This window comes from Spermophilus citellus (genome assembly GCF_964194105.1).
Source record: "Spermophilus citellus genome assembly, chromosome: 6".
Classification (NCBI taxonomy): domain Eukaryota; kingdom Metazoa; phylum Chordata; class Mammalia; order Rodentia; family Sciuridae; genus Spermophilus; species Spermophilus citellus.
The window spans coordinates 73,493,921-74,647,353 of NC_138187.1; the positions used below are offsets into that span (position 1 = coordinate 73,493,921).

General features: G+C 37.9%; 7 protein-coding genes and 1 long non-coding RNA gene across 11 annotated transcripts; 2 read left to right on the forward strand and 6 right to left on the reverse strand.

Moving 5' to 3' along the window:
- Positions 1-170,509: 170,509 nt before the first annotated feature.
- PTER (phosphotriesterase related) lies at positions 170,510-246,007 on the forward strand. Its single transcript, XM_081297824.1, has 5 exons — positions 170,510-170,644; positions 217,936-218,409; positions 219,677-219,942; positions 238,862-239,002; positions 245,209-246,007. Exons 2-5 carry the CDS (start codon positions 217,978-217,980, stop codon positions 245,417-245,419), a joined length of 1,050 nt encoding a protein of 349 aa, XP_081153950.1. The 5' UTR covers positions 170,510-170,644; positions 217,936-217,977; the 3' UTR covers positions 245,420-246,007.
- Positions 246,008-246,208: 201 nt separating this feature from the next.
- Positions 246,209-256,397, reverse strand: C1QL3 (complement C1q like 3). Its single transcript, XM_081297823.1, has 2 exons — positions 254,543-256,397; positions 246,209-248,789 (listed from the first exon to the last, which is right to left on the reverse strand). Exons 1-2 carry the CDS (start codon positions 255,128-255,130, stop codon positions 248,610-248,612), a joined length of 768 nt encoding a protein of 255 aa, XP_081153949.1. The 5' UTR covers positions 255,131-256,397; the 3' UTR covers positions 246,209-248,609.
- Positions 256,398-309,949: 53,552 nt separating this feature from the next.
- RSU1 (Ras suppressor protein 1) lies at positions 309,950-492,425 on the reverse strand. Of its 2 annotated transcripts, none has more exons than XM_081299892.1 (9): positions 492,197-492,421; positions 491,856-491,967; positions 470,905-470,955; positions 453,703-453,823; positions 447,856-447,974; positions 446,111-446,193; positions 445,725-445,839; positions 394,300-394,432; positions 309,950-310,484 (listed from the first exon to the last, which is right to left on the reverse strand). In XM_081299892.1, the coding sequence occupies exons 2-9, from the start codon at positions 491,962-491,964 to the stop codon at positions 310,382-310,384; spliced, it is 834 nt and encodes a 277-aa protein (XP_081156018.1). In that variant the 5' UTR covers positions 491,965-491,967; positions 492,197-492,421; the 3' UTR covers positions 309,950-310,381. The 2 variants fall into 2 exon arrangements, with proteins under 2 accessions (XP_081156018.1, XP_081156019.1); XM_081299893.1 differs by lacking the exon at positions 309,950-310,484 and adding an exon at positions 392,907-392,925 and having other exon boundaries at positions 492,197-492,425.
- A 9,214-nt stretch (positions 492,426-501,639) lies between these two features.
- Positions 501,640-809,528, reverse strand: CUBN (cubilin). The gene is made up of 67 exons (XM_081299156.1): positions 809,379-809,528; positions 808,892-809,021; positions 807,896-807,991; positions 807,098-807,136; positions 804,329-804,430; positions 802,684-802,787; positions 796,496-796,622; positions 795,353-795,515; positions 793,406-793,537; positions 792,332-792,427; positions 788,884-789,002; positions 788,280-788,466; positions 787,101-787,213; positions 784,651-784,885; positions 774,533-774,714; positions 772,550-772,712; positions 770,377-770,567; positions 756,645-756,786; positions 756,242-756,420; positions 754,047-754,212; positions 753,523-753,739; positions 750,000-750,130; positions 734,176-734,368; positions 732,486-732,646; positions 731,616-731,797; positions 730,617-730,773; positions 727,205-727,392; positions 705,833-705,983; positions 677,125-677,306; positions 670,099-670,273; positions 668,428-668,597; positions 631,384-631,543; positions 629,739-629,852; positions 627,831-627,941; positions 626,391-626,519; positions 625,406-625,538; positions 615,288-615,493; positions 614,266-614,450; positions 612,966-613,158; positions 608,277-608,474; positions 606,390-606,536; positions 603,932-604,122; positions 603,584-603,767; positions 597,969-598,143; positions 596,649-596,827; positions 595,281-595,490; positions 594,516-594,656; positions 593,549-593,730; positions 588,454-588,625; positions 587,135-587,341; positions 584,424-584,570; positions 582,334-582,455; positions 581,643-581,868; positions 579,524-579,711; positions 575,160-575,316; positions 573,525-573,674; positions 556,209-556,409; positions 553,716-553,842; positions 549,653-549,870; positions 533,219-533,427; positions 522,896-523,058; positions 522,352-522,557; positions 519,060-519,201; positions 517,923-518,104; positions 505,640-505,805; positions 503,588-503,823; positions 501,640-502,091 (listed from the first exon to the last, which is right to left on the reverse strand). The coding sequence occupies exons 1-67, from the start codon at positions 809,489-809,491 to the stop codon at positions 501,984-501,986; spliced, it is 10,851 nt and encodes a 3,616-aa protein (XP_081155282.1). The 5' UTR covers positions 809,492-809,528; the 3' UTR covers positions 501,640-501,983.
- A 17,487-nt stretch (positions 809,529-827,015) lies between these two features.
- Positions 827,016-871,158, reverse strand: TRDMT1 (tRNA aspartic acid methyltransferase 1). Of its 3 annotated transcripts, XM_081298026.1 has the most exons (13): positions 870,852-870,989; positions 850,137-850,251; positions 849,920-850,029; positions 846,905-847,049; positions 846,074-846,150; positions 843,298-843,369; positions 842,393-842,458; positions 841,518-841,587; positions 840,351-840,434; positions 838,705-839,048; positions 836,497-836,554; positions 834,886-835,015; positions 827,016-829,859 (listed from the first exon to the last, which is right to left on the reverse strand). In XM_081298026.1, the coding sequence occupies exons 5-13, from the start codon at positions 846,109-846,111 to the stop codon at positions 829,759-829,761; spliced, it is 963 nt and encodes a 320-aa protein (XP_081154152.1). In that variant the 5' UTR covers positions 846,112-846,150; positions 846,905-847,049; positions 849,920-850,029; positions 850,137-850,251; positions 870,852-870,989; the 3' UTR covers positions 827,016-829,758. The 3 variants fall into 3 exon arrangements, with proteins under 3 accessions (XP_081154152.1, XP_081154151.1, XP_081154153.1); XM_081298025.1 differs by lacking the exon at positions 846,905-847,049; XM_081298027.1 differs by lacking the exons at positions 846,905-847,049; positions 850,137-850,251 and having other exon boundaries at positions 870,852-871,158.
- A 4,929-nt stretch (positions 871,159-876,087) lies between these two features.
- Positions 876,088-884,531, reverse strand: LOC308651155. Its single transcript, XR_014022506.1, has 3 exons — positions 882,320-884,531; positions 881,352-881,549; positions 876,088-876,135 (listed from the first exon to the last, which is right to left on the reverse strand). It is a non-coding gene; the product is annotated as an uncharacterized lncRNA (long non-coding RNA).
- A 7,632-nt stretch (positions 884,532-892,163) lies between these two features.
- On the forward strand, positions 892,164-899,915 carry VIM (vimentin). The gene is made up of 9 exons (XM_081298414.1): positions 892,164-892,870; positions 893,533-893,593; positions 896,011-896,106; positions 896,193-896,354; positions 896,763-896,888; positions 897,428-897,648; positions 898,083-898,126; positions 898,575-898,660; positions 899,554-899,915. The coding sequence occupies exons 1-9, from the start codon at positions 892,308-892,310 to the stop codon at positions 899,593-899,595; spliced, it is 1,401 nt and encodes a 466-aa protein (XP_081154540.1). The 5' UTR covers positions 892,164-892,307; the 3' UTR covers positions 899,596-899,915.
- Positions 899,916-969,869: 69,954 nt separating this feature from the next.
- Positions 969,870-1,098,957, reverse strand: ST8SIA6 (ST8 alpha-N-acetyl-neuraminide alpha-2,8-sialyltransferase 6; the record flags this gene model as incomplete). Its single annotated transcript, XM_081298190.1, has 8 exons — positions 969,870-970,332; positions 972,253-972,345; positions 974,847-974,959; positions 979,127-979,271; positions 1,010,356-1,010,442; positions 1,038,091-1,038,180; positions 1,098,229-1,098,327; positions 1,098,830-1,098,957. Coding segments are annotated over 8 exons (1,218 nt in total), but the record flags the coding sequence as incomplete, so codon positions are not given.
- Positions 1,098,958-1,153,433: the final 54,476 nt, after the last annotated feature.

Genomic DNA, 1,153,433 nt, shown 5'->3' on the forward strand with positions numbered 1-1,153,433 from the left:
CCAAGGGGTTCAGATTGGGGTGTGAGAGCCTTAAGGGAATCAGTGAATTAATCACCTGGTGGGGTTAATTGAAGACAGATAGGGTGTGGCTGGAGGAGTTTTGCTTTGAGGTATATATTTGTATCTGGACTGACACTCTCTCTCTCTCTCTCTCTCTCTCTCTCTCTCTCTCTCTCTCTCTCTCTCTTTCTCTCTCTCTCTTTTTCTGATCATGAGAGCTGCTTCCCTCTGCCATACTCTTCCTCCATGATATTTTGCCTTACCTTGAAGCCCTAGGAATGGATCCTGCTGTCTATGGACTGAGATCTCTGAAACTATGAGCCTTCAAATAAACTCTTCTTTCCCTTCAATTTTTCTGGCCAGGTCCTTTAGTCACAGCAGTGACAAACTAAACATTCTGTCCCTTCTTTTTGTCTTTCAAAATCATTGTGAAGTTCTCAGTACTTTATTCTTCCATGTAAGTTTTGGAATCCATTTATCAATTTCAAAGAAATATTGTTAGCATATATTGTTAGTATGAAAAATTATGCCCCTCCAATATGTTCACATAAAAATCCTTTGAACCTGTAAATGTTGCCTTATTTGGAAAAAGAAAAAAGTTTTTGCAAATGTAATTAGGTGAAGGATTTGGGGATGGGAGTGTTATCCTGGATTATCTGGAAGGACCTAGATATACCCAGATGTGTGTTATAAGACAGAGGCAGAAGGAAATCTGAGCATCCACAAGAATGTGGTGTCAAAACAGAGGCAGAGCTTGGAGTATGTAGCCACAAGTCAAGGAATAATAGCAGGTAAGGTATAGATTCTTTCCTAGAGCCTGCAGAGAAAGAGACCATGGCCCCCCTTGATAACATCTTGATTTTGGCCCTATAATGCTCATTTTGGACTTTTGAATTCCAGAACTTTGAAAAATTACATTTCTGCTATTTTATTCTAACAAGATCGTGGTGATTTGTTGCGGAATCCATGGGAAACTAATGCAGATTTGGGTACTTAGTTTTGGATGCTGCTTTAACAAATACCTAAAAATGTGGAAGTGGTTTTGGAGTTGAATAATGGTAAAGTCTGATAAAATGTTTTGGTACATGATAGTGAAAACATTGATTGCCTTGAACAGACTCTTGGTAGAAATGTGGATTTAAAAGGGGTTGCTGGTGAGGGGAGAAGCACATGGTAAAGAAAATGAGTATTATCTTAGAGAAGTATATATGGTAAGTAGATCCATCATGTTTATTGCAATGTGCATGTTTGAGGTGAGGGTTTTGGAAAAAAATGAGCATTTTATTAGAAAATGAAAAAAAAAGATCATCCTTGTTATAAAGTGGCAGAAAAATTGGCTAAATTAGATGGAAAGTAGAACTTTTAAGTGATAAACTTGAATATTCATCCGAGAAGAATTTTAAGCCACCATATTGAAGGTACAGCCTTATTTCTTCTGGCTGCAGATAGTAAAATGTAAGAGAAAAAAAAAGATAAACTGAGGGAAGAATTGTTAAGCAAAATGTAATCAGGACTTGATGATTTGTGAAATTCTTAGCCTATGCAGATTACAAAAGATGCTAAAATTGAGAGATTTACCATTAGGGAAGAGCACTCCGGAAGGAAGACCAAAGATACAGTTTAACAACCTTTTGATAGTGATTGGGCAGGTAACTCACAGATCACTTCAAACATCTTAGCAGAGGCTGGGAATAGAGACAAGATTATCCAGGAAAGATCTTGGAGTACACTCTTGCCTGATGGTAGAAATACTCATAACATAAACAGGAGAACCATACAATTTCTGAGACGACTATCAGAATAAACAGGTTTGGGATGAAAAAGAAAGAGGCAGGATAAAATGGAGGAAGGATGTGGGACTTCCAAAATCCTACAGGTTGGAAACAGGCTGATTAAGATACTCAGTTACAAAAATGTATTACTTTCAAGAAAAAAAGGAAGGATGACTTCAACAGCAGAGCCCTCACTCAAGAGTCTAGAACTACAGTTCCAGAGGCCGAGGCTCCAGGACCAAGAGCTCAGAGGGGAGAGCTACAGAGCAAAAGGCCAGGGTATTGAGCCACAGATAATTATTTTTGGACCTTGAAACCCACTGGAATTTGCCCTGCTGGACCTTAAAATTTCTTGGGTCTAGTGACCCATTCGCTCTTTTCATTTTCTACCTTTTTAAATGCAAATATTGTATTTGTTATGTCACATCTGCTCCACCATTTTATTTTAAAAGCACATAACAGTTTTTCTAGTTTCACAGGTCCATAGATGTACAAAGACAAACTTTGGCCCAGGACAGATTATACCCAGAGTTTCACCCATACCTAATTCAAAAGATGAAATTTGAGACTTTTGAACAGATGATAGTCAAATGAGATTTTGGACTTGAGTTGAGGCTGTATGGATTGAAATTTTCAGTGATGTTGGGGGGGATGAGTGTGTGAGATGGACGTGAATCTTTGACAACAGTCAAAGACTGTGGAAGGTCAAAGATACCTCGCCTACAAAGACATCCATTTTCTAATGCCTGGAACCTGTGAATTTTTCCTTATTGGGGAAAAAAAAATCTTTGCAAATGTGATTAAGGATAAGGGTCTTAAGATGAAGAGATTATCTAGATGGGCCTATATTCAATACATCTATGTTTTAAGAGGCAGGCAGAGGAAGATTTGAACACATATACAAACAGAATGTAATGTAAAGACAGGAATTGGAGAGGTGCAGCCAAAAGACAAATAACTGCAACAGCTAAAAAGGAATAGGATTCTCTGTTCCAGAACCTCAAGAAGGATGTGGGTTTACCACACCTAATTTCAATCCAATGATGAATTTTTTACTTCTGGCCTCCAAAACTGTGAGGAAACAAATTTTCATTTTTTTTAAGCCATGAGAGCTGAGTTATTTATTATAGAAGCCACAGGAAATTTGTAACCATATTTTTGAAATTTCATTTGATTTAGAGATTATGGTCAGTCTTCCTACATATAAGCATGACCATATCAATCATTTTAATTGAATCTTTTTTTATATTCTTTGATGAGGTTTTAAGTGTTTTACTACAAAGGCCATGTGCATCCATCCGTTGCTAGAATTATTCCTAGGGAAATTGCAACATTCATTGCTATTGTGAATTGGATCTTTTTAGCATTATTGCTATATTTCTTTTTAGATTAGTTTCTGAGCCAATTAATTTTAGTATGTTGATGTTATATTTGTTGTACTTTAAAAATTTTTTTAGTTGTTGTTGGTCTTTTATTTATTTATTTTTTATCTATTGATATGTAGTGCTGAGACTCAAACTTGTGCCTCACACATGGTAGGCAAGCACTCCACCACTAAGCTACGATCCCAGTCCTGTTGTGCTCTATAAAACTAATTTTTCCAATATTTTGTAAACCTCTCTGTATATTATATATGGAAAAGAATAGTATTTGAAATTGATGAGAGTGTTAAAATCTAAAATCTTCTTTTTACATTTTTTCTTATACTACCTAAAGATCATGAATTTGTCAGAGTACATCATAAAATGATTTTTTTGTAGAGACCTGTTATGCATCCAAAAGAATCCTTTTTATTCATAGTTTAAAAGAAATATTATCATAGTTGGGTTGAAGTGCATTACATAATTTATCTTTTTGGAATTTATTATATTTGCTTTTTCTGAGATATCAATTTGTAATTTTTTTTAAACTTTGCAAATGGGGGTTGTTGAGTCTCTTTGAATCTGTGGCTTGATATCTTCCATTAGTTTGAGAAAATTCTTAGCCATTATGTCTTCAGTTGTTGCTTCTGCCATTCTCTCTTCTGGAAAAACCCCTAAATAATTTTCCTAAACTTACTACCATAAACATCATCATATATGTTCTGATATCTAATTTGCAATTTATATTTAACTATTTCAAGTCTTTAATTGTATGAAGTTTTCTCCAATCCTAGAGTTATTTTTTAAAATTTCAAGTTATGATGTTTTATAAATCTTTTTATTCTCATTTTTAAAATTATTATTATTATTATTATCAATAATATGTTCTACACTAAATTGCTTTAAATTGTTGAGACTTTCTTGATCATACTAAGATAGTCTAAGACATTCATAAATAAAGCACATATCTATCCTTGTGGCTTATTATAGCCAACCAAATGATGAATATGATGAAGAAAAAAATGTCTCAATAGAAAAATGGGCAAGAAGCATGAATAGGAAGTTTACTGAAGAAATAAAAATATGAAATGATCTTCAGTTTCCCTGAAAAAAAATATAAATTAAAACAATGATTTGCCAACGTTTTTGCCCAACATTTTTTCAAAGTTTTTAATGCAATAATATTTTAAAGAGATATGGTGAATTAGACATTTGTATTTTTTTGGAGAAGCTGTAGGCAATTACAATAGAATAGCAGAAAAAGTGTATCTGGACTTGGACTTTCCCATATTCCAGGCATTCATGCCCTCTGAATTTTCTCACAGTCTACCCATTTGCAGTTATAATCTCCCTCCAGGCCTTCAAATACCAGGCTGATGGAAGTAAATTTCAATTCAGTCATCATGCAGTCTGTGCAACAGTGGATAAAACATGTGATTCGTAGAGACCCAAGCAGAGGACTCTTATTTCTGAGCAGGTTTTCCTGGCTGATTGTTACCAAGCAAAACTGCTGGACTGGTGCTCAACTTTTTGCCTGGGCCTCCGTGGCATCACTTCATCCACCTGGTTCTTTGGCTAGCTACTTCTTAAAACCCTCATGCACAACTGAATTTCTGTGAGCCATCACCATGGAAACTCAGGAAGCTCCATGCTGCTTCTATAGAAAGCAGTTTATCCAAACCAGAAGGTGGCATCTGACATGTTTTTCTCCCTGCCTCATATCAACCTTGACCCTAAGTTAGTGGCTATTAGTGAGGCTCTGCCATGAAATTGTTTTCTTTCTGACGAATCTTAATATCATGCTGCTTTCTCACTGTGCTGAGAGGTCTCTTCAACATCTTGATCAACAGAGTCTCATTTGAACAATATTTCACCCAAAATTTCCAAAGTTTTTCTTTTAATCTCTAACTCTCCTACATAGAGAGGCTCTGTGCTGGCCCTCTGCTAGGACCTCTTCATAGACATGTCACCTTTCTCATTTTCTCACTTTGAATATGAGTTTATTAATTTTTCTTCCTTCTTTGCTGATATACTTGGAGATTTCAGAGGATAGAGAGGTTAAACAACTGTGTGAATTTCATCATTTGAGAAGTTTGATCTTTTTAAAGGTAAAACATTGTGGTGAGATATTCTGATTTTTAAACTTTAGTGTGTGTAGAACCTACCAGTGGTAATTTAATTACTATAAAATGGAGCTATCAATATCTTTCCTCCAGAGATTCAGATTCAGTAACTCTAAGAGGCATGAAGTAATTTATATTTCTAATAAGCACTTCCACCTCCCAGGGTGAAGCTTAAATAGTTTTCTACCAGACTTGGGAATACCCCAATGAAAAGGGAAAAGAATTAAACTAGTGGTTTTCTAAGGTGGACAACAGACCAGTTGCATCAGCTTCACCTCACAACATGTAGAAAGAAAACATGGCCCCATCCACAGGCCTGCTGAATGAGAGCATCTGGGGCTGGTGCCCAGTGTCTGCATTTCAACAAATCCTCCAGAGGTTTCTCATGCATGCTCGACTTTGAGAATTGCTGAACCAGGGATTCAGAAACATCAGGTTCAAATCTGAGCTGTTTTTCTAACTCAGTGACCAGAGGGAAGTTATTCACTTTCTCTGGACCTTGACTTCCCGATTTACAACACAATGAGAGGCTAAATATCTTCAAAATCCTTCGAGGCTTAATATTAAGGTATTTTGTAATTTCTCCCAAATTGTATTGTTTTCTTCAGGATATAAATTGTATTTGGTTAAACTCTCGTTACCACCCTCTGTATTCCATAAGAATACCCTGGGATCCAGCAGCGTGTATTTCGATAGAGTTAATCAATCAATCCCAGAACAATTTAAGATAAGTGCATAAATATGAACAATAATCCTGGCTGGGGTTGTGGCTCAGTCATAGAGTGCCCACCTAGCCCTGGAGGTACTGGGTTTGATTCTCAGCACCACATTAAAAGAAAAAAAAAATGTTAACAGTAGTCCTAAATGAGGGTTGCATCTAAACCCTGTGAATATTCTACAGACAAATAGTTGGGGGTTTTCTTCCTTTTATCTCCCCCCCTCTCTGTCTCTGTTTCTCTTTCTCAATATAAAAAGGCTGGGTGCCATTGGCTCACTTTCTTCATCTGGCTCATTTGATCTTAATTACTAAGGCTAGTTCTTGAATTGCAGCAGCTTGTTTTAAGGAGCATATGGCAGAAGGTGCTAAGCACAGGCAGCAGACAATGTGTTACTAAAAGGAGAAGAAATTTTCCTTTACATAAGAAGCCATATGCAGTCCAAATTTATCCATACTGTATCACTGAAATGTGTATTTTAAAACTTCATCTATGATTTTCACAGGTAGTGGCTCCATCCTCTTGTGTATTTCATGGAAGACCTCCCAAACACCAGCTAAGATTTTTTTAAAAGTTTGTTTCAAAATATTCCCAGGTCACCTATTCATATCGGTGCTTGGGGGATACCATTCATTGCCTCCTCTTAAGTGGCTGTCATTGCAAATCAAACACCCTCTTGGAGCATCTTTCTCCTCATGGCATCTGCAGCTCTCAAGTCTCAAAAGGTCTTGTTGTCAAGGTGCTCTTTCCTTGAAAGCAACAAAACTGTTAAAAGTTCCCACACTTCTGCTTCACGGGAGAGAGGAGCAAAGAGTTTGCTCTTTCTCTAGGTCCTGAGTTCTTTGTCTCTCTCCATGAGACAGCAGGTCTCTGGAGATTCTCCCTTTAGCACCTCAGAGAACACCTGCGAAGCATCAAAGCCACAGAATGTGGCAGAGTGCCAGCCATCTGGATGTGGCCTTTTGCAAATTTTCTTCATCAACACACTTCTCCTTTGAAATCCTGTCATACACACCTTGTCCTTTTCCACCTCCCCCTGTTTAATTTGCTGTCACCCTTCTTCAGCCACAGGCCTTTGAGAGAACACATTAGACATTCGGTCTATGAGGATTCTTTTTCGTTTCCAACAACTGCTCTGTCTCACCACCATCCTCAGACTGCATATTTCCCACTGTGGCACCTACAAAATCTAATTGCTTGGCACCGCATTTCTGACATCACAGTCTGTTGCCATGGAAAGTGCCACCAATTCAGCATGATGACTTCTCTGCCAGAAGGAGAGGATGCGCTGAGAGGGAGACAACATTTGTTTAAGCATAAATATCTTTGATATTTAGCAAAGAGGCAAGAGACTCTATGGAGGACAACAGAGGAAGCAAGAATTCCAATTTTTATGATGCTTTGCTCTCCGGGTTCCTCTTTGGTAAAAGTCAGGTGTTTAACTTTCTTCAGGTTTTCACATTGTACAAAAAAATGTCAAGGTGGTTATTTCTTTGGCTTTAGGGTTCACTGAGAACAACATTGGTATTCAAAAGCACTTAGATGAAAAGCAGAATGTCCCTTAAAATGTTACATCTGCTTTTTCATGTTGCTGTCAGATGATTATCTTGGTAGAAAGATGAGCAGCCGTCATTCTAAATAGAATTGCTCATCTCAACACAGCCTTGCCAATGAATCCAGTTTACAGACAATTAAGCTAACTTCTTCTTCCCGTTCTTCTGCTGAGACTCAGGACCCCAACTTTGCCAAGAATAAACCCTCCTAATAACGCCTGCTGTTGAAGCTACAGGGTTTCCATGAACAGTTTTTGTGAGAGCCTTGCCAAAACTCAAAATCTATCCTCAGCCCATGGATGCAACTATTACATAGACACTGGAGAACATTGTGTCTGAAAAACTACCAGTTGGAGTCTGGCTTTCATTGTTATCTAACGATAACTTCTAATTTGCTTACTTAGAATCCTGGAAAAAAAAAAGAAAATTTTGACTGAATATCTCTAACTCTCCTATATAGAACTTTTCTTGATTTCTACGGAAATTGGATTTTTGAAAAGAGAACAAAACTAAGTTATTTGCTAGGTGTGAGCCACTCCAAATCCACAATGGAAGTCTTGAGAAAGTTTTGCAAATGGAACTGAATTAATGACTGGGACTATTTCGATCACCTACTGCTTTTATGAAATGTAACACCTTGGCAGAGAGGCTCTGTGCTGGCCCTCTGCTAGGACCCCTTCAGTTAGGCAACTTTTTAAGCGAATCAGTTAGGAACTTTTCCTCAGGCTCAACAGGCCTGGGGGAAATGTGACAGGTATCAGAGTACATCCCTAACAGGAAGCCTCAAGTGACATTTCCTTAGTTTTCATTCATAATACTGGCTCCAACTGAAAAGCTGGTGGGACAAGCACGTTGGGTAAAGATTAAAACACTTGAGAGGGGACCTCTTCTTTGAGACTGTCTTCTGTTCTTATTCCTCACTTTTCCACAAGCTGCTTGATGTCTGAACTTTTTAGAATCCGATACCACAATAACCCACAGCTTCTTTCTCTCTTGGTCTACTACAACTCAAATTATTCAAACAGGGGGTCCCAACAAAAACCACGCTGATTCACTGACACTAACCACGAGTATAGTTAGTGCTGGGAGAGAGAAAACATCAGAAGATAGGTGAACCAGTAGGTGGATTTTCTACAAGTGGTAGAATTCCGTACAAATCCAAAGAGAAGGGAACAAATGTCTTATGAAATAATAAGGAAGCAGTACAAATGTCTTTTATGAAATAATTACTTCAGGAAGGAAGAGAACAATTTAGACATGTTTCTAACTCTTCTTCTTAAGAATATTCAAAGAAACTTTTCACCCACTTCCAGGCAATTACAGTAAGAATCTAGGTTTTAACAAGTTCAAATCTCAGCTTTTTTTGGCTTAGGAGCTACTTACAATCATCAGTAAATTACTAGTATATTTTATTTCAATTTTTCCATATGTAAAATGGGTGATAATAGTATTTACCTAATAGGGTGATTATGCACATTAAGTGAAATAATTTATGCACTAGGGAAAGATATGTGTGATACATGTTAATTATGCAATAAAAACTAAAATTACTGTTAGAAAACTAGTGCAGATAATTATAAATAAAAAACAACCCCAAATCAGGAAATAGATACTTAATTGTTATGTAAGAAAATTGGGGGAAAAGCAGGAAATAATAGATTTGATATGGTCAAAACGGTGGTGAATTAGTGAATTAGATAACAAGTGGTAGAATTCCTTCTCTCTTGGTCTAGTAGGTCTAAAGCATTCAAACCCAGCAACATGTGTTCCTGCAAGGCTTTCAATTAAAAAAGTTACCTACTTTATAACCAAGGAGGCAATGTGTGTTGGTACCTGACCATAAGTCCCCTATAATGTCATGTTCCACACCATTCAGAGGCTGCCATCTTTATGAAGTGAAGGAATGGTGTGTTCAGAGCCCAGCTTTAGTCAACTAGCAGACAACGCTTTACCAGGACAGGTACCATTCTCCAGGATGTCATATATACTCTAACTCAATGGCAATCCCATGATTCTATGTCCTGTAGGTAGAAAACATGGGTCCAGAAACAGCAGGATGGAAGGAGAAGATTCCTGCTTGTCATCACTTCCATTAATCCACTTGAGAATGTGGATTTCCTGTTCATACAACTCTCATCTCTGGAGGTTCAGAAGTCCTGGTTCCTGAAGGAAGGGCGATGCTCTCACAGGATACACATCAAGTATCTCCTTGAGCTTTAAGCTATGGAAGCTACTTGGACACTTTGAGCTTCTCATGCCAAGGCATACTCTGGCAGAAAGTCATGGCCATGACAGAGATAATCAACTGGGATGGGAAGAAGATCTATAACAGAGGATGATAAAACAAAGGAAAGTTTCTAACTGCATCAACAATGAGTAAAATATCACCAGATTAAACTGACCCACTTAATGACAGAGATTTTCAGAATAGATTGTCCTAAAGAACTACATTTAAAACTATAGGCTTATATTAAACATAATACTAAAAAAAAAAAAAATCTATAGGCAGGTACATGCCTATAGTAGTCCAAGCTACCCTGGAGACTGAGGCAGGAAGATCACAAGTTGGAGGCTAGCCTGGGTTTCTTAGTGAGGTCCTCTTTCAAAATGAATATTTTAAAAAGGGTTTGGAAGTATAGCTCAGTGGGAGAGCACTTCTGGGTTCAATCTACAGTAACACACACACACACACACACACACACACACACACCGCCCACCCCCACACACAGGAAAGCTACAACCAAAAGTTTAAACAAGGTAATAAAAATCAATAGAGCAGGGCAATAACTCTTGAAAATTCAGTGGTTTTAATCTTTTGCAAAGGTACCCAGCTGAAAAATACCAAAATGCCAAGGTCTGAGAAACATTCTTAAATTGCATTGTAGCAATCTCAGTAATTCAAGAAAATAATCTCAGGGATTTTAAAAAACCACTACATTATTAAATCAGAGTGAAAAGGGGTTTTGAAAATCAGTAGCACTGTAGAAGTAAATGCAAAGAAAATAAACCAGAGAGCAGCATGCAATGATATAGGAGATGTGACCTTGGGCCCTTGCAGGGGAGGTACCTGAACTTGAGAAGTCTGCATATAACTGAAGACCCTGAAGGGGTTTCACTTTCGGTTTAAAAAGTTGGGCTAGAAAAACAAATCCGTCTTTATCAGGAAAACAAGAAAAATCTGACAGCTCCAAAGGGCAGAGGGCAGATATCTTTGAGAAGCTATATTCATTGGCTGCTCTCACATGGGTTAACTTTCAAATTTGTCCCTCCTACAAGGTCCAGGAAACCCCAAATAGAGGAGCTAAATTAAAATGATCCCTAATACTTGAAAAAAAATCAATGTTATTACCATGTTGATGAGCTAAAGACAAAACTATAAAATTATCTCAGCAAAATGCAAGGGAAAGCATTTCACAAAACCCTCATCTTTCAATGAAAAAGCTCTCAGTAACAGAAAATTGAGAATTACTTAAACCGATGAGATTCATTTGCTAGAGCGAAGGGGAGCAGGGGAGGAGGAGAGGGGAAGAGGGGGGACTAAATGGTAATGTGAACCAGTCAGAGATGGTCTCTTTCCTAAATCCTATTCAATATTGTATTGAAAGTCCTAACCAATGCAACAGGACATGATTTTTTAAAAAGGACTTGATTTTCAAAAGCAAGAGATGAAACTTTATTCACAGATGACATTCTAAACAGAAAAACTCAAATAATCTATAAGAAAAGCCTCTAAGACTAATAAATGATTCTGAAAATTCTCAGGTATAAAGTATTTTTTAAATCTATTTTAATTTTTTTTGTGTGTGGGGAGGGTATTAGGGATTGAATTCAGGGGTATTCAACTACTGAGCCGCATCCTCAGCCCTATTTTGTACTTATTTAGAGACACGGTCTCACTGAGTTGCTTAATGCCTCCCTTTTGCTGAGGCTTTCTTTGAGCTAATGGTCCTCCTGCCTCAGCCTCCCAAGCCACTGGGATTTCAGGCATGCGCCACCATGGCTGGCTTTCTATTTTAATTTTGTACACTGGTAATGAAAAAATCAGAATTAAAATATTTTAAAATTGCCATTTAAATGTCACTAAAATTCTCTTAGGTATAAATATGACAAAATGTGAACAAAACCTGTATGCTGAAAAATGTAAAACACCAATAAAAGAAATCAAAGACCTAGATAAGTGAAGAGATACACCATTTTATGGAATGGGAGACTCAGTATTGTTAAGAAGTTAAGTCTTCCCAAATCTGTAGATTCAATACAAGCTTAGTCAAAATACCAGCAGAATTTTCGTAGACAATATGACTCCAAATTTTTATATGACAAGGAACTAGAATTATCAAAAATTTGGAAATACAAAGACAAGTTGGAGGACTCTTGCTACTTGAATTAAGACATGCCATAAAGACTACTTTACTATGAAGCTATATAGACTGATTTACTGACAAGGCATTGTGATATTGACAAACAAAGAGACACACAGGTTAGGGGGACATAATAGACAATACAGAATTGCATGCATGCAAACATAGTCAACTGATTTCTTTCAGAAGTTACAAAAATAATTCAATGAAGAGAGGATATTCTTGTTACAATACTCTACTGGAAAAATTGAATTTTCAAATGAAAAACAAAAACAAAAACAAAACCCACCAAGCCTCTGTCATGTATTATACAAATTAACCCCATTTGTAAATGTAAAACATAAAATGTAAAACATAAAATTAATACTTTCAGGGAAAAATCTTTGTGACCTTGGGGTTGGCAAGGGATTTTTCAGACATACACCAAAAGAGCAAATTGGAATCAAATTTTTTGTCAATTTGGACTCTATTGAAATTTAGAAATCTTTTTCAGGTTTAAATGATTGAAAAGACAATCTACATATGGGAGAAAATATTCGCAAATTACATTTCTGAAGAAAGAAGTGTAGCCAGAATACATAAAGAACTGTCTAAATCCAATAATATGATTCCATTTTTTTAAAACAAGTACAATTTCTGTTTCAATCCATGATGATATGATAGGTACCCATTCTACCCTCCCCCACAAAAGGTCAAAAACAATGAATGAAAAAAATCAATGTAAAGGTTTCCAAGATCCTGGATTTCAATCTAGCAAGGGGGACAGAGATACCTGAGCAATGGGAAACAAAGTGAATTTCATGGTTGCTGTAGCTTACACTTTGGGATTCCAGGCAGTAGAACAAGGAGAGAGAACCCAGGTAGTATCTATCAGATTTGCTATGAGGAGACAGAGTTGAGAGTCCAAGGAGACTGAGATAGCTAGAGTTTGCATGCAGGACAGAGCACCCACGTGCAGAAAAACACAAAGAAGAAATTCTACCTAGGACCCCCTTAAGTATTCTGCAGAGTGCTAACCTGTCAGTTTTTGAAGGAACACCCCCTAACTTTGTAGGGAAAAGAAATAGTTACAAGGATTAGAGGGAATAGCAGTAGCCAGAATCCTCAAGAGACATGGCTGGAATAGTGACTGTTGGTACAATCCACACTGGAAAGCCTCCTAATTCATGGTGCACTGGGTGTGGTAGGAGAAAGGGTGTTGCGTCAGTACAACACCCTTAGCTCTGGACCACAGAGAGCTGAGAAATTAGCTCTGGACTACATCAGCTTCTGTGGTGGCTCCCAGTGAGTCTTCAAAGCAAGATGAAAAAAAAAAAAAAAAAGCTGTTTCCAAGTAATTTAACTGCATCCCAGACGCAAATATTTATAGGCATACAAAATTGTCATCACTCAACAAGATAAAATTCTCAATATTGGGCATGCAATGAAAGAATCTGAAGCATGAAAAAGAAAAAAGGAAAATAGGATCCATAATAAGGAGAAAAATTAATAAATAGAAACCAGTCCAGTCGTGATACAGATGCTAGAACTATCTTACAAGGATGTTAGAACACATATTATTATAACTAATTCCATATGTTCAAAGAAAATAAAAAGCAGAATAAATAATATTAGAAATATAAAAACAGGTATAACATACATACTGTGGAGATAATAAAGATAATGAGAATGTATAATGAAAAACTGCGTGAAAAATTTAAAACAGACAAAACAAATTTCTAGAAAAACAAAATGACAACTAAAAGTAAATCAAGAAATAGGAAACCTTTTATCCAATGTATCATAGTGCTTACACATGCAGAGTGAACAAGACAACCTAGGTTTTACCACTCACCAAAAATATCAAATGACAGAAATCTTAAGTGATTTGCATGTTCACACAGATTTCTCTAACTTGAACAAGTCATTTAAATTTATAATGACTACACCTGGGTAGCTGTTGCTATTGGAAAGTTCCAAAAACATAATGTAGACTGGAAAAAGTAAGATTCGGAAACATATGTTTGATATGATTTCACACATATTTAAATGATACAAAATAACTTATCTTTGAATTCTTATATATGTAGGATAGAGAAATGTATAAGAAAGATGGATAGCCTGGTGGCACACACCTACAATCCCAGTAGCTTGGAAGGCTGAGACAGGAGGAGGATAGTGAGTTCAAAGCCAGCCTCAGCAATAGCAAGGCACTAAGCAACCCAATAGGGCTGGGGATGTGGCTCAGTGGTTGAATTCCCCCTAGTTCAATCAGTGGTACACTCCCCTCCCCGCCCCCCAAAAAAAGATGGACAGAAAAATCACAATAGTGTTGACATTTAGACTTCAAAGGAGAACTACAGAAGAAAATTCAACTATAGCTGTAAAATTTGGTTTATTATAAAATCATTTCAGGCATGAGTGGCAAAATATTATTTATTAAAATTGAGTGGTAGATGTAAGTGCATAAGATTTTAACCTCTCTTCTATATGTTTTAAATATTTCATAATAGAATGATTTTGCGACTGGAAAGAACACTTAAGGATTAAAATTAAAAGGGGTCAGGAATTATACCCTAAGTTAATGAGAAGAGACCAACATCTAGATATATCTAAATGACATTTTTTAACTTAAAGGATAAAAAATATTAGAACCATCCAGGAAGAAAAAAAGAAGCTACCTATCAAGGAAAAATATTATTAGAGGACCTCAATTTTTTCTGCACATTAAATGGCAAAAGCCACAGAGGGGCAAAGTCTACATAGTAGTTAGAAGAGACTGAGAACAAAAATTTTATGCCCAAATTAGTTGGTGATTTTATGTGAAGACAACAGAGATATTCTTAATTATTCAAGGACTTGGTAATTATGCTAACCATGAGTTGTTCCTAAAATATGTAGTCAAATATATTGATTTCAGCTAAAAAAAAATCAAATAAAAACCTGGAAGTCACAGGATAAAAGAGTTGAAGGTGAACGATGTTCCATATAAAATGTAGAGTTAAATCCAAATAATGGTGAATAAAACTTAATCCCATGTCAATAATAAAATCCAACAAGTAGTTTCATATTCCAAAAATTTAATATTGTAGCTCTGAACTCATGGTTTGAATTAAGAAAAAAGTGTAAAATAGAGAAATAAAGAGATGTTTGGAGTTTCTACTACAACATGGAGAAATAAAATATATCTATTTGAGTTTGTAAGCCTCAATAGATAGAATGATTTAAAATACAGCTGTATTTTCCAGTTTTACCTCCAATATGTAAGAAACTTGGACATCATTGCTTTTGTGTTATTTAGGATTTTCCAGAGAAAAAGAACCAATAGTTGCGGGGTTGGGGGTGTGTGTAGGTGTGTGGGCATGTGTGTGTACAAATGCAGGAATTTGTTATAAATAATTGATTCATGTGATCGTGGAAGCTGAAAAGTACCAAGATCTGCTTGGTGAGTTAGCTAGCTAGAGTCCAAGGCGAGCTAAAGATTTAGTTCCACTCTGAAGGTCAGCAGGTTTGTGACCTAGGAAGAGCAGATGTTTTAGTATAAGAGAGAAAGCAGGGAACATCTTATGTCCTCCTTTAAAGGTGTCATGCAAGATGAATTCTCATACTTGAGAAAGGGATGGTGGTTTTATTCTATTTGACATTCAACTGATTGAATGAGACCCACCCACATTATCAAGAACCATCTGATTTATTCAGTCTGTTAATATGAATCTTAATCCCATCTGAAATTAACATCACAGAAACACTTAAAATGATGTTTGATCAAATACACATTGCCCTTTTGACACAAAAATGAATCACTTTAACTCCCTCCTTGCAACAGGAAAATGTTGGACAAACTGAAAATTATGACATTACTTAGATTCATTGGAGAGCTGAGTTTGAAGAATAAACTGAAAATTTGAAGTCCAGCATCAAAGGTGAATCTAGAAACCTCGCATCCATTAACTGGAGCAGAAACCATTGAAATTATGAACTGGTAGGAACATTTACATGATAATTATGATGAATTGCCAGGAAGTAAGTGTGGAGTCCCACAACAGTGGGAAACTCTTGGGAGCCACAGTCTTCATGGGGACCCCATGTGTTCCAACTTTTTATTGAGGACCTCTGCCAGATGGTGAAGTCCAAGGAAGAAACTTTCCTGATTCCTGCAGTGGGAAGGGAATAGTTACACTTGAAATATGGCCAGAGCCTTCTTTTTCCATAACTAAGGTCATAACTAAGAATAAAAGAAATGACTAGAGTCTTGTTCAAGAGTCAAGGAGAAAAGCAGTTCTCTTACTTTAGCCCCCTCCAGATCTGCCACACTGAAAGTGAGACAGGAGTAATCTGTCTGTTTAGGGCTGGGTCGTGTCCCCTAAAAATCCTTATGCTGAACCCCTAACCCCCAGTACTTTAAAATGTGGCTATTCTTAGAGTTTTTACATAAGTAAAACTAATTTCAAGAAGGTCATTAGGGCAAGTCCTAATTCAACATGGCTGGTATCCTTGCAGTAAAAGAATAGGGCACAGCCACTTGCAAAGAGAAGAGAGACATGTGTAAGTCAAGGGGACAGGCCTCACAGAGAACTGACCCTGCTGATGCCTTAAGCTCAGATTTCCCAGTTACCCAGTTATGGGAGCCCCAGCAAACGAATTATGCAAAAAATAACCAATTGATTTAGTAGGAACCAGCAGATTTAACTGGAGGATTATAGAATAATCCTTCTCTTCCACATTTACCAACACTATTAGGGGATCCAGTATAATAATAGTGGATTATAGCTGCAAGACATAGATTCTCTCTGAAGAAGAGTATGTAGGGATGCTCAAAGTCAGGAAGGGAGAATAATTTGAAACATCTGGTACCAGCTGCAGGAAACTTTAACCAAAGCCCAACTCCAAGCAACTTAAACACTAACTACATTGTCCTTCACTTTCTATTACACAGTACAATATGTCCACACTATACCAAAAATTAAAAGACATACAAAAAACAAAGGGGAAAAACCAACAAAACAAACAACGGAATCAGACAGGACACAAATTTGGAGATTATCACACAAGAAATAGAATAACTAGGATTAATGTTAAGGACTTTAATAGAAATGTAGGCAATTGACAAAATCTGACAGGTAAAATAAGCAAGAGATGCAAGTTCTAAGAAAGAAGTCAAAGAAAATACTATAAATCAAAAACAAAGCACTGAAATGAAGAGAATCTTTCATATAATCTCTGATAGATGTAACAGGTTTAGGAAAGAATTAAGAAACCTAAAAATAAGTCAGGAGAACCTCTGAAACTAAAATAAAAAGAATAAAAAAATAGAAAACAATATTAAAGAACTCAGACAAATTAAAATTTGTAGCATATGCATAAGTGGGATACCCAAAGGAGAAGAAAGAATGGAGAAAAACAAATATTTGAAGTCACAATAGGTGAGAGCTAAACACTTTCCAAATTTAATTTTGGACAACAAACTACAGAATTAATAATATCCACAAAAGAAAAATCCAGCTTATTATTATTATTATTATCTTATGGGAGTTCCAGGGATTGATCTCAGGGGCAATCAACCACTGAGCTACATCCCCAGCCTGTTTTATATTTTATTTAGAGACAGGGTCTCACTGAGTTGCTTAGCGCCTTGCCAAGGCTGAGGATGGCTTTGAAGTTGCCATCCTCCTGCCTCAGCCTCCAGAGCTGCTGGGATTACAGGTGTGTGCCACCATGCCCAGCAGGCTTATTATTTTAAAATTGCAGGAGATCTAAGACAGAATTAAAATTTTGAAAGAAGCCATAGTAAAAATGCACATGACCTCTAGTCTCTAGAAGAACTGGATTAGATTTATGGAACAACTTTTTTGCTGTTGCTGTTAATCAGAAATCATGAAAGCAAAAAGAAAGTACAGCAAAGTAGCAAATATCAAAAGAAAAAATAAATGCTGCCAAACTCAAATTCTAGCAAAATTGTCTTTCAGATTCGAGGAGAAATACTTTCTCAGACAATCAAAAACAGAGAATTCATCCTGAGAATTCATTCATTCATATTCTGCAAGAAATAGGGAAAGATTTTCCTTGTGAAGAAGGAAAACAATATATATTAAAAATTGGGATGTGCCGGGCGCAGTGATGCACACCTATAATCCCAGTGTCTCATGAGGCCAAGGCAAGAGGATCACAAGTTCAAAGCCAGCCTCAGCAACAGTGAGGTGCTAAGCAACTCAGTGAGACCCTCTCTCTCAATAAAATACAAAATAGGGCTGGGGATGTGGCTCATTGATTGTCTCTGGTTTCGATCCCCTATAACCCATCCCCAAAATAATTTGGACGTATATGAAAAATGGAAGAGCAGCAGAGGAGAAATGAAGGCCTAATAAAGTTTTCATTTTCCTTATTAATTGAGATATGATCTTTATTTAAAATAATAATGTAGTTGGATATTATAGCATATTGACAAGTGAAATGAATGACAAACACATCAGAAACATAAAGGAAAAAATAGGAATGCTCTATTACCAGGTAGTTGCACCACACTTAAAGCAGAATAGGGTCATTTGAAGGTGAACTGAAATTAGTAAAAGCAAAAAGCATTCACTCTAGGAACATCATTAAAAGAATTTTCAGAAAAGCATAATTGATACAATAAATGAGGAAATAAAAGAAGGTCATATAAAGTGCTCCTGTCAAACCAGACAAGGCAAACAAAGAAGATACTAGAAGTGAATATAAAATGGTAACAAATAAGGTTGCTATTAATTCAAATGTAACAAAAGTAATTTAAATATGAATGATACAAATACACCAAATAAAATACAAAGAATGTTACAGAGGTTTTAAAAAATAAGAATAAAACAACAGTGTGTTATGCATAAGAAATCCACTTTAAATAAACAGGTTAAAAGTAAAGGGGTAATTAAGAATAGGGAATACTAACAGTAATTTAAAAAACTGAAGTAGCTATTTTAATTTCAGACAAAGTAGGTCTAACAGTCCTAAACAAGCATCTGCATAATATTGGAGTATCAAAATAAGTGAAACAAAAACTGATAAAACTGAAAGGAGAAATAGACATGTTCACTATTATAGGTGAAAACTTCAACACTATTTTTCATAATGGATAGATCAATTAGGCAGAAAACCAATAAAGATATAGTTTTCCTGGACAACAGTGCCACTTATAGTGAACTAATACATAATTATAGTATACTCCATTAAAAAACCAAACCAAAACAACAACAACAACAAAAAAAAAACAGTATGCACATTCTTCGTGAGTTCTCATGCAACATTCACCAAAGGAGATGGAATTATGGGCTCTAGAACACATCTTAACCTATTTAAAAGTTAACTATGTTTTGGTTCACATAAGAATTAAACTATAAATCAATAACAGAGAGATAGCTGAACATCCTCAGATCTCTAGAAATTAAAGAAAATACTCCAGATTACCACCTGGGTCAAAGAAGAAGTCTCAAAACTAATTTAAAAAAATGAACTACATGAAAATTAAACACAACCAAATTTGTGGGACACAGGACAATGCTTAGAAAAAACTGCACAGCATTAGATGTATGTATTAGAAAAGAAACATGCTCTGAAATCAGTAGCCTAGGTTCTCACATTAGGAAACTACAGAATAAAAGGACCATGTAAGCATAAAACAAACTGCAGAAAAGAAATAATAGAAATTAGAGCAAAATTCAAGGAAGCTGAATATATAAAAGCAATAGATAAATTCAGCGAAACTAAGAATTTATTCATTAAACCAATCAAATGAATAAACTTTTAGTTAAACTACAGGAAAAAAAGAAATAAAGTACAAATTAGAAGTGAAAGAAGAATCATTACCACTGAAATCTCTATACATTAAAAGGAAAATAAAACCATAAAAATCTATGCCCCAAAATTAGATAATTTAGATGACATGGACAAATTTCTTGAGAGACACAAACTACTCTAACGCCTATGGAGAAAGAGACAACTTAAATACCTTGAAACATATTAAAGAAATTGAATCAATGAATTACTATTTTCAAAAAAGAAAGCACCATACCCAGATGGATTCAATGGTGGTTTCTATCAGACTTTTATGGAAGAATTTATACCAGTTCTTCACAATCTCCTCTAGAAAATAGAAGCAAAGGGGATACTTTCTTCTAATTCTACAAGGTCAGAATTACTCTAATACACAAAAACAGATAAAAACATTACAAGGAAGGAAAATTACAAACCAATATCTTTCATAACACAAAATTATCACAAACTATTAGCAAATAGAGTCCAATAATCTGTAAAAAGAATTTTACTCTACAATCAAGTGTGATTTATTCCAAGTATGCAAGCTGGTCTAAAAGTGAAAATTTAGCAATATAATCTACCACAACCATGGAATGAAAGAAGAAAAAGCAGATGACCATATCAATTCATAAAGAAGAAGAATTTGACAAAAGCCAACATCCTGTAATGATTAAAGAGGGAAAAAAATTCTCAGTAAACTTAGAGAGGAACTTTATCCTCTTGATAGAGTACATATACAAAGAATCACAAATATCCAGTCTAATGCTAAGAACTCTACACTCTCCCACTAAGATCAGGAACAATACCAGGAGGTCCCCTCTTATGATTTCTATTCTACATTATACTGAAAGTCCTTCCAGAACATTAAGACAAGAAACAGAAATAAAATATGTACAGAATTGGAAGGGAAATATAAACCTATATTAGTTCACAGATGATATGATTATTGATATAGAAAAACTAAAGAATCAAAAACAACATAAAAAATCTCCTGGAGGGACAGGGGGTGAGGTAGGGGTGTTACTTTGTGAGTGCTTAACATGTACAAGGCCCTGGTTTGGATGCCCAGCACAATGCCAAAACAAAGTTTGAAAAGGAGCTAAACAAAAAAAGAAGTAATGTCAATGGACCTATTCCATTTTATCCTTTTCAATAACTGTCCTCACGTTGTATTTTGATTGTCTCCTTAATATCAGACTTGCTTCCGAATATGTTTTAAGATGATTTACAATAAATGGCAGATCAAATGAATAATTTGTAATTCAATAATTAGCATTTTTGAATGTTTACTATGAATCAGCACTGTGGCCAAACTCCTATGAAATAAGGATTATCACCTCATCTTATAGATGAATAAATTAGGACTTGGAAAGAAGAGAGAAATCTAAAATTACCATTGACTTCCCATATATTTGGACCCTGCTCGAAACCAGGTAGGGAGTGGTGGGAATAGAAGCCAAGGACAATAACACAACTGAGTAGTGAATTCAGCTCTGAGTTTTCTGGAAACCAGGCCAAAGAGACACTAAAAAGAGATGTGTAGCTTCTACTGCTTGATTCAGGAATCACACCATCTTACCAGGAAAAACATCTTTTTTTTTTCTGACACAAGAATCAAAGAAGAATGGAGAACTTAACCCATGAATCCTTGTATAAGAGCCATAAAACAGTGGAATAATATCCTGCACAAGGTATTCACCAAATAGCAATTTTACAGAACATGCTACACGTTTTTGATATGAATTTTTCTCACCCTGGTCTTCCATAAATGGAAAACCTGCTGCAGCCACCTTAGCTAACAATTGAACACTGCTAATCTGACCTTCCTAGGAGCTCAGTTCTAATGCTCCCTGTCTCATTTGTTGTAGCCTGAATTAATCAGCCTATTAGTAATCATGGTAATTGAACTATTTGTTGTGAGTTCAATCAGATCTGCTATTGAGGAAAATAAACATCTTGGTTTATCCATGACATGTGTTCTCAAGAAATGCTTCACTTAGCACCCAGCTGTAAATCCGAATAAAATTGAGAAGAGAAATAACCATAGACAAATGTTTTGGCTAACTGTCTCCTTTGGCATTTCAACTGAAATCTTCTCTTTGAAAAATATAGCTGCCATTTGAACCAAGATTTCTTTAGTTTATTCCACTTCCAATTAGTGGCTCGGCTTTGCATTGGCATTTCTGTTCCAGCAGCTGTGTGAAATCCTTGGGCCAAATGCTGCCTCCCCCATTTGCCTACATGCCACTTTCACTGTTGTACATGAGTGCCAGGGGCCATAAGCTGCCTCAAAATATCTACATCCTATTCATTAATGCCTCAATGAGTCCACAAGGACAATAAAAATCAGCAAAAATTTTCTGAAAAACATAATCTGTTTATGGCTCAATTATGGGTCTGACAAGCCAATGATTAAAAGTAATCAAACAATTGCAACTAGAAAGGAAAAATATTCCTCCTCTCCTCCTAGCATGGGCTAATCATGTCTTATAGTAAAAATAGTTATCTTTCAAGGAAATGTCAAATATACAATGAATCTATTTTACAAGCATCTTTGAACTAGATTCTGTTCAAGGTCTCAGTGGGTCTCAGTTCTAAGTCTCACTGTGGGTTTCAGGTGCTAATCAAAAGCAGATGATAGGCTTTTTCTGTACCCATTGATGCTGGAAATATTTTCATTGATTTTATATATACATGTATCTGTTTATAGATACATGTATATACATATATAAAATCAATGAAAGTATTTCATATATATGTGAAGCAATTAAGTATATTAAGCATATGTAAATATATTGGCTCTATAAATTCTTGTCCCTTCTACCTCTCTGAGAAACTTGAATTCTCCCACAGGCTTTCTCAGTCTTGGCTGGCTGTCAGTTTCCCTGATATATACATATGTGTGTGTGTGTGTTGCTGGGGATTAAACCCAGGGCCTTGTGCATGCAAGGCAAGCACTTTACCAACTGAGCTATATCCCCAACCCATGAAATGGAGTAAAGGCCTATGGAGTAGGCAGTATGTCTTCAGCCCCAGAGCTGAAGACATTGCTCTCTCTCTCTCTCTCTCTTAGATGCCCTTTTCCCCTACTTGAAGACTTGAAGTTTCATTTCAGAGGGTTGCATTAAGGTTTGAAGAACATGTCTCCTCTACCCTTGCAGTGGAAGGAGACAGTTAGCTGGCTTTACTGCTTAGGATATGATCCTAGATAAACACCTCTAGTAGATAAACATTACCTCTTCATGGCACCATCCAATATGGTAGCCGTGGGCCATGTATAGATTAACTAATTAGTTAAAATTTAGAAATCCAGTTCCTCAGTTGCAGTAGCCACATTTCCAGTGCCTTGATGACAAAAATAAAATGTTTCCATCAATACAAGAAGTCTGATTGGTTAGGCCTGCTCCACTTAACATGAAAAGGCTCCTGAAGGCGTGAAGGCAGACCTGGAAGTGCAGAATTCATTAAGCCTCCACTGTAGAATATGTCCTCAATGGAGGCTTTTGGTCTGACTGCAATCTCTGATGCTCATTTGGGTGCGAGAGTGAGTTCCCACTTGGCCCAATATTGACATGACGATGTCTATCATCATGGTTGAAAGAAGAATCATATTGAAAACCTTCAGAAAGCTTTCATTTCAAGGCTTCTCTCCTCCTCTCACCTTTCTTCTCTCTCTTCTTTGTCTACATACCCTTCTTTATTGCCCTCCCTGTTTTTTTTAATTAATCTTTCCTTTGTCCTTTCATCAATGAAAGAGTTCTATGCTCCTTTATGACCCGTGAATAAATAACTCGATATGAAAAAAACTTGTTGCTGGGTTTAAAGATGAAAGGTTTTGTTTGTTTGGGGTTTTTTTTTTAGTTTTTCTTTTATAGACTTTATTTTTTACAGTTTTTGTGTCAAGCCAAAAATTCAGTGGAAGGTACAGATTTCTCATACACCTGCTGCTAACATGCATGTATGGCTGATTCCTCTATCAACACCATCAACCACAGTAGTACATTTGCTACAGCCATTGAACCTCCATTGAAATTATAAAAACCCAAAGGCCACAGTTTACCTTATGGCTCACTCTTCACTCTGGACAAATGTATTCCACAGCTTTGGTATTAGAAGATGAAAGTTTTGATGTCATATAAGCCTGCTCCTGAATGATTTCTTTGCATATTGTCATCAAAACATTTTTAATTCCCTTTCTGGGGACTAATGGCATCCACCAAGATATAGAGAATTCTTTGGATATGCAGCAACGTCTTGCCAGACGGATTAACTGGTAACTGTCCAAGCTTATAAAAATGCTATTGTGATGTCAAGACAGCACAAGACTGTTTCTGCAAAGCCTAATTACAGTGGCTAGGAGATGAGCTTGAAAGGACAAAATGCTGGCCTTAAGTCAGATAAGCAAATGGAACTTTACAAATGTATATTCCCGTCCTCCTATTCTCCTCTGTTGCCAACAGGCAGCCAAAAAGCCAGCAGGGTTCTTTCAAAGGCTGTCTTTCCATTAGGACTTCAATGGCATTGGCAATGAAAGGTGAGACAGAAGGGCATGCAAAATGGAGCCGAATGCCATCCTGGAATCAAGTTTATTATCCTGAGAATATACTTGTTGCTATGCTAATGGGACAGGATTATATTTCTCTGACTATTTAAAATTTTCCAGCAAAAAATTAGGCAGTGTAGTGGGGCTGTTACATCATGTAGCTTTGTGAAAATGCTGGTGGCGCCTCTCCATTTACACCTCCTCCTCTTGCACATGGTGAGAGGATGCTTTTGCTTTTTACAAAGTTGTCCCATTTGCTTGGGAAACATCATGGGACTCAATCAGGATTTATAATAGGCAGATTTCATCAGGATTCAATAAGGATAAAGATGTCTTGGCCACATTCCAAACACGTTCTTGAAGTCCTCATCCCTCTACCTCTCCCCACTCCATAGCTGCTCTACCTCACACCTCCTGGGAGCAAAAAGGGTTGTTGAACTCAAAAGAAGAGTCAGAGTTGAAAGTTTGGTTTTTTTTCTAAATTAGATTGAATTCCACCATTTAGAGAAGATGACAGCAAAAGAAGATATAGATGGACAAAGTGGCAGAGAAAGAAGAGTCTGAAGCTTATCATTGATGGAGGATAGGTACCATACAAATGGTCAGCACAATATGCCTGAAACAAAGAAGATTAAAGACCAATCCACATACCATTGTGCCTGGCAAATCTATCTACTTTTCTTAATTAACACCATCATCCTAACTGGAGCCAGCAAGTCTTGCAACTGGATTCTACAGCCTTCTCCCAGCTGGTCAAAGTATGGCTGCTCTTGCTCCTATCCTGTCCATTCTCCTCTCTACAGAGGAAAATAGACAGATTTACCTTCTGCTTAGATCTCTTAAATATTCACAGTGTTTTTAAGAAAAAAGAAAAATACTTCCTTAGCCAGGCTGGGAGTATACACCTATAATCAAGTAACTCAGGAAGCCTAAGACAGAAAGATCACAAGTTCGAGGGCAGCCTCAGCAATTTAGCAAGGCCCTGTCTCAAAATAAAAAGGGTTGAGGATGCATCTTGGTGGTAAATTACTCCTCCAAGGTTAAATCATTAGTAATATATATGTATATATATATATATATATATATACACACACACACACACACACATACATATACACTACCTAATACTTGGTAGCATCTCCAAAATATTGAGGAAGTAAAAAAGACCAAGAAGAAAGGAAAGGAGGGAGGGAATCAGGGAAGGAAGATGGAGTAAGGAATTTATCCAGACATAATAAAATGCATTCCCTAAAATCATGGGACCCAGCACATACCTATGTTTGCAGAAGCTTCTGGATAAATAACTGTTGCTTTATCTATGGATGATGGAAAGCATGTAGCAAAGATTCAGTGCCCAAGGAAAGTGGTTAGTATAGTGTAATAAATAAATAAATAAATAAATAAATAAATGCATGTTTCCCAGACTATGAGAAAAGCACATCTGAAGGAGAAAGGAGCTTGTGCAGTGGGCCAGGGAAGGTCTAGGCTGGCTGGAGCTTCCTCTGATTGGGTGGATTCTCACTGAAATAAACTAGACTCTGTGTTCTAAGACACAAGACCAAAGGCCACTGTCAGATCTTTCCTTAGAGGAAATAGACCTTGTTTAGTGTACTTTCATCAGATAGTGGAAGCAAAAGATGGCCTCTGCCAAGCCCTTTGGTCCCCAACTAAATTATGCAAGTGCTACCAGAGTGCTCAACTGAAGGGCCAGTTGAAGTGTTAAAAGGTATAGTTTCCAAAAATTAGACAAAATACCATCATGGCTCTACAGTTATTATCCCAAAGTGAGGAAATTTTAGCTCTCCAAGTAAAGTAAGTAGTATATTAAAAAGCCTAACACTTTGCTTGGTATATTATTACATAGTAACTATTCAATCAATGTTCAAACTACTGCATGTCATAAAATGATGTTTTGTTTGATATTTTCCGAACTGAAATGATAGGAGCTCCCAGGACACTGATGGAAGTTTGGCCTGGATCGCCACCTTTTAATGCTCCACCTGTATTTTGAGATGCTTACTCCTGTTGATAGCTCCTTGCCAGTTTCAGTGACATTGGACTTTTAATAAGATGGATGTTAGCTTGTTCTACCTGAATGCTGTACTTGATGCTGCATTTTTGCTTTGTCAAGTTGTCATTTCTAAGTTGTACGAGACCTAAAAAGATCAATAAAGTTTTAAGTCCCAATACTAAATCCATTATTAATTTCCCTTATTGCAGCCCAGGTCTAAGGCAAAATAAAATGAATATGAATATTTTATTTAAAATTTTTTTTCTGTAAGTTCTATTTTAATTTTCACATTCAAATAAATCATAAACTTTCATTAGTGATTTTATAAGCAAACTTGTCTAATTTAAGAAAAGTTCTAATTCATTGTATTCTCAAATTTTAATTAGCAGTTTTATAAAAACAGATATTTGATTTGTTTACATGATCCTTAAATGGTTAATTATAGTATAAACACTATGATTTTGTATTCTAAAATAGGAAAAAATATCCTTAGAGACATGTTTAATCATTTGGATCTAGTAGTAGAATGTTTATCCATTCATTTTTAGTCCATTAGAGTGTAAATTAGATTTGATTTGCTTGCTCTGATTGGCTTAATTGCCCCCGTTACAGCTGAAGTACAAATAAAATTGTAATAAATTGAACAGATGTTTAACCTACTCTACCAAGATCTTTAATAGTCAATTCCAATTGCAATTTACATTCAACAATTTAACAAGACCCTTAGGAAACATATTTGATTATTAAAACAAGCTGTTTGTTTCTGTGTGTGATGGAAACAAGACTGTCATATGATGTGCTTTGGGGTGGTACATTATTTTTGTACTTAAATTTTGTTTATCGGTTGTTAGAAAAGAATTTTTTGTATATATGCATATGTAATTTCATATACATAATTTATATATCTTCAATAAGTAATACATGGTTGTAGTAGTTAGTTTGCTGGCCTAAACAACATTACATTCAAGTAGGTGCTAGAGGGTAAGTTTTACAGAATTATAAAATACTTTATGAAGAAGCAGATCCCATTACATTTTCCACCAGCATCTTTGCTAACAGCCTTCTTTATAGCCAATGGGAGAAACATCTTAATTAAAGCATCAATTAGAAAACAAATAACCCATTCCATTATTCATATTTTGCATATCATTCACCCCTGCCTGTGTGAAAATGAAAATATTCATCTCACAAAAACATGCATGACGTGAACTAAAGACTTTCACAATCTTCTCACTCACTAATGTGCCTGGGAAGGCACTGTATAAATATTGTGTGAGCACTCTTAAGAAATCTTGGCAGAAACTGGTACACTCTAGCTCTTGAATTTCCTCAGAAAGGAATTTAGGATGGATTTTATGTCTAGTTCTATAACTTTATAATGTAAACTTCCAAAGAGATTTCCAGTCATTGTAGACTGAGGCCATATTTAGGTAATAGGAAAGGTAGTTTACTAAAAAATTGATCTTGTATTGTGGATCTAGAATCACTGAATTAAAAACCAAGTATTCATCAAGAATCAGTTAATTCTGGAGCCATATCTCAAACATCTACAGAAATCAGGGAAATGGCCTAAATGAGTAAAGCTCCCACACAGATCAAATGGAGAATTGGAAAGTACTCACCTCCTTTAAAAGGGACACTTAGCTCTAGTCAGTCTTGGCCATGACAGAACGTAAGCAAGAAATATCAGATGTTCTGAGTTTTTATGAATAGACAGTAATCCAGACTTTTTGTGAGAACTCTCTGGATTTAAAAAAAATATGTACATATATATGTGTGTGTGTGTGTGTATATATATATATATATGTATATACGTACGTATACATATATATGTATATGTATATGCATGTACATATATAAACATATATATCCAATATTTTTAAAAAATATATTTTGCATGTGAATGAGCAACAACAAATGAACCTAGCATATTCCCAGTCTGTGTATTGCTGTTTACTTATTTATCTATCCAATCTCAACATTTTATAGTTGTTGACCATAAGCCTAAAATACTTCAAGTGACCATTTTACCTTCAAATCCCAATTATCACCCAACGTGGTTATTCAACCTCGAGCAAATTACCTAATCTGTCTGACCCTCAGTTTCTCAATTTGTAAAACAGAGACTGGAATAGTATCTACATCATATTCTTGATACAGAAAATGGGTTAAGAGAGTTTCACAGGATGCCAAATATCTGGCAAGCTGTCAATGAATGGAAATTATAATCCTTGTCATCAATATTAATATCCCAGATCTTTCTGGGAAAAAGGAAACAATCTTAATGATAAAGCCCAATCTTACTAAAAGGACATTTTATTTAAACTGCACTGCTGTGTATTTTACTGATTTAAGAGTTTATATTGAGAAAATATCTTTGCCATCTCCAGTTCAGAGTGAAAAGATAAAGAGGAGTAATATTAGCAGAGACAAAGGAGAAAGGTGAAGGTCAAGAGGTTGTCCCTAAGGATCCCTGTCTTCTCAGGAGATGAATTTATGAACCTCATCACCAGTAAATTAGGGAGCCTTGACCAAGCAGTACCTACCCACCCCCATCTCTTTATACATTTGAAGTAGATAATAATCATGAACTACTAATCAGGGAGAAGATATTTGTTTTTCTTACCAGATATTTGTGTTCATGGTAGACAACCATTTGAGAGCACACCAAAAAATAAAAAAAGATAAATAAATAAAATAAAAATAAATAAATAAATAAATATAACAATGAAAAGTTTTAAGCCAACTGTTCATTTGGAAATTGTTTCATATTATCGTGTTTTTTCTATCTGAATCCATAGCATTATAACTCTCCACTCAACTCACCTTTATTAAAGAAGACTGTTTTTTAAAAATCCATTATGTAAATATGATAGTCTCCCACCAAGTATAATCTACACAAAGCCCAAAACTCATCAAAACCTATTTCCTAATTATATCATTCCACTTAAAGGAAACAGAAAACTAAATGCTTGGAACTGGAATATCAAATATAATCTTTTGGGTATTTTTCAAGTGCTCAAAAAAGAGTGTATTATGTGGTTGTAAACCAAACTTACCAAAAGAGAAAAACAGAGGATATTAGGATATTTAAGTGACAAAATCCTCTTTACTGAGTTACTGTTAGATATTCATTCAGCACAAACGATGGTATGCCATAGGTAAGAAGGACTAAAATTGTGTATACAGGTTAAACCTCATTTAAAAATGCATTCTTCCTAAAAATTGCAATACTTTTGCAAGTAACATCCTATGCTTTGCAGAAATTATTTTCTAGGATTCTGCAAGTAATTCCTTTTGGTTTTGTTGCATAAAAATGAATCAATAATGTCAGTGAAAAGCAACACTTAAGTTCAGGGTGTTTGGCATAATGTGGGAGGGGTAACTTCAAAGGAAGGCTCTGCTGACTTGCATTAATAAGGTAGCACATATTCTCCTGATAACTCGTAAGGAATAGTTTAAATATAGACCACTAGAAGAGTCAAATCACATCCTGAACACATAAAGTAAAAATTCATAAGACTTTTCCTAGCCCTCACATAAAAATTAATTTAGGTAAAACTTGAATTATGAATACCACTGTTATTCATCAAGGGATGAAATTCTAGTGAAGTAATTGAATTGGCCTCTTTGGGAAAAAAAATAAGTTGTGGATCTTATCATACCTAAGTTTCCATATCATTGAAATTATTGCCAAGGAGCATCCTATTATGCTCAGTATTATGGGAAACTTTTGCTTACAAAATACCCCAGATCCAGGGCATATGAGTGACTTTTTGTTTGTTTGTTGTCTGTTTTGTTTTTTAGTGAATAGGGAGGACCTTTAAGGTATTCTCTTTGGATTCAGTGGAAAGCATTTTGGCATCTCAGGATCTTCCCCGGGTTTCTAGCTGAAGAATCCATGGTAAACTGACTATTTTCAGGCTCCATTAATCATGTATATCTGTTAACCGTTAATAAATCCCTTTTAAAATTTAAAGTTTGTTGTTGTTATTGTTATTGCTTGCTTCTTTTTTTCTTTAACCTTTTTATTTCAAAAGGGGCTATCATCCTATATGTTTTCATGCCTCTCCTTTTGACACTTCTTCTATTTCAACTCCTGGAAATATGGGAACTCAGAGTGACTAAAACCCTTTTGCTTCTGTGGCTAACACACCCACTTGACAATTTCTAGGGATCTTCCACCTGGACCCTGAGACACTGTGCCCCCACTCCTCATCCTTCAGAGGCCCACACAATGTCACAAAAAGTTGGTACTTGTGTGTTATCCTCAAGTTTTTTTAAATATTTTTTTTAGTTGTAGTACACAATACCTTTATTTTAGTTATTTATTTTTATGTGGTGCTGAGGATTGAACCCAGTGCCTCATACACTCGAGGCAAGCACTCTGCCACTGAGCCACGATCTCAGCCTCAGACAGTTTTTAAGCCTAAAGTTCAATGGAAACGTCAAGGAGGGGCCATTGTGAAGACCTCTGCCTGAATTACTTGGTCAAATGGTTACTATGTACCAGAAAAGCATCCTCAATTTTTCAGTTCCCCACAAATTAAGGAGCTGCTCACAAATTCCTTCCACTTTAGGTAAGTGTATAACATCTGAAGTACATGCTCACCTACAAGAATTTCTAAAGTAATAGCACGAAAATCTGCAGAAGTTAGTACATATATGCATGTTTATAAGTATATGAGTATATGCATATAGGGTAGGAAGGCTGCCTGGGTGTTTGGCACTTCTTCTTTAGTCAATGCAGCCATGCATCATGCTAGCACATATATAATGCTGAATCTACCACCTGGAGAGAGAATGGGTTCCACAATTAATGAGAGAGTTGTATTAGTTTCATATAGTAGCTATAACAAATGACCCCAAATTTAATGACTTAAAACAGCACAAATTTCTTACAATTTGTATCAGAAGTCTCACTGTAATGAAAGCAAGGTGTCAGCAGAGCTGTGGTCCTTCTGCAAAGAAAGGGGAAAATCCATATCCTTGGGTCTTCCAGCATCTATAGGATGCTTGCATTCCATATCTTGTGTCCCATCCACAATTTCAAAGCAGGAGCATAGCATCTTCGATCTCTCTCCCAGGTTCTGACACTCCGGCAGTTCTTGTGATTACAGTGAGCCCACCCAAATAATTCAAGACCGTCTTCCCATTTCAAGATGTCTAACTTGATTACACCTTCAAAATCTCTTTTACCATGTTAGATAAATATTTTCAAGTATAGGAGATCACGATGATATCTTTGAGGGTCCATTTTTCTGCCTACCATTATGTTGAAATATACAACACAATCAAGTCTGTAAGCTAGTGCTTTATTCTGGAGCAGATCACTGAGCTGTGAAAGCAAGTGGTGCTCTAAAAGCATTTATAAGGGTGGATGTTTAAGAGAGAGCCCCTATGTATGCAGAGCCTTCCATATTGAGAATAAGGTAGATTTGTATGTGCAGAATCTTTAGGATGTGGATTACCTTAGTCTTAGTACAAGCGTTGCTACTCCAGAATTTTTTTCAAGGCAGATGAACCATGGAATTCACTGGATTGGGGGTTAAATACAATCCTTCCACAATTTGGATAATTATTTTTGCTTAATATTTCTGTTTAAATTTTATAATTGAACTCAATTATAAATCTTTCATATTCTCTCCTCTGAGTTCATGACTATTTCTCTGCATCTGTTTTCATTCTAAATTTCAATACATAGGAACCATAATATGCCATCATTCTACTGAAATCATTTCACTGAGCTTTTTTAACTAAGTATTTTTTTAATTGGCAGGATGGACTTATAATAATTCACTAACATCTAGGTCTCCTTTTTTTCAAATACATGTATTTGCTTTCTAGAGATTGACATAGATTTAAATTCTGGGAATTAAAAACATAGTTTGATCTATACTTTGTAGCAAAACCCTTCTCCTTCTGCATCACAGTTGAGTATGGCTATTCTTATAGTCAGAAAGTACTTTACAGCTCCCCATGAAGGCAGTCCATGAATTTGGACAAAGAACTGGGACTGTTTGAGTGGGAACTAACATTTATGAACAAAACATTAGAAATCATGTGAAAAACTTTTTAAAAGACATTTTTAATAGCTATATGCCTTATAAAAGCTATTTCACAGATACTTAAACTAAAAAATGGTGCCAGAAACAAATGCACAAGGTAAAATGGACACCCAAGATAGTTATTTAAAAACTCAAAACAGGTTCTTTGATGTATTGGTATTATTTTGATAATTTCCACCATTCTTAATCTCATTTTATAGGTTTAACTAGAAAAAAATTTCCCTAAAATAGCACATTAGATTTCAATTTTAAAAATATATTAAATAAATTGCCTGATATCTTTCTCATGTGTTTTTGCCATGTAACAATTTTATTGAAATATAGATCATATACCATATAATTCACTCATCTAGTACAATTGTATGGTTCACAGTATATTCACAGATTTATACAAACATCATCACAATTAAGTTTAGAAGATTTTCATCAACCCCAAAAGAACCCCATACCAATTGTCAGTCAATCCCCATCACTCCCCAGTCCCTCAGGATCTGAGCAATCACTAATTTATTTTTTTGTCTCTATAGATTTGACTATTATCAATATTTTATATAAATATGATCTACTGGTGGAGTGTTGTGACTGGTTTCCATTACAGCTTTAGTATGTTTTCAAGGTTCACTCATGTTGTAGCTTACATCAGCACTTCATTCCTTATTGTGGTCAGATAATCCTCTATAATATGGATATGCCACATTTCATTTATCCATTCATCAGTGGTTCCACATGTGAACTATTATGAACAGTACTTCCAGGAATACTTATACATAAGTTTTAAATATTGGTATATGTCTTCATTTCTATTAGTTGTATAAGGAGGAGTAGAATTACAGGATCATAAGGTAAATCTGTTTTTAATCTTTTGAGTTAATTGCCATAGTGTTTTCTAAAGTGGTTACATTATTTTATATTCCCACCTGCAGTGTGTAAGGGATCTTGTTTCTCACCAACATTTATTATTGTATGTCATTTTAATTAAAGCTATCCTTGTAAGTCTGAGACAGTGTCTCATCAGACTTTTGATTTACATTTCTCTATGGATGATAATCATCAAAGATTTACATCTGCTTATTGGCTATACATATTCAGATACTTTGCCCCATTTTTTTTAAAAAAACTGTTGTCTTCTTATTGAGTCTATAGAGTTTTTTTAATATTCTGTATTTAAGACCCTTATTAGATATATTATTTGAAAATGTTTTCCCCATTCTGTTTTTTAAAGGGGGAGTCATTATCCTTTGAAATATAAAACTATTTATTTGAATAAAATTCAATGTATCTATTTTTTCTTCTGTTGCCTATGCTTTGAGTGTTATATCTAAAAAATCATTGCTTAATCCAAGGTCATGAAGATGTATGCTTATGTTTTCTTTTAAGGATTTTTATTTTGTTTTACCATTGATATTTAGTATATCATCTACTTTTGTTAATTTTTCATATGGTGAGGTAGAAATCCAGCTTTATTCTTTTACATGTGCACACTCAATTATCTCAGTACCATTTGTTGAAAAGGCTACTCTCCAACATTGAATTTTTGGGGCCCTATTGTTGAAGATCAATTTTTATAAACATGAAAGTCTGCTTCTTAATTTTATTCTACCCATTTGTCTATATATATTTCCTTCTGGTATCAGAAGTATTTAACTATTAACATCTACTTCTTCCAAAGAAGTTATAGTTCATGAAAACAATTATTTAAAGGAACAATAACCTAACAAAAACAAAATAGCCCAGATGTTTGTCAATCAATTCCTTCTTTATAGAGCAATAAATGATTTGCAATTTTAAGTGACTGCTTATATAATTAATACAGTGAAGCTAAGGCAAGAAAATATCCAGTCATTGTGCGCATTATAACTAGACCATGTGGTCTAAATAAAATGACTCTTATTTTAATCTAATCATCTTGGCAAATTGTTCTTAACATTAAAATCGATGTTTATGGTAAACAAGGTAGAAAAGTTAAAACAAGTACAAAATCTAAATTCAGATATATAGGAAATAAGACCCATTCAAGGTGATATTTTACTATGAGAATCAATCTAAATAATTACATTGTGAACCAGACATTTTGCTTACCTTGCTGCAGTTAATTCTCAAAACAACCTCAAGGCCTGGTTAACGAGGTTTCCACAATTTAGTGAAAAAAAGAAAAAGTTACAGAGGTAAAATAATTTCTCAAAACACAGAGAGTGGACAGTTAGGATTTGAACTGGATTAGCCTAAGCTCAAGAGAATTGGTAATTTCTCCACGTTTTTAAGATTAGCTAAATTCCAAAATTATTCAACCTCAAGGATGGAATTTCAGATCCCATTACATTCAAGAATGAATTTCTATTGTTATTTTATCCCAATCATTATATTGAATTTTTCTTAATCATCAGAGTGATTGCTTATAGCAAATTAATAAGATCAAAACAAATACAAAGTCTAGTTCCCATGATGAACTATAGAGTCTCTGGGTTGTTAGTCATCTGGTAGTTCATCTAATACAGCCCCTGGGTTTATTCACGTAGGAGTAAGACTCAGAGGGATTAAACGATTTGCTTGAGTACAGACACAACTTGGTGGGAAAGCCCAACACAGACTTCAAATATCACATCATTTTTCACCACTGACTCCACTATACTAAGCTTCATCTGTTATCAATTACTCTTTGATGTAATTCTGCATTACATGCTTTAGGATCTAAAATATTCCAGGCTACATTTTCTCTTGAACTTCTCTTACTTCAGAGTAGCTTCTATAGACATTGAGGTGAATACTCACTGATCCCACACTGGGATTCAAAGGCCTCTTCCACCTTCTCCAGTTCCAAAGCCCTTCTCTTCCCTATTCAGAGAGGCAGCTTTTGACTTCTACTCTTTTTCCAAGTAACCATTCCAACCCAACCTTTTTTTTTTTTCCTGAGGTTCACCTACTAAATCAGATCTTTGGCTTCTTCTGATTCATTTTATTACTAGTACCTTTGGCCAAAACACCAATGATAAACATAATTGAAGGGGGCACAATGAATTTCCATCATATTTCTAACATTCAAAACAATCTATGTGCAATCTATCTCTTCCTTTTGTTCTGAAGGTAAAGGCCAATTTTTAAGTTTTTAAAAATAAATGTTATAATTGCCACTTTACCAAAGGTATTTTTTTTTGCTCTTCTTTTTAGAAGACTCTTTTCCTAATTAGTTATTGTTGTTGCTGTTGTTTTTTTTCTGAACAAAGAATCTTGCTTAAAGGTGTAGATATTTGTGTCTATTAAAAGTATAAATAAATTCAGAACCGACATAAAAGCTTTTAGAAAAAGAGAGGTCACAGTATTTTCCTTATCGATCCACAAAATTTCAAGAAAATCCAAACTCTCATTCTTATTTTGACCTCTCTGGTAAACAAAAATCACTGAGTTAAATTGTTTTAATCATTCATTTTTCCGTGGGGAGACTTTTAAAATTAATTCTCTTTTGTATCAAAGTCAAAACGCATGGCATAAAACTAGCTGGTTATTTGCATTTTCAAAGTTTTCCAGTTTATTCCAAAGTGTTCTGTGTAGCAGATAATACCACTTTAAAAGAGGCAAGTATTTTATTAAAGTGAGATTCCTGCACAGGGGGAACAACATGGAAAGCTGTGATCTGAGACGACAGTTGGTTTACTCTTACCATTTGATCACAAAATTTCTATGCCATCTGTGGGAAGCCACACAGGCAAATGTGTCATCACATCTAATAATGAAAAGAAAAAACAGACAGAACGTGCTGCAGAAACAGGCTGCTTTAATTACCCTCTCCCAATGCTCCTTGAGACTTTGGAGGAAAAGCATTTTGCATGCAAGTTATTTATACAAAGAAGGTAAGTCGGTGCTGAGGATGTTTAAAAAAAAAAAATCAGAATGCATGCCCTTGGAACTTCAGCATGTCCAGTTGGGAGCAGAAACAAATGTAGGATAAAGGTTGTGGGAGATATTTTATGAAAAATAGTTTTCCTAAGAAAATAAATAATCTGCTAATTATTTATGGTCCACTCTTTGTAGGTTAGAATATCGAAATTACAATTTTCAAATATAACCTGCACTACAGTCTTGCTGTGGGATTATAGGTACATCATGACTCAAGTGTTGACCTGTTCCACATCTAGTGGTGAAACAGTCATTCCCTGCCCCTCCAATGCTGCCCCTTTCTTCTTTCAAGCCTAGACCAGTAACCCAAGTTGGACCTGTGTCCTTAACCTCCATTGTACAGATATTCTCAGAAGATGTGAGAGTGCTTCAGTCTTTTCCTTTCCTCAAGAAAAATACAGTTGTGTCCTGGGCAGTTAAAAACAGACGGGAAAGAGACAGTGACTTATGATCTCATCCTCCTCAGTGTTCACTTCTGTGATTGAAGAAAATTATAGTCACTTTTCTTCCTTCACTCTGAGATCAGTGTAAGTTATGTACTTTTCCCCAACAGAGAAAAGGCCATTTCAATTTCTCATTTTCCATTCAGTTTGTGTTCGTTTTCCACTCTTTCTGATCATGTTTACCCAGTGGTCTTTATACATTCAGTAACCACACGCCCCCTACCTACTCCCAGCCCAGTAACTTGTACTCTCAACAATGGGTACATCTTTCCATGAATATTTCTTTGACATCGGCACTGTAGTTGGAGTGAATGGGGAGGAGGAAACAGGAGACTGAGGAAGCATCTGATGAACAGTCATCAGGTTGAGTAACCCAAAGGTACATTGTTTATAATAAATGTGCAATAGCGTGGTACATATGGGTATCCTGAGAATTCAGTCCCAAACTACCTTGTATCAATCTCCCTCTGAAACTTTATCATTTACTCATTCAATAACTATTTTTGAGCATCAACTATGAACTCTGGCAGCACAAGAGAAACAAAGAAAGAGAAATTTGTAAATGAATAATCACAAAAGCTCAAGGTCTAGTTAAAGAGAATCAAAATTATAATACAGCTCTTTTCCTAACATTTTCCCATTTTACATATTAAAAAACTAATATGGTATAATGGTGTATTAAGAATAGTAATGCAAAAATAAAAAATGCTGGCAGATTGAATTTAAAAAACTAATATCGCAAAGCCCCATAAAAATGTTAAGATATAAAAATATGTAACAACATTAATGATAGTATATTGCATATCAATGTATTGGAGTAGAAATGTTTCCTCTTAGATCAATATGTTTAAACATTTTTTTATGTTTATCTCATTCTTTTTCAAAAAATATTTAATTGAGCACCAGTTAAGGGTCAGACATTATTCTAGATATGAATATGTTAGCACACATGACTTATAAACTCCTGGCCCTCGTGGGGATAATAAATATAAGTAATTGGAAAGTAATATCTGTAGTATGTGGGAGAGTGCCAAATGCCAAGTAGAAACTAATCCACGGAAAGAAGATGGGTCAGAGGGATGCTAGACAATGTATCGCAGCTTAAACTGAGCGACCAGTGAGGACCTTGCTAAAAATGTGACTTTTGAGTAAAGACCTGAAGTAAATGACTCTGTGAATCATGTAGATTTGGGGGTTGGGAAGAGCATTAATAATATTTGAACTAGTGTAGATAAATTTTGACTTGTTTACCATTTAGCATGTGTCATGAGTGATTCATTTTATTTTAAATTTCATCAGAAAAAGCATAATCTGTCAACACCAACTTAATTATGACATGTTTGGCTTGAGGATTAAATATATATTAAAATGTACATTAACTTTCAACAGCATGTTAAACACTATTTAAAAAGACAAAAACTGTTTTCAGCATCTGATATTTGGTATTTTTGCATTTTGTGAACCAAAAAATATCAACAGGTTTCAGATTCCTATTTACAAGGGCATTTCTGTAAATAACATATTGTGAGGGGGAAAGTCTTAATTTCCAATAAGTAAAAAAATCAAATTGGAAATAATTATCAGTATGGCTTTTTGTAACATTGAGTTTTGAAGTGTTAGTTTTATCTTTAAGTTCAAAATAAGATACTTAATCATGTGAATATGATTAATGACTCCTCTAAAGTTTATGTAAAGGTGAGTTTGTAGATTTCACATTATTTGTATCTTCCTATTGACTTACTAAATTTCAAAATCATATTTCCTGGCATTTCGTTGAATTTATCAAGTTTATTATGAATTTAAATTAAACAATGATGAGCACACAGGCACACGTACAACTTAGTCCTGTAGATTCCATTCACTACCACAGGTGGGTAACAGTGTTTAGCTGAATAATAAGACATTGGACTTCTTGACTCTAGGTTATGGTTATACCAATCTTCAATAACTTCCTCTCATGATCATCAACCCACACTTGGAAACTCTCCAGTCAGTCTACTTTAAAAGAAAGAAAATGTTTGGATAATTATTTTACTGCTTGACAGGTTAAATAATTATTTTATTGCTGAATAGACATCATTACTGTCTTTAAAACTATGAATCACCTTTTGAAAAACTAAATGAGGAAACAATGCAATTTTTGATTGTAGATATTTTCTTGTTTTCCTTTGCTTTTTCCTTCCATCTCCTTAACCGGAAATTAATGAAGGCCCCTTAAGTCACCATATAAGTTATTTCTAAGAGGTTCCAGTGGCTTGAAACTTTGAAAGTAGGCAGCAAGAAGACAAAATAAGTGGGGTATATTATTTATTCATGAATCCATCTTCAAGTACATGCACTGATACAGAGAGAGAGAGAGAGAGAGAGAGAGAGAGAGAGAGAGAGAGAGAATGAATGAATGAATGATATGGGCTTGGACCTATTTCCAAACAATATCTTTTACATAACATGTTCTGAACATTAAGGAAACCTCTTGGAAGTTTCAATGCTACTCAGCTTTCTTATCAATTTCTGTTCTTGAAGAGTCTTTCAAAGATCATAGCCACTGCACAAAGATCAATTCTGCAGTCTCAAGATGCTAGAATTATCTGGATCTCATATATGGGGCCTATTTACTTTAAGCTCAGAGAAAGATGTGGGAATAAGGAAAGATTTCTGATGAGTTGATTCCATTTGCACCCCTTCTATATTGTATCAATTTTTTATTGTTTCTTTCTATCTCCCTCACATTGGTCTATAAGCTGTCTAATGATAGAAAATACAACCATTTTGCTGATTAATTCATACTCAGAAATTAGGTCTAGCACACAGTTGGTACTTAAAAATTGGTACTGAAGTGACTGACCGAAGGGTCAGGGACAGATGAATGGGGGGAAGAAAGAGTCTACCTAGTGGTGAATAAGCTGCCAGTAGATTAGTGAACACAAGAGAAGACATTGTGTTCTGTGACATGTCCACCAAACAAGGGAAAGTGAAGAGAGAACTTGGGTCTGAGCTATGAGTAGGAATTGGAGAAGTTTCTGGTTGTGAAGGATAGGAGCTGAGCTGGGTGACTTTCCTCTGCTCACAAAGCCAGATAGCAAGCTACGTGGAAGAGAATTGGACTTCCTGACTTCTGGGTGCCATTTTCTCTAAAGTAGTAGCCCCTGAAGGAGAGATGCTTACCTGAGACTGTGCTGAAGTTATTGGCAACCAATCCACTGGCTTTTTCCTACCTCCTGTAGAGAAGTACAGCAAAGACTCCAAAGAGTAGATGCAAAATTTGCAGACTTGATCCTTGAGTTGAAAAAAAGGTGAGAGATAGAAGAAGAGTGTCATTGGAAGCTGGTGGAGAGAGAGCTAAAAAAAAGGGGCTGGTGTGGGCACATGGGCAAGGAGGAAGATAAGGGAAATCTTTGGGCTTTGGGAAAGAATCACCACCATGGAGCATGAGAAGCCTATAAAGAGCTCACCACAGAGGGCAGCAGAGGGAAGTCACGTTGGCAGAGGCAACCCCTCTGCTCAGCAGAGTGGCCAGAGACTCAGGTCTAGTTTCTGACTCTGTTGGCCCTGGCCCCAGTGTTTTTTGTCCCCGTTGATGTCCCTACCATCTCCCAGCCAGCTGCACATCCCTCTGAAAGTCTTCTCACCCCACTTCATCAGAAATGGACTTATACATCCATTCAGACTACCTCATTTTAATTCCAATTGAAAACTTTCCAGTCTCAGCTACTTTCAGGTCTGGTAGTTGCTGCTTAAACCAGAAATCTCTGCAATGAGAAACACAGAACCTCCTCTAGGTCTGAAAAAAAACAGAAGTGAAAAAACATTTATATAAAGAAGATAGAGAATAAAATCATGGCATTTGCAGGTAACTGGGTGGAGTTAGAGAAGATAATGCTAAGTGAAGTTAGCCAATCCCAAAAAATCAAATGCTGAATGTTTTCTTTGATATTAGAAGGCTGATTCATAGTGGGATAGGGAGAGGGAGCATGGGAGGAATAGATGAACTCTAGATGGGGCAGAAGGGTTGGAGGGGAAGAGAGAGGGCACGGGGTAATTAATGGTGGCAGAATGTGATGAACATTATTATCCAAAGTATATGTACGAAGACACGAATTAGTATGAATATTCTATGTATACAACCGGAGATATGAAAAATTGTGCTCTATATATGTAATAGGAAGTGTAATGCATTCTGCTGTCATATATAAATTTTAAAAATACATAAAAAAGAAATAGAAGACAGAGCCATAGAGGCATCTCTGGGAATTGAGATTGTAGGTACCCTCTGAGGGAAGGATCCTTTGCTAATCTAAACTTGAAACTCCAAGTTCTACTGGCAAAGCAATTGGTAACCAGTTTTGCACCCCTGTCAGTGTCAGTGTGGAAATAGGGCTGCGTTTTGAAATTACAAATAATCTGTTTTTGTGCACGTGGCTGTTACCTTTTGGCATTTGCTCTATTCTGTAAACTATGTCATTTTGATTTCCAGTAGCATGTTGGAAATTATCTGAAAATATTCTTTAAAGAAACCTCAGAATGATTTTCACAAATGTCTTTCTTTTATTCTTTTGGAACTTTCATTGAGAAGATTCTTAGAGTTTGGCATAAAATAAGAAATCCATTCTTTCCTTCAAAGCATTTCCAATTCCAATGAAATTCTTTGTGCATTTGCATATATTCTTCTTACCCTTCACGTTGGTTGTTTTTCTCTCCAGTATCTTTCCTACATCCACTGATTCAAACTCATTTCCTCTTAGGACTGTCTCTTGGCTCCTAGAATCTCACATGCTCTTATTCTTTCCCTTTGCCCAAAGAATATCAGATGGGGGAAATTTTGTCAAATGTTCATTCCTCCATTTTCTTTTCTCCTTCACTTTCTGAAAATCCAAATGTGAAAATGTAATTCAGAATTCTGGACTAACTTTCAAAGCTAGTTACCGGGAGTCATCTGGTTTAATGTTTAAAGTGCCTTAACTTATTTCAAAGAAATACACATAACTTTAGTAGCTGGAGCACTAAAGTTGCATGATGCAATTTTTGAAATCAAGTTTAAAACTATTTGATGAAAAGAATGCTGCGGTACACAAATTTATGTTCTTTTTTTAAAAAAACTTTCTTCCTTTTTTTATGCTTACCCCCCCAAAATAATGAGTAAGAATCCATGATCTTTGTAGCTAAATAATTAATAACTTTTTTGTAGTGCTTCTCATGCTACAAAGAGTTTGCCATGCAGAAAAATGGCCATATAAAGAACTCAAGGAACACCTTAGACAGATGGAAAGGAACCTTAAAGATCAGATTGAAAATGAATTACATAAACAGATAAAAGAAGAAGTTAAGCATCTTTATCAGGAGATAGAGATTATTAAAAAAATCAAACAATAATTCTAGAAATGAAGGAAATGATAAACCAAATTAAAAACTCAATCGAGAGTATCACTAACAGAGTGGAGCAAGTAGAAGCCAGAACGTCAGATAATGAAGACAAAATATATCATCTTGAAAAGAGTCTAGCCAACTCAGATAGGCTGGTAAAAAATCACGAGAAAAACATCCAAGAGATTTGGGATAACTTAAAAAAACCAAACTTACGAGTCATCGGGATAGAGGAAGGCACAGAGATTCATACCAAGGGAATGAGTACCTTGCTGAATGAAATAATTACAGAAAACTTTCCAGAAATAAAAAAGGAAACAGATATGCAAATTGTAGATGCATACAGGACACCGAGCACACAAAATCACAGTAGACCAACGCCAAGACACATTGTTATGAAGATATCCAATATACAGAACAAAGAGAAAATATTAAAAGCTACAAGAGAAAACAGGCAGATTACATTTAGGGGTAAACCAATAAGGTTAACAACGGATTTTTCATCACAGACTCTGAAAGCGAGAAGATCCTGGAACAACATATTTCAAACACTGAAAGACAATGGATGCCAACCAAGAATTCTGTATCCAGCAAAATTAAGCTTCAGATACAACAACGAAATAAAAATCTTTCGTGATAAACAAAAGCTAAAAGAATTTGTAGCCAGAAAACCAGCATTGCAAAGCGTCTTGATCAAAACTCTACACGAGGAAGAAATGAAAAACAATAACCAAAACCATCAGCGGGAAGTGCCTCGGTAAAGACAGAGGATGGGGGGAAAGTTAATCATGGAGAAACAAACTAAATTAGAAAAAAAAGAGAGATAAATAATCAAACATGGCAGGAAGTACAAACCATATATCAATAGTAACTCTAAACGTTAATGGCTTAAACTCTCCAATAAAGCGACATAGGCTGGTAACATGGATTAAAAAAACAAATCCAACAATATGCTGCCTCCAGGAGACACATCTGATTGGAAAAGACATACACAGGCTCAAGGTAAAAGGTTGGGAAAAAATATACCACGCACACAGTCCTCGTAAGCAAGCAGGGGTGGCCATTCTCATATCGAATAAAATGGACTTTAAGACTAAGTTAATCAAAAGGGATAAGGAAGGACATTATATACTGTTAAAAGGAACCATTCACCAACAAGACATAACAATTATCAATATTTATGCACCAAATAATGGGGCTGCGACGTTCATAAAACAAACTCTCCTCAAGTTCAAGAATCAAATAGACCACAACACAATAATCATGGGTGACTTCAACACACCTCTCTCACCATTGGACAGATCCTCCAAACAAAAGTTGAATAAAGAAACTATTGACCTCAATATCACAATCAATAACCTAGACTTAACTGACATATATAGAATATATCAACCATCATCAAATGGATATACTTTTTTCTCAGCAGCACATGGATCCTTCTCAAAAATAGATCATATATTATGCCATAGGGCAACACTCAGTAAATATAAAGGGGTAGAGATAATACCATGCACTTTATCAGATCATAATGGAATGAAACTGGAAATCAATGATAAAAGAAGGAAAGAAAAATCCTACATCACATGGACAATGAATAATACGTTACTGAATGATCAATGGGTTACAGAAGACATAAAGGAGGAAATCAAAAAATTCTTAGAGATAAATGAAAATACAGACACAACATATCGGAATCTATGAGACACAGTGAAAGCAGTTTTAAGAGGGAAATTCATCGCCTGGAGGTCATTCCTCAAAAAAAGGAAAAACAAACAAATAAATGAGCTCACACTTCATCTCAAAGCCCTAGAAAAGGAAGAGCAAAACAACAGCAAATGTGGCAGAAGGCAAGAATTAATTAAAATCAGAGCGGAAATCAATGAAATTGAAACAAAAGAAACTATTGAAAAAATTAACGAAACAAAAAGTTGGTTCTTTGAAAAAACAAATAAGATCGACAGACCCCTAGCCATGCTAATGAAGAGAAGAAGAGAGAGAACTCAAATTACTAACATACGGGATGAAAAAGGCAATATTACAACAGACGCTTCAGAAATACAGAAGGCAATTAGAAATTATTTTGAAAACCTATATTCCAATAAAATAGAAGATAGTGAAGACATCGATAAATTCCTTAAGTCATATGATTTGCCCAGACTGAGTCAGGAGGATACTCACAACTTAAACAGACCAATATCAATAGATGAAATAGAAGAAGCAATCAAAAGACTTCCAACCAAGAAAAGCCCAGGACCGGATGGGTATACAGCGGAGTTTTACAAAACCCTTAAAGAAGAATTAATACCAATACTTTTCAAGTTATTTCAGGAAATAGAAAAAGAGGGAGCTCTGCCAAATTCATTCTATGAGGCCAACATCACCCTGATTCCGAAACCAGACAAAGATACCTCAAAGAAAGAAAACTACAGACCAATATCTCTGATGAACCTAGATGCAAAAATCCTCAATAAAATTCTGGCGAATCGGATACAAAGGCACATCAAAAGAATTGTGCACCATGATCAAGTAGGATTCATCCCTGGGATGCAAGGCTGGTTCAATATATGGAAATCAATAAATGTTATTCACCACATCAATAGACTTAAAGATAAGAACCACATGATCATCTCGATAGATGCAGAAAAAGCATTTGACAAAGTACAGCATCCCTTTATGTTCAAAACACTAGAAAAACTAGGGATAACAGGAACTTACCTCAACATTGTAAAAGCTATATATGCTAAACCTCAGGCTAGCATCATCCTAAATGGAGAAAAACTGAAGGCATTCCCTCTAAGATCTGGAACAAGACAGGGATGCCCTCTGTCACCACTTCTATTCAATTTAGTTCTCGAAGTACTACCCAGAGCAATTAGACAGACAAAAGATATTAAAGGCATAAAAATAGGAAAAGAAGAAATTAAATTATCGCTATTTGCGGATGACATGATAATATACTTAACAGACCCAAAAGGGTCTACAAAGAAGCTGCTAGAGTTAATAAATGAATTCAGCAAAGTGGCAGGTTATAAAATCAACATGCATAAATCAAAGGCATTCCTGTATATCAGCAACAAAACCTCTGAAATGGAAATAAGGAAAACCACTCCATTCACAATATCCTCAAAGAAAATAAGATACTTGGGAATCAACCTAACAAAAGAGGTGAAAGATTTATACAATGAAAACTACAGAACCCTAAAGAGAGAGATAGAAGAAGATCTCAGAAGATGGAAAAATGTACCCTGTTCATGGATAGGCAGAACTAACATCATCAAAATGGCGATATTACCCAAAGTTCTGTTCAGGTTTAATGCGATGCCAATCAAAATCCCAACGGCATTTCTTGTAGAAATAGATAAAGCAATCGTGAAATTCATATGGAAAAATAAAAGACCCAGAATAGCAAAAACAATTCTAAGCAGGAAGTGTGAATCAGGTGGAATAGCGATACCAGACTTCAAACTATATTACAGAGCAATAGTAATAAAAACAGCATGGTACTGGTACCAGAACAGGCGGGTGGACCAATGGTACAGAATAGAGGACACAGAGACTAATCCACAAAGCTACAACTATCTTATATTTGATAAAGGAGCTAAAAACATGCAATGGAGAAAGGATAGCATCTTCAACAAATGGTGTTGGGAAAACTGGAAATCCATATGCAACAAAATGAAACTGAATCCCCTCCTCTCGCCATCCACAAAAGTCAACTCAAAGTGGATCAAGGAGCTAGATATCAAATCAGAGACTCTCTGTCTGATAGAAGAAAAAGTTGGCTCCGATCTACATATTGTGGGGTCGGGCTCAAAATTCCTTAATAGGACACCCATAGCACAAGAGTTAATAACAAGAATCAACAAATGGGACTTTCTTAAACTGAAAAGTTTTTTCTCAGCTAGAGAAACAATAAGAGAGGTAAATAGAGAGCCTACATCCTGGAAACAAATTTTTACTCCTCACACTTCAGATAGAGCCCTAATATCCAGAGTATACAAAGAACTCAAAAAATTAGACAATAAGATAACAAATAACCCAATCAACAAATGGGCCAAGGACATGAACAAACACTTCACAGAGGAGGATATACAATCAATCAACAAGTACATGAAAAAATGCTCACCATCTCTAGCAGTCAAGGAAATGCAAATCAAAACCACCCTAAGATACCACCTCACCCCAGTAAGATTGGCAGCCATGATGAAGTCAAACAACAATGAGTGCTGGCGAGGATGTGGGGAAAAGGGTACTCTTGTACACTGCTGGTGGGACTGCAAACGGGTGCGGCCAATTTGGAAAGCAGTATGGAGATTCCTGGGAAAGCTGGGAAAGGAACCACCATTTGACCCAGCTATTGCCCTTCTCGGACTCTTCCCTGAAGACCTTAAAAGAGCACACTACAGGGATACTGCCACATCAATGTTCATAGCAGCACAATTCACAATTGCTAGAGTGTGGAATCAACCCAGATGCCCTTCAATAGATGAATGGATAAAAAAAATGTGGCATTTATACACCATGGAGTATTACGCAGCACTAAAAAATGACAAAATCACGGAATTTGCAGGGAAATGGATGGCACTAGAGCAGATTATGCTTAGTGAAGCTAGCCAATCCCTAAAAAACAAATACCAAATGTCTTCTTTGATATAATGAGAGCAACTAAGAACAGAACAGGGAGGAAGAGCAGGAAGAAAAGATTAACATTAAACAGAGACATGAGGTGGGAGGGAAAGGGAGAAAAAAAGGGAAATCACATGGAAATGCAGAGAGACCCTCATTGTTATACAAAATTACATATAAGAGGTTATGAGGGGAATGGGATAACAAACATGGAGGGAAATGAATTACAGTAGATGGGGTAGAGAGAGAAGATGGGAGGGGAGGGGAGGGGGGACAGTAGAGGATAGGAAAGGTAGCAGAATACAACAGTCACTAATATGGCAGTATGTAAAAATGTGATGTGTAACCGATGTGATTCTGCAATCTGTATTTGGGGTAAAAATGGGAGTTCATAACCCACTTGATTCTAATGTATGAAATATGATATGTCAAGAGATTTGTAATGTTGTGAACAACCAATAAAAAAAATTTAAAAAACATTCTTCCTTTTTTTATGCTTCCCCCCCCCAAATAATGAGTAAGAGTCCATGATCTTTGTAGCTAAATAATTAATAACTTTTTTGTAGTGCTTCTCATGCTACAAAGAGTTTACCATGCAGTAAGTGACATCTAATCTATGCAAGTCTCATCACTGTTTTCAATAATACATTGCTTGCATTCATTCTTTGCATACACTTAACAAAAAATATTTGTTGTCATCTGCTGTAATGAGGACAGTGCTAAAGTGTAATAATACTGGGGTGATCAAACCCATTCAATCTTTCTGTTTCTAAATGTGAAAAGTAGCCTACAAGTCACACTTTTAAATCTAACCCTACAAACTGAAAGATGTTTTCACAGGGAAAAGCTGGGCTCCTTCTATGAAACCACAGAACAAGAACTAAAATGGGAACAAGTAGATATCAGAGAAAGTATCATTAAAGAATAACATGTACTCTGACATTTCTAGAAAGGGAAGATATTAAATAGGACAATATTGGTGAGGGACGGCCAGACAGATAGGATGGCTTGTGTGTAATCCACAGTGTTATTCAAAGGATTCTGACAATATGAGCCAGACACAGTGGTGCATGCCTGTAATCCCAGCAACTCAGGAGGCCGAGGCCGGAGGATCAAAAGTTTGAGGCCAGCCTTAGCAATTTAGTGTGAATCAGTGATAAAGTGCCTCTGGGGTCAGTCCCCAGTACAAAAATAAAAGGAGTGGGGAGGTAAAGGGGGAGAGGCGAAAGAGAGAAAGAAAAGAAAGAAAGAGAAGGGCCAGTCCGCCTAGACACAGAGAAGGAAGTGTTCTAACCAGAGATGCCAATCCACAAAGGAATGGAAAAATACTTTTTTTTAATCAATGGGGATAGAGAATGAAGTGTTTTTACTGACTATGGTAGGTAATTTATTGATAAGATCAGATTTGAATCTTGAAAACACTCTGGCTACATGGTGGAGAAAAAAATCAAAATGGTCTAGAATAGATTTCTTGAGATCTGTTAGAATTTCTTGGCATCTACAAAAGTGAGGAAAGAATCATTACAGGGTGGTTGCAATTGAAATAAAAGGAGATTGAAGAGCATTTAGAAGATAAACTGAGAGCTGGTCACAAACCAGACTTGAGAAGGAGAGAAGTGTTAAGAATGGTGCTTAAGTCTTATCTTTCACAAACAGGGATGCCTAATTACGGAAATGGCAAAATCACGGGGTTTTGGTTTGAAGTGTTTGGATTATTGGTTTGAAGAGATATAAATATGAGAATCATCAACATATAGATCCAACTGAAGCTCTGTCTTATTGAGGTTTCCCAGAAGACAATACTTAAAGGAAAGAGAAGATAAACTAGGATATACTTGAAGGAAACATAGCATTTAAAGACAGAAAAAAAATTATTTGAAAAAAAAATATTGATTGATACAGAACAAGAGGAAAAATTAGGAGGATGTGGGTTTTCTGAAGCCAGGGTAAAAGAAATTCTCACAATTACGGTATGATGTCACATTCTAGAAAAAAAAAAAGTTGAAAGAAAGCAAGTCAAGAGAAAGAAAGTTGAAAGACCGGCCTGCATCCCAAGTCAGGAGAAATTATCTTTCATGACTGGAGAAGAAAAGTCACAGGGAAGAAAGGTCTGAATACAGAAAAGGGGGTATTGTGGTCATGAGGTATAGCAACTACCTTAGCAATCAATGTGTCAGTCATCTGGGTCTTCAGTTTCAGACAGTTGGGTTTGACCTGTTATTACTACCTTGTGAGATCAAAGATGCATCCAAATTGGGTCTCTTTGATATCTTTCTCATACAACTCTCCCTTTCCTTCAGAGCTCCTGTTTCTGTCTAAAGTTATCCTTGATATAGTGTGTGTGTTAGTCACTTTTTTGTCACTGTAACAAATGCCTGAGAAAAACAACTTACTGGAGCAAAGATTTAATTTGGCTCACTGTTTCAGAGATTTCAGTCCATGGTCAACTGGCTTCAAGGCTGAAACATCATGATGGAAGGGTATGGCAGAGGAAAGCTGTTTAGCTCATGGCAGCCAGAAAGCAGAGAGGGAGAGAGAGATAGAGACAGAAAGAGAGAAAGTGATTGGGCACAAGAAACACCCTTTCAGGGCATGTCCCCAGCGACACACTTTCTCTAACTAGGTCCCACCTAAAATTCCCAACATCTCCTGTAATATCATCACAGTATTAATCCATCAGTGGATTAATGCACGGATGAAATCAGAGCCCTTATGATCCAAACACATCCCAAAAGCCCACCTCCAAACATAGTAGCATTTGCACCAATCCTTCATCACACGAGTCTCTGGTGAACCCTGCATATCCTAACAGTGATTACTAAATTAATATCTTTTTTTTCCATGGGAACACATATCACTTCTTGTTTTTACTTACTATTGAATCACCAGTGCTTAGAACTGTTCATGTAGCACAATATTCACTTGTTATGGTTTAGATATTAGGTATCACCACAAAACTCTTGTGTGGAACGATGCAAGAAATTTTAGAAGTGAAATGATCAGGTTATGAGAGCCTAAACCTAATCAGCATGTTAATCCACTAACAGGGATTAAATGGGTGGTAACTGTAGGCAAGTAAGGTGAAACTGGAGGAGGTAGGTCATTGGAACATGCCTTTGGGTATATATTTTTTCCTATGGTGAGGGGAATCTCAATCTCTCTCTCTCTCTCTCTCTCTCTCTCTCTCTCTCTCTCTCTCTCTCTCTCTCTCTCTCTCTCTCTCCTTCCTGGTTCCATGTTCCCAACTGTTTTCCTCTGCCAAATATTTTTTTGACATGATGTTCTGCCATACCTCAGATCCTAAGGAATGGAGTCATCTGTCTATGAACTGGGCCTTCTAAAACCATGAGGCCCAAAATAAATTTTTCCTCCTAAAATTGTTCTTGTCAATTCTTCCTGTCATAGCAACCAAAAAAGCTGATTAAAACAACAATCCATAAATTTTGTTGAATTACTAAATGAAGGAATGTTGAAGGTATTATGATGGTAATACATGAGCTGTGTCCTTTTTTTTAACCTTTATTTTATTTTTATGTGGTGCTGAGGATTGAACCCAGGGCCTCACACATGGTAGGTGAGTGCTCTACAACTGAGCCATAACACCAGCCCATGAGCTGTGTCTTAATGCATAGATTGATGTGTTAGGCAGAGAAGTCAGGTGATGATATTAATTCACATGAAAGAATAAACATGCAAAAAATAAAATAGCTAAGATTTCAGCATGAATTTGAAGACAAAGGTCTTTTAAAATTATAAGAATATTCAATTATTTGCATACATTAATCTGATAGGCTAGAATTAGCAGAAAGTGATTAAACAAATAAAATTAAACAATTCCTTTAAAAAGAGGATTATGAAACCTTAATGATAATTGCATTCATAGGAAGATATTAACAATAATATACTATAATATAAAAATATATAGTATGAATATGAACTTTTTAATTGTATTTTTAATTGAAAAATAATAATTGTATATATTTATGTAGTACAATTTAATGTACTATAGAATATTTATACTGTGAAATAACTAAATCAAGCTAATTAACATAGTTATCATCTCACAAGTTTTTTGTGGTGAGAATATCTAAAATCTCTTCTTTTAGCAATTTGGAAACATACATTATTGTTAATTATAGTCATCATTCTGTGCAACAGGTCACAATAATTTATGCCTGTATCCTACAACCAATATATCCCTTTCCCCATCTGCCTTACACACTCAGCTTCTGATTACCACCATTCTAATTTCCATTTCAACATGTTCAACTTTTTTATATTCCACATATAAGAACAATCATGCAGTGAAATATACATTTTAAAATTGTAAACATATATCAAAAAGAGAAGCTATCATATAGAGAAATAAAATTATTCTATTAAAATATATATTATGGAAAATTGCTTCAGGAAATACATAAAGACCAACACAAATCAGACCATAATATATCAATGTATTGTAACTGCAATGTAAAAATCATAAATGCCAGCAACTGGCTAAGTAGGAACTTTGTGTCATAGTTAGTTTGTGTGCAAAACAGAGAAAATATTCTAAAATAGGGTATATGGAAATAAACAAATAAATGCACCTTTCTTTGAAAAGAGCTATTATGGGGATTTTACACCCCAAAAAAATTTAAACAGAAAACCCCAACAATATTAAGGATATCTTTAGGTAAAATATATATTATCATGCTGAAACTCTAGATAAAACCACCAATGTATGCATGTTTTTTTCATCACCAGGGAAAATATATATTATACAAAGAAAAAACATATATAACAATTTTGTTAAAATTTGGAATCCTGAATACAATTTAATATAAAGTACAAGTTTAGATAAATGGCACAAAAAGAAAGGATATTTTATAGATTTTTTTTTAAATTTCGTGTTAGGATACATAAAATTAGAGAAATTCTATAAGAAGCAGCCTAAAACTAAACACACAATGTTTCTCTTATTTTTACAGAGAGGAAATGAATTGAAGGGGAGGGGAAAAGGGATGAGAAAATGGAGGAAGTACAGAATGAAATTGACCAAATTATGCTCTGTGCGTGTATAAATAAATCACAATGAATTCGATTTTTATAGATAACTATAAAGCACCAATTTTATATAAAAAAATAAATAGATAGAAGGAAGACAATGGAGAAAGGAGATTAGGAAGGTAGTAGAGGAGGGAAAGGGGAAGTACTGGGATTTAAAATGGAGCAAATTATATTATACACATTTATGAATATGTCAAATTCATAAATATTATGTATAACTATATGCACTATAACTATATGCACATACTCAACTCTGTGTGTTTTAATTTAATTAGAAAATAATAATAAAAAATGGGAACCATCTCTGATATTTGTGGTACCCAGGGTGAAATTAAAAGTAGAAGCTCATATACTATACAGGATAATATTTAGAAGTTAAAAATTATAATAAACTATTGAATATGTTATAGCTATTCCTTTATTTTTACAACCTTTTAATTTTTATCCTGGGATTTTTTTATAATGCCACATCAAAACATTAGGCTGCATTCTGGACTTTCCACTGTACCCTCTACCTGGCTCTCCAGAGATCTTATGAGCATGCATGTCAGTGCCCATGCTCAAATATCACAATTTTCATCCATTACCTCTGTAAACTATTCTCTCTTTTGCACCCTTTGACCCTACTGGTATGTTTCCCAGCAACAGAACAGATCTGGAAAAGAAATTTGCTGAGTTCCTAGAGCCAGTGATGAAGTCCATCAAGCAGAACACTTAACACAGTCCAGAAGGAGGGTGTGCAGGCTCAGAATTAACACATTCGTCCAGCTTCATGAACTCTCACCTCAATGTAGGGCTAAGATCACAATAGGTGCAGAAATGGAGCATTATTTTACCTAGTCTAAGGTGGAATTATGCAAAAACTAACAAATGAAACAACGCTGGGTCATGGTCATCAATAAACATAATGGCATATGTACAGAATGCTCTTGACTTTCACTGCATCTATTAAATGTATTATGTACTATTTAAACTTACTTTTAAATTTTAGAACTTCTAATGATTGAAGTCTTAATATGAAATATATCTGATAATCCAATCCCATTGAAGACTATACAGCCAACTATAGACAGAGGACTATGGTAGTGGCTATGGAGATGGAAGTAAATAAATATTACATCAGCTTCAAAAGCATATAATTTCGCATATAGGTGGCATATGCTTTTTTTAGAGAATTTCTTTTTTAGTTGTAGATGGACACACTACCTTTATTTTCTTAATTTATTTTTATATATGCGGCTGAGGATTGAACCCAGTGCTTCACACATGCTAGGCAAGTGGTCTACCATGGAGCCACCACCCCAGTCCCAGGTGGCATATACTTTTCACTAACTATAGTTATACATCATAAGAAAAACAGAAGTGACAAGAAGTAATGATGCCGTAAGATGTCTCAGCACTTGAATGCAACTTCCCTGAAGCCAGAGATTTTATGGGTTTTTCTTCTTCTTCACCGATTTGTATACTAGCACCTAAATTTATGCTTGCTCAGAATATATTTTCAATAAATGTTTGTTGAATAAATGAATAAAGAGGAAACAAACGCTGAACATCAGCTATGTATCAATCAGGAGCTTGCAACAATCACAATGGCTAAAAAGGGTTGCTGTTGTCCTAATTATTAAGATGACAAAAGGAGATTTAAAGAAAAAACTTCCCTAAATTCAAAGAACTGGTAAGTGGCAGAGATGAGTTTGGAATCCAGCTATGATCTCAAAACTCATGTTCTTCCTACCTCAATTCTATCAGACTCAGAACTCTTTCTATGATCAATACATGTCTCCTTTATGGTCCTAAAATCAATTCTGGAGAATATACCTTTGCATACATATGTTTATAAAAATCAATGTATTGTCCCACTGTAAAAATCAGAAGAAATAAAAGGAAGATAAAACTCATAGTAAAATAATACACACATGAATGCTGTGAGCTGACGACACCAAAAGACATAATGAAATAGATACTTGTCTTTATGCATGGAGTCACCACTGGCATGAGAACAACAGATACAGAATGATTAAGTAGACAGTTGTCAGTAGCTCAAATACATGAGTGGCACTGCCACTGACTTTTGGTAACATTCAAAAACCCAGTCTTATTTTACACGGTTAATAGAACTTCCAGAAAAGACAATGACATTAAAATTGTGCAAAAGTACTGGATGCAGAATACTTATTCATTGAACAGAACTAGCTCATACCCATTAAATACACAAAGTTCCCATTATCATTCTAACAACAACAAAAACTTCTCATATATCTCCAAAACACCAAAGGAGGCAACAGTACCCTCCGGGGAACCCTTGACTAACTGGTTCTCAGTGAAGAGCTAGGAGACACAAAGAGAAGAGACTTTAATTTGTGCTTCCTACTCTGGGGATCAGAGGTCAGCAAAGGCTCCACAGGGTCAAATACGATGAGGTAGGGCTTATAAATCTAGGAGGACTCCTCTAGGCTACTACATCACACTTCCCAACTTTGTTGATGCAGACCTAGAATAAAGTAGAAGATCACAGGCAAATTCGTGGGTAAAAATGTAATTCTTCACTTGATTTAAGCTTTAGTGACCTCAGCAGTAACTATGGAAGTTAGGTTCTTAGTCTAGACCTCTGCAAAGGTGTTACTGAGTGCATTCTATCTATACTAGGCAGTTTATTTTTAAAAGTCTTCTTATAAATCTGTTCAATAGTACAGTTCCTCAGTAACATTTTGAGCACCAAACCTATAAAGCTAATGATTTAGAAGAAGAAAACTGACTCTGAATATCAGTATGATAGGTAGTTTTTCTGTATAAATTGGATTATGTGCCTCTCATGTGCCTTCCCGTGTTTCTGAGGACACTGTTTGGTTCTGTGATTCCTGGCATGTCTTAATTATGATGCTATGCTTAATAAATGTCTCTGTTTGATTTGAAGTCTCATCTACGGTACTGAATCAACATAGCCCTGTATTTGTGCTTGCATGTGTTGGAGATGCTGTTTAAGCATCTGTCCAAATTAGTGCACTTAGCTTCATTTCCTTCCTTGGGGGAAATCTTACAATTTTTCTTACTATAGAGCTTTTCAAGAGGCCCTAATTGTTTACATTCCCTGTTGTGAAGATGTCCCCTGGAGCTACTAACAAATGACTCATCATAAGTTGGTCTAGATGATCTCTAAAATTCCCTACCAGTTCCAACAGTCTATGATTTTATAAGTGGAACATTAATTTCCCTAATTTCTAGAGAACTAAAACATTACAGGCAGATATTGAGACCATCATACTTGTATGTACTGAATACAAAGCTAACTGGGAAGGGTAGGTGAGAGAACTGGGTAGCCTCTGGAAAGATGTTGTTACAGAGCAGGTTTATCTTTTTAAATATTTGGAACAGGGAAGAAAGTCATGTATTGAAAAAGAAATTTAAAGGAATTCTGAAAAAGTGGAATAACTCAAATAAGAAAAAGAAAGCACAATACAGAGATGTTTGAGAAATAAAGTTATATATAATTTAGTAGAGACTAAATTCCATAACATTTGGCGGGGCTATTGAAGAGGATGTGTGTTTGGGGAAGGTGATATTGCTTCATAGTTCTGCTTTTTTCCAATTTCATGAAACCTACATGCTGACTTGGTTACTTTGACCTTCATTCTTTTAAAAATAAATATATATGTCCGGCACAGTGGTGCACACCTATAATCCCAGCATCCTGGGAGGCTGAGTCAGGACCATCTCGAGTTCAAAGCTGCCTCATCAAAAGCAAGATGCTAATCAACTCAGTGAGACCCTGTCTCTAAATAAAATACAAAAATAGGGCTGAGGATGTGGCTCAGGGGTTGAGTGCCCCTGAGTTCAGTCCTTGGTACCATATAAATAGATAAATAAATGTTGTGTTTCAAAATAAATAAATGATAAAAATTCACATTTAGATGACTTCCAACTGTAATTAGGGACAATGAAATCAGTATTGGGTTTTTCTTCCCTAGTCCATCTTTTCCAATCTTCACCATATTTCTCTATCTTCCTCATTTCTAGCTACATTTTCCATTGTTCTTCCCCTAGTTATCTTTGTCTTCTGCATTTTCTTTTTGAACAGTGGTCTCTTCTGTTTTGTATTTTGACATTTACATACAATAATTTTTTTTATTCCTTGTTTCTTGTCGTAAGTAATCAGAAGTGAGGAGGTTTGTACAGTTGCCTACCCACTAGATTTCTGTTCCAGTATAAGCTGCCTCTCTTCCCCGTCCTTTGGTTCCACACAACTTTACTCATAGAGCTTAGGTTTTTAAAACCTCTTATTTAGATTTATTTCCAATACCCTCTTGCACTATCTTTCCATCTTTACTCAACACACATGGCTGCCAGCACCTCCACCAGATTCCTCTTTGCATCCTCTTTGACATTCAGTTCTATTTGCTATCCTAAGATGGAATGGCTAAGTACCTCCATCTTCCTCTGATTTAACTCACTTTCCTCTTCCTGTCCTCTAACCCAGCTCCATCCTATTATGTAATCCATTCACTTCTCTTTCTGGTCAGCAGCTCACTTCAATAGTGTCCATGGGGACAGATTGCTTATCATACTTCAGTGAAAACAACTCCTCCAAACCACCATCCAAATCTTAAGACACAAAATTGACCAGCACATTCTTATTTATTTAAGAAATATGTGCTGTGTACAGCACTAAACTAACTAGCTCCAGCCATGGGAAAGAGAATTATCCGACATGACATCAACGCTCAAGGAACTCTCGGCTTCTTTAAAAAGTCATAAAGTCACAAACTAAACGTGATTGCTCTAACATGTGTAATGTTGAAAAGCTGACCAGACAAGAGGTCTGAAATTTTCATCTAATATGTTTTACAAATGTTAAAGTATTTAATTAAGGAAGGAGGCTTCTCATAGCAAATGGGAGTCTTCATCAAAGATGCAAATATGTGTCATGGAAATCTAAAAGAAGTAACTGAAGAGTGAAAAGGAATGCAGTAGAATGTACCCAAATGGGATGTTACTGAGAGAAAATATAGCATTAGGGGAGAGAAAACCCTCAGATTCAAACCACACCTGAGAGTTGTACAAGATGGAACCACATACCAAGAAGATACTAATGGTAAGAACTGGGACTTAGGAAAAAATAAAATACTCAGTATTACGGTTTGAATGTGAGGTGTCCCTCAAAAGCTCATGTGTGAGACAATGCAAGAAGGTTCAGAGAAGTGATTGGATTGTGAGAGTCTTAACCCAATCAGTGAGTTAATCCCTTGATGAAATTAATTGAGTGGTAAAGGAAGGCAGGTGGGGCTGGCTGGAGGAGGTGGGGCATCGGGGGCATGGCTTTGTGGTATATATTTGTATCTGGCAAGTGGAGTCTCTTTCTCTCTGCTTCCTGATCATCATGTGAGCTGGTTCCTTTTGCCATACTCTCCCTCCATGATGTTCAGCCTCACTGGGAGCCCCAGGCACGGTGCTGAACTTCTATGAACTGAGACTTCTGAAACTGTGAGCCCTCAAATAAACTTTTCTTCCTCTATAATTATGCTGGTCAGGTCTTTTAGTCACAATGGTGAAAAGCTGACTAAAACACTCAGTAATTATAAGTGAAGAGGCTTTCTATAGCCCTACTTGCGAAAGCCAGAGCAGCTATACTATGTCCTTCATGCTGCTTCTCCAAAACTTCAGAGACTCTTGGAAGGAGAAAGTATGTTCACCACAGTGAGTCCCTTGGGAGCTACTGTGGCTGTGACCTCAAAACTACCAAGAACTTATCTTTCCACCTTCCCTTATTCCTTTGCTGTCTCTACACAGACACAAACTAGAGGTTTATTAGTGAACTAGTTTCTGGAGAAGAAAATGGGACATAATTATTCAAACTAATAATGTTAGGGCAGTTACTTGAAAGCCTGGACTTGATTTGCAACAATAAGTGAAGGTAGAACTCAATGATGACATTATTGAAAACTCTTAACTCTGATATATAGGTGAATCCAATATCTTGAAGATAAAGTCCCACCTCCCTGTCAGTAGGAGGCTTTAATTATATGTGATATGACCATTTAGCAGAGATGCTGTTGAGGGGATTCAGGCCTTGGTTAAGAGATAAAATTAAATTGCTTCTAGGAGAACTTCTGGAATTATCTTATTTTAATTAGCAAGTCAATGTTTCTGCTTTTGTAGGATGTATCTAGGTAAATGAGTTTATTAAATACCTTCTTGAAGATTCATTTTGCTTATCTACAAAATGGAGTGTATTACCTATATTATACACTGTTATATGATTTCAAGAGAAAATGTTTACTTCCTACATAGTCAACCTTGATCAAAAGTTGTTAGCTGATATTTCCTTAACTCTGATATTTGTGTAGGGAGCATTGTACTGTATCTGAAGTAAATGTTGATTGTTCACAAGATAAAAGTTATCTGAGATTCAAAAGGTTTCTCAACAGCAATTATTTGGTTGGACATACTTTTTACTTTATATGTGGAAAATAGGCCTGGAAGATCTAAAAATGGGCCATAAAAAGAAAATTTCCAGTTAAACACACAAAAATTCTTACAGAGACTAAGCTTCCTATCGCAGAATTCCCATGGCTCTGAATTTCTTCCACTTGCATTTTTTTGTTGCTATTACTGAAAATTTACCTTAACAAACCATCAGCTATAAGGCCTTAAAGAAGGAGTCTTACAATTAAAAAAAAAGCATTATACTGTTTAATTTCTTCTATTACACCTGAGAAAATTGGAGAAAATGGAATCTATGAAAAAAATATATAATATCAAATAATTAGAACATTGCACTGAGATTTAAAAAATACATTTAAAATAGATTTCTGATAGAAAATGGAACCGAACAGCTTTTGATGTATCTCTTTAAGAAACAGAAGGAGATAAAATGTGCAATGATAAGATAAGTCTGTGGTGGGAGGGTGTATAGAAATCACTGCAAAGCAGATAGAAATACAAAGGAAAGAGGAAGAGACAAGAGAATGAGGTGAAGGACAAGCTTGAGTCACTAGACCAGAATGAAGCAAAAAGAACATTGAACCATGCTTAAATCAATATCACATTTTTAATTATTATAGCTTCAGAACAAACTTTAATATCTGGTTGAATTATTCACCTTTCAGTCTTCTTTTCTTAAACCTTTAAAAATAATTCCACACTTTCTTTCAATAAAAATGTTTGAAATCTAAAATATTAAATTTATACAAACAAAAAAAATCATATTAATTTGAATAGAACTTATATTTTTAATTGCATATAGTTCATTTGATAGGTAATCCCATTTATTTAAGTCTGATTTCTTGTCCGTTGACTAAGGAACTACACATTTTTATTAGAATGTTATTAAACTTATTCCCACATACTGTAATTAACTGTTATTTCAGACCTTAAAATGATACTCTCTTAAAGGTGAAACACTGTAGTTATAAGGATTTTAAAGTCAGGATGGCAGCCTGACTGTTAATAGTTACCTTTGGTTTAGGAATTTCAGACGAAAAACTAAGACTTCTAAAAAAGTTGGTATGTATACATATTTCAAAAACAAATTTATAATGATGAATGGATGCTTAGGATCAGCTCAACCTGTGATAACCAAATAAATGATAGTAAGTAAAAATAGGATTAAATAAAATTACAGCTGTAAAGTAGCTGGAACAAACAGCAATGCTCAATATTTGTTAGTTTGCAATGTTTATGGCTATTATGAAGAATGTTTACCTGATATTAGCACAGACTTAGCAGAAAATCTACATAAGGCTAGAAGAGAAACAGATGAGCTGAGGGCCATCTACATTGTTAACCTTATTGTCAACCAGATACTGACCAATAGCTTGCCAATTTATAAGCAGTACTCTGTATGTTTTTAATAAGTCACTTTACTCACTAATCTTCAAGATCACATCACTAAAAGCAAGATACATCTTTATGCTATGCCAGCAGTTGAAAAATATTTCAATGAAATTCTTTATTTTCGTATAATTTCTGAACAAGGAAAGATATATTAACTGCTTTTTTCAATTAGAGGAGAAAATGTATCAGTTTTAGCAAACTCAATTGAACAAATAACTGAAACATACTAAAACTCATGCACTTTCTTGTTGAGCCTATCACAATTCACTAATATCAAAACTTACTAAGCTCAATATTATGTACCTAGTTCTATATGTATGCATAAAATACATACCATACATAGTTCTATGTGTAAAGTTATATATTATTTATTAATATATCATCTTTTTTCATCTTAATGTATTTTGATTATGGTTGAGCTCAATAAAAACTGAAGATAAAAGTTCAGAATCATTAGGGCTGGGGTTATGGCTCAGCAGTAGAGCGCTCACCTCCCAGGTGCAAGGCCCTGGGTTCGATCCTCAGCACCACATAAAAATAAATAAAATAAAGTTTAAAAAAGTTCAGAATCATCATAATAATTGTATGCAGAGAGAAAATACAGGAATAATTAGGAAAGAATAGCTTATAAAGCAATCAAGTAGTGGGGGGGCATCATCATTACCAATAGTTCAATGACAAAACCATAAATACTATAGAGGCAATATAAAAATATACAATGGAGTATTCTAATTCAGCAGTTGATTTAAAATGAGAGCTAATAAGGCTAAAACTTCGTATGTAATTCTAGAAACTCATATTCCACTTAGCTGAAATGATAGCAGATTGAAATCTCTTTTCCACAAATGACAGAAAGTTTGTCTCAATTTCTTCCATAAGGACTTTGGGTTTTGCTGTCTAGCAGCTCAAGATTAGAACAGGTTCCTATGAAATTGCACCTGTGACCTGCAGCAATACTCTAGTGTCTAGCCCACACTGGAGGAATGTTTCTCTGTATGTTTGAAGTAGATAGTGTGCCAGAATAGTAGGAGGCATGTGTAGCCAACAGGCCAGGGTAGGATTCAGGAGGAAGTCTGAAAACCTCTGATTACAGAATGGTAAAACATGTTAGGAAGATGGTAGGAAGCTAAACTTATGTAAAACATAGCTCCCAGTTAATTAGAAAGAGTCCAGATCAGAACCTATTTTCCCCAAATCCATGGTGATGTTCTGCCAGCTGCATTTTTGAAGCTGGGCTTAGTGAATGGCCAGATATGAGTCTGGGAAGAAAGAATCAAAGATGACTCTGAGATCTGAGACTGGAAGAACAATGGTACTGCTGACATAAATAGTGTCAAGAAGTAGACCTCGCTACAGTTCGTTGGAGATAAGTTTTGGCTCTCAGATGTTATAGAGGGATTTGTCTGTGCCTGGGGCAAACTATTCTTAGAAAGCCAAGCAAGCTGGCTTAAAAGTCTACAAATCAGGGTGGAGGGATTGTAAGGATGTTGGTGAGTAAGCCCAGTGCTGAAATAATACATAGGAATGATCAACCTGCTTTTTAATGAGCAAAGTCTGGGAAAAATTAAAAAATTAAAAAAAAAAACAGAACAAAAAAGAACCATTGAGAACATTATGGTATGTGTATATTTCATAGGAATGGTTTTGTATATATCTGTGCATACAGAAATCATGACAATTTTTGTACCAGCTACTAAATGTATTGCTACTAAAACATGCTGTTTTATTATTAAAAGAAATTAATTAGGACCACAGCACAAGAAGCAGGGTGAGAACAAGTGGAAATTGACAAGCAGAACATGATCCTAGAAGGACAAATTGACTCAAATAGTTTGAACACATATGAGACTCTTTCCTATCATTGCTGCGCAGTTGCTTCCAGATTACTCAAACTCCTTCTTCAAAGAAGATTCAAAGTATAAAGCAAAGAGGAGGTAGGACAAGAACAAGGTAATCTTAAGGGAGCAATTAAAAGGAAGTTTGGGGAGGTAGTTGTTTGAAGTCTAGTCAAGGCATCTATATTAGACTAGTGTTTAAGACCGAGAGTTGTCCTTGAGCCATCTCTGTGCAACTCAAGGAATCAAATAGCAGAAAAGTCCCCTGGACCATACAATGCTAGTGAAACTGCAAACAGTAGCTACAATCATGTGTATAAGGTTGATTGATCCTGGGCTGTATCAGAACCCAGAGACTGGAACAATCCTGGACTGTATCAGTACTCAAGAGACTGAAACAATATGCCACCCTGACCTGTGGACAGTGTTTGGCCCTATCTATAGAGCTATGCTGACCCCTTCTGTGAGGTAAAACTCAGTGACAGCAAACAAACTTACGTATGTGAAACCAGATTATGAACTAGTTATGAAGACTTCTGGAATCTTCCAAAATTTAGGGAGGACTGAGAAGGATCCTACTTTGTGGGTATGTATCTAGTTTTCTATATATCTAGTTATCTGTGAAAAATTCAAGAGTAAAATTGAAATGATGAATGAAATGTTGCTTAATCATTTGGAAGCTAAATCAGATGAAAAGAATGGGAAAAAAGTTAAATCTTACCACCCTGAAAGTGAAATAAATATAATAAAATGGATTTTCCTTAGAATTTAATGTCCATATCATAAATGTGTTAGAAAAACCCCATTAATTTCAAGAGAAAACAGAAATTCAAGAAGGAAGAATAAAAATAAATTGACCTTCACTAGGTGTTTAAATAGATTTTAAAATACTGTCATTTCCAATTCATAAAAGCTATTGTAATAGATCACGAAATAGATTAAAGTGACAGGTAGGGAAACCCTGACCTGAGCTTGCACAGAGGAAGAGTTCACAAAATCAAGTCCTGTCATTTGGCAGATAGAACAACATTCTAGAATATTTAATCCTTTAAACACTGTAGATCTTATCCAGAGAGTACAAATGTCGGCAATTGTTCTGTCATATTGCTTTGATCTCTTTAATATAATTCAGACATATTTCAGGAAAAAAAAAACTTCACAGCCAATAAAATTGATGAAAAGATTTTAGAAATCACTGTATACTTTCTTTTTTCACCCTTTAAAAAATACATATGCCAATAACAGGTATTCTTCTCTACCTGATTCTTGTGATTGAAATCTGTGACAAAATGAAGAAATATAAAGTTAAACATAATGTAAAAGGGAGTCAGCAAACAAAACTTTCATTAAAAAAAATTTCTTCAACTTTGAAATTAGCCAGTTTTCAACTATGTAGATCTTACGGAAAGAATGCTTGTGACAATGTTTATAGGATGCTCTATTAAGACAGAAACTTGCATAAGCATTTCAACTTAAGAAAAAATATGATTTCAACAGTAGCAGAATACCTCTAAATTATTCTGAACATACTTTCTCACCAACTTATACTTTCAAGTGGTTTTCTTGGAAAGAGGAAAACACTGGGTTATTTCTATTCTTTTGTTATTCAGAATACCAGTAAAGAAAATTCTAGTTGATTGGGTCTTTTGAAAGTTAGGCTAAAAATGAATACAATTCAAATGAAACAGTTTGATGGACAGGGGCTCTGTGGAAATAGCCATTAGGGTGGTGATAATGAAATTTAAAATTAAATTAGTTCAATTCAGCAAACATTTACTGGTTTTATATGGAAGCTGTAGAAGTTTTCTAAGTTTGGGGGACACAAAGAGGAACACAAGTTTCTTTTGCTGAAAACTTCCACAGCCTCCAGGGCAAGCTACATATAAAACAGCATAACAAAGTATGAATTACAGTTAAAGATTTTCAACTCTCCTAAGAAACTCCCTATTGACTAGCGGGATCAGAGAAGATCTTCAAAGAAGGTAGCATTTGAAGAAGTCCTTCAATGGAAGCAGATGGGAGAGAGCAAAGAGAACAGAAACATGTGGTTGCCTTCTTGGAATGACAGGGAATTGAGCAGGACGGCCACAGCGGGGAAAAGTGGGAACTCAGTCTCGGTGGTGTTGGATGGTGTGGGGCTCAAGCCCCAGGTAAGGAATAATTCTTACCCTGTAGGCAACAGAGGATAGTAGACTTTTGAGCCAAGTGATGTGATTAGATCTATATTTCAGGCCAAGTATTCAATTCAGGAAGCCATGTGTAGGGTGGAGGGAAGCCAGAAGTGACTGCCTCCAGAGGCCAGTTCCAGAGACTATCGCGAGATCCTAGGTGAGACTATATAAGAGGCATGGGAACAGCAGGTGGAGTATGGCCAGAGGGAGATGTACAGGGGTACAAAGTCAGAAAGTAACTAGAAAGGAGACTTGAAGATCCAATTGGCTGTACAGATGGGAAGAAGGGGTAGGAGCAATAAAACCCAAATTTATTGACTTCTTATGTGGAAACAATTTCAAACTTACACAATCGTTACAAATATCAGTATGAAGAATTCCCATAGCACCTCATCCAGATGTCCCAAATGACCCATTTTATCACATTTGCTTTATCATTCTTTTTTCTCCCCCTTTTCTATTATATATAATATAATGTAATATATTAATATATGATTATTAATATAACAATACATAATTATGTTATTATTATATTTTACATTATTTTTATATTTTTTTCCTGAAAAAAAAAATAATTGAGCTAGGTAAAAGGTAAAGATTAACAGGCCAAGTTTAGGGAGTTGTCTTAGATTAGAAGATCAGAAAAGGATTCCCTGGTAAAATGATATTTAAGCACAGACTCAGTGCAACAAGAGAATGAGGCATGTAGCTATCAGCACCCCACGAAAAAAAAATATTTCAGCAAAATAAACAAATAGCAAAGACCCTGAACTGGAAGTATATTTGGGTCCAGTATATTGGGTCCAGGTTACAAAAAAAAAAGACTTTATAAAATTGGATATAGGCCTAAAGCAAATACCAAGACAATAAAATAAAAAATTGCGGTTAATAAGCCAATTGAAAAAAATAATGCCCAGCACCTCTAAATTCTAAAGATGGCTGATTCTCCGAGTCTTGAGAAATCTGTTTCAAAAGTAATCAAGATAGTGAATATGAAGAAAGAACATGGATGAATGGGGGCCATATAGTGTAAAGAGATGAAGAGGGATCACAAAATTGCTCTGTGAACCCTTTCCTTGTGTATAGCTCACCTGTGAACATCCCTCTTCTGACTAGATATGTGACCCCTTCCTAACAATTGTACAGTGTGATCCTCAGGGGCCACAGTCAGAGCAGTGACTACGATGGAGGATACCTCTCTAACTAGGTTAAAAAATGCATTCTGGTGATGAGATACTGCAGCAGATCAAGCCAGACATTGATCTATGTATTAACCTAGATATATGTCCCTTCCCCAGCTCTGAATCATTCACTCAACCAATATTCATTAACTTTGTGATATAGCAGGCAATCTACTAAAACTAAAAATTCACTAGTGAGCAAAAAAAAAAGTCCCTTGTTTCCATGAAGCTTACATGCTAGTGAGGAGAAAGACACAATACAACAGTATGTATCATGAATGATAAAGACTATGAAGAATAATTGAGCTAGATAAAAGGCAAAGATTGACAGGCCAAGTTTATGGCATTGTCTTAGATTAGGAGGTCAGGAAAGGATTCCCTGGTAAAGTGATAATTGAGCACAGACTTGGAGCAATAAGGGAATGAGGCATGTAGCTATCAGTGCCTCAGAAGTATTTTTGCAGAAGAAACAAAGAGCAAAGACCCTGAACTGGGAGTATATTTAGTGGGTCCAAGCTACATCAAGAAGACTTCTATAAAATTGAATATAGGCCTAAAGCAAATGCCAAGACAATAAAATAAAAATTACAGTTAATAAGCCAAAGAGATTAAATTGAATTAGAAATACTCAGTCCCAAAGTAGGTCAAATATCAGAAAAGGACAAATTACAGAATAAATTGACAAATAAGATATTAAGCTTAAACATAACCAGATCAATAATTATAGCATTAAATATAAATGGTCTAAGCACTCCATTAAAAAGCAGAAATTATCATATTGGAAACAACTCTAAGATATTTATAAGAAAAACTCTAAGACACAAATATGTTAAAAATAAAAACTTGGAAAAGGTATTGCCTGCAAATTTGAATAATAAAGAACACCACACCATTTGTGCCCACTCAGAGATGCTGCCACCATTTCCTGAGGATAAAGCTCTTATCATGCATGAGATCCTGGGTTCAATCCCCAGCATCAATATATAAACAGAAAGGAAGAGAGAGAGAGAAAGTTGCAGTGGCTCCGGTAATGTCAAACAAAGTATATCCCAGAAGAAAGACTATCTTCAGGGATAAAGACGGTCATTTCATAAAGGATAATGGATCGGTTCAACAAGAGAAAATAGAAATTTAAAATGCTTAGGTCCCTAATGCAGAGTTTCAAAATCCATGAAGCAAACACTGATACAACTGCAAAAAGAAATACAGAAATCCATGATGTAATTGGGTCTTTCAGTACTCCTCTCAGTAATAATTAGTAGAAAGTGGACAGAAAATCAGCAAGAGTATAATAGACTTGAACATTATTACCAACAAACTAGACCTAAAAGAGATTATAGAATGCTTTATGGAAAAAAGCAACATAATGCATATTCTTCTCAAATACACTGAGAAAATTGATTAAATTATATATGGGTGTGTGTGTGTGTGTTTATGTACATATTCACCTACATCACTCCAGGCAAGAGTATGCAATAACCATCATGGTACCCTCTCCACTTTGGCTCACAGGGAATCACCTACCTTCTGATATTTGATTTTCTTTTTAATCTCATCAGTAAAATCAAATATATTAACAAGCTTTAATAAATCAAATATATTAACAAACTTTCCATTCTACTAGTAAAAAATTCATAGTACAGACCAAGATACTGGGTCAGTCTAGCCATCCTAATCTTTTGGTCTACATGTTTATTTCCTGAGGATAAAGCTCAGTAGCAGACTACATGTTTAAATAGGGCTTTCTCTTTTTCTCGACTCCAAGGTATCCATCCACCTTAAAATTATTAACTCCCTCTGCCAAAGTTTGTATTTTCCACATATTGTTATGTATTTGTAATTTTTAGCATTAACCACTATGGAATTCCAATAGACACCATCCATTTGCTATCATAAAAAAAATCACATTCAACACCATCAAATTAATGAAAATATCATCTAGATGTAGAGTTGTCAAATGTGTCAAATAAAAATACAGGACAGACATCTAGTTAAACTTCGATTGTAAATTAAAAATATGTTTCAGAGTGGAAGTAGTCCCAAATTTTTGCCTGGAGTATATGTAATTTTTTTTGGTTCAATTAATTTTATTTTGAAGAAATTACCATTTTAAAGACGCTACTATTTACCACACTTTTTTTTTTGGGGGGGGGGAGAAGGGTTACCAGTGATTGAACTCAGGGCCACTCTACCCCTGAGCCACATCTCCAGACTTATTTTGTATTTTATTTAGAGATAGGGTCTCACTGAGTTGCTTAGCACCTCGCTTTTGCTGAGGCTGGCTTTGAACTCGCAATCCTCCTGCCTCAGCCTCCCAGGATGCTGGCTTACAACTGGAGTGTATGAATTCTTTTTAAAAATTTTTTAAATTCTAATTTTTTTATGTATGACAGCAGAATGTATTACAATTCATATTACACATGTAGAGCATAATTTTTCATATCTTTATACACAAAGTGAAGTCATACCATTTGTGTCTTCATACATGTACTTAGGGTAATGATGTCCATTTCATTCCACCATCTTTCCTACCCCCATACCCTCTCCCTTCCTTTCCCTCCCCTTTTCTCTATCTAGAGTTTATTTAATCCTCTCATGCTCCCCCCAACCCCATTATTTATCAGCATCCTTATGTCAGAGAAAACATTCAGCATTTGATCTTTTGGGATTGGCTAACTTCACTTTGCATTATCTTCTCTAACTCCACCCATTTACCTGCAAATGCCATGATTTTATTCTCTTTTATTGCTGAGTAATATTCCGTTGTATATATATACCATATTTTTAAAATTCATTCATCTACTGAAGGGCAACTAGGTTGGTTCCAAAGTTTAGCTACTGTGAATTGTGTTGCTATAAACATTGATGTGGCTGTGTCCTTGCAGTATGCTGTTTTTAAGTCCTTTGGGTATAGACTGAGGAGTTGGATAGCTGGGTCAAATGGTGGTTCCATTTCCAGTTTTCCAAGGAATCTCTATAATGCTTTCCATATTGGCTGCACCAATTTCAGTCCCATCAGCAATGTATGAGTGTACCTTTTTCCCCACATCCTTGCCAACACTTATAGTTCTTGAAACACTGGCCAGAGCAATCAGATAGATGAAAAAAATTAAAGGGATATGGATAGGAAAAAGACTCAAATTAGTGCTATTTACTGATGATATAATTCTATACCTAGAAGACCCAAAATATTCCACCAGAAAACTTCTAGAACTAATAAATGAATTTAGCAAAGTAGCAGGATATAAAATCAACACCCATAAATTAAAGGCATTTCTATATATCAGTGAAAAATCTTCTGAAAAGTAAATGAGAAAAACTACCCCATTTACAATAGCCTCAAAGAAAAAAATACTTTGGAATCAACTTAATGAAAAAGGTGAAAGACCTCTACAATGAAAACTACAGAATGCCAAAGAAAGTAATTAAAGAAGACCTTAGAAGATGGAAAGATCTCCCTTGTACTTGGATAGGCAGAATTAATGTCAAAATTACCATACTACCAAAAGCACTATACAGATTTAATGCAATTCCAATCAAAATCCCAATGACATTCTTCATAGAAATAGAAAAAGAAGTCATGAAATTCATCTGGAAAAATAAGAGACCCAGAATAGCTAAAGCAATCCTTAGCAAGAAGAGTAAAGTAGGTGGCATCAGTATACCGGAACTTAAACTATACTACAGAGCAATAGTAACAAAAACAACTTGGTATTGGCACCAAAACAGACTGGTAGGTCAATGGTACAGAATAGAGGACACAGAGACTAACCCACATAACTACAGTTATATTAGACAAAGGCACCAAAAACATACATTGGAGAAAAGATAGCCTCTTTAACAAATGGTGCTGAGAAAACTGTAAATTTATATGCAACAAAATGAAATTAAACCCCTATCTCTCACCATACACAAAACTCAACTCAAAGTGGGCCAAGGACCTAGGAATTAAACCAGAGACACTGCACCTAATAGAAGAAAAAGTAGGCCCAAATCTCCATCATGTCAAATTAGGCCCTGACTTCCTTAATTAGACTCCTATAGCACAAGAATTAAAATCAAGAATCAATAGATGGGATAGATTCAAACAAAAAAAGCTTCTTCTCAGCAAACAAATAATCAGTGAGGTGAATAAAGAGCCTAAATTTTGGGAGCAAATTTTTACCACATGCACATCAGACAGAGCACTAATCTCTAGGATATATAAAGAACTCAAAAATCTCAACACCAAAAAACAAATAACCCAATCAATAAATGAGCCAAGGAATTGAACAGACACTTCACAGAAGATGATATACAATCAATCAATAAATATATGAAAAAAATCTCTATCAATTAGAGAAATGAAAATCAAAACTAAGATTTCATCTTACTCCAGTCAGAATGGCAGCTCTTAAGAATACAAACAACAATAAAGTGGAGTGTATGTATTTTTGATCACCTAGAAAGAGCAGTTGAGGACCACAGGATAGGTTCTTGTTAAAGGCTTAGAAGGCTGTAATTCCTCATGTGGTGGAGAAGTGAATAACTGAGATCTAAAACTAAATAAAAAATACAGAAAGCATGATGGGAATCACAGAATCACTACAACCAGCATTTGGCATGGTAGTAACCTCTCATAGTGGGCATTGAATACCAGCATGAACACGAGTACAACTGGCCAGGGGACAGCTCTTGAGCCTACCAGCTACATGCTGCATTTTTCTTGAATCGTTCTTATGTTTCTAGATGCTGTCGTTAAAATAATGCTGCTCTTGCTATTTTTATGGCTGTATATTCCTCTGACGTTCAAAATGAGACTTTAATCTATAATCATACACCAAGGCTCTCAAGCAAAGGATACAATCTTTATTCATAAAACCATTCCCTCAAGGAACCACTCTATATTGGTTAGCTTGAGGGTGGGAGAGAAAAAAAGAGGGGGGACAAAGCAGGAAGGAGTGATTGAGGAAATATGAATAAAATTGCTTTTGCCAATAATGAACTCCTAGTTACGGGAGGCAGGGAAAACGGATAGGCTTTTAAGAATTCCTCAGGGCAAAGGCACTAGTTACTTTTACATTTTCAACCTCTAATTTGAGATCTCTCTTATAGAAAGAATAAAACCATACAATCTTAGAATAGTAGTGGGCTCATATAGCATCCAGCACACCACTTTGACTACAGCAACCAATCTTCCTGAAAATGGAGACATGGAAACATCATTTGGTCCCCTCCCTTCAAACAAGACCATGCCTGCATCTCTCCCAGGGCAGGGAGAATTGATTCTAACTTGGGAGGAAGGACAGAAAAAAACTGAGAGGAATGAGATTATACATCTTCTTTGCCAAATTATTTTAGTCCTTCTTGCCAAAATGGGTAGGGAGTTCTTCTCATAACTCACCCCAATAACTCCCACTGTAGTTCAGGTTGACATCCTTTGAGATCTATTAATACAATTCCATGGAGGAAAAGATCAGTTAGTTACTATCTTCTGGGCAGACATTCAAACACTGAAAACTCCTGACTAAATAACTCCATCAGCCTGCTCGATTTAATCATTTCAGATCTTGTAACCTTTGTTAATAAGTCCCATTTTTCAAGTCTTTGTTCATTTTTAATCATTAGTTACACCATTGCATAAACATCAGTGCCTCAACCCTTTGAAAAAGTGAAAAACTCAAATAATTCATTCCAACAAATGAAATGCTAATGCTGTTGCTATGTAGCAACGCTAGGTTCATTAGATGTCTTTGCCCAGCATACCATCTGCAGATCTCCTGCTTTTATCCCACCAGCCTCAGGAACATTTTATAGGGTGGAATGTGTCATAACCCATTCATTTTGACTAAATACCAAACCACATCTCTGTTTTCTCTAAGACAAAATGAGGCTTGTCACACGTGGACTGATGATTCTTAATGAGGATTATGTTCTTTATGATTATTATTTTTTTCAACATTCTCCTAAGAGACACATTTTCAGTTTGAGTAATTGTTTAATTAATGACTCTACAGCAATTGTATGATACAAAACACAAAGGGTGCTTAGCACAGATTCTAAACAATCACACCGGTTATTTTGAGCCAAATTCAGGCTACATTTTCATTCTAGGAGGCATGTCAGTGATATTGTTTCTTGTGAGCTTTGACAACTCTGGGCAAACGTGTGAAATAAAGGACATAAGTAAGTTTGTCTTTTCAGAGTCTTATTACCCATTGATGTGCTGTCTTTTTACCTGTTCAGCAGTAGCCCCCAAACCTATAACAGGCATTCCTGCCCTTTCAGGGGAGGGGGGGTCAGGATTCCTCCAACTGCCCATCCACCTTTACCCCATCTCCACCCTATGATTAATGATTAATGTGGTGCTCTCTAGAACAATGACCCAGATATTTGCTGACATCTACATCTCCTGTAACTTACTCCCTTAAGTCTGTTCTCTGTTAGATATTGAATAACCAGTCCAATAAATTCACCTGTTCTAGCGGTGTATAGATTCTTAGGGAGGAAATACCATAATCTGAGAGAGTAGTTTTAATTGAGGGAAGATCCTGTGACCAGGAATGGAGACACTTTGAAGCTAAGTCGTATTTTTTTTTTAATTCATCTCATGAACCACAAATTTAGCCACATTTCCATCTTTCCCATAGTTTCGTCACATGCTATGTCACTTGAGCACTTTTCCAGGGCAGCCTCATATCCAGACAGGTAAATTTCCATTTTATTTTTCTGTTGATTCCTTAACATTGAACTTCCAGCCAACAGCACCCTAACTCTGTCTGGATGGAGCTCATCCGGCACCTGTAATGCACTGTGCAGCCTTTTTGCCCTTGGGATCAACACCTGGCCCTTCATCACTATGCTTGAAAGCCATCCTAAACAGCAAAGGCAGTCAAGAAAGCACAAGAATCTGAAAACTTTGACACTAAACAGACTGTGAGAAGAACACCTGTTGACAGTAGAAGAGCTGAAAGAGAAGGCAGAGGGTCGCTTCATTCAACCTCAGCTGGGAACATATACATCAGACAACTCAAACCTTTTTTTTTCTGCTCTGGGCATGATTATAACTGACCATAAAACCTTGAAAACATGGATTTGGTAGTAATTAATATATTTTAGTGAGTAGGCCTATTTGCAAATAAGGAATCTATGAATAATGAGGATTAACTATCTTATCCTTGAAACAGTGAACAGGATAAATAACTTGCTTAATAAGGTAGCATGGCTAGGGGAAGAGGCAGACATCATCCCCCAAGCCTTCCTGGATCCTATATAAACTATTGTGTCATAATGCTTTCTGTGTGGCTTTTGTCGCCATTAGGACCCTGCTGTTGCATGATAGTCTTGGTGAACATGAAATAAGAACTGGGGACTCGACATACCACACAACACTGATCTCTTCGCTTAGAGACATACTCAAAGCCCTTCATTCTCTACTTGCTGGGACAGAGAAAACCTGCTTTCTAATCAAGCTAAACTCCTAAAAGTGTGTCTGTGAGTGGTATCACAATGGATCAAAGGTTTGGGAGTCATAAGACTTGATTTTTAAGTCAGTTCCTCTACGTTCTGGTCCTATGACCCTGACACTGTCTGTATTCTCTGTAGAGCAGGAATTGCAATGCTGATTTCATAACGCTGGGCTGAGGATTAAATAAGATGGCAAGTATAAGGAATCTTGTTCAGAATAAGCCCTTGAAAATGAACATGCATTACTCTTCAGAATTTGTTCTGCAGGATCCTCTCAGAACCTGTTCAACAAAGCGACTTCCCATCTCTTTGTTTTTGCACACAGGCTCTTAAGAGTCAAAAGCGAAAACAAACAGCTGTCACTTCTACCATGACAATGATGATTGTAGCCACATCCTCCTGGAAAACTCTACAGCTCGGCTTCAACTGTGCTACCTTCTCTGTCAAGGACAATATGTATGATACATATATAGTAGCTCAAGGGTGGAAGTTCCAACATTCCATAGTCAAACATAGCCTGAAAACAAACCCAAACCCCTTAGAATTAAAGTCTGCCATGAACAGTTGCTTCCAAACTTCAACCTCTTTAAAAAGCATTTGTGTTTTGATTTTCAATTCTAGTTCAGAAATCACTCCATCTGGTCTGGCCAATCAGGATGCACAAGAAGCACTGAATTTAGTTTATTTATATATATAATACCAGAGGATGTGTTAATGTAAAAATGAAACAAGGTTTGAAATAATGCAGAGGAAAAGATGGAAAGATTTTATGAACACTTCTCTATACCCACAGGATTTGGGTGAGATAGGAGACTCTAATGCTTTCAAAAGAAAGGTCATAATAGCTTCTTAAGATGATGCTGAAAGAAATTTTTACCTCATAGAAGCCAAGGTTAAAAATAAGAACTCTGGTGCTATTTTAGTGTATAAAGCAACTAGGCAAGTAGAGGTAGCTACGTCATTTGCTTTTTACCCACATCTTCCTGGTGATGGGAAAAATTATGAGGAGCATGACTTGGACTTGAATCCCCACTTCTTTATTGACTACATACTGTGGGCAAGTTACTTCTTCCCTCTGAGCCCAAAGATTTACCCATAAAACCATTGGGAGTAAAACTGACCACACAGCATTGTTGCAAGGATTGAAATTAGGTAATATATGTACTACAAGAGAAGTCCGATAAATATTAATTTGTTCCTTCTAAAGTGAAGAATTGTTTATTGTTAATATATATTTGAGATGAATTTCTTTATTAAAAATGTTTCAATGAAGACTGGAGCTGGGGCTCAGTAATAGTGTACTTGCCTGGCATGTGTGAGGCACTGAGTTTGATTCTCAGCACCACGTATAAATAAATAAAGATCTTTCAACAACTAAAAAAAGTTTTTTAAAAAGTATTTCAATGATTTATTCAACTTTCACTGACCATATTCTATGTTACAGAAACTGTGCTAAACCCCACAAATCAGAAACCTTTGTTCATATGTGTGTTGAGGGAGGAGGCAGTCGTAGTAGAGAGGGCATATTAATACACATGGCTATTTTTTCAGACATACCTTAATCTTTCAATTTTCTGTACCATGAATTTAATATGTTAGCAAGAATTTTATTCTTACAATGATCCCAATAGGGAATCAAATACTATTTCTTCCTAAAACCTTCCCTAAATATCCCAAGCAAAAGTGATCACTTTATACTCCAAATTCTGATTCTACCTCTCACTTATTCTTAGAACAAGATTAACGTATTCACTTTTTCGTTCGATAGGCATTTATCAGACTCCTACTATAGGTGAAACATGAAATAGACACTAGGAAGAAACTGGATACTTAATTTTACTCCTGCCCTACAGAAATGTCCCCACAGAGTAGGGAACTTAAGATGTCCACAAGAATAAACATTTTAATTCCATAAAAGTGGTAAATAGTTTTATGAAGATACAAAAGGGGAAAAGATCACTTCTCAGCATGATTAAAGAAGATTCTTCTTGGAGGCTGCTCCTTAAAGGATGGATGAGATTTCAATAAATAGCCCAAAATAACAGAGAGAAAATGCAAGATCTTTTAGTCTCACCAGAGACTTATTAACTAGTGCTTTGTTTTATCTGTTACTGTTTGTGTTTGTATCTCATCTCCTTCTGCACTTCTTACCTCCTTGACCACCACAGAGATTATTCTTTCCTACAAGTCCCTTTTCATATAACTTTATGTATATGTGTCATATTGTTGATTTTTAAGACGATGTTGCATATAATCAGTGGCCCTCAGTGTCATGCAAACTGTTCATTTCCTCCACTCTGCAACTCATTCTTCTCTATATGCATTTCAGGCAAGGCAAGCCTAATTCAAAGAATACACAACGATAAAAATCTATTCTGCTTTTCCAGACCCAGAGAAAGGAAGCCCCACAATATAGTCAAAATAAGGTTGCCTGCATTGAAGTCATGCAGCCATCCCCAAATTTCGAAGAGTTTAGTCACCAATCATGACATGTCTGTGCGTCAATACCAGAAAGTGCCCACATTGTACATGGGACGTGGGCATCTTCTCATCTACGTACTTTGTGACTTCTTTCTTCTCTTGAGTTTGACAGGATGCTACAAATGGATCTTGTCTATCCCTTTCCAGGCACTGGCCAGGACAGGCAGCGCTGTCTATCTTCTTTGTTATAATTTGCGCAGAGGGTCAGAGTCAAACCCTGTTTCAGGGCTGTTTTCATTTCTAAGGCAATATCATGTTATGACAGCACTGAATTAGCATATGCTCTTGAAATCTTTTGGCATGAGTGCAGATTTTAATGTAGTTAGAAAAGGTTATTACTATGGTTTTTGGAAGCAAAAAAAGAAAAAAAATGGTTGGCAAGATAGGTATGATATCACTTTTTTAAAAATGCATGCACTGTAAACTCCCAGCAGTTCGTGTAGAAAACTTGATCCTGGATTTCAATGTCTTTGGAACAAGGGCCCCAGCTTGCTGTGTATCAGAAGCCTTAAGGTCATGTCAATCAATCCATGTAGGTGAATTAGAACTGGAAAATACTTTTCATTTCTTCATGGGATGCTCCAGGGTCATTTCTATTCTATTATTTTCTCACTTTCATGTTGCCTTCAGGTTTCTGTTGAGGAGGCTAGAGGTGAGACCTGATTCCTAAGCGTTGGAAAAATCTTTGGTCACAGAGTACATACCAGTCACTTCTCATTTTAATGGCACATTCTAATTTTAAGAAAAGATAATGATCTTATTGCGTAATTAGAGACCAAATTTCTACCAACATCAATGTAGGTCACTAGAGAGGTTGCACAGAAAAGACTCAAGTCTCATCATTATTTTTAGTCCCATAAATATACCACCTTAACTCTTGGCTTTAGTGTCTTATAGATAGTGTTAGAAAGACATGGATACACATCCATCATGAGTCTAGAATTTTCCCACTGAAATCACAAATAAAGAACTGAAATTCTAGGCTTTTCATTAAATACTCAGATTTAAAATCCATGTCCCTGACAATTGAATAAAATACTATCTGTTAGAATCAGAAGAAAATTCAGAGGTTGTCTGCTACAACTGTTGCTTTCTCAAGGCTCATGGGTAATTGGTGGTATAGAAGCTCTCAGAATGTGTACCCTCTAACATAAAGTTACTAAATTCATAGCTAATACTCTTCAACCTGCCCCTGTGGGGTTTTACAGTGACAAAAACATAACATTTTGTTTTATATAACTGCATCCTTTTCTACATTGCTAAGTTGTCTGGCAGGCAGAATAATGCCACCCACCATGCTTAATGAAAAGATATCCAAGTCCTAGTGGAAACTTCTGGAACCTATGCATATGCACATGTCAGGGTAAGGAGAGATTAAAGTTGCAGGTGGAATTAAGGTTACTAGTCAACTCTGACCTGGGAAGAGTATCCTGAATTATCCAGGTGGACCCAATATAATCATAAGCCTCCTTAGAAAATGATAAAGGGGAATCAGAAGAGGTAGAACAATGCTATTGAAGAAATACTTAACCAGCTTAACTTAAACAATAAGAAAATGAATAACCCAATCAACAAATGGGCCAAGGACCTGAACAGACACTTCTCAGAGGAGGACATACAATCAATCAATAAGTACATGAAAAAATGCTCACCATCTCTAGCAGTCAGAGAAATGCAAATCAAAACCACCCTAAGATACCATCTTACTCCAGTAAGATTGGCAGCCATTATGAAGTCCAACAACAACAAGTGCTGGTGAGGATGTGGGGAAAAGGGTACGCTTGTACATTGCTGGTGGGACTGCAAATTGGTGCAGCCAATTTGGAAAGCAGTATGGAGATTTCTTAGAAAGCTGGGAATGGAACTGAAGCCAGATTTAAAGTTAGGTAGTCAGTGTAGTTAGGTAAATCGGGTCTAATATGGAGTGAAATCTAAAATGGAGGCCATGCTGAGAATGACTCAGGGAAAACACAGGACAACTCATGGAATGTTAATGAAGTCCCGAAAAGGCCCTAGGCCAAAGTCCACCTCAAAGAAACAGCCCCCAACAGATTTGGAGATAGCCCATCCCAAAAGTCCTTCCTGCCCGGTTGGCCCACCTGTGTCCTAACCCTTCCCACCTACATTCCATCACCAAAACTATAAAAAGGGGAAACAACCGCTTCCACGAATCAGCCGCACTTCCACGGATTCCACCTCTTGGGTCCCCTTCTTCCTCCGGGAGAAGTCTTTTCTGCTGTCTTTTAATAAACTTCTAATTTTCCACTCTGACCTTGCCTCGGCGTGCTTCTCTGGTGTTATTCTTCAACATCGGGGAAGCAAGGACTCGTCACCGGTCAACAGCGGTATCATATTGGAGGTCCCATACCGAGATTCTACACCAAGGTAAGCGCCTCTCTACGCACCCCATGTCTGTTTGAGGTGCATCTTTCTCTCTTTCTTTCTGGAGGGTAAGGTGGGCACCCGACGGCTACTTAAACGCAATTAGTGCAGCCGCCACTCTTCAAGACTCGGGTGAGAGGTTTCCCGGCCTAGGCACTCTCAATCACCTGTTCAATACAGAGCAGGCATGTTGGGTTCTGTCAAAGCCGCTTCCAACTTTTCTGTCTGGGCCCGGAGAGCAATTGGCGTGAGTACACAGTGTCCCTAATCCCGGTCTGCCTGGGATGCGTGGAGGTGGAGGAAGGAGTTTGGAACAACTGCAGAATTCCCGTCTGGGCTACTCTCAGAGGATTCTTAAGGTTCCTTTCTCTTGAGCCCCCTCCCGACAGCCCTCATGGGTATCTAGGGTGATCGGTAGATGAATGGCACTGAGGGAAAGCCCCAATCACATTTGCCTCCGTATGGGTCGTGCAACACTCCCAACCCCGCATCCATTCCTCCTGGATGCTTCCCTTCCTTCGAAGGTCAGAAATGTTACAATTCAGGTTGCAGGACTGAGAAAGGCATGGGATAATTAGTAAAATCTGCCCAGGTTCCCTAAGATGCATAGGTAACTTTTACTAGTCTGTTTTACCGCCCCAATGTTTAAAATGTTCTGTATTCCTTAAGCTACTAGAGAGGCATTTTTGGAATCAACTTCTTAATCTTATCAACTCTAAGGTAATCTGCTACGTTACAACCAGTAGATATCCCTTAACACTTAGGCGGCTCCTTTAGTCTACAGAGCAAGGACAACAACAAAAGAGCACATGATTCTCTTTTGCAATGGGTTTTTAGTGGTCGGGAGGAAAGCAGTAAGGCCCTTAAGTCTGAATCCTCCCAGGGTCTCTGGCACAGGGCAAACTGAGACCCTAGCAATTTGCTAAAGGGGATCAGAAACCCCTTGGCAAAGCAAGGTGAGAGACAGGTTTTCTGGACCTTTTAGGAAGCTCAAACTTAGGGAGATGTCCCTAATGAGAACAGTTTTCTCTGGCGCAGCGTGGGCGCCTGAATCCTGTTTTCTTCTCACTCAGACGGGAGCTTCTCTCTCTCCAATACGCCAGGTGGACCACTAGCCTGCGTATTGAAAAATTGGGATAGATTTGAACCTCAGATGCTCAAGAAAAAGCGCCTCATTTTCTTGGCCTGGCCTCAAATACGAGAAACCTGGCCACCAGAGGGAAATATCAATTTTAATACAATTTTACAGTTTGATAAAATTTACAAAAAAGGAAATGGTGTGAGGTGCTGTATGTTCAGATTTTCTTTGCTCTAAGGGAAAATCCTAAATTATGCCAACAGTGTAAAGTAGACTTAGCTATGATATCTGCCATGAAGAGAGAAAATCTTGAACTCACTGAGGAAAAAGAATCAAGAGAAAAATTTGGGCCGATCAAAGTACATACCCCCTTCCCCCTTCAAGACCTAAGGCAGATAAAAACTGACTCTACTGGAAAGTTAGGAGATATGCCAGATTGCCTAGGATTGGATCTATCCAAAGGAGCTAATCTTGCAAGTGAAAGGGAAACTGAGGAATTCCCAGCAGCTGCCAGAGCCATTTTCGCTTTGGGGAAATTTCCTCATAATTTCCCTGCACTGTAAGGATTATTCCACCTAAATGCAGTAAAGTCAGTCACACTGAGACCCTTGATTTTACACCTATAGTTGCCCCTATGTGAGAACATCTGGTCCACTCATGGGGAAATCTAAGGTGCCACTGATAAGAGTCATAATTAAATGGAAGTTCAAAACCTGGAGAGATATTTTCTTATCTGGTCTGTTTTAAAAGTCATTATAGATTGTTTCTTGGGGATAATCTAGGCTAAATGTGTGTCTAAAAGATGTTTCATTGTAACATCTGGTATCTAAATGAGTTTGAAGCATTACATAATCTTGCAGTTAAAAGTTGGGGTTAGTTAATTGTTTAGTTTGTGATTTCAGATAATTCATGCCAGAGAACTTAAATACTTAGGATAGAAAATTAAAAGAACTCTACTTCCAAGTTGGCAAGTAACTCCCAATCATTCAGTTTTATTTTTTCAACAATTTTTGAACTGGGTAGCCTAAGGAGATTTCACTAGGTATACAGTGCATTGATTTGGGCAAGGATAGTAAATTATGATTTGGTATCTGTTTCTCTCAGTGTGTAAGATTTAGGAAAAAAGTGTTGAATTAAAACATTGGTCTGGCTTATTGAAATGACATTAATTAGCAACAGTCTTGGGAATTTTCAAAGCTTAACTTTAGATATACATGGTAGTGTGTGGATTTTTTCCAGGTGATTTAATGTAACTTAATACTACTTTAGGAACTTCAGAACAAAGAAAGTAGCTTAATGATCCTGAAGGAACTTCTTCTGATGGTGGCTTTTATATTATCAAGAAAGATCCTATTTTCAGTTTTGTGTGAGCAATTTTTCTAGTGTAGGAAGATATAAAGATGAAATTTTGTAAATTGTATCTTAAACTTTTACCATATTTTCAACTTCCAAACCTGAAAATTGTGACTTATGGTTAAAATGCCTTAGGCATGAAGTTTCTGCTAGGAATTCCGGTTTTCCCAGTTCCTTCCAGACCTCAGCCAGGACTTAAGTTGATATGCAAATAGAAGAAGCCTGGAGCACTCAGTAGGAGACAGATCTGAGGCCCAAGGAAAAAAAAAGTAAAGGTGTCTTTTACCTGAACTCAAACTAGATTAAACCAAAGAGCAAATTGTATGGCATTTACTAATTACTGGCCGGTCAATTTTTTCTAGGACTTTTGCCTTTTCTTAGATTCTATTTTTTTTTTTTGAGCTCATGATTTTTATCCTACAGACAAGTTAATGTTTTTCTGATAAGTTCTATTTTTGATCAACTGGAGTTTTTTTTTTGTTTGTTTGTTTGTTTTTTTTTAACATTGCAATGAGATTTCACCTGAGAAAGCTGCAAGGCCTTTTGTGTTATGTGTTACACTTGTGTTACGTGTTGTATGTCAGTATGTCTGTGTGTATGTCCATATATCATGCAGTGATATGACAATTGACAGATGAGGAGCGCTCATGAAAAATTAAAAATGGATCCAAATATCTTTGATTCACGTGATTCAAATGGCTCAATTTAAATTGGGTAAACAGATGAAAGTAAAGATGTCTTTAAAATTAAGCTTATAAGTTTTTTTAGGTGTTCAAAAAGGCCTTAATAAAATGTTAAATCTGCTTAACTTCAAAAGTTTACAAGTATTATTTCAAAATGTGAACAGAAGGAGGTTAACAGATAAAAAAAGAGAAACTAAAAGGTTCTAGATTTCTGGATAAGAGTCTATATGATTAAGTAATTAAGAGGGTTTAAGTAAATGATATAAAGAAGGTCTGTGTAAGTTTTTGAGCAAGTAATCTTAAAGAAATTAAACAGCTGGTTAAACAAGTGCTGTTGTTTTAGAGAATTGTGCTATGTTATTTCTTTAAAAGCTAAACTTGGTTAATATAAAAACATCAATGTAATTGGTGTTCATATCTTCCAGGTGTACAAGTCTGTAAGGTAGAAGCTTTAGAAAGAGCATTATATCAAGCTGGTGTTCTAAAGTTATATGGTAATTTTAGGCTTAAATAAATTTCCAACATGTTTTTCTTTTATCATTTGTGTTCTATAACTGTACTTATTATCAATAAGTTATGTAAAGTTCCATGTTACTTTTTACACTGAGATACAATTTAAATGTATTTTTAAGTTAATGAGAGCCTAATCTATGTAAAGGTTTTATTGCAAAACACAAAAGTACTTTGCTACTTTTCTACAAAAGGTTAAAAGCTTTCAGCCTTTCTTTAATTCATGTTTTAGATGTGATATTATGTTGTGTTAGCTAATATTCATGTGAACTTGAGCAAAAATTTATGTAGGCTTTGTAAAATGATGTTTAAAAAGACAAAGATCAGTTTCAGAACTACAGTATTTAAGATTTATGAGCCCCGCCTTACTTGAGATAAGGCTCTATGTCCCATCTCACTACATGTGAAAGTGACTATGAAAGAAGTAGGCTAGATTTCAGTACACTTAAAGTTGTGTCCAAAAGTTGGTTTTTGTCAGGATTGCCAGGATCTCAAACAGGGGATTATAATGTATAACTCTGCCAGAATTTAAGGTAGCTATTACATAAACTAAATATGTTTTTACCCTAGTTAGTTTTGTTTTGTAGTTTGCTTTTAGATGGTCTAAGGATTGCCTGTTAATGTTTTAAAGAGGTACTGCTTTAAGAACTCACAACCTGGGTTAATTTAAGACAAGAAGTTATCACCTACAGGATAGAGAGATAGACATTAAAGTCCAGTACTCTTAGTATAAGGCTGTTGAAACTTATTTGCTGGATGTTTAAGATTAAGTTTTAAAATTAAAGTTAAATTAAAAGGCCAAGAAAACCAATATTTGGCTCTTGCCCTCTGAGTCAGTCTGAATCAGGGAATAGGAGACTTCTTCAAAGGGCTCTGCAACTCTAGGCCACATAACCTCCTGATAAGGGAGATTAATGAGACCAGTGGAGGACAGAAAGCCAATCAGTGCATTTGCTGTGAAGAGGAGGGTCATCAGAAAAGGGAGACATCCCTGATGCTTCCAAGGGAAGCCACATGGTCAAGCAAGGCCTGGACCCATCCTAGTGCAAATGGCAGAAGAGGGGAGGGGAGGGGAGGGGAGGGGGGATAGTAGAGGATAGGAAAGGCAGCAGAATACAACAGACATGAGTATGTCAATATGTAAATCAGTGGAAGTGTAACTGATGTGATGCTGCAATCTGTATACGGGGTAAAAATGGGAGTTCATAACCCACTTGAATCAAAGTGTGAAATATGATATGTCAAGAGCTTTGTAATGTTTTGAACAATCAGCAATAAAAATTAAAGGAAAAAAAGAATTTAAGTGAATAAAGAATTGAAAGGGGGAAAAAAAGAAATACTTAACCAGCTATTTCTGACTTTGAAGATGGAAAGAGCCATGGACCAAATAATCTGGAAGCTTCTAGGAGTTGGGAAAGACCAGAAAGTAATTTCTTCCACAGAAGCACCCCCATCAGAGGAACACTGTCAGTCATGCTGACACCTAATTTTTTAGCCTAGTGAGACCCATTTTTAATTTTTTATTTATATAAGTCTAAGATAATAAATTTTATTTTTATAAGTGTAAGATAATAAAACAAAATTTTAAGTCACTAAAGTTTGTAGTAGTTTATTATAGCAGCAAAAGGAAACTAATACACTATCCACTTGCCATTTGCCCTTTGCCATGTAGAAAGGTCAGTTTCCTCCTCCTAGACACAGCAAAGGTTTTCTATAAAGGTTCAGACAGTAACTATTTTAGGCTCTGTGGGCTAAACAGGGAAAAGGGCTCCGTGAAAACTGATCACAGAAATAGAACCCTTGCAAATTGCCTTCCAATTCTCTAGCAGTTATTCCTGTCCTTGAGCTGGGGGATAGAGCATAAGTAACATTTATACTTTGTGACAAGGGACCTATACTTCTGATGTTGAAAATCATATGGGTGTAACTGAGGACAGAACTTTTTGTTCTATGTCAAATGCATCTAAAAAATTAAGTTTACCTTTATTTCATAGGTAACATTAGTTTCAAAATGGGCTCTATTATCTCCACATTGCCCTTCCTTGTAGAACTGTATCATATAAATACTATTTTTAACATGGCTAAATTTCTATTAAACCTTGATTTGACTATAAATCCACAAGATATTAAATAGTACCCAATACTTTGTGGAATGCCTTTGTTTCCAATTGCCAAAATATTTGGAGATGGTACTCACTATATATATATAAATAAAATATCTGGATAATTCAGATAATCTTACTAGGTCAGTGTTGACTAATAACCTTAATTTCACCTGCAACCTTAATTTCTCCTTACTATCCACAACAAGGAATCAATAGACAAGGAAGAGGAGACTATATTCTAGTGGAGAAAATGAGTTTTGTAGTCACCTCAATCTCATCCAGCCAGGAATTAATGTTTTCATAATTAACACTTAAGGTGATATTGACATTAATATGTTCTGAAGGTGTCCAGACCTCTGCTTCTCCCACACACTGGCATCATTTCAGATATTGAAACTTTTGACATTTAACTACTTAGCAAGGTTCTTAATTTTCCTACTAAAATCTTGGTAGTCATTAGTGTTGTATGCTTCAATTTACAGTTGAGTACGTGGCAGGCTACACAGCCCATGTTTGAATTATACAAAACCACCTGACTTACTTTAGCCAGTGAAGGGTCAGTGGCACTAAATGTGTATTGATTCTGGGTTAAAACCCATAGCATGCATACATGACCACCCCCAATCATAGGTATCAGGGATTTCCCAGAGGACAGAGCTTTCTCAGCCCAAGACTCATATTAAGAACAACATGAAACAGAGTCCTGGTGATCTGAGATGAATAGCTAGTGTGATGGAAACCTCTGTCTGCACTCCGCCTCCCCTGTCTATGGTAAATAACGGAATTCTATAATAATCACAAGCAAAAACAACCAACCAAGCAAAAAAAAAAAAAAATCTGAAAACCCTAACCACTTATAGCACCTGTTGGCACTCAAACTAACTGAGATGGCAGGTTATTTCTGCAGCAAGCTGTGTCTCTCCTGACTGGTAAAAGACAACTCTAAACTTGTCACAGTTTACATCTCTCACAACAAGGAGTCGATACACAAGGAAGAGAGAGGTGACTATAGTCTAGTGAAGAAAATTAGTTTTGAAGTCACCTCAATCTCATTGAAAGGAAAGGGGATCATTATTTACAGCTTATGGGACCTCACCAAGCCACTTCAATTTGAACTTTATTTTCCTCTTCCAACAAATGGGTTAATACTGTATAACTACTACGAGGATGTGCTTATTTTCTACTCTGAGAAATAAATGAGGTAATGAGTGTCAATTAACTAGTTCAGGATATATAATAACCACCAGTGTCTCTTTCTTTTTCTCCCACACTCAAATTTCTTCTGATAATGAAGCATTGGAAAGGGCAAGGGTGAAAGAATAATAGCACACAGGCCAAATTTGGCCACTCCCTTTTCAGCAAATAAAGTTTTATTGGCGCATTACCACACTCATACGTTTATGCATTTGCTATGATCTCTTGTACACTAGAAATGTAGAGACTCTATGGCCTCCAAAGCCTAAAATATTTACTATCTGAATCTTTACAGAAAAAGTTTGCTGACCTTTAGACTAAACTCATGCATACCCTGGACGATTCATTTTTCTCATTTGAATTGGTCCCTGAGTTTCTTGGTGCAGAATAAGTCAAATTAGGCATTGTACTAGCTGTAGGTCATGTTTCCTTCATGAAGTGCTGGTGGGAAGCTTGAGGTCAAATGAGCACTGCCTAGATGTAGTATTGCCTGGGATTTATAGTAAACTGTGAAGCACTTTACAGGACAGCCAAAAGGTTGTTCTAAGTCTGGGTCCTTGAATATCATAAACACTTGTGCATTCACTTAGTAATTCATTCAACAAACATTTGCTTCAATGCTTCTTAAACACCAATGAATTGTTAGGCACTGAGAATATGAAGATAAATAAGGTACAGGGTTCTACTCCAGAAACTCATATACTAGGAGAGTGCAAAATATGTAAATAAATATTATACATTACAGTGATTGATCTGAGATGAACAACTAGTGTATACAAATAGCTAAGAAATATACACACACAAGCAAAGTACCTCAAGAAAACACACAGTGCTATCTGACCAAAGCATAGCCGATACTTTAAAACAAAGCATTCCAGAACTCTGCATGTAAGGCAGGTAGAAGCAAAAACTACGTGGATGGTCAACAAGGTAACCATAGCCCTCAGGGTAGAGGAAACATACATTTTGCCTCCTCCTCTTGGAGACTTTAGATAACACCTTGATCTGGATCATGCTTCATTCCCCAGCTCTTATTTCTGGTATGTCTGTGACATTTCTCTTGACCTTGAAGTTTGCTCCTCAATAATAACTCATCTTGTTCATGCCAAGCAATTGCAGGACACTGAGGCACATACAGTGTCCTCTCAGGCTTCCTAGAAATTACACCACCATTTGAAATACTAATAATATTTTTAAATAATACATTTATGTATAAAGAAAAATGGTAGGAGGCAGACTTTTTTTCTCTCTACTCCATTCATTCATTTTTCAGGACCCACTATGGCACGCCTTCACTGGATCCAAGTTTTATGAGATATCAGAGGTTGACCAAGTTGTTTCTCTAGGGGGCATAGATCTCAGTCCACCCAAATGCAAAGAACACATAACGTATTCTATATATTCTATTAATATTTTATTTATAACCTCCATTCTATCAGGAGAAGAAAAATGTATTCATCTTTCACTTCAAATTTAATTTTAACAATAGGAGGCTGTCAGAGTGTTTGCATGATATGATTGTCTGAGGGGTGGTAGCCAACTGTCCACCCTTCCCTCTATTTAGTCGCCTTCATGCCTCAGGTCCCAATCACTCATTCACATTGTTCACTGCTGTGGTGTTCCTTGTTCTTACCCCACAATCTCTCACGTTAAGCTCTTTCTGGGCCGTTTCTAAGCTGTCATCTCTACCTCTCTAGGGACAGAGGACCCCAGGGACTAAGACCTTTCATGACTTGTGCTATTTTTAGTGCTCCAGAAATCATTCTACTGCTTTCTGCACCATGCTCTGAAGCAATCTGTACCAGAAAATATCTTCCAAGTACCTGTGATGATCCACGCACTGTTGGGAAACTACAGTGAACCTCACAGACAAAAATCACTGGTTTCATGAAGCACGCATTCAGAACTGAGGAAATCAGCAATGAATAAGAAGCATAATGTTGCAGCATTTATTCATAATAGTCAAGAAATGGAAGCAACCTAAGTGTCAGCTGATAAATAAAGAAAATGTGGTCCTTATACACAAAGGATGCTATTCAGCTATAAAAAAGAAGGAGGTCCTGTCATTTGTGACAACATGGATGAATGGAAGATCATTATGTTCAATGAAATAAACTGGACACAGAAACACAAATACCACATGACTTCACTCACATGTGGAAGCAAAACAAGTTGACCTCATGGAGATTGAGAGGTGGGATGGTGTTTAGTCAAGGTGAGGAGAATAAGTGAAATGGGGAAAGGTTGATCACGGGTGCCAAGTTACAGTTAGGTGAGAGCAACAAACTGTTGTACTACATTACGCAGCAGTGTAACTAAAGATAACAATAATATACTACTCATTTCAAAAATCTATAAGAAAAGATCTTGAAAGTTTTCACTATCATGAAATGATAAATGTTGAGAAGGTAGATATGGTTAGCCTGATTTCAACAAACATTACACTATATAGGGATATAGAGTGTAATAAAACTATATATGCATATGTTTGTGCATATATATATATATGTATATGCATATATACATACATATCTCAAAACATCACATGGTACACCATTAATATGTATAATCTTGTGTATTTAAGGATCTGTTAAAAATAAATCAAAGTTTTTTAATTAAAAAGGCATAATAAATAGATAACATATAGTATGTGAGAGATCGATAAGCACTGTGGGATAAAGTAATGCAGGATAAAAAGTCTTGAGGAATGCAGGCTGGGGAGCTACTTGAGATTTTAAAGAGGTTGCCAGAATTTCCCTGAAAGGACATATTTGAGCACAGACTTGAAGAGGTGAAGAAACCCATCAAGGGGATAGTCTGGAGAAGAGCATCCCAGGCAGAGGGAACATCAAGGGCAAAGGCCCAAAGGTAAGGGGGACCTGTTCAAGAGCAATAGGGGGCCAAAGGACAGAGAGGAGTGAGCAAAGAGATCCATTCAGAACGGCGATGAGGTGGCACGGAGAGGATGGGACTTGTAGTCTGGGTGAGATGGAGAATTCCAGAAGGATGTAAGCAAAGGAGTGTCATAATTTGACAGATTTCAAAGGAGCCACTCTAGAGATTATGCTGAGCCCACACCAAGGCAGGAAGTTTGGAGCAAGGAGACCAGAGCAGTTCTCATAGCAGTGGAAGGAGAGAGACCGGTTTAGATTCTGGATACATTTTGAAGGTAGAGCCAAGAGATTTTCTTGTTGGACTGGACACATGACATGAGAGAAAGCTGAGCAGCTGATGGTGTCACAGTTTCATCCTGAACATCTGAGGGATGGAGTTAACCATCAGCTTGACAGGGCCAACTGTGGATGAAAAAGTGGAGTCAAAGATCAGCCCTACAATTTTGTCCTGGGCCATGCTTCTAATCCACTGGTGCACCAGTGCTAAAATCAGCACCTGCCACCAAGTAGACCAAAAAAAAAAAAAAACATGTCAAATGGACAAATGAGTGAATGAGAGATAAAGTGCATTGCTGAGGGCCATTGCCAAGTAGGAATGACACATCGAAATTTCCTTGCCAGCATACCCCATGTTAAATGGACTTGCCTTGGAAATTCGCTGTGACATTGCATGTGTGTTTGAGAAAGGTGACCCTGCTCAAGGACCAGGGTGGATCCAGGTTTAGGGTGTATCCTGCAGGTTTTAGGAAGTATCCCGCTCCTTGGGTTTAGGGCGTTCCCGGTTTAAGACAAGTTTAAGGCATTCCCGGTTTAAGACAATCTGGGTTTAGGGAAGTTCCAGGTTTAAGGTGTACCCTGCGGGGGAATAGGGAGTATCCTGCTGCCTCAGGCACGCCTGATCCTTGAGTTCCCGTTGAGTTCTCCTGAGATTCAGAAAGTATTGGAAAAGAAAGCCTCTTGGAGTAGGTGAATTGGGCGGCGGGAGAACTGGGATTTCCCCAGAACGTGTGTGTAGAGGCCCGTGTGAGTTCAGGAATAAAGAATTGCTGTTTGGATGATGGCGGCCAAGGGAGTACAGCACACCAGTACGCTGCGCCACTGTATGGGAGAAACACGAGGTGAAATGGCTGAAGGCTACCTTGGTGGGAATCCCCAGTGAAATTGAAGTGCTCCAGAATCTAGAGGTCAAAATTCCAGCGCGCGGGATTCGGCTGCAGGGGCTTGGTAGCGGGCGATTTTTCCACACGGAGCGAAGCAGTACTTGGTCGGCGGACCGCCCCGTGGATGGAGTCTGGGACTTGCCCGAGTTAATTAGCCGCGAGTTACCAGAGAGGGATTACAGCGAAGCGGATTCTGCAGGCTCCTGCCAGTGGCACACTAGCCGCGCTGAGTGCTGAATTCCAGCTTTGAAATACAGGAGAGAATCGGTCCAGTTCGTTTCCCGACACCGGTCGGAACACGCAGGAGAACTGCAGCCGCCATCATGGAGAGCTGACGCAATCATCCCTGTTTTCTACTGATCTCAGCTCATTCAACTACAGAACAGGTGATTCCAGGCTGGTATTTGCCTGCGTCGCGCAGACAGATCGCTCAGGCTCGGGATTGGAAACTCTGAGGAGAATACTCTTCAGGCCTCACCCCTGGCAAGGCAAGGTGGGCACCGGGCTTTGAGCGGCCAGATTCTAGTTCCCCGGGTTGCTTTGGCCCAGGGCGGGAGATCCTTCTTGGCCCGGGGCTACGGAACCCGCGGCGACTGTGTCTTTGACCCTGCCCCTGTCTGAGCATACACTGAGCTGGGAGAGGTTGGAGCTGCCAGGTCCGGGCGGGGGCCGCCTGGGCCTGAGGTTGGGGTACCTCTGTGGACCCTGCTCCGAGCAGAGTGTGGCAGGGATCGGAGACGCTGGGTTCTGGCCCTCGTGGCTGCTTGAGCCCAGGGCCGTGGAGCCTGTGGGGACCGCGAGCTGAGGCCACCCACAAGTGAAACTTGCGACGAGGGGCAGCGGGACTCTGTCTCCTGGAACAGTTTTGACCCGGAGCTGGAGAGCCCGCGGGAAGTGCGTCTTAGACTCTGCTCCAAGGGGAGCATACACCGAGCAGGGAGAGTTTGGTGCGGCCAGGCTTGGGCACCTAGCAGGGAGAGTCTGGTGCGGCCAGGCTTGGGCTCCCGGGGCGGCTCTGGCCTGGGTTTGGGGAACCCGCGGCGGTTGCCCTGAGGAGCCTGCTCCTAGCAGAAAGTGGCGGGGATCGGAGAGACCGGCTCCTGGCTCCCGAAGCGGCTCTGGCTCAGGGTTGGGGATCCTACAGGGACTGCTTCTTGGTCCGGGTCCTGCTGGGTACTGCGGGGGCCTGGAGGGCAGAGTGGAGCTGCCTCCTGTGCCCAGAGCAGGCTAAGGGTCCCGCCGGTGTGGTATCGCGACATCCCAACTGCAGCTGGGGCCGAGGAGAGTAGCCGCCCACGCCTGGAACAGGACCAGCGACCCGACGGCAGGGTAGCCAAGTCAACCCACTTGGAGTAGAGGCCGTGAAGAGCTGCCGTCTGACCCTGCAAGGTAGGCAGTCCTGCGTCCCACTGGCAGGACAGGCTCGGCAGCCGGCCAGTGTAGTGGACGAGTAGCATCGAGGCAGTCACGTCACACTGGTTGGAGTGGGGGTTGAACAGAGCCGCCGCCAGCATCCGGAAGGAGCCCAGAGACCCGTTGGAGAGGCAGTTAGGTACCCCCACTGGGAGTGGGGGTTGAGCAGAACTGCAGCCCAGGCCCGCAGGGTGGGCAGATCTGAGACCCACCGGCGGAACAGGCTTGGAGGCCGACCAGCGTGGTAGACACGTCACATCAATTGGAGTAGGGGTGGAGAAGAGCTGCTGCCCACGTCCGGATCAGGACCAACGATCCGAGGACGTGGCAGGAACGTCACCGCAATTGGAGTGGGGGCAGAGTAGAGCAGCCACCCGTGCCCGCGGGGCGGGCAGACCTACGACCAACCAGCGTAGTATATAGATCACCCTGATTAGAGGAGGATCACAGCCACTACCCGCCCTACAAGAGAGATATCCTAAATATACAAGAGCAACAAAAATAAACAGGGGGAAAAATTTCAAAAACACAACAGTTTCACGAAGCAGAAAGAAACGCAAGCAACATGAAAAGACAAGGAAAGAAAGGACCACAAGCAATGCAGGTCAACTCAACCCTAGAAGAGGTAATAGCTGCAACAGATGGAATGTCAGATAAAGAGCTCAGGATATACATGCTTCAGATGATCTGGACTCTCAAGGAAGACATGAGACAGCAAAATCAGACAATGAAAGATCACATTGACAAGGAACTACAGAAGCAAATCCAGGAAGTAAAAGATCAATTTCACAGGGAGCTAGAAGTAATAAAGAACAAACAAATAGAAATCCTAGAAATGCAGGAAGCAATAAACCAACTTAAAACCTCAATTGACAATACTACCAGCAGAATAGATCACTTAGAAGATAGAACATCAGACAATGAAGACAAAGTATTTCAACTTGAGAAGAACATAGACAGTTCAGCAAGACTGCTAAGAAACCATGAGCAGAACATCCAAGAGATATGGGATAACATTAAAAGGCCAAACTTAAGAGTCATTGGGATACAGGAGGGCACAGAGCTCCAAACCAGAGGAATGAACAATCTATTCAATGAAATAATACGAGAAAACTTCCCAGACTTGAAGAATGAAACAGAATCCCATATCCTAGAAGCCTACAGGACGCCAAAAGTGCAAAATCATAAGAGATCCACACCTAGACACATTATAATGAAGATGCCCAACATACAGAATAAGGAGAGAATTTTAAAAGCTACAAGAGAAAGAAAGCAGATTACATTTAGGGGCAAACCAATCAGAATAACAGCTGATCTCTCAACACAGACTCTGAAAGCTAGAAGATCCTGGAATAACATATTTCAAACACTGAAAGAAAATGGGCTCCAACCAAGAATCGTGTATCCGGCGAAATTAAGCTTCAGGATGGAAGATGAAATTAAAACCTTTCACGATAAACAAAAGTTAAAAGAATTCGCAGCTAGAAAACCATCTCTTCAAAAAATCCTTGGCAAAACATTACAGGAAGAGGAAACTGAAAATAACATTGAAAACCATCATTGGGAGATAGGACAGTAAAGGGGGGAAAGTAACCAAAGAGGAAAGCTAATCAGGTTTAGTAACATAAATAAACAAATATGACTGGAGGAACAAACCTAATCTCAATAATAACCCTAAATGTTAATGGCTTAAACTCACCAATTAAGAGACACAGGCTAGTCGAATGGATCACAAAACAAGATCCAACAATATGTTGCCTACAGGAGACGCATTTGATAGGAAAAGATATACATAGACTGAAGGTGAAAGGCTGGGAAAAATCATTCCACTCATATGGACTGCGGAAACAAGCAGGAGTGTCCATACTCATATCAAACAAAATAGATTTCAAGCCAAAATTAATCAAAAAGGATAAAGAGGGACACTGCATACTGCTCAAGGGAACCATACACCAACAAGACATAAAAATCATAAATATATATGCCCCAAACAATGGTGCACCTACGTTCATCAAGCAAACTCTTCTCAAGTACAAGAGTCTAATAGACCACCATACAATAATCATGGGAGACTTCAACACACCTCTCTCACCACTGGACAGATCTTCCAAACAAAAGTTAAGTAAGGAAACTATGGAACTCAACAACACAATTAACAACCTAGACTTAATTGACATATATAGAATATACCACCCAACATCAAGTAGTTACACTTTTTTCTCAGCAGCACATGGATCCTTCACAAAAATAGATCATATATTATGTCACAGGGCAACTCTTAGACAATATAAAGGAGTAGAAATAATACCATGCATCCTATCTGATCATAATGGAATGAAACTGAAAATCAACGATAAAAGAAGGAAGGAAAAATCATGCACCACGTGGAGAATGAACAATAGGTTACTGAATGACCAATGGGTCATAGAAGACATCAAGGAGGAAATTAAAAAATTCTTAGAGATAAATGAAAACACTGACACAACATATCGGAATCTATGGGACACCTTGAAAGCAGTTTTAAGAGAAAAATTCATTGCTTGGAGTTCATTCCTTAAAAAAAGAAAAAACCAACAAATAAATGGTCTCATACTTCATCTCAAAATCCTAGAAAAAGAAGAGCAAAATAACAGCAAAAGAAGTAGAAGGCAAGAAATAATTAAAATCAGAGCTGAAATTAATGAAATTGAAACAAAAGAAACAATTGAAAAAATTGACAAAACCAAAAGTTGGTTCTTTGAAAAAATAAATAAAATTGACAGACCCTTAGCCATGCTAACGAAGAGAAGAAGAGAGAGAACCCAAATTACTAGCATACGGGATGAAAAAGGCAATATCACAACAGACACTTCAGAAATACAGAAGATAATCAGAAATTACTTTGAATCCTTATACTCCAATAAAATAGAAGATAGTGAAGGCATCGATAAATTTCTTAAGTCATATGATCTGCCCAGATTGAGTCAGGAAGATATAGACAACCTAAACAGACCAATAACAATAGAGGAAATAGAAGAAACCATCAAAAGACTACCAACTAAGAAAAGCCCAGGACCGGATGGGTATACAGCAGAATTTTACAAAACCTTTAAAGAGGAACTAACACCAATACTTTTCAAGTTATTTCAGGAAATAGAAAAAGAGGGAGAACTTCCAAATACATTCTACGAGGCCAACATCACCCTGATTCCTAAACCAGACAAAGACACTTCAAAGAAAGAAAACTACAGACCAATATCTCTAATGAACCTAGATGCAAAAATCCTCAATAAAATTCTGGCGAATCGGATTCAAAAACATATCAAAAAAATTATACACCATGATCAAGTAGGATTCATCCCTGGGATGCAAGGCTGGTTCAATATACGGAAATCAATAAATGTTATTCACCACATCAATAGACTTAAAAATAAGAACCATATGATCATCTCGATAGATGCAGAAAAGGCATTCGACAAAGTACAGCATCCCTTTATGTTCAAAACTCTAGAAAAATTAGGGATAACAGGATCATTCCTCAACATTGTTAAAGCAATCTATGATAAGCCACAGGCCAGCATCATCCTAAATGGAGAAAAATTGAAGGCATTCCCTCTAAGATCTGGTACAAGACAGGGATGCCCTCTCTCACCACTTCTGTTCAACATAGTCCTCGAAACACTGGCCAGAGCAATTAGACAGACGAAAGAAATTAAAGGCATAAAAATAGGAAAAGAAGAACTTAAATTATCACTATTTGCAGACGATATGATTCTATACCTAACAGACCCAAAAGGGTCTACAAAGAAACTATTAGAGTTAATAAATGAATTCAGCAAAGTGGCGGGATATAAAATCAACACGCATAAATCAAATGCATTCCTGTATATCAGCGACAAATCCTCTGAAACAGAAATGAGGACAACTACTCCATTCACAATATCCCCCCAAAAAATAAAATACCTGGGAATCAATCTAACAAAAGAGGTGAAAGACCTATACAATGAAAACTACAGAACCCTAAAAAGAGACATAGAAGAAGACCTCAGAAGATGGAAAAATATACCCTGCTCATGGATAGGCAGAACTAACATCATCAAAATGGCGATATTACCAAAAGTTCTCTATAAGTTCAATGCTATCCCAATCAAAATCCCAACAGCATTTCTTGTAGAAATAGATAAAACAATCAGGAAATTCATATGGAATAATAAAAGACCCAGAATAGCAAAAACAATGCTAAGCAGGAAGTGTGAATCAGGCGGTATAGCGATACCAGACTTCAAACTATACTACAGAGCAATAGTAACAAAAACAGCATGGTACTGGTACCAAAACAGGCGAGCGGACCAATGGTACAGAATAGAAGACACAGTAACCAATCCGCAAAACTACAACTATCTTATATTTGATAAAGGGGCTAAAAGCATGCAATGGAGGAAGGATAGCATCTTCAACAAATGGTGCTGGGAAAACTGGAAATCCATTTGCATCAAAATGAAACTGAATCCCTTTCTCTCGCCATGCACAAAAGTTAACTCAAAATGGATCAAGGAGCTCGATATTAAATCAGAGACACGGCGTCTGATAGAAGAAAAAGTCGGCTATGATCTACATACTGTGGGGTCAGGCCCCAAATTCCTCAATAGGACACCCATAGCGCAAGAGTTAACAACCAGAATCAACAAATGGGACTTACTCAAACTAAGAAGTTTTCTCTCAACAAAAGAAACAATAAGAGAGATAAACAGGGAGCCTACATCCTGGGAACAAATCTTTACCCCACACACTTCAGATAGAGCCCTAATATCCAGAGTATACAAAGAACTCAAAAAATTAGATAATAAGATAACAAATAACCCAATCAACAAATGGGCCAAGGACCTGAACAGACACTTCTCAGAGGAGGACATACAATCAATCAACAAGTACATGAAAAAATGCTCACCATCTCTAGCAGTCAGAGAAATGCAAATCAAAACCACCCTAAGATACCATCTCACTCCAGTAAGATTGGCAGCCATTAAAAAATCCAACAACAACAAGTGCTGGCGAGGATGTGGGGAAATGGGTACACTTGTTCATTGTTGGTGGGACTGCAAAATGGTGCAGCCAATTTGGAAAGCAGTATGGAGATTTCTTGGAAAGTTGGGAATGGAACCACCATTTGACCCAGCTATTCCCCTCCTCGGTCTATTCCCTAAAGACCTAACAAGAGCATGCTACAGGGACACTGCTATATCGATGTTCATAGCAGCACAATTCACGATAGCAAGACTGTGGAACCAACCTAGAAGCCCTTCAATAGATGAATGGATTAAAAAATGTGGCATTTATACACAATGGAGTATTACTCTGCAATAAGAAATGACAAAATCATAGAATTTGGAGGGAAATGGATGGCATTAGAGCAGATTATGCTAAGTGAAGCTAGCCAATCCTTAAAAAACAAATGTCAAATGTCTTCTTTGATATAAGGGGAGTAACCAAGGACAGGGTAGAGACGAAGAGCTTGAGGAAGATTAACAGTAAACAGGGATGATAGGCGGGAGGGAAAGTGAGAGTTAAGGGAAATTGCATGGAACTGGAAGGTGAGCCTCAGGGTTATACACAATTACATATAAGAGGAAAGGAGGAGTAGGAGGAAAATTATATAAGTGGAAGAAACGATTTATAGTAGAGGGGATGGAGAGAGAGTAGGGGAGGGGAGGGGAGGGGAGGGGTGAGGGGACAGTGGAGAATGGGATAGACAGCAGAATACATCAGTCACTAGAAAGGCAATTTGTAAATCAATGGAAATGTAACTGATGTGACACAGCAATCTGTATACGGGGTAAAAATGGGAGTTCATAACCCACTTGAATCAATCTGTGAAATATGGTATGTTAAGAACTATGTAATGTTATGAACAACCAACAATAAAATAATTAAAAAAAAAAAAAAAGAATTGCTGTTTGAATCTACAAGGTGTGTGGTGGCTCGTGATTCTGTGCCCAGCCAAGACATTGGCAGTGCATTTACAAGGCAGGCAGCCTGAGTTCTTGCTGCTTTCTTGAGTTCTATCCAGGAAGCACAGGGCACAATTTATTTTTCTTCCAGATTTCCTCAAATCACCAGAATTTCTTTCAACTCATTTCATCCCCACCTAGGATTTTCATTCATCCTAGGAATGGAGCAATGGTCCATTTCCCAGAAACACATAACTCAGTTTCTCTTCTTCTTCTCCAACTATCCTTTGCCAGCTCCCAGTCCAGATAATCCTAGTCTATTTCCAGGAATAAGAAAAACCACCTAATTGTGAATTCTTCCAAAGCAAGAGATTTTATTCTTTGCTTTAATCTTTGGAAACTCCAAAATTAAAACTTGTGCTTTTGTTTTCTGAATTTATACTAATTGATTCAAAATTGGCCAGGTAAAATTTTGATCTAATTTGATATTATGTTTTTCATGCCACTGAGAGAACAGATCGGGGCGGGGGGAGGCAAGAGGTACAATGGAATACCAGGAATGAAAAACACACCAGTTAATAACCATGGACTATTATGCAGCTACTTCTTGATCCTTTAGGATGAAATGGATTTTGTCCCTCGAATAGACTATGTCTATGCACAGGATTGTTATCAGTCTGCCCATTGATCCAGAGTAAATGAGCTTGATGATATTTAAGTAAAATAGATTCTTCCCCATGAAATTATGCAAAAATAACAGTGTTCATTCTGGTCATACTGTGCAAGCTAATAATTAGACGTTGTCTGTGTCATTTTCCGCACTTTCAGAGAGAAGATTAAACAGTAAGGAATTTGTTAAGGGTAGAACATTTCCAGGAGAAAATGTCCGGGAGGAGAATTGAGGGAAAAGGATAAAAGGTACAGAGAGATGAAGTATAAAGATGGTTTTCTGAAGAAAGAGTAAGAAACAGACACATCAACAGCAGGGAGGGTACATCTTCCTTTACATTTGGCGAATGTTTATATCCTATCTAATCAATGGTTTTTACAGATTAATCATCATCTTTTATTTCAGAAGATGCCAACTCCCTCTTAGCTCTTTAAAGAACAATAGATTATTTAACTCATGAGGGAAAGTTCCTGAAACTCTTGAAAATTCCCAAATTCATAAAGACCATATTTCATTTTCCCTTACAAAAGGGTTTCACACAACTGAAAAATTATATATAAATTATACAACTCTCACTTGATGATCAGTTTCTGTTCTCTAAGAAACAATTACTAAGTCCATTTCATAAATTTTGCTTTTTTATATATTCAAAAAGAACATATAGCTGGCTTGTTTACATCATGGATTCTCATCACCAATGAATTTAATATTTCACTCCATCTACAAAAAAAAGTCTATTTTTTCTGGCTAAGAATTAATACTTTTTTAATCTACCTCACTTACCTCATCAGTTCTTGAAGCTATCTTCATTTCAGGCATCATCTTCTGGCAGAAGAAAAAGAATTTCATACATACGTAAGATCATAAGTTAAACCCCAGCACACTCCTGAGTGTGCACATCCTGAGCTATACACTGGCTTCTGGCTACACTAGTCTCTAAGAGAGTCAGTCCTGCTCACCAGCATTTTGAATTCAAATGAGTACCAGCAAAATTGCAAATTATTTCATGTCATGAACTTTCATGTCACCTGCAAAGAGACAACCACAAATGTTAAATTCATGAAGGCAAAGGTTCTACTCTAGTTTCCCTTGAAAATAGAGAAATTCAGTTAAAGTGAATTTACATGAAATTATATTAGCAGAGACTAAATTTCAAGGGTTCTTTCATTTAATGAATATTCAAAATAATCTTGAAGGCAATATGGATCATGAAATGATGATTCTCCTAAGGTTCTTGGCCCCGGAGAGTATTTATTCTAACCTGGAATTTAATCACTTGTTCAATAAATGTTTGTTGAGCAAATATTATGTGCCAACTACTCTCATAGATACTAGGCAGACAATGATAAATGTGATAGGCAATGCTCCTACTCTGCTGCAGGAAGACAGACAATAAACAAGCCAATAAAATATAAGTACTAGTAAATGCTGCAGTAAAATTGTAGCAGATATTGTCATCAAGAATAACCTGGAAGTATGATATTTGCTGTCGGCTTGTCACATTTGGCCCTTATTTTTTTGAGGTACATTTTTTCTACGTCTTTTTAATCATAAAAAGATGTTGAATTTTGTAAATATTCTCTGCATCTATTTAGATGATTACAGGATTTTCATCCTGCATTCGGTAATATGGTGTACTGTATTTAATGATTTGTGTATATTGAACCATCCTTGCACCCCAGGAATAAATTCTACTTGATATTGGCACATGATTCATATAATGCACTGCTGTTATTTAGTTTGCTAGTACTTTTTTTTAGGATTTTTACATCTATGTTTATTATGGATATTGGCCTATCATTTTCTTTTTCTTGTAGCATCCTTTTCTGACTTTGATATGAATATAATACTAGCCTCTTAGAGTGAGTTTGGAAGTATTGCCTCATATCAATGTTTTGGAAGAGTTTGAGATGATTGTTGTTAACCTTTAAAGGCTTGTTATGATTCACCCATGAAAGCCATTTGCCTTACCTTTCCTTTTTTTGGAAGGTTGTGATCACTGAGTCAATCTTCTTGCTCATTACTGGTTTGTTTAGGTTTTGTTTCTGCATGATTCAGTTTTGATGGGATGTGTGTCTCTAAGAATTTATCCATTTCTTCTAAGTTATTCAATTCAGTGGTGTTCATAGCAGTCTCTTATAACTGCTTATTTCTGTAGTACTAAATAATATCCTCTTTTGCTTTAATTAATCCAGAAAAAGATTTGTTGATTTTGTTTATCTTTTCCAAAAGTCAACTCTGAGTTTTGTCTATTTTTTTATCTTTCTAATCTTTGTTTGTGTATAGTTTTTTCCTCTGATCATTATTATTATTTTTCTCTTTTGCTGTCTTTGGACTTAGTTTGTTCTTCATTTTTCTCATTCCTTGAGGTATAAAGTTGGATGTCCATAATACCCAAAGCAATCTATAGATTTAATGCTATCTTATCAAAATTTCAATTATATTTTTTCACAGAAATAGAAAAAGCAACCCTAAAATTCATATGAAACTACAAAAGACTCCAAACAGCCAAAGTGGTTTTGAAAAAGAGTAAAACTGGAGGTGCCACACTTCAATTTCAAACTATATTACTAGTCTAAAGTAATCAAAATAATATGGTACTGATATAAAAACAAACACATAGATCAATGGAACAAATAGAAAGCCCGGGAATAAACCAACATATTCATGGACAGCTAATCTTTGAGAAGGGAACCATGAATACACAATGGAAAGCAAAGTCTTTTCAATAAATAGTATTGGGACAACAGATACCCACATGAAGCAGAATGAGATTAGATCTGTATCTCATACCATATTAAAAATTAACTCAAAATGAATTAAAGACTAAAATTGCAAAACTAGTAGCAAAAAACAAAACATGGAAAAAAAGCCTCTAGGATATTAGTCTAGACAGTGAATATTTTGGATATGGCACCTAAATCACAGGCAACAGAAGCAAAAGAGACAATGGGATTATATCAAACTAAAAGGCTGCAGCACAGCAAACAATTTCCAGAGGAAGAGACAGCCTACAGAGTGGGAGAAATATTTGCAAACCATACATCTGAAAGAAATTAATGTCTAAAATATATAAGGGACTTAAGCTCAATAACAAACAAAGGACTTGAATGAACTGTTTTCAAAAGAAGGCATCCAAATGACCATTAGGTATATGAAAAATATATTCAATGCAATTAACTTTCCTCTTAGAACTGCCTTCAGAGTTCTGGAAATCCATATGTAAAAGAATGAAATTTAACCCCTATCTCTCACCCTGTACAAAATGCAACTCAAAGTGGATCAAGAACAGATACATTAAACCAGAGACCCTGTGCCTACTAGAAGAAAATGTAGGCCAAACTTTCCATCATCTTGGCTTAGGAACCAATTTCCTCAACAAGACTCCTAAAGTGCAAGAAGTAAAATTTAAAAATCAATAAATGAGATGGTATCTAACTAAAAATCTTCTCACAGCAAAGGAAACAAGAGCATGAAGAAGGAGCCTACAGAATGGGAGAAAATCTTTGCCACCTGCATCTAAGATAGAGCACTAGTCTCCAAAATATATAAAAGTAACCCAATAAATAAATGGGCAAAGGAACTAAACAGACACTTCTCAAAAGAAGAAATACAAATGGTCAACAAATATATGAAAAACAAAATCTTCAACATCTCTAGCAATCAGAGAAATGCAAATTAAAACTACACTGAGATTTCATCTCACTCCAGTCAGAATGACAATTATCAAGAATAGAATAAATGTTGGCGATGTGGGGGAAACCGTATCCTCATACATTGCAGGTAAAATGGCAAATTGGTCCAGCCATTCTGGAAAGTAATGTGGAGATTCCTCAGAAAATTTGGAATGAAACCACCATTTGACCCAGTTATCCCACTTCTTGTTATATATCCAAAGGACTTACAATCAGCATACTGCAGTGATGCAGCCACATCAATGATTACAGTAACTCAATTCACAATAGCTAAGCTACAGAACCAAATTAAGTGCCCTTCAACAGATGAATGGACAAAGAAAATGTGGTATATATATATCCCAGTGGAATATTACTCAGCCATATAAAGAATGACTTTATGCCTTTTTCCAGTAAATGGATGGATCTGGAGACTATCAAGCTATGTGAAATAAGCCAATCCCAAGAACCAAAGTTCAAATGTTCTCTCTGATATGAGGATGCTAACACACAAAAAGCGGGGAGGACAGAAGTTCAGTGGATTAGGCAAAGGGAAATCAAGGGAAATAGGGGGAATGGGAATAGAAAAGACAATAGAATTAATTGGACATAACTTTCCTATGTTCACATATGAATACACTACCAATGAAAATCTATATCATGTACAACCACAAGAATGGGATCCTAATTTGAATAAGGTATACTCCATGTGTGTAATATGTCAAAGCCGGGCTCGATGGCTCACACCTGTAATTCCAGCAGGCTCAGGAGGCTGAGACAGAAAGGATCATGAGTTTAAAGCAAGTCTCAGCAAAAAGTGAGGTGCTAAGCAACTCAGTGAGACCATGTTTCTAAAATAAAATATAAAAACCAGGCTGGGGATGTGACTCAGTGGCTGAGTACTCCTGAGTTCAATCCCCAGTACCCCCCCACACACCAAAAAAAAAAAAAAATCTATACCATGTACAACCACAAGAATGGGATTCTAATTAGAATAAAATATACTCTGTGTATCTATAAGATGTCAAAATACAGTCTACTGTCATATCTAAAAGGAACAAATTAAATTTTCAAAAAAGAAAAATATATTCAACATCACTAATCACAAGAAATGCAAATTAAAATCACAGTGAATATCACTTTACACCTGTTAGAATGGCTACTATTAAAAAAAACTGTAGATAACAACCGGTGGAAAAAACCTGAAGCCTTTATATGTTAGCATATGATCCAGAATTCTCACTACTTATTGTTACCCAAAGGTAATGAAATCAGAATCTCAAACAGATCTGCACTCACATGTTCATTGCAGGATCATTTTCAACAGCAAAGATATGGAAACAACCTAAGTATTTATCTACAGATGATTAAATAAGGAAAACTAGCATGTATGAGTGAATATGTAAGTATGTGTGTGTAAATAATATTATTTAGCCTTGAAAAAGAAATCCTGCCGCGACACGGTGGTATCCCACCAGCCAAGCCCAAGCCCGCACTGACCCCCGGGCTGAGTTCGGGATTGTTGACGGGGACGGAAGCGGTACAGCCCCACCCCCCACAAGGGACACTCCACTAAGGTAACCAGCGGCCACCATCTTGGACAGCTGAAGTATCCACCCCCACTCTCCGACAGATTGCAACAACAAACAGGTGTGTGTCACCCAGCTCAGCCCCCATACATAGGGGGATTTTGCTTAAAATCTCTCCTAGACTTTCAGGTGGAGGGACTATCAGAGTGAGCCTGCATAAAGACTAAAGGAGAGCTAGAGGCACCTGACCCCCAACCCCCCCCCCATCAGCGGCCAAAACAAAACCTGTCTAGCCAGCGCTGGGGGAGGGGCAAGCAGAAAAAATCAAAACCATAGAGTGCCGGGGATCCCAAAAGCCAACGGTGTGACCCCGGAGATCCAGGCTGTCTGATTCGTGCGGCCTGCCCCGAGGCTACAGAAGGCGTGGCGCCCCAGAGAAGGGGTTAACTAGTCAGCAGGGAATTAAGTGGCTGCGACACGGTGGTATCCCACCAGCCAAGCCCAAGCCCGCACTGACCCCCGGGCTGAGTTCGGGATTGCTGACGGGGACGGAAGCGGTACAGCCCCTCCCCCCACAAGGGACACTCCACTAAGGTAACCAGCGGCCACCATCTTGGACAGCTGAAGTAACCACCGCCACTCTCCGACAGATTGCAACAACAAACAGGTGTGTGTCACCCAGCTCAGCCCCCATACATAGGGGGATTTCGCTTAAAATCTCTCCTAGACTTTCAGGGGGAGAGACTATCAGAGTGAGCCTGCATAAAGACTAAAGGAGAGCTAGAGGCACCTGACCCTCAACCCCCCCCTCCCATCAGCGGCCAAAACAAAACCTGTCTAGCCAGCGCTGGGGAGGGGCAAGCAGAAAAAATCAAAACCATAGAGTGCCGGGGATCCCAAAAGCCAACGGTGTGACCCCGGAGATCCAGGCTGTCTGATACGCGCGGCCTGCCCCGAGGCTACAGAAGGCGTGGCGCCCCAGAGAAGGGGTTAACTAGTCAGCAGGGAATTAAGTGGCTGCGACACGGTGGTATCCCACCAGCCAAGCCCAAGCCCGCACTGACCCCCGGGCTGAGTTCGGGATTGCTGACGGGGACGGAAGCGGTACAGCCCCACCCCCCACAAGGGACACTCCACTAAGGTAACCAGCGGCCACCATCTTGGACAGCTGAAGTATCCACCGCCACTGTCCGACAGATTGCAACAACAAAACAGGCACAGAGTACAGTTTGAACTGTCGAGAATCATCACTGAGGGGAAATCTGGTCTAGCAGGAGAAACCAAGGCTAGCAGGAGAAACCAGGAGCCTAGAGGCAAGGCCCTCGCGACTGGGCAGCTGTAAACTGCAGGCCCACCGGCGACAGTTCACCCACTGCCCGCGTAACTGGGCGGTAGGAGAACGCCCTCCCGTTGGTGACGGATCACCTGCCCGCGGCCTGTGATACTGGGCGGCTGGAGTCTACCCGCCTGCCACGACCGGGAGCTGAAACCACACAGAGACAGTCCAGTCACACCCCCCCATTAGGGCACCCCGGCAAGGAGACTGGGGCCCGTCATAGCAGAGTAGTGTCGTCACTGGAGCTCGAACGTCGGAATTCCTTCCCAGCGGAATCCACGTTAGCAGTCATACTTCAACAACACAAAGGAGAGACATCAGAGTAATACAGAAACAAAACAAATCTATAGAGGAGAGCAGAAACACGACAATCAAAAAGAGCTGGAAAGTAACGTGGACAACATGAGAAAACAAGGGAAAAAAAGGATTACAAACAATGCAAGACTACTCAATTCTACAGGAGGACATAGAAACTTCAGAAACAGGTATAGGGAAAGAACTCAAGGCATACCTAACTCGAATGGAAAGGAATATTAGAGAAGACATGAGACAGCAAGTCCAAGAAATAAAAATATATTTTGAAAATGAATTAAACAAACAAATTCAAATGGCAAAGAACGAGCTCTACCAGGAGATAGAGATATTAAAAAAAAAATCAAACAATAATCCTAGAATTACAGGAAACTATAAACCAAATTAAAAACTCAAACGAGAATATTACAAATAGACTTGATCAAGTAGAAGTCAGAACATCAGATAATGAAGACAAGGTTTATCAACTTGAAAAGAATATAGTCAACACAGAAAAGATGCTTAAATCCCACGAGCAATCTATTCAAGAGATATGGGATGTCATAAAAAAACCAAATATGAGAGTCATAGGGATAGAAGAAGGCACAGAGATTCAAACCAAAGGAATGGACAGCATATTAAATGAAATAATTCTAGAAAACTTCCCAGAGATGAAAGATGGAATGGATTGCCAAATCCTGGAAGCCTACAGGACCCCAAACATTCAAAACCATAATAGACCAACCCCAAGACATATAATTATGAAGATAGCCAACGTACAGAACAAGGAGAGAATATTAAAAGCTACGAGAGAAAAGAGGCAGATTACATTCAGGGGTAAACCAATTAGGTTAACGACAGATTTCTCATCACAAACTTTGAAAGCGAGAAGATCCTGGAATAACGTATTTCAAACGCTGAAAAATAATGGATTCCAACCAAGAATACTATATCCAGCAAAATTGAGCTTCAAATTTGACAATGAAATTAAAATCTTTCACGATAAACAAAAGCTAAAAGAATTTGCAGCAAGAAAACCAGCTCTGCAAAGCATTTTGAACAAAACACTACAAGAAGAGGATGTGAAAAATAGTGCCCAAAACTAACAGCAGGAAGTATCTCAGTAAAGGGGGAGGAAAATAACCAAAAAGCAAAACTAACCAAACTAAAATAAATAAATAAAGAAGCATGACTGGAAATACAAATCATATCTCAATTGTAACCTTAAATGTTAATGGCCTAAACTCACCAATCAAGAGACATAGGCTAGTAAACTGGATCAAAAAAACAAATCCAACAATATGCTGCCTTCAGGAGACTCATATGATAGGAAAAGACATACACAGGCTGAGGGTAAAAGGTTGGGAAAAATCATACCACTCACATGGCCCTCGGAAGCAAGCAGGAGTGGCCATACTCATATCGAATAAAATCAACTTCAAACCTAAGTTAATCAAGAAGGACAAAGAAGGTCACTATATACTGTTAAAAGGAACCATCCACCAACAAGACATAACAATCATCAATTTGTATGCACCCAACAATGGAGCTGCAACGTTCATAAAACAAACTCTCCTCAAGTTCAAGAGTCAAATAGACCACAACACAATAATTATGGGTGACTTCAACACACCGCTCTCGCCATTAGACAGATCCTCTAGACAAAAACTGAATAAAGAAACTATAAAACTCAACAGCACAATCAATAATCTAGACTTAACCGACATATATAGAATATATCAACCATCATCAAGTGGATACACGTTCTTCTCAGCAGCACATGGATCCTACTCAAAGATAGACCATATATTATGCCATAAGACAACTCTTAGTAAATATAAAGGCGTGGAGATAATACCATGCACCATATCTGACCATAATGGAATGAAATTGGAAATCAATGATAAAAGAAGGAAGGAAAAATCCTACATCACATGGAAAATGAACAATATGTTATTGAATGATCAATGGGTTATAGAAGACATAAAGGAGGAGATGAAAAAATTCTTAGAGTCAAATGATAACACAGACACAACATACCGGAATTTATGGGACACAATGAAAGCAGTTTTAAGAGGGAAATTCATTTCTTGGAGTTCTTACCTCAAAAAAAGAAAAAACCAACAAATAAATGAACTCACACAACACCTCAAAAATCTAGAAAAGGAAGAGCAAAACAACAGCAAATGTAGTAGAAGACAAGAAATAATTAAAATTAGAGCAGAAATCAATGAAATTGAAACAAAAGAAACCATTGAAAAAATAGATAAAACTAAAAGTTGGTTCTTTGAAAAAATAAATAAGATAGACAAGCCCTTAGCCACGCTAACGAAAAGAAGAAGAGAGAGAACTCAAATTACTAACATACGGGATGAAAAAGGCAATATCACAACAGACACTACAGAAATACAGAAGATAATTAGAAAGTATTTTGAAACCCTATATTCCAATAAAATAGAAGATAACGAAGATATCGATAAATTTCTTAAGGCATATGAATTGCCCAGATTGAGACAGGAAGACACACACAATTTAAACAGACCAATAACAAAAGAAGAAATAGAAGAAGCCATCAAAAGACTACCAACTAAGAAAAGCCCTGGACCAGATGGGTATACAGCGGAGTTCTACAAAACCTTCAAAGAAGAATTAATACCAATACTTTTCAAGCTATTTCAAGAAATAGAAAAAGAAGGAGCTCTTCCAAATTCATTCTATGAGGCCAACATCACTTTGATCCCAAAACCAGACAAAGATACTTCAAAGAAAGAAAACTACAGACCAATATCTCTAATGAACTTGGATGCAAAAATTCTCAATAAAATTCTGGCGAATCGAATACAAAAACATATCAGAAAACTTGTGCACCATGATCAAGTAGGATTCATTCCTGGGATGCAAGGATGGTTCAATATACGGAAATCAATAAATGCTATCCACCACATCAATAGACTTAAAGACAAGAACCACATGATCATCTCGATGGATGCAGAAAAAGCATTTGACAAAGTACAGCATCCCTTTATGTTCAAAACACTAGAAAAACTAGGGATAACAGGAACTTACCTCAACATTGTAAAAGCTATCTATGCTAAGCCTCAGGCTAGCATCATTCTGAATGGAGAAAAATTGAAGGCATTCCCTCTAAAATCTGGAACAAGACAGGGATGCCCTCTATCACCACTTCTATTCAATTTAGTTCTCGAAGTACTAGCCAGAGCAATTAGACAGACAAAAGAAATTAAAGGCATAAAAATAGGAAAAGAAGAAATTAAACTATCGCTATTTGCGGATGACATGATAATATACTTAACAGACCCAAAAGAGTCTACAAAGAAGCTGCTAGAGTTAATAAATGAATTCAGCAAAGTGGCAGGTTATAAAATCAACACGCATAAATCAAAGGCATTCCTATATATCAGCAACAAAACTTCTGAAATGGAAATAAGGAAAACCACTCCATTCACAATATCCTCAAAGAAAATAAGATACTTGGGTATCAACCTAACAAAAGAGGTGAAAGATTTATACAATGAAAACTACAGAACCCTAAAGAGAGAGATAGAAGAAGATCTCAGAAGATGGAAAAATGTACCCTGTTCATGGATAGGCAGAACTAACATCATCAAAATGGCGATATTACCCAAAGTTCTCTATAGGTTTAATGCGATGCCAATCAAAATACCAACGGCATTTCTTGTAGAAATAGACAAAGCAATCATGAAATTCATATGGAAAAACAAAAGACCCAGAATAGCAAAAGCAATTCTAAGCAGGAAGTGTGAATCTGGAGGTATAGCGATACCAGAGGTCAAACTGTACTACAAAGCAATAGTAACAAAAACAGCATGGTACTGGTACCAAAACAGGCGGGTGGACCAATGGTACAGAATAGAAGACACAGAGACTAATCCACAAAGTTACAACTATCTTATATTTGATAAAGGGGCTAAAAGCATGCAATGGAGGAAGGATAGCATCTTCAACAAATGGTGCTGGGAAAATTGGAAATCCATATGCAACAAAATGAAATTGAATCCCTTTCTCTCGCCATCCACAAAAATTAACTCAAAATGGATCAGGGAGCTAGATATCAAATCAGAGACACTGCGTCTGATAGAAGAAAAAGTTGGCTACGATCTACAAATTGTGGGGTCGGGCTCCAAATTCCTTAATAGGACACCCATAGCCCAAGAGTTAACAACCAGAATAAACAAATGGGACTTACTTAAACTAAAAAGTTTTTTCTCAGCAAGAGAAACAATAAAAGAGGTAAATAGAGAGCCTACATCCTGGGAACAAATCTTTACCCCCCACACCTCCGATAGAGCCCTAATATCCAGAATGTACAAAGAACTCAAAAAATTAAACAATAAGATAACAAATAACCCAATTAACAAATGGGCCAAGGACCTCAACAGACACTTCTCAGAGGAGGACATACAATCAATCAACAAGTTCATGAAAAAATGCTCACCATCTCTAGCAATCAGAGAAATGCAAATCAAAACCACCCTAAGATACCATCTCACTCCAGTAAGATTGGCAGCCATTATGAAGTCAAACAACAACAAGTGTTGGCGGGGATGTGGGGAAAAAGGTACACTTTTACACTGCTGGTGGGGCTGCAAAATGGTGAGGCCAATTTGGAAAGCAGTATGGAGATTCCTGGGAAAGCTGGGAATGGAACCACCATTTGACCCAGCTATTGCACTTCTCGGACTATTCCCTGAGGACCTTAAAAGAGCGCACTATAGGGATACGGCTGCATCAATGATTATAGCGGCACAATTCACAATAGCTAGACTGTGGAACCAACCTAGATGCCCTTCAATAGATGAATGGATAAAAAAAATGTGGCATCTATACACAATGGAATATTATGCAGCACTAAGAAATGACAAAATCATAGAATTTGCAGGGAAATGGATGGCATTAGAGCAGATTATGCTAAGTGAAGCTAGCCAAGCCCTAAAAAACAAATGCCAAATGTCTGCTTTGATATAAAGAGAACAACTAAGAACAGAACAGGAAGGAAGAGCATGTGGAAAAGACTACAGTAAACAAAGACGAATGGGGGGAGAGAAACGGAGAGAGAAGGGAAAGCATATGGAAATGGTAGGAGACCTTCAAGGATACATAAAATTATAAGAGGCTATGAGGGGCAAGGGGGAGGGAAAAAAAAGGGAGAGAATTGAACAACAGCAGGGGAGATAGAGAGGGAAGATGGGAGGGGAGGGGAGGGGAGGGGGGATAGTAGGGGATAGGAAAGGTAGCAGAATACAACAGACACTAATATGGCATTATGTAAAAATGTGAATATGTAACAGATGTGATTCTGCAATCTATATTTGGGGTGAAAATGGGAGTTCAAAACACAATTTGAGTCTAATGTATGAAAGATGATATATCATGAGCTATGTAATGCTTTAAATAATCAATAAAAAATTAAAAAAAAAAGAATTAAAAAAAAAAGAAATCCTGCCATTCTCAGTAACATGGATGAATGTGTAGAACAGTAAGTTAAGTGAAATAAGCCAGACACAAAATGATAAATACTGTAGGGACTTATTTAAATATATAATCTTTAAAAAAAGAGTTCAAACAGAGCAAGGATGGTGGTTATTAGGTGTGGTAGAGGGGAGTAAATGAGAAAATGTAGATCAAAGGATACAAACTTGCATTTATGTAGAATAAATAAGTCTAAAGAAATAATGGACAGCAGGAGGGCTATAGTTAATAATATTGCATTATATATTGTATATATATTGAAAACTTCCTAACAGAGCATACGTACCCACACACACATGCACACATAGGACTACCATTAACTATGGAAGATGTTGAATATGTTACATTGCTTACTTGTGGTAATTCACTATATATGTCATAACATCGTGTTGTACAATCAAGAAAATGAGGGAAGAAAAGCAGATAAGTATACTGAAGAGAATTGGAATTATTCTTGATCCTTAATCTAAGGAAATTAAAAAAAAAAACCTCAGTGGTAGAGTCTGGCATAAGTAATGTCCTGGTTCCATTCCCAGCACCACAAAACAAAGAAAAAAAATACCTAATACTGTTTTGGTCCACTTGCTTCCAATTTTGTTATTTTCCTATTCTTTCTTATGTATGTGTATAAGTATTTTTTCTTGAAAAAAACAAACTCATATTCTCTCTATTAGTTGTAACCTGATTTTACTTCCCTATTTTGCATTATAGTAAGTAGCTACAAATGGCTCTGATTTTTAAAAACATGATTTCTAATGAAGGAATAATATTCCCTTGCACCATAAATTATTTAACCATTTTTCAACTGTTGGACATTAATGCTGCTTCCAATTTTTACTATTTTTAAATAATGCTAAAGTGACTAACATTAACATGATACATAAATATTTAACCACAACTCTGATTATCCTGTGATATTTATGCATTCCTTGGAGGCTATCTACCATAGCAGTAAAAATTTTTTTAAAAAAAGTGAAAAAGAAAGAAAAGTCCAGATTCTAGACACACAGTACCCAAAATTAGAGTTGATCTCCACGACTAACTACAGCTGTGTGTCCTTAGGTAGCTAGTTAACCTTTCTGAGACTGAGAAATATATAAAAGGAACATTCTATGTATTCATGGTTATGAGTACTAGCTTACAATTATGTGACCCAAGGAGACAAAATTTAAATGGTGAATAAATAATGCCACTATCTGCTATATAAGGTATCAATCCTTGTTTTAAAGATGAGGACATTTACCTTTCATGCAGCTGAAACAAGAAGTGAGTTGTATTCTTGGAATTTTAGACATTTTCTTCATTGTGATAATTGTTCGTGTATTCAGATAGACAAGGAAAGGTGAGAAACAAGTGGTAAATTTCAGAGTGTTGTTAATTGAGAGATTTTGCTAATTAATACACTACCTCCTAACAGTGAATGAATAGAGACTTTAATTGTCTTCTTCATTACAAAGGCAGAGTTAATGCCAAGGATTTGAGACAAACAGCTCTTAACCCCCTGAACTTTGGATGAAGAGGGAGATAGATGTTTGCATGGGATCATTTGGGTCGCTTCATGATCTGAATCAATAACTACTCCTTATAGTTTTGAATCATGATTCTAATTAGTCATTCTCCTGGTCCTGGTTTGCAAAGTAAAATATAAATCAAATCATATTTGTAAATTCCAAAAGCTTTCTGGGCCCATGCCATCTCAATAAAGTAGTTTAAATGCCACCCGCTGGTTAAAAATGCTTTCCCTTATGCCAAAATATTTATATTATCAAATTTAAATTACATTTGAAAGGAAAGAGTATTTTAAAGACATGAATAGATAACATCATGCTATTATAAATAATGGGGTATCTGACAAGTAAGTTTATAACTAAATAGAAAAAAAATAATATGTTAAAAATTTCCAAGTAAAAATTAATAGGAGAATGTGATGATTATGAAAGGAGAGTGTAGGTGGCATGTCAAATCCAGAAAAAAATGTTCAGAAGAATAATCACCCACAAAAATCCCTCGCTTTGCCAAGGTACAGAAATCAAAACACAGCAAAATGAACATTGGCCTTGAGTTTCACCCAAACATTTAACACAACCACACAAAATTAAAGAGGACTATTTCTTCAATATCAGAAAATCCTTTTATGAAATAGAAAAGTCCATGCAATGGTGAGGTTAGCTATAAATCCTTTCTGGGGTAGCATATGGGGTGCCCAAGTTGGGCATTAGCAGTTCAAGCCCTTTGCCAACTCTGTTCAGAGGGTAAGCACAGAGCCTGCTCCATTGGTGCTATTTGAATGAGTTATCCATGTCTTCTCATTGGTTCTGCATTGGGCATGCCACAGTGATTGCCTGCACCAGAACTAGTCACCTGCTTCACCTCTTTAACTTCAGTCTCTGAGGACTGTATGGGAAGGAAGGAAGGAAGGAAGGAAGGAAGGAAGGAAAGAAGGAAGGAAGGAAGGAAGGAAGGAAGGAAGGGAGGGAGGGAGGGAGGGAGGGTTGGATTCCGTGTCTCCTTCACCCTCCCTCCCATGTCAGTCCAGTGAGAAGATAACTTCTATTTTCCATCTTTTAGAAGTTGCAAAATTTAGATTCCAAAGCTTTTGGAATTGCCATCAGAGTTTGCCCTAGCCATGCTCCATTTTTTTATGAGCCCCCAATTTCCTTTGGAATGAAAGTCATGAAGGGAATCAAAATAAGATTGAGCCTTTGATGAAGCATTTGTTGTTTCAACAGTATTGGGTATTCATGTGACACATGGTATTTATAGTACTTGGTTTTATATCATAATAGTGTACGTAAAATTTGCATATCTAATTGAACACACACAAGCCAAGGACTCATTGATACAAACAGTACCCTGAATGTTTTTGAGGCCCAAAGGAAAACCTCTGGGCTCTTGTGGAGTCCCAGGGAGCTAGGAATTAAGGAGCCCCACCTCCTCCCCAAGTGAGCAATTTTCTCCAGAGCAGGCAGTACCATATCCACTCTTGCTTGATTTGTGGCTTTGGAGACCCTAGGGGCATCAATTGCTGGATGTTCAAGTCAGAAAGATTGAGAGAATTGCCTCTGAGAAGTCCTTAGAGCTACACAATGCGAGGAGGGAAACCCCAGGCTCCTCTTTTTAAAAAATTTGGAGTCATTTCCATTTTAGCAGCAACATATTTGCTTCACATTCTTCACCATCTTTAACCTCTTATCTTGAACAAGCAGAATAATTAATGTGAATCCTAACACAACAGAAGCCATCATCTAATCCCAGACATTTCCCTTCTACCATTCTCTTGTGTCATAGACTCATTTATTACCATGAATGATTTCTTTTGTGATGTCTTTCTGAATAGACCTACTTTAGCCAGAACTGCTTAGTTACTTCATTCATAGCCATTGCTTTTGTGGTTTCTTTTTAACTGTTTTAACTTTATTGGTAAACAAAGAAGTTGCAATATTGTGTTAGTTTGAAGTGAGAACCTGTTAGATGTCCTCAGTTTCAGCCTGAGAGAACAACGGTTTTGTGAATATAGGTGATGGAGAGTCACATCTCATCTGGTCCTTATCTCTCCACTTCGCTATTTACCATGAAGTGGCAAATCAAAAAATCACTGGACTCCCTTGCACGTCAGTCTCATTACCCCTCAAATAACAAGAAGATTATACCCACTTATGTCATAGGAACAAGAGGGAGTCTGAGAACAGACTTCGAACAGAGCATGGAGGACAAGTTTCTCAACAGAGTTCCTTTGTGCCCCTGAAAAGCACACAGTGACCTTCATGGCCCAAGAAGCTGCAGGATAGGACACATTAAGCAAATTAAGCTGCATGTTGACTCACATGTCCCTACTGCCCACTCCACATCTTTCCTCAGATTCCAGAACTTTCTGACACTGTCATCTCTGTCTGATCCTAACTTTTATGCTCTCAATTTTAGTTTATTACATACAGGACTTTATTGCCTAAGACTCTGGGGTTAACCAACCCATGTTCAATTCCTATTCATTATAACTTACTCACATAAATTTAGATAGATAACCCATCATCAATACTTGTTTTCTTATCTGTTAAGTGAGGGGCTAATACCTTGAAGGAGCAGAGTAGTTACTCAATAAATGAAAATATTCACATCTTTTAGCTATTTGACATAGATATAAATGATTCAAATGACACTGTTAGAATAATAAGGGGTAAGCAAGATCTTTATTCATTCATTCATTCATTCATTCATTCATTCATTTTGAGATATGGTCTCACTATGTGGCCCAGGCTGGCCTCAAGCTCCTGAGCTCATGATGTGCCTGCCTTAGCCTCCCAGTAACTGGTACTACAGGCATGTGCCATCGTATCTGGCTTATTATATTATTTTGAAATGGTCCTCTTTGTTCCCAGTAATGCTTCTTGTCTTGAAGTTGACTGTCTAATATTGCTACATGGGTTTTATTAGAGTCAGTGCCCAGACAGTATAATACTTACAATTATTTTCCTTTCTGCACATCAGTGTCTTGATATTTAAAGGGTCTCTTGTAAACAGCACATAGTTGGACATTGTTGTGTTATTCCAACTGAAAGAATGACGATGGTGCATTACTTCCTTTTGCACTTAATACAATTCCTGATATAGTTTAAGTATAACATCTTGCTATTCTTTTTCTAATTGTTCCTCCTGTTCTTGTGTTATGGTTTGGATGTGATGTGTCCCTCAAAAGCTCACGTGTGAGACAATGCAAGAAGGTACAGAGGAGAATAATTGGGTTGTAAGAGTCTTAACCTTATCAGTGAATTAATCCCCAATAGGGATTAACTGAGTGGTAACTGAAGCAGTAGGGTGTGACTGAAAGAGGTGGGAATTGGGGGTATGGCTTTGGAGTATATATATTTGTGTCTGGAAGTGGAAACCTCTCTCTCTGCTCTCTGATCATCAGTGAGCTGCTCCCTCTGCCACATTCTTCCACCATATTTTTCTACCTCACCTGGAGACCTAAGGAATGGAACCTGCTGTCTATGGATTGAGACCTCTAAAACCATGAGGACTCAAGTGAACTTTTCCTCCTCTACAATTGTTATGGTCAGGTGTTTTAGTAAAAGCAGTGAAAAATCTGACTAAAACATCTTCTTGCTTTTTCATTCAAGTTCTCTGCTGTCTTTGGGGTTAAAGATGTTTATTTTCTCATTTCACTTTTTCTTTTTAGCTATACATTTCTGTTGTTTGTTCAATGCTGACTTTTGAATTTATTATATGTATCACTAACATTTTTTACCTTCTTTATTTTATCTTTTCACATATGAGAACCAAACAAAACCATACTTTCACTTGTCCACCCTACCCTTTGTTACTATAAAATACTTCGCTTTTTAAATTTGTTATAAATTATATGATACATTTGTATCAGTGCATTTTCATTATTGCTTTAAGTACTCAATAATCTTCAAAATTAGTTGGGCATGCTGGCACATGCCTATAACCCCAGAAGCTCAGGAGGCTAAGGCAGGAGGATCATGAATTCAAAGCCTGCCTCAGCAATTCAGTGAGGCCTTAAACAACTTAGCAAGACCCTGTCCCTAAATAAAATATAAAAAGAGCTGGGGATGTGGCTCAGTGGTTAATGCCCCCCCCCAGGTTCAAATCTTGGTACCAAAAATATGAATAAATAAAATAATCTTCAAAATATTTTAGAAGTACATTTTATGTTACTTTCTATTCATTCCTGAACATCTTGTCTTCAATTTTGGCCTCAAAAATATATTCTGTATTATCTCTCATATAGTATTCGATTTGTTGACAAAGAATTCTTTGGCTTATCTTTGTCTGAACATGTACTTGTGTTATCATTTTCTAGTAGATTTTTACTGGTGTGGACTCCTGGGTGGGCATGCTTTTTACTCAGGACTTCACCGAAGTCCTGACCTTGTATTTTGACCTTCATTATTTCTGGTGAGAAGTCAGACTCCTTCATTTGTTGTTCTGCTGCATTTGATGTGTCTTTTCTTTCCTGGCTGCTTTTAAGATTTTTCTTTTTCTTTGCTTTTCAGCAATTTGACTGTGATGTGCCAGAATACGGTTTTCCCTCTATTTGTTCAGATTGGAGTTTGTTGAGCTTCTTGAATTTGGGGCTTGATATCTTTTACCAATTTTGGAACAGTCTGCTTCATTCTGTCTCATCCTTCATGTCTTGAGTCCTCCTTTTCCACCATTATTTTTTCACTCTGTTTCAGTCCAGCTCATTCCTAATGAAGAACATTCAGCTTTACTTGTTCTTTCTTCCACGGTGTCCAGTCCGCTGCTAAGTCCACCAAATTAATTCTTAACTTCAGAGAGTGTGTATTGGACATTTTTTTTCTGTTTTTTTTTTTTTAATCCTAAAATGTCAACCATCTTTACCAGAATTTTTCTCTATTTTCTTTAAAATATTTATAACTATTGAAGTCTTTAATCTGCTGATTCCAACATCTGGGTCATCTGTGGATGAGCTTCTCTTAACTGGTTTTCTTCTTGATTATTTTCTCATAACTATTTACAAGTTTTACGTGTTTTACATTGTAGCTCGGATATCCTGATTTAAGAACTACTGGAGTAAATAGCATTTTCCCCTAAGAAAGACATACTCTTCCTTCTGTCTGGCAACCAGGATAACCTACTGATTACTTGGGCTCAATCAGGAATGGGACTAGGTTGAGGCAGGGTTGCTCTTCTGGTTCATTTTGCTTTACTTCTGGTTTCAAATATTTTAGGAAGAACTATCCCTGCACTTGAGACTACTCTGTATTCTGTACTGTCACCAGCCTACCCACAATTGATTAGAGTTCTGCTGGTTTCTCATTACCCACAGAAAGTCCCTCTGCCCATGGAAGACCTAATAATTAACTTGTCCACCTTCCAACTTGTTAATTTGCCCCAGGATGAAATTGGCTACCTCCTTTGCTTACTTAAGAAAGATTTGCCCTTCTCTGGAATGGAGTACCTTTCCATTTCTTTACATTCCTAGTTTTCTGCCGCCTTTTTAAAAAATATAGATTTTTATGGTTACCCATTTTATTGCCGCCAGAATCATGGTTTCTCATGAACTTTTTCTTCCCAAGTAGAAAATAAATTTTTGAACCATATCTTTTAAATTCTTCTCCTTTTTCTTCCCAATGTCCTCTCCATTACCCAATAAATAAAGATATTTTTTATGCACCTCCTTCTTTCCACTTTCAAATGCTTAGCTAAATATTGACCATTAATATTGGTATTTTCCATAGATTTTGAGAATACTTTGTGAACTGAATCCCTGATTTAGCAACTTATATGCCAAAAAATAGGGAGATCAATGGGTTAGATAGGGTTCAGAAGGGAGAGTCCCAGGTTTGTAGTTTCACAAGTTGTAACAAAAAATCAAGGTTTTTACAGTTCTTGGTGCTAGTAGATACCTGGTGGGTTATAAATCTGTGTGACCAAGATAACAAGCTTAGCTATGGATAGTTTTAAGAATGGGAACAGGGAATTTAGTCAGATTGACCAGAGGAAAGAATGAATGTGGTCCATTTTTTTTAAACTTTAACTAGGAAAGGAGAATGGTCCAAGCCTCTTACAAGAGAAAAATTATTAATCTCATTATTAGGACTCATTTACAGTAGCAATGAGCACCATGAGCATTCAGGTCCCTTCTATATTATGCTTTCTTATGCCTTCAGTGTCTTCCTGGTCCAATCAAATATGTATCTCTTCTATTTAACAATAAAGTGGTGGTATGTATGTCCAAAAAAAATAAATAGGGAGATCAGTGCCAAAAGAATCTAGAAACTCCTTTTCAACAAACAGGTTTTCAGGGCAATTATCTTAGCTGTAGATAACTATTTTGAATATAAAATGTTAACATGATTTCTTTAACAAATCCTAATTCTTTTCTCCTCTCCCAACCCCATAGAAAGGTGCTCTAAACAAATTAAAGTCAAGTGTGTGCACTTAAAGCAAAACAGACCAGATTACACATTTCAAAATATTAGCTCTGTATAATACAACCTTATCTAGGGTAGTCGCAGTGAGAATGTGGCCAGGAGATGGAGACAAACACAAATGACCACTTCAGTGGAAGATTCTTCAGGAAAGTGCAAATTATTTCTTCTTTAAAAAATCAACTTTCATTTGCACCCTTCCAAGACTAGTTGACTGGTATCCCTCCAAGACTTCTGAAGGTCAGTATGTAATTTTATTTGGAAATATACACCCAAATATACATACATATGTATACATAATTATATATAGTCATATGTAATATACATTAATATAAAACATAATCCTATAATATATAATATGTATATAATATAAATATAATTATATATTCTTATATATGTGTATATATATTTGTTTATGCTTGAAAATATATACATATGGGGTGTGTGTGTATTTGTGTGTATATATATGTGTGTGTGTGTGTATATATATATATATATATATATATATATATATATACAGTATGACATATATATATGTCTTACTGGATAAGGGTGGGCCCTAAATCCAATGACTCATGTCCTTGGAAGGAGTAGAAAATTTGACAATGTACAGAAACAGAAAATGCACAGGGAAGAAGTCCATTTGGAGGCAAAGACAGGGGTTAGAGTGCTGCTTCTGTAAATCAAGGGATACCAAGGATAGCTGCAGCCAGCACAGGCTGGGAGAGTCTCCTTAAGAACCCCAGCCCTGCTAACTTCTTGAATTCACACCGATTTTAAATTTTTAAGGTCACATTAATGTTTATTTTTCTAATTAATTATTTATTTTACAGTAGAATGCATTATGATATATTGTACACAAATGGAGTACATCTTCTCATTCCTCTGACATACTTGCCTTCTTTAAAATGACCCAATGGGAAAAAAGCAAGAAATTTTTCTGGTTATAGCAGAGCTCAGGGGCTGCATCCTAGTTATTCCAGAGGCTGAGGCAGGAGACCACAAATTTAAGGCCAGGCTCAGCAATTTAAAGCTACCCTACCTCAAAATTCAAAGAGAGGAATGTGGTGGGAGGCTGAGGATATAGCTCAGTGGTACAGCACTTGGCTCTGGGTTCCATCCCCAACACTATAGTGATTTCCTTTTTAAAAAAAATTTCTCTGATATTAATGATGACTTGCAGTGTGGGAAAAGGTTTTTGTTTGTTTGTTTTTGTCTTCATTTTTTACAGTATTTATAAAGAATAATCTAAATTCAAAGTATGAAAACAAAAAAATAAATAATAGGGTGTCAAAAGTGATAGCAGCAGAGTGCTTTGGCCAAAAAAAAAAAAAAAAAAAAAAAAACTAGTGACAATAAGAAAATGTTTCAAAAATCCAAGTAAAGGAGACTATTTGAGAAGAGGATTAGCAGGTAATGGATGTGTCAAGTTTGCAGGGGCGATGGGAATGGAAGAGAGGAAGTTGCACACTTAGCTAGAAATAACACAGGTCTTAATTATTACTAATTACAATGAAAGTATTTATTAACTCAGCTAATTGACTTATATCACCTAACTTAAAACAACCCTATGTGGGTATATTAGAACACCAGTGTTCAAATGAGAAAAAATTGAAGCTCTGATAATTTAAATAATTTGGCACATGTCATACAGGCAAGTAGCAGAACGAGCATTTTAATCCAAAGTCTACAAGATTGTGAGAACTGCATTCTAAGTCTCAGCTTCTGTACTCCACTATCTCATTTTGAAGGAAAAAAAAAGAGAAAGAAAGTACCTAGATACTGGTTTAGAGGAAAATTCAGAATTCTTCTAATTCCTTAGAGGCAGTTATAAATGATTTATATTTTTTTTCCTAAATCCTTCCTGAAATGACATTTGGTTTGATATTTCCTTCTTAATTTCTGAATCTCTTACAGAACAAGGAAACTTTACTTATTATGGGACATACCATATGAAGGGTTCATTCTTCAGGCTAATTAGAGAGGCAGAGTGAAGCTTCTTTGGAAAAATTAAATGAGGAATGACAAATTGATATAATCAAGATTTGTAACCACATCTTTTAACCAGAGAAAAGTTTTTGCAAGAAAAAAACTGCCTTACTTTAAGACATGGAAAGTCATTAATTTAATAATTGCAAAGCAGCCATTTTTGAAAACACATAATGGTGGGAAACAGATTATCTTGCTAGTCTTTCCCCTTCTTCCCTCCCTTCCTTCCTTTTCTCTCTTTTTTTATTTTTTATTTATTTTTTTTTTATTTTTGGTACTATGAATTGAATTCAGGGGCACTCAACCACTGAGCCACATCTCCAGCCCTATTTTGTATTTTATTTAGAGACAGGGTCTCAGTGAATTGCTTAGCTCCTGGCTTTTGCTGAGTCTGGCTTTGAACTCGAGATCCTCCTTCCTCAGCCTCCCAAGCCACTGGAATTACAGGTGTGTGACACCGCAGCTGGCCCTTCCTTCCTGGTGTTAACATGGATCCAGAAAAAAGGCTTAGTTTGGATTTATTTTAAAATGTCTATTTTTTCTATTAAAGTTGTACACATTACAAAGTGGAATCACATATCTTCACATCAATTCGAGATGGCATCACTGATGATGAGCCTAATCAAGATCCAACCAACTGGTACTAGGAGAGCCAACTTCCCCACGTGTACCAGACAATGTTGGATGCCCATGGGGGTTTGTTTTTAAATTTATGCTTGCAGGAGAGCTCATCTGTGTCCATGTTTTAGAATATCTGGGGAAAGGAAAGAATGGGACTGGGCATTATTTGAAAAAACTTCCCTGGTGATTCTGAGATTCCCTCTTCCTTCTCTGTTTTGTGATTAGAAGCCCCAGCACCACAAGCTAGGTGTTCATGCCCTCTGATGAGTGGCACTAGCAGGTCTTGAGTTGCAGCTCCCCAGGAGCATCAGAATCCAGCTCTGCAGACCTGAGATTTTTCATAAATGAAAGCCTGTTCCTCTCCTTACATTGCATACTCATATTCGCTTAGTCAGTAGCATCGTTACCCTGATCTACCATCTATCTACTCTACCTACCATTGAAATGTCACCACTTAAGTGAGTGTCAAAAGCACAGAAGTGACTGCAGCAGGGGTCTTTTGTATGATCTGGTGCTTAAGATGTGAGCTGCCTTGATGATTATGTCATAGAAAGCTACTGGATAGAAGGTTCGCGGGTGCAATCGCCAATTTATCTACAACATCTCTCTCACTGGAGGAAATGTTCCGCCTCGTCTTCCAACACCAACAAGACTCATTTAGAATTCATTTTCAATTCTTTCTAGAGTGATAGCCAACACGTTGGATATAAGCCCCAATTCTCTTAACTGTAACATTTTAAAAATAGACTGAAGCATCGTCTAAGTTCCAGGTTAAAAAAAAATTAAACCAAAGGTGTCAAGCACTAAAGTAAACCATTTTTCTGCCTAAACTGGTAGATATCTTTGTGAGACTTAAAAATGACTGAAGTAACACCTTTAATATTTTCAATGGACTGCAATACAGTGACCCTGTTAGTTGCTTTTTCAGCATGTTTGGGCTGAGGATTTTTATCTGCACTTACTCTCTATGGAGGACCTCACATGCCACATCTGCCATATCATATCAACAGTAGTGAATGTCCTTGGCCAATGCAAATATTTGCAAAATATTCTCCAAGTAGAAAGGGACAGAGTTTGATGATAGTTTCGAATAATTAAGGGAGCCCCATGTGCAAATGTCAAAACAGAAAAAAAAATTAGCAGAAAATGGGGCAAAGTGACAATACAAATGGCCAGATCTCCCTATTATCACTTGCTGTACATCTCACAAGACAGCTGATTCCCAGCTCTGCATGGGTTCCAGCATCCAGTGATTTATTGGGTAATTCAGCATTTGCCAGTATGTCTTGTGCTAATTAAATGCATCGCACTCTATTCAGAAATGTCACAATTGATTTGTCTTCTGCAAGCACTGACTTTATTTCAATCTTCTGAAAAAGATTTTATGAGCCTCAGATAACTTATCCTGGCACATTCATCTCCCAGGGTAGCTTCTGTGAGTGAGGGCAGTAAGAGAGGAAGCCCTCAGTGAACATTCAATACAAATTCCTTCGCCTCTTATTTATTTGTTACATGCCATATTTTTGAGCAATAGTGTAAGTATAGCAAAATTACAAACTGCCCTATTAGCCTATAAGTGCATTTAAACATGACAGAAGTTAACGTGAAATGGTATTGGCCGAGCTTATTGGATGATGTTAGATCAATCCAAACAACATGTGCTTTGAAAGTGTGTTATTTATTACGAGGCGTTTACTTATTCACAAATTGATTTTGACAGAATTTAGCTATTAACTAACTTGCAAACAAGAGGAAATCACATAATGTCATTTCAGGGGCAGGGAGAGGAGTGGAGAAACGGAATTGTAGTAGATTTTAGGAGATGTAACACATTTCACAAGCTTGTAGAATAACAAAGTTTGCAGAAGACTAAAAAAAACTAGCTGTTATTTAATACTGGGGCGGGGCCAGTTCATGTCACCCTCAGAACCCAGGTATAGCCTCTGCATTCACTGTGTTCTTTAAAGATCAGCCATAGGAAAAACGTTCAGCTTCATCTATGAGAAATTAAAATTCAGCCTGAAACAGCCACTGCTTATGAATTGATAATCTATGCCACAAAAAGAGAAAGATGACCATATATGTCGAACTAGAAATGAGTGATCATTGCATTTATGAGACTAGGAAAAGATCTTTCAGAGAAAAGCCACTAGGCAAGGCAATCCAGCAGGGAAACTTTAGAGGGCATTTTTCTAGAAACTGGTACTTCCTTAGCATGTATTATTCCATTTGTCTCATTGTGCATACTAACATTTGGGTTCGAATATAAAAAATGCACTACTGCACAGTAATAATATCAACTTGCAAAGTCCGTTTTTGTCTTCCAGGAAAGACGGACTCTTCCTTTGAAACTAAGCACGATGCTAATAGTAAAGGCAGAGTCCTTCATGGTTTGTAAGTAGGTGTTCTATTAAAATGGCTTTTCATTTCTGTTTTAGTTTCAAAATTGCCTTTTAGTTTCTATTACAGGAAAAGTCAGGTGAATGTGAAACTGAGCTAGTCAGAGGTACTCCAAATCAGCCACATCACACTACTTCTCAAACAGTGCAATCAAATTTTAAAAGTCACTCTATGGGTCTGGTTTGGAAATAGCTAAATAAATAATCTGCAGATATCAATTGGAAAGTTCCTTCAGCAAAAATACAAAAGGAAAGTGTCAGTTAAAGTGTATCCAATTGTCTGTGCCTTTATACTTTAAAATACTCTTCTTTGTCTCTAACTGGGCAGGAAACCAAGATGCAGATCCCTTAAGTGACTGTACTTACAAGCATACATAGAGCAGCAAAATGGCAGAATTGAAACGTAAAACACAGATTCCCGACACCAGTACCTTCTCTTTCCATCAGAGCTCAGTCAAAAGTATTGTAGAGCACTAATATAAACAAAATCAAAGCCCTATCAAGAAAAACAGATTAACCCAATTCCAAAATATTTGGCTTGATGTCAGATCTTGGTTGCAGTGGATGATGTGATGTGCTGCCCAGACGACCCCTTCAGGAAGAAGGTCCTTATTCCTTAGCTGCCGGAAATGCTGGCAACTGAGTCTCTAACTCAGTCCCTTTCTGGGAACTATCTTAATAGAAGGTTTGCTTGCCTTTCAGGGGGCAGCCCATATCTGATGCCTGGTTCAGTGAGAAGTAAATCTAGACCTCCTGCCTCAGGTGGGTTCACCATGAAGACCAACTCAGCTTTAGAAGTGGGAATTACTGAGGTATCTGTTATCTGTTATAACTGTACTGTATCAGGGCTTCTACATGGATCCACTTTGACTTCCCTCACTTTCTTACATGCATCATTCCTAACAAACCTCCTGCAATCTAATCTGCATCTCAGAGCCTGCTTACTAGACAATGTGACCTCTGATATCAGGCATCAGATGGATTCAGAACTCATAAAGGATTTTGCATTTCAAGCACATAAAGAACTATGCAGATACACATTTTCTAAAGTTCATTTTTACTAATTATCATCTTCCTGTTTTTGACCACATATGGTTCTCATATTTTTCTTAATCTTATTTGTCCTAAAATTGGGTGCAATAATTATTTGAAATGTAGGTTCACGGGAAATAAGACAACTCATATATATTATAACAGATTGAACCTATAAATAGGTACAAGAGTTTAAACTTGTTTTGAGGTATTCATCATAAAAAAATTTAAAGTGAAAGTGATGCTAATCAAAGTCTACAAAGATTATAAAATCTGAATTGAATTAACATACTTTCTTCTTAACTCAGCACTATAAGAAAGTGTTTTCTCAATAGTTTGGGGGAAATATGCAAATAAGTTTAAGGCCATCAAATGAAATTGTTATCCAAGTGATGGTAGAGACATAGAATAACAACAGGGTCTGAAATTTTTTAATGAATCTGCAGATTTAAAAATGAGATTAAAAAATGAGAGTGATCTAAATAAATCCACCAAAAAAGAAGGTATTTGTGGAAATTCATTCATGGTTACAGGGAAAAAACAAAATAAAAATGATAGGTACTTCCTTGCTCTAATAATATCTCCTCAAACCCAATATTTAATAGTGAAATATTCAGTTTTCCCCAAATTGAGTGAAAGACAAGGATATTATTGGCATTTCTATGAGGAAAATCATTTAAGGTTCAAGCCATCATGATAAGGCAAGAAAAAAAGTATAAGAATAACAAAACAAAAAAATAAAACTGTTCATTATTTGCAGTTAGCATGATTCTTTTGCCCATTGAAGATATAAAAGAAAACAAAATTATTGAAAAATTAACTAAATTTAACAAGGTCACTGGTTCCAAGATCAGCATATAAAAGTCAATTGTGTTTCTAAATCAGCAACAAATAAAAATTGAAATTATAAAAATTACACCTTTAAAATAGCATTACAATACATAACACAAGTCAGAGATAAATATAAGAAAGATTATACAAGATTTCTACACCAAAAAGTATTAAGACTTCATTGGGAGAAATTAAACAAAATTTAGGTAAATTGATACATTTTTGGTTATAAGGTCAATATCATAAAGATTTCAGTTAAAGCTAAATATATACCTTACTTATGATCCATCAATTCCACTTCTACATATTTACCCAAGAAAAATGAAAACATACATCCACAGAAGGATAACCATTAATATTCATACCAGGTTTATTCGAATTGTGGTATGTCCATACATTGGAATACTGCTAAGTAGTAAAAAAGGAATAAACCACTGATAGACACAACAACGAGGATACATTTCCAAAACATGATGATGAGTAGAAAGAGACAAGAATATGTACTGCATACTTCCATTTGTACAAGATTCTAGAACAGGCAAAGTCATCTATAGTAACAGAAAGTAGATCATTTCCTGCATGGGGCTGGTATAGAGAGAAGCTTGGCAGAGAAGAGAACTTTTTGGTGTGAGGAAAATGTTCTTTAAGGTAATTGTCAAGGTGATGACACAGGTGTATACTATTTCAAAACTCATCAAACTATATACTTAAAATGGGTACAACCAATTTTAATTCAAAAGTGAATTTTAAAAAAGTCACTAGCTACAAATATATAGAGAATGAGAAACAATTTTAAGTAAACTCATTGGACCATATAATATATAGCAATGTATTATCTCCAGGAACAGAGACATCTTGCAAATTATAGATGTATATTTCAAACTCCATATCAGGATTTGGGGAGGGGGTGGGCAGAGGGAGGGAGGTAAAGGGGGGAAGAGTGAGAGAAGAGAGACACTCAAATTTGGTAAATTAAGAATTCAGTAAAGGAATTATTTAAAAGACATGGACAAAGTCCTAAGACTAGAGGGACCAGGAAGGCAGTGGTTACCAGGACATAGAGCAGAGAGCAGGGGAGGGCTGGCTTTAGGAGGAAGTAGTCAGCTGGAAACAGCCTTCAGGGAGGGGGAGGGACAGGGAGGATAAATACCCAGACTCCCTTCTCCCTCCCTCCCTCCTGTGAGTCAGTCCCCTTTGCTGAACACACCTGGAAGCCAGAAGGCAAGGAAGCTCAGCAATGTTCCTGCAGATCAGACTTTTGGGTACAGAGCAGAGGAAGAAGACTGAAACACACCTGTAAAGAGGCTAGAACACCAGATGCATAACTTGCAACTCCCCAGTCCTTCTCCCTGCCTCATCACCACCAGTTTGTATTTGGTAGCTAAACACCGAACCCAGGAATTTGAATTCTTAAAAGCTTTACAGGTGATTTTGAAGTAAGTGCCTTGGACCACTTCACACATTTCTCCAGGTCCGCATTTGGAATTTATAATATGGCACCAAGGACATAAACGTCCTGAGATTTCATTCTTAATTATACTTATTTATTTACTAAGCATGTCAAAAGGCATGGAGCATTTATAATTCATGCTTTCTGCAAGTCGATGGAACCAATACAACCGATAAAGGCATTTTATTGACGGTTAGACACTTAGAAAGTTAAAGTATTGCAGCCGGGATGCCTGGACAGGAGATTGTTCAAGAGATAGTATGATAGAGTCATCAAGAGGCACAGGCAAGGGCATCTTCCCATAAAGGCAGCAGCCATTGTTTAAAAGATCAGTTTAGCAAAAAATCACCTTTTATCTTTGGGAGGTGAGTTTAGAAATAGCTAGGAGGGGTCAACTGACTTGCCAGACTTGTTCAATTGCCTCCTTCTTCGTCAGGAGTCTCTTCATAGAATGAGACGAGCAACAGAAGAGAGAGAAACACTTGTTCTCGGGTACTAGGGAGAAAAGTCGAGATTTCCCTAATGGCAAGGCACGTGGTTCACACCTAAATCACTCTGGATCAATTTCACTGACAGACTAGAGTAAGGTGAAGAAAATTGGGTTGACTTCAACATCAGTACAGATGCAAACACATTCCCAAGGACGTATTTTTTGATAGAACAAAAAGGTCTGTTTTTACTTCAAAGTACTTACAAGCAAAAAATAGAACTGAAATTATACACTAAATTCTGTAAAGAATGCACTTTGAATGTATTTTTATCTTGAATACACGTAATAACAGTATGATGCATGCCTCTTGTGATAAGACAGTTACTAAGACATCCATGAGGCTTCCTTTTTATGTAAATATCACAGTAAGTAGGTGCATAACATTTTTTACATAGAAATAGTACATAAATATATTCATCCTCAAAGTGACATAAAACATAAGCATAGTTTTAGGTAAAATGACATTGTTAAAGTGTTTCAAATTTTTCCCACAACAGGATATCAATCCCACTTTCTTTTTAGAAGAGTATCATTAGTTGCAGCCTTTAATAGTTTTGTTCTCTGCATCAGCATTTGACATGATTCTACTACAAGAAGATATGCTTCTATAGGCAAAGGAAATAGAGCAGCTCAAGAAACTTCTGAAATCAACAGCTTTGAATATGGAACCATGATTAACAGACATAGAAAAATACATGGGTCAATGTCTATGAGGTCAGCAGGGAAGAAACAATTACTGTCATGTAGGCATAAAAGATATTTCTGTAAAGTCATCTCTAGAAGTCAGTAGGAAATAAAAATCAATGTTTCCTTGTGGATGCTCTACCATGTCTCCATCTAGAACTGCTGCCAACATTTACAGAATGAGGGGTTAGCTTGACAGATCTAGATACATGTAATATTTATCTAAATATTTTCTCATTAAAAATATAGCTAAAAGGCTATAAAATAAACAAATTTCCCACTTTGTCAAATATACCTTTATAATATCAAAATAGAAAATTGTATATAAAGCAATGGCTTTTATATAACTAAAAATTGATAAAACAGCAGGTAACTGAATTTGATTATTTTTGTATGTATAAGAATATTTTGTCAATGAACCAGTGATGAGTAGATGAACAATAAGATAAAGTCTATAGTTCATAAATTCTTATAGATAATTACATAATTTATATTTTGTTTTTTTGCCACATAATCAATAATTATGCTATTATACTGAATATATTTACATGATTTTTCTTCAGTAATCACCCAAGGATTTTTTAACCTTTTTGTATTGTTAAATTTATTTTTATTGGTATATTATTATTATACATAATTGTGGAATTCATCATGTCATATTTATTTATGCACATAACATAATTGGTCACTCTCATTCCCAATACCTTCCCTTTCCTTCCTCTCTTCCCTCTCCCCAATCTGTTCACTTTACTCTAGTAATCTCCTTTCTATTATTATTATTTCTATTTTAATTAGTACATTATAATCATATATACAAGCAGAATTAATTATGGTATATTTGTACATGGACATAGCATAATTTGGTAGATTTAGTTCCCCAGTACTTCCCTATTTCCTTCTCTCCTCCATCCTTCTCCCCTCCATCCTTCTCCATCACCTTCCTCTACTGTATTGGTCTCCTTTCAGTTTTCATGAGATCTCTTTTTTATTCCTAATCTCTCTCTCTCTAGTTTTCACATACAAGAAAAATCATTTGGTCCTTGATTTTTCTAAGTGTGGCTTATTTTACTTAGCATCCTGTTCTCCAGTTCCATCCATTTCCCAAAAACAATACAATTTCATCTTTTATGACTGAATAAAACTCCATTGTGTGTGTGTGTATATATCACTTTTTTTAGCTATTCATCTGTTGATAAACATCTGGCTGGATCCATAACTTATCTTCTATAAATTGTACTGCCATAAACGTGGGTATGCATGTATACCAGAGTGTGCTGATTCCAGTTCTTTGGATAAATCCCAAGGAGTGGGATAGCTGGATCATAAGATAACTTTATTTCTAGTCTCTTGAGAAATCTCCATACTGCTTTCCAAGGTAGTTGAGCAAATTTGAATCATTTAAAAGTGTACTCTTTCCCCACATCCTCAGTGAACATCATTATAGAAAATGCTTTCAGGTTTTTTCCATGCAGTTTGATGTTGGCTTTGTGTTGGTCATTGACAGGTTTTATAATGTTGAGGTAAGTTGATTCTATTCCTGGTTTCTTCAAAGTTTTTAACATGAATGGCCACTGGGTTTTGTTAAAGCTCTTTCTGTATCTATTGAGATGATCATGTGATTTTTGTCCTTAATTCTATTTCTGTGATGAGCATCATTTTTTGATTTGACTTTATTGAACCATCCCTGAATTTCTGGAATAAAATCAACTTGTTCATGGTGTAGAATCTTCTTAATGTGTATTTGAATGTGTATTGCTAATATTTTATTAAGAGCTTTGTCTATATTTATTGGGGTATTGTTCTGTAGTTTCTTTTTCTTGTTGTATCTTTAACTGGTTTTTGGTATCAGGATGATATTGGCTTCATAGAATTAATTTGGGAGTGTTCCCTCTCTTTCTATTTCTGGAATAATTTGAAGAGGATAGGCATTAGTTTTTCTTTAAGGCTTCGTAGAACTTGGCGGAGAATCTATTTAGTTCCAGGCTTTTCTTTATTGGAAGCCTCTTATTACTGTTTCAAACTTATTGCTTGATATTGGTCTGTTTAAGTTTTCTATATCCTCTTGGTTAAATTTAGGTAAGTCATATGTGTCTATAAACAGTCAATTTCTTCTAGATTTTCTAACTTATTGGAATATAAATTTTCAATTTAGTTTCCAATGATCCTCTGGATTTCATGAATGTCTGTGTTGAATCTCCTTTTTCATTTCTAACTTTTGTTAATTTGGGTCTTCTTTCTCTTTCTTTTGCTTAGTTTGCCTAAGTATTTGTTATTCTTGTTTATCTTTTAATCAACTCTTTGGTACATTGACCCTTAAAAAATAATTTTTTATTTATTAATTTTGGCTCTGATCTTAATTATTTCTTGTCTTCTACAGATTTGGCATTAGTTTGTTTCTATTTTTCTAGGACCTTGAAATGTAGCATTACATTATTCTAAGGTATTTTTTAATGTAGTGATTTTTAAATTTTTTAATTGTCATGTATTTTCTTTCACATGTGGCAAATAGAAATAAGGAAAAGAGAAATTTCATGAAAAATAGAAGCAAGACCATGGGCTTGAGGAAGAGAGAGGAGGAACAGAGAAAAGAAGAGGTTCTGGGAAATAAAATTGATAAATTATGTCAAGTGTATGTACAAAGATATGACAATGAATCCGTCTATTATGTATAATGATAATGTACCAATAAAAATTTTCAAAGTTTTAATTGTGTCCAAAATTTGAGTGCATTTTCATCCAAAATGGAAAATAATGTAAATGTAAAAGATTGAATAATGATTCATACACTATTTTAAAAGTTATTTTATTCTAAAAGAGGATCACTAAATAAAATAAGGGGAAATATGAATTAGAATAAATATATGTTCAAAGTTTTAATTTAATAATTCAATTTAAATTTTAAGTGAAATTATTTCAACATTTATTTTTTGAAAATTTTAAACATTTATTTAAGCTTTTTATGTTTTTATTAATGCATTAGAGTTATACATAATAGGTTACTCTTGACATCTGCATAGAGGCATATAACATAATTGGCTCCATTTCAATTCTCAGTACTTCCCCTTTTCCTCCCATTTTCCTTCCCCTGAACCCCTTTCTTTATTGTACTGGTATTCCTTCTATTTTACTTACATTTTGAAACTTTGATTAAATCTTAATAGATATGTCCATACACATAAAATTATCATTATAATTTCTACCATTCAATCTTCACTTAATTATTACTGTGAAGAATTGATTTCATGCTTCTCATACCTAGACCAGTGGATTAGAGATAGGAGGAATGTGGGAACTAGGTGAAAAGTAATACAATAGGTAGTGATGGAGCCCATGACAAACTGGAAAGGCCATGCCCACCCAAAGGAATTTCAATTCAAAGGCAATGGTAAAAACTTTGGTAGTCTATGAATCCAAATTTCCTAGACAAAAATGGACTGTGGGTGGCATTTCTGAAACAACTCATCCTAAAGACTGATGTTTGAATTATACAAACTGACTTGCTCTACTATAATAACAAACATATCAGTATATTACAGATGTCATGGTTACAGGTGATAATCAGGAAAGAACTGCCTATTCTTAACCCCAGTCTACAAACAAAATGTAGTCCAACTCTAGACTATTTTCTTCTTTTATTCAACAGTCTCAAAAAAAAAATTCTAACTCCATAAAAAGAAAAACAAAAGTTTTTAATCACTTGGCATGTTTGAGCTTTCAAGAGTGTTGTTTTAGGGGGTACTGCTTCTTCATCTTCATAATCTCTGAAATTCAGGATTGTTACTATCAACTGAGAAATAATGCCCAGTTGATGACTCCATGATCCAAACAGCTGACAAGGTAAGTAAAACATCTTTTTTTTTTTAATTTCAAACTCTCTAAAATTAAGCATACATAGTAGAATGCACTATTGAACATAATTTATTATTTAGGCTATGGTTCAAATAAAAACAATGTTTTCTTTTGATTATTAGCCCTTTATAAGTTTCCTGACCTGGGGAAGACATAAATTTATAATTTACTTTAAAACTTCTGTCTTAAAGGCTAATCAAGATTTAGCATAGATCAGAGGATAGGGTTGTGACGCAGTGGTAGAGCGCTTTCCTAGCATGTGTGGGGCACTGGGTTCGATCCTCAGCACCACATAAAAAAATAAATAAAATCAAGTTATTGTGTCCATCTACAACTAAAAATTTTTTAAAAGATTTAGCATAGGTCAAATTTCATTTACTATCAACAAAAATGGTGCTTCTTTTACAGCTCAGGCTTGAATTGTAACCTTAGTGTTTTTCTTTCCTAAGCATGGAAATATCTTCAGTTGGACCTTCAACCTTTGATGAGCATTTTAAACAATCAGGAGGACTTTATCTACTTTTTAAACATAAACAAAAGCAGAAAGTAAATAATTACTCCCTCAAAAAATGAAATATTTAGTATATGCCATGTGCCTGGCTAAAACACTCTACTCACTTGTTCCTTGGAATAAATCTATGAAGGCTAAAAATTCATTCACATCCACTTCAGTAGAGAACAAAGCAGTTAACTCACCTGCCCAAGGTCACACAGCTAGTTAGTAGGAGGGCCAAGACTTCAGACCATATTTGCTAGATGTCAGGGATTCATTATCCTCATCTTTCCCTTGTTTTCTTTCTGGGCTTATTCTGTGTCTCTATTTTTTTTTTTTACTCAGACAGCTTCCCTCCATTAATTCAATTTCTATCTCAACTCTCTACCCAAGTTATTATTTTTGTAACTTTTAATTCAGATTTGATGCTTAAATTAAAAATCTATTTATTAAAAACTCAGATGGCCTCATCTCTGATAGGAACTACCTTTTAAAATAAGACAATGAAATATTTTCTACATCTTAACATTTAAGCAGATTTCATTAGAAATTAACAAGAAATGTAAGCAGGTATAAACATATTTCCTCACAGAGACTACCTCATAACCTCAGTTCATATCTCATAAGAAGATCAAGGAATGACTTGAAGATTAATGGAATTAACTTTAAAAAGTGATGAAATTTTCATAAGGTGGAAAGTCTCACAAGATATAAAACAAACTTAAATATAATTTAATGAAATCTTAGAAGGGAAACAGGGCTATCTGAAACTATTCTTGCTTTATGGAATTCTTTGACAAAGAAATAGAAAGTTATGCTAAAAGAAAAAAACTTACAGGAAAATGCAAAAATCTACAACCACTGTAAACTTATTTTTACTACATTGTTGACTAATTTTTTGACTGCATATGACTTTCTGCACTTTGTCTCAACCAGGGGTTTAACCTAGACCCAGTGGTTGACCTTTATTTGAAAAGTAGATAATCATCTACAGAAGTTCTTGATTTAGAGATGACTCATTGGTGACCGATGTCCGTGAGCACCATACTGGACGGATGGACATCTGCTTCATGATTAACCTCTGCTATGGGCACAGTTGACTTGGAAACAGAGCAAATGATTAATGAGTCAAGAATTGGTTTGTCCCTCTGTTACTTATAGTGTTTGCACCAAAAGAGAATGCTATGGCAACCAGAATATAGAGAAATGATTGAAGGATGATGCTGATTATGACAAAAGCATTTTTCAGGCAGAACTGAAGCTATGGGAAAATGAATATGAAACAGAAATTAAGCCTTAAAAAGAGAAAAAATAGCCATCAAATGAAAGGAAGCAGGGAGCAAGAAGGTTTGGCCTTTAGGAAAAAAGAAAATAAAACTTCACAGATGTTAAATAAAACGAGAAGGTGCTGGATAACACAGAATACATAATAGTAATAGAATCCACAATTCAAAGGGTTCTGAAGATATCAACTAAAATTAGACAACTTTTCAATCACATTCCGAGCAGGTGTGTTTTGCTAACCAAATGTCATAAACCATCACCATCATCTTCCAAAAGCATCTAGTAAATGTCAATTGTGAATGACTTGTTAGGTCCTGTTTGGTTTTGTTATTTTTGACTTTTGTTTTTGCAATAATTTTACACTTTTTGTTTTTACCTATAGCACATCAAATTCTTACACATCAAATGTATTTTACTACTTGTTTTGGTAGGATGACAAAGATCATCATGTATAGGAATATAGAATGGGAAAAATAATCAAAAATTGTTCATAATATGCCCCTTCGTAGTTATTTGGAGAGTACTACCATCTTGGCAACATAAACTAATATGTGCCTCATCAAGATAACACAAAAGAAAGCATCTACGTAGTTGAAGTGACTAAGCAAAGGGCGGGGGGGGGGGGCGCTTTATTTTCATCTCTGGGAAGCCTGCAGGGAGGAGAAAAAGAAGAGGGCTCTAGGTGGGGCCTCAGCCCGTTTAAGGACACTCTGTGTATATACCAGATAGGTGGAAACCATTGGCTTACTTATAGGAAGCTCTCTGGGGAGATGGTGTTACATAGCAGAGAACCTTAAACAATTTCAAAGAAACAGATTAAGATGACTGCGAAAATCACATTTGGAGGAGAAGGTTGAGGGGCTGGGCTTGGGCACATTCTGGGATGCTCATCTGCTTTGCTAATATTCTTATTTTCTAGGCATGGAAATTCCAGTTGTGGGGGGAAAGCATTTGAACACAGGAGTTGGCATTGTTGGGAACGTGTGAAAATAACTCAACGTACACTAAAGTTAGGAAATCTGAACAGAGGGTTGAAGATGTAGCTCAGTCGTAGAGTACTCGGCTAGCATGTGCGAGGACCTGGGTTCAATCTCCAGTAATGGGGGGAAAAAACCTAAACAAAAAAAAGAATACCAAACAAAGCAAATGAATCCTATAACCATCCAGTGAATTTAATTTCAGCCAAAGGTTACCTACCTGCTCATTTACCTGGTGCTATGACCAAGGCACTTTGACCACTTTTACTTCAGAGCCTACAGAACCGTATATACCAGTATATAGTAGAGAAATGAACCAATTAGCCAAACCTATGAATCCACACACACTATTAACAGCTTGAATACCCTACAATCACTATTTGAAGACTGCAGTAGGAACTCACAGAGGATTATGGTGCTCAAACCCACAATGGACTTTCTGGTTCCAGAACAGAGCTGATTAGACAATGCTTGCAAAAATAGGGTTGAGGTTCCCAAGGTCCAGGAAGGAGCCCGTGAATGGTTGTTTCATCTATAGCAAAATCTCAGCAAGAACTGGGGAAGGAGGGAATGTGGTCTCCAGCTGGGCTGATGTCTAGTAATTGGTCTCTAAGAAGCAACAATTACTTTTCAGGTGTCCTGTCAATGAAGACCTAAATGCATGCGTACTCCAAAAATTTTCCAAGTATTTGTTATCTGCAAATCCATTACTTGCAAATAGCCTATAGCTTTTGGCCCTAAAACACTGAGATTCACCTCCTTCCTGCTGAATTTCTAAAAAGGGAGGAAAAAGGACAATGGTACAGAATATGACTAACCCATCAGTCAGTTCACTTCTGTGACTATTTCCCCAGACCCTTTGTCCCCTCTCAGTCAGTATTAACTATACAGTCCAATTAAACCTAGCGCTGCTCGTCCACAGGGATTCTTTTCATACAAAAATGCAATTCTCTCCAAGATTCTCAGCATTACCTAATGGCCTGCATAGAATCAGTGTGATGGTCTCTGGCTGGTTCCCAGGGGACAAATTGATCACCATGGCAATAATCAGAGACTCTCGCCCTATAGAGGGGCAAGGTAAAATCCACAAAGCCGTGGAAGAAGCATATCTGATTATCTCTGAAGGGCTGCCTCCTTGGAGTGGGCTGTGCTGCCGATTAGGCTGTTCCTACACTCGCACATAGGGCCTGTGCCAAAATGAGGCATATGGTTGGAAACTGAGTGAGGAAAACATGCCAACTTCTGATACCGCCCAGCTGCCTCTGCTCTGGTGGTCTGGGTCAGCACTCAGAATAAGACCAGCTCAGCCCCAGGAAAGGGCTCTGATGTATATTCACAGATGTGGGTAGAATCAGTCAACCACCTTGCTAGCAATACAGTGGTGTGGGGGATGCGGGAGGATGCAGGAAACCTGATCCTATATACATACGTTAGAAAAAGAAACGTGAACCCAGACCTAAACCCTACTGTAATTGTGAGTTGTTGGATTTTACAGTATTTTTGTAGCGATTATAACTATGAAAGGATTAACTATATTTAATTTAAATATTTCACAATTATTAAGGGTAAACTAAAATTCATTTAAATATTTCTGCATGATACTGACCCTAAATAGGTTGGTGACATTTGTTTGAGACATCCCCAGAAAGGAATTACTATTGAAAATATAGATAAGGGGGAAAAACTAAAACATGAATCTATTATATAGCCTCTATAAAATAACTTAAATGTCCAGGGTGCCAAACGAGACCAAAACTCCAGCTTCCTACTACTGTGCAAAGGGGGCATGTTTTCACTCAATAAAGTCAGAATCAAATTGTTCCAGGCCATAGTGAATGTATGCATTCTCCTTTCCTATTGTAAGACACATACATACTTTTATTGCTTTGTACATGCAAAGGACTTTAGAACTTGCATTCACAACCATTACTTTTCTTCAATAACAAGAATAATCTAGGGAAAGTTTTCCATAGATAATCAAGGCAGAGAAATATTTTCTAAGCCCTCATGGAAAGTTCCCACCCTTGTAAGTTCAGAGGTTGACACATAGCCCCAAAGACAAGAAAGACATGGGCCAACAGACCACTTCTCAGAGGGGCTCCCGGCAATCAGCTCTGGGTAGAAAGATAGTCCCTTGCAGGACTTTAATGAGCTTGCTGAAAATTGCATTGAACCTAAACACAGAGTGATTCCACAATTAGAAGTTGGAATTGTCTGTTCTCGTACTTTTCTGTCACATTTTTGTTCTGGTGTTAATAGGTCCTTCTAAGTCTTTTTAACTAACCCCTTTAATAGACTGCAATTAAAGAATTTCAATGATGTTATACTATGCAGGATAAATTATGTTCCACATCTGTAGAAATAAAGCTCATCTTTTTATTCATTTGGAGAAAAACCCTAATATTGTGTTAAATTCGATGTAGTTTTGACATAGTAATTTGTAGAAATGCTCTATGTTTTAAACTGGAGTCCCTTCTTTGCTGTGAGAGTGGTGAGAATTTGACTTATTTAGTTGATCTGTAAGTCTCGGTTTCTTTAACCACTGAAGAAATTGAGCTTTGTGTGTCTGTTCCAGAGGTTAGTGGTGAAGATTACATGCTTAGTATGTAATAGTCTCCCAAAACATATAGATTACTTCTTTCTCCCTCCCTTTCCACTAACAATATTTATCAAAACTTTGTGTCAAATATCCTTAAATAACAAAAATTCTATTTTACTTCTAGTTGATATTTCATAATAGCAACATGCAAAAACAAGTAGTTTTTAAACCCTCAGAATCATAATTCAGTGAGCCCTTGGGAAACTGAGGCAGAACACACACAGCTACATAACTCCTCAAGATATATTTGTCTTTCAAATCAACCAAATATCTTTTCTCATTTCAAATTTTTTCACCCTCCCTTGTCCTCAAGATGGGGTCTGCAAGCTGGGTGTGGTGGCACATGCCTGTAATCCCAGCAGCTCAGGAGGCTGAGGACAGAGGATTGAAAGTTCAAAGCCAGACTCACTAATTTAGCGAGGCTCTTAGTAACCTATTGAGACCCTGTTTCAAAATTAAAAAAAAAAATTAAAGGGGGCTTGGAATGTGGCTCAGTGTTTAAACACACCTGGTACCAAAAAAAAAAAAAAAACAGTGTGCAAGGATATCCCAAAACAAGATACTGCCAAAACCAAAAGCAGCTGGGAGCAATTCTTGTCACTTAAGGGTGTATCCTTTGGAATGAGGCAAATGGAATTTGAAATCCCAGTTCTACTGTATCTGGCCATGCAATTCCAGCAAGGTGTTCAAACACGCCAAGTCTCAGATCTCTCGACTGCACCACAGGTGAAACACAAGTATCTCTCAGCATTGTCAAAGACCCAGGTAGACTGACAGAACTCAACAAAGGTGATCTCTAGGATTGCACAATAAGTGTGGATTTCTTCCAAGGCCCCATACCTAATACTGTATTCATTTTCTTAAAAACAGCCTCTCAACCTGCATATACTTCAGCTCCCACAGACCCACATGTACTTTGGTATGATTAAAAAGGATAATAAATATAAAGTAACTGGCCCAAAGCAATGCCCCAATAAATGGCTCTGTTGTCAACAAACTCAAGGCCATGTATTTGGATCTCACTTTAAATGCAGGGAAGGCTATCATATAATGACATTGATTACAAGTTACACAAAGTTTAACCTGTTTCAAAATATGCTATACCTTAGTCCATGGAATATTTAAAACAATTTCTAGTAGCCTCCGTGGTTGAAACCCTAATTTTGAACATGTAATCACATTTAGGTGTATTAGGATGTTAGACTGTATATAAACCACAGAAGGACTAACTTCAATGTGGAGGAAGAAACATAAAAGTCAAGAGCAAATAATACCATTTCTCAGGGTTCCAGGGGTGTCTTATCATGGAGGATGTGGAGGGGGTGAGAGTAAAGAACAAGAGCCCAGCATGGACTCTGTGTGGCACCACTTGTCCACATGCAATCTGTGGTCATCAGAACCATCTAGGGAAGCTTAATGAGAGCACCATCTCACAACCCTACACTGGGTCTCTAAATCAGTACTCTAGGGTTGGCACCCAGGATTCTCCCTACCTGGTGATCCTGAATCCATTTAGTTTAAGAACTGCTTGTGTATTGAACCTGAAATAGAGAACTGATCACATATTTTTCAGGATCCCATATAGGTTCCTGCCTAGCTCTGAAGAAGACCAAATTTTCTACCAACAGTATAACCTTTCTCTTCCATGGTAAGATACCTATATTTGGTTTGTACATTTCTTTCTTTGACAGGTCTACTATGCTTGAAGCTAATGAGCTTGCTATTCAGACTCACATCATGATTTCAGCAAAACTAGGAGCCACTTTATGTTTGTTATGGTTTGTATGTGAGGTGTCCCCCCAAAAGCCCATGTGTGAGACAATGTAAGAAGGTTCAGAGGAGAAATTATTGGGCCCAATCAGTGAATTAATTGGGTTAAGAGCCTTAACCTAATCAGTGAATTAATCCCCTGATAACTGAAGTGGTGGGTGTGGCTGGAGGAGGTGGGAATTGGGGCATGGCTTTGGGTATATATTGGTATTTGGCAAGTGGAGACCTCTCTGCTTGCTGATCACCATGTGAGCTGCTTCTCTCTGCCACACTCTCCACCATAATGTTCAGCCTCACCTTGAGTCCTGAGGAGCGGAGCCAGCCTTGTATGGACTAAAACGTCTGAAACCTTGAGCCCCTGAATAAACCTTTCCTCCTCTACAGTTGTGCTGGTCTGGTCCTTTAGTCACAGCAGTGAAAAAGCTAACTAAAACACAACAAGACTAGGAATCATTTTATGTTCTTGTAGATGAGATGGTTTAATATCAGCTGAAATACATATTACTTCTCAGAGAAGCCCCATCCTGCTGAAGAAAGTAAATTAACAGCCATAAAAGCCTAAAACAGGATTTCTAAGGGGTTGACTAAACACTGCCCCATTCATCTTTGTTATCAACAACTTGGAAAAAGAGAGACCTAGGAAGCATGCTTGCCTTACCTAGGAAGATTCAAACCTAGGGATATGCAGAGGATACAAAATCTAGAAGGAATAAATGCCCTCAAAATGTGTAGTAATCAAGCTACAAAGTAATCTCAACAAGTTGGACCTGTAGTATGTCATTGATACAAGTTTATTTGAGCCAACACAAAGATATTGTTATTGCAACAGTTTTACTGTTTTTTTTGTTTTTAGAATAAAATAATCCTACTCTATTCAATGCAGCTGAAAGTACTATTGTTTTTTAACAGATTGATTTCTGAGCATGACATTTTAAGAAGAGACATCTTCACATTACCAAGGAGCCAAAAGTAGATGGCAGGGATGAGGAGGAACCTAGAAAACTACTATGTTCAGCTTGGAAGAAAAAAGATTTGTCTTTCTTCAAATAATGGATTGTGTGTAGACCTAGTCTGTTGGTACTAAGTAAGACCATGATATGTGAGTTGTGAGAAGGCTTATTAAGTTAAATATAAGAAAAGACAGTGAAATGAATAGCTAAGTATCTCCAGAAATGAAACTAAGAATCCAGAATGGAAGTGAGCTCCCCATTGAGAAGATAATCAAGCACAGACAGAAGGATGACAGCCAGAATTGCTGCAAAATAGATTCTCTGTACTGAGAGTGTGGAGTGGATAATGCTGAGAAGCTTTCAGTGCCTTAGGAAGGTTTCTACGATTTGTCTTATCCTAGCAAAATCAGGTTTCAGGCAGCAAGTTGAAGCAGAAGAGTAAGCAACTAGGAACTGGAAGAAGCAAAGGAGAATGTAGACATTCAGCAAATATGCTTGGAGCCTGGGCTAAAAGCCAGGCTGCATTCTGCAGACACAGTCAAGGAAAAAACTCCACCCAAATCCCCACCCTCAGAGAACTTATATTCTTTAAGGAGAACATTATGAGAGGTAATTTGCTCCTGCTATAGGAGCACAAAATAAAAAAAGGGGATGCGGGGAAGGAAATGGGAGCTTAATTGTGCCAAGAAGGACTTTTTACAATGAACACATTTCAGCCCAAATAAATCCCAAGACTGTTTATTAGTGAAACGTATTCTGCATTATGATTTCTCTGGCTTCCTCGAAGCACTGCAGTCTGTTCATTCAAGAGAGGGCAGCACCTTTGTGCCCCACCCCCTGTTAAACATCCCCCAATGACCATCTAACTCCATAGATATTGACCGCTTTCCAGGGTCACCACTTACCAGATGTTTCATCCATCAGGCAAACAAGTGCCCTTTGACATATTGATTATTTCATCTTTCTTGTCTTTTTAGCCAGAAACTTCCTTTCCAATTAACGTATTGTGGGTTCTATCTGTGTGTACATCTTTGATGTACCTGTGATCCTACCCTCTACCTGAATTACATATTCAGCTGCCTGATTCTGGTAGCTTCTGTTTCCAACCTCAGCTTAAATAATCTTGAACCCCCGTTTTTGGTGGCCTCACTTTAGAAGAAACGTGACATTCTTGCCAAGTCCTAATTCTAGTATTGCTTTACTTTACAACTGTATTTTTCCAAGTCTTTATTCCCCTTGTGCATATTTGGCAGTGAATGGCCCTAACTCTAAGAGTCTTAAACAATCCAGGTAATGTCCCACTTTCTCTCTGCTTTTTTTGGTCTGTTTTCTGCTTAGTTCTTCTCACCTCCAGGAACGGAGCTGCTGGCCTCTGGAGGTCAACTACGGGGGGGGGGGGGGGGGGTTGCATTAATAACCTCAGCCACGCATTGATCTTTAGTTTCTTAGTGCACTCATATTTCTCTCCCTGGAATTAAATGCTCAGCTATCTGCCAGGGGACCTCTCGCCAGACACTCACTGATTTGAGCTAGCCGAGGACTCCTCATCAGGCCGTTAGGGAAGACGAACAACCACATAGCTCATACAGTACTTCCCTCTTGGTGAAGGTCGCTGCATTTTGCCAACCCGTCAAACCAATACCTCAATCACAGAAGATTAATATCACCTTGCTTCCATCCTTGAAGGGGAAAAATTGCTACCACGATTCTCTCCTTCATAAAGGCTTCTGTGCGGTAAGTGGCTGGAATTACATTATACAATCACTTCATCTATTTGTTTGAAAGCCTGTCACTCCTGTGCTGCATCTGCCAATTTGTCCCTTTTGCAGAGGGGGGTCAATCCTGCGGGAAGTGGAAAAGGGAGCCTGATGATGCTGGGTAATATAATTCTAAATACCATCAAGCTCATAAAAATGGGGAGTAAGCGATAAATAATTTATATTTATCAGAATGACTGAATCTTATTACAAGTTCAGCAATATGATATCCTCCCTCACAGTACAGACGTGGATGGGAGAAGAGGATCAGAATTTCAATAGTTTGCCAGAGTTGGATTGAATTCCTGTTTAAAGACCTCTCAACTTCATGTGAACCTAGGGGGCTTTGTTTTCAGCAGTCTCTAGGAAAAGAAAAGGTGCTAGCCTTCTAAAAAGGGGGTCATCGAGAAGAAAAAAAAGAAATCTGATACAATAAGATAATGGGAAAAAGAAGATAAAATATGGCAATAAATAATAAGACTAAAAATGTCATTGATATTTCCATTGTTTTCTCCACTTCAACTCCACCCACACGAACTAAGCAATCCATTCATTCCTTTGGTCTTAACTCATTTCTTCATTTGCTCACTCACTCGTTCACTGTCTTAAACTCCTAGAATATGACAGATACAGTACGAGGAGTTATGGAAGCTGCAACAGTGAAGAAGGATCCAATTTCCACCTTCAAGTAGTTTCCATTCAAATACTGCACTTACTCCTGAGGAACCCCAGGGAAGCAAGTGCCCACTGAATGAAGGACAAGTGAGCCAACAGCATTTCAATTGAAACGCTAATAAAGTATCTTTCTGTATCCTCCTATTTTGATGGTGTGTCCCTAAATCAGAACTCGTCCCATGTGAAAAGTTGTCCTTGGCAACCAGGCCCCTATTTTGAAATGCAAAAGTTCAAATACACCTTCATTTCTTCTTATCAGACTAAAGGTTATTCACGCAAAGCCAATGAACAAGCAGACTTGGTTTGACATGCATTTTTGCCAAGAGGAAAAACAACCAATGATCAGCGGCATACCTATCTGAAAACCAACTGATCTCTACACATGATCAAAACTCCAGGCTGCCTTTTGGGGGGGACAGGATTTATCTCAGACCTAAGCACAGAGTAAGGTACTATGCATTTGTGTTTTTTTAAAGGAAATACCTAATAATGTGCTCAATTAAAAGCAATAGCTGGGCAGGGGATGTGGCTCAAGCGGTAGCGCACTCGCCTGGCATGCGTGTGGCCCAGGTTCGATCCTCAGCACCACATACAAACAAAGATGTTGTGTCCGCCAATAACTAAAAAAATAAATAAATATTAAAATTCTCTCTTTAAAAATAATTCTTTCTTTCTCTCTTTAAAAAAGAAAAAGCAATAGCTTCATCTTATTTATTTTTTCTTCTCTGTTTCAGGGTCAGTGATTGGCTTTTAGTATAAAGACTGAGTCAGTTGTGTAAGCACAGTCAGGGGATGTGGCTGTGTTTTCTTTTAGGCCAGGTGCCCAGAATTTATCTTCTGGTCCAAAAGAGGTTGATAAATAAACATTAAACTTTTTGCAATGTTTCTTTGTGTTCCCTTTGTAAGTTCCACTTAGGAGATGACCAAGGTGTGAAAACTGAGGGATGCAGCTGAGAGCTCTAGCTGCCACTATTGAGTGACAGTAAGCAGAGGTGCTGGGCTGGTCCTCTCTCCTTCTAGCTGTGACGTTGGAGGCATGTCCCTCTGTCCCTGGAAGAAGGAGCACTGCTTTACAACACCATGACTTACAAATTTATCCATTTCTCCTCTACACACACCTAATTATGTTCCCTAGAGAGGCCTGCTTTTAAAAATTCCATTAAATCAGCAAGTGGATTAGTAAATCTCTCTAAATTGCCCAAACACACCAAACTTTGTGCCTCTGAGTTAATTCTTGTATCAGTCGGTCTACCTGGAGTGGCCTTTTCTTCCCCCATGGTTTTTCTCCCTTCAAAACACCACATTGTCTTCCAAAACCCAGTTCAGGAACTCCCTCATTATGCTCCTTCCCAGGGCCCAGTGCACTCAGGAGAGCTAACTCCCTGCCCTGCCTCACCTGGTTTTCATGACCTGTTGATGCTGTGACAAGTTATTGTAAACTTGGTGACTCATGACAACACACTTTATAATCTGACAGTTCTGGAGACCTGAGGTCCTAAAATCAAGGTGTTAGCAGGACTGTGTTCCTTCTAGAGAGGAGAATGTGCACCCCTGAATTTCCCACCTCCTAGAAGCTGCCTACATTTCCTGGACCCTGGTCTCTTCCTCAGACCACTCTGATCTCTGCTTCCTAGTTACATCTCCCTCTTTGCCACTGACTCTCACCTCCCTTTGTCCCTTATAAGGACCTTTCTGAGTAGTACAATGATCGCACCCTGAGGATCCAGGATAATCTCTCCATCTCAAAATCCTTAACTTCATCACCTCTCTGAAGTCCCTTTTGCCATTTAACGTCACAAATTGGCAGGTCTGGGGATTAGGACATGGACCTCTTTGGGGGACCATTATTCTGTATACCATACCCCATGTGAGCCCCACTCTCCTGATACAAATGTTCATGTTAACTGCAGAGCACTCAAGGATAATTTATTTACAGAAGTCACCTTAACAAGCTAATATCCCCTAGAGGGTGGTATCTTGGGACTACAAATTATTTCTCTAGTGCCTAGAATTTTTCTTGTTAGTTAACAGATGTTCCATAAATTAAACGGGAATGTTTACAGGCAAGAAAAAAAAAAGGAGCAAGGATAATTTAACTTTAAATCTATTGTTTGACAAGAAAATATAATCGGCAAATAGATGCCAAAACAAATGATTAGGGAAATGCAATTGAATTAATCCTTTTGGTATACTGATTCACAGATAAACACAAAACAACAAAATAAAATTCAACCGGTCTAGATGAGGTGTCAGCAAGCTCTAGCCCACAACTGCCTGTTCTTATAAATAAAGTTTTATTAGAATACAGCTGTGTCTGTTTGTTTATGTATTAGCCATGGCTGCTATTGTATTATATTGGTAGAGTAGAGTAGTTGAAATAGAAATTGTATGTCCTGAATGCTTGAAGTATTTATGACCTGGCCCTTTACATAAAGTGTTTGCTGATAATCTGGTCTAGATAATTGGAAAGGTTAAATCATAATTTTGTTCAAGGCAGATTAGATTAACCATTCTGAAAGTGTAATTCACATATTCAACTACCAAGGCTATGAAATGTCTACTTATTTAGCCGGGCTGCCTCTTACCTGCTGGATTTCTGAGCTGATATAGTATTCTAATCCTTGGTCATGAAATTATAAATAGTCTCCATTTGTTTATTTTAAATATTTTAATGGTTGGAATAACAGGAGTGTATCCAATTACTTAAGCAATGATCAAACTTCAAATTTCCTGCTGGGTGCAGTGGAACACCTGTAATCCTAACCACTCTAGAGGCTGAGGCAGGAGGATCACAAGTTCAAAGCCAGCCTCAGCAATTTAGGGAGGCCCTGAGCAACTTAGCTTGTCTCAAAATAAAAAATAAAAAGTTCTGTGGATGCGACTCAGTGGTTAAGTTCCCTGGGTTCAATCCCTGGTACCAACAATTTTTTTTCCTAACTCCACCATTATGACCTCTTGGTTCAAATTGTCCTATCAATACTTAAAAATGATGCTCTTAGAAAATTACTTCAGAATTCAGTCTGCATCACTTCTGCTTTCTGCTTGCCTCTTTGAAGGGTATTTAGAGGCACTGGAGGGAAATTGTCACTTCTCTTTGTTTGTAAGAGGAAATCAAATGAAAATGAGTGTTTCAAAATACTTCCCTTTAATAAGAATGGCTTTACATTTTTCTTAAAGCTACTATTTTCAGTATTTGTGCAAAATTAAAACTTTTAGTGTATGTAACCTGAAGAAAAACATTGACATTTTTACCTTGTCACTTTAAATACTACTTTTTTGTGTTAGTCAGCTTTTTGTCACTTTAAGAAATACCTTAGAAAAAGACTTATTGTGGCTCACGGTTTCAGAGGTTTTAGTCCATGGTTGGCTGGCTCCATTGTGTTAGGTCTGAGGCAAGAACATCATGACGGAAGAGTATGGGAGAGCTATTCACTTCATGGCAGCTAGGAAGGAAAAAGAGAGAGAACAGAGAGAGCCAGAGACAAAGAGAAAGGGGCCAGGAATAAGAAATATGCTTCCCAGTAAAGCCCCAGTACCTTATTTCCACCAACCATGATAACTCCAGTTCCCAGCACCTGCCAGGAGATCATTCAGCCATCAATGGATTAACTCAGTGCAGAGGTCAGAGCTCTTCTGATCCAATCAGTTCCCAAAAGTCCCATCTCTGAACATTGTTCCATTGGGAACCAAGGCTTCAACATGAGACTTTGTGGAGGCTTTTAGAGCCAAACCATAGCACCTCTCTAATTTCAAAAATGTAAGATTGAGCATCAGACACCACTACTTATAAAATTTCTCATACTTAACCCAGTTGCTAATTCTCAGACATTGAAATTAAGAGTTTTCCATCATGATTCCAACTTAGCTGCTACTTGTCCTGTGAACTAAAACAAGTCATATTAATTTCCATGGCCTCAATTTCCCCCTATGTAAACTGATTATAACAGTATTTTCTCCATCTAATTCATAGCAAGCTGTAATGAAATAAGGAAATATTTGTGAATTCGAGAAAGCAAGATCCAAGTGGAAGATATTATTATTGTATGATTATGGTCTTAACATCTTCCCAAATGGTCTATGGTTGTTAAAACTGTGAGGGTCATAAAGATATAAAATAATGTCCCGCAGTTGATTGTGAAATTTTCCTTGTGAATTTCATACTTTGGGTTTTATTTTGATGTAATAAACGAGCATAATTAACTTTTATTGTGTGCATTATTTGTGAGAATGTTTTAACGCCTTAAGTACAGCCATATATCTCAGCATTACACAAGGATTACCAAACTGAGAAGAGCTATCTTTAAAAACGGGATGATTTCATTTGGAGGTTTGAGTCTGGTTTTATTGCTGAGATTAATAAAATGCTGCTGTTTAAAATGAAACTGTTTTCTTTCCAGCACTTCATATTTTCGCTTGGTTAAAGAAACAGCAGTAACATGATTAGATGTCAGTAATTAAATATCTCTGCAGAACAGTATCTTAATAGCATATATTTAGAACACAGCCATACCAAAAACATTCAATTACATGGATACAGCTTTAATATTTAACAGCTTGTTTCTTAACTTCCAACCTTCTGGTGAGGCGATGTTGACTATAGATGAAAGAAAGCAAGCAGCTTAGTGTCAAATTAAGAAAAGTGGAATATATTATAATGGTACTTTTTATGTCTTGCTACTCTCATATGCAGCTAAGCATAATGTTTTTATTTAATATATCTAACTATCAATTCATCTTTCTTATTTCTAGCAATAGAAGCCTTCAATTTTCTCTAAGCAAAATGAAGGTTTATCCAGGGTCCAAAAAATCAAGACAAAACAAAAAGACCAGTCATTTCATAAGAGCATCATGAGAAAACAAACACATCTAAAAAGCAATAGACATTATCTCAGGTTCCAGTAAAATTCTCTAGAAATAAAATGTTGGAACCACTGGAAAGTCAGCTCAGGATGTGGGAAGGGAAGCTACCTTCTCTCTCTCTCTTAGTGATGGGAAGAGGTAGGATGTCAGAATCCAGTCAGGAGACTGTTCCTCTGTGACATAAAATGAGTTTGTAAATAAGTGAAATGATCCCTAATTCATGTGCATTTTTTTTAAAAAAGACTTAACATTTTCCCAAAAATTTGGATTTTGATTCTAGTTTCATGACTGTTTACTAAAATCTTTGGCCTCTACCTAATGGAAGTCAGGACACATCTCTTTTTACTAAGAAAATACAAAGGTATCCATTTGCTGTAGTTGGGAGTGTAATGATCTTTGACAAGCCATGAGAGTACAGGTATAGTTCCACCTATTTCTAGGCCTCATGGATGATAAGGATTGTTCATAGAGCAAGATGTACATTAAATACTGATTGATTTCTCTGGCGATGGAAGAATGAGCCCCCGTCTGTCAGATACAGCACGTATCACTGAATCTGAAATCAGGGTACAAAGTTGAGATCTACAATTTGTTCACTGGATGACCCTGGGCAAGTTGCTAACTATCTGAATTGCAGTCGGTTACTTCTGAAATAAGAGCTAATCATGGTTCCTACTTTCTGGAAATGCCAGCGTACTTAAGCCTGGTAGGTAATTAATGCTTAATAAATATCTGAAGAACAAAGGTGAAACATTTGATAAATCATACAAAGGGGAAACTGTATATGGAGAAGGGGGGGCTTGTTTGGATTACAGTAAATCTTTCTTTTAGGGTGGTAGGAAGAAGGGAAATGTGCAGAAAAAAATGACTTTCACAGTAGGTACAGTTTTACAGTAGGAGAGTAAAATGAGATAATACCTTACTGGCAGGTTGACTCCCTCGTATGAATTACAGTTCTTGGGGTTACCCAGAAATGAGAAGGTTTTGACTTAAGTGCAACGTACTTCCAATATTCTTTAAAATATTGTTCAGGGCATCTGGCCTTTGAACCTAATTGTGATGATAATGACAATGGACATTGATCTGGGGCAGCCCACGGGCATTACACGGGAACAATTGCGTTCTACCCTCATTTACTGTGTTATTGGGCACTTGAGAATATTTGTTGAAGAGCTGCTATCCTGATGACCTTGCAGCTATTCTGCATCCTTCTCTGGAGCATCAAGTACCTTGTATATAGGTGGTGGAGGCTCAAGAGGCAGCTCGCATTACTTCCATCAAATAAGGACACAAGGCCCCAAGAAAGATGTCACTGAATGACTCTGCTTTGTGCAAACAGCCGTTGGAAGGAAAATGAGCCCCAGAGCAAAGGACAGCTCCCCTCCATTCCTTGACTGTGTTCTCTATCCAAGATTATAATCAATATTCTTTAGCAGTGAATGGCCTATCAATAGCTGAAATGGAAAAAAAAAACTTATTTCTGATTTGTGTCTCAAGAACCTTCAGAGCAGGAGATTTTGATCAAGCAGTGCAGTAAACATTCTCTGTACCGTGGGGCTGCAAGAACACAAACACTGTTCTCATTCAATCTGTTTAGGAGGAGAAAAAGTAAAGCCTACCGTAGAAGCAGTATTTCTATGAAATCCTCCCTGATCATTTCCACCAGGGTCTGCTCAACTTAAAAGCCACACTTTTAAAAAGAAAGAAGAACGAATATTGCTGTGACTAATGCGAACAAGCGAAGGGAAATAAATGCACAGGGGGATAAGTCAGAGAGATAGCATTAAAATGCCTTTTCATATTCGACATAGAAGAAACCTTATCTTCCAAAAAAGAAAAAAAACATCTGATGACTCTAGGAGCTAATAGTCGGCTAGAGCTGAGATTCCATCTTGGATGGAGAAGGGAATGATTTCATTGTGGTGTTTTGAAAGGAAACCTACAGGGAGTGAAGAGCAAGTGTCCTCACTTGAAGATTGGATGGTGTGATACCACACTCTGAGAAGCCCGTCTCCTGGTAGGAACTGTCACAGGATCCCGGATTTTTATGAGATTCGACACAAAACAGAAGGGGGGTTGCAAAGAAAGCACTTTTTAAAACTTATGGTTTAAAAACAATGCACAGAGTAAGGATGTTTCCTGTATCACAAAGTGGAGACCTATGTCAAGTTAGTAGCTACTTCAAAGTCCTTGGGGTCAAAGAATATTGCAGATAGATAAATTGCTAAAGACTTTGCACCTATGGCTATCAACCCATCAGAACTGAGCAGGCTGAAAATTGCTTTATTCATTTTGAAGTAATTTAAATCCAACTCCATGAAAATAATTAAAGTGAAAATAACTGGCCCCCAAAATAAAATTCATTGCCGTGAAATGCACCGCGTAAGAGCAACATTCTCTCCCACAGATACTTTTGAATGACCCTTGCCCAGAGTTTGTCAATCTTGACATGATTGACATTTGGGGCTGGATAATTCTTTGTCACAGAGGCTGTGCTGCATATGTAGGCTGTCTGGCAGCATTTTGGCCTTTTCACCCCTAAAGGTAGTAGGGTTCCTTACCTCTGTTTTGACAACCAAATGAACTGCCCGAGGTGTTCCTGGGAGTGGAAAGATGCAAAATCACCCCCAGTTCAGAACTAGTGCCTGAGAATGCACCCTCTCCTCATCGTCCTGCCATCCATTCAGACTCTGTAAGATGTGGCTGTCACCACCACCAAGGACTCAAATATCTCAAGACTCACCTCCAAATGGCCCAGAGCAGCCTACCCATAGTTAGTCACCCTAAACATGATTCTTCCCTAAGATGGTCCTTGTATGGATCATTTTTGTTTCCTTAGGCATTTAGCTGGCAGCCACGCTGGTCTGAATGTCTATGTTCCCCAGAATTCACATGTGGAAACCTAACCCCCAAGGAGATTGTATTAGCACATGGGGCCTTTGAAAGGTGATTAGGTCATGAGGGAGTACTTAACCCTGGTAGGTAATTAGTACAGGAATGAAGTTAGTGCCCCTAAGAAGGAAACCCCAGAGAGCTCCCCACCTTTTCTGCCATAAGAGAAGGCACCATTTTTGAGCAGGAAGTGCATTATCACCAGACACCAAATCTGCTGTCACCTTGATCTTGAATTTCCTAGCCTTCATAACTGTGAGACATATTTTTTTTAAGTTTACAAGCCACTGAGTCTAGGGTAGGTTGTTATAGCCACCAGAACAGATTAAGACATCCAGCAAACTCTTTTTAGATCTCTATCAATAGGTTGTGGCCTAGCAAGAGGGAAAGAAAATTTATGGCATAGTTGGTTGGCCCCGGTTCAAATCCTGCCTTTGCCACTTAGAAGCCAGGAGATTCGGAGGTGAGTATTTTTCTTTCTGAGTCTTTACTTTCTATGAAAAAGAAAAAAGAAAGAAGAAGGAGGGGGATAGGGAGGAGAAGGAGAAAGAAAACAGAATAATTATAACCACCCTATGAAACTGTTGCTGATTAAATGATATCATATGTAAAGTCTCTACCAGAGTCTAAAAGTACTGGTTTCATGAGAAATTAAAATTTATTGCTTACAATTTAAGGGTTATATGTTAGTCAGCTTTCCATCACTGTGACAAAACACCTATGAGAAATCAACTCAAAGGAGGAAAGATTTATTTTGGAAGTTTCATCTATGGTGAGATAGCCCCGTGGCCTTTAGATCTATGGAGAGGCATAATGTCATGTCAGAAGTGCATGGAGGGGGACAGCCTTTCAGTTCATAGCAGCTGGGAAGCAGAGACAATGGAAAAGAGAGAGAAAGAGAAGGAGGAGGAGAGAAAGAGAGGCGCTGAGGTAAAAAGGCACCCTTGAAGGACACAATGCAGTGCCTTACTCTTTCCAACTAGGCTCCACCCTCTCACGTTTCCACCACCTCTCCATCACCCATTTTGCTATGAATTCATCAAAGGATTAATGCATTTACGGGGTTAGAGCCCTCAGGATCCAATCAATTCCCAAGGCCCCACCTCTATTTCGATGAGGACCAAACCTTCAATACATGAACTTTGGGGGTCATTTCAGATCCGAATAATAACAGGTAACCAGAAGGGTCCATTTGGAGCTGAAAGAGTATTTGCTAAACTAGGATAAAAATCGAAATCAGCCCTACTCAGAAGGAAAAAGTCAGGAATGATGGGCAGGAACACAGGTGGGCCCAGACCAACTTATTTGCAAGAAGTTTAGTGGTTCCTATGGTCAGGTCCAGAAAATGCCAAATTATAGATGTACAAAAATGGAAGTAGAAGCAGCTGGTTTCTACTAGGTTGTGCCTAAAATAAAAATAAATCAAGCAGTCGATTAGGGTTCAATCCGTTTTTACTTCACTGTATTTCCCTGGTCAACTATTTTTACCTCACTGATTTTCTTACTAATTTATAAGCGGCTACCTGTTTGCAAAATATCTCCCCATTTCCTTTAGATTAATTTTTTCCCACTTAGTGTTTCTCCTAATGGTTCATCACTTCAGAATAAAAAATATATATATTATTGATTAAAATGTGACATTTCCTTTGCAATTATTTTTCTAATACATGAAAAAGAAAAAGTGCCCCAAAAGTCTTTATTACATATAAGTCATTCAACTCTACATCTTAAAAAGAAAGTGTTAAAAATCCAAAGAGCTTAAATAATTAGAGTTCAAAGAAAAAATTAACACAAAATGCATTGCATTGTTAAATTTATTTGTAAAGTGGATTTATTTGTGTCTAGAATAGCACACTAATGATAATTGGGTAAGGTTTGAAGATAAATGTATTTATAATCTGCCCTTTAAATCCAATATTATTATAAAATTCCATTGTTGCTTTAGAAGGGCTTGAGATGGAAGGCCAACATACCCTTTTACTGTAACAATAGTCGGGGGAAAAATATTGTATAGCGTCAAAATTATAAAGCAGAAGCTGACAATTGCATTTTTCAATCACCTTGCATTCCTAATAGCCCCATACAATCACTATTAGACCAAGTCTCAGTGAGGAGTGTTGGGAAAATTAGAACAGACAGGCATCGCTTTAAGGCACTTGGTACAATTTAGTTTGACTTAATAGGGTCTTTCTCTGGGAGCCTGAATGGAAGCATAAGCAGGTTCTGCCAAAATTTCCAGATCTTATTTGCATTAGAAATGTCAGCTGCTTCCGATCACGTTGACCACAGAGTCCTTTAATTCGCCTTGTGCAAAAAAAAAAAAAAAAAAAGGACTGTAATACATACATGACATTATCTCATTTCTCTACTCACGAAAGTGTTTCTCTGCTTTTGTTTCAGTTTAAACAAATGTGCATCTGGCAATGACTTGCGGAATTCTGTGCTTCCTCCCGTCAGTATTCCGTCCACATCTCTACAGCCTCTCTCTTCAGTTGCTCTGTGTGTCTCCTATCATATCCATTTTTAGGTGTCATGTATGTTATCTCTGCTACATCCAGTTTTATCACTCTATTTTCAAACAACGACAAAAGAGACCTTGCCCTTATAAAAATTACAAATAGAGCCGACTTATTTTTCATCTGATTAGAAGAGAAATCCTATAAATTTTTATTATCAAATGTCATCTCTGTTTTAAATGTTTAGAATGACAATGAATTTCACTTTTATTGCATTGTCTGTTCCATTTTTTAAAACAGATCAGGAAACATATACAAACTGTGAAACTTTCCATAGCAACAAGGCATAAGAAAGAATATGGCTTTCTTTTGCATTTTCTGGGATAAATGGCTGTGAGTTACTTTGATTCTTGCTTTTTAAATGCATTCCCATGTCATTCACAAGTAGGACAAACCCCAGAGTTTATCATGTGTCTCAGTACCAACAGAGTAAATTATTTATGTTTTCTAACTGTATTTTTTAACATGACTAGTCATAGTTACTGAATTTCAAGGAAGTAAAATTCTTTTTCTATGTGCTCCCATGAGATAGGAGACTCTTTTCTTTTTATAGAATTTGAAAGATAAAGAAGTTAGATATGTAATTAAGGAACTTGAACACACAGGCATACGCACAGCTAGCTATATATACGACCCCCAGAATATGAATAATGGAGGGCATTTCTTTGCCATCTTGGTAAAGAAAGAAGTGAGGGCCGGGCATGGTACAACAAACCTGCAATCCCAGTTGCTGGGGAGGCTGAGACAGGAGGATCGTGAGTTCAAAGCCAGCCTCAGCAAAAGCAAGGCACTAAGCAACTCAGTGAGACCCTGTTTCTAAATAAAATACCAAATAAAGCTGGGGATGTGGCTCAGTGGTTGAGGGCCCCAAAATTCAATCCCTGGTACAAAACTTTTTAAAAAAGAAGAAGGAAGTGATGTAATGTGTTTGTATGTTGGAAAACATGGTGCCGTGGTTGATGGTGAATTCCTTAAAATGGGAGGAAATTCACAAGGTCTAAAATCTCAGTGATCACTGCTCTTTGTCATTTCCCCTGCTTTAGTAGATATTTTATCTCCTGTGAATGAGAAGACTGTTCAGCTGCAGTAAGGACATCATCATAAACATTTAAGATCATGTTTTCTAAAGCCTCAAAACCTACCAATCCACTGGCAGGAGACTCCTAGGTTCAACAGTGCAGCCGGGAAATCTAGACTCAGCATTCGAACCACCTGGTGTTCTTGTGAAAAATAGTTATTGCAAGGCAATGTGTGGATAATGAAATTTTTAAATGGATAATGATGGAGGATATGAGGAAGAGTAAGTCCTAATTTTCAATATTTAGGAATAAACAGAATTTGCTTTATTCAAATGTAGGAACTAATAATAGTTCTAAAGGGTGATGCTATGGAAATCTGGCACCAAATTTCTCTGTTTGCACAGTGCATGCCGTACTCAATCCTTGTTGATACAGTGCTGGTTTACTTTAGCAAAGGTACTCATTACATATTTGTTGATGTTCTCTTACCTTGTGTTGTTGTTAGCTGTTTTATTTTTTACATGAAGAACCACCGATGTAAGAGATTCTGTCTCATATGGCTTGTGAAACATCTATTTACTTACACATGGAAGTCCATAAAGAAAAAGAGAAGGAGCAAGGAAACATGTGCATAGAAGAGAGAAATTCATTATTTATCAAGATTTGCATATTTGGATTTATTTTTGTTTTTACTAAAAAAACTGAAATAATCTCAACAAATATTTGTACATATATATACAGTTATGACAAAACTGACAACCATGTGCCCAACGACTAGGGTAAGAGTGCTTTTGGTACCTTTGGAGGTAAAGCATGACACTTTTGATACGTATAGAGGTGTGACATCATACATCATTGCATGATGTCATACAACTTCTCCACAGAGGAAAGCACTGCCCTGAATTAATTTTGCTTGTCATTTGACACAAACGTTAAATGTTCCCAGTTGATATAAATGGAGCCACTATCTGAATTCTTCTGCAACTTGACTTTTTTTTTCATAGGATAGTATTTCCTGAGATGTATCCAACTGGATGTGTGTGCCTATGTTTTATTCTTTATCACTGCTACCTAGTTACATTTTTCATTTTAGGAAAGAACATACAAAGGGAATTTAGATGGAAAACAGCATATATCTTGAGTATTTGTTATTCAAGAGAATTTCTACCTTCATTTCCATTTTAGTTTCTGACTCAATTTTACTTCCTCTGGAGAAAAAAATGATCAACTGAATATTAGTGCTCAAATGAAATTTACAGATAATTTTTCTCAATTGTCTTACCTTGAGTACAAAGTAACTAATGCTCAGGAAAATTAAGGGTTAAAAACAAATAGGCTTTTTGGCATCTAGCCCTGGCTATAGGCTAAGCACATTTCATACTGCTTCAAAAGGAAGAAGAGTGTTATGGTTTAGATATGAGGAGCCCCCCACCCCAAAGCTCATGTGTGAGACAATGCAAGAAAATTTCCGACTGAAATGACTGGATTATGAGAGCCCTCACGGAATCAGTGTGTTAATCCTCTGATAGGGATTAACTAGCTGGGTGGTAACTGTAGCCACCTCTCAGGCTCTGAGGAACTGAGTCACCATCTATAAGGCGCAACCCCTGAAACTGTGAACATCCTTACCTTTCCTCCTCTGATTGTTCTTGTTAGGTTCTTTAGTCACAGGGGCGACAAAGCTGACTAAAATAAATAGCTTACTCTCTGTCACACACTTGTGACTCCTCTTTTTTTCAGGAATAATTCACCGAGATGTTAAAAGAGGGGTGCATCTGGACTCACTTCAAAGTGACACAGGTCCCAATATTTAGAAAAAAAAATACAGCAGATCTCACTGTATAATGCATTTTCATGTTATTAAGTAGTTGTTTCATTCTCTGTCATCTAAAAAAAATGGGTGGGCTCTTTGTGGATTGAAAAAATTTGCTTTCCCCATTTAAACCAGAAGAAACTTGTGATGAAAGTAAGTAAAAGAAAAAGGAACAAGAAAGTAGTGGCTCCAAACTTCAGTAAGCAAAAGAATCTCCCAGAACTTCAAAACTGGGGGCCACACCTTCAGAAACACTGGTTCAGTGGGAGAATCTAGTGGTCTGCACTTTTAACAACCACCCAGATGACAGACATAAATGATCAAGTAACCCCAAGGGGGAAATATTATATAAAAGAAATGGGTTTGCGCATCGTGTTGCAAAATTAGTTACCATGACTATTCCTGGATGCCAAGAATAGAAATTTTTTGAAGTTTTTAAAATTTGTTTTAATTAGTTATACATGACAGTAGAATGCACTTTGATACATTATATATAGTATAGCATAATTTCTCATTCTTCTACTTGTACATGATATAGAATCACACCGGTTATATAGTTATATATGTACTTAGGGAAATAATGTCCAATTCATTCTACTATCATTCCTACCCCCATACTCCCTCCCCTCCCTTCACTTCCCTCTACCTAATCTAAAGTAACTCTATTCTTCCCTAGACACCACCACCACCTTGTGAATTAGCATCTGCATTAGCAGAGAAAACATTTGGCTTTTGTTTGGCGGGGGATTGGCTTATTTTATAGCTTTGCCTGATATTCTCCAGCTCCATCCATTTACCAGCAGATGCCATAATTTTATATTTCTTTAAGGCTGAGTAATATTCCATCATATGTATGTGTGTGTGTGTGTGTGTGTGTGTATTCACAATATGGCTATTGTGAATTGAGCTAGTATAAACATTGATGTGGCTGTGTCACTGCAATATGCTGATTTTAAGTCCTTTGGGTATAAACGGAGAAGTGGGAATGCTGGGTCAAATAGTGGTTACATTCCAAATTTTCTGAGGAATCTTCATTCCACATTCCATAATGGTTGCAGCAATTCACATTCCAGCCAGCAATGTATGAGTGTAGTTTTTCCCCATAACAACAAAAGGACATGGGCATAATATAACCAGCTAGAAGTTCAGTTTCAACAAATGTACTTAGGCCACAGAATACCGAAAGCTCAAATGCTATTGCTTTACGTGGTAGCAAGAGCAAGTCTCCTAATAGTCCCCTAATGAAAGAAAGTTACTTAATATTCAAGTGTAATCCAACCACTCTTGAAACACAGTTCTATTTCTCCCATACTACAATATTCTTGATAGAGTGTAGCAGACTTGGGTAGTTGTTGATGGTTTTGATTTGGTTTGGCTTTCTAATTGTGCAACATCTGGTCTTATTTTTTTTTTTTACACTGGGTAATATTTACCATGTGGTAATTGGTAGGAGGCAAAGTTCAGTTCCTACTATGAAAGCTCAAAATACCAAATATTCACTCTCACAGGCTTCCTGGCAGCTAGGGAGGCTGAGTAATATTTAACATAACTGATGACAGTTAGGTTAAATCTCCTTCATCTGTCAATACATAAACCCTGGACTTAGAATGGGAGGATAATGGCAAGTCCTTTGTCAGCAGTGACAATAAAATCCAATTTCCAGAAACAATAATGGTAGATTAGACCTACATATATGCAAATTTAAGAGCAATGTGAACATAACACAAAAAAAATGTCCTCAGTTCCTATGTATATAGTGAATACCACATTAATTAATGTGCATCTTCAGTATCACAAATTAGAACATAAGGCAAAGCAGGAAAATGAATGTTCTGCACGCTGAGAAAGGTTATTTCCCTAAGTAAGCATATATTGCACTGATGGTGTCTGAGATGGATCTGACTAGTTAATTCCACTCTCTTGCTACCTAAGTTCCTTTCTGCTCAAATTTTCCCAGTGCTTGGAAGCTATGTTGGCAGGGATACCACCCACAGATTTTCACAGTATTGTGTATAGTCACCTTTTGCTTCACAGTATTGTGTAGAGCAAGAGATGTGGACAAGTGTTTTCCTGGACCCTAAATGGCATAGCCTCAAAAGCAGATGTTTAGGATTATGAGTCACATTATGCCAGCACTGAGTGCCAGGTCCCAAATGTCAAGTATGGCCTGGTGTGTGGGTAGGTGGCAGAGTGTATGTGTGTGTGTGTGTGCATGTGTGTCCTTCTAAAGAGCAGAACCCAGTCTGCTCTGGCCTAGATTCAAGGTGTCAATGGCATTTTATCTAAGGAGAATCAAAGGTGACAATGCCCTTCTCAGAACTTTCTGTGGTCCTGCACACTAGATAGTCTTAGTTTCCCCTTATTTATGGTCTTATTCATCTCCTTCCCAACAATTCTTGTCATAGGACATCTATCCATAAAAATGGGTACTTCACAGTTTAAATCCACCAGGGCTTTTCACAAGTTCTATAACCCAATCCAGTAAACCACAGGCACTTCAGATGCTCTGGATGCTAAATCATAAGACCCCATGAGCGAATTGCTTAAATCAGCTATGAAGTTTCTCTTTCTCCTCCTGGTAAGTAGAGAAAGGTAATGGTAAGTGGAGAAAGGAAATGACCCTGAGATTTTTCTGTGTTTCTGTAAAAAGCCATGACTGTTGACATACCAGGAGAATTCCAGCTGTAGCAATTTGTCTAGCTCTTTACTCTGATCTAAAAGTGTACTAACTTTTCTAATCTCTTCAAAAGGACCCAACAGAGTCCTGACTAGGTCCTAGGAAGACAGCTCTGCGATATCCCTAGATCTTTGCATTTCAAAGAGGAAAAGAGAAGGAGCCTAAGCAGGAACTTGGAGGGGGTCTCAAGGTTATCAAAGCAGAGACACTCAGCTCCTGTGGAGGTCTTATTTACATGTAAAAAGAACTACAGGAAAGCAGACTTCTTTTCTGGAGGTGAGTCAGCAGCAGCTTCTCCTTCTTTTGAAAGACAAGGGAAACCACCTGGTGTGGTAACACAGGCCTGTAATCCCAGCAACTCAGGATGCTAAGGCAGGAGGACCACAAATTCAAAGCCAGCCTTAAGCAAGTTAGTGAGATCCTGTCTCTAAATAAAATACCAAAAAGGGGTGGGGGGAGGGGGACTGGAGATGTAGCTCAATGGTTTAGTGCCCCTGCCTTCAATCCCTAGTACAAAAAAGAAAAAAAAATGGAAACACATTTTTCCTTGTCTTTGCTGGTTCCTTGACCTGGTTCTCATCCTGCCACCTTGCAGGTAAGATTGAATGAAGCAAAGGAAACTGGCAAACTTGTTGTTTACTATGAAGTGTATAATATGAAATTTGTCCCGGGTCTGATCCAGGATTCTGCATGCATGTATCCAGGATAAGTTTGATAAAGATGAACATTCACACTCCAGCAATAAGATATAGGCCGGATTTTTCAATATGCATTTGTGATGTCCTGCATCAAATCACCAGAGAGAGCTAGGGTGGGGGTGAGGATGTGAGGGGTGAGGTAGCAATTTTGTATTAGGAAAATTCTTGAGACTTGTCCCAAATCAACTGAATCAGGATCCCTTGGCGAGGAACCTGAAGATGGACATTTTAACCAATACCTTTGGGTGATCCCTGGACCGACCAAGAGGCCAAAGGGACTGGATTTTAAGAGACCATTTACTTCAGGTCAGCAGTTCACAACATGTGACTTGAAACACGGGAGGTGTGCTGGGTCCCTTTCTGGGAGTCCAGAATACCAAACTCTTTTTATACCATTGTTTGGGTGTGATTCACCTTTTCTGCTCTTCTTCTGTCATGGGTGGACAGTGGAGCTTTTCAGAGACCTCATGCCCTGTGATGGCTTCAATGCTCACATAGCTCATAGAGGATACACCAGCCATTCTTGGGCTCTAAATGTCTGCAGGGTATAATTTCTAATACAATAAATACTGAAAGATATAACCAATACACTAAAAGTACTTGGGGATCCTCCATAGGGTTTACAAAGTTTAAGAATGTAAAGGGGGGCTGAGGATGTGGCTCAAGCGGTAGCGCACTTGCCTGGCATGCGCGGGGCGCTGGGTTCGATCCTCAGCACCACATAAAAATAAATAAAGATGTTGTGTCCACCGAAAACTGAAAAATACATATTAAAAAATTCTCTCTCTCTAAAAAAAAAAAAACAAAAAAGAATGTAAAAGGTTCTTAAAACAAACAAACAAAATCTTTGACAAAGATTATACTAGTTCACAGAATACCAGAGGTTGACTCTAAGTAGATCTAATTTGCCTTCAGATGAGATTAACACAGAGTCTCTAATTCACAGAGACCAAATATACTGTGGAAAGACTGTTAAATTAGCACCATCAATGCCTATGCGATGTCTTGTCCACGTCCCCTGCACTGTGCATTCTCAAAGCAAAGGTTTAGAAAGTTGGTGTCCTCTTCTGAAAGGTCACATTCCCCTGGGTTAGAGTAAATATTCACTAAAAGACAGTTTGAACTGTTTGGTAATTTTTAACAATAGCAAATTTCTGTTTAACTTTTAAACAGAAAACCCTTTTTATGGCAATACCTATTGTTGAACATCTTTCCAAATTGCATTTACTCTTTGCTAAGAAGGAGGTGTGGGTATATATATGTGTGTGTGTGTGTGTGTATGTGAATATATATGTATATACTTATATGTGTGTGTATATATATACACATATATGCATATATATATGCATATGTTTATATCAGAACAAACTAATAATGTATATATATATATATGTATATGCATGTGTGTATATATACACACATATATATACATGTATATATATATACATATATGTATGTGTGTGTGTGTGTGTGTGTGTGTGTTCTCATTAATCCAGAGTCTGCCAATGTTTTAAGTCAAATATTCAGAACTCCAATTTTTGGACTGGAGTATAGTTGGGCTTCTGATATCCTGGCAGATGGATCATGGTTTCTTTTAAGTATGTTTTTATTTAAATAGCTTACTTTCTTACAAATTTCCTCTAAAAACAATTTGGGATATTGTAACAGTTACTTAACCTGCTTCATGTTTTTGTTATAAAATGTTTTTCCATTATTATAATTCATGAAAAGTGCCAGTGTTCTTTTTCTCTTTTTCACAGAGAGAAAAATTGAGACAGCAGAGTTCAATAAACCTCTCAATTAGTTGGATTTAACCACATATTTTAAAAATTAAGCATTTTATCTGATCTGGTTTTATTAGTAAAATTGACCATTTCTAAGCAATATTTTAAGTCATGAAAAAGATTAAGAAAATACAGACAAATATAATAACTTCTATAGTATTTTTGAATAAACATTAAGATTCTAATGTGTGTCTTTTTTTAACCAAATCTTTTGTTTTGGTTTGCTTTTGTAGAATAATATCTTCCCCCATAGATGCTCAAATAATATTCAAGAAAAATAGGAGAATCTACCTTTTTTTCTGTAAATTGCTACGTGATTATAAGCTTTATTAAGCAGTGCATGTCGCTATTTACTTTTCACCAGAAATTATATATCCTAGAGTGGTTTAAATTGACAAGTATTTGTGGTTCTATTAAGGTTTATCTTTCCAATTTTAACTTGTAGAGGAATAAAATTATTGATGTCAACCCAGGTGAGATTCAAGTTTATTAAGAGACCCTAATCTGTGAGGTAAAGAGTTCCAGCACAGTCCAGAGTTTCTGATGGGGGGATAAAAATGGTTCCAAGTACAAAGTAACTCTACCACCAATCTACAAAAGCATGAGAAGAGATGCAATTTCCTGAGCACAGCCCTGCCATCCTAACCCCCCAAACATGAACAATCTTCTCGGTTTTCCAGACCCCAGCTGTGATTGCTGGAACTAGAATTGGATTTGGTGGGAGTTACACATTCAAGGCCATGATCTTCAATATCATGGATTCCCTCCTCTGTGTGAAAAGTGGTCACCATTTGTCCAGGAGAGAAGATAAGGCCTTTCTTCATGGTTGTACACTCCTCTGTTGGATGTAGCTGGAAGAGGGCTTCAAAATTCTGGGGTGGGGTAAAGAATATTTGATGATTTGTTTGATTTAACTTAAAAACAGAATTGACTACCTATTAAGGTAAACTGGCGTGACTTTAATTAGTATTGACTTCAAAGCGCTTACCTCAAAGAGCCACCACAGGGTCTGAAATCTGCACCATCAGACCAGCACTACTTTGAATGAAGGCAGCATATATCTCTAAGTGTGTTCTCCATAGTGCATTGGCAGGTGTGGTACTAAGGAAAATAAATTACACACAGGTGTTCATTAATGTCCATAAATTTGGAGAAATACTAATTTAAACAACTAGCTGTTTTTCTGTTGGACTTACTGGTGCTTGGAAAAACTAAAAATCACCAATAAATGGAATATAATAGGCAAAGTTTTCCAAACTTGATTGGTCATGAGATAGTGTTTTATATAATGCATCTTGATAGACTGGTTTTCCTCAGATTAGAAAAGTGGTCACAGATGTCCACGAATGTATCTTGGTATCTTGGATGTGTCTTGGTCTATTATAACAAAAAATACCCAAAACTGGCTAGCTTTCAAGCCACAGAAATATATTGCTCACAGTTCTTGTTCTCTTGTTCATTGACGGCATTTACTTACTGAGCCCCCACATGGTAGAAGAGGCCCCCTAGTTCTAGAGCACTAATCTCATTTCTGAAGCCTCCATCTTCATGACCTAATCACATGCCAAAGTCCTCCCCATCTAATGCTATCACATTGGGAATTAGGTTTTGATGTATGAATTTGGGCCGGACATAAATATTCAAATCAACAGTTTGCAAATATCATAACTTGATGGAACCACTCATAGATCCATGATCATGCATATGTACTTGTGCACAGATTTGTTTTCCAAAAATAACACTTTAGAGAACAACCACTTGCAGCAAAACAGAATTTTCATTTTGGAATGATTGCCAGTGAGGGACACCTAGAGGGTGCTGGGGTTTGGGTAAGGAATATTGCCAGACTAGTGAGCTCACCAGGAACAAAACTACTTAGAAAGAGTTATAAGAAATCTCATGCTGAGAAGGGAGTTTATAAACCAGGGAGCATGCTCGAGAATCAACAGAGATACTGAAATAGGAGTGAATTGTGAAAATGGTGAGAGGTGCTAGGGGCAATTTTTGTTCATGGAAATCTTGGGCCCAGAACCATCCTTACCAGAAAACAAACAAATAAATAAATAAAACACTACTACTTACTATCAGACACAGCCAGCCATTTTAGCCCTCCCTGATTATAAGGAAATTACCTAAAAATAATTCTTTCTTGAGTCAAATAGAGTATGATCCCAGTGTGCAAAGTAGTGGAGAACTTTGTATATGTTTATGACTCTCCAATACTGTAAAGTTGACCATCAACTACATCTTAACTCCCACCTTTTTCTATGGAAAACTAGTTGATTTCATTATTTTAAAAACATTACTCAAACCATGCAAGTTTTAATACTGTATTTTGAATTTACTCTTCTGATGGGAGTTAAAGATTTTCCTCCAAGGAAAATCTCCCATAATCTTCTCTCATGGAATATCAATTTCTTCTGTAAAGTGAAGTTTTAGTTAAGACTCTGCATTAATATGCAAATGCCATTCTGATTTTAAAATTTAATTTCTCCATTTACATGATTAGGGATTCTCTTTATCCTAAAAGAACCTTACAACATCACCTCTCACTATAAGTGAATATGGGTCAAAAGAAAGCAATGATAAGGGTTTTGTTTTGGGAAATGATGTATCTCATCAGCACCATGATTCAATGAAGACAAGATGTGCATGTGGACTGTCACTTTGAGATGCATTCTTTTCCAATTGAAGGATAAATGTGTCTTGCTGTAAGAAGAGGGTTTCTTCTTCTTCTTCTTCTTCTTCTTCTTCTTCTTCTTCTTCTTCTTCTTCTTCTTCTTCTTCTTCTTCTTCTTCTTCTTCTTCTTCTTCTTCTTCTTCTTCCACCCATATTTTCCACGTAATATTCACATTCAATGAAATATTTTCATGTAAAATTCCTACTGCCTGTCAAAAGGCGCAATCTGCCTACTATATGATGTGCTAAAATATTTGTACCTATCAACTGTTAATTAGCATGACAGCCTGCAACTTTTTTTTAAATTTACTGTAGCTCTTGGTGTCTGGGCTTAGGTTAATAGTGCAGGCTGACATAACTGTTCTCTTTTTACACTTACTCCATGTTCCCTAGGTGCTGACAGAAATATTTTTTTATGCTGATAAATCGGGCTGTCCTGTTATCTGAAAGAGGAAAGACGGCAAGCAAAAAAGTTAGGGAAATAAACATTTCCATGACTTAACCCATGCCAGAAGGAAAGTAATAATCCCATCTCTGAGGGGTCTAAGTGATATCTTATTCCTACATGATGTATTGTGAAATATTGAATTTGCCTGATGTAAAAAAAAATTGTTGTCTTCTATTACTATACTAAATGATGTGAGTCATAGTAGTTTGCCCTTTTAAATAAGTTCCTGACTAATCTCAAACTCTGTCTTTTCCACCTCTTTCCTTCTTTGTCTTTCTATCTATCCCTCATCTTTAGATAAGACTGACTTAGGATCTTGAATCTGAAATGAACCACAAGAATGGCTTGGTTCAGGACCAACTGCAAGGTCAGGAGCAGGCAATGAAGAGCCACAGTAGGTTGTCATGCAATTCATGAGCAAGAATCAACTCCCAAGACAGATGAAGGGACTTCTAGCCAATCTGCTAATCAGATGGAGGAATTTCACAGCAACTCTCAGCAGCACAGGGCCACTTTTAAATATAGTACAGCTGTCCTAAACAAGCACAAATTAGCCACCAGCATCTTCATCCTGAGATCTTTGCCAAGGTTATCACTGGAGCACAGTTTCTATTATACACATCCCGTGGTCATGAGAAGTGTGTCAAAATTAGCTGCAAAACAAGACAGATTAATTTTACTTTTCAGACCAATGATATGAAAATACCACTCCACTCAAAATAATGAAACAAGATATAACATCATTGTCCTTTTATTTATCTATTCATTTAACTTTATGGAGTGAAAGATGAAGTCGACACTTGCTTACTTTGTTCGCTCCTCCATTCCCACTCCACTTCACATGACTTCTTATGGCAAATCATCATTGGGTCCATCCTGGTGTCTCTAGTTCCCATGTTTCTTTCTGTTACAATGACCTGGGTCAGGATGTTTCCTTGGACAGGCCCAAGCAGTGTTAAGATGAAGGACTTCCCATTGTTAGATGGTAGCTAATAATGACTGGTGAAATGCAAGCCAATAGTGTGGCACAGTCACGGGTTTTCTTTAAATTGCTTTTAAGGCTAATGAATAATTAAGTAACTTATAGAAAAATAACAGGTGTTCAAACCCTGAGAATAAACACATGGAAACAAAGGGAGACAATTAAGAAATGAGTCAATGGGGTTAATTCCAAACAGGGTCTACTGAGGTCATTATAAACTTAGAATGTATGGCCACAGATGTCTTAATGTATACCAGAAGGAAATGTCTTCAGTAGTACATCACACTGTGGTAAAGTTTGACTGATCGTTGACCCCAGCAGGTCTGACTTGTAGATATAGCCCCCACCTGAACAGGATGGTGGACGTGACAGTTCCAGAGAGGACCCACTAAGGTCAAAAACTCCCCTGCCTGATATGAAGGAGAAGTTACACACCTGATTGACCAAGACGATAGAAAGTCGACACCAAGTTTCAAAGCTAAGATAAAGCGGCAATAAATTTGGAAGCAGCATGAGTTTCACTTTCACTCATAATAAAATTCTCTTGCCTGACTTTTGCATTTGACTCAAGTTTTCTTTCATTGGAATGCAAGAACTGGGGTTTGGAGCTTCAGCTGCCCACTCTCTTGTGACACCATGATGGTGTTCTTCATCTACTTTGGATTAAGAGGAATCCTCAAGTCCAATGTGACTTAAAGTTATTTCTGCCTTATTTTCTATGTCTGTGAAAATTGCCATCATTAGTTAATTTTAAAGACAAGTTAAATTTTGGCAAAACCGTGTTAAGGAATATGGTGTCACTTTGCAGCTCCAATTTACAGTGGTAATATTTTCCCACTATTTGAGATGCTACATGCAGGAGATGGAGGTGGTAAAGGTGCCTGAAATACAGGGTCTCTCTCTGAATCACACACACAAAAAAATGATTACCATAAAGTTCAGAAGAGTGGCTGCCTCCTATGGGGAAGTGGGTGAAATGGGGATAAGGCCATGCAAAGGATATTAATGGCACTGGTAACGTTGACAGGGTGATCACAGCTGCTTATCTTACTACTAGGCTTTGTAACTTATATAATACATACTGGATATATTCTTCTGTATCATTTTAGAAATACAATGTGCCTGATGTTCAAATAGGACTGTCTGTTAAAGCTTGCACACATTCGTACCCCTTAAGTCAGAAAACACAGTTCTTTATGGAGATGACCAAGCCAACCTCACGTCCTATTACCACCTAAAAATCAGAATAATGAAACACTCTATTTAAAAAAATGTTTTAAGGAATCTTAAGGCAAGAATGCCAAAGCCTAATATAGAAGCTTTCCCATTACATCTGTTACTACTGACACATGTTCCAACCTTCCTCTTTCACACATGCAATGATTATAAAGTGCTCTCCGACTCATCCTGCTTCTCTAAGGTTAAAACCTTTCTCTGGGACTTCAGGCTCTTTGTGTTAAAAGCCCTTTTGAGTTTGCTTGTTTCTCAGCAGTTGGTGATTTTTTAAAAATCCCTACTTCCAAGAAGAAAGGGTTGGCTACTAGGTTGTTTTTAAGATCTTCTTCTAGCTCTAAAAATCTTTGATTCTGTGATAATCAAGGCAAGTGCTAGCTTCCCTTTCCAATATCCTGTCATTATAAAAGTATCTGGTTCTTTCCCTACACAAGTGAAGAGAAAGAAGAATGCTCTGTGCTCTGGAATTAGAAAGAATTTTGATCCTTGACTTACTTTCTCTCTCTCTCTCTCTCTCTCTCTCTCTCTCTCTCTCTCTCTCTCTCTCTCTCCCTCTTTTAACTCTCTGATAGGAGTCAACTTTCCTTACTCACCAGAATACCACTCCTGCTTCCTTCTTCTACCTCTGGCTGCTCCCCTACACACACACACACACACACACACACACACACACACACACACACGGTCTCCAGGTTAATTCTAACCTTGCTTTTGCTGATCTAACAACTAAAAGTTATTGACCCCTTCACTATGCACTGTGCTAAAGTTTCCTTGGCTTTCTAAATAGTTCTTAAAGTTTGGGTTGTAGAGTTACCAAGTCCTAGATTTGAATCTCAGCCACTTAATGGCTTTTCGACATTGAACCAAAAGACTTTATGTCTCTGAGCCTGTATAAAATGGAGGATTATATGGATACAAAATCTTTAAAATGTTACAAAGAGCTACCAGGATACAGACTGACACAGAGACTATCAGTAAATGGATGGTTATTCTGTTACCATTATTATTATAATTACTCCAAGTGTCGCTGGATTGCCACTATGTTTAACTGAAGTTCCTAAATCTTTGCTCTTAGGCTCTTAATCCAGGGTCTGTAATTTTCCTGAGCCCAGGCTGGGAGCCTCTTGACCTTTGGATCTTGAGCTTTTGTCTGCAGTTCCTGGCATGGTGCTCTCTTAGAGTGTGGAAACCTGAAGCCCACCTACCCTCTTGTCTAAAAGCACATTGCTTACTCAATTCCGTTTGCTATTTCCAGATTCTCTGTACTTAAATTAATTACTCTTTCCTGTCTAGCAAACCTCCCCATATGATTCTGAAGACTCTAGTTAAGACACTTTCTAATTAATCTACACACCAACCCCATGAAGGTATGAAAGTCTTGGCCATCTTCAACAGGTAAACTCTCTCTGTGGACCTTTCTTTGAAAGGAGGCAGCTTCTTCAAATCTCATCCTTTCCCAGTGGGAGAGAGCACATGTCAAATCTGCCTAGTTCCATAGCCTTGCCAAGCTTCCACAGAGTTCAGAAGTAGTATTATTAACCGAGTGGCCACAAGCCCTGCTAAATTACTAGTGTGACAGAAAAGGAAAATGAATCTTAGAGACAATAGTATTTCCATTTTATATGCGAGCACTGTTAACTCACAAAAATTAAAGAGTTTCCATTACAAGAAAATTGAAGAGCCAGGAATTAAGACGTCCATCTGACGGCACAGTTACTTGTGAACGTACTGTGAGTACTGCCTGTGTCCCCATGTTCCCTGAGAATGCAGCTAACACCAGCACACCCTGGCAGGAGACTTCTTCCAAATAAAAGGTACTGATCCCCTGCTCATTCTATGTAGGAGATTGAAGCACATTGTTTTCTTCAGTTATTCGAGCTACAACATGATTTTTGTATGCCCCAATAACTCTCTTAACAACATTTGCTACATAAGCAACAATCTTTACAACCTACACGTGCAAAAGAGTTCTTTAGCTAGAAGGCTTGTGTTCTTTATGTGGAACAATGATTAAAAACAGCATTTAAACAAAAGTTTCTGATTAGAAATTTAAACTAATTCCATGGGGGGAGGGAATCAAAGATTTTCAAATGACAGTAAGAAATAGATTCCTTTATTTAAAGAAAAAAAGTTATTTGATTTATAAATTTGTTATCCTTCCAGTATTTGGTTCAAGTCTACATTGTTTTGCTGTTCAGTCCTGGGAAAACTACCATTTGGTATTCTACACAGAAAAGACACACATTCTTGGACTTAACAGTTAATGAACAGCTTTCCTGCCAACTTTTTTGGATTTAATTCATTCTGTTTAACCTAATTTTAACCTAACCTAACACTGCATTTATTAAAGATCAATAATAACATTATTGTGTGCTAATAGATTCCTCTAATACTTAAATAATTATCTCAAGGATTTGGAAGCCATTTAATATTAAGTTATCAATGCATGGCTAATGGAGTGTAGTTTTCAATTTGCAAATGGATACATCCAATTCTCTTACCAAGACAATATTCTATTAGTCAGGCTAGGCTATCTGCGGTAACAAATATGTAATTCCCATATCTCAGCAATTTAAAACAACAAAACTACATGCTTTTGGTTAATATTTTTGTACAGTTATCACTGGTTAAAGTTCTGCTCAGTTAGCTCCAGAGTCATTCAGATACAATCTCCTGTCCTCTTGTGGCTTCTCTCCCCACATCCTTAGAGTTCTTTACATCCAGACCAGAGATGGAGGAGAAGAAGGGATGGTGATTGAATGGGAGTTTTGTTGACTGCTCAGTTCTGGAAGGCACATTTCACTTCTACCAAGAGCCACCAATGGACCATACCTAACTGCAAGGGAGGCTGGGAAATACACTATATTTCCTATGCATCCAGGAGGAGGAAAGGTATTTAGTAAGCATACAAATTAGCCTTTGTCACAAATGCCAAAAGGGATTGCTAAATTAGAAGCATAAAAAAGGCAATTCCATTAACACCTTTTTTCCTTTACATTAATGGTAATGTATTTTAAAATGATAGCCTTACATTATTTAATACTTGCAAACATTAGTGAGAGTCATAGGTGTTCCAATTCAAGGTTTCACTGGATATCTACAAATGGCTATTTAAAGTCAAGCACTTTTTTCTTGTTATAAAATGTACCTAATAATAAAATTTACCAGTTTAACCATTTTTAAGTGTACAGTTCAGTGGCATTAAGTATATTCACCTTGTTGGGCAGTTATCACCAGAAAGTGTGCCTTTAAATAACTTCTCATTTTTCCTGCTAGTAACCCCCTAGCTAGCAACCACCATCCTACCTCTGTCTCTTTGAATCAGACTATCATAGGTACTTTGCATAAGTAAAGAATATGGCTTTTTTCAAGGTTCATGCAAAGTTAAGATGAAATGATATCCTATTGCATGTATATAACATATTTTGTTAATCTGTTCATCTATCAATAGACATTTGGGTTGTCTCCACCTTTTGGCAATTGTGAATGCTGTTGCTATGAACATGGATGTCTGAATATCTTTTTGAGTACTTGTTTTCACCTCTTGATACATACCAAGAAGAGAAATTGCTGGATCACATGGCAATTCTATATTTAGTTTAGTTTAATTTTTGAGGAAGTGCCATACAGTTTTTCAAAGCAGCAGTAAAAGTATTTTTTTGAGACAAGCTTGTAATCAAATCTCTGAAAAAAAGGTATAGTAATTTATTGATAAGGGCATAGTCCCTATTTAAAAAGTTTACTCAATTGAGGGGTTATATGTTTTCAATTTAGCTCTTTAAAAACTAGAATATGGACATTATTATTACTGTGTGTATATACATGACTGCATGACCAATGTGATTCTGCAACCTGTACACTCAGAAAAATGAGAAATTATATCCCATCTGATTCAAATATATGATGTCAAGGTCATTGTACTGTCATATGTAACTAATTAAAATGAATAAAAAATTAAAAAAAAATAAAAATAGGATAATTTCAATTTCATTTTTTCCATTATTAAGTGAAATAATAAAATATGTTGAATAGTTAGTTGTGTTCTCTGTGATATAAAAATATTAGGAATTTGATAGAAAATGATATGTGCTGAAAGTTCTGGGCCTCTAATGACAGTTGTATCTAAAAGTTTTTCTAGAAATGATAAGAATGGTTTATCCCACCATGACTGAAATGTAAACATCTCTGTACCACTGTAAATGTTAACTTCTAATTAACAATAAAAACCTGACAGCAATGCCACTTGAAGAATTGACATAATTGGCCTTGCTTTTTTCCTGCTGCTTATCTGATAATTATCTAGGTTACTTTATATTTTATTGTATGTAGATTGTTTCTATAGGCTAGCTTTGTGTGAATATTTAAAATACTAACTGGGGTGATGAAAACCTGGGCACATTCTAGAAATTTAACCCAAACAGCAAGGGGCTTTGAATGTTTGGTTTGGATTTCAATCTCTCTGCCAATTTAGCATTTCTGAGGACAGGTACTGTTGAAATTCAAAGATACTATGAAAATGAAAAGCAAGTACTGCAGAAATGAGAGTGTATTTGAACTAAACCCTTAACTGATAGATTAATTTGGAAACCTTTGGTTCTTTAATACTCTGATTTTTAACTTTGCTATTTCAACTATAGGGCATTGATATTGTAGTTTTCAAAAAATATTTCCAAATTCTTTCTCCAGAAGGAAAGACTTAAAAGTGAAATTGGGCACAAGTTTGGGGCCAAATTATCATTTTTGTTAGCAGAACATCATAAAAAATCCTTCATGTTTGCCCATATCCACGGCTGGTACATTTTGAGGTCTGTACTGAAGAATGTTTATTTTGCTTATTTTAAAATACAATAGCATTTGGTGCTCAATTAAGCACAGTAGTGCTTAAATTACTTATGATGTGCAATGAGATTAGAGTATATATCCAGATACTATCTGCTCAATTTTTTCATTGTCATACCTTGGGTTCATATGATCTTCTTGCCACTGGTCAGAATATGCCTTTTCAAATAGTTTGATACAGTTTCTGATATAAATCTTTTGCATTTTAATTTGCAGTTCCTTTGTGGACATTTCTTTCAAAGAGAAAACCTAGAGTTTTTTCTCTTTAACAATATCTTTTAAAGGGGTAAAGTCATAGAAATACAATCAGCATGTGAAATTCATTACCAATCTTGCTCAAAGGGTTTAATATAGGCAGCAGAGAATTTAGTAACTTCCATAAAGAAAAACCAAGGTCATTTTTTAGCATGAGCCTTGTGTATAATTTTACATCTGGCAGCATGGACCACTAAAGTACATAACATTATAAATAATGGGCTTCAAGGCCTCTCCTTAACAACCATTATCAGGTACACATTTGTATGGCTTTATGGTAGCAGTGAATGCAATCAAAGTGATAGCCAGCACTGAAATCACTCACAAGCCTCCCTCGATCCATCTGTTCATTATACAATCTCAGTAGGAGCCCAGTCATTCTAGGAATATTCAACTCTCCCAGTACTCATACCTCTGCAGTTCTTAACCTCTACATTTGTTCTTGTCTCTCCTATTCTTGGGCACTACTTTTCCCCCATCCCTGTCCTAAGAGTTACTCAGTCATACTCCTTAAGCACCACTGTCTTTTCTCCTCAGTATCTTCTTTCTGCATATCCCTTACCAACCAGCCCCTTTTCTCAATAACTTCTCCTACTTTTACACTCCCAGAAAAGCAAAGCAAAACAAATTTTCAAAAGTCATGTATTTCCCTCCTCCTCCTCCTCCTTCTTTTCCCTGACTTAAATGGTAAATTTCCTAGTCTTCTATCAAAATACTCTATTATCTACTAAAAAGGCATGGTGAACCAGTTGATATTAATGAAACTGTTAGTCTGCTTTATATCTGTAATTGGAGGGGAATAGCTCCTACCATGCTCTAAAAATCAAACAAGGCACCCTACCTATACCTGTTATAAAGTCTGACAGAGTTGATCTCAACAAATATCATTGATTATTTTTAAAACTCTACCTTCCTTTGAAATGACTTCTCTGGGTTCTTCCAACAATGACCATCCTCTTTTTCTCAAATTTCAGGGGAAAGTTGAGTGTGGTGTACTACCTAAAGGTAATCCTCTTTATTGTGACACCGGCTCCTAGTACCATGTTTTGCACAGACTCACCCATATTTCCGAAGCCTATTTCAAACAGTCACATAAAGTTCAGGGGCCATTTCAAATGCTGTCATATACCCCTCTAATTTTAAAGATGAGGAAACTCTGGGCCAGGGGCATGAAATACAAAAAGAAATGGGAATTTAAACTCAAAGTTCTATGTATTCAGCACAGGGATCCAGAACCTATCATGATACCAAATTGCTGGCACCACCTCTGGATTTTGTTTTCCTTGGTGAAAGGCCCCATTGTTCAGAACTGGGATCTGAGGGAAATGCAGCTGCTTCCTTTCCCCTTTGACCTTAATTCTTTCAAACTATCCAAACTAAAGACAGATAAGAAATCTCTCTTTGCATGAGATGTGGGGATATATATACAATAGACTCTTGCAATGAGTAAGTGGACTCCCAGTCCAGCCACAGAGCCCATCCTGCTGCTGCAAGCCTGCTTGCTAGGTGTAGGCTGCCAGCTGGCTGGAACCCAGACACAGTCAGGACACAGACCTTGGCAGGGCGGAAATCTACTGGGCGTGGCCTAGGACAGGAGGCGGGGCTTGGCCAGAGCCCGATGGGCGTGGCTTTCGACTAGGTAGGGCGTGGCCGGGGTCCGCTGGGCGTGGCTTTGGACTAGGTTGGGCGTGGCCGGGCCCCTTGGGAGTGGTCTAGGGCTAGGGGCGGGGAAAAGACCAAAGGGAAAAGTGAAGAGGGAGGGCAGTCGAGACGGAAAAGGCGGGCAAGTTGGCCTTGCCCTGGGTCCCTGGGGAGAAGGCGGCGAGCTGCGAGTGGAGGGAAGGTGCCCGAGGACCGGAGCGGGCGCGGAAGCTGTGGGCCTGGTAGGAAGGATGGGGCCCGACGCTGGGGCCGGGGACCAGGCCTGGGGAGCCCGGAGGCGGCAGCCCAGGAGAAAGATTTTGAAGCAGCCTGGGCTGAGGCTCTACTGCCCTCCCCGTGCGCCCGGGGACGGCTGCAGACTGGGAGCGCAGACTGCAAGAGCTCTGGCCTAGGAAGCTGTCCTGGGCTCCGACGGCTGCTTGCTCCAAGTCTGAAGTCCGTAGAAGCCTGACTTGAAGGCGAGAGACCGAGGGTCGCCCCTTGAGGCGCCAGCTCCGCGCAGTTGGTGTCGTTGGGTATCTGTGCCGAGGCTGGGGCGCCTGTTCTCTGCTCGTGCTCCCTTAATAAGCTTTGGGCATCATACCGCTCAGCCTAGGGCCTTAGCCTTGGCATTTATTTTTACCGTCTCTCGGTTCTTCTGTCATAAAGATATTCCAAACACTCGTGTGCGCCTTCCTAGAGATAATGGGCCAGGTATGCGCAGGCGTGGTTTGGGGGTTTGTAAACACGCCTCAGGTGCAGTGATACCTGCCTGGGAGGACATTTGCAGATGGGAACTTTCGTGTTATGTAGAAATCCTAGTCCATTCGTCCTTAAATCACTTCTAGAGTGGAGGAAACTGACAAGCATTTATTCCTGTCCTAAAGGGTCATCACATTCCTTGTCGCACAGAATGAATGTTGTAAGAAAAGAGGCCTAGGACTTATGACGTCTACTTAGCCTGTTACATTTGATTTTACATAGACAGTAGGCATGTTCGGCAGCTATCCTCAAGGCCTGGTGTAATTCCAGAAATAACTAACTCCTTTCAAAAAGAAATCCCAGTGCAAACTGCAAAAAAATAAAAACCCTATTTTTTTTTTAAGGAGGGAGGTATTAGAATATTTGCTGACTGTTGTTGTAAAACATGCAAAATTAATTTTTAAGAAGATAGTTGAAGCACCAGATTTGCAAAGTATGAATTTATAAAATTATATTTTCATTTGTGGAAGTTGGATGATGCCTTAGTGTTAGATAAGTCATTAAAACATATAATATAGATTTTTTTACATAAATGAGGAAATACATTTTATTCCTATTGCTTGATTTTAAAATCATTATAGGAATGACCACATGCTCACACCTACTTTTTTTTCTTTTCTTTTCCATTTTTCTTTTCTTTTTTCCCCTGACCATAGAAGTTAATGGCCAGGAGGAGTGGTGTCTTGAGTCCTGCACTCTCTAGTGTTGTCTACAACACAGCACTGTACTCGCATGGTACAGATGAGAATGTTAAGTAAGTCACAGGGAGCCACAGTGTCCGAAAGTTTAAAGGCAGAAAAAAAAAAATGTTTTTCTGACTCTAAAGCCTGTACTCTTACCCTTGGACCACCCCACACTTTGTACATCACTCGTCTGCCCTCTATCCAACAAGGACTAAAGGTACAGGGCAGTGAGAGTGGTTGCTGTTTTAAATAACTTTGGACCTATAATGAGGAGACTCTAATTCTAGCTCTTGTTCCAGCTCTGTGACTTTGTATAAGTTGTTTATCTTGTCTAGGCACGTGAAGGTAATTAATTTCTAGGTCTCTGCTTGATTTAATAGTGTATGGGTTTATGAAAATCAGATCCTGATTTTAGCATTTAATGATATTTTCAGTATTCTTTGATGTTGAAATTATCAAGTAGTCAGGAAGGATGGATTTATTCAATCAATAAATATATGCTTGTACCTAGATATGCACTGGCACTATAATAGAGACCAGGAAAAAGCAAAAAACAGAAAAATGGAGAAGGGAGCACTTTGGACATAGTGATACAGAAGAGGCCTCATCAGTGAGCTTGCTTTGGAAGGAGAAGGACTTGATGTTCATTTCTATCACTGAGTCAACAAGGGCAGAGGAGGCACGAAAGGATGACACACTCTAGAAATTGCCAGAAGGCTGGAGTGTCTACAGCTTGAGTGATTGGCCCAAGAGCAAGTTGGAAAGCTGCATGGGAAAGGTTGTGCTGGGCTTTAGGCAGTCTGCTAAGGACTCTATATTTTAGTGTAATAGCTACTGGGAGCCACTGGAAGATTTTAGACAGGGAAGTAACATGAAGATGGCTATGATGAAGCCCAAACAAATGCTGATGATGGCTCAGGTCGGGTAGTACAGAGGAGCTGAAGAAAGTAGAATTTTCAAATGTCACTTTGACAGTAGTGCCTTCCTGACCACCTAGTTTAAAAGAACCTTACAGTACCCCTCACACACCCTAGCATACTCCTACTCCCTTTACTTTCCCTCCATGTTATTTATTCCTGTATGACATGCTGTATGTTTTATTTGTAAATTGTTATTTACTCCTTGCTTAAGAATGTCAAGTACTTGAAGACTGAGTTTCTTTCTTTCTTTATTTTTTTTGCCTGTTTTGTTTACTGTTGATTCTCTAGCAGCTAATGCTGTGTCTTATGCAAAGTAGGATCTTAATGCATATTTATTGAATGAATGGATTTTTTAAGTATTTTGGATTTTGATTCTGTAGAATTTGCTGATGAATTGAATATAGTAGTGAGAGAAAAGGAAAATTCAAAGGTGATTCTTCGTTTGCTAGCTTAAAAACAGGGCGGATGTCAATGTTAATTACCAAGAAGAGGAAGGTAAGGGAAAGAACAAATTGGGGATCAGGATGGGAGCTAGAAAGTTGTATTTCATACATGTTAAGTCTGTGGTACGTGGATTAGTTATCTACTGCTACATTTTTAAAGTGCCCTGAAATTTAGCAAATTAACAGCAGGCATTTATTATCTCATAGTTTCTGTGAGTTTGGATTTTGCATGTAGTTTGCTTGGGTGGTTCTGGCCCAAGGTCTCTTATGGGGTTGTCATCATCACAAGGCTTAATGGGGGCTGAAAGATCTGCTGCTTAGCTCTTCCATATGACTGTTGACAGACTACAGCTGACTCTTGGCTGAAGATCTCAGTTCCTTACCTCATAGATCTCCATGAGGGCAGCTTATAACATGGCTTCATCCAGAGTGAATCCAAGAAAGAAAGAGAACCCATATTGAAGCCACAGTCATTTTAGAACCTGATTTCAGAAGTGGCATGCTATCACTTCTGCCATATGCAACTGATCACACAGACCAAACCTGGTATGGACAGCAGGGAAGTACACAAGGGGTAAGTGCCAGGAGGGTTGGTTGTTGGGAGCACTATAGAGGCCACCTGCTACAAGGTCAGGTTGCTGTGGTTTGAATGTGGTTATTCCCCCAACAGTTCAAGCAGTGGACACTCAGTGCCCAATGTAATGGCATTGAGAGACAGTGGAATGTTTAAGTGGTGTGATATAGTGGGAGATAATTAGATCATAGGAACACTGTCCTCAGAAGAGATTAACACCTATTTCTTGGGAGTGTATTAGGTCTTGTGGAAGTGGATTGGTGAACAGGAGAGGTACCTGTTATAAAGCAAAGCCACTCTACTCTGCCTGTTGCTGTTTTCTGCACATGCCACTTGCCACTCTCATGTGCACCTTCACCAGGTGTTGCCGTCTGCCATGTTGTGATGTATCCAGAAGACCTTCACCAGCGGCTGAACAAATGGGACTGCCTGATCTTGGATTTTCAGCCTCCAAAACTGTGGACTAACTAAATCTTTACTAAAAGTATCCAGTGTCAGATGTTTTGTTAGAGCAACACAAAATGGACTAAGTTAGATGTCTAATTGGAAATGCCACATAGGCTATTGGGTACAGTAAACGATAACTCACAGGAAGGGTCTGGGATACAGATAATTATTTGGAAGTCATTAACCATGACATATTAAACTTTTTGGAAATATACAAGAGGACCAAGGGAGAGAATATAGGGAGGAAGAGGACTTTTGACCTGGTCCCAAGAAGCCTAACACTTCGAGGACAGTAAAGAGGATCCAGTAAAAGTGTGACCAGGGCTGGAAGAAGATGATCAGGACAGTGTATATTTAGATTTCACTGAATAAGTGTCCCCTTCCACAGGAAGGGCAGAAAAATATTTTGTATTTGGCTGAAGTGGAAAGCATTTCTGAAATAAAAGTATAATTTAACTCAATTTAAAGTGTGAGGAGTTAAATTTTAAGCCAGATGGTAGCAGAAAAGAGAACACACAGAGATTGAACATTTAGAATCCTGAGAAGTACATGTGTGTGTGTGGTATGCTCCTGGTCTGGGACTTGTCAATAGGTCCCTGTGAAGATAGTAAGTAGAGAAGCCCTCACCTAGCCTACCTACTGTACATAGGTGAAGGTCTGAACCACAGATATCCAGGAATTTCTGTCTCCAGTTTACCAGTCTTGGGAGCCTCAGAGAAGGGGCTGCACAGGCTCATCTTATAAATAATGCACTTTTACTGTTGGAGAGATGGCAGGTGCATGAGTTCCCATAATGCCTTGGTCAGCCTTGTGATTTTAATCAAAGGAGGCAAAAAAATAGCATTTTGATGCAAAGATTTTAGAGATTGCTCTTCTAATTAAATCTGAAGACAAAATGATGATCTGTATAGCATGAGATGAACTTGGACTGTGTTCCCCCTTGCTTCTGTGTACTTTACATGAGGAGCCATTCTTCCCAAATATTTCAGTAAAACCATAGAGTAACCGTATTGAAAATTTCTGGTTAACTCTATCCTGGCAGTGGCCCTGTGAACTTGACTGAGATGGTTGTTAATGTATATTTTTTCATATAACGAAAAAATGTGGCACAATTATTTATTTATTTATTTGCTGCTCTTTTGTATTTTCAATGGTCTAGGATTTTCCTAAAAAACTTTTAGAATGAAAGTCTCATTCATGGACATGAAGAAGTAGGAGGACAAAAAGAAGAAAACACCTGGCCACCTGGTATAAACTGGCCCTGTTTGTGAAAGCCATATCTCCCTAAATATAAATGCCTCTCAAATATCCTGCTTTCCCAGTGTGGGAATCATGAGTATTATCCATTTCTATGTCCCCTTCCAGCCACATATGGCCATGTGAAAGGTTTACCCAATGAAATATAAGTGGAGGGATGTGTGCTACTTCCCAGTAAAAGTTTTCAGGGCCAGTGAAAGTGCCATCAGAATCTCTTTCCCTCTGTCACAGTGAGCCTACAGATAGTGGCATTTCTGTCAGCCTGGGCCATGGAATGAGGACAATGAGCATAAACCCCTGCCACCCTGTATTAGATATATATATGATGAGCTAGAAATAAATATTTGTTGCATTTAGACCCTCAGATTTGAGGCTCTGTTTGTTACTGCAACCCAACCTCACCTAGCCTACCTACCATACACAGGTGAAGGTCTGAACCACAGATATCCAGGAATTTCTGTCTCCAGTTGACCAGACTTGGGAGCCTCAGAGAAGGGGCTGCACAGGCTCATCTTATAAATAATGCTCTTTTACTGTTGGAGAGATGGCAGGTGCATGAGTTCCCATAATGCTTTGGTCAGACTTGTGATTTTAATCAAAGGGGGCAAAAAATAGCATTTCAGTGCTTAATTACATTCTGTAAGGGCAGCCAGTGTTAAAGTAGAAAGGCTCAAAACCTGCAAGAGGTAGAAATTAAGGCCCTAATTTTTAGTTTGATACACCTTATATATTTTAAAACTTTCAGTGTGCTGCTAAGTTTTCTAACTCATGGGTGAGTTGCGCAAAGATAGTTCTTCCCAAATGTAGTTATCAGTGGAAGCATCTCAGAAATCATTTTGTCACCAAAGAACCTTTGAAATGAATCCTATATACTTACCATTGACTATTTTTTTTTCATGCAGCTTTAGAGCATATTTTAAATATGATTTCCTGGCTCTCTTATTTCAGATGTAGGAGTATCAGACCTCGACTTTCATCCTGGAGGCAATGTGTTCCCTGTTTTACTGTGACTTAAACAGAAGTGAAGCAGGGAGCATTTTGCTTTGGGCAGAGCTGTGCTGCATTCTGAGGGATGTTGGCTATAAATCCAGCCTCCCTAGAGGTTAACAATCAAAGTTCTCCCCCTCTCGTACTCCGACGAGTGATATGATGATGATAAATTGCTTGGACATGACTGCCCCAAGCACTAGCATGATGAATTGTGTTGTTCAGGGCACGACCAAAGATTCTCTATTGTCAGTCTGCAATGCAGAATATTGACAATATTCATAAATACGCTTCTGCCAATTTTGGTCTCTGCTTTGCATATTAAATTCTGTTTTCACAGGTCATGGTTCTTAGTTCTTAACCATCTCTATTTTCCACTAAATTCACATAGATAATCAGCCTTCTGTTCTTTTTTTTTTCAATTTCCTACTCATTAAAAGGGTGTGAGGTGTGCTCAATTGTGTATAGTAAACACTGTCTTTCTTCACAGAAACTGTTAAAATAGTCATTATTAGTCTTTTCACTAAATCTGGAGTAAAACAGCTTATCTTGCAGTGGCTTAATTGGGTAATTATTTGGTGTTTGAAAAGCAGTTTGAATGGAATATTGGTAAATATTGTTAATTTAATTCTCTTCTGTGTAATTGAAATCACATTGCATTTACAAAATCCTCAGTATTAGTAGGTTCCAACAAAGGATGCTTTCTGATATTGTTTACTATTACTAAGATTATTTATATATTGATTTTTAAAAATATTTTAACTATTTCCATAAATTCTAAAAATTCACATTTCTGTATGTCTCATTATATTTCTCACATTTCTGAAAATTTAAATGTTGTCCATCTTACTATTTAAAAGTTCGGAGGAAAGATCCTCAGTTCAGGGCTATTTTATATCATACAGCTTCTCTGTATGTTGTGATATCTGCTTAACTTTTCAACAAGCTTTCCTGTTATACCCTGACAAATAATTGAAATGATGATTTATTTGGTCTAGGTCCATACCCTAAGCTATAACCTGATTGTCATAAACTGTGTCAAAAACAGTTAGGCAATTTCACATGTTCAGCCGGCTTTTCTACAGATTTCCTGTTCAGTTTATAGATCCAGAACCCCTAGGTGTAATTAAAGGCCATTTCTGTAGCTTACATTTAATGACCTCCAGTACTGACTATATATATATATATTTTTTTTTTGCTTGGATTACCAAAATAAAATATGAAAACTGGGTGGCTTACAAAATAGAAATGAATTTTCTCACGGTTCAGGAGACTGGAAGTCCAAGATCGTTGTATCAGTAGAGTTGGTTTCTTCCAAGACCTCTCTCCTGGACTTGCAGATGGCCCTCTAACCCCTCTCTTGGTCATCACATGGTCTTCTCTCTGTGTGTTTCTGTATCTATCCTAACCCCCTCTTCCTGTAAAGACACTAGTTCTATTACCAACACAATAACAACTACACTTTAGTTAAATACCTCTGCAAAGACCCTATCTGTGAATAGAATCACATTCTAAAGTACCATGAGTTAGTACTTTAATACATGAAGGTTTGGGGGACCAAATTCAGCCCATAATCCTGCCCTGCATTCATAATGGTCTCTGTTTGAAAAATGACTATTTTTGGAGTAATTTCCTTTGATTATCTTATATGAGCAGCCAGGTGATGACTGCAAATGTTTGGAGGATCCATTCAATTTATTAGTTTCTCCTTAACATTATTTGGGGGAGAGATTTATGCTTATGACTTAAAACATTGAAAGAATTAGGTAGAAACTGAAGCAACATTATTAAATGAATTTGGGAGAGATTCTTAAACAGTCAACAACAACAACAAAAAAACATACATAATGAACTACAACCATCAAAATATTTAAGAACCTGCAGATATTTTTACCCAAACATATGGTTTCTGGATCAAAAACTTTCTATGATTAGTCTTCAGACTCACACCAGCTAAAAGGAAAAAGAATAGAATGTGCTTGGGCCTGTCTTAGCTCTTCTCTCCGTGAGGTGGTATCTTCAGTTTATGGTGCTTACTGTGTTGTATGTTGTTATCTCCATATCATCACTGAAAATGTCTAAGAAATCAGGAGTCTCTGAAGCTAGAAGTGAGCCCATGGAGCTAGCAAAGCCCTTACATTTAAAGATAGTGGGAAATGGGATAGAATAAAAGACATCAGTTTCACAATTATCTGTCAACATATGCCATGTATACTAGTGTGGATTTTGGAAAGTTTTGCACTGTTCCTTCAGAACAGAATCACAGTCAGGATGTGGTGGCACACACCCGTAATCCCAGCTACTTGGAAGACTCAGGCAGGAGGATCACAAGTTCCAAGAAAGTCTGGGCAATTAGCATAACCATGTCTCAAAATTAAAAAAAAATAAAATAAAAAGGACCAGGGATGTAGCTCCGTGATAGAGTGCCCCTAGGTTCAAATCCCAGAACTGCCAGAAAATTTTAAAAAGAACAGAATCATAGGTTTTCATTTTTTGTTTCAATCAAACAAAACAAAACAAAAACCCCAAACACAACCTTTTCTAGAAAACCAGAAGGCAGAAATCCTATAGGATCATTTTGTGGGTATATAAGAGGATGTCAGTGAAGTTTGAGATATTGGTGGTTTTAAATAAGTTGTAAAAGGATGAATTTTACCTTTAAAAATTATTTTACATTGGATGTTATTGTTTTAATGGTAACTATAGAGGGGTTCACAATGCTATGGCCTCTACATTTGTTAATTTTTGAAAACGTTCATGTTAAAAAGTTTAAAAGAACTTTTTTAAAAAGAAAAAAATGAACATAGAAATGAATATAGTATCCCGAGCTGCAAAATTGGGTACATTTTCAGGACAGATTAAGTGAGATATAGACATGCATATGTTAGACAATACACATGTAAGTAGAATGTGGTTTTAACTACCAGTTGCTCCCTAGAACAGTACCGTTGAAATTCTCATCCAAGAATGGCTCTGAGAGTTCCTTTCCTAGTTTTGGCCTAGATTATTTGACACATATTTATTCATCATGCTCTGGCATACAGTATGTCTATGACTTTCATGAGCCAGTGATTTTCTATAAGTTAGAGATTTTCCCAGGCTCTCAGACTGCACTTCCTCCAAGTTCAGTCTTTGATTTCAGAGACTTTCTGTTTGCCACTGCACAAACCACTCAACCCAGGAACTTAAGAAGAGGGCACTTTCCTCCAATGCACCATGTCTGGCTGGTGCCTTCTTCCCAGTACTTTCTATAAGAACATCCTCTGCTGTTGCAGAAGGAATCTTACTGACATTAGACAAGAATGTCATTAGGAAAGAATAGTTCTTCCCCAAGTGTTCTTCAAAGGAGTCATGCTCTGAATTCCTTTCCCTTTCGGTCACTTGCAGAGCCTATCCACGTTTTCCCAGTCTTCACATCTAAGATTGGAAACTATTTCTGGGCCTCACTTGTGAGTCTCGCATTTCTGCACAAGTCTCAGGCCTGATGTAGATTTCCTTTTGCTTTTGTGTGGCTTTGAACTTGCCCCATTATTATTCAGTAAAGTTCAACTTCAAGAGTGGTCCTCTTTCTCCTGTGTACTAATATTTTGCAGTAACTCAGCATGTCAGTGGTATAGAACCTGCTATTTCAAGTACTGACAGTATAGACACTTTGACTCTGCAACCATATTTGATATGGCAGATATACATAGAATGAGAAGGTTCTTGCAAATAGAATGGCAATGCTCTTCTTTGACATTCTTCGTAACTCTCTGGCCTTAGCCTTTCACTTTTGTCCATCAGTGTCTTTGAGTAGACAGAGATCAAATGATTTCAAGCTAACACTTCCAGTTTAAAATGATCTCCATGAAAATTCTATAGTTCTATTGGTCCATTGCATTTAATTTAATTATTAGATTTGTAATATAAAAGAACATGCACCGTTTCTTCACATTAGGGATACTTTATGAATCATTGCTACTACTGATTCTTGCTATGTTGGGGTCAAAATAGATTAATTTTTAAACTCTTTTTTGATAAGCCAAATCAGGATTTTAAAATATTTTTATGTGTGATTTTTATGTGTTATATGATGATATTGTACTTTTTTGTGAAACTGTTCCCACTTTATTTTTATTTTTGTTGGTAATACGTTAGCCAAAATAAATTTACATTACTTATTCCTATGTAATAGAATAATTTCTCAATATTTTATTAGTTTGCCTTTTCTATTTTTAGTGCTAGAGATTGAACCAAGGGTCTTAAGCATGCTTAGCATGTGCTCTACCAATAAGCCATACCCCTACCCCAGCCCTCCACATAAAGAGAGTTTCTTATATGTGGTTTCTTACAAAGAATGATGTATTAAAGTTTTAGTCTATAAATATTGCAGAGTTTAATAAGTAGCTGTACTGTGTCTGACAATAATGTCTTGATCCATATTCTTTAAACCATATATCATATTTATATTTTTAAACCAACATCATTTAAAGTAATGTCAACAGTTATAGGATCAATACAAAGGTCTGAGAGTTAAAATTGGATAATAGCTTTCTCTGCTTAATTAGAAGTCAAGATTATATTTCTTATGAGTTGAATTCTATGTTAGGAGTTAGTCATTTAACAAGCCAAAGAAAATGAATGTGATATAAAATATTGTATAGCGAATCAAGGGAGCTGGGGGAAGATGGCGGCGAAGGGAGTGCATCACCCCAGTGCGCCGCGCCACTGTGCGGGAGAAAGACGAGGTGAAACAGCTGAAGGCTATCTTGTTGGGAATTTCCAGTGAAATTGAGGTGCTTCAGAATCTAGTGGATGGATTTCCATCGCGCGAGGTTCAGCTGCGGGGGCTCGGTCGCAGGCGATTTCTCCGCACGGAGGGTTGCATTGCCTGATCTGCGGACTGCCCCGCAGCTGGAGTCTGCAGCGTGCGCTGGGAAGCAGCGAGGTGCCAGAGCGGGAGTGCAGCGATGCGGATTCTGAGGGCTCCTGCCAGTGGTGCAATGGCCGTGCTTAGTGCTGAGTTCCGGCTTTGAGACAGAGGAGACAAGCGGTCCAGTTCGATTCTCGACACCGGTCGGACCATGGAGGAGGACAGCAGCCGCCGTCTTGGAGAGCTGATGTAATCATCCCTGTTTTCTACTGATCTCAGCTCATTCAGCTACGGAACAGGTGATTTCAGGCTGGTATTTGCCTGCGTCTCGCAGACAGATCGCTCAGGCTCGGGGCTGGAGAACCTGTGGAGAATACTCCTTGGGGCTCACTCCTGGCAAGGCGTGCGCCGGGCTCTGAGCGGCCGGATTCTGGTTCCCCGGGCTGCTTTGGCCCAGGGCTGGGGAACCTGCGGAGACTGCGTGTTGAGGCCAGCTCCAAGTGGAGCATGCGCTGAGCTCGGGGCGGCTGGGCTCTGACTCCCGGAACAGTTTTTGACCGGGGCTGGGGAGCCCGCGGGGCCTGCGACTTTGAGCCTGCTCCCAGCGGAGCGTGCACTGAGCTCGGAGAGCTTGGAGCGGCCGGGCTCTGGCTCCTGGGGCTGCTTTGGCCTGGGGCTGGGGAACCCGCAGGGGTCGCTCCTTGGAGCCTGCTCCTAGCGGAGCGTGGCCAGGATCAGAGAGGCCGGGTTCTGGCTCCCGAAGCTGCTTTGGCCCAGGGCTGGGGAACCTGCAGTGACTACTTCTCGGTCCGGGTCCTGCTGGGTGCTGTGGGGGCCAGGGGGGGCAGAGTGGAGCTGCCGCCTGCGCCCACAGCAGGCCAAGTGACCCGCCGGCATGGTATCATGACACCCCAACTGCAGCTGGGGCCGAAGAGAGTAGCCGCCCACGCCTAGAACAGGACCAGTGACCCGACGGCACAGTAGCCAAGTCACCCCATTTGGAGTAGGGGCTGTGCAGAGCCGCCGTCTGAGCCTGCAAGGTAGGCAGACCTGCGACCCACTGGCAGGACAGGCCCGGTAGCCTGCCAGCGTATTGGACAAGTAGCACCGAGGCAGTCACGTCACACTGGTTGGAGTGGGGGTGGAGCAGAGCCGCTGCCCGTGTCCGGAAAAGGCCCAGTGACCCGTTGGAGAGGCAGTCAGGTACCCCCACTGGGAGTGTGGGCTGAGCAGAACTGCCGTCCGAGCCCGCAAGGTGGGCAGACCTGCGACCCACCGGCGGAACAGGCCTACAGGCCTGCCAGCGTGGTAGACACGTCACACCAATTGGAGTAGGGGCCGAGCAGAGCCACCGCCCACATCCGGATCAGGACCAACGACCCGAGGGCATGGTAGTTACGTCACCACAATTGGAGTGGGGGCAGAGCAGAGCCGCCATCTGCGCCCGCAGGGTGGGCAGACCTGCGACTGACCAGCGTGGCAGACAGATCACCCTAATTAGAGGAGGAGCACAGCCACTACCCGCCCTGCAAGGGAGATTTCCCAACTATACAAGAGCAATATAAATAAATAGGGGGAAAATTTCAAAAACACAACAGTTTCACCAAGCAGAAAGAAACGCAAGCAGTATGAAAAGACAAGGAAAGAAAGGACCACAAGCAATGCAGGTCAACTCAACTTTAGAAGAGGTAATAGCTGCAACAGATGGAATGTCAGATAAAGAGCTCAGGATATACATGCTTCAGATGATCTGGAGTCTCAAGGAAGACATGAGACAGCAAATCAGACAATGAAAGATCACTTTGACAAGGAACTACATAAACAAATCCCAAAACTAAAAGACCAATTTCACAGGGAGATAGAGGTAATAAAAAACAAACAAATAGAAATCCTAGAAATGCAGGAAGCAATAAACCAACTTAAAAACTCAATTGAGAATACTACCAGCAGAATAGATCACTTAGAAGATAGAACATCAGACAATGAAGACAAAGTATTTCAACTTGAAAAGAACATAGACAGCTCAGCAAGTCTGCTAAGAAACCATGATCAGAACATTCAAGAAATATGGGATAACATTAAAAGACCAAACTTAAGAGTCATTGGGATACAGGAAGGCACAGAGCTCCAAACCAAAGGAATAAACAATCTATTCAATGAAATAATACGAGAAAACTTCCCAGACTTGAAGAATGAAACAGAATCCCAAATCCTAGAAGCCTACAGGATGCCGAATGTGCAAAATCATAAGAGATCCACACCTAGACACATTATAATGAAGATGTCCAACATACAGAATAAGGAGAGAATTTTAAAAGCTACAAGAGAGAGGAAACAGATTACATTTAGGGGTAAACCAATCAGGATAACAGCTGATCTCTCAACACAGACTCTGAAAGCTAGAAGATCCTGGAATAACATATTTCAAACACTGAAAGAAAATGGGTTCCAACCAAGAATCGTGTATCCGGCGAAATTAAGCTTCAGGATGGAAGATGAAATTAAAACCTTCCACGATAAACAAAACTTAAAAGAATTTGCAGCTAGAAAACCATCTCTTCAAAAAATCCTTGGCAAAACATTACAGGAAGAGGAAATGAAAAATAACAATGAAAACGAACAGTGGGAGGTAGGACAGTAAAGGGGGGAAAGTAATCAAAGAGGAAAACAAATCAGGTTTAGTAACATTAATAAACAAATATGGCTGGAAGAACAAACCATATCTCAATAATAACCCTAAATGTTAATGGCTTAAACTCACCAATTAAGAGACACAGGCTAGTTGAATGGATCACAAAACAAGACCCAACAATATGCTGCCTACAGGAGACGCATTTGATAGGAAAAGATATACATAGACTGAAGGTGAAAGGTTGGGAAAAATCATACCACTCATATGGACTACGGAAACAAGCAGGAGTGTCCATACTCATATCTAATAAAATAGATTTCAAGCCAAAGTTAATCAAAAGGGATAAAGAGGGACACTACATACTGCTCAAGGGAACCATACACCAACAAGACATAACAATCATAAATATATATGCCCCAAACAATGGTGCAGCTATGTTCGTCAAGCAAACTCTTCTCAAGTTCAAGAGTCTAATAGACCACCATACAATAATCATGGGAGACTTCAACACACCTCTCTCACCACTGGACAGATCTTCCAAACAAAAGTTAAATAAGGAAACTATAGAACTCAATAACACAATTAACAACCTAGACTTAATTGACATATATAGAATATACCACCCAACATCAAGTAGTTACACTTTTTTCTCAGCAGCACATGGATCCTTCTCAAAACTAGATCATATATTATGTCACAGGGCAACTCTTAGACAATATAAAGGAGTAGAGATAATACCATGCATCTTATCTGATCATAATGGAATGAAACTGAAAATGAACGATAAAAGAAGGAAGGAAAAATCATGCATCACTTGGAGAATGAACAATAGGTTATTGAATGATCAATGGGTTTTAGAAGACATCAAGGAGGAAATTAAAAACTTCTTAGAGTTAAATGAAAACACAGACACAACATATTGGAATCTATGGGACACATTGAAAGCAGTTCTAAGAGGAAAATTCATTGCTTGGAGTTCATTCCTTAAAAAAAGAAAAAACCAACAAATAAATGATCTCATACTTCATCTCAAAATCCTAGAAAAAGAAGAGCAAAACAACAGCAAAAGAAGTAGAAGGCAAGAAATAATTAAAATCAGAGCTGAAATTAATGAAATCGAAACAAAAGAAACAATTGAAAAAATTGACAAAACTAAAAGTTGGTTCTTTGAAAAAATAAATAAAATCGACAGACCCTTAGCCATGCTAACGAAGAGAAGAAGAGAGAGAACCCAAATTACTAGCATACGGGATGAAAAAGGCAATATCACAATAGACACTTCAGAAATACAGAAGATAATCAGAAATTATTTTGAATCCTTATACTCCAATAAAATAGAAGATAGTGAAGGCATAGATAAATTTCTTGAGTCATATGATCTGTCCAGATTGAGTCAGGAGGATATAGACAACCTAAACAGACCAATAACAATAGAGGAAATAGAAGAAACCATCAAAAGACTACCAACTAAGAAAAGCCCAGGACCGGACGGGTATACAGCAGAGTTTTACAAAACCTTTAAAGAGGAACTAACACCAATACTTTTCAAGCTATTTCAGGAAATAGAAAAAGAGGGAGAACTTCCAAATTCATTCTACAAGGCCAACATCACCCTGATGCCTAAACTAGACAGAGACACTTCAAAGAAAGAAAACTACAGACCAATATCTCTAATGAACCTAGATGCAAAAATCCTCAATAAAATTCTGGCGAATCGGATTCAAAAACATATCAAAAAAATTATACACCATGATCAAGTAGGATTCATCCCTGGGATGCAAGGCTGGTTCAATATATGGAAATCAATAAATGTTATTCACCACATCAATAGACTTAAAAATAAGAACCATATGATCATCTCCATAGATGCAGAAAAAGCATTTGACAAAGTACAGCATCCCTTTATGTTCAAAACTCTAGAAAAATTAGGGATAACAGGATCATACCTCAACATTGTAAAAGCAATCTATGATAAGCCACAGGCCAGCATCATTCTGAATGGAGAAAAATTGAAGGCATTCCCTCTAAGATCTGGTACAAGACAGGGATGCTCTCTCTCACCACTTCTGTTCAACATAGTCCTCAAAACACTGGCCAGAGCAATTAGACAGACGAAAGAAATTAAAGGCATAAAAATAGGAAAAGAAGAACTTAAATTATCACTATTTGCAGATGACATGATTCTATAGCTAGCAGACCCAAAAGGGTCTACAAAGAAACTATTAGAGCTAATAAATGAATTCAGCAAAGTGGTAGGATATAAAATCAACACGCATAAATCAAATGCATTCCTGTATATCAGCGACAAATCCTCTGAAACGGAAATGAGGACAACTACTCCATTCACAATATCCCCCCAAAAAATAAAATACTTGGGAATCAACCTAACAAAAGAGGTGAAAGACTTATACAATGAAAACTACAGAACCATAAAGAGAGATATAGAAGAAGACCTCAGAAGATGGAAAAATATACCCTGTTCATGGATAGGCAGAACTAGCATCATCAAAATGGCGATATTACCAAAAGTTCTCTATAAGTTCAATGCAATGCCAATCAAAATCCCAACAGCATTTCTTGTAGAAATAGATAAAACAATCATGAAATTCATATGGAATAATAAAAGACCCAGAATAGCAAAAACAATGCTAAGCAGGAAGTGTGAATCAGGCGGTATAGCGATACCAGACTTCAAACTATACTACAGAGCAATAGTAACAAAAACAGCATGCTACTGGTACCAAAACAGGCGGGTGGACCAATGGTACAGAATAGAGGACACAGTAACCAATCCACAAAACTACAACTATCTTATATTTGATAAAGGGGCTAAAAGCATGCAATGGAGGAAGGATAGCATCTTCAACAAATGGTGCTGGGAAAACTGGAAATCCATATGCAACAAAATGAAACTGAATCCCTTTCTCTCGCCATCCACAAAAGTTAACTCAAAATGGATCAAGGAGCTTGATATTAAATCAGAGACACGGCGTCTGATAGAAGAAAAAGTTGGCTATGATCTACATACTGTGGGGTCGGGTTCCAAATTCCTCAATAGGACACCCATAGCGCAAGAGTTAACAACTAGAATCAACAAATGGGACTTACTCAAACTAAAAAGTTTCTTCTCAGCAAAAGAAACAATAAGAGAGATAAACAGGGAGCCTACATCCTGGGAGCAAATCTTTACTCCACACACTTCAGATAGAGCCCTAATATCCAGAGTATACAAAGAACTCAAAAAATTAGACAATAAGATAACAAATAACCCAATCAACAAATGGGCCAAGGACCTGAACAGACACTTCTCAGAGGAGGACATACAATCAATCAATAAGTACATGAAAAAATGCTCACCATCTCTAGCAGTCAGAGAAATGCAAATCAAAACCACCCTAAGATACCATCTCACTCCAGTAAGATTGGCAGCCATTATGAAGTCCAACAACAACAAGTGCTGGAGAGGATGCGGGGAAAAGGGTACACTTGTTCATTGTTGGTGGGACTGCAAATTGGTGCAGCCAATTTGGAAAGCAGTATGGAGATTTCTTGGAAAGCTGGGAATGGAACCACCATTTGACCCAGCTGTTCCCCTTCTCGGTCTATTCCCTAAAGACCTAATAAGAGCATGCTACAGGGACACTGCTACATCAATGTTCATAGCAGCACAATTCACGATAGCAAGATTGTGGAACCAACCTAGATGCCATTCAATAGATGAATGGATAAAAAAAATGTGGCATTTATACACAATGGAGTATTACTCTGCATTAAAAAATGACAAAATCATAGAATTTGGAGGGAAATGGATGGCAATGGTGTAACTGATGTGATACAGCAATCTGTATACGGGGTAAAAATGGGAGTTCATAACCCACTTGAATCAAACTGTGAAATATGATATATTAAGAACTCTGTAATGTTTTGAATGACCAACAATTAAAAAAAAGAAAAAAAAGAAAAAAATAAAATATTGTATAGCGATCTATATGAATGTGATATAAAATATTGTATAGAGATCTATAGGCCCTTTAATTTTCACAAATTCAGTGTGATTTTTGTCAGTTCTCTTGAAGCTTTTATAATTCCCATATCCTCTTCAGGAGGGTTTGTGATGCCTGTGTACTACCTAATTAGTACTACTAATTATTTAACATTTGTTTTAAAACCAATTCACTTTTTAACTTTAGCTTTATCCTAAGCAATACCTACGAAATCACTGGCTTATAATGTTCATTACTGCTTTTCCTAGAACATATTAAAGTGAATAAATACTTGCTTAAACACTTTTAAATGCACATAGGTCACCTAAAATCAGTTTAAGCCACCAATGGGATATATGTCAAACTTTTGAAAAGACGTTGACAAATACCTAGCAGATTATGGACCTTTCACTCTCTCTCTCTTTCTCTCTTTCTTTTTTTACTTATATCATCATCCACTAGAGAATAAAATAATTCTCTGTTGTTCAGTTAGCCCCAGATTTTCAGCATGGTTTCTGTGTTTGTAATGTGATGATTTGAAACTGTATAAAACTGTGTATGTGTACATATAGAGATGCATATAGATAATGGATCCTCTTAGCTGTTATTTGAGAAATAAGAAACAGTTTTCAGTTTCTTTAGCATCATTTATTTGAGGGCTCAAGAAGCCATCATTAATTTGTACTTGTGCCTTTAATTTATTCTAACACTCAAGCAGTATAAAGGATGATAATAAATAATTAACAATCTGTAACTTCTGGGTTTTGAAGTATTTTTATTTCATTCATCTGTTAGTAATAATCTGTTGTTTATAGTAAGTTGATAGTCAAGTAAATACTATAATATGGTTTGTTTGAGTGTGGTTTGCTTAATGGGATATCAAAAAAAGAACTCTTATAGAGAAAGACCTAAACAGACTTCATATTCCCTGTAAGAAATATTCTGTCTAATTTTCCACTACCCATACACCCCTATTAAATTTTGGACAAACTGAACTAATGGAGGAAACCAGAGGCCGAGTTAAACTATTCTACACAGAGTCACAGAACTTGTACCTGGAAGGGATTTTGGAAATCACTTTGTTTAACTTTCTGTTGATAATGAGAAAACATTTCCACAAGACTAAGTGATTTGCTCAAAGATATGAATTTAGCATATTGACTCTGTAACATTTATGCAATTGGCAAAGTTCTAGCTTTTGTTCCCCCTTGGGAAAGTAATGATAAGTTCAGAAAAGCATTATGTTGAACCATCTGTGTCCATTCTTCCATTTTTGAAATGTAGTAAGTTGACAATTTTTGGTGATACTTGAGATATCTTATAGCTACTGACTGTCATTTATATCAATAAAAGATTAACTTATTGAATTAGGGAATTGGCCTATTTAGTCAGGAATTATCTCTGTTTCTTTTAATACACTTGCAAGAGAAAAACTCTGATATTTTTCTAGATAGTCTCAAAATATGCCATACACAATAAGGGTAATTTCTGTTCTCATGGCAAGTATATGTGGGTTTAAACATATCAAGTTCTTGATTTTTTTGATCTATGTCTAGTAATACAACCAATAATAAAATTTAATAATTATGTAATAATAATACATTTTAATATTAATACATAATGAAAATTTTATGAGATAGGTTATTGTAAACAGTAAACCAAGAAGTGAGAGTTTACTTTCATGTTGTGCTTAAACAAGTACTCAAAGAAGATTAGAATAGCAAGCGCCATAAAGTCTTTACCTATGAAGTTAAAAATAACTTCCAAAGGAAGGACAGCTAATTTTGTTTATGTAATAGGTTTATATTACTCCACAGCTTGTTGGTGAAAGTAGCTTTGAGCACTCAGAGAGCATATCTTTATCCTTACTGTGTTCCAATTAAAAATCTGTTATTACTTCTTTTCGGAAACGGAGCCTTTGAGTAGTTCTGAGGTCTCTCAGGCCCACACAATTCGAGAAAGGGAAAATTAGCGGCCATTATTCCTCAGAACGCTGTGATTTGCCATAACCAAGAAGGCAAGCAAGTTTTAATAATACGAGAAGCAATGCCAGTTAATTCTTCTGCTGTTAATGCGACCAGAGAGTACATATTTCAAATCTATTCTGTGTTTTCAGACCCACAGCAGCTCTGAAACCTGTACATTCTTTCCAGTCAAGTTAATTTATTCATCCACCCATAAACATTTATAGAATGCTTGCTATGGGCCAGGCATGGTGCTAAATGCTGCCGGTGACGTTTTTCTCACTTAAACATTGAGCAGAGCAGATTCCTTATGAGTTATGATAATCCATTTGCAATTCTACTGTTGTGTCCCCAGAGAATACTAGAAGATTAGAGGCCCCTCAAATGAACAAAATATCCTGCTAGTCTCTGCAGTGTGTGCCATTTGTCATTGACACATGATAGTCATTTTCTACTGTAATTTCAACTAAGGCAAGCAAACCAAGGAAATTTGGAGGTTGGGCAATGCTTTTCCAAACCAGAGTTTGTTTTTTTTCTGATCCTTGATCTGTTGTTTCATGAGAACAGCTCTGCTAATTCTTCTCCTAGAAATAAAGAACAAGGTCCAGCTTCCATTTTTGCCCCCAAACCAATAGAAGTTCTGGCAGAAAAGTTTCCTGCCTGCATCAGTCCATTTTATATTGCTATTACAAAATACCTGAAGTTGGGTAAGATATAAAGACATGAAGTTTATTTGGCTTATGATTCTGGTGGCTGGAAAAATCCAACAGCATGTCTGGCAAGGACCCCCTCATCATGTCACAAAATGGCAGATAGATAGGTATGTGTGTGTGGAAAGACCATATGTGTGTGGAAAGACCATATGTGTAAGAGACTGAAAGCAAGAGACCAGGAGGGGTCAATCTCACTCTTTTATAATGACCCACTTTCTTAGGAACTAATCCACTCAACCCATTCCACAAGACCAACATTAAATTCTCCATAACAGTGATCATGAGCCAATACCTCCAAGGAGGCCTCATCTCTTAAAAGTCTCACCACATCTCAATATTGTCACATTGGAGGATTAGGTCTCAACATGTTCTTTGGTGGGGACAAACCATCTTCAGTTCATAGCACTGCCTAGAGTTCTTGCAAGATGGGGCTCTGGCCATATCTACTATCCATATCTTTAGTGAACTTTTTTTTTCTTTCCAGAGTTAGTGACTATAAAGATGCCAACCAAACTCTTACCAACCACAGCATACACATTCCATTTTGGCCACAGTCATTGTGTACATGACATTTAATTATTTCCTTAGTTTAAACATTTCTTCCTCAGGAAAACCTAGTTTCGTTACTCTTACTCAGGTCATGCCAGTTACTTCAACACACTTTGTTTATCACAAGGGTGTCCATTGTGTTTACCTACATTCTGTACATAATGTGCTGTAAACCTGATTAAATTGTAAACTCCTTGAAGTCAGGGGCCATCTGCTTTTTATTTCTATACCATGGAGAGAGACTGACCCAGTTTATTAGTGTTGTATGAATCCTAAGCAAGCAAACAAAAACAAAATCCAAATGCTTGCTATCTTGGGAAAGAACATATATTCAGTTAAGTGTAGTTTGGTGACCTTACCACAGAATGCATTGACCTTTTGAGAAATTTCAATGCCTTATAGCTGAGCATTATTTTTTTTAAGCTCTCATATCACAACTTGGCTCCATCACAATTAATCGTATCTGGTAAGTCAGTGACAATGAGATGATTTCTCTAGAGAATCTATGCTGATACTATTAAAATGCTCTTACAATGTCAAAATGATTGCAGTGGAAGCATGTGGGGACCGTGCTTATGTGATTATGATATTATAGTGATGGGCGATTACCATAGGAAACTACTAATTCAACCCTGCAGGGACTTGCATTATGAAGCCGTTATAACATGAGATTATAATGACACAATAACTTGGATGCACATTCGTGATGTGAAAACTAAAAGCTAATTTGAATGCAAGTAGTATTTCCATTAAATTGTAATTAAACACCGAAAGCAATGCTTGTTTAAATTTGAGACGGAGACATACAATTCAGAAATGAAAACTGTGGGTAAAAAAAAAATGCAAGCCGAGTATAAGCTTAAAATTGGTTAGAAACAATCAGCAGCTCTGCCCTTCAGTATTTACTAGACGGAAAAGCTCACATCAGGGTGGCTTCCACAGACAAGCAGTATCAAGACTGGTACCAAGTTCTGGATCCAGTTCCATTCCTATCACAACCACTGATTAACATTTCCAGCCTTCTCGTTTCATTGTTGATGTGGGTATCGCAGTACATCCATCAATAGAAGAGACCAGAGAAAATTATTTTTCCACAAATAATAACCTTTTTATATACATTAAAATGAATGCTGTGTTCAAAAAGACAGGTGCAAAGAAGAAAAAGATTTTTAAAAGTTGCTGAAATTTTTCTACCCCTTAGAGATGACCTATATTAGCATCTCTGGATATCTTCTTTCAGACTTTGTTATTTTATTTATTTATTTGTTTGTTTATTTATTTATTGTAGTATCAAGGATCCACAGCCTTGTGCATGTTAGGCAAGCACTTTACCACTGAGCTTCTCCTATCCCCCAAACTATTTTTTGTACATAGTATACTGATTTTTTAAAAAATTTTAAACTATGTATTCTATGCTTTTAAAACCTACTTGTTGATTCTTCTCACTCATTCCAGTTGCAAAGTCTATTTCTAGACCCAAGAGAATCCAGTTGATATGTTTTTGTTTTTAAAGGACTGCTCAGGCTGGCCAATTCTGTGTGTCACTTGGGAAACTGTATATTACTATTAGGGAACAATATTTGGCAGGGATGCTCTCCATAGATTAGTCATAGGATGAACGTGTAATAAATCCTTCAAATTCTAAAACTATAGGTACTTAGCACTGCTCTGTTTGTGAATCAGTCATGCCTTTGGGAAGTGAGACTTCTAATTTGTTCTCAGGTGGTAATTATCACATGGCATAGGTAAACATAAAGATAGATTATGAAAAACTAAGAAAATCTAGGAGTCAGATACATACTCATTAAATACACACTTGCACTAGCTTCTCTGAATACTATAAGAACCCAGTAGCTCATGTGTACTCTCTCCTAATAGTGACTTCAAGTTCTTATTGCTGTGTGGTTTTAGATGTAATTGAGCTGACTTTTTGTTATGAAGTATTTAGTTTACATTTAGCTATGCTGTATGCTTTAGAGTTATTTTTATGATAATTTCTTGCAATAACCAAATTAAGATGGTAGGACTAAATTACTAGAATCTGCATTTTTATAATTAGGCAAAGGAAAGTGCTGTGCAGTGCCTTCTTCACATCACCCAGTAAAAAGTGGAGTGGGAATAGATTTTCCGGTTCTGGGTGGTTGTGGCCTCTTTTTGAGACCAATGAGTAATGTTATTCTGTCAATCGTACTTCCATATAAATGGAAACTGGGCTAACCAATCATGATGTTCATAGTAACTATCTGCATGGATTAATAAAAAGAACACTAAAATGACAATGGACTTTAGTCTTGGTTATCTGACCTTCAAAAAGTCAAGGATTCAGTTTTAGCATCTAAACATGAAGACATGGAAAAAAATGATCCTCCTGGTTCCTTACATTTCAAAAATATTGTGATCAAATAGCATATAACATTAAAGGAATCTTAAATATTTTTATTATAAATATACATTTCAATATTTAATAAGAATATTTAATATCATACCTACTTTGAATTAAAATCAAAACCATACTTTACTTAAAAGGCATTTAACAATATGACATCTTTTAGCAGTAGATTTGTGACTTGACTTAAAATGCCTCTTTTATTTAGAAAATTTACTGAAATTATTAAAGTTGAAGATATAAATCAAATCCAAAAAGTGATCAAAATTATAGTTCTTTGGTAGATTGACAGTGTTGACCCAGTAAAATTAAAACTACAATTAAAGGCAATATCTCCTTGATGTTTGTTTAAGTAATCTAAACAAATAGTTGATATTTGTGTAAGTATCTAAATAAGTATCTAAACAGTTATGAATTCTTTAGAAGCAGGTGATACAATGATTGAAGTACAAAATTAAAATGTAGTGCTAGACAAATCTTTTAAAATATTTTAAGTCACCTTATTTTTATGGGGAAAATATATGAATAAATAATAATGTATTTACATATATGTCTGTGTGTGGGGGGGGTGTGCATAGATTAGTTAATTAAAAATTTGTTATTTGGTGGTTGGATTTTTCTTCTAATTTTGTGAGACTTTTTCTCTAGAGAACTTAGAACTCCATTAGAGTTTATTTACAGTCATCCCAAACACTGGGAAGAGTAATTATTGCTCTAAGATATGGGGAGTTATTACAGATTTGCCCTTGATCCCTTCATAGGAAATAAGCTTTCGGGAAAAGAAATAAGTTGTTCATTACCTTACTTTTAGTCTTTCCCAAAAAATAGGATCTCTGGGTCAGTGCCATGCTCTCTTAGGACTAAGAATTTTCTACTTTGACTTCTTTCCTGGACCCATTAGTAAACTTTATGTTTAAAGCATTTTTTCCCCTCAAACTTAAAGTTTCACAAATTGTCAACAAAGTTTTTGGTTTGGGTTTTCATTGCTTTGATAGTCTAAACAATTTTAAACATTCCAGATCACTAAATCCATTTTACAGCCAAAATTGCCACAGGATTTCATTATTTGCATCTCTAGTTCTTTTTAAGACCTTAATAATAGCAAATTATTCCCCCAAAACACCAGCATTTATTTGTTTATGATTTTTTTTCTCCAAATAGAAGTCTCTATTTCCCTGGAAACCATGATTCTATTTTCTGGACCTTAGGAGGTAGTTTGATTGACAGAGTGGTATCATAGTCTGGTAATTTCCTTTATAAGAAAAGGAGTTGGTTTATATACCAGACTTGTATATGATAGTTGCATACATGTTTGTTTTTCACAGTCTGATTTTAGGTTCTATACTCTATCCTAAGGGAAGTAGCAAGAGTCAGGACTTGCTCAGAGTTTTCTAGTTTGTATCAGCCCATTTTCTGTTGCTATAACAAAATACCAGAAACTGGGTATTTTATTTTTAAAAAAAGAGATTTAATTAACTCACAGTTTTTGAGCTTTAAGAGCAGGACACCAACATCAGCTCAATTCCCCAAGAGTCCTTTGGCTGTCACATCATGGGAGATAGTATATAAGTGCTCCTGTGACAGGGAGAGATCATGTAGAGAAACAGGAAGCCAGTGAGATGCAGGAAGGGTCAGGTTTGCTCTTTTATAACAACTGTACTGTCAGAACTAACCAAGGTCTCAGGAGAACTAGATCCGTTCCTTCCAAGGGCAGTAACCCCAGTGAGCCAATTACTTTGCACTAGACTCAGTCTCAAGAAGATCCCACCACTTCTCACATTGCCATCCTGAGGACCAACCATGAACCCTGGGGGACACTCTCAGATCATATCCAAACCGTACCATAGGTTTCTCAATGTTTTAGCTCTATAATTTGTGCCATGTCTTCAACATCATCAGCCCAACTCCTAACATGACCTCCTGAAGCCCAGTGCCACTCACCCCTCTGGAACTGAGGGAAATACGGGGATAGACGGAGGGAAGCAGTAAATTAAGAACTCAGCTGAGCTCCTGATGACCAGTGAAAGCTGAGAGCTATTCATCATAACAAACAGGGATTCATTTCCTATGTGCTTTTAAAAGAAAAAAGTCTGTATTTTTCCTTTGGCCCACATTTTAGGAATTCACTTATAAGTGTTGGCCGACTCTCAGAGGAAGACCCTCTGGGGTCACGATTGTTGCACTGTTTTTAAAGTCTCTCAGGGGTGCTTCCAGCGCCTACAGCAGCAGTGTGTTCTGCCTTTAGAGAAAGTAGCATATAGCTCATTGTCCTTGTCTGAAAAATAACCCCCTTTCCCCATTGGTGAAATGGAAACAACAAAAACAATAAAAGTGGATTTCATCTGAAAGCGGGCATGCTATGATCCAATCTTCCACCCTTGGATACTTTTTGGTGACTCACCTCCCATTGGTCCCCTGCTGACTTCTCCTGGACATTAGGAGATTTAATTAAAGTGTACATAGTGCCTTAAGCTCTTCAGGGAAATGCCTGGCATTATTATTGTAAATGACATTTTATTTTTTAGTATTCCAGAAACTCTTGAAGGTAATGAAACCAGCAATATAGAAAGCGGTGTGAGGTCTCCATACAGTTAGAATTTTATGAAGACACGTTCATACACTGTTACATTAGTAACGGTCCTCGCCGAGGGTTTCAGAGTGCAGAGTTCAATTACTGTGAACTTTCTGTAACTGTTCTAAGTGTTCTGATTTAATTTTTTTCCATCAACAAATCACACATTTTAGAGGTCAGTTCAGTAATCAAGTCATTCTGGTTTTAGATAACTTTTAAGACTCACCGATTATTTTCAGACAATGGTCATTACAATCCTTTTGCAAGTTCCAAGAGAAAAGATTGTTCGTCAATCTTACCTTTGTCTTGAAATGTAGTCCTGCCCTGAAGATCCCCGAGGAACCAGGAAAATTGCTTTCATTTCCTAATTCTTCTCCTGGCTGTCTGTCTCTCCAGCACTCAGCTTACGCTCCACACTCCACCTTTAATGATCATCCCTGAATCAGGTCTCATCCTCTGGGCCATACCCCACGTGTCAGTGTTTTTCACAGTGGACCCTGTGTATGAGCCCCCTACAGGCTTCTTTTTAGTCCTAAGACATGCCCTTAATTGCTCATGCTGTGACCATGCCACCTCCTCCAAGAAGCCTTCTCAGTTTCTCTGGTATTGTCCAGACCCATCCCACAGGGCACTTGCTCCAGGCCTTACTTCCTAACATTGGCGGCACTCTGCTTTACATCACTAGGCATCTCATTAGAATATTTAATGTATCAATCTCTCACTGAGTGTTCACTGTGTAGCAGGCATTGTGTTGAGGGCTCTTTAATTTGCTAGGAGTAAGACTGTTTCCTTATGGTCTTTGTATTCCTTAATCTCCTCCTTCAGATACAGTAGACCCTCATGGAGCATTGGCTACAACTGAACTGAAATGTTACCAGGTGAAATATGCTGGTGCCTTGACAGCTGCCTTCCCTGTATCTGCATCCCATATATGGAGAATTTATAGCCCAAACTTTCCCCTCTGATCTGTAAATCATAGCAGCTTTTGCTAATATTTCATAAGAATAGCAATACCTGGTCATAAGACTATAAAGAAGACACAAGAATAATGAAAATATCAGATTGTAAGGTGACATTCTATAGTGTAGAAGTGAAAAGTGGGTAAGATAGAACAAAACATCAGTTGTTTGATGGGATAGATATTGACTGAGCATCTACTTCTTCCTGAAGTAGATCAGAGCTCACCATTGGTACCTACAGCTCGGTGTATGGGAAAGAGTTGAAGGAGTTATCAAACGAAAGCTAGTTAACAAGTACGACTCTCCTCTCACCAAGTATGGCATGGTGGTTCTCATACGGGTGTCCAGGTAAGCAGCACACAGCTCTCCAAAGAAAGACAAGGAGGGCTGGCATCACTGGAAGTGTCTCTAGTGCTCCCTGCAGTGACTCAGACCTTTTCCTGCCTTACTACCGTTTTTTACACCAACCAGGCTGGGTCTGACCATGTAAAAACATACGTGGTATGGTTCATTTTAAGTCTGAATTAGCTAAGCAGAGCAACAAAAATCAAGACATTTTTTTTTCTAAAAAGAGTCTACTGTGTGGCCTTTAAGATAAAGGATCTGAGAAGATTTTGTGGGAAATGCCTTTTAGATATATAGTTAGTTGTGTAACTGAATCACAAAGGCTTTCTGCCATTCAAAGGAGATTATTTTAAAATTAAATTGCCATAAAAAGAAATTAGTGTGGATGGTCTGTACATTTAAAACATTAGGATAAGAGTCATTATCCAGTTTTACTCCATGTGGGGGAATGCCCGTGACCATGAATCACCTGCTGTAATTTTACTAAGTATTTATAGTTTTCTGATTTACAGTTGACTTCTACTAATTCAGAAAGGAACTATCCTTGAAGATGAAGTCACTGACTGTTATTTTTATGTGCTCAAATGTCTTGTTTTCACTAAAGGAAATTGAAAGAAAGAAAGAAAGAAAGAAAGAAAGAAAGAAAGAAAGAAAGAAAGAAAGAAAGAAAGAGAGAAAGAGAGAGAGAGAGACAGAAAGAAAGAAAGAAAGAAAGAAAGAAAGAAAGAAAGAAAGAAAGAAAGAAAGAAAGAAAGAAAGGGTTTATATTCCTGTGTAGTGGGCACAGAAGAATCAGCTAAAGGCATGTTCATTATCTTCTGAGAACTGGGAGAGTAAAGACACAAAAAAGTTGAACAAACATTGGCTTCAAATTCCACAGCCTCAAATCCCAGGGGAAAATATTTTCCATGCTTTTTAATCATTTTTAAGTGTTCTGATTTGGGGAGGTAATGTGATATTCCATAAAAGAATCTGTTATGATCTCAGAATTATCTATTGTCAGAAATATATTAAAAAACTCTTCCAAGGAAAATGTGCAGCTCTTTTCTAAGAATTGTTAACTGCTATAGACTACACATTTACATTGTTCTTTATTGGTCTCAATTCTACTTCTATTTGTAATTTTCTTGCTCCTGCTTTAAAAAAAAAGTGATTTCTTCATTATATGTTTCCTTTGTGAAAGTCATGTGTGGAATACGCTGGGTTAAAATAAGCAGGCATATAAATATTAGTTAAACCATACTATGTGCCAGGCATTGCAGAGAGCTGAGGACTGATGACAGATAAGACACGGAGGTGCCCTCCAAGATTTCCAAGTCCCAAAGAGACAAAACAGAAGAAGTCCATTTTCAAGGTTAAGCTTCAGGTGCTATGAGAGTGCCTAAAGTCAGCACCTTACTCAGATTGCTTGGGCAGGGATGAAGAACATCAGGAAAAGCTTCTAATTAGAAATCGGCCACAGTCACATCCTGAAGACCAGGTGGAAATCTGTCATGATAGGGACTGAGTTAGGGAGGCAGAGTAGGGCTGGGATGGGTTTGCCATCTGAGACCAGGGAAGCAGAAACCATTTAAAGAGCTCAAGGCAGGTGAGAGCTTGGGTAGTCCGTGGAAGCGCAGGAAATTCTGAGTCCTGCCTGAAGCGCAGAGTGGAATCGGGGGTGTTATCAGACTCTACCTTTAGATTTGTTTCTAAAGTAGGAAGAGGCTCGGGGAGAGACAGAGACACACATGCGTGTACATTTCCGAGAGCACTGTGTAGGCTTGGTGTGGTGCATTGGGAATGCTAGAAGACCATTACGCACTCTTACCCTAATGCATCCTGACAAGATGGAGCTTCCCATTGGGGCAGTGCCCGTGAAGGTAAAGAGGAAAAGATGAATTAAAGATCAATGACAGGGAGTCAGACTTACAGATTTGGAAACCAAATGGATATTTGAGGCAGGAATCTTGGATAAAATCAGAGTTGTTTGTTTGTTTACATATGTGTTGGTAGACGCAGTGTCAGAGAGAGCATGGAGAATATAGACAGCCAAACTCTAAGGACTAAATACCATGACCTGTGTAAATTACCAAATGCCATGTTGGGCATGTAATAATTATTCAAAAGTTGATATTGTTGTCATTGGAGGCTTAACTGGTCTGGTTAATTTTAACAGAATTATCCCCAAAGTGCCATTCATAATCAATAACTAGCATCCTTTAAATTCATCTAATTTTAGATTGTGACTTTTCAGCCCTGGGACAAGTTTTTAAGATTTTCTTGGCTTCAGTACCCTCATCCACATCAACCTGGCAGCATTTGTGAGAATTCAAGATAACAAATGCAAAGTGCTAGGGTTGTGGCTCAGCAGTAGGGCATGTACCTAGCATTTATTTGCAAAGCGCTGGGTTGGATCCTCAGCACCACATAAAAATAAATAAATAAAGTTACAGAGAGAGAGAGAGAGAGAGAGAGAGAGAGAGAGAGAGAGAGATTCAAAGTACTTTAAGTGACACCTGTCACTTTGTAGGAGCTCAGTAAATGAATAAAAGGCATCATGTTGTCCCCAGCCTCAAAGTGAGGGTCGAGAACCCTCTTATTACTCTTTTTATCTCCCATAGACTCTACCTACCCAGCCTAGCATTTTACACTTAACAGATGCACAGTAAATATTTATCAAGTTTGTGACAATTGTTTCTTATTTCATCTTTCTTCTTGTTTTTCTGCTCATCTGCCAAGGCTCTTCACCATCCTTAGAAAAGGATTCTTTTTATGGTTCTATCATTACATAGTTTATCCTAATTTAAAATGTTTTTTTCTTGATTCTGCTTTTTCACTTACAAATGAATGATATTCATATTTTCTGACCCTTTCTTTATTTTCAATTTTTTTTTTTTTTTTAGTTTTAGGTGGACACTATATCTGTATTTTATTTTTATGTGGTGCTAAGGATCAAACTCAGTGCCTCATGCATGGTAGGCGAGTGCTCTACCACTGAGCCACAACCCCAGCCCTTCTGACCCTTTCTTATAAAACATCTTATGAAAAACAACACCCCGCCATTGCTACTCCCAACCCCACATAGAAGTGTTTTCAGGAGATCCTGGCTCTTGTCTGGCTCCTTTGTGATAAGAATTACTCATGACACTGAGCCTTCTCCAGAATTGTGTTTAGGCTCCAGGACTTCCACCCGAAGGCCTGGACTTCAGGGCCACTCAACTTCAAGGTCAAATCCATTAAGGACTTGGTCAAATAGTTTGAATTTAATCAGAATGACCTTAACCACTGAAATGGCATGCAATTTGATCTGAAATATCTGCATAACAAACAATATCAAATCCCAGGAAAGACTAGAAATCAGCAAATCTGTGACAATAAAGAAGAATCCATCCAAAATAACTCTTGAGTGCATAAATCTTTGCCTACCTGTGTGCTTTAGTTGGGAAATTTGAAATCTATAATTGATGATTTTACATGTGACATTCCTATAGGCATCTGATGGGTGTACAGTAGTAACATTGATCCTTTTCCATTTTATTCCCTTTCACTGATTATTGATGTCATAGATAAGCATAAAAAACTAGAAAATACTAAATTATAAAGAAGAAACAAAATGATCTATCTCTGCTTCTCCTATCACCCAAAGGAAAATAGAACATTTTTGTATGTCTAGTCAGTATTCTCTACATGCAAATATTTATCATACTTAGTTTTATGTTTTGCTTTTTTACATATTATAATTAGAGCATCTTCCTATGTCATTATTCTTTGAAAATACAATGTGAATGGTTATACATTGTATATGTAAACATTCTCTTATACATTTTTGTTGCTATTCTAAATAATACCATGATGAAATCTTTGCACATAAATATTTTTACACCTGTCTAGATCTTTCCTGAAGACAGATTCCTAGTGGAAAGTAACATTTTTTTAAGACTAAATAATATTGCTAAACTACTTTTCATTACAGTTGGGGGAACTCAATTTTGCCAGCATTCTATATAGAAGAACTCTTGTATCATTGTGTTCACTACAATCTTACCTAGTCAGTAAAGTAGCCAGATGTCTTATAGCTGAGTCTCAAATTATGCTTTCTATTGGATCCCACAATGTGGCAACTTCTGTAATTTTTCAGGACTAAGTAACCATGTAAAATGGTAAGGGTTTTTTTTTCCTGGAAAGTGAAAACTAGATTTCTATTCATGAAAATTCCAATTGGTTATTTGGTATTCCCTACATTGTGTTGCTTGTATAAGTTAAGTCTCTTAAATGTTGTATACATTAAAGTTCACAAAAACTGTGACCCTTTTCCCCACCATGTCTTTGGACTTATCTGGCAGTAATAATTCCACGTAAATGCCTTGGTATTACATGAATTGACTTCAAAATATACTAAAAAGCTATAGTAAACAAAACAGCATGATATTGGCATACAAACAGACACATAGACCAGTGGGACAGAATAAGAAGTTAAGAAGACAACCTGCTCATCTATAGAGCCACTGACCTTCAACAAAGAAGCTAAGTACACACATTGGGAAAGGACCATCTTTTCAAGAAACGAGGCTAGGGAAATTGGATGTCCACATGCAGAAAATAAAAGTTCACTCCGATCTCTCGCCACACTCAAAAATCAAGTTAAAATTTAAGACTTGAAATGAAACTAATAGAGGAAAATATAATGGAAAAGTTTCAGGATATTGGAATGGGCTGGATTTTTTTTATAAGACCACTGAAGCACAGGAAATGAAAACAAAAACTGTCAAGTGAGATGATATCAAGCTAAAATTCTTCTGCCCAGTAGAGGAAACAATAGAGTGAAAAGACAACTTACAGAATGAGAGAAAAATACTTATAGGCTCTACATTTGACAAAAGGATATCCAGAATATATAAAGAACTCAGACAACTCAACCACAACAAACAACAACAAATAATCCAATTAAAAATGGGCAATCACCCTAAACAGACATTTGTCAAAGGAACACATACAAATAGCCAATAGGAAATTTAAAAATGTTCAGCATCATTAAATATTAGGGGAATGCAAATCAGAACTACAATGAGATATCACCTCACTCTAGTTAGAGTGAATATGATTAAAAAGGCAAAAGAAAAGTGCAGGTGATGATTTACAGAAAAGGGAATCCTTGCATACTGCTGAAGGGAATGTAAGTTAATTCAGTTACTATGAAAAACAGTAGGGAGGAGCATTTAAAAATTAAAAATAGAACTACCCCAGGTTGGAGATGTGGCTCAAGTGGTAGCACGCTCGCCTGGCATTCGTGCGGCCCAGGTTCGATCCTCAGCACCACATACAAACAAAGATGTTGTGTCTACCGAATACTAAAAAATAAATATTAAAAAATTCTCTCTCTCTCTCTCTCTCTCTCTCTCTCTCTCTCTCTCTCTCTTTAAAAAAAATAGCATTACCATATAATTCATCAACCCCAACTACTGGGTACTTATCCAAAGAAATGAAGTTTGTATATTCAAGAGATATCTAAACTCTCATATTCATTGCAGCAGTATTCACAATAGCCAAGAAATGGAAGCTGATAAATGAATAAGAAAATGTATTATATCTACAAATGGAATACTATTCAGTCCTTAAAAATGAAGAAAGTCTATCATTTATGACAACATGGATAGAGCTAGAGATAACTATGTGAATTGAAATAAACCAGGAATAGAAAGACAGATACCACATGACCTCACTCATATGTGGAATCTAAAATAGTTGATCTCATAGAAGTGAGTAGAATATTACAAACAACAATAAATGTTGGTGAGGATGTGGGGAAAAAGGCACACTCACATTGCTGGTGGGACTGCAAACTGGTGCAGCCAATATGGAAAGCAGTATGGAGATTCCTTGGAAAACTGGGAATGAAACCCCCTTTTGACCCAAATATCCCACTCCTCAGTCTATGCCCAAAGGACTTAAAAACAGCATACTACAGGGACACAGCCACATCAATGTTTATAGCAACACAATTCACAGTAGCGAAACTGTGGAACCAACCTAGATGCCCTTCAGTAGATGAATGGATAAAAAAATGTGGCATATATACACAACAGAATATTACTCAGCAATAAAAGAGAATAAAATCATGGCATTTGCAGGTAAATGGATGGAGTTGGAGAAGATAATACTAAGGGAAGTTAGCCAAACCCAAAAAACCAAATGCCAAATGTTTTCTCTGATGTGAGGTGGCTGATCATAGTGGGGTCAGGAGGGATTAGATGAACTCTAGATAGGGCAAAGCAGTGGGAGGAAGGGAGGGAGCATGAGGGTAGGAAAGACGGTGGAATGAGGTGGACATCATTACCCTAATTACATGTATGAAGACACGAATGGTGTGAATATGTTTTGTATACAACCAGAGATATGAAAAATTGTGCTGTATATGTGTAATATGAACTGTAATGCATTCTGCTGTAAAAATATAACAAATTAGGAAAGAAAAAAAAATAAGTGAGTAGAATAGTGGTTACCGAAGGCTGAGAATAAGAGGGACAGGGAAAGATTGGTCAGTGGATTTCAAGTTATAGCTAGAGAGGGATAAGGACTTCAGCGTATGAATTCTGGGGAGGGGGGACTCAAGCATTCCATCCATAGCACCAAATAACAGCCATTTAATTATCTCCCACAACTCTGTGGGCTAGCCTTGGGTGTCCCTGGATCTGCAGTCAGTCAGGATATTGGCTGCACTTGAATGTCCAAGATGGCTCACTTACTTGTCTGGTATCCCACAGGAACAATCACAAGGCTGAGGCTCAGTGGGGACCTTGGATTGCTGGGAGCCCCCCTGCCCCCTCTCCCTGTGGTCTCAGAGCATCTCTTTCTCTGCAGGAAGCTATAGCCAGACTTCTCACACTACATCTCAAGTTTTCCCAAAGCACAAAAGCAAAAGCTATTTTCGGAAGATTTAGGACCCAAACTGGTATTGCATCACTTCTGCCATATTCTCTTGGTTAAGATGAATCACAGGCCAGCTCAAGTTCGGAGTGGAAGGAGCCACACACAAGGGTGAAGATAGGAAAGCATGTTCACCGAAGGCCATCCATAGAGTCTGCCTAATGCATTGTATTAAGTGCATTCATTTAAAAAGGCATTTCCAGTTCCAGTTGCCCATGGATAATGAGGACCTCCTGCAGCTGTAATCACTTTGGTGGGCATGTCCAAAAGCCTAATGAGTTCTGATGTCAATCGCAATAGTCAATCTACTTTTAACAATCACAGGCCTGAAGTGAAGGCATTCATTTTTAAGCAAATTAGAGCCTCCATTTGATTCATACACTTCAACCCCCTATTGTTAGTTTTTTAAAAGAACAAGTTTAGGTTCATTTGCCTAAGGATACTAAGCAAATATTTGGAAAATAATTCAAAGTTTGATGTACAATAATAATTCCACACATTTGTAGGGTGCTTTATAATTTAAATAGTGCCTTTAAGTATCATCTTATTTGCTTTTCATATCTTATGTGGTAGGTCAGGCAGGTTTTAATCTAGTTTTCAAGTGAGGAAAATAACTCATCAGAAGCTTTTAAATTTTTTTTATTGATTGTTCAAAACATTACAGAGCTCATGATATATCATCTTTCATGCATTTGACTCAATTGGGTTTTAACACCCATTTTACCCCAAATACAGATTGCAGAATCACATCTGTTACATACTCACATTTTTACATAGTGGCATATTAGTGACTGTTGTATTCTGCTACCTTTCCTATCCCCTACTATCCCCCCTCCCCTCCCCTCCCCTCCCATCTTCCCTCTCTACCTCCTCTGCTGTTGTTCAATTCTCTCCCCTTTTTTTCTTCCCTCCCCCTTGCCCCTCATAACCTCTTATAATTTTGTGTATCATTGAAGGTCTCCTACCATTTCCATATGCTTTCCCTTCTCTCTCCCTTTCTCTCCCCCCATTCATCTTTGTTTACTGTTAGTCTTTTCCTCATGGTCTTCCTTCCTGTTCTGTTCTTAGTTGCTGTCTTTATATCAAAGAAGACATTTGGCATTTGTTTTTTAGGGCTTTGCTAGCTTCACTTAGCATAATCTGCTCTAATGCCATCCATTTCCCTGCAAATTCTATGATTTTGTCATTTCTTAGTGCTGCATAATACTCCATTGTGTATAGATGCCACATTTTTTTTATCCATTCATCTATTGAAGGGCATCTAGGTTGATTCCACAGTCTAGCTATTGTGAATTGTGCCGCTATAATCATTGATGTGGTCGTATCCCTATAGTGCGCTCTTTTAAGGTCCTCAGGGAATAGCCCGAGAAGGGCGATAGCTGGATCAAATGGTGGATCCATTCCCAGCTTTCCCAGGAATCTCCATACTACTTTCCAAATTGGCCTCACCATTTTGCAGTCCCACCAGCAGTGTACAAGTGTACCCTTTTCCCCACATCCCCGCCAACACTTATTGTTCTTTGACTTTATAATGGCTACCAATCTTACTGGAGTGAGATGGTATCTTAGGGTGGTTTTGATTTGCATTTCTCTGACTGCTAGAGATGGTGAGCATTTTTTCATGTACTTGTTGATTGATTGTATGTCCTCCTCTGAGAAGTGTCTGTTCAGGTCCTTGGCCCATTTGTTGATTGGGTTATTTGTTATCTTATTGTTTAATTTTTTGAGTTCTTTGTACATTCTGGATATTAGGGCTCTATCTGAGGTGTGAGGGGTAAAGATTTGTTCCCAGGATGTAGGCTCTCTATTTATCTCTTTTATTGTTTCTCTTGCTGAGAAAAAACTTTTTAGTTTAAGTAAGTCCCATTTGTTTATTCTTGTTATTAACTCTTGGGCTATGGGCGTCCTATTAAGGAATTTGGAGCCTGACCCCAATATATGTAGATCGGAGCCAACTTTTTCTTCTATCAGACACAGTGTCTCTGATTTGATATCTAGCTCCTTAATCCATTTTGAGTTAACTTTTGTGGATGGCGAGAGAAAGGGATTCAATTTCATTTTGTTGCATATGGATTTCCAGTTTTCCCAGCACCATTTGTTGAAGATGCTATCCTTCCTCCATTGCATGTTTTTAGCCCCTTTATCAAATATAAGATAGTTGTATCTTTGTGGATTAGTCTCTGTGTCCTCTATTCTGTACCATTGGTCCACCTGCCTGTTTTGGTACCAGTACCATGCTGTTTTTGTTACTATTGCTTTGTGGTACAGTTTGAACTCTGGTATCGCTATACCTCCAGATTCACACTTCCTGCTTAGAATTGCTTTTGCTATTCTGGGTCTTTTGTCTTTCCATATGAATTTCATGATTGCTTTATCTATTTCTACAAGAAATGCCGTTGGGATTTTGATTGGCATCGCATTAAACCTGTACAGAACTTTGGGTAATATCGCCATTTTGATGATGTTAGTTCTGCCTATCCATGAACAGGGTACATTTTTCCATCTTCTGAGATCTTCTTCTATCTCTCTCTTTAGGGTTCTGTAGTTTTCATTGTATAAATCTTTCACCTCTTTTGTTAGGTTGATTCCCAAGTATCTTATTTTCTTTGAGGATATTGTGAATGGAGTGGTTTTCCTTATTTCCATTTCAGAGGTTTTGTTGCTGATATACAGGAATGCCTTTGATTTATGCATGTTGATTTTATAACCTGCCACTTTGCTGAATTCATTTATTAACTCTAGCAGCTTCTTTGTAGACCCTTTTGGGTCTGTTAAGTATATTATCATGTCATCCGCAAATAGCGATAATTTAATTTCTTCTTTTCCTATTTTTATGCCTTTAATATCTTTTGTCTGTCTAATTGCTCTGGGTAGTACTTCGAGAACTAAATTGAATAGAAGTGGTGACAGAGGGCATCCCTGTCTTGTTCCAGATCTTAGAGGGAATGCCTTCAGTTTTTCTCCATTTAGGATGATGCTAGCCTGAGGTTTAGCATATATAGCTTTTACAATGTTGAGGTAAGTTCCTGTTATCCGTAGTTTTTCTAGTGTTTTGAACATAAAGGGATGCTGTACTTTGTCAAATGCTTTTTCTGCATCTATCGAGATGATCATGTGGTTCTTATCTTTAAGTCTATTGATGTGGTGAATAACATTTATTGATTTCCATATATTGAACCAGCCTTGCATCCCAGGGATGAATCCTACTTGATCATGGTGCACAATTCTTTTGATGTGCCTTTGTATCCGATTCGCCAGAATTTTATTGAGGATTTTTGCATCTAGGTTCATCAGAGATATTGGTCTGTAGTTTTCTTTCTTTGAAGTGTCTTTGTCTGGTTTTGGGATCAGAGTGATGTTGGCCTCATAGAATGAATTTGGAAGAGCTCCTTCTTTTTCTATTTCTTGAAATAGCTTGAAAAGTATTGGTATTAATTCTTCTTTGAAGGTTTTGTAGAACTCCGCTGTATACCCATCCGGTCCAGGGCTTTTCTAGGTTGGTAGTCTTTTGATGGTTTCTTCTATTTCTTCCTTTGTTATTGGTCTGTTTAAATTGTGTGTGTCTTCCTGTCTCAATCTGGGCAGATCATATGCCTTAAGAAATTTATCGATCTCTTCACTATCTTCTATTTTATTGGAATATAGGGTTTCAAAATACTTTCTAATTATCTTCTGTATTTCTGTAGTGTCTGTTGTGATATTGCCTTTTTCATCCCGTATGTTAGTAATTTGAGTTCTCTCTCTTCTTCTCTTCATTATCATGGCTAAGGGCCTGTCTACCTTATTTATTTTTTCGAAGAACCAACTTTTAGTTTTATCAATTTTTTCAATGGTTTTTTTTTGTTTCAATTTCGTTGATTTCTGCTCTAATTTTAATTATTTCTTGTCTTCTACTTCATTTGCTGTTGTTTTGCTCTTCCTTTTCTAGGTTTTTGAGGTGTAGTGTGAGTTCATTTATTTGTTGGTTTTTTCTTTTTTTGAGGAATGAACTCCAAGAAATGAATTTCCCTCTTAAAACTGCTTTCATTGTGTCCCATAGATTCTGGTATGTTGTGTCTGTATTATCATTTGTCTCTAAGAATTTTTTCATCTCCTCCTTTATGTCTTCTATAACCCATTGATCATTCAGTAACATATTGTTCATTTTCCATGTGATGTAGGATTTTTCCTTCCTTCTTTTATCATTGATTTCCAATTTCATTCCATTGTGATCAGATATGGTGCATGGTATTATCTCCACGCCTTTATATTTACTAAGAGTTGCCTTATGGCATAATATATGGTCTATCTTTGAGTAGGATCCATGTGCTGCTGAGAAGAACGTGTATCCACTTGATGATGGTTGATATATTCTGTATATGTCGGTTAAGTCTGGGTTATTGATTGTGCTGTTGAGTTCTATAGTTTCTTTATTCAGTTTTTGTCTAGAGGATCTGTCTAATGGCGAGAACTGTGTGTTGAAGTCACCCATAATTATTGTGTTGTGGTCTATTTGACTCTTGAACTTGAGGAGAGTTTGTTTTATGAACATTGCAGCTCCATTGTTTGGTGCATACAAATTGATAATTGTTATGTCTTGTTGGTGGATGGTTCCTTTTAACAGTATATAGTGTCCTTCTTTATCCTTCTTGATTAACTTAGGTTTAAAGTTGATTTTATTCGATATGAGTATGGCCACTCCTGCTTGCTTCCGAGGGCCATGTGAGTGGTATGATTTTTCCCAACCTTTTACCTTCAACCTGTGTATGTCTTTTCCTATCATATATGTCTCCTGAAGGCAGAAAATTGTTGGATTTGTTTTTTTGATCCAGGTTACTAGCCTATGTCTCTTGATTGGTGAGTTTAGGCCATTAACATTTAAGGTTACAATTGAGATATGATTTGTACTTCCAGTCATGCTTCTTTATTTATTTATTTTGGTTTGGTTAGTTTTACTTTTTGGTTATTTTCCTCCCCCTTTACTGAGATACCTCCTGCTGTTAGTTTTGGGCACTATTTTTCAGTTCCTCTTCTTGTAGTATTTTGCTCCAAATGCTTTGCAGTGCTGGTTTTCTTGCTGCGAATTCTTTTAGCTTTTGTTTGTCGTGAAAGATTTTAATTTTATTGTCAAATTTGAAGCTTAATTTTGCTGGATACAGTATTCTCTGTTGGAATCCATTATTTTTCAGCATTTGAAATACATTGTTCCAGGATCTTCTCACTTTCAAAGTCTGTGATTAGAAATCAGTCGTTAACCTAATTGGTTTACCCCTGAATGTAATCTGCCTCCCTTCTCTCGTAGCTTTTAATATTCTCTCCTTGTTCTGAACATTGGCTATCTTCATAATTATATGTCTTGGAGTTGGTCTATTATGGTTTTGAATGTTTGGGGTCCTGTAGGCTTCCAGGATTTGGCAATCCATTTCATCTTTCATCTCTGGGAAGTTTTCTAGAATTATTTCATTTAATATGCTGTCCATTCCTTTGGTTTGAATCTCTGTGCCTTCTTCTATCCCAATGACCCTCAAATTTGGTTTTTTTATGACATCCCTTATCTCTTGAATAGATTGCTCGTGGGATTTAAGCATCTTTTCTGTGTTGTCTATATTCTTTTCAAGTTGATAAACCTTGTCTTCATTATCTGATGTTCTGACTTCTACTTGATCAAGTCTATTTGTAATATTCTCATTTGAGTTTTTAATTTGGTTTATAATTTCCTGCAATTCTAGGATTATTGTTTGATTTTTTTTTTAAGATCTATATCTCCTGGTAGAGCTCATTCTTTGCCATTTGAATTTGTTTGTTTAATTCATTTTCAAAATATACTTTTATTTCTTGGACTTGCTGTCTCATGTCTTCTCTAATATTCCTTTCCATTCAAGTTAGGTATGCCTTGAGTTCTTTCCCTATCCCTGCTTCTGATGTTTCTATGTCCTCCTATAGAATCAAGTTGTCCTGCATTGTTTGTACTCCTTTTTTCCCTTGTTTTCTCATGTTGTCCACGTTACTTTCCAGCTCTATTTGATTGCCGTGTTTCTGCTCTCTTCTATAGATTTGTTTTGGTTCTGTATTACTCTGTTGTCTCTCCTTTGTGTTGTTGAACTGTGCCTGCTAACGTGGATTCTGCTGGGAAGGAATTCTAACGGCCGAGCTCCAATGACGTCACTACTCTGCTATGGCGGGCCCCAGGCTCCTTGCTAGGGTGTCCTAATGGGGGGGTGTGACTGGACTGTCTCTGTTTGGTTTCAGCTCCCGGTCGCGGCAGGCGGGCAGTCTCTAGCCACCCAGTATCACAGGTGGGTGATTGGTCGCCGGCGGGGGGGTGGACTCCAGCTGCCCAGTCGTGCAGTCGGTAGCCGGCGGGCGGGCGTTCTCCTACCGCCCAGTTACGAGGGCAGTGGGTGAACTGTTGCCGGCAGGCCTGAGGTTACCAGCCACCCAGTCGAGAGGGCCTGGCCTCTAGTCTCCTGGTTTCTCCTGCTAGTCTTGGTGTCTCCTGCTAGGCCAGATTTCCCCTGAGTGATGGCTCTCGGCAGTTCAAACTGTACTCTGGACCTGCCGTTTGTTGGGTGTGGAGGGTGGCTATTGGGAACCCCGGCACTCTATTGTTTTGTTTCCGTTGTGGGGGATAGAACTGTACCGCTTCCTTCCCCCTCTGAAATCCCGTACTCAGCCCGGGGGTCAGTGCGGGCTCATCCAGCAGGATTCCACAGAATCGTAGCCACTTTTCTCCCTGCTTGCTAATTAATAGCTTCTCTGTGACGCCCCGCCTTCTGAAGCTGCCAGGCAGGCCGCGGGAATCAGTCAGCCCGGATCTCCAGGGTCGCACAGTTGGCTATTGGGATCCCCGGCACTCTATCCTTTTGATTTTTTCTGCTTGCCCCTCCCCCAGCGCTGGCTAGACAGGTTTCGTTTTGGCTGCTGATGGGAGGGGGAGTTGAAGGTCAGGTGTCTCTAGTTTTCCCCTAGTCTTTATGCAGGTTCACTCTGATACTCCCTCTCCCGGAAAGCCTAGGAGAGATTTTATGCGAATTCCCCGATGTGTGGGGGATGGGCTGAGTTACACACACCTGTTTTATTGTTGCAGTCTGTCGGAGAGTGGCGGTGGATACTTCAGCTCTCCAAGATGGTGGCTGCTGATTGCCTTGGTGGAGTTTCCGTTCACTTTTAAATTTTCCACAGTCACACAGTAAGGAAACAGTGAAGCCAAGACCCTAAATTTCTGGTTCTTTCAAACCATTCATTCCTTCTAGAGCTCTCTTTAAATTTTTTTTTTTTAAAGAGAGAATGAGAGAGGGAGAGAGAGAGAGAGAGAGAGAGAGAGAGAGAGAGAGAATTTTAATATTTTATTTTTTAGTTCTCGGCGGACACAACATCTTTGTTTGTATGTGGTGCTGAGGATCGAACCAGGGCCACACGCATGCCAGGCCAGCGTGCTACCGCTTGAGCCACATCCCCAGCCCTCTTTAAAATTTTAAAGCCCCTGAAACTGAAATCCGACTCCCCCATTACATGTATATGTATGTCTGTACACGTATAGAAAATGCACATTTGAAACACCATTCTTAAAGAATATTTCAGTGATAGTTAGTATCTATAGAAGGCCAATAAAATCTACTTCAAGTTCAAGGGCCCCACAGAAGCACAGATGTTTTTTAAAAGTCAACTGACTCAACCTCTCCATTACACAGATAGGAAAAAACATGCCCAAAGTGACACACAGTTATTTAATGGAAGAGCTACAAGAACTCTTGACTCTGAACCCAACTCTTCTTCCACCTAGACCTGGCCCCCTTAAGAGCAGACTTCCAAATGAAATTGTGTGAGAAATATGGACCTTTCATGTTTTTAACACATTAGGAATTAAAAGTAACAACAATTTAAAGTTCTTTATTAACAAAATAAAGTGGCATACCCGCTATAAGATTTCTTCAAAATATTGCTGTTTCTAGGTAACAACCAATTGCTAGGAATCCATGGGACAAAATTCTTTTTATAGAAAATTGAGAGATGCTGGGTGTTATGGAGCACAACTGTAGTCCCAGAAACTCAGGGGACTGAGGCAGAAGGATTGCAAGTTTAAGGCCAGCCTCAGGAATTTAGTATCTAAGCATCTTAGTGAGACCCTGTTTCAAAATAAAAAATAAAAAGAACTAGGGATATGGCTCAGGGGTTAAGTACCCCAAGGCTCCATCGCTAGTACCAAAAAAAAAAAAAAGTGAGGTCTCACCTCAGTGTGTAGGGTTCTTGTTGGAAGGAAAAGACATACCTGTTGTATCTGGCAACTAGGTAACTGTCTCATTCTCAGGACTATATGTTAGTAGTGAAATCAAGATATGGACCTGAAACATTTTGACAGCATTGAGTGTGGAAACTTCTTCTGAGAGGTAGAAGGGCTGAGATCAGATCTTGGCTTTTCAACTTAGGAAAAACAAAATGTCAGGTTTTTTGCCAGTATTTTGACAATACTATTCCACTTGTCCCAACTCTAGGCTGTTACTCCAGTAAATAATTAATATGTTACATTCTGACCTAAGCAGAGATGCTGTTTTCTTCTTCCCATTGCCTCCCTCCTTTCCTACTTTTCTTTATTTAAAAAAAAATACTTATTTAGTTGTAGATAGACACAATATCTTTATTTATTCATTTTAATGTGGTGCTGAGGATCGAACCCAGTGTCTCACATGTGCAAGGCAGGCGCTCTACCACTGAGCGATAGCCCCATCCCTCCTCCTTTTCTTTTTAAAATAAAAAAAATTTGTATTTAGTTTACCAAAAGGCAACAAATTGAAGAAATCAGTAGTACCAGTTACCAGAATCCACATTGTGTGCTGACTTGAAGGGTTGACCAGATGGCCCATATTTGACTGACCTGAAGAATCAACTTTTTTGCCGTCTCCACTGATGTCATAAGCTGATTCCTTAGTTAAGCACTCTGATATCTTTTCCAGCTTGTCTAATAATAATATCCCCAGATTGTCACTTTCTCAGCCAAACGGAAAAAAAAAAAAAACAACCTCAGGAATGAAACCCACCATTTTCCTCTGAATATAAGATACGAGCTGTCCATTTGTATCTCTGAGCAGTTTTGTTTTATTTGTGTCACAGTTTGCAGAACTTGCTGGGCTGGGTCCCCTTATTGTTTTGTGTACCAAAGAGGTTGGATTTCTTTCTCTTTATCTGGGCATAGTTTTTTTTGAAAAGTGTTTAATATTAAAAACAGTAAATCTGCATGAAGTAGAACTATTTCATCATAAATATCTGAGAAAATGAAAGTTTGGTGGCTGCATACACAGAGGGACTCCTGGTGTCGCCCTTGTTCAGCAACCAGACCCATGCTGTTTGGGAGAAGACCTGTCACAGATCTGAACCTGCATGATGAAAGTATTCAAACAAGCTTTAAAAAATATTATACAGTCTAAAAAATATTTTTGTCACAAATCAAATGTCAGCTTTAAGTGCAGTGTTTATGGAGTGCTGCTGTACTGCGTGATGTAACACATAAAAAATTAGAAGTACTGATATATTTGGACCATTTATTTGAAGTATACTTTTTTAGTAGCAGCAAGTCATCAAGAAAGTCCAGTTAGAAAGTTCCATCTGCTCTACCTCTTCCTGCTTCTGCTTTTTTGCCATCTCCACTGATGTCACCTCAGACCAAGCCACCTCCTGATCTTCTCCTGGTTGATAGCAATACCCTGTGGATCTCTGTGCAGGCTCCCTTGGATTCTCATCCATCCCTTCTCCACAGAGCTACGAGAATTTTCACTCCATCTCTTCTCTCATGCCAAAGTCTGAAATGCCTGCCCATTTTTTATCAGCAAGGGTTTGTTCATGGAAACAACTGAGTGAAATGAAACAAGGGATTTGGGATAGGGATTAAGACTTCCAGTTGTGGAAGAAGTTGGGGGAGTTAACTGCAAAGCAATTCACTAAAACTCAGTTTGATAAGTTAAGTTCTGTAGCTACAACTGCAAGACAAGTACCTTCAACCAGGTCTAGGGCCACTGCAACAAAGACAGGAGCAGGAGAAGAACATTGTCTACAAAATTGAGTGGAAGATATATATGAAGTATTGCATTTAAAAGAAATCTAACATATCAAGTATGCAGAGTTCTGAAAGTCCTCCCCTCTTCAATGTGAAATGCAACTGAAATGCACATTCAAGCTAACTACACGGACCAATCTTAAGCCTAATGGCCCAGTTTTGCAATAACTGTGGCCAAATCTCTGTGAAGCTAAAACTAAAATTTTCTCCAAAGTTCCCCCTCCTTGCTGAATCTTCAGCAATTAGGCAACTAACTTTTCTACATATTTCATAAAAGTTGGGATTACACATATACTTTTGAAACAGTCAAATTCTACTAATTGTTTCTGGCTTAAAATTGTGTTATAATAGTTGTACTGTTAGGTTCTCTGATTCTCCTCCTCCTGTCCTTTTTGTTTTAATATGTTTTTTTTAAATTTTTTATTCTAGAATCATCAGGATTAGAAGGGTTATTATCTTAGGTCAAGTTGTAATAGAAATTTCCAACTATCCTCTGTCTTCCAGATGGTTCATCTTTCACATTTGAAGTACAACCAAGCTTTTGGTTACATATTGACAGCTCCAGCTATCCCTGTTCCCACTAGTATAGGTATGTGCAATACCAAAGCTTCCTGGAGATGCTGGGGAATACGCCCAAAGTCTCCCTTTCTTTTTGGTGGTCACTCCTGTCTGCACAGCCGTGCACTGCTGCTCTCATCATTCATGACTTCCCTCTTGGTTCTGTGAACTCATCTCTGTGGTGGAAGGTCCTGAACAGCCACAGACCCATTTGTTAAAAAGAGAGCAACTTCCAGGCTAAATTCAAGCAGAAAAGGGCTCTCCTGGTACACAGGAATCATGAATTCTAGGTGTGTACTTTATCCCATTCGCAGACGCACTCTGACTTGAAGCGATGTTGGCCAGTGTGTTCTTTAATCTTTCTTTATCCTTTGAGCATGTGTTACATTGTGTATGATCATAGGAGGAGCCAACCAACAAGCTCTGTCTGAGAGCACTAGAGGAGTTCCCAGAAGGGATGACATTTCTTAAGTGATTTTGTTTTTCACAAAGACTCACAGCTTGTGAGCTTGAAATGTACCACATTGCTCTTTCAAATATACATCAATTAAATATGCAGTTTGGTACTTTTCTAGTAAAAATGGGGATGTTTTATCAGTTGATCCTAATTTCAACCCCTCTGTGGCTCTCTGAAACACATCTGTGACACCAACAGCCAGAAGGAAAAAAACAACAAATTAATCCATTTTGGAGGATTGGATCTATCATTAGTGGTGCTATGATGTAATCCACTGAAGGAATAAAAGGCATCTCATTGCTCCTGATAACAAGAAGTCATTGAACAGTACTTGCCTAGATGTCATCAGTGGGCACCACGTGGATGGCCTGGCTATTAGAGGCTTGGCTTGTAGAGGAGCGCCACCAAACAGGACTTGGTGGACACATTAGTCACAAGTTCCTAAGTGCTCTATCAGAATGTCTAAGTCAGATTGGGTGCAGTGGTGCACACCTGTGATCCCAGTGGCTTGGGAGTCTGAGGAAGAAGAATCGAAAGTTCAAGGCCAGCCTCAGCAACTCAGCAAGGCCTGAAGCAATTTAGTTAGTAAGACCCTATCTCAGAAAATTGAAAGGGCTAGGGATGTGGCTTAGTGATTGAGCACCCTTGAGTTTGATCCCTGGTATCAAAAAAAAAAAAAAAAAAAAAAGAACAGTGTCTAAATCAGGTACTTCCATGGAGCCAATATAGCTCAAACATCTATGTTCAAGATAATTTCAGTGACTGTAAGTAAACTGACCTATAACTTTATAACCCTCCTTCCCTGACCTCGAACTGTGTTTTCACCTCGTCTCTGTATGCACTCTATACCGATTACAATTTTTCCACAGTTCCCCCAAATCATCAACCTCTTCTTGTGAAAAGAAACAACCCAAGAAATGCAAACTAGTTCTTAGACCCAGAGGAAAGAGCTGGGATTTGTTGGCATGGGCTGTGTTCCAAACACTTCTACAGGTATTTCTACCTGGATTATCTCATCTCACTTAATTCTTAGGACAAACTATGAAATTCACATTGTTATTCTCATTTACTGATCAGAAAACAGGTGCTCAGAACATCAGACAAGGCCTTCAAAGGGTTGTGGGGAAAAATAATGATTTCAGATTTCCTTGTGTAGGAACAGTTTCAGAGCTTTCAAAAACACTCTCCTCTCAGTTCCCAGTCAATTTTTTCCACCATCCTCTGAACGTGTCTGGCTGGTGCTCAACATGGAACATCCTTTCTCGCAGTGGTTTTGCTCTTGGCCACGTGGGTGTCTGGAGGCACCACTTTGCGCAGCACCTTTTTATTTGCCAGCCCTGTCCCTTCCCTTAGGAAATGTACTTTTAACAGGAAAGTGCTGGAACTGGGGTTCATGCTGTCACTGATAGAAACTTGGTGAATACTTAATTTGTGTAAAAATGGAAGGATGTAGAGGATAAAGAGGTCTGTGCTCTTTTTTTAGGACACCCAGTTTCAGTATCAATAGCATCACAGTTGCTTTCGTTATGACAAAAAAAAATTTTTGCTTTTAAGTATTTTTGAAGTGTTTCTTTCTGTATGCCCTAGACAATAAGCCACCTCAGGTAGAGGCATCTCATTATTAAACCCAGGTGTACGTTCCCTCTCCCCTCAGCTGTTCTGGGGACATCCTCTCTGAAACCACGCAGGCTAGCGGTCTCATCTTATGTTTCTTTATTGCTCCAATTTCTGGTGCTTACTGGACCTTCAACAGAAGTTTGTTCACGTAGATTGCAAATGAATAATAAAATAATTGGTAGCTTCAGCACACTTAACTTTAGCTGAAAGCTGATGAAACAATACTGACATATGGCTGGTTTTGATGCAAACTATTGATTACGAAGAGTTGTGGGTTTTTGTTGTTGTTTGTTTTGATTTTGTGTTTGCAGTGCTGGGAATTGAACCTAAGGCCTCCTGGAGGCTAGACACATGACCTACACTATCCAGCCATGAAGATTTTTTAAAATGATTATTGTTGAATTATCCAAAAATGCATAACTATAATTAATGAAATTTAATTCCATTAAAAAATAAATGTGAGTCAGATGTGGCGGCACACTTCTATAGTCCCAGTGGCTTGGGAGGCTGAAGCAGGAGGATCGACAGTTCAAAGCCAGCCTCAGCAACTTAGTGAGGCCCTAAGCAACTCAGCAAGATCCTGTCTTTAAATAAAATATTAAAAAGGCTGGAGGTGTGGCTCAGTGGTAAAACACCTCTGGGTTCAATCCCCAGTACCAAGAAAATAAATAAATAATGTGTATTGAATATCAGGAAATATTTCCAAGAGTTGAAGTTGGGACTAAATCAAGCAGAGGCAAAGTTTCAGTGGAAGTGGAGGGGACGCATGATACCTCTCATGGCGCTCAGAGCTGCACAGGGGTGGACTCTGACTTTGGCAGGATGATAAGTGAGGTTGATTCTCTTTTTCACATGGGTGTATGTTCACAGCCCCCTACTCCCTATGGGTATATGTGTGTTAAGTTTTCTGGCTATTGGTTTTTTTTCTCCCCCCTCCCAGGAGACACTCCTTTCAGAGCATCTCCTGGTGGTACCATCAGAAATGTCTTCCTTAAGTGGGAAAGTGCAAACTGTTTTGGGCCTTGTGGAACCAAGCAAACTGGGCCGCACCCTGACCCATGAACATTTGACAATGACCTTCGATTGCTCTTACTGCCCACCTTCTCCCTGCCATGAAGCTATCTCTAAGGAACCGATCATGATGAAAAATTTATTTTGGATTCAGAATAATCCTTATTCCCATAAAGAGAACCTTCAGCTGAATCAGGAGACAGAAGCCATAAAGGAAGAATTGTTGTATTTTAAAGCTAAAGGTGGAGGGGCCTTGGTAGAGAACACGACCACTGGGATTAGCAGAGACGTGCAGACGTTGAAGCGGCTTGCCGAACAGACTGGAGTCCACATCATAGCAGGAGCTGGATTTTATGTGGATGCAACTCACTCTGCAGAGACCAGAGCCATGTCAGTGGAGCAGGTAAAAAGCATTAAGCTCTTTGACAGTGTTTGTGTTTCAATTCAGAATAGCCCAAACCTTGGATATGCCATTGTCTCAGAAGTAGTGGGCATGCAGCAAAAATTTGCTAACTAGCAAAGGCATCTGCCAATTGAGCCTCTAATTAATAACCTTTTATTTCATAAAGAAAAAGTTTAGAAGAAGGACATCTTAATGCTTTAGTCATTAAAAAACTGTTCCTATTAATGCTTAGATTTAAGTTTACCATATCAGTCCTCAGTAGCGGCACCACAATCTATTTGTAAACCTCACTTTTCCCTTATAAGCTTCAGTTATGCAACCTTGATTTTTTTCCCCCTGGATTTTGTAATAACCAGCAATGAAAATTCACTGTAGGGTGAAACTTGGCAGGCAGAGACTTGGCACTTTTGCAAATATGTTTCCTTCTCTTTTTACAAAACAGGAGGGGTGGGAGAAAATCCATTCTCCTGTTCTTGTCATAATATGATCTTAAGCAAGAATGGGCAGAAGGAAGAAAATCTTTCATGAAAAAATAGCTGCAAATATGCGGCAAAGCTTTTTTTGCACACGTATGGGCTCTTTCTAAATGCACACAAGTCTGTTTACATGTGTTTATACCAATAGGTAATATTCATGTGTGTCTTTTATTACATATTCATTTGAAGTTTTCACAAAGGATCACTGAAAATTTAAAATTACTTGTATTTGAAATATTCATCTGTATTGTTTTCTAATTAGAATTTGATTTTTAATATACTTATATTATTTAAAGACTAAGTTGAAGACAGGGATTATGTCTGACAAACCACTCTTACACATTAATATACATGTGAACTAAAATGTGTCATATTGGTATTGTGTGCTGACAGTACTGAATAAGAGAGAGAAATAAAGAATTCCTTGATTCAATCAACATAGATTCAGTGTCATTCATAGATGCTGCTTCCAGATTAAATTATAGATTTTTCTCCAACTGAATGTACTCTCATAGAGTCACTTTTTTTTTTCCTTTTGCTTCCTCGAGCTGTGAATTTCTTGTGAAATAATCACAGTAGGATGTTACTGAATCTTAAATTTAGAATAACTTGTTGAATGTGCTATTTGCCCAACAAAATACCTTTCTCACTGGCCAATATTAATTGAATAAATATTGAATATGCTTTTAAAAGAATGCGTGACTGAATAAATGAATTCATTCATGTCCTATGATGAATTTATTTTGATAAATTCCACCATCAATAAAGCATGTTCACTCCCACTTGCTTAGCTTACTGATGTCCTTATTAATGAAATTCTCCATGGAGCTGATGGAACCAGTATCAAGTGTGGCGTTATTGGAGAAATTGGTTGCTCCTGGCCTTTGACAGAGAGTGAAAGAAAGGTTCTGCAGGCAACAGCTCACGCACAGGCTCAGCTTGGCTGTCCTGTTACAATCCATCCTGGACGGAATTCAAGTGCACCATTTCAGATTATCCGAGTATTGCAAGAAGCTGGTGCAGACATCTCGAAAACAGTTATGGGCCACCTTGATAGGTAAGTGGGCTATCTTACAAATTGGTGTAAACCACCCTATAATTAATGGAGAATTGACATTTAAAAATCATCAGTAATAAAATCAATGGACTACTAATCATATAAGGGAAACTCGCCACCTCAAAGACAGTATTAATGAAGTGTTACAAACTAGCATAAATAAAAGTCAAACCTGCCATTTTTGTGTCCCCCACCCCAGTTTCAGATAGTATCAGCATTACTGTTCATGGGTCTTTCTTTTAGCTTACTTAATCATATATAGCTTTACATAGTAGATGTCACTGTCTACTTCATTTCTTTATCTTTTGGTATGATATCACAATAGTTGCCGTTTCTACCTGTCTGATGCTTGTCAGTAGTTGGGATAATAAATATATCCACAAAGATAAAGGGAGAGAAATTCAATGGTTTTACCTTGGAAAGAACCACTACTATAAATGCTTATGTTTGCACACCTATTTATGATTTGAATATGATTTGGAAAATGAAATTATAAAACATCAGATTAATGAATGTGGTATCTGATAATACAGTGTATTAGTTTCTCATGGTGGTTTTAATGAATTACAACACGCCAGGCACCTTGAAATAACAGAAATTTAATCTCTTACTATTCTGAAGACAGAAGTCTAAAATCAAAGTGTTGATGTGACCCCCAAAGGTGACAGGAGACAATCCTTCTTGGCTTTGTCCATTGTCTGGTAAATCTGGCTGTTCCTTACCTTGTATCTGCACAGGTGTCGTTTCTGCCTCTCTCTTCACATGGCCCTCTCCTCTGTGTGTGTCATTTCTAAGGACATTTGTCATTGGACTTATGGGCTACCCAGATGATCTTCTCAGGGCCCACTCAGATAGTCAAAGTCCTTAACTTAATTATATCCAAAAAGATCATTTTCCCAAATAAGGTCACTTTCAGGGGTTCCAAGGCTTAGATTATGTCTATGTGATTTTGAGGATCCACCACTCAAACCCTTTTATGCTATATTAGATGCATAGGGGCCAGCAAACAAATGCCTACATGAACAGGTGTTGGCTACCATTAATTTTATGAACAAACCTTATAGTGTTGCCAAGGCTAGTCTTAAGTGAGTAGATTAGATTATTTTAAAAAATTAACAAATACTAGGGAGTCTAATAATATATTGTATTTAGTTCTATCTTGCATTTTGGAATAAAGCCATATTAACAGATTGATAAATCATGATCATCAGTCCTGACATTCTGATATTTAATAAATGAACAGACCTACAGAATGTCTTGATAAAATGCTTCCACTTAATAGAAATATTGCAAAATCCTGTACAGAATAGAATAAACAAGTTATAATTGTTGCAGAACAGAGAAGCCAATAATAAATGGAGAAACTGAGGAACAGCTAGGTAAAGGTAGAACTCCTTGCAACTGGGTTGGTATCCAGATCCATACTTGACTATCTTCGGGAATCTTCTAGTTGTATTCATAAAACAGTGGGGTGAGTCTAAATACTGGTCATAGAGGTGATGTGGCATAAAATAAAGACTAGAATCCTTGGACCCAGAGAGACCTTTAAATCATAACTTTACCATTTGTTGTGAGATCTTGGGTGGCTTCATTTGAATTTAAAACAATGTATTTCTGGGCACAGTGACAGGTCGTCTATATTGATTATCCTGTAGTTCTAGCTACTCAGGAGGCTGAGGTGGAAAGATTGCTTGAGCCCAGGGATTTGAGACTAGACTGGGCAACAGAGAGAAGTATCTCTAAATAAACAAATAAATAAAACCAATTGCTCAAATATTCTGTATGCCTACTGATTTTTTTACTCTGATCTATTGATTACTGATCTATTGATTACTAATAATATATTGAAGTCTCTCATGATGGATTTTTGTTTCCTTCTTGTACATACTTCATATTTTGAAGGTGTATTGTTGTAGGCACACAAATTGTTATGTCTTTCTAAATCTTGTATCAAAATATGTTGAGCTGTCTTACATCTAGTAATGCAAGTGATGTTTTATGCTTCAAAGGCTGTTTTGTCTACTAATGTAAATTCTAACACAAATATTTTGTTATTGAAAAAATATTTGTTAGCATTTCACTTTCATTTTTCTTCATATCACACTTTCCACATTTCAGAGTCCTCATGTTCTAGTTGTGTCTTATATTCAGAACCTGTGGCTGGTTTGGCGTTTACCTATTCACACATTATTTCTCTTTTTAATGGAGAAATCTGTCTATTTTCATAGACTGTTTACTAATAGGTTTGTTCTAGGTTTTTTTTCAGAGTTAGTTACTCTTTCTTGATTTCTTTTTATTACTTATTTCCCTCATTAGTCCTTACTAATTACTAATTACTATTTCTAGTCTCTAATTATATCAAATTTTAAATCTAATAAATATTTTTGCCCTTCTTTCTAATGATACAATACCCATGGAATCCTCAATTCTATTAACCATATAAGGTAGATGTTATTTTTTTCCAGGATGTTAAGTTGGCCTGATTGTTTTAAGCCCAGTGATTTGACATTATTTTGCTATTAGAAAGCATATAAATGGTCGATGTTTATCAAGCTTAATCTTTCTATTTGCTGTTTTCTTTGCTCTCTGTTCCTTCTTGCATCTAGGCATCTTAGGTCTTCATTCTGTAATTACTTTTTTTCCTGAAGTACATTCATTTGATATTCTTTCAGTGAAGGTCTGTCATAATATTTAGCTTTCATTTATCTGAAAATGTCCTTATTCTTTTGTTCACAATAGATGACGTCATAAAATTTGTTAACACAAATAAATATTTACATTTACAAGGTATTTTTGTAAGCCCTTCAAAGATATTCCATTTTCAACTGACATACATTGTTCCTGTTGATAAATGAGCTGAAACTAGCTCTTCCTTTGAAGTTCTCTGTCTTTTCCTTCAACATCCTCCTTTCTGGTATTCTGCATTTTTGCCATGATCTGAAATCAGTGCAAATTTCTTTTTATTGTATGCTTGGCATTGCCTGTAATCCCTGAAGATGAGGATTTATTTTTTTATTGTTTCTCCAAATACTGCTTCACTCACATGTTCTTTATTATTTGCATCTAGATGTGTGTAAGACTTTCTTACCTACCCTTCATAACTTTTAACATCTCTCTCATATTTCCATTCATTTGCATCTTTGAGCTGTCATTTCTCCAGTTCTTTCTTCCTATTTATTAATTCTCTTTATAGCAGAATCAATCCACTGCTTCCCCTATCTGGTTTATGAGATTAAGACACAATTTTTCTTTTACTCATTAAATTCTACTTAGTTCTTTTTCAAGTCGGCTTGTTTACATTTGCTGATTTGTTATTTCAACATGTTTTCAATTAAATCTTTAAAAATATTTAACATCCAATATTTAGCTTATAATTGATAACTCTGATTTCTATCTTTTTAAACTACTGTAATGACTATGGCAAACTATAAAGTGTGTTTGTTCTTCTAGAGTCATTCATTTAAGGTTATTTCCTTGCATGCAAGAATGTTTTTCTTATCAGCACAGCTCAGATTCTGTGGAAATTATGAGAAGTGGGTTGGTTGTGTTTCTTTCTTCTTCTTGTGGTTGGTTTTATGGCTGTTCATTTTGATTGTTTGTGGAAGGCAATTAGGAGGCTTGACCAAGCTGAGACTACTTTAAACTAAATTTAAAGAAATTTAAAATTTTTAAAATTTTGGTAAAATATACATGACACAAAATTAACCATCTTAACCACTGTGAAGTCGACAGACGGTTCCATCGCATGAAGTAGATTCCCTGCCATATCCTGTGGCAAGCATCATTCTATGTTCCATCTCTATGAATCTGACTGCCCTACTGTTTCAAAGAACTGGAGTCACACAAAGATTTTTGCAATGTTTTAAACTCAATTTTTTACTTGAGGGATTTAGACTCATGTGCTGATATGAATCCCTGAGCTTGGAGCTTGGTGAGTTATGGATTCTCTTTTTTGCAGGGGGCGGGGGTGTAGGGGAGGTGGTACCAAGGATTGAACTCAGGGACACTGGACCACTGATCCACATCCCCAGCCCTATTTTGTATTTTATTTAGCAACAAGGTCTCACTGAGTTGCTTAGCACCTTGCTTTTGCTAATGCTGGCTTTAAACTCTTGATCCTCCTGCCTCAGCCTCCCAAGCCACTGGTATTACAGGCGTATGCCACCCCCCCCCCACCACCTCTTGCCTCTGTGGTTATGGATTCTGAAGAGAGTCCCCCAACCATCCACTCTGCCTGCCTCCCTTTCACCAGAAGACAGACTGAGAAAGACCTATAATCTCTACACAGAGATATTCGCGCCAAGCTTTTATCTAGTTCATCCTCAAGGTGCTGTCTTTGGGTGAAGGGCAGCTCCCTGTATGTATCTGCACTTTGATCTCCTACCCTGTTTAATGCCAACTCTGTCTCACGCAACTCACTAATAACCCCTAAAGCAATGCTAGATCTCACTTTGGTCCACACTTGATCATCTTTCCCATTGTTCTTACCTCCTGAGCAAGTCTTAACTTCTCAATCACTCAACCAATCATTTAAAAATATGGGTGTTTTTCTCTTCAGTTTTATTTAGTATTTTATATGTACTCTGCTGGAAAGGTTTTCTGTGAATGTTTAGTCTGCCATACTGCTTGAAACTGGCTCAAGATGCTTCTTAAAGAAGAATTTTATTCTCCCTATCTATTTACAATTGGAAGTATATGTGAGTTAGAAAATTATGCTTGGCATAAATAGAAAATAAGCTTTCATAGTAAATTGTGAAATAAACCTTAACTCCTACCACAGTAATATTTCCTGGCTCATAAAATCAAGCAATGTATAAAGTACAAGTGTTCATTTCCTAGGATATACATATATGTGCACACCATACCTGTACATACATTAAATAAATGACATGAATAAACATAGAAATGTACACATATTTTTTTTCTTTTAAAGGTATGTTACCTTACTTCCACTGGCTGCAATTTCAATATTTCCCTCTTGGATGGCTCAGGATTGAGTGGAATGATTGATCTGATATCACACAAACTCAGAGCATTCTAGAAAATCCTGAGATCATTGCTACAACAGCTGCCCGTTCTCCACCTTTATTGATGGATTATTAGAGTTTCTAAATGTCTGAAAAATAAATACATGGAAGCATTTCTGTGGGAAAGCAAGCACAGAAAATAGCTGTAGAAAAACTAGTACATTTGGGAAAACAAACCAAATGAAGAAACAGGAAAAAACATTTAGGAGGCAGATGCTCTCAAAAGTGACTTCACAGCAAGCTAGTTGGCAGGCTGCAGCTTGACGAGGTCACCCTTTCCCACACTCTCTGGGGTCATGGGGCTGGGCCATGCACACTACCTGATCTGAACCAAAAGGGCCCAGGACTTCAGCTTTCTATAATGGGGACAATTCACAGACAGACATGCATTTCATGCAACAAAATGCAGAGGACAGACAAAAAAGAAGATCCTCCTGAGAACATGGCCTCTAAACAAAACCCAGAGCAAAACAAAATCATTTCCTTTCTCCCACCACGCCTTTCCAGATATAGAGGAGAACGTTCTGAAGCCACAGGCTGTTATGTTTATGAAAAAGTAAGTAGGCTCTGCCCCCACGGCCCCTCTCAGAACACTGGCGCTCTCCAGCAAGACAGACCCTTGGCCTTGACCACCTATAAAATGTTCATTTTCCTGTTTCAAAGTTGTACTTCAAATTTTTTTTTGAGAACATGAAATAAGATATTTCAGTATGTCCAAAGGGTGAAACAGTTAAATATTTCTGAAGGTACATAAAAACTTCATTGGGACTCACACCTTCACACAGCATGAATATGCACACACACACACACACACACACACACACACACACACAGTAAAACAACAGCTTGCCACATGGCTGTCCAAAAGGGACAGTTGCTATACTGAAAAGAAAGAGTTAATGAATGGCCATCACCTTAGGAGACCTCTGAACCACATAGTTGTCATGTGACCACTTGTGACCTGCTCAAGGTCATTTACCAGGAGATAACAGCTTGACAAGATAAATCTGCTCCTGTGTCCAGGCCCTCCCCTAACCATCTGTTCCCTTGAAGAAACATGGGCCTGTTGAAGAGCCAGTTGACTGCTGTGAATTTAACCCTCAGGGACATCACAGGGGGCTGCCCTTGACAGATGCAGCCACCCAAAGTCAACATTTATTGGAAAATAGCAACAGCTATTGTGATCTTGTTTGGACTTTTAATCCACAAGGCTTTCCACCATTTAATCATTTATAATGATTTTTTTATTGGTTGTTCAAAACATTACATAGTTCTTGATATATCATATTTCACACTTTGATTCAAGAGGGTTATGAACTCCCATTTTTACCCCGTATACAGATTGCAGAATCACATCAGTTACACTTCCACTGATTTACATATTGACATACTCATGTCTGTTGTATTCTGCTGCCTTTCCTATCCTCTACTATCCCCCCTCCCCTCCCCTCCCCTCCCCTCTTCTCTCTCTACCCCCTCTACTGTAATTCATTTCTCCCCCTTGTATTATTTTTCCCTTTCCCCTCACTTCCTCTTGTATGTAATTTTGTATAATCCTAAGGGTCTCCTTCCATTTCCAAGCAATTTCCCTTCTCTCTCCCTTTCCCTCCCACCTCTCATCCCTGTTTAATGTTAGTCATCTTCTCATGCTCTTCTTCCCTACTCTGTTCTTAGTTACTCTCCTTATATCAAAGAAGACATTTGGCATTTGTTTTTTAGGGATTGGCTAGCTTCACTTAGCATAATCTGCTCTAATGCCATCCATTTCCCTCCAAATTCTATAATTTTGTCATTTTTTAATGCAGAGTAATACTCCATTGTGTATAAATGCCACTTTTTTTTATCCATTCGTCTATTGAAGGGCATCTAGGTTGCTTCCACAGTCTTGCTATTGTGAATTGTGCTGCTATGAACATCGATGTAGCAGTGTCCCTGTAGCATGCTCTTTTTAGGTCTTTAGGGAATACCTGTTAAAACTCTATCTGTATTTCCAAGTGGCGGACAATGACAGCAGCCCCTCTGCTATATATGGGCTATATGTGACTAAACAAACACCTCTCTGATATGTATGCCATTCATCTTTAGGTTTTTACCTTGATGCACTAGTGGAGTAGCTGTAGGTGCTTTTATGACAACAAAATTCTTTCATGACTAGTGAAAGCCGGGTAAAATGACATGGTTGGTGGATATTTGGATACTATGTACTGATTAAACTTTTGAGCTTCCGGGAGTGCAATAGATGGTTGCTATACCTGAATCTTTTTTTCTTTCTTGATTATCTATTTAACCAACCATAGGAATTTGATGGAAATCCAGGACTCAGGGTTTGATTAAGGGCATAAAAATTAAGTGTAGGAAGATCACTCTCTTTGAAAATTGTTCCCTGTGGAAGATAAAGAAATTTGACCTGTGGCAGTCTGAAAGATGACAAGAAGGGAAAACTCAGGGAATGGGCCAACAGCACATTTTATTCTTTTTGCCTCTGATCGTTCCTGCCAAATCAAACCAACTCTTGAAATGATACAATTTTGAAACATTTTTTCATGCTTTTTACTAAATAGAGGGGAATATCACTTCATTCATTCAACAAACATATGAGTGACTAATTATCATATGTATATACTAGACACTGAGCTATAGCCAGGAAAAAGACCCATTATCTGCCTTCAAAATGATTATTTAATTATAATTGTGGTGAATTTTAACCTTAAGGTTGTCTTTGAAAAGCCACAAAATAATTATGCAGTATCCTTGGAACTGTACATTTTTTTCATTTCAATAAATACGAGTGAATTAATGTGAAGTCATTCAAAAACAATTCCAAGCAAATGTTTGGCAAATGGAAATTGAATGAAACATCTTTATATAGTTAAATAGTATACTAGCACTTTTAAAAAGAATAATTGGAATGTTATCCACATGGAATGGTTTATTACATTTAGAGTCCTGTGAATGTGGTTCTGTATTTGTTAACAGTTTCATATTAGGATTATGTATATGCATACATTATATACATAATGTATGAAGTGCATTGAGAAAAGTGCATATCCTCTGTTTTTGCTGTGACGGAAGATTTTTTTTTTTAATTAAGAAAATCCAGATGTTCTTAAACGTGCCACGTGGCCATTCACATGCGTGTTTGGATACAGGTGATAAATTTTACATAAAAATATACATCATTGTATAAAGAGTACCCACTGACACAAACCTTGAATACATTTTTTGATGACACTGGGTACAGTTATTCTTTCATTTATGCAACACAGATTTCATGTCCATGAGGGACGATGGAGAAATAGAGGATACTGGAGCCAGGTTGCCTGGTTACAAGTTATGACACTAGCATTTACTTGCTGTGTGACTTTCAGCAAGTCACCTAAGCCTCCAAAGTCTGTTTGCTCATAAGTCAAAGTGGTTAAGAAAAATTATTTTTAACCCTAAAAGTGCTATGTAAATTTCCCTTTCTGTTATTACTTACTATGGATTTCCTCTCAATATGAGACCTATATAAAGAGACAGAGACAGAGAGAAGAAATAAATCCAGGCAAGTATTTGACAAAGTGAAAGACAGCAACACTTCTTTTTTTTTTTTTTTTTTTTTTTTTAAAGAGAGAGTGAGAGAGGAGAGAGAGAGAAAGAGAGAGAATTTTTTAATATTTATTTTTTAGTTTTCGGCGGACACAACATCTTTGTATGTGGTGCTGAGGATCGAACCCGGGCCGCACGCATGCCAGGCGAGCGCGCTACCGCTTGAGCCACATCCCCAGCCCCAACACTTCTTTATATACATAAATAGTGCCTAACTAAAAAATTATGAAAGTAGAAGGGAGATAAATAGAATATAGGAAGGAGATCCAGAGAGAGGGAGGAAGGGAGGACATGGGAAGTACTAGGGAATGAAATCTACCAAATTATGCTACGTGCATGTATTAATCTACCACAATGAATCTTGTCTATATATGTGTGTGTGTGCACATATGAAATTATAATGCACTATTTGAATAATAATAGAAGGGAGATTAGCAGAATAGAGCAAGTGGATCATGGAGAGGGAGAAGAGGAAAGAGAAAATCCTGGGGAACAAGATTGACCAAATTATGTTATGTGCGTATATGAATAAGGCATAATGAGTCCCACTATTATGTATAATTATAATGTGCCATTCACAAAGGAAACACCCAACATTAAGAAAATGCAATTACGTTATGATGGTTACTGACATTTGCTGAGTGTCCCAAATTGTACTCTTTAACTAAGACATTTGAACAGCTCTACCAATGCCAGGGCAAAGAAAGCCCTGGCTGTGGATTCCACCCAGTACATTCTACCACTGAAAACTGGCTCTAGTAATTTTTTTTTCTGAAGCAATTTTTCATGCCTCTGACACCATTCGCATGAAATGTGACATTTTAACAAATAGGATTGCCATGTCTATGAGATTTATCTTCACTCTCTTCAATACCGTCATTCCCTGAACTGTGTAGCCCCTTACAGGAAAAATGCAACCTCTTTTGTGCTCTGTGGCAGCTGGAAAGTTCATATTGTAAAAAGCTCTTCCTCGGATGTATAAACTGTGAAATGTATTTTAAAATAACATTTTAATTACATTTTGCAATTTGGAGCCAGCTTCTCGTTTTGGTCTAATTTAAGCAAGGGTTTTTCTCTCTTGGAGCCATCTGTTCCTTTTGCTTAAACCTACACTTAAGTCATAATATTGAAAGTGTGACATCATTCCTTCCTATGATGTCATCAAATATGGACTTAAGCAATCAGAGAACTGAAAAGTGTGGGCAGAAGACACTTGATAAAATATAGGTAATGGCAGTCTGAATTACTTTTCTATTGTTTTTTTAATTCCCAGTTAATCTCTAATATTGAAAGTCCTCTTCCCTTAAAGTAATGGCTTAATGCAAAAGAAATCCTATAAAAAAGCAGAAGTGAATCTTTAAAATATTTACATATCTATCTATAGGCATAAGCTGGTACATTAGTGTGAATGCATCATTGAATTTAAGTGAAAGAAAAATTCTTGGTAAATATTTAATTGAAGTAGCAAATTATGATTTTTTAAAAGAATAATTGGCAATGTTTAAATCACATATCATTTCTGACATTTAAGTTTATTTTTAATTAATTAAATTTACTTTTAATTAGTTGAAATAAAGTGAAGTGAAATCCATCAATTAAGAAGTTTTTAGGGACTGTTGATTTAGCTCAGTGGTAGAGCTTAGCATGGGTCCAATCTCCAGTGCCACAAAAATATAAATGAATAAATAGATAAATAAATAAATAAATAAATAAATAAATAAATGATTTGCAGAGTTTATCTTTTAAATGGAGCTGCCATTAGCAGTGTAGGAGAACATATGAATCGTGTTTTGAAACTGCCAATATTGACTTTATTAGATTAGAGTAAATTAGATTATAAGCATTAGCTTATAACCACTTATTAATTTCTTTAAAATTGCAAAAAATATTTTAAAATTCATTTCAGTTATTAGGTGAATATTTCTAGCTTAGTAATTCTTCTAGGTTGCAGTTGAAAATGGCTAAAAAGATGAAAGAGAAGAATAAAGAATTTTGTATGGTTCTATCTGTATATTTGTACATCCACTGGTTTTTAATTGAGAAATTCAAGGATGAGGAGAATAGAGTAGTTTTGGAATCACTTTTTTGATAGACAGTTTTTACAATGGTAAGTCATTGAAATTCACTTTTAAATTAATCAGTCATATGTAAGAGTATTGTTGCATTTGTGTGCCAATTTTAAAAAATTATTTGATTAAAGATAAAAGGTTTATCAGGGAATATGTTTCATGCTTTGCCCTAACTAGCTCAGTGAACAAAACAGAGCTGCCTTCATGGTACCCAACCTCTGGGTACCCAGGAATTCATAGATTAGAATAATGGCTGACAGCCTACCATCAAGTCACAGTACATCATAAAGCAAAGAGCATCAGACTAGGAGTTGGAATAACTGGGCTGTGGATCACATAAAATATCCATGCTTTAGTTTTTCATTTCTGTAACACCATTATTATTTGTCATAATTATTTCACCAGTTTTTTCAATGAGTTTCAGAGCCTACTCCTTCCATGTTCTTGGTATCATTTAATAGCATTAATCATTTTCCCAAAACCTGCCCTTGAATTTCCTCCTTCATCCTTATTGTGTTCACAGTGCCCCTCATTAATTACTGCTCCTCCTTTCCCTATTCTGGTCAAGGACAGTACTGTACACCCAAAGGTGTAGCTAAATTCCTTCCTTCCCTTCACACCCACTTGATAAGACTTGTCAACCTCACTAAGATCTCCAAATACAACCCTGCCTGTTCCTCTGTTACTACCTGAATTCAGGCCCTCATTTTTCATCTGAACTCTTAGGAGTCTGCAGAAGAGAACCACTCCCTTGGCTTTCTTCCAGAATCTCACCTCCACAAACCACCAGATTGATCACTTCTCCAAGTGCAAATGTGATTACCTTCCTGCCCCTTGACCTAAAGTCTTTCGATGAGTCCCTCATGCTCTAGATTCCTCACTTCTCATCCACCTCTGCCATCATTCCTCAGGAACCATACAGAATCTGGGCTACAGCCACACTGCCCATGTCTTTGAGTGCCATGAGCTGGTCATTATTATGGCTTCCCCCACACATCAGACCTCACTACGAATCGCTGGCAGTCTTCCTTCAATAGTCAACTCACAAAAGGCTTTCCTCTCTCCAAATATTTTACTGAAATAGCCAAGCTGTGTTTGTTATCTTTTTCTCTTTGCTAGCCCAGTTCCTAAAAGTATTCTTATTAATATACTTTGTAAATTCTATATAGCAATTATTTGTTTCCATTTCTCTTTTCCCCAGTAAACATTGAACTCTTGAAGAATAGGACTGTGGGTTATTTGTCTTTGTTTTCCTGCTCATGCTTCATAGTAAATAGGTGATTGACAATTTCTTATAAAATGAATGGGTAGATGGGTGGATGGATGGATGGAGGTTTCTTCCCTCATGTATTTTACCTCTGTTAGGCTACAGTCTTATAAATCAAGAATAGTAAACTATTTTCTTTGACTCTCAATAGATGTTCTAATGGCATGCCCATCCCTCACCCCACACTGGAACCTCATCACACATTATATGAATAGTACACTTGGAGATTAATGCAAGTGAATTACTTCATTCATTATTCTTTCATAATATTTTGTATTTTTTGTACTATAAAAGCTTTTAACACAATAGCAATCATTAGTTTAAATATCTATCTTCTTTCACAGGCTTTAAGTCCCCTGAGACAGCAGCTGAAGTTCCTTATTCATATTTGTATTCCGAACACAAAGGATAGCACCAGATAGGTGACAATAGATGTTTTCCGAATTAATTTGCAGAGATGTGTTTGAATGTATGGAATAAAATAATGTGTTTGGGAGTTCTTTGAAACTGTAAAGCTTAAGACAAGTGGTAGGTGTGGTTATTATCACTCATTCCCATGAATCACAGCCTCTCCTCTGCCATTTAGTTTCCTGCTTAGAGAGCTCAAAGACCCCGTCTTAATTTTCATTTCACTCAGTTTCTTACTCCCACTCAAGAGTGCATTTTGACATTAAACTAAACCCCTCAGCACATGGATAAGATCTAGAATATAAAGGGGGTTGAAAAATAGAATCAATGTCTTGTGTTTTCATTCCAGCCTTAAGACACTAGGTAAATGATATGTATATTCTGAAAATGAAGATAGCCAAAATCAATTCAGATACCATTTTCTAGGATGATGGCAACATGTTGTTGTTAAATTTATGTCTGTTCCTTGCAAAGATGTATCAATTTATTCCATGTTATATATGTAATACCAATTTATTAGTTGGAGAACAAAAGTATAAAATATGCAGTAGAAGAAATTATTTCCTATGAATGATAAGAACAAACACAAAAATCTCACTTTCCTGAAAGTAAAGCCCAAGATATTTCATAAGTGATATTGCAATTATTTTACCGTCCTTGAAGAAGGGATTTTCCTTCAGTGTGAACTGCAGTAGTTCTTCTGTATGTCACAGACACCTCACTGTTTAGGGCATGATGTGAAAAATACCTACTTTAAAATCTGGGGAAGAGCAAAATAGGAAAAAAATAGAATTACTCATGGATGTGGAATATAAAATGAGGGAGACTGAGATTAGCTTCTCCACTCTGATCAGATGTGCTGTGAGATCACTGATGTCCAGGAAGGGCAAGACCTCTGCTTATCCTCATCTGAAGGATATCAAGCAGAGTCTTTGTTCCCATGGTGCCATCCTGACATTTGGGGTCAATTCTTTCTCCAAGTAGAAAAAAAAATTCACTTGCATAAATGAAATTTCAGATGGCACATTGGCAGTCCCTGGAGGTCATCCAACTGATGGCAATGTCATGTAACTACATCACTTTGTTAGATAATGTAGAAGAGGGTGCTTCTAGGTGTCATCATGATGGTGCATAGTTCTCCACAGAATGAGATCTGGCAAGGTAGAATGGATCTAGTCTGATGGGTGTGTGCCTCATCATGGGCAGGATTGGTTTAAGAACACGATTCCTACCTACAAAAAGTAATCTGGGCTTCCTCACAACCTCTCAATTCAAAAGCTCAATTACTTTTCTAAGACTTAGTTATCTCATCTGTAAAATCAGGATATTCAGACCTTCTTCATGTTACTTTTGTAAGGGTAAAAAGAACTAGATCTGTATTACATAACTGGTGATTATTAGGTGTTGATTTTCTGGCATTATCTACATTTCCCACCCTAATCTTCAGTAGCATCCAATGCCTATTCCCTCCACCTGCTGTTTTTTAGGACTTTCCTTTGAAAAATAAGCATTATCGTTTAGACTGTTTTCTTCCCATGGATTTTGCTCTGTTTCTTTCTTCCACAATAAGAATTTAAATGAATGTATTTCTTAATTGCTTAATAATAATGTTTAGTTATCCAGAAGAGAGAGATCATATCACTAAATGGCAGTTAAAAAAATACCAATAACTACATATAGAGATACACATTTGTAATGACAACAAACTTGTCTGCCTTTCTTTTTTCAACTACCTTTTCCTAATGTCCAAAAGACCCATTTAATTATTTTCCTTCTAAGGAAATCTTCTCCACTACATATGACTATAAAATTTTAAAGAATATTTTACATATGAACCAGTTCCCTCAAAATCATACTGCTTTTTTTTTGTGTGTGTGTGTGTGTGTGTGTGTGTGTGTGTGTATTGCTAGGGATGGAATCCAGGACTGTAAAGCATGCTAGGCACGTACTCTGCAACTGAGCTACACCCCTAGCCCTTTTTACTTTTATTCTGACACAGGGTCTTTCTAAGTTGCCCAGACTGTCCTTGAACTTCTGATCCTCCTGTCTCGGCTTGAGTCACTAGGATGACAGGTGTGCCCATGACACCTGGCAAGTCACACTCCTTTCTATATACTTTTCTACAGGGTAAGAATTCTCAGGGTTTGTTTATTTATTTATTTATTTGCCTATTTTGTTTTTAAACTTACATGTGTACATAAAATCTCATTGACCAGTGTTAGTCTTCCTCTAGGAACAAATCTCTACTTATGGGGATATTCTTCAGACAACATTTACAATATAATGTTACATTTACAATGTAATATTTATATATCCTTGTGGAGAATTGGGTCCCTGTAGTCCCCATTCACTTGAGATGAGGCTTTTGGAAGACCACATGGAAATATATCACAGGGGCCTTGCAGCTTATCTATCATAAGGCCTTGGTTTTTACTCTATAGGAAATGGGAAGCCACTGGTGGGTTCTGAGCACAGGAAAGGTTTGATCTGACTTAGGTGCAGAAATTACATTTTTGTTGCTATTAAAATAGACAGTAATTAGCCAGGCATGGTGGCACATACCTGTAATCCCAGTGGCTTGGGAGGCTGCTGCAAGAGGCTCAAGAGTTCAAAGCCAGCCTCAGCAACTTAATGAGGCCCTGAGCAACTCAGTGAGACCCTATCTCTAAATAAAATACAAAAAAGGGCTGAGGATGTGGGTCAGTGGTTAAGTGCCCCTGGGTTCAATCCCTGGTCCTGCCCCCCTCCCCCCAAAATAGACAATAATAGAGCAAAGGTAGAAGCTAAGAAAGCACTTGGGACTCTATTGTAAGGATCCAGCATTCTGACATGGGGTCTTTCTGAAATGGGGTAGCAAGAGAGGCAGTTTTGAACATTGTATTTTAAAGGTTGAGCTGAGAAGATATCCTGATAGATTAAATGTGGAATTTGGAAGTAGGAAAGTGATCAAGAATGACCATAAGTTTTTTTGGCCTAAGCAGGTAGAATGAAGTTTGTGTTTGCAGGAAGCCACCTGTGAATTACTTGAGGGTCTTCTCTTGGTGTGGCAGCCAGGGAGATTTTAGGTTTAACCTTGGGAACTATCTGTATCTCTCCCATGAAAAAGATTGCCCAAGGCACATGACCTTTATCTCTGATCTACTAGGAAGACCCCTCACAGTGGCTCCGAAGATGGGTGTAACCCCTTGGGAACTGGACAGCCCACCTTCAACCTTTTTTGGTGAAGAACCTTCTATGGAAGGCCTTTGATATTCCCTGACATAAATAAAGCAAGCACGGGCTTCATTTTGCTTTTTAATATACAGGCTCCATCTGTATGATCGGCTAACCTGTCCCACCCCTGCTTTCTGAAAATATTTTCTGTGTCCTGTAGTTTTCTCAGTGTTCTATTTTTCTTAGATTTTTATTTTGTAGCCATCCCATTCCACCAAGGGGAACCCCATTCCTATCGCCTGTGTGGGATGCGTGTGAGAGTGTTGGTCAGCTTTCCATTCATTTCTGTAGCAAATTGCTGATATAAATCATGTTGTAAATAGAAAAGTTGATTTTGATTGACAGTTTAGGAGACCCCATTCATGATCTGGTGGACACATTGCTTTTAGTCCTCTGGTGGAAGAAACAGCATATTATGGCGGGAGCACAAGATGGAGCCAAGCTGTTCATCTCATGGCTGGGATATGAAAGAGAGGAGAGGAAGGAGCTAGGATTCCAATATCACCTTCAAGGATGCACCCACAATGACTGGAAGACTTCCCACTAGGCCCTACCTCTTAAATGTTCTAACACCTCCCAGTGGTGTTATAGGATGGAGACCAAACCTTTAACACAGGAGCCTTTGGGGTTCCTTATCCAAACCATAGCAGAGTTGCCACCAATTGAGACAGAGAAAGATACTGGAGCAGCCAATTGGGGTGGTGGATGGAGGGTTCAGTTTGGGACATGTTATGCTCAAACTATTATACATCTAAGTGGAAATCAAATGTAAACAGTACGTCTGATCTGGTGATACAAAGTAGTCCTGTATCTCTAAATATATGCAAGGAGCCGAGACCAATATAAATTTTATAGGAAGAAAGCAAGCAACCATCTTGACTGAAATTATTCCATGTCCTTTGATAATGACATTCAATTTGTCCAAAATAACCATAAATATTGCTCATTATACATAGTTACATTCTGACTTGGTAATTAAAGTTCTCTACAAGCTAACCCTTTCTTGCCTTTCTGTGGTTTTTTACTTCCTTACTCCATATTACCCCTTGATGGTAAATTCCTACTTTTTCAAATGCCATTTAGGATGTCTTGGGGAGGAAATTAAATCTCAAAGTAAAAATCTCAAAGTAATATGCTTTATGCACTGTAATTCTATTGAGTAAAATCAGAAGTAGGAAATATATATAGTATGATGGTGAAGAGTATAGGTGCCAGCCTTAGAATGAATCTTATCTCTTCAGTTCTAGTTTCTTCATCAGTGAAATTGAGACCCAAGAGAATTACGGAGAGTAGTGATATAATAAATGTATAACACTTAGTAAAATACCAGACATATAGAAAGTTCTTAAATTGTTAGCTATTATGATGATGATAGGAAACTTTACTTTTTATTTTCAATTGGAACTAAGACTGAAGATTTTCTATAATTTTTACATTTTTATTTTTCAGTAAGTATATACCTCACTTTAGAAAACTTAGTTGTAGAATGTTAGAGAAAAAGAAGGGAAAAAGGCATTAGAAACAGAAATAAGAGTCTGATCCAACCTATTGGTACCTCCATCTGCCATCTGCCTCCTTACTTCCCTCACCCAGTACCTTGCTCATATTTGGGTAATTAACAAATTAAATCAAATTGACTCATAAGGGAGAATACTAAACTTATCTCTTCTCCCTTATGCTATTTCAATTGTATATATTTTGTTTTTAAGCATGGTTCTTTGGGGGAAAACATAATATGTTTACTATAGAAAAACAGATATGCTTTTAGCCTAGTAATTTTGAAAGCAAAAGATGGTCTCCATGGTAAGAAGATGGGAAAAGAGTAGTATTAATAGAAGATAACATGGTGCTAATGCATATTTTAGAATATGAAGGAAAGATTGCTTAGCCTCTCTTCCTAAAGCAATACTGTGAACTATGAATTATGAAAAATTGGTGAATAGAAGAAAAAGAAGCCAGCCATAATAATATACTGGCTCAGAGAGTGAAAGTCCATACTCAACTCCCAGGAACGTAGAAGACCCTCGTACCCATGACACATGGAAGCTTAATTGGTCTTCCCATGATTTGGAACAAATGCTTTAAAAATACTTCTGACCTCTTAGAAGCAGATTTTATAGACATTTAATGGTGCATTAATTCTTGCATCTGGAGTTGCCAAAGGGATGAAATGTCAGCCTGGCTAAAAGCCAAATAAAGCAATGACTGGCACTGCCCACTCTTCTCCAGGCCAAGTTTAGATCCCAAACAATCACTTCCTTTTCTAGATCCTTGTCTCTCTTCACTTAATGTCTAAACAGTGCTTTGCCCTCACATTTTTTTTCATATTGTTCTCTGGCAGGATGGTTATTTTTATTTATCTGTGGCTTAATGCCTACAATGATACTTCAGAGTTTCTTTAATGCATATGTTTTTAGTTTTTATAATCTAAATTTGTAGAGGTCATCGACTCTTGCTCCATATCCTATTCCCCATCTGTAACGTGTACTTATCTTACATTTCTCTGTCTTCCCACTGATGTACGTATGTGTGTATGATACATATGTGTATCCTAAAATAGAGATATTTAATATACCCATTAAAATGAGACAATATCCACAAAATTTACCATAAATGATCTTATTTTTTAAATAAACAGAACCAAACATATATATTTGTATAAGTCCCTTATAAAAATTTGAAGTGATATTCACATAGACTTTGGAATTAATTCTAGAGCCCCTTTACAATCTTCATAAGGAAATATCCCTGCTACATTAGAGTAACACTTCTGGTTTCACCCAGATTAGTACTACTCACCTAATTTATCACACCAAATACCAAATTTTCCTTGATAGTTTCCACTGTTCATGGAAATCCTTAGAGAATGAAAATTTGACCCATTAAGAATTTTCAGAAGAATGTGAAACATATCATAAGGACAGTTCCAAAAGATGGTTACAAAATTATTTTTCAGAAATGCCAGCGTAGTTCAAATAAGCCATATAGTTACCACATATTTTAGAAGTGAAAAATTCCCTTTGGGGTGGGAAAGTCCTTTTGTTTCTTAAAAACAAATTGAACTAATTTTTTTAAGCATTTGATCTTTATTTTATGTATGTATTTATTTATTTTAATGTAGTGCTGAGGATTGAACCCAGGGCCTCACCTGTGCTAGGCAAGTGCTCTGCCACCGAGCCACAACCCCAGCCCTGATCTTACTATTTTATAGTCACATCATAAAAAGGAACTCAAAAGTTCTTTTGGTTAAACTATATTCAAGTACATAGCCTGTTTAAAACTTCTAATCTGTGTATGTGGAGAATATGCTCTTAATAATAACTAGATGTCTGTCTTATTGTCTCTAGGTCTATACTTGATAAGAAGGAGCTAATGGAGTTTGCTCAACTTGGCTGCTACTTGGAATATGATCTCTTTGGTACTGAATTTCTCAATTATCAATTCAACCCAGATATTGATATGCCCGATGATAACAAAAGAATTAGAAGGTAAATATGATAAAATCTCTCATAGTGTTCTCTTTTACCAGTCCTTTTGGATTTTCATATCTGGGTGAGTATTAGCAAAGATTTAGAAAACAGTAAGCAGGCTGAACCACAGACTTTCAGAGAAAAATATATCTGAGCTGTTTCAGGGAGAAAATTTCTACATATTATTTCAAGGAGAAAATGAGTCATCCTAAGTAGGATAAGGCTTAGCAGAGCCTTAGAAGTTCACTTCAGATGGGCAACTGACAAAAAAATAAAACATATAACTCAATCCCTGCCACGACAGTAAGAGAACAAAAGACATTTTCCTCCTCTTTCCCATAATGAAATAAGCTGTTTCTATTCCAGGTTGACCACAATAAAGTCAGGACTTCCTACAATTAATATTTAAAATGCTTCATTCAAAGAATTCTTTAAAGGTGCTACTGCAACTTAAATGCTAAAAATATAATGTTCAAGCACCAAATATTATATAAAATACAACCTCCCCAAATTTCCTAATTTGTAATAAAGTAAACAATAATAGGATACTTTGCAATCACATAGAAAATTTTAGCAAGTCAAAGATAACTACCCATGGTCATATGAAGATTTAATGAACCAAGCTCAGGAACCTGGGAAGAGAAACAGATTTGGGTCTGATAATGAAGACTTTAGAAGTATTGTTGTTATCTTGTGGGGCCCTGAGGTAAGGATGTAAGTCTCAGGGCAGAAACATATATTTATGTCTCTGATTTGGGCTGGGACATAAATTTAGACTTCATTGGTAAGTGATAGTTCGATCCAAGAGAAGGAATGAGATCACTCACAGCAAAGATAAGGATCAGGACCTGGGGACCCAGATATTTGTGGAATAGAGTTTTAGGAACAGCCATTCAAGAACAGGCGAAAAGATTTTCAAATTGATAACATCAGATGAAAATGTTATGAAAGTCCATGGAGAAGTGTGCTTAAAGGTGAAGGGTTAAACAACTGTCATATGAGAGAATCAAATGAGATCAAGACTGAAAGTATCCATCAAATCTGACAATGAGGAGTTTTTCCTTTCATGGTCAGTAAGTATGGCCTTGAGGAATGAGGAGGTGAGAAAGAAGGAAGCAGGTGGGGCTGACATTAGAAGATAACACAGGATCTCTGGAAGTGTCCATTAAGAGGTGAATGGCTTATGTGGCTTACAGCAAGAGCAATGACAGATAGAAACGAGACAGAAAGAATGGATCCAGGAAAGCAATGACATTGCACAGGAGAACTATGGAACTTATATGAAATAAAGTGTGCAAAGTTTCTGAGTGCAGAATTTGGAGGTATTCAATAGATGGTTCACTTTAAAAAATCTGGAGAGATAAGAAATATAGATCAGGACTCCTTACAAGATGAATAGTTGGAATCCGGAGAGTAAATAGAAAATTGGTTGAAAGGAGATTTTCTCCATTGCAATGAACAAGCACAAGCAAGCAATGGTGTGAATGCAGAAAAATGTCTTAGTGAAAGGAACAGGAAATGGAGTCCACATAGCCACGGGTTTTCTAGTACCCCGGTGAGGTAAACATGGTCATCTACTGAAAAAGAAGGAGTGGATGCAGGGAAGGAAGGATCTTGGAGAGGGGAATAAAGGCAAGGCATGCTGTTGGTGAGTGAGGGGGACATGAGAGACCCAGTGGAGGCTGGAAAGCATGCTACAATGACTGTGTATTGCCACCAATTCACATGATTTGGGGATTGTTTTCCAAAAAAAAAAAAAAAATGAGTTTTTGGAATAGGTTCTGAGAAACTTTGTGGGTAGAATGAGAACATCAGAACAGTCTGATCTAGGGTTGGGATTCTATCTGAAAAAATGTGGGTGATAGCCAGAGGAACAAAGGAGGGGCTGACATGAGGGTCATTGAATCAAGCTGGAGGGAAGAAATGTAGAAAGAAATAGGAAATGTATAGGAATAGCACATCAGGGCAAGGAACTGGAAGCTTCAATGAAGTGGATGAATATGTACAGTGCAAGGGGGTAAATAGTAACAGTAGGCAGAGGTCACGTGATCAGAGTGGGCAGCAGAAAGTTGAGCCATCAGAGGAGCAGCTCTCCATGATGACAAGGACTAGAACATGGTTATGAGTGTAACACGTTGGTTGAAATAGGAGTAAGCAAAACTGGAATTGAGAGTTGATGTCCAGAGAGTATGAGGCTTGAGAATCAATAGTTAAACATGGCAGGCTCTGGGGCTGAAGGAACTATCCTGAGCCAGTGATCATAGTTGGAACCTCCGTAGGATTGCTACTCTGGGAGGTTGACCCTGACATTCTCATGCCTTTTGCTTCCCCTGTGTATTGATATTGCTCCTTGCCTCAGTACTATTAAAATGTGCCTAAAGTTTAACATCATAGGACAGAGCTAGTTGATAAATGTTATGCTAGCTATGTAAGGTGGCAACCACTCTACATGAGCAAACCAATTGAATGGACTTGACTGATGAAGCTAGCAGCTAGGATTTTTTGTTTTGTTTTGTTTTGGGTAATGGAGATTGAAACTGGGGGCACTTCACTGAGCTACATCTCCAGTCCTTTTTTGAGAAAAGTTCTCACTAAGTTGCTGAGGCTAGCCTTGAACTTGAGATTCTTCTGCATTCCTCTCCTGAGTTGTTAGGATTACAGGTGTGCCACACTACACAGGGCTCCTGTTTCTTTTCTTTTTAAAATCTGTTTTAATTTGTTATACATGACAGTAGAATGCAATTTGCTGCATCATATATAATGGAGTATAATTTCTTATTCTTCTGGTTGTACATGATGTAGAATCACACCAGTTGTATAATTATATATGTACATAGGGAAATAATGTCTGATTCATTCTACTATTCTTCCTATCTTCATACCCCCTCCCCTCCCTTCATTCCCCTCTACCTAAAGTAACTCTATTCTTTCCTAGTCCTCCCCCCATTGTGAATTAGCATCCACATATCATAAATGGCTGGAACTGGAGGATCATGCTAAGCAAAATAAGCCAATCCCCCCAAACCAAAGCCAAATGTTTTCTTTTTTTCTTTTTTTAATACTTAAACCAGTTCTATGACAGATTTGTTGTTCCTTTTTATTTTATGATTTTAATTTTCTTGCTCAGGAATACCAATATCGACAAACAGGTTTCCCTAGGGAACTACCAGTTTGGTTTTTACTCAGGAGGGGATATTTTTTGCCCAAAGATAATCATAATTTAAAATGGATTGGTAGGTCTTTCTTATCTTTTATGATCTTAAAAACATGATTTCATGATGAATGTCTTCAACATGTTTTGCAATTCATCTTGGAAATTGGAAGTTTGCTCTCTGGATCTGCTTTCTTTTCCTAAGTGATGTGTGTCTTTCACCCCTAGCCTTTCCACGAGGTTCCCAGACCTTCTGGAAGAAGAGACAGGAGATCTGAAAAAGGGCATATATAAAGGAGATATGAGGGAAAGATGACCAGTGGCTTCCACAGAATTCCTTTTTAGCACCTTCTGACTAGTAGTTCAAGAACAAGAATTTATTTGGTTATCTTTTATTGAGCCAAATTTAATTATACTGAATACATGAACATACATCAATATTTAATATGTGAATAGATATGTATATATATATAAATGGGATACATGTGTGCTATTTCATATATGCATATATTTATAGGTATGTGTTTGTATGTATGCTTAATTTCTTTAAATTATAGCCATGCCTTGGGGTCACTCATGGTAATAACAGAATGACCTTGTGTGTTGTGTGTACTCCAGAACAGCTCATGTTAATAGCTGAATGACCTTGTGGGTTATAGGTACTCCATACCCCATTGTTCCCCACATCTTGGTTTCTATCATTCATCTGCAGTCCTGCTTAGCCATAGTAGTCTGACATCTCTGAAGTGCAAAAACATATAAGCATGCTTCTGCCTACCTCTGGTTTTCAGCACCACAAATTCTGTGTCTAACACCTGTTTTCAATCTTCTGCTCCATTTCTCAAATCTTATTATATCTCTGCCTTTTCACACTTTGTAGTCTCTCTCTAATATTTGTTTGCAAAACACTAACTCATTTGTATTGCTATAATTACTGTGATTTTTTGTCTTCTCATCTGTAGCGGTTCCTCCCTTCTGGCGGCATCTCTGTAACTCCTGTTCTTCTACACGGTGCCACATGAAAGATCATCTCTTCGTTAAGGCATGATCAGGCAGGTTTCCCTAGTAGTCAGAATAGTATTGTGTTTCTAGAGCCAGAACATGATCTGGCTCATGAGATAACTGATCTCCAGATCATTGACTTAATGAGCTTTATTAGTTCCCTATTTTAAATAAGAACATTTTACCCACCATATTCTTTCTTTACTGATTCCCAATTTGATAACCTTGTGTTTCAAAATATGACAAAGGGCATCTCTTTTTTTTTTTTTTTGAGAGAGAGAGAGAGAGAGAGAGAATTTTTAATATTTACTTTTTAATTTTCGGTGAACACAACATCTTTTATTTTTATGTGGTGCTGAGGATTGAACCCAGTGCCCCATTCATGCCAGGCGAGCGCACTACCGCTTGAGCCACATCCCCAGCCCTGACAAAAGGCATCTTGTAGGAGTTTGTTTATCCGTATGTGTGCCCTTGTGGTAGTGAGTTCTCATAACTCTCAGATAAAGAAAAGAAATTTTAAAAATTTTCAAACTATTCATAAAACATTGAGGAGAAAGTGTCTTCTACAAGCTCCTGTACTACAATATTCCTTTGCAGGTGTGGATGAAAGTACATCACACTAATTTTCAGCATCTTGTATGCATTCTGTCAAATCTTTCCCTTTTTTCCACTAATGATCATATGCCCCTTCTAGATAATTCCCTTAAATAGAATTAGTTCCAAAAGGAATTGCAGATCAGGGCACATTTCAATGAACCAAATAACCTGATGGCACAAACGGCATTCGGTGCATTTATGGGGCAGGCATGGGATACCCATGGTATGAATGCTGATTCCTAGACAAAGCACCAAGGTTGGCTCTTCTGCTCTGGTACTTACATTCCTTTGACCTGCAAATACAAGATCTAATCTTCAATTATGATGTATTCTAAAATGCACATTCTCAGAGGGCAGGACTTTGAGCCTGAGTGTTTTGTGTGAGTGCCTTCCATTTTGCTTACCATGGTAGTTATTAAATAGGTCTCATGCAGGGAATGCAAAGAAATGGTTTCTACTGAAAGCAAAAGGATATCTTTCAAATGCTCAGAACCTGGAGGAAAGTGCTGTCCCCCCAGCTGCATCCATTTGGGACTCTCAGCACCCATATAGACTGCACAAGAATCTCAGAGAAGAACCATTGTTTGCAAGTTTCATTTTTGCCTTACCAGGGGAATCAAGACAGACCCTGCCCAGAGTCCAGACACATACAGATGGTGGCTGTCGGGAGGTGACTCACACTACAGATTACAGCACTTAACTAAGCAAAGAGGATTACATTTTTAGACAATAGTCAGGAAGCTGTTTCTTTGTCAACTGATTATAAATTTAAAGGAACCACTTATTATTTTAGCAATCTTATTGATAAGGAAGAAAGGTGGAGTAAATTTTGTTTGGTCAATTTAACCCAGTGCTCAGAGACCGGTACTGAGTCATAGTTCCCATAGAATTTAAAGGAACAAAATCTCAAAAAACAGAAGTGCTTTTGCCAACCCTTCTTCACTGACTGTACAACTGCCCTTCATTTGCAAACCAACTGATTTTTACTCTCCCAGGGCTTTATCATGAAGATTCCTTTTGTTTCTGTATTTTAATCCCAAATACCCACTGATTTTATTTGCTAGATCAAAAGAGAGAGTGAGAATGAGATCTCAAAATGGGCTTAAAAGGGGGGCATTTGAGAGATAAGAGCTGAATACAAATCTGGAATGAAGTTATTTAGTGAAATGCTAACGCGGTCATTCATTGGAACTGGCACATCCTATTAGAAGCTATCTTTAATGCAGCATTGCCAGGCATTGCCATAAATATCACAGGCTAGAAATTTCTGTGTGCGTAGAATAAAGATTTTTTTCCTGCTAGGATGCAGCAATACCTCCATCATTGCCACACAATGTTTATTAAGGGTCTCCCAATACACATGCCACAGTCTCTTTACCATAAACACAATAGGTTTCTGAGCAGAAAGTTTAAAACACCCTGAAAATCCAAACCGTGAGACAAATGGCACATCATGGGTTAATATTTTCCACAGGGTGCGTCTCCTGGTGGAGGAGGGCTATGAAGATCGAATTCTGATGGCACATGACATACACACGAAGCATCGACTCATGAAGTATGGAGGTCACGGCTATTCTCATATACTCACCAACATCGTCCCTAAAATGTTACTTAGAGGTATAACTCAGCGTGCACTTGATAAGATACTAATAGAAAACCCCAAGCAATGGCTAACTTTCAAATAGGATGTTATGTGTGAGTTTACACCTTGAGTATAACCCTTGCAGGTAACATTCAGTGATTTCAAACCTACTGTGAGATATTAGCCAGAGCTACATAGAACTAATGACAGATCATTTCCTTCTTATGAGAAAGAGAAGTTTGCATTCTCTGAAACTGGCAAACTATTAGATTTGCACCTCTGGGGAGTTACTGAACCTAATTGAGCCCTGTCGTTTTGGTTTAACAAAATAAATAGAGGATTATGTATTTCCAAACAATGATTTAAAGCCTGTATCCCTTAAGTGGGGTTTTTAGGTTTTTTCCTAATCTATCAACTGCACTACTTGAGAAAATTTAAAGTGTTTCTAGTTAAATTGCCCCCTTCTGGAACAATCTGATGTTTCTTGTAATATTGATGATCCTACTAATTATCCTGCTGTTCTTTAATTAATGCTTAATGAATAATATGGCAATTTAAAATAGCTTTTGCAGTAAGGGAAATTAAATTTTGAGACTTTTTATAAGACTACTGTAATATAATTACCAAATCACAACAATAAAAATATTTTGGAAGATTAATTATATACCATCTACCTACATACATATACCCATAATAAATAAGTTTTGATGCCTTTTGCTTTCTTATATCCATTTTTTCCTATAAATTTTGTTGTGTTTTGCAAGGTTTGTATAAAAACACATAACAGTGAATTATAAAATTCAATCATTAAAGTCAAAATATATTACATAATGTAGTTTAATGAATCATTACATTTATAATAACAAAGGCCACAATTTAATTAATTTATAAGATATAATGCAAAAAAAAAAAGGTCCCTTTATTTCCTTTACCTTTTTTGTTTGTCCTCGGGCCTAAACAGAGAAAACAATGCTTATTTATCTGAAGAAAAGGTCAAATCTGTTGGAAATGACAGTCTGATTCTAAAGCCTACTTCTTTAAAAGGTATCCAGCCCTGATATTTTGTATAAATAAACCCTTTTTTAAAACTGTGAGTTAAAACTTTTAATTGATATTCACTGTTGTTCATAAATTAATCATTTGATTGAATCCTCACTATGCCATTTGGTACCTAGAACATGTCTCCAAACTTTTACTGCCAATTTCTCTTTGATAAATACATATTGTTAAATAGAAATAAAAAACTATTAATTCATTTGTGAGCTATCTTACATACCAGAAAAGCCAAATAGAATTCGTCATTATTCTTGATGAAAGGGCTAAGTGTTTTTAATCATATAAATCACGATGGTTACTCAGACCAAGGCATTTAAACAAAGCAAGCATCACCTTCAGAAGGGAACACCATGAATAACTCTTGGAAAGTCGAAGTTTGTTAAATTAAAGATATTTCAGCTGATCAAAGATGATCAAGCTCTTTGTGTATTGGAACAGAAAGTACCAAAAAGGAATGAGCCAGGATAACAAACCAAATCCTTTAAATGAAAAATGCAAATGTCCTTCATCAGTAAAACAAGCAGATTTTTAAATCTCTGATTTTGAAATCTACTTGTCAAAGTCTTCAAAGGCAATGAAAAAGGAAGTGATTTCTCATATAGTTAAGACAAATCAACATGCATTTTAATCTTTTCCTTAAAGAGATGGCTTTGGGTGGTGGTGTGTTTTAAAGAGAGAGAAAGGGTTTGCACTACTCTAAAAATCTGCTTGACCGTCAGCCTCAATTCAACTAAGAAAAAAGAAAACAACTGATAACTCAAATGCAAATTATTCATAAACACTGTGAAGGAGAGCCACTTTATTTCTGCAGTCCTGATATTAATAGTCTGCCAGATAATGCAGTTAAAGTATTGATTGGCATATGGTAATAAAGCAACCACAGGCTTAACTTACATACATGTGAAGATAGGGCATTTTAACCTAGTTAAGATTTCATTTTCTGTATAACTCTTAAAGAGAAGTTGTTTTGATTATTTTGATAACATAACTCTATATATTTTCATCATCTAAAATATATTTCAATCCAAAATAAGTCAAATAATTTATGCATGTTTCTGTGTGTATATATACACATATACTTTTTTTAAATTAAAATTTTGAGGCTGTACAGCCACTGTGCCTCATGGACTGAAGCCATATATATATATATTATATATATAATATTTCATCTAACATATATGTATATGTATATAAATGTGTGTGGCAGGTATTTATATAAAATATATACACTTTGTCATCATATTGGTTAGATGTGGAATTGTTAATTTTGAAATAACCTCAGGCCACAGATTTGTAGTAACTGTTTGAAGGCCTTACCTAGTGTCCCCTTGGTGATGCATGCAGAAGCTCAAATTAAACCTTTGTGCATTGGGTTATGAATAATCTTTTGTTCCAAAAAAGGCAAAAGCCTCAGTCTGATTTAAAACCAAAGAATAAATTTCTCTGACTTTCCAAGTAAATCTAGGTGTATTCTATTGACAAAATGGACACACGGGATTTTCTAAATACCATACATAATTACACATTTTCACACTTAGAGGGTAATCCTATGGTACAATTTCAATATCTATTTTTAAAGACTATCACTAGAAAAGGAAAAAAAGAAAATTCATAATAAAAGGAAAATGTGAAAATGATCATAGGCTTGGGAATTCCCACAAATCCAGAAAATTCCAGGTTAAGGCTTGAAGTTGAATCTTTCCCAGGTCTAGCTCTAAAGTTAACAAGAGTACAAGGCAAACAATTTCTTTGGGGACAAGCAGCATTACTTCAATTAGACCTTCTCCTGCAGGGTAAAATGATTCTTCCATACACTATGAATGGACTCCAGTATCATAATAAGCAGGAAAACTCACAAGAACCAAAGCTGACATATGGATAAGAGCAGCAAGATCACAGTACACCAAAGTATCATATATATTGAAGAAATAATTCAGTGTCTTAGATTTTTCTATAAAAATTTGTGATCTATAATAGGACTTCATTCACATGGACACTAACGATAGGAGTATTTGCTTTGGCGGTAGTGGATCACACATCTGCTTATCTTGCTTTAAATACTTTTTTACATAAAGTTTCTGAGTGATACAGATGTGAGTCAGGTAGCATTTGATTTCCCCACATTTACACAACCGAGGTGCCCTGCAATTGGCATCCCCTGGGATCCTTGATTCACTGACGGTAGCCATTCAAATCCAGTGTTCAAACTCAGAATAATAAGCTTAGTTTCTGCATTATCAGTCAGCATAAATAATAAATCCAGAAAATGTGCTGTATTTGTTGTTGTTTCCTCCATGGGCTTTCCCACCATCTAATTTGATATAGACTTCATCTCCCGGCTCCAGATGCAGAACCACACTGTTACTGGCATAATCGTAATTCTGATCAGCATCTTGGGCAATGGCACTAGCCCGCACCTATATGAAACAGACAAGAATTAGAGTTTGTAAAAGAGAATTCTCAAGTTTTCGTCTTTTACCATTCACACAGCATCCTAAGCAGACTTGCTACTGGAGCACAGAGAGTGTGGGGACATCTACATGGCCTCTGAACTTTGCAAGTCCCTCTCTGTAACAGTTGCAACTATGTTATTGCAAAGAAAGGGAGAAAATGGTGCTTCACTGAGGGCTATTCCAGCAATCTTTTCTATCATTGTAAACAAAACATACCAATCTAATCTCTTCCTACATCACTACTTTTTCTAACTCCTTGAATCCCTATGCCCAATCACCTTTTGAAATGGAAATAATAGTATTGTTTTGCATTTTAATATAAACCAAATAGCAATATTCTAACCAACTGAGTATGAGTACAGAAGTTCAAGTTTAACTTCGTTGGCTCATCACAATTGTTAGAAAATTGAGATCCACAGTAGGTAAAGACCCAGAGAAGTACCATTCTGCTACTATATAAAAAGAAAAAAGAAAGCCCTTTGCTTTAGGACTTTCAAAATCTAACACATTTTAAAACCCCTTTTACCAGGCTGCTTCCAAAGCTCAACTCATTTAAACATCTTTAGTTATACCACCCACGTTTTCAGAGTTCTTTTTTTTCTATTTGTGCTTTTTTGTCAATTATATGTGCATTTAAATCAACAATTTAATTGCAACATATCTAAAAGTTATAGAAGGAACTAAATTGCCATGATTTGAGCTCTCTCAAATTTCTAGAATTTTTGAATGCTCATTTAATATCCTTTTATATTTTAAGGTGCTTTTGCTTTGAGGACATAGGTTGCTTATAATCTGCTCATGTTGAGCCTGTGGTCTCATTAGTGAGCTGATAAACATTTGCAAACAGTCAAATTGCCTATCTTATCATGTAATATGGACATTCTGTCACATCCTCAACTCAAATTAGGCTTCATATTCATTTAGACATATTTTGATTCTGCCTTGGAAACTCTTAGAATAGGCAGACTTGGATTTGATTTATTTCAGTAACACATCTTCTACTTTGTGGCTTGTTTCTATTCCACCATAATGATATTTCCCTGAATAACACAGCAAGTGATTTAGTGGTTTTGTAAACCTGCACTATGTAATAATGCATGACTTGGGGTACAATATGCTGGATTTTATCACTTGGCAAAATGAGAGAAATGAGACATAAGTCAAGAATTGCCATGCATTTCTTTCAAAATTTAAATGATAGGTTCTCAAATTAAAATTTCATGTGATATATCCTCACATTAATGCTGAAATGTTAAAAAAGGAGAAGGATCTTTGACACTGCTGAACTGGTGAAGTAATATGAGTAGTATTTTAAAAATTTCTTTTTGGATATCACATAGCAAAAGGAGTAAAGGGCTTAAAGGATTTAGAACTGCTTAACAGTGTGCTAACTGGCACTAATATGATGAAAGCAATATACCATGCAATTATGCTCAGAGGCAATTGACTCAATAGTGAAGTGATCGGTCTTGACCACTAAATAATAACACATTTACACACATAGTATTTCCTAGGAATTAATCGTCAGTTTGTAGAAGTTGAAGGCTTTGATTAATTTAATTAATTTCATCTAGTCATTAAATCCCAGGGGAAAAAATCTACACCAGAGGGTTATGACTTGATTTTTTTAACGTGGATTTTTAATGGATGAGAAAATTTAAATACAAAAGAATACTTAGCTATGTTAGTAATGTATTAATTATCGAATATAATATACATCTCAGCTATTATTAATAACCAGACACACATTTTATTCAGTGCTTTGTGTATTTAGTTAATATCCTATGAGTCTTGTATCATTGTTTTCTACACAAAGATTGCACTTGGCAACCAGGACACATTAAAAATCACTTAATTTAGAGACAGTAGTCTTTTTTAATGTAGTTTTTATTCTATAGGGTATAATCACAAAGCCACATAAACATTACCATTTTCAATTCAAAACCTTGAAGATGCATTGGAGAGATTCCAGAGACTGGACAGTCACCCTGAACGGTTTTCACTTCCTTTGTTGGATAAAGCCAGTGTGATTGCTGTATAATGAAAGCAGTTCTCTAAGATTTAAACCTATATTCCATCACAAGACTTTCCCAATTAAGTAGTCTCCATACTTCAGTGCACAGGGCTTGAGTATGCCACTCACCTGTTCATACTCTACAGGTATAATGGGACTTGAAATTTCAAGCTCTAGTATCTAGCACAGTGACTTCAGCAATTCTTCCTTTAAGCCATCAAACTATTGAGGAAGGTAATGCATTCACCCTGAAGGCAATTTTCAGGTTCCTAAATGTACACTGATTTCAGCATTTTGTCAGGGACTACAATGTGTCCTTTTCTATAATATACTCATTTCTACCTGTATTTGCTTTAAAATCTTTTCTTATTAGGTAAACTATTTAGATTCTGCTTTATCTTTAGTCCATCTTTCACTGCCCCTACAAGAATAATTAGTCTGATGTGTCATTAATCTCTCTAATAAAGTAATATCAAACCACAAACTATTCATTTTTTTTCCAATATATTTCGTGTTTATTGCCATAGCTAATAAATTCTTACGAGTAAAAAACTGGTCTTTTATTATTTTATAATTCTAATCCTAAACCAGTTTCATTTTTATTAGAGGGGCTTATTAGAGCAGCATTATAATAATTGTATTCATATAACATTTTTTTCAGGTTTCCAGCTACAAATATATAAGCATTAAAATTCTTTCCCTGTATCTCTGTAAGCTATTTGAGTCCAACTTTTACCTTTAATGTGCACTGTCATGGGCTCTCAACAAATGGTAAGATTAAATTTAGGTTGATGGTTTCATGGGGAATATGAGAACCGTGGTCCTTTTAGTGGTCTGTTTTGAGGATGTAATAGGTTGTATAGTTTTAGCATTATCTTATTGTTGAGGGCTTATCATTAGAGACAATGTTGATGGTAACATTTGCTAATTTAATTAATTGCTGCTGATGTTCTCATAATTTCATTTTCATTGTACTTCTGTGGAATCATAAACAAAAGGTTAAGTGGCACATCAGGTTAATTTACTGGCCTTTGATGTTTCCATCTGTGATCCTACATTCAATACAAACAATTTTTTTTAAAAAATGGCTCTGATACAGTTATGGTCCAAAGGCATTGCTCCCTCCTAGAGTGAACTGTATTTTTTTGTTTATTTTTTGCACTTCTCAATCCACTCAAACCATAGAACATTACACTGACATGAATCTCTGAGTTTTTTATATTATGAAAACAAACTGGTTCAGCTTGGGGAGTGGGGAAAAACTGCCATTCTAAAAAGTGATCAGACAAGAGTATAATTGAAAATCAAAGATAAAGTATTTATTTAAAATAAAAAAGAGATTTTTACAAGATTTCCTATTCATAAGTGGTGCAGACCAGACTTGATAAAATAGTTCTAGAGATAAAATTCCTTAACCATGATATTGAAATAGAACCATTTTCTAAAATAGTCCACACCAAACTAAAAAAATATGTTGTTTACCACTATATTATTTATTTTTCTGAATTACCTGTTGCACACCTTTTGCAGAAATACAGCTTAATATTGGCATCGGAAAGCATTATACCTTGTAGTTGGACTATTTTGCCTTCCTTGTTTTTCTGATCCTCATAGAATGTGTAAGCTAGAGTGATACAAAGGAGCAGCTTATACCCCAAACAATGAAATAATTTTAAAAACAAAATGCACACAGAGTATCTGAAGAAAATGTTTTGCTTAGAACCCTGCAATAAACAATCTCCATAGTCTAGACATCAACATTTAAACTAATTTTTATGTATTATTCTGACTTGTGTATGCAGTTGCAGCATCCAGATGTCTTAAAATATGACCATTTTTATACACTTATGGACAAAACTGGAAACTTACTCCATTTTAATTGATACCTCTAAGGGAAAAAAAAAAAATCTCTTCAGCCTGATAGTATTTCCCAGACCTAACCTTTTGGTCAGAAGAGAGCCAATTTGTAAATAAAAGGGTGCCTCATGGCTGCCTGTGGAGGGGCTGTTCAAAACCATTTTGTCAGAGTGACACACTAGCTCTATTTAGGTAACGGTGAGTCATGCCCTTTACAGCCATTTACCTATAACTATCCCACAGCTCCGTGAATAATTTTTATTTATCCTAACATTATTTTCCTGCATAATAACTATAATAAACAACCCTGCCAGTGCCTCCTGGTGGTCATTTCCCCTTTTTTTGTTCTGTGTGCCCTAGGGTACCCTAAACTATTTGTAGAAAAAGATAGGGTCAGCATTTTTATTTCTTTAATTTTCTTTTCTCTTATACATCTTCGGACATTTGTCTTTCACTTTTGAAAGAATTCTGACACTGAATTACGTCATTTTTCCATTGCAATGGTTGAAGCTAAGGTGGTCTGAATTCCCAGAGGGCCAGTGACCTGAAACCCTGTAACCCTTGTTAAGTCAAAGTTGCTGCGTGAGATGAAGCCTCTTGAGGGCGATGGCGGGGTCTCGGGCCATTCCCAGTGCCACTCAATAAGCAGGCAAAGCCCAGGAACTTATTTCTGACTGCAGGCTGCAAGCTGAAAGGCCTCGCCCCAGCTGCTGCTGATTTGCCGTGTACAAAAGGTCAGATTACACTTTTAGGTAGTAGAAATGTTCTTTTCCTCCTCTGACTAAGAGATCAAACATGCTTCAGTGTTGCAATGGTCGCGAATTTCTCTGGCAAACGGTATAGTGGCCCTAGCCTAACACTGCAAACCCCTGGCCCCTGTGTCAGAGGCTAACAGCTCAGGACAGCAGGTCCTAGTGACTGAGGCTAATGTGAGGCTATTTTAGTCAAGGCCAAGGCTGCTTCCCTAGGTGAGCGAGAAGGCTGAGTTTGGAAAGGCTCTCTCACAGGTAGCTGGGGTCTCCCTGAAGGTGAGACCCATTGTCACACAGCGACGATGAAGCTGTTCGCCTTCCAGGCCACCTTCCTGTGCGAGTTCTTACTCCAGTCAGTAGAGTTTGGGTCCCGTGTTTGGGTGCGTGATTTTACTGTGAAAATCCCAAGTCTCAACTTTTGCTTCTCTTAGCATTCCTTGCCTCTTCAGCTGACAACTGGTTTCTTCAGCCAAGAACTAAACTCGAGTGTGAAATTTATTATTTGTGAGTTTCTCTGCCTGGGACGCTCCAAAGGCCCTGTGACTCCCGGTCTTACTGTCCCGCTTCTGCCCTGGATGCGCCCCGCTTGGACTCACTCCTTCGGGTCCCTTTTTTCTCCTAGGACCCCTTATCTATCTCCCCGGAGTTTGTCACCTCGACACGCCCATTCTGGGCTCTCACAATCCTACCCATTCCCGGGAAAGCTAGCGACCCTAAACTGCTGAAAATCCCAAGCTCAGAAGGTTATTTCCTGCTCCGGACCTCCCCCCGGCACACGGGCCGTCGGAGGGAGTAGATGGTCCAGTGCTGGAGCTACCGGCTTCTCTCCCCTGGAGGGTAGTGCTTACCAGCGCGCGCACGGAGCGCCGGGGAGAGACTTTAGAACCACCCTCTCCAGGCCGCGGGGCGCCCTCCTTGGTGTCCGATCCCCGCCTCTCTAGTTTAGCACCACGTCCGCCTAGCTGTAGCTCTCGGGATCAGGGTTGCCGCGCCCTTCCTCTGCCGGCTCCCACCCCCATTTCCGGGGTCTCCTCCCTCTTGCCTTTACCTTTCATCCCCGCTCCCCGCCCTCCCCACTGCCAGTTCGCACTCACCTGGTTGTTTTTGCAGAGATCAGCCCACATGCTAGTGCCGTCCCCTCCGCGCATCAGGACGTGGTAGGTGAAGAAGTAGATGCCCGGGATGGAGCAGGTGAATTTGCCGGTAGTGGGATCGTAGTGGTTTCCGAGGTTGGTGACCACGTCGTCGAACTTGAGCACCTCATAGCCTTCATGCTGCCGTTTGAGGCCAGCATAGAAGGCAATCTTGGGCACCGTGCTGTAGGTGGCGGCGCTAATGGCCCCGGCTGCGTTCAGGCCGGGCGCCCCAGGCGGGCCCGGCAGGCCTTGGCGGCCCGGCTCGCCTTTCTCGCCCGGGGGCCCCATAGGGCCCGGCGGCCCGGGCTCTCCTGGGGGCCCACGCGGGCCTGCTTTTCCCGGTCTGCCGGCCTCGCCTTTGGGGCCCTGGATGAAGGTGGGCAGGGACTGCATGAGGCCACGGTCGGGCGTGGCGGCGGTGCTGGGCGCCTTGGTGCCCCCATAGGGGTCGCAGACCATGCGGCAGGTGCCCAGCATCTCGTAGTGCGCCGACGTGCCGGCCGAGCTCACCAGCACCGGGATGAGGATGACCAGCAGCAGCACCATCACTACCCCCAGCGCCCCGGCGGCGATCAGGCGCCTCCTGCTGCCCACCAGCCGGCTCAGCGCGGGGCGATCCTCTTGTCTGCTTTTGGACAAAATTTTGAAGGTTGGGCGGGGACCTCCTTAGAGCCGAAAACAATCCCCTTCGAACCCCAACTCCCCTGGGCAGGCGGGCGCCGGCCGCTCCTCGCCCGGCTCCTGCTCCCCCAGCTGAGGTTGCGGCTGGGGAGGGAGCTCGGGCGCCAAGTGACTTGAGCTGAAGTCCCAAGCAAAGGGTGGGGGCTGGGGGAGGGGTGCGCAGGGCGCCCTCTCGCCTCCTGCGAGCCCCTTCGCACCTGTGGCTGGCGCCGGCGCCGGCGCGGCCACCCGGAGGGCAGAGCCAGCCGCTGCCTCTCGCGCTGGTCCTGGTCTCTCACACTTTTATGCCACCGCTGCCTGCGATCGACTTTTCCGTTTTTGCAGACTGCGCCAGTTCGCACCAACTTTCCGTCTGAAGTTGCCTTTTTCTGCCTCCTCCTTCTCTTCTTTCGCTGGGTCTCTTCGCCCGTCCCCTGCCTTTTCCCCCCTCCTCTGCAGCCACCACAACTCTAATAGAAGCGCACCTCAAAGTCCCGCGCTGGCCGCACGAGCTCTGACCAGGCGCCCCCCGGGTGCGCGGAGCAGCGGCGGCGGCTGGCACTGTTGGCTGGGCGAGCCTCGGGGCTGGAGTGGAGGAGCTAGCGAGCAGCGGCGAGCGCCTCACGGCCGAGAGCGGAGCGAGAGAGAGACTGAACGCTGAATTCTGCCTGGGTACCACCTGCCAGGAGAAGAGGAGGCTGACAAACGCGCGCCGGAGCAATTTATAGGCACCCAAGGCACAGAGGAAGGGGAGCCGCTTTGGCATCTCATTGCAGCATCTGCTCTGCTCATCCCACTCAGAGAGAGTTTGGCATTACTCTGACAATGTGGGATTTTTTTTTTTTCGGCCTGTCTTTTTTTTCCCTCTCTGCACATGGATGAACAGTGAGATCCTGAATACTCCCTTGCTGAACCCAGGCGATAGCAGTGCTCTCGCTGGACATACTTGGGGGAGGGAGACAGCTATGCAACAGCTTTCAGGATTCAAGGGTCACACCTAAGTCCTCTATGTCCCCACTGCTGGCAGCTTCAGGTGGAGGGTGGAAGTGAAGGTTGAAAGGAGGGTGGCCTGGTTGACAGTATTTCTCTACTGGCTCACCCGCAGTCAGCGCTTTCAGGTGTTTTTCAAAATACCACTTTTAACATAAGGAAGGCCCTGTAGAATTTTCCAGATGGTACATATGATTTTTTTTTAACCTTATGATTTTTCTCCCCTGCCTCCTAAATGAAATTAGATGTTAACCCTGTGAACAGTGAGATGGGCTAAAAAACCAAAAGACATTTCTCAATGATTTTAAATGGACATGTCCATTGCATAAAGAAGGGGCAGGGGTATTGGTTCTTTTTACAAGTGCTGCACAATGGGGAAAGTATACATATGTACTTGACTTACAGGCTTACAATTCTAGCAGCCTTTCAGAAGATATTGTCATTTGGATTTGAAGTCGCATTTGCTTAAAGGTGCTACATGCATGAGAAATAATCACTTGTCAAAATACCTTCAAAAGTCTTACAATAAAGCAAGCAGAGCCCACACAAGTTCTAGGCCAGGTCTTTTCCTAAGATATGGAAGAGTTCTATATGTCCCATAGCAGATTTCCTAAATGTACCTTGGGGGAGAGATAAATATGAAAAATATGACAAAAGTCCCCATTCACATTGGGAGAGCAGGAGAAGAAATAGCCTGGATTTCAAATATTAATAGAAAGCCCTTAGAGTAGATATTAGGTGAGTTACCCCACCAACAAATACATAAGACATAACAAGAACAGCTTTAAATAAATAAGTAGAATTGATTCCTAAATCACACTTCTGCATTCAGGAGCAATGAATGTCAATCAAACATGGATGACATTTGCTTGTCAATATGGGATGATGGCTGGGAAGATGTTCACTTATTACATCAAGGCAGGAATCTGAAATGAGAAGCAGGAACAAATAAGGCCACAGCAAGCAAACAATAACATCCCGGGTGACCATAAGCAGCCTGTGATCTTGTTTGTAGGCTCCACAATGCAGATATCTCCTTGGGGCTTCCTCAGTCCCCTTCACCCACCTAACCTCCCACCCCACCTCACCCCAACAGTTTACTCCTTTCTTGCCTTCAAAACAAAATAAGGTCAAATGAGAGACTCAAGGAAATAAAGATTCATTGATTCTGTTAAGAAGACGTCAGCAGCTCTTTAAGGTCTTTGTAGGAGAATCAACTTGAAGGAGTTGGGCTGTGCTGCTCCGCATGGCCCAGGTATCCACATTATCTGTCCATCCTACCTGGATGCTGACAAACCTGGTATCAGAAAATAGCCCTTCCCACTTCTCAAAACTTGAATTTTTATTTTAGGGTGATGGTTTTGTAAATGTACATCCATAACTTGGACATAATTTATATATATGTGTATATACATGTATATAAAATAAAATTTTATTTTATATAATTTTATTATATAAATATTCTTTTTTCTATAAATTTCTTTTTTACATGAGCTGTCTTATTTTTATGTTTTTAAACAGTGAACACGTAATAAGTTCTCTACTGGCCACAATATGTACTTTCCTAACACACCTGCTGGGTTGCTTCTCAAAGTCACTTTTAGGAGGAAAAACTGGTGAGATATGGTACCAGCAATGGAGGGTAATGTATTAATGAAATAAACTAATCTCTGGTGTCCCAGATTATCAAAATTCCTAAGATCCCCTTAGCCTAAGGAGAGTTTGATGAGGGATTAAAAAGGAGTTTTTAAAATATAGAGGTATATAAATAAATTCTCATCCCAAACTTCAAGAATGTTTATATGGAGGAACCCATCAAAGATGACATGAAATATGAGAGTTGGAACAGATTCTGAAAAGTTGGTCTGTATTTTACTCATGCAGAGGAGACGACTGAGAGAGAGAGAGAGAGAGAGAGAGAGAGAGAGAGAGAGAGAGCTGTGACTAGAATCACTGCCATCCAATGGGCTGCCAGGGACACTTCTCTACACAATACTAGAACACCCCATGGCAACCTGAGATTGATGGTAATAGTCCTAATAATTGAGGTTTTCCTCCTTCCACTTTCTCTGATGCCAAAGCAAATATTTATTTTGCAAGTGAATGCCTTCACATCTCAAACTCTTCTGATATTTGGAAAGGTGCTCACTATTCCTTATTCATAACGAAGGTATCCTCTCCCAGGCCATATAGCTAACCTTAGACTTTCTGTCAAGTGACATATGAGGGTAGCATATGGGCATTTGACTTTTGAGTGAAGTCAATTTGAGTTATTGTCTCCTTCCTGTCTAGATATATTTCATGCATTTGAGAGGAAACCCTCTTTTTGATTCCCCCAAGATTTTCAGGCATGATTTGGTAGTAGATGGAGGTCTGACTGGTTACTGCCACTTTATGTTGCATGGATTTCGCAGAAGCTTCTCTGGAAAGTTACTCATGCTTCAGGGCTTGATTGACAATTTGAATAAACCATCTGATATGGCATATTACTCATCTGCTATATGTATATAATAATAGAAAATGTGTCAATTAAACAATATTTGATTTTCTTAAGTCCTCAACAGAAAACCAAGTTTTCTTTCTTATTTGATATTAATCTTGGAATTTCATTTTCTCAGCACGTCCCAACCATGCCCCACATTCCCACTCGTGCTTGCTGCATGAGGACCTTTGGGACCTTTCCGTTGATACAGCCCAATCCAGAAACCCATGACTGGGGTTTGGTGGCAATTCTTTAAGTCTTATCTTCTCCACCTCCTTCCTGTCACTTTCCAAGAGCGGAGCAGATCCTAAGCACATGACTCCCACACAGACGTGCAGGGCCATCCATTAATCTTTATTCAGCACCCACTGGCAGCCTAGCCCTTCCCTGGGCTCTTACTAGGCAAACAAATATTTAGTCATGAGAATGATTTCCAAAACCAGCAGCACTTAAACAGAAATAGCATTTCTTTTTTTTTTAAATTTGTTGAAGTGTAATGACTTTTTTTTTTTTTTTAGAAAGAGAGGGGGGGAGAGAGAGAGAGAGAATTTTTTAATATTTATTTTTTAGTTTTTTCGGCGGACACACATCTTTGTTTGTATGTGGTGCTGAGGATCGAACCCGGGCCGCACACATGCCAGGCTAGCGCGCTACCGCTTGAGCCACATCCCCAGCCCCAGAAATAGCATTTCTTATATCAAGGAAAAATAAATAAATTAAGAATCCAAGGGCTAGCCACAGAAGCAGGCATAAAAATATTAAAAATTGGAATTGGATCAAACTATTTACCTTTAATTTCTGGGTCTCCAAATTGTATTTCACAACATATGCTCTTTCAACTGAAGAATTATAGATTTCCAGCCAGAAAGGGTCTGCTTGGAGTTTTGTAGGGAAGCAGTATATCCTTATGGCTTTGGAACCAGATGGGTATTAATTTCAGTCTTAGCTGCTTAATTTAGTAGTTGTGAAAGTAGCTTCCTCTGCATGAGCCTCAATTTCCTTTTTCATAAAATGGGAATGACACTAATACCCAAATCACAGGTTGTGAAGATTAAATGAGTTAATATGTGTAATTATCATGGTACCCAACTACTAATAAGAGCCCAATAGATGCCAACTTGCATCTTTGTATATTACAGGAATACTGAGTAGGGTGTGTGTGTCTATAAATTGGATGGCAGAATAAAAGGTTTGTAAAGGAAGCTAAAGCCAAAAGGTCAGACTTAAGACAATGGACAATTGTATTATAGACTTAGGTAAGTATTATAGACTCTGATAAAACGAGAAAGAACACAAAAGTTCTCCAGGAGAATTATTATGTGTACCCTTCAACAATGCAAGACAAAGCAGGACAAAACTCAAAACAAGAATCACTTTCCCCTTCTCCAAAGAAGAAAGGTTATTTGAATTCATTGCAGTTTGATAGACCAAGTTTTCAGATGCAGGGCCTAATAGGATGCATTTTGTCCTCTAGAAAGCCCCCTAAGTCAACAAGTTGTGATCATATTTTAAAGTTATTGAGGTAGTTATCTGGGAACTGTTCCTTGGGATGATGATTCTCAAATAAGCAAACATACCAAAGAGGGCTGCTTTGTACATCAGCCAGAAGAGTAATCACCCTGAAGGACACCTAAGTCATAACCACATCCAGTAAGGACTTTTTAGCACAAAACTCTCCATAAAACAGAGTGAGTTGGAAAGCTAGTTTGACAGATCTATTGTCAGAAAATTATTAAACAGCCCAATGGAGATAGTAGCTCGAACATTACAGAAGACAATGTATGGCTTCCAATTGGTCTCAAATTCTGTTATGTCACTAGAAGGATAAAATTTTCAGGATGGATATATTCTCTACTTTCCATGGGTAGAATGCTTGGTCATTCTGACCCTACTGGTGTAGAATGAGATCCAAAAGGTCAGCAAGTTCTCTTGGACTATGGTTGTGAGAACTCAGTCATAAAAGGAAGATGCATGGATTCAAGAAACCAAAACCAGCTGCCTTCAAACTATAGGGAATGCTCAAGCAGGAGATCTGTCACAGGGACACAAGGGTGTATCAGTGGACAGGTTGACTGGACAGGCAGTGGTGAGAATTGTGATGGTCTCATTGCACTGTTTTTGTTTTGTTTAATAAAACCTGAAGCAGCGTGCATTTTGGAAGAAAAGGTTACAGGAAGCCTCCAACAAAGCCTGACCCTGCCAACAGCAGCTGATATTCTAGAATCTGGATCTAAAAGTGATTAGGATAGAGAAGGCATGAAAACCAAGTACAGGTGTATGCAGCCCCACTCCTAAGTGAGTGCATTTCCAGAGCCACACGTCTTCCTGTAGGAACAGCTCATCCCGTGAACAAATACCTGCCCTTTCGGCGTCTGTAGGCAAATGGACACACAAACTTTTTCCTAATACACATAGGCAATCTCTCAGGGATACTTATTTCTTAACTTTGTAAAAATAAATATTTTTAAAAATCTTATTCCTAAAACATAAATTGAAGAGGTATTTTAGATTTGTAATTAGCTACCAGGGGAAAGTGGGAGCAAAAGTTACCCATTGTTAAGTAGTTGTGTGCTCAATATAAGTATCGATAAGCTGTACTTAATGTTTCCCACTGAAAGTAGGTATAATAATTCATTATTTAATTTGTTAATTCATAACTTTTTCTTTGGCTCTGGAGTGTCAGAAAAAAATCAGTGAGAGTTAGTGCTACTTAGATCAGGGTTTTGTGGTTTTCTTTTCCTGTTTTCCTGTCTGGCTCAAGGGACAAGTGGAATTCCTTCCTCTTATATCTGCAAGGGCTCTAAGTTTTCACTCAGGCCTCTGCAACTACGTATGGACCTGGCTGGTAGGGGGTTGGAGTATGAGCTCTGTCAGGGATGCTAATGGTCTACGGAGGTTTTGTCCTTTATTGAGTGCTGCTGCCATGTTTGGACCATTCCAGCAAGCTGGCAACTTCACAGAGGAAGAACAGAGGCAAAACTGCTTTGCTATCAATTGGTACTTTTGTGAAAAGTTAAAAACTGTCTAAGTTAGGGGATTAACTGTATGTGCATATTACCAATAGCTGCCATTACATATTTATTTATATATTTATTTATTATATATTTATTCACATGTTTGTGCATATTTTCATATATATATATATATATATGTATATAAAATGTACATATGTATATGTATATACACAATTTATTTTACATTTTCTCTTTCTCTTTTTTTTTTTATACTAGGGATTGAACCCAGGGGTGCTTAATGACAGCACCACATTCCCAGCCCTTTTTAAAAATGTTTTACTTACAGACAGAGTCTTACTAAATTGCTTAGGGCCTTGCTAAGTTGCTGAGTCTGGCTTTGAACTCGCGATCCTCCTGCCTCAGCCTCCCAAGCCTCTCAAGTGCACCACCACCCCCAGATTAAGGATTTGTTTTTGAGGGTGAGCTGAAGGTCTTAATAGCCAGATAATGAGAGCCAGATGTTGACTACCTATAACAGTGTCTCTTTATTGAAAGCCCCAGAACAGGATTTGGACACCACAGTACACATGAGTACTTGTTCTGCCATGACACAGATATGGATCAGCCCCCCCCCCCCGTGCCCATTTCCCCCAGGGATAAGGGTGGCATTCACATGGGTCTTGTTTTAAAAGCTCTAGAACAGAAAAAAAAAATAGGAACTAATGAAAGACAATTTTAGGAGACGTACATTTCTCAGGAAAAAAAAATCACGAATTAGGTCTAAACCACATAATCAACTTTTTCAGAAATGCCGACCATCTCAGAGGCCGTAATCTAGTGCTTTATCTCATGTCTGACTGCACTGGTTAGAATGAATTCTCTGGATAAATCAGTTCTATTATCTTCTCATTAATGTGTTCCATTTAATTCTATTCGGTTTAATTTAAAACATGCCAGAAGAGAACTCAACGTGGCTGTCCATTTCCCCTTCCTCCCCTCTTTCCCACCTCTTTCAACAATGGCTCAGAGCCTGTCCTTGCTCTGCTCAGAAACAGTGACTTCCACATTGTCCACATGGTCAGGAAGCCTAATTTCTCAAGCTCAGAATGCCTGGCTCTTTGTGACTGGGGCAAAGACTGACATAAGTGGCCCTCCGTTCTACCCTATTCTTCAGTTATCAATTAATCAGCCCTGGAATGGCCCGGCCACTTCTGATTTTGCTCTCACCATTCCCTCTACCTTTTCAACCCACCTCCTTCGTCTTCTCTCTCTCCTCCTCCTCTTCATGCCTCTTCCTCTGTCAAGACCCTGCCCCAAGGCCTCTCCCTTTGTCTCTCCTCCTAAGAGCTTAGCATTATCCTGCACCCCCTCACCTTCACCCACTGGATCTTTCTTCTTTGTACTTCTCATGCACATTGTGTTTCTCCTCTTTCAACACCGACCTCACTCTGCTGTAACAATAGGTATGTCCTTTCTCTGGTTATTGAGAGAAGTACCAGGTCTTTTCATATCTGCCCTCCCCACCCTGTCTTCATCCATTTTGTGTTGCTATAACAAAATGCCCACAGACTGGGAAATTTACAAGGAAAAGAAATTGACTTGGCTTACTCTTTTGGAGCCTGGGAAGTCTAAGGGGCATAACACAGGCATCTGTATAGCATCTGGTGAGGATATTCTTGCTGCATAATCCCATGGTGGAAGACAGAAGGGCAAAAGAGAGAAAGAAGGGAAGGAAGCCAAATCCATCCTCATATCAGGAGCTCTCTCGCATGATAATGGCATTAATCCATTCACAAGGGCAAAACTCTCCTGATCTAATCACCTTTCGAGAGTCCCATTTCTCAACACTGTCATATTGGGGATTAAGTCCCCCACACATGAACTTTGGGGGACACATTCAGGCTGCAGAACTTTCCATCCACACTCATACACACGGACACTAAAGACGTGTTTACTAGAAACTAAATGCATACTTGCTGATTTATATGGTCAAAATCAGAAATAAGCAACACTGCTTTCAAAAGAACACTCTTGGGTGGATGAAATCTGAATGTCATGAGCACACTTGACCTGGAAAAGAGACATTTTTTAAGATCCAAATACCCAGAAAACACTGGAAATTCTTCCAACTCTGCCATAAAGCTTAGATTAAGAGCCAGTTTAGTATCAAGTCTTTATAAAAGAATATAAGAACTGAGAAATAACCTGCACAAAAGTTGGAATTCAAAATGTGTTAGGGCATTAGACGTCAGACCTAAGGTATATACTATGCAAGGGTCTATTTGTATAGACCCATTGATACTCAGCACCAGTTCTGGTAGTTTAAAAATATGATTAGATATGTTTAGCCATTGCATTTTCAAAATGCCTTTCACCACGTGTTTGGTGGGGAGTTGAGATCCTACTGTGACCACTGATAGGAACATAAATTCTTCAGGGGTTTCTGCCTGAGAGGGTGGCCATATGAACCACCTCATCTTTGTGTCCTAGAAGATCTCCTGGAGATCACTTATTTATTTAAGTTTGTGCACAAATATATTGCCTACATCCCATTAGCTGTAAATGGAAAAGAAAGTATTTTGCTTCTACTCTATGAAAGAAATAGAGAAGAAACTTATTTCTTTAAAAATATAGAATGATCATGTTAATTCTTTAAGAAGTATTTGAAGTTTCTGATTTTAAAAAGACATAAAATTGTTCTTTTAAAATTATATTAAGACAGCTATATCTAAGTGATTGTGAGACGGTACTACAACACTATGTCAAGGACAATGGCTCTTTGATGAAAAATAAAATATTTTCTGTGTTCCCCAGTAGCCAAGGCAAAAAGGGAAACACCACGGATTAACTTCATCTCATGATTTATTAAAGGAAACATTCTGTGATTTCACAAGAAAGGGAGCTTTTCCAATCATGGAATTCTGAGAATTTCTCCAGTGAAGTCTGCGAAACAACAGAATGGATAGCAATCAAAGATAGATTTGCAGACAAGGAAATGTTCCCAATGAGCTAAAGTATTCAAATCCCTCAGCTCACCGTTCTCTAGTATTATCCTGAAACTCATTCAAAGAAGTTTGGCATGCTGAACAAGAGGCAAATATTATCCCCCCCAAATACATAATTGGTAACAGCAGAATGGCTGAGAGTGAAGTGTAAGTCAGAAGGGGTGACAACTCATTTTCAAATAAAAAGCAAAACGTACTATAAATGTTAACACTGGAGTGATGAAGCTCAACTAAAACAAATGCAAATAAATTCCACATTTTGTTTCTTTTTAGTATGTAATTTGAAAATATCAGTCAAATGTGACTCTTTGGCAGATTTGTTCCCAAGTCATGCCTACAATATTTTGACCTGTGAATTACTACAGATATAAATGTGTTATTCCTTGTATTATAACAGCATAACCTTGAGCAAATAAGTTAACTAAGTCACATCAAAACCTCCAATTTTGGGCTGGGGTTGTGGCTACTGAGCGCTTGCCTAGCATGTGTGAGGCACTGGGTTCGATCCTCAGCACCACATTAAAAAAAAAAAAAAACTAACAAAGTTTTTAAAAAGTCCAATTTTACAAGTAGAAAATGATTGCACATGCTATTTGATATTGATATGCATAAACCCTGGGAACTATTCAGTTAAAAAAAAAACTATTGACTGCACATATCCTTATGAATTTGTAAACACAGCTCTATTTATTGCAAATACAAAACCCCTTCCCTACCTCACATTTGTTACTTAGAATATTTCAACCCCAGTAATTTCTTAATGTCGTTTATAGTAAGTTACTCTCCAAATATAGATGAGTATATTCAAGGTAAATGGATCACAGTATTCTTGAGATAGTTGGTGAATTTTCTGATGATTTTTGAGTATGCAGTGTAGTACATATTTTGATGAGTTTCAGCTCCACTTATATATACACACAAATACTGAAATATGTATTGTGCAATGCAAATAAACTTGAAATGGTTTCGGTGGATGCTAATACCATCCCTGTGATGCTTGCATTAATACTTTCAGCAGAAATCACTCAGGTAACATTCTTCCATTGGCAAAAGATTATAGGCAAGCTTCCAAAGTGACAAGCAAGATATAATAACATGACACAGAAGAGAAGGGGACTAGGAAGATAAAAATACAAGTCTAAACTTACTTGATCTACGCTGGTTAAAAAAAATCTGATAAGAATAAATGATTTGCTGATCTCTTTTCTTTGAGGGCAATACATGGCAGCTCTCTCAGAATAATTCAGTTTCAAATATGACAGCAAGTTCTGTTCAAATTTGAAATCTCAATGTGGTCAGGGCAAGATTTTGAGGCACTGTGGTCCTATCTAAAGAACTCGAATCTCTTTGAAACAACAATTATACGTGTGGTCAGTGCAATTAGAAATAACCTATAGGGTGCTGGGGATATGGTTCAGTTGGTAGATTCTTTGCCTCGCATGCACAAGGGCCTGGGTTCAATCCCCAGCACCACACACAAAAAAAGAAAGAAAGAACCAATCAAGAAGAACAGAGGAGATATTACCATACTGTGGTCTGCCATTTCCTTTGACCTACTCAAAAATCTGTTGTTCCTACTCAGCGCTCTGGACCATGATAAACCATGATCCTTTGTATTCATCCAAACCTTGATGGATGTGCACTGTGAGTGGATGGCTGGGAGTGAAACAACCCCAAATTAAAAATCTTCGCTGTTTCCTCTGCCAGGAGATTCATTTTCTGCTGTCATCTCCTTCATATACCCCACCCTTTGTTTCCTGATTATTAATTCTGGACTCATTAGTGATTTAATTTTTTAACCACAAATGCAATCATTTTAATTATTCATTTGTGTAACATTTTTCAGTTTAATGTAGGAGAGAGTTTAATCTAAATTGAGTTCCCTGAAATGAAGTGGCCTCTTTATGGTAGACAGCATATTTTAAAGGGATTTGAAGTCTTTGTGTGGAATTTAGCTGCAAATCATAGAGCTCAGCGCTTGGGGATGAGTGGGGTATACATACATACGCTGATTTAAATCAAATGCAGATTGAAGTTGGAAAACTCTTTTTGGATGAACGATTCATGAAAGTGGAAAGTTACAGGATTTTTTTCTCAGTAAAATAAAATTTAGGGGTACGGAAAGATACCATGATAGCTGATCATGACAATGAGAGGTTGTTGAAGAAAATGAGTCGGTTGCTTTGAAGGGAAGGACTCCACTTTGGGAGCTGTTTGTTTGATTCATGTTTCATTAAGATGAAGCAGCAAAATGATAACAGTATTCATTAAGTCTGTTAAAGTAGGAAGCAAAGAACTCAGTGAAGTCAACTTCCATTTAGTTTCCAGATTGATCCATTTTGGATGGAACAATCTTATATTAAAGGGTTAGATACATTTTGTAGTGAGACAGGTCCCTTTTTTCTATCTCCCAAAGCATCTGTAACTAGCATCTGAGCACCCAAATAAGTCCTCAGTAGTTGTTTATGGAAATAGGTAAAGAAAAGCCTATGAGTTGCTTGTGGCTTCTGAAAGTAAAGATCAAAGCATGTGCAAAAATTAACTATACAATGGAAGACTTCGGATCGACCACTGAAGAGACACTTTTATCCAGAACGGTGGTCCCCTACTAAGTGGTCTCACTCTCAGTAATTCCTTGCTCTCTCAGATCCCTGGGAAGATTCGGGGATGGGTAACCTGTGGCCATTTTGTCCCCAAAGTCCTAGCTGCCAGCTCTTCTCTAGCCCTGTTTGGCTGAATAGACCCTGGTCTCAACATGAGCCAGTCAGATTTTCTTTTCTCATTTTTGAGACTTGGAATAAAAAATACACAGAGACCATGGGCAGTGAGGAAAAGACCATAAAGGGCTTCTGCTGAAGTCTTTGGAGCAGCCTGAGTTCCTCCGAATTACCTTCTGATCCTGTGAGACATGATCGAGAGGCATGTTGCTCTGACAACATGCCTGAGAAAACCACTTAAAGGAAAAAAAAAAAAAGATTTAATTTTGTTAGTGATTTTTAGCCATTTCCATTCCTGGTTGGCTGCCTTCATTGCCTTGGGCCTGACATAAGGTAGTAGGTTATGATGGAAGGAATTTAGTGGAACAGGGCTGGTCCATTCACAGCATCTGGGGAGGAGAGAGACAGAGACAGAGTAAAGAAGGGAAGAAGGGGCTGTGGACAAATAGTCCCCAAGGGCACATTTCTAATGAACTGCTCTCTTCATCCATGTCCTGCAATTTCTACCACCAATCATTAGTTCATTCATCTTATGAAGCTATCAACCGATTATTACATCAATGGGGTCAGGGCTCTTATGATAACAATCATTTCCTAAAAGCCCACCACTAAATATTGCTGCACCAGGGACCAAGCCTACAAAGCATAAGCCTTTGGTGGATATTTCAGGTCCAAACTGTAATAAGTCCATCACTACTTCTCCATCTCATCTCATCTTTCTTTATTCCTTTCTTTGTCTTCCCCTCCCTCCCTCCCTCCCTCCCTCCCTCCCTCCCTTCCTTCCTTCCTTCCTTCCTTCCTTCCTTCCTTCCTTCCTTCCCTCTCTCTCTCTTTCTAATGTATCCTACCTTGAATGGGCTTTTATGTAGACTACAGTTGAAAGCCTGAACAAATACAACCAGGTTGGGGCTAACAGGGAGGACCATGCTGTTTTCTGTACCAGCACTCTTCACTAGAATCTTCTACAATGAAGGAAATATTTTATACCTGTGCTCTCTGGAAGGTAGCCTCTAGTCACAAATGGCCACTGTGCACTTAAAATATAGCTAGTGCAATAGAGAAGCAGAATTTTTCATTTTATTTCATTTTAATTAAGTTAAACAGCCACAAGTGACTAGTAGCTGTGTCTTGGTTGGTGCAGTGTGATGAGGATTTTTTTTTCCTCTATTGAAGGACATATCAAGAGAAAATGGACTTAAATCGAAGTAACAAGGCTATAGTCACTAGTTGACTATAGGACTACCTCAGAAAAAGAGGGTCCAGAAAGGCTCCTGGGACCTCCGCCTCTCTCCCTCATGCTTAGAAGTGCTCAACAAGGTAGAGTGGCATATTAGTTAGGGGGGCTGCAGTAACAGTATCAATCACAGTGAATTAACAACAGAAATTAATTTTCTCAGTGCTGGAAGCTTGAAGTCCAAGATAAGTTATTAGCAGATTGGTTTTCTCCTAAGGCCTTTCTCCTTGGCTTATAGATGACAGTTGCTCTAGTTTGGATCTAGACTTTCCCCCAAAGGCCCATGTGTTAAAGGTTTAGTCGCCAGCTAGGCGCTACTGGGAGGCAGTAAAATTTTTTAAAAATGGGTGCTTGCCCTTGAAGGGAGTTGTGGGATCCTGGTCTCTTCCTTTTGCTCTTTCATGATCTGGGCAATGAGGTAAACAGCTTTTGCTCCACCCCAGTGAGTGCTTCTTCCCTGCCTTGATGCTGCCTCATCACAAGCCCAAAGCCATGGAGCCAATGGATCATAGGCTGTAATCTCCAAATGGGTGAGCCCAAATAAGTCCATGCTCTTTAAAAACTAACTACCTCAATCACTTTGTTATAGTAATGGAAAGCTAACACAATTGCCTTCTCCCTGTGTCTCCATATGGTTTTCCCCCATGAGTGACAGTGCCCTAATCTCGTCTTAGAAGGACACCAGTCACCATGTTAGATGAGCGTCTACTCCTATGGTCTCATTGTACCTTGATTACCTCTTGAAAGACCCCCATCTCCAAATACAGTCACATTTGGAGGGCTGGAGGTTTGGAGCTTAACATTTGAATTTTGGAGGATAAAAGTAAACTGGAAAATAATGTGATCTGGGTATGGGAATAGCCAAGAAAACAAAGGAAAGATGAAAAATTCCAATCACTAGTATGGCCAGAAACTTGCCATCCCCAGAGACCAGAAACCTGCTCAGCATTTCCAGCCTAAGTTTGGCTGCACCTCATGCATTTTAATTGCGGCGTCCGATGAACTGTAGACACAGGCATAGCTCTGCTCTAGGTTACCATTTCTAGGGAGTTTAATGAGTGTGACTTATTTCGTGTAACTAAGAGATTTCAATGCCGATTTTGACTCAGTCGATTCTTCCTTTGAAATTATCTCCAGTTTTGTTATTTTTCTCCTTCCAATTGCTTTCTAAAGCAGGTCTCTATGACCACATGCTGGGGCCCTCATAATAGCTTCCTGCAGGGTCTCCTGGCCTCCAGTGTGCCCCAGTTCTCATTCCACACACCGAGTTCAGATTCTTCTTCCCAGGAGACTGTGCTCATGGCTCCTCCCACTTCCCAGAAACTCTCAGCCCCGTTATCTCAAGATAAATCTCTAATTCCTAACTTCACGCCAAGGGTGCTTGAGGCCAGCATAGGGCTTTAATATCTAGTGATACTGGAAAAAAAATTACAATTCCTCTGCATCATCCAGATCTGTCCCTGTACTTTCCATGGGCATCTTCTCACACGCATTTCTAGGACCAGTTCTTTGCTCACTCATGTTACCCCACCTGGAATGCCTTCAAGGCCACTCCCTAACAAATTTATTCTTCATTGAAAGAGAACTTTTATTCAAGTTTGACACCCTTAGAAATGTCTCTTCTGAATAGGTCTCCATCAATCAAGGTCCAGAAATCTGCTTTGTCTTTCTTTGTGGTGTTCTTATGGGCTGCATTGAACTCTCCTCCTCATTCATAGGTTATCTTCTGATCCCCAAGAACTGACAGTGTTTTCTTATTTGGAGATAGGGTCTTTCTAGATGTGATTAGGTTAAAATGAGGTCATTGGAAAGGGGCCTATCCAGTAGGGCTGTTGTCCTGATGGGAAGAGGTGAGCAGAACATAGACACATGCTTAGAGAGAAGCCCACATCAGACAGGGTAAAGACAGCTATCTATTTGCCAAAGAGAGAGAGGCCTGCAACAGATCCTTCCATACAGCCCCCAGAAGAACCCCAGGGTTCTTGCTGACACCTTGATCTCAAACCTCCATCCTCCAGAACTGAAAGAAAGTCAAATTTTGTTTATTAAGCCATTCAGTCCATGGTACTTTGTTGCGGCAGCCCTAGAAAACTAATATAGATATATGTATCACTTTCTCTTATTGTGTGTGTTTAGTTCAAACCCCTCCCTGACTAGGAAGTAAAATTCACAAGGGTACAAACTTGGTTTGTTCACTGCTGTCTCTCCATGTGCTTGCAATAGGTGTTCCATAAATGGAATTAAGAATAGCATTCTACAAGCTAACTCTGCAATTTAGTGAAGGAAGTTCATTTGCCTGAAGATAAATATTCATCCCCCAACCTAGCCTTTTTTGATAATGAAGGTAGTACTTTGGTCTCTGTTTTGTTCCTCAATTAGCTTAGAATTTGGGCAAGGAGGAGAGATGACAGTTATTAGTATCCTTGCTCCCTGGCACCCTGAAATATCTTGCAAGAGGCAAATATTTTACTAAACAGGTTCCTATTTAGATGTTTCCTGATAATTTCATATATACCTATTTTGGTTCCCAACTTAGAATCAGCTTCTAAAGAGAAAAGATTGTCCTTAATACTTGTCATTCTTCCCTCTCACAGGAGTGGTTCAATAAATAATGAATGAATGAACAACCAATATGCCCATTCTGTGGTGCCCTTAGGGAATATTAGTACAGATGTCCACCATTCCCCTTCTCTGAGGATCATCTCACCTCCCTACCCCTCCCTGTCTCCTCCATGATCAGAGAGGAGGAAGTAGGTAAGCTTCTACCATGTGTCTCTGTTCCACTTCTTAGTCATATCCTGGACCAGAATGGATACTGTACCATGCAGATGACTTCCTCCAGTAACATGGGTTGAGACCAACAGACGCACAATGACCTCTTCTGGCTTCAAGACTTACACTTTGTACACTTGGGCAATAGAAGGGGGCAATCACAGCCCCCTTGTGGAACATAGGCCGTGCACAGAGAAAGAGGGCTGTGCAGTCAGGCATTGGGGAGCAGCCATAAGATCCCCACAGGAGCTTCCTGGGACAGCTTCCATGTCTGCCCCTTCCTCTCCACTTGACATTTCTGTGTTCCTACCATCAATTCCTCCTTCTTTGCTTAAATTGGCTACAATTTGCTTCTGGTTGTTTGGGGGAAAAAAATCAGAACAAACGAAAAACCCAAAACAAAACTGCTAACTTACCCCTGTGATCTTTTTTTTGACAAATAGGGGTAATTTCCTTCAGAGAAGGAGGCACAAAACCCTACCCCTCTTCTTAACCCTCAAATCACCAATTAAAGCCCATTTCCTTTGAGATAATTTAGGAGTCATCCTCATGCATCAGCTGATGTACAGCGTTGGACAGCATTTCTTTGCAGTTCTCTCCAAATGGAACATAGTACACCTGTGCTCCAAAATCTACCAGGAACACTCAAAGTTTCAAAGTGTCTCCCTAAATTGCCTCATAAATTCTTGCTGTTCTCAGGATCACCTTTTTCAAACATCCCAGCTGAGATCAACTCAGGTGGTTACCCTAACAGCTCCAGGATATGAAATCTGAATTGCTAAACAAAGACCTTTATGAGAAGGGCATCCATTTTTTTTTTCTTATGATGACTGCTGCACTGTTCAAGAGGAAGAGATGGAGGGAATGAAAGAATAATCCCAGGGTAGGAAGTCAGATCCAGATTGACTTGCAAACACACGTTTGTTGGGCTTCCCTTCAAGGACGCCCACCCACCTTCATTAGTGCCTCACTGCTAACCAGGTAGGAGGCAGCTGCAGTAGATCAAGTCAGGTGGTGGCAGAGCCCAGGTCTCTTTCACTGGAGATGGTGACAGGCGTTGAGTGAGGACTCAGTAAGAATGAGAACCAGGAGAGAGAACAAGAAGAAGTAGATAATAGACATGGAAATCCAATACAGCAATGAGAAATTCTGCAGAAGAACATAAAAGCAAGGGGGACATTTCCCTCCCTGTGGGTATGATATATAAATTATGGGAAATCAGGAGAAGAAAAAGATTCCAGGCTGAGGGAGCAACTCAGCCAGCCCTCTGTCCCTTCCGTCGTGAAGGAGACTGGCAGGCCCCAGAGACAGAAGGAAGGTCAGTGAGAGTGGTGCAGGGTGAGGCCAAGGGCAGAGGAGGTCAGAGAGGTGGGAAGGGGGCAGCTTCTCAAGGTCTCTGGCGACTCTGGTCATGTGCAGCCAGAAAACCGGGTCTTTGTTTTTCCTGCATTTGTCCTTTAAAAAAAAAAAAAAGTTAATAGACTATTTTTAGGAGCAGTGCAAAAAAAAAAAAAAAAAGCCAAAGCAGAAAATATAGTTACCATATACCTTCCCCCCATCTCACACAGTGTTTCCCCTGTTAACATCTCCGCTTTCATGTGGTACATTGGCTGTAATTGAGGAAACTATACTGAGGTATTATTATTAATGAAAGTCCATCGTTTGCATTAGGGGTCAGTCTTCCGTTGAAGGGGCCTTAGCCTGGTAGGGCTGGGACTGAAATGCTCAAGTTACAGTCTTGAAAGACTTAGGTTTGCAGAGCTGTTGTTATGGGCTGGATCACATCCCTTAAAAATTGATATACTGAAGTCCTCACCCCCAGTACCTCAGAATGTAACCTTATTTGGGGTCATTGCAGATGTATTTAGTTAGGATGAGGTCATACTGAAGGGTGAACCTCTAAGCCAAAATGATTGATGTCTATCAAAGAGATGAAATGATGATGGAGGCAGGCAGGTGCAGGGAGAACATCAGGTGAACATGAAGGCTGCCTTCTCCAAGCCATGAAGAGAGGCCTGGAACAGACTCTTCCTTCACAGCCCCAAACCTGCCAACATCCTGTCCTTGGACTTGTAACCCCCAGTTCTGTGAGACCATGCAATTATAGTCTTTAAGCCAGCTAGTCAGCAGTACTTTGTTACAGCAGTCCTAGCAAGCTAATAAACTGTGAAGAACTGCTGTAAGAAAAACCTACTTAATTTTATTCAACCAAGCATTTTCCAATATTTAAAATCAGAAGGTCCCCCCCTTTTTTTCTATTAACTACTGACCTCCTCTACCATTTCTTGGTTCCACTTAGGGAATCTCAAACTGGGATGTCAGCTCCTGAAGAAAGAGAATTTGCTTTCATCATCTGAGATAGTGCCTGACATTTAATACATACTTGCAAATGAATGAACTGAACTTGGGCCTGCGTGCTGTTCCCTATACACATACACCCTGTCCATGTGCTTCTGCAGGGTCCCTTGGCAAATCTTAGAAACTTTGTTCCTCAAGTTAAAGGTGAAAACTACCTCCTAACTTTTCTTTATTTTCTTTTTTTTAAAAAATCTTTTTATTCATGCATTAGAGTTGCACATAATTTAGGGGTTTATTTTGACATAATCGTACATGCATGAAATATAATTTGCTCCATGGCAGTCCCCAGTACTTTCCTTTTCCTTTTCTTTTCCCCTCCCTCCCTTGTTCTGTTTCCTCTACTAGTCTTCCTCTTATTAATTTATCATTTTTAATTGGTGCTTTACAGATATACATAAAGAGGAGATTCACAGTAGCATATTCACATAATAATATAGCATAATTTGGTTAGTTTCACTCTATAGTTCTTCCCCTTTTTTTATCCTCCTCTCTTTCCCTCTATCCTCTTCTACTTCACTGATCTTGCTTCTATTTTCATAAGATTCCCTCCACCTTGTTTTATTTGTTTGTTTGTTGTTGTTATTTTCTCAGCTTCTGCATATGAAAGAAAACATACAAGTCTTGACTTTCTGAATCCGGCTTATTTCACTTAGCACGATGTTTTCCATTTACCAACAAATGCCATAATCTTATTCTTCTTTATGCCTGAGTAAAACTCCATTGTTTTTATACACCACATTTTCTGTATCCATCCGTCTCTTGATGGGCACCTGGGCTGGTTCTATATCTTGGCAATTGTAAATTGTGTTGCTATAAACATTGATGTGCCTATATTACTATAGCTTGCTGATATTTTAGTTCTTTTGGATAAATATCTAGAAGGAATAGCAGGATCATATATCTCCTTTATTTTCTATGAAAAAAACTACAGGAAATTGGGGTCAGCACCATTCCAAGTTAGTCCTATGTCGATGTCCACATCAACATCATCAACAGGACTTGCTCTTTGGGTGTTTCTTTTCTATCTAAGTTTTGTAATTTTCTGTATTTATATTTTTTCCAAAGATATATATAAAAAAATCCCTCTAAATAATAGGAACCTCCATCAGCAAAACACATCGGCTTTTTCTCACCATTCTCTACAAAGAAGTCAGGCTCCAGGGCACCTGGTGTTCCAGGTGGGTATATACTAGGTAACTGTATTCTCCAGAGAACTCTTGAGTCTTTTGTGGATCACTGGGGTGGCAGAAATGTCCATTCTTAGAAACCAAGTCTACAGAGTACCTTGGAAAAATGGAAAGTGACCATCTTTGTTCTGCATAGTTTAAAAGCACATTTTTGAGATATTTATGAACAACAACATCTGTTCTAGAGATTTTGTGTGTGTGTGTGTGGTGCTGAGGATCCAACCCAGAGTGTCTCTCATGCTAGGCACATGCTGTACTACTGTGGTATACTTCCAGCCCTGTCCTAGGGATTAAATTAGGCTATTTACATGTGTCTCCTCCTGTGGAGCTAGGATCACTCAGAAAGAAGGAAGAGGGTCTCCCTTGAGCAAATGAAGCAGAAGTGGGTGTATACATTTTAAGTAACTGTTGTTATAGTATATTGTTATAATTTTATTATAATTATATTATAATTATATATTATAATTATATTATTGCTAATCTCATAATGTGCATAATTTAAGAATTAAACTTTATTATATGTGTATAGGAAAAAATAGTACCTGTAGGGTTCAATCTCCCTGCTACCTCAGGCACCCACTGGGAGGTCTTAGAATGTATCTCCTGCAGATAAGGGGGACTATCTCTTCCTGGTTTCTCCCATTCTCTCTGGGTGTAAGCTCATTTCTCCCCTAGGTCCCAATTGACCAGGCTGTACACTCCTTTCCATGTTCTGGAGAGAGCTAGTCTTTGCTTAATGAATTACAGTTGTGTCTTTAGGCAGAGTCCTTTGTACAAGCCCACTTTGGGTGATTGGGCAGACTTACGGTCAGGCCATTGGCCCACTTCATGGGCTTCATAGGTTGTACACAATGATACTTGGGCTGCCTGTGGGCTATGTGCACACAACTGGTCAGCCAGTGGCCACCCTGGCAGAAGAAATTAGGCACATCCAGGACATTGTGATTTTTCATTCAATTTTGCATTGAATCTCAGATCCCATAGGAGTTCTATTTTAAAGCTTATCAATCTGAAATAGCACAGAAGATGGACACAAACTTCAGGCAAAAATGACAATCTCTTTATTGGTTTTTACCATATCTGTGAACTTTATTTAATCTCCCTGATAAATCATATTTCATTTGCACATAATATCAGATATGCAAAACTCGGTCTTGATTGAAAATTTACAAATATTTGAATAACTTCAAGTCTGAAAACTTCAAATATTCAAATAACGTGAACACAGCATGCTGAAAGCCATTTTTAAATACAGATAAAAGAGAAAGCCTGATAGCAGCAAATAGAAATGTAACAGTGAGCACATGGGGTAGGCCCTTGTGAGGAAAACCATCTTTTAAGAAAGTGACAATGAAAAGTGACATCCCATTTCCCTCGCCACATCAGTGGATCCTGTGTTGGCTCACACAATTGGAGGAGAATGGAAAGTTTCCAGGAACAGTGAGCACAACTCTCTGCTCCTCCCCTACCCTTTCCACAGAAGGACACACTGTCATTGCACCTCAGAGGAATGCCCTCATCCAGTCCCTTGGCTTGACATCTGAAGGTGGTTAGGGAAGGAAACGGCTTGGCTCTTGATAAACAAAAGCAGAGGACTCCAAAGAACATCTTCAAGAACCTCATTTATTTTCCAGCAACCTCTCATAAACCCAAGGGCTACTCAAATCACAGTGAGAAAGAGAGAGAGAGAGAGAGAGAGAGAGAGAGAGAGAGAGAGAGAGAGAGAGAGAGAGAGAGATTGAGAGAGAGATTGCACAAAGCATGGGAATTTTAAAAAATTATGAAAGCATTTAGTCACTTGAGAAAAACATGTAGATGGTACTTTATATACTTTATAGATACACAACTATCTTACATATAAAATCATCTTGGTTATTGGAAAGGAAAAAGGTGCCAAACTTGGGAAATGGCAGCTTCCACCAAATGTGTGAATGAGGAGAGAGGCTGGTTTGATTCTCCCTGCCTTTGTGAATCCTGTCTGCAACAGGAAAAGGCTGCCCTGTTTCTCTTTTCACTATATACTTAGCAGCTCTGCAGCCAGATTTTTGCAGAGGAATGAGGGATATTGGTGAGAAGCAAAGTCTGAGATCTGCAGCCATTTGGTTGGCATCGTACTTGTTAAAATGGGTTCTGTCGCTTCATATTTCCCCAAACCCCCAAATCGCCCATTTTAAAACAAGATAAAGGTAACAATAGCAATCAATATTTATTAATTTCAAAAGATTAATAGTAAGTAGCTGTTTTAGATTTTAACTTTATCTTTGATGCTTGAACTTTGATCTTAAATATCCATTTAGAAATTTTTTCAACACCCAGGATACACTGGGGAGTCATGATTCTGCTTTCTTCCTTTCTTTCCTGTTCAGTCTGAATCTTTTTGGCATGCACTCCTCTATTTCCCTTGGCTTCTGCAACAACATATGCCAATTATGGTGTTTCCTCTCTCTTTCCTGGTTGTCAGAAGCAATGTTGGTAGACTGCGTCTTCAAGCAGAGTTGTGTTAAGAAGGGTTGTTGATGGCAAAATGTAAGCTCCCTCTGCCGGTTGTGGGCTCCCTCTGCAGAAATAAATGTCTGAATGTCTATTGAGAGGGTGGACGTTTTCATCCTCCTGCTCAGCTATGAATGAAAAAGACAGCCTTTCTCGCAGTGGCTCTGTAGATGATCTATAAATCGGAGACCTCAGGGAACCCAAGGGGCAAATGCCGGAGTGAGATCCTAGGAGGGTACTCTCTGAGGTTCTACATCACAGAGGCTAACTCTGATTCTGGACAGAGTTAAATGATGAGGTTTATCCCTCTGAAAGGGACAGATGGCAGACCTACCCTGAAATAGCTTTTATGGAGGGGCAACACATGGTAAATTGCATTAATTGTAATAATTGCTTTTTATGCCTTGATAAAAACTGGCAAAGACCTTCAAAGATCTTCTAATCATGGCAAATTAGCACAGCTCCTCTTACCAGTGACAGCTACAGTGCCTGCTATGGCTCGGGCTTTTGTTTAGAGAGACCGAAGGATTAAAGAGTATGGTAGTCCCTAGTTTGGGAAAGAATGGTCAGCTGAGGCCCTGAATTTAGCACTTGCTATAGGAGTACCTACATCAGGTTTGGGGTCTTGCTAATAGACACATATTTGGTTGATTCAAAGCCATTTACATAGGGATTTTGAGAGTTTCACAGGTGAGGGTTAGGTTGGCATCATTTCTTTCTTCCTTTATACTCAAAGAAATAGCAGAGGAGAGTGCAGGGCCAGACTTCCTATACTCTATCATTTTCCTCTGTTATCTAACTACATGTTATAGCTTTGATCTTAAGTGTCCCCCAAAGTCCCATGTGTTGAAAACTTGGTCACCAGCATATAGTGCTATTAGAACCTTTAAGAGGTGGGGCCTAATGGGAGGAAGTTAGGTAATTGGGGTGTGCCTTTTATCTCTTTCTCTTGCTTCCTGCCACCAAGAGATTAACAGGCTTCCTCTGTCTCACAATCCTGCTATGATATAGTTGTGCTACTGTAGAACAAAAGCAACAGGACCAAGCAACCACTGACTAAAACCTCTGAAACCATGAGTCAAAATAAGTTTTTCCTTTTTCGAATTGATTATCTCAGGTAATTTGTTGCAGTGATAGAAAGCTGACTGCCAGAGAACCACTTAACACAGGAAGATTTCTATTATTTAAAAAGGCTTTCTAGTTTTTCCTTTTCTACTTCTTCTATGAAGACTTTTATGTCTTTCTTTCATTGTGCTTTCTTTAAGTGCGTTGAGCCAAACTTCTGCTTTGTGCACAGGATCAGTCTACAACTTTGGATATTTTCCATTATTTTAATCTTCCAGGAATATTTATGTCTTTTTCTTCTTCATTTACTCTGCCAACAAATCCAAGAAACCTTTATGGAGAATGCACTAGATTTTAGGTACTGTAATAGTGTGAAATTCTTTGGTGGCATAGGTGTAAAAAGATTATTAATAGCTAGCACTATTTGTTCCAGACAGTATTTGGAAACTCTTTTATGATACCTCATTTAATTCACACAGCCATCCTATGAGGTCATTATTGTTTCTGTTTTACAAATGATAAGTTTATGTAGCCCAGACACATAAGTTTTTCAAGGTCACACAGTTTTTAAGTAACAGAGCTAAAGCTGGAAATGAGGTGGTCCATCTCCAGAACCTTGTTCTTCACAGTCTGTACCCTGAAGGACTAAGATTGTGACTACATAGCTGAGAAAACCAGTAGTCAAGCCATCAATTTCCACCTAAGACATCAAGGGCCCTATGACACATTTGTACATGTTTAGCAGACTTCTTAGGTCAAATTTAAAAGCAAACTTTTTCCTGTCAGATCATTAATATTTGTGTTTTGTGGGCCAAGTGGTCCCTGTTGCAACTATTTGACTCTGTATATTAGCAAGAAAGCATCAAAGGACAGTGTGCTGTGTTCCAATAAAACTTTATTTATAAAAATGGATGGTTTCATTTTGTGACAGCTGGATTTGTCCTGCTAGACTATAGTTTGCCAACCCCTAGGTTTGGAGATTATAAGGAACAAAACCCCAATTTTGCAACATATTTTTTAATTTAAACAAAGCTGAAAGATACTTTTGAATTAAACCCCAGATATGAGACAACAAAGTAGGAGAAAAGTATTCTAAACAGGCAGAAATATTTGGGGGAATCATTAATGTTGACTAGAAAATGGATATTTGGAAAGGTATAAATGTGTGAGTGACAAGAGGTACATATGACACCGGCAGAACATAGATCTAAAAAGGAGGATTTATGCTTCACCCAATAGTTTATTATAAAATAATTATTTGTAAGCAAGTATAATTAATTTGTGCATTTTTCTTTGTTTTCTTCTGTTAACAACTTGTTTCTCATTCCCTGATACAACTTTGATATTTTCCTCTTAATTTGTAGCATGGAAAATATCTTCATATTCAATTTATCAGCAAAACAGGAAGAAGAGAAATCACAAAGAGTCATGTGGATCAAAGAAGCACAGAATTTCATGGACAGCAGACTGACACATTTGAGGAGATACTCAGCCAGAAGATGAGGACAAATTTTTGTCTTTTGTAAAACCCTGTGGGTGTAATTCTGCTATTAGTCAAGATAGATGTTTCCATGTTGAGACATGAGAAATCTCTGAAACTCAACGGCATAACAAGAATGCTGCAGGGAAACAAAGTCGACTCCATTCTTTTTCTTGGGCTAAAGTTGCTTATGAAAGCTTGTTGATGAAACATGATTTATAATGTTCACAGACACTTGTCCAAGTTATTAAGTTTATTAGAATTACTGCATGGATGTGGAAGCTGTTGAGTGCGGTTTTTTCGATTCCATTTTCCAAAGTCAAGGGACAGAACTGGGATCACTTCTCAATAGGAGAAGAAAATGGAGATGGAAGACCATCAGTTTCCCTCAAAACATGGATATGTCCTCTCTCTGAAATCAGATTGCCTTAATTTAAGATTTCCCATATGTGTAAAGAGTTTCCACTGAAGTTTTGACCAGATAACATTCCTAAATCAAGGGCCAAATCAAGATGCAAGTTTTTAAGAGAAAATAAGAAATGCTACAAGATTCTTCAGCCCCCTGCTCACATCTGAGAAATAAAAGGCTAGGAAAGAGAGCTTTCAAAACATGTGGAGTCCCACTTCCCCACAGCTACCCAGGGAGCAGGATGAAGAGGCTCTGCCCTGCAAGCCTAGAGGGGCTTCCTCAGGACTCCATAGTTAGGATGACATGGTGGGAACCCAGTGGACTGGAGTCTGGCTCCTAAGGGGTAGAAAGCAGGCTGGTGAGCTGAGGGAGGGATGGAGGATGGGGCCACTCTATTCTCTGAGAGTTTGTCAGAGCAAAAGTGCATCAGGTTCTCTTGTAGACTGGAGATGGGCCATGTGGTAGGGTGCCAATGGCAGGCCTGGTCTTCATCCAGTCAAAGATGGCTGCATAGAAAGTGAGACAACTTCAGTGGAAAGAGGCTGGGCGTGAATTCCAGATTCACAGAGGTTGAGCAAAGATCCATTACAGACAGAGAGAAAGAGAGATTCATGTTCCTGCATTTGGAGAAATGGAGGTGGGGACATCTTCAGCCCTGAAGACATCTCCAAAGAGCCCAAGAGAGAGAAAGCATTAAACCAGGCTCAGACAGCAGGAGGCCATCTTTCAACAGCATCACCCACATAAGAACTTTCATGCTGCACTTTCCACCTGCTCTTTGTGACTGTCCCTTCCCCCTGCTCAGTGGTGGAGGTGTCAGAACCTCGAAACCCGGGGGAGGGAGGAAGAGTGAAGTAGTAACCAGAGCAGAAGGAATCATACCACCTTCCCTTACGGCAGCTTCCTGACTCCATGAAGCCTGAATTAGGAGAAGGAGGAAACACATCAACCTTGATCAGCTTTAACGTATTGACTCAGAAATGCAACCTGGACATTCTGACCACTAGATGGACATGGGTGTTAATGACCTGAGAATGAACAGAGAAGGCATGACGTGGGCCAACCCTATCGTACGGCACAAGGTGTTGGGCAGCTGGACTAGGAAATGTAAACAAAAATGAAAGAAAATAAAGTTACTTGGAGTAACTTTGGTTCTGTATCTGTGCTGGCCCTGGGCTTGGTTACCCTCCATTTTTCTTTTTTACCCTCTCCCACTTTCCTCAGCGTCTCAAGGTGGTGGGTCCAGAATTCTAAATCCCCAAGTCCTCGACCTCCCGTGTTCACACCGTATAATCTCCTCTTGGGGGTGAACAGGGTTTTTGAAAATAATAAGATGGCCACCCCTTAAAGATGCTACGCTGGGGAAGACCTCCCTGGAAGACCAGAGAGGGAGCATCTTTTGCCAGCTTCCAAGAAGTAAGAGGAGGTTTTCTGAGAGGGCCATGGGGCTAGGACCTGAGGGTGGCCTCCTAGGCTCTCTCTGGACTCCACAGCCAGCAAGAAAGGTCAGTCCTACTATCACAGGGAGATTGATCCCAACAACCTGAATGAGCCTGGAAGAGGATCACCGCCTCCCATGAGACCACAGCCCTGTCCAACACCTTGATGTCACCATGTGGGATCTGAGCAGAGGACCCAGCTAACTCAGGCCTGAATCCTGCCCAGGAAAGTATGAAATAATGAGAGTGTGTTTTTTCAGGCCTCTTTGTAGTGATTTGTTACAGGTTTAGAAAACTAACACAAGGGGGATGGTTCTAGAAGCTTCTTTCCCAGGCTGCCATGTCAGGTATTCAGCTGAAGGGAGGCACTGCAGAGAAATAGAGGTGGTGGGGGTGAGAAACCAGCGTATTTCCCTCACTCTCTGCAATGAATGGCCTCTGGGGTGGTCACTGTGTTTGATGGTTGTCCCTTCTTTCTTCTCCCTTCTAATGACTTGAGATGTTGGAAATGGCTATCAGCAAGATGCAGAAGCAGAAGAACAAAGTTAGGGAGGAGGGTGGGGAAGAGAAATAGAGAAGAGGCTCATAACACCTGGTCTCTGACTTCAGGCTCCTTTAATCTTACTTCCTCCCTCTCCCGCTGCGTTGCCCGTTTCTGACTCACTTTAGCTTCTGGGAAGTTCCATGCTAGGATTAACGACCCCCTAAATTAAGTTAGTTACCTTTAAAAAAGTGGTTTCTTATTCCTGGTGAGATCTTAAGTGATAGAGCATCCTATGAATCATGTGTGCGTGCGTGCATGCGTGTGTGTGTGTGTGTGTGTGTGTGTGTACATGTTAATGGATGCTTATGTCTATGCCTGTCTGTATACACACGCACACAAACATATACATATTTGAATATACAAAAAATATTTTTTTTTTGTAAAATCTGACCCAAGGCAGATTCAACGGGCTCCCACCACCATTTTCAGAACAACTTCAGGTAAGTAACTTACTTTAGTAGAATGATAGGTTGAAAGGCTTTGATCCTTCTTTGACCAAATTGGGAATCCCCAATCTAATTTGGGTATCTCAACGGTGACACACAAATCTAAGGTGGCTTTAGTCCTCTGCATAGGAGCTGAACAGTTTCAAGGACTCTGAAGAATTCTACTTCCTGCCCGCCCTGCCACCCACCCACCCACCCAAACATCCTCTCCTACCTTCAATAGGATCTTGCATCATCCCTGGCCTAAATCCACAAAGCACAGAATGAATAAGTACAGAAAGAAAGAACACACTGAGTGTCCTGGTCTTCAATAGCATATTTCATTCATAGTTAAATAAGACATTTTAGGAACCTGGTCACTTGCTCTTGCTGGTAAATCTGTTAGATAGAGACTTTTCCCAAAAGGAATTAAATTCCTACACTGTGATAGAAATTCAGCTTTCTTGCTCTTTGATGGCATGCCACGGGTGGCTTAAATTTGCCAATAAAAAAAGTTCAGCCCAACAAAGGGGAAGCTACTGCATCAGCCCAAATGTTATTTAACACTTTTATATGTGTTAAACAGCCAGTCAGTGGCCTGGACTGGGGACAAGTGTTCCAGGCTGGGCTTTCAGTTTTTCACTGAGCAAGACTGTTTTGTGAATATAGACGAGTTTGCTCAACCTGGGCAGAGACCTTGCCCATCAGCGGCTGTAGGCAGACAGACAAGGTGAGAACCATTAAGTGATCTAACTCATAATCAGAAGCCAGAAGGTTCCTATGTGCTGGAGGATCTGTAGAGCCCCCTCCTCATATGCAAGATTCAATGTCCACTGGCTGGTTACACACTGTCCTTCGGCCCCTTCCCTTGTCTACACTGGGTCGTGATCAGGTTGCCCATGTGAGATGTTTGGTTACTAACAACACACAAGGCTGAGCATTTGCCCTCCTGACCCTGATGTTGAGCTCACAATGATTCTGTGAAAAAAAACACAAAAAACAAAAACCCAAACCAATGGATCCAAACAGGAGCCAATGGATTCTAGAGGACGCTGACTTTTGATAAATTCCTGGATCCGTAGCCAAGCACGGGTCGTGAATGACAAATGAGCAGGGTTCTGATGTGAATGCCTGTTGGTGTTCACATTCGCCTTAATGAGTAAAAGGAAAGTGAAACGTTGAAGAAAAGACAGGCTGCAATTTCCTTCATTTGTCAATGACACAAGTGACTTCTTTGCTGAATCGGGTAATAACTTTTGAAGACGAGAGTATCACTTCCATTTTGGGTGTTGGCAGTGCAGTAACCACAAACATGTTTTAAATTTTAGTTCCTTTGATTAGCATTTCCTCCCTCCCTTTCTTAAGTCGAGAAAGTCTACAGAAGAGTAGATCGAGCTCTGGATGGTAGTGTTTGCCCATTTCTGTGGTGTAACCTCAGTATGGCACCCTCAAGTGTCAATCAAACAGGCAGAAATTGATGTGGGGAGGAGAGACCCAGAGCCACTATGCTCAATGCAGCATCCTCAGGGCCTCTTACAATCCATGTCATGTGGGAGAGGCTCCATGCTTTACTGAAAGAAGAAAGAGATTGTTTCTGTCTTCCATCTTCAAAAATGAAGAGAAAACAGAAGCTCCTCCTTTTGGGGAAGTTATTTGATTGACAGTGCTTGGTTTAAGCAGTTTCTTACTACTTTTTGCTCCTCATCTGTGACTCAGATCTGGTAGTCCCAAAGAATCCTGTGGCCACCTTCCAAGAGCTTTGCCTTCCTTGGTCAAGAACAGGATGGCTGAGGAAAAGAAATGAATCAGAAAACCCAAATTAGACTTCAGCTGTTTAGCTCGCTTTGGATTCTGGTTTGGATTCTGGTTGAACGTGAACTCCTGCATTGAGAAGGTTAGTAATCCATTCTAAACTCGCCTTCTTCCTCCCTGTATATATATCAGTGGGCGTTTTTCTTCACCCCTTACCTTCTTCACTCTGGTCTTGCGTAAACACTGCCTTCATTGGCTATTTTCTGAAATGCCACTTTGCAGGTAAGACCTTCCCCAGCCACCACATTTAGCATCCTTATCTCACATCAACTTAATCTCTACCTCTTAATTTTTTTTTCTGAAACACTCTACGTGGTATATTTTATACATTTATCAATTTTCATATTTTAAAAACATGCTACAGAATGTGTGTATGTAACACATAAGTTGAATATATATTACAAATAATATATAAACATGTAAAATCCTATTACTTTTTTTCCAAAGCGCCCTATATAGCATGTATGTGTGTGTGTTCATTTTTCTGTCTCTCCCCACCAGAACACAAGCTCCAGAAAGATAGGGATTTTGATTGTTGGTGTCTAATTTATTGTTCTATCTCCACTTCCTCAAAGGATGTTTGTTCAAGAAATAAGCAAACGTGCTCGGCACCTTGGCGCATGCCTGTAATCCCAACCGCTCCAGAGGCTGAGGCAGGAGGATAGCGAGTTCGAAGCCAGCCTCAGCAACATTGAGATGCTAAGCAATTCAATGTCTCTAAATAAAATAAAAAATAGGGCTGGGGAATGTGACTCAGTGGTTGAGTGCCCCTGAGTTCAATCCCCATTTCCCACCCCCCAAAAAAAGAAAATAAATAAGTGAATAAGCGAATGTTTTGAGCACATACCCTGAGCTATTGATTGTGCTGGAGACAGTAGTGGATCAGAAAAATGTAAAAATATATATTATCTAGAAAGTCCATTAAAACCAAAATCACACACATAATAGTGGGTTTTAATAATGAATAATTATATGTAGTGGGAAGAAAAAGTACAGGTTTTGAATAACTTAATCTTAAAGTCATGGAAAGACTCACATTAAACAACCCATTTTTCAAGCTGAGATTTGATGGAAGGTCAGAAGATACAACCTAACACCAAGAATAACAAGAATAACCGGAAGAACTTGGGGAACAATTCTTGAACAATGTTGCTTGCTGAAGAGATTTAACAGCTCATGAATAAATGAGAAATAAAAGTCTAGTGATGAAGAAGTTAAGCTCAAAAAGCTAGCCATGAGCATTGAATCTACTTAGAGAAAGGGCTAAAAATAAGGAAAGTTATGGTTATAGGACATATGAAAATGTTATAAACCTTGACAACATAAACATAGTAATATAACTACAAAAATAGGAGGGACAGGGAGAAATTGCAGGAGGAGGGAGAAATTTCCTCATCTTTTGTTATATACATATAACAAATTCAAATATATATGTGCGAATATTTCCTGCTGGTCTATGATCGGTCTTTTAACTTTTTTAACAATGTATTTCAAAAAGCAAACGGTTCGAATTTTTGATGAAGCCCCATTTATCACTGTAATAGCTCCAAGTTGGAAACAATTTAAATATCTATCAACAGGTGGTGATAAACAAATTGTGACATATCCATACAATGGAATACTATGCAGCCACAAAAAAAGAAAAAAAAACGTCCTGTTCAATAACACAGTTGAATCTCTCAATATAATTATGCTGAGTGAAATAAGCCAAACAAATAGACTTTCTGGTATGATTCCTTTTATAGGAAACCCCAAACTGAGGGTTGGGGTTGTAGCTCAGTGGTTAAGTGCTTGCTTGCCTCAAATGCTTGAGGCACTGGGTTCGATTCTCAGCACCACATTAAAAAAAAAATAAAAACAAAGATAAAAAATTTTTTAAAAACCCAAACTGATCTACAGTTACAGAAAGCACATTTGCTTGACTGGGGAAAGGAGGCAGAAAGGGGTGAAAGGAAGGGATCTGCAAAGGTGCATGAGGAAACTTTTGAGAGACAAGAGTGTGTTCACTCTCATGTGATGGTTTCACAGGTGTGTGTAAGTGCAAACCATCAAACTGTACACTAGGAGTAGGTGCAGTTTATTGTATGTCAAGTATAGCTCCATTTAGATGTGATAAGACAGACTATGTCTGTTAGTATTCTGTGTTTTTATTAGCTTTAACTGGATTTTTCTAGAAAGTAATAATACTTATGGTGAAGAAACATCTGAAGTTCAGGTTCTCTTTGTCTTCATTCAGTCTGCGTTTTTACAAATTGAAAGGAATGCAAAACACTTATATACTACATGTAATCTAACTCCATTTTAGTACAGTTTTGAGAATCGACCCTACTTACCTTTCATGTAGAAAATACATACATAAAAATATAGACACATACACATTTATACATGTATGTATGGATCTGTGTATTATATATAATATACATTACACAAATACGTATAGATGTATATGTATCTACATTTATATATAACATGCATATCTGTGTATATGGAAATGTAGTTCTAGATATACATAAAATACATATGTATTTTATAATGTTTATATATATTTAAAATATGTACATATTTTATACGTGTGTATATATAAACAAGGTTTGCAATAATGTTAAATGGGAGCGAGAGTTATTTCTTAGTGGTGGATTGTTTTTAAACTCTATTTTGAATTCTTCCATTGCTTGAGTCGTTTATTTCAAGCATGTGTGCATACTTTTTCCTGGTTAAAAAACGTGTTTATTATGCTATTATGAAGGAGAAGGGGGTGGCTGGGGGAGGGGCCCACCGGGCAGGAGGAAGAATATTTCTGGCTGGGGTGGGGGAGTCCTGGGAAGAACCTGGAGTAGGAGGGGTTTGGTGTGAAATCAAAAGAAAACAATCAGCAAACTTAGCAGGGAACATTATGGAGTGAGGAGCTAGATGAGGACAGAAAGATCCCAATTCTATAGCATCTTGCAGGGATGCCTTAAGGATTTAGGAGTTTGAAGCAGGGAGGTACGATTTGTGTTATTATTATTATTATTATTATTTTAAGATAGAGTGAGAGAGGGGAGAGAGAGAGAGAGAGAGAATTTTTTTTTAATATTCATTTTTTTTTTTTCAGTTTTCAGCGGACACAATATCTTTGTTTTGTATGTGGTGCTGAGGATCGAACCCGGGCCGCACGCATGCCAGGCGAGCGCGCTACTGCTTGAGCCACATCCCCAGCCCCGATTTGTGTTATTAAATGGTCACTACATTAAAACCTACTGAGGTGGCTTGTGTTTTACAGAAGCTTAGTAGATAAAAAAAAATGATCATTGCTTGTAGATTAATTTAAAATTAAAACAAAAAAAAATCCAAAACATTTTAGGGGCTTCGCCTGAGATTAGGTGAACACTTTCAGTTCTTCCAGATACATCTACCTATGCCATCTCCTCTTCCACCCTCCCTGCCCCTGGCAGCACTGAACTGAATTCTGGCTTTTTGCTTTGGGTCCCTGTCACCATCAGGAGAGGAGATGGACATAAGCAAATGTGTATTTTCCTGTACAACGTGAAAATCAAGCTTTGATTACCTACGAAAGAAGAAGACTTCCTCATTTAAGACAGAGGAGGCAGAATTAACAAACGAGGCACCGCTGAATGAAGTTCATATTGAAGCTGAAAGCAGAAAAATAAGGAAGAGAAGGAGGGTGTAAAAAGAAAAGAACTAAAATAAAATGGGAGGAATCGATAGCAGTCGACCTGCATTAATCCCTTCAGGTCCTGCCTTGTTGCAATTATTTAGCTCAATGCGTTTGGGCACCAAGCAGGGACCCCAAAGGGCTTGGATTAGACCCATCACTGTGACCAATTAGTTTCTCTGCACTTCTTGCTCTGCTTCAGGTGATTTTTATCACCTCAGGTCATGGACTTCAGTTTTTCACACCTCAGATTATTTTCCTATGAAATGGGAGCAGCATTGTTTTTTTTTTCTAATATTTTTTTCTACCTCATGGGACTGCTTTTAAAAATTTGCATAATTGACTTAATGGAAGCCAGAAGGTCAACATTTAAAACAGAATTCTCAGGGCTAATGTTCTGCCTTTTCCAGTTTGTCAGTAAATGAAGATTCACTGAGGACCTACTTTTGTGTTCAAAAAGCTCTGTTCAAAGTTCAGCGCTGTGGAGGAGACAAAGATAACAGTACTTAAAAGTCCCTTTTCATCAAAATTCACTGGCCCTCCAATGACAATGTTAAGAAAAAAAATGAAACAGCAAAGCACAGACTAAAGAAGATATTTGCAATGTACGTATCTGACAAAGGACTATGTCTAGAATATATATCTATGTCTGTCTATATATATATATATCAAGAAACAACCCAATCTTTAAAAACGAGCTGGAGCCAGGCACATGCCTGTAATCCCCATGACTGGGAGGCTGAGACAGGAGGATATCAAGTTTGAGGCCAGCCTCAGCAACTTAGTGAGACCCTATGTCAAAATCGAAAGTAGAAAGGGCTAGAGATGCAGCTCAGTGGCAAGCACCCCTGGGCTCAATCCCCCGTACCTCCCCCCAAATGAGCCAGATAGAAACAGAAACTTCACAAGAGAAGGTGAATGCGTGAACAATGAAGAAATGAAAAAATGTTCAACATCCTCAGTTACCACCTGTAATTAGGTAGCACTAAACAACCATTATAATGGCAAAAATTAAAGAGTGGCAATACCGAGTGTTGCCAAATAGATGGAATGACTGGTTCTCATACACTGCTCACGCAGAGAGGAAACTGTTCAACCCTTTTTGAAAACAGTTTGGTAGTTTTTTAAATAAAATTAAATAAACTGTTACCACGTGCCCTACCATACGTCTCTTAGGTGTGTACCTTAGAGAAGTAAAAACAGGTGTCCACACAAAGGCACATTCATGAACATATAAAGCAATTTGATTTATAATAGCCAAGAATTGGAAACAAATGTGAATCGCCAATTAAAATATTGACCATAGAGAATATTAATAAGACAAAGGAAGAAATAAAGGAGGGAATGAATTAAAAAAAAATGAACTACTGTTATATGCAAGATGTAAGTGAATTTCAAATCATTATACAGAGTGAAAGAAGCCAGACACAAAAATACTACATTCTGTAAGATTCAATTGATATAAAATCCTAGAAAGGACAAATCCAATTTATAGTGACAGAAAAATAGTTTCAACAATTGCTTAGGGCTGAGAGAAAGGGGGGACAGGACTAAGAAAGCGCAAGAGAACTTTTGGGGTGATAAAATGCCCTATACTCTGTAAAGTTACTTGTGGGTGTATAAATTTGTAAGAACGTATATTTAAAATGGTTGCACCTTATTGTATATGTAGAACACCTCAATAAAACTGATTTTTTAAAAAAGAATTCTTACACCAAGAGGTTAGGAAGTGTAAGAAGCATGGTATCCTTAGGGTACTTTATTCCAAATTATAGCAATTTGAGGAGGGGGGAATTTGCTAGTAGGGAATCTTAAAGCCTGTTTGAATATTAACATACTTTCTATATTAATGTTACCATCAATCAAATCTCAATCTATAAAGTGACAAAGATGCTAAGTAAATCAATTCGCACACCAAGTCCCTCTACTGACATCCTGACTATTCTTTATAATGTCATCTGCCTTCAAACAAATCAAATTTTGTCCTAAGAGGTACTATTCATAATATTTGTGCCATCAGTTTTACATTTTACCGTGCGTGCTGGCTGATGGCTAAGTTTCTTAAGCTTAAGAGGCTTAAGTGACATTTGAAAAATATCTAAGATGAAAAATATAGGAGATGAATAATTTCCTTAATCAGTATATAATCACTAAAAAATTGATGACCACAGTTTATAACTGGTTCATGGGACTATTTTTAAAGTGTTGGACTACTGTCAAAGTATACCTGTGTTGCAAATGATCATTTATATTATAAAAAGAAGAGAATAAAATCATAATAAAAAGCAACTTTTTCATATCCCTTCTATTAGAATTGCTTCCAATTACCGTCACTCATTCTTTTGTGGAATTTCATGCCATTACATTTGCATGATATACTTGAGCTCTGGTGTACCCACAGGAGCAAGACTTTTTGTGTAACTATGAAGAGCACTGGATATAGCATTAGATGATAGATGATTTATAGAAGATAGATAGATAGATAAAGTAAATAGACCTTACTTGACCCAAAATGACAATTCTTTTCTGTCTTAACCCTTGCAGAACATTCATGTCTGATTTACCCTAAAGATGTCATTTATATCCGTGTCAATCAATGGTTGGGGGAAGGTCCCTTTTGGTCTCATGATACATCTGGTTGCAGTGTAGAGAATCCAGAAATCTCACTTCCCAGTTTGCTATGATGTGCAGATGGGAGGGAAGCCAAACAATAAGGACATATTGGAATTCTTCAAGGCAACCAATGCCAAGTCCCTGCCTAAAGTGGAAGATGTGTTTTGGTCTGGTATGTACCTCCTGGCATCTCTTCTTGGAGAATATTCAATACTAGGCTTCATTCTTGCTCCACCTGTGTGTATTTCTCCTTTCAAGGAAACACGACCAACAAATGCCCACTGTATGCAAGATGCTGTAGAAAAGAGTTTCAATTTCGCCCTCCCAGTGTTTCTACAAAGTATCCTTATTATTATTATCTCCAGCAGAAAGGAAAACAAAGACTCAAAAATTATGCAGCTTCCCCAAGGACATACAGCTTATAATGAAGAGGTAGCAGTCAAATGTAACCTCTTTGACTCCGAAGCCCTGAGGCTACTTATTCAAAGATCAAGTTCAATGGGAGAGAGATTTTGCACAAAGATAAGACTAGACTCAATCCTAATCTAAAAGTCAATCTGGTATATAATTTTGACCTAACAATATCCTACAAAGATACTAAAACTAAAACAGAAATTGTATATGTTAATCCTCTACTAAAACTGCCAATTTTCAGCCAAATTCATGGTAATAAATTCATTTTTTTAAAGAGCCAATCAGAAAATATTTTGAAGGGCACAGTAGTGTCATCTGACAAAATTTCTATCATTCATTAAAAAAAAAATTTGGTTTTAGTTGTCAGTGGACCTTAATTTTATTTATTTACATGTGGTGCTGAGAATCAAACCCAGTGCCTCACACATGCTAGGCAAATGCTCTTCCACTGAGCTACAAGCCCAGCCCTATTGTTCATTTTTTTAACTCGGTATTTCCACTTCTATGATTTATCTTACAGTAAAACTTGCAAAAGTTTCATTCTTTGCAAAAAGCTTATGGGAGAGAAAATGGAAATCGACTTTAGCGGAATAGCTGGTTAGAAAGGCTTTACTATGTTTCTTCAGTGGTACCACAGTGGGGGTTGGAACCAAAAAGCTAGATACATGGTGGAAGAGGTCACCCCGGATATCAACTGGGAACATAAGATGCATAACCGCTTGTTACTCTGTCATAAAAATTAAAAGATATGTGGAGCTGGGGTTTCAGTGGCCCAGGCTTGTAATCCTAGAAACACTGGTGGCTGAGATAGGAAGATTGAAAGTTCAAAGCCAACCTCAGCAACTTAGTGAGGCCCTAAGCAACTCAGCAAAACCCTCTCTCTAATAAAATATTTTTAAAAAGGGCTGGGAATGTGGCTTTGTGGTTAAGTGCCCCTGGGTTCAATCCCTGGTACCAAAATAGTAACAACAATAACAACAACAATAATAATAATAATAATAATAATAATAAGATATATGGGTTTGTACATAGAAAAAGACCAGAAAAATGCATATGTTGTTAATAGGAGTTTATCTGTAGAAAAATGTCCATGAGATCTTTGAGAGATTGAGGGTTATCCAGGAGGGAGGATAGTTTTTATCAGGTTATGTAGCCAGATGTCTGCAATGAAAATGGGTATGAGTGTCTTCCATAAAAGCAAAGTGAATTTACAGTGTTCTTAAAATTTTTTTAGTATTTCATTTTTAATGCTACTAGATATGTAGATCCATTTTTAAAAACTGAAAAGATCAAAATGTTAACAGTGGTGTTCTCTTTGGTGGGACTAAGATTTATTTTTAATTTGGTGCTGTACATATATTTTATATTTAAAAAACTTTCCATAATAAACATGTATTAATTTTATAATATATAAAATATATAAATATAGTTACAAGATATAATATATATAAATATATTTATAAGATAAAATATTCTAAAATATAAAGTAAAAAGTCATATAAATATTAAATATTAACCTCCTATTCATTTATAATGCTCTCATAATTATGACTTTATAGTCGCAATATACATATGTAAAATTTATACAAATATACAACATATAATCAACATAATTATGATATCTAATATACACATAACATTTTATAATGTAATAAGTATATTTTATATTATGTTATATATTTCATATTGCATTATAAATTATATAATACATTTTATATTATGAAATCTTTTTATTTTTTATTTCTTCTCATTTTTTTATATATGACAGCAGAATGCAATCCAATTCATATTATACAAATAGAGCACAATTTTTCATGTCTCTGGATCTTTTTAAAGTTTAAAATTTTGTATTATTAAATCAAAATAAAGTTATGTGAGTCCCTAGGGAAAGGTCCTCTCTGGAATTGGGCTCTGTTGCCCATTACAAATAGGTTAGACTGAAAGGGTCGGATGCTTCTTTACCTCATTAGGGAAAACAACACGTTTACAACCTGAAACCTTGGCTGGACCAAACAAAACCCCGTGTTTTGGTTTTCTGGATAACACAGGCATATTTTTGTGTGTGGAATGGATTAGGAATATTTGGGAACATGATCAATCAGGACCAACAAGGAGAAAGCAGAAGTGAGTTTTCTCAGTAGAGAAGGTGTCCTGGGGAGTATCAGCAAGAGTCTCCCTGCTTGCCCTTCTAGGTGGAGGTCAGGAGCTGCACAAAGAAGTACACACAAGCAGCCTCAGAGAACGTCCCAGACACACCATCTAAAGGCTGAAAGTGTGTCCTACAGGTTAACAGAAGTTATAGCATAAAGAAAAAACCATCAGAAGAAATGCAAGGATTTAGAAGGCTCTTGGACTGGGGTCCCCCCATGCCTTACTGGACCCAGGAAGATGCATCAGCATTCAGGAACGCCACCAAAGTGGCTCAGAAGAACTTGGAGCAGCTCAGAGGTCTCCTGGCCCTTGTTCCCATTTTTAAAAGGCTTTATTTGCTTGTTTTCTTCTTCGTTTTGTTTTTGGCATCTGGGGATGGAACCCAGGGCCAGAGCACCCTTGGCAAATGCTCTACCATGGAGCTACATGCCCCCCACTTTTTTTTTAAATTTTGATACCCCTCTATTGAAATCACAGAGATGGGCCTCAAACTTGTGATCCTCCTGCCTCAGCCTCCCAAGTATCTGGGATTATAGGCATGCACACCCATTCTAGGTTAGGTTTTCTTAATCTTGGCACTTTTGACATTTGGGGATAGATAATTCATTTTTGTCACATGCCCCCTTGTGATTGTAGAATGTGTAGTCACACCCTTGGCCTCAAAACCCAGAAGCCAGTGACATGCCCCTCCGTCACCCCCTACTCAGCTGTAATAATAATAATAATAATAATAATAATAATAATAACAACAACAACAATCTTATTGCCAGCATCCAGAAGTGTGGGAAATAAACTTCTGTTGTTTATAAACTACTTGATCTATGAAACTTTGTTATAACTGGTAAACAGACTGGCCATCATAATGAAATAATGTTTGAGGGTGACTGTTTTGCATGCAAGGATAGAGTTCATGGGGGACAAATGGATTCAAGGAAACAAGGTTGGGTGGGGATAATGGGAACAGAAAACACTGGCGATTGAATGCATGCATCATATAGGGAACAGGACAGGATTCTGCTTGTTATGGTTTGGATGTGAGGTGTCCCCCAAAAGCTCACGTGTGAGACAACACAGGAAACTTTGGAGGAGAAATGATTGGGTCATAGCCTAAATCTAGTCACTGAATTAATCCCTGATAGGATTAACTGAGCTTTGGCTGGAGGCGGGTGGGTGTGGCTGGAGGAAGTGGTTCATTGGGGGCGTGGCTGTGGGATGTATATTTTGTCTCTGGAACTGGATGGAGTCTCTCTGCTTCTCGATCACCATCTGAGCTGCTTCCCTCTGCCACCCTCTCCCGCCATGAATGTTCAGCCCCACCTCGAGCCCAGATGAATGGAGCCGGTCTTCTATGGATTGAGACCTCTGAAACTGTGAGCCCTCAAATAAATTCTTCCTCCTCTGTAATTGTGCTGGTTGGGTCCTTTGGTCACAACAAAGCAAAAGCTGATTTAAACACCGCTATATATGAAACCTGGGTCAACAATAAAGGTTTTGATCCTTGGTGACCTCACAGGTGGGAAGAAAGTTGACAAGATTTGGGAAAGTCAAGAAAGGAAGCTGACTTTTGTGATCATGAGTTTTTTTTCATAAACGTGTTGAATTTGAGACACCTCCATAGAAATGACCTCTGGGCGACTGGAAATGAAGACCAAAGTTTCAAGGTAAGCATTCCCTGTTGGCCAGTCCCAGATAGGTAAATAGGACCTCAAAACAGTGACACTAATTTTGCGGATGGCTGAGAATCTCTTCTTCACAGCCAAACTTGAACGAAGGACAAAGGACTTGACCTCACAAACTTATAAAATGTGGTTCAGACCACAGGGATGGAAATGCTTGCCATCCTATTAGTTTCCCCTTCAGCCATTCCCTTGTGAAGAGGCTGTAGGCTCTGGGCTGAGAAGAGAAGATTATTTCTCTGTGGAGTTAATTTTATATTTTCAGATATCATCCTCATTCAGAGGGACTTATTTATTGCCAAATTAAACTCAGGCTCTATCAGGCACTGCACAGTGGTAACAGCTCAGATGTGGTCCTGGCTATAAGACTCTTCCTCATACACGTAGGTACAGTATTTACAAGCAGAGGAAATAACTTCACGCAGTGCACGAATACACACAGACACATCACACATGGGTTGAAAGTACTGGGGAGAAGAATGAGGAGCGAAGATTAAGGAGAGAATATCACAGAGAGGATTCCATAATTAGACAGCATGGTACAATGAGGTAGTCAGTGGGCCCCTTCACACCCCTGAATCACTGCATGATCTCCAACAAACAAGTCCAATTCATGTTTTCATCTCTCCATCTGTTAAATGCCACTGATAATCTGTTTGAGGAGAAATTCACCTATTTGCTTATTCAACAAACACTGACTCAGTTTTACCTCCAGATGTTGGTCCCTGTGGTCGGATCTACAAGTGTGCAGATGAGAAAGCACGTAACTCTTACCTTCCAAGGAAGCTGGTTAAAAAAAAAAAAAAAAAGTGTGGGGCGGGGAATGGATCAGTTAATATGTTCTAAATTGAAAGTAACAAAAATCGCAATAAGATATAGCTCACTGAGAGGTATTATCTCACATTGTTAAAAAGAGGTCTCAAGATGGAGGCTTCTAGACTTGGTTAATTAAGTGGCTCAGTTTCATTATGAGGGACCTCAAATTTTTCTTTCAACCCTGATAGCTCAGGAGGTTGACTTCAGTCTTCAGTCTTGTCCCCACTCGTGGAGATAGATGGCTCCCACCGCTCCCGCCATCACATCCTGATGCAACTAAAGATTGCACAACGTGGTACAGAAGGCGGAAAACAAAACCTGAGGAAGATTAAAAGATTAAAAGAAGATTAAAAGATTAAAAGAAGTAAGGCATAAATAAGATGGCAGGGGTGGTTCTTTCTTTGGGCTATGGATAAAGGGTCTGTTCCATCCTCTTTCTTTGGCTTATAGGATGGCCATCTGCTCCATGTGTCTCTTTAGCTCATCTTCCATCCATGTGCACCTCTCTCAATAATATTTTTTAAAATAAGGACACCAGTCATTTTGGACTGTGTTCCACCCTATATCAGTACGATCTCATTTGCAGTGATCCTATTTCCAAATAAGGTCACATGATGAGGTGCTGGTTGTCATCATATGAATTTGTGGGAACATGGTTAGGACTTTAATGTATCAAATCAGTTCTTCCTTCCTACTACTTACCACTGGTCAGGAATCTTCATTTATAAGCTTTTAAATGGAACTTTCTAGGGGTAGAAACTTGGCCAAGTGTTCAGTGTACTAGGTCACACTTCTAGGTAGCAGATTCCTTTTCTCTTAGTCTATGGGCAGATTCATGATCTACATGGAGGTGAAAGCTGTTGTTGGAACTTTGCATATCCTGAGTTGTTTCTAAAGGGAATTATGTTGTCTTCCTCTGGTTTTGTTTTCCTTAGTTTTTTTTTCTCTTTCATTTCATTTATTTCTTTGCTCTTTTTAAGAAAAAGACAAACAGGGGCTGGGGATGTGGCTCAAGCGGTAGCGCGCCCGCCTGGCATGCACGGGGCGCTGGGTTCGATCCTCAGCACCACATAAAAATAAACTAAAGATGTTGTGTCCACCGAAAACTAAAAAATAAATATTAAAAAAATTCTCTATCTCTCTCTTTAAAAAAAATAAAGAAAAACAAATTCTTTGTGTTCATTTGCATTTCTTCCCACCGTGGGGGACAATACCAGTGACGAGGAGCCTGTGAGTGTGTTCTTATATTGTCACTATCTTTTCCTTCTCTCAGACACTGTCTGGAAGTGGGCCATGGTTTATGTAGTGCATGGAGGAAAAAAAAAAAACTTTTATCAGCTTCCAAGCTTCCTGGGACACAGGAGGGTTGTATAAGCTGTTCAAAGTTGAGTGAGAACTCTCAGCTGCTTCAGGGAAACACCAAGACCATCTGAATGACCTGTCCTTCTTACCTAGGGCCACATGTACTGTGTCCTTGGTTTGGAAGGAAGCTGGATGGAAGAGAGTCCTGAATTTCATTCTGGAAAGAGATGGGAGCTGAGAGGGGACAAAATAGGGCGCGTCCCTCCTGCTCACCAGTAGGATTGCAGGCTTCTTGCTTTTTCCAAGCTGAGAAGCTGTCTGGCCTCGGCTCCTCATTTACCCCTGTCTACCTCGCTCTTCGGCTCTTTATCTCATCCTTCTGTTTGAGAGCCAGAGCTTTTTAATTTTGTCACCCAGAGTCTTTTGCACCCATGCACAATGTCACTTTCTCTGTGCCCACTCAGTGGGAGAGAGAACTTGGCACCCGCCCCGCTGTTTAATTAAAAAAAAACGATCAGGTTGGTTCATTGTGATCACTTACAGATGCTTTGTTCACGGTTAGGTGTACAATTCTTAATTTCAAACTAAGCTGTCTGAAAACCAAATTAAATGCTTGTACTTTCTTTTTCAACGCTTACCATTAATATTTTTTTTTTAAGGAGAAAAATGAAAAAAAAAAAGTTTCAGCATCTCCAACAGTGTGTTCCATGAGTTTCCTGGTGGGAGGTGATAAAGGCATTTTTTTTAACTGACTAAAAATGGTTAGCCACAACACCATGAAAATATCTCAGAATGCTTTAAAATGAAAAAAAAAAAAAAAACCTGTGACATGGAAATAGCAATTTCGAGGGGGTCCCGGGGTTGCTGGTAGCTTTGAATGGCTGATTTTATTCTTCCCTGGACCTCCCTCATGATTTCCACACCAATTTCCATCAACTTCAAAAAGCCTAGTGTCCTGAGGTTCAGAGGGGGGAAAAATACGGGACCATTTGTTATTTTGGACACAGAAGATTCCAACCGAGGGAGGACATTAAAATGTTTCAAGACACACAGCCTTTGAAACACAGCAATGGATTCTCATCTGTAACAGACTCTTGGGAAATGTGAACCCCTCCCTCCAGTGCAGAACCCTTTTGTCCCTCCGCAGGTTTCAGAGCACGCTCCCTGGGCACCTTTTTAAGTAGTGGAATTTAGCCAGAGCCTCTACAGGCACTTAACAACTAGTGGCACCACACACAGTCCTCAGCATCAAATTATGGTAGACAACACCGTTCTAGAAACTTCCACCATTTTAAACTTTTCTGTTGCAAAGAGGGTGGAAGTCCACAGCTTTGCCATGCATTCCTGGAAGGAGGAGGGTTGACCTTGTCCTTGTAAAGTACCGTGCATCCCTTCAGAGGAGGATTTCAGTTGATAGCGCTGGAATCCAAAGTGACATTAACCTAATTTGCATGCCGGAAGCGGAGGTGTGAAGGAGACTTAAGTCTTATTAACTATTAGTTCAAAGAACACTGAAGGGAAATGGGAATCCCACGGTTCCGGATGTTAAAGAGGTAATCACAAGGCATAACCAGATTACTGATATGCAAATTCTTCACGACAATCTCTACTGCCCTGGCTTTTCCCCTTGTTCTAGTAATTCTAGGCTTTTGGGGTCCATGAAGCAAGGCCTTTACCTGGAACATCCTTCTGGACACTATTTTTTCTGTATTCAAGCTCCTCCTTGCTTGGGGATTGCTGCTTTGCACTTGAAGGAGACTGGCGTTGCTGATGGCTGGAAGAGAGAGCAGAGAGGAAGAGGGACCAGGTGCCTCTGTGCCTTGCAGCTAAGTTTAATGTTCAACCCATCCTGGGAGAACGAAAAGCAGCAGTTAACAGAACTGTGCAAACCTGCGGCTTAGCAGGGCTAACCTACGCTGGGTGGTTGAAATTTGGGGAAAATGACATACAAATTTTATAGACCAGGTGAAAGAAGAGACAGCCTCCCTCCCTCTTTCTTCTGCCTCATTGTCAGTTTGGGAGAGAGATCTAGTCTCAAATGCACAGTCTGGCCCAGCTGGTGGTTATCTCTGTTGAGTGGATCCAGATGGATTTTTAAATCAATTGTAGTTCTCTGCTTCAGTCCTTAAAAGGTATTGAAAACTCTTCAACTCATTCAAACTGTTGAATGTGGCGATGCATGCCTGTAATCCCAGCGGCTTGGGAGGCTGAGGCAGGAGGATATCAAGTTCAAAGCCAGCCTCAGCAATTTAGCGAGGCCCTAATCAACTTAGCAAGACCCTGTCTCTCAGTGAAACATTAAAAAGGTCTGGGATGTGGCTCAGTGGTTAGGAACCCCTGGGCTCAATTCCTGGCATCAAAAAAAAAAAAAAAAAAAAAAAAAAAGGTGTAGAAAATGATCACTTCCATTCCCTGGACCTTTATTTTATCTGACCTTTCTCAAGATATTTTGAGCAAAAGAATGTTCATCTTTGGATGAGCTCTTACTCTATTTTTCTCAAATAACTAATGAAGGGAGTCGACTCTGCTTTTTTTAGGTTGTATGCCTGTCCCCTCTAATAAACCCATGATATTATCCAAATACGCATCTTGTCACAGCGCATTCATTCCAAGTACCGGGGATCCCATCCTGGGGGCCTCCAGTCAATCTGGTTTTATCCCAGGGGTTTCCACCAGGCCTGGTGGTGGAGCTGAGTATTTTGCACAATGGCAAAGTAAGCATTATACCATGTTCTTGAGCCAATGACACTTAGCTTTAGAAATTCTGATCATTCCTCTAGATCTCCTAAATCACTGAACTTCTCATAAAAGAGAAAAAAGATGCAGATGCTGTTTCCCCACTTTTTCGATAAGGAGCTGGAGAGGCAGGTATCCTGGTGAGTCTATGAAATTCCACGGATGGACCACATCCGAATGCATCTTGTTGGTGTACTTGGTATTTTATTTAAATAATCCATGATTTATGCCTCCATATCCAGAGTCTTGTCTCTATCTTGTCATTTATTTGCTAAGTGGATCCTTCAAGGTTCTCTGACACCTGTTTTTCATGTTATGAGCATTGTTTAAGAAAAAAAGTGAATGTGGACAAGATGATGAAAGCACTTTATTTCCCAAAGGTTTGATTAAACTAAATCGGCTGAGGAGGAAACATATCTATCTATTCGTCTCCATATATATAATGGCATAAGTTGCTAACTATATGCAAGGAAGCATTTCTTGGGAAAATGTGAAAAATGTAAATGTGGTAAGAACTCTTTTATAATTGCATACATATGATCTCTATAACGTTGGTGATCTCTGTTCAATCATAAGGAAAATAAATCAATGAGCCTCTGGGAGGGCTGAATGGGTGCCCTTGAAGAGGAAAGTGACACGATAAAAACTGTAAAAGAAATGTCATTGAATGAGTCAGTGTGACGATTTGGTGTCTCACTTTGGTATCATTGGATAGCCCTGATTTTATGACAATTTGCTATGCATTGATGCAATGGTGAACATAACTTGTGCCAATTGTTCTTCATGGTGAAACTCAGAGAAAATTTATTTATTTTAAATTAGTATCAAAAATAAGATTAAGTGACACCTTCCCAGTTCTCAGTTTCCCGTAGACTTCTTCAGTGAGGACCCACCACTGCTGTGGAGCAAGATGGCCGCCCCATGGCCACCTCAGGTGGTTCAATAAGCATTGGAATGGTGGGCCTTGGTCGGCACACAGCCGTGTGGCCTGAGAAAGCTCACCATTCTGGTGCTTCTTTGCAAGGCCAACTGACACATCTCTGATCCACCTCTCCAAAGTGGCCCTTGACATATCTACACAAGAACTGAAATCATTAAAGCATCCTGTGCTTTAATCCTTCAATGGATCCCCTTTGGCTGTGTAATAAAATTTGAACTCCGTAATGTGGCTGAGGAAGCCTGTGCTTGTTCATGGCTGGCACTGGGTGAATTTCTGTTGATTGAAAGGTCAGTGCTACTGACCTCTTCCTGGCTGGAGGAAGTACCAAGCCCTTATTTGGTTCGAGGGCTTTAGGTTGATCCTATTTTCTTCCTGTCTGGTAACTTCCACCTTCCTTCAGATGAAACATTATTATCTCAGAGTTTTTCAGGGATGTCCCAGCCTCATGTGGTCCCTCTTATTATTCTGTCTTATAGAACCAAGTTCTTCCCTTTCAAAGGATTACCAAATTTGTACCTACATGATTATCTGTGTGACTATTAGTTTATGGGTGGTTTCCTCCACTAGACTAGGCTTTGCACTCTACGAGGGCCATGATGGTGCCTGCTTCATTTAAAACTGTCCGCTCTGTAATTAGGATAGTGTCTTTCTGTAATAAGTGCTCAATAAACATCAATTTAAAAATCGTTTTAGAGAAATCATTAGCATTTAAGAAATTAAAGTTGTATTTAGTTATTTATTCTAAACATTTCATACATGTAGGTAGTTTTTTAAAAAGGGTACACAGTGAACAGTAAGTCCCACTTTGGACTCCTCGGGGTTTCCCCTGCTACTTCGCTTACGTGAGATAATCTGTGAACATAAGCACATTTAACATATATTTAACAAATATCCTTTTGATGAATGAATCATTGAATCACACCTATTATTACAAATATGTCATAAAAGTTTTTCAGGGGGCAACTAGATGAGAGCTTTCCATTCTGTTTATAACTTTATAAACCATATCTTTCCTAGGCAACAAAAATGATATAATTGGCCAAATTATATTGTTGTGTGCATGTACAAATGTATAATAACAAATTCCATCACTATGCATAATTATCATACACCAACAAAAATAATTTTTAAAATATATAATTTAGCCAGCTCAGGATTAAAAAAAAGAAACTATTTGTATTGATTAATTTTGTCTTTGTAGCTCCAGATCAGAAAATAAACATAAATGCATAGGGTCACCCTAGACCTATAAAAAAATGAAAATTCTTTTTTTAATATTTATTTTTTGGATGTAACTGAACACAATATCTTCTACTTATTTTTATGTGATGCTGAGGATCGAACCCAGGACCTCTCATGTGCTAGGTGAGCCACAATCCCAGCCACCAAAATGAAAATTCTTTAATGACAACCAAAAAGCCTGTCTTTCCTCAGAAGATGCAATTCCATTCTTAGACTTTGCTGTAGCAATAGCAGTGCCTGATTCCTGTTTAGGGATTTTTTGATTCCTATTAATTGGAGAGCTGTGACCACACTAGGAATGGGATAGGGCATCTCTCTAAGGCCCTCCTGGCTCACAGGCTGGATCTGAGGAAGCTGGTCACACACAGCTCTGGGCACACTAATGATGGAACGGGAGCTGCAGACACCTTTGGTTTGCTCTGACCCTCGGGTTTTCACCATAGGGTCAATGGCGGCTGGCTACGTGTTATGTTATATGGTCTGCTTGGGGCTGATTTTAGATGCTGTATGGATTTCCTAGGGGCATTGTGACAAAGCACCTCCGATGTGGTGGCTTACATCAGCAGAACCTTATTCTCTCGTAGCTTTGGAGGTAAGAAATACATGATCTAGGCCTCACCAAGACCCTGTTCCCTCCCAAGGCTCTATGGAGAGAGCTTTTCTGGCCTTTCCAGCTTCTGATGTAGCTGGCAATCATTATCATCCCGGGCTTCCAGACGCATGAGTCTAGTCTCATCGCCATAAGGCTGCCTCTCTCTTGGGTCATCACAGTCTTCTTATAAGGACATAAATCATTGTATTTAGGGTCCACCCAATACGAACTCATTTTAACTTAACCAGCACATCAGCAAAGACCGTTTAAAAATAAGGTCATATTCAGAAGTTAAAGATGAACTTGAAACTTTCATCAGGGGGCACTATTCAATCCAGAACAGTGCCCCAGGTGGAAGACTTGTGACCAACGAGAGCCAAAGCTGGTACCCAGTTTGAACAAGGATGCCTCCCTTGGCAGCTTCTTCCAGTCAGCAGACCCCAGCCTCTTCATCTGTGCGTCCTTCACACACCTGCCATTTCAACAATGAACTTCCAGACTGTTCTTTTTAGATCGAGTGTCATCTTTAATGCCTTCCACTGCAATCCCTCCCATTACTGATCCTAACCAACACTGCCAATAAAACCACACCACACCGGAGCTGCTGAGTGGCTAGACAATCTTGAATCTAAGACCCAGTATCCAGGCAGAGCCTTCCTTAAGAAAAACCTTGGTCTCGCTGCTGCGTTGTGCATGATAATTAAAGTGGCTCTTTGTTAAAATCAAAATATAGCAAGCAGCCCACACAAGCAGCGGGACTGTCTCCTGGTATGGCAGACATATTTTGGGTGGTACTCTGGAGAAATTATGAATGGATTGTGCTTCTTCCCTACTTCCAGCATCTAGTGACTGGTACAGCTTCCCCCTGGGGCAGCAACAAGGTGGTATTGCAGAGGACACATGTGCACAGAAAACACCCATTTCAGAGTGTGCTGAGCAGGAGCTGCTTCAAGAAGAGACAAGACTGGTCTTGGGATTTTGGAAAGTCAGATGCCCTCCGGGGTGGGTGTGGTTGGGTGGGCACACTTCTCAGGCTCAGGGAACAATGTTTCTCAGCCAGAGCAGAACTGGCATGTTTTCTAAGTGGCTGGTGATGAACGACTCTAATTCAAGGTTTTTTCTGATAACACTTCATTCTTTAATGACCCTGATTCCTTAATTCACTCCCAATTCTTGCATCTACAAACCTATTTCCTGACTTGCTGGAAACTCTCTCAACATCCCATTGTAAGACGTGGGCTCTACATTTCTGAAATGGGTATAAATGCTTGGGGTAAATGGCAGTAAGACATTAGAAATTGCTAGTGGAAAGAGCATTCATCCATGCAGTATTATCTGGCTATCTACTATGTTTAGGCACCATACTTGTTATGAGGATGCCAGGATGGATAAGGTGGGGTCTCTCCTCCAACTCTCAGCCCACTAAAACCAAAGTCCCAAGTGTTCTGATCATGCCAGGTGCAAATTGCTGGAAAAGGGAACCCAAAGCGACTCTCTTTTTTGTTCCTCTTTTTTTTTTTTTTTTTGGTGCTGGGATTGAACCCAGGGCTTTGTGCATGAAAGGCAAGCACTCTACCAACTGAGCTGTATCCCCAGCCTCCAAAGCTACTTTCCACCTCTTTCAGGAGGCATTGCTCTTTGGGTGGGTGAAATCCCTTTTAGAACAAAATATTCCCTTAATGGGATATCGTGGAAGTGCTGTATTTGGGGATGAGATGGGAAAACAGCAATTTGTTCTCAGGAGTGAGGCTTATCTGCTTTGGTTACCTTTTACCCAACAGGGAGATGCTGTCACCTGACCAAGCATGGGGAACAGAGACACTAGAAATCAAAAGTCCAGCCTTCTAGAGATAAGATAATGCTTCATTCATGAACCTGACTTCCAGCATGCACTGACTTAAATGTGTTAATAAGACAAAAGAAGAAACTCCAATGTAAGAGCTGATGGCAGGGGAACTGGTATCCTTTGCTTGGGAGTCGAAGGAAACTGTTTTCCATCCTTGTTCTGCTATTTGATAGCTGTGCACCTTGGGGAAGTTCCTTAATTTCTCAGAGGTCAAATTTCCTACCAAATGAGAATGATCATTAAGTGAGAAAAAGATGAAAGAAAACAAAGTGCCTGTTATAAGGAAGGCCCTCAGTAAATAAATGCCATTAGTAATAGAGAGAGACTAAGGGGAAATTTTAATAATAGAAAATTACCAAATTCTATTATATACAAAATCAGCATGAGGTAGGAGGTAATATCCAACATATTTATATGCAGTATTATTAAAACATGGTCTTTCTAAAGAACACAAGAGTCTCCTAAAAATGTTATTGATGGGCAGGAAGATTAATCATATGTATGTACATGTGTGTACATAAAACATAGGGATGCACATACCATACATATATGTGTCTATAACATAGTATATATAGAGTGATTTTTATATTATAGAGGGACAGATTTACATATGAATTTGATTCATACCTAATTAGAGGTCACAGAATATCCAGGTAGAACAGAGACTTATAAACTTCCAGTCCTGTTGCCTGTGAACATCACTCAGGAGAAGTGAATTTTGGTGAGGGATCCACAGGCGTTTTTGAACTAATTCCCATGGACACAGGTCCTTCCTCTTAAACTCACAGCCATCGAGTGGGGGGCAGGGCCCTTTGGGTTCCAGCCTTACCAAAGTAATTGTTGATTGTTTGAGGAATGCTGTTATCAAGTGTAGGACGATTGGATCATTGCATGAGAAACCAAAAATTTGGTAAAAGTTTGTTTGAACTTTACAGGGTTGAATAAACTTTCATCTGTAATAATATTCAGGGTCATTTTTTTTTTTTTTGCCTAAAGGAAAATTTAGTTTTGATAAACTGGAGCCAGTCACCAAGTAGAAAGCCCTAAAATGATGTCTAATTATTTCCCCCTTCTCTCTTCCTTAAGGTTAACTTGACATTATTCAACTAGCAATGGTTTTTAATTCAATCAGACACCCATTTATGAAGTCCTTACTATAGACTGGGTACCATGCTTTGACAGGGTTAATAGCTAATAAAATAATTAGCAGTTTTTCTGTGAAGATCCAGATGGTCAATTTACTTTTTTTAATTTTTATTTTTGGTTTTGTGGGTCATACAGTGGCTGTGACAACCAGTCAGCTGTGCTATAATGGCACAAAAGCAGCCACAGACAAGATGTAAGTGGGAATGGCTGTGTACCAATAAAACTTTATTTATAAGAACAGGCACAGGCTGACTCTGGCCTGAGGTTAAAGTGTGCTCTTTTTCTTAGGAAGCCTACAATCTAGGAAATGAGGGCCCCTGCCTTGTAATTTATAGCAGGTTAATCAGGGTACTGAGGTGACTTTTTAATAAAGATTTGAAGTTGATGAGGGAGTTATATTTGGGAGAATATTGTAGAACTAAATAGTCAACAAATCTGTTAGTCAACAAAGACTTCTTCCCGAATGGGGAAAGAGCCTGAGGCCAGGTGGCTGGCACAAAATGAGTGGAAAAGTAGTAGGAGGTGAAGGAAGAGAATCATGGCCTGCAGGACTCTAGCCAATGGTGATCTGATCTGATGTGGGCATTTATAGGATCATTGCACTGAACAAGGCCTATGAGGGCAAGTGTGAAAGTAGGTTCCCCATTGAAGGACCTGGACCAAGGCTGAATAAGATGGTGAGAGTTTTTCAGTTTTGCTCCTATCATGAAGGTAAAGCCTAGGGGATTTTTTTCCCCCACAGGGTAGATGTGGCACATTATGATTATGAAACTTTGTTAGGAATTTAGCTTCACAATGCAATACAAGAAAAAAGCATTAAGTACATGGTCTTTGGAAGGAAGTATTAAGCACAAAGAGTTTTCACAGTTTTAGCAACTAATATTGACACAATGATTCAGACAGCCCAGTTCTCTCTGGATTCATATAATTTTTATCTGTATCTATTCCAATTTATTAAAATGTAGCTTCACCTATGCAAAGTGGTATCCAAGTAACTAACTTCTATTCCTAAGAGTACAAAGAGTGAAATCTGGTGTGACTCTAGGCTAGGCAGGGTATTTCCCAATGGGGGGGTTGGGCAGGTCACTAGACAGTGTAATACTTGGTGAGCAAATGACTGTGGTCAAACAGCCCTGTATGCCACAGCTTCTTTTCAGAGATCCAAAATACACATGAAGATGGTAAATCTCTGAGCAATGTTGCAGAAAGTAAACAATAACTAGAAAAATTTCCAACCATGAACATCTTTCTTTAACACCAACCTTCCACTTTTTCTACTTATTCCTCTCTCAGCTGAAAAAGAAAAAAATGAATCAACAGAAGCATGATAAACAGAACACATAACTTCTAGGAAATAAACACCTTTCTCCTAGATCTAAGAAGCATTATAAAATTTATTGTCAAATAACCTGCCCTATCTGTACCATGGGTTCTTGCGAAAACCCAATGTGATTACGTGCACAAAAATGTCTTGCACCCCATCTTTAGTGAGATATCCAGCCAAATGGGCAAAACCAGGGCTTTACATAAAATGAACCCCTGAGAAAGATGCTTTAGTCAAGGGATAAAACATATCCCTGGGTTCCACACAGACTCTGAGCACTGGAATAGAGGGTACTGTTGTACTTTAGTCCTGGAATGTCCCCAAAGGTCCACGGGTCAAAGGATTGTTTACTCGACTGTGGTGCTTTTGGAAGTTGTTGGAACCTTCAGGAGGTGGGGCACAGTGAGAAAAACTTAGGTCATTGAGGGCATGTCTTTGAAGGGGGATACGGGGACCTTGACCCCTTTCTGTCTGTTTCCTGGCTGCCCTGAGGTGAACAGTTGTCCTCTGATACATGTTCTTACCACAATGTATGGAGCTCCCATAGGCCCCAAAGCAAGAGACTAACTTATGATAGACTGAAATATCTACAATAAAACTTTCCTTCTTTTAAGTTGATTATCTCAGGTCTTTTGCCTGAGTGATGGATAGCTAACACAGGTAACTTTAATGATTATATGACACTCATGGCCAGAACATCTGATATCACTCTTATGCTCAGAAGGGCAGATTATCTTTGTTAAAAGACCACTTTTTGAACTGTACATTTTTTGTTAATCCAGATATCAAGTAACTAAAAAAAAAGAGTACAAAAGATGTAGGAACACATCTCAGTAACAAAAGAAAAAAAGCCAATTTGACATTTTATATTTATATTACGCTTTGAATTCAAATATCTTGTCTTATTTTCTGAATTACATAAGATACCATAATATAACAACTTCATTTTGAAAAAATATGTATTTAATGTTTTGGATTACAAAAGTGTTCATGCTCATTACAGAAAATTTAAAGCACAGGATATGCATAAAAAAGAAAATAAAGTCTTAGTCCACCATGTAGAGATAATTGGTCAGCCTTAAAACTGTGTTCTGTTTCCATTTAATATTTTTATGTGCACATATTTTAAATACACAATTTTCTTTTTACACAGCTGGGGCTATCTGTATGTAGTTAGTTTTAAAATCTTTTTTTCTACTTAACTAGAGGACATAATTATCTCCCTTTGCCCCTAGATATTATTCAACAATTTTTCTGTCTGCATGGAAATCTATCATGGATTTGCTTCATTGATTACATCATTCTTAAATTGGTGGGCACCTGCCCCCCCCCCCCCCCCGCCACTTTCATTGTACATACAATGCTATAAGGACGATTCTCAAAAACAGATCTTTGAGTGTATCTGACAGTCTCTTGACATTTTAAATTCTTAGAAATAAGAATTCTGGGTCCAAGTACACAATTTCAAGGTTTTTCTACTTGTTGTCAAGCTACTACCACTGTGCTGGAGATAAATCTATACTCTCCATAGCCGTGTATAAGAATGTTTATCTAGCATACTGACTTAAAGAATATTTGCACATTTCTTATTGTTGCACATTGCTTATTTTTCTTTGATTTGTATTTTTTAATTCCTAGTGAAGCTCTGCTTGTTTTTTTTTCCTTTATGTTTCTTGTGATATTTCTTCCCTGTGAACTTACTGTGTATTGCCCATATTTCTATCTAGAGCATTCATCTTATGAAAAATAAAATTACTTACAAGCCATAAATATTACGTTTTCACTAATACTTTGTTGCCAATTCAATTTTCAGCCAGGTTGTTTCAACCAACAACAGTACAGACATTGTTCTTCCTTCTGCAATTTCATAAACTATAAAATCAATTTAAAATATTTTGGCTGAGGCAAACATGGCACCTATAAAAATTACATCAATTCTGCTCCCAGGCGGGTGATGGCACCTGTGGATTTCCTTTCCCACAGCAAAAGTTCTATCCGGGAAGTTATCCAGAAGCAAGAAGATGAATTACTAAGTCCATTGAAATGGAAAGTGACTATAGGAGGAATTCAGGACTTTTTGTTTTGCTTTGATTCTGGCTTTTTACAAGTCCTAGTGGACTTGCTCCTGGGAATTCAAGGGGATGACAGGAGATGAGTAGCTGAGAAGGGTGAGTCCTTCTCCCACAATTCATTAGCCACCTATTGTGGAGAGGCATTCAGGTGTTGGCGGCCCTTTTGAGAGCACAAGACTTCTGCTTCGATTGATTTTCATTTCTATACCAACTACATCCTGTGGAAAAGAAGGAAAGCCTGCCTATGACAGATGTTAAACAATTGGTTGTTTAATGACTCTGACACTCCAGTTTCCACACTGGGTGTGGTGTAGATTGTGCACATTTATACAACTTCTTTGGCATCAGAGTCTCTGAAAAGAATGCTTTGATACGAGCAGATTTTCTGCAGCCATGAAAAACATACTTGAGTTTTTTCTTCTCTCCTTTTCACAGCTCTTGTCTACCAGTTACCGTTTCTGCACCGAAGGAATGCTGCTTTCCAAAATCCTTTGGCAGAAACTCCTAGAGATTTGTTTTTCTGCTCCTGCCTAATTTAGCAACAGTCTTCAAAGAAAAAAAGAAAAAAACTGACAAACTGATAAAAGAAGAAAACTCTGATTTCATTTTGCATTTCTTTCATGGAAAGTTCAGTGGATCATCTATAACCAATCAATCTGGATAAGACAGTTTAAGGGGAGAAAAGGTAAACAAAAAATGTGGATACCCTAAGATCAAACTGTTCTTTATTCTAGTCAAGAAACAACAAGTGATATTACAAATTCAAGATTTTATGAAAATCATTTGTAAGTTAAATGAATGTAATAGCTTGGTGGTGAAGAAAGACTTTGAATGAGACAAAATAATGAGTTATGTGAATTAAATGGAAAGAGTGAAAAGTGTTAACCATGACATTTAAATGGTTACATGATTTTAATTATTCTTTTAATAATACACCACCTCAAGATGTCTATTCAAGGACCTTGAGTCTGTGCCTACTATGGAATTTGCAGCTGAATTAAAGCTTTGCTTCCTGCCTTTGGTGATTTTAAGGAAACAAATGGAAATCGGTTTAAGACCTTATAACAATCTACCACCTACCAAAAGAACGTAAAATGTAAGGTGGTAAGCCCTAGAAACAGAGAGTGAAAAGTTGTTTTTCATTTTTTTTTAAAAAAAGCCACACACACATTATAGTTATTTGTGAGACAGAGCAAGAGAGACAGAAGAGTTAAGAGAAGAGGCCAGGAGCCCAGCCTGTGCCAACTCCTCATTTGTTCTTGGCTGCCAGGGGTTTCCGGCTGATCTTTTTTGATTTGTCATTATTCTTCTTCGGGGGTTCTGGGTTTGCCTGCATGTGTCTGCCGTAGAGGCTGAAAAGAGAAAGGGAGGAAACCGTGAGACATAGTTCACCAATGTCAATTTCTATTGGTTGAGCTTTCAAAATAGATTAATCTCCAGAAACATCCAGGTAGCCAAAGAAAACCAAAAGATCACCTGCTTTTTCTGGGCCATACACAATACTCTATTGAAGGATTCACAACTGTTGGACACACGTGTGCATGAGCCCATGCAGTCTGGGCTGTGATGTCCAACCATGGACAAGCCTCCTGTAATTCTGCAGGTCTCCTGGACAGTGACAGCAGGTGATGCTCAGCCAGTTCCAAAGGCTGCAAGTGCATAAGTCGACAATGATAAAAGTCGGGTAGAACTGAAGAGACAGAGTGTCCGCTTCATGAAAAGTGAGCATCATGCTTGGCCTAAAAGCCCAGGGGCTGGCTAATGTGACTAAGAGCAATGGTGTCCGCGTCTACTCTGGCTGCTCACGCGTGATTGATAGTGAGGGGATGGCTACCACACATCAATGCCACATTAATAAGTACTGCTGATTAAATGTTGACAAAGTACCCTACGATGACAGTGGATGGCATTCACTTCGGAGTGGCGCAGGCTCTGTGGCTGAGAGGATTATTTCACTGAGCAGCAGATAGTAATTAATCTATAATTTATGAGTAATTCTGATTAAACTAAATTAAAAGCCACCCTAAAATAAATACAGCTCAACTTTAGCTCTCCTTATTGATATCCCTGTGTCTCTCAGAAAGCCCTCTAGGCCCTCAGCCCTCTCAGTTCCTCCAGAGGTGTGTGTGTGTGGGGTAACATGGCTGCCATTGCAGCTGCTTTGGACCTACAGATGAGTGCTGGCACAGGTGACCCTGGTTCTAGTGCCCACTCAAGGAATCTCACCCATTCTTGATGCTGCGTTTCTGGACACACAGCGTAGCACTTTTAGCATGTACTGGTGCTTTTGATGATCTTGGCATATGGCTGACAGGGTGAGGGGAGACGGACACATGAATTTTCCAGCTGACTGTGTGGATAGGGAAGGGTGGGTCACCAGGGTTGGCAAGCCCTGCTGGATTCTGTCTTTTCCAGCGTCTTCCAAGTGTGTCTCCTTAAAAGTGCTGGGGATGTGGCTCAGGGGCAGAGTGCTTGCCTGGCATGGGTGAGGCCCTGGTTTGATCCCAGAACCATAAAAATAAACAAAAAAACTACTAGTCGGCTTCACCAACAGTGGTCTCTGCTCTCACAGTGTAGAGTTGGAAGTTGGCATCAGGGGGCCCTGTGAGCCAGAGGAGGCACACCCAGCCAGGAGCTGGCAATGTCTGCTGGTAGGGGGAGGGCATCTCCTGTGTTAAGAAGGTACCGGGACTGGGGATGTGGCTCAGGTGGTAGTGCGCTCGCCTGGCATGCGTGCGGCCCGGGTTCGATCCTCAGCACCACATACCAACAAAGATGTTGTGTCCGCTGAAAACTAAAAATAAATATTAAAAAAATTCTCTCTCTCTCTCTTAAAAAAAAAAAAAGAAGGTACCACATGGTTAGAAATGTAACACAGGAACCTCCAAATGGGCTTTCAAGCTCCATAGCAATTAGGAGCTTAGAGAGCCCCATCTTGCCCAGCCTGGCTGTCTGCTCTGCAGCCACAGGGCCCACTTCCTTCCCAAGAGAACCTGCTGTCTAGGAAAGCACATCTTTAGAACTACAGATACAGCCCTCTACCACATTTAATACCAAGCGACAGGTCCCCTGGAGACCAAGCCATGAACACCCGGGGGCTGTGGCTCCCAGGTAAAGAACCTCTGGTTTAGTTGGAGAAGAGTTATTAGAAAGGTCAACCTTACTTCTGATGCTGTCCCCAATTCCCAGTGCTATGTCCTAGTCCTTGAAGCTGGCGCATATATGATCCTACAGGCAAAGGGATTCGTCAGGTGCAGAGAAGTTAGGGATCCTGAGAGGGGAAGGGCATCTGCACTATCTGGGGAGGCACAACCTGTGCCTCTCCTTCCCAGAACCCCTCCCAGGTCCATCAAACAGGTAGAAGAGAACCTGAGCCCAATCAGAGTCATCCATTATAGTCACCGTCTTAGTTGACACACTCTAGAACATACTTCTCCCTTGAATAGTCCCTGTCCTTCTTCTCCTAGGATGCTACTGACTCCATGCTTGGAGCTTTATCCTGCAACATGACAACCCCCGGAGGCCTCTGGTCTCGGAAGTCCTCCCACCTGGCCCAAAGCAAAGGTCTGAGCTGTTTTGTGGGTTCCCACAGGCGCCTATGGTCTCGGTCTCTTCAGCTACACAGCTTTCTTACAGGCTCATATCTCTTTCCTGTTTCCCAAAGGAAAAAGAAATAGACATGTTCTTACTCAGACAACATGGAACCTTAAGAATTCTAAAAATCTACAGACACATAAGTTCAGAGCGCATACACTCGGAAACCCAGAAACACTTGTGGGTGCTAGGAGAGTAGTATCAGCAACAATATGAGGTCACAGGAGGGAGATTTGCCAGGGGCCTGCTCTGCGTCATGCCCTGAGAGAGGTAAGAGCCGCAGTGGGCAAGGAGGGCTTCCTTCCTTCCACCAGGGGCAGGAGGTGCTTAGCTGGCCCTGGGAGTAGGGACCCAAGGAAGCCATTTCAAAAAGGAGTGCAGAAGTTGTTGGATAACCATCAGTGGCTCTGTTCCCTTTAAGGAGGGAACTGGCATGTTCCAATGACATTTCTCATCCTGGCTTGCTTTTCTATTCAGATCCCACTGTGTGTGCCTGGATTTCTGGGGCTACCTAGCAAGTCACTACAAAGGGCCAGGCAGGAGACCGCAGCCTCACAGGTTCAAATCTGAGTTTTGACACTCACAAGCCGTTGGTTCAGAGCAAATGACCAGATCCTTTCCCCTCCCGCTTGTCACGCCTCAAGTTTCCTCCTCTGTCAAGTAAGGATGTTATTTTTCTCATGGGGCAGCTGTGGTGGCTCAATCACCCGACACCGTGGTGAGTCAGTTGGAAGTGACCAGTGAATGCTTTTGAAATACAGGACTGATGTAGGGTTGGTTCTATGGAGAGTGATTAAATAAAGATAATTATGTGACCGCCTCATTTCTTTAGGGCTATTTCCTGTGAAAAATAACACAGTATTTTCTATCCACATTAAATCCCCAAACACCTCTAGAAGAAAGGTTTTAATCCTCTTTGAATCAAGCAACTAAGGTTGAGTTAAATGCATTGCCCCACTTCCTTGATGAGTCATCCCGGGGCTGGATGGAGCTGCTGTCTGCTGAGTGGTCTTTCAACTCCTCAGTTCCCAGGCAGCTTACTCATGTGGAGATGGGGCTGGCGCGGGGCTTGACAACAGGCACCTCTGGCTCCAGAGGCTCCATTCTGGCTCTAACCAGTTAGGAGACACAAGGTCTCGATTTGGTAGTTAGCAGCCATGGGCCTGCAGTTTGGTATGTAAGTGTGGTACCCAAATGGATGGTTTCCAGAGATGGCCACCTCCTCTTCCCTGACACTCGGAAATGTCTTACATGGATGTGAGCAGGGAAGACGGTCCTGGATCCTGTGGTGGGCCCAATGCCATCAAAAGGGGTCCTTAAAAGAATGAGGTGGGAGGGCCAGAGTTAGAGATGACACACTGCTGGCTCTGAAGAGAGAGGACAGGGCTATGAGCCAAGGAGCACAGGTGATCTGGAAAAGCAAGGAACCGCATTCTTCCCTCAAGTCTCAGGAAGGATGTATGGCTATAACAACATGGATTCCAGGCTTCTGATATCCAGAACTACATTTTTTTTTTTCGGCCAGTAAGCACAGAAGTTCATAGTAATTTGTTACAGTAGCAACAGGGAACTGACATGGTAAATGAACCTTGGTGGCCCTGCCAGGCAGCGGATCTGTGAGGAATCTGCTTCATTTCATCAGGAAAAGAAAAGCAGCTCACTGAGGAGAAAAAAACCCAAAGAACCAAGTTTTAGGAAGGGCAAGATTTCCCCCCTAAGAAAAAGTGGGGTGCCATGCCTATAAGAAGAAGTGAAAACAGGCCAACTGTCCCCTCTTTACCACAGGTAGAAAGAAGGGTCTCTGCCCCCATTGTCTGAAGGTAATGCTGCAGGCCCACACTCTGATTGCACCTGGATTTAATTTATGGAGGTGAACGAGTGACATGGAGAGATCAGCACTAGTTTTTTTTTTCTTTTTGTTTTGTTTTTCCTTTTCTTTTTCGTACCAGAGATTGAACCCGGGGCACTTAACCACTGAGCCACATCCTCAGACTTTTGTATATTTTATTTAGAGACAGGGTCTCACTAAGTTGCTTAGGTTCTTGCTAAATTGCTGAGGCTGGCTTTGACCTTGAGATCCTCCTGCCTCAGCCTCCTAAGCCTCTGGGATTACAGGTGTGCGCTATAATGCCCAGGGAGGTCAGCACTACTGAAAGCAGTTTTACTATTTGGAGCTCCAGAGAGGAGAGTGCCTGCCATGTCACACAAGCCACATGGGGAAGCAGCCTATGGGTAAGAAGGCAAAGAAGCAAAGGAGAGAGGATGGCCCAGAGTCCAAGGCCAGCCCATCAGGCAAGTTTGTGTCAGTTGAGAATTAGTTCAAATATTTTTGGTAGACTGCAGGTTATCAGAGTGGTCTTCTGTCATCCAGTACCTGGCCCGGAGTGATTTAGGGCAGGGGGAATTTGAGCCGGCTGGGTGAAGGTAGCTGGGGATATGGGTTCTGCATATGAAAGGTGCTCGTAGACAACTTGTTTGCTACTCTAGGAACTAGCTGGCCCTGAGGGGAGGTCTCTCTCTTGGATGTAAAAGCCTCACAAAATACAGACAATAAAAACATGATTAAGACAGCTCACAACCTTCCAGACTGGTTTTGTCTTCCTGATATAGAATGCCCTCCCGTCCTGATGCACACTGCACCTTTGAGCCTTGGCAGGTGTAGCCTCTCTAGTTTGCTTGTTCCCACTTTCTGTCCCTAAGTAAACCCTAACCACAACTCAGTCCCTGGCATGTCCCAGAGAGGATTTCCTCCTCTGTCTCTTCTGCTTGGGTGACACCTATCCTGCCAAGTAGGAGTCCACAGTGCCTGTCCCTGGGGATTCTTGGAGAACTGTCCCAGCGTCACACTCATCCCTTATCTAGTACCCTGCTTGGTCCTGAAGAACATGTGAACTTGGGAATGTCGCCGACTGATGTCCTCCTCTATAAAATGAAGATGAAATCCCTCAGCTACGTCAGGGAGCTTGGAAACAGAAGAAATGAGACGTAGAGACAGTCTTGTCCACGTGGTCTTAACATAATGGATGTTCCAGAAAAGCAGTTACTGCCCTTACCCTCTTATGAAGTTCTCTGACTCAGTGACCTGAAAAGTTCCTCCCACTTCACACATGCTACTGCCACAGAGCGTGGCCTGAGACCTGCATTTGACCATGTGCTTTTGGAGTGGGTCACCCCTTGGAAGGGCTCCAGCGGGCACTGCCACCTGGCTGTGTCACCTCTGGAGTGTTGACAGGGAGCCTGGCTCAAGCTTGCCCATGAAGCTGCAGCCCCTAATGGGCAACATGATCAACCCAGAAAGTGGAGTGACCCTTCTTCTCAGACAAAATCTCTGCCCTGAAATGTGAGGTTTGTAGAGGATAATTGGGAGATGATTGGGAGAGGAAAAAACTAACAAGGAGCACTTTGAAGTGACAGGAAAGGATCCATTACTCTTAGGCGTCTGATGAACAGGCTTCTGTTGCCAGAGACAATTTCAAAGGTGAGATGCCCGGCAGAAGCTTTCAGCTGGGGAGATGAGCAAACCATCCCTGCTCAGCTCACAAGGGCTCTCCATTTTTGACTGTGAAGGACAAGGGCGAAAACGGGAGTGGGCCCTGTTCAGAGCTGCCAACTGAAGAACTGCTGCTGGAGAACCATTAGGAAATGATTTCTGCAGACTGCCTGGGTCACAGGCTGGTCACTTTAGAGGTGTTATTACAGCAGCCTGAAGACTGGCCAGTTTAAGTCCCATGCAACTGACCACTGCTGCCTGGTGATATCAAAAATTGCACAGCACTCTAGAGTTTCAGACCACGATAATTGGAAACAATTTTGCAACAAATATATTTATTACGCAGTACAATGTGAGTGACTTTCCATTATTGATATGTGAGTTTTGTTTAATAGGGGCACCTTCAGTTTCAGAAAAATGCATGAGTTTTGTTATTCCAGTTGGATGTGAGGGTTTCCTGCTAACCACTGCAGGCCTTAATCGCTGTAGCAACAAAGACCCCTCCAGACCCTCCCATTCCTTCTTGACAATTTCCTGTGTTGGCTACAACGACCTGTCCTGGTTCTTATTATCTATCTGGAGACCTCTTCAGACCTTATGTCTCTGCTTTTATCTCTTTGTATCCTCTTCCCAGAAAGGCCATTTCATTTTATAACTCCAGTGATTATCTCCAGGCAGCAATCCCCTGAGTTACCATCCTCTTCAGCCCATTTGCAGACTTGATATCAAACTCAGCAAAGCAGATGAGAGTCCCCCACTTCCAAATCCACAGGTCTGACCCTCTGCATCTCTAGACCTTTGGGATCAAATGTTGATGCCACCTTGAAATAGACCTCTTTCATAGATTGCCACATTAGTTGAATTTGATAGAATTTCCTCTGTAGTGAAAATTCTCAGCCTGGGACCATAGAACTGTGTGAAACTCCAGGCAAAGCTGAATATGTAGTTTTCATCAGTTTTTCAAAAGGTTCATAACTCAGTGGGTTAATTAGCCACTTTATGGTACTTAAGTTTATCCTGATTTCTATCATCTTCTGACTTTATTCATTTTTTTTCTTCTACCCTAATAAAGGCTCTTGTCACATGGCCCTTAGGTGATAACAATGGTTCCCTTCTTGGTCTCCCTGATGCTAGTACTTTGCCTCCTCCAATGTGTCCTTCATGCAGCTGACAGAACAACCTCTCCTTGGTGTACCCATGTGCACTCACTGCCCCTTGAATTGAATATTCAGTACAGTACTAGTCACTGGGCACCATAGCACCATAGCCCATGCCCCTTCAGCTCTCCCTGCGCACAAACAAGCAAGAGTCATGTTTGGCTGGACTTGAGGCAGGCAGCAGGAGCATAGGAAAAACCACTCCAGTCAGTTCCACCACTTATTAACTAAGTAGCCTTAAGTCCTATGTCTTTCTAGAATCTCTATCTTAACAGGAAAATGGGGACACATGCATACTGTCTCCCATGCAGGTGCAGGGGCAACAGGACTGGCATGGGCTCATTAGGGTGTTTAAAAAAAAATTAAAAAGTGCTAGATCTGAGGCCTGGGATTAGTGTTTCCTGCTAGTCAACATTCCCTGAGGTCTCTGGTTTTATTTTGTTTTGTGTTTTGGCTGATCTGTGTCATCACTGTCTAGAAAGCTTGCCTGGATCCTTTTCTACAATTCATATCTCATTCATATTTGGAGACCTTGAGGCTTTTCCCAACTTCCTCTATTCCCCATCTCTAATTCTGCCTTCACGAAGTGCAATGGGATTTATCGGGATCTCACCATTAAGTTCTTGAGGATACATAAAGTGACTCCTGCCCTGGCCTCAGTATTTCAAAACATCATCAAAAATCACTGATAATCATAATAGCTCAGTCAGGGAGGTCCTGTTACTATTCTTCCTTCTCAAAGGAGGACACTGACACCTGGCAACTTCAGGACTGGGTCAAACCCATGCAATTACTCCAAAGTTCAAACTCGACTTAGCTGTCTTGTTGTGCATCTTTCTGGATTTCCCAGCCACCATCTTCTCCAGAGTGGGGATTGCAGGCCTCACTTCTTTTGTGTTCCGTGTACTGAAGGCACGGTTCGAAACACATTGTGTGTGATGTAAATATTGTATTTCAGAATGCCAGGTATATGAGGGGTACAATATGCTGTTCTGAAGTCATTTGCTCATGTCATATGCCTCCCTACTGTTGTTATGGGTGTTTCCATGGAAAGTCCTCAGGCAGACCAAGAAAAGAACCAGCTTTCAAATCTAAGTAGATGGCTAGCAAAAATGATGGAGAGAAATAATTTTGCTTATAATCTGTAATCTTATGGTGGGAGGCTAAATTTAAAATCTCCACAAATAAATCTGTGGACAAAGTGTGAAGCTTAGATTATTAATAAGCATTTGCAATATCTTTATTTATCCTATCTAGCAGCTTATGAAGGGCTGGTGACAGAACCTTAGCACATAAATTGCTGAGTCTTAAAGAAAAAAATTATCAGTTATCCTATTCCTATGAGAAGTCTCATTAATTCAAAAGAGAATATATATATATATATATTTTTGTGATGGTGATGAGGGTGGGGTAAGATCAGACCTCTGAAAGATGTTTCCTTGCAATTCACTAGTAGCAGTGGGGGTGTCACAATCATCTCAATTATAACTCTCACTGTTCTGTGTCCCCAACACACAGTGTACAAACATACATGTGCAAGCAGCATCTACATAAATAGCCAAAAGGAATGTGTGGTTGGCTGAACACAGATATCAAGCTCTATAAAAACACAATATAAAATATAAGGCAGATTTAGAAACACCCCATATATTGCACACTTGCTATCTGCCCCACTGGAGGGGAGAAATGAGGATTCTGGCAGAGCAAAACTAACAATATCATGCACAAAAGATGCTCATTAAACTTTATCATCCTGTCTACTCTAATGATGCTTTTACTTAATAAAAATTCCCCAAGCAGTTGCAAGGATATTAGGCAAGGTCTTTGGTTATGTATCAGAGGTCCAAGCTGTCACCAGTAAGCATGCAGTTCAGGAGGTATGTTCCCTGGGGAAGGACCAAATACAGCTTCCACAGAATACATGCAGAGAAAAATCAATAACTGCAACTTGCTTCCCTGCTTAAGCATTTAAGAAAATAGGTAATCCTTTTAAATTAAACTGCAAAGTGCGAAATGTTGCAATTTCCAGAATAAACTCAAAGGCAAAAGGAAACAAGTCCAAGGGCACGGGTAGGTTTCCCAAACAAGCTGCCTCCCTAGTAGACTTCATGCTGCACTGAAGAGTGTATATATATATATATATATATATATATATATATATATATATTTTATGAAAAGAAAGAATGCCTTTAGTGCGTGGTGTCTGTAGAGATTAAAAAGAGACACCCAACTGTAAATGTCTGTATGCTTGGAATATATGCAGAGATACAGCAAACTAGGTATGAGTTTGAGGAACGGAAAACAAGGAATTATTTTTATGTGGGCAATTTAGCCCTTTCAAAAGTTATTCTTACAAAAATCCCTACTAGGATAATCCATTAACTTGAATCCAGCTCTCAAAAGCTAAATAGTAAATTTTCTAACAGACCTCTTAACATCCAGGCTCAGCTGGATGTGAACACTATATCATCACAAATTATGGTGATATTTTGTCTATATTTTATAACACACTTTAAATGTCATGTCCTGCAAAGTCAGGATTGGCTGAAGGGATCACTACAATCAGGGCAGGAGAGAGGCACATGGAAAACCTGAAGCTAGGGGACATAAGATTGCCCTCTCTGTGTTCAATGATAAAATCAACACAAAGTGCATCAAAGCAGAAACAGAACAAGTCACCCAAAATAACAGCAGCATCACTCCCAGGCCAGCAGGCCTGATGTAACCAAACCAAGGGTACTGACAAAGCCAGAGAGAGAACACATCCATCAGAAGAGCATCAGTGGGCGACCGAAACAGTGGGCCAAAGGCAGGCAGTAGACACATGTGCACCCTGCAGAGAAAGGCAGGCTCTGAGTCCTGTGCATGCCCTGGCAAGAGGACATCTCTACAAGGAATTAGAGACTCCAAGCACCGTATCACCTGTACCCTGCAAATACTGCCCCACACTGGTGTGGTCTAGCCTCTGGCCAACTCCTCCACCCTCTTCCACACTTTCCTCCCTGCTCTCCATCCCATGACTGTGCCCACTTCTGAAGCTGGCCTTTGCTCTTCCCTCTGCCTGGAATGCTCTTCTGGAGCTAGGGTGTGTGTCCTCTTCACAGGCAAGGAGACAGGCACAGACACTTTACACATCTTCGACAAGATACAGCACTTTTTTTTTTTTTTTAAAGAGAGAGTGAGAGGAGAGAGAGAGAGAGTGAGAGGAGAGAGAGAGAGAGAGAGAGAGAGAGAATTTTTTTAATATTTATTATTTTTTAGTTCTCGGCGGACACAACATCTTTGTTGGTATGTGGTGCTGAGGATCGAACCCGGGCCGCACGCATGCCAGGGGAGCACGCTACCGCTTGAGCCACATCCCCAGCCCCAAGATACAGCACTTTGACCCCAGAGCCTGGGTATGCTGCTCTGTTACTGCTGTCACTGGACTTGTGGCTCAGTCGTAGCCTTTGCAACTGGTTCATACCCAAGCATGTGGCTCATGAAGGCCAAGAAGAGAGACAGCCCCAGGAGCTTAGCTCAGAGGCCCTTTTTTTTTTCCTGTTTTACCTGAACTAGGAATGGCAGGAGCCTAGATCTGCTGGCACCCCACTTGGCATGGTGTGAAGAAAGTCTGCCCAGAAGAGAAATCACCATAGACTTAGGAAGAACTGAAAGATGGAGGGAGACTAGACCCCATGACACCATCTGGAATCTTCTATCATGATATGCCCAAAGTCTACTATATCACTGGATTAGTCTTAGTATAAAACCATCAAGCCACACCCCCTCCTTCTTAGGATTTGTGTTTCTTGCCATCAGAGGAAGGCTGAGTCCTAATCATCACTCTGGTCTTCTTCAAAGGTGAATTCTGCAGTGAGGTCTCCTCTGCCCACACTATCTCTGACAAGCATTGATTTCCTTCCCATTTCACATCACAATGGTTATTTTATTTGATTACTGTTGTTCCTTGCTTCCCCTAATAGAAGATTAGTTCCTAGATAGCAAGAGCCTTGTATGTCTTGTTGGATGTCCTCGGTGCCTGACATGATACGGGCTCACTGGCATGGTTGCTGACTGCATGGATGAAAGTGTGCATTCTTGCAGTAACTGAATGATTCCCAGCTGTATCAGAAATGCCTCTGGAACAAGGACTATGTCTAGATCATTTTTATTTCTCCTGTTCCAGTACCTGACACACAAGAGTCACCCAATAAATAGGGACTGACCAAAGGACTGAATGAATCTCTTAGCCAAGGAACTTTTCCTGATGTCCTCAGAAACAGAACAAGTCACCCAAAATATCCATCAGGTAGATCCATCAGCTACCCATTTAGAGCTGTCTACTGAAAGGATGTGTCCTGTGTAGGCCATGGCAAGTGGCCTGGCCTTCGGGGTGCTATCTTCTGTCATAGAATTCTGTGTCCTATACCAGTCTCTCATGTGCTTTCCTCAGCGTGCCACAGGGTTTAAGACTGAAAGGTAAATGGAAAAATGGGGTCAGCATTCAACATGCCACCACTCTGCACCGTTCGGCCATTCGGGAGCCCAGGCTTTGTCCCTGGGTGGAGATTCTCTTTCACAGTAGTGGGACTAGGGGTTTCCACTTAATTCCTTTATGGTACAATGGCCTTTTACTGAATCTTAATTATATCTAATGTTAATAAGAATTAATTGAAGATAGTAATTGTCTACGAATGAGAATTTAGTTAAATGAACATTTTTAAAGCAGTCTTCTTTCCCCTTTCCTTTGAACAAACAAATAAAAAATGAGAATGAGCCAGGCTTGGTGACACATGTCTGCAATCCAAGTGACTCAGGAGGCTGAGGTGGGAGGATTGCAAGTTCAAGGCCAGCCTCAGCAATTTAACAAGGCCCTAAGTAACTTAGTGAGACCTTGTCTTAAGGGGAGGGGGGAGAATAAAGATAAAAAGAAACAACACAAGGACTCAGTGGTAAAGCACTCCTGGGTTTAATTCCCAATATCATCCAAAAATAAAAAATAAAAAAATAAAAAGAGTAGATTTTTTTAGAGTCTTTTTTGGCACACACAATACCTTCAAGAACAAACAGCTCAGGGATATTCCTGACTACTAAAGTCACTGAGCTAGCTACATGAGTTTATCTAACAGAAGAACTTGTGTAGTGTTCGCTACACATGAGCGTTGTACACAGGAAGCATCTACAGCATTTTCTATATATTATCTCATTTAAGCCTCAAGCAATTGAAACCACAGGGGTCCACATTTGTCCTGTGGCTCTGATGTAAATGCTATTACAATGCAGATTGGTGTCACACAACTGGAATACTAGTTTTGAAGAGAGAAGCAGACAGCATTCCTTTGCTCTTCCTCCTCCTCTTTGTGGCTAGCAGCATGGACTCTGCTCTGGGTGGTGTCCCTCCCTTTCAGTTTTTCTCCATCCAGGTGACTTCCTAATTTGACTTTAGCAGGTGACACACACCAATTCAACAGAAAGCAGGGTTGAGAACACCGAATTGGGACTCACAGGTTTTGGCATGAGCCCACTAACTGAGTGATCTGTTTTCCCAAACAGAAAATGGGGTCTTTGCATTTACACTGGGGTGCTAACCATCTAGAATGCATGCTGCCACATGTCCCTTAGTGGACATGGATATGGAGCTTGATGGTGCACTCCACTGGACTGTTCCCAGAACCCACTGAGATAGAGGGCTATGGCCAGGGTTTCCGCATGGTCAGCGTTGGGCATCTGAATGGAACTTATACATGTCACCTCTGAATCCCGTGGAGCACTTCAGCTATTTGAACTCACTTAACCCTTAGCCACATCACATTAAATGAAACTTTACAGGGCTGGCGTCCCTAAGGTCCCTTCTCTGCTTTAGTAGAATGTGGCGTGATGCCTTAGATTTCAGACAACACTGTAGCGTTTTTCCCTTCTGCCACTGTCCAAGGACTTTAGGTGACGTGAATCACTTTCCAGTTAGAAACACAGCAAAGACAAACAAACAAACAAACAAACAAACAAACAAACAAAACGGCCTTAAGGATCCATGCCAGAAAGCATCCAGCTCCCTACCACACTCTTACCAGGAGGCTTTCCGCAGGTGGAGCTCAGGAAAAAGCAGCAGCAGGCACCTGGCGCCTTTGGCCATTTCCCTGAGAAAGCTGAGCACCCTCCCTCAGCCATGCTCTCCCTGAAACATGGCATGTGACGCCAATTTGTGCTTTTCTTACACTCAAGATCCCAGTCTTTGGATTGCTGGCCAGTGATGGAAAGAGGGCAGCAGTAGAGAAGGAGCCCCGGGTTTGGTGGGCAAGGGGACCCGTGGGTGTGCAGAAAGAAACACAGCAGTATTTGGGGACAAGTCAATAACGGAGAAGCCATCCCTGACAGTTCCATAGGAGAAAAGTCTTTGGATTCTACCCTCCTTTCAGTTTTTACTTTCATATTTTGAGTTTGATGGAAAAAAAAATTATCTCCCAAAGGAATAGTGGGTTTAAAGTCTAGAAAACCTTGAAAAAAAGAGTCTAGAAAATATTTTTAGCCTGGATATACTAAGCAGGTTTCATAGTTTTTTACATCAATTTTTTTTTTTTTGAGGGGGCAGGTATCAGGGATTGAACTCGCGGGCACTCAACCACTGAGACACATCCCCAGCCCTATTTTTTTAAATTCAAGAGACAAGGTCTCACTGAGTTGCTTAGCGCCTCGCTTTTGCTGAGGCTGGCTTTGAATTTGCCATCCTCCTATCTCAGCCTCCCTAGCCTCTGGGATCACAAGCGTGCTCCACCTGCGCTTGGCTAAATCAGATGTTTTGAGAGTCTCAGAGAAATTAACTGCAAGTGCAAAACGGTTAACAACTACGAGGTCTATAGTTGAGGCTTGATGGTATTGTAAGATCTGTGAGAGGAATCCAGGCACCAACAACCAACCCGGTGGTGGTGGTAGGAATGCTGGGCTGCATGGGGCGAGGATCCGCCTCTCTGGGCTCAGCTTTCCTGGTTGGATGCCCCCAGTAGGCAAACTGTGGCTGTGGGTGGGGAAGGAAGAGCTAAGTCTTGTCACAACAGCTCCCTTCATCCAAGAATCTCGTGTTTCATTGAAGAATCTCACCCACAAAACACCCCTGAAAGGTGTTAGAACATTCTAAATGCAGATGGTGGAAGAGAGGTGGAAGTAAAAGTGCGAGGTGGGGTTGCCAGAGGAGCAGGGGATCTGGGAAGCTCCTCCCCAGCCTGATCTGACAGCATCGTGGCTGGAGGATCCCAAAGGGAAAGGCGCGTTCCCATGTCAACAGACCTTGACCATGACCTGGGAGAGCAGCCTCCAGGAGACATGATGGGGAGAAAGGGCTGAGGAAGGTCAGCAGAGCAGACCTCAGGTGAAGGCGGAAGGAGAATTACAATCAGGCTTTTCCAAAGGAGAGAACAAAGTGCCTAGCATAGAGTACAGCGGCATGGAATCCACTATTTACATCAGGGCTCGTGGCAGTTTTAAAATCTCAATCTTGGTTGAGTTATTTTTTCCCATAAAACTCAGGAATTCAAACCTTAACGAAGGCGAGATCCAAAGCTCAATTTTCTATGTTGTCTTCATCGTTCTTTTGGTTACTGTTGACCTGTTCCCAAATACCACTTGTTTTCTTTCTCTACTACAAGGCAGTTCTCAGGCACTGGACTCTTGGCGTTCCTTTTCTTGGCTACTGTGTCCCAAATCACTGAGGGCTGTCATCTTTACCTCTAAGACTGATAGGGAGCAAGGCTCGTGTGATTGTGAATACTGGCTTAAAGTTGAGGCTCTGGATAGACTTACTACCCAGTTCACTTGGAGAGAAGGAGAGATGGGGAAGAGACAGGAAATATGAGAATTTTCCTTTCTGTCGAGCACCTGTGTAGAAGTTAACACACAGAAGACTGTTAGAAATTATTTTGAAATGCATCTAAAATTCTTGGCAGCTGGGAATCTTGGACAAGTTACCTTAGAGTTCTTTCTCCTTTGTAAGATAGGATTGTGATAACAGTTCACATCTTATATGGTTGTTGTGAGGATGAAACAACATAAAACAGTGTTCAACAGGCACCTAACAGGTTAAACCAAGGCAACTGGATACTGCTCAAAACAGGTTGTGCATTCTAAACTTGGGCGAAGCTACAGGATTGCAAAATGCCTTATGGTTGTCTGCCCAAAGTTTTACACAAAACACAGTTTCTTTCCAAAGAGATATTTTTAAAAATGTTGTATTATGTATGATTGAGGAAAATAGCAAATGGCAGAGAACATAAGGAGGGTCCTTGGAGAGAAAACGACCAACAAGTTTAGTCACTTTCTGAGTTTGGTCTTCATCGAACCCAACACATAGCCATGCTAGTGAAGGCCCAAGTAATGGTGGAGATTCTTCCTGGGAGAAGGTTCACTTTCTTTTGCTCTGTCCAGGGTTCTGAATGGGCAGCTCACCAGTACTAACTGAAAAACACGAGTTAGGGTACTGAATACATCTTTGGTCCTGGCTCTGGCTCCAGCTCTCCCATTCACAGGCTGAGCCTGTTCTCAGATCTATTCAGATGGGAACCACATTACGTAAGAGTCAATAATCTTTATGGTAACTCTGCAGTGAAAGTGTCATTTGTTGTAATGAATACTGATCATAAGTTAAGCCCCTAGCTACTCTCTCTGTTATTTTTCATTATACTGTTCCTTGCTCTGTTATATTTCAGGAGTACTGAGGGAATTCGTCCAACTATGTTCCAAGTCAGCTCTTCGTTACTCAGATTAGATTCTGCTAAGATGCAATGGAGCAATTTGCAAACACACTGGTTCTTAAGGAAATGCATCAGACACTGGTTATGTGTTCTCTTCTGCTGAGGCCAGCAGGTAACTTTCCCCCCTTCCCTTTCCCCTGGTTATTTGTCCCCTTCATTTGCCATTTTCTCTCTATTTATCTTCTACTCCATTCACAGTATGGTTCTCCAGGCCCAAATCTGAGAGAGTATTAACAACGCGTTTCTGGGTTGTTGTTTTTTTTTCCTGCAGTAATAACTCTTTGTTCAATTCAACACCAGAATAATGTTTCCAAAATCATCGCTGCCTCTCCTCCAGCTCTTACTTGCAAACACCACTCTGCTTACATTACAGTCATTCCCCCTCTGGCTGCTTTAAAGGACACTAACTCCAAAAGGCACACCAGTGAGGAAACGCTGGAACTCTTCCCTTTTTTTTTTTAAAACCAATATAAAAAATTCATTTTGCATGTTGTATATTAAGCATGAGAGTGGAATTTCCATATGCCTCTGTGCTTTGTGCTCTTGGAACTGTTTATAAGTGGGCTGTGAGTCCCCTGAGAGACCACGTCACCACCTGGGCTTAGTGGTTGCTGATCAGAACAAAGGTATGGGGACCATATGAAGTCACGCTCAGCGCTGGTTCTTTGGCCAGAAACACTAGCAGGCTTCAGCAGGCTGAAGTGAGCATGGGGCCTCAGCCCACTCCTCACCTGACAATGGGCACTGCTGGTTTCCATCGACTATTAGTGTTCATCCTGTTTGTTACAGTGACAGAGGATAATTTGAAATGTTAAGGATAAGAAAATGGCACTTTCAGGCATGATAGGTCTGGGTTTGCCACCCTGGATTCCTCTTCTGGGCAGAGTTGGCTAGGAATGCTCCTTTTTAGGGAAATCTAGCTCAATGAACAGGATGTCTTCCGGCAGGCATGCCACGTTCTCTGTTCCTTCTGATACACATCAGGGAAAATCTGAGAAGAAACTTTTATTAAAATGTCTACAGCTCTTTAAAATATCATCATCCTTATTATCATTTCTTTTTTTTCCCAGACATGACACCGTGCTTCTGGTTAGAGCAGAAAACCACCTAGTGATGGACGTGAAGATCACGTGGTATAGTCAAAATACATGACATGACCTCACACCAGGCCAGATTTCTTGAGAATTTGGGGTAACAGGGAAAAACTACTGAGCTGGATTCTGGGGCACTTGCAAGTGAGCACAGAACAGAGGCCAGGAAAAAAAATGAGTTCAAAGTAAGGATAAGAAAGGCCGTTGAGATAATGTGGCGATGAACCATATGCACCTTGACACTGGGCACAAGAAGTACCTAAAAGGGAAGTGAAATTTCTTTGTACTTGGGGAGATGATCACACTGAGAAGGCAGTAAACCAGCATCTCAATCTCAAATGAGGTTTAACACAGAGAACAAGCAAAAATAATCTGGAAATATAAATAGATATTAAGTCAAGAAATAGTTCTTGACAAGAACAGCTGTGTATGCTAGAAACCAAAAAGAAATCATACAAAAACTGACCCCAAGTTCACGAGGAATCACTAACATGAGAATCAGCAGACAGAACCAAAGAGGTAGGAACTGGTGACCTGTGTGAGCCTCATTTTACTCATCTATAAAATGTGAACTCTACCAGCTACCTAATAGAGAGGTGATGAGGATTAAGTGGCAGGTACTTAACACTAAGTACTTTGCTGAAGATAATCCTCACCTCAAGCAGAATATTCACAGTAATTATCAAAATACTCTGTCAAAATGCATCTTTGTATTATGGAGTACTAAGAAATTTAAAGTGGAAAGGTGTAGAAAGAAGTTTGTTTAAGTAAAAAATAGCATCTTGGAGACAGTACTCATGTAGTTTAGGCATTCTGGACCCATACGTGTATCTACTTGGCAGCAATATCACCAAGACAGTGTGCTGTGCATTCACATCATAGTCTTATTGGGACAAAGAGTTGATGGTGACCTGGCCCACTCTCAATTTCTCTTCTGTGACAACAACATGAAAAACCGCTGTGACCAAGAGTGAAGCAGTCCAGCATGCACCATGTACCCTGCACTTTCTCTTGGTAGGTAAGGCTTAATTTCATTCCAGAGATGTGTATTAAAACAGGAGCTGAAATGTGGCTCAGTGGTAGAGCCCTTGTCCAGCATGTACAAGGACCTGGGTTTGATCACTAGCATTGCAAACAGAAAAATACAGCAAATCAAAATCTAACAATGGAGGAAGCAGATCAGCTTCTCTACCTCCCATCAGTAGGTACTCTGCCTGGGTACCTCATGGAGGTGTCCCACCTGTATCCTTGAACAAGAAGTGGCAGATCAGCTCTGTCCAAAGATAGAGCAAAGCAATTCTGAAGGACCACTGAGCCTGGACACATGAACACATATCCACTCATACATGTACAGAACATGTACATTTCCTAGCTAGAAATATAAAGAAGGAACTCTTGACAATAATGGTAACTATATTTTATTTCATTTTCACTTAAAAATTTCATTTTTAAAGGAAGCAGAAATTCATAACAATCCCCTGAGAAATACTGAAGCAGTATTAAAAAGAAAGCCACCAGAAGTATTCTACTTAAACATAACAAGTATTTTTGGTGTATTTCTGTCGATTTTTCATACAAGGTATTTTAAACAACAAAAGCAACAATAATTGTGTACTGATAGCTTTATCACTTGTTTTGAGACATTGTTTCCAATATTCTTCTTTAACAGAATGGCTAGTTCAGCACTGTGGCTCTGGACAAGTTATTTAACTTATCTTAGCTTTAGCCTTACTTATTGAAAAAAAAAGAGCATAAGTAACATTAACCAGCGTCGTCACACTGGGGGAAATTAAAAACAAAACAAAAGAATAATTTTTAAAGCAAGTAGTAGCCCACAAAAATGTAGGCCTCTAGTAACGTACATGGTGGAAAATACATTAAATAAGTTCTCACTGAGTTTTCTTGAAAAGGAGTCATGCCTGCATATAAGCCAGAAACACCTGAGGAGGGGAGTGAGGAGCCAGTCGCTTGTTTGCCAGTGAGATTCCTTTGGGAACTGCCAGTGAGAGACAGTGGTGCCCCCAGGAGGTCTCAGCAGAGGCTAGAGAGAGTTACTTTCTTGTGGTCAGGGGAGGGGAGTAATAGGCACATAGTTACAAAAATGCTAAAATGTGGTTTCGAAACTTTCAGCATATTTTAAATATGCATACTTAACAAAGTAATAATTAAAGATCATAATAAGGATAAAAAGCAACACAGGTACTGTGTATAACACAGTGGTTCTTAATCAGCAGATTCTGCCCCCCACCACAGGATATGTGGCAAGATCTTGGTTATCACACCTGCCATTAGTGGGTAGAGGACAGGGAGTCTTCAACAACAAAGAATGATCCTAATTTATGGTTTGATTATGGTTTGTCTTCTGCAAAATTCATACTGAGATTTAATCACTGTTTAGAACAAATTAAAAAAAGAGCCAGGTAGGATCTTTAAGGGGTAATTAGGGCCCTGCCTTAACAAACGAATGGATCAATTCATGTGATTAATGGATTAATGGGTTCTTTGGAGAGTGGGTCTGCTGTAAAAGCCAGCATCAGGACATCTCTCACCATTTGATGCCCTGTATTGCCTCAGGAGTATCAGCAGAAGCCCATCACCAGACATAAAACCCCTTGAACTTGTACCATAACTGTGAGCCAAAATAAACCTTTTTTTCTTTGGGACTTCCCAGTCTGTGGTATTGTGTTATGGAATGGAAAACTGACTAAACCTCCAAATGTCAACAGTACTGAGGTTGAAAAACCCTGTTATAAGCAAAACTTAGAAATAAAATTAAATCTGAGGCCCAAACTGAATATTAAAGCTAGGGACAAATGACTGTTTCCCTCACTCTGCCTCAGTCCCAGTAATATGATATCTCCCATCAGCAGTATTTCCCAAAGATGTCCTGTACAGATGAAGTGCTAAATTTTAATTGCTGTGGATGTATTCTTGTTAATGGCAAGTGAGACTAATTTACCACTTAGAATACCCCTATAAAGTTTCTCCAAAAGTAAATTTGGGCTGGGCACTTGGTGGTGCACACCTGTAATCCCAGAGGCTTGGGAGGCTGAGGCAGGAGGATCCCAGGTTCAAAGCCAGTCTCAGCAAACGCAAAGCGCTAAGCAACTCAGTGAGTCCGTCTCTAAATAAAAAATAGGGTTGGGGATATGGCTCAGTGGTCGAGTGCCCCTGAGTTCAATCCCTGGTACCCCCTCACTTCCCCAAATAAGTAACTTTTGGCATGTGAACTGATTTAAGGAAAAATACAATAACATAACAATACAGGTGCTATTTGTACAAGAAAAAGTCTTTCTCCTGGGAAAGAGGACTTTGGTACTCGCTTCCTTTTTATTCTTTTGTATAGATTCCCACTTACATTGGCTCTCTAACAGATTCAGGTGATGATGACGAGTGGTTAGTAAATTCTCCAAGCTATAAAGTGAAAGGAAAAGCATAGACCCAAGCTTTCCAAGGGTTCTTCTTCTCTTAATGGAACTGTGCTTGCAAAGATATGCAGAGATTGTAGAACCAGGGCTTTGGGGCCACCCTCCAAAGATGGCAACTGATATGGGCTGCATCTAAAGCAGCTGGCAGACTCTGAAAAATGCTTAGTTCAAAAGCATTTAGATAGGAAAAAGATTACCCTGAATGTCTGGATTTATTGAAAAGAGGCCATGAGCTAGAGTTAGAGAGGGTCTGCATACATAAACACAGGTGCAACCTGAACAAAATCAGCACTCACTGAGAACAGATGTAAAAAACAAAAAATAATAATAAGCTTCAACAGCAGAGAGAAGAAGCACAACACACTCAGCTCCCTGAGATGAGTCTAAATCTATAAAAGATAAGCCCTTGGGAATGACCACGGCCAGGCTTAAGGTTAAGGATCCTTGACCGAAAGCTCCTTATGAATGATTTAAAAGAAATCCTACTCAAGAACATTTGTGAAGGGGCACGGAGAGTCCCAAGTTCCTGGATCTGAGCCTCTTGCAGTGTACAAGAGACCATGGCACTCTGGCAGGTGATTTAACGGAACTGCAAATTCACGGATACAACTCAACAAACCCAGTGTCTAGTATAAAATTAAGAGAGAATTGTACATTAGATTACAAATTGAGCTTGAAAATATTCCTGAGATCATTGACCCTCTCTGCTGTAGGGCGAAATAAAATAGGAAAAAAAAAGTGGGGTGGGTATACTTTTTCATATAATCCTTCTTCAGTTGCTAGGGATTTGGAAAACTAGAATCAATGGATATTACATATCAATGTCAAAAGAGACCTTAGAATACAGGAACGAGGATAGGGGTTTAGAGGTGCTACATATTAGGCCCATGGTTCCATGAATAATTTTTATTAAGTGATCGTGTCAGGTATATAGAATACACTGAGTGCCCTCTTAACCAGTCCCCTCCCAGCTCAGGCTAGGTCCCTGCAGAAGGCCAAGCTTGTGGCTCGTGGTGTTTGAGGAAACATGAGCATCATCAACACAATCAACAGTGGTGGTGATACCACAGGGTGATGCCACTACTTCCCTTTCTGGTCCCATTAGCATGATCTCTTTTCTGCCACCCATGTGGGCTGCTCATTACCCTTCAACCATTAGAAATCTGACCCTTCCTCCTTAGGGACTAGCTCTATTGATTATTTCTTCCCATGATCCTCAATCCTTCCTCCTCTGATTGCTAACTTTCTAGTCTGCTGCCTGGTCCTTGACCTCCCCAGAGATGGAACACTTGTCATTACTTACACTGGGACTTGCTTGCTGCTGCAACCCTGGGGGAAGTGGGAGATGGTAACGTGTAGTTTGAGAATCTCTCTCCCATCCCATGCCACCCATCTCTTATGTCACTCACTGTATCCAAAAGATGCTCTGACTCACAGTCTGAAATACTGGCTCTCTGTTTGTGTGTACTCCTCAATTAAGTGGAGACCCTGCAGGCAAAGACAGTATCTTATAAATCTCTGCCTGCATAGCCCAGTCCTGGACATACAAAATATACTTAACAGATAATTGCTCATGGGCTGATTGATTAAAAGAGCCTCAGATATACTCCCTTCATGGGTTCATCAGAAGAAATATACCATGAAACTGAAGGGATGCAGCTGGCTTCCTAATTAATATTAGTCACTTGGCAGTTCTTAATTAAGAACTCTAAAATAAAGACCCACCTTTCTACCATGCCAAGCGGGTATCACCTTCATTAATATTGGAACGATGTAACTGCAACTTCATTTTTATGCTCTTTTCTCTGCCCTGCCAGATGGGAACATTAGCTGCATAGTATTTATTAATATAATAAACAAAGACAAGTGCAGAAGCTTGGGGGAAATTCAGGCAGAATTAGTCACTTGTGCCCTTTCAGTGCAAGCTTTACATGTACATGGAAGGAAGCCTTCTCTTGTCCTGCTCCTAAGCGGACAAGAGAAGAGAGGAAGGCTGATGTGGGAAACAGGCTCTCTTTCCAACACTGACCAACCCCTGTGCCCTAGGGGTGTGGTGTGTCCCCCTGCAAAATGTGTCACCACCTACTGTCATGATATCTGAGAGGCAATATTCGAGACTCACCCATGCTCCTGAAAGGTGGGGTGTGGACTGTTTAAACTAAAAAAGATCTCTCAAAAGAATAAAGTTACTGTATCCTTCAAGATGGTCACATGGTCACTGAAGGTGGTAAAGCAGTGTTCCTATGACAGCAGGATTCTAGTGTGTTCTCATTAGGACCCACATCACACGTTTTTAGCTCTGTGTGTGAGCATCAACTGGGAATAGGTCACCGAGCACCCTTTTCTTCAAGATCCTAAAATGGGCACTGCTGAGTGACCCACACCAATGCCCTGGCATTATAGTGTCCTCTTTCATTCTCCTAAGTGTCCTCATTTGGCCAATAAATTATCTGATCACCTTACTTATTAGGTACTACAGGGGAAAACAAGAGGAAGTGGGTGAATAGTTTCCACAGGGCTACATACTCCCTCCTCCTGAGGGTTTGTGCCAGTTGATGAAGTACGGGCAGGAGCTTAGCTTTGAAGTCATAGTGAGTTTGGAATCGAGGTCTGCTTCTCATAGGCTGGGTGACTTAACCACACAAAGCACCTGGGCATGGTAGAGGGCAGCAGCGGGAGCTCAAGCCCTTTCCTTTCAACACTCACAGTTCTATGAAATGGTCCACAGAGCCTATGTGCTCATCCGGGAAGGATGGAGCGGTGGGTTAAATGCAGACCAGACTCTGAATCCAACTCCACAACTTCCTGCCTTTGTGTCTTTGGGGAAACTACTGAAGTTGCAGCTGCCACATTTGAAAAGCAGAGAAGAAAATCACAGTACCCTCATCTCATGGGTGGCCACCCTCCTTTACACATTTTCTGGAACTCTATAGGGCTGTTTGTGTTGTCCTCAGGATAAGGGGGTTCTATTGCATTTACCGCATAATAATTTGGGGTGACAGGATATTTCCACAGAAAGGCAGATCTGTAACACTGCATGGTCTCCCAAGCTGCATGACTTCTTCATGTCCCACTGGATACTGGCACAGGTGAAAACCATTTACCACTACTTGGGCCTAGAATCAAAATGTTTCCTATATGCACACGTAGCATTTTCTGCCCAGTATCAACGTAAACTAGATATTCCAGATTGGAATTTTTGCACACATTTAAGTATGACTGGGTTTTGTTCTGGAGCTTTTCTAAGACCTGTCTGCCATTTTTAAAACTGGTCACTGACAGTGCCACCACTTCTGGAACTTTACATCTCTATCAGTCTGCTCCTAGGGCCATCAAATTCACAGAAATTTCTATGTACAGACAAAAATTCCTATTACTTCCCATCCCTGGTTTTCACCAGGAGCAACATTTAAATATTAAATAAACTCAATAATAAATTCTATTCCTTTTTATTTCTCCATTATGTTATAGCTGGGGAATTATAATAATTTTTTAAAAAATTACCTGTTATCTATGCACTCTATTTCAGGAAATCAGTGGCATGACCAAAATATTTGTAACATAAAGGATCTTCTGTTTGAGAAACTGACCTTTCTCACAGGGCTGTTGTGAAGATTGAGACAAGTGATTAGTACGAGCACAGAATCGAGCGAGCACATAGCAACAGCTCAAGAAACTCAGCTACTGTTGTTATCATTAATATTATAAGTAACCACCCTTCCACCTCATGTTACTTGACTAACAACGAAATTTACTTTATGTTTATCTGAGTGCTCCATCCTGAGGTGAGAACAGAGTCTTGTCTGAAGCAGAGAGAAAGTAAGCATGTAGGGCAAACTCTCAAAGGAATGGCGATTTTCCCCAACAACTCTTGCTCTCACAGAAAGTACTTCATTAGCCTATTATAAACCACTTAAGGTACACATTGATTGACAACAATCTGCCAATTGATTTAAAATCTCAATATATGAAACTGGTTTGACATTAATTAGCAATTTAGAGAACATGATCCAAGAAGGTAGGAAGAACAGTTTTGAGAATTCTTGCAAGGTTTGCTTTAACCTTTGGTGAAGTATCAATATGTTATAAAAAGCAAAGCACAATAATCTTCCTTCATATCAGAACATGTTAAGTACACTTCTTAATACTATAGATTCAGTTTATATTATAATCAATTTGTTTCATACATAATACTTAATTTTTTTCAGCATTATCCTAACTTCACTGACCATATGATTTAATTCCTAAATGAGCTAAGTTTCCATTTCACTTGTTAAATAGAATAAACTGATTGAAAGAGGTTTTCCATTTTTTTTTACTGTTTTATAAAATTTCATGCACTTAACAAATAGCTACACAAGACAGATAGGAAAGACACTGATGTATTTGTTCTCAACAATAAATTAATTACTTTAAGCAACATGCATGATTTTTTACTTTAAAAAAAGGAGCAGACGGCCCAGTAGTTTATCTCAAAATGAGAACCTTGAGAAAGTTTGGTTTGTAACTAAGTTTTCATCTTTTCTCTCTCTCTTTTTTTAAAATTAATTCCCACTTTTCATTAATTGTATGACATTTCAATCTACAATGATTTTTTCCAATGAGGGAAAAAAATTCTCTCTCAAAAGAAAAAAAGAGATATTTCAGTTTTACATCCTCTCTGTGTTTGGATCATTTTTCCCTGCTCCTGATTGTCTTCAGTGCCTTATATGTATTCTTCAGACGCTGCATCTCTGGCCACAGCACTGTTCCCGTTGCTATCAGGAAGTGTTACTCTGAGTGTGCACCTCTGCCCAGTGAAGGGTTCCCTCGGGAGCCTGCAAGACATGCACAGCTTCCCCAAAACTCAGCACACACAGGAACTGCCAGGGGATCCCATGCATGTGCAGATTCTGATTCAAAGGTCTGAGAAGGGTCCCGAGATGCTGCATTTCTCAAAAGTTGCCAAAAGGTAAAATGGTGGTGCTGATGCTCCTTGAGCATCCACGTGTTTCTACGGTGTGCTTGGTCCTTTCCTCCTTACCCCTTTCAACAGAGCCACAATGCCTGTCCTACCCACACCAAGTGGAGCTCTGATATGGCACAATACTGCTTCAGCAGAACCAGGCCAAGTGGAGGTTCGAAGACTCTTTAAACACACAGGGCTTTCCTCTTTGGCTCATGAGAGGGAGAATTGAGGCCACTGAATTACTGCATGATAAGAATTCAAATTATCAAGGAAAAGCTGGATAACATGCAAAGAGAAATGAGATGTAATAAGTACAATTCCCCCAAACTTCCTATTAGTCTTATCTTGCATTCCTATCTTGGAATAAGACAGGAAGGAAGACAAAGTGTTAGAAAATTCAACCCTAAGTTACTCGGAAGAAAATTTCAGGGGCTTTAAAACAGTTCCTTAAACTACTGGCCACAACCTGTTCTGCAATGGAATGATGACATCAATGCACTTGTCCTCATATCTGTGTAAATCTTCCCTGAGGATGGTCCTGTGCTGGGAGTGTTGTATGAGTCTCTCACTGAGCCTGAGTGTGCTGCATGAGTCTCTCACTGCCCTGCGGTACCCCAAGTAAAACCTAAAGTCAAGTTTATGTTTTGACAGAGAAATTATTTGGTGATTAGTGACTGAGATGCAGCATCAGGCAAAAGTTTTTATTCTTTTTTTTTATATCAGTCACCTAACTTAACAAATTATAAATTACTTAACTTTGAAAAAAGAAACCTAATTGAAAGAAAAAACAAAACACTATGAACTTCCCAATAAAAAATTTATGGGTGCCTTTATTTACTTTTTCATTAAAGATTATTCTGGAATGTACACTTGGACTCTTCCCATTTCATAAGTGCTGCTAAAGATAGCCAGTCCTTAGCATACCCATATCAAAGGACCAGGAAGCTTCCTGTCTTTTAATTTTCTGATTTCTCCACTAATGAAGTGATCCTATTCTTCTCTCCTTTCTTTTAAATGATCCCACAATAGATTATCATCCCTTCCAAAGATCAAGGGACTGTTAGTCTCTTGTTTGTCCCAATGAGAGCCAGTGGCATCCATCTTCTTGCGTCACATAGCTCCATGAAGTGGCTCTGGGCCTTTATCTCTGTTCCTCATTAATGTACAGCTCATGGGAGAGAATGAAATGATACTCAAAGCCAGCATTAGCACAGCTGCCTCCCAACCCGTCCCTTTGTGAGCTGGGTAGCTTTGTTCACGGCATGGCCCCTCACTACAGGTGTGTTTCATGGTCCTTCTGCAGTGGTCATGATCCATTTAATTGAAAATCATTCCTCCTGGGTGGAACTTGCTAGAAAGATTTCACAAACCTGGGACACAGTATAAAGTTAAATTAGATAATCAAACTTAGGCATTCTGAGAACACCTCCCCAAATGTCACCTTACATTTAATCAATGCCAGGTTTCTGCTTTGCGTTGAAATGTCCCAAATTTGATTCCCTCTCTACCAGAAGGTAATAATTCATTAACCACTTCTCTAATCCCTTTCCCCTACCATGGGTCAAATAGCTTTCATTCAGATGGCAGTTAACTTAGGCAAAGTTCTCTTAACCTAATCTGCAGTATTTTCTGTTAAAAATCTTTCCTTTCCCATTTTTTTAATGGTTTCTTTGTTTTTACCACCAGCAATAAACATCAACACATTCAGGCTTCAGGGCCCCTAAGGTTCCACTCATAATTAGCATCCAACTGTCTGCCAGCAAACCATTTCTGATAATTAATTCGGCCATCACAGAGAAAACTGTCATGTTCTATAGGAAGACAGGAAGGCATGCTTCTGCACAAGGGCTGCGATGTCATTGCTGGTGGGGTCTGGAGGGAAGGATTCAGAGCACCGGGGTGATTTAGACCATGCACAAGCCCAGGGCGCACTGGTGCTGGGTCCTATTGGGGTGGCAGGGAAATAAATGGTCACACCTCAAGGTGTGCCTGACCAGTGGCATTCACCATCAGGACCTAAGCTGTGTGTTTCTGTGAGTTTCACAGCAAGAGAAAACACAGTGGGGGTTTTACCTGGGGGGGGGGGGAAATCTATCACACACTGTTGCTGGAGGACCCCTACCTCGTGCCCTAGAACACATTCCAATTCCAGATGGCCAACTACCACTAATAACAGCTCACTTTTTTGGGGGGGGGTCATTTTCATTTAAAAGCAAAAACAGTCATGGAATAATTATGTTCAAGAGCCAGAAAAGAAAAAAAGGAAAATTCTCCTGGTGGGACTATGTAGAATCCCAAAGTCCTTTGATTGGACTATTGGCTTTACCATGTCTGCCTTACTTCACTGAGTTACAATAAGATTCACTGGGAATCCAGGACTCCCCCTCCACTTGACCTTGACTTTTGTGCCCTGAAGAAGCACACTTCCTGTTCCCATTCTAATCCCCTGCAGTAAGCATGAGGAGCTCAGCACAGACTGGAAATCTATTTTCCAGTTCGGGCTGACTTGAGTCAAAGGAATGGGGGAGAGGGGCCTGAACTGACGTGGATGGTGTATGTGACAGGGCCTGTGCGGCTGGAATCATCCAGAGAGGCGCTGGAGCTCATCTAATTAGCTTCTGCCTGGACTGACAAGCTCTTCAGAGTCCTCTCAGCATGGGGTCTGCCCCAAAGTGGGTGTGTGGGAAATTATTCAACACTTAATATCTTTCCTACCACCACTTCAATTCAAAACATACATCAATAGTAGATATCACTTCTGCCTTCTAAAGACACTGGGAGAAATTGTCTCTGATTTTATTTTAAAAATGTTTTCTTTTGTTCGCCTACTACATAAACACCACTGACCAAACAATACCCTTCCCAAAGAGTAAACAAGACACCCTATTTGGAACTCTCCATAAATCACAGAAAACAAATTGCTTTCTGAAACTGTATGAACAAACTATATTGAAAATATAAAGCCTTTTAAAACTCTTTGATCCCGCTTGGCTCTGTGTTCTCTTAATTGGAGGTAACATATATGGTCTGGGTTTATTAGGAATAAGTAGGAAATGTCTTAAAAATCCTGCGAGGCCTTTTAGAAATAAACTCCCATTTAGGTCTCAAAAGTGTGCCCCCTTCTGCAAGGACACAGCATCACAGTATGCTGACAACACCCCAGCAGATGGTTTTCAATGAGACTTTTCTACAGCAAATTCATCTGTAATAACCCCGGTGACAAACAGAATGGCAGAGACTCTTCTGCTTATGAAATTAAAACTCTTGAATCTTCTAGATACTACTAATAAAATCAGAGCAAAAAACTGTCAGCGGTACTGGTCACCATCAGATGGTACTAGTGGCTGTTGGTAGAAGATGCTTTGAGACCAGAGCTCTAGAACCCTGGCACTAAGACATTTTGGGCTGGATAATTCTTTGTTGTGGAGGCTGCTCTGTGCAGTGCAGGATATGTAGCAGTACCCCTGGCCTCCACTTGTTGGATATCAATAGCATTTCACACCAGTTGTGGCAACAGAAATGTGTCCAGAGACTGCCATGTGCCCCTGGATGGGCAAATCTGCCTTGGTTGGGAACCACTGCTTTGACATAATAAATGGACTTTTGAAGAGCCAAGAAGAACATGTGTCAGGTGAGAGAAATGAGTCATCTTTATAGACCAACATGAAGTAAGTCAGGGCCACTTAGGATATGATGGCTCCCAGGCAGGAAAAATAACATGTTTATTTGTGCCTCAAATATAAAAAGGAAATAAAATGCTTATAATGTCTACCAACTAGGAAAGGAATACCAGGCCAACTAGAGCTGTTCCCCCATTCTAGCTGTGGGCATGCTTCTGTTTTTAGGTTTCTTCCTCTTGTCACAGAAGATAGATGGCACACTAACAGCTTGATGAGGTTATACCCTCAAGAAATGTTTTGAAAAGCAGCTGGTCCTACGGTGAACATGCGGAGGCAGTGAGTTCCAGGTTGCTGGAGGTAATCAAGAAGAGGCCAGATAATAATCAGGTCAGGCATTGCTGTGGTAGGGACTCTGATGGGACAAGAGTTTGGCTTAACTGACCTCTAATGTCTCCACTCCAAGATCCCTTGGGCCTATGTATGTCTTTCCATCCTCAGGCTGTGCAAAGTCCCTTTTTTGACAAGCAAAGAGCAGGCATTCTTTTCTGGGTGGTTAGGGACCTCATGACCCCAGAGCTCTGAAGGGTGACTAAAGGCAATTGGACATCCTACCCCCATCACCGATCACCACCTGGTTCTGGGCTATCTCCAACTGGTTTTCTCCTCCTCACTCTTAATTCTCATTAACCTGGAAGACAAATTACAGCAGTGCGGGATCTCACACTGATGTTCAATCTGTCTCTTCCAGCACCTTCTATTTATCAGACGGCTTCAACCAAGTGAACCATGACTCCTCAGTCATTGCCCAAGTGCCTCCTTTACCACACAGTGCTGAAGTATAGAACAGGCAGCCAGGAAGGTAGGAGAGGGAGACTGGCAGCAACGTACATTTACATCCATTTACAGACAACATTTAGCACTTGATGGCACTGGGGCTACCACTCCTGTCTGTTGGAAGGAAATAGGAGCAATTTTTTTTTTTTTTTTTTTTTTTATTCTTGGCTGCAGAAAGCCCAGGTGAACAAAACCCTGGCCCTCAGCAGTTCTGCAGAAGCAAGAGAGGCATATGTTTTGCTACTTTGGTTTCCAAACAGGCCTCAGCAATCCAAATACTGAATGTGTGAGCCTTTTCCCATAAATCATCCAGTTGCATCTCCCAATATTTGTTATAATTAAAACAGATGAAAGCTATTCATAGGTATAGAACTTTTTATATAAAATTTGGTGTGGAAGTCTGTCTCGTCTTACAGTGTTTTAAAGATTTTCACATGCAACTATGTGCTTTGTGCAAACCTCATACTTTGGCCTCTGTACCTTATGTTCTAGATTTTCTTAGTGTTCAGTACATTAAATATTGCTCAACTCTCATGGAATAAAAATGTGCAAAGTTGTGGCTGGCTGTTGATCACCATGTGTGGCAGAATTCCACACTCCAAAAAAAAAAAAAAAATCAAAGAATGTGGGATCTTGGAGGGTCCTTATAGATGAGCCAGTTTATTTCCTTCAAGTAATCTCTGGACTCAGTTTCTATGACCTAAGATTTCCTAAATTCTGCGATTTGCTAAGACGAAGCCAAGACTTTAAATTTCGACTTCACCACACTTTCTCTTCATTGTAGCTTATTTTCTGCCTGAAGGGGCAAAGTGTTTGCCTGGTTACTTTTGCAGAACAACTACTTCAGAAAACTGGCAATTTCTTACCAAGTTAAATATATACCTATTCTATGACCTAGTGTTTCTACTTCTAGGAATTTACCCAGGGGAAATGAAAATGTATGTCTATAAAAAGAAGGTCCACAGCAGCTATATTCACAATAGCCTGAAAATAATATTTATGCCCAATAAAATAGATAAACACATTGTGGAATATTTAACAATGGCATTGTGATTACTTTTGAGGGTATCCTGGTCAAGCTCTCCTGATGCAGCAAAGAAAAGAAACTCTCTTGGACAATCACCAAGGGGCCCTGTACTCCTGGCCCTGTACTCCTGTACTCCTACCTCATCTCCTCAGTTCATTCAGTCTCCTGCTGGCCAACTATTACACCCTTTTCGCTCACCTGAAACCTCCAATTTTATTCAATATTTCTTTTTCCATCCACCTTATTGGCTGATAACCCTGCATCCAATTTTACTAAGAAACTGAAACAATGAATAGAACTTGACCCCGGTCCAACCAAATATCAGTTTACCAACTGGCCTGGGTGGGTACTATATCTTCTGCCTTCATCCTTTAACTCTGGATGAACTACCAGGGCCAAGGCTAACTTTATCTCTCCATTTAAATCCTAATCCCTTAGGGGGCATAGTGGCATATGCTTGTAGTCTTAGCTACAGCTACTTGAGCTCAGGAGTTTGAGGCCAGCCTGGGCAACCCAGAAAGACCCTGTCTTAAAAAAACAAAAACAAAAACAAACTCAATCCCTTTTATCTACTTGTTGGCACTGCTCCATTAACTGTTACCTCTCCAAATCATCCATTTCCCATTTCCCCTCTCTGCTAGCCTTTCACATTCACCTAAAGAGCACTCTATTACCACCATCTTTAAAAACAACATTCCTTAATCCAACTTCCTCCTCAAGCAAATGCCATTTCTCTGTCTTCACCTGGAGTAAATTCAAGGACTTATCTGCGTCGAAGCCAATCCAGCTAAGCCCCCAACACAACTGCTTCAGCAAAGCCAGCTCCTGGCCTTGGTAGCACCTCTACATCTTGAGCTCCAAAGGCCATCTCTCAATCTTGTTTCCCAGAGATTGACAAAGCAGAGAACATAAACCTTCTTGAGGTACTTAATTCTCTTTACTTCTGGGACACCATATTCTCTTGGTTTCCTTCATGACTGGCTGCTCCTCAGTTTCTTGGACCACTTCTCCTCATTGCACGGGTTCCACAGGGCTGGGTGTCTGGATGTCTTCTCTTTATACTCACTCCCTGGATGATCTCCTCCAGACTCATGACTATCAACCAACACATCTCCATCTCCAGCCAAGATCTCAATTCTGCCTCCAGATTCCTGCCGCCACCTGCCCACAGAACATCTCCACTTGGATGTCTGGAGGCAGTTCACCCTTAACCGTTCCCAAACTGCCCCCTCCTTCAAATCTGTTCCAGTCCCAGTATTCCTCATTTTAGCAATGCCAACTTCATTCTCCAAGTTGCTCAGCTAAATTGCAGTCATCTGTGACTCCTCTTTTTCACCCACCCCCACCCAACTCGCTGGCAAATTCTGTCAGCCTCTTTCCTTCAAATAAACATTGAGTGTTTTACAAAGTCTTGTCATTTCTACTGTTGCCACTTCATCTCCTGCCTGGACTTTGGCAACTGCTTCTTAACTGTTTTCTCCTTTTGAACCCCTCATAGCAGTGATCTTTTAAATAAGATTAGCTGGATCTTGTCGTTCTTCTGCTCCAAACGTGTCAATGGCTTCCTGACTTACTGTGAACAAAGTCCAAACTCTTCATAATGGTGCTTAAGACTCTGTGATCTGTCCTCATCACCTGCTTGGCTGTGCCTCTTTCACTGTTCTCCAGCTCCCTCCGTTGGAGCCCCCTTGCCCCTGGGTGGGTGTATTTGCTGATCGCCCATCTGAAGTACTCTTCCTCTAAATTTTGCTCATCCTTCAGATTTCTAAAGCCTTCTTGACCTTTACCAATGAGTCAGTACTTCCCCATACCTGTTGCCCCTCACCTTTGTCACCATCTTACATAATATACATCCATTTATTCATTGTCTCTTCCCAGGAGAATGCAGACTTCATGAGGTCAGGCAGTGCCTTGTAAGAACTATAAATACTGGTTGAATAAATAAGTGACCAATAAAGGAATACTATGCTTTGTATTGAATGGAACATGTTCCTTTCTTTCTTTTCTTTTTTTTTCTTTTTTTTTTTTTTTTTTGCTGTGCTGGAGCCTCATGCATGTTAGAAAAGTATTCTACCACTGAACCAGCCAACAAGTTCCTTTTATTTCTTACAATCAAAGCATTGCAGATAAATTCCATTGTAATAAATGAGCTCAGTGAGATCAGGGAGATTTAAGTTCTCCACGCCATAAGCAGAATCCACAGCACCAAATCAAACAGGGAAATCCAATCTTGTCTCCAAATGAAATCAAAATAGCATTATTGTGGTACCCAAAGTTGGTTGTTAATTCAGTAAGCATTTAAGAATATGCTACTATGAGCATGAACCAGTAAAAGAGGAGAAGTCAGGAGTATGGTACCAGAGGAGGCTTACCATGCATATGATGTCTACCTGCCTGTGCCTCAGAGAGTTAGTTGTGAACACGACTCCACATCTCCTTCCCCCTCTGCCTTTTTTTTTTAAAGCTTAGATAAATCTAGAATAGCTAAGTATGTAAAATATAGGAAATATACAGATAATTAAAGGGCTGCATTAATATAAAGAAAGGCAATTCTAGGCACTATAACTGATAAGAGGCATTTAGGAGATGGCATAAGTATAACTAGTAAAGCAACTTAAAATGAGAACTCAGGTCAATCACAGACTAACAATTTTTTTTTTTTTTGCAATTAGTAATATGTATTAAAAAATAAAAACTAAAATAAAAGTGATTTCCCCAGCACAGAGGAAAGTGGGATAGGAAGAACAAAGGATCACAAAGAATAGTATCATAGTATACACATCCCTAGACTCTGAATAGTTAAATAATTTATTACACAGTTTCTTTCATTCTCTATTTCCAAAAAGATCACAGGAGGAAAAAAAAAACACCATTCCTTATCTGCTACATTTTTATGGTACTTTACAGCTTGTAAATCATATGAGCATACATTATTTCTTCCACCCTGACAAAATTCTTGTGGTAAACAGAATTGCATAATTATTGTCACCATCTAGGTCTAGAGTGTCTCCCAAAGGCAAAGGAGTTGAAGGTTTGGTCCCCAATGCAGCAGTGTTCACAGGTGGGGCTTTGGGAGAATGACTGGATCAGGAAGTCTCTGACAGCATCAAAGGATTAATCTCTAGATGGAGTCATAATCTGATAGCATTATTAGGAGGTGGTAGAAACTACAGGAGGTGGGGTCTAGTTGGAGGAAGTCGGTCCTTTGGAGCACGCCCTTGGGGACCATATCTCATCCTCAGCCCCGTCCTCTTTTTCTGTTTCCCAGATGCCATGAGCTGAGCAGCTCTGCTCCATAAGGCCCTTCTGCCATGATGTTTCTGCAGTGAACCTGATGACCGTGAGCTGAAGTCTCTGAAGCTGTGAGCCCAAATAAGTCCTTCCTCCTCTAAGTTGATTTTCTCAGGCATCTGTCACAATGACAACAAGCTGTCTAACAACTATGTCACTTTTAATATACTTTATACATTTCATTTATATTCATATTTTTTATAGAGAAAGAAACCCAGGGTAAGATATTCTTCCAAAAAAAGGGTTCTACAGTCAATTAAGTTTGGCAAATGCCATAAGCTAGAGCCCCTCCCTGGAGATATCTTGATGTATAATAGAGCATCAGAAAAGAGCCTCCCCAAGGTTTTTCAAGCCCCTTTGAACACAACATTTGTTTTTTTTTCTTTTACTTAATATCTATTAGACTCATCATATCTTATGCAGAGGATCCTGGCCTAAGGATGCTCCAATATCACATCCTGGCCTCAAAAGACTTTGCAGAACTGAAACCCCAGTGGGCTTATGATTTTAAAATAAAATCCTTATGAAAATGACAAGTATAAACTAGCTCAGAGCCTGCTGCAAAGGAGTCAATCTCTGAGTGTTAGTTTCCTTGCTTCAGTGCAAGGACAGGGACCCGAGGTGTTCTCAGAGAGGGCTCTGTGAGAGGTTAGCTGGGGATGGGAGCCACTGTGCTTTCCCTGGGGTGGTCATGGATGCCCAGAGGTGAGGAAGCTTCGGAGCTTTGCTAACCCTAAGCCAAAGTATGACACGCATGTCATTAAAATACACGCAGCTCAATCCAGTCCACCTAATAGTTCTTGACGTGCACTGAAGCCTGGTGGGATGGGGAGGAAAGGAGGACAGTGTAAGAAGAGAATATTCTACAACACAGCATTGAGTCCAATGCTTTACGGTTTTCACAACTTAAAGAATGTATGTAGACTCACTGGATAATTCATGCTTATTAAATATGTGTGAAATTATTGTGATTCATCTTCTCTCCTGTTTTTAAAATGACTCTGTGAAACCCAGACTTGGCATCAACAGAAATAATATAATGCAGTGTAAAATGATCTCATGATTATAAGTATCCTTTAATGCAAAGCAATCTTGGACAGTTCTTCTGTTGTGATCCTGAAGGACTTTGTTCTTGTTGACGAGTGGTTAATGTATGGGGTAAATTATTTCTTTGATATTGTGCAAATGGAACTTCTGAACTCATTATGCATAAATTATTAAGTTATAAAACACCATTGCTAATAAAACTGTGGCTACAATAAGTGTGATTAAAATCATACACGACTCTGACCTATTAAACAATAATGTATTAATCCATAAAGCTGTAAGCAGCTTATCCAGTTACTATAATTAAAATATGCTTCATCACTAATTGCCTTGCCAACCCTTAAATTTCCCTGAAACCATTTTTAAGTGATGGCAGAACAGCAGCTCTTGGTATTATAAGTCTTCTAGTACTGGTAACTAAAAAAACCCTAGCCATAAAGAACTTTTTATCTCTGTTCTAATGCAATCCTATTGATTAGCAATAAATTTATAGCTGGCAAAATATTTGGGCAAAATTAATGTGTTTAAAGGTACAAAAAAATTCATGCACAGAAATTGAAGGGACTAACAATGTTTCACATATTTCTGCCAACATATTAACTTATACAGCAAAAAAGATCCTTGATATGCCATTTGCTGACTGATGAGTGCAAAGAGCTGAGACTCAGGCACGAAATTTTATCGCTGAAGACATTTTCATCTGCAGCCAAATCACCAGGGAAACACTTTGTCAAACAACTTCATTCTGCATGGAGACTTTGTGACAATATTGGCATCCTAAGAATTTGTTCGGATTTTTTTTCTATTGCATCTACCTGTCTGTGCCTGGAAATATTTACAGCAACACAACAATTCATGCAGACACTGGGCTTAGCACCTAGAAACAACCCAGCCAGCTCATGTTTTATCTCGCCAGGGAGTTTAGAATAAGTGCTCAGTTGTAAGCTTTTAATATAAATGAGACAATATATTTCGTAGAGGTATAATACCAAACCCCCACTTCATATTAATGGGAACTGATGTAGTACCGGGCATCCACAAAGTTATGACCAAAGTTCCCTTATAGACCTGAGTGGAACCAGAAAGTTAGGAATTTCGTAGAAAGGAAGAGAAAAGGAGGGAGAGACAGCCAACAAAGGGGCAGCAAGAAGGGCAGGAGGAGACTGTATGCTGGACCTGGGGAATATTTAAATGGACTTTTTTTCTTTCCAGACCTTGTATTTATTTTTAATTTTTTATTTGTTTTAATTACTTATACATGACAGTAGAATACACTTATATACTTTGATATATCATACATAGATGAGATATGATTTCTCATTTTTCTGAGTGTACATATTGTAGAATCACATTGGTCATACAGTCACCTCATACGTACAGTAATAATGTCTGTTTCCTTCCACTGTCTTTCTTATCCCCATATCCCCTGCCTTCCCCTCCTTTCACTTCCCTCTACCTAATCTAAGGTAATGCTATTCTTCTTTTCTTTTTTGCATTACAATTCTTAATACACATATATACCACAATTTTTGTATCTCTCTACATAAAGTATGTTGATACCCAATTCAAGTCTTCATACATGTACTTTGGATAATGATGTCTATCACATTCCACCATCCTTGCTAATCCCCTGCCCCCCTCCCTTCCCCTCTCACCCCTCTTCCCTATCTAGAATTCATCTATTCCTCCCATGCTCTCCCTCCCAATCCCACTATGGGACAACCTCCTTATATCAGAGGAAACATTTGATATTTGTTTTTGGGGGATTGGCTGACTTCACTTTGAATTATCTTCTCCAACACCATCCATTTACCTGCAAATGCCATGGTTTTGTTATTTTTTAATGCTGAGTAAAATTCCATTGTGTATAAATGTCATGTTTTTTTTTTTTATCCATTCATCCACTGAAGGACATCTAGGTTGGCTCCACAGTTTAGCTATTATGAATTGTGCTGCTATAAACATTGATGTGGCTGTGTCCCTGTAGTATGCCGTTTTTAAAATCCTTTGGGTATAATCTGAGGAGAGAAATAGTTGGGTCAAATGGTTCCATACCCAGTTTTCCAAGGAATCTCCATACTGCTTTCTATATTGGCTGCACCAGTTTGCAGTCCCACCAGCAATGTATGAGCGTGCCTTTTCCCCCACATCCTCGCCAACACTTATTGTTGTTTGTCTTCATAACAGCTGCCATTCTGACTGGAGTGAGATGACAGAGTGGTTTTGATTTGCATTTCTCTGATTGCTAAAGATGATGAGCATTTTTCCAGACTTTGTATTTATTGTTCCTGCAATGGGAACCCTCCCCCTCAGGAAAGAGCCCTTGACCTTTCATTCTTCCTAATGCCCAGTCACCTCTAAGAGCTGCCACATACTCTTCTCTAAATGACTTTCTTAATCTCTTCATCACCCCTCTAATCTAAGCTCCTACTGTCTCTCATCTAGGCTCCTACATAGTCCAACAACTGGTGTCCCCTATTTACTGGCCCCTCCACTCCGGACTGTACGTGCAGTCTACAGTGACTGTTTCAGGAAACAAACCCAATCGCACCCTACCCTTCCCAGGAAAGGAGAGCAGTCCTTACTGTGGGCCGCTGGGCTTGGAAGGGGGTGGCCCTGCTTTGCATTCTAACCTCACTTGGGATCACTCTTTTTACTCTTAGCACAGTCCACTCCTTTGTGTGCCTTATCCTCTGTAGCCACAGAGCCTTTGCACATCTGCTTTTCTCTACTGGGAACACCTAACTCGATCCTGGAAACCACCTCCCCTTTGTACTCCTTCATCTATTCACCTCCTGCTGAACTCTGTTCAGAGGTCATGTTCCTTACTAGGAGCTCTCAGCACAGGTTCCCTCTCCTTTCCCAAATGCATTACAGTTTATAATACAAATTTATTTGAGGTTATTTGATAAGCTGTGTCCCCTGTTGCACTGTACACTCAAATGGACATGGAACACACCTATCATCAGGCACCTTTGAATCACTTGGTGAGGGCCTGTCACATGTAAAACAGATGCTCAATCAGTGCTGAAGGAAGGGCCTGAGCAATGGGTTCTTGCATAGATTAACATTAGGTAAAAGGACTTTTAACATCCTTTCCACCATCGCCACTTAAAGTCGGGCTCTTCAGCCACACAGGGACTAATTGTTTATATTATCACTTTTTTTCCTATTGAAGCAGACTGAAGCATTTTAAAAGGTTATACCAAAGCTGCACCTATGGATGGTGTCAGTTCCTGGAAGCATGTGTTGACCAGGACATGACAGAGAAAGGACTTGGGTCAGCCCATTCACTGACCTGGGTCTTTTAAATTCTCGGGTCATATTCCTATGACTGATACCAGGGCCCTCCTTCCTGGAATGTAATTTTTGGTCCAAAAGCCTGGCTATTTCTCAGACTTCTGCCACAGGCCCCTGGGGATCCTCATCCCAGGTCCATACCTAGCAGTGGCTGTGCCTGCTCTCACAGCTGACCCACTTCCTGTACAGGCAGGAGAGAGGGAGGTCTGGGTTGTGACAACAGCTGGGCTCTGAGCAGAGTATAGGATCGCAGACCTGGCACACGTGGCTGAGGGGCGAAAGGGTACAATGTCCTGGAACAGGGGCCTCAGCAAATTAGCTGCTGTTTGGAAAGTGTCCTTTGTGACTCCTTTTAGCTCTGGCAATCTAAGATACAGCTAACTTTTGCAATCTTGGCATTATAGGTTTATCAAAGTATCTTGCCCTTAATTTTTCTTAGATTTGAAATGGAATTGATATCAGGCATCGGTATGATTTTAGCCTGATTCTGATTCCCTGTCACCTAATCTATTACCCGGTGACACAAAATACCGATCTCCTCTTTCTCTTTAATAAAAGTTTCTAAAAAGCAGTGAGATGTGCAGAGGCACACAAGTAGGGGAGAAGGGAAATTAGGGAGGAACATAGGATCCAATGTCCAGAAAACCAAACCCAATAGGCAGAAACTGTATCGGTGCCAGTCTTTGACATCGGACTATGGCTAGCTATGGGAATCTACTCCCCCAAACAGAATTTGAGTCTAGCCTTTTCCATCAGTGATTTTTTCATGGACTGTCAGCTGCATGCTGAGGAAGAGCCACTTTCTTTTGTCTTAAAATTTCTGGCCATTAATTATACCCAGAATGGCATGTTTTTATAGGTAGTAAACAAACAAACAAACAAAAACAACATTCCTGGCTTTGGAGGGATATCAATGTTATGTACGACTAAAGCATTATTCTTGAAATCCAATTTATAATGTCTCTAAAAGGACTGTGAGATGACAGTGTATTATGTAAAAGCACTGATCTTCAGTCTGTTTCCAAAAGACAAGCCACTGTATTGAACACGATCCTTTGTGAATTCTCTACTTTGAATTTGTTCATAATTTTTTGCCCATCTCAAGATTTCAAATATTTGTGCTTTCTTTCTCCTTTTGAGAATCTGATTTATTTGGGTATGATTTACATATAGTAGAATGTCATGCTTATTCTTTAACAAGCCAAGCCAAAATTTATCAATGGTTATAATTAAAATGTTAATTTTAACACACGAAAAGGTAAAAAGTCCCTTCTGATAAGTCCAAGTGTTTACTGCATCATTTACTCAGCAGACAATGAAAAAGGGATCAATACTTTTATAAATGAAGGGATTTATAAATCCAGGGCTATTTGGAGCTATTGCCTTGGAATGGCAGTTACAAATCTGCACAGAGCCAATTTATTTAAGAATTACAACATAGTATGAGAAGTCAGCCCAATAATGCCCAGCCACCAAGATCATACAGATTGGCCTGGACAATATCCTACACATAAGTGACAATTTGTAGGAAGGACAGCAGATGTGATTTCTCACTCGGAAGAGAATATCATAAATGCCTTAAAGATGAGGGCTACCCTTATAGAGGATACTTTAAGATGCAAAAATTGCCTTCAATATGTGAATAGTACTGATACATTATAGAATTTATTAAACAGCTTGGTACTCTGTGGACAAAAGCTTAATTTATAATAATGATCATACAACTTAAAATCCATGTACTATATATTATATAAAATCAGACCAGCAACAAGTACATGGTGAGCTCTGTATTTTATTCCTCCATTCAACAATTAAAACAACTTCTATATAATATTCACTCTTACGTAACAAAGCCATCAATATGCAAAATGGTTCACAGAGTGTCACCTTTATAAAGTACATGACCTTGGGAAAGCTGGCCAACTTTTCTGCATCTGTTTCCAAATCTACATAATGGTGAGAATATAAGGACTTGCCTTAGGATTGTTATTAAGTTCAAATAGAAAATACAAGTTCAGCTCCTGGAGCTAGGCCTGCCCGCTATTATGCCCCGACCCATGACTAAATGGGGTATGATCTATTTTTTCCTTAAGCCTTACTACTACACACCTGAACCCAGATGTCTTCCAAATTACATAGGAAATTCGTGGTTTTAAAGTGCACTGTCACAAAAGGAAAACGTTTGATGCTAGTCTCTTAGCCCTGAATTTTATAGCTCGCTCCCCCTGCCCCTCCCCCGATAAGTAGACATAACTACAGAGAGTAACGACAGGCTGCATGACAGGGATTGACCATGTGCCAGGTCCTTGGTTGGGCGCTCTCTGGGCACTCCCTTATTTACTCTTCACAGCAGCTTAAGGAAGTATGTGCCATCACACATGTCACATGTTACACAGGAGGAAAATGAGATGTAAGAGAAATTAAAGGACTTGCTCAAGGTCGTATGGTAAAACATGGTGACTCTGGGATCTAAACTGAGCCCTGTGGATGTCCAAGGCGTGTGGCATTAAACGCCACACACCGTGCAATGTTCTGATTTTGTTTGCTACATGAAACTACAGAAAAAAAGCAAAGAAAAAAGGGTATCTAAAGTGAACAGTGGACTGATATTCATGGCAGGATGGGCTAGGTGAGAATTTTCTCAATGCTATTAATAAAGGTGATCTTTATGGGCAAAAATATGTACTATGATAGGTTAAATGACATATAAGTCAACACCAGTACAAAAAATGAAACTTTTTGATTATTTCATGTTTTTTTAATACTTTCATGAGAGCATTCCAGAATCCTGTATTTCTGATTAATTTTAAGTATAAGTAAATAAAATCAAAGATACTGCATGACAACATTTAATAGGTATGACTTCTCAGCAACCTTTTTCCCATATTTTAGGAAGAAACAGCAGTGATAGTGGAATGGTTCCAGAAGTTTCAAGATACAAATCTATTTTTTCCTTAAGCCATCAAATGCCATAACCAGTGGGAAAAATCATGTTATATGGCTTTCTAAAATATCATGTTGGACTTGCAAATTTAGTAAACATAAATAAGGCTTCAGGCTAGTCAAGGTTGTTGAAAGTCACTTCTCCAGTGCAGCTTTTCAAGTTTATCTTGGAGAGTTTTTAAGAAGAGAAAGTGCTCTCCACAAGATTTAGTATAAAATGTTTTATTTGCATGCTTCATAGCAGTGCATCATTTTCCCCAAAACCATCATAAGAGAGATCAGAAAAAGAAAGAACAATTGTTTTAAAAAAACAAAACAAAACACCCTGATTATATAAATATTTCATTGTAGGAAAATAGTAATATCGTTTTTTTTAGAGAAAAAAATATTTTTTTCCCCACATATCAGAAAGACCCAGGGAGGTCTTCATATTTCATTGATGGAAGATCGCAAATCATATTGTTTTCCAAACAGAATTCTTTTTCCCCTTAGAAACTTGGCACTACAAGGGATTCTCATGTGAATTTGAAAACAGAGATCACAAAAATTCCATGAAATATTCAAAGTTTAATTTTTTTGTACTGGTATTGACTTATGTGTCATTTAAACTATCATAGTACATATTTTTGCCCATAAGATCACTTTTATTAATAGCATTGGTTTAGGTGTCTTTTGACAGCCTGCCCTAGCTTACCTGGCATGAGGAAGCCTGTTCAGCATCTGGGAGGCTGTGTGGGGGAGACAGACGTCAGGTCAGGACTGTGGGGCTGAACTTGTCCAAAAGCATCCTAACCCCAAGGACCATGCTTGAGAATGGCCACTGCTCACTGTCAATTAAGAGCCATAACTTTACAAACAAGCCAAGACCTCTGCTCTGGCTCTTTTCTCCCTTGATCAACCTCCTTCTCTCCAGCCAAGCTGAACCCTTTTGTAGGCTCCCTCTGGTCCCTGTACACACTCCCCAAAGATGTTATTTCACATATTTAGCATTTTTTTTTTTTTAATCGGGGATTGAACCCAGGGGCACTTAACCACTGAGCCACATCCCCCGCCCTTTTAATGCTTTATTTAGACAGGCTCTTGCTAAATTGCTGAGGCTGGCTTTGAACTTGCTATCCTCTTGCCTCAGCCTCCTTAGCTGCTGGGTGTGCTACAGACGTGCGCTGTGTGCCCGGCTATTTAACCTATTTTTTTTCTTTCCTTCTACCTCATGTATCACTTAGTGCAGGGTCCAAAGCTCTTCCTGGCTTCAGAGTTACTACAGATGTAGCAATGTTAGCTGAATACTAGTATCAAAAGGCATTATGAGCACTGTTTGTAAGACCCTGTAACTAACAATATTTAAATGTGCATAAGTACATGGAAAAGATGCTCTATATTAGAGTTTTTAGAGAAATGCAAATGAAAACCACAATGCACTCTCATGTCATATCCATTAAGATGGCTATAATCAGGAAATAATGTGTGGGTCAGCATGTGGAGCTCTCGGAACCCTCCAATATCACTAGACAGTGGGAATGCAAAATGGTTGCAGGTACTTTTGTAAACAGTCTGGCAGTTCCTCCAACATTTAAATATAGAGTTACTGCATGATCCAAGGTGCACACCAAAGAGAAATGAAAACATATGTCCATGCAAAAATTTGTTGTATAGCAGTATTATTCATAATAGTGAGAATAGTAGAAACAAGAACCCAAATATCTGTCAACTATGAATGTATAAATAAAATGTGGCAGAAGCATATGTGGGATATTGTTTGGCCATAAAAAGGAATGATGTACTAATACACACTAAACCACATGGATAAATCTTGAAAACATTATGCTCAGTAAAAGGAGCCAGTTGCAAAGGACTACCTATGTTATGATTCCTTTTAGAAGAAATGTCTAGAAGAGCCAAATATAGAGACCAAGGGTAGAGCAGTGGCTCCCAGAGTCGAGGGGAAGTTGCAGGGAGGGGGACTAGAGGAGAGGGTTCTCAGGCCTCTTTTGGGGAAAATAAGAATGTTCTATAACTGATTGTGGTGATAGATGCTACCTCTCTATAGGCATGTGAAAAGCTACTGAATCATATGTTTTGCATAGGTTAATTTGTGTGGTATGTGAATTCTATCTTAATATAAGTCATTAATATAAAAATGCCAGGTGAGGTCTTTGGCATCTAACCACTTCTTGAGTGGCACAGAAGCAGGAACAGGGATGGCTGCTGAACTATGTACTTGCTTCCAAACCAGGTCTCTGAATCACTCCTTTCTCAGGTCTCTCAGAGACTGCATTTCAGGAAGACCAAGACAGTTCAAAGACAGTTCACTCAGTCAAGGTCAAATAACCCGATTTCTCGAATGCTGACTAACTTGCTGACTCTCTGAACAAACTGCTTATTGCTTTTCCCCTTCCCATGGTCTGTGAAGAAATGTTAACACTTGTGTGAGCCTCTGCATTGGAGGTACCAGAATGGAGCCAAGTCTATGGCCTGTCTCAGGAAGCAGGAAGGGCAGACCAGTGAACTTCAGAGTTAAACAGATGGCTGAAACAAATGACAAAAATTCATTTTTCTGAAATTAAATGGGAAATGCAATTGTTCACTCTTACACTTAAAAAGCACTGCCTTCCAAAGAATTAAATGTACCTGGAATATATTCAGAGGATTTGGAACAAAAAGTTTCTGGAATTCACACTTTACTGTTGAAAACTAAGATACTGTTTTTTTAATTACAAGCTCTGCTTAACCTATTAAGAACAGGAAAGTGTAGGCTGAAAATTTTTTAAGCAATTTGCCTAAATCACAAAGAATAAAAACACTAGCTATGGCAAATGACTTTTAGATTTTGTTTATTTACAAAGACAGACTTTTGTCACATACAGGACTCATTTTCCTTTCTCCACTAAATGTTCTATAAAATGATTCTGTTCTGAGACTTTTAAATGGTTAAGGAAAATCTATTTAAATATTTCCCCTAAAAAAAACCAAACAAACAAACCTAAGAATTTTATAAACTTCCTTAATCAAAGATTTAAACAATCTCATTTTTATTTTTAATTTATTTTCGAATCATCAATGCAGCTTTAAACTTAAAAAGATTTTCACTCTCACTTATTTACAAGCAAGACAAATACCTTACAAACCAAAGATTAGAGGTGGCCCATGCGAATCATGAAGACACACACTCAGCACAAGGGAAAGCTTATGAAATTACTCTCCTTCTGAGATATGCATCTTATTTCTTCAATATCCAAACAATTGGGATAACTTATTTATCTAAATCAATTAACAAAATTAAAAAGAAAAAGCATATTCAAAGCAGAGAATCTTATCAGTATTTAAAAAGGAAATACTGTACCTGAAAGAACCAAGACATCATTTTGTAAATCCTAAGGGGTACTTAAAACCAGAGCTACGAAATAATAGAAAAGAATTTTAACTTTTCTCATACGCAAGAGGCACCAAAATTGAAAAAAAAAAAAGAATTTAAATGCCTTGTTACCATTCTTTTGCAAGTGGAAGTGTGGAAAATGCCAGAATAGAATTATCATCTCTCAGAATTCCTATTAAGTTCTTTACAGGCAAGTAATTTTTCCAGAGGGTGGTCAGAATGCAACTGAATTATTCACTGAACTCAGTATAAAAATCCTCTATCAAAAAAAAAAAAAAACACGACTAATTTCATAAACCATTAATGTGCTATTAACATGCCAATTTTACTGGAAATCACTCCTCTCATCTTGTCTGAAATGAAACCTTATAAAAGACATAGATTTAATTGCAGGAAAAAAACCTCATTCACACACAGAGACAATATAAATTCTCAATTTATCACTATAAAAAAATAGGACTTAGCAGTATACTAGAATTTTTGTTAAAAAAAAGTATATCTTGCATTTAGAATTTTTCCAATTGCACTCCCTACAAAGGAAGGTTTGGAATGAGGCATTTCTCATCACTGAGAAACACAGTTGTAGAGTGCTTTGTAAAATTACACATAAATAATTATCTCATTGATTTTCACAATAATTAATTCACTCTTTCCCTCAGGCTCTATTGGTAAGTATGGCATAATGCTAATACAAAACTAAAACATGTAGGAATGTCCGCTCTGTAAAGGCAGAGACCATCTTTTCAGCTCACTGTGGTTATTTTTAAAACTCTGTATATTTGCAGGCATGCCCAAAGGTTGACAGGGGAATAAGCAGGCTCATGTGGTCTCATTAATCACTTTTCTGTTACAAGAGCCATTTCAATGAAGATGATACAGTAACACAGCAAAGCACTCTTACCATTTTCCTTCCTACTCCTATGGTCAACTTTACCAAATGTAGTGCACAGTAGGTTGTCCACAGATATTCACTGCAATTGATGAGGTTAATAATAAAGGTATCTTGTGAGAAGAATAAATACTTACAAGTAGAGGAGTAAAGAAAAGCAAGAGGAACAACGTCAAGACCAGTGTCTAAATTAACAACCTAGAAGTCAATACCAATAAGGAGTCCTGAGGAACTTTTGATATTTCTATCTCAAGAGAAAGCAGTGAATTTTTCATAATACATTTATTTCATTTGTGGTTTTAATATTTATAACCGATGCATACAATTTATGAACAAAAATGTGGACTATGGAATTTATTTAGATTTGATTTGCTTGAATCATCTTTATTAGATAAATTAATTTTTTATTGTCACATATCCAAGATGATCTTCTGCACATGAATTTTTACTATGGAGTAGTTTAAAAATTTAAATGGTAGCTGCATCAAAATGTTTTTTTTTATACTACTGAGCTGTTTCCTTTTATGTATTTATAAAACTTATTTTTCAAGCCGATGTCAGACAAGGCACATGTGATTGCATCAATGATCTGAAGTCACCTTTTGTATTCTCTTCTTTCTAGGTTAAAAGGCGTTCCGTATTTAATGATGAAACTTATTCATTCATTTATCTAGCCAACTTTTCATCGAAAATTTATTTGAGGAAGAGTCAGTTCAAATTTACATTATTTGAAGGGAAAAATGCCAAATGCTCATCCTTCAAGATTTTTTTTTTACCTTCCTTTTGCATAAGCAGATAAATTCTCAGTGTCACTGCTGCTGAGTTTCCCTGCTATTTTTATTTGCTACTGACAGAATATTCAAAGCTGACAAATGTTGTAGAACAGACACAGTTATTAAAAGCTTCAATTTACAGCAAAGAGTGACAGTTTGCTGTTGCTGCTCATAAAGCAAAATTGAAGAGGTGTAAATACACAGAGAAAAGGTGGAACAAACATACTTTAGATAACTTTAAAAACTGTTCTAATAGGTAAAGCACATCAGAAATGCTACTCCAAAGGCATTCATTTAGGTACTGATTCAAAAACAAAAATAGATGGATGGCGGACAACTCCCAGCAGCTTCAAAAGCTTTACTTATGAACATCTTGAATATCTAAGGAAGGCTTTGAAAGACGAATAACCAACTTGAATGCAAGACAGATACATTTGAACTAACCAAGAATCATGTGTTTGACAAGAGAAGAAAAATACAAAGCAAATAAGCAAAATATCTGTTTCCACTTAAATGGTTGGTTTGCTCTTGAGTTGAATTTCCTAAAATTGACAATCACTCTTCTACTACATTTTACTAAATTTGGAGGAGGAAAGAATGTACTTAGGTAAACAAACCTATGTAAATTCTGGGTGGTGGTGGGGTCGGGTAATGCCAGGTAAATTTCAGAGACAACATTAGAAATTTCTTAAATGGAATTCTACAGAATTGAAAGACCCTTGGAAGGCTGAGTCACAGGGAGCTGAACCATTTAGTATATATACTGCCAACTCCAGTCAAAATGGGAATAGAGGTATTAGAAAAAACAAAGAAACAACAAGAGAAAAATTCATATAGAAAAGAAAGCAAACTGGCTCTCATTCAAACAGCATGGTGTCAGTAAAAGGGGCTAGGTCAGTGTCCCTTCTGAAGCTAGAGAAGGGGCACTCACACCATCAAGAGCAGATTTGCCCAACCCAAGGCAAGGAAACCAAGAATCCAAGAATCTGGAAAAAGCAGACACTGCTACACATAGACAAACTTTTGCCAGATTTCTAGGATTGTAGAAATGCTGTTATATTTTAACCAGAGTGTTGGTTATATACATTTGTCAAAACCTGAGGAACTATATGCATACTCTCTAATGGTTTGTGCATTGTATGTATGTAAATTATAATTCTGTAAAAAGAAAAATTCATAAACTGATGCCAAATATATAAATTTATTTTTATGCATGAAGGTGCAAAATTAAGAACTTTCTGTTAATTAATTTTTTATACTTTTACCTCTAAAGAATCAAAATATATAAACGGGAGAGCTAAAAATATTTAGGGGAGAAAAAAAGGACCTCAACAGAAAGATAAACCATTAAATTTTGAATTACCAATGGAGGAAAAAAAAAATCCTTCTAAAGGCTCAAACAGGGGGCGAGTGAAAGCAAAAGAGTAGTCCTCATATCTGTTCAACAATAACATGTTACCTATTTCTAATGAATAAGCTTTTGTGTTACAGTAGGTTATTAACAGCTTCCCCATTTTAAAATTGATACAACATATAGAACAGTTAGTTCAGTGATGTGCCTAAGGAAACATAATTAGAAAAGAACTAGGATACAAATAGATCTCTAAGACTCCTACACATAATTCTCCTTATAAAACAATACTCTTGTGTGTATATTGTGTGGAGCATTAAAATAAAACCGACTGTAAGCTTTGTACAGTAGTAACACAGCTTTCCCTCTGTCTCCCACACAAGATGGCCCAGGACAAAAGTGTACCAGGTAACTTAACCAGGTGCACAAACTGAAACAATCAACAACTTTCTTTCTGAACTATTTACCCATTCTTTGGACTAAAAATCTGCAACACATTAACTAATTAATGTCAGTTGTACAACAGCTGAAAGAACCCTCTGACCACAATTACTGAGTATAATTGCACTATTTTGATACACAATTTTTATTTTGATTTGATTGAACTTAGTTGGACTTGATTTCAGAAGGGCAAAAAGACAATGTTAGACCACATTTCATTCCTGTGGATTAGTAACCGTGATATATGTCTTGGGACTTTTCTAAAAATTAGAGTGGGAAGACGGTATTCTCAAAGGGATTCCATAGTCATTCACTGGTGCCTAATGTGACAATCGAGGTCATGGATCCACTGACTGGCCCTAATAGCCATATTCTCATTTAGATTTCTGGGATTCCTAAAGGCACAAGTAAAGATTCTGCATTAATAAAGCCCTTCTTTCCACACACCCACCTGTACCTTCAAATGCCTACAGAGGGAGGGTTAGTGTGGCCTTGAAACACAAATATTTTTTCATGTTTGGTTATCATGCTTACTCCTAACTTTGAAAAAGAGAGGAAAGGAGGAAGAGAGGAAGAGTGAAGGCGGTCATTTGGGTGCAGTCATTTATCACAAACTGACAAATCTCTTTCCTTCCTAAACAGAAAAATGCACTCGGTGTTATTCAATAAAATGTACAAAATGCAATTTAATACTTACTTAGCCAATGGATATTCAAGGATATACAGTGTGAACCACCTGTTTCAATTCAGTTATGATAATCCTTAAAAATCACCTCTCAAATGAAATTTGTATCTACATCTCTACAATGAGAAATGGAAAAAAGCAAACCATCACTGATATATAAGAACAATTTTTAAAAAGTAAAAGACAAGAGAGGTAGTTTTGTTAGGAGTTTGGGTTTAGGACCCACATTCTGGTTCACAGCTGGGCTGTCACTCAGAAATTGCACAACTGAGGGCATTAATCAATTGAAGCCTCAGTTTGCTGACCTGTGCAGTGGGGATGATTATGTTTCTGTCTACTGAAAACAGCAGACCTAGCCAAGGGTGTGGCACACATTGAACATTCAATAATTATCTGTAATTTTATATGTGTATATGTAATTATATACATATATATTATATGTACATATAGAATTAATAATGTTATTATATTGAATACTGCTGTTATAATAAAAATACAAGGAAGAGGAGGTTTATTTTATTTATCCTTAATATTTTTCTAATTATGAAGTTTTATTTGAACATTTATATATTGGTTGCAAAAATAATAAATTATTAAAATTTACATGTTATTTGATAAGAATAAAAATAAAAATATTATTGAAAGATTATAAAATACTGGAAAGCACAAGACAGAACAAAACCCACACCCAATCTCACTGCTTGAGAAGGCTACAATTAATATTGGAGGAATATCCTTAGAAGCTTTTCTCCCTATTCAAATTTGCATTGAATAATAGTGAAAATTCCCAAAGTCATTTAACAGTCTTGTAGAACACAACTTTAAGTGGCTTCATTAGCATTCAATCATACAGCTGCACTATTGTTTATTGACTCAGCTGTGTCCTGTGGGGCCTTCCAGGTTCCCAATTGTTGCTATTACAAATGAGATTGAGTTTTTGTGGGCTTGTTAAGAGGACTACCTGATGTACAAAAAATAAGGTGAACATTAGCTAAATAATTCTTTTGCATTTTAAGGTGTCACCCATTGCAGTGGGTTGTATAAAAATCAGTGTATTCAAATGAGTAATTTTTAGGTAGTTTCAGAGTCCTTTCATCATCATACATCCTTGACCAGCCATGTGTACACAAGCCAACGTACCATCTTGTCTAACAGAATTTTCTTATAACATATTTCCATAAATATAGGACATCGTGCAAAAAAAATGGTCTTAATGAAAAAGGTTACAAATTTCACTCAATTTTTCTTTTTGGTACCAGGGATTGAACACAGGGGTGCTTTACCACTGATCCATATCCCTAGCCCTTTTTATTTTTTATTTTGAGACAGAGTTTCATTAATTGCACAGAGCCTTGCTAAGTTTCAGAGGCTGGCTGCAAACATGCAATCCTCCTGCCTCAGCCTCCTGAGCTGCTGGGATTACAGGTGTGCACCATCATGCCCAGCTAGATTTTACTCAATTTTAAGGAAAGTTTTTGAAATACGATGATTAATTTAAAAAATCCTTATTTGTTATACTATTTAGTCAACAAAACTGGCAATCAGGAGAAACAAAATGAAAGTTTTATAGCTGAAAATACTTTTTTATAGTACCTAATAAATAAAAGAACCATGCATTCAAAATTACAGGGAGAAACACTGTTCTCTTTAAATCCAGGAAATATGCAAATACGACATAGCTTTCCATGCTCAGGAAACTGGGTCTTTATTCTGCAGAGATTTTTCTGTCAGTGTAACAAGCTGAAAACAAAATATGAATGACAACTGCACATACTTAGTTGATGGAGAACACAGAGTCCAACAGTAACCACATTAATCTCTCAGAGAGGTCACGTGACTTCCAGGCAGCAATATCGATTCACACCTAGTCAAGGCTACAAAATGTGACAAGTGCTGAAACCCACACTGGGAAATGCCTCCCCAAAATGATAACTTCAGTACTTCTTTAACTGTTCCTGGCTAATAAGGAAACTTACCTGAAGACTTAGTTTAATTCCAGCACTAAGAACAGGCCACTGGGTAATTAAGTATGTACAGATAAATCTCACTAGCTACTGGAAGTTTATTTGGAAACTCAGAATTTAAAGAACCATTATCTATTAGTCAGTGTAGACAATAAAATGAGGGAAGATTTTAGGGTTTTTCCCATTTTTTTTTAACATGACTATACCTTCTTTACCATACCCAACAAAAAGAACCATTGGAGGTTAGATCTGAATCTTCTAGATTTTTGTGTATATATAAACTGAGAGTTAAAAATGGTCCTTTTACCATATATATATATATATATATATATATATATATATATATATATATTTTTTTTTTTTTTTTTTTTTTTTTCCACAGCCTTCTACAACTGCCTCAAAGATACCACCTTCAGACAGCTCTGGATCCCAGAGCACCAAATTCTGTGATCCTTCCCCACTGTCCAGGACAAAGGGTAACTTGATTCTCTTAGAGATTCTTCTAGCAGATAATTGGGCTTTATGGTATAATTTTTCTTCCCCTTAAACACAAAGGAATTTTACTAGTTTGAGATTTTCCCTTTATTTTCATCATCATACATCTTAGAGCTATGGTTTGAATCAATGTACTCTAAACATCCAGCTGGTAAAAGCTTGGTTTCCAGCCTGTGGCACTATTGGGCAGTGGTAGAACCTTTAAGAGGTGGGGCCTCATAGGAGGTCTTTAGGTCACTGGGGCCATATCTTAAAGGGGAGAGAGGAACTACAGTTCCACCCTCTTTCTCTCTTTTCCTTCCTAGCCTTGTGGCAAGTGGCTCTGTTCTGCCACATGCTTCTGCCCGGATGTGCTGTCTCACCACAGGCCTGAAAGCAAAGGGGTCAATGAAGCATGTGAGCCAAAATAAAACTTTTCTCCCTATAAACCGATTATCTCAGACTTTTGTTACAGTAACAGAGAGCTGACTAACATACCTTACATTTTAATTTTTCCTTTTATACTCCAATTTGTCCATTTCAATTTCAACATTATAAAAGCAGGACATGTGTTAGAAGACTCTTCCTTAAAATTAATAAAAGTTTTCTTTTGAATTATCTAACATTAGGATTTGGGAATAATAAAACAAAACAAAACAGGTATCATGTGGCATGCTCTGGAGTGTTCTCAGCTGATACTTTTTTCCCCTTGAATATATAAAGCAAGTATAGCCTAATATTCAAGATTTGACCAGTGAATAATTTAGTTTAAAAATAATTTGGTGTGGGATGAGAGAAACAGAATAACATTTTTGTTCCACTACCTTCTCCTTCTGCATAATGCAACCTAAGAGAAATTAAAACTTTACCTGTGTGGGTCTTTGAAGGGAATGAGATTATGAGAACATGGGGGTTTTGTGGCCCCACATCCTTGCTCACAAATGGTATTGTTCCAAACTTTAATGTTGCCAACCTGGTACATATAAAATGGTTACTAGTGCAGTTTTATTTTGTAGGATCCTGATTAGAAATAGGGTTGATTATTTTTTCTGTATGTAAGTCATTCATGTTTTTTTTCTTTGAAATGTTTGCTTGTACCTTTTGTTATTTATTTTATTTAAATCACAGCAGTTCCCCTTATACCAAGGGATACATTTCAAGACCCCCAGTGGATGCCTGAAACCTTGGAGAGAATACATACTATGGTTTTTTTCCTATAAATACATACTGACCTATGATAAAGTTTAATTATATATTAGGCATGGTAAGAGATAAATAAAAATAATATATTAAAACAATATATTGTAATAAAAGAACACTGTGATCTCTGGCTTTCTCAAAATACTTTACTCAAAATATTTGTACTACACAAGTCTTCCTTATTGTGATGATGGGATGATGCCATACCCTTGGGAAGAGATGAAGTGAGGTGAATTTTTCAGGCACCGTGAGGTCACGAGGCTGTTAGGTAAAGATCACTTGAACAGATGTTCTGCAATGCTGGGAGAGTCAAAGCGACCTTTTGTATATGTTTGATCAAACTGATTCTTTTTTTGTTCCTCCACATGTATGATCTTGTAACTGCACATTTTATTGAACAGTGTATCCTCTTACCACTGATCTGCAATACTCATCATGTCAAAAAGCAAGTTTGCACATGTGCATGGGACTCTCCATGGCATTCGACCCTGTTCCACTGTCTCTCTAGAGCAGAGGATGGACTGATTCACTGTCTAGGATAGTAAAGATAATGTCCCCCTCCAGGGTAAAGAGCATATTTGTTTATAGCCCACTTTAAAAATGTTGGGCTTCCTAAGCTCAAGTGTCTCTGGGCATGGCCCCAATTCACTGCATGCCCAGCACCCATAGGGACCTTGGCATCACCCCCTTGGAACTTGGGGAGCTGGGGAACTGGCCTGAACATAAAACTCATGTAACCTGTTGTGCTGTGAGAAAGTTCTATCTGATGTATCCATGAAATTGTGGCAAGCCAAAATATTAGCTTGGGGGGAGAGTAAAATTTCAGATCCTTCATAGTTATTGACAGCTCCTATTTTCAATATTTTAATGTTCTGAAATTCTAAATAGAGGTATGCAAGATCTATTCATTTGTTCACCCATGTCTAAAATTCTCTTTATTAGTTTTCATTTTTCTCATCTCTTTCATTTTGTGTTGGGTAATATTCTCCATGATGTTTCATTCCATTCATTCTTCTTCAGCTATGTGTTCACCTATTCTTAATCTAACCATGATTTTTTAAATTGCAATGATTGAATTTTTCATTTCTAGCGATTCTCTCTGTTCTTTTAAAAATCTTTCTGAAAGTTTCTGATGAGCTTTTATTCCATGACCAGTGTTTTTCTTCAAGTATTTCTCATGCATTTTTCTATATTCAGTATTCAGCATCCCAATGCCATAAGACAGTGCGATCTAAATCTGTTGTTTACTGTTTCTGTTGAGGCTTGCCAATTTTGGCTTATTATTCTGTTTTTGGTAACTTTTGGATTGCTTTCGATATTTTTTTTCATAGTAACTTCATGTTAACTAAATCTGTAGGAATTCTGAAGATACCGGATTATTACAGCTTTCCTCCAGAGTGGATTTTTGCTTATCTCTACCAGGTATCCGAGGATTGTACCAACCTGAAAACATGCTACCTACATTTTCTTGGTTAAAGTTTCCATAATACTGCAAGTAGCATAAATTTATCCATCTAAAAATAATTTCACAGCTGCAAAAAGGAAAGAAGGTGATAATGATAATATGTATTTTCCCTTCATGAAGACCAAGGGCAAAAATAGATAGATCTGCTCATCGGCTCCTTTGCTGGGTGAGTTTAAGTGTTCTAGCTCCAACTTTCAACGACAGCATGAGGTCTTTTTAATTCTCTAGCTCTGTGAGGCTGTTTAACATTGGTCCTCAGACCCTACCCAGACAGCAGGTCTAGTTATCTCCCCCTACCCCTCTGGCAATTTAGCAGTGCATATCTTATCTGGGGTCCGCTTTACCACATAGCTTTGGTTAACAATGACCAATAAGGCTTTTGGCCCCTTGAAGCTTTCCCTTACTCTCTCACAAGTTCAAAAACACATTTATAAAGTATGTTTCTCTGAGTTGTTCTTGCATCTCCTGTTTTTTTTTTCCAACATATTTTTTTTTTTTTTTTGTTGGTGCATGATAGTTGTAAATACTGAAGGAATCTGTTGTTTTAAGTTGGGTATTGTGATGCCTCCAGCATTGCTTTTTTGGAGGTTAGAACTGCTTTGGCTATTCTGGGTCTGTTATTTTTCCAAATAAATTTTAGAACTATTATTTCTAGTTCTGTGAATATCACTGGTATTTTAATAAGGATTCCATTGAATCTGTATATTGCTTTTGGTAGTATGGCCAATTCAACAATATTAATTCTGTCTATCTACGAACATGAGAGGCCTTTCTGTGTTTTCTTCAAAGTTCTATAGTTTCCATTGTAGAGATCCCTTCACTTTTACCTCCCTGGTTAGATTTATTCTTAGGTTTTTGTTTGTTTGTTTGTTTTTGGCTGTTGTGAATGGGACTGTTTTCCTGATTTCTTTCTCAGCAGATACATTGTTGGTTTACAGAAGCTATTGATTTTTGTATGCTAATTTTGTAACCTGCTACTTTGCCAAATTTGTTTATTAGTCCTAGCAGTCTTTTGGTAGAGTTCTTTGGATCTTCTATGTGTAGGATCATATCATTTGGAATCAGTGATAATTTGACTTCTTCCTTTCCTATTTTTATTCCTTCGATTTCCTTCTCTTACTCAATTGCTCCAGCTAGAATTTCTAGCATCCTATTAAACAGGAATGGTGAGTGTGGACATCCTTGTCTTGTCACAGATTTTAAAGAACACATTCTCAGTTTTTCCCCATTTACTAGGAGGCATAGTTTGGGTTTTTTACATACAGCCTTTTATGATGTTGAGGTAGATTCCTCCTATCCCTAGTTTCTTCAGCATTTTTATCATGAATGGGTACTGAATTTTGTCCAAGGCTTTCTCTGCATGCCACCTATCTACTCTTGCATGGGCTTTCAGAATATCTGGTTTTATGTTTTCTTTTTTGTCCACACACCTGAGAATTGGATAAATTTCCCTTTTGCAAGTACTTTTCAGAGATGATTAAAATTAGTTGCCCATAAAAGTGGGCAGGAGAGACTCTGAATAATAGAAAATACTCTATAAATCACAAAATTTAGATCGAATTTTTTACCGTTTTGCAAAATCCACAGCTGGCATAATGCATTACACTGATCAGATTGATATTCCTATTTTCACAAGTTTGAGATAAAGAATCTTATATTGTGACAAAGAATCTTCATGGATCATTCTACTCCCTATACCCACAGTGTCCTTAGGCAGCATGTCTCTTTGGGAAACACAGATGAATTTTTTTGAATGACTTTCTAGTTAACTGAAAAATCAGAAATCCCTGGGAATCAATATTTGTTTGAGACCTCATGAATGACTACTACAGAATTGAAAGAGAAGTTACCTGAAGTTTTTCTAAATAGATACATGTACTGCTTACTGTATCCACAAAAACCTCTCTTAAGTTCACTTTCCTAAAACATTACACAACTTTTTTACTACCTTGGATGCATACATTCATCCTGCCTTAATCCTTAGCAGACTTTTGAGTGTCTTAATTTTGGCAAATTTTAGCCACAGCTTGTAGAAATATATTTTTGGTGACATGAAACATATCCTTAAGAACTCATAATACAGAAAAGAATCAATAAATGAAGTGCTATTGAAACTATTTTTGTTTAAACTCAAGAAGCTTCCAAACTTCAATCAGCTAGACATTCTCTAATAGTTCCTACACTAATTCAGAGAGACTCATTTTAATTAAAGAAAAAATTGGGTTGTTTCCTGCCATTTTAAAAATTAAAAGACAAAATAATCAAAGAAATCAAGCACAAATGACATTTACTACTCTGTGAAGTTAAAGATGAGATTTAACTATAATCCATGACTGGGTAAGAAGCTGGCTGTGGTAATAATAATTTGATAATTTAGGGGGCATTTTTCAGTGATCCTTCAACAAAAAGAAAGAAAAAAAAACTCCTCTAAGTTTAAAAGGATGAGAACATATTTTGTTAAGTATAAAAACAGAAAGGAGCCAGAAATAGTGATGTGAAGAGAAGCCCATTCATGCCTCAGACTGCTGCTTTGATTTTCTGATGCCTGAACACCTTTAAATACCTGCCCACCAGGTCTGTATGGGCCACGACACCCGGCAGACATGGTTAGTGGCATTCTGAAAAAAACATCTCCAGGGCAGTCCATTCAATGTCCTCTTGTTCTAGAGCACATAGGCACTATGTGCTCATGCACACTGGGGTGAGCAGTCATTTGTGATGCTCCGGATGGTTCCGGCCCCTCCATGCTCTGAGAGGGCAGGCAGAAATCTTTATTCTGGAAAGATGAAGGGATGGAAAATATAGATGGATTACTAATTTAAGGTGATAATTTGCTTATTTGGGTATCTACTTTCTTCGATTGAAAGAGCTGCATCAAGACTCTTTGAACATTTCGTCCTAATGCTCTTGATAATGGGTTAAAATTCTTCAATTAAGCCTCAAAAATCACTCTGTGGAATAAGCCCAGGACTATTATCTTTCCATTGTACATGCAGGAGGCTTTGTGGGCTGGGAGGCTCTGCCGACAGCAGAAAGGTCACACAAATAGCCACTCGCTGAGCAGAACAACTACCTGCGTCCTCAGCATGCAAAGGTCGCCACTGGTCTTTCTTAGTTTCCCACGTGGTCACTATGAAAATACAGAAGGACTCCATTCTGCACACCCCACCAACGGGCGTGACCACAGTCTTTTCACTTTAACCTCAAATACAAAACTGTAGCTGAGTGAGGAGGGAAGCTCCTGAGCTCATGCTGTTAATGAGATGAAATCATCCCTCTTTTCAGATTCCCTTTTGGTGACAGGCTGGCCCCAGAGCCAGGCACAGTTAGTGCTTCTGAGAAGGAGCATGTACAAGGTGACAGTGTGGTCTTTTGGGGAGGTGACTGGTAAAGGGGCACTTTCAAAGAAGAGCAATTCAGTTACACTCTGGGAATCACAAAAGGGAATGGGGTTAAATATTCCCCCATGAACCCTGTTTATGGTACCAACACTGACCTTTCCTTTATTGAGAATTTTATAGAATCCACTAAAATATACAGCTACCAAGCATCTAATGCATCTCCTTTAACACATGACTCCATTTTATGAGGAAGAAAAGCTTCATTTTAATTTTAGAAGCATATGAGGTCCTAAGGGAAATTCTAGGGACACCATTGTGGACATTTCCTTTTCTGTCCTCCCACTCACAGCTACTGTCCTGCTAAGGGACTCAGATGGAGCTGCTCGCATGCACTGATGTTTGTGTGAGCTCTGGGACAGTCATTTTCTGCATGGCTCTTGGGTGTATGGGAAGATATTTTTGGAGGGTTAATAATCACTAGGACACCAAACCAACACAAGCAAGGAAGTGTTTGTTATACACTGGCTAAGTCATTTCTTTGTTCCCCAAACAATCACTATGTCTAGGAGCTCAATGCATGCTTCTCATTGATAAACCACTGTTTCCAAATAGACTGAACACTAAACTTTGAGCCCGGAGCCCGGAGTGTGCTGTTCAGGCTGGGCAATCCTGTGGAGGTCACTTCCCCTTTTGGAGTAGTACTTTCCAACCTATGCAAAGAGAGGGCATTAAATTATATCATCTAAAGCTTCTTTGAATACTACTAGATTTGTTGTTATTGTTTGCCTATGAAGGGTCCCTTAAGCTCCTGTGTTAATGAACGAATAGTTAGGGATGAAATGATTAGATCAAGGCTCATCTTCTCTGTGTCTCCTTCCTACTCCCTGCTTCCCAGCCACCATAAATGAAGCAGCTTCCTTCCACCATGCTCTTCTGCCATGATGCTCTGCCTCACCTTGGGTTCAGAGCAATGGAGTAGGCCAACCATGGACTGAACATCTGAAACTGTGAACAAAAATAAACTTTTACACCTCTAAATTGTTTTTTTGGTCACAGCCACAAAAAGTTGACTTAACACAATTATAACTAATATTCTAGTTTATAGGTTTTTTTCCTAGTCTTATTTATCAGTTTAAAGACATGTTACTGGAGATAAACAATTCCTTGCCATTCATTCTAGCTAAATCCCTAACCCACACTTTCTCTGGCATCCCATGATACACTGTTGTTGTTGTTCTTCTTCTTCTTTTTATCATCATCATCATCATCATCACCATTAATACTTAGGGCACTTAATATTTATTGAATGCTTACTATGTGCCCAACACAGTTCTAAGTACTCTTTAAGAATCATCTCATATATACTTCTCCCTACAGTTCTATAATGTAGACACTATTATCATTCAATTTTATGAATGATATTATCAATATTCAAGAAGTTACATAACAGATAATAAATAATAGGCTCAGAATATGAACTGAAGGTAGTGTGACTCCAGAACCCATCATCCTGACCACACTGTTATTCAAATGACCACAGTCACACATTACATACGCGACAAATAATACCTAACTACACACAGTTCTTCACAAAAAAAAATCCACATGAAAATCATAAACAGCTACTACTTGTCTTCACATCTTGTCCAAATTTTTAGGTAACAGGAATAGATGACAATCATAATGATTTTCACATAAACATTTTTTGGCTCAAATTTATTACATAATGAAACAACAACTGTATTTTTTTTCCATACAGATAGATAGACTGTAGCTTCCAATCCCATATAAAAGATCACATTAGGCAAAATGGATGATAAAATATGTACTCAGGAGATGCAGATACTGAAGATATTTCATGGATTATTCTGAAACTGAGACAAATTTCTAGTATTGTGCCAAGATAAAATGGACAAGATTATATATTGGATCAAAGCAATGGAACTCAACAGTTCATCTAGGCAGCTACACAGTTATGAATAATTTTAATAAATATGCAAAGCTGGTATTCTGCCATATAAAATAGCTAGTCAGTTGTGAACCTGAAATATAATTTTAGACTACAACAAATCCTTAGAATTAAATAATTAATGGTTACTTTTATGAATACTAGTATTTTTTGATTCTAGCATATCTACATTTTGTCTTGTGCTTTTAAAAGATTAATTTTGATCTTCTCACCATTTCATGTGTGACTTGTACAGATTAATTTTATAACTCAATTTTTTTTCTATAGCTCGATTCTGTATACTAGAGCACCTGCTAATTCTTTGCCAGATGTAACTTTATACTCTGAGAGGACACTGTCCAACTACCTTCAAGTATATGATTTGAGATAATAAATCATATCGGCATCATTCAAAAATACAGTAAGATACACAATGCAAGTAGAAACAGGCATTTCTGAAAGATCAAGGAAAGGGTAAAGAAGCAAGTACTCATGTCCTGCTGTAAATGAGCAAGGACCTAACAACCACACCCTGGAAAGATGGACTGACTTGAAAACACTCAGTGTTTCCTCATGGTCCACGCTTGGGATGCTGGGTCAGAAGGTGATCTGCCAACTCTCACTGGATCTCAAAGACTATGGATCTCTCTTGATCTCAAGGTTTAAACTGATAAGATGAAACTTACACTTAGCTGTCTATCTCCTCGGGAATCTGAGATTGGCTTTGGACAGCAGTACATTGTCTAAGATTTACTTTTCTATCTTCATTACAGGCAACAAAGGGGTCAGAAATAAAAGATAAGTGCATGGACAATGGGCTCCAGGTTTCGTTTTGGGGTCTTGAGCTAAGATACCTCGAATTCCATTTACCACAATCTCACCCCCTCAGCTATCGACAGTACTTAGCAAGTGACCTGAGCTAGTGAACACTCTGTATATATTTCACACTCCTCAAAACTATGCAGATGGTACCATAGTGTGATACAAGGAGAACAAACAGAACTCTTAAAACAAGCCATTATTACCACCACTCTCCCTATGAAATAATGCATGTGATGAGTCTGCTAAGAGTCGGGCACATAGGAACCAAGCAAAAGTGGTGAACCCAAAGATCTGAGCCCTCCTCAAGGCTACCGACTAGTAGAAAAGTGATTAACCAAAGAACCACAAGACTAAATATAAACTTGAGTGTTAAGAGATATATACAAAGTGCCCTAATAATAGGTAACTGGTGGACTAGGATGGAACCAGATTTTTACAATAAGAATGCTTGGGTTTGAATTTGGGCTCTACCACATTATTAATTGTAACTCCAGGTAAATGACTTAACCTCTCACATCTCAGTTTCTCTTTCTATAAAATGGGAGTAAACCCTACCTATCTCACAGCATTATGATGGTTAAATAATAAGTATTCAACGAAAATTAGGAGTGGGGGTTGTTTTCTGCTACTGTAATTACTTAGGTGGGGAGATGTTTCAGACAGAGGTCACTATACTTGAAAAGGTCCTGTGAACAAAGTATGATCCGAACTTGCTAGGTCCCCTGAGGTCATTTAACTATTTTAGGACTGAATTTTATTACCTGGAAAATAATGAGGGAAATTAGATTATTTCTATGGTTTCACGATCTTTATAAACGTTGAAAATAGAACAAAAATGTTTGTAAGACCCTAATTAAACATGTTTCTCTCCCAATATCTTACTATTCTCTCTGGTTCTAAATACAGTAAAAAAAGGGTCATCATGAGATGTAAAATTTAAAAAGACTCCCATATTTTATCTTCCAGTCCTCTTACTCTGATCTCGCTCAGGATTACCTCTTCTATACCTGTAAATAGAAGGAGTCACACTGCAGTGACCTCATTTTCTACCTTTGATGGTGTTTACCCTTCTCCAACTGTGATGTCAATGTGTTGGTTCAGGAATATCATCCACGACATGATTCCAGGAAGCAATGTCCCATGAAAGAGCTGGTTTTGTATCTAGATGGCTGGATATATGATTAAAGTGACCCAACTGTTGATACAACATTATGTGTATTTATGTACTTAAGATAAATGCATTCATTGAGAGGCAGCAAGCTTTTAAGGTACCAAAACTGTGTTTTGCCTGTGTGAGAGCGCAGGTCTCACTGCTTCAACCTGCATTGTATAGAGGGAGTATTTACACATTTTTAAAAATTTTTTTTTAAATTTCTTCTATTTAGTTGTACATGACACCAGAATGCATTTCAATTCATCATACGCAAATGGAGTGCAACATTTCAATTCTCTGGTTGTGCATGGTGTAGAGATGCGCCATTTGTGTAATGATACATGTAACTAGGGTATTTACGCATTTCTACTGTTCAAGATAAATGTTCTATGAACATCAGAAATACTGCTAACAGAGCTTATTTTTAAAAAGCAAATGTGTGACCAGGTCCATGACTCTTAACAGACATGGAAATTTATGTTATGGAAACAGACATGGATTCAAGGAACTAAAATAATATGCTGTTGGTAATGGAGCCATCCAGACTATGGAGCTGTAATTAAAATGCAGGCCCACCTCTCCACAGAGGGACCATGTGATTTCTCTTGTAGTAACTTCTTTTTTTAATATAAATATTTTTAGTTGTAGATGGACACAATACCTTTATTTTATTTGTTTATTTTTTATGTGGTGCCAAGGATCAAACCCAGTGCCTCACACGTGCTAGGCAAGCACTCTACAACTGAGTTACCCCAGACCTTGCAGTATCTTTTTAAAGTTAACATTTTCACATTCAAAGCACCACCTTGATTTTTAACCATTTTCATTAAGTTCCACTTGATAATTTCTACCTACTGCAGATCTTTTAGTGGCTACCTCATCCTCCCCAGGGAGAAACAATATCTTCTTAGATAATCATCAGAAAAAACCCACTCTGCCCATCAGTGACTCCATATCCAGAGAAGATGACCTTTATTTCCTCTTCTTCAATCTTACTTACACACCCAATGTTGGTGCAAGGCAAAAGTACTGGTGTTTAGTGGACTCCAGTGTTAGTTCCCAGACTGACTGACAAGACCTCTAGAAAATACGGGCTATCTCAAATATTGTCTGGGTCCATTTTTTTTTTTTTTTAGTTATAAAATATCTAGATAAAGTAGTTTCCACTCAGACCTATGTAGTACAACTCAGTTCAATAAATTATTTTCAAGTTGACCAAGTGAATGTCTAAATGTGAAAATGCTACTTATATCAGAGACCAGCTCAGGAGGAAAGACTCGCATATTTTAAATTATGGAAGAAAGCACAGGGGTTTGCACTTTTAGTTTGGTACCTAAAAGGAGAAGAAATCATATCCATCAATGCTCACTGTGCCTCCTAAATAATTATACATGCTATGGACACCTTTTAGTTCATGGGAAGATCCAAAATATAGGTATTTAATGTTTGACAAGCTCAAACTCCTCAAAACAGGTAGTAATGCATACACATAGACATGAACTGAAGAACTGAGATCCTAACTCTTTAAAACAGAAGGCCCAGAAGTAAGAAGAGTCTGTTGCTATATCACAATGCAGGACTGACAGGCTGGTGAGTCCTCAAAACAGGGGTCCTGGGAGATGTGGCCACAAGGAAGATGAGCTGAACTGCAGCCTATACTGGTTTCTTGAATTTTAGGCCCAAAGAGCCTCTGCCCTATTAGACTTCCCCTACCTAAGGGTATCCAGAATCTCAAACCGGGGTATTTACAAGACTAAACCTAAGCCCCCACCCTTCCCTGATGCCTTCCCTTTCGATGATCCCTTGATTGGTACCCGTCAGCACCCTAGACTAGTACCACAGGGAACTTTATTAGCTCCACACTAGACAGAAATGAAAGAAACTTTTATAGCTTGGGCAGGAAACTGGAATAGAGGGCATGGAATCTGAGCTATCCAGTAATATGATAAAGACTTTATAGACATTACCTATCTAATTTAATCTTCAAAACAATTCTATGATACAGGTTCTATTCATACTTTTATTATATTTAAAATATTTTAAGCTTTTTTTTTCAGGAAAAATTTACCAAAATATTAAAGTAGAAATGATAACTTAAGTACCCATGTATGGACCATTCAGTTTCCAAAATTATATATTTAAGGCAACATTATTTATTTTTTAAATTTTATTGATTCTTTTTTGGTTATAAATGACAGAACTCATTTTGATATAATTATACAAGCATGGAAAATATCTTATTCTAATTCTTATTTTCATTTCCATTAGCCTCCTATTCCCTAGATTATTTTGAAGTAAATCTCAGAATTTATATTAGTTCATTCATAAACATTGAGATACAATCACAAATGATCAAATTATCCTATGTAAAAATTAGTAATTCCTTAATGTCATAAAATATGCAGTATTTGAATTACCTGATTATTCCCAAAAGGTTTTTATTTCTTACTCTTGGTTTGTTTGAATGGGATTTTTCTAACAACATATTTCATGTGTTTTAATACAGAGTTATTATTTTTATTGTACTCTAAACTGTTCTGACTTTTGGCAAATAGGGACCTTTTGGCTTAACACTTTTTGATTAGGAAGTTGTTTTAGCAGTCTTTACCAGTTTCCTTATTTTCTGGATTGACAAGATGTTTCAAGTTCTGTTGTACATTCTCCTGATGGGAACCTGGAATTTGCCACTTCTCCAAAGGTCTCACAGTTCTTTTGGAGGGAAGCTGCATTTAAAGATAACTCAGCAGCTAAGAATGCTCTTTGCTTTTATGTTGGTCATTTTTCTTTCTAGGCTTCTTAGGTGGAAACAGCAACAAAATTTAAAGTAAAAAAAAAAAATACATTATGGATTCCTACCCTATTTCCAATTCAAATTTAGAACTGTAGGATGTAATTAACTTCTCTTGTTTTTTAATTTGTATATTCTCTGTTGCTGAAAATCTTAGTCCTTAATGACATTGGCATAATTACTTATTTGCATTATACTATATTAAATATGTAATCACTTGAAAATATCATTAACAATATAATATCTGAAAGTAGTTTATTTTTTGACAAAAAGAAAATAGTTTTTATTGTCATTGCATTTACTCTATTTTCAAGTCATGGAAAGCAAATTTTAAAATTTGAAAATAAAGCTATTACCAAAACATACAAAATATATGTTCATCTAATTAAGGGGAATGTAAAAATGAACAGTCATGAACAATGAACACTAGGAAAAGGAAATGAAGGAGGGAGATCCCCTCTCTCTGGAATTGCCCTATCTAGAGTTAATCCACATCTTAACTTTTGGATAATACGAGAAAGACTAAATTGAGTTACAAGAGATTAAACTAATGTAGAAGATGAAGAAAATCTGTAAGATGGGGTAACAAAATACCTAAAATAAAACTGATAAAAAACAGAAATAATGCAATGAAAAGAACATATTAAATGTAAATGGCCAAATGGTCCAATTAAAAGGCAGAGATTGTCATATGATACGAAAAAGCAAACCCCCAAAATATGCTGCCTACAAGGTATCCACTTTAAATATAAAGATACAAATACATCAAAAGCAAGCAAATAAAAATGACATACCATGCTAACACTAATCAAAAGAAAGCAAAGTTGCCAATATTAGTATGCAAGAAAGTATATTTCTGGTCAAAGAATATTACTAGACAAAAAGAATTTTATTTTATCATGAAAAAATGGAGAATTCATCAAGATGAAATCACAACACTAAGCTTGTACAGATTTAATAATGATATTACAAAATTCATGAAGCAAAAGATGACAGAAGAGTCAAAGAGAAATAGGAAAATTTAAATTATACTCTGAGATTTCAATACCCCTTTTTCAAGAATTGATACAATAAATACAAAGAAAATCAAGATACACAAGACTTAAACAACATAATCAACCAAACTGTGCTCAAATGGTGCAAAATCAATTGGACATGCTTATGCAAAGATATGAACTGTGGTCCATACCTTACACTGTACACAAAGAATAATGCAAATGCAAAGATTTAAAATTATAAAGTAAGAATAAAACATAAAGGAGACTCTTGTGAACCTCAATTAAGCAAAGACTACTTAGATAACAAAAAAAAGCACGATCCATGAAAAAACAAATTGATAAACTGGACTTCAATGAAATTAAAATTTTTATCTTCAAAAGACAGGAGGAGAATGAAAAGAAAACCACAAGCATGAAAAAAGAATCATGAAGCATATGTTCTGGTCCATTCAGGCTACTGCAAAACATATAGGGTGGTTGGCTTCTAAACAACAGAAATTTATTTCTCGGAGTTTTAGAGGCTGAAATGTCCAAGATCAAGGCACGAACAGATCTGGTGTCTGGTGAGGGCACTGTCTCCTTGCATCCTCATGTGGTGGAAAGGCAAACAACCTCCCTCAGATGGTTTTTATAGAGGCATTAAACCCATTCATCAGGGTTCTGCCCTCATGATATATAAATCTCTGAAAAGGGACTTATATACCTCCCCAAAGTCCTTATTCTATTTTCTTTTTAAAATGTGTAATTGGTTCTTTCTAGTTATACAGGATAATAGAATATATTTTGACATATCCTACCTACATACATGGGAATAAAACTTGCCTTTTTTGTGACTGTACATGATATGGAGTTACACAGGTCATGTGATCATAGATAAATACAGGATTGTTTTGTCTGATTCATTTTATTATTCTTCCCATTTCCATCACCCCTCTCACCCTCCCACTCCCCCCACCCCCATCCAACCTGGTGAACTTCCTCTCTGCCACCCTGGTGTATTGTGAGTTGGCATCTGCATATTGGAGAGAACATCTGTTCTTTTGTTTTTTGGGGATTGGCTTTCACTTAGCATGATAATCTCCAGTTCCATCCATTTATCAGCAAATGGCCATATTTTCATTCTTCATTATGGCTGAGTAATATTCCATTGTGTGTGTGTGTGTGTGTGTGTGTGTGTATATATATATATTTGCATTTCTCTAACTGTAATGATGTTGAACATTTTTTCATATATTGATTGCAAAGTCCTTATTTTCTAAAATCATCACTTTAAGGGTTAGGAGTTCAACATATGAATTTTGGGGAATATAAATATTCATACCATAGAAGCATACAGCTAATAAAAAATTTGTTTCTATAACATACAAAAAAATTCAACACCATAAAAACTGTACTACACAATTTAAAAAATGGATAGATTGGCATAAAAATTTCACAAAAGAAGATACGAGGATGGCAAAAGCTCTATATACAATTTACCATGTAAACGTGGATTAAAACCACAAAGAGAATTTTAAAAACTGACCATACCAAGTGTTGATTAGGATGGAGAGGAAATGGAATCCTCAGACATTGCTCTTTGCATATATCATACCGCCATTATGAAAATAAGTTTGATCTTTATTTAAACCTCCCATATGATGCACCCATTCTATTTGTAGGGATATATTCAAGAGAAATGACAGGGGATGCCCAATAAGAGACCCACGCAGCAAAGCTCATGGCTTGTTTCTTTGTAATAGCTCTGAACTGGAAACAATTCAAAGGTCCATAAACAGGCAAATGAATAAGAAATATATAGGGACTTACTCATCAGCAATAAAAAGCAACATACTATAATACATGGAACAATAATAAATGACTCTCAAAATACTTAGGCTGAATGGAAGGAGTCAAAGATTTTAAAGAGTATATATGCTCATATTTATATAAATACTACAAAATATAAACTTAGCCAGAAAGTAGGTTAGTGGTCGCCTGGGGATAGAGAAGATAAGAGATAAAGGATACAAGGGAGGAATACGGTTTGTACAGGCGAAGAAATGAGAAGGAATAAATTCTGCAGATGATGAATACATTCACTATCTGATTATGCTGATTATTTTACAAGTATATAAATAGTTATACAAACATACCAAATTATATACCTTAAATACATATATATAGTTCATTGTAGGCCAAGTATTCCTCAGTAAAGATACTATATTAAAAAAATTCTAACTGGCCCCTCAAATCACAAAGCTAGCAAAAGGTAGGAGTGCGACTTTAATCCCAGTGGTCTGTTTCCAAAGCCAGTCTTCACACCCACTGGTCCACAGTGTGGAGGGAAATCCTGTCTGCCTCCCAGGTGGCTGCACCTGCACCTAAGTGGCCGAGTCCTGCTCTTCCTGGGTTCACTCAAGATAGTATTCAGAGACCTTTGCTAGTAGAATATGAAAACGGCCACTCTCTCAACTATGCCCTGTGGACTGTATAGTCACTGGACACTTCCTTTAAGGGTATTCAGATGCCCACTGGCTCCCCAGAAATGCTTTTATAGGGTCCCCAAGTTCTGCTGGCAAAAGTGTGTACCTCCAGGGCCTGGAAGGGATCAGAGATCAGAAGTAGGGCAAGAGTGGCTGCAGGTCTCTCACTTGCTGTGCAGCCCGGGTGGCCTTTTGTGAAGCAGACAGCCACATTCATTTCTGAAAGCAGGAATCCTGACCTAAGGTAAACAGTAGCTACATTTTCTTCCTTCTTTCTCTCTTTTCTTCTTTCAGTGGTGCACATAATTAAAACTAAATGCATCCTATTTCCACATCTCAGGAGAAATCTAAAATGCCAGCATTCCTTCCTCCTCCTCAGCACTTAATTGACATTGAAAATGTGATGAGTTTAGTTTTTGGTGGAAATAGCGAACATTTACTATGGGAAGATTTAACATCAAATTTGGAAGCTGTGCAATGCCAGGTTTTGTTCGCGTGGAGGCAAGTCAGATATTTCTCTGGGCACGTTATCACTCCTCACCTTTGTTGGGTGTCCCTGTGTTCAAAGGCCAGGCTGCACCTGAGATGACACAGGTGGGGGGATTAGTAATGACAGAAGCAACTGCAGGAGAGGGCCCTTCTCAATGTGGCTGATGAGGAGGCCTCTGGTTCCCTAAGGCTGAGCGACAGCTGACAAGATTCCTTATACCCATTCCCATCCAGGTTCTCAGGTTCAGAGTACCAGCTCTAGGTGATTTTTTCTGACTTGCAAAAACAACCAAACAAACAAAACAAAAAACAAACAAACAAAAAACCCTACATATTTCAAAGGCTGAGAAGAAAAGCTGATCATCCTGTACTCTTTTCTCCTTTGCTGTTTATTTTTAAGCAATTACTCTAGTTCCAAGCCTGTCAATTCACTCTTCATAGGTTCTTTCACACCATGATGATGGAGGACAAAAGCTACACCTGCAACAGAAACATCTGTACCCAGAGGTATCTGTCAGGAGACAGAGACCTGGTTGATTTAACAACTAAAACAACACAACACAAAAGGCTAATGGGCTGAGTCCGGGTCAAATACCCTTTTACAGCTTCTGCTATTTTTTTCGACATTAGCCTTTAAAATTCTGTGTGCAGGAGTTTCTTTCAAAGCCTAGCTAAAAATGAGCTACTAGATTTGATGGGAAATAGCTGGCTAGGGAAGGCTGCAGCCTTGGAAACATCAGAGAAACATTTATGTGATGGAAGGAGCACTAACAATATCATGCAATCTATGTAACTCAGACACAAGAAGAAAAAGGGAAACACACACACACACACACACACACACACACACACACACACACACAAATGTGCCCAGAATATGTGATGGAAGGATTTTAAAATCTTTCCTCTAGTAGAAATGTCTAGGCTACAAGGTACAGTCAAAAGAACAATGGTTCTCATTCATCCAATCTTCTGAGAGCCCACGAGGTACCAGGCATTGTCTGAGGTTAATGGAGGCAGAACAGTACTTGGGGAGCCTCCATTCTAAGTGTAAGGAGGACCATAAAATTTGAGATAGCAGTGGGTGGTGACAGTGGGGCCCAATTTAAATTGAGTGATATGGAAAGCCTTTGGTTGAGATGGTATCTGAGTGGAAACTTGAATGATCTGAGGAAGTAAGCCAGAGTCCATTTAGGAATTAAACATGAGAGCTAATGGTCAAAACCTAAAATGGAGATGGGTGCAGTGGTGCATGCCTGTAATCCCAGCGGCTCGGGAGGCTGAGGCAGGAAGATGGTGAGTTCAAAGCCAGCCTCAGCAAAAGTGAAGGGCTAATAAGCAACTTGGTGAGACCCTGTCTCTAAATAAAATACAAAATAGGGCTGGGGATGTGGCTCAGTGGTCGAGTGCCCCTGAGTTCAATCCCTGGCACCAAAAAAAAAAAAAAAAGGACTCTCAAATAGTTGTATTGACATTATTTTCCCTCCATACCTGTCATTGTCTCTTCCTTGAATGGTGTTCTATCTAGAAACCAGGTGGCCCGGCCTTCATATTACTGAGTGGCCCACACTTTTGGCTTCTTTAATATAAAACCTGGAAAAACGTTACTATTTCTTTTTCATTTCAGCCAAGTGTTACTTGGGGACAGTGACAAAGAGATCTCGCCAACTTACATATTTAGCTGGCAATTCCAAAACACTTGAGTCCAGGGTCAGAAAAAAGAAAATGAAAACATGTAAACACATGGTTTGATTCAGTATACACAGCTTGGTAAAAGGAAGGATTGGATTAATAAATTCTTGTAAGACCATGAGGCTGAAACAAACTTAAAGAAAGCATATGGGGAACACTCACATGAGCCCATTCTCCTTTGAATAAAAGGTAATTTTTCTGTTTGTCACTCAAATGGCCGGCAGATCTTATGTCATCCTATTGCATCTCTGATGCTCATGTGGGAAACACGTGTTATTGGGCTTCCCAGAGCACCTTAGAGAAGAGTCAATTCTTCATTGAGCAAGAGAATTAAAGCCAAAGTCTACACCTAATGAGAAAACAAAAAGAGGAGACCACAAAGAAATCATGGGAAAGACTGTGCTAGCCAATCTGATTTTAGTCAATTGGTCCAAGACACCCTGCAAAAGGCTAGGAGTCTGTTATGAGGTTCAAAAGAGAAAGAGAGATAATATAAAGTATGCATCAGTTGACAATTTGCATCAGTTGACAGAAGTCCAACTACAAAAATTCAACTGTGTAGATCACTGTGAGCAAGAGGGTGTAGTTAATTGGTCAGAAAATGAATTTGTACCTGTTGTAGCAGAGTTTCGCAGATAAGAGAATAAATCAGAATCAGGGTGAATTATGTGAAGACAAGCTCTCAGGGACTGAAGAGGTGGCAGCAGGGTTCCTATTTGTGAACCTGCCTTGCAGAGGACTGTGTCTGATTTAAGAATCAGCGAAGTCAAATGACCATGTTCCCATCATTACACTCCACACACTGACCTCCTTAAAGGGTGACAATGCAAAACCAGCATTTCCTCATTTTCTTCCCCTGATACTACTCAAAAGCAAGATGGTGAAGGAGACATAATGATCTTTTAAGTTTGGTTTCTAGCTCTACCACTAGGCTAATCCAACAGTTATTTCACTTATCATGCAACTTTCCATTTTTCTCACCTGAAAGCCAAAGCAAATACCTACATTCCAGGAGTCAAGAATTTATAGGAGGAGAAACTTATAGAGAACCCACCAGGTCCTGGCACACAGCAGGAAGTCAATGAATGCTAATTCTCTCTCTTTGTGTAAATGGAGCAAATTCTGTCACACAGGAATCCATTTGGATGATAATATACTAACAGCAGAAAAAATCCTGGGGGAGTAGCAGGATTGGGAGTAGATGTATGCTCTGAACTTTCCTAGTAAAAGTTGCTGAATAGTCTTAGAACTTGAACTGTAGTAAAACCAAAGTCATCTTGAATGATCCATTCACATTGTGGTCTTCAAGGAGAATTTCTCCCCATTTGCAATTATTTCTTTCCTAACCATGTCCCAGTTTAAAATTTATAAAGAACATTTTTACTTTATGGCCAGTATTTTTCTTGTTGCACTGTCTTGTTAATTAAACATAGAAAAAAAATAAAGCAGAAGCTGTCTTCAGAAAACTTAAAATACAGTTCCAAGATTTTAAGTATTACCAAACAAAACTTTTATTGACGAAATTTACATTCCTTAGGAATTATCTAGAATTTAGTACCAAAATAAATTTGCTACTTGCAAGACACATTCTATTAAAAGATCACCACTCACGCAGTTTCCATCGAGAATACACAAGAACAGATTAAAAACGCTCATAATCTCACATAAGGAGTCTGAAATATACATGCCATCTCAGTTTACAGCCCCAAAAAATAAAAGAGAAAAAAAACAAAACAAAACTTGTCTCATCTATGGGAATCTTAAGCCCAGTCCTATCCTCTAAAATGTAATCACTTCTTCCAAGATCCATTCTCTTTTTAAATCTTGTTCCCAGAAAAGTCTCTTTCCTCATCACTTAAAATCTTAGGGTGAGAAGACATTTCTAAAAAGAAGCCCAGTGCAGGAATCCACTCCGGCGTTTTTTCCTCTTTTGTGAGGGCTTTGTGAAGGATTACTTTTCCCAATTCACACTGGCTTCTGCAGAAATAACAGATTGCTGTACAGATTCTTTCAAGGATACAGGATAGCCTAATGTTATCTGACAGGCGTTAGAGAGGATGTAAGATTTCATTCACAATTCTTAAGCCAAGAAATGAAAGGTCAGTGCATTAAGTGAGAAACTGTCTTTCATTCAAATAATTTCTTTCCAAGACCCAGGACACACTGTTGTGCCTCATCAAAGGGACAGAGATAAGCAGGGTTGTACACAGTCCAGGCAAACCAGTAGAAAGCAAATAGTAGTACCCTAAACCAGTGGTTGAAGGCACGTTCTTTGTGGGTTCTTTCTTCTTAATCTGTGTGGGCCCGACTGCTTCTTTTTTCTTTTCTTTCTCTTTTTTTCTTAAGAGTATTATTGTTGTCATTGTTATTATTATAATATTATTATTTTGATACCAGGGACGGAACCCAGGGCCTCACATATGCTATGCACACACTCTATCACTGAGCAACACCTTCAACTCTAAAGTAATTTTTAGAATAGTGAATACACGTACTAAATAGAACATCCAACAGGGAGTAAAGTTTATAAAGAGTGAAGAAAATGTTTCCTCCTCTTCTTATCTCTAGCCATTGGATTTCTTCCTTTTGAGATAATTACTTTTATTAGTTTATTGTATATTTTAAAAATACTCTCCACATGCACACACATAATCATGCGTTCCATACAGCCCCTGGGATGCTCCCTTGGTACACAAAGAAAAAGCAGTCAAGTGAGCCAGTCCGTGGATTCCTAAGGGGGAAGCTTACTTTCTGAAATAATTTGTTCATTTGTTAAGGAAATGTTTCACTTGGATCCTAAGAGCCACATGGGAAAAAGAAGTCGTCTATAAAAATAACGAAGGACTCCTAGGAAAAACTAACCTGCACTGAATATGGTATACTGGGAAAACATGATGATGCTTGAAACACTGTCACCTACCAGCTCCAACAAAGACCTATAATTTGGTCACTTCCAGACCTCAGAATGGTTTTATTTTTCAGAACTTAAGACAACCTATCAGAGACTCCTTTGCATGAGATGGTCCATTTTTATAAGACGCTGAGGGCATGCCACGTTCAAAGTCCAGTCACGAGGACAACACAAGGATCATTTGCAAAAGAATCCCAGTCTTTTAAGGGAAAAAAGTATGTACTTAACTTTCAAAATGTAGGTAGTGTTCACAGAAATAAAGAATGAGTGATAAACTAATAAACAGTACATTCAATGCACACAAAGTGTGACACCTGGTTAATACTCAGTGACATCTGCTCTTAACATCATCATTAAGATTACTAATAAGGAAAAGGAAAGACCCTGAAGAAATGATAAAAGGGCCATAGAGTGGACGGGCATCAGGGTCTCTGGGGCAGCAACGTGCAAGCTGAGACTTGAAAAACAGGTGGGCATTTGATAGATAAAGATGGGAAGAAAGAGGATTGCGAGCAAAGAACACAGCACCTGAGAAGATCTGTGACAGATGCAGGTACGTGTGATGAGTTGCAACCCAGTCTTGTCCTTCTGAGTCCATCCCCAGCGGCTCTGTATAAAGGCTCTGGTGCCAGCCTGGCCCACTGCCATGATCTCTCTGTCCGAGAGAATAGTAAGGAACCAGTACACTCAGGACGGGACAAGGGTGACATAGAAGCTCCTTTCCAAGTAGCTCATCTCACACAATGAAGACTCAAGCCTTACTAAACCTTCTAACGGGTGTCAAAACACCGCCAAGAATACAGTAGGCACAAGACTGTATCTTGTTAGTCAGAAGATACACATGAAGCGTGTCCATGAAGCAGGAGATTTGAATCCCACTATTTGCCTACGCCTTTGCATAGGGTTTACTCAGCTTGCCCAAAAGAAAGGACTGAGGTCAGTAATTCTTAACTTTGGATGACATCTGCAATGAAATTCAGAAGAAAATGCAGATGCTATTTTAAAATAAAGCAGGATAAGCTTAACACTGGAAAATGATGTTTCTTATCTCCTACATATTTATCATGCTAAGTTTTATAGCTAAACCAAACACAAAACTCTACTGGAGAAAAACAGAGAGGAAGACTTTACCTAGGCAGATAACTACCACCCTGCTGTTTGCATGAAATTATGAGTAAGTTCCCTGATACCGGTTGTAAATATCACACACTTCTGACAAAAAGCACAGTCTTAAATGATCTTTTACATGCCTCTTTCTCTACCCTATTAAGACGTTCGTTGTTTCTTTGATTTATCTGATAATAAATTTTTGATGACTGGTAAGTCTCATAAAATTGCTCTGGTGCTGACTACACTGATTAATAAGTCTGAAGAATCGAAAGTGTCAAGAATTCATGTGTAAGAATAAGTTACTGCCAAACATATATTAGATATTCCATAAAATATAGAATAAAAAGGTTGATCTGGTAATTTTATCTTGTATCCATTTTCCTGTAACAATTTATATTCAGGGTCATCATTGTCTTCCTTTGCTCAAAAAAAAAAAATCAATAAAGTAAATCCAGTTGTGGAGGGGTAGGTGACAATTTCTAGAATTAAATGAAATCTGAAGAAATAATGTCACATATTAATAAACTGTGTTTCCCAGAAAATTAAAGAACTCAGAATTAGCAATAGTTTCTGGAATGACTGTCAGAGACGATGTGGTCTGACACTCGTGGCTTTGAAGATGAGGGAGCTGAGGTAGGTGTGATAGAGTCATCTGCCAATGACAGAGCTGGGTTAGAGCCACCTCTAAGGCTAGTACTCTGAGAACAGATCTGTGTGTGCCACAAATATGTGCTGTCAATAATCTCCCTTCAAATGCACGTACTGTATTTTGATTAAAAATAAAATAACCTAGGATTAAAATCAATCAATCAATCAATCAATCAATCAGTCATATCTCTCTATCTCTACCTGGAACTTTTCTGTTTGTTTTTGTTTTTCCCTCAATATTCCTTATATTCCCTTATTTTCCTCAGATTTTCATAGTAGATCACTGTGCCTTTATGGTATGGTATATCATATGGAAATAAGCACTTCATCTTTGATCTCTCTCCACGCTGAAAAGCAAGCCAATTTAATTTCAGGAGAAGAGAATTCTGTGCCCTGCTATTAGTGGTCTAATCTTGCTCATTAATCCAGGACTCGCCTGAGACAAGGTAGGAAATAGGAGACAAAAGTTATGAGGGCTTCAGATGTGGTTACTGGAACCCCAAGATGTGACAGGAGACCTCTGACACTGCAGTTTGTGGGGGCTGAGGTCCAGCAGCTATCACACAGGACTGCAAGGGTCCCAGGGAGAGGATTCCACCTCTGCTGGAGGGGCTCCTATATTAAGACAGACAGCTGACCCACAGGCCCCCAGCGCTGCATCTCCTGTCTTTATGAGTCTTGTGAAGGAGAAAGCAGGGGTAGTATTCCATGGTGCCTCCCTTCTTGAATTCTCTAGCCAAAGATGGGGGTTTATGAAGGGCCTTCCATTCCCAAGAGACCTTCAATCTAACCAGCTTCTTTCTATTTTAACAAGGTCCACCCTTAAGAGATCAAAAATGAAAGCACTGACCCCTCTGCCAGGAGCAGGAGCCTATTTGGATAAACACCATTCTGAAAGACAACCTTATAAGGGTCGGGGGCATGGGGGGTGGGTGAAGTGGTGGGGCCCATGGAAGAAGAGTAAAGAGAAGGTGGTGGAACAAATTGATAAAGAATTGAATGCGACCTGGGGCATATGACTAATAATGGTGCTATAGATTATGTCCCCACTCCCATTCATTTACTGAACACCTAACCCACAGTATGTTAGAATGGGATAAAATTTGTACACAGGGTCCTTGGTGTCATTAGGATGGGCCTTCAACCAATAGTGTCGGTGTCCTTATAAAAAGGAAAGTTTGGCCACAGAAAAAGACTTGCATAGAGGGAAGACCATGGGAGGAGACCCAGGGAGAAGAGGACCATCCATAAATAGGGAGAGGGGCCCAGAACAGATCTTTCCCTCACAGACCTAAGGAGACTAACCCTACCAACATCCACATCTGGGACTTCTATCTGGCCTCCAGAAGTGTGGAGACAATCATTTTCTGCTTGTAAGTCACCCCAGTTTGGGCACTTTGTTATGGTAAACTTAACAAATTAATACAAACAGCAAAGACAAACTAGGTACCATAGGGAGGAAACACGACATTAGACTTACTCAGAATATTTGCTATGAAAAATGAGCAGAGCTTCAGTGATAATTTAATTGCTGAACTTTATCCAATTTGATAAAGAAAAAGTATGTACATTTTTAAGGTATAGGTTCCTAATGAGACTATTTAAAAATGAACTATTATAGTGGAAAATAAAATTTTCTTCATCGAACATATTTTCATACTGTAAGTCTTAAAAACATATATGAAATAATATGCAAATATAATAAAATAAAATCCGAACATTATTTCCTTTATGCTTGATGAATAAATTGGAGCACCAACAAATGCCCGTGGACATAACTTGTGATTAAACACTTCATATAAAAATACTGGTTGAAACTCCTTTCATAAGACAATGCATTCCAAACCAAAATACCTGACAATATACAGCGCCCTTAACTGCCTAAAATAACAACAACAATAATATAAACCCTCCAACAATGCCCAACCAGAATAATAGAGTAGGGCTCAATAAAAAGCCAGCATGTAATAAAATAAGATATTACTGTGTAGAGAATAGAAATCACAGACAGTTTTGTTTGATTATGAAAGTGCTTCTTTTTAATTTATCTGTCAAATAAAAACAGCAAATGCAGGCAATAATTCATCTAAGCTATATAAAAAACACCAAGCATTAAACTTTTAAGATTACTGGGAGTTAATAAAGGTCATCAATATGGAGGGCTGACCAATTTCACTTTGTCAATTAGGTCAATATTCAACAGTTCAATATGACTATATCATCAAAAACTGGAACTCCAAAGTAGTTCCTCTTGAACAGGAAGTAACTGGACACATCTCCTGTCCGGAAATGTACATGGACTCCAGCTGGTATTTATTTCCCGTCTATCCAGGGGGTGAATTTCATATGTACTATGTACCTGAAATTGATCCTGTAAGTATCATGCTGGACCATCAGGTTCTACAGACAAGCTCAACATAGCTTGGCTGTTAACCCTCGATGCAGGGGTGGAGGAAGGAGTAGGAGGAGAAAGAGAAGGAGAGGAAGGAGAGAGAAAGGAGAGGGGTGGAGTGAGAGAGAATATGAGTCTTCTCTGCTCTTTTAAATGCTGAGATGTGATCAACAATGGCCTGTCGACTCCATTTTAAGTACCTGGAACCAATGCTGCTCTATTTTGGCTTTTTCCCCCTTAACAAAGTGAACATAAGATAAGAGCCATAACATAGAGCAGGGCACTGTGACTCAAGCCTGTGATCCCAGCAACTCCCGAGGCTGAGGCAAAAGGACTTCAAGTTCAAGTTTAGACTGGGCAACTTAGCAAAACCCTGTCTCAAAAAAGAAACTAAAAAGGGCTGGTGCTGTAGCTCTGTGGTAGAGTATTTCTGGCTTTAATCCCTAGTACTGCAAAAAAGAAAAACCAAAAAAAAAAAAAAATGTATAGAGAGATGTGACACAATATTGCCCAAAATATAATACAGTTTATGGGCTTCCCTGTTCTTTTCAATGTCTTGGCAGTACTGGTCCAATGCAACATATTTGCATTCAAATAGGTCCAGAGATGTCAAAAGTTGGAATCGTATTTTATATTATGGAAGAAATGTGATAACACATTTATTAACCTTAAAAAGGAAGCAAATCATACATATGTAGCATCTATAAAGGAAATATAAATTACCAGGAACAGAATACATAGTCAACTTTTAAAAATAAAAACAATCTTTATGTCAAAAGCTTTAGGGAAGAAATAGACTTTCATTTTTATGTTTTTCTGTGGCTTAATTTGAGCTATTTTCAGATACAGCAATAAATACAGAAAAAGTCTACATTGTTCTGCATAACTGATTGTCAGTATGTAAAATTCACTGCTAGGAAGTTCCTGGTGGTTTAACCCTTTCCTCCATCTCTCTGAAGATATTTATAAAACCATCTGCTAGTTTTGTGTATCCATTTATCTCTAATCAGAAAATAATAGTTTATAGAATTTTTGTTAAACATAACTTTCTTCTGCAAAGGGCCATCTTTTTTTTGAGAGAGAGAGAGATTTTTTTTTTTTTTAAAGAGAGAGTGAGAGAAGAGAGAGAGAGAGAGAGAGAGAGAGAGAGAGAGAGAGAGAGAGAGAGAGAATTTTTTTTTAATATTTATTTTTTAGTTCTCGGCGGACACAACATCTTTGTTTTGTATGTGATGCTGAGGATCGAACCCGGGCCGCACGCATGCCAGGCGAGCGCGACACCGCTTGAGCCACATCCCCAGCCCAGCAAAGGGCCATCTTAAAAGTGAATGGTCTCACCTCTCAGGCCCCCAGATATATCTGTTAAGTTATTTAAAGAAGTGCTAGGCCACTGACTCAGCAGCCATTAGAGGATATAATAGTTGATTAATAAAGCCCATTTGTGTCCATTACAGTCTGCACACCATGCAGGAAAAAAAGAATTACTTAGTTTTAATTCTACAAGTAAAAACAACTTGAGAAAAGATAACCAGCACGTAAAAGAGTTCTTCCTTATAATCAAAAAGGATGATTTGTTTTACTAGGTTTCTAGTGAATAGAAATTCTCAGCTCTTATCTCATTGCTGCCCATCATTCACCAAGCACTTTTTTTCCCTATTATTTGTTCTAATTAGTTACACATGACAGCAGAATGTATTTTGACTCACTGTACACAAATTAAGCACAACTTTTTATTTCTCTGGTTGTACACAATGCAGAGTCACACCATTTGTGTAATCATATATGTACCTATGGTAATGATGTCTGTCTCATTTCCCCATCCTTCCTATCACCATACCCCCTCCCCTCCCTGAACTCCCCTCTGCCCAATCCAAAGTTCCTCCATTCTGCCCTTGCCCCCCACCCCCTCGCATTATGGATCAGCATCCACAAATCAGAGAAAACATTCAGATTTTGGTTTTGGAGGACTGGATTACCTTGCTTAGCATGATATTCTCCAACTCCAACATTTATCTGCAAATGCCATGATTTCATTGTTTATGGCTGAGCAATATTCCATTGTGTATACATACTGCAATTTCTTTTTCCATTCATCTACTGAATGGTATCTAGGTTGGTTCCACAGTTTAGCTATTGTGAACTGAGCTGCTATAAACATTGATATAAAATCAGCACTGTAGTATACAGATTTTAAGTCCACATTTTCTAAGGAATCTCTATGTTGCTTTCCAGAGTGGATGCACCAACTTGCAGTCCCACCAGCAATGTATGAGTGTTCCCTTTCCCCCACATCCTTACCAACACTTATTGTAAGCACTGTTTTATTACAATGTTGCCACTCATTAATAAATATGAATAATAGTATGACCAGTTTTATTTAAGAACTCCAAACAAAAAAACAGGGGCATACGCTTTCCTAGGGTGAAAAGGGATTGACAGGTAGGAAGAATGAGGACAACAGCTGTTTTGAGTCACACCATACTGCAAACCAGGAGGCTGGGTTTCCAAATGACTCTTACCTAACAAACCCATTTTCAGCCTCACCTCACACAGCCATACCTCTTTCTTTTGTGAACTTACTGACAACAGTTAACTTGTCTACTTTTTAAATGGCTGCACTCACTGTCCCCTTTCCTTGTGAATCGTGAAAAGCTGAAAAGCGTGAGCAGCTTCTTTTCACAGTGGATCATGTGAAGCACCCGATGGCCCCTCCTGGGGAAAAGTCTGCCTTCAGGAAACTGAACAAGCAGTGACTGTTCCATCGTAATTCTGCTTCAGCGAAATCAAAGAGGTCAAACAAAGAGATGACCACCCCTGGAGAGCCAAAAGTTGGCTTGACTCAACAGTGGAAAGATGGCGACGCCCTTGGAGATGCGATCCTCAGCATCAGCACTAGCAAACCATTTTACTTTCACACACAGGAGTAACTTAAAATGGGCACTGCAGTAATGCCAGCCAGGATGTGCCCCTTGCGGAAGGTACAACAGATGATCAAGGAGGTCCTCCACCTAGAAAGGACAAGGAGGACATGATGGAGGCCCAAAATGTCCTCCAGAGAAGCAGCTCTGAAGAACCGTGCCTCAACTTCCTGCTACTTCACCAAAGGAGTTCCTCTCCTCATCAAGCTGAATCATATCCGAGCGTTCTACTTCTTCCTAAGCACTGAGTCCACCGTTTTGTTCCAAATGTCCGGGTCCCTTCCTGCAGTCCATTAGAACCTATAAATCAGACAATCCATCTCCCACGTTGTCACTGCCCCACACTTGAAGGCCTCCAGGATGTGCTGAGAGGACCAAGGTCATCGTGAAGGCCACCAGCCCACAGATCAGCATGAAAGTACAACATTCTGGCAAGCTCTTTGGTTCTTCACTCCTCTCACTTAGGTAACAGGTTAACTGGTTAGAGTCAAGGAGAAAGGAGGGAGGTACTGTTGAGAGCCACAGCCGAAGGGGCCCCAGCAAACTTCCAGCTGCCAGCAAACTTCCAGCTGCCGGCTGATGATTGGCTCACAGCAGCCCCAGCAACATCTAGCTGATTGGCTCCTCTGTGGTGATGCTCATTGGGCTGTTTCTCTGCCCTTTCAGACCACAGAGCTGCTCACTGGGGGACTTTTTTGGCTCCACCCACGTGACCCAGCCAATCGGCCTCAAGAGCAGGAGGACTGTGGGAGGTAGAGAGGCTGTTGGTTGAGAGACAGGCTTGTGGGAAGCCGGTGGTGGCAGTTGGGCTCTGAGGGTTTTTCCTGAGGAGCTGTTTTGTTTGGCCTGTGTGGTCCTAAAAATAAAGTTCGTTTCTTTTGACAAGTGGCTCCTGAATTGTGCCCAGCCAGACTGCGGCAAGGTACCCTAGTTATTTCAACTGCTAAAACAGCACTGTTTTCCTGACACGGATCTATCTATATCTCCCTCTCTATCTTTGTATAATACATATCTTTAAAATATATAACATTATTATGTACACATACATATGCCTAAATTAATATGTAAGTATTTTTTTATTGAAGGGAGCATATGTGGCTTAAATAAAAAGAGACACGTTGACTTTTTAGGATTTGAAGATCTAAAACTAAGACACTGAATGTGCAATTGCTTTTTAGTTTTCACATGTGAAACTTAAAAAAAAAAGTAGCCAGGTTATCTGCTAATAAGAATAATTTTTTTCCCCTGATAATTGGGAAGGATACTACAAATTCACTAATTATGAAATGGCTGTTTAAAACAATGAAAGAACTAAGCTGGGTTCTAGTTACATGAGGATATGCTAATACACATCTGCTCATATTTAGACGAATGTGTCCTTTAGAAAGACTTTTGGAAAGATGGTAAATTTCATAAATTAGCACGTTAATTTGGAGAAACACAATGGTGGCCTTTCTGTAAGGTATTTAAAAGGAAACAAAACAAAACAAGTCTAAGAGTTTGACTTGGTGTCTTATTTAGCCAACAGTCCCTGTCTGGGGCTAGTACGATTGATCAAGAAGGGATGCTTGTCATTAAGGGAGGATGAGGAGGGCAGGAAAGTTGAAGTCAGGCTGTAGCGCTCTGTTTCCCAAGCAGGAGGGAGGATGTCACAGGGTGTCCCTGCCTCTAGGAGCTCATGCCAAGTGTGTCCTTCCACCAAAGGCTCATGGAGTTGCTTCTAAAAGCCATGAAATGGGTACCAGGTGGTCCCCCTACATAGGGGACAATGGCACTCAGTGCTTACTTAAGCTGTTGAACATTAATTTAACTATAGAGAAGAAGGTATGCAGTGAGTACTTCCAGGGGAACTCAAACACAAAAAGCATGTCGACAGCAAGGAACCTGCTCTGGTTACACTCTTCGCCCAAAGTAGGAAGCTAATGATGGAGATAAGAATAGATACATCAGGGCTGGGATGTAGCTCACAGGCAAAGCATCTGCCTTGCATTCCTGAAGCTCTGGGTTTGACCCCCAGTTCCAAACAAAAAGGAATATATACATTAAATATGTTACTGATTAAAATACGTTTGTCATGTATTCCAAGTAACTAACTACCAATTGACTCAACCAAGCATTAAACCTCTCCTTTATCCAGGATCGTCACCACGTTTAAATAAATGGAAATCATCTATAAACTGTATAAAGGTGATTAATTGCCTAATAATGACTCTGAAATACTAAAAATCCATAAATTCCAGAATTAATCTTTTTAAATTAAATTAAAGTTAAAAGCACTTTCATGTGCAACACATACTCTAATCCTCCATAAATAATAAATTAATCTACAGTAAATTAAAAACTTGTTAACCAGGATAATAAACAGATAATTTCTTTCAGTTCTGGATTAATAGCAGTTTATTTGTGTATTTTTCTGTATACTATCACATCCAGAGGGTTTTTTAAAAGATGCCCCTACAAACCAAGCTCTACACAGCTTCACATTTACTAAGAAAAAAATTAGAGCCCTAAAATACACGATGGCAATTAATTACAAGAAGAACAAAATGAATAATAATCTGTTCACTTGCAACTATATTTCCACACATTTTCATTAACTACTCTAATTTCTAAGGCTGAGCTATATTTGCATTTTTAAAAAGAAAGATTGAATCCATAATAATTGAACGTCTCTATACAGGTCACAAAACAATAATGCATAACCTATAGTTATTCTCATTTTACTCAAGGCTTATATTGTAAATGTCAGAGTAATGCCTTAAAAAAAAAATCTAAAGCATACTTTAAGCCACTTTTATCTACAAGGATATACTGCTGTTTTGGCAATTTTGGTGTATTTAATTTTCATGTCATTATTCTTCAGGGTGCTCAGGCTTTAGGGCAACAGAACCACAGATGGCCATTTATAAGGACAGGTTCAGTCCTGTCACTGGATCCAGACCTACCAGTACAGCACAGATGCAGTGAGAACTATGTTGAATGGCAGCATCTTTCTGATACTTTTCCCCCCCTCAAATCAGGAAAAAAAGAAAAAAGGAGAGATATTTTTAATCGAATATGACCTTTAATGATCCTCTAGCTTTTCTGCAATAGTTGGGATGTTACATTTTCAAAAGTTCATGCTGAACACAAACTGGGATGGTCTGGATGTCAGGTGTGCCCCAAAAGCTCATGTGTGAGACAACGCAAGAAGGATCAGAGGAGAAACAAATGGGTTGTAACAGCCTTAACCCAGTCAGTGAATTAATCCCCCCAATGGGATTAACTGAGAGGTATCTGGAGGCAGGTAGGGTGTGGCTGGAGGAGGTGGTGCATTGGGGGTATGGCTTTGGGGTATATATTTAGTGAGCTTAGCTTAGTCTCTGCTTCCTGATCATCATGTGAGCTGCTTCCCTTTGCTACACTCTTCCACCACAATGTTCAGCCTCACCTGGAGCCCTCAGGAATGGAGACAGCTGTCTATGGACTGAGACTTCTGAAACTGTGAGCCCCCAAATAAACCTTTCCTCCTCTACAACTGTTCTTGTCAGTCTCTTAGTCATAACAGCAAAAAGCTGACTAAAATACAGATTAAATTTGACTACAGATTGTTTTTCAAGTCTTTTTTGTAGGTGTTTAGAAGCAGGCTAATTTCAGCCTTAGGGATCAGTTATATCAGATAAATGACTGGTTTGGGGATGGCGAGTTGGGCTAAAATGTCCAGAATAAAATGAAAGAAGATAGGAGAAAAGTCAGAATTTCTTCTGACCCTGAACCAAGGAGGGAGGAGTTGGGAACAGCTAGGCGTTAGGAAGGGTTTTCCACAGCCCCTTTATCCTGAAGGAAGATTTGAGGTACTGTGATCCTGTGATTTTTCAGCTGGCTGGTTCTCCCCCTCTTTTTCTCTTAGAGATTATCATCTCACTAGAGTAAACTCTTCTAAATAATAGAACGATGCTTTCCTACTATTCTCTACTGATTTTATAAATACACTGCTTAACAATGTTGCTCATAACACTTGTAATTCTTTGCAGTCACAGAAGAGTAATATATTCTGATCTTAATGCGTCTGGTGAATTTCTTGAGTGCCATGAATATTCAACTAATTTAATATCTTAAAAAATACTCTAAACAAAATTGGTAAAAGCACCTTTGAAAATGTCAAGTAAAACTAATCTTTTTTTTTTTTTTTTTTGGTGCTGGGGATGGATCCCAAGACAAGCACTCTACCAAGTGAGCTATAGCCCCAGTTCACCACATGTAATTTTTAACAAAATATTTTGAAATGCTACGTGTTAACCGCCAACAATAGGACAATGATACATGATAATTTTTAAAAATGGCATAGTTATGAACACCATAAAAATCAAAGTTTACTATTTCAGAAAAATCAGAGTCTACTTACTACTTATATGTCTCAGAACGAATATATTCGAACACATGGGACACGCCAAGCTGGAACTGGTCAGCAATTGGGGTAACCCAAGGATTGTTCTCTGCTTTGAATACTTGCTTCTGACCAGTTAAATCCAAGTTTCCTGAAAAGATGAAAAGGAAATGAAAAAGGTGAAAAAGGTGAAGGTCACTTAATTCAACACAGAACCATCTAAGGAGTTACGCTCACCAATCACAGCATAGCCCGAAGTACTTTAATGGATCAAAAAACCATTTTTGAGTTTTTAAACATTTTTACCCTAAGTCATCACTGGGACCCAATGAATGCCAGTGATTAGCCCCTGGTTCAAAAAATTAAGACCAAATGAAGGAAGGAAGAAGAAAGGAAGGATGGGTGAGCAAGTGGAGAGCAGGAGGGTTCGGAAAGAAACAAACCTGGAAGGAATTCTTGACAATGAAGCATATGCCTCATTTTTCTGGTACCTGCTAGAGACTTGTTCAAGTTTGAGAGAAGTGATATTAAAACCTCCTTAAATTCTACCTTGACAACGTCAATGTGCATCTCTACTTGTCCTTTTGGATCTACACCAAATCTGATCAACACCACTTTTTTCATCAAGCAAAGGAGAATACAAGCGACTAAGACAAGAATGTTAACAAGGAAAATTATTATTGTATTATTCAATTAGCATAAGCACATCTCAGAATGAGACCTAAATGAATCTCATTAACATAGTAATGATGGAGACTAACATTTGTATAGCTCTAATCAGTTTACAAATTGCATTTTAAAAATCATTTCCTCATTTAATTCTCTAGTAATCTCCAAGGTCAGTTATTAACATCACTTTATAAGTAAAGGAATGGAAACTTGAGGAAATTAACTAGTATGTCCAAGATCAGAAAATCTGAACCTGACTCCAGACCTTGTTTTCTAACTACAGGATCTGTGAAGCAATCAGGTTGCAGGTCAATCTAGATCAATAAACATGAGTTCATGAAGGTAGCATAGAAATCAGCAAGCACCAGCTCCTTCTGATATCATCTGTTGATAGTCAGTTCACTCTCCTTCTTTCTTCCTTTCTCATGCATTCCAAAACATTAAAAGCAATGGGTGAAAGACCATCCTATCATGTGCAGGAACAGAGAAGTTAAGTAGTAAAGATGCATGTGGCTCTACACAGCCGCAGCTTGACACCGTAAGGCCTTTTACTGGACAAGTCCATTTTCAGCTTTCTGGTTCAAGCCCAAGACTCCCAGGGCTATTTGAAGACAGATATTCAGCAATCTTTCTTCCTAGGATACCACCAAAGTGGCATGTTTGTCCTGATCTGAGGCTCTACTGCCTATTTTATCCTAAGTCAGTATAATGAAAACATATTCTGGGACATACCTAGACCACGACACAAATCATTTCCTAGCTGATACGAGCTTTGGGAATGAAAGGATAAATGAAAATTTTTACTAGGAAGATGATGTAATATTTCTTCTTAAAACAATAGAAATGTACTTTCAATCTTTTTTCTCTTTGTTATATGCAATCGTAACTGTTCAGAAATATGGAGAAAGAAAAGAAAAATGATTACAATTTCACAAAATGCTCTTTTTTAAAAAAACATATTACTGAGTATTAAGAGAGCAATTCATCATGCTCTTTCCAAAGAAATAAAGAAATGCCTGGTGTTGAGTACGAAAATAGGCAGATGCATTTCTCTCCAAGATTACTGATACTGTCAATTTCCTCATTTTAACGGCTAAACATCATTAGTCAAATATTAAGTCACTTGGGAAATTAATGAGCCTGATTCTCTGAGCCCTGAGTTCAAAAGCTGCCTGGGGTTAATGAAAATCCAAGGAGTATGTATATTTTGCTTAGTTGGGTATCTTTCCTGGGATGGATCTTGTTGGCAAGGGACTGCTATTTATTTTTTGTTTTTATCTTTACTTGGGGATGAGGGTTCTTAGCTTTCCAAGAGAGATACTGATACCATTTCTATTTCTCTATATTTCTTATTTTCTCTTAGGAGATCTAATCTGTGGTATGCCTGTGTCCTCTCTTTTACATCACTTCTTCATTATTTCTTTTTCTCCAACTTTCCCTTTTACTAAAAATGAGGATAGTATAAATTTCTGATAAAAGTCATCTATTTAAAGACAAGTCTGTATTTTTTGGGGGAGGTGGAGGAGTACTGGGGATTGAACTCGGGGGTACTTGACCACTGAGCCACATCTCCAGCTCTATTTTGTATTTTATTCAGAGACAGGGTCTCACTGACTTACTTAGGGCTTGTTTTTGCTGAGATTGGCCTTGAATTTGAGATTTTCCTGCCTCAGCCTCCTGAGCCACTGGGATTACAGGCATGCACCACCTTGTCCAGAACAAGTCTGTATTTCCGACATGTCATATTTTCCACACATAAGTTATATGTTACCCTCTGTACTTAGGATGCACGGCCACTGAGGGGAGAGAGGCTATGCGCCAGGCAACAGTAACCATGGTGCAGTGATTCACTAATAAGCTGGGGATGAGGGGCTACAATTAATCAAACTTCTCTCAAAACATCTCCCTAAGATACAAAGTATGCTTATATATTATGGTTGTCCTATCTCTAAGCCCTGCCCATTGAATCAACATGGAATCAACTATGAAACAAACAATAATCCCCTGGAAAAATGTATATTCCAAAGTGTATGAGAAAAAGAAAAGAAAAACCATGAAAAGCATGAACTGTAAATTTATGTGATGAGGAAGTGAACTAACTCCTAAGCAAAGGGGTTCTCCCTCTGATAGCTGTACTTCCCTAAATCTTTTTCCTCCTCATTCCCCAATACTGTTTATTCTACTGAGAAATACAGTCTAAATTTCTAGTTGGTAGGATCTGTTGAACAAGCACCCAGGATTTTCCATCATTCATAGTTACCATGAATTAATTAATTCAGCTGCATGGCTTCCCTGTATGTGATGTGGTTCAGATGGGGATGGCAGGAGTAAGATTTTTTTGTTTCTCTTTATAACTTTAGGGAGAAGAGGGAAGGTAGCTATGTTTGGAATACAAAGCATTTTTGGCCATGCTGTATTTTTAGGACGCTTAGTCAGTGCGAGAGCAATGTGGACCAGGGTTAAGGTCTGGGAAAGATGCCATGGACAAGCCTTAGCTATTCCAAATGCAATCTGGGATGACTTATCAGGACAGTGAGGGAAAAATTCTCTTCTTCCCCTGGGCTGTATCACAAGCTCCCTTCTCCCCATTTCCAGGCCTGCCCTAATAATCCAAAGTACAGGTACAACCTGAGCTGGGCAGGTTTCAGTGGGCCATCCTAGAACTTTAGGTTCCAGTGGGTACTTCTGTAGGAAAGCAGAGCTCACCTTCTACTACCACCAACCTACAAGCCCACACCAGCCAAAGTGTACACAGCCTCTTGTTAACTGCTTAACAGCTTCTTTCTAAATGTGAAGTCTTTTTAATGGTAATCCTCTAAAAATAATGCACCAAAGTTCTATGCTCCCTGACTGCCACACATGGAAGACAGACCTAGGGAAATTATGCCAAGAAAGGTCAGCCATGACCTTCTGTCTGAAGCCTCTAAACCCCTGGAGATCTGTCAGTCCCAAGTGATGTCTCCATTTAGTGCTGTCAGCAGAGACAGGAGAGGCAGAGGGGACTGCTTATGACTTCTGCTAACTGAAGCACATAGGAGACACTGGATGTGAGCTAGACACACTCCCTTCAGGGAAAAGGAGTCTGAAAGTCAGGGAAAACAGTAAGGACCATGGGCTATTCATGAGCATCTTCATTTCCATCACTTCAAACCTACATGCATATTCTGGCTGGGGGTATATGCAGGGGTTCTGGGTTACCCTATCCCACCCATGTTCATTTGTCTATTTTAATATCAAACAATACTAAATCAAATAGCTAGGTGCTTCATGGCGCTGCATGAACTGGGGAGCCTAAAAGAAAAGAATGATTCAGGTTCACTGGAAACTAAAATAGAAAACAACAGCTTCTTTTTGGATGAGCTTGGTTCTTTTTAACAAACCATCATGAAAACCACGTTTAACATCCTCAGCCAACCTTCAAGGAAGGCTCAAGCAATCTACACGAGCCTAACCAAGCAATGCCTCTGCAGAGTTATAATGGGGGCTCGGCACGATCGAACGTGTTTCTTTTGTTTTTCAACTTAATGTCACTGGTGGATAACATGACTCCTGCTTCTGCGTAGCTGTAATCCTCCCAGCGAGCTATTTGTCTCTGGATTCTCTTACCCCACTCTGCGCCAGCCTGGCATGCGGCAATTTCAGAAGAGGGTTAATATAATTAGAGTAAAGCTAGGCCATTATACTATGTGAAAAGATGACACCCGTCTCATCTTGGCCTAGCAACAAGTTACCATTGCCTCAGCAAAGCTCGTCTGTCAGCTGTCTGGGTAGGTTCCCTTTTAAGTAATAACATGCAGGAAGCATCTCACCCCGCTGTCAGTCAGCCAGCAATCGTCCTAGCAGTGCACGCTTCAGTGCGTCGAGTGAAGAGCCCTCACCCATCCCCTTTATTAGAAGGCTGAGCAGCACTCTGGTGGTGTTGTAACAAGGATCAGGCAGCAGGATTAAGCACTGTGACAAAGAGGATCTAATAAGCTAGAAAGTGGTGCATCTACAGACACGCTGACTGGCTCCCAGACACAGATTCACTTTGCTCACTCCTCAGTCGGAAGGCGCAGGCCACTGGGGAAGCCAGGCAGCGCCGTGATTAGCGGTGACCCTCTGACCGATGCTGCTATGAAGATCATATATCACTCAGAGGCTTATTCTGCAATTGCAAATTGGATTTTCCATTTTATTACCTGCAAAAGGACCACATATGCTTCTTTCCCAAGCCTCTAGTAGAGCAAGCTTGGCCGCGCAATGGTAATTGTGTAAACACTAAATCATGCAAAACAATCATTCTCCCTGCTAGTTATAAATGTGATTGAATGCAATAGGCAATTGCGGCCCCATTAATAAGCATGCTCATTTTCACTTATGGAAATGGTTGTTTCCGTAATCACACTGTAAGAATTCTTCCTGGGTACTCGAAATCCTGAAACATGTGGCCAGAAGCATCATTTATCACACAGTAAGCAATCGAGGGGATCTGGGCAAATTTTTCACGTCATCAGAGCAGCATTTCCTCCCTTCCTGATTTGAAAATAATGCCACAGAGAGTATTTAAATTAATGCCCTCTAAAAGCCGGGCTCTCTCACTCATAAAAATCCAAGACCATGATCTAACAAGGTAAAACTAGAAAACCATGGTTGATTGGGTACACTAACATTAGAATACTAGATTTGCCCAAACCCAGGTAATTGATTTGCTCACAAAGGCATCTAGATGGGATGTCATGACAGTTGAAAGATCACCTCTGCTCTGCAGTGAATCCCCACATGGAAGCTAACCACAAATGACTCCAACAGAAAATAAAAGCGACATTTAGGGCTTCTCCATATATAAAGACATAGCCTACACACAAATCTCTGTAATTTCTATTAAGATGTGTCATACTAATTATAGAAATGCAAGATTATAGACAATGGCTGACTCTGGGAAGTTCCTATTTTTTTCATTTCTTTTTTACTGAGAGGAAAATAATGATAAAGTCTATAAAATGATGGTGCTTATATTGCAATAGTGATTATTTGCATTAATTAAACACTGGAAATCAACAGAATACTCATTAGTAGGTGATAAACAGAATGATGCATACAAAAGCCATACTATAAAATTCTTTTCAGTTATTAAAACAGACTTATTTATATGTACCAACCTGGTAAAATGTCTACATTATGATGTAAAAAAAAAAAAGCTAAGGGTATACATACTAAGTCTGCTATGATCCAATTTTTTCTACAAAAGACAAAAGAGAAAAATTCCATAATATGTATATGAACAAATGTTTATGTGAAAAATAAAAGGAAGAAAAGAATTTATAGCAAGTGGTGAATGTTGGTTTCCTCAAAGAGAGGAAATAAGCAGGATTTGAACAAGCAGAACACAGGGAAGAAAGTTAATTTTGTCTTTTAAGAATTCCATGCTTTATAAGTATGGATTATTTTCATAATTAAAAAAGATCAAAGATTAGAAGATTAAAGTATGTTGAAAAGTCATTTGACAGAAACACACTCAAAATACACGGTGCACACTAACTTGTACAAAAGAGTATATCTTACTTAAAATGGTGATAGCCTACTGCAGTGACTGCCACACTTGTGGCCCCTTCTCTTCTCTTCTGCCTTATAGATGACGGCCTATCAAGCCCTAAATGGATTGAGAATCTGGGTCTGAGGTTGCTTCTCTTTCTGTGCATCATCAGTGCAATCAAAGTAAGCTGGGATGTCTCTTGACAGCTCCCGAATTTATTCTGCGGGGAATGCAAGGCCACACTGTCATTCTGGCAATTGTCTGCACAGCCTTTCTGGAACACATTTTGAAAACAGGCATTTTGTTCACTGAATGCATGCAATGCACTGTTGCTTTATGATTCATGCTAAAATAAACCATCACTCTTCTGATCTAGTCAGGGGAAGAGTGCAATTTAAATTAGAAAAGATTTAAAAACAAAAACAAAACCACTCTGCCAAATGGCCCAAACAAAAGCAGCACCTGATTTACGTGTGTGATAGTGCAGAGTGGTCCAGAAATCCTTTTACTAATGAAAAAAAATGGCATTTTACATTGTTGCCATCCGATGTTCTTCTTGGCCATTTGGTATCTATGATCCAGAGTAAGACTGGATAGAAGGAGCTCTCAGTCACTTATAAATATGATTAACCAGCAACAGAGCAGTGAGCATCCCCAATGCACACCACCACGGTGGCTTTATCTTGCAAGCTGATATGGCTCTTAATAAATAATTCATGTTTTAAACCTGGCATTCGTTTAGGATTTCCCTATCATTCTTCTAAATGTGGGAGGCAATCTCATTTTTGCTTGCCAGATTTCCCTTTTTATTGTTCACATAATGTCAGGTCGTATAGAAAAATGTCCAATAGTGCTGGCAACTGATCCCGCACACCATTCACTGACTTTGTGACAAGGGGACTGTGAGGAAATCCTGTGCTTTGCTGACCTTCAGTTTCCTCATCTGCCAAGTGAGGATAAGAGTATCCATTGACAGGATTATGGACAGGAACCAAAGAGTGTATGTGAAATGGTTCTACAAAAAAAGCATGTGGAAATAGAAAATATTTTCATTATTATTTTAAATGGAAATCTCCAAAGGAGAGAAAAATGCATATTTGAAGATGATGTGCCTAAAACAGGAGCTTCCTCAAGGAATTCATAACCTGCTGAAACTGAATGTAAACTTTGCATGGTGGTACTTTCCTGAGGGAAGGGCCCTGTTCATAAGATCCTCAAAAGTCTGTGATCAAAAGCAGAACTAAGAAGCAATATAGGAACGCTTGACTTCATGTCCTAGAGGACTGCAAGATTAACCAGCAGCAACCTGCTGTGTCCCTCTGGGTGGGCTCTCTGAGCACTGGGCCATTCCTTACCTTCCTCACCAGGATACTCAATCCCCTCAAGTTCCCCAGCTAAGAGTCTGTGATGAGGATGCCCTTCCGGCATCTTGGGCAGCACTGAGGAAGCCTCAGGCACCCTGGAGACCCCAGGGAGAAGTCACTAATTAATACAACAAAAACTAAAAGACAAAGAAAAAATTTTCAAAATGCAAGCTCAAAGAACAAATTTTATACATATATGACTGCAAGACTGGCGTGATTCTATAATATGTACGATCAGAAAAATGAGAAATTATACCATATATATATATATATATATATATATATATATATCAAATTACATAAATGCATTCTATTGTCATGTATAGTAATGAATTGAGACAAATTTTTAAAAACAAGTTTCAGTGGTGCTACATTTTATAGATTCAATAATGCTATCACAAATCCATCTTCACCACAGCTGTTTTATTATTTTGTTTTTCGCAGTGATGGACATTGAACCTAGGGCTTCATACATGCTAGACAAGTGTTCCCCCAGCGCTATCATAGCTGTTTAAGTTAAATGTATACAGAATTGGCAACTTAGTGATAAAATAATTTTTTTACAGCTGGTTTATCATTAACACTCACATCCCTCTCACTAGCTAGATTTCGTATTAATAACGGTTTAGTAAACTGCTTTAATACTTGAAGGCTCTCTAGTCCAGTTGATCCCTAAAGCTGGAGGTTCAGGGCTCACCATCCCACCCATAGTGCCCATTGTTTTGTTTTTAAATTCCATCACACACCTTTGCAAGAGCTACAATATGCTTTCAACAAAACTTTCTGCATCTGTGTCAGGTAAGGAGAGGCAGTACTAGAATAAACTTTAGAAAATATTAATCTTTACACCTGTAGTTAAGAGTAGACATCCAAGTGGATAACTGTCATTTATACTGTGAATGTACTAGTGTAGTTCAACAGAATGATCAGAAAACACAAAGCTAGTGAGGCCAAGCTGTACATTCTATTCATGAACAATTCATATGTATCTTCCTATCAAACCAGCACAAAACCAATAGCACTGCCATTCCTAGAGTTGACCAGGGTTCAAGGATGAACACTTGAACTGCTGTTTGGAGTTTCAATTACTACTTCTTTTCTGAAAGAGAAATTGATAATATATCTTATGAAATATAAAAATTCATAGTTTGACTTGGTAATTCCATCCAAGTAATAAATTCATGCTGAGGAAATAATCATAGATATTCAAATGATTTAAGATTATAAGTTTTCAATTCAGTGTTGCTTATATTCTTCCTGAACAACTGGAAACAACTCAAATGTCTAAGAGTTGGTTAATGAATTATGTGATACTTATAGGATGATATAATATGTGTTTTAAAATGGTTTCAAATATATTTAATCACATGGTTAATAGGGTCATAACATTAGATTAAAGGTGGTAAAGTAGGCAATAAGACCCAAAGCATAATTTTTTAAAAACTTTTTTGTTGTAGATGGACACAATACCTTTATTTTATTTATTTATGTGGGGCTGGGATTGAACCCAGTGTCCCACACATGCAAAGTAAATGCTCTATCTACCACTGAGCCACAACCCCAGCCCTGAACGATAATTTTTTTTAAAAAAAGCATAAGTACATACATGGAAGTGTAAGGAAAAAAAGACTGACATATATACATAAATATATAATGCGCATAAAATTAACTAAATTATGCTTTTGGGTTAATACAAGTATTCCACCAAGAAACCCAAAGTTCTCTATAAATAATCTGTACCAATAAAAATAAAGCAAAAAAGTAACCATAAAAAGAATATTGCAGTAGAATGAATCGGTCACTATTACCCTTGTACCTATATGGTTACATGATCAGTATAGCTCCACATTATGTACAATTGGACTAATGAGAAGTTATACTCCACCTATGTATGATGTGTCAAAATTCATTCTACTGTCACATAGAACTAATTAGAACAAATTTAAAAAAAAAAGTAAAAGAAGAGTCCTCCAAATTCCATCAAGGAAAGAATGCATGCATTCCATTTCAGAATGGAGAACTAACCTTTGTATCCAATCCAATGCAAAACTATATTTTCCCATCTCATTACCAAAACAAAAAGTTTTCAACATCATTCAAAAAAAGAATATTGCATTAAAATATTTATCATATATGTGTATGACTGGAGAGAAGACTAAATGAAATGAATTTATACTAGAGAAAAGATTAGAATGAAACAAACTTAGAATTTTAATAGTGGTCATTTATGGATAATGGGATAATGATTGTTTCCTGGCTGGACAAAGGCTTGAGGTTCTCAATCTTAAGTATGTACCAGAATTTTCTGAAAGCACCAATAAAAATATTATTCCTTCAGAGGTTTGATTTTATGGGTCTTGGGTGAGGCTTGAAACACTGCACTTGTAACAAGTTCTTAGGAGATGATGATATTTCTGTTCCAAGGACCACATGTTGAAAAATCACTGTTTTTTCATAACAGTACAAAAATATTTAAACAAAACTTTAGAATTTTAAATAAAGCAAAAAGATTTTAATTTATTTAGAGGACTGAAAAAGAAATCCTAATTTTTATAGGGCATTATAAGTTGTATTAAGGATGTCACTCCCCCCATGACCAATAAGTGTTTATCCTCATCATCATCTTCACCATCATAATTCTATGAGCTATTTTATGCTGAATTTGTGCTATGCACCAGGTGTTATTTTAAGGGTTTAGCATACTATACACCAAGGAGTCACAACCATCTTATGTGGAAGGTCTCATCTTTAAAAAGAAGAAACAAGCTAATGTTTTGGGGGTTAAGACCCAGACTCAAGGTCACACGAGTGACCAAAGCCCAATTTGTCTGGGCTTTGGCTGTTGGTCTTTCCAACATGTGACATGTACATTTTCTTCCTACTGCACAAGGTCTTGAATGTTGTTGGAATAAATTGATAATGTGACATGATTTTAAGAGCAACTGGAGAGGTATCCTCAAAACTTATTTATTTGCCTTCATCATGGGACATAGATTCTATCAACAGAACCACTCTCTTGGAGTTGGAAGCCCCGTTGCCTCCAAGAGTTTTATTTTGAAATTAAGATACGAAGTTAGCCTGATACACTCACTTTTCTTCTTTTTTCATCATTTTTATGTTTGTTCTACTTTATTTTTTAAAAATCACATTTCATTGCTTTTGCTAGTTAATTTGTTAATTAGACTTTACCCCATGTTTTTATTTCGTTTAAACACACACAAAATTTATCATCTTAATTATTTCAAGGGTACACTTCAATGATATTAAATACATTCACAATTTCTTTGCAACTAACACTACCACCATCCTTCTCGGTAACTCATCTCTTTGTAAAACATAAACTCTAGACCCATTAAACAAATAGTTTCCCATTTCTGCTCTTTTTGGCACTGTTCTAACAGTCTTGATGATTTTGATTAAATATATCAGATGCATAGAATCAGACAGTATTTTTTTTCAGACCTGGTTATTTAATTCACATGATGTTTTCAAGGTTAATCCACATTGTAGCTTAGGTCAAAAGTCCTTCCTTTTTGAGAGTTGAATAATACTCTATTGCATGTAGATATCATATTTTGCTTATCTGTTTATTTTTTTGGTATACGCTTGGGTTGCTTCTGAGTTCTAGTTATTATGAAGAGTCCTGGTATAAACATGAGTATATCCAAATATCTCTTTGAGACTTTGTTTTCAGTTCTTTGGGATACATTTCCAGATATGGAATTGTGGATCACATGATAATTTTATTTTGTTTATGAGGAACCAACATATTGTTTTCTATAGAGGCCACATCATTTGATGTTCCCACCACTAGTGTACAAAGGTTCTAATTTTACACCCTTACCACTATTTATGATTTTCTGGGGGTCTTGTTTGTTGTTTTTTGTTTGTTTGTTTGTTTGTAGGAATCTCTTAATGAGTGTGAGGAAGTGTCTCACTGCAGTTTTGATTTGCATTTCCCTAATGTGTAGTGATTTCAGGCTTTGCTTCATACATTTATTGGTCATTTGTATTTCTTCTTTGGAAAAGTGTCTATTTAAGACCTCTGCCCAGTTTTCATTTGGGTTGTAGGTTCTGTTGGTGAGCTTTAGGAGTCCTCTATATATAATGAACATTAATCCTTTATCAGATATATCTTCTCCCATTCTGTCAGCTGCCTTTCTACTGTGTGGAGACTGACTTTTGAAATAAATTTTCATGAACTTCAGTTCATCTATTTTTTTTCTTTTCTTTCCCATGCTTTTGATGTAATATCCAAGAAATCATCACAAATCTCTTAGTCAGCTTTTTGTTGCTATGAATAATACCTGAGAAAATACCTGAGCAAAGGAGGAAAGACTTATTTTGGCTCACAGTTTGAGTGGTTTCCGTCATTTGGCTCCACTATTTTGAGCCTGTGGTTTGGAAGACCATCAAAGCAGAAGGGTATGGCAAAGCAAAGATACTCACCCATTGGAAGTTGGGAAGCAGAGAGAGAAAGGAAGGGTCTGAGGACTAGATATAGTCCCCAAAGGCATGTCCTTCAAGGACCCACTCTCTTCCAATAGGTTCCATCATGAAAAATTCCCATCACTTCCCAAAAGTCTAGTCAGCTATGAGTCCCTCAATGGATTCAGTCATTGATGAAGTCAGCACCTTCATGACCTGGTCACTTCCCCAAAGCCCCACTTCTGAACATTGCTGCACTAGGACCAAGCCTTCAACATGTGGACCTTTGGGGGACATTCCAGATCCAAACCATAACAAAATCAATGACAGAAAACTTTTGCTCTGTGCTTTCTTCTAAGAATTTTATAGTCATAGATTATTTAGGTCTCTGATCCATGCTGGCTTAATTTTTATACATGTCAGTAGATAAGGATCCAACTTTTTTTTTTTTTTTTTTTTTTTTTTTTTTGCATGTCAATGACCAATTTTCTGAGGATCCTGTGTTGAAAAGACTGCTGGTTCCCCACTGGATGGTCTTGGCATTCTTGTAAATAATCATTAGGCAATGTACATGAGGGTTTGTTTTGGAGATCTCTGTTCTATTCCATAGCTCACTCTGTGTGTGTTTATGTCAGTACCTTTTACTTTTGTTTGTTTTTCTTTGTGGTGCTGGGGATCAACCCAGGGCACTTCACATGCCAGGCAAAGAACTCTACCACCAAGCTGCAGTCCTAGCCCCTTCTTCTCTGGTGCAGTTACTATAGCTTTGCAGCAAGTTCTGAAATCAGGAAGCATGAAACCTCAGTGTTATTCTTTCTCAAAATAGTTTTGGCCATGTGAAGTCCACTGGGATTCCATATGAATTTCAGGATAGGCATTTTTATTTCTGTAAAACACATCACTGGGATTCTGACAGGGACTGCATTAAACCTGATTTGAGGAGGTATGAGAGAGTTTTATTAACAGGGCAGAGAGCATATTTTCAACAGGCTGCCTTTCCACATGTAGGTGCTTCCCTATTCAGCAGTCAAAACATAGTGGAGGCATGTTTTTGTTTAATCTGATAACTTATTCATAAGAGTTTTCTAAAAAGAACAGAATCTCAGATAATTATATGTTTAACAAATCATTTTTTTAAAGAAGAAAATTTTATTCGGTCAGATTCATTCAGGAAAATCATCACATGGAAATGATGGGAACCGAAATGAACTCAGGAAAATTTTCATTATAGAAAAAGACAGGGGCTGGGGCGGTAGCTCAGTGGTAGAGCGCTTGCCTAGCATGTGTGAGGCATTGGGTTCGATTCTCAGCACCAGATATAAATAAATGAGTGAATAAATAAATAAATGAATGGGTCCATTGACAACCAAAAAAATATTAAAAAAAAAAAGGAAGAAAAAGAAAAAGGCAGAATAGGTTTGAGTTCAGGAAAAGAATGGGAGAGAAGCCTCCAGGGCAGGCTTATGGAGGTCCATGGTGACAGTGTGTAGTAGGACCGCTATGTTTTGTGGAGGCTTGGTACACTCAAATGTTGGGGTGGTATATTTTAAGCCATTTTTATTTTTAAAAATGGAAACTTCCATATTGTGGTAGAGAAACACCCCAACTCACATTTCATAATGTGCACTTCTGACAGTCCTTGCATGTGCCTGATAGTTTTAAAATGCTGCTTTCTTGTGGAAATTGGTGTGGGGTAGGAGGCAATAGGAAGGCCCCTTGGATATTCTCTCTTGCCATTTCCCACCACATTATGATATGAGCACCATATGAAGATGTGACAAACAAGACCTGAGATTGCTGCCTTTTCATCAAACATTTCTAACCATATTTTGACCTTGGATCAGTAAACTCATGTGCAGATATATTAAGACTGACATTATGTTGAGGAGGAATCTGAACAGCACCTGGATGCACGTGGAACTACAGAGCCCTTTGTGGCGGTTTGGGAGGTATAGGGGTGTCTCAAAATTTAATTTCCAAAATATGTAAAGAGGAAGTCATTTCCTAGATACAGTGCCATAGGAGATAAAAAGGCCAAACAAATACAGATCAATGCAACCAGTCTGAATATAATGGCATAATCTTAGCAATAATCATCTCCATAACATTCTCAAATGACAAAAACTTACCTCTGTAATGCCTAACTCATAAACAGTTGCTGGGAAAAAAAATGGCAATTTTTCAGCCAACAGGACTAACGCTGAATTTAGGTGTCATAATACATTACCAGGCACTTGCTCATATGGAAGTATGAAATAAAATTAACTTTATTTTTTATTTATATATAAATACCCTTGAATCCAATTTTATTAAAGGTTAAGTAAGGGATCAACCTACTACACAAAACCTAAACTTAAGTTATATGTAAAAATGGCTTGTTTCAGCTTTGCTTCTCGCCCTGGAGCTTACATTTTTATTACTTTGGTGCTATGTGTTATACTCTCTGCAGAGGCTGGAAATGGTAAGGGTGTGGATATTATGTCATAAAATATGTACTAAGATAATTAAGAACTTCGATATAAGTACCAAGTCTATGTAAAAAGAAAAACTGCAACAACTGTAACTTTCAATGAATTCAAAATTCCTTATGCTCAATAAAACAATCTAAATGTTTGTAGGTTATGTATTAATAATAATTTACACAGCACTGTCAACGCCAAATGAGCTTTGATGAAACTGACTTTCAATGGTTTTTAGGATTAACAAGAATACCTCAGGAGAAGAGGGCGATGGAAATTTAAAAAACACCTATCTGAAAGCCGTATTTCCATATACCCATGTGTATGAACACCTATGCACACGTACACACCGTACTTCAGAACTTAATAAATACTATAAAAGCAAAAACTATACCTGGTAGCAGAAAAAAGGTAGAGAAGAGTATAAAGAAATTATAAACTTCTACTCATATCAATAACTACACTTTTTTTTCTCTAAATAATAGAAGGCAAACTGACACCCCCAAAGTAATATCAACAAAGGATGCCTTACTGTCCAGTGTTAATCCTGAGTCAAGTGCAGGCCAAAGACAAAATTATATGTTTTAAAACTTTAACAATATGATTTAAGAGAAATGAAAGCAAAATAACTGTACAACTCAAGGAAAGAGTCTACTCCACCTCTCAAAGATCTACTTAGATAATTTACGAATCCTAACATAGAAAAGCATTACTATAAATAGCAGAGTAAAGATGGAGATGTACCACAATTTTGGATGTGGGTGAGAAGGATTACATCATGAGTTTGTTTCCAGTATTTTTGGAAAGCCAACTGCCTTGGGTTAAAAATATGAAATACTGCCACAGTAACAAATAACAGAAAAAGAAAGTACTATGATACTCTACTCAAGAAGAAAACAATCAACAATTACAAAATCATTTTCAATGTGTGAAGGTATTTCTGAAGCTCAATTTTTTGACAAAAAAAATAGAGAGTTTGAATTAGTCAAACTCTGGCTTGGCTCCAATCATTTAGCATTTTTAAGCAACTTTTCTGATTGCTACTGGTTTACACAGCACTGTCAACACCAAAATTCCAGGTGGCTACTGCTGATTCCCATGTATCAGACTATCCTGATATTCCTGATCAGAACTGATTTTATAATTTTTGACTGGCATCAAAAAAAAAAAAGGGGGGGAAATTGCACCAATATATTTTCAATGGCAAGAACTGTTTTAGACACAAAATAATGGCGTTAAGTAATAGATAAATTCTCTGTATGTGGCATTTTATGTATTATTCACATTTATTTTTTTTTTTAATTCTCACCATCTGGAAAACCAAAGAAGTATCACAAGGGGAACTTTTTTCTCTGGTGAAAATGTGACATCAACAAACATGGAGAAAGGGAGTTCTACGATCTAATCAAGAGTCCAGTCCTCTAATGGGTACAATTTAAAATAGCAAAGGTAAGGTTTAAGATAAATAAAACAAAGACACTCTCTTTCCTTTTGCTACTCATGCAACTTAAATCACTCTATGTCACCTCTTCTGAGAAGACTGCCTAGACTGAATTGCAAGTAAGTTCCCATTATTTTGCTATTTCTCAGTATCTATTTATTGCACAGTACTTATTACACTTTACAGCTAACTTACTTACTTCCCCACACTAGGTCTCTTTCTCTAGCTCCGGGGGATCAGAGGCCACATGGTCTTGCTCGGAGTGACACCGCCTGGCACAACCCTTCTCCCAAGCCCTCCCCAGATGTGACTTGGAGCCATGACCACTGTGTGCTATTGCTTGACCACGCCCAGCTAGCTACAGTAGGTCACATTTATTAAGCAAAAAGAAAACAGCCATGTTTGCCTTAAATGAGCACAAACTGTTCAAGACTAGGGGAAATGCTTTTTTGCATTTGTGACCCAGAGCCTACCACAGAGGCTTATGATCCTGGGCCTCAAAGGAAGCAGCAAACTGAGCACGGGCTTGCTTCTCTGTTAAGGAAAATGAAGATGAAGGAGGACAGCACCATCTCCTGAAGGCCACGGGGCCAGCACACAGCACTGCTGGGATTCAAATGCTCAGAAAAGACCAGTTTGTCTGCTCCTTCTCTTTCATTCATACAACACTAGCCTAACCTCCCCTCCCTCTTAAAGAAAAATGACTGATGATGTCAAACATGGGATGATATGTACAGGCACAGGGCAACCCCTGGCGATTATGCCTGAGTTCATAACTACAGTTACGACATAAAACAGTTTATCATAAAACGTCTACTAGACGGTCACTAAACAAGCATACCTTTCAGAACTGTATCTTTAAACATAAATTTTGAATAGAAATCAAATATCCAATAGAAATGCACAGAATCAGTAAGTCACTAGGGAGGAGGTGAAGTACCCAGATGATCTTTGAATACAATAGTCAATACAAAAAAAAAAATGTACAATATTGATAAGAATGTCTAGGGAATGAAAAACTCCCTTCCAGTACTGGGGATTGAACACAGAACCTTGCACACGCCAGGCAAGTGCTCTACTCCCAGCCCAAACCTATTAATTTCACAGTTAACTCAAGATAAGCTGAAAGACCTTTTTACTTCAGTTCTTTTTTTTTTTTTTTAAATTTTTTATTGATTGCTCTACATTTTTCCTACACTAGAGTTTCTCATAATAATAAATTGCTACACAGAAAATAAATCACTCTGAAGACTGTACCTCCTTCTTTTACACGTGTGCGCTCAGTTACACATTCATGTGCACACACAAACCCTTGCAGCTATCACATACTTTTAAAGTTATGTCATATGCCACTCATTAGTTTGCTAGGGCTGCTGTAACAAAGGACCACAGACTGGATGGCTTAAATAAGAGACGTTCATTATCTCACAGTTCTGGAGGCTGAACATCCAAGATCAAGGTGTCAGCAGGCTTGGTTTCTCCTCTGTGTCCTTGACTTGCAGATGACTGCCTTTTCGCTGAGTGCTCACATGGTCTTTCCTCTGGGCAAGCACATCCCTGGTGTGTCTGTGCATCCAAATTTCTTCCTTTTATAAAGACACCGGCCATACTGGATTATGGCCCAGCCTAACAGAGTTATTTTAATTTAATCACCTCATTAGAGGCCCTATCTCCAAAGAGAGTCACACTCTGAGATACTTGAGGTTAACAATTCAGTATACGGCGTGTGTGCGCATGGGGGCAGGGGGACGACACTACAATTCAACTCATAACAAGTTCTCCACTTTCTTAATGTCTGAATAACTAGAATAGTAAAAAGACTGCTTTAAATGTCTCACTTTGGCAAACACGGTATTTAATCATTCACAAACATTTGCTTCTTACAGTTGTGACACAAAGATTAAAAAAAACTGTCCCTAAGGTGCTCATAATGTAGTAATTCATATGGGCATGTAAGAGATGAAACAGACTCTTCCCAAAATGGTCAACAAATATATGAAAAAAATGTTCAGCATCGTTAGCAATTAGGGAAATGCAAATCATAACTATATTGAAATTTTATCTCACACTAATCACAATGGCAGTCACCAAGAATACAAATAACAATAAATGCTGGCGAGGATGTGGGAGAAATTAACTCTCATATATAACCGCTTTGAAAATCAGGATGGAGGTTCATCAAAAGGCTAGGAATGGAACCACCATATAATCCAGCTATAGCAGTCAGCATACTGTAGTGATACATGCATACCCATGTTTATTGCAATATAATCACACTAGCCAAATATGGAACTACCCTAGGTGTCCATCAGTGGATGAATGGATAAAGAAAATGTGGTATATATACACACAATGGAGGTTTCCTGAGACATAAAGAAGAACAAGATTATGGCATCTGTAGAAAAATGGATGGAACTGAAAAACATGTTAACGAAATAAGTCAGACTCAGAAATTCAAGGGACCTGTTTTATCTCAAAAAAGGACAAAAAGAACCTCAATGAAAATAAAGAGAGACCAGTACAGTAAAGGGACAGGGGAAAGGAGGAGGGAGGGCAAGGAGAAGTTCTGGGGAATGAAATTGATCAAACTACATTATGCGCATGTTTGAATATACCACAATGAAACCCATTATTACATATAATTATTATGTACCATTTTTTTAAAAAGAGAGATGATTAGAACACAAAAGGCTTAATCCAGAGTGGAGACAGCAGGAAACTTCTAATATTTATTCAGATTTTAGATAACAAATTGGAGTCTCCACAAAGAGGATAATCACCAAAGGCTGAAAGCAAGGACCATTAAAAAAAACAAACAAACCAAAAAAAAAAAAAGAAAAAAAAACAGGGAACATGGGAGAAGAATAGCAGGGCAGGAAGGGGCTAGATCCTTAGGAATCTTTATCAGTCATGCTGAGGAGCTGAGCTCTCCTGTACATGTTCTGAAACAACAATGGGCTAACCCAGCTCAACCTCTCTGATTCCCAAGAGAGCACCTCAGTCGCCCTATAGAGAGCAACAGTCACCACCACACAGGCTAAATGGCAGTGGCCATAAGCCCAGAGATGCTTCCCCAATGACATGTTACTGAAGATGATGGAATCAGTTATTCAATGTCCTTTATAAATTTGGCCAGACCCAAGATTAACCCTTTAATGTTAATATATTCACACACTCATATTTTAATATGCTTCTCTGAGTGGCTGAGAAATGGGTGGGAAATAGCCAGCACACCAATAATTGCAAAGGAAAAACAAAAGGTCTGGTAATCCTCCATTTCTGTACATTTCCACTCAAACCCCAGATGCACTATTTATTAACAATATGACCTTGGACAGGTTATTTATCATCCCTGCATCTCAGCTGCCTTGTCTGCAAGGTAAGGATTATAAGTGTATTCACTTCATACAGTTACCAAGGGATAAAAATCATTAATAAATATCAAGCTGGTAGAAAGTATCTGCCACATAGCAAGAATGTGTGAGAAATATGTACTGTTCAGTCCTATAAGACTGTGGTTAGCAGTACACTACGATTAGAACAAAAACGGTGAAAGGCAGAAACTTCTGATCCAGAAAATTGATTTGATCAAGCATGGGAGCAGACACACATGGAGAGTTTGTATTAGTCACCTTTCTGTAACTACAACAAATACCTGAGGTGATCAACTTAAAAAGAGAAAAGGTTTATCTGTCTCATAGTTTTGGAGGTTTCAGTACATGACTGGTTGGTCCACTGCTTCTGGGCCTGTGGCAAGACAATGTACCATGGTGAAATAACAAGGTAGAGCAAAACTGCTCACCTCATGGCTGGGAGGTTAAAAACAAACAAACAAAACAAAACAAACAAACAAACAACAACAACAGAAAAAACACAACAGTAGCCAAAGGAGATATTCCCTTCAAGGGTATATACTAATGATCTAAAGACCTCCCATTAAGCTCTACCAATAACACTTTCCTCCATCTCCCAGTGACACCACTCTGGGGACCAAGCCTTTAACATATGGGCCTTTGGGGGGACACTTGAGATCCAAACTACAGCAGATTTAGAACTCACGAGTAAAGTAATTCAAAATTAAAGTTAAGCAAGGTGTGGTCATGCACACCTGTAATTCCAGCAGCTTGGGAGGCTGAGGAAGGAGGACTGAAAATTCAAAGAGCCTCAGCAATTTAGGGAGGCACTTAGCAATTCATCAAGACCCTGTCTCAAAATAAAACATTAAAAAGGGCTGGGGATATGGCTCAGAGGTTAAGCACCCCCAGGTTCAATCCTCAGTACAAAAAAAAAAAAAAATCAAGTTAAGTACCTTCAAGAAATGGATCTATATAACATTTATAAAAGGGACCAACTGAAAATTTTATAGAAAATAAAGGTCAGAGGAAGTTGTCTAAGAGCATATTACTTTTATATACTCAAACTACTAAAATATATTATAAATATACTTTACAATATATCTCGGAGTTGACATAATTTGACTTGGGGTAATCAAATGCATGCCATCTTAGTTGATTATTCTTAATGGCATTTTCAACTGTGGGTGCCATTTTGGTGAACTAGGAAGAAAATAATACAATCAGACATCAAGGCTAAGTTTCCCTTTAATCATACAATATCCTGTATTTGTTTCATCCTTTAGAGAAAATAGTTTCTCACAGGTATTACTTTAACTTTAAATCCTTAACCTGTGTATATTTTTTCAAGAATTATGGTGTCCTTTTCACAGTTATGGCTCGATCTTCAGGGACTGCCATGTTGGCACCAAATTACACACTAGAACAAAAAGCACCTCAGTACAGTTCAATGAAGCATTTGAGCAGGAGCTCCAATGGCAGTTTTCAGATGGTTCCTGATGATGAATGATAATATTAAGCTCACACTCGAAGGCAGCATACAATAATTCTCCATTCCCTGATATTAAAAACCTATCAAGGAACATAAAGCTAGCCTCATACCATAATTTACCCCCTCTGGTGAAAGCACTCTTCTGAGTTAACCAGCCTCTAAGAAGAATGAGAAGTTGCAAACAAGCTGGCAGGTGTCAGGGCTAACGCAGGACAGTAGAGACAAGGGTCCACCGAGGGAAGGACTCAGAAAGGGAGGGGGCGCTGGGTGAGGATGGCAGAAGTGGGTGACTGATGAGGCACCAGAAGGTGTGCAATTAGCCTTAGGTTACTAAGTGCTCTTCCTCTTAAGAAAAGGTATGAGACATAAGTTACATAGGATGGAATAAAAGATTTTGATCATATTCCTTTTACTTAAGATCTACTGGGAGAGGGGAAAAATGAAATATAATAATTTTGAAAATGAATCGAATGGCCACCACCCGTTACCACAAACTGTGACAACCATCCATTGTATACAGGGAAATTTAGACCAAGTTGAGGAGAAGCGCTGGCAGGTGACACACGGCTCCTTGAAATTCAAACACAATACAGACTGTGCTAGGAATCCTGAAAGCCGCCACCAGCCAGCCTTTGGTTGAAAGGCTAAGATCTAACGGTGAGAGCTTGCTGGAAGAAAAGGAGAACAGTGGATGTCCCCAGAGGAGCCCCATGGGTGAGTCATGAACTTCCACCCACTGTGTGAGAAAGAAGTGACAGGGAGGAGGGAGGGGACACAGGGGTCCCACATCAGCACACGGAGAGCTTCTGATTTCAATGCCTGCCCCAAAGTGGGGAATGTCTGAAAAGTGACAGGGCTATTGCTAAAGCAAATATGTAGCCCAAATGAGAACTGGAGCTGGTGTGCAGATAATTCATATCATGGGAGCAATGAAAATGAATGAAATACGGCCACGTGCAACAGTCTGGATAAATCTTCAGACATAATGTCGAGTGAAAGAAGGCAGAATATATACTGAATGGCTCTATTTAGGTAAAATTCAACTAAAAAACAGTGTTAAGAGTGAAGACAGTAATTATCTTTAGGCAGAAAAAAAGGCCCGCCTAATGCGTAAAAAGAAGGCCTAAAAAGACGTCTTAGGCTCTGGAGATACTCTATTTCTTGACATGTATAGTTGTTGCTTCAAGTTCTTACCGGTTAATAATTCACTGAGCTATAAGTTAATGTGTAGTATACTTTAAAAAGTGTAGTGTGAGGGCTTGGGGATGTGGCTCAAGTGGTAGCGTGCTCGCCTGGCATGCACGGGGCGCAGGGTTCGATCCTCAGCACCACATAAAAATAAAATAAAGATGTTGTGTCCACCGAAAAATAAAAAATACATATTAAAAAAATTCTCTCTCTCTTTCTTTAAAAAAAAGTGTACTGTGTATATATATGTGTGTGTGTGAGAGGATATATATGGGAATATATGCATTATAGGAATATATATGAATAAAAATAAAGAATCCAAGGACATTGCAGAAAAAGCAATAAAAAGCATTGCAGAAAAAGCAAGTTAAACAGTAAATAGAAAAAAACAGGGTGGTTTCTGCTATCACTTTAACAACTTAAGTCAATACAAGATTTTCATACTGGATACGTTTTCTATCAAATCTGAACAGAATTTCTCACATTCATGGTTTTAATGTTTTTGTTCCCTCCAAAATCCATGTTACAACTTAAATCACCCATTAATAGCATTAAGAGGTAGGGCTTTAGGAGGGGATTTGGTCATGATGCCTGTGTAAATGGGATCAGGTGTCTTTATTAGAAGGCTCCATGCAGGTAGTTCATCCCTATTGCCCTCTGCCACCTGAGGTCACAATGCTCCTCCCCTCTGAAGGATGTGGCAGCAAGGCACCATCTTGGAAGCAGAGAGCAGCCCTCCCCAGACACCAAACCTATAGGAATGTTGATCTGGGACTTCCCAGGCTACAGAACCATAAGAAATAAATCTCTGTGTTCTTTATAAATGATCTAGTCTCAGGTATTTTGTTAGAGCAGACAAGAAAGACTAAACCGGAACATGGATAGATACCACATGAAAATCCACTTGACAATTAAATCCAGTCAACACGGCAACAGGTCAAAAAGCTATCAATCTATTTTGCAAAGTATGATTTAAAATACAGCTATACATTAATATTGTTTAGAATTTCTATTTTGACTTTTCAATGCTCTTTTAGTCTTTATATTCTTGGATCAAGTAGTAAAAGTTCAGAAAGTTTCTTCGGTTGATTTCCCTTTTTTAGACTCAAATAAAATGTACTAAGTTTAAAAAATATTGTTTTTCAAATTTGTCAATACAGTTACCTTTCTACTTCTAGATCCACCTTTGACTGTGTCAGGGATACATCTTGAATGACCGTCACCAAAACATAGTAGTTATTTCAAGGTGGAGAGATATTGAGTGAATATTTGTTAACTTTCTGAAAGTTTTAGTTCTTTAATGAATATAAATTATTTTTATCATAGCTCTCCATCTCTTTTTCCTGAACTGAACTAGTTAGTACAACAACAACAAAAAGGTCTCCCTTCTTTTTTTTTCTCACCACCCTCCCTACTCTACCAACCAACCAACAAAAACCTCTACACTATTTAATGTCCTAAAAATCAAACATCCTTCTCTACCATCTGTATCCACTGGATGAAGTGAGTTGCTAAGCTTCAAGCAAGATCAAGCCCTTTAATGACAAAACACGATCAACCAGGCAGAAAGGGACTGTGCATGATCTGACTGTTTACAAACAAGATGACATTTTCCGACGGCAACCGTTGTTTTCCCATTATCAAAACCAACACTCTGCACCCCAGAACATTTTCTCTGACACTGTAGCTGGAGTTAATGAGGAAAGAGTTTCAAGGAACTAATTAATGTGCATCTCTCACAATGCAGGCTGCCAGTTGGTGGCTTCTGCAGAGATGCCACTGAAGGAGCGGGATGCCACCGCCCGCCCCTCTTACCTGCAGTGACAGCAGCCAACGGCTTCAGAGTTGATTCACCTGGACAGAAAGGAAAGATGTTCCACCTGGCTGCACCTTTTGTTATAATTACATGGTGTTGATCATTTGGATGCAGGTAAATGAATACACAGCCTCCCAAAGCATCCAACTCATCTTTTATACTGAACTTAAAACAACTTAGTTTTCCTCAGATAAATGTGTTTCTGGTGAATTCACAATCACAATGTAGACCAATTAAAGTTTAAACTAAAGCCAGTAGGAATTTCCTTTGCCTTAGAAATATCGGAAGGCTGTTCAATTGTGTATTCCAGCTACAAGCAGGTAAGCATTACTGATGGCTCAAAGTACTCCTGCAGCAGGCACAGCCAAATTCACGTCTCTAAAATTACATGAAATATCCAACAGGGGTCACTGTTTGGGGCATGAACTTCAGGAGACTCTGAGGGAGAATTTTACATTTTTCATTCTACATCCATACTGTGAACCAGGCCCTGAAATTTCCAGTGGTGACATGAGTAAACATTAAAGTGATAAAATAAGAAAAATTTTAAAACGGTATTCAAGACAGCACTCGCCGAATGGCGTCGTGCTAATGACTTCTACTTTTAGATGACAAGTCGTGCTATTTAAACAACCACGTTTCACTGCAGACAGCCTTCAGGAACAGGTACCAAGGCAACCACACTGATGCCAGGCTGTGGGTAGCTGTGGGGAACTGGAGGAGGGAGAACGCACTGATAAGGATCCAAAACACCACCACAAACTTAAAAAATTATCTGAAGAAAAACTGAACTGGACTTAATTCAACATCCATCTGGCATCTCTTAAAAGAAAGAAATAACTTAGGGCTCCCAGTCTTTAACAAATTTTACATTTCAACACAGCAAGTAAGAAAGATCCCAGCCCTCTGCAGGAGATTATTTTAAAGCAATTTTTGTGGTTGACATTTTAGTGATATTTCTGGACATGACATCTTTGGTTGGTGACTTGAGTATAGACTACGGGGCCAGTAGTCCCTGTAACCTACTCCTGTTAAAACTGCTAAATGTGTGATTTTGCTGCTGTCAAAAGACGTCATAAAAGAGTCATATTTCAAAAAATAGTTTTATGTCAAAAGCTATTAATCATAATATCAATATATAGAATGAGGGAGGCAAGCAATATAAATTTCATTTCTCCCCAATACGAATGATGAAAATCAGTCATACATACACCTACCTCCTGCATCAAACCCAGACTCAAATCGCAGTAGAATTAGGATCCTGACGTTAAGCAGGACTCTGCAGACCAGCCAGCTCACCTGGAAGACGAGAGGTGGAGCCACCGAGACACACGGGCAAAGTGATCAATTTCATAAATGCAACTAACTTACGAAGCTTGAGTGTATATTACTATGTGTGGCAGGCTGAAGAAGAGTCCCCCAAATCCATTCATGCCCCAAGCTCTGAAACCTGTGAATGTCAGTTTATATGGGCAAAGGGACTCTGCAGATGAGATTAAGTTAAGAATACTGAGGTGGGGAGATGATCTGGATGGGCTGACAAATCACAGCAGTCCTGATATGAGGGACAGGAGAGGAATCAGTGAGAGGAGAAGGCCACATGATGACAGAGGCAGGGGCTAATGTGACACATTTGGAAGATCCAGGGACCACAGGCCAAGAATGCAGATGATCACCAGAAGCTGAAAAGGGATCCCCCTCTAACTCCTCAGAAGGAACCAGATTGGGTGACAACTTGATTCTAACTTTGGTTCCAGACTTCTGACCTCCAGAACTGTAAGAGAATAAACTGGAATAGTTGTAAACTACTAAGTTTATGGTAAATCTGTTATAGCAGCAACCGGAAGCTAAGACACTATGCAAAAATATTCTGGATGCTTACCTTCGCTGGTTCTCTCAGCCACTCCCAGTCAGTGTCCACTCCTTCAATATTTAACCGTTAAAGGTCTCAATATACTATCCACAAAATGTCTATGAAACTTGTTGCTACCATTACAGAAAGTGGGAGTAAAAAAAATATATTTTTATCTTGCCACAGAAAATTTACCCATAAACTATATTTTGATTCTAACAGAACACTATAAAACATTATTAGTGATATTACAATAACAAAAAAACACTTCCATACCAGCCATAACACGGGCATTCTCTTATTACACTTCTATTAACCTCTCTATGGCTCCCACCTACTGGTTTTCTTTAGTGTGTGACCAGTACAGATAAGCCTAAGTACCTGGCCACTCAAGATGGGGAAGGAATGGTGGGCACAGGCAGGCTGAAGATCTGAGTTCCTTCTCTTATCCTTCCGGTAATAGAGAAATGCAAAGATAAGGAGATCTCTAGTAGAGTCGAAACATAAAGATCCTGTGACTCCTAGATAGCTTAAAGGTAGGATTCTATGAGTTAAGGGGTTTTCTTTTTTTATGGCATTGATCACATTGTTTATATCAAAGATGTTTTGTAAAAACACATGCAATCCCATCTATATCCACCATTCCTTCCTGAAGGCTCTGTAGTTCTTTTGCACACGGTCTCAGTATAGTCATGTGACTTTCTTTGGCCACTGAAACGTTAGTAAATGTGGAAGGAAGTAGAGATTTGAAAAGGGCTATGTACCGAGGTTTATACCTTGCCCACAAGAGTTGTCTAGCCTGTCAGAAAATGACAGGCTACCTAGGAGAGAGGTGTACCATCCTGGCTGACAGCATGCCAGCCCCTAAGCATGTGAGTGAGGTCATCCTAGGCCACCTGGTGTCCTAGTCCATTTCCATTGTCTACTGCTATAACAGAATGCTAGAGACTGGGTAATTTATGAAGATAAAAATATTCCTCACCATTTTGGAAGCTAAAAAGTCCAATATCAAGGTGCCAACATCTGATGAAGGCCTTCCTATGTCATTGTGACATGGGTAGAGGGTATGGTACAGTGAGAAAGCAAGCAAACCAGCTCAATTTCCACTTCCTTTTCTTGTTAAGCTGTCAATCCCACTTGGGGGGCTCTAGTCTCATGACTTCATTGAACCCTCATTACTTCCTAAGGGCCCCATCTCCAAATATCAGTAGTATATGCATTCAGGAATTAATTTCCCAACCCATGAACTTTGGGGGAACTCTTTTAAACCATAGCACCCAGCTACCAACGAATCCCTTAGCTGATACCAGACTCATGGGAGAGCCAAGTAAGTAAGAAGTAATGGATAGAACTGAGTAAATAAAACAAATGGATAGAACTGAGTAAATAAAATGCTTTTGGTTTTACTTCACTATATCTGGGGGAAGTTTGTTGTACAGAAAAGCTATAAAACCAATGTTGACACTTTGGAGAAATTGTGAACAATAAAAAATAGGAAAAAAAAATCACCCAGAATCCCAACATACAGACATTAATCAATAACTTCTTCATTAATTGTTTTTATGAAGATATGTGAATATTATCTACAATAAGAATCACACTATAAACCCGACCTTATAACATAAGCATTCTAGAATGATTCTATGTTCCACAGTCTACCATGGTTTAGCCAGGTTTACATCATTGCACTGTAAGGTGATGGCAAAATTCTTCACTATTTATAAATACTACTACAAAAACTTTGTGAAATATTTTTCTGAGGTTTTTAATATTTCTTGATGATAGTTTCCCAATGGAACACATTACAAAGGTGGGAAGGCCTTTTATGGTGCCAAGCATATACTGCTAAAATATGATCAACAATACATTTATAAACCAACAGCAATGTACGAAAATACCATTTCACCAAACACTCGTTGTAACTTTGCATTATTATTTTCTAATATCTTTGTTAGTCAATATATTAAAAAATGGCAACTTGTTTTAATCTGGAATTCATCAATCGCTAGCAAAGTTGATCAGTGTTTTATATGCATAATCATCCATCTTCTCTTTATCTGCTCTTGCTGATTCTTTTTTAACTGAATATAAATAGTCACTGCCATTTATCTTCAATACTTTTGGATGTGGTTAAGAATGCTGTGGGGCCAGGGCTGAGTTTTTTAACCTCAAATCAAATGGTCATGTATACACAGTTGGCCTCTGAATCCCTAGGTTTTGTCGATTCAACCAACCCAAGATTAAAAAACATTCTTAAAAAATGTGTCTGTATTGAATATATAGAGACTTTTCTTTCCTACCATTATTCTCTAATCATGCCATTTTATCATATCAGTTTATTTATCCATAGCATTTACTTATTTAAATAGCATTTACACTATATTAGGTATTATGAGTAATCCAGAAATGATTTCAAGTGTACACCAGGACATATACATGTTCTATGCAAATATTACACCATCTTATATAGGAGATGTGAGGATCTTTGGATTTCAGTATCTGCAAGTTGTCAGGAGATACAAATTTCCTGTTGATATCGAGGGACATTTTTTACATTTTTTTCCTAAAGACTTCATAGCTTTCATTAGCTTCCTTAAAAGGTCCATTGTCTCATAACCTGAAAATGAACTAGGCAAAATGGACAAGAACAGCATTAGCAGATTCCAAAGTGATACCTCAAGGTTATTCAATTTGTCACAGAACACCCAATTGAATCAAAGGCAGAAATTCTGATAAGCAACTGAGGAAAGCACAGAGGAAACAAGGACAAACACTTAACAACAGATTAAATATGCATTTGTCATGAAATTTGATACACTGCTGCTTTTCTTAACTTTTCTTTTATTGAAGTTGATTCTGCTGAGGTCACTGGCAGCCTTGCCTTTACCTGCTATGGAGGAATGCCTGTATCCCCCCAAGTTCATGAAGTTCTAAAGGTTAAAGTGATATACATGGAGATGAGGCCTTTGAGAGGTGATCGGGGCCCTCATGAATGAGATCAGTGCCCTTATAAGAACTGAATAAGAGAGACAGTCAATTTCAATCTCCCCTGCCCACTGGGCCATGCCAGAACCCAGCGTAGGTTCTGGTAAGAAAGTGTCCACCTGCACTCTGAGAACTGAACTAGAACCATGAGAAATAATTTTAAGTCACTGTGGAGAGCAGGCTGTGGAAAATGACTCTGAGGTCTCAGGCTACATCTAACCCTGAGTTCCTCCATTTTGTAAAGGAGTAGTTGTCATGAGTTACACTATTCCAAGTCCAGGTGCCTAAGCAGAACGACTCTTTGCCTGGTTTGTGCAATTAAACAATCAATTAAACAACACAAATTGATAAATAACTTGTATGTGACAAGCTATCAATAAATCAGGAACATCTAAATATGTCACCATCCCAAATCACACCAGGAACACAAGACAGGGGAGCTTATCAACATCATTGGATATAACTGTCTCACCTAAGAGCCATAAAAGGAAGAGTCCCCTCAAAGCAGATATAAAAGCACCCTGACCCTGTCACCTCGTCAGCTTTCAAGAACTCTGCCCAGAAAAATCACAGCAGTGACAAACCTCTGGTTCTATCCCTCCAGGTTGCAGAACAGAACAAATTCTGCCCATGATGACAACACATGGCCCTACTCTGAGCTGACCTATGAAGCCAATACTCCAAGCTGGTACTCTGACAAGAGAGTCTGTCCAAACTCTCTGCCTTGACAACTCCGTGTAACTGGTTCATTAAAACCCCTATCTGACCACCTAGGAGGCCTCTGTGACTCTTTGCATTCACATCTATTCAGATAGATGTGTTCCTGGCACCATATCCTCTAACCCTGCAGCCAACTTAATCTATTCAGAGTTTCTGTGATACATATATGTACATCACATATATGTGTATATGTGTGTGAAATATGATGTATGATTTGAGTGTAATAGGTATTACCAAAATTGAAATGTACTAATAAGATTGAAATAAAAGAATTGTGAATTACAAATATTGAAAGCGGTGTAGCTTATGAAGTTATTGTTATTCAATAAATTGTAATATCATGGAAAGACACAAATGTGTATGCATTGTTAATGGCATAGCTTGTGACAGTCACCAATTCTATAGTATTTTTGTTACAGCAGCTCAAGCTAAGACATGCTGAAACATTTTCAGACTATCATACACAAGTCACAGTAATCTTTATCAGGTTGCTTTCCTATTAAGTTAGTGTGGTATCTCAATTTTATGACTTGTTCTTCATGTTCCATTTGGTGCCTAGTTCTGGTAGAAACAGAGCTGTCTTAAGACATTTATGTCTTTCATAAGCCCTAAAAATGTTTTAGGCAATAAACATTTAATGAATATTTGCTATGTGCCCAACCACTCCAATTGAACTTCCACTGTGACCTCATTTCCATAGAAGTAATAGTCAAAACATGATGTCAGACAGATACAGGGTCCACTTGCATGACCTTGAGTTACCCTATCCTGAACTTTAGTTTCCTTATCTGTAAAACAGGGAAAAGAGCAACTCCAAGTCATAGGAATATCTTAGTTAAGATTAAGTATCTCATTCAGGAATTAGGCATTCACTATAGGAAGCTAATCATATCATCACTATCACCATCATCATCATCATCTAAGAAAAAATTTTCAACTTTACCTGTTTATAAAAACTGATAAATTAAAGACAATTAAATACAAAAGGTACAAAAATCTTACTAACACAGAAAACTCAATGTTATTTAAAGTGGTGTTTGCTGTGGGTCAGGTATTCATTCTTGAGGTTATGATGTGAGACTGAAAACTCTGGTATTCTTGAAGAAACAGAAAGTTGTGATAAATGGGGTTCAAAGAACTGCTATGAGAAAGATAAACACCGACCAAGATTTTTTCTGAAGTAGATGAACAGCTAAAAACACAGGGTATGAGCAAAATGTCTGGAATACCAATTTTATCAATTAAAAGCACAAATGAAACAAACAAGCTGTTACTGTCCTAGCAACACAGAAAGTTGAGAAACAATATTCTTCAAGATGTTATCAAGTTAGCAACTTGTTTTTCTGAATTCTTTTACAGCTAACTCTATCTAGCTAAGTCTTTTGAATAGCAATTTTTTTTCACTTGGATCAACTGAAATGACCAAACAATGAACCTTTAACACTAACCATTGATCTTGCTAATTACAACTGCCACTAAATTTGCTTCTTTGGTTTCCAGTCAGCTTTCTTTTCTAACACTATTTCAATTGTTAAATGGTCAGAACACACTAAGTGACAGATTTAGTGTTTCCCTAGCAATTTATATAACTGACTGCAACACTGTTGTAGTGAATTGTGATTTATTTGTCTCACATTGTAGCACATAACCTTTTAAATGCAAGGGGAAAAAGCCAAAACCTCTTTAAAGTTTAATATATGACCACCGACCACATACCCTACGAACTAGATTTGAAAGAGAACTGATCAAATAGTGATGGATTTCTTTCCCCTTTCGGTACCTATAAATTCATGCACAACCTATTCATGTATCCCCGGCTAGGTCAATATTCTTTATTTGCATGCAACTCAGAAGAAAATCTGGAAGACATACATAAATGGCATCTATACCAGTCAGTTAATGGAATTTAGACGAAAACAAGGAATATTTGGGATGAGAATTCTATGTTGAAGGGTCCGTGGGTGGATTATTTGTCATCTTAAAATCCCCCAATTTACATGTAAAGTTTCATATGTGAAAATAGACATTTGTGGAAAGTAGCTTTACAGATTTCACTGGTTTTTCAAAAGGGTCAATGATTCTTGAAGACTAACAACGTGGCTTAAGAAAATTTGGTCTATTTTTGTGATAATAAAACAGATTGAAGATACAAATAAATACGTGAACAATATCAAAGGAAGTCAAATTTTACAACATGTATAAATAAAAAGTAAGAGAGAGAAGTGGTGGTTGGTGTTACAGGCTGATGGGATCCTCTCCCCAAAAGATAGAAATGTCTCAGAATGCAGCTGTATTTGATGATAGGGACTTTACAGAGGTGGTTTAGTTAAAATGAGTTCATATGGGTGAACCCTACTCCAGTATGACTTGTATCCTTAGGAGAGGAGGAGGTCTAGATACAGACACATACAAAGGACAATATGAAGATCAGGGAGAAGGGAGTCGCCTACACACCAAGGAAAGAGATCTAGAACAGATTCTTCCTTTAAAACCTTTAAAGGAACCATACTTACTACTGGACCTACAGCCTCCATGGTTGTGAGAAAACAAATTCCTGTTGTTTAAGTTGCCCAGTTTGTTGCTCAAGTTGCTTTCCTATTAAATTAGTGTTGCTACAGCCATTCTTGGCTGTAACAGTGAAGTAAGAGGTAATTTAAAAAGCAACAAAGGCTGGCATGGTAGCGCATGCCTGTAATTTCTATCTTTTGGGGAGAGGACACCATCAGCCTATAACACCAACCACTTCGGGAGGCTGAGGCAGGAGGATCAATGTTCAAAGCGGTTGTAGCTCAGTGGTAGAGCGCCTGCCTAGCATGTGAGAGACCCTGGGTTCAATCCTCAGCACCACATAAAAATAAATAAATAAAATAAAAGGTATTGTGTCCATCTACAACTTAAAAAAAATAAAATAAAAGCAATGAGGCTGGCACGGTGGTGCAAGCCTGTAATTCCAGCAGCTCAGGAGGCCAAAACAGGAGGATCAAGAGTTCAAAGCCACCCTTAGTAACAATCGAGGTGCTAAGCAACTCAGTGAGACCCTGTCTCTAAATAAAATACAAAACAGAACTGGGGAGGTGGCTCAGTGGTTGTGGGCCCCTGAGTTCAATTGCTGGTTACGTCACCCCCAACAGAAAAAAAGTGAAAATGATTTCTTGAGGCTGTGTAAATAGTAAGAAATAATCAGAAAAGTAACTAGAGCACACTTGTTCACACTGGCATTTAATAAAAATTATCCAGACTTCTGTGTCTGGACAGGATGATATGACTGCACACAATGTACGATATAATTGCATATACTGGACAACAGGCAGCAAAGGACTAACAGCCATGGGAGCAGGGAAATAAAAGGAGGGAAGCCCCACATTCACAGACCCCAGAAGCATTTCTGGACAATTGTGCAGGAAGAAGATTAATTGAGCTGAAAGAGTAAAAATCTGAGTTTGTGGAGGCAGGGTAGCAGAAATAAATGAGATATGGAAGAAAAAAGAGCCCCCCAAAAGTACACAAGACTTTCATGAGTCTTTGCCTAAATAATAACTATAACATTCAGGAAAAGATTCCTCAATCTGGGAAAAAGAAAAAGAAAACAAAACAGGAAATATGGGGAGAATGACCCAGAGACACAGAAGCTGTAAATTACTGGAATTTGCACAAGATTAGAAAATATCCACATTGTGGTCATCAAGAGAGCAGAGACTGCACTGAACACCCTGCTGCAGATAGAGATCCTAGAAACAGGAAAATATATACGACTTATATAGATCAACCCGAACACATTATAAATAAGCCTGGAAAGAATCCCACGTAAACAGCTTGCCAGAATTAAACTTAATAGCATAAGATAACAAAATTCATATACTCAAAATACACTATTCAAAATATCTAATATAAAGTAAGAAAACACGAGATATGCAGAGAAACAGGAAAAAGTGGCTCAAGAATAGGTTAAAGGGCTGGGCATGGTGGCACACGCCTGTGATCCCAGCAGCTTAGGAAGCTGAGGCAGGAGGATCGCGAGTTCAAAGCCAGCCTCAGCAAAAACAAAGCACTAAGCAACTTAGTGAGACCCTGTCTCTAAATAAAAAACAAAATAGGGCTGGGGATGTGGCTCAGTGCCCCTGAGTTCAATCCCTGGTACCAAAAATTAAAAAAAAAAAAAAAGAAAAATTGGTTAACAGAAATATTCAGAAAATTAGCAGACAAAAAATGTTAGGGCAGCTATTTAAAATATGCAAGGATTTAAAGGAAAGTATGAATGTAACAATGGAATAAATACAAACTATTAATAGAGAAATAAAATTATAGAAAGAGCTATATGGATAGACCTACTTTAAAATATTCAAAATCTGAAATGAAAATTTTACTGAATAGGCATGTCAAGAAATTAGACATTATGGAAAGAAAAATCAGTGAACTTAAAGACAGGACAAAATAAACTATCTGAACTTATGCAAAACTTGGGAGCATTCTGGAAAGAAACAAAATAGATAAAATATTAATAAGACATTAGGTGATCTAACCTAAGTATGATCTTGAGTTCCAAGGCAAGGAGAAATGGGAAGTTGGTCAGTCAGTCAGTCAATCAAATAGATAAAAATCATCAACTAATCAATAAACAATGACTGAAAACTGATGAATGCAATAAACCTATATATCAAAAAGTTCCACAAAACTCTCGGAGAAATAAAAATAATTCCCATATAAAAAGTGTTGGAATCCAGTGAGAAAGAAAAATTTAAAAGAGATCATAAAACAGACATATTAAATATAGAGAATGATGGCAAGAATAACACCAAAATAATGCAAACCAGAGACAACAAAACACCTTGACTGTGCTTACAAGGCAAAAAGAAAAAAGAAAAAAAAAAAAACACCAAAACTGTCAAAATAAATTTTCATATATGGAAAAAACTCTTTTAAAAAGATGAAGGCAAAATAAAGACAGTTCAGATGAAGACAAGCTGTGATAAAACAAACAGCTATTTCAAGAAATATTAAAGAAAACTCTTCAGGATGAAAGTAAATGATACCAGACAGAAACTTGAATCTGAACAAGGAATGACGAGCACCAGAAATAGAAATATGTTGTTGAAAGATATAAAACATTTTTCCCTTTCTTAAGTTATTTAAAAGATAACTGGTTTAAGGGGAAAAAAAGTACTATTATTGAAGGTTTTAACATATCAACCAGTTTGACCTGACATTTATAGAACACTGATAGAGTATGGTATCTCTTCCAGTGCACATGTAGAATTCACCAACAGACAATTTACTGGAATATAAAATAAGCCAACAAATTCTAGTAACAACTTAATGTAAATTAGAATCAATAACAAAAGGATTAAAAAAATCCCCAAATACTTGAAAACCAAAAAATTTCTAAAATTCTAAGTAATCAAAAAGTCAAAGAAGGAATTATAAGAGAAATCAGAAAATGTTTTTAAACTGAAAAATAATGAAAATGCAGAATTGTGACATGTAACTAAAACAATGCTTAGGGAAAATTTGTATGTCTAAATACTTACATTAAAATAGAAGAGTAATTGAAAACCAATGATCTAAACTGTCACGTAAAGATGCTACAAAATCAGAGCAAATTTCACTCAATGTGAACAAAGGAAAAAGAAATCAATGAAATACCAGAGTAAAGAAGCTCATTAAAAATATAATGCTGATTCTTTGACAAAGAATCAAAGGGTGTGAAAAATACAAATTACCACTATCACAAATAAAAACAGAAGGTATCATAGATACTACAGATCAATTTAAAAGAAATATACAAAATTTCTGATATCTACCTATTACCAATCGATACTGGAAGGAACAAAATCTGATGAGTCATATCTATGAAAAAACCAAACCCATAATTCAAAACATTACTACAAAGAAAACATAAAACCCAGATGACTTCACTAATGGATTATTTCAAACTTTTAAGGAAGAAAAAGTCTCATGTTTAATGACACCAGAATATTCTTGATATGAACCCATACAAAGAGGAGACAAGAATCTACACTGATATCCCTTAGGAACAAAGTGGAAATTTTAAGAAAAATATTGGCAAACCAAATCCAGAAATATATAAAAAGGAGAACATTTAAAAAGAAAACCACAGCTTAATAGATGCAGTTAAAGCATTTGATAGAGTCCAACATCCTTTCATGATAAAAATTACTTTACAAAGAAGGAACAGAACGTGCCTTAAGCCGGAGAAGGGTCATCTACCAAAAACTACAGATAATATAACACTGAATGGGGAAAGGCTGGATGTTTCCCTCTTAAGATCAAGAAAATCATGAAGATGCCTGCTTTTACTACCCATGCTCTACACTGCACTATAGGTTCTACCTGGAATAATCAGAAAAAAAAAATAAAATAAAAAACATCTGGATTGGAAAGGACAGTGTTTTCTATAATAGGATATCCACATGTAAAAAATGAAATAGAATTCTTTTCTCGTACTATATTAAAATTAACTCAAAATGGATCAAAGATTTAAAAGTAAGAGCCAAAACTAAAAACTTCTTAGAGCTGGATGAGGTGGAGGAATTGGGTATGAAAACTAAAGGTATGGAATTTCGTTTCCAGATGATGACAATTTTCTAAAATTTTGGTCATGTTTCTAACAAATGTGTGGACATACTAAGAAACATTCAATTGTATGCTTAAATTGGGAATTAGGTGGTATGTGAATTATAACTCAATAAAGTTTTTATCAATATAGCAAGATCAAGTGAGTTTTTATATAAGCATATGAGACTGGCTTAACATATGAGGTTTAACATGTTAAAAAAATCTATCAATGCATTTCCATACATTAGCAAATAAAAAAATTGTACTAGTCATGTATTTCTGTGCAACACTGTACATGAATTTAGCACTTATTATTTTATAGTTTCCAAAGGTACAAATCTAAAAGTGGCTGGACCAGGATCTTTCAGGTCATAGTCAAGTTGTCGATTTGAGGATATAGAATTCTGACAGTTAATTCTGAGAGTTAATTAACTTAGCTTCCAAGTTAACTTGTGTGGTTGTTGGTAAAAGGCTTCATTTTTTTTTTTTTTAAAAGGCTTCATTTTATCACCATGTGGGCCTTTTCACAGAGCTGTTCATTACATAGCAATTGGCTTATCCCCAGAAAAAATAATGCAAGAACAAACAAGAGAGCATGCCCTGGATGGAAAGCTGCAATGCCTTTTAAAATCAAATCTCAGAAGAGACATGCCACCATTTCCACCATTTCTACTTGCCAAAAGACCAATAGAAGAGACAACCCAAAGGTTTAAATCCCAGGGTGGATGATTCACTGGGGCCACACTGGAGGCTGGTTTCTGGAGAAAACATCACATGATCATCTTCATGAATGCAGAAAAAGATGGAACAATACTTAACACTCATAAAAACTCTACCTGATAATCAGTATTTTCTAAAAACTTATACTTAGCACCACATTTAAAGATGAATGACTGAATACTTTCCCCTAAGATCAAGACAAGGCAAGGCTATTCTTTCTTGCCCTAATTCACATTTTAGGAGGTCCTAACCAGTGCAATAAGACAAGAAAATCACACAACAGGCAAAATATTGAGGAAAAAGGAAATAGAATTGTCCAGAGAGACAACATGATCACATAAATTAAAAAAAAATCTCAAGAAATATGACCCCCCACAGAAAACAAAAACACAATTTTAAGATTTACAATTTAATTAAAGGGAATACTGAAATCAAAAAACTGTCATTTTCTATACATTAGCTAACAACTAAAAATAAAATTTAAAAAAAGATACTTACAATATGACTAAAACCATAAAACTTAAGGACAAATTTAACAAAAGATATGCAAATAAAAAGTACAACGTCACTGACAGAAATTTTAAAAACCTAAATAAACATATCATGATTAGGGATTGAAAGACTCAATATTGTTAAGATGCTTATTTTTCCAAATCGACCTGTCAATTCAGTCAAACAACAACCAAAACCCCCAGCAGGCTGATTTTAAAATTCATAATGCATATACAAAGAGTACAGAATAACCTCCCCCAAAAAAATCCTGAAAGAGAGGACACTGTGATTTCAAGATTATGATGAAGCTATAGTAATCAAAACAAGGTAGTACTGCTATAAAGGTAGAACAATGAAATATGTAGTCCAGCAACATACTCACATTTACATAATAAGTTGACTTTTTTGATTAAGGTATGAAATACATTTCATGGGAAAATAAAATTGTTTCTTAGAAATGGTACAAGCAACTGTTCATATAAAAAAAATCATGCCCCCAAATTAATTTGAGCTGATTATAGATTTAAACCTCCATGAAGCCAGGGATTTTTCTTTTTTTTTCACTGATATCTGCCAAAAGACTTGGAGTGGTGCTTGATACATAATTGGTGCTGGAAAAATATTTGTTGAATAAAAGTGCTATGCATGGGGGAAAACATTCTGTACTAACAATAATAAGGGAACTGTTTGGGACAGAGAATAGGAAAGAGCTCATCATAGAAGAAAACATGCAAGTTGGTTCCTAAAGACATTAAGAATGCAAGTATTCAGATGTAAATTCTAAGCAGAAAGCAAAGACTATAAAGAGCTGAGGAGGCCAGAGAGAAGCCCATGAATGAGCACAGGGAAAGCAGTATGAGTAACATGGGGGTCCATAGAGCACATAATGAGTTCGATCCCCAGTATCTCCCTCCTCCCCAAAAAAGAATGGACTGGAAAGAGAAAGATAAGAAACTGGAAAAACAGAAGGTTAGTCCAGGTTAAGCATCTCTTACCTAAAATGTCTTGGACCAGAAATGTTTCAGATTCAAGACAGTTCCATATTTTATAATATTTGTATATGCAAATATCATAAGGATGGAAACCAAGACTAAACACAATATTCATTTATATAAACACAAGTTTCCTACATACCTTCCTATATACATAGCCTAAAGGGAATTTTATTTTGAGTGTCTACATTTTGACTACACCCTATCACATGAGATCAAGGATGAAGGTTACATTTGTGGTGTCATATTACTGCTCAAAAAGTTTCAGATTTTAGATCAGTTTGGATTTAAGTTTTTTTAGATTAGGGCGAGAGCTTAGACAAGTGCATTAGAAAGTTACATTCTAATATATTCGATATTAGTTGTAATCTCCATTTTACGATTTTTAACTATTTGTTTTAATTGTTTGTTTCCAAAGACTTACTTCATGGGGCAAGAATTATATCTCCTTCATTTACTACTGTTCCCCAAATCCTACAGATTATAGGAACACATTCTATACAGAAGCTGTACAGGGGCCACCCAAGGAGAAGGGCCACTCTTTTAAATAGCAAATATAAAAAGGAATAGAGATAACGTAAGGCCTATTAAAATCATTAAACATGTAGAGAATGAATCTAAGCTTGTTTACTAACATGAACATGCAGGCTATTGCCTACAACTTCATGAAAGCACAAACGATGCTCATGAATTAGGTAGGCAGCTTAGGATCTTCGCACTCTGTTGAATACGTGAATGATTCTGGAAAGGTCTAAATAAACAAAAGCCAAAAAAAGTCAATCTGTGATGAGTAATGATAAGGTACCCTTCTGGCTTCCTTCCTAGATTTCTGATGTTGACAACATGAAAGATAAAGATCCTCCTTTTCCCCGATTTCCAGCTCTGGTACCCCCAAAGAAACTCACACTCACAACACAGTACCATTCGGGTCTGACTCAGTAAACGCTGCTCATTCCTTTAGATAGGAATAATATAATACACAGGAGACACTTTGAGAGGAGATGTTATATAAATGTAAGAGATTATATATGTATTCAGGTGATAAGGACTGTGTTTACAGACATGCCTCTGGAATAACAAAAATTAAATCTGGAATCTCAGTACTGCCAACATTTCTCCCAGGGCAAGAACACATTGAGTGTCCTATTAAATCAAGGGTATCCACTGCAAACAGTGGCAGGCTTTACCAGCTGGTATTAACACAGATTGATGAACATGTTCAATCACACTGAACCTGACACTGGGCTTCCTGAAATTTATACTACAGAACAGAAACGTTTTATATGTTGCGACGTCCCACCCCTTTTACGGCAATAACTCACCAGGTAGAAATATAATTCACTTAGCATTTTTAAAATCTATGCTCAAAGCATTTTCTGGGGCTAAAGATTCCCTGAAATGGAATATATAAAATGGAACTTGTTAAAAAATATCATGTAGGAGACTTGAGGGGAGTCATTTTTGATTCTCAACTAAGACCATGGGAATCAAAAGAAGTGATATATGATTTTTTGGTGAAGTATGGCAAAAGAAACATTAGCACAGAAATAAAATGTAAGAGCAGGTAATAGAATCCAAGTCACAATGCAAAGTCAGGTACACATTTTCTATTGCTTGTGCTTTATTTAGTTTTCAAATAAAATTAGGGCATATATTTGAATCACTGCCATCTGTCATCTAATGATAAATTATGCCTCTGTATTGGCTCAGTATTGATACATTTATGGATATATATACAACAGGAAAGAATACTTATTTCTGAAGTCAAAAGATCTGAACTAAAAATCAGATTTCGTCAATGATGAGCCATGTCACCAATGCAATTCTAGGCAAGTCACAATCTGCTTTGGTTTCATCTATTTTAAAAAGAGGCCAGAGAGCTCTCCGGAATCCCAGCACAGAACTAAGACTGTGCATCAAACTATTTTGTAAACTCTGACATTTTAAGTAAAAGCTAAGGTATTTATGTAGTTCTACCTAGCTTAAAAGGAGCCTCAAAAATGTGAATGATCATTTGACTAATTTAATTTTGTACATATAACAAAAAAGGCATGGTTTATAATTCCATAAAGAAAGCCCTCAGCCTTGGTGCTCTATCTTTACAGTTTGCACATCATCCATTTGGCAACCATTTCACCAACTATTATATCTTTTAAGGTAGGTGTATTTATTCATTAATACCTGATAGAGGTTTTTTTTAAATAAAACATTATTTCTTGACATGCATAGTTTATATGTTACTTTGGTCTCAAAAGGGCATAAACAAGCAGTCCATCACCCTACCCTTGGTCACTCTGCTGTACTCATCACATGGGGTGCCTGAGTTCTATACTCCAGCCCCTGCTCTTACTCCCCATGTGTCCTCCATGGGTCACTCAATCTCTCAGAGTCACCTGTTCATCACCCAATGGAACAGTGAGAAAACTGCCAATCTCCCGAAGCTGCTGTGAAATTCGAGTGAGAAGCTATGCATAAAATGCCTAACAGGGGAACATGGATATAGCTGGACAAGGTGGTGCTTGCCCAGCATGGGTGAGACCCTGGACTCCATCCCCAGCACAGAAAATAAAACAAAATGCCAAATAGGACAGTATATGTAGTGGATCAATATTGGCCGCCTTCTCTTACATCCTTTTGGCTTTTTTGGATCAACACAGGAAAAGTTAAAAACAAAACAATAAAATATTTAGCCCAGAAACGATGCCAACACACAAAGAGGTGCTCTTGACCTTCTTGGTTCTACTGCAGGAGCCTCCAGCCACTTTTCTCCCACTTCTTTCTCCCTAGCTCATCTCAGAAAACCTGTATCCACTTCTCCCTGCCTTGCAAACAACTCTTTACCTGGCGTCTCAATCTCATCTGCGCCTTCAAGTGACATTTCTTGTAGGCTTCCTATGAGAAATCAGAACCAGAATCAGACTCCACCCTTTCTAAGGACACAGAGAAGAAGAGGATCACTAAACATCATGCTAGGGAGAGTGAAGGCAAGAGTCAGTACATGAAGCTCCCATGACTGGAAGTTTCCAAGATGCCAGACACTGCTCCCCTCTGTTTGGATATGAGACTTGAGTCTGGAGAGTAAAAGCAGAGTTTCCCAAAACAATGTATACAGGAGGCAGAGAAGAAATAACAATGTGGCCCACATCTGTAATCCAAGCAGCTGGGGAGGCTGAGGCAGAAAGATCAAGGTCAAAGCCAGACTTAGCAAAAGCAAAAGGCTAAGCAACTCAGTGAGAACTTATCTCCAGATAAAATACAAAAAAGGGGGCTGGGGTTGTGGCTCAGAGGTAGTGTTCGCCTTGCACGTGTGAGACCCTGGGTTTGATCCTCAGCACCACATAAAAATAAATGAATAAAGTAAAGGTATTGAGTCTAACTACAACTAAACAAATAAATATTAAAAAAAATAGGGCTTGGGATGCCTCAGTGGTCTAGTACCCCTGAGTTCAATCCCATGTTGCCACCCCCTCAAAAAAAGTAACAATGTGGGTGAGGAGACAGTCTCAGTGGACTTTCTTGACATTTTCTGTAAGGGACTCTGAAAGGAGATATGTTTACCATACAATTTTAATGAACATCTAGACTGCCCAAATTCCCCACAGCCTCCCATAAAGTAAGTTTTATAAACTCTCCAAGTATCCAATGGATACTACGATAATTACATTGTGTTATATTTTAGCATGTTAAAAACTGCTTTTTAGATGAAAACAAAATATATAAAACATTGTATGAGCCCCAAAATTTCTTCATTTTTCATCTCATTAGGAACCTGAAACAATTAAATCGGCTCAGGTATAGATCCTGGTGAAGTAGAATTGTAACAATGATTGACAGATAAGTGACTCACTTGAAGCAACTCCTCGGGTGCTGCACGGAGACAGGACTGTGAGTGAGTCATGCCAACCGCACCAGCTGTGCTATCTCATGTCTGGACTTCATTCTCAAGGCTATGATGGACACATCACCAAAACCAAGAAGAGAAGCAGAGAAGATGGTGAAGACAGTAGTACTACTTCTCAACCGAACTAGAAAAGCCAGTATCTATCGCTACTTGTCGTACTAACAGAACTAAGGCAGAGAAAACCAATTCTAACAATATAAAGCCGCCTTGGATTAGAGCAGGGGATCATCAAGAATTGAGAAGCTAGACTACAAAGAAAATAAGAACTTGTTTATTCTATTTTGGGCATCTGATTATTCTAGAAATGGTTAATAATTGTATCACATCTTTTCTCATAGAAAAAAATTAAAGGATTTCTTGTGGTAGCTAAATTGAGTCTTTTCCCAAATCCAGAGCAGACTTCATGCTCTGGATCTGTTGGTTTTAATTTATAACAATATAAGCAAGACTTATAAAGATAAATTTATAGTTATTTAAAAATGAAATGACACTAATGTGTAGACAAATAACAAAAGGATTATAATTATAATCACAGATTAGTGATAAAAAAATGAAAATAATCAGCTTAGAACAGTGGTTATCAAGAGTTCTGGGAGAAGAAAAAAAGTCAATGAAATGAGTACTCTCACAAAAGCTAACACAAGCCAGCAAGAAATTAAACAACTGGAAAACAAGGTCGCCACATGCAGAGAGGTCAACTAAGATGTTAGCATGGGATAAAGACGTGGGTCTACTTAGTGCATGCAAGTACTAAAGTATCCAACACCTAGCGATAAGGAAATAGCCACATCAAGGATATCAAGAAAAAAAGTGAATGAATGAATGAATGAATGGAGCCACCAATGAATGGTTCAACCAAAAACATAACCATAGAGCTTTCTAGGTAGAAGAACCAGGTGACCTGCTCCTGGTCTCAATATAAAACTCATAAAAGTGATGGACTTTGCATAATCACGTGAAAAATCAAGTTTGTTATTAAAATTATTCTGATGAGCAAGTGCAGTGACATCCCTCCCGTTGGATCTCTCATCCACCCCAGGAATGTATCACACAGAGCCATGTCATCTCATGGCTGCTTTTCCTCCCGTCCCTCCCCTGTCTCATCCTTTCTGTGCCCAGTGTGCCTCCCACATTCACAAGGGGATTTTTCTGACTTTCTCTAAGCCACAGGACATGATGACCCATCACCACGTGTGGAGGAGGGTCCTATCTTTAGATCTATGTTAGCTTTTCTCACCAAACACTTAGTGAAGCTCTTTCTTCCTGTCACGAGGGTAATGCTGGTTAGCCTCTGTGCTGGAGCTATTTGATGAGAAGAGCCCAGGTGTTAGAAAACCAGCCCCTCAGTAGGCAAAGGCTGACAGTATAGAGAACCCCCCATGTGCATGGGAGGGTGTTCATTTCCTATCATTTACTGAGCACCTCATGCAGGGTTAACCTTTTTATGTGGTTTATCCTTTCAATTCTCATGACAAAACTAGAAGACAGGGGCTATGTTACGTCATTTTGCTTCAGATATAGAAGGTAAATCAACTTGTCCAAAGCCTCAGAGATTCAAAACCTAAGTCTAATGATTAACTTTTGTGCTCCACTGTTCATATTTTAAAAATATTTTAAAACTCTGGATGAAAAACAGGAAACCAATTGACAAAGTGACAATAAGAGAAGATAAATACACTGGTAATCAGGGACTTGATTAACCAAAAAGTAATGGATTTCCTTCTTGTCTGCCTCAATACTCAGGAGACAATATTTCTTCTTAGCTTCTCAATGTCCACAAGAAAAGAATTAAGAGATATGACAGAAGAAAATTTAGATCAGGTAAGATAATATTGTCTTTTTTTTTCCTATTCATTCTGGAGAAAACAATCCTCAATTGAGAGAAAATCCTCAATTCATCACAACTTTCTCTGAATGGAATTAATTTTTGTCTTTACCCTTCACAAGTGTGCCAGAAAGATGTGCTTCTCATAGCCACTAACATAAAAAGGGCTACTGATCCCTGGTACACACAGTGGGACACCAAGCAGCTCACCCCAGGTACCTGCACCACTGCATACACACTCCAGGCTGCTTGGACTGGTGCAGAGGAGGTGTGACATCTAGAGCACCTTGCTTCATTATGTAACTAGCTGCAACAGCATCACCTGGATGACAAATGCAGGAGAAAGGGTCCCACAACATTCTGGAAGCCAAGACCCCAGATATACTCTATCAAGAATAAGTCACTAAAGCCGTGGAATACAGGGGAAAGAGAACCATGAAAACACACAACTCACTTCTCCAACCCACAAGCCAACTCATACACAAGTGGGAAAATGTAAAAGTGGAACAAAGTACTGTTTTCAACCACCAGGCACAGCCACCAGCCCTGAGGTCACCTTCACACTGCTCATTCAGCAGCAGTTCACCTTTCCTGAGGATTAGTTATGATCACACGCCTTCCCTTCCTCTCCTACAAAGGCAGGCCTTTTATCCTCTCTGCTAATTAATTTATTTCAGGAAATAATATGTAAGTGAAGGAAAGTGGGTGCAACTCCAGTCAGTCACCTTGCTGCTTTCCACCCAAGAGAGACTTCCAAATCCAAGCAGGCTCAGGAGCCGATTCAATTTTTAATTTTTGGAAGAGCTCATGTGTGAGATACTGCAAGAAAGTTTAGAGGTGAGATGGTTGGGTTATGAGAGCCTTAGCCCAATCAGCAAATTAATCCACACTGATAGGCCTTAACTGGCCAGTAACTGGCAGGTAGGGTGTGGCTGGTGGAGGTGGGTCCCTGGGGGCCTGCCTTAGGTTAGTATTTGGCCACAATGAGGGGAGCCAGCCTCGCTGGCTCACTCTCTCTCTTTCCTCTCTCCTCTCTCTCCTTCCTGTTGACATTCCCAGCTGTTTCCCTCCACCACACACTTTGGCCCTGATGTTCTGCCTCAACTCAGGTCCTGAAGAATGGAGTTGGCCATCTAAGGACCGAGACCTTGGAAACCAGGAGCGCCAAATAACCTTTTCCTTCTCTAAAATTGTCCTTGTCAGGTCTTTTGGTCCTGGTAGCAAAAAGCTGGCTAAAATACCTTCACCAGCAGAATTAACTACAGATACCAGAAGAAAATGAGGCCACCTCCACCTGCCCCATCAGAGAACCCAGTTTTTTTCTGAAGCAAAAGCATATCACACTATTGAGTTACCAATTGTCAGTCAGGGGGAGCTGCATTCCCCACTCAGGTGGTCTGCCTGGGATTCAGCCCTACCCATAAAAGTTCTTAATCCCTCAGGCTTCAGCTTCGTGCCACACTGATGGCTCCGTCCTCCACCCTCTACAGTCACCATCCAATTTGTAGCATGAAATTTCTACTAATATTAGCAAAACTGTATTTGCAGCCCAGACCTCTCTTTTGAACTCCAGATTCTAATTTTCCATTGTCTTCTCAATTTGCTATCTTTTGGATATCAAATTTGATATCTTTTGGATATCAAAATATACAAATATTAGCTCCTGATTACTTCCTCTTCTCCCCTTCTATTGTCCTTCCTAAAATCTTCCCCATTTTGATTCCTGCTCAGGACCCAAACTTCACATTAACCTTAATGGTCTCATTCCCTCATTTATTAATTTTTTAAATTTGTTTTTAGGTATACAGAAGAGAGTATTTTGATGTATTATGCATACGTGGAGTATAACTTATTCCAACTAGGATCCCATTCTTGCAGTTGCACATGATGTAGAGTTATATTGGCGGTATATTCATGTATGAACACAGGAAAGTTATGTCCTATTCATTCCACTGCCTTTCATCCCTGCATTTAAAACATCATGTATCTCAGAAACACACCCAGCAGCCAGCCATTATGATACCACGAGCATCTGGAGAAAACCAACATTTGCTCTCATGTAGGTCACTATCATCATCTTCTGCCCCAATTTTCTGCTTCCATTCTTGTCTTCTTCCCTCTCTATGCCATCCTCAACACAGCAGCCAAAGAGCCCCACTGCAACATAAGTTGGAATGTGCCACGCCTTTGCTAAAACCCTCCAGTGTCTGGCCACTGTTACTAGCTTCCCACTGCTGCCAGGACAAATCACCACTGGAGAGGCTCAAGGCAACAGGAATCTATGCTCTTACAGTTCCGAGTTCACAGTGTCAAACTGGAGGTTACAAAGGTGAAATCAAAGTGCAAACAGGGCTGTGTTTCTTCTGGAAGCTTCAAGGGAGAATAAATTCCTTGCTTCTTTATGCTTTTCTGTAGGCTGCCTGCATTCCTGGGCTCAAGGCTACTTCTATGGGGATGCTGACCTCATGCTTCCGTCATCACATCTCCTCCTGCCACCCCTGGGCTCATCTGCAGAACCCAGGGTAACCTCCCCACCTCAACATTCCAATACATAGGCTAACCCTTCAAACATGTAAGGTAACAAATACGCAAATTCTGATGATAAGGATGGAGGCATCAGTGGAGGGCCATTTCATTCAGAGTAAAAGCCAGAATGCTAGCAGGGTGCCTCCATGGCATACATCTGTAGTCCCAGCAATCTGGGAGGCTAAGGCAGAAAGACTGTAAGTTCAAGGTCAACCTCAGCAACTTAACAAGGCTCTAAGCAACTTAGTGAGAACCTGTCTCAAATAAAAAATTTTCAAAAAGGGCCAGGGATGTGGCTAAGTGGTTAAGTGCTCCAGGTTTCAACTCCTAGTACCAGGGGGAAAAAAAAACAAGTTCCTATTTGGACTGGTCCCCACTTGCTTTCTAAGTTCATGTCTTACACCTTTCACCCTAGCTCTTTCCATTCCAACTACCTTACTCTTCTTACTGTTCCTCAACACAGAAGCTCATCCCAGGACCTCTGCATATGATGTTCCCTGTCTGAAGGGCTCTCTCTCACTTTTAAGTGTCTGCTTAAAAGGCACCATCCTATGAGTGAAGTTTTTTCAGGTCACTTCTCCCCAAGCTTGGCATACTTAATATTTTCCAAGACCACTTAATACCATGTGACATACTATGTTTGTGTTCTTCCTCCCTCCCTCCCCTCCCCCCTTCCTCTCTCCTACTCTCTCCCTCTCTCTCACTAGAACATCAGATCCCTAAAGAATGGTCTCTCTCTCTCTCATCATAATCCCTAGCAAATATATGAAGCAGAGTCTCAATAAATGCTTGGTGAACACATGAATTTTACTTTACTAGACAAGTAAGTTCCTTGGACTCAAGACCTGGTCTAAAGTAGAAACTTAATAAATGAATAAATGAACAGGTGAGTGACAGGAGTATACCTAATACTCCACAGGTATATAGATGAACATAGAAGCAAGTATTGTATTGTTTAGAAATCAGACAATATGGTTTAAGTAACTTCTGCAAGGATGCAGAATGAAAGGAAAGTAATAGAATTACACATTAAATCTCCAGCGAAGCCTCAGGCTTTATTTTGCTGCGTTCCTGCATGTTCTTGCATCTGACAAGTCAGAACTCATCTGGGTTTCCTTTCTTGGCAGAAACACTCTCACCAACAAGGTTTCAAGTTAATAAACTCTAGGTTTATTGTGAAAGGACACTTCACAGGAACCTCAGGGGCATTTACTTTGCTTATTCAGACATGTACAAAATAAACATGCAGGAGGGAAATCATCATCCACACTTTAAAATGCACCCCAAAGCAAACCTGCAGCTGGGGAATAAGCTGTAAGTACGTGAGTGCCCAGCATTGCTCCTCACCAGAAGCGGCTTCCAGATGGTCAACTGAGGTAGAAGGCAGACGGACAACAAACATTCCTTCCGTGGTACATGTTCACTGGGAGGCAGGAACCATGGGGACAATGCAACTGGCGTGGAATGGAACTACAGAACAGCATTTCGTTTTGCAGAGGCCACCTCAGACACATTTTGCAAAGTACTATTCTAGCCTTGCGCATACACCAGCCAAGTCATCAGGCAACTGCTCTTGCCACCATCTTGGGAGGACAGGGCAGGGGTTGTCTTTTGTTTAAAGTTAGAAACCAAATTTCTAGGAATCTTCTTATTGGCTAATTGGTGGGAGGGAGACCAACACAGTGGCCAGGAACACAGGCCTGGAAAGGCTGTCAGGGCCAAGTTTTACCTCTGTGACTCACTAGTTATATCCTGCAGATGTTACCAACCTTCTGGAAGCCTCCGGTACCTCACTTCTAAAAAGTTGGCTTATTATTCTCATGACAACCATAAGACAGATAGAAGGGAAATGACTTCTCCTAATGCCTTGGCACATGAGGCCTGAATACATACTAGCTAGTACTATATTACTATTACATTATTCTCGACTGAAAATAATCATTGTTCAAAAATAGCCAGGCATGGTGGCACATATCTGTAACCCCAGCCACTCAGGAGGCTGAGTCAGGAGGATCGCAAGTTCAAAGCCAGCCTCAGCAACTTAGTGAGGTGCTAAGTACCATTGTCAGACCCTATCTTTAAAAAAATTTTTAAAAGGGGATGGGCAGGGATGTAGCTCAGCGGTTAAAGGTCCTGGCTTCAATAGAAAGAAAGGAAGAAAGAAAGAAAGTAACTAAGTAAGTTAGTTAATTGTATTCATCTTGAGCATCTTGAATTTAGATGTGTAAGAAACTCCCAGGGGGGTTAGAGTATATTTCCAACTAAACATCTCCTAACACATAGAAAAAATTCCATCAAACAAGTTTTGCTAGGTGTAGCTAGCAAATACAGTCATTGAAAGACTTTCTCTTCAATTTTACTTCTGAATAAAAACAAAATATAATTTGGTATTGAAAAGTTTAATAGAAATATTGACAGAGAATTTAAATAAACTAAGCAACAGGGATTAAGATTTAAAAATAAATGAGCAGGCATGCATTGGTTCAACTAGGTATTTTTCTAATAATTATCATCTAGTAAAATATTGTTTAATCAAATATCCTATATGGCCTCATGACTTGAAAAATGAACTAAAAGAGCAACAAAATACCCAATTATATTTCCATTTCTACCAAGGACATGAACCAAGGAGACATGTGACGAGTATCAGTGACCTTTATCATATTACACAAGGATTCATCTACACATGAAGCTCAGATTCAGTAGGTTGGGGAGGAAACAGTATTTGTAGTCTGCAATAACTTCCAAAACATGGTTAATGCTAACATCAACGGTTAACAATCACTGCACAAAATCTCTGTTTTGACAAGAAGTTTTTTGCCTTCATTTTTTGTTTCTTTCTTTTTTTGCCAAAAAGCTTTTCTGGATCCTGTACTTTGTTCCTCCCAAGGCAGGACTTGACGACATGTAACTCAATAAAGAGAAAATGCTAAGTTACTCGTCAGCCCTTAAAATCATAAAAGAAATCTTTCTGGTCTAACCCCAGTAATGGAATGGAAGGAGATGGTCAAAGTAGAGGTCAAATTTTGTGATCATTCCATGAAATCATGCACTTCCCAATAGAACTCTGTGCTGCCAGGAGTATGTTCTATGTGCATGTTCCTACATTGTCACCACCAGCCACTGAGCATTTGAAATGTGGCCAAAGGCTTCCATACTGGACAGCACAGGTCCAGGCAGAGGTCACACTTTACCTGCTCACAGTCTTCCTAACACCTTGCTATCCAAGGACCCAAGGTTATATGTTTTTTTGTTTTTTCCATTTTTTAAATTATTTTTTATTTATATATGACAGTGGAATGCATTACAATTCTTATTACATATAGAGCACAATTTTTCATATCTCTGGTTGTATACAAAGTATATTCACACCAATTCGTGTCTTCATACATGTACTTTGGATAATACTGTTCATCACATTTAATAATGTCCACCATCAATTCCAACCCCTGTCCCCTCCCTTCCCCTCCAACCCTTTTGCCCTATCTAGAGTTCTTATATTCCTCCCATGCTCCCGCTCCCTACCCTACTATGAAATCAGCCTCCTTATATCAGAGAAAACATTTGGCATTTGGGATTTTGGGATTGGATAACTTTACTTAGCATTATCTTCTCTAACTCCATCCATTTACCTGCAAATGCCATGATCTTCTCTAACTCCATCCATTTACCTGCAAATGCTATGATTTTATTCTCTTTTATTGCTGAGTAATATTCCATTGTGTATATATGCCACATTGTTTTTATACATTCATTTATTGAAGGAAAACGAGGTTGGTTCCAGAGTTTAGCTATTGTGAATTATGCTACAATAAACATTGATGTGATTTTTTCAGTACTGTAAATTGAACCCAGGGTCTCTTGAACCACATCCCCAATTCTATTTTTATATTTTCAGTACTGTAAATTGAACCCAGGGTCTCTTGAACCACATCCCCAATTCTATTTTTACATTTTATTTAGAGACAGGGTCTCACTGAGTTGCTTAGAGCCATTAGCTAAGGTGTTTAAGGCTAGCTTTGAACTCCAGATCTTCCTGCCTCAGCTTCCCAAGCCGTTGGGATTGAAGGCGTGTGCCACTGTGCCTGGCTCCAAGGTTCTTGTTCCATTAACCAATTCAGTAAATTTTCCTTAAGTGTATCCCTCCAGCCTGGCACATGGTAGGAACTGGGGGTATAGCAGGGAACAGATAAGAAAATGTCCCTGTCCTCCTGGTACTTACATCTCAGTGTATAATAGCTGCCCTCTTTAAAACCACCACACCAATATAAAGAACTGTTTTCTCAGAGAAGTATGAGTTAAATGCAGTTTTTTATGGCATTTGAGTGCAGAAAAGCAAATGATCAAAATTTGAGAAAATATGATTCAAAAAGACTGAAGAAAAGAAATGATAGAAAGAGTCAGGAGAAGAAAGGTGTGGTGAATGCACCCTTTGCAGGGGTGCTAAATCTGTGGTTAGGGGGAACGGGGACAGCACAACCTCAGTAACCTAACTGCTGGTTGGGAGGTCTGCATGTGAGGGCCAACATCCACCCTGGGCCATTAGGAAGACCAGGAGTGGAACTGAGACTCAGCAGCCAGGAATAGGACCAAAGAATTCTTACAGACCCTATTTAATAATTCTCACTGGAGATGGAACCAGGAGAGAACCAAATTCATGACTAGAAAAGGCATTTTCCATGGAATAGAACTAATACTTTAAGTGGTAAGTTTTTAGGGGCAAGAAAAAAAATAGAGTATTAAAGAAAAGTAAGAGTGATGCTTTGGTAAGTCATTAATAACCCAATCAGAACCTAGAAGGCATACCCAGCTAGTAAATGAAGCACTATAAATAAGAACATTACTACACCCCAGCTCTTCCCACTACACCACACAGGTTGCTGCTGAGCTGGGTCAGCATCCGTCAGCAGTTTCTGAGATGCTGGACACTCCAGTTGTAGAACACAGCAGCCGAGCAGGTCAAACCCTCAATGGCTGACTCTGGTCAATGACAAATGGGCCTGAGATGATGAGAATCAGGTGCCTGGGAGTAGGGTTTGCCAAGGGGAGGAGAGCAGTCATTTGGAATTGCTGCATTTGGATAATTATTATTAATGTAACCCAAGACCCAGACCATCCATCAGCAGTCTTACCTAGTTCTGGGGGCAGAACAGTCAAGCGGTTCCCCTGAATGTGGAGCTCCTTAAGCTGCGTTAGCTCCCCGATTTCCTTAGGCAGTGAGATCAGGTCGTTATCCCTAAGGCTGAGCTAAATACAAGAAAACAAGGAGTTGTCAAAACAATTTCTCACAATGAGGTACTTGACTGAAACTCTTGTCCTCTTCCATGCCCTCTCTCCTTCTCAGGCTCAATCCTTTCAATTTATTTACAAGTGTCTGTGGCTAAACAAGAAACAGTAGCAGGAGTCGTGGCTCATTCCTGCAAAACAAACCTTACTCCTGCTCAAATTGACTTGATTCTACTCCTACAAGGGCTGCAGAAGTGAATTGATTTTCTAAGAATTTAGATAAATTACTTACTATCTGCAACTTTGTGAGCTTCCCAATATCTGGCGGCAGGATTTCAAAATCGTTGTCACTTAGATAGAGTGCACGCAGGGTGGCTGCAAATTAAACAGCAATATATAAACAGGGTGGCATGGAACCCAACCATTTGAGGTCTGATCAATACAAGGGAGTCAGCTTTGATTAATAACCCTGGCTTGGTGAAAAGCCTGTGACATACCTAGGGCTTACTATAATAACAAGCAGGTCAAACTCAGATTTACTGGCTGATTGTATAGCTGGTGTGTCCAGGAAAACATCTATATCCAAGAGGATTGACACAATTAACAACTGTGGGTACCACTGGCAGTTTTTGGCCAGAGTTTCAATGCATTTTCAGGAAAGACAGCTATTTTTCTCTATTACTTCTGATTCAAGTTTATCACTCCATTTGCATCCAAATGAGACAAAGAGAACCACTGTGTCACTTACATGAACACCTAGAGCAAAAGGGCTCTTTCATGTAAACTGTGTCACAATAGAGCTTTCTTATGTAAACAGAGAGATGCTCAAAATAAATAAGGAAATGAAGGCTTTTGGTGATGAGAGTCATAACCAGGGCTCATGTCTTCCACTATCCGACTAACTGCTGATCCTTGCTCCTATAGCCTTAATGACAAAAATATGAAGACAAAAGGGCTGAAATGACGTCATGGAACAAGAGTGAAGCCCAACCTCGGGAGAATTACCAGGAGTCACTTTGTTCGCAATTACAAAGTGATGATTTGACCCCAAAGCACTGAAGTCTGAAATTCTAAAGCATCTGTTGTCCTCAATAAAAAAGGGGAGTTATAATTAGATGTATGCTTTAAAAAAAATGTATTCACAGGTATTCTCTTTTAAAATTTGGCAGAACTATATATTAATATATTTAACACAGACAATATATACTTGGCCCAAGAAAGAAAATATTTTCAAATTGGTTTCATGTGTTTGGGAAAGTCTGGGAAAAGCAGTATACACAATATAAAACTGAAAATCTAGAAGCTAGCTCAGAAAATTCAGATTTTCTTCAAGCCTGAGATGTTGCTATTTGGAGAAGTAGTATATTCATTTAAAGGAGGCAATCTTTTCCTAAATATTTCATGAGTTCCTAGAAAATTAAGTTTTTCCTAACTTTAAGGAGTACTGCAACAAGAAGTTTGTTTGCATATAAAAAGATAAAGTATATTCATCTATTACCAACAATTGCTTCATGTTTGCGCACCGGAAAAAACTGACAACATCAGTAAAGTATTTTTTTATAAGGCTTAAAACCAGAATCCTGGCTAGAAAATTTTAAAATTTTATGAAAATACCATTAATAATTTTAAAATTATTAATGGTATTTTCATAAATAATTGTCTGAAATATCTTTAAGCAAATATCCTACAAAGAATTAATAGCAACATGGGAGTCCTTTTTTTTTCTGGCATATTCTTAAAAAAGAAAGTCAAATTTCTTGGCTAAATGTGAGACTTGATCTCATTTAGGTACAAAAATCTCTCTCAGAAAGTTAATATGACATTACTAAGTCCACTTCTGCCCAGAGGTATCAGATAACTATATATCAAATATAAATACTGCTGAGCTATGAAGGAATATTCAAAAGGAGTCTGTAAAGAAAAAAAAAATATATGTCTCATAATTTCTCTTAAGAGTTTGGGCCCTGGCAAATAAATTTCACTCTTAGAACGAAAAGTACCATGTTAAGGAGATTTATAGAATTAAAAGTTTCTTACTAAGGTAAAAGAAATTTCCAGGAAGAGAATTTTCACTCAAGTTGTTGTAAGTCAGGTCCAGGACCTCAAGAGCTGGAAGAGAGCCAAATCCTCGAGGCAGAGTGTTGAGCCTGTTCATCCTGTCATTGGGGGGAGAAAAACCTGTCATCACATGCAAAAGATGTTTATGCACAATACTGTATATTCACACTAAACCTGGTTGGACAGGCTGAGGGTCTACAAGGGATGCCAAGATTCATGGGCACTTTATGTTACTTTTAAAATTTTTATTATTAATTTGCTTTAACTGACAAGTAAGAATTGCACATACTAATGCTGAGCAGCATGAGGCAATGGGTACAAAGTCAAACAGCTGAATCAAGCTATCATACATACGTATTACCTCCTAGATATAGTTTGTGCACATATGAGTATGAAAACACACACATACAAACACACACACTATTCTCTCAGCAACTTTCAAATAAGTCATTAGTCACCATGATGCACAATATTCACTTCTCGTCTGACTGAAAGTTTATGTGCTTTGACTAACATCTCCACACTCCCCATTCCACTGGGGATTAAACCCAGGGGTGCTGCCAATGAGCTACATCCCTAATCCCCTTTACTTTGGGAAAGGGTCCAGCTAAATTGCTGAGGCTGGTCTTGAATTTGTGACCTCTGTCCCAGTGTCTGGAGTAGTTGAGATTACATGCATGTATCAATGCACCTGAGAATTTGGGTTTCTACATCCTACACATAAGTGAGATCATACAATATATTTATCTCACATGGTATAATAATTTTTGTCACTCATGTGGTATAATAATTTTTATTAGAGAATCTATATTTTTGTGACACATTTGAAAATTTCTTGTATTTATGTTCTCCAATGGTCAATTTCAATTACGGTTTTATGTAGAAACAAACTATCACAAAATATCTGTCACCTGGAGAAAAACTTCCCTATGAATGTATCAATAATACTTCACAATTTTGGACTTTCTATTTCATTATTCCTGTGTGTATGTGTGTGTGTCTGGTTTTTTGTTTGGTTTGGTTTGGTACCAGAGACTGAACTCAAGGATGCTTTATTACTAAGCTACACCCTCAGCTCTTTTTAATTTTTGTATTAAGATATGGCCTTGCTGAGGCTGGCTTTGAACCTACAATTCTCCTGCCTTAGCATCCTGGGTTGTTGAGATGATAGGCATGTGCCACTACACCTGGCTACTTCATTTACTCTTTTTAATGGGAGGAGGATATCAATTTTCTGATGTACAATTACTAAGATTCAAAGCCATCTGCAATTAGAGTGTTTTCTGCCAGGGGATGGGAGAAGAGGAAAGGAGTTGTTTAATGGGTATAGAGTTTCAGGCCTGCAAAACCAGAAATTTCTGGAGATTAGTTGCACAACAATGTGAAAATATTTATCACTCACTCGACCATATACTGCTAAATGGTTAAGATGGTAAATTTTAGGACACATACATAATACGTATGTATTTTTTAAATACTGCCCCCCAGAGCAAACTTAAAAGACAATTAAAAAGTTTTAGTACAAGTTGAGGATTACTAAAATGTGGAGGGACGTGATAATAAAGGTCATTCTAGTCACCAATCCTTCTCCTAACAGATCCAGCGCTGTCCAGCTCCACCAATCAGGCCTCACAAGAAGGACAGTTGAAGGGGAAACCAGAAGAAAGTGGATTCTGTCTCTCAGGCAGGAAAGTTCCAGGTGGAATTCACACAAGACAAATGACCTCATTGACTATTTACTATCATGATAATGAACAATATTTACTCATGATATTTTCTATGAATTCACAATTTGTGAAGCACATTTACGTCCAGTATTTCACTTGATTCATTAACTACTGAGTGTGTGCGAGATGAGCTCTAGCAATCAACCAGGTCCAAAGTTATTCCAGAAAAGCTGGTCTTGTGAGCATCAGAATAAACAGCAAATTATACAACTTTAAAAGCAAATTCTCGTTGAGTGTCCCCTTTAGACCCTAAATACGTGTGGCCTAACTGCTCAGTTTTATGGTCTCCCGAGGGCCTATTTTTATTCTGGCTGCTTATTCTAAGGAATCCTCTCTACAACTTGCCTTAACCTTGCCTTGCTGTATGTGTATAATTCTTTATGCCATTTGAGGATAGAATTCCTTTATTGAAATCCATCCAGATTTCTTTCTCAGAGAACTCAAAACTTTTGTGCAAACTTTGACAACCCCACCTATGCAGCTATGCAGTTAAATACAGAAAGGTTTATACAATCGATAAAACACCAAGAGCCAAAAAAGCAAACTCCCAAGAGGACAAAGAAAACTGAGACGTACACAATGAAAAACAAAAGTTTACCACTCTGTCCTACGGAACCTCAAATCCAACTGAATAAAACCCAAGCTCATTATCTTCCCAAACTCATCTCCATTTATATTTCTATTTTAGCGGCCCAACACAGATCTGGGTATCCCCCCATCCCCTCCGTTACTGTCTTGCAGTTTTCCTCATGCTTTTCCCATAAAATCCTTCTCCTGCCTCCACCATCACCACCCTAGTTCCCCAGGAATACCAAGCTGGTGTTCTCAATGGCCTCCTGATCTGCATTCCAGCCCCTGCCAATCATCCTCCACACTGATCTTTCTCATATCCACTAATCTGCTGCGCAAACTTCTCAATGTTCAGCAGGATAAAAATAGAAACTCCCTTCAATGGCACTTTTGACCCCCTGTCATTTGACTCCCTGTCATGATTGACGACTATTTGTTTATAGTTAGGTTCCTATACTGTAACATGAGCTCCATATGGGCTGGTAGGTAGTACTGAGAATAACACCTGATACCCAGCTGGGAGTTCAATAAACTCATTAAATGAGCAGCAGAGCAGGGCATGATATGTACCCTGTAATCCCAGCTACTTGGGATGCTGAGGCAGGATGATCCCAAGTTCAAGCCTGGGCAACTTAGTGAGACCCTGCCTCAAAATAAAAATAAAAAAGTCAGGGGATGTAGCTCCCTGGTCATGTAACCTGGGTTGAATCCCCAGTGCCACCCTCCCCAAACAAAGGAGCAGCAGAGACACATTCAGGATTGTCTAGCCTTGCCTTTCACCAACCATCCCTTGTCGCACACTTGACACTCAGCAACACCAATAAACTCGCAATAAGACTTTGCAGACATGTGGTACAGTGCTCTGAGTTTTAAAATATGTCATTTTATCAACCTGAGATGTCTTGCTGCTTCTAGTAATCTGATAAATTCCTTCTCAGGCCTCAAGCCTCAACTCCAATCCCGCCTATGTGAGCCATTCTGAGGACCACAGGAAGGCCAGCCTGCTCCTCTCTCTGATCCCTCTGTGGCCCTACTTGCCCCAGCACACCTGTGACCCTGCTGGACCATTGCTGCTGACTGCCCACAGGCCCTGCTCTCATGCCTAAGGCCCAAACCATGATTGTCACATTGCATCCCCAAGACTAGCAAAAGCTCCTGACATAGAATAGGAACTTACGTGTCAAGAAATATATGAAAAAAGAAAAAAATTATAGTAACAATAATAACTACTATGTCCTGCTCACCAGATACATAATGATGGAGATATACAGAACTGCCTTAATAAATGAACGAATTAACAGTAAGAATGTACATACATGTCCAGTTTTAGCTTTTTACTTACATACAAATTACACATTAGGACTTAATAATCTTCAAAAACAAGATTTAAAACGTAGGAGCCTCTCTTTATTGTGTTGCCTGATGGGGTACCGTCTCCAGATTTGCAGCAAGAAAAATCATCTCAATTAAAAGTAGGTTGCTACTGTGGAAACCAGTATGGAAGTTCCTCAAAAGACTAGGAGTGGAACCACCATGTGACCCAGACAAACCACTCCTCACTATTTGTCCTGAAGAGTTCAAGTTGTCATACTATAGTAACACATCATACCCGCATTTATAGCAGCACGATTCATAATACGTAAACTATGGAATCAGTCTAGGTGTTCTCCAATGGATGAATGGATAAAGAAAATGTGTGATACATATCACAATGGAGATTATTCAGCCGTAAAGAAAAATGAAATTATGTTATTTGCAGGAAAAGGAATGGAACATGAGACCATTAGATTAAGCAAAATTAGCCAAACTCAGAAGGGTCAAGGGTACTGTGTTCTCTCTCATATATGGAAGCTACAGAGGAAAAAGAAAAAGAAAGATATGTTGAGGTTTCTAATGAATATCAAAGGGAGATCAATAGAGGAGGGGAAAGGGATTAGGGGTAGGGAAATGGGAAATTCTGGGGAATGACAGGGGCCAAATTCATACTGTGTGCATATCTAAATATGTAACAACAAATTCCACCTTATGTACAACTATAATGCACCGATAAAATATGGAAAAAACAAAAATATGGGGTTGCGGCTGTGGCTCAGTGGAACAGTGCTTGCCTCACATACGTGAGGTACTGGGTTCGATTCTCAGCACTACATATAAATAAATGAGTAAAATAAAAGTCCATCAACAACTAAGAAAATTTTAAAAATAAACAAACAAATAAAAAATGCAACCCATTCAAAAATAAATAAATAAGGGGATGGGGTTGTGGCTCAGTGATAGAGTGCTCACCTAGCACGTGTGAGGCCCTGAGTTCAATCCTCAGCACCACATAAAAATAAATAAAATAAAGGTGTTGTGTCCAACTACAACTAAAAAATAAATATTAAAAAAATAAATAAAGCAATGTCTCGCTCTCCTTTAAACTCCATTTCCTCTCACACGTTAGGAAAAGAATGATCTTAGAAATTGGTGTCTCAGCCAGAGTGAACATCAAAATAACACCGTCTACCTACACCCCCAGAGGAAAGAATGAACTAATACTCATTTCATGAATGAGACTTTTTTTTTTCCATAATTGTTTCCTATTTAATTAATAAATACCTGGTCAGTTTCTATTGCCACTCCAAGTAAACCGTAAGCTTAACTGGAGCATTTAGTGGATACAATTTAATGAATATATTACTTCGCACAAAAAATAAAGCATCAGTGGGCAGTTTCACCTAATGCCTATGTTGATGGAGACAGAATTCAGAAGTTGAAGTTCTGGTTGGCATCTACGGAGAACTCATGGAGCCAAACCAATGAAACTCTCCCCAGCTCAGTCACTGACCTCGGGTTATCAAGAGCAAGTCACTTAAACCCTTGGGAAGGGCTTCTCTTCCTCTCTGTGAAATGAAAGCATTAAAGTCTGTCCTCCCCACCTCACAAATATTGAGGGGTCAAATGCTGGAGGGAGGATGGACTCTAAAAACTGCAAAGCAAGGTAGGAACACAAGGTATTATTATTATTCACTCTTACTTGGTTCTGCCCCATCCACCTCTGCATAAAGGAAGACTAGCCTAAGGACATAGAAGAATTTCAAGAGTTAATGAGGTGGCCTTAGGGAATGGACAAATGTCCAACTTCAAATTGGTAGGAAGATACTTTGTAAGCTATTTCTACTTATTACAGGGTGGGCAGGGGAGCAGATATATTATGAGTTGTCTGAACAGTTAATGTTAGCCAAATAAGTCCCTTCCTGGTCAACACAACTAAAATAAAATTTTATTGGAAACAAAATACAGTAAAAAACTCCCTTATTGTGCCAACAATTAGCTTCTCAATTAGCTCTCAAGTAGATCTGCACTAATGCAGGCCATTGAAAGGATATATTAAAACAATAAAACTTTTTTGAAAACATAAAACATAAAAAGAAATTAGAAATCCACTTCTGTGCAATATTATAAATGGTGGCCTCCCCTGCCCACACCCTGGGCTCCCTTTCCGCTTCCTTCCTCACCTTCCTTTCCTGTCCCATCCTCCAGTACTCACCCAAGGTTCAGGTGTTTGAGTTTCTGAAGGCTGCTGATCTGTGTGGGCAGCTCCTCAATCTGGTTATTAAAAAAGTTAAGCACTTCCAAGTTCTTCAGTTCGGCTATGTTTGGTGGCACCGCTATGAAAACAAAATGTTGAATGAGAATCCAGAAATCTCCCTCCAGGAATGCCAGCAACACATTCCACTTTTCTTTCAAAGGAAGGAGAAATGAAACTCCAACATGACCCTCCAACTCACACATAGGTCCTATAGATTTTGTGTAGGTTTTCTTAGGTACTAACTCACAACAGAACAGAAGTGGGTGTGTTTCCTCCCTGTACAATTAGATAAAAAAATTTTGGCATCATTCAAATCAGATAGACAATGAAGAGGAGAGCAGGGAACAAGAAAGGACAAAAAAGAATTTCTATACCCCAGGCAGCCTAAAGTGAATATTACTAAGTATATATACTTCCAATCGTCCTATGTCAAGTAAGTACAACTGTTTTCTTCCTTTCTGTTTTCAAGCATTTCCACCAGAAGAAAGATGGCAAACCCCCAAGTCCCTTCCTGAGTAATGATGCATTCAAGCCTTTTTAAATAAACCAGTATCTGAAGAGCTGTTGTCTTTAACGTTGTACTAAATCACAATTCCAGCTTCACCCTTAACTGATCAAATATTCAACCTACATGGTTTCTGACTTTTGGCCTCTGGGGTAATATGCTTTGATCAATACACACACACACACACACACACACACACACACGCACACACGGGTCACATCAGATTAGAAACTGATCAATACAATGTTATTATACAGAAATACAAAAAGCCAACTCAGTAGCATGCTATGAATAGAAGTATGCAGATCAAAGAAAAAATAAACCACCAGGGATCCAAAAGGGTCCCTCATTCCTGATATTCTAGACCTGCAAACAACCAATGTAAAAGCCAAAGGCATCGTTACCTCCAAAGTACAGGCAGCCTCAGCATCAATATATGCCACATCCGTGAATTCAACCGACCATGGATCAAAAATATTTTGGGGAAAAAATGCATCTGTACCGAATATACAGAGACTTTTTTTCCTGATCATTATTCCATAAATAATGCAGTATTATAGCTATTTACATAGTATTTACATTATATTAGATATTATGTCACCTAGAGAGGACTTAAAGTATATGTGTGTAGGTTATAAATAAATACTGTTATTTTATATAAGGGACTTGACTATCCTTGGATTTTGTTATTCAAAGGGCTTCTGGAGCCAGGTCCCCAAGGATACTGACAGACAACTGTCCAACTCTTAATTGACTGCAGAGAGTCTTTCAATAAATTGTCATTTTCCTATCCATTTGCTATTCAGTCTTTCTACAAACATTTTGTACGTTCCCTGAGCTTGCCCATGGTTCATGTAAACTCTAATACCAAGACTACCCAGGTAACTGGAATTATTGACACAAGCCTAAGTCCAGCACAAGAAAGTGGGTCATGTCTCATATGAACATGGTTTCCTTCCCACCAAAAGTCCCTCCCAGGAAAGCCAACCTGCCTGCTGGCTGATACCTAAACTCAGAACCTAGGGCAGCTATGCTCAGAACCAGAACCAAGGAGGGTGTAAAAATCCAAACACGCATCTGAAATATTTAAGGGGTTAGTCATCCCAAGTGCACCAGCTGACAGCTCCCAGGAGAACAAGTAAAGAGAACAGGCACACTACACTCTCAACAGTTCTGAGGAGTCATTTTTCAGTGTTAAGAAACACCTAAGGCATCAATGACCTGACTTCTTTTAGTGGTGAGACTTGGTAAATGTTTTGGTTCCAAGGAGGAAATGAAGACTATGGATCATTTTGGACTAAGACCTACCAGCAGGGGGCAGTAATCCAATGACTGGGCCTTGCAATGATTCCAGAAGTGGCTGGAAATTAACAGACAGATTTTCATGGAATAATCTGGGCAGCTGTGAGTCACCTCCAAAATTACTCTTGGACACCAATGCATGAATCTTACCTGTACAATGTGGACAGTACAGGTAAGATTTTAGGTGCTCACTTTATCATAAATAATTACCAAGAAAATCATCTGGTTTTGCCCGCTGGGTCGCTGGGCATCATCTTCCCCTGTTCCCTGCTTGACCATAAGTGAGCTGCACTTACCCAGCTTTCCCCTGGTTCAGCCTCCAGCTACCACTAAGTCTACTCTCACTACACTCATCTGATTAGCTTGAAGAGCAATAAAGAAAGTTAGTGAAACCAGGAGAAAATGATGATCTCAATTTAGCCACAAACCAAGAATAATGTGGCCAGAATTACTGCCGCCTCCCCAAAGTTACTCTGCCGATGCAATTAAATGCTGGTCTAAAGGTATCGCCTTTTTGACAGGATGAGAGATTATTTCACTCTCCTTGCTAAATCAGTCCAATTTAAAACCACAAATTATGCTAAATGTGATTTAGGACTTTGTTTTGTGGACACAAACAATAAGCCCACATTCAATTTACCAAACCTCTCCCAGCCTTTTGGTGTACATGTGAATTTTTAAAGATTCCATTCAAGCCTAAGGGGGGGGGGGGGAATCACATGGCTAATATTCTTTCTAACCTACAGAATTTTTTCCCTCAGCCATAGTAAAAATCAAAAGAAAGTTAACACTCAGACCTGTCTGGGTGGGATTCCATTCATTCTTCCAGCCAATAGAGAGGGCTCATTATGAGCTCAGTGCCATACTCTTTGCATCTAGCATTACAATGCTCTGGGGATAAAGTTAGCTATGTTATTTAAAGAAAGTAACTAACAAAAGAAGGAATATCAAGGTCAAAACTGAAATAGGCTTAGTGCTTGGGAAACAAGCAAATCCTAAACAAAATCATCCCTAAAAAATAAAAAAGGTGGATACAAATTGTGCAATGACTAATTCATACACTTACACAGCACAAATAATTTTAACTGTTTTGAGAAGGTGGATGCAATGTTTCATCAGTCAAAATCCTCTACTGGAATTTTTCAAGATATTTACATGACACACTCTCAAAAAGCAGCATTTTAAAATATAGCTAGACAATGAGCATCAATGTATTTCTTATTATGCTCCCAAGCCATTCCTTTTCCAGACCAGCTATTCCCACTCAATCTAGAGATAACATGGAGCTGAGCACACAGAAGGAACAGATGAGCAGTACATTGTCTGACCCATTGGGTGTGCCCTGGTCTGGTCCTTGGAGGGCTGACACAGGCCCCTTCCAACTCAGTCCTGTACATGCTGTATGTGTCTTACTCAACACACAACCTCTCTGAGCCCCCATTTCCTCAATGATAAAATGAGAAAGCTGGATTACAGCCATTTCTAAATTGTCTTCCAGCTGTTTTTAAGACTCTATGATTCTAAGAAGAGATATGAATTATGAAAATCTATGATAATGGATTTAAATAATGCAACAATGGACCCCCAATTAGGAAGTTCAGTCATGTAGAACTTTCCTTCCAACAAAGAATTCAGTATCATTTTCTGTTTCACCAGTGACGATTCCTTTAATTTTTAGGCTTCAGTTGTTAGATGTGGGAGAAAGCTTCTAACCATTCTTAGGTTTTCTCTGGTTTCTAAATGTCAGCTCTGCTCCAATCACAGGACCAACAACCTCTGGCGGACTCAGCCCGGGGCTTCTCCTGGTGTTCTGGAAAAGGCAACCAGGTTGTAGCCATGTCAGCCTAGTAGCTTGCCCAAAGCCTGATTTCAAAGTTATTTTCCAGGATTTGTAAGGATTCAGACTAACAAGCCCAGCATGACCCTTTATTCTTCAAATTCTCCCAAGTCAAAGAACCTGAACATTATTCTAGAGTTTCATTTATCTCACAGGCTGGCCCAGACTCAGCAATGTAGCAGATGCACACACAAACATACACACACCCAAAGTTTCTGGAAGAATCCACAAGAAGTTCAAAGTATGTGAAGGGCTCATTAACAGCTCCTTTAAAACTTCCCTCAGGCAGGAAAGTTCACAATATGCTTTCCTTTCTCCACTTCACTTTGCACACAACAGGGTCAGAGCATCAAAGTTTAAGAAAGAAATGGTTGGCCCAGCTCTATTACTTACAGTTTTACTCCTTCTAGAAGGACATGTGCCCACTCTCAGCAGTTATACTTACTCACCAGGTGACACACACTTGAAGTACATTTTACACCATCAGTGTTACTCTTAAGAACAGGCTTCCCAACTAGGTAGCCTCTAGTGAACTGCCCTCTCCAAAAAAGAACCAGAACAATCAAAATAAACTGTTACAGCAGCAGAAGTTCCACTCTAGGAGGGCTTTTTCTTCCCATAAAATGAATAATTCTGCAACTAATAACGTATTTTATAGCATTTTTGGAGTTTACCTATAAAACAGAAATTAGATATGCTCTAGAACTAGACTATCCAGTGGGCACCAACTAGTTATGTAGCCATTTGAACCTAGATTAATCACAATTAAAGAAACAGTTCCATCATTGGGTCACACTAGCCGCACTTGAAGAGTCTGTGGCTATTTGCTCCCAGGTTGGACTTTTCCACACTGCAGAATGTTCCACTGGCAGTGCTGATTTACAGCAATGGATCTCAAACTATGAGGTACATCAGAATAAACCAGAGGGCTCATGGAAAGCCAGACAGGGGCACCCTAGAGCTCCTGATTCAGTAGGGCTGGGGTGAGACCTGAGAATCTGCATTTCCCACATGTTTCCAGTGAAGTTGATGCTGCTGGTCTGGAAACCACATTTTGGTCCAGAGAACTTCTAATTCATTAGCAAGGTCAAGATCTTTAATGCAATGCCTATTTCCCTTATCCCACACAGTAACAATGATGAGTGTAATAATCGAGCTTATCTACCTTCAGACTCCTACTGAACCTACAGATTGATTTAAAAAGCGAACAAAACAAGATACACCAAGTGGACAATCCCTTCAACCTGGGTACTACATTCAAACCATTCTAGCCAATGTGCTGATCCAATGCATATTTTTATGGAGACATCAATTATCAGGAAGATACACACCCTTCAAGGGAAAAAACGCCCTATATTCCCTAGTTCGGTGAATCAAGCAGCAAATTCATCATGACCAAATGTAATCACATGGAGAGATGTTACTTGTTATACTTGTGGCTTTGAAAACATTGAAGCCTAACAGAAGAATGCCAGCAGAGGGTGGGGAAGTGACAGCACTGGCAGACTTGGGTGCAACCAATCAGGGGCTTTTTGAGCAAAAGCATCTTGCCCCCCCCCCCCAGGCAAAGAAACAAAACTGTGAAGAGTGACAGGCTCTGGGAACAGCAGGCGCCATGCAAAACATAAGGAAGGGAGATCCACCGGGTGCAGCCCACAGAACGGTCAGGGGGATCATGCATTGGTCTTTAGAGCCATATGGTTAGCACCAACAGCCGGGTCGGGTCCTCTTCAGCTACAGAAGGGCAGTCATAGACTATGCACCATGTTAACACCCACGCTGCCAGGAAACCAGAAGCTCCTCAGAACACATGTGGGTTTCCATCACCAGCCCAAGCATGAAATCCGGAGGTGACCTCACTCTACCACCTCCACCCAACTTCTGGGTGGTGACAGTTATGCTATGCCCGATTATTTTTTGCAGAAACACCAAAAGCTGTTTTGAGCTCTGGCAATTCCCAGGCTAGAGCTAGTTTAGGGTATGAAAGCCAGAGGACCCGGCTATTTGTTTCTTTGAAAAAAGTGGATTCAAGATCCAGCCTTTGCATCCATTACCAGAAGCCAATAATGGGTTGCAAATTATCACAGGGCCAAGAAAAGGAGGAGCTGGAGCAGGTGCTTTATGGAAGCCAACTGTCCACGGGGAGGGCTGAGGCAGGAGGTGGCACTGTGGTGTACATGCCCAGGGCTGCAGTGGGTGCAACACCCATCTTGTACCCATTTAGAGAGATGCAAAAGTGTCACCACCTACACTACACCTCAAGGTAAAAATAAAATGGCAAAATATCTAAGCATCCACCTCAATAACTTAAGCCAACAGGCTCCAATAGTATCATAGTGAAATAGAGCTAACAGACCTGATTCTAAAAATCTGACATATTTACATTAAAAAAGAGATTTGTTATTTTGTTTTGGTTTTGGTACTAATGGATTGAACCCAGTGAGGCTTTACTACCGAACTATATCCCAAGCCCTTTTTATATTTTTATTTTGAGGCAGGGCCTTGCCAAGTTGCTGAGGGCCTCAGTAAGTGGCCTAGGCTGACCTCAAACTTGAGATCCTCCTGCCTCAGCCTCCTGAGTCCCTGGGATTACAAGTGTGTGTCAGCACACCTGGCACAAAACACGATACTTTTGTCTGCTACCATAACAAATGAAAATGTCTGGTGGTATTTTTACATCACTGCATGCTTCTACTACTTTTTTTTATTTTTTAAGAAAAGTATAAAGAATGGTAAAGGATACTAAGTTAGTTTAGGTTGTACTACCACAACAACAACAAAGTTTCTAGAAATATTATTAAAAACATGAGATGTAATCTCAGCGGCTCGGGAGGCTGAGACAGGAGGATCACAAGTTCTAAGCCAGCATCAGCAAGGGCGAGGTGCTAAAAAACTCTGTGAGACCTTGTCTCTAAATAAAATACAAAATAGGTCTGGGGATGTGGCTCAGTGGTTGAGTACCCTGGTATCCCCCCCCCCCAAAAAAAAAAAACACATGAGACTACAGGAAAATGAGTGAGATTACTTATTACACAATCAGTATGGGAGAAAACAATCACTAAAAAGAAAACAAAGAAACCAAGTGTTTCTTTGCCTCAATATGTGATGAATACAACTGTCGTACAATTATTGTATGACAACTGTTCTCTTTTGGCCTGAACGAGAAAAGGTGAGAAGAAACTAAATTAACAGAAACTGTAATGAAATAGGACTTGGGGCCTTCCTGGTCAAAGAAATAGCACAGCCCTTTTAATCCTTAGCTACATACAGCAAGTGGAAAACATCAGTCTATTCACACCACAGACGTAATGTCTAGACTAATTATATACATGTCAATTCTTTCAGCAAACTGGGAATCATAGCCCTCAATGCCATTTTAATGATTTCATGTAAATAAGGATCTTTACTCTTGCATACAAATAATTATGCTCTTCAGAATTTTATATACAAAAAAAAGGTCATTCATACTTATAGTGATTAATTACCTTTGTTTTCTGGCCAAAACCACAAGGTGGATAATGAACTAATTATATATTACCATAAGAGTTTGAAGTTCAAAAGTATACTAATGATAACTGGCTTCACGAATTTTATGGGATTGGCCCCCAAGCAGCTATTAAAGCAGTGAATTACAGTAGTTATAGGTTATTTAAAAACATAAAGTTTATGAAACACTGAAGCAAATTCTCATTTAGAAGGTTCTACATGTTCCTCAAGGTAAAAATAAAATGGCAAAATATCTAAGCATCCACCTCAATAAAAGCCAACATCCCCCCAAATATTATTAGATTTAGGAATAATGATGGTAATGCTCCTTTTTGTTAACCAACAAGCTAGTGCTGAGCACCCACATCCCAAAGTATATACTTATTGTATCCTTCCGTGGATTATCCTCCTTAGGATTTTGCAGCTTAAGTAATTTTAAATAACCAAAAATACCCCTGACTTAATCACCACACACACACACACACACACACACACACACACACACACACACACACAAAACACTCTTTCAGGAGCAGCAATGAGAATAATCAATTATATAAAAATTAGGGGGGAAAGGTGCAAATAAGCAATAAGGTAGATTTTAGAATATAAAGCCAAACATGCAAAAATATATACCCCTGAGCTTTAAGAGTATATATGCATAACCAAAAAAATCACCTAAGAAGCTGGCAAACATGGGTTTCCTCTCCTCTGAGGATGCAAAAACTAATGTTGGCATCTTATGTTAACCTTCCAGGCAGAACACACAGAGAACCGTCTGTGCAATCTTCAGGTGCACCTGCAAAGCCTGACTTCTTGCAGGAACACACAGTCTAACTAGCACTCCAGTCCTGCCAGGGTGCATACCCCCAACATGTATAGTCTGCAGGGTCATACACCCAACAGACAGCTGTAAATTGGGAGCTGGGTGGGAGAAGGCAAATGGAGAGGAAAGAAAATGGCATTCTCAGACCTAGGGAGGAAGTGACATCTGGTAAAGGGTAAGAAAGAGACAGAGAATCTGCCAGGGGAAAAAAAAAAAAAAAAAGCCTAAGAATCCCCAGACACCAAGAGGAACAAGAGAAAAAAGAAGACCACCAAAAAAAAAAAAAAAAAAATCTTTACTCAATGGAGAAAGCAAGCTCAGTGTTAGAAAGAGGGCTACTTAGACTTTTATGTGTATGTATGTATTATGTAAATGCAAAGCATACTCTGCCCTGGGTTTCTGTCTTCTTTTATAATGCAGAATTACTTCAGCAAGAGGCCACACTGGGCTGCATCTCTTTATAACTGACCATATCTAGAAGCTGAGGCAAAGGGTAACTGGATACGAAGGGAAGGAAGGGGACATGGGGGAGACACTTAGAAGTAGAAAAATCCACAGGACTCACACAGTGGATTTGATGAGCCCCCTATATACAACTCTGTCATCTACCTGAGGAATCCTCTTGGCGTTGTGAGGAACAAGTAAGGATCTGGGACCACAGAAATGCTCCTTCCAGAGCTCAGCGGTTGGCCTGACTGGGACAGACATCCATCACTTCTAGCCAGGAGAATGGCAGTACAGAGGCTGGGAAGTCATATGGAAGCCCAGCACCTTTCACCTCTTGTTATTTGACCATGTTAAGCCTGTTTCCTGGACCTGATGCAGGGCAGGGGTTCAGTAAATGTTTCCCACTGAGGTTACTAGGCATGTGGGGTGTTGTTCTTCACAGTCAAAGAGACTGTGGGGTGCCTTCTATTTTATTTCCCACGCAGTGCTGGTTCAGTTGCAGGGAAAGGAGGACTTTCTGGAAAAGATGAGGGTTCCTCTAAGCTTGCTGAGTATGAGCAGGATTCCAAGAGAGGGGCGGATAGTTTCAAATAAGAAACTCATCAGGTAACTCGAACAAGGAATGTATAGGCGGGGGGTGGGGTGGGGAATCTAAGGCAACAACAAAAACAAAAAGAGGTGTCAGTTGGGAAATAGCAGAAAATGAGGTCAACAGGTTTGTTAACTGAGAGTCAATCATACCAGAATGGTTATGTCATTCAAGGCTGACTGAAAGAGAAAGAAAAACTGAAATGGGAAGAGAAGGCAGGGGTTACAAGAGTACAGATTCTTATTTAAAAACACAGAAAATTAAGGCAGATAAATAAGGCAGTAAGTATGAACGTTCTTTAAAAGCCATCAAGAGTGAGTTTCACACTGCATTAAAAATCATCTTAAAGTTTTGTACAAATTTCCAGGAAACATCTCCTTTAAGAAACAGCATCAGTACATCTGCTTTGCAAATAGACTAGCGCTATCTTCTGCTTGTCTAGAGTTCTAAACCTCAGATACACAGACCCCCAGAGAATTCATGGATGGGCTTAACAGGACCCATAGACCCACTGAAAGTATAAGCTTTATGTGCATTTCTTTGTGGATGGCCACAGTCTTTATTCTTTTAAAAAGCCAATGATTTAAGAAAAGCTAAGAAAAAATGCTCTAAGGACTATAAGTAAGCACTGTGCCTCTTAGGACATCCATGCTGCCCTATGCCACACACACTCACTATCACACACCACATTAATTAGAAGAGTCAACAAAAAATGTAAATACAGTCTCGAGCCACATAACAACATTTCAGTCAACAATGGATTGCACGCATGCCAGTGTCCCCCAGACTGCAACAGAGCTGAACAATTCCCATCACCCAGGAGTATGGTAGCCAGTGTAACACCCTAGAGCCACCCATTCGTCACGTGTCTGTGGTGATGCTGTGTAAATAAACCTGTGCTGCCAATCATGTGAAAGGACAGCACACACACAATGATGCACGGTGCAAGGTATCAACCATGATCACAAAGCACTGGTACTAGTTTATGCATTTGCTATACTAAACTTCTTTCTGTTACTTTAGAGTGTACCTCCTTCTACTTGTTAAATAGAAAAACATACTGTAAAACAGTATGCCATGATACTCCAGCAATAGCTCACAGATCTCTCGCTTACAGAGTCTATTCATTCTATCAATTTCTCTTGTGCTTAGTTTAATCTCACATTGTCCTGTTTGTCGTGGCCCCAGGAGCAATAGGCTACATACCAAATACATGTAATATTTTTGCTATTTAATCAATTCTGTTTGACAGGTGTTCTATTGTAAACAGCAAAAGCAATCCTTTTTAAGATCAGGCCCACCGAATGGACTAGTTACAATTTGGAAAGTGACAGGCTCACCTGATCCCACCTTATTTTCTCCACAGCCTGCCACCGTTCTCAACGTGTCACGGCTGACATTGTTCCATTTAAAAATACATTGAGAGAGAAGGAATGAATACACTGTGCTTCGGCTAGCTTCCTCTTAGCACAGAGCAGGCTCCCAGCAAAGGTGATTCTAGAAGAGGACACTTTGGTGGGTGGGGCCAGCAACAAAGGAATCATAAGGGCCATGGTCTGTCAGCTGAAGGTGGACACCGTGAAGAAGTTTCTCCACGTCGCCCACTGGCCGTGGCCTGTACTGGGTCTGGACCACTGGGCCAACACACTCCTATGTGATGATCTCACATGCTTCTTTAGTAACACCAAAAATAACAGCAAATTCCCAAATGTAGGCAATTTTTCAAGGTAACCTGCCTACTGCCACCAACAGATAGATATTGTTTAATTAATAGCTGTCAGACTCAAAAATACTAAGTATACATTTTTTCAACTTCAATCTTTCAAATGTTGGCACAGTAACAAACTGATAAATGTTCACTAATTAAAAAAATAAGCTATTGATCAAAACCTGTGTATTATAAATACATTTAGATTTTGTTAAAATGCAAACAGCAAGTTGTTTTGATATTGTCATAAGATAAATTCCTGACACAGAGACAATTAATTCTGCATATTCCCTTCGTAGTTTAATTTCATACAAGCGAGGCACAAGAACTTTTGCATAAGGGATGACAAATAATCTATGAAAGAGGGAATAACTAGAGACTTCGGAAGAGCAAGGTCTAGAGAGAGTGGTGAAGGTCATTCTTGTGAATTGGGACAGTTAATTTTTCTCTCTCATCCCAACAATCCATTATGTCTATAGAAAAGGGCTTCAATTTATCACATTAAAAAAAACTGCTCAATTTTCTTCATTATAACTGGATCTGCATATTTTGACAATGCAACACTTTCATATTCAATATTCAGCTTTATTCATAGTAAGACTATAGTAGTAAGACTATATAGTCTATCAATATATACATCTGAATAAAATTCAGAAGTATTTATCTTAACTTCTTTATGTATTTGGAAAATACCCTTGGTAAAGAAATTATTAAAAGCACTGAAGAGAATATCCTAATATTTTCTTGTTTGATAAGGTCCAATTCATACATTAGCTATATCTAATAAGAAACAGCTTTGTAAAAGACTCATATTTTCCCATATGGCTTAGGTTTACCACCTCCTGGCCATTTCCAATACATTAAATGACAAGATTTAGTCACAGCTAATACCCTACATGGCAGGCACAACTGCCAGAATACCTCAGGAGAAGGTTTTACATGGCAGTTAAAAGTTCAAAGTATGAAGCTAAAGGTGTAGCTTGCAAGAGAATGCTTGCCTAGCAAGCATGAGGCCCTGGGTTCTAGCCTCAGCATCATTGGAAAAAAAAAAAAAAGAAAGAAAAAGAAAGTGCTTTAATATTTCAAAGTATAAGACCAAACAATTTTACTCAGAGACCTACTTCTGAAAGGTTTACATAACTGAGGGGCTACTCAATGTCTGAAGAAAATGAAAAGGCAATCTTTGTATTTACTGCACAAAATAATGAGGGCTTAATCATTATTAATGCATGGGTCATAAAATAAAAAATAATCTTGCCCTATTTAACATACTTTCAATATTCACATGAGTGTTGCTATAGGTGTAAATTTACATTCGAAACTTAAAAAAAAAAAGCTTCATGCTAAAAAAACCCGAATTCCCAGAGACGGTTTTATCAGTAATGTTTAACATACATTTCATAATGCATAGTCTTTCCTACACGGTGACATTTGGTAGTATAAGAATAAATATAAATATGCACAAAATGAGCATTTATAAATTTTTCCACATTTGTTTCTGAATTAAAATCTGATTACATAGACATTTTTCAACCTTTTTCCACAGGCTAAAAAAAAAAAACTCATAAATGTCCAATACAAAATACAATGGAAAGTACTATACTTCTTCCAATTTAAAGATAATGGAAAATGAAGATATGTTTCTAACTCATGAAAGTAGCCATAAAAAAAAAACACTTAAAAAATGATACATGAAATCAAATATATACTTTTAGGAGACAAATAAAAAACAACATACCTCTTTCTATAGGATGTATCTATCAAAAATGTGATAAAATATACTATGTAAATGGCAACAGTAACATGTCCTGTGATACAGAACTGAGCCAAACAGCCTGCAAAAAATGTCCTCTCACACCACAAAGTTGGTTTTTAATCTTCAGATACCAGACCTGGGGGGTGGAGTGAAAAATGCGTGTCTCAACAGTGACCTCTAGTGGACAATTTTTTACATGATTGTCTCCACAAAAAATTTCTTTTTGCAAAAAGGAAAAAATATTTACAAAGCTGACATTCCCCAATACCATCAAACCCATGGATCGGATTAACGAGAGACTGAGAAAGATTCAGCTGTAACACTGACTTAACAGAGAGGGTAACAACCAAGAAGGCAAGGGGACTCAGAAAGAGCAGGGCACAGAGACTCAAAAAGACAAATCTTTGGAATAATTGCCAGGTCCCCTTCTTGGAGTATTACGAAGGCAAACAGGCCCTAGGGTGTGTCATATCAGACTGCTGGGACTTAGCACAGCTCGCTTTAATTGACCAGTACTGAGTACCTATTTCATGTTTAAAATATTTTTAGTACTTTTGTGGGGGTGGGATACAAAATGAGTACAAGATGGGGCTCCTCACCACAAGAAACATGATTAATTAATTAATTGTATGAGGAAATTAGTGCATAATTTGGACACATACATACAGAAAACTAATTTTTAATGAAAGAGGGACAACCCTGTCCCTCCCGTGAGACCCAAAGTAGTAAGAGAAAAAAGTAAAACCAAGTGAGGACTTAGCCAAGCCCAGAAGGGCTACTGAGTAGAGAAAAGCACTCTGGTGTGGCTGTGATCCCAGCCACATACCTGGGTGTACCCAAATACCATCACAGCATCCCTCCTCAATTATGAAAGGACCCCAGTAGTTGTAAGGAGGACAATGTTATAGTTTAGATATAAGGTTTCCCCAAAACCTCACATGTGAGACAATGCAAGAGGGTTTAGAGGTGAAATGATTGGGTAATAAGAGCTCTGACCTAATCATTGCATTAATCCCGTGGCAGGAATTAACAGGGTGGTAACTGTAGGCAGGGAGGGTGTGACTGGAGGAGGGGGTGGTCACTGGGATATACATTTTGTTCTTGGTGAGCGGAGCTCTGTCTCTCTCTGCTTCCTGATGCCACGTCCCCAGCTGCTTTCCTTGGCCACAGTCTTTCTCGACATGATGCTCTGCCACTCCTCAGACCCAGGGCTATGAAGCCAATCATCATAGGACTGAGACCTCTGAAACTATGGGCCCCAAATAAAATTTTTCTCCTCTAAAATTACTGTTAGGTCTTTTGGTCACAGCAACAAAAAAGCTGGCTTGCTCAGACACCAATTTCTAGGACATAACACAGCATTTCTTTGGGGCACTCACAGTCCAGCACATCTGAAATGAACATATGACCAGTAAAATACAGAAGTCTGTGGCAGCCAGATCCACTCAAGTCCCTGTATCAGTCCCCACTCTTGTTTCCTCTTTGGTGTTCCCTGTCAGCCCTCTCCTTCCTTCAGTTTGCACAGAATTAACTGGAAAGCCCCATGCGCTCAGCCACAGGTGCTAAATCAGACTAAAAAAAATGGTTCCTGCTTTCAAAAAAGCTGAACCACTCTAGTTGGAGACAGAGAAGAAACATGTCTCATGTGAAGCCTTTCCAAGGACAAGGAACTGCACTGGAGTTGAGGAACTTACAGGGTTTCCTCAGGGGCTGGGGCTGAGAGGGGCTGGGAAGAGAGTTGCCAAGTGGAGCAGAACAGTTGGGGGCCTCCAGGAGGGGACAGGGAAAAGCTGCTCCAGATGGAAGTAGGAAAGACAGGAGGAAAGTTAGCACAGGTGCACAGGGAAGAAACAGTCTTCCTCCAGCAGCTGTGGGGAAGAAGGCTGGATGGGATATGGGGCTAGATGGGCAGTTTCTAGAAGTCAGGCAGACAGCACCTGGCACTAGGCATGTGCACTGATGTGAACAGGCACTGAGACAAATATGTTGAAAGGATTTTTACTCTGGGGCTGGGGGTATAGCTCAGCAGTACAGCATTTGTCCAGCATGCATGAGACCCCAGTTCTATCACTACCACTGCAAAAAAAAAAAAAAAAAGAAAAAAAGAAAAAAAAAGAAAGGTAAAATAAAAGGATCTACTATCTGAAACTCTACCCATTGGGTCAGAATTCCCCTGTTGAGTTCCCAGCCTGCACCTGGCCAATCATAGAAGCAAGGGAAGAGTAACAGGATCCACTTGCTCCTTCGTCCCATCTCCTGACTGTATCACGTATGCAAATCAGGGAAAGTTGCTGCCGACATTATTTCCCCACTGATTTCACCAAACCCATCAAATGCAGCCACAGTACCCCAGGTTTAAATTAAGCAGCTTTATTGTAATAATGATGACACTCAAACAGTGATAGCTTGATCACCTTGAAATATTTTTACGTAGCTAAGAAACTTCAAGAATTTCTGTCCACAAAATCTTGGGGAATTTCAGGATCACGCAGCCCACTGTAGGCTTTCCCATGGCCTTGTGTATACTACTTATCAAAGTCAAAATCACCAACAAGAAAAGGGACTTCAACTCAGTGCCACAAGGATCAGACGCCCCTGCAAATATTAACTCAAGTAAGCGGAGTCAAACAGTGTCTGTCCCCAGATCAAGGCCTCGGCTGGAGTAGGCTAGTCACTCATTCTGTAAGCACCAAGCAGAAATGTCAGAGAGCAGTATAATTGGCAAAGCAACAGAAAAACACAAATACTTTAGCGAGATAAAAGCGGGTGCTGGGGGGTTTATCTTTTGAGTCCCAGCGGTTTTAATGTAGCCTTGTCAGGCAGCCCCTATTAAAAACAATGGAAAATGAAAGACACTGATTAGACGGAAAAGTGACAGGAGGGTGTGCTCAGCCACTTACATTTAATGCATATTTATATTTCCATCAAATGGACATATTTACTATAAACACTTGAAAAACCATAGCAAAGCCATTCATTTAAATGCCAGAAAAATAGTAAAAGATGCTAATTTGACCTTAGTGGAACAGATTGGGTGTCAATGACACCACTCAAGATGGCTTGAAACAGAATTTACCAAGACGATTAATTAGAGTTTATATTGGATTAGGTCAAGAGTGTCTCAAATGGAGAGAAAAAACAAAGAACAATAAAAAAAAAAAAAACAGAGAGTGGAGAAATATGAAGTTTGGATTCTTTCACGGTCAATGGCCTCTTTAAAAAGCCCACACCATTTAACTTCTTATTTATGCTCCTCTAAACTTATCTAATATTATAGGCCTGGAGAAAGAAACTGATCCATTGATTCCTGAGATTTCTCTCTCCGCCGACAGATAAAAAAGAAATAAACTGCAACTATTTGAAAGATTTTTTTAAAGGACAGATCAATGGATGATATAACAGGAACAAGGCAGGTTTGCCTTTCACGCTTACATATAATCTGTTTTGTTACAATAATGACACAGATCTAACAATGGTCAGTGCATCAGTTAAGCGATACCTTTGTAAACTGTGCAGTGAAGAGTGTCAAGAATTTTTGCTGTCTTGGGGAATTTAGAAATCCAAAACAAACGGCAAATCCCCTCACAACTGGGATTAGGGTCTCCGTGGACAGAAGGACCATCTCCCACAAAAACAAGGGAACTCACAACATGTTGCCGATTATAATGTTTACATGTGACCTGCAGGTCTCACTTTCAGCTTCTGGGGCCACTGCCACTTACATGTGACCATTGTGCCACTCTGTCTTTGCCGTATAAATTTGCACTTTAGCTAAAAATGAGCTAATCTGCCTGTTTCCTGCACATGAGGGACCCTCGCTCACTGCCACTCTTGATTCTCCATAATCAACAGCTCGGTGACACTGCTCCAAGCCATCTATAACGCGCACACACATAAATTCACAACACAAATCCCTCAACATGACACTCTGCTCAACTTCATTGGACTCAGAAAGCACTCGAACAAATTCTTGCCACATGATTAGAAAACCATTCAAGTCTGCAGGAAATATGGTGAGCTCAAAAATGTGACAGTCAATTAGGAATGAGAAAGGAGAGAGGGCCCCTGTCATTAAAATCTTTAGAGCCACAGCACTAAGAATAAAATGGCCCATCATTCACCTAAGATATTCTCATTAAAACAGATATTAATTCCACTGCATGTTAACCGTACCACGACACTGTTCATGCCCAAGAGAAGTTTTAGGTGGGCAGGGGGACTAGACTCAAATATTATTAAAATGTAGATGCAAATGTATAGAACTTTACAATCTGGAGGTTTTTTTCTCCCATTCAAGCAGAGAAGGAAAGCCTGTTTAACATTTAAGTCTTCCTCTCCTGAAGAGAAGCCTAGATAAAAACCAAAGAACTTTCAGGCTAATACTTTTGACAAGTATTTTTTTTAATGCAATGTTAACCAATGGTTCAGCATTTCTGGTCATCCATCCCTGAGTGAAGCCACTTCCAGACAAACAGTGTCCTTTTCTCTATACAGAAAAGAGTTCTTTGATAGGAGCTGAGTCGACTATAAAATACAGGAAGACATCATGCTCATATTTCTTAGTTATCCACTAAATAAACTTTAAGTTTCCCCAAAATCATTTGTCATTAGTTTCTTTAAAGTTAACAACAGGATCAGCGGTACCATACATAACATTCTCCCAAAGTGAGAAACTTTATAACAAAAAAGACAAAGTGAACTTACTTGTGAGTTTGTTGTGGCTGAGGACCAGTTGTGTGATGTGGGACAAGGAAACTGTAAAAAGAAACAGAAAAAAAATTAAAAATCACATTCAGGAAATGTATCCAAATTATACTTGTGCCCCCAGCAGATAAACCGCTAAATTATCTTCACAGGTTGAACTGATACCACTCAAAATGGAAGCTGGATTCATATAAGACTATCTGCTAAATGTTAAAACAAATGAAGAAGAGTGACGCAACCAAAGGTGCAATTAGCACAGCTAGTCAGAGCTAATGAGATTAATGTCACAGGTTCAAATGTTATATGGGCCACTTACCTATATGCTTGGCGACCTGGTCTTGGGGCCTAATATTGCCCATCTATCTCCAAAACATGTGCCACTCAGAAGAAGCCAAGGTACAGAGTAGCACAAGGCCTCAACTATGTTTCACCATATTGAAACAGAGGCAGCAACATGTTAATCTCCACCATCATCCAGAAACTCCCCGTGCACTGTCAGATGATCAGGGGGAAAAGCCCTCACCATTTCCTCTATACATATTTTGGTTGACATTTCAGAGACTCAGTTTGAAACGCAGACTGCTTACCAGCTTCAAATATTATCATGATGTTTAATGTGCTCAATGAGATTACATTTGCAAAAGAATATTTTTTTTCTAACTGTAAAGAAAGAAAATATACACAGATCTACACAAATTTGAGAGAGAGAGAGAGAGAGAGAGAAAGAGAGAGAGAGAGAGAAAAGGGAAAACTCTTCCACTTTAGGTTCTAAAACTTCACTGTGGGCAGCTTCATATAAACACACCATTTATGTAAAAAAGAAACCTAGAACTTTTTCCAATATTCTCTCTATAAGAACATTCTTTTAATGCACTAGAGATTTTTTCCTTAAAGGAATAATGAGAAAAAAAATCATTTTTAAGAATAGTCTCAAGGTTGGATTTGTATCCCAGCATACTTAGGAAATAATGAGCAAGTGTCACTCCTGATTACAACTTTTGTATGCTTTTTATTTTTTTTTTGTTTTAATGTTATCACAGAGTTATAGAAAAGTTCAAAATATAATCCAAAGATGTGTTTTCCTGGCCTGAAGCTCTGAGATCCATCGGCTGGCCTGAGGCCCTACAACTTGGGGACATACTTCTTCTTACAGACCAAAACATCCCCCTATACCACAATAGAACCATCAAAATCAAAGAAGTCAATCTGACACAGTGTGACCATTAGCCCCCATCCCAGAAAAGCCACAGCTGCTTCTTTTATGAAAAGGGCCACTTCACAGTCTGTGTTGCCTGCAATCAGATCTCTCTGGCCTCCTTTTGTCTGTGGCCTTCTCTCTCCTTGACGTGGACAACCAATTGGATAAACTGCAAGCCACATCATCTCAAATTATGTCCTCCCTAGGACTTGGATGAGTTCCCCCTCAAAAGGTCCATCCTGAAGATTTGGTCCCCAGGGTAGCGACACTGAGAGATGTTGTGGACCTTCAAGAAGTGGGCCTAGTGGGAGGTCCTGTGGTCCCTGTGGAAGGGGTCTGAGTGACCTTGGTCCCTGCCCTGTCATCCTCATTCTCTGCTTCCTGGCTGGAGAGGAGAACGCTCCCTCCAACACACACTCCGGCTATACCATGCCACCTGCACCAGATGAGGCTGCCCAATCTAGAAAATCTAAAATGTCCTGCTGTGGTTGCATTACATTTCTACTGATGGCACTGGTTCAGCAGGCAGTGGCCAGGGATTCTGATGAACATCTTCCTACAAGGCACAAGATGGACCAACCCACGACAAAGAAATATTCAGACTAAAATGGCAATAGCATTTATTTTAAAATATGATTTTCTTTGTCTTCATATGGTTTTGTGGTTTCCTGTTTTAGTTAAGGGATTATGATTCCTTACTATTTATGTTGATGCTCAAACAGTGTCTCATATAGAGTCCATCCACGCTGGCTTCTAAGTCCTTTCAACATGTCCCTATCCTTTTTTAAGCACATCCTTGCTTTCTGATATTCAAGCTTATCTTGCACTTTTTCTGACACAGTCCAGGAATCAGCAATTTCTCCAATAAACTCTGGTTCTTTTCTGTAGGAAATGTGGTTTGTAAGCCAAACTCTGGGTACCAGTTGTGCTAGCTGTTCCTGGGGGAGTCAGTAATCTCAGCTCCTCAGTGGACAGAACTAGGAAACACACACACACACACACACACACACACACACACACACACACACATACTTCTAAAATCAACATTGATTTTACTGTCTATTTATGTTATTAAAAACCTTCAGTTCACTCCAGCATATCTGAGTCCAATACATACAGGACTCATTCTATTTTTTAATTCCTTCTCTAACAGTGAGAACTCTAGTTCTCATTACCTTTAACCTATCTACTTAGGTTATTGTTAAACCATTACCTATTTTATCCCTATATATAACTGCATAAAATAAAGTTCTCTTACAGCAAGACCAGGGCATCTCCACGCTCATTTCCAAGTACACCAGTACTGATTCACAGTCACGAGTGATTCATCTTCAAGTTGGAAACACCTCTGAGGCCCTTCAGGGATGTGCAGACCTGTGGCCCATACCTGGCTACAGAGTCTAGGAGCCCCACATGACCACGCAAGCATATAAGACACTGTTGACATTATGGGCCAAAAGCTCCTGGAACCAAGATTCCTCCCACATGTCCTGATGGTTTGTAACTTGGAAATGAAATGTGCTCTGTGCACCTAGGAAGTGACCCTGGGGAGCTGCACCAGGGGGCCTCTTGGGCACCAGTGCTTACCTGAGCTTACCTTCTACTACTGAGTGACCACTTCACTAAGTCCTAATGAGGATGAACCTGGGGAATGCTTCCAACTACTGGGCATTTGCACAACTATGGTAACAACCAGCCCTTCCTGCCCTTCCTCCTGCTCAGATGCCCTCATCTGGCTCAGAGGCTAATTCTCATGCCTGGCTCCTCCCACCACCACCAGGCATTTCCCTTGTCCTGCCGGGGCTCAAACTTCCCCACCAACAGGGCTGTTCTCACCATCACATGTTCCCTCATTCCATCCTGGGTCACCCCCAAAAGGGTCTCTCTTTGTCTGTCCCACATAATAGCTAACTACAAGAACAGGGAAGAAAGAGGTCAAGAGTATTTCTGGGATTTTTAAAAAGAATCATGATGGCAGCTTCCCATATGATGTTTAAGACTCCAGATGTCGTGGAAAATCTTACACATTTTTATAGTAAGAGTTAAGATTTTCTTGTCCACTAGATAAAGCATTCCTTATCTGAGATGAGAATCCAATGTGGAAAAAAAAAATCTCAAAAGACTCCCTGACACCACACAAGATTAAAAAGAGTCCAGTGAATCAGTTAAGATTATGCCCAGCTTCATGTGGGAGCAACAACAAATAACAGGGATTACACGGGAGTTTCTTTCTCATGTGCACACAGTCCACACACTCCTGGTGACTTGCTGCTCAGCCATCCCTGCGTGGACTGAATGTTTGTGGTCTCTATCCACTAGTGAAAACAAGTAAAAGGCCCTCACCAGACAGCAAATCTGTTGGCACCTTAACCTTGGGAATTTAGACTTCAGAACTGTGAACAACAATTCTCTGTTATTTAAAGCGCACAGTATTTTTGTTACAACAAGCTGAACTATTAAGATAGAGCTCAAGATGTCTTATACATCAACTAAGGCACACCTCCAGGTCCAAGATGACAGCATGGAGTCAGTCATCACACCTTAATCTCCCCTCAGGAAGAAGGAAAGGCGTGAGCAGTTTCCATCCTTGAGGATACTTCTAAGAAGTTGAAAATGGAAATACCCACTTATAAGCCATTAATCAAAATTCAGTAATACAGTGATACCTAGCTAAAAGGGTGGCTGGGAAATACAGTTTATATTCCAGGCAATGAAAGACCAGCCTCATTAAGGGTTTTATTACCAAGAAACATGGGACAACCCAAACTAGCCAACAATTGGCAGTTTCTTACACTGGCATCTGACTGTCACAGAAATAGATTCTGATTACACAAGAACGTTAATAATCTTCCGATCTCCTTCTGCCTTAATTTTTCCTGAGAAATCATAAGTAACTAATTAGAAAGAAAAATTCTGCTCTTCTCCATGAAGAGCAAAGTTCACAGTGACAGATTTAATTAGGGAAAGCTGGTTCTTTTCAATCATTTCTCCTGTTCTGTCAACAAACACTTAGTAGGAAAGAAAGTAACAAAGTTGGAAGGCTTTTTTCTTCTTCTTCTTCTTCTTCTTTTTTAATGAAACAGTTGCTGCTTCTCCCTGACCACACCACCGGAATGTATTTTTCTTTCTCACTATTGTTAGAGGACTACCAGGTACAGTAGGCAAGATGGAGAAAAATTAGAGCAGAAAAGAAAAAGTTAATAAAAGCGCTTTGAGAATAAGATTGAGGGCAACAATGGCCCGCAGGCTGGATCTGCAGGGAGGGCAGTTAAGTTGGGCACAATCAAGAGAAACCCACAAAGCCCAGAAGCAGCACACACCAAGTAGCAACAGACGTATTGACACAGCCTGCCACTCCCTTCCACTCGGGAATGGTTGGTTCATTGTGAGTCCCCTACAGAAACTGTGCTGTTCAAAAAGAAGGAAGAAAAGGTCTACCAAAATAGAACCGGTTATTTCAAAGTACAAAAACAACCCTAGTCATATATGCCGAAGAAATGGAAGCAGGCCATACCCAGTGACCTGCTCTTGGTGCCTTGCTGACCATAATCACACACTGGCAGATTTTCTGCTGTGTTAATGACATATTTTAAGGGTCCTGCTATCCACAATCTGTCAAGAATGAACCCCAACAGAAAGCTGAGAACAAAGTGCTATCGAAATTCCTAAAGCTCCATTTTTCACCTGTATTTTCATAGTAGAATATATTCGATATTCAACTAATTGACTAGAAAACGGGCCAACATACACAGTTAAACGTATCACTGGCTAAGTGGCTATCATTCTATCTCTACCTTCTTTAGGAGTGTTATTTGGGTGGACTTTGGACCAGACCAAAATGAACAGTGGGAAATATAAATGTTGGGAGGGAAGGATAGGGTTGCTGGCGTTATATAGATGACTTATGATTATTTATTCTCTAGCGAGGAAAGAATGCGTGGGGAAGGGCTCAGAAAAGAACTGACTGATTCAATCAAAAGACAATCAAGTAAGCATTCAGGTCCTTTATCGATTGGATCTTACTGATCACATTCAGAACGGCAATCAATCTCCAATCTCTACCTCAGAGATTCTCCTAGAATCTCTTAGCAGGAGCATCACTGACCACCTTCCAGGTTGACCTGGGTAGTGTGGAATATACCTATGCCTCTCAACAGTGGTCATCCAATTCGGGGAACACAGAATATGCACCAACAACTTGAAATGACAACATAAAAGGCTCACAGCCTCAAGAGAAGCAGAGCGAAAGGGACGGTGACCATTCAGGAGGAGATACTCCTTCTTATAGATGATACCTCAAGAGATACTTTTGGGTACAAAACGCACAATGCACTGGAACTGGCACCTGGAAGACACACGGAAAATGGGAATTGCAGAATAAATCCTGGGCTTTTCTGAGCATAGATTACAACACAGAGAAGGTGCAGAACCTGGAGAGGGGTGGCCAGGTTTAGCCCACGGCCAGCACAGGCTTCATAAATGAAGGTTCAGCTACGTGAGAAATCCAAGGGAGTTTTGAATTAAAGAGACAAGACTCTAATTACCTTTAAACCAGCTCCAGGACGGCTCCTCCTAGCTCCAGCCTCCAGCCACCTATTATGGTAGCAAGGTTTACTAAAGAGGCTAGTGAGAGAGAGAGAGAGAGAGAGAGAGAGAGAGAGAGAGAGAGAGAGAAAACATGCCAGGGAGTGGACTTTTACTGGGGAACAAAAAATTCTGGGGAAAATCCCATCCAGTGAAAATCAAGGGGGGCAGTGTCCCAAGGTCAGGTGTGACGATTGGGTCTTCGGGGTAGTGGCCAGACACGTCTCCACATGGACAAGCCCTCAGACCTGAGAAGGGTGGGGAAAGCTCTGGATATAAGGATGTGTCTAAGCGCCTCTCGCCCAGCCAGGGAGGTAACTCAAATCACGTGCGAGGATGGCCTCCCACAGCCAGGATTTTGAAAAAGGAAATTCAGAAAAATCAAACAACTAACTAAAAAATCCTAGAAAAGGAATCAGTGTTTCCAAATAAACTCAGAAGCAGATATTATTATTCAAAATAGGTTTGGTGTTTTTCCTTCTTCTTCTGCATAAAGTAGACAGTATAATAAAAAAAAAGTAGCAGGATGAAATCTCAGCTACTAAGATGACTGTAGACTTACTTTCAAAATAACCTCACATATCACAAAAATGTGGCACAGTGGAAACTGCCTCTACTGCTTTCAAGTGAACAAATTAGAAAGCAAATTATCCCTGTGGTAGCAATTTAGGAATGGGGGAAAGTTCTAGTTTAACAGAATAACATTTACATCCAAAGGAGGGGAAAAAAATAACATAAGACTTGAAACACAGAAAATGATGTCGAACTGGAACATTTCTGAAATCCTGTCACAGGTTAGAAGTGGCCATCTTTCAGCTCCAAATTAAAGTTGGTCACAAAAATAGGACCATAAACACCAGTTCACTTCACGGACTACGAATTCTGAATGGAAGCAACTGGAAAGAAAGGCAGTGCTATCATCACAAGGCAAATGGTTTACCACTTTTTGATGGTGCTTGTGGCATGAAATGTAACATCAGTTGGAAGAACCATCATACCTCCTGGGATGTTCAAGGAGGGCCACTTGTTTGACAACTCTAAGGGGACATTCACAGGTTGCCTAGTGAATATTACCCTCTGGATGTGCACGTAGAGGCCACTGTGTTAATTCAAATCCACCCAAAGTTGTAGACTAAAAAGAAGAATTAATCTGAACTTACTGTAAGGATGGCCCAAATGGCTTTTCCATTTTGGCTCTAAGGTGGGCTAGAAACAGAGACAACCTTAAATGGCCCTGAATCATTAATGCCCCAGGAATGTGGATGCTGGTCAGATGTCAGCACCGTGAAGCAATGCTAAGCAATTTAGATTTTGTATCTTCATGATGCGTAATTAAGATGCCTGCCTGTGTCGCCTGGCTGAAGTTATTTCACCCTTGGTAGTAGGATACACATTCAGATCCTCTTAAATATGCAGGTTCTGACAGTATATTAAAATGAAGACAGACAATAAAATGTTTGATAACAGGATATAATGCTAATATCATATTCATCAACACATCCAGAAGCGTAAAAGCATTCCTTTTGAATTTTGTTCATAATTCAGAATTTTTTAAGAATTCAGTGTGGTATGAAGGTTTTTCTTTATTTTACAACTGTGCAGGGTTGGAAACTCTTTAGTAATGTTTTCAAAAAAATTGGTCACTTGAGTGACTTCTACTATTTATAGATAAAGAGTCTATCCACCACAATTAACTCTCTTTTCATTCAACAAAAAAGCAATTTACCACACATGACAATAATGCAAAATCCTTTTTCTATACATACGAGCAGAAAAATCACTTGTATTGAGAACCCTACATGAGCTGGTGACCAACTGGGGGCTTTGAGTCCACTGGGATATGAAGCAGTGTTATTAAAAATGTAGAGCCCAGCTGAGTGAGGTAGTGCACACCTGTAATCCCAGCAACTAAGGAGGCTGAGGCAGGAGGACCACAAGTTCAAAGTCAACCTCAGTACCTTAGCAAGGTGCGCTAAGCAACTCAGTGAGACCCTGTCTCTAAATGAAATACAATATAGGGCTGGGGATGTGGCTCAGTGGTCAAGTGCTCCTGAATTCAATACCCAGTAACTTAAAAAAAAAAAAATGTACAGCCCACATCACTCCTGCCCAAACACATCATTTCATGCTTTTCTTTTGGGAAAACATACAAAAAAAAAAAAAAAAAACCCATACTTCCTAAGATACACAGTCATTAATTACTGTCTATGTTTAAGCAGGATAATATTAACAAAACTCAGTTAATTACAACTGCTTTGCAAGACACTGAACTTAGGAGGTATGACAGTAATGGAATGTGAAAGGGAGATGGTTCCTGCCTTCAATGATCTTACTCTGTAATAATGGGTTAAAAGAAAATACTAGGGTGCAATACAGAATGCAATGGTTAATTTTTTGTGTCAACTTGACTGGATTAAGAGATGTCCAGATGTCTAGCAAAAAGTATATCTGGGTATCTCTGTGAGGTGCTGTGGAAAGAGACTAATAAAGTAAGATCTACCCTCACCAATGTAGGGAGGCAACATCCAATGTACTGAGGTCCTGAACAAAACTAAAAGGCAGAGGAAGGGTGAATTCTTTCCTCTGGAGCTGAAATGCAGATCTTCTTCTGCTCTACAGACCTCAGAGTCTCTGGTTCTCAGGCCTTCAGACCCTAGGAATTATATCAGCAGCCCATATTACTCCCACTTTCTTCAGTTCTCAGGCCTTTGGCATAGGACTGAATTATGCTACCAATTCACCTAGCTTTCCAGCTAGTAAATGGCAGACAATGGAACTTCTTGACCATCGTAGTCACATGAGCCAATTCCCATAAAACATTGCCCCTATATATATGTGTGCATCCATATGTAGCCCACTGGCTTTGGCTCTCTGAAGAATCCTTACTAATATGCAGAATAGGAATACTATTAAAAAAAACTGAGCTAAAAGGGAAATGCCTGAAAGTTTTTCAGGACTAAGAAAATCTTTAAGAACCAAAGTCAATTTAATTCTATATCTGCCTACCTACCTTCATACCAATTTCTTCTTCTTCTTCTTTTCTTTTGTTCCTTTTTTTCACTTGTTCATATCTACTAACTTTTCTAACATATTTTGTGAACATATAATATATGCATTTTTGCAAATCATAATTGTAGAGTATCAGAGCCAAAGGAATTCTATGTCTTAGTCTATTTTGCATCATTATAACAAAATACTACAAACTCAGCAGTTTATAACAAAAAGCATTTTACTTCTTAACAGTTCTGGAGGCTGGGAAGTCAAAAGTCATGGGCCCTGCACCTGGCAAAGGCTTCTGACTGCATTATCCCATGGCAGAATGCAGAAAGGCAAGAGATGGTAAAAGCAAAAAGAACAAAAGGTGACTAAATTCACTTTTGTAACAACCTGCTCCTGAGAGACAATGATATTAATCCCTTCATGAAGGCAGAGTCCTCAAAGCCTGACCACCTTTTATTAGGCTCTATCTCTTATGGCTGCTGAACTGAGGATAAAGTGTCTCAAGCATTAACTTTAGGGAACACGTTCAAACCACAGCACCCTTAAAATATAACAACATAAAATCCTCATTTTAAAGATGACCCAGGGTGGCAAAGTTATTTTTTCCAAGGTTCCATAGTATAATAGGATCAGAATTAAGACTACAATCATGGTTTCCTGATTCTAAATCTTAATAGTTTATTACTTCTCAAATGGGAAAACAATATTCACATCTGGTTGGACTATTCCTTATAAGACAATATAAACTCCTAGCATAGTAAAAATGGTATAAATCTGAACAGAAAATTACTTTCTATTGTGAATAAAATATGACCAATACATAAAGCAACTCAAAGCAAAGAATGTGCAGTTCACAGCAGTTTGAGACCCACAATGTAATGCGGCAAGATCCTAAGAAAAATCACTGGATGTTTTTTTTTTTTTTTTTTTTTCCTAGAACACAAACTCCTCATGTTTAAAATGAAAAGCTGGATTCAATTACTTGATTCTGTGCAACAAGTAAATGAGAGAAGGGACGAAGACTTCTATCTTACTTGTTACTTCAATAGACTGTTCTGAAATAATAACTGTGATAGCTAATGCTCATATGCAGCTGTGTAGTTCAAAGAACTTTATTAACTGGTCTTTTCCTCTTGATAACTCTAAAGGGTAGTATCTATATTACCTGCCTCTCTCCCAGATTTAGAGGGAGAAAAAAAAAGAGGCCCTGGCAGGTTCAGTATCTCAGTCATGGTTTCAGAGGTAGGAAGCAAAGGGAATCCTTGAAAATCATTTTCAAACAAGAAACAGGGTAATTGTGACACTGTTTTACCGGACAAACAAATATGGCCCGAGTTGCATCCACAATGTGCTAACTGGATGCTAACAGCATTCCATTCCATGGTATCCAAAAGACTAAAAGGAGTTTACATTGTAGGTTCATTTTTGTGCCAAAGATAAGACTCGGGCACTACTGCTGCATACACTCTCCACTTCGGACACCACGGTGTGTTCTCAGCCCCCGTGTATCCCTGCAGATGACATGCCACCTTCTCAGGCTCTCTGCTTCCTCAATGCCCTCCGAGTGGCTGCTCTCTGCCTCCACCTCCTTCTTGGTCTTTTCCCATGATCCTATGACAATCTATCCCACCTGCCTTCAGCACAGGATACCCACAGAAAAAAACAGGCCACTCACGGTACTCACAAACCCTCATCAGGTCTTCACCCCACAGGCACATTTGACTCTTCACCCCCAAATCTCCTACCTCACCAGAGGCCCCACAATGTGATCCAGAAAACAGACTACATATCACTGTACCAAACATAAAATTTCCTAATTATGGATCATTATGATCATTTTCTTGAGTACCTCACCTGCACCACAAACTTCATGTACATCAATCTTCATTTGAGGAGAACCACAGTTTCCCCATTTTACCAAGGAGAAACATTGAACCACAAAGATGCTAAGTCTTCTAAGGACACATGATTAATAAACTGCAAGGCTGGGATAATTAATAAAGGCCAGCCCTCCAAAGCCCATGTTCTGAACTGCTACTCTCTGTAGATCTCTTTGGATAGACTGGAAGAAACAAGTAAGAATGATTGGGACAATAGGAGTCTCTCCTTTGATAGAGATCCCAAGTCTCCAAGTCAAAAAGGTTGGCGCCCAGGGAGAGGAGTGAGAGAACTGAACACTTCCCTTGTCCACCCACACCAGTTTTCCTTTCTTGACTGGTAGAAGAGTTTTAGCTGGATGTAGGGCTGCCTAGTGCAGAGGACATTGCCCAGGCTCCCCTCCACAGGCGAGGATCAACTTTCCCTGAAAGCCTCTGCAAGGAGTGTGATCTTGCTGGCACCTTGATTTTGTACTTCTGGCTTCCAAAACGGTGAATAAACTTATTTCTGATGTCTTAAGTCACTAAGATTATAGTAGTTTGTTACAGCAGCCTCAGGAAACTAATACCATTTGACTTACAGTTTTAAAAAATCTCAGCATTTATGAAAAAAAGCAGCAGTTTACACAGTAAAATTGGATTATCATTAGACTTATAAACAGCAACATTTTTATGCCAGAAGAAAACAAAATAACATATCTGCAACACTCCAGGAAAGAAACTGTGAATCTTTATATCCAATAAAACTGACTTTCAAGTACAAAGGGCACAAATTGTCTATCTATCGTCAATGTGTAAGAACTCTGGGGATATTATTCTCTTGACCCTTTTTGAGGAACCTTCCAGGCTATAAGCTTCAGACTATAAAAATAACTTCAGAAACAGGGACTACAGGATTGGTGCAGAACATAAACTAAACCGTTATCTGCATGGTGAATTCTTAGCAGGAGAACCTGCAGTAGGTGACCTGGGCCACTTCCAAACTGAGATGCTCTACTGTCCAGTCACTTAAAGAGCTACAATCTCCAAGTGCCATTCACCCAGCTCTGAGCAAGCAGATGAGGACAATGTCCCCCATAACACAAAGAAAAAAATGGAAAGCAGTCAAGGTCCCCGAATGCCACGGGGCAACAATGTCCACTGACCTGGGACACCTACTCTGAAGTCTGATGTGAGAGGAAAACCCTATTTTTATTCAAGTCCCCTTTCCATGGGTCTCTTGTGTGTGTGTGGCTTAGTCCTTTATGTCATCTCTATTTCACTGTTAATAGTGAAATACTCAGAAAACTCAGCAAAGACCACACCTGTGTTGTAGAACAGGCGGTGGGCTTTCAGAAAGCTCAGGATCCCAAAACTCAGGCCAGAAGATACAGGTACCTGTAGCAGAAAGAACTTCGAGACCAACACCTTCTTCCGCTAGGTTAAAAACAACATGGCATTCTGGGAAGCCAGCAGCGGCATGAAGACACTTCTGAGAATCTTGAGTCCCCACATAAAAACAGTCACTGGATAGCAATCAAAACTTCACGGTACCTCAAAACTAAGGGATAAAGCATTCCCACAAACCCCAAATATAAGCAGGTGGGTACAAACCACCAATAGCCACAAGACCACATGATAACAGCATCCATGGTGAAAAGAGAGAAACAGAGGGGCATCCAACATCCTGAGAACAGAGAACCCCAAAAGAGCCAAAGTCACTAGAAAGATGGATTTGAGAAGAGCAGCTAGAATCAGCAAGGGCTTATGCACTGCAGATCAGGGGACTGGCATAAAAGTCTAACCCCTGTAACCTGGAAACTGACTGCTGAGGACTCCCTCCCAGCACCAGCCCTAGAATCTAAACTAAAGAAAGAAGAAATAATAGAACCCAACACAGGCCTGTAAAGGTGGGGAGAAGAACAAGCCAGGTCATCCGAAAGCCAGCTGCTATATTTCTTAAAACTACATGAAAACTTCCAGATGCGGAGGCACATGCCTGTAACCCCAGCCACTTAGGAGGCTGAGGCAGGAGGATCACAAGTTCAAAGACAGCCTCGACAACTTAGTGAGACCCTAAGCAACTTAACAAGACCTTGTCTTAAAATAAAAAACGAAAAAGGGCTGAGGATGTGGTTCAGTGGTTAAGCAACCCTGGGTTCAATCCCTGGTACCAAAACTAAATGAAAACTTCAGAAGAGAAAGTGAGAAAGAATATGCAGAACCAAGGTCCCTTCTGAAAGTTTAGGAAAACTAATTTCATTATTTAAAAAAACCATAAAAATATTAATGCCAACTCCATAAATTTATTATCTAAGAAAATAAGGTGCAGAATAACATCCTCATTGATAATGAAATCCCATTATCAAAAACTATGCCCTGAAAACATACCAAAATTGTGACCTATATTTTAAAACAAGGCAAAAAGGAAAAAAGACATTTAAAAAGTGATTTGTGGGCTAGAGGAAGAGCCCGCAGGGAGAGCGCTCACCTAGCACAGGCAAGACCAAGGGTGAGGGGATGATGTGAAAAGCACTTACTATGATGGGGCCCTTGGGATGTATCTGTGGGTACCTCCAATGCAGATGTATGGGCTGAAAGGAGGCCCCCAAATTTCTATGTTAAAGCCCCATCCCTAGTACCTCAGTCTACAACTGTATCTAGAGATAGGGCCTCTGAAGAGTTGATTAGGTTGAAAGGAGGCCCTCGGGATGCACCCGAATCCACACTGCTAGCCTTGTGAGAAGAAGCTAGACACACAGAGAAACCACAGACACCAGGAACACACCTGCACAGGGGAAAGACCAGGTGAGGAGGAAGAGAGAAGACCACCAATCACCAGCCAGGGAGAAGGTATTGGGAGAAACCTGCACTGCTGACACCTCCTTGGCCCTCTGATGAGAAAATATACTTATGCTGTTTAAGCCACTCAGTTGACAGTATTTTATTATGGCAGCCCTCAGGACTTAATGAAGTAGGGAATGTTGAACTATCATCTTCCTTTCTGGATATGCAAACATTTCAAATAAAACAAATACTTCAAATCCAAAATACTGTTTTACATGATTAAGCATCATGCACTGAGGAAATCTGTCTAAGGGAACAGTGTAAGTTCCATTCCACATGTCTTTTTTTTTTTTTTTTTTTTTTTTTTTTTTGCTACTGGGGATTGAATCCAGGGGCACTTAACCAGTAAGCCACATTCCCATCCCTTTTTATTTTTAATTTTGAGGCAGGGCCTCAGTAAGTCACTAAGGTTGGACTTGAACTTGCAATCCTCCTGCCTCCGCCTCCAGAGTCCCTGGGATTACAGGCATTCTACCATGCTGGGCCTGCCATCTCTTTCCTTTGGAAAAGACACTGGCTGATGAGCAGCCCTCCACTTAGAAGCCTTGTGCCAGGCAGCTGTGAAACACGCCAACAGTAAAGATGCTCTGGACCAGACTGACCATAACACAGGCGAGGTATCTCTCCCAGGGAGGTACATGGATGATGGACCTTAAGAGATTCTACATTTGTACTGAAGAAAGAGGCAGAGATGCAACTGCAGAGGTGGCAGGCAGGATGGTGCACTTGGTCTCAGGAACTTGCCAGCTAAACACAGAGGTGCAACATTGACCCCTGCTGGTCAGATACTAGATCTACAAGGACTGTTCCTCAGCCTTAGCTTTGCTCTTCTGCTTTGAAAAACAAAATGAACCAATATGTGTAAACTTGCTAGTCAAAGAAGTTAAGGCCTTTAGAAGACAAGAACTCATCTCTAGAATTTGCTTTGTAACAGTGTATCTTTACTATCTTCTGGCTTTTTTCCAACCAGGTCCATGTAGATTTTCGAAAAGAGGATACAGAGTATACCTTTCAGTCACTACCCATGCCAAATCCAGCACCGGAGTCTCACAATTAAGAGTTGGTTACAGTGGCAAAACAGTAGGTGTCATGGCTCCTTAAAGAGGAAAATCTTATAACTTTTATTATCCAATGAACACAGTTTTCTTAACCCAGCAAATATTACTATTGAATAATTTAAAATTTAATATAGAGAAAACGCCCAGAGGGACTCAGCTTGGACGTGCCCATCATGAAAAGAAAATACATTCAATAAGTCTCTATTACATGACTTATGGTGTTTAATTAATGGTTGAAAAAAATGCTAATTATTTTTAATGCAAGTCCATCCTTCTCAACAGAGCTAAAGTTGCAACCTTTCACAACTTGAGTCCTATGAAATGCTGGCTGACCCTTCACCCTTTCCTGGACAGTCAGGGCTCTGAACCTGCCAGAGCGAGGCCGTACTTGTTTCTTCTGCTCCTGGCACACACATCCAACTTCCCGGGATTGTGACTCAGATGATGAATAAGGCAGTGGGTGCCCTGGGGTTGAGACACAGAGACAAGTTTGCAAAGACCATCCATCACCAAAATTTCCAAGACATGAAGAGAAATTGTTTTGTATGTTTTTTTTTTTTTACATAATCACAGATAAAACAGTTTTAAAATAATGATAGCAAATATTGGACTAATATGTGTCCGATGGTCTACTAGGTGGGTATTCTTAGTATGGAGTGCCCTCTCAATAAAGGTATTATTATTTTATAGATTAAAAAAAAAACTGGGGCCATGAAGAGGTTGGGTGACATGCTCAAGGTCACACAGCTAGAAACAAACAAACAAAAAACAACAACTGCTTACAAAAAAATATGTCATAGCCAGGATAGAAAAAAAAGTAGAAAATGTAATTATTAAGTTGCACGGTTTTTCTTGGTCTTTATTTCCCATCTTAATGAAACATTGTAATTTTTTACCCTGTACTGAAGTCAAAAACATTTGACAGATTTGACAGTTCTATCATGTTCTTGATAGTTACAAACTAGTTTTCCTCTGGAAAGTTCAGGAGGAAAAAACCTAAATAGAAAGGACAGGATTTATGTTCCTTCTCCTTTGCAATGCTTTTTAACATAGCTGACTTAAATCTCTTAAGTCATTAAGAGATTTAAATTAAGATTCTTAATTAAGCATTAAGAATCTTCCTTTAAAAAACTTCCCAAGCAAATTGCCAGGTGCAGCAGACACATAAGGGACATTTATGCCAGGTGTGATGGCACACCCTGTAATCCCAGCAGTTTGGAAGCTAGGGGCAGGAGGATCACAAGTTCTAAGCCAGCCTCAGCAATTTAGGGAAGCCCTAAGTAATTTAGCAAAATACTGTCCCAAAATAAAATATAAAACATAAAAAGGGCTAAGGATGTGGCTCAGTGGTTAAATATGCCTGGGTTCTATTCCTGGTACCTAAGAGAGAGAGAGAGAGAGAGAGAGAGAGAGAGAGAGAGAGAGAGAGAGAAACAAGTTGGTTGTTTGGGTTAAAATTTAGAAAACTAGGAGAGCTTTCCAAAGTGGGTGATGCAAGAATGGAGACATGTGTATAGACAAGTTATTAATTCTTTCAACAAGCATTGATTGACAAGGACTAAGGAGGTTAGCAGAAAAAAGGGAAAAGGGGTGTCCAGGTATGGCATGTGTCAAAGCAAAGGCTGGCATGCACACACAACTTACAGGAGGGATAAATGATTTTAATAAAGATTATGGCTAAAATCACATGCTCTTCCCAGATCTTTCATCTTTCGCTTGCCAAGGAAAGTCTGCACTGACAACATGCCTCCCTAACACTAAGGGCCACTTCCAGGTTGAAAGGGGTTTTGAAACAGCACCTCCAGTTCACTCCTGATTATATGTGTCAATTATTTTGCCTGCTTCTTTACAAAGACCAATCCCTCAACTGCAGGCTATTTTTTCTTTTTCAAGATTTATCTGAAAGACAGTTTAATCTAACCTGACAAAAAAAGAAAAGAAAAGAAACTGATAAAAGCCTGGCCACTGAGAGGGCAATAACCCTGAAGATATTAAAAAGCCATAAAATATTTAAATAAAAGAATTGAAAAAAAAAAAAAAGTTCCCCTGTCTACTGCTGGGACTCTGCCTCTACGGAAGCTGATTACAGGAGCCCTTGAAAGCAACTTTATCAGCCAGGTGAAGGGGGTAGCCACAGTGAAATCTCTTTAATAAAAAGAACAAAATGGATAGCATTATGTTTGGAAATTTTAATCCATTATGTGTCATAGTCCTATATACAGGACGTCTATAAAAATTGCTCAATTTGTTTTTTTAATATTTATTTTTAGTTGAATAGGACACAACCTTTATTTTATTTCTTTATTTTTATGTGATGCTGAGGATCGAACTCAGGGCCTCACTCATGAGGGACAAGCGCTCTACCGCTGAGCCATAAGCCCAGCCCCTCAAATTGTTTTTATAGGCATCCAATATATAGGACCATAGGACACAGTGGGTTAAGGACAGTGTATATGTGAAAATTACATGCCAATTAAAAAAAAATGATGGAAAATAGAATTAGAAAAGTTGCAAAAACAAAATAGCTATCTAAAGCAATTAGAACCCAAGGCAAAAGTGCCCAACAATCCATGTTCTAATAAGCAACATCAAAACCACCAGCATATAATGCAATTCTTTACCCAGTCTCATTAACCAAGTTTAATTCCTGATTCAGGCAATTGACTATGCTAGGCCTGGTTATATCTGGGGTTTATGGGCTTTAAGTGGATCCTCATATTAATAGGTAACATTTAATGTGCATTGCCACATTTAACACTAAATCAGTCCTACAAAGTGACTACTTATATCCCCACCTGACAATGAGGAACTTGAAGCTCAAAAGGATTGAGTAGCTTCTCTAAGGTTACAGAGTAGTAGGTACAGAATTTGAACCCAGTCTACCCAACCCCACAACCACTCAGGGTAGGACCTGAGCACCCCTAGAAATGGGCTGGGAAGGTAGAAAACAGTAGAATGGTCTGATGCCTGTCTCTAGCCCAAGCTGTTTTCCCCATCAAAAAACTTTTGGTACTTAAACTCCTCAAAAAATCTGTCTGCAAGGAAGTACAGCACTATATTTACAAGACTCAACTCTCAAAAGGAGAAAGCCAGGCATTTCATAGGCTTCAAAGAAATACAAAACCTTCATTTTATCTTCAAAACCGAGTTTTTTTCTTATCTTTTGAGAAATTAAACAAAGTCAAGGCAGTAAAAGAAAAGCTAGAAATGCAAGAAACAGACAATTTTACATTATCTGTACCTCCAAGTTAATTGATCCCTGTGTTTAATCAGGGTACTAATATGTAAAACTTCACAGCTGCTGTTATAATTGAACAAATAAAGGGATATGGAAATTCTTATATTATACTTTATACAAGTGTTATGGTCTGGATGTGAGGTATCCTCCAAAAGCTCCTGTGAATGCCAGAATATTCAGAGGTGAAATGATTGGATGGTGAGTCCATCCTCGACTACATGAACTGTAGACAATTAAGACAACTGTAGACAATTAAGGAATGCCTGGAGGAAGTGGGTCACTGGGGGTGTACCCTGAAAGGGTACATCTTCCTTAGGGACCCTTCTCCCTTTCTCTGCTTCCTAGCTGCCATGGAGGGAGCAAAATCCCTTCACCATGTCCTTCTGCCATAACTTGCTACCTTACCTTGAGCCCAGAGCTATGGACTTGGCCACCCATAGACTAAACCTCTGGACCCATGAGGCAAATAATCTTTCCCTTCTCCAAGTTGTTCTTGTCAGGTCTTTTGGTCACAGCAACATAAAACTCATTAACATCGTAAGTATATACTAAGTATTGTCTGCACAGCTGATAAATGAGCCTCAGAAGGAATGGGCTTATGCAGAGCATTCTGGAACTCTCTAGGCTCTGAGGAGTCCAGAAGTCAGGGAATGAACAGCAGGTAGCCACTTCCTTGGGCCAATGCTACAGAAACCAGAGGATGTGGGATCTCCAAATTCACTCCTACTGAAGTTCCCAGGCAGTACCAGTGCTCTTCCTGAGTGACTTCTTGGGGAAAGCTGAAAAACCTCCTTGTTTTTCACCGCCCAGTGTTATACCGGAAACATCCTTTTTTAGGAAGCAAGTGTCTATCTTTTCTTCTGAATAAAAGCCAAGACTTCAAAGAGATAATGGAGCTGAACTGAAATAGCTCAGCCTCATTTCCCGCTTGTAAATATTACATGAAGTCTCCTCTTCAAAAGCTGGGGAGCACAAAGCTGCTCTGCTGAAAGCTAACCCTCTATTCAACCCAATTCAACCGAGAAAAAGGGGCACCATAAGGCAGAAAGCTGGGGGCCAGGATATAGTTGTGCTGAGCCACTTGTTTTCCGATCACCATCTTCTTTCTTTACAGCAACAATGTCTCTAATGATGATCACCACCACAGCAGAGCTGGGCAGGGGCAGCATGGGGCATTATCCAGATCCTCAGCTGTCAATTCAATACCAGAGATACCTGCTCTGCAACTGATACCAAGAATCCATCCCTACTGCAGAAAACCAACACATGGCAAGAAGGAAGGGACGCTAACTAGGCAAGACCAAAATCAATGGCATGTATTTTCATAAAGGTCATCAAATTCAAGTCATCCACTTTCTATCCCCTTTCCTTTTGCCAAGATGTATCAATAGCATCAACCGTAATCTGTGTCCCAGGCACAAATCATTCATTCACAGTAATCCTGACTCTACTTTCTCCATGCCTAGCAAGCTATCCAATACCTTTGAAGGTCTCTTGGGTATATCCTCTTTTTGTTTCTTATAACATCCTGGAATGGATCTCCTAAATTCACTGGTCTAATCTATCATTCTTTCTTTGACTTATAAAGCACTTTCAAACACCTATTGTGTTCCAGGCACCATTATAAAGAACACAAACATGAACATTGCAAATCTTTAGTCCTCCCAGTCTCCCAGAGGGGAAGAAAGACTTTTAGAGTTCAAAAGAAGAAATTATAATCCCATGTAATAATTCATGAAGCAAGGCATGTCCAAATTCAGAGGACATAGTGACTAGAAGAACTACATAGACAGAGAAGGCTTTGCATAGGCTATGATAACTGAGCTGACTCTTGACAGGATAAAAGGATTTCAGGTAAGGAAGAGTGTAAGGAGGGAAGACACATTCAAAGGAACAAAGATCTGATGGGGTATATTCTGCTTCAGGAGGAGCACTGTGCTCAGTTCAGTATGGCTGGGATGCCAAATGCATGGATGGGATAAGACTGTGGTCCAATTCAGAAAGGCCAAGGCCTTTCAAGTATGTCACACCAAGGAATTTGGAGCACTACTGTCACTAATGGAGAACCAACAGCATTTAAAGGAGAAGGTTGAACTGTAGTCACATTCAGCTTGAAGAAGTGTTTTCTTTCACTTATAAAGTCTTGCTCAAATATTTGACTTAGTTGCTAATACTTAAAAATTAAGAAATTTCATATTTAAAATTTCATATTTTAAAAATGAATTCTTGTCTTCTTAAAAAAAAATCTGCCAACACTGAACTAACAACCTCACACAGTGACAACTGTTGAGATCTGAGTAGGAGATGCAGTAGCTGCCCCATTCAGATGGATACAAATTATGGAGTTCAGGATCACCCTCACTGTTAGGCATTTGCATTTACAATTCCTGATTTTAAGGAAAATAACACTGAAAGCAATACAGTGATTAAAGTGGGCACTGAAACCAGAGGCAAGATGGTAAGTTAGGAAGACATCACTAGAGCAAACGAGGAATAAAAAAAGCATGAACCAAATTAGGAGAATAAAGACCCAGAAATAGGTAATGACTCAAGAAATGTTTAAAATATTCCAGGCACTATGTTCATATTACACAACCAGTGTAACTCCACAACATGTACAACCACAAGAATGGGAAGTTATACTTCATGTATGTATAATATGTCAAAATACATCCTACTGTCAGATGTAACCTAAAAAGAACAAATAACAAAATGGATAAAGTAAAATACACACACACACACACACACACACATTCCAGGCACAAGAATTCTTATTAATCATGTAACTTATGTTTGCCATTTGTTCACAAAGTCTATATTAGGAGAATGGAAGAGTGATTTTAAAATGATTTCCAATTCAAAAGCTCAACTAGCTGTTATATAAACTGTGTGGCAAATCCACCCATATGCCATATACTCACACAAACCACGGATAAGACACTGCAGAAACTGTCTTATGTGATTCTGATCCTATATTCTCATGTTCATTTTCTAGATGGAACAGAACAACTGATTGCAAACTTTCTGAGTGAAGTTCCCTTGGACAAGTGCTGTTTACAGAGAGTGGAGATCTACACCTTTATAATCTCTCCTGCCAAGAGCAGCAGTTACCTGGCAAACTTAGAACCCCTTCCAACTCATCCAGGGGAAGGGCTTGCCCAAGAACTTACACAAGCCGTTGATATCCAACATGTTAGAGATGCCCCGGTCACTCATGTCCACTTCCGGCTGGTTCTTCTCCCGGCTCTCCTCCACCAACTTTTTCAGAGACTTGGACATGTTCTGTACCGAACGAAAACAAAGCACGTGGGCGATGGTAGGAAGGCAAGGAGGTGGAAGCAAAGAACCCTGCAGCTGCCACCCTCCAGTTTGACCTGGGCTTGAGACTGAGCATCTGAGGTCCGGGTGCGGGGAGGAGGATGGGACAGGGCGGGGCAGAGGATTAAGGGGGTTCAGCACCATTCCGGCCAGGCAGAGAAGCAACCCCTGGTGCAGTGCCACACACACTCACCGCAGAGGGCAGCACCTAACAGAGGGGACGTGGGATGGCCGCAGGACGCACTTGGGTGGCAAGAGATGCACTCTTGATCAGTGCAAAACCGGCACCCGAACAGGAACACGCCCTGTCCCAGAGCTCGGCGCAGGCGCGCAAGGGATCACTCTCAGCTCCACGCCCCTCCAGCCCTGGGCACTTCCCAAATTAGGAAAACACTTTACTAGATGTGGCTCCAGGGCGAGGACCCGCCCATAAAAGAATGTGGACCCCGAGGCCGGCCTATCACATCCGTTATGTAGTTCGGAGACTCCTCCCCACGCCGAGGCTAGCCGGTCCCTTCCAGATTTGGAATTCCGATTGGATCCGAGTCTACGCATGCGCACTGGCATCAGCGCATGCTCAGTTGGTTGGTCGAAGGGCGGAGTACTGTGGGAGGAAGTCGGGAAGTTTGGGGCATCAGTGTCGTAGGAGTTTCTGACTGTGACTCTGGGGATTTCAAAATTGAGTATTCTCAGTGTCCTACTTCTCTAATTGCAGTTCCACTTGGAACTATCCCGACTCCCTTCTCCGCAGTAGTGCTCTTAACGACCCTCGCTGAAGCATGCAACCTTTGCACTGAGTCAAGAACTAGTCGTGTTGCGTGAATCCCCAGCTCGCGGTCATCTTTTTTTGATATCTGTAGATTTCTACTGTTTACTTTTTGCCCCTGACCTTTTGGTCTAGAAAAACGGGAATCGCTTTTCGGTTTAAGAACTACAAGTAAAATTGAACCATTTGTGAAATGTGAATTATGGCTCCCAGCAGTCTGCCACTTCTCTTCAAAAGGCAAATCTTTGGGGGCTGTCAAAACAAAATACCACAGAGAAAATTAATTTTCTCACAGTTCTAGGAGCTAGAAATCTAGCAGATTTGATTTCTCCTGAGGTCTCTCTCCTTGGCATGCAGATACCTGCTTCTCTATGTATCCCCAAATGGCCTTTTCCCTGTGCAGTGCATCCCAGTGTGACTTCCTCTTCTTACCAGGACACAAGATCTATTGGATTAGGACCCTGCCTTCATTTCTCTGCTAGCAACCTGACTTAACTTTCATAAATACTCTTTCTTAAATATCTCCAAGGATAATAGCTTTTAAACCTCCCTTCTGTTTACTGATTTGTGTTTATTCAAGGGTTCCTGCTTAATGTTCATTTAGTTCTTTCTACTTCATGCTGCTGAGAGATTTGCTCTTGTAGTTGATCTTGGCTCTTTCTGTGGAGAGCTGAGCTGATTTGAGGAATAATTGGAGTGGTTTCTTTCCTCTCTTGTTTATGTGTATTTGTTTCCCTTTTAGGTCAGCATTAGTTTTCCCTGGGCTGTTTGTTAAATTTCTTTGTAAGCGGGAACCCAAGTTTTCTGCCAACAGGTCATCACTGGGCTGCCCTCACCTGTGGAGCGAGATGGTGCTTGTGAGTGCCAACTGATACAGTTCCTTTACGTCTCACACTGCACCTGCCATCCCCTCATCAGATAACACCTGGAACAGCAATTCCCAACTTTGCTGCATTTCTCTCTGAAAGTTATTTTGGGCTACAATTTCTGTTTTATTTGCCAGTATGCTTCCATTTATTTTTGGAATTTTCTAGAAATTTGTTTTCGCTTCTGTTTGAGATGGGAAGCATCAAACTGTTTTTGCTATTCTCATGCGTTCAATTCTGGGAACATCTGACACCACATGTGTGTTGGGTATTCCCACAAACCAAGCAATTCTCCAGCAAACGCCAGCTTTGTGTTCTACAATTCACCACAATTTTAACACTACCACTACCAAAGTCAGACTCCATGGGTGAAGGACTGTCTAAGACTGCCCTCATTTCAGATGCCACCAAGTAGTAAACGGGTTGTCACCTAGCAAATGATATAAATAGGGTTCACATGATCCCTTCCTCAATTTCATTTAATTTGATAGGACAACTCACCGTATTCAGGGAAATGCTGTGTTTACTGGTTTACTATATTTATAAAAGATCTTATCAAGGATGCAGAGGAACAGCCAGATGAAGAGATACATAGGGCAAAGTCTGAAAGGGTCCAGAGTGCAGCCTTGAGTTGGAGTGCACCACCTTCCAGCATGTTCACCAACAAGGAAACTCTCTGAATGCAGTATTTCAGAGAGTTTTATGGAAGCTTCATTACTTTTGCATGATTGATTATAACTCAATGTCCACCCTCTCTCCTCTTCCTGGAGAACAGAGGGTGGGACTGAATGATCCAAGCTTCCAACCATGACTTGGTCTTTCTGTTGTCCAGTCTTCTTCATTCAGGAATCCATCAAGAGTCACCTCATTAGAATAGGAGATACTTCCATCACTCAGAAAACTCTGCAAGTTTAGGCACTCTATGTCAGGAACTGGAATCAAGGACCAAATATTAGAATGTGTACCTGTCACCCCATCACTCAGAGTTTTAATAAGCTCTCTGCTAGAAAACTGAGACAGAATCAAAATATGTACATCTTATTGTACTATGATATCACAATTCTTGGCACCCTCTTCTCATTCTTTTCACTTTTACTGATATGAGGCTTAATGAACTGTGTTCCTATGTTCCAAATTTGTATGATATGGAAACAGGGCCTGGGTGGCAACCTGTACAGATGCACAGAACTCCACATTAAGATGCCCTTCCATTCGACTTAATGCTGTGCTGTCGCCATCTTGCAATGTTCAAAAATTTCTGGTCAAGGGGTCTTGGAAAATATGTATCTGGTCCTGTACAATAACATGTGTGCTTTTCAGAGTTTAAATGTTCTCCACAGCATCACTGTCATGGACTCTATGATTACATGCAGTTTATTCTCCAGTATTTCCCACTAGGAGGAATGTACCATCTCCAGCCCCTGGATCTACACAGTAAACCAATCAGAAATAGAGTATGGATGATTCTTGATCCGAAACAAGGGGGACACTAGACCTATCACAACTGTCATATGATTATAAATTCATATATAAATCATTAATTTTTAAAATGCCTTTTTTAGTCTTTATCCCTGGAGTTGAGATCTTGGAAGTTCCCCAGATGTGTTCAACGTTTGGTAGCCACGATGAAAGTGGGAAAGCAGGGAATGTTTAAGAGGCTGGGCCTAGTAGGGGCTGTAGGTCATTGAAGGTGTGTACTTAAAAGGGACAGTGGGACCTTGGTTCCTTCTCTTCTTCTGTTTGGCTTCCTAGCCATGAGATTGAGTGGTTTTGCTCTGCTGTTAACTCTCATCATGGGGTGCTATCTCACCACAGCCCCAAAGCAATGGGGCCAACAAAAATGTGAGCCAGAATAGGTCTTTCTTCTTTATAAGTTGATTATCTTGCTATTTCATTATAGTGATGGAGAGCTAACATAACTGTATTTTTCACAAGCCACTAAGTGACATATAAATATAAAATCACAAATTAAAGCTTAAAAAGCAAACTTTTCATCAAATATATAACAATTATCATATTGATTTCCCTAATAACTTTCTACAACTAAATTGATAAGAGATGTGGTTAATAAAAACAAATTTCAGAACTTACATTATTTTGACACTGTATAGTCTCTAAGTTTTTAGAATTATATTTAAAATATGACAGAAGTTGCATTGTTTTTTCCTATCCTATCAATTTTTCCAATAAACCTATCAAAATAGTTTGATCATCATATTTGATTAATTCATAACTAATTCTCTGGCTAGATGTGAGGTCCATTCTCCTGTGGTTGTTGAGGTTAGAATCACATTCTGTTATTCAAGTTTTATACGACATATCCTTGCCTCATTTTTCTCATCCATGAAATACGGTGATGGTTCTTGGTGCTTATTTCAGTAAATAATATGTCAGAATGATGCCTGACACAGAGCAGAAGCTATGTAGATATTCTTTTTAATTTTTTTTTTATTTTTCAAATTTATATATAGCAGCGGAATGCATTACAATTCTTATTACACATATAGAGCACAATTTTTCATATCTCTGGTTGTATACATAGTATATTCACACCAATTCATGTCTTCATACATGTACTTTGGATAATAATGATCAATACATTTAACCATCATTAATTACCCCATGCTCCCTCCTTTCCCCTCCCAACCTGCTGCCCTATCTATTCCTCCCGTGCTCCCTCTCTCTATCCTACTATGAATCAACCTCCTTATATCAAAGAAAACATTTGGCATTTGGTTTTTTGGGATTGGCTAACTTCACTTAGCATTATCTTCCCTAACTCAATCCATTTACCTTCAAATGCCATGATTTTATTCTCTTTTATTGCTGAGTAATATTCCATTGTGTATATATGCCACATTTTTTTATCCATTCATCTACTGAAGGGCATTTATGTTGGTTCCACAGTTTAGCTATTGTGAATTGTGCTGCTATAAACATTGATGTGGCTTTGTCTCTGTAGTATGCTATTTTTAAGTCCTTTGGGTATAGACGGAGGAGAGGAATAGCTGGGTCAAATAGTGGTTCCATTCACAATTTTTATTCTTATTAATATACTTACTGATGTTAATGCTCCTCCTAGTCAGCATGTAGTGTTTTGTTTTTTTAAATTCCTCGGTTAAATAGAGTTAAAATTTAATAGGAATTAATGACAAGTAGAACTCACATACAGGCATTCCCTTGTCTCAAACTGTCATAACTCATATTTCTCCTAGACCATTCTTCACAAGAATTCCTCAAGTATCAGCAGACTCCACTGGGCCCCGAGTTGGTCCGTGGTGGCCTCTCCTTAGGATCTCCCAAAACTGGATTCCAAACAACGTGGGATTAGGAATGGGTAATATCCAGAAGGGTGGAATCAGAAAGGCCACAGGGAATGCTAGAATAAAGTTCTAGTGCTTGACCCTTGGAGGTCAAGCACTAACCTTTTAGTTGCTGAATCACAAGGAAGTTGGAAAGAGGAGGTGGTGTTGGTTATTTGGCTCTTGTTTCCGAATAAACTCCTCATCAAATAGGATGTCTACACTTCTCATTATTACCTGAAGTGGCAATAATCTGAAGTCGATATAGACATGATCTGGAGACTTTCTCAGTTCATTACATGGTCAGCTGTAGACAGCAGATATTTCTTTTTCTTCACATTTGTATATTCGAGGTTCCTTTGGATCCATGAATAATACTACTTACTATCTATTAACATCCAAATAAGATCTTCTCCCACTTTACCCTCAAATCCATTAATTTTACAGTGTGGCCTTTCAAATTCCACTTATGGTCTGAAAACAATATTTTGGTGTATCTCAATATTTTAACTGCCAGAATCCCTGGTACTTAAGTTAACTAGTTGATTGTTCACTTGTCCAGAATTTTGATTGCTGGCAATGGAATTTCATGCTGGTGCAATTTGGGAACAGGAAAGTTGTCACTTGGCCATTTGTTCTGGGGAATTGGCTTAATGCAGTTTCACTAGATAAGAAAATTGAAAGATTGTGCCTTGGGAATGACTCAGGCAAGATGGAACTGGAAAATATGCACGTGAAGAAGAGAGACATCAGTTGTTAGAATGGTATGGCTGTCTCAGTCCCCACTTTATCCTCAGCAAGCTTAGTCCACGCCACATAATAGATGCTGAATACATTTATAAATGAATGAATTAAATGTAAAGCAGAACCACAGAATATGAAATGGATCTTACTGATGAGAGTAGAGCCAGGATTCTTTTCTCTTCCTTTCAGTTGAATTACTTGAAAACTTTACTAAACTCACCTCCTTTTGCAATGTGAAAAAGTCATGCTCCCAATCTACTGAAAATCACAATTTATTCTCTACATAGCTGGGAATATTTTGTAAATGAGCTTTATTTTCATATATTCTCTCTCCACTCCCTCTATTCCTCCCTCTCCCTCTCCCTCTCAGTTCTCAATTTTTAAATTACTCAATAATAGTGCTTTCTTAAGATATATATATATATATATATATATATATATATATATATATATATAACATCAATAGGGTTCCTGGAGAAGCATGTCCCTTTCAGTGAAAATGACTCCTGTAGGTACCATTGCTTAAATAATGCCATCTAAGATCAAGTCATCTCTTCTTGACAGCTGTATCATGTCAATCTTGCTTTCAGACAAAATTCTTATGTTCCTATGTCATGTGTCTCCACATTCTGTATCTTGCAATTCATTTTTGGATAAAAAGCACAAGATCATACATCTATCAAATTTCATCTTGTTACAACTGGACAATTGTTCTAGAAAGGCAAGACCCTCCCTTTGGATTTTATGTCATTATTCATGACATTCACTATTTCTTCCATTACAATGCCATACATAAAGCTGATATATCTATCTATAATACATAGTTAAAGGAAGCAAGGATTTTAAAGGTGAGACTATATTATTTATGCAACTCTACACTCTATGCAGAAATGATTTCTCTAGTATTTGAATACTGGGATTGGACGAGGTAATACATTCTACATCTCCTTTCATTCAGTGGGTTTCTTGTTCTTAATAGACTTCACTTTTCATTTTTAACATAAAACAAATCTCTGGTCAATTCTCCTCTTCTGGAGGCAGTGGAACACTATAAAAGCATTGGGGTTTTCTGGACAAAGGAAGCTAATCACTATCTCAGTTACAGGTCTCGGAACAAATAGGATAGCAATATGCCATTGTGTGGAACTTATTCTACTTGCTAAATAACAACCCATATTATTTAACTTGATGTACTGTGCTACAAAACCAACAATAGGCAATGGTGGTGCTTACAGAAAATAAGTACCCTTGAGGACAATACATATACAGTTATGTTTTATTCATATAAGAATTTTCAAGATACCCTATGATTACAAAGGTTACTCCATGCTTCTCAGGGATGAGTTGGCTTATGCAATTCTTTATTATACTCTCTTGCTTATTCTTTTGTACTTGGTAATAAATATAATTCTCTTTAGTAAATGTTCTTTATTCCTTGTTGAACCTGAACAAAAATATGCAGAACCATATGTCAGGTCTAGACCGTGCTCCTCCTTAAAATATCATTTGAAAATTTTCTTTTATCCAAATATATTAAACTGGTAGAATTTCTATTTCATATAAATGATTTAAAATACTAATTTTATCCTATTTCTAGGAATATTATCATATGCAGAGCAGTCTTGGAGATTTTCCTTAAAAATGAATCAGCTAATCAAAATAACTTCTGGCTTTCACCTGAAGTATTTTCCAAAAGCAGAATTTGGGTTGGTAGTGGAAATATAAATTTTTTGATGCTGTTTGAATAATTTATCAATAAAGTTAATAGATGAAAAGATCTTCTGCCTTTCCAGGAAATGTGCCTATAAGAAATAACTCACAAAATATTTTGGAAAATTGGGAAAAACTGAGTGAAGGAGACAAGATACCTCCCTCTAGTATCGTTTCAACTTCTTGTGAGTCTATGCATTTCAATATTTTAAAAAAATGGTACCAAGGATTAAACCCCCTCTTATAGTCATTGAGCCACATCCCATCCTCAGCCTAAAAATATATTTTTAAATTCTATTTTAAAAATCCACTGGATGCTCACCTGTTACAGTAGCAGGTTAGAAACAAAGCAAATATGTGAAAAGAGGAAGCTGTTGAATAAAGTACATAAGTATAAAAACTGAAAATTATATGATAAAAATATAATTGAGAACACTGGAAACATGCAAAATGTTTCAATAAAGCAAATTTAATGTGTAGAATATAATATTTTGTGCAGTAATAGTCCAGGGGTGTGAATACTATGTGTATATTGGCAAAAAGAATAGGAAAATTTAAAGAGGGTAAACAAGTGAATTATGATAGAGATTCAGTTTTATATTTTTGAAAAAAATTAATATGAACAGTACATTGCTTTGGGGGGATCAATGTCAAAAACATAGAACATTAATTTTCATTGGTACCTATTCTTAGTTTTTTAGCTCAGTAATTTATTTTAATAATAAATGACTCTCTAGGGACTTCAGCAGCTCTGGAAACTACTGACTGTGGCTGGTGTCATCATGGTTTTCCTTCTTTTTTTTTTTTTGAGAGAGAGAAAGAAAGAAAGAGAGAATTTCAGTATTTATTTTTTAGTTATTGGCGGACACAACATCTTTGTTTGTATGTGGTGCTGAGGATCAAACCTGGGCCGCAGGCATGCCAGGCGAGCGCGCTACTGCTTGAGCCACATCCCCAGCCCCATGGTTTTCCTTCTTGTGTCTGTTTTCAGTACAATTTAAGCCCAGCTCTGTGTAGTTGCAAACCATCTTCTAGCTTCCAATGGTCACTGGGTTGTTCCAGAGGCAGGATTAACCCATCCTCCTGATGATCTATCTTCATTTGGCAAAAGAAGGAGTGGACAGAGCAGGATCACAGTGACAGTTATCTGTCAGGAGGAAATATAATGTTAAACAATTGTGGGGACACGCAAGAACTGCCTTCAAAAACACACAATTTAAGAAGAGAAGACTAAATACAACTAAAAACGATTAAGAAAAAAAATGTGGGATTGGGGTGTAGGTCAGTGGTAGAATACATATTTAGAAAGAAGGCCCTGGGTTCAATCCCCAGTCCACCAGCCCTGCAATGTAACAAATATTGTATTTGATTACAAAAATTGCTATGAAAACACGGAAGAAGAAGAAGGAAAAGGAGAAGGAGAAGAAATAATAATTCCTACTAATGAGATTCGGGAGGCTCCAAGCAGGTCATAGTGTTGAACTGAATTGTAAACAGTGGATAAGATATTTAAAGAAAAAGCAAAGCATCCTTAGTTTAAAGAAGTGTGGCACAACCCAGCAGCAGAGGCAGGAGGATCATGAGTTCAAAGCCAGCCTCAGCAAAAGCAAGGTGCTAAGCTACTCAGTGAGACCCTGTCTCTAAATAAAATACAATAGGGCTGGGGATGTGGCTCAGTGGTTGAGTGTCCCTGGGTTCAATCCCTGGTCCATCCCCCATGCCCCACCAATGTAAAAAAAAAAATTTTTTTAAAGAGAGAGTGAGAGAGGAGAGAGAGAGAGAATTTTTAATATTTATTTTTTAGTTCTCGGCGGACACATCTTTGTTGGTATGTGGTGCTGAGGCTCGAACCCGGGCCGCACGCATGCCAGGCAAGCGCGCTACCGCTTGAGCCACATCCCCAGCCCCTGTAAAAATTTTTAAAAAAAGGAAATTTGGAAGAAAGACCCCATACACAAGGAAATAAAAAGGGAATGTTCTAGGAATGTGGAGTAGTGGATAATAGATAATAGAGAGTGAAGAATACACAGAGAAATTCAATAGCTAAGGTAGAACAGAGGGAGTAGAGGGCGGGAAATGCTCAGCAAAGCCAGGAAAAAAAAAACAGAAGCTTGAGGCAAATAGGAGAGAAATTGAAAGAATTCAGAGGTCACAGCAAACTTTTCTATATTAAGCCATACTGAAAGAACATATTTTAATGAGTTAAAAATTAATGGAGCATAATCGTGGTACAATTCAGTAATGTTTATTACCCCTAATTTGACATTCACAGTGAAAATTATACTTTCATTGTATCTTAATTTTTTAATTTACGTAGTAATTTTAACCCTTTTAAGACTTTTAAAAAATTTCAGCTCAAAAATTAAAAGAAAGGTGTGCACAGCCAAAACTCAAGAAGTTATTATTTTACATTCAAAAAAAAAAGAACACTAATATACAAACAGCAATTCCACACATTCTTTGGTGAAAACCATAAAAGTTCAACTTATGATCAGTGGCATGGGCAGGAGTCCAGGATGGCACAGTTCTGTCCAGTGTGATGTCTGAAGCTCCCTGCAGCAGAGCCAAAGGACAGAGGAAACCCATGCGCCATCAGCTGGTCCACGTTAACCGGAACGCGGATGGATACACTGCATACTCAGCATGGAATTTTATGAAGACTTGATTTGAGGAAGCCGCAAAGGGAGCTATGTTAGTGTCCTAAAATTGAAAGAAAAAAAATGAAAAGTAAAAGTTACAATTTTAAAAAATTTGGATTTTTTTTAGAAATGTTAGTATAGTTTACAAAAGTATTATGTCAAGAAGTTTTAAGAATTAACAGTGAACCTGCATTTACTTCTAGAAGTCATCTTGCCCAGAATTAATGTAGATTCTTTGCAAAAGAATATGGCCTAGGGTGAAAAGTTGAGGAGAAATGGGCACCTGGGTTACCCAGGGGTTTCTTGGGGGTAACTAATATGATCATATGAATAAAATAGACTATTTTCATCCTCAACATCTATAGTTAGTTTCCTTTTGGAATTGACTTTCATATTATCTATGAAATGCTTGGGGGGCAAGAGGTAAGATTCGTTTTTATCTGATGTCTTAATTATTCATAGGGCAAATATTTATAAGATACCATTAATATATGGGTATTTTTTTAGCATCAAGGATCTTAAAAAATGAACAAAACAGACAAAAAGCCTTTCTCTCATAAGCTTTACACTATTGGGCTCACGAGATTTACATTACAGCCTTACCTAAGAGTCATCAAAACACAGATTTATTCCCAAGATAGCAAATTATTCAAGTGAGTGAAGGAGAGATATTTTACTTTTCTTCCTAAGAGATATATTAAAGTATGTGCAATATCATTTATTCTTTTGCACAACCACCTCTTACTTCCATTTTAATCTGCTCCTAAATTTTGATAAAGAGCTACATATGCAAATACAGGAAGCAACAGGTTTGACTTCTTTTTCTACATTGACAAACTAATATGGTCAGTTAACAGAAGTTTTATACACTTCTTTGATTTTCCTTGTATTTCCTGTATTATCTAGATAGTCAGATCCTGCCGCTGTGAGTAATACAGGATTTCCCATAAACAATGGCATTCTATCAAAATATAAAACACACAGAAGGCTCATCAGGAGCCACATTGCACTTGACAGCTCTTTAAGTAGCTACTTTTTTTAAAAAAAAGAGGATGTTAAAGGCATATTCTCACAATATTACAGTTTAGCAAGGATCTATTACATCTTATCTTTATGAAATAAACTATAGTTCATTTCTTCAAAGAATTCCTGCAATTTTCAGCAAGAAGTAGATGAAATGGAGCCAGATGTCCAAATTTTCTATAATTCTATATACTTAGAAACAAACATAAGTATTAAACTCGGAAAGGGCATCAAAATCACACTAGGAGCTTTAAAAAAGTTAACACAGATATGTGTGGGAACTGGAAGTAATTTCATGAACGATTCTGATGATTCTGATGCAGTCTGCTTTGGTAACTATTAAGAGTACTGTAGCACAGTGCCCACTAGATGGCACTGGTGCCCCCACAATAGAAATCAGAAAACTGTACAGTACCAAATTTGCTAAGGCTGTGGCTTTGTTCTTTGCATGTGTCTACCTTAAGAGTCTATACTGAGTTACCATCATGATTTTAAAATAACAAGTGGGAATCTAAAAGTGTTTGCTGTACTCACTGCTCCACAATACGGTCCAGAGGATGGAGAAGTGGCATTTGGCCCATTATAGAGTATGAGATAGTTCTGGACGCAGTCTCCTGGATCATCAATGCTGATAAAGTAAAAGCTGACGGTGACAGGTCTTCCAGCAGGAGTAATGAGAGTCCATTCGCAGTGAGTGTTGTTTGGGTACGTGCTGGGATAGCCAGGGCTGGTAAAGGAGCCACTGTCTCCATAAAGAGTCCCACCGCAGCCTGCAAGGAAAGCACAGCAGAAAGTTTGATTCAGCTGATTCAGAACCAGTCAGCTTTTGTGCGTGTGTAAGAAAAGTAGGCCTTTTTATCTTAAGGGGATGAGACTTTGCAAGAACAGTAGAAGGCCAAACCCCCTTCTAGTTCCTTCCTCTGTGGGCTGCATCCTTCCCCCTGCCACCTCCACCTCTCCCATCCCCAACAAACGTTCCTCTCCCTGCATTCCATGACCCAGGTGCACCTTCCTCCAGCACTATTCTCTGAAAAAAGTAAGTTAGGGACAACGTGGAAAAACAAATGATGTGGCAGAATAACTGTAAGACAGAATGAAGTCGTGTGTGTGCTTTTGATGGTGCACTCCTAATGCACTGAGTTGAAGATAATGACATTGAAGTCAAATTCAAGGTCAAATTCTGAAGGGGAGGTACAAGAGAATGAAACTGACCAAATTACAATGTTATATTGTTGGTATGTACAAACATATAACAACAAACCCCACTATTATGTATCATGATAAGGTACTAGTTCAAAATTAACTAATGAATTAATTGGAGGAAAAAATAAATATAAAAAAGGAAAATTATGAGCTGAATGCAGACTATGCTATTGTAGCTTTTGATATGAATCACTTTACAAGAAAAGTGATTTTTGCCAAAATAATAACTGACAGTTTTGAGATTGACATACTTAAAGTCAAACTCCATAGGTACAGGTATTTATTTATTTTTATTTTTTTTCAGGTGTTGATTTATTTTATTTGTAAACCAGAGTTATCACTAGTTAGGCTGGATAGCCAAGGGGGATCCAGAAGAAATGGCCTGGCATAACCGAAAAGCACCTGAGCTGGCATCTGTCCCCCTTTGCCACAGTCTAGCTGTGCATTTGGGGCAACACATTAATTTTAGTGTTTTCTGTCCTCACCTATAAAATTAGTGCTTTGGAGATAGTCTTTAAACCTCCTTAAGTTGCAAAGATTTCATTATCCATGATTGTCTTGATAGAACCCTGTTCTTACCCCTCAGCATATTTAAAATGAGTCTTTACATCTTTTTTTGGTGGGGTGGGGGAGTTACCAGGGATTGAACTCAGGGATTGTTAACCAGTGAGCCACATCCTCAGTCCTATTTTGTATTTTATTTAGAGACAGGGTCTCAACCACACTTTTGCCGAGGCTGGCTTTGAACTTGCTAACCCTCCTGCCTCAGCCTTCTGACCCACTGGGATTGCAGGCATGTACCACTGTGCCTGGCTCTTTCTATCATTTTTATTTTGAAGGTTTTCCGGACATTTCACAAAGTTGTTTCTCTGCTTTTGAGTTATCCTGTATTGACATGACTTAAATTTCCTTCGGTTGTTTAATAACCAGCCAACCAAAAATACAAGAAGATACTTACTACCCTGAAAAAAGCAATTAACTACAGGACAGCCCATAAGCCACAGGTACTATGAAGAGCACAGCTGCTCACATGTGCTCGAGAATGTGAAAGCCATTTGGCTTTTTCATTTGAATTCTCAGAGGACATTGTGATGACCAAACCAAAAGCAAAAATTCTGACAAAACAGAATTTATGTAGGAATTAAAAATCTTCAGACCTTCTATATTCTTTATAGGTAAATATACATTCTTTTACATAGAAATAGTGAATAAATATAGAATTTTAAAATATCTCAACTGTTTCCAATTTCTGTTTTTAACAGGAAATCATGAAATACATAGATAGCTAAAAAGAGAAGGTCACTTTAATTGTGCTTTTCTATTAGACACCTTATGTTAGCTTTATGTACAACTGCTTTGCCTCCCAAAGGGCAGATGTCTTACCAGAGGGTGATGAGGCCCAGATGATTTCATATCCATGACTGGAAATTATATTATTGCTCTTAAATTGTAGATACAGTTCATTGTTTTGAGAGAAGATGGGGTTTGGCTGCAGAGTTCCACAATACTTGCCAAGTAGTGGTGAACTGCGACTACTTCCATTTCTTACCTTTAAAAACATTAATTATTATATTTACATTATTCTTTCTTCTCCCATTTATTATGGCATACATTAAGACATGAAACAATGAGAATGATGACTTAAAAAAAAAGCTTTATGTTTTTTTTGTACTTAACAATGAAGGGAGGCTGGGGGTGGGGCTCAGCACTTGCCCAGCAAGCCCAAGGCCCTGGGTTCAAATGGGTCCAGAGTTGGGAGACCAGCTGGGCAACAAAGCAACACTCCCTCCTCGATAAACAGAACCCTTAAAAAAATAGTAAGAGTTCTCTGAAAAATACATGCAGAAGTCACCTTTACTTGCAAAAAGAAGTGTTTAATTTTCAGATCAAAAACCATTTTCATTTGGATTCAGAAACACTCAGTCACCTACAGCAATTAAAACACCCGGGCACATTTTTATATACTAGTTGATACTGTGATCCTATGGCCTAGGCTTTTCGAGAGACATTTTGAAGAATATAATTAAAGTGAATTAAAAAAAAAAAGATGTGTATGGGAGCAACACTGCCTGCTCTGCTTCCAGTCAATTACTATATTGTACTGTGTATGGTGTGTGTGTGTGTGTGTGTGTCCCATTGAAAACTACTCAGCAGAAAAGAAACTATGAAAAAAAAATGCAACATACAAAGTATAATAAAGTTCAGAGCAAAAGAAATTTCTGTATGGGGAAAGGATACGACTCAATAAATCTATAACATTTCTGACTGTTGTTAAATATATTTTAAAAACAAATTCCAAGGCTGAGTAGCTTTCCTTTTCAGCTCACAGCCTGGAGGAGACATAAAAACAGGAAGTGAGTCATTGGGCATTGGGTGGAGGGATAGATTACCACACTGGAAATGCAACCACATTTTGTCCTCCAGCTGGGTTCCTACTGAGCATTCCCAACCAGTCCCACTCTGAAGAGCATTTGGGGAGTCTTCAGGGAGAGTTATACAGGCAATGTATAGGTGGAACCAGATCCTTACGGATAAAGTCTGAGTTCACTGATCTGATTCAAAATCTAAGAAGTTCCTCCAGTCCATTTACTGGAAAATCTGATTAACTGATGTTTTCCTTAAGTCGTGGTGTTGTTCCTAAAGTGAGTGCTGGTCTTGTTAGGTTGTGTTGATTTGGTTCTATTCCTGCCTATGTAGTAACTAATGGGAAAGAATAATGTTTTCCAGGGCTTGTTGTTGGATGACTTTGCCAAATGTTTAAAAAGGTGTCACAGAGCAGCCATAGAGAAGGCAACTGCCATATTTAAGAATGCTGGAGGGCCTGACCTTCTACCACTAAACTCTAGAGTATGGGTCTCTTTCCCTCTGGGTCCTCTTTTAAAATGCCATTGCTCTGTAAGGAAAAGTGAGACATTAATTCCCATTGAAACTGCTAAAAACTTGTCATAGTGACTTTTCTCTTCATAGAGGAATGAGATGAACTAATATTAGAAGGCATCTCCGGGGCCTTAGAGGACCCTGAAAGGAGGGGTGAGGACACTGAAGATTCTAGAGACCGGTTTCTGCCGGCAGTGACACAATTGGAGTCCTCAGAAAGAGTTTGCAGTTCCCGCTAGGGTTCCTGTGAGTGGAATGCAAAGACTTCCTGTGGGGCTCCAAGAGGCCATGCCCATGGTCTTCCCTCTGAAAACCAGACTTGGCTACATTTTACAGGCTGATGTCCTCTCTTTGTTTATTGGATAATAAATTTCAGATCCATTCTGTGGAACAGAAAGAACCATGCGGGGGCGCAGTTCTCACCCTCCAATGTTGGAAAGCAAACCTTTACTTCCCAGCATCCAGCAGGCAAATGGCAAAGGCTAAATTTTCTTTTTTCTTTTTTTTTTAAGCATCAGCAGAAATTGCAATTTTATTTATTTTACAAGTTTTTTTTTAAAGTATACCATCCATTAAGTACTCAATTAAATCTCTATTATGTTTCTATTTTATAACTGTCTTTATATTGTTTCTATAACATTTAATGTTATGACATCTTTTCTCTCCTTGAGAAGATGCCATCAAATAATTCTTTTTTTTAATTCCTTTTATTTTTTAAATACACGACAGCAGAATGCATCACAATTCTTATTACACAAATAGAACACAATTTTTCATATCTCTGTTTGTTTATAAAATATGCTCACACCAATTCATGTCTTCATACATGTAAAGCTGCTTTTTCCTTTTTTTTGATAGAATGCTAGAATTCAATCTATATTAAGAAAAATCTGGATTACAGAGGTAACTTTCATCCTCTTAAATCAATAACTTATCATTATTTTTTTGTTGTTGGTCGTTCAAAACATTACATAGTTCTTGATATATCATATTTCACAGTTTGATTCAAGTGGGTTATGAACTCCCATTTTTACCCCGTATACAGATTGCTGAATCACATCATTTACACTTCCATTGATCTACACATTGCCATTCTAGTGTCTGTTGTATTCTGCTGCCTTTCCTATCCTCTACTATCCCCCCTCCCCTCCCCTCCCCTCTTCTCTCTCTACCCCCTCTACTGTAAATCATTTCTTCCACTTGTATTATTCTTCCCTTACCCTCCACTTCCTCTTGTATGTAATTTTGTATAACCCTGAGGATCACCTTCCATTTCCATACAAATTCCCTTCTCTCTCCCTTTCCCTCCCACCTCTCATACCTGTTTAATGTTAATCTTCTTCTCATGCTCTTCGTCCCTACTCTGTCCTTAGTTACTCCCCTTATATCAAAGCAGACATTTGGCATTTGTTTTTTAGGGATTGGCTAGCTTCACTTAGCATAATCTGCTCTAATGCCATCCATTTCCCTCCAAATTCTATGATTTTGTCATTTTTTAATGCAGAGTAATACTCCATTGTGTATAAATGCCACATTTTTTTTATCCATTCGTCTATTGAAGGGCATCTAGGTTGGTTCCACAATCTTGCTATCATGAATTGTGCTGCTATGAACATCGATGTAGCAGTGTCCCTGTAGCATGCTCTTATTAGGTCTTTAGGGAATAGACCGAGAAGGGGAATAGCTGGGTCAAATGGTGGTTCCATTCCCAGCTTTCCAAGAAATCTCCATACTGCTTTCCAAATTGGCTGCACCAATTTGCAGTCCCACCAACAATGAACAAGTGTACCCTTTCCCCCACATCCTTGCCAGCACTTGTTGTTGTTTGACTTCGTAATGGCTGCCAATCTTACTGGAGTGAGATGGTATCTTAGGGTGGTTTTGATTTGCATTTCTCTGACTGCTAGCGATGGTGAGCATTTTTTCATGTACTTGTTGATTGATTGTATGCCCTCCTCTGAGAAGTATCTGTTCAGGTCCTTGGCCCATTTGTTGATTGGGTTATTTGTTATATTATTGTCTAATTTTTTGAGTTCTTTGTATATTCTGGATATTAGGGCTCTATCTGAAGTGTGAGGAGTAAAGATTTGTTCCCAGGATGTAGGCTCCCTATTTACCTCTATTATTGTTTCTTTTGCTGAGAAAAAACTTTTTAGTTTGAGTAAGTCCCATTTGTTGATTCTAGTTATTAACTCTTGCGCTATGGGTGTCCTATTGAGGAATTTGGAGACCGACCCCACAGTATGTAGATCATAGCCTACTTTTTCTTCTATCAGACGCTGTGTCTCTGATTTGATATCAAGCTCCTTGATCCATTTTGAGTTAACTTTTATGCATGGTGAGAGAAAGGGATTCAGTTTCATTTTGATGCAAATAGATTTCCAGTTTTCCCAGCACCATTTGTTGAAGATGCTATCCTTCCTCCATTGCATGCTTTTAGCCCCTTTATCAAATATAAGATAGTTGTAGTTTTGTGGATTGGTTTCTGTGTTCTCTATTCTATACCATTGGTCCACCTGCCTGTTTTGGTACCAGTACCATGCTGTTTTTGTTACTATTGCTCTGTAGTATAGTTTGAAGTCTGGTATCGCTATACCGCCTGATTCACACTTCCTGCTTAGCATTGTTTTTGCTATTCTGGGTCTTTTATTATTCCATATGAATTTCATGATTGCTTTATCTATTTCTACAAGAAATGCTGTTGGGATTTTGATTGGCATTGCATTGAATTATAGAGAACTTTTGGTAATATCGCCATTTTGATGATGTTAGTTCTGCCTATCCATGAACAGGGTATATTTTTCCATCTTCTAAGATCTTCTTCCATATCTCTCTTTAGGGTTCTGTAGTTTTCATTGTATAAGTCTTTCACCTCTTTTGTTAGGTTGATTCCCAAGTATTTTTTTTTTTTTTGAGGATATTGTGAATGGAGTAGTTGTCCTCATTTCCATTTCAGAGGATTTGTCGCTGATATACAGGAATGCCTTTGATTTATGCGTGTTGATTTTATATCCTGCCACTTTGCTGAATTCATTTATTAGCTCTAATAGTGTCTTTGTAGACCCTTTTGGGTCTGTTAGGTATAGAATCATGTCATCTGCAAATAGTGATAATTTAAGTTCTTCTTTTCCCATTTTTATGCCTTTAATTTCTTTCGTCTGTCTAATTGCTCTGGCCAGTGTTTCAAGAACTATGTTGAACAGAAGTGGTGAGAGAGGGCATCCCTGTCTTGTTCCAGATTTTAGAGGGAATGCCTTCAATTTTTCTCCATTCAGAATGATGCTAGCCTGTGGCTTAACATAGATTGCTTTTACTATGTTGAGGTATGATCCTGTTATCCCTAATTTTTCTAGAGTTTTGAACATAAAGGGATGCTGTACTTTGTCGAATGCTTTTTCTGCATCTATTGAGATGATCATATGGTTCTTATTTTTAAGTCTATTGATGTGGTGAATAACATTTATTGATTTCCGTATATTGAACCAGCCTTGCATCCCAGGGATGAATCCTACTTGATCATGGTGTACAATTTTTTTGATATGTTTTTGAATCCGATTCGCCAGAATTTTATTGAGGATTTTTGCATCTAGGTTCATTAGAGATATTGGTCTGTAGTTTTCTTTCTTTGAAGTGTCTTTGTCTGGTTTAGGCATCAGGGTGATGTTGGCCTCATAGAATGAATTTGGAAGTTCTCCCTCTTTTTCTGTTTCCTGAAATAGCTTGAAAAGTATTGGTGTTAGTTCCTCTTTAAAGGTTTTGTAAAACTCTGCTGTATACCCATCCGGTCCTGGGCTTTTCTTAGTTGGTAGTCTATTGATGGTTTCTTCTAGTTCCTCAATTGTTATTGGTCTGTTTAGGTTGTCTATATCCTCCTGACTCAATCTGGGCAGATCATATGACTTAAGAAATTTATCGATGCCTTCACTATCTTCTATTTTATTGGAGTATAAGGATTCAAAATAATTTCTGATTATCTTCTGTATTTCTGAAGTGTCTGCTGTGATATTGCCTTTTTCATCCCATATGCTAGTAATTTGAGTTATCTCTCTTCTTCTCTTCATTAGCATGGCTAAGGGTCTGTCTATTTTATTTATTTTTTCAAAGAACCAACTTTTGGTTTTGTCAATTTTTTCAATTGTTTCTTTTGTTTCGATTTCAATAATTTCAGCACTGATTTTAATTATTTCTTGCCTTCTACTTCTTTTGCTGTTGTTTTGCTCTTCTTTTTCTAGGATTTTGAGATGAAGTATGAGATAATTTATTTGTTGGTTTTTTCTTTTTTTAAGGAATGGACTCCAAGCAATGAATTTTCCTCTTAGAACTGCTTTCAATGTGTCCCATAGATTCCGATATGTTGTGTCTGAGTTTTCATTTAACTCTAAGAATTTTTTAATTTCCTCCTTGATGTCTTCTAAAACCCATTGATCATTCAGTAACCTATTGTTCATTCTCCAAGTGATGCATGATTTTTCCTTCCTTCTTTTATCGTTCATTTTCAGTTTCATTCCATTATGATCAGATAAGATGCATGGTATTATCTCTACTCCTTTATATTGTCTAAGAGTTGCCCTGTGACATAATATATAATCTATTTTTGAGAAGGATCCATGTGCTGCTGAGAAAAAAGTGTAACTACTTGATGTTGGATGGTATATTCTATATATGTCAATTAAGTCTAGGTTGTTAATTGTGTTATTGAGTTCTATAGTTTCCTTATTCAACTTTTATTTGGAAGATCTGTCCAGTGGTGAGAGAGGTGTGTTGAAGTCTCCCATGATTATTGTATGGTGGTCTATTAGTCTCTTGAACTTGAGAAGAGTTTGCTTGATGAACATAGCTGCTCCATTGTTTGGGGCATATATATTTATGATTGTTATGTCTTGTTGGTGTATGGTTCCCTTGAGCAGTATGTAGTGTCCCTCTTTATCCCTTTTGATTAACTTTGGCTTGAAATCTATTTTATTTGATATGAGTATGGACACTCCTGCTTGTTTCCACAGTCCATGAGTGATATGATTTTTTCCAACCTTTCACCTTCAGTCTATGTATATCTTTTCCTATCAAATGCGTCTCCTGTAGGCAGCATATTGTTGGGTCTTGTTTTGTGATCTATTCAACTAGCCTGTGTCTCTTAATTGGTGAGTTTAAGCCATTAACATTTAGGGTTATTATTGAAATATGGTTTGTTCTTCCAGCCATATTTGTTTATTAATGTTACTAAACCTGATTTGTTTTCTTCTTTGATTATTTTCCCCCCTTTATTGTCCTACCTCCCACTGTTGGTTTTCATTGTTATTTTCCATTTCCTCTTCCTGTAATGTTTTGCCAAGGATTTTTTGAAGAGATGGTTTTCTAGCTGCAAATTCTTTTAACTTTTGTTTATCGTGGAAGGTTTTAATTTCATCTTCTATCCTGAAGCTTAATTTCACCGGATACACGATTCTTGGCTGGAACCCATTTTCTTTCAGTGTTTGAAATATGTTATTCCAGGATCTTCTAGCTTTCAGAGTCTGTGTTGAAAGATCCGCTGTTATCCTGATTGGTTTACCCCTAAATGTAATCTGCTTCCTTTCTCTTGTAGCTTTTAAAATTCTCTCCTTCTTCTGTATGTTGAGCATCTTCATTATAATGTGTCTAGGTGTGGATCTCTTATGATTTTTGCACATTCGGTGTCCTGTAGGCTTCTAGGATTTGGGATTCTGTCTCATTCTTCAAGTCTGGGAAGTTTTCTCGTATTATTTCATCGAATAGATTGTTTATTCCTTTGGTATGGACCTCCATGCCTTCCTGTATCCCAATGACTCTTAAGTTTGGTCTCTTTATGTTATCCCATATCTCTTGGATGTTCTGCTCATGGTTTCTTAACTGTCTTGCTGAGCTGTCTATGTTCTTTTCAAGTTGAAATACTTTGTCTTCATTGTCTGATGTTCTATCTTCTAAGTGTTCTACTCTGCTGGTAGTATTCTCAATTGAGTTTTTAAGTTGGTTTATTGCTTCCTGCATTTCTAGGATTTCTATTTGTTTGTTTTTTATTACCTCTATCTTCCTGTATAATTGATCCTTTGCTTCTTGGATTTATTTATGTAATTCCTTGTCAAAGTGATCTTTCATTGTTTGATTTTGCTGTCTCATGTCTTCCTTGAGACTCCAGATCATCTGAAGCATGTATATCCTGAATTCTTTATCTGACATTCCATCTGTTGCAGCTATTACCTCTTCTAAAGTTGAGTTGACCTGCATTGCTTGTGGTCCTTTCTTGCCTTGTCTTTTCATACTGCTCGCGTTTCTTTCTGCTTGGTAAAACTGTTGTGTTTTTGAAAATTTCCCCCTATTTATTTATATTGGTCTTGTATAGTTGAAAAATCTCCCTTGCAGAGCGGGTAGTGGCTGTGCTCCTCCTCCAATTGGGGTGATCTGTTTACTACATGGCGGGCTGCTAGGCCTGCTCTGCCAGTCGGTCGCAGGTCTGCCCACCCTGCGGGAGCGGGTGGCGGCTCTGCTCTGGCCCCACACCAATTGTGGTGACGTGACTACCACGCCCATGGGTCGTTGGGCCTGATCCGGATGTGGGCGGCAGCTCTGCTTGGCCCCTATTCCAATTGGTGTGACGTGTCTACCACGCTGGAAGGCCTCTGGGCCTGTTCTGCCAGTGGGTCGCAGGTCTTCCTACCTTGCGGGCTCGGGCAGCAGCTCTGCTCAGCCCCCACTCCAAATGGGGCTACCTGACTGCCACTTCGGGGGGTCGCTGGGCCTTTTCTGGACATGGGCGGCGGCTCTGCTCCACCTCCACTCCGACCAGTGTGACGTGTCTGTCTTGCCGGCCGGCCGCTGGGCCCGTTCCGACTGTGGGCCGCTGGTCTGCCTACCTTGCGACCTCGGGCGGCGGCTCTGCTTGGCCCCCACTCCAAATGGGGTGACTTGACTGCCACGCCGGTGGGTCGCTGGGCCTTTTCCGGGCACAGGCAGTGGCCCCGCTCAGCCCCCACTCCAATCAGTGCGATGTGTCCACCACGCTGGCAGGCCACCAGGCCTGTCCCGCCGGTGGGTCGCAGGTCTGCCTACCTTGCCGGCTCGGGCGGCGGCTCTGCTCGGCCCCTACTCCAAATGGGGTGACTTGACTACCACGCCATCGGGTCGCTGGACCTGATCCAGGCATGGGCGGCTGCTCTCTTCGGCCCCAGCTGCAGTTGGGGTGACGTGATACCACGCCGGCGGGTCGCATGGCCTGTTCTGGGCGCAGGCGGCAGTTCCACTCTGCCCCTCTGGCCCCCACAGCACCCAGCAGGACCCGGACCGAGAAGCAGTTTCCGCGCGATCCCCAGCCCAGGGCCAAAGCAGCTCTGGGAGCCAGAACCTGCCCGCTCCGAGCTCGGTGCACGCTCTGCTGGGAGTGGGCTCCAGGAAGCAGACTCTGCAGGTTCCCCCAGCCCTGGGCCAAAAGAGTTCCGGGAGCCAGAACCCGGCTGCTCAGAGCTCAGTGCACGGTCCGCTAGGAGCAGGCTCCAAGAAGCAGTCTCCGTGGATTCCCCAGCCCTGGACCAAAGCAGCTCCGGGAACCAGAACCCGGCTGCTCAGAGATCAGAGCACGCTCTGCTAGGGGCGAGCTCCAAGAAGCCGTCTCCACGGGTTCTCTAGCCCTGAGCCTGAGCTATCTGTCTGTGAGACGCAGGCAAATAACAGCCTGAAATCACCTGTTCCGTAGCTGAATGAGCTGAGATCAGTGGAAAACAGGGATGATTACGTCAGCTCTCCAAGATGGCGGCCGCTGGCCTCCTCCGTGGACTGACCGGTGTGGAGAACCGAACTGGACTGCTTCCCTCCTCCGTCTCAAACCCAGAACTAAGCACTGAGCGCAGCCATTCCACCGCTGGCAGAAGCCCACAGAATCCGCAGCGCTGCACCTCCTCGCCGCCACCTCTCTGCTTCCCAGCGCGCGCCGCAGACTCCGGCCGCGGGGCAATCCGCCGAACAGTGCGACCCTCCATGCGGAGAAATCGCCCGCGACCGAGCCCCTGACACCGATCCTCACGCAATGAAAATCCCTCCACTAGATTCTGGAGCACCTCAATTTCGCTGGAAATTCCCAACAAGACAGCCTTCAGCTGTTTTAACTCGTCATTCTCCCGCACAGTGTCGTGGCACACGGGGGTGATGCACTCCCTTCGCCGCCATCTTCCCTCTCCAAAGGCTAAATTTTCAGTCCACTCAGATTTGAGGAGAATTAAGAAGAGTTGCACAGTGACTCTGACCTGACAGGACTATTTGAGCCTTTCTTCTTATCCCACTCCTCCCCTGGTTTCCGCTTTATACTTCATATAAATATTTGGATTTCCCTGGTGACTAAGGTGTACCGGTCTGAGTTTAATATCCTGACTGGCACCAACAATAATGTATTTCTCCATTTCTTCCCTGTTACATCTGCCTTCTCCCTATTTCTGGTCACAGCAAATATTCCTCATGAGAAAGGCCTGAGCTGCTTCTGGAAATTCATTGTACTGTGGGTTAAGAATACTGATTAGCAAGACATTTCTATAAGTTCCAGAAGGGAGAGCCTCACCAGGAGTCATGTTGAAGCTGACTGCAGCTGGGACACCAACTTTGTACCAAGCCAGGCATTGCAGACTGGCTGGAAGAATCAGCAACAGCACCAGAGGCCAAGACAGCTGAGAATGGAGGTGGATGAGAGGAAGGGGAGCAGGCTGTTGGTACTAGAAAGCAGAAGCAGCCTTTGGTAGGGAGAAAAGGCCATAGTTACCAAGAAATAGCTGGAAACAGAAGCCAGCAGAAAAGAAAAAGACTGCAAAAGAAGCTGCATACCCTGTTTAACTTGCATATCTTGTATAGGTCAAATCATTTTGGACTGTTTCAAAGATGGAAATGCTAACTACCCTAATCTGATCATTACACATTATATACATATTATATACACATATCAAATTATCACAATCCACCCCACTACATATCACACTACATAAGTACACCCAAAATAATAATTATTATTTTTTAAAAGTCCTGATTTAAAAGAGACAATAGAAAGAGCTGGGCACTGTGGCACATGCTTGTAGTCCCAGCAACTTGGGAGGCTGAGGCAAGAGGATCATAAGTTCAAGACCAGCCTCAGCAACTTGGCAAGGCCCTAAGCAACTTAGCAAGACCCTGTCTCAAAATAAAATACAAAAAAATAAAAAAGTAGGCTGAGATTGTTGCTCAGTGATAAAAGCACCCCTGGGTTCAATTCCCAGAACAAAGGGGGAAAAAAAGCATTAGACAAAGAAATAAAAATAAAACTCCATGTCAGGTAGAAGGGAGGGCAAATAGACATGTTCAAGTCTTTCTGAAGCTTCTTGTGTATGTGCAACAAGGCCGATTTAGACAGCCTCAGCTGAGGTTTAGATTCAAAATTGGCTGAACAGGGATGCCAAGCTCATTTGGAAAATCTCCCTAGAAAAAAATCCCTGAACAATGATGTGATGATATCAATTTGCACATAAGCAATGCAGGTGAGGTAGAGCAGACTAGACTCACAGGAGCCATTCTAGTGGCACTGGACAGTCCCAGAGGGGCAGCCACATGACAAGCACAGCTCTGCTCTCTCTCAATGTGCTTGGATGCAGGATGGAAGAGAAGCACACTGCAAAGACCCCTCCAACCAAATTAGCTCTCTCTGGTGGTGGTAGCAGAGGAAGAAGAAGCACATTTCCTGCACCTATAGAACACTCATTCAAGGAATAGTGCAGACACCCCAAACATACTGTAGTCATCAGGGAAATTAGGAAACTATTTAGTGTTATTATTCATTCCATTTTTATTTTCAGATGGCCCTTCTGAAGCCATTGCTATCCTCCACCGCTAAGATCACTTCACTACCTTTTTGAACCTCCCTCTTGTCCTTCAGTTGGAATTCACATGTAACCTCCTTATTGTAACCGATGTGAATCTGCAATATGTATATAGGGTAAAAATGGAAGTTCATAATCTGCTTGAATCAAATGTATGAAATATGATATGTCAAGAGCTTTGTAATGTTTTGAACCTCTAATAATAAAAAAAAGAGACCTATTCTGTCTCCAGAGTTAGATGCCTTTACTGTGATGGACTTAGTCTTTTCATGGTGTTGTAATTGATTCTTAGCATCTGTTTTGGTTTAGATATGTGGGTCCCCCAGAAGCTCATATGCAAGACAATGTAAGAAAGTTTAGAGGTGAAATGATTGGGTTATGAGAGCCTTGACCTAATCAGTGCATTAATCCACTAATACTGGGTGGTAAATGTAGGCAGTTAAGGTGTGGCTGGAGAAGGAAGGTCACTGGGGCCATGCCTTAGAGTTTGTATTTTGTCCCCGGTGAACAGAGCTCTCTCTTTCTCTGCTTCCTGATTGCCATGTCCTGAGCTGCTTTCCTCCTCCATACCCTTCTACCATGATGTTCTGTGTTACCTTGAGTCCAGAGCTATGGAGTCAGCCATCTGTGGACTTTAAACTTCTGAAACCATGAGCCCCAAATAAACTTTCCCTCCTCTATGTTGTTCTCACCAGGTCTTTTGTCTTAAAACACCACCTGTCTTTCCCTTCAGATCATGACTCTGAAGGGTTCATGTTTTCCTTCTTGTTGTAAGTCCAGTGCCAGGAATAGAAGGTGCTCAGTAAATGTTTATGAACTGAAAGATACATGAATAATTAGTGAAATGAACAAGGGGCATATTAGCAGCACTAGAAAAAAAAAGTGGAAAATTCTAAGAGATCCATCATCTTTTTAAATAATCGTTCAAATGACACCCCAATGCATGTTACCTCCAAGAAATCATGTGCACAGTTGCTTGAGTCCTCGATATCAAAAGAATGAAAAAAGAGGGTAATGGCATGGTTCGGCGGGGCTGTGAGAATTATAGTGCAATCCAGGTTATCATTATAATTATCAGGCCATCCAGGACTCTTCAGATTGCCAAATGTTCTGTTGTATTGTCTGTTGCAGTCTTAGAGAGAAAAAAAAAATCTCAGAAAAAAAAATGCATGCCCCCAAATACTTAGTGTTCTTTCAACTTGACAGAAATATTTTTAAAAGACCATTAAATCTGAACAAATTTTAGGGGAAACTAATCCAGTCTCTTCATTTATCTTTGAGATAATTGAGACCTGAGAGGTGACATGAACCACGCATCCCACAGATGTGTATAGGGGCTCCTTAACACAAACACCCCATTGTGGGTATAAAATATGAAGGCTTTCTTTAAAGGGCATCCTAGTATCCTTTGAGCTTTTATGATCACAGTGAGGTATTGGTGGCTGTCACTTGGACCCTTTTTTAGACTCAAAGGTTCTACCTCCCAGGCAGAGATTTCCATGAGGATTTCCCTTTAAATCCCTTGATAACTGAATTGTTATGCTAGAACAGTAAATCATTGTTCCTTTTAGTAAAAAAATAATACCCATTTTTATTGTTTGTTTGATTCAAAGGCAGCTTTTAATCAGGTTCAAAATAATAAAGTGGTCTCTGAAAATAAGCTTCTCATTAATAGTAACGGGTACTCCTTTTCAAGTTTTTATAAAATCACTTCCTAAGATACAGCAATGCCCTACTTTGTGAACCTACTAAAACTCACTGGACTGTAAACTTTGAATAGGTGAATTGTATGACAGGGGATTTCATGTGGATAAAGCTTTTGTGAAAATATGTGGTGACTCCTGTATGCTGTCAGTGGATAATTAATACAATAACTGGTCTATTTTTCAATTACTCTATTGTACTATCTTTCAATTAGTGTTGTATTCCTCTTATGTTACCAGGAACTAGCTTTAGTAATTTGCTAAATTGGGCCTGGATTCTAGTTAAGAGTCTTACCTCCTGTGGGCTTGGGTTACCTTAAATTCTAGTGGTCATTGTGCCCATGGCCATATTTCCTTAGAAAAGATGGAAGCTCCAGAACTCACCTGCAATCTGATAGGTGAAGCTCACTCTAGAGTTGCTGTTTAGAACTTCAGATTTGAAAACCACCATGGCAGTGCTTGTGGAGGAATAAAACTCGGGCAGAGCTGTAAGATTTCTGCCACAGAAATGGACTCTTCCATCACCCTGAAATGAATGGAAGCCACATTGTGTTAGATTCAGTTCCAGGAGAGAACAGCTGTACCAGAAACTCTACTGCAAAATCATGGCTTACATATTCAACCATGGAACCCAGCTCTAGTCTCTGAAGCACTCTGCAGCCAGACTTACCATTAACTTGGACTTGACAAATACCCACTCTCCTGGAAGGATGGGAGATGGGGGCCAAGTGTCTGCCGCAACCATGAACAGACATTTCCCTGCAGAAATCAAGACTGCTCCCTTCCCAGGTTATGTCACAGCTGAGGCCTGTGTCCTTGTTCTGAGCAGAGCCCGATGTTTGACTCACTGCAGGTCTCCTACTCAAGTCTTTCCCACTATCCTGGGCCCATAAGACTGAGAGCCTTCCCCTGATCCAGTCCTTGCTCCTCACAGCAAACCTAAGCAGACCTTTTGGCAATACTGACTCCCCCAATATAGCCAGTGCCTGTTATGAGGTCACTGTTCCTTTTATAGGACTCGGGCAACCCACATTCCCTTTCAAAAGCATGGGGTAAATGCAGTCAAACACCTATCCATTTTGCACAAAACCAACTTGTACCAAAGTCAGGATGCTGGCAGCCTCCCAATGATAAGCACCTTTCTAATACCTGCAGTTCTTGGGCACCTACTGAAGGTGCATGCTCCACCCCAGCTTGCAGACTCCTGTTACTGATCTGGGCTTCTATGCCTACCCCCATCCCACCGCCTGCTGCTATTGGTCCTTTCCTAGCTTTGCCTGCTGTATTCTCTGTACTTTGGCTGCATTGTTAACCACCCTCTGTCTACATCTCTGGCCTTTCCATTTTGTGGTCTTAAGTGAAACCTGGGTTTCCAGCAGCCTCCTAGGGGAGGTCATTCCTTTTCCATTCTCCACAATTCATTGAGTAAAAGTGGAGGGGATGGGTGGGGGAGCATTTCTTCATGTTCCTCACTGCAGCATCTGTCCTCACCTCAGGTCCTCTTTAGAAAGTCTCTACATGTGGCCAAAGAGACTCTCGGACCCTTTTCATCATTTTTATTTACTTTCCTCCTGGTTACTTCCCTTCATTTATTAAGGATTTGTGGTATCTTATCACAAGTAATTTTTGCACCCCAGTTCCTTTCTGAACTTGTAGAGGTTTGGGTGATTTTATAGACAGTTCATTAAACAAATCTTACTTTGAACTTCTTAACCAGTGATGTTCATCTCCACTCTCTGTAGTTTTCTACCCCAAGGCCAACAGCATACCTTCCGTCTTCTCTTATGCCTCCACCATAGAACCCTTTGACAATCTTCCAATTAGGGTTCTCTTTCTACTCTTGGAGAGCTTGGAGTTCCTATTTCTCCCAGCCCATCACCATTCTTTTTTTTTTAAATCCTTCCTCTCTACCTACTAGGATGAAATTCCCTGTCCTTTCCTTATTCATTCAATTGAAGGACATTATTCAGTTGCGACTAATATTGGGTATTGTGGGGAGCCACATTGAGTAAACATGCCTTCCAGTCCTGATGCACCACGGGGAACTGAAAGATCACTGTAGTCTGGTACCATTTTGCCATGACTTGTGACTCTTTTCCCCCACTCCAATAGCAAGGCCAGTCTTCTGAGTAGGCGCACCCCTGGGATTGAACTACACTCACCTATTCCTTTGTAATCCTACCCCTTTGCCCTTTTGGGGATAGAATGTTCCATGGAAGCTCCCTTTGTGTGTCCCCTTCTCTTGCTCTGCCTTTGGGAATGGCCTTCCTAGCTGTCAGTCAATCTGCTGACAGTAGACATCAGGAAACTATACTCAACTGCCTGAAACCTGACCCCTTGCCTCATTTGAATAGCTTCTCCCCCAAAACAGGGTTCAGCTCGCTCGCTCTCTCTCTCTCTCTTTCCACAGACCCCTAATGTCAGAGGAGCCATCACAGGACCCAAAGAAAAAGGTATCTCTGTCTCTTGTGTAATTATTTCACATAGCCCAGTTCACCTGGAGTGACCCTGAGTGTTTTAGTCATGAGGAATGAGACGGTCTTATTGGAGGCAAGTCCAGCTGCCAACAAATTCCATAATTGCCTTGTGCCCTGTTCATGCTATTTTTGTGCCTAGTTGAGGGGGGTCTTCTCTGTTCCCCATTGACTCAGCTTCATAAAACAATGGGGGAATCCAAAGAGCTTTTATACCCAAAGGATCTTATCTCACTTGGCTATAAGCCCTTCTGGTGAGACTCCCACCGGGGAATAGGAATTTGGTCCAGAAACCATCAGAAATGAAATGAAATGATGATCCCATGTCTTGGCTACCACGGGAGCACAGCACTAATTTCAGTGTCTAAGACTTGCACAAAATCAGAAAATCTGGTTTCTACTCAGCTGCCTGCACATCTTGGACCTCTTCACAGTACAGTCAGATAAACTGACTCCCCACTAAGACAGGGAGGATGACTTTATAGTGAAGATGACTGTGAAAATTCAGAAGGTGACAGATGGGACTTTACTTCTGCCAGCCCAAGGGGATTTGAACAATCCCCTTGGAATGAACAAGTCAGTCACTCTTGAAACTGCAAAGACAGCCCAACATCTTGCTCATGGGAGAGTAAGACTAAGCTTTTTTTTTTTTTCTTCCTTTTTTTAAGCAAATGAGTTAGTTTCTCTCTCTCTCTCTCTCTCTCTCTCTCTCTCTCTCCCTCTCTTTTCTGTCTCATAATACCACAAATACAGTGCTACTGGCATGGCATGAAATGGCTTCTTGGTTTATTTTCCTGTGTACTGGGTGAATTTCTTCTGACCATCCTAAACACAGACACTACTAACTAGAAGAGTTTCTCCAAGTGTGGCTCATGGTGTTCAGGACACCAGAGATGTCCATAAAAAATTTAGATTCATGGGTACTATGTGGAGGAATCCATCTCAGAAGTGGGCCCTGGGCAGTATGCCTTTTGAACAAGATGCCCAGGTAATTCTTAGGCATCTGGATGTTTGAAAGTACCTGACCTACAGAACCAAGTTCAAGTGTTCCTCTTCACCTGAACTTTGGGTCTGGCTGAAAAACACCATGCTAAAAGTAACTTTGAGGATTTATTGAATCATGCCTTCATTGCTTCGAGTGTTTTGCAAATATTAGTGGCAAGGTCACTGGATGCAACTGTAATCCAGTCCATAATCATTACCTCTGGCAAGTCCTGAACCTCTAAGTAGTTCTGTGCACAGTCTTGCGCATGTAGCTGAAGTGCCCACACAGTTATCTTCACCTGCTGGTGGGGAGGGGCTTCAATGACCCAAGTACAGGTGGACAATGGAACTCTCTGGTTTGATACATAGGGTGACGAAGTATTTTGTGGGGTCCAAGTTGCATTGTATGTTCCACCACAAAGCACTGAAGAGGGAGGAAAGAAACAACATAGGAGATATTTCACTCTTGTCTCCTCACACAGAGTCTTTAAAATTCTGCCTTCCCTACCCTGCTGGCCCAAAGGAGGGATAGGAAATCTTTCTATTAAAAATTTGAGATATTCATTTTTGATTAAAGATTAGCAAATTTGTGCTACAAATTAAAGACAGAGAGAATGACATGAGTTCAGTAATCAACCAAGAGTTTAATTAACATTAAGTTTAGTACCTGAGTGTAAACTTAATAAGAATGCATTATTTTTAGTACATAAATACACATGCATTTCATAACCTATATTTTAAAAATAATCTCAATTTACTCACTGTCCACGAAGGTATATGTAGCATTAAATCCTTCTTTTTCTAGAGTCAGGTCACTGACAAATTGAACTGTGAGGAAGTTACCAGAAGAGATAAAAGGAGCAGGTATGGTGGAACCACAGAACGTTGCGGCCAAATGGTCGTTTTCACTCTCCCCATCATAGAGCTGGAAAGAAAGAAGGTTCTCAGGTCTCCATATTCACAGGGAAGTTGCCCATTTTATACTAAATTGGATATGAAGTCACCACAGGTCACGACTAAGGATCTGTGCGTTGGTGTTCTATCTTAATTCAGGAGCAGATTTGTGATGGGATCAATTTTCAGAAAAAAAAAAAAGAACAAACTTGGTGCAATGCCTAACATTTGTCCTATCTTTGGGAAGGTCATATACGATTTAATAAAAAATGTGTCACTAGAGTCATCAAATCCATGGCTACCTTTACCTCTGGTCCAAGCCACTCTGTGGTCTTACGGGGACCATTGCTGAAGCCTCTGTATGGGGCTCCCTCTTTCTGCTCTCCCCACTCTTTCCTCTGTTTTCAAAATGTCAGCCAGACGCTACTGTTAAAGTGAAGTCAGACCAGGTCACCTCCCTACTGAAGAGCTGCCTCCTGTTCTCTGCCTGTTCTCTCAGTACAAAGCCAAGGCCATGACAACGGCATTCTAGGCCTAACAGAACCCGGAATCTGCTCTCCTCCCACCCTGATAGCTCTCATTTCTTACTGTCTCTGTTTTGTTCACCATCCCAGGCACAGCCACACTTCGTGGCTGATGCATTTACTATTCTTTATGCCTGGATTCCTCTTCCCCTGTATCCATATAGTTTGTTTTCCAACATTCCTCCAGATCTTTACTCAAATGTCACAGACCTGGGAAGGGTTTCCCTATGTAAAACTCTCTGAACATTTCCCTTCTCCTTTCCTGCCTGATCTTTCTTCAGAGCCAGTATCACCTGCTACATAACTCTATACTTGTTTATTTAATTATCTTCCCCTCTAAAAAGAATGCAAGTTCCACAGAAGCACAGATCTCTGTCTTGCTCACTGCTTATGACCCCAGAGTTTGAGAATGTCTGGCACAGAAAAGGCGCTCCATAAAAACCTAATAAGTGAAGAAGTGCTTGGATGTCTCTCTCCCACCACCCACCTGTTCTAGGCTGTTTTGTGTTCCCATATTGGAATACCACAGACTGGGTAATTTATACAGAAATGCATTTCTCACAGTTTCTGAAGTCTGGAAAGTCCAGAATGAAGGGACATCTGTGAGGGCTGGGCTGCTGCATGGTGACAGGATGAAAGAGCGAGAGCCTCTAGCTCTGGTCTTTCTCTTTTTATAAAGCCATTAGTTCCATCCTGGGACCACACTCTCATGACCTCATCAAACCCTAATTATTTCCCAAAGGCCCATTAGACCCATCACAAAATACCAGCAACAAATGAATCTGAGGATTAAGTTTTAACACAGAACTTGGGGGACACATTCAAACCACAGCACCACCCGCTTCCAAATTGTTCTCCCCAGATCTTCTTTATCTCAATAAATGGCTCAAGCCCCAAACTCCATTAATACCTGATTCTTTCTCTCTGTCCTTGCACTTTTTCCGTCTGTCTGTGTCCTCACATCTCCCACATCCATTCCATTCCATCTTCAAAATACATCTCAGAGAACCTCATCCCCATGGCTGTCACCAAGACCCTTAACCTCTGCCTTCGGGACGTCCTTCTAGTGGATCTAATTCCACAGAGCATCTGCAGTGTGCTCTACCAAGCTGCCCAAACATTTGCAAACTTAAATCAGATTGTGCTCCTGCTTTCCCTGAAATGCCCCAGTGGATTCTCATGACACCTACTGCTTTTATTTTTAATCAAAATCTTCGAATATTTACTTTTTCTTGCTTTTAAGTACATACATTTTGGTTGAATTTTTTTCCCTGAAATCTATATATTTTTTAATTTTTATTTTTTTATCTATATATGACAGCAGAATGCATTACAATTCTTATTGCACATATAGAGCACAATTTTTCATTTCTCTGGTTGTATACATAGTATATTCACACCAATTCCTGTCTTCATGCTTGTACTTTGGATGATGATGACCATCACATTCCACCATCATTAATAACCCCCTGCCCCCTCCCGCCCCCTCCCTTCCCCTCCCACCCCTCTGCCCTAACTAGAGTTCGTCTATTCCTCCCATGCTCCTGCTCCCTATCCCACTATGAATCAGCCTCCTTATATCAAAGAAAACATTCGGCATTTGGTTTTTTGGAATTGGCTAACTTCACTTAGCATTATCTTCTCTAACTCCATCCATTTACCTGCAAATGCCATGATTTTATTCTCTTTCATTGCTGAGTAATATTCCATTGTGTATAAATGCCACATTTTTTTTATCCATTCATCTATTGAAGGGCATCTAGGTTGGTTCCACAGTTCAGCTATTGTGAATTGTGCTGCTATAAACATTGATGTGGCTGTGTCCCTGTAGTATGCTGTTTTTAAGTCCTTTGGTAGAATACCTGCTCTTTGCCATGGTCTGCAACCCCCACCCAATCTGGGACCCCCTCTCAGATGATCACTGCTTCCTGCAAGTGCTTCATCCCAGGAGGACCCTGCCCACGGCCTCTGTTATTAGTGGCAGCTCTTTCTACAGCTCTTGACTCCTTGCTCAACTTAAATGTCACCACCTCAGAGTGGCCAACCCTACCCCATGTTGTCCTTCCCCAACATCATCCTTCACTGTTTCTTATAATCAAAATGTATCTTATTTCTTACTTCTTATTTGCTTTTCCTGGTTTCTCAACCAAAAAAAAAAAAAAAGTTAAGTCCCACAGGTGGGGGAACTTTGGATTATTCGCTGTGATGTCTTTGGCACCCAGACCCATCCCACCTACCATGACCTTCTGCCAACACTTGAATGAGTGGATTCTTGAAAACACCTTGCTTAAAAACGGAATGTTTGTCCCTTCTGAATAGTTTTCACTATATTTCTAAAATGAGTATTTATGTTTGGGGAGTTCCAAATATCGAAATCCTAACAGAACTTCAGAACAGCCACGACCACTGACTTTATGTTAAAATGCTAGGGTTATATAAAATGAAGATGGTTAGTCACTTCCAAAGAAAAAGTAAAATAAGTTTTACACTAGATGGCACTGTCTCTCCTACTTAAATATTTGAGTTCTATAATCTAAAACCCCTCATTTTGCAGAAGAGTACATTTGCCAAGTTTGAAGTAATAGGCTTTTTCCCCATAAACAAGTTAAGGTTTCATTATGATCATTTCTGTCTTTATGATCACAATCCTATTAGCAAGCATGAGTCTTCTGTGTACCAAGCTTCAAAGGTATAAAGCAGTTTCTCTACCTTCAAGGTGCAGAGAGAAACCAGAGAGAGGAAAGGTTCATAAATTAAGTATATCTCTGTCTCTCTCCTTCTCTCTCCCCATCTCCACACATGCATGTGTGCACAAGTGCATGCACTCACACACACACACACACACACACACACACACACACAGAGAGAGAGAGAGAGAGAGAGAGAGAGAGAGAGAGAGAGAGAGAGAGCATGTATAAATCATATAGGGAAACATGGGTAAAGAATGGAAGTGTGTTGGGGTTGCCAGGGTCAGGAAAGACTTCACGTAGACATTTAAGTTGGCTCTTAACAGTAAGAGACCTTCCAGATCTACAAAAGGGAAAGGGCCTCTCAGCCAGCTGGAACACGAGGCTGAAGACATGATGTATGAGATACATGGCACCTGTGTTCCATGGGACTGGAAGCTTGGGCGAGAGAACAGGAGAAATGAGGAAGTGCCCTGGACAAGGCCGTGAAGTTCTCTGCCTTTTGAGCCAAGGAGTTTAGAACTCACCCTCTAAGAGTTAGGAGGTCTGACTGAGGGTTTCGATAGATAACTGTAAATGTGAAGGAAACTGAGAGGGAGAAGCCACGGCTGGATAGAAGGGAGTTATGTCCAAGCCTAGCCCTATGCTGTTGTTGCATTTGTTAACTCTCTGCCATAATAAGACTTCCCCTAATTGAATTGAAATAGACATTGGTTGGCCTCTGGACAACCAATATGGGTTCCTGGACTCCTCTGCAGTCAAAGCCAAAGTATTCTGCCTCTCCTCCCTGACCCTCTAAGGACACCATTTTTTCCACTACGGACTTTTGCAGGGTGGCTCTACAGTGTGCTGGAGGGGTGCACTGTGCAAGACTCAGGAGGACACAGATGATGCCCTCCGGACCAGGATGATCACATGCAGCTATGCCCTGTCTTCTGGGAGCCCACCTTTGCTGGCATAACTGCTTTAGAACTGGAGCTTGAATTATGACCTAAGTCTTGGGGATGTGGGTATATGCTGAGAAAAACTGTGTGTTTTCTCACCTTTTAAACTCTTTAACAGTTTTAGACTCTACTTAATATCTAGAAGGAATTGAGCAAATAATTCAGTGAAGGACAGTCTCTGACGACAGCTACTTTAAGGGCCTAGCGTTTACCTGGTCATCAATTTGTGCAGTTGAAGAAATGGGAAGGAAATTTGGGGATTTTAATTTCTGAAAACTTTAAATTCCCAAGAGCAACAGACTCTGAAATTGGAAATTAATTCTTTTTCAAAATTATCAGTAACTCCAGACATTAATTTTCTTAGGATGGTATCCTTTACTATATCCCAGGATATTTAATAACAGGAGGACTTTGATAGTCTTATGGAGTATTTCTAAGTTGCTTCTTAGAGTATCTTCATGGATTGTTTCATCTTACTGCAGAACCTCTGACAGGGTCTGCTTGACAACACACTGGGGCATAAATTTGGCACGGGGAAGAGAATACAGGGTCATTTTTTCAGGTGTGGGGCTGAACTCCAATCTACTTCAGAACCTTCTGGGGGGAAAAACTGTGCTAATCTTAATGATCTTAGGAAGAGCCACAAAGAAGCAACGATTAGAACCAGCTCCAATACAGGTGTTTTCATAGTATGTGTTAGTTTTTTTTGTCCCTCGACAACATACCTGAGATAATCAACTTAAAAGGAGGAAAGGTTTATTTTGGATTCTGGTTTCAAAGATTTCAGTCCGAGGTTGCTCGGCCTTGTTGCTTTGAGCCTATAGCGAGGAAGAACATCATGGCAGGAGAACAAAGCAAAGAAGGCTGTTCCCCTTATAGTGGTAGAGAAATGAAGAAAGAGATAGGAAGGGGCTGGCATCCTACTCCCTGCCTCAGGAGCATGCTCCCAATGACTCAAGTTCCTTCCACTGAGCCCTACCTCTCAGAGATTCCACCACCTTCCAATAGTGCCACACATTGGTGATCAAGCTTTTGACACATGGGCCTTTACGAGATATTCAAGGTCCTATCAGATAGCATTAAACATATATATATATATATATATATATATATATATATATAAATCTTAATGCTCTTTTCCAGTGCTTGGAGCAATATCTGGAATAAAATTATCTCAAATTAACATTTATCAATAAGTAACTAAATGAATGAATGAGTGAATGAATGGTAATGAATCTGATGTCTGTGTGAACTGCTGATCCTCTCCTTAAAGATGGATAGTGCTGGGCTGGGGATGTGGCTCAAGCGGTAGCGCGCTCGCCTGGCATGCGTGCGGCCCGGGTTCGATCCTCAGCACCACATACCAACAAAGATGTTGTGTCCGACGAGAACTAAAATAAATAAATAAATATTAAAAAAAACAAGATAGATAGTGCCTCTTCCAGTGGCTAAACACAGACCAAATGGTTAAGCCAGGGGTTGAGACAGAGGTTCCCAGTGAGGTCGATACCAGGCCCTTGGGAGTGTTTTACACAAGTGTGATGTTTTCTGGGTTTATAACTGGCATTATAACAATAACTTGGAACTGTGGCTGGCAGTCAGTGTTCAAAAGCCACATGGCTGAAGCCCACAGGACAGTTAGCATAGACAACTTTCACTTCAGATGGAAAAGGAAGACTTATAAAATATTGGTGATGAACAGTGTCACTGATCAGGCTGAGGACATGCTTGGGGACTTTAGGTGGAGCCACCTCTTTTCTGCTGATTCCCTGTTTTCTTTGCATAGAAAGTCAGTTAGGGTCACAGTCCTGACCCTCTCTGCTGCCTCACCACTGAACACCACAGGAATATCTGAACCCATCAGGGGTTTGGTGACAAGAAGCTGGCTTGAGACTATATAGTACCCAGCCCCTCCTTTTCTCCTTAATTTTGGTAGCTAGCCTCCTGCAAGAGTCACAGTTTTGTGATATTCCTCCCAATTTTGCAGAGGGTAACAACTGAGAGTAAGATTCCACTTATTTCATAAAACCCCACTGAGTCGTCCCATGGAGGAAGCCCTTCCTGAAACCTCAAATGAAGCAGGACGGATCCTCTTCGGCTATTCATTTCTACATCGTTCATATTCTGCATTTTTTGGCACATTGCAGAATAATATATCTGCTCACATGTCTGTCTCCTCCACTTGACTGACAGCTCCTGGGAGCTTTCACTCCTCAAGTTAAGTCTTTAATTCAGCACATCTCCAGTGCCAGGGGCAATGGCTGCCAAATAACCTCATGAAATGAATGTGATGTTGATTTTAGTAGCAATTGCTCAGTGAAATACACAATTCACTATGTACCACGGTTATCTTACGTTGAGTCAACTCTTTCAAAAACACGTTATAGAATTATGAATGAATGGCAGAATTGGCATGATTTTGCTTATATGTCTACCTATAGAGTTGAATTAGGCTAGCTTTTCTAAAAAGTGACTTTATTATCATATCTAAGAAACAATGTAAAAGGAATCAAATATCCCATTTACCACAGAAGATCTCTTTATTAGACACCTGTCAATTTCATATTCCAAAGCTATTTTTTGTTGGCCAGTTACTAGAAGTAGGAAAAGCTATAAATTAAGGGAAATTGCTATCCCAAACAGGAAAAGAAGAATAGACTTAAACACAATATCTTTAGGGAAAAAAGATATTTTATTATGAAGTTAGAAATTACCTTACTGGTTTTGATGTTGCTGTTTCTGTCCTAAGTGACTTGAAGAAATTCTGACAATTACAAGCTGTTACATGACATTATAAAATTACACTGATAGAAATAGTCTTGACAGCAAATTCAGCCAACTCTCCTCCTAGCAAGACCACACCCAGGACATCCAAGATGAATTGAAATTTGTAGTTTATATGTGAACTGATTATTTTTAGTATTTTAAGAAAAGGAAATTCCATATCTTCTATCTTATCTAGAATTACTCAAAGGGATAAAAGAGAAGTCAATTTGTGAATGAATTATGTCAAGCACAGTGCTGAACCCTCTAATATGAATTATTTTTAGGCTCAAAATAGCCATGCAAAGCAAACATTATTATGTTATTTGTTTTTAATAATTGAAGTGATAAGAAACCAGGAAGATAAAGAAATTTGATAGCAAAATTGAGTTTGAGTCACTATACTGTCAGGCTCTAAAGCTTATTACCTTTAAGTAAAACAAAGGGAACTCTTGAAGTCTTAAATATCAGTTCCAGGCCATTCTGGTCATTTTGGTCTCATTTTAGAAAAGAAGAATTCACCCTGAGTTGACATTCCTGTTATCTCCAGAGTTTCATGAACTCCCTTCAATCTGACCACTGTCCCAATATTTTATTAAAACAGTTTTCATAAAATGGAATGAGTTTGTTTTTCAAACCTTTCTTGGCCTCTAATTTGTAAATTTCATTGCATGGATCACAATCTTTGGAAAAGAATCTTCCCCTTGACTCCAGTGACATTACCCCATTCCTGATTTTCATCCTGCTTTTGTAGTTCATTTATTTCTTATCCTGCCACCTCCAAGTGGGTACCTTTTCTGGAAACTGAGAGCAGTTGCACACTAAGAAACCAGTACTTCTTTTGATTTAAGGAATGCTTAATTGCTGTTTCCTCTATTCATGGAGCTATCTCCTTATAGCAGCTTGGTCCCATTCTCTACACACTTCAATCCCATATGTCTGTCACCAAAACCACCAATCCCTTCTTAAGAATACTTCTTTTTTTTTTTTTTTGGTGTCCTAGTTATGGTGCTTATCACAGTGAAAAAATAAGGACTCGTGTTTGTATTTCATCTATGACTTTTCCTTCCCTTTATTTTATAACAGGTTTCTTTAAAATGTAAGACAATCCTAGAACTTATAAATTTTTCTTGCACCTGTCTTGCTCTACCTGATTCCACCCTCTTCTCACCTAAGAGTGAATTCTCTCTCCCAGGAGCCTTCCCAATCCCCTCTCCTTCCAATCCACCCTGAATGCTTATTCCCAGTTACTCTTTCTTAAAAACTGCTCTCATCAGATTGCTGACTCGTTGGAAAACTTTCAACCTGTTTGTATTTGCAGCTGCATAAAATTTAAATTCATTAGTTTGACTTCCAAGAACCTTTATAATCTGTGTTTTCTCTACTTTAAGCAATCTCATTTCTTGTTACTTTAGCAATATTCTGCTCCAATAAAGCCAACCTTTTTGCTCTGTAAATAAAATACATCTTTAAATAAAATGCACATTCCAATTTTATGCCATTTTTTTAATGTTCACCTTGCCTAGAATTATCTCTTGACTCAAGTAAGATTTTCCTTACTCTATGAAGTTTCTCTTTTTGTAGTGCTTGAACCCAGGATCTTGCACATTCTGGGCAAGTGCTCTACCACTGAGCTATGCCCTCAGCCCCTTCCCTTTTTCTTAAACTTGTACCTTATTTCAAGCCTACACCTAATGCATTAATTAACACTTTGATGGTTATTATCCTGAACTAACTAATCACGATAGATTTGCATGTTATCCCTTAATTTTCCAATCAGACTTAAGATCTCCATGGAAAGAAATCTTGCCATTGATGTTGATTTTCCCTTTAGAGTATATATATTGACGAATGCTACTTAACACTAGTAATCTGAATTTATATACCCTGATACATACAATAATTTAAAACTAGAAAGTCATTTAAAAATTAACAGAGCAGTCTCTTGTTTTACTTTTTAAAAAAGGAATATAAAACTGTTTATTGACCACTGGTCAACAGTATTTACAATAAAGTAAACAATATAGTTGGGTAACATTCTGATTACTACAAAGTCATTTTCCTGGCTTGTGTTGAACCAATATTCCAAGTAATGAAAAGATTGTGCCTACATGTAAGGAATGAGTTGGGGAAAAGATAAAGCCATGCAGTTCAATAATTTAGACTGTAAAAATTTGCTCACCCATTTATGTGAGCAGGTTGTAGATTGCCAACATCTCTAGCCATCTGATTAGGTTTCCACGAGCCAAATCTCATGACATTCCATGAATCATGATGTTTTAACACACAGATTTCAACTTTTTCAAAAAGGAATGGCTAACTAGAGGAACCCTTAAATGTCCACTTAAGTCTTGCTTAGCTAATTAAATTAGGATTTGTCTAGTTTCCTTGTCTTGGAGAAGTTGTTAGTAGTGATAGTATTTTTCCTTTCCAGAGTTTTGCAAATAAAACTGTTGCCTTTATGTGACTATAGATGTAGATTTGGTGTGGCTTCTTTTAATTATACAATTTAAACTGCCCAATTGACTACAGAATCATTTATTTAAGCTGAAGGGTTAGGGCTTCAGGGAAAAATTTCAATTAATTTGAAGAGCCTTATTTCTTGGTTTACTTTTTTTGATAGGGAGGTACTGGGGATTGAATTCAGGGGCACTCAACCACTAAGCCACATCCCCAGCCCTATTTTGTATTTTATTTAGAGACAGGGTCTCACTGAGTTGCTTTAGTGCCTTGCTTTTGCTGAGACTGTCTTTGAACTCGAGATCCTCCTGCCTCAGCCTCTGGAGCTGCTGGGATTACAGATGTGGGCCACTGCACCTGGCTCTTGGTTTACTTTTAATGTTATTTGAAAACTAAGATATTTTTTCTACGTAAAAGTAATAATAGAAGTAAGTCTAAAAACTTAAGAAATAGACAAATTAAGGGATGATTACTTGCACTGAAGACACTGTCATTTATTTTAGAATTCACCAAAGGCTCTTTGAGTATCTCTCTCCATACAATAAATCTTCCCATAGATCAACTCTTGATGAAGAGGGAACTGAGTCTCAAAGCAATTATAAAAGCCTCACAGAATTTCTGAGTCATCCATATTAAAGATTAACTTGATATGAGGATGTAGCATCTGTAATATTATATATTGCATCATTGAAGAATAATTCCTTGCAAAAAGCAGTAGTACTCACCATATCCAAGACTTTCTAAAGCTTCAATTGGAATATAGTATCCTAAAGCCTGGGATTCCTTCACACTGCTGTGATATAATAATCTTACCTTGACATAATCATAAAGGCACTGTTGTGAATTGGTCATTGCCTCCAGATCAAACGTATTGAAGGTGAGTTGAATGAGTTTGTTTACAGGTGCTATTATGAGCCATGTGCAGCTTAAGCCTTTGTCATATTTTCCATTTGAATCAGAATCAGGAGAGACAAAGGTACCATTGGAAACTGTCAGATAACCGCCACATCCGTGTTGTGGCCCTGTGAAAACAAAGACGTCACTGTGCAGACCAAGCAGAAGAAATTTTGAATTTTATGAGAAAATTTTGTTTTGTTGTTATTTATTTTCGTGGTGCTGGCGATTAAACCCAGGGGCTTTCTACCACTGAGCCACACTCCCAGCTTTTGTCATACATATTTTCTTATTCTTTTAAGACAGGGTCTTGCTAAATCACCCAAGCTGGCTTGGAAGTTGCAATCTTCCTGCCTTGGCCTCCAGAGAAGCTGGGATTATAGGAATGCATCCCCATGGAAGGTTTTTAAAAGAGCATAGCTTCCATTTTTCTGTCACACTTTTATGAACATTATCATGGAACTTCTGCAGGCTGGGGCAGGTGTCTTTTCCCCTTGCCTGGTTCATTCTCTACTTTCTTCTCTCTCCACTTCCACCATAGGCCCTGAGTCACCTCCTTATCAAGGGGACATGGTTACCTAGAAGAGTGATTAACCACATTTGGTTCTATGTACAGTTTTGGTACTCTTGTGTGATTTATTGAAGCATTTCCCAACCTCGAAAAATCCAATTTTGTACAAAATCAAGTATTTTGCACAATAAAACTGGTGGAGAATATGAACATATTTTATTTTTATGTTCCACTTTTATGAATACTGCAAGACACAAAACTGAATTTATGAAGGTTTACTCAATACCCCAAGATAACTGGATCTCAACAAATTTTTTTATTCAAAGAGTCTGATAAAAAGAGGCTGAGAAGCATTTCACACTATAGTCTAGGTTATATTAAACATTAAACCACACTCTACCTTTTTTTTTTTTTTTTTTGGTGCTGGTACTAGGGATTGAACCCAGGGCCTTGTGCATGCTAGGCAAGCACTCTACTAACTCTACCAACTGAGCTACACCCACAGCCCCTAAACCATACACTATATGTGATTTTTTTTCCCAAATCAGGGACAAAGAGAAAGCTGAAGAAGAAGAAAAACTTCAACTAGGGAAAATTGTCTACTTTGAAATAAAAATTTTCTAACAGAATAAAAATACAAAAGGTAGAGAAAGAACACTCTAAAGATGACTAAACCACCTATTAGAGAAACATATAGAACAACATCTTTGGAATATTGGATTTAGTTTTGTCCACTCCACAACCTAAGAAAGTACCTCAGATATGATGTAGGAAAAGCTTACAATTTTAAAAGAAACAATGGGGAAGAATGTTGAGGTTTGGATATGAGGTGTCTCCCTGACCCTAGAGCTCCTGTGTTAAAGCAGGAAATGAAAGGATTCGTTTATGACAGCTGTAATATAATCAGTGATTAATTCATTTGATATATTCATGATTTAAAAGGTCTACAGTCCTTGATGGTCACAGTGGGTGGGTAGGGTATGGCTGGAGGAGGTGGGTCACTGGGGGAATGTCCTCGGGGATTATTTCTTGACTCCCTGGCTTCCCTCAACACCCTGTTCTCTCCCCCTCTTACTTTCTCTCTATGCTTGGTGGCACCCATAAGGTGAGCAGCTTTCCTCTGCCACACTCCGCAGTCACATTGCTCCATTTTGTCTCAGACCCAGAGCAATGGAGTCATCTGACCATGGACTGAACCTCTGAAACCATGAGCCCCAAATAAACTCTTCCTCCTCTAGGTTATTCTTGTGCAGGTATTCTAGCCACAGTGATGGAACTGTCACTAACACAATGAATTTAACTCAAAACAGTCACAGTAGGAATGGAGATTAAGTTGGTGCTCAAAGGAACACCCATAAAGCTTGTAAACTACACAGATATAGGTCATTACCAATTCCAAAGTTAAATTTCATTGTGTTGGCCTTCTATCTCTCATTCCAATTACTCATCTGATAACACTGAAGGGATTGTTTTCAACATTAGGGTGCACTAAGATTTTGTACTTGGATCTTGGCAGGAAATATTAACAATGGCGGCCCTCCTCCATCCTGATCACAAATCCAAAGGAGGGCAAATGTATGGAGTTACTTTCAGCATGGTGCATTCTTCAATAGGTCAGGTTGCCCTCTCCAAAGCTTCTAAGTCAGTTAAAACTGTAGAATATTTTCACAGTCACACATTTTCTAGAGTTAAAAGGTCCAGTCATTGAAATATACACATACAGTATTCACTCACAAAAATTACTCTGAAAGCTAAGTAATAAATGTAGCTGCACTACTATTTTGGAACCATGCCTGTGAACTACTGAAAGAACTGGAATTTAAACAGCTTTTATTCCATCATAGACTGTACTTAAGGAAACCATTGAAGTTTATTGGCATGCATAGCAGAACAATTACTTTAGGTATAATGAAATGGTGAGTTTATTTATTTATTAAATATTTTTTTTAATATTCAAGTAAGTATGTATAGGATTGAAGTGGAAAAAGATTAATGGTAGTCCATTAGAATTGACAACCAAGGAAATAATAACGATGTAATGTAGAGAGTAATCTACGTTTTTAGAGAAGCAGGCAAAAACTTGTAGTTTTGGAAAAAGAGAGAAGTTATTTCAGGCTATGTGGATCTAGAATATTCCAAGGAGGAAGTAACATTTGATTTTAAGGATAAGTAGAAAAAGATTAGGTAGGAAAAGGATTGAGATCAGCAATTCCAGGCTGAAAGGTTCATAGGTCCAAAGGTTAAATGGATAAGAATTTATATTTTATGCATAGGAAGGCATAATTTTGTCTGAGAAAACAATAAAAAAAACATGAAGGATAAAAATGAGGACGAGGATTAAGACATGAGGATCAGTTATTCCACAGAGGGTCTCGAATGCCCCATCATGGAATTTGGCCTTCAGACTTTATTCTGTGGATAATGGAGATCCACTTGAAATGTTTATCAGGAGAGTGTTAGGAACAGAATATACTTTCTAGTCAAGTTTGATCTAAAAATTAATCTGTAGCAGTATTTTACATGTAAGGGAAAGGGACTGGAGGAGGCGAGATGAGTTAAGAGGATGTTGCCACAGTGTGAGCTAGAGGTCACAAGGGACAAGACAGAGTGAGAGGTTTATATACACGATTTTATTAGCCTATCAACTTTAAAAACAAGTGTTGTTTTCTAGAAATTCAAGCTATAGATTTTATTACTACTTGTTTATTAGTTGATGCCAACAAGTTAATAAGGTCAGTATGATAATCATACTTGGTCACAGTGATAATTAAAATTATGCCATAAGGTAGACACAGCCTCATTCCACAGAATCTCAGAACAAGGGTCCTTAAATTGTTGGCAAGCACTGTAATGGACTGAGTAGCAAATTGGCCTCTTTCTAATTCTTCAGTGCCTCCATGTTTAGTCTTCCTGTTTGCAGTGTTCCAGAAAGGACAAAGTTCATTTTTTCTGACCCCTCCACACCAGCCTTTGCCATATGACTTGCTTTAGACAATGACTGTTAGTGGTCACGATGGAGGCAGAGGACTTATGCGTGCTTATCATTTTTTTTTTTTTTTGGCAAGGCATTTTGTGCTTCTATGATCCACTAAAAGACCTGACCCTGCTAACTGCTGGTCCAAAGTGAAAGTGGATTCATGTGAAGCAGACCTGAACCCAGTCTGAAAATTACAGCCACGCATGGCTAGCAGACAGACTGAAACAGAGGCAGGCAAGCTAGTCTGCAGACCCATATGTGATAAAAATAAACACTTTTATTGTAAGACAATAGCTTTTGGATGGGAAGGGTCAACCAGTACACAGACAAATGGCTTGTCAGAGTTATCAAATTATAATGTAGCACATTGCTTAATTCATAAACTATACACACAGAATAAAGATGGAGAACTAGCATCATCATCAGACAATTCTGGCCAAAATAGTCAGATAATCGAAGTCAAAACAATATTATACAAGTGAAGTGGTGTTCACGTGATGCTAGAAATGGTAATCACTGATTTCCCTACTTTAGTATCTAAACATGGTGCAGCTGCTCCATGCGTCTGCTCCTCCTACAGCAAAATGGAAATTCAAGTGTATGTGTCTTTTGGGAAACATAAAGATCAATACTAACAAAAGAAGGCTGCTTCACCCAAAAGTGCTGCTGCCATGTTACTATTTTTGTATTTCAATGATAGCAGGATAATATAGAACTCTGTGACTATGAAAAAGAGTCCGGTACATAAAATAAACACACACACACACACACACACACACACACACTCACACACACACGTATTAACTGTACTGCTATTTTGTCCTTTTCTTTCCTTTTTTTCTTACTCCTCCTTTATATATTCTTGGTATTGGGTACTGAACCTAGGGCCTTGTGCATGCCAGGCAAGCACTCTTTATTGATATTCTGAAATTACCTCTTTTTACTGGTATAATGCATCTTAACCTTGATGTGCTTAGTGTCATAAATCCATCATCTTCCTCATCGTTGCACATCTTTCTACCAGGCAGACAATGCTCATCCACCAGCATCTGCTTCATTAGTCAGGTTGTGACAGAGCCCCTCTGACAACACACCCTGTTTCCAGACCAAATCTTACTCTGATCTTCCCAAAGAGCAAACATGTCACTCAAAAGAGCTATTTCTTTAGAGGAAAATAAAAAATGTTTTGGCTACAAAACTACTGGAAATATAAACCCAGGAGAAGAAGTGAGATTCAGGTCCAGATCTACTTAATTAAAAATCAGTAAGAGAATCCTAAATTATTTTCCTCCAATGATTAAAAATCAGAGTGAAGTACAAACAAAGATCAATCTGATAAAGAAAGAAATAGTTCTATCTAAGAGCAAACACCTTGGAGGCTTTAGTGGAGTGAGCTACAATTTTAAGTAGTCACCTATTTGAAGAGCTGACATTTTTGTGGCTGATGCTGCATGCGGCTGACATTTATTGAGGTCTTTTAGATAGCATCTCTGTCTCTGGACAACTAGTACTTAGGTGGCTGATGGCTAGCTGGACTTACAGATAAACATGAGTCTGGCTTCAGGCACTTTGCTGTTTTCCAGCAACATCTATGATTCTGGGCCATCGTCTAAATATATAGCAGCAAAGCACAAAAAGCATAATAGAAACGCACTCAAGGCCAGGGCCAGAGGGAAATGGCAGCACAGCCTGAGAGTGTCATCTCAACCATAGAGATGCAGGGCTAGATCTTTATAATCCTTGTTTTGAATAAACCTTACTGAGACTTTCAAAGTTGTGGTATACAATAGTTCCAAAGCAGTAAATTCAATTTAAAAATCAACTAGTATTCAGCTGAACTTGTTTTTCTCTCAAAAGAAACAGAATTTATTATTTTACTCCCTGCTCTCAAGTGTGCACAATATTTCTGGGATAATATTTATATCATGCAAGAAAAAAATATCTTAATAGTCTTTGTAACATGAGTTGTTTCTTGGGTTTGTGTTTAGTAACTTTACTCAATAATATATTGCAGTTTAGATAGCCTAATTTGAGACATAGCCTAATGCAATTTGGAACATATATTGACTCTGGTCATATTTGGGAAGAATACTGTTAAAATTCTAAAAGAAAGACAACTTACTAAATGAAAGGTAACTTCAACAGCTAATCAGTAGATATAGTCAACAGAAAAAGAGCAGTATAAAGTACAGGTCCACAATTTAAAATGGTTCAACTTATTACTGTTTTTAACTTGAATATAGAGTGAAAATTATACATGTTCAGTAGAAACTGTACTTAAATACAGTAGAATTTTGAATTCTCATATTTTCTTGGGCTAGTGACATAGATGCAATCCTCTCTCACAATGCTGGGCAACAACAGTGAGCCACTTGACCATGAAGGTGAACAGCCAATACTCCACAGTTTACTTCTTGCTGAGCTCTGTTGTTCAGTAAGTTGGGGGGTATGTTAAATGTATTTTTAACCTATAATATATTCAACTTACAATGGATTTTTGGAACATAGCCCATTGAAAATTGAGGAACATCTGCGTAAAAAAACTTAGGAAACGGAGGATTTTATCATTACCTTCTAATTGATTTTGCATTATTCAGATATTGCTAAAATATTTTATATATGCATCATTGGTCCCAGGGAATTTCATGGGAACCATTCTTTCCAACTTTGAACCTTAAAAAATGATGAAGCAAAATGATATGATCATGTCAATTAATGTTGGAAAAAGTGTTGACAAAATCCAGCAGACATTTATAATAAAGTCAGCAAACTGGAATAGAAGGGAAATTTCTCAACTTAATAAAGAGCATGTACAAAAACTTACAACTAATAGCACACTTAGATGTAGAAAACTAAAGTCTTTCCCCTTAAGATCAGGAATACAGTAAGTATATTTCTTTCTTATCACTTTGAGTCAGCATATTATTAGAATTTTTGCCAATATTAGGCAAGGAAAAAATAATATACAGATGGGATAGGAAGAAATAAAACTGGTACCATTTGCAGGTGTCATTATTATCTATGTAAAAAATTCCAAGAAATATACAGAAACGTCCTTACAACTATGAAAAACAAGCTCAGCAAAAACTCTGGATATATTACATAAAAATCAATAATATTTCTATATACTAGTAATGAACAAGTGGAGGCCAAAATTGAAAAACATATATCAATTATATTAATTTTTCATCTCTGTGATCAAAATACCCATAAAGTCCAATTTAGAGGAGGAAAAAATTATTGAGGACTCACGGTTTCGGAGGTTCAGGCCTTGGTTGGAGGACTCCATTGCTTTGGGTTCAAGGTGAGGGAGAACGTTATGGCGGAAGATAGATGCTCAGCTTATTACAGATGGGAAGCAGAGAGAATGTGAGGTGGAGGGGTCTCAGGGAAGATGAACCCTTCCAGGGAACTCTCCCAATGACCCACCACCACCAGCCACACCCCACCGACCCAGAGTTACCACCTAGCACAGCAGCCCTTTAGAATGGACAGATTAGGTTATTAGTTCTCATAATAATCACTTCATTTCTGAATATTTCTGCATTCACATGGGAGTTTTGGGGGGATACCTCATATCCAACTCATAACAAAAGTTAATGAAACATGTATAGGATATACGTGTCAACAATTCCAAAATGATAAAATAAATAGAAGAAGAACTAAATAAATTGAGAGACATATCTATTCATGGATTAGATATATTGATTATTCCCAAAATGATGCACAGATATATGCAACTCCTATCAAAACCCAGCAAGGTTTAGCTGCAAACAAACAAATACTTATTTTAACTTTATATGGAATGACCTTTAGCTAAATAAAATAGTTTTGACAAAGAAAAATAATCTGTAAAGAATTACTATACCTTATATAAGGCTTACTGTGTAGGCATAGTAAACTAGACAACATGATAGTTGTGGAGAGTTAGGCTCATAGATCAACAAAAGGAATAGAAAACCCAGAAATAGACCACACACATATGTCATCTGATTTTTTATCAAAGTGCTAAAGCAATTCAATAGGAAAAAGTATTTTCAACAAATGATACTAGAACAATTGGACATCCAGAGGCAAAGAAATTAACTTCAACCTAAACCTCAGACTTTAAGCAAATGAATCAGAGACACAAACTAAAAAATATAAAACCATTAAAATGGAAAATAGCAAAAAACAGTTCAGAACCTCAAAGTAGGAAAAAAAATTCTTAGGCTTGATATCAAAAAACCTAATCCATAGAAGAAAAACTCATAAATTGGACTGCCTCAAAATTAAAAACTTTTGTTCTATGAAAGACTCATTTGAGTGGATGCAAAGACAAAGTATAGACTGGGGCAAAATATGTACAAACTACATACCTGAAAGGGACTATCATTGAGACTACTATATAGAGAATTCCCAAAAATCAAAGGTGGAAAAGCAAATGGTTCAGTTATAAATGGAAAAAAGACATAAACAGATATTATGTTAAAGAAGATGTGTGGATGTCATGAAAACAAATGACAATTGCTCATCTCTAGGGCAACACAAACCCAAACCACAATGAGATGTTCTTGCACACCTTTCAGAATATCCAAAATATAACTAAACAACCATGGCAGCAAGAGCTCATCATGGAGTACAGTCCTCTACAAAGGGATAACCAGGCAAGAGTACAAAGTTCTCCTAACCCAAATAATGGAAGCCACATGACAATGGAAAGCATCTTAAAGTGCTGAATAAAAAGAAATGTCAAACTAGAATTCTATATGCAGAGAAAACAGTCCTCAAAGTTGAAGACAAACTAATGTCAGGAAAAAAGTTGCCACAAGTTTTGAAAATGTTCTGTTAAGAGATAGCAGGGATAACAGTAATGCACTATTTAGTCATCATAAAATAGGTTGCAATATATAAGAGGTAAAATTTATAAAATAAAACCAAGTATCCAATAACTTTTAAATAATAATGGAATTGTTTTATTGTCATTCATGTATTAGTTTGTGCCTTGTACTATTGATATTTCAACTTTTACTACTCTGATATTTCAACTTTTATTCTTTCATTATTATTTATTTAATAATAAAAATATTATATATACTGTATATTATATATAATTATATCATACATAATTATATATAATATTTTATCATACATATAATTATATATATATATATATATATATATATATATATATATATATATATATATATATATTTAACAGTGGCAGGAATTATTTTCCCATTTCTCAACACTTGCTAAGTGACCTTGACAAGGAACTTAATTTCTTTGCAACTTAGTACCCAATCTATACACTGAACATCATGACCAGCATACCAATCAGGGTTACACCATTTAAAAAAAATTCTAAATTTTTTTCTTTTGTGAGAATCCCATGGTTAAGGAAATTTGCTAAGTTGGAGGCCATAATTTTGAGTTCCAGATCTTTTGTTATAGGTTTATTACCTTTATATTTCAAAGTAATTATACTCCCCATAGCTGAGCTCTTTACCACTATGCTACAAAAAGCCAACAAGGACAGATGTCTCATTGGTCTGCCACTGACACCAAAAAGATAATGGGCTTCTAATATATGATAGTGTGTGTATACTATTTATAAACATATATTTATAATGTTACAACATAAATTATATTTATACTACTTGTTATTTTATAAATATTTAATAAACAATCAAATATATCATAAGCCTTCATATACTACAAAATATAGTACATAATATATTAATATGAATATAAATGGATATTAAGGTTATAAACTATTTGCACTATAAATATAAAATGTAGTATAAATATACAATTATTCTATATTATATTAATAAAGGGTATGGTTTATGTAAAATATTCTCCTTTCCTATAGAAAGGAAGAAACATAACAACTGCTACAGTCATATGCAATATTTACACAGTATAGTATGTTACTAAATGTTAGTATATTACTACATATACTATTCATACTAAATATACTATTCAGGATGGTACAGATAGGCATCCTGTGAGGAGAAAGCCAGCAGTATCCAGTGAGAGACCGAAGCAGCTCTACCCCAAAGCAAAGGGAAGCTGTTACTGTCTTTCAGGAAGCTCATCCCTAGGATGTCTGTCCCTCCCTGGGTATTTTTATCAAATGCCACAGAGGCCATGTAGCCTCATTAGGAAAAGCGTGTCAGGAAGACAGTCCAAACTAGCAAAGCTTGGCTTTACCTCTTACAAATCCTTTGACCACAAACAAATTACTTAATCTCCTCAATTTGTATTTCCTCCTTTGTCAAATGGGGTAATTCCTTTCTCCTGGGGTAGTTGTGAGGCTTAGATGAGGTAAGTCTATGGAAGGCAGCGTGGGCTACATCTGGAGTAGATGCTTGGGGACAGGACGTCATTATCATCATGTCCTGGGATTTTGTGACAAGTCTTCACTTGCGAGTGAGCAGAACATAAAGCCACCACACAAAGTTAGCAGACTTTCCCAGTATTAGAACAAAGGGAAGAACACAGATCCATAACACTAATATGGTTATACTTAAATGATTCATTTGTGTCCAAAGGATATTTGAAGATTTTTATTGCTGACTGACTATATTTTGCTTTTAGGTTCCTGGGAACACTACATCAGTGATAAACCAATCTGAACCAAGATGATGATTATTATAGGAAATCTATGGTTATGAATAATTTAACCCCAAACATCTAGTTATCTGAGACAGGAGTGGGTTTCATTTGGGGAGGGCTGTGTGGCTTAGGTCATGCAGAATGTTTCCTCCCCAGCTCTTGTTACTGAGTATTTTTCAAGTGTTATCTTATATTCCACTAGTAACTCAATTTTATCTTAGCTTGGTCTCCACTGTACCATCTGGTTTATTTTCCCAAGGACAGCCTTGTCCTTCAAGTCCTGGTCTTGAAGCAATCTGGTCATTCTGAGGGACACAGACTCTGATATTGGAATATGTTTATTAAAAACCTTTCCTTTCTTCTTGCTGATCTGGCACCTAACTCTAGGTTACTTGCTTTTGTAAGGCTTTGGTGAACTACACATTTGGTATTTTCTTTATCCCATTCCCACATTCTAAGCCAAGCAAAAAATTCTTTTCAATAAAACCCACAGAGAATAACCTGCAGATAACCTCGTCTTTGGCATCATCCCCCTAGGGAAGTCTAATCAACAGTGAAAGTTACCAGGCTTAGAAAGGGCGGAAATAAGCTTAGTCTAGTTTTCTATAAATGGGTTTAGACTTTCAGCTCATCTCATTCTCAGACTTCGTTAAGAGGGAGAAAATGACATTAAGGAACCAGACAAATAACATTCCCTGGTTGCTTTCGAGCAATACCCACATTATTGCTAAACTAAGAGGTATGTGAGCAGTGGTTTATCAAATTATTCAACTGATAATTCAACTATTTTATTGCTCTTGTACTTCAAAAAGTCATGTAGGTTAGCAGCTTACATCAGACTGCCAAGAGGCACCCAGAGACACACACACATGTATTTTAAATGTCATTGAATATGTTATGCCTTATTCTTTTATTGTTTAGCTGCACAATTTCAGAATGTCCCTCAAAGGTTAAACTTAGTACCACAACTGTGAAAGTTAAATAGAACAGAAGCAGAAGCCTGGAGTTGACATGTTCGATTTTTCTCCATTTGTTGAGACTATTTTCCTTTGTGGCCCCTGACTCTCCTCAGCATTTTTCCCCCTTCTTTTCCTATCCTCATTTACAAGCAAACCATTTTTCAATTTCCTCAACTTCCTCTCAATACCCCCAACTGTGTCCTTTACCATGTTTGAAAGATATTTCCTGAATGTTAAGGTAACAAGTAAAAGTCCAGACTCTAGCGGGTGCAGTGGTGCACACCTGTAATCCTAGAGGCTCAGGAGGCTGAGGCACAAGGATCATGAGTTCAAAGCCAGCCTCAGCAAAAGCAAGGTGCTAAGCAACTCAGTGAGACCCTGTCTCTAAATAAAGTACAAAACAGGGCTGGGGATGTGGCTCAGTGGTTGAGTGCCCCTGAGTTCAATCCCCAGTACCCCCTGCCCACCTCAAAAATCAGGTCACCAAACATACCTGACCCAAATGTTGAGCCAGGTCCACTGTTTGTAACACTGGACAAAGTGATTCCATTTACCTCCCTGAGCAAGAGCTCAACTATATCAACCACATTGAATTTTGAGAATGAGTTGAATCTAATATAATACATAATACATGTTATATGTCTCATAATAAAATATAATTTTGAATCGGGCATAAATTATGCTTTTATTCTTTAATTCATTCATACAGTCAGTACTGTTGAAGTAAAAATTATGTGCTAGGCCTCTGCAAGGTCTTAGGATTTAATTAGAATTTAGCTTTTGATTTCAGATTCAAGTTTGTAAAACGTACTTGAGGACTTTATAATTAGATGTCAGTGCAAGGTGGGTATGAAGGAATAAAAAATCACTCAGTTTGAAGAGCTGCTGTTGAGTATGTTGACTCTTTCCATTGCCACCCTTCAGCCACTCTCTAGCCGGGGTGGGTGGGGTGGGAGCAGGTTGGAGTCTTATAGATATTTAGGACCATTACTTTCTAATATGTTATCTTCCTTTTTGACAGCGAAGGTGCTTTATAGGAATTAGCTTTCTATCTCAAAAAAATAGAAAGAGGTAATATTTCAGACTGATCTTTTTTAGTGCATAAAAATTGAGCTCAGAAATGTTGTAGGACTTTCCTAATGCCATCTCACCAGGGGTATCATAACGCATCAACTGGATCATGGCCTGATCTATAGCTCTTCCCATCAGGCTATATTTCTATTTTTGTTGGACAATGAGTCAGTGTGTCCTTGTTAGACATGTGATTTGATATTTTTTCCTTTATCATAGCAAAGGTTCAGAGTCTGACCCTCATGCCACCTGATTCATTCTTCATATGACAAATGCCCCAGGTGAAGCAAGACAGTGGCCTTACTTGTTACCTTAACATTCAGGAAAAATCTTTCAAACATGGTAAAAGGACACAGTTGGGCTGTGGCTGAGGGAACTATGAGCCCTGTGTCCTGTTCCCAACCACTGATGTCTCTTGTCCCTGATATTGCTGTCTTCTTCAGGGACAGGGCCTTGTCCTTCTATGATGTGTTATCCTGCAGGGGGTGCTCCTTACTCTCCTGGGCAATTCACTGACTTAAATGACTCAGAACCTACTTGTGCTAAATTCCTAGGTGAGTTCTGAAGTTCCACTGAAGTGGTACAGAATGTACTGTTTCAGAAAAAAAAAAAAAATGAAACAACAATGGTGCTGCCCAGTAAACACATGAGTTTAAAATCCCCAGTCTCATATCATATCTAGAAGGTCAGTGTATAATGTGCCTAGTGTGCCATGAAAAGACCCGCTGAGCAACGCTTTGGTTATGAGAGCAGCCCAGTAAGAAAGAATGGATGTGATCGTGATGGATCATATCCCACAAGTGCCAAGTGCTTTGTCTGTGACACACAGAGCAGAGTCATGACTGAAGCAGACTTTGATGGTAAAGGAGAAGCTGAAGCTAATCTAGCAGAGGTTGCTAGATTAAAGGGTGTTTGTAAGTGTCAGTTCTGCCCTGCACAGCCCACCCACTTCAGCCAAACCCAAAGAACCAATGGCTTTTTAAACTTTGTGAAACCAGAGTCTGAACAGCTGATGAAAGCTATGCACGTGGTCCAGAAAAATGCTCAAATCATAGGTCATTTCAAGTTTCACAGATCCTTGAAGCCCAGTATGATCATTTTTCTGGTTATCAGTCATTCAGGATCAATCATCCATGTAGTGTTGAAATGCACAGGAAATATGGGAAGGCGAATTTGTATTACAGATAGATGTTAGCTCCTCAGCCTTCCTTGCTTTGCTTTCTCCTTACCTCATATCCCACACAAAGGCTCTAACAAAAATTCCGTAATAACAGAAATTCCAAGGCATTTTAATCAACACACATGTAGCAATTAGCAATGAGGGGCTATTTCCACCAATTCACTCTGACCCATTACTACACAAATATAACAAACGTCAAGGAGAACTTTGTGCAATAATCACATAATTATATAAACTGGGCTCTTTTCTGACTTCTGGAAAATTAAGGCAGATGTACATAAATTATTGCCAAGTATATAATCTAAACAGCCAAGCTACGAGTCTCCACTTAGGGCTTTAGTCAAGATATAGCTAAAGGGAAATGTTACAGACTCCAATGATCTCCTCTCCACATCCATTATTTATGCACTGAGGATGTTCCTTCCTAGGTGAACTGAGAGCCTTGGGAAAATGCACTGTCTCGTTCACAAAGTTGCTTTCCCTTTCCTTACAAGAAAGCCCGGGTGGTTTTAAATGGATGAGTTCAAGGAGGAGGGCTAATACCCTATTAGCCACGTCTAACTTTTCTGAAATCCATATCTGTAACTAAAAGATTATATAAGCCCTAGAATTAAAGCTGTTTTTGTTGCTGATTCCCATTTCTTCATACAACCAACAAGAATGAAAAGTTCTTCAAAATAATAAACCTCTTATGTGGATTTTGAGGCTTTGTAGGACCTAATACAAAGTTATAATACTTAGGTTAAAAATTTATCTTTAAAGATTAGCTAAAATCATTTCTTAAATATCTCCTAGCAGCCGATGGCATTCACACAGATGACAGAGAGGTAAAAGTTCTCATGAAATACAATGGCAGCACAGTGCTAGCAAGTAATGAAATCCCCTTTCTGCTCTCTCTCCACTTCAACCTTTTCTCTGAGATCAGAGGCAAACAGTAATTTACTCAAAGTATTCTGTGACTCATGCAGGAACAATGTCCCTGACAGTGTACTTTTTTTTTTTTTTTTTTTTTTTTTTGCTTCTGTGTTACTTCAGTTCAGTAAAATCATTCAGTTTAGAAAGTCTTCTTTGTAGCTCAGAAAGACATGGTCATTTAATGAGGCCTGAGAGCCCTGGCTAACGTGGGGGGCTTCGTGCCTGTGACAGCAGTGTGCAGAGCTTCCAGGTGGGTATTTCAATGGCCATGTGAGCACAGATGAGGGAAAAAAGAAACAACTTGAAAGCAGGATGCACAGCAAATGCAAATGTGCACCGCCATTTGGTTGTTTTTTTTTTTTTTTTTTTTTTTGCCATTTGGTTTTAAAGACTGGGCTCAAGGCAAGAATATGTGAGCTCTTCAGCACCAGATAACTCCAAAGGAAATTAATCACTTCTCTTACACCACTCAATGAAGACAACACTCTTCTGTCCCTGAGACTTGCTCTCTGGTTACTGCCGACACAGTTAGGGAGGCTAGGCAGCAAAGTGATTTTCTCTGATACAAAGTCATCTGCAGTTTTATGGGGATGCTTTTCAAACACAAATGTCTAACTCCTTCCTTTAGGAAGCACACAGCAAATGAACTGTTCAAATGTAAAGAAGTTTCAGGTAATCTCTGTTTTTGTATCAGAGAAGTGAAGGTTACTCACCTCTTGGGGTAAAGAGAAAGAGTTGCGCTGGGCGCCGTGGCATGTGCCTACAATCCCAGTGGCTTGGGAGGCTGAGGCAGGAGGATCGAAAGTTCAAAATCAGCCTCAGAAATTTAGCAAGGCTCTAAGCAACTTATGAGACCTTGTCTCAAAATAAAACATAAAAAGGACTGGGGATGTGGCTTAGTGGTTAAGTGTCCCTAGGTTCAATCCCCAGGAGAGAGAGAGAGAGAGAGAGAGAGAGAGAGAAACAGATTGATTTGGAAAAGTGAGTCAGGATTATTATTATACAAAAAAGCATGGGGAAATCCAGGGAGCTGTTAAGTTCCAGAACACTAATCACATTAATAATCAAGTGGAAGAGTCAAAACACTTTCCAGAGTCACACAGAAATTATGCCTAGGTGTAATTAGTATAGATAAACAGAGAACTGATTACCTTTGATTTTAAATGATTTGAACTTCTAGGCCAAATTTATATAGATAATTGTCTCGCCCGCAGTGACAATAAACTGGGGTGTTATTTTCAATTTACCTTTACCTAGCTTTACCTGCCACCTCCTGATATTTTCAAGACCACTCTCTGAAATCCAAATTGCTTCTCAAGCATCAACTTGGTCCTTGATCCCTGCATTTAGATATCTGACAGGCCCTCAATCCCAAATGCACCAAAATAAATGACATAGCCCCCTAAACTTAGTCAAAGTTACCAACACTCTATAAATCACCCGTAAGATCTGACTCCAACTCCCACATCCTGATGTAACATATCACCAGGTTCCAAATGCTGTACTTCTGCTGTGGTCTCCCTTCTCAGAATCTCTTAAGAGTTTCACCCTGTCCTCTGTCTCTAGTTCCACGAGAGTTAGTTTAAGTCTCAGCTATTTTCCATTAGAATTTCTGTGAGAAGCTTCTTCCTTCTCAGGTTGTAGGGCCCTCAAGCCTTGTTTTGTTTTGCTTTGTTTGGATAATCAGGTCTGGCTATGAGGTGAACACTTAAAATCCTCCAAGACTCTTACCCATTTTAGGGGTAAAGTTGGTGTGGTTATTGGGGACCTCCTTCTTGGCCTGGCTCTTGCCTATCTTTAAGTTCAACTTTCACTCTTTCTGAAGTTGATAATATGAAGTTTGGGTCTCTTTGGAGGTTGGTTAGGTAGGCAGATCTGCCTTTGCCTGTGGGAGAGGTAAATGGGTTTAATGATTTTATTGTTTTTATTTTTGTTCTTTTTTTATATTTTTTTCTTTGTGTTTTTTTTTCTTTTTTATGTTGAAATTTTTTTAACCCAAAGACTTCATACATAATTTTTAAAACCAAGATGTATGCAAGATAGTCCTCTACTCTTAAATGCAGTTATAAAGGGAAAAAAATAATAATTAAAGTAGAACAGTAGGAGTCACAAAAAAGATTGACACGTCCAAAATCCTTACCTAATGTTCCCCGGAAAATTGCCCTCCAGCCTCTTGCTGTTTGAACAGAATCTGTCTTAAATACCAGGACCATGCTGTTACTGCTGCTCTTAACAATTGGGGGGAGCTTGGAACCGCAGAATTTTCCAAGAAGGGGATCGCTCATGTTGGGACCATCATACACCGCCAGGTAGTCGTGAGAGCAGAAGGCGGACAGAGCCACGTTAAAATCTCCAAACCTGTGCAACAAACCTTGTTAATGCTCATGTTCTCTGTCAGATGCCCATTAAATTGTATCTTTAGTCCTTCACACACACACACACACACACACACACACACACACACACACACCAAAAAACTAATAGCACAATGCCTGGGCTTCACTTGGTAGGAAATTTTATAAATAAGACACTACTTCAAAAAGTTTAACCAGATTTTTTTGAGTAACTAGGATATGCCAAAAACTGTGATAGGAGCTGGGAACTTAAAAGATGAGTAAGATACAGTCTTACATTCAAAGAGTTGATAGCCTAGGACATATTAAAATCCATTTGAGATCATGTTTTAATAAGTTGAACCAATAATATTTATCACTCCAGCAACACTTCAGGTTTTTAGTCTCACTGGGAGCTTGGGATTTACTCTTCTCTGGGTAGTTTTTAAAATAAAGTGGTACTATTTTCCTATTCTTTACTTCTTGAAAGTATGTGAACATTCTAGAATCGAACAAATGTGGGTTTTAGAATCAGCTTCATTCTTGTTCTCAGTCTTTGTTTCCCTCTTTTAAAATGGAGTTTACAGTAAAGTTAAATACAACAATATGTAAAAAACAATGTATAGCATCTGATAGACAGTAGATGCTCAATAAAATGAAATTATGATGATGATTTCAAAAAAGCAGATACGAAATAATTGTTTCTCATAAAAGAATATAAAATTTATGGTAGAAAAGAACAAACTAAATTTTGGGGGGATCTCATTTAATTGCCCTAATTACAATTTCATATTTAGAATCATGGTGGTTGTCACTGGAACTTGCCCAGATAGTCCTGCTCTGCCTTCCTGACACCTGGTACAGTTGCCCTTAGACATACACACCGAGGTCTGCTGTGTCTAGAGGGCTTGCTTTGACCATGGAAATGTAAACATGAGTAATACCTATTACCTTAGGGAAGAACTTTTTAACACTATTACTAGTTTTGATACATTGCCTTCCCAGTGATGATCATGGAAGCAGATGTAGAAATGAAATCTTCCATGGTAAGCAGAGCCTCCTTGCTAGGCCATGCTGGCCACACTTGTACAAAGGAGAAATAAACCTAATGAGTCGAGATGGCTTCCCTGGTATGCCTTGGGGTTGTTATTTATTTATTTATTTATTTATTTATAATGGTGCTGGGGATTGAACCCAGGGCCTTGTGCATGCAAGGCAAGCGCTCTATCAACTGAGCTACAGCCCCAGCCCATTTGTTACTTCTTCTAACCTCTCCTTATGTATGTAGTCCTAACATTTCCTTAAGGCCTTCACAATGTTTTAACCTAGGCTTTTGCTTAATCATTTTGAGTAACTATTCTCAGAGTTCCAAACAAGCAAGGCTTCCAACTGGAATTACTTCAGGATTTTGTGGTAGGCTTATGATGGCTTAGTTTTTAAAATTTGTTTAAATTATTTGGTATCCTGTCCTTGTTTTTGTAGGTTGTTTTGCCTTCCCATGATTATTATTATCATTATTATTATTTTTTGCTACCAGCATTAATAAATAACACCATAATATGGAATAATTTTTGAAAATACCAAATGAATAAGTACTTCCTTTTAAGTAAAAAAAAAAAAATCAATGTTTTTTTTTTTTAATTTTCCTAAAACATGTTGGTTGGTTGAATGGTTTCAAACTGAAGATAAAAGATCAGGATGAAAAAATTCTTGATTTTCTTCTGCTTCATATGATATTTAATGTTTTTGTCAAAAAAGACCAGGCAGAACAATGGAAAGACCATTTCCAACCACCCTAGACTTGTTTTTATTCTCCATAGACAACATAATTATTTTCCAAAATAAGAATCCACAAAGAAAGATAAATTCTGAGTTTCCAAGGGATCTCAAATCTATTTTGGCTTTTATTTTGTATCACTTTCTCAGAGGATATCAGGAAAAACCAATTGACAAGAAATCTTATGTGGCCAGCATCTTTTGAGAGCCGAGGTAGGTGTATTTATGTTTCACTAATGTGTCTATCCTCATGGCACTCAGAATAAAATCTTTCTCAGAATGTAGGTTTTTAAAATAATAAATAAATATATTTCCAAAAATGCAGATGTGAACTATGACTACAGTGAACCCCAGGATCCAGCTAGAAAAAAAATATATATATATGTACATTTATATGTATATCATAGGTGTCATATCTATATGAGTTGATATATCTATCAACCACCATCTGAAGGTTTATATCCCTCAAATTCCTATGTTGAAATCCTCATCCCCAGAGTAATGATATTAGGAAGTGGAGATTTGGGAGGTGGTTAGGTCATGGAGCAGTGCCTTCAAGAAAGGGATTTGGTGCCTTTATAAAAGAAGCCCAAGTGAGACCCTCACTTCTTCTACCACTAAGGACACAGCAGGAAGGAATCTTCTAATAGGCAAAAAGTGACCCTCACCCAATGCTGAAACTGCCTTGATCTTGGATTTCCCAGTCTCCAAAAGTATGAAAATTTGTGTTGTTTTAAGCACTCAGTTTATGGTGTTTGGGGATAGCAGCCTGAACTGATGAAGACAATAATCTTGCACGTGTAAGAAACAGCGGCAGTGGGAAGAGCTATCCTTTGTGCTTTTGCTCCTGGGCATGTAACCCCTACTCAGGACTCCTGGCTTCTGGCCCTGTGTTTGGTTTTGTATTTTTTTTTATCCCTAAGACTTAAAGACCTTGGGCTCCTGAGACACAAGTTCCTTATAAATAGTACCAGGTGTGATCTGCCCTTTTCTTCAAGGTTAAGTCTGTAGAGCACTTACTGACTCATACAGAAGCCACAGTGAGCTTGGTGAGACCTGCCTTACTGTCCAAGGTCTCCACCCACACTTCCTAGGGCAGAAAGCGATCACAGACAAATAGGGAGGAGGCAGGCAGGTGTCATCCCAGCCTGTCAGGCTTTTAGGTGGAAAATCCTGTAAAAGACCAACTTTCGAGTTTCCTACCAGGGACTGTAAACCACAAGTGCTAGAAATATACTAACTATATGTGGTGGAAGCAGTCTTGAACCTCATCCTTCTAGAGAACAGTGGGCTTCATGGCCTGCTCTCATCAGAGGAATAATTTACAAATGACATATGCATCTCTTACAGTGTAAGTTTGGAGGTATTTTGAGTCATGAATAACAATAAATTTCTTAGCAGTTAGAAAATTGATCTTTGAGAGACAGCATAGGGAAACATTAAGGATATGATCTTGCGGGGAAAACAGGACATGGACTCAGAAGGTGACTCTTCAATACTTTGGGAAAACTATGTGATCCTTCTGAGCCTCTGTTTTCTTACTGTGAGAGAAATGTGAGATACATCTATCTTCTGACTGTTTTAAGAATAAAATAAGACAATTAAGGAAAGTGTTAATAAAGTTTGTCATGTATCACAAATTCCCAACAGATGTCAACTGTTTTGCTATCATATGGGAACCTCACTCTTCCTTCTTCTTGATTTCCTTATGGACCACTGTGGTCAATCAGTGCTATCAGTAAAGGAATAGGGTGGTGGTTTTGTGTGTGTGTGTGTGTGTGTGTGTGTGTGTGTGTGGTGTGTTTGTTTGTTTTGTATGTGTGAATAAAGCTAAAGGTATTTTCTTAAAAAAGAAGCAAATCTGGTCAGGAAGGTGGCGCACACCTGTAATCCCAGCAGCTCAGATGACTGAGCCAGGAGGACTTCGAGTTCAAAGCCAGCCTGGGCAATTTAGTGAGTCCCTAAGCAACTCAGCGAGACTCTGTCTCTAAATAAAATACAAAAATGGGCTGGGGATGTGGCTCACTGTTTAAGCACCCCTGGGTTCAATCCTGGATACCAAAAACAAAATAAACAAAAATACATTCCACGTACTTGAGCAGAACCACTCTGTTGTTTCTCACAGTGATGTTGTACACACAGTAGAGATTGTTGGGGTAGTCGGAATGCAAGTAGGATGGACTCTTGATGACCCCAGTAGAGTTGAACGTACCTCCACAGGCTGCAACAGAAGGCAAGAAACACGTAGAGAACACACATACTACTTAAGCATGGAAAAATAATTTTAAGTTTTTCTATATGATTGCACATTTTTCCATAGGAGAGCTCATACTCAGTTTTCTTAAGATAAATTAATACCCCTTCATTGTGGTTACAAATGATTCTGATTTTTTTTCCCCACTGGAAAGAAAAACAGGAGACAGGAAGGAAAGACAGGGAAGAATATTTTAAGGCACATTTTGGAAAGGTGTAAGTCTGAGTCAAATTAACAGTCAGAGAAATAACATTTCACGTGTTGGGGCATAACTGTCCCTTTCCTCTATTTAACGGACAGACTGACAGAGGGAAGAGACAGTGATAACTGGAAGTTTAGGAAAGGCAGGTAGAACCCAAGACAAGCTCCGGCCATCGAGATCTGGGAAGGACTGCAATCTAGAAATCTTAAATGATACAGATCAAGTCTTCCTGTTATGGATATTATAAGGTAAAGTACTAGAAACCAGTTTTGGAACTCTCCTGTTTATTTTCCTCTGGGTCAACTGTGTAGCTCTCAAGCCTTCTTTATTTGTATTTAGGTGTGAGATTGGTAAAGACTCTGCTTGCCCAAATTCATATTGTTTATCCTTAATAAGCATGAGGAAGAAAGGGCTGTTCCTCACTCTGACCCCAGCAATTCATAGCCCAAATCCCTTAGTTACACCCACAAAACAATAAAACAACAGCCCTAGGAATATAACAAAACTCCTTTAAAAACACATTATTTTTGCTTTGGCTTTCACATAAGAGGGATCAGACAGTGCCAGCTAATGATGGCGAATGCTACCCTCTCATCACAGTGAGAAAGGCTTTGGTTATTTACTTCATGATTCAAAATAATAATGAGATTCGTGCATTTTGATGATGTTTCCATGGAGCATACACTATCAATGGGCGTGCTCCACCTATTTCTCTTAGAAATGAGAAACAACCTTGGGCTGGCATTTGAAGTTTTTATATATTTATTGTTTTTGCCTTGACTGAGCCCACTTTCAGGGAAAGCTCTTCTCTGTATACCTCAAAGTATTCTGGTGCTCGGACCTCTGGGTACATCTGCAGAGAATTAAATGTCAGATCTGGGTAGCAATTACTCTATTTCATTTGGTTATGTGATCTTGGAAAGTTTACCAAAACTTAAATCCCTTCCATTTTCATACACTGTTGAGATTTGAAGTCAGCATCAGCAATGCTCTCAGAGTGAGCCTTATAGACTAGACATATTGAAACGTGCCTACCATGCTTCATGAAAAATGAGGGATTAAAGAGCTGAAGAATATGAAGCAAGAGGTTTAACTCTCCAAAGCAGAGGTTGTACCAAAAGAATCCTTCTCTTTATGCACCAAGACAGTAAGGGAAGAAATATTAACTGCCCAGTTCTGTTTGGTGGGTGCCAACAGACCTCCAAAGCCACGCAGAATCTACTTTACAAATGTTGGGGCTCAGGATTCAGATAGAAACTAGTGTCAAAGAAAAATGCAGGCCTTTTTCATGGTAATTAGACACGTTTAGTCTTCTCTGTGGATGGGACAGAAATTGATTTGAAGGGAAGCAATATTTAACTTTCTACCTTTAGCAATAGATTGGATCAGGCAAAGACAGAACAAAGCCAGGAAAGGTTTTATGAGTTTTATGTGCCCATTTCACTGAAGTAGAGGTGCTCTGAGAAAAATGGAGTCAGTAGACTCGCCCAGAAGGAGGGGAAAAGACCATTTGAAACAGAAAAATACTATCATTTTCTTGGTAGCTACAAAGGCATTCATTACCCAGTCTGTGTCCTTTTTCGCTTTGCCTTTGTTACAGACAAATTGTAAATTTTAACAGAGTTGAATATATCAAGCTTGTCCCATAGGGCTTGTGCATTTTGCATATTGTTTAAATATTCTTTTCTTCCTATCAGAAGATCATAAAGATATTCTCTTATATTTCCTCTAGATTTATATTATTTTTCATTGTAACAAAGTGACTTGAGGAATAAATTAGGCGTCTGAATAATTCAGGATAATTCAGGCCAAGAGGCATCTTTATGTAATATACAAAAAAAAAACCAAAAAAAAAAAAACCAGCAAGAACATTCATTTTAACTTACATTACAAAGTAGATTCCAATTATGCATCTGATTTTCAAAGAGTAGGTCTAGCCAAAGTTCACAAAAGGTCTCTTTTTTTAAGAAAAGAAGTCTAAGTACTTTCTCCCACATGCCTCATTTGTGAGTTTTTCCCTTCATGTCTCTGAATCTTCGAGTTGGTGATGTGTGAATCACAATGAAAACTCCTTGTGTAAATTACTCAAGAAAAACAGAAAATTTCAAACTACATCACTGTGGTTACTCACAGAGTTTCCTGTAGGAAAGCTTGAACCCCAGGTCCGGGGTGTGTGCGTTGGAGTAGAAGTTCAGCAGCACGGGACCAGTCAGGGTGATAGGATCCAAGGTCTCATCACCACACACGGTGGCAACAGGTGTGGAGGAGAGACTTCGACCTCTGACAATGTGCAGGCCGTCATTCTCACAGCTCCCGGTGATGGCTGAGCGAGCTGTGCAGAGCAAGGAACAACCAGCATGAAGATCAGAATGTACATGTATGATGACACGACTCACAACCAGCATGACTCTGCAACATGTACAGCCAGAGCAATGAGAAGATGTGCTCCATTTGTGTATAATGTATCCAAATGCATTTTAATGTCATGTTTAACTAATTAGAACAAATTCAAAAAAAAATCCCAGGAGTTGGAGGCCTGCCAGGGCAATATAGTGAGATCCATGTCTTAAAAAAAAATCATTAAAATGAAATAATTTGGTCTAGTAATTCTACTCCTTAGAATTTTTATTAAGAACATATACTAAACAATGAATAAAATATCTATTTCCAGGTGTTATCTTGAATAGTGGTTTATGTTAAATTTATAAAAACAAGATTTACAATAAATAAGCAAGCACTTGAAAAAAAAGAGCAGAAACCACACAATCAATGCTGTAACATCAAAATGAAACCTTGCTGGGCGAGTGCTGCATGTCTATAATCCTAGCAGTTTGGGAGGCTGAGGCAGGAGAATCACAAGTTCAAAATCAGCCTCAGCAATGGTGAGGGACTAAGCACATCAGTGAGAAGCAGTCTCTAAATAAAATACAAAATAGGGCTGGGGATGTGGCTCAGTGGTCGAGTGCTCCTGAATTCAATCCCTGGTACCCACCCCCTAGAAAAAAAAGAACACTGTGATAATTCATGCAACTGATAGGAAATTAACATGAGAACCAAGAGACATTTTGGTATGTCAATGTTGAACTTTGTTTCCTGAGGAAATGATATTTACCCTGTATACAAAACGGAGAGGCAGGCACAACCAGACAGAACTGTGCAATGGATGAATTCCCTGAAACAATTCTGGATTTTCTTCCTTTATGAAATGGCTCCTTCAATTCTGTGATTAGAAGCTGGGGACACTTCTGTCTCCCAGGGGATACTTGCTATAACTAAAGATATTTTTGCTGCCACACTAGAGGGTGGGGTAGAAGACAGGGACGTTGCTAGATATGCTGAAAAACATGGGACCATTCCATACCCAGCCTTCCTGCTACAACAAAAACTACCTGCTCCAAATGTCTATAGCGCTACTGTGGAGAACTTGGCCCAAAGCTTGTGTGGAGATAAGAGACTCCCACACCACAGAGAGATGGTTAGAAATTTCTTAATATTTATTGAACAGCCACCTTCAACATTCAAAGCAACCATATTAGCTTAAGGCTTTCATGATTGTAAGAACATTTATCATTGTCTTGTTTTCAAAAAACAAATCATAAAACAAACATATTCTCTAGACTTTTCTAAGAAAATCTTAAATAGCACACACAAGAAATTAAGAAGATGTGTCCTACTACTATACTCCTTTTTACAGGTGATTATATACTATTAAAACATTAGTTGGAATCTTACAGAGCACAATCTTTCATAACCTAGTTTTTATTAACAAAAATAACATAGCATCACATACTCTCTATGATTAGGTAGTCCTGGAAAACATTTTATTAATGCACACATCAAATTCCAACATATAGATGTGCCATTCTACATTCACCCTATTGTCGATAAATCCTATCTTCTCCCCATTTTCATGACTAAAATTATTGTCAATACAAACATTCTTATACAAAAATATTTGAGGAAGCTTCTTATTGTTTCATTACACTAAATGCTTGGAGCTTGACTTAATGGGACTAAGGTAAGATTCTTCTCCAGGTTTATCAGTTGGTCCTTTGAAAAGGTGTCACCAATTCTCACTCCCACAGCACTTTGGGTATTTGACCATCTTCCCAGTTCCACATTGTCACCATTCGTTTGCAAACCTGCACCACTGGCAGTCCCCACCCATCTTCTCCACTTTCTCTGGGCAACTATTAATCTACTTTCTATGTCTCTAGATTTGTCTATTCTGGACATTTCACATAAACAGAATCATATAATGTGACCTTTGGAGATTGGTTCTTTTACTTAACATAATGTTTCTGAGGTTCATCCATGGTATAGCATATATCAGAACTTCATTCCTTTCCACGGCTGAATAATATTTCCTCGTATGGCTATGCCATAGTTTAAAAATTTATTTATCATTTGATGAGCACCAATAAGTCTTCAATTCTCCTCAGTATATAACTAGGAGAAGAATTCCTGGATCAGAGGAAAACTCCATGTTTAATATTTTGAGGTCCTGCCATTCTGTTTTCCTGAGTGGCTATATCATTTTTATAACCACACCCACAATGCAGAAGGATTCCATTTTATCCACATTCTTGCCAATACTTATTATTGTTGACTTTTATTATCGCCATCCTAATGGGCATGAAGTAGTAGCTGATGGTGGCTTTTATTTGCATTTTTCTGTGACTAATGATACCAAGCATCTTTTCATGTGCTTATTATCCATTTGTGTATCTTCACTGAAGAAATGTCTATTCAGATCCTTTATCCATTTCTTAATTATTAATTATTCTTGATATCAACATATTTCTCCTGGGTTATTGTCTAGGAGAGAAATTCCTAGATCATAAATTAGGCATGTATTTAATTTTATAGGAAACTGCCAACTGATTATTCAAAGTGGTTATGTGAGTGTACATTCTTACCAGGAAAGCAAGAGACTTCTCATTGCTCTGCATGAATTTGATATAGTTTTTCCTTTTTGATATAGTCTGGGGTATGTGAAATGGTGCCTCACCATAATGTCTAGTTTACATTGTTCTGATGACTAATGACCAATGATGTAGAATACTTTTTGCATTTTCATTGACAAAAAGTAACATGTTTTTTTTGGTAGTGGGGAGGTACCAGGAATTGCACTCAGGGACACTCAACCTCTGAACCACATCCCCAGTCCTGTTTTTTGTATTTTATTTGGAGACAGGGTCTCACTGAGTTGCTTAGTGCCTCAGTTTTGCTGAGGCTAGCTTTGAACTTGTGATCCTCCTGCCTTAGCCTCCCAAGCCGCTGGGATTTCAGGCGTGTGCCACTGCTCCCAGCCTGTAACAATTCTTTTAATTCATGTCGTTGCTAATTGAAACATATATTTAATACCCCCTTACCCATATGAAAACTTCACTTATTTACAAATTCCCCATTGAAAATGACCCAAACTACATCAATACATTCTATATGAGCACATATCATAATGGACTATGAAATCTGACTGCCTATTTAGTGAAAACCTTTGTTATATAAATTGGGGAAATTATGATACATATTTACTTTATAATTTCAGGTCCCCTGGCCATAGACCTTGGCCCAAGGGTGGTCATGTGACCTAAGCCAACCCAATATGCATCAATCTCAAGAGCCTTCTTTGGAATCTGAAAAGAAGGAAGTAGTATATTGGTAAATATAAGAAATAACTCTGACACAGAAAAATAATTCCTGAATTATAGCATTTGCCAGTTTCTATGGTAAAAATACTCCCATCACAGCCAATTTCAAGCTATCAACATGAGATAATTAAATACAGAATATTGACACTTGGGAGATCGTACAGGTACCTCTTAACTTCAGCCGACCTCTGGATTCATGTCATTTTTCTTCCGGGTTGTGGATAAGGACACATCCCTACTGTGAGGACATCTACACTACAGCCATAGAGGAACCAGTGTTAAGGGGAGACTCACACTGGAGCAGCACAGTGTGAAAACAGAAGCATTAGAATATTTGATGCCACAACTTAACAGCAGATTGAGCAGACTACAATGGACTCAACTTTGAGGTTTTCCAGGAATGAAAGCCAGTAAATCACTCTTTCACATTTAAGCCAAGTTGAATTAAATTTCCCATTAATTGGCCACAAAATTTTAATCAATATGATAGGATATTATTATTATTATTGCAATTGTTGTAATTATTGTTGATAGAACTCCATCATTCTCAGTTCTGTTGATAGATTGATTGATTACTCCAAGATATGACAGTAAAACCCGATGTAAACCAATCAGACATGTTCAAACTATCAGCAATGGTATCAACCAAAGATGTTAAATTAAGAAAACATCTGCAGTAATGTTTCCTGACACATGAAGGAAGAGGTTAGGAAAAACGAAGTTACTATACAGAAAATAACAAACTATGGGGAGAAGCATACAGAAGGGTTCTTACCACTAACTCCTCTTGTTCTAGAATTCCATTACTGCCTTTTTATTTTTAAACTTTACTTGATAAGATAATCAAGAATCTTCCCCATAAACTGCATTTTATATCTCAGCTAACTTGCAGATAAGTTACTACCTTTCAGAATCTTGACAAATATACTTATTTTTATATGTTTATGCATCAAAGAGTTCATCTCTCCTTTTTGAACCTGAGTATTATCCAAGGAAAAATTTAATTTTATTAGAAAATATTTATGCAGTTTGGGGCTGAGGGTGTAGGTTAGTGGTAAAGCGTGTGCCTAGCATGCCCAAGGCTCTGCGTGCATTTCCCAGGACAACAACGACAAAGGACAGAAAGGCAAAGAAAAGATTGATGCAATTCAAAATTTATGTAATGTTAGAAACACACTTGACTCATAAGCTAAGTTTCTATCCAGCTTGAAGAAATCTTGAGGTATCAGTTTGAGATTCTATTTATTAAATTAACCTTGAAGGTTTTTCCAACATGGTGGCGGGTGCGGAGAGATCAAGTCTCTGACCTCTTCAGCTCTGTGGGCATAGGGAGTCGTAAACAATCTAAATTCTGTTTGCTCAGGATCACTAGGCAATGCTGAGCTGACGTGGATCTGGGGCAAATAGTCTGGGCCTCTCAGAACACACACTGAGCCCGGATTGGCTGAATTCAAGCTCCCGTTCGCCTGCTTCCCGCAGACAAACAGCTGTGACTCAGCACTAATCCATCCGGCTGAAACAACTGGTCAGCCCTTCTGATCCTACAGAGGTAAACGCCAACCAAGCCTTCATAGGTAGTGGCCACAGGTTTGAAACGGGGCTTGGGAGAGACAGTAAGGACCCACCCGTTGCATTGGTCACCCGGCAAAGGTAAACGAACTGTTGCCATTTGCAAGAGATACCGCCATGGCAGAGAACTGACATCACCAGACTGCGGCGGAGAAGATAACTTCATTGAAACCTGCGGCTACAGGTGTGTAATTACCTAGCCTTCCCTCTCCACACATCAGGGAAACCTTAAGGGCCCCTCCCAGGGGTTTTTTCTTTCATTTTCATTTTTCTTTTTTGTTGTTTTTTAATTTTTTTTTACAATTTTTTTTTAATTTTTTTTCTTCTAATTTTAATTTTAATTTTTTTATTATTATTTTTTTTAATTTTTTTATTTCCTTTTTTTTCTTCTTTTGTCTTTTCATTTCTTTTCAATTTTCTTATCCCCCCTTCCTTGAATTCTACCTGCTTACTCTCATTCTCTTTAGTGACGTCTTCCCTTCCCTTCTAATACCTTTCCTCCCAAGCATCAAATAAATTTATAGGAGTAAACAGTAACTCAGCAGTCAAACAGAACAAAAAGTAACATGAGCAGCTTGAAAAAGCAAGGAAGAAAAGGAGTACAAACAATGCAGGACAGCCTAAATATTCAGGAGGACCTAGAGTCATCAGAAAAATGGTCATATAAAGAACTCAAGGAACACCTTAGAAAGATGGAATGGAACCTTAAAGAGGATATGAGACAGCAAATTCAAGCAGCGAAAGAACACATTGAGAATGAATTACATAAACAGATAAAAGAAGAAGTTAAGCATCTTTATCAGGAGATAGAGATTATAAAAAATAATCAAACAATAATTCTAGAAATGAAGAAAACAATAAACCAAATTAAAAACTCAATTGAGAGTATCACTAACAGAGTGGAGCAAGTAGAAGCCAGAAAGTCAGATAATGAAGACAAAATATATTATCTTGAAAAGAGTCTAGCCAACTCAGAAAGGCTGGTAAAAAATCATGAGAAAAACATCCAAGAGTTATGGGATAACATAAAAAAAACAACATTACGAGTCATCGGGATAGAAGAAGGTACAGAGATTCAAACCAAGGGAATGAGTAACCTGCTGAATGAAATAATTACAGAAAACATTCCAGAAATAAAAAAGGAAACAGATATACAAATTGAAGATGCATACAGGACACCGAGCACACAAAATCACAGTAGACCAATGCCTAGACACATTGTTATGAAGATATCCAATATACAGAACAAAGAGAAAATATTAAAAGCTACAAGAGAAAGGAGGCAGATTACATTCAGGGGTAAACCAATAAGGTTAACAACGGATTTTTCATAACAGACACTGAAAGCAAGAAGGTCATGGAACAACGTATTTCAAACACTGAAAGACAATGGATGCCAACCAAGAATTCTGTATCCAGCAAAATTAAGCTTCAGGTATGACAATGAAATAAAAATCTTTCATGATAAACAAAAGTTAAAAGAATTTGCAGCCAGAAAACCAGCATTGCAAAGCATTTTGAGCAAAACACTACACGAGGAAGAAATGAAAAACAATAACCAAAACCATCAGTTGGAAGTGCCTCAGTAAAGACAGAGGGCGAGGGGAAAGATAATCATGGAGAAACAAACTAAATTTTTTTAAAAAAGAATAAATAATGAAACATGGCTGGAAGTACAAACCATATATCAATAGTAACTCTGAATGTTAATGGCTTAAACTCTCCAATAAAGCGACATAGGCTGGTATCATGGATTAAAAAAACAAATCCAATAATATGCTGCCTCCAGGAGACACATATGATTGGAAAAGACATACACAGGCTGAAGGTGAAAGGATGGGAAAAAATATACCACGCACACAGTCCTCGTAAGCAAGCAGGGGTGGCCATCCTCATATCGAAAAAATCGACTTCAAGACTAAGTTAATCAAAAGGGATAAGGAAGGACATTATATACTGTTAAAAGGAACCATTCACCAACAAGACATAACAATTATCAATATTTATGCACCAAATAATGGTGCTGCGACATTCATAAAACAAATTCTCCTCAAGTTCAAGAATCAAATAGACCACAACACAATAATTATGGGTGACTTCAACACACCTCTCTCACCATTGGACAGATCCTCCAAAGAAAGTTGAATAAAGAAACTATAGAACTCAATACCACAATCAATAACCTAAACTTAACTGACATATATAGAATATATCAACCATCATCAAATGGATATACTTTTTTCTCAGCAGCACATGGATCCTTCTGAAAAATAGACCATATATTATGCCATAGGGCAACCCTCAGTAAATATAAAGGGGTGGAGATAATACCATGCATTTTATCTGATCATAATGGAATGAAACTGGAAATCAATGATAAAAGAAGGAAGGAAAAATCCTACATCACATGGAAAATGAACAATATGTTACTGAATGATCAATGGGTTACAGAAGACATAAAGGAGGAAATCAAAAAATTCTTAGAGATAAATGAAAATACAGACACAACATATAGGAATCTATGGGACACAATGAAAGCAGTTTTAAGAGGGAAATTCATCGCCTGGTGGTCATTCCTCAAAAAAAGAAAAAACCAACAAATAAATGAGCTCACACTTCATCTCAAAGCCCTAGAAAAGGAAAAGCAAAACAACAGAAAATGTAGCAGAAGGCAAGAAATAATTAAAATCAGAGCGGAAATCAATGAAATTGAAACAAAAGAAACTATTGAAAAAATTAACAAAACTAAAAGTTGGTTCTTCGAAAAAATAAATAAGATCAACAGACCTTTAGCCATGCTAACAAAGAGAAGAAGAGAGAGAACTCAAATTACTAACATACGGGATGAAAAAGGCAATATCACAACAGATGCTACAGAAATACAGAAGACAATTAGAAATTACTTTGAAAACCTATATTCCAATAAAAGAGAAGATAGTGAAGACATCAATAAATTTCTTAAGTCATATGATTTGCCCAGACTGAGTCAGGAGGATACACACAATTTGAACAGACCAATATCAATGGATGAAATAGAAGAAGCAATCAAAAGACTATCAACCAAGAAAAGCCCAGGACCGGATGGGTATACAGCGGAGTTTTACAAAACCTTTAAAGAAGAATTAATATCAATACTTTTCAAGTTATTTCAGGAAATAGAAAAAGAGGGAGCTCTTCCAAATTCATTCTATGCGGCCAACATCACCCTGATTCCGAAACCAGACAAAGACACCTCAAAGAAAGAAAACTACAGACTGATACCTCTAATGAACCAAGATGTAAAAATCCTCAATAAAATTCTGGCAAATCGAATACAAAAACACATCCAAAAAATTGTGCACCATGATTAAGTAGGATTCATCCCTGGGATGCAAAGATGGTTCAATACATGGAAATCAATAAATGTTATTCACCACATCAATAGACTTAAAGATAAGAACCATATGATCATCTCGATAGACGTAGAGAAAGCATTCGACAAAGTACAGCATCCCTTTATGTTCAAAACATTAGAAAAACTAGGGATAATAGGAACTTACCTTGACATTGTAAAAGCTATCTATGCTAAGCCTCAGGCTAGCATCATTCTGAATGGACCAAAGTTGAAGGCATTCCCTCTAAAATCTGGAACAAGACAGGGATGCCCCCTATCACCACTTCTATTTAATTTAGTCCTTGAAATACTAGCCAGAGCAATTAGACAGACAAAAGAAATTAAAGGCATAAAAATAGGAAAAGAAGAACTTAAATTATCACTATTTGCGGATGACATGATTCTATACCTAGAAGACCCAAAAGGCTCTACAAAGAAACTACAAGAACTAATAAATGAATTCAGCAAAGTGGCAGGATATAAAATCAACACGCATAAATCAAAGGCATTTCTGTATATCAGCGACAAAACTTCTGAAATGGAAATGAGGAAAAACACTCCATTCACAATATCCTCAAAAAAAATAAAATACTTGGGAATCAACCTAACAAAAGAGGTGAAAGATTTATACAATGAAAACTACAGAACCCTGAAGAGAGATATGGAAGAAGATCTTAGAAGATGGAAAAATATACCCTGTTCATGGATAGGCAGAACTAACATTATCAAAATGGAGATATTACCAAAAGTTCTCTATAGGTTTAATGCAATGCCAATCAAAATCCCAACAGCATTTCTTGTAGAAATAGATAAAGCAATCATGAAATTCATATGGAAAAATAAAAGACCCAGAATAGCAAAAGCAATTCTAAGCAGGAAGTGTGAATCAGGCGGTATAGTGATACCAGATTTCAAACTATATTACAGAGCAATAGTGACAAAAACAGCATGGTACTGGTACCAAAACAGGCGGGTGGACCAATGGTATAGAATAGAGGACACAGAGACTAATCCACAAAGTTACAACTATCTTATATTTGATAAAGGGGCTAAAAGCATGCAATGGAGGAAGGATAGCATCTTCAACAAATGGTGTTGGGAAAACTGGAAATCCATATGCAACAAAATGAAACTGAATCCCTTTCTCTCGCCATGCACAAAAGTTAACTCAAAATCGATCAAGGAGCTTGATATCAAATCAGAGACTCTGCATCTGATAGAAGAAAAAGTTGGCTCCGATCTACAGATTGTGGGGTCGGGCTCCAAATTCCTTAATAGGACACCCATAGCACAAGAGTTAATAACAAGAATCAACAAATGGGACTTACTTAAACTAAAAAGTTTTTTTCTCAGAGAGAGAAATAATAAGAGAGGTAAATAGGGAGCCTACATCCTGGGAACAAATTTTTACTCCTCACACTTCAGATAGAGCCCTAATATCCAGAGTATACAAAGAACTAAAAAAATTAGCCAATAAGATAACAACCCAATCAACAAATGGGCCAAGGACCTGAACAGACACTTCTCACAGGAGGATATACAATCAACCAACAAGTACATGAAAAAATGCTCACCATCTCTAGCAGTCAGAGAAATGCAAATCAAAACCACCCTAAGATACCATCTCACTCCAGTAAGATTGGCAGCCACTATGAAGTCAAACAACAACAAGTGCTGGCGAGGATGTGGAGCAAAGGGTACACTTGTACACTGCTGGTGGGACTGCAAATTGGTGCGGCCAATTTGGAAAGCAGTTTGGAGATTCCTGGGAAAGCTGGGAATGGAACCACCATTTGACCCTGCTATTGCCCTTCTCGGACTATTCCCTGAAGACCTTAAAAGAGCATGCTACAGGGATACTGCCACATCGATGTTCATAGCAGCACAATTCACAATAGCTAGACTGTGGAACCAAGCCAGATGCCCTTCAATAGATGAATGGATAAAAAAATGTGGCATTTATACACCATGGGATATTACTCTGCATTAAAATTGACAAAATCATGGAATTTGCAGGGAAATGGATGGCACTAGAGCAGATTATGCTTAGTGAAGCTAGCCAATCCCTCAAAAACAAATACCAAATGTCTTCTTTGATATAATGAGAGCAACTATGAACAGAGTAGGGAGGAAGAGCAGGAAGAAAAGATTAACTTTAAACAGAGACATGAGATGGGAGGGAAAGGGAAAGAAAAGGGAAATTGCATGGAAATGAAGGGAGACCCTCATTGCTATACAAAATTACATATAAGAGGTTGTGAGGGCAATGGGAAAATAAACAAGGAGAGAAATGAATTACAGTAGATGGGGTAGAGAGAGAAGATGTGAGGGAAGGGGAGGGGGGATAGTAGGGGATAGGAAAGGTAGCAGAATACAACAATTACTAATAGGGCATTATGTAAAATTGTGGATGTGTAACCAACGTGATTCTGCAATCTGCATTTGGGGTAAAATTGGGAGTTCATAACCCACTTCAATCTAATGTATGAAATATGATATGTCAAGAGCTTTGTAATGTTGTGAACAACCAATAAAAAAAAAGTAGCAAACAAAAAAAATACTTCTAGTTGGACACTGATCTACAAGTTAAAAATATGAAAGACTTAACTTTAATGACCTTGTCATGTAATCAGAAGCAATATGATATTGGGGAAAATAGGACAAGAAAGGAATAGATTCCAATTCATAGCTTGAATACTGTCAAATTATGTGCTTTAATTACAACTGAGATCCCTTCTTGAAGACACCAACAGCTCTATTGGAACTTTAAAATTTCAGAGTGGATAAATTTGAGAATTATAAAACAACATTCTGCATTGTTTATAGAATTATCTTTAGCAAAAATGAACACACTTGTAAAACCAAAAATCACAGAATACAGGGAAATATTGTTAATACTACATTAAACTCATGGACCCATATTTTGGTCAAACAGCCTGCTCTCCAAGTTAGTTTCTAAGTTGTTGGCCTAAGGATATAGATTATCATAGTAGTAGTTAGCTTGAAAAAGTACAGAAATTCTGTGACACAGAAAGTAACATGGGTTATTCTATATTATGCTTCCAAATAATTTTTTTAAAAAAATAGTTCAATTATAGACAAACTATTATGAAATAGAAGTAAGACACAATAAAAACCCATTAACTATAAAAGTTTGCATTCAACAATAAGAAAGTTTGTTGAGGAGATGTAGAGAAAGTTGAGAGGGAATTTGAATTTTTTGGTAGATGGATATAAAATATCAAATAACTAACAAACCCTTCATAACCCTGCTTATTCTCAATACCTGATTTGGTAAAATTAAAAGTTGCAATATTTGGCAATTGTTTCATGAATTAAAACATTCTTTTATCCTTTACAGTGGTTAGTTCATTAAGGTAGGATGTTCTCACATTTTTTTCCATAAGAAATCAAACATCTACTTAATATCAGAAATTGGTCAAGTTATCTAAGTCTAAGGACATTCCAGGGAGTAGTTATAAATAAGCATGAAAATGAGTTGTAAATACTATGTCACTAGGTATTATGTAATTCACACACATACTTTTTCTCAAGCTCTATATATCACATCACTCCATTAGATAAAAAATGTCAGCTTGACTCATCCATGACAAGGCACTTGGTGATAAAGACCACAGGCATCAGAAAATAATAATATTAAACAATTTTCTACAGTGGTAGGAGGAGCTAATTGCCTACATAATCAAAATGTACACAAACCTCTCAAGTAGAATACATCTAGAGAAAAAAGTCTGGATGAAGATCTTCAAGGAGCCAAGGTGGATATCAAAGTCAAATTTATGGCCAAGAGGTGCCATTTAATCAGACAAGAGAATATGATAGGAACAGAAGCATCCTGAAATAGAACAATACTCTCTCCTTGGACCAGAGCCCATGAAGGGACAGGAAGATATAACTGCTCTTACTTCTATCTTAATGACTTGACAACGCATTTATCATTGAAACCTCTGAGCTATAAAAGAATTCCCTGTGATTTTCTTTTAAATGACTATTTTCCTTCTTTCAGAGTAAATTTCAGACATATTTGTTGTTCAACATTGGTAAGGTTCTATATGTGTTGGAATTTAATTTTTATTACATCCTGGGCTTTATTATAGTACCATGTCTATTAATTCTGAATTCTATCATGAATCTAAAAACTTGGAAAGAATTGAAAGGAAACAAAGGATGAGTAATTGAGAAAAAGCATCAACTTGTGGGATCTAGCTCCAGATCATAATTTTTCTTCAGAGTCCTGGACAGACAGAGGCAGAGATGCCAGAAATGACTGCAGATGAGGGAGAATCCTTCGGTTGGCACATTTTAATATTGTAGATAAGGTCAAGTCTTGTGAATCAAGCAGAAAAGGGTTCCAGGGAGAGGCGAGTGATTTAGAGGGTAGCAAAGGCTCTATCTGGCCCCTGTCTAATTAGCTTCACTTTGAAAAGCATGAAAACTAGTCTCCTTGGTGGAAGAATGATTCGGCAGAGAGGGAAGCACATGCCTGTGCAGAGCCAAGCTCCATTTAGCAGAAAGCCAAAGCCTTAAAACAAAGCATGTGGCCCAGGCAAACCAGGAATCTCACAGAAATCTCTCTGTCCCCTTTAGTGTCCTGACAATTTGAATGAATTATCAATAGGAAACTGAAAGAAACCACTCCCCTGTTCCTTCTAAAATAATGCATTGCGAAATGCACCCACATTCTAAGTTCTTTGGACACAATTAAGAAAGCAAACAGAAGAAATGCTAAGTAGTTGAGTAATGCCAATATTTAAAACTTATTAAATGGGGGGAATATGAGATAAAACAACTGACAAAACTCAGTTATTGTGCTTCTGGATGAGCAAAGAGGACCAAAAGAAAATCTAAATTTTCTTTCCTTTTCCTTTTATTATTTTTTATTATTGTATTAGGTGTACTGTGTAAACCAGGACTTCTAAGTTAATCAAAGAGAAGTCAGGTAGGACTTCCCAGCTGATTGCTCAGGCAATCTAACCCATTCTTCTTGGGACTTTTGATATCATTCCTAGAGGACAATGAGCAAAAGCACTTGGCCTTCTGGTGTCCCCCATACCATGTGTTAGGTGCTACTCCACCAGCCAACCTGCATAATGAGTCCCTCGGGGACCAGGGCTGCAGCTGGGTGGTAGAACACCAGCATAGAACGCTGGAGGCCCTGGGTTCTGTCCCTAGCACCACAAACAACAATAAGAACAGAACTAAACCCTTCATCATTACTAAGACAATGATATTATCCAAATTTAATGATAGGGAAAAAATAGTATAGAAGGCTTGACTTAGGTTACCTCATCTACCTTTTATTGATGAAGAAAAACAAAAACAGACTCTAATTTTTACAGAAGCTTGAGGAAAATCTGCTTGACCACATGAATAACAAGATTGTAAAAATATAGTTTAAAATTATTCAATCTTTGGGAAATTAAAATAAATATTTAATAACACCTGATTATAAAATAAACATAAATAATAGTCCACCATTCACAGAATGGCTGGTATTGGAAATGTAAAACTGTTGAGAAAGAGAGAGTCTTTGGCCAACATAAAAAAACATACTTTCAGAGCCTGTTACTTTGTGGTGAGTGGAAAGGAGGTCACTGAGCCTCTATAACCTCCCAGTAGGAAAAGCACAATGTGGGTGGCAGAATCAGTATATTGGCTTGAATTGTAAAACCTACTCTAACCAGTTGCCAGTGTTGAATAGACACATGTAAGGACAAGGGTGCTCCTCATGGTATTTTGGAGCCTGAGATAGCCCATTTTCTCTTTTCCAGTTCCATATTTTGAGTTAATGGCCCACCAAGACCACAGATCTAGGAGCCTCATCTCTACATCAGTCAGCCAACAGTGGCTTACTGCATGCCGTGCTCAGAAATGCTTGGACAGCATCTCTCAGAATCAGTTCCTATTGCCTGTGGCAGCTGGAAAAGCCTGTGCTCCTTCCACAAAGCTATGACCTTCCTTGAGAGCAATTATCAGTTTTATCACAATAAAAGTGCACATGAATCCCTCAGGCTCATTTTTGAAGAAGCTGGGGAAAGGTTATTTTTTCAGTAGCTAATGAATCTCTAGCTTGTTGATGGCATCCGATAAATGTCATTACTGATATGGTCAGTGATAATCTAATTATAAAATAAATTTGATTAATGATGCCCTTTTAAAGAATCATCATAATTCAATTAGTCTATAGCTAGGCATTATCCACTTAGCAGTGTGAAAATATCGAGTTCTAGTAACACTGGAAATGTCAGAAGACATATCATAAGGATATCATTTTACCAAAAGATCAGTCTCTTCAAGTGGGTGTGGATTAGTATATCCATTAGTGGAAGTAGCAAATACTTTAATCTGGCATTATCTGACTTTCACAGGTACTATTTTTCATAGAGTCATATCTCCTAACAGTGGAGAAACAGATTCTGAGCTATGTGTTGTTAGGTGGCTGTGTCTTTGTGCAAATATCATGGAGTATAAGTACACTAAACAAATAGAATGGTTACAATGTCACTAGGTGATATAACATTACAGACTGTCATTCACATAGTCCATCATCAACTGAGAAATCATTATGTGGCACATGAATGTGTGAGTGTGTGTGTAAAAGCAAAGTGGTTATCTCTAGAAAGGTAATTTATGCAAAGTCATGTGGTAGGTGGCTCTCCTGGCCTTAAGACATCCCAAGATGCTATGCTTTTTCCCATTATGTAATCTTGGGAATTCCACTGTGTTATCCCATTTTCCCACCCAGTTGACTAAGCTCAGGCACTACTGTTTAAGGTGGTATAGGGTTCCTTGTAGCGATACATATGCCATTGATATCAGCAGTGCTTCGTGTGGCATTGAAATATATTTACTAATGTCTCCTCTTTTGAGTCTAAATGATATTGGCACATGACATTCTCATGTTTATATAATTCACTGGGAATAAAAGCATATATGCAAATAAAAAATATGAGACACATGTTTTGTGTTATTAGAATAACTCTCCTGATTATAAAAATATAAATTTATTGAAAAGAAAATAAATATCACCTATAAATCTATCCCGCATTGATAATGCTTAAAGTACTATTTAACAGTCTTATAGAATTTATTCACATGTATGTTATTTAAAATAGAAATCAGATAATCTTATGTAAACTATTTTATCCTCCCTCAATACTTAACGAATCATGAACATGTTTTTACATTACTGAGACTTTTGTGGCAGCAAATGCTAAGACATTATATTTTACATGTTTACAATGACAAATATGAATTATATTTGGCATTTTTAGGCAAACATATGTGCAGAAAAATCAAGCTACAGAGATAGAGGGAAAGATGAGGTCATAGCAAAAGGAAAGAGAGAGGCTTTGTATAACTGTGCTTGTGGATAGGAGCCTCAACACTAAGGAAAAAGGACTAGGAGAAGATCATAAAGAGAAAGGAGACGAAAGCGTATCCCATGATAATATTTCATAGAAGCAAACCACAAATGTTAATCTTGTTAACTCACTCAAATCAATATTTATTAAACACCTATTTTGACTCGATAAGTCAGTTTCTTTCTGGTTAATTTGTGGTATGTGCATAAATGTGGGTGTGAATAGAGTGGAGAGAATAAACACAAATGAATAAATTAAAAGCTATGGTAATATGTAACACATTTCAGATTCATCTTCTTTAAAAAATTTATGTCATGCATATGGCCTTAAAGTTCTTACTATTTTTATACTTCTGGATGGAATATATAGAAAGTTTTTGAATAAATGGTTGGATCCTTTATTTGGATCTTTATGCACATTTACATGACATGTTATTTATATAGTTTTTCAAATGGTGATTTAGAGTATCTCTGCCTCTTCTTACCCCTCATTAATTTCTTAAGATTTTTTTCATAGTATGCTTAAGAATAAGTCTGCCTTCCAGGGCTATTATCAAAAGAGAAATATTGGGAGAACTTAGAGAAATTAGACACTTTTATACTGTTGGTAGAAATGTAAATCGGAAGAACCATTATGGAAAATGGTATGGAGGTTCTCAAAAAAATTAAAAATAGGACTACTGTATGATCAAGAAGCTCCACTTCTGTTTAAACATCGAAAAGAAATGAAATCAGTATATCAAAGAGATATTTTTACTCTTCCATGTTCATGACAGCATTATTCATAATAGTTGAGACATGGAAACAATCTGGGTCCACCAGTGGATAAAGAAAATGTGGGGGTTGAGGGTGTGGCTCAGTGGTAGAGCACTTGCCTAGCATGTGTGAGGCTCTGACTCAATGCCCAGCACGGAAAAAAAAGAAAAGAAAAAGAAAAAAAAGAAAATGTGTACACAATTAAATAGTATTCAGACTTTAAAAACAAAGCAACCCTGACCTTTTGACAGCAAGGATGAACCTGGAAGACATTATGCTAAGTGAAATAATCCATGTATATAGAAAGACATGCATGGTCTCACTTCTATGTCAAATCCAAAAAAGATGAACTCATAGAAACCTAGAGTAGAACAGTGGTTATCAGACTCTGGGGGAAGAGGAATGGTGAGCTATCTAACAAAGGATACAAAATTTCACTTTATTCTGTAGGAGGACTAAATTTAGGAAATATATTGTACCCCACCATGATTATAACTAATACCAATGTATTGTCTAATTTAAAATTGTTGAAAGGAAATTTTAAATGTTCTCATCACCAAAAAACTGATAAGTAGAGTGTTAATATGTCATCTAGCTTGATCTAGAAATTCCACAATGCATGCAAATATTCAAACATCATGTTGTACACCTTACACATATAGTTTTTATTTAATTAAAATTATTTAAGTTTTTAAAAAAGAATAAACTTACCTTCCAAGTGGAAAGACACAAATGTCAAGACAACCAGAGACTGAGAATTAGCTTCTATGATATAGGTGCAGTTCATATTGTTGTCGTATGGCCTTGGGAAGTTTGGAGAAATGATGTTACCTGTAGGGCCAGTGAAATTACATCCACATCCTATGTGGGAGCAAAAATGGCGTCATCAGAACATTTGTTGTCACATCTGGTGTCTATTTTATCAGTAACAGAAAGATGTCATTTCACAAATTCTCTAGTGACAGTTTCCTGGGAAACTCCAAATGGAAGAAACAATAACTAAGAGCATGAAACTTTTATTTAAAAATAAACATACACACAAAAAGAGGACTTTTTTAAAGAAAATGTGCAGAATTTTAGGTGCTAGGTAGTATAAGTTTTACCACATATTCACTGTAAATTCCTTCATATGAAGATTTTCTTTTTAAAAAAGGATGTCAGAGATTGAATGTGGTTCACAGAGATAAAGAAATAAAACTGGTAAAAGTGATTTGCAATGTACTTTGTACATTTAATGTTTTTGAAATGTCTAATTAGAGAACGACATTACTACATTATTTTTGTTACTATTGTAATCCAGCCATAAGAATAATGCTAGTATTTTTAAAAACAAGTTGAATTTACTAATCACAATTCTCACAAACTTCTCACATGAATCCTTGGGTCAGAAATAAAGAAAAAATTATTTCTACTATTAAAATAGCATTTGGTTTTCATATAACCACTAACCAGTTAATTCATATCACTCCTTAACAGATCAGGCATGAAAATATCTGTATTCTTTTAAATGGTATTAAAACACACACAATTGTACACACAGGCACCACACCATCAACCATCTGAAGACCTGTGCTTAGGTCCAGAGTTGCCTTTCATGACATCCTTTCCACCACCTTCCTTCTATTCATGTCAGAAATACCTGTTTACTATTAGTCTCTCTAATTCCTCTTCTGGATTTTTTTTTTTTTTCTGAACAGTGGTTCGCAATTAGTAGCTACTTGATTTAATCATTTCAGCCAATAGGCTGCCCCATTGCTTCTCAGACGTGAAGACTACTGTAGTTCCCATTAGCCCAATTTGTGTTTAGTAGTCAGAGAAGCAGACCCATGTACCCAGCTAGGAAGAGGGAACACCCAAGAATGCAGATTCCAAAGTTGAATGACATGAGAGGCTTCTGGATAAAGATTAAACATGCAAGCCCCTCGCCCATGGAAATGCTCAGTTCAGTTGGGTCTAGGTGATGCCCAAGAATGTGCATGCTCTTCCAGGCCCCACAAGTGATTTTGAAACAGGTGATGAAAGCGTTCCCATGAATGTCTAATTACCAGCCACCTGAGCTTCTATCAAATACACACTCACTTTGGATCTTAGGCTTATTTTTAGATGTTGGCTAGTAGCACTCATGTCTTTTACACCATTTCTCAATTGATATACTGTTGAATTCAGTTGTATTATCCCTGAATTTTGAAGGAAAGGTGTCCCTTCAAGATTAGGTGACCCATGTTCTTTGGATTCCCCCTTGGAACCCCTAGTTCAAGTCACCCTGGCACAGTCTTCCCACCATTTTCCAAAGCTGCCTGTGGTCCCCACACTCTTTCCATAACCTCTGGGTTTAATGCTACTTACGGCTTACGAAGGATGCGGAGAAGCCCTGGGCTGGCTCTTCCTGAGACTGGAAGACGACCCTGAATGCATTTGTTGGTGTAATAATGGTACTGGGAGCCATGTTCCCACAGTTTGTGGCCAACAGGGCGTTGTTGGTCTCTTCAGTTCCTGTCCACACCTAGCAGGATCATAAACATGACTTATGCTTTAATGGGCTTAAGCTCAAAACTAATGATACTCAGGTATCTACAAAAAAACAATAGTAAATGAAACATGAGGAAATCTGCAATATGTTCTTTTGAGAATAGTTTTTTAAGCTGCTTTTAAAATACCCCCACTCCACTCTCGCTGCTCTAAGAGGATTGTTTACTTTTGTGTAGCTGGGCAGTGATTAAAAAAATGATCAATCACTATCCAGTTTTCTCTTACCTTTCAATCAACCTTATCCAACTGAGGTTTGAGTTTCCCAAAAGACATTTGGCAATGTCTGAAGGCATTTCAGAGTATCACATTTGGTATGTGAGGGTAGTACCCAGTAGGGAGGGACCGAGGATGTTGATCAACATCCTACAGTGCAAAGAACAACTCCCCACAACTGCCCCACTCCCCACACAAATAAGAATTGTCTGGCCCAAGAAGGTAATTGGCTATGGATGAGACCCACTTTACTATTCCACATTCTCTTCAGATCAAATTATACAAAATTATCCATTCCAAAATCAAATCTTTCAAGAATATTCCTTAAAAAGAGCAATAAGATATCAAGTCATAAAAAGATTTCAGTTTGTAGATCAGTCCACGGGAAGAACTGAAAACAGCACCTGACCATTCCACTGATTTAATATTTCTCTGTTCTTTAAAGCCATATCATTTCAATTGATTTTTCAAATGCTGGTATCCAGTGGTTAGTCATCTTACTTGCGGACAAATTATGCTACCCATTTATCAGGTATAAGAGTTATTAGTTATGGCAGCATAACTAATGAGAACAAAAATGCAGATATTCGGCTAAATGCCTAAGACCAATAAAAATGTCAATAAAAAGACTTTTACCGAAACATTCCTAATTTTATGGAATAACTTCATGAAATTTTTCCTATAGTTTTATATCCACATATTATAAAATTATGAGTATAACTTACTGAGAGAAAGATGTCTGTATGCACTATTTTTTTTCAAACATTACTATTATTATATTATACATATTTAGAATCATTATATCTTCCAGATGGATTGATTATGCTATTATGAAAGATCCCTTTTTTTCTATAGTGACTTTCTATACTCCAACATCTAGGTTATCAGGTAATGGTATAGCTACTGTTTTTTTGATAAATGTTTGCACAGTGTATGTTTTTCTATATTTCACTTTTGAGCTGACTGTGTGGTTGAATTTTAATTGTATTTATTATCCCTTGGGCCATGGCTTGGCTCCAATAATTCCTGAATTTCAATTAATGCTATTCAGCTATTTACAATTAAAATACTGATATAAATACATTTATGCTATATCTGATATTTTATTGTTTGCTTTATATTTACTTCTTTGTTTCTTGACTTCCTGGAGATTCCATTTTGATTGAATAATGATGTTTTTGTGTAATTTTGGTAGTTGTTATTGTGCCTGGTATCACAACATACACATGTGATTTCAACAGTTTACTGGCTTCCACAGTGGACCATTTTGAGTGAAGTGTAATATGCCCTCCATTTAGGTCCCTTTATCTTACCAATTTTTCATTGTATTCAGTATCAGAGGGCATTATAATCTTTTTTTAAAATTATCACTATCCTTCATAAAACTTATAAAGGATATTCTATTGTAGGGACACATTTCTTCTCTGCACATGTCCTTTCTTCCTTCCTGATGCTACAGAATTTCTTCTTATTTCATTTCATCTGAAGAACTTCCATTAGACAGTCTTTAGTGGGAGGTCCCGTAGAAATCATTTCTTTTTGTTTTCTTTATGTGACAAGATTTTGTTTTCTTTATGTGACAAGATTTTGTTTTCCTCTTAGTCCTGAGGAATAGTTCTCCAGATATTAAATTTATGAGTGACCATTCTTTTATTTTAGCAGTTCATTGTGTCTTGTCTTTCAAATGTATTCTCTTCTCTCTTTGGGGCACTCCAGTGATAGAATGTCCCACCATTTGTTATTGTTCATGGGTCTCTAAGGCTTCCTTTGTGATTTTTTAAGTCTATTTTCTCTTTATTGTTCAGATGGGGTGAATTACTCTGTTTTTCTGTCCCCAACCTCATTGATTCTACTCTTTGTAATGTCCACTTCACTATTGAACTACCAGTAAGTTATTTCTATTGTTGTATCTTTCAATTCTATAATTGCCATTTATTCCTTCATGGTAACTGTTGTTTCTTTACTGAAATTCTCTTTTTTGTTTCAAGAGAACTTGTCAGTAGTTGCAGAGTATTTTTATGACATCCTTGCCATATGATTCCAACACCTGATTTACTTCAGTGTCAGCATCACCTGTCTTTTCTCACTCAAGTCCTGATGTTCTTCTTAATTCTTATTATGATGAGTTCTTTTTTAATTGTATACACTTAATTATGTTAGAAGATTTTGGATCTTATTTATATGTTTATGTTTAGTATATAGTCTTGCATATTTGATGGGGTATGGTTCCAATGGCTCTTTAACTTTTCATAATCTTTGTAGTGTGATTTTGGTTTGCTTGGTTTATTGGCTGCTACTGGAGCACCTAGGGCTACCTGAGTAGGTAGAGGATACTTTATATGTTTGGGCCTCTGTGTGTTTCTCAATTGAAGCGAAAGGGTCTAGTACAATTCCCTTAGGTATGGCACCTGTATGCCCCAATGTCTTTGGGTTGGGTAGTAGTCTTTCTGGCTTGTGGAGACAGGCATTTTGGACCAATGGACAGGATGTTCATTCTGTCCATCTGTCTCTGGGGTAGGGAGGAGAGTTCTGGGCTCATAGGCACAAAGGGGCTACCCACACAAGACTGTTTGCGTTTGCTACATTCCTTTACTAGTTATTTACATACAGCCTTTCTTGGAAGAGGCAGGTGTCTTAGACCTCCGCCCCCCAGGAGAAAAACACTGCTTCCTCTGGCAATTATGGTGACAAGGCCCCCAAATGATCTCATTTGCCACTGGTGTTGGGCTTCATCATGATGTCAGAGGGACTTCTCTCCAGAAAAGGAATGAGTCCAGGTCATTTTCAGATTTTGTTTGTACAACTGGAGAACTTACAAGGCTTTTCTTCGGTCTGTACCCATGATATTGACTCATTTCATGAGAAGAGAGCTCACTTGCTTCATGAAAAAAAGCAATTAGGAAAAGTATATATTAAATGTGGTTTATAATGCCTCTACTTCTGTAAGTATTGGATTTTCATTTAAATAGGAACCATGGATCAATGAGGTATAAAACATAATTCCAGAGATGATATGAAATAATAACATTAATGATAAGAGCTACTTCTACTCATTAAGCAATTTTATATTCATGTACTGAGTACTACGTACGTTACTATATCATATTCACTCTAATGCTTAAAACAGCCTGACTAAAGTAGAAATATTTCTCTTCATTTTACAGTTGAATAATTTGGAGCCAAAGTGTTGAATTAGCTCATAAATAAAACAGACAGGTAATAAGTTTGAGAAAGAGAAATAATGTCCAAGCCAATGTGATCTTAAGGCCAATGTCCTTTCTACTAAAAGGAGTGTCTCTTAGAGATAAAACATGTAAGATGCAAAATAGCACAGGTCAAATGCACTCATGATTCAACCATCATGGTCCTGTTCATGGGTAGTGAAAAGTCAGCGCTGTGTGAACAGTATTTATAACTTAGAGAGAGAAACTTGCTGACTGCCTCCATGTTTATGTGGGTGTCTCATGGTCTTCTCAGCTTGTGGGTCCTTAAGGCCCAGGATGAAGGTTGGCATTAGCTCCTTCTCCAACCTTCTCCCATTTTTATAGAATATGTTAAATTTTGACTGTGATGGTGCCTTGCACTGTAAAGAGAATTATCTTTCAAGGTGAAAGAGAGAAAAAAGAGAGAGAGAGAAGGTAGGAAGGAAGGAAGGAAGCTGGCTTTCTTTCCTTCATTTCCACAGAAAGGAGGAACCATTCATGGTCATGAGAATTTACTAAGGTCAGACAAAAATTTCCTTAATTTACCTAGTTATTAGCAAATGAAAAATCACAGGGTGACCTGTGTGCTGTGCTTCATTCATATTTTAATTCCTAATAAGTTGCGATTTCTCACTTACACCCAAGAAATCCAAGCAGCAAATCTGTCCTTTTTCACATTAAAAAGTGGCTTCCTGGCATGTGTAGCCTAAACATTTATGTTCACAGAACCAGTGTGACTCCAATTGAGTAAGCCAATGCACTGACCTTCACAAAGCTGTTCTGACACTGTCCATCACCGCTGGGGATTCGGAAGTTTCGGTCAAAGCTGATCTCCCAGTGTTTACTTTCGTGAGTAATGACTGTCCAGGAACATCTGCTGTTTTCAGGAAAATCCTGAGGCCAGTGAGGGGAACTGATTGTGCCATTATCTGAATGAAATATTCCACCACAACCTGAAAAAAATTTCATGGAAAAAGTCATCCATCTTCAAGAGAAATAACAATTTTGGAAACTCAAGACCACTAGAAAAGAAACACTACAAAATCTCAGTCTAGAGTGTACAGCCTGTCAAGGTCAAGTTCTGTATTTTATTACCACTAATACATGGGACTGCAACTCTATACTCATTTGTAATTTTACTTTAAATACAGGACTAGAGAGAATGTAATATTGAGTTGGGGAAAATTCTTTTATTAAACAATCTGGTTCATTTATATTGAAACTGACTGATGGGTGTAAATAAATGATTTGAAGAAATAAAAATTTAGAATTATTTTCACACTCTTGAAATGGGTACTTAATAGATGACCAGACCAGTGTGGTGATGCACGCCTGTAATCCCAGTGGCTCACAAACTCGAGGCAGGAGAATTGAAAGCTCAAAGCCATCCTCAGCAACTTAGCAAGGCCCTAAGCAACTCAGAGAGATCCTGTCTCTAAATAAAAATGTAAAAAGGGATGGAGATGTGGCTCAGTGGTTAAGCAACCCTGAGTCCAACTCTTGGCACCAAAAAAGAAAAAAGATGGCCAAAATATGAACTCAAAACAAAATGAAGTTTAATTAAACAACATTCCTTCAACTTTGCTTTTAAGCTCTCAGCACCCCGGGGGGTTCATCTATTCCTTATGACTTTAATCGTAGGCAGTGATTTAATGAGGGAAAGTTCAACTCCTTCTACAAAGATCTCCCTAGTAACTCTGACTCTACTAGAAAGAATGGTCCTGTGTGATATTAGGGTTTGTTGAAATCCTAAATATATAAGTCCTATTTTTCTGAGTATTCTTACAAGGTTGAAAATTTATAGGTACCAAAGTTACTCTTTTTAAATAAAATCTGCTATACTTTGGTTCAGTTCCCATGTGCTACTGCTTTTGTTCTAAATCACAAATCTCATCTTGCCATCTTCCTCCTCAAAACCTTCCAGTAGTTCCCACTGCTCATGGGGAGATACATAAACTGAGGCTCATCATGATGCGAACTACTTATTTTCCTGCCCTGAAAACTCTCAGTATTCTACCTTTGAGGGCCAAATATTTGAAACTAGTTGTGATTCCAACATTTATTTCTAGTACTCGAGATTCCCTGGCTGTACTGTGCCCTTTTGCTAATGGAGCATGCATCATGCAGTGTTCAACTTCTGGGCTCAATTGTTTTTATTGAAATCCTGATTACAAATCATTAGCTATATGCCCTGAGCAAATGATGAGCTCACTCGTTCTCAGTTTCTGCCTATGCAAAATAGGGAAGATATGTATCAATACTGTGTTATCTTCCTAGAGTTGGTGCATGGAATATTGGAAGTGAACCCAATATAGAAGTGATACAAAATGTGTGTAGTCAGTCTTCTATATTGGCAGTTCTGTTTCCGTGGACTTAAGTAACCATGAATCAGAAAGAACTGAAAAGAAAGACTTGCATCTGCATTAAGCATGTACAAACTGTTTTCCTTGCCCTTATTCCCTAATAATACATTATAACAAATATGTATTTATTTTAAAAAAATTTTAGTTGTAGATAGACACAATACTTTTATTTGCTTTTATTTTTATGTGGTGTCAGGGATTAAACGCAGTACCTCATGTATGCTAGGCAAGCACTCTACTACTGAGCCACAACCCCAGCCCCCTTAACAAATATTTATATAGAATTTATATTGAATTAGGTATTATAAGTAATCTAGAGCTGATTTAAAGTATATAGAAGGATACACACAGGTTCTACACACATACTGAAACATTTTATGTAAGGGACTTGAGCTTCCACAGGTTAGGGTATCCATTAGGGTCCTGGAACCAATCCCTCTCAGTTATACCAAAGAATGACTGTATTTTAAATAAATTTAGACACCACTGCAAAAAGAAGACAAGTGCAGAGTTTCCTTTACCTAAAGTCTGTGTGCTCCATGTAGCATAAAATCCACCTTTTTGTACTGAATGGTCAGAGTTAAAAATTACCACGAGCTGGTTGGAACCAGACTGTATTGTCTCTGGGTTTGACTCTCCACAGTATTGTCCTATGATAGGTGATCCAGGGGAGCCACCATTCCTGACAGTGACGGAGTCCCAGGCACAAGCTACATGTCTTTCAACATCAAAGCTACTGAACGTAAGCTGTGGAAAAAGAAAGAAATGATAAGGTGCTCTGTGCTTTGAGTGACCTATAAGGTCCTTATAAATCTTTTTATTTCATTTAAATTCACATAATCTTTTATTCCTGCCCCTTCTTTAACTCTCCTCTCCCCTCCTCTCTATTTCCTTATCAACGATTCTCTTGAAAGTTTAAATGGGCTATTTCTACAGAAAGTGGAGAAGCTCTGGAACCCCAGCTCATCAGGAACATGAATGAAAGCTCATCAAGAACACAAATACACCTCTTTCCTGAATGTAGAAATATTATCTATGTACAACTTCTCCTAGATTTGAAAAAAAAGATAGCATTCTTCATTAATTATAGATTTGTAATGAGAGCATTTTTAGAGAGAAATAATGATCTGGCCACAGAATCAAAGCATACTAAAAGAAGCCAATTTCCATGATATGGATGTGGAAATATTTTATACAGTAATAAGAACTCACGGTGATGGTGTGTCCTGGAGGGGCTTCCAACAACCAAGAACAGTGGGTGAAGCTGTCATAAGAGTCTGGGTAGTTGGGGCTTGTAATCACTCCACTCTCACCTGTCTGTATTCCGCCACAATCTGAAATTAGATTTGCAACTATCTACATAAGATAGAAGCAGGTGGGGGACCTGTAAAGCCATAGTAGTCTTATAGTCATCATACTTTATGATAAAAATATGATAAATGAATAAATAAATTAAACTGGCACAAAAGCAAAGTTAGATGAAAGAATAGAAACAGATTCCCAAATAGTGTTGGCTAAACAGAACCACGTAGTGAGGACAGCCCTAGGTTTAGTACAAAGGAGAAGGAAGATAACTGACAGTAACTTCACGAGAGACAAAGTAAGTAACATCACCTTTCTAGCAAAAACTAGGCTAGACAAAACACATGTGAGCTTGAAGAAATGACCGGTCCCATAATTAAATACCTTGTTGCTTTATAATAAGCACATAGTCAGGTATCAAATGACATATTAACAAATCATAGCAGAACATAGTATGACCTGATGTTCAACACAAATAATACTGCTCCTTGGAGCCTGATTCTTCTTTTTTAATCTGATACAGAAAAATCAACTGGCAAGTAAGGGGGACAATGGCCAGTGTCTCACTGGAGGGTTCTTCTTCCTGCTGAGGAGGGTAGAAGCCATCTGGAAACTTAAAGTCTAAATTAATAAGTGAAGAACAAAACACAAACAGTAAGAAAGATATTTACATAAAGCAAAGCCCCTGATAGACCTAGTCCACATGGGTGCTGGAACTAGACAAAGATGTCTCTAGAGGTTTATTTAAGGGGGGGGACATCAAAGGCAGGGATAAGGTTTCAAGGGTGGAGTGTTGCTTTGTGATGTCTTGCAATCCTCAGGTTGATTGGCATCTTGGCAGGTCACACCCATCTCAGGTGCTGTGTGGGATGTTTTGCAAAGCTTGAGCTTGAGGGGGCAGTTCACCTGCATCAGGCCATCAATCTCTGGGGGGGTGCCACAGGAAGTTCCCAGTGCCAGACTTATCCCCTCACTAGGCTACGATACACAACACAGTCCACACACAACCCAAGGATGGCTCATGACAGGCAAGATGATTGAGTCCATTACTATCAATTTCACTCCTTTCTCCAAGCAGCCATTTGGATATAACACACACACACACACACACACACAAAAAAAAAAAAAGTAAACAAAACTATAACCAAAACAAAGCCAAATTCAATGGAAAGGAAAAAGGGTCTTCAAAAATCGATCAGCAATAAATGTACTCAAGTTCACAAGGGCAATCTCAAGCAGTGTGGTTGTCTGAGAGACTAAAGAATAAAGATGTGGGCCATGAAGTTGGGATAAGAGAGTTTAGGGACTTCCACAGAAAAGATGGAATTGGGATGTTTACAGAAAGTTGGGAATCTAAAAGGACTGCCATGTTAATGGAAAGGGACTGGAAAAGAATTTAATAACCAAGGGAAGCTGCACTCTGGGGGCTGAATTTTTTGGGTGTAAGCACTGAATGTCAGAGATGCAAATACAACATAAAATATTAGCCCATAATATGCAGTCACATGAACAAAACATACATCATAACCAAGTATAGTTTATCACAGCAACTCAAGAACAGTTTACCAAGAGAAAATATTTCAATAAAATTTGTCACAATAATGTGTGAAAGGAAGAAAAACTAGCATTCCAATAGATGCTGAAAACAGTTGATAAAATCTTATACACATTTCTTATTTAAAAAAATACATTTTGTACACTAAGAATTGGAGGAATACAGAAGAAACAAAGAGACTCAAGGATAAAAAATATTAAAATCAAAATGAGTATAGCAAGATCTCTAAAATAAAGATAAATACATAAAACTTATAAAATTCCTAGGTATCAGCAACAGCCAATTATTAAACACAATTTGGAAAATCTTGTTGACATTGGAAGCAAAACTAATAGTTGCCTAGAAATACATCTAGCAAAATACATGAAATATTTTTATGGAAAAAACTCAAAATTTTAATTATCACATTATTTCCAGATATTGAGATCTGAATCATTAGTCTTACCTGTAAAGGAATACTTTATGAGGAATCCAGGATATTCGATGCGATCGTTGGTAACAAATTGTATCCACACCTGACGATGAGGTATAACCAATGGCAGGGTAGGTTTGGGGCCACAGAATCTCCCTATTAGGGAACCATCAGCATCACCTGAACAAAATAATACACCAAGTGCCATTATTTGCATAACTTTTGAGAAACATATGTAATGGATTCTGTAGGAATAAATCATAGAAACATTTCAAGATATTAATTGACCCATTTAAATTCTGATGTTGTCACAGACATTGCACAAAGTCCTCTCCATCTTGTCCATTACAAAGAGTTCCTCCAACAAAGTAAAGTAAAACAACAACAACAAAAAAAGTTCTCTTTTGGTGTAGATATATTTCCACCATAGATGCCAATTTGTTCCAATTTGTTTTTTCATAATCACTTCAGCATATCTAAACAGAGATACAACTAATAAAAAACCCCTTTTTTTTAAGTCGTAAGAAATTTGACACAATAATGATAAAAAATACATGAAGGTGATAATTGCCTAAAATTTAAAAGATTTCTTTGCTGTATTTAATCAACTAAAATGAATAGAGTATTTAGTGCTCAGGTAAAGACCTGTCTGATTTGAGCTGGATATGTTTTTTATGAACATTTCTTTTCAGAGAAATCTGATTCAGATTTACAGAATACCTAGAGAGCTCACATTTATCTTCTTTCTATTTATTCTGTCAAATGAACATCACTGACCTCATGAATCAATGAAGTGTATATGTTAGCTGTGTCTAAGTCTGAGGGAATAAAGAGAAGATTGCACTTAGCTGATGGAACTTAACATACAGCTGTTCTGCTTGATTCTACAGACCACAGAAGTAAGGTTTTTCAGAATGTCAGAGAGAACACTTTTTTTTTTTGGTACCAGGGATGCAACCCAGGGGTACTCAACAACTGAGCCACATCCCCAGCCCTTTTATGCATTTTTATTTAAGGACAGGGTCTTGCCAAGTTGCTGAGGCTGGCTTTGAATTTGTGATCCTCCTGCCTCAGTGTCTTGAGCTGCTGGGATTATAGGCGTGTGCCATCACACCTGGCTCATGGAGAACGTTCTCAGACTATAACTTCCATTTCCCTCATAAGGCTTTTCTAGACTCATCAGTTTTATAGAGCTTGGTCGAAGAGAAAATATTAAAAACCAAACTTCTCTTCTTGAAGTCCTTGGTCTGTCACCATAGACTTCTCCATGTTCTCCTTCTTGAAAATTCTCTCTTTCATGTTCTCAAAGGCAGCTAGCTACCACTGACTTTTGTAATTTCAAGGCATCTGCACCAATAAACTAACTTCCCATTTGGGCTTTCATTTCTTTAAAATTTTGGGATAAAGTTGTACTCTGCAAACTTTGACAGTATAGGTTGTCCACAATATTGTTTTCCTCTTCTATCTACTTAGTGTTTACTGGGAAACAAGTGTCAGTGTGACAGTGGGAGCAACTTAATGGATAACCTCTGCCTTGATGCTAAGAAATTATTCATTTTCCATGAAGACAGTTTTTAAAATTCTTAACAGAATGATGGTTTACCAAATATACCTCGATCCTTTTCTCTCGTGAAAACAAAGACAATCCTAACTGCTTGGGGGATAATTCCCCCAAATAAAACCCATGTGCCTCTCCACCACATTACAAACTTTTTTTTTTTTTAGAAAGAGGGGGGCGGGCAGAGAGAGAGAGTGCGAGCGAGAGAGAGAATTTTAATATTTATTTTTTTAGTTTTCGGTGGACACAACATCTTTGTTTGTATGTAGTGCTGAGGATCCAACCCGGGCCACACGCATGCCAGGCAAGCGCGCTACCGCTTGAGCCACATCCCCAGCCCCACATTACGAACTTCTTTAGGCCTCTAATACCTAAGTAGAATTTGAAGGACTCCTCATGAATCTTATAAGTTCAGTAAGCTGCTGTTATGGTTTGGATGTGAGGTATCCCCAAAAAACTCACATGCGAGACAATGTAAGAAGGTTCAGAGAAGAAATGATTGGGTTATGAGACCTTAACCCAATCAATGAATTAATTGCCTGATGGGATTAATTGAGTGGTGACTGAAGGCTGGTGGGGTGTGGCTGGAGGTGGTAGGACGTTGAGGGAGTGACTTTGGGGTGTACATTTGTATCTGGCAAGTGGAGTCTCTCTCTCTGCTTCCTAATCATCATATGAGCTGCTTCCCTCTGCCACACTCTTCCACCGTGATGCCTGCCTCATCTTGACCCTGAGGAATGGAGCCAGCTACTTATGGACTGAGACCTCTGAAACCATGAGTCTCTAAATAAACTGTTCCTCCCCTAAAATTGTTCTGGTCAGATCTTTTAGTCACAGCAGCAAAAACACTGACTAAAACAGCTGCCAACACATTCTGACTGTGCTAAGTTCTAGTCTCCTAAGGAAGGAGTCTTTAATAGTACAGGATAATTAAAGAATCTATTTGGATGAGTGTCACATACTAGGAAACCAATCAACTGTAGTGCAGTCTAGTTGTAAACATAGATCCATATGACTTCAGAAGGCTCATTTTCCTCACCTGCATCTTATTTAAAAACCCTTAAATAACAGCACCAATCCAAAAAGTAGATTGCAATAGCCATTTGACTTGCTTCCTGGTAGGTGGTCTCCAGGCATAAGAAGAAAATCACAGATAAATGAAAGTGTGATCTTTGATTAAACTCACCCACTCGAAACTCAAGGGCATCAAATTGACAGTCTTGGTGACTTTCAAGGGAAAAATCCTCAAAATCAATGTAAATGGAGGAATTTCCCTGATTCGGATTGCTGAGAGTCCATTCACAGTTCAGGTTTCCTGAGTAATTACTGACTCCATTGTAGCCAGGAGAAGTAAAGTTCCCTTCAGGGTTGTTGGTCAGAGACCCGCCACACACTAAGAAGCAAAAGGCAGCAGAGAAAGGAGCAGTGAGATTCTGCCCTTACCAGAAGATGCCAACACCCCAGGAACAGTAACCAAAACAACAAGAGCACCGTTTCTGTGTGGACTTGCAGTCAGGATTGCACACAAAGAACATGCAAGTAATGGAAGAAATTTATGTGGATGAATAAAGGAACAACCGGCAAAACTAAAGTTTCTTTATTTCCCTGTTAGAGGTTGGGTTTGGCTGTGTGACTATACCTCCAAATTTGGGCTTATCGTTCATTCACATTTAATTTAAATGAATACCACATATGTTGGTGGTAGGTCCCAGTGGCTTCTGATTGGCAATTCTTTACATAACCCAAGAATATAATTGGATCAAATAGATAATATACATAACACTGTAGTGCCAGTGAACATATGTGTGTGTATACATATATACACATGTATATATACACATATATATACACACACATATATGAGTATATACACATATGTGTATATAAACACACATATATTCACTACATATGTATTTATATAATCACTTCCACTTCTCCTAAATTTAAAAACCCTTAGATAACAGCACCAATCCAAAAAGTAGTAGAATATCTATAATTGAAAGCCACATCTTACCTAATTTTGAAATATTCTATATCAAATGTGAACCCCTCTGTTCATTTTTGCTATAAATATGTATGTGGATAGGTAACTAAGAAACCATAAAGTATGTTCTGCCCAAATAAAATTAATTACTCTCTGGGACTAAGTTACCTTCTAAGAGGTGTATAGTCTCTTCAGCACAAAACAATTGACCAGGGACTGTGGATATGGATCTAATTCTAATAGTGATGCAAATTATGTGTAATTGTGCTAGAAGCTCATCTAATGTCATGTTTTTAAAGTCTGTAATTCATCATAGCAGTTTTCTTTCTGAAATCAGAAGGCTTTTTTTTTCTGTTGGGATTAATTTTTTTTTTAAAATCTGTTTATGAGTGTTAGTCTTATGTTGGGATCTCAGCTATAACCAGTCAAGAAAACATAGACAGCTTCTCTGGTCCTGGCAGACTGTGCGGCATCTGTAATACTTCTTACTAAGGGGAGATGCATCTGTAGCACCCAGTTACCTGCGTCTCCGCTGGATGTGTAGGAAGCAATGAAACCTCCATATGGTTGGGATCCATCTGTGAAAAACACCACTCTCATTGTGTTTCCTGAAGATTTTATCTCATTGCTTATATTCACACTACTGCACAGTTTCTCTAGCTGTGGTGATTTACTCCTAATGCCATTGAATACCTGTTAGAAAAATAATTAAACCTTGAGCAATGCAGTCCTTGTCACTGAATATTTCTAGATGACATTGTAGCCCAGGCCACTTCCGTCTAAGGCAATGCTGTGCTAAAATGAATTGCTTAACAATTAACAGACTCTCAGTACCAAGCACCAACTGTGTTACCCCAGCACATTTTGTGACCTCAGAGTCATTTCACTAAAGTCAAAGTATTGTAGTAGTGCCCCTTACTGTATGTGCTGGCCAGTGAATGACTGCTACATATTTTGTATAGGGAATGGGTGCTACACATGTGACGTACATGTGCCACTTGCTTATGTGATAGATCACAGAGTTCACTGATGGACAGTTTTTCTTTAAAAATGCATTAGGGTCTTTGGTATTTGGAAAGAAAGCTTGAATGCTAATCTCTAGTGATTCGTAATATATAATAACTCAAATATTTTAAAACACCTTGAAAAGTAATTTAAGAATCAATCTCAGTGTAAATATAACGGCTCCTTCTTAATTACTTATGGATTCAAGACTTCATTTTTTAACTCATTTGAAGGTTGAAGAATAAATTAGAGTAATATTGACTCCAAAATATTAACCAATATCTCTACTTATTTGCATAGTTATAAAGTAGGAAAATATTACTTTGCTGCTATACAAAACCAAGTGAATATTTTAGCTTGCCTCATTTTTCAGAGTTTGAAATAGAGCCAAAAGAGATAAATAAATAATAATTCGTTGATTGAGTGCTTGCTACCCCTGTTTTTAAAAAATATTTGAGTGGCTCACAATTAGAAAGAAAGACTCATGTTACTATGACACTAAAGCTGTGCAGGAGAAGAAAAGGCTCTAGTACAGGAGATGCAAGATTTTTTATTTACTATAGTTTTGATGAATAAATTTTGCTCTTTGAGGGCTTCAGGTTTAAAAGGTCTTCCGGGTTACAGAACAGATGAAGAATTTTCTATGATGTATTAAGCAAACATAACGACAGCTTTTCTTATGTTCAATCAGCACCACACCCTCTCAGGCATGTACTAGCACCCCATGATCCAAACTGAGGCGCTAGAATACAGAAAGATTTGCAATTTTCTGAAGTTTAAAGGACTAGGAATATTTAAACTAGGATTCAAACTCCGATTTCACATGCTGAACCACAGAATAAAGAAACAGAAGATGAAAAATATTTCACTAATACTGGAAACAGGAATGAGCAACACATTGCCAGAATCAAAAGGGATTATAACTAACGACAAGACTAATGGAACACGTTGGAAATGGCCTCTGTGCCTGCCTATGTCTTCCCCTGGTGTGGAATCACAATGACTCAAAATTGTGCAGTCATCCATTTATCACATGGATTTCTGTCTTTAGGAGCAACCAGGGTGCTATTCCATTCTTGACCCTCTAATCCCTTTTGTACTCAGAAACTACGACTCCAAGAAGACAACAGGGTAGAAGTAGGCAAATGAGATTCGGGACAAGGTATTAAATTTGCTGTGAGCATGAACAATATCAGACATGGGGCTCATTGTGGTACACACTTGGTGGTATAGCTTTCATTTTCCCTGTCTTAACAGAGTCAGAGACTCGGCTGGATTTGGAGGTATTTTATGCTCAGTTCAGCTGGATAGGATGTAGAAAAGCTGGGTGCATTAAGAGCTGCCCACCCCATCTGCAGATCTTAGGAAGGGTTTCTTTTTCTTTCCTTCTTCCTTCCCCTTTCCTTTTCATTTTTCTTTCTCTCTTTCTTGGTGGGAATGAATGAACAGCCAAGGATCTTCAGATACTTAGCAAAATATCTACTATTAAAAGCAGAGACCAATATCAGTAAATAGGAGACAGGAACTTGAAAATTAATCCCCAAAGAAGCAACACAAAACTTCAAAATTATGATTAATATAGTCATATAAATATAAATATATTGAATATATGTAATATTTGAATATGTACATTCCAAAAAATGAGGATAAAATAAGGTTGATTTCAGACATACAGGTTCTCAAAAATTTAGTCACCCATGTAAACTTCCTTAGGGACTTACAAGAGCATTTACCTCACCAAAAACAGTAAATTAATGAAGAAAAGCAATGTATAGTAACATAAAAACAGGAACCCCCACCCAGGAGAGAAATAAAGGGACTCATAAATTTAGTGGTGAGAAAAATCCCCAAACAACATCTGACATCAGGCTTATAGCTGATGGACAAAGGAAAAGAAATGAAACTGATAAGGTGTATTTTATTACATGAGGTGGAATGCACACCCAGGGTGCAAAAGGTATGGAAGAATTAGTGCAAAGGGACTGGTGTCAATGCATAAAAAAATGCAGAAAATGTAAAAATGATACAACTATCATCATTACTTAGAAAAACACAAGTAAATGTGACTGTATTTCACTACTTGGCTTAGTTGTGAATGGTGCTCACATGATCAGAACAATGTGTTGCAAACAATGTGTTGCAAAACACATTTAAACAAAAGTGGTGACATGTATATTGGGGAAGGAAGTTGGTAGAATATGTAAACCGTATACCCCTCATGAGCGCTGGTGGTAGTGAAGAGCCGAATCCTTATTCTACATAGCTGGATGTTCAAGATCAAAAAACTACGGAGTCGCAGAGGAGGAATGTTACTTATAAACAATGGCACAAATGCCTGAAGTAGCCAAAAGGGTAGGGAAGCAGATGCCTTTGGTATCAATGATTACATGACAAGTAAGACTTGGCTCAGAATTTGTGGTAGTTGTCAAAATTTTGATTTCATTCTTTGAATGCTAAAACTATGTTCATTTTATCTTTTCTATAGGATGCAAACACATTCTGATTGTAGGTTCTTAATAATCATGATATTCAAATCCATTTAAACTATGAAAATGATTTCAAAGAGAAAAAGCAACTGTTAGCATAGGCATTCAAATTTTAGGAATATAAGTTTAGAATCCCAAAATGTTATCATTTTCACTTTCTGAATTCATCAAATATTGTTCAATAAACACCCATTATATTTATGATCATCAGAAAAACAGATTAAAATTAGAATTCAAGTGAATTTATATCATAATTACTACTATATAAGATTATGCACTGCCTTGAAGAGATTAAGAAAATTCATAAAAATATGGTGTGGTGGGAGTGTTTAATCTTTTATCTACTTCATTTTTTTCTATATCCTTATTCAATCAATAATAGGAAAAATGTCTGTTAAAATTAGCAAATTTAGCCCAATGCCCACTATCTCTCAAATTAAAAATAAACATACCAGTTCCATATTTTCAATATCTGAGAAAAGACATTTCAGTCCTTTAGGCATTTGAAGTTGGGATCAAAGTTGAATGTGAACATTTCAGGGCAATACAAAGTGAGATTGGGATGTCACAAGATGTTTCACATTTTTGAAATTCACTATCCAATAGTGGATGATTAAAATGATAACCAATAAAAGGGCTTAAAAGGCTAACAATGGTATTTTCACTTTTCTTTCATTCAATAATAATTACTTCTATGATGGGCAGATGCGGGGGAATCGGCAGTAATTGAAAACAAGTGTTTCCCCTCATGGAGTTTACATTCTACTGGTGGGAACAGACAATAAACAGATGAACAAATAAATATGAGCTATACCAGCTGGTGTGGAAAAAAAAATGCAGGGAAGTGAGAGGCCTGTGTGGGTTCTACTTAGGGAAATCTCCGTGGATCAAGATCATTTGGATGGAGACCCTAACAAAGTGAAGATGTGAACCAGGCAGCCGTCTGTAGAGGAGCCACAGAGATGGCAGTAACTGTGAAGTCCTGATGGGGGAGCATCTCATGTTCAAGGAGCAGGAAAGAGGCCAGGGTGGCTGGATCCTCTTGAGCAGAAAGGAGTTTGAGATGAGAGACATGGGTAGAAAGGGGACAGGCAGCAAATAATGTCAGGCTGGGTGGGTCTCCATAAGGATTTGGGATTTTCCTCTGAGTGAGATGAAAGGACATTAAAGAATTTTGAAGGGAACAACGTGATTTGATCAGGTTTGAAACCCTCATTCTAGCTGCTGTTATTGAGACTGTAGGGAGTCAAGGGTCAAAGTAGAAAGACCAGTTGGGGAATTTGGTGAAATGATCCAGGTGAGTGGTGTTGGTGGTCATTGTGGATATGATGATGCGTTTTTAGAATCTGGGTATCTTTTAAAGATGTAGCCAGTGGGACTTACTTCTAGATGCAACATAGGGTATGAGACCAAGGGCTCCAAAATAGACATTAAGACTTAAGGGCTAGAGATGTTACTCGGTGGCAGAGCATTTGCCCAGTATGTGTGGAGCCCTGATTTCAAGAACCAGCAATCTCCTGACCCACTCACAGTCCTTCAGCATGCACAAGACCCTAGCACTGCAAAAAGGAAGGAAAGAAGGAAGAAATTTACTTTTGATCTGAGCAAATGGAATTTAAAATCATTTACCAAGATAACAAAGACTGCAAAAGCAACACTTCTAACTATTTGAGGTGGTGACTTGGAGGGCAGGTAGCCTTGGCCTTCCACTAAGAATCCCTCAGAACTGAACCACACAGCTGCTTAAGTCCTTATCGGGTAGCTTGTGCTGAGACTCTGGTCCCATCCAGCTATGTGCTACCTAAGGTCCAGCTTCTCTGCCTACAATTTTTTGCCATATGTAACAGACATTTATTTGCTCTAAAAATTTATCCTTATAAATATATCCTTAAAAATTTATCCTTATCCTGATACACAGAGTGACAACTGATAGGCCCTCAGAGCAATTCTTCCAATTATGTTGGTGGATTATAGTGATTTTGTTCTGTCTGAAATACTTAGAATTTATCTGAGATATAGTTGCATAGATGGCAAAATTCTGACCTAGTTTTTAGAGTATGATTTATGGAACAATAAACTCCCTAAACAATGAGATATAATCTCTCTGATGGTACAGAGCACTTACAGTCACATGCTCAGCATTGCAGGATGAATGAGCTTCTAGGCGCAGGTTGTTAAAAGTTAGGCTGATCTGCCTTCCTTCCTGCACAGTGATTCTCCACTCGCAGATTCGGCCATGAGGATTTGGGTTCGGGTAGTTGGGAGAAGAGAATGTTCCAGTTGGGCCCTGTAGATCCCCACCACACACTGAAACAGGGGAAAGAATAGAAAAACTTTCAATCAAATCAAAGTGACTCCTTCCATAATTTTGCTCTCAAAATCAATTTTGTTTAAATTTTTTTTTAGTTGTAGTTGGACACAATATCTTTATTTATTTTTATGTGGTGCTGAGGATCAAACCCAGTGCCTCAAATGGGCTAGGTAGGCATTCAACCACTGAGCTACAGCCCCAACCTCTCAAAATTAATTTTTAATTATCCCTCTAGACTAAATAATTGTCTTTACTAATTTATCACTTTATGTTTGTGAACACTTCTAGAGAACATTTGTATTCACTTCTGATCCCTATTAACATTTAATCTGCTTTCATGGATGATAGTTCACTAGTTAAATTTTAATTATCATCAAGGCCCAAGATACATGAAAGACCAATAAATATATTGAACTTAAACAGGCTAATGTAATTATTCAGTTTCGTTAGACAATGATCTTTATTTTACCTGGGTTTGTCAGAGTATTTGGGAATGCCAATTCTGAATAACTCTAGGACTCATAGACTATATTTCTTAAAATGTGCACCACAGTATAATTCTAGTGCCCATATTACATCTCTCATGATCCTAATTACTTCTCTTTGTATCCCCTATCACACTGGCAATTTTTCATTTATTGGTGTGACTGGTAATAAACATAGGCCTCCCTACTAACCATAAGGTCCAAGGGTTATGCTTTATTTTTCAAACTATGTTACCACCAGTCCCTATCCATTATGAGTAATCAACACCTTTTTAAAAATGAATCAATGAACTCACCTTCTATGCTGGATTCAAACCGCAGCCTGAACCCTGGGGCAGTGCCGGAACCATCTGTGACAAACCTGACCGAAGCAACATTGCTAGAAGTGTCTATGTCATCAGGAAGGGCACTTCCACAGTATCTGCCCAAAGCATTTCCTGTGATAGACAAAGAATTAGATGTATCCATATACGTGTGTGTGTGTGTGTGTGTGTGTGTGTGTGTATCTCCAGGTGATTAGTTTCATTTAACCTCTGTTTGAGATATTCTGCATGCATAAAGAAAATAACAAATGACAAAAATCATGAAAAAAAGTCAACATATTCAAATACATGACGATGTGCACAAAGCAAAAACTGTAACTGATTAAAGGAAAAGTCTCAGCACGGTGAGGAAGCTCATTAGGTTAGATAAATGACAAGAACCAACAGTGACAAGTGTGCCTCTTTTAATACCAAGAGGCATGCACACATTACCTTTTTCTCTATTTATGCTCCAGGGAGCCCCTCAAATAACTGCATGTGGCACTGAGGGATCGTAGCAGGAAGAGGACATCCTCTCTGTTCAGTGCTCTCTCAGTGTGGTCTCCTGAATGAGCTACGGAACACACCTGTGGCTTTGGGTGTCCATTGTGAAAGGACAGAATAGAGGGAGAGAATTGCTGGTGCTGCCCAGAGCTGACCGACCTCTTTTGTCTTTCTCAGAAGCAGAGAAACCTCAGAGGCTGAATAAGTATATTTGAAAATAAACAACCCACAAGAGACCAGATATATTTCACTGACCCGAAGTATGATTTTCCCAGATCTCCACAAAGTCTTTTTCACAGCCAGAGGAATTCTGAAGGTTAAAATCTTCAAAATGGATGGTGAGATAGTGTCCTGAGAGGCCCTGGAGATGCCACTGACAGAATACATTATTTGGATAGGGAAGATATGGGTATCCATTGCTTTCAATGATGCCACTTTGCCCTGTTACTGTTCCTCCACACTGGGCTAAAAAAAAAAAAAAAAAAAAAAGCAATATTCTACCACATTTTTTTAATTAGACCAGCATATTTGAAAACTTTTGTGTCAAGTGAATATAAATTGCAGTTTTAAAATTCTGAACATGTGTGGTTAAATCTCTCATTATTCAGATTCTACTGCTGATGTAAGGAGAAATAATATTTCAAGTGCAATCAATAATGGGAAACGGAAGATGACCATTGAATGGTGTATTCTGTAATGTCACATTAATTCTATTGGGACACTATGTGAGAGCTATTAGTTTCAAGTAAATGTCATTTCATGGACCAGCTGATAGATTGATAGATTGATGATTCTAGAAACTGTCCAGACTTAGCTGGACAGGGTACTGCTATTGATCGGTAATGCCTGCTATTTCTAGTTTATCTGTTAAATTAACATCGTGCTATAGTAACTGGTATCTCAGGATCTTGAAAGTTACTAGCCAATGATTTCTTATCAAGTAGAAGAGACAGCTAGATTAAATTATACACAACTTGACTCTGAATATAAAATGACCTATGGTATAAGTTAAATATTGTTATAACTAGGCTTTCTGAGTCCTTGCTGTATGAAACATTTGTTTGGCTAGTGTCCAGACCCACTCCAGACACTAATTGTCATGTCATTATGATCATATTGAAGTGAATCTTCAATATGCATACTTAGTGCACATTTTTAAAATAAGGAAATCAAATACCAAGAAAATATATCTGCTTTTTATTCAGTGACTGATTTGGCATTTGAGATTGGGGGGGGAGCTCAATTTTTTATTAATGATGAGGTGTTCAGTCACTGTTCTAAATACTATGGTTTGATTACTAAATAATTTTATAATTTAAACTTATGCTATATGAATATATACATATACATATATATTATATCATGATAAAAAGAAGAAAAATAATTTAACTGAACATATTTTTCACAAATTAAAAAAAATAAAATAGACTAGTTTACTAAAATAGTGTTTTAAAATAAAAATGAAGGGAGAAATTAAAATTGATAAGTGACTTCAGTTTTAAACATTATACTCTTATTTCTATCATTAAATAATTCTTAAAATTATGCAGATAGACTTATTTTTAAAAATTGGAACACATTCATTTTACTACTTTATTATTTAATGTAAAAATAAAATGTTACCTATAGAATACTTGGCCTTGAATCCCATGTGAGTGGAGCTATTGTCAGACCGAAATCTCAAATACATAACCTCTCTTGAGGACAACTGGCTGCTGGGCAAAGACATCCCACAAAATTTGGAAAGTACTGGAGCATTTGAATCAACTCCGTCCCGCAACTCAAGGTAACTAGAAGAACAACTAAAGGGGTGGGGGGGAAATCTGTTAAATTTACAAGGCCAATAGCTTTGACTTATTTAAATAATGAAGACTTCACTAACTTTCTCTAAGGAGATTACTATGCATCATTTCTATAGCATAAGATATCATCATAGAGTCCATTTAAGCTTCATGTCATTTTAAAATGCTGTAATTTTTCTTTGATAATACAATCATTAATAGCTCAGAAAGACAGGTTTTACATGTATCACACTAGAGAATATTTATTTGCCTTCCAAATTCTGTTTTAGTTTTACAAATATAAAAAGTCATTTTCAAACTAACCCCTGTGGATTTCAAGATAACTGGAGTTATGTTTCACATGATAATTTGATACATTTCACAATGGAAATCTGAACTCTTATTTGGCAGCTCTGTGACAGGGGTAATGGAGAGCCTCAGCTGGAATTTTCTCCATCCATAAAATGATGTCAAGTCTTTACTTAATGTTTCCTGAGAAAGTCAAAGCAGCCAATTAATGCACAGTGAGTGGGAGAATAGTATATTTGGCACCCAGAAATGGGAAGCAAAACTCTACTATCACGTTTTGTATCACATATGGATTTATGCAACTGTATAAACACTTTTGTTAAAATAAAGAGAAAACCATAGATGGTGTCTTATGGACTACCTAAGACATAGTAAGACATACTCTCTGGGTTGTAATCCTTTAATAAACCAATATTTGTTTTAGTGCTGTTTCTGACTCTTGTGACCCCTGGTGCCACCTAACACAAATTCCCATTTGTTAAATAGATATTTTATCATCCATGACATTGAATATGAGACTGAGTATATAAATACCCATCTACCAGAGGCACTATACTTTTCCTGTGGGAAGAACAACAGATAACATAAATCTCAAACAGCCACCCTCAATGTCTCTTGGAGGATGTCTGAAAGGTCAGAAGGGGCAATATCTGTTTTCATAATCTGCTCAGCTGATAAGAGAGTGGCTGCCAGGCATGGTTTTCAGGCTCAAGGCATCAAGCTTGTGCCTTTGTCCCTAGATTTCCTATACAGGGTGTACTGCTAAGAAAAGAAGAAATGAATTGTTCTGAGACATGACAGCTAAAGAGTACTGAGCGTGAGTGAGAGAAAAATGAAAACAGAGGTGACCTACTTGGGTGTTACTTGGATATTGAATTGATCTTCAAACTGCAACCTTATAGCTTTTCCCGGAGGAGCAGCTATGATCCAAATGCAATCCGCATGCTGCGGATAATTGCCAGGGTAGTTGGGGGAGGTCACATATCCAGCAGAATCAGCATCATGGATGTAGATATTGCCCCCACAGGCTGTCAGGAAACACAGTTAAATCAATTTGCAGTCTGGTGAAGGACAGTTCATTGCTACAATCATTTTCGAAAGTCAATTTATCTTCATTTCCAGTCTCCATTTCCTTTCAACTGGAATTATCTTTTTTTTTTCCTTGACAGGAGTCTCACTGTGTTGAACCAGGCTGATCTTGAACTCCTGGGTTTAAGCCATCCTCCTGCCTTACCCTCCTTAGTAGCTGGGACTATAGGTGTATGCTACCACACCCAGCTCCAGGTGGGTCACTTTTTAATTTGCCATTTATCTTCTTGGAAACTTAATTCCTCCTTAAAGTCAACAAAATGACAGACACAGTTTCTGCAGCATGTTAGAAGCATGCATACATTTCCACCACTTTGTTGAGCATGTAAATAAACTGGTGGTTATTGTTCAGTTAAGTGGAGTACAGCCATGACCTTGATATGCTTTAAAAACTAAGCAGATATATATTTGTACAAATTTTTGGACATCCATTCATTATACATCTTCAGAATTTAGGTACATTTAAAGAGCAAGAGAGAGATGACATAAAAGGATTTATTAGTCTCCCCTTGCCCCCCCCCAACTGCAAGAAGACAAAGGAAAAAGAGTCTTTTCTAAAACACCAAAGGACCATATAAAACTACCTTTCTTTTATCAATAATTATTCTTTGGCAATTTCAGCAAATGAACTAGGCAAGAATAAACCCATTTACTATGCCAATGAAATTAACCTGTTCAATGACTCAGCCACATGTCCTTGATCTTCTAACCTCAAGCTATATACTTCTTCTGCTATTCAGCTGCTTATGGCCACATCCTGAATTTTGCCATTACTTAGAACTACCAGAGTCTCTGAAATCCCAAATAGCAGAGCCCTTTGACAGTCTTTTCCTCCCTTGCTCCATATCTTTCCTTCAGACTCCCCTTGCAAAATGTCAATTTTGTGGTTGTGGTCAAGTCATTTGTGCAAATTGTGCCACTGAATATAAATGTTCCCAGTCTCAGCTCTGCCACTCTATTCTCCTACAACTTTTCATATAAACACTTTGTCCCTTACTTTTCATAAAAAGACAATAGTCATGTGAAACTGTATTCCCTGATCCCTTTATTCTCCCCATTCCCTCTTGATTCTCAACATGCTACATGATATTTTACTTGACAAAGAAAATACAAAAAATTCCAAATAAGAATTCTGTCCATTTATAATTTCCTATCTGTTACCATCCTGAAGAAATTCACCTGCATCTCTACCCTCTTCTTCTCCATTATCTTCCTGAATTTGGATCAGGACCCCATCCTATTCTGTCCCCTCAGGGATCTTGTGCTTTACCTCTCTCCTCCAGTGCTGTTAATCTCTACCCAGCCCACCCACACATTTCATTCTTCAAAACTATCAAGCACTCTTGTTCAAGCTGTCAATCACCTGGAAACTGGATGCCCAAACATCCTTTTTAATACTTATTTTATATTCATAGCATTTAACATGGTTGACTACTTCTTCCCTCCTTTCATTTGCATCCCTCAGCTTCTTAGACACCAAGCTCCTCTTCTTTTGCTCCTATCCCTCCTCCTCCTCTGGCCTTTGGGTGTCTCTTTCCAGGGCTTTCCTGACATTGCTGGAGATTTCCAGGAATCTTTCTGTAGGTCTTTCATCTTCTCCCTCTAAATAATTTTATGATTGTTGAGAACTGTCCATGGGCTGTGCATGGACTTTGTCGGCATCACAGCCTAGTAGTGAATAGGAACATCTGGTGTCTGGGAACTACCAATGGACATTTATTTCTTCTGTGTAAGACTGCCCAGAGACATTGTGAATTCGTATTCTACTCTGCCATGTCCCACACAGCACCAGAGATGGGGTAACCTATTGTAGTCTCACAGCCTCTCTGAGATGGGTGCGACCTGCCAAGAGGCCAATCAACCTGCTGACTGCAAGATATGAAGAAGCAAGACTCTGCCCTTGAAACTTTATCCTTGTCTTTGATGTGCCCTTAAATAAACAGCTGGAGCCATTTGCTATTGTCTAGCTCCACCTCCTATGTGGACTGGATCTATCAGGGACTCCACTTTAAAAAATATATTTCTGACTCTGTCTTTTGTTCTTCACTAATTGTTCTAGATGTTAATTTTTCAGATGTCTTACACCCTCCTTGGCAGGAAGAAGACCCCCCCACCCCATGAGACACTGGCCATCACCCCTTATCTGATTAATGCTATACCCTCATGTCTTCACCTACAAATCTTTTGATGATTCCTATAGTTACAAATTCAGTCTAGATCCGTCTCCTGACCTCTAGACTCATGTCCCAACATCCTACCACACATTTTCACTGGATTTAACTTAGAGATTTCAAACTGAACTTGTCTTAAACTGGAATTGTCTAATTGCCCTTCCAGAGTTCTACACCCAAGAGTGATGGCGTCACCTCCCCACTACTGACATTCCGTATCCACTTTTACTACCTTGTTTTTATCCTACATATTTTTTAAATATTTACTTTTTTATTTATAGGTGGACATAATATCTTCATTTTTATTCTTTTAAAGAATTTTTTTAGTTGTAGATGGACACAATATCTTTATTTTATTTATTCATTTTTTATGTGGTGCTGAGGGGAATCGAACCCAGTGCCTCACATGCACAAGGCAAGCGCTCTACCACTGAGCCACAACCCCAGCCCTTCATTTTTATTTTTATGTGGTGCTGAGGATCAAACTCAGTGCCTCACGCATGGTAGGTAAGTGCTCTACCTCTGAGCCACAACCCCAGCCCCATCCTACCTACTTTTTACCATAGGACATATTTACCACAAGTACATATTTTACTTATTTCTTATTTGTACTTTAAGACTAAAATTAAGCTCAATGAGGACATGGATTCCATTTGTTTACTGCTATATCTTTCAATATTAGCCACATGGAAAGCTTTTAATAAATGTTCACAAAATAGATGCACTCACTCAGCCAGAAACCCAATATTATCCATGGCTCCTCCATGTCAACCCTCACCTTCCACATCCAAGTGACCTGCATCCACTTAATTCTGTATTTATAAACCTTTCAGTAAACCCTGTTACTGCCATTGCCTTAGTTCAGAACTTAATAATTTTTTCCCGATTTAACTCTTTTGTCAGGTCTCTCTCTTTAGCCTTTCCTCCTACAATATATTGTCAATGATGCAGAAACATCAATTTCTAATTTGATCATGCTATGCATGTTAGGATTAAAATCTCTCAATGTCCCCCCTTAACCTCCTGGCTAACATCTTCTGTCCTTAGGGTGGTATTTGTGGCCCTGAGCATAATGATTCCTGTCGGCTTCATCACCATATTTACATCCTTTTAACTCTATTTTCCAACAGTAGTAAATTCTTTCAAAACCGAATGTGCCTTATCTTTTAACACTGAGACACTATACATTGTCCTATCCTTTCTTCACTAGTTGACAGATCCGTCTGTCCATCTACCTGCTCTGGGAGCCTTCTCTGATCTCATCAGCTAGACTGTTTCTTCTATGTGTTCACATAGCTCCTGATGTATTACACCATTTGCTAACTGTACCTTTGCTAGCCTGTCTTCTCCACTGCACTGAACTCCTTGACAAAATTTGGTAACTTGCACAGCAAGAAGCACTTTATAAACATTTGATTAATTAATTAAAGGGACAATTAATGAGGTGAGAATAAATGACATCTCAATCAACCACAGTGAAGAGATGTCTCTAGGGAAAGATGATATAAAACAAGGCAAATTTGATGTCAAATGTTATTCACACAGGAATATATGTTAAAGAAATGGGAGTGGACTTAAAGTGTACATGGTGGAAAGTAGCCAGTAGTCAGGAGAAGCAACATCCTGGTTCCAGTTAGGGAAAATGATTAACTTAGCATGAAGAAACAAGAGTGATCATCTCGTTTGGGGTTATCCAACAATAGATTTTGAAACAAAAAGACCTTTGTTTAAATCTAATATTAAGAAAAGTCATAAGCCTGAAGCAAGATTGGGAAGAGGTAATGGCCACAACCAACTTGAATAGTGTGAGTCCACAAAGGAATAGAAAAGCAATGTTGTCAAGTAAACCCTAGTGCATCTGAATTATCATGAAATGTTGGCCTAAAAAACATAAATGAATGGAACAGTAGAGTTGGGCTGAAGTCTGCTCATTAGGCACTGTTACTCTGATAATGTTTCCATAAACAGGTAAAATCAAACCATTCACAACAGCTACAAAGCTCAGTCTGGGGTTAGGGAAGGATGAGTTCACAGCCATAAAGCATTGGAGCTAGAGCTCTCTCTGTGGACCACAGCTGGAGTGACAGATGTATATCACTTGTTGCTTTGGAACCTACTCAAGCTACTAGATGATTTTTTTTTGGTGTGTGATAATTAATGGAGACTTTTATTTCCTTTCCTTTCCCAAAATAAAAGAAGTGAGGCTGACACTTTAAATTCTCATATCTGGGAAAACGCACAATTATGGTTTCACTGAGATTAATATGTATTTTGAAATGTATTCAAGAATCTGGAATTAATATCACAATATCATCCTGAAATCCACATTATCTAATTTCAGGACAATAAACAAAGAGTGATTATTGCTATTGCTCTCCATTGACCCTACTTCCTGTTTTTGAAGCTATGCCTATTTATTTAATCAACTAAACAAAAATAAATATCACAAAATTCAAATTATTGCCACAGAATTAGTCATAATTAAATGAAGTTAAAGTTAATTAAATAAAGATTCCTATTGTAATATGGAATAATTAAATGGGTAAAAATAGATTTAGAATTAGTGTTTTTTCCAAGGAAACATACAAATTATTAAACAAAGCAATTATAATCCTTTCAATGTTTCTATAGCTAGGTTTAACTGGAAATTTAATAATGGAAAGTTCTAAGATATTTCAGGGATCAATAAGAACAGTTCATTTTGTATACATAGGGAATGTTACTTTGGTCACTAACTCTAAAAAATTAGAAAAGTCCAAACCTTATTTTACTTACATGAAAAAGGAAAAGAACGATATTTTCTTTAAGAAAGTATTCATGTTGAGATATTTAAAGTGTCAAGCATATACTGAGTGCTTAATAATAGGTAGCTATTTTTTTTTTTTTTTTTTGGTAGGGGAATTGAACTCAGAGACACTCAGCCTCTGAGCCACATCCCCAGCCCTATTTTGTAATCTCACTGAGTTGCTTAGTGCCTTGCTTTTGCTGAGGCTGGCTTTGAACTCATGATCCTCCTGCCTCAGCCGCCCAAGCAGCTGGGATTACAGATGAGTGCCACTGTGTCCCACATGGGTAGTTCTTCTTATTAATGCTTTATTCTTTGTTCAGAAAAGAAGAATTTCCGTGATTTTCCCTCCAATCCATTTAAACAAGGAAGGTAAGGCAATTGCATGAAAAATTAAAATCTAATCTCAATAGATATACTTACCTAGACTCTTTGCCTCATATCTGATCTTAAATCCTTGCCCTCCATTACTACTGTCAGAAATAAACTGAACAAACATTTGATTATCTGAGGTGAACAGAGTTGATGAAGGATGACTGCCACAAAAACGACCATTTCCTCCATGGGGTCCCAAAGGTGGAGAGTAGATATCAGGTCCATTTTTTAGCTGAAAAGACATATTAAAATTGCATAACTCCTTTATATTGAGAAAAATGCAGTGAAAAAAAAAACTCATATTGATTTGTGTCCTAAGAGACAAAAATTACCACTGTGTTTTCTAAATGAAGTCTACTGAGACAGTAATTAGAAAGGACAGCTAGCAAGACCTACCACCAGGTAATCCCCTTGGCGGCAAGAAGAATCTCCATTTGGGATGTGGAAGGGCTGTTCGAAATGGACAGCGATGGTCAGACCACTCTGGACCAAAACGTGCCAGGAGCAGTTGAGGTTGGAAGGGTAGGTCTCTGGGTACTTGGGGGATGTGATAATCCCTCTGTCTGCATGCAAATATCCACCACAGCCTTTCCAAGAAGAAAGAAAAGCAGGTTATTAAAAGGACAGTGACAACCAGGTATTTTTGGCTTTCCTATTTTTCTTGGTAGTTTTCAAAGGGCAGACAATAGAAATGAGGTTTGAAACTGAAGGGGATCTAAGTAGGGGAAACAATTGGCAGAATGAATACTGATTGAGCATGCTCCGCTGGGTATTTGTGTGGCTGTTGTCATGACCTGTGATACAGAGGGAAGCAATAGGAACAAATCACTTAAAACTTTCATAAACCCTACTTTGTTTTTGTTTGTTTATTTTTGCAGTACTGGAAATTATACCCAGAACCTCATGCATGGTAGGCAATTACTCTACCACTGAGCTACATCCCCAGCCCTTTTAAAATTTTATTCTGAAACAGGATCTCTAAATTTTCCAAGCTGTTCTTGAACTTGTGATCCTCCTGCCTTAACCTCCCGAATTGCCTGGAGCACCATCATGTCTAACTTAAGCTTCCTCTCTAGAGGAGGGAAAGATGCAACAAGAAAATACACAATATATAAGAGAGTCTTTCAAGAAAAATAGGAGGAATGGAGGGTGAAGGATAGGTACTCTATCATCTGGGGAAGTTAGATATGTCCTGAAGGAATATTTGAGCAGAGGTCTGAAGGAAAGGAAGAATGGAACTAAGTGGGCCTTGTGAGAGAAGAATGTTCCAGCCCAGAGAGTGTTGTAAAGGATACAAGGTCGACCGGGGAAATCAGAGGGATGAGGCAGAATGTGACAGCATAAGCACAGCATGAGCCAGGGCATGCAGGAATTAGAAAGGACTCATTCCAAGTAAGAGGAAGACACTGAAGGTCTTGCACATCAGAATAGCATCATCTTGTTTAAATCATAAAATGATCACTGTCTGCAATACTAGGACTGTAAGGGGTACAGGCAAGGGAAAGTATAATCCGAGATCTAATAAGGAGGGGATTGTCAGTCCGAGGAGAAAATGGAGGCCCGGACAAGGATGGTAGAGGGGAAAATGGAAAAAGTAGTTGCAATCTAGATGGAGTGAAACAGTGTAAATTACTGGGCTTGGTGGATGAGTAGAATGTGTGTCATCACGTGTGACACACATACTTACAAAGGAGAGTTGGCACACACATACGGTTGAGAGACAGTGAGAAGTATTTGGGGCAGGCATTAATTTTCCATTTGTTAGGGACTCCACAGCTTATCAGAGAGTGAGTGAGGAAAGTTCACACACCTAGTTGAAGCACAGAGGTGAAAATTTATCTTTAATCCATCTAATTCCAAAGTCTGTTCTCTTAAACCATGATATAGCTGTTTCCCTGATTCTAAAAAGCTATATAAAATAATGAAGAAAATATTAGATTTATTTTTAATATTAGACTGAGAATCTGCTTTAAGATAATGTTTTAAACACATGAGAGTCAATATTCCATACAATATTGACTACTTCTTTAATTAGTTTGGATTTAAAGTTATTATGAGCTGGATATGGTAGCACACACCAGGGGCTCAGGAGGCTGAGGCAGGAGGATTGGGAGTTCAAAGCCAGCCTTAGCAACTTAGCAAGGCCCTAAGCAACTCAGCAAGACCCTGTCTCAAAATAAAATTTTAAAAAAGGATGGAGATGTGGCTCAGGGGTTAAGTGCCCCTAGGTTCAATCCCCGGTACCTAAATAAATAAATAAAGTTATTGTGAGACTTCAATGTTGTCAAGCTCTGAAAGTCTTGATCATACTCACATGACAGAATCTTCCATACTGTACACATTCTCTGACTCATCAAAATCAGATTTCAAGAGCAACAAACTCTTCCTGCCAATCTTGAAATGGATGATTTCAGCCAAGGCATTTGTGAAGATATTTTCTGTATCATGTTTACCTGTCATTTCTTGGATTGAAGATAACATTGACTTATTTCTCTTTTGATGTGTTGTGGATACGTGTTGTCTTTTGAGTTCCAGCCCTCAGCTAGGCTGAGAAATTATGTCAAAGGTCTCACTCATACGTATGCCCACCATGAGCACACCTCCTTTGGGGATGAGATGTCCCACTCAGAGACCTGAAGGCAGGAGACACTCTTTTGTATAACTTAGTCTCCGTGCTTTATATTAAAACTCAGTACTTGACACATGGATGGGCATCCAGAGGTGGCAAAGACCTGTGTCCTCTGACTATAACCTGTGTGTGTCCTGGCATGGGAAAATGAGCAGAGCATATAATAGAGAGAGAAAAGACAGAGGTGAGAGGAGATGAAAGGAAACAAATGTCTGAACACATTACTCTTGTGAAAGGAGGCATTGAAGCCTGCCCCAGTGATACTGAAGTCAGAGGTGAAGCGGATGAACATGTACTCTCCAGTAGACCGGATGGGCCCAGGGATCTCTCTGCCACAGACAACTGCTAGCGGCTGAGCCAAGTTATTGTCTCCTGTGACCAAAGAAAGGAAACATCAGCGTGAAAAGGCGATGTCTTAAGAATCTCCTATCCTTCGCAACTCAGCCAAAGTAGCTCACACATATTTCTCAGAACACTTGAGATTCCAGAGTCTAGGCTTCCGAGAAAAGTTATTGATGGAACAGAAAATAAGCCACTAGAATTTAATCTTTAAAGAACAACCATATGAATTTCCTGATTGTTTTATCTATTTCTACAAGAAATGCTGTTGGGATTTTGATTGGGATAGCATTGAACTTATAGAGAACTTTTGGTAATATCGCCATTTTGATGATGTTAGTTCTGCCTATCCATGAGCAGGGTATATTTTTCCATCTTCTGAGGTCTTCTTCTATGTCTCTTTTTAGGGTTCTGTAGTTTTCATTGTATAGGTCTTTCACCTCTTTTGTTAGGTTGATTCCCAGGTATTTTATTTTTTGGGGGGATATTGTGAATGTCTGTATACGGGGTAAAAATGGGAGTTCATAACCCACTTGAATCAATCTGTGAAATATGGTATATTAAGAACTGTGTAATGTTTTGAACAACCAACAATAATAAAAAAAAAAAAGAACAACCATAATTTACTTCACTGATGTAATTTCCTACTGAAGATTTTTAAAAGGCTTCCACCAGATGCCTAACACTCAGAATATGTACACAAGGATTCACCTGTTACATTACATCAAAAAATTTAAATTTTAATATCCATAGGAATGCCTTAATGTCAGGAAAGACAATACATTTGGGGGGGGCCATGTGATGATAGCTGATTGTTGATAGAAAAAGTCGGGGGAGAAGGGAGGAGTTTTTCATCTCATGTTTATAGGACTGGTTTAAATCTTAGTGTCCGTCCTCTATCGATGGGGACCCCACCATTTGATTTTTCTCACTAGAGGGTGAAGAGGATATGGGCTAGGGAAGAGGGTCTAAGGTAGAAAAAACCTGCACATTAGCAACCTGTGTGTCAAAAGTAAACATATCTTTGTTTTTTTTCTGAGAATCTGCCTTTCTAACTAACTTTCTAACTTTCTAACTTTTCAGCAGGTGTCAATGCTGTTGATTTGAGGGCCACACTGAGAAACACTTCATGTGAAGGCTATGAACTCCCTATTGTTTTCCTTCATTCCAGCCCAAGCAAATAATGAGGTACAACTTTGTGCATGTTGCATATCAGCATTATTTATGTCCCTCATGAATAATGTCATTGTATAATATCATAATAGCTGCATATAAAGGAAAATGTGCCAACTTATTACCCCTTAATTCTACTTTTTCTACCAGAGATTCGGGAGATAACAGGCATCAACAAACATATTAGAATTATAAATATTTTCCCCTTGGATCTTAAAGCCATAGATATACATACAATGTCAATATTTAGCCCCAAGGCTTCTAAAGAAAGTAGCAAAACATGAGAATTCATACTATTATTTCCTACTTAGGCTTCTCAAATGTATGTATGTATATATGTATGTATGTAGGAATGTACGTAGGAATATATGTAAGAATTTTGTGTTATTCCTGACATTTTATACCAGGCAATTTAATATTTTCCTCACATTCTCCAGAAATTATGGCCAATTCTAGTATTTGATGGCTTCGTTGATCATAGTATCTATGAAATTCCATACAAAATGAACAGAGGCTATAAACAAGTATAATGAGAACGGAATATAACTAAGTAAGTGTCAGTGTTGAAACTCAGAATGTTTTTCTTTTAATTTTTCTCACCATCTCTTATCACAAGGCTATCATAGCCACAGGCTGAGTGAGGTTCAACATCCATGTAGAGGATGTTGAGTTCCACAGTAGAATCAGGAGCCTGGATGAGCCAGGTACAGTCGGCCCCATTACTGTAGCTTCTAGGCCAGCCTGGGGAGAAAAGAAAGAGTGGCGCTTCTCCAGTCCTCAGGAACCCACCACAAGCGCCTGCAGAATAAAAAGTAACATCTTTGAATACTTCTAAAAAAGGAAAGATACCAATGCTTTTCCACTTTAAATTGATTATACGGGAATCAATTGGAACACGTTTCTCAAAGAAATCAATAAATATTGTATTAAACTCACTGATTCAGATGGCCATGATTTCTGCATTTCACCTTTTTAATGTATGAAAATTGTAACATGTTATGCTTGTTTGCCATAATTTTGCCATACTCTTCTTTTATTATTGAGTGTTGATTATTAGGTAAGCATAAGTAAGTATATGACAACCCAAAATTCTTGGGACCAGAAATCTTTCAGATTTTTAAGTTTTGTTTTTTTTTTTAAAAATTTTGGAATATCTGCATAGATTTTACTAGCTAAACATCCCTAATATGAAAACACAAAATTTGATATCAGGCACAGTGGTGTATGCCTTTAATCTTAGCAGCTTGGGAGGCTGAGGCAGGAGGATTGCAAGTTCAAAGCCAGTCTCAGCAACTAAGTGAGGCCCTAAACAAATTAGCAAGACCCAGTCACAAAATAAAAAGGGCTGGAGATGTGGCTCAGGGTTTAAGTGCTCTGGGTCCAGTCTCTGGTAACAAAGGGGAGAAGAGAAAAGAAAGAAAAGAAAATACAAAATTCAAAATGCTGCAAAATCTGAAATGTTCTGGGTGTTCAAAAAGTTTAAGATTTTAGAGCATTTCAGATTATAAATGCTTAATTTGCATATCCCAATTCCTGCCCTTCTCATCCTTTATGAAATTATTGCCATCAAATTAAAATTGTAAATATTATAAGCCCATTAATGTAGTTTTATAATTATTATTTTATGAGGTTATTTTAAAAATAATATGATAGAAGAAAATAATTACAAACAAAAATACATTTATACTGCCTTTTACATTTAATTATGTAGTTATCTTTACCCTAAAGTCTAGTAGGCTCTGAAGATTTACAAGGACCTTTAATTTCAGCCTGAAGACCCCCCTCTTATATTTCTCATAGGGCAGGACTGCTAACAATGAATTCTGTGGTTTCATTTAACTGGAAGTATTTGGATTTGTACTTAAAGAAAACATTTGCTTAATATATAATACTTGATTAGACAGTCTTTTTATTTCAACATTTGGGATTTGCCTTCTGGTCTTCATGGATTTGATTAATCCTACTGAAAATTTTTTACATGACAAGTCATAGTCTTTGAATCTTCAAGATAAGATCTTTATATTCATCTTTCACAGTTTGACTATGCTGTGTGTAGGCCTAGAACTTTTTGAGTTTATCATTCTTGAAGTTTTTTTAGGCTTCTTGGATGTATTGGTCGATATTTTTCATTGAATTTCAGATGAATTCAGACACTATTTCTTCAAATATTCTTTGTTTCTCTTTCATGTTATTCTCATCTTCTGGGACTCTTGTTATACATATGTTGTCACGCTTGATCGTATCTGAGGCTCTGTACAATTTTATTTATTCCCTTTCTTCAGGCAGGATAATCACAATGAACTCCAAGTTTGTTGATTCTCTTTTCTGCTTGCGCAAATTTGGTATTGAGCCTTTCCAGTGCATTTTTATTTCAGTCATACTTGCCAACTGCAAAATTTCTAGTTGATTCTCTAAAAATATGTTTTTCCTATCACTTTTTGATAATTTCCACTTGATGAGACATTATTCTCTTACTTTCCTTTAATTCTTTAGACATCAACCCCTTTAGCTTTTTAAATATATTCATAATATCTAATTTTATATCTTTGTTAATTGAGGCCAACCTCTTGGGTTCCAACATAGTCTCTTTTGATTGTTCTTTTCCTTGGTGGGAGCTATACATTCCAGTTTCTTTATGTCTCATTATTTTGTTGTTGTTTTTGAAAACTGGACATTTTAAACAGGGAACTTTGGAAATTAATACCATCCAAGGTTTGATGTTATTATTAGTTTAATGACTATTTGCACTAGTTCTATAATGTTTGTATTCTTTGTTGTATATAGCCACCGAGTTTCTGTTCAAATTATTGGTCAACTAATCATTAGATGGAGATTTAAGTCTCCCATTCATTTCCAAGGAATTTTGGAATGATGTGTTCATTGGAATAAGGTTCCAGTAGACAGTTTACAACTCTGCCTGAGCTTTTACTTTTGACTTTCACAGACACTCAAGATCATACAGAGGTGAGAAATTAGGATCTTTTGGGGTCTTTTCTTGGGAATATAAATAGGCATGTACATGTGTGTGGTCTTCTAGACTCCCAGAAATATGTCAGAGTTTTTTAAAGCCTTAGATAGACATCTCTCTCATTCTTCAGTTTTTCCATTTATGCTTTTTTGGTCAGTTTCCTGTTAGCTATTACTGGTATCACTGCCTCAAGTACTTGTGATGTTAGACAACTGCTGCTGATTGTTTTGACAAGTACCCTAAGGGTAAGGCTGTTTACACAGTGAGCTCTTTAGGCAGGTCAAATGAAGACAAGATGTGAGAAAGCAATTTTCCAAGAAGCTGCTAGACAGGTCAAATAATGGAAATTCCTTGGAGATAGCCTGTTTTCTGGAGATCCCAAACTGTTATGCCCTCTTATTATGCTGCTAAGCTGCGGTTTTCACATCTACCATCTTTGTGAGGCTGCTGTGAGGCTACTCCTCAGCTAGGAAGAGGAGGAAGGATAGGACTACAAAAGTTAAGATACCACAGAGATGACCATTCTTACTGAGATTCTGCTGTTTTCTTAAATAAAACCCCCTCAGCTTGTTGTAAGGCTTTGGTTAATTTCTAAAGTCCCCCCCAGATTTGATTTTGACCATTTTTTTGCCCAGTATTTTTAGATTTCCAGAGGTATATAGTTTGACAATCCAGAAAATCTTGATTTTATACCATATGTTTGATTAGTACTGGGACTATCAGAAAGAGAATATAAAGTACACTAGGACTAAGTCCTAATTCTGCTATCTTGGTACTATCTAGGCTATGGAAGTTTTCAAAAAGAGTAATTTTGAAGTGGAAAATCCAAATGCTGAATGTTATCTGGTACCTTCAAATTTTTTCCTTCATATAAAATATTCCTTATCTTGAATTTATCAAAGATAGTTATCACAACAGCAGACTGTGAGTCATTAACGTTGCCTGCCAAATATTCTATTTCTCCCAACTTTCAAATATTTGTTAGAGTCAGATTCCCTGATTCTCTTATGGTTGGGTGAGGACATTTGACCAATTTCAGTCAAAAAATTATGAGCAAAAATAAGTGCCACTTTCACACTGAGCACTTTCAGACTGAGACATTCCAGGCTCTTTTGCTCCTGCCATGTTCACAGGCAATGTCCCAGAGAGCAGCTGCAACAGCCAGAGTTAGGCAGTGATGATGATGACAGGCACCCAATCAATCTATGAAGGACTTGGACAGTGAACAAGAAAGAGACCTCCCTGTTTTCAGTTACTAAGAGTTTGGAATTATGTGTTCTGTAACATGAATGAGCATTTCCTGACTGATACACTGACTAATGTTTTCCTACTTGATGCATTGTTGTTGTTTGTTTGTTCGTTTCTTGGGTTTTTTTTTTTTTTTTTTTTTTTTTTGCAGTGGTGGGATTGAACCCAGGTCCTCGTGCATGCTAGGCAAGCACTGTATCACTGAACTGTATCCCAATCCCTTTTAATTGTATTGTGAATCAGAATTTTGTGAAGTTACCCAGGCTGGCCTTGAACTTGTGACACTCCTGCCTCTGCCTCCCAAGTAGCTGGGTGTACAGGTGTGCACCACTGCAGTCAGGCAAAATGTGAAATTTCTATCAATGATCTAGACCACCACGTCAAGCTCATTTTCATGGTTGCTTATTTACTGACTGAACCACTTGCTTTGTTACCTAATTATTTAACTACTCAACTGTTAACTATCACATAAGTACTTTGTTTTTCCCAATTACTTTTAAGCCCCTGGAGGTAGAAATTGTATATTGGTTTCCTTTCTTAGTGACCTCACTGTATCCATAATAAATCATCCATAAGTATTTGTTGACTTAAATTCATTAGCCAAAATTGCATGAATAAGAAATGCTGATGATACAATGCTCAATGTGTTAATACATATAAAAATTTAAGCTTTATTATTTTTAATAAAACTTTTAATATGTGGTTTTTTAATGAAATAAAATTTAGGGGGAAAAGTTACTGTCTATTTAGTTGATCCTAACAACTCTGTGTGTGTGTGTGTGTGTGTGTGTGTGTATGGTATTAGAAATCAAATTTTTATAGAACTCTCAAATAGTTATTAGAAATTATAAGTAGTTTATCTTCATGAATATCTAGCACCTCTATATATGAAAATCATAATAAGAAACATTCATTTTCAAGAAACAATGAAATTTTTTTTACAAAATGTAGTATTTATGAATTCTAAGACACCTGAAGGCATAAAGGAAGGACATCATTTGTTATTGGACCCTTTGAAATATTGGCCTGCACATATCAGTCCTGAATAGAATGCTATTCAATACCAAACAGACCTGCAGCAATGGTAGGCAAAGGTCCAGCAGGAACATCTACTGCAAACCACTCCAGGAGGAATCCCTTCCCTGAAATTGAAGAGTCTGAAGAAAACTGAAATGTCAAAGAATTTCTACTGGAGCTAAAAGTTTCAGGCTGGGTACCACAGTAAGTTCCAATTAGGATGGAATGAATATCCAACCCATCAAAAATCTGCATGTTAAAAAAAAAAAAAAATCAGAAATATTGTAATTAGACCATTACCTGCATTTCTCTCCATAAAAAAGAAAATTTTAAAGATGCCTTGTATTTCTACTTGATTATAATAAAAAAAATAAGCATTTTATTTCAGTTTAAAACAGAAATGCCATTAATGTAAATTATTATTACAAATAATTTAAGGAAGTTATTTTAAAATATTTATAGCTTTGTTGCAGAATTATATTAATAAACATGCTCGGTGGGATATAGCTTATTAGGTGATTTATAGTAAAATTTGTATGTGGAAAAACAGAAAGTAGCAATGTTACTCAACGATCATACTTAATGTGTTCTGGGGCCTCAAAGGGAGCAATTAGGAAAAAAAGAAGAAAAAGGAAAAATTTAATGAGAGAAAGTGAGCGAACATCCTAAGAATCAAATCTCCACATAAGAAAAGAAGAATCAGTGACAAAAAAAAGAACCACATCCTGCAGTGCTCAGCACATTCAAAGTCATCAACTCTCATTTGGTTTAAAATATTAAAATATCTATTTAGAGACACATTTTGTCATGGTTGCCAAGTAATTGGCCACAATTTCATTTACAACAGTTATTATAAAATCCTCTCCTGAATCTCATTTTTTCAAATTATGTAATAATTATTTCCTTATATATTGAATATCCATCAGGTACAGGGTCCTACTCAAGGCAGAGAGCATCCAAGATGAATAAGAAAGGATCCTGACCTGGAGGGATCTGATAGTGTTTCTGTTATTCCTATAGTAGCCAAGGTCTGAATGGCAATTATCAGCCAATTATTGGATTTATTTATTTATCCGTGGTCCTTTACATTTTCAGCACTCCAACATGAGAACAAACAGGATAATGGGATATAAGACAGAAAAAAACAATCTTTACATACATGCATGCTTAGACAAAGCCCAATAAGTGAATAACAATAATACTTGAACCAAAAAAAAATCTTTAGATACAGAATAGAAAATAATAAATATAAAACTGGAATCACCTTTGTTCAGGTAATATAGAGGTACTAATCATGATTTAGGGCCGACCGATAGCAACCAATCAAAATTATAAACTTTGTACACAGAAACTCACCCTTAGTTTGTCATAATAGCAGTTGTGAGTTGCTTCAATGTCCATCTCCAAGATTCTCCCCTGGATAACTTGAGATGCATTCACACTTACTGTCCATTTGTAGTTGGAGTTGTGGGGGTAATTTGCTGGCCAGAAGGGAGAGGCGATTTTTCCATGGGTTCCCACAATATTATCATTGCCAAATACTAGGAGGGAAAACAGAGTAGTAAATCAGACCTACTTAGAATAGCTCTTTGATCAAATTAAAAAACAAAACAAAACACAAGGGATGTTAAAAAATCACAATGGACTGTGATTTCCTTTCTGACTACTGAAAGAAATATAGCTTCCCTTTTGGATTCTGGACTCTCTATTAATTCCTTGGAAAAGAGTGATTTTGAGAACGGAATTCCATCTCCTTGAAAGGTTGCCTGGTCTGAAAAGAGGAGACAACTTCCCATGTGAAAAGGGGCTCCCTGACCTCAGAGATGCTGGAAGGTGCTTTACCTATTTTGCTTTGTTTTAAAAAAGAAGGGAGTGCTTTTCTTTTTAAATTCTACAAGAGAAACTGAACAAACAGAATAGCCCATTATAAAAAATCTGAGTTAAAAAATAAACAGTTAATATTTTATTCTACTGGAAGAATATTCTATAATTCAAATATATAGGCACTTATAATCAATACCAAGTAATACTAAATGTTTTTATAGGATCAAATGAAACACATTTAATCGATGATATATCCAACCTGAACTGTATTAGAAGACTCTTTAAAACAATATCATAAAGATTTCAATTTAGCATTAGATAGAAACTAAAGCTTAAAAGGGTATTCAAACTATTGAGAATGTTCTCTCTTGTTCTCAATGAACCATTCATATGTGCTCTGGTTCTTCTAATATACCTTATAATAAAGGAACTCCATAGACCATATTGGAGAAGAGCTTAGAGTTCAGGTCTTTAATGTATTACTGAAAAATTTGTTATCATGTCTACTTTATAGGACATATTCTGGGAACCATCACAAAAATAGAACAACTTACTCTTAGCAAATGTAGCCTGGAAGCCCATTCCACTGCCTGAACCATCCGAGACAAATCTGATCCACAAAATATGCCCCAAAACAGATGAATAATTGAGTGGTAGGAGGTTTCCACAGTATCGTCCCACCAAGGGACCCGTGGCATTTCCTTCCCGTATCTCCACAAAATCTCTGCTACAGTTCTGAGAGTCTTCCAACTGGAAAGATCTGATTTGGAGAAAACAAAGTTAATAGGGATTAAACTGAAAGAATCATCTCTGAGGTTATCCCGAATCACATGCTGGGTTAACATGTTCACTTTTTGAAAACTTTAATTTTGATCACAAGGTCCTTTAGCTATATCAAAATATTTATTTCAATCAAATTTGTTGAAATGCCTATATAAGAGACATGAAGACAATATGCTATTCTCAAAGATTTTTCCTCCTAGTGGGAAAAAAACTGGGCAAGAATTCAAAAATAATAATAACAATAACAGTAATAATAATGTCCCAAATATCGTTAGAACTATAAAGCAATAATATAAGAGAGGGCTGGAAATGTAGCTCATTAGTAGAGCATATGTTTAGCCTGTAACAGGCCTTGAGTTCAATCTCCTGCACCAGATAAATAAATAAATAAACAAACAAACAAATAAATAAATAAACAAACCGACCAACTGGCAGAAGAGTTTTGAAGCAGAATTATTACATCTGATTGTTGGGGTCAGTAATAGATTGATGAAGAGATTTTTTGAGATAGAAATGTAAGCATTAGACTATTAAAAGCACAGAGTGCTGTCCAACAAAGGCCCTGTTCAGAAAAGGGTGGAAAGTACTGTAGAACCTGCTAGATTTCCAGTTTGGTTAAAAATTTGAGCATCACCAAGGAACCAGTAAGAGATGTAGCTGGAGTGACATGATGGGATATTTTTTGGTAGAGTTTAAGTTCCTTGCAAAGGCAACTTCTGGACTGGTGGGAAAATGACAGGATTTATAATAATACAGGCTGGTGTTCAAATGTAACCCATTTAACTTGTCTTATATTCTTGCAACTGTGATGTGATGGCGGTTGGCAGATAGGAAATGACAGCCATGTCATATGATTGTTATAAGCAACACAGATAGAGTCTGGAAGACACAGGTGCTAGATGAATGCTTTTAAAATTTGATCTTAACATTTAAAAAGTCGAAGGAGATCAAGAAAACACAGTTTTGGGGTAAGAGTGGACAAACAGTAGAATGAAATAGGAAAAAAAATTCCAGAGGAGAATTTATAAATATAGAGTCAATACAACATGATGCAAGGTACCAAGACAATTTAAAAAAAAATGGTTTGTAATAATTGAATATCCTTGTGAACAGAGAAAAATAAAGAAAAAAAAACCTCAGCTCCTGCCTCTCTTCATAGATGGAAAATAATTTAATATGTCTCATAGATGTAAACATAGAAACCAGAACCATAAAACTCCTAGAAGAAAACAGAATACCTTTGCAACTTTGATGGGCAAATATTTCTTAGAATGCAAAAAGCACTAATCATAAAATAAAGAACTGGTAAGCTTAATTTCATCAAACATGTTTCCTCATTAAAGACATAAGAAAATGAATAGGTGCTATGCACAGGGACACACACCTACAGTCCCCAACTAGGGAGGCTGAGGCAGGAAGATTGCAAATTTGAGGCCAGCCTCAGCAATTTAGTAATATCTCAATTACTTAATGAGAACCTTAAAAATAAAAAGGGCTGGGAATGTGGCTCAGTGGTAAAGCACCCCTTTCTTTCTTTCATTCAAGAAAGAAAGGGGCGGGGGAGGGAGGGAGGAAGGAAGAAAAAAGGAAGAGAGAAAGAAAGGGAGGGAAAAAAAGGAATAGATAACTTACAGACTGGGTGGGGTGAGGGAAGTTACTTGCAAAGCATGCATCTAACAAGGGACTCAAAGCTAGAATATAAAGAGAATTCCCCACACAATGAAAAAAATGAATTTAAAATGGACAGACTTGAACAGACATTTCTAAGAGAAGGTAAATGACTGGCCTATGAGAACGAGAAAGTGCACAGTGTGGCTCCTCATCAGACTAGCCATTACTATGACAACCAGACATTATTTTACATCCATCAGAATGGCTAAAAAAGAAAAAAAAAAAGACTGATGAGATCCAATGTTGACAATCATGCAGAGAAACTGGAAGTCTCATCTATTTCTGGTGGGACTGTACACCCACAAACACTTCAAGAAATTATTGGGCAGCTTCTTGTAAAATTAAATACACATCTAATTAAATTCCACTCCTAGATATTTACCCAAGAAAAACAGAAACATAGGACAGATCTCAACTTTTTAAAAGCTATCTAAGTTAAGCCCTAGGCCAACATTATTCTAAATGGAGAAAAATTGAAAGCATTCCTCTTAAAAACTGAAACAAGACAGGGATGTCTTCTTTCACCACTTGTATTCAACATAGTTCTGGAAACTCTAGCCAGAGCAATTAGACAGATGAAAGAAATTAAAGGGATATGAATAGGAAAAGAAGAACTTAAACTATAACTATTTGCTGACAACATGATTGTATATTTAGAGAATCCAAAAAAACTCTACTGGAAAACTTCTAGAACTAATAAATGAATTCAGCAAAGTAGCAGGATATAAAATCAATACACATACATCAAATGCATTTCTGTATATCAGTGACAAATCTTCTGAAAGAGAAATTAGGAAAACTACTACCCCATTTATAATAGCCTCAAAGAAAAGAAAAAAAAATTTAGGAATCAATCTAACAAAAGAGGTGAAAGACCTTTACAATGAAAACTACAGAACACTAAAGAAAGAAATTAAAGAAGATCTGAGAAGATGTAAAGATCTCCCTTGTCCCTAGATAGACAGAATTAATATTATAAAAATGACCATACTACCAAAAGCACTATATGAATTTAATGCAATTCAAATTAAAATCCCAACATAATTCTTTTTAGATATAGAAAAGGTAATTATGAAATTCATTTGAAAAAAATAGGAGAGCCAGAATAGCCAAAGCAATTCTTAGCAAGAAGAGTGAAGCAGAAGGAATCACAAAATCAGAGCTTAAACTATACTGCAGAGCTATAGTAGCAAAAAAATGCATGGTATTAGCACCAAAACAAACATGTGGATCAATGGTACAGAGTAGAGGACACCAAGACAAACCCACATAAATACAGTTATCTCATACTAGACAAAGGTGCCAAAAACATACATTGGAGAAAAGATAGCCTCTTCAACAAATGGTGCAGGGAAAACTGGAAATCCATATGCAGCAAAATGAAATTAAACCTCTATCTCTCACCATGCACACAACTCAACTCAAAATGGATCAAGGACTTAGGAATTAGACCAGAGACTCTGCACCTAATAGAAGAAAAAGCAGGCCCAGATCTTTATCATGTCAGCTTAGGACCTGACTTCCTTAACAAGACTCCTAAAGCACAAGAAATAAAATCAAGAATCAATAAATAAATTCAATGAGGGGCTGAGGTTGTGGCTCAGCAGTAGAGTGCTTGCCTAGCACAGGCGAGGCCCTGGGTTCGATCCTTAGCACCACATAAAAATAAATTAATTAATTAAAGATATAATAAATAAATTGGATGGATTCAAACTGAAAAGTTTCTTTTCAGCAAAAGAAACAATCAATGAAGTGAAGAGAGAGCCTACAGAATGGGAGCAAATTTTTACCAAATGCACATCAGACAGAGCACTAATCTCCAGGATATATAAAGAACTCAAAAAACTTTACACCAAAAAAACCAATAATCAATAAATGGGCTAAGGAAATGAGCAGACACTTCACAGAAGAAGATACACATTTGATCAACAATTTTTTTTAAATGTTCAACATCTCTAGCATTAGAGAAATGCAAATCAAAAGTACTCTAAGATTTCATCTCACTCCAGTCAGAATGGCAATTATCAAAAATTCAAGCAACACTAAGTGCTCGTGAGGATATGGGGGAAAAGGTACACTGATTCATTGCTGGTGGGATTGCAAAATGGTGCAACCACTTTGGGAAGCAGTATGAAGATTCCTTAGAAAACTTGGAAAGGAGCCACCATTTGACCCAACTATCCCACTCCTAGGTCTATACCCAAAGGACTTAAAATCAGCATGCTACAGTGATGTAGCCACCTCAATGTTTATAGCAGCTCAATTCACAGTAGCTAAACTGTGGATGCCTGTCAATAGATGAATGGACAAATAAACTGTGGTATATATACATAATGGAATATTATTCAGCCTTAAAGAAGTATGAAATTATGGTACTTACAGGTAAATGGGCAGAGTTGGAGAATTTCATGCTAAGATAAGTAAGCCAATCCCCCAAATCCAAAAGCCAAATGTTTTCTCTGATAAGTGCATGCTGATCCATAATGGGGGTGGGGTGGGGGAGAATGGAGGAACTTTGAATTGAGCAGAGGGAAGAAAAGGGAGGGGAGAGGGTGTGTGTATATGGGGGAAGATGGTGGAATGAGACGAACATTATTACCCATATGTATGGGTATGATTGCACAAATGGTGTGACTCTATATCATGAACAATCAGAGAAATGAAAAGTGCTCCATTTGTGTAAAAAATTAAATTAAATTAATTAAATAAAATCTCTCTCTCTCCCTCTCTCTCTTTCTCTCTCTTTCTCTCTCTCACACACACACACACACACACACACACACACATTTTGACTGCTATATTGCCCGATATTGTCATGGGGATTAGGGACAGAATAACAAAGTAAATTAGACATTGTGCCTCTCTTTTAGGGAGCTTATTCTAGGTAGGAGGAAAGATACATATACAATGAGGCGATGGTAAATTCTAGCAGGAAAAAGTCAAGTACACTAAGGGGCTATTTTAGGAAGGACATCAGGTTACATCTGTCATTTAAAAATGCATGTGCTGTTTTCAACAGCAATTTAAAATAAGATGCCTAGGGATAAATGTAACAAAAGACCTATTAGACCTTTATGGAAAAAACATAAAATTTTATCGATGAACATAAAAAAGACCTAAATTAATGGAGAGATAGTCCAAGTTCAAGAATGTGAAGTGTCACGATCATAAAGATGGTAAATCTTCCAAAATTAATTTATAAATTCAGTGCAATTCCAGTCCAATCAATAAGTGTGGTTCCATGTATGTAGAATGTAAAACAGAAAGTAGTGGGGTTGTATATACCCATATATATTAAAGGGATGAAATATGTACAGAAATGATACACGTAACATCCACGATCTGGGTTACTGCTGTGACGGGAAGGTAAAGGAAGACAGAGGGGACTTTTGCTGTCTTGTAACATTTTTCTTACATAAAAGTAATTTTTAAAGAAAAAAGTAATTCAATTAGTAACAAAGAAAAAAAAAAGAGGAAACCAAGTACAAACTATTCTTTTTCCTTAATTTGTTGGAGGGAGATTGGCTAAAAGGAAGGACAAGACAAAGAAAGAATGGCTTAAATGACTTAATTAAGATTACAGAGAAAAATCCATCAGGAAGGAAAAAAATCTAAAATATCTAAAATATCTCAAGAATAGAAAATGTGGTGCAGCCAATTTGGAAAGCAGTATGGAGATTTCTTGGAAAGTTGGGAATGGAACCACCATTTGACCCAGCTATTCCCCTCCTCGGTCTATTCCCTAAAGACCTAACAAGAGCATGCTACAGGGACACTGCTATATCGATGTTCATAGCAGCACAATTCACGATAGCAAGATTGTGGAACCAACCTAGAAGCCCTTCAATAGATGAATGGATTAAAAAATGTGGCATTTATACACAATGGAGTATTACTCTGCAATAAGAAATGACAAAATCATAGAATTTGGAGGGAAATGGATGGCATTAGAGCAGATTATGCTAAGTGAAGCTAGCCAATCCTTAAAAAACAAATGTCAAATGTCTTCTTTGATATAAGGGGAGTAACCAAGGACAGGGTAGAGACGAAGAGCTGGAGAAGAAGAATAACATTAAACAGGGATGATAGGCGGGAGGGAAAGTGAGAGTTAAGGAAAATTGCATGGAACTGGAAGGTGAGCCTCAGGGTTATACACAATTACATATAAGAGGAAAGGAGGAGTAGGAGAAAAATTATATAAGTGGAAGAAACGATTTATAGTAGAGGGGATGGAGAGAGAGGAGGGGAGGGGAGGGGAGGGGTGAGGGGACAGTGGAGAATGGGATAGACAGCAGAATACATCAGTCACTAGAAAGGCAATTTGTAAATCAATGGAAATGTAACTGATGTGACACAGCAATCTGTATACGGGGTAAAAATGGGAGTTCATAACCCACTTGAATCAATCTATGAAATATGGTATAATAAGAACTATGTAATGTTTTGAACAACCAACAATAAAATAATTAAAAAAAAAAAGAAAAAAAGAAAATGTGCTGTATCTTTCAGTCAGTGCTGAAAATAGTGTGTGGTGAAACTCCATAGTGTCTGTGGTCAGCACAGGGCTCCCCTGGGGCTCCATCCCAGCTAATGGATTAAAATGCTTAGGGACAACCAGCTGAGAGGCTCCAGCCACCTGAGGCCCCTCTACGGGCTCTGTATCAGGTTCATGTTCCAGTGTTCATTGCTAACCAGAGCATGGGAGCAAGCTGATCATTCCCCTTTGTTCTACCACCCCCGCTTCTCAAACCAGATACCAGCACTGGTAAATCTCTTAACCAGAAAAACAGAGTTGGTGACTCTCATGATCCCAGTAAGTGGGTCATTACAATACAGATCATCTTGACTATATTCTAGATGCAGGCTTAGCAGCAAAGGAGGACTGATAATTGAGAATCGAAGAAATTAGGACATATCCACATTGGGCAAAGCAAAGTATGTATTTATCTAGCCTCCCTTTATTCCTTTGACAGTCTTGTGTTTTGCAATATGAAATGTATACCTACAATCACTTTTTTTTTTGCAAGAAAATGACCTAAATCCATCTTTTAGGGAGATTGCCAATTTCCTGCTTAAATCCATGCTCAAGTTTACTACCCATAATATTATCAAAATGCAAGATGTGATAAAATTGTTTTCTTCTGCTTCTCAGAAAGCAGAAATGGAAGAAAGGGAGATTATTTTCCTCAGAAGGGGAATTGCATAAAATGACCTCTAAAATCTTTCTGCTCCAAATGCCATACATGATCCTGCAGCATCAGCATCACCAGAGAGTTTGTTTGAAATAAACAATCAGGTCCCACTAACTAACTGGATGGGAATACTAATTTTATTGAGAGTCCATGTGATCAATGGGAACAGTAGAGCTTTGCTTAACTGTCCAGATCACGAATTGAAGGTCTTTTCTAGCACTATACTATAATCTAGTGCTAAATAGCAAAAACAAAACAAAGCAAGACATTTCATGAATCATGGTAGAAATCATGGTAGGTCAATATCTATAAGAATCAAACAAGCCAGGCGCCTTGGAGCATGCCTATAATTCTGACGGCTCAGAAGGCTGAGGCAGGAGGATCATGAGTTCAAAGCCAGCCTCAGCAAAAGTGAGGTGCTAAGCAACTCAGTGAGACCCTGTCTCTAAATAAAATACAAAATAGGGCTAGGGATGTGGCTCAGTGGTTGAGTGCCCCTGAGTTCAATCCCCAGTACCGAAGGGAAAAAAAAACAAATTAACTTTTTAAAAAGCTTTATGTTTACTATAAATCTTTGCTTTAGGCCAGTACTTTCATAAACAAATCTATCCTTTGGCTAAGATCTGTTAGTTAAAAATACAATGTGGAACAAAAATAATACAATCACTGTTTCTCGTTAATTCATACAGATTCTTGAACCAAGACCAATCATTTTCTAAAAGCACTCTGCAAGCAGAAAATACAATTTCTGCTAATTCCTTTAAATATCTGCTTTACAAAAAAAAAAAAAAAAAAAAAAAACTCTCCTTTTTAGGTTTTATTTCTCCCTTCTCTTTTTGTTGCAAATCCAACCATAATTTCTCCAGTTTTTCTCTCTATTCAATTTCACCACCACAGTATCCACAATCCAAACCCTGTGTTTGAAAACTTGATGTGATTCATATGTTTCTCATATGCTTCTCACAGGCTCCGGGGGGGGGGGGGGGGGAGTTTCTAAGTATCCATCTGGATACAGTTTAGATCAGGGCAGAAATAACTTAGAAGCCTTGCCATGAAACCATTCTTATTACCATCTACACGTAAAAAAGCATCTTGCCTTCTACAAAATTCATTTTAACAATAAAACTCAAGCAAGTAACACAAAGTAGTCAAAATTAACTTCTTATAGGCAAGAAAGAAAACAGCTGAGTTGCTATGATTTTTCTGCGCAGCAATTGAGACACAAGGTCCATTAAACAGTAAAATGGATGAAACTTGCGCTTGCATAAGTAAACTCCCATCCTCCATGAAGAGAGTCCACTGTTGGTTGTCCATTTGGATTTATTTGTGAAGTAGCAGAGCAGATACTTTGGAAATGGCAGAGACTGAAAGAATTAACATTCACCCAACATTTGCTGAGCAACACACTTGTGCTATACGTTTCAAATTTGACATCTTTAATCCTAGCAGTGGTCTTAGAAGCTTGTTCTTATGACCACGCTACAGATGAAATTCATCTTTTGAGGTTTCAATTTAAAAGCCTCTGATGTTCATTTATTAATAATTCATCAATAACTGGGATCTTATCTCTCTTAAACATTACTAGTACATAGCTTAGTTTCTGACAACCACTAAATGTCAGGGTGGCCATCAGTGTGAATTTGGTGAAGACCCAAAGAAAAGTCATTTCATCTGCAAGTATGAGATCTACTAAGCCACAGGAACCTTGGACTTCACCGTAAGGACATCATGTTTTGTTCATCGTTATCAATAAAGCATCTAGCATGGGAGTAGCAAGTGCCTACTATGTGCTTAGGGTCTTGATAAGCATTTGCTTAATAAAGGGATAAAGATGTCAGGTAAAAATTATATACACAGGTTTGTCCCATACTGAATTTTGTGCCTTCAGTAAAGGCAAAGAGGAGTTAAAACCTCCTTCCCATGTGGCAGTCTAAATTTGTATTGCCTTTCAGGCATGCAGAGGGTGGCTTTGTCTTAACACAATGCCATATGCACCATGAAGTGGCACTATGATGGATTAGAGAAAGCAACTTGAGATGTTTGAACTTGGTCCACAAATAAGTTGTTGTCTTATATTTTTAATCAGCTCTTGCTGCACAGATTATATGAAGAGCCAGAGTTTTGAATAAATAGGAAAGTATACTCAAAACAATCCTCTCATCTCAATATTAAGAAACATATTGCCTTCAAAACAGAATTAGCAATGCCAACCATAGCCTAATAATATGTACTACTACAGTGTGGTGCACAGCTTTTAATTCAAAGCGTCAATTTAAATACCAAAGTATCCTCACCCAGGCATTTCTTAAGCATCCATTAGCAAAGAGGCACACCACAGTACCCCTCTATGGGTTGATCAAAAAATCCTGTTGCACACACCATGTGTTTTTTTACATCCACTTCTGGGAGATACTATTATTCCTGTTTCATTGAAGTAAGATGGACTAGGAATGTGACAGGATCTTACTGACCTACATCCATAGTCCATATTCCAAAAGTGCTAGAGTTCAATGAGAAGCACGAGAGTGATTTTGCAAATCGACTACTAAGTTCCAAAAGATTTTCCAAACTCATTCTTTTGATAGAAAAAGAGGGCAGAGTGGATTGGTGTAGGGATAAGGCACGGGAGTGAAGAAGTTTATTTGATATGGAGCTCTCCCTTGGAAGAGAGGATGTTAGCGATGCTCTGAAAGAACCAATGTAACTAATTCTAAGAAAAGATAACAGCATTGTTCTGTAAACATAAATATTCCCCAAATTTAGAAGACCAAAATCTTAATGATGTACTGCTGGTAATGTCAGGCAGATCGCTAGAACCACTCTTGAGAGAACCTTGACGCTATTTATAACCCAAGCTATGACTAAAACAGAGGAAATATGAAAAAAGATTTCCTAAAGTTCCCACTGTATTCCTTTTAGCAGTTGCTTGGACACATGTGTTGTTAGTTGTCCATCCTATTAGTAACAGCGCTTCCTTCCTGAAGATTCATTAGCACTGAAACAATACCCCATGAAAAAGGATTTACATAAAAGAAAGCTGGAGTCGGTTGCCAGGGGAACTGACAATGTTCCAGACACATTCCGTATTAGGAGGATAAACTTCGGGGTAGCCAGGGCTGTCCAAGATGCCTTCGGCCATGTGGAAGGTTCCACCACAAGCTAGAAAAAAAAAGAAAAAGAAAGGGGTTGTCAGAGCAAAGATGGGTGTGGGCAGTTAAGACAAAGCAGAGAGAGCACTGGAACCAGCATCAAGTGATTGGAATCTCCATCTCAATTTCCTTATATAAGGAAAAGGTTCTAGAAACTGGAAACCAAGAGCCCCACAGTGGCTGGATCAGAAGGGATCTCTGCACTTTTTCTAAAATCTTTTCCTCCCCATGAACTATACCTGGATAATAAAAGATTTGTTTTTAACCCTACAACCATTTGGTTTTTCTGAACAAGATTATTTCAACCCTGGCTTAGAAGAGAAGGCAGATTCCAGCTTCTCCTTCTCAGTAGAACACTGGAACACACACCCACCTTCTAGCTGGGCTTCAGCTTTTTAGTACCACAGGGCTGAGAGTTGAAACAGCCCTCTCCTGGCTAAGAAGCCCAAGGCAGCATGGTTTCTTTCCTCCCCTCCCCATCTGCTTCATCGACCCTGCCCTCCCTGTCAATATCCATACCCTGCCTGAGCCCAGCATTGAGGCTCAGGAGACAGACCAGCCATGTGGTTGTCCATCCATAGGAGATGGAGGCGCCATCAGATGCTGGCAGCCAGGGACCACCGCAAGAGCATCACCAAGACACAGGTCAACAAGTCAACTGAGATCATGAGGTGGGGCTAAAAAGATAGGCAGGTTTCCCGCCGCTTCTCCCCAGTATTCCTAGAACTTGAAGAAGGTCAAGTGAGCCAAAGAGGTGATCCAGGAAACTAGTCCCCAACTTTGAAAAAGTCCTAAACAACAAACCCAGGACTTCCACTGCACTCATGCTAACCTAGTCCAGCCATTTGCTCAAGTTTCTTACCCGATGTGGATGCAGCATATGTGGCATGAAAACCATCAAAATTCAGTCCGGAATCAGAGACGAACCTCAGCATCAGGGCACTGCCAAAGGACGTGATGGGGTGGGGCATGGAGGTGCCACAGTAACGGCCTAAATAACAAAGATGGTGACAAGAAGAATGAACGGTGATCTGGCAGAGGTCACAAGCACAACCCTACTAGAATCACCAGAGACCCAAGCACACAGAGAAGTCACGACCAGAACCATCTAAGTCAGAGTTGGTGTTTGAGGCAGTGTCTGAACATTTAAAATAGAGTTTAAATACAAGCATAGGAGAGAGGGTGATACACAGATAAAGAATAAGAGAGGGCCAGAGGAAAAACAGATGTCTTAGCTCCAAATGTACTAAAATAAGACACAGTAGGGACGTGCACAATTAATGCACTATTACTCAGAGTCTCAAGGAACTGTAGGGGGAAAAGTGTGGAAGCTGGAGCCAGATGACCAGAATTCAACTCTCTCTCCGCTCTGCCATTTACCAGCTACCAGATATGAGGCAAGTTGTAAATGCTCTGTGCCTTGTTTCTCCATATGAAAAGAGGTAAGCTGAAAATAATAAAACCTGTATCCCAAGGGCTTGAGGATTGAGTTCCTATTCAGAGAGTATTTAGAATAGTATTCAGCACATGGCATGGTATACAAGTTTTTGTTAAAATGATAAAATGAGCATACTCTCATCCTTGGTCAAATGTTTATTGGACAGTTATTCCACGCAATACAATGAGAGGTGTGCACATGGCATAGGGTGTTCCCTGATTGCCCATTATTGTCTCCATAGGCAAACGGCAAAGCAAAATGTCTTCCCTGACAGAAAAAGGCTTGTGTAACAAAACTAAAATTAAAAAAAAAAATTAGTAAATTCACAGAGAAAGCTTAAATGACCTGAGATGATATTACTTGAAGACATTTAAAAAATTAGCAGCACATTTTAATTTTACTGGGATGTCGAAACACATTTTTAATTTAATTAATTAATAAAAATTGTTTTTGCTTCCACTGAGGACAAAGAAACAGGCTCTAGGTGAATGTAAGACCTTTTTTAGAATATTGACAAAAAAACTCCTGACAATTCTAATGCTGAAATGGCCTTCATTCCACTACTATTTCAGGTAGTTGCAATGTTTACATTTTCTAAAAATATGTTTATATGTATGTGTGTATACACACACACACACACACACACACACACAAACTATTCATGTCCTTGAATATACATGAGCTGAGTTTCTTGAACCCTACATTAAATCCTGCTTTCCTACCCTCTAATTACCTTTACTTGGCTCATGCTACTCTTCATATTTATTGGAAACATTTAGGCTTGAATGGAAACCTATAAATATGTAGGTTCATAAACGAGAGACAGCCCAAACCACAGCTGTACTTGAGCATGCACTGCAGTACCTCGGAGGGGTGCATCATAGTAATCGCCATCCAAAACTTCTAGAAAGTCGTGTGTGCATCTTGTACTGCTTTCAAGTCCAAAGTGGGTAAAGGAGAGAGTAATATGATTGACTGTAAGAAAAAAAAAAAAGGAGTAGATTATTGTTGAACATACTGCCAAAGAAACATACACAGAGAAATTTACTTGGGATAACCTCAGTTGAGGGTCTTCCAGCAGGGAAGTAAGAAATCTAGCAGATTTGCCCAGTGGTTGAGTGAGAAAAGACGGGGGAGGGGACAACTTCTCTCCTCAAGGATTTTCTTTTGAAGAGCAACACAATCAACACAATGAATGTTTTTGAAAGTGCCTGTAGAATCTGCAATGCTGGTAGTTGTAAATAACAGGGCTCTTGGATAGACTCTCCCAGGAACTTTGGGACTGCCTTGCTGGAAACTCCAGTCATTACACATTTTTATCTGTCCTTACCATGTTCCTCCTCTCAGCCTTTTTCTCAGGAGAACAGATTCCAGAAACTCTGAATCTTTACATGTACTTGTCAATGAGGCATTATTTTCTCCCTGGCACAACACATCTGTAGCACACTCAGGTTTATTTTAAGGCCAGAGCTAGTGCCCTGGAGGTTCAGAGTTATTTATTAAGAAAGCTTTGAATTACTTGCAGAACATCAAGTGCCCGGGTACATTTTCCTTTTGTTGTTCTTCCAGGGTCCCTAATCTTCAGAATAGGATCTTTTCCTGTTGTTGTCCTTGAAGCACTGAGATCTTTCATCTAAATACTTTACAATTCATTAGAAAATAATCCTTAGGCACAAAACTGCTGAGCTCAAGGCAGGGGGCTTCTTTCTCCATGCTCAGTTAGGGCTCTACTCTCTCCAGTCTGCAATTGGCTAAGGATTACGTCACTGCCCACCCCACCCCCACATCTTATGCACATCAACAAAGATGCTGTTAATTTGTTAACTCTTAACACCACTAAGGAAAGTGTCAGATAATATTTAAATCAAACACTCCATTTTGTAAATTATTTTGTACTGGGGGCTGATAAGTTTAATTGACTTGCCTATTTTCACATAGGTCATTAATTCCTGAACTGAGCAGAGAAGCTATTGACTTTCCCACATTGTGTCTGAAATCATATTTTTTTTTTTTTTTTGCTGAAAACATCAAAGGAGGGCAGGGCTTACATGCAACAGGATTCATAATGGCCCCATCCCCTTTGTAGTCATTTTGTTGTGTTGCCTGGGGTAGTCTCCTACTTCTCTCTGCCAGTAAAATGTGAAGAGTAATCCTGAACAACAATTACCAGGTAAAAAAATAAGATTCTAGATTCCAACAAAAGAAATGAAGAACTTGTTGAGTGTTTCTACCAGGTTCCTGCTGAGATTTTTAAATTACATACATTGCAGGAGAGGCCAGGTTTATAATCAGTTTTCACTTGGATTGAAGATCTATAAGCTTGTGGCATTGCATTCCTGAACCGTGAGGTATTTCTCCAGTCTGTGATTCATATTCATCATTTTTCATAGAGCAACTGTCTTGAGCCTCTACCATACTTGAGGCACACATGTCAAAACTATCAACTATGTTTGCTTATTCTCAGTCTCACATGCCAGTCAATACAACAGGGTTATATAGGTTTGTTATTTTTTCCCCTCAATGTTGCTAAGGCCTTGAAAGTTTGAAAAAAAACAACAACAAAGTTTACATTAAGATGAATCATTAAAGATTACTTCCCTATCAGATTAGGAAATGCTTTTTCTTATATATATCAGGAATTGGGACTTTCAAAAGAAGAGGAGGAAGGCCATCAATTGTTACCACCAAGCAGATAAGAACATTACTCATAGACTGACTTCCCACAGACACGTCTGCCCCGAACACCTTTCCTTTGTCGTTTTTGTTACTTACATGGAGGTTGGGCTTGAATGATCCAGCTGCAGTTTTGATTGTTTGGATACTTGGCAGGGAACAACGGAGAGGAAATAGTATCAAAAGAGTCAGTGAGGATGCGGCCTCCACACTCTGGGGGACACAAACACACATGTGTCATGCACTTTTGATTTCTACTGACTGTACAAAACCGTTATTTGATGAAGGAAAACATAAATGATTTTTTTTCCTTATTTCTGAAATGCATGCCGAGGAAGTTTTCTGCCAAGGAAGCTGCACATAAACCATCAGAAAATGGGAACACACTTAACATTTACAACGATATTCTTCAATTACAGGAAGTGGGGAAGAGGCACAGAACAGCTTATTAAATGGCTATGGATTGTCTGAGTCATTCAGACAAAACTCTGGCCTGATTCGCTTACTCTGTCCACTCGTAAATTGTAAGTATAGGGATGAGCTATTCATAGATGACTTCTTCTGTTAAGGAAAATATTGGTTGAACAGACTTCCTAAGCATAATAGCATAGTATCTCAAAGTTTTGTGGAAGCCCAGAAGAGGGAGAAAGTATTGTTACTGGAGAGCAAAAGAGGAGTCTCCTAGGAGGCAGTGGCTAGTGGAGGGGGAGGACTAGTGGTCCAGGGAGAGGGCAGTCTGAGCAGAGACATCAAAGAAGTGTTTGCTCGGGGTGGCGGGGTATCAAGTGTGATGCAGCAAAGAGAACAGCACAGGTTGTAGGACCTCTGGCTAACACCTGGAGAGAATATTTGGCTTCATTTTCCAGGCTTGTGGAGACAAGACAGAAACTAGAACCTTCGATGGTGTGAATGGAGCAAGGCTTTTGCAAGTAACCTTGGAGGAAAATGGGGCAAGGGGCAGGTGACCTTGAGGAGGCTGTTATAGTAGTCCAAATAAGAGCTAGTGGGGACTTTTCAATCTGAAGCAACACTTAAAAGAATAATTAAATGTTAAAAAAATAAGAAACTTAAAAAAAATCATTGAGACACATGAATACAGTCTGTCATGTTCCAAAGTCTACAATACATGGCTGGGAGATCTACATTCAGGAACTTTCCCTATCCAGGGCCCTTTAGTATAAAATACAAGCAAGTCTGCTGAAATGGGTGTAATGGATAAACAGACAAAACTTAATTTAAAATGAAATATCTAAATCATCCACATACAAAGCATCACCAAGGAGGAGCCAATCAACAATCTCTCCAGCTCTGAGTTCCTTCTGTGGCTGAAGCTGGAAAAAAGGTTGATCTGTACAAAGGACCAGATGAAAGGCAATGAGTGAAAAGGTCTTGGGGGAAACACTGAGAATCAGTGACTCTAGAATAAATTCTAATCAGTGGATGCAACACTGACTCTAGTATTAGTGGTACCTTTAAATATTAGTCTGAAAATTTTTTGAAATTACACAGTAGTTTTGAGAGAGATGCACATTCCCGGGAAGTCAATATCATGCAAGTTAGACAAGGATAAAAATACCAGCAGTTGGAAAAATTATGAGTCCATAGCTTCCTAGTTCTATGTAAATTTTTGCATGTTGAGTAGGAGGCTGTGATTGGTTTCTGAGGACTGGTCTCACTTTTATTACAGCACCAACAAGCCACTTAACAAATTTCTCCCATGTTTGGGGAACCACAGGGCACTTGCCTTGCCTGAATTTAGCTCGGAAGCCCCTGCTCTGTCTGGAAGGGCCAGACTGAAATCTCACAAAGAGGCTGTTCCCCGAAGAGGTGATGGGGTTAGTCGGCTGCTGTCTTCCACACACCCTGGCAAGGCGGCTGCTTGCAGAGCTGATACCATCATATGTCTGCAAAGATAGAATATGGGGAAACTGGTTCAGAATTTCAGGCTTTCATCTGTGAGGCCCTCAGTCCATGTGCACTTGGGGAGCTAGCAGAAACCCACTCATTTGCTGGAACTAGTGAAACTGGCTTTAGTTTATTGTCTTGTCATATACCTAGGTGCATGAGAATAGTTTTAGTTAATCTTTTGTCGCTGTGACTAAGATCAATACCTGACAAGAACAACTTAGAGGAGGAAAAATTTATTTTTGGCCTATGGTTACAGAGGCCTCTGTCCACAGATGGCCAACTGTGGTGCTCTGGGCCCAAGGTGAAACAGCATCAAGGATGAAGGGCACAGCAAAGGAAAGTTGCTCACCTCATGGTGGAGTCAGGAAACAGAGAGGGAGGGAGGGATGGGGCCACAAAGTAGATGTACCCTTCCAGGGCACAGCCACAATGACTCACCTGCTCCAGCCATACCTCACCTGCCTATAGTTACCACCCAGTCTGTCCATATTGAGCAGGTTACAGCTCTGACAATCCAGTCATTGCACATCTAAACAGTCCTACACTACACAGGAACTTTCAAGAGTTACTTCATGTGAGCATGTTGGTGCTCATAGCAAGAATCAGTCATTGACCATTTCTAGGGATACCCTGAGAATCTGGCAGGAATTTCTCTGCCAGAGCCACTGTTAATTCTCTGGATGTTTTCATAAATGCTGTCCCTTTTACAGCCTTCTTACCTCCCTTCACCTCAGGGTAGGTCATACACTCAACATGAACTGAGAATGTTTACTGCAAGAATAAGTGGAGGAGCAAATAGTTGAGAATCAATGATGTGTAACCATTCATTGTCAGAAACCGGACATTTATTATAACTTTTTGTTCTTCATAGGGTCATGGACAAGAAGCAAGAGAAATGGCATGCTTCCAATGTGAGCCTGATTGAGAAAATTATCTCATTTTTTTTATTCTTTTAATGTCTGGGGCTCTGACTCTGCCCAGTACTATGCTGGAACTTATCTGTCCCTCCATTCCTGCCAATAGAAAAGAGGCTACATCACACAGACCCCAAATCTCGGTATCAATTTATTAAATTAAAGCTTAGACATCTATTTGCTTGGAACTCTGTGTCCAGTATGGATTTTTGAACACTTTTATGTGTAAACCAGGGAGAAATGAGTTACTTGTCTTTGGATGACAATAATAATATCTGCCCTTCATTATGTGCTTACTATATTCCAGGAACTGGATTCAGACCTTCACATATGCTCTCCATTTTATCCTTCCAGCCTTTGCTAAGATCCTGAGTAATGTGGCCAAGTCACACAATTCCTAAATAGGTCACTTTGAGCCATATGGGTAGACTTTAGAGTCCTGCTAAGAGCCACAGCCAAGTAATATGATGCATGGCACTTTTGGTTGAAAGGTGACGCCAGCTAGCCATTGAGATAATATGATTATGTTAAGATTTGCATTCATATGGATATTGGACTCCTGCTGTTCACCTCTGCCTCCTACAGTACTCCTGGAGAGTTCCCATTGGTTGGGGAAGTACAGTAGGAGAGAATTCCGGGGCAGGAAGTTCTTCTGGGGTTCCAGTAGAACACCACCGCTTGGGTGGACCGGCTTCTTCCCGGACGGGTACGGGGTATTGGAGGCATTTTCAAAAATAAAGTTTTGTTCCTGCTTGAGTGGCTCGTGATTCTGTGCCCAGCCAGACTGCAGCAGAGTTGAAAATCTTTCATTTAATTCAATGCAAGATATCAATTGAGCATCATAGATGCAACACCCTGCCAACCACCAGAATGAGACGTAAACTATGAGATTAAAATATGGCTGTTTAACTGAAAACAAACTGCCATTCATATTTTATAAGACTATCTAAAAATTAAATTATGTTTTCTTTTTTTTTAGAGAGAGAGAGAGTTTTTTAATATTTATTTTTTAGTTTTCGGTGGACACAACATCTTTATTTTATTTTTATGTGGTGCTGAGGATCGAACCCAGCGCCCTGCGCATGCCAGGTGAGCGCACTACCACTTGAGCCACATCCTCAGCCCCAAATTATGTTTTCTTAACCAATTAAAACTAGTTTCTATTTTTTATTTGTTTTTTTTAGATATACATGTCAGTAAAGTATGTTTTGACATATTATACATACATGGAGTATAACTTAGTCTCATTAGGATCCCATTCTTGCAGTTGTACATGATGTGGAGTTTCATTGGTCGAGTGTTCATATATGAACATGGCAAAGTTATGTCCAATTCATCTACTGTTTTCCGATTCCCATCCTTCCTCCCTTCCCTTCATTCCCCTTTGTCTAAACCAGTGAACTTCTATTCTTCCCTCCCCGAACCTCCTTATTGTGTGTTTGTATCCACTTATCAGGGAGAATATTAGGCCTTTGGATTTGGGGGATTGGCTTATTTCACTTAGCATGATAATCTCCAGATCAATCCATTTACCAGCAAATACCATAATTTCATTCTTTTTTATCACTGAGTAATATTCCATTTGTATATATACATTTTCTTTATCCATTCATTTGTTGAAGGACATATAGGTGTTTTTCTTTTTTTTTTATTGTTGGTCATTCAAAACATTACATAGTTCTTAATATATCATATTTCACAGTTTGATTCAAGTGGGTTATGAACTCCCATTTTTATCCCGTATACAGATTGCTGTATCACATCTGTTACACTTCCATTGATTTACATATTGCCATTCTAGTGTCTGATGTATTCTGCTGTCTATCCTATTCTCTACTATCCCCCCTCCCCTCCCCTCCCCTCCCCTCCCCTCTTCTCTCTCTACCCCCTCTACTGTAAATCATTTCTTCCACTTGTATTATTCTTCTCTTACCCCTCATTTCCTCTTATATGTAATTTTGTAAAACCCTGAGGATCACCTTCCATTTCCATGCAATTTCCCTTCTCTCTCCCTTTCCCTCCCACCTCTCGTCCCTGTTTAATGTTGATCTTCTTCTCAAGCTCTTCGTCCCTACCCTGTCCTTGGTTACTCCCCTTATATCAAAGAAGTCATTTGGCATTTGTTTTTTAAGGATTGGCTAGCTTCACTTAGCATAATCTGCTCTAATGCCATCCATTTCCCTCCAAATTCTATGATTTTGTCATTTTTTAATGCAGAGTAATACTCCATTGTGTATAAACGCCACATTTTTTTTATCCATTCGTCTACTGAAGGGCATCTAGGTTGGTTCCACAATCTTGCTATCGTGAATTGTGCTGCTATGAACATCAATGTAGCAGTGTCCCTGTAGCATGCTCTTATTAGGTCTTTAGGGAATAGACCGAGAAGGGGAATAACTGGGTCAAATGGTGGTTCCATTCCGAGCTTTCCAAGAAATCTCCATACTGCTTTCCAAATTGGTTGCACCAATTTGCAGTCCCACCAACAATGAACAAGTGTACCCTTTTCCCGCATCCTCTCCAGCACTTGTTATTGTTGGATTTCATAATGGCTGCCAATCTTACTGGAGTGAGATGGTATCTTAGGGTGGTTTTGATTTGCATTTCTCTGACGGCTAGCGATGGTGAGGATTTTTTCATGTACTTATTGATTGATTGTATGTCCTCCTCTGAGAAGTGTCTGTTCAGGTCCTTGGCCCATTTGTTGATTGGGTTATTTGTTATCTTATTGTCTAATTTTTTGAGTTCTTTGTATACTCTGGATATTAGGGCTCTATCTGAAGTGTGTGGAGTAAAGATTTGTTCCCAGGATGTAGGCTCCCTGTTTACCTCTCTTATTGTTTCTTTTGCTGAGAAAAAACTTTTTAGTTTGAGTAAGTCCCAATTGTTGATTCTAGTTGTTAACTCTTGCGCTATGGGTGTCCCATTGAGGAATTTGGAGCCCGACCCCACAGTATGTAGATCATAGCCCACTTTTTCTTCTATCAGATGCTGTGTCTCTGATTTAATATCCAACTCCTTGATCCATTTTGAGTTAACTTTTGTGCATGGTGAGAGAAAGGGATTCAGTTTCATTTTGATGCAAATGGATTTCCAGTTTTCCCAGCACCATTTGTTGAAGATGCTATCCTTCCTCCATTGCATGCTTTTAGCCCCTTTATCAAATATAAGATAGTTGTAGTTTTGTGGATTGGTTACTGTGTCCTCTATTCTGTACCATTGGTCCACCCGCCTGTTTTGGTACCAGTACCATGCTGTTTTTGTTAGTATTGCTCTGTAGTATAGTTTGAAGTCTGGTATCGCTATACCGCCTGATTCACACTTCCTGCTTAGCATTGTTTTTGCTATTCTGGGTCTTTTATTATTCCATATAAATTTCATGATTGTTTTATCTATTTCTACAAGAAATGCTGTTGGGATTTTGATTGGCATTGCATTGAACTTATAGAGAACTTTTGGTAATATCGCCATTTTGATGATGTTAGTTCTGCCTATCCATGAACAGGGTATATTTTTCCATCTTCTAAGGTCTTCTTCTATATCTCTCTTTAGGGTTCTGTAGTTTTAATTGTATAGGTCTTTCACCTCTTTTGTTAGGTTGATTCCAAACTATTTTATTTTTGGGGGGGATATTGTGAATGGAGTAGTTGTCCTCATTTCCGTTTCAGAGGATTTGTCGCTGATATACAGGAATGCATTTGATTTATGCGTGTTGATTTTATATCCTGCCACTTTGATGAATTCATTTATTAGCTCTAATAGTTTCTTTGTAGACCCTTTTGGGTCTGCTAGGTATAAAATCATGTCATCCGCAAATAGTGATAATTTAAGTTCTTCTTTTCCTATTTTTATGCCTTTAATTTCTTTTGTCTATCTAATTGCTCTGGCCAGTGTTTCGAGGACTATGTTGAACAGAAGTGGTGAGAGAGGGCATCCCTGTCTTGTTCCAGATTTTAGAGGGAATGCCTTCAATTTTTCTCCATTCAGAATGATGCTGGCCTGTGGCTTATCATAGATTGCTTTTACAATGTTGAGGTATGATCCTGTTATCCCTAATTTTTCTAGAGTTTTGAACATAAAGGGATGCTGTACTTGTCAAATGCTTTTTCTGCATCTATCGAGATGATCGTATGGTTCTTATTTTTAAGTCTATTGATGTGGTGAATAACATTTATTGATTTCCGTATATTGAGCCAGCCTTGCATCCCAGGGATGAATCCTACTTGATCATGGTGTATAATTTTTTTGATATATTTTTGAATCCAATTCGCCAGAATTTTATTGAGGATTTTTGCATCTAGGTTCATTAGAGATATTGGTCTGTAGTTTTCTTTCTTTGAAGTGTTTTTGTCTGGTTTAGGTATCAGGGTGAAGTTGGCCTCGTAGAATGTATTTGGAAGTTCTCCCTCTTTTTCTATTTCCTGAAATAGCTTGAAAAGTATTGGTGTTAGTTCCTCTTTAAAGGTTTTGTAAAACTCTGCTGTATACCCATCCGGTCCTGGGCTTTTCTTAGTTGGTAGTCTTTTGATGGTTTCTTCTATTTCCTCTATTGTTACTGGTCTGTTTAGGTTGTCTATATCCTCCTGACTCAATCTGGGCAGATCATATGACTTAAGAAATTTATCTATGCCTTCACTATCTTCTATTTTATTGGAGTATAAGGATTCAAAATAATTTCTGATTATCTTCTGTGTTTCTGAAGTGTCTGTTGTGATATTGCCTTTTTCATCCCGTATGCTAGTAATTTGAGTTCTCTCTCTTCTTCTCTTCGTTAGCATGGCTAAGGGTCTGTCGATTTTATTTATTTTTTCAAAGAACCAACTTTTAGTTTTGTCAATTTTTTCAATTGTTTCTTTTGTTTCGATTTCATTAATTTCAGCTCTGATTTTAATTATTTCTTGCCTTCTACTTCTTTTGCTGTTGTTTTGCTCTTCTTTTTCTAGGATTTTGAGATGAAGTATGAGATCATTTATTTGTTGGTTTTTTCTTTTTTTAAGGAATGGACTCCAAGCAATGAATTTTCCTCTTAGAACTGCTTTCAATGTTTCCCATAGATTCTGATATGTTGTGTCTGTGTTTTCATTTAACTCTGAGACGTTTTTAATTTCCTCCTTGATGTCTTCTAAAACCCATTGATCATTCAGTAACCTATTGTTCATTCTCCAAGTGATGCATGATTTTTCCTTCCTTCTTTTATCGTTGATTTTCAGTTTCATTCCATTATGATCAGATAAGATTCATGGTATTATCTCTACTCCTTTATATTGTCTAAGAGTTGCCCTGTGACATAATGTATGATCTATTTTTGAGAAGGATCCATGTGCTTCTGAGAAAAAAGTGTAACTGCTTGATGTTGGGTGGTATATTCTATATATGTCAATTAAGTCTAGGTTATTAATTGTGTTATTGAGTTTTATAGTTTCCTTATTTAACTTTTGTTTGGAAGATCTGTCCAGTGGTGAGAGAGGTGTGTTGAAGTCTCCCATGATTATCGTATGGTGGTCTATTAGACTCTTGAACTTGAGAAGAGTTTGCTTGATGAACATAGCTGCACCATTGTTTGGGCATATATATTTATGACTGTTATGTCTTGTTGGTATATGGTTCCGTTGAGCAGTATGTAGTGTCCCTCTTTATCCCTTTTGATTAACTTTGGCTTGAAATCTATTTTATTAGATATGAGTATGGACACTCCTGCTTGTTTCCGCAGTCCATATGAGTGATATGATTTTTCCCAACCTTTCACCTTCAGTCTATGTATATCTTTTCCTATCAAATGCGTCTCCTGTAGGCAGCATATTATTGGGTCTTGTTTTGTGATCCATTCAACTAGCCTGTGTCTCTTAATTGGTGAGTTTAAGCCATTAACATTTAGGGTTATTATTGAGATATGGTTTGTTCTTCCAGCCATATTTGTTTATTAATGTTACTAAACCTGATTTGTTTTCCCCTTTGATTACTTTCCCCCCTTTACTGTCCTACCTTCCACTGTTGGTTTTCATTGTTATTTTCCATTTCCTCTTCCTGTAATGTTTTGCCAAGGATTTTTTGAAGAGATGGTTTTCTAGCTGCAAATTCTTTTAAGTTTTGTTTATCGTGGAAGGTTTTAATTTCATCTTCCATCCTGAAGCTTAATTTCGCCGGATACACGATTCTTGGTTGGAACCCATTTTCTTTCAGTGTTTGAAATATGTTATTCCAGGATCTTCTAGCTTTCAGAGTCTGTGTTGAGAGATCAGCTGTTATCCTGATTGGTTTACCCCTCAATGTAATCTGCTTCCTTTCTCTTGTAGCTTTTAAAATTCTCTCCTTATTCTGTATGTTGGGCATCTTCATTATAATGTGTCTAGGTGTGGATCTCTTATGATTTTGCACATTCGGCGTCCTGTAGGCTTCTAGGATTTGGGATTCTGTCTCATTTTTCAAGTCTGGGAAGTTTTCTCCTATTATTTCATTGAATAGATTGTTTATTCCTTTGGTTTGGAGCTCTGTGCCTTCCTGTATCCCAATGACTCTTAAGTTTGGTCTTTTAATGTTATCCCATATTTCTTGGATGTTCTGCTCATGGTTTCTTAGCAGTCTTGCTGAGCTGTCTATGTTCTTTTCAAGTTGAAATACTTTGTCTTCATTGTCTGATGTTCTATCTTCTAAGTGATCTACTCTGCTGGTAGTATTCTCAATTGAGTTTTTAAGTTGGTTTATTGCTTCCTGCATTTCTAGGATTTCTATTTGTTTGTTTTTTATTACCTCTATCTCCCTGTGTAATTGATCTTTTTCTTCCTGGATTTGTTTATGTAGTTCCTTGTCAAAGGGATCTTTCATTGTCTGATTTTGCTGTCTCATGTCTTCCTTGAGACTCCAGATCATCTGAAGCATGTATATCCTGAACTCTTTATCTGACATTCCATCTGTTGCAGCTATTACCTCTTCTAAAGTTAAGTTGACCTGCATTGCTTGTGGTCCTTTCTTTCCTTGTCTTTTCATACTGCTTGCGTTTCTTTCTGCTTGGTGAAACTGTTGTGTTTTTGAAATTTTCCCCCTATTTATTTATATTGCTCTTGTATAGTTGGAAAATCTCCCTTGCAGGGCGGGTAGTGGCTGTGCTCCTCCTCTAATTAGGGTGATCTGTCTACCTCGCTGGTCGGTCGCAGGTCTGCCCACCCTGCGGGCGCGGGTGGCGGCTCTGCTCTGCCCCCACTCCAATTGTGGTGATGTAACTACCACGCCCTCGGGTCGTTGGTCCTGATCCGGATGTGGGTGGTGGCTCTGCTCGGCCCCTACTCCAATTGGTGTGACGTGTCTACCACGCTGGCAGGCCTCTAAGCCTATTCCACCGGTGAGTCACAGGTCTGCCTACCTTGCGGGCTCGGGCGGCAGTTCTGCTCAGCCCTCACTCCAAATGGGGCTACCTGACTGCCTCTCCAATGGGTCGCTGGGCCTTTCCCGGACATGGGCGGCGGCTCTGCTCCACCCCCACTCCAACCAGTGTGACGTAACTGCCTCGGTGCTACGTGTCCACCACGCTGGCAGGCTACCGGGCCTGTCCTGCCAGTGGATCGCAGGTCTGCCTACCTTGCAGGCTCAGACGGCGGTTCTACACAGCCCCTACTCCAAATGGGGTGACTTGGCTACCGCGCCTTCAGGTCGCTGGTCCTGTTCCAGGCGTAGGCGGCTACTCTCTTCGGCCCCAGCTGCAGTTGGGGTGTCGTGATACCACGCCGGTGGGTCACTTGGCCTGTTCTGGGCACAGGCGGCAGCTCCCCTCTGCCCCTCTGGCCCCCACTGCACCCAGCAGGACCTGGACCGAGAAGCAGTTACCGCGGGGTCCCTGTCCCTGGGCCAAAGCCGCTCCAGGAGCCAGAACCCGGCCTCTCCGAGCCTGGTGCATGCTCCGCTAGGCACAGGCTCCAAGGAGCGATCTCCACGGGTTCCCCAGCCCTAGGCCAAAGCAGCTCCGCGAGCCAGAGCCCGGCCGCTCCAAGCTCTCCGAGCTCAGTGCACGCTCTGCTAGGAGCAGGCTCAAAGACGCAGTCCCCGCGTGTTCCCCAGCCCTGGGCCAAAACTGTTCCGGGGGTCAGAACCCAGCCGCTTCGAGCTCGATGCACGCTCCACTAGGAGCTAGCTTCAATACGCAGTCTCTGCGGGTTCCCCAGCCCTGGGCCAAAGCAGCTGTGGGAACCAGAACCCGGCTGCTCAGAGCTCGGTGCACGCTTTGCTAGGAGCGAGCCCCAAGGAGTATTCCCCACAGGTTCTCTAGCCCTGAGCCTGAGTGATCTGTCTGCGAGACGCAGGCAAATGCCAGCCTGAAATCACCTGTTCCATATCTGAATGAGCTGAGATCAGTAGAAAACAGGGATGATTCCATCAGCTCTCCACGATGGCGGCCGCTGTCCTCCTCCGTGGTCCGACCGGTGTCGAGAACCGAACTGGACCGCTTCTCTCCTCCGTCTCAAAGCCAGAACTCAGCACTAAGCACAGCCATTGTGCCGCTGGCAGGAGCCCCCAGAATCCGCATCGCTGCACCCCCGCTCCGGCACCTCGCCGCTTCCAAGCGCGCGCCGCAGACTCCAGCCGCGGGGCGATCCGCCAATCAGGCAATGCGACCGCATCCGAGCCCCCGCAGCAGAACCTCGCACGATGGAAATCCCTCTACTAGATTCTGGAGCACCTCAATTTCGCTGGAATTTCCCAACAAGACAGCCGTCAGCTGTTTCACCTCGTCTTTCTCCTGCACAGTGATGCGGCGCACGGGGGTGATGCACTCCCTTCGCCGCCATCTTCAATCCCCCCATATAGGTGTTTTTCATAGCTTAACTATTGTGAATTGAGCTGCTATATACATTGATGTGGCTGTGTCACTGTAGTATGCTAATTTAAAGTCTTTTGGGTATATACTGAGAATTGAGGTAACTGGGTCAAATGGTGGCTCCATTCCAAGTTTTTTGAGGAAGCTCCATTCTGCCTGCTTTCCAGAATGGTTGCACCAATTTGGAGTCCCACCAGCAATGTATGAGTGTACCTTTCCCCCAACATCCTCACCAACATCTATTTTTTTTGTAATTTTTTTAATATTTATATTTTAGAAGTAGTTGGACACAATACCTTTATTTTATTTATTTATTTTTATGTGGTGCTGATGATTGAGCACAGGGCTTCCCACATGCTAGATGAGCACTCTACAGCTGAGCCACAATCCCAGCCCCATGTATTTTTGATAATTGCCATTCTGACTGGAGTGAACTGAAATCTCAGTGTAGTTTTAATTTGCATTTCTCTGATTGCTAGAGATGTTGTGCATTTTTTTCATGTATTTGTAGACCATTCATATTTCTTCTTCTGTAAAGTGCCTGTTCTGTTCTTTTGCCCATTTATTGATTGGGTTTTTTGATTTTTGGTGTTAAGTTTTTTGAGTTGTTTGTATATCCTGAATATTAATGTTCTATCTGAGGTACAGGTGGCAAAGATTTTCTCCTATTATGTAGAATCTCTCTTCATTTTCTTGATTGTTTCCTTTTCAGTGAAGAAGATTTTTAGTTTGATACCATCCCATTTATTGATTCTTGATTTTACTTCTTGCACTTTCGGAGTCTTGTTGAGGAAGTCAGTTCCTAACCTGACATGATGGAGAGTTGGGCCTACTTTATCTTCTAGCAAGTGCAGGGTCTCTGGTCTAATGCCTCGGTCTTTGATCCACTTTCAGCTGAGTTTGGTTCAGGGTGAGAGATGAGGGTTCCATTTCATTCTGCTATATATGGATTTCCAGTTTTCCGAGCATCATTTGTTGAAGAAGCTATCTTTTCTCCAATGTGTATTTATGGAACCTTTGTCTAGTATGAGAAAACTGTATTCATGTGGGTTTGTCTCTGTGTCTTCTATTCTGTTCCTTTGGTCTTCATGTCTGTTTTGGTGCCAATACTATGCCATGTTTGTTACTATAGCTCTGTGGTGTAAATTAAGGTCTCCTATTGTGATGCCCCTGCAATACTTTTCTTGCTAAGGTTGCTCTGGCTATTCTGGGCCTCTTATCAAAGTACAGTTTCTAAGCTAGTTGAACTGCTTTTTTGGACATTTCAAACACCTGAAACAATAGCCAAACAACCTCTTACTACAACTACATTCATACTTCAACATATTCTTAAATATTATCACCATTGGTTTACTTCATGTCTTTACTATGTTTTTAGTTGATTTTTTACCTTTCTAAGCTTTCTAAGGGTTTTAGTAATGTTCTATTATTACTATATTGGTTTCATTATCAAAAGATAAAACATATCTTCTTAGAACTTCTGGAGTTATAGAGCTGGGGAACTTAGGAACTGACTTGATCAAGGTACAAGAATGCTCACTTCTCTCAGAATGATTTGTTTATTTGTCAGAACAACATTCCTTACTTTCTTAAACTCTGGTGAAATGCTGGATTCTGTGTGTGAAGTTTATAGACGACATCCTCCCTTTAAAACTCACAAAAGTTAGGAACTTTTTTCAAGTCTACAGACTTACAAAGATAAACCTCTTCTAGTCTTTTATTTCTCTCCAAATTCAGAAGTCCAGTGAGTAAGTAAATATTAATTCTTCTTTTTCTTCTTTTTTTGGGGGGGAGTGTGTGTGTTGGGGGAGTACTGAGGATTGAACCCAGGGCCTTGTGCATGCAATGCAAGTACTCTACCAACTGAGCTCTATCTCCAGCCCTAATTTTTCTTTTTCTAAGCCCTATTTTTGCACTAAGTAGTTTCAATGCTCTCAAAAGAAAGAAGCAAATAAGGTTTAAAAAGGGGGGGGGAGGGGTGCCTATTAGAAACCTCAGAAACCCACATGAATGAGCATTTTCCTGAAGATCCCTGAAAGGGACACATCTAGGAGAGCTTCCCAGGCCCTCCCCTAGCCCCTCAATTCCCAGAATTATGGGCACTCCGCTGAATTTCATCAGGCTGATACATTCCTTCACATAGAACGGATCCAAAATGGAAGGTTTTCAAATGCCCTTGAACTGAAATTATATATCAATGCAATGCCAAATGTGTGAGTGTGTTGTGATTTTATAAGCACCATAACAAATACCTTAATCTAATCTGCAGGATTATGTGCCTTTCTTTAATTTAGAAAATGATATAAGTGTGCTAGCTATTAAACTACAATCTTGTCCAATGTAAGCTAACAAGTTTATCCAAGATCACATAGCTAGTCATTAGCAGTCTTCTCTTACCAAGTTCTATGTTGTAGCACATCACTTCTCTTTAAGATGCTTGTGATGGGTGTTAATTTGTGTGTGTATGTGTGTGTATGATTGTCATTTTATGAAATTCGAAAGCCTCAGACTATAAATAAGGTAGTTTTTTTAACTCCATTTTTGAATATGAATTCTCTTGAGAGTGTTAACTCCTATAATATGAAGTCAGCATTCTCACATTTAAGGTTATAATTTGCAAAGTTATAAGAAAAGCATTGGAAGGAATGAAAGAAATATGAGAAACCTCATTCTTATTTATTTTAAATTATAATATCAATATGCATTTCCCTTGCTTCCACTCACTTCCCAAGGCAGTGCTAGTAAATTGTATTACTATTGGGTCCACCTATAATATATTCATAAAACTTATATAATTCTTACTTACATCTACTGTTAAGTTTTCTATAGTCAAAATAACAAAACTTAACTTTATCATATAAAAAACAGAGTTTAGATTCTTAGTACAGAAACTGGTGCATAATAGACACTAAATATTGGATGTACAGATCAATAAATGACTAACCTATGACAGCTAAGGTCTTTAAGAACAGAGGGCAAGAGTCAAGAAAAAACCCTGAGTTAAGAGAAGCTGTCCTCTCCTTCATGGGATGGACTGTATCAACACACAGTAGGCACAACAGTAGGTAAGAGGCTACTCAGAGGGGGAAAGATGTTAATTGTGACTGCTATATGGGCAGGCATTCTGGGCCCAAAGGGGGAAGGGCAGGGGTCTAATCACATATCATAGCTAACCCTGCCCACTCAGCTCCCAGGTGTCTTTCACCTGCAATGTAAGAGAAGGTGAAGGCAGGAGATTGGCCAAGGGCGTCGGGCTCATCTTGAAGCATGAGTATCCTGAATACATGACTTATTACAGTGCTATCAGAGCCCTTCACATCCTAAGCTCCAGTCAGAAGTGCAAAAGAAGGCAAAAGCTTATGAATTTTCACACTTGACATTTCAATACCTTGAGGAGATTTGGATAAATGTCAACCATTGCCAGGGTTAACACATGTCAATCTTGTCATATGTCAAGTGACATGTGGAGGAAAACCATTTGGATGGGAGAACAGCATCCTCTCCTGATGACATTTAAAATTCTGGGGAATCCATGCTCACAGTCCTTAGGAATGGAAATTGGAGAAAATAAAGGAGCCAAGAAATGGGAACCTTTGCCTTCCGATACACATAATGGTAATACAAATATGTATTATTTAAGAACATGTATATTTAAAGTTAGCAGCACAATTCCTTTTAGAGGGGAAAAAATAGCTTTTTATTTAGAAAAATTCCTCCCCTAACCTTTGAGAACATGAATAGTATGATGGAGGTGGTGTTTTATGTTGGTTGGGGTGGGGACATGTTGTTCTCCTTTCTATACTTTCTAATCTGTTGCTCTGTAAGATGGGATTGACATGAGTATATAGCTCAGTTAGTATTTGTGAGAATTAAATGAGTTAAAAAAATATAAAGTACTTAGGAGACTTCCTGGAACATAGTAAGTATGTAGTAGATATTAACTTCTACTATTAAAGTGAGACAGAGAGCTAAATTGCTACATACGAAATGAGATAGGAAACTATGAAGGCAAAAAAGTCCAAATAGGGGTTGTTCAGTAATGTGGATGAGAAAAGAGCCTGAGTTGGACATAAAATCAATACAAATGACTGAGTAGAAGATTGTGAGCATTGGAGTAGTAGGCAACTTTTGACATGGCTTCTAGTCATTCCCAACTCCTGGGATTGTGCCCTTGTGTAATCTCCTCTCTTGGAGTGTGAGATGTCTTATTTTATACCCAATGTCTTATTTTAAATGAATGGAATATAGCAAAATTGACTTGCTTTTAAATGACTTGCTTTAAATTAACAGACTATTCTAACCATCTATTTCCTGGTTAGCAAACAATGGGGAGGGACTTCTACCCTGCTGGTATTCTCTCACTTGTTGGCCCTCTCTCTCTATTGCTTGCTGTATAGAAGCAAGCTGCCGCATTCTGTATAAAATATTCTATGGAGAGGACTGCATGTTGAGGAGTCAGAGGAAGCCCCTGGCCTGGAGCCCTCAAGAAACTGAATCCTGCCAACAATCACATGACTGAGCAGGGTGGGACCCAGGTAAGCTAATCTTGGCTTTCTTATCCATGGAAACTATAAATATAGTTGTTCTTTTTATACTATTATTAATTTATTGATTTTTTTTAAACATGACTGCTGAATCCATTCTGATGTAATCATACATGCTTGGAATATATCTTATTCTAGTTAGAGTCCCAATCTTACAGATGTATATGGTGGTGGGATTCACTGTGTTGTTTTCACATATTTACATGGGAAAATTATGTCCGATTCATTCCACTCTCTTTCCATTGCCTATGCTCCCTCCCTTCCCTACATTCTCCATTGTCTAATCTACTGCACTTTTATTCTTCCTCTCACCACCCCCTCCCTCACTGCAGGTTAGCTTCCACATACCAGAGAAAACATTTGACCTTTGGTTTTATGGGACTGATTTACTTAGCATAACAGTCTCCAGTTCCATCCATTTACTGGCAAATGCCATGATTTTATTTCTCTTTATGCCTGAGTATTGTTCCATTGTGTACATATACACCACGTTTTCTTTATCCATTCATCTGTTGAAGGGCACCTAGGCTGGTTCCATAGTTTAGCTGTTGTGAATTGAGCTGCTATAAACATTGATGTGGCTGCATCACTGTAGTACGCTCATTTTAAGTCCTTTGAGTATGAACCGAGGAATGGGAGAGCTGGGTCAAATGGTGAATCCATTCCCAGTTTTTTGAGGAATCTCCATAACTGCTTTCCATTGGTTGCACAAATTTGCATTCCCACCAGCAATCCAGAGTGAGCTTTTCTTTTCCCACATCCTTGCCAACATTTATTATTGCTTGTATTCTCAATAATTCCCATTTTGACTGGAGTGAGCTGGAATCTCAGTTTAGTTTTAATTTGCATTTCTCTAATTGCTAGAGATGTTGAACATTTTTTCATATATTTGTTGACCATTTGTAAATAGAGTGATTCTAAGCCATTATGTTTTGGGGTGATTTGTTGTAAAAATCTAGTAACTAAATAGTGAATGTGAAATGAAGGATTGAGGAAAACATAGACAAAGACTTCCTAAGAACAAGGAATCTTTTTTCTTTTTTTTTTTTTTGAGATACACACATTTTATTTTTATATAAGCCAGTTTGGGTTGAGATTTCTGACACTTGAAATCAAGAGCCCTAATTCAAATACTGCAATGCAAGGAAGAAGAGAAAATGAAAATAATTTAGTTTTGTGAAGGTCTTTAAATTTGAGTCTCAATGAGTCATTGATTCCTGCCAACTAACATTCATGCTCTTATGCTATCCCCTCTCCTAGAACCAGGAATCTAATATTGCATTTTAGGTTAACTACTGTGCTGCTCTTTGTTGTAGTCATCTTCCAATGCCTGGAATACTTATTTGTTTATTATTTATTTATTTATTTATTTATTTTTAGTTACAGATGAACACAACACCTCCATTTTTTAATTTTTATGTGGTGCTGAGGATCGAACCCAGTGCCCCACACATGCAAGGTGAGTACTCCACCACTGAGCTACAACCCAGCCCTGGAGTATTTATTTAAAATCTACTATACAAGGGCCTGGGGAAGTAGCTCTGTGGTAGAGTGCTTGCCTAGCATGTGTGAGGTTCTCAGTTCAATCCCCAGCTCCATACACACAAAAATAAAATTTTAAAGTTCACTACCCAAAAGGTGTCAGGTGCATGGTATTTTCAAGAAATTTTAAAAAAGGGTGGGGTATAAATTATAAGTTTCTCTTCACAACGGGCAGAGAGAAAGGGAACAGTCAGAAGATGCAAGACACAGAGGAACAGAACTTTTAACACTGGCCAGAAATAGAAATCTGGGTGACTAGCAAAACATATGCTATTTCCCATCTGCCCTTTTAAAATACCTGAAAATGCTATGGGGGAGTTGATGGGGTTTTCCATACTTCTCTCTCCTTTTCCTCAACTGTGCCAACCTCTACTGAAGGGACCAAAATGATTCATTGCACTTTTTGACTTGGAATCTCTAGCAGATGAAGGGAGGATGTTTGGGTGGAATGGTGGAGACAATGAGTAGATTGGGCTGTGAATGCAAAGGGAGTGGGGGAGACAGTGTGGTATCTTTGCTTTCCATTCATTGACATCTCTCCTAGGGTCAGAATGAGGAGTTATTGAGGTAATATGTGCTGCTTGGAATGTGATATACAATCATTAAATGCTACTTCCCCTGAAGAACTTCATTGGGTTTCCTTTTTAGTTTTTGTGTTTCTGACTTACTTCTTTGAAAAGTAAAGCTTTTACAAATCATTCAGGGATTCACAAAATCCATTTATGTATGAGGTTGAGTTTGGGATAACAAAGTATCCAGTCAAAATTAGGAAGATGTCTTAGTCTGCTGAGGTGGCTGTAACAGAATGCCACTGATTTGTTGGATCATAAGCCACAAATATTAATTGCTCACAGTTTTGGAGGCTGGTAAGTCCAAGATCAAGGAAACAGCATATTTGGTGTCTGGGCAGGGCCTGTTCCTTCATGGACTGACTCTTATCACTATAGTCTCACTATAGTGGAAGGGCCCAGTGATTCTCTGGGGCCTCTTTTATAAGGGCACTAACTTCATTCATGAGGGCTCCACCCTCATGACCATCTCCCAAAGGCCCTCACCAGCAGAAGGGCAGTGATTTTAAAAGTCTCTGTGTTCCTCCCCACATTGCTTCCCTACAATACTTACTGTGTTCCAAAACCAAGTTTCATAAATACTCAAAAAGTGGAGCCCAAATGGATGTTGACAACCACGCTCAGCTCAAACACGTGGTTTCACTCCTCTCATTTTGCTCAGCCTGAGAAGATAGGCTACTCACAGAGTCCAGCTGAGCTGAAGCTCTCCACCTGACCAACTGAGATGCAAGTGAAAAGTACACTGATTTTTGAACACTTGGAACACCTGGCTTCAAACACAGCCGTCTTAGAGTCAGGTACCTAGGCTGGAGCCAGAATCTACCAGGGGTATTTTCTTTTGCCAAAACATTTTAGAAACTTCCTGGCATCAATTTCATCAAATTTAAAATTGGGGATAGGTCATTCCTCCTTGTGGCCTCCTAAGGTTATTGTAAAGGTCAAATAAGATAATGTATTGAAAGTTTGGTGGGAAGTGTGATTATGCAAGTAAGCTTTTCTCACTAAAAAATTCTCATATATACATTTTTTTTAATTTTAATATTTATTTTTTAGGTGTAGATGGACACAACACAATGCCTTTATTTTTACGTGGTGCTGAGAATTGAACCCGGGTCCCGTGCGTGCTAGGTGAGCGCTCTACTGCTGAGCCACAATCCCAGCCCTTCATATATACATTTTTAAATGAAACATGATGATCTGCTGTAAAGTTATAAGCTAACCTCTGTTTCTAGGTGTCTACACTGAAGAAAATTCCTGAATGGTTAAGTAAAGATATACCTATAAAAATATTCAGCACAAAAAGGCAGCTATAGCAAAACATTGAAAGTAAGTTAAATGTTCATTAGCAAGAGAATGGGTAATTGACTCAGGGCATTCATATAAAATGGAATACTGTATAGCCACAAAAAAGGCATTAGATCCAAATATTTTAACAATATCAAAAAATGTTAAAAACAGAGAACTGAGTAAAAAGAGTAAATTGAAGGATATATACTGTGAGATGTTATTTACATAAAATTTAAAAATGTGCCATAATATTTTATAGTGTGTGTGGATATAGACATATAATGAAAACTATAAAAACCAGTCACGGGAATCATTAACAAAAATTCTCACTAGTGTTTTCTTTAGGATGGGAAACAGAATGGTATCAATGATGGGTACATATGGGACTTAATTGTCTTTAACAGTGGATTTCTTTTGAGGGAAAAAAATTGAAGCAAATATGAAAAAATATTAAGATTTGGGAGGCTTGGGCATGGGGATGTTTTTGTACATTAGAAGTTTCAATAGAGCGGCCACCATCTTGGAGAGCTGAAGTATCCACTACCACTCTCCGACAGACTGCAACAATAAAACAGGTCTGTGTCTCCTAGGCTCTCCTAGGCTTTCCGGGGGAGGGAGTATCAGAGTGAGCCCGCATAAAGACTAGGGGAAAACTAGAGACACCTGACCTTCAACTCCCCTTCCCATCAGCAGCCAAAACGAAACCTGTCTAGCCAGCGCTGGGGGAGGGGCAAGCAGAAAAAATCAAAACGATAGAGTGCCAGGGATCCCAATAGCCAATTGTGCGACCCCGGGGATCCGGGCTGACTGATTCGCCCGGGCTGACTGATTCGCCTGGCCTTCCCCACGGCTACAGAGGGCGGGGTGCCGCAGAGAAGTAATTAATTAGCAAGCAGGGAGAAAAGTGGCTGCAATTCTGTGGAATCCTGCTGGATGAGCCCGCACTGACCCCCGGTCTGAGTACGGGATTTCAGAGGGGGAAGAAAGCGGTACAGTTCTATCCCCCACAACGGGAACAAAACAATAGAGTGCCGGGGTCCCCAACAGACACCCTCCACACCCAATAAACGGCAGGTCCAGAGTATAGTTTGAACTGCCGAGAGCTATCACTCAGGGGAAATCTGGTCTAGCAGGAGAAACCAAGACTAGCAGGAGAAACTAGGGGACTAGAGGCCAGGCCCTCGCGACTGGGCGGCAGGAAACCGCAGGAGCGCCGTTGACAGTTCACCCACTGTCCGCGTAACTGGGCGGTAGGAGAACGCCAGCCCGCCGCTACCGACCGCAGGACGGGGTGCCTAGAGATCGCCCGCCCACTGGCGACAGCCGGCCCGCTGCCCACGCGACTGGGTGGCTAAAGTCCACTCCCCCGCCCGCGACCATTCACCCGCCCGCTGCCTGAGATACTGGGCGGCTGGAGACTGCCCGCCTGCCTCGATGGGGAGCTGAAACCAAACAGAGACAGTCCAGTCACAGCCCCCCATTAGGACACCCCAGCAAGGAGCCTGGGGCCCGTCATAGCAGAGTAGTGACGTCACTGGAGCTCGGCCGTCGGAATTCCTTCCCAGCAGAATCCACGTTAGCAGGCACAGTTTAACAACACAAACAAGAAACAACAGAGTAATACAGAACCAAAACAAACCTATAGAAGAGAACAGAAACACGGCAATCAAATAGAGCTGGAAAGTAACGTGGACAACATGAGAAAACAAGGGAAAAAATGAGTACAAACAATACAGGACAACTTAATTCTACAGGAGGACATAGAAACACCAGAAGCAGGGATAGGGAATGAACTCAAGGCCTACCTAACTCGAATGGAAAGGAATATTAGGGAAGACATAAGACAGCAAGTCCAAGCAATAAAAGTATATTTTGAAAACGAATTAAACAAACAAATTCAGATGGCAAAGAACGAGCTCTACCAGAAGATAGAGATCTTAAAAAAAAAATCAAACAATAATCCTAGAATTGCAGGAAAATATAAACCAAATTAAAAACTCAAACGAGAATATTACAAACAGACTTGATCAAGTAGAAGTCAGAACATCAGATAATGAAGACAAGGTTTATCAACTTGAAAAAAATATAGTCAACACAGAAAAGATGCTTAAATCCCATGAGCAATCTATTCAAGAGATATGGGATGTCATAAAAAAAACCAAATTTGAGGGTCATCGGGATAGAAGAAGGCACAGAGACTCAAACCAAAGGAATGGACAGCATATTAAATGAAATAATTCTAGAAAACTTCCCAGAGATGAAAGATGAAATGGATTGCCAAATCCTGGAAGCCTACAGGACCCCAAACATTCAAAACCACAATAGACCAACTCCAAGACATATTATTATGAAGATAGCCAACGTACAGAACAAGAAGAGAATATTAAAAGCTATGAGAGAAAAGAGGCAGATTACATTCAGGGGTAAACCAATTAGGTTAACGACTGATTTCTCATCACAGACTTTGAAAGCGAGAAGATCCTGGAACAATGTATTTCAAACGCAGAAAAATAATGGATTCCAACCAAGAATACTGTATCCAGCAAAATTAAGCTTCAGACTTGACAATGAAATTAAAATCTTTCACGATAAACAAAAGCTAAAAGAATTTGCAGCAAGAAAACCAGCACTGCAAAGCATTTTGAGCAAAATACTACAAGAAGAGGAATTGAAAAATAGTGCCCAAAACTAACAGCAGGAGGTGTCTCAATAAAGGGGGAGGAAAATAACCAAAAAGTAAAAACAGCCAAACTAAAATAAACAAATAAAGAAGCATGACTGGAAGTACAAATCATATCTCAATTGTAACCTTAAATGTTAATGGCCTAAACTCACCAATCAAGAGACATAGGTTAGTAACCTGGATCAAAAAAACAAATCCAACAATATGCTGCCTTCAAGAGACTCATATGATAGGAAAAGACATACACAGTGTGAAGGTAAAAGGTTGGGAAAAATCATACCACTCACATGGCCCTCGGAAGCAAGCAGGAGTGGCCACACTCATATCGAACAAAATCAACTTTAAACCTAAGTTAATCAAGAAGGATAAAGAAGGACACTATATCCTGTTAAAAGGAACCATCCACCAACATGACATAACAATTATCAATTTGTATGCACCAAACAATGTAGCTGCAACGTTCATAAAACAAACTCTCCTCAAGTTCAAGAGTCAAATAGACCACAACACAATAATTATGGGTGACTTCAAAACACCGCTCTCACCATTAGACAGATCCTCTAGACAAAAACTGAATAAAGAAACTATAGAACTCAACAGCACAATCAATAACCTAGACTTAACCGACATATATAGAATATATCAACCATCATCAAGTGGATACACGTTCTTCTCAGCAGCACATGGATCCTACTCAAAGATAGACCATATATTATGCCATAAGGCAACGCTTAGTAAATATAAAGGCGTGGAGATAATACCATGCACCATATCTGATCACAATGGAATGAAATTGGAAATCAATGATAAAAGAAGGAAGGGAAAATCCTACATCACATGGAAAATGAACAATATGTTACTGAATGATCAATGGGTTACAGAAGACATAAAGGAGGAGATGAAAAAATTCTTAGAGACAAATGATAATACAGACACAACATACCGGAATCTATGGGACACAATGAAAGCAGTTTTAAGAGGAAAATTCATTTCTTGGAGTTCTTTCCTCAAAAAAAGAAATAACCAACAAATAAATGAATTCACACTACACCTCAAAAACCTAGAAAAGGAAGAGCAAAACAACAGCAAATGTAGTAGAAGACAAGAAATAATTAAAATTAGAGCAGAAATCAATGAAATTGAAACAAAAAAAATTGAAAAAATTGATAAAACTAAAAGTTGGTTCTTTGAAAAAAAATAAATAAGATAGTCAGACCCTTAGCCATGCTAACGAAGAGAAGAAGAGAGAGAACTCAAATTACCAACATACGGGATGAAAAAGGCAATATCACAACAGACACTACAGAAATACAGAAGATAATTAGAAAGTATTTTGAAACCCTATATTCCAATAAAATAGAAGATAGTGAAGATATCGATAAATTTCTTAAGGCATATGATCTGCCCAGATTGAGACAGGAGGATACACACAATTTAAACAGACCAATAACAAAGGAAGAAATAGAAGAAGCCATCAAAAGACTACCAACCAAGAAAAGCCCTGGACCGGATGGGTATACAGCGGAGTTCTACAAAACCTTCAAAAAAGAATTAATACCAATACTTTTCAAGCTATTTCAAGAAATAGAAAAAGAAGGAGCTCTTCCAAATTCATTCTATGAGGCCAACATCACTCTGATCCCAAAACCAGACAAAGACACTTCAAAGAAAGAAAACTACAGACCAATATCTCTAATGAACTTGGATGCAAAAATTCTCAATAAAATTCTGGCGAATCGAATACAAAAACATATCAAAAAACCTGTGCACCATGATCAAGTAGGATTCATCCCTGGGATGCAAGGCTGGTTCAATATACAGAAATCAATAAATGCTATTCACCACATCAACAGACTTAAAGACAAGAACCATATGATCATCTCGATAGATGCAGAAAAAGCATTTGACAAAGTACAGCATCCCTTTATGTTCAAAACACTAGAAAAACTAGGGATAACAGGAACTTACCTCAACATTATAAAAGCTATATATGCTAAACCTCAGGCTAGCATCATCCTAAACGGAGAAAAACTGAAGGCATTCCCTCTAAAATCTGGAACAAGACAGGGATGCCCTCTATCACCACTTCTGTTCAATTTAGTTCTCGAAGTACTAGCCAGAGCAATTAGACAGACAAAAGAAATTAAAGGCATAAAAATAGGAAAAGAAGAAATTAAATTATCGCTATTTGCGGATGACATGATAATATACCTAACAGACCCAAAAGGGTCTACAAAGAAGCTGCTAGAGTTAATAAATGAATTCAGCAAAGTAGCAGGTTATAAAATCAACATGCATAAATCAAAGGCATTCCTGTATATCAGCAACAAAACCTCTGAAATGGAAATAAGGAAAACCACTCCATTCACAATATCCTCAAAGAAAATAAGATACTTGGGAATCAACCTAACAAAAGAGGTGAAAGATCTATACAATGAAAACTACAGAACCCTAAAGAGAGAGATAGAAGAAGATCTCAGAAGATGGAAAAATGTACCCTGTTCATGGATAGGCAGAACTAACATCATCAAAATGGCGATATTACCCAAAGTTCTCTACATGTTTAATGCGATGCCAATCAAAATCCCAACGGCATTTCTTGTTGAAATAGATAAAGCAATCATGAAATTCATATGGAAAGACAAAAGACCCAGAATAGCAAAAGCAATTCTAAGCAGGAAGAGTGAATCTGGAGGTATAGCAATACCAGAGTTCAAACTGTACTACAAAGCAATAGTAACAAAAACAGCATTGTACTGGTACCAAAACAGGCGGGTGGACCAATGGTACAGAATAGAGGACACAGAGACTAATCCACAAAGTTACAACTATCTTATATTTGATAAAGGAGCTAAAAACATGCAATGGAGGAAGGATAGCATCTTCATCGAATGGTGCTGGGAAAATTGGAAATCCATATGCAACAAAATGAAATTGAATCCCTTTCTCTCGCCATACACAAAAGTTAACTCAAAATGGATCAAGGAGCTAGATATCAAATCAGAGATGGTGCGTCTGATAGAAGAAAAAGTTGGCTCCGATCTACATATAGTGGGGTCAGGCTCCAAATTTCTTAATAGGACGCCCATAGCCCAAGAGTTAATAACAAGAATAAACAAATGGGACTTACTTAAACTAAAAAGTTTTTTCTCAGCAAGAGAAACAATAAGAGAGGTAAATAGAGAGCCTACATCCTGGGAACAAATTTTTACCCCTCACACCTCAGATAGAGCCCTAATATCCAGAATGTACAAAGAACCCAAAAAATTAAACAATAAGATAAAAAACAACCCAATCAACAAATGGGCCAAGGACCTGAACAGACACTTCTCAGAGGAGGACATACAATCAATCAACAAGTACATGAAAAAATGCTCACCATATCTAGCAATCAGAGAAATGCAAATCAAAACCACCCTAAGATACCATCGCACTCCAGTAAGATTGGCAGCCATTATGAAGTCAAACAACAATAAGTGTTGGCGGGGATGTGGGGAAAAGGGTACACTTGTACATTGCTGGTGGGACTGCAAAATGGTGAGCCCAATATGGAAAGCAGTATGGAGATTCCTGGGTAAGCTGGGAATGGATCCACCATTAGACCCAGCTATCGCCCTTCTCAGACTATTCCCTGAGGACCTTAAAAGAGCGCACTATAGGGATACGGCCACATCAATGATTATAGCGGCACAATTCACAATAGCTAGACTGTGGAACCAACCTAGATGCCCTTCAATAGATGAATGGATAAAAAAATGTGGCATCTATACACAATGGAGTATTATGCAGCACTAAGAAATGACAACATCATAGAATTTTCAGGGAAATGGATGGCATTAGAGCAGATTATGCTAAGTGAAGCTAGCCAAGCCCTAAAAAACAAATGCCAAATGTCTTCTTTGATATAAAGAGAGCAACTAAGAACAGAGCAGGAAGGAAGAGCATGAGGAAAAGACTAACAGTAAACAAAGACGAATGAGGGGAGAGAAAGGGAAAGAGAAGGGAAAGCTTTTGGAAATGGTAGGAGACCTTCAATGATACACAAAATTATAAGAGGTTATGAGGGGCAAGGGGGAGGGGGGGAAAAAGGGGAGAGAATTGAACAACAGCAGAGGAGGTAGAGAGGGAAGATGGGAGGGGAGGGGAGGGGAAGGGGGATAGTAGGGGATAGGAAAGGTAGCAGAATACAACAGTCACTAATATGCCATTATGTAATATTGTGAGTATGTAACAGTTGTGATTCTGCAATCTGTATCTGGGGGTAAAAATTGGAGTTCAAAACCCAGTTGAGTCTAATGTATGAAAGACGATATATCATGAGCTCTGTAATGTTTTGAACAATCAATAAAAAATAAAGTTTCAATAAAGATAGCCTATATAAAGGAAATCATAGGAAATGTAGACCAAGATTCACATGAGAATATTATTCATAACATTGTTAAAAATAAGAAGACAAAAAAGGAAATAATCTAAATGGTCTGTAATTATAGTGATTAACTATGCCTGTATAATTAATGAACCAATTTTTAAAATAAAAATATTCACATAAAATTAAGTGAAAAAGATAGTATACACAAAATGATGTGTAATATTCTCTAAACTATGCATGCATATATGTAGGTGTGCATATTTGTGAGTGGGTGTAGATAATAACCAAAAATGGAATAGTGTATCTGTATTAGAATATTAAAGTTGGCATTATTTCCTATTTCTTTTCTGTATTTCACAAATGGAATATGAAGCGCATGTAAAATCTGTAAATAAAATCTACATTATTTTTTTTAATGTTTAGCCATTCAGTGTTTATATACTGTCATGACTCATGTAACAGTAGGGCAGCAGGATCTAAGCCACATAGATATTAATACCATTCAATCTGCATCTCCTGTCTGGAGGAATGTCTCAAGTTTAATGGATATGGCTTCTGTTTTAAGATCTCTCAAACATTTGTTAGTTGACTCATTTCTATAACTGGACCCCAGCCCTCTCTCTTAAGCTTCACATTCATATAGCCAACTGCATACCAGATGTCACCTCTTCTATGTCCCACGAACTTTGAAAAGAAGCATCTCAAACTGAATCCATCTCCTCAACCCTGTCACCCTATGTCTCCTTCATCAACATCTCTTGCCTCAGTAAAAGCCCAGAAGCATGTACCCAACCACCAAACCATCTTAGATCTTTCCCTTATTTCTCTGCCCCCAATCCAGGGGATCAGTATGTTCTGTCAATTCTCTCTCTGATTTATCTCTTCGTTGGTCTCTTCTTCTCACCCAGAGCCCCCTCTGAGTATCTTTGTTCCTGAATTTTGCCTAGGTCCCTCTTTCCTGCTTTAAATTTGCAACCCCTCCCACTTAATTTATTCTCAATTACCAGTGTGCAAAGTGCTCTTTCTATAATGTAAAATCAAATAACAAAGGGAAGCTCAATAGCCATATATATTTTTAAACTGCACCAGATAAAGATAAGTAACCACTGAGGGCTTTGCTTAAGGACTGAAGAACAGAACGTGTGACTGACCCCGATGTGGGACACAGCCCATCAGCCTGCAGTTCCCTGATGTGGGACACAGCCCATCAGCCTGCAGTTCCCTCGCTGTCCCCATCAAAACCCTAGCATGATTAGATGGCTCATGGTCACCTGACAGAAATGTCAGTCATCACTTACAGCCCAAAGCTCATGACTGCAGGGGAAAATGAATTTTAGCTTCCTAGTAACACTTGTATTTTCATTTCCAGAAATAAGAATATAATCCTTCAGATTTGTCAAAGAGTAGGAGTTGCAAAATCTCCTGTCTTCTTGTTTTTACTGTTTTATCATACTCAGGGAGTAAATAAACCAATTTTAAAGTATGGGTTAAAATTATTATGAACCAGAGCAAGAACAAACTACTCTGATTCAAGAGCAAAGCATACAGCATATTTTATAATCCCCAAAGTATCAAAATGCTGTACCTAAGCTTCAGAGTTGAGCTTCCCATGCAAAGAAATTAGGGAATATATATGAATGTGCTTTTATTTTCATGTTTTGCACTATTACTTTTTCTTTCTTACTTGTAAACCTCCTGAAATGTATCAAAATAATGTATGTATGGAGTGATAAAATTTGCTAATATATTAAAGAACGTGTAAAAAATTACAATACATATTTTAAGATTTTTTAAAAATTTATATAAAAATGGGTGCTGTTTTCCCAATTCATGTGGATACTGAGCAAAGAGCTAAGGGTTATAGGTCCAGTTCTGTGCACCTAAGATTCACAATTTTATTTGTTTTTCCCCATTTTCTTTCTTTTAAGGTTCACAATTTTACAAAAGATAACTTAAGACTTTTAACATGGTATTAATAGTAATAGAAACAGTGGTCGTAATAGAAAAATTAAGAGTGGCAGAAATTACTAATCTGTAGCAGACATTAACAAGAACTTTTTTAAAAATGTTTTTTAGTTATAAATGGGCATAGCATCTTTATTTTATTATTATTTTATTTTTATGTAGTGCTGAGGATCGAACCCACTGCCTTACACATGCTAAGTGAGTGCTCTACCACTGAGCCCCAGCCCCAGCCCCATTGACAAGTTCTTTATACACATTTCTAAAAAGTTAATTCTTCTTACTGCTTCATTTTGTAGTTGAGAAAACAGGCTTAGAAAACATGTTATTTTCTCTTAGTCTCACACTTAGAGGGGCAAAGTATTAACTATCTTATTGGCCTCTGATCAATTATCATTAAATTAAGAGAAAAGGTAAAGTTAAACTTTATTCATTCAGTTAGAATATGGAGAGACCACGGTTCTGTGAAGCCAAGGTATCATGGTCTCTTAGAAAGATAATCTTGAGAGCTCTCAAAATAGAATGGAAATCTTCCACCATTTATCTAGAATGGCACTAAAGCATCCTTGGTAGTATTTTAGAAAGTCTTAGGTTGCACTGCGGCAGATTTCAGGGTGGCTGGCATCTGTCATGCATTCCATTCCACTGAACATGCATGGGATTCCCAGCATGGCTAATTTAGTAGGATATGTAACAAAGAGCACAGTGTGTAGGCCAACAAATAAACCAGAATTTATATCCCTTAGTTCTAACCTGGATTCTGTTCTTGAATTCAGATCTAAATCTATGCCTTGCCCTTTTCTGGTCTAATTACAATTCTCTGGTCTAGTATGAACTCTTTTCTCACCTTGACCCTGGTCTAATTTGGCTTTCATCCTGGTTTTTATCCTTGACTTCATTTTTAACTCCATCTGGCAACACATGTCTCCTGCTATAAGTTGCCTCAAAGCTTATAAAGGTGAAAATGTGATGAAGGATAAGATATTTAGGGTACAAAAGGGATAATTCACATCAAGGTACAAAATGAATTTTGAGGCTAGAGGGTTCATGAAATATTTTCACGTGTTATATATGGTACTGTACCTGGCTGATGGAATCCAATTTTCAAGTTTGCACTGCTCCAAGATAGGGGAAATATTTAATGATAGGGAGGGGAATCCCTCAGGAAATTATACAAGCTGTTAAAGTCATAAATGTAAGTAAGGAAGGAAATGAAAATATTACTCATTCCAGCAGCTTTTCTTGGGGGTAGGGAGTAAGGAAGCATCGGTTTCCTCCAACAGTGATGTTTTCCAGGTACACTGCTCTGAAATTAAATACCAAGCCAAATTTGCAGCCCCACATCTCATGTCAGGACTTTCTCCCTCCTGTTCCTTTACTCTATATTATCTGAACTATGTCTTCACATTTTACAGAAGTCTATAAACTCTAATAATTTATAGTTGTTGTAAGCTGTGACTTGAAGATGCCGGAAAATGTTGATATGAAAAGAAATCCAAGATGCTTATTTTACCTTCACAAAGAAACAAGCATTTAAGGAGATTCTGAATTTAAAATGTCAACAAAACAAAACCCAAACCTACACATTGAGAGCTGTGCTTCAATTCAGCCCTTTCTTGGCTTGGGGGCTGCAATGTATTGATTGGCACAGCTACTGGTGATTAATTTGACACTCAATGCAAAATGGCTAAGCAGGTTTTCCCAGGCAAGTCACAAAATAAGCGTTTTAAAGAGATCATCCTCAAGTAGCTAGCAGACACTAAAATTATGGTGGAGAGTAAAGAAGGAAGGGAAGAAATGAGAGAGAGACAGAGGAACAGAGAGATTTCTGTCATGGGTTCATCAGTAAAATAGTAAATTTAAAGAGGTATTGTTTCCATTGTCTGTGAAGCAAGGAGTTCTATTATCCCTGTTTCTTTTTGTTCTGCTTGGGAAATGATCAATGTTTTAAAAGGAAACATACCATGGGTGGTGTCTTAAAAAAATAAAACAAAATATGGATAGCGTGTGTAATGGGCCTGCCCTGTTCCACCCTGTGCCCTATTGTCAGATAATGTGAACAACAACAGAGAGAACCTTTGGAGAACCGGTGGGGGATCTGGGCTTTTTCAGTTCAAATCAGATATTTTGCTTTCTTTCTCCTAGATGAACACAAAGCTTCACAAAGAAAACAGTTACTAATCATGTGCTCTTTTTATTTTTGTACTAGGCTGTTTGCCTTGGTGTATATTTTCTCCAAATGAGAGGCTGGTGGGGACTGTTCCCTGCTTGCTTTATCTGCCCCTTACTGATTCTCACAAGGCCGACATTCCATTGAGCTGAGCAAAGAGGATGCTGAAAGCTGAGGTCTCAGTCTCCAGGGGCCAGCTGGTGCCCCTGAGCTGCCTTCCCCTCTCCACATTCTCATACTGAGCTACATCCAGCGTTTCCCAGAGATCAATAAGAGCCTGCAGAGCTACAGGAACCTCAGGCTCAGAAGAGAAGCTAATTAAGTAATTACACTGCCAGTTGGAGGTCACTGTAATACTCAGCCTTCATGAAGGGGAACATAATGAAACTACTTTCTTGAGCTGACCACACAGCCATCCCCAACCAATGGGTCCCACTGTGGCCTTAGCAAGAAAGACAAGTGTCAGTGCAGACACTCTGAGGTTAATTAACACCAGAAAAACACTGGGAAGTGATTGAGAAGAAAGTGCAAACATATTACCAAATGTGTTGAAATGTGACTGTAAACAGCTCCCATGATTCATCCCCATTTTAACAGAAGTCCAAAAATTCAGTTTTTGTCTTTTTTCATTTAGTATGTATGAAATACTAGAAAATACACCTCTGCAGTGTTACCTAAGTCCTCACACCACTCAATATAGTGAGATCATATATTAATTCCGGCAGGTGTTGTCTGCAGTTTTGCACCAAAGCACTGATCACTGCAGGAGTACAGATGATAAGAAGTCATTTATTCAGCCATGCATCTATTAGGAATTCATGTAACAAACAGATTGGTGCCTTCAGGTACAAAGACTCCTGCCATGGGTTATATGAAAGCGGATGGAAGTTGTGCATTATTGTTTCATTTTTAAACTTTCATCTGTTTCTTCTACTTGAAGAATTTTGCCTTAGTTCCAAGAGTAATGCCTTAGAGTCTTAACTTGCCCCCACTTGGGACAAATGGGGACTCAGCCTACTACTACAAGAAGACCTCTCATTTTCATATCCAGAGGAGTTTAGAAACAGACTCCTATCCAAAGCCTGGTGTTCTTACATCCCAGAGAGTGAACCTGAGCAACTGTTCAAGTCTGACTTTGATTCTGAGGATGACCCCACACACACCCACCCATATCACCTGACCTTTAGAGTTCACTACATCTGCCCTCTTATTCTTCTCTTCCCTGTTACAAGCACAAATTCTAACCATATGCTCTCCCCTGTCTCTCTCTTTATGCTTGGGTTCCCCAGACACTCAACAAAAACTAAGCCGAAAGTGGTGGCATACGCCTGGCTCAGTAGGCTAAGGCAGGAAGATCCCAAGTTCAAAGCCAGCCTCAGCAATTTAGTCAGGCTCTAAGCAACTTAGCAAGACCCTGTCTCAAAAATAAAATATAAAAAGGGCTGGGGATGTGGCTCAGTGGTTAAGACTCCTGGGTTCAATCCCCAGTTCAAAAGAAAAAAGAAAAAAAGAAACTAAGATCCACAGGCCATAAAGAGAGTAAATAGTTGTACCACATCCAGAAACCAGGACCTATCTGTGTCTGGCACATAATTAGCAACAAAGATTGAATGAATGAATGAAACCTAGACCTCCAGACTTCTAAGCAAGGGCACTTTCCACTCCATATTTGAATTCCTAACACTCTCCCTTAAATTGATAACTGAAGTTTGGGTTCCTTGGAAATAAAAGCCAAAGTGGCTCCAAAGTAACCCTTATTTTATTTTCTTCCTCTTTTATCCAGTTCCCAGTTTCATGTGTGTGTGTGTGTGTGTGTGTGTGTGTGTGTGTGTGTAATTCTTTACCAAAATACTTATTCTTAATTTAGGAAATACAAGGTTTTCATTTTAGTACTAGTCTTGCTATTGATTCCTACCTAGGCTTGACCCCGAGACCCTTCTATAACTAAATTTCTTTTTCTTTAAGTAAGTAGATGACACAAAATGATCTCTCATGTCTCCTCTTCCAACATAAGCATTCCATGTATCTACATGCTTATGAGTGTTAGCCATAACCGTTAAATTAATATTTCCACTCTAACAGTCCAAAATTATAGAAGCTTTAAAATATAAGGTATCTAGTCCCATCTAAGCATAATTTACCTTTGTATTGAATGGTGCACTCAAGCTCTATTAAAAATTCCCTGAAATAAAAACTATCTGACAGCATCATTGGCAGCTAGCTATCTTTCTCTTTGCTAATGACTCTGTCTAAGCAACAGGACCAAGAAGTTACCTTGACTGTCTCCAAAATGAATGACTGGCTTTGTATGAACTTAAACTGCAGAGATTATTATGTAAGATATTGGACCTTAGGGCAGATTTCACATCCAGTGTCCATCTGGTCATAATGATAGATGGCTACTGCTTCAATACCTGCCTTCATGAATCCCTGGACAACTAACTCGAACTTGGAGCCAAGCCTCCAGCCTTGCCAGGGCATTGCCCCACCTGGCTCCCAAACCTCTGCAGATCTCATGTCCCCATAATTGGGTCCATTTGGCAACTACACACAATGGATCTCTACCCCAATTTACCTGAACACACCTTTTTAAAAACATTTTAAAATTTTGTTATAAAAGTGCTTTATGAATTGAAAAGCAAAGATGACTTTGCTTAGATAAAACTTATGTGATTTTTTTTCAACATAAATCTATAAATCAGTAAAAAACAAAACTATGTTAGGCCATGTGTTCCAATTTCTCATTCCAGAAAATATGAAATTTATAGAACTAATCTGACTCCTCTTTGGGTCTCTGCCCTGATAACATGACTTTATCAATTATTGTGTCTCTTGCATTCAAGCTGCCCCTTTTTCCACCAGCACCCCGCCTCCTGACAAAATGTTAAGTGTCTCTATTATTTTTAAAAAATAACTTTCTGTTCATCTTGTCTTACCCATGGGTTACTGCCTTTTGTCCCCACATGACATCCATTTCCATAGTTCTGGGGGGGAAGCTCAGGAGTTTCTGACCCATCATGATCTAGAACTTTCTACTACTACCTATATCAAACTTGCTTCTTACAAGGCTATTGAAGACTGAGCTCTGTAGCTCTGCTTCAATCTTCATCCTCATTGACCTCTGCTGAGTTTGACATCTTTAACCATCCAGTCTTTACATCTGGATTCCCTTTGGTTTCAACGAGACCATCCTTTCCTGGTTCTCCATTTACCTCTGTGGTAACCCTTTTGAGTTTCTGTTTCCTCTGATTCTTCCTCTGCACCTTATATGGTGGTGTTTCCCCCACAAGTTTACTTTTTATAAAAAGTTTTCTTTATAAAATCCTCCTACAAGTGACCAACCTACTCCCATGATTTTAACAGCCCCACAAATATACAGAAATTGTTCTAAAATGCATATGTCCAACTGAGACCCCATCCTGAACACTGAACTCCTACTTCAGACACTAAGGAATCCTTAAACTCAAAAGTTTCTATAGCCTATCCCTCTACTCAGTTAATGCCTGCATCGTTCTTCAAGAAAGTAATGCTAATTGCCACCTCTCTACCACCCCCCACCCTCCACCATGTAACTAATCCCTACAAGCTGGTGATTACACCACAACAGTTCTCCAAATGGCCCCACTCATGAGGCCACTGCTCCATATGAGGTGTTCATCATCTCTGATCCAAGCTTTATCCAAACAGCCCATGTTCCTCCCTTTCCTTCTCTGTCAACCCATTCCTCACATTGCTGCTGTTTTTATTGCAAAATTCTGTTCTGAGTAGTTTATTCCTGTTTCACAGAAAACTTTCACTGACTTCCTGCTTCCTATAGGATAATTTTGAAACTTTCATCAGCACATAAAAGAGTGTATCCACTTGGAAGTCTTCTGTTGCCCTTGGTCTCCTCATGCCCCCTGCTCCGGTCTACACTACAGACACAGTATCTCCTTTTCTATCCCCAAAGGTCTCTGTGTGTGCCATTTCCCAATCCTTCCCCCACAGCCTCCCCTTCTGGGCCCATTGCCACAATTCTACTAGTGAAAGAGATTCTATTACTTAAAGGTCACCTCCCTTGTGAAAGTGTTCCTGTTATAGGCCCAAAAGAATCAATCCTGCTGTTTTCTCATGATCGTTATGACAGTATATTGAGTTTGAGGCACACTAAATGCTATGTGCTCTATTCTGAGAAAGACTCTTCAGTAGGTTCTTCTGCTGAAAGTGTGAGGCCTAGATCAGAGAAAAGAATCTCTGACTCTGGCTGCTAAGCCCATGGCTCCTTCTAATATTCCACACCTCTTCCTTCTCCCAGAGTTCATTGAATACACTTCTCTGGATGTGTTCACATCAGCAGTAGCAGTAGCATGATTATGGCTAGTGCAAACTGTGAGCCTTCTTTGTGACAGTATGCAAATAACCCACATTGTCTCAAATAGCCCCAAACAAACTTGACACGAGTGGTCTCATTATCCCTATTTTAGTTACTGAAAATTTATCTGAAAGATTAAGTTTTTCCTATCTACAAATGGCAAAGTCCAGTCTCAGCCCCAGAAACTGTGCTGCAGAGCTAGATATCTCAGCCACAGCATCATGGTGACACACACTATTGGTATGGTTCACTTTCTGTGTCAGTGACTCACCCAAGTGCTTAGAGGCATCTGGTTCACCATGCCCCTTCGGTCCACTACCTGGGCTTCTCCAGTTACTTCATATAGGATTCTCTGGTGCTGACAATTTATCTCAACTATGATTTTTTTTTTTTTTTTTTTTTTGTATTTTGTCTTCTTTTCCCAATAGAAATCCTCCCACTACCTCCGTAGGGGCTTATTTTCCATCTCCATGTCTATGGCCAGATCATATTTGAGTTTTCACTTACTTCTGTTTGTTCCCCTCTGCTACAGTTTGTTAAACCAAGCCCTGCTGCACACTGAGATATGGCCATGATTACCAGAAAACTCTCTCTGTGTATTTGTATCCCACGTAGGTGGAAAATTTTCCTCGTGTCCACAGAAGGGAAAAAACATGGTCATGTTGGGTGTGTGCCTTTGATCTCAGCTTCGATTGGGTCACACACTGTGCATGTTGAGTTCTATGGATTATAGGCTTTACCAGAGAAAAAGCTGTACCTGGCACCATGCAGAGAAGGTAAGGGAACAAGAGGCAGAGAAATGCCCCCAGCAAGCAAAACTAGGAAGAAACAGTTTGCATCTGGTCCATTAAATGTCTCCTGAAGACCCTCTTTTTGCTCCAAGGTTTATTTAACCTTTATTCTTGAAGCCATTTTAGGAAAGTATAGGGATGCTGGTTATTTTCTAGTTATTTTCTTTCTTCAAACAGCACATACCTTCTCATTGTTTTGCTTCCAATTACTGCTGTTGAAAAGTCAGCATTGTCTGCCACTTCCTGAAAGTTTAGTCTTTCCCCACCTACCCACTCCCTGACATTAACATTTGTTATTTTTCTTTAGTTTGCTAAAGTATGTTTTTCTATTTATCCTGCTTGGCTGTTTGGGTGATTTTATAAAAAGTAATCTATCCTTGGTTTTAGTAAAAGTCTTAGTCATTAGCACTTCAAATATTACTTTTGCTCCATTTATCTCTCTTTTCCTTTTAGGATTCCAACTGAATGCAGGTTAAACCTTTTCTATATGTCATCCATGTGTCTTAACCAGTTTTTCTGTATTTTTGATCCTTGTGATTATGCTTTTTTCCACGAGTCTTCTGATTTTTCATCCAGTTCATTATTTATTCAGCTCAGTTCCTTCTGCTGAGCCTTCTTAATTTTAGCTATTGCATTTATCAGTTCTAAAATTTTCATTTTTTTTTCTCATACTTACAATGTCTCTTTTTATAGTTTGCAATTCCCTGATTGAAGGACATGGAATAACAACCTCCCACCCCTACCTGGGAGAAAGGATGTGTCCTGGATGGGGAAGGCAAACAATAGGCTCTGGGCTCTGGACTTTCATCCTTTCCCAATAACAATGAGCCTGGTGTGGAGAAGGCAAATGGTGGGCTTTGGCTTCTGGACTTTCATTCCAGTAACAATGGGTTTCGAACTTTTACAGCTGATTTCCTGATTCAGACTTTCAACCTGCACAACTAATTTCCTAACTGCCCAGCCAGCACGTCCTAAGTCTCTAATGATTAAGTCACACTAAACATTCTGCTATGATTAACTCTCATTAAACCCCATAAAAAACAGACCCCTTTTGTAACCAGCTGCCATTTTCTCCCCTGCAAATGTGCCATTCTATCAATGCTTAATAAAGAATCTTGCTGATCTGCTGAGAGTCTGCTCTTGTTTTGGTTATTTTTGCTTACACTGATGAAAGTTTAATTTTCAGTTTTATGTATATGAGCTTAGTGATCACAGTCGCCTAGTCACCTATGCCTGCTGGTTTCAGTATCTGGCAAATCTGGGTGTGCTTCCATTGTCTGTTACTGGTGCCATGTCTGGTTTCTATTGCATTGTCTTCTGATAAATGTGAACATGGTTGATGGTCTGTTGGCTATTGACCTAGGATGATTTTATCTTTCTTTAAAGATTTTAAATTACTTTTTCCAGAAACCCCATGCCTACCTGCATGAGCAATACACAAGACCCTCTTATTATTCCAGGGCTTGAGGTGTGTGGGGTCCACTTGGGTGACTTGAAGCCGGGTTGTAGTCTCAGTGAAGGCTGCTTTGTCTTAATTTTACCTAGGATATATATAATTTACCAGTACTTTCACCATACTCAGACCCCGGACTCAAATTTTAGTCCTCTTTGCTCTGAGATGCTCTCAGAAGTGTTGCTAACCTCTTTTGGATAAGCAAATGCCCTATATGCAAAAATAGTTCCCAATACTATATTCATATCTCTCCCAGATATAAACTCCAAAATTTCACAGTACCTTATGAGTTCTTTGCTGCTTTTAGAAAGATGCTGTTAAATGTCATCTAAAATTTTAAATTGTCCTTTTTAGGTAAATTGGTCCCAGTAAGCATTATGGAAAATGGATGTCCTACACTTTAAGTTTTCATGATGCTTTGCTAACTTAAACTCTGAATACTCATTTAGAAGGTGAATATACATTCATAAGTCTACTAAACTTTTATTAATGATTTTATAAATTAACACCTAAAATATACTTGAAACAGACTAGACTGCTTTGAAAAATATGAAGAAAAAAAAAACCCCTCAAAACTCTCGAGTTTTCTTGAATTAAAAAGAAACCAAACCAGTTGGAGTTTGTGTAGGAAACTGTCAGGAAGCGAAAATAGAAAGATCCCATTAACCAAGAGAATCTGGTTTATATTTGAATGAAATGTCTATAAATACAAATGAAACAAGGAAAATGTTTTGATAGAAAATCAGCAGCCAAAAGTTTTAAACTGAAAACAAAAAGAAAACCTCATTTACTCTTACATTAAACACAAAATATTAGTTTCAGGAAAGAATGCTTTAAAGTTTAAACAGCAGAAAGTTTTTATCATTTGACCAACTAATAGCCATATCCCATCTCCCTACCTGTTCTGCCCTAGTAAAAGACTGATTTGTTAAAGTAGCAAATCAAGATATTCAAGAAAACAGACCCCTCTGAGAACCCTAGAAGCTTAAAAATAATTGATCTAAACTAGTTATTGATAAAATCTATTCCACTATACTTTCTGGATTCCCTTTGAAGCCAATTCTGGCCAATAAGATGTAAAGGGAATTTTTGAAAATGTTTGCTTTCCTGATTTTAAAAAAAACATGCAAAAGAAGAAACAGATAATATTCCTTCTTCCTTTCTCCAGATGTGAACACAGGTAAGATGTTTAAAAAAAAAAAAAAAAAGAAAGACTGCAGCCATTTTTTGGTAATGAAATAATAAACACAACAAAAGGCAAAAATGATAAAGGAGAAATTGAACTGCTAAACCCTGCTTTATTATTGGGTAAAAAAAATGGCTTTATATGTTAAGTTGTCAATAGTTGCCTTTGAAAATACCATCACTAATACATTCACTAATGTACTCACATGGTTTGAGTTTGACTTGAGACAGTGCTTGAAATTTGTGCCACTTACCAAAATGCAAGAGTCTGGAGGTTCAAGATCAAAGTCAGTGAAGTTCAAGAGAACGCGGTGATTTTTCTCAACTTGAATGACCCAAGAACACTCAGTGTTACTCCTATAGTGACTGGGGTAATTGGGAGAATGGATTTCTCCATTGGGAGCCTGGAAAATCCCACCACAACCTGCAAGTGGGAAACCCAATTCGACAATGAGAGGAATCACTGTTGCTTAAACAGGCCTATTACCTGGCTGTATAAATCAATATGCCACTTTGCTTGACTATTAGTCTTACTTGGTTCTATGCTAAAAACTTTGAAGAACTGAATATTTACATTAATTCATTCATCCCATTGAACTAAAGAGACATAGATAATACTAAGGTAATGTTTCAACACTTTAAATACTGACACCAAAAGTTAGTCAAAATAATAAGGAAAAATAAGTCCAAATGAAATCACGTTGTCACAAAGCCATGAGATGCCTTCTAGTTGTACTTTAAAATATAGCATACTAAATGTATGATATGTCAAGATCATTGTACTGTCATGTGTAACTAATTAAAACAAATTAAAAAATTAAATTAAATTTAAAAAAAAAATATATATATATATAGCATACTGTAAGAATACTCACTTCCAAAATATTTGACAATCTAGTAGCATATGATTTTGTAAATAATTTAATGCTTGGTTTTTACAATTTTAATATTCTAGATACAGTACAATTACTTAGGTTGTTTTTAATTCCTATAATGTTATCCAATTCCTGGTAATAAAATCCCTATCTATGACCATCATGCCTTTGATTTATGGTAACATAAAATAATAGTAAAAAAATTCGACACTTATTTTCTAGTAATTAAGAGTCATCTTGGGGGTAATCTAGACACCGTGTATTATAAATTTATACATAATTTACTTAAGAGAGATTACTATATTGCCTTAGATTTGAAAAAGTGAGGCCATAAATTAGGTAGCCTGGGGCAATACCTCTGTTTGGCATTCCTAGCTGTGGACTTTGGGCAAGTGACTGAATTCCCTAAGCTTCTGTTTCTTCAATGGTTAAGACAGGATATTAATAGGCGACGCTCAGAGTGTGGTTATAAGGATTAAATGGCATAATCTTTGCGATAGAAAAGTATCTGGCACATGGTAAACATTCCACCAATGCCACTATTAGTAGTATTAGTAGCAGTTGTATAAGTTAATGCCTATTAAAATATTTTGTGTCATAATAGATAATTGATTTAGACTACCTAAGATCTTGGGCAGAAAGATATTATACAATGCATGGCAATTTCTCAGAACTGGCAAATTTAATGTTTACCGTTTTTGTATTTGCCACAAATCCCAAGGTCTATACTATGGCACAAGGTAATTTGCCATTTATCAATGTCCAGATCTGAGGACAGAGAATAGGCACAAGTCCCTCGGCAACTGAATGCATGTCACCAGTCACCCTAACTGTTTTTACAGTGAACTTGCAAACTTGTATCTTGTTTTCGCTTAGGCGGTGACATGTAGATAGATTTTTCTGGAAGAGTATATGTCAAAGCAGTGTTTGTCATTTGGGACATCACAGAATCATCAGGGTGTAACTTTAACACATTCCTCTAATCATTTCATAAAATTTAACAAGGGCTCAGCATAAGTATGGCAAGGGTATTTCCTTCGGTTCACTTACCTCCAGGGACTGCTTGCCATGAGGCATTGAAGCCTCTCCCATTTATGGAGCTGTCGGTCTTAAATCGGATGGCTAGTGCATTTCCAGTGCTGGAGACCTGCATGGGGTTCACAGATGATCTCTGGTAGCACAACTGGGTTAATCTGGGAGAGTAGAAATCAGGGCCTCCATAGACCTAATACGGGGATGGAGAAAAAAAGGACTTAAGAGACATATTTAAGCAATTTCAGCCCTTCCCCTAGCTCCTTGTACTCTTGAATCTATTATGATTAGAGACTGAAATGTAAGCCTCCTTGGGTGGGAATGAACTATAACCCTGAGCTGAGTTTTCAAAAGCACTCCCTTTGCCTTAGAACACAGAAGTTGAATCACCCACAAAATGCCTGCTTCCTTCATCAGCCAGAACTGTAGAGGTGGACTGAGTAGATTATTCCAGAATCTTCCCTATTTCCTCCCTCATTCCTTCTTCCTCGTGTTTCTGGAATTTACTGCTTTCTATGGCAGAGACACTTCAGCTAATATAGTCTTAAGTCTGATTTTCCGACTCTTATGAGCACATAGGAATAATAGTAGAATTTCGTGTGTTTATGAAATTTGGGTTCACTGAAAACTAGTACTTTTCTAGTTATATGATTAAGAATTTTCATCTACTCTGCATACTGAATATTTTATAAGATTAAGCATCAAAATATAATGCATTTGCTTCTTCAGAGGAAGTGTGCTCTGGAGTATACTCACAAAGGAAACACTATAGATCTTCCTGTGCCTGCTCCCAGGAACTTGAACAAGAGCCTCCTTGAGAATTACCCCAGACTCTGTAGTTCCTAGATGACTCCCTCTACCTCCACCATTCTTGGCTTCAGACCTCCTACACTCCTCCAAATTTGTCCAACTCTCAGTCTGACCGGGATCCAACAACTCCATGACACATTCCTCAGAAAAGGATCCCTTTGGTCCCATCTCCATGAAACCTCACACACTGGTTTCTGAATCTTCCCTAGATTCTTCTCTAGTAGGTGTGAAATCAAAAAGAAGATATTGACCCCCTCATCTTCAGGTCTTGTCAAACTTGAATTTGTAAGGAAAAAGACCACTGTGGACGAAAATTTTCAAGTATATTGGCAACTGAGTCCTTCAGAACTGCACACACACACACACACACACACACACACACACACACACACTTCACACACACTTGCCATGTACACAAATCAACACTCAGGGCCAAAGCCAGGAAAGGGGCTCTCTGGGAGGTCTGTGCTTGGTGTCCCCCCACCTCTTCCATCTGGGCAGCTCTCCCCCATTCCTCAGGCCCCCCCCCAGCCCACCCTCAGGCCCTCTGCTGACTGATAGGGAAATCACTCAAGTGTTCTCTGGGGAGAGAGAGAGAGTGAGAACAAGAAGCCTGCTTTGGGGGTGGAGTACATGATTGGAATCTATAATGACTTCTTTGTCTGATTAATTCCCCCCAGCCATGTGGGGAAAGGCCAAAATGAATGCAACTGCTGTTTCCCAGAGGGCTGAGCACAAGGACTGTAATTGCAAAGGAATGAAGCAAGCCCACTGCTTCAGGCTTATTTGTATTAGAAGGAGCTGATGTTTGTGTGGCCCCCTAAGTGCCATCAAAAGCAGGACTTCAGGAAGAGCCTCATGTGGCCCTTTACACATACACATATGCAAATGGAAGGACAGAGAGGGCTTCTTGTTTAGGGTCCTTCCCCATTTTCAAGAATTCCCTATCCCACCCCACCCCCAGAGCAGGCCGCTGACCGCATGTGCTCCCAATCATCCAAGCCCAATAACCTGCACACTTTTAAAGAGAACGCTGAGCACTCATGCTAAGTCCTAACAATGAAAACCTGCACGTCAGCAAAATATTCTTTTGTTTTCTCTGCTCATGAGTCCCCTTGAGATCACAAACATAATGGGTATGAGTTGGCTGGCCTAGAAGCCTCCAGAAGAATAAACACCACCAATTTTGACATTCTTTGCTTCCCCCTCTCGCTGCTGGACTGAACTCACAAACTAGCACCGCACAGGGAACAGCCAGAGCTCACTGCCCACACCAAACAATTGCCCTGGTTCATTACACCAAGGAGTGGACTTCCTTTCCTGCAGGATGCCAGCTCAGGCTCTCTCTGCAGAGCTTTCTCAGAGACCGAAGTAAAATCAGTGTTTCCATGGCCAACACAATAGAATGGTGATTTGGGCTTTCACAAATAAAACCGATGGTTACCATGTGGCCCAAAGAGGAAAGAGATGGAAAGAATTTCAGGGTGTGGTTCATTCCACTACAGCATATGACTACACTTTGGGGGAAAAAGAATTGGTCTGATGATCAGAGATTAAAATGTGTTTTTAGCAAATGTTCAGGAGGGAGAACATTTCAAAGCCTACGGTTTTAATCTGTTTTGAACATTTCTTTCTGCTCTGTTAGCTCCATTTATTGTTACAATCAAGTCAGCATTCCGGAGTTATGAGTAACCACACGGCTATTGCTTTAGGCAACTGACCACTTTCTGGATGATGATTTTTGAGGGAAAAAATGGTTCTTGGCTATATCTGGTGAATCCCATAAGTCTGATACCTGGTGACAGTTAGGTCCCACTTGATTGCACTCAGTGGATCAGTGTGCAGCTGAGACATGGGCTGCATTTCTAGACCAAGCATTTCTAGACCTATAACAGGGATATAAACTTTAAAACCTACTGCTCACATGCTATCAGTGACTAAGGAATGAGGGATGGAAAAAAATCATTTTATTGTTTTTAGCCCAGATTTACCACAGTACTTTCCATCTGAGTCGAACATTTCAGAGAAGCAAAAAGGTTTTGAACAAAAAGTCAAAGGGTTGTTCCTTTCAGCCTTAAGAAGAAAACTTTCCTCACATATTTAAGGACCTTGAGATTTTCCTCCAAACTCTGCTCTTAATGGGACTTGGGAGACCACTGCAATGTCAGCTTGTCCTAATAAAAATAAACCCCAAGGAGATTGCTGCGTTTTCTCAGAAACATTTCTGTGCAGGCATGGAACCTCTCTGAATGCTGCCCGATGCCCCCTAGTCCCTGATTTTTGTCTCTCTGTTATTTAGGCTGTTTGCAAGGAATGACCTCTCTCTCTGCTTTCTCACGTAATGGGTGTGACAAAAAGCACAATAAGCCCATTTACATTTTGCCAAGTGGGCAACAATCACATGCACTTTGGAATATGAGAGTGAAAAGTTTGGAACATGCACATTGCTGTGGAGGATTTGTTGCCAGCCCTCTGTAAGTGTTAAGGGGTTTTATGTAACCAGTAATATCTGTGTTGGCAAGGGAAACCATTTGAGTGCTCCATATGTGAGTGTTAGTCCAACTTCATATTGAGAGTGTGAACATAGGGAGCTGTATTCTCTCCTACAACCTTTTTCTACTCTGAGATGGAATGATTTGGCAGCACATTGGCTTTGAAGACAAGGGAATGGGTTTGATCCAAGACCTTCCAGCCTTGTACCCAATTCCATTTCCTGTAGCAATGTCCTGCTGCAGAGAGACTTGTGCAACTCAATGTAATTCCTAGTGACTCTCCATCCACTCATGGAGGGGATGATTTTAGAAGCCCATTTCTTTTCAAGGTGAGAACGTGCTTTGTAATCAGATAAAGTTTTTTAAGTGTTAAAGTTTTCTATGAGGTACACCCTACCCATTTTAATCTCTTGCAGACTGAAAACATCTATGGTTTTTATACTGATTTTCAGGGAGCATTGAGTAATAACCAGGTTCACTTTTTAACCCTTTCACTCACCATTCACGTGATCATGCAAAAGTCCATTAATTTAAGCCTAGGTTTTGACAACTATTAAATGGGGACAAAATAATCCCCCATTGAATTATTCAACATTCAAATAAGAATATAGCTGTAAAAGTTCCTTTGTAAATCATTAGTATGGATTATTTCCATGTGCCAATCAGACAATTGGATACTTTCATTCAATCCACAAACATATTAAATGTTTGCTTTTACCACGTGAAGGATATGGAAAATAAAATCCCCCAAGGAAAGGGGAAAATAGATCCTTATCTTTCACCTTACACAAAAATCAACCAAAGACCTAGGAACTAGACCAGAAACTATGCAACTCTTAGAAAAAAACACAGGGTTAACACTCCAAAATATAAGTGTAGGTAATAACTTTCTCAATAGAACCCTTAAAGCTCAGGAAATGATGCCAAGAATTAACAATTAGATGGCATTAAATTAAAAAGCTTTTGTATAGCAAGGTAAACAATTAAGAATGTGAAGAGAATGTGACCTCCTTAACAAGACCCTAAAGTGCAAGAAGTAAAATCAAGGATCAATAAATGAAATGGATTCAAATTAAAAAAATTTCTTCTCAGCAAAGCAAACAATCAATAGTGTGGAAGAGAGCCTTCAGATTGGGAGAAAATCTTTATCACATGCTCCTTTGTTAAAGCATTAATCTCTAAGATATATAAAGGATTCAAAAAACTTAACACCAAAAAAGCAAAGAACCCAATTGATAAATGAGCTAAGGAACTGAAGAGACACTTCACAGAAAAAGAAATACAATCAATCAACAAATATATGAAAAAAAAATGTTCAACATCTCTGGCAATTTGAGAAATGCAAATCAAAACTACATGAGATTTCATCTCAACTCCAGTCAGAATGGCAATCTTCAAGAATTCAAGCAACAATAAGTGTGTGTGAGGATGCGGGGAAAAGGTACACTCATATATTATTGGAGGGACTGCAAATTGGTACAACCACTATGGAAAGCAGTATGGAGATTCCTCAGAAAACTTGGAATGGAACCATCATTTGACCCATCTATCCCACTCCTCAGTTTATACCCAAAGGACTTAAAATCAGCATATTACAGTGACACAGCCACATCAAGGTTTATAGCAGCTCAATGCACAATAGCTAAACTATGGAACCAACCTAGGTGTCCTTCAATAGATGAATGGATAAAGAAAATGTGGTATATATATTCAATGGAATATTATTCAGCTTTAAAGAAGAATGAAATTATGGCATTTGCCAGTAAATGGATGGAGTTGGAGACTATCATACTAAGCGAAAAAAGCCAATCCCAAAAAACCAAAGGCTGAATGTTTTCTCTAATATGTGATGCTAACTCACAATAAAGGGGGTGAGAGACTAAAGAAGAATAGAGTTACCTTAGATTAGGTAGAAGGAAGTGAGAGGAGGGGAGAGAGGGGAGTGGATGTGGGGATAGGAAGGATAGTAGAATGGAACAGATATTATTACTTTATGTATATATGTGGCTGCATGACCAATGTGATTCTATAACATGTACACTCAGAAAAATGAGAAATTATATCCCGTCTATGTATGATATATCAAAGTGCATAAATGTATTCTACTGTCATGTATAACTAATTAAAACAAATAAAAAATTTTTAAAAAAGAATGTGAAGAGAGAGCCTACAGAATGGGAGAAAATGTTTGCATACTCTTCTGATAGAAGATGAATATCCAGAATACATAAAGAACTCAAAAAACTTAAATCCCCCACCAAAAAAAAAAAAAAACCCACAGTAAGTGGGCAAATGAGCTAAACAAATACTTCTCAAAAGAAGAAATACAAAAAACCAACAAATATATTTAAAAATGTTCAACAACTTAAGCAATTAGGCAAATGCAAATCAAAACTACACTGAGATTTAATCTCACTTCAGTTAGAGTGTCAGTCATCAAGAATATCAATAATAAAAATGTTGTAGAGAAGACAGAAAAAAGAAACACTTTTATATTCTTGGTAGGATTGTCAATGAGTACAACCATTATGGAACTGAGTATGGAGTTTCCTCAAAAGACTAGGAATGGAATCGCCTCTTGACCCAGTTATACCACTCCTCCGTATTTATCCTAAAGAATTAAGGGCATCATACTACAGGGATAGATGCATACCAATGTTTATAGCAGCACAATTCACAATAGCCAAACTATGGAATCAGCCTAGGTGTCCACTGATGGGTGAATGAATAATAGGAAAAAAATGCGATATATACACACAACGGAGTTTTACTCAGTCATGAAGAAGAACGAAATTATGTCATTTGATGAAAAATAGGTGGAACTTTTAATCAAAATAAGCCAAACAAAAAGTCAAGAGTAATATGTTTTCTTTTGTATCTGGAAGCTCGAAAGGAATAAGGTAAAAAAAAAAAAAAAGATGGGGAAGGGAGATCTCATGAAAATCCAAGGGAGAACAGTAGAGCAAAGGAAAAGGGACCAGAGGAAGAGAGTGAAGAGAAGAAGGCAAGGGGGAAATAATGGGGAATGATACCAACCAACTTATAGCATCATATTGTGTCCAAGTTCAAATATGTCACAATGAATTCCACCATTATGTATGAGTATAATGTTCCGATAAAAATATGGGAACATATATTAAAAAAATAATCCAAATACCTCACACTACGTAAGTGACCATTAAAAAACAAAAAAAGCCATCTGCAGGAGGAGCACCCTGCTGCCCCCCCTCAGAGGCTTCTGCAGCCGAGAGGACCATTCCTGGGCTTGCTGCCAGTGTCTGCTCTCTGCACACTGCAGCCCAAATGCTTTTCTCCCTAAGCAAGTTTTCTCAGACTTCAAGTGTGGGGTGTTCATAATCCCAAGCACAATCTTAATTGATGGGGCCCACAGTTAGGAGACCAATGCCTCAGAAGTATCCAGAGGACTGAACCCAGTGGTCCATAGGGGCTCCCTCTGTGGCTCTCCCTCCCTGCCCCTGTATTCACACAGTTTCTTGCTGGTCTCACTTCTTCATTGAACTGCCCACAGCCAAGGCCCTCAGGCACTGCTGGGAGGGAAACCTAAACTAAGATATTAATCCCATATGCTTACCAACATTATTCATGAAGGGCTGATACTGACAAGAATGTCTAAGAATAGCAAGCAGCTGACCACTGGAAAGAATGTGGCCATCTCTACAGAGTGATTTCCAGTTCTACCCCCAATTCTGGAATGTGCTGGAAAACCACCTTCACTTCCTACCTCCAGGATGTCATATCTGCAGGTCTCATGATATTCCACATCGAAGTCATGGATGGTGAGCTGAATGCTGCTCCCTGGGGCAGTGCTAATGTACCAGAGGCACTCCTTGCTGGGTGGATACCTGTCAGGATACCCGGGGCTGCTGAAGGAGCCCGTGGCTCCTGATAACTCTCCACCACAACCTGCGAAAACAGCAAAGCTCAGTCAGTTCCGAGTGGGCACTAGAACCTGGAAGAAATGCAAAAATTCAGCTCATTAAAGGACATTGAAAATACACAATGCCCAGTTTAGGAGAAAACTAAGTTATAACAATGTTCATGCAATTATGAAGCAATAAGAAGGGAGTGGGGGTACAGCTCAGGGGCAGAGTGCATGCTTTGCATGCACCAGGCCCAGGGTTTAAACTCTCAGCTTCAAAGCAAAAGAAATAAAGAGGGGGGGAAATCATATTTAGCATTTATTAAATCTATTCTTTTAAAAGAAATGTTATGTTATTTATGTAACAGTGCTCAGATCTTATTTTCACCATACCAAGCTTTTGGTACTTTTTCAAAATATTATTCTAAGTTTTAGATTTTCTTCATAATATTTAGGTGAGAATGACATCGAAGGAAGTACAATGATTATGTGAGTAACATTAATAACCTCCGTGTCTCTGGGTCTTCAGCTTCCTTGTTGCTAGTACATTATTTCTAAGTCAATTTCAGATCTAAGAACTAGAATTCTAAGTGACAAACATTCTGAAATTTGCACAAGAGACTGTAGAAAATAAAATTTAAAAAAAAGTATACAACACAGGTCCCGAGCCAAGGAATTTATGTCTAAACCAAACCCCAAACCAACAAATAACTAAAAACCTAACCAAGGAAAACGAGAACAGTATATGTTTATGAATTCTCATATAGCTCATGTCTCAGAAAGCATTTAGGCCAGGTCATTACAACAAATCGCCAAATGTTGCAGCATGAGGCACACAGTAGAAAACTGCTTACCACTCATAGAGTGCTTATGTGATTTATAGGTATTTCCTATTTTGACACTCAGAATAACCACATGAGGTAGGCACTATTACTATTGCATTTCTTAAATGAGCAAATCAGTGCGGAGGTCAAGTGTCTTGCCCAAGGTTCTCTGGCTTGTAAGCCGCAGAGCTAGGTTCCCAACTGATGTAACCCCTATGTCTAGGAGTTCTACATTAACCATCTACAGATCAAAAATATTTAGAAAAATTTTGCATCTTTCTTGAATATGTGCTGACTCTTTTTGGTCACTATTCATTAAATAATACTGTATAATAACTGTAAATACACAGTATTTACACTGGATTAGGTTCTATGAGTAATCAAACGATTATTTCAATATAAGGGAGGATGTGCATAGGTTATATGTGAATCCCATGCCATTCTATACAAGGGCATCTGGGATTTGAGTATGCAGGGTGTCATGGAACCAATCATCTGTGTTCTCTAGGTGCCCACCGAGCCTAGAGGAATTCAGAGACCACAGGGTGGAGAGGGAGAGAGTTCTCTACAAAAGTCTGATCTAAGGAAAGCCTATTACAGATACTGAGAGAAAAAAAGCAAAAAAGATCATCTTTTCTAATAGCAATTTTTTGTGATCAAAAAAATCATTTTTAATGTTCACATTTCTGGATTTTCTTTCTTACTTTTTTCAGGATATTCTTTATTGGTTGGTAAATTCTTGCAAGTGCTTTCTCATAGTCTGTTTCAAGGTTTTTCAAGTTTAAAAATAATAGCTCTTCTTCAGTCTTATGAATAAATGTGTGTCTTATGAATAAATCTGAGATACTAAATACATGAGATACTAAATTTGAGATTTTGTCTACAATCCATCATCTGCAAATTCCTATACAGTGAGATCCAAAAAAAAGTTTAAAAAATTCTCTGTGGTGTCACATGCCTGTAATCCCAGCAGCTCAGGAGACAGAAACAAGAAGACTGCGAGTTCAAAAACAGACTCAGCAAAAGCGAGGTGCAAAGCAACTTAGTGAGCCCCTGTCTGTAAATAAAATACAAAATAGACTGGGGATGTGGCCCAGTGGTCCAGTGCCCCGAGTTCAATCCCCGGTACCCCCACCCCCACCCCCAAAAAATTCTCCATATAAAATTCCTACTAAACTGAGAAAAGCTGAAGAGAATTCTAGGAAGAACCACAATTCCATAAAGAAACCCAATTCCAGGTCACTGTCACTACCTTCTTGAGTAGCCATCTCGTGTTTCCACTTGAAAACCTGTTTCCAGACTTTAACTTTGTTGCCCAGGGCACTATCTTTCCTACATCCTGCAAAGTTCTCTCTTATTTCTGACTAAAGCCCTATGAAAAAAACTATTTAAAATTAGATGTGCTGACATTGTTTATATACTGTGGTGAATGTTAAGAAAACAAAGTGCCATAAAAGATTAGAAAATATTTGTCCTACTCTAACAACACATGGAAAATGTTCCTGAAGCCAAAATCAATACAGTTGTACCTATCTTCAGTACCACTGCCCGACCCTAGGGAGCTCCATTCACAGTACCTTCCAGAAAATGATGCTTCCTCAAGTTGGGCAACACAGTGGCGGGACTGGTATCCATTGTGCTCAGATATAGCATCTTTGCTTAAATACCATATAAGGGATTGAAGCTACTCTGTCTATGAAGGATATTCTTGATATCCCTTGTGTCACATAAATAATCCAAAGGGGGAAAAAAAAACCTTTTGAGGAAAATAACTTGGTGTGCCCAGGATACAAGAGAGAACAAGGAAATGGAAGCTTGAATATTTCATTTTACTTCGCTTTGGTTCATTAGCCAACGTAATTCAAGTTTTTTTTAAACCATAGTTAACTCATCTAAAGCCCTGTAGCATAGTTTTCCATAGTCTTTTCCAATTGTTTTAGGTTTCCTTGTAAATTCCTTTGCAAATAACAGGATACTAATACCCTTAAACCAGTCACTGTTCACTGGAATGATAATATCAAATTCTTGGCATTCAGTGATGCTTTGAAAAAATCAGTTATAGCTCTGTAGCCCCTTCAGTGCCCTTTCTCCTAAGATTTAAAAATGAACAACGAACAAGATTTGTTTAATTGCTGAGTACACATAGCACTTGCCTAGCATGCAAGAAGGCCTGAGATGCTTATCCCCCACCTCCCACCCCTCAAAAAAGTTTGTTTAAAAAAAAGAGCAAAAGTTTCGTTTTATGTATGTCATATTCTGTTCTCATCAAAAGCACCTGTGTGTACCTTTTAAAGAGAAATTCCAATATTATAAATGATACTCTGTTGGGGAAAAAAATAAAGAGGCTATAACAAAAAAAGAAACTATTAGAACTTGAAATTCTTTCAAGTTTGTTTCTTTTACTCTTTTACGCACTTACCACCTCTGAAGTTAAACATATCAAAAGGTAGCATATTTAAAAGTTCACATCAAATGCAAAATAGAATATGTAATTTAGTAGCATTTTATGGTTGACGTGGTAAAACACTAGAAAATAAAGTCAATTCTGATAACGATGGTAGAAATTTAATTGCACTTTTTAAAAAATTTTTGTGGTACTGAGAATTGAACGCAGGACCCTTTGTGCGCTAGACAGTGGTTTACTGGTGAGCTACATCAATGCCTTTTTATTTTTATGTATTTTTATTTTAAAATAGGGTCTCACTAATTCACTCAGTCTGGCCTCTAATTTGCATTCCTCCTGCCTCCCTCCTAAGTTGCTGGGATAACAGGGGTGCACCACTGCACATGGCCTGAAATAAGTTTTTGTCTCTTGCATGTGACAACCACTCTACCCCTGCTGTTTATTCTATCTTAAGACTACTCAGATGTGGGACAAGCTATGAGAAGGACTTCGAGCTAAAAAAAGAATCACTAGCTAGAAATCCATGAGGAGCTGAAGAAGATGTAAGAAATTAGTTGTTGAGATGGCGGCGAAGGGAGTGCAGCACACCAGTACGCTGCGCCACTGTGCGGGAGAAACACGAGGTGAAACAGCTGAAGGCTACCTTGGTGGGAATCCCCAGTGAAATTGAGGTGCTCCAGAATCTAGAGGACAGAATTCCAGCGCGCGGGATTCGGCTGCAGGGGCTTGGTCGCGGGTGATTTCTCCGCACGGAGGGAAACAGTACCTGGTCGGCGGACCGCCCCGTGGATGGAGTCTGGGACGCGCCCAAGTTAATTAGCCGCGAGGTACCAGAGAGGGATTACAGCGAAGCGGATTCTGGAGGCTCCTGCCAGTGGCACACTGGCCGCGCTGAGTGCTGAGTCCCAGCTTTGAAACAGAGGAGAGAACCGGTCCAGTTCGATTCCCGACACCGGTCAGAACACGGAGGAGGACAGCAGCCGCCATCATGGAGAGCTGATGCAATCATCCCTGTTTTCTACTGATCTCGGCTCATTCAACTACGGAACAGGTGATTTCAGGCTGGTATTTGCCTGCGTCGCGCAGACAGATCGCACAGGCTCGGGACCGGAAAATCTGAGGAGAATACTCTTCGGGCCTCACCCCTGGCAAGGCAGGCGCCGGGCTTTGAGCGGCCAGATTCTAGTTCCCCGGGTGGCGTTGGCCCAGGGCGGGAGATCCTTCGGGGACTCCGGGCGTGGCTCTAACTCCCGGAACAGTTTTGGCCCGGGGCTAGGGAACCCACGGGGACTGCGTCTTTGACCCTGCCCCTGTCTGAGCGTACACTGAGCTGGGAGAGGTTGGAGCTGCCAGGCTCGGGCTCCCGGGGCTGCCTGGGCCTGAGGCTGGGGTACCTCTGTGGAGCCTGCTCCGAGCAGAGTGTGGCAGGGATCGGAGAGGCTGGGTTCTGGCTCTCGTGGCTGCTTGAGCCCAGGGCCGCGGAGCCTGCGGGGACCGCGAGCTGAGGCCAGCCACAAGTGAAACTTGCGACGAGGGGCAGTGGGACTCTGTCTCCTGGAACAGTTTTGGCCCGGAGCTGGGGAGCCCGCGGGAAGTGCGTCTTAGACTCTGCTCCCAGCGGAGCGTGCACCGAGCAGGGAGAGTCTGGTGCGGCCAGGCTTCGGCACCGAGCAGGGAGAGTCTGGTGCGGCCAGGCTTGGGCTCCTGGGGCTGCTTTGGCCTGGGATTGGGGAGCCCGCAGCGGTTGCCCTGAGGAGCCTGCTCCTAGCAGAACGTGGCGGGGATCGGAGAGACCGGCTCCTGGCTCCCGAAGCGGCTCTGGCTCAGGGTTGGGGATCCTACAGGGACTGCTTCTTGGTCCGGGTCCTGCTGGGTGCTGCGGGGGCCTGGGGGGCAGAGTGGAGCTGCCTCCTGCGCCAAGAGCAGGCTAAGGGTCCCGCTGGTGTGGTATCGCGACACCCCAACTGCAGCTGGGGCCGAGGAGAGTAGCCACCCACGCCTGGAACAGGACCAGCGACCCGACGGCAGGGTAGCCAAGTCAACCCACTTGGAGTGGAGGCCGTGAAGAGCTGCCGTCTGACCCTGCAAGGTAGGCAGTCCTGCGTCCCACTGGCAGGACAGGCTCGGCAGCCTGCCAGTGTGGTGGACGAGTAGCATCGAGGCAGTCACGTCACACTGGTTGGAGTGGGGGTTGAACAGAGCCACCGCCAGCATCCGGAAGGAGCCCAGAGGCCCGTTGGAGAGGCAGTTAGGTATCCCCACTGGGAGTGGGGGCTGAGCAGAACTGCTGCCCAGGCCTGCAGGGTGGGCAGATCTGAGACCCACCGGCGGAACAGGCTTGGAGGCCGACCAGCATGGTAGACACGTCACATCAATTGGAGTAGGGGTGGAGAAGAGCTGCCGCCCACATCCGGATCAGGACCAATGATCCGAGGACATGGTAGGAACGCCACCGCAATTGGAGTGGGGGCAGAGTAGAGCAGCCACCCGTGCCCGCAGGGCGGGCAGACCTACGACCAACCAGCGTAGTGGATAGATCACCCTGATTACAGGAGGATCACAGCCACTACCCGCCCTACAAGAGAGATATCCCAACTATACAAGAGCAACATAAATAAACAGGGGGAAAAATTTCAAAAACACAACAGTTTCACCAAGCAGAAAGAAACGCAAGCAACATGAAAAGACAAGGAAAGAAAGGACCACAAGCAATGCAGGTCAACTCAACTCTAGAAGAGGTAGTAGCTGCAACAGATGGAATGTCAGCTAAAGAGTTCAGGAAATACATGCTTCAGATGATCTGGAGTCTCAAGGAAGACATGAGACAGCAAAATCAGACAATGAAAGATCACATTGACAAGGAACTACAGAAACAAATCCAGGAAGTAAAAGATCAATTTCACAGGGAGTTAGAAGTAATAAAAAACAAACAAATAGAAATCCTAGAAATGCAGGAAGCAATAAACCAACTTAAAACCTCAATTGACAATACTACCAGCAGAATAGATCACTTAGAAGATAGAACATCATACAATGAAGACAAAGTATTTCAATTTGAGAAGAACATAGACAGTTCAGCAAGACTGCTAAGAAACCATGAGCAGAACATTCAAGAAATATGGGATAACATTAAAAGACCAAACTTAAGAGTCATTGGGATACAGGAGGGCACAGAGCTCCAAACCAGAGGAATGAACAATCTATTCAATAAAATAATACGAGAAAACTTCCCAGACTTGAAGAATGAAACAGAATCCCATATCCTAGAAGCCTACAGGACGCCAAAAGTGCAAAATCATAAGAGATCCACACCTAGACACATTATAATGAAGATGCCCAACATACAGAATAAGGAGAGAATTTTAAAAGCTACAAGCAAAAGAAAGCAGATTACATTTAGGGGCAAACCAATCAGGATAACAGCTGATCTCTCAACACAGACTCTGAAAGCTAGAAGATCCTGGAATAACATTTTTCAAACACTGAAAGAAAATGGGCTCCAACCAAGAATCGTGTATCCGGCGAAATTAAGCTTCAGGATGGAAGATGAAAGTAAAACCTTTCACGATAAACAAAAGTTAAAAGAATTCGCAGCTAGAAAACCATCTCTTCAAAAAATTCTTGGCAAAACATTACAGGAAGAGGAAACTGAAAATAACATTGAAAACCATCAGTGGGAGGTAGGACAGTAAAGGGGGGAAAGTAATCAAAGAGGAAAACTAATCAGGTTTAGTAACATAAATAAACAAATATGACTGGAGGAACAAACCTAATCTCAATAATAACCCTAAATGTTAATGGCTTAAACTCATCAATTAAGAGACACAGGCTAGTCAAATGGATCACAAAACAAGATCCAACAATATGTTGCCTACAGGAGACGCATTTGATAGGAAAAGATATACATAGACTGAAGGTGAAAGGCTGGGAAAAATCATTCCACTCATATGGACTGCAGAAACAAGCAGGAGTGTCCATACTCATATCAAACAAAATAGATTTCAAGCCAAAGTTAATCAAAAAGGATAAAGAGGGACACTGCATACTGCTCAAGGGAACCATACACCAACAAGACATAACAATCATAAATATATATGCCCCAAACAATGGTGCAGCTACGTTCATCAAGCAAACTCTTCTCAAGTACAAGAGTCTAATAGACCACCATACAATAATCATGGGAGACTTCAACTAACCTCTCTCACCACTGGACAGATCTTCCAAACAAAAGTTAAATAAGGAAACTATAGAACTCAACAACACAATTAACAACCTAGATTTAATTGACATATATAGAATATACCACCCAACATCAAGTAGTTACACTTTTTTCTCAGCAGCACATGGATCCTTCACAAAAATAGATCATATATTATGTCACAGGACAACTCTTAGACAATATAAAGGAGTAGAAATAATACCATGCATCTTATCTGATCATAATGGAATGAAACTGAAAATCAACGATAAAAGAAGGAAGGAAAAATCATGCATCACGTGGAGAATGAACAATAGGTTACTGAATGATCAATGGGTCATAGAAGACATCAAGGAGGAAATTAAAAAATTCTTAGAGATAAATGAAAACACTGACACAACATATCGGAATCTATGGGACACATTGAAAGCAGTTTTAAGAGGAAAATTCATTGCTTGGAGCGCATTCCTTAAAAAAAGAAAAAACCAACAAATAAACGATCTCATATATCATCTCAAAATCCTAGAAAAAGAAGAGCAAAACAACAGCAAAAGAAGTAGAAGGCAAGAAATAATTAAAATCAGAGCTGAAATTAATGAAATCGAAACAAAAGAAACAATTGAAAAAATTGACAAAACCAAAAGTTGGTTCTTTGAAAAAATAAATAAAATTGACAGACCCTTAGCCATGCTAACGAAGAGAAGAAGAGAGAGAACTCAAATTACTAGCATACGGGATGAAAAAGGCAATATCACAACAGACACTTCAGAAATACAGAAGATAATCAGAAATTACTTTGAATCCTTATACTCCAATAAAATAGAAGATAGTGAAGGCATCGATAAATTTCTTAAGTCATATGATCTGCCCAGATTGAGTCAGGAAGATATAGACAGCCTAAACAGACCAATAACAATAGAGGAAATAGAAGAAACCATCAAAAGACTACCAACTAAGAAAAGCCCAGGACCGGACGGGTATACAGCAGAGTTTTACAAAACCTTTAAAGAGGAACTAACACCAATACTTTTCAAGCTATTTCAGGAAATAGAAAAAGAGGGAGAACTTCCAAAGACATTCTACGAGGCCAACATCACCCTGATACCTAAACCAGACAGAGACACTTCAAAGAAAGAAAACTACAGTCCAATATCTCTAATGAACCTAGATGCAAAAATCCTCAATAAAATCCTGGCGAATCGGATTCAAAATCGTATCAAAAAAATTATACACCATGATCAAGTAGGATTCATCCCTGGGATGCAAGGCTGGTTCAATATACGGAAATCAATAAATGTTATTCACCACATCAATAGACTTAAAAATAAGAACCATATGATCATCTCGATAGATGCAGAAAAAGCATTCGACAAAGTACAGCATCCCTTTATGTTCAAAACTCTAGAAAAATTAGGGATAACAGGATCATACCTCAACATTGTTAAAGCAATCTATGATAAGCCACAGGCCAGCATCATTCTGAATGGAGAAAAATTGAAGGCATTCCCTCTAAGATCTGGTACAAGACAGGGATGCCCTCTCTCACCACTTCTGTTCAACATAGTCCTCGAAACACTGGCCAGAGCAATTAGACAGATGAAAGAAATTAAAGGCATAAAAATAGGAAAAGAAGAACTTAAATTATCACTATTTGCAGACGATATGATTCTATACCTAACAGACCCAAAAGGGTCTACAAAGAAACTATTAGAGTTAATAAATGAATTCAGCAAAGTGGCGGGATATAAAATCAACACGCATAAATCAAATGCATTCCTGTATATCAGCGACAAATCCTCTGAAACGGAAACGAGGACAACTACTCCATTCACAATATCCCCCCAAAAAATAAAATACCTGGGAATCAACCTAACAAAAGAGGTGAAAGACCTATACAATGAAAACTACAGAACCCTAAAAAGAGACATAGAAGAAGACCTCAGAAGATGGAAAAATATACCCTGTTCATGGATAGGCAGAACTAACATCATCAAAATGTCGATATTACCAAAAGTTCTCTATAAGTTCAATGCTATCCCAATCAAAATCCCAACAGCATTTCTTGTAGAAATAGATAAAACAATCAGGAAATTCATATGGAATAATAAAAGACCCAGAATAGCAAAAACAATGCTAAGCAGGAAGTGTGAATCAGGCGGTATAGCGATACCAGACTTCAAACTATACTACAGAGCAATAGTAACAAAAACAGCATGGTACTGGTACCAAAACAGGCGAGTGGACCAATGGTACAGAATAGAAGACACAGTAACCAATCCACAAAACTACAACTATCTTATATTTGATAAAGGGGCTAAAAGCATGCAATGGAGGAAGGATAGCATCTTCAACAAATGGTGCTGGGAAAACTGGAAATCCATTTGCATCAAAATGAAACTGAATCCCTTTCTCTCGCCATGCACAAAAGTTAACTCAAAATGGATCAAGGAGCTCGATATTAAATCAGAGACACGGCGTCTGATAGAAGAAAAAGTCAGCTATGATCTACATACCGTGGGGTCAGGCTCCAAATTCCTCAATAGGACACCCTTAGCGCAAGAGTTAACAACCAGAATCAACAAATGGGACTTACTCAAACTAAAAAGTTTTCTCTCAACAAAAGAAACAATAAGAGAGATAAACAGGGAGCCTACATCCTGGGAACAAATCTTTACCCCACACACTTCAGATAGAGCCCTAATATCCAGAGTATACAAAGAACTCAAAAAATTAGATAATAAGATAACAAATAACCCAATCAACAAATGGGCCAAGGACCTGAACAGACACTTCTCAGAGGAGGACATACAATCAATCAACAAGTACATGAAAAAATGCTCAACATCGCTAGCAGTCAGAGAAATGCAAATCAAAACCACCCTAAGATACCATCTCACTCCAGTAAGATTGGCAGCCATTAAGAAGTCCAACAACAACAAGTGCTGGCGAGGATGCGGGGAAATCGGTACACTTGTTCATTGTTGGTGGGACTGCAAAATGGTGCAGCCAATTTGGAAAGCAGTATGGAGATTTCTTGGAAAGCTGGGAATGGAACCACCATTTGACCCAGCTATTCCCCTTCTCGGTCTATTCCCTAAAGACCTAACAAGAGCATGCTACAGGGACACTGCTATATCAATGTTCATAGCAGCACAATTCACGATAGCAAGATTGTGGAACCAACCTAGAAGCCCTTCAATAGATGAATGGATTAAAAAATGTGGCATTTATACACAATGGAGTATTACTCTGCATTAAGAAATGACAAAATCATAGAATTTGGAGGGAAATGGATGGCATTAGAGCAGATTATGCTAAGTGAAGCTAGCCAATCCTTAAAAAACAAATGTCAAATGTCTTCTTTGATATAAGGGGAGTAACCAAGAACAGGGTAGAGACGAAGAGCTTGAGAAGAAGATTAACATTAAACAGGGATGATAGGCGGGAGGGAAAGTGAGAGTTAAGGGAAATTGCATGGAATTGGAAGGTGAGCCTCAGGGTTATACACAATTACATATAAGAGGAAAGGAGGAGTAGGAGAAAAATTATATAAGTGGAAGAAACGATTTATAGTAGAGGGGATGGAGAGAGAGAAGGGGAGGGGAGAGGAGGGGAGGGGTGAGGGGACAGTGGAGAATGGGATAGACAGCAGAATACATCAGTCACTAGAAAAGCAATTTGTAAATCAATGGAAATGTAACTGATGTGACACAGCAATCTGTATACGGGGTAAAAATGGGAGTTCATAACCCACTTGAATCAATCTGTGAAATATGGTATATTAAGAACTATGTAATGTTTTGAACAACCAACAATAAAATAATTAAAAAAAAAGAAATTAGTTGTTCATCAAACCACAATAAAAGTTTAAAAACTCAGTTCATACGCGCATGGTAGTTTAGTTTCTAAGTGTTTTCAATAAGCACATTATCTGACTTTTAATTCATAATGCCAGTATGAGATAGGCAAGAACAAAAACGTTAGGACTATTTTAGAGATAAATAAAGAGAAGCATCAGGGTGACCTGCCCTCACCACATGGTGAACGGCAGACCTGGGACAAACCCAGATTTTCTGACACCACCCCACCAACCAGCCTGTCTCTAGTTGTGTGTTCTCTACTGTGCCTTTTTGACCACGTCAGCCCAAAGGCACTGGAATGACAGTACTGGACACTGCCCTGGGTACTGTTTTGTCCCCGTTGACTAGAGAAAAAGTCACCATAGCAACTTGGAAAAAGTAAACAAAACAAAAATCTTTTCATTGAGACAAATCTGACAAAATTTAGTATGTTAACATCACTGAGACATTAGCTTAACTGGAATACAATCATGTTTTTGAAGAGAATCATTTGCTTTTCAATATTAAATAGCTAATCTTTTTGAAACTTTTACTGGTAACTGATAATCTGATTTTATTTTCCTCTAAAATCCGAGTCATTGGCTGAAAGGAAGTCCTTACTTTATCAGCAGGAAGCACATTAATCTACTGAACACATAAAGAGGAAGAGTAAAATGCTGTTGCTAAGCCTGCTTACTTATGTAGATAATTTTAAAAAATGTTTTTTTTCATATGAGAACCTTGCTAATGCTGTTTTTGTTATTGTCTAAAACAAACTAGGAGTTATAAAATTCCAGCAAAAAATTTAATAATAATCTCCTCTGTATGTTCTATTTTTAAGTGTGTGTGTGTGTGTGTGTGTGTGTGTGTGTGTGTGTTAATAAGGACTTTGAAAAAAGAAGCCAGCAATAAAAGAATCAAACATGATCAGAGGTAGAAAGTTTAAACGGTACATTCTGCATTGTCTTATGATGGGTCAAATTTAGTCTCCTCTTTACACTGGGTATTTTCCTGAAACTACATTCCATAAATTGATAGCCTCAGAAGGGGTATCAGCTTGGAACAGACTTGGCCAAAGCCCACTGACCCAACTAGGAGCCCCTATCACCCTTATCCTTTGATTCCTGAGGGAAATGCCTGAGAAAATCAGCAGCTGGTGTTAAAAAGAAGCCCAAAAGCCAAAGTACAGTAAGAGTAAATTTTAAACACAATAAATGATAATGCTCACATATTTCATTAAAATGATTGGTTTGTATTCTAATAGTTTTGCTACAACTTAAAAATAAAAGCTTGTTCTGTCCTGTAATACCTTTGAAGCGCCTCCTGAGTTGGGCCAATTTGACTCCATCATTTAAAATGGCAGCGTAAGGAGGGACTGAAGTCAGAGAGAAGTTACCAGTAGGGACTCCTGGTGGGGTAGGTGTCCAGACCAAGGCAAGAGGAACTACCCTGCCTCCCAACCCCTGCCAAGTTCATAAACACCTGACCTTAAGAACTTGCAGATTAATTTTCTGTGGTATTTTGTGGGTTAGTACATATCTTCAAGAATGGAGACACAAGCTCGAATGATGATAAAATGAAAGCCAGGAAGAAAATTAGGTAATATAAAGGTTAAGGAATGTGAAATTCTCCTGAGAAGACCAGAGAAGGAAAAAAAAAAAAAAAGCAAAGAGAGCTGTTACAGTTTGGATGTGAGGTGTCCCCCGAAAAGCTCATTTGTGAGACAACCTAAGAAGGTTTGGAGAAGAAATGACTGGGTTATGAGAGTTTTAACCCCATTGGTGAACTAATCACCTGATGGGATTAACTGGGTGGTAACTGAAGGCAGGTGGGGTATGGCCACTTCCCTCCACCACACTCATGTTCTGCCTGCTGTCTATGGATTAAGACCTCTGAAGCCATGAGTTCCCAAATAAATTTTCCTCCTCTATAATTGTTCTGGTTGGGGTTTTTAGTCACAGCTGTGAAAAAGTTGACCAAAACAAGGACAAAGCAAGGTGACTCCAAGAGTGAAGAAAGTTCTCCCAAGCTACAGAACACTCTGTATTGGGTGGAATAATGTTTCCCCAGATATATGTCCACCAGGTAGCTGAGAAGGTACTCTTATTGGGAAATATAGTCTTTGCAAATATAATAAAGTTAAGATGAGGTCACACTGGATTAGGGTGGGACTGATGTCATTAAAAGAAAAGAGAAATGTGGACCCAGACACACACAGGGAAGAAGGCCATTAAAGATGGAGGCTGAGATTGTAGTTATGCATCTACAAAGCATGGTACACCAAGCATTTCCAGCCACCAACAAAAACTAGAATGGGTGAGGGAGAGTCTTCCCTAGAGACTCTTTTGGCAGGATGATCCTGTCAACACCTTGACTTTAGATTTTCCAGCCTCCAGAATAAAGAGAATAACTTCTCATTGTCCTAAGTCCCCCAGTTTCTGGCAGTTTGTTACAATAGCCTTTGGAAGCTAATCCTGTTCTTTCCCTGATTGAGGAGGTGGCCTGACTCCTAGGTAGCATGAAACAGTAGCAACTCTAAGGATAATGTTGGAAGAAATGTGGATTTGTAAGCTCTCTTCATTCCATCTTCTACTAATCACTTCTTGAGGTTTAGGTGATGGTCGGTCAAGGAAAAAGTTAGAAAAAAGTTACACTACAGGCAAACATGGGGCCAGGCACCACAGTAGGAGGAAAGAAACTCAGGGACTAAGGAGTTAAACTGTTATTATTTTTAGCCCTAATGAGTAAGTAAGGATTGAAAAGTTCATCTTCATCTTTGGTAGAGACTTCACTCTTGCCCCTAATTTGATGATACTACATTTTTTGTTTGTTTGTGTGTGTGTGTGTGTGTGTGTGTGTGTGATTTCTGTATATTAATAGACATGGAATAGAGTTATCTGTAATGGTAGAGTCAACACCAAGTCCCCCACCCCCGCTTATGGCCAAAAGAGAGCAAAAGAATAAGTCATAACATGAAATGAATGACTTGGACCATAAAATAGAAAATCTCAATAGCTGTTTATAGCTATAAAATGACTTATGTCACTGAATATTCAAAATTAAGGTGATCATACTCATCTGACTATCTGAAATGTCCTGGATCTGAATATTGAAATCCCTCACCTTTATACACTATTACAAAGAAAGAAACATAGTGCAGCCATATTTTAGAAGTTTTCACATAATATAAATTTCAATTTCCTGTATATGAAAGGATGAAATCCTTCATTTTAACCTAGAGACGCATACTCTATCTCATCATATTTTTATTTTAATGAACTTTATCTGTTTCCTTCTAGTCTACTCATTTCAACCAAATTAAAAAAGAGTTTCCTAGGAGAAATTCTTTGCCCCAAAAATTTTTCAGGGGAAATCAATTCCTCCATTGCTTTCTAATCCCTCTCTCCTCTCTATTTCTCTCTCTCTTCCTCTGTCTCTCTCAGATATTTTTAAAATTATTGAACATCTTTAAACAAAATATAGTCTGAAAACATCTGCCCAGGAAATGAAATGACATCAAGGCAATGACACTAATTTTGCCAGAAGTAAAAAGCCAGTCCTGAGGCTACTAGTAGTTACTTTATGAAATCCCCAAACAGGCCAAGACCGAGAAAACATGTTATCTTTATGCAACTCCCAAGTTCAACACTCATATTTCTATTTAGAAGTATTTACTCTAAACCTGCATTCTTTCAATTCCACTATTTTAGTAGACAGTCTCTTCCAGGGAAAAGTTCAGTGAGCTTCCAGGACTCTGCCTCACTCCTGCCCCCTAATTCTTTCCTTCCCTTTGTCCACAACTGCAGCCTTTCCTCCACTGGACAGCTACTCCACACCAACAAGTGGACAAGCACAGGAAGCACCATGCTGATGGTGGGGTGCAGGAGTGTCCTCTGACCCTCAGCACTCTGTCCAAGCCCAATCCTTGATTCCTGTGATTATCCTACCCAGGGGATTAGGGCACACACGACAGGCAGGCAGACAGCCCAGGTCCCCAGCTCAAGGGAGGCAAAAAAAGTAAATTATTTAGATCCTCACATGCTCCATTCCATCCTCCATCATCTATGCCCAGTCAAGCCCATCTTTTCCAAGGGGTAGGTTAGGGCCCGCTGCCCTCTCACTCTTCACTAGCATAACTACTCCCTTACATAAGCTAGTTTGTGTAACCAACCCTTAGTAACAGAATAGATATACACAATGGAATTTTACTCAGCAATGAAAGAGAATAAAATCATGGCATTTGCCGGTAAATAGATGGCGTTGGAGAAAATAATGCTAAGTGAAGTTAGCCAATCCCCCCCAAAACAAATGCCGAATGTTTTCTCTGATATAAGGAGGCTGATTCATAGTGGGGTAGGGAGGTAGAGCATGGGAGGAATAGATGAATTATAGATAGGGCAGAGGGGTGGGAGGGGAAGGGAGGAGGCAGAGAATTAGCAAGGATGTTGGAATGTGTAGACATCATTATCCAAAGTACCTGTATGAAGACACGAATTGGGTATCAACCAACTTTATATACAAACAGAGATACGAAAAATTATGGTATATATGTGTAATAAGAACTGCAATGCAAAAAAAAAAAAAGTACATGTATAAAAACATGAAAAAAAAAAAGAATAGGAGCTGGGGTTGTGGCTCAGCGGTAGAGTGCTTGCCTAGCAAGTGCAAGGCCCTGGGTTCAATCCTCAGCACCACATAAAATAAATAAATAAAACACAGGTATTTTTGGAGCTGGGGATGTGGCTCAAGCGGTAGCGTGCTCGCCTGGCATGCATGTGGCCCGAGTTTGATCCTCAGCACCACATACAAACAAAGATGTTGTGTCCGCCGAAAACTAAAAAATAAATATTAAAAAATTCTCTCCTCTCTCTCTAAAAAAAAAAAAAAAAAAAGAAAGAAAGAACAGATGATCTCTGTAGTTTCTCCCAGATCTGTCAATTCCATCAACCACATGTAGAAACTCCAAAAGAAGAGCACTTTATGAGTGAGAAATACAATAGATGGGGCTGGGGATACAGCTCTGTGGTAGAGCACATGCTTAGCATGTGCCAAGTCCTAGGTTCATTCCCCTGCACCAAAAAAAAAAAAAAAAAAAAAAAGGAAAAAAAGAAAACAGACATCGTGTTGAAGGATAGACAACCAAGAGCTAATTTTGAACTAGTCCTTAGCCAGTAATGTGTTTCCACCCCAGCACTGGTCCCCCAGATGTTATTGTTACTTGAACTTCAAGAATAATTTTGTGATTTACTGAGGGCCCTTGGAACCAGAACATTATTTACTTAGGAAATATTATATACATTTCTTTTAAAATATTTATTATTATGGGAACTGTTATAAAATTGTCTACCATAAGCTCTGAATTTCTTTGCATTTTAAAATCACTTTATCTTTTTTGCAATGAAAGTTATGGGGAAAAATTATTTGCTTTTAGACAAAGTGTAGCTGCTCGGAGCATACGCTTTGGAGTACAATCCCACACACTTAGTTTTTTGTCCTGATTCCATCACTTACTAGATTTGAGCCTGGGCAGTTATTTAACTCATTTAAACCTCCTTCCTCCATTTGTTTTTTTTTTTTTTTTTAATCCATTATAAGAAGATGGTGATGCTTATTTCAGAGGAGACATGAGATAACCCTTTTTTAAGTATTCATCACATTGTAATCATTTAAAAAATAACCTCAACAACAGTAATACTAAATTACATGTCAACTAAATAAATTCATTTACTTTTTATAAGGCCAAGTAGTCTGTTTTTACCATAATTAATCTCTTATGATAAATTTAAAATTACATTTAGGTGTTAAATATTATTTAGCCTGTGAGTAGTCTATATAACTAGAAGTAGAAAACAGATCAGGGACAAGGTATAATAATGTCATCACTATGTATAGGATATCAAACTCTACTAGCTTTCCTAAGGTGTAGTTACATGCTACATCAGAAAGTCCCTCATTGTCTGGTGAGACAATGATGACTAGCATCAGTTTCTCTGAGTACACAGCAGCATTCACATAAAATGAGTCCTTGGGTATGTAATGTTTGAGGCAAATATGGTGATATTTAAGTAAACACTCAAAAGGAGAAAACTCTGAGGACAACAATTAAAGTTCTACTTTGAAAACCATGTTTGCTCTATGTGGGTTTAGTCATTCTGAGCTACAGCCATATTTGAAACTGAAAACAAACCAAAAAAAATGTGTGGTTTCTTTTTTCATGTTGTACAAAAAAGTGTGGAATCCCCTAGAAAGTATGTGCAATTGCTATCAGAGATGCTGTTGCTAGGAAACCAGAACACAAACAGAAGATTCGAGAGAGCCCTGCCTTTTGGCCCAAATCTCAAGGACTATTCTAAATTGTGCAATATATAATTTGGGAAGGTCATGGTTGTTGAGGGTTATTTTTTTGCTTTTTATAACTGTTTCAAAGAATGGCAATGGAAATACAGCTCAAACTTTTTCTAACAGTAGCGACATGGGAATTGGGATGCAAGACTCCTAAAAGGCCCTTGTTAAGAGGCTCAGAGCCAACATTAAATGAAGGTCAACTGTGTGTATGTGTATTTACTGTTGTTGTCAAGGAGGCAAAAATTGTCAGGATTTAGCTTTTCCACTCATTCTGAAAGGTCTGAATAGGTTTAATGTTGTGCTTCAGATCACTGAGACCTTGCTAGAAAAGCCCTGAAGCCAAAGCAAACCGAACTGCAAGATTTTCTTAGTAAATTATTATTATTTAAAGAAGGTTCTATTAATGATATTGGTAAACAAAGTTGTTTTTTCTTTTTTCTTTTTTTTTTCCAAAGACAAGATCTTGCTTTGTTGCCCAAGCTGGTCTCAAATGCATGGGCTTAAGTGAACCTCTGTCTTAGCCTCTGGAGTAGCTGGGACTATAGGCATGTGCAACCACACCTGGCTTGGTAAACAGATTTTTTTTAAAGTTAGCATTATCCATAAAGAATATCTTAGCAAGAAAAAGAATGTAAGTAAGAATTAGTCATAAAATAAAATAAAAATTATGTCATAATGCATAAAATGTCATAATGCAGAAAATCTGTGCTTTGGATCCACACTAAGGTTGTATTCATTTCCAGACTATTTTAAAAGTATCACAAAGACAAAAGTCCTAAATATGAAATAGGCTGAAAGAGCCATCATAAGCAGAATAGAATATAGAAGGTATGAATGGGAGAGAAAGTCTAGTCAGCATTTAGGGAAATGCCTTTTAAATTAAACAGAGTTTCAAATAGGATTTCTCTTATGTCACATGATTATAATAAAATAACCACGGGATTCCATGTTTTCACTCATGTCTTTACCAAGAGTTTGCTTGTAGACTTAATAGGTGAACAAAAGAGGTGTGCTTGGTCATAAAGGAAGTTATTTCAGAGGCAGATGGGCAGGTGTTTCACCATTCTCTCTCTGTGACATTATATTTATCCCAGCCCAGGAGGAAGTAACACTGTGAAAGCAATTCCATCACCCACAGAGAGGAAGCTCTCTGCCTGAGATTAGGACCAGACGGCAGGAGTGTGCTCTGGAATCTTCTCTGACCATAATTCATAAAATCACTTTTGTTGCAAATATACCTCCAGATGGTTCTGAATTTTTTTCACCAAGTGGGATCAAGGCTCAGGACAAACAGAATAATAATGAAAAAAATGGTTCTAAAATAATTTTCAAACAGGAAAAATTAGGTAATAGAAGTCTGTATTTCAAAGATATAACTTTGAAGGCATTATTAGGAAAAAGGAATATGACAATTGTGTGTCAGAATTTATCTCAATATTGGCCACAGCATCCTTTGGTACCTTTGTTAAAGATCCACTGGAGCATTGCTCCCCTTCCTCTTCATTTTTTTTTAAAAATTTTATAGTTGTAGATGGACAGCATGCCTTTATTTATTTTTTCATGTGGTGCTGAGGATCAAATCCAGTACCTCACACATGCTAGACAAATGCTCTGAGCTCTAGCTCCAGCCCATCATCTTGATTTTGAAAACATACATCCCCAACCTTTGGTAGCCAAGATGCAGAATGCTCTCCTTAGGTTCCCTCTATCACCACGACCTGTGACTTCGCCACCTGTAATGTCCTCCCCTGACTTTCCAAATTCCCTGCTTCAAAGACAACGGTGGGTGCCTACTGTTCACTCCGTGCAGTTCAAAATTATCCCACAGGCTTTCAGTGTTCAGTGGACTGCAGCCCCAGGAGGTCTGTGTAGCCTTGAGCCCTGCTCTCTTTACTATTTTATACCCCTCTACCCTTTTCTTTGCTCATACTAATACAGGCATCATCTATGAATCTTTGTCCTGATCATTCTCTGAGGGCTTTCAAACCACACAGTGATCTCCCCAAGCCCTTGCAATCTTGCAATAGGAACACCCCAGTTCAGCACCTCTGTTGAATTTCTCCAATTATACTTCAAACTGGGTTGTGTGCACCTTGAAGACAAAGATTAGTGGGATACTTCTCTTATATTCAAAATACTTGCACAGTTTTGGACATACATTTCATTATTTTCACAACTCCAAACTCACTGATACAGAGAAATCTCTTTCTCTGTCCCCAAGTCTTTATTTTCACATACACACATGAACAATTGCCTAAAGGACACATCTTCTGAACATTTCACAGGCATCTCGAGTTCAGCATATTCAAATTGGAGTTCATTATTTCTACTCACTCTTGGTCTCCTTCCAGGATCCCCAACATATAAATAATGGCAACAATACACACCAAATCATTTAATACAGAATGTGGGAGCTGTCTATGATTCTCTTTTTGACTCAGATTCATGATTATATTCTGCTTTCTCATCCACCTATCTCACTTTCCAAATATCTGTTTAATACTTGACCTCACCCTGTACTCAATTTCTTTCTTTAGCTCTAGTACAGAAGTTTTCTTAACAAGTCAGTCTTTTAGTTCATGCCATCCAGGAAGAGCTGGGGGTATGGCACAGTGATAGAGCACTTACCTATCTTGCCCAAGACTCTAGGATTTCCTCTTCAGTATGGGGAGGTGGGAGAATCTGAGGTCTTTTGTGAATGGCAGGAAAAAAAAATCCAAGTTCTTGCACTGTACCTTATCAACTAGTCTCTGACAATCTGTCCTGCCTCAACTTCTATCACTCTTTTTTGATTACTGTTTATTATCAATACCCTAAGGAGTCTTTCAAGATTTTTTCCCAAATTCTCACCCATGATAATTTAATACCCAGATATGCTTATCTCTCTAATGTACTGTATTTAGCTCTGCTTTATACACTACAGAGTAAGACTTTTTTACACCCCAAGCATCTCTTTGGAGGTGATACTCCCCACAAAGCTAGAGGTCCAGCTGAGATACTTCTCCTTTGGAAGGCTAGTATGTTCTCAGGCCTCTTGCCTCTACTTAGAAATGCCTTCTTCTTCCAGATATTTGTCTGATCAATTCTTGCCTATTTTTTAAAACTCAGCTCAAATATCAAAGCTGCCTGGGAGGAACTTCAAACTCTCCTCAGACCAATTTGGATACCCCTACCTGCAATCCCACTCGCTGTATGATGGATCTCAATGTATTTCTAATGCTTGGCTAGTCTGTCTCCCCTGCTAGATGACTGACAAGGATCCCATCTCCCTCCTCTCTGTTATGGGCTGAACTACATCCCTGCCAAAATTCATGTATGGAAGTCCTGACCCCCAGGCCTCAGAAAAGGACTATATTTGAAGACAGGCCTTTAAGAAGTGATTAAGGTCAAATGAGTCTGTAAGAGTGAGTCCTAATCCAATCTGACTGCTGTCCTTATAAGAAGAGGAAATTTGGAAACAGAAGACATCAGGATGGGTGTACATAGAGGAAAAGCCATGTGAGGGCACAGCAATAAACTGAACATTTGCAAGCCAAAGAGAGAGGCCTCAGGAGAGACCAATGCTGCCAGAACCTTGGATTTGGACTTCCAGGTTCCAGAACTGAGAGAGTAAATTTCTGTTGTTTAAGCCACCTTAACTGTGGCATTTTGTTATATCAGCCTGAGCAAACTAATACTCTATATTACAAACCCCAAGCCCAGGGTCTGAGAGTGAATGAATAAATACATGCTGGTGGGTTGGTTGAATGATTGATTGAATAAAAATCTTGTTGTCAATAAAGACCTGCTCATAGAGGTTATGTGTCATCGATGTAACATGATTCACAGCGTAAGCTGTCTGCCCTTCAGAGGACAAGCCCAGCTGACTCACCCTCACACCCTAAAGCTGATGACCCAGCATCTGAGTATGGAACACAAAGGGATAAGGACATTACGACAGATAAAATCTTCATCCCAAAGAGTGAACCCCCAAAACTTCACATCTCTAAGTCACTTAAAGGAATACAAATGACAAATTCAAAGGAATTCTCTCAAAAGACTAACAACAAACAAAAACTACTGAAAGACCATTTGAGGGAGAAAATTGGAACAAAGGTTGAAGAGAGGCATGGCTGACCTCATGGAGGTTCCTTGCTGGTGTCCTAAAACAGGTTTGTAGGAAGCCTTTGGTACATGTCCAAAGGCAGCCAAGAAGATGCTTGCTCACTTTCTAACAGAGAATGGTCATGGAGGTTCCCGATGATTTTTAAAATATTCTTTCTTAGGCTGGGGATATATCCCAATGGTAAAGCACTTGCACAGGACTTGCATACCCAGCACCAAAATAAAAATAACAAAAGAAAGTTCTCCCCAAACCAATTTCTGAAAATTCTAACGGATTGAAAAAATCTCACAAATAGCTAAAAAGATGATAAAACATTCAACTCCCATTTGGGAGGCTGACATCATCTATTTCCCCAAGAAAGGCCACTCTTCCCTTTGTGGAAGTCCAGAGTGACATCACCTCCTGATCACTGGGCCCTGAGCCCTTCCCCTAAGAGCTCCCAGCTGAAGTGCAGGCTTCCTTTGCAAATGTCACTCTTTCCTTCACAAAGCTCCTTGACTTTGTCTGTAGGCTGGATTCTGTTGCTAAGTGAAAGGCGACCCCGGGAGCAGAAGAGAGGAGGGGTGTGCACAGCTGGCTGGGGGGCCCCCTATTCACACAGCTTGTGGAAAATTCTATATGCCCTTCAATATCCCAGACAGAGGCCCCCAAGGCCAAATTCAGCCTCCCAACAAAGCCTTCAAGGCCGAACACTGTGAACCGATTATCTTGACTGTGGCCATTTCTTTATTCCCAGGGTGGGACTCTCTTTGAGGACCTGCATAAAGGCAGGGCAGTGTGGCTTCATCGCACATCTACAGAGCCACTTCAAAATGGGCCACAGAGAAAGCCCATTTGTAGATCCATTTTCTCAAAGTAAATAGAAGACTTGTGCAGTTGACAAAGGAGCACATTTGGTAAACGGATTTATTTATTAGTTAGCAAAATGAATACAATATATAGGAATTCTTCTTCAACAGCAATGCTCAGGAAATGATGTCATCGTACATTCTGAGCTCTCTGCATAGCCCCGCCCCCCCACCCCCCCACCCCCAACCCCCAGTGTTTAGTGCATATTTCGAAAAAGAGCAAGAGGAGAAAAGTCCACAAATGTGATGCTGATGAAAAGGGACCAGGAGTTGGGGATTGATGTTTTCTGAAGAAAGTGTGTTAAAGATTCTGCAGACTTCTTGACCTTAGCTGATTTGAATGTTAAGGGTCAAGAGCCAAAGTTACCTTGAGATATCTTAGACCCTTTCATAGCCATGTACCTTATCTTTGATGTCTGACTTAACATCCTTATAACTAATGGAGGAGCTTTTCAGAATGTATCACTAAGCTTGGCAGACCTCTAGCCTCCATAACCCTAAAGCTAAGATGCTATCACATCTGAAACCTATGGAAGAGATTTCCCTGCCTTCCTGTGGACTGTCTACCTGATGCTACCACTAATTCATTGGCATATATTGATTTATTTTATTTGTTGTTGTTCTGTGACTACAAAAGTTCAAGCAGCCTCTTTTATGGTAGAATATATCATTCAAGATAACTTGAATCTGTGTTCCTAGGCTATGGTCACTCATATTTGATTCAGAATAAACTGTTATTTTATGTCAGTAGAGCTTAAAGTCACTTGCTGTGACCAAATGAGGAAGAACATCTTGGGCTAAGTCAGTCTGAAGAGTCCTGAGCCCTCTGGGCAGACACTTAGAAGAGCAGTGAAGAGACTGTTGTTTTGATTTTTTTTTTCTGCTGATGGATTATACACATTCATAATACACATATACAAACACAGTCACGAATATAACTACTGCATTTATAAATGGAGAATATGGTCATGGGCCACATAATGAATTTCAGTTAACGTTGGACCTCATATACCATGGTGATCCCATAAGATTACATTACTAAGTGACATGGTAGCTGTTTCATTTAGCGTTAATATACTCTACATTGTTCATATAAAATGATGAATCTGGCTAACTGCATTTCTCAGAATATATCCCCATCATTAAGCAATTCGTGACTATAACTTTAACATTTATTCTGCATTTTGTATTTTATTCCAGAGTCAGAGTTCCACCACTTACCATACTGCTCCAATTATTTGAGACCATACTTAAAATACATTTTTATGAAGTATGAAGGATTTGCATGAGGAAAGACGGTGTGGCCCCTTTGCCTGCCAGAGTCCCTGCCTTATGGGATTCACCTATTGTGGCCACTGCTCAGCAACCCAGTCTCCTTAAGGGCTGCAATTCTGCAGTTACACAGTTCGGATGAGGATCATAACCTTTGTGTACTTGTGGCATTGCATAAATGCAGTATACATCACAGTTAATTTTGCATATATATAAGCTACTGGCAATCCCTTTCCAAAAGATGCTTACCAAGTATAATTAAATGGGCAACACAGAGTTAAATTTTTTTTTTCTTCCAGTTTTGGTCCCAACTAGCAAAATGTTGTTGCACAACTCTGGCTCCAAGTTTAGTGAGTTTTCGGCAACTGGGGGAAAGTTTTGAAACAGTAAACAGGAAAAGAGAAGAGACAGAGGGTGCCTTTGACTCTCCCAAAAGAAGGCAGATTCCAAACAGAACTGGTAGAAAAACTTTTCCCAGTAAAAACTAAGAGCTTTCATCAGAGGATTCCATTATGTTGGCTAGAAGAACCCAGTGATACAGTCATTTGGGTGTAGCCAACAAGGACCATTTGATCAGGTTCTCAGGGTGGCCAGGGGCTAGTATGGCCACACAGCCTGGGCAGCAAGATACAACCAGCAAAATCACTGCTTCTGAAACTCATCCTGCCTGCAAGGCCAAGTTACCTAGGGAGTCTTTAAAAATTTATCCATCATCAGCCACTGACCAACTGAATCCCAGCTCTGGGAGTTGGAACCCAGGAATGGGTACTTTTTGAAACTTCTTGGTAATTCCAATATGGCTCCAGGATTAGGACATCTCCTGAGATCTTGAGCCCAGGTTAGCACTTCCCTTCATAACTTCTCCCCTGGGGAAGTTTCCTCCCCTTTGTATCTTTGAAATAGTAGTTCTCTCTTGCAGGGATCACAGTTACCATCCTACTGCCATTAAACAAACTGTTAGGACAATGTGCCCTTGGAACACCTCAGGATTCATCAGTCCTAAGGATAATGCCTTCCTACCTTTCATTTCTCCGGGCTTCACACCTGTTCTTGCCTTGCTCCTCAAAGTGAGGTCCAGAGAGCAGCACCATTGGCATCACTTGGGACCCTACTAGAGATGCAGGTTCACTGGCCTCTTAAATCAGAACCTTTCTTATTACAAGATGCCCAGTGAGGGCTGGGGGTGTAGTTCTGTGGGAGAGTCCTTGCCTCATATGTATAATGCCCTGGATTTGATCCCAAGCACAGCAAAAAAGAAAAAGAGAGAGGAAAAAGAAAAAAGGAAGGAAAGAAGGGAGCAATTCTATGCACATGAAAAAACTAAGGAACACTGCTCTGGAGAAGAATATCCCTAGCCATTGAAAAATGGGTTATTTTCCAGGATTTTCTTTCCTTTCTATGTTCTCTCATATTGTCTCTAGTTTACTTAGAATCATAACCATGTTTCTGAATCAAGAGTACTAAGAGTACTAAGAGTCCTGTAGCAATGAATTGGTCCAATTCTTTCACATTAATAGTCCAAAGTGTTGACCATTCTAAGATTAAACTTGCCTACTTGATGAAGAGGAAAATCTAGAACTTCCACAAACTTAATTATCATAGCCTATTTACCTTAGGAATTCATCATCTATGTTTTAAGCTACAAGAATCTCTGTGGATCACCATTGACTGTTTTTAAATGTTGAGAACCTCATACTTACATTTTAACAGAAATACACTTAGTATTTGTAACCTCAGAAGATCCAACACTTTTAAGTATATACAGATGGTCCCCTGACTTACAAGGGTTTGAGTTAATAATTTTTTTAAATATGATGGCGTGAAAGTGATAAGCATCCAATAGAAACCATACTTTGAATTTTGAATTTCATATTCAACACTTTATTATAACAAAATAGATGTTACAGGTAGGATGATTTTTGCCCAGTTTTAGGGTTAATATGTTTTGAGCATGTTTAAAGTAGGCTAGGCTGTTACCATGTTCAGCAGATCAGATGTATTAAATGCATATTTGATTTGGTAGCACATACGTGTAATCCCAGAAACTTGGGAAGCTGAGGAAGGAGAAGTACAAGTTTGAGGGCAGCCTCAGCAACTCAGTGAAACCCTCAGTAACTTAGATATTTTCAGTTTATAATGGGTTTATTGGGATATAAACCCATTGTAAATGAAAAGTATTATGTCCTAATAAACAGGGTATCTGTAACAGGCACTGGTGTGTAGCTCTGAGACTCCCATGAGCCAACCACAGCACACTTAGGTTTACCTCCAGTTTTGACCATAGGACCACAGATTAGACAACTGTGTGATTGTGCTTGATTCTAGGTATTGTATCACAATTCCATTTCTCCCTTCCATTGACTGAAATAAACCAATGAGTCCTAATATCTTGGTTGAGAAGAGCAGCTATAATATCCACAAGGGATGGATCACCCTAGGTTAGTGGTTTTCAAACTTTAATTTCTGGGAGACCAGTTAAGACACAGATTATTGGACCTAACTTAGAGTTTATAACGTAACAGTTCTGGCAGGGGGCCGAGAATTTGCATTTCTAACAAGTTCCTGGTGATCCTGCTGCTGCTCTTGGGGGCCACATTTTGAGAACCTCAGCTCTGACCCACAGGGCATCAGTCTTGAAGTCTCAGATGTCTTGTTAAAAATGACTTTTCAACTTGGAATGGAACCACCACTTGCCCCAGTTATCCCACTCCTTGACCTGTACCCAAAGGACTTAAAATCAGAATACCACAGTGATGCACTCACATCAGTGTTTACAGTAGCTCAATTCATAATAGCTAAGCTATGGAACCAACCTAGGTGTCCTTCAACAGATGAATGGATAAAGAAAATGTAGTGCATACATATATATACAATGGAGTGTTACTCTACCATAAAGAAGAATAAAATTATAGCATCTGCCAGTAAATGGATGGAACTAGAGAATATCATGCTAAGTGAGATAATCCAGTCCCCCAAAAACCAAAGGCCAAATGTTCTTTCTGATATGTAGGTGCTAACCCACAATAAAGGAGGTGGGGAGGGAAAAACAGAAGTCCACTGGATTAGATAAAGGGGAATGAAGGGAAGGGTGGAAGGATGGGAATAGGAGAAGCAGTAGAATGAATTGGACATGACTTTCCTATCTTTATATATGAATACATGACCAGGGTACTCCACATCATGTACAACCACAAGAATAGGATCCTAATTAGAAAAAGTTATACTTCATGTATGTATAATATGTTAAAATGCACTCACTGTCATGTATATCTAAAAGGAACACATTTTTTAAGAAATTGCTTTTCAGCTAGGCATGGTAGTAATCCCAGAAACTTGGGAGGCTGAGGAGGGAGGAGTACAAGTTCGAGGCCAGCCTCAGAAACTTAGTGAAACCCTCAGCAACTTAGAAATAACTGTCTCAAAATTAAAAAAAAAAAATTTAAAAAAGGAATATAATTAAGTGGCGAAATACCCCTAGGTTCAATCTCCAATACCAAAAATAAAATAAAACACAAAAGTGACTTTTCCAGTATGTCGGTGGGCTCCAATGGGCCCCTACCCTATTTGGCAGGTGCAATGCACACCTGGCTTCATTTGTTCAGCATAAATTTCTGCCCTGTTCCTCCCCTCAGCTCCACTCTTCCCCTTCCCAGATCTCTCTGATGTGTCCCTATCTTTCTTCCTCTGCTTAATGTCAAGGTGGGCTTTAGGTCTCATTCTACTGTTGCACCTGCAAAACTCCCATCCCACCCTGCAGCGTGCTTGCTATACCCAAATACACACATTTCATTGGGCTTCCTTCTTTCTCAAAGGCATTTATCATTGTGCCTACTTAAGCAGCTATCCAAATTCTTTCCATCTTTGACATCACTCTCCTCTCTGAACCCTCTCAGAATGTTGCTCTTACTGAAGCAACCTAAATGCCCTTCAATGGATGAATAAAGCAAGAAACTGTGGTATATACACACAATGGAATATTACTCAGCATTAAAAGAGAATAAAATTATGGCATTTGCAGGTAAATGGATGGAGCTGAAGAATATCATGCTAAGTGAAGTAAGCCAATCCCAAAAAACCAATGGTCGAATGTTCTCTCTGATAAGTGGATGCTGATCCATAACAGGGATGGGGGGAGGCATGGTAAAAATTGAGGAACTTGATTGGGCAAAGGGGAGAAAGGGGAGGAAGGATGCATGGGAGCAGGAAGGATGCTGGAATGAGATGGACATCATCACCCTAGGTACATGTATGTCTGTACATATGACATGACACTACATCATGTACAACCATAGAAATGAAAAGTTGTGCTGCAATTGCATACAATAAATCAAAATGCATTCTCTGTCATATATATTTGATTAAAGTAAATTAATTAATTAAAAAAATTAAAAATAAAAATACCCATTGGACATTAAAAAAAAGAATTTGGGGCTGAGATTGTGGCTCAGAGGTAGAGCACTTGCCTAGCATGTGCAAGGCACTCGGTTCAATCCTCAGCATCACATAAAAATAAATAAATATATTGTGTCCAACAACAACTAAAAATATTTTTTTAAAAGAATTTAACTCTTCAACCTCTACCAATGTCTGAGAAAAATTTCTCTTACCTAGCACTAAATTACTACTTTGGTTCCCTTAGGTGTTGATGGTATTGTTTCTAAGGACAGAATTGGGAAGGGAACAATTCTTGGTTAAGCAACAACTACAATACAGTAAAGATCAGCACAGGACTTACCATGAATGAACCACTGCATTTGAAATCCTTTCTCATGATGACCAACCCCATCTGTATGGAACAGCACTTGAAGTTTGGAGCCTGTGGTACTCCCTGGTGAGGGAATGTTTGCTCCGCAGTAGCGCCCAATCCGATTTGATCCATCATAGAGCTGAAATCAGAAACATTTTCCAATGTAACAATATTTCATGTGGTTTGTTGAAGGAAAAAGACCAAGTGTATTTGTGTAGCAAAAACTTTTCCTGCTTCAAAGTAAGGAAAATCTGCTGAAGTGGGTTGGATACAGGAGGCTTAACTTAAGAATAGAAATTTGTGTAAAGAGGGCTTTGGAGATGAATCTGATTCCTAAGGCCAATAAATTTGGAAATCTGACTGTTAATTTTAGTTTTATGTCAATGCAGCAAGTCTAAATATAATCCAGGTACAGAATGGTGGGCTGAATGAGCTGCCTACATATATTGACACATAAAAGATGCTCAATGAATAGCAGCTATTATAATTTTAAATTATAAATTGGTCAATAAAACCCTTATTAACTGTAAAAAAAAATCACACAGTTTAGGATGGAACTAAAGAACATCATGCTAAGTGAAGTAAGCAAGACTCAGAAAGCCAAGAATTAATTTTTTTTCATATGCAGAAGCTTGAGTAAAATAAGGAGGAAAGGAGGAGCAGGCAGATCTCATGAAAACAGAAGAGAGATCAGTGTCATAGAGGAAGGGGATTGAGTGAAGACAGGAGGAACTGGAAAAGGGAGGAACTAAGGAATGAAATTGAACAAATTATCCTATGTTCCTAGATAAATATATCACAGTCCACCTTTATGTATATCTATAAAACACCAATTAATTAATCAATTATTAATTTTAAAACAATTTAAAAAAACAGAAGGAAGACCAGTAGGGTAGAAGAAGAGGAACAGAGGAGGGAGAAAGAGAGGAAAAGAGGAAGTACAGGGGCCTGAAATAAAACGAATTGCATTCCATGCATGTATGGGTATATCAAAGCAAACCCAGCTTTATGTATAACTGTAATGCACCAAAAAATCTTTTTAAAAAACAAGACATTTGGGCTGGGATTGTGGCTCAGCGGTAGATTGCTCGCTCAGTACGGGCGGGACCTGGGTTGGATTCTCAGCACCACATAAAAATAAAGGCATTGTGTTGTGTCCATCTACAAAAAAGATTCCCTCTCTCTCTCTCTCTCTCTCTCTCTCTCTCTCTCTCTCTCTCTCTCCCTCCCTCTCCTTAAAAAAAAAAAAAAAAAAAAAAACCAAGACTTTTTAGAGCAAGGCACAGTGATGTGCGCATATGATCCCAGTGACTCTGGAGGCTGAGGCAGGAGAATTCTGAATTCAAAACCAGCCTCAGCAACTTAGTAAGGCCCTAAGCATCTTAGGGAAAACCTATTTCAAAAAAAAAAAAAAAGGGCTGAAGATGTGGCTCAGTGGTTAAGGGCCCCTGAGTTCAATCCCCCTTACCAAACAAACAAACAACAACAACAACAACAGACATTTTAAGAAGGTATGAAAAAGAAAAACATAAAGATTAATCACACTGAAGATAAAACTGTTAATATATTGTTAGTACTAGAAATTTATTTTGGTCAATCTTTTTCACTTGTACATGTATGTGTATCTATCTGTCTATAGATACACATATAATAAATTTGTGCAGGTATGTGTGTCTGTATACGTTTGGGCTACATATCTAATTATATTCTGTTTTTCACCAAGCATGTCAATAAATAGTCTGTGTAAACATTTTTAACTGTGGCATTAAATGCAGGATTTGCATTCTCATTTGATTTTGTTCATTTAACATATAACCAAATTTTGCAAGTATAAATATTCGATGTTTAAATGTTTCTTTAAAAACATTCCAATAAAGGGAATTAGTCAGAATATAATCTTTTGTGGCTCTTATTATACTAGTATTAAATTTCACACCAGAGAATTTATAATAAATTACCTTCTCACCTGCTGTTTACAGATGTTTCTCTCAATGGAATTTTGTCAGTTATGACTCCTATTATTTTTATAACTGATAGTGAAAAGTTGTGCTTTGAGTAATTGTCTTAGTTTGGGTTATTTTTATTACTTTGGGATCTTGAGGCTAAAGATTTTTTTTTCATGTTTAGACTGATAAGGTCTTTACCCATTTTTTTTTTTCATGGAGGTATTTCTACAAACTGTTGTGCACCCCGTTTATCTGCATCATTGAATAACCTCATCAAACACAGATCTCCAAATTAAAAATTAACAAACAAGAAAACCGTCTCTCTTTCCTTGGGAAAGACAATGCCAGTCCAAAAGGTTGGGCTTCTCCTGAGGAAGATCATTATAATTTCTCTTAGTCCCTTTGATGTCCACATTAAACACTTTGTTCCAGTTGCCCTTGGGATTAGCTTCCTGTGGCCTTAAAATGGAAAATATCTGAGGACAGATGCATGACCTTCCTTGAATAGTCTCTTGAAAAGTATGTATATATGTAAGACTATATGTGAGTTTATATTATCAGTGGGTAACTGGATTCAGTAAATTGCAAACTAACCAAATCACTTTGATTTAATGAAATGTTATGATAAAAACTAGTTTGAAACATATCAAGTATGGAACACTTTATAACCAAATTTTACAGAGTACCTCTGTGAAGCGTCCCTAATCCCCACACTCAGGCATAAATTGAGTTTTCCTTTGAAACCCTTTAGCGCCTTTCATGTGCAAATGGTCGCATTATCTTGCATTATAGGCACAGGGGAGGCCTCTTGTTGCCCCTAACTGATTGTGGATTCTTACAAGACAGAATACCTCTGGCTTTCCTCTCTCCACCTAGAGCAGAGCATTAAAGGGCAGTTTCTCAATACATCTCCAATGAATGGGCACAACAATTTCCCTACAACTGCATTTAAGGATTTAATGTGCACTACTCCTTGACTCCTATATAGCTAGATAGGCGTTAGCTTCATACAGTCCTCAATTTTAGCCTAATCCTGGTAGGCAGGAAAGGGTCTGGACCCTTTGTGGCCACTTCATAGAAAAAGGAACCAGTATTGTGGCTCAGTGGTAGCGTGCTTGCTTAGCACATATGAGGTGCTGGGTTTAATCCTCAGCACCACATAAAAATAAATAAATAAAATAAAGGTATTGTGTCCACCTAAAAGTAAAAAATATATTTAAAAATCAAAGAAAGAAAGGGGAACGAAGTGGAGCCTTGTCCAAGGTCATAATAAATCAGATTTCTAAATCTTGATCTGTCTCCCTGAGGTCTCTTAGCTATTTGTCAGGCACACATGTTGGTGAGATTTGGGGGAAGGTCAGCAGAGATTTCAAAAGAGAAACTGAGACATCCATTCTATTCACCTCTCAGTGTGAAATCTAAGCTTTGTCAGCAAACTGAATTAAGATGAGCTGTGTTTTTTAGGTTTATCACTTTAGTTTTCTTTAAACAAAACAAAACAAAACTACTGCTTCAAAAACGTGTGTTTCTTATCAAGTTTTTGATGTTGTACATATTAAGCCATGATGAGGGAGGGAGAATACAGGGGGGAAACAATAACAAGCCATAACATTTTTAAAAAGAAAAAGTCCTTGAGCTCAGAGTTCAGGCTTCACCCCTCTAATGCAGGGGTGAAGTGTTGGCGGGGAGGCTGTGCTTCTAAATCACTGCTTTACTCCAGGGTGTCTCAGCTTCAGAGTTTTTATTAAGTCTGTTACATGAAGTCCACTTGGAAACCAAAGACAAATAAATAAATAAATAAATAAATAAATAAACATTCTGTTCTCAAGTAGAAACATAAAAAGTAAGAAAATACTTTCTTATCTTCCACCCTGAAGGGCTCATTCTGAACTCTGGATTGCAGTTTTAGTGAACAAAGCTGAAACGATTTCATCTTTATCCAACAAAAATGAAGGTAACATTTCCATATACACCCAAGCTCCGTGAATCTTACAAAGTACTGGAGGCAAAACATTGAGGAATCATATTTTGATTCTCCTCAAGGTCATGAACAATGCAGTGTTTTTTTTGCCTCCCAGTGTGGCAAGGTTAAAAGATGTAACATTTTCACATGACTGTGAGGGGATTTTTTTCCCCCTTCCTTCCGGTGGGATTACCTCATGGAAGGAAAGCCCTGCCTCCTAGCTGTTCAGTGATCTTAAATAACACGTTGTGAATGGATCAGAGGGTGGGGGGCAAAGGCGGTGGGTTTGGGGAACACTGACGAATGACAATTAGTTTCCCAAAGGGGAAGGAATGATTCACTGAAATAAATATCCAATAAATGCTTGAAAACGCTGACATATAATGTCAAATAAATTAATGAATTAATTAGTGTAGAACAACACCTTCAGGAGAGGGGAAAAAAAACCCCATACCCCCGGTTTTATGTCCTTTTAACATTTACACTTAATTAAATCAGGGGTTTTTTGTGTGTATATTCACACAGATGGCTAACGTCAACCTTCACAATTCATTCCCGCGTAAATTTACCGCACAAAAAGTAACAGTCATTTTTCAAAGTACACAAATACAGGTTACCATGGAAACCTGTTGGTGTCTTGCTGCTCTTGATTCTGTTTTCAGAGCAGAATGTTAACCACAGGACATTCCAGCTGTGACTCACTGCGAGACTACTGGCAAGTTTGCCAGCTTGGACCTAGTGAAAGCCTGGTTTCTTCTACTTGTAGAGAGCCAGAAATCTACACTGAGTGAAAAATACTCTGCATTTGGGGTAAAATTGGGGGTTCATAACCCACTTCAATCTAATGTATGAAGTATGATATGTCAAGAGCTTTGTAAAGTTGTGAACAACCAATAAAAAAAAAAAAAAAGAATCAGTCGGGGCTGGAGATGTAGCTCAAATGGTAGCGCGCTCGCCTGGCATGCACGTGGCCCAGGTTCGATCCTCCGCACCACATACAAACGAAGATGTTGTGTCTGCCGAAAACTAAAAAATAAATATTAAAAAAATTCTCTCTCTCTCTAAAAAAAATAATAAAATAAAAATAAAAATAAAAATAAAAAAAGAAAAATACTTGAATTTCTAGCTAAGTTCATTTAAAGGAAACTAGAAGAAACTAAGAAGGGAACAACTGAGATTCTTACTTTGAATATGCAGATCTAATCTGCATAATGATATTTAGAGATTTTTTTTAAATACAGAAATGATAATTACATTTTCAAGTTGGCCATTAAATATATCTACCAAGGTGGAGATTTGTACACTATAAAATCTGTCTAGAATCTTTCTCGTTTTTCTCTTAAGGAGACTGACTACTCAAAATTTTTGTGGCTTAGATTCCCCCTTACCCCAATCCAGGCCCCCAATATCTTAACTACTCTTAGAACACACAAAAAGGAAGGAAATCTCTTGCCTAAGCCACACTTACCAATGTCTACCCACTTCCTTGGCAGGGAGTTGATAATTTGTAAAAACATATTTCATTAGACCATTAGTGATTTTAGACTCTAGTTGCAGTATGAAATGATCCATAGACACATTCTAAACATTAAGGACCCAAACAAGGTAGAAGATACAAATAAAACTGAAGACACAGTGTGGTCAATCATGGGCAGAGATAGTCCAATTCTCTCAAGATGAAGGGTTTTGTTTGTAGGAACTTTAGGAATCCCTGGAAGTCAAGTTCTAAGGGAGAAAAGACCCAGACCCACCTAACATACACTTCTACCTATTCCTTCAGGAGAAGTCAACTTTAGGAATTATAAGAACAGAAATAAAGTATCTCTTTGTTGTTGTTTATGACTTCGAAAATCTGTAACTATAGTGAATGAAAATTATAATTAATTGTCCAAATGAGCAACAGATGTATACATTGGCTTTTTAAAAACCCATTTTAGAATCACAGTGAGTAAAAACTCAGTCCCCCCGCCCCCCAGTGTTACGAATTGAAGGCAGGGCCTCACGCTTGCTAGGCCAGTGCTATACCACTGAGCCATATCCCCAGCCAGCCCTTTCTATTTTAGATTGAAATGTAATTCAGACCTAATTCAGACTTCTTCTAAGTATTTTTTCTTATTTCCTAGAAGTTTTTCTGGAAGGAACTTCTTTTTTTTTTCAATAATGGAAGATTAATTTTAAAAATTAGGACTGGGGGGGGGGGTCATAGTTCACGGTAGAATCCTTGCACACTCCAGGCTGCAAAAAAGAGAAGAGAAAAGGGGGGAGGGGCCTTGCAGTTCAAAACTTTAACATAGTCCACATAGAAGAAGTGAATCTAAAGTTTCTTTTAGATGATAACTAAAATAGGAGAAACTTCCAGAAAAAAAAAAAAAATCAGCCCGTTTCCTATTAGCAGCCTTTAACAATTCCAGTGAAAGTTTTATCCTTTAGGGTTAAATAGATAATTAAAAGAATTCATCTGCTGTGAGGAGGGATTTTGGGTATAGTAGTGAATCCACCATCATGGCAGGGAAAATTCTAGATAATGTAAAGAAGCTAGTTGTATTTATGCGAATTAGACTCGATGAGTTCCTAGGAGGCTTTTGAAATCAGGTAACTGATAGAAGATTATATCTTAAACAGAAGCAGAAAAATCATTCACTTACAGGGTCATACTAGAGTATAGTCAAACTGGTCATGAAAGGGCAGGGTTTCCAGTCTAGCTCTAAAATGTGCTTAGAACATAATCTTGTGAAAATTACTTTCTTTATGAATTTGGCATCATCATGGCACATACCTCATAAGGTTGTGACAAATGAGACAAACTATGTACCAGGTTTAGTATGAATGAGGCCTGCCATGTAGAATGTGCTCGAAATGTTATTCTAACTTTTGGGCAGAGGCAAAGGGAACCAGCATTCTTTCCAAAGAAACTCCCCCAAAATAGCTTTGAGAAAAGAAATACGATGAGTATAGAGAACTGAGGCTGACTCATATAAAACACTTCACAGAAATGATCACTGGCAGGGCCGATGGGGAAGCAATGAATCAAACAAGAAAATGGATAGCCCCTACTTGCAGTGTGTTGCTATGACAACCTGGTTTTGTGTGGACACTGAGGCCATGCCTGACGTGCTCAATGTTCAGCCCAATGCAAATCATCCTGAGTGGGACAGAGATAAGCATGATGAATGTGTTGGATTTTGAGGGAGGATGGTGATCAGGCCAGCGGATGGGAGCAAAGAGAATAGGAAATCAGAAGCTCTCACGGCTACCATGGTGAGGTGTGTGAGGGAGAATCAATTGGTAAGAAAAGTGGCCCTACATGCTAAAGCAACGGTGTTTTTTCCTGTTGCAGCCTCCTCTCCTCTTGCTGGCCTGCCCCACCCTGCAGCTCCAGAGCCTTAATTACTGGAGCTCCAAAAGGGGTGGCGAATTCTTGGTGAGCCTGCTCAGATCTTCCTAACTCCACACCACAACTGTAGCAGGATCTGTGGAGCTGGTTCATGAGAATAAGGCTCAAGTGTGGTGTTGCTGAAGTTTACACACACCTTAATAAACCCTGAACACTCACAGCTTGCTTTAAATTTTAAAGATTTTGAAATGTTCCTGGAACAACAGCACAGAGTCAAAGAAGAATCACACAGCAGGGTACAGGGTTCCCACTGTGGATGAGGAGCCCCAAGAGGGGGGGGGTGGTGAATATAAAACTAAGTTGAAGAGGGTAAATTAGGCTAAGGTCCAAGAGAAAGGCAGTCAAGCAAGAGTGATAGGCCCAAGAGGGCTTGATGATGACCCCGGAGAGGCCAAGTCTCCTCCCCTCAATCAGCTAGACCCATGTCACTCACAAGTGCCTCTCATATACAGGCTTACATGCATTTTCTCCAGTCACAGAAGAAGTCATACTGCCACGTGCTGACAGGGTGGGGCAGGAAATATGAAATATCCATCTAAAATTAATAATTACTCATAATGCTGGGCTTTTCATGAGAGCAAGGAACACTGCATTTAAGAGACCACATTCTGAGTTTCTCTGTGTGACTCTGAATTAGAGAGCTGTCTCAAACCCAGACCATACTGTCGCCCTTCTGTGTGATAATTGTTACCCACTCTTACGTGTTTATTTCTGCTTTCTGTGCATTACTCATACTAGAAGCCACAAAGCCTAATTTTGGTCTTTTCATTTTTTAAATCAATGTCTAATCACGGGTGTGGGCAAACATTTAAATGCAAAGATGTTAATCTCATAATTATTTATAACAGCAAAAATTTAAATGATTCTAAGTGTTTGGTGGTAGGAGCTGGTGGCTCCACGGTGACAGTGGAGTGTGTAATGCTGAAAATAACATGGCAAATAAATAAGTCCACAAACTAGAAATAAGTCATTTTAGGATCATATGTACAAAATAATCTTTGAATGTTAAAAGAAAATAAATATATGCAGAGAAACCACAGCAAATAAATAGCATCAAATAATACTGATAGCATTATAACTTCTTTTTAATACAGCTAAGTTTTTCTGTTTTTTCCAATTTCTTGCAATAACTATGTATTCCTTTGTGATTAGATAAATTTATTTTTAAAGCATTACCTTTGGGGACCTATGGGCAGAGTAATATAAATATGCATTGCTAATGTTTTTCCAAGCTTAGAATTTCATATCCTTTTAAGCTATCAGATACCCAGCTGGTCTACTAACAATATTATGCTGTCTACCTCCATAATCTCTTTTAACTCAGGATCATACATCAACACTAGTTCATTAAAATGTTATCATATAAGATAATCTGCTTCAGCATTAGTTTAAAATCATTTTGTCCTTCATATCTCTTTTCTATCATAACTAGGTTTATATTATTAATTAGGCTAATTATATATTTCCAAAATAATTCCTTTAGATGTTCAGGGACTAAAGACCTCCTATCAACGTAAGTTTTGATAGCCACTGATGGCACATTGAGTGCCTAATTCCCTCCCTCCCCAGTGGTAAGTGAAATGCTTTGAAAAAGCCAACAGTGGTCTCTTGTGTACAAATGGACACTTTGTTCCATAAACTGCAGCCTTTCCTCCACCAATTGTCCCACCCACAGAGAAACACTAACCATTTTATTATTAGTATTATTCTGCTTCCTAAAAGCCTCCCCATCAGCTACACATGGACTTGTTGAATACAGAACAATCTGGGTAATAGAACAACATGAAATCCCAGAACCTTGAGCTGGAGAGACCTAAAGTCCTGTTAGCCAGGCCCTTTTCCAAGTCAGCAAGAGAAGGGAAAGCCCATTAAATAAATGGTGTGGAAACTGAAAGGTAACGATGTCATTATTTTTTCCCCAAAATATTCCAATTTAGAAAGTAGAAAATTGAGGTAGTTAACCAAAAGTCACAATAATGATTACCAATATTTAAAAGTCATCATTGGAACCAATGCATTCTTTCTCATATCAGGGCCTGTTTAGATGGCAGAAGGGACTCCATGTGAATTTGCTGACTTTGGCCTGCCTGAGGAAGAAGGCAAAGTGAAAACAAACCAGGAAGGGAGACAGAAGGATAGAACAACTTCAAGTTTGGAGCATGTGATGGGATCATTACTGGTTTAAAGGTAGTTTGGAAGTTGTCAGTTTAATTATTGTTTATTCTTGTTTGAGCAAATACTGAGAGCAGAAACAGAGTTTCTTTGAGTCCCAAAGCTCTCTTTTGAAGGCTGGTGCCTTTCCCTCACTAACAGCACCAAATTAATGCAAACACATGAAAATTCTTCATTGCCAGGGATGCTCAGAAAAAAAATAGCATTTCTTTTTAAAACAGGATGGGATTTTGATCACACTGATATGAACATCTCCCTTTTTAATTATTTGCAATTAAACAGGTCACATCTTACCCAGGTAACTTTGGAGCCAGCATTTTTTATAAAATGCCTCTTGCCACACTTAATGACACTACAAAGACTAGGGCTTAATTAACTAATGGATACACTAACAAATACACTTCATTCTAAACTTCTTTTGAAGGCAGATCATTCCAGTAGAGTGCTAGACTTCTATCTGGTATTAAAATGTAAACTGAACTGTTCAGTATATTCTTGCTACTCTTTATGTTTTAGAATTGCAGCTGTCCTCAGAATTGTAATGGCTTATCTCTGAGCTCTAAGAAAGAGGCCAGAGTCCTAGAAGCTAACTTCCTTTGACAGACAGTTCCAGGAAGCATGACTCATCTGTCCAGGAAGTGTTTAAGGCACCGTGACAATGAGCTTGAGCTCAGACACACCACTGCTCAGACACAAAGTCTCTTTTGCTTCTTTGCATTTCTCTCAACTAGCAAGTGAGATTTTAATGACTGTACTTCTCAGATTCAAACTGTACCTTCAGGGCTTTTGTAGGAAAACTGGGAGGCAGGGGAGGGAGCCCAGCTTTCAATACATGGGCATGAAACCACTTTGTGTTAATCTATGTTAATCATAGTTGGGAAGGCTGTTCTGGAAACCATAGCTTTTTCTGTACTGCAAAATGCTTCAGAGAGCAGAAAATAATTCATAAAATTATGTTCATGTTGAAATAATAATAGATAATATTTATTAGCAGTTGCTCTGTGCTGCAAAAAGTTCTAAATTAAAATTCCTAGAAACTCCATAATGCAGGTAGTATAGTTATATCCATTTAAAGTTCTGGAAACTGAGAGTATGTAGAGGGTTAGTAGTTCAATTTTGCAGGGGGAAGGGGTGGATACTGGGGATTTAACCCAGAGTTTCTTTACCACTCAGCCACATCCCCAGCCCTCTTTATTTTTTATTTTGAGGCAGGGTCTCACTAAGTTGCTCAGGCTAGCCTTGAATTTGCAATTATCCTGCCTCAGCCTCATGAGTGGCTAGAATTGCAGGCCTGAGTCATTGTGCAGCTTTCAATGTATTTCTTAATAGAGCCTCCAGCAAAATAAGTGGATTAAAATAAGTTTATTATTTATCATTTATCCTTAGAAGTACCGAAATGTATCAAGGAAGCAGGCTGGAGACAGAAAGCAAAAGGAAAATTAAGTGTCTTGAGAAAAGAACTAGTAATTACTAATTAACTATTAATTATTATTAACTATTAATTACATCTCAGCCTGAAGAACTGGATACTCTCTGAATTTCTCTGAATTGCATCAGTTGAAATAATGGCTGTGAATATTTATATAAGTGTTTGCAATGTGCCTGACTTTGTTCTGACACTTGACATTATTAACTCAATTATTCTCATTTTAAAAATCAATCAATCAATTAATCAATTAATTTGGTGCCAGGGATTGAAAAAGAGGACAGGAGGGCTTAACCACTGAGCCACATCCCAGATCCTTTCTTTTATATTTTATTTAGAGACAGGATCTCATTGAGTTGTTTAGGGTCTTATTAACTTGATGAGGCTGGCTTTAAACTCGTGATCCTCCTGCCTCAGTCTCCAGAGTCACTGAAATTATAGTTGTGTGCCACTGCTCCAGGCATTACCCCAGTTTTTAGAGACATGCAGAACCTAAATAACTCACCTAAGATCACCAACCTAGTAAGTGGTAGGCCTGGGTTTATATACAGGCACACTGGCTCCAGAATCTTCCTTCTGAAGTACTACACTATACCAAACAGATGTAGAGAAGACTGAGCAAGATCCCTTCTGCTACGTACCTTGGGTGCTGTGGCATTCTCTAGGAGTATTAAGGGATTAAATCTTTATTCTTAGCATCCCACACCAGTCAGCACAGATAGAAGAAACTGGTTTAAGCAGATCTGATTTTAGCAATGACTCCCTCCAAGAGTAGTTTCTGGTGCTGTTTTCAATACAGAACTAAAGGCTGTGATTTATCTTAAACCAAGAACTTGGAAACTGAGCAATTGTTCTTGGATTCTATATGGAAGCTGTTAAGCCTTACGTGACCACCAGTAATACGTGCTGCAAACACAAACATGTGTTTATACTTCCCTTATTAGAGAGGATAATGCAAACATCTTTAAATGGATTGAAGAAATCTGCTTGTGAGCAGATCCAGAGGGAATAGAGTGAAGTCTAAGTTCTATCAAGAGATGAGTGCATGGAGTAAGGGAACCTGGAGAAGAAAGAGCCAACTGTGAACTGTGGGAGCTACTGAGCAGCTGAGTAGCCACTGCCCCTGACTGACAGGTCAGGAGGAGCAGATAGGGCACTTCCAAAGAGTGGGGAAGAGAGATTGTTTTAAAGATGAGAAAAAACTTCTTTAAATGTCCAAGAAGACTTTGAATGGCCAAGTAGGATTAATAAGCTCTCTCCAGAAGCAGGGTGGGAGAAAAATAATAAACATCTCTTGGGTACAGTTCTTGCAAGGTGGGCAAATTATCTTCTTTAATCTTATAACGACTTTATGAGTTGGTGCAATGATTGCCCCCATTTTACATGTGAGAAAACTGAGGCAGCAAGAAGCTAAATTCCTTGCCTAGGACCAAAGGTAGTGATGGGAAGTCCAACTTTGAACTCAGGTGGACTCCAGAGCCCAGATGCTGGTGACAGAGATCTGAACATGACCCCATGCTCCGTCTCTTCTTGGAAGTGTCATCCTGAACCGAGGACTGATCCTTGTCTCAGTCCCAGATCTCCTTTGTATTAAATATGCATAATATACTGGATTATTGTGATGACAGGCAAGAATATCTATCGAACTCTCTAACAGTGGCTAGCACATGGTAGACATTTAATGAATGGAAAATAGTATTGCAGTTCTCAAAATAAACATCTTAGATGTGAAGGGGAACTTTAATACCTCATGAACTTTAAAAGTTATGCTTATTTATATGAGAATAAAAATGGAATAAACTTGGGAAAATGTCTAGAAGAGTGTTTCCCTGAGCATGCTCTAAGGAAAGCAAATGTCTAATAGATGTCAATTACTTAAAATTCAAAGGCAATTCTACTTGGAAACTTGCCTTCAGTGTTCCCCACAGAGTTTCCTTCCTGAGGGGACAAATGTCTGTCTTCATTGCTGTCCCTGCGTGCAGTTCTATGAGGCTGGATCCTGATGTCTTCCTTTCCTTCACTGTGTATTCCCCGTGATCATCCAATCATTCATTCATCTCTTTCAAATTTATCTCCTACCAGCTTTTGATTTCATCAATTTTCTTCCATGCAAAGGAACGACCACATCTCTTTCACCTGATCTGAAGTAGTCTCTTTACTCGATTCGCACAGATATTTTACTTCTCTCCAATTTATTCTGGTAGCCAGAGTTCTGGTTTTTAAAAGTCCCAATCTGATCATGCTACTTCTCTGCTCACAACCTTGAAACACCTCCGGCTGCTCTGTGGGAAGTCACTGATGCTCTCAACCTGCCCACAGGCTCTTTCTGTCCAGGGCCCTGACCTCTTGGAAGCCTGTCTTCTTTCAGGTCCTCAAACACAACTTTCTACAGTGACTCTTCCATGCTTCCTTCTTCCGCAGTGACACTGTCCCGACCCACCTATCAGCTTGGTCTCAGGTCTTCAGACCGCCCTTTATCTCTCCCCCACAACACTTAACCGAGCTTGTAGTAAATTATTATTGTGTGATAAATTGATAATTGTGTTTGTTCCATGATGACAATGAATACTGATGATGAAGTTATATTTCCGCAGGGTAGGTGTCTTAAAATGTATTCTACTGGCTGATGGAATGAATGAATGAACAATGGATATTTAGGACAGGGAAGCTTGAATAAGTCCCACAGCCAACAGACAGCAAACCCTATTTAATTGTGTTTAACTTGGCATTTCTCAAACACATTGGAACATTTATGAAACATCTACCTACATTTGTGGTAGAGACAGCTATGTGGTTCCCCCAAATTGACTTTTCCTTTGTCTGAATTCATGAATCACCACATGGAAGTCTAGCAACACCAATATTCGATTCTGATGTGATTGGAAATAAACCTGGGTTGTATTAAGTATCAGTTCTCCCTAATAAGAGCTAGTATTTCCATAACTAATTACAATATCACATCTGCCAGATGTTTCACAGTAGAGGTGTAGAAAATGTTGCCGAGACTACAAACATAGAAGACACTGGCATTGAACTGAAAGACTTAGGGACATGGGTGATGTGCTTTGTCCATTCTTTCACTGGAAATGCATTATTTTGCAACTGAGAAAAAAATTCATGGGAGTGAAATAAATAATGATTTAAACATCTGGCAAGAAAGATGACATCAGCAAGAATTTGGCAAGAGATGAAATACATCTTACAAAGACTAGAGGGAAATGCGTTTGACAGAAGTCCCTGACATCATCAAGAGGACTTGAAGACTGCCACAAGGGAAAAAGGGGAAGGAACAGTAAGGTGTGAGAGGATGAGATGGAAGATGATAGTGGCAAAGATTCCAAATAAATAAAGAGGGGAGAAAGTGCAGAAATAGAACACAAAAATTGAGGTTGGGGATGTGGCTCAAGCGGTAACATGCTCGCCTGGCATGGGCAGGGCGCTGGGTTTGATCCTCAGCACCACATAAAAATAAAATAAAGATGTTGTGTCCACAGAAAACTAAAAAATAAATATTAAAAAATTCTCTCTCTCTCTCTCAAAAAAAAAATACAAAAATTGTACAATCTGACATTGTTTACATGATAAGTAAAATAATGCTGTATCACCAGGATTAGGATAAGTCATAGCAATGGAAAAATAAGACCTATTTGAAAAGAAATACTTAATTATGCACAAAATAATATGTTAAGAAGATACTTAATAAAAAAAAAAAAAAACAGAGAGAGAACTTTAAAATGGGAGAGAGCTTTAAAGTGAAGATAAAATAGGCTAACCGTGGAGGTGGCCTCAAGTGCTTGACTGAAGAATTGTGGGAGGCCTGCTCCCCTGGAATCTCCAGGGGGTGGGATCAAGCCTGGAGTGGGCTCTGGGAACATGTTTTTCTAACAAGATTCTCAAGTGATATAGGAATGTGGCCAGATTTAGTAGCTAGTAAAAGGGACATTACCCTCCACCATCAGCTACCTCCTCAGTAGAGACTGCAGTCTTCTAGAAAGGAAATATATTGGCAATGTTGTGGCAAAAAAAAAAAAAAAAAAAAAAAAAAAAAAAAAAAAAAAAAAAAAAAGGATATACAAGGATGAATTCTGTATGTTATTCTCTCTCTGAAAGTAAAGAAAATAGTGAAGAAAGATGCTACTCTGGACTAATTCTGGCTGGCAAAGTATTGATTGATAATGTGGAAGTGACCAAAGTATTGGGAATGTCATGGTTTGTTTCTGGAATGTTCTTTAAAAACTTGTGTTGAAAACATGGTTCCCAATACCCAATACCGCAAGGGTCAGGATTGGGTTTTTAGGAAGTGATTGGGTTGTGAGAACTCTAATGTCATCAGTGATTAATCCATTTTGTGGATTAATAATTTGAATGGACTACTGTATGGTAACTGAAGACAGGTGGGGGAGGCTAGAAGAAATAGGTAGTTGAGGGTGTGTCTTTGGGGACTATATTTTGTTCCTGGCTTCCTCCCCCCACCCTTTCTGCTTCCTGACTATTGAGCTAAGCAGCTTTCATCCACATGCCCATCTGCCATGACAATTTGCCTCTCCTTTGGCTCAGAGCAATGGGTTCAGCTGACCATGAACTCAACCTCTGAAACTCTGAGTGCAAAATAAACTTTTCTAAGTTGTTTTGTCAGGTATTTTGGTCACAGAGATGAAAAGCTGACCACACATGTAGCAAGTGATCAATTGGCCTTAGGGCCTATGATGGCTGAACACATCAACCATGGCTTTAAGGTTTTGGCAATTCATACTTCAAAATAAAATAGGAGATTATGGGTCAAAAAAAGGAAATAAAATGAAAAAGAAACATAAGAGAAAAAGAAGAATCAAAAGAAATTACAGATTCTAAAAAATTAAATTCTGATAACCAAGTGAGAAGTAACTTTTAGGGAAACAGCTGAATATGTCAATCTAAGAAATTTCTGCCCATTGTATGAGCACAGATACAAATTAGCGGAGTTTTGGAAAACAGTGCATTTATAAAAAAGAATTTTTGTTTTGCTTTCATACTGGGGATTGAATCCAGAGGCACTTTAACTCTCGGCTACATCTCCAGCCCTTTTTATTTTTTAATTTTGAGACACAGTCTTGCTAAGTTGCTGAGAGTCTCGCTAAATTGCTGAGGCTGGCCTCAAACTTGGCCTCAAACTCCTGCCTCAGCCTCTTGAGTTTCTGGAATTACAGGCATGTGCCACTGATCCTGGCAAGAGTCTATTTTTTAAAGCTATGATTAAGGTGAAATCATAATCATGTGGATTAGACCAATGCTTGCAGAAGACAATACAACAAGATGAAGAAGAGGGAGAAACATGCCTGGTTTGATTTTGAAACTGGAATTTCAGTTTTGAGGATAAAATGGTCAATTCCTTTAAGTGCATTTTCCCAGGCTCCCTTGAATTGCATGTTGCACTACTAAAAGGTACAGTCATTACAGAACTAATTTTGTCATCTGGTGAATTCCAGGGTGTTTAAAAAATTGTTTCCACATGCCAGCAGAAACTATGGCCCTGCTCAAAAGCGTTCTGCCTCAGCCTACAGACAGTCTGTAAGCAAAGCAAGCAAAGGGTACAACCTCACTGCTCCTAGCCAGAGCTGGTCACACTGCCCGGGGGGTTCACAGGCCAGATCCCCAACTTTGCTTTCAAAAAGAGAAGCCACCTGAGCTGGGAATTTGTCACCAAGGGAAAATTCTGTTGGTTGTAAGTGCCTGAGATACATGGTCAGGCGACATCATAGCTGCAGTGGCCCATGTTGAAGATAGAATCACGGAGCTGCAGAAACTGAGAGAGAGATGGAAACAGTCAGGGAGAAGCAACCGAGCTTTAAGAAAAGAGAGAGACTGGAGTCCACCTAGCTGCCTCCGTCTGGGCCTTTCCTGGCTTCTCAGCACCTCCTGTGTGTCCCAAGGTCTTTTACTATCCTCACAATCAATCCCTCCACAAACACTAAGCCTTTCCACATGGCTCAATTTGAGTGTAGAGCAGAAACCAGAACAGTGAAAGCCAGGAGAACTGCCAAAGATCTATAGGGAAAATGTTCTATCTTCCAAAATGTAGAAAAGATTTGTTCTGGAATCTCCCAGATGAGTAAGATTGCCATTCATTTTTTGGAAAAAAATGCTAAATCAGATGCTAAAAATTATGCGCTGACATGTACAAAGAAAAAGGTCATTATGGTACATGGCCTCTTCTAGGAAGAAGTCACGCTGAAGCACATATGTTTCTCCTCGTGAGAATGTCAGAAGAGAGAGGTAGTTCTGAGAGTTTCACGGACAGTCCCCTGTGAACCCTGTGAGAGTGTCAGAAAGGTGTGAAAGACAGTTCATGGGATGCTAGGTGTCATGGACAAGAGAGCCACAGTGCCTGGTATACAGCCTGATTCTGCCACTTACAATCTTTGTAACTCCCTCACTTTTTTCACTTGATATTTCCTACATTAAAGCACTGCTATAAGAATTATCCAACAAATAATATATGTTCAAGAAATATTAGCTATGATTAGTACCGACTGACTATTCCAAAGATATTTAATAAATTGATCCCTTTTAGCCCAAAAGAATCTGTGACTTCAGAGTGTTTAAAATAGGTGCCATCTTGCATGACAATTTTATCAATTATTTCTGGAGAAATAATAGGCCAATGGCCAATGAGTCTTTATGCAAATAAATAATGTTTTAAAAGCACAATGAATGAGGATCCTGAGGTGATAGAATTCTCAGAAAAGTAAGTATAACCTACTAGGAATAATATCCTTTTAGATTTTTTAACTACATAAGGCCATAATGATTCCCATAAAGTGACCTGCAGATTCTGGGTCTTGACATAGTTATAAGCACTATAACTTGGTTAACAATTAACCCCATTTAAACTTCAACTTGTTGTTGAAGTATTTGAATCAGGTAACAGAGTCCTAAACTTCTTGGTCATGAGCAGGTCAGTGGGAGTGTGACATCCAATTCTGGGGGTCACATTTGGGGAGACAGTGACCTAAAGAGAACATGTAGAAGAACATGTCCCATGAAAACTTGGCACATGAGGACCAGTCAGAGATAGGAACCGTGAGCCCTAAAGAGAGAGACCACAGCTTACTCCATTCTGGTCTGTTCCAGAAGATTCAGTCTATGCTTAACTCCTTCCGGCTTCTTCACAATGTGATCTGCCTCCTGCCACCCCACAAAGACTGCTCTGTCGAGTCACACAAATCCTCAAGAGACACTTCCCAATCCTGACCTCTCTTTACTGCGCTGGAGCATCGCTACCTTGATTGCTGTCCCATTCTGTTATCCTCCCTTCTCTTGGCTTCCATACCATAGTAACCTCTTAGATTTCCTCTTCTCATCTCACACTGCTCTCTGTTGTCCAGACACCTACCCTGGGTTTTCATCTATCTTTGTGCCGTTTTCTCCCAAATTCATCACTTCCATTTGCACATTCAGTCACTATTAGAAACCTCCTATTCCACATAGAAACTCAGGCTCAGATGCAAATGAAAAAGTGAAATCAATATGTAAAATACGAACAGAATACTTTAAGGTTGATTTCTAATTGCAATGAGCAATTCAGTTTTGCTCTTTTAAGTAACTGACTCTTTCTATCACTGAATATTTTATTTCCAAATCTGTCCAGAAGACAAAACAATGAGGGAGGGGTTTGGTACCCAGTGGGATCTTTACCAACCCACACCTCTCAGAAAAGTTAGGCATAGTGTTTGACCAGCACCTAATCAAGTCTTTTTATAGTTTCAGTATTAATTCAAAATAACTGAATTCTGGCTGTAGTAATTCACTCAATTGGTGCTTGGCTAAGTCACTTGGAAAAAAAAAATTTAACTACAAGTTATTAACATAATGGGAACTAGATTTTTGTGCTTGGGATTTTTCTCTGCTTAAATGGCTATTTGTGCTTTAAAAATTTCCATCCTAGGCCAGCCATTGTAGCTATTGCTCTGGTCTTGCCCCTTGGCTTATAGAGATGGAAAAAAGATCTCCTGCTTCTCTCTGGCAAGAATATCGTTCTTTGGAAAGCTTTTCTGAACTTCTGGTTCTCATTCTGTGTTTCTGCTGCTTTCACCATCACTGTTGCACAACAGAAATGGCTTGTAACACGACAGACACATCATCGACAGGGGCCTCTAACTGCTCTGTAATGTTGGAACAAGTATTTCTTTTTTTATTTGAGTCTTCCAACGCCTCCAAAAATTACCTGATGAGCTTTTCTTGTGACCATTCTATCATTAAGTGAGTCCAGAGAAGTGGAGTCCAGTTCCTGGAAAAAATGAATCTCATTTCCTCCCCACTATCTGTGCCAACGTCTCCTGTAAAGTTGAGTCCAAAAGCTTTGTCTTTTCTCTAGCTTTCCCCATATACATCATCAAATCACCATGAGGGTAGCTATTATGTTGTTATACATGCAATCCACTGCAAGGTGATGTGTTTTATTTTGGCTTATGCTCAAAGTTGTAGGATTGAAATGAACATGCAGGGATTTCTAGAAAGGCCAATCTGGAATTCAATTCTTTCTTATTAATTATTGCTATCATTAGATGGGTACTAAATGTGACTGTGATATTCAATTTAATCAGTACCACTGGAACTCCTCTAATGCCCCAATATATAAGTGCTCAGGTTACAGTTGGAAGGAGACAATGCATCCCTTCATGAAGCCCACAAGTCAGTTGGGCATAAGAATAGTCACAACTGGTAAAAATAGATATGATCAGCTGCAATGCTTGTGGTACAAACAAGGGGCTTTTAAAGTAACTTGTCACCATGTGAAGAAAACAACGACTGCTCCAGGTAAGCACATTGTGAGGTCCATCTTACTGTAGATCAAGAAAGGTGGATTTTAAAACCATTGCCAAGTTCATGATTTTAAGTTTGTTCCATGCCATGTCATATTTTCATAGAATACTGACTGGTAAACACTAAGCTTACTATTTCTAAAATACTCTACTTTTATGAATATAAATAAGATTTTTTTAATCAAAAAAATTACTCCTGGCTGGGCACAGTGGTGCATGCCTATAATCCCAGCAGCTCAGGAGGCTGAGGCAGGAGGATCACGAATTTAAAGCCAGCCTCAGCAAAAGTGAGGCACTAAGTAACTCAGTGAGACTCTGTCTCTAAATACAATACAAAATAAGGCTGGGGATGTGGCTAAGTGGCAAAGTGTCCCTCAGTTCAATCCCTAGTAAATGCCCCCCCCCCCGCTCCAAAAAAAATTACCCCTGAAAAGCAAGAAAAAAAGAAAAGAAAGGAATCTCATTATATTTAGGCCCTCCGTTTCTTAAGGTAGTGGTGTTTTTCTTTGTTTCAATAAGCAAAATAACTATTTGGAAAAAAAATATTAACTGAAAACAACTGCAACCATTCTAGAATTTTAGTAAGATTGGAAAGAAAATTTTTTTACAAAGAGTATTTTTTTTCCCATGGGAATATGGCCTAAGAGTTATGAGTACTATATGTTGAAAGTGTTGGCAACTAAGAATTCTAAAAATCACTCATCACCTTGAACTTGAATCACAGAACTACATTGAATCACTGTTGTGTGGATAGGTGGAAAAGATGAAAACAATATGAAATTTAATAGTATTACATATTTCTTACATGAAAATAAAGACATATTTGATGACTCAAAAAGTGATTTTATTAATGATGAAAAATAGTTGTTAAAATGTATGTAAATCACTTGAATGAAATTGTTTTATTGCAAAAATAGAAACTCGTATATCTAAATTAATGTTTCTATAACATGAAGTTTTATACATGAATGAATAACTATAATAGTGAAGTAAGTAAAATAGGGAGTTGCCTAACTTTTCAACTATAACCTTAAAAGCTACATATGCAAGTCAGGGGAAAAAAGCTTTAATAAATAAAATCTCTCCTTATAACAATAGCAGATTACCTCATATTTTAGGTTGCCTAATATTCAAACAACTTCTATTGCATAGCATTGCATAGAGAAAGTTGAATAAATGTTACTGGCAATCATTTTTATAAAAATAGAAACTTTGATTATAACAAAAAGAAAATGAACTGAAAGGAACCTAAATTTTTAAATAAAAATAAGAATCAAAATCATGATACTTTGTTCCCACTAATTAGGCATTAAATAAGTCCAAGATAATCCAACATATTTCTTGTCTCTTATTTCTGGAGAACAGACATAGAAACAACAACCAAAATGTACTGTGAAATTTAAATAATAAGAGATCAATTAGCCAAAAAATTACACTGAAGCCTAAAGTATATGTATTTCTTTGCATACATAATATAATAGATTAATGTTAAGATTAGGGAGTGAACAGACATGAAATACGCCTATTCAAATATCATGGGTGGTTTATGATGTTCCGGCAGGGTTAGGAGTTTGATCCTAAAATGCATGATGACTTCTAAGTGGCTGTTCTACTTTGATTTGAAAGTGCACTGATTTATTGAGTTTCAGAATACATACCTCTAAATAATCTGTGGAGCAGTCTGTATGATCTTCCAACTCAAATGCTAAAAATGTATAGTTCACTGTGTTGCCCCTTGTTGCTTGGATGGTCCAGTTGCAACGCTGATTTTCAGAGTAAGGATGTGGGTAATTTATGCTCTCCAAGATGCCGTAGGTCTGATTAACTATCACCACGTTCTCACATGCTGAAAAAAAATAAGCATGATAGTTAAAACCACTATCACCTGTATCATAATTGTGCCAAGATGTGTGTGAGATGTTTTTAGCAGGGCTAAAAACCCTTATATATATACATAAACTAGCTAAAAACACTATATACATACATAAATATTTGGTACAGCATTTTTATAGTGACAGTGCCTCTATTTTGAACAAATGGGCAATGATGCTTCAGTGACTCAAGCTTTAAAGTGTCAAGGAAATGGAATATTCATGTTAAAATAGGCACAACGTTGGATGATAGCAGAATAACTTGACTATTCAGAGAGCAATATGCTTTGTTTAGAGAAGTGTATTAAATGTTCTTCAGTTTTTCTAACTTTAACAATCAGAAGAGGTAAAAAATTCTAATTTTTAAATTCAACAGGTTTGAAAATACTAAGTCCTAGCCGGGTGCAGTGGCGCATACCTGTAATCCCAGCAGCTCAGGAGACTGAGCTAGAAGGATCACAAGTTCAAAGCCAGCCTCAGCAACTCAGTGAGACCCAGTCTCTAAATAAAATACAAAATAGGGCCGGGGATGTAGCTCAGTGGACGACTAGCCCTGAATTCAATCCCCAGTACCCTCGACTGCAAAAAAAGAAAATACAAAGTCCTGTGTGAATGCTAAATGTGAGTTGCAACATGGTTTTGCAAAACATTCAGAGATCTGTATGAAATCCACAACCAAGCCTGTGATTCCTCTAGTTAGTCATCAAGAAATTCTAACCAAATAAAGGGAAGTGAGAAAGATTTAAAGAAGAAATGAAAATCTGAAATCTTGAAACAAAGAAAAAAAACCCTTCAATCCAGTAGTGGCATTTTCTTCAGCTGAATATTCAACAAAACCACACCAAATACCTCCATGTATGTCTAACCTTGGGAGTAAATGTCAATCCTAATGACTGGAACGAGGCATATACATACCTCTTCTCAAGTATTTTTCATGTTGTCTTTATGGTGTGCAATAAAAGAAAGCAGGAAATTAAACATTATATTGAAAGAGGTGTCTCTGAAAAGTATGGTGCATAGTTATATTCATGAGGTCACACTGTATTCTGAAAGGTGCCTAGAACACCACTGATAAACTTAGGGTTTAGAAAAGTATGCCTTTGGGTCTCTTCAAATTCTTCCTTTGGTGGAACAAGGTTAATATTCAAACCATCCCTCTTTAAAAATCTTTGGGTCCCAGTTTTGTCTGCAAAAGCTTTTTAAAGAATGATGCTGTTTTCGATGCCTTCAAGAGGTAACACCTATTAGGCACACAGATATCATATACCACGATGAGAAAAACAGAGAAAAATGGATTCAATCAACCATACAGGTTGCTCTCATTTCTCACACAGTCTATTATCTGCAAAATTCCAATTTCAAATGGCAAATTTTATACAAAATTTGACAGGTCACCTCTGATTTTACCTTTAAGGAATACTAATTTGCTCCTTAACTATTCTGAAAGTCAGAGAGAAAAATTAAATATTACAGGAATAAAAAGAAAAGGAGGAGTCATCTCATAAAAAAAATCTTAATGTAACTATGAAATGAACTAGCACACAATAATAAAATTAAAGAAATAATTATAAGCTACACCTAATAGATGTATCCCTAATAGAACCTGAATGATTTTTTTGTATACATAATAATGATGAACTTCTGAGGAACAAAGCTATATATTAAAATGCATTATTCAAAACTATTGAGAATTCGGTCAAATATATATAAGTGAATGTGAATCTTCAAATCCATGCATAAATCAAGGCTAGACATTAATATTCTTTCTTTTTTTATTGGTTGTTCACAACATTACAAAGCTCTTGACATATCATATTTCATACATTAGATTGAAGTGGGTTATGAACTCCCAATTTTACCCCAAATGCAGATTGCAGAATCACGTCGGTTACACATCCACATTTTTACATAATGCCCTATTAGTAATTGTTGTATTCTGCTACCTTTCCTATCCCCTACTATCCCCCCTCCCCTCCCCTCCCATCTTCTCTCTCTACCCCATCTACTGTAATTCATTTCTCTCCTTGTTTATTTTCCCATTCCCCTCACAACCTCTTATATGTAATTTTGTATAGCAATGAGGGTCTCCCTTCATTTCCATGCAATTTCCCTCATTAATATTCTTTCAACATCCAAGGGATACTGTGTATGTGACATATAATTTTGTGACTTTCAATTCCATTTTTAGATAACTGTGTCAAAATTATGGATCCATTTAAATTTAGTGGGGCAAGGACTCACACTTCCAAAATTACAAGTATTTGTTAAATAACATGAAGTCAAAGAAACCTTGTTTTCATGAATGCTCATTTTGAAACTAACTTCAAAGAACATTTAATTCCCCAGTGAGAAAAGAGTTGAAGAGATTATCTAATTTAATCTCTTCATTGTAGGAAATGAAAAGAAATTCTGGAAGCCCAGAGAGGAAAATGACCTCCTCAAGGGGTGGGGGCCAGGACACACCCCAGGCTTGTTGATATTTAAAAAAAAATTTTTTTTATTTGTTCTTTTTAGATATACATGGCAGTAGAGTGTATTTTGACATATTATATATACATGAGTATAACTTATCCTAATTAGGATCCCATCTTGTGGTTGTACATGATCTGGAATTTCACTGGTCATGTATTAACATATGAACATAAGATAGTTATGTTGCATTCATTCTTCTATCTTTGGTATTTTGTTCAATGCCCCTTTGATTCAGCCACATTGCCTTATGGGGAAGCAAGACTTAAAAATAGTATCTCTACCGGGACCATGGTAAAAAAATGAGCCCACTCACAAAGACCATGGCTTCCCATAAAATTAAGGTGTGTTTTAAGGTAGAGGACCAAACTTAGGGTGGGAGACTACTTCGTACAAAGGAATAATGTCTAATGAGAAGATTGTAATGTGTGATACACCTGAAAAAGTATTAATCACCATTACAGTGATCTTTAGCTGGATTGTAGCAGTCTCAAGATATTACATACTCTTTTAATTGTTTATAGTTGGTCAGATGATTTACTTACAGGAGATTAAATTTAATAAATAAGCATTTTCTCCTCATATGAGGAAGGAATTTTAAATTTAAAAATTTCACACAAGAAACTAAGATTAATTTCAATGGCTCAAACCCATGGGTTATTCTGCTCTCAGTTTCATCAAGGGTCTGATGTCCCACTCTAGATACCAAGTGACTGTCACACATACTTACTCTGCCAGTATTTGACCTCGAAGCCACCTCCTTGCTGACCTTCATTAGTCCTCAGTTTTAATAACATGTTGTCTCCACTAGAACGGATCAGAGGTGGTTTTTCATCCCCACAAAGCTGAGTTAACAGATGAGAGCTGGTACTTGGGCCATCATAGATCTTTAATAAAATATTTAAAATATTAGATGGTTGTGGCTATATGAAATCTAAAGGACTCTGAATAAATAGAGAAAAAATACTCAGTAGGACTCTGGCAAGGAAAAAAAATTATATATATATATATAGATAGATAGATAGATAGATAGATAGATAGATAGATAGAATAGCCCTGAAATAAAATATCTTTTAAAAATTTGCCATAGTACTATAAACTCAGACCATGAACTCAGACAACTTAGCCATCACATTAATAAGTATGTGATGTCAGGATAATGACATCACATACATTGAAAATGACATCACATACATTGAAAATGAAAGTCTAATACATATTTTGAGGTCATTGATAACATCAATGATCCTTTATTTTTGATTCCCTAGTTTATAATTTGTGAAACTTTAGTAGTTTTTCATATTTTTAGTGGACCATGGTGAATTGCTGGTATGACAAAAAGTCACAGTTGGATGACTCTAATTATCTTCTTTAATTCACCAAAATAGTTCTCTAAATTACTATGTTTTTAATACACCTATAGAAATTATGTAGAGGATGGTAATAACCCATTATATAACCCCTTTTAGGGCATTTTTAACCACAACTTAACAGTTCATATTCAAAATGTTTTACAAACATGTTGTATCAAGTCATTTGGTAATACTGTATTTAGAAGATTAATATTTTCACCAAGTTTCTTTAAAGTTTTTATTTTGCTTAAATTTCTTATGTGGATGTCCTGCTTAAATGCTCCCCTTTCCTGAAAATCAAAAATAAAAATAAATGCATTATGTGTATTTTAATGAGAACAGAGCAGTGAGTAGCTCAACTGAAATACTATAAATACCGCCAGATAATCCCAAGAGCAGTTTGGATGATGCTCCAAGTGGAAGTCTTTGAATTCCAGTTCAAACGGGCTGCCGTGGCTGGATTTCAACCACCAGTAGCATTCAGAGCTGTGGTAGTAGGGCATTGGGTAGTTCGGGGATGTGAATATGCCAGTGGAAGTGGTAAGATTGCCTCCACAACCTATAGGAGAAAGAAACTGCATGACAAGAGAAAGAAATGGAAAGATGCCTACCCTTTCCTTTTTTATAAAATTGAAATTTCTTTCTATATTGAACTGGCACTTCTCTTTAAATCAATGTGCAAAGCAAAACCACATCCCAGAAAAGTAGTTAGTCTATAATCACAATTCACATCAATGGACTTTCCTTTTCTAATCAAAAGGATAGCTCCATGACATATGCCAAAGAACTAGAATTTTTCCCTTTGTCCTTCAAAATACATGGCTGCTGGGTTTTGTTGTTGTTGTTGTTTGTTTGTTTTGGTACTGGGGATTGAACTCAGGGGTACTCAACCACTGAGCCACATGCCCAACCCTATTTTGTATTTTATTTAGAGACAGGGACTCACTGAGTTGCTTGGCTCCTTGCCATTGCTGAGGCTGGCTTTGAACTCACAATCCTCTTACCTCAGCCTCCCAAGCAGCTGAGATTATAGGTGTGCACTGCCACACCCAGTTGTTAATTCCGTTTTTAATTCTACTGTAAATTAAAAAAAATATTTGCTATGTTGAAGTTTAGTAGAAAGATGAATGATAAAACATAGTTAGAAAAAAAGTAGACAAGTGATGATAGACCCAGAATGACAATCCAAGAATCAGGAAACCAATCAGATTGAATTCTCCTGTCCAAGGCAGCTCCTTGATCTTTACCTGTTAATGATCCATCCCAGTAAGCAGAGAACCCAGACTCTGTGAATATCGGGTCACTTTTGAATTCTAACCACAGTTTGTTACTGTGAGAGATGATTCTTGGAGGTAGATTTGATCCACAGTATGTTCCCAGGGATGGTGAAGTTTCATAGCCTCCATCTCTATGGCAGAATACAGAAATGAACATTTATTAGATTATTGACAATACTACTGGATAAACATTTAACATCATTTAAACTACAGGATTACAGTCGACCAGTTTATCAAATCAGTCAACTTCTCTCAAAATGACTTTAAAAAACAAAATATTGAGTTTTCAATTTTGGCTTTGTTAAATAGTATTTGAGTGATGTAATAAAGAAGAACTATCATTTACGGCTGGCATGACATCTTATATAACCACTTGCAAACTGAGAGAATGTGTTCAATCTTTATCTTCTCAAAGCCTCTGGCAAACACTTCAGAAAATATGGAGTACAGAAACCATAATTATTAACAGTATAAACAAGTATTGCTTAGTTTTACAGAGAAATCTTAAATGTTTTTTCTTCTAATTTGGAAATTTTCAAAATTTAATGTATCATATTTGATATATTTGAAAATTTCTGGAAATAGTTATTTCCCTAAGAACTTTTTGGCGTCTTAAATCTAATTTATAATCTGTACTTTATTTCAAACAAACAAAACATGATGATTCATTCAACATTAGATCCCAATGATTCGTTGTTGTAAATTAAGAAAATTATGTCATTTTAGCATGCTGTATTAGCAATTTTTTGCTTTAGTTTCTTACTTTATATAATACAATAAAAATTTTATAAATTTTGTAAGAGTCCAGATTTGAAATGACAAATAAAACATTTGATGCAGATATATACCAAAATGATTAGCTTAATTTAACTTGATGTAATACAAAGGAGAGATCAATGTATAAGTTCATATGCCTTCACTGTATAATTTTTGAAATACACTTTCATAATGCCAGGCAATGAAAGAAAGATGCCTTACACTGACATCCACAGGCCTAAAGTTTCTTTTTTTTATTTTTGATACCGGGTTGAAACCAGGGGTGCTTAACCACTGGGTAGCGTCCCTAGCCCTTTTTTATATTTTATTTAGAGACAGGGTCTCACTGAGTTGCTTAGGGACTCGCTAAATTGCTGAGGCTAGCTTCAAATTTGTGATCCTCCTGCCTCCCCAGCCACTGGGATTACAGGTGTGTGTCACTGTGCCTGGGTTCATTATTTATAAACAAAAAACTTTGTGAAAACTTTAATATGAGGTTGCTATCATGCCTTCATTTTTGTGACATAACTAGATCAAATGGACAGTAAATAGCCTAAAATTTAAATTAAGTTTACATAAAGAAAGTAGGTATTCAACAATAGCAAGTATTTCATTTCAAAGTGGTAATACATCTGTTCTCTTTGCCCAGATAAAAATCTGAAGTTTATTTCTAAACATTCCCTAAAAAAGTATTACATCAAAATAACCACTGACTTTTATGTAATTTTTTTCTATTTCTTCTGTAGGCTTCAAATGACAAATTTTATCTCTTCTAAGGAATTACATAGCATAGCAGGGAGCTTTACAAAGAATGTTCATGTATTTTTTCTTAATCTTTCCAGGAATGATTATTAATAAAGATAAATGATGACAGAGATTATTTCGAAATAATTAAAGCGATTACCTGATTTCCACAAAATCTCCTATGCAATTTTCATTAATGCCTTCCTCCAAGGAGAAGTTTGTGAAGTGCAATGCAATCTGTTGATTGGGTTCCACTGTGATCCTATAAATGCATTCCAAGTTATTGGGGTAATTATTGGGGAAGTTTGGAGAACTTATCGTCCCTGAGGAATCTGTGTAGTCTTCCAAGCATGCTGTAATAAGAAACAAACCACAAGAGAGAAAACAGAAAACATTATGCTACATTTATAATACATTCAGTAGGATATACTTCAGTATTTGTGCCTATGTTCTTGATTTTCAGTAGGCCTCCCTGGAATGTTCGGATAATGATCTCATTTTGAAAGGAAGTTTTTGGAATCTCAGAGGCAAAACAATTATTAGCAGCACACTTAGCCACATGATAGAAATAGTTACATATATCTTGAAAGGGCTACTTTTCTTATCTTGAGAGTGTCCTAATTTTTCTAGTCCATGCAAAGTACATTAAAATTGGCTTCAATTTAGAAATCTCAGAAGGGCCTTAGAAATAATTCAGTTCAGCTCTTCTTTTCATAATCTTACTTTAAAATTGTTTCCACCAAAGAACATATTCATGAGAAATAACAGTTTCCTCAGCCATGGAGTGAAGAGTAGAAGACATGGCATGGAGACCAGAGTGACCTTGAATCAAAGCTCTTTTCCACCATTGATAAGCTCTGCAAACTCGGGCAAGCTACAACACCTCCCTGAGCCTTAGTTCCCCCATCTCAAAATTGGAGAGTTTTTTGTACCTCTGGAGATAAGTGTAAGAATTAGTAATAATGAAATTAAAGTGCTCAGTCCACCATATATGTCCAATAAATATAGTAATTATCATTATATTTCAGGATAGAAGAGGTGTAATAAAGTATAAATCATGAGGAATGAGTTAAATTATTCATATAAACTATCTAGCTGAGTACCTGGACAATGATATGTCCTAAGTAAATATCAACTGTTCTAGTTGACTAGCTTTCAACTTTACCTATGCAGTCCTTCAGATTCTGTATTTAATAACTAATCCACTCAGTCACCTATGCTCTCCAAATATGAGGTATTTTATAAAAACAAAAACCTAATTTGGAGGCTTTTTAAATGTATCTTCAATTGCATCCAGCAATGACCTAAACCTAGGGTTCAGGAATAGACAGAGGTCTCTGACTTAAAGATTTTGGGAAAGAATAAGCTACTATACTTTATTGCAAGTGAAATAAAATGAAGCTGTTTAGTTATGCTATTTCCCCAACTGCTGCTAGATAATTGTATTCGGAAGAAAAACAGTCATCACAGGTATTGGGAGTACAAAGATGCATAATAAAATATTATAGGTTCTACTATCTATGTGTAGCCCTCAGGGTAATGAAAATTTAATAAATATTTGGTTTTATTCTCTGTAAAATCAAGGCTTTACTTTATTGAAGGAATCCACAGTGATATTGAACCACCAACGTTATATTCGACTCCCAAAGCTTACTGTTCTATAGTCTGCCAAGATTTTTCCATAAGGGAGAAGGAAAGAGGAAAAGTCAGTAAGGGACAGAGAGAGAGAGAGAGAGAGAGAGAGAGAGAGAGAGAGAGAGAGAGAGAGAGAAGGGAAAGCCATACAGAGATTGCATACTAAATATTTCAGACTCAGTAATGAGTATTAGTAAGATAAAAAAAATCCATGGATTAAAAGGACATTCAATGAAAGCTATGACCCAGGATCCCTGAATTAACACAACTGTCAGATCCACTGACCCCCACACAGACAAGTTACAGCTTTAGCCAGCAAGTCAAATATTTTGAGCAAATTATCTGTCCAACTCTCTTATACTAAAGAGAGAATTCTCCTTGCTTACCTACTCTGCTCCCAGAGGGCAAGTATTGCAAATCTCTAATGAAACTTTCAATGAGTCTGCAGGAGAATGTTACATATAATTGGGTTCCCTGGGAGGGAAGCCTGACTAAATGCCATTTTGAACAGTAATGATGGGCAATTTTCTTATGTCTAGGTTTTATGCCAGTGATCATTCTGGTAGCTGGTGGGAGTTTGTTCATCCCTAACTTTGAATCATACATGAAGATTCCTTGCCGTTGCTGGCTCAAAGGTAGACCACAGTGTCTGATGTGTTGGAGTGACTTTCATACTGTTCATTTGTCTGAAATGCTTTACCAAATAATTTTCCCTCTTCCCTTGCACATTCTTCAGCAAATAAATTCATCCCTGTCATTTAAAGTCCAGTTCAAATATCACATCTGTGAAAACTTTCTCAGCCAAGCAGAATTAATTTCTCTATACTCAATAAAATTTTATGAAAATAGCAATTTGATCCCCAAACATATTTTTTGTAATTGTTTTTATGTGAGTACATTTCTCCCTTTAGGTCTTAGGATATGAAAAAGGTCCTATTAACCGTGATTAACTGTTACTTACTACAGAACTTGGTCCACATCAGGTCCCAGTAACATTTGTTAAAAGTGCATTATATAATGTGTTGAAGACTGAAGGGGTGGGAAATGTACCTAATTTTTTTGGTTACTATTAATTATTTTCAAAATGTTTTTATTTTTTCTTTTTAGTAATATATTACAGTAGAATGTATTTTGATATATTTTACATACATGGAGTATAACTTCCCATTTTTGTGGTTGTACACGATGTGGAGTTTCACTGGTTGTATATTTATATAGGAATATAGGAAAGTTATGTCCAATTCATTCTACTGTCTTTCCTATTCGCATTCCCTTCCCTTGCCTCATTCCCTTTTGTCTAATTCAATGAATTTTTTATTCTTCCCTAATCCCTCTTTATTGTGTGTTAGCATTCACATATCAGAGAGAACATTTAGCCTTTGGTTTTTTGGGGATTGGTTTATTTCACTTAGCAAAAATATGGAGCATCTCACAAATCTGCATGCCATTCTTGCACAGGGGCTATGCCAATCTTCTCTGTATCATTCCAGTTTTAGTATATGTGCTGCCAAAGTGAGCACACACTTACCTAATTTTCTTCTACCCTCTCCACCTAACCCAGTTCTTCTCTTTCAGGCTACTCCACTATTCCCTTCCTATAACCTCCTCTATTTTTATCACCACAAATTTCCTTTCTCTTTCTATCCTCTTTTCTGGATTGTTTGAGGTTCTTTAATATTTTGTCATATTTATTCAATCTAAAAAATAAGAATCTCTGCTTCCAGCCATGACAATCAATTCGTACTGAATTAGCCCCTTTTCTTTTTTTTTTTATTGGTTGTTCAAAACATTACAAAGCTCATGACATATCATCTTTCATATATTTGACTCAAGTGGGTTATGAACTCCCATTTTTACCCCAAATGCCCCTTTTCTTAACAAATATAAAACCAAGCAAAATTTTGGACAATAAGCAATATAAGATTGCTGTTCTAGATGGAAAGGAAACTTATGAGCTAGACTCTTGATTTCTTTGGTTCTAGAACTTAGCAGAATTTTCTGACCACAGCAGTGAGCTGAAGCCGAAGTAGTGAATGACAGCCATATGAAGCAGAGGAAGCCGAGATCTTAGTTTAGCACTGCCTAGAAACATAAGGAAAGCTACTGGGTGGAAGAAGGAGAGAGAGAGGAGAGCCAGATGTCTGGCTAGGGCTCCCATGAGTCTTGGCAGAGCCTGGGCTGAGTAACAAAGAGTGAGCACACCAGAGAGCTGATACCGGTAGTCTGGAAACAGAAACAACATGTTTGTGGTCAGGGCAACTTTCTGAGCCAGAAAGGAAGTACTTTATCTACACCCCACAAATTCAATTGAGGCATCTAAAAGGTCACATTTTATAAGTGAAGACCTTGGCCAAGAGCAGGCCTTCTTTAGAGGTTCCCTACCAGTGTGTAAGTGTGACTCTTAAAAAAGATTTATAGGAATAGCCTGGTGCAGTGGCATAGGCCTATAATCCCAGCGGCTCCGGAGGCTGAAGCAGGAGGATCTCGAGTTCAAAGCCAGCATCAGCAATGATGAGGTGCTAAAGTACTCAGTGAGGCCCTGTCTCTAAATACAATACAAAATAGGGCTGGGGATGTGGTTCAGTGGTTGAGTGGCCTGAGTTCAATCCCCGGTACTGCTCACCACCAAAAAAAGACTTGCAGAAATGATATAGCTTGGAGATTGAGACCTACCAAATCAGAGGGCCGTGGGAAACACCTAGAAAGTTTCACAAATACACCTTTAATATTTTTAAAATAAAAGCCTACATCAGTACAAGGTAATTGGTCAGATTTAAAGCAAAAATAATAGTAGAGTTTATAATATATAGAGAAAGAAAAGATATAATTAAAATAGCAAAGAGAAAGGAACAGGTTAAATCACACTATCATGAGATTATTAAATCTAACCAAACCAAACCAAAGAGGTATTATTAAAAATCCATTAAAGGAAATAGAATGGAATAATAAAATACTCTGCAGATAAACAAAAATGACAGGAAATAGTAACAGAAATAGTAACAGAAGAGACATTGGGAAAAAAATCATGATGGCATGCCAAATCCAATTGTATCAACAATAACTGTACCAACCAACTTAACCTAATAGGCCATTGAAGAATACCACTCTTATAAATAGCAGACTACTCAGGTTTCCAAGTGTACATGAAATGTACAGCAACATAGGTGAAGTGCTAGACTGTAACACAGGTTTCAATAAATTTTAAATAATTGAAAACTTAAACTGTTTTCTTTAAATGAATGAAATTGAATTATAAATCAGTAAGATGTTTTGAAAAACTACAAATACTTGGAATTTAAAAAACAGATTATAAATAATTCATAGATCAAAGAAGAAATCACAAGGGCATTAGAAAATGCTAAAAGCTGTAAATTGATGAAGATTATCAAAATCTGGGATATGAAGAAAAAGACAGTGCTTAACGACATATATATTTTCTGTATAAGAAAATAAAATTAGTTTATTTTCATCTAGAGAAACCAGAAGAAAAGCAAACATAGCCAATAATTAAAAGAAAAAAAATAACATAGATGAGAACAAAAGTCAATTAAATAGAAAACAAAAATCAACAGAGAAAATTAACCATGCCAAAAATTAGTTCTTTGGGAAAAAAAAAAACAATAAAATCAAAAGAATTGTATCAACATTGATGAAAGAAAAAACAAACTATTATTTTTGAGAATAAAAGAGGAAGTATCAAAAATCTCTAAGTCTTTAAAAGAAAAGAGACTATAATTGAAAAAAATGTGCAAATAAATTTGACAACATAGATAAAATAGAAAAATTCTTTCAAAGTTACGAATTGCCATAGTTAACTCCAGAAAAAACAGAAAGCCTCTGTACCATCTATGAATCAAAGAAATTATATTTGCAATTTTCAACCTTCCTCCAAAGAAAACCATATGCTCATTTACCTTCACTTATGAAATCCTATCAAAAAACAAAGGAAACATTTATACTATACAAACTTAGAAAATGGCGGGGAAGGTAAGACGACACCACCTACTGCATTTTTTTTTTAAAGAGAGAGAGAATTTTTAATATTTATTTTTTAGTTTTCGGCGGACACAACATCTTTGTTTGTATGTGGTGCTGAGGATCGAACCCGGGCCACACACATGCCAGGCGAGCGCGCTACCGCTTGAGCCACATCCCCAGCCCACCACCTACTGGATTTTTAAGACTAAATATTACTCCATACGAAAACCAAAGATATAACAAAAGAAAAAACTACAGAAAAATATGTCTCATAACCATAGATTCAAAAATCCTTAACAAATTTAACTTAACAACTGCAGAGGGACATAAAAATTACAATGTGTCATAAGCAAGTAGAGTTTATCCTAGGCATGCATAATTGTTTTGATATTTTAAAATTAATCAATATAATGTGCCATATTAATAGGATTTTAAAAAGACTTGTGGTAACAACAGAAGATGCAGAAAAATCATTGAAACATTAAAAACCCCTCCCTGATAAAAACTCTCAGCAAGTACAAATAGAATGGAACTTCTCAACCTGATAAAAGGTATCTATGAAAAGACCACCATCATGCTTAGACAGCAAAGGAGTAAATGTTTTCCTTCCAAGATTAAGAAATGGGCCAATCTGACCAGTCTCGTTCTTCTTATTTAACACTGTACAGCAAGTCCCTAGTTATTACTATAAGACAGAGAGAAAGACAGAGAAAGGAAAAAATAAAACTGTCCTTATTCACAGTTATGATCATATCTGTAAAATATACTAAAGAATCTAATAAAAATCTATCAGAATAACTAAGTTTAGTGAGGATACAGTATATGGGATAAATAGCTGAACATTAATTTAAGTGGCACATGTTAGCCAAACTGGAATATAAAATTTCATATGCTATCTATAACAGCATAAAACACAAAGTTCAGTGGGAATGCAAATGCTCTACACTAAAAGCTTTAAGACACTGTAGGAAGAGATTAGAGAAAATCTGAATAAATGGAGAGGTAAAATATGATCATGGATGGCAAGACTCAATTTGAGAGGTCCTCTGTTCCTAATCGATCTACAATTTCAATGAAATTCCCAACAGGTTTGGGGAGGAGGGGCAAATTGAAAAACTGCTTCTAAATATGGAAATGGAGAGGATCTAGGATAGTCAAAAACAATTTGGGAAAATAAAAAAAAAAGGACCAATGTGGAAGTTTTAAACTCTCAGATTTTAAGATACACCTTAAAATTAAATAATTTTAAGAAATGTAGTGTCCTTTTGTTATAAGGATAAATATATACATCAGTGGGATTGAATAGAGATTCCAGAAGCACACACATGTATGTGGGCAAGTGATTTTCAACAATACCGCAAAGGCAATTCAGTGGGGGAGAAAGAGAAGAAAGAATCTTTTCACCAAATGGTACCTCATCAGTTAAATACCATTTGCCAATGAAACAGGCTTAGATATCTAACTTACAGAAAATTGGAAAATCAAATAAAAATGAGTCATTAGATATAAACTTCAAACATAAAACTTTCTAGAGGAATGCATGGAGAAAATCTTCCTAACTTTGGCAGGCAACATTTCTTACACACGATACAAAACCCAGTAAACACAACAGGGAAAAGAAAAAGGATCTATTGGACTTCTGCTCTTCAAACGATAACATTCAGAGAAAGAAAAGGTTAGCCACTGTGAGCAAATAGTCGCCATACATTTATCTGATGAAGGACCTACTTCCATCCAGAATATATAACATATGACTCAATAATAAGAAAACAACACAAACAAAAATGAGCAAAATGGTTCCTATTAATGGACTCCTGACAAAAGGAAGTACATGAATTGTCAAAAATTCCATAGAAAGGCACTCAGCACTATTAGTCACATGGGAAATGCAAATAAAAACCACATGATTCTTCCACACAATGACTAGAGGCTGATAATAAACAGATTGACAGTATCAAGAAGTGGCCAAGATGTGGCAAAGTGGAATTCTCATTCATTTAGAATATATGAAATAATATACAAACTTTGGGGAAAATTCTATTCCTAAGCAACTCCTTCACTGAAAAATCCACAAAACACTTGCACATCAATCTTCATAGCAACTTTTTTCAAAATAGTGGAAAAGTGGACACTACTCAACTATTCTAACAACAGGTAAATGGGTAATCAAATTATGATACATCCATGTAATGGAAGGCTATAAGCAATAAAGAGAACTACTAATAAATAAAACATGAAAAAATTTTGGGTGCATTACACTAAATGAAAGAAGCCAGACCCAAAAGGGTATATACAGAGTGTGCCCATGCATGTTTGCTTTTAACAGTAAAAACTAATCTACAGTGACAGGAAGGAGGTCTGCGGCAGCTGGAATGGAGGATGTGACAGAGGTGACTGTCCAAACAGACACTAGGAAATTTTCTTGGGTGATAGAGTGTTCTTGAATGGAGAGGTGATTAAATGGGTCTACATATTTGTTATAACGATGGATAAGTTTTGTCTTGTGAAATTACGGAATAAAAATCTCTGTTATATTAAAAGTTTAAAAGGTTTGTGTAAAGATTCAGTTCTCTAGAGGAAATCTAGAAAATTCTAATTCAGATATCCAATGAGTAAAAAAATTAAAATAAAAATATTCATTTTGAAGAGACCTCTATTGTCAATATTAAATATTAGACTATTTAATAATGTTAAAATTATACTGAAGTTTTATGAGACTCAAATGTATGATTTTTAGAGAGAAAAACAATAGTTGTCTGTACTATTCCTTGAAAAGTTAGAAGCTTCTCTTACCTGAAATTGAAATCTATAAAGTAGCTTACTTTTCTTCTCTAAACAGTAAAATGGCTCTTTCTAAAATAATCTTAAAGCTCAGTAGTAGAATACTTACCTAGAGGATGTGTAAGGCCCTAAAGTTTGATCCCTGGCACCTCCAAAAAAAAAAAAAAAAAACACACCACCTTTTAAAATAATAATAATAATACTGAAAAACAGTACTGCTAAGCTTTAGTTTCTTCTTGTGCTTTGCAACAAGATAATTAATTTGTAACAAATAATTAAGTTTGAATGTGTTCCCATAAAAGGATATTCATGTTGTCACGGTGCTTTTTACATCAATCTAAAATGCAAACATAAAAATACATCAGTGCTCACTGTTTTATCTTATGTTGCTAAAGGAAAATTCACATCCAATAGCAGTTGGCCTGTTATTATGGTCTAAGAAAACTGACAAAGAAATGAAGAAGAAAAGTACAATTCTTCCAGCCCCTGTATCAACGGGAGTAATGGAAAAGCCTGTTTCTGAAGATCAAAGACAATTGTTGGCAGAACTCCCAAATATTTCCCTCTGATCAACTTTTAAAAAGAATTAAGAAGTGAAAATATGTAAATGTTCCTTGTGTATCATTATAAAATCACAAAACTAAGTTTTTCTAAAAAGTGATAATGTTCCTTTGCCTTCACTAAGCATTTTCAAATAAATTCTTGCATTGCATTAAGCATGAGGTCAATGGAAACAGGTCAGTCCCAAAAGATTAGACCACAAGAATAGGAGGCACCATTCTGTGGAAGTGCATTGCATACATAGACTGTAGATCTTGGGTAAGTAGTCTACCAGCTCCCCTACTTGCCTTATGGGATAATTTATGTGATTGTCCAATCACATTATGGAGCCAGGCACAGTGGTGCATGCCTGTAATCCCAGCAGCTCAGGAGCCTCAGGCAAGAGGATCCCAAGTTCAAAGCCAGCATCAGCTTAGACCCTGTCTCTAAATAAAATACATGCACACACACACACACACAAAATAGGGATAGCTCAGTGCCTGAGTGCCCCTGAGTTCAATTCCTAGTACCTGTTCCCCACACTAAAAAAATAAATAAATAAATAAAAGAAAAGAAAAAAGAAAAAGAAAGAAAGAAACCATCTATAAACATGATTTCTAAAATCACTTATGAGACTTTTTGTTTCTGAATGAATCCATATGGCTCAGATTTTCCAGATATGGGGGAAATAAACAGCCAACCCAAGGAACCATCATGGGTTTTTACTACCATGTTTTGTTTAACATTCCTTAAAACAAAGACTCCAGGGAAGATATAATTACAGGTTCAATTTCTTCCTTAGAAAGATGAGGCCTTCCTAACTTAAGTCTAACATTTTCTACAGTTTGCTGCTAGATGGTCACAGTTGTTGCTTTTTTCTTTTCCTTCACAGCAAAGTAGCTGCTACAAAATTGTGCTTGGACATGAATAATTATATTTTAAATCTGCCAAAGTCAGGGTAGTCCTTTATAGCTATAATATCATTTTAACATTGAATTTCATCACATTTTTCTTCTTTTTATTTTCACTGATTTTGCAAAACAGCCAGGCTCTATCATCTCCATTTTTAAAGAGCTGTGTATGAAGGATCTGAGATCCCTAGAGATTATGCTTTGAAAATCACTTAGACATGGCCAAGATAAAATTTGAATTCAAGTCCTCGATTTCCAAATCCTGTGCTCTTTAATGAATCCAGGTTACTTTAGAGAGGAAATATCAACTTGGGAATGAAGACAAGTAGGGGGACTAGAAATGTCACAAATCAAGATTCTGTTCACCATTTTTATTCAAAGGGCCAAGAAATTTAACAAATTAGATAAGATAAATGAACCAATCTGGGAAGAGCTAGGATAGCTCTATGTGCCATAATACAAGAAAACACTAACCAATTAGAAAGTGAATCTTTTGGAGACAAATAGACTTACTAAAATTCCTTTCCGGAAGAAAGATATCCAAGTATCTAAGCAGAAAATTCAGAATTCAAGGTAGAAAGAATAGGAGAGGATTATGATTTGCCCAGAGTAGTCCACATTAATATCAAGCTGGATATGGAGACCTGACTTCCCCTCAAGACTTCCTTTCACAGTATCATGAACAGCACTTCCTACTAGTGCCATTTGCCATTTTCTCTTAGGATTTTACAGAGATTTACACTCTAAGACTTGACTTTCAGGGTCTTTAATGAAGTATAAAGACAAACTTCATGAGCTCCACTTGAATTTCTGAGTAAAAAAAATCTACCCTAGTCATCTCTATCTTAATCAAAATTTCTGGATGAAACCCTAATACCCGAAGTTGTAATAATGCACTTCCATCCTCCCCAAGTTTCTTATGAACATTAGAGTCTGAGAATGCTGTCCTTACAAGATTGTAGTTTAAAGTAGAATAATTCTCTCTACGCATTTCTTCTAAATAAACCTTTCTAGCCCTCTAATTTATCATTTCTTAACTTCCAACTCCTAAATGTCTTCTGGGGGCTTATTCCAGGATGACTGGTGAAAAAATAGCACTAAACCCCAGTGTATGTATATCACGGGGGGGGGGGGGGGGGGGGAGGTGTCTTTGGGCTGAGGATGAAGAAGTTGGGAAGGCCCTGTAGGGCTCACTTTTACCCTATATCAAGGTGTTTTTGATCATTCTTGGTCATTTCTCTTTGCAGAAAATATGAGAAGTTCACCACAGTTACACTGTAGCCCTGAAATGAATGTTACCAATTGCACCAGGTGCAGTTCATCTAGGGAATTTCCAAGAGCAAGTCGAGACACATGGCAGAAGACATGGATTACATGTTGAGACTTGATTGTTTAGTTTGGCTCCTAAATCAACTAGCCATGTATTTTGCGAAGAAAAATTCAACATTCTAACTTATTTCTTCTTCATTTAAAATTTATTTGGACTAGGTCTAAAGATGTAGCTTAGTGGTAGAGTGCTTGCCTGGCATGTGAAAGACCTTGGGTTTGATCTTCAGTACCACACACATGCATGAGAGGTGTGGAGGAAGGGGAAAGAGAGAGAGTGAGAGAGATAAGGAAAAAAATTACTTGGTTGAGATCTGTGTTTTGAGCTTCCTTGATACCATAAAAAATGATATTTGTATCAATCATGTTCACACAGACATACTACAAATTTCATGAAGTGATACATAACTTTGTGTGATAACTCTGATACCTTCATGCTATTTTCAATTCTACTCCATACTTTGAATAATGCAGTCATGAATGAGTCATGAATTTACAGTGTGAAAAACAATGGATTCGATGCTATATAAGTTTTTATCTAATATTAAAGTTGAAAATGAATTAATTAGATGTCTCTGCTCTTGTTTATACTTTTAAAGTACCCTATTAGTAGGTTTATCTATTTATGTATATGCAATAGATTTTAATAGAATATAAAATTTCAAATTAAATTGGCAAATTTAACTAATTATATTCATTTGGGATTCAAGTGTTTTGTGCTTTCAGTCATCAAGCACTGAAAACCTCATCTCCTAATCACTTACTAAGAACTTCTTATGAGTTGCTCTCCAGTAATATTTTACTTGTTACTTCTTTCATTCCTGTTTCCCCAGGAACATCTGGATGAAGGCAGTAACAGAGTGCAGAGGGAGGGAGTCAAAGTAATGACAAGAAGCCATCTCTTTCCTCCCAAACACATACTTGAGGGCTGACATCATAGCCACATGGCATGAACTACAGATGAGAAAAGAACTGGATTTAAATCAGGAAAATTCACCTTTATCAGATGAAGACAGTAACAGTGTCAGCAGGGAAATGCACAGAGGTTGTGCTGAAGAACTAGAAATCAGCAACCAAAGTCATTATTATGGCTCTGGAAATAACTTCTGTTAGAGCAATAAAACAGGGTAAGGTCCCACAACTGAGCTTTCACTGATGCTCTTCTTCTCTGACACTATTTTTATTCTGTAGAAAATAGTCCCCCAAAAGATAACTGAAAAGAAAGAGTCCTAACACCTCTGAGTTTTCAAATCAGCATCTCACGCACCCTGACTCTGCCTGCCTGGGAGGGCTAGTCCTCTGCTTGGCTGCAACCAGTTTAACTCCTCCTTTGGACCCCTGAGCCAACCCTTCCCTGAGAAGTAGTGCAAGAGCACCCTCAGTAATTCATGTGAGTTCACTTCCTGACCTATGGAAAACTGTAAAAGTTTCCAGAATTATAAAGTGAAGATGCCATATGGCTTCCTGGATCCAATCATAGATCAGAATGCTATTTAGAATGATTTGACGGTGTTAGACCTATGAGTTCATTCAGCAAAAGACAAGGTACATAGTGACCAACCAGGCTAAGCCAAGGGACAGAAAGTATGTACTCCCATGTCTGTGATTTCAGCCCTGTCTGGACCACACAGAGGCTAAAGTAGTGGCCAGCACACAGGGAAGCAGGGTAGAACGTCTCTGCAGTTGTTAGGATAGTCTCTTCTTTTTATCATTTGCTTTTTCTTCTGCTCTCTCACTTTAAGTTTTGAGTGGGGCTGGGGATTGAACCCAGGGCTTCCTGCATGCTAAACACACCCTAGACAGCTGAGTTTCCTTTCCTGTCCAGCTTACAAAAAAACTACTAGAACTAATAAATGAATTCAGCAAAGTGGCAGGATATAAAATCAACACACATAAATCAAAGGCATTTCTGTATATCAGCGACAAAACTTCTGAAACAGAAATGAGGAAAAACACTCCATTCACAATATCCTCAAAAAAATAAAATACTTGGGAATCAACCTAACAAAAGAGGTGAAAAACTTATACAATGAAAACTACAGAACCCTAAAGAGAGAAGTAGAAGAAGATCTTAGAAGATGGAAAAATATACCCTGTTCATGGATAGGCAGAACTAACATTATCAAAATGGCGATATTACCAAAAGTTCTCTATAGGTTTAATGCAATGCCAATCAAAATCCCAATGGCATTTCTTGTAGAAATAGATAAAGCAATCATGAAATTCATATGGAAAAATAAAAGACCCAGAATAGCAAAAACAATTCTAAGCAGGAAGTGTGAATCAGGTGGTATAGCGATACCAGATTTCAAACTGTACTACAGAGCAATAGTGACAAAAACAGCATGGTACTGGTACCAAAACAGGCGGGTGGACCAATGGTACAGAATAGAGGACACAGAGACTAATCCACAAAGCTACAACTATCTTATATTTGATAAAGGAGCTAAAAGCATGCAATGAAGGAAGGATAGCATCTTCAACAAATGGTGTTGGGAAAACTGGAAATCCATATGCAACAAAATGAAACTGAATTCCCTCCTCTCACCATGCACAAAAGTCAACTCAAAGTGGATCAAGGAGCTAGATATCAAATCAGAGACTCTGCGTCTGATAGAAGAAAAAGTTGGCTCCGATCTACATATTGTGGGGTTGGGCTCCAAATTCCTTAATAGGACACCCATAGCACAAGAGTTAATAACAAGAATCAACAAATGGGATTTTCTTAAACTGAAAAGTTTTTTCTCAGCAAGAGAAACAATAAGAGAGGTAAATAGGGAGCCTACATCCTTTTTTTCAATTTACTTTTTTTTTTTAAACTTTGGCAGTGCTGGGGATTGAACCCAGGGCTTTATGCATGCCAGGCAAGTGCTCTACACTCAGCATTATACCCCCAATCCTTGATTTAATTTTAGTTACTTTTACTTATTAATATTTAACTTTAATATCTTCCTCACCATATTATTTCAACTGCTCTTGATTGTTTCTGCAGTAAACACACCCTTACAAGCTAATGTAGAATTAACAGAGTTGTTGGAGTCATTATAGAGCTATGTCTTACTTTGTATATTATCCCAAAGATTTCTATGATATTTTCAGGAGGCCCAGCCTGAATTACATGTTATCTAATACACTGCCAGTTTATTCATGCAGCAAATTGAAATTATGCACATAGATGATTAGAACCAGAAGACATTTCAAAGATCATCAAATCCAGTCCTTTAATTACACAGATGAGAAAACTGTAGCCCAGAGAGTTCAAGTGACTTACTCCAAATCTAATATTCAGTGTGGTTTGGAGCCAAACATATGAGACAGATAAAACTATGAAGTATGGAAAATTGTGTGCACACTATCATTTCCTGAGAAACTGATTTTGGTCTTTGGATGTTAACCACCTGAACAAAGTCTAGTGCATATGTCAACTGCACAACAAAACCTAATATGAATCCCGGGACCTCATTTCCCATGTACTTGGGCTGAAAAATGAACTGTTTCCCACAGAAGGTCCACTCGAGATAAAACTATATGTTTCTCTTGCACTCAGGATTCTGGAGAAACCTAAAGTCATGCTTCCAAAACACAGAATGTGAAGCACTGCAGAGAATAACAATTTGCTTGGAATGAATGAAAAATAGTAACCAGACCCTCTGCAGGAGAAATAAATGAGAAATTGAGTAGAGTTTCTGAGCAGGAGATTTTTTTTTCCTTTTTATTTATTTCCTGTGGGGAGTAGGAGCTTTAAAAAAGGAACACCTGGGGTCCCTGGAGGAACATATGCAGGCACCAGCAATGATCCAGTTCTCTCTCAGTGAATAGTACTATGCTTCTGGGGCAATTCAGAGGTCGTAAAATGTTTAGTGAGCACAGTCACCATATGCACCTAATGCATAAGAAAGCCCAGACTTCTGAAAACATACAATCTCAGGTGGGGAAACGAGCCTGTGGAACATGACACCCTCATAAACCTCACAGACTCTTGGGACAGGCAGCATCCTTGATACATGTCATCTCAAAGACTCTGCCTGCAGGTACTTGTTACCTATGATACATTTGCAAGGAGCAAAATAATGAGAAGAACTAAGTAATAGGAAAAATACAATATTTCCTTTTAAAGGAAAAATTAAAAATAACATCAATTTCATTAGGTTAAATTTTAAAATGTATATTTTGCCAAGAAAACACCCCTTCCCTGATCCAAAATTCCATGCAGCAGTCTCTTATTTTTACTGTGTTATTGTTGTTTTTCATAATTTCTTAAAATAAGTTTTCAGTCTGATTGGTAACTTTTTATTTTGGTGGAATTTTAAACTTGCAGAAAGATTGCATAAGCTTCCATATTCCTTCTATCCAAATTTGCCATATATTTGTATTTTGCCCCCACTGTATGAACTCCTTCCCTCTCTCTGTGTGTCTCTCTTTCTCTGTCTTCTTGCTTTCTCTCTTTGATTCATTTGATCCACTTCAGAGTCATCTGTACACACTGTGTCTTTACTTCAAAAATCTTCAGTGTTTTGTTCCTAAGAACAAAATAGTTCCCTTACAAAATCACTGTACCATTATCAAATTTTGAAAATTTTATATTGAGGAAAATCAATATTGATACAATACAACGTTAGTATTAATACTGATATAATACTCCTATCTGATCATGATTCTATTTTTAAGGAAGGTGTTTAAAGTCACCTACTTTATTCTAACTATGACTTTCATGGTGTGACCCAGATTTAGGGACTAAGCATTCTTTGTGTTAGATATTAGTACCGTTTTGTAACACAGTAAATGAGACCAAGCAGACAATGTGTCTTGTTACCTGTTGATGCATCAATTGCTTCATACTTTATTGTAAAGCCTTCATAAGCGAGGTCAGAGTCAGCCACAAATATCAACATTATTGAGTTGTCACTGCTGGTGAGAGAAGGCGGGATGGATTTTCCACAAAATCTATTCCAAACGGAGAAAGAACAGATAAGATACATGGGTTTTAAAACATTTAGTATATTTGAAATGATGGACCAAAAATTGGGACATGTAAATATGATAATAAGTTTTCTTATATAACTCCAGCCAACTTAAAAAGCAAATATATGTCAGGCAAAAAAAAAAAAATTTGCAAACTTGGAAGATCCTTCTATTCTTGATTACTTCCCTGAAATGGTTTGGTGTGTGTCTGGCTATGTAACTTGACATGTGTTAGAATTTTGATGAAATTAGAAAGCACAAGTTCCATTAGATTGCCATTTAGCATATTAATGAACTTGTTCATAGAAATGTAACAAATATAAACAGTGAAGGGAACTCATATATCATCAATTCTTAGAGTACAGACTCAAGTGTCATTTCTGTCACTTAGAGGCAATATGACTTTGGGCAAATCACTCGATCTCTATGCATCAGTTTCTCCATCTTGAAAATGGAGATGATGATAGTGCCTACTTCATAGAGTTATTCTTGGGAAATGATGGGTTAAGATACTGTACATAAAGCACTTAGATCAGTGCCTGGAATAGTAATCCTAGAGAGGTGGAATCTGTTGTCTTTAACAGCGGGCTGTGGAGAGAAAAAGGTTTGATTCTAAGCCATATTGTCTTTCTGCTGAACAAAAGCAGTTTTACTCAGAACAAAATTTTCTAGTAATGACAAAAGAATAAAATACATTAAGCCATGAGATTTTAGCCAGAGAAAAACCTGTAAGAAGGAAAGGCAAGTAAAATAGAAATCTCAAGTCTAAACAGACTTGGCAAAATTAGTCAAATAGAATGACAGAGAAAAAAAAATACTATGAAAATGAATGTAAGGGGAAATGTTGAATATGAGAAAGAGATGGATTAATTGCTGAGGGAAATGGAAAAGAATTTAGTGTATAATGCCATTTCAGTGTTTAAAAGGATTTAACATCTTGATCAAAATAAAGGTAGGTAAATTAATTAAATCCTTAATTTATATGTCCATATCTACTAAATTTGGGCAAGATCATTCTAGTTTATGCCATTCAGCAAAAATTATGTATTTTTCAGTGGTTATAAATACCCATCCATCCCCCCCAAAAAAAGAAAAATAGAAAAGTTTAAGAAGTTAAGAAACAAAAGATGACAAGGGAGAATAAAACCAGAAGAAAAAAAATTAACTTAAGAAAATAATTGATAGAGAAACAAATGTTTTAGAATAAAAAAAATAAGTAAAAGAAAATGCAAAATGAAGAAACAAAGCAATCAGGAGAATTCCATTTCCAATGAGGATGTAATAATAACAGCTAGATTTAATTTTACACCTGAAACAATTGAAACCTGAGCAAAATATTTAAAATGATGGCTCTCAAGACACTGGATATCAAGTGACAAAGAACAATAGGAAACAAATGAGTTCCAAAGCAAAACTGAAAAGGACTGAACTGGTTTCAAGCAATTTAACTGCATTCCTGGACATTTATAGGAATATAATAATATCTAGAGCCAAAAACATAAAAATTAAAAACGCCTAACATTTTATCAAATATTTCCAGGGATAGAAAGAAGCAGCAAAGTATGATTCATAATGAAAGGAAAATTAAAATAAACTGAAAAAGGGTTAAAAGCTTAATTGTAAGGTATGAACTGCTAGAAGAACACATGGAGGAGTTCTCTATAACATTGGTCTTGGCAGGATTTTCATGGAAAAGATCTCAAAAGAACAGGCAACAAAAAATAAATAAACCAGTGGGGTTATATTAACTATAAATCTTCCATATGGCAAAAATAAACAACAGGGTGAAGAGAAAAACCTATGGAATGTGAAATAATATCTGCAAACTATACATCTCACAAGCAGTTTATGTCCAAAATACATAAAGAATGTGAACAATTCAATAGCAAAAACACAAGTGACTTGATCAAAAAAGGGGCAAAAAAAACATAAATAGACATTACTATTAAAAAAAACCACAGAAATGGCCAACACGTGTATTAAAAAATGCTCACTATCAGTCTTCATTAAAGCAATGCAAATAAAAACCACAATAAGATATCATACCACATCTGTTAAATGATTATTATAAAAAAAGATAACAAGGATTGGTACATATTTTAAAAATAAAAAAATTAATACAGCCATTATGGAAAACAATATATAGAGGTTCCTCAAAAATTAAAATTAGAACTATCATATGACCCAGCAATCCTCCTACTAAGTATATAGCTCAAGGAAGCAAAATCAGTATGTTGAAGAAATATCCACCCTCTCATGTTCATTGCAGCATTATACAAGGTCCAAGATATGGAATCAACCCAAAGGTCCATCAATAGATGATTAGAAAATGTGATATAGATTTATAGATATGAAAATGTAAATATAGATACCCCCCACCACACACACACCATGGAAGACCATTCAGTCATAAAAATTAATGGAATTCAGTTACTTGGAACAACAGGGATGATCTTGCAGAGAACATGGTATGACATTAAAGAAACTAGGCACAGAAAGAAAAATCCCACATTAGATCACTCATATGTGGAATCTATAAAAAGGTGATCTAATAGATGCAGACAGTATAATAATGGTGCTGACTGGAGGCTCAGGTGATTGGGGGGAAGGGTTGGGAGATGATGTTGAAAAGATTCACAATTACAGTTATAGGAGAACTAAATTTCAAAGGATCTGTTGTACAGCAAGGTGACTGTAGTCAATCATACTTGGTATCTTTGGCAAACATGAAAAGAGTGGATGTTTTGTGCTATCACCGTTAAAATCATAAATACGTGAGGTAGTATGTTAGTTAATTGGATAGAATTAACTATTCTGTAAGATGTATATACTTCAAAATATCATGGTCTACAAAATAAAGAAAAACATGTCAATTTAAAAAAGAAATAAGAGAAAATAGATGGGAAATGGTGGTACGTGCATTACTGATTTTGTGCCTTTCTGAACAAAAATCTATAAAAAAATAATGATGGTGGAATGTGATAGACATCATTATTCAAAGTACATGTAAGAAGACACGAATTGGTGTCAACATACTTATATACAACCAGAGATTTGAAAAATTGTGCTGTATATGTGTAATAAGAATTGTAATGCATTCTGCTGTCATTTATTTTTTTAAATCCGTAATAAATAAATAAATACAATAAATACTTTAGTCAAACAAACAAAAATTAAAAATAAACAAGCAATCTGCCAAGTTTAGCATGAAAAAAAAAAAGAAAAACACCTTGGGCTGGGGTTGCAGCTTCGTTAGTAGAGTATTTGCCTAGCATATGTGATGCACTGTGTTTGATCATCAGCACCACATAAAAATAAATAAAATAAAGTATTGTGTCTGTGTTCAACTAAAAAATATATTAAAAACACCTCACCTCCCAAGAAATGTCTTAGAACCAGTGTCATAAACTTCCAGGTAATCTTTTGAGCAATTGTAATGAAACTCCAGATAAAACTTGTCAAACACCAAACGAATTTGTTTTCCAGATTGAACCTGTACATGCCAGGTACAGTTGATACCACTGGGGTAGATATTTGGATGACCAGGACTTTTAATGATTCCTGTGGACTGTGTAAGAACTTGTCCACATGCTGTTGAAATAAAAATAAAAATTATCACAACAGGTAACCAACAGGCTCCATGGATTTAAAAAAATATACATGGATCATAACCTCTTAAAATCTCAAAAGAATAGTGCCGTTTTTTATATGCCACTTAAGATAACTTTTTTCTTTTGTTAATAGATACCAAATAACTATTGTTATGTGTTGATTGAAAATAGATTCTTTGCCATCAGTGCACTTTAAAATATTTTTTACAGTGTAGACATTTTTGTGCAATTTGTTTCTATTGTTTAATTATTTAAATGTAAGCAAAAGAGAAGATACAATCTCTTACCCAAATCCTCAGTACTGAACTTAGCCATGAAACCATGATTTTCAGTAGAAGAACTTTTCACAAATGTGACATAAAGAATATTGTACACGGATGTTATTAATGAAGTTATGTTGGTGCCACAGTACTTTTCATTTTCAGGAGAACCCAAAATGGAACTGCTACCAACCTAAAGAAAAACAGATAAACCCCAGTTTATTTTGTTAGATGTCTATTTTGGAAAACAACTTCAAGAACAATTATTTCATAAACCCTTTTATTAACATAATAAAATCAATTTGAAAACATCATCAATTTTAGAACATTTTATTTACCCCAGGAGAAATTCCACGTCCATTAATAGTCACTCTCTATTCTCCTGCCATTAGAGCCCCAGGCAGCCACTAACCTACTCTCTGTCCCTATAAATTGTCTATTCTGGACGTTCCAAACAAATGAAATCATAAGATATATGGTCTTTTGTGACTAGACTCTTTTATGTAGTGTAATGTTTTCAAAGCTTACCCATATTGTAGTAGACATCATTACTTTATTTCTTTTTAATGCCATATAATATTACATTGTATGTATATGTGTGTGTACATATATATGTACATATATAGTATTTTACTTACCCATTCATCAGTTGATGGGCTTTTTTATACTTTTAAAATTATCAATAATTATTTTATTTGGCATTTGCATATGATATAATGAATGTAGGCATACTCACATGCACATTTTTATTAATATGTTTTGTTAACATTGAATATAAAACTAAGAGTGGAATTGCTGGATCAAATGGAAACTTTATGTTTAACTTTTTGAGAAACCACCAACTGTTTTCCAAAGTGGGTACATCCTTTTACATTCCCACCAGCAAATCGTAAGCGTTCCAATTTCTCCAAATCTTTTCCAACACTTGCTATTATCTGACTTCTTGATTACAGCCATTCTAAAGATTATGAAGTGAGACTGCACTGTGGTTTTGATTATTTGCATTTTCCCTGAGGACTAATGATGCTGAACATCTTTTCACATACTTGTTCATTTGCATATTTTCTTTGAATAAATGTCTATTCATGTCATTTGCTCACTTAAAAAACCAGATTGTTTTTAATTTTGATGAAGTCCAATTTCTTTATTATTTCTTTTGTTATTTGTAACTTTCATGTCATAGCTTAGAAGTTTTCACGTAATCCAAGGTTACAAATGTTACTATGTTTTCTTCCAAGAGTTTCATGGTTTTAGAACACATGTTTAGGTCTATAATTCATTTTAACCTATATCCCAATCCCTTTCTAGTTTTTTGTTTTTGAGACAAGGTCTTCCTAAGTTGCTCAGGCTAGCCTCAGACTTGTAATCCTCCTGCCTCAGCCTCCTGCAACACTGGGTTTACTGCTGTAAACCACTGTACCCAACTTCTAAGTCTACTTCCTGAGGACTGTGTAAGAACTTGTCCACCTGCTGTTGAAATAAAAATAACAATAATTATCACAATAGGGAATCAACAAGCTCCGTGGATTTCAAATATGTGGATTGTAAGCACTTAAAAACTCAAAAGAAAAACACTGATTTTTATATGTCATTTAAGATAATTTTTTTCTCTAAGTTTTTTAAGTGTGTGAATTCTTTGTGATACTCCACATATAAACTGAAGATGCATTTTATTTTCTCTTACTTGCTTAATTGTTTAAGAAAGAAAAAATTTCCAGTATAATGTTGGACAGAAGTGGTGAGAACACACAGTCTTAAATTTTTACGGATAAAGAGGCAAAACATTTAGTGTTTCATCATTAAATATGTGGGATTTTAAAGATGCCATTTATAAAATTAAGGAAGTCCCCTTTTCCCCTAGTTTGTTAAATGTTGTTATCATAAAAATGTATAGATTTTTTTCAAATACTTTTTTTGTAATCTACTGAGATGATCAAGTATTTTTGACCTTTATTTTATTGATAACATGTTTTATATTCATTGAGTCTGGGATGTTATTAACAACCCATACTTCTGGGATTAATCTCATTTAATCATGGCATATAAACCTACTTATAAGCTAGATTCAGTTAGCTAGCCTTTTGTTAAGGATTTTTCTGTGTTCATAAGAGATATTGATCTCTACAAATGACTTCCATTACATATAACTGATCTGAGGATAACATAGTATTTTTAATAATATATAATGAAATACAAAGATCCAAAGGTTTGTTTCTTCTTACCTCAACATAATCTGTATCACAGTGGGCAGAACTTCCAATTTCAAAGCTAGTGAACTGGAGAAGAACAACTTGGCTTTGGGGCTGGCGTATGGTCCACCTACAGGTCCTTTCTCCAGGATATACATTGGGATAATAAGGGGAGCGAATGACTCCTTCTCCAGTTAATTCACCCCCACAAGCTGTAAATATAAAAATGATAGGACTGTTCATCAGAAATAAATAATTATTGGCCCCAATTTTATTGTATATCCTAATTATGCCTAAGGAGATAACAGAATGTTACATTTTTATGAGAATATTTTCCTCACCACTTGAGGACACAAAATGACTAAATTATTTTAAGAAACTAAAATGTTACAATCAAATAAATGATACACTTAAAATTAAGTAGAAATTTCCTTACCAACTTGATAAACAGCTCTGAAACCAGTATTTTGGGTGGAATCATCTATTATAAGCCTGATCCAGATATTGTTAGTAATGGATGTAATGGGAGAGATTTCATTGTTACAGACTTTTCCAAGTAAGATATCATGATCTTGAACCTAAAAAAAAGGTGAGATAGAACTGTAATCCTAATCAATAAAATTACTTTGGCATTATTTAGAGATAAGATAATGACAGATTGAAAGTGGACAATAATCTAATTTAGATAGTATTTATATTATATTTGAAAACAGTGGGTCACTTTTTAGCATGATTCTACATATTGATAAAAATCTTAAAGTCAACAAAAATCCATAAGAATTTTGCAGATGTCCTAATAATTTCCGCAGTGTCAAAGAGGAAATAAATCTACAAGTCTGGACTAGCTCACAAACAACAAAAACAAAATTACTGCTATCAGAATATAAATGTTTTGACCAGATCTGTAATCAAAAAAAAAAAAAAAAAGAAAGAAAGAAACATACAGAATTCATAAGTATGTTGAAGAACTGTTTTTGAGGGCGGTTGGGCAATAAGGATACAAAAGACAAATCTTGGGCAACTCTAATAAAGAAAATGAAAGCATAAATACACAAAATTAAAAATGACAAAGATTCTACAAACATATAGATTCTAAGAAATATTTTAAATATAATTTTGTGTCCATATATGTGAGTGTCTGAAATGAGTTATTTCCAGAAAAAACACATAATTACTAAAATTATATCAAGAAGAAGAAAAATAAAATCTGAATAAACATAAGTCATGGATAAAATTAAAAACAGTTTCAAATAATTAGTCCACCCGTCCAAAAAGGAAAAAATCCCAGAAGATGTTATGCACTATTTGGTAGGTTCTTTTAAGTTTTTAAGAAACAAATTAATGCCTGTGTATAATTTGTTCTAAGGTGCCCTCAAACGAGAACCAAGTTCCAAGTATTTTTCCTCTGAATTGTTATCATATACCATTAGAGAGAATAAAAAATTATGAACTAATATCACCAACTCATATTGATACAAACATCTTAGACATGATTATAGAAAAATGAATCTGTAGTCATTGTTAGCATTATACACCAAATCAAGTATGGGAATAAAAGTAATTTATTATTATTGATTTATTATTATTATTAAAGTAATTTACATGTTTATTATTACATATAATTTCATCAATACATCCAATGGCATAAAGCACATGGAAAATCTCTTCTTTGTCTTACTGAAGATATGTAGTTACTCTTGACATTTTTTAAAAGTGAAGCCAGAAAGTTTGTTAGCATCCTGATTGATTAAAGACAAAACTCTTAGAAAGCTAGACAAGAAAGAATTTTTCTTCATTCAGTGAAAGCTACCTGTTTTAAGTCAATAATCAACTTTTGTAGTGCAGTGAAAACATACCCTGTCTATGAACCTGGGTTCAAATCCTCCCTATCATTTACAAGTTTCCTCTTTTAATAACCTTGAGCTAGTTACTACATCTAAGCCTAACTCAAACAGTTGTTGAAGCAAATAAATAAAACAGTAGTGTGAATTCCTTGGTGAGATACCTAGTACCAGTTATCTAAAGAAAAGCTGTTACAGGCTGAGATTGTGGTTCAGTGTAGAGCACTTGCCTAGCACATGTGAGGCACTTGGTTCAATTATCAGCACCACATAAAAAAATAAAATAAAGGTATTGAGTCCATGTACAACTAAAAATATATTTTAAAAAGAAGAAGAGCTTTTGTTATTCTTGACAGTTCTTTTGGGGGAAGGTGGTACCAAGGATTGAACTCACGAGCACTCGACCACTGAGCCACATGCCCAGCCAGCCCTATTTTGTATTTTATTTAGAGACAGGGTCTCACTGAGTTGCTTAGCACCTCGCTTTTGCTGAGGCTGGCTTTGAACTCATGATCTTCCTGCCACAGCCTCCATTTTCAAAGGTAAAACACTGGAGGCTTATCATCATAATCAGAAATTATTCAATGGATATACATACTATTCCTGTTCTATTAAATTATTCTGGAGGACCTAGCCACCCAAATGTTACTTTATTAATTCACATTATCAAGGTATCAATGAGTACCAGACCTGTGCTGGCAAGAGCACTGTGAAATATAGTCACTGCTGGCAAGGGACTTAGAACAGGCAAGAGTTTATTCTTTTAAAGCATTTTGATAAGTGTGACATCTGGGAAAGTGCAGGCTGCTGCATTATTACTAGACCAATGATTCTCAGTAAGTACTCAAACTAGGCATTTGGAAAATTTGCAAGGGCATTTGTTTTGCAAGGGCATTATTAAAAACTTTCATTATTATCACAATGATGGCTAGGTACTGTTGGCATTTAGTGGCAAAAGATCAAAGACACCAGCCAGCCAGAAATGTGGAAGACAGTCATTCACAAGGATGGTCCTAAAAATCCTAAGGATCCTCCTAAGTCCTGTGTGACATTGGTATAGGTGAAAGTTTTGTAATTAAGCATAAAAATGTTGCTTAGTTTCACACATTAAAAACAAATGTCCTCACCCAATTTTAATACATGCTGAATTTTTCAGAAGAATGAGCATAAACGAAAAGAATTTTTTTCTCCCAGGAAACCTGCCAAAGGTTGGTCACCGTTTCAGAAAAATTAGTTACCAACCCGCACAGCCTTGTCAGCCTACATTTGTTCTGCAGTGTTCACGGCAATTTAGGATACGAACAGCTGACTGCTTCATTTGGTCTTCAAATACAACTTGCTCAAGATTTTCACATACTGAACTAAATGTGATTCTTATTTTGTTGTTTTATTTCTCCTCAATTTTGTGCTTAAAAATGTATATTTTTTAATTATAGTGTGTGTAATGAGCTTATATCATCAATGAATTTCACTGCAGAATAGCAAAGGGTGACAACAAGATCTTAAAACCTAGACCCAGTGGCGTAACCAAAGACTCTGAACTCATCTAGCGGATTAATGGAACAGATCTTAGCAGAAATAAACTGCAAGCGGAGACCTGAAGGCCAAGTAGGAATTAGCTAAGTGAGTAGCGAAGGGCAGATTTTTAAAGCATATTCAAGCTGGTGGGGATATTGTGACATCATTACTCTCAACCCTAACTGGTAGAAGTTTGGGAAGATTTACTTGACAATATGTATCTTGAGTGGCCTAACACTTTATCCCAAAACTATTCAAGATGCAGACACAGATGCACACAGACCCAGATCAAAGTATGCTCTCTAATGACAATGACTAAAACTATTATTCTAAAGTTCTAATAATAGGTGGGTGACTAAATAAATTAGGGCTCAGCCATATGATTGAGACAGACATAAAAAAAATCACATGCCTCTCCAATGACTCACGCTCATACCAGTTCTTTTCTGAAAGCTCTTACAACATCTGCAACACAAATTTCACATATTGAAATAAAGGATACTAAATTTCTCTCTAACCAAACAGAAAATCTCGGAGAGAAGAGAAGGCTTCTGTGTCCCCTTCAACATCTAGCAATAAACTTTGCAAATAGGGATTTGACCAATTCTTGTTGATTCATTCATTTTAAGGTACAGGATGATGTTCCAATTTCTCTCTCTCTCTCTCTCCCTCTCCCTCTCCCTCTCCCTCTCCCTCTCCCTCTCCCTCTCCCTCTCCCTCTCCCTCTCCCTCTCCCTCTCCCTCTCCCTCTCCCTCTCCCTCTCCCTCTCCCTCTCCCTCTCTTTTAGATATGTAGACATGCTACAGTTCCTGAAAACTAGAAAGCATTAAACACAGAGAAAGATGATCTTCCTGCTCTCTAATCCTCCCGGGTTCTATTTGCTTTTTCTAAGATTATAGTCTCTCTTTTCTATTTCACCCATTAGAAGATGATAAGAAGGAAGAAAAACAGCCCAATAGCATCAGTGCAAGCTTAAGTGAATCATTCCCCTTGGACCTGATTAATGAAGCTCAAGGACTTTAGCAAGGAGAAAGGCAGCTGCAGTCCACATGTTTTAAGAGTAACTTATAGGGCTCAAGGGCCCTAAACCTAGAGTACAATTGATTTTTGCCATATCTCTCTCTCTCTCTCTCTCTCTCTCTCTCTCTCTTCTTATTAACTCTAAAAACATGTATTTTCCCTGGATCCCAGACATGGCAATGCATTAACCATCACTCTTTCAAAAAAGACATTGAAATAAAATTTATCAACGTTCTAAAGTGACCCCAAATATTTTTGCAATACCACTTGCATTCAATATTCTAAGATTTGTGAACTTGTCTTTTTCCTTTGTACTTGTGAAGAAGGATAGACTGCATTATTTTTTCATCATGAGTCACTTCCCTCACACAAGAGGATTGAATATCTGTGCTCTTTGCCATGTCTCTCTATGGAGAATTAATACTTACCCTTCCCATTGACTGAGTTTACCCATAGGAATTGCTATGCCTAACAGAATGTATGTAGAAGCGATATACTAATTTACAAGTAGAGGCTTTGGCTGTTGTTGCATGATCTGAATGTCTTTTACTTTTCCCTCTCATAAAACCAAAAGCCTGGGTCCCATGACGCAGGAAATAGCAGCAGAGATTTTGGGCAGAACTGATTCAAAACCAATATGTTATCATGAGCAAAACACAAACCTTATTTGTAAGCCACAGAAATTTTTTGTTTGGTAACGTTTATGATTTCCCTGGTATTTGTTATTGTTTCTTATTTCAGGATAACTTAGAGAAAGAAGAATATCTGAAGCTTGTTTGTAGTAACAAAGAGCTTTTCTTAAGAAATCAGGGCTGGAGATGTGGCTCAAGTGGTAGCGCGCTCGCCTGGCATGCGTGCGGCCCGGGTTCGATCCTCAGCACCACATACCAACAAAGATGTTGTGTCCGCGGAGAACTAAAAATAAATATTAAAAATTCTCTCTCTCTCTCTCTCTCTCTCTCTCTCTCTCCTCTCTCACTCTCTCTAAAAAAAAAAAAAAGAAATCAGATGAAGTCATGTCACAACTACTTGAAGAGGGATCACAATAAGTCCATTCTTTTTAATGAATCACACTTGCAAAGAAGTGACAGGAATCAATGCAAAATTCTAGGGTTCTGTGCATTAGGCTCAGATTGCTCACTGATTTCTTCTTTCATCAAGTAACTCTAAATAATTCAGGTCCTGAGCCCCACTCCAATACATAACCTGTGACCAAGAAGTTTTAATCTATGGGGTATTCAAGATGGCTAACATGATATTTTAGATGGAATTTTACATTTACAGGGTGAACTAATTCCTGAAAAGAAAGTATACACTTTTTTTAAAAAAATGAGTTCTTATAAAGAAACTATTTTCTGTACAGAGAGCTAACGTTAACCAGGCTGAAGAAACACAATTTATACAACATTTTAAGTGTGAGAGCTAGAGCCCAGGAAGCAGTAAGCTTTAACATCTGGAATGGATCAGGTCTCAAAGCCATATCTTAATGCATGTGTTTATTTGTTTGTGAGCATATGAATCCAGCTTTGTTTTTATATTACAATTTCTAAAATCCATTTAAGTATTAAATTTTAATTCAAAGCAAACCAAGTATGCTGGCACTAGGTTTGGTCCATCCAAAAGCCAAAAACAGAACCCTACCATATGGTAGCATTTAACACATGGCTGCCTGGAAATGGAGCTTCAGGCTGACATACCCCATAGTTAAGTAAAGACTTGATTTCAGACACTAGTCTTGGGCTGATCTGGGCGAGCAGGAGAGAGATGTGTTCTCACTCTCAAGAAAGAATAAGAAGTAAGGAATAAAAGATGACATGCAAAAGGTAAAAATTATTTTCTTTGATGATTATCCTTTGTTATTTATTAGTATGTTTCATAGTTTCGTGGTTCAAATTTTAAAGCATTTTATGTCTCATGAAGCATGTCCATCCTAATACCTTTATCAATCAACAGCCTTTATCTGATATTTTAAAGCTGATTTTCTAAAATCAAGAATATTTAACCTAGTTTTACCTACAAGTGTCTTCCCTCATGATTGCAGACTCCAACCTGTCTTCTCCTCTTCCCCTTCTCCTATCATTACCATCGGGTTAACTTCCAGTGCCCACTTACTGTATGATCGGCACGATACTAAGAACACTCTAGACATCTCCCTGTGCGTTTAGAATATAATCCAAGCTCTTTACCTCCGCATAAAAGGCCACACAGAATCCAGCTCCTTCCTAATTAGTTTCTTTCTTCCTTTCTTTTGGGATTCCAGCCACCCTAGTCTATATTCAATTCTTTTGGGTTGTCAAGTTTTAGCTCAACTGTTTCTCTAGGGCTGTGTTGACTCATCTACCTGGGCTCCTTTTGCTCTTGGCTCCTTGAATTGCTGACTCCTCGTCAATGGGCAATCAATCTCCTTAGGACAGCTGTCTCAAACCATTCACACACAGCAGGGCCAAAGTCAGTAGCCCTGTTATTTTCTATCACAGTACTGTTTCTTTCCTATAGAATACTATTCATCCTTGAAATTATGAGGATATGTCATGATCAAGCCCGTGAAATGATGGGATATGCCATGTTTCAAGGAAGTGTGCTTGCTTATTTACTGTCTATTTTATATACCAACTCCCCCTAATAGGGTGCCTAGCACCTATAAGCACATGGCACACAAATCATGGAAGTGAGAATCGAGAAGAAGACCTTGGATCGGCAAGCTCTTCTCATATCTCAGTGGTGGACTCAATCAGTTGAACACCTGCTGTGGCTCATTTTGGGGGGCAAAATGGGTGCTGGCCACCATGAGGTTCTGGGCTTTATAGGCAGCCTTAGCAGAACCAGGCCATGGGAGGAGTTAGTTACTTTTGAGGGGCAGGGGACAGGGTCAGGTCATGGGAGGAGTTTTGGTGGCGGGATCATTTAGGGCTAGACTGGAGGACAGGTAGGTAACCACATTTATTATTTATGGATAAATAAACGAATTAATGAACTTTAAAAAACCCTTTTCAGGAGGTAAAAATTACTATCCCTATTACCGATGAGGAAAGTGGGACTTAAAGATGTTTAATATCTTGCCTTTAGTAACCCAGTGTCAAAGTCTTTTATGATTCTTCCTTACAATACTTTTTCCATTTATATCAGAGCAGTATTGGCCATGTTCTCTATTTGGCTGCTCATCGGTAGCACTCCCGATTCTTGCTCTTCCCATATCCTCGTATTCTTCCTCATTGCCCCATATCACACCTGTCCCACTGGGTTTGTGGTTTCTACAGAAGCGTGCAGCTCTCTCACATACAGCAAACTGTTCTACACAAACTCTCCAGCTCTAAAATTAGATGGCACTTCCATCTCAGTCTCTCCTGGATTTCACTATTACAATGTGTAGAATTATTTCACTTGAGTAATGGCATATGCCATCGTTTGGACCTTAAACGTCCCTCAAAGGCTATGTATTAAAGGTTTGGTCCCCATCCTTTTGGAAGGCAGTGGAAACTTCAGGAGATGGGCCTAGTGAAATGAAGTTAGGTCATTGGAAGCACACACTTGAAGGCGATATTGGGACCCCAGCCCCTTCCTCTCTCTCTCTGCCTCCTGGACAACAGGAGGTGAGCATTGTTCCAGCACACACCTCTGCCATGATATACTGCCTCACAAGGACCTAAAAGCAATGGACCAACCAACTAAGAACTGAAAATTGTGAGTCAAAATTAACCTTTCCCCCTTAAAGTTGATTTTTTCCTCAGGTATTTTGTCATAGCACTGTAAGCTGACTAACACAGCATATTTTATTACTTCATCAAAAAGCATCAGGATGTTCAAGTAATTGTGGAAAAACTGTGCTGAAAACAGAGCTCAAAAACTAATGAAATGTTTCTAAACTCCAAAAGAAAAGCATGTAAACTATTAAACTACTCTCCATTTCCCCTTCTTCCTGCCTTCTTTAGAAAGATTTTTCTCTGAACAGAAGTTCATTTCAAAATGTACTGAGTAGGGGCTGGGGATGTGGCTCAAGCGGTAGCGCGCTCGCCTGGCATGCCTGCGGCCCGGGTTTGATCCTCAGCACCACATACCAACAAAGATGTTGTGTCCGCCGAGAACTAAAAAATAAATATTAAAAATTCTTTCTCTCTCTCTCTCTCTCTTCTCTCACACTCTCTTTTAAAAAAATGTACTGAGTAGAAAGAGCAATACTATTCCAACTATTCTTTCTGTGGTTACATTCCAGCTTCGGTTATCAGAGGCCCTATTCTTTCTCTGCCATTTATGTCCATAACCATCTTTAGAATTATTTTGTGAATCACAGCCACAAGACTCTGACCAGGAGGTCTACTTGAGGGAAACAAGTATGTGCATGCAGACCAAGAGTCTTGGCTCTCCCTCTACCAACCCTACGGCTGCAGCTGAAGAGCTTCAGTGCCTCACAAAGAGCAAAAGGAGTTTCTCTGTGACTCTAAATTCACTGAAGGACAGGAGGTAGTGGTGGGAGTGTTGGATAGGTGAACTGGGGATCATGAGGGTGAGGACCAAGGAAAGCAAGTTGAAGGTGGTAGAAGAAAAGGTTTGGAGGAAAGCAAAACCTCAGCATATTTCAGCTTGCTGTATTTCTCCCTTTCTTAAAATTTTTTTATTCTTTCCTTTTAAATCTTAAATTCAAGATGTCACCTGGGAGTTGAGCTTCATCGTGTCTCACGGGTTTTGATAGAAAGCATTTCCTATTTGTTATTTTCTGCCTAGTCTTTCATGTTTTATTTCCTTTTGTAGCCCAGTAATTACTTAGGAGAGGTTTCATTGATTTCCCAGTTCTTAGGCATTTTTTAGATTGTTTCATCAATAATTTCTGGTCACATTATATTGTGAAGAAGTATACAATTTCCACTTCATTAACTTTCTGGGATTGTCGTAGAAGTCTCAAACAGGATGAATTTGAGATTCATGCCACTTGTAGAATAGGTATGTTCCTAGATTCCCAGAAACCAAATTCAATATAGCTTATTCCATCCTATCTTATTAATTAATATATTTTCAACTTTTTATGTCATTTATTTTTAGTTGTTTTCCACGTCTAAGAAGGAACACCTCCCACAAAATCCTTGCTGTTTGGGGCTGGGGAAGTGGCTCAAGCGGTAGCACGCTCGCCTGGAATACGTGCGGCCCGGGTTCGATCCTCAGCACCACATACAAACAAAGATGTTGTGTCTGCCGAAAACTAAAAAATAAATATTAAAATTCTCTCTCTCTCTCTCTCTCTCTCTCTCTTTAAAAAAAAAAATCCTTGCTGTTTTCCAAAAGGCACTTCTCTTTCCCTCCCTCATTGGCCTCCCTTATAGAATTCCCTTCCTGAGTGGGGCAGAGGGTAGATGGTTGGGCCAGAGAAATCTGATGGCGTGAATTATTCTACGGATTTTCCTCTATCTCCTACCTCAAGCTTCATCCTTAATATCCTACAGACTTCTGAGTTATTATTCAGTCTGCAACTTGGATTCTCTGGACATAAAAATTAAACTTTCATCACTATCTTATGTGTCCAATAGCTTAAATCACTTATGAAATATTAAGGAGAGGGGCTGCTTTTTATTCTGCAACAATGCATCAGTCACATGCATTGAACTGTTCTGTACTATTTAAAACACTCTCACACAAAAAGAGATGAACTAAAAGTTGATCTTTTCTTGTCCTTATTCTTTTGTAGCCATATCACATCTTCTATAGGCGAATATGTGTTTTTAGAGGTAGAAACTTCAGCTGAGAGAGAGCTAAATCAAGGCAATGATACATAAATATGTGCTCCTTATCTTAAAAAAAGAAAAAGAAAAATGTGTTACATCATGTCTAGGCAATACCAAATCTATTATCTTTTGTAGTTAAATTTTATTTTCCAATCATGCTTATGGAGCTCTCTTGCTAAGCAAAAAGTCTTTCAAAACCACAGTTTTCATGAAAGACATACACTAGAAAATGCTAACTTAATATTCATCTAAAGATATGTTGCACAGCAACAAAGCATCTCCAACCACATAACAAGAGGATCTGGGGTTCTCAGGAGTGCATCTATTCACAAGAAAACTCCTTATTATCATTCCCCCATATCTCTCCAAAATTACCTCTTTGTTCTTCATTCTTTGTAAATTTTTGGGTGGTCTGCTTTCTCTCTTAAGTGGAATTATTAATGACAAAGTCATCTCCCCTCTAAACGAACAAAGTATCTGTAATACCATCTTCCTTTTCTTTTATTTGCTTGCTTAAATTTTTCACTTTTAAAGCATAGCTTTAAAAAATGAAACAACTACCTTGGGGAGCAAAACTTTAAATCTCAAAACAATATCATTTAAATTTGATTCCTGCATCACTTACTTCCCCGATCACTGTCTAAAGAACATCAAGAGTAGTAAACGTACTGAAAAACCAATGTTTAGCTCACAATTTTTCCTAATGAATAGAGATGATTTAATGATAAGATCTTTGATCTCATTCAACATTTATTTATCTAGAATACCAAAAAGGAACATCTATGCCCTATTTTGACAAAACTAGAGTTTGACTTTTTTCATTTTTTCTTTTGGTACTGGGGATTGAACTCAGGGGCACCTGACCACTGAGTCACATCCCCAGCCTTATTTTGTATTTTATTTAGAGACAGGGTCTCACAGAGTTGTTAATCACCTGGCTTTTGCTGAGGTTGTCTTTGAACTCAAAATCCTTCTGCCTCAGCCTCCCAAGCTGCCGGAAGGGATTACAGGCATGCACCACCATACCTGGCTTTGTAGGACTCAATTTCATTATTTACACCATTGGTGATTTAGATTAGATGACTTTAGATCTAAGGCCTGAACTGATGCTAAAATTCTATACATTGATCATACACATTCTTTTGGGTTGGTCATGGATATAACAGAAAAGTTTACTGAGCTATTCAAATCATTCCACATGACTTGTCCTTCTGAATAGTAGAGTTTTTCTATCAACCCTTGAGGAAAATTTTGTCAAGCCTTTTTGTGTATGTGAACACACCAGAATATAAATGTCTCTGGCCAACCATGAAAGAGCTCATTGACTGTCTCTGAACTGGCAAATTCAAGGCATGATTTGGTCTAGAAAACCTTGCATTTGTATAATGTTTTTAATTTTTCAACTTTGTTTCCTGATTCATTCCCTTAATTTTATCCTCACGAAGATTAGAGGAATAGGTATGGCATCTTATCAAAGTAGGAACTAAAATATTTATATATAGAATTGTCCAAAGTTGTATAGTTATTTAGTTACAGAACTAAAGCTCAGATGAGTTAACTCCAACCCCATTCTACCTACACTGAGTTGCTTAGCATCTTGCTTAGCACATTCTGCCAGTTTAATTTACATTAAATCTTTTTTAAGTTTGTTCTAATTATTTATACACGACAGCAGAGTGCATTTCAATTCATTGTATACATGGAGCACAGTTTTTCATTTCTCTGGTTGTACACGATGTAGAGTCACACCATTTGTGCAGTCATATATCATAGCTACGATAACGATGTCTGTCTCATTCCACCATCTTTGCTGTCCCCATGCCCCCGCTCCTCCCCACCTTTGCCCAATCCAAAGCTCTTTTATTCTTCCCATGATCCTCCCTCATTATGGATGGATCAGTGTCCACATATCAGAGAAAACATTGGCCTTTGGTTTTATGGGATTGGATTACTTCGCTTAACATGGATATTCTCCAATTGCATCCAGTTACTTGCAAATGCCATAATTTTATTTTCTACAAAATTACATCTTTGAATGTCGTCTTGATGGGTTTTTTTTCCTGATAACTTTCCAGAATATTTCAGAGGAGTTCATGTAACTCCTCACTGAAATTCAGCGAAAATTATCTTCACAGCAAGGAGAATGTATCTTTGCAGATGCTCTGACAGCTCCCTAGATATTACAACCACTATGAAGAATCTAGCAGAGGCGGCTGGGGTGCGGCTGGGCGGTAGAGTGCTCGCCTCCCACCTGTGAGTCACTGGGTTCGATCCTCAGCACCACATAAAAGTAAATGAACAAAATAAAGATACTGCGTCTATATATAACTAAAGAATATTTTTTAAAAAAGAATCTAGCAGAAAGGTGCACAAATTTTCCTGATTATTAGTGACTTCCTTTCCAACCTCAGAAAACCATTGAGCCTGGCTTCACATTTCGTCCTGTGATCAGACTACCAGTTAGGAATTGGGAAATTCATGAGACAGTTTTTCCTGGAAAACATGAGATGTCTCTTGTAGGCAAAATTGCACCATTGCATTTCTGTTCTTTTTTTTTTTTTTTTTTTTTGAGGTCAGTACACTGAGAACATTTAAATTTAAATCCCATATTTACGACTTGCCGGACATTTAACTGTGGGCAAGTAACTTACCTTCACTGGGCCTCAGATTCCTGAGATTAAAATCAGAAAGACAATGTGGTAATTCAATGAATTAACTTCTATAGAGCACCTACCAGACATGGTGTGCAGTAAGCAGACAGTTATCTTTATCTAAATTTATCATCCTATATTAAAATCTTGGAACAGCACCAGGTGCATAGTAAGTGCTCTCTAATTATGAGTATTTTAACTGTTCTCAAATTAAAAAAAAAAACTAATGTTGGACATGTTACTTTTATTTAAGAAAATTATTTAGAATTGTTCCACAGTATTAATGTATTTTATGAGAGATAAAAAAAAAACTTAAATTGAATTCACCTCACCACCTGAAATAAAAATTTCTGGATGTAAAAATATATATTGCCATGATGTCATGGTCAATGTACTTGCTCAACAAAGTCCAGATCCTAGGGTAAAGTTCTATGTTTTCTCTGTCTAAATGGAGTTAAGAAGTCAGGAAGTCATATAAAATTTTCCTGGAAAAATAAATTGGTTTTACTTACATAAGCAAACAAAATTGTAAAGGCTTCTCTGAATTTAAATAAAATAATCATGCCCAACAAAAAATGTTTTGTTTCTCTTGTCCCGTACTTCAATTTGTGGCTTGACCAATAATTAACCAAAAGAAGTCACTGGCCCCGTAAACAAAAACTGCCTGGTTTTGGTTTAGGTAGACCCCTTTCACAACCATCACACACACTTAAGTCAACATTTGAGAACAAGCAGGATTAAGGAAGGAGAATGTCGAACCTTTGACAATTTTAACCTAACTCTTTGTCACTGACTAGCCAGGCCACCTGGGCAAATCCCTAAATTTCTCTAGTTCCACTTCCCTCCAGCATAACATTATCGTACATAATCTCTGTAGGAAATTTACTCCATAGGGATTTACTCTGTTAGCAAATCCCATTAGCCTTACTTATTGGCATGTACCTTAGTGAGCAGAGCTTGGTTTAGTAGATGTGATTTAGCATCATTATGCGTTTCTAGCATCAGCTTTTCTCTTAGTTCTTTGTTGATTTCCTTACTAATCTCTTGTTTTATCATCTGTAGGTCTGTTTTTAGGCAGTTTCTTTCATATTCTCTAGAACAGTTGTTCTTAAACTCTAGCCTGTATCAGAATCCCCTAATGGGCCTCCATCCCTAGAGAAACTGAATAGACCCATTTGCTTCACCACCTGAAATAAATTCTTCTGGATTTAAAAATATATATTGCTATGGTGCCATAGTCAATGAACTTGCTCAACCAAGTCCAGATCCTAGGGTAGGGCAGGGATAGGGTATACAATGGCATTTCTAACATCATCTTTTGTGGGGTTGGATGCTGCTGGTCTAGAACCATTTGAAGACCACCACCCTACAGAAGATTAACATGTTGATGAAAATCATCTGAGGGCAATTGAATGCTAAAAGTTACCTCAATGTAACTCCGAGAACAGCTGCTCTGGCCTTCCAGCTCCACATGGGTGAAGTTAATTTGTATTTGCTCTCCCTGAGGCTGCTCTATAGAGTAGATGCATTGTCTTTTGTGAGCAAAAGGCCCAGACAAATCAGGAAGGAGGATCTCGCCTTCTGGCTCTGTGTAGAGCCCTCCACACTGCAGATCCGCTGAAGAGAACAGAGAAGAGAGAAGGAAGGGTCATGTGGATGGCTTTTGTTGTGGGTCCCAGTCATTGGATCCATTAAAAAATAAATTAGGCACACACACATACACACTCCAAAAATACCCACTTAATTCATGCTATACAGGCTTGTGCCTCTCACTATAAGATTTTCTGTTTGAAAAGTTTGCCAGATGTCCCTGCAGTGCCTAAAGAAATAAACGTAGATATGCGTGATCAAACTTCCAATCCACTGTTCTTTCCTACAAATTGCTTTTCAAATATGTCAATACAAATGGAACCACCATTTGACCCAGCTATCCCACTCCTCAGTCTCTACCCAAAGAACTTAAAAACAGCATACTCTAGTAGCGCAGCCACATCAATGTTTATAGCAGCTCAATTCACAATAGCTAAATGGTGGAAGCAACTTAGACACCCTTCAGGAGAGAAATGGATTATATATATATATATATATATATATATATATATATATAAATGGTATATATACACAACAGAATATTACTCAGCATTAAAAGACAATAAAATTACAGCATTTGGTAAATGAATGGAGATGGAGAATATCATGCTAACTGAAGTAAGCCAATCCCCAAAACAACAAAGGCCGAATGTTCTCTCTGAGAAGTGGATGCTGGTCGATAATGGGGGAGGACATGGGAAAAAATGGAGGAACTTTGGGAAAAGGTGAGGGAGGGGAGAAGAGGGGGTATGGGGGCAGGAAAGATGGTAGAATGTGATGGACATTATTACCCTAGGTGCATGTATGACTGCACATATGGTACATTCTGTACAGAGAAATGAAAAGTCGTGCTGCAATTGTGTACAATGAATCAAAATGCATTCTGCTGTCATATATACCTAATTAAAATAGATACATTTTAAATAAATAAATGCTCTGCTTCATTCCAAAGACAGGAGTTTATAATATATCGCAACAAAATAAAATATATAACCACATAAATAAAGCAGATTAAAAGAAAAATTAAAACAGCCACAGGTGGCCAGAGGGATGGTGGAGAAGCATAGAAAATAATTGTAAGGGCTATGGAAGTTATAGGAGGTCAGCTGCAGTTTCAGCTTGACCTCAAAGTAAAGGGAGAAGGGGAACCCATGAAGATATTCATCATAACTCTTCCTGATACTGAGACTTAAAAGGTATTTTTTTTCTAGGAATTCTCAAAAGGACACAATGATGCTGTCATGAACATGTCTCCAGCCCTAAGAATAAAAGCAGAGAGCATTTAATTTGTTTTGTCATTAGTTTATTTTAAGGTATCAGTGCAACTGAAGACATAGTAAGTAACAGTATTTCACTAGAAGTGAAATTCTAGGGGCCTAGGACACTGCAGTCCTGAACATCAGCTCTTGTACAGCTAGACTTGATCCAAGGATAAAATCAGACACAACCCCAGATAGACTCCCATTACTCACATGAACAACTTTTCTCACAACAAAATATCAAACATTAGAGAACCGAGGCTCTGAAGTACTGAATATTAATTAGGTGCTCGTTCATCTCTGTCATGATTGTGGATCCAAGAATTTAGGGACTAAGGAGTATTGCAGTATTAATAACAGAGCATGAGAAAGGAAGAAGAAGAAGAAGAAGGAGGAGGAGGAGGAGGAGGAGGAGGAGGAGGAGGAGGAGGAGGAGGAGGAGGAGGAGGAGGAGGAGGAAGAAGAAGAAGAAGAAGAAGAAGAAGAAGAAGAAGAAGAAGAAGAAGAAGAAGAAGGAGAAGAAGGAGAAGAAGGAGAAGAAGGAGAAGAAGAAGAAGAAGAAGAAGAAGAAGAAGAAGAAGAAGAAGAAGAAGAAGAAGAAGAAGAAGTCTGGAGCTATGGGAGAAACGCAAAGTCCCTTCACTGGTCTAAGAAAGTCATCTTCAGTACCACCTTAAAATATAAAATGGCTATAAACGATAGCATCATCCTTTAAAGGTGTATGAAGTTCCCAACAGATAGGGTACTTACAAGGTGATGTTAAGTAGGTGATATGGAAGCCTTGGTCATTAATTAGGAGGTCAGAATGGAAATGAATTCTGGCAAAGGGACCTGTCGTCTGGAGCGGTGGGGCAGAGAGTGTGGTACAGAACTTCCCGAGAACAGGGTCCTGATGCAAAGGACCATCTCGAATCTAGAAAAAAAAAAAAAGTAAATCATTAAGGTCAAAATGGTCAACTTAAAAAAAAAAAAGAAAAAGGCATTCTGTACATTATCTACAGAAAATCTTTCATTTAAAAGTGATAACTCCAAGGAGTCTCCCTTTCTCCTTTCTGTGGAAGTCTACCACACAAAGAACTAACACATGGTTGGGGTTCAGTAAACAACATTTTTCCCCTGTCACCCCAGATGCCTCATCTTCTGTCTAAATGTCAACACCAGGGCTAAAATTACACATAATTTGGAATTTTCTCATGATGTTACTAATGTCAGTGTTTTCTTTCCTAGATTCCTCATCCTCCCCCATCCCCAGGTATTTGCTTTTAAATGATAAAGTCCCAGTGATCTAGAAGAAGAACATGAATATGTGTAAAGAAAAAAAGAGGAGAAATGCTACTGATGTCAACTGATTCACAATAGAAAAGGAAGTACAGTCTTATTGGACATGACATAGAGATGGCTTAATGAACTTAATGAATTTAAAAAGTGCAATTTGATAGTAATTAAATGCCACAATAGTGACACTATTTTCTTAGATGTTTTTAATTGTTGTTTGTTACTACATTAGATAATCGTGTTGACCTCTTTATGTCCCGTTGTCATTGCACAGTCTGTATTGTGTCAAACACCAAGGAGGGAATGAGCTAAATATTTTTATGTGGTTAATTTCATCCATTCAGATTATTTTTTCCATTGGCAGCAAATTTATAGGATTTTATTTTTATATTGATCTTGTTCCTTGAAAATTGTAGCTTGGTAGTCAATGAGAGACATTTCAATATTGTCCAAATGATTGATACTTTCTAATACATGCTACCTAGGAATTAACATATCGGAATTTTTAAAAGCTTCTGATTTAACTTGATGGAATTTATTGAATATGAATTTCAGATAATTCACTTTTTTCTGTCAACATTGAAAAGGTTATTTTGCTAAAATTTTCCAAAGAGAAGCAGATCTTCCAGTCATTTCCGAAGGTTTCAGATCTATATTACAACTGCTAAATTACTAATGACTTCAACTTGTGGAGACCCTTTTTGACAGCTGCATCCTTCTATCCTTTATGAATAATTCCACAGTACTCCACTCTTCCCTAATGGACTCAGAAAAGCTTATTGTCTTCTTAGCACTACTGCAAAGGGTACTGAGATTTATGGTGTCGAAAAATACAAGAACAGCCTAAGAACTCAATCTTCTCCATGATCTATTCTGTCTACAAATGGAGACATTTTTGTTGTACCTATACGCATATGGCATTTAAACATAATAGCCTTTTCCCTCCCCCATATTTTAACCTTGGGAGGCAGGTGGGGTTCAGCCTGACTTCTCCCAAAGATAATTTTCATTAGTTTTCAGTAAGATTTGCCACTTATCAACTCATTTCAACACAGTCCCTATTAAATTTATTTTTTTTTCATGAAACACTATATTCAAGTTGTGAAATACCCTGCTGGTTTACCATGACAACGGAAGAACTGAATCTGCATTGGAGGAGACACCGTTACTTAGTGTTTATTTCATTAATTCTGCTATTAACCCACCAGGGGCCTGTATTTCCAGCAAAGGATAGAGGAAGGCAAGGCAATCTATTTCCCAGATTTAAATGGAACCCAGAAGCAGCAGCAAAAAATCCACAGAAATGAGAATAGGGACCTAGCAAGACTTAGACATTGGCTGCCTATTGAGAAAAATATCTAATTACCGCTAATGAATTGGGGTCATTCACGGGCATCAGTAAACCACAGTGCCCTGAGTCCTAACCATAATATGTTCTCTCTAAATATGATTGTTTACCTCCAGGTAATCTTTGCTACAATCATCATGGTCCTCCAGGTTCAAGGTCCCAAAAGCAAATGTTATCAGGAGTCCAGGACTTGTTAAAACATGCCACACACAATCTCTTCCTGGGGGGTAGTTTCCAGGATACCCCGGAGACTTGATAGAACCATAAGTACCAGTCACTATACCTCCACACTCTAAAACAAGAGGGGACAATAACTTTACATTTGTATACAAGTTATAATTCATGTAGAATTGTCATAGCCACTGCTATAAGAATCTAAACTTCATTTAAATAACTATGAGCAGTTTTGGATACCCTCATAAATTAAACAAGACCTTCAGTTTTCCAGTTTCATAAAGTTATAAATCTAGAAGTACCAACTAATAAATAAATGAATCACCCATATGCTGTTCTATGCTTATAAGCCATCATACAGTAATACAATTAAAATATAGTGCTGAACCCTCAGAGGGGTGAATAATGGGAATGAAAATTCATATCTTTCACAGCTCAAGAGATTTATTTTTATATATTAACTCTGAGAAAACTGGAATTTCTATTGGCCCCTATGTGTTTCAACAATTCAGATTACTTAATATTTTAAGATAATTAAGCAACATATAATTTTCATGTGAGAAGGTTCCTTAACACCACCTTAGAGTGAAGTCATTCATTTTACAAATGAAGACATTCAAATATGAATGGTGATTAAGCCATTGGCCCAGGAAAGGAGCAAATAGGGAATTGAGCCAGAATTTCTGAAACTGACCCCACTACCACCCCTTTACACCACAGCTCCTTAACTGGCTGAGCAATGACTGGAAGAATCTTTTTTTTTTTTATTAATACCCACGTTTATTTAACAAAGAATTTGTGGTGAATTATAGTAAATGCTACTGTAAAATTAAAAAATGGAAATACTAAATAATATAGACTTCATTAAGTATGTTAAAGGAAAATGACACTTTACACATACTCAAATTATGCAACCTCTGTGGAAAGCATGCCACCTTTTATCTGAGAGAAAAAAATATGATTATTTGCTTAAGTTTTTACATTGAGGGATGAATCTGAACAGTTACTTAAGGGAGGAAAGAATAGGGTGGAAGGGAGAGGGTTGGAATTTAGACTTCTTTACATCAACCATGCGTTTTGATTTGGTTTTGGCACTATGAACAGGCTTTAAATAATTATAAAGTACAATGTAATACAAATAAGAAAAGAAATCTCTAAAATCATAAGCAAAATGGGACCAATTGAATAACTTCGTTGAACTGACAAGTTAACTGTGAAGAGTAGAAATATGAGACTTTAAAACACTGTAATTTGACTATATGTCCCAAGTAAAATGTATCTCAAGTATAAAATAACAATGATAATATATTAGATGATTTTCAATTATGTTATTCATAATAATATTGGCACTATTATTTTTTAAAAGTTGTGGAATTAAGTATGTATATAGATAACATGTTAATGTTCTTGGAAACCAAAATTTTTAGTATATGAGAGAAGAGTTTCAATGTAAAGTGAAAATGAACCCTATAATATCAATATTCCAATATATTGTAAGAACACTGTGAGTACATGACCAATATGATTCTGCAACATGTATACTCAGAAAAATGAAAAATTATATCCCATCTATGTACAACATATCAAAGTACATAAATGCATCCTACTGTCATGTATAAGTAATTAAAACAAATTTAAAAATTAATTTTAAAAAACTGAAAAAATTATTTTCTACTTCTGTCTCCTGAAAGGTATAGAGACAGACTCACCTAGCAACAGTAGGCACCCCTAGCAACAAGGCAGTGGGCTCTAAATATCATTTCCTACTGAAAGAGTAAAATCTCTTTAGGGAACTAGTTGGTTCTAGTCCAAGACAATAAATGTATAGGAAGGCCTGGAACTTTTCAAAACAGAAAGTAAACTTTCAGAGGTAACAGGAATTTGACCAAAAAGCCTGAGAAACTAACTAGAAAAAAATTCTCACTAAAAAAATATGGAACAATTGAAGATTTTTTAAAGTCAGAATGGATTAAAGCATGTCAAATATAAGCAAAAAAATTAATTCATAGATACCAAAAACAAAATAAAATAAAATTGAAAAATAATTAATTGATCATTTTAAAGAAAGCTAGGGAACTAAGTCATTAACTTGAATACCCAGGGGATAATGAAAGGATCAAGAATTTATCCTACATTTCCTATATGATATGTATGTGGAAGTAACAAATAGTTGATATGGAAAAGATTTATTCCATTGGAGAACTTCAAAGACTAAATAAATAAGAAATGACAAAATTAGAATATTATTTTGTCATGAATAACTAATCTAAACAATGAAACTAAGGATTGCTAAAACCATCAGAGGAAACATAAAGAGAAGGTTTTTAATAATTTTTTTTAATTTTTATTTTTTTGAATTTTTTTTTTTAGTTGTAGGTGGACGCAATATCTCTATTTTTATGTAGTGTTTAGGATGGAACCCCAGTGCCTCACACATGTGAGGCTGGCTCTCTACCACTGATTCACAGCCCCAGCCCAAGAGAGACTTTTTAAATGGGAAGAACAACCTGAGAAGAAATAGTCTATAAATTCAAGACTTGCTTTGATCAAAGTGATCTGTCAATAACATAACTGCCTACCAGAAAAATCCCAACCCTTTTGAGAAGAATTTAATATAATCTCGAACACCCGATATACACAACAGAAATTTACCATGCCCGTGAGGAATTAGGAAAAATAGGAACTGATAATAAACAAATAAAACAGGCAATCTGAGCCAGAAACAACTCAGATATTAGAGCTACCCCACAATGACTCTCTAGTACCTATGAAGAAACTTAGAGGAAAAGATTGACAAAATAGATGCTGATGAAGAATTTCAATAGAAAATGAAAATCTATCTTAAAAGAACCTAGAAATGAAAACTATAACATCTGGAATCAAGAAGTCTTTACGTGGTGAGCATTTTTAAACATCAGATTGGACATAGCAGAAGACAGGATTAAAGTACCTAAAGACATTTCAAAACAAAATAATCAAATAGCAAAAAGAGTGAAAAAAATTGGAAGGGGAGGATATAGAAATATGATAATTGTGAGACAGAGTCATAACCTTACTGCATGTGTCATTTCAATCCCAAAAGGGAAAAAGAAGAAAATGACAAAGGCAATGTTTGAATAAATATTGGCTAACAATTTTCTAAGTGAGTAAAGGAAATCAACTCACAGACTCAAAACTCAAAATGACTCCCAAGCAGAATAAAGACCAGGAAAAATTAACATAGAGAGCTCATAATCAAACCCCAAATTAACACAAAAAAAATGCAAGGAAGAAAAGCAAAAAGGCAGAAACAGAGACAGGGAAAAGATATATTATACTCAGAGGAAACAACATAAAAATTATTGGTGATTCTCCAAAGAGAAATCAGGCAAGTCAGAAGACAATGAAATGCTATGTCTAAATGGCTGATAGAAAGTAAACTGTCAACCTAGAATGCTATATGTGATAATTTTCTTCAAAAACTAAAAGGAAAAAATTCATTCCCAGACCATCAAAAGCTGAGAGAATATGTCAGTGGTAGACAGTTTGCATTTGAAAGAGTGAAAGATGTTCCTTAGGTTGAAGAAAAGTGATGAGATGTAAAATGTAAAATTGTCTGTTTGCAAATGACATAATGTTACATATAAAAACCTTAGAGACTAAAAAATAAATAAATAAATAAAAACCACTTTAGAACCAATAATTAAATAAGGTGACAAATTATCTCAGTACAGTTGCAGGGTACAAAAATCAGTTTCATTTCTGTACAGCAACAATGAACTATCAAAAAAAGCAATTAAGCAAACAATACCGTTTATAATAGCATCCAAAAAAGTATGTGGAATGAATTTAACCAAAAATGTGAAAGATCTGTACAATAAAAATCAGAAAATATTGATAAAAGAATTGAATAAGACACAAATACTTGGAAAGATACCTATGTTCATGGATTAGAAGAATTAAAATTATCAAAATGTCCACACTATCCAAAGTGATTTACAGATTCAATGCCATTCTTATCAGAATTCCAATTAAACATAGGTGTAAGAAATAAATATTTGATAATGGGGAAGGGAGCATGGGAGGAAAGGAGGAACTTTGGATAGGGCAAAGGGGAGGGAGGGGAAGGGAGGGGACAAGGGGGTAGGAATGATGGTGTAATGAGATGAACATCATTATCCTAAGTACATGTATGAAGACACGAATGGTGTGACTCTACTTTGTGTACAACCAGAGACATGAAAAATTGTGCTCCATTTCATCTCCTGTCATAACTAATTAGAAAAAATAAATAAATAAATTGTTTTTAAAAAGAAGCATTTTAAACATTGAGAGAAAGAAAAAAAAGTATAATAAATACACAGAGCAAAAATTGTCAGAGCAGAAAGATACACAACTCTATAATCATAGCTTGAGATTTTTACCACACTTCTTTTACGAATAGAGAAAACATCTTTCAAATCGTTAAATAAATATAATAGCTGAACAAACCTACTGACCAACTTGGCTAAGTTGACATATATAGATGACCCATATTGCACCACTGCAGAATACATATTCTTTCTTGTCTATATGAGAAGTATGCCAAAGTAGAAAATATATTAGTCCATCTAAACAAATCTCAACAAATTTCAAAAGATTGAAATGATATACTGAAAGATTAATGACCACATTGGTCATTAAGTAACACATTTTTAATAAAACCACAGTCACAGAGAAATCAAAATAAGAATGAGGAAATATTTTAAGCTGAATGCCAATGAAAACTCACATGAGATACAGAAAAAAAAAACAATTCTCAGAGAAAAGGCATAGCTCTAGTACATATAATAAATGTTTTAAAGGTTGAAATTACATCAATCCTTCTAAGTTAAGAATCTGGGAAAAATTTTAAAAAGGTAATAGTAAGTACTATCCTGTTCACAACAACCTAAAAAAAAATACTTAGGAATAACAAGGAGATGAAAGACCTCTTTAATGAAAACTGTAGAATACTGAAGAGAAATTGAAAAATATCTTAAAAGATGAAAAGACTTCCCATGTTCTTGAATTGGCAGAGTTAATATTGTCAAAATGGTCATATCACCAAAAGTGCATACAGATTCAGTGCAATCCCCACCAAAATGCCAATGACATTCTTCACAGAACTAGAAAAAAAAAGTTCTAAAATTCATTTGGAAGAAGAAGACATAGAATAGCCAAAGCAATTCTGAGCAAGAAGAGAAATATAGGAGGCATCACAATACCTGATCTCAAATTATACTATAGAGCTATATACTAAACAGCATGGTATTGCCATGAAAACAGATGTGAAGACCAATAGAACAGAGTAGAATTCAGAGACAAATCCACAAAAATAAAGTCATCTGATACTTGACAAAGGTGCCAAAAATGTACGGAGTAAAGATAGCCTTCTTAAAACTTATGGGGAAAAGATAGCCTTTTTAACAAACAGTTAAAAAAAACCCTGGATATCCATATGTAGAAGAATGAAACTAGATTCCTATCTTTCACCCTGTACAAAAGTAAACTCAAAGTGGATCAAAGACCTAAGAATTAGATTAGAGACTTTGCAACTGCTAGAAGAACACAGAGGCTCAACACTCCAACAAGCAAGCACTGACTTCCTTAAAAAGAATCATAAAGCTCAAGAAATAAAACCAAGAATCAGTAAATGAGATGGACATCAAATCAGAGAGCTTATGCACACAAAGGAAATAATTAAGAACAGGAAGAGAAACTGCAGAATGAAAGATCTTTCCAGCTGCTCCTCCAACAGGGGATTAATATCCAGAATATATAAAGAACTCAAAAAAAACTTATTACCAAAAAGATAACAAAATCAATAATTGGAGAAAAGAACTAAACAGACACTTCTCAGAAGAAGAAAACCAAATAGCCAGTAAATATATGGAAAAAAAAAGGTGTTCAACATCCCTAGCAATCAGGGAAATGCAATCAAAACTACTGCAATGCCATCTCACTCCAGTTAGAATAGCAGTCATTAACAACAAAAATAATAATAAATGCTGGTGAGCATCTGGGATAAAAGGTACACTCATACATTGTTGGTGGGACTGAAATTTAGCACAATCATTTTGGAAGGCAATATGGAAACTCCTCAAAAGACTACGAATGGAACCATGATAGGACCCAGCAGTCCCACTCCTTGGTATTTATCCTGAAGAACTAAACACAGCATACTATGGTGATACAAGCACATCCATATTTATAGCAGTACAATTTTACAAGAGCCAAGTTATAGAACCAGATCAGGTGCCCATCCACAGAGGAGGGATAAAGAAAATGTGGTACATATACAAAATGGAGTGCTACTCAGCCATAAAGAACAATAAAATTATGACATTTGCTGATAAATCAACAGAACTGGAAAACACTATGCTAAGTGAACTTAAGTCTGAGTCTGGTTTATATGTCATTTAGCATATAAAAGGAAAATGAAAGAAGGTGGGTAAAATGCCAACAAAACAAAAGGGAGATCAATGGAGTAGAGGAAAAAGAATAGAGGGGGATGGAAGAGGGATGGGAAAAGGAAGGAATTGTAGAATGAAATTGACCAAATTATGCTATGTCCATATATGAATATAGCACCTTATTTCAAATCATGAAATTTCACCTTCATGTATATCTATAAAGTATCAGCTAAAGAAATAACAAATAGAAGAAAGACCAGTAGAGTAGAGGAAGAGGAACATGAGGAGGGAGGAGAGGAGGGAAAGAGGAAGTCATAGGGATTGAAATAGAACAAATTGTATTCCATGCATGTATGATTATGTAAACATGAATGCCAATATTATGTAAAACTATAATGGAATAATTAAAATCTGTGAATAAACAAATTTACATGCTAAAAATAAAGGTAACAGTAAGTTAAGGTCCCCCAAAAAAATTAAGGGAAGAAAATTATAAAACCAAGAATAAAACTCAATGAAATAATATTCAACAGAACACATTGACAAAGCTAACAGTTAGTATTTTGAAAAGACGAGTGAAATCAATCCTAGTAAGACTGATGAAGGAAAAAAAGATAGCATAAATTATCAATATCAGGAATGAATAGAGAGGACATCACTATAGACCCTATGAACACTAAAAGATAGTATGAAAATATTATGAAAGAGTAGATTAAATGAGTGAGTTTGAGGAAAAAAAATTACCAAAACTGAAAAAAAACAAAAAGTATGCACAGACATATATGTATATATAAACTAAATTTAACTCACAATTTAAAACTTCTCACACACAAGACTTCTGTCTTAACTAACTTCATGGTGAACACTTAAGGAGGGAATATTGTCAATATTACACAAATACCTTCAGAGAATATAAAAATTAGGGACACATTTGATTTTAAATTGTCACTATTACAACTTGACAAGGAAATTACAAGAAAGGAAAATTATTAGGCAATCTCTCTCAAATATAGGTATAAAATTTTGAAAAAGAATATATTTGCATATCATATCAGGCCATATATTAAAAGAATAACTTTCTGGGTATGGTAGTGCATACCTGTAATTTCAGGAACTCAGAAAGCTGATGCAGAAGGATTGAAAGTTCAAGGCTAGCTTTAGCAACTTAGCAAGGCTCTAAGCAACTTAGTGAGACCCTGTCTCAAAATAAGGAATAAAAAGGGCTAAAGAGGTAATGCCCTGGGTTCAGTCCCCAGTTCCAAAAAACAAATAAACAAAAAACTCTTTTTCATAAGTGTGGTGAATTACATTGTGGATCTTGAACACTGAATCAACATTGCATTCTTCAAAATCCACAATGTAATTCGCCACACTTAAAGAATATACCATCTCAAGAGGATCATGTGATAATTTCAATAGATTCAGAAAACCTATTTTATATCATCCAAAATCCATTTGTGATTTTAGAGAAATTCTTGGAAAGGTAAGAATAAAAGATGTGATAGTTTTAAAATGTTTATTAATTCTGATACTTCTCCCATTGAAAAGTGGGATCTGTATCTCCTCCTCTTGAATTTGAATTGGCTTGTAATTCAACCGATTAACTATGGCAGAAATAACACAATGCTGTTTCAAGGACGGGCCAACAAAAAAAAAGAAAGAAAGAAAAGAAAGAAAGAAAGAAAGAAAGAAAGAAAGAAAGAAAGAAAGAAAGAAAGAAAGAAAGAAAGAAAAGAAAAGCCATTAGCACCCATCTGGATTTGTTGTTGCAAATTGCCATGTAAGAAAAGCTACTCTAAGACTATCTCATTAGAGGAGCAACATTAGGCAATAGCTTGACTGAGCTGTCTTCTAAAAGAGCCAGTATAGTTAACTATACAAGTGAGGGTTGTTGTTTTCTTTCTTTCTTTCTTTTTTCAGCTTGAACCCAAGGCCTCATGTCTGCTAAGCAGGAAGTGTACACTGAGCTATGCCCAGCCCAAGTGAGACATCTTGAATGTTGAGCCCTCAGATGACTACAGTCCCTGCTAACATCTGATTGTAATTGCTTAACAGATTTCAAGTGGTAATTATCATGTTGGGCCCTTTCCAAATTCCTGATCCTTAAAATCAGAAACAAAATAAGATGATTAATGTTCTATAGCCCTAAATTTATAATTTGTTATATAGCAATGGTAATTGAAACAGGAGAGAATACCCTTACTCTGATAAAAGTTATCTACAAAACTTATGTCTAACATTACATTCAATGATGGAATATTGAACATTTCCCCTATGCAGCTGGAAAAAAAAGAGGGTGTCTCTTCAACCACTTTTATTTAGCTTTGTATTGGCAGTCTTAGCTGGGGCAACAACAAGGAAAAGAAATAATAGAAATATTGAAATGAAAAAGAAAAAAACATCCTTCATTCACTTCATTCACAGAATAACTACATATGGAAAAAAAAAGCAAAGGAATCTATTAAAAAAAAAGAATTGATTAATGAATTTCACAATGTGGCTAGAATAAAAATCCATTATTTTAAAAATATGTCATATTTCTATGTGAGCAACAGGTAAAAAATTAAATGTTAGGAAATTAATATTTTACATAACACAAAATATCAAATATTTATAAATAAATCTAACAAAATGTATAGAATACTAGAAGACTGAAATCTATAAAACACTGCCAGGATAAATTTCAGGAGAGCTGAATAGAGATAGTCTATGATAGAAGATAGGCAGGCTCAATTTTAAGAGATCATTTATTCCTAAATTAATTATACAGCCAATGAAATACCAACAAAATTACAGCAGATCACTGGGGGAAATAAATAAACTGATTCAAAAGTATATATGGATATGCAAAGGATCTACTATGCTTAAAAAGAACACAGAGGATTTGACCTACCAAACTTTAAACTACAATAATTAAACCAAGGTGACAGCAAAATTGCTAAATGCACCAATATAAAAAATTAAAAAGTCAGAAAGAGACCAATAGAGTTACTGATAAAGGAATAGGGAGTCAGTATACTGTGCTCTCTTATTTTGACATGTTTAAATTTTTCATAGTTATAGGTTTTTAAATTGAGTATAAAAGCAAAATAACAGCAAGAAGAAAAGAACAAGTTATCAAATGGACATTAAGATAAGGAATACTAACAGTCATTAATATGGTATTATGTAAAAATGTGGATGTGTAACCGATGTGATTCTGCAACTTGTATTTGGGATAAAAAATGGGAGTTCATAACCCACTTGAATCAAATGTATGGAAGATGATATGTCATGAGCTTTGTAATGTTTTGAACAACCAAAAAAAAAAAAAGATAAGGAATACTAGATGAAGGAGGGGACAATGTCCTCAATGACATCTCTGGGGTAAAGAGACTGCTAGAGTTTATAAAGATGCTACTCAGTAATTTTATGAGGGACTCATTAAGATTCATGTTTTTTGAATTCTTCTAATATATCCTAATTTGTTATCTTTGAATGCAAAATTAAATCCAGTTCATTTAAAATTGGATTTTTAAATAATTAACGTAAACTGTATCTCTGGATCTCCAAACTTGTTATGTACCCAAAAGTTTCGACTGGATCAAGAAAATTTAATAACCTCAAAATTTATCTTTGCTCTTCTCCATGTTTACACATACCTGGTTCCCGTGTTTCCCATCTTGCTGTAAATCCTCTTCCATTACTCAAATGGTCAGCATAGAGATGAAAATAGAGAGCATTGTCACTGCTGAGGATTTCCTGAAGAGGTCTGGAGCCACAGAACCTTCCAAGTGGAAAGGCTGCAGAGGAATCTCCATCATGAATCTGAAGAAACTCATGTGGGCAATCATTCACCGATTCTAATTGGAAAAAAATCAAAGTGATACGCAGGACCTAAAAAATAGAAAAACCATGATATATTATTTTCATGTCCATTATTTTAGAATTCATCTCCCATTTCTTAATTATGCCTCAATATGTATAGCAATTCTACAAATTAAATGACTTGTGTTAAGAATTGCTAAGACCGAACTTCAATTAATATCAAAATATATAAAAAGATCTTTGAGGAATGCTAGTCTCCTTGATTTGATCATTGCACATTGTATACAAATATCAAATTATCATACAGTACTCCATAAATATGTATAATACTATGTATCAATTAAAAGAAATAGATTCACTTAGATTTCATTAAACTGGCAAATACATCAAATAAAATCACTTTGAATATATGTCTGACAGGGTTTCTAAATCAGTGTAATGAACTATTTGAAAAATCTGTGAGTTACGTTTAACTAATATTGCTATGCTTAAGAATCTATATTGTGATCCTATGAATGACCTACACATACATTCTTCCTTTCCCATCAGGGATGAAGAAACCATGGGAGTCTCAGGCACATAGCCCAGACTGATGTACTAAGGCATAGGCTGAATAGGCACAGGGCAGATGTGCATACAGTCTAAGTGTTCTCAGGGGTTGGATATCACTAAAGAGTGAGCAATGCCAACAGTAAAGAATGGAAATAAGGTAATAGAAAAAGCACTGAGTATGCAAGTAGAAAAGAATAACATGAAAATGTATCTCTGAAGTAAACTGTTAGAATGCACAGACTTCAAATATAGTAATATAAAGAATAAAACAGAAGATTTTGTATGGACAACCTCATTTAAAACAAGTAACCAAAAAAGACTGCTTAATTTTCACCAGAGCTTAAAATCAAAGTGTTCAGCTAGTAAATAAGAATTTCAGGAGATTTTTGAAATTCTATGTAAGGGCATTTTAAAGATATTATCCATCATTACATCATTTCATGCAGTGAGACAATTTAAATGATAAATAAATGTTAATTTATTGAATTATTCTGATTTGTACCTATTTTCTGCTATAATTAGATACATTATTGTGAAAGAAAAATATATAAAACTACAACAATCAGGAAAAGACCAGGATAATTTTTCTTACAAATTGGTAATAAACATACTTAAAATTTTTCACGTAAGAACTTCTTCTTGAAAAAAAAAAAAGTCTTTTCAATGTCAGGAAATAGAATTAATGAAAACTAAATGGAAGGAAGGAAATTCACATAACATACTCACTGGGAAATTTGTTTTGGAATTTATTCTATTGTGGAGTTACCAGACCCTAAAGAAACCTCCCTCCACAAGGGAAAATAACATTTCTGACCCCTTTACAATGTCCTCTGTGATACTAGTCTGCTAGAAAATGTAAACAGAATTTCAGGGGAAAATCTTATCTACTCAGACATATATATCACTTTCCTTTAATGAGTCCAAGAGTTGATTGAGAAATAAATACTTAATTAAGTAATTAATGTTGGATATAATAGCACAGAAAACTTGGGCTCAGATCTTTATTTTAAGAGTTAAGTATTCACATAGCTTCTTAGGGTTACAAGCTTTGGAGACCCAATGGCCTGGGGTTGAGTCACCACAAGCCACTTACAAACCACGTGGTCCTGGTTGAATTTCTCAACTGCTCAAGGCTGCATTTCCTCATATGTAAAATGAAGCTAGTAATTCCTATCTTTAGGGTTCTGGAAGTTAAAAATGCTGTGATGTATGTGAATAGCATAGTACTTGGCACAGAGACATTTTATTTAAAAAATAGGTCATCTTAATGGCTTGTGATGGATATTGCATAATAATCAATATACTAATATGAGTGGTCATCTTCAAACAGCATTGTCTCAGTAACAACTAGACTTTATAAATTAACTACTAGCTTGCAGTTAGTCATCCAATGTAGAGAACCATTCATTCCTAAAGCATGGATTTTGGAACCAGACAAACTTGACTTTGAAATTCAACCATTCCCAATTATAAGCTAAGCAGTGTTGGGGGTGGGAGAACTTCACATTGCTTCCCTTACTTTTTGTCGTTTCATCTACAAAATGAGGATATTATTACTTATTTCAAAGAGTTAGTGTATGATGAGAGAAAGGTTGGGAAATATCTAGCACAAAGCCTGGCATTGAGTAAAAACTCAATATATGACATTTGAATTATCATTATGTATATTTTATGCAATATATATTCAAATATTATTGTGCATATTCTAATATGCAAATGAAACTGTATTTACCTTTCCCTCTTCAGTTCGGATAACCCAGAAGCAGTTAACATTATGAACATAACCATCATCGGGGCTCTTGTAGCTGATTGTTCCATTCATCTCTGAGAGCGATCCTCCACAAACTACAAAGGAGAAGATGAAGAACTGTGCTTTTAAGAGACTCCTAAAAGGAAGAGTCTAGGTAACTCTGGCCTGTTGTTCCATTCCCTTTTCTCTGTCCCCTCTTCTGTTGACTCCCAAACTCCATCTTTTATTCAAAGTCTAATTTAAATATACCATCACTTCTCCACGAACCTTCTCCATGAACCTTGGAGAACCTTGACTAGTTTACCTCTATGAAACTTGACTTAGCCTCACACAGTTTAGTTCATAGCTTTAGTTCTGGTATGTTTTCTGCCATTTGGGTTAGTCATGTATCCTCAACTAGAAGGTAAGCAGAAACAAGTGGAAACAATGTTTTATGCTCCTATATTTATCAACTGGGATCACCAGGGTGCTAAACACATGGTAACATCTCATCAATGTGTGGATCCAGAATTAGGAGTAATAAGTGAGGGATGGAGCAGTCAGAAGAGACTTTATGAAGGAATTATTATGGAAGAAATTCGAGGAGGCTTGTGAAAAGAAACATCACAAATTAAAAAAAAAAAAAAAAAACAAGTGGAAATACTCAAATAGCACATGGTCAGGCAGCCAGAGTGATGTCTGGTTTAAACAAAAGTATTTCTAGGGAAGTAGTGGAAAATAAGTTTAGATGGATAGGGTGAAGGCTGGTTTTAGAAGATAATTGGAAAACCTCCCCAATTTCTACTTAACGGCAATGAAAAACCAGTGCATATTCCAGAGCAGGAAAGGGATGTGATTACATGTAGTATTTTAAGGAAATCTGATGACTTCTACATGAAAAATATTCCCTTAGAAAACTAAAATACCTTAGCTTATATTTTTTTGATTCAGAAAGGGCAGAACAAAATGGTAAATACTAATTTAATTCTTTTGAAGAAAGATTCTTATGATTTAAATTGGGATACATAAATATTTGCCTCATAAATTCTATGTCACTCCTACATAGAGAGAGTTAGTTCTGAGCAACTGGAGAAGAACATTGGTTCATTCAGAGAATCTTCAGAAGGACTTGTGATACTTCTAAGCTGGGAGTACGTGTGGTATAAGAAGTGGTGACCATACCTTGCTGGGGAATCTGACAGTGAGATCCAGTCCAGGAACTTGTGCATTCACAACTAAAAGCATTAATGCCATCAATACAAGTTCCCCCATTCTGACAGGGGTTGCTGGAACACTCATTGATGTTTTCTGTGCAGTTGACACCAGCCCAACCCGGGTCACACCGACAAAAATAACTAGATACTGTGTCCTAAGGAGTCAGAAAAAAAGCACAATACCATAAAATAAATGGATATACCACAAAATGAAATCAACCCAAATAACAAAGAAAAGTGACACTACTAAATGTACTCAACAGGACTTGAACCATATTAAGTATTTTCCAGTAGCCCAACTTGTAATTAGTTTGTTTAAATGACAATTGCTAAGTATAAGTATTCATATTTATCTGGATCAACTGTAGGCTTTGTAAGTCACTGTAATAAAAAATAAACTGTTTTTCCTGGGAACTAAAGCTACTACCTACCTTTTATCCAAGTGTTATTCAAGGTTCCTTATCTTAATTTTCAATCATTGTCTTAAAACTAATATAAAAATTTATTTTCTAGAAGTGAAACTAAAATTATTTTCAATCACTCTATTTCCCCACAAAGAACAAAGGACTCACTATGCATTGCCCATGTAAGCAGGGGTGACTTAGGCAAATATTACTGAGTTGCACACATCCTTTTGGTCCATAACCATTTCCAGTATATCCTGGGAGACAGGTGCAAAGAGGTAATGAACCTGTTCAGAAATAAAAATGTAAGTGTAAATATAGGCATCCTCCCCCATTAAAGTGCAATGATAAACTCAGGTCCTGATGTCTAGATAAGAATCCACCAATGTCAAGTTTATATATTCCTATGGACAAAGAAGAAAATATTATAATCTTTATTTTTCTGTTTTTTTAATTAAAATTTTAAAAAATCATTAAATGTCCCCAATGCTCTATATGCATTAGCACTAGTACTGTCATTTCACATACCTGATTGTTCTGTGTACAGATGAGAGATATGCAAGAGAAAATGGGGGTTCCTCATGGTGGAGGGGTCATCAGAAGACAATAAGATGCCTCTGATCATTTCTGTTAAAACCACTAATATACTCCTCCCAATAGCCTATAACAGGTGCTACTCTATTTATTTACAAGTTCACAAATGAGAACAGAGCACAGACAGGTTGACTTGACCAAGGATACACAACCCAAATATGGAGGAGCCAGGAGCATCTGTACATGGAAGGTGCCTACAGCACATTGCACAGAAGTATAATTAGAATGGGAGGTTCACATATTCCCAGTTATGTGGACATTCAGATTTTATGCTGCCAGTTTTACCCAGGCAATTCATCACTAAATGAATTTGAGGCTTTAAAGAAATTTTGCAGTGAAACTGCAGATTGAAGGTTAATACAATAACATAGGTAAGTGGGAAATCATCAAAAACTTCTACTACACTTATTTTTTCCCTCTAATTTAATATTTTTTTCAGTTGTAGATGGACACAACACCTCCATTTATTTTTATGTGGTGCTGAAGATGGAACCCAGCGCCCCACACATTCCAGACGAGCGCTTTGCCACTGAGTCCCAGCCCCAGCCCTCTCCCACACTTCTTAATGAGTTCTTCATTTCCATGTTACAAAACAAAAACAATGACAAACTCAATGGTCTGGGGATTAAACTTAGTCAAAAGGACTTGGAATGATTAAATCTATTTTAATATGAATCAATATTCACTGTTAATTATGATGTATATGGGATAATAGCTAAAGACAGTGTGAGAGTATCATAGGATCTTCATGCTACCACTTTTTTTTAATAATACTTATCCTAGTATTTTAGAAAATTTTACTAAATTTCATGCCCAGATATTTTCAGATTTCTTATTTAACAGCAAAAAGTCATATCTTATTGAAGAAAACACATGTTCTTTCCATTGTTGTAAAATGGTTGAAATAATACATGGAAATCAATATGGCAATTAACTTAAACATATTCCTCCCTTAGCAAATACTATTCAGACAAACAGAAAACCTTGCTGAAGAATTAAAGAAACAAATAGAATAAATTCTGCAATATAACAGATTGATAACAGAATAGTTGATGATATAAATGTGTTTCAGTCTCACCTTATATTATTTGCAAGATTGTTTTAATAATAAAACACTTAGCTTTTTAAAAATAATTGCTGAGGGATGTATTCTTCATAGTTAATTATTTTTTAAAAAAATATTTACAGAAGGGAAATGTAGTAAGCAACTCCAATGCTGCTGCAGCTTTGCCTGGACATGTTTTAAGGTTCCTGGGATAAACCTACGGGCTGCAGTGAAGAAAATCAATTTAATCGGGTGTGGTGACACATGCCTGTAATTCCAGCTCTTTGGGAAGCTGAGGCATGAGGATCACAAGTTCAAGGTCAGCCTGAGCAACTTAGCAAAAGCCTGTCTCAAAAACGTTAAAAAATAAATAAGAACTTCTAGGAATACAGCTCAGTAATAGAGCGCTCCTGGGTTCAATCCCCAGTACTGGAAAAAAAAAATCAAAAATATGTAAAGTGCTACTTGGGGTCATTCACTATATGACTGTCTTCTATATGAAAAAGGAGATACATTTGTATCTGTTTTAAGCACATGATATGTATAGACTCATTTAATCCTTGGAAGAGCCCTGCAAGGTAGGTACTGTGATTATCCCATTTCACAGAAGAACTAAAGCACACAGAGATTAAATGTCCTGATGAAGGGAACACAATTAGAATATGGTAAAGCCAGGGAGAAATACAAGTCAACAAATTATGCTTCTAAACACATCAGCATGCTGTTTGCCATCTAAAGAGCATTTAGTTGCAAGTATATGTGTATACATATACATATATATACCAATACACACACACACATATATTCTTATATTATGTACACGTATGACAAGTTAATTAAAAAATAAAATATTTTGAAATAGTAAGAAATATAGCATATTATTCAATAAATAGTTCTATGCATTTGGACAAAAATATCAAGGTCAATTTCTATTTAATATAATAAATATACAAGTTCTAAAAAAATCAAAGATCTTAATGCAGAAAAAATATCAAAGTATAAAAGAACATGTACCTATTTTTAAAGTCTCAGTAAGATAGGTCTTCCTAAATATGAAACCAACAAGAGAAATAATAAAAGGTTTATTTTTAAAACTATACAAAAATTTTAAACTTCTTATATAGAAAATACCACCACAAAATTAAGAGAACAACATGCTAAAAAAAAATACTTGTAAAACATAAGACAGATAATGAGATCATGAACCTAGTACATAATGAAATTTTACAAATCAATAAGAAAGCAAATGAGAAAAAGATATGAACAAACTAGAAAAGGGGCTAGTAAAATATGAAAATTATTAATATTAAGAATAAAAAGACCTTGATAAAAACTAATTTTGTTTATAAAATTGACCAAGATGAAAAATGGTAATATCTATTATTGTTAAAGGTAAAGTAAATATATATATTTTCATACAGTAAACATATTTTATGTACTATTTGTGATTATATACAATAATACAATATCTCTCAGAGATATTGTTATAGCAGGTGAATCTTCTTTTATGCAACACTAGAGACACTGGATCATACTAGATCAATTTTCCCCTTATTTCAGCTGATTCACAAGGCCTGAAACAAAGATATTTCCCAGACTTTCTTTGCAGCCAGGGTCAGCCATACGGCTCAATTCTACCTAATGGCAGAGAAATGGAAGAGTCCTTTAAAGGGAAGTAGAATTTCATTCTTCCTCCATTCCTCTTTCCTGTTTGCTGAAATATAGTCATGAATTAATTAGGTGGCTTAATTACCTTGGGAAATAATTCCTAAATTAAAATAGATCATTAAAGCTTTATTATATTTTTAAAAAATCCAAGCATGTGGTTTTATTATGTGGATTAATTTTGGATTTGATGCTCAAGAATCAAAATAAGAATTTTGTGGACAAAAGATCTTATTTTTTCAAATGTTGAATTGATTTGTAGGGTCATAGTAAAATACCCAATGACAAAGAGAGAAAGAGATGAGTCATTACCTAGAGCTGAGGAGCAGGATGCGTCTGGGTGGCAGCCTCCATTATTGATCAAGCAGATGTCTATGGGAGTGCACACTCTTCCATCACCTACATACCCTGATCAAAGCAGAGCAGTGTATGAGAAATCATATTAAGGGTAGGGGAGAAAGAATGCCAATCTTAGAATCAGATACCCTAAGTCACCAAGTAGAAATCTCTGGCATCAAAGATATAAAATTGAAGTGTCAAAAATAAAATACTATAATTGAGAAAAAGAGTGACAAAATATAAATGATGATCTAGGTTGACTCTAATGAAAAAATTATATATATATATAAATATATATATATATGTGTGTGTGTGTGTGTGTGTGTATATGTAATACATAGTTTATATATAAAATATAGTTTCCTCTTCTTGAAACTTATTCTATGATAAAACTGGTTAGTTTTATCACCATACACACACATACACACACACTCACACACACATATATTATACACACACACACACACACACACACACATATATATATATATATATATATATATATATATATCAATGAAACTACTGGTATACCTAGAAATATTGTTGTTTCATGTTATTAGAAGTTGCAAAATTTCAGTTTATTCCTTAAAACTCTCTGAACTTCTTGGATACTAATTTAGTTCAGATGAAAGAGTAGCAATAATAACTTCTTTCCAGGAAAAAAGAAAAACTAACATGGATTCCATGCCTGTGGTTTAGCAAACCTCACATGTAAACCATCCCATTAGTATACTATATTAATAAATTACATGTGAGAACAATATAGAAGATCTGAGATCTACACAAAAAAAATCAAATTCTGCGTTATCTCAGTGACAATTTCACCACTTTTAAAGACTTCCTTCCTGTTTTCTATTGATATTAATTTTAAAAAATCCTTCTATAGTTGTAGTTATCGAATTTGTCCTAAAACACCAAGTTAGATGAAATGTTCTATACTATTCAGTTTCTGTTGTTGGATAGAAATCATATTTAAAATACTGTATAAGATTCTGCTTTCAAATGTATGTGTTGGTAGAAATGACAGCAGGAAATCTGGTGCAGTACCTGGTGGACAGCTTTCACAGTTGAAAGATCCTGGTGTATTCACACACCCAACAAGTGGAACCAAAGAACAGCCACCATTGTTGATCTCACATTCATTGATATCTTGACAATCATATCCATTTCCTTGCCAGCCTAGAAAAACAAGAAGATGTGAAAGGTTAGCTCTATACATAAGTCAACAATGAAGAAATACAAAGATTTAAAGCATTAAAAATCTACTTTACTAAAAGAACAAAAAATATTAAAATGACATGTACCTGTCAGATTGCCAAAAAAAAAAAAAAAAAGTTTAAATTCTTAGAATCAAATTCTGGCAGAGTATGTATTCTTACATACTGCAAGTTGGATATTTAATTAATATAACCAATTTGAAAAAAAGATCTGACAGTATTCATTAAAAATTTTAAAAATATATATCATTTGACTAAAAATTTTTCTTGAAACTTATTCTGTAATGATAAAACTACCCAGTATATTAAAATGTAGGTAAGAAGATATCTATTTCAGCATGTTTAATAGGGAAAAAATCAGTAGTCAATAGGGACATTGCTGAATTTCTCATGACTCATCTGTACCACTTACTACTAAAAATGATTTTAATAGCAGACATGCCCCATATCACTTACATGTGATGTGCACACTCACATTGAAATAAATTTTTGATGCATATTGTAATTGAAAATAATTAATTTAATATTAATATGCAGAGTTGGAATCCTACTCCCAATTTAAGGAAATAACAATATGAAAACCTGTATGTGTTTTTCAGTGTTTCTAAGGAAAATGGATAACTAATTTTATTGAAGGTGAAGAGAGAGAATATTATTTCGGTTTAGTCATTCCTGTTTTGTTTCATTTTGATAACAAGTTTGTATTATTCTTATAATTCAAGTTATTAAAATTATAATAATGTTTAAAATTTTAAGCTTTATATCCTTGGGTCTATGTAAAAGTCTCCTCTAAGAATCCTGATTACTTATAAACTACAGAATTTGGGGAAACTTAGTAAAACAGGACATTCAACTACATTCCAACACCTCCTATGAATGGTCTTCGTATTACATGTCAGTAGTAGAAGGAAATTGGTTCTGGTGTCTTATTTAACTTCTCCAAGCCTTAAGTTTTCCTATTTAAAAATGTGAATAATACTAATTCTACCATGACTTGTTTTTGTTGTGGTTGCAAGAATGAAAACAATAATTGCTTACCTTTACACAGTGCCGTAATGATTCTTTCATAAAAGAATGGCTGCTATGATGATAATCTGTTCTCTACTTTCTGAGAACATCCAGGGAGAGAAGCCTTGTAAACTCCCTGCAGCCTGGTGAATGGCTTCCAGAGCACCCAGCACTGAGTTTTGCTCATAGTAGATGCCCTACCATTATTGTGTTGAGTGGGTGATGATCTAGTACAGTTACAGAGGGAGGAAAGAACCCATGTTTTCAGCAACTCAACATATGGCCTTTCCTGGAGATTGGTGTCTGTGGGGTTATGATAGAGCTGAGCATCCTTATTTATATGAAGGTCATAGGGGACTCAAAGGACACACTCAGGCAAGAACTACTGGACTTTAATGTAGACAAAGAATCACTCAAGTTTGCAAACATTGGATTGGTATGAAAAATAGGACTATGTATTCGTTTCTTGACCACAAGTCTAGTTAATTGATGGTCTTGGCAATAGAAGGTTAGAACTTTTAAACTCTATGGCTAATGCTGCCCCAAAATTTGACTCTAGCCATATTTTGGAGAAAAATTCCACCTCTATTATACAAAGGTTATAGTAGTATGATAGTCTCAAGCAGAAGTTAGTAAAACAGGACATTCAACTAGATTCCAACACCTCCTATGAATGGTCCTCATATTGCACATCAGTAGGGGAAGGAAATTGGTTCTGGTGCCTTGCCTGCCTGGCATGCAGACATAGCATGTGGTCCTGAGAATGTACCTGTTGGACAAGCTCCACAATAGAAGGAGCCAGGAGTGTTGAAGCACTGTGCAAGTTCCGAACAAGGTGAAGGCTGGAAGCTACACTCATCTTTATCCTGTGTGCAGGAGATACCGTTCGACCCAGTTGTCCACCCAACTTCGCAGATGCAGGTGAAGTTGGCCTGGCACGAGGACAACAGAGTAAACAGAGACAATCAGGAAAAGGAGCAAGAGAAGTCTTTGAAAATCTCACCAACCCCCAACTGTTTATGGTCTAACATTCATTTCCATCAAGCCAATTGAATGGCTTTTCTTTTTCTTCCCCTGTGATTTCAGCATTTAGACTAGACCATGGGGAAAAAAGGGGGGGGACATCATTATTTCAGAGTAAAAGACTCCTATAATTTATCTTTTTCCTTACCAGGAAAAGAGCAACAACAATCAAGAACAGCAAGTCAATATAATTAAAGTCAATGTACTCACCCTGCTATGATTTTTAGAAGGAAAAACACCCATATAGACATAGACCTTGGAAAATTCAATTCTATTTGTTTCCTTTTTGAAAATCTATTCTTTCCTTCCCATCCTCCCCTCGACCCACTCCTCCCCCACCATTCCACCATTGGAAAAAATAACATTTTACATCATATGAACAGGAAAAATAATAGAACTTTTAAGTTCCAAAGTTCTTCTAAACAGCCAAACTGGCCAGGATTGGGCGAGCTTGTGGGCCAGGAGCTATGGTCCCCAGGACCAGGCATAGAGGAATATCAGAGAAGAAGACTCATGGAATCTGCAGCAGTAGAGGAGCTCAGGGCCAGAAAAATCCACACTCAAAATTACATGCTGCTGACAAAGCCAATCCTTTTTGTGTTTTCATGTCTTGTCATTGTTAAAACACACAAGGCCAAGGGAAGGTAAAGACTCAGAGAGACTCATAAAGGAATCACAAAAATTTAATATTTTATATAATGAAATCTTAAACATCTGGCTCCAGTTTTCTGAATATGGCATCTTCTCTCCCTTCCTGTGCCCTATTAATGTGCAGGGAATGACTTCCTGTCTGTAGTTCTATTGGGCAGTTGTCCTGCACAGTCAGTACAGGAAGGAGAAGTAACAGCCATGAGTCCCATGAGGAGTTATATTTGGGAAAGGGACCCACCACTCCAGGTTGCTCTCGGTCCAAATCTTCACAGATGCCGTGGCCACAGCGCTTCTGAGAGCCCCCTTCGCAGTCATTATATTTGAAGGCACACTGGGGTCCATATGTTTCAGGTGTGCATATACAACTGTCGGTAACACAAGAATGTAATAACAGGGTTTATACTTAAAGGATAATGTCTATCTCTTAGCATCAATTTTTAAAAACCACTCAAATTGCAAATTGATGATATTAACATGGAATCCTAATGCAGCAATGTAGATTGACAGGCTGGAACTCTGGGAGAAAAATCACTGTTCTGCTCTAGGCAAAGATTTATTAAATGTATTATCTTCACAAATAAAGTATTAGAGAATCGTGACTTAATATCTCAAAAGGCTACCTCTACAAATTCTTCTACTATCAAGTCATCAAACAGCACTTTCAAAGGTCAGACATCTATAAACCATGGGTGATAAAGGGAAAGGGAAAGGGAAAGAGGAAGATCAGCAAGTTTATTCATCATTCATTCTGCTGGACCTTCCACTAAGCCCAGGTGACACTGACAAAACTAATGACTCCAGAATGCTCTCCAGGTGGGTAAAACCCTGCATGCCATATGATATCCATATCTGAGTCTATGATGATTAATCTCATATTACAAAGCATGATAAGTCTTCTATCCATAAAAGATGTAGTCAATATGGTGACATTTCTTTCATAGTCACATTTTAACTCACAACAAAATGTAATTATTATATATGATACCCAAGGGCATTTTGTTACTAGAAGATTTCAGACCAATAATGATCAAATAAAGAAAGTTGTTGAAGACATTATTGTTCTTCAGGTTGATGAGTCAACTTTACATTTGCACTGCTGCCTTAAAGGGAAGTGGTAAGGTAGAAACATGGGAAGAGAAAGGGACAGAGGAGTCACAGAAGCCTAAGTTTATTCACACCATCTGAACACATCTGAAGGAATGGAGGAGCCCAGAGGTCACCATTTATCAGACTCCAGCAGCATTGGCAGAGCAAGCCCTCCTGAAAAGAATTGACCCTCTGTATCAGGGGACATAGATAAGGAAGAGGGGGACCTGCATGGCCTTGCTTGCCTCCCATGCCTGGCAACAGGGTCTAGTTTCTGAGTCTTCTGGAAAAGGGGCCATTCTACAAGGTAAAGAAACCCTTTCAACAATGCCCACTGAGGTTCAAGGAGCTCAGCTAAGATCTACAGATGACATGGGAATCACATGACAGGAAATCAGGTTGGCTGTTTGAGAGGATCAAGAGCCACACCCTGGTGACAGGATGTGGCATGTGCATGATGGGCACCAGAAACAATTGCTGTGGTGATATCCTTGGTCAGTTCCTAAGGAAGAAGCAATCAGAGAACATGGCCAGATAGTAAGATAGTGGCGAACAGTTTCCACGAACTCACATGTAGGGTTACCAGGCTTAGCAAATAAAAATTGAGGATGTCCCATTAAATTTTTGAATTGTGGATAAATGAATATTTTTTTTGTAGAAATGTGAGCCATGAAATTTGCAACATCATATATATTTATATGAAAGCTATTTCATTAATAAATCACATTTACCAGTATTACAAGAGTGCTTTTTCTCATTTAAGACAATATCATGGATGAATCACAATAAATGATTAAAGTCAAGGAGAAATTCAGTTCTTTCCTTACCGAGAGCTACCTATCTTCCCCTCATCTTTTTTCTAGACTTTTCCTCATGTGTTCTCTTCCCATTTTTCTTCTCTTTCTCGTACATACATAGAAAATGCTTACAGAGAACTTAATTAGATTTAGGGGGATTGCAGAACTTTTACATTTCATACACATTTGAGCATTTGATCTAACTGCCTTTATTACTAAAACTCTATTTCCACACCACACCACACACCTGCAAAATTGTTTAAAATATCTTAAAACCAATGATTACTAGCTTTCTGAATCTAGTTTCTTTCTCTCTCTCTTTTTTTTTTTCTTTCTTTTTCTCTTCCTTGCTAAGTCTATTTTCTGGATATGAGAGATCTGTTTGGGAACCTCTGGGACACACAGTACACAGAGTGTACTAATCACACATGAGCACTATGTTCACGCCGGATTCTAAAGGCATTCTTTTTTTTTTTTTTTTTTTTTTTTAGCTCATGAGAGGTTATTTATTTATTTATTTTAAAATTTTTTTAATTTGTTACACATGACAGTACAATGACCTTGACATATCATACATTTGAATCAGATGGGATATAATTTCTCATTTTTGCATTCCTCTGTAGGAAGTGCTCAGAATTTGTGTTTATCTTATCTCTGAGCACTTAACCACAGGTAAATGAGGAAATTGTGGTCCATGGACCTGCAGTTGAATCCTCTTTTTCTCCTCCTCCTTCTCTCCTTCTCCCTATTGTAGTGGGGACATGAGTGAATCTTAACCCTGTACTCTCCTTTAACCAGCTACAAAGTAGACCTCTTTCATTTAAATTTAAATAACATAAGAAGACAGGAGGGAGAAGGGAAGCCAACCAGACTATAAGCTTCCCCACTGTGATCTCAAGGTAAGTACTTTAATCCCATTTTACAGACACATGCTGCCTATGGCCACGGAATTGACTATTGATAGAAGATAAACTAAAACCCAGGTGTGTGTTACTCCTGCACCATTGTTTTTCCCTGTTACATTTCCCTGTTCTGAAGGTGAAGTTAGTATGAAGACTTTGCACGTGTATGTCTTTTTAACATAAAAGTGTTTGAATGTAAAATGTATTTTTTAAGGAGAACTGATACAGCCTTTAAAGAAAAAGAATAATTATATACTTCCTACATGAAAATAAAAGCCATGTGTATATTTTAAAATGACCCCAATACTACTCCTGTCTTAGTTATTAGTTACTGATTAGTTACTGAGGTCACCTTTGTAATAACCTTTTATCACCAACTTGGTTCCAGCAGAATAAAGCTAGGCTTTTCAGACTTCAGAAACATTACAAGTGCATTTGGCAATTGAGATAATGTCAAAGATGCTTCCATAGTCATAGTTTAACTTATGTTAGAGTCCATGGTTCAATATCAATATACTGACTAACTGAAAGAGATAATAAGTTTAATACTTAACTACCACCTGAGTTAAAATCAGATTATCCTCATCGTCTAAGCTTGGCATGTTTTAAAATCCACCATTGATATGAATGAAAAGAAAATATACTAAGCATCATCACATTCCTGGAGAACAAATGCAAATTGTTTTGTTTCGCTTTTTCCTAAAAAGCCTTTCAGATCTGAACCCTAAGTATATAACATCCACCATCCATGGGTGGCAAGTTCAGACCCCAAGGGCTATCTTAAACACAAAGTAGGGAAACGAGATGTATCAATTCTTCACAATAAAGAGGCCATAACAATATTGAGAAGTGGCAAAATACTGTTCTGTTAGCTGTCTGAGGCAGTTGGGGGTAAGACCTCTAGAATGAGTAGGAATAGATGATCATTTTTCTTGTTCTTATTACTTTATAAAATAATTTTTGCCAAAAACTTGTCTATGAAAAGAGCTTCCAATTAATTAGTATTTGCACAGTGCTTTATCTTTTTAAAAAGTCTTTACAATTATGAACTATTAATCCTGTTAAATAAAAAACTCCATTTTTATCCCCAAGTAAATCAGTTCTAAGAGTTCAAAACAAAACAAAACAACAAAACAAAACAAAACCCTTGAAGGAGGCCTCAAATCCAAAGCAAACTTTGTCCATCATGAGCACATTTTTGCAGATCCAGATTATTCAAAAGTGACTCAAGTTTTCCTTTGGCAAATGTGTTTTGAAGTTTCCCAGAGGGATTTCTAGTCTCAGTGAAACTACTGATTAATAAGGATTTAGCCTCACAAAATTAATAGGACTAAAGAAAGCCTCTAAATGCTCTCTGTTTCATTACGTGCAGATTACACAAAGCAAGAATTAAATTTTATGCTCATGGATTTTTAAAAATATTATTCCTTCAAAAAGTCACCATGATATGCATCCATTCGAGTGCTTAAGGCATAGGAAATCAACTGGGATTCCTGAGGCTTCACTAATCATCCTCATATCAAGAGCAAGAAACCGGATTTAAATGTTCTGCTTCCTGATGTCTTCCAGCAAATCTATGAAGGGCAAAGATTAAAAGCCAAAATCATCCCCAGAGCCAGCAGATGGAGGCCTTATGCTTTTTACTGCAAGGTACAAGAGATTTGGGACTGCTCTTGCAAAGTTGAGGCTTTAATTTAGAAATGCTGCTCTCAACAAATAAAATGGTTTCTCTCTCCCAACTCCCTTCCTGTCTCTCTCTGTTTCTCCCTCTCCTTCTCCTTCCCCCTCTCCCTTTCTCATATGTATGTATCTGGACATGCTATAAATAGCTATGAATGTTAAAGGTTTTTTTTTTTTCAATTTCTATTTTGCAGTGAAGACAAATAATGTGCTGAGAGCAACAAAAATAACAACCTGCTTGGCTGATGGATTTTGTCCCCCTTGCACATCTTTATCACTTTATTGGCACACAAGATACCAAGACAGACAGTGACGATAAAGGAAGACCGGGAGTGAGATCTAATCTCCAGGACATTTCTAGATATTGGGAAGGCCAGAAAGTATAAGTTCTGGGAGTCAGGACAATTTGCCACTGATATCTCCAAGTAGCAATTCTCCTTGATAAATGCCCATAAATAGAAACCAAGAGATAATGCTTTCAAGGGAATGAAAGATAAGCCCAAGTCTGAACGTTTATAAAAGCAAGGGGCAAAGGAGCATTTAAATTAAAAGCCAAATCCTAAAAGCAAAGCTTTTAAAACAGTTCAATGGCTGTGCCTCCAAATTTCTAACACTCAGCTTGTCCTGTACCACCCTTTAGGGTCTTTAATAACCTGGTATTCAATTTAAGATAGGGGTTGATAATGTTATTTTTGCATAATGGTTGAACTCATAAACATATTACCAGAAGTGAATGCATTAATTTTAACCTGGAATGAGCAAAAGTTTCAAAGATCAGATTTTTTTTAAAAAAAAGATTAGAATCTTTTTTTTTTTTTTAAGAATCACTTAAATGAAAAGAGAAGAATGGTAACTGCTTTTGGATAAAATAATGTCTTAATAGATGACAGGGATAAAAACTAGATTACAGGCTGGGATGGTGGTTCAGTGGCAGAGTGCTTCCCACTCTGGGTTCAATCCTCAGCATCTCATAAAAAATAAATAAAAAATAAATAAAGATATTGTGTCCATGTATAACTAAAAAAAAATATTTAAAAATAAATAAATTGCTACCCTCAGTTTTTCTGGAAAGAATAGAATGGATATTTCTCCCAGGAAATTGAAGAGCAAGAGGAAGATACTAGGAAGAGAACAAACAATTGCTCTGGAGTCCAGTGAGATTGTACCCCATGTTGAAAGAATTTGTTCACATCCTAGCAGAACCCATTTCTTAACCCTTAAATACTCTTGGAAAACAGGAGACCAGTCAAAATATGGGGAAAGATAATATCTACAGATTATTTTAAAAAGTGATTTTAAGGAACTCCACACAGGAAACTTGATGATGATCTGCTGCAAAGTTCTGGCTCTGATTATTAAAAAGATGAATATGTGAACCATCATGGCTTTGATGACAACAGTCTAGAAGTGTGGTGGGAAAATGGGGCACTGTGATACCTAACTCAGTTTAGTAAAGGAACAGAAGTTTTCTGTGGAAGGCGATGCCTGAGCTGAGCAGGAGAATATTGTGGACAAGTCATTTGGCCAAATAAAAATTTTAAAAAAGAAAACCTAGGCCTGCACGTGGATTCGGAGAGGGAACTGGTGGCTACATGAAGAAAGACATTGACTAATTAACACAGTTCAATGTTTGATCCTGTTTTGGTCAACATTTTTACCTAGTGTTGAATGAAGCTACGCTTACTAAAACCACAAACTCACTAATACAGGGAACCCTTCTTCCCATTCCTTAAGATGCTGGCGAAAGAACTTCTTCACAGGGTGAGAGTTGAGCATTCAGGAGCTTTGGTTGATCTAAATAAAAATAGCTATGTATTTGCTGAATCAGAGCCATGTATTTCCCATGGAGTACCTAGTTTTACAGGTAACACAGACAATTGACTTTGGATTCTTTTAACTATGGGATGCTTTTAGTCCTTCAAAAATGCAACAGCTTTTTTTTTTTTTTTTCAAGAGGTTACCTGTAACTCCCCACTGTGTTCATACATGTGGCTCCATTCTGGCAGCTCAGGGGTGTTCCTGAATAAATCCCACATTCGTTAACATCAGCTGAGCAAAGAGGACCCTGCAGTTATATAAAGAAGAAAGTCAGGTGTCATGGGTCACAGAGGCATCTGGGGGCTCATTTTCATATGGTATGTGTAAGGATTTACATATGGACGGTAAATAAGTCCTTAGTTAAGCCAAATACAAACATACTAATATTGACCATCAGTTATCCTTCCTCTAGAATTCATATTTGACCTAATTGAACCAAAGAGCTCTTCATAAGAATACAGCAGTCACACATGGGCTGAGGATGTGGCTCAAGCAGTAATGCGCTCGCCTGGCATGCGCGGGCCACTGGGTTCGATTCTCAGCACCACATAAAAATAATGTGTCCACCAAAATCTAAAAAATAAATATTAAAAAATTCTCTCTCTCTCTCTTAAAAAAAAATACAGCAGTCACACAAAGAGACTTATCAAGATGAATTCTCATTTTACAATAGCCCCATGCCTGGGAATATTTACTTAATGTAATGTTAGGAACATTTTGCAAGAAAACTAATTATGTCAAGAGTCATTTTACTTTCCAAAGCTGAACAATTTAAATTAATGCTAATTTTTTTCAAGGCTGAATAAATGTTGGTGAGGATGTGAGGAAAAAGGTTCACTCATACATTGCTGGTGGGACTACAAATTGTTGCAACCATTATGGAAGGCAGTATAGATTCCTCAGAAAACTTGGAATGGAGCCACCATTTGACCCAGTTCTCTCACTCCTTGGTTTATACCCAAAGGATTTAAAATCAGTATACTACAGTGATGCAGCCACATCAATGTTTATAGCAGATCAATCCACAATAGCTAAGTTATAGAACCAACCTAAGTGCCCTTCAACAGATGCATGGATAAAGAAAATGTGGTACATAATACAACGGAATATTACTCAGCCATAAAGAAGAATGGCATTATGGCCTTTGTCAGTAAATGGATGGAACTGGAGAATATTATGCTAAGTGAAATAAGCCAATCCCAATAAACCAAAGGCCGAATGTTCTCTCTGATGTGCAGATGCTAACACACAATAATGGGATGGGGACTAGAAGTTCAATGGATTAGACAAAGGAGAATGTAGGGTAGGGCAGGAGGATGGTAACAGAAAAGACAGTAGAATGAATCTGATATAACTTTCCCATGTTCATATAAGAATATGTATGTGACCATTGAAACTCCACATTATATAAAAACACAAGAAAGTGATCCTAATTAGAATAAGTTATACTCCATTTATGTATATGTTAAAATATACTCTCATGTTTATCTAAAAAGAACAAATTAAAAAATATAAAAAATAAATTAAAAAAATTAATGCTAACAGAAATATCACGGCCTTCAGTGTAATTATCCAAGCAAGTGAACTCCTCCTTAGGTTGGCTTGGCATTCACTGGGTTATATAATCCTACTTGCCATCCTCTGGCATACAGGGTAAAATTCACTCTGATCCAGGAGTCACAGAATCCTAAAGACTTCAGATGGAGAATTAAATATGTCTGAATGAGTCCATAAAAAAATCACAGATGCTGACTCATCAGGTCTTTTAATCAAAGGCAAGTGACTCACCTCCCACTGTGAGGGACAGATGCAATAAAAGGAATCATGCAGATTGAGGCAGGTTCCACCGTTTTGGCAGGGATGGCTGCTGCAAAAGTTTTTGTCCACTGTCTGGAAGAAAAAGAGAGGTCAGTCAGTGAGCTCATGACACTGCAGTTCCCAGGACCAAGGGCAGGTCTCAGTGCAGGTGTGAAAAATTTCCTTTTATTCCTTATCAGTGGGGTCTCCTCCATTTCCAATCAATTACTCCAGTCCTTTGGCAGATCGATTCTCTTATGAAAACCTTAGAGGTGCTTGCTATTATCAGTTGTGTTCCGATTCCTTAACTCTTTATGTGCTTTTAACCAGAAGGAAGAAGGTCCTTACTCTATTCTCTGGAAAAGAATTGTTCATGGGTCAGTGGACAAGAGCCAATGATTCTGATTGCACTAAGAAAAAATAAATGGAAATCTCCCATTCTTTGCCCTGTTATTCTTATCTTTAGTACCTCCAGATAAGCCTTTGAAATCTGATCCCTTTTTACTGCCATCCCCTCCTCCCATGGGTTAAAATGACTGAACTCATTTCACTCCAAGCCCCTTTGTTTGCCATGTGGCCCGCTGAGATCCACCCCGCACCTTGTGCTCACCTGACTAGCTTTCAATTCAGTGGCAAACAGACCTACCTTTGTCTACACAACCTGGCCATTCTAAACTAATGTCAGCTCCCAGTTTCAATCTTATAAGATTTTTAATGTCTTTAGGGACAGAGACACCTTTTTGGAGGGGACAAAGGATAATGCAACGAATCTATTTTTATTAACTTTATCGATAGTTGATTTCTCTACATAAATAGGGGCGAAGTATGCATTACATTTAGGTATATATACAGTGACGCACAGGAAAAAAATCAAATTCATTTCCTTTGTTTACAGATGAAATAGAGAGCCAGAGGACAGTTCTGTGGCCCAGTACCATTTAGTGCAAAGCCTATTCTCTCTCTACCCTTGTCATAAATCAGGAGACCATACATGTGCGTGGGAGGGAGTTCTCTCTGTGGACTCTGTTCTCTTTCATTATTCTATTTGTCTTCATGCCAGTACCATAATGAGCTGTGTCCACCAAAAGGCACTATTAAGAATGTTCACCAGGAGCTCATTAGAAGTTCTTCTGTCGTACAAAAGCAACACTGTCTGGGGATTTGAAACTCCAAAACTCATGGGGCCCAGCAGGAAATGAAGGTTAGCGTTCAGAAGGAAGACAATAGGGAGTGGTAGGGATTGTGGTGGCCGGAGAGCCTTTGCCCTGACCAAAGCCTGAAAGGCATTTCCGTTCAGAAAGCACTAAAAACTCTTCAGGAGGGATGAGGAGAGAGAGAACACCCTGTGTTCATTTGGACCATGTTCTCCAGTTCTTGACCTTTGGTAGAAACAGTGAAGCATTGCAGAAGGCTAAAAACTCTAGTGCTGGGTTTTGTTCTATAGCACAAGTCCTTACTAATTTTCATTCACTCAACCACTTCTTAAACTGATGAAGGAAGCCTCAGGGTGCAACCCATTGTCAAAGTGGGGAAAACGAATATATATATATATATAAACTTGCTAACAAACTTCAAGCACAGAAAGTAGAGAACAACACCCTACAGAGAGTCTTAATCTAGAATCCCACAAAACAACAAATATGGGGAGAGTCTACATTTCTCTAGATAAAAGGTTATGCTTTCCATAAAAGTCTTTAAAGAGTCCAGCTACTTAAAAAAAAAAAAATGGTAAGAAGCTTGGAAGTACATAGTCGGCTTGTAAACATTTGGTAAAGTTATAGAACATTTGTGGTATGAAGTGGTTCGAATTTAGTTACCAGCAAATGGAGTTTCAAGGGAATCTGAAATATTTGTGACACACCCCAGACTTTGGAACTTCATGTTAGAAAGCATGTTTTACTTTTCAAAACAGAGTCCTCGATGCCAGAATCAGCAAGTTGGGAGATCGATAGCTGATCAAGCAGAGCACATTTCAACCTACTGTCAAAGAGTTAAATTAAAGGTGCCATTGTGAGAAGGGATCCACGAGGGCTATTGCTGAGGGCCATTACCAAGTAGGAATGACGCATCGATTTCCTTGCCAGCGTACCCCATGTTAAATTTGCTGTGACCTTGCATGTGTGTTTGAGAAAGATGACCCTACTCAAGGACGAGGGTGGATCCAGGATTAGGGTGTATCCTGCAGTTTGAGGAAGTATAGTATCCTGGTCCTTGGGTTTAGGGCGTTCCCAGTTTAAGACCTTGGGTTTTAGGGAAGTTCTATGTTGAGGATTATTGCTGCTGGAAATAGGGCGTTCCTGCTACCTGAGCTCCTGTTGAGCTCTCGTGAGATTCAGAGAGTATTTTGGGAAGAAAGCCTCGTGGAGTAGGTGAATTAGGTGGCAGCAGAACTGGGATTGCCTCAGAACGTGTGTGGAGGCCGGTGTGAGTTCGGGAATAAAGAATTGCTGTTTGAATCTACAAAGCTGTGTGGTGGCTCGTGATTCTGTGCCCAGCCAAGACTGCAGCAGGCTATGAACTGGGAGGCACAAAACCTCACACGCCCAGTGACCCTGGCCCGGACACTGCACCTCTCTTAGACTCAGGGTCCTTGTCTGCATCCTGGGAAGCAGAAGCTGGGATGAGAACTAAGTTATGGGAAAAGCACATCTTTGATATCAATCATCTATCTACCCTTAAAATAAGGATATCAACTCTGTCGATGGTTCTTGTGTATTTTTCAGTGAAAGATATAAGGTATCTAGTCATTATGGGCCTTACCTGTTGGAAACTTTGAAATTTTCTCTCGAGAGCCACAAGCTGGCAGTGGGGAAGAAAAAAACATCAGTTAGCTGGTTCCAAGGTATTTCACACAGCGTTGTACCCTGCGACATATTTTCCTAATACACTCTGCCAGGGAGGGATTTTGTTCCCACTTTCATTCACTTTTCCGTCCTCATACTTCTCCCTTCTAGTCTTCCCTTGCATCTTATTCCCTTTTGTCACATGTCTTTCTTTCTTCCTTCCTTCCTAGATTGTTGGGGTTTTGTTTCGTTGTTTATTTTGGTATGGGGATTGAACCTAAGAGTGCTACCACTGAGCCCTTTTTTATATTGTGTTTAGAGACAGGGCCTCACTAACTTGCTGAGGCTGGCTTTGAACTCACGATCCTCCTGCCTCAGCCTCCTGAGCCGCTGGGATTACAGGCCTGGGCCACCATGCCCAGCTCCTTCCTAGATCTTTTTAAAAGAAGTACACCCTACTGATAATCTGTATCTCATTGCTTCTCTGGACACTCTATTGAAACTCTCATAACAGCCATGAGCCCCTTCACCAATAAGAAGGTCGTCTCAGAACTTGAATAATGTCCGCATGTGCAACATATTACTGTCCTCGTATTTCCAACATTCTGTCCATGAACACCTCTATGTCCTCCATTAGAGTTATGCAAGTTCAACAAAAAAGTCCATAATGACAGTGATAAAAAGAGAAGATGGTATGACCCCTGCAAAATGAATTACTTACAAAGTTGAATTAAGGAGAACTTATTTACTCTTAAGATGTGGATGTCAGACTTACCGAAGAATTAAGCTGATGGATTTGATTAGATACATTTTGGGGCAGGTCAACTGCACTCTTTTTTAAAACTACAATATCATCTTTGTTTTTCTCAATCTATTTTTAAAAGAAAAAGGAGAAGAAGGATGCTGGTAAAAAAAAATATGTACATCTTAGAAGACTCTAATAAAAAACTTGAGTTATGTTCTGTTTTAAGCACTATGATCTTACCTATTAAAATACTAAAATAATGCTGTGAACAATAAACTTTAGAACAAAATAGCCATGGCATAATTCCACTCACCCTTTTCATAACACTATATTAATGTATTTTCTGTTTGCATATTTCCCATAATTGTTTAGGGTGCTTATGAAGAAAGTTGGCTTAGAACCAGACTGTTCAAGTTTTAAATCTTGATTCAGCCATTTATTATGTGTCTTTGAGCAAATTATTTAACAGTTCTAGGGTACATTTAGCTCCATTATAAATGTGGTAATAATAAGCCCATTTCACAGGGTAGCTGTGAGGGTCAAATGAGATCATGGATATCAGGTAGTATGCAAACAGATGACCTATAATATGCTCCAAACAATGCTAGCTCTTACATTATAGCAGATATGCAGGCATGGTGTAATAAATATTGACACTGAAAACATTCAATAAGGCATGAGAATAATTGTCCAATACAGTTCTTTGGTAAAAGTAAACTTGCCACATCAACACCTTTCCCTGGTTACCCTCCCCTTCACCTCCCTTACAGAGGAATTCAAGTACCACCCTCTGTATTTTTTCTGGACTAGGGTACATTTTTCTGTACCATGAGCCACCTCTGTTAGCATTACTCCCCCTACCCACCATTAACTCTAGGTCACTGTCCTTTATAAGAACTCATCTTACTGCCAATCATGTTCTCTGGGCTAAAGAGTCAAGGTACAGATTAAAACAGAGCTGTTGGACTAAGTCACTATATATTGATATGCAAAATGACCTCAATAGGTGTGCAGTATATTTATTACCTGATGCAAACATTCGCTGAGGTCTTCATCATTTAATTTAATTTTTCCCAGGGGTCCAGTTCTAAATTCAATGTTTTGGGCAGATGATGTAAGAAACACTAAATTTCCCCTCTCTGAGGCTATGCGAGGCCTATGTAAGACAACCAGAGACTGTATCAGTCATTAGCACATATAATTTTTAAATCTAAACAATTTCTCACTGAGTAACTACAGATGGTGTACATCTGGGCTCCAGTCATCTGCCACTTCTTTATCTGTAAATTTCCCGGAGATACCTCCTAGTAACCATGTAGTAGGCTTATGGAAAAATAAATAATTTATACATAAGCAGGTAATTCCATGTATCCATCCAAATAATTTTCCCTGTCGGCTTTTTACCATCACTGTTTTCCTCAAGCAAAATTACACTATTGCTCATCTGGCTGCTTGTGAAAAGTGGTAAGGAATTTCCCTACTCCTTCAACAAAAATAACTCCTGTTTACTTACTGTTGGAGGTTATTGATACTTCTTTTTTGTGGCTGCTGCTCAAGTCCACCAGCTTCACCATCTAATTTAGCAAATGCCAACAGAATAATCAGACTCCAAAGTGGTAAGGACATGTTCCTCACCAGCCTCCTCAGTGGTCAGGTAAGAGGGAGGCCTCTCCAACCCCTGAGTCTGAAAGTGTGTATAACAGCAAACCGGGCAGGTGTACTTTGACCAATGGATGATCCTGTAACTTTTCAGTCTTGTCTTCTTCATCCAAGAAGCTTATGCTATTTTTTTTTTCTCACTCAGGAATGTAAATGATCTTAGTTCTCCCAGTACTCTTCAACTTGGGAGAGGTCAAAATCTACCTTAAGTGATGCACAACTTAATCATTATTTTTTGACCTTTGAAACTGTCACAAATCACTTTAGAAACATTCACTAGAACAATTCTTGCTTAGAAAACACCTTCCAACAAGTGATGCTGGAAGAACTAAATATTCACATGGAAAAATGTTGGACCCTTACCTTGTACCATATGCAAAAATTAACACAAAGCAATTCAAAGACCTAAATCTAAGAGCTCTTAGAAGAAAACTCTTAGAAGAAAACATAGGGAGAAACCTTCATGACCTTGGATTTAGCAATGATTTCTTGGGACTGATACCAAAAGCTCAGGCAACAATATCAATAACAAAAAAGCACAGGTTACAGAAAGTTAAATGTTTTACATCAATTTAAAACCTCTGTGCATTAAAGGATACTACCAACAGTGTTAAAGTAACTCACGGAATTGAAAAATATATTTGTGAATCTTATATATGATGAGGGGTTAATATCCAGAATACAGAAAGAACTCCCACAACTCAAAAATAACAACAAAAAACAAACAAAGAACCAACCTGATATTTAAAGTGAGGAAAGGATCTGAATACATACGTTTCCCAAGAAGATATACAAAATGACAATATGCTCAATGTTACTAATCATTAGGAAAGAACAGATTAAAACCACATGAGACACCACTTCTTACATATTATGAGGACTATTATTTAAAACAAAAAGAAAATAACAAGTATTGGAGAAATTGAAAACTTTGTACATTTCTGATAGGAATGTAAAAAGGTACAGCTGCTATCGAAAACAATACAGAGTTTGTCTATTCCTCCCATGCTCTCCCTCCCTACCCCACTATGAATCATTCGGCATTTGATTTTTTGGGATTGCCTAACTTCACTTAGCATTATCTTCTCCAACTCTGGGCAGGGGGTTAGCAATGATGGTGGAATATGATGGACATCATTATCTAAAGCACATGTTGGAAGACACGAATTAGTGTGAATATACTTTATGTACAACCAGTGATATGAAAAATTGTGCTCTATATGTGTAATATGAACTGTAATGCATTTCACTGTCATTTATTTAAAAAATCAACAAAAAAGAAAACAGTACAGAAGTTCCCTTCAGAATTAAACATATAATTAATGTATATTTCACATCTGCATATATAACTAAAAGAATTGAAAGCCAGGACTTAAAACAGATATCTGTATGCCAATGTTTATAGCAGCATTATTTACAATAGCCAAAAGTTGGAAGTCACTGAAGTGTCCATCAACAGATGAATGGATTTAAAAACGGCATACATACAATGTAATATTTTTCAGCCTTAAAAAGGGAGTGAGATTTTGACACATGGTCCAACATGGATGGATCCTGAAGATACTGAGCTAAGTGAAATGTGAGTCACTAAAGGAAAAATAGTGCATATGATTTCACTCATGCAAGGTGGCTAGAGTAGTCAAATTTACAGAGACAGAAAGAACGGTGGTTTCCAAGGGTGGGAGCCTGGAGGGGGAGTCATTGTTCAATATGTACTGTTTCATTTGGGAAAGATGGAAAACATTATGGAGATGAGTGGCAACAATGGTTGCACAAAGTGTAATTACTGTCACTGAATTGCAAACGTAAAATGAGTAAAAGTGTAAATTTTATATTATATATAATTTACAATATTTTTTAAAAATTTAAAGTATAATTAAGAAAATGGAACAGGAACTGCTTGCTGTAAAAATCATCTTTTTTAAAAAAGAATGCTTTTCCATCTAGATTCCTTAATGTCAAAAATTCAGAAAAATAATCTGAAAAAAAATTTGAAAGGTCATCTCAATTTTTTGATAGCATCTATATAAAATTTCTTAAATAAGCCAGTACAATTTGATATTATGGAGAAATGCAACAATGTTCTACACCTGCTATACATTACAACAAAAACAAACCAAAAAATAGATTTCAAGTTGATATTTACCTGACCTGCTACTGAGATCACTTGATGAGAGGTTCTGTTGTGTTTAGGAAATTGGGGCTGGGTTATGGCTCCGTGGTTGAGCACTTGCCTAGCATGTGTGAGCCACTGGGTTCTATTCTCTGCAACACATATAAATAAAATTAATAAAATAAAGGTACATCAATGTCTAAAAAAATTTTTTTAAAGAAAGAAATAGATGAATAGATGGAGCCAGGCACAGTGGCACACACCTGTAATCCCAGCGGCTTTGAAGGCTGAGGCAGGCGGATCATGAGTTCATAGCCAGCCTCAGCAATTTAGTGAGGCTCTCAGAAACTCAGCAACATCCTGTCTCTAAATAAAATATTATAAGGCTCAGTGGTTAAGTGGCTCAGTGGTTAAGCGCCCCTGGGTTCAATTTCTATTTATAAATAAATAAAGAAAGAAAGAAAGAAAGAAAGAAAGAAAGAAAGAAAGAAAGAAAGAAAGAAAAGAAGAAAAAGAAAATAAATAGATGGAATACAATAAATGGCATTTTAGGTTGAATACATTGTTTTAATGTTACCTTAATACAAGTTTCCATTCTCCCTCTAAACTTTGTACTCTGTAGTAAGACTACATCATGCAATTTAGAAGATCAGATAGGACTAAAAGTTCTAGAACCTAAGACCAAAAAAAAGAAGGAAGATTTCAGAGTTAGGGTTTTGATTCAAACTCCCAATATTCTTGAGCAGCGATTAGAAAAATGTGGAAGGGGAGCTGCAAGAATTTTGGAAGGAAAACAAAAGGACGTTTTAAAAAGCAGAAAAATTCATTGGAGTGGTAGAATTAAGGGAGAATTAGATTTGTTTAATGATCTTGACATAATGAGGTAATTTAACCCCATCTCATGATTTTGAGTTTTTGCAGTGTGCTAGGCCACTGTACTCTAATTTACACAGATTATATAATTTGATCCTTAACAACAGATGAAGAAATGATTTTATTAGAAGAAATGTATCATTTCTTAGTGTATTTATCATCAAATTCTATCAAATTTATTCAAATTTAATTGTATTTGATTCTACTGAGTCCATATTTTCAGAACACCTAATTTGTGCCAGACTCTGGTATACATTAGGATCCATCGGCTAATTAAAAACAACAACAACAAACAGATCCTTGACCTCAAGGAGCTGGAATTCTGGGGCAAGGAAATACCCAGAAAAGAAAAAGTAAAGAAATAAATGAGCAGGGAAGCCTCTAAGAAGTTGATATAAAGTTATGGGAGAAAGGACATCCTTCACTGTGTGACCAGGACAGCTTCTCTGAAGTGGCAGAATTTAGGGTATAAACATAAACATTGACACCCACTTTCCAAGATCTGTGGGGACCCCTATGTTGGCTTCAGGAATCTCTCCGTTTCCTACCCCAGTAAGACTTACAGACTGGCTGTGGAATCTACGACTACTTTCCACATTGGGTTTGACTCTCTTTCAGCTAGATGATCCATTTGAAGGCATGGATCTCTGATGTCTGCCATGGATTCTGTCCTGGGACTATAGAACCCACTTGGAAATAATGGAAATGTTCTACATTGTGATTTGTGAAATCAGTTGTATATGCACTACAACTTTCCTTGGACACACGAACTATGATAAGAAAGACAAAACGGCATCTGAAGAACTACTCTACAAAGGCTCTCCTCTAAGAAAAATCTCTTGGTGAGATTTTTATATTGCTGTTATATTGGTAAATATTCATGAAGTTATGTAGGCTTTTTGAGGACAAAAATGATCAGGAACATAGCATCCAATGATGTGTGATACTCAAACATTGATGCTTTTTTAAAAAATTTTTGTAAGCCTGCCAGATTTCTCCTACATAAACTTTTGTATCTGGCTTTTCACTCAATATAATGCTTTCACAATTCATCTATTCTGTAGTGCTTATCATTAATTGTTTGCTTTTTATTACCGCATAGCTTTTTATTGTATTTCATTCCCTCAATTGACTTGTTTCCAGATTAGGACTATTATAAATAAAACTGCTACAAAGATTTTTGACCAGGTCTTTGTGTGAATGCATCTTTTCATTTCTTTGGGGTAAACGCTGAAGGTCAGATTGCTGAAACTTATGGTAAATATATCTTTAAATTTATTAGAAACTATCAAACAAATTTCTAAAGAATTTCCCCACATTATGTATGACTTTCAGTTGCTCCACATTCTCTCCATCATTTTGATATTTTATTTTTAGCCATTTCAATGTCTGAGCAGAGATATGTCATTGTGATTTTAATTTGTATTTCTCTAATGATTAAAGATGTTGGGCATGTTTTTATATATATTTGTCATTTGTATATCTTTTCTTGGTGAGTTGTCCATTCAAATACTTTGCCTCGTTTTAAAATTTGGGTTAGTATCTTTTTATTTAAGATGAGTTCACATAACTTAAATTTGAGTCTTTTCAGACTAACCTGTGGCATGTCATTTAGTTTGCTTACAAGTATTTTTCAAGGACAAAAACACTAGTTACTGAGTGATTCTACATTCTTTGATTCCATATGGAAATATAGAAAATCCAAAACTACATTAATAAGAAACAGATTGAGAGTGGTCCAAGACCAGGAATGGGAAAAAATTAACTGGAACGAGGCATGAGGGAATGTTTGAAGGTGATGGAAGTATTCTGTTTTGACTACGGTTGCGGTTGTATAAACGTATACATGCACATGCCAAAACTAATAAAATTATACTCTTAAAATATATAACCTTAGATGAGTATAAATCATGATTCAATAAAACTGATTGGAATGACTTATGTATTTATAAATACCTCCATACTCAAAGATGATATAATATACTAATGTTGGTATTAAATTAAATGCCAAGTAAAGCTGTCTAATAGCTTTTACATAAATAATGATAAATGTGAAATTTATCACAACGATCCAGGTTTGTGTGAAAACTTAACAACCTGGTATGGAGATAAAGGGGTGGGCATGACAATGTGAAATATTTGGCAACTCTAGAATAACCTAAGAATCTTCCCTTAGAAAGGACGAACTCTGAGCTCTGAACATAACTATTTTCATAATAATATTTTCCTAAAGATCATGGAACTTGGCAAATCTTCCTAGTGCAATATAAAAGATCTCTTGCAGGATCTCATTAAGAACTTCCTCTTTTGCACATTTTTCCTGTTTCATAAATGCATTTGTTATTCAACAAAGTAAAAATTTAATTTCTCTGCTCAAATCTAGGCATTCAATTTCTAATCGCTCCATATATTGGAAAGAAATAGAGAATGACAGATTCTTCCAAGGTCTGACTGACTTTTGTAAGTTAGAGAATTTTTCCTTCTAGCTCATTTACTTGACTTTAGCTCAGATCGATAGACAGGACAGACTGTCTGCATATGACTCCTCAGTGGAAGCAATATAAAACTCAATCTCTGTTTTCACAGCATGAGCATGCATTCTGCTTCCTTGCTGTGTTGAGAGTTTCTTCAGCAAAGACGAATTGAAAATAATTTTACGATCCATGACCTTCAGCCTTGGAGGGTGAAGAAACTCCTTCCCAAGATAAACATTCTGTCAACTTAAAAAATCCATCTTCCATTGACTAGCAAAGCTCCTATCTCCTCCCTAATCCAAAATGCATTCCACTAGAAGTCTGTAGAAGTTCTGTATTGTTAACCATGCTACGAGACAGTACGAATACAAAATGGAATGAGTTGCAGATTCTTTCCACCAAAGTCTCACTTCCAGGGAAGACCATACAACTGGAGGGGAAGGGCCTGGGCTTTGAAGTTCATTCATCTGGTGCATATCTAGCGCCATCACTTCCTGACTATGTAACACTATTTCTTTGCCAGCAAAAAGATAATTACAGCACTAACGGTATATGAAATGTTCAGCACATTTAGTGTCCAGCACATAACAAGTATTCACTAAGTATAAGTTGTTATTATCATTATAATATAAATAAATGAATGTGATTTATTTTTTATCCTCCTCTACCCTCTCTTGAATTTAGTTTCCTTAAGGCAAAAGAAGAAGAAGAAGGAGGAGGAGGAGGAAGAAAAAAAAGAAAAAGAAGAAGAAGAAGAAGAAGAATTCACAGTTAACTTGAATATCTTAGGTACAAGGAGAAGTAGAGGTGTCTGATCTCTATAAAGAGAATTTCAGAGCAAAGCCTTGAATTGAGGACTTTGAGTAAGGAAGATGATAGCTGACCTGGAGGTAGGGACAGGAGACAAAGGTCAACAGATGTCTCAGGACAAGACCAGGTAGATCCAGGAAGCAAACAACAACTCCACATTATGGGGTGGAGAACCAGATAAGGTGTAAATCCAAGAGCAGGCAATTAAAAGGGAATGGTCTCTTCCTTGAGGTGGAAGTGAGTAAAGAGCATAAAGGAGCATTTTCGTGAAATACCAGCAACTGAGCCCCTGGACATGGAGGAGTTGCTAAATGTTGGGGGAGGGGACCAAATTTGAGAATCTCTTAAAACACCTATGAGTGCCCTTTTGCACATTTTTTTTTTGCATTCATTAAAACTTTTAAGAAGCTGATGACATCAATGGCATTTTACACACTTTAAATTTAACAGTGTTCACCAGCATTTACTATCCTTCACACCTTCAACTAAGTGCATGCAAATGTACTTTGCTCTGTTGCAGTATTACACATGGTATGTAGAAATAGGCAGGATCTGTTTGTCCATCAGAATGGCCACTATATTGCTAGTCAGTAATTCAGGACCTCTTGACTTCCGCTCCCAATCTGCCCCCTGCTCTCACCTTCTTCTCTTCCCTTTACCCTGTTTCCACAATCTTCTTAAAGATGTTTTGGCTCCTTTTCATCCTCCCTTCTCCCTTCCCAAGCCACCAGAATGTAGTTAGAAGAGTCAGAACTGTTTTCTCTTTTCACCTGTCTATAACTTTCCCAAGATCTCTCAGCATAATGCTTGCTCCTTCTGTACATCTATTTTCATCTCCTTTTATGTCCTGAACTCTCAGTAATTCCCCCAGCTCCCCTTTATACCTACCCAAACATAATTCACAAATGAAAATTCTTGTGTTTATCAAAAATGTACATGAAATTCCAGTTAACTAGAATCCACGTGAGGGGGGTTTGGGGTCAAAAGAAATAACTATAATGAAAACACTAATAAGGGACACACAGAGAGAGTTTTATTAGAAAACAAGTTCTGCCTGAGAAGGGTAGTTCAGACTTCACCAAGAGTCCATCTGAGTCTTAATGAATGAGTAGTTCTTCATGAAAAGGATCAGGTGTTTCAGGGAGAGAAATTGAGTATACAAAGCTTTCCTGTAGAAAAAAGCTAATGTAGGTAGAAGATGAAATTTTTTAAATGGGAAGGAAGTTGGACCAAGGAAGACCTTGAAATGACATTTTAATGAGCTTAGACTTTATTTTCTTTTTTAATAAGGGAGAACTGTGACAGTCTTTCAGGGAAGAGATTAACATAGTCATGTTTTCATTTTGCAAGCATCCCTGTGGGAACGAGTCTCTGACCCAGTGTTAGGAGAGTGGAACACAATTGAAAAGATGTGATTTTGAAAGCCCTGGTTAAGTCAATGGGCGGGCCAGGAGGAGATAGTGAGGAAGACATTAAGGAGGTAGGGTCTACTAAAGAAATACCTGTGCAGTTAATATTTCCTTATAAGTATTAGAGGAGGAGTTAGCATCCAGGTTACTTACTTGAGAAATTGAAACTATAAAGATGTCATTAATTGAATAAGAGAATAATTAGGAAAGAAAGTTTTGAAGGAAGGAGAGTTCAGATCTAGAAATGCAGAGGCCTACGGAACATTCACCACTCCTCAATGCCTCCTGATCTGCCAGTGGCATAGTCACTTACTATGGGTATAGAAAAGAAATAACCTAGAGTAGAACCTCGATACTCCAGGTGCTCCATGGGCCCTGCACAGCCATTGTCCAGAGCTTGCCAAAAATTCAAACTCTCAGATTCCACCTTGGTCTACTGAATCAGAATCCGCACTTTACAAAGATCCTCTTGCCCATCACTTATTTGTATGCTCATTACAGTGACCCAGGAGCATGAAGACCCCCACTCTGAGGAGGAGAGCCAAACACACAGTGGCCACCATTGCATATCTATGTTTCTATTTTTCTTTGATTTGTCTTCCAGTATTATAACTTTATATCTCTTTGTCTCCTTTTGTTCTACTTTCTGAGAAGCATTTATTATTTAAATTTTCTGGTGATTTTATAAAAATTTTGCTATAATTTTTAATTTCAAAAACTCTTGTTCTTATTTCATAATTGTCATATTTTTAACGCATTTAAAAATACTAGAGTTGTGTTTTGAAGCTTTTGTTTCTTGCATTGGGCTCTGTTTTCTCTAAGTTTCTTATCTCCTTGTGTCTTTGCTTTTCATGTCTATTTCATATTGAAATCTTTCCACAAATACCTATGGTTTCTATGTGTATATTTAAATTTCAGCATAAAACACTAAAAATAGGTGATAAACTTTGTTTGCCTAGATGGTATTTATAACCAGTAGGGTTTATCATAGGTTGAATGAATGACAGGTCGGCAAATTCACTGGGGAACCCCAAATTTTTGAAGGCACTTTTTTCCTGGGGCACTCAATTTTTTCAGGGGAAAAAAATGTTAAGAAAGTTTGCTGAAGATTTTTCTATGAAGTATGTAGATTTAATTGATCACCTTGTTTTCTACTTTTCTCCCCAAATTCTTAGAAATTGCCTTATGGCCATTATTAATATATTTCCTATAACTTCTATTTTATATTTCAAGGTTCTCTTTTTATTCCAATTAGCTTTAATCAAATTCCATTATTTTGTAGTCTTAATAAACATTTAGTGCTAATATGCAAAGTCCTCAACAATAAGGGAAGTTCAAAGAAAGTAAACTTGGTAAACTTCTCTGGTTTGCAAAAGAGTCACAGTACAAATTTACAGAGCTATAATGAAGCCAGAATGGTGTGGGGCAGAATATATGTCAACATGCTGTTGGTAAAACAACATGTGCTACTCTGGGAAAGATGCCCAAAGCTCAGAATGGGCAGACTACAAAAACAAACTTCCACTAGTCCAGTGGAATCATCTTAGAAAAAAGTGGTTGGATAGATATGGGAACATTGATGAAGGGCCTTAAGTGGCATATTGAAGATTGTTGGCTTAAACTTTTTGATATGATAGGGAGCTGCTCCTATACCTTGAATGCAGTAATGCCTTAGGGGGAATATTTCTGGTAGGCCAATTGAATTTATGTGGAGGTCCAGATCAGTATGGAACTCATGAAAATAAGGAATGTTGAAATGGAAGAGGTGCCTTTAATGGATGAGTAGACAAGACTGTCACACCATTCTGCTAGCTTCCATCACATTCTATAACTTCAACTCAACCTTGGTTCGGTCTTTAGTCTCTTCTCATTTTCCTGTCAGTTTGAAATGGAAAAGTCCAGAAATAATCTGGTTTTAGTCATTAATGGAAATATCTGTGAATATCATGATCTCTTTTAACCTCTATGGTACTTAACTCATTCTCTTTGTCAAGGACATAACATTGCTTAAAAGGTACATTTACATATGCCAGTTTTGTGGTTTTCTACAAAATACAATATCACTCCAATCATCTGTTCATTTTCCATGAAGGACTACATAAAATAATTATGGAAATTCATGTAAGTTTAAAACTACTCATTTGCTCATTTCATGGGGAAAAGCACTACCACCTAGGAAATTACCAAGTCCACCCCTGTGACGAGAGCTGATCTTTGTAAATGCAACATGGCCTTGAGTCAGGGAACATAATGCAGGCATTTGTTCTCCGTGCTCATTACGACAGTGATTACAATTATCCTGGAGAAGAAAGAAAAAGAATTGTGAGTTAATCATCATCATCTGAATAATTCAGGTTTGGCAGAGATTTTCCTGAGAAAGGAGATTGTTATGCATTATTCAGGGTTTGAAGGGATTTTTATTTTTTCAGGTTTTTTTTCAAATATGAGAAGTATGGAACTCATGAAAATAAGGAGAGTGTTGAAATACAGAGATGTCTTGGATGGATGAGTTGACAAGACGGTCATACTATAAACAATGAGAAATTTCATATCCAGAGAGGAAATACAATGGGGAATAAGGTTTTGGACAAGGAACTCAGGGGTGTTGATGGTGTGTGCACGTACACACACACACACACACACACACACACACACACACTTCATAAACATTAACACAAGGGAATGTCACACTTTCCAGAAAACATAATGTATGTACTGGGGGTTCTGGCATCATTGTGAGACAGGGATTTGTTAAAGACAAAGCACTTAGCAAAGGAAACCTAAATGGCTAGGATTAAGGGCTCCAAAGTCAGTGAGGAAATAACCCAGCTCTACCTTCAACAGCTGCCAGAACAGGGACTTTGGCTGTCCCTCTGGCTCCACCCCAGCTAGAGTACCATGAAGGCGTGAAACCGTGAAGCAGAGGCTGTCATTGGCTAGGGCCATGGATGAAATCCTCCTGACGTCCCTTTCCAAATGGACAAAATGGTTTTCCACTTGGCGACTCCTAATAGTCTCTAAACAGGGCAATGGCGTAAGATTGGATATAATTAAGTCCATAATCAGAGGAAAGTGTCTGCACTGAGACTCTAACGTGAATGGCCACAGAAGTACTGGGGAAAGACATGGGGGGAGGGAGGAATAGAGGGAAAGGAGACATACTGGGGATCAAATTAGAACAAATCTATACCATGCTTTTATAATTATGCCAAAATGAGTTCTATTGTTATAACTAAAAAGAACCAATAATTTTTTTTTTTAAAAAAAAGGAGTACTAGGGGTAAAAAACTGTGAACCATTTACACTGGATCTGATCTGTAAAGAAGGCAATAACATTTTTCACAAACACATTGTATGTCCAATGAGAGGAAGGGAACAAGTGAAGCAAGGGTGTCACCTCTGGGGAGGAAGGAGAGAAGAGTCTGGGGGACACTTAACATTCTTTGAAACTCTGCCTCTTATGCTTTTAATTAGGAAGACACAGATGGAAGCAGTACACAGAGGCATCTTTATCTCAGGAGGGGAGGCTTTGCCTTCCTGATGTGATTTATGTTGGGAGGACTGACTTAATAAGGCTGACGCCTTCCAAAGGACCATCATTCCCAGGCGATTTTTAATTGAAGTGCCACACAGATCCGTGGGAAGATTTAAGGTGTTGTCATCAAGGGCAGGAAGAAGGATGAGGTGACCTCACCTCTCTGTCTTTTCAGTATCATTATTCGAAGTTTTATAAAAAAGACAAACAAATCCTTTGTCTTTTTGTATGTTTTCTTTACAGTGGCTTGGACTGTATTTATTACAAAAGTACTGCTAAATCAGGCTTTGTCAACAATTCCTAGACTATGTTTAGAAGAGGCATAAACATTTCCCTAAGAGTTATAAACAATTCTGGCCTTAAAAACTTTCCCAATAATATCAGATGTGCTTCTCTTGTTTTGGTTGACCAATAGAATTATCCAAACAATTCCCTATGCTGTGAAAGAACTAGAACTCCTTTATAATACTTAGCATACTCATATGCAAGTTAGTTAAGTTCATAATTATTAGGTACCCATTATTTGTCAGCGGCTAAGAAAGGTACTACTATGGATAAAGAGCTGGCTGGTTGAGACACAGGCTGTCCTGGAAGGAGCAGGTCAGGCTAGGAAACTTTATTACATGCCACCAGAATGTAAATGAGGTAGTAACTTAAAATCTAGTTACAATTATCAGACTCAACATTAGAGGCCTGAAACAGAGTGTTTCGAGAGAAAGAATATAATTATAAAATATTTCAATTAAAAGAAACACCAACAAGAAAAATAAAATCTAGTTACTCTATTGTAACTGTTACCTATTGGTATTTTATTCCAGTCCATTTTCTGATTAATAATTTCACATGATTAAAATCATAAGATATATATGAATAAAATTAGGGCTCTCCCTCTCCTCTTAGTTTCACATAAGCCTAATTCCAACCACTACCTGGTCTCCCTAACAAGAATTATAAAAAACTGCAAATATATGGGGAGGAGAGGAGAGGGGAGTGGGGAGGAGAAGGGAGAGGGGAGTGGAGAAAGGAGGGGAGAGGGGAGGAGAGAGGGGAAGTGAGGGGAGGAGAGTTGAGTTTAGCTATATATCTGTATCACTTCTCTCTGGCTGTTTTTTTTTTTTTTTTTTTTTTTTTTTTTTTTTTTTTTTATTTTACTTATGGGGCTTTGACAAACCTGGGATGTTTTCAGTCATTATGGTTGTTTTTGAATACTCTTTCAGCTCCATGCTTTTTTCTTTTCTAATACTCCAAATATATGAATGGTAGCTCTCATTCCTGCCTTACGGGTCCCTAAGGCTCTGTATTATTTTTATTATTTTAATTTTTTATTTATGAGCCTGTTTTCTGTTATTCACATTGACAGATCTTTCCTTAAGTTCACGGATTGTCTTCTGTCATTTTTACTGTACTATTGATCCTAAATTGGGAAAAGATAGGTGTGAATTAAAGAAGCTGAGTGAATAGGAAACATGCCCAGGCACATCATTAATTTCTGATAATGAAGACTTAAAAGACAAAATATCCAGGATAGAATCTAAGACCACTTGTCACCAGAGAGGGTTCCTTCTGGGTTTTGTTATTTTATGCTTCAGTTATGTAATTGCATTTAATTGTTTTTAAAAAGTTGGATATTTAATATTTACTTAATGTCTGTTAATTAAATGTTAAATATAATTGATCAACATTTTATTGGATTTTCATTAATTTCTATGTTAGGCTGCTTTTCTATTTTTGTGTCAAGAGAATTTGTAACTGCTTGTTGAATCATTTTTAAGATGGTTGCTTTAAAATCCTTGTTAGAGGATTTTGACATCTGATTCACTTTGGTATTGTCATTAGTTAACTGTTCTTATTCAAATTGTGATTTTCCAAGTTCCTGGTATGACAGGTGACTTAAGATTGTTTCCTGGATACCTTGTCCTAGCAAGGACACTCATTAAGTCCTATTTTAATCTTCTATTTTAGTGGACAGTCACTGTTTGTTTAGCATGCGGGTTCTGGCTTACATTTGTGACTGTGATTCCAAAGGCAGTTTAGTTTTCAGAGGTTTTGCCCTGTTATTTTGGTTTGCTTGGTTTATCTGGTGCTACGGAGGCTTTCAGTGGCCCTTGATAATGCTACATTAAGAGAAAAGAGGCTATTTCCCAGGCCAGGCCAGGTACCAGACGCTTCTATGGCTTACAGTGAAAAAACTTTCTGGGTGGGGTGCTTTTGTGGTGGGATACCCCTTGCTAGCATCCTCTGAGTGCTCACCCCTTAGCAGGTGAGAGAAGTCTCAGGTCTGACAGGGAAGTGGAATACTGTACCTGCATCTTTGCCAGGGGCTCCTCTGATACCTTGTCCTGGTTGATGGAGCCAGACTCTCCTGGTGTTACCTCCAAGATTCAGTTCTATCTAGGGTAAGAATGAGCCTTCCTGGTCTGCCTTTTTCCTCCAGGGTATGCGTTGGTAAACACTAAGCCTGTGGTTACTTTCCTTTGTTGAGTGGAACAGCAAGAAAATGTCTTGAAACTATGCTGGTCCCTCAGTCTCAGGGTCCCTAGCCAGTTTGTTTCTTTTCTCATCTTGCAGAGTTCTTCTGATGTGCTATTGCATAATTATGCTTACCCAGAGCTGGCAATTTTACTTAAGGGGGAACAAGGAGAGATAAGTCCATGATCTTTTGTCAAGACTAGAAATTAGAATACAGTATTTAAAAAAAATTATCTGCATCATTTCCCTAAAAGCCAGAAGTCTACCTTAGAATTATTTTTAAAATATGTCCCAGATTTGAGTAAATTTGACTGTTTCTCTGAGTATGGAAGAAATGGCAGTAGTAAACAAATTCAGTAGTTTTCAGGAGAGTGACTTCTAGTCTCCATTTAAACTCCACATTGTGATATCCTCATTATAATTTTGATACCAATTCCAGTATGGTTACTGCCGCAATCCGGCTACAGCAAAATAACCCGGGGGGGGGGGGGGGAGGGGGGGGGTGACGAGCAACTTGTGTACATTGATACAGCAGGAGTGGGAGCCGTTTATTGTAGGACAACAGAGGTATTTATACATTCCACACAGCTTATCTTAATTAACATAAACTAGATACAGCAGTCAACCAATAAGGAATCTCCACACTTAATGGCTCGCTGGTGTTACTTCACAAACCACTCCCCCTGGCAAAATGCCAGGCGCCATCCTGACTTGTTTACAGACTCTAACAGGTTACTACATTCATTCATTCAACAAGTATTTACTGAGTGCTTACTATGTGCCAGGAACTAATATGGCTAGGAACACAGCAGTGAAAAAAAAAAATGTTAAAAATCTTTGGAAGTTTACATGCTCTAGAACAAAACATTTTTCACTAAAACCAACTCAGACCATAACAACTCCTCAGCTTATTGTTCATTCATTCATAGAATCAGCTCCCAAGTATCAAATTCAACTTATATCTCTACACAAGGAGTATCATATTTTAGTATGTGTTTTTGGTCATTTTTTAATATGTGCAATTTAATTGTATTTGTGTAACTAACTAGCTAAGTGAGCAAAGTAACAACTATTTTAGTAAAAATGAAATCCATCTAGATTAAATTCAGAAGGCTAAAATCTAGTAAATGTCCACATTTAGCCAAGCACACAAATTTGGCAGCAAATATGTATGTTTTCAGATTTAAAAGTGACATCAGTTTTTCCAAAAATAAGTCACCATCTATCAGAGAAAGTTTTCCTTGGGAAACCTACTTTTATTGATAAACAAAATGCAGAGTGGGAAAGACCAGGCGAAGATGATCTTGGATTATAGGGTTTGAATTTGGGAGACTGGGAGAGTAGGAGTTACTGTAAAGAGAATTAGTAAGTCGTGAGTGGAAGTGATTTTAGAATATAGGATGTTTAATTTTTCAACATGCTTAATTTGATGTGACAGCAAGCTATCCAGTTGAAAATGATCCAGCATGAAGATTCTACAATAGGGCTTGAGAAAAATATCAGATCTTGGTCATCTGAGTATCAGCAGGAAAAGAGTAGAAGTTATAAAAAGAGGGGAAAATATCTGAGAAACTGGATTCAGACAGTGAAGGGTGGAGAGATCCAAAAACGGAATCTTCAGGAACATTAAGAGTTCAGCTCTAGCCCTCCGCCTTTCTCTTTCCCTTTTCTAGGTGATCTCATCTGATTATAGAGCCAACTTGGCTAAACAACCATGTACACTCACAATTCCATTCTTCCTTGTTATGAATAGACATAGAAATGCAAACAAAATGCAAATACTTAAGGAAACAATGAAAGCATTCTATGTACAAGCAGAGAAATAAAAACAACATGAAGCTATAGGAACAGATTTCTATGGGAAAATTAAATTCCAATTTTTAGTATTTGTGAAAATATTGGTTTTATTTATAGGTAAAAGGAGATAGATTTTTGGAAGCTTTAGGAATCAACCACGGTGTACATGGGAGTCCTTGAAGTGTTAAACATTGTTGAAAAAAGACTCAGAACCTATGGTAAATATAAAACAAATTTATTTTAGAACCTGGGAATCAAGAAGTCAAAAGAGTCTTTTTATATGTTTATATTTTTTGAGTAAATACATTTAAAAATAAACTCACAAATGAAGACAAATAATGGTGATGTAGTTTAGATCATGATTGTGTAAGATTTTGAAGGCTATAAGAATAAAATGTTCCCAGAGGTCTCAAAAATAGAAACAGGGGAAAAAATTTTAATGTAAACTTTTTAAAATTTCAGTAGCAAAGAGACGGAATGACAAGAGGGAAAACGTGCAGATAGGCTGGATGGTGTAGTCTGAACCGGAGAACATGTGCGAGATTTATAACTGCTGTTAAAAATTTCATAAAGCAACATGCAGAAGGATACTCTCAAATATAATATTGGTGTGAGTAGACATCTTGGGTGTGACAAATGAGGAAAGAGAACCAGAAAAGACACATGCCAAAAGTTGACATGATAGCTGTACGCACTACACTTGGACAGGAAACATTGAGAGGAAAAAATTAACCAGCAGAGAGAGGTCCAAAGGCTATGTCTAAAAAATTATATAATCTTGAGTTCAACCACAGACTTTGAGAAAACTGCTGAGTCCGTATGACCCTCACTCAGTTTCAAAGTCCAAAGCTAGTAGTCAGTCAGGAGATTAACTGGTGGCTTCAAATGATCAGTAAAATAATAAAACCAAATTAGAAGTTAAATTCTTAGTTGTTGTTGCTGCTGGGGATGGAACCCAGGGTCCTGAGCATGCTGAGCATGTACTTTGTAACTGAGCTTTAGGCCAAGCCCAAGTTAAACTTCTCTTAAACACCATAACCAACTCAGAAGAGCAAACTTCAACCACTCTTTTTATATAGGCTTAAAATAAATTCCTCATTGTGTGACCTTGACTTATTTAGGAACCTTTCTTGACTCTAAATTATAAAGTTATCAAAACAAGAGTAACCAGAGTGACTTTAGTTTAGTTGGGGATACAGTAATCAGCCCACAGAATGCATCCTTTAGTATATGCTTAATGTTGGATGAAATGTAGTTGCACCTTTATTCTGTACTCCTATGGCTAGGATTAAACCAGTTTAATTTGTCCCTGGCTTTATTTGTCTTTCCTCAGAAGTCTGACTTAATCACTTTGGATTAAGTAGGTTGAAATTTAAACCAAAGTCAGAAGTTGTTTTTTTTTAAAGAATCCTACTCCCTATCTAGCACTGAAGTGGCTGCCCTCACCTCTAACACCATCCACCTTTACATTCAACATGGCAGCGATGCAGCTCACAGGGAAGCTGAAGAGTTTCTCTACCAAATAAGTTTATCTCTAAAAGATCATTTCAAGGAATACATTGGTCTCATACTTTTAAAAAAGGTGCTGGGTAGTTTGTCATCGTTTATAATGTGAACTCCTAGTTTTGCCCCTTTAAAAGACTCCAGCTCTTAAGAAAGAGCAAATGGCTGATGGTGGTAGGTATTTTCTTACCTTTCAATGCATAGCCCACCCCACAGTGAAAGGTGACCTACACCCTCCCCATCATTCAACTTTACAGCCTACACTAAGGATGGTCAGGCTCAGACTTCCACGATGATTACCCTTCTCCTCCTCACAATCAATTTCCAATATAAATCATTTTGCTTGAATTAATTTGTGTAACCATCTATAAATAATTTTTTGTATTGATTCATTTAACCATCTTTTGTCATTGGTTTTGGGTGCTTAAAATATACTAAAATCATGAGGCAAGATAATACCTTAGAATTACCTAACAAGCTTTTATAAAGAACAGAGTGATGCAAAAAGGAGAATGAAGAAACAGTTTATTGTGAAGAACAGCAAAGGTTTAATTACATATAGTTCTCTTGAAAAGTAGAGGCTATTATACCAAACAAATTCTAAGAAATATCAGAAAACAGAATTTCCAGTGCAAATTTTATGCATATTTATTACCAATATGTAGCATTCAATAAAGTGACTTCTCCAAATTAGTTGTGTGTGGTGTGTTTATATATATACACACACACATACATATACATACATGTTTGTGTACATATATATGTGTGTGTGTGTGTATATATATATATATATGATTAAATGACACTGGTAAATATATCTTCATTAAGGTGTAAATTTTATGCTTGCTAGTGTATATTTTCAATTATGAGTTAAGGGCAAAATTACCATCTGCCTTTGAATACATACTTCAATACATACTTAAAAATTTCATAAAGCTATTCTGTGTTCTAGTTTATAAGCAAATGTCTCCACAGACCTTTCATGTGTTTATAGTTAGTACACTGTAACTTAATATGTATTTTAAATAATATTGCTCAATGGGATGTCAGATACTGTAATTACATAATTATAATCACAGTATAATTATGGTTAAACTATAAACCATTTTATTGATAAAGAATTTTTCATCAAAGAAAACTACACAAAAGTGTGCAAAAAATGGTTTTAGATTGTATAATAAAATTTATGAGACTTGCAATAAAGTTTATCTTTAAACACAAATATAAAAAGTCGATAGTGATTGTTGATACATGTGTTGGCTTATAGCCTCCCTAAATATATCTATTTATGTGTTCTGAAAAACTGGTAATAAAATATAATTTTCTTAAATTGCAGCAAAATACATATAATTTAAAATTTCACCATTGCAACTATTTTTAAGTGTACAGTTCAGTGGTATTAAGTATCTTTGCACTATTATGAAACAATCACCACCAACCATTTCCCAGAACTATATTAGCCCTCACACAGAAACTGTATCCATTAAACACTAATCCCTCATTCTCCCTCCCACAATCCCTGACAACCACCATTCTACTTATAGTCTCTGGGAATCTGACTGTTTTAGGTACCTAATATAAGTGGAATTATAATAATATTTGTCCTTTTGTGACTGTTTTTTTTCACTTACTAGAATGTCTTAAGGCTTATCCTGTTCACAGCATGTATCATAATCTCATTCTTTTTTAAGGAGGAATACTAGTCCATTATATGTATTTATATGCATATTCATTTTATTTATCCATCTATCTATTGATGGATGGACACCTGGGTGGCTTCCACCTTTTAGATGCTATGAATAATGCTATTACAATCACAGCATTTGTTCAAGTTCTTGCTTTCACTCCTTCTGGGTATATACCCAGAAATGGAATTTGTAGATCTTATGGTAATTCTATCTTTAACTTTTGGAGGAACCGCCACACAGTTTTCCACAGCAGCTCTACTATTTTATGCTTTCACTTGCAATAAACAAGGGTTAAAATTTCTCTATATAGGAAAGAATTTTTGTTTTTGTTTTTGTACTGAGGATTAACCCAGAGGCACTCTACAACTGAGCTATATCCGCACCTCAACCCCCGTTGGCCCCTGCCTTTTTAATTTGAGAAAAGTTCTTGCTAAATTGTGGAGGCTGGCCTCAAACTTGTAATCCCCCTGTGTCAGCCTTCCAAGTAGCACAGGTGTGTGTCACCATACCTGGCTTAGATTATGCTTAAAAAATAAAAAATATGAATTAATATTTTGTGATATAATTTCTGGTCTTGTTTCTTTTCATTTCTCTGTATCACTTGCTTTTATTACTAAAATCAAAACTGCAGGATTTATGATGCAAAATTCAGACTGATGAGAAACCTGAATTCCAAAAAGTCTCTGGCAAGGAGAGACAAGAAAGTAAAAGTTATAAAAGTTAAATCAGAGGCATGTTACAACAATTTAAAAAAATGAGGCGGGGGGGGGGGACTAGCACCAAATATAATGAGGTCAGAGTAGAATTTCCTCCCTAAATTCCTAATGCTACAGTACATTCCTTAGACTGCAGGCAAATTTAACTCACAAGCTGAGAAGGGAGGCAAAAACAAACTCTAATAATAGCAAACTAAAGCAAAGTCCATACTGAGTTTGACCCTTTGGAGAGAGATGAAAAAAAAAGATAATTAGATAATAAACACCTAGATTTGCTAAGGCCTCCTGATGGAGAGGTAATCATGAATTTAATTTTTCTATTATATTCTTCAGACTCCTGTATAAGTTGATAAGTTGAATAATGACAATTTGGTTTCAAATATCATAATTATCTGTTTACATTAAATTAAGAAACATTTAAAGGATAGGATTTAAGTAAAAATATCCAAAAGATGGGAATTAAGTAAAACATCCAATATTTCAAACAGGCTAGCATTAGAATCACCATTCTAAGTTTAGGAGTAATAATATTGTAAAGATAATAATAACATTATATATAACACATAATATACATATTATAAAGACATATATATCTATTACTTTCATATGAAAATATATTCTCTATAAAGCAAAATAATTTTTACTTTATAAAATACAGTAATATAAATTTGAGAAAACAAATTTATTTTTGTGATAAATTCTAAATTTTGAGATGAATTCTAAAATTTTTAAAGAAAGATTAAAATAATTTAGTTAAATTTAATCAAAATTACATCAAAATAGAATTTAAGAATTATAATCTGGACATGAAAGAATATCATGATTCTTTTCCAGAGTTATTTCAAAATTATTTACAAAGGATTTTAATCAGCTTAGCTACTACATGCACATTGAGACTATTTCCAAGTAGACGGTAACACTGTTTCACTGTTATCTTCTCAGGAAATCCTAAAAAAGAGAGATAAAAATTCATAATTTGATCATTTGTAATAGTAATTTCTAGAGCTAAAAGGATTCATCCTTTAACAAAGATACAGGGATCATTTCATAACACCATTTCAGTCAACAAGCACATATGATGGTAGTCTCATAAGTTGATATCACCTAGTGACATTTAGTTGTCTTAGTTTGTGTAAGTACACTATTATGTTTACACAGTTATGAAGTTGCCTGAGTATACATTTCTCAGTATGCATCCTCATTGTTCAACAACATATAACTGTAAATCACTAAAGTCTCCGATAAGTTTTACTAATAAATGAAGAGTCTGGATCCAAAAATATTATATAGCATTTTATTATATTGTCCACATAATGAATATTATAATATCCCAGTATATTATATAGCATCAAGTTATGGGTGATGCATACATGCACATATGTACACATAGCTGTTCACAGAAATAGAATTCATAAAAATTCATGTATTAATGAACTTTAGATAAAGTACTGGCTATCATTTTTTTCTAAGTTGTTTCTTTTATCTTGTAACATTTTTATAGAGATAAAATTCACCCTTTTACTGATGAATTTTAGAATTCACCTATAAAATTTCAGTGTTTTTAGAATAGTTTTTTTTAAAACATCTCCACTAATTCTAGAACATTTTCATTACTTCAAAAAAGAAAACTTATGCCCATTAACGGTCTCTTGCTACTTCCCCTCATGTCCCCCAACCACTAATCTAATTTCTCTATCTATAGATTTTTCTATTGGGAACACTTCACATAAATGGAACCATAAAATATGTTCTTTTGTGTTAAAACATTCTTTTGCTTGGCATAATGTTTTCCAGGTTCATTCACATCATTGTGTGTTTCAGTACTTACTTCTTTTTATGGATGAGGAAAATTTTATTGCATGAATATACCACATTTTATTTATTTATCATTCATTCATTCATTGGCAAGACACTTAGACTATTGTGAATAATGTTATTATGAACATTCATGTATAAATTTTTGTGTGAAAATGTTTTCAATTCTATTGGACATATAACCAGTGGTGAAGCTCTTGAGTCATACAAAAATGCTATGTTTAATGTCTGCAGTACTGTGCTTTCTGAAGCATGAGACAACATTACATTTCCACCAGCAGCCAATGACAATTCCAATTTCTTCACATCTTTGCCAACACTAGTACCATCTTTTATTTTAGCCATCCTAATGAGTATGATGTGGTTTGATTTACAATTCCCTAATAATTAAACATATTAAACACCTTTTTCATGTGCTTATTAGCCACTTGTCTATCTTTTTTAAAGAAATGCTGATTCAAATCCTTGGCACATTTTTGAGCTGGACTATCTTTTCTTTTTATTGTTGAGTTATAAGGTTTTTACATATTCTGGATACAAACAAATTCATCAGTTATTTTTCATACATTGTTAACACATACTGATTTTCTCATGATGGACTTCTATTCACACTCAGGACACTTGGCATAACAATAAATTAAAGGAAATTTAAATTAGATAATAAAATGAAGGACATAATTAAAAGCATTAAAAATAGTAAAATTTCATTATATTTGTAAGGATCATGGGTAGAGTTAGTTATTCTAAAGTTGCTTCATTAATTCTTGACATATTAATAGCAATGAAATAAACAGTAATTGCTATTAAAACCCATTATTTGCAATTTATCATGATTATAAATTACATATCCTAAAGATAATATATCATAGGCAAAGAATGCTAAAGAACGAAATTAAAGAAAAACTTAGAACATGGAAAAATCTGCTTTTGGATAGGCAGAATTAATATTGTCAAAATGACCATACTAACAAAAGTACTATACAGATTTAATGCAATTCCAATCAAAATCCCAATCACATTCCTCCAAAAAAATAGAAAAAGCATCCTAAAATTGCCACAAAAAAAAAAAAAAAGAAAGAAAGAAAGAAAAGAGAGAAGTAGAAAAAGCAGTCATGAAATTCATCTGGAAAAATAAGAGACCCAGAATAGCTAAAGCAATCCCTAGCAAGAAGAGGGAAGCAGGTAGCATCACTATACCAGACCTTACACTATACTACAAAGCTATAGTAACAAAAACAGCATGATATTGGCACCAAAATAGACTGGTAGACCAATGGCACAGAATAGAGGACACAGAGACAATTCCACATAATTACACTTATATTAATATGACAAAGGCACCAAAAACATACATTGGAGAAAAGATAGCCTCTTCAAAAAGTGGTTCTGGGAAAACTGGAAACCCATATGCAACAAAATGAAATTAAGTCCCTATCTCTCACCATGCACAAAACTCAACTCAAAGTGGATCAAGGACCTAGGAATTAAATCAGACACACTGCGCCTAATAGAAAAAAAAGTAGGCCCAAATCGCTATCATGTTGGATTAGGCCCTGACTTCCTTAATAAGACTCCTATAATGCAAGAATTAAAATCCAAGAATCAATAAATGAGATGGAGTCAAACTAAAAAGCTTCTTCTCAACAAAAGAAACAGTAAGTGAGGTGAATAGAGAGCATACGTTTTGGGTGCAAATTTTTACTCACCTCAAAAACTAGATCAAAGTAGCCAGAGGTAGAAGTGTATCTACAAATAAGCCTTTAGAATATCCCAAGGACAATCTTTTGCAATATTAAGATTACAACAAAGAGGGGGAAGGTTTGGAAAAAAGTCAAATTCCTAAAAATTATGTGTGTATGTGTGTATGTGTGGGTATGTGTCTGTGTTTCCATGTGTACCTTATGTACAGATGTTAAAGTCTAAATTTACTTACGGGAAAAGCTACAAAAGTGATTAAAAGGTGACCTTTTAAAAACTTAGATACATTAAAGTAATAATAATCCTCACAAGAAATGGAAATTAACAAGGTCAAATAGTAGCTTTCATCCAGTTAGAGTCCCTCTCTTCCAAAGTCTGCTACCTCAGGAATGCGTGCTGCCAGTCACAAAGAACCAGGACAAAATGTACAGAAAGATCAATGCAAATCTATCATAGCCAGTGGACAAAAAGCTCAAACAATCATCATTTTTGGACCCAGAGTCAATAAATTTGTAAACACTTGTGAAGGACAGTGTGTCATGGTGCTGCTCAGTGGTAACTTAAGGGCAAGCTTCTCTACACAAATATACCACAGAAAAGAAGATTCAGCAATATAAAAGACACTTTTTGCATGAATATTATACACACACACACACACACACACACACACACACAATTTTCTACATTCAAATTTCTACTCAGAGTTGTCAAAACCACATTTCCTCCTTCTGTAGACCTTGGAAGTTGGTTAGGGAGGTCTATGTTTCTCTCTGACCATTAGCCAGGTACTGGAAGCACATCCACTGCCAAGCCTAAAAAGCCATCTCAGAGCACTGGCCCACAATGAGATGAGAAAGGGGTTATCACTGCTTTCAGCAAGCAAGGGAAATGTATCTGATCTCTTCACAGCAACAATTCCCAGAGTTCCTGGACTGCAAATGGAGTTAGAAATCTGTGTTTCTCACTCTATACCCCCATTTTCACTTTTGTTCTTGAGATGCCCTGGTACAGATCCCCTAATCTTTGTAAAGTCTGGCATCTGTGTTCCTGACCTCCCTTTCTTTCCTTTGGAAAGTTCTTTCCTAGACTACCTCTCCATCTTCCCTATTCTCCATTAATTAACCCTTGTAGGAAAGGACAAAGACACACAACAGATGAAAATGTACTGTGGAGGAGAATAAATACAAATACCTTCCCCCAAATCCTCAACTAAACTGCCTGTTAATGCTGAGGGCCATTACCAAGTAGGAATGACGCATCGATTTCCTTGCCAGCGTACCCCATGTTAATTCGCTGTTGACCTTGCATGTGTGTTTGAGAAAGGTGACCCTGCTCAACGACCAGGGTGGATCCAGGATTAGGGTATGTCCTGCAGTTTGAGGAAGTATCCTGCTCCTTGGGTTAAGGGCGTTCCCAGTTTAAGACCTTGGATTTTAGGGAAGTTCGATGTTGAGGATTATTGCTGCTGGAATTAGGGCATTCCTGCTGCCTGAGCTCCCGTTGAGCTCTCGTGAGATTCAGAGAGCATTTTTGGGAAGAAAGCCTCATGGAGTAGGTGAATTGGGTGGCTGCAGAACTGGGATTGCCCCAGAGCGTGTGTGGAGGCCGGTGTGAGTTCGGGAATAAAGATTGCTGTTTGAATCTACAAAGCTGTGTGGTGGCTCGTGATCTTGTGCCCAGCCAAGACTGCGGCATGTTAATTTCTTCATTCAAAAAGCTAATCATAGGCATTCTTTCATAAGACCTAGCGTGCAATTTACTAAAATCAAACCTCTGCAGTGAAACTCTATATAATGTACAACCACAAGAATGGGATTCTAATTAGAATAAGTTATAGTCTATGTATGCATAATATGTCAAAATAAACTCTACTGTCATGTATATTTAAAAAAACAATTAAAAAATATGAAAGTTGGGGCTGGGGATGTGGCTCAAGCGGTAGCGCGCTCGCCTGGCATGCGTGCGGCCCGGGTTCGATCCTCAGCACCACATACCAACAAAGATGTTGTGTCCGCCGAGAACTAAAAAATAAATATTAAAAATTCTCTCTCTCTCTCTCCTCTCTCTCACTCTCTCTTTAAAAAAAAAATTTTTTTTAAAAATATGAAAGTTAAAAAAAAACAGATATCTGGAAGCAAGAAGATAAGCTGATAACAATCATTAGTGGGAGAGTAAGGAATTGTTGATTTGCTCATTTTTGCCAATGAACTCTGACCCATTACTAAAATTAAAGGAGAGAGCAAACTGAGTCAGAAGGGAATAGACTGAAAGGCAGATTCTTTGGGAAAGGGTAAAGAGGACAGGAAAATGCCCCCAATGGCACAATTAGGAAAGAAAGTTTCTTGAAACTACCTTGTGTGGGCAAGAGCTTACTCATAATATATATATATATGTGAAAATTCTCTAATGAATTTTGAGAATTTCAATAAATGAAAGATGAGGTTTACCAGATCCCACATACCAAACTCTGGAGGAAATCCAAGGAGATTTGCTATTTCTTTAGGAGTAAAATATCGCAGTTTAAGCATTGACAACTTTGTTATCTTTTCTTCTTGTGGCAAATTGCCAAGGGATTTGTAGATACTCTCAATCTGTAAGAAAACATCCAAGATAACTGAAAAAGTAGCGTGTTGGAAACATATTTGTTAAGATTTCCAATAGTGAGACAGCTTTAAGAAGATGGACATAAATGGGAAAGAAAGTAGAATGAATCAGACATAACTTTCCTTTGTTCATACATAAATATACAACCAGTGTAACTACACATCATGTATAATCACAAGAATGGGAAGTTAAACTCTATATATGTGTGATATGTCAAAATAAATTCTACTGGCATGTATAACTAAAAATAACAAATTTTGAAAAAGAAAAAAAGAAGGTGGATATATAGTCTGCCCTAATATATGGTAGCAAAATGCATGGGCAAAAAGTGTCTCTGTGTAATAAAGTAGATAATTATCTCAACAATGGCAATCTAAACTGTAAAAAGAAGAAAAGGCTAACATTGATCAGGATACTTTCCAGTATATCTGTCATTTTTGGTATCTTAAAATTAATCATAATATAAATAATCATTGACAATATTACAAAACAGAAATATACTGAAAGATATAAAGGAAACTAGGTCAACCAACAAAGCCAATTTTACAATGCTAATAAGATCATTGAAAATATTTGTTGTTGACCATCAATTTCATCCAATCAAGAAACTTTCTTAAAATGGCAAAATATATTAAATGATTTCTCAAATCCAGACTTCATTTGCATATGATACAATTTTTATCCTGAGTAAATTTTATTAATAGTTAAGAGTTTGAATCAGCATAAAAGAAGATAATATGGACTTAAAATTATTTAAAAATTATAAAACTTACTACTAGGCATATATTCAACCAGAACACCATGAAGAGTTTACAACTAAAGAATTTAAAAAGTATATCGCTAAAACAGATTTTGTTTTCCTTAAAAGGAAGTTTTATAATATGTGCTACAAAAGAGGACTCCAATATTAACATGCCTATGGAAATTTTAGAGCATTCACTAGTGTAGGCTAAATTTCAACTTACTATTTATGGGAAAAAAAAGAAATGCAGAATATAAGAATAACAAAAGTAAGAATAAAAACAAAACCTTCCTTATGCATAAGCACATACACAGCAATAAGACTTATCTTATACCAAAGAAATTATGTGAATATATGTACATAAATGAATAACATATTTATTCCTAGCTGAACATGTAAAGTATTCATTCTCAATTGAACATGTAAAATTGTTTTGACAATCTCAAATTAAGTATCAAATGTAGATTTTTTTTTTAAATGTGTCTGACAACATTATCCAGGCTGGCCTTGATCAAGATTCTCTTTCCTCAGCCTCTCAGGTAGCTGGGATTACAAGCAAGTACTACTAATGCTGAGCATAATAATAATATTTTTTTTTTTAAGTGCTGGGTATTGTGCAGGGCCTTGTGCATGCTAAGCAAGCACTCTACTACTGAGCTATACCACCAGCTGATGTAACATTATTGAAAGTTTTAAAATATTTCAGTTTTAAAACATCCATGGTACCTGCACATCCTCTGCCGTCTGTAACACAGATCCTGTCCCTTCTATGTAGCTTCCATAACTGAAAAAATAACATGAATATTATGTAGTACCCTAATGTATTTGTTAATGCTTAATTTCTTATTTCTTGAATGATGTAATCTACATGTTTCTGAAATATCTGGAATGATATCACATTCATTACAGATGATATAATATGCTTTCAAAAAATTATTAGGTAAAAATCACAAGGTAACTCTATTTAAAATTTTCAAAACCCAAACATGAAACTGTTTTTTGAGTTGCTTAAACACAATTAAATTATGTATTATTGTCATTTTTTAATTCTCGCATCTATAATGTTCACCACTAGCAACTATGAGGTTTATATTAAAAGACAATTCAACACTGGCATCCTGCCACCAAATGTTACATACATGAAAATAGATTGTGGCCATTTTCTTAAAATGCCTGAACCATTTATCTTTTCATAAGCCTATGCCCTGCTTTCTAATACCATATAAATACAGTCCCTCTAAGCCTGGGTTTGCCCTTCATTTAACCCAGTATGTTTTTACAGTCACTTTCATATAAGAATTAGACCATAACCATTAAGCTCTAATACAAAAAGAAAAAAATTACAAAAAATAAAAAGAATGAGAACATCAAGTAAAAAACATAAAAAGTACAAAATTCTTCAGAAATGAAAGGTATTTGTAGTATTCCTTTCTCCAATACCATTATCAAGCTAGCTGTTCAACATATTAACATTATTTTTTTGCAAAGAGAAAAATTTAATGTATAAATTGAAAAAAAAACACACAAAGGAAAAATAATTTTTTGAAATTGTTTTTTCACATATATTGTGCATATAAATTTGTATTTATATATATTATCTATAATAAAAAAGACATTACAGTAAAGTTTCTTTTATACCATCTCAAGAATTTCAAGGTTGCTTTTTATCACAGAATTGATAAGTCTTACTTTATGAGAGTCCTAAACAGAACCTATTGGACTTGGTAATAGACAACAGCTGAGTGAAGTCTTTTAAGGTACTGTAAAGTAATAAACCCTTTCCCCTAGAAGTACAAGGGCAGAGTATGATAAACTTAGAATAAGTTTGCCAGGATTGTACCAGGGGCACAGTGTCTTATACAACATATCTAGTGAGAAGGTAAGAAGAAAATGCTTAAATTGTCAAATCATACAACTACCTATCAAATGAGGCTGAGTGGTAGGGATCTTTGGCAAAAGATTTCTGAAAAGGCCTAATGTTCTTTCTAGGTTTAAAAACATTGATGAAAAATATATTAAACATTCAATAAATAAGCCAAAAGAAGCCCCTTAAATGTTAGCCAATAACTAATGAGTGAAACAAATAATGATATACCCATACCAGGAAAATAAAAAAGACTTTTATGTACTGATGTGAAATAATATCCAATTTATACTGGGCAGTGAAAAAAAGGCATATAATAATGTACTTAAACACATCCTTACAATTAATACTTCAGAAAGATTATACAGTGCATTGATATATTGGTTTGCTTGCAAGAAGGGATACTGAACGGCCAAGAAAAAGAAGTAGAAGGGAATCTTAAGCAATCTTAGTACCTTAAGAGCCAGGGCTATGAATCAGAGGTAGAGCATTGCTCAAAGACCCTGGGTTCAATTCCCAGCACCGCAAAAAACAAAACAAACAAAAAAATTTAATGACTTTCGAATTTTGAAACACGGAAATATACTACTCCCTCAAAAAAAATTTAAATTAAAAATTAATTGAATGTGCTTCAGCTGACTCAATTTTATTTATTTAGATTAAAATATAACTTCTTCTTATACAATGATCACAGAGTGGATATAACTCTTAGAGGTTTGACATGTCATAGAAAGAAAGGTGCTAAAACACTGGAAATTTATGAGCTACAAAAACCATGTTTACACCGTGAGTATTTAAGCTCCTACGAAGGTCATGAAACAAATGGCCTTGTCTCTTCTGAACACTTTTGTGGGTGGTGTACATAATGTTCTGCCAGAAGGAATTTTCACTTGTGTTCTACTGGAACATGAAACAGGCAATTAGGGAAAAAATAATAACAATACAAGTAAAAATGCTATCAGAAACATTTTATAAAATTCTCCTTGTTTTGAGAAGAACTAAAGGAAATAACATCTATAAAAACCTGGTTATTTTGAATATAACATGAGTAAGGTCTCTTTATAACTTACCCTTTGGTAAAGCATGTGGACCTTCTGCAAGTGGGCTTAACAATATCTAATAAAAGAGCATATCGCAGCAATGACTTCAGGGGTAAAATGTACTGACTGATGTCAATATCATCTTCAAGAAAATCTTTTAACATTTGCACAGAGAGATCACTGTCCTGTTGATGTTTTCTTTTAATTTCTTCTACAGTTTCAAGTTTAAAAAGGATGGCATCTTTTCCAGAACATTCCATACTGCTATCAAAGCAAATATTGGGTTCTGTTTCCTTTATTTTAATTTTATTTTCTGCGTCCACTGCACATTTTTGTGGATACTCATATTCAGTTTTGGGAAACTCCATCAGTACCTGGCATTAAGTAAAAAAAATAGAAACTGTCAAAAGTCTTATTAAAAATGAAAGACAAATTAATAATGTTCAGTAAATATTATGTAAACACCTCTTTAATGTTTACAGTGTTGTTATTAGAAAGGAACTGTGGCTATCTTGTGTTTGTACCAGTTATTTCAAGTTATTAATTATATAGCTATAGTGCCATCAGGCTACAGATGATTTGTTTCATAGAATTACTATTTTCTGTATTTATTAACAAAACATTCAACAAAGTAATAGGAAGTATATTAAATATGGGTACAGTAGAATATTTGAAAAAGTTTAGAAAGCAACATTACATTTCAAAAATATATATTTTCCATGTTCTTTATTTGAAAGGAAAAACTGGAACACAATCATAATCTAAAATAAAACTAGTGATTAAAAAAAGTGCTTTTCACCATGAAAAGTTATTTCTACTTGAGTCCCACAATAAAAACCTGTTTCTTCAAAACTCATAACCATGTATAAAGTCCCATTTTATAAAAGAAAAGCCACTCCAGGCATTTTCAAGGATTAAGTCTTTGATAATATACTTTATACATTGCTTTTGGAACTGTCCACTATGGAAAGGGAAATATATTAGTATTATATCTCAAAGAAAAGAAATAACAAAACTGATTCCCTATTAGTAGGACTTGGCATTTTAATACTTAATAGTGATGGTTATAGAGAGCTTAATTGAACCACTGAAACTGTTATCCACCCCATTTTTTAATCAAAGCACATAAAATTGGTTCCATAATTAGAGTCCTATCTACAGCAATTAAGCATTTTATTCTAGCTTGTACTAATTAATACACTATTTAATTATACACTATTTAATTAATACACTAAAAACAGTACTAGTTTTAAAGAAAATGCAATCACTGTGTTAAAATATTCTTAAATAATTTTTAAGACAGTATATTATATTTTATCAAAAGTAACCAATCTTCAGTTGGGGAGAGAAAATGATAAATGCAAATAGTCAATGGTCAGAAGAAAAATTGTGGGGAGAGATGGAGGAACAACAACACCAAGAGTAATTTTTTTCTTTTCACTTTTTTTTCCTCCTAATGAAAAAAGAAATTTGAGTGCTTCATTTTGGTTTTGTTTAGTTTAAACCAATAAAACTGACATTCAGAGAGGACAAAGATATTGGAGATGGACACAGAGTATGGTCTATACGTATATACACATTTCTATAGGACAGATATAAATCCACACAAAGTAGTTCTTGAAAATAAGTTAGCAGACTGGGATATATTTATAACAAATGAACCATAATAACAATACCTGACCAGGAGCTTGAAAAGGTAATGGCTCTGACTGAAGCTTTGCAATAAGGAAATACCTTAGCCTTGAATTTGGAATACCAAGCTGCAATCAAAGCAGAGCAATTAATTACTATACAAAAAGAAATCTGTACTAACTTTAGCACCTAGTAAAACAACTTGTACAGGTATACATCTAGCTTCTGCTAAAGAAAACTATATTACTGATTTTTGGAAAACTTCTTGGTAACAAATTTGAAACCTGTTAAATTCTAGTAAGTTCTAACCCTGAACAGCTATTCTGTATCTTTACTCAAATGAAATAATGAGTCTGATAAGTCATTATTTCTATGAGTAATTTTTATTTTATACTTTCTAAGTAAGAAGAAATATGTTTACACTTATTATTGCACTAATCACAAAAATAAAACCAAATATAGCTATTCTTGGCTATTTATTATATTAATAAAGGAAGATTCATTACTTTAGAAGTTAAAAGGGAAAAAGTAGGAAATAAATTTAGAGATTAGATATACTACCAATCTCTATAGCTTTTTACCTAATTTTTTAAGTGGGTTTTCTTTTCATTTCTGGACAAAGAACTATATAATACAGTAAAGATTATGAAAAACAAAACCAAAAAATGACAAACAACAGTGATACCTGCAAAATCAAAATTTGTCAAATAGCTTATCTTACAACCAGTTACCTTAATTTCTTAACCATGAATGTTTGTGGCTGAATGCTATGTCATAAAAAGTATAATTGGAAAATTATCATATGGTTCATTTCCTTTTCTATTTTGGATTACTTTCAGGCATTATCTAGATAACACACCTAATTTGTAAATGCCACATTTATATATTTCCAAAATGTGCTATCCTTTATTTTTCAAAAGAATAATACATTGCTTCAGTGATAGAACATTTACCTAGCATGTACAAGGTCCTGGGTTCAATTCCCAGTGCAGGAAAAATAAAATAAAAATATATTCTTTATGAGCTCCAACACATAGCTATATGTATGTACTACAGTCTTTAGAAAGTAAGATCCCTGTCTGATATAATTTCAGAATTTGCATAAAATATTATAAAAAATAAAGCTATTCTGTTTATTGAATAAAATTTACATTGGGGTAAAAAGCCTTTCAATTATAGTTTATATAATGGATTATAATTGTTGTACCTACAGAGGTTGGAGATAACAGAAATTCTTGGTACTGAAAGCCACAATTTTCTATTGTTTGTATCAACATGTCTCTGAAAAGAGAAAAGAAAGAGTAGAATTTTCACACTTTTCTTGCAAGTGGAGTTCTTATATAAAATAGTGTATAGAAAGCTTCATTGTAAGTGAAAATTGTAACTGCACTCAAGCTGCTTAGAAAGATAATTATCTTAATTTCAGTTCCAGTATTTGAAAATTTATATTTTAATAAAAAGACACAGATAATTCTCTTATAAGTAAATAAAGATGCCAGATAATGTATCTAAATTGATGAAAAGTTTGTATTGTTAATCTACTGATGATGGATTTTCCATGGGTACTAAAACTATATCTTCCTGGTAGCAGATCAGATGAGAACACTCGTATGATGGACAGTAGGTGAATCAAGGACTCGGACGGATGACTTCTGCCCAACTGGACTACCATCTGACAAAATCCTGATGCAAGGCTTTTTCTTATGTCTAACTGTAGAGCAGGAAATGCCCATCAATAGGACCAGTTCTTGCTAAAAAACACTTCTGTTTCAAAAGCAACAGTCACCAATATAAGTGACTAATATTGAGAAAAATCATTCCCATGAAAATCAATGCTCATTCTGGAAAAATTTAAACATATCAAAATGGGGGACAATCAGTAGAACAAAACTTTGTAAATCTCCAGCACAGCCCTCCAGAAAATCCTCTGCAGTACTTTTTATATTATTAGTCACAAGCAATACTAATAAATATTTAGTACATATAAAATGTCAGATTGTATGTGTTTATTTTTGAGTTCTTTATTGCACAATAGTTTCTACTATAAAATACACCAAGATATAAAAAAGACAAATACATTTTTTACCTGGTAGAAGACATTTCAAAACCTTTAACATTTTCTAAAAGAATATACTTTGGTAATTTTTGTAATCTAAAAAAAAAAAAAAGAAAAACAAATGGAATATTAAATATTTAACTACTAAGACGTAAAAAGTGAAGAAAATCATTATTTGTGGGAACTATAAGGTTAAATCATTTTCTGAACTTTTAATAAAAATGTATATGATGGAAACAACTCAATTTTTTTTGTTTTTCTCCATAAACACGGCATGCTTGATAAAGTTTACACTTTAAATGTTAATTTACACTGAAGCTCATCTCAAAATATGGGTTTGTGCAAAGCCTTTGCATTACACAATTCAAAGGACTGCCACTCACATGGCATGAGAATATCTAGGGTTAACACAAATTTCTAGGCCATGGGCAACAGTATTCACAACAAAAGCATCATTTGCATTACCATTATGAACAGAGGCAATAGAATTAACTAGTAAGTTGTAACTCCCTGTCACACACTGTCATGGCAAGTGTGAAATCATAAAACATTTGCAGTTATTCTATTAGTCATGGCATAAGACAATAAACGGTATGCATAGAATCTAGAGGGAGTATGTATAAACTACTAATTTCTATGAAATGAAACCCACATTCTTCCAGACCCATAGTCTTCAATATAAGATAAATTTGGAAAGGTAGCAGAATACAACAGTCACTAATATGGCAGTATGTAAAAATGTGGATGTGTAACCGATGTGACTCTGCAATCTGTATTTGGGGTAAAAATGCGAGTTCATAACCCACTTGATTCTAATGTTTGAAATATGATATGTCAAGAGCTTTGTAATGTTGTGAACAACCAATAAAAAATAAATAAATAAAAAATAAAATTAAAAAAAAAAGATAAATTTGGACAAGAATGTAAGTTTTTACCTTGGGAGAATATCTAGAATGTATAAGAAGCTTTTTGTCCTTGGATCAGTCATATCACCCTGTAAGCCAATTCTAAAGGAATAAAGAAAACAAAAAAAAATTATAAAGAATTTTATATAAAGATATCAAATCACTTCTAAAAAGTCAAAATTGAGAATTAAAGCTGGTCCTCTCACAGATAAAAAATGATCATTTCTGTTGCTATCATAAACAAAATGCATTTACTTATTTACTCATTTAATTTAATTAAAAAGAAAAAAGCCTTACATATCTAATAAACAAACCAAAAATTTATTTTTACAAAGCAATATGTCAAAGTAATTCACACAAAGCAAAGAATAATAATAAGTCAATGAGTAATAAAACCAATTATTCTCTTAAAATCACTTTGTTTAGGAAAAATACACATATACAATTGCTGGTGACATCTTGCTTAGTTCCAAAAGAGACAATAAGAATTCAGATAAGTTGTTTGGGTAGGTTGGTAACTTGGAGTTGATGGCACAGTGATAATCATCATTTAAGCAGATTAAAAAATAAGATGACTAGACAATCTTGTCCAATGTAAATACAGACTTAAGCTGAAGACTATTCTATAAGCATGGTTAAACAAACTAGGGTCAGGATGGGTTATATCAACAGGTAGTATCTGGGCTAATAATTACACTTCATAAAATTTAGAATACGATCAAGGGTCAAGTAGAAAGGAAGACTTGGATTGGGCCTGCATAACAGGAATAGAGGATCAGGGTTTAAAACCTTGCTACTTATTAGCCTCATAGGATTAAATAAGTTACTTGACATCACTTAGTTTGTTCATTCCTGAGAGGAGGGCCAAAACCATCAGTGGATTGAAGATTTGCAAAGGGATTAGAGTGGATTTGAATAGATTTCTCAGAAATCTTTGTTTCTTCACATTCTGTCCCTTTCCTCTGTGTTCCAACTGATAACTATAGAATCAGTTACTGCTGCCCTCGGCAGCCAGAGCTGAGCTAATGCAGTCATGGTATATGGGGTAGCAGGAAAGATACTGGGGGCCCACTGCAGTAATTCATGAATGCTTCACTGTGCTGGGGCTGCATTCTGTTCTGTATATCCTACCTAATTCATATATACCTAGAACCACCTTTATGTGGAATATCTTCTGCCTTCTCAGGTAAACTCCTCATTGTCTTTCAGATACAGCTTAGACATCACCTCTGTTAAATGTCTAGTACACAAAAATGTTTCCTAGTACACAATGAGCCATTTTATGCTCTAGACTTGCTCTCTCAGGGCTTCCAATATTTTTTTTAGTATATGATTTACATCACATTATAAGATGATTATTTGTCAGTAATTTACATTAAACTATAAGCTCCCTAAGGACAGGAACTCCAGCATCAAAAACAATGTATGGCATTTAGGTGCACAATAAATCCTTGGGGAATTAGTTTCCTAGTGAGCTATTAAAATATACCCTAAGAATATTCATTTGAGTCCAAATATTTACTAGATGTTCCTCCACTTAAAAGTAAACATATTAAAACTGGAATGTGCAAAATGATTAATAAATCCTGACTCTGATATTCACTAATGTTGTTGTAGGAAAGTTACTTAACCTTTCTATGGCTCAGTTTCTCAGTTATAAAATATAACAATAATGCCTATCCCATAAGCCTATTAAATTATATGCTCTATGTAATATTATTATACATTAATAGTGATTATTACTATTTAAAATGACTTAAATTACTATTATTAAAAATATTTAAGCAAAGATAAATTAGTCAAGGTTTCATTTGGTGGTAGAGCACTTGCCTAACATATGCAAAACCCTGAATTCAATCCTCAGCATGCAAAAAAGGGGGGGAAATATTTCATTTATAGTATAATTTCTTGAAACACATAATCAAATAAATATTATTTAATTCCTTAATGAAATTATAATGTAGCTGTGAAAAATTCATAATATTAAATGCAGATATCAATTTTAAGACATGTAAAATACACAAATGCATGTTAGACTAGCTTTTGAATTTTATAGTTAAGTAATTATGACTTGACTGTATATTATGATAATTCACTTTCATTAACCAGTATTAGAAAGATATTCTGAATGCTCAATAGTTTAAACAAATTAAGATTGTTTGGGCCATGTTATGGTTTGGATATAAGGTATTCCCCAAAAGCTCCTGTGTTAGTGCAGGGATATTCAGAGGTAAAATGATTATGAGAACTGTCACCTAATCAATCCAACCTATTTTGAGTGGATTAACTGGGTTTCAACCGTAGGCAAATGGGTTGGCTGGAGGAGGTGTGTGACTGGGGCTATGTCTTGGAAGGATACGTTTTCCTTGCAGCCTCTTCCCCTTTCTCTGCTTCCTGGCCACTATGTTCTGAGCTGCCACATTCTTCTGCCATGATGCTCTGTCTTACATCCGGCCCAAAGCGATGAGCTGGCCAACCATGAACTGAACCTCTGAAACTATAAGCCCCAAATAAACTTCTCCTACTTTAAGTTGTTCTTGTGGAACATTTTGATCACAGTGACAGAATGCTCACTAACATGGGCCAGAAATAAATGTTGCAGGTTAGGCAGATATAAAGCAGGCATGCACATCTACTGTTGATAAAAGCATTTTGATCATCTGACTATAATAGTCATTTACTTTATGCTGAATTATAAATATGAATAGATGAAATAAATTATTTATAAAAAATTTTAAAGCTATGAAATCAGCTGATGGTCTTCCAGAACATAGAAATTATACAGACTACTAAGCATTATACATACCTTGTGAATGGCTGACATGGGGGGCTCATTAAAATCATATTGAAAGATAATTTGTCAAACTCTTCCAGTGTAATGCCCTAAGGAATGCACATTTAGCAAAAAACAAACAAACAAAAAAAACAGAAAAACACAGAATGAGGAAGAATGAAAAATGCTAACCAATTCTGACTAAATATATCAAAAATCATAACAGTTTATATAATACTTTCCAATTCAACTCCAGTAAAACTAACTTCTCAAAGCAATCTTATGAGGAAGTAAGGTAGTAAACTAAAGCTGTGAGAAATTAGGTGACCTCTCACAAGGTCCTGAGACATCCAAGGCAGTTAGAAAAAAAATTTACTTCATCTTAAGTATCTGTTTCCTCTGTGATGTCTCATGTATAACACTGATTTGTTTTCTGAGTTAAACATGGAGAACTTTATTTTACAATTAATGATCACTGGCACAGAATCTTAAAAGTTTTTAGATACTATCTACCAGTAATGGTTTTTAATTAGCTAATGTGATAGATACACTGATTAGTGTTCATCCCTAACACGAAAGCCTCTGTTAATATACCACCATATATAAAATGGGCTCATTATCAGAAATCTACAATTATTTCATTGTTTTGCAGTTGTGTGCAGTCAAAACATTTCAAAAGATTATAGGTAAGAGTAATTAGAATGATCTTAAATTTGCTCATTTTTTATATATCAGAAGATAAAGAAGCACAAGTCAAGTGTTTGCCAACTCTCATTAAAAACTCTTCATATACATCTTTATAAATTTAAAGAGATCAGCCTAGAACCTTTCTAATTATAACTCACTTCTGAGAAGTTCAAGTACATAGATGAAGCAGGATAATCTTTACACTGAGTTCTTTGAATAGTTAACTTGGGAACTGTCAGCTGCCTCCATTGTAGTCAAGGTCAATAACACATATAGAAGACAATAAGTGACATGCATCTTGAGGCAGTACTCATTTTTTTCCCTAATTTTATTAGGAGAAATTTTAAATATTTAGAAAAAGAAAATGAATTTTATCAAATGTTTTCTGATAGTTTTGTTCTTTCCAATTATTACTATGCTGAATAATATTAATAGAATTCCTAATTTTAACCTACCACATTCCCAAAACAAAAATCCCCTTTGGATTAGTTATATTATTATAATTAGTTATATTATTCCTTTAATGAGCTTCTGATCTCTTTGTTCATATTTTATTTAGGACTACTAAGTTAATATTCATAAGACAATGGTTTTCTTATTTGGCAGCATATCATAATGATTCAATAAAAATTTATTGAGGAGTATTTGTTATCATGTCCTGCCCTATCAACTCTGATGCTATTTTACCCACATATACTCACAACAATTAAACCTTTCTTGAGGATTGTACCAAATATAATTATAAAGTAACTTTCTAAGACTCTAAAATATTTTTGGCCTTGAAATCCATCTTATCTAATACTAATTTTGAAACACCTTTTATCCTTTGTTAGCATTTGTCTGTTATGTCTTTGTTCATTTTTTAGATACAATATGTTGTTCATATCACAAAGATATAGGGTCAACCAACAGAGTAGGAGGAGGAGAGCAAGGCGGAGTGGGGAGTGGAAAGAAGGGAAAGGGGAAGAAATATGGAATGAATTTAACAATATAATATTACATACATATATAAACATACCAAAAGAATTTCACCTTTATTTTGTGTAGAAAATACTAATCAATAATAAATAAATAAATGAATGAAAGGAAAATCAATATAGGAGAGGAGAAAGAATAAAGGGATGGAGGAGGGGCGGGAAAGTGAGAAGAAAGGGAATTGAAATCAAATTCCTTGCATGTTTTGTCAAACTTAACCAAAATATTAAGTATAATTATAATGGTCTAATAAAAAGCAATGTTCATAAATTAGTTCATCAATATTTCTAGTACCTATTATATGCCAGGCATTGTGCTAGGTCTAGGAATACAACAATGAACATAGCAGACAAGGCTTCTGCTTAAATAAACTTTGGACACGACTGACTAGTAATTTCCCACTTGCTGTCTAGACAACTTATTGATTTTAGTTTTATCATCAGTTATATTTTAGACTGAGGCATTCTATCCTTGGTTAAAAATCTATGTGTGTTCTTTCAGGCCTAACCATAGGCAATTACAAAGGCTTTCCAAGGCAGCCTCCGAGGGAAGACCTGCTTTCCTCACACCAGAGCTGGCCCCGTCAATACTGCATGGCAGTTTCTCAAAGGAGTCACAGTTCTGATCTCCGGCCCTCCTGAACTATCATGCTCTTCACACTTTGCATTCCTAATTCCAGAACTCCCATTTCTAATTTTCTTTGATTGAGACCTTAGGTAGAAATGCCCCACCAAAGAACTCCTTCCAGGGAAAGGGAAAGGAAAAGGAAACCTTGAAGACAGTTCTCCCCCAAATTCAGGGCTCAGTACTTTTCCACTCCTTACACTCCTCACTCACTCTCCCCTTAATGCAAGGGGCTTCCTCATCATTGAGATGGCCTGACATTTATACTGATCCATAGGGACATAGGGAATACAGGGAGTAGGCATTTTCTCAAGTTTTGGAGTCTCACTCATACCATAATGGTAAGGGGGCAAAGGCTCGGCTTTCTCTTTCCCAGCTCTGCTGAGTTCCTGACAAAAACATTAAATAATGTCTTAAAATATTGATAGCTTCATTTATCTGCTATAAACATATTTGTTGAGTCTTACTGCCCCTTCTCACTCCATTATCATCACTACATTGCAAAACTTTACAACATTCTTATCCTTTTTCTAATCATCATTTCTTTCTAATGTGGTGGCTTCATGCTTGGATTATATATTTTGATTCAGCTCTTGCTTAGCTAGAGTAAGTGATAAGTCTGTGAATTCTTGGATGTTTTATTTTATAAATTTTTCATCTGCTTCTGTTAAATATTTTTGTTCCATTTGATTTACTCTCTTCATCAGAAGCACTGATTATATTTATCATGGATCATTTTTGTCTTCAGTGGGTATGATTTACTTTTCAACATTCTTATCTGTCTTTTTTTTTTCCATTTTATTTTGCTTTATTTTTCTCAAGCTCTATTCTTTAAAAGTCTATTTAGAGTATGGTCTACTTTGCTTTTTGCTACTCTGGCATGACTTTCATTTTTATAATGGTTTTATTTTGCTCCTCTTTCTTTCCAAACCTTTTATACTTTTCAAACCTTATCATTGCTTTTGCATATACTTATCTGATATCTTAAGATAGGTTTTATCTAGTGCTTGAAGATCATGGAGACTTGTTTGAAATTTTCTTCTGCTTTTTACCATCATTTTTTCTATTGTATATTCTGCTTTCTTGTTTACATATCTTATCTCCTTTAAAAATTACTAAGTATAGCCTCAAATTGGTTCCTTTCCAATTATTATTCATTTTTTTTATTAGAGACCACTTGAATGCAGAAATTTGCTAAAAGATGGGGAGAAGCATACTGTTGTTGGTAAAAGCCGCTGGACCATTTAACCTAAGAGCAGGCCTCTGTCCCTCCTCCACACTCTCACTTCAGGGTGAGCAGGATGCATACACAGGTTGCAATGGAGCTTTCAGCCTAGTGAGTTGGGGTTTTCATGTCTCCTCTTCTCACTTGCCATTTTTTTCCTTGTTAATTACACACTGATACACAGTGGTTTGATTGCAATTTTGTGATCTATCATCTGACAGAATATAATATAGTAATTTCTTTCTCGTAATTTCTTTTAAATTTAGATGACTTACCTTCCAAATAAGCTACCAGAAACCAATATTTGACAGTATTTTTAAGCATGTTTTCCTTGCTATAAACATAATGAAATAAGAATAATAACTCACTTCAATTGTCTTTGCCAGTAACTGTGTGTGAGGAAAATTATACTTGTATACTTCATTAGCAACTGTGTTTATATCAACGGCAGCCACCACTTGTGCAGGTATACAGCTTTCTGAAACGATAAATGGAATATCTTAGAAAGAAAAGATCTTAATCTCATTTGCTCATCAGAGAAAAGTCAAAACAGCCAAATTTAGTATAGTATATTTCCTTACTTACTCAATTAGTTAGCCAGATTTCAGACCTCAATGGAAAACTAGGAAAGGAGGAACCAGGCATGAAGTAGAATATTTGAGTATGTACTCTGATTCATCTCTGTAACAGCATTCCAATGCTAAAAATAAGATTCAAATTTTAGTCATTACCTCATATTTACTTTTCTCTCTCATTAAGATATATGAGTCAAAAGAAAAGTATAGAATATTCTAAAAGTCACAACATTTGGAACTTTATATAAATAAATTACCATGTGTTCTTCACCTTCTCACATTAAAACAAAGCTGCTTCATAATACAACTGAAAATGCTTTTAGGTATTTTTAATAGCTTGGGATATAATTTACATATTACAAAATTTACCTGCTTTAAGTTCTGATAAGTTTTTACAAGTGAACTATTAATTGGTGTCCAAATGTAAAAGATTCACAGACAAAAACTCATGAAAGACCAGGACAGAATATAAGAACAAGGGACTCAATTAAAAGGCATATTTTCACTGCCCATCTGTCTTCTGCTGAAGAAAAGCATTTTCAAAATGATTTCGGATACAGAGAATTTTAACATATTCTTTAATGAAAGTCAAAATTTGAACTGTGTAATTGTAGCTGCTGCTATATTTTGGAATTATGATCCTTATCCCTAAAATATGTATAAACCCAATAATGTGCAGATCCTGTCCCAAAACAGGACAAAATGTGAAGAGTTTTAAAAATAAAAGTATTTGAGACAACAAAATCATCACAGAGAACATAACATTATTACAATAATAGATCCAAATAGTTATTTCTTTAATAACCATTTTCTGATAAATAGTTAGCTTAGTTTAGCCCAAACATTAAAAAGTGGAAAAAAATGAAGGTCTAAGGAGCTACCTCACACTGAGGCCTAAAAGAGATGAGGCCATAGAGAAAAATAGGTGGGGGTGGGGCATAAATGTCTCCAAATAAGTATTTACCAAGCACCCTCTAGGCTTAAGTCACTTAGCGAGGTATAAAATTCAGCTAGGTATCCTGCTGAAAAGTCTCTGTGCCTTATTTATAGGTCTTTAAAGGTCTCTGTGCCTTATTTATTGGTCACTGGAAACTTTGAGGTCTAGTTAGTTTATACCATAGGCAGCTGCCTCCAACTGAATTTAAATTCAATAACTAGTTTCCTACCTTAGTTCAAGTTAGTGTTAAACGTTCTATCTTTTTTAAAGGCATCAAAGAGATCTTAAAACATAAATAAGACTTCTGAACAAAAACATATTAGTATCCAAGAATTAATCTGTAAAATCACAAAATTCTTGTAATTCAGGTCAAGAAGTAAGCTACTAATCACTGTAAGAGAGCACAGAATTAAGTGAACTTCATTGTAGTTTTTTATTGTTTTGCTAAATAAGATTCATCATGATGTAGTCTGCTTGCATTTCCACAATATATGCAGCAAACAGTGATTGCCTAGAGTTGGTTAATATGACTTTCATCTTTTCACAGACTGAAAATCCAGAGTGTTGTGCTAAATCTATACCATAGTCAATAATTAATTTTATGTTCTTGTATTATGTGCCTGGAGGTCATAAAACTTGACAAAAAGCAACTGCTAAATGAGTGCTTCATATGGAGATCCAAAAACTGATGAGGTAAAAATTCTTTCTCAGGAAAGAATGGATTTTTAAAGCCAATAATCAAGTATACTTTTTCAGTGAACTGATGCACAGATTTTAGACTGTTATAAAATTAGAATCTACTGCATAAGCTTAAAAGTCATTTCCATTAAAAAAAACGAATATAAGGTTAAGTATTCCTTATTCTACATGTGTGGAACCAAAAATGTTCTGGATTTCAGAATATTTGCATGTGTATAATAAGATAGCTTGGGGATAATAAGCAAGTCTAAACACAAATGTTTCACTTATGTTTCATATACACCTCATATACAAATTTCATACAAAACGTTTAGTGCATCTGAATTTTGACTGTACAATCACATAAGGTCAGGTGTGGGATTTTCCACTTGTGGTGTTATGTTGGTAGTTAAAAAGTTTTGGTTTTGGAGCACTGTGGATTTTGGATTAGAGATGCTCATCCTGTAGTACTCAGACATCACTGACATTAATTCAACTTGCCCTTTAGAACAGAACTGTTTTGGAGTATGGGTGTGTTTCTAAGAAAAAAGTTAAACTTATAAAAACTGTGGAAAAACAGAAAGAAAGCTTATCATTTTGTAAAAATCTAAACTTTGCTCCAAAGATAAGTTATTCTCATATTTTCTAGAATGCAGTTTAAATCTATGGTCTCTGAAAATCTGTGATTTTAAAATGTTTTTTAAAATATCAAAGTTGATATAATCCTATACACTATTGAGTTCTATCACTTAAATGACTCAAGAGTAGTAATTCTCAAAGGAGAAAGAGAAGTAGGAAAAGAGATCCACTAGGATTTTTTGGTAATACAGTAGAAGGAGGGATATACAGTACTGTGATCTATTACTTTGCCCAGATTTTATTCATGATGTTTCAGTCATTATTCTGGATTTCATATTTATCAACAGAGAACATAGGTTAAAAAGAAAAGGTAGGCCATCCTAATTACAGGAACACAAGACACATTATTTTAAAAAGATTGTCAGATTGAATCTATAAGGAAAGGATAAAGATACCATACTTCCATTTAGGAGGACTGAATTTTAAAAGGCAAATTAACATGTAAAGAACAATAATTTCCCTTCTTATTGATTACCATTTTTGGGAAAGCTGCAGGGAAGAACTTCTGGTTGGCAGAGTAAAAAGATACAAATTCATACTCTACCTGGCTTTGCTAATCAACTAGATGAAAAATTTTAATTGTTCATGTGGGATAAATTTTAAAATATAAATACAGAATTAATCATTCCACTTTGAAATAAGTATCTTTAAAAATTATTTTCCTTTTCTATCATTTATTTTCTGATCTATATCTTGTATAGGTTGAGTAAATATTTAGATTACCCCATTATGATCACACCTAACATAATTAATCAGGTATATTAACACTGACATCTAGTTGTGAAGTGAGAGATCAGTTGAATATATCAAATGTCTATTTACTGTCATCCAAAGTGACAGCTTACTTTGGAATAAAAGCACTAAGCACAAATTCAGACAAAAGGAGGCAATGAATTTTGAAGAGGATCTTGAGAAAGGAAATTAAGACACATGTTTCCAATAAGTGTCTAGAAAAGTCCCCTTTCTTTTCACTCATCCTCCCAACCTCCTACCCCAAGAAATGAAGCTTCCTTGGAAAAATACAAAGAGAAAAGGTAATTCAATAAGACACTTTTGTCAGAGACCACAGAACACTGCATGACACTGCCATACCTTCTGTCCTGAGGATGCAGAAGTCTCAATTTCAAGGGGCATACAGGTTTCTAAAAAGATTTGTTTCTAAATATAGGTATTCAAATTAGAATTAACTCAAAACTCTAGTAGAACAGCTCTATCCAGTAGAACTTTCCATGAAAATGGAAATGTTCTGCATCTGCCCTGACCAGCATGGTAGTTCTACCCACATATGAATAGAGATGAAGCATTTTCATGTGACTGCTGCAACTGAGGAACTGATTTTCTAATTTAATTTTATCTTAATTAACTTAACTGCTACATATGGCTAGTAGGTTCACCACAATTAAAGTCCTGTACAAATCGGCATTCTATAGTGGGAAAGCAGGAAGTCAGAAAAATTCAAGTTCAAATTCTGGATCTGACATTCACCAGTCATGCAGTCTTGGAAAACGTACTTATCCTCTCTAAGTTTCAGTTTCTTTATCAATGAAATGCACATAAAAACAGTTTCTATAAGCCATAAAAAAGTAAATGAAATAAAGTCTATAAAATACTAGCAATAAAATTCCTGTTCACTGTCTACCTTTTATCCTAAATATTATAAATTAAATAGAAAAATATTAATAGTGATTGTTATTTTGTGATTACTAAAGTAAAGAAATTTGGCCTGTGAGAAAATTTTGAGCCATTACTATTCATCTGAGGAATTAATTTAAGAAGAAGTTTTAAAGATTTAGAGTAACATAAGAAGGAGATATCTTCACAAATGACAATAACTATATGGCTTATACCTACTATAAAAAAATTAAGTGAAAACTAAAATGAAATCCCAAGAGATGAGCATTGATAAAGGGAAAAACTTTCCTGACCTTGCTATCAAACCTTGGGATGAAAGAGAGAAATAGGGGGATATGGGACAGAATTGCTTCCTTCCAGTATATTTATTACTTGTCTTGTCTAATATGAAAGAAGATAATCCAAACAAAGAAATTAAAAAGATACTTCCTGTCTTTAACACTCTAAGAGCATAGGGAGAATAGGTCTTTCACTAATTGCCATTTTTTGACACAGATTATGGTCTCCTCTCTCTAATTCACTGGTTAGAAGCTGGAAAAAGAATGCAAGAGAAATGCTCCTTTATGGTTGTTTGTCTAACAATTTGCTTTTTATTTTTTAATATTTTATTTTTTGTTGTAGTTGGACACAATACCTATTTTTTATTAATTAATTTTTATGTGGTGCTGAGAATTGAAACCAAAGCCTCACACATGCTAGGAGAGCACTCTACCACTGAGCCACAACCCCATCCCCGAACAATTCGCTTTTTCTAAAAAAATACATTATAAAAACTATGAAGAGATAAAAATAGTAAATCTATAATAATTACATTATGAGAATATAAAGTTTGTTTCCATATTACCTGACAAAGCAGATAAAAACTAATTTATAGTTATTAAAATATAGTAACTGCATAAATGCTTAATTGTTTTGTTCTAATTATAATCGTCTATTAGAAGAGAAGCTGATACCACTCCACAAAGTTGTACCACAGGTGAAATACTACTGTCATGCTTTTTGATGATATCGGTTTTCCATGGCCTTGTCTCTCGTCATTTCAAACTACCTAAGCAATATTCATCTATATGCCAAACTCAATACTAAGTACACTGAATATTTTTTTAAAATACTGTGGAAAGTAGATAGCAGGCATCATCTTCTTCCTATTACAGAATTTTAAGACTTCCCAATTTTTCCATAGTGCTCAGTCTCTCTGAATTTTACTTTTGTATTAATGACTCAGATATGATTTCTACCACATTATCTCTGCAAAAACTGTTTGCATATACCAACATTAATTCCCCCTTCTCTTTAATAACCAACATCAAATTTATTCACTGTGGCAATGCACCAGATAAAAGGACACCATGCCACTCTCTCTGTAACTAGAAGTGGCCATGTGACTAAGTTCAGACTAATGACACATACACATATATGTGTGTGTGTGTGTGTGTGTGTGTGTGTGTGTGTGAGAGAGAGAGAGAGAGAGAGAGAGAGAGAGATTTATGTAATATATTGTGATATATATCACAATTTGGAGGTCTTCTAAAAACGAAGAGTGCTTTCTGAACTTTCTACTGTATGTTTAGAAAACAGACATATAGCTGGAGCTCTAGTCACCTTGCAACCATGCAGATGAGGCCCATTCTGTAGTACTGGTAAAGCAGAAAACTGGAAGGAGCTAAGGTCCTACGTGATCTAATGGCATCACAACAGCAGCCCCAGACTACCATATCTCGGCATATTTTACGTGAGAAAGAATTAAATTTCTATTTTATTTAAGTCATTATTTTGGAAGTTTTCTATTCTGACATTCAAATTTAATCCAAGTAGATGCTTCAGTTGTTTAGATGTAGTATATGTGCGCAATAAGAAAAGAACTAGAGGTCAACTTTCTTTTTAGACTGGGTCAATTTAATTCAACAAATGCTGACTACTGTGCGCAAAGTATTTTTTCTAGAGCCTATAAGGATTGATATGCAGGGGTTAAATTTATAGAGTTCTGGGAGTTTTAAAAGTAAAACAGTATTGTTTATCCCTAAGGTACAAAAACGCCTTCACACTTTAGAAACTTCATGAAAGGAGACTGTCAAAGTTCAAAGACTTTAAATGGTTATGTTTACTTTTAAACTACACATCTTAATATGTATAACACTTAATATCAAATTTTAAAATTACATTATCAATTTTTTCTTCTGAACTCACATCAGTAAATATGTATTTATGGGATTTTCCAGGGTTCTTGCTTGGTTGTGATCAAATCCTTCCACTGCTTAACAGTCTTTTGGTAATTCACTACTGTCTTCCTGATAAAATCCAAACTCCTTGGCATGATCTGTACATGACCAGCCTACCTTCTTGACATTGTCCATTGAACCCATGTTCTTCCAGTTCACACACACCACAAACACACACACTGCCCCCAGACAATACCAAACTACATACAGTACCCTGTAGGGACATTATTTCTCAATCCTGGTGCCTACGCATATAGTTTAAAGACCTGTTCAACACTGCTCAACCCCTGGTACTACCTCTTCTGTTCTAGGTTATTCTTATTTGCCCCTCAGAGCAGGCATGAAGTCTTCTAGGGGCCCTTCACTAATGCCACCAGTGCAAAACAGAATCTGGAATGTGTTCTTCACATTCTGTAGTTCACATTTTCCCCAGGACGCATCTTCTCACTAGACCATATATATCTGATAGAGCCCAGGCCATGTCATGTATTTAGGTACTCAACACCAATATGCTGCCATAATTGGCACACAACAGGCCCTCAATAAATGTGTCTTAACTGAATATATGCATAAAAATGAGTTCCTGATTACTGCTGACTACTCTGTTATCCTTTTCCTGAGAGTACCACTGGCTTGAAAAGTATTAAGGTAAGCCTGTATTTATGTGTTAATGTCTATCTCAAAATTCACTTTAAAGTAGACAGTTTAAAGACATACGGTCTTTAAATTTTGGTCAAATTTTCACCTAGGAAATATCTACAATGAAATTCCCAGGCTGAACTACAAAATTCCATTTAACTTACAATATCTTAAATATGGCACCAACAGTGTTATTTATAGTCAGGCAGTCAGTAAAAATTCATCAGAGCACCTATCAAGCACTGGGCACTCTACTGAGATACAAGATAAGTGGATATTTATATACAATACCAGCATCCAGACCCCTTTTATTCTACCAATAGTCCCAGATTTTCTTTTAGGGATCTTATTTCATTTACTGTCAAAGTGGTTCAGATGGCCTCAAACTCCCCATACCATAGCTCATAGGAGAGCAGAGATCAAGTTCCTGAGCCAAGTAGCCAGAGAGGTCTCAGAAGGTCATATAATTCAAAACAAGCCAAACAGCCACAATAAGAAGGAACCCCCAGCTTTTTCTTGTGCAACTAGCAAGAGTGCTCTATCTTTCTTCCTAGCTCTGGAAGGATATAGGTTCAGGGGCAACTACAGCCATATTGATGCAGTAAGCAGAAGTAAAAAGTACTCAGTCCAGGGCTGGGGTTGTGGCTCAATGGTACAGCACTTGCCTCACATGTGTGAGGCACTGGGTTCAATTCTCAGCACCACATATAAATAAATGAATAAAATAAGGTCCATCAACAACAACAAAATTTTTTTTTTTTTTAAAGTACTCAATCCTTGGGGCTGGGGATGTGGCTCAAGCGGTAGCGCGCTTGCCTGGCATGCGTGCGGCCCGGGTTCGATCCTCAGCACCACATACAAAGATGTTGTGTCCGCCAAGAACTAAAAAATAAATATTAATAAATTCCCTCCCCCCCCTCTTTCTCTAAAAAAAAAAAAAGTACTCAATCCAGTGGAACAAAATTGAGATAGATAAACTGATTCCTTACTACATGATTTGAGCTTTTGCTCAAGCTCTACACCAAACCAAGCCTACATTTGGACTTGGTCATTAAATAAATACATATTTACAACTATTAAGTAAGCCAGTTTAGCCTGAGTTTTGTAACCTAAAAAACAAACAAACAAACAAAACAACCAACAGTTCTAATAGCATTTAAGTGAAAACACACTGATATATCATTTACTTCTATGTGAAAATACATTTGAATTCCAGCTTGGCAAGCAGAGCACTATAAATGAAAGAGCTGTATGAATAAGTAATTAACCATATATCTGTAAAATAGAAGCACTTCTCTTGATCAATGCTCCCCAAGTGTCTTAAATTGAGGTAAGAGAGGCAGGAATCTTCAATCTCTGCAGCAAAAACTTCACTATGGGCCTACTCAACCACCTATTACTATACACAGATACTAAATGCAGCAACATAAACAGTTATCATGAATGTCTTTTAAGGAGCACATAATATTTTCAGGTATACAGTCTTATAGTTTTTAAACCTGGCTATTCCACATCTGAAAATGCACAATAATGAAACATTTGGACAAGTATGTAAAAATACAAGACAACATCTATATGTATATGGGAATAGACATATTAAAAAATATTTACTGACACAAAATAATGAGACCCATACAATTCACTAATATAAAGCAAGTTACAGAATATCCTGTGGGTAATGATCCAAGTTTTATAAAGTATGTGTGTATATGATGTATGTACATTAAGACAGGGGAAAAAACAGCAAAATGCTAAAAGAGACTATCAGTGATAAAATTTGGAGGAAGCAGTAAATTTTTTATTTTTCCTTTCAACTCTTTCAGATTATTTGATTTTTTAAAATAACAAAGATATACTATTTTTACAGTACAAATAACTATTTTTATCTTGGAACAAAAGAATTCAATATTCCTCTTGGTTATGACCCTGAGAAATAACAAAAGTATCAAAATAAGTATCAAAACAGACGAGAAAGGTTTGTATACATTCTAAAAACATGCCAATTGGGCAATGCACAAAAAGGCATGCACACACATGCACACCAGTAAGTAATTATAACTCGCTACATTATTTTATCTTACCAACTCTACAACAGTCAAAAGAAAAGATAAGGATTAAGCTACTTTGTAGTAGTCTCTTAAAGATCAGCATGTTGCTAGCATCTGGTCAAAAATGTGATGTTGAAAGCTACCTATTTATACATTTATAGAATTCAAAGGATGGAAGCTATTTAAATAGTTAAATAATACAAACACACGTGATCCAGCCAAGTACAGATTTGAACAACAAAGATTCTGAATGTGTTTTACATAAATCTGCTGAGTGAATGATCATTCATAAATGTTCCATCACTATAAAATATTTACAATGTTCTCTACTGATGCTTTCTTATAATTTATAAAATGACAAATGTCTGTCATATTCAGAGAAAACTCAACAAAAAAATGAGAAGTGACATTGTTAACTACTCTGTATCTAGTTAACTGCAAATTTTTAAAAAATGGTTTGTTGAAAAATATAGTTATTACTCATAAAGAGCCACAAAATTAACCTAAGAAAATTCTCTTTAATTTTGCCCACTTTGGTTTACAGTTATTGCCTCTTGAGAGCTTATAATTTTCATAATTATTGACTTAATTATTTACTATGGGTAATGTCTGCTACAAGTAGCTCTTTAAAAAAAAAAAAAAAAGGAGCTAAGTCTTCGAATTCTATGCTATGTTACAAGACCAGTGCACTTTAAAGTCTTCCTTCCTCATTTCCCCCTTCCAAGTCTCCTCCTAACTGTATAATTCTATGAGTCTGTTCCCACTAAGCCACATAGTATCATTAGGTATTCCTATTTTATTTGCGTGAAGATTTTCTTCGGCATATCCTTACCTGGAGCTATTTTACTTTGTGTGTGAGTATTCATAAGCTCTGAGGAAGATTTAGGATATGGATATCTTTTTCTCTGTATTTCCATTCTAGCTCTATCATTTCTAGTTCTGTGACTTAGTCAAGTTGTTTAGACTCAAAGGGTTCAGCATCTTCATTTGTAAGAGAGGAATAATAAATAAAGCATAGGGCTCTGGATTTCTGAGGGTTAAATGAATTAATACAATGAATTAATACCTATAAAATGTTTAAATTAGTGTCTGATGATAACATACTTGATAAATATTTTTTATTGCTATCATCAAAAGTGCAAAAAAAGATGCACGAAATGACCACAGGTGATACAAACTCTCGCTGCAGATGTGACCATCAATTAAGGTTAAATATTTCAGAGAATATTTGGCAGCATGCATCTAAGCCCTTTAAAATTACTTTGAATTATCAGCACATATCTTCCAGTATGGTAAGCAAAGTAATGGTCCCCCCAAAATGTCCACATACTAATCACTGAAGCCTGTAAAACATGTTACCTTATATGGCAATAGGGACTTTGCATATGTGTTTAAGATAAGCATCTTGAGATGAGGAGACTATCCATGATTGATTATGCAGATGGGTCCAATGCAATCGGGACAGAGGTAGATCAGAATCAGAGAAGGAGATGCAATGAGGGATGCAGAAGTCTGAGAGAAGGAATTGAAGATGCTACACTTCTGGCTTTGAAGATAGGAAGAGGGGTCACAAGTCAAGTGATGAAGGTAGCCTCTAGAAGCTAGAAAAGCCAAGGAAATAAAGTCTGTCCTCAAACCTCCAGAAGGAGCAGAGTTCTGCCCAACATCCTGATTTTAAGACTTCTGATCTCCAGAATTGTAAGGTAATAAATTTGTATTGCTTTAAGCTACTAAGTTTGAGTTAGTTACAGCAGCAATAGGAAATTATTACTTAGTGCAATAATTAGAGATGGGAAGAGAAGATTAAATATATAGAATAAATGATGCTGTTTTATTTACAATAGTAAAAATTATAAGTTTACAAACATTTAATGAAAAGAAAAATAAAGTTAAATAAAGTTTTAAAAAAAGAAAAGGTTTAATTGATTTTTAAAGTTCATGAACCCATTAAAATAAAAATTTTAAAAATACAACCAAAACCCTCACCATTTTTTATCACTGCATTGGTGTCATGGGTGATTTTTAAAAAACATGTATTCTCTTTTTGTGTAGCATAATGACTTCCCCATAGAACATAATTTCTGGAGGAAAAAAAGATGCTGCATCCCTGCTGCACAATGCAATAAATGAAACACAAAGCCACTCTATAATTATGTACTAAATAAATAAATGTTTTCAGTATGTTCAGACTTTTCAACAAAGGCATTATTGATATAGTTGTGAAACAATAAATGCAAATAATGAAACTTTAAAATTTCAACTTCACTAATAATAAGAAATCAAGGTAACATTTTCACCTAAAAATTACATAGTTTAAAGTACTATATAGACATCTATGGTTATGCACAGACACTACTGAATATAAACTGATATGTCCTTTTAAAAAATTGGCAACATCATCAGGAACCTTTACAATGTTCGCACACTGTCACTTACTCATTCAACAAATATTTACTGAGCATCCACTATGTGACAGGCACTATTATAGGCACCAAAGATAATACAGTTAACAAGTAGAACCAAACAAACAATATAACCCCACACATATGAAGTTCACATTTTAGAAGAGAAGGCAGTTAGTTAGAAAGATAAATAAGTATAATATACAGTATAAAGACAGTAGTGAATACTAAAGAGAAAAAGAAAACAGGAAGGGACATAGGGAGGCAGGGTGGAAGATATATATATTTTGTATGAATAAAGTACAATGTGCATCCCTTCAGGCCGTTTTCTGTGTTCAAACACATACACATTACATACACACACAGAGAGTATGTGTCCAAACAGAAATCAATTCCCCATTGTCCCTTGAGAATATCCAAAGTTAGATGTATGGCCATTTTCATTACATAAAAATTGTAAGGATATAGCAGAAATAGTCAAATGGTTTCATGTAATATAATTAAAATTTTGCTATGCAAACATTTTAAATAATAATCAGTATGTTCACTTAGAAATGGTGTCTTCTCAAAGTTTATGAAAGAATTTGATTCTACTTTCTCATATACATATTTGAAATCAGGGTCTTTTATCATTAATACAGCCACTTTTTAAGTTATCTGACATAGTATAGTTCAAGGGTACATCAATTTCTCTTCAATAAAAGTTACTTGAGATCAAGTCCTTTTTGAGTTTATGTACGATGTTGTTACTGGAAATTTTATGCCAACCACAAAGTACCATTAGCTATTTGTGATCTCCACAAGCACCTATTATACTGCTTTGTCATTTTCAAAAGGCTTAAATATAATGATATCTAACAATTATGATTTGTAAGTTATCCCTCTGAAAATTATTAATAAACTTTAAATTTATCTTTATGAATCAAGACTTATTTTGAGACTATTTTAAGGGTTCTATCATGTAACAGAAAAATCTCTAATCAATATTAAAATTTTACAACCATCCATACAAAATTCTTCAATTTAGAGGACACATAGGAACTAAAAAATCTGTAAAACATTGAGTTATTTGTATGTTAAAAATGCATTTCTGTGTTGTGTAATTCATTTGATGCTATGTTAAAGGTCATGATGAGAGAGGTGAGGAGAAATGATGGGTTTTGCTTTGGGGTTAGAGTTTGAACTGTCCGTGAGACCTGTGGAAATATCCAGTAGGCTCTGACTAGTGCATTTTGGACAGAGGAGAAGTAGGGCAGGAGATAAATACTTGTTTATACATAGAGTCAGAAACAGAGACTGTAGAGAAGAGGACCTACAAGTGAGGACAGTGGTATTTCATGTATAGGTAGAAAGAGACCTTAAGGATGGACACTGAGCTGGAAAGGTTAGAGAGTGAGGAAGAGGACCTAAGAACATTGTACTATAAAAATAAAGGAAGGCGAGCATTTTAAACAAAGGGGACTATATTGCAAATCAAATGAAGCAAGGATTAAAATGAGTTTACATTAGTTGCCATTTCCTAGCTGGTATTCTTTGCAACAGTCTTCTGAGAGCTTGTAATCAGTGTGCCTTAAAGGTCAAATGAGTTTATAAACTCTTCACATTTTTCCTTGAGACATTTTCAAGACACATCAAATGTCTCAGAGGTATTGAGAAGCCCTAGAGTAATAACACTTTTTGATTTTAAACAGCACTTTCCATGTGTAATTGAGCAAGACTCCCCCCCCCCCAATCCTTTTTTCACATGGTAGAGGGAATGGGGAAGACTCATTAGCATCTAGAAAATAGTGTTCCTTAGTATATGTCTCAGGAAATGTCTGATAAACAACAAGGCATTGATGGAGTTGAGAGGAGGTGCCAGGGTCACATGCATTAACTAATAAGTGTTTTGATTCTGCTCACAACTTGGGCTAACTTTGAAGCTTTTTGTAGTTTTTCCATTAGGCAAGATTCACTGTTATTCCCACACTCTCTTTTTTCTCTAAATGTGTCCAAAAATTGAATTCTGGTCTCTGTCCTACCTTTAAAACTTCCTCACAACATAGCTGTCCTCGTCCATGTCCATTCTTCTAGTTGTCTACATCTAAGCCTTGGAATCATCCTTGTTTTCCTTTTTTCATTCACATCAGCAAATTCTATAGGCTCTATCTTCAAACTATGTTTATAATTACATTGTTTCTCTTCACTTTCATCTTTGCCATATGACAAAGAGAAGGCACTCCATTACTAAACTGGTCACAGTTTCACAAGGACATCCACCATACTATAGCATGAAGGACGTGACAGGGCCAGGCTGTATGAGACCACCACATCCCACAGCTATTGGGAGGAAGTAATGTAAAGCCCTATACAGAGACATTGTTGAATCTAAAATAGCACTTTCCATATTTCCGTATGTAGTTGAGCAAGAACACTGCAGGGGGAAGAAAGGAGAGGGACCTATTGGCTGGTGTCTATCTGTTTTGGTCTCTCACTGTCAAGTCATCTATTGCATGACTATCACCCTTCATCCCTAACCTCCCATAGCACTTCCAATCTGTTCAAGTTATGTTATCTATTCCCTCCAGAAGGCAGCTGGAATAGCTAGACCCCACACCTGCACTTTATTTGGGTCCAGATACCAGGGGCAGGCTAAACATTCTGAGGGACTACTGCCAGGCCTTCAACCCCTCACAGCATTAGACAATAACAATGATAGGTTCACTATCCTTCACTAACCAACTGGACTACAGGATAAAAATGTAAGCACCTTTATAAGGTTGTAAATTGCATTACATAATTTGGCATCTTTTAAACTTTGCCTTCTTTTTTAACATTTCTTACTTAGAACATTTGTTACACACATACAGTGTGACAGCATCTCAGTACTTACACATTGCCACACAGACCACACTTATTCATGTCTCTATGAGTCTGGACAGTGTGACATACCCTTTTCTTTCTGTGTAGCATATCGTTCCCCCTCTTGAGTATCTGGAAAACTCCCAATCAACCTTAAAAAGCGTACATGAAAAAATTATAACAAGAGTGAAGCAGAAATAATGAGTAGATAAGTAAAATAAGTTAAAAGAGGGACAGACAATGGATGTCCTAGATATAGAAAGAGCTCTTAAAAAAGCAATAAGAAAGATTAAATTAATAACAACATGAACAAGTTACAATTACCTACAAATCATAAGCGTATGAAAATGGTCAATTTTCTAAGTGACATTACTATGTATTACTACATACTATATACCAGGAACTAATGTGTACAGAATTTTAAGCACATCTTGCTTCACTAAACCATATAAAGTTAGGATTATTATCCTAATTTTATCAATGAGGAAACCTAACAATGAAGCCAATCACAAAACAACGTAGAAAACAGAAAAGAACTAACATTTGCTTGTAAAATATTACATTTTATTTAACTCCTACAACACATATTCATCTCACAGATAAGGTACTTAGGCTGAGAAAGGTTAAAGAATGTCCCAGGAGTCACACAATTACCATGTGGCAGATCATTCTGATTCCTAAATAATGGCAAGATTTTTATCACTCAGAGAAACACATGGAGTAATTCAGAAAATTCTGTAAGGGAGGCCAGGGAAATAAACAGGAAGTAGACATAGGTGAGATCTGTCACATGGTAGAAAAGTAAGCTTTCTAGAGAATCAAGAGGGAAAAACAAAACAGTCTGCTCTCCTCACTGCTGTCTCTTTTACCTGTTCACATTCATTTTTTTATCATCATTTATCGTTATAAATAATTCTTTCCCTGCCCAATCTATTCCTATGTAATTAAAATTTAGCCTGAACAGTCTTCAACAACTTCAAATATTAAATAGTTTCTTCTAGAGGCAATTTTAAATAATACATATCAATTTTCTATAACTTTAACATATTGAGTCCTTACTACATTCTAAGCACTATTCCAGTGCTTTTTAAAACATTAATTTATAATCACATAACTCCCCTTTAAGATACATATTATTATGTTCCTATTTTTTAGAAGAAGAAACTGCACTATGTGTAATAGCTAATAATTGGTGACGTACAGGTATCAAAGTCTTCTGACTACAGAACTGTGTTCTTAAACTGGGAGACTTACTAAACTACCTCTGTCACAAAGTATCTTACATAAATACTGCATAAAATTTTTTTTCAGTTATTTGGCACTATAAATGACTGTCAGAGATCGTTTAAGTACCAGATACTAAAAAGAATGATAGAATTTGCTAAATAGAAAACCCTAACACCTGAAGGATTCCTATAAGCATTTGGCAAAGATAAAGTAAAATGTGGAGGTGGAGTTCTTCTACACAAGTAAAAGGTTTTCTTTCTTTCATTTTAAACTCCTTCCTCATCCCATTCTTTACTTCCTCTTCCATGGAGGGAGTGACTTCTCTAATTGGCTAATGTGAGAATTTGGCATATTTGACTCAGTTCCACTCATTCCCTCTTGGAAATAAGCTATCCACAGGAAACATGGGATCTGATTGGACCTTTCAGTTGTGCCTAGTGCTGCTTAACTATCTAGTTCAATATTAGATGACCCATTTGGTTACCAAGCTACATCTTCTAATTCAACATTTATTAGTAATAAAAATGACATGAGTTTCATTTCCTATTTGCCTTAGTCTTATTTCTCAATTTGTTCATAACCAAGAAGAGGGGCACTAATTATTGAGACCCCTAAAAAATGTAACACTAGATAGGCCCTAAAATAAATTAAATGTTGTTATCTATTTGTCAGCACTGAGGGAGTAATTGTACTTGTGAACTACAAATGATAAATATTTTTAAATGGACCAGTTACATTTTGCTTCACTTTAAATCTGACAAGTAATATAACAGCAACAATGGGAAAATAGACATAAAAAGAAAAAATTTACACTCCCAAAGGCAAATATAATTTAAAATCAAGCAGTTCAAACTCCTTAACAAACTATGTTTCAATAATATCATTAGGTGACACACAGATCTACACAGAAAAACACTTCATGATAATGCACTTGCCTGAATAACTTATACCTAATCACAGAATGGGTGATGGGAATCTCCAGTATATAAGGCATTAAGAAACAAAGAAAAAAGATTTGAAAGTTTAGCAACTAATGAATGGCAAGTGAGAGGCTTAGCACTTTATCATACCATATTAAGGCTGAGCAATTCTTGCTAAAGATGATAAGTATTACATGGCTAAATCTCAAAACCAATACCATGGAAAATCTTCAGAAATTATTTGAGGGAGCTGAACTTTTTTGTGTTTTAAGAGTGTCTCCAGTGTTTGACTATATAGCTGTCCAGCTAGAGCTTGCTTTATTAGCCACCTTAAACTATACGTTATTCTTCTCCTGCCACTAATTTTAAAATGAGAAAACTATAGAATCTTATTTGCTTATATTTATAGGTATCTATGCACTCTCCACTGATATATACTCCATGATACTATTTCTTACACTGTTTTCTATAAAGAGATATTTTCAAACGAATGATTCTCATTTACCAAGATTTTTTCACTTTTTTTTTCCATACTGAGGATTGAACCCAGGAGTACTTTATCACTGAGCTACATCTCCAGCTCCTTTTGTTTTATATTTTGAGACAGGATTTCACTAAGTTGTCGAGGCTAGCATTAAACTTTTGATCATCCTGCCTCAGCCTCCTGAGTCTCTGCATTACAGGAATGCACCACCACACCTAGCTCATTAACCAAAATTTCATAGATTATACTGATATAAATAATATCTAAGAGTGCCCAGGCATGGTGGCTAATGCCTGTAATCCCAGCAGCTTGGGAGGCTGAGGCAGGAGAATAGCAAGTTCAAAGTCGGCCTCAGCAACTTAGTGAAGCCCTGAGCAACTAAGTGAGACACTGTCTCTACATAAAATATTTAAAAGGGCTGGGGATGTGGTTCAGTGGTTAAGCCCCCTGGGTTCATTCTTCTATAGAAGAAAGAAAGGAAGGAAGGAGGGAGGGAGGGAGGAAGGAAGGAAAGACCTAAGAGCATACTAAGTATCCCTATAAATGAGTATTATGTATATAAGAATGTATAGATGTGTTATGCTTGTTGCACTCTAGAACTTTGCCTATGTTTGAAAAATTTTCCCCATATGGGTCCTCGCTTCTCAAAACAGAAGACAGAATTCACATTCCCAGCTTTGTGTGGCAGAGGGATCTAGTATACAAAAAATACTTGCAATCCTGTAAGACTTCCCTTTGTAAGTAGATGAAGAAGATGGTAGAAATATCCACTTTTAAGGACAAAAGTTCATTGGCACTTATGGCATCCAGTCTCCAGAATTGCTGATGCAAAGTGCAATGAAAGTATAGAGCTTTATTAGGGCAATCCCAGAGTGTGGTTTGAGCAGTGCTCCTGTTGATCTAACCTGTTTGTTACGTGTGTGTGTCCTGTAGATTCTGTGAGCTTCCCAGTGTCCTTTTTTTTTTTTAAGAGAGAGAGAGAGAGAGAGAATTTTTTTTTAATATTTATTTTTTTTTAGTTCTCGGCAGACACAACATCTTTGTTGGTATGTGGTGCTGAGGATCGAACCCGGGCCGCACGCATGCCAGGCGAGCGCGCTACCACTTGAGCCACATCCCCAGCCCTTCCCAGTGTCCTTTAATTATGTTTTTCTGCTTATGTTAAATAGAGAGTAACTTCTATGGTTTGCTACTAAGAACTGTGTATGATATAAAATAATGATGATGACTATAGTTTTATCAAAATAATGTCAGAATGATTATCTATTCAATAATAAACTTCATAGTCATATAAGGAGAACCTGTCACAGTTCAGTATTGTGTAACAGGCTACACAAGAACAGAGAGGAATAGCACAGGATGTAGACATGTTAATACATGGGCATGCAGATATATAATAAAGTAAAATGAAATTTAGAAAATACAGAAGCACTATATAGTGACTACAATAATACAATAGCATTTTGCATACACTAATAAGGATGAAACTTTTACTGTTATTAAAATGTTCATTGCGTTAAAAGAAAATCAGTGTTGTTAAAGAAATTAAACATACTCTATTAAGAGTCAGTAATGTAAGAAAATGTGAATTATATATTTGATAAGGGATTAATATCTAAAATATATAAAGAACTTCTACAACTAAGAAAAAAAATACAACATGGGCCAAAAACTTTAGTATATATTTCCCAAAGGAGGATATGCAAATTTCCAATAAGCACATGAAAGAATCCTAACATTTTTAGTTATTAAAAAAATACAAATCAAAATCACAAAGAAATATCAATGCATATGCATTATTATGGCTAGTATTTAAAAAGAATGTAAAACAAATAGGTGTCAAATGGAAAATAAAATGGAACCCTCATGAATTATTGTTGGAACTGTAAAATTAGGCAGTTGCTATGGAAAAATCTGGTGGTTCCTCAAAGGACTAAAAAGAAGATATGATTTAGCAATTCCATTCCTAGGTTATAACCCAAAAGAACTGAGAGTCAAAGGATTCAAAAGGATACTTATACACCAATATTCCAAGCAGCATTATTCACATAGTTAACAGGTTGAAACAACTCAAGTGTCCATCAATCTGAATGAATGGATAAACAAAATTGTATATACCTACAATGGAATATCATTCAGCTTCTGTTTGGGACCATGAAAAAGTTTTGGAAACTGATATTGGTAATGGTTGCACAACATTTTGAGTCACTTAATACAACTTAATTGTACATTTTAAAATATTTATAATAATATATTTTGCATTATATATACTTTACCACAATAAAAAAAATCTATTATAAACATTACCTACAAATCAGCCCAAACTGTTGCTCAATATTATTCCCATTTTGCTGCTTTTTACTATTATTCAAAGTATAGAACAAAGAAAGTGAATCAAACCAGAACAATGGCAACATAGCATGGTATAAAGGTCTAATAGACATAGGTTAGAATACTGGTTTTACCACTAACTAGCATTATTACATACTTACACCAAGTTGTGACATTTAGAAGTCATTAATAAAAGTTAAAGTTAGCTGCTATTGCTATAGTTTTCATTATTATTTATAAACCACTTGGAAGGGAGCAATGTATTTTATTACAGATAAAATTAAAACTTTGGTACATTAAATAAGTGAACATTGGAAGACAAACAAATGCTGGGAAAACATTTGCATCAATAGGATTGACTAGATGTCCCTCATAGTAAACCTCAAACCAAAGTCCTGGAGAACAGAGAGGTAGGGAGGTCAGGAAGACGACTTTGAATCACAGGGTCACAGAGTAGGCCTCTCTGAGAGGCCACGGATTAATTCAGATATGGCAGATGAAAAGAAGATGGAGTGAGAAAGTCTGGGGTGAGTCTAGACTCAAAACTCATATCTGGGCCGAGGTTTTGTTTCAGTAGTAGAACGCTTAACAGCCAGCCTAGCATGTGTGAGGCACTGGGTTCCATCCTCAGCACCACAAAAAAATAAATAAATAAAAATAAAGTACTAAAACTCAACATCTCCTCAGAAAATCTATATACTCCACCCATTAAACATTGTCAGTTAAAGCGTCTCATTACCCTTGATATTGCAAAGGGAAGCAGAGAAGCTTCAGTTTTGTGGTTGTCTTAGTCATGCAAGAATAAACATGCATTGCAAGAGGCCTTGGGTTCAATTCCCAGCACCGTAAAAAATAAACAAATAAACATGCAGGTTCGAAGTTTGTCACTCCATATCCCAAGTGTCTACCTGTACAGTACTTACCACAAAATAGGCAGTCACTCAATTTTAAGTGAATATTATCAAAAGTAAATCTAGCACCAAAGAAATTAAACAACTCAAAAAGAAAGAGGTGAGTAGAATGACAATATTTTGAGAGGCTACAATGTACCCTATGCTAATTAGCACTTGACACATTTTATTTTTAATCCTCACAAGTCTCCCTGAAAGAACAGTTTCACACTTTTAAAAACCAAGAAATGGGTTCCAAAACATTAAGAAAATTTGAACTCTACTTTGAACTCAGATCTCTTGCATCTAAATGTATGGCTGGAGAAGATTCCACAGACTCACCAGGTTTCCCCTCTGGGTTTCCCCACAGTCCTAGTTAGTATGCGCCAACATCTATCTTGAATCCTAGCTAGCATCCTGCTCGACCCCGCCCCTCCCACTCGGAATTCCCCCAAGATAAAAGACCAAGGTTCCAGGGTTCCAGGCGACAGCACGTGTAGAAGTGAGGCTAGCACCAGGGAAAGGGCTCGCCCCTCCCCCGACCTTGGTCGGCTCCATTTTAATTCGACTTAACAGCCTAGCGAAAGCGACCTCACAAACTTGGGTCCCTGGAGGCTCAGGGCCCGCCCTAGCGACCAACGTGGGGCCCTGGAGAAGGGAGAAGGGAATCTCCGCCTGGAGGGGCGGACGGGGGCGTCGCACCCGGCGGTTTCCTGGGCAACCAGCGCCACCTCAACTCCGTCTCCGCCCCTAGCGCCTAGCCGCGGCGCCCCGCCTCGGCGCCGAGGCACCAACAAGCGCCCTATATTCTTTCCAGAAAGCATTCGGCCTTTCTCACCTCTCAGTGCGTGGTGCATGCCACCAATGCCGCTGTACAGCTCAAGGACCCGCAAGGGCTCCATTCCCCCAGCCGCCGCCTCCGCCGCCGCAGCCTGGGAGCTAGGCCTGCCGGTCCCTCCACTCCGGCTCCCGCCGCCCCCACCGCTCCTTCTGCCTCTGGTTCCGCGGTTTTTCGGTTCCCCCGACGCTGTCGCTGGGCTCAGGACTTTACTGGGCAGCGCAGGGCCTGGGGACTTGACAGAGGTCAGGAGGGGGAACAAAGCACGGAAAACTATGAGGCTTCCAAGTGAATAGCAGCCATTCCGGAGCCTGATTGACGCTCAGTCTTCACTGATTGTTTTCCGTGGCCTTGAGTGGGAAAGAAACCCGGAGCTCAGTAGAGGAGTGAAAAACTGCCTTGCTTTCAAAGTGAATCCAGAACAAATTGTTTTTCAGGCGGGCTGTTTTTCTGCCCCTTGGAAGTCTGACGTGTCCAAACATTCCTTCTACTAATCTTGAGCAGTACCACCTACTCAGTGGTGTGTGGCTGCAGCTGCCTGCTGGGATGATGCAGATAAATCAGACCAGCCTATTCTCTAGAGAAACTTCCAGAATTAGAAGCAAAACACCAAGTGTGTGACGATAACTCCAAAGATGCTTATTGTCATTATTAATAGCGTTAATTATATTTCAGCTTGGGAAATAAGCCCACATAGGATACATTGTTCTTAATAGTTTTCTGCACTATGAGCTTCCAGGAACTAGGGCCTTGACTCTCCAGGATGGTCCTTGTGATCAACTGGTTAGAGGTTCGATTATAAACTAAGTAGCCAGGAAAGAGGAAGAGGAAATATCTCATCGTGAAGAGAATGTCCTTCTATTTGTTCTCAATACTGCCACAGGTTAACCTTTGTTAAGATAAATTTAGAGGTACTGCTTGTAGAGAAAATGATTTGTTAGAAATTTTGCAAGCCTGCTAATGTAATGGTAACAAAAATTTTACTACTATATCTGAATTATAGAACTAACTGACTGATCCATTTTGATGTGATCTATTTTTAATTGCAAGTGTATGTTAGTTTTTAAATATTTTGTTTTTATTGGTTACTTATTTCAGATAAGAGTTTCTATGATAGAAAGATACCAGAAGACTGAATTTTAGCCTTGGCATTACCAGTAACTGATTGTGAGTTTGAGATAAGTGGTGTTGTCTCATCTGTAAAATAAAGGGGAAGGAAGGAAGGAAGAGATGAGTGCTGAGAGTGTTGCAGTTCCGATTCCATGGTTGGTTTAGTATTTAAAAAAAATAAGTTCTTTTCTGGCCCCATGATAAGTATTTATTCAAATTAAATATCTAGAAAGATTTTTTATCTGCCTTAAATAAATATAGTTTTAAACAAACTCATAAAACTATACATATATACACAAATATATACACAACATACATATAATGCATGAAACAAACTCATGATATTTATTATATGATATTAACACCATAAACAATTATCAGCACATAAAGTATAAAGGGGGCTTGATAGTTCCAGAGATTTATATATAGTCAACAGCCAATTTAATAAATAAACCTAGAATTTGTTCAGCATTAGCACTATAAATCAAAACACACAATGGAGAGCCTTCCCTTGTAGGAGGGGCCAGTACATACATATGAGGCACAGTTGATGAAAAATACCAACCTCCTAAAAGAAAGGGGGCTAAACCACCATCCCTGCACAGGCTAGTATTTAAGTATTAAATCTGATACTTGAGAGTCTTTGCAATGTAGCCTGGAACTTATTTTTCTTACTTTGATTTCTCCCTTTCTTGAACTCTGTTGTAAACTAAGTTGATAGCATTCCCTAGACATACCTGTCACTTCTCTGCCTCTTTCCTTGCTGATATTCGTTACCTTACCTAGAAATCTCCTAACTATCTTTAACACCTACACTTCAAGTGAAGCCTTCCTTTTAGATTCCCAGGCTAGACACCTTAACTCATTTCAGTTTTCTCAATCTCCCTCCTTTGCTTGAAAACACAGGTTCCTCCCTGTTCCTACACTAAATCCTTTTAGTTCCTTCTAAACCTGTTTACAGCTCCCATGAACCACATCATCTCTTTTTGTGATATTTTCTCTCTAAAGTTCTTCATATGTGATAAATTTTTCAAGAAAAAACTTTCTGCATAATCATAATTCATAACTACCTCCATGAAAGTATCTGTACAAGTTAGGATCCCTTGGATTACATGCACTCTCTTCCAATTTCTGGTACAAACTGTGTGATTTAGGAAGAGAACCAGGAGGGTTGACACAATGGGGAGCAGCTGAGAAGAAAGATAAGATGAACAAATAGAGGGGGGAAAAGAGAACATATATTGACTTATTTTTTCCCAAAATGAATCTAGAATGTTCACAGGGGAGAAAAAAACTCTCTAATTCCCTTGTTTCCCATAAAATTATCCTTAACAACATTTCCAATAGTGCTTATATTCTAATAAGAGAAAGTCAACACATTTTCGAAAATATAACCATCAAAACTTAGATTTTAGTATATTCAGTGTATTTTCTCTTATAACATAAAATGCATTTTAAGAAATAAAAATGTTAGTGAATCCATAGAAAATGAAGGCACATATAAAGCATATCAGAACTCACCAAGAGCACTTTGTAATACCAAGATGAATATTAAAATAATAGCAGCACTCTCAGTTATAGAAGGGCACATCCTGCAACTTGGAATCCAGTGTCATTTCCTTCTTCCTTTCCTGCTTGTCATTATTGTCTAAAAAAAATTAAATAGATCTGTTTAAAATACTTTTGGCAATCACCTTAGGGTTTCCATGATCCAGGTCATTTTTTATTCCTCAGTGAAAAGTGAATTGGATTACTCTACAGGTTCACCTACAGTGAGAGAATACCCTCCTTCTGCCAATTTAGGTAATAAACAAATTCCATTCTGATTTTACATAGAAAAAAAGAATCATCTTAATAAATTTCATGGAAAATGAAAGCACATCATATGGAATAAATTGATAATAAATGTCTTCAAGAGACAAATTATAATCAGAAGAAATTTGAATTGGAAAGGTCCCTAGCACGCACACATGTGCCACTCATGAGCTCCCATGTATTTAAGAACCCTTTCTACCAAGTTACTGATATTTGAGCATTAAAAAACGCAGGCATTCAAGTAGCTAATGAGGGTACATGGTACTACCTAGAGTGAGCAGTTTGATGGTGAAGACCTTGAATTATTAGAAAACTGTTCTTTATAATTACTAAACTCAATTCCTTTTAGATTTGCCCTCTGTACTGACTTTTAAAACTCTATTTTTTTATGCATTATAACTAAAAACACAAGCTCAAGAGCCAGAATGTAGATAGGAATCACAGGTCTCTACTTCTTACCTGGGTGACCTGGATTAAGTCACTTAGCCTCTCTGAGCCTAAGCATAACTCTAAAATATACAAATAAATTGGACATGTGATTGCTGAAAAGGTTAAATGAGGATCAAAAGCACTTTGCCTGTTGCATACCAGAATATAAATAGCTGTATGCTTATTGAATAGTTTCTATATACAGTAGCCCTTCCTTATCTGCTGTTTCACTTTCTGCAGTTTCAGTTACCTCCAGTCAGCTGGGGTCCAAAAATATTAAATAGAATTCTCCAAAAACAGTGTTTTAAATTATGCATTATTCTGAGTAACAACATGAAATCTTGTGTAGTTCCATTCCATCCTGCCCTGAACATCAATCAGTCCTTTGTCTGGTATACCCATGTTTGATATGCTACCTGCCATTGACATCTTGATTATCAGATAGACTGTTGAAATATTGCCATGCTTGTGTTCAGTAACCTTTATTTTACTTCACTGCAGCCCCAAAGCACAAAAATAGTGATGCTGACAATTTTATTACAGCATATCATTATAATTTTCTATTTTGTTATTATTGTTATTAATCTTTATCTGTTCTTAACTTTTAATTTTAACTATCACAGGTGTGTATATGTGGAAAAAGCACTATATATATATTTTAGAGAGAGAGAGAGAGTTTTTTAATATTTAGTTTTTAGTTTTCAGTGGACACAACATCTTTATTTTATTTTTATGTGGTGCTAAGGATTGAACCCAGCGACCCGCACATGCCAGGATAGTGCATTACCCGCTTGAGCCACATCCCCAGCCTCCACATTATATTTTGAGTTCAGTACTACCCATGATTTCAGGCATCCACTGGGAGTCTTGGAGCATATCTCCCAAGGATAAAGGAGGACTAATGTAATGGTCCCTTCAACTCTGATGTGACATGAATCCAATCTTTTATGTCAGTTATACTCCAGTTTGGTGATGCTCATTTTAGGAGCTAAAACTGAACATTGGACCCTGAACAAGGTCAAATCATCAGACTATAGAATGGTCCAGTTAGCTACAGTCTAAGGGCTCTAGGAAAGGGTGGGCCTTGTTATAGGTGTTCAGGAGTAGCCTGGGCTTGGGCCAGGGTGGAGTAAAACTGGAAACTGGAATCCATAGACTTTGCTGAGAAGATACTGAGTGTGAAAACACAGGAAGTCAAAGACAGACTGTTCAATAGTAGTAAGAGACACCTCCTAATTGAGGTTAAGCAGACCTGGCGTAGAGGTGGAGGATACCACTAAAAGCATAGTCATTTGTTAATTGTTTTATGTGCCAGGCACTGAAGAAATATTCAATCAAAAAATTTAAAATTTTTTTAAAAAATCTATTTCAAACCATAAATTGTCAATAGTATTTTAAAAGTGAGGGATGTCTTCTATTTCCTAAGCATAGGACTTTTTACTAATTTCACTGATTATTGATCAAAATTTTCATTGATCCTCTAGAGCTAACCTTTTACAATAGAAGAGCCACTACCCACATCTGATGACTTATTTAATTAACAAAAAATTTAGTTCAGCAGTCATATTGGGTAGATTCAAGTGCTCAACAGTCACAAGTCGCTACTGGTTACCCTATTGCTTAACACAGAGAGTATTTTCATATCACAGAATGTTCTCCTGGGCAAAACCACTCTAGAACGATGGTCTCCAAGTTACCACCTTTATGTCTAGGACTTCCATAAAGAAACTGTGCCAAAATGTCTACAAACTGCTTAATAATTCATATTGAACACTGATTTAAAATAAGACCCCCAAAATAGGACTAAAAGGAACTCAAATAAAGCAAGTTTTGCATCAAAACTCCTTCCCTTTCTGTAGCATCTAGTTACCTTTTCGATCAACTGTCACAACAGGAAAGAGCAGATGTGTTCTGTCAGCAGCATGATAAACTTTCAAGAGAAAAAGAACAGATGGAAAGTAAACTTTCTGGTGTCTTCAAGGAGTAGTACTTTTCTATTGAAAAAGAATATTCTGATGACCTCCAACTGGGAATAATGTTATCTCATACTTACCCCAGAAGAAAAAGAATGCTTTTAAAAGAAACAAGAGGAAATTTTATTTTAATTTCTACTGGAACACATAAATACCATGCAGCCTGCCTGATATCTTACCATGATTTTGCTCCTTGAGATTATTTTTGAAATTTCTCATTCAAAACTGTTTTGCAGCAATCTTAAATATTATATTTTAGTCAAATTAAAGATAGTGGGGGTCTTTTGGGGCTGGGGTTGTAGCTCAGTGGTAGAGTACCTGCCCAGCCCATGTGAGACACTGGGTTCAATTTTATGCACCCCATAAAAATAAATAAATAAATTAACTAATTAAAGGCATTGTGTCCAATTAAAAAATATTTTAAAAATATATAGTGGGAATCTTTCTTTAAAACTGCTTTCACCAGCTCCTTCCTCTGGAAGGAACCTTAAGAACTATTTGGTCCAGTGTTTTCCAAATTCTTTTTTTCCCCCCAAACTTTTGTTCAAACACAAACTCATTTAGAATCAGAGCCAAGAGAGATGGAGACACAGAACAAGTGCAAGGTCCCATGCACACAAATCCTAACTGCTCTGTTGTTGAAGCATGGATGGTAGTGGGCCCAGAATAAAGCTAGATTACCTCCTATTCCCCATCAATTCCTATGGCTTCCTCCCCAAAAGACCTGTATCATAAACCACTGATTTCATGTAATCTGTTTTAAAGATGAAGACCTGGAGATCCAGAAAGTTTTAATATTTTGTCTGGTGTCACAGCTAGGTGGAAGAAGCCCAGCTCAGTTCCCTCTAGAGGTCTGTCAATCGCTGGCTTTGCCATAACATAATACAAAACATGCTGAGTAGGCTCAGTGGACCCAGGCCTGCTGGGCCCCTTGACACAAAAGCAAAGCCAGGAATCTAAAGTAGCTCTAGGATGAAGATCACATTGCTTCCTGAGAACAGGCTGACCTGAGAACTGAGGGCAACTTTTGAGATCTATCAAGAAAACCAAAGCCAACAAAGCAATGCATGTTATAGAGGTCAGACAAAAAAGGTTCACATTGCATAGTAAAAGAGGACCGATCCCACAGGCTAATTAGCAGCATGTGTGATAGCTCTTCTGCCAATCACTCTAGCAAGACAGCCTAATACAGTGCAAGAAACTTGGCCCTTAGAATCAGATGGGTTAATATGAATCTTGCTTCTTGCTTAAAATACTAAGTTCTCCTACGAAATAGGTAATATTTGCTAAAAGGTAGCTGTTTGTACTCAATTTTATACATATGTACTTCATAGATGTGGAAGATGGATAGATAGATATAATCAATAATAAGCCTAAAACATTAAATAATTTTTTCTTCCAATTTTCTGAACAACTTTGTCAAAACATAAGATATAACCCATTCCTTTCTAATAGGGGAAATTCTAGTATGCTTTCAAAAGGAGTATATTAACATGAGATCAGTTTGCATATTACACAACAAGACTTCTTTCCTCATCTATTTCTAACACAGCTTTTATTCTTCCATGTGGGCAAATATAGCCCATGCTGGGACTACAGGAGAGCTGTTGTTACTTTGTTCCTTTTGTCTAGCAATTCACCCACTCAGAACTGCTGGAGGGAACCAAAACATACAATCCAGAACTATCAATATTAAGAAAAGGAAATAAATATTCAAACTCCATGAACTCCTTATTCTTCTTCATAGTCTGTTTCTGTTTTTCATTGCTACATCATTAGAATAATAAACTACAATACAAAAATAAAGGACATACTTACAAGATTTTTTCTAGCCCTGTTTATTTAGGACTAGATTAGTTACATGAAAGTATCACTTAGAATCATCTGCATATGATCCAATCATGATTAAAATAGCTAAAATATAATAATAGTTCCCTGGAGCTACAATCAATCTATTCTGTCTACATAAGAAAAAAAACCTATACTTATTCTAAATTGTTAACTTATCAGCTTACAAAGTCAGTTTTAGAGTCTAATACAAGCACACCTATTCCCCAAACTCTCACTTCATATGCAGAATCTATCAATCCTTATTTTACAGAGCTAAACTTTTTCCTGCAGACAGACCATGAGTGTTTCATTTCCATGTAGGGTAACTATTGCTAAGCTAAAATATCTAAATTCCCCAAAGGAACTTGTTCTATGTTTAGTCTCTCAAAAAATACTGGCTAAAATAGGCTATATTTCAATTGATGGCAAAAGTACATTTTACCAGTAGGATGGTATAACTAATAAGACAATCTAGGCTTTTAAGTTTCAAAGAATTATAAATAATTAAAATGTTTAATAATCAGTTTTAGACCTATCAGCTTTTCTTTTTGGATATTCAGTTTTTTTATGAAAAAAAAGAGAAAAACTTCATGTTTATAAATTAACATATATTTGCAAATCACATAATCACATATATAAACAAAGGAAAATTAAAAGATAGCACCAGCTTTATCTTTAAAAAAAAAACCCTACAAGTTATCAAATTAAAAAAAAGAGTTGGCAAATATTTTAAGGAAGAATTCCATATTAGGAGTTTTAAAAATGATTCTTGTTAGGAAAGAATGTCAGGAATCCACATATCACATTCTCTCTTATTCCTTTCATTTTAGGACTACATTCTAAAGTAGGGTGGAAAAATGCAACAAAGACCATTTTGTATAAATCCTTGTAGTTTATAGATTTAATATCCAAAACTTAACATCACAGTTGAATCATATCACTTGTTCCTTCTAGGGCAAGATATTACTATTTGGAAAACAATTTTTAAAATATTACCCGAAGTGAGAGGGTCCTGATAAGCAGTAAAGTAATAATAATCAGTAAACCTCAGAATATTGGGAGCCCAATCCAATTGTAAGAGTCTTCTGACCATTGTTTCTCAATTTTGCTAATAAGAAAATGTTTACCAACAACACATAATTTAGAAAATGAAGAAATATATAAACAAAGAAAATTAGAACTACATTAGATACCCATGGCTGAATTTTCATGTTTTTCCCTTTAATATTTGCACTAATTGTCTTTTACCAGACCTATTTACCACTAATTATCTTTTAATCAGAACATTATTGCAGATCCATCCTACATATATGAGCTCTCTCATCTAGTATTTTAACATGATCAGTTCTGTTTTTCATTAGACATACCAAAGAGACCTGTGATTTTTAAATTTATTTTTATTTTTTCTGAATTTTAGAAAGAATATGTGCTGATGGTGAGGGGTAAAACAAATGACACAAATTTAACATTCAAAGCTCCTAATATATTCTTCAGATAGAGTCTACAAGTGGGGTTCCTGGGTAAAGACTTATAATTATAACCTGAGTTCTTGAAACTGGTTTCCAGAAATACCAGAGCCCCAAATCCCATCAGCAGTGCCAGAGAATGCTCACCCTCTGCACTGTCATGAGCAGTGAGCCAAAACAGTGTATCATTTTTATTTATCATTACTGATTAGTATTGAGGGTTAATTATTGTCACCTGTATTTTTTTTATTTTGTCAATTACTGGTGATATTCGTCCTTTTCTGATGAAGTAATAATGCGTTTCTTACTGAATAATCATAATTTAATTTTTGTCATTTATTTTTTAAATGAGCCAAATTTGCCTACATGTTCTTATTTTTAAAATTTATTTTCATGTAGGATGTGAAATGCGGTTTTAAGACTGAACTTTTCTCCAAATATCCAGTTTTTCCTTTCATATTGTTTTGTGATACTTTTTAAAAACACGTTATAATTTTATTTGGTATGATCTGTATTCTTGTCACGTGTCTGCTATTTTTGCTGAAAATTTAACCCAGTAGTCCCCCATTTTCCCTGAAAATAATGAAATGTAGTCTTTCAATTCAAATGATACAAAATATCAGACTTGCTTTCTTTAATAAAAAGGTGTATTTATTTCCACCATTTCATGAGAAAATGGAAACATTCCTTCAATGGAGCATTAGAAGACAAATAAACATACCTATTTTTTGTAACCTTAAAATCTGCTGATATGCATACTTATTCTACATTCCCAGATGATGTCATCATGTCAACAATCATGAAACTTACCCAACCCAGACGCAAAATAACAACAATCACAACAACAATACTTAAAAATGGTATGTTTGATTTTTAAAAGCTGCATTTTCATACTTACCTAACATTATTTTCACAATAATCCTGTAAGTAGGCATTATCAACATGATGCTTTAGATGAAGAAAGTAAAGTTAAAAGCTCTTAAAAATTGTGATTTGTTGGGGCTGGGGTTGTGGCTCAATGGTAGAGTGCTTGCCTTGCATGTGTGAGGCACTGGGTTCTATCCTCAGCACCACATATAAAAAAAAAAAAAAAAAAAAAAAAAAAAAAAAAAAAAAAAAAACAAAGGTACTGCTACAACTAAAAAGCATTTTTTAATTGTGATTTGTCAAAAATCAAATAGCTCATATATGACTGAGTCAGCACCAAAAGGCACATCTATCAAAGATAAATTAAAATAAGCAACTAATTTTTTAATCAAATCTACACAATTTTTGTATCAAATCTACTTCTTTATCATCAGTGTTTATGTTAATCACTTTTGATCCTTATGCTCTGCATTTCTTAGTAATCAAAATGCTTCAAAATTCTCTTACTTCCTTCACACAGATGAGATAATCCACAGAGAGTGGCAACACATATGGTTTTCAGATGTCTGAAATGGGTCTCAAGAGACAAATGAGTCAGCCAAGTCAACAGAATACAAGAATCCTATAGGATTTTATAAACCCGAGTTGAATTTATGTCCTAATAAGGAAAAGTTGCATTTACTCACTAAAGAGATTCTTCTACAATTTCAGAATGAAGCCAATATATTTCATAATATCCTAGTCATCTGGATTGCCCCTCTCTAAGAAAGCAAAGATTCGTGCAAGTCCCACACTTAGTCCTGTAAATAAATTCCAGGCTTTTAAGACATTTTTTTTTCTTTTTTGAATTAAAAAATGCCCAAGTGTTCTTTTCTATCATCTTATCAATTTCCCCCATTCTCCAGCCACAGCACTATTCATACTCTGCATTGCCACATGTACTCAGGATTACCCCAGCATGGTAGGTCTCTTAATCACCTCTTGTTAAAACACAGGTGGCTAGACCTCACCTGCTCCTGGAGTTTCTGATTCAGTTGGTTTCGGGTGAGGACTCAGTATTGGAATTCCTAACAAAGTCCCTGATGATGCCGGTCAGGGTACCACAATTGAAGAAATGGTTTGGATGCCAAGTTCCAAGCATCCATTGTGCACATGGTACCCGGAGCCTTGGCCTCAGGTTTACCATGACTCATTGACTTTTTCAAGCTCTTCCAGCAACAAAAATAAAAACAGAAAAGGAGTAAATTGAAAACATAATGGAAACAGCTGACGTAACCCTGTCTAAATTTCAAGATTTGTGGCATGATTTCTGGAATTAGGACAAAAGATCTAATGGCAATTCAGGTGAGTCCCTTGACCACACTGAGAGCTGGCACCACTGAGATTCCAGCAAAACCTGGAGCCCAAGCCAGGAAATTTTCAGAATAGTTCCTAAATCCAACTCATACTCTCAGTTTCTGGTTTGCTTAATCTGTCAATAGTAAGTTCTTCCATACAATTCTCCAAATATATTATTTACCTGTAATTCTTTTATGTGACTGACTTTTTCTATGACTTCTTGAATGCTTTTTCTACTATTTGTTAGTACAGAAAAAATATCAACTGTCAATCAGCAAATGCTATTGGAACCACAAGTTGATAGACTGAAAATCTGAAGGGAGAAGATGACAAAGGAATTTCCTTACGGTTTCTTCATTTTTGTAGCTATTATTACTAGATAACTCTCAGAGGAAATTTTAATTCCATTGCTCCTTTTTTTGGTGATGGAGGGGATAAGGCTTTTTATGTAATAGTATAAAATACTTCATTATTCCACTTTAATTACCAAAAGTGTGACTAGTATTTTAAATGGCACTATTACCTTCAATACAAAATAATTGACAAGAAACGTTGTTGTTATGAGACACCACATTTCTGCCTAAAAAAGAAACTGTTAGTTCTACCATTAACATATCAATATACTGCAGGAACTACTGACCTTTAACTCTGATCACCAGGAGTCCAGTACATTTCAAATTATGAGCTGGTCAATAAATAATATGCTTTCAAATAGTAAACTTATTCCATCCAAATGTAGGTTTTCTAGCTTAGTCCAAAGAAGAGAAAACAGAACATAATGGTAAAGTTACTGAACACTCAGATTTTGAAATAAGTCATTCTGTATGAAGATGAGTCACCAAAACTACTTCCTTAGTGACAAAAGTTGCCTAAGTAACATAGATGCCTTACCATGCAAAGAAATAATGGGCAGTGTGTTGGGTTTCAAACCCACTAGTCATTTCCTTATTTAATTGCTAACTGCTCTTCCCAGCTGCAGTCTGGGGGCCTGTGTTTTATGTAGTAACCCAGCAACCAGGTATTGTGCTATATTTTATCAAGGGGAACAAAACAGTAAACTCTATTCCTGTGGATTTCAGAGAAAAGTGTTATTGCCCCCAAACCCTTTGACTTTGGGGAGATATTACGAGGCTTATTCACCTACATCTCAATGTGACTACATCGCTTTGCAAGATGTAGAGACAAAATTATTTATCAGAGAAGAGAGAAGTAGATGAGGCACCCTCTAAAAGCAAGGAAGGGGTTTTATTCATTTTTATGTTCTTAGCACCCAGCAGAGAGCCTGGAAAATTAACTAACTCAAAATACATTAACTGAGTGGGGTTGCTGATTCTTTTCAGAATCATCTCATCTTCAAGGTAACTATGTAACCGGTTACCGTTTAACCAGGCTTTTTAACATTTTATATGTGCTTTTCCCCTTACACCCACGATGTAACTGTGATATGTGCTGCTGTTGCCTTCACATGTAAAGTATTTTAAACATGCTCTATTTAAAAACGAAACTGGTGTTGATAAGTATTACTTAGAAAAACCAAATTAGGCAAAAGCAATAAGATTAGAATTGCACAAATATTTTTAAAAACTGAGTAGAGGGCTCATATGTATTATCAGTACAGCTGCTTTGGTGTGGCCTTGAAATATCTTGGTTGCCCTTGTAACTCCCTGAACCCCCTCTCTTTTCACACGACTCTTCCACTATTCTTAGATTGTACAGTATTAGCATCCTGGAATTAAATATCAACATATCTCCCTAAAACTCACACTAAAGAAGAGTGAATATGGGAAGTCGTTCTTACTTATGAAATTAATGTGTTCCAAAAAGGTAGTCAGTTTCTTTCTTTTCCACTGGCAAATGTGGCTAAGCATTTTATTCATTTAGCTATGTGGGAGTCGAATACCATAACTATTAATTCATTCTGGCAGGTTGAGTCAGAATCAAAAAATGAGATCTCTACAGAAAACCCCCCCAAAATGTCCATAAAATTCATGATGATTCATCGTGGGCACCATATTCTCTGAATTAAAATGAATCCTATTGCTGCATCAGAACAGGAACAAAGAAAAATCCAGAGACAGACACCAGGATATAAATGGGAAAGAGACCTGGAGCATCACCAACAGGAGTGCAAACTTACCATGGTAGGTGAGGTACAGTTGTTAGACCAGGACGCAAGAAAAGACCACTGACTCCAATTAAAATCAAATTAAATCAAGCTTATTATTTCCACCAGCTGGGCTGCCTCTCCCTCCCAAAATGGCAGGAACAAGACAGCCACCCCAGCTTTCCTGCAGCCCAGCTTTATAGCCCAGAAAGTTACACAAAGGGGGGTTACAGATAACAGAACTCTGACAAGCATCACACTAATGGTAGTTTACATTTTTTGCTGGCCCCAACATCAGAATTTATGAGGACCATTAGAGCCTCAGAGAGGGTCGTTGTCTGGCCAGGGAAGGCCAATATTTATGAGGTGTCACTAAAGTTTCAGAGAGGGCTGCTATCTGGTCAGAGAGCCAGGCATGGGTGAGTTCAAGGCACGGGCAGGCATTCCAAGCAGGTTCAGAATTTGCAGTAATTTATAGTAAAGCCGAAATTATCTTTTCATGGCTTTGTGGTGAGATGCCCAATTTTAAGAAAAGATCAGGTTGGGTCTATCACAGTGAAATTTAGAGTGGGAGCCTGGAGTTAGAAGCCCTGGGTTCAGGTCTCAGATCTGCCATATTCTGACTGGGTAAGTTTGAGTAAGCTTCTTCAGACATCTCATAGACAGCTGTAAGGATTAAAAAAGTTACCATGTGCCAAGTATTGGTCACATGGCAGGCCCATAATCTCCATAAGCAATCATCATGATTACTGTTTCGAGTTCCCTCCTGGTTATCACTGTTTAGAGTTCATTAATAAAAGGCTTTGAAAGCCAGACCAAAGTTAGTAAAAGAATAACGTTGATCCAGACATACAAACATCTCTGCACTGTCTCACGTGTCTAACTTTCTAAAGTTCCAGAAAGAATGTATGAGTAAATTATAATATGCTATCAGAAATTTTTTTGTAAATCTTTTATGAATAATATGTACTTAATCTATATTAAGCTCCAATTTCTGTAATTTTTTGGTCCTTATTCCACATATCCACATGAGTCACATTAGAGAGCCTTATTAGTACTTAGTTAATTAGAAATACAAAACTTTACTCTGTATTTTAGAAACCATTGTAGTAGAATTATGGACAGGGCCGATGATCCCTTTATTCTGCTAGGGTTAACTCAGAATGGTCTTTCTTTACTAATATCCTGCTGTAATTTAATTAATTTTAGAAAAACTTTCTTGCCTTGCATAGTTTTAGCATTATGCCATTTTATATTTCTTACATTTGCCACATTATTTCACTTAGGGATATTTGGTTTATGTGTTTGTTTGTTTTTTCTATTTTTTGTCTTTTGATTGGCATTTTTAACCTCTACAAATCAGTATGATCTTTGTCACTGTACCCAGAAACCAAAGCTTGGTAGGGTATATTTTAAACATCAAGCTTATCAAACATATTCACAAGTAAGTGTCATATCTAATATTCTGAAAACAATCACTTCATTGGCTTAATGAACGAGATATGCCAGAATTAAAGCATCTCCCAGTTGTCCATTTGTTGAAAGACTGGTTAATTCATTAATCAGCTTTGACATAAGGGGGATACAGTTCTTTTCTTTTTCCCCAAAATACAGAAAACAGCTTATGCCTACATAGTTACTTGATGTTCTTTCTACAAATCCACAGGTTACCATAAAGACAAATCAGAAATTATTTTAAAGTTTTTCAGTTCTTTAAAAGAAAACTGTGCTATTAAATAAAGTTCTTATTATAATTCAGTCCTTTACATAAGTATTTCCCGAAGAAAATGCGTACCACTTAGGAACTACATGATAGCCTCATAATAGGCAGAGTAAATTCCCAGGATAATAATGCACTAGGCAAAATTTTGGCAGTAACATGACCTTTCCCTTGATTCTTAAAAAAAAAAAAAAAAAAGTGGTGAAAGCAACATTAAAATCCACTGGGGAAATACCTGCTAGTTTTCTTGTAGTTGTCTCGCTCAATAACTGTACTGTGGCAATATTTTTTAGGGCTCTTTCAAATAATGTCTTGTTTTTATAACTGGGCTGGAGATTGTTTACCCCCTCCTCCCCCTTTTTTCTTTATTTCTGTTTTTAACCAACTGAACCAATTCTGAAAATGTACCTTCACTTCTTTGTCTAATATTAGCTTTTTTAGAGAATACAAAAAAAAAAAATCCTTATTTTATTCTAGCTGTGGAAAACTAATCAATACACCCAAAGCAGCCAAAGAACAATAAAAGACCATTAACTATTCTTTAAGTGAACAGCTTAGAAATGCTATAGAATGTAAAACCACATGATGCAGTTATACCTCAGCTTATGGGATTTTATTTTATATAGAGGAGAGAAGGGAAGACACCTTCAGGTCAGGGGATCTGAACTAATCACCTTTCACCTCAAATTAATTTTTCACTTAAATATTTCTGTCAAGAATGTAGTTATTCCTCTTGTTATTCAGTCCAGAAACCTCAGAGCCCAATTGACTTTGCTTGTCTTCTCCCTAACTTCAATCTCTAAGAATCATCTCCACTTCAGATGCCTTCTACCAGTCCCTTCATCTACCACGAACAACTCTGAATCGGCCTCCCCAATTCTTCCTCCACAATATGCCACAGAAACTCTCCTAAAATACAGCTACAAGTGTGTCTTTCTCCTGGTCAAAAATTGCACTGAATTTCCACTGCCCACCACATTAATTATCAACTCCTCTCCCTGGCATTTACTCCTCCAACGCATGGTCCAATGTTCTGTCTCAGCTCCCTTTCTCCCCTACAGAATGCTCCACAATCCAGCAACCTTAGGATTCTTCCTATTCGCTAAATGTTCCCAGCACTCTCCTTTTATGCATTTTTTGCTGATTTGTTTGAGCAGTTTAGGACACCTTCTCAGGACCATGATAACCTATAAAAATCATACCCATCCGTCATCTGATAGCCCCCAAATGGATATGATATTTTCTTCTACTAAACCCCTGTAGCTCCACTCTAGTTCTCTAGCTCTTTATGTTATTCTTAATCTTTTCCTAGAGTTATGAAATGTTTCTGACTTACCTGAATATACTAAGAAACACTGCAAGCAGTACAGAAAATAAATACAGTAGTCTCCTTCGATCTGTGGGGGATATATTCCAATAGTCACCAAAGGTATACACTGGATTTCAGGTGCCTATACACACATATAATAAAGTTTAATGTACAAGTTAGGCCCAGTAAGGCATTAACAACAATGACTATAATAAAATGGAGTAATTATAACAATACACTGTAGCAAAAGTTACATGAATATGGACTCTTCCCTCTCAAAATCTTATTGCACTGTGTTATATTTTTGGACCACTGTTGGCCCTGGGTAACTGAAATTGCAGAAACAAAACTTCAAACAAGCAGGTCCTATCTGCTGAAAGAAATATGAGGAAAGATATGAAGGTAGGGTGAATGTGTCATATTCATGGAACAGAACTCAAGTCTTCATTGAAGTTTTTGCCTCCTGGGGAAGGGTGGAGAATGAGGATGCATGGGCACACTTTGCATGGTTTTTCAAAGGCCACATGTTTGTTAAGAACTTCAACCTCTTCACATGGAAATTTCTGTTTCTTTTGTGGTCTTTATTACAACTTGCATTTTTAAGTTTGTTCCTTTACTTGAGTACTGTCTCCCTGTACTGTGTACACACTCATGCAGACTCAAATTTATGTTCAAGAGGGCCTGAACCATGCCTGTCTTGTTTATCTTCCCAAGTATCTGGAAGAATGCCTGACACTGGATAAATAATCAATAATCCATTCTGAATAAATTAATAAAAGTTATGGATCATAATACTTCATAAAAGATTAAATGCAATCGTATCTTAAACGACTAGCACAATGCTTAAACATAAGCACCAGTAAATATTAGCCCCACTCTCCTTTCCTTTTTATGAACTACTCATGAATTAATTCATATGTTTGACATGTGTGTCCAACTCTTCTCTAGCCACTGAAAATAGAACGGTGAATAATAGAGAGAAATCCCTGTCTCATGGAGCTTACATTCTAGTGAAAGGATGAACAACTCTCTTTGGATCATCAGGGAATCTTAAGAATGAAGTCTTTAAGAAAAAGAGGTTATAGCTTGAAGACAGATGAATTGTAGAAGAAGGGAAAAGCTGGAAGAAGAGGAAGCCAATTGCAGCAATTCAAGAATGAGGTATGAAATAAGTTGGATGTGAGTAACAGGTAGTGTTGGGTCTAAGTGATCCAAGGATAAGGAAGTGACAATAATCAAAGTTTCCAATCTTGTTACTTTGCTCTGTGGCCCCAATAGAGAAGCTGGAAGGAGAAGCTGCAAGGTTGGGAGGTTTTAGTGTGTGAAATGAGCCAAATTCAGTTTTGGTTGGGAAGAGGCGGAACAGAATCTGGATGAAAATGTCAAGCTTTTAAATGAAAAGTATGGGTTTAGAGTGCAGGTAAAAATAATGCTTCACTCTTATCTATTATCACTTTTACATCATTTCAATAACATAAAACATGATATTCTGTATATTTGCCAATTTCCTCTAGGAATCTATTCCTTCACAGCAAGATGTTAATTATCCTATCTTTTTTTTCTTAGTTGCTGGAACACAGTAGGTACCTAAATGCTATTTATGAATTGAATTGGTTGATAGTAAGCAAAGTTTCATCATCAAGGCAAAGAGAAATAACAAGTACAATTGGAGCCAGAAAGACTTCAGTTCAAATTCACTGCTTACCTGTGCTATTAACTACACAACCACAGGAAAATCAAGTCTATCTTGAAGGATATACTGTGAGGACATTAAGTTAAATGTATGCACAATGCCCATCATCCAGTAGGCACAAAATTAAAGCATTCATATTATTATTTATTACCTTTATTGCCATTACTCTTATATTTGCCAGTTTTCAACCTCTCATTTTTCAATATGATTTCTAATACATAAAATTATACATGTATATTTACAGAGTTTTATATGATATTTCCACACTCTCATTCAGTCCACCTTCTCATTTCTAAACATTCCATTCAGAAAGACCTACTAGTGGTTGTCCTCTTCATGTGGCCTCCTGCTAGCCAGTTTCCAAAGCCTCCAGAGGCCACTAAGCTCCTGTCCACACGGTTGGCTGGTTTGTCAGTTCAAGTCGCCCAATTCAACTGACATCACCACAGCTTGCAAATTCCAAAATCACTGTTAGTACTTTAGACATGGTAGTGTTTACACTGGCCTACAGATTATACGACCATGTCCTTATTTATATACAACTTGCATCATGCCAAATCTGGCTTTTAAAAATACTTCTGAGATAGGTTTTCACAGCAATCAGAAAATAAATATGAAAGCTGAGATATCTCTGTCTGTGTACTGTTTACTTCCAAAAGGAAACTAAGCACATAGGTAGCATATCCAGCAAGATGTGTTTTCACATTTGACAGTGTTCATTTAGACAAATGATTTTCCCCCACTCCCATCACTATTATCCATTGGGTGAAGCACTGAGCTGGGACTATATGTTATTTCTCAGAATGAGCTAAATTATTTTCAAAGTCTTATGTATTTTTCATGCATGGTGAAGTGCTTTTGTAGCTTTCACTTATCTATACTCTACAGTCTTCCCCACTCCCATCACTATTATCCATTGGGTGAAGCACTGAGCTGGGACTATATGTTATTTCTCAGAATGAGCTAAATTATTTTCAAAGTCTTATGTATTTTTCATGCATGGTGAAGTGCTTTTGTAGCTTTCACTTATCTATACTCTACAGTCTTCCCCAAACTACAGCAATTTCCAACAAGAAACACACAATGGATACTACACATGTACAAATGTACACACACACACACACACACACACACACACACACAGACTTTTGTATGTTTTATAGGAATCAAGCAGATCCCACACCCCTAAGATTACAGTATGGCAACAAGTTAGAAAGAAGAGATGCCCCTCAGATGATGAGAAGGGCCAGAACCCATCCTGGGAGAAGTAATTTTCTGAGGAATTTTGTGTGGGTGCTGACAGGGCACACTGCCATGCCACACCAGAACCTTTGCCCTTGCCCTCATTTTCCATAGTGAGTCAGTCAACAAGTGTCCCTTGACAGTGCCACTGTACTGCCCTGAGATCAACATTTCATGCAGGAGGAAGGTCCACCCTCCCTTTCCTCCATAGGGAAATCGCTTTTCTCAACCTAAGGGCTCCAGGCAAACTCACAATGGTGACATTTGCTGAGCAGTGCCTTGAATAAAAGGCTCTCAGTAAGCAAGATGGTAATGTGAAGCACAGGCTAGCCCCAGGAATGCTCTTTGGGAAGGACCTGAAGCCTCCCCAGTGAATGAGAGAATAAAGAAAGCCACAGCAGGAGAGCTGGGCCCCAAAGGATCCTGCAGCTCAACCCTGGCAGCACTATTTGCCAAGACTAACTGAAATGAGGTAAACAAAATATTGCCTAAAAGAGGTCTGTACAAAGGAAACAAGAATAAATCCTTCCTTTGGCTCTAAACTATTTTTTTTATAATGTCAGGTAATCTCCAATACTTTGTGTCTCCCTGCCCCCCCCATAAGCATAGGGAAAGACTTCTTTATCTACCACAGAATTACTTTTACAATGGTTTTGCAGTAGCCCATAAATCTAAACGCTTAAAAAAAAAACTGTCATTTTTCAACTACTGCTTAATCACAAGTCCTCCGTTCAGATCCCCTGGGGCCAGAGCTGCTAACCACTTAGTCTGGCTTGTTACTAATACTGAAACAATAGCCTTTAAATTGAATGACATCCCTAGAAAGGTGAAGGCCAAATCCGGACACTCCCATGTCCTGGACCCCAAACTTTTTGCTCAGTTTTAACTCTATCACTCCAAGACCAATTGCATGGATTCCTGTGGAAGACAGGACTGCGACATTGCAGTAGAATCCTACACTGTACATCGCTGTCCTGAAACTTAACACAAATTTATTTCCTCCAAACATTCCATCCTTTGAGTTATACAACTGGTTTTCATTCGAACTGATCAAATTGGGAGTTCTTAAACAATACCTAAGTAATTGTGCAATTGTTCAGATTACACCTTTAATGATTTCCACTAGCAGAAAACCAGTGATCTTTGAATTTGATTTTGAAACTACGGATGCCATTTCCTCTTTCGCCCAGAACTTGCAGATCGAGCTCAAAGTCGGGTGTGGTTTCATGGCAAGGAGGAGGAAGAGGGAGGGGGAAGGGGGGAGACAAACACTGAGAGAGACACTGAGAGATAGAGACAGAGAGACAGAGGAGACCAGAGGGACGGGGGAGGGAACTTTGCATGAAAAGACTCCCGGAGTGCATTTGTGATCTCAGAGACTCGCTTTTGGCCGCTCTCCAGTTCTGCAAAAGTTTCTTACTAACGAGAATTCCGCGCACTGGAACAAAGTCAGGTTTGGCGAGTTCTTAAGAACTTAGGGGCGCTCTTGTCTCCCTACGGCTGGACCGCACACATCAAAGCGGCGGCCCAGGTCTAAGTTGGTGAAACTTAGAACAAACGTCGCGCGCGGGCCCAGAAGAGACTTGAGTCAATCTCGTCTAACGGTTTACCCTGAACCGCTAGGAGCCTTCAATCTCCGCGGTGCAGCCGGGAGCCGTGAGTCACGGCCGGTGACTCAGCGACCTCACCCCCTCCCCTGGGCTTTCCTCGGCCATAGCCTCGAAGCTCTGGCCATCTGAAGCTGGCCTTTCAGGTCCCTGAACAGGATTCCCAGGATTCCCCAAGACAAGACAATGAAAAGAAGCACGGGTGGAGTAGTCCCCTTTCAAAGCGGTGGAGCGCGAAGCCGCGCGGGACTTGAGCTCCGCGTCCTGGGCTGCGTGCGTCTCCACCCCGCACTCCAATCTCCGGTTCTCTTTGTTTCTTTCTCTGCGCCTTCCGATCGGTCGGATCCTTTCCTCCCCCTCTTCCTGCTCCTTTGCCCGCGGGTCTCCACACCCACCCACTCCCATCAGACCGCAGCCCAGCGGCCGCGCCCCTCCCACCAACTCGTCTCCTCTCACGCCCCTTTGGCTGGAAGCCTGGGACCCCTTTGGGTCCACTTTCCGGCGCTCCCCACACCCGCCACGCCACCCCGCGCTTTTCAGCACCCAGTGGGAGAGCAGAGTTCCGGACATCACCAGGAAAGGCCCTGAAAGTCCCAGGCTAGCCCAAGAAGTAACGGGACTGTGCCCAGAAAAGGGGGGCCGGCCAAGGAAGAAAGCTCGAGGGAGCCCCCGCCCCAACCTTCCGCCCACCCTCCCGGTTTCTCGCCGGGTCCCCATTGGCTGGCGCGCTCCGCTGCTAGGATGGCAGTGGGAGGGGACCCTCTTTCCTAGCAGGGTTATAAAAACAGCGCCCTTGGCGGGGTCCCGTCCTCTGCCACTCTTGCTCCGGGTCCCCGTGCTAGAGACGCAGCAGCGCTCCCACCGCCCACACCCACCGCGCTCTCGCTAACCTCTCCTCCCGGAGACAGTCCGCACCTCCGCAGACGCCCAGATCACCGCTTCCCTCCTTGACCATGTCCTCCAGGTCTGTGTCCTCGTCCTCCTACCGCAGGATGTTCGGCGGCCCAGGCACAGCGAGCCGGCCGAGCTCCAGTCGGAGCTACGTGACCACGTCCACCCGCACCTATAGCCTGGGTAGCGCGCTGCGCCCCAGCACCAGCCGAAGCCTCTATGCCTCGTCCCCAGGCGGTGCCTATGTCTCGCGCTCCTCGGCCGTGCGCCTGCGGAGCAGCGTGCCCGGGGTGCGGCTGCTGCAGGACTCGGTGGACTTCTCACTGGCCGATGCCATCAACACCGAGTTCAAGAATACCCGCACCAACGAGAAAGTAGAGCTGCAGGAGCTAAATGACCGCTTCGCCAACTATATAGACAAGGTGCGTTTCCTGGAGCAGCAGAACAAGATCCTGCTGGCCGAGCTCGAACAGCTCAAGGGCCAGGGCAAGTCGCGTCTTGGGGACCTCTATGAGGAGGAGATGCGGGAGCTGCGCCGGCAGGTGGACCAGCTCACCAATGACAAGGCCCGCGTCGAAGTGGAGCGCGACAATCTGGCTGAGGACATCATGCGCCTCCGAGAGAAGTAAGACGGCGCTCACGGCGCCCCACGGGGGGGCACGGGAATGGAGGGAGAGGGGAACAGGACCCCGGCGAGTGGCTACCACGCCCTTGGGGAAGTGGCCGGGGCTGCGGCTCTCGGGCGAACGTGGGGGAGTGAGGCTGTGGTTGCAGTGGCGCAGCCCCGCCCTGAACCTAGACCTCGCAGTTAGCATTTCCCTTCTCCCCCTACTCATTACCCAAGAACGCTCCGGTTCTTGTTACAGATTTCTTCAAACTACCACGTTATCTGTTGTTGAAGGCCATCGGACAGATGAGAGAGATTTCCCCAAACTTTCAGAAAGTTTCCTGGTTCTCCTGGCGGGTTGCCAGTTGCCAGAAGGAAGGAGAGGGGGAGAGGATAGTTCTGAAGGAAGCAAGACAAAGGGATGGAAGAGGCTTTTCAGGGGTAGTGGGAGAGGGGTTTGTCTTGGAAGTTGTTGCAGCGAGCGTTTTGTCTCAGCGTGGTACCCCCAGGTCTAGGCTAAAACTGAGGAAGGCGGGAGTTCTAAAAGCTTTAGTCTCTGGTGAGGGTGGAGATGGCGCAGCAGCTCTTGTCTCAACGCACTGCGACGTGGTGTTTGGGTGTGGCCGCCCCGCCCCTGGCGGTTTCCCAGTTCCCCTTTGGTTAATGTGCAACTGTTTCAGATTGCAGGAGGAGATGCTTCAGAGAGAGGAAGCCGAGAGCACCCTGCAATCTTTCAGACAGGTTTGTAGACTCTCGTCCCACTTGCAGCCACCGGGCCCCACCCAACAAAACCACAGGCAATTCTAAGTTACTTCACTAAAATCTAAAAAGTGCAAAACTTCACTTCTTTATGTAAAGTCTCCTAGTGGTGGAAAGACCAAAGATGGCAACTTTTGTGAACAGAAACCATTCCTTAGGACATAAAGAAAAGATTTTATCTTTTTGCTTTGTTTCAAGATTTTTATTGGCAAAGAAATATTTTTTCCCTTTCATTTTTGTAACACATTGGCATTCTGGTTTCAAACACATACAGTTTGATTTAGTTTGCGGTTTACTTAAGCTAAGTTGGCTCACTTTTACAAGATCACGACACACACACATAGTTTAAAGCCCTATAGTTTAAAATGTAAAAAGTATTGGAGGATAAGAAACTTAGTTTAACTGGAATTAAGCCAATAAGTTTCTTTTCTTCTTTCCAAGTCCTATTGTGGCATTAAAGTTAGATGGAGGTATCACTATGCACAACTATTTTGTGATATAATAAGGGTGAAAAGAAGCCATCTGTCCCTGTGGCTGAAGGGTATTAATGGTTTCTATGGGCTTCACTATGGAATGTAGATACACACATTCTGGCAAATGTGATGGCTCTGGACAGAAATAATAGGAGTCTTTGTGTTCCCAGAGCAGCTATGCAACAGGCTACATTCTTATTGAATATGTAATGATGCAAGCATAGTTTTAATTGGACACAAGTATTTGCTAACATCCGTTATCTAATATCTGCCCCAGACTGGTAAATTATGTGATGTGTAAAGTTCTTAAAGCTACAGTCACTTCTCACATTTTGAGAAGCCTTTCTTTATTTCATCCTTATATTATTTTTATTCTCTCCATTAACAAAAATAAACCCAAGGATGAATAATGGAATTATATGAAAAAGCTTTTTATTTTTGCTCCAAAATTAGATGGAGTTAAAATTGGTATCCCAAACCAGGGAGATTCCCAGCATAGTTTTGCTCTTGGGAACACTTAATGGGATTTGCTGCAAAACTCTTTCAGATAAATAGTCTAGGATAACATTTTTAATCTGAAACACATTTGCCAAACCAATTGAAACACAGCTATATGTGGCTTATTTTAGTCCTTGAGCATTTATGACCATTGTTCCTATAATGTTTTCTGCAGAGTTATGAGTTAATATAAAACAATACAATATGAAAGATTCCCTGTTTGGGGATTAAATAAATGCTTCATTCTCTTCCATGAAATAGAATGTCACTTTGAAGATCTAAAAAGAGGTTAATAAAGTATCTTTTATATCTCTTTTAGGGCTTAACAGGAAGCCCAAATGAATGTTTTCTATTCCATTTTTAAACATTTTTCCATGAAGATGATAAGTGTCTCAACATTTTAATACTATAAGGCTATAAACTATAATCCAAATTATTAATAAACTGTAATCCAAGTTATTACAAGATAAGGGATATTAAACATTCCCTGGAGGGGAAATAAAATCTTATTTGCAAGATCACACATTCTGGTTTGGAATGTAGACTTCATAAATAGTGAAAACAAAGAAGAACAAGATCAGCAAGAAGTCTCTCTGTAGTTTTGTTCTGTGCAAACATTTTGGCCAGTCATTGTGAAACTGGCTAAGTAACTGAATTGACACAGTAACAAGTGAAGAAGATAGACACACCCATATAGGATGAGTCAGGGAAGTTTCAGGAGAAGAATTCACTAGAAAAGACAAAACAAATATAGTTCTTTTTTCTTATTTGCCTGACTGCACCTTTGCCTGTGCATATCCTGAATTGGAGGATTGAATTGCTACTTGATATAAATCTAGTCTTGTAACCTGGATGCCAGAAAATGAAATAGTTGCTCTGATCCCAAGGATAAATATCAGAACATTTGCACAGAGAGAAAGGGAGAGAGAGAGAAAATGAACTTAGATATATGCTTAAACATTTGAAGCACAAATTTCTGTTTTACATGTACTCATGTTACATGAAATTGTGAAATGAAATTTGCTCACCCAGATCATCATGTTATTCCATGGAATTAAATCGTAAAATCTCTGCAGCATTGATTTTCTAGATTTAAAAAATAATAAAAAACACTACTGATAAAAATGTAGACTCAAGAATAATTGAGCACTCATTACCATGTTAGTATACATTTATTTATTTTTAGGCTGTCTGTTAGTTCCTTTGAGTACAAACAATTGAGTCCCAGTTCAAATTTATAAATAGGAAAAGAGAACATAGCACAGTGTAACACAAAGTGATTTATAAACTTATTCAAGGGTCATAAAATTTGTCAACGTCTTTTCTATAGTAAAGAGACTAGGTTCATGTGATTAACTTAAAATGAATAAATGAGAAACCGTAGACGTTTGCACCCTCTATATCTTGTCTTTTCTCTCTTCAAAATAGGATGTGGACAATGCATCTCTGGCACGTCTTGACCTTGAACGTAAAGTGGAATCCTTGCAAGAAGAGATCGCGTTTTTGAAGAAACTACATGATGAGGTCAGTGGAATAGCTGTTAGTGAATGAATGAGGGGAAAGCTGCTCCCTGTCCACCTGACTGACCTTCTGCCTGTCCTTTCCCCCAGGAAATCCAGGAGCTGCAGGCTCAGATTCAGGAACAGCATGTCCAGATTGATGTGGATGTCTCCAAGCCTGACCTCACGGCTGCCCTGCGTGATGTACGTCAGCAGTATGAGAGTGTGGCGGCCAAGAACCTTCAGGAGGCAGAAGAATGGTACAAGTCCAAGGTATGCAGTGAGTCCGTGTGGTAGAACAAAAGAAAAGCAATTCTGAAAACACTACACCTGTCTGTGATTTCTAACTATTTTTTAGCTTGGCTCAAAAGCTGGCTTTAACTTAAATCTTTTGCTACAGCCTCCCCACCATGCACTGTGCCTCTTTTAGAATAGCAGACCCTGTTTTCACTAATCTTTTACAGTACTTCAGAGAAATCCCCAACACCACTATATTTAAATGAGTTCAATAGAATGAATACTGTTTGAAAACTAAAGTCAGCATTCTAATGCTCTTTCTGTAACTTCAAAACATAAACTAGACATAGTTCAGAAAACACTGGGTCAGAATTATGATTTCTTTCCCTAAGAGTGAAAAGACTCGAATGTGGACAATATCCATTTCTGATTTCTTCCCAACAGTTTGCTGACCTCTCTGAGGCTGCTAACCGGAACAATGATGCTCTGCGCCAGGCAAAGCAGGAGTCAAATGAGTACCGGAGACAGGTGCAGTCTCTCACCTGCGAAGTGGATGCACTTAAAGGAACTGTGAGTACCACCCCATAGTAAAAGGAGGAAATTATGAGCTTGGATCTATTTTGTTGACCAAGCTAATAGTGACACCTGAACAAAATTTCAAGTGAGGGCTGGGGATGTGGCTCAAGCGGTGGTGCGCTCGTCTGGCATGCGTGCGGCCCGGGTTCAATCCTCAGCACCACATACAAACAACGATGTTGTGTCCGCCGATAACTAAAAAAAAATAAATATTAAAAAATTCTCTCTCTCTCTCTCCCTCTATCACTCTCTCTTTAAAAAAAAAAATTTCAAGTGAAGAAAATTTATATATTTGTCCAAAGAAAATGAGTTCTCCAGATAGACGCACAAAGCACTAGATGGAATTCTTGGAGGTATTAGCTTAATCTGTGGTTGCTTGCAGTAAGAGGAACTTGCTGCTCACATTCTCCATCCAAAATTAGAGTGGGCACCCTTTTCCACTAACGGACCATTGTATACCATCTATAATTGGTTCTGGGAATAGCTAGGTGTTTCCAGGAAGTAACATCGGAAGCCCTTCTCACCTCCTGCAGAATGAGTCCCTGGAACGCCAGATGCGTGAAATGGAAGAGAACTTCGCTGTGGAAGCTGCTAACTACCAAGACACTATTGGCCGCCTGCAGGATGAGATTCAGAACATGAAGGAAGAAATGGCTCGTCACCTTCGTGAATACCAAGACCTGCTCAATGTTAAGATGGCTCTTGACATTGAGATTGCCACCTACAGGAAGCTGCTGGAAGGCGAGGAGAGCAGGTAGAGAACACAGACTCTTATGTGTGAATTAGTAGCTGGAGTTCCAAGGCACTCTGCCCCTCTTTTTATCTTTTGAACATTTCTTCAAGGTAACTCCTTTCCACTCCTTATAGATGAGGAACTTCAGGTTCAGAGGAAGTAACCTGCCACAGACAGAGCTAATAATAGCAGAACTGGAATTAGAACCCATAGTTTGTCAAAATCCACACTATTTCCCCTCTGTAATGTCTCTAGCTTATGTCTCTGTGAGGAAATGCTTGAAATAAAAATTTAAATGTACTAATGAGACAAACCACAGGTAAATAGTTATGAGACACATCTCTAATGTGAATTGCAAGAGTAATTTTTATTGGATGAAAATGAGGAGTATATAAATTTATTCCTTGCTATTAGAGGATAACAATTTTACTGTTTTTCCTTTATCTTTTTTATAGGATTTCTCTGCCTCTTCCCAACTTTTCCTCCCTGAACCTGAGGGGTAAGCATTTTATTTCCTTTTTTGAAAACTTTCAACAGGTTATGACCTTGAATAAAAGCTGTACATACTCAGTGCAGCAGTATATTCCCAGCAAGAATAAAAGAAATCCATATCTTATCTGTTTATGGTAAAGCCCTCATTTTTTCTGATACCTGAAAAATGACAAAATGTCAGAAAACATGCATAATTTTCAAATCCAAGTACTCTCTTGAATGTTACACTTCAAGTTAAATGTAAACTTAATTTTGCTCCTTCCTAATGGAGTACACTGTAACGTGTCATTCATGAGGGCAAGGAGGTATTAGATAACTTGGTTTTCAAACAGATAATATGTCGTAGAATTATTTGGGAATAGCACTTTTTTTTCAAACAATTGCAAAATAATCAATTCTTTGAGTAAAATGGGTTACATTTTTAAAAAGTTTTATTTTTTGTATTATTTATTTAGAAACTAATCTGGATTCACTCCCTCTGGTTGACACCCACTCAAAAAGGACACTTCTGATTAAGACGGTTGAAACTAGAGATGGACAGGTTGGTATCTTTAAAATTGAAAAATGGAAAAATAATTAAAACAAACAATAACAAATTAAAAGAAAATAAATAAAATGGAGTAATTTCAGAAGGGTATCAATCCCCTTTCAAGTCAATAAACCTATATATCAGAAATAGCTAGCTAATTTGAGAAGTTCACATTTCTTCCTTTCATGCCTGCTACAAGAATAAACTGCTTGTTCCAGCAATACACATGGCCTAGTAATTATTTGGCTCCAGGATGAGATTGTATAGTAATTCTCTTCCTTCATTCCAGAATTAGCAAACTGTTGTGGTACTTAATTTGAAATGGAAGTAAAACTTCCTTAAGTTACTTCCTACACTACTTCACCAGATTACCTCAATATCAGGATTGTTTTTATCTTGGACATATGGCCCTGTCTTAATGACTGTTGCCTAAATACTTCTAAACCTCTTCATTTAATATAAGAATGTGCCTACAGATCAATTGGTTTCTTGTTACCGCTCTGCACTAGGAAATACATGGTTGCACTTTAGTGTAATCATGAAATCTTCCCTTACACATAAATTTAAAATGTACTTGCCATTCATTTTAATATGCCTTTATTGCTTTTAAGCTTTGCTGCATAGAGTTTTTATGGCATCCTTCAAAAACACAGGTTTTTGAAAAGTTTTCTTTTTGTATGTCATAAATTCCATGGATAGTTACTTTGCCTATAGATGACAGGCATTTTGTACATGTATCGGTCCCTCTATGCTGCAATTCTTACATGTAGAATCAGTGCGACCTTCCAAATGGCACAATAAATTATATATGTTTAATAAGATTTTTCTTTGCTGTGATTTATGGGATAATTTAAACTTTTGCATGTAGTATTATATTTGATTTGAGTTTTATTTATTTTTAACAGGTTATCAACGAAACTTCTCAGCATCATGATGACCTTGAATAAAAGCTGTACATACTCAGTGCAGCAGTATATTACCAGCAAGAATAAAAAAAATCCATATCTTAAAGAAACAGCTTTCAAGTGCCTTTCTGCAGTTTTTCAGGAGCGCAAGATAGATTTGGAATAGGAACAAGCTCTAGATCTTAACAACCGACACTCCTAAAAGATTTAGAAAAAAAGTTTACAACATAATCTAGTTTACGAAGAAGTCTTGTGCTAGAATACTTTTTAAAAAGTATTTTTGAATACCATTAAAACTGCTTTTTTTCCAGCAAGTATCTGAGCAACTTGTTTCTGCTTCAATAAATCTTTAGAAAAACTTTTCTACTGTGTTATTTACTGTATAACATTAGAACAATTCTCTCTTTGATCCTATTTGTTAATTTGCCACTAAAATAATATTTAGGTATTAAGTTAGTAAATTCTATTTCTTTATGCTCACTTCTTTTCAGTTGTTACTATTATTTTTTAAATTTAGGCTGGCAGTGTTCAGTGGTAGGATACATACTTAACATGCATGAGGCCCTAGGTTCAATCCTGTACACCAAAGAAAAAATTTACAATTAGATACAATATAGATGGCCGGCCACTCAGGATGGTTCAATGAAGAATTTTTTTACTTCCTAATGAACAAAAATCCCTGTGCATTCAGTAGAAATTGTACTTCTGGTCTTTTTCTAGGCTAGTGATATATGGTATAGTACTCTTATATGCAGTGAGCCACAGCTCCCAGTCTACTACACAAAACAAGAGACACTGCACTATACTGTGTTGCTGAGCTTGTTTGTAGGTTAAGTTTATTAAATGCATTTTCAACTTACAATGTTTTCAATTTCTGATGAGATTATTAGAATAATACCCAGATGTAAGTAGTTGGGAACCTGTGTAAGAAAATGACGTGTGCAAAAATGATAGACCTCTTTATAACATGAGTTCAGCTGGATCCATGTTCATGTGTAATTTCAAGTCCAGAGACTTCATAAAGTTAAAAAATGCAAACTTCTTTTTCTGTATGTGCAGCACAAGATTAGTACAAATTCCACTATGGGATTTGAATCATTAAGCAATGACCAAAGTTGCAGGAAATGCAACTTCCACTTGCAGGATGTAGAGAAATGGGGCAAGTTCACCAAGTTTCAAGTTATGAAAAGTGGTGTGCTTTGGTGTATGCGGTTGTATGAGCATAAATAACATGTAAACTTGTATTTACATCTATAGATTTAAACTTTTAAAATAGAATTCTTCCCTCAGGCCTGCCCTTTCAACCAGCTGATCTGTCATTCAAGTTGGCACCTGCAGAGTTAATAGAATAGATATTTTTAATGACCTTTGTGTTTGGAAAATGGTATCAGACACAAAATGAAAATCCCTGCCTTTTCAACTGGGGAGATGAGATTATTACATGTACATCACATGGCCAGACAGTGCTAACTGTAAGTGTAATGAGGTTTTAAAAACTGGAGCAGTGAGAATAAGTAGTATAGCCATAAAAAGCTTCCTATAGACCTGCCATGGGGCAGACCTTAGGAAAGTTCATAGAATTTAGATAAATAGAAGAAGGAAGGTATTGCCCAGAGGCAAGAGAGTTGTTATAATGGTTGACAGTGTGTATTTTGGAGTGAAACTCCTTTGGGTACATTCCTGGACTTCTCTAAACCACCATTTCCTGTATCTTTATTATTATTATCCCCTCTCCTCCAGAAATAATACAGTAGACATATGTTGTAATTTTTTTTCTGTGCTTGCTGTATCCCTCTCTGAAGTTGCTGAGGGGAATAGTAATAGTTCACGGGAAGTCTTGCTTATAGGCAGCTATGTTAGCTGTGATTTTTATCATTTTGTGACAACAGGCACAGCAGAAGTAAAGAAATGATTGGCCACTGAAGTGACTCCTAGCTAGGGTGACTTTGAATCCTGACTTGCCTAGAGTAGTCATAGTTCACACCTGTGTGTCAGCACAATTATTAGAACTGCCCCTTTCAGACTCACAAATGTACCAGTTCCGACAATAGGTTACCCCTGTCATCCTATCCTTAGAATAATCTAGTAAGAAGGCTATTCTGTTCATATTGGGATTTCTTGAGTGTGCTTGACCCCTATTCCAACAACTGCCATGGTATGATCTGCTTCACCAGTGTAAACTAGCAGATATTTAGGCCCTTAACCCATTAAGTCCCAAGTTCTCCATTCTGCAAATATTTTAATGCAGTTGACACAGGTGCATTAAAATAAGTTGGAAGTCATAACCAAGAGCCTATATATGATTAATTATATAATTAATATAATTATTATATTAATATCATATTTAATAATTAAATTCTCATTTTATATTATATAATTATATATCAGATACTATATGTGAATTTTTATAAGTGTTCTACATCTGAGATAATGGGACAAAATGGATCAAGAAACCTTTTCTATTTGATTTTTGGTTTTGTTCTCAGTCTTTTAGTCATGCTCACCATGTTCCCCCCTCAGCATCCTGACCCTATTTCCTTTCTCACTTTGTTCGGTTTATATGAATGTCATCCCAGGAAGCCTCAGATTCATGTTGGTTTTCTTCACACAAATGACCCTTTAGTATTTAAAAGGAATTAAGAAGTCAGTCACAATTTGTTTTGTTTTGTTTTAAGGGAAGAGAGAATTCATGACAAGGAGTTCGGCCCATACCCTTCGAGACTACTGGGGTCCCCATCCTTCAAAATCCCTTATAGCTCTTTCAAAAATCACATCCCAGAAATGGAAAACATGAGCTGGCCTCTCTTATCTGTGACTGTCAGAAATTAGACCTTAATGAAAAGCCTCACAGGAGCCCATGCCATAGGAATTAAAATCTCATTAAGTCTTCTTTTATTTTTGTCTTTAATTATGCTGTTAGCATTTTCCTTATCTTCCACTTTGAAAAACTCATAAAAAGAAACCATGTTCTCACCACCTAGGGTGAAGCAGAGATTAGTGCAGGGTTCTTTTATATATAACATTATTCCAAGATTAAAGGAGATAACAGAAAAATGTAGAGGGTGGAGAAAAGGAAATTAAGACATAAAGGATACTTCTGTAGAAAGTTACCCAGGGGACTGTTAAATCCTGGAAATGATGTGACTATGAAGTCCAACTCAGTTTGCTCACAACCATGACAAATGGAAGAGACTGCTGGTGTATGAAACAAATGTCTTATTTTACCCTGAAATATAGAATAGTAATCTACCTTTCCACAACCAGACTTTTAACAAAGCCACTCAGAAAACAAAATCTCTTTTCTAAGACTATGAGATTAAGGGAGTAAAGAGGAGAGGAAGAAGGGGAGGGACACCAGCTTCTATTACAGCTATGGTCTGAATGTTTGTGTTCTCCCAAAATGCATATGGTGGAACCAAAGTCCCAATGGATGGTATTCAGAGGTGGGGCCTTTGAGGTACGAGGTCAAGAGGGCAGAGCTCTCATCAGTGAAATCAGTGCCTTATCAAAGAGGCCTGGCAAAGCTTATCTGGTCCTTCCACCAGCAGGACACGGCATGAAAGCACCATGTATGGACTAGGACTCGGGCCCTCACTAGAGGTGGAATTTGTTGGTGCCATGGTCATAGACTTCGCAGCCTCCTGAATCATGAGAATTTAGGTTTCTGTTATTCCTAATACACCAAATATAGGCATTTTGTTACAGCAGCTCAAACAGACTAAGCCCTCATGAGCTTCTTAAAGGAAGCAAGAAAAGCAAACAGTATGTCCAAGAGAATGCTGTCTCTCCAACCTGCCCGACCTCGACTAAATGAAGGGTCTGAATTGTTCTGCTCATGCTTCCATAACAAAATAGAGCACATAGGGTGGTTTAAACAACAGGAGTTTAGTTTCTTATTGTTCTAGAGATCAGGAAGTCTGAGATCCAGGGGCTTGCAGAGAGATATAGAAAACCTGATAGTCTTTTTTGAAAAAAAAAACCAAAACAACAACAGATGGTCTAACACTTGAATTCTGCCAAACATTTAATTTGCAAAATTCAAATCATAAACACTTTCAGATCATAAAAATGAGGGAACATATTCTAATTCATTATATGAAGATAGTTGACTTAGTCATTGGTGATACTACAAGAAAATACCTGAGAATGGATAATTTACCAAGAACATACATTTATTTCTTACAGTTCTTGGAGACTGAGAGTCCAAGATCAAGGATGCGACAGGTTTGGTGTCTGGCGAGGGCCTGATCTCTGCTTCCAAGGTGCTGCATTTTCATAGCATCCTCTGGAGGAGATGAATGCTGTGTCCTCAAATGATGGAAGGGATAGAAGGGGTGGAAAGGGATGAATTTCTGGCAAGCCCTTTCATAAGGGCATTTAATCTCTTTCATGAGAATAGAGCTCTCATGACTCAGTCACCTCTTAACAGTCACACCATCCCTCCCAATACTTCATATTTCAACGTGAACGTTGGAAGGGACACAATTCCAAAACTAGACAAAGACACCAAAGCTGATAAACACCGGACATCAACTTTATTCATGGAGACAGATACAAATATCCTCAAGACATATCAGCCAACCAAATTGTGTTGACCCAGGTTCTTTGAAAAAACAAAAGTTGGGACCATATGCAGAAGTGATCTATTTAGAAGGATAAATTGGAAGGAACATCAGTAGATAGGCAAGCCTTCAGGCTGTGACGCAGGCCTGACACTGAGAAAAGATACAGGGAAAGATGGAGCAACTCCAGTAGCCTCAGACTGCAGTGCAGAAAATGTCTCAAACAAGTCAATGAGGGGTCCTCAAGTCAGTCTCACATCAGGGGAATCTCAAGGCCCAGAAGGAATGGGTCACTACCATTTTCACCATGTACAGTCCAGAGGAAATGTGTCTTGACCCAAATGTTGTAGCAAATCCAGAGAAGCAGCAGGGGGCGCTGTCAGTTAATTATGCCCCCTGAAGCACAGGATGTTACTGATGTATTTTCCTTGCCGCTACACAAAGCTAGCAATATGTTTTTAAAATGTCTGTATGTATTATAAATATATCAAAATCATAGATAAATTTGACATAGCTCAGAAATGCAACATTTTTAAATATTCAAAGCGATGAACAGAATTTAACATTTTAATAGATTGAAGAAAAGACCCTATGATCAACTTGATAGATACAGAAAAAAAAATCTATAAAATTCAACATCTAGTTAAATATAAAAATGCAAAGACCTTTTTAAACTTGATGACAGGTAACTATAAGAAACCAAGTGTATACACAGAAACAACTGGAACAAAGAAACTTGCTATCCCCACTCCTATTCAATGTTATACTACAGGAAAAAGTAAAGAATTAAAAGACTAGAAAATAAAGAGGGGAGATTAACAGGCCATAAATTGTAAATGACAAGATTGATTATTTCGAAAACTCAAAACTATTTACAGACAAGTTATGTATGAAGAAAAAGCAAAGGGCCAAGAGAAGATGAGACACTCCTTGATAAGGCAAGAAGTAGAACATTGAGGTAGGAAAATGTCCTGATACACAGTGGTATCTTGTAGCAAAATATAGTGATGTAGATTGATATAGAATAGACAGAAAGAGAACTTAATGGAGTATGCCAAAATCAGCACATGCATGAAAATTTTATTTATGAGTAAGGATTGTTCTAATAAGTATTAATTGAAAAATCATTTTACTATGGGCTTTTAACAAGGAAATGGCATCATTATATATTAGGTTTTTCCCACTGGCTTTCTGTACTATGGGCCCAATGTTCTCTTTCTGGCCACTTTCATCTTATACTTGAAGCAAGTGCCTCCTTGGAGAAAAGAAATGATGACTAGGTAGTTTTAATGTCCCTTTCTCACTTTCTAAATATTATTAAATACACAAATTTTATATCTAATTGTTCACTATGAATATATATGAGTATATATATATATATGTATATATATATATAGTCTAAAGTTCACTTTAGGAAGCCAGCCTTATGTTTGACAATTTTTAAAGTCTTTCTTTTCCTGTTCATTGACTCTTTAACCTGTGCACAACACAATTCCAATTAAATACAGGTACTATAAGCTGCAGTTATGTCATGGAACACGTGCAGGGTTGGGAGTATAGTCAGATAATTGAACATTCTCTCCACCACCTCCAAATAAATTCTCTCTCCCTCCGTGATTCATCGATCATAAGTTGGTTTACTATGAGAGAAAAGAAACTGATAGGTTGAAGCTGTCCCCAGGTGGTAGATAGGATGAACTGCCTATGAAACAACACAATCTGCTCCAGGCAAATTTCATTTCAAAATGTTTCTCCCTGTGGGATCTGACAGAAGCAGGCAGTTTTTGTTCCAATTGCCAGGAGCATTAGCAAATCATTCTGCCTGTTGTGTGTTGTCACCTATCAAGCCTATGAGTTACTGTTTGAGTTTGGTTTTCTTTTTTCTTCTTCTTCAAACCGACAGAGCAAAGTGGAAGCAGAATATGTCATCCACGCAGTTCCAGTCTGTTCTATTCAAGAATTCGACATGCTCAGGCCTATGCTTGGCTTTCAGAACCACATGCCTCCTCCCCAGCCCTCTTTATATCCAATAGCCCAGTGCATTTATTTCTAGGTCTTTGACTAGCCAGACATTCTGTTGCTCTCAGCCCTGATATTTCTATATAGTTTCTTTTGGGCTACTTCTCCTTTCATGCCAAGTTTATTCATGTATTCTGTCACTGGGACATCTCCCCAACCATCTCCACCATCTTTTGTGAATGTGGCAGCAATGGTTGGCAGCAACCATTTCTAAATTTTCAACTTAGACCCACAATTTGAGCCAACCTATCTGTAAACCAAGCTCAAGTTACTTCTCTTTCAGTTGGTTGGATGGCACCTCTGCCCAGATGACCACAGATGTGAACTGGGGAGGGAGACTTATGTGTGGAATATGTTGCTCCCATAGCCCAAAGGGATCTAGCCAGTGGTGTGCTGTTCTCTGAAGAAAAGAAACGCAGCTACAGCATTCTTTTTCACTCTAGAGAGAATATTCAGGTATACCCCTGACTACTGAGTCTCTAATACTTTATTGAAGGGGCAGGTCCCTGACTCTTCCCAGGACCTTTATCTGACCCTCTGGAGCACATGTTTGTTACCAGGGGACACTAAACTTCACTTCCTGGTTCTGCTCAATCAGCATAGTGGCATTGATGGAGTGGATCAATGGGATACTCAGTGGGATGTCTAGATCTCTTTGGATTACATCACAACTGACAATGGAGAGTGAAAAGAAGGCTGAAGCAAAACTGTAAACTAATGTTTCTGTCTATTTTATGGGAATACAGATTGCTCTTAGACGAATAGAGTAAAATAAAAATACAAACGACATTTGCTAAATTAATGGAGCACATCCTTTACCTGAGGAATTATTAGTCTGCTCTAACAATACTGCCATGTCCGGCACAGCAGCTGAAATTGGGGCTATTACTTGGCTGAATGTGCAGTAATCTCCACTCATGTTGCTGGATCTAGCCAGTTTCTGCAAGACTCAGAGACTCATGGATTAAATAGATATGATAGAACCCCCACCCCATCACCACATTCTTTTGTGTTTTTTAATGGTGGAGTTTATTTTTGCTATTTCCCTGGGATGTGATATTGTGATTTATTATCCTGGATGAAGGGTGAAGGGAGAAAGATTCATAGACTTCTGTTTGGTCTTTCCTACTATGGTAACTCTTACCTCATAGGCCAATGTCTGTCTCAATGTGGAGGCACCTAAACTTTCAAGTATGTTGCTTCAACAGTACACTCAGGGACTAGAAAAAGTACCAGTGGGCCCACTGTGAACTAGACTTTTTCTAGACTGCTTCCTGACCCCTATAATCCTCCAATTTAACACAGAGTTTGGTGCTCCTTTGGATCTCTGATACCATTGTCAGTTGTGACCATGTGTCTGAAAGTCCTCAAAAGGTCTAGGCATGTTCTCATTCTCCAGTATGCAGTTACTCCAATAAATGGCTGCAGGACCCTGTCCCTTTGAAGAACTTGGGACATGTTACAGAAGTTACTATTGCAGCATTTGCAGGGTTCTTTCTCTTAAGCTACCCAATATCTCTTCAGTCAATGTGTCTAGATCTGAAAGTTGACTTAAGAAAACCGAGCAAGGGATCAAAACTTTTTTTACTGGGTGACTGCCACCTGCCTCCGGCTCCTCCATTCTTTCTTTCCTCTGGTTGTGGAAGTTAAGAAGGCCCGTTGTTGATTAATTCTGTATTTTGCCCTGAAAGAAGCCAGTTTCTATGACCCATCTCCACAATGTCCTGAGAGTCAAGCCCCCTAGAAGGCCCTTTCATCCTTGCCAGTTTTTACCGTCATGGTGGCTCCCTGGCATCTGATAGCTAAGGGATGCCACATGGCCTCATCTTCACACTTATAACCAAGCCCAGCTCTGTGTCTGCCTTGCCTACTGTCAGCCTTGGCCAATGGAACTCATCTTACCATCTGCTTTCTCTGACCACTCCTGGTCCCAACTGTGTCTGTTCAGATCTTCTAAGAAGTAGAAGCCAAGACAGCATTAGACAGATAAGATGCTTATTAGATGCAATATTTAGGGCAGATAAAAGGGCCTAGGGTGGGGCTGGGGATGTGGCTCAAGTGGTAGCACGCTCGCCTGGCATGCGTGCAGCCCGGGTTCTATCTCAGCACCACATACAAACAACGATGTTGTGTCCACCGAAAACTAAAAAATAAATATTAAAATTCTCTCTCTCTCTCTTAAAAAAAGGGGGGGGGGCTAGGGAAACTATAGCCAGGGAGAGCCTTTAGAACCCAGTGCAAGTTTGCCATCTGTGAAGGGTAGGGGCAAGAATGGATTAGAGGCTCTTCTTATAGTGCTTCTCTAAGAATATCATTGACCAGAACAATGCAGTGCAGGGAGGTGGTTTGAGCTAAAGTTGTCCATTAGAGGAATCGTGCCTGAGGCAAATGGTCCTAGTCTAGTAAACCCACCATGATCCATCACTGGTGCAAACAGCCCAGAGGTAACAGTGGTTCTGAGCAGATGCAGAGGGACATACTGAGGTGACAGTCAGTTGGCTGTGTTCTACAGTGCCCTCTCTAGAAAGAACATCCACAGTTAGTTACCTGTTTGTCACTAGAAACAATGATTCTTATTAAAGAAGAATATTTACTTAAATGAAGCATGATCTGTTAATATTCCTCCAATCCGCCATTGAGGGGAAAAATACGACGTTGTCAGATAGGACATTGTTCCTTTTTCATCCTCTCATTTTTCAGACTGTGCTTTGGCTCTGTCTGCATTTGAGAACAGAAATCCTGTGTATCCGTTCATCTTCTCAGGGCCTTCTCTAATTATCAAAGGCCTCCTCGCTAAAGCTCTGAAATTATCATTTTCTTTTAATGTCACTTCCTCAAAGTAACTTCCCTTGATCTTTTTCATTCCCCCCCACTTCATCTACCTTATTTTTCTCCTAAACACTTTTTTTCCCTCCAACACACGCATTACTCTCCATCATTATATACTTACTCGTTTGCTTAATTGATGACTTTCTGGGACCCCTTTTAGAATGGAAGTCACATGAGCTCAGGAGCCTTCTTTGTCTGTTCATTGGTGTATCTTCACATTCATCAAATATTGCCTGGTATACAGTATGTACATTATAGATGATGGCTGAATAAATAAATCAAATCTAGGAAGGCCAACTTCCCTCTACATGTCTAAAACCAGCCCTTGGGGTGGGAAATGTGGAGAGAGAGAAAAGATGTTTTCCCAGTTATACGATGGATACCTCACAGTCATCCTATAAACCAAGCATTAAAATCCCCATTTTACCACCACTACCACCAAAACAAAACAAAACAAAACAAAACAAAACAAAACAAAACTCTATTTTACAACTGAGAAACCTGAGGTTGATAGAAGTTAAGGAATATTGAAAAGGTGGCCCAGCTAGTAATTGTAAAGCTGTAAATCCAGTTCCAAAATATGTGCTCTCAACCAATATAAAATACTAAACTAAACTAAAAAAATAATCTAGCTTATAAATACATTAGGTTCTCAGAAACACTAAAACTACTCAATTTTCAAACTTCTTGAACATAATGACTCTTAGCATCAATCTACATAATTGCCAAATTATAAAACAGGCATTGTGAATAATCCTAAAGCACTTCTGAATTTTCCAACCCAAAACTGATTGCTTCCTCTCTTTGCAAAGTGAAGTAAAACTGTTTGCTAATCAGGCCTCCATAGGGTTTAAATGTTCCACATAGAATATTAGAAATCTAGAGAACCATTAAGTCATTACCTAGTGCCAAATTGAGTGCTACAGTGTATTTTTCTGGTATTTTAACCTGTCTAGCATCTAATGATTCAGAAAGTGTTTCTTTTATTTAATCCCTCTCAGGATTTTTTTCACTCACTAGAAGCTACTAATAACCTCCCTTGTCAGGAAAGCAAGTTTCTTCAGATACCTGTAAGTAAGTCTTTTCAAAGACCTGTCAAATGATTTCATGTGGTTAATCTAAAGCAAAGTTCCTTTTTTTTTTTTTTTCAAGGAGCAGAATCATTCTGGAAAGAATACAAGAAGGCACTCAGCTGGGAAGAGTTTAATTATTATTAGCACATCCAGTGCTGGCAGGAGTGTGTCAAAGCCGCAAATCAAACACCAGCATCTAAAATCAAATGCATTCCAACTTAAATTCTAGTCTTCAGTTAACCTGATTGCTTATTCAGTTTTCTTATTTATTTAATGAAGCTCTGAAACAGGGCCCAGAAAATATTTGCATACAAAATATTATTTGAAAAATAAATAAAGCCTTGGTAGAAAGTTACAATCATATTTAGCTACCTCTGATGTTCCTCAAAGCATGTTGTTTGTCCTGATGATTGCTGACCTTCTCTTTTCAAAGGATAATTCTTGTGGTTAGCTACCTCTGATGTTCCTCAAAGCATGTTGTTTGTCCTGATGATTGCTGACCTTCTCTTTTCAAAGGATAATTCTTGTGGCTTGGCATTTAGCATGGTAGGATTGTTAAATCACTGAAAGGTGGGGTCTATCTGATTTATCAGCCAGGGGTCCTGACAAAAGCTGGCTTTATTGTTCTCACATACCTTTTTTTTCAACATCTGCACAGAAATATATTCATAAGAGAAATTCATCTTTTCAATAAAGATGTGAGACTGGTTTATTTCATTTGATCTGATAATCTCTAGTTCCATCCATCTTCCTGCAAATGACATGATTTTGTTCTTCTTTATGACTGAATAATACTCCATTGTGTATGTATACCACACTTGCTTTATCCATTCCTCCACTGACAGGCACTGAGGCTGATTCCATAATTTAACCAATGTTAATTGTGTCTCAATAAACATGGGTAAACAGTTATTGCTATAGTGTGCTGATTTTAATTCCTTCTCATATGTACCGAGGAGTAGTACAGCTGAATCACATGGTAGTTCCTGAGGACCCTCCACACTAATTTCCATAGCAGCTATACTAATGTACCTTCCCACCAACAGTGTAAAGGGTTCCTCAGAAAGACACATATTGTATTTTCTTTCATATGTAGAATATGGGGGGGGGGAACAACATGACAACATGAAAGTAGAAGGGAGACTATTAGAGAAGAAAAAGTGGGTGGAAGAAGAATGATGGGGGAGGGTGGATATGATCAAAGCATGTTATGCACATGAATGAATATGCCACGGTGAAATTCATTATTCTGTGTAATGAATATGCATTAATTAAAAAAGTGAGTGTAGGGGTGGGGAGAAAGAGTAGGGAGAGGAAAAAAAAGAAGAGAAAAAAAACTGCTTTGGGGGCTGGGGATATAACTCAGTGATAGAGCACATGCTTTACCATACACAGGTTTGGGTTCTATCTCCATCCCACCTCCAAAAAAAAAAATTGTTTTGGGAGGTCACTAACACCTTTGAAGCTACTCACCCGAGAAGATTGTTTCAACTAAGAGAGAATGTAGAAGAAAGCCCAGGCCCCTTCCTCTTCGGACCCAAGAGCTCTTGTGATGAAGATGGGTAGGAAAAAAACTGCAACTGCTGTGGTGTCCAAAGAAACACTGCCATCTACTGGTGGGTCCAGAAGTCACAGGGCTTTTCCAAAGGCCATATTTAGCTTCAGGGAATTGGAAGGATTAAAACCCAATGTATATTTATCAGTGTTCCTAAAAACCTAATCTAAGTAAAATAATAATAATAATTGTGATTATTATATAATATTATTATTAACAATCATAATGTTATTAATGATATATTAATATACTTTATTAATATAATGTAATTTGATATAATAAGTTAATTCAATATTATTAATGATTATATATTATTAATAATAATCACAATTATGATTATTTATATAACCCTTAAGACTATCTACTGACTTCTGCATTATTTATTACAGTCCTTTAATTCACCAGGTAGATGGAAGATTATTGATTAAATCCTGTACCTGAAATGTATAGTCAGAGAAGTTCAGTCCAGGAAAGAGTGAAATGAGTAAAATTCTGTTCTTTATATGACCTCAGAACACACTGGCTTAGTCAGATTTTTGCTGCTGTGACCAAAAGACCTGAAAAGAACAATTTTAGAGGAGGGTAAGTTTATTTGGGGCCCACGGTTTTAGAGGTCTCAGGCCACAGGTGGCCAACTCCATTGCTCTGAATCCAAGGTGAGGCAAGACATCATGGTTGGAAGGTGTGGCAGAAGAAAGCAGCTGACAACATGGCACCAGGAAGCAGAGAGAGACTTCTTTCACCAAGGACAAATATGTACTTGACAGGCACATCCCAAATAACCCACCTACTTCAGTCATACCCTACATGCCCTAGTTACCCCCCAATTAATCCGTACCAGAGGATTAATGCACTGATTAGGTTAAATCTCTCACTCTAAATCTTCTTATATTGTCTCATGCTCGAGTTTTGGGGGACACCTCATATCTAAACCATAACACATACCTTGTCAAAAGCAATACTTCAAAAATCAGTAAGAACATTGGGAAATTATACAGGTTCGTCAGAAGATGGACCTGTGTGCAAATTCAGGAACCTCCATTTATTGGCTTTGTCATTACAACATTGCTTAATCTCTCTGAGGTTCAGTCCTCTTAACTGAAAAAGAGGATTAAAGATAGTTATCCTGACCAACTCTAGCAATAAGAAGACACAATTAACATGAAATGCTTGTTCACACTGAATACTCAGTAATGGGGTTATTACGTTTAATGAGTAGAAATATTCTGGGACCATTTGCTTCTTGCCTGACCCAACTGGGATTTGGAGAGTGCTTGTCCAACTTCAATTTGCACTTGAATCACCAGGGAATCTTGTTACAGTTACCTTCCCTCACCCTTTCCTCCCCTCTCCCTGATCTCCTTCTGTTTCCTCAATAGTGTACCTGTTACATCTTTTTTTCTTTTTCTTTCCTAGATTCCACATATGAGGAAAAACATATGGTTCTTATCTTTTTGAGTTTGGCTTATTTTGTTTAATCTGATCTCCAGTGAGGGATTCTTTTTTTTTTAATGAGGTTAAATGACTCTGAAAACTTCAGTCACATCAAAGCATGGATAAAGAGTGCATAAGAAAGTGGTAGGGGAGATGAATCTGCCAGATGTAGCAAATCTGAAAACTCAATTCCCCTCCCTTTCCAATGGATGGATTCCACTTATCCTGAGAGGGATGAGACGTTTAGGTTCAGACGTTTAGAATCAGAAATGCTTCTGTAAGAGGAATTTGGTCAATTAAAACTCAGCAATTAATTTGTTCCAACTTTAGATTATGCAGAATCTGGCCAGCTAGCAATGCAGGTCATGAGCTTTAGAGTCATAAGTGGGTTTGCATCCTAGTTTTGCAAGTCACTATCTGCATGATCATATGCAACTTCCTTACTTTTTCTAGGCCTTAGATTGCTGAGTATATTGTGCAAGTTACAAGAGATAATACCAGTAAGGTGTTAGCACACACACTGCTCAATAAATGATAGTATTATCTCGGTTTTTAAACAACATAACCCAGCTGTAATTTCCTTTATTTTTAAATATAGCACTACAGCTTTGGAGAAGGGGATGGTTAGAATGTTCAGGGGAACATCAGAAAATGAAGTTGGAGGAAGTAAGCTGTAGTTTAAATCCCAGTTCCCTCACCAGCTGGATGGCTGGGGGAAAAGATATATAATATATCGGGCTTCAGGGTCCATCTGCACAACAGGGAAATTAAACTTCTTTTGGTAGTGTAAGAATTAGAAGACTCTGGCTCCTTATACAAAATCAGCCCACAAAATAAGCTGCTGTTAATATCAAATAGGGATGTTAATATCAATAGTGTTTTCTGACTCAGGGAACTTAGGGCATGGATATCTTCATTCTTCTGACTCTCTTCCTAAATACCCACTTTTCCAGTGAATCAATTAATAGCCTCAGTGTAGCAACATACAAAATGAAGACAGGAATTGCAGCCCTATCTATTGGACATGGGGTAAGTGTGTGCGTCAGGTTTTAATTATTGCAAGTGGCTTAAGGGTATTTTTAAAGTATTTCTATACATGGATGGTTTTTTTTTTCTGGTATGCAAAAGGTGTGCCTTAGGTATTATTATAATTATTTTGTAAAACAATGACATGAGGTAGGAAAGATAAGTATATTTCAAGCTTGTAACAGGTAAAGAAAAAATAGGTAAAAAAAAAACAGAAGTTCAGAGAGATTAAGTAATTTAAGACTGTGGAGTTGGCAAATAATAAGTTGGGGTCTCCTTACTCCTCCAGAACTTAGGACAGAGCCATGTGGACAGAAAGCTCTATTTAAGTGAGCTAGCACCAATGCTCCGTGTTTTCACCACTAACATGGCTACCAGGCAGTGAATAACAGACAGGAGCAGTGCAACTCATTGGAGAACACATTGCTTATGGGCTTAGAAGACATGGGTTCTAGTCATGGTGCTATCTCTATTAGAGTGTTAGGCAAACCATGATTATCGAGAACCTCACTGTATCTGTAAAAGAAAGATTTTGTTTGAACTAGATCATAGTCAAGATTCTTTTTTTCCTCCCCTTTAATTGGATGGTGGTCATTGCCAGAGGAAGAGAGATAAGATAAAAAATAAGAACATGTTCTAACTGGATGCAGTGGTGCATGCCTGTAATTCCAGCGGCTCTGGAGGCTGAGGCAGGAGGATTGTGAGTTCAAAGCCAGCCTCACCAACTTAGTGAGGCCCTAAGCAACTTAGTGAGACTCTGTCTCTAAATAAATAAAATATAAAAGGGTTGGGGATGTGGCTCAATGGTTAAGTGCCCTTGGGTTCAATCCCTAGTACTGTAATACGCTGTTTCTAAGTCCTTTGGGTCAAATGGTGGATCCATTCCAAGTTTTCTAAGGAATCTCCATTCTGCTTTCCAGATTGGTTGCACCAATTTGTAGTCCCACCAGCAATGTATGAGTGTGGCTTTCTTCCCACATCCTTGCCAACACTTAGTGTTGTTTATATTCTTGATAGCTGCCATTCTGACTGGAGTGAGATGAAATCTTAGTTTTGATTTGCATTTCTCGAATAGAGATGTTGAACTTTTTTTTTTCATGTATTTGTTGATCAATTGTATATCTTCTTCTGAGAAGAGTCTTTTCAGCTCCTTAGTCCATTTATTGATTAGGTTGTGGTTTTTTTTGGTGTTAAGTTCTTTATAAACCTGGAGGTTAGTGCTCTATCTAACCTGTGTGTGGCAAAAGTTTGCTCCCAAAATGTAGGCTCTCTATTCACCTCATTGTTTCTTTTGCTGAGAAGAAGGTTTTTAGTTTGAATCCATATCATTTATTGATTCTTGATTTTATTTCTTGCACTTTAGGAGTCTTGTTAAGGAAGTCGGGGCCTAATCCCACATGATGAATATTTGGGCCTACTTTTTCTTCTATTATAATTCCTAGATCTTTGATTGAGTTGATTTTTGTGCATGTGAGAGATAGGGATTTAGTTTCATTTTGCTGCATATGGATTTCCAGTCCTCCCAGCACCATTGCACCATTTGTTAAAGAGGCTATCTTTTCTACAATGTTTTTTTTTTTTTTTTTGGCACCTTTGTCTAGTATGAGATAACTGTATTTAGTGGGTTTGTCTGTATTTATGTGGGTTTGTCTCTGTGTCTTCTATTCTGTACCATTGGTCTACCAATACCATGCCGTTTTTGTTACTATAGCTTTGTAGTAGAGTTTAATGTCTGGTATTGTGATGCTTCCTGCTTCACTCTTCTTGCTAAGGATTGCTTTGGCTGTACTGGGTCTCTTATTTTTCTAAATGAATTTCATGATTGCTTTTTCTATATCTATAAGGAATGACATTGGAATTTTAATTGGAATTATACTGAATCTCTATAGTGCTTTGGGTAGTATGGTCATTTTGACAATATTAATTTTGCCTATCCAGAAGCATGGGAGATCTTTCCATCTTCTAAGGTTGTCTTCTATTTCTTTCTTTAGTGTTCTGTAGTTTTTATTGTAGAGGTCTTTCACCTCTTTTGTTAAATTGATTCCCAAGTATTTTATTTATTTATTTTTTGAGACTACTTTGAATGTTGTAGTTTTCCAAATTTTTCTTTTAGAGGATTCATCTCTGATGTATAGAAATGCATTTGATTTATGGGTATTGATTTTATATCCTGCTACTTTGTTGAATTCATTTATTAATTCTAGAAGTTTTCTGGTGGACTTTTTTGGATCCTCTAAGTATAGAATCATGTTGTTGGCACATAATGATAGTTTGAGTTCTTCTTTTCCTATTTGTATCCCTTTAATTTTTTTTTCATCTAATTTCTCTGGCTAGAGTTTCAAGAACTATGTTGAATAGAAGTGGTGAAAGAGGACATTCCTGTCTTGTTCCAGTTTTTAGTGGGAATGCTTCCAATTTTTCTCCATTTCAAATGATGTTGGTCTTGGGTTCAGCATAGATAGCTTTTACAGTGTTAAGGTATGTTCCTACTATCTGTAGTTTTACTAGGGTTTGAACATGAAAGGATGCAATATTTTGTCAAATGCTTTTTCTGCATCAATTGATACAATCATATGATTCCTATCTTGAAGTCTATTGATGTGATGAATTACATTTATTGATTTCTGAACATTGAACCAAACTTGCATCCATAGAATGAGTCCCACTTGATCATGGTGCACTATTTTTTTAAATATGTTTTTGTATGCAATTTACCAGAATTTTATTGAGAAGTTTTGCATCTATATTCATCAGAAATATTGGTCTCTGTCCGGTTTTGGTATTAGGATGATACTAGCCTCATAAAATGAGTGTGGAAAGGTTCCAGTCTTTTCTATTTCGTGGAATAATTTAAGGAGTGTTGGTATTAATTCTTCTTTGTAGGTCTTGTAGAACTCAGCTGTGAATCTGTCTGGTCCTGGGATTTTTTTTTTTTTTTTTTTTTTTTTTTTTTTTTTGGTTGGTAGGCTTTTGATGGCATCTTCTGTTTCCTTGCTTGAAATTGATCTGTTAAAATTGTGTATGTCCTCTTGACTCTATTTGGGTTGATCATATGCCTCTAGAAATTTGTTGGTGTCTTCGAGGTTTTCTATTTTACTGGAGCGTAAGTTTTCAAAATAGTTTCTAATTGTCTTCTGTATTTCAATAGTGTCTGCTGTGATATTTCCTTTTTTCATCATGAATTTTAGTAATTTGAGTTTTCTCTCTCTTTTCATCGGGGTGGCTAAGGGTTTGTCAATTTTATTTATTTATTTATTTTCAAAGAACTAGCTTTTTCTTTTGTCAATCTTTTGAATTGTTTCTTTTGTTTCAATTTCATCCCTGATTTTAATTATTTCCTGTCTTCTACTTCTGGTATTGGTTTGTTTTTCTTTTTCTAGGGTTTTGAGCTATAATGTCAGGTTGTTTATTTGTTGACTTTTTTCCTCTTTTAATGAATGAACTCCATGCAATAAACTTTCCTCTTAGCACTGCCTTCATAGTGTCCCAGAGATTTTGATATGTTGTATCAGAGTTCTCATTTACCTCTAAGAATTTTTTTTAATCTCCTCCCTGATGTCTTCTGTTATCCATGCATCATTCAGTAGCATATTATTTAGTCTCCAGGTGTTGGGGTAACTTCTGTTTTTTATTTTATCATTAATATCTAATTTCATTCTGTTATTATCTGATAGAATGCAGGGTAGTATCTCTATTTTTTTTTTTTGTATTTGCTAAGACTTGCTTTGTGGCATAGCATATGGTCTATTTTGGAGAAAGATCCATGTGTTGCTGAGAAGAAAGTGTATTTGTTTGTTGATGGATAAAATGTTCTATACATGTCTGTTAAGTCTAAATTATTGATTGTTTTATTGTATTCTATAGTTTTTATGCTTAGCTTTTGTTTGGAAGATCTGTCCAGTGGTGAGGGAGATGTGTTAAAGTCACCCAGTATTACTGTGTTGTGGTCTATTTGGTTTTTGTATTTGAGAAGGCTTTGTTTGACATACATAGATGTCCCATTGTTTAGGGAATAAATATTTATGATTTTTATGACTTGTTTTATGATTCCCTTAAGCAGTATGAAATGTCCTTTTTTATCCCTTTTCACTAGCTTTGGTTTGAAGTCCACTTTATCTGATGCTTGTTTACAAGGTCCATGTGAGTGGTATGTTTTTCCCACCCTTTCACCTTCAGTCTGTGGATGTCTTTTCCTGTGAGATGAGTCTCTTGAAGGCAGCATATTGTTGGGTCTTGTTTCTAATCCAATTTGCCAGTGTATATCTTTTAATTGGTGAGTTTAGACCATTTACATTCAGGGTTATTATTGAAATATGTTTTGTATTCCTTTTGGTTTAATTTTGGTTTTTAGTTGACTTGGTTTCTCTTTGATTGGCCTTTCCTTTAGGGTAGCTCCTCCATTTGCAGATTTGCATTGTTGTTTTTCATTTCCTCCTCATGGAATAGCTTGCTGAAAATGCTGTGTACTACAAGCTTTCTTGCTGTAAATTCTTTTAACTTTTGTTTATCATGGAAGGTTTTTATTTCATCATCAAATCTGAAGCTTAATTTTGCTGGATGTAAGAATCTTGGCATTCATTTTCTTTCAGAGGTTGGTATTTGTTGTTCCTTGATCTTCTGGTCTTGAGGGTCTGGGGTGAAAAATCTGCTGAGTTCTGAATTGGTCTCCTCCTATATGTAACCTGATTCTTCTGTCTTGCAGCGTTTAATACTCTATGCTTTTTCTGTGTGCTAGGCATTTTCATTACAATGTACTTTGGTGTAGACCTGTTGTAATTTTGTATATTTGGTGTCCTATAAGCCTCTTATATTTGATTTTCCAATTCATTCTTCATGTTTGAGAAATTTTCTGATATTATTTCATTTAAGAGATTGTGCATTCATTTGGTTTGAAGCTCTGTGCCTTCCTCTATCCTGATAAATCTTAGATTTGGTCTTTTCAGAATATTATTATTATTGGTGGTAGTGCTGGGGTTTGAACCCATGGCCTTGTGCATGCAAGGCAAATACTCTACCAACTAAGCTAAATCCCCAGCTAGATTTGGTCTTTTGATGTTATCCCATTATTCTTGGATATTCTTTTCATGGTTTCTTACCATCTTTACTATGTGGTCAACTTTGTTTTCTAGATTGTAGATTTTGTCTTTATTGTCTGAGGTTCTGTCTTAGAAGTAATCTAGTCTATTCGTGATGCTTTCTATTTAGTTTTTTATTTGATTTTTTTTTGTTTTCTTCATTCAAGGATTTCTGTTTGTTTGTTTTCCCACAATTTCTACCTCTTTCTCAAAGCAATCTTTTGCTACCTGTATTTGCTCTTTTATCTCTTTGTTGGAGTGATCAATTTTTGCCTGTATTTGCTCTCTTAGGTCATTCTTTAATTTGTAGATCATTTTAATTATGTATATTCTGATCTCCTTTTCTGACATTTCATCAACTTCACTGTCAATGAATTCTATTTTTATAGATCTTGCTTTGTTTGGGGCATTTTCCTCCCTTGTTTTTTCATGTTGTCTGTGTGTCTTCCTCTCTTGCAGTGCAGATCTGAGGTATTGCAGTTTCCACCCTATAATCTTGTAGTGTCCCGCAGGTTAGGAATACCTCCTCTTTAAGGGAGAGATCAATGTTTATAGCACCCAATGCAACTAATATGCAGCCATAAATCAATTAGCTTCTATTTAGACACAGTTTTGCTGCTATAAACAGAAATGACAAGTACAGTTATCATCTACCATATAGCCAGTAGGTTTGCATAAGGGATTACAGTTTCTAGTGGTGGACAGAGAGAGGACGGGGGGTGTAGGTGAGAAGGTAGGATATAAAAATATAGAGATATTAGATTATAGGTTGAGTGAAAGGGGAATCAATAGAAGTTGGCCGTTAGCAGGAGTAAGAAGAGAGAGGTGACCCCATGCAAGGCTCCCTGTTGCCTCTGCATCAGGGTGGTGACTATTAGCACACCTAGTAAGAATACTTCTTATGCAACTGGGCCCACAGGGACCTTGGTGACAGTCTTCCAGATCCTAGTTGTTGTCCCCATATGGGAGGGGCCACGTGCCTAATTGGTGGCAGCAGCAGCGTCAAGCCTTTAGGTACCTTGCTGTTGGGCTTCCAGGCCTCAGTCAGTAATCCAAGATGGAATCTACCCCAACTAAAGGTGGTGGAGGTGGCAGCAGAGGTAACCAAAAATGGCAGTGGAGGTGTCCCAAGATGGAGGCGATCACTTTCAGAAATGGGTCTGAAAGGATGGGCTGTGCATTGCGTTGGGTGGTCCATTCAGTGATGGCAAATTGTGGCATGCAGTGCCTGCAAGGGGCAGTTGCCTCTTGTCCCTGTCCATTGTCCCACAGTGGAAATTACCACATGGGAAGGGCTATGGAGGTGGCTGCTGGGTCCCAAGATGATACTGGTTTAGGTGCAGTCACACGTGGGTGGATAGGGAAATGCCTTGCGGTGTTTGTATCCACAAGGGTGCTGTGGTTCCTGGCTCCGTGTGGGTGGCATGTGGTGGGTTCTGGTCCTGGCAATCTTCTTGTTCATTATTGTGTAAGGTACATGCAACACCAAGAAATGCAGCATAAGGGATTAAAAAGTAGTTCTTCCTTTAAAAATTTTAATTTGATTATCATTTTATTCTCTGTGAGTCAGGTAATAATCTTCCTTTTCCAAAAAGCTACCTACAAAAGCCTGTGTGATAAATGTATGCATGTGACTGGCACCTTCCAACACTGTGAGTGTAGTTGAAAAACGCTGTGTGCTTTATAAATTTAGAACTGCATTTCCTAAATGTCAAGTGTTTATTACCTGGAAAAAAGAAAGGAAAAACTACTCTACATTTTAAAAACGTTCTGCAGCTTCCTTGATGAGACATTTGGAGGATCATTAGTTGTCTAAGTAAAAATTGTAACTTAGAGAGGGGAACAGTATGAAAGATTGTTCTCTAGTTGAAGGTTCTCTCCTTTACCTTGTGACAGAGATGGTATAAACTCCAGCAGTCATTGGGCACCCTGATTAGTCTAAGTTATCTTATCTTTCTTTGCTTTCCCTCTTTAAGTATCCTTTTCCATCTTATAAACAAATGCATTTGAAAGCAACCAGCCTGTTCAAGTGAGGGCTTAATAGATGTTGGTTTGCTTTCCATCTTTTTTCCTTAATAGGCAGAGTAAATTCTATGACTATAATTACGGATTTAAAATAATCCCTCTCAGGACTGGGGTTGTGGCTCAGGGATAGAGTGATTGCCTGATATGTGTGAGACCCTGGGTTCGATCCTCAGCACCACATATAAATAAAACAAATAAAGTAAAACATCCATTGGCAACTAAAAAATATTTTTTAAAAACATCCATCACCAGCTGGGGTTGTTGCTCAGTGTTAGAGCACTTGCCTAGCATGTGTGAGACTATGGGGTTCGATTCTCAGCACCACATAAATAAGGGACCAAAATAAAGGTCCATCAACAACTAAAAAAAAAAAAATTAAATTCATCTCTGGATTTCATGAACTTGCTGGATCTTATGTTGTAGTTTCCATATATGTATTTTGTCAGAATAGACTTATAATTTTGAAAGAAAATTCTGCTCAAGATTTTCAGAAAATACAATAGTAATAATAATAATTATAGACATGTTTCTGCCTGGCAAAATAGCAAAAATATTCTCATCTGCATTCTTTTCCATACCTTCTGCCTTTAACTGGGAGTGTAAAGAATATAAACATCGAATTGTCTGGAGGTCAACCTCAGAGTGTTCAGACCTCAAAGAAGTTGAGTTCAGTTTTATGATATGGCGTGTGCTATAGGTTATTCAAGGAACTCTTTCTTCAACTGGCTTCTTGTTTTGACTTTTGCTTCAGTTTGTAGAGTCTGGCTGTAAGGTAATATTTCATAGAAATTGATGTCAAGACAGTAATTCTGTGTGATATGCTTTTGGAAGTTAAAAACATCAAGAAGATTCATTTCTAATGGATGCATGCTTTCTAGGAAGAACACTAGTGGATAAATAAACAAAGTAATTGTTTTGAAAGAAGGAAGAGTCTGTACTGGCTTCTCTTGACCTGACTTGTGCAGACTGCAGAGCTAATTCCAGAGAGGTCATTTCCCACTGTCTTATACTCTATAACTTCATAAGTCAGTGCTTGCCACAGGAGCTGGGAAGTCTTGGGTTAATCATTACTCCCTCAGCCAACATTAATTATGCATCCTTTATGTGAAGAAGAACAGAGGAGGGCTAGGTACTTTACAATAGCAATACTATTTTTTCTTCAGAAATTCACAGTTCAACACAGGAAATGTGTGCATTTCTCACAAAAATATAGGTATTAGGCACTCCTTAAGAAAAGAGGTGCTTTGGTGGAAAGAAACAGGAATCCCTTTTAGAGGATAGTCAAGCACAAAAGGCTCCAGAACATGATGATCAATGGTAGACAGAACATGATGATCAATGGTACTACATTCCCAGAAAGGAAATGGTCCACCTCTGCATTGGGAGAAATGCAGACTCAGCAGAAGAATGGAAATCTTAGAGGACCCTGACCTTCAGTGGCACAACATGGTGCTGGGGTCCTCATTAGCTTGACATTTGGCTTGCCAATGTGCCAGTTTAATGTGTGTGTGTGTGTGTGTGTGTGTGTGTGTGTGTGTGTGTGTGTGTGAATGCTAGGCAAGTGCTCTACCACTGAGCTACATCCCAACTCCTATGTGCTAGTTTAAAAGTCAGCAAACTGTGCCATTAGCCTTCCACATTAAACTCATCTCTCAAGTGGGTTGTTGGATCACCTTAGTAAGCTTTTCTAGAATTTAGAGTTTTCTGGTGACTCACTATTATGAAGACTTTGAGTTCTGGGGGTACACAGAAAGATGAACTAGAACCCTCCTCTGTGATCAAACAAACCTACTTTAAAGGCAATGATTCTAAGCGGTTAAACTTAAGCCCAACATCTATGATGACTACCACAGATTATCACTGTGGCATTTCATAGTGGACATCCCAGAAAGTCCACTTGTGGAATGAGATAGCTCTGAAGTCTCAAGATCAGAAATCTAACATTGGTCCTGGCTCTGCCAGTCATCAACTGTGGGGTCTACATAGATGTCGCTGAACCTCACTGAGTGTGGCTTCTCCTCCTGCACAATGGAGACAGACAACTGGTTAGGCTATATGGATGATGACATGTGTAAAGTCACTGTGAAAATTACCAAGTTCCACCTGTCTATCAATGCTCATTATTATTGATGACTAATAAACTACAAAGAACAGACGCTGATTTATAATTCATGGAACAGCAAAACAGAAGGAAATTAATGAGTAATGACAGTTCAAATCATCAAGGATGGTGAGATTTGCCAGCACAGCAAACTTTTATTCCCCTTTCAAGTTCTAAGTCACAATGTATATAAAGCATCCCAGAAATGGGATAAAATTCAATGAGCCAAGGTGACATGCAGGGAGAGCAATTATTTCTTATCAAATGCAAATGACAAAGCTGACCAGTCACATTTCCGATCAGAACACACAGGTGCTGTATCAGCAGGATAATTAAAAGGAATTTTACATGAAAACACTACTAATAAGGGACTAGAATGTAGATCAGTGGCAGATTACTTGCCTAACCTATGTGCTTGGGTTTGATCCTCAGCACCAAAAACAAACCAGCCAACCCACACAAATAATGTAAAAAAAAAAAAAAATGGAGAATGCATGTTTTACTGTGATGATTCAGGGTTTATAGTATGAGTAAAAAATCAATATGATTAATTTTTCTTTCCTTACAAATAACAGTTTCATTTTAACTGGAGAAATAAAACCATGGAACCATGATGTAATCCATCGTTAGCCCATCAAGAACTCCATAAAACTATTTAATATTATCAAAAAGCCTTAAAGCAGCTGACTAACAGATTGCAATACCAGAAAATTAAATACAAATTATGGCATTATTCAGAAAGAAAGTCATTCAGTCAAAATAGTCAATTCACCCAATTCACCCCCAAACTTTCTAATTGCTTTTCCTTAACCTTGAGCTCCATTTCAATTTATAGTGACGTTTAATTTGAAGTTTACATGAAATTATTTCAAAGTTTGAATGAGATAAACTTTGATTCTTTTTATCTCTTCATTTTTTAGACAGCGAAAGCCCAGCATCTCCACAGGGCTCAGTTTCCATTTTATTTTTAATATTCCACAAAGGAATGAGTTGGAGATAATCAAATAGAAAAAAAAAACTATAAGTAAAATAACAAGATAATCTCGTTTTATTTAAAAGCATAATCATTTTATGGCTGCTCCATTAAAGGAGATGAAAATATTTATTATGTTCCCTAAAATTCATCCTGTGGTCTCTAACTTAACATTAAAATAATATCAGTCTTAGTTTTGGTTATTTTCTAGTCTGAGATCTTAACCACTCATTGGCTTAAGAGTAAGAAAAATATCATCCAATACCATTCTCCATTCTTTTACTGATTCTTGATCCTTCCAGCTATTTTAAACAGTAAATAAGAAAAAAAATCTCAGGTTGAGGTCTATCTGAAATTTTGAGGTACATTAACACTACATATAACTACAAAAGAATTGTCCTTTTGCTTGGTTAACCACAGGGCACAACCTTCCTCCTACAAAACCCTAAAATATCTACACGTGTAGTAGATCAATGTTATAAAACTCATTTTCATTCCTTCAATCACTTCAAATCTTTTAGAAATAATTTTTTTTAAAAGAGAAAGGTGTGTGTGTGAGAGAGAGAGAGATAATTTTTGATATTTATTTTTCTTTTCTTTTTTTTTTTTTTTTTTGTGGACACAACATCTTTGTTTGTGTGTGGTGCTGAGGATTGAACCAGGGCCGCACGCATGCCAGGTGAGCACGCTACCGCTTGAGCCACATCCCCAGCCCCAAGAAATAACTTTTAAAATGTGAAAATTTGTACTATTTCTCTTTCACCAAATGGATAAGGTCATGATGCTCCAAAAATACAAACCTCATCATAGATGGTACTTTTATGTATTTATCTTGTGAAAGAGAGGAAATCGGGGTATAAGGGAAGATTTTAGGAAGCCTGGGAAAATCGTTTTTTTCAATTTATCCATAACTTATATACATGCCCATTCTTTATCCCAGATCTTTGGAGTATGTGAAGTGGCACCCCCTTTCTCCACTGAAAAGTCTTAACTGGGCCTCGCCAGAAATCTTCAACATGGCTGATTTTAGGGCTGTCAGCAAAAGAATCTCTGCAAAAGATTTCAATGTAGATAAACTTCCTATTTTCGTGTCACCCTGTTTACTTCGCCACTGACCAAGAAGATACCAGCATTCCAGGTGCTGGACATCCCCCTTACTAGATTTTCACAAACATGTCCAGTATAGTACTTTGAAGAAATGTGCAAACAAGGCCTCTGGCCTTGAGCTGGGCTTCACAGAGATGTCTACATTTTTAAGATAAGTTACAAATGGGCTCCATGGTAACAGCTGGCAGGGGGAGGAAAGAAGGGGAGAAGTAGCTCTCCCTTCCTCAGGTGTTGTCCTTGAAGAGTTAACTTGCCCAGAACAGTGAAAGAAAAAGCTGCTTTTATGTGAACTTCTGTAGACTGTGAAATTCTGAGCCCCTCCCCTTTCATGCTGGGTATAAAATTCTGAAACTCCCTGAACTTGGGGTTCAGGGGATTGATTGATTACAGCAAAAGCTGTGCCCTCTGAACCTGGCTGCAGCCAAGTAAAAGTGTTTCCTGCTATCTTCGGTGCCTTGCCTCGTTTGTCCCTACAACATATGGTGGAGTTAACATTGCTTATTTTCTCCTAAATAAATATTAGCTACCCAAACTCTATGAAAATTAACACTGGAAATGATACCTTTGAATTGATAAAGAAAATGAATAAAAATAAATGAAGATATAATAAAGTGAGGGAAGTGAAAGGTTTATTGAGAAATCAAATAGCTATAAAGTCTTCTTTATTTTTGTTTCATTAGCATCGACAATTAGATAGGTACACATAGTAAACAGTTCTCTGTGGTGGAAGAAAGGCGTTTGAAAATCCAAATGCTTGACTGAAAAAGTTAAAGCTACAGCAATAAGAGAAAAACATCCATAAGAGTAAAATTTAACAAATATTTAACCCCTACTGTGTCCCAGGTAGTATTTTAAGTGCTGAGGATTCACAGTGAACAAGACAAAGACTCGGTCATCCAGGGGCTTAGACAGTAAAAACCAAACTTAAAATATGTCTAAACACACACACACACACACACACACACACACACAGTGAATTCTTACTTTTTCCTTTGTGAGACTATGAATCTAAGGGGAAATTTGGAACAATACATTTATGTAGTCAGACAACAAAAACTCTTCCAGTTCTCACAAATAAAGTACTAACCTCCCTCCCCTCCAGGAAGGAAATCCCTGCTGTATTTAAACACCTGGATGAACATTGCAAATCCGAGTTAAATGACCATGTGTGAAGCACCTATCATTAATACAATTAACTAATTCATTGAGTGCCATATGAAAGAGGTTGTCAAGTGCTAGAGTGGAGGCATTTAATATAAGATAGAACAGAATCATAGACTCTAAGGCGCTTGGAATTTACTTCTGTGATGGGAAAAAAATAGACTACTATAATCAAGACAAACTCAAGTACCTAAGTCATATAAGAGTGTCTGCTTTGCAAGTAAAGGACCTTGTTGGGTTAGGCCCAAGATGGCTCTAGGTAGGCTCCCTTTCTGAGACTTCTAGTGGGCTATGCTATATTTTTAGTGTGTATGGTTAGTCAAGGCCAGAAACATTGTGATTCAGTGTACATACTCAAGGTCATAAACATTAACTTGTGAGCATGCGCGCCCCCAACCATGTAACCTGTTGGCAATGTGCCTGCTTTGTTTGGCCTGCATATAAAAAGGGTCTATGGAAAAGATTCAGTGGCAAAAGGGGCTCCTGGGGACAAATGAGGACTAAAATGGAACTGGCTGGGAGCTGAAGCTGAAGCTGGGGGCTAGAGACTGTAGCCACCACTGAATTAAGCATTTCTCCAATCCTCACTCCATCTTGCATCTTCTCCCACCTGCCAAGCCCTGAACCTCATTTCCAGAGTCAGAGCTCCTACATGAAAGACCTATTTTGACATAAAGCTTGTGTTTGTCCTATTGGAAGTGAATAGGGCCAGTGGTTTATAAAATTGTTATCATCAACATTTCTCTCCCTGAATCAGATCTCTCTGCCTTCAACACTTTGCCATTTCTACCTTGGGAAAATGTCTCGATACTTTACTTTTCAGGTACCCATTAGGCCGATGCTCATTTTACTTCCTCCCACTACCAGACTGGGAAGCATCTAAGTAGAGACTCTGACAGAAAGCAATGTGCTCTAAAGTGTTTGTCTTCCTTGAACCACACATTGTATTTAAATCTCTAATCCTAGGTCCCAAACCCCTACCCTCATGTCCCCACCATACTTTCCACTCTAAAGCCTCAACAAAGAGGAGAGGACAATTTCAGGAGATGAGGACACCCAAATAGGCTTTTTAAACTTAATAGAGGGCTGGGGATGTGGCTCAAGCGGTAGCGCGCTCATCTGGCATGTGTGCGGCCCAGGTTCGATCCTCAGCACCACACACAAACAAAGATGCTGTGTCCGCCAAAAACTGAAAAATAAATATTAAAAAATTCTCTCTCTCTCTCTTTAAAAAATATTCCTGTCCAAGCAGCAATTCATATATGCAAAAATCTATATTTCCATTTAAAAAATTAAATAAACTTAATAGAAGGAAAACCTTAATTTGAACTTTTGATGGCTTGTCAGGCAAAAAGGGAATCCAACAATCTCAGAGTATCCTGCATCTGATCTGAAGGAAAGGAGACTGCTGGAGGCTTAGTCCAGGTTGTATTGCTAAAGGAGAAAGGGCCCCTGGGTCTCTTCATGACTGATACCTTTAAAACACACACACACACACACACACACACACACACACACACACACACCTTCTCCAAATCCTTAACATAGGCTTCTCTAGGGAAGCAGTTTTCAACTTTGTATTTTTAGCAGCTATTCATGACAAATGTGAGTTCTGTCTATCACCATAACTTGCTCTCAGCGTTACCCAGGAAACATGCAATTTGGTCTGTAATGCTTTCTTTCCCAAAGAGAATATACCTGAGCTGTTCTTAGGGCTAATTCCGAATCCGCTCTGTTTTACTTCTTGAAATCGTAGAGGCCTTCCCCTCACCTAGAGGTCAGCAAACCTCTTCTGCAAAGGGCCAGACTATAAATATTTCACCTATGGGGGTCATATAGTCTTTGTGGCAAATATTCAGCTCTGCCACGTTTGCAAAAAAGTAGCTATTGATGATAATACTATCAAGTTTGGCCTATAGCTGCCTCTATACATAATTTAAGTTTGACCTAAATTTTTCTCTTTACATAATGAACTGCAATCTAATTTGATGTGTAGAAGACTAACCTAGGGTTGTAGTGAGTTTCTGAGTTTTATCCAATCATAAGCTGCCAATTGTTTAAGATCAAATAAGACAGAAGCTGCAACCAATCAGGCTGTCTCTGTGCCTCACCTCTATTTTCCTTATGTTATTTCCTTTTTTCCTGGCTATAAACATAACCTGTGCATAGATGGGGCAGAGTATTGTGGGCCATTTTTGGTCCCAACTTCTTTGGGATTCACAAATGAAAAATTAAGGTCTAAAAAACTAGATTTTTTAAAATTTTATTTTAGCAGATACCTAAACCAATGAATGTGGCTATGTTCCAATAAAACTTTATTTCCAATGATGAATAGGCTGGATTGGCATCATGGGCTGTAATTTGCTGACTCTGAACTAACCACCTCTGGCTCCTTCTCAGATTCAGAATCTCCCCAGCTCACCTCTGGTAGTCTCTCTTGAGCATTCCACCATCCTCTCCCCTGTGCAAAAACTCATTCTTCCCCAAGCACTTGATGTTATTTGACTTCATTTGATGAAGGGCTATTTTTCTTCAGTCTGATATCCCAAAATATATTCCTATGCTTCTACCTATTTCTGCTCATGGTAATATAGAGTTGATAGAGAAGCGTGTTTGAGAGTGAATTTTCTTCATTAAAAAGAATACTACTGCATATGTACATTTTCTAGTCAGCAGTAATTATTGCTAAATAGAGCAAGGCTTCTGATCAACAAACAAATTCTAAATGGTGTACCAGACTACTTAATTTTATTTGTTGCATTTAATTTCTCAACTGAAAGTCTCAGGCATGGCTATAATTCCCATCCATTCAGTTCTTTTTTTCCTAGCCTAATCTTGGTTGTACTGGAGGTCATGTTATTCCCACTAATTTGTTTGTTTACTTCAGGTAGAGGCTCTTGTAACTTCAGTTGAGGAAAGCGAAATATATCTAACCCAGTTTTACTTTTACCTCCTGGACAATAAAAACAATATCTGACAATGGTTTTGTTTTTCAAATCTAGTTCTTTCCCCCATTTTCTTTTTCTTACAATCCCTGCATTTATAACATAATTGGACGCTAAAATTTAAAAAATACAAAAGAGTATTCAATAGCCCAGTTATACTAGGGAAACAATCCTAGGGCTAAAGGGAAGTGTTCAGAGTAAGAATTGGCAAGAGAAAAGGCTGAAAAAGTAAGGGAAGAAGATTTTAGCAAATGATACGCAGAGTGCTTGTTGACTATCATTCCCTTGACTCCACGTTCTGGCTATTTCTCCACAGTCTGGCACCTGCTAGCCTTTAGAAGACTAGGGAATGGACATAAGTGAACCCTCTGGCTAGTCCAATGGGAAGAAGCGTAGGCAGGGGTTTTTCATCTTGATGCCAGAATGACTACATTAAATTCCTATTGCTGCTGTCACAAATAGTCACAAACATAGTGGCTTAAAACAAAATGTATTATCTTATAGTTCTTGAGGCCAGATGTCCAAAATAGGTCTCATCCACAAAGTGGGTGTTAGCAGGACTGAATTCCTTCAGGTGGCTTTAGAGGAAAATAATTTTCTTTACCTTTTCCAAATTCTAGTGGCTTCCTATACTCCTTCAGCTTTGAGCCCTTCCTCCACCTCAAAGCCAGCAGAGCAGCATCTTCAAATGTCTGTAGGACTCTGCATTTCCTGCCTCTGTCACTCACTTGTAAGCCTCCTTGTGATTACTGGGCTCACCCAGATAATCAAGGGTAATCTTCCCATCTCAAGGGCATCTGATTAGCAACTGAATTCCATCCCCCACTTTATTTCCCCTTGTAAGATAACATGAGTTTCTTGAGATTAGAGTATCTTTAGGGGAACATTATTTTACTTGCCATATTATCTGAGTCTAGGATTCAACAATTAAGAGTTCTAGAAGCATCCCTATGCATATCTTGTCAACATTACTGAATTGTAAAATAAATAATATTTTTTTTGGTACTGGGATTGAACCCAGAGGTGCTTAATCACCAAGCCACATCCCCAGCCCTTTTAAATATTTTGTTTAGAGACAAGCTCTCACTAAGTTGCGTAGGGCCTTGCTCAGGCGCAGAGGCTCGCTTTGAACTCTTAATCCTCCTACCTCAGTCTCTTGAGCCTCTGGGATCACAGGCATGTACCACCATGCCCAGCAAATAAATACATTTTTACAACATTCTGGATGGAAAATTTAATTCACAAACACATATCCAACTAGCATTAAATTTAACTATAGGATGAACATGGAAGATGGTAGACTTCTAAAACTAAATTTCAAACAACATGTATTTATCTTTCATTCATTCATCATGGAAAATAAGAATATTTATTAACATATGAGGATTCCTAAAACATACAGTTCATGAAACTCAATCAAGAAAAAATATTAAAGAAAAATCCTTAAGCCAAATGATAAAATATCCTGAATAGAGACCAGAAGATAGAGAAAAATGAAAATGGTATTCAGTAATGAGCCTTGAAATAGACACACTATTAAATATAAATGAAGAATAGTAGCATATGAAGATTGGTAAATTAGAGATTTAATGTACTGACTTATTTCAGTCATAGAAATCTAATTTACAATTTTATTTGATAAGAAGCCTTGTGAGGAAACTAATATTGGCGACCTAGGTCAAGGGCTGTGTTGATGTTGCTTTTCTTAGGAAAAGAAGAAAAAGAAGGGTGAAAAACATTTACAACTTGCACCCTCTAAACAAACCAACAAAAATATTGCTGGAAACTACCTAGAGGGGTCCATAGTCTTTGAGATTAAATCACATACTAACTCAAATAGAGACGTTATCCTTCTATTTACTGATAATTATGAGGAGGGAAAAAGCAAGACTTCCTGAGAAATACAAGTCATACAACCAGGCTGTAAATATAATGGCTTCACCACAACACTTTAAAATGTTTGTTATAGAAAATTGATTTTCTTCACTTCAGCTGTAAATTAACTCATCAGCCATGTGATAAATAACCTACCACTCTGCAGGTGAACTTTCTGACCCTGTGATAATGAATCCACCACACTGTGCTTATTCTTCTGTTTTTTAGAAAGCTTTTTCCTAGTTCTTTTCCAATAGCTATCGAGGCCATCCAAGCTGCCCCTGTGAGATCTGATCCACCTACAAGACGAAGCCTCTCCACACACTGTGAGTAAAATGTCAATAGTAGTCTTGTACTTAAAGTTACAAATTCAGCAAGAACCTAGGACCTGAGTGGGTGAGAGGGAGTTGAGTAAATTAAAAGCATTCTAAATTTATCCCTTTCTGGTGTAGGGGGAGAACAGTGGAGAATAGTGTCTGAAATACATAGGAACTGTATTTTGTGCTCACATAATAGTAAAGAAATAGTTTGGGATTTTGAAAGTACTTGCTCACAATGATAGAAAAATTAACACATTTTCAAAAGTCAAGATTTTAAGAAACTGCATTCTCTGATCATAATCCAACAATATTAGATAAAGAATAAATATGTGGCTCCATTTGAAAATGAGAAATCTAATTCTAAATAACTCTGGTATAGAAGAGAAAAATATAAAGTGAAACCAGCAATGAAAGGAAGACCATTGTTATCTAGCACCTCTGGGACACAGTGAAAATTGTACTCAGTGGAAGATTATACCCTCAAAAAGCTGTGGTTGGAGATCCCTAGGACTGTCTAGGACTAGGACTGTCTGAAGGCTTGACAATTCACTAGAAGGAGCCAGAAAAGCCATTGTACTCACAATTATGGTCTATTGCAAGAAAAGAACATGTATTTAAACCAGTAAAAGTCCACAGGTAAAGTCTAGAAGGAACCAGGTGCAGTCTTTTAGGGGTTCTATGAAGTCACATGGATGCATTTAATACACTCAGGAGTGATATGAGAACAACACATTCAAAACATTGTCAACCAGGGAAGCCCACCTGAGCCTTGGCATCCAGGTATTTCATTGGGACCCAGTAATGTAGGCATGCAGTGCCTGCATGGCTGACCTCAGCTACTCAGAGCAATAGCAGGCATTCACTATACATCTTGTTAGCATAACTATCTCGTTAAACTGGTGCCATGTAACCCAAGGGTTCAGTCACTGAAGACACTCTAATTGGGCAGAATATTTCAACAGCTCAGAGCTTAACTCTCAAGAGTCAGCTAGCGGCCATTCTTGAAGTCAGACCTCCCTTGAAAACATGCAGGGGTTAGTGGTAGCCAGACCTGCAGAGTTAAAACTTCCGGCTCAAATACCATCATGAAGCCTGAATAAGAGAGAGAAGGATACACAGTGGCTCATTACTCTAGGTACCAGCTGGTGTGGAGGACAAAGATGATAGCAATATCAATGTTTGGGAGGGAGGGGAAAGAGGCAGAGATAAAGAGGGAAAGAAAGTGAGAGAGGAGAGGTCAAAATTAAATAATGTGCATGACATTTCTAATATATATATATATATATATATATATATATATATATAGAGAGAGAGAGAGAGAGAGAGAGAGAGAGAGAGAGAGATAAAGAGATATCTCAAAGGCAGGTCGCCTGTATTATATGGCATGGACTGATGGGATTTGATGAGATGTTGGAGGTGATTTTAACTCTCTGTTCCTTATATTTTTGAGAATTAATGTTTTAATTAACACATGTTAGCTTATGGTTATAATAAAATAAAACTGTGAAGTAAAAGAAAAACAAATACATGTATGTGTATGTTTGTGTGTGTGCATATATGAAATATAGCACATGCAGTAAATTTTACCTTCTCTAAGTCACAATTGGTCAAAGAAGACTAATATTATGAGACAGTTATTAGTATAGATGAATCAAGAACTACTTTCTCTTTGGAACTTTCAGAACCTCCCATGTGCTAGCGTGCATAGTAAGTATACAGTATGGCACAAAATGCTTCATGATTTTATTTAACCATAGAATTCCTTACCTCCTGTCTCTTTTGGGGATGGGGAGGACTTTGAGATCCAAGTAGTTCTTGGGCCCTTCTCTAGTGGAGGGAAAGTCACTGAAGTTTTTTGAGCGAGTAAATGCTTTAGGAAAATTAATGTGGAAATGAGGTGCTAGACACTAATGGTTTGTCTTCCCACAGGCATGAGTCCCAGCCTGACAGCTGAGTATTTCAAGGCTGAGATCATTAGGGGAGCATTTTTTCTTTACTGTCACTGGTCTGCCCCTAGTGATTTATGCAACTTCACAGCTTTCCAGTTTCCTCATCTACAGAATAAAGAAGGAGAGAAGAGGTTATGTAAACTACCTCACAAAATCCCAGTGATGAATTTGTTATCATTGGTGTTGAAACAAATCAAGTATCACCACGGCTGTCTCGAAGAATGGTATTATGATTCTTTATCATAAACAATTCCATATTTAGTTTTAAATATGTTAAACACTTTGTTTTACAGAGAGAGGCCCATCTCAAATATTCCCTTATTTCAGTCATCTTTCCTAATCCCTACGAATGAAGGAACCCATCACTCTTCTAAATCTTCAAGTTACTTTCGTTTTAAGTAGCACTTCAGGATGTCCAGGAAAGAGACATCAAGAAAGAATTAGATTTGTAAGAGATCCAGTAGGGGAATCGCCCAGGAAAGGTGAGAGGGCTCAGGAGCCTACAGACCATGATTCAAGTCTGATACTTGTGAGAGGAGACAGGAAGAAGGAGGGGGCTAGATAAAAAACCATGTTCTCCAGTGCAACCATGATAGTCTCACCAGGCCCCCAGAGAGCCCTAGAGCAAGATTGCCTGGTACAGTCTAGCACTGGGCAGGAATGGCTGTGCTCTGGTGTGCCTCATTGACCAGGAGCAGCCCAGGGAGGGCATGGCCCACGTGAAATCTCTGCAGTGGGTCTTGAACTCCATAGCTAACTACACACTTCATATGGGCCTCCTCTGGGAGAAAAAATCAGTAGAAAGATCTGTACAGCACACCATGGCTGTCCACCTCCTCTCTGACATGTCACGTCTTACTTTCAGGCTTTATTACTATTAGTTATTACATATCATTCTTTGCTAACTAGCTTGTCAGGTTCTTGAGTGCAAGAGCCATGTCTGATTTATTCCTGGAAATGTGCCAAGCTGTGACATATTTAGAGAAACCTGGAGATTTTTAACACAAAACAAATAATCAGAAATCAATTTCTATGGTAATAATCTTTCCTGGGATGCCTCCTGATGTACAATCAAGGGTTTTCTCAGCTACTGCTGTTGCCCTTAGCACCATGCTGAGTGCAATAGTCGACTGTGCCATGACCCTCTTATCGATTCAGGAAGCAGGTGAACACTTGCTTCCTACATAATTTGGCTTCCTTGACAGTGGCACGAGGTTGGGCTAGCCTAGCATCTGTTGAAGTGTGTACTTGCTCTCTATCATGTTTCCCAGTCCTCTTAGTACAACCATGCGTACCAAACCTTAATTTTATACATTTAGCAAAACTGTGCCATATGCCAGGTAAGGATTCAAGTTACATGTATAAGTGACAGGTTACAGAAGGCACTTGATAAATAATTTTAGTTGGAATAAATCAAATTCAATTTTCCCTTTTACTTACATAATAGATATATAATACAGATACACAAAAACACCCTTTTGCTACTCACACCAGGGCTGGTGCCTATGGTATCCCTTCTTAATGGTCTCATTTTGTAATATTGAGTCAGTATTATAAAAGTTGCTCTTCCAAACTATCGATTAAGAGCAACCACCCTGAAAGTCTCCTGGAGAAAATTAAAGGTAAGATGTCACAATTCTTTTTTTAAAAAACAATTGGTTTAAATTTTACTCGTATTTGTCAAATAGCTACTTGTGGCACTATTATTGCTGCTTTTCTAGTAAACAGATCAGTTAAAATCACAGAAGGTGGCTTACATGCGTTCAGACCTACATAGATGCATAGAAAGGAAGAGATATTTCCTTGGAACTACTGTATTTCAGAATGCTAGGAACAGTAGAGGATTAATATCTAGCCTGAGAAAGGAGACAAAGAGAACAAACTTTTTCCTGAGCATTATTTTATTTCAAAAGAAACACTATTCTTTTCCCCAGTCGATTGCAACACATTTATGAACATATGAATCAATAAATATTTTCGAGTTCTCACGAAATCATTTAGAACACTGAAAATTCACTTGATAAAAGAGATCTGGGCAAAAATTTTAAAAATTGTCTTTATCAAGATCATGTGGGCTGAAATTAACGAATACCAAAGGCTTTACAAGCTGAATTCTGAGCAAGAGAATTGGAGAATATCCTCTATTGCACTTTTTTTTAAATTTGAGGATGAAAAATTGTCCACACACCCATGAAGTAAGAATTTTATTTTCCTATGAAACAAAAAGAAGAGGAACATTGACCTTTCAACAACTCATAGCATCCTCAGAAAGTCACAAATAGAACCTTAGTAGAACCTTTGAATCACAAGTAGAAGATAACTATTGCCCCAAGTCAAGATTTAATAATCTGGAGAGATTGGTTGAATCCTATTGAATCCTGTGATTGCAATCTATAATTTTGGACACTTCAAAGTTTAGAGCCTGCTTGAAGAAGTTGGTGTATAATCAGGAAGAATCAGTGTATAATAAGTAATGAACATTAAAACGTCCATTAAAACGAACACCTTTCCACTGGGTTGTTACATTGCGTTCTCCTGGGTGTCTCTGTGTCTTACAGTGCCAACGACTCCCACCTCTTTTAAATTGCAGAAAATAGAAGGTGCATCAAATTGCTATCCCAGCACCTGCAACTCCATATTTCAGTAAAGAGTAGATCTGCTTTTGCCACAGTGCAAGTTATTAGGAGATAGTGGTGATCATGGAACTTCTGTTCTGTGATAGCTACTATCAGCTAAAAAGTAATAATCCTTTAAGAAAATATGATAGTGCTGCCTTTCTTCATCCCTCAAATATTAGTTTTGCAACTAGTGAATGAAGTCAAATAATATGTTGGGGAAAATCTCTTGACGGGAAGATTAAGCTGAAGCGTTCGTGGCTTGAGCATTATGCTTTCATCTCTTGTTTCTGGGTCTGATTGAAATGAGTTTGGGAGATTGCTGTTCAGTCCCTAGAGGGCCCTACAGGACAGTAAATCCACATCAGAAAGGCATTGTATGTACAAATTCGTGCTGATTTTATGTGACAGCCTGTTTCCATTTAGACAGGTTCAAGTGCCACAGAATGGAATCACTTCTTTCCTCATAAGATTAAAACAGGACTCATTTTGGAATTGATTCTTCCACCTGGTATTGCTCTTATTATTTTTGTCTTTTTAGAATCATGAAATTTTTGCTTCCGAATGACAGCAAACATTCACCATCCATTCACCTTCACTTCTCCTTGCAGACCAGATGTATCATACCTAGGAAAACAGCTGGATCAAAGCAGCTTCCTTCATTTGGGTTATATGGGAGAATTACAGAGCTCCCACCATAACCAATAACCACCCTGAGAACTGAGGAGTCACATTAACTCTCAAAGGGTTTCACATGTCTGTTTATCAACAACTTAAACATTTTTTTTCCTGTATTAAATTTCTGGGACATCCATGGGATTTACTGGGAAAATAAATCAACCAAAAAGCTTTTAAATCTTACTTATTTCTTCACTGTGTATTAGTGCTGGAGAAATCCTAAAGGAGAAGAACAGTTAACTGAAAATTTATTAAAATCTCAACTTGTTGACAATTATGATGAGAATGGGTTTTCTATTTATTTAGGATTTATACAAACCTAACTGCAGACAGTGAAGACAAAAGACAGTGAGTCAAAGAACTGCTAACACTACAGTGAGCTGAGTGGCAAAGTTGAAGGATTTGGGCTTTGGATTTACATAGGCGCAGGTTGAAATCCTACAGGGTTCTCCTCTTGTTAGCAGCTTTGTTCAAGTCATTTACTTTGTCTCTGTTTCCTTATTTGCTTAAATGGCAGTTGTAGTACAACTGTTTATGACCTCTGCTTAGGCCAGATGGTGTCCCTTCTCTGAGCACAGCCCCCTCTTCTCACCGGGGTGTTGGCAGCCATGCCTTTTCCCTGAAACTTCATTGAGACAAATACAAACTTATTGACTGACAAGTCAAAATTACATATATTTCAGGTGTACAATGTGACATCTTGGTATATGTATACATTATGAAATGATAACCACAATCAAGTGAAGGAGCATATCCATCACCTACACAGTAACCACTTGGTGAACACTTGAGATACATTTTCTTAGCAAACTTCAAGGATATAATACATAATTATAAAGTATGGTATTATGCTGTACATAAGGTCTTCAAATCATAGTTTTCTTAAAATTGAAAATTTTTATCCTCTGATCCACATGTCCCCATTTCCCCACCCTTACCCCTCCCCCCATTCCCAGGCAACCATCACTCTACTCTTCTATGGATTTGATTATTTTTGATACCACATATAAGTGAGATATTGAGATATTTACCTTCTTTGGTGTGCTTGGCCAGTTTCACTTAACATAATGTTATACAGGTTTCTACTATGTTGTAGCAAATGGCTGGATTTTCTTCTTTTTAAAGGTTGAATCATAATCCATTGTGTGGGTATCACATTTTTTGATATCCATTTAGGTTGTTTCCATATCTTTGCTGAGATCAAAATTCCTGATGAGAACCATGTAGAAGAGGAAAAGTTTATTTTTGCTCATGGTTTCCAAGGTTCAGTTTGTGGTCAGCAGACTCTATTGCCCTGGACCGAGACGAGGCAGAACATCATGGTGGAAGGGAGTGGTAGAAGAAAGATGCTCAGCTCCCAGCAGCCAGGAAGCCAAGGAAGGGAGGGCGCAGCGGAGACAGCAGGCACTAGGAACCAGGGATAAAATATAAATGCCAAAGGCACACTTCCAGTAATGTAACCTCCTCCAACCATGCTCCATGTGCTTACAGTTACCACCTACTTAATCTATTTAAATTATTAGCCCATCAAATGTATCAATCCACTAAGTAGGTTATAGCTCTCATAATGTAACCATTTCACCTCTTGCATTAGCACAGGAGCTTTGGGGGGACACCTCAATGCAAATCATAACATTTGTCAGCATTATTTTGCCCTCTGTGACTACTACCTGGAGTCGATGCTTGAATCAAGCCATCAGATTTCCTCTCATGAGAAATGTATTTAAGATTAAGTATTTTATCAAATCTCTCCTTGCAACTGAAGCCAGAGAATGATGGAGTAGTATGTGCAAAGGAAGCAGAGAAATTCAGACATCAAACAGAAAAGAAACTAGAAGGGAGACATAGAAATAAAAGTCACTGGGGCTGGGGATGTGGCTCAAGCGGTAGCGCGCTCGCCTGGCATGCGTGCGGCCCGGGTTCGATCCTCAGCACCACATACAAACAAAGATGCTGTGTCCGCCGAAAACTAAAAAATAAATATTAAAATTCTCTCTGTCTCTCACTCTCTCTTTAAAAAAAAAAGAAATAAAAGTCACTATGGCTCTGGAAAGACTAGGCATGACAAAAGAAGAGCTGTCTTGATCTCTGATGCTTCCAGGTCTTGACTTAATTCACACGGGGGACAAATTGGTCTTGAATGAGAGAGTAACTTTTAGTAAAAATTCTTTATGTGAGTGTGTGTGTGTGTGTGTATGTGTGTTTATAAAATATTCAAAGTGAATTTTCTGCTAAAATAGTCATGCCTGCTGCAAGGATAATAGTACCTATATGTGAGGGCAATTGTCAAAGTTAAATTATATATCTATATATCTATACATCTCTATCTATATATATTTAGAGAGAGAGAGATAGCAAGTACATCCAAAAAATAGTAGTTATTGTTATTATGTCCCTTGTTCTATGAAATACACTTGCAATAAAGACAATTATTAGTATTTTAAAACATGTTCAGTTAATAGGCAAATAGTACAATGGCAGAAAATATAGTAGTTTGAAGTTATGCTAACATACTTTCTTAAAAATGCAGATATGAGGGCTGGGGTCATGGCTCAGTGGTAGAGTGCTCACCTAGTGTGTGTGAGGCACTGGGTTTGATTCTCAGCACCACATATAAATAAATTAAATAAAGGTCCAATGACAACTAAAAAATATTTAAATAGATTTTTTAAAAATACAGATATGAAGTTTCTATAATCTGTTTTTCTCAGTGGCACTTATAATGCACTATAGGTCTCTTATTTAGGGATGTGTGTGTGTGTGTATGTATGTGTGTGTGTGTGTATATCTGCATGTGAATATGTATGTGTTATGGGAGTGTGTGTGTTTCGTAGAAAAAATAATGCATTTCCATCTTTTATTGAATTCAGCTTACAATTATAATGAGGCAATTGAATATCATCTAATGAAGATTACATTAGATTTTATTACATGTCTTTTTCCATTTATGCAATTACTAAACAAGCTGGAAATTACTAGATATCTATGAATGTTAAAGTTTTAAGTATAATTTTACTACTTAACTACTTAATTTTATAGTTAGCAGCAGCAGAGAATACTTTGAAATAATGATGTTTGGTCAGTGAAAACCTCAGGGGGGAAAATGTTCTAGTCTTATTTTGTGGGGAAAGAGAGTATGTTAGGTGTGGAAGGAAAGCAGAAAAAAAAAAGATTTTGGATTCCTAGCAACTTCTAGCTATTCACTCAGACCTGCCGTTTCCTTCCTAGGCACAGAGGTCATCTGTGCAGCTAGTTCTACCTTCATAACTAGGTCCGTGTCGCGTGTGTTGCTGTGCGATCATTCCTATAAAAAACACTCAAACCTGTATCCTTACGTGTTTGTTCTTCCACTGGATGGAGGATGAGTAAATTTCAGAATCATGTGCTAAAGACAGCAAAGTCATAAGATGGAGGGACTCAGAGTCCTAGAATTGCTGCTTGGGAGTTAGCAGCTAACCCCTCAGAAACACTATTGTCAACTTCTCAGAGTTGGTAGTAAACATTGTTGGAATCATTATACATCTTGAGATTTGTGGGATATGATGGTTGGCCTGGCTCTAAGTCACACTTTTAATATTTTTAATTCATTTGCCTTCTTAATATAATTATCAAGGTTTTTCGGATAATTTTCTGAGAAAGTGATTATGCTATATTTCAGAAATGTTCTGAAATGCAAATGGCAAGAGTGAGAATAATTTCACCTCATCGTATGTCATTAAATTAAATAGCTGGAAAAATCTGTTAGATAAACACTCTATTTTGTTATTTGCATCAGTGAAAGCACAAAAATAGGTCCACCACATCTTTATTATTATGAACATAAATTGTTAAAAACCAATAATAGTTAAATACCAATAATTGGTATAGAGATCTAAGGAAATGACCAATAGTGTCAATGTATCTTTAAACTCTTTCAAGGATTTAAGCACAAGGTTACTACATTTATATATTACATAATATATATTACATAAATGTTATAGTTACTACAATATTTTGGAAACTATAAATACTTGAGTTATACTTTAAAAGCAAACACAAAATCATTAATTTTGCTTCTCTCAAATATTAACTAACATTTAAAAAAATCCCTGCATTATATTTTGGAAACCAGTTACTATTAATTTATTTTTTAAAAAAACTTCACTGAAGTACAAATTTGTAAAACCTATAGGAAGCTCCATTACACTGGAACAAAAATAAGGCAGGGAAAACTCAAAGTAACAACAAAACTTTCCTCCACTAGGCCTCAAAAGAAAATGGTATAGATACTTTGTGATGTGGACTTGATTAATTGCACCATAATTTCAGCTACATTTGCATATCATCAAGTTTAAGATTTTCTCATTGACAAATCTCTAGTCTACATTTTAAGAGTACAAAATAGTGTGTGTGAGATAATAAAAATAAAAGCAACGACTCCATGTACTGAGATCTCTATATTCCAGTTTCAATGGCTCATTTAATCCTTCCACACAATGCTATAGCTAGAGACCGTTAATAATAGATGCCTAACTCCAGGGGGCGAGCTCCTATGTATGTTGGTCTGTGTAAATGGTACTTCCCAGAGTTGTGCAAAGCTCAGAGCTTAGCCTATACAGCTGTATGTGGTGGACCTGATTATTGTTATTCTCTCCTGACAGATGAGGAACAGGGTCAAAGAGAAGGGAGAAAAAAGGAACAATTTCAAGTGAAACTTAAGCCAGAGGACATGGAATTAAAATACGTTCATTTTAAAAAGAACAATAACACCTATGCTGCTAATATGCGTTAAAGTAATGAAACTAAATTTGTTGAGTCTAGAATCCCTGTCTATTCCTGGGTATCTGCCTTACTTATTCATTTTTATTTTTTATATTTTTATCTTGTTGGGTATCTGCCTTTAAATAAGGATGGCACATCTTCCTCTACCTACCAGCAATCAGGCAGAGTTAAGAGCATCTCTTTTGAGCATATATGTATAAATTCTTTAACAAATTAGTCCTATACCTAGAATCTGAGTTTCTCATGAACAAACTGTGTCATGTTTGTAAATCTAGTAACTAGTAATGGGACCTCAGTTTTCATACAAAAGTACATGATAGATTTAAAAACTGGTTTTCTATAAATTCACATTTGAGAACCTAAACCTCAACATATTTAAGAAGTTGAACTGAACAGAAAATGGAGGAAAGTGTTATTTGACAGAAAAAATGGCACATTTTACAATAACGTTATTATCATGAACTTCCAGGATATGAACTATATATGATCATTTGGTGAAAAATATCACATATCTCACATTAAGAAAAATGAAATGATAAAAAAAACCCACATTGTGTTTTCTTATTATTGTTCTTGTTTATTTCCTCAAATTTGGACTAATTAGAGCTTTTAGATTATTTAATGTTGAAGAAAAACTATTTGTTTACAGTTTAGAGCCAATTGCTTCCAAAAGTTTTTAAAGCAATTTAATAAGTATCTGTGGCCAGAATTCTTCCCAAGAGCCATATTCTTCTAAAATGTCCATTTTTCAAAATAGACTCTGCTAGTTTTTTGAATTGGAGGAATGAAGAAGAAAACTTCAGAGGTGAGAACAGCAAAACCAGTAAGATCAAGTGTTTCTGTGACCTGAAAGGTTACCAAGCAGGCACATTTGAATGAAGGGCAGGAAGTTAGATTCATCAATTTAAGGATCTGATACATAGCTGAAACTTCAAGAATATGAAAACTTTGGGGTTGGGGATATAGCTCAGTGGTAGAGCACTTGCCTAGCATGTGCAAGGCCCTGGGGTCAATCCCCAGCACCAAAATAACAACAACAACAACAACAACAACAACAACAACAACAACAAAATATATATATATATATATATATATATATATATATATATATATATATGGAATATTGTAGCTTTAAGCTCTAAATCTGTAGTTATATGAAAAACAGAATGAGATCTTTGTCTCCTCGGGAGTTTGCCTTGCATGAAGTGTCTGGGGAAACACAGATGCTATGGTTAGTGTCAGAAGTGCCATTTCACACTGCTAATTGTGAACCAAGGTGCTTTACAACTTCATGTGTCTCAGGTTGGCAAGTCATACCTTGAAGTGCCCTATAATATAGATCCATATATCTATTTTTACTGTATATCTATTGAGGAAATTGAACTAAAAATCAAATTTGTCCTTTGGGATGCAAAACACAAGGGCTTGACTTGTTTTCAGATCTCACCTGGCAACGGTACTAATGACGAGCGTTCATAAAACACTAGTTGGGGTTTAAGCGCTCATAAAACACTAGTAGAGATGTAACTGGACCAGGAAATGTTATAAAATAAAAAAGGCTGGTTCCAACAGAGGTTATGGAGAAGAAAGGAAAACATCCTTAGAATATGTGTCACAGGCAGGCTGCCGAGTTCTCTGCCTGAATGTGAAGCGGGGCTCACCCACACTGCCAGAAGTGGAGTGAAGGCCGAGGAACCATGGCAGCTAATGGTCTTTAGTAATAACCTCAGAAAGTCCTGTGACTAAAGTGAATGACTCTCACATCCTCTCCAGGCACACAGAAGAAGTCAGCAGTTTTTGAAGACCCAAGGATTCTGTGTGGTTGGATTTACTGCAGAAAATTTATTAGATGATAGTGTGGAAGAGGAAATGTGCTGAATCCCACCTCACTGGATTTCCTTATTTGCATCCAGAGTCCATATAGGCTGTTTAAAAATTGGCTAAACATGAGTTATATTAAGGAGAATTTTGTGAAGTGTCTTCAGACTGCATTTCCTGACAGCTGAAAATAGCCCCCGATGGTTTGGCTACACATATGCCAAAGCACAGGGAAAACTCTAGAAAAATTAGTCCTAGAATCTGTGACTGAATTGAGGGGTATGTGCGTAAGTAACACTTGTTTCTCATTAGATTGAGGAGTCTATCCAGCCTGTTGGTTCAGAAGGGAGAGTGTTTCCCGAAATTCCTTACTAATTCTGTTGGGGCCCTGTAAGAGAATGACTCCATTCTTAGAAAAGGTGAAGGATCATGATCTCATCCACTTCCCTCAAATCAATCAGCGATTCCTTGTGGAGAGGTACATAGGGAATTTATTGTGAAGGGGTACATAGGGAATTTATTATGTCATCTGGAAAATATTCTGTAGATAGGAACTATTTCAAAATAAAAATTTTCTGAAATGTCGTTTTTTACTTACCAACTCTATAATCTGGTTCAAGTCACTTGCTCTTTTGAAGCCTCAAATTCTTCATCTGTATAATGAGGATAAAATATTGGTGACGACTTCAAAGAAGTCAATGAAAATCAATAATTCAAGAGAAGTCAGTACTAGTTTTGGACAAGGCTTAAAAATTATTTTCTACTTATGCCTGATTTTAGTCAACTACAAGCAGCTGATTCTTTTACATGCTATCCCCTATCCTGATACCATCTTTAATCAGTGACTATTAGCACTAATATTCAATTTCTATAAATGCAAACTTTCTCAGGAAGGTTGTGTTTTGAGAATACTATTTAATTATAAAACAAATGTGTGTATCCAATAATGTTTATTAACTGAAATTGAATGGCTTGAAAATCAATCAGATATTAACATTTATTTAGAAACTGAAGAACGTTTAGCAGCTTTTTTTTTTTTAAAAAAAAAAGGTAAGACAGACAAAAAACAAGAAAATAGATGTTTCCTTAAGTTTCCCTAGACACAGGTAAAGGTTCAAAATTATTTTTGGCATGTATACGTGATGAAGACTCTTAATTGTGTCATGAAGCGTGGAGAAATATTTTATCAACAGGGAAGTACTGGCACCACCTCTTGAGCAGGCTGACATTCATCATTAAGACCAGTGCTGTTTTTCACACAGTAGATTATTTTTCAGATACTTATGAGAATTATACTTACTCGAGCAAATTTAATATCTAACTTTTTATGTTTATATTATATATATGTGTATACACACACACACACACACACACACATATATATGTAATTGAACACAATACCTTTATTTTATTTTTATGTAGTACTGAGGATTGAACCCAGTGCCTCACACATGCTAGGTGAGCGCTCTACCACTGAGCCACAATCCCAGCCCCTTTAATATCTAATTTTGATTCCACCTAGAAATATTTTGACAAACTGACAATAGTTAAATATGTTAAAATAGTTGAATAATGGATTGCTTTTACCTTTAAAACACTGAAAATATTAATTTATGAAGATCATATCTGGAGCCAGTACCTGCAACCATATTCCTTAGCATAACATAAAGGAAAAGAAGAAAGATAATTAAATATATTTTAAGCCCCCAAAGCAATATGGTATTTGAGTGGACCAGAAAATTCTCTTAAGAAGATTTACACTCCCATATGACTGAGTAATACTGCCCTTTTGAATCTCAGAGAGGTGGAAATATTACATCTTTGGTCAACAGATTTTACAATCTGAACTTTAAATGTCTGACTAAGTTGTATGGCGCACCCCACTGAATCCTGTTAATAAAATTCGAATTTGAAATTACCTGAGTAACTAAATACATTGTCATTCAAACTGATGAAATAGGCCATTTGGGTAAACCAGGACATTGGATTACCCTCTTCAGAATAAAGTTTCCCTAAACTATTGACTTAGTGATGCAAAATGGAAGAACACATTCTCTTCAGTGATATTTATTACCAGGAGACCAACCACTCCCTAGAACTACAATGGTGATGGCAATTTAGAATGAATTTCATGATGCTTCAGAGAACAACATGGGTAATTACCTAATAAAAAAGGCTACTTTGACCTGTTGGGGCAAAGTTGTTAAAGTACCAAAGGTCAATAGGCCCAGAAAGTCTATCATAAGGTAAAGTCTTAATAGATATTTGTAAGATTCACATTTGAACTGACATTTCATTTCACATATTGGTGAAAAATTAGTCAAGGTATTATCTTATAAGAAAGGCAATTAAGAAGACGAGGTAAGTACACATTTTGATTTAATACATAGAAGGGATCAATACCCCAAAATAATTTTTAAAAGGTACCATTGGAAAAAAGAATAACTTCTGAAATGAATGTATTTCAATATATAGTAACTAATTTTGTGGAAAATACTTTCAATGTTACTTATGGCATATTTTTTTCAGTAAACAGTTGGGTGATATACTAAGAAGCTTCAGGGAGTGAAAGAAGGACTGTGAAATTTGAAGTTAGAAACACCTGGTTCAAACTCAGATTTGATCACTTAATAGATGAGAGGCACAAGGAGATTTACTTGTAGCAAATATGGTTAGGTACCCATCTAGCATCTATTCCTTCCTTCCTCCACCCCATCAGAAACTTAGAAATCTTCAGGTGCACACTTGTCCCCCTGGAAGACCCTATGTACCTGTGATAGGACAAAACACAAAGGTTATATCCATATCCCTTTCTCAACCATTGGTTCAGGAACAGGAATGTGGCTCGTTTCAATAAGTAAAAGTTTCAATAAGTAAAGGTTTGCTGGGCTTTGAGGTAAGTTCTTCCTTCTGGGATGGTCCAGAAGTGGCCCTCTCCTCCTCTCTGGATATATATAGACATACAGATTTGAAGCCAATATGTGTAGAATTTGTTCAATAACCCACTCATGGATGAACTTGACACACTTGATACACTTCATCTAAGCTAGATTGAGATACTCACAGGAAAGGGGAGCCAGGAACAGTTTAAGGCAACGACTAAAATGGCCTGTCTCTTCCAAATAGTTTAAGCCATACTGATGGAGCTTTTGGGTATTTATGATTGAAACCACTCTAATAATTCTTAGTTTTTTTTCACCTGTGGCAATAAGATGGATTACTACCTTACAATCTTTTAAGAATTCCTTCTGTTATAAAGTAGTACATATTTTGCTTGGCACAGTATAAACTTTTAGTCAATGAAATAAGACTTGGGGTGTTGGTTGTCTGCACACTGTGTGCTTGCTATTAACTTTGTTAACAATGAACACAGGCAAATCTGTAACAATCTTGTATGTTTTTCTGATGCAGGGGATTAAAACTAGAGCTTGGTGCATGTGAGGTAAGCCTTCTGTCACTGAGCTGTATCCACAATACAAGCCTGGTTTTTGATTGTCTGCATTTCCATGTCAGATGAGACTGATAGTGTTGGTTTCCAAAGATCTCTTTAAGATCTTCAAAAGACAAGGAATAGAATAATAATTCAATGACATTTTACTGGATATCACATACTCCTTCTCATGCACACACACATACAAGTCCAGAAGTCCAGAAGATATATATCATATTAAATGCTAATTTTAAAGAGAATTCAGGAAGATGAAAAACATTGGATACATCCAAAACTAAAATGAATCCAGTGGAATATAATAAAAATTTATAGTGTAAACTCAAAATGGTAATTTCTACCACGCGGCCTGCGCAGTGGTTTCATTAATGAGGTTCTGGCATTAAGTTAGTTAGAAGAGATCAAAATAAAACACACAGACAGTACCTTATTTTATATTGCTAGGTCCGAGACGGCTCGCCTCCCTGTTTCCCCGCCTCCAGCCGCCCAGCAGGGCAGCGAGGATTACTCTGGGCTAGCAGGAGAGAGAGAGAGCGAACACGCCGGGGAGTAGCCTTTTATTTGGGGGGACAAGAGATTCAGGGGAGAATTCCATCCAATGAAGGTTGAGGGGGGGCTGTACTCCAAGGTCAGGGTCAGTGATTGGGTCTCCAGGGTCAGTGGTTACGCACACCCCCACACGGATGGGCTCTCTCATCAGGAAAGGGTCGGGATAACTCCGACACAGCCAGAGTGCCTCAGGCCCTTAACGGGAGTCACCCAATCACGTGTCAGAATGGCTCCCCACAGTAATTCCTTATCAGCAATCTGGCAATGAAGGAAATGGTAAAGGAACTCCTTCAGAGAAATAATAATGTGAAGAACATTGGAAATGGTACATATGTTGGTAAATACAGTTTTAAAAAAATATTTTAAAAGATAACAGTTTGAACAAAAAAAACACAATGTTTTGTGAGGGTTATAATATATGGAAATAAAACATATGGTATTAAATATAAATTGTATAAACATACCAAATAAAAGGAAGATTTTCAGATGGCATAAAAAACCAAAAATACAATTTTATGCTCTATATAAGAGAACCACATTAAATATAAAGAAGTAACAAAAGTAAAACAATAGGAAAAGAGAAGCAAATACTAATATAAAAAAAAAAGCTAGCATGGCTGCAATAAAATTAGACATAGCAGATTCGGAGATAAAGAATATTACTAGGCAGAGCAGAGCAGCTGCCTGCGCCCAGAACGGGCCCAGCAACCCGCCGGCGTGGTAGTCACGTCACCCCAATTGGAGTAGGTGAAGAGCAGAGCCGCCTACCGAATCCAGAACAGGCCCAGCGACCCGCTGGCGTGGTAGACACGTCACCCGAATTGGAGTAAGGGCAGAGCAGAGCCGCTGCCTGCACCTGCAAGGTAGGCAGACCTGCGACCGGCTGGCAGAACAGGCCCAGTGGCCCGTCAGCGTGGTAGACAGATCACCCCAATTTGTAGGAGGAGCACAGCCGCCGCCCGCCCCTGCAAGGGAGATTTTTCAACTATACAAGAGCAATATAAATAAATAGGGGGAAAATTCAATAACACAACAGTTTCACCAAGCAGAAAGAATGCAGGTCAAGGAATGCAGGTCAACTCAACTTTAGAAGAGGTAATAGCTGCAGCAGATGGAATGTCAGATAAAGAATTCAGGATATACATGCTTCAGATGATCTGGAGTCTCAAGGAAGACATTAGACAGCAAAATCAGACAATGAAAGATCACTTCGACAATGAATTACATAAACAAATCCAAGAAGCAAAAGATCAACTATACAGGGAGATAGAGGTTATAAAAAACAAACAAACAGAAATCCTAGAAATGCAGGAAGCAATAAACCAACTTAAAAACTCAATTGAGAATACTACCAGTAGAGTAGAACACTTAGAAGATAGAACATCAGACAATGAAGACAAAGCATTTCAACTTGAAAAGAACATAGACAGCTCAGCAAGACTGTTAAGAAACCATGAGCATCACATCCAAGAAATATGGGATAACATAAAGAGACCAAACTTAAGAGTCATTGGGATACAGGAAGGTATAGAGGTCCAAACCAAAGGAATGAGCAATCTATTCAATGAAATAATATGAGAATATTCAATGAAATAATACGAGAAAACTTCCCAGACTGGAAGAATGAGACAGAATCCCAAATCCTAGAAGCCTACAGGACGCCGAATGTGCAAAATCATAAGAGATCCACACCTAGACACATTATAATGAAGATGCCCAATATACAGAATAAGGAGAGAATTTTAAAAGCTACAAGAGAAAAGAAGCAGATTACATTTAGGGGTAAACCAATCAGGATAACACCTGATCTTTCAACACAGACTCTGAAAGCTAGAAGATCCTGGAATAACATATTTCAAACACTGAAAGAAAATGGGTTCCAACCAAGAATAGTGTATCCAGCGAAATTAAGCTTCAGGATGGAAGATGAAATTAAAACCTTCCATGATAAACAAAAGTTAAAAGAATTTGCAGCTAGAAAACCATCTCTTCAAAACATCCTCAGCAAAATATTACAGGAAGAGGAAATGGAAGATAACAATGAAAACCAACAGCGGGAGGTAGTACAGTAAAGGGGGGAAAATAATCAAAGAGGAAAACAAACCATGTTTAGTAACATAAATAAACAAATATGACTGGAAGAACAACCCATATCTCAATAATAACCTTAAATGTTAATGGCTTAAACTCACCAATTAATAGACACAGGCTAGTAGAATGGATCACAAAACAAGACCCAACAATATGCTGCCTACAGAAGATGCATTTGATAGGAAAAGACATACATAGACTGAAGGTGAAAGGTTGGTAAAATCATATCACTCATATGGACTTTGGAAACAAGCAGGAATGTCCATACTCATATCAAATAAAATAGATTTCAAGCCAAAGTTAATCAAAAGGGATAAAGAGGGACACTACATACTGCTCAAGGGAACCATACACCAACAAGACATAACAATCATAAATATATATGCCCCAAACAATGGTGAAGCTATGTTCATCAAACAAACTCTTCTCAAGTTCAAGAGTCTAATAGACCACCATACAATAATCATGGGAGACTTCAACACACCTCTCTCACCACTGGACAGATCTTCCAAACAAAAGTTGAATAAGGAAACTATAGAACTCAATAACACAATTAATAACCTAGACTTAATTGACATATATAGAATATACCATCCAACATCAAGCAGTTACACTTTTTTTCTCAGCAGCACATAGATCCTTCTCAAAAACAGATCATATATTATGTCACAGGGCAACTCTTAGACAATATAAAGGAGTAGAGATAATACCATGCATCTTATCTGATCATAATGGAATGAAACTGACAATCAACGATAAAAGAAGTAAGGAAAAATCATGCATCACTTGGAGAATGAACAATAGGTTACTGAATGATCAATGGGTTATAGAAGACATCAAGGAGGAAATTTAAAAATTCTTAGAGATAAATGAAAACACAGACACAACATATTGGAATCTATGGGACACATTGAAAGCAGTTCTAAGAGGAAAATTCATTGCTTGGAGTTCATTTCTTAAAAAAAGAAAAAACCAACAAATAAATGATCTCATACTCCATCTCAAAATCCTAGAAAAAGAAGAGCAAAACAATAGCAAAAGAAGTAGAAGGCAAGAAATAATTAAAATCAGAGCTGAAATTAATGAAATCGAAACAAAAGAAACAATTGAAAAAATTGACAAAACTAAAAGTTGGTTCTTTGAAAAAATAAATAAAATCGACAGACCCTTAGCCATGCTAACGAAGAGAAGAAGAGAGAGAACTCAAATTACTAGCATATGGGATGAAAAAGGCAATATTACAACAGACACTTCAGAAATACAGAAGATAATCAGAAATTATTTTGAATCCTTATACTCCAATAAAATAGAAGATAGTGAAGTCATTGATAAATTTCTTAAGTCATATGATCTGCCCAAATTGAGTCAGGAGGATATAGACAACCTAAACAGACCAATATCAATTGAAGAAATAGAAGAAACCAGCAAAAGACTACCAACTAAGAAAAGCCCAGGACTGGATGGGTATACAGCAGAGTTTTACAAAACCATTAAAGAGGAACTAATACCAATACTTTTCGAGCTATTTCAGGAAACAGAAAAAGAGGGAGAACTTCCAAATTCATTCTATGAGGCCAACATCACCCTGATGCCTAAACAAGACAAAGACACTTCAAAGAAAGAAAAATACAGACCAATATCTCTAATGAACCTAGATGCAAAAATCCTCAATAAAATTCTGGTGAATCAGATACAAAAACATATCAAAAAAATTGTGCACCTTGATCAAGTAGGATTCATCCCTGGGATGCAAGGCTGGTTCAATATACGGAAATCAATAAATGTTATTCACCACATCAATAGACTTAAAAATAAGAACCATATGATCATCTTGATAGATGCAGAAAAAGCATTCGACAAAGTACAGCATCCCTTTATGTTCAAAACTCTAGAAAAACTAGGGATAACAGGAACATACCTCAATATTGGAAAAGCAATCTATGCTAAGCCTCAGGCTAGCATCATTCTGAATGGAGAAAAATTGAAGGCATTCCCTCTAAAATCTGGAACAAGACAGGGATGCCCTCTCTCACCACTTCTGTTCAACATAGTTCTCGAAACACTGGCCAGAGCAATTAGACAGAGGAAAGAAATTAAAGGCATAAAAATAGGAAAAGAAGAACTCAAATTATCACTATTTGCAAATGACATGATTCTATACCTAGCAGACCCAAAAGGGTCTACAAAGAAACTATTAGAGCTAATAAATGAATTCAGCAAGCTGGCAGGATATAAAATCAACACTCATAAATCAAAGGCATTCCTGTATATCATTGTTATACAAAATTACATATAAGAGGAAGTGAGGGGAAAGGGAAAAAATACAAGGGGGAGAAATGTATTACAGTAGAGGGGGTAGAGAGAGAAGAGGGGAGGGGAAGGGAGGGGAGGGGGGATAGTAGAGGATAGGAAAGGCAGTAGAATACAACAGACACTAGTATGGCAATATGTAAATCAGTGGATGTGTAACCGATGTGATTCTGCAATCTGTATACGGGGTAAAAATGGGAGTTCATAACCCACTTGAATCAAAGTGTGAAATATGATATATCAAGAACTATGTAATATTTTGAACAACCAACAATAAAAATTTTTAAAAAATATTACTAAAGATAAAAAGGGTCACTTCAGGTTGATAATAGGGCCTGAGATCAAGAGGGAACTGCAGTTCTAAACATGCATGCACCTACTAAGAGTACCTGTAGTACATGAAGCAAATTTTGACAGAACAGCAAGAATTAATTGATTCACAGTCGTAGAGTTGTAATTGATTGAATAAGTATATAGAAAACAAGACAGAAAACTTGAACAACTAGTTTTCCAATCTAACCGAATTGACATTTGTAGGATACTCTATCCAACAATAGCAGAAAGACCATATAAAAAGGTACCCAAAAAATTAAGTGGAGAGAGACAGAAGATGGTGGAGGAGAGGAAAGCTGCATTCAAGCTGCGCTGGGGCTCAAGACCTAAGCAGCAGCTCTACAGCTTCTCAGTGAGGTGGGCGAAAGAAAGATTTCATGAACATTCAATATTGGACATTCAGAGTGGCTTAGGGACTCAGAAACTTGGGTTCTCAGAAACGATAAACAAAAAAGAAATCATACATTGGAGTCAACCCAGTGGCCACATCAGCACCTAAAGTTGAGATGCTGACTCACCATAGATGAAGAGAAAACACAGAAAAATCTGAGCTCAAAAATCCAGAGGCTGTACTGTGTACTGGTGCTTGAAAAGCATGCTCTGCATCTCATCTGGCTTTGGAGAGCTGAGGTAGGAGCTATCTTGGGGTGAGCACACCACAGCAGCGGCTGAGGGAGATGGGAGTCAGAACACTGCGTTATACTGGCAGGTGCCTATAGAGTGACCAAGGCTGAGCCTGGTGGAATGTGAATGAAACAGGCAGGGAGGGGACTGAAACCAGGGAGATTCAAACCAAAAGGAGGAAGGGGAGTTGGACTCTCCTCTTCTTTGTGTCTGGGGCTCATGTAACCAGCCAAAGTAGGCTAGTAGTCTGAATGGGTGGGGGTGAATATACTCAGGATTAAGCCCAGCAAGGCTGTGTTCCTGGACAGCAATGAGTGGAGGATTTCTTGGCACTCTTCTGAGAACTAGACTCACGTCAGAGATTGGCAACTGTCAAGCCCTTAAATCTGGTCAATCTAATCTCTCCAGAGCAGGCACCACTCAACAGAGTCCCTGAGGCCAGATTAAACCTAAACCCTACCTGCTGGAACTCCCCGCACAAAACTCTGCATAAGCTTTACCCTGGAAGTATACCAATCTGGTCTGAACAGACAAAACTCCAACCAACAGTACTTCCCTCACACATCCTACCTCATACTTGTAAAAAGAAAATTTGAGTCTTATATCAAACAGCTTCAATCTTAGGCTGTTTCAACTGGCAGCTCAGAGAGCACCACAGAAACAGGAAAGGATTAACAACCCCCACCTTCAATCTATCAATTCTTAACTCCAGAAAAATAGAAAAAAAATTGTTGGGCATAGACAGTGACCAGCCAATCTGATCAACTATTTTGAGCATCATATTGGAAATGGTTCCTTCAAGAATTTTAAAATTTTCTTTCGTGTATGTGGGGTGTGTGTGTGTGTGTGTGTGTGTGTGTGTGTGTGTGTGTAAATTATTGCTGTGCTGATTGGTTCAGGGACATATATACATACACTTATTTGTTTCTTTTCCCCCCTCATTTTCAGCATTTAAAAAATGTAGTTATTTTTTCCTTGCCTTGTCTTTTGAGGGTTTGAATTTTTTGGATTGTATATTTTGGTTTGGTTTTGTATTATTTTCATTTGTTTATTTCTCTTGTTTCTCTTTCTCTCTTCTGCTAATGGCCAAATTCTGTGGTTCTCTCTCCCCCTCTCCCAATACTTTGCTTTTTCTGTTTTTTCCTCTTCCTGTATAAACATCATCTGCTTCATCTTTCTGCATTCTCTGTTCACATTTTGAAATTGTAAACTCTTTTATAAATTCTGAACACATTTTCCTTTCCTCCAATTAACTGTATTTTTACCATCTTTCAGAACTAATTGGCTTATATAACTCCTGCTTCACCATTAATGCTTATACAATTACTACTCCTATGGATGATACAGTTGACATTGGCTTTAAAGCTAGATCTAGTTCATGGTTATTTTTATTTTTGTTTTTGTTTTTTAATTTATTTTTTAACTGTTGTCAATTGCTGAACCCACCATTCCTGTGTTTTCATGGTAATTAATGTTGAAGAGGTCATAGTAGGAACTGGGTATGTACTTTAAGGCTGTGTATTGTTTGCAATGGTTGTTGCTATTGTTCATTTTGCCCCATTCTGTGAGATGCTGGGAACCTACAGGGACACTAAAAGTTCACAGGATAGGGACTCTGTTGCTGAACTAAACACAACGAAAAGACAGCACATTTTGTTCCACATGTCAATTAATGACAATCTTCAATCTTCAGCTATACTTTAATAAAAAGAATGGGAGAGAAAAAAACATAAACTAATTATTAGACTTTGTAACTCCCACCCCATTTATGTTGAGTTTATCATTAATATATTGGATAATATAGTAGACACCTATTGTTGAATTCCTGATCCACTTCACTTTTTTTCCCTTTCTTATTTATTTATTTATTTATTTATTTATTTATTTATTTATTTATTTATTTTACTGTGGGTACTGTTGTTCAATGCTGATCCCACCATTTCTATGTAGGTGGCAAATAGTATTACAGACGTCAAAGTAGACAACAGACATTTAGCATAAAGCTGTACATTTCTTGCTGACATTAGTGCTACCCGTGACTCTCCCTTCCAAGAAGAGCTGGAAAGAGATTCGGAAACTTTAAGATCACAGAGGAGAAATCCTGTAGTCTAGAAACACATCTCAACAGTGAATCTCACTTCACAACAAAGTTTACTCCACCTGAGCCCTGACATTACTCCAACTTAAAGAAGTGAAGAGACAAAAGACCCAAGAAGGAACAATCAGAGCGGGAACTCAAGTCCCACCCCTTGACATCTACGTATATATCAAAACAATACCAGAACAAATCATATAATTACATACGAAAGGATATGCATTAAAAAAGAGGTAGAGGAATTCACCTCAGTTGATGTGCAAATCCAAGACCTTTGAAAACATGAGGAAACAGGCAGACAAGTTTACCCCTAAAATCGACCATCCCCTAACAGAGGATCCCACTGATAGTGAGGTGAATGAAATCACAGAGATAGATTACAAAAAACTGATTATTAAAATGTTCAATGAACTAAAAGAAGATCTAAGGGGAAAGAATTCAGAGAGGACTCACAGGAGATGAAAGACCACTTTAATAAAGGAATAGAAATGTTGAAAAAAAAAGCAGAACTCCTAGAAATGAAAGACACAATCAACTGAATTGAAAATTCACTTGAAGGCATCACTTAAAGATTAGAAAATAGAATCTCAGCCCTTTAAGACAGAACTTCAGCACTGAAGACAGGATACATAGGGCTGGGGTATAGCTCAGTTGGTAGAGTGCTTGCCTCACATGCATAAGCCCCTGGGTTCAATCCCCAGCACCACACACAAAAATAAATAAATAAATAAATGGAAAACTGAAGACAGGAAACATGATCTTAACTACACAGAACACAATAATGGGGCAAAAAACTGTAGAACATGACCAGAATATGCAAGAACTCAGGGACAATATTAAAAGACCAAATCTGAGAATCATTGGGATAGAAGAGAACATGAAAATACAAACTAAATGCATAAAGAACATTTTCAATGAGATAGTTACAGAAATAGTTACAGAAAATTTTTCCCATATCAGAAATGTGACAGATATCCATATACAAGAAGTTAATAGGACCCTGAGAAGATCTATTCAAATGAGAAGCTCACCAAGACATATCATAATCCAAATGCCTAACATAGAAAATAAGGAAAGAATATTAAAAGCTGCAAAAGAGAAACATTAGGTCACATTTAGAGGCAAACCAATAAAGCTCACTTCTGATTTCTCAGTTGAGACCTTAAGTCAACAAGGGCCTGGAATGAGATATTTCCAAGCCCTAAAAGAAAATAACTGCCCAGCCAAGCTTACTATACCCAATAAAGCTTAGTTTCAAATTTGAGGGGGAAATACAAACTTTCCACAATAAGATTATACTAAAAGAATTCCTGAACAATAAGTCAGCACAAAGAAGAATACTTAAAGATAAATTGCACATCGAGGAACTAAAAAACAATTCCAGAGCTCACAAACAAGGGAAGTTCAATACAAAAATAACCTACCAAATAAGAATTAAATTAGAATAAAAAATAGTGAAAAACCCAAATGGCAGGAAACCATAAACACATATCCATGTTAATACTGATTGTTAAGAAAAGACACAGCTTAGCAAATGGATCAAGAAAAAAGATCCAACTATATGCTGTTGAAAAAAGAGTCATCTTAAAGGGAAAGATATCCGCAGGCTGCATGTAAAAAGATGGCGAAAAATACCCCATGAATACAGACCATGAAAACAAACAGCAGTAGCTATTTTTATATCGGACACAGGAGATTTCAAGCAAAAATTAACCAGGCCACTACATCTTAGTAAAGGGAACAATCCAACAAGAAGATATAATAATGGTAAACATTTATGCCCCAAATGTCAACACACCCAATCACATAACATTAACTCCATAGGGCTGGGATTGTGGCTCAGCAGTAGAGCGCTCACCTAGCACGGGCGCGACCCGGGTTCGATTTTCAGCACCACATAAAAATAAAGGCATTGTGTTGTGTCCATCTACAAAAAAGATTCTCTCTCTCTCTCTCTCTCTCTCTCTCTCTCTCTCTCTCTCTTTTAAAAAAATGATCAAGAATACACACAATAAATGCTGGTGAGGTTGGAGAGAAGGTACACTTGTATGTTATTGGTGGGACTTCCAGACTAGAACATCCACTCTAGAAAGTAGAATGGCTATTCCTCAAAAAACTAGGTATGAAACCACCATATGAATCAGCTATCCCACTTCTTGGTATTTTCCCCAAAGATCTGAAATCAGCATACTACAGTGATACAACCACCTCAATGTTTATAGCAGCACAATTCACAATAGCTAAATTATAGAGTAAACAAATGATTAGATTAGGAAATTGTGAGATACACACACACACACACACACACACACACTGCAGATCTATGCAGCCATAAAAAGAATGAAATTATGACATTTTCCAGTAAAATGGAGAGAAATGGAGAATATCATTCTTTTTTATTGGTTGTTCACAACATTACAAAGCTCTTGACATATCATATTTCATACATTAGAATCAAGTGGGTTATGAACTCCCATTTTTACCCCAAATACAGATTGCAGAATCACATCGGTTACACATCACATTTTTACATACTGCCATATTAGTGACTTTTGTATTCTGCTACCTTTCCTATTCTCTACTATCCCCCCCTCCCCTCCCCTCCCATCTTCTCTCTCTACCCCATCTACTGTAATTCATTTCCCTCCATGTTTGTTATCCCATTCCCCTCATAACCTCTTATATGTAATTTTGTATAACAATGAGGGTCTCCCTCCATTTCTATGTGATTTCCCTTTTTTTCTCCCTTTCCCTCCCACCTCATGTCTCTGTTTAATGTTAATCTTTTCTTCCTGCACTTCCTCCCTGTTCTGTTCTTAGTTGCTCTCATTATATCAAAGAAGACATTTGGTATTTGTTTTTTAGGGATTGGCTAGCTTCACTAAGCATAATCTGCTCTAGTGCCATCCATTTCTCTGCAAATTCTGTGATTTTGTCATTTTTTAGTGCTGCGTAATACTCCATGGTGTATAAATGCCACATTTTTTTATCCATTCATCTATTGAAGGGCATCTGGGTTGATTCCACAGTCTAGCAATTGTGAATTGTGCTGCTATGAACATCAATGTGGCAGTATCCCTGTAGTGTGCTCTTTTAAGGTCTTCAGGAAATAGTCTGAGAAGGGCAATAGCTGGGTCAAATGGTGGTTCCATTCCCAGCTTTCCCAGGAATCTCCATACTGCTTTCCAAATTGGCCACACCCGTTTGCAGTCCCACCAGCAGTGTACAAGAGTACCCTTTTCCCCACATCCTCGCCAGCACTCGTTGTTGTTTGACTTCATCATGGCTGCCAATCTTACTGGGGTGAGGTGGTATCTTAGGGTGGTTTTGATTTGCATTTCCTTGACTGCTAGAGATGGTGAGCATTTTTTCATGTACTTATTGATTGATTGTATGTCCTCCTCTGTGAAGTGTTTGTTCATGTCCTTGGCCCATTTGTTGATTGGGTTATTTGTTTTCTTATTGTCTAATTTTTTGAGTTCTTTGTATACTCTGGATATTAGGGCTCTATCTGAAGTGTGAGGAGTAAAAATTGGTTCCCAGGATGTAGGCTCCCTATTTACCTCTCTTATTGTTTCTCTTGCTGAGAAAAAAACTTTTCAGTTTAAGAAAGTCCCATTTGTTGATTCTTGTTATTAACTCTTGTGCTATGGGTGTCCTATTAAGGAATTTTGAGCCCGACCCCACAATCTGTAGATCGGAGCCAACTTTTTCTTCTATCAGATGGAGAGTCTCTGATTTTATATCTAGCTCCTTGATCCACTTTGAGTTGACTTTTCTCCATGGCGAGAGGAGGGGATTCAGTTTCATTTTGTTGTATAAGGATTTCCAGTTTTCCCAACACCATTTGTTGAAGATGCTATCCTTCCTCCATTGCATGTTTTTAGCTCCTTTATCAAATATAAGATAGTTGTAGCTTTGTGGATTAGTCTCTGTGTCCTCTATTCTGTACCATTGGTCCACCCGCCTGTTCTGGTACCAGTACCATGCTGTTTTTATTACTATTGCTCTGTAATATAGTTTGAAGTCTGGTATCGCTATACCACCTGATTCACCCTTCCTGCTTAGAATTGTTTTTGCTATTCTGGGTCTTTTATTTTTCCATATGAATTTCATGATTGCTTTATCTATTTCTACAAGAAATGCCATTGGGATTTTGATTGGCATTGCATTGAACCTATAGAGAACTTTTGGTAATATCGCCATTTTGATGATGTTAGTTCTGCCTATCCATGAACAAGGTATATTTTTCCATCTTCTAAGATCCTCTTCTATTTCTCTCTTTAGGGTTCTGTAGTTTTCATTGTATAAGTCTTTCACCTCTTTTGTTAGGTTGATTCCCAAGTATTTTTTTTTTTGAGGATATTGTGAATGGAGTGTTTTTCCTCATTTCCGTTTCAGAAGTTTTGTCGCTGATATACAGAAATGCCTTTGATTTATGTGTGTTGATTTTATATCCTGCCACTTTGCTGAATTCATTTATTAGTTCTAGTAGTTTTTTTGTAGACCCTTTTGGGTCTTCTAGGTATAGAATCATGTCATCCACAAATAGTGGTAATTTAAGTTCTTCTTTTCCTATTTTTATGCCTTTAATTTCTTTAATCTGTCTAATTGCTCTGGCCAGTGTTTCGAGAACTATATTGAATAGAAGTGGTGATAGGGGGCATCCCTGTCTTGTTCCAGATTTTAGAGGGAATGCCTTCAATTTTTCTCCATTCAGAATGATGCTAGCCTGAGGCTTAGCATAGATAGCTTTTACAATGTCGAGGTAAGTTCCTGTTATCCCTAGTTTTTCTAATGTTTTGAACATAAAGGGATGCTGTACTTTGTCAAATGCTTTTTCTGCATCTATCGAGATGATCATATGGTTCTTATCTTTAAGTCTATTGATGTGGTGAATAACATTTATTGATTTCCGTATATTGAACCATCCTTGCATCCCAGGGATGAATCCTACTTGATCACGGTGCACAATTTTTTTGATGTGCCTTTGTATCCGATTCGCCAGAATTTTATTGAGGATTTTTGCATCTAGGTTCATCGGAGATATTGGTCTGTAGTTTTCTTTCATTGAGGTATGTTTGTCTGGTTTCGGAATCAGGGTGATGTTGGCCTCATAGAATGAATTTGGAAGAGCTCCGTCTTTTTCTATTTCCTGAAATAACTTGAAAAGTATTGGTATTAATTCTTCTTTAAAGGTTTTGTAAAACTCTGCTGTATACCCCTCTGGTCCTGGGCTTTTCTTGGTTGGAAGTCTTTTGATTACTTCTTCTATTTCATCTATTGATATTGGTCTGTTTAAGTTGTGAGTATCCTCCTGACTCAGTCTGGGCAAATCATATGACTTAAGGAATTTATCGATGTCTTCACTATCTTCTATTTTATTGGAATATAGGTTTTCAAAATAATTTCTGATTATCTTCTGTATTTCTGAAGCATCTGTTGTAATATTGCCTTTTTCATCCCGTATGTTAGTAATTTGAGTTCTCTCTCTTCTTCTCTTCATTAGTATGGCTAGGGGTCTGTCGATCTTATTTATTTTTTCAAAGAACCAACTTTTTGGTTTGTTAATTTTTTCATTAGTTTCTTTTGTTTCAATTTCATTGATTTCTCCTCTGATTTTAATTAATTCTTGCCTTCTGCTACATTTGCTGTTGTTTTGCTCTTCCTTTTCTAGGTTTTTGAGATGAAGTGTGAGCTCATTTATTTGTTGGGTTTTCCTTTTTTTGAGGAATGACCTCTAGGTGATGAATTTCCCTCTTAAAACTGCTTTCGTTGTGTCCCATAGATTCTGATATGTTGTGTCTGTATTTTCATTTATCTCTAAGAATTTTTTGATTTCCTCCTTTATGTCTTCTGTTACCCATTGATCATTCAGTAACGTATTGTTCATTGTCCATGTGATGTAGGATTTTTCCTTCCTTCTTTTATCATTGATTTCCAGTTTCATTCCATTATGATCTGATAAAGTGCATGGTATTATCTCTACCCCTTTATATTTACTGAGGGTTGCCCTATGGCATAATATATGATCTATTTTTGAGAAGGATCCATGTGCTGCTGAGAAAAAAGTATATCCATTTGATGATGGTTGATATATTCTATATATGTCAGTTAAGTCTAGGTTATTGATTGTGATATTGAGGTCAATAGTTTCTTTATTCAACTTTTGTTTGGAGGATCTGTCCAATGGTGAGAGAGGTGTGTTGAAGTCACCCATGATTATTGTGTTGTGGTCTATTTGATTCTTGAACTTGAGGAGAGTTTGTTTTATGAACATCGCAGCGCCATTATTTGGTGCATCAATATTGATAATTGTTATGTCTTGTTGGTGAATGGTTCCTTTTAACAGTATATAGTGTCCTTCCTTATCCCTTTTGATTAACTTAGTCTTGAAGTCAATTTTATTCGATATGAGAATGGCCACCCCTGCTTGCTTACGAGGACCGTGTGCGTGGTATATTTTTTCCCAACCTTTTACCTTGAGCCTGCGGGCGTGGTGGCGCGGAGCACGGAGCGGCTTACTCACTTCCCGCCGCCATCTTCTCCCTATTCGAGAATATCATTCTAAGTGAAATAAGTGAAACTCAGAAACTCAAAGGTTAAATGTTTTCTCTCATATGTGAAAACTATAGTAAAATTAAAAAATGGGGGAGTGAAGTATAGGATAACATTAAGATGAAGGTTATATTAACAATGTAGAAGAAGAAGATCCAGAGGCAGAGTGGAGGGATGGGTAAGGAAAGGCTATGCAGAATGAATTCTTTAAAAATCATGTTATGTCCGTATATAAATATATGACAGAGAACTTCACCTTTATGCATAGGTAGAAAGAACCAATCAAGTATAAATTAATAGACAAGAGAAAGGCAGTCTAGTAGAGTACAGGAAGGAGAATGGGAGAGGGGAAGGAGGATGGAGGGGTTGAGACGGGCATATCATGAACTGAAATTCAATTTTGAGCATGTGTGTTTGTTGGGATCAACCCAACTTCTATATTTAACTATAAACCTATAATAAAAATTTTTAAATAAATTCAACTTCTAAGAAAAAATGTTCACTGATCACACTGAAACTGTTGAAGTGATCCAGAGTAATGTATCTGGAAAATTTCAGAATCATTTGGAATAAAACAGGCTTCTTAAATGATGCATTATACAAAGGCAATATCAAAAGGCAGAAAGTATTTTGAAGTGTTTTATGAAAATAAAACATGACATCAACATTTGTGGAAAATATATAAAAGAAATTTCCATGATAAAACATCTACAAAAATAAAAGCAAGTGAAACTGAAAGAAGAAAAGGAAAAAGAATATATATGAGAGATCCAACTGGAGACACAAAAACTGGTTCCAGGAAGTGGTAAAAATAATCGATATACCTCTAGCCAGATACATAAGGGGGAAAAGACACAAATTACCATTGTGAGAAACAATACTAACACAAGAAACGAAGGGGAGGGTGGATCATAGACGTCTATTAAATCAAAGAAAAAGAAAATGTTGTGAACAACTTTGTGATAATGATTCCCACACCTTAGATGAAGAGAATAAATCCTTGAAAGGACACCAACTACCAAATCTACTCAAGAAGAAATAGTTAACCTGAATGGCATATATTTATTAAGAAAATTGCTCAAATTAAAGTCTTCTCTTATGAAATACTATAGGTCAGATGACTTTGCTGGTGAATTTTGCCAAATGTGTAAGGGAGAAAATACCCAAATTATACAAACTCCTCCAAAATAACAAAAATAACACACACACACACACACACACAATTTTGAAAAAGAATACTTGTTACAAAGCTACAGTAATCAAAATGATATACTGGCATAAAAATAGGCAAATCAATAGAACCAAATAGAGTTTACAAATACATCCAAATATAAATCAATTTTCAACATAGGTGCCAAACAATTCAATGGGGGAAAAATCTCTTCAATAAATTCTACTGTAACAATTGGATAGATGTATTAACTATTAACTCTAACTCTTATCCCACACCCAAACACACACATACACACACACACACACACACACACACGTAAAATAATTAACAAAAATCACACATGGAACTAAATGTCAGAGCCAAACTATAAACTGCCAGGAAAAAAACATTAAAGCTTAGTGATCTTGAATTTGATAAAGATTTCTTGAACTTGTCACTAAAGGCACAAACTATAAAAATTTTAAAAATCAATAAACTAGATGAATAAAATTTTTTAAAAATTGCTATTCTAAAGACATTATTAAGAAAATGCAAATGCAAATCACAGACTGGGAGAATCCAGTTGAAAAATTACATCTGATAAAAGACATATCTAGAATCCACAAAAATTTCTTATAATTCAATTTTAAGAAGAGAACCCAATTAAAAATGGCCAAAACATTTAACAGACCCTTTACCAAAGAAGACCTCTGGAAGGCAAATAAACACATGAAAATATAATCATAAAGGAAATGCAGATTAAAACAACAATGAGATGCAACAATATATTCACTAGAATGTGTAAAATTAAAAAGATTGACTGACTGTGGCTGGGCACACACCTATAATTGCAGTGGTTTGGGAGGCTGAGGCAAGAGGATCACAAATTCAAGGCCACTACTGAACTATTTATTGTTCAGTATTTAATCTCCAGTATCATTCAAGCAATTTAGTGAGGCCCTGTTTCAAAATAAAAAGTAAAAAGGGCCAGAGATGTGGCTCAGTGGTTAAGTTCTTCTGGGTCAAATCCCTGGTACCAAAAATAATAATAATAATAAAGAATGAAAGAAAGAATTAAACATTTATTGAAGAAGGTATTCTGTGTGTATGATACTATACAAAGAAAAAAAAAGATTGTACCAAGTATTGTCAAGAATTCGAGATTACTGCAACTGCCATACACTCCTCATAGGAACATGAACTGTTACCACTGCTTTTGAAAAGTTTGGTAATTTTTTTAAATGTTAGATATTGGCCATGTAACCAAGCCATTCCTATTCTAGATAATACATATTCACACAAAGACTTGTACATGATCGTTCATGATATCTTTATTTATAATAGCCCCAAACTGGAGACAATTAAAATGTACATAAATAATGAATGAATAAACAAATTGCAGTGCATTCATATAACGGGATTTTAATCAGCAAATAAAGAAATGAACTATTGATACACAAAGGTCATGAATGAATCTCATTATTATGTGGAGTGAAAGAGTAAGACAAAAAAATGAATGTACATAGTATAATTTCTTTTATAGAAAATTCTAAAAAATGTAAACAGTCTGCAGAGTAAAAATGTAAACTAGAAAAGTAGATCAGGGATTTCTTGGGACTAGCGTGGAATGTATAGGAAGGAGCAACAAGGAACAATTGATTACAAAGTAGCACAAGGAAATATTTGAGGTCAATGGATACACACATCGTCTTGATTGTAGAGATGGCTTCATGGATATTACATAGGTCAAAACTTTCCAGATGGTACACTTTGAATATGTGCAGTTGATTATATGTCAGTTATATACAAATATTGCACTTTATCATTACATACTGGAAAAATTTTGGCTTCAGCATCGGATATGTGAGTTTGAATGTAACTCTGCTCTTATGATGCAAACTTACATAAGTTACTCCAGTTTTGAGTGTCAATTTCTGTTTGTTTATGTATTAGTAAGAATAATTCTATGTGAGGATAAGAATGTGTCAATGGCTTGTTGTATGATAATGTATATTATATTATTCTTAGACCTACTTCCATTCCTCTATTCTATGGGCACCCTTCTTGTATTTGACATATGCCCTTGAATAGGTATGTATGTATTCATGTATATGCTTTAAGGTAATGAAAGGATGTTGTGTTATAACTCTTATTTTTCTCTTTATTCTAAATGTTAAGGATATATTCTTGTTTATCTATAGATATCCAATAAGCTGTTTCTAACTACTGTGTTATTTTCCACATTATGTATCCACCAAACTTGACTCATCAGTTTCCTAAGAGTTGAACACTTCTATGTCCAACTGACTGCTTAAAGAATAAAATGAATATCTTAGTACTTGTTTCCCTATGAACCTGCCCAAAAAGTTTCCTCGCATGTATATCCAAAGTGAGAGAGCTGTACCATAGGACTGACAGGATTCATATTATTCAGTACATCCAGATTTTTCCCCAAAAGTGTTGAATCAATTTAGTCTTCCACCAGCACTTGAAATTAATGATGCTACTAATTTTTGCCAATACAATGGATATAGGATCTCACCTGAATTTGCATTTCTTAAATTACTACTAAGTTTGAGCATCACTTTCTACTCTTACTAACTTCTCAGGTTTTCCCTTTGTAAATTACATTCTTATTGCCTGCTCATTTTTATATTGGGTTCATGTCTTTTACTTTTTGAAGTACCATGAAATGTCTGTTAATGTCATTAATTTTATGCATTGTTAAAGCTACTCCAGTCTGTCACCAGCCTGTGAGCTCTAAAGTGTTATTTACTGACTAGAAATCTTTCATTTTAATATAGACACAGGCACTATTTCTTAGCCTAGAACAGTTCTTTAGAAATTTTTTTATTTTATTTGAGAAAAACGTTTCCTCACCCATATCTCATGCATAACCCTCCTATATTTTCTTCTAATAGTTTATGCTTTTGCCTTTTTATCCAACTTTAATCTTTCTGGAGTCCAACTTTTTGCAATGTAGGCATTTATTTTTTTCCATACGATGGGACAATGTCTCAATACCATCTGCTAAAGTTTGTTCTGTCTCCGGTATGTAAGTGTTGCCTCTTTACTAAATATAACTCACATTATTTTTATGAAAGAGTAATGCTCCTGGAAGGGTAATGACCCAGAATAATGAGGGGTAAGAGAAATATCCCTGCCCATCCACCCTCAGGAGACCAGTGACACAGCTAATTGTGAGGTCAGCCTTCTGAAGCCACACACAAATAAAAAACCTTACACATACCTAGTGGTTCCAAACAATTTTTTTGAATCAACTATAAAGAAAGAAGTAGTCTTATTAGGTTAAGTGCAACAGATATATTAAATAAATTCCTGCAATGTTTAGTAGCAGTTAATAGTTTCCATGTAATGTTACATAAATAACATGTTATGAGCATCATAATTACATTACACATCACATCATAACTATACTTTAGCAATAGCTATTTAGGATGTGCCAATGATGTCCTTTGGTTTCAAAAGGACCAAAGGTTTTGAAACCAAAGGACATCATTGACACATCATTTGCACTTCTATACTGTGCAAAAATTATGCAATTGTCCAGGATGTGGGCCTGTCATCCACAAAGTTTTCCAGCTTTCCTAAAGCCTCCTAAAATTTGTGGAATGGTTTAGGGTACTTGATGTGATATACTTTCTAACTGGAAAATTTTCTGTAAGTAAGGAAAAAATCTAGGCAAAATATTTCTGACTTATGGCTTAATTCAATATTCTATACATAGAAGTCCTAACAACAACAACAACAAAAAGTCCTTGTCTACCTGCCTGAGTGCACACGGATTTACTGGTTGGAATTTACATACAGAGAGAAATCTTCTTCCATGAAAGTCATGGTCTATTTTTCTTTGCCTTTTTTTTCAGAGGGAAATATACTGGAGGCTTCAAGGACTTCTATACTGTGCAAAACTTATGCAGTTGTCCATGGAGTGCTTTTCTGAGACCATAGAGCACTGTGTACTTCAATGAGTATTTCTTCTTACCCTTGTGTTCGACTGGAAGCTACTTTGAAATTTTGTTGTATGGTTACATTGTCCAATGATGCTAAAGATGTACTTGAACTTTAAGAGCAGAAGATCGAATCGAATCCATCTAACAACACTTTAGCAATGCTTGTTACTCAGAGATTTCTTGAGTGTTACAGTGAAGCTTGGTGGCAGTAAGGTCTCCAAGAAGGAGTTCTCAGTTTTTCTTTGTGTCCTGATCTTGGTGGAAAACTTGCAAAGATTTATCATTATGGAACAGAAAGAACTGCAGCTTGTTTTACAATTTATATAGTTGACATGATATTTTGCCAAAATTTATGTTCTATCATATTTTAGAAAGTTCTATAAAATGTTCTGTTTTGGAACCAAAGGACATCATTGGCACATCAGAATGGAACACATGCTCTCCCAGGAAGGAAACGTTATGATGTGAAAGAGGCACATATACTTTCCCCTGCTTTTAGTTCTTTTCAACACATATAGACTAAGCTTTAAATAATGGCCAATAACTGAGCCGTGTTGAAATCACAGCTGCAGATTTGGGAAAGAGTTATAAAGGATGCATATGTTGTGGCATATATAGTTGGCACATGATAACACAACACACAAAATATGATAGAGCACGAATTTTACCATAGAGTACACATCAGATATGTGAATTGCAGAACAGGTAACAGCTGTTTTGATTCTGTAATGGTGAATTACTGCAAGCTTTCACTGATATCAGAACAAAAGAAAACCTATGAACTCCATCTTGCAGACTTGTAGATTAATGACCACTGCATCTCAAGATATCTCCTGATGTCTTTTTTGACTAAGGATGTTTGTCTAATGTGAATCTAAACAAAGTGGTAAAATTTCAAACATGCTTTTAGGACAGTAACACAAAAGTTAAAAAAGAAATAAACTTCTGATAAGTGAGTGGGGAAAGATCTACATTTTCTCCACACACACACAAAAATCTACACTTTTTTCCTACTGAACTTTTCCTAGGACATGGCACATGGTTATCATTATGTTCCTTGATCTCATAATATTTTGAACATTTCCAAAATCCATATCAGTGACATTGGAAATTCCATTTTGACATTCTAGAGAAAATTTCCTAAGTTAAATTAGCATATTATATGTGAAGAACTTAAGTAGGCACTACATGTCCAAATCATATGTAAATTTTTTATTAAGTAATATGTAAAGATCCCACATTGTGTATTTACTGATTTATTTCAATATATTCTTTTTACTCAGCCATTATGTATTTCCAATATCATCAAAAATAGTTTATTTCTACTTGCCATAAAATATTCTGAGAAAAACATTTTACTAACTGTAAAATACTAGAGTGTTCTGATCTATTCTGAATCCATTGCTAGTAGCATGATTCAATCTTTACTGATGCTGCAAACAGGTTACTTAAAACCTGTTAATTAAATCTATTAGGAAAAATAGAAAAAAAGCCACATGATCACCACAAAAGGAAAGAAAGAAAAATAAGTTAGAATTTACATAACAAAAAGCTTTTTCCATTTGAAAAATATTTATATATGAAATTTTCATCAGTTTTATAAAGGTAACAAATTTCATTTACTATAGAGGGACGAATTTAAATATGAATTCAAAATAACCCAAACCGTCAAGTATAAAGATACAGCACAGTGTTCTTAAAAGTAGGCATTTAACCAAACAATAATCTGGTTCATTTAATAATTCATAGATTATAATTATTTTGTCATTCTGACCTGGCCTATTTCCAGTCTTCTTGCAGAAGGTACAATGATGAGCAGGAGTGTACGCTTGTGATTCCTTAGTAAGTCAAATAACTTATTCAGTGGATGTAGGGATGACTTAGCTTAGCAGAAATCCTCATAATGCAATGGTGTGAAAATGCAAATATGCGATATCCACTTAAGCTTTATTTTTTTTTATCAATGGATAAACTATTAGCTTCATTTCTTATGTAGGTATAACATCTTTCCATGTGAGCATTACAAGTTTTGGGTGTTGTAATCCTTATGCATTCCTGTGAAATTGGTCAGGTCTGACTTATTTTCATTTTACAGATGTGGGCCCAAGCCATCCCCCTCCTGCACTGTACCTTCTCCTCATTTGGCACTTTTGGGGGAGGCAAAAACTATGATTTACATTCAAATAGTCTCATCATCTCATATTCCCTCTACCTAGAATCTTCTTCATTTGGTAAAAACTTATTCATTTTTACTTTTAATTCTGAAATCAACTCGTCTCTGAAATAGATTCTACTGAAATAGGTTTAATTATTCCTGACTATGATCCTTCTAGCACTTTACTTATAACTGTTTACATAACATTTATTGTATCAGATCAGCTGATACACACATCTGCTTCCTCCTACTAGGGCAGACATCTTTATATCCCTCCCACAGAGCCTGGTACAGGGCCTGGCATGAAACAGCTGTTTAATATTTTCTTAAAATTGAGTGACCCCCACAGACAACGGGTAAGAAAAACTGGGTATTTTGACTATTCGTGTCCTTGAAATAGATCTTGTAGTGGAAGAGAAAAAGGCTTAAGAGTGAAGCAGGATATTAATATAAAATCATAAACAGTGATTAAACATGTAGATAAAGGAGGAAAAGAAAAGGCCCAAATCCAACCCCACCAGCACTGGTGATATCACAGGTGAATTTAATCATAAGCAGGCATACTGCTGGCCATTCAAAGAAAAGAATTTCATTCCTGATTAATGAATGATTTCTTGCTTAACTACATAATTTTGTTGTATGCACACTTGAAGACAGAAAGAAAAATGGGAAGGATGTTATTAATAAAGAGAAGTCTATTATTAAGAAAGAGAAACCCAATGGATACTGGCAATTAGGCTGTTCTTTTCAGAAAGGACCTCCAAGAGAACATACCTTTCAAAATCAGTCTGGTGAGGGGAGAAATGTACAGTAAATACAAACAAGAAAATAGTCCTAGAGTCCCTACCTCACACCAATTTGCCCTGCCGAGAATTTTTGCAGATTCAACCGATTCACTTGCATGAGCCATATACCATGACTCCTAATTAATAGGGAAGGAAATTAAAGATGTGAATGCTTGAATGACTTGTGGAGGTTGCAAAGTTAGTGGGGGAGCTTTGGTTAATCCAGGTTTTGGAGATCTTCCTAGGATACTGGATATCGGCCTCCTTTCGCATTTGGAAACAGTTACTCACCTATTGCATTACACAAGAATTATTCTCATTTTAAGAAACTTTGTTTAAGCTATGTTTCACATTTGCCAAATTGTAGTTTGATGATGCCTTTCATGTGAAGGTGGAGGAACTGGCTATATTCTTTGGGCATCTTATGGAAACCGCGCTTAGGCAACTGATTGTCATAGTAGTGATGGCTGACAGGTGTGTTCTCCACAGTCTTAGAGAAGGGCCAAAACCCATACAACTTCACATTTTCACACATTTCCACTGCGACACTTGCAATCATCAAGCCAGTGGACAAGCGGTATGCATCCACACCTTTAGTTCTCCAGAAAAGGCCAAGCTGTTTCAGGTACTTGGGATGGAAAAAGAGAACCTTCTGTCTTGCTTTGGACTCTCTGAGTGTGTGATACACTTTTAGGGAGGGGCCAGTGTTTGCCCTGTAGGAAAAGGCTGGCAGAAGAAGGAACGCATCTCCGTAGGTTGCAATATCCTGCAGAAATTCTGCTTTCTTCTTTAAGTTCTGGTATCTGCCAAATTTTTAAAAAATCATAGTTGTCAAAGTAATAATAACCAGAGTTAACTAGAGGATGAGTTTACCTGTAGTCAAAAAACAGAACCATTTATTACCCCATGTATAAAAGAGCTAAACTATGAACTCTGAAAAATCATGCAAGCATTATGAAGATATCAAGAGTTATATCTCCCTTGGAATATCTAGGTTTTCAAGTTCTACTTTCTTACTGGACCATCCCCTAGTGGATAGATATTTCTTGTATTATTTAATATTCCTCCTCAGTCATCTTATTTCTAACATTGCTTTCTGATGCTTTAACATCTTGCAAATGTACAACCACATTTTTTCAAGCATTTGAAAAATTTATTGAGCTATACATTTGTAATTTGTGCACTTATTGTAAATATTTAATTATAAAATAGAAATTTCCTTTAGAAAACCTGAAACACATATGGGCAAATATAAGTAGCCATTTATATTAGGTTAAAATTTTCTGTATGCATTATGCTATCACTATTATATATAATTTAGAGAATACCTTAGTAAGTGTTGCAGTGAAAATGATTTTTGAGTATTTACTAAAGTAAGCTTTTGGAAGGCAGGTAAAATATAGTTTTCTCTCAAGAGATTCTGGAATTGTTTGGAGGGGCATATTCTATTAATAATGCTCATCAGTCACTTTTGATGAAAACAATACAGTAAACATATGGTTGGGATTTTTATGAGACAATCAACATTTTGCAGCAGCCACACTGCAGATATGAAACACAGGAATTATTTTTATGTAATTTTTAAAATTTATATATTTATAAGAATGCATTACAATTCTTATTACATATATAGAGCACAGTTTTTCATATCTCTGGTATATTCACAAAGTATATTCACACCAATTTGTGTCTTCATACATGTACTTTGGATAGTAATGATCATCACATTCCACCATCATTAATTACCCCAATGCCTCCTCTCTTCCCCTCCAACACCTCTGCCCTATCTAGAGTTCGTCTATTCCTCCCATTCTCCCTCTCTCTATCCCATTATAAATCAGCCTCCTTATATCAAAGAAAACATTCGGCATTTGGTTTATTGGGATTGGCTAACTTCACTTAGCATTATCTTCTCTAACTCCATCCATTTACCTGCAAATGCCATGATTTTATTCTCTTTTATTGCTGAGTAATATCCCATTGTGTATATATGCCACATTTTTTTTTATCCATTCACCTATTGAAGGGCATCTAGGTTGGTTCCACAGTTTAGCTATTGTGAATTGTGCTGCTATAAACATTGATGTGACTGTGTCCCTGTAGTATGCTGTTTTTAAGTCCTTTGGGTATAGACTGAGGAGAGGGACAGCTGGGTCAAATGGTGGTTCCATTCCCAATTTTCCAAGGAATCTCCATACTGCTTTCCATATTGGCTGCACCAATTTGCAGTCCCACCAGCAATGTGACTGTGCCTTTTTCCCCACATCCTCACCAATCACAGGAATTATTTTGTCAAGATAAACTATTCAATGTGAAAACTGTATTTTGCCAGGCTGTCCTAAGGCTTACCCCCAAATGTCTAAATACAATAAATCTTATGAAGAAAGTAACACGAAAATAAAAGAGTAATGCTAAAACTCTGAAAGAACATGGAATAAATTAACTTCACTAGTATTGAAAAAGGATGAAGAGATAAATAAGTTCTCGTTTGATCAGAAACATCTAGCTTATGACATTAGGCGCACAACTGAGTCATACCTTTGATGAACCAAAACCTCTGTAGGATGTCAAAATTTGCTAATGTATTCTTTTGTATTTTCCCCCAAAACCATTCCAGCTGTATTGCAAGTCATCCTTAGCAAAGAGATTAGCACTTAGACTGAGAAACATGTTAAACAATGAAAAAGTATTCTTGAACAGTTATGTAACTTGGAGATACTTACTTTAGCATTATTATACTGGGATTTATAGTCACAAGATTGGTTTTACTGCCAACATCTTTACTAACATTTCCATTGGTTGGAGGGATATTACACCTGAAATATTTAAGAAAAACTATTTTCAAAATATAACTTGTAAGAAACAAGTATATACATATCTATATCCAAACCTAGGATAAATGTTCCTATGTCAGAGAAAATCATTGCTCTTAAAAAAGAACCTCAGAATCCATTTGATTTCCATTTAAAACTATTTAATGAGTACTTAACTCGTAGCTGACATTTCAATGTATATAAAATATACAAATTTGATAAGTACTTTCAATATTTTCAGTACATTTTATGAGCATCAAAACCAGAAATGACAACTACACCTTGCCTAGCTTTTGAAGGGACTTTAATCCTTTTATTAAAATCATCACTTATATTGATTGTATTTCCACAGTGGTATGATAACTAATTTACAGACTTAAAAATAAAATTTGAGGTGCTGCAATCAAGATGAAAGCATCTTCCAGAAACAAAGACTATATAAAAACATCAAAATCTCCCAATTTCCATATGGATAGTTTTACACCAAATTATGGCATTAATAAATAAAGCCTTAATGTTCTCATAGTGACAATGATATACTGATTTTCTCATCTTCCTTTGAGCACTAATTTGTTTTTACATTGAAAACCCTGGGAAGAATTCTAATTTAGAGTATATTTTAATAACAAGAAAAGGAGGAAGATGGTTCTGACTCTCTAAATACATTTGAAATTTGAAGTGGCTCATCTCTTTAAAGCTAAGCAGAAAAAGAGAGCACCAAGTGCTTCCTAAGGAAGGCTAAAATAATGTGACTGAGGCTGAAATGTTCTGTTCCATGCCATATGAAACACAGGGAAAAATGAAACAAGCACTTTCCTATTTGATACAAAAGATACACCAGAAAATAAATATGGCGCCTTGGGGAAGTAAATGTCAATTATTGATAGGAGGCCACAGCAATGACCTTATTAGTGGGCCTCCTGAATCAACCCACAGTCCCATTCTTTTGAAGAATCAAAAGTGATCTCCAAGATAGTACTACAGGAAATTCCTAGGGGGAAATATACATATTACATATCATATAGATACACAGTCACAATAGTATGGTCGTAGCATAGGAATAGTATAGTTATTGACTAATTCTCATTCCTTACACATTTAAGTTGTAGCTCCAAATTTTTTTGAAATGAAAGAAAACTAAGCAGCTTTCAAATTGTCTTATAAACTATCAACATGCATAGGCAAAATAATTACTATCTTAAAAAATTAAATAGATTCTAATGACATCGACCACACCTAACCCTCATTTTGCCTTTCAGTTTTAGTGCTCAACTTCAAAAGGAACTCTATGTTCAGAAAAACATTGGGCATCAGCAAAAGTAAAATCCAGAAGCAAAGGCATTTATTTTGGAGTTATAAATGAAATAGCTGCTGAGACTGTTTTGTTTGTTTGTGTTTTGAACCCAAATTTGTATTTCCTATACTTGCTATAAAGTAAAATCAATGTTTAGATATAATATTCAACACAGACGTTTGGGGAATTTTAAGTCTGTAAAAAGTCTATTGCAAGAAGAGTTATTTATCTTCATTATGGGTTTTTCCACACTGGGAATTTGACTGAAATGGCTAACTTAACATTGACCATGAAGAACACATTCAATAATTGTTGGTCTGTCATTTTCTTCAATGTAAAATTTTAAAATGAGATTCAAGTGAGGAGGAGCTATTTATTGAAAAATCATAATCTTGTTTTCAACTGATAAAAGGGGTAATGTTAAAGTGTGAGGGATCAAAAGACCTCTGATATATAAAATCAATACTCGTAAAACTGAAATAAACAGGTTTCTATCAACTCTTTTTTTTCTCTTTTTTTTCTATCAACTCTTTAAAAAGGTGCATTTCAATTGAAAACCATCCTCAGATGGATGAATCACCTTTCTGTCATACTTTGAGAGTGGAAATATTTTGTAGCATGTCTTATTAGTATGAGGCACACATAGAAACCGTTTTTGTTTCTATTTTTGTAAACTAGGTAATATCAAGATAAAAATGATTTAAAACCAGAATTGAGGGAACCTGCAAAAAATATATATATATTTTTTTAATTTCGAGAGAGAAAACTAAACAATGATGTTCATGGCTTAAAGTGTCAAGATCAGCATTTTACTTAGCTACTGGAGAACAAAACTTCTGTGACATTCTCTGTAAGAAAAAAAAAAAAAGGTCTTCAAGGTCAGATGAGACTGGGAATTACTCCTCCCTGGAGTCCTTCCCAGGGAGCAATGCTATCCATTTAACTGGTAAAGGCCCTGATAAGTCCTGTAATCCCAAACCCTCTTTCCCTATGATTTCTTTCTATCAACAGTAGATGAAGATGGCACGTTTTCATCTTTCTGGTATGAACCTTCTGAGGACCTCATGAGCCACGTAACAATTCAGGAAAGCCCACCTGTAATTTTAGCATGCACAACAACTCAAAAGTCAAAATTGATACAGGGTATATTTTCATTACCCCCTTTATCCAAATGATCTTGGGTTTCCAAGAAACTATTGACAAGTCTTACCTAAAAACAAAGTCGAATTTATCTATTTCAGCTCCGCAGAGAGAATTATTCAGAATCCCCCCATTTCCAACCACGGCACACTGGTTATAAGGATACTCCACAAAGGGCTGGGACTAGAAGAAAAGAGTGGAAAACTAGCATGAAATACCATTCATTTCAGAGCCACAAACACCATCAGCTTAATTCCAGTAACTTAACTCTTCATATATGCTAAGCAGAAGGAAAAAAAAAAAACATAGCAAACTGATCAACTTATTATGGCTTCTAATAAAATATCATTACATAAACCTGTTTGATTTCTCTTAAGAGTAAAAGGCACCACAAAATATACAATAAAATGTAAGAGCACAAAGCATAATATATTTGCATACGAAATATAATATATAGCGTACATCACATAAGTAATGGAATGGAATGGCAAAATTTCATATCTTTCCAACCAAATGGACATTTTAGCACACAAAAAAAGGAAAATATAAAGAAGTTAGAAAGTAGCATTAAATCTTTTATTCTAAGGCATAAAATTAATAGGTAATTTAGCAATAGTTTCCTGTGCATCTTAAATAGAGCTTCAGGCTCAGTAATGGTTTAGATTTATGCTTGCTGGTTCTGCAAATGACCAGCCGGGTGCTTCAGGGGGACCTACTAACTCTGGGCTGACATACTTCACATCAATTCCCGAGGCCTGAGTATTTTTCATTTCCTCCCAGAATCTACCCCGCGTATCCTACAAGGTTTCCCATTTTCCCAGAGTCCTCCACAGTATGAAATATAACTTTTCAATTCAACAGTGCACTTCACCTTTTCTGGTCACTCCCTTAAAGTAATAATGTGTACTTGAGCCTGCAGCAAGAGTGCCAGCTCATACCCCACAGTGATGACGTCCTGGTCCTTCTACTTTGTCTCTAATATTAGAATGTAAGTCTTCAAGGGCAGAGAGGGTGTTCCTTTTTTTTTTTTTTAATTTTTTTTTTTTTTTAAAGAGAGAGTGAGAGAGGGGAGAGAGAGAGAGAGAGAGAATTTTTAATATTTATTTTTTAGTTCTCGGCGGACACAACATCTTTGTTGGTATGTGGTGCTGAGGATCGAACCCGGGTCGCACGCACGCCAGGCGAGTGCGCTACCGCTTGAGCCACAACCCCAGCCCCGAGAGGGTGTTCCTTAGCTTTTCATTTCCCTTCAGTTTTCCCTCCATATCTAGTCTTGCACAATGTACACAGTGAGTACATACTTATGTTTCCCCAGGGCAGACCCAGCAGTGTGCTGGAGCTGCCTCATTCAGATTGTAGGAGCCAACTGAGCAATATTCAAGAACTCCACGAGTTGCCAGCTAAACCACTAGTATCTTGAAATCAGCCATGATGTTGATGTTGAAACCATTGAAAATGGCAAAGGCTATAAAATCTAAGACAAAACCCCTCCCCCAAGCCATTTCACCAACACCACTGTCCACAGCCCAGGGCTGATGTGGTTCTGGGCAGCACAGAGTGCTGGCAGAGACCCAAGTCACTAGCTACCACCTGCTCCCGATGCTGCATCTGGGAAATGCCCAACCAGCCAAGAGAATTTTGATCCAGTACTTCTCTCTCTGTAAGTTTGTTTGTAAAATTTAAATTAAACTTAACTGCATGAAAGGCACCATTCCAAGTGTATAACTTATGAGCACATTTAATCCACACAACCATCTCATGAGCACTTCACAGATGGGAAAACAGAGGTATGAATTTAAGCAACAGCTACAGAGAAGCATAGCACTCCCTGTATGAATCCAGGGAGTCTGCTCTGGAGAACCTGCTGGTGCAGTTTCTTACTAGTCAGTGAGTACAGGGTTAATATAACTGTGTAACTTATTCCTATTTATATCCACAATGCCTACCAAAGCTCCTGCCTTTTAAATGAATGTTTCTCTGATACCTCAGGCTACTTCATGTCACTGAACTTTCAGCTCAGGATGTCTTCAGACAGTGTTCACTCAATGGTACCACAATAAATTCTGAATTTTATAGATAGGGTAGAACACAAAAATGCAAATCTGCTTTTTATGGTACAATAGAAAAGATTACTGAGGGATATATATCTCAAATTAAGCACTCAAAATAACGACTGTGTTCTATGGTTTCTTGGTCAACTGGGGGGAAACATCCATATGTTTTGGGATCTCATGTTCAGTAGGAGATGAAATAAATTGCAAACCCTAAAATAAACCTCCTAAGAAAATGCAAATTTGCATGGCTCAACAGCCTGCTCATTGCTCACTCTGGTTGAAAATCAACTTTGTTGTTTTCCTTTTCAAGTAACTTTACCAAGTTTTTGGAGAAAGTGACTTTGCACCATTTAATCAAAAGCATTCCTTGCCATCTGCTGTGTGCCCAGCCATTCTACTGGTTTGTGGGTTGTGGAGGGGCAGAGTAGAATAGGGTGGACAAGCAGGCAGCAAGGTAGAAAAGTGGTCAATTACACCATGAGTCCCATCCAAAGAAGTTGAAAGTTGAAGTAACAAGGGGTTGCACTGGTTCTAGAATTTCATTTCCCCACTAGTCCAAACTGGGAAAATGGATACAGTTGTTCATCACATGTAGAATATCAACCTTATGCTTTTTCTTTTAAGATGCCAAGTGAGGGGCTGGGATGTAGTTCAGTTGGTAGAGTGCTTGCCTCGCATGCACAAGGCCCTGGGTTCAATCCCCAGCACCACAAAAAAATAGGGGATCTGAGCACCCTCAGATTTCAGATCTGAAGGGGACTTAATCCCCCATTGATACCAAAGGATGACTGTGTTCAGAAATCACTCTGCAGCTGGGGTTGTGGCTCAGAGGTAGAGTGCTCGCCTAGCATGTGTGAGGCACTGGGTTAGATCCTCAGCACCACATAAAATAAAAAATAAAGATATTGTGTCTACCTATAACTAAAAAATAAAAAAAAATATTAAAAAAAGATGCCAAGTGAGTGGCAGAAGATCTTGTGCTTCTTGCTGGTCAGCTGAAAGCAAGATAAACACCAGCAGAAGTTGCATGAGTAAAGAGTTGCCCACTGCAGTCCTCTCCAAGGCCTTCCTAATAAGGAACAGAAATATTCTTTTGTTATTAAATTTTAAATTATAGGCCATTTCATTGCACCATGAGAAAGCTTTATGAGTTTCCTTCTTGAAGAAACATGGTCTGTACAACTATAGACCATGAATTGCATTAATTTTGTTGATTTCAAAAGACTATATTTTATCTTCATAAAAATTTTCTCTACTGCCAACTATTTCTTTATGAGTTAGTTTTTGTCCCCCTTCTTTTCCACAAAGCTTGTGGTATTTTTTTCCTTCATCATTTTCTATTTATTTCTCATTCATTCTCAGGAAATTATCCTTTCTCTGAATTGTCATACAAAAAAAAAATCAAAGCAATTTACATGAGCAGCAATAAGTTAGTTGAAAGAAGTCAAAAGTCCAACAGAAGGGAATTAATTATAAGACTCTAATATCCCAAGGTTGGCAAACTGTGATTCCATATTGGACCATGTTGATTTGGCCTCGTAACTTTTATATGGATCATGAAAAGATGCCTGACAGTATATGTTCATACACAACCAGATTTTCATGACAAAAATTTCCCCAAATTTGGGTTTGTATTTAGTGATAAGTTTTTCCACATTTGTGTCCAGCAGTAGAAAATCATATCACTACTGATTTGTTTTCGTAACAAGTATATATATAGTGGGGGATGTTCTAGGAGCTTTGGCTACACAGGGCAGACAATAATCTCTATATTATGAATGTTTGTTTATTTTCCAAAAATTCTTATATATTTACTTCCCAAAGATAAGCCACATCAACCTACAGTTTCTTCGTGAATGAATTGATGTAATCACCAAAGTTGACAACTAGAAGCATCTTATTCCAGTATTTAAAAAAAATGTTATCTGCACAAGCCTCAGTAATTACAGTAATTATAATGAAGAAAGCCCAAGTGCCTCATCTCATTGAGAGACAGGAGGAGTCAGTAGATATAAATGACAAATGTCCTTCCCTTCAGAGCCACACCACATTCAGAATTGCCTTTCTGTGGATAGGGATGCAGCTCAGTGTGCACCACTTGCCTAGAATACGTGAAGCCCCTGGATTAATCCCCAGCAGCATAAAAAAAAAAATGCCATTTAAAAAGGTTTCACTATACATATTTTATACAACATAACAGAAAATGGTAGTATTTTAATCATCCATCCATTCATTCATTACTGTAAGTTACAATTTGAAGTGAGAGAAAATTTATCCACCACAAATCTTTACTCACCGCAGGAAGCATATGAAAAATGTTCTCTCCGATCGGGATTGTTCTTTTACTTTCCACCTCGTAGCTCATGTTAGTTCCAACAGGAGTGTTATTTTGAGAAACCACGAAGTTTTGAATAGCATCACAACAGGAAGTAAGTTTTGCTCTGCAATGGGTAAGAATGAAAGTGAGCTGAGGAATGAGACTAGGAAACCAAAAATAGAGATCACAATGGAGAAGGCGAGAGAGGAGCTCCACCGGCTGACTTTCTAAAGCCACCAAAAGACAGGGTAAAAATGGCAGGGAGCATGCTGAAACAGACCCAGTAGGGGGTCTTCTCACCAACATAAAATACTCATGAGAATAACATTTGTAAATATGAAAACATCCTGTAACAATGTTATTATAATATTAGAAAGAAAAAAAATGAAAGAATCCATGAGAGCACTCTCCTTCATCCACAGTTTCAGTTGCCCCATGTCAATTGCAATCCAAGAATATTAATATTTGTCTTGACTCTTTCAAAGGACAGGGACCCTATTCATATAACTTTCATTATAGTCCATTGTTATAATTGTCCTTTTTTATTAGTTATTGTTATTAATCTCTTACTCTTCCTAATTCATAAATTAACCTTTATCTTAGGTGTGTATGCATAAGAAAAGCAAGGTAAGATAGAGTTTTGAGTCATCCACTACGGGCTTTGTGTGTCCCTTGAGGATAAAGGGGGAAGACTGTATAATTATTTTACAATAATTATAAAAATACAGAAACTAAGAACAGTATTACCATCTCTGGAACAACATACAATCAATTTGTAGGAGACACAGCCAAGGTAAAGAAAAGCCATTAAATATACTGATTTTTAAGTAAAGTGAATGTAAACTTATAATTCCTTACAGGAAGCCCAGAAACTGTTAATTAGTATCAAGCTGTACTTCAAAATTATTACTGTAGAACGAAACATTTTTAGAATGCAGATCCAGCAAGGTGCTTTCAGGGATCATCTGAGTTAGCCCTCACCCTGTAGCAGGTGAATGTCAAATTGCTCAGGATTTATATTTTGTCTAATTTTTTAATTCTCCAGGGACATAGATTCCAAAACATCTCTTGATAAATTATTCCAGGGTTTAATCAACCTCAAAGTCTGGGGATTTTTCCACTTGCAAAACTAAACCAGATCTTAAATCCCTTTTCTCTGATAGTTTATTTCATAGAGCCTTCTCATAGGAACACCATGTAACTAAAAACAGTAATCAAACATTTGATTGACCTTTCAATCTTGACAGAATTTCCTCTTCTCTCAGATTTTTCCTAATAAGAGTAGTTTTCCATTATCTTAGTCACCTTGTTCCTCTTTAAACCCTGACTTATTTCTCCATGTTACTTAAAAAATTATGTATGCAAGCTGGATACACCATGGGAGAACAGACAGTGGGTCTTCTGCTAGAGCTGACTTTAGTGACATTGATTATAATTGGTCCTTTCCCATTATGCACTTTTATTACTGGTTCTTGGTTCTTCCGAGCATACTATTGTATACGTCCTACTGAATTTTGTCCTTTTGAAAAAATACAATGCTCTAATTTGTCATGTTCATTTTAAATTCAGTATTTCTGAATTCTGATTATTCTCATGGGATGAAAGTCAAGGTGGTATTATTTGTACCCCAATGTCAAGGTTTTCAACAGTGCTTTACATTATCAGCTAACTTATTTCACAAAATGTACATTTTCTCCTTTTTCCCCCAAATTTTGCATGGACTCATTAAAATTATACATAATAGTGGGATTCATTGTGGTATATTCTTCTTAATTGAATTCTGTTACCTGCTTATTCCTTTTTGTGTTTTTGTTCTGAAGGAGAATTCATGGAGATTAACAAAAGAAACAATAAAAATGAAACGATGCATAGTCAACAACATGGTACTCAGTAGTATTTGATTACAAATTTAATTTGGTAGCAATTCATGTGACACATTGCAAACTCAGAAACTTTTATGTGTTTATGATTTTAAGTGTCTCTTTTATCCAGCTTTTTGAGAAACTGCAATGTAATAAATTCTCATTTACCTTTGACAAGTAACTTAATGTCTCTAAGGATATTTCATGCTTATAAGAATATCGCATCACCAAAAACATTAACCAGATTCCCATGGTGCTTTTTTATATTAATAATTTTTTTCTGAAATTATATTTTTTAAAATATATTGATATAAAAATTTCAAACCTACAGGAAAGTTGAAAAAATTGGGAAACCAATTATATTTTATATAAAACCAGCTATATTTTATGATTGACTTTTTATTAATTCTGTCTTATTGTGTATCTATCTTCCAATTTTTGTTGTAGTTATTGCAATTCAAAATAGACTGCTGTCCTCGGTACACTTCACCTCCAAATGCTTCCTACCTCTCTCTACTCCCTTTTCAGTCATAGAGGCAACCATTTTTGTGGTTTCTAACTTTTTTTAACCACAGATCAGTTTTGCCTAATTATAAAATATAATAAAGAGAATCATATAGTGAATGTGATTTTGTGTAAGACTTCCCTTATAGCCTAACCACTTTTGCAATTCATTTGGGTCGCACCGTTTTATTGCTACAATCATATTCCATTTTATGGATGTACCAGAGACAGGTGAGCCAACCTCCTTACACTTTTTAAGAAATCACTAACAAAAAAAATTAAATACCTAATTATGCATAATAATCTGCTGGGGAAAATATCAGCATAATAATCTGAAAAACCATTTCTGAAGCCTGCCTTTAGTCACAAACTAATTAAACTTTTTAAGTCTGTGTATTCTGCTACAGAATGATAAATGCATGATGCACTTTGTCACTCCCCAGCTATTACTCTGGCTCAGAGTAACAGCCAGTGGCAACATAAAACCTAGCTGCTTATAATCTCCAAAATAAAACAGATTTTAAAAAAAGAAAGATCTCTGTTTTTCCATTTCTATCAGCCTAAGAAGAATCAACTCTGATCTTTGGTCACTCCAAAGTGAACTAAATATGTTCACAATAATGAGAATGGCAATTCTTCCCTTCTTGTGAAAAAAAAGGTGGAGACATTATGAAATGGAGGATGCTGTTAGTGTTAGTTGGAAAATCCACCATTTCCATGATGGCCAAACTATCTCTAATGTGAAGTTCCACACTCCACAAGAGTTGGTGTCCAGCCAGCTTGATAGGGGCAAGCCAAGCATCCACAAAGCACTGTATTCTTTCCACCACATTTGCACATTCATGCCCACTTTGATTCCCACTTTGGAGCAGCAGACAATACTGTTATTTTCATTTCACAGATGAGAAAACTGGGGATGAGAGACCATAAGTGATATGACCAAGGAATTCAGGTTATAAACAACTCAAATCTTCATCTTACGATAATAAGTTCTTGATAGTTTACATGAGTATATTGAAATTGTGAGTAATGCTGTCATTTACTCCTCTTCCTTTGGGATGCTTTCCAAAATGGTACTGTGATATAATAGTCATTCATAAGCAAAGTGATCCAAGCATCATCTGGCTACACAATCAGCCTAGTCACAACCCAAAGGCTACCATATCATTTATACGTACATTAAATGCTTCAAAACGCTATCCAGATATAATTAAACATGAACTCTTGTTTTCCTTATAGGATGTGCAGGGTTCTCTGTGGGACCAGGGATATCAATTGATCTGATCAATGTGCCCTAAACACTTGCTGGGTCCCACATATAGCAACTTCCTTCCCATAACTCAGGTTCAAGAGAGAACACACCATTCACCACCCCCAGAAAAGAATCAGGATTCCCTGGACTGCACAGAGTTCCAGAATTCAGAAGAATTTGTGTACTTCCCAAAGTGCTTAACTTTCAAGGAGTAGATTGGTCTGGGTAGAATCCAGCTTCCTATTTTTAATCTTAATCTATAAATTTGGACTCTGAAAATGTACCAACTCATTTTGTATCCCAGATGGTCTAATAAATACACTTTTAAGAAAAGGATATTTATTAACTTTATAGAAATTCCTTTTTCTTTTTCACCACAGGTGCTATTTCCTTTATTTTTGTTTTTTTGTTTTCTTATTTCATTCATTTAGAGTCTCAGGTCAAAATTGTCTTTTAGTTCTAAATGGAATGCTACCTGGATTTTCATGAAATGTTAATGACTCCTTAAGGCTTATAGCAGTCAGGACACTATTGGACACACTGAATACTAACGACCTCCCGCTCTGAGCCCATGGTTCCCAGGCATCTCTTCTGTTTATTAAACCCTCTGAGATTCCCTAATGAGATGTGGGCCACTCAGGGAGGGGCGGGGAGGCTGCAGGCACCTTCTAACTATTAACAAAGAACTACCCTTCTAGGATTCATTCTCTATGGTTCTAATGAGAGTCCTGGAAAAGGAGCTTCAGCGTAAAAGCACCTGCGGAAATGCGAAGGACACGCTTGCCATTCTAACCGTTTCTAATAAAGCAACCCATTTTTTTCCCTTTCACGAAACCACAGCATACTGGGCAAAGTGATATGCCAACGGTCCCTCTTAAGATTGCCTTCATTTCTTTTAAATTTGTAACAAACAGAAATTTGATGGCCCTTTATTGTTGCCTTTCCTCTGGTCTCACCCTACATTATACAATTCACAAATTGACCAATAATGCCAATAACAAACACCTAGTGCAGTCTCACTATGTGCTAAATATTTTATCTAGATTATTACATTTAAGCCCTCTGATAATCCAACAAAATAGGTACAATCAAAAATTCCCTTTTCACAGATGAGGACCACTTGGGATCACAAAGTTAAGGTCACAAATCACATATTCATTCATTCATTCATTCATATTTGTTTAGCTTCTATTAAATACTGAGCGCTATATGAGGGGCTGTCTACACACTGGTGAACAAAATAATCATTTTCTTTGCCTTTATAGTGTTTATGATCTAGTAGGGAAGGTCAAAAGGATAAATTGTAAGGTACTAAGCAGGATTAAAACTCAGAACTGAAGTCCTTACTCTTTTCCTAGTGGGATTTTCTAGAACACTCAAATTCATAATTAGAAGCACTTAATAAAGAGAGCTGTGTGAGCTCAGAAGGTCTTTCTACTATTATTCACGTCAATCATGTAGTAGACCCCATGCTCACCTCCTCACTGTCATCATGCCCAAGTGACCAAGCAGAATACTATTCTCCACATCTGCAGAGGGACCTGTGTGTGCAGCTCCAGCAGTTGAGGTATGGGGAAAGTGAGAGACAAGGAATAATTCAGCATTGGGAGTTGAGACCAAGTCATGCCTATTTAGGGACCATTTGAAGGATCCTAGATTTGCAACTTTTAATTGTTTAGCTATAACTCAGCAGTGTGCATTGGCTTCCCAAAATTCAAATGTGGCCTGGAATTGTATAATTAAAGGAAGAGTGGCTGGAGAAGAGACAGAGACACATTCCACTCTGATGCTCAAGCCATACTCCGTGTGTTCAGGTCTGTTGTTAGAAGCTTTTCTTTCAAAGGCTCATTGACAAACGGGGGCCTGTCTGGATGGAGCAGATAAAAATCCATGACAGATGAAGAACCAATAATATCCAGATAGCATTGGTCTGGACAGCTTCAAGAGATTCAATAGCTGTCTTCAAATCTTAGGACTATACATTATATGAAGCAAGAAATAAGGATTAATGTATGATTTCAAGCACAGAATGAAGAATTTTTGGGTTCCTCAAAACCCATGCACTGAAATACTAATCTTCATGTGATGGAATTAGGAGGGTAGTATTTAGGAAGTGATTAGAGGTAGATGAGGTCATGAAAATGAAGCCCTGATGAATATGAAATTAATTACAATGAGAAGTGGGCTATCGGCCACCAAGAGAAGGAATCTCATCTGAACTTATTACAGTCATACTGGCACCCTGATCTTGAACTTCCAGCCTCTAGAACTGGGGAAATAAATGTTGCTTACACCACCCAGTCTATGGTATTTTGTTATAGCAGCCTGAGCTGAGATAAGGCTCAATGCATAGAGCAATTCAGCACACATTTACTGGGCAGTCCTAGGTGAGGTTCATGATCCAAGGTCATGGGAATTACGACTTGCAAATTACTCAATGCAAATATAACTAAAATAAGGGTGGGCCCTAACTTCCAGGAGCTTATTCACACTAGGATAAACAGTTGTAAGATGTAATTGGTATTGATATCATTTCAATACAATGAGATAAGAAGAGGCTATAAGAGGAACATGAGGGAAGGGCACTTCAGCTAACCTGTGGTTTAGGGAAGATTCTGTAGAGATGGCATTAGCACAGTGCCCAGAGGGTCCTCAATAAATATTTGTTCATTGAATGAATCAACCCATGCTTGGATAATAGAGAACAAACAGCAGCTGGAGACCAGAGAGAGGAAGTCTGGCTGGGAACTGGCTGGCAGGCTATCACAAGAGAACTGCCTAATTAAAGACTAGCAAACACAGTGACTCGGGAGGCTAAGGCAATTTCCAGCCTCAGCAATGTAACAAGTTCCTGTTTCAAAATCAGAAATAAAAAGGGCGAGACAATGACCGGGTGATGAGTCGTTCTCTGTGGATTCCCCTGAAGTTCAATATTCCCAGTAGAATTTATTCATTTCACAAATATTTATCAAGAGCATCTTGTGCTCCAGGCATTGTGCTGGACCCAGGTAGAAGCAAAGGGATAATGAGGCACCATCCCTGCACTCATCTTGTATCTAGAACAGCACAATTTAGATAAGTAGAAATTGGGAGATGCTTCAGAGCAATGCAATAATGGTGCTTAACAGTTTGCTACCTACTGTCTAGAGAGAAAGGTCCATCCAGCAGGGATTTTCTTTCTACAGAGTCACTGAACCACAGGAAAGAGAATCAATAGATGGGTGTGCAAGCAGAGAACAATTTGACACCCCCCCCCCCAGAGAGCCATAGAAAACACTGTATTCATAAACTTATACATTTTTGAAAAGGGAAATAGAAAATTCTTTAATGAATTCAGAAAGCATGTTTTTAAAAAAATTTTTAGGGTTTTGTTTTTTTTCTATTATTATTAACTGCAATACAGAGGTAGAAAAGGAGAAAAAGTAAATCAAGAAGAGAGAAACCAAGAAGGAGAAAACAAAACAAAAAAACAAACAAACAAAACAGAGACAACAAACAACACAGTCACAGCGTAAGACGGAAGAAAAAGTCACATAAAAGGGAGAAAGACTTGAGAAAAGCAAAGAGGACAAAAGCTAAAAGATGGTTACACACAAACATCAGGGATGATACGGAAGGTCAGTCCTTGTCCTTGATGCTGATACAACAAGGAGAACAAGGTGGTGAGAAAAAAGGAAACAGAATTTTACTGCTTTGCTAGCAAAGGAAAAAGGCTATGGACTCAGGACCCAGAGGCTGCCATTCAAACTGCAAAGGGAAACAGAGGGCCTTTAATCACAATGGCTCAGGAGGCTGAGGCAGGAGGATATAAAATTTGAGGCCAGCCTCAGCAATTGGGACCCTGAAAGACTTAGAGAGACCCTTACTCAAATTTTAAAATAAATAAATAAATAAAATGAGTTGGGGATGAGACTCAGTGGTAAAGCACCCCTGGGTTCAATCACCAATACCAAACAAGCAGGGTTAGGGGAGGAAGATGAAGGTTGTTTCCAAGATCATTATTAGTAGATCTAATTACTGTTTAACTTATATCCTTGAAAGAGCTTTTGTTCTAGTTTACAGGTCCAGAGTTCTTTTTATTCTTATGGAATAAAAATACAAGGCAGATAGCTTGACTTAGGACAGAAAGAATGTTAATCTGACTTCCCCCAAGGTTGAGGAGGGGAAGAAAGAAGAGGAAGGGAAAAGAAAAGGAAAAAAAAAAAAAACCCTTGCCAGTTTTAAAATAAGCCACACTAGTAGTTGAGCAGCAAGGTGTCTATTCCAAGCATGAAGTGGACCCCCATTATATGAAAGGAAGCCCTGTTATAGATAGACCCCTGAAACATACAGAGAAATGCAAATGTGCACATTACCTGTGCAGAACCACAGGTTTATGCAGACAGGACACTCCATAGAAATAAGACCAGAAAGAGACACAATCTATAGGTTCAGAAAAGAACATTAAAAGGAGCAATGTGTAAATTTAAGGTTCATGGACATAGATACCAAAATATTAACAATAAACACATACATGGTATCCTTCCACAACACTATCCATGTCAGCTTATTTGAACCTTACATTTCTATGAGGGAAGAAAAACTATCACACTCACTACTGATATCCCCAGTTTTCAAATGTTAAATCCCAGTCAGAGAAGTGAAGTGAGGTCATACTGCCTGAGGTCATACAGCGAATAAGTGACATGCCAGGGCTTTAAACCCAGACACTTAACACTGCCTGATTCTCCCTCATTTGCACAAATCAATCATAACAGAGAGACAAAGAGAGAAGAAAAGTCAGCTCCTGTTTCAAGTCTTGTGGATTAACTTGAAATATTTCAGGGGGAAATATCTACATCTTCAGATATTTTGGAAATTGTGATTAAATCTTTTAAACCATGCTGAATTTCCATACCTATATGCATAATAAATGGGCAAAAATAGTAACCAAATCCCTTCCTCCTGGGGCCAGGGAAGACCCAGCCAGGTCCAGGTTAAGGGGCTGAAGGTTGGGAACAGAGGTCCATGGAGTCAAGGTTAAGGCCCCAAATTCCTACCTAGGAAATAGATTATTTGGGGTTGGATGAACCAAGGCAAAGAATAGACTAGATTAGTGGGGGAAGGAGGGTCGAGAAAAGTTGGTACATTTGAAACATATTTAGTGTGTGAAACTGCTAATGTTTAGTGATTGACTGGAAATGGGTACTGAAGGAGAAGATGAAGGACAGCAAGGGTCATGCCCAGGTTTCCCACTGAAGTCTCTTGAGGAAGGGTGGTACCTCTAGGGAAGAGCCTAAGCAAGAGTGGAGAGGACAATGGCTGATGGTAATGAAGATGGTGACCTGTTATAGTTTTAATTCATACTGAGACTCATAGATGGAAACTGGACCCATAGAACCTCGAAGTGTGATTATGAAAGAGCTGGGTTGTGAGGTCTTTGAACACAGGAGAGAGACGCAACCAACTGGCTGGCTTCAGATGCCTTTTGGAAAGAGCACAAAGCAACTGCAGAACTGATCTCTCCAGAAACCCCCTAAGCGCTCCAGTTGCATGACTGTCCCCTGCCTTTTCAAAACTGTAAAGTGGAAGTGAATTGCAAATTACGTAAGTGTGAAAAAAGCAAGTTCTAAAAATACAAGGTCAACCGCAAAGATGAATGTTAAGATTTCTGAATATATTTTAGTTTTCGGACAAAATCAATCCAGGTCGCTGTCATTATTGTTCAATGTGTGAAAAGCATGTAAAAAAGTCATTTGTATCAAACTTCAGTTGACAGTTTATACTTTTATTTAGTTAGATATTTGAAGGGAAAATTAAGAAATCTTTTTTAAATTTTTTTTTGTTATAGATGGACAGAATGCTTTTATTTTATTTGTTTATTTTTAGGTGGTGCTGAGGGATGAACCCAGTGCCTCACATGTGGTAGGCAAGCATTCTATCATTGAGCCACAACCTCAGCCTAAGAAATCTTTTTTTTTTTTCCCTTTCAGACTTTGGCAATATATTGAGATCCTGGACTAACACTATAATCTCACGAAGACAGTTTTGTGATTATAATGCTGAATCAGTCTTAAGTGTAATTATACCAACCTGCTACTTCTTTTTTCTTTTTTGTTGGGGGTGGTACTGGGGATTGAACTCAGGGACATTTGACCTCTGAGCCACATCCCCAGCCCTATTTTGTATCTTGTTTAGAGACAGGGTCTCACTGAGTTACTTAGCACCTCACTTTTGCTGAGGCTGGCTTTGAACTCTCGATACTCCTGCCCCAGCCTCCCAAGCTGCTGGGATTACAGGTGTGCACCACTGCACCCAGCTCATGAAGCATTTCTTAAGGGAAATGTTCCCGGTATATTCTGTGTCAATGCCACTTTCTTTTATAAAAGTTCTCATTATTTCCTGAATTTCAACTTACTAGACTTATTCGTAAACGTGTGCCCTGGTGAAAAACACTGCATGTGTATCTCAAGGGGCTTCATCCACACTACGGGGCAGCATCTTGCAGGTGGAGGAACAGGCAGGCAGGTCATCCTCATGGTCATTTGATTAGCCTGGTTCACATACACAAATGCGACCTCAGTGCTCCTAGAAAGCCAGCTCACATTTCAGGCTCTTTTCCAGGACAGCTCCCATGGCTCACAGAATTCATGATCTACTTTTTTGGCTTCAGCCCTGAACTCAGCTTCTGATTTTGCCTGGCCTCTGTGAACCATGCACTTATGTTCCTGCTTTTGGCCTCTGGCTGCCTTCCAGTTCATGACTCTTCATCTCTGCCCTCGGGCTTTGCCTTAACAGAACCTCAAATATGAATTATCCATCCCCTCACTGGGCTAGAGATTCCTTATTCAGTCCTGAGCATGGGCTAAATAATCTGTGGAAAGGCAGGATGTATAATTATTGGCTCTGCCTATAATCAGGCTGATTAATTTTCAGGAAATTCAGAGTCGTTTCTGATTAGACCTCAGAGCATGTGATTTGAGTAGCTATCTTGAAAAGGAGGGACAAGCTATGAAACCCACACAGAAAAGTCCTTTTCTACTGAAAATAATGCACAGGAGGATTGCAACTTAGAAAGTTGAAGCTTCATACTTGTTTCTCTATATGACCTATTTTCCATCATGAAAAGATCAAAGAGAGTTCAAAGAGAACAAATTGAATAGGAAGTGTTGGTCCTTACCAAGTGCATGGCATAATCCAAACAAAAGGTTCAGAAAAGCAAAACCTAGGCATATGTGTGTTTGTACCTCTCCTTCCCTTGGCAGAGGTTTGGAACTGATACTATTATAGCTTTATTGTTACATCATCGACTTGCTATATTTATTATAGATAGCAAGAGTTTAAACCATATTTAGTAAAACACTAATTGTAAGTTAGTAAAATGATATAAAACTGGTAATACTAATATCTATTGTATACTAAGACTCTAACATATAACAGACTCTGTACTGAATGTTTTACATAGTGAATATTCACAAAAAAAAAAAAACTCAAGAGGCAAGGATTATCTCCATTTTACCAATAAAGAGACTGGCTACAAGTGACTCAGCTAATAATAACAATGATGATATCAATGACCAATAATCAAATGATGCCTTTAGGATATTCTAAGGGGGAATTCACTCAATCACAGAGAACAAATTTAATATACAGTAGTTCCCCTTGATCTGTGGTTTTGCCTTCTGAGGTTACCAACAGTAAATCTGAAAATATTAAACAGAAAATTCTAGAAATAATAATTTATAAATTTTAAATTGCATGATATTCTCAGTAACATGATGAAACCTCATATTGCCTTATCCAGTGTATCCATTTTGTATATGCTACCTGTCCCCCTCTTAGTAGTCATCTGGGTTATCAGATCTACTATTATGGTATTATAATTCCTGTGTTCAAGTAACCCTCGTTTCACTTGATAATAATCCCCAAGCACAAAAGTAGTGGTGCTGGCAATTTTGATATAATATATGTTTATAATTATTCTATTTATAATTAGCAATTATCATTAATCTCTAACTAAACCTAATTTACAAATTAAATTAAAAAACCATGATGAGGGGCTGGGGATGTGGCTCAAGCGGTAGGGCACTCGCCTAGCGTGCGTGCGGCCCGGGTTCGATCCTCAGCACCGCATACAAAAGAAGATGTTGTGTCCGCCAAGAACTAAGAAAAAATAAATAAATATTAAAATTCTCTCTCTCTCTCTGTCCCACTCTCTCTCACTCTCTCTTTAAAAAAAAAAAAAACATGATGATGTGCTGGCACTAATTTGAGAATCAACTGGCTTACAATGAAAGCATGTTTCAAAGTAAAGGGAGAGGAGTTTGTGTTATTAAGAGTTTGTGTTTATCATAAGTATGTATGTGTAGGAAATAACAGCATATATAGGGTTCAGGATACCATTTGGAGTTTCAGCATCCACTGCTCCCAAACATAAGAGGGGACGACTTTATAAAATTAAAGACAACAGATAATACAAAGGAAAATCCATAAGACACATAGTGCCAATGTAAAGTTGAGTCTATACTCCTGAATCCAGAAACCAAATTTTAGGCTCCAACTCTACTTTCCCTACTCAACTGAGGCCCATACACAGCATGCCCATGGATCATAAATCAACCAGGTCTATAAATTAAATAACCACACACATGCAATGAAAATTTATTCTTGTGACTGAGGTAAATTTAAATGAAGGTAAATTTTAGGATAGCACAGCAATGACTTAATTGAGTTTAGGAAGGGACAAATGAAGGTTAGTATCCTTGAAGAGGAAAGGTGGGGGAGGCAGAAGGGACAGCGTCGTCAAGGCTCAGTGGCTGAAGCAAGTACAGAACATTTGATGAGGTACTGGACCAACACAGGGGAGCAAAAGAGTGGGCAGTGAGGCTTCAGAAGCAGCGGTTCCCAGGCAATGCAGAGTCTCCTGGGATTTTAATTTTTGTCTTCAGTGGGATGCAAACTGTTTTTGGCAGAGGTAGAAGTTTTGGAAGCAAGTCCTGGCCAAAGTCCGTAGTCCCATTTGCATTAAAAATACTTCTATTAATTTTATTGAGCCAGGAATGGATGAGAATGACCCAGCATGGTACATAGTGAGCAGGGGGAAAGTCTCAAGATAAGCAGAAGGTAATAGAAGAGGATGTGTAGAGACAACTCCTTCCAGAGTTTGTGTCATGGAGAAGAAAGTGTTTTTTGAGTATGGAAGAAGTAAAATAAAAAAATCATGATGATGTGCTGACACTAATTTGAGAATCAACTGGCTTACAATGGAAGCATGTTTCAAACTAAAGGGAAAGTTTGTGCTATTAAGAATTAACAAAGATCTGCAGGGCATGGTGGTGCATGACTGTAATCCCAGTGGCTCAGGAGGCTGAGGCAGGAGGATCATGAGTTCAAAGCCAGCCTTAGCAAGAGAAAGGATCTGGGAGATCCAACATGGTGGCGGGCACGTAGAGATCAAGTCTCTGACCTCTTCAGGTGTGTGGGCATAGGGAGTCTTAAATCATCTAAATGCTGTTTGCTCAGGATCACTAGGCAATGCTGAGCTGACGTGGATCTGGGGCGAACAGTCTGTGCCTTTCAGAACACACACCGAGCCCGGATCGGCTGAATTCAAACTCCCATTTGCCTGCGTCTCGCAGACAAACTGCTGTGACTCAGCACTAAATGATCCCGCGGAAACAACTGGTTGGCCCTTCTGAACCTGCGGAGGTTAATACCAACAGAGCCTTCATAGGCAGTGTCCACAGGATTGAGACGGGGCTTGGGAGAGCCAGTCAGGACCCACCCATTGCATTGGTCACCTGGCAAAGGGAACGAACTGTCCCCATTTGCTTGGGATACCACCATGGCAGAGAACTGACATCACCAGAATGCGGCGGAGGAGATAACTTCATTGAAACCGGCAGCGGCAGGTGTGTAACACCCTAGCCTTCCCTCTCCACACAGTGGGGAAATCTCAAGGGCCCCTCCCAGCTCTCCCGTGAGCACGATAGTCAGACTGAGGGAATCAGGAGTGATGCGGGACCCCCGGCTACCGCTCCCACCAGTGCTGACAACTGAGGTCTCTTGCACCAGCTACTGGGTGCGTGGCTACCAGAGGGCAAGCAAAACACTCTGAGGGTTCTCAGCCCCAAGCTCCACAAACTTAGGGTCTGAGGGACTGGCAAACAGGGAGAGTGTGCCCAGTCATTTAAGAAAATAGAGCTCCCGGGAGCAGCAGACTTGGCTTGTAGCCAATATTGTGGTGAGCATCACGGGTGAGCGGGGCCTGGCTGGAGGAAAAGTGGGGAAGTGACTAGACACAAGAAAAGGCCCTAGGCACTCAGGATTGGAGACCCGCTCAGTCGGGGAGGAGGAGCTGCTGCACAGTGATTGGTTCCCGCGTATTGAGAGGAGAAGCTTGGCCCGGTGGGCACAGCTCCACCTACTGGAAAAGAGGTTAATCAAACTCTAAGACTGCATTTATTAAATTTTTTTTTACTTGGGTTTTTTTTTCATTTTTATTTATTTTATTTTTTTATTTTTTAAATTTTTTTGATTACTTTTTTCTTTTTTATTTTCTATTTTTTCTTTTGTCTTTTCATTTCTTTTCAATTTCCTTATTCCCCCTTCCTTGAATTCTACCTGTTTACTCTCATTCTCTTTAGTGACTTCTTCCCTTCCCTTCTAATACCTTTCCTCCTAAGCATCAAATAAATTTATAGGAGTAAACAGTAACTCAGCAGTCAAACAGAAAAAGAAGCAACATGAGCAGCATGAAAAAGCAAGGAAGAAAAGGAGTACAAACAATGCAGGACAGCCTAAATATTCAGGAGGACCTAGAGGCATCAGAAAAATGGTCAAATAAAGAACTTAAGGAATACCTTAGACAGATGGAATGGAATCTTAAAGAGGATATGAGACAGCAAATTCAAACAATGAAAGAACACATTGAAAATGAATTACATAAACAGATAAAAGAAGCAAATAAGCATCTTTATAAGGAGATAGAGATTATAAAAAAATCAAACAATAATTCTAGAAATGAAGGAAACTATAAACCAAATTAAAAACTCAAATGAGAGTATCACTAACAGAATGGAGCAAATAGAAGCCAGAACGTCAGATAATGAAGACAAAATATATCATCTTGAAAAGAGTCTAGCCAACTCAGAAAGGCTGGTAAAAAATCACGAGAAAAACATCCAAGAGATATGGGATAACATAAAAAAACCAAACTTAAGAGTCATCGGGATAGAGGAAGGTATAGAGGTTCAAACCAAGGGAATGAACAACCTGCTGAATGAAATAATTATAGAAAACTTTCCAGAAATAAAAAAGGAAACAGATATACAAATTGTAGATGCATACAAGACACCGAGCACACAAAATCACAGTAGACCAACGCCAAGACACATTGTTATGAAGATATCCAATATACAGAACAAAGAGAAAATATTAAAAGCTACAAGAGAAAGGAGGCAGATTACATTTAGGGGTAAACCAATAAGGTTAACAACGGATTTTTCACCATAGACGCTGAAAGCGAGAAGATCCTGGAACAACGTATTTCAAACACTGAAAGACAATGGATGCCAACCAAGAATATTGTATCCAGCAAAATTAAGCTTCAGGTACAACAACGAAATAAAAATCTTTCATGATAAACAAAAGTTAAAAGAATTTGCAGCCAGAAAACCAGCATTGTAAAGCATCTTGAGCAAAACACTACATGAGGAAGAAATGAAAAGCAATAACCAAAACCAACAGTGGGAAGTACCTCAGTAAAGCCAGAGGGCGGGGGCAAAGCTAATCATGGAGAAACAAACCAAATAAAGAAATAAATCAATAAATAATCAAACATGGCTGGAAGTACAAACCATGTATCAATAGTAACTCTAAATGTTAATGGCTTAAACTCACCAATAAAGCGACATAGGCTGGTAACATGGATTAAAAAAACAAATCCAACAATATGCTGCCTCCAGGAGACACATCTGATTGGAAAAGACATACACAGGCTGAAGGTGAAAGGTTGGGAAAAATATACCACGCACACGGTCCTCGTAAGCAAGCAGGGGTGGCCATCCTCATATCAAATAAAATTGACTTCAAGACTAAGTTAATCAAAAGGGATAAGGAAGGACATTATATACTGTTAAAAGGCACCATTCATCAACAAGACATAACAATTATCAATATTTATGGACCAAAATAAGGGTGCTGTGACATTCATAAAACATACTCTCCTCAAGTTCAAGAATCAAATAGACCACAACACAATAATTATGGGTGACTTCAACACACCTCTCTCACCATTGGACAGATCCTCCAAACAAAAGTTGAATAAAGAAATTATAGAACTCAATATCACAATCAATAACCTAGACTTAACTGACGTATATAGAATATATCAACCATCATCAAGTGGATATACTTTTTTCTCAGTAGCACATGGATCCTTCTAAAAAATAGACCATATATTATGCCATAGGGCAACCCTCAGTAAATATAAAGGGGTGGAGATAATACCATGCATTTTATCTGATCATAATGGAATGAAACTGGAAATCAATGATACAAGAAGGAAGGAAAAATCCTACATCACATGGAAAATGAACAATATGTTACTGAATGATCAATGGGTTACAGAAGACATAAAGGAGGAAATCAAAAAATTCTTAGAGATAAATGAAAATATAGACACAACATATCAGAATCTATGGAACACAATGAAAGCAGTTTTAAGAGGGAAATTCATCGCCTGGAGGTCATTCCTCAAAAAAAGAAAACAACAACAAATAAATGAGCTCACACTTCATCTCAAACCCTAGAAAAGGAAAAGCAAAACAACAGCAAATGTAGCAGAAGGCAAGAAATAATTAAAATCAGAGTGGAAATCAATGAAATTGAAACAAAAGAAACTATTGAAAAAATTGACAAAACAAAAAGTTGGTTCTTTGAAAAAATAAGTAAGATCGACAGACCCTTAGCCATGCTAATGAAGAAAGAAGAGAGAGAACTCAAATTACTAACGTAAGGGATTAAAAAGGCAATATCACAACAGATGCTACAGAAATACAGAAGACAATTAGAAATTATTTTGAAACCCTATATTCCAATAAAGTAGAAGATAGTGAAGACATCGATAAATTTCTTAAGTCATATGATTTGCCCAGACTGAGTCAGGAGGATACACACAATTTGAACAGACCAATTTCAATGGATGAAATCAAAGAAGCAATCAAAAGAATACCAACTAAGAAAAGCCCAGGACCAGAGGGGTATACAGCAGAGTTTTACAAAACCTTTAAAGAAGAATTAATACCAATACTTTTCAAGTTATTTCAGGAAATAGAAAAAGAGGGAGCTCTGCCAAATTCATTCTGAGGCCAACATCACCCTGATTCCGAAACCAGATAAAGACACCTCAAAGAAAGAAAACTACAGACCAATATCTCTAATGAACCTAGATGCAAAAATCCTTAATAAAATTTTGGCGAATCGGATACAAAAACACATCAAAAAAATTGTGCACCATGATCAAGTAGGATTCATCCCTGGGATGCAAGGATGGTTCAATATATGGAAATCAATAAATGTTATTCACCACATCAATAGACTTAAAGATAAGAACCCTATGTTCATCTCGATAGATGCAGAAAAAGCATTCGACAAAGTACAGCATCCTTTTATGTTCAAAACATTAGAAAAACTAGGGATAACAGGAACTTACCTCAATATTGCAAAAGCTATCTATGCTAAGCCTCAGGCTAGCATCATTCTGAATGGAGAAAAATTGAAGGCATTCCCTCTAAAATCTGGAACAAGACAGGGATGCCCTCTATCACCACTTCTATTCAATATAGTTCTCGAAACACTGGCCAGAGCAATTAGACAGATGAAAGAAATTAAAGGCATAAAAATAGGAAAAGAATAACTTAAATTATCAATATTTGTGGATGACATGATTCTATACCTAAAAGACCCAAAAGGGTCTACAAAGAAACTACTAGAACTAATAAATGAATTCAGCAAAGTGGCAGGATATAAAATCAACACACATAAATCAAAGGCATTTCTGTATATCAGCGACAAAACTTCTGAAATGGAAATGAGGAAAAACACCCCATTCACAATATCCTCAAAAAAAAAATAATAAAATACTTGGGAATCAACCTAACAAAAGAGGTGAAAGACTTATACAATGAAAACTACAGAACCCTAAAGAGAGAAATAGAAGAAGATCTTAGAAGATGGAAAAATATACCTTGTTCATGGATAGGCAGAACTAACATCATCAAAATGGCAATATTACCAAAAGTTCTCTATAGGTTTAATGCAATGCCAATCAAAATCCCAATGGCATTTCTTGTAGAAATAGATAAAGCAATCATGAAATTCATATGAAAAAATAAAAGACCCAGAATAGCAAAAGCTATTCTAAGTAGGAAGTGTGAATCAGGCGGCATAGCGATACCAGATTTCAAACTATACTACAGAGCAATAGTAACAAAAACAGCATGGTACTGGTACCAAAACAGGTGGGTGGACCAATGGTACAGAATAGAGGACACAGAGATTAATCCACAAAGTTACAACTATCTTACATTTGATAAAGGGGCTAAAAGCATGCAATGGAGGAAGGATAGCATCTTCAACAAATGGTGCTGGGAAAACTGGAAATCCATATGCAACAAAATGAAACTGAATCCCTTCTCTCACCATGCACAAAAGTTAACTCAAAATGGATCAAGGAGCTAGATATCAAATCAGAGACTCTGCGTCTGATAGAAGAAAAAGTTGGCTCCGATCTACATATTGTGGGGTCGGGCTCCAAATTCCTCAATAGGACACCCATAGCACAAGAGTTAATAACAAGAATCAACAAATGGGATTTTCTTAAACTGAAAGTTTTTTCTCAGCAAGAGAAACAATAAGAGAGGTAAATAGGGAGCCTACATCCTGGGAACAAATTTTTACTCCTCACACTTCAGATAGAACCCTAATATCCAGAATATACAAAGAACTCAAAAATTAAACAATAAGATACCAAATAACCCAATCAACAAATGGGCCAAGGACCTGAACAGACACTTCTCAGAGGAGGACATACAATCAATCAACAAGTACATGGAAAAAATGCTCACCATCTCTAGCAGTCAGAGAAATGCAAATCAAAACCACCCTAAGATACCATCTCACTCCAGTAAGATTGGCAGCCATTATGAAGTCAAACAACAACAAGTGTTGGTGAGGATGTGGGGAAAAGGGTACACTTGTTCATTGCTGGTGGGACTGCAAATTGGTGCGGCCAATTTGGAAAGCAGTATGGAGATTTCTTGGAAAGCTGGAAATGGAACCACCATTTGACCCAGCTATCCCCCTTCTCGGTCTATTCCCTAAAGACCTAAAAAGAGCATGCTACAGGGACACTGCTACATCGATGTTCATAGCAGCACAATTCACAATAGCAAGACTGTGAAACCAACCTAGATGCCCTTCAATAGATGAATGGATAAAAAAATGTGGCATTTTACACAATGCAGTATTACTCTGCACTAACAAATGACAAAATCATGGAATTTGCAGGGAAATGGATGGCACTAGAGCAGATTATGCTAAGTGAAGCTAGCCAATCCCTAAAAACAAATGCCAAATGTCATCTTTGATATAAGGAGAGCAACTAAGAACAGAGCAGGGAGGAAGAGCATGAGAAGAAGATGACCATTAAACAGGGTCGAGAGTGGGGAGGGGAAAGAGAGAGAGAAGGGAAATTGCATGGTAAAGGAAGGAGACCCTCATTGTTATACAAAATTACATATAAGAGGAAGTGAGGGGAAAGGGGAAAAAACAAGAGAGAGAAATGAATTACAGTAGATGGGGTAAAGAGAGAAGATGGGAGGCGAGGGGAGGGGAGGGGGGATAGTAGAGGATAGGAAGGACAGCAGAATACAACAGACACTAGTATGGCAGTATGTAAAAAAGTGGATGTGGAACCGATGTGAATCTGCAATATGTATATGGGGTAGAAATGGGAGTTCATAATCTGCTTGAATCAAATGTATGAAATATGATATGTCAAGAGCTTTGTAATGTTTTGAACAACTAATAATAATAATAAAAAAAAACAAAGCCAGCCTTAGCAAAAAGCAAGGCACTAAGTAACTCAGTAAGACCCTGTCTCTAAATAAAATACAAAATAGGGCTGGGGATGTGGTTAAATGGTCAAATGCTCCTGAGTCCAATCCCCGGTACAAAAAAAAAAATTAACAGTGGTCTAAGAATTAAGCATTCCAACAAGATACTTTTTAGCTACTCTCTATGCCTACATTAAAGTAGAGTGAGTTATCCACAAGACAGAACTAGCTGCCTAGACCACTTTATGAGAATTCCAGCAATCTAGAGGGGATCTGTTGTTAGTTTGTGTGACTATCAGGTGGCACCACACTGACAGGTAGGATAGGGGAATAGTACCCCTGCTTCAGGTTGACTAATGACATTAATCAGCCAGTGACATTTTATTTTCAAATCCCCAACTCACAAAATTAGGAAGGTGGGATACTCTATGCTTTTAGAATTAGAAAGTCAGACACCAATGGTTATCCGTTAATGAATCTACTTAGACCCAGAATAGAAGACACGACTTTCAGAAAAGCCAATTGTGTTATTAGAATACAGAAGCCACATTCTGTATTGCCTCTTTCCTCTTCCATTGGAATTGCTGAAAGCTCCCTGGAGCTGCCCCACCCCAGCATATTTCTCTTCAAGATTATTCTATTGAATTCCTCATCCACATCTTCATTTTACACCTGTCCTGTGCAGGAGTGGCTACTTATATCAATTTGCACAAGAAAACTGATTAATCATTTTGACATGTTATCACAGAGTAGACAGTGGATTAAAATGGTCAAATTTCCTCCAAGATCAAAGTACAAAAATTTTTTTAGTATTATAACAAGGAAGCTATATTTAACTTTCAGTTATCTTACCAGCACTTATAAGATAAAATCCAAATTCCCTGGGCTCCATATAACATTACATCAGCTGCCTGAAAATTAACTATTCATTCTTCTCCCTGGAATGTAAATGCACTTATACAGATTTATCTCCATTTGTGTTCTTCCTCTCCTCCTGTCTGAATTCTTTTCTTCAATTGGCTTCCTTCCTCAATAAAACCTTTTCTACAAACCCATGTCTCAGGGATCTGCTCCTCCTCTGAGTATTCACAGTGATCCATGGCTTTGTCCCATTTATCATCTTTCACTGGTAGTTATCTATTCTTGCACATATATCACCATATTGATTAAAGTTTCTGAGAGAATGTTCTGAATCTCATTAACATCAAGTATGTCCAGTCCCAACCAGTGAACTGGATATATATTCCTGTGTATATATTAAATACTTAACAAAAAGCACTCGTTTATTAATTTACCTCATTGCGTATAGGAGGGTGTGTGTTTGTATAGATATAGCTCAACTTGGACAACCTCTCCATTGTTCCTAATACCCACTTCTATTGCCACAACCTAAGGGATCCAAGCAAGGGAAAAAGAGTGAGATTAGAGATGCTTACCTTAAGTCCTGGCTTTACAGAGAGGAAGTAGAAGATTAAAGACTTCTTCAGAATCACTAGCTAAGACTAGACCCCCAAATGCCCAGTGTTTTGTCTGCTCTATTCCTGAATGTGGGGTCTTAGGAGACTGCACATAATCCTCTATCTTGTTTGCCTTCTTTCAGGCTGCTTCTTCCAATCTTCTCACCACTATAACATCCTTCAGTCTCCCCAGAGAAGTTTCATATTTTCATTTGCATGACAAAATACTCCCATTGGATGATACTGGAGACATGTCAGCATTGATTTAACAATAGATTAGCCTATCTAACCAAGACCACATTATGTTGGCGGGACTTGCATATGCTGTTAAAGACTTGATGAAAGGATATAAGAACTCAGAGGAGGGGCAGGAAGAGATAAAGTGCCTGGCACAAGGCAGACTGTCAATAAATTAAAGTGTGTAAGGACTGGCATGAAGTAGAAAAAAGAAGGGAATGGAAAGGAAGAATTGGCCAAAATTGAGCAATTTTCCCAGAAGAGATTAAAAAAAAAAACACTGGAAACGTCAAAACTTTTAGAAAACTATGTATACCCTTCCAAACCTGACTGAAAATGGAAGCCATAGAGGAGTCCTCATACTTCCCAATTTCAAACTTGCAATAACTTTTAGTGGTGGCATAAGGATAAATAGCTCAGTGGAAATAAGTGGAGACCCCAGAAATAAACCCTCATGTTGATGGTAAATGATTTTTTATAGTCCCTACAACAAATGTAACTAGGACAACTGGAGTTGAAGCTAGTTTTCTAGTTCATACCATATACAATAGTTAATTCAAAATGGATCACAGTCCCAGGTGTGAAAGATAAAACTGTAAACTCCTTAAATACAGGCATAAACCATGATCTTGGGTCAGGGAATGTTTTCTTAGAAATAACACCAATAACACAAGTAATAAAAGAAAAATAAATTGGATTCCATCAAAATTTTAAAGATTTTGCTTCAAAGAAAAGGATTAAGAAAACTGAAAAGCAACCCACAGAGTGAGAGAAGACACTTGCAAATCATATATATAATGAGGAAGTGTGTACAAAGTAAATATATGAAGAATATTTATAACTCAACAATAAAATGAAAAATAGTCAATCTTAAAAATGAGCAAAAAAGCCAGGTTTGGTGGTACATGCCTGAAAGCCCAACAACTCTGGTGGCTGAGGCAGGAGATTGCAAGTTCAAGACCAACCTCAGCAACTTCATGAGGTCCTAGGGATTTAGGGAGACCCTGTCTCAAAATAAATCATAAAAAAAAATGGCTGAGGATGTGGCTCAGTGATTAAGCAAACTTGGGATCAATTCCTGGTACCAAAAAGAAAATAAAAAGTAAATGATTAGAATAGATATTTCTCTAAAGATATAAAAATGGCCAATAAGCACATGAAAAGATATTCAACATCATTAATGACTAGAGAAATACAAATCAAAAACCACAAGATAATATTTCACACTCATCAGGATGACAAATTTTAAAAAAGGACAATAAGAAAGGTTGTTAATGATGTAGAGAAATTAGAACCTTTACATGTTGCTGGTAGGACTGTAAAATCTGCACCTACTTTGGAAAATAGATTGACAATATCTCAAAATGTTAAACCATATAAACTAGAAATGCCACTCCTAGGTGTATAACAAGAGATGAAAACATATGCTCACGGACAGATACAAATGTTCATTTAAAAAAGCATTATTCACAATAACCAAAAGTGGAAACAAGTGTTCCTCAACTAATGAATGGCAAACAAAATACTCATACCACAGAATATTATTTGATAATATAAAGGAATGAATTATTAATACATGTTTCAATGATAAATCTTGAAAACAATGCTAAGAGAAAGAATCCATAATCCTCTATCTTGGCCACATATAATTTCATGTATATGAAATTTCTAGAACATATCTATACAGATGAAAGTAGATTACTAGTTGTCAAGGGCTACAGGGAGTTGGAATGGGAAGTTACCACTAACGGGAATGGATTTCTTTGGGGAATAATGAAAATATTCTGCAATTAGTGGCAATGATTGTACAACTCTGAATCTACTACAATATACAACACTTAATTATATGCTTTAAAGATTACACAATGTGCCAAGCATTGCAGCTGCCATGCAGTAGGTATTCAATAACTGTTTATTTGCCTCCTTACTTTTCAGAAACAGTCTATTGGTCACTGACATCTAACACGAGTTACTATACCCCGGAGATCAAGAGAGATCTACCACACAGTAACTAGAATTTTGAGAAAGAATAAGGAAGACAACATTTGGGAACATGGAGTCCTAACATGGCGTGGTGGCCCTGAGATTCCAAGGCACTGGATTGGAAGCAACAGAGAACAGGAATTGCTGAGACCATTTTTAAAAGATTTTGAAGAACTGTAATGCATTCTGCTGTCACTTATGTTAAAAAAAATCAATAAAAAAAATTTTGAGAAAAGGGGGAGAAAAGGAATCCTAGAAATCTGATACATAGAAGATATTTAATACATCTGGAGATGTATATGAAATATAAAACAAACAAATGAATTCTTCACAAACTTTACCATTTTGCTGAGGGTTCATCCTATCCCTCAACCCAAAGTTCTCCTTCAAAACCTGACAGCCATAAAAAAAAAAAAAAACTTAAGGGGTTGTGTGAACTAGTATTCAATATGGCAGCCACACAAGTTTCAGTCTGAGAGAATGAATAAAGACCAAATTCAATCAGCAACTCAGACAACTGCGTTTTTCCATTCCTGGCTAATGTATGCACGGATATTTTCAAGTTTATGAAAGAGGAGCTCATATATTTGAGTAGAATATAAGAACTAAACCAAAGTAAAATAAAATATAAATGAATATGATTATCAAAGCAAAGGAGATGGAGTCTATTGAAATGTAAACCCAGCAGTGAAGTAGTCATGTTGAAACACGGAGAAGGTTTGTCTCCTGGAATTTGTACCAGTGTTTAAACAGTGCAATACATGGATGAAGACATTGCAGGCAATGGTATAAGGTGAGGAAGATTTGAAAGACAGAATGGCCTTGGAGGAGGCTTATCTGACATGGGCACATACAGCAATATAGTTAATACTGAGTATAACTTGGGAGATAAATTTTGAAATAGAATTTAGAAGACAATGAATCCCAGGTGAGTTCAATGCATTTTTATGGCCAAGTTTATATTCTGAAGGCTAAGGAGAGGAGCTGGTCCCTAATGTCCAAGAGCTCATTTCTATTATTAAATACAGCAGAAGTAATGACATGGTGTGGTTATTGTGGCTTTTCTAAATGCACAGGCATGCTACAAGGCATGACAAAAATAAGATGATGTGACAGGATATTAACAGTGAAGAACAGTCTCGATGCAGAGGAAAAGAGAAAAAAAAGGTTTTTTTCAATCTGACAACTGACCCAAAACACCTATCATAAACTACACATATCTTCTTAAATATGAAAAAAAAATATGTATTGCTTTCAGCTGTCATCATAGTCACCCTGTATGAATTGTAAAAGCAAACATTTAAAAGGAACAGGAAGGAGAAAAACAGTGGCTTTGAAAAATGAACGTGCTCTTCCATAATCAAAAAAAGTCTGAAACAGAGATGATTTTGCTTCTCTGTGCTAGAGGACAAAAATCCTGGAACACAAATATTGTTCAGGAAGTTTTGGCCAATTTAAAAAAATCTAGGCTCACAAATAGCTAAAGAAATAAATAGAACTATTACTTTTGTAGAAATATTTCAGAAGACAATTGAAAACTCTGTTAGTTAAACTAAATTTGGTTTTCCAGATCTATTATTTCTTCTGATATGTTGATTAACTTATCCATCTACTTATTTGCAGGATTCTATACTTGCACAACATTAAATCATTAAATAGCATTATTTTAACAATGTAAATGTAGTGTTTAAAAATTAAAATACATGACATGGTATATAAGTTTATTTTGTTTAACAGTGTATTTTTTTTCCCAAGGAGCTCAAGTAAAAATGAAAACAACATACAGGGTGTTATTTTTGGAACATTAATGTATCTACCAAAATAAAATTGGGATCTTTGCTTACAAATTCAACACAAGAAAGAGTAAGGGCTAACTTTTAAGAAATTTTAATTTAATCAATCCTGAGGGGATAATTTGAGATTCACTAAAATTGCTACCATGTAATAGATATCCATAACAAAGTAATTGGGCACCAAATACCTGTTTTACAAGTCATTTGAAAGGTATCTCATTTGCATGAGTCCTAAAGGTGTGCATTTACATAATAGAACTGTTTTCTGCCCTTAAGTTTTCAGTAAATATTTGATTGATCATAATCATCTTCAGATTCCAACTCACATCTTTGAAACAGGAGGATGTTTAAGGAAATTGAATGGTATCAGAGGGTCCAAAACAAACTAAAAAATAATAACAATAGTGTACTTTCTGGGGAAAAATGAGAAGGTAATATGAAAATTGAGTACCATTGCTGTGTATTTCTGTAATTAGTTACACAGATGAATACAGTTCTTTTAAGTTAGAAAACTATTGAAGAAATCTAATGTAGTAATTTCCATGCAAGTTACTTAGGGAATCTAAGACTAATTACTAAAGCTCAAAGATCTTCTGCTGGGATAAAATCTGCTTGCCAGAAGTTTCCAGAGCTTCACAAAAGAGCTTTCAAGGGTGAAGGAGAGGAAGCAGGGAAGAACCAGTAAGAGGTGTTTCATATAACGTCTAATTTCAATTTAAGCATCTCAGATTTCTGAGTGTCATGCTCAAGCAAATACTTAGCCATCAGTTTCTGAAAATTAGAGGGAGAATCTGTGAGGAGGAATCATTTCTTAGACTGAAATTGAAATAGCTATTCCACAAATGATTCTGTATATTGGCTTGTGGTTCAATAAATGATTTTAAAAGCAGAGGAGGTGATACTTCAACATTCTTGAGAGTTTGTGAAGGTATATGTAAGTGAAAATAGACACCAAGAGGAAAAGAAGACAAATGGGTAGAATGTTTTCAACTTTTACTTAAAACCCTCTTTAATTAGGTTCAATGGGATCTCACCAACAAAACAAAACAAAAAAACACAAATTCAGAGCCAGAATATCTAAAGGGGAGGGAGGAATAGAAGGTAGATCAATGTCTAGGCTAATGGTAACCATGCCTACTTGGAAGATGAAATAAGCAATCAAATCCCAAAACCACCAGAACCTCAAATCCAGAAGAATTCCTAGAAATAATTTAGTCATTTGGGGCATCCTAGGCTTTTTGAGAATCTGATGAAAGTTGTGGATCCTTTTCTCAGGAACATGTTCAGAATTTCTCACACAATTTTGAAGGCTTTATAAAACTGCTAATATGGACTTTGGATTAAGAACCTTTTGCTGGGTATGTTGGGCATATCTATATAATCCCAGCAACTCAGGAGGCTAAGGCAGGAGGACTGCAAGTTCAATGCCAGAGTCAGCAATTTAGAGAGGCTCTAAGCAACTTAGTGAGACTGTCTCAAAATTTTAAAAAGGGTGGTGGTGGTGGGGCTGGGAATTGGTTTAGAGGTTAAACACCCCTAGGTTCAATCCCCAGTACCAAAAACCAAAGACTTTCATTTAGACCTCTCATGATTCAGGTAAAGGCAACCAGGTAAGAAGGTAGAAATGCAATCAGGCTTCAAAGTTCTCAGACACACTTACTAGGTAAGTACTGAATGAACTCAGGAATCTATGAAAAAAAGATGAGCCCCTTTGGCACAAAAGAAACTTGCTGATAAGATCGAGTTCAGTGGCCATATTTGTACATAAGTCAGTTTTAAATTGTAATACTTTTCTTTTGGGGGAGAGGCAGGTTCTCTTAGCATTCATGTTTTTCCCCAGACCAAGGCAAGGTCTTCTATACCCAGTTGCTTCAACTCAGCTCAGATATACCCCATCCAGAATGGGCTCATCTTCCCCAAAGCATTTACCCCTTGAAATCTTTCTGTCTGTAGCACTGTGATTATACCAATCAACCAGATCCAAAACTTCCCATTTGACTTCATTTACTTATTTTTCCGTGTGTGGTGCTGGGGATTGAACCCAGGGCCTTGTGCGTGCAAGGCAAGTACTCTACCAACTGAGCTATATCACCAGCCCTCACTTTAATTTTCTCCTTCAGTTAGAGAACTGAAAGTCAGTAAGTAACCCAGTCTTGCAGCTATTGGTTGGGTACTGCCTATGTGATGGGCACAGGAAATACAAGACAAATATCACAATCCATCCCCAGGGGTCATCGTCATGTGGCTCTTCCTTGATAGTTTCAGAGCTACTACTGATGTTCCAGACTTGTTTTCCTATAATCACTCTTCTTCAACCAGCCCCTAACTGCTCTGACTCCTCCAACCCACTCACACTCCAGTTCACACAATGTTATGTGACCCAATATTTCCCCTGAAACAATAAATTTGTCATGCAGTTTCCTTAGTAGGAGTATCTCTCCTGGGTTCCTGTTATCTACAGAAGGCCTGTGGATTTTATTCTGATAATCAAAGCTCCAAGCATCACCAGGCCATCCCCCATCTATCTACAAGCACCCCGTAGAACAAATTTGTACTCACCCAAGCTGGCCTTGAAACTAACTGGCCACTCTTCCTGGCCCTATCATTTCTAAATTGGTCTCTCTTTCCCTTGCTGCCCCTCCTCAGACTTATAGTTCTCTTTTTACAAAATGTTTCCAGAAATGAGAGCTTACACTGATATATCATAGTATACATCATAAAGCATTCATTTTTACATTAAATCATACATATTTGTATTATTTTTTTTCCAATCTGACTATAAATTATTTGAGGTCAGTAAAGAAACTTTCTGTTTTCATTCTTTACTTTCATGTATCCAATTATTTAACAACTATTTCTTGAGGCCATGATTTGTACCCAACATTTTATCAATACTAAAGGGGTCTAGAGTGCTTGATATAGAAAACGCTCAACAAATATTTGCTTGATGAATAAATTTTGCCCCCATTTGCTGGCAAGTAGCATACTTATTTGAGAAAAATGACTTTCAAGCTTTCTTATTTTTAGATCCCTTGACCATAGGAGTCTCATGATTTTCAGAGTCTTCGTGTATCAATTATAGGAAGTTTCAACAATTGTGTTGCAGATGGATTTAGAATATATTCTCTCACTCATATTCTTCAGAATTTAATATAACTTTTGTAATGGCTGCTACAAGAATATTGTTGCCTTTTTAAGGCACATTTTGCTTTCCTTCAATTTGACATAAAATGCTATAAATAAATAAAATGGAAAACTATTTAGCTACTTGACATCTATAATAATAGGGGATGTTTCTACAATGCTGGTTTTATAAATAGGTAGAGACTCAGATTTGGGCAACTATGTTAGGCAAAAATTAAGAGTGGATGGTTTATTGGGATTTGATTTCACAGATTTCTGTTGAGGGTTTATACAATTCAGCTTAAAAATATGTCCATAATGTAAACATTATAATGTAATATATACTCAAGTAAATAAGTAAATGTCACCATAATGTGTTCTCTCAAATGACAACACACCATAAGTGGTATAGTCCCAGATGTTTACTTAAATTGTCCCTGAAGGGATAGATAGACCATTGGGTAATTGTCATGGTTACTGATGCACTTTTTATACTGAGATGGTACTAAGGAGAAAATGTACCATCAATCACATAGCTGCAATCTATCATAATTTGCAGCAAGGATGCTCATGCAGTTTTGGATTTAAAGTGACTGCCAATTTTTGTTTCAAAAGAAAAAAATGGAAGGGAAGAAAGAAAAAAGAAACCTTTAAATCTTTAAAAGGAAAAAAAAAATTTAAAAAAATTTTAATTGAGCCAGACATTGTGTGAGAAAACTTGCAGAGATAATTTAAAGCTCTGAATAATATTACCTTCTTCCAGAGAGGATTTACTTTTGCTTCTATTTGTTATCTAGGCTAAGGGCAGATCTCCTAAATCCAGCTGAGGATGGAAATGATTTGAATTCAGGCTTCAGTTCTTTGGAGAGCTGGTCTTTTCCAGGGATTTCTGGAAGCTCTGCTCAGCTTCTCAAGCTCTCGTCATTTTACATTCAGCAAGTCCCTTCTGAGAAAAAGCAGCCCCAAATGCCACTCAGCTCCTTTGGATTCCATCTTCCTGGGGCTCTTAGTCCTGTAAATTCCCCCTGGTCCAGTAGTTTTCTAACGCCCTTAAACAGGTATCTGGTGCTCTTTGTTTTGTTTGCACTACCCTCTTGGTCTGAACCAACTTGACAGCCAGAAATAAGCTTCTTTTTATTTTATTTATTTATTTATTTGTTTGTTTGTTTGTTTGTTTATTTATTTATTTATTTATTTATTTATTGGTTCTAGAGATTGAACTCTAGGCTCTCAACCACTGAGCCACATCCCCAGCCCTATTTTATATTTTATTTAGAGACCGGGTCTCACTAAGTTGCTTAACACCTTGCTTTTGCTGAGGCTAGCTCCGAACTCATGATCCTCCTGCCTCAGTCTCCTGAGCCACTGGGATTACAGGTGTCTGCCACTGGCCAGAAGTAGCAGCTTCTTTACCCCTGCTTTCATTATTGCCATCACTACTCATCTAGTTTTCTAGTTAATTATTTAATAATCGAGCTATTGAACCTCAATAGCTCAATAATTGAACCTCAATAGCTCAATAATTCCCTCATCATTTCTTGCCCATTTAGATGTGAGAAAAGGTCTCTGAAAATCAGATTCTGCTGCCACTCTTGATACCGTGATTATTTGGGTTATGATTGTCAGCACAGCTTTCTATCAGATCTCTCTGGATCCTCTTCAGGACATTGAAGCCAGTCTTGAATAGGTCTGTGTAACCTAAGGTATCCTGGAGGTGAAAGAGTTTAATAGGAATCTCTGTTCTAGCCTCTCACCCTGAAATGACAGGTAAGATGCTTATGGAATCAATCCTACAGGAAGTCACGACATCCATTTGTCTAATACAGTGGAGGGAAGATATCAAGCCAATCAGGAAGCTACTCTTCAACCCAAAAGGGGCTGATCAGAACCCCTCTTATATTCTCAGGGAAATCAGAGGCCGTTCATCTGAGGGGGCACAAGGAAACAGAAGGGTCGCTGCTGCCTTTTCTAGAAGAGAGGTAGACAGCAGATATTTCCTAAGAAAATTTTAAGAGAAAGCAAAGTCCCATTAATAAGACTTTTTAGGCTTACTGCTTAAATTAAACTTGAAAATGTGAAAAAGTGAAGATAAAGATGAGTCTCTGGCTTGTAATATAACAAAATAATTTAGCACAGATCAAAACCTGAGTGGGATGCATAGAAGAGAACCAGAAAAACAAAATACAATCCAGAATAATTTACACCTGGCTAGCACAGACAACTGACCTGCTCTGTGCTAGGTATGGTTTGGGGAAGAAAGGGTAACAAATAAATATCTGTGCACCCCAACAGCATATCGCTTTCACAAATGGCATTTTTATCTGGGTGCAACTACAAATTCTCCAAGCATGAATGATAGCTCTTTAATGGCAAAGTGGTAAGCTAGTTTTGCAGTTGATGGTTCCTCTGTAAGTTACAACATACAGCAATTCATGCTCCTAAATGTCACTTGTGTTAAAAAGCTAATAAAAAAACTGGAGGAGAATATGCACAAAGCAAAACAGCTTTTGTTCTAAATTAAAGGGATCATGGATGATTTTCTTCTCTGTACGTTTGTCGAACATTCCTTAATACCATTATATTTTATTTATAAAATAAACACATACCAAAAAGGGCACATAGAAGTATCATCTTCTAAAATATAATAAAAGCATTAATAAAAAATTTTTTTTAGGACTTGCATTTTTTTGGAATTAATTCCAGTATCTATCAAAATTAAAAACTTTTAAGTAAGCAGTGTGGATAGAAATGCCATGTGCCTCACAAGAGGGCCTTAGAATTCGATCCTCCTGATTACCAGGTGGCCCTTTCTACTGTTTGCTTTAATAACTTGTTGCCTATTTTTCTACAAAGCAAATGAACATTTTTTTCACTCATATTATTTATAAAAAATCTTTTACCTGAAATTTTCATATTCTTCTGCTTGTCGTTTCCAAGGACAGTTCTGGATATCTGTGATGATCTGAAGGTAATCATCTTCTTTTTGTCTAAAAGTTAAATATCAATGTAATTAGAAAATAAAGATCTCACATAGTGCTTTCTTAGATGACACTTTTATAAAATCTACTCATTGTAGCCCTCCTCTAAATCTTTTCTGGAATAAAGTAGAAATAATTAAATACTAGAACTCATTTAGAAACATTAGGATCATACAACTTACAAATAATTATTATGTTGGTTTAGGAATATATAAATTGCACATCTTGTAAACCAAGTCTAGTTTTAAAAACTGTGGTAGCACAACTTGCACATGTGTCTTATGGTCATTTCAAAATGGCTTTAAACTCATAGACAAATAAATATATACTTTATAGATTTTTCTCAATAATATGTAATCATTGTTTTTCAGATTCTAAGTTGATAATTGACCTTGGGATATATAGCTAAAACTTTCCCAAAACAACCATCTTAAGTTTTAACTTTGAATAGCACATAAAAAACATATTAGGCTAAGGGAGGAGACATATATATTGTTATAAAAATCTGTAGACACAGGCTGGGCATGGTGGCACACACCTGTAATCCCAGTGGCTCAGGAGGCTGAGACAGGAGGATGGAGGGTTCAAAGTCAGCCTCAGCAAAAGCCAGGCACTAAGCAACTCAGTGCTGGGGATGTGACTCAGTGGTCAAGTGCCACTGAGTTCAATACCCAGAACTTCCCCCCCAACACACACACACACACATACACACACACACACACACACACACACACACACACAAAAAAAAAAAAAAAACTATAGGCACAGTTCTACAGTTTAAAAGCACAGGACAGGGTGTCAGTTTGCAACAGAGCTCCCTCTATCTGAAGTATTAATTCCAAAGCACAGAATAGTGCTTAGTCCTTAAAGGTGCTCATGTGAATGAATAAATCCTTAAGTTTTCTTTCAATTAGTCTTTAGTCATTAGTTGCTAACTATTAGAAACCAAGGCTTCATGACAAGATGGAGAATATGTTGGTGAGCAGATAGGGAAGGAAAAGATAGCTTTGTCTGAAAAATTCCGTCCTTGCACACACAAATAAAACAGTGTTTCTCCAAAGTTTATTTCTAAAATAAAATATTTCTCTTATAGTTAGGAAATGCAGTTGACCAAGCAACTCCTTTGTCCCTGAAATTTATCTTTCTCTTGGATTTATTTCCTTTCAAGGATACTACCAATATGAATAATATATTCTGGTGAACATTGCCTGTCCCCCATGGAGAATGATAGGGACACTTTGCAAGCAACTGTTAAACCCCCCAAAACAAACACATATTCAGCAATCTACCAAAGTTTCCTCAAGTCTGGCTCTTCCAGAAAAGCATAATACTATGACTTCTCCTGTGCCTGGAGAAATCTTGTCTACTACCAAGGCATAGCTTCAAATCTTTTGGTAATATTGATAAGTCTAAAATCAAAGCACTATGTGTACGAGGGTCCATGACCAAAGGAACAAAAATGATTGTACTAACAACAACAACAACAACAACAACAAAAACTAACACACAATTAAAGGGAGGAACCAAATATAAATATCTAACTAAGTTAACAAAAATTGCAATTGTATTTTATGTCATCAAGATAAAGCATAACATGAAAAGTAAAATAAGTGGAAAGCAATCATCTTACCATAGCAATAAAAGTGCAAAAGTTTCAAATTTTGTTTAAATGTAATTTATAAAATGAAAAGAAATCAAATTTCTTATAATATATGGCTAAGACAATAAGATTAATGAACTTGAAGAGTTAATAAGAGAAACTAATGAAAATTAAAAAAGAATGAATAAAAAATGGAAAATCAGTCAGCTGTGATACAATTTGAAATGGCCTAATATAAGTGTAATTATAATCCTAGAAAAAGAGAGAAAACAAAGAAAATATTTTTTTTTAATTATGGTGGAATTTTTTTCCCCAAAATTCAATGAAAACTATAAATTCGGAGATCTAAGAAGCCCAACACACCCAAAGAACAATAAATACAAACAACAACAATAAAACAAAGTGTAATAAAATTTTTCAAGCCAGTGATAAAGAGAAGATCTTAAAAGTAATTAGTGTAAAAATATATTCAGTATAAAAAAGCAAAGATAAGAATAACAATGGACATCTTGTTGGAAACAATGCAAACTGGAAGGCAGTAGAACAATAGCATTACAGACTGGGATTTGGGGGAAACTGTCATTCTAGAATTCTCTATTCAGGAAATCTCTTTAAAATGAAGGTAAAGGGGCTGGGGCTGTAGCTCAGTTGTAGAGCCCTTGTCCCTCACATTGAGGCACTGGGCTAGATCCATATAAAAAATAAAGCCCCACATAAAAATAAATAAAGATTATGTTCATCTATAACTAAAATGATATTTTTTTAAAAAAAATGAAGGTAAAATAAAGGCTTTGTCAGACATACAAAAGCCAAAATAATTCACAACCAGCAGACCTGCAGTACAAGCAATGTTAAAGGGAGTTCTTTAGACATAAGAGAAATAAAACCAGATTGGTATCTGGATAAACAAAGAGTAATGAAGAGCACTGAGAATAAATTATGGAAACATACATTAAAAACTTTTGCTTCTTTTTCCAAGGCTCTTTAAAAGGTAATTGACAAGCTGGGCATAGTGACACACACCTGTAACCCCAGCCGCTCTGGAGGAGGCTGAAGCAGGAGGATCATGAATTTAAAGCCAGCCTCAGCAAAAGCAAGGTACTAAGCAACTCAGTGAGAGCCTGTTTCTAAATAAATACAAAAAAGGGCTGTCCCTGGATTGAATCCCTGGTACCCTCCCCCAAAAAGATAATTGACAGTTTAAAGTAAAAATAATAATAACAACAATAACAACAAATCGGGGGTTATAGTATATATAAAAATACATAATGTCTAGAACAGAGGTCAGAAGACAGAGGATGAGAAGGAATAGAGGGAGTATAAATCACTTGAAAGCAGATTGGAAGAAGAAAATAATATATATTTTATCTAAAGTAACCAGAAAAAAAACTAAAACTAAAACCATAAAAATGTAATAACAAAAATACTCTATCCAAAGGAAAGCAGAAAAAGAGAGAAGAAAGGAATAATAGGCAAACAGAAAACAAATATCAAGATGGTAGATTTAAACCCAACCAAATGAATAACCACATCAAAGGTAAATGATGTACACATACCAATTAAAAAGACAGAGATATTAGACTACCAATTGTATGTTGCCTAAAAGAAACTGGCTTCATATAAATAAATAAGTTAGAAGTAAAAAGATGGGAAAGAATGTCCTATAGAAGAATTAATTAAACAAAGTTGGAGTGGCTATATTCATAGTAGATTTTTATCAAGGAATATTGCCTTTGAAAATAATATTCCTGAGCAAGAAATATTACCATGAGAAAATAGGACAAGATCAGAAATCAATAAATAATTAAGAATCAATTAAGTCAATAGCTGATTCATTGAAAATACCAATAAAATTGATAAACCTACTGCTACATTGATCAAGAAAAAAATGAAAGGTACAATGGCCAATGTCAGAAATAAAAGAGGATGCAGTGTAACAGTCCTATATATGTAACCATGATATAATAACTTTATGTCAAAAAGTGTCATTGACTTAAATGCAATCAACATACTTATTGAAAGAAGCAAACTATAAAGCTCACTCACATATATTGGTAAAATGAATATATGAAGAGACCCATAACTACTATAAAATTGTAGTTAAAATTCTTCTCACAAAGAAAACACCAGGCTCAAATGACTTCACTGGAGAATTTTATGAAACATTTAAGGAATATTTATACCAAGTCTACACAAACTCTTCTAGAAAATTGACAGGGTGAGGGAACTTCTCAACTCCCTCTATGAAAACAGTGCTATCCTGATACTAAACCCAGAAAAAAAAGACATTAAAGGGAAGAAAAACTACAGACAAATATCCCTTACATACATAGATGCAAAACTTCCCAGCAAAATGTTTTTTGAATCAAATCCAATAATATAAAAAATTATATATATATATATATATATATAGAATTACAATGTTATTAGAATGTTGATATTTTAATTGACACATTAGAGTATCAATGCAATTTACTATAGTAATATAACAACAAAGAAAAATGACCTAATCCAACAAGAAATATGCCAAAAACTCCTAGAAAATTCAACATAGAAAGGAATTTTCACAACTTAACTAAGGGCATTCTACAGAAGAATCTACAGCTAAAAACACACTTCATGGTAAAAGGCATACTGTTTTCTCTTTAAGATAAGGAACACCAAAGGATTCCACTCTCATCATCTCTATTCTACATTGTACTGGAAATCCAACCAAGGCAATAAGACAAGAAAAAGAAATATATCTATCCACACCAAAAAACAAGAAGCCAGTTGTGTTTATTCAGAGGTGACATGATTATCTAAAGAATCTACAAAAAAATCTATAGGAACAAATAATAATTTAGCAAATTTGCAGTATAGAAAGTCAATGCACTAAGGCAATTATATTTTTGTGCACTAGCAAGAAGTAACTAACATTTCCATTTATAACATGAAAATATAAAATACATAGACCAAAATGTACATGGCCTATATACTAAAAAGTATAAAATATTGATAAAAGAAATCAAAGAATTAAATTAGTGGAGCCATATCTCATGTTCACTAGTCAGAAGACTTGAGATTATCAATTTCCCCAAAATATATCTATGATTTGGTGCAATTTAAATAAAAACTTTAGCAGTACTTTTTTTTAGATATTAAGAAGATGATTCTAAAATTCTTATGGAAATTGAAATGCTTAAGAATAGCTGACAGAAAATCAACATCAAAGTTGGAAGAGTTATACTACCTAATTTGAGATTTTACTATAGCACTATAATAACAGTGTCTTAAAATCAATTATCAAAATAATAGAAATCTATAAATAAAGCTGTTGAACAAGGTAACTCAGTGGGAAAAATAAACTTTTTAACTAGGATTTCTGGGGAACCTGGATAATTATATGAAAAACAACAGTAAACCCTCAACTCTGACCTCACTCTACTTGCTAATATTAACCTTAAGTAGATCACTGGCCTAAGTTAAAAGTTATAGCTAGAAAAGCTCTAGAAGAAAACAAGACAAACACATATCGACATTGGATTTATATGTATTGTGTACGTAGTGTAAAAATAAAATAAGAAATTTATAAAATAAATTCTTATAAAATAAGAAATTCATAAATCAAACATCAAGATTAAGAGATTAATTTAAAAACACTGTAAAGAAAATGAAAATAGGGCTGGGATTGTGGCTCAGTGGTAGGGCACTTGCCTAGCATCTGTGAGGCACTGGGTTCAATTCTCAAAACCACATATAAATAAATGAATAAAATAAAGATCCATCAATGTCTAAAAAAAATTAAACAAAAAAGAAAATGAAAATACATGTCTATAAAAGGAAGAAAATACTTTCACAACACATACATGATGAGGAACTTGTACCAAGAATATATAAAGAAATCTTACAATTCAATGATAAAGCAAACAACTCAGTTAAAAATAATGAGAAACATTTGAATTGACATCTAACGAAATATGATGGGTGGCAAAACCATGAAAAATTGATCAACCACATTAGTTACTAGGGAAATGTAAATTAAAATCATGATATTATACAAGGACACATCCACTAGAACGGGCTACAATAGAAAACAATAGATCATATCATTTGGCATAGGAATAGGGCATCTAGGACTCTCATACTTCTGATGAGAATGCAAAATATACAATTAGTTTAGAAAGTTATCTGGAAGTTCCTTTAAAAATTAAACACAAACCTTCTGTAGTTACCTATAGCCCAGCTGTTCTACTCCTAGTTTATTTAATACCCGGGAGAAATGAAAACATATGCCAACACAAAGACTTAAACACTAATATTGAAAACAGCTTCATTTCTAACAGCCCCACACTGAAAACAATACAAATGTCCATAAGGAAGTGAATGGATCAGCAAACCATGGTGTCTATATAGCAGTGGAATAATGATGTTATTGAACTACTGATACCTGAAAAGACATAGATTGATCTCAAAATAATTATGCTGATTGAAAAAAGACAGAAAAAAGAACACACAATGCAGATTGCAACCAGAAAATGAGAACTAGTCCAGAGTAACAAAGAAGGGGATATTGGGTGTGGGGCTTGCATGTGGAGGGGAGGAGGCAGTGGAGGAGAGAAATGGATTACAAAAGAACACCAGAAAACTTTTGTGGGTGATAGACACGTTCATTAGTTTAACTGTAGCAATGGTGCATATATATGTCAAGACCCATCAAATTGTATATTTAACTAAGATAATAACCTCTGTCTGCTCAACCATGAATCAAATATCTAAAATTTGAAATTCTAGTAACTATGAACCTGGAGTATATTTAAACTGGAGTTCCCTGGATAACACAGTTGCTATTTCCTATGAGCTCTCATAGTCTCATGACCAGTACTTCTACAACAGTCTTTCTTATATTGAATTTAATTGTGAGGTTACATGTTGATTTCCCACTCTGTCCCCTTCGGTTCAGGACTTGAAAGACACCATTTCTAGTCTAGCACAATTCTAAAACATGTTGATTATCTTTGTTAACCTAGGAAAGGCATGTTTAAAAAAAAATAGAAAATGTAATGAGACCACCAACCTCTGAACAAGCTCAAAGCAACATTCCTTGTTCCATGGATTATGGCTTCTACTTATTAACTTTCCCTATTGCTGACTTCCACTGACTTGTCCTATTTACCAATCACCCTGCATTAACACCTAGCTGCCCTTTGTGTATTGCCTGAGAATTCTCATATTATGGCTTAATAGCTAGTTAGTGTCTGTGTCAGTCCAATAATCCAACTGATTCTTCCTAATTTATTGGCACTAAAGAGGGCATGCATATGTGTATCTTCTGTTACTTTTACCAATTTTCTCACCAGTAACCCTTAAATTGACCACACTCATCTTCCTCTTTGAGCCCCTGCAGTAGTAATCTAGAAATAGAGAAAGGGTTTATCTTGCTATGTAGTAGCAACACAAAAACCTCTGCAACTTGAAAGAGAGAAAACAATTCATCCCTATCTCTTTGGCTGAATCTTGGATTTGAGCATAATCTGCTTTCTCAATCCTCTTTGTTGGGATGGGGGAGGGGCAGCCTTTCCTCCCTTTCTCTGGAATCTCTCCTTGGTGTGCTAGAGCTGGTTCAAAGGAGCTTGTGGGAGCTGACTGTTAAATTTTGGGGAATATTGTAAGCAGGTTGTTAAACCACTGGTAACTTGAAATTGGCCAAGATGGCTGACAACTGTTACCTTGGGAAATCAGACATGATTTTATTTCCACCAAGATTTTATGCAAATGCTCTTGAGTTTTTATATTTTGGCTAATGTGAAAAGCAGAGTTTGTGCCATTTTGAAATCATTCTTGCCTGAATACCAACTTAGTCTGGAACAGTAAAATTGCCATACTTTTCCAATTAGAATAAAGGTGCATTGTGAAGTACGCATAGTCTTTAAAGCAATTTGTTTTAGTGGCATTCATTCCTCAGTAAATTGTAGTTGGCTCCAATTTAACTCAATATTAAAAGATGTCAATCACAATGTATCTAATTTTACTGGTGAAGTAGCTGTAGAAAATGGCTCTTGACCTTTAGCCACTGATATTTAAAACCAAGTGAACACATTATAGCAGACACAATATTAGAAGGAAAAAAAATATCTCTGGCCAATTTACAATTGGAAGACAATACTCAAACTACTTAGTCTCTGAGATTGCTGTGTTCAAAGACTTCTTTTTTTTTTTCCCCTTTTTTGAGGTGGGTATTGAGGGTTGAACCAAGGCACTCAACCACTGAGCCACATCCCCACCCTTTTTTATTTTTTATTTTGAGATAATGTCTCACTAAGTTGCTGAGGCTGGCCTTGAACTTATCGATCTTCCTGCCTCAGCCTCCCCAGCTGCTGGAAATACAGGTGTGCAGTACCACACCTGGCTCAAAAACTCTTTGTAGTTTCAATCCACTAATGAAGCATTATCTCCTGATACAATAAAAGGAAAGAATGTGGACTAGAAAAGGGAGTTTTCTTTTTATAAATCCTTATTCTTTTCTACTGAAAAATAAATCCCCTGTTTTAGAAAACTACGTTTGCCACAGTACATCACGATTATAAGCAGGGAGCATGGATGTATTAGAAAATCATTTGGCAGGAAAAGCTACCTGTATGCTACAAGTGTGGGTCAATTAGTGGGATAAATGTGTCTCTTCAAAAGCCTCCTGTTAAGTAGAATACTCCAAATCACAGCTCACTGTCTGCACATTTACATTTACTGTGGGTTTTCAGTTTACAAAGCACAGACCCTACCCTAAAATCTTGAAAGGCAGTTCCATTTAGGATATTACTTCTATTTTTGTGGATGACAAACTAAAAGTTCTGGGAAGGTAAACAGCTTGCTCAACATTACACTGTAAGTAGATGAGCTAAGAATTAAACTCCTGTCTTCTGATTCAGAGCCTGGCTCTCACTCCAATATATCATGCTGCATCTCATCTATTTTCATAATGAAACTGAAAATTAATCCCATCAGAAAAATTTTCTGGTCCCAAGATACACAATAAATCACACTAAATAATGCAGCAAGTTATTTTCTAAAGAATAAATAATGCCTATTTAAATCATTATTAATAATACTCAAAATGAGACTCAAATTATGAATAACATTCTAAATTACACTAAATAAATATCAGAGTAAGTGTTTACATAATTTTTCAGAAACGTCTCTATGAAGATAAAGACCCACATGTGACTAATTTTATCTCAATTCAGATATAAATAGGGCTTTTTAAATACTCTAATCTATAGTTATTTAATTGAAGCATTAAATATTTATTGGGTAGTTATTATGTGCCTGGATGTTATCTTGGGGACTTTCATTTATTATGCCCATTCAAACAACTGACACACTGATTTAGTTTCCTATAACATCTCTTCGTGGTGTAAGCCAAACTCTTCTGCCCATTGAAATAAGTGGGGACAACCCAGGAATACAAAGCCAGCAGGATTCTGCATGATCCTCTGTTTAGATCAAAAAGTCTTTTGTAGCTGCCACCACACCTCTTGAAGAAACCCAGCTCCACATGAGAACAAATTCTGCAAATGAATATAATGCTACAAGATTTTCAATCAATATGACCATCTATCATTTCCACTGGGTGACACTTTTTAAAGGAAGGGCTGACGAGTGTACAAAAGCTAAGCAAAGCGACCTGAGGGGAGCCGAGCCGTCACGCTGACATCTCATCCCTTCGTGGTACATGATTTCGATATATATGGGTTTTCAACTCTGCATGATAGTAACTTGTGACCAGAATGCTGCGGGTATTGTCAATGGACTTGGGAAAAAGGGATCACAAACTTTTATCCTCTTCATAACTTTAAATGTCCCTCAAAGTTAAATATTACAATGCAGCTTCACAGACTAACTCCTAAGGAGACCAATGTACTTCTTCACAACCCCAGTGAAATCTCTAATGTGCCATACTGCATTATTCAAAAAGTCAGGCATTGATTTTCCAAAAAAATAAAAATAAATAAGAATAAGAATACTTTCTCTGTTCTATAAAATTAAATTCGGGGGTATTGGTATTGATTATATAAGACACACGCTAAGAAATGCTGCAGGGGGCTAGGGATGTGGCTCAAGCGGTAGCGCGCTCGCCTGGCATGCGTGCGCCGGGTTTCGATCCTCAGCACCACATACCAACAAAGATGTTGTGTCCGCGGAGAACTAAAAAATAAATATTAAAAATTCTCTCTCTCTCTCTCTCTCTCTCTCTCTCTCTCTCTCTCTCTCTCTCACTCTCTCTCCTCTCTCACTCTCTCTTAAAAAAAAAAAAGAAAAAAAAAAAGAAATGCTGCAGGCAGTGACTAACCTTAGGCAACCAACAGTAACTAGTGTATCTTTTTATAAAGGACGGGAGTGGTGTGGGAAAGGCTACACAGATTGGTGAAGTACATTATGTGGAGCTAGTGACAAGATGGAGTGGGAGAGGGTGTCACGCCCGCCTCCCTCAATGGACAGGGACTGTGGGGTATGATAGAAGATGCAGTCAGCCCTAACTCCAGTCCACAGAATGATCCAGGGGGACAGATACTCCAAACTCCTCCCACCTTCTACTCTCCAGCCAGTGATTCTCACAGGCTGACCTTAACCAGAAGCCAAAGAGCAAGTAATTAGTCCAAAGAAATCAACCCCAGGAGCAAGAGGGAAAAAAGTAGACCAGGCATCTGGAGGGGTAGCAAAGAATATATATGACAAATGGAAACTTATTGGTGGTGTTATTTCTTGGTATTACTTTGGGGTAATTGAATTTTACTTCAGTGGACTAGTTGGATACAAGCAGTACCTCCCAGCAAAACACAAAATATAATTTTCAGTGTCTGTGAGTTCCTTCTCCACAAACATCTGCAACATGCAAACATATTGCCTGGCCACAATGAATGAATAAACAAAGAATGAACTGTTATTTAAGATTTTCATATTTCTTCTTGTAATATGACCAGGATCATATTTTTGAAGATGAAAAAATGATGACCTACTTTTCAAGTTTATAGGAAAAAGATCTCCAGGCATATTGGAGAATATTTGGAGAGGAGAGTAACAACATAGTGATATTATTAGTCAATTTTTACAAATATTTTATATATTGCAAACAATCACAGAGAACCAATAAAGTTAATATTACTCCATCCATCACTTAAATTATTTTATATAGTTAGAGTAAATCACAATAGTGAAAGAGATGGCATGGATAAAACAGCTAGTAAGATTGATTGATTGATTCTTGCAGTGCTGGGGATCAAACATATGGCCTTGAACATGGTAGGCAAGCTCTCTGCCACTCTAGTACATCCTCAGACCCTATTTTGAAGCCACATATACAAGGCTCTTATCCCAGTGCCTCTCAAATTCTTCTGATTCACCGAGGCAGAGTCCACTCTTTCTTCCTGTTTCCTTAGCATCCCTGTATATTTATTACATACACCTATAGCACTTATTCTTTTATTTTCATGAATTTATTGAATAAGCATTTATTGGACATCTGCCTATATATGAAATACTGTTATGGGCACCAATAATATGGTTCACTAAATATAAAAATTCATTTTCTTGCCAGGTGTGGTGGCGCATGCCTGTAATCCCAGTGGTTCAGGAGGCTGAGGCAGGAGGATCTCGAGCTGAAAGCCAGCCTCAGCAACTTAGCAAGGCTCTAAGCAACTCAGTGAGGCCCTGTCTCTAAATAAAAATACAAAATATGGTTGGGGATGTGGCTCAGTGGTTGAGTGCCCCTGAGTTCAATACCTTGTACAAAAAAAAATCAATTCTCTCATAAAGTTTATATTGTAGTAGTCAATGATGACAGTAAATGAAGACAATACATAAATTAATAGTAGGTTGAAGTAATAGATATTTTATGTGTTAAATAATATGAAGAAAATCAAGCATGGCAATGGGGTTAAAAGGAGGTAGAAACAGCATTGCAATTTATTTAAGGTGGCCAGGGTTAAGGGGTACTAATTGAGCACAGATTCTTGTATGCCAGTTTTGGCTGCATGTATTTTAGAGCTGTCATTAGGTGCATATTTATTTGTAATCGAGAAGTGTTTCTGATAGGTCAATTCTTCAGTCATTCTAAAATCTCCCTTTATCTCTAAACATATTTTTGTTTTAAAAGTCTATTTTATCTAATGTTGGTGTGGCCACTCCAACTTCCATGGGGTTGGTATCCACATGTTATATCTTCTTCTAACCTTTTTCCTTCAATCTATTGCATTTTATAGTATTACGTGTGTCTTCTGTAGACAGCATAATGTTAAATGTCTTTTAATCTAGTCTGGGAATCCCAGTCTTTAGATTGGGTTGTTTAATCCCATTCAAATTTAGTATTGTTATTTTTTTTCTTTTTCCAAATTTTTTCAAATTGGAGCACTATAGTTGTGTGTAATGACGGGGGGTGTTGTCACATATTTGTGCATGCACACAACACAATACAATACAGCACAATACAACAATATCATTTTGCCTACAACACTTTCCAGCTTCCCTCTCCCTCCTTCCTCTCACCCCACCCTTCCTCTACTGATCTCCCTTTGATTTCCATGGGATCCGCCCCCCACCTTTATTTTCCTTTTTCCTTTCTATCTTCCACATATGAGTGTTCTTATTGGTGTAGTTAGATTCATATCTATTTTACTTTTTTTGTCTGCTATGTTTCATGTCTTTTATCTTTCCTATTTTTCCCCCTTACAACTTTCTTTTGCCTGAGTGAATCTTTCTGATCTAACATAGCATTCTAATGTCTTTAGTAATTTTTAACTGTTTTAAGTGTTTGCTATATGATTTACTATATACAACTTCACAACAGAATCAGCTTCATAGTTATATTATCTCAATGGCAGTGATACATAGAAACATGCTCCTTGGATAAGAGTTTCAACCATGCCTACTTTGAAAAAGCTCCCCAGTGAATGAGACCTACTCCTGGTTAAGAACTGAGCAAACCTCTCCCTACACAGACACCATAGTGCCTGCTATATATTTTCTGACACTAAAATTTAGTATATGACCGGAATACAAAAGGTTTCAGATATTAATAATGAACTATGACAACCATTAGCCACCAGCCATGACCCTACCAAGAGCAGCCACATGATCTTCCAAATTGCAATTAGGGTAAACACTATGCAAGATAATGCTTATGAAAATATAGCCACATTATAGAAACTTAAAAAAAATAAGCTAACAAAATTGAGAAACGTGAAGTATTTTGGAGATGGATCATTCTGAGTAGCTTCACCATATAAAATCAAATGCCTTTCTCTTTTTAAATAATTGACCTATAAGTGAGCTCTCATTATGAGTGGTACCGCAGAGCTATGAAAAGAGGAGGTCACAAAGTCAAATACTGCTTGGGACTGAAGGATCAGCCACCACACTGCTCACTCCCATGACTGACCAGATGGTAGTAGACCTTGACAGACGACCACAGTTCCTTGTCATGTGGACCACTGTAAGTGGCGTGGCACCTAGTTATGACCAGAGCAAACAATCCTAGAGACAGCAAATCAGATTCTTGTATGACTTAGCCTTGAAAGTCACACATCCTTAGTTCTGCAATATCAGAACTCTGAGTGGCAGGGACTTCAGAACTATGAAAGATGACCTTTGGGACCATCTTGGAGGTCTGGCTAACCACAAATAGTAAATAAATGATAACTTTAACATTGCCTGGTATACTTGAAGATTTTGGAAGCAGTTACAGAGCAGCTTTCTTTTCTATGTACCACCTTCTAAAACTGAAAATAATTCCAATGATTTCTCAATGACTATAAGTAAGTGTGGTTATTTTTATTGTCATAATCTTTCCATTAAAGACTTCTTTCAAAGACCAGTTATTTAAGGAAGCATGAGGAAGCCTTCTGATGTAAATATGTAATCAACTTTGGAGTCTAACTAGGAAGCTGGTATTTCAATTTTCTTCTAAAAGAAAATTCAATTTTATTTCCAAGAAAAAAATGATTAAAGTAAAATCTTACAGTATTTCAATCTCCAGCACTGTAAAATTTATAGTAAGTAACCTCTGATCAACTATTAAGGAACTGGGATTAGGATTGTGCCAGTTATTCTTCAATATCAACAGACATACACACACACACACACACACACACACCCAAGAAAAAATAATTTTTCATTTTTTACCCTTCAGGTTGCCTGACTTGGAACAAGTCATAATCTTTAAACTAAGGCAATTAGATGTCTTTGAAAATATAAAATCCAGATATACTATATAGGAGTCCGAAGATGGCGGCCAAGGGAGTACAGCACACCAGTACGCTGCGCCACTGTGTGGGAGAAACACGAGGTGAAATGGCTGAAGGCTACCTTGGTGGGAATCCCCAGTGAAATTGAAGTGCTCCAGAATCTAGAGGACAGAATTCCAGCGCGCGGGATTCGGCTGCAGGGGCTTGGTAGCGGGCGATTTCTCCGAAGGGAGCGAAGCAGTACTTGGTCGGCGGACCGCCCCGTGGATGGAGTCTGGGACGCGCCCGAGTTAATTAGCCGCGAGTTACCAGAGCGGGATTACAGCGAAGCGGATTCTGCAGGCTCCTGCCAGTGGCACACTGGCTGCGCTGAGTGCTGAATTCCAGCTTTGAAATACAGGAGAGAATCGGTCCAGTTCGTTTCCCGACACCGGTCGGAACACGCAGGAGAACTGCAGCCGCCATCATGGAGAGCTGACGCAATCATCCCTGTTTTCTACTGATCTCAGCTCATTCAACTACAGAACAGGTGATTCCAGGCTGGTATTTGCCTGCGTCGCGCAGACAGATCGCTCAGGCTCGGGATTGGAAACTCTGAGGAGAATACTCTTCAGGCCTCACCCCTGGCAAGGCGGGCGCCGGGCTTTGAGCGGCCAGATTCTAGTTCCCCGGGTTGCTTTGGCCCAGGGCGGGAGATCCTTCTTGGCCCGGGGCTACGAAACCCGTGGTGACTGCGTCTTTGACCCTGCCCCTGTCTGAGCGTACACTGAGCTGGGAGAGGTTGGAGCTGCCAGGCCCGGGCGGGGGCCGCCTGGGCCTGAGGTTGGGGTACCTCTGTGGACCCTGCTCCGAGCAGAGTGTGGCAGGGATCGGAGAGGCTGGGTTCTGGCCCTCGTGGCTGTTTGAGCCCAGGGCTGCGGAGCCTGCGGGGACCGCAAACTGAGGCCAGCCACAAGTGAAACTTGCGACGAGGGGCAGCGGGTCTCTGTCTCCTGGAACAGTTTTGACCCGGAGCTGGAGAGCCCGCGGGAAGTGCGTCTTAGACTCTGCTCCAAGGGGAGCGTACACCGAGCAGGGAGAGTTTGGTGCGGCCAGGCTTGGGCACCTAGCAGGGAGAGTCTGGTGCGGCCAGGCTTGGGCTCCCGGGGCGGCTCTGGCCTGGGTTTGGGGAACCCGCGGCGGGTGCCCTGAGGAGCCTGCTCCTAGCAGAAAGTGGCGGGGATCGGAGAGACCGGCTCCTGGCTCCCGAAACGGCTCTGGCTCAGGGTTGGGGATCCTACAGGGACTGCTTCTTGGTCCGGGTCCTGCTGGGTACTGCGGGGGCCTGGAGGGCAGAGTGGAGCTGCCTCCTGTGCCCAGAGCAGGCTAAGGGTCCCGCCGGTGTGGTATCGCGACACCCCAACTGCAGCTGGGGCCGAGGAGAGTAGCCGCCCACGCCTGGAACAGGACCAGCGACCCGACGGCAGGGTAGCCAAGTCAACCCACTTGGAGTAGAGGCCGTGAAGAGCTGCCGTCTGACCCTGCAAGGTAGGCAGTCCTGCGTCCCACTGGCAGGACAGGCTCGGCAGCCGGCCAGTGTAGTGGACGAGTAGCATCGAGGCAGTCACGTCACACTGGTTGGAGTGGGGGTTGAACAGAGCCACCGCCAGCATCCGGAAGAAGCCCAGAGACCCGTTGGAGAGGCAGTTAGGTACCCCCACTGGGAGTGGGGGTTGAGCAGAACTGCAGCCCAGGCCCGCAGGGTGGGCAGATCTGAGACCCACCGGCGGAACAGGCTTGGAGGCCGACCAGCGTGGTAGACACGTCACATCAATTGGAGTAGGGGTGGAGAAGAGCTGCTGCCCACGTCCGGATCAGGACCAACGATCCGAGGACGTGGTAGGAACGTCACCGCAATTGGAGTGGGGGCAGAGTAGAGCAGCCACCCGTGCCCGCAGGGCGGGCAGACCTACGACCAACCAGCGTAGTATATAGATCACCCTGATTAGAGGAGGATCACAGCCACTACCCGCCCTACAAGAGAGATATCCCAAATATACAAGAGCAACAAAAATAAACAGGGGGAAAAATTTCAAAAACACAACAGTTTCACGAAGCAGAAAGAAACGCAAGCAACATGAAAAGACAAGGAAAGAAAGGACCACAAGCAATGCAGGTCAACTCAACCCTAGAAGAGGTAATAGCTGCAACAGATGGAATGTCAGATAAAGAGTTCAGGATATACATGCTTCAGATGATCTGGACTCTCAAGGAAGACATGAGACAGCAAAATCAGACAATGAAAGATCACATTGACAAGGAACTACAGAAACAAATCCAGGAAGTAAAAGATCAATTTCACAGGGAGCTAGAAGTAATAAAGAACAAACAAATAGAAATCCTAGAAATGCAGGAAGCAATAAACCAACTTAAAACCTCAATTGACAATACTACCAGCAGAATAGATCACTTAGAAGATAGAACATCAGACAATGAAGACAAAGTATTTCAACTTGAGAAGAACATAGACAGTTCAGCAAGACTGCTAAGAAACCATGAGCAGAACATCCAAGAGATATGGGATAACATTAAAAGGCCAAACTTAAGAGTCATTGGGATACAGGAGGGCACAGAGCTCCAAACCAGAGGAATGAACAATCTATTCAATGAAATAATACGAGAAAACTTCCCAGACTTGAAGAATGAAACAGAATCCCATATCCTAGAAGCCTACAGGACGCCAAAAGTGCAAAATCATAAGAGATCCACACCTAGACACATTATAATGAAGATGCCCAACATACAGAATAAGGAGAGAATTTTAAAAGCTACAAGAGAAAGAAAGCAGATTACATTTAGGGGCAAACCAATCAGGATAACAGCTGATCTCTCAACACAGACTCTGAAAGCTAGAAGATCCTGGAATAACATATTTCAAACACTGAAAGAAAATGGGCTCCAACCAAGAATCGTGTATCCGGCGAAATTAAGCTTCAGGATGGAAGATGAAATTAAAACCTTTCACGATAAACAAAAGTTAAAAGAATTCGCAGCTAGAAAACCATCTCTTCAAAAAATCCTTGGCAAAACATTACAGGAAGAGGAAACTGAAAATAACATTGAAAACCATCAGTGGGAGATAGGACAGTAAAGGGGGGAAAGTAACCAAAGAGGAAAACTAATCAGGTTTAGTAACATAAATAAACAAATATGATGGAGGAACAAACCTAATCTCAATAATAACCCTAAATGTTAATGGCTTAAACTCACCAATTAAGAGACACAGGCTAGTCGAATGGATCACAAAACAAGATCCAACAATATGTTGCCTACAGGAGACGCATTTGATAGGAAAAGATATACATAGACTGAAGGTGAAAGGCTGGGAAAAATCATTCCACTCATATGGACTGCGGAAACAAGCAGGAGTGTCCATACTCATATCAAACAAAATAGATTTCAAGCCAAAGTTAATCAAAAAGGATAAAGAGGGACACTGCATACTGCTCAAGGGAACCATACACCAACAAGACATAACAATCATAAATATATATGCCCCAAACAATGGTGCAGCTACGTTCATCAAGCAAACTCTTCTCAAGTACAAGAGTCTAATAGACCACCATACAATAATCATGGGAGACTTCAACACACCTCTCTCACCACTGGACAGATCTTCCAAACAAAAGTTAAATAAGGAAACTATAGAACTCAACAACACAATTAACAACCTAGACTTAATTGACATATATAGAATATACCACCCAACATCAAGTAGTTACACATTTTTCTCAGCAGCACATGGATCCTTCACAAAAATAGATCATATATTATGTCACAGGGCAACTCTTAGACAATATAAAGGAGTAGAAATAATACCATGCATCCTATCTGATCATAATGGAATGAAACTGAAAATCAACGATAAAAGAAGGAAGGAAAAATCATGCACCACGTGGAGAATGAACAATAGGTTACTGAATGACCAATGGGTCATAGAAGACATCAAGGAGGAAATTAAAAAATTCTTAGAGATAAATGAAAACACTGACACAACATATCGGAATCTATGGGACACGTTGAAAGCAGTTTTAAGAGGAAAATTCATTGCTTGGAGTTCATTCCTTAAAAAAAGAAAAAACCAACAAATAAATGATCTCATACTTCATCTCAAAATCCTAGAAAAAGAAGAGCAAAATAACAGCAAAAGAAGTAGAAGGCAAGAAATAATTAAAATCAGAGCTGAAATTAATGAAATTGAAACAAAAGAAACAATTGAAAAAATTGACAAAACCAAAAGTTGGTTCTTTGAAAAAATAAATAAAATTGACAGACCCTTAGCCATGCTAACGAAGAGAAGAAGAGAGAGAACCCAAATTACTAGCATACGGGATGAAAAAGGCAATATCACAACAGACACTTCAGAAATACAGAAGATAATCAGAAATTACTTTGAATCCTTATACTCCAATAAAATAGAAGATAGTGAAGGCATCGATAAATTTCTTAAGTCATATGATCTGCCCAGATTGAGTCAGGAAGATATAGACAACCTAAACAGACCAATAACAATAGAGGAAATAGAAGAAACCATCAAAAGACTACCAACTAAGAAAAGCCCAGGACCGGATGGGTATACAGCAGAATTTTACAAAACCTTTAAAGAGGAACTAACACCAATACTTTTCAAGTTATTTCAGGAAATAGAAAAAGAGGGAGAACTTCCAAATACATTCTACGAGGCCAACATCACCCTGATTCCTAAACCAGACAAAGACACTTCAAAGAAAGAAAACTACAGACCAATATCTCTAATGAACCTAGATGCAAAAATCCTCAATAAAATTCTGGTGAATCGGATTCAAAAACATATCAAAAAAATTATACACCATGATCAAGTAGGATTCATCCCTGGGATGCAAGGCTGGTTCAATATACGGAAATCAATAAATGTTATTCACCACATCAATAGACTTAAAGATAAGAACCATATGATCATCTCGATAGATGCAGAAAAGGCATTCGACAAAGTACAGCATTTCTTTATGTTCAAAACTCTAGAAAAATTAGGGATAACAGGATCATACCTCAACATTGTTAAAGCAATCTATGATAAGCCACAGGCCAGCATCATCCTGAATGGAGAAAAATTGAAGGCATTCCCTCTAAGATCTGGTACAAGACAGGGATGCCCTCTCTCACCACTTCTGTTCAACATAGTCCTCGAAACACTGGCCAGAGCAATTAGACAGACGAAAGAAATTAAAGGCATAAAAATAGGAAAAGAAGAACTTAAATTATCACTATTTGCAGACGATATGATTCTATATCTAACAGACCCAAAAGGGTCTACAAAGAAACTATTAGAGTTAATAAATGAATTCAGCAAAGTGGCGGGATATAAAATCAACACGCATAAATCAAATGCATTCCTGTATATCAGCGACAAATCCTCTGAAACAGAAATGAGGACAACTACTCCATTCACAACATCCCCCAAAAAAATAAAATACCTGGGAATCAATCTAACAAAAGAGGTGAAAGACCTATACAATGAAAACTACAGAACCCTAAAAAGAGACATAGAAGAAGACCTCAGAAGATGGAAAAATATACCCTGCTCATGGATAGGCAGAACTAACATCATCAAAATGGCGATATTACCAAAAGTTCTCTATAAGTTCAATGCTATCCCAATCAAAATCCCAACAGCATTTCTAGTAGAAATAGATAAAACAATCAGGAAATTCATATGGAATAATAAAAGACCCAGAATAGCAAAAACAATGCTAAGCAGGAAGTGTGAATCAGGCGGTATAGCGATACCAGACTTCAAACTATACTACAGAGCAATAGTAACAAAAACAGCATGGTACTGGTACCAAAACAGGCGAGTGGACCAATGGTACAGAATAGAAGACACAGTAACCAATCCGCAAAACTACAACTATCTTATATTTGATAAAGGGGCTAAAAGCATGCAATGGAGGAAGGATAGCATCTTCAACAAATGGTGCTGGGAAAACTGGAAATCCATTTGCATCAAAATGAAACTGAATCCCTTTCTCTCGCCATGCACAAAAGTTAACTCAAAATGGATCAAGGAGCTCGATATTAAATCAGAGACACGGCGTCTGATAGAAGAAAAAGTCGGCTATGATCTACATACTGTGGGGTCAGGCCCCAAATTCCTCAATAGGACACCCATAGCGCAAGAGTTAACAACCAGAATCAACAAATGGGACTTACTCAAACTAAGAAGTTTTCTCTCAACAAAAGAAACAATAAGAGAGATAAACAGGGAGCCTACATCCTGGGAACAAATCTTTACCCCACACACTTCAGATAGAGCCCTAATATCCAGAGTATACAAAGAACTCAAAAAATTAGATAATAAGATAACAAATAACCCAATCAACAAATGGGCCAAGGACCTGAACAGACACTTCTCAGAGGAGGACATACAATCAATCAACAAGTACATGAAAAAATGCTCACCATCTCTAGCAGTCAGAGAAATGCAAATCAAAACCACCCTAAGATACCATCTCACTCCAGTAAGATTGGCAGCCATTAAGAAATCCAACAACAACAAGTGCTGGCGAGGATGCGGGGAAATGGGTACACTTATTCATTGTTGGTGGGACTGCAAAATGGTGCAGCCAATTTGGAAAGCAGTATGGAGATTTCTTGGAAAGCTGGGAATGGAACCACCATTTGACCCAGCTATTCCCCTCCTCGGTCTATTCCCTAAAGACCTAACAAGAGCATGCTACAGGGACACTGCTATATCGATGTTCATAGCAGCACAATTCACGATAGCAAGATTGTGGAACCAACCTAGAAGCCCTTCAATAGATGAATGGATTAAAAAAATGTGGCATTTATACACAATGGAGTATTACTCTGCAATAAGAAATGACAAAATCATAGAATTTGGAGGGAAATGGATGGCATTAGAGCAGATTATGCTAAGTGAAGCTAGCCAATCCTTAAAAAACAAATGTCAAATGTCTTCTTTGATATAAGGGGAGTAACCAAGGACAGGGTAGAGACGAAGAGCTGGAGAAGAAGAATAACATTAAACAGGGATGATAGGCGGGAGGGAAAGTGAGAGTTAAGGGAAATTGCATGGAACTGGAAGGTGAGCCTCAGGGTTATACACAATTACATATAAGAGGAAAGGAGGAGTAGGAGAAAAATTATATAAGTGGAAGAAACGATTTATAGTAGAGGGGATGGAGAGAGAGTAGGGGAGGGGAGGGGAGGGGAGGGGTGAGGGGACAGTGGAGAATGGGATAGACAGCAGAATACATCAGTCACTAGAAAGGCAATTTGTAAATCAATGGAAATGTAACTGATGTGACACAGCAAACTGTATACGGGGTAAAAATGGGAGTTCATAACCCACTTGAATCAATCTGTGAAATATGGTATAATAAGAACTATGTAATGTTTTGAACAACCAACAATAAAATAATTAAAAAAAAAAAAGAAAATATAAAATCCATACACATTCACAGTAAAAACAAAAAAAATGTATACAGATTACAAGAATTGAATAACTATTCCTTTGGGTTCTCATGTCCTCTTTAAGGTAAAGATGACTGCTAAATGACTTTTTAACAAACTTAGAGTGACTTTTGTTTGGTGTAAATGCAAAAAGATTTCAGAAACTGCTATAATGGTCTCCACGCTAGCTCATGTGCCTCCCAAATTAAAATTTTATATCAGCAAACACAGCCCTGATTTGATTACCAAGAGAAATCTAAGATGTGAAGAATCCTCCACGTTGGTAGATGGGCTATTTGGTGTTCACTTCTTATTTTCTGGCCTGTTTCTCTCCACTAATAAAAGCAAGGGGTGCTAAATTTTGGAGCATTTAAAAACTGATCAGAAAAGACACGTTAAAAGGTCAGAGGTAAGCAGACAGACAAAAGTATGTAAATATATCACTTTAAAAAGCCTTAATTAAGGCACAGTGCATTGAAAGCCGAAGAGAATCAAGCCATCTCTCATTTTAGGACCCCAAAGATCTTTTCTTTGACCAAAAATCCTTCTTCCTGGCAGACAACTTGAAATATAGAAAAACTTGCTTTGTTAGCAGGCTGTCAAGTGACATGCTCACACTCAGGCTTTTTGAAGTCTGATCTGCCATAATTTACGCCTCTTCTTTCTGTGCAGTAATTCGGGTCATGTTGTTCTCTCCAGGATAATGAAGAATAAAGAATATTTAGGGCCCGTCTTCAACTCACTTCACGTTTCACCCTATATCACAGCACCTTCCCACCAGCATCTATACGCCACCCCATGAAAACAACTGCTCTCAGAAAATTCTACCGTTTTTCAGTCATTTTAAATGTAACTGCATGAAAGCAGCTCATCAAATTTATATATCACCAGGGAGCCTGTGGTTCAAGCCACACCTAGGCAGTGCAAGGCCAGTGTTCCAAATCTTCATTCTCAGTGTGGTTTGCCCCCACAAAAGCTATCTGAATTCAAGTGGGCCTTTTCATGCCTTAGCAACTTTGCATAAAGTGGCTTACCCTCTGTTCTGGAGAAGACCTCTGAATCTTTTCACTAGAGACATTATTTAAATTGTTCAAGATTTCAAAAGATATACTGGGTTGCTGTTGTTAAAAAAAAAAACTCCTTCTTTGGATGATCAGAATGATCCTGCTATTTAATATATACATGGCAGATGTGTCTGACTGCCCACCACTCATTGGTGCTCCTTCTCTATTGCATAAAGTTGTTTCTATAAGCAGCTACCCAGCTAAGCACCACACTCCCCAAAACCAAACTCATGTAAACTCCACTCACATGCTACTGGCCAAAACCAGTCACATGAGCCCAACATCTAGATGGACCAGACCTAGCCCACAGAATGTGGGTGGTGACTAGTTATTTAATTCCCCTCCAAGCTGTGTGGAGGATAGGCTTTCATGTTATCTTCCCTTTGCCACAAGTCTGGGCACCACTTGTTGAAGATGGCTGCACTGGAACAGCTTCAAAAGGAGCCAGAACCCCTAAGTCAGAGTGTGGGGGAAGAGCCACCTAAGAAGAATTGCTAGATCAAGAAGGATACTGAACCCTGGGTAGCAGAAAAACATTTGTGTTAAGACATTACATTTTGCGAGGTTTTGCTAGAGTAGTTCACCTACTCTGACTAAATGGTAAAATCTAAACAGATGCAACTGTACATTTGCTTGAGAGCTCAGATTCTTATAATAATAATGACAGAGGGCCACCAGGCCAAGAAGGCTCAGCAAAAGCTATAGTTTGGACCTTAAACTGCCCCCCAAAGGCCCATGTGTTAAAGAGCTGGTTCCAGCTTGACATGATTGAGAGGTGGGAAATTCTTAAGGAGTGGGATCTAGTGCAAAGTTTTAGGTCATTGGGGACATGCCCTCAAAGAGGACTGTGGGAACCAGGTCTCTGCTCTTCTGTATTGCGGTCATGAGTGGAGTGGCTTTGTTCCACATGCTCCCCCTGTGATATGCTGTACCCCCACCGGAGGTCTAAACATAATGTGTCTGTTCAGCCATGGCCAGGAACTTCCAAAACTGTGAGCCAAAATAAATCTCATTTTTTTTTACAAGTTGATTTATCTCAGGAATTTGTTACAGTAATGGAAAGCTGATTAACTCAACAAGAGAGGCAGAAAAACCCAAGAAGGGGAATTGAGTTCATTTCCTGGGTCAGCACCTCTGAAGTGTCTGCTCTTAGAAAAATCACTTCATTTTTCTGAAGCAATAAGGAATAAGATAGACAGCTTGAACATCCATAGAGCCATTTTTTTAAAAAAGTCGTAAGCAATAAAAATTGCAAACAATAAGTTTGCCATACTGAAAAATGAGCAAACTAGCAATGATAAGATGGCTACATAGCACTCTTAATACAGTGTAATATTTCATCTGGGAGATAACCTAGTGAAAAGAATTGCAATGACAAAAACCCATAGAAATATCCAGCTTTTAGGGGAAAAGGAGAAGGTAAAAAAAAAAAATCAGAAAACAGAAACGAAGTAAGAGAAGGAGTCAAAGAAGGTAAAACTGATTTCCAAAAGGAGTTGAAGTTTGTGGATTTATACATAGTTTTTAACACCTAGAAGTTAGAGATATCACAGAAAATGTTTTGATGACCTAAGAAATTCATTCATTCCTTTGTTCATTCAACACGTTTCCTGAGCAACTAATTGGTGCTCAGGCCCATGATGAGCACCAGGGATAGAATGGTGAACGAGACAGTGTTCTTTCTATCTTGGAGCTCGCTGTCCTAAAAAGAGAATAAATAATCACAATCCATAACATCATATCGCACTGGATGTCCTAATGGCAGAAGCTTAATTTTCTTTTATTCAAAAATGCACCAAGACTAGCAGAGGAAAGAAAAAAAAACATTTCCCTCCCACTATAACTGTCTTTCTAAATTCTATTTTAGCAACCTGAAAGGGACAAATTGGCTGAAGAAAGAGAAAATTCTAAGTCTTTACCAGACCGTGACAAAAATAGGGCTAAATAATTATTTCTAAGAAAATGAAATTACTTTTTTATCACCATCCACTGAATGGCTTTCCCAATTGTCCCCTGTAAGTCCATAATGGCGCTCGTTGCAGAACGCACCATTCCTGACAATAGACGATACAACTGAAAAAAATTAGTCTCCTGTGTGCAAAATAACACTTTCACAACAATGGGCAATTCAAGCCTGCTCTCTCTAGACCTTTGCCGCAAAGAATACCAGCTCGGGCTAATTATATGAGCTAGCAGAAAATTGTGTGCATAATGGAAAGGCAACCCCCTAAAGAGTAGCTGAGAAAAGGTCTTCCCATCAAATTCAAAACAACGGGGAAAAGAAAAACCCAAAGAGCAAACAGGACAGCATGTGCCTGGGCATTCTCATTAGCATACTGTCCTTAGCTGCTGCTCTTGATACACACAAAGGAGTGGTAAATTCCCTGCCTTGAAAAAGAGGCCATCCGTGATAAGAGAAGTCACCCCGAGGATGACTCAGTGCTTTGCCACATGGGCACACATGGATCATTCTAACGTTGAAGACCATTGTCACTTTGTGGAGCAAATATGGTTCATGTCAATGAAAGAAATGAACAGAATCAAAGGCAAGTGTCAGGCTGACGTGCACGCTGGGCGAGCACTGACCGGGGTCCACAGGGGTATGCTGGAGCAAACCCCAACTGTTTCCAGTTGTACTTTTCAAGCCTCCTTCACATCACATCTGATGGGTGAAAGGTAGTGCAAGATATTTGGGAGAAGAGACACTTAGGAAAAGTTTGACTGGGTCTTGTAACACCCACACACCCAACAAACAACAGGTCCAATACAATCAAAACAGACATAAAGCACCATCCACAAAGCATGAGCTCCAGACAGTCTATAGGAACCCGGGGTCTGGGCAGGATCCACAGCCAGCTCAAACCATGGAATTTTTTTTTTTTTAATTTTAGATTTATAAGACAGTAGAGTGTGTTTTGACATATTATACTTACATGGAGTACAATCCATTTCAATTAGGATCCCATTCTTGTAGTTATACATGATTTGGAGTTACACTGGTCGTGTGTTTGTGTATGAATATAGGAAAGTTATGTCTTTCCTATTTCCATCCCCATTCCCTTCCCTTTATTCCCATTTGTCTAATCCAATGAACTTCTCTTTTTCTCCTCCCTACTCTCCCTTCAGCCTTTGGTTTGGGGGATTGGCTTATTTCACTTAGCATGATGGTCTCCAGTTTCATCCATTTACCGGAAAATGCCATAATTTCATTCTTCTTTGTGGCTGAGTAATATTCCACTGTGTATATGTACCATGTCTTCTTTATCCATTCATTTGTCAAAGGGCACTAGTACCCTTCAAACTGTCGAATTTAAGAAGGCCTTAATGAAGGGACTGTTCCCAAAGGTTTTGGGCAGGATGAAGGACTATTAATAACTAATCCCTAAATTGGAGAGAGAGAAAAAAAGAGAATGAAAGTAAGGGGCAATAAAAGAACAGGAGAGGGAGAAAGAGATTGAATAAAAGTCGTGACCTTTTTTTTCCCATAACTTCATCGAGGATATGGTTAACCTGCAACAATGACAGCAGGAGAGAGCTGTTTTACCTTCTCACCTCTCTCTAATCTCTTTCTCATGCACCAACTTGGTCAAATCCAAAGATAAAATGATGTCAAAAGAGCCCAGAGTGGAGCTGGGGTTGTGGCTCAGAGACAGAGTGCTCACCTAGCATGTGTGAAGCACTGGGTTTGATTCTCAGCACCCGATATAAATAAATTTTAAAAGGCCCATTGACAACTAAAAAAATATTTAAAAAAAAGAGCCCAGAGCATACTGATGAAGTCCACTTAGGCCAGCGTTTCTGGGCAAAGACAAAGACTAGCCCACAGGGAAGCGGGGTAGGGCATTCGGTGGGGTTAATGGAAGGGACTCATCACAATGGGTTCTTTTATCAAGCTTAGAGCTCATACAAAAATGCTAACAGGTCTCTCCTTCCATAATAAATGGAGCCAATTTACAGGACTGCACTGTTGAACTGCACTAATTCAGCTCAGAGCTCAAACCTAGAATGAAGCATTTTAATAAATTCAAGAGTCTAGGTAGTCAAGAGGTTCAGACAGAGAGGGACACCAAGGGTGGCCATTCCTGTCCTGTCTTCCCACACTGGGCCTGACCTAGAACAGTAGGTGGTATCTCTGAGTGAGGTTCAGGGGATTCTTCACACAGCAGAATTTAAATTATGAAGCACTTGTTTCTTGTACCCAAGGAGTTTCATAGCCCATGTGCCATTCTCCAAGGGCACCTGCCTCCTGGGTCACGGGTTCTATTTACTATAAATGCTACCTTAGCCAAAGGTCAGCCTTCTAAGGACAGTTGAAGAATAAGGCGTCTTCCTTCAAGCAAATGTTCTAAATCTACTTTCCTAGAGTTTCAGTTGAAAAGCAGGTTAGATGAGGTTACTTACTTTGGTTTCATTTCCTCTGGTATCAGCCTCCCATATCCCCAGGGAAGGAAGTGAACAGATTACAGGGGGCTGCTTCAACTCCTTCCTCCCACAAGCACTAAAGCACTATTTTTTAAATTAGAAAAGGAAGTGTGTGTGTGTGTGTGTGTGTGTGTGTGTGTGTGTGTGTAAGAGAGAGAGAGAAATATGAGGAGGAAGGACTCCTGGATGATGAAATCAACGATACCTTTTAGCTAAACAAGCTTCTAAATTTGTCAAACAAGCATACAGCAAACTGAAGCTCAGGTTACTTTTTTCATCCATTTACTGGGCATAGCCACATGCCCAGTACCAAATGCACATCCTTTGTCCAACATTGTTAGACCCTGCTCTTTCCAGGTACCATCAAAACACATCGGATTCTCAAGCCAACAGTGGCTCTCCCTATGTGTGAAGCAAGGAGCTGGATTCATTTGCCCTCAGGTTGAAGAAGAGATAGTGGGCTCTCTCATGCAGATTGTAAACCAAAGCAGGGAAGTCAGGGAGGACTGTGGCTGGGGATGTACCACTAACCTGAAATTGTAACCAAAATTCGTACAAGGAGGCATTTTTCTAGGATAGTGTCCAGGATGAATCATATTTTAAAAAGGGTTGAGGGCCTTTAAAAACACTACACAGTATTTCTTACTTAGTGAAGATTTAGGGACAGATAAGTTGAGGTCCATCTCCAGGGTGTGACCCAGCTCTGGGCCATTTGGTCCCTGGTCCATCCTTGTCACCAACAGGAGCTACTCAGAGCCCAATGTCAAGCCTGAACATGAACAGAGTCTTATTTTCTAAATGATTTCAGAGATGTTTGGGGACGCATATTTAAAATTAAATTAAATATGTGAAAAGTAGAACTTACCTTTTCGTTCTGTTAAATAAAGAATTGAGGTCAGATTGCAGATTTTTGCATTTCTCTGTCAGTTGGAGTGACTTCTCATCCAGATATGTGCTGTTTCATGAAAGAGATTAAAAGAAAAGATTGATTTAAAATGAAAGTGTGTAAGATATTGTTAGACAAAATCAGATTTAATTGATAAAGGGCATCTAAATGAAGTCTGACTTTCATTCCATTATTGGATTTCTCCAGGGAAAAGGAAATTGATATTTTCAACTCTGAGGAGTCTAAATTAAAAAAAAAAGAAAAGAAAAAAAAAAGAAAACAGTTTACACTATGAAGTAAAGCTGCAAAAAAAAAACTTTGTTGAAGATGTCATATTTCCAGGTTTTCATATTTTGAGGTTAATATTTATAATGAACAGGTTACTACTAAACAGATTTAATTACCACCTATGTAAATAGTGTTTATTTTAAAAAGATGTTGTCTCAGGTAGGAAGCATGCAGATCCAAGAGATTAACAGTTCTTGACTAAAGAACATGGGTAAAGCTGACCTTATAGCTGTGACATAGGACCTGGTGCTCTTACTTTTTGAACTTGGAAAATTAAGGTAGAACAAAACCAAACCCAAAAGCAGACTAAGGACATGGGTTTTGGAGCCTTGGACACAATGAGGCGCTTGTACATGGGCATGTCATTTAACTGCCCCAGGAATAGGCTTCTGCATCTCTAGTGCAAAGATAATGGTCCTCACTTCATAGTGTTATCACCATGATGTATACATCCCACACAAAGCATTGTAAAGCACCTGACACCGGGCCTCAGACAAGCAGGAGCTCAGAAAATACAGTATCACTTTCTTCAGATGTTAAAAATATGCACACAACTCTGATTTACTGTTAGTGCCTTTACTGAGTTATACTGAAATAACGTCTTAAGCATCTACTATGAGCCGGGGGTCTAGGGTTCGGATGCTTAGGACACAGAGGTGGGGGAAAACAGATATGGTCCCTTTTCCTAGTGGAGCCTGCGGTTTGATTGAGGAGAAAGGTATTTATTAAACAAATAACCAAACAAATGAATATAGGAATATCAGATGTGATTAGTAAAGTTGAAATAGAGTGGGTGGTGTGGAACAGAGGAACATGGAGACTTATTCATTATTCACACTGAGAGGTCAGAGGAGGCCTCTGACAGGGTGTCATTGGGATGGAAATTGCAAGGACGATCCAAATGAGCTAGGTGAAATTTGAGAAGTCGGTGGAAGTGGTGAGAACGTTTCAGAGGCAAAAGCATATGCAAAAGGAAAAGCCTAGAATGTTTGGGGAAAGGAAAGAAGGACATTGAGACTAAAGGAGAAAGAGCTATGGAATGTTTGGAAGTATAAGCAAGGGCCAGACCCTGTAGGCCTAGGAAACTAAATTGAAGAGCTTAGAATTTATCCTAATAACAAAGGGGAGCAATGGAATTTTTTTTTTTTTTTTTTGGGAACAGGGAAGTGGTGTGACTTAATGTATATTTTAAAAGATTTACTGTGACTACTTTGCAGAGAAATGAGTGGTAATAGGACTGGAAGGGAAATGGAAAAGTTAAGAAGTTAGGGCAGGATTTTAGGAGAATGGTGATGGCAGTGAGTCTTCCTACTCAGGATAGAGTAATGCTTTTCTATAATGTAATAACAAACAACACCAATCTCTCAGTTGCTTTGTAAAGCAAAGGGGTTTTTTCCTCTCTCATAAAACGCTCACTGCATGTATGGGTAGCCTTGGGGGCTGCTGTGTCCCATGCACTTAGAGATTGTGATGGTTAATTTTTTGTGCACTTGATTGGACTCAGGAGTGTCCAGATAGTTGGTAAAACATGGTTTCTGAGTGTCCCTAGAGAGTATTTCTGGAATAAATTAGCATTTGAGTTGGTAGCCTGAGTAAAGAGCATCCACCTTCACCAATGCAGGTGGGCATCACCCCAGTCCATTGAGAGCCAGAATAGAACAAGAGAGAAGGAAGGATAAATTCACTCTCTTTTCTGGAGTTGGGACATACAACTTCTCTTGTCCTCCAATATCAGTGCTTCTGGTTCTCAGGCTGTGAGATCTAGACTGGGACTTATGCCAGATGATTCTTGGGTCTTTGGAGCCAGAATGGAATTTCCACCAAATTGTTCACAGGGATTTGGCCTGAACTACACCATCAGCCTTCCAGGGTCTCTGACTTGCATACAGCTCATCATGGAACTTCTTTGCCTCCATAATCAGAGCCAATTCTTCATCATAAATCATTCTATATAGCTATATGTGTCCTATTGGCTCTAGCACATGGACTCAAATTATTTCAGTCTTGCTATATCTTTGTTTTAACAATATGCTTTAATAATTGCTGTGGAAGGACAAAGTGCTAGAAGGTCTGACCCTGCATCTGAATGTTTGGGCCCAGAGGTAAGATGTATCATTGGCCGGAACTAATGCCCCATATGATGGCAAGGTGAGAAACAGAAAAAAGCATCCATTCTGCGTGCCCAGAAAAGAAAACCTGATATGGGTGTGCACTGGAGACTGCACCACACCTGTGTTCATCAGAAAGAAGAGAAGTAGACAAACTTGAGATCTATTCTGGAGGTAAGACAGGCAAGATCTCCTAGTATATTGCACGTGGGAGGTGAGGGAGAGGAAGGTATAAAGATATAAACAAGACAGGTTCATAATTAATTCTCCAATATTTCTCAGAAATGTTTTCTAAAAATACTGGGTCAGTGTACATATGGGCTCACAAAATCCCTCTTAATCCTGTTATGATTTCTTTCCCCACCACTTTCTTCCCCTCTCTCTCTTCTTCTGTCTATATGCCTCACCTTTTGTGCTTTCTGGATATATTATAATATTTTCCAAGGATTTGTTTATTTCTAATTTGCTCTATGTTTTATTCAGGCAGCACCATTAATGAAGTGAATTACCAAGCTAGCAGTGCTTTGAATTATGATGGCTTTGTAATATTAAATTGTGAAGCTGTGACAACCAGCTTCACAATGTAATTGTGTCTCCTATACCTTTCCTTAAATTGGAGAGTATCTTCCTTAATAAAAACTCAAAATAGGTTTGCCCAACTAAAAAAAAAAATGGAGAGGATACATGGAAAGCAAATAAGAGTACCTGGGGTAAAAGTGGAGATGACAGGATGCAGTCATGGGGAGAAGACAACTCCCTCGGTGGGGCCAGCCTTGCATCTGGGTTCCACTCTGACCTTATTAGCCTTTCAGCTTAATGGTTGCCTTTTTAAAATTCCTCCTCCGTAAAGCAGAGATTAAATAGGAGGTGTGTAAAAAACAACTGACATACAGAAATCGATCAATAAATTTTGTGTTCTCATTCTTCTAAATTCATTATCGTGTTCTTCCCTTGAGTCAATCATTGTTAGTACCCCTGAGTTTGGAAACTGCTCATATCTATAGGAAGTCATTTTATAATGAGAGGAACACACAGGGAAGCCCTTTATAGTTATTTGCTTTCTGTGCCTCTCTTGTCTCCTTTTCTTTCACAATCTTCAGAGTTGTCTTCCTTTTCATCTGAAGTCATTCAAACGTGCTCAAGAAAAAGAAAACAAGAAACCTACTCAGTTCTGAGCTGGGAAAAGACAGGACCTGTGGGCGGATGGATGCCATCTGAGAGGCTGGCACACACTGCAGAGGAAGACATTAGGGTAAATTCCCTTTAATTTCTGTTTGGGGAATGTCTCTCAGTCAAATCAAAGGCCACAGAAAGAAGTTGATTGACATGAAAGTAGGAACTCCAAAGACTCAGAATCAGAGTTGTACAGAGGTTGCCACAGGACAAGAGTGGGCTGATCAGCAACCCCAGGAGGGTTACCAGGGTTACCAGAGACCAGGTCAGAATGGCCCATCCAAAAGGGCTGGACATCAGAAAGAACTCTGTAATGGTTACTTTGAATTGTCAACTTGATTGGATTAAGAGATGCCAAGGACTAAGAAGCTTATGTGTGTGTCAATGAGGATATGTTTAGAATGATTGGCATGTGGGATAGCCAATTAAAATGGAGACCCTTCCAAAGTGTGGGCAGCAGTGTCCAAAAGGATGATGGCTTGAATGGAATAAAAGTTGGAAGAAGAAAGAAGGAAGCGGCAGCAGATGCAAGCTCCATTCTTCTTGAAGCGGCAGCAGATGCAAGCTCCATTCTTCTTGAACTGGTGCAATCATCTGAGGATATCACACTCTCGCTTTTTCACTCTTCCAAAGCTGACTCTAACAGTGATTCTCCAGAAGCCTTTGGTCTTGAGCTAGGGTAGCACCATTGATCCCTCTTGTTTGGGGGCTTCAGCCTCTTGGACTATGCAGCTACTGGTTCGTCCAGCTCTCCAGCCCACAGACAGCCATTGTGGACTATCCAGCTTCTAGTCACATAAGCCAACCTAAGAAGCCCCCTTTTTATAATTATACTTCCTGTGGATTCTGTTCCTCTAGAGAATGCGACTAAACAAACTCCAAAGAGTCTAAAATGCTTTCACAGAGGTGGAGCCCATCACAGACGCTGCCAGAAAGCTCTTTTCAGATAGAAGTCCAAGATATGAATGGAGAGGGATCCTCTCCACCTCCCCCTGCTTAAACTAGCTCAAGTCAGTGGTCTGAGCAGTTGAGTGCTGGGAGAGAAACTAGAACAGGACTCAGGAGTGCTACCAGGTACACTCTAACCAACCAAAACCCTGGGACTGTACGAAGTAGGCTGAAAGTAAGACATTTTTCTTTTCTTTTAAATTTTCTGCTTCATTCCAATTTTCTGGTTAAAAAAAAAAAAACCTTCTTAAAACTTGCCAAATTAGGTAATCCAGAGAAAAATATCAGTTCATATACGCACTGCCAAATCCTACAGTGAGAGTACCTCTCAAAAGGACAGGTCATGGAAGGGACAGTGGTCCTCCTGCTGGAGATATTCTAGGTAGATAGAGCAGGTTAGCACCTGAAGCCTCGCAGAGCAGCTATAACTGTTCGACCGTTGCTTCCATAGGTGTTTCACTATGGGATCCTGATCTCTGCCACATGTCACTGTGCAAACTTCCCTGCCTGCCCATGTGTAGCATTCCTTGCATCTTACCGCACTCTCAACCCCCAGTCTATTGACATCCTCTCACATCCACCTTGCAAATATGCAGTCATGGTACAAGATGGCTGCTGGCATAAGATATTTCCATGCCTGACCCTGACAGCTCCTAGAAAAATATCAGACAGTTGGATGGGCTGGTGTCTTGATAAAAGGTGTCCAAATTGTTAGGCCTTTTGTTTACATTAAACAATGATTCCAAATCCCAGTTCTCTCAATGGCTACCCAATACATTCATAGTCCTACTGCGTTTGCCCATTTTCTGCTCTCCCAACTTCTCATTTAATCATACTTATTGTTTCAGGGAAACATGACGCTTCTGGCTGTGAATGAATCTTCAGCAGTCAGTCATCCTGAAATTCCATCTCAGAGAAGAAGTGTCTCCCCTGGCAAATAAGGATAATCTACCTGCCACCCATCCTCTGTCTGCACTGAGGTCAGGCCCTTCTCTGAACTGGACCTTTATCCTCTCCCTACCCGTCTTCTTCTTATGCTCAATTTTCTACCATTTCAAAATCCAAGGCAAGATAATTCCAAAATGGCTTTGCTCGTGTGTTGAAAGCATGATCCCCAATGCAGCAAGAGTCAGAAGTAGGGCTTTTAAGCCATGATTAGGGCTCTGACCTCATCAGTAATCTATTTATTGTATTAATTCACTGAAAGCTGAATGGTAGTGCATGATGACTACAGCCATGTAGAGCATGGATGGAGGAAGTAGGTCACTGGGGACATGCCCTTGGAAACTATATCTTGTCCCTGGCTCACTCGCACTTGAGCTCACGCTCTCCCCCTTGCTCCCTCTTCTTCTCCCTCTCTCTCCTCTCCCCACCTCTCTCTCTCTCTCTCTCTCTCTCTCTCTCTCTCTCTCTCTCTGCTTCCAGGTTGCCACAACCTGAGGAGCTTTTTCCTCTGCAAGCTCTTCCACTATTATGTTCTACCTTATCTCAGGCCCAGAGTAATGGAGTTGGCTGACCATGGACTGAGACCTCTGAAACTGTGAGCCCCAAAAAAACGTTTTCCTTTTCTAAATGGTTCTTATCAAGTGTTTTGGTCCCAGTGACAAAAAGCTGATTAACACAAATTCACTCTGCTAATCTATCTCCTGCCTTGCCTCTCATTCACAATGCAACCTACCTCTTTTTCCTTCATTTCTATCCTCAATGCCCCAAGGTGAGTGTCTCAGGTGCCTGTTTGATCATGTCATTTCCCTTCCCCAAGGCCCCCCACAGCCCCCATCACTCTTGCAACCATGCTCTCCATTCCTTAGTAGGACAGGCAAAGCCATCCACCATCTGTCCCCTGACTGAGTTCACTGACAGTTTTCTAATCATTAAATGGTACAAATTCCTCTTTGCCCATTCCCTGCAAGTCTTATATTATGGATTCTGACTGCTTTTATTATTTAATTATAGAATTTATTTGTTTGGTTCTGGCAACCAAGCCTTCAGGCACATTTTCATCACTTCAGTATGTCAGGGGGAAAAGAAATCTTTAATAAGATTGGGAGGAAAAGATACACAAAAACAAGCTTTTCTGCTATCACTGTTATCTGTGTGGATGCTGTGGTTTTAAAAGAATTCTATCTTTATAAGTCATTCTTCAGTTGAAAGCCATCACTTTACAATACCAGCTGGCAAGATTTCACAGAAAAGCAAGATGCTTAGAGACGACATTGGCCATTGCAAAATAATAAAAATTAAAACTCTGGTAACACAAAGAATCTCTCTCAAAGGAAACAAGTTATTCAATCTCTACAAAATAATGCCATCAATACTTAGTGATCATCCACAAAGACCTCTGAAACAGAATTAATGTCACCTTCTGAGTATGACCTGTAATCATGTAACCCTGCAATCAGTCCCCTGGCCAAGCAAAACATCTCAAAGAAAAATCTGCATACAAGTGACTAAGGAGTTTCAAGAACATCCAAATTCTATTTCTGGTGACCAGAATAGGGACAAAACTGGATTGTGAATCTAAATGTAAAGCTTAAAGTCGAATCAGTCTTACTCTCTGAAGAGTAATGCATTAACAGACAAGGCATATTTCCTAAATACAGAAAATATAAAGAAAAAAAATTTTTCCTTATATTTCTCAGACTCCTTCTTCATTCCAGAAAAGCATCTGAACAGCCAGCAAAGCATCCAGACCACCAACAGAAACCCTGCCCCCACCTCATCCCCAAAGAGGCATGTGGCAGGCCGAGGTGTCCCTGGGACAGAGGCCATAGTGATTACCCCTGTTCTGATTCCAAGCTCAGCAAGCAAACTTCTCCTTGTAGTGTAGCCCCCAATGAAGTTTTCTGAAGAGAGAAAGGCAAGCAGACCAGACCACTGTCTAGTTTGATTACTCTCTTTAATCGACAAAGTAATATTCTAGTTTCTAAATCATCCTCACAGTTAGCCTTTGAAATAACCATTCAACCCAGAAACTGACAAAATCAGATCTTGGTACATACAAAGACAAGGGGTAGATCCTGCATTGCTTCTTTATTTAGTTACTCGAGTGCCAGAGAGAAGGGAAGATACTAGAGAGAGAGTCGTGTGCAAGACCAGGTCACTGTGGCCTTAGAGCAAAGAGCCAGCCATGGAGGACAGACAAGTGAACATACAGGTACGATCTGAGTGTGCAGAAGGAAAGCGAGCTATTTTCCGTAATCATTAATTTCAAGAAACCATGAATCTGTGTTTTGGTGTCTTGTCATTTAATTGACGATATGGGACTTGCTTTTAAAATGACCATATAGAACTTCTATTCTTTTATATGGGAACATTGCTAGCAACTTAAATTGTAAAATATTCTTCAGATAATCTCTGCTTACTAGGCTTTTACTGGTGTTTTTTTTTCTTTTTTCCAGTTACCCTTGATGAAGATTAATGAACTAGCTCTCTACTATTAAATCAGTTACCATAAGGCATCCTTGCCCCCTACTATTGTGGAAAGAGTTTTTAAAAATGTAAAATAGTAACTCTCATACAGATATAAAATTAATATGTATTAAGAATTTTACTTTGCTCATTATAAGGGAACTAGTAAAAAGAAAAATCTAAAGCTCCAACACATTTATAAATCAGTAATATTGAGATAAATGTGCAAATGGAGGCAAAACTGGCTTTTGCCTCCCCTGATCTGTTTTGGCCCTCTACCAGATATAGCATCATTTGCATAATTACAGACAAGAATTATTTTGCATTGCTATCAGTTAAACACAACTTAGAGTTGTCAAATAGCTCCCATAGGATCCAAGTCAGATAACTCAAAGAGGTATGTGATCTAAACAAAGCAAACTCACTGGATGAAGCACAAAATGTTCTCTCACATCTTTAACCCTATCAATGCCCATCTCTGTAACATTAAAGGAAGGATTTACAGTAACAAACCTAACAGAGTGGAACCTCTTGGGAATTTCAGTCCCCTTCCACCCCACAGCTTGCCCCAAAGAGAAGCAGAGGGACCTGGCCTAGGTGTGAGCCCTTTGGGGCAGTCAGCAAATGCCAAGTTACCCAAGGAGGCCTAAGAGGTTACCAAAAGGACAAGGGTTTTTTTTTTTTGTTGTTGTTGTTGTTGTTGTTTAAATATTTTTTAGTTGTTGATGTACCTTTTTTTAATTATTATTTCTTTTTATGTGGTGCTGAGGATTGAACCTGGTGCCTCACACATGCCAGGCAAGTGCTCTACCACTGAGCCACAACCACAGCCCCAGGACAAATTTTGATATGGGGATGTATGGAAACTTCAAATCTAGATGAGCAAGAGTGAGATCCTAAATAGGAAATCATCTTTAGCAAAGTAGAGAGAAAATAAAATCAGAGCAGACTGGGAACAAGAGACAAATCTTGAAGCAGCCATGTCTCACTGGTCCAGAGTGTGAGCTCCTTGGGTGCTTGAGGCAGACTTAGAAGGGCAGAATCAAGGTGGAATGCATCTCCAGTATGATATACCTTCCCTCCTTCCTCCTTCCCTGCATCCCAGCTGCTGGGATTATAAGCCTGCACCATCACACCTGAACCTCAGTGTGATGTCTCTAAGGCTCTTTCTGTGATTTTTTTCTTTTCTTCTTCTTTACCTTCCCACCGCACCAGAACTCACTGTAATTTTAGAGCTAACATATTAAGTCTTTTTTAAAACAATTATTTTTCTTACTCTCTACAGCCAAGATTGGTTAATCTTTCTTTAGTGCATTTATGTTTGGAAATCATTGACATACTGTGTATATTTTTAATAATAATATCCACAGTCTCTGATGCAAAAATTCTCTTATGGTTCAGAATGAAGGTCATAATAACTACATATATGGGATGGTTGCAGGTACCACATACTGGGCTAAGCACTTTATAAATATAACATCTCATTTACTCTTCACAATGAACATACAAGTTAGGTGCTAGGTCCATTTTATAGATGAGGAAAATAAGTTACCAGAAGATTAAAAGACATCCCCAAAGTCACTCTCCTAATTAGACATGGAGTGGTTTTGAAGCCATATACAATGGTTCTGTGTTCTTAACCACTGTGATATTCTGCCTCCTCTTACAGAGAAAACTTGCCCTTGGGTGGAGAACTAATTCATTGTCTACAGTACCACCCCCTCCTCCTGATTCTACAGGAAGCTGATTCTCTCCTGGACCAAACTCAACTCAGGCTTTTCAACTAGTTCCTAATATTGGGCATGTCCTCAAGAACCCAATTTTATCAGTTCCCCTGCTAAGCCACTTTAGTCAGAATCCCTACCTTTGCTATCTGATAATCCTATTATCCAATCAAAATCTTCATGGACCACCTCCCCAGGTAACATCTGATCACTACAATCACTACAGGCTACCTTCAGAAAAAAAAATCCTATCATGTCAGTTTAGACAGAATCCCCCCTCACCCCTGAAGTTTCCTCTTAGTAATTTTCCATCCATTGAACCTCCCACCCCCACCCCCTGCTCCTTAGCTCTAAATTTCTACTTTAGCTTATATTTGGAGTTGAGCCTACTCTCATCTTCTGCAGAAACCCATTTCAGTAATACCTGTCTCAACAGTCCTGAATAAAATCTGCCTTACCATTTTAACAAGGGTCATGAATAATTTTTTTCCTTAACAGAGCAATTTTTCAGTTCTGTACATTGTAGATAACAATAGCAATGCAAAATAATTCTTTTTTATAGGCATGCAAATGAATTATGTCCAGTGGCAAGACATCTCATACATATGCGCGCGCGCACACACACACACACACACACACACATACACACCAAGAAAAAAAAATGTGTTTTACCTCCTTTTGCACATTTTTCAAAATACTCTTGATCTACAAATGTGTCTGTTCTGTAGATCGTCCCTCAAACTGGTGATAACACATACCAATTTCCTCATTGATAAGTCACATCAAATCTTTTTAAAGTATTCATTTTCACATCTACATGAGAGACTTGGTTTTACCTTTTTACAGAAATTATCTTTTGCCATCCTAAATGAGAAGGCTGAAAACATTTTTTTTAATCCAGTAAACAGAGGACACTGGTCAGGAAGATAAACTTTAGTGGCAAAAAGGCAATAATTCAAATCTCTACTTCACTACACACTAGATGATTAACCTTAGAAATATTATTTAACCTTTCTAGGCTTTCAGCATCCTCATGTGCAAAATGAGGATAATGCCAGCTCTTGGATGGATGTGATGCAAGATGTGAAAAGATAATGCATAGAATGTTCTGCACAAAGACTGGAATGGAGAGTCCACTTCATATGCGGTATTCAGAAGCAGAAGTCCCTGCAGTGGGGGTAATTATTGATTTGGCATGCCTGTTGAAGCAGCTCCAACTGCCACATGCCTGAGAATCTCCTGGAAAATTTATTCAAATACAGATTGTGGTTCAGTAGTGCTGGGGTGAGGCCTAATATGTTGCATTTCTAACAGGTTCAGGTGGTGTCAGTCCACTGGGCTAAGGGTCACACTTTGAGTAACAAGGTCTTTAAAGTGTCATGGATCGAGTCCCTGATTGTCTTTTTCACAATCATTTGTAGTAAGACTTCATAAACCAGAAATGTGAGAAGCTGTCCTAGCGAGAAGTGAAGTGTGAGTAGAAAAAGCAATGAAATACTTGGAAAATTACAAGAGTAAAATGAGCTCCGTCACGTCAGTAAGTGTTGTTGTGTGTGTGTGTTTTTTTTTCTCAGATAAAAAGCTCAACAAAAGAAATAATATAAGAGGAGTCTTATGTACTGAGAACACTTAACATAATTGCTTTCCTAACTCAATGCACAGCTCAGACTCCCAAAAGCTCTGCTATGGGGAACATAAAGCAGCCTCCATCAAGGCTAAAATCTTTAGTCAGGTGCAGCACTGGGTCCAGCCCAGTAAATGCAGCCCTGGAGTGAACAAACTTCATGACAGACAGCCAGAGGATGCTGGTTGCTTCTGCAAAACATCAAAGGGTGCAGATTCTGGAAAAGTCTTTCAACGTCAGTTATATCAGTGTCTAAGTGTTCCTATTAAACATGTCATCACACTCAGTAACTTCACGACCAAATAGATGAATTTTTTTTTCTGACAACTAAATATTTCTTCACTCCCACAGAAGTGCATTTTGAGATAGAAATTTTCTTTTTCCTTTTAATTTTTAATTTTCTTTTTTAATTTGAATAGTAGAATCCGTTTTGACATATTTTACAAGCATGGAGTATACCTTATTCTAATTAGGACCCCATTCTTGTAGATGTACACAATGGTGGAATTCACTGTGATGTTTTTATATATGGACATACTGCTTGATAGAGAGATTGCACCAATTTGCAGTCCCACCAACAAAGTATGAGCATTCTCCACATCCTCACCAATATTTATTGTTACATATATTCTTTCTTTTTAATATTTTTTTAGTTGTAATTGGACACAATACCTTTATTTTATTTATTTATTTTTATGTGGTGCTCACCTTGAACATGCTAGGCAAGCACTCTACTGCTGAGCCACAACCCCAGCCCGGTTACTTGTGTTCTTGATAATTGCCATTCTGAGTGAGATGAACTCTCCGTGTAGTTTTAATTTTCATTTCTATAATTGCTAGAGACGTTGAACATTTTTTCTTATATTTGTTGATCATTTGTATTTCTTTTTATATAAAGTGCTTGTTCAGCTCCTTTGCCTATTTATTGATTGGGTTATTTGCATTTTTAGTGTTCAGTTTTTTGAGTTCTTTGTATATCCTGGAAATTAGCATCCTAACTGAGGTGCAAGTGACAAAGATTTACTCTCCTTCTGTAGGCTCTCTTTTCTAGCTTTTAATTGTTTTCTTTCTTGTAAAGAGGCTTTTTAGTTTGATGCCATCCGATTGATTATTGATTTTTTATTTTATTTCTACAGCTTTAGGAATCTTGTTAAAGAAATGGGTTCCTGATGTTAAAGCATTGGGCCTACATTCTCCTTTAGTGTGTGCAGGGTTTCTGGTCTAATTCCTAGGTCTTTGACCCACTTTTGAGTTTTGTTCAGGGTGAGAGATAGGAGTTAAATTTCATTCTATTATGTTTGGATTTTCAGTTTTCCCCAAAAATCTTGTTGAAGAGGTTCTTTACTCCAGTGTATGTTTTGGGGACCTTTGTCTAGTATGTGGTAACTGTATTCATGTGAGGTTTGTCTCTAGGTCTTCTATTCTGTTCCATTGCTCTTCTTGCCTGTTTTTGGTGCAAGTACCAAGCTGTTTTTGTTACTACAGCTCTGTAGTATAATTTAAGATCTTGCATTGTGATACCTCCTGCTTCCCCTTTCTCAGTAAGGATTGCTTTGGCTCTTATGAGCCTCTTATTTTTCCAAATGAATTTCATTAGTCCATTTTCTATTTCTATGAAGAACGTCATTGGAACTTGTATGGGAGTTGCATTTGAATCTGTATAGTGCTTTTGATGGCATAGCCATTTTGACACTATTAATTCTGCTTATCCAAGAACATGGGAGGTCTCTCCATCTTCTAAGATCTTCCTGAATGTCTTTCTTTAGTATTTATATTGGAATTTTAATGAGATGATACCTTTTGCCCATATCAAATGTTATATTACTGTGGAGAGAGCCCTACAGCCACTTTAACACTCAAGAATTTAAATACTTAGCCAGCTGCAGTGGTGCACACCTGTAATCTCAGTGGCAGAAAGGCTGAGGCAGGAGAATTCTAAGTACAGGGCCAGCCTCAGCAACTTAGCAAGGACCTAAACAACTTCACAAGGCCTTACCACAAAATAAAAATATATAAATAAAGGATAAGAAGGGCTGAGCATGTAGCTCCATGTAAAGCATCCCTGGGTTCAATCTCTAGTATCAAAAAAAAAAAGTGTTTTTTCTTGCTTTTTTTTAAACAAATGCTTGAAGTTTTGACCAATAACTATTAGTTTTTAAATAAGTGTAATCATTTCAGAGTGAAAACTCTCTCATAATCTGTAAGTCTATAGCTTAACTTTATACATTCACGTTTATATTCATTTTCAGAAAATCATTATGTTAAAAAACTGGGAACTTCCTATAAAGGATTTTATGGAAACTTCTTTGAAAAACAAAACAATGAATAAAGTTTAATAGGATGGTGTGTCCATTTCTGGCCAGGAAAGCAGGGAAAAGTGAACCAATTAAAACAATCCAAGGCTGACAGCCAATTTGGGGAGGTGGCCTAAATCAGCGTGGAGGCTCCTGGGAAATTATACATCACAAAAACCTAAACACTACAAAAATGGGCTGCCCAGCATACCAGAGCAGTGAACAAAATCCTAACTCGTCCTTTTAATATTCAGAACCAGTAAATGTTTTCATATCTTTTAAAGGCTCTTTGGGGCTTCTTTGTGGAGATCAGATTAGCATGATCAGAACAAAGAGCAGGGCAAAAAAAAGTCTCTCAGGAGTCACATCCAAACATTTAAGGGCACCTTAAATCTGAAATAAAATGGCAAGAAGGGAATGTCACTAAATAAATAAATAAATAAATAGCCAGGGGATAACTTGTCTTACGGTGGCAATTTTATAAACATGAAATGAGGCCAAAGGTTCTGTCAAACAAGGATGATTTTTAAATTCTGGAATGCCAAGAGGGAAGCAAGCTACTTCATGTGGTTTATAGGAAGTCCACCAGAATCTTCCTGTCAATCAACTTCTTTTTCCCTATGACCTACATTTTATAAGACAATAATAAAAACTAAAAAAAAATAAAAACTATTACCTAGCATTTTTTTTTAAACCAACTTCTGGGGTTTGCCCTTGTTTCACTAGTTTATTGTTTCCATATCTGACTCTGGAATGAATTTCTTCCTTATCTGTTAGTTCCCTTCTAATAAATTCAAACAAATGAATGAAAAAATAAATGACAAACTAAACCTGAGGTCTATAATATCGAAAATCATCCAGGGAAAAGTAAATTCTGAAGGGGGTCAGACTGAAAAATAAAATATAACATCTTAGAAAAAAAAGTCAACAGGAAGAATGAGAAGCAAAAGAATCCTCCGATTAACCCACAGCTAATTATAAGATTCAGTTAATGAGATGAATGCAATATCTGTTCATTTTATTTAATTGAGATTTTACTGTATTTTAAATTATGTTATTCAAATATCCCTATTAATATTTGATGAATATATAAGAGAACTGCCTAACTAAATTTATTGTGCTTAGGTAAACTATAATTAGGAAAGGTTAGGAGAGCATCCCATGAGACCTATCAATCACATTATGAAGCAATATAATTACAGATGAAATTCAACAAGGAAACAGCACAAAGTAATAATCTTTGAAAAGAGAGAATAAAATTACTTGAATGTGGTGTTAGGTTCTGAGAAGTACAGTCAATCAAGTGTCATTTCAGGCGACTCAGGAGCAATAAACCTACTCAACAAAATTGAACTCTTGATTACATTAAAGTGTATTAATCTCTTTTCTACTTATTCACAATTTCCCAGATGATAAAATGTCCTGCTGTTATTTCACTTACAATTTGGAATTATCTGAATTTAGTTAAATCGGAGCTGTTTTGTCTTGTTATGAATATTTTTGTTCAAGTTCTTCCTTTTTTGCTTTGCTCTCTCTCCCATTTTAACTTGGCCGAGAACAGGAGCTGTCTCCATTCACCTGATGGAGCCCTTTTCCAAGACCTCTCAGGTTTTCCTCTAAAGCACCTACCACCTGGAAGGTATCTATCTGTTCTTGCTCTTTAACCAATTCAGAGTCCCATTTCTTATTTATTTGAAAGACTAGCCTTTGTGAGCAGGATCATGCATGGCACTGAGCTTAAATGAGTTTTTAATGTATCACACCTCACAATGAACATATTTGCATTTCAAAAATGCTTTTAAGGAATGTTTTTTTTTCTGCCCCCACTCCCAACCCTGTTGCCTTTAAGCAAAACCAAAAAAGAGACACAGCTTGCCTGCTTAGAGTAATGCAACCATTTAAGCTCTCTCTGCAGTGGTTCTTCTTGCCTCCCCAACCTGCCCATGCCTACCCAAGTCTCAACTTCTGGCCCCACTCTTGCAGAATAGATTTGCCTTCTCAGTTTTCACCTCTGAAGATGTCTATTGGCCAAGGTTAGTAATCACTGTGACCACCCTCACATGACCAGTATTTTGGGTTTTATGGCCCTAGAAAACATCTGCTCTCCCCACCCCATGACTGGCCTCCCAGAGCCTCATCCTGTCCTATTCACCCACCAACTAGCTAAGCCAATCCCTCTCCCCCTTGATTGGGGCTAAAAAAAAAAAAATTATTAACTCAATCAAAGGCTCTAAAGTAGAGCTAATTATGAAGCAGTTCTCAAATTTTGATCAAAGAGGGGCTCCTCAAAATGAGATACAGGAATTTGGAGATACAAGAAAAATACACTGCATCTCAAAAGGAAAGTGCCCACTGACAGTTGGAATGCAGGAGATGCCCACGAACAGCTGGAATGTGAAATGAGCAAATGCTGACAACCCAGCCTGCATCATTACAACCACGTTCTTGCCTGTAGGAAGTAGCATAATGTGAGGACACTGCCCAAGCACAAGGTAAATTGGCACAAAATTGTATAATCCTGCCCTGACTCCACCTCTAGTTCAGCCCCTAGCTAGTGTCCCTCTATAAATGTTAAAACCTTAGGCCAAGGCCTTGCTTCTTACTCTCAAGATAGTCCCCACACTCTCTCTTTCCTTTCCAGTGTGTAAGCCTTGTTTTCCTAAATAAGCCTATGCCTGTGCCTCCATCTAGCATGTGCTCAAATTCTTTTCTGCAACATTTGCCACTCATTTTGAGTTGAGGTTCCCATCTCTAGGACCTCCTTGAACCTTCCTCTGGTGACAAAAACCATACCATTCTTCAATTATCAAGAATATAATTAACAATAAATGTTGGCAGGGATGTGGAGGAAAAGATTGACTCCTACATTGCTGATGAGACTGCAAACTGGTGCAACCATTATAAAAAGCAGTATAGAGATTTCTTGGAAAACTTGGAATGGAACCACTATTTGACCCAGCTATCCCATTCCTTGGTCTATACTCAAAGGACTTAAAATCAGCATATTACAGTGACACAGCCACATCAATGTTTATAGCAGCTCAATTCACAATTACTAAACTGTGGAACCAACCTAGACACCCATCAATAGATGAATGGATAAAGAAACTGTGAGATATATATATATATATATATATATATATATATATATATATATATATATATATTTTTTTTTTTTTTTTTTCAATGGAATATTACTTGGCTTGAAAGAAGAATGAAATTATGACATCTGCTGGTAAATGGATAAAATTGGAGTCTATCATGCTAAGTGAAATAAGCCAATCCCCCCAAAAACAAAGACCAAATGTTCTCTTTGTTCTCTCTGATATGTGGATGCTAACTCACATAGATTGGGGGCAGGGAGGTTCACAGAATTGGACAGGGTCAGGGGGAATGGGAATAGAAAGACAGTAGAATGAATCAGACATAACTTTCCTATGTTCATATATGAATAAATGACCATTGTAACTCCACATCATGTACAACCACAAGAATGGGACGTTATATTCATGTGTATGTATGATATGACAAAACACATTCTACTGTCATGTATAACTAAAAAGAACAAAAACAAAAAATAAACAAAACAAAACAAAACAAAAGCATACCATTCTTGCAATCAAGTATTGGCCAATAGGTGGGGGAGATAGTGCAAACTAACAAGTCTGAGCCCTGGGATTGGCTTCAGGGAGGACTCATTGACTATCCCCTGAAAGTAAAGGCCTCTCTGAGCCTTGGGGAACCAGTCACCACTACATCAAAATGGCTGCATGAAGGTGTTCCCATATTGTCTGAACCTGTGTTTTCCTGATACACAGGCCTCTTACAGAGGCTTACAGAATGGGCCAACAGTTAATATGAGGGCATGTTCATATAAGAGAATTTGAGATAAGCAAATAAAATGTTAGCACTCTGGTATCTAAGGCAGCACTTTTTCCACCTCTATCAAAGACAGAATAATTTTTTTAATTCAAGAAATGGAATATTCGGAATGATAATTTTTATTGCAGCTGTGAAGTTTTTCCCCCCTTAGGCATTGAATACATTGAATACTTCTGTCTAGTTCAACTACTTATTATCTTTTTGTCCGTAACTCTCTACTTTTCTCCCAGAAGTAATATATATTTTCTCAACTTTTTAAAATCTCTTGATTAGATACAATTGAATGTAATTAAGAATTTACAAGTCTTATCACATTCTCATTCTGCCTGAGCAATTCTGGATATAAAAGTACAGACAGTCCACATTTTTCTTCAGATTTTCTGTAACTCTTTGCTTAGGATTTCTGAAATTAAAATAATGGTTCTAACTCAATTCAAAGTAGATCAAAGACTTAGGCACTAGAACAGAAGACCTTGCACCTAATAGAAGAAAAAGTAGGCCCAAATCTTCACCATGTGGGATTAGGACTTGACTTCCTTAAAAAGACTCTTCAAGTACAAGAAGTAGAATCAAGAATCAATAAGTAGGACAGATTCAGACTAAAAAGCTTCTTCTCAACAAAGGAAACAATAATGTGAAGAGAGAGCCTACAGAATGGGAGAAAATCTTTACCACACGCACCTCAGATAGAGCACTTATCTCCAGTATATATAAAGAACTCAAAAAACTTAACACCAAATAAACAAATCAAAAAATGGGCCAAGGAACTGAACAGACACTTCCCAAAAGAAGAAATACAACCAATCAACAAATAAATGAAAAAAATGTTCAACATCTCCAGCAATGAGAGAAATGCAAATCAAAACTAAGATTCCATCTCACTCCTGTCAGAATGACAATTATCAAGAATACAAGCAACAATGAATGTTAGCGATGATGTGGGGGAAAAGGCACACTCATATATATTGCTGGTTGGACTGCAAATTGGTACAACCACTCTGAAAAGCAATCTGGAGATTCCTCAGAAAATTTGAATAGAACCACCATTTGACCCAGCATATACACAAAGGACTTAAAATTAGCTTACTTCAGTGATGCAGCCACATCAATGTTAACAGCAGCTCAATTCACAATAGCTAAACTCTGGAACCAACCTAGGTGCCCTTCAACAGATGAATGGATAAAGAAAAGGTGGTGTATATACACAGTGGAATATTATTCAGTCTTAAAGAAGAATGAAATTATGGCATTTTCAGGGAAATGGATGGAGCTGGAGAATAGTATGCTAAGCAAAATAAGCCAATATCCAAAAAAAAAAAAAAAAAAACAAAGGTCAAATGTTTTCTCTGATATGCAGATGGTGTTTCATAAATGTAGGTGCTAGGGAAGAATGGAAGAACTTTTGATAGGGCAGAGGTGAGTGAGGGGAGGGAAGGGGTGTGAGAGTGGGAAGGAAGGTGGAATAAGTCAGACATTATCACCCTATGTACATGTATGATTGCATACTGGTGTGATTCTGCATCGTGTACAGCCAGAAGAATGAGAAGTTGTGCTCCATTTATGGACAATATGTCAAAATGCATTCTGCTGGCATGTAAAACTAATTATAACAAATTTTTAAAAGTATAATAAAATGATATAGTTCTTTGATGTCTTTTCCATCAAATTATTGTTGGCATTTGGAAAACATCAAATACCCTCCTTACACAGTGTTACACTCTGAAATTTTTCACTTAAGCATTGTCTGACATGGAATCACTGACAATTTTACCAAGGTAGTTGGCCACAGAGTTGGCCAGGGGCTAAAATAAGCAGAATCAACCATTTTCGATGCACATCATTTGCCAGCTACAAATCCAGCAAGGGTGTCATCTTACATGTATTATGATTTGGTTCATGAGTGTGACAGCTATGGTAGAATGCATTAAGAAAATCAAGACATATGTGCTGCACTACTGCACTTACCAGGCTGATAACTCACCTGGATAGTTTACCAAGTATTTTCATCAATCTTTGGAATAATCCCATGAAGGGAGGATTTTTATCACCAGTTTCATATAATAAGTGTAATTTATTAACTGTGTTAACTGTTAACATTGATACATACTATTTGTCAAGTTCACTCATTTTCATATCCTCTCTGCAATAATTCTTTAGTCTCCCAGGAACCCCACACCCAATTGTACCTCTGACCTTCATTTCCCTTCTTTCTCATCTTGCGCCCTTAAAAATGTCCTTGACTCTCTTCCTTCTCTTTCAGTTACCCTTAACTGGCAAATTTCGAGCCCTGGATATATCCCATTTTATGCCATCTGGCCAAACCCTGAGTAACCAAATATTGCTAGAAAAAAAAAAGTCAAATTCTCCCGAATGATTCACTATAAATTCAGCACTATGAATTTCAAGTGGGCTTTAATGACACCTAGCAACCCTACTATGTTTCCTGAATAGATCCCATACTCCCACCATTCCACACTAACTCTCAGCTGATGACCTTATCTTATATAATGGAGAAAACAGAAGCTCACAGAGGGTGACACTTCCATGATCCTTCCCCTCTATCTAAAATCCTCCTTGGCTTCCGTGCCTCAGTTGGTTGGCTGGGGCTGCCATATTATCACAGGATGGATGACTTAGGAAACTGAAACGTATTTTCTCTCACCGTTCTAGAGACTAAAAGTACAAGATCAAGGTGACATGGGGGTTGGGTTCTGGTGAGGCCATCTCTTGCAGATGGGCACCTTCTCTCAGGGTCCTCACATGGCCTTTTCCTTATGCATGAACAAGGGAGAAATTTCTGGTGCCTTCCTCTTCTTCTAATGATATCAGCTTTATTGGATCAAGACCTTTTATGACCTCCTTCAAATTTAACTAATTCCCTAAAGACTCCATCTCCAAATATAGTTACTTTAGAGATTATGGTCTCAATATGAGTTTGGAGGATACCAATTCAGCCCATAATTGTGCCTGTATTCTTCACCATTTCATAAGTTACAACGGAAAAAAAATGTCCCTGCTCCCATCAAAAAATCAGTTAACCCTAGTGTTCTAGGGACCCTGGCCCTTCTCACCTTCTTAACATCACAGACCTTCCCATCTCTCTTCTTCTACCTATCATCAACCTCCCTCTCCCCAGAATCATTCTCCGGAGCTATAAACATGCTCTGTAAGCAAGAATAACCAACATGGTTTCAGCATCATTATGAAAACACAAATAACCGGGAGGGAAGCAGACCTCACAGGGATCAGCAAGCTTTCCTTTCTTCTGCAGTGGAGTCAATCAATCAGGCCCTGGAGGGGCTCACTTTCTGAGTAGAAAGCGGCCGCCAGTTACAAAAGGACTCTGAGTTTTATAGGTTACAATGAGAGTGAATTAATCACTGGAGACACAAGCAGAATATGTCGGTTTGGGAAGCCAGGAAAAAAAAGTTGTAAAAAGTCCAAAACTTATTGTTACTGGGAAGGGATGAAAGCTCAGAACTCGGCCCGAGCTCACTGTGTATCTGCTTCCTCTGGGACCCACTGTTACCCAGAGCTTTACTACTTGCTTTTCTCCTTCTGGGACTCATCATCTGCAATTGGAAAGGGTAAAAGTCCAAGGGCCAGCATTTTAGTATTGCCTCCTCTTTCATGACCCATTACTGTTGGGAAGGGATGAATCTTTGCTTTTGGTGGAGATGCTGGGATCGAACCAGGAAAGGGATGGAAGTTTGCTATTTTCCGCTTGGGGCCTATTGTTACAGGGGGAGAATTAACGATTGCCTTCCTTCTCCCTCTTCCTCCATGTCAGACAGTTTGGGGTGATTGTCATTTCCCTGTGCTGGGGGCTGTCCTTTTTAATATCCTTCACACTCCTGTTTTGAATCCATAATCCCTCCCCATCCCCCAACTCATCTTTCTTTCTCACTTTGAAATGCCAGTTCTCTAAAAAAGAATCATCTAAAATCAGTGCCTCCCCTTTCTCAACAATTTATGCACACATGAGAACACTAGAATCTGGCTAAAACTGCTTGCCTCAAATTCATCAGCAGCCCCTGCCCCAATGCTCCGAGTTCAAGGATACTTCTCTCTTGTCATCTTTCTCCATATTTCCACAAAAGTTGATCCAGATGATCACTGTTCCCTGAAAACCCTCCTCTTACTGGATGCAACAGAGCACCCTCTCCTGGCTTTCACTAGTTACTCCTTCTCCCTCTCCTTTGCCAGCTCCTGCGCCTCTTTCCAAACCTCTAAGTGTTGGACAACCCTACAACTTGTTGCTGGATCCTCTTCTCCAGCTATTTCTAGTGCTAAGTGAGCTCATCCTATTTCCTGGCTTTGAATACTCTCCTCTGGTGATGACACCCAAATTTATCTGTGCAGCTCTAACCTCTCCCTTGACCTCCAGATCCATTTATACACTCCAAATGCCTCCCTGACATTTCCAGTTGGGTGTCTAAGAGTCTTGTCAAATGTAGCCAACCCAAACATAACCCTTGACTTCCTTCCCCCTTTTCTACCCTTCCCCATCTCCATGGATGACAAGGAACTGCTCAACCCAAAAATTTATTATCCTTGATTCCCCACCACCCTCCCCTCCCCCCAAATCCAGGCTTGTGGCTATTCTGCCTCCAATCCATCCACTTCTTTTTTATCTCTACTCTGTCACCCTGGTCCAAGGCACGTCAGCCTTTGTCTGGAGAGTAGCCACAAGTGTCCTAACTAGTTTTTCTGCTTACATTCTTGCCTTACTGCTATGCATTCCTGTGCAGAGATCACAGTCATCTTTTCAACACTTGAATCATTTTGGTGCTTCCCTTGTTCAAAACCCACCAGCAATTTCACTGGAATATTATTGGAATAAAACTAAAAAGTCCTCAGCAAGGCTCACAACCTATCCCATAATCTGACTTGCTGGGTCACTTTTACTCTTTTTCCTTTTGCTCTCTAGGCCCTCTTCTTCCTGCTTTTCAAACATTTCAAGCTCAGGGTCTTATGTCCTGGCTGTTCCCTCCACCTGGGACATTCCTTTTTGTCCTTCAGATCTTAACTCAAAGGTCAGCCCCTGAAAGTGGCTTTTCCTCCACCTCATCTAAGGCTGACCCCCACCCCCCATACACCCTCATCCTCAGCATTTTCTTTCTGCTTCTTTCATACTAATCACAATGAACTCCAGAGGGCAGGGCTTTGTCTGTTGGGTTCCTGCTGGGTTTCTCCACCAGGCACATCCCTGGATGCTCACTGCAAGACTGAAATGGATCTCAGCTTCTCCCCCCTCCTCTGGGCTGCCAGAAGAAGCCCATAATTGCCTCCCTCCAATTCTCTATTTGTTCCCACCTCACTTATCTCCCAAGGAGAGAGGGCTCAGCCAGACTGGACCTGGGCTCTTTGTACATGGAGGGAATTGACAGAGAATTAATAGAAAAAGATAGAACCTGAAAGGCTTAGGAGGGGACAGACTTGGAAAAAATTGGTTGTCCGTCAAAAATAATAAAGAACACAGGTGTGAGTGAGTAGTTAACGGAAGGGAGTTGGGGATGGGGTGGGGGGTTGGAGGGTTGCACTAGACAGTCCAGGTGTAAGTCAGAGAATTCTTTCAGCATTTGTCAAATCTGAGTACCTGGAAGGTGTGGGAAAGTAAAAACTAAAAAGAGTAAATGGGATTATAAACAGCGTAACTGACAATTCTGAATTGGATCACTCTGGTAAGAGATTATTTGACACGATCTTAATCATTCCGTAAATGCAGCAAAATAAGAGTTCAAATCTAAGGCATCTTATTGTTTTCCCTCCGAATTGTTCCTAGTGATTTAAATCAAGCACACCAATTTGTGATTTCAGAATACATCTTCATCCTCCCTCTCAGTGTCAAAAATAACATTTGTCCCTCTCGTTAAGTGTCAATGTAACATCTGTTCCTTTTTTCAGTTTTCTATGGCCTCTCCTCTGTCTGTGATTCCTTAAAGACCACCAGTAGTGAGTATCCAATTCTACTTGTAAAGAATAATCAGTACCTGGCAGATAATTTGTCTCCATCTGAAGCAACGAAATTACATAAAGTGGAGTGACTCTAACTAGCTCTTTTTTTACTGTCTAGGATTTCTATTCCCTCTTCTGTGCTAAGTTTCCTTGAAGATCAATGTCTTCGAAAAGCAAGTTTGAAACAGAAGAGAGCAGACAGTTCTCATTTCCCCACCAGCAGGGAAGAATACCCAATCTGCCCCAAGCAATGAGCATATCCCTCTCCTGTTTTTGCTTAAAATCTGGCTATCTAAAAACATCAGGCCAGGCACAGTGGTGCTCACCTGTAATCCCAGCAACTTGGAGGCTGAGGCAGATGGATCGAAAGTTCAAGGCCAGCCTCAGCCACTTAGAGAGACCCTGTCTTGGAATAAAAAATAAAAAGGGCTAGGGACATAGCTTAGTGGTAAAGCACTTCTGGTTCCCATCTCCAATACCAAAAAGAAAATAAACAAAAAGAAAAAAAATCAAAGGTTCACTGTATTCCTGAGCTTTTTTTCAGTCTTACAATGTTGGGCCACTGTTTTGTACCCATCCTTCTTATACACTCTTGCTTTATCTGTCCACCTACCCTATCCGAATCTGAGATCCTGCAGCCATGCTAACCTAAAAGCTGTTTCCCTGTATTTTAATTTGCATTTATGTCATCAGAATTTCATGTGGTTAAGAGTTTTTCCACCTGGCAAGTCTTAAACACACAGATTTTTCCAATCAGATAAGAATGAGGTATTAAGATCCAGAATGTACAAAGAACTCAAAAAATTAAACAATAAGATAACAAATAGCCCAATTAACAAATGGGCCAAGGACCTGAACAGACACTTCTCAGAGGAGGACATACAATCAATCAACAAATACATGAAAAAATGCTCACCATCTCTAGCAATCAGAGAAATGCAAATCAAAACCACCCTAAGATACCATCTCACTCCAGTAAGATTGGCAGCCATTATGAAGTCAAACAACAATAAGTGTTGGCGGGGATGTGGGGAAAAGGGTACACTTGTACACTGCTGGTGGGGCTGCAAAATGGTGAGGCCAATTTGGAAAGCAGTATGGAGATTCCTGGGAAAGCTGGGAATGGATCCACCATTTGACCCAGCTATCGCACTTCTCGGACTATTCCCTGAGGACCTTAAAAAAGCGCTCTATAGGGATACGGCTGCATCAATTATTATAGCGGCACAATTCACAATAGCTAGACTGTGGAACCAATCTAGATGCCCCTCAATAGATGAATGGATAAAAAAAAAATGTGGCATCTATACACAATGGAGTATTATGCAGCACTAAGAAATGACAAAATCATAGAATTTGCAGGGAAATGGATGGCATTAGAGCAGATTATGCTAAGCGAAGCTAGCCAGGCCTTAAAAAACAAATGCCAAATGTCTGCTTTGATATAAAGAGAACAACTAAGAACAGAACAGGAAGGAAGAGCATGAGGAAAAGACTACAGTAAACAAAGACGAATGGGGGGAGAGAAACGGAGAGAGAAGGGAAAGCACATGGAAATAGTAGGAGACCTTCAATGATACATAAAATTATAAGAGGTTATGAGGGGCAAGGGGGAGGGAAAAAACGGGAGAGAATTGAACAACAGCAGGGGAGGTAGAGAGGGAAGATGGGAGGGGAGGGGAGGGGAGGGGGGATAGTAGGGGATAGGAAAGGTAGCAGAATACAACAGTCACTAATATGGCATTATGTAAAAATGTGAATATGTAACAGATGTGATTCTGCAATCTGTATTTGGGGTGAAAATGGGAGTTCAAAACACAATTTGAGTCAAATGTATGAAAGATGATATATCATGAGCTATGTAATGCTTTAAATAATCAATATAAAAAGATGATAACCATGATAGTTACATTTTTAAAAACTATAACTTCAAAGACTGAAAACCCTGAAATGCTTTATGAGAGAGAAAGTACGGTTTTCCATTTTGGTGAATATGTGAAAATATTTGTATTGCTTATGATCATTCCCCAGAAACTCCCTATAGGCATCATCCAGGGAATCCATCCATATAGACAGATACTTCCTGGAGCCAATTTAGGTATCATGAAGTTTGAGATGACACGAGTAGAGACTGCCTTGGGCATGCCACACAGACCCCGCCTTCAAGTCTGGGACATTCATTCTTCCAGCTGCTGGGAGTTTGTACAACAATAGCTCACACTGGGTTCTTCCCCAGCAGCTGTCCTCCATGGAAGGAGCTGCCCCTTCCATGGTGACACTGTCTGCTAGGCAGCTGCATGCCATGCCTGCTCAATGCCAGACCTTTACCACAACTCAGCACAAGGGCCTCAGCTTCAGAGCTCTCCAAGGAACTGACAGTGTCCCCTGTTGCAACTATACTACGGTCCACCTTCCCCCTGTAAATCCTGCTTCCCTCAAGGGCATGGTTGTTGAAGGCACTTCCTACTGAGATAGATCTCCATCCCAGAGTTCGTATTCCAGGGGACCTGGAGATATAACACTCAATAAAGTACAAACTACCCTATGTAGTTTAATTGACCTGAGTTTCTACTGGGTATACAAAAATAAAAATGTGTATATAAATTGTCCAATTATCTCAGCCCTGAATGAGTGAGATCTTAGAAATAAAAGGATACCTACAGAGTTAGAACAAGTCTTAAAATTCATTTTATTGCCTTTAAAGAATGAACATTTTCCATTGGTACATAGTCTTCAAAGTAAGTGGAGACTTTAAAGGCTCTGCAAAGATTTGCTTGAAACACTCCTTTTCAGATTTATTATAGGATATGTTACAGAGTTTCTTATTTATTATGATAGTCTAGAATTTATAATTCCATGCATATAGATCATTTCAATCTTAAATGTACTTACATAAAGTAGAGCGCCTATGGTACCACGCCCTCATCTCACTTTTAATCAACAGAAGCTAACAGAAATAGTATTCAATCATGCTGCAAGAGGAAAAACTTGATGTATTTTTAAAAAAGTTAAAATATCTGCAGGGGGAAAGCTCATGTTTGAAAGTCAACTATTCTAAAACTTTTATGAGATGCCATTTTTATTCCTCTAATTAATGAATTTATGCTCTGGGCTAGCATTTTGCCTAAAGCACCTCCCCATAAGTAATTAAGAATTGGTTTATAGGACAGGATTGAGCAAGTCAGATCCAATTACTTTGAGTCAGGAAGACAACATTTGCAAATTCCTTTCAGTCCCATAATCCTGATCTTCTCCTTACCCCATAGCAGCCAACAGCTCCTTTAATTATGAACCTGATAATGTACTACTCCATGGCAAAGAGTACCTTAAATAATTCCACTCCTCTCTTACTGCTGTCCCTGTACAGAACAGCGAAAATACATCGACATTGTCATGGTTCATGACACATTGATTAATCAGGTAATACACAGTCTAAACACTTAGTGAAATGGACTGTAAAAAAACCTCTTTTACTGACTCTTAGGGGCAACAATTTATATTCTACTTTAATGATGATGATGTGTCTATGTCTTTACGGTCAACGGTACTTAAAAATCGTCTGAAACGCCTGGCTTTCATTGATCCAATACCACTTAAAGTCAACTGAATTATGCTAAAATTTCCAAAAAGAACTAAACAGGAAATCCTGAACAATATTCAGCAAGGTAAGAGCGAGAGAATGATAGAAAATAGAGGAATTGTTTAACAATACATACTAGACAGGGATGATGGACAGTGGCAATTTCACTTTGAATAAAACCAACTGGGAAATGATGAAAATCTCATCACAACAGAAAATAAATGTGCACGGGAGCATTTTTAAATAGAATATCGGTGCCATTCATTTGGCAGCACCAGAGCCAAGGAGATACTCAGGGAATGCTGGGGAACAGAAAATATGTGTCTGATATATTATGAAGCCAAATTAGCAAGTAATTAGACAGAAATATTGAAATAGCACCAGAAGCAGCATCCATCCCACAAATTCCAACCACATACAACAAATAAATGGGAAGATGAGAAAAATCACCATATTTATAACTGGTAGCTCCTGTGTTCCCCATTCTAGTAATTTCCTCAGGGAAATCTTGAATCCCCTTCTTATATGTTCTCATAGAGTCCTATGTACATAACTGAACATTCCTGGGAATTAGTAATTAGTTATTTCCCTAAACTAGAATAATTAATGTTTGACAACTAGATTGGCAGTTGAATGAGACCAGGGACCTTGCATCTGCTGGTTTCCGCACACCTCATACTATACGAGACACATTACAGGTGCCCCAGATATATTTTTTAAATGAATGAGTGATCTTTTCAATAGTAGTCTTCTCTATTTTTTCAATCTCTTTTTGGTAGTTATGTGCATTGTCTCTAGACACTTTTACTTTCTCTTCTGCTACCACTCTGATGAGACTACAATAGCAGACAGCATCCCTAGAACAACATGACATTTACAGAAAAGGGGCAGTTCCTCCCACCCTTTGTGCTAGGCACACCAAAATAGATCACTTGTTCCTGTGCATTCAGGCATCTGTGATGGGTCCTGAAATACATAGGCAATAATCTTCAAGGGAATCTTAAATCTCTCTCTGAAATTATCTTCAGAACAGTATGTATTCTACCAAGCCCTTTGTAGATAAGTGAAGCAGAGATCACAAGTATTGACTGACCTATCATGTGCCAGTTATTATAAAATTCCCCAATATCAGAAATACAACAGTGGTTAGACTTCTACTTTCTAACTTCTTGCTTTGAAGCAATGTTCTCCCCCATCACCCTCACCTCCTGCTTTTCACTGAGATCTTTACCAGGGTGAGATGCTGTTTTAGTCAGCTTTTGCATCACTGTGACCAAAATATCTGATAAGAACAACTCAGAGGATATTCACTCTGCTTCCAAGCACAACCTCCATGTGACCCCAAGTGACATGCAGTGTCCTTCTCCCCTGTACTATGAGTATATGAGAATAATAAATGGCCATTAATCACATCTCTCCAATGTGGACGTCCCTGTAATCCCTGGGGGGAGGGAAATCCTTCCCACACTAAAAGGGAGAACAGGCGGCAATTAAAAGAGATACAGAAGGAAATGCATGTAATAAAATGTGCACTGTCAAGTGAGTTACTACTGTGGCTCACTGAGCAACTGGAATTAAAGCCATCTGGAGAGTTCTGGGAGCCAGTCAGAATAAACCTCAGAGACCCCTCTCCAAAGTGGTAAAAGAGTTGGGCTTTCCCCCCCCCCTTTTTTGCAGTACTGGGGACTGAACCCAGGGGTATATTTTCACAGAGCTAATCCCTTTTTACAGGGTCTTGTTAAATTGCTGAGGCCAGTCTTCAAGTTGCAATTCTCCTATTTTGGCCTCCCGAGTTGCTGGCATTACTGGTGGGTACCACTGTGGCCTGAGTTAAGAGCTGAGGTTTTTTAAAGCCAATTCTTGTTGGTCACTATTGAAGGAGCCATGGAGCAGAGGGACCTGGGATCCACAGTTGGCAGCTGGTCCACAACACTCTCCCGGTAAGACCTGAGGGGATACAGACAGGGCCAGGCTGCTACAGTATGAAAGAGCTGTGGTCCCTTATGCCAAAATCTTGTTTGATCCTGATTTTTTTTTTCCACAAACTTCACTAATCCACATATAGAATGATTCTCATCAGACAGATGAAGTTCCATGCACAAAAAGGGAATAAAGTTAAAAAGGCTAGAGTGTCACAGCTTGATGAAGTTTGGTGCCACTCCATCTCTCTCATTTCTAGTGCTTGGCAATGGGGTGGGTCTCAGCCTTTGGCATGCATCAAAACCATCTGGAAGGTGAGGATGTCCATCCAAAGGCTCTCAAGAAGTCATCTGGGGTGAGGCCTGGGAACTGAATTTCTACCTATTTCCCCTATGATGCTGACATTGCCAGTCTAGAGGCCATGCTTGGCCCAAGGCCAAGACTCTGCAACTGAAAATCTTCAAACACAGAGTTATGGAGACCTGTGCTGAGTGATAAGGACATGACACAGTCAAAACAGCATCAGAGCAGGCCACTTCAATGGTGAGATGGACTAGCAAAGCATGAGGAAAGTCACAGAAGAAAATTCAGCAGCTTTGTCTTGGCTATTTTGGAGATGATAATGAGCTTTTCTGTACAAAGATCAAGGTCAAGGACAACGTTTGAGTAAAGAGAAGTGCAATCATGAGCCTCAGAACGAAATTTCAGTCACAACAGACCACATACACAGTGCCGATCCCATGAACTTATAACTCAGATGAAAAATCCCCATTGCCTAGTGACATTGTAGCCATTGTAATGTTATAGTGCAATGTATCACTCAGGTTTGTGGTGATACTGGTGTAAACGAACCTATTGTGCTGCTAGTCAAATAAAAGCAAAGCACATACAACTATGGACAATATATATGCTTTTTTTTTTTTTTTGTACCAGAGACTGAACCCAGGGGTGCTTACCCACTGAGCCACATCCCCAGCTCTTTTTATATTTTTATTTAGAGACAGGGTCTCGCAGAGTTGCTAAGTACCTCACTAAGTTGCTGAAGCTACTTTTGAACCTGTGATCCTCTGGCCTCAGCCTCCCGAGTCGCTGGGATTATAGGCATGGGTCGATTGCACTCAACTATAACATTTGATAATGATAATAAATGACTATGCTAGTAGTTAATCGTTTACTATACAATACTTTTTATCATATTTTTAAACTGTACTTCTTCTCCTTATTAAAAAAAATGTTTATTACAAAACAGTACATAATGCTATGGTGGCAGATGCCTCATGGATCTCTCTCCCTTGTATCAGAGGCCAAGTCCTACGAGTGACCTGGACCTCCTTGTGTAAACACACTCTGTGATTTCACAAGATAACAGAATTACCTAACAGCATGTTTCTCTGTAGGTATCCTCCCCATCATGTGATACACAATTAAACTTAAGGACAGCACCTGAACACAAGACCAGTCAAAGTCTTAATGTATGAGGTCATTCTCCTCTATGGACAGTGTGTAGCAAGGTCTCCACAGGAGATCATAATGAGAGCTGGAGTTGAGGTCACTCTTGTGCCAAAAACAAGCAGTTACTTATCTGTGGCCAAGAGGATCCCTGACTTCCATATTCTGCTCCTGAAGGGGCAGAGGCAGGCGTCTGTTGAGAATAGCCTGGTACCTTGGTGTCATGGAATTGAACTTGCTCAGGAAATGAGGACAACCCTCACTAGTACTTTATCTTTTTTCCTCTGAATTCAAGTAGGCAAGAAGTACTCTAAGAGTCCTTCTACTTGTGTGAAGAAAAGAAACAAGATCATTGTGTTGACTGTCAGTGTTCTGAGACATTGTTTTGACTTCATTTTAAGCCTTATTAACTTTTAGTATTATTCCTAGCAGTTTTTCTCACTTACTGGCTGAGTGACTAAATCCCTCTTGATGTCCATTTCTTTAAATACTATAATATAAGTACGATCACATGTATCCCAGGGGTTGCCGTGATGATAAAGTAACACAATTCACACTCCTCGCTGGGGTCTCCATTCAAGCCCCACCCCCAATCTCTGTTCACCTCCTCAGTTATCTTAGTGATTTTCCTTTATAGAATTAGATACACTGTAAATCCTAATGCTTTCATTCATTCACTGAGTTAACAAATTATTTGTTACAGGACATTCAATAAATGCTGGAGATACAAAAACGATGGGCAGTCCCTACTGTTACACAGCTCTCAGACTCTCCAAGAGGGGCAAATGAAAAGTCCATTTACTCTAGTGAGATAATGAGCTCACTCAAGAAATACACAGGGAGAAAGTCAGAGAAAGGAAGAAAAACTGGCTGTAAGATTTCCCCAGGGAAAGGACAGGTTAGAGAAGCAGAAGCCCAGCTACCACCTAGCAGCATGGTAGTCCAAGATTGAAAAGAAAGGATCATCCAATCCAACCAAAGAAGTAGCAGAGAGATTAGCAAGTGTCCATTGGCTGCGTTGCTGATAATCATAGAAGAAAGACTGTCAGAACACTGGGTAGGTGCAGAAGCCAGCCTGGTGATATTTTGAAGAATGAGTGGGAGTTGAACGTAAATGTACTACGTGCTTTTTGTGGCCCCTCCTGTTATGTTAGGGGGTTCCTGATTATACCAGTAGTGCATACAGTAAACACAGGTGCACTGTTGTTGGCTTGTATCTGGTATCTTCAAAGATCTCTCTCTTGACAGTCATATTTCATATGAATAAATTTATCATACTGTACATATTTTCATTGCTAGTTTTTCTCTTTGGGGTATATAATACACCATTAGTACCACCATTCCCACTACCAATAACCCCCCAATTCCTGTGTACTTTTTAACTCTTATTTGTATGTCACTTCTTGTGATTTAGGTCTTCGTTCTGCAACTTGTTGTTCGTAGTTCTGTAGTCCCACTCCTCTTCCAAGTGTCTATATTCTTCATAATAGGCTTTCCTGAAGGCACTTGCTCAGTGTACTCAGGGTTTCCCCCTTGTGGCAGACCATGGATCCACAGCCCCAAAGCCATTCACCAATCGCTTTCTTTTGCCTTCCTCTACAAAAGCTAGAACATTTCTCTTTCTAGTCTTCCTTGCAACCTGGCCTGGATGTGTAGCAATTATAGCCAAAAAGATTTAGGCAGAAATCTTTGGATTGGAATTTTCTTTCCAACTATAAAGACAAAGCCTCATTAGGAAAAAGCCCTTTGTTCCTACCCTTTCCTTTCCTCCCAACTGCGATGCAGATCTTCTAAGTAGAAACTACCCTTGCATGATGGGGGAATGAGAAGCACCTTCTGAGGCTGGCAGAAGGCATTTGGGATTCTGACAATAATCACAGCTGCCATACTGCCCTGGACTGCTAGCTCAAGACTTCTTGCTAGGTAAGAATCCTAAACCCCTGTTACTCATTGCCAGAGACAGTCTTGGATGGAGCATGCTCCTGGAAGCATCCCAAGCAGGCACTTGGTTCGTGCTCATTGCTCTATATGGCCCCTTGCAGCTCAGGAGCCCTCTGACCTCCATGCTTCCCTCTAATGATCCATTGATAGGCTGCTCCAAGTTTATGCAAAGCAAACTATCCCATATTGCAACACTGCCTCTTGCCCAACATAGTTTCCTGCTGGGAAGATCTCTAATCAGATGACCCTGAGGTTTGGTTTTACAGATTTCCTGATCCTCTTGACTCTTGGACCAAAAGCAACACACTGAAGGACCTAAAAACTTGCCTGGGCAAGAAATGACAAAGTTGCACATGCCACACAAATAAAAGTGGATGTGTCACCCCCCACTCCCAGTATACAAAATTATTGAAGGAGAAGAGAAACGGGGAAGGAGGAAAAGAAGATCTAACAGTGGACAATGAAGAGCAAACAGGGTCCCTAGCCTTTGATGAAGGGGAGAAGCACAAGGGCGCAATAACAACAGTGTATATCTCAGGGACTTGCAAGGGCAGATGAAATAGGACATGACGTTTCAAAATTCAGATTCCTGGGACCTGGCTCTAGGCATTCTGACATCACAGGTCTGAAGTGGGGTCCAGGAATTTTCATTTTTCATGAGTACCCCAGGTGATCATTATGCAAGTGGCAGCTCTAAAACTCTGCTGAAGGCTGTGAACCATGTACGTGAGGGAAGTCTGGACTGAGCAGTGGAGGAAACTGCAGAATAAGTAGCTTCTGTGGAAATTACAGAATAAATAGCTCAGCAGCAAACAACCAAATGGATACTTCTCAAATGTTTTCTGCAGAACCTTTTTTAAAACAACTGATATTTAATGTAAATTTGATCAGTTGTACCAAATTGATGAGAGATGCAACTCTGAATGAAGCAGAGTCCAAGGGCTATCTGGCCCCCTTGCTTTATCATCCTCCTCTGAGAAAGTCTGATGTTATTGACACCAAGAGGCCAGGTGGCATCCTGATTCCATTCCGACTAAGACAATATTACTTGAACAGAATGGCAGATAAATTAGGGGAAATCCCTGTGGTCCTTACCTAGATGGGCAGGTAGATTCTGTCCTGAGACAGAGAATAGAGGCGAGAAAGTCAGGGCATTTATTTTAGCTCACATTTGTTATCTTTATTTAAAAGAAATTTCTTCACAGTGCTATATTTTTTAAATTATTATTTTTTTAGTTAGAGATGTACACAATATGCTGAGGGCCATTGCCAAGTAGGAATGACGCATCGAAATTTCCTTGCCAGTGTACCCCATGTTAAATGGACTTGCCTTGGAAATTCGCTGTGACATTGCATGTGTGTTTGAGAAAGGTGACCCTGCTCAAGGACCAGGGTGGATCCAGGATTAGGGTGTATCCTGCAGGTTTGAGGAAGTATCCCGCTCCTTGGGTTTAGGGCGTTCCCGGTTTAAGACAAGTTTAAGGCGTTCCCAGTTTAAGACAAGTTTAGGGCATTCCCGGTTTAAGACAATATGGGTTTTAGGGAAGTTCCAGGTTGAAGATTATTGCTGCTGGGAATAGGGTGTTCCTGCTGCCTGAGTTCCCGTTGAGTTCTCGTGAGATTCAGAAAGTATTTGGAAAAAAGCCTCATGGAATAGGTGAATTGGGCAGCAGCAGAACTGGGATTTCCCCAGAACGTGTGTGGAGGCCGGTGTGAGTTCGGGAATAAAGAATTGTTGTTTGAATCTACAAAGCTGTGAGTGGCTCGTGATCTTGTGCCCAGCCAAGACATTGGCAACAATATCTTTATTTTGTTTATTTATTTTCATGTGGTGCTGAGGATGGAACCCAGGGCCTCACATGCGTGAGGCAAGCACTTTGCCACTGAGCCACAACCCCAGCCCCACAGTGCTGTTTTAAAGGTATTTTAAGCATGTCACTTCAAGGTATGACCAGAATAAGGATATACCAATTTGAAAGCAGTCATTGAGTGAACAACAACAACAAAATTATTTTAAAGGTTGGGGGGGGCAGATGATTGTAATATAGAGATTTATATGGATTTTAAAAATATAGACTGTCCAGGCTACAGTGAAAAAAAAAAAACAACCATTAACTAGAAGAACAACAACGAAGAAACTACCGTAAAAACAAAATGGAATTCAGAAAGCCAGTGTTGAGAATCTTAGTACCCTAAAAACAGCACAGGAAGGCAACCCAGGTTCAAGTCCCAAGTCAAGACCCACCACCTGTGTGCTGTCAGGGAAATCATTAAGTTTTTCTGTGCCTCTTTATCATCTTTCCTGGTATTATTCCAAGCACAGCTGCTAACAAGCAAAACTCCATGCCCACATGGAGCTCTCTGCCCAGAGGGAGGAGACAGACCACACACACATATACACAATATTGCTGTTATGATTCAGATATGAGGTGTCCTCCAAAGGTTCATGAGTGACACAATGCAAGAACGTTCAGAGGTGAAATGATTAGGAAAGTTATAACCTTAATAGTGGATGGATACACCCAGAGGTATCAACTGGGTGGTAACTAGGCAAGTAAGACGTGGCTAGCAGAGATAGATAGTTCACGGGGGGCATGACTTTAGGGCCAAAAAGCTGACTAAAACACTTGTTTTTAAAAATTGTTTAACACTGATGGGAAAAAAAATAACAGGGCATCGTTCATTTATTTTTAAGGCTGAAGCTCTGAGATATAGCTTTAATATTCCACTTATTAGGAATGAAAGAAATTAAAATTAAAACATACCATTTTTTACTCATCAATCTAACAAATACAAAAACATAATTAATACCTAGTGTAGGCAAATGTTTAATGAAATATAAATTCTTATATCATAGTGATGAGTTTTAAATTGGTATAATCTTTCAAAAGCAGAAAATGTCAATATATAGTGCAATAGTTTGGACCTAGAATGCCCCTAAAGTCCCACGTGTTAAAGTCTCGGTCCCCAGCTTGGTGCTGTTTGGGAGGTGGTACAGGTAGCAGGATTTCATCCCTTCCTCTTTCTTTTTAAATCTTTCTTCCCTACCCAGCCATGAATGAAGTAGTTTTGTTCTGCACATGTCCCATTCACGATGCGCTGCCTTACCACAGGCCTCAAAGTCATGGGGCCAATTAGTCATAGACTGCAACCTGTAAAACTGTGAGCCAAAATAAACCTTTCCTCTTTATAAGTTGGCAAAAAAATTATTTGTTATAGTGATGGAAAGCTAACTAACACATGTATCAAAGATTTAAAATTTTTCAATATCTGCTGCTGATAATGATCCTTCTAAAGTCTATTCTAAAGATTCCATAAAGTGAAAAAATTATAGGCATAAATATGCACTGATCACTCAGCAAACACTTATTGATTATTACCAATAATATCCAGATACTGATCTGAGCCCCTGAGTAGGGGTGGGACAGTGTAAGAAATAAAACTTAAAAATCTTAGGGTGAGATAAACAATCAATCAATTAAACAAACCCATAGTTATCATTTGTTAGTAAGTATTATGAAAATGGAATGCGGAAGGTAGATGGTATTAACGTAGTGAAAAATAGAAATAGAAGAAAGTATGAGTAAATCATGAAAGTCACATACAAGAGTAATTTAAAATATGCATTTATAAAGAATTTTTAAGTGCCTAATTAAGTAAAACAGAGATGATACAAATTTGTGTTTAAATATATGTAAGTGCAGGTGTATATACATATATATTTGTACACATATATATAATGTTACATATGTTAATGTACACACACACAAAAAATTATTCTGGATGATAATATTCCCATATCATAAAGGGTAATAGGTGTCTTTCAAGTTAGTTTTTATTTCCTTTTTTTATAGTTTTTCTAAATGAAATGGTTATACATTTTTAACAACAACAACAAAACCCTGGCAACTTTTCAAGATACAACCTTGAGATCACTTTGAAGTGGTTTACAAAGACGAGTTAAAGAGAGGCAAAAAAAAAAAAAAATCCAAGAAATTGTTTGGTTCACAGAAGCTGGGTCCCACACCTCTGCGATATCTAAGCCCTTAGAGGAACATGCTTGGGGCACATGAAAGCTGAAGACTAACTAGAATGATTTTGGGGTCCTCCAGACAAAGAGTTCTCAATAGATCATGGGAGGGCACAGTGGCAAATGCCTGTAATCTCAAAGGCAACTGCAGGAGGATTGCGAGTTCAAAGCCAATCTAAGCAACTTAGCAAGGCCTTAATCAACTCAGCAAGACCCTGTCTCTACATAAAATATCAAAAAAGAACTGGGGATATGGCTCAGTGATTAAGCACTCCTGGGTTCAATCTCTGGTACCAAGAGAAAAAAAAAAAAGATCATGGAGGAACAAGGAACATCTAATCAGAATTATCTGACTTGCTTGCTATGCGAGCATGTTGCTGATCTCCACCCACTGAGTCACAGCCTGTAGGAAGTGCCCCAGGCTGCATTAGATCCAAAAGACTCCACTCCCAAGATTCCCCTGTTGATGTCTGCTTTAGTCCCCTGGGTGAGCCCCGGCTGATATCACAGGGAGATATCCTTAGAGGAAGAGAATGGTTTATTCTGTTTGTCTGGTTTTTTATTTTTATTTTTATGATGGAGTCCCCAGTATGTTCTTTGCAGTCACCATCCTTTGATTTAAATAGCATGTGTGTGAATAAGAAGATAATTTCAACTGCAGCAGCCAGTATCATTTTGGACCTTATTCTGTAACAACAGACAAGCAATCATCATCTCACATACTAAAAAAGAGTCGTTTTAGCCTTAGATGCTACATTAATATAAAAACATCTATGTTATGGATTGAATGTTTATGTCTCAAAATTCACACCTTGAAATATTAACCAGCAAGGTGGACGCTTCAGGAGGTGATTAGGTCAAGAGGGTAGGGCCTTTATAAGTAGGATTAATGCCCTGGTAAAAGAGAGCCCCCCCAACCCCGCACCTGAGAATGCACCATCCCTTTGTCTACCAAGTGAGAATACAAGGGAAGCTGTCCTCCTGCAACCTGGAAGAGGGTCCTCACCAGAACCCAACCATGTTGGCACCATGATCTAGGTCTTCCAGCCTCCGAAACGGTGAGAAATGAATTCCTGTTGTTGATAAGCTACCCAGAGATATAGTGTTTTCTTACAGAAGTCTGAAAGACGAGCTGTTTTTTGAATTACTACAACAACTTCTAAAGCAGTAAGAGAAAACACTTTAAGCACAAGTTCTAATATAATACATGCTTCTCCATATTTTGGGCAAGTCCTCTTAGGGTGGAGAAACTAAGTCTTAAGTTGAAAATATATACCTTATCTTATTCCTCTCAAGAAAACTATAATAATGACATGAAGCTGCTGTGCTGGGACAATTTGAGGGTATCTCTTTACTAAGTAACTAGTTAATTAATATATAAAATATTATACTATATCCTATAAACTTGAAATGACCCCATGGTCCTTTTTGAGATTAAAATAAATATGTTAACACAAAAGTGCATGTTCATTTAGTTTAAATTTTTGGAAAAATGTCACAATTTCAGAGGAGGAACAAAATTCTCACTACAGTGAGAAAAATAGAGAAGTACCAATGATACAAATCCATCAAGAGAAAAAGAAAAGTGTACAAATGAAAGCTTTAGGCAATTCCTGGAAGATAGAAAGTAGATAGATGAGTAATTACTGACTTAATGAGGAAAAGAAAGCTCCAGCCTGTGTGCTTGCAGAGGGACTCACGTCACAGGTAGGTACGCTGCTCAGAACCACACAGCCTCAGAAAGGCACAGGAATCAGAGATTTCAGAAAGCTGGGGTAGGGAGCTATGCACCAGGGGATCAGTTAGCACAAAGGATCCCTAACTCCTCTCTAGCCATCCCATCTGGAGGAATGGAACCAGAAAAACCACACACAGTCATCAATGACAGAGGAGGGTGGGGGATAGCTCAGTGAAAATGTATGTATAGATGGCAAATGGGAGACCCCAACTCCTTCTCCCACAGGACCCCCAGAATGCTAACAGTCAAACTCCTACTCCCAGAACTGTGGTGTCCTCTGGAGAGAAAACAAGTAAGTAAGTAAGAATAAATAAATAATTGGCCACCTTCTAAAGATCAGAAGGTAAGCTCTGTGAAGCAGAAAGCTTTATCTATTATGTTCTGGGTGCCCCAAACCTCAAAGGTAGTCTGGCACATAATAGGTGAAGAAACAGTTCCCTAGATATTTGCTGAATAAATAAATTAATGGATACATGAATCAGTGAGCAGTCAGAAGGGCACTGGATTCCACCACCTATGATGAACAGGCCCTCACCAGACTCCAAACCTGCTGGCATCTTGATCATAAACTTCCCAGGCTCCAAAGCTGTGAGAAATTAACTTCCAAAAGCTGGAAGATAAGAGATGCATAGTTTCCAACCTGGAATTCCAGACTTAACTTTCATGAAGGGGTAAGGTAGAATAAAGTAGTTTGGGGACATTAAAAAAGCACAGAGAATTTAACTTTCATGTGTCCTTACTGAGGAAGCTTTTGGGGAATGCATCCATCCAAACAAAGGAGCATAGGGGGAAAAAATAAGTTTGAGATTTGGGAAACCGGGGTCTCGATTTAAGAAAGAGACAAACTCCAGAATGATCCTAAAATAAAAGTCTAGCATCACAATGAAATAGCAGAGAGAGCAGCCAGTCCTGACAAGGGGAAGGACAAAATTGGCTCTAAGGAAGGTGTTTTCTAAAAAGAAATTGCACTCATAGATTATCTGATTGTTAGACCCAGAGAGTAGAATTTTATAGCTCCTTCAGAGAATTTGGGGTGAAATTTTTGATAGCTATTCACAAAACCAAGCAAACAAAACATAAGAAGAAGAAAAAGAGAGAGAGAACAAAAAAAGATATAATCACAGGCCAGTATATGATTCAGCTGTGAATAATATTTACAAATTCATACTAATGCAACTTAATAAAGAATTAATTGAAAATCCGCAAATAGTATTAGGAGAGTAGAGAGAAGGGTGTGTGAGTGTGTGTGTGTTTTGTGTGTGTGTGTGTCTGTCTTCTGATGGTGAGATGAAGAATAAAAGAACTAAATCTATTCCTGCTAGCAACCAGCACTAGTACAAACCATATATATATATATATATATATATATATATATATATATATATACATATATATATATATATATATATATATATATTCTTTCTAGGAAAAAAATTAATTGTACTCTTGGGCTTTTTAACTATTTAATGGACTGCTTAGCAAAAAATTAACATACGAATAGGGCATAGTAGCTTATATCACAAACTATGTAATATAAGTGCACAGGATTCAGGTGTTTCTAATATAAAGTTCAGTTCTTATTAGAGCACATTAATAATCTGAACACCATGGACAGAGGCAGAAAATAATGAGGCAGAATTTACTTTGGGTGTTCTACTGAGTCACAAAAGAGAACTCTTATTGATGGAACTAACATTTCTTGTATTCCAGGCTCCGTGTGTCCACCATTATCAATTTTTCCCACCTTGGGAGATGAAGAAAGGATGTTCATGAAAAGGTGGGTCAATTTCCTAAAGTCCCACAGTTAAGATGGTGCTAGGGGATGAATGTTTACATCCCCCTATAATTCACATGTTGAAACTTAATAACCAACAGAATTAATAGGTGGGGCCTTCAGGAAGTGACTAGTCCATAAGGCAGAACCCTCCTGAATGGAATTATTGCATATAAAGGAGTCCTGAGTGAGCTTGTTCACTCCCACTACCATGAGAGGGATGCAGCAAGAAGCTACTATGTATGATGAATCGGCTCTCACCAGACACCAACCTTGCTGGCACCTTGATCATGAACTTTCCAGCCTCCAGATCTTTGAGAAATTAACTTCTGTTGTTTATAAATGACTCAGTCTAAGGCATTTGGTTATAGCAGCCCAACTGGACTAAGATGGTTAAGTAAATTTCCTAAGGTTGCACAGGATGGTGTTATGAACTGAATGCTTGTGTTTCCCCCAAAGTTCATATCCTGAAGTCTTGCCTCTCCCTGTCACATGATGCTATTTGGAGACAGGGACTTTAGAAGTGATTAGATTTAGATGAAGCCATGAAGGTGGGCCCATCATTGCATGAGATTAGTACCCCCAACAAGAAGAGACATCAGGGAAACTCTACTTGTCTCTTTCTCTTCATCATATGAACACACATGGAAAAGGCAGCCATCTGCAAGCCAGGAGGATAGCCCTCACCAGAAACCAACCACAGAGGCACCCTGATCTTTAATTTTAACCTCTGGAACGGCAATGAAATATATTTCTATTGTTGATGCTACCTAGGCTCTGGTATTTTCTTATGATAGCCTGACCAGATTAAGACTGAGAGGATAAGCAAAGATGATAATCTAGGCCCATCTGACTCTATCCGTCACATGCATGCACATGTGACTGCATACTCTCACATGCAAAGGGGCACACACACACACACACCACTCAGTTCTAGGCTACTGGACTGTGTATACTCCTGAAATATACTTACCCCCACAGACACGCAGGTCATCTCTGCTAAACACAGTCATGGAAAACAAAGGAGCAGCACTCACCTTGAGAAAAATCTGAATTTCCCAAACCAGGTTATGGTATGCTGCCTCAATTTAGGTCCTTCCATGAAAGTCTTTGTATGTAAGTTTCCCTTCCACTGCACAAATAGCACATCAACTCTGGTCACTGGAAGTACAGGCAAGCCTATTATGATTCCTCAGGATGAATGATTTAACGGAGCTCATTGATACCGTCTTACATCTCCATGTTATGGTCTAAATCATGCCCCACCCCTGGCCAAGATTTATTTGTCAATATCCTAACCCCTACTACTTCAGAATATGACTGCATTTGGAGGCTGTGCCTTTAAAAAGGTCATTAAGGTAAAATGAGATCACAGGTCACATGACTGGTATTCTCAGAAGAAGAGGAAAATCTGGACCCAGACACAGAGGAAAGATGATAAGAAGACAAGGGGAAAGATGGCCATCTACCAGCCAAGGAGAGAGGCCTAGAAAATATCCTTCCAACACAGCCCTCAGAAGGAACCAAGTCCTTAGATTTTCAATCTCCAGACTGTGACTCAGTTTCTGTTGTTTAAGCTATGCAACCTGAAGCATTTTGCCTGAACAAACTAATGCCATCTGTAACTGCATGTGCCATTGACCTTGCTCAGGTGCCTTTTGACACCCCAATTCCATTCAGTCACCAAAACTTGAGGATTCAGACCTCTCATATATGTCTTTCAAATCCCCACATATGGGTGTAAACTCAGACTCATCCTAATTTTTGGCTATGATAATCCTAATTATTGGTTTCTCTGCCTTCAGTTCCTTCTCCTTTTTGCCCAACAACTGCAGAGTGAAAGATGTTCAAAGGAGACCACAACTGATTCTAAACAGATGCAGGGCCAAGGTGTTAGGCCATAGTGCAGTCACCTGCTCAGCCAGGCACCCACCTCTGATGCCTTTGGAAGCAGGGCAGCGGGTGGGGTAGAGTACCTAGGACTCAGACCTGCACTTCTCCCAGCCTTTAGGAACTGGCACAGCCATCCCAACTCACTAGCCCAAATCATCTCTCTACATTACAGATTCTCTCACTTCTCTCTTTCTGGAAATCCTTCCCTGGGTATCCACAACCCACAAGGTAGTTTCTGAACTATTTAGTAAGGGGTTTTCCTTTGTTTTCTAACCCATCTGCTTTTCAGTCTCAGGCTCATCACCCCACAACTGACATCCTGGGGTGCAGCCATCCTGAAAGATTTTTCAACTTCATAAACCATCTTTGTCCTTATATCCTCAAGACTTTTCACATCCTGAGAATGTCTGGGCCCCACCCTTGTCTGAACTACTTCTTAAAAATTTGAGACTCCACACAGGCACCCTTACTTGTCTAGCTTCCCTCCTCCAGGCCTCCCCTTCTCTATGTCTGGGCACATTTCCAGGACAGAGCTTGCACTGGGTAGTCATTACATATGCTGCCTCTTGCTCTCTGGATGAGGGACTCCTCAAAACCAGGGAGGGAATGCTTCTTCAGGATTACGTCCACATATCTGCTCCTCTGGCTGACCAAGTTGGAAGCACAGAAAATCTCTGGAGGTTAGATGATTGATGTGGTTTGCCACAAATGCTGCTGAGCTGAACTTGGTGACTGCCTCCCTAAGGAAAGAAGGATGTTTTTCCCCAAATCAAATTAGGTCCCACCTGCATATCCACCTTCCTGGCGCCCAGGCTCTGAGATAAGAGCACGGGTCTCCTGCAGCATAAAGATCCACTGAACGGATGAATGAAGTCATTAATAACCTTTGACTGTGTGCTGGAGTCAGTGCAGTGCTGGGAAGGATATTTTCAAAAGAAAAAAAAATCACCTTTTTGACTAAGGATAGAATTGCTTGGTTACAAATCATTCTTTTCTTAGGGAACTTGCTCTTAATGAAAGTCACAGTGAATGGGGCGGATGTGTTTGCTCCTTGGACCTTTCCGAAAGAACAGTACGATCCTACTAACAAAGCCTATACTTGATAGGAATAAAGAGTGAGCCTGTGTCTACATGGAGGAAACACACACACACACACACACACACACACACACACACAGAGAGAGAGAGAGAGAGAGAGAGAGAGAGAGAGAGAGAGAGAGAGAGAGATTAGATAAAGCTGGGAAGAGAGAAGCTGCCTGAGTTGGTTGACTTCAGATTGGGTGAACAAAAAATAGGGTCTCAGTTAAAGCTGACACAGTTAAGATTTCACTTTTAACATGAGAAGGCCACTTTCTGCAGGTAGACACCAAAAGACACAACTTTGGCCTTTAAAGCTTAGTGCAAGCTCTCTGAACCATCCCCCCACCCCCCCAACACACACACACACACACACACACACACACACACATACACACACATACCATGCAGGTTAGGGTGTCTCTAATCTTCCAGATTCATCAAGGACTCCCATGCTGAGATCAGTTCTCTGGGGGCTCTTTTAAAGAATGACCTGGATTACACCCAGGAGGATATGGATAGCCTGCTGGCATGCCCCTGTCCATGCAGCTTATTCTGCAGTCCTTGTCATTCCTGCACATCTGCTTCAGTAAGCCTGACTTCACAGACTGAAGGAAACCAGAGATCTCTGGTTGGTCCACTGTGCCAGCATGAGTGCTGTCATCCCTGCATCTCGCGGAGGCCCTCTGTGTCTGCAAGGCTAAGTCATTAATGATCACTTACCATCTTCCTCTCCCAAGACCCCCTGAATGTCTGGAAAAATCACCCGACATTTTCCATGGGACACACCCCAACTGAACCCTGTTCATCTACCCGCAGTCTCTAAGAACATAAGGAGCACAGATTCCAAAGTCAGAACCCCATTCAGCTATGTGGCCTAACTGTAGCCTGTGTCTTAGTTTCTTTAACAAAAGGTAATATACATAATCCTACATAATAACATTGTTGCAAGAATTAAATGAAGTCATATACATAAAGCTACTATAACCCGGCACATAGTAACACTCAATAATTACTAAACCTCCTTGAAGCTGTAGATGCGATACAATTCCCTCTGTGCCATCCAATGTATTCACATCTGGGTGACTTGTCTCTACCTTAAACAGCAAGTCAAACCTGACGCAAACTGCCTAGAAAACCAGGGTGAAATGTTAAGAAATCTGAATTTAAAGAGAGAACTCTGCACATTCTGTGTCTTACCTTTGGAGCTCATTGAAGATTACCCCAAAGAAACATCTTCAAAATTTGGAGCTCTTAAAAAATACTTAAATGCTCTTCATATCCCAGTCACATAGTCCTATTTCCATAGGTCAGTTATATATGTTCACATGCACACAACTTCTATGGTGAAATGTCTCTTCAAATCTTCTGCCCATTTTTCAACTGGGTTGTTGGTTTTCCTATTATGGACTTGAAAGATTTCTTCATATATTCCAGATACAAGTCTTTTATCAGATATACAGTTTACAAATATTTTCCTCCCAGCCTATGATGACTTTTTATATTCTTGTTGGTGTATGTAGAGGCAAAGAAATATTTAATTAAAATAAATGTATCCATTTTTTTTCTTGTATCATTTATGCTTTTGGTGTTAATCTAAGAACTCTAGTTGATCCACAGTTATAATAATTTTCTCCTGCTTTCTTTTTTAGAAGTTTTATGGTTTTAACACTGAGATTTATTTATTTATTTGTTTGTTTGTTTATTTATTTATTTATTTAGGTATATGGTGTGAGGTAAGGGTTTACACTCATTATTATGGTTTGCATATGTTCCCCCAAATTTGTATGTTGGGAACACAATCCTCAACACAAGAATATTGGGAAGTGAGTCCTAATAGATGATTGGATCATGAGGTCAGAGTACCCATGAATGGATTACTGCTGTTATCAGGGATTGGGCCAGTTATCATAAAAACAAATTGTTATAAAACAAGTCTGTTCCTCATGCTTTTTCTTTTACATATACAAGCTTCTCCTCTCCTGTTTCCAACCTTCATATAAAATAGCAAGAAGCTCCCACCACATGCTGCCACCATGCCCTTAGACTTCTCTACCTCCAGAGTCCTGAGCCAAATTATACCCCTGTTCTTTGTCAATGCCCAAGTATATGGTGTTCTAACACAGCAGCAGAAAACAGGTTAAGACACTTTTTGCATATAGAGATCCAACTGTGCCAACATCTTTTACTGAAAAGGCTATCTTCACTCCACCATCTGGAAATCTCACCTCTAAAGGTGTTAATGAATTTAATTAATTTCATTTGAAAGACTCTGTCACACTCAATAAAATCATGATTATATATAAGAAAAAAACATTTGAAATTATGTCCAAACAGCAGCTCTGTTCTAACTTTTATTGTTTTCAGAAAAAAGATAACATAAAACAATCTCTTAAATGTGATACATGTTATAGTCTCTTCAAAAAACACACGAAGAAATGGGGAAAACCTCATACAATGTTTAAAATTTTGTAAAATAGCAAGATTTTTCAGGTTGTCATAGCTTTTTTTAAGATACCAGCCTAAGGCTCTCATGCATGAGTAGTAATATATTATAAAATAAAATAAAAATATGTAGAGAATTGCTAGCTTAGAACATGTCATTTTTGGTTACAAGAATCTTCTTGCAGCAGCCCAGCAGAAATCTAACACTAATTTTTTTCTGCTTTGAAAATGCATTTTTAATCATTGTTTATCAAAAGTTACATTTTTATTAAAAGCTTATTAGGCCAGTGGCACACAGTCTGTAATCTCAGCGGCTTGGGAGGCTGAAGCAGGAGGATCACAAGTTCAAAACCAGCCTCAGCAACTTAACAAAGCTCTAAGCAACTTAGTGAGATCTGTCTCAAAATTTTTAAAAATAAAAAACACTGGAGATGTGGGCTCAGTGATTAAGTGCCCCCTGGGTTCAATCCCGGGCACCCAAAACAAAACAAAACAATTTCCAACCAACAAATCTGAGGCTTTTCAAAGAGTGTCCCAAAACCTCACAGAAACAGGAATGTTAACATTGACTGAACACATATACCATCACTCATCTCTGAACCGTTGATCTAAAGAATAATTCCCCTTGGTAGGAATTTCACAACACTTCACATCTATTTATTCAAATTCTTTGTTAATCTACATTTGTTCTGCCTTTAAGAAACCATTGTAGATAAGAGTTTTCAACCTTCCAGGCTGAATTCATTCTCTTCCCACTGGAACTTTTTATTTCATATACTCATACCCCAGCACACAGCTATAAACTCTGGTTTTGTTATCACTAGTATTTTATCCTGCAAATCTTACTGTCTATCGTACATTGAAAAATGATAAAGTGTACTTCAATAACCTAGAACCATTATAAAGACAAGGCAACAGGATGCAAATGTCCACATGCTGGATGGAGTTATGGAATATATAGTAGGGGCAGAGTGATGAAAGAGATAGACAAGGGCCTTCAGTACTACAGCCCTTTGCCTAATATCCCTCAGACAGAAACAGCACAAGTACTTGGTGTCCACAAACAGAACAGAAGTGTTGAATGAATTCTCAAGTTTAAATCACAAAAATATTCCAAGTGTGGTGGTGCATGCCTATAGTCCCAGGGGCTCGGGGAAGCTGAGGCAGGAGAACTGCAAGTTCAAAGCTAGCCTCAGCAACTTGATGAGGTCCGAAGCAACTTAGCAAGACCCTGTCTCAAAATAAAAGTACAAAAAGGGCTGAGAATGTGTGTGGCTTGGTGGTTAAGCACCAAGTTCAATCCAAAGTACAAAAAATATATATATATGTCCATAAACTGAACATGCAAGTAATAATGTTATGTTGACAAATATAAACATTTAGAATATAGGACTCCTTCTAAAGTTATGAAGTATCAGGGATATTAAAAATGCCTACTGCAGCATTAAAAAATACATTTCAAATATCAAGTAAGGAAATAATGGAATGGACTCTCAAAAGAGAATATCTGGAATATGGATGTGTCCTTTGAAGACAGCATAGCAGGGACCACTTGATTTCCAACTAAGGTTCCAGCAACCATGGGAGATATTTATCATTTGCAAAGTTAATGATCCCTTTACAACCTCAATTTCTTTGGATGCAACTGTTTAAAAATTACATGTTAAAGAATTTCAATGTACTCGACAATAACAACAATAACTAACTAGATAATGGAAATTATTTTATAATCACTGCAAAATAACAGGTTGTGCCTTATGAAATTATCTTTAGAAATAATTATAGTCATGGATATAAATGTTCCCAAGAATTACTATCTACAGCAGGTACAATCCTTCTCAGTACTGGGTGAAACAATTTTTTTTTTTTTTTTGTAATCTAAAAGTATAAAAAAGATGAACTTAACCACTCTGGACAAGTTAACATCCCAAGTATGTACAGATAACTATATTTAATAATCATCTTAATGACAAAAGCATCCCCAAAATAAGGCATCTAGAAATAAAAGCACTTTTTTCAAGTTTTTCCCTAAAGCCTCAATGGCTCTTTAGGAGCCTTCTCTCTCTGCCCCCAAACAAGAGCTTATAGAATCCTTGCACCCTTAAACCACATGCAGCTGAGGACCAGTGACTAGAAATACTGTAGCTGGCAGAGGAGGACACACATTCACTTCCTCTTCCCCTCGTATTCTTTCTTCTCTACTCAAACCTCTGTCTCATCATTTCTGCTGTTAGAATGTTTGGATGCAACTGTTTAAAAATTACATGTTAAAGAATTTCAATGTACTCGACAATAACAACAATAACTAACTAGATAATGGAAATTATTTTATAATCACTGCAAAATAACAATTTCCCAGTCCCTGTGTGCTTTTCTCCACTCCTGCCTTATCAGATCTCTACCGCCCCTCCCAGAGACAGCCAGGGTTTTTTCTTCTTTCAAATTCATCTGAATGCCTGATGGCTCAAGAAAATATCTATCCAGGGAACAGTGAACTCACACACAGCCACACCACATGAAGACCACCTGAATTGATATTGAAATAAAACCACCTTTGCTCTGACATATGCTTGGAACAGTACTGTTTACTAAGATGTTACCCCTCAGTTGTGTAAAGAGGCATCTTGGACTCTCTGCCCAGAGACATGCATTCAAGTCAGGATATGGCCCTCACCCTTGGGCTGGTCCCGTATCTGCAGATACATCTAACTGTGGGGGGTGGAAAAACTGTGTCTGTGCTGAACACCATATTTTTTTTCCTTGTCATTATTCCTGATGCAATATCGTCTAACCACTACATACATAGCATTTACTTTATATTATGTATTGCAAGTAATGGGTAGATGACAAAGAAAAGGGAGGCTATGTGCACATTATTTGGGAATATTACACCTTTTTTTTATTTTATTGTTGGTTGTTCAAAACATTACATAGTTCTTAATATACCATATTTCACAGATTGATTCAAGTGGGTTATGAACTCCCCTTTTTACCCCGTATACAGATTGCTGTGTCACATCAGTTACATTTCCATTGATTTACAAATTGCCTTTCTAGTGACTGATGTATTCTGCTGTCTATCCCATTCTCCACTATCCCCCCTCCCCTCCCCTCCCCTCCCCTCCCCTCCCCTTCTCTCTCTCCACCCCCTCTACTATAAATCGTTTCTTCCACTTATATATTTTTTCTCCTACCCCTCCTTTCCTCTTATATGTAATTGTGTATAACCCTGAGGCTCACCTTCCAATTCCATGCAATTTCCCTTCTCTCTCCCTTTCCCTCCCGCCTATCATCCCTGTTTAATGTTAATCTTCTTCTCAAGCTCTTCGTCTCTACCCTGTCCTTGGTTACTCCCCTTATATCAAAGAAGACATTTGGCATTTGTTTTTTAAGGATTGGCTAGCTTCGCTTAGCATAATCTGCTCTAATGCCATCCATTTCCCTCCAAATTCTATGATTTTGTCATTTCTTATTGCAGAGTAATACTCCATTGTGTATAAATGCCACATTTTTTAATCCATTCATCTATTGAAGGGCTTCTAGGTTGGTTCCACAATCTTGCTATCGTGAATTGTGCTGCTATGAACATCGATGTAGCAGTGTCCCTGTAGCATGCTCTTATTAGGTCTTTAGGGAATAGACCGAGAAGGGGAATAGCTGGGTCAAATGGTGGTTCCATTCCCAGCTTTCCAAGAAATCTCCATACTGCTTTCCAAATTGGCTGCACCAATTTGCAGTCCCACCAACAATGAACAAGTGTACCCATTTCCCCGCATCCTCGCCAGCACTTGTTGTTGTTTGACTTCATAATGGCTGCCAATCTTACTGGAGTGAGATGGTATCTTAGGGTGGTTTTGATTTGCATTTCTCTGACTGCTAGCGATGTTGAGCATTTTTTCATGTACTTGTTAATTGATTGTATGTCCTCCTCTGAGAAGTGTCTGTTCAGGTCCTTGGCCCATTTGTTGATTGGGTTATTTGTTATCTTATTATCTAATTTTTTGAGTTCTTTGTATACTCTGGATATTAGGGCTCTATCTGAAGTGTGTGGAGTAAAGATTTGTTCCCAGGATGTAGGCTCCCTGTTTATCTCTCTTATTGTTTCTTTTGTTGAGAGAAAACTTTTTAGTTTGAGTAAGTCCCATTTGTTGATTCTAGTTGTTAACTCTTGCGCTATGGGTGTCCTATTGAGGAATTTGGAGCCCGACCCCACAGTATGTAGATCATAGCCAACTTTTTCTTCTATCAGACGCCGTGTCTCTGATTTAATATCAAGCTCCTTGATCCATTTTGAGTTAACTTTTGTGCATGGCGAGAGAAAGGGATTCAGTTTCATTTTGATGCAAATGGATTTCCAGTTTTCCCAGCACCATTTGTTGAAGATGCTATCCTTCCTCCATTGCATGCTTTTAGCCCCTTTATCAAATATAAGATAGTTGTAGTTTTGTGGATTGGTTACTGTGTCTTCTATTCTGTACCATTGGTCCACTCGCCTGTTTTGGTACCAGTACCATGCTGTTTTTGTTACTATTGCTCTGTAGTATAGTTTGAAGTCTGGTATCGCTATACCGCCTGATTCACACTTCCTGCTTAGCATTGTTTTTGCTATTCTGGGTCTTTTATTATTCCATATGAATTTCCTGATTAATATTACACCTTTTTACATAAGGGACTTGAGCATCGGTGCATATGGTATTCACGGGGTTCTGAGAACACATACCCCATGGATTCCAAGGGACATTACACAGACTGTGTTCCATGAGTCTGGTGGAAAATGAAATTCCACCTCCAACAACCTCTGAAGTAACAGGTGAGTCATTCAGAGCCCATTTCTTATAAACTCCTATCCTACTCATCCATCCACAAAGTAAAGGGAATAGGAGGACATTTCTCCATGTCCTTCAAGCTCTCCTGACTCTTCTACCCACATGCCAATGATTTTTGTAGAAGCCCCAGCAGTGACTGTAGCTCATGCTTTTGAAGCCGTCTCTCTCTCTCTGCATACACTGCCCTAAACCCATGCATCCTACAGTTTTTCCGTAGCTGGGTAGCCAAACAGGAGACACTGAAAAATGCCAATCAGGGAGACCACAGTGAACCCACATCCAAACCACAGAGAAAGCAAGGAGAAAAGCAAAAATGTGCTGTCAGGAGAGAATGGAGGAGAATCCCCTCTACTCCTTAAAAGGGAAGGGTTGCAACTAAAACGGAGAATTAGGAAGTAGAAAAAGAATGCAAGATTCCAAGCCTCATTTCAAAGTGTTTCAGGAACCAGACTCAAGGCAACCCTAAAGCATTCTGAATTTTAAAAATCAGGACGCACTAATATCGTTACTTCTAAAAGCAAAAAAGAAAAAATGTGCGAGTGAAAAAGCTTTTACTGCTCTCAGAAGTAAAATCCAATAACCTTCATATATGTGTGAGGTGGGGTAGAGAGGAAAGGGGAAGAGGGTAAAAGTGAGCTGCTTTGGAGTGATGTTTAGTTATATGGTCCTTTTTTTTTTTTTCAAGTTCTAGTTCATGCTCATCTTGAATTTTCTGAAGCCTGCAGTTATGATCCCAGTGTGAACATATACAACAGAAAAATGTCAAATAAAACATTATTACAACTTGCAGGGTATGACAGTGGTGAGTAGATAGGGCCCGATCTTCCCTCTCCCAGACTATTTACATTCTTATCAATGTACACAAGTCTACACAAAATGACAAGCATATATTTGGATGGCAACAGATCAGCTGCTTCTGAAATTTGACTAGTTCAGGAAAGAGATATGCACAAGAACAGAGGTGTAATAAGCACAGTGTTTGGAATTACCAGGGGCAGATGCAAATTTTCACCTCAGAAACAAAGCAGGTCCAAGGAGGAAAAATGAGAAAGGTTGTGATTCTTCTCCCACTGTCTGTCTGCCTCTCTTTACCTGAGGAAAAGAGTTTGCCTAGACCAAAAAAAAATTAGATGGCTTCTTCCACACAGGAGAGATCTGCTTCCCGTGGCAGGAAGGGCCGTTTGGGTGTTGCTGAGCTCTTTTCTATTGCTCTTTCTACTTCCTCTTGAGATTGTGCCTATGTTATATAATATTGTATTATATTAGATTATTATATTGCATTACATTACATAGCAACACTAAAGGAATAGAAGGAAATGAGAAAGGGAACCAATTAGTCATCACACTCTAGGACATGAAGTAGCTGGCAGATACCCAGGGAGCCTCAGGGGTTTTGAGTGACATTTGTCATTCATGGTACTGGGCAGCAGCAGAAGTCCAGGGTGGTGAAGATCACCCAGGTATACTTGAAGTTTCTGACAGGCATGAGTTCAAGATGTAAGAGCAACAGACAGCTTTTGGGTCTGGTACCTAGAAACTCAAATTGGTATAAAGTTTATGTTATGCGTATTTTATCACAATTAAAAACAAACTCAAAACTTAAGGGCTCTGTGACTCAGCCTTTCCTTTGACATATGCTCAGAGAAAGAGATTCTTCCAGGCTCTGGAGTGGCCAGCAAGGAATCCCAAGGGCTCCAATTTGACAAACACTGCCAGAAAGAAGCCTCCTCCTTGGGGGTCACCTAAATTAAACAAACAAAAATCTGTAAAACTTATGAAAAGATGCTGTCCTATAGGAGGAGGATAGAACCTTTCAAATGCACAGAAAAGTGTGTTGGAAAAATATTTATTACAAGAAACAAAAGAAACCTTTACAAGGAATATTCCCAGGAAATACAAGAAAACATAAAATAAGGGAGGGAAAAAAGTGAGACTTAAAAAGTTACTCAGGTACTTTCTGAGATGTAAACTGATAGGATATGGTACAGCCTGAAAGAAAAAATTCTTAGAGAATAAAAATAAAAATCAATGTACTATCATAGGGCAAAACCAAGAATGGATACTATGGAAACAATAAACTACAGTAACAGAAAGGACACATTTGAGAAGCCATCCCAGGGGACAGGGGTAAAGGACAAAGAAAACAGAAATATGAAGGTGAAATAGAGTTGTTGACATGGAGAAGGAGGAAGAGGGAGAGTTAAAGAGATCAGAGATAGAAGATGAAGATCTGCTTCACAGAGTATTGCCCAAACATGCGGAACACTCAAGTCACCCAACATAGGACAAGCTTTTTTTTTTTTTTCCTTCCTGAATTTAAAACTCACTGAGTCAGGTGATTAAAAAGACAGACAAAATTAGTCAGAAGAGACCCCTGTGTGGACATATTCATGTGACTTTTACATTAAATCCAGTAAAAAAAAAAAACAATTACTTTACAAGAAATAAAAATTAGATTGTCCCTATTTCTCTTTCAGAACCCTTAAATACCAGAAATTAGGGGACACTGTCCACAAACGTTTTAAGGAGAAAAAAAAAACAATGAAGTTGTTTCATTACTCAGTACTAACTCAGTATTCAGGTATGAAAAATATCTGAAGTTTGGGCTGGGATTGTGGCTTCAGGGCAGATCACTTGCCTCGAATGTATGAGGCCCTGGGTTCAATCCTCAGCACCACATAAAAATAAATAAATAAAATAAAGGTATTATGTCCATCTACAACTTAAAATTTTTTTTAAAATCTGAAGTTTCAGAAAGACTATCATCCACATTTTAATGCTAAAAATTTTGGAAAATTTATGCCAACTGACCAATAAAGGAATAAGATTAAAAAAAAAAAAGAAGAGGAAATGGGAAGAAGATCATTAAAATGGCAAATTTCAAGCACTGAAAAGAGAATCTAAATAGTACTTCTAGATTTTTAAGCAATAACTTGACTTAAATTTAAAAATAATTCTCAAGTAATAATTTATTGATAATTTTATTTAAAATAAAATATTATTTTATTTAATAAAATAGTAAAAAGTCCACCCCATGCCAGGTGTGATGGCCCATTTCTGTAATCCTAGCAACTCACGAGGCTTGAGACAAGAGGATCACAAATTTGAGGCTAACCTCAGCAATACAGCAAGGCTCTAAGCAACTTAGGAAGATTCTGCCTCAAAACAAAAATTAAAAGGGCTGGGGATATAGCTCAGTGATAAAATCACTGTGGGGTCAATCCCTGGTAAACCCCCTCACCCCCCAAAAAAATCCTTTTTTCTACATGCCAAAATAAATTCTCAATAGAAAATAAATTGATTTAAATACTCAGAATAAATATTTTTAAATGAGGGTGGGCAAAGGACTTAAAATCAGTATACTATAGTGATGCAGCCACATCAATGTTTATAGCAGCTCAATTCACAATAGCTAAACTATGAAACCAGCCTAGGTGCCCTTCAACAGATGAATGGATAAAGAAACTATGGTATATATACACAATGGAATATTACTCAGCCTTAAATAAGAATGAAATTATGCCATTTGCTGGTAAATAGATGGAACTGGAGAATATCATGCTAAGTGAAATAAGCCAATCCCAAAGAACCAAAGGCCAAATGTTTTCTCTGATATGTGGATGCTAATTCATAATAAGGGGAGGGGGATAAAAGAGGTATTTTGAACTAGACAGAGGGGAATGAAGGGAGGGGAGGGGGATGGGGGTAGGAATGAAAGTAGAATGAATTGGACATTATTACCCTATGTGCATATATGATTTTGAAACTGGTGTAATTCTATATCATGTACAACCAGATGAATGAGAAGTTATACTCCATTTATGTATGATATATCAAAATGTGTTCCTCTGTCATGTATAACTAATTAGAACAAATAAAAACTTCAAAAATAAATAAATAAAATGAGGGTTGGGTTGTGTTTTAACAATGACAGAGCACTTGCCTAGCATATGCAAGGCCCTGGGTTTAATTTACAACACCACACACACACACACACACACACACACACACACACAAATGTATACATTTAAAAGTTGAATTGATAAAAGTAAATATCAGGGATATGACAACAGGAAGATTGAAAACTTCAGAATAAATAATCACAATTAAATGTTAACTAAACTGTAAGATAATTTAAGCACGTGGTAAATAAAAGTCAACTGTTATACTTTTAGTCTATACATGAAATATCTATATATAGCTTGAAATTTATATATATCTTGAAAATCAATAAGAAAATAGAGTATCTTAGTGGAAAGATATGCAAGGATATGAAAAAATCAATTTAGGGTAAAAAATATGAATGGCCAGCAAATATCTTGAAAATTAAGCACCATGAGCCACAGGTACAAACCTGTAATTCTGACTATTTGGGAGGCTGAGGCAGGAGGATAACAAGTTCATGACCAGCCTGGGAAACTTGTAGAGACCTTGTCTCAAAATGAAATATAAAAAGGTCTTGGTTATAGTTCAGTGTTACAGCTTACCCAGCATATGCCAAGTCCTAGTAACACCAAAAAAGAAAAAGAAAAAAAATGGTAAACAAAAATTTAAGACATAAATTTTCATCTTGAAAATAGTTAGAAAAAATGGAAAAAAAGTTCAATACACAGTATTGAAAAGAGTTAGGGTCAACAGTCACTCTCACTCACATACTTCTGAAAGTGGGATAATTTGGAACAACCAACAACCATTTGTGAAAATTATTGGAAAAATCATGGCAACATTTGAAAATTTCATATATTCTATGATGCAGCCCCTTCATTTTTAAGAAGAACTTGTCCAAACAACTAAAGTGTGTGCATGAGCTGAAGTCATTCATATTAGAATATAAATCAAAATAGAAGATAACAAATAACCCAAGTGTACAAAAGGAAAGAATACATTAATTAAGATACATCTATACATTCTATAACCATGCTTTAATTTATGTTGAAGAAGAATACTAATGACGTGGGAAAAAGTTCAGATGTTGTTTTTAAAGAAGTTCCTAACCTGTATCAAAATATCCATAGCAATGTGATGGGCATTATTCTTCAAAGTACATGTATGAAGACAAAAAAAAAATATTCATAGCACAATTATTAGATTAATGCTTATAAAATATAACAAAATGTAAAATGCCATTTTTTAAGATATTGAAATGACAGGCAATCTTACTTTTCTCTGTGTTCATCTAAAAACTTACAATGAAATCTCTACAATGACACACCTTACAATAATGGGACTTGGAACATAACACAGTTGCTGTCTGCTCTCTGCCTCGCCCCAGTTCTCAAACAGGGACAAGTCCAAGTGTCTCTTCAGGAAAGAAGGATTACTGGCAGGGAGGGCAGGGTTACTAAGGGAAACAGCAGGCAAACCTCTTTGGGAAAACATATGTGGTATTGGGGAGTGGGGGTAATTGTCCAAACATCCCAGATAAGTCAAAACAGGCATCAACTAACCAACACTTCAAGGAATAGCTATTGCTGTCCAGAAAGTTCTAGCCAGCTACAGGATCTTAAATCCTCATCCGTGATGTTTAAGTCAGAATGAACAACTGCCATGAAAAGGTACGGAACCATGGCCAGGACCTGGATAGATCCCACAGTGAGACCCTTCAACTCCAGGTTAGCTAGTTACACAGGCTTGTGCTAACCATTTCATTAGTCTCACAATAATTCAGCTCCTCATTTCTAATAATTGGATATTTGGGAACTCACTTATAATATCATAGCAGCATTTTATTGGATTTCTTTCATAATAAAAAATCAAACTAATATTATTTTAAAAAACTATTCGATTAATTCTTAAGAAAAAATCCACTATAAAGAAATTTTTAAATCATCCTCAAAATAATAATGGAGATAAAATAAAAAATTTAAATGTAATCAAATAACATGGAATATATATATTTAAAAAAAAATATGGAAACCATGTATTCAAACTTAAGAAATTAGTCTAGGGCTGCTTGCCTAGAATGCAGGAGACCCCGAGTTCAACTCCTAGTACAAATAAATAAATGAATGAATAAATGGAACTGGGCATGGTGGCACATGCCTATAATCCCAGCAGCTTGAGAGGATGAGGTAAGAGGATTAAAAGTTCAAGGCCAGCCTCAGCAATTTAGCGGGATCCTAAGCAAGTTAGTGAGACCCCGTATCAAAATAAAAAGTAAAAAGGGATAGAAACGGAGCTCAGTGTAAAGCACCACTGGGTTCAGTCCCTAGTACCTAAAAATAAATAAATATCCAAAGCTTTATTCAAAGGAAAATTCATAGTATTAAATATCCTTTTACAAATCCTTTTGTAAAAGGATTTTGTAAATATCCTTTTACAAAAAGGAGGAAATTACATAAATAAGTCAAACAGGCTCTACAAGACATTACACTGGGGAAAAATGATATTTTAAAATAAAAAAGTAACATAAAGGAAATATGGAGATGCAAGAGTTAAGATCTAAATCCAAAAGCTCCTTGTTTGACAATGACAGATTTTTGGCAATTTATCTGGAAGAGAAAAAATCCACTGTAATGAGATAATATTTTTTAAATCATTAATATATTTTCTCTTTTGTCATTTTTTTTTGAGGGGAGAAGGGGTACAGAGACTGAACTCAGGGGCGCTCGACCACTTAGCCATGTCCCCAGGCCTGTTTTGTATTTTATTTAGAGACAGGCTCTCACTGAGGTGCTTAGTACCGGGCTTTTGCTAAGGCTGGCTTTGAACTCACAATCCTCCTGGCTCAGCCTCTGAAGCTGCTGGGCTCTTCTGTCTTTCTTAATACATGAGTCTTCTAGAAGCATTTAGAAACATCTTTGGGGGTTGGTGGAGAAAAATAAGACTTTTTTATACAGAAAGAATGCAAAGAGAAAGTATAAGGTAATATTCTACTCTAGGCAAAATAGAATTTGCTTCAGCTCCAAGAGATTTCTCTTATTCCCCTCCTTTAACACACTAACCACATGACCTAGAAGAAGACATCGTTCCCTGAGTTTTCCCAGTTCCTTTCCCCTGTCCCCCACAATTTGCCATTAAAGCTTGTATTTGAGTCATGACAAAATATGAAGCAGAGGGGAATCGGCACATTCCTATCATGAAGTACAGGTGAGAGGAAGAGACAAAAAGGTAGAAGAGAGTTTGGGTTTGGAGTGAAACAGGTGGGGGCCATAACACGATAACATTAAGGACAATAACAGAGGGAAAGGAGGTTTTTGCATCCTCCTATTAAGATTCTAGAAACAGATCACCTCTTGAGCAGTCCCTTACTTTGAAATCAACTTTGAGTGGGGTCCCATCTTGGTGGATCACAAGGGAGAGAGGCCCTGATATTAAGTTTCCTGAACCAACAATGGTTAGGTTAGATGGTTCCCCTAAAAGGCTAAGAGACTGTGGAACTAGCTAGCTAGAGCTGAGAGAGAGTATTGTAGCAAAAGTCAAAAAGTGACAATCTAGAAAAGGATCCAAAGAAACCCTTCACCAGATTCCTTATAGCATCAGTGGGCACTCAGATAACTAGGAAGTACTAACAGGTGTAATGCCTGACCAAAAAAGAATGAACTCCAAGCAGCAAGATCTCATACCTGGCTATTGAAAGGGGGCCTGTCTACCAAATAGAAAAGATGTTAACATCACTCTGGAGACCAGAGGAGTTAAAGTGTACCATGATCTTGAACCATAGGCTCTACCACTGAGCTCCATCCCCAGTCCTTTTTATTTTTCATTCAGAGACAGGAACTCGCTAAATTGCTGAAGCTGTCCTAAAATTTTGGATCCTCTTGCCTCGGCTTCCTGAGTCACTGAGATTATGGGTGAGTGCCACCACACCCACCTAGATGTCATTTTTAAGTGAAAGGATATATTGGGAGCAATCTGAGATATGAATAATTTGTTAACAGAGTAAATATTACCAGAAAGAGTTTTAAGGATACGTACGTACACCAACTGGCCCTGCACCAATAAAATGCTGCACTGCAGAGAGATTAGGTGTGGGATTCCGGGTCCATGGATTTGATTCCTAGTAGCACAGTTTGGAAATCTATAACTTAGGGTAATTTACTTAATTTCTCAGTGTTTCAGTTTCCTCGCCTATAAAATGATACAGGTTTTTCTTACTATTTCTAAGGATTAAAAGAGTTAATAAAGGGTATAGATAAGTGTCTGGCCCATAAGAAGAGTTCATTCATTTGGGGCTCCTCTTATTGGTATCATTAATGAGGAAGATCAGACCAGCTACAGAATAAGAAATTGCAATTTCTCTATACAACCAAGTAGTATGGTGATCTAAAGTTTGTTCCCCTGATTCATAAGTAATCAAAATTAAAAGTGATAAAGGAGATATAAAGCAGATCAAAGGGCAAAAGATTTCCACTAACACAGCACTATGGTATAAATGAAAAATTTAACCACACTCAAAAAAATATGAATTAATTACCTATATTAGTTCAAGAAGTATGCCAAATGGAAAAGAAGTGTGCCAAAATAAACTGTAAAATTCATCAAAAATTACCATACACACACACACACACACACACACACACACATACACACACACACACACTCGCTGACCTGGGATCAGATCATTTAATGAGTACATGCTTTCAAACTTTCCCAAAGCAGAAACCTCAGGATGTATAATAGTCAAAAGACTTGGAAGAAAATGAAATGCCCCCAGTTCATTGAGAAAGCTACCCATCTGCGCACACAAAACTGAATAAAATAAAACTATAGGCCAATATTTTTCTCACAAGCTTTTGTTAATTCAGAATTTGTTAATGCCTCTAGTATAATATGACATTCAACAGGGGACTGAGTCTGGCAGTGCTGTTCCTCACTCTGGAGTCTCTTCCAGGTACTTCTGGACTTTCATAGTGCCAAGCCAGAGCCACAAAGGAGGGAACCTCCAGTCATGCAATCAGAAGATTAAGGTGATCCAAGAGCCAAGAAATACAGGAAGATAAATAGAGGGAAAAGGATTCACAAGAGATATGAAGAAGTGAGACAGTAAAAGATTGCAATAATAATAATAGCAATGCTGAGGAACAAAGCAGTACATTCTGTTAGTGAAAGCATAAATGGATTTGATCCTTCTAGTAAGCAATTGGAAATGTGATTTAGAACCTTAAATGCACATACTCTTTGACTTAATAATCCAACTTCTATCAGTTCATTCTGGGGAATTAATTTGAAACAAAGATAAAGATATACAAACAAGGATGGATTTAATAGAATTTTGAAAGCAGCCCCCCACACACCAAAAAAAAAAAAAAAAACCACCCAGGAAACAACCTTAATGTCTAAAAATGAAGACAGTTAAATAAATTAGGGACTATTCATATAATGGGTTATACAATAATCAAAAGCAATGTTTTAGGACAAAATTAATAAAATGTACAAAGGTCTACAATGTTTAGGGAGAAAGATGGAACACAAAGTACAAAATACAATCTAAACTGTATTTTAAAAATATGTATATATGGCAAAGACCACTAGAAGAAAATAGAACAATATGAATACAGTCTCTGGGTGCTGGGACTTAGTGAATTATTTTCTTTTATATATTTTTCCTGTTGTATTTCCTGAGTTGTATTAGTTTTATGATCAGAAAAAAAAATAGAAAACCCAAATCATTATTGTCTGTGTTTAAATATTCATATGAATGATAAAGGGAAAAAATTAAGTCTTCATTCACCAAAGAGAAAAACGTTTACAGCACACCCAAGAATTCAAATCCTCCAAACCTGAATCTTAATAATGATACACTTTAAACCATAGAAGGAAAAAAAAACTAATCCCTCAAAAAGGAGAAGCGACTTCTCTAGGGGGAGGGGGTTTCCAAACACCACTCAACACTCACATAGAGGGGCAGACTTTCAAAGGTTAAGTGAGCATCAAGAGTTTCTCAGAGTAATACACACACACACACACACACACACACACACACACACACACACACACTCAATCCTGTCATCCCAAGCTGACAGCTCAACTAGTTGGTCCGGCCCAGGAGTCCTCCCGCCAGTCCCTCCGCGCCGCGGGCGTACCTGTTGTACCTGTTCGTGGTGCGAGGTACCGGGGGCGCGGGGCTCCTGAGTATTCTCAGCGCTGGGGAAGTGCCCTGGGGATCCTCCTCGCTTTCATCCACCAAGAGCCTGCACCACCAAGGGAAAAAAATAAGTTGTTACACCTCGCGGGGAGCTGTTGGCTGGCAGGTTGTGCGTTGCGCTCCAAGCCTAGCCATGGCATCTTTGCGCACCCCGGCTCCGGGGACAGTTCCCCAAGCACAGTTGGAAATGCCTTAAGAAGGGTAGGAAAGGATAGCAAAGACCAGCATGGAGAGCCCCGGGAGGCTGGTAGGGAACCCGACGGCAGGTCCTGCTCCGCAGCTCTCTCACCCACAGCGACGCACACTGGAGCCCCCACCACCCTGACAGGTCCCTCACCATCCATGGCGATGCCCACCGATCCAAGAGTCACCCCCATGCCCCACCCCTTCCTCAGGCAGCTGCTACCCCTCGGCTTGTTCCCCTAGCTACCAAAAGTCTGTGCGCCGAAGGCAAGCCGATCTGCGCCCAGAGCTGCCGAGGCGCACGGCGGGGCGCACGGCAAGGATGCGCGGGACCCGCAGGTCGATCTGCGGGGGCCCGGGATTACCTGGAGCGGGCAGGCGCGTCGGTGGGGCACCAGAGCAGGCGCAGCAGCAGCAGTAGTAGCAGGCTGGAGAGCAGGGAGAGCAGCGCGCACCCTGGCCGTACCCTGAGCCATGGGCGCCGCCGCCGCCGCCGATGCCCGGGCGAAGCGTAGCCGGGGCGGCCCCGACTCGCTACTCCCGCCGCTGCCGCCGCCGCCGCCACCACGGCCGTAGCCACGCACACCCCCAGTGTTCAAAGGCGGCGGCGAGGGGCGACAGCAGCGCGCAGCGAGGGCCCGCACACTCTGGGCGCCCTGAGCCCAGCCTGCACAGTCTTGGCGGGGAGAGAAAAGAAGCTGTGTCCTGGCTCTTTCTTCTCTCACCCAGCCACGGCCCGCCGAAGCTCGGCGCTCCGCTGGCAGATGACGATTCACCGAGCTCGCCGCCTGTCCTCCCGGAGGCGCTCCTAGCTGCTGCGGGCTCTGGTCGCTGCAGCCGCCGCTGCCTCTGCCGCCACCGCGCGGGGTCACCTGAAGGTTGGGGCGCCGAGCTCAACTCCATGCTGATTGGACTTCAACTTTTCCGCGCCCTCACCTTCTTCTGAGTGCCCGCATGGCTCCTCTGAAGCCCACGCAGCCCACCCAATCACACCACAACTGGGTCTGTGTCGCAGCGGTGGAGAGGAAAGACTTGGAGGAGCGAAAGAGGAAAGAAAAAAGGGCCCACTTCAGAAACTTCGAAAACTGTGGAGTCGCTCTACTGGATCCTCCCACACATTAAAGGCTGCCAGGACTTGGAGGTTGGATAGAACACAGCAGTGCATGGAAACAGTAACTTCCCCTTCTTAAACGCAGACTCATTGATACCAGACTCCAGGAAATCTTTAGGGGTGGGCGAGGACTAAATCCACCCCCTGCCTGTTTTTGTAAATAGTTTTATTAGAACACTTACCTCCGTGTCCACTACTTTACGCTACTCTGTAGTACCCATGGCCATATAAGACTGTGGGATTTATGGTTGCTTTTGCACTACAAGAGCAAAACTGAGGAGAGGTGACAGAGATCCTATAACTCTCAAGTTCCTATCTGACAAGTTCCAGAAAAAGTTCCTATCTGACAAGTTCCAGAAAAAGTTGGCCTTCTGCTGTTAAAGAGCCCATTAGCCTGAGGTTCTCTCTGTACTTTTAGCGCCTACCTAACAAGGAACCTGATTTACGAATATAAAGACCTCTTTAAGTTTCAGCCAGTCACAGGCAACCAGGTTTTAGCCAATCGTAGACAGCCAACTCATCACATCACATCCAAATAAGGCAGCCACCTAGATATAGCCAGTCAACCAAGTGATTTCTCTACTAAGCCTCTGTGTTTCCCCAGTAAAAAAGCTTGATGCTCGCTCACACTGCTAGCTTGAGCTCACTCAATCACTTCTGATTCTAAGTGATGCCTGGTTTATGTGTAGTCTTTGCTCAAATAAACTGCTAAATTTGTCTACAAAGTTTTTCTTTTATTGCTGCTATGGGTTGAATGCTGGTATCCCTCCGAAATTCATGTGTTGAAACCTTAATCCTCAATGTGATGGGTTGGGTCATAGGGCCTTTGGGAGGTCATAAGGGTGGATTTCTCACAATGGGTGACAACCCTTAAAAGATGAGGCCGGAAAGGGTTTGTTGTCTCCCCACACCCCACTCACACTAACCCCCATCCTCTCTCTCTCTGTCCTCTCTGCACGGTGAGGTAAGCCACACCTGTAATCCCAGCCTATCAAGAGGCTGAGGCAAGAGGATCACAAATTAAAAGCCATCCTCAGTAAACTAATGAGGCCCTGAGTAACTTAGTGAACCTGTCTCAAAATAAAAAAAAAACAACAGACTGGAGCTGAGGCTGGGGTTGGGGCTCAGTGGATAAGTGCCTGTGGGTTCAATCTCCAGTAGAGGTCTGCTATCAGCCAACCAAGAAGTGTTCTTTCCCTGGAACCTGGCCATGGTAATATCCTGATCTGTAACTTTGAAAAATTAATCTCTGTTGTGTCAGCCACTTAGTTCATGATATTTTTTGTTATAGCAGCAGGATCTAAGACACAAATTCCCGCTTTACATCATCTTGGCTTAGTCCATGTCATTTATTGAAATGGTTAGTTTCTCATTTATTGCTGGACAGTGATCCAGTGATGATTGGATCTAGTCAGGTTCTTGAATTATTTAATTAGAAATGGGTCTCAGCTCTTTCAGCCCTAAGCTAGCTCAACTACATGTGGCCCCTGGGCTGCCCAACCCCCCATCTCCACCCAAGCAACCTTCCTAGGCTTTAGACCTAACTATGTTTGGGAAACATCAACTAATCACAGACCTCATAGTGGTTACATGAAAGCACACAAGATTATTCTACTTTAGTATAGATTTGAGATTTTTTTCCAACCCTTGGACTTCACAATCTTGTGAGAAGCTTTATAAAAGCATTATGAGAAAGCTAAAACTTTTAAAAAGCTTTAATGAGTTAACATTAATGAACTACTTATACAAAGTAACAAAAATATTTAGGTTTCTACTGGAGTTTCTTTTATTTTTTATTTTTATTGTTGGTCGTTCAAAACATTACATAGTTCTTAATATATCATATTTCACAGTTTGATTCAAGTGGGTTATGAACTCCCATTTTTACCCCGTATACAGATTGCTGTATCACATCAGTTATACTTCCATTGATTTACATATTGCCATTCTAGTGTCTGATGTATTCTGCTGTCTATCCTATTCTCTACTATGCCCCCTCCCCTCCCCTCCCCTCCCCTCCCCTTTTCTCTCTCTACCCCCTCTACTGCGTAAATCATTTCTTCCACTTGTATTATTATTCTCTTACTCCTCATTTCCTCTTATATGTAATTTTGTAAAACCCTGAGGATCACCTTCCATTTCCATGAGATTTCCCTTCTCACTCCCTTTCCCTCCCACCTCTCATCCCTGTTTAATGTTAATCTTCTTCTCAAGCTCTTCGTCCCTACCCTGTCCTTGGTTACTCCCCTTATATCAAAGCAGTCATTTGGCATTTGATTTTTAAGGATTGGCTAGCTTCACTTAGCATAATCTGCTCTAATGCCATCCATTTCCCTCCAAATTCTATGATTTTGTCATTTTTTAAAGCAGAGTAATACTCCATTGTGTATAAATGCCACATTTTTTTTATCCATTCATCTATTGAAGGGCATCTAGGTTGGTTCCACAATCTTGCTATCGTGAATTGTGCTGCTATGAACATCGATGTAGCAGTGTCCCTGTAGCATGCTCTTATTAGGTCTTTAGGGAATAGACTGAGAAGGGGAATAGCTGGGTCAAATGGTGGTTCAATTCCCAGCTTTCCAAGAAATCTCCATACTGCTTTCCAAATTGGCTGCACCAATTTGCAGTCCCACCAACAAAGAACAAGTGTACCCTTTTCCCCATATCCTCGCCAGCACTTGTTGTTGTTTGACTTCATAATGGCTGCCAATCTTACTGGAGTGAGATGGTATCTTAGGGTGGTTTTGATTTGCATTTCTCTGACTGCTAGCGATGGTGAACATTTTTTCATGTACTTGTTGATTGATTGTATGCCCTCCTCTGAGAAGTGTCTGTTCAGGTCCTTGGCCCATTTGTTGATTGGGTTATTTGTTATCTTATTGTCTAATTTTTTGAGTTCTTTGTATATTCTGGATATTAGGGCTCTATCAGAAGTGTGAGGAGTAAAGATTTGTTCCCAGGATGTAGGCTCCCTATTTACCTCTCTTACTGTTTCTTTTGCTGAGAAAAAACTTTTTAGTTTGAGTAAGTCCCATTTGTTGATTCTAGTTGTTAACTCTTGCGCTATGGGTGTCCTATTGAGGAATTTGGAGCCCGACCCCACAGTATGTAGATCATAGCCTACTTTTTCTTCTATCAGACGCCGTGTCTCTGATTTGATAGCAAGCTCCTTGATCCATTTTGAGTTAACTTTTGTGCATGGCGAGAGAAAGGGATTCAGTTTCATTTTGATGCAAATGGATTTCCAGTTTTCCCAGCACCATTTGTTGAAGATGCTATCCTTCCTCCATTGCATGCTTTTAGCCCCTTTATCAAATATAAGATAGTTGTAGTTTTGTGGATTGGTTACTGTGTCCTCTATTCTATACCATTGGTCCACCTGCCTGTTTTGGTACCAGTACCATGCTGTTTTTGTTACTATTGCTCTGTAGTATAGTTTGAAGTCTGGTATCGCTATACCGCCTGATTCACACTTCCTGCTTAGCATTGTTTTTGCTATTCTGGGTCTTTTATTTTTCCATATGAATTTCATGATTGCTTTATCTATTTCTACAAGAAATGCCGTTGGGATTTTGATTGGCATTGCATTGAACTTATAGAGAACTTTTGGTAATATCGCCATTTTGATGATGTTAGTTCTGCCTATCCATGAACAGGGTATATTTTTCCATCTTCTAAGATCTTATTCTATATCTCTCTTTAGGGTTCTGTAGTTTTCATTGTATAAGTCTTTCACCTCTTTTGTTAGGTTGATTCCCAAGTATTTTATTTTTTGGGGGGATATAGTGAATGGAGTAGTTGTCCTCATTTCCGTTTCAGAGGATTTGTCGCTGATATACAGGAATGCATTTGATTTATGCGTGTTGATTTTATATCCTGCCACTTTGCTGAATTCATTTATTAGCTCTAATAGTTTCTTTGTAGACCCTTTTGGGTCTGCTAGGTATAGACTCATGTCATCTGCAAATAGTGATAATTTAAGTTCTTCTTTTCCTATTTTTATGCCTTTAATTTCTTTCGTCTGTCTAATTGCTCTGGCCAGTGTTTTGAGGACTATGTTGAACAGAAGTGGTGAGAGAGGGCATCCCTGTCTTGTACCAGATCTTAGAGGGAATGCCTTCAATTTTTCTCCATTCAGAATGATGCTGGCCTGTGGCTTATCATAGATTGCTTTAACAATGTTGAGGTATGATCCTGTTATCCCTAATTTTTCTAGAGTTTTGAACATAAAGGGATGCTGTACTTTGTCGAATGCCTTTTCTGCATCTATTGAGATGATCATATGGTTCTGATTTTTAAGTCTATTGATGTGGTGAATAACATTTATTGATTTCCGTATATTGAACCAGCCTTGCATCCCAGGGATGAATCCTACTTGATCATGGTGTACAATTTTTTTGATATGTTTTTGAATCCGATTCGCCAGAATTTTATTGAGGATTTTTGCATCTAGGTTCATTAGAGATATTGGTCTGTAGTTTTATTTCTTTGAAGTGTCTTTGTCTGGTTTAGGCATCAGGGTGATGTTGGCCTCATAGAATGTATTTGGAAGTTCTCCCTCTTTTTCTATTTCCTGAAATAGCTTGAAAAGTATTGGTGTTAGTTCCTCTTTAAAGGTTTTGTAAAACTCTGCTGTATACCCATCCGGTCCTGGGCTTTTCTTAGTTGGTAGTCTTTTGATGGTTTCTTCTATTTCCTCTATTGTTATTGGTCTGTTTAGGTTGTCTATATCCTCCTGAGTCAATCTGGGCAGATCATACGACTTAAGAAATTTATCGATGCCTTCACTATCTTCTATTTTATTGGAGTATAAGGATTCAAAATAATTTCTGATTATCTTCTGTATTTCTGAAGTGTCTGTTGTGATATTGCCTTTTTCATCCCGTATGCTAGTAATTTGAGTTTTCTCTCTTCTTCTCTTCATTAACATGGCTAAGGGTCTGTCTATTTTATTTATTTTTTCAAAGAACCAACTTTTAGTTTTGTCAATTTTTTCAATTGTTTCTTTTGTTTCGATTTCATTAATTTCAGCTCTGATTTTAATTATTTCTTGCCTTCTACTTCTTTTGCTGTTGTTTTGCTCTTCTTTTTCTAGGATTTTGAGATGAAGTATGAGATCATTAATTTGTTGGTTTTTTCTTTTTTTAAGGAATGAGCTCCAAGCAATGAATTTTCCTCTTAGAACTGCTTTCAATGTGTCCCATAGATTCCGATATGTTGTGTCTGTGTTTTCATTTAACTCTAAGAAGTTTTTAATTTCCTCCTTGATGTCTTCTAAAACCCATTGATCATTCAGTAACCTATTGTTCATTCTCCAAGTGATGCATGATTTTTCCTTCCTTCTTTTATCATTGATTTTCAGTTTCATTCCATTATGATCAGATAAGATGCATGGTATTATCTCTACTCCTTTATATTGTCTAAGAGTTGCCCTGTGACATAATATATGATCTATTTTTGAGAAGGATCCATGTGCTGCTGAGAAAAAAGTGTAACTGCTTGATGTTGGGTGGTATATTCTACATATGTCAATTAAGTCTAGGTTGTTAATTGTGTTAATGAGTTCTATAGTTTCCTTATTCAACTTTTGTTTGGAAGATCTGTCCAGTGGTGAGAGAGGTGTGTTGAAGTCTCCCATGATTATTGTATGGTGGTCTATTAGACTCTTGAACTTGAGAAGAGTTTGTTTGACGAACATAGCTGCACCATTGTTTGGGGCATATATATTTATGATTGTTATGTCTTGTTGGTGTATGGTTCCCTTGAGCAGTATGTAGTGTCCCTCTTTATCCCTTTTGATTAACTTTGGCTTGAAATCTATTTTATTAGATATGAGTATGGACACTCCTGCTTGTTTCCGCAGTCCATATGAGTGATATGATTTTTCCCAACCTTTCACCTTCAGTCTATGTATATCTTTTCCTATCAAATGCGTCTCCTGTAGGCAGCATATTGTTGGGTCTTGTTTTGTGATCCATTCAACTAGCCTGTGTCTCTTAATTGGTGAGTTTAAGCCATTAACATTTAGGTTTATTATTGAGATATGGTTTGTTCTTCCAGCCATATTTGTTTATTAATGTTACTATACCTGATTTGTTTTCCTCTTTGATTACTTTCCCCCCTTTACTGTCCTACCTCCCACTGTTGGTTTTCATTGTTATTTTCCATTTCCTCTTCCTGTAATGTTTTGCCAAGGATTTTTTGAAGAGATGGTTTTCTAGCTGCGAATTCTTTTAACTTTTGTTTATCGTGGAAGGTTTTAATTTCATCTTCCATCCTGAAGCTTAATTTCGCCGGATACACGATTCTTGGTTGGAACCCATTTTCTTTCAGTGTTTGAAATATGTTATTCCAGGATCTTCTAGCTTTCAGAGTCTGTGTTGAGAGATCAGCTGTTATCCTGATTGGTTTACCCCTAAATGTAATCTGCTTCCTTTCTCTTGTAGCTTTTAAAATTCTCTCCTTATTCTGTATGTTGGATCTTCATTATAATGTGTCTAGGTGTGGATCTCTTATGATTTTGCACATTCGGTGTCCTGTAGGCTTCTAGGATTTGGGATTCTGTCTCATTCTTCAAGTCTGGGAAGTTTTCTCATATTATTTCATTGAATAGATTGTTTATTCCTTTGGTTTGGAGCTCTGTGCCTTCCTGTATCCCAATGACTCTTAAGTTTGGTCTTTTAATGTTATCCCGTATTTCTTGGATGTTCTGCTCATGGTTTCTTAGCAGTCTTGCTGAGCTGTCTATGTTCTTTTCAAGTTGAAATACTTTGTCTTCATTGTCTGATTTTCTATCTTTTAAGTGATCTACTCTTCTGGTAGTATTCTCAATTGAGTTTTTAAGTTGGTTTATTGCTTCCTGCATTTCTAGGATTTCTATTTGTTTGTTTTTTATTACCTCTATCTCCCTGTGAAATTGATCTTTTACTTCCTGGATTTGTTTATGTAGTTCCTTGTCAAAGTGATCTTTCATTGTCTGATTTTGCTGTCTCATGTCTTCCTTGAGACTCCAGATCATCTGAAGCATGTATATCCTGAACTCTTTATCTGACATTCCATCTGTTGCAGCTATTACCTCTTCTAAAGTTGAGTTTACCTGCATTGCTCGTGGTCCTTTCTTGCCTTGTCTTTTCATACTGCTCGCATTTCTTTCTGCTTGGTGAAACTGTTGTGTTTTTGAAATTTTCCCCCTATTTATTTATATTGGTCTTGTATAGTTGGAAAATCTCCCTTGCAGGGCGGGTAGTGGCTGTGCTCCTCCTCTAATTAGGGTGATCTGTCTACCACGCTGGTAGGTCGCAGGTCTGCCCACCCTGCGGGCGCGGGTGGCAGCTCTGCTCTGCCCGAACTCCAATTGTGGTGATGTAACTACCACGCACTTGGGTTGTTGGTCCTGATCCGGATGTGGGCGGCGGCTCTGCTCAGCCCCTACTCCAATTGGTGTGACGTGTCTACCATGCTGGCAGGCCTCTAGGCCTATTCTGCCAGTGGGTCGCAGGTCTGCCTACCTTGCGGGCTCGGGCAGCAGTTCTGCTCAGCCCCCACTCCCAATGGGGGTACCTGACTGCCTCTCCAAGGGGTCACTGGGCCTTTTCCAGATACGGGCGGCGGCTCTGCTCCACCCCCACTCCAACCAGTGTGACATGACTGCCTCGGTGCTACGTGTCCACCACGCTGGCAGGCTACCGGGCCTGTCCTGCCAGTGGGTCGCAGGTCTGCCTACCTTGCAGGCTCAGACGGTGGCTCTGCACAGCCCCTACTCCAAATGGGGTGACTTGGCTACCGCGCCGTCGTGTCGCTGGTCCTGTTCTAGGCATGGGCAGCTACTCTCTTCGGCCCCAGCTGCAGTTGGGGTGTCGTGATACCACGCCGGCGGGTCACTTGGCCTGCTCTGGGCGCAGGCGGCAGCTCCACTCTGCCCCCATGGCCCCCACAGCACCCAGCAGGACCCGGACCGAGAAGCAGTCACCGCAGGTTCCCCAACCCTGGGCCAAAGCAGCTTTGGGAGCCAGAACCCGGCCTCTCCGATCCTGGCTCACGCTCCGCTAGGAGCAGGCTCCAAGGAGCGATCCCTGCGGGTTCCCCTGCCCCAGGCCAAAGCAGCTCCGGGAGCCAGAGCCCGGCCGCTCCAAGCTCTCCGAGCTCGGTGCACGCTCCGCTGGGAGCAGGCTCAAAGACGTAGTCCCCGCGGGCTCCCCAGCCCCGGGCAAAACTGTTCCGGGAGTCAGAACCCAGCCGCCCCGAGCTCAGCGCACGCTCCACTTGGAGCTGGCCTCAACACGCAGTCTCCGCAGGTTCCCCAGCCCTGGGCCAAAGCAGCCCCGAGAACCAGATTCCGGCCGCTGAGAGCCCGGCGCACGCCTTGCCAGGAGCGAGCCCCTAGGAGTATTCTCCACAGGTTCTCCAGCCCCGAGCCTGAGCGATCTGTCTGCGAGATGCAGGCAAATACCAGCCTGAAATCACCTGTTCCGTAGCTGAATGAGCTGAGATCAGTAGAAAACAGGGATGATTACATCAGCTTTCCAAGATGGCGGCTGCTGTCCTCCTCCGTGGTCCGACCGGTGTCGATAACCGAACTGGACCACTTCTCTCCTCTGTCTCAAAGCCGGAACTCAGCACTAAGCACGGCCATTGCACCACTGGCAGGAGCCCCCAGAATCCGCATCGCTGCACCCCTGCTCCGGCACCTCGCCGCTTCCCAGCGCACGCCGCAGACTCCAGCTGCGGAGCAATCCACTGATCAGGCAATGCGACCCTCCGAGCGGAGAAATCGCCCGCGACCAAGCCCCCGCAGCCGAACCTCGCGCGATGGAAATCCGTCCACTAGATTCTGGAGCACCTCAATTTCACTGGAAATTCCCAACAAGATAGCCTTTGGCTGTTTCACCTCGTCTTTCTCCCGCACAGTGACGCGGCGCACTGGGGTGATGCACTCCCTTCGCCGCCATCTTCCCAGCCCCCTCTACTGGAGTTTCTTAAAGGCATAAGGTCTTAACCTGAAAGAGACAAATGTAAAGAAACTTTGGGGAGCAAGTAGACTAGAGAACCAAATAAAGCTGACACCAGAAAGTTTGTCACAAGAAAAATAACATGTCAAGAAGGGAAATACAAGATTGCCTAGTCCATTTCTGTTAATTTTGCAAACACTCTAAAAATATTTGGTTGAAAACAAGCTAGAACTTTGCACATAGTAGCTGACTAATACATGTTGATCATTGAGGGCTGGGTTTTTGGCTCAGTGGTAGAGCACTTGCCTAGCATGTGTAGGGCACAGGGTTTGATCCTTAGCACCACATAAAAAAAAAACTAATAAAGTTATTTTTAAAACTGATCAATGAGTAAAAACACTTTATAACTAATGCTATTCTTCAGAGGAAAAAAGAAAGCCGAAAATGAATGTGGTTAATGTTGGTTGCAAAATAGGCTGAACAAATGTTAGCTGTAGGGTGGGCTGAACACTTGACCCTCATCCTTACCCATCTGGTTCCTTATCACTAGTTTGCTTCAAGTCTGAACTCTCAGCCCCACTCAAGGCTGAACACTTGACTTCCACCCGTCTAGTGCAATGGAAATCCATATCTGACCCCTGCCCCATCTGCCTGGAGGCAGAAGATGACACCCTTAGCAACTACAGAGTGATCCAATCACTGTACGCCACAGGGCAGCTTGCAGACCCAGAGACCCCATTAGATTTTGGCTATAAAAACTCTCTTCTGCTGGCCCCCGTCTCTTGCTCTCTGAGTCCCTCACTTTGACCTCTCTCCCTCTCTCTCCCTCTCTCTTTCTTCTCTCTCTCTCTCTTTCTCTCTCTTTCTCTCTCTCTCTTTCCCCACTCTCTCTCTCTCTCTTCCTCTCTCTTTTCTCTTCCTTCCCTGTTAATCAGACACCACCACAATAAAGATCTCTTAGTCGCTCTGAGTGTCATGGTCACTTTCCTTCCGGTTAACCTAAGATTTCCTTTTATAGATCACCACTGTAGTTAAATATATACTAATCAAGAAAGAAAAAGCTTCTACTTTTACATAAGACTGACATTTTTAGGGATCTCATTGCTTATCTGAATTTGATATAATAAAGTAATGCTGTATCCAAATAGGGCTAAAATTATATAGTAATAGAATTATACATATTTGAAAGTTTAAGCCCTCTGTTAAATAAGTAGTTGTGGCACAATCATCATGCAAATGGAAGAGTTGTCTGGATTTGGAATATATTCTGAATTTTCTCTCAGTGCAGAAAAGTAGTACAGACAGCTCATACCAAAGATGGTTTGCAGAAAAAGAAAAGCCAGGAAGCTGCAATTTCACCTAATTTACTAAAGTCTAATATTTCAGCACAGCTGGGCTCAAAGCAACTGCAGAAGACTCAACCTTGCACTGAGTTCCCCAGACCAGGATGCAAATGAAGTTGCTTTTTATCAAGCCATTGGCTATCAGCAGGAGACTCACAAAAGCCTATTTTAATTGGAAAACCAAGTGTAAATTTGCAATGGGAATTCTGAGCCCAGCGTTAAAATTTGACGGTAGGGAACTTTACCACAAACTTAGTAGTTTAAGATTTGGATTGGAAAGACATGAGTTATCTTCCTTATCCTTGAGAGAGAAAGGAATGGGATAAAAACACAAGCTTTAAATATTATCAGCCATAGAACCAATACCAAGTATACATTTGACAACTTAATATTTGTAGGTTTGACCAGCGACTCCAAAGTAATAATTGCCACTGCAGTAATTTGAGATTCTGCAGAGGCCATGAACAGAAACAGGATAAGATGAAAAAGCTGCTACCTGTTTTAGGTAAGGGAGCAGACCTTACCCAACACATGGGGCCAGCATTTGCCTCTCATTTGGCCTTTATTATTAGTCATTGGTCATCATGGATGCCATTACTTTCACAAACTGACTTTTCAAAAGGTGACTGGGAAGTTTAATATGCAAACAATGTCCCATTTATTGAAAATCTTTCTGGAAATTGAAGCTATTTCTAGTATTTGATGTCAGGCTGTGTATAGTGGAAATATGTGATTTTTCGCAACAACAAAAAAGATGATTCAAGAGAAATCTAGAAAAATATAAAATTTCCATAGGCATGGATATTTGGGGATTCATAAAGATGGAATCCAAATATCAAGTATCCTATATACACATATATATATTTATATATGTGTATTTTCATATATACATACATGGAACACTATAAAAATATATGTGTGGGGGCTGGGGTTGTGACTCAGGGGTAGAGCTCTCGCCTAGCACCCGTGGGACCTGGGTTCGATTCTCAGCACCACATAAAAATAAAGGCATTGTGTTGGGTCCGTCTAAAAAAAAAAAATTCTCTCTTTCTCTCTCTCTCTCTTAAAAAAAAAATATATATATATATATGTGTGTGTGTGTGTGTACATAGTTTATGTATATGCAGGTATAGATATACTCATAATTATATATATCATATACATATATCTCACTGGAATATGTGAATAAGAATCCTCAATATAAAAAAGAAAGGAATGCTGTGGGAAATACAGAAAATTGATACACAAAATTATCTTCTCCTTCATCTGGTGACATTTTTACCTCTTGGTCTAGAAAGTATAGTATCTAATATTTCCATACTGCCTCATTGGTTTTTGTAATATTAAACATTTGGGAAGACTGCAGGACAACAGCACATTCATAACATTAAACTACTCCTCGAAGAGAATATTCGTAAGAATAGTATAACCAAGTCACTATGCTTTCAATACACCATAGGAGGTAAATAAAAATAACAATAACTTGAATAAATCAATGACCTGGTATGAGGGACATCTCTTCAAATGTCTTATTGCAGATTTTTGCCCACTTCTAATTAAATGCAAAAAAAAAATAAGGAAATTCCATGGATAAAGTGGTTTTAATTTTAATGATTGTATAATGAAATTACAGAAAAACTAAGGGTTATTATTCATTTTGTAAAATAGAATTTTTTAATGTATAATACATTAAAACTTCTCAAACTCCTGTCTCTGAAATCTACTTAAAAGATCATAAGGGACCAAAAAGAGAAATGGAAACTATTTATCCTGAAACTATAAAATGAATGCCTGCCAAAGATGAACCACTTGGATGAGAATTCAAAGTTCAAGACATATCTCCCCTACTTATGACCTTGGATTTGTGGGAAAGAAGTAGAAAAGTTTTCAAGACTCTAATACTCAATTTGGAAGGGCAAAGGCCAGGGGAAGTCACAGAAAAATAAGAAGTCAATGTGAATGGCCAGAGCTGCAAAGCCAAAAATGAAATGGTGGCCAATATTTCTGCTTTCAGCAAACAGAGTTGTTTCCCTCCCCCTCCCAAAGTAATGATGATCCAAAATTAGTGCTAATTTTTGGGAGAGATTCCATGAAAGAATGTTTTAACTACTAACGAGAATCAATTTGCCATAGGAAAATACTCACCTATCCTACCTACCCAAATAAACAAAAGGCCTTGGATCCATTGGTTTTTAAATGGATCAGACTTCTTCCCAGGTATCCTGCCTATTTACAGATCTCTAGTTTCTTTAACAGATTGAGGAGTAGAGGTAGTGTGCAGACATAATATACGAAATATGCCGTATTTTCTCAGGTTTTCTTTCCCACTTCCATACAATCTAAATTATAAGCAGATACATAACTAAACAAAAAATATCCAACTAAGTTTCAATACATGTACAAGTAAAAAGGAAGGATGGCCAAGTATCTTCCATTCATAGTATTACTGGCAAGTATCAGGAAGAAATAGACATGACTTCTTTTAAAGATGCATAAACAAAAAAAATACAAAAGTTCTGCAAAATATATGACAAAAGACAAGGAGTAAAAATAGTAAAAAGCAAAAGAAAAATATATGTTAGAACGTGACTCCAGGAAACAGCGGAAAACAAGCAACAGCTACTTTTTGTTCCCTAGGAAATTAAATATAGTATAAACTATCATGATAGTAGGAGAACCCAAAGAAATAAGAACAGAGAGAATAGATAATAAAGCAATAGAATATGATGAAAACTGAGCCAACAAAACAAAAACAAAACCAGAACAACCATCATTCGAGAACTGAATTCTCTTAGAAGTATATGAAGTAGAACTTCCATGGCAAAAAACCTGATCCAGTATCAGAGATTAGACTGATCAAAATTACAAAAACAAAACAAACAAACAAACAAAACAAAGAAAAGAAACAAGAAAAAGACATTGGTTAAAAGAAAAAAATACATATATCCAGATATCATATATGCATTCATAGAGGCATTAACTTTTCTTTTTTAAAATATTAAAACTATAGAAGAAAAATTTTCTTCTATTATATTTTTAATAGAGAAATATGTGAATTTTTGATGTTTCATGTCATCATTGTCTAAATTTGCTATGTGAATTAATAGCATTTCAAAGAAATTTAATAGAGAACAACAAATATGTTGACTTATTTTGTTACAGAATTTGTTAGAAGACATAGAAAGTATTCTAAAGGTATCTAGAGAGAATAAACAGTTAAAAATGAATCTAGTATGACCAATGTGATTCTGAAACCTGTATACTCAGAAAAATGAGATATTATATCCCATCTGATTCAAATATATGATATGTCAAGATCATTGTACTCTCATGTTGTAACTAATTAAAACAAATTAAAAACAAAAACAAAAAAATGAATCTAACTTCTAACTTCACCTTGGTGATATTAGGGAAAAAATTATATTTACCGAGTTCTTAAGCAGAAAACATTTGACTCAATGATTCTACACCCAATCAAAATAATGTTCTTTTAACATATGAAGTTTTCAAATATTTAGGAACTCAGGATTCATAACATTTATGTATGTCTCCTGGAAAATAAAATCAACTTATAATCCAACCATAACATGGATCAAAATTACTCCAGTCATGCACCATATAATTAGACTTACTTCGGTCAATAATAGATCACATATGCAAATATGGTCCCACAAGATTATAATGAAACTGAAAATTTACCATCATCTAGTCTTTTTACTGTAACTTTTCTATGTTTAGATATGTTTAGGTATACAAAAACTTACCATTATGTTACAATTATTTACAGGTTTGTAGCCTAGGATCAAGAGGTTATAGGCTGGGGTTATGGCTCAGTGGTAGAGAACTTACCTAGCAAGAGTGAGGCACTGGGTTGAATACACAGTACCACATTAATAAATAAATAAATAAATAAATAAAGGTTTTGTGTCTATCTACAAATATATATCTGTTACACTTAGAAATGTTTTATAAAATGCAGCAACAAAAATTAATGCATGGCTGCACTCTTAGTAAAAATCCCCAGGTACCTGAATTGAGTAATAATCTGGGAATAAATGCAGTAAGTGTGAGCTGCTGACATAGCAGGTCATCTGGGGTGCAGGATCTGATAATCTAGAGGTCTGGTTTTAACATTTATGCAGAGAGTGAAAAAAGAAGAACGACCAGTTTCCCAGGGGACACGGATAGAATTCCAATTCTTGCCCAAAGTTTTGTTATTGTTAAAAAAACAAAATGTTGGAACTAGAAAAACAAATTCACACACCTGCACAATGACAGTTATTTGTTTCTGCCTGAGCTCTGGGTGAAATAATTTTACTTTAAAAACTTCGTCTTGTTTGGATTTGTTGCCCAATTTTATACCACTCAAATGGTCCTGCAAATAACAACAGCATCAACAACAATAACTGGTCCCTCTCTAGCTAATGAAGCACTGGAGTACATGCCAGAAAAATACTAACTATCCTGGTTCCATAATATCTTGAGGAAAAGGAATTTCATGAAAAATGAGCTTAAAACCAAAAATCATAAAAGAATGAATTCACCATGAATGGCTTAATAATTAAAACTAATGGAAGGATGACAGTCTCCCAAAGCAGACACTTGAGCAATAATCAGAAAAAGAACATAAAATAAATTTGAAATAATTAAGGATATGAGAGTAAATCAATATGAGAAAACTTACAAAAGGAGCAGATTTTTTTCTAAAGAGCCTATGCAACTATGAGAAATAAAAAATACAGTTATCAATATAAAAATATGAAATGGATGGGTCAAGTGACGATTATACATGACCAATAACACAATCAATAACCTAGAATATCAATCTGAAAAGTTGCCCATTGAAAGATTTAGAGATGGAAAATATGAAAGAGAGGCTAAAGGACCTGTAGAAAAAAATAAGAAGACCTATATTCCTATTACCTATCGCTGAATAATAAACCATTTCAACATCCATTGGTTTAAAACAATAACCATTTTATTATATCTAAAGATTTCATAGGTTAGAAATTTGGGCATCCCTCAGCTCGGCAGTACTCTTTCACATGGTGTCACAAGTGTCTGCAGACTTCCATAAGGTTTTACTCACATGTCTTGCCCTTTGGTGCAGATAGCTAAAAGGACAGGAACTGTCAACTGAAGGATTTACACATGACCTCTCCAGCATAGTGACCTCAGGTAGCCAGACTCCTTACTCACAGGTTCACAGTTCCCAGCAAAAATGCCCTAGGAGGACCACAAGATCCTTATAATCTACCCAGAAAGTGCCAGCACCTCACTTCTGCTGCGTTCTATCAATCATACAAGTTCCTAAGAATAGTACACATTCAAATAGGGAGGAATTAGACTCTATCTTTAGAAAAACAGCAAATAATTTGTGACTGTCTTTAATCTACCATAATCCCATGCTTGTATAATAGGAATTCCAGGAGGAGAAAACAGAGAGAATGGGAACGTGGTAATATTTAAAGAGATAATGTCTGTAAACTTTGCAGAATTAAGGATTTGAAACCTCAGATTTAAGTCACAGGTCCTGACCAGGATGAACAAAAATACATCTAAACCCAGACACTGTAATAAAGCTTCAGAATTCCAAAGAGAAATTCTAGACACAATCAAAGAAGAAAGAAATATAACTTAAAGATAAATGATAATTGCTTGCAGGCGCATTTCTCATGAGCAAAAACAAAACCCTAGAGTTACCTGAATCTTTAATGTGCCAAGAGAAATAAGTTTTATATCTAGCTAAACTATCATGAGAAGGTAAGGTTAAAAGAAAAATGTTTACCTGGGTAGAAAAAGTCTACCACTAAGGAACCCTGATTGGAAAGAAAAACTATAAATAAAAAACTATAAATGGTACATTCCAGGAGAAAAGAAATGAAGAAGAAAGGTGTGAGATGGTTGAGGAAAAGTGAAGAAGGAAAATGGTAAACCAGCTTTGACTACATTAAAAAAAAAAACAACTAATGACCAGTCTGCAGAGGGAATTACAAAAAAAGATTAAAGTAAAACAATGATTGCTATAATATGAAAGATGATCAGGAGGAATCAGAGTAAAAGCAAATTAAACTCCTTGTGTTATGCCAGAGGTGGGTAGAGATAGCAGTCACCTATTGACACCTTTTTAAATGTTAAGACATACACTAAAAAAGTTAATATATGACAACTCATAAACCAAGGACAGAGATAAAGGAATAAAGAAAATCAGTTCATTTAATAGAAGACAGAAAAGGGAAGGGAAATATGGGGGAAAGAAAAGTAAAATAATAAAGGACAAAATGTGGTGGTATTAATTTAAATATATCAGTTATCATAGTGAATCTAAGTAAACTAGATTTATCAGTTAAAAACAGAGAAATTCAAAAATTCGATTACAGCACATTTCTCATGAGCAAAAAGATGACAATAACAGTTTGTAAAATAATATGCAACGAAAATGCTAGCCAAAAGAAAGCTAAAATATAGACAAAACTGACATGGAGGTTGAGAATATTGTCAGAAATAAACAGGGACAGAGCTGGGGTATAACTCAATACTAGGTAGAATGCTTGCCCAGCATGCATAAGGCCTTAGAGTTTGATCCCTTGCATTGAAACAAAAAGGAAAGAAAAGAAAAGAGAGAAACGAAAAAAAAAAAATAAAGATTCTTTTCATAATAACAAAAAGCACAGCTCACTAAGTAGTGATAAAAATGATGAATCTCTATGCAACAACCAACAACATAATCTGAAATTGCACAAAATGAATTTGATAGATTCAACATTACTCTCTTCCAAGTAGACAAAAAAAAAATATTAGAAAAGCATGAATTAAACAAAATCTGAAAGAACACATTCTTGTCAAGTTAATCTGGAATGTCTCTGGAAACTAGCCATATTTCAGGCCATAAAGCAATCACCTCAAATCCCACATAACTATAGGGATAATATTCTCTGATCAGAAATCAATAAACTTATGAACTTATTTTTAGAAGATTCATAACACCATACCTGTATATATTTACTTTCATGTAAATATAGGTCAAAGAATTCATCTAATTAAGTTGTGAATATATTTAACAAAATAATGAAAAAAAATACAAAATTATGAGCTATAGGGAAAGCAGAAAAATGTATAATTTGAATGCATCTATTAAAAATTAAACCTTGAAAAATCAATGACTTTGGCATCCAACGTATGCTCAGATAAAAGAGCAAAATGAACCCAAAGAGTGTGAAATGTGGTCCCCAAAATTAGCATAGAAAGATAAGAAAATTAGGAGATCAAGCCAAGGAAAGTATCATCCAAACAAACTATCTTAGCTTAGATCTTCCCTTCATCTCCAAAAGCAAAGCTGAGACAAGAATTTTTTTGCAGGTAGTTTATTTGAAAATGAGTCCCTGGGAGGAAGAGTGAACAACTAGAGAGAAGAAAGCAAGTCAGTGTAAAAGTACATCATCGAATTGGACACTCCTGTGAGTAACACATGCCAGAGATTGTCTGATGAACCTCATAGAATGTGCCTCGGGATCATCTGCCTGAGGGAAGGTTGGCATTTCTCCACTTGCTCCTATTGAGTTTTGCATTTTCAGGTTACACAAGAATGAATGACAGGCATCCTGCAGAATACCAAGTCCCCATATCAGACTAATTCACAAATGAATTTTCTTCCTATATTAATAAAATCTTCCCTCTTCAAGCTTACATGCTGCCTGTCTACTCCAGTACCTTTAAGAACCAAACCCAAATGTGCTCCCTTGCTTTTTTCCAGTAGGTACTGCAATTCTTTTAGCTATATGTTTTTTCCTAAAGACTATTTTCTTGAATAAGCCAGGCTGTCACCTAACCATCCTTATCAATCTGGAGGCAATGAGGGAGGTGGGGATAGATCTTGAGGAGGATGTCAAAATAAGAGGTGTCTGCATTGATGGAGTCTTGGCTGGGTATCTAGATAAAGTAAAGCTGCTCTCTTATCAAAGGGGAGTGACTGCCTTCTCCAAAAGTTTAAGATTCTCAGCTAATTCTCCTAAATATCCCCAGACAGGTTTCAAAGTTCCAGTTATTTCCTATAATAACCTAGGTGTTTGCATGGATATTTGTCAAGCCTATAGATTAAATCCCCCCCCTTTTTTTTTTTGCTCTGCATCCCAAGAGATTAAATCCTAAGCCAAAAGGTTCTGTGGCTGCAAGTGATGCTACCATTTTGAAATGCTACCATAGAGGTCTTCCATCATTTAAAGCCTGTCTTGAGTTGATATTTAGTACTTTCTTAAAGGTTCAAAAGTATTAATCAAAACCATTCAGTCCATGACCCTTTTTAGTACCATGACCCCATATTATTCAAAGGCTTTACCCATCTCCGAACTGAATGTTTCATCTTCACCTACCGCCCCCCCCCCCCCCCGCCACACACACACACCAAACCACTCCAAGGAGTCTCAGTGCTTCTAATGTCAAGGGTTCTCACTGTTCCACTCACCACTAATCCTTCACTGCTGCATGTCTGCTAAGTGATTCAGCTCCAGAGGCCCATCCTGAGGGTCTGCTTTCTAGTTCCACTCTGAAGCCAATTTTACCTCCCTCAACCCAAGAAATCCTGAAGCAAAGGTTTTCAAATGAGGTAGCTTATTTGAGAATAGGCCCTCAGAGGCAGAAATGAGGGATGGAATGAGAGGAAACATGACTTAGTTGCTCCAATCTATGAAAAAACATGGAGCCCAATCCCATTTGGCACCCTCTAAGGAACCACCTAGAATACATCTCAGAGTGTTCACCCAAAGATCAGACAAGGGGAGCCTTTATCTATGAACTGTCTCCTCATCTGTCAAGGGCTACATCCTAAGTTATAAACTTCCTCTCTCTTAGGTAGCCCATGAGTAAGGGGTGGGTTTCTGCAGAAATCTGCCCATCACATTTGGCATCAGAGAATTCCCAGGAAGAGGTGATATGCTGGGCAGTGGAACTTTATACCTGCAGTAATATGGAAAGCTAAGCAGATAAAACACAGGTCACATACAGAGATCAGGAATTCAAATGTCAAGACAGGAATACAATCTAGTGAATGAGAAGGAACTCTCACGATAGACTGCTGATGTTCACATCTGGTCATTCTATTTACCTGCTATAGAATTTTGGGCAAAGATACTTAGATATATAGATTTACATATAAATACCTACATAAATAATTGGTATAATAATAATAGCATTCATTTCATAATGCTGTTGTAAAAATGAAATGAGTTATTACATATAAAGAGGTTAGGAGAGTGCCAGGCATGTAACAAATATGTAAGTGAGTAACTGTTACATTCTAATCAGCAACACTGAATGCTAGAACACAATAGAATGCCACCTTCAAATGGCTAAGGTGAAATTATTTCCAACCTAGAATTTATACCAAGACAATAAGTAGAAATGACCAAATTGCTCCTCAGGGGTGAATGATGAATATTTTTCTGCTCATTCATTAAGAAACTGAAATGAATATACAAAGTCTACATCCTATAAATCCCCCAAATTAGTAAACAAGAACCATTAGCATTCATTCCCATGATGCAAAGATGGTTCAACATGAGAAAGTCTAATTGTATTTGCTACATTATTTGGTCATTGCAGGAAAACCATGATCATCTTAGCAAAGGACAAATTTAGCAAACCTTGCCCGAATTTTTTTTAAAAATCTAGTAAAATAATGTGGACTTAACAGCAACTTTTAATAAGTTGATAAAATAAACATCATGAACTGAAAGGCAGTTTAATGCTTAATCACTTAATAAAAACAATTTATTTCCAATGAGAAATGAAACAGGGTCTTTAAAAACATTTGTTGAGTGAAATATATTCCGGATCCTTTGTAGCTTCTTGACCAACCATTTGACTGCATAACATGCTAAAAATAAGTTTCTTAATACCATCAAAAGTTTAAGCCTAAATGAGACCATCTAAAATATTCAAAACCTTTATTCATAGTCTAAGAATCAGTGTTATTGAAAATTATCAATTGTTCCATTCCTATATTAAGGATTCAAAATTAGAATTGATGTTACAGCTATCTCCAAAAATAGAGAAGAGAAATCTATTAGAAAATGTCTAACCTTATAGTCAGTGGCAATTAATGAGAATGATATTCCTCACTGACTCGTTTATCTGACCAGTTGGGACCCCACTTGCACTCATGGAAAGTTCAGACTCAGCAGAATGTTCTAACTCTGTTGATAACAAGTCATTCAACTTTTAATCTTCTCTCCAGATCTGTCTTCCAGACATCCCTCTAGGACATGATCTTCTCTTTCAAGATGGTTGAAAAATGCTTATAAATATTTGAAAACCAGGTATAAATCTCAGGTAATTTTCTTCTTGTCTTCTAACACTCATAACACTTTTCCAACATTGTGATGAAAGGAATGTATGAAGCCCTTGTGATTTTTGCCACAGTGCATTTCCAGTTGGCATTACATCTGCCACAAAAGCTGTTGGAGCTTACTCCCTCTCCTTTAGTCTGATCAAACATTACCTTAACAAAATAAGAACTACCCCTCAATCCATCATGCCCAGCATCTCTGTCTTCTTTCCTTGCTTTACGTTTTCATAGCACTTAATCACCTCCAAGTACATTTTTGTATTTGTTTGCATATTGTCAATATCTTCCAATTACATAGTCACTTCACAAAGGCACAGTGTCTATTTTGCTCTGTTTCTGCATTCCAAGTGCCTACAAGTAGAAGGCACAAAATATGTACATATTATATAAAGAAAAGAATGTAACTTCTTAAGCGTTTATGATATAAAACTGACATTTTGCAGCCAGCCTAACCACTGCTTTTCTTCTGAAAATTTCAATGGACTTTAGAAATGCTGGACACAGTATCAGCAATGATTCAAGAGTAAATATAAAAGAAAAACACATTAGTCACTAAACACTGCAGAATACAGTATTATAAAAAGATGGGGGGTGGGGTGGGGGATGATTTAGCCACAGACTGCAAAGTTTGATCAAGTTGTTTTCCTGTAAAGATATTTCTTTCCATTAAAAATTTAAAGAGGACATATTTCTTTGGAAAAGATGACGTGTGAAAAGGCAGCACTGAGATTTTAATAGAATCCTCCACAGTCTTCCTATTGCAATACTCAGAACAACTTGATATAAGATAAAGAGCATGAAAGTTTTATCCCAACAGGTCTGGTGCATACCTTGGCTTGGCATATGACTCTGAGCAAGATGTTTAACCTCTCTTGAGTTTTTTCATTTGTAAACAGGAATAAGTGAACATTCTAGATACTACATCACCCCTCTGAGTTCTCTAAATGTAGAGGACTGTGGACCAAAAAGATGCCTAGCCCAGAAACTGACATCTGTCACACCTTGCTCTTCTTTAGGGAGCCCCCACACCTGCCCCCCCCCATCCTCATATCCAACCCATCAATAAACCATTTAAGTTTACATTTCTTTAACCCATTCATCTCTCTCCATCCCCACAGTCCTTTTCATGATCCAGAACACCATTGTCTTGTCTGGATTACTGCAAGAACCTCTTAGCTAATTTAATTGCAGCCATTTTTTTCTACCACCACTTTCCCTCCGTTCCCCAAACAGCAGAAAGAACGATCCCTCTAAAATATAAAAGCAGTGATCTATTGCACACCATAGTAGCTATACTTAATAACAACATGTTGCAAATTGCAAAACAGTTAGAAGAATGGATTTTAAGTCTTCTCAGCACAAAGAAATGATAAGTACATGAGGTGACAGGTTAGTTAACCTGATCTGATCATTCCACCATATTTACGTTTATCAAAACATCACATTGGACCCCCATAAATATACATAATTATAAAAATACTAATATAAATTAAAATGATCCACATAATAAAACAATATAAATAATACAAATACAACTTCAAATAATTAGAATTTAAAACACCTAAGATGAACGTTAGCGTAAGAAGCAGATGTTTGCCTCTTTTCCCTGCTGCCTGCTACTCTAGCACTTCTTTCCTTTTTGCTTCCTTGTGTGGGAGAATTCCACACTTTGTGAGCTTGAGTGGTAGGGAAGGGGCAAGCCTTCCTGACAGACGTCTTCTGAAATCAGACATTTTTATCTCCAAGTCCTCTGGCAGCTAAGTGATGGCCTGTGATCCAGGTGTGGCAAATCAAACACATGCCTCCAACAAATTTTGAATATTGAGGAAGTGCCAGCCATGTGCAGGGACAGTAGGGGCGTCACTGAGAACTGTGTGCTATGTGTCCACACACAGTGTACCATTTCCTTTGCCTGACCTCCCCAGGATCACCTCCACGTTTCAAGCATTGTTCTCTAGCCCGCCTGATATTTCCAGAACTAGCTAATAAATATTCTTCCCTTAAATTCCACTTCCGCTCATGTCAATTATTCATGCCTCTAATCAAGAGCACTGTGTTAGTCAGCTTCTCATCACTGTGATCAAAATACCCAACAGGAACAACGTAGAGGGGGAAATGTTTATTTTCACTCACATTTTCTGAGGTTTTGGCCATGGTCAGCTGAGTCTACTGCTTTGGGCCCATTGTGAGGAAGAACATCATACAGAAGAGCCTGAGCGCTGCACGCTGCACTGTTCACGGTGTCCAGGAAGTGGGGGGATGGGTACAGGGCAGGTGCACCCTTCCAGGCACACCCCCAGGGACCCACCTTGTCCAGCCACAGGCACCTGGCTGCAGTCACCACCCAGTCTCTCCATTCAAACTGGGATAGACTGATCAGGTTACAGCTCTCTCAATGCAATTTCTTAGACTCTGAACATTTCTGCATTAATACAGGAGTTGTGGGAGACACCATGCCCATCAACTCCTACCAACCTACCTTCCACTTACGGTTCACTTCCTGTGAACCCCACAGTCCCTAGCATTGCTTTGGGATTTGAGTACCACTCACCTCCCAGCCTCCTCTTCTTACTCCAGTCACAGTTACACTCGTGCAGACCTGCAGACCTCAGCTTTGAACTTCCTCAGAAAGTCTTTCTTGGACACTTCACAGGTGGACCTCCTTCTCTGTTGCAAAAGTCTCTCTTCCCCTAACTGAGCACGCAGTCATAGGCAGCACCCCATATCTTTAGAGCTTCACCCAGAGATCACTGTCACACCATCTTTAGTTAGAAAACGCAGGACCTAGTTTGGGTCATGAGCTCTGTCTTTCTAGTCAGCTGGATAAGGAAGGAGCTGTCATTATCCAACTGAGGTCACATGCCCACTTTGTGGCTAGGGGCAGAGTTCTTCAACTGTCCTCCCCCTGTGTGCTTGTGGGGGGTACTTCCCCAAGATAGACTGATTATTTCCAAAGAGTGGTTATTTCCAAAGAGTGAGACTTATATTCCACTTTTTGTTCCTTTGTTCTTTTCAAATGAAATGCTAGGTACATGTTTTAACTATTCGAATGAATTCGTTGCCAAAAATGTTTATTTCGCAAAGTTGTTGCAGAAAACCCAGCATATAATAGAGTTCCAATCAAATACTGGCACCCCACCCCTCTGCAAGTGGATATAAATAACCCACTTGGATTAGCATATGAAAGGGAAGGACCTCCTGGTATAAACCTTACCTGTCTGTGTAGGAGATGCATGCTTTAGAATGAATGCATGTATGTTTGAGTGTAGATGAATCCTCATGAGTGTGTAAATAGGACTCATATAACTTTACCTTATATAATGTGAGACTGTTATACCTTACTGAAGTATTAAGGTGCTCAGGTGTGTATCTCAATCTATAGGAGTTTGCTTAATTTTTAATAAGTACAAAAATAGAAAGCAAACATTGAACCAGTGACCTAAGTCCTTCCATTTCTGAACATTGAGCTACCAGGTGAGGATGGTCCAATCAGATCTAATAGTTCTGAGGATGGGAAGAATTTTTTGAGTACTTCCAAAATAAACCATCATTTTCACACATTAGGAAAGAGCCACCTGTAGCTGGTTTTCTAACTCACTAACCATCACCTGCTGATGGTCTGCCAATTATTCCCCACATTTAGCCTCCACAAGCTATTCATCAAACCAATCTCTAAATCAATATAATGTTTGCCCACCTGTTTATTTTTTTCAAAAATAGAAAAGAACTGAACATTAAGTAGAAAGCAAGGTTCTTTTGAAAAGAAAAATATACTGACCTAAAATAACTAGTATAATGTGAACACCACTATGACTTACAAACTGCTCTGCTTAGTAGAAGCAAACATAAAATATATTGTGCATCTAAGTTTATAACACAAATTGTGCAGAGTTATTCCAGAGTAATGGTGCAGGAACCTATGAAGTATGTTGTTTTTCTAAATATTGTCCACATTTCATTTACCATCAAATATATAAAATATTTGCTTTTTCTGAAAAAGATATTTTAAATTATTCAAAATGCAGTACATTTTACCATTTCTTTTCACAGGTAAAACATGTTTCTTGGATCAGTAGCAAAGATTTTTAAAAGCAATACTGAGAGTGCAGAAAAGCACGATTCAAGAAAATCAAACTCGCACAAGAAGACTTTGTTGTTCCAAAAGCTAAATATGGAAAATTGGATGTCCAAATAGAAAATCACAGGTAGGCATTTGGGGATTAACAAATAGTGCCATTATGATTGGAAAATAGCACTGAAATCAAATATCCTTTCTTCTGTACCACACAGGGGTAGGAGATGAGAAATCAAGGTTTGGGAGCATTTTTGGTCTAGAGTCACATGAATAATACTGGAATTTTTATTTATGCCCAAACCATTCTGATAATTAAGAAAATTCTTGATGAATGAATACATTATTTCAGACTCCTTTTTTAATCGTCATTTTTCCTATTCTGTTATATATGAACATGTAAATAGCATTACCTTAGTAAAACTATTAATGAGGAGAACCCTATTTAGTATTTCACATAGTATTCACCATGCATTCAGAGAGCATTTTATGCTCTCACCTTCATTGAATTTCTTAGGATGGCTCCATACCAAATACATTGATCTTTGCAATGTTCCAATGCATTTATGTTATAAACTAGAATTCTCATTCTCTTGAAGTCTTCCTTGCTATATAAAGTGGTAATTTCACATTTAAGTTGTGAGATAACCCATATGTTTACTTAGTTTAATTAATTTTCCCTTGGAAAATGTTCCTTTAATTATGTTTTGCATATTTGAATGATTCTCATTTTCCACCTGTGTTCAAAGTCACCTACCTGATTTTAATGGAGTCTCTAGGTTAGAGAGAGGATACCATTACACTCAGTCTACTTTGATAATGGACCTTGTATGTTTGACTTAGATGTCATTTTCTGCCTTATTTTATCACCTCATTAACTCTATTAAGACATTTCAATGATATTTAACATCTCACTGCTATGTAATTAAAATATAAATTTAATCAAATTTATATTATACCTGAAATTATAGAACCAAGGCAGCTTGGCATTCTCTTCGTGCTTTCTCTGAGAGACTTAAACTTTGACCTTTCCTCAGCCAATTATCTTCACTGGATTTTTTCCACAGGCACTTTTCCTTGTTTTGCTTTTGCAATTTTCTTTGAGCAGCACCACTTTATCTGCATCAATCAAGTTTCCAACATGCACAGAAACGAAGAATTTGAAGGAGTTTTTCAGATCATTTGAACCAATATCATATTTCATGTTTGGATTATTGGAATTGGGTGAGCAGAGCTAGAATTGTCTTTCCTGTCTTAACCAAACCGTCTAATTACCCCTTCTATTACAGCTGTGAAAGTCCAGCCAGTGTGAAGGGAGATGATTTTTTTCCCTCAGTCCCAAAGCAAGTTATTAGCAGTTATGGACTCAGGAATCTACACTGTCTCCATGGGTACCCATCAAACATTACCCCATGCTTCCCCTGAATTGGAAGAAGACACTTTTTCATTCTTTCTGAGAACAATTGCACATTATTGTTGTTACTGATCTTATTCCACCTTAAAATTGCTCCTGTCTTAATCATTTTAAATATATCCTGGAAAATAGCTTAAGTGCAATAATATTGGTAGCATTATCGAGACTCACATTTTCCGTTCAAATGTTCTAAAAATTAAAAGACTTTTACTTGGATTTTTTAAAATACATAGTTAAAATTAGAGGAAATTCTCAGTGATAGAGGGATAGTGAGAAATAGGCTAGTGCTTCCAAAAACTGTTTAGAGATTTAATTAAAAGCAAGGGCAGCTGGAGAATTAAAATTTAATATCAAAGATAGCAAAATCTAAAATTATAGACTGAGAATGAGTTACCATTTTAAGAACTCACCTTTTTATAGAGTCGGTCATCAGGTTTAAGCAGAGCTGAACGGGTGGAGGCCATCTAACATAGGTAAGGAAGATTGTTCTGCTTTGGAACAAACATTAACCAGATGTCTGAGGAGAAAAAAATTTCTCAATCTTTTTCATCACCAGCTCATTTTTTTAAAAGTACATTTTAATCATTTATAATATTTCAATACAGATATCAGAATAATATGACTAATTTTTAGCCCCACACATAATCATAAACCCTAACCCAAAGCCCCTAATTGGGTTATTTCTAGCAGCCATAGGAAATCAGCTCAATTCGACCTCTATCCTTGGCCATCAGCTATAGAAGGACCTACACCATTTTCAACTCTATGATACTCAAGCACAATGTAGCAGCAGGGATTTTTCTTCTCATCTGCTTTTACCCTCTAGTAGAAAACAATATTATTCAAACACTCTATGTTTAGGTGCTGTTGCCAACCTGTTCACAGCCATTTGTGCCTTAAATGACATAAAAATGACTTAAAAATGACTTTAAAAAATTGTTGTATTTTCCACATCACATCAACTTGCACTAGTAGTCACTATTGAAATTAACCAACCACACATGGCGTTTCTCCATATCTGTATACGTGCATTATTTAAAGCTATACTATTTAGATGGTCAGGATCGATTATCCATAACCTAAGTGACAAACAAGATATCCAAAAAATGGAAGGCCTATTCCAAGTCATACCATTCACCGCATTTTCACTTATTATGGGTAGCCTGGCTTTTACAGGAATACCCTTTCTTACAGGCCTCTGCTCCAAAGACTTAATCATCAAATCATCAAACCTGTCATATACTGAGACCCGAGTCCTATTAACTACACTCATTTCCCCTTCCCTTACAGTACACGCCTTGGTTTCTTTGCCCTACTAAGACAACCATGACTTTTTTTTTTCTCTACTTACTTTTCTTTTTTTATATTAGAGCATTACTGTTATACAAAGTAGCTGGGTTCATCCCCACAAAATCATACATACATGGGATGACCATGATTTTTAGCATTAATTTGTACGAATGAAAATAACCGTTTCTTAATGAATTCAATTAAACTTCACACAATGGCAGTGTTTTTGCTGACTTCTTCATCTCCAGTAACATCAGTCCCACAACACCCCACTTAGAACTATGCTACTATACTTAAAACCAGTAACCCTAGTAGTTACTATCATAGGTTTTGCTCTTGCAATAGAACTCAATCTGCTAACCTTTAACCTCAAAACCAAACACTCCAATGCCTCTGAATTTTTAAATCTTCTAGGATTCTTAAAACAATTATTCACCCTCTATTACACACCTAAATCTATCTTTAAATACAAAATCAATATCTACCCTGTTAGAAGAAATTTGACTAGGGGGCTGGGGATGTGGCACAAGTGTGCTACCGCTTGCCTGGCATGCGTGCGGCCCAGGTTCGATCCTCAGCATCACATACCAACAACGATGTTGGTCCGCCAAAAACTAAAAAAAATAAAATAAAATAAAATAAAAATTTAAAAAAATTTAAAAAAAGAAATTTGACTAGGAAAAAAAAGCCCCAAATTCATTTTCATATTCAAATAATAGCTTCAATTATCACCTCTAATCAAAAAGTACTAATCAAATTCTAATTCCTGTCCCTTCTTCTATCTATAATTTTAATATTAACCTTTGCTATTTTATTTCCATAAGCAATTTCAGTAACAATGAAAATACTGACAAAGACCAACCAGCTACAACTATCAATCAACTTTCATAACTATGCAATACAGGAACACCTATTAAATCAGGAATGAAAACAAGTTCCTCACACTCAAACATAACCCAATCCTCTAAATTCCTAAATTTGATAACAATTTCCATGTCATCATAAATAACCATGAATATAATTATTAATAATTCCACTTAAAAAAAACAAGTAGCAGAGAGTTCTCCTCTACTATGTATTTTTCTTCAGGTTTGTTTAATTCATGTATCTATTTAAGAAATTTAAAGTTTTCTTTTTAAATTTTTTTTCCCTTTCTTATTAATTTTTTTATTTATATATGACAGCAGAATGCATTACAATTCATATTACCCATATAGAGCACAAATTTTTCGTATCTCTGATTGTATACAAAGTATATTCATACCAATTCGTGTCTTCATGCATGTACTTTGGATAATGATGTCCATCACATTCCACCATCATTCTATTCTCATAGGCCCTCCCTCCTCCTCCCACCTCTCTGCCCTATCTAGAGTTCATCTATTCCTCCCATGCTCCCTCTCCCTACCCCACTATGAATCAGCCTCCTTATATCAGAGAAAACATTCTTCATTTGGTTTTGGGGGATTACCTAACTTCACTTAGCATTGTCTTCTCCAACTTCCACCCACTTACCTGCAGATACAGGATTTTATTCTCTTTTAATGCTGAGTAAATTTCCATTGTGTATATACGCCATATTTTTTAATCTATTCATCTACTGAAGGGCATCTAGGTTGGTTCCACAGTTTAGCTATTGTGAATTGTGCTGCTATAAACCTTGATGTGGCTGTGTCCCTCTAGTATGCTGTTTTTAAGTCCTTTGGGTATAGACCAAGGAGTGGGATAGCTGGGTCAAATGGTGGTTCCATTCCCAATTTTCCAAGAAATCTCCATACTGCTTTCCATGTTGACTGTACAAATTTGCAATCCCACCAGCAGTGTATGAGTGTAACTTTTCCCCCACATCCTCACCAACACTTACTGTTGTTTGTCTTCATGATAGCTGTCATTCTGACTGGAGTGAGATGATACCTTAGAGTACTTTTGATTTGCATTTCTCTAATTGCTAACAATGATGAACATTTTTCATATATTTGTTAATTGATTGTATATCCTCTTTTGAGAAGTGTTTGTTCAGTTCCTTGGCCCATTTATTAATTGGGTTATTTGTTTTTTTTGGTGTTTAGCTTTTTGAGTTCTTTATATACCCTAGAGATTAATGCTGTATCTGATATGTGATATGTAAAAATTTTCTCCCAAGATGTAGGCTCTCTTTTCTTTTACTGAGAAGAAACTTTTTAATTTGAATCCATCCCATTTATTGATTCTTGCTTGTAATTCTTGTGCTATAGGAGTCTTATTAAGGAAGTGGGGCCTAATTCCCACATGATAGAGATTAGGGCCTATTTTTTCTTCTATTAGATGCAGGGTCTCTGGTTTTATTCCTAGGTCCTTGATCCACTTTGAGTTGAGTTTTGTGCATGGTGATAGATAGGGGTTTAATTTCATTTAGTTATATATGAATTTCCAGTTTTCCCAGCACCATTTGTTGAAGATGATATCTTTTCTCCAATGCATGTTTTTAGTACCTTTGTCTAATATAAGATAATTGTACTTCTGTGGGTTAGTCTCTGTATCCTCTATTCTGTACCATTAGTCTACCAGTCTGTTTTGGTGCCAATACCATGCTCTTTTTGTTACTATTGCTCTGTAGTATAGTTTAAGGTCTTGTATAGCAATGCCACCTGCTTCACTCTTCCTGCTAAGGATTGCTTTAGCTATTCTGGATCTCTTATTTTTCCAGATGAATTTCATGATTGCTTTTTCTATTTCTATGAGGAATGCCATTGAGATTTTGCTCGGAATTGCATTAAATCTGTATAGTGCTTTTGATAGTATGCTCATTTCGATAATATTAATTTTGCCTATCCAAGAGCAAGGTAGATCTTTCCATCTTCTAAGATCTTTTTTGATTTTTTTCTTTAGGTCTCTGTAGTTTTCATCATACAGATCTTTCACTTCTTTTATTAAGTTGATTCCCAAGGGTTTTTTTTTTTTTGAGGCTATGGTAAATGGGGTAGTTTTCCTCATTTCCCTTTCTGAGGATTTGTCATTGATATACAGAAATGCATTTGATTAATGGGTGTTGATTTTATATCCTGATACTTTGCTGAATTCATTTACTGATTCTAGAAGTATTCTAGTGGAACTTTTTGGGTCTTCTAGATACAGATACTATCATCAGCAAATAGTGCTAATTTGAGTTCTTCTTTTCCTATCTGTATCCCTTTAATTTCTTTTCTCTATCTAATTGCTCTGGCCAGTATTTCAAGAACTATGTTAAATAGAAGTGGTGAAAGAGGGCATCCCTGTCTTGTTCCAGTATTTAGAGGGCATGCCTTCAATTTTTCTTCTTGGCCTGGGGCTTAGCATAGATAGCCTTATGATGTTGAGATATGTTCCTGTTATACCTAATTTTTCTAGTGTTTTGAACATAAAGGGATGCTGTATTTTTTTCAAATGCTTTTTCTGTGTCTATCGAGATGATCGTATGATTCTTATCTTTAAGTCTATTGATGTGATGGATTACATTTATTGATTTCTGTATGTTGAACAAACCTTGCATCCCTGGGATGAATCCCACTTGATCATGGTGCACTATCTTTTTTATATATTTTTATAATCGATTTGCCAGAATTTTATTGAGGATTTTTGCATCGATGTTCATTAGAGATATTGGTCTAAATTTTTCTTTCCTTGATGTGTCTTTGCCTGGTTTTGGAATCAGGGTGATATTGGCCTCATAGAATGAGTTTGAAAGTGCTGCCTCTTTTTCTATTTCCTGAAATAAATTGAACAGTATTGGTATTAGTTTTTCTTTAAAGGTCTTGTAGAACTCTACTGTGTATTCATCCTGTCCTGGGCTTTTCTTGGTTGGTAGACTTCTGATGGCGTCTTCTATTTCATTGCTTGAATTGATCTGTTTAAATTGTGTATATCATCCTGATTCAATTTGAGCAAATCATATGACTCTAGAATAATTTATTGATGCCTTCAATATTTTCTATTTTATTGGAGTAAAATTTTCAAAATAATTTCTAATTATCTTCTGTATTTCTGTAGTGTCAGTTATGATATTACCTTTTTCATCCTGTATGTTAGTAATTTGAGTTTTCTCCTCCTTCTCTTCAAAGAGTTTGTCAATTTTATTTGTTTTTTCAAAGAACCAACTTTTTGTTCTGTCAATTTTTTCAATTGTTTCTTTTGTTTTGATTTCATTGATTTCAGCTCTGATTTTAATTATTTCCTGTCTTCTATTTCTTTTGGTGTAGATTTCTTCTTCCTTTTCTAGGGCTTTGAGCTGTAATATTAAGTCACTTATTTGTTGACTTTTTCTTCTTTTAAGGAATGAACTCCATGCAATAAACTTTCCTCTTAGAACTTCCTTCACAGTGTCACAGAGATTTTGATAAGTTGTATTTGTGTTCTCATTCACCTCTAATTTTTTTTTAATCTCCTCCTTGATGTCTTCTGCAACCCATTGTTCGTTCAGTAGCATATTATTTAGTCTCCAGGTGTTGGAGTAGCTTTTATTTCTTATTTTATCATTTATTTCTAATTTCATTCCATTATGATCCAATAGAATACAGGGTAGTATCTCTACTTTTTATATTTGCTAAGAGTTGCTTTGTGCATAGTATATGGTTTATTTTAGACAAGGATCCATGTGCTGCTGAGAAGAAAGTGTATTCACTCATTGACAGATGAAATATTATATATATATATGTCAGTTAAACCTAAGTTATTGATTGTTTTGTTGAGTTCTACAGTTTCTTTGTTCAGCTTTTGTTTGGAAGATCTATATGGTGGTGAAAGAAGTATGTTAAAGTCACCCAGAATTATTGTGTTGTGGTCTATTTAACTCTTGAACTTGAGAAGAGTTTGTTTGATGAACATAGATGATCCATTGTTTGGGACATATATATTTATAATTGTTAAGTCTTGTTGGTGTATGCTTCCCTTGAGCAGTATGTAGTGTCCTTCTTTATCCCTTTTAATTAACTTTATCTTGAAGTCTACTTTATTTGATATGAGGATAGAAGTGCCTGCTTGCTTCTGAAGTCCATGTGAGTGGTATGATTTTTCCCAAACCTTCACCTTCAGTCTGTGGATGTCTTTTCCTATGAGATGAGTCTCTTGGAGGTGGCATACTTAAAACTTCCCTTTTTAAATTTTCCTTCCATTTCTTTCCTTTTCTTCCTTCTTTCTTTTCTTTTCTTTTCCTTCCTTCCTCCCCCCCCCTCCTTCCTTCCTTCCTTTCACTAGGAATCTAACCCAGGACCTCACACAAGTTAGACAACAGCTTTTCCACTGAGCTACAGCCCTTAACCACTCTTACTTTCTTCTCATTATCCATTTCACTTACTGTTACTTAAGTAGATGATACTAAATGATTGCAGAATGAGTAGATAAATGTCATAGGATGATATCTTATATATAAAAATAAATTTTATATTATCTAGAGATTTTTAAAAATACAAATGACTTCTTGAATTTGAAAATGAGAGATCTGTGGAATTCACTAGAGTGGCAAATGCACAGAGCATAAAATTTTGTTCCGAAACTACTGGGAGGCTAGGCAAGAATGTTTCCATTTTTACTGCAGAAAAGAGACAAGTTCTGTTTTAGGAGTGGTGATACCAATACCTGAAGCATTCTTTCAGAAACAGGAAAAACAGAGAGTATAAAACATAGCTTGTTGATGAAAATCCACAGTTATAAGAAGGGGACCACTTTTCTGGTTGTATCCACACCTCACCCCCTTCACCATAGAAGTGAGTGGTGGAAGCAGAGAGAACCATTCTTTTATAGAAAGAGTCTTCATTATCAAAATCGAAGAGTAGTCATCACAGCAACTCTGGTTATGCCTCTTTATCTTACACTGACATGAGTCACAAAATAATCTATTAAAGAGCGTGTTGGTGATATGAGTATGTTGTATGCCTCAAGATTTGAGAAGGGAAGAAAGGCCCCAAACCATTGAAAATTGTAGGCATTTTCCCTTAGGCCTGGTCCTCAGTCCCACCCATGTACTCTGATGCTCAGGGAACATTTCATAGGTCTGAACTGGATCCTTTTCTCTTTAACTGGAGGACATTTAAAGTTGGATTACCGTTTTGTCTTTTATAGTGAATAGAAAACTCTTATTTCTGGCCTCCTGGATAGCTCTACCTTATTTATTTATTTTACTAGTCCCTCACTTAAATTTCTAAGATTAACTGCTCTTCTTCCCCACACTAAACCTTCCTCACAGCCTGTTTCCTATGAAGGCAGTATGGAGCTACAGTCACACCTCTCAAACTAGACTGCCCAGATTGATATTTCATTTTTCCCCCTTTGCTCTGACTATAATACAACCCCCCTATCACCACCCTTCTCTCATTGGAGCATCAATACTGGACCCTTGACTTCATTTACATCCTGTTCTTATCCATCTTACACGATACTACCAAAATACAGTTTCCTTGGAGTTGCCCTACAAAAGTCATGCTGTGTTGCTGTCCCCAAATTGATTCTTCAGTGTCTCTCAGTTGCCTCTTAATTGAGACAAAACTCTGCAATCAACACCCAGACTTCATTTCCTTGTTTTTATCAGGACCTAGACATCTGAGTTCAACATCCTGGGTTTGCCACTTACTACCTGGGTGAGCTCAGATGTCAGCCTCTAGGTATTGGTTTCTTCACTTGAAAAGTTTCCTCTTGGGGTTGTATAGAAATTAAGTGAGTCAATATATGGATGTGAGGCATTTAGAACAGTGCCAAGTAAATATTAGTACATGTTACATAGTGTTTCTGGTTATGGGCAGACTTATAACCTGACAAACAGGATCGGTCACAATTTCCTAAACATGTGTTCCGCTTTGGTCATTTCAGAACTTTCTTTCTTTTTCTTTTTTCTTTCATTATTTCTTTTCTTTCTTTTTTTTTTGGTTCTTTTGAGTTACACATGACAGTAGAATGTACTGTGACATAATTATAAAATCATGGACTACAATTTTTTTTTAATTCAGGTCCCAGTATTTCCCTTTCCCCTCCCTTCCTCCTACCCCTGTTTTCACTTCCCTCTGCTCTACTGATCTTTCTAGTCACTTATTTTTTTAAGTGTCTTGTGGATGTACATGATGGTGAAATTCACTGTGTTATATTCATATATTTACATAGAAAAGTTAGGTTATTAAAATCAGCATACAACAAATTAAAATAAAATAAAGTCAGCATACTATAGTAACACAGCCACATCGATGTTTATAGCAGCTCAGTTTCAATAGCTAAGCTATAGAGCTAACCTAGGTGCCCTTCAAATGGATAAACAAAATATGCTATATATACACAAGGAAGTATTACTCAGCCATAAAGAATGAGAGTGCCAGGTATGGTGGCGCATGCCTGTAATCCCAGTGGCTCGAGAGGTTGAGGCAGGAGGATTTCGAGTTTAAGCCCAGTTTCAGCAACGTAGTGAGGGCCTAAGCAACTCAGTGAGACCTGTCTCTAATAAAATTTTTTAAAAAGGGCTGGGGATGTGGCTCTGTGGTTAAGCTACATCTGGGTTCAGTCCCTGGTACAAAAATAAAAAACAAGAATGAAGAATGAAGTGATAGCCTTTGCCAATAACTGAATAGAACAGGAGACTATCGTGCTAAATGCAATAAGCCAGTCCCCAAAAGTTGAAGGTCAAATTTTTTTTCTGATATGCAGAAACTAATCCACTATAACATGGAGGGGATAAAAAATAGAAAAATATCAGAATATAGACAAAGGGGAATGAAAGAAAGGGAGGAGGAATAGGATAAGGAAAGTCAGCGGAATGTATCAGAACTTTCTTCCAAATTGGTTCCCTTTTTTTGCCAAAATACCCATTTTTTGAAATCCACCTCTAATAACAACCCTTCCCTTGAAACTTTCACTTAAAAGATGTGTCATTTTTTTGAACTCAAGATAATGCATCTTTCCTACCTTTATTTATTTATGAGTGAAATAATATACATTTAGCATTTGTTTTTGTTTTTTTTCTTTTTGCCATGCCGGGAATTGAACCAGGGCCTTGTACATACTAGGCAAACACTCTCCTACTGAGCCACATCCCCAGCCCCATTATAGCATTTTGAGGCCTCCACAGAAGACAATATTCTATACAGCTGTTCTGTTCTTTGGTTGACCTTCTTCTTCTTGCTGCCACATGCCAATAATTTTTATGATGTTACTTTCCTTCATTTGTTTGTAACTCTAAATTCAAGGTTGTTTTCAATAGCAAAATCAGAAATGAAATCACAGCTTAAGGAAGAAATATATTAAAGCCTTCTAAAAATGTAATTAACTTTAGGATTTAGGAAGATCTTTAAGAGAAGATTAAACATTTTTTTAAAGTAGAAACTTATAAAACATTTCTGAGGCATCTGAAGAAACAAATATTACAGTGTACCATTAAATATGCCATGAGAGAGGATATAAAAATTTGGATGACTTTTTTCCCTTTCTTCTTCCTTTTTTTTTTAAGTTTCTGGCTATATTTGATGCCTTGAAAGGTTTTAAAGGCTGGTCTCTTGTGGAGACAAATTACACCTGGGGAAATTAGTCCAGGTGCAGCCAATTAATTGTGGAGTCAAAAACTCCCCAGTGAAGTAGGACGGAGCCCTCCCAGGGCTTCGGTACTCTAGGCCTCTTAGATGATGGATCTCCAATCTTAATGAGGGAAAAGTGCCCCCATGTGGTTTGTACTTGGCTTTGATTTTGTGTGTGTGTGTGTGTGTGTGTGTGTGTGTGTGTGTGTGTTTTCTTAAGATCACAGTTTGCTTGGGACAAGCAGGAAGAAGGCAGCACATAGTGCAGTGCAGCTTCCAGTTTCCTCCTCGTTGGAATTCTTGTCTGTGGAATTCTTGTCTGTGGCAGGTCATCTTTCAGGCTGTCCCTTCACCATCCACTGGTCTCAAATTAATGTCTTCACACTATCCCCCATCCATCCTCGCCTGTGTTCCTTCAGGGGTAGGATCCCTTGATGGACCAATTCATCCCAACACTTTGATGAAACAAAAAGAAATCCTTCCAGAATGATCTGTGCTGAGTTCTCCCTCTTTCATCTGTTTATTATTCTCTTTGCCTCACTTTCCCCACTCTCATTCCTCTATCCCCACCCCACCACCCTTTGTAATATCTTTGATGAAGAGTCTCTTATCTGTATTTTTTCTTATACAATATTTATTTTGGTGTTTGCATGCATTTCTTACAAGCTTTAAAGATCTCATTGTTTCTTACAGTAATACTCAGTACTCTGTCTTTAAGAACTGTAGGTGCTGGGTGTGGTAGCACATGCCTATAATCCCAGTGACTCAAGAGTAGCACAAGTTTGAGGCCAGCCTTAGAAACATAGTGACACCCTGTCTCTAAATTTTAACAAGTGAAATAAAAAGGATTGGGTATGTTTCTTAGTGGTAAAGTGTCCCCTGGGTTCAATCCCCAGTACTGGTGGGTGGAGAGATGGGGCTGTTGGCATTGCTTGTGCACATACAGTGCATTGCTCCTGGCTGCTGCCCTACATTCCACAGTGGATGTGCAGAACATCGTACGGACCCCTACCCAGAGATGGACACCCAGATTGTCTCCAACTCCCACAAACTACGCTTTGATGAACATCCACAAATACATTCTGTTGTGGGGTCATGCATGAATCCCTTTGGAAAATAACAAGGAGCAGCATGCCTGGACCTTAGAATACATGTAAAATTAATTTGATCCTTTGCTTCCAGAATGCCCTCCAGGATGACTATACCAATTCACAATCACACCAGCCATGAGTGAGGGCAGATCTCCACACCCCTATTGTTTTTTCCAGGCTGTTGTGTATGAAATATTTCATTGCAATGTTAACTGACAATTCTGATGAATAATGAATTTGAGCAACTTTCTGGGGCTATTAACCTTTGGGGCTTTCCCATCTATAAATTGCTCATTCATATTCCTAGCCTGTTTTTCTATAAATGTTCCTATGTTCTCCTTTTTGATTTGCAAAAAAATTTCCAGTTTTTTTATATAATCTTGGTTTTGGTCTCTTGTTAGTTTGAGGCATTGTCAAATAATTTCTAAATACCTTTCACTTAAAGGTTAGTTCACGGCATCTTTCACTCAATGAAATCCTTAGTTTTTCTTTATGATATATGGTTGTGAAGGCATACGAAGCCCTTTTGTACCCTTAGGTAAGGACATATTCTCATCTCACTTCTGTTAAATTTGAATAAATACTTTTCACATTCACTTCTTTCATCTATTCTGAATCCACTTTGGGTATGGTGTTAGGTAGGAATCAGTTTCATTTTTCTTGGTGTGGAATCAGTTTTACCAGCATCGTACACTAATGTGAGCATGCTTAGATTAATTGATAGTGCCATCTTTATCATATATTAAATTACTGAGTTGTCTATTCTATTCCATTGGTCTATTTGACTATTCATTTGCCAATATCGCCTGTTTCTATTACTGTAAGACTTGATAGTATATTTTAATATCTGATAAGACAAAACCTCCCTCATTTCTCTATTTTCAAAAGACTGAAATAGCTATTCATGAGCATTTATTCTTTCACATAAATGTTATAGTACATTTAATGAGGAATTTGATTGAGATTTCTCTGAATATAGAGATTAATTTGGTAAAAATTGACATCTTTAGAATATTAACATCAACCCAGAGTCTCTGAGAGTATTTAGATTGATTTTTATGTCATTTGTTCAGTTTGAATTTTTTTCTAAAAAAGGTTTTATGTATTTTTGTTAATTCCTAAGTATGCTTAGCTTTTATTGGAACTGTGAATCACATTTTACTGCATTTTTAGATAATTAATTCCAGCATAAAAATCATTGATTTTTGTAAGTTGATCATATATCCAGCAACCTTGCTAAATTCTCTTCATTGTTTTAGCAGCTTGTATATCGATTTTGTTGCTTTTCTTCAAGGTAAATTATATCATCTTTAATAATGAAAGTTCCATCTCTCTCTTGACTAAGCATTATACATAATTTCTCTCTCTTTTTTTTCCTCACAGCATCAACTAGAAGTATGTTTCAGGAGAGTAATGCTAGACTATATGCTTATATTTTTCTCTATACTAAAGAATAGTTGGGATTTGAAATATATAATATATAGCCCCCCACCTTTTTCACCTCATTTTGTTACAGAACCTCTGAGTTTTAACTGAACTTAAATTCATTCAGAATGATGGCTGCCTTTTTGCTCTTTTTTTTTTAATATTTATTTTTAGTTCTCGGCGGACACAACATCTTTGTTGGTATGTGGTGCTGAGGATCGAACCCGGGCCGCACGCATGCCAGGCGAGCGCGCTACCGCTTGAGCCACATCCCCAGCCCCTTTTGCTCTGTCTGGTAGCTAGTTATGGCCTTGTGACTAACTTCTGGTGAATGGAATATGAGCACAAGTGGTGCACTCATTTTTCATCTACAACTTGAAAAAGAGAAAGGGTGTAGCTTCTCAGTCCTCATTTCTGATGGCTACAATATGCATATAATGATGAGAGCCAGAATAGCCACCATAGATCCATAGATCATAGATGAGGCCAATACTCTGTGGTTGACACATCAACATGATTGAAGGAACCTGGGACCCAAAACTATGAAACTGCAGTGTGAGTCCTGAACTGCTATTATACAAACAACACATGTGGAGAAAGTACTTATACTTTTATTTATACCCTCATGATTAAATGACAGTATGGTAGATATAAATGTTGGCTGTTTCATTTCTCTTCAATAATTTAAAAATACTAAGCCATTGTTTTCTTGTATAAAGTGTTGTGTTAGATTTTTTTATTTTTGTGGCTAAATCATATTCTATTACACACACACACACACACACACACACACACACATATATATATATATCACATTTTCTTTATCTATTCATCTGTTGAAGGGTACCTAGGTTGGTTCCCTTATCTTGGCTATTGTGAATTGAGCTGCTATAAATATTGATGTGGCTGGGTCACTGTAGTATGCTGATATTAACTCCTTTGAATATAGACTGAGAAGTGAGATAACTGGGTCAAATGGTGGTTCCTTTCCAAATTTTTTAAGGAATCTCCATACTGCTTTCCAGAGTCGTTGTACCAATTTGCAGTCGCACCAGGAACATATGAGTACTCTCCACATCCTCGCCAATATTGATTGTTACTTGTATTCTTGACAATTGCCATTCTGAGTGAGATGAAATCACAGTATAGTTTTAAATTGCATTTCTTTAATTGCTAGAGACGTTGAACAATTTTTCATATATTTTTAACCATTCATATTTCTTCTGTGAAGTGATTGTTCAGTTCCTTTGCCCATTTATTGATTGGGTTATTTGTGTTTTTGATATTAAATTTTTTGAGTTCTTTGTATAATCTGGAGATTAATGCTCCAGCTGAGGTACAAGTAGTAAAGATTTTCTCCCATTCTGTAGGCTCTCTGTTCACGTTCTTGATTGTCTCCTTTGCAGTAAAGAAGCTTTTTAGTTTGACACAATCCCATTTATTGATTCTTGATTTTACTTATTGTGCTTTAGGAGTCTTATTGAGGAAGTCAATTCCTAAGCCGACATAATGAAAAGTTGGATCTCCTTTTTCTTCTAGTAAGCACAGGGTCTCTTGTCTAATGTCTAGGTCCTTGATCTACTTTGAGTTGAGTTTTGTGCACAGTGAGAGATAGGGGTTCATTTTCATTCTACTACATGTGGATTTCCAGTTTTCCTAGCACCATTTGTTGAAGAGGCTATCTTTTCTCCAATGTAGGTTTATGGCGCCTTTGTCTAGTGTGAGATAACTGTATTTGTGTGGCCTTGTCTTTGTGTCTTCTGTTCCATGGGTCCTCCTGTCTGTTTTGGCAATACTATGCTGTTTTTGTTACTATAACTTTCCTATCCTTGTATTTGAATCCATGAGCAGGGTAACTCCATATCATTGTGCAATCCCAAGAATAGGATCCTAATTAGAACAAGTTATACTCACATATGAATAATATGGCAAAATATATTCTACTGTCATGTATGTCTTAAACAAATAAAATAAAATGAATTGTAAATGTAAAATTTCTAAGCTGATTCTAAGCTGCAAAAGTCTGAGTTAAAGTGTAAAAGACTAGGGCATTATAGAGCTTCTAGATTACAAGGCCTGGGCTAAAAGGTAAAAGTCTATTGTTACAATTCCTCTGCTATCCCCGGAACCTGTAATCTCTGTAAAGTTGTTAGGACAATGCGGGAACTGCCCAGTAAATATCTCCATTGATTCCCTGGTTGTATAATAGCTAAGGGCTCCAGGTAGCATGGCACGTAAGCATATAGGCCCCAGAACCAATCAGTTTGAATGTGTACCCCACTTAGAAGTGACCAATCACCCCTGCCCAAACTGTTCCCGCCAATGAATGGACTAATCGTGTATCAGAATTGTTGTTCAATTTTCCCGCGCCTCATGATGATTTGTTCTGATGTATGCAAAGCCCACCACCCTCTCCAAAAAGTGTACTTAAGCTCTGCTTGACCTCTGCTCTGGGCTCTCTGGGCTGCTCTCCCTTCTTGAGTGAGCATGGAGCCCCAGCGCTCTGGAACGGATCCCTAATAAATCCCCCTTGCCATTGCATGAAGCTAGTCTCGTGTGGTCTCTCCTTCTCCGACGCTTCGCCGGACCCTTACAGAATCAATAAATAAACAAAAAATTGATTTCTTTTCTTTGTAGGTCACCTGCCATTTATCTCTAGGAACTTCTATCATTCTCCATTCTTGATGTTCTTATATTTTCCTAAGTATCTAGGTGTTAGGGATATTGTTGTTTTAATACATATACATTGTGCTTGGCATTTTATGAGCCCATGTCCTGCTCAGAGAATCATCTTTAAACTCCTCAAAAGAACAAGCATTTTCAGCTGGAAGTCCCCCTTACTTACTATCTACTTGCCTGAGGGGTTTGGCAGCACACAGTGCAGCAGGTCACTTCTCATCTATTTTCACCAATTTCTCACACCTGTAAGGATTTCTACAGTGAAGGAAGTAGCAACAATGACCCATGGCCAGGTAAGGAGGAAGCAATACAGACCTTATGAGTTCCACACCTGCCCTGTCACTGTGTCTACAGTGCCCTTCTCCTCCAGCTGTCCCTCTGCCCGCCCCCCACCTGTCCCCCCTCTCACCCCTACTCACAGATGATTTCACCACAGCTGTTGAGATTCTCCAGGTGGCCCATCTCTGTTACTGTCTCAGACTTATGCTTCCTCTCACTTCTAGTTTCTCCGCAGTTGATTTGGGGAAAGAAAGCCAGCAACCCATCCCAGTTCACCATCCTAACAGGAAGCCAAAATCAGAAGAATTTTTAGCGGGCCTCATGGAAATATTAGTGTACAGTAGTGCACCCTAATTTATAATTTGTTTCCAGCAGTTTTAGTTATCCTCAGGAAAAAAGAAGAAGAGTGAAAACCATATAAGGTCATATTTTGGAAGAGAGAGAGAGACAACCACAGTTGATGTAGGACAGAAGAGGCTGGACACCCAAGAAATTTTCAGGAAGTAGGTTTATTTTAAGATGCAGTGGTCTAGAGGGGCTTATCACTGGACCATGAGTCTAGAAATTCTTTGAACTTTACACCTAGAGGGAGGAAAAGAGAGGTTTGAAGGTTTAAACATGACAAGTGCTTTTTGTTCCATTTTTTTAGACTAGACAGAGGTTTTACAAGTTTTTTTGTTTGTATGTTTGTTTGTTTGCAAACCTGGCATTTACAAACAATTACAAGCTACAGACCACAATGCCCTCTGCAGAAATTTTTGCTGATATTCTGTGTAAAAATCTTTCTGACAAGAAGAGAAGCTCAATTGTGTCCAAGGTTTTTTGCATGGGGGTACCTGGTCTGCTTCATGGTTACATAATTTTATTACAGTATATATTTCTATTTTATTATTTCTTATTATTGATCATCTCTTGCTATGCCTAATTTATAAATTAAACTTTTTCTTGGGGGTTTTAGAACTATGCCCCCCCAAGGATTGTATTCATAGTGAAAATATTAGGCCTACAAGGAAGAGAAGGTATGAGGCTGGAGAAAAAGATAAATTCATCCAAATGGGACGTTACTGGACTACTTTCTTCCCACCTTGTAGGTGGCTGTACTCAACTCATCCGTGAGAACATCTCTGAACAAGAATAATATTTGGAATTCCCTAGAGGACCATCTAATCCAGTATCACCTTGCCCAATTCTGAAGGTGAACAGAATGCATGGTGGAATAGGTTCCATATGGCTTTCCCATCTCCCCTCCCTGAATACAAGAAGCTTATCAGAACTTTTAACAGCAAAAAAGTAAGACTGTTCTGGGTGAGCTGTGGGAGTTTTCTGAAATCTGCCTGGGTTGCTCATTATCTAAATGGAGATTGCCTTAAGGACTTTAGGGAAGGTCATCACTTAGGCTGCCTGTTAACAGGCCAAAGTGGAGGGTGAAATAGTCAAAGGGCTGTTAATGCCTGCATTGCTCCATACTGCTGAGTCAACTTGACTTTGATTGAGCCCAGGAACCATTTAGAAATCACAGCCTCTGGGCAATGTCATAGCCCAATGTCCCAAAGAAACTGGGACAGCAATTAAACTGATGGGCATCAGGAATGGGAGCAAAAATGCCAACACCTTCCCTGAAAAGCTTGATGGGCCTAAGGGTGTTCACCCACCTTTTCCAAAGAAAAAGTGGAGATGTCTAGGTTTATAAAATGAGCACTTGAAAATCCCAAATCTAAACAACAGAAGAGCCATTCTTTAGAACAAACTGGAAAAAAAATATCAACAGAGGATACTACTGTTAGGAATCAAACCAGATTTATCTGGAAATAATACTTGAACATACTACCTTTATTATCTGCTTCTCAGACTTCACTCTGTCTATCACATCATCTCCCTCTAGAAACAGCATTGCCTATTAGTATTAATTAAATGTGAATGTGAACATGTAGGAAGATTTATAACTTCCTTGGCCTGACAGCTGCGCTGTAACCGAAATGCATCAAAGTGGATGAACGGCCCCATCTGCCACACGTGAATTATGATCCACTTCTCCAAATTGGCTAGAGCACTTTTAAAAGTATTTTGGGGAACTTGCCAAACAAATCTTTTTCTTCCCACCTCCTCATTTCTTTCTCACTACTGACACCATTATAAACAGACCACATCTATTGAGACAGTGGTTAAAATCGGGGCCCAAGCTTAAAAAGGGGAAAAAAAAAAACATACAGACTTTGTGATCAAGTGGAGAACTACAAGTTTGGGAAGCAAAAGATATTTTGGCCTAGATTCCTCCTTATTTGAACCATGACCAACTTGGACAAATAGAATGATAGTTTTTAAAATAATTTATCTATAGATTTAAGATGGATCCAAAATAAAATTATTGTCCTGTTTTAGGTTAGAGAGCCAGATGACAAAAAAAAAAATGGATGTCAAAATATCTCTTAAGGGCTGGGGCTGTATGTAGCTCAGTGGTATAATGCCTGCCTACCATGTGTGAGGCACTGGGTTCAATTCTCAGCACCACATTAAAAAAAATATATTGTGTACATCTACCATCACAACTAAAGAAATATATATTTTTTTAAAAAAATCTATTATATTTCAGAACAGAAAATAGAGAAAACAAATTTGAAGCTGACAATCTCTTAACAATCGTGGCATGGATACACTTTCCAAACCCAACTTTTCTAAAATTTAAAAAATGTATCCCATAGTATGTTTTACAGGAATTACATGAAGATTTGGAAACCCTGATTTTACTATGTATTCAACTCACCTACATAATCTGTGTGTCTACATGGACATGACTTAATTATCCTATTGTCTTTATAGCTTTATTAGCATAAATTTACAATTTACAGTGTAGCTTTACTCTTCTAGGACACTGCTTGCCCTGGAAATGATTGTTCACTAATGGAAATTCCTAAAAGACTCATCAACCCTCCATGTGGAAGCACCAACAACAGATTGGTTTATGATTCCTTAAGACATTTGTATCCCTTATGTCAATTTGTTTTTGTTTTTTTTTTTTTTTTTTTTGATGGTGGGTACTAGGAATTGAATGCAGGGACACTCACCCACTGAGTCACATCCCCAGCCCTATTTTGTATTTTATTTAGAGACAGGATCTGACTGAGTTGCTTAGGGCCTTGCTAAATTGCTGAGGCTGGCTTTGAACTTGAAATCCTCCTGCCTCAGCCTCCCAAGCCATTGGGATTATGGCCATGTGCCACCATGCCGGCTACCTCAATTTTTTTGCTATGCTATTTCCTTAAATGTTAAACACGATCCTTTTCCTACCCTAACCAAGTATCTGCTTTGAAATATCACCTTAAACCAGGCTTCTCATTCTCAGTAAAATCTGACCTTGCCAGAAACAGTGGAAGAAGCACCCAGCTTCGACTATCAGCAGGCTGCTTGGCTGAGATTTGGGAAGCATTCACCAGCACATAACACAACATCCCATGGATTCAGTACAAGCACTTAGAACTTACAGGGGAAAAAAAGAGTGATATAAATGAGACATTTTCACATTCAAGATGTGTGTAGAAGAGAAACTGATGGAGAGACTTTTAAGTTGTAATAAGTAAATGCATGGGTCATGTGCTTCATGTATTTACAGGTATTGTTTCTCCTATCCTCCTCTCCCTATTCCCCAGATCTCGCTGCCTTTGGGGTGTGGGGTGGGGCAGGTCAGAAGGTGGCTTTAGCGCTTATCTGACATACTGAATGCATTTTCAAATTTGCATATGTGTTTATTGTCTGTTTCTGTTACCAGTAATTTTGGTTTTCCCCTTAGAGGAGAGTTCTCAAAGTGGGTTTCCTTTTCTGTCTGAGTTTGCAAAACCAGAAACAAAAACAAAACACTGAGTTTCTTGACTATGTAAGTTCAGTGGCCAAAGAATGGGGAAGCTGGAGCTCTGCTCACGAATCCTTTCTCAGCCCCAGGGAGGGTGAGTAGTCACAGAATCAGGGGAAGAGTCATGAGGGGACCTACAAGCTAAAAAAAGGGAAAGAATATTCACATTACCTTTTCTTGAAGTAAGAGGAGATTTTCAAGGAACTCAGTGGCCACCTCCTTTCACTCCCCTCTCTAACTCTTCCAGCCATTGTAATGGCCCTTATCAGCTGTCATATGGCTGGATGGTGTGTTATTTGGCATGCAGATAGGATTATAACGAGGTTTAGGGCAGCCATCTTGTTTTTTTCAGCCTTAAAGCAGGGGAAGAGACTAGACAAATTGAGGTCAAATTAACCCTGCCTCACAGTTCCAGCCAAAACAGCTCAGATGATCAACATGTCTACATGCGGAGCTGAGAAGAATCTGACCCACGGGTTGTGGGTAGCAAAGGAGACAGACACAACATGAAAGCAGAGAGGACAAGCCTTTTCATTCCATTCCAGTTCCCATTGGACATCAGCAGGCCCAAGTGAAGAGTCAATGCTTTGGGCAAAAATGGCCTTCGAACCCTGAAAAGTAACCTAGGTGACCATTACCATCATAACCCACATGTCAGAGGTATTATCTATAGCAAAGCTAGACTAATAATGTATTGCCCAGCTGTGTGACCCTCCAAATGAGTGAATTTTAAGTCAAGTAAGAGCAAGTGTAGCTAGAGGATTTATTCAAATTTTCCTGTGGTAACATTTCTATACACACAATCCTAACAGAAACCTAAATTCATGAGCGCAGAGACTTGTTCTATTCCCCCATGTATTCTCACTCCTAGAACACTGCCACATTTACAGTAAATATTTTAGAAAGGAGGTAAGAAAGAAAGAAGAGAGGGAGGGTGGAAAGACTCAGGCTAAATTAAATAAGGAAAATGTTTCATGGCCAATGCCCAGACTTGGAAGTCAAATCTAAATTCAAATTTGTTGACCAATTTACTAGTTATATGGCTTTGAACAAAACAACTACAGCCTCGAGTGTTCTACCTATAAAACGAAGATAATATGTACATTGCAAAATTGTGAAAATCGGTAATACATTAAATCATTTAAAAAGTGTTGAATCTAGTGATTTGCTAGCTGTAAAGAGAAGAAAAATCAGTTTTTAGGGGACAATTATAGCTAAACTTTGCTTTTTGAAAAAGGGAGGGCATCTTATTTGTGTTAATGGGAAACAGGATTTAAGTTGGAAAAAAGAAACACTTTGAGAACAATTTTGGCTAGAAATTAGGCAAGTTGTAGAGAAGAGAGATTGGGCAAAAGTATTTCATTATTTTGCATAATCAAGGAGCAAGAATAGAAACTTGGTATTTTTTGGTGAGAACTCAGGACATGGGAGTACAGTGTTGGAGCTGGATTCCTGCAAATTAGACTGACAAAGACAGACTGACAAAACAAGCAAGTTTATTAACACTTGCATCGTGGATACACACAGGGAACTCATAGATGAATAACTCAAAGGGTGAGATAGGACTTGGACTTATGTAGCACTGTAACGAAGAACAATAATTTTGTAGAGAAGTGAAAGGAAAGAAAAAGAGCTTTAAGCTTTTAGAAGCAAAAAAAAAAAACTGTGGCAAAGTAAATATATGGGGAAAACTAATGAAAGATAAGGATATTTTGGAAGGCTTATAACCATTCTTCTAGTGTCATCTCCTGCACTGAGAAGAGTCTAGCATTGTCTCTAACCTTGCCATTCTGGGTTAATGAGGGGTTCTAGTTTGGATCTGAAATGTCCCCCTGAGGCCATATGCTAAAGGCCCAGCCTGCAGCACTATTTGGAGGTGATGCAATTTTTAAGAGGTGGGGCCAAGTGGAAGGAAATGAGGTCACTGGGGGTGTGCCCCTGAAAAGGATATTGGGACCCTGGACCCTCTTTCCTTTCCCTTTCTACTTCCCAGCCACAATGAGATGGGAAATTCTGCTCCATGACCTCCCCACTATGATGTTCTGCACAAAACAATGGGGCCAAGTGACAATGAACTGAGGCTGCTGAAACTGTGAGCTAAAATAAAACTTTCCTCCTTATAATAAGTTGGTTATCTCAGGTACTTTATTACAGTAACAGAAAGGCAATGGTGGGGAGAGGGAATGGGGTGCAAATAGTTTTTCTTAGCTAGAATTTTTATTTTTTATTCTTATTTTTTTTGTACTAGAGATTGAACCCATGAGCACTTAACCACTGAGCAACATCCCCACCCCGTTTTTTATATTTTATTTAGAGACAGGGTCTTGCTGAGTTGCTTAGGGCCTCACCAAGTTGTTGACATTGACCTTGAACTCACAATCCTCCTGCCTCAGGCTCCAGAGCTGGGATTATAGGCATGTGCCACTGTGCCTGGCACAGAGTTTTTCTTAGTCTGCTTTTTCCAGCTGCCTTCAGTTCAAAGTAATCCACCTACCAGACTGGCATACTTTAGGGTGGCATACTCCAAAGTCCTTCAGCAGTGCCCTGAATGGGGATAAGAGGGTTAGAAAGAAAGAAGTCCCTAGCAAGGTGGCAGGAGCAGAGTCCTGGAGAAAAATGTAGCCAGCAAGAAATTTCCCAGGGTGGGTGCCGTGACATCTGTTACTCAGTTTTCACATTTTATGTGCATGTGCTATCCTCATCCATTATTTTAAACTTTCTATAAAAGTTGACTATGTATGGGCTGGGGTTGTGGCTCAGCGGTTGAGCACTCACCACGCACATGTGAAATCCTGGGTTCCATCCTCAGCACCACATAAAAATAAATAAACAAAATAAAGAAAGACATTGTTCCCATGTATAACTAAAAAAATATATATATAAAAAAAGTTGACCATGTGCATTTTTCTTGTGTTAGTGAAACCTTGGGGGGGATTAAGATATGAAATAAGCAATGAAAGCAAGGCTGCTGTCCTGGTCCTCCAGGTTTGGATGTGGGTGTGGAATTCTAGATAGCAGCAGATGAACAGGCTTCAGCCAATATTGATGTAATGCCAGATTCGTAAGACCCCAATAGACCTCCAGGAGCTGAATCCGATGCAATCACATAAGAGTCTTTATTGTAAGCTCGAGCCTGGACTCACAACCGTTTCTGACTCAGCAGTCCCAGGGAATGAGCCCTGGCCCTTTGTTCAATGATATTTTATAGGTTTGGGGAGGATACTCTTTGCATCACAACATCACATAGCAAATCATTCCATACTGTGGGAAAATCAAACAACAACTCTTAACATTGATTAGCACATTCATTGGCGAGAACAAGTAGGGTAGGGGTGATTGGATAGTACAAGAGGGGGATTCCTTTGAACTGACTGATTTAGGCCACGAGGGAGGGGTGTACTGCTAAACTACATGGTTTCCCAACATGTTATCAACCACCATAAACTACTGGGGGTCATCGGGCATCCCAGGTATTTTCCCTGTCTCAATGCTGATTGGAGGTTGCTAGGGGGTTGCTATGGGTCGTCACCTAGCCTAACTGAGTCAGGGACACCTGTCGCTGCAAATCTCTCCTGTTATTTACAGACAAACAACTCAGCAGGGTGGGTTTGTGCTTTAGGAGTGCTCTGTGGGTTTTTCCCAGGACAAGAGTCATGCCCCCTTCCTTAGGACAGGCCTTGAGGTAGAAGCTGGTTTCTCAAAAATGGAGTCACATCAGTTTCTCACAAACTCAAGAGCAGGTGGAATAAACCCAAGAGACCTTTGAAGGCAGCAGAAGAGAGAACTTGTTACCATGTGGATCCTGTTGAGGGGGAGGCAGGTGTGTTTAGAGGTTCAAGTGACCACAGCAGAGTCAGGACAAAGATAAGGTAAGTGAGATACCTCACTCAACCTCAGTCACAAAATTTCAAGGTGCCCCCCAAACACTCAGGAATCCAGAAAATCATATTTTCATGCAATGTTTTAATAAATCAAAATTAATGCAGAAAGATTCATGAGGAAAAAATATCAAATTTTTAAATAAAGACAGAATCATCATGACTGTGTTTTTCCCCTTTTGCCTTAAGCTCCAATATGGTTCAGCATGGCATTGTAACTGATTCTGACTTTATCTAAAATATTGCTAGTTCGTTCATGATGGGTCTTTTTGCATTAATTTTGATAAAATCTTGTACGAAGAAAGAGAGAGAAAAGGAAATAACTATATGTATCTTTGTGTGTGTGTGTGTGTGTGTGTGTGTGTGTGTGTAAGCTTATGGGATTGATGGGTGAGGAAGCCCCACAATCAAACGTCTAAAAACCAGAGACCCAAGAAAGCCAGAGAGCCAATGGTGTTGATTTTAGTCAGAGTCTGAAGCCTGACAAGTAGGATTGTCAAGGGCAGAAGATTGTTTATGCTCCAGCACTAAGTAGTCAGGCAGAAAAAGAGCACATTCTTCCCTTCTCTATCTTTTTGTTCTATTAGATGATGCCCAGGCACACTTGTGAAGAATACCAGCTCTCTTTAGCCCTCCTATTCAAATACTACTCTCTTCTGGAAACACCCACACAGACACACCTAGAAATAGTGTTTAACCGGATGTTTCTGGTTCGGATAGTGGTGTAAAACTAGAACTATGGAAGGTGGGGTTGTTAAAGAGATTAATCTGTAATGAAATGCTAAGTAATTTACCCAGAAACAATAGGAAAAATGGCTAACAGGCATCTCAAGAATTGACAGCACTACACCCATCTCAGGTTCAAGGAAGTAAAAATAAAAATTCTTTTGAGAAGAGACCTTGGGGGCATTCTGCTTGCACCAAGGGGTGGAGGAAGTTATTTCACAGTGCTCAGTTGCTGCTCACTCAGAGGTTTCTGCAGCCATGATCCCTAGGAGGCCTGGCTATTGCTTGAGGTGATGGCAGACCTTGGCATCAACATCATGGTGCTAGTTCTACAGGATTTCAGGACGCTGGAGTTAGGAGGTCGTGGAGGCTTCCACCAAGATTTCAAAGGAAGGCCTGGGAAGTCAGGCCAAGTGTAGCCGGGTCAGAGTCCCTGTGGGCAGCCCCTGTGAGTCCCTGTGGGCAGCCCCTGTGAGTCCCTGTGGGCAGCCCCTGTGAGTCTCTGTGGGCAGCCCCTGTGAGTCTCTGTGGGCAGCCCCTGTGACTTGAGAAGGAAGCTGATGTGTGAACCAATGCAAGAATGTTCAGAGATGAAATGATTAGATATGAGAGTTGTAAACTAATCACTGGATTAATTCACTGATATGAGCAAACTGGGTGGTAACTGTAGGACAGGGAGAGTATGGATGGAGGAGGTAGGTCACTGGGGGCATGATTTGAGGGTTTATATTTTGTCCCTGGTGAGCAGGGTGGGTGGGTTCTCTCTCTCTCTCTCTCTCTCTCTCTCTCTCTCTCTCTCTCTCTCTCTCCTTTCTGATGAGATGTCTTTCCTAACCCACGTCTGCCTCATCTCAGACCCAGAGCAATGAAATTGGCCATCTATGAACTGAGACCTCTGAAATCCTGAGCTCCAAATAAACTTTTCCTCCTCTACATTGTTCTTGACAGGTCTTTTGGTCATGGCAATGAAAAAGCTGACTAAAACACCAGCTACGTGGGTATTCTGTGGTTCAGTCAAGTTAACAGATAAAAAAATTTACCATCACAAATATTTATTTGGATAACTCATTTTTTTTTAGTACTCCTAAAATTTTTCCCTAGTGGTAAATGAGACCCTACATTACCCTATACCAGCCATGGACAACAGGTATTGTGTTATTTAGAGAGATATATATTTTATTGCAGTACAAAATTTTAAAGAAATGTGTACTGAACACCTACCTACTAACTGTCAGGAAATGAGTTCATTCTAGGGGTTGAATAGTCAACAACGCAGTCAATTTCTGTCCTCATGAAGACTGCTGTCCAGGGAGAAAAATGTACATAAAACCATCAAGATGATGAGCATTATGGTGACAACACAAAACACATTAAAAACCTGCAGCAAGAGGACTTCAGCTGGGCAAAAGGTTTGAGAAAGGCCTCTCTGCAGAAAGGATATTTCAACTCAGTCTTAAAAGACACAGTGCCATTGCCTAGATAAATAAGGAGGTAGGAGGAATGAGTATTCTAGAAAGAGAGAATAGCATGCATAAAAACCTAGAAGCAAGAGAGCTTGTCCCATGCAGTCAGCAAAGAAAGGTCAGCATATGTGTGGGATAAAGAATGTTGAGTAAAGCTGCAGAGCCAGGCATGAGGGACAGAGTGAGGGACTTTGAAAGTCACATGAAGGATTCAAGATTTTATCCACAGAGCAATGCAAAGACTTTAAAGAGTTTTAACTAGAGTGATGACACAGTAAGATTCATGCTTTGAAAAGTCAAAATTTGGAGATGATAAGGGAGGAGAAAAAAAGGTATGTATTACAACAACCCAGACAAGAGAGATGGTGTTCAGGGCTAAGGTAATGACAGAGGGATAGAGAGAAGTAGAAAAATTTTAGAGACATTTATAGATGGAATGATCAGAAATTTTGTATTTATTGGAGCACATTTATTGGAGTAGTGAGGTAGAAGAAAGAGTTAAATATGATACCTGAGTTTTGGGGCTTGGAGAACTGAGTGGCTGTTGGAGTCATTTCCTGGAGCTCAGGCATATTAATTAAGGTAGGACTAGCTGTGTACACAATAGAACTTGACAGCTGAAATGATTTTGTATGCTGCATATTGTATTTAATTACTCCCCCAAACAAATCAGATCCTTTTGAGACAAAGAAAGTTTAAAAAAAATAACAACAGAAATCAATTACATAAGTTTATTGTTATACCATGTAATCAGAAATTATAAGTTGCCATTCATTGTTTTGAATAGAAAAAATTATGTAATATGTTGGCAGTTGCTCATTGTATAGTAACAAACAAATAATAGGCAGGTCTTGAAAGTGTAGTTCATTTCCTTTTCATTCATCTGGTTTGTTTCTTGGCTTATTTTTCATACATTCTGTAAGCTGAATTTCTGAAAGGCTTATCATAGGAAAAAAGGTCATAATTCTCAGTATTTATTTTGAAGGCAGTTGGAATGATTCATTCTCAATGATACAAACACAGATAAAATGGCCCTTTCTCCTGAGATCCTTGAGATTTTCCAAATCCTGTTCAGTGGTTTTCATTGTAATTTCAAGCAGATTCATGTTTATGGTCTGATAACATTTATGGGGGAGGGATAAAGACAATGCAATTAAAAAAGCAAATAAAAATTACACCTCAGGTTTTTACATGCCTAAAAATGTCCATAATGCCACAGTGGCTCCAAAATTACCCATTGGCAAAAAGATAGCAGCAGCAGCCATAGTAACCATCTTTTAACCTTCTCCAAATCCCTCCCAACAAAAATAGATGGAATAATTGATAGAACAAAACAAAAGAAAACAAAACAAAACCAGGGATAACATGGGTTCCAAAGGGAAATGTCCACTCTCAGTCCATCAGCAAATTGGGTAGGGTCCACCTAGAGAGGGTCTTTGTAGGCTATGGACCTCCTGAAAGCACTTAGATTGCTCAGATAAAAATGAGTCTATAAATGTAAAAATCTTCGCAGTTCTTAAAACTGAGATTCACAATAAAGATGCAATAGTTAATATTTATGGAACCTAATTATGCCACTTTCATAAAGCAGGACAAATTCCCCATATCTAGGAGAAACTGCTGGTCATTGGATATAAACAGAACAGAAGAAGGACACCAAAGACAGAAGAGAGAAGTTCAGAGCACAGTGGAAGGAACCTGTCGCAGAAAGGGTAAGTCCACAGATCCTAATACTCCACGATAGCAACAGAAAGTAAAGCTATAGAGCACTAAAGCTAAGAAGATATTTGGGTTCCTCCTCTCTAGGAGCACAGGACCAGGAGCAAGAGCAATAGCCAGTTGAATGCCATAGCACATTATCTTAAGAAAAAAGACAATATTGGACAGACAACAAAAGCATGCCATAAAGACATGCCTACATAACGATAATAATTATTGTTAGCCTTATATTTCCAAGTGAGCTTAGAGAATTGGACAAAATGATAGAAGCTACATAAGAATGCCATAATTCAGAATTAGAAAATGAGCTGGTTGGACAAAAGAAAAATTTGGAAAGTGAGCTGAGAGAATTTGAAGAATTTAAAGAAAAACAATTTTAAAAAAGAATGCTGAAGTAAGACAAAGGTGAGGACAAATAGCATCATCAAGAGAAAAACTGAAAATAGATTAGAAGAAAATAAAGTGAAACTAAACTTGTTAAAGGATTGAATGAAAAAAATACATTATTATTGTTCTGTTTGAACGTCCCCTCCAAAATTCATGTTGAAATTTCATTGCCATTCTAACAGTATTACGGAGAGGCAGGACCTTTAAAATGAGGTCACAAAGACACTGCCCTCATGAATGGATTAAGCCATTATTGTAAAAGTGGGTTAGTTATCCAGAGAATGGGCTTCTAATAAAAGGATGAATCCAGCTTGATTTGTTTGTGTTTCACGAGCATTCTTGCTTACCCTTCCACCATGTTATGGATGCAGCAAGAAGACCCTTGGCAGATGTCTATGCCATGTTCTGAAAATTCCCAGACTCCTAAACTCTGAGCCAAATAACCTTGTATTCT

What these genes read in the sequence shown, in the direction of transcription:
- PTER (XM_081297824.1), top strand. Translation starts at nt 217,978, where the DNA reads ATGTCTTCCTTAAGTGGGAAAGTGCAAACTGTTTTGGGCCTTGTGGAA. An exon ending in GAGCCATGTCAGTGGAGCAG is followed by an intron (nt 218,410 to 219,676) that starts GTAAAAAGCATT and finishes CCACTTGCTTAG; the next exon opens with CTTACTGATGTCCTTATTAA. An exon ending in GATAACAAAAGAATTAGAAG is followed by an intron (nt 239,003 to 245,208) that starts GTAAATATGATA and finishes TATTTTCCACAG; the next exon opens with GGTGCGTCTCCTGGTGGAGG.
- C1QL3 (XM_081297823.1), bottom strand. Translation starts at nt 255,130, where the DNA reads ATGGTGCTGCTGCTGGTCATCCTCATCCCGGTGCTGGTGAGCTCGGCC. An exon ending in ATCTCTGCAAAAACAACCAG is followed by an intron (nt 248,790 to 254,542) that starts GTGAGTGCGAAC and finishes TGTTTCATATAG; the next exon opens with GTGCGGGCTAGTGCCATTGC.
- RSU1 (XM_081299892.1), bottom strand. Translation starts at nt 491,964, where the DNA reads ATGTCCAAGTCTCTGAAAAAGTTGGTGGAGGAGAGCCGGGAGAAGAAC. An exon ending in CAGCCACAACAAACTCACAA is followed by an intron (nt 453,824 to 470,904) that starts GTAAGTTCACTT and finishes TTGTTTTCATAG; the next exon opens with CGGTGCCACCAAACATAGCC. An exon ending in AGCTCACAAAGTTGCAGATA is followed by an intron (nt 445,840 to 446,110) that starts GTAAGTAATTTA and finishes TCTTGTATTTAG; the next exon opens with CTCAGCCTTAGGGATAACGA.
- CUBN (XM_081299156.1), bottom strand. Translation starts at nt 809,491, where the DNA reads ATGTCCTTACCACTTTGGAGTCTGATTATTCTGTTGGCATTTGCTAAA. An exon ending in ACCGAGAGCAACCTGGAGTG is followed by an intron (nt 795,516 to 796,495) that starts GTGGGTCCCTTT and finishes TCCTCGTGCCAG; the next exon opens with GCCAACTTCACCTGCATCTG. An exon ending in CTTCACCTATCAGATTGCAG is followed by an intron (nt 518,105 to 519,059) that starts GTGAGTTCTGGA and finishes TTTCTCTCTAAG; the next exon opens with ACTGCAACAGACAATACAAC.
- TRDMT1 (XM_081298027.1), bottom strand. Translation starts at nt 870,915, where the DNA reads ATGGAGCCCTTGCGGGTCCTTGAGCTGTACAGCGGCATTGGTGGCATG. An exon ending in TTCTGTTATCTCCAACCTCT is followed by an intron (nt 840,435 to 841,517) that starts GTAGGTACAACA and finishes CTTTGATTGCAG; the next exon opens with CTTGGTATTCCAAATTCAAG. An exon ending in AGACGGCAGAGGATGTGCAG is followed by an intron (nt 835,016 to 836,496) that starts GTACCATGGATG and finishes GTTTTCTTACAG; the next exon opens with ATTGAGAGTATCTACAAATC.
- VIM (XM_081298414.1), top strand. Translation starts at nt 892,308, where the DNA reads ATGTCCTCCAGGTCTGTGTCCTCGTCCTCCTACCGCAGGATGTTCGGC. An exon ending in AAGAATGGTACAAGTCCAAG is followed by an intron (nt 896,355 to 896,762) that starts GTATGCAGTGAG and finishes TCTTCCCAACAG; the next exon opens with TTTGCTGACCTCTCTGAGGC. An exon ending in CTGGAAGGCGAGGAGAGCAG is followed by an intron (nt 897,649 to 898,082) that starts GTAGAGAACACA and finishes TCTTTTTTATAG; the next exon opens with GATTTCTCTGCCTCTTCCCA.